Here is a 982,542-nt window from a genome sequence, read left to right on the forward strand (position 1 = left end):
GATCGCCCAGCTGTCTGTTGTTGCTCTTGCACACTCTCACGACTCTGCCGGCCATTGTTAACCTTCCCTCTAGGTTTTCCTCTTTTACTTCTACCACTCTCCAGACTCTGTAACCTTCCTTTTAGGTTATCCTTTTTATTTTTTCGTATTTTCTTCATCATTTTGAAATATTAATAAAATATTATTAATTATTTTCGTTTAATTTTTACTTTTTCATATTAATTAACACATTAAATGGAAAAAATAATAAAATAATTTTTTTTAAATAAAAAAATAAGATTTTTATTAATTTTTTTTTAAACATGCAATTTTCAATTTTGATAAAATCATGCATATTACGTATAATAACTACATACCTTTTTCTTATAGATTCTTAACCAATTTGAATATTCAGATTGGATTGATGACTTACGTCTTTTTCACTTGGGCTTGCATTGATGAACAGATTTGCAGGCAGCACTCTGGGTATCACCAGTATTGATTCTGAAAATAATTATTTATTGTAATTTAAATTAAATTAAAATGTTAAGTAAGTTTTACCTCGCATTAAGTAAAAGATCTATAACAATTTATGTATATTATAAAGATTAAAGAAAGATGACTGTAATTAACTCAAGAATTGATTTTTTTTTTTAAATCCTACACCTTTTCATTCAATGATAATGAAAAATATTTCTAAAATACACATCTATTTCATAGGAAAAAAATTAATTTGATTGAAAAAAAATATAACACAAAATCCACTAGCATTATTATTATGAAATTATTTTTAGGAAAATGAGTTAAAAAATTATAAGCTCGAATAAAAATAGTTTTATATAATTGGAAATTTATGCAGAATTCACATGCGTGTTTGATGTTGATTTTTTTAAATTAAATTACTGCTACCTACAATCAACAAAAATTGAAACTTCTTTCAGATACAAAAAGAAAAGAATAATTTGTATGAAAAAAAGTTTTAGTTGTTGTTGTATCACCCTGAACATAATAAATAATAAGATAAGACTTACCTGGATGCGAATAACTTCATATTAATAATGGTCGTGCTGCTAAGAAGGACCCTTAAAAATTCATCTCAGGTAAAAGCTGAGCTTAACGGAGCTACAAGTTGATGAAAAGCCCATTGATGTTGGCACTGCATGGACTAAAAAAAATATTACATTAAACATAAGTAGGAGTAATACGAATTTGATAAATTACTTAATATAAATAGGTAGAAATTTGACACTAGGGGTACGCTACACCAAATAAGTTGCCCCATTAACTAAAGATATCTCACATATGTAAAAATTTTTTAGTAAACTTTAAGTGGAAATTAAACTAAAAAGAATGAATAAACTCGGTGTTACCTACAAGATCGAATAAAAGCCTACACAATCTAAAAACTTAAACTACAAAAATAACTTTCATAACTTAGTTTAGTCGAGGCAGTATTGAGCTACACTAACGCATTCTGTTGAGAGCATTCACGAATTCTCGCCACAACATACGTATTGGAATTTTCTTTAAATATAAAACATAATAATGAAGTAATTCTTCAATATTATACAAGTTAATATTTCAAGAGAAGTTTAAGAGGTTCCTCAAAACAATAAAATAAAATCGGGAAAAAAGGATTTCGCTAGATACAGGATAAAAGATTTTGAGGTCATTTTGAATGGTAAGATCAATGCGAACAGAACATTTAATATTTTCCAAAAAGATTTTTGATTGGGGAGACTGAATTCGTTGACAATTGGAAAAGTAGTAAGTGCCCCATGATTTCTGTCAAAGTACAGATTGCTCCATACCAGCTGCTACAGCAGTCTTTTATTTATTACAGAGAGTTTTTGGTTTTCATCAATTTTTTGAGGAAAATGTTTCAATACATGCTCTAGATCATAATGACATAATGAAAGTACGTTGTTTATAGGAAATCGTTAATGCTGATCAAGAGAAAATACGAAAAATCAGATTCAGTTAATTTGTAGTAAGATTAACAGTTTTTCTCCAAAAAGAGCCATTAAACTAGATATCAAACATTTGAATTTTCCATGATATATAATTTTAATAGCATAATCTGATAATTTAGCAAATATCTATGGCGAAAAAATTGTTTTAAACATCTTAATTTTTCTGTGAAATAATAAATATTAAACTGAAAGACTGCAGAGGAAGGGGAGCAAAGTGAAGAGTAAAAAGTAGGAGCTAAAAGGGGTTCATTTATAATTTATATTGCAAAGAAATATTGAGTACAGAAAACCAGTGAACTTGGAGGTGTTCCAGCCATGCACATGCAATTTTATGTAAGATTAACAACTTACTTGTTTTTCAACCAATTTTGCACATACAAGTTTCCGTATTTTTGTAGAATATCAGCTTCATTATTCTCTCTCAGATACTGTCTTTGGAAGTTATAACTGCCTACTATTTAACCCGACGTTGGTTACTACTTATTCTACTGTGTCTCCAGTTTACCTCTCTAACCTAGAGGATAGTTGTTCTCCGACCATCGAAGCGAGTCTGTCATCTCCCTTACTATTACTTAACATCATGATTCTTTAGGTGAGAGGTGATGAATGTTAGACTAGACCAAAGAAGATATTATCTACACTGCTGCATTACTCAAGTCGTACTGACGAGAATTTGTGCTGCCACGTATATATAGAGGAAAATTGCAGCACTGTTACCACCTGGTGGCAATTTCTGGAACTTTTTATACACCTGTATAAGTGGCACACTCTGACGGATTTTTTTGGAACTTTTTTTTTTACCTTAATTTCTTTACTTTTTTAAGTTTTTCTGTTAGTTTTAAACTTTTTTTAGCTTTTTTTTTTTTATTTATTAAATTATATATGTATATTTTGTTAACATAGAAAGCAAAATACTAAGTTTATGTAACATAAATAGATATGAAATAAATACATATATATTTTAAATTTAATTTTTTTCTTTGTTCTCCTACTAAATAATGCATATAATTAATAAGATTGTGACTTAAAAATGCATATTACACCTAAATGCAATAATACATTTTTTTAGTTATTAATTCATTTCGAAATATTAATGAAATTATTTAAATTATAAATCTCTTAAGATATATAGTTAATTAATTATAATGCCTAGGATTGTAAAAAGTAAATTATTTGAACCTTATTAACAATCCTGATGTAATGTTATAGCATTTTATCGTTGAACTAAATCTTTTTTAAAGCTAATTCAACTTTTAGTCCAGAATCAATTTTTTGTTTTGTTTCAACCAACATATATTCAATTCTCTTCACAAAAAAGTTTAATTTAGTTAAACATTATTGAATAAAGACTAAAGAAGTTGCTCGCTACGGTATTATTTTTGATATAGAATATTTCATTGAAACAAATATTTTTGATAATACCTATTTATTAATTATTTTAAGTTCTCTGTTAGGTTTCAAAGTTTTTTAGCAATTCTTTTTGTATTTTATTGATTTATATGTATATTTTTTGTATAGCAGAATGTAAAATATGAAGTCTATGTAAAAACAAAAAAGGTATGCTAATAAATCATTTTTTTTAAATTAAAGATTTTTATTTATTCTCCTACTAAATAATACTTTTCATTTTCACTTTAAGTCAAAAAAACATTTAATAAATAGGATTGCGATACAAACATGCAAATTACATAACAAAAATTGTTTGTACTTACTCATTTGATCGATGTTTTCTCAACGTCTTTTTCATTTCCACTTCAATTGATGGCAGTTTTGCAGTTATTGGCTGTTTTCAATCTGAAAATCATTATTCAATGAAAAAAATAGTTAATAGAGTAGATCATTCATTAAAAAACATTCTATTCAATGATACTACAAATTAAAACGCAACCATTTGTTTAAGATAAATTTGTATCCTTCAGAAATTTAAGAAATAAATAAAATATGAATGCTGAAATTTTAGTTTAAATATTTTAACTAGATCAATGTTTTAGAACGTATTCGTAGCATTGTAAAACATTAAATTATTTTAACATGAATTATTCCTACGTTGCAATTTAACGTTGTACTAAACTTGTTTTAGTCTAGCTACAATCTGCCATAAATTTAAATCATTAGTTTATTAAGTTAGTCAACCAAAATAAACGATTTTTCAAGATTCTATCACGATTTCTGTCAAAGTACAGATTGCTCTAAAAGCAGCAGCTATGGCAGTCTCTAATTCAGCGTTTCCCAACCTGTGGTACGCGAGTTGCTGGTTGATGGTACGCGAAAAATAATCAGTAATAGCGGTCATAAAAAATAAACAAAAATAAAAGCATAAAAATATCATAGAAACATTTTTTTCTTATAATACCTAAAAATTATTTTAATTAATAATAATATACAGTAATGTTGTTTATATGTTCAGCAATAAGGTTAGTCTGTCTTAAGATATACGAGAAAATATAATAGCACATTTAACAGGATTAAAACTGTCTTTCATGGAGTATTTTTCAAAACCCGAAAACACAAATGACAATTGGATTTCAAACCCCTTCTATAAAGAAAACTGAGGAAAAGTTACATCATTATTGATAAAAGATAAAGAGAATTTAATAGAATTATCATGTGACAGAACTTAAATGATAACTGTGTACAGATCTGCTTAAAGAGACAGGATTGTAATGAGTAAGCTCTATCCAAGTAACATTAAATTTAATTGGTACTTACAGGTAATTGAATGCTTAAAAGAAATTAATTTAGAAGATTTGGGCACAAATATAATAATCCTAATGAAGAACTTTGTAAATTAATAAATAATCTTAAAGAGAAAGATATGAACAAGTTTTAAAACTATGATCTTACACTTTACGAAGTTTACCAAGTGAACATGAACTTGGAACTCCTTTGTAACAGATACATTGTATCTCTCTATACAAATAAAGATAATAATAAAATAACACACTGGGATTACCAAATTTCACGAAATACAATAATTTTTATGAAGTGGTACAATTTAGAATGATGTTCTACAAAGTGGTACGCGAGCCAAAAAAGGTTGGGAAACGCTGCTCTAATTTATTACAGAGAGTTTTTAGTTTTTATCAATTTTTCGTGAGAAATGTTTCAATACATGCTCTAGATCATAAAAAATATAATGAAAGTATGTTGTTTACAGGAAACCGTAAATGCAGTTCAAGAGAAAATACGAAAAATCAGATTTAGTACATTTGTAGTAAGAATGACAGATTTTCGCCATAAAGAGCCATTAAACTAAATATCAAAATTTGAACTTTCCATTATTGATTTTCATCACACACGAAACTTGACGATTGGTATAAAAATTTATCGAAAACAAATATATCCGTTGAAAACTGAATAACATTCTACTTGATCGTACGTAACACCTTGTAATTATTATAGGCAAGAATTGGTAATTCTTTTATTATAGCAATTATAGGTAATTGAATTGTAACGAGTGCTTGGTGGATATTAAAGTAAAAGTGAAAAATTAAAGGGCTAAGTGACAAAGATAAACAAAATACCTTATGAAGCCGATACAAAAGGAAAGATCTTGTTCACACACTTGCTCCAGCAATTACTTCTCATTCTACTCCTGCTTGTAGGCTCAACTACCCTCTGCATTCTTGTTACGAAATAGTCAAAAACCATTGCCAGCGAAATACTGAGCTAGTAACTTCTTATCAATCCTATCTATGAAGCCATTTAATTTTTCTTCTGAACTGCCGAAATCACCATCATGTAAAAATACGAATGTTTGGATATACTTCAAACCTTTTTCAAGCCCTAAAATTTATTATATATACACATTGTCATCTTGTTATTTTTTCTTACACTGGCTATATTATACGAAGTGCAACAATAACAAAAGCATGAAAAGATTCTCCCAAAATATATAAACAACTGCAATACGAACATAGGTTACTTAATATCATTAAATAATGTTTCTTTATATTAAATCTAAATCTGCTGATTTAAATTTTAAATCTATACCTCCTCAGTTATACTGTTAATGTAACATAAGTAGTGAATTTCTTGAACAGGTCTAACTCGTTTTACATCCGAATTAAGCTTACCGCACACATCTTTCTCGTCTTGTGGTTTTCGTTACTTCACTTCGATGTAAAACTAACACTTCTCGAACCTTACTTTTTATAGGTCTTCGTAAAGGCTTATTAATTTATTAGTCTTATGAAATGAGGTTACGTCCGTAGTGCGTGATGTTTATAATTTTGTCCGTAGTGGGACGTATTTTTATTATACTACCTTATCGGTTTCGGTCTTTCAACTATGTCAAAGGTACAATAACCAAATTGGGGTAAGGATTTCGACTACACAGCTCTCCCCGAGCCGCACTACAACTACTAACTGAACAGACTGAGTAAAGGAGGTTACGTGGTGTTATCCAAAATATTTTCGAATTGTCAAACATTTGTAAAAGTTATGAATTAAAATAATTGAAATCTAGTACATGTTAAAAAAAGAAATTTCCTTTTTTAAAAATTCTGTGCGAGTAATATTTTAGAACTGTAGTTAGAAATGTATTTTATAAGAGGAAGGCGCGAGAATTTAAGTTTAAAACACCGACATTGTTGCATTTTCACTGCGAAATAATTATTGTTAAGTAAAATTTAAATGAATATGCGATTCTAATCATTTAAAAAATTCGTAAATTAGTAAAATCTTTAAAGGAAAACTTTTAATAAGCATAGAACTTGCAATATGCTGTTATATTAAGGCTTTGTGAAAGGCTTTCTGTTTGCAGATTTCAGATACATTTTGTGTCCGTAGCAGAAACACTTCATTTTTTATAAAACAGAAACTTTATGAAATTGGTTCATAAAGTATATAATTTAATTAATTGACAAAATTAAGGTGAGAATCCTTTTTTTGTTTTTAATTAATTTGGCAATTGTTACTCAAAATTCGTACACACTGTATACATTTTACCTCTGGCTTATTTTATAATTTACTGAAATTTAAAATCTTTATCTTTTCGGATAACTAGTTGAAAATTTCTCATTTTACTTTTGTTTGGCAATGGTAACTTTAGATTCAGATACCCTCCTTGTACAATCCACTTCACGCTCGAATTTAAAATCACTATTACAAAGAAATTGAAAAATAAGTAATGTCTAGTTTTAAAGAAAAATATTTTATTCCAGCTTCAGGGCATTAATGACTAAGATAAAAATACAAACAGGGAAAATCGCCTCAATTTTTTTTATAATTTTTTTATAACGTTTTTCTTTTTAATCTGTGAATTATAGTTTGACTATTATAGATTAATAGATACGTAATGCAATCAATGAAAGTTAAATGGTTTGCTGCTTGACAATTATTATTTAACATAGATGAAACTGGCCAGCATAAGGGTCTGTCACATCTCATAAATTCTCAAAAATATTAATGAAAATTTAACGCAGTGAAATTACTTAAATGATTTCAATTATTACAATACGCTTTTTCGAATGTTTCTAAATGGCTGAAATAATGGGCGGAAGTATAAATGAAATGTTGGGTACCTACTTGCTTGGATGTACCTTTTGGCGTTTAATCAACCCTTATACTAAAGTTTAGTAACTAAACTATTTAAAATAATATGAATAAATTCAAAATAATGAACAAAATACGAAAACATAAAAAGAATAGTTAAAAAAGGCCTCCAAAGTCTAGAAAGAGAATCTATTCGTTAAAATAGTGATTGTTCTGGTGCCTAGGAGTGACAGCATGAATTAAAGCTAATTATTTTATTAACTCCAATGTTTTTATTAATTATTATGTAGCTCGAGATTTTTTTAATTAGGTAATATTACAGTTAGATGGTATTAGGTATGTGTTAATTAATGAAACCGGAAGTAAGTTAAAATAAATTGTTTTATGCTAGGAAAATGCATAAAATGTTACTTACTTGTCGAGTGTGCAATAGTACTACCAGAGTATATAGGTAATGATTTTTGCTGGGTGGGAGGGCGGAGTAATTACTTTGAATTCATTATTAATTCTTCGACTTCTGAATTTTTGACATGACATACATACGTCATTCCTACTTCACCTTTTTCATTTTTGTTGTTTGGAATAATTTTTTTTTATAATTCTTAAAGAAGAACGAATATTTTTTATTACAATTACTTATTTTAGACTAGACAGACATATGTCAACATACCTCTTTCATATTTGATGATGTGTGACTAGAGTAGACATGTTTGAGCGTGACGAGCGACAGAGCGACCTTCTCCCCTACAACACTCAAGTCGTACTGAAGAGAAATCTTGACACTTATATAGCTTTAGTGCTACCTGGTGGCAAATATGTGAACTAAAAAGTGTTTACATATATGACAAGTCCAGTAAGTGCTGTTACCTGTTGGTAAATATGTGAACTAAAATTTCTTTGTGTTCAGGTCCAGTAAGTGCTGTTACCTGATGGCCATTTTTGGAACTAATTATTTTAAGCCCTTTTTTTTTTGTCTTCCTTAAACACTTGTCTCCGGCACTATTTAGAACAAACTTTTTTTTTTTTCTTTATTTTTAAATAATTATTGGAAAGGGTAATAAGGGGAAAACAAATATTTGTTACTATATTCAATCTTTTCGAGAGTAAAATGCATTCTTACAATAACATTTTCAGACATTGTCATTACGTATTTTAACATTAACGTCACAATAAAATTGTTTTAAAATAAAATTAGGGAGCCTTGAAGAAGTTAGATACAGTGCCATCTGTTTGATGTCTAAACTCGTAATTTTCTTATGAAGTGATTATACTTCCTGTACAGCTTCTCTTTGTTATAGTAAAAGTGTATGATTGTAGAATAACACTTTTTATTTTTAGGAACAAAACTTAATGGTTTGGGTAGCTTGTTTGTTTAAGGTCAAACACATGTAACATTAAAGCTGACTTACTTTTACCTGAAATTGATAAAAATAATTCGTTGTAACTCGCTTATATAATAAATATCTTAGTAAAATAAACATCTTGATTGTATTACTATTTATTTTCTCAAATAGATGGCCGTTTTTAGCCAAATTAAAACATTCTCTTATGAATTTTACCTAAACGTTTGTGATGGCAAAATACTAGATATTATAACTTAGATACAACCACTCTTAGTACTTGAACAACTGTTTATTTAAAGCGAACGAAAAAATTGTTTAATTTGGATTAAAAAAGATTTGGTATGTTTAAAAACTAATTTAACTTACTGTGTGATATTCCGGTTCATCTTAAATAAGGCCAAGTTGGGAATAGTTGCGCATATCTGGCAGACTGGTGGTACCTATCCTACTATAAGTCTTAAATACAGCTCAGAGCCAATAAAAACAGTATAACTATTACAACAAAAAAACATTCATTATTCATTGGATAGATAAAAAAATTAAATAAAACTAATTTTCTTCTTGATTCTTTTACCATTTTCTTCATAATAATTACACTTCTTTACAAAAATCTTCTTTTGACTAAAATTAGGGATTTTAAAGAAACACAAGGTTTAATAAATAATAAATAAATCATTCACAAATTACTTTGTTAAAAAAAATAACACAGTTTATTCTTTTAAAGATTATTACACTGACAATCAGGAAACAAATTATTGATAACAGTATTGCAAATTTATTTTATGGTAGGATTTAAAAAAATAAAAAACGAACTAGTAGTCACGATAATTCCTGTTTTGTAAACATTACTTTAGGTTTTCTTTTTCTGGAGGCCTTTAAAGTAATAATTTCACTTTATATTTCAATTATAATAAAACTAAAACTGGAGAAATTCCGTTCATTTTTCCATAAATTAAAGCAAACAATTTATTTTCTTTTTTTACGTTATAAACAGTCTTAAACAAATTTAATTTTTACTTAAAAACAAATCAATACTTTCTATCTTACAATTTTGTTTTTGTATTTTAAATTTGCTTGTAATGGTACCTAACTAAAGCTTCAATTATATATTTATAACTTAAATTTACGTTCATTTAAAAAAAAAAATGCTAAATTATATTTTTATACAATTAACAAATAATCTGTTTGAAATGACTTTGTGTTCAGGGTTGTCTCAATTAGAAATTAGGTTGGAAAAAACTAAAAACCATTCTTAAACCTTTACTAAAACAAAAGATATGAAGGATATGAAACTGGTTTAAATTAAAAAATACGTTTAAAACGTTATTGCGTTTTATAAGTTTATAATTTTTTGTTTTTTCAAAAGTGTAAAAACATTGGCACCTATAATTTAAGTTATTTTTTGTAATTTTTTTTGCAAAGTTTGTTTTCATACTACGTCATTTATATTTATTATTATAATATTCTTTATAAATATCTAATAAATATCAACACTAAATAGAAAAAAGTGAGTTGGATTAAAAAAAAAAAAGTTCAATAATTTTCCTTTTTGATACCTCACTAATATTTTTCAATAACCACAATGATGCAAAGATTTGGTTTTTCAGTAATATAGTTTTTTTAAATTTTATGTATACACTTTATAAACAATTTATATAATATGTATATATATATATATATAAATTTTTTGTATAGTAATTTTTAATTAGAAAAAAAAGAGATCGCTTGTTTGTTAAACTAAAAATGAAAACTAGGATTAATTTCAACTTACATTGAAAAGAATATAATTTGTTATGTAGTTAAATAAAGAAACTATTGCACGGGTTTTATAATTAATAGTTTTCCTTTATGTTAGGCTCATTTTTTAAAGTAATTTATATTAATGAATTTATATGTGCAACCTCCTTAAGATTAGAAAAGTTTAGGTTGAAAGCAAGTTCTTAATTTAACGAAACCTTATCACTGTATAACTTTTTCTTTTTTTTTTTATAACTTACATTTCTCCATAACTGGGCCAGATAATTAAACGTCTGTAAATGAAATGAATTCTCAAGGCTGTAAGATTTACATCTATAGTTTGTGGAAGAAAATCGGACTGAGGAAATGATATCATCCTGTGGTGGTACTGTGCAATTGTAGTGGGCCTAAGTGGGAGATTAGTTTGAACTGAATGTTGGAAAATACTTCGCGGGAAGATGAGGTTCTTTTCCGAAGTGTTGCGGAAACTTGCTTGTGTGGAGTAATAGGGCTGGGGCATTTCATTATTCTCTGGGTTTAAGTGTTGATCCTACTCTAAGCTGAGGGAAATTGCCTACAGTTTATTTAGTATCACTATAATTACCCAGATGAACTTACTTTATTTTTCCTAAGCACATCCTTCTTCCTAATAGAGCCGCGTCTCTAGGCGGCTAAGCCAAACCTATCGGCCCTATGAAATCCCCTGGTCCAACTGATCAAACTTGCGTCTTAAATGCGCAATGTACGTTTTTAAATCTAAAATATTGAAATTCATAATAACCATTACACACCAAGCATATACCACCTTAGGAAAAACATGACTTTATTCAACAACAATAATTTGGTGGAAATGTGTTGGTTGGTGGGGTAGGTTATGAAAATTTTTTGAGAAATACAGACATAAAGAGAAAGAGTTAATTTTTTTGGCCATTGCCAATACAAACCAAACTTCATTGATCTCGTGAGTCTTAAGAAATTAAAACCTTCCATTTCTTTTCTTCTTTCACTCAGGGAGGAGCAACCTAATAATTCCATTAATATTTCAATTTTTCTTTCAGATTAATTGCCACCATTTTTTTCTCTCTTTTTAAATAACGCACTTTTTTTTAAATATATATAATCATTTTAAATAATTCAACAATTAAGTTCTGTATTAATTAATTTAATTTTCATTATTTCGGAAAAAATTTTATATACTTCCATGAAGGTAAATATATACTTTTTTTTTAATGAGCTCATAATTTCATTATTTATATTAACTAGCTTCTAGTATTACATATAACTGCCTACATAAAATATTTACAAAACAAAAAAATAACTTAAAAAAGAAAAGAGAGTTGTATATAATTATTACACATATATTATTTACAAAAGTAGTTTTAATTTTTTTTAATTAAGCCTTTAAATTTCATGAAAGCACCAAGTCTAAATATTAAGTCAATATTAAACGTGGCAAAAAGTATTTTGGTTAAAAAAAAAATCTACATTTATTTGAATTATTTCATTTTCTTATCTTTTTTATTAGGACCTATTATTTTCTCTTCTAATTTAATAAACATAGCTAGCAGGAAAAATTCAAAGTTTCCACTGTACAAAAAACAAAAATGTACACAAATTTTTTAATAAAAAAAAAGAAGATGAAAAAGCAAATAAATTTATAAAACTAATTTAACTAAACCTTTTTTTCCAAACTTGTAGGCCAAGTTTCTATTTTTTTTAAATAATTAAAAGTAGAAAGGAATTGAATCCTTTTATAGTTTTTAAAGTACCTTCAATAAAATAGTGGAAGAAACTATTAAAGTTTGCCATTTAAGTACCATGCGTTGAACTTCAAACAAAAAGAACAAGAAAAACAATATGTTTTAATTATTTTAATATATAATATTAACTGATAAGAAATATTGACTGACTCAAAAGTTGGAGAGTTTCAAGAAAAGTCGTGTGAGTCATCACATCCAAATTTGTTTTATTTTATACATCTAGAACTTTCACGTAAATGTATTTAAAAAAAGATAAAACCACTTACCTATATACAACAATAAAATCCTTAGGAAAGACTTGATTTGAGATTTTTTTTTTCTTTTGATTGAAAAACCGTTGTTCTTTTCATTTATTAAATATCTGAATCAGTTTCAGATCTTGGTTGTCCAAAATTTCTTGTAATACTCTCAGACATGGTACGTATGTTGGCCAAATTTGCAATATCAGGTGTTATATCCCTATTATAATACCTGAAACATATTTATTTATCGTTTTAAAAAAGAAAATTTTATATATTCCTCCTATTCTTACTCTTTCACTAAGTTTCATAAAATAAATAGTTGGAAAAAAAATAAACAGTTTAAATTAAAACTTTTATATAAAATATATGAGATGCTTAGTAAATATTCTATTCTAAATTTAGGCAAGAAGACTTAATTTACTACGACTAGCGTGCTTAATGGATTTGATTCTTACTTTGACTCAAATGAATTGAATTTTTCAAAAAAAAATCTAGGTGTTTACAATTACATCAAGCAATGATGATTATAGATCGTAAAACATAGGGCAAACTGAGCGATGATAAGCAGTCGGTTTTTGGAGGAATACTTCCATGAAACAATCTGTCTAGCTATAAAACCGAAGAACAGATCCCGAAGAGCCCGGGATGTGATGGGTAACTGTCAATTCAAAGTCGTATGAAAAACAAGTTTCACTATACGTTAAAATTTTCTGATTCTACAGGAAAATGGAATGGCGAACACTAAAAAATGGTAACTCTAGTTTGCAATGAATGATATTTAAAGAAATTTCACCAGCTGGATTATTATACACAGATTGTGTGAAATAAGGAAATTTCCTCTTTACAACCTCTCAAGAGATTTAAGATTCTTGAAAGTTATTGACTTAAAAGAGAAGACTGTAGGTTCAAAATTATACCGGCACTTGTAGGGAAGCGGATGTTTTTATGACAATTAGACAAAGTATCATTAAATGCTCCGAATAACATGAATAAAGTATAAACAAAAATAATACCAGAAGTTAGGGAAAAAGGTAGATTTCTTTTAGATACTAAGGGGCTTGTGCCGACCGAATGGAAAGTACGATTTGCCAAGAACAAAACTGAAAGTAAAACCTTTTTGAATAGAAGGTTGAAATCACACATTGTTAACCAAAATACCAAATACTGAAAGATCCAAAATGGGACCCTCTGACTCAATTTTGCTCTTGGTCTACAATATGTGTCATCTGTACAATGTGTGTTGTGGAGAGTTGAGGTTTAACCGTTTCTAGGAGGCAGCAAAATATTGTCACAATGCTGTACTCTCGATCAACACAAAAAAAAAATAATAACCTCCTAGGGCAATTAAAAATAATACACTGAAATATAAACGGTAAAAAAGAAATGCACGCAATGTTAACCCATGCTTTTACGCTCCTCTTTTGCTTGATAAAGATATCCCTTATAATTCTGAATACATGAAATTCTTATCAAATTAAGTAACTATTTCTAAAACAATAAAATCCAATATTAATAAACAATGAATGATAATGGTGCTCTGTAGTTCTTCGCAGGCAGGCGGCAGATTTGCAAAAGTGTATTTGATTATGATTACAAAATGTACAGTATTAAAAAAATACAAGGTTACTGAAGCTAAGTTAATTATTCCGTGTAAATAAAACGTGTACACTGTAGACATAAATAGAACTACTGAAAATATAGTTCGCTTTAATACTTCTTTTTATTTTCTCAGTCTGTGTTAAGAAAACCGTTTGAATTCTCAGTATGTAAAAATGGAGTGAAAAAGAATACCTCCCCAAACTAAAAATAGCATAAAGCACAAACCTTATAGAATTTACACCATTTTTATAAAACAGATTTAACATGTTTGAGAAAAGAAGTGACTTCAACCTTTCCAGAAAAGTACCGTAATATTTAAAGCTAATTCAGATCAAAATGAACTGTATTAAACTTTTAAAATATCATATCCTCATCGAACTTCACTCATTTTTAAATTACAAAACTCGAAACACTGACATATATCTAAACCCAGTCAGAATGAGAGTAAATAACGATTTAAACTCATCAATAACAACTTCTAATTATAATTTGCATTGAAGTGTTGACAGATTGGGTAAAAATTTTAAAATACGATAACGAAACAAAACAATCGAAAAATAAATATGGTTAGAAACTGAATTTATCAAAGGCAGTGTTAAAAGTTGCAATTTATTGAATTCCAAAAAATAATAATTTATTACGACTTTGAGAAGTTGAGTTTTTACTCAAATGTGCATTATTAGATTTCATCTGCAATCATTTCAATAATTTGAAAGTAAATTTTAAACTTACGACTAGAAAAGGCTAGCCACTGAAGGTTAGGTGTATTATTGAACTTAGAACTGAATTCAGTTGACCTTGATAAGTGTAAAACTTTCAAAAAAAACTAAAATTGGAATACTAATTCAATATAATTTGCTTACTTTGATTTTTAATGCACTCAAAATTGTTTCCTTCACAGGCAGTAGTACGTAAGTTTGTAGTTGATTAGTAGCCACTAATAAAACTGGCAAGTTTTAAGTAAGTTAACTATTAGTTTACTACAAGTGATTTAACTTATGGAGATTTTGAAACAATATTCCCTATCTCTTGAACTAACACCTCGCCTAAACGTTGCCATTAAACTGGTAAGGAAGGTATCTCGTAGGTTACCTCTTAGTGTTGCCCAAAATTTCATATGTTGTACCTAACTTATAATTTTAAATTTCATCTGAATTTATTAAAGTAAATTTACCAATTAATTTTTTATTAGGATAATAAAGAGCCTTATTTAGCCTTAGCAGTATACTATATTTGAAAAAAAAAATATAAAAAAATAAGTATATCTAAAATTATTTCGTTCGGGAACGTTTTATTATTTTCAATCAGTTTTAAAAGTTGCTACACACTGATCTCATTCTATATCTGAAAATTACATATTTAAAGTTAATTGCTACTTTCAATGTCATCTAAATCACTTTTTATAGGAGAAAAATCTACAGTATACACGTAATATAAAAATGAAAAATGTGCGGCGCAATCAGCCTGGTTAGTAGAAATTAGTAAAGGAATAAAAACAAAAAAAGCCAACCACAAATATTATTTGAACAAATAAATAAAAAGAACTATATTACGAAGGCTCAGAACCATCTGTATATTTGCATTGAGTTACTACGAATTATTGTTAATAATTTTTTTTATCAACTCCTATATGTTCAAACTGCCATTGTAGAAAAGACTGAGGTTGCCCAACCTTAAATTAGATACTGTAGTCATCATGAACGAACCAATTTGATCAACCGCAACTGTCAAAGATAAGTTTTGACATAGTTAAGTAAAAGAAGTTAAAAGAAATACCTAATTTAAAAAAAATAATACAATATTTATGAAAAGATCTTAAGTTATCTGACGATTTACCTCACTTCAACTGGACTAAGCAATCAGAATGAAAAAAGAAGAAAATTAAAAATACAAGTAGTTTTTCAGTTTGTTTTAAAAATAATATAATAGATCTGTTGTTATATTCTATACTTTGAAAAAATTACATAATTTTATAGAAAAGGCTTTAGTAATTGCTATAAAATTATAACAGATACACATCTGAAGCTAAATTTCTACGCTATCATTCCCTAAAGGTTATAATTTCTACCATTTACTACATAACTGGATTACAATATCCCCACATATTCTGACTAAATTTAAATATTAAAATTATATTTAAAAACATTTTCCAAATAAATACCTGTAATCGTCTGGGTAACATGTATCATACTCTGAATCGTAGAGTGCACTGAGTGAATCTAAACTCAGGACGGCATCACTGTCTAGTAAGCGACTGGAAGCTCGACTTGACAAGGAAGTGTTATCACCTTCATCTTGACATCCACCATCAAATACTGAGGCAACATCACTTAGTGCACCTGGTGAAGTTAACAATTTAGAGATCTACTAATCCTCTTTCTTTTTCTTTTATTTTTTATTTAATTTTTTATTACTAGTTTATTCAAAATGTAATAAAATGATTTTCAATACAATATTGACTTATAATAAAAGAATTCATTTCACACAACACACATAATATCTAAAGATTCTGATGCTAAGTCCAAACAATACTCAAATTCTGGGATATTTGGAACAAATTAAAATGCGAGTAAATCTGCTTCATGATAAAAAGAAACTCTTGCCATTTTCAATGGAGCATGAGACTGCATCACTTCTATTCACCAACCAGACATTCTTGCAAGCGAAAAAAGATTTACCTTCAGCATCTGTGAGTCCGGTCTCATGAATCATGGATATATTTTCCAGCGCTGGATCGTCCGTTGTATAACCAGTACTTTCTCGATCGCCCAACAATGGTTCTGAGGCCGCTTCTTCATCACTCCATTCGCTCTGATCACCAGTACCAATACATCCAGTCACCTCAGCCCTACATTCTCCTTCCTGAGGACAAATTTCAAAAATTAATTGCAATTTTTTTTTTTTTTTGTTTAAGCTATGAACTGTAAGATGTTTACTGTCTATTTAAAAGAATAGATTTTTTGAAATCATTTTATTATTGAAGCATTCCATTAATTTTAAGATTACTTGTAAATGTAGCTCTTCAGCTATCCTTTTTTCCTCTTGTTCGAACGCTTCGCTTTCTTTTCTATCATCATCTCCAGGATTTGGTGGTTCAATGCCTGAAGGACCTTCCAGACACAGTTCTTCATCACTGTTAACAAAATAATCTAATTAAAATATGTACCGTGCAATTATTGGAATAAATTTACAATAAGTAAAGTAAAAGTCAAGTATCGTCTGTCTTTTCGAATGGGGCTTAACGTGCAACTACTAATTAGATATCGTGGACAGCGCTTATACTTAACTATTAACATTTTTTTAACGAATAAAAAGTAGCTACACGCTTGATCCGAACTGGGGATATTCCATTGACAAATTTATGCTTCACAATCGCTGTACCAATACGCGACCCAATTAGTTCTATGAATTATTCAACATAAAATTGAAAAAAATAAAAATAAATAAATAAAATAAACAAAAAGAAAAATAAATAAAAGAAAAAGAAAAACTCACATATCGTGTATGGCATGTGAGATACCAAGCAAATGTTGCTGTTGAGCTGCAAGATCGACTATATGAGCGTACCTATTAAGAAAATACGGACTTGAACATCACCCTTTTACAAATTATGTGATTTTGAAATTAAAATTAAAAAAAATATAACTAATAAAACAAAAATAGGAAAAAAAGAATAAACAAAAACAAAACCACTCGTTGCCATTCGTAATGTTCTTCGCATTTTCATTACAATAGCTGGAAAACAATTTACCTTGGTGTAACATGTGGTTGAGGACGATTTGATTTCAATTCTTGCTGTTCCTCCAACAATCTACGTATTTGTTTTTCAAAATCTTGTTCACTTTCCGGTGTAGACATTTTTAAATCAGTCTGCGATGAATTATCTTTCTTAGAAGAAGAATCCGCAGATCTTGTAGAAGTTTTCTCTAAAGAATTATTCTTTTTACCACGTTTACTTCGTGAAAATTCAAAACTGGCACATGTCTCACTTTGAGCTGTAGTCTAAAATTGTTAAATAAATAAATAATAAATTTATTTAATAATATTTTACTAAATATAATAAATAACTAAGTTTGATACCAACCGTATGAGGTGTAGTTTGTACTTTATCTGAATTGGTTTTGCGCGAACTTGACGACGACCCACTTTTAAAATTTCTTGACCTATTGCTACCGCCTCCAACACCGCATCGATTGTTATTGCCATTATTTTTGGCTGGTGAAAAACTGCGCGATGAATCGCCATTTGTTGGATTGTTGTTGGTTAGAAAACATGGCGGTATATAGTCGTGGGAAGCTCGTGGTGATCCTTCTGGCGATGAACAGGGATTCACCTGAGGATAACAAAGTAACAGGATTAGTACGTAAATATTCATTAGCCAAGGAATTCAATTTTGTTCACATTATAACTTTTTCACGTAATAATTAAGCACACAATCTTTGTCTTGTCAACATAAACAGTTACATCTTAAATTAATACCCAAAGGTTTCATAGCGCAACCGCTCGATTACAACGCAATCGAACAGCAGGTGAGAGGCCGTTTCCTCCTCTTCCTGACACAATCTGAACAACGGTTCCGAGCTAATAAGCCCCTCCTTTCAGATGTTTCCTGAACCTACCATGTTCCGTGAATAGGCTTGTTATCAGAGTATTCTGATTTCTGTCCAAGCACAGAGTCTTTGTTCCCACAGCCAAGGGCATCATAGTTTCGGGCCAATGAAAGGAGTGTTAGCTCCGACCTTTTTGACCAATTAAGTCGATAAGTAATTTATTTCGTTCATTTAAAACAATAATTCTGTACAAATATTTATTTGATCAAGGGACCTTGTATTTCAATTGGGATAACACCACATGGTGGTCTAATTGTTCTTTTAGAAATAAATTCTACGAGAAATTTAAATATAATCTGCTAATATTGGTTAAGACACTTTGATTTTGGCAGCTGCACTGTCCTAACACAAAAAACTGGTTTCGTTATCACCTGATTTCGTATGCAATTTTATATTATATAATGATATTTTTTACTACGTTTAATAGTGTCATATTCTGAACTGAAATCTTTACTATCACTAATAATTAAAAAATAAATACCTGAATATCTGAAGGGAAGAGGTAGTGTTTAGTATCAGCAACGGCTGTCAACAATGGTGGTGAAGGACTAGGGGATGCGTCTGTAGTTTTTGAATAGCTTTCATCGCTGCTGCTAATGCTGGCCGAATGGTTTACAGAAGAAATCTCATCAGCACTAGAGTCTATCCTCGGCTGTACAACTTGAGTGGTCGTCGAAAGAAATGGTGGCGCCAATCGTTGTTCGTCTCCACTCTCGTCAGAATATCGTCGAACAGCCCATGCTTTCACTTTTGGCGGTGGTTTCGGTAAAGGTTTCATGTATGGTTTCAGCAAAGGTTGTACCACGGCTGGAGCTGGAGGCGGTGATGATGAAGGTGGTGGAAGTGAAGTGCCGCCATTATTGGTGACAGGCCCTCGTGGCCATGGTGGAGTATACCTGGGTGATTAATATTAATAGTCTTATTGCAAATTGGAAACATAAAAATACATGATTAAACAAAGTATAACATGGAAGGGGTAAGAACCTCAGACGGAGAGCGAGACGGGAACTAATCAGAAATAATTGATAAAAATTCACAACACTACAGAATGTCGAAGATTTAAGTTGAAAAAAAAAACCTAACTTCAGAATCAGGAGAAATACTTAGCTGTCTAGCTACTTAAACGAATTTCATTCTATACTTGTTGGAAATTCTAACTTTCGTAAATGTAAAGTTATTAGAGATAATTATATGAGTATATGAGGCGATATGAGTTCTTCGGCACTTTGAGATCAAAGAAGGTTATGTGCAAAAACGACTGGTAGGGTGTTCCCTGGGATGAATGTCATTTTAGTTCATAAAAACAAATTTTACTAGTAATATGTTTCTAATAAAAGTACTGTACCACATATTGCTTTCTTTACCTGGAGTTATTTCTGGCAGGAACTGGAGGAGGTTGGTTATGATTAACATGATGAGGCTCAACTGCTTCAACTTGTGGTTGAGACTGAAGAGATCTTTGGCCAACTCTCAACAACTTACTACGATCAGGCATCTGTTGGAGGAATGCCAATGGGGTAGCCACTCCTCCGTACATGTTGCCTGGAAATGATTACAAAAACAAAAATGTAGTTATTTACAAAATTTTACTAATTAAATACAAGATGAAATTGAATACTAACTTATTCCAGCCGCTCTAATACTGGACAACTCTTCAACCCTGATTGTACCAGGCTGTTTTCTATCTGTCAAAAAGTATGTAGTCATTTCACCTTTGCCCTTTACTTTAACTTTACCACGACATTGAAATTCATAAGGATGTCCTCTTAAAACATGGTAAACTTCTTCAGTTACCTAAAGTTTTATTGTAAAAAAAATAATTGCTATGTCCTTTGTTATAAAAATTTCAATTTTATTTAAATAATTAATTAATAACAATTTCATACCTGAGTATGATTTGGTAAACCCGTAGAATCCATTCTGCTAGCTACGTTTACTGTATTACCCCAGATATCGTATTGGGGTTTCCTAGCACCAATCACACCGGCAACAACTGGCCCTATGTTGATACCTGTTTGCAAATTATAAACTGATTAAAAAGACCTGATAAAAGTAATATTCAAGCGATAGAAACACACATAAAACTGAGTTACAACAATATATTCTGAATATTATAGTCTTTCTTGACAAAAGAACTAAAGGAAAATTGGATTATCACAAAAACCTAATAAACTTATTTATCTTTAAGACATATTTGGACTATAAATCGGGTCATTCAAACAGTCTATTACTTCATAATAAAGTATTGCAACCATGACTCAATTTTCGATTATAAGTTATCAACGAAAATTTTGGTTTTGTGGTCCTCTAAGTCTGATACAAGTTTTTTAAAAATGGTCAGAGAATTTGTGCTAATAAAGCATAGAAATCGTAGGAAGCTGCAACTTTATAATTAGATTAGGTTTTCATCTAAAGGATAATTGAATGTAATAAATGAATGTGTAATTGAATATATGTAAATATTATAAAGAAGGGTTAATTACGTTTCAAACTTTGATAAAGGGATTGAATTCTTCTATCAAAAGTACCAATTTCAGTGAAAGTGAGATTCTGAATGTAAAAGTTAAAACAAAAATGCCTTGCTAAAATTCCGAGTCAGTCAATTACGATTTTTACTGAATGTATTTTTCACTTCTTAGAATTTTTCTGAATAAATGAGTTTTAAGACATTTTAGAATTTAAAAGATTAAATTGTTCTTATAAGTAGTCAGTTAGCAATTCTCGAGAATCGTTTTAAAAGAAATTCCTGAAGATTGGTTGTTGTTTTTTTAAAGTTACTACTGTTAAGTCACTGAATAAAATAAAACATAAAACTTACCAACTCTCAGCATAAAATTATTGTAAGAATTATCATTAATTGAGACCAATTTATCACGCATGGAGAATACAAATTCTACCAGCTGGCTCATGTACATTGCTGCTGAATGATCACTATCACTGTCTAATATTCTATGTTCTGGCATCAATCCTACTGCTGCCATATATGTAGAACCAACAGTCTTAATCTTGTCTATACATCTAAATCTTTCATCGCCTAATAACTATAGCAATAAAAAAAAATCAAATTTTATTTCTGAATAATCATTTCACTATTACAAAAAAGAAGTTAAAAGAGTTACAGTGAGTTAAAATGTCATTGCGTTTTTCTTTTTTTTGTTTTCTATAATTTGTTGAAGTTTGGAAGATTTATTTTCTCCTCTTGCTGTAGAAAACAGCATTTTTTTAAAAAAAATTCAGAATTATAAGCTAATTTAAGACTTTTGACTCACTTAACTAAGAATTCTAAGTTATTAAACATAAATTACCTCATCAAAATCAGCAATAATTTCATTTAACAATCTTAAACATTCTACACCTTGATTATTTCCATCTAATTCCATGTAAAATTCATGATAATTAGTAATGGAAGCAAATACTACACCTACTCGACTGTAACTCTGATGGTACAGCTCCTGTGAAACACAGCTCTTTAGCAAAGCAACAGAGCGTCACACAAAAATTCATTAATTAGTAACGAAATTTATTCAACTATTATTTTTAAAAAAATAAATAAATAAATGAGAATAAATGTATATGAAATACTAAAAACTTAAAGTGCCTTAAATAATATAAGAATGTATGCATGAAGTGAATTTTAAAATAAAAACTATAAAAATTCAAATAAATCAGCTGAGTAATTTGATTTGAAAAACAACATCTGATGAATGATTCATGATTAAAATTAACAAAAATCATGATTATGATTCTTTTTATGATTTAAAAAAAAAACCTCTTCAGTAAAATTGAAAAAACGAAAAATGCATACTTTCCCTTATAATTTTGATAAACAAAAAACAGATATTTTTTCCCTTCTACTCACCATATTGCTTCTGAACTGATTGTCTAAAAAGTGTGTGGCAACATGAGCGGGCAGCAAATTGAATAATATTCGTTTATTTGAATGTTGTAATGCATCCATATCACGTTTTTCTTCATTCGCCTGTTCATCAATGATTTTTTTTAAATTAATATTTTCGAAGTGTTACTTTGAAGAATTTCTATTAACCAATTGATTAATGCAAATGAAATGTCATATACGACGGATTCTAAGCACGCGTTTTCAAAATACTATGTTCAAACGATGGGAAAAAAATCTATAAAAATATTTGGGATTGTTATATTCCTTTGACAAATGTAGTTCATTCATTATTTGTAAAATATATTCTTCTGGTTTAAAATTTCTATGTCTCCCCTACTATTGACAGAATTTGATAGAAACTTAAGATAAACGTGCTTCAACTTCGGATAATAATTTCGATACTAAGAGAATACTTATAAGAAAGATGGGTACTTTTCCGTTAGCCGGGCGCAAATGTCGCCAATTGTGAACCAAACGCGAGCCAAGTCAACGGAATAAAAGTCGAAAACGTTCAACTATAAACAAATATTAATTAATAATAAGCAAAACAAGTTCAACTATAAACAAATATTAATGAATTGTAAAGAAAACAGTTTTACCCAATACTGTTTTTCGCTTGCGCCCGGCTAACGGAAAAGTACCGAAAGATGTTTTATAGAATGCAATTTACATCACAGATTTGTTTCTTTTTTTTTTAACTTCTCAGTCAGAAACTACTTATCCACCACGAAAAAACAAAATAAACTATGAGGAAAAATACAATAGTGAATAAACGGACATTTCATTTTGCACTGACCTAACATTTAATATCCAATATTTTTGATATAAGGAATCGAAACTTACCTGGATTTGCCAGAGGAAATCCAGTCTGGCCGTCCATTCGACATGTCTACCATGAATTGCAACAGCCAACAGGAACATTAAAATATAAACAATACTTATCACATGTGTTGGGACCGAAGATCTAGAAATAAATGAATAATAGGTTAATCTACTGTTATAATTAGATCGCTTTAAATTTTATCACAATAGGTTAATCTACTGTTATAATTAAATTTTATCACAAAAATAAAAGAAATTAATAAAATTATAAAGATTACTTACTGGACCCTAGTATCATAACAATTAAATATAGGTTTGTGCGAGACTTCAATGAGCAATACGTAGACAAGCGCCATCAATGCTAATAGTGTACACTTGACCAGTGTAGGTAATCGTAGAAAGATTGCCACAGACAGGTAACCAAGGCAACAGGAAGCAGCTATATACTGTGGCAGAGGGCATAGTCGGTGATCTGACCAAGTTACTGTTGAATTTAAACGTGGACATCCGGTTTCAACTCGACATGTAAACTGGAAAGGTTTTAAAGATTAAAAATTATTTCCAATATAAAATACAAGAAAGTGCAAAAAATCTTAGCCTTTTACATTAACGAGTATTACAAAATGATACAAATTTTTATTTCAAACTACTTAACCATCTAATAAATCATATAAATCTAATCTTTGGGCCAATAATTTAATTCCTGCTTGGTACTTAGAAGGCAAAGAATCCATAAAAACCTAATTTATTCTCTTGCCCTGAAGTAGAATTTTTCCTTGAAAAAAATTAGCTATGGAATGGATGGAGGTCAAAGGACCTAAGTCTGAACTGAGGAGCAAGGAATAATTTCTAATTCCCGATAATTATTTCCTAAGATCCTGCTCTAAAGTTTAGTATCTCAAGCCATATTGAAACTCGCAACAATAATACTAATAATGTTAAGCGTTCGAAATCCAGTTATCTGCCCTTATATTCTCTTCATAGAAGCCACTTTCACCTCACCAATGGTGATGGACCATGTTGTTTTTATAGACCACTGTCCAAAGGCAGCTAATGCATTGAAAAAGCTACAGGAGCCAATTACCGTAAATTTATACGCGCTTTAAAGAATAATAATAAGATTAATAATAATTTTTTTTTATGGAGGGGAAAAATGCATTATGCATCATCGTGGGAGAAATGCCCACGTTAGTGGGACCCTCATCCACTAAAAAACCAACCTCCCCAACAGACAGAGAAACCCTACCTGGAACCACTTGCGCCTTACATCAAGGTGGTGCCTCATAACCCATACGAGCTCCTACCGGCTTTCAATCGCTCTCCATTACGCCGGGAGCAGATGGAAGTCCAACTCCTGTTTCTTTCTTTTTAATATTATCTTGACAAAGGTAACCACCCGGTCCCAGCAGTCTCTGTGAGAGAGCATACTCCCTACTATGTTCTCGGGCGTGATTCTCCCGATCTCTTGTTCCAAGCTCTCCCTCTCCGGCACCCATCTATTACACAAAAAGAATGTGTGGTGGGCATCATCGAGGTCAGAGTCTCCGAAGATATATGACGGGTCTCCAACTTTCCCCATCTTATACAGGTACAGGGAGGTGAAATACCCGTGCCCTGTAAGAAACTGAGTGAGGTAGTAGAATAATAATAATAAAAGTAATAATAATAATAATAAGAATAATAATAATAATAGTTATCTTCTTACACAGCGCTAAGAATCACCTTCCTTTACTAAGGGTTTCTATAATATTCGCACAAAAATTATACTGCTTAGAATGAAAATAAGATCCATATATAAATATATTTTTTTAAACAAGTAAAAATTAAATACATACCACATTAACTTGAGCCACAGTATATATTAGAATTATGGTGAACACTGTAATTGCGAGACGTAGTATGAAACTTTGGGAAATATCCCACATTATCCATCTTAATCGTACAGCTAGTAACAACATTAGCACCACCTATGGAGAAAAACAAGAAATTTCCAAAGTAATATTTTTTTACATAAAAATGGAGGAACTTAAAGGAAGGAAAGAAGTTACAATTACTTTGATTAAATAATTATTTAAACAAAAAAAAAATTAAGGAATTATTACTAACTGATATCCAGACAAAGGCAGTTAGGAAGAGCAACAACAGTATTATAGTTCGGGGCAATATGGCCGCTTGCAGGCCTCCAATTAATAGAAGTAGTACCAGACTACAGGCTAAGGAGGTGCTGTAACCAACATCGTTGTCAGCTTGATACTAAAGTGAAAGAAAGCAAAACATTAGCTATTTTATAAGAAACAAAAAAAAATTTGTTAAATAAATAAATAAGAAAATCGTAGCAAGCATTTTCAAAAAGCAATAAGTGTGGCACTCCTTCTATAAATTTTAGCTAGAGATATCGAATTCCGCTTTGCAGTGCAAACCATGCAGAACCGATAAAACAGAATATGATAAAAATAATGATAATTGAGCACACAAAGATTAAAGAGTAAATTCAGGTTACAGAGGTAGTTCCGGATGAAGAATTTTTTCATCTAACTCGGAACACTTTCGTAGAACATTTATCCCCTCTTCTTATAAATACGTAGGACACAATGGTTCTATAGAAGGAAGTAAAATCCTAGGAAGTCCTAGAAGTACTACCTCTGGTCGAATTTTCGTGGAAAATTGTTTCATTACAGATTTATTTCCATCATGTGTACAATGTGGGTACGAAGTTTGAAGAAAATCAAGTCATTTTCCAGAGTTTTCAACAAAAAACGTGGAACATCCGCTCAGTATAGTGATACTACCAGTTGAGGGTTTTGATCGCTCTGTTAGAGACGAGTACACTCAGTAAGATCAATCGAAATGTAAAGTTTTACCTTCCTGTTTGTCGTTTTTCCAGACATTTTGTTTCCATTGTAAACTCTTAAAAATTGCAGCCATACTCTCCTTACCCCAGTAAGAGAAAGGACAAATAAAAAAAAAATTTAAACCCCCACTTACTTGGCTTTCTTTTGATGAATCTTTAAATGCTAACGATATCAACGATACATGTTCTGATTTTTCTCGATCCACACTTCTAGCTTCAATCGCTTGACTTAAATATTTGTTTACACGATTCTGTGGCTGATGGTAAACGCTAGAGTGTCGTTTTTTAAATGGCCTCTTGAATTTATCTGTCACTTTGTTCTGCAAAGAAAATCGATTAAATAGATCAGCAAATATTAGGCAGTGTGGTAAAGAACATTAAAAGCAAAAAACCTTGATGAAAAATTAAAATTTAAGAACAGTGCAGACAATGATTGAAAATAATATAACTAATTTTCTAAAGTTCAAGACAAAAAGTATCTGACATCCAGCTGAAACTATTCTGAAACTATTCATTTCCTAAACAAAGTAAACTAACTGCTAGAAAAAAAAAATATATATAATAAACTCGAATTCATCTGTTATTTTATAAAACTTAAGAAAAATGTTATTATTTTAAAAAATCCAATTTAAATCTACTACTTCTAAAAAGAAATATCATTTAATGCTTGCATTAAAATAATACACATGCAAAAATAATAAATTTAAATAAAATAAGAAGATAATTTACAGTCGCATACCCACACAAACACGAAATTCATTCGCCAATTTATATGATGCAAAAGATATGAGACTAAGTTATCAAAGTTGTACCGAACAGGAACTAAAATATCAAAATTGATATATTTGAAGGTAGTTGACAACAATATTTCCACCTTACCAAATGAACATCAACATAAAATTTGACAAGAAAACGTGCTCCGCATCAGAATGGTTAAACTTGATCAAATCAAGTACAAATTACGCTCCACTTCAAGACGTACAAACAGCGAGTAACCAGTACTTTGGAAATGTAGGTTTCCCAGCAGCAAAAATGGGTAGAGAGAATATAACCACAACACTTATCTTTTGAAATGGCCCGAATAAAACATTCCTGGAGCAAAACCAGGATAAAAGAACGTGAAACAGATCAGTCAATCAAATATGGGTTTGTTTGCTTTGAAGAAGTTTATATTACCGACAAGGAAGGATCAACACAATAGGCCGTTGTCATTCTTTTGAGAAAAAAAAAAAACCTTAATCTTAAATCCTACTGCGTAATGAAACCAGCAACCAGATGCAGACCACAATTGTCGGATGTGAGGTCTATTTCTGAAAATTACGACTAGGATAATAGTATTGAATTTACAATCGTGATCCTCAAACTTAGTTCTAGAAAACTGCTTTCCCCTTTTTCTGACATTAATGGACGTGCTATTGAAGAGCGTTGGCGTTGGACCAAGGTATGTTAAGGTAGTGAAAGGACAAATTTTCCATTTTTTTCCAGACGACAGCAGTACCTTCAGAACAGGAAGACAAAAAATTAGTAGACAACTTGAAAGTGCTTAAAGTAAAGATCAGAAAAAATACAATTAAAACTTTATTGTTCATCTTAACATCAACAAATGCGTGCAGTTATAAGCTTCAAGAAGAAAATTAAGAAAGAAGTAGTAATATTACAAGTAAAGCTTAACAGAATGCAAACTATTACAGATCTGGGGGATGAACAATTTCCTATTTTTCATAAATATTCAAGCAAACTCGGACTTCAAATAATAAGTAAGTTGAATTTTTATAGTATTTTATTAAATACCCACATTAGTGAAAGTAATAAGCTGTAATTAAATAAATTAGTATTAACATTAGTTAAAAGTTATTTCAAATAAACATGTATGAAGAAGTTGCAGTATCTTCTTTTATATGAGGATGCTACATCAATATTACGTACATTCTCATAGAACGGTACCAACAAAAATTCTTAATTCAACTTACCATTTGTTGCTGATAGATATTACAGATAGGAAACCTTTTCCGAACCCCGTTACACTTATATTTACACGAAAATTTACTGCTAGGATAAAAGAAGAAAATGAATTGGCAAATGTTTGGCCACAAAATGTACAGTAAGACAGATTTTTTTTCTATTTTTTTTAATTTTTGGGGCCCATATAGACTATGGTGCAAGCAAATTTCATTTTATAATCAGTGGAACCTTATTTATATAAGGCTCTAGCTGAGGTGAAAAGGTCTTGAAACTTACTGCAAGATAGATTCTAAAGCACATTTTAGGGCAAGATAAGAAATGCTCACAACCCACTTATACAAGGTTAGGTAAGATAATTCCTATAAAGAATCTGAAAGGGCCTTGCATATCAAGCAAGTGTAATTCCTGATAAGAGGTTGAATATAGTCCTCCTTCACACTAACATTATCAGTAATTGCATTGGTTACTATAACCTTAACGACGATGAATCCTATTCTATTCCAAATCCAGTGACTTGGAATCCGCGTATAAGTAATTCGAATCCCGCGATATGGAAACGTCACTGATAGAAAGGCTTGCTTAGCTTGTACACTGTTGCTTTAACGTGCTGTTCTGAGTTGTTAGGGGACAAACAGCCTGTAAGAAAAAATTTGTTCGGCTGTTTTGAGAGTCTACTGCTTCAAGTTCAGATATGGAATTTTGCCTTGAATTCGGTTTGTATTTTGAGATCACACGAATCGGCTTAAAATTCATCTCTCCTACAGAGGCGAAAGCTAATAATGAAGTTGTGACAATCAGAAGATGATTGAAGTCACTCCTATGATGGAGATGGTTAGCAAAAGCCCATTTTTCTTGAAGCTTCATTACCTCACTACTTCTTCGGCTTTTACGCTCCAACAGCGTAGCAGTAAGACTACCAATGAAGAGCTCTTTAACTATTCTTATACTGAAGGAATTTATAGTTGAAGACTCTCTTCTTCAAAAAAGCGAACCTTCTAAACTAATTTATTTATCTATCACAGAAATAAATGTTGAAAATGATCAGGACTAACATCTTTTAACTTTACAAAAAAAAAGAAGAATAATTCATGTCTTACAGACATTCATTCAATATTGGCTTCATTATGGCAGATTATAAATTAAATAAAAACTACGTAAATAATAATAATAATGAACTTCGGAAATGATACGTAAACATTTTCTCAAAAAAAAGGTCGGCCATCCTTTTACTTTATATATATATAAAAAAAAAACACTGTCGCCAAAGTGGGAGAATGTGCACTAAAAGAGTAAAAGATCAGAAGAAACCTGCATGTTCTGAGAGTTTAACAGAATATTAATAGGATAAATAGGTAAGTAGAAGAAGGTTTACAAAATCTATTGATACAAATTACAGGAAAAAAAAAAAATAAGGACATCGTGCACATCTCCAATAACATTTTATTTACCTTATGTGTAACATTTCTAATGTTGAGATCTGCCGGATTGAAGGGTCTAGATCCTGGTTCAGCATGGAGGGCTCTCTGAAGGTCTAACACCTAACAAAGGGTGGAGAGTAAAAGTTTTACATCATACACACACTCCAATCGTACTCAAAAAACAAAAAAAGAACAAAAATAAGACAAAAATAAACGAAATTAAATAGAAGAGCTTTCGAAATAAAGACAAAATGAAAAAAAATTACAACATAAAACAAAATGAACTTCACAAAAAATAAAACTGCTCTGGAATTTTGCCTAAACTCTAAACCAATAATATTTCTTACCATATCCAAAAAATTGGTTCTATTTATTTAAATAATAAAGAAAGCAAAAGCAACATGCGTTCATAAATTATGTGGAAATACTTTAGGTAAACATCTTATTTTTCTTCTATGTATTTTTTAATTCAATGTTTATAGCTAATGAACTTTGCTTAAAAAAAAAGTATAAAAAAAATTGAACAGGTCTCCAGGGAATGACTGGAAAATTTAGTGTCTTCCTAAAATAGTCAAGACTTAAGCAATGAATCCTCTAGAACAGCGTTTCCCAACCTGTAGTACGCGAGTTGATGGTTGGTGGTTCGCGAAAAATTATCAATAATGGGCGGACATAAAAATAAACCAAAAATTAAATCATATAAACACCATAGAAACGTTTTTTCCTATAATACATAAACATTATTTTAATTAATAATATTATACAGTAAAGTTGTTAGAATGTACTTCGTAATAAGGTTAGTCTGTCTCAAGATATACGAGAAAATATAAATAGCACATTTAAAAGGATTAAAAATTGTCTTTCATGGAGTATTTTTCCAAAAATCCCCGAAAACACAAATGATAATTGGATTTCAAACCCCCTTCTCTATTAAGAAAATTTAGGAAAAGCTACATCATTATCAATAAAAGATAAAGAAAATTTAATAGAATTATCATGTGACAGAACTTAAATGATAACTACGTAAAAATCTGCTGCTTGAAGAGACTGGATTGTAATGAGTAAGCTCTATCTAAGCAATATTTAATCTAATTGGTACTTAGAGGTAGTTGAATGCTTAAAAGAAATTAATTCATAAGATTTGGGCTCAAATATAATAATTCTAAAGTAGAACTTTGTAAATTAATTAATAATTTTGAAGAGAAAAATATGTACGCAATTTTTAATTACTTAAAAAACGTTTTAAAACTAAGATCTTACATTTTACAAAGTTTATAAAGTGAACATGAACTTGAACTCCTTTGTAACAGATACATTGTATCTCTATACAAATAAAGATAATAATAATAATAAAATAACACACTCGGATTATTAAATTTCCCGAAATACCAACATTTTTACGAAGTGGTACAAATTAGCATGATGTACGTACTACCAAGTGGTACGCGAGCCAAAAAAGGTTGGGAAACGCTGGTATAGAACAAAAAAGTAACTGAAATATTCGACATTCCTTTGGTCCTCTCTAAAAGTAGTCTAAATTTTAGCTTTGATTACCAATAAATGAATGATTTTAAATTTTAAGATGATTTATCACACTTAATGGGATTATCTATGACATTGGGTGATAAATATTGGTTGTAACACTGTATTAAAAATAAAGGGAGTCTCAAGCCTAAGTTGTTGTTACTGCTCAGCCAAATCCTACAAAAACCCTGGTGGCCCTTCTAAAAAAAAAAGGCAAGGTTTCTCCTTCTCAAACTACTGAAACTATAAGGAGACGCCACTTTAAAAATTGTACAGCACTTCTTCTGGTTACCCGACTTAATTAAAGCTGAGAATCTAAGAAGAAAAATACACTGTTAAAGGTGTCGTATGTATATTTGTTTTATTCCTTTACTTTGTTCATACTCAAGACGAAAAAGTGATCGATTAGACCTCGAAAAAAAAAACAAATTCAATTAGAAAAATAGTTGCATACGATTTCACTTGCTACAAGCAGCTAAAAAAAAAAATACGCAAATTTCAAATAATGAATTAAAGATTATCTAAGTTTAAATAAAAAACCAGAGCAGATAAGTTATATATTATTTTATCTACATACATTATGCATATGTCCTAATAATTGTATGCATGTATAACTATATGAAAATGTAATGATTAACCATTATACAGTGAAAATTAAAAGCGGACATATACACTAAATAAAGATATGATGAGGCATTTGTATACTTTCAAAATTAATAAAATATACTAGTATGTTTATTTATTAATTTATTTTGACGTGAATATGTCTTTTATATTTGCTATCATATGGAGGCAATCCAAAAAAACCTAATGATAACAAAATCGGGGGATACAGTTTGGCATTATTAGTTTCGAATCTATCGTCTACATCCAAAATTAATTTTTTTATTGAACTAATAGGTCTAAATTAACTTTTTGGCTTGAAAGAAAAATTGATAAAGGATGCCATAAAAAAATTAAAGAAAATAAAAATTATTCTTTTTTCCCTCTTCTAAAAATTAAGTATTGGTAATATTAAAAAAAAAAAGATATTTTATTTTTTTTTATTTCAACTACCAGATGATAAAATAATTGAGAGAAAAACAAAAAGCTTTTTTTTGAAAAACATACTTTACTGTACTGAGGGTCATTGTATTTGCCTCTTTGGTAGTACCACTCATCACTTACCGCATCCTAAAAAAAAAAAATTAACACCAAAAAAAAAAGAAAAACAAAGAAAAACAAAGAAAAAGGAAAAACAAAAACTTAAAAAAAACTACAACTACCGAAAAAAGAAAATTAATAAGAATAAGAATGATAAAAAAACATTCATTCAATCTACATACAAACGTAACTTTAATTTTAAAAAATTGAGTAAATCAAAAATTTTACTTACAAAAATTTGAAACTTCCAAAGCAATGATTATTGGTTGGTGTTTAGGTTATCATCAATAACTTACAATAATAATTCAGAAAGATAATTTTTTATAAATAACGAATCGCGCAATAAACCAAATTAAACTAAAACTGAATTGAACTTAAAATTATGAGAATTTTCTTTTTCTAAGTTTTTTGCATTCATTGACTCAATAAATATTAATTTTTGATCAACTTAGCAAGTTAATTTTTTTGATCTCGTAGCAGTAATCAAATTACTGGTAAAAAATCAATTTGAAAAACATGAAATTTCATTAGAATAGCACAGAAATACGAGGGTCGTTTGAAAAGTCCGTGCAAAAATAAAAACTACTTAATTTTTTGGGGTAAACCTTTTTTATTTTTCAACATAGTCTCCTTTTAGGCTTATACACTTCGTCCAACGCTGCTCTAGTTTGTTGATCCCTTCCGAATAATAGGATTTGTCCAAGTCTGAAAAATAGCCATTCGTTTCTGCAATCACCTCCTCGTTTGAATAAAATCTTTTTCCCGCCAGCCATTTCTCCATATTGGGGAACAAATAGTAGTCCGAGGGAGCCAAGTCTGGAGAATAGGGGGGGATGTGAAACGAGTTGGAACCCTATTTCCATTAATTTTGCGACCACAACTGCTGAGGTGTGAGCTGGTGCGTTGTCGTGATGGAAAAGGACTTTTTTGTGGGCCAATCGTGGGCGTTTTTCTTGCAGCTCGGTTTTCAAACGGTCCAATAACGGATGAATAATATGCACCTGTAATAGTTTTACCCTTTTCCAGATAGTCGATGAGGATTATTCCTTGCGAATCCCAAAAGACAGTCGCCATAATCTTTCCGACCGAAGGAACGGTCTTCGCCTTTTTTGGCGCAGATTCCCCCTTGGTAACCCATTGTTTAGATTGTTCTTTGGTCTCAGGAGTGTAGTGATGTATCTATGTTTAATCCACAGTGACGAAACGACGCTTAAAGTCCTGCGGATTCTTCTGGAACAGCTGCAAACTGTCCTTGCAACACTTCACACGATTTCGTCTTTGGTCAAGCGTGAGCAATCGCGGCGCCCATCTTGCGGATAGCTTTGTCATGTCCAAATGTTGATGCAAAATATTATGTACCCGTTCATTCGAGATGCCCACAGCACTAGCAATCTCACGCATCTTCACTCTTCTCTCATCCATCACCATATCATGGATTTTATCAATGATTTCTGGAGTAGTAACTTCAACAGGGCGTCCAGAACGTTCAGCGTCACTTGTGCCCATATGGCCACTCCGAAAATTTTGAAACCACTTATAAACTGTTCTAATCGAAGGTGCAGAGTCACCATAATGTTTATCAAGTTTCTCTTTAGTCTCCTCAGGCGTTTTGCCTTTCATAAAGTAGTGTTTAATCAACACACGAAATTCTTTTTCGTTCATTTTTTGAAAATCACTCGACTTCCTCGATTCAAACGAATGCCAAACACAAAGAAATAGACCGATCTGGCTGAAACTTGGTGTGTGTTCTTTCAAGAGATGCTACTAACTAAACATAACTTCGATACGCGCCAGTGGTGCTATCTCTCTGACTTTGCACGGACTTTTCAAACGACCCTCGTATATTATGGAAATCAACCGTTATGCTTATCATTTTAAATTTCTTTCATTGCTGGAAGTTATCAAATATTGCTGGATTAAACGGGGGGGGGGGTATAAATAAACATGGAAAAAACAGAAAATTTAAAAGGCTGTTAGTAAAAAACAAAATTGGAAATGAAATAGTTACTTCTATAAAAACAAAAATACTTTCAACGATAAAATATCAAATAATATTGTGTAATATGTAGAGCTTGACAAAATTAAGCAATAGTACTGAAAAATTTCTATAAAAATATAATAATAAAACTAAAATAAAACAAGGTCTAAGGTTGTATAGTTTTTTTTTTTAATTGTAATTTGTAACTAATAAAAATTATAACTACTAATAAACTACTAGTTATTTCAAATAATTCTAACTAAAACTCAAATTATTTCTCACTAGATGGCAAAAACTAATCTACTTTTTCTTTTCTGATGAATAATACTAAAGCATCAACTGTTCTAGTAATGTTAAGAAGATATATTAGAGTAATTCTGAGTGAAGGAGGCGAAAATTTTAAATTTTCTGATATATGACAATGGCGTATATAAATTAGGTTTGGGGAAAATAATGATTGATAGAATTTAAAACTATCCGGTAGGTAGGACACGAGAAAAACGGTAAGTAATCTTGAAAAACTTCCTAATTTGATAATTCTTTTTATATCTATAAAATACAAAATTCTCAAATTTTCTTTAAAATAAAGTGCCCAATTTTTAGTGTATTTTTTTTTTTTGCAACAACGCTGTTCTCAATAGATTTCGTGATAAAATATTGGAAACGAAATTTATGCAAAAACACGAGTTTTCAAGTTATTGTTTTTTGTTTAAGTTATTACTGTAATCAGTGAAATTCTAAAACATTATTTAATACGAAGGACAAAAGCAAAATAGAACTTGAATTTTTCACGAACGCAAGTGGAGTCTCGGTTATCCGTCACCCTTTTATCCGTCTATTCCAATTAACCGTCACTGACCTCAGTATTTAAAAATAAAAATAAAAAACCTGTTCAACGCTGAGTGTTAATATTTTCTTTTGAGATTTTTCCCTCTGTCTTTCAGGTACATACTCGTGTCCATCATTCGACAGTTTGTGGGTTTTTTTTCCTAGAAAGATCAACCACAAACAAAACCTCCCACAAAACCGATTAGATGTCGCAGACATTGTATTCATTAATTTTAATACACAATAGAATGAATTGAATAATGAAAGATAGCTGACCCTTAAGGCTTAAGCGTATAAACGTATAAATAAAGTATACAAAGTTAATACAAAGTTTTATACACGTTAAACAAAAGAATCTGGAAATTTTCCTGTTTTTTTCCATTATCCGTCTATTCGACTATCCGTCACGTGTCCGGTGGTCCCGGTCATGACGGATAACCGAGACTCCACTGTAATTAATTGAAATAAAATTTAGGAGGCTCCTGCTATTTAATGATGTGTACACATGACTGTTTGTTGTTCAAAATCAAAGTTAATTGCTACAGGCCTATATCGTCTTGTCTACTACATCATGCAACCAAGTAATGGGTATACCCACTTGCAACAAGTTTAACATTTCCCCCTTAAGATCCAAAGCAAAGACTAGGGAGCGTATCTTTTCAGGGTAGAAAAATATGAGAGAAACCCGGGGCTAAAAGTAAGTTCATAATATGGTGCTCGGTGGATGGTTCATCTAAAAATCTTGACACTACTATTTTAATATTACCATGGTTTATATAGTGTGGTAACTCCATTACGGGCAAAAACTTTACTAAAATAATAATACTAACCCAAACTCTTAGGAGTTTCTACTTTTAATTTTATTTACTATTTCAATAAAAAAAAAATCAAATTAAATAAAAAAATAAAATAAAAATGGAAGAATAAAAGAAGTTTTTGTAGTTTAAAAATCTAAGCTTTTTACCTTCCTGGCTGTAGAAGCTTTATGTTCCGCCGCTGTGGCCATATTAGAGAATGGAACTTCCACAGAATATTTTATCGAATGCAACAGCTGTACAACAACGTTGGACACATTCTTGAAGCTCAGCTTCCTACGTTGGGCGCCCAGCGCTGAACGTACCTGCAGTGTGTTGAACAACAGCGGCTGTGTATGGACATTACAGAAATAATAATACAAAAAAAAAAAAAAAAAATACTACAAATTAATTCTTTTTTTCTTTTTTTTTGAAATAATATTCAAAACTACGAGATATTTTTGCCCAACAATGTTGGGGAATTCTTTTATTTTTGTTTTAGCCCCATTTTTCTCACAAACTTTGTACAAATGTTCTCTCTTCTTCAGATTTCTCTTCTTTAGTACATTGTTTGTTTCCTGACTTAAAATGTCAGAATGTCTAGTTATTTGAAGACATCTAGGGGATAAAGTAGCGAGATTTTTTGTTTTTTTCTTTGTTAATCACACTATCAGGAAGTGACACTTAACTAACCACTAAACATAAATATCACTGTTTTTCATGTTTTCACTTGTCAAACTTTAATCCATAATTTTTACTTAAAACAGAAAATTATGGTTCCAGTTTTTTTAGTATACACTGAAAAATCATTTTGTATTTACACAATAGATAAAATACTGTGCAGGTAAATTACGAACAATATTTATATTTTCATATTCTTTCTATTCACTAAATTTAACTAAACATTTACAAATATTTATTTAATTTTTAATTTTTTTTTACTTACATACAAACTTCTTTTTCTTTAGATAACTTACTTTTCTTCTTCTAACTGGCGGTACAATGAAGTAAGTGGTTATACCATGATCTCTGAGATATTGATTTCTAGTACCACCATGCCCGGCTTCTACTTCGTATTCACCTCCAAGATAATCCAGGGTTGCTTGTGTTATATGTACTCTCCTGAGACGAAAAAAAAAAAAATGATATCAATTTAGATTAGAGTTGGTAGAGCAAAAATGGTTGAAATTAGAATCCTACATTTCTTCTGAATTAGATGCTACCTTGGACGTTCCTTAGAGCTCACTTTTAACTCTTTGGGGCTAGGTAGGTTAAAAACTGTCCCACCTTTTGCTGCATGGTGGGATATATTTTAACCCACCTCGAAAAGTTGAAGTTATTCATACATACAGCTTAATATGTTATTTAAAGTTTTTCATTCAGTTGGCAGTGCTATGCACCAATGGTAAATGCGTAAATAAGTGAAAACATTTTTATATTTAGTAAAAAATGGTGGCACCGCACACTGTTCTATTATTTGGCTGCAGATGTTGTTAATTCATACATTGTTTATAAAAAATTGGGTCAAAACATGGAACTTAAACATTTCAAGGAAGAGTGCGCTGAAGGACAGTACTGTACTATCTGCAAAGTTCCGCTTTGTTTTGGTAAAAAGTTGTGTTTGAATGAACATCATATAAAGCATTAGTTGCATAGTGGTATTATACAATACCAGTGTCCCACACTAAAAAAGGACTATTGAAATGGTATTAATTTTTTCTTTTCTTTTTTTCGTATTTCGAGAGTGATGATTATTTGAGAGAGATGATTACTTATGTCAGATAATGGAAATGAATGTTTATTTCCATTTTTTTTATAATAAAAGAAATTCTGTGATAGTAGGGCTTTTATTTTCTTTAAAATCGTGTGCCTCAAAGAGTTAAGTTCAATATTGCTTATAAAAAAATGAAAGATTATGTTGTAAGTATTAAATTTCAAATTAGCTTTATAATTATACGTAACACTACCCTTAAAACACTAGAAAATAACTAAAAATAAAACCAGAAAATTAACAAATTATACAGAAAATACGAACCCTGGTTCTCCGCCGGCTTCCATGTTATTCGCCAACGTTACATCGTTTGACCACACATCGTACTGCCATTTTCTCAATCCTAAAACACCACACAGTACCCTACCTGAATGTATACCTACCCGCATGTTCAAATGAACATCGGTGGCTTCTACAACAGAACTGAAAATGGAAAGACTTGCATTAACCATTCAGTACAGCTCAAAAAAATGCCTTTAATGCATTAAATATTACGGACTCACAAGAATACTTACGCAATTGCATCAATCATATCTAATCCCATTTCAACAGTACATTTAGCATGATCTGACCTGGGTTCCGGAAGACCAGACACACAATAATAACAGTCGCCCAAAATTTTTATCCTCAAACAATGGTTGTCCTGGAAAAAAATCAACTAAATTAATATTTATAATTGATTAATGATTTACAATTATTTTAAAATTGATATTAGTAAATTTCTCTCTTTAAAAATAATAATAATTAACATACGTTAGCTAGCTGATCAAATCTTCCAAAAAGTTCGTTAAGCAGTCGAACGAGTTCTTGTGCTGAACATTGTGAAGCAAGTACCGTAAAACCAACAATATCCGCAAATAAAATGCTGCAATAATAAGATATTTTAAGAAGAAAAACATAGCAATAATATATTTTTACAAAATTTGATCATTAAATATGCTTTCCTTTTTGTCTTAGGTTATTTTTTTTGTTAATTATTACAATTGTGGGATTTAGGTCCAGGGTTTTTCTCTTTTTTTTTTGTTTGTAAACATAATTTTGTTAAGTTCACTTTTTATTATGATCATAGAAGCCAATTTAAGACTAAGAAAGACATATAATTAGGCGACAATACTCCCAATTAGGCATAAGAGATATAGATGGATGTATAATGAATACACAACGGGCTAAAGGTTTTCAAGAATTTTACTTATTCCTACACAAAAATCTATTAATAAATGTTGCACAATGTACTTCACAACTTAAAGGATTAGTTGTACTTAAAGATTTTCAATGTTACATACAAATATCTCCTTTATATAAATATACAAAGGCTAAGGACTTAGAAGAATAGACTTGTGTAAATAATGCCTTGTCATTGCGACTGGCCAGTTAGTAAAGCAAACTATCTTCAGCGCTGAACTAGCACCGTATTGAGGGAAGGGAGAAGTTGGCTTTAGAGAGATTATCCCTAAACATGCTGGCTCTTTTGACTTTCGGGGAGCATTGGTCCAGTTATTTCTATTCTAGGAGAGTCTTTCTTCCAGAATATCTTTGAAGATATTGAAGAGGGAACATGTGTTGATACACATGTGATAAGCATCACGATCCCTCATTATTGGCTTCCCCGCCTAAATAACCTAGGTGAATGGAACAACTGTTGATGGTAGGGAATTCCGAAGCACAGGTACTACCCTTCTACTTGACAGCGAAACATAACTACTTAATAGCATTAATTCGTAAGAAATAAGTCCCTAAATTTTTTGAAAATGCATGTACTAATAAATAGAGTTTTAGTGGGTCAGTCAGAATGAAATACAGAATTTAGAATGTCTCGGATTGGGTAAAAGTTGTGAAGCATGCTTTGAGGGATACCCACATTTCTTCTCTTATGTATTTACATAGGAAAATGTATCCAATAAAATTGAATATATTATGATGAGTTCAAATGTATAATTAATAATGGAAGTTAAAAAACAAAAATCGTTAGAGCCATTTTCGAAAAAGTCGCATTTTTTTGCACACCATTTGTGGTGAAAATTTAATTTCAAAAATTGGACACGATTACAACTCTTCCTTTTACTTGAAGTAAGAGAAAGTAACAATATTCAACATTTGGAGAAAAAACGAACTAATAAGACCACATTCTAATTAATATCTGTCGCCGAATTCCCTCTATAATTGTTTCAATTTGGCGCAAACATTCACAGTGGGAAGAAATAAAACATTGCTGTTTTATTTAATTGATTTATGAATGATACGAGAATTGAAAAGCAAGGACTCAGTTCTATTTAAAATATGTGAGTCAGCCAATTAAAAACTGCAGCTTGCCAAAGAAGTTCATCAAATGATTCAGAACAACTTATCATTGAAAACAAAATATTTTCTATGTGTGGGTATAAAAGTATAAAAATATTTTTTTCAATTAATATTTTCGAGTATTTACTTTTAAATAATATGTAATTATAATCAATAAACATAAAGGAAATAAAATTATGTTAAAAAAAATATTGTATATTACAAACCCACTCACCTAACGTTTTCGTGCCTTTGAATATAAATTTTGTGAAACTGTCCTTCAACAGGAGACATGATATCTGCTTTCATCTCCATGGCAACATGTTGCGGAAGAACCGATAACAACAGCCTTTCCTGTGGTAAAAACACACAAAATTCACGTTCGTTTAGAGTTTTTTTGTACTACTATTTTCCACCATTGTTTACGTTCTAGAACATTTTTTGTAGATTTGTAAAAATCGAAAACATTTCTGACAACTGTCGGTTTCATTCATCTTGATACTTCATTAGTATCATGCATAGAATTTTGATTTCAACTTACAGTCTAAGCGTTGTTAAGAAAAAATTTTAAATGTACGCCAAACTGTAAAATTCTTAATAAATAAATAATAATGCTAATTTTTCCACAGCTAACACTGTACTTACAAGTTTTTCATTTTCATCTTCCATTTCCAATCTAGCGGCTATACAATTTCTTGTATCTAGAAACGCCCGACGTTGTGCACGTTCCATCAACGAATGTAATAACATGCCAACAACATTTGCACAGATGAATATGATCACGTTTGCTGCCACCTACAACAACAAAATACATAAATAAATGGTTAAATAAATTAAGTATGAACACTAACTCGCCCTTCCTTTTTCAATTCTCAAGGTAAACTTAATACTTTTTCTTAAGGCTTGACGTTTCTACTTAGTGCTATATGGTTTCATAACTGAATTTTAAAATTTGTAAAATTCATAACAAAGAGCCACTTTACACAAGAGTTTAATAGTCTTTAGCACTCTAAATTTAGTAGAATAATTTTTCTAGACAATCTTATTTTTATTGAATTCTTATGAAGTGTGTAAAATACTAATCTAAAGTGCCACTTTTAGAAATAGTTTAGAGTAACGTTTGATTAAGAAGTCTAACCAAAATTCCGGATTTGTAAAATTTCAACTTGGTGAGAAACTTTTTTTGCGGCGAACACAGTGAAGTTCTGAGGGATCTGTGACAGTCTTTAGAATTATTTCTAACAATCAAGAAAATTTAATTTAGTAAATTGTGGAAAGGGGAAGGAAGTCGTGAGAGTTTCCTAACAAATTATATTTTGTTTGTTTTTCATACTGCTTCATAGGTGAAGTCAGTTCTATAACTCGTTTATATGTTACATTTACATGTAAATGGTTGGTGAGTGTTGTAATTAACGGTAGCTATGGAATTGTTTGCAGTATCAGTCGGGTTTAATGTAGCTGACTATTGTCCTCTACTTCATAATTGAATCTATTGTTCGTAATTTTTATAATCACTATTTTTCGAATAATGTTTTATAGCTTATCAACATAAATTTTAATAACGGGCAAATTGTAGGAAAATTAGGAAACCCTGACCTTCACAAGTTTAAGCACTAAGTTGCTTTAGCTGGACATACAACGTTTTAACGAACAAAAGCAGTTCTCAGGGATTCATTACTAATCCTCACCTCCATTTCCAAATCCCACCTATTTTTCTTTACTTTAATGACATTAAACAATCTCACGTATTATTTAAATTTATGAAAAGGTAGTCCTTGACATTCATGTATGATATAGTAATCACGATTCACCTTTGCACCATTGTAAGTGCATTTACGTGAATATTCATAAATCTCACGTAACACTTAATAGTCAAAAAAATTTAATGTTAACTACAACTCATAATGCCAATTGTATATAAAAATGAAAATATCGAATGATGTACTTAATTATTGCAAATGGGTGTTCAATGTTAAAATTTTTTTTTTTTTTGCAATCGTTTTAATAATTGAATAAATAAACTCTAAACTTCACGAAAAGGCTTCCCGGCTGAAACTTAGGTAGGTTATTGAATTTAGAATATTGGATTAAACTGAGCTTTAGAAGTATAAAAGATTGACATTAATTTTACTTACAATTATTGTTCCCATTACTGACAGTAGTAAGTAATCTTGCTGTTTACCAGTTGCTACTATTCTATTAAGTAAGTTACCTATTAGTTTTCTGCACTTAATTCAATTTTAGAAGTTGTTTTTTCGGATAAATAATCATTACTATCAAGAGGTTACGACACCACCATGATGTTTTACCAGTACATGAGAAGGTTGCTCTTAGGTTACAAAACAGGTTTGTCTAAAATTTCAAATAATACTTATAGGCGGCAATACTAACTTATAATTTCAAAGTTTAAATTATATTTATTAATACTGAATTGAAAATTCTAATTTATATTAAATACTTACTAATTAATAATAGTAATAGTGCAAAAAACAATGACCTAATTGAAGTTCAAATTTTCTTCACTAGATTTAGTAAATAATTGGCCAATTATTAAACGATTGCAGTAAAAAAAAAATTAATAGATAGATGTGAGAAGAGCTAGCGAATTACAGTATGAGACCATTCTGGGATTATTATTCAATGAACTTTCAAATAAAGTAGAGAAAAATAGTATGCCAAAAATAAAACACGATTGCGAAGTCTATTCTTACTATACAGGGTGTTCAGCATAAGACTACGGTAACTTCGGGAGGCGATTCTGGGCATCATTTGCAACAAAAAATTCCATATAAACTATGGCTCGATTCGGCTCCGTTTTATAGATATTTTTAATTTTATGTTTTTTCAAGGAACTACTACTTTTTAGCAAACAGTTGTCTATATTTCTCAAACTATTGTAGCTGCAGCAATTTAAATTAGCTCATTAGAAAGATGGTTAAATTTCCTTTTAAATAAGCTAATTTGTATTCCAAAATAATAAAATTAAGTATTTCAAATTGTGGCCCAAACATAAGAAATAGCAAGTTTCTAATTTTTTCCAAAAACTTTGACTTCATTTTTCTCAAAAACATTTTATATGAAAAAACCGTGCACTATTCAGGAAAAACATCTACATACGATCACCTTTCGAACGGTATACAATGCATAGGGATTATTTTAAAAATTGATGCAAAAATCTGTGATTAATTGCAAAAAAGTAGGCCTCAAAACAGCGTCGGCATTATGAAAGGAATTCACTTACCATAAGAAAATAACTGATCAGAATCATCAAATCCAGTGCGATTTTTTGCAAACATGTAATTTAATAATTAATTTATTTAAGAACTATATTCAAAAATATAAAACTTACATTAAAAATAATAAAATAAAATAAAAAGATGAAAAATGAATATGGTGTTAAATGAGTGTTAGGTACCAATCTCGAAAGAAAGGATTTTCGTTTAACGACTTTAGATCTGTGTGTTATTCTGTAGTTAATTAAAGAAATATGCCAAATAATGTGAATAAATCATCATTTTGAACTACTCAATAAACTTTAGGAATTAACAGGTTATGAAGTGCTAATGAATAAGCCGAACACAGGAGATTGTGGAGAGCCGACGCTGTTTTAAGGCCTACTTTTTTGCAATTAATCACAGATTTCTGCATCAATTTTTAAAATAATCCCTATGCATTGTATACCGTTCGAAAGGTGATCGTATGTAGATGTTTTTCCTGAATAGTGCACGGTTTTTTCATATAAAATGTTTTTGAGAAAAATGAAGTCAAAGTTTTTGGAAAAAATTAGAAACTTGCTATTTCTTATGTTTGGGCCACAATTTGAAATACTTAATTTTATTATTTTGGAATACAAATTAGCTTATTTAAAAGGAAATTTAACCTTCTTTCTAATGAGCTAATTTAAATTGCTGCAGCTACAATAGTTTGAGATATATAGACAACTGTTTGCTAAAAAGTAGTAGTTCCTTGAAAAAACATAAAATTAAAAATATCTATAAAACGGAGCCGAATCGAGCCATAGTTTATATGGAATTTTTTGTTGCAAATGATGCCCAGAATCGCCTCCCGAAGTTACCGTAGTCTTATGCTGAACACCCTGTATATAGAAGGAAGCATTCTTCATATCACTTCCAGTTTATAATTATGAAGACAAATCTTCGCCTGCCACAATCCTGAGAAGCTACTCCAGGAGCTTAGCTCTATTAACGAGCGCCTACTTAAGTTAATGAAAAAGTACACCTTGACGACAATGATGCTCTGAGAGCGTTAAGTTTTTTTTTGTTTAGCTGCACGCATGGTATACTTGAGGTGAGTCCCTCACCCCGAAAGGTAAGGGGAAAAGGTAATGGGAAATTTGTTGAGATAAGGATTAGGTAAGTGATGATTGCTGGAGGGACTAGTGCGGGGGGGGAATTTGGTTCCAGAATTAGGCATTCTGAGTCTTTGGGCAAATTTGCCATCTCCAGGTGGAAATCCAAATAATAGGACACAATAAATAACCAAGGAACATGATATAGTTCAGTAATGATTCTGTCAAATGTTTTTAGAAGTTTGAACAAAATAGTTTCTATTAAATTAACGCTCTTTTAAATTGTCAAAACATATGTCCACTAAATTAAACTTTTTTGAACTAGTGTTATATTTAGTCCAAAAAAAATTATAAAAAATTCTCTCTAATGAAATTGTGCAGGAGAAAGAAGGTATATTTATAATTAAAACATTCATTTCAGCGATATATCAACTCTTGAGGCGTTACTTAAAAGCTTATAAAATTTATAAATACTAACAGATGTTTGGCAGACTACTGCAAAAATGCAGCGGCAAAAAATGTTATGTTACTAAATATTTGCTTAGTTTTTTTTTAACCTAAAAGAAAAAATGTAAAATTCATTAATTCGTGTAAATTAGGTGGGTGCGAACAAGTATTAAGAAAGAAAATATTGGAAATAACATCCCATTTTTTTTATATTTCTGGCAATAAGTTATAAAAAGCTTAAACTTTATATATCTTATTGGTAACACCTTGGAACTTGACAAGTTATTGAAAGAGATTATTTCACATCTTAAAAGTTGTTTTCGAAAATAATTCATACGATTTTCTTTTAACTACTCAGTACGTTGTAAACTTTTCCAGAGACATTTCAGCCATATTTGGAGGATGTGAATGATTACGGTTCTTTCTAAAAAGTCAATTCGGCGTCATGTCCAGCAATACCAATCATTTTATACCATTTTTAAAATTACAGCAATTACTTGAGAAAAAAATTTGAGACCATGTTAAAAAGGAACACAAAAAAGGTTCTGACTGAATTTTATACGGCCAGACTATAAAAATACTACCTAAGGAATGCATACTGCAGAGTACCAGAAAACACGTGTAGGAGACAGAACGCCCTAAAGTTAAAAAAAAAAAGAGAGAATGTTGAAAGGAACCAGGAGAGGGGAGGAGGAGCTGGTCTCCTAAAGTAATTCCCTAAATAGAATCTGGTTTTAAGTGATTGGCCTTCAAACCTTGAACAGAGCAGTTCTCCCTTCAGTACTCCACATACCCTTTAGGGGTTTAGGGAGTCAGTGTGTGTCTCTCGTTGCTCTCTCTCTCTCACGCTCTCTTTTAAAACACACACACACACATTCCCCCTTTTACCCTTTACAGTACTTCATCTTATCAACACTATAGATTGACTATATACTAGACTTACATCACTTTCTGAACGTAAAATTTAACATTGCATTTCTCGATGTAAGAATATACATTAAAGATTAACAAATGAGAATTATGAGAAAACACACGATTTTTCATATTCAAGGACAAGTATTTTCGATGATAAGTCTCATGCGTTTTGCGCAAGAATGTGTTTCCTCTTTAGAAAAGCAAATTTACTCACTTGTTGCCATAAAAGATTTTGAAACATGTCCACAAAAGCGGCACTGACGGCCAAATGTACCAGCGGCAATGCTAGGCCGAATAGTGCGGCTACCCAAGTCTTCAGCGGTAACATGGCATAAGATACGAATAGCACGAACAATACACGCCATACACCTTCTGGAAATACTCGTCTAGTTTCCAGTCTTAGACCGGATAACGGCGGTCCCAGCGGCAGTCCAACGGCCACAAATGTGGAGCAGAAGAACAGTATCACATAGCATACCCAAAGTAGATATGTGTCTTGCATATATCTGGAATATAGAAGAAGGAAATCATTATTTAGTTTAATCAATTAACTTATTAAGGCAATGAAATCAACCTAAAAGTATTACTTAAAGTTAAATTTCATTATAACGAAGTCATCTAAATTATCCAAATTTTAAAGAGTGGTAACATTCAGGTCACTTACTTGGCTCAGTAACAATGAATTTTCAGCTAATCTGTAAATTTGCGCTCAAAAAATTTAGGGTTACTTTTAAGCGTAATTTATGGTTCCTTGTATAATGTTAATAAGCATTAAATATTACTCAAATGTTTGGAGTTCTCAAAAAATTAGCGAGTTAGAACTTGAAAGTAATAGTGTGTAGTTTTTTTCTATAAAACTTAATTTACATCTTTTAGGGCAAGAAAACACACTAACGATATAATTACAACACACTTGTAATTATGCTCTCAGTTACAAAGAAAATTGGATTCTCATTATTAAATGTACAGAGGTGGTATGACAATACAGTCACTAAGGGTTGATGCCTAATAACAATTCCTCAGACGTGCATTTAATCAAATATTTCAATACAGAATCTAGATATATAGAAATAGATGTTCACCTAGTTGAGAGGAAGACCAGCAGAAATAGGAAGAGTAGACAGTGCAGCAGATGGTAGATGTTCTGCGGAGTCAGACTTCTAGTGTAGACGAAAGAAAGATTGGCCAGTAGGGCGCTCAACAGCAGAAAGAGGCAGACCACAGAGCTGACCGAACTGTGTTGCAATTTGAAGATATACCTTTGGTAGAGAGCTTCCAGTTCATCATTTTCAAAACGCTGCCGATCGACCAGCCTGGAGAATACCAACTTTCTGTGCGAATCCATCGCCTTCACCGAGTGGTCCATCTTGTGAGGGAACCTACCCCCCACCACTCACCTGGAACGCTCTTTCAACCTGCCTCCTTCATCTGTAACAGAAAGAAACGTTATCATAGTAGTTTTTATTTTCTAGGTTTCAGTTTTTGTTCATTAAAAAAAGAGCAAAGTATTCATCCAAATTTTTAACAGTTACACTTTAGATAATTGAAAAACAACAAAGAGTTGCTGGCCGCACAGCTTTCTGATTAATCTCAAGACGTATTCAGATCTAAATGTACATTTAGAGGTAAAAACATACTTTTAAGGAGTACACGGTGAATGGAGTATGGAGGTTAAGCATCATAACTTTCCATATATTGGCTTAACCAGTATCCCATTGCTAAGATAGACTCCGAATCGTTCGAGAAATCCCCAAGATAATTTGGGTGCCCCTAGAACCGAAACCACACAGACCTTCTTACCACAAAGTTCTTCCCCAAACTTCACTTCATCAAAAGTCATACACTTGTCACATATTTCTTTTCTTTTCTAGGTACATATCCACTGGTTGTTCTGTATATATCGATCCCTTTCGTATCCAACTTACCGCATCTTTTCGATACATTCATAATCTTACTTCTTTAGAGCTAAGATTAAAATATTTTTATGCGATCTAGAGCATTTTGTACGGACATGAACCGAGCACATGGTCTGGTATTTCAGAAGGGTCTAACATATCCCGAAAACTGGCCATCACTTCTGGGAACTTATTATTATTTTATAATTTTCTTATCATAGATTATCATAGATAAAAAAAAGTAGAGAGCAAAAAAAACACTCCTTTCATGTGCACAACACTAGTTCGTTTTCGTTAATCATTTAAATGATTCAAAAGATAATCTATAAATTGGTTTTTGAAGGTTAGGTACGTTACTGAACTTAGAATGTTATATAAACTAGAACATTAGTCGAAACTATTTTCAAATTGCTAGGTTTTATTTTAATTTAACTTTTAAAAAAATTATTTACTAATATTTGCGTTCATTTTACTTACAACTATTGATTGCACTCATAACTGCCAGCAGTAGGTAATCTTGAAGTTGTTTAGCAACTACTATTGTATTAGTAAGTTTATAAAGTAAGTTATCCATTAGTTTGCTGCAATTTGTTAACACATTAGATAGAGTTTTTTCAGAAAAATATTCTTCAGAAAATAGCGCGTAAAATTAGTCGTAGCATCGTAGTATTCAAGGAGGTTACTCTCAGGTTTCAGAACAGGGATGCCTAATTTTTATATTATATTTAAAAGATAATGCTAACTTCAATTAAATTTTAAATTTTATTATTAAAGTGAATTTAAAAATCTATTATTTTTATAATACTAAATTATTTTGTTAGAGTGATTAACCAAAACAACTGAAACTTACAAATTAGATACTAATATCTTCCAATTGGGATTTTTACTTTCTGAAATATGTATAGATCTGCAAACTTTAAAGAAAATTAAATTCCATAAATGGATACCATATCTTTTCATTCCATTATGACTAAATACATGAAGAAGCAAAAATATGGGAAAGAAAAATAAGCTGGTGTAAAAAATATGAATACCAACTTGTGGTATATATTCTTTAAATTGGACAGTTATTAGAGATGTCAGAAAATAAAGTAGTTCTGGCAACCGACCAAACAGTCTTTAAAGAGAGAGTAGTGAACAATATTCCCCCGGGGGCGTTTATTAACTTTAAATACAAGCATTTCCAGCTAACTGTGTTCGTGAAGATTATTCCCAGTACTTACACAGAGAGAAGTACTTGTAAACGAAAAAAACACTAAGCACGTAGAGGTGGCTAAAACATCATAAAGATATAAACCTTATAGCAACCTTCCTAAAGCGTAGATATTTTAAAGAACTCTTTTAACCACAACTTCTATAGATATACTCGACATGATAAATCCTCGTTTATTACGAGACTAGAAAATGCAAAAATAAAATACTTGTTTTAATCATAAATAATCTTTCCGTTCATTTACTTTTATTTTACTATTTCTTTCTACCAGTAAGAAGTTCTGACGTCGGATAAAATTTTAGAGATAGCGTTTTTCACCGGAGATTCCATCACACTTCCGGAATTAGTTATATAATTACTATTACTATTATTATTATTATTATTATTGTTACTATTTTTTTTTTTTTTTTTGCGCATCAACAGCTGAGGTCATTAGCGCCCGGAGCTTTTTCCAGTGCACTGCCGGCCTCCGGACAGTGTTCTCTCGTTACAGACAACACTGTCCATCACAGTCATTGGCTGGAAACTCAGGCGTTTCAGGTTTGGCTCCCAACATTTCGGAGGTATGAGGTAAGGCAGTCTGTCAGGTTCAAAGAAGAAGAAGTGAAGAGTTTGTAAAAGAAAATTTCTATTTAAATATGTTGTCGTATAATATTTGCGGGTTAGGTAGTAAACGTGAAGAAGTTGGGTTTTTTAATTTTATTAAAGAATATGATTTATTTTATTTAATAGAAACTTTTGTTGTAGAGAAGGATATAGTTATGTATGAAAAGGATTTCTCTGGATATAATTTACATTGGATAGCAGCAGAGAAAGTAAACAGGTATGGCAGAGGCAGGGGTGGATGTGTTATTGGTATAAAAAGTAATTCCCCTTATTCTAAATTTTTAAAAATTGTTAATGTAGATGGGCTCTCTGTAATAAGTTATGAAGATAGGAACATAAAATTTTATATTGTACCATTGTATTTAAATATTAGAAGCTGGGATGAAGAATTTGTAAAATTTTCTAATTTTGTTAATAAACAGTCTAGTAGTAATTTTATTGTAATGGGAGATGTGAATGCCAGATTCGCAGATTCGCAGACTATACCAGAAAGTGTTTTGAATAATCTTTATCAATTTAATATAAAACGACAATCAAAAGATAAATGTATAAATAGTAAAGGTAAACGTTTTATGGAAGTTTGCGATGATTTTAATTTAATACTGCTTAATGGGAGAACGGCTGGTGATTACGAGGGTGAATTTACTTTTGTAGGTGGGCCCGGTAATTCGGTTATCGCTGTATGTTGTGTATCGTTTGATATATTACATATTATAAAAAGTTTTAGTGTAAATGTTAAAAATTATTCTGACCATATGCCAATAAGTATATCTGTTTATTCAAAAAAGGAGGAAAGGGATGCAAATATAATGCCTCTGCTGCCTAAATTAATCTGGTCTAAAAATGATAATTTATTTTTTAAGAAAAAATTGGAATTCAAATGTAAAGGAAATATAGTTGTGCCAAATAATACACAGTTAGCAATAGATTATTTATGTTCTATGATTAGAGAATCTGCGGCCTATGGTCAACAAACAAAAACCTTTCAACCTAAACAAGCAAAACCCGTGTGGTATGACAATGCTTGTAATCAACTTAGAATATGTTCATTCAAATTGTTAAATATTTTTCGAAAGAATAATTCAGGGTATGTTAAACAATTATATCTGCAAGCTAATAAGGAATATAAAAGTATTTGTAGAAAAAAACGAAAAAGTTATTACGAATCATTAAACAAAAAATTTGAAAGTATTAAAGATTCTAAACAAATGTGGTCATTAATAAAAGTTTTTGTAAAAAAGTTTTTTGTATGTGGTGCTAATATAAAGAGCGATATATGGTATGAGCACTTTAATAAATTGCTCAACCCGGCCTCTGAATATAGACCGATTCTATATGCAGCCCCTTATTACGGTGACGATATTTTAGACTCTAAATTTACAATTAATGAATTGGAGGCTGTGATTATGAAAGCGGGCAGTAATAAGGCCCCGGGCTTTGATAGAATACCGTCTGAATTTTACAAAAATTGCCCACAAACTTTTTTGCTACATCTTTTATCTGTTTTTAATTATATATGGGAGTCCGGTAATGTGCCACATTCGTTTGCTAAATCGATAATATTCCCACTGCATAAGAAAGGCGATGTAAACAGTGTGGAAAATTATAGGGGAATTTCATTTGCCGATGCCGTTTCTAAATTATTTACGGGTATGCTACTTTTGAGATTGGAAAATTGGTGTTCTATTAATAAAGTTTTAAATGAGTATCAGGCAGGCTTTAGAAAAAGCTATTCTACAAATGACAATATTTTTAATCTTTTTAATATAATTAAAATAATTTTGTCCGTTAAACGCCAGAAAGTTTATTGTTTTTTTATAGATTACAAAAGCGCATTTGACACAATAGTTAGAAAATCACTTTTTTATAAATTAAATTGTTTAGGTATTTCCTCTAAATTTATCAATATATTAAAAATGCTATACACAGACACTCAATCAGCTGTTTGGGTCAAAGAGGGTGTAACCAAATGTTTTAAAACAGAACTAGGGTTGAAACAGGGGTGTCTACTCTCTCCGACCCTCTTCTCCTTGTATGTGAACGATCTCCCTGAATATATCGGCGGTGGACTCAATATAGATGAAATGAATATAAATTGTCTGTTGTACGCGGACGATATAGTCCTAATGAGTTCAGACCCGGTTGTACTTCAAAATATGATTAATAAAGCAAGTGAGTATTCGAAGTTATGGAACTTAACTGTGAATCTCAACAAATCGAAAATCATGGTATTTCGGAATGGGGGTAGACCGGCTAGGAGTGAATACTGGACCTGGGAGGGGACACCTGTTGAAATTGTAAACTATTATAAATATTTAGGAGTTGGTGTTACACCTCAGTTATCGTTGAGAAAACACTTTGAGGAAAAGCTCTCAACAGCTAAATTCGGTCTCAATACGACCTGGTCTAATTACATTTTGAGAAAAGAAGTCCCATTATCAGCAAAATACTCCGTATTCGAATCGGTTTCACGGGCAGTGATGTGCTATAGCGCTCAGGTATGGGGTTTCAAGCCTTTTGATGAAGTGGAAAAAATTCAGAGATTTTTTATTAAGAAACTTTTTGGTCTTCCTCCCTCCACTCCCAATTACATGCTGTATTTAGAAACAGGACGAAAAATAATGTACCTATATACTTTACAGCTGCATTTTAAATACATTTTAAAAATCTTAAAGCTGCCGGAAAGTCGATTGCCTCATTTTATCGCTAAGAAAATAATTCAAAAGAAGCTGTACTGGTACAGGGAATGGCTGGATATGTCTGAGAAATATGATTGCAATATCGAGGAAATTGGTGAAGATTGCGATAGGTTGGGAGAAAGTCTCGATATGGTTGTTTGCCGGGTCGATACTTTTTATTCGCAACACTGGTTGTTATTGGCCTCTCGATCGCAGCATCACTCTTTATATGGTGAATTGTTATTAGGAGAAAGTACTCGAAGTTACATTACGAATGTAAATAAACTGCACTATATGGGAGTGTTGTTTCGGTCGAGATGCCAACTGTTAAACCTAAATTTTAAACCCTTTTCCTCGGACTCGAGCGGACTTTGTACCATGTGCAATCGATCTGAAAAAGAAGACTGTTTTCACTTTTTAGCGGTATGTCCTGTGCAGAATGAGTACCGTAGCAGGTGGTTGGGGAAAGCCCAGTTGTCAAGAGAGGAAGTGATTCAATATTTAAATGGTAAAAACTGGAACCATCTATACCAGTACGTGACCAGGGCATCCACATATAGAAAATTTTTAATAGACCACTATAATGAATGAATAAAGGATTCTTCATTATTCATTCACGTAAAGACCTATAAGAAGATCGTAAGGAAGGAAAAAAGACCTGAAAATTTTAAGGTTCAAATGTACATTTTATTTTTAATTCAAACTAATTATGTTATTTTATTTTGTAATAATTAAAAATCATTTTATTTTCAATTAGAAGGTAACTTGGCAGACGGACAAATTGTCCATTGTCTTAAGTGTTTTTTGTTTATAAAAAGTGTAAGTTTTCCTTTTATTTTTTTAAATAAAACACTATCTATCTATCTATCTATCTATCTGTCCATCACCGGACAGTGAGCTGTAAGAAGCTCCTAGGAAGAGAAAATCTAAGGGTCAGCTGCTGGATTCGAACCCGGGACCTCCGCGAGGGAGTTCAGTATGCTAACCTCACAGCTAATCCCTTCCCTTGTTACTATTATTATTATTATTATACACATACAGGGTGAACCAGTAAGTAATGTCCATTGGCCTACTGTGTGAGTACATCTAAATTGGAGTTCAATGACGTATTGCCCAACTTCATATTTTCCACTGTTCATGAGTGACGTCATTTTAATTTTTTTTTTTAAATCATAACTTTTTTCCAATAAAAATGTTATTACTCAGAAAGTTTTAGTCCGAATTCGATTCTGATGACACGGTTAGAAAGACAGATAAATTTTCTAAAAAGTGATACCATTTCGAAGTTAGTTATTCTCCCAAACAGTCTTAATCTTCCTCCGGAATCTGGGAAAATAAAATTAAATCTACATTTTTGAAGAAAACTCATAAGGCCCTCTTGTGTGATCATTATCAGACCTAGGTGGCTAGCTTTTCTAGTAAAAGTTTCCTGGCCTAATGGGTTTTCTAACGCGGTATGTCATTTTCCAGGATTCCTTTTATCTTCGTATGAGAAATTACGTTTGTTTTGCAAGAAAAAACGTGTTCACGAGCACTCAACAGTGTTAGTTTATCAAGTTATTTAATTCATTGAAAACTCTTTTAGATAGACCAGTAGTCAATGTTTAAATTAGATTGTCTTAAAATAAGGAAGTCAAAGGTTACAAATAACACTTTAAACATTTACTTTTGTTCTCACTGAAATATCTGAGAAAATGTTAGAAAATATTTTAAACCCTGAAATACCCTGTATAGGGTATAAGGAATGCATACTGCACCAGCCTGTATATCCACCAGCATAACTCCTTCAAGATTCGCCCACAGCCAGTGTACAAGAGCAAAGCAAGATTTCCATTATGAATGAATAGAGACAGAAAGCAGTAGCAGTCCAAGAGAGAGAGAGAGAGAAATGTAACTCAAGGTTACCTCACCAAAAATAAATACATACCAATCAAACTCATGGAAGTGGAACTACGTCATCGACCCATAGTTAGGACGACTGTCACGTCGTGACTGCGAACGTAGGAATGGACATCAAGACATCTCCACCGACCCATACAGAAAACACAAGAGTACAGCACCAGGTATACTCCTCTCCCCTTTTTTCCTACGGTAATACTGTCTCTCTCTCTGTGTACGAACTTGGGAGAACTGTATAAGGAAGCGGTGCTGAATTATTTATAAGCGGCAGCACTAAAAAAAATGACGTAGGTTATTTAAATATAAAATGTGGTCCCTTTAGTCCCGCCGTCAATGTCTTTTCCCTTTAATGCAACGTCAACAGATTGACAAATTGTAAGGGGGGAGGAGAGGGTGGAGAAGGGAACACACTATTTCTTGAAGATTTAATTCGCATAGCAGAATAACAAAAATCTGAATAGATCATTTCCGCTATAAACAAAGTCCACCCTTACACAAGAAAGTGTACACACAATAGTGGTGGTACAAGTCATTTTAGAGTTTTTCATTACCTGAATGGAATCGGTTCTTAAAGTCGCTTAAAAGAAACAGAAAATTATCGTAAAGAAAAACCACATTTTCCACTATTTTAAGGGACTGTAAACTGGTGCATTATCATTTAATGTATAAACTACTGTAATAAGTTCATTATATCAATGAATGAGTTCCACTATTTGCCTGTAGACTGCGCTGGCTGTTAATGACTATAATGTATATTATACATAGTCATATGTAAAAGCCACTATATTCCCCCTAATATTGCCAGTTTATATACTTCATTGTTATTGGTGCCTTTATTAGCCTCATCACGGTTTACTTCCTGTTTGCGAAGATAGCCGAACAAGCCTTAAAACTAAAACTCATTTGGGTATAATTGAAAGAAGGAAAATTTTACGATTGTTGGGAATTTTTTAAAATAATAATTATAGGTTAAGCTTGTTTTGGGATGGCCAGAAAATAGGTTCTCAAATTTGAAGCTCAAAATTTATGTCTACATTTCGAAACTGAAACCAAAGTTACAAAAAATCAATCAAACTTCCCATGAAATTTAATTCTAATAAACGTTTTATATCTACACAATATGCACTTAGCAAGTCAAGCTTAAAAAAGATCTTAGAGATCTCAATAAAATGAAAAATCGATTCTTCGGGTAGAAAGATTTTGACTGTTACATCACGTGGCACGGATGTTGAGATGTAATGGTCACGAACGAGTGGACAAATATTTTTTTGGCTTAAACATTTTTCCAGAAGAAAATAATAATAATTTCCATCACTCATTTAATCAAGTAAAGTAAAAAGTAAAGTAATCGCATATTTTTTCAGGCAGGGCTTAACGTCAAGGTGTCGGCTTAACGACGGAGGCGACTAACAAACATACTTTACTGTTTGCTCATGTTAACCATTAAATAAAATCCAAGGCTTAGACCAGGGGAATTGAACCCACTAAACCAACAATACATCTTAGCTTTGCGGGTCTAGCCTATAACCGCCTAACATACTTTACTAAAAAATTTCTCATATTAACCATTAAATAAAATCCAAGACCTAGACCAGGGGAATCGAACCCACTAAACCAACAATACATCTTAGCTTTGCGGGTCTAGCCTATAACCGTCTAACATACCTTTACTATAAATTTCTCATATTAACCATTAAATAAAATCCAAGGCCTAAGACCGAGGACACGAACCCAGTAGCAGCTTCGCAGGTCTCTCCTCTAACCGCTCGGCTACCGTGGCGCCTAATATTTTTCTTTTCTGAATATGAGCTAATTTTCGTAAACATTAGACTGTGAACAAAGTACGAGTTACGGAAAGATTAGACCCTTGCATAAGGCATTATACGGACTGATCAAGCCATTTCACAAACCATAATATCACGTAAGTATTGATTTTAAACTACGTTCAACTTGCAATATAGTTACAGCAATGGCTATCTAAGTAAGCGCCTTCAGAGATCTGCTATTTGGTGAAAGATGAGAGAGAGCGTAGAAGTGGCAAAAGTTTTAATATCACACACACACACACACACACACACACACACACACACACACACACACACACACACAGAGTAAAACCTGACTCTTAATATAAAGCTTGGCGGCCTTCAAAAGCTCACCAAATAAGCACAAGCAAATATGGCTGCTGCACAATATAAATATTTGTACAAGGTATGATAAGAGTTCATCTCCAAACTCAAACCAACAGACATTCAATACACCCAAACTACGGACCCAACATCTTGACAACTTCTTCCATATAAACGAGAATAAGCTCGCCAACAAAACTTAATATAGCAATTTCTCTGCCTTACCTGTTTCTGATATCCCCCCCCCAACCGCACCATAACATTATCTTGATCTCCTAATCCCAGGGTTTTTTTATCTCTTATTTCATTTCTCTTTACTTACAAAACTCAATAAAAGAGGCGAGCTCTTTGACGGAGAGTAAAAATATTTCCTAGAAGGATTTAAAAGAATTTTCCATTCATACAAAAAACATCGCTTCAGATGGACTCCCATCATTTTCGCTCCTTACAATTGTTAAGTTATTCAATAGTGCTTCTTTGTGCTTACAATTGTGACCAAATTATTAGATGATCACATATAAGATTAGATTAACCTAAATGTAAATTACCCTAATTAGCAGATTGGTCTAAATTAACACGTTCTCTTCCTTCTTGTACAGACCAATTAAACTCAATGACCATCTCAAAAAGTTTCCCAGAAAACCTTAAATAAATCAAATAAGATAAATGAGAAAAGAGATATAAACGTTTGAAATTTGAATGAATACGAATCGAATTTAAAAACATGCAAAAATTCAATCTTGAATATCACACAAACTAATAATACTAGAACATTGCCATTTATACCTCATTCACAGCTAAGTTTTCTCTCCATTTCGGTAAAGAAATCATTGAAATCTGATGAGTGGGAAAAAAGATATAAAGGTTTGAAATTTGAACGTATTTGAAAACCTCTAAAATTTAACCTTCAATATATCGTTATGATAAGGCTTTGTTAGTGCTTTGTTGCGTTCATTGTTAAACATGTGAGAAAATTAGATCAAGGACAAAATATTCTATGACCTAATTCCGGTGGTGAGATTGCTGCCAGAATAAATGGAAGTTGTGATCATTGTATTTTTATGTGTGCACGTGTAGATATGTATACATTGATGTTATTCTAGGGACATTTAAGAGAATCAATTTGGAACGAGAGCAATCAGTAATTTGGCACTGCTCCCGATTTTACTACTATAAGCGTAAACACAACAGATTAAACAAATAAAGGCGGGAGAAAGAGTATATCAGCTGATTTTTGTTTTGCAAATGACGCTGAGTCATGCTGGAGACAGGAAGTAAGTTTTATAAATATGTGAACACGGAAATCTCTTCGCCAAACTGCATAATGTACCTCTGAAGGTGGATGGAAGTCCTAAACGAATATGGCGCTTGTCAAATATGACGCAATTGAGTTTATATTCAACAATATGTAATGCGATCAGCTGATTATGGAATGAAAAACGTTCTTAAGGCTTATCTTCTATATATTACAAACTCATATAAAAGTATGGGGCTGTATGGGATAAACCCCAGTATGTATAGATGTCTCAATAAACTACAAGAAGTGAGGATTCCATCCAACCGGAAGGGGCTATACACAAGAAGCCTTTTCTAATCGGCCGTGTATGACTCATCAACAAGGATACTGTGAATCCACCTATTCCTGGAAGCTAGACCATTCCTGTCTCCATAGAAACGCCCACACAACAGGTTTGTTTCTAATATTCTGTAAGTGATAGATCCATATATTATACTAATAATAACAGTCCTTGCCCCCGGAAATAGCCTAAAATGCTAACTGGGCTCAAACAAAGGTCCTCTATTGAGAAAACTGCAAAAAGAAAATAAAAATTAAACATGGACTATGTGACACTTTCCGGCTGCTTAACTTTTATCAAAACTTTTTGACTAAATTATTAGTACGAAAACGTATCATATTTTTGACTATCTGTGCGATTTCCGCTTTTGAATTGATGACAGCCACAGACAGACTATATAGACGAACAACCAAAACAAAGAGTAATCGATTTTTAAACAATATCACTTTTATATGTTTCGAGATTAAGCAAAACGTCAAAAACGATTAAAAAAAAAAAAAAACTCTACAAAAATTGTAATTTCGTATAAGGTGTGTCTAATAGCGATGTGAATGAGTGTGCAATGATGAGCTAAAGTTTGCCTACGGGGTAATCCTGAAGCCACACCGAGGGGGGAGAGGGAGCAACAAAAAGGAATGGTAAGACGAAGAAATAATACGAAGCAGAAGGAATTCCATACAACAAAGATGACAATCAAAACGACGAACACAAGAACACCAGTTTGTTCATATCTCCTTCACCAGGTACACCCTAAAATATTTTTTTAAAAGAACCAGTTTCACCAAACAATCTACGAACTAACTTCAATGTTGAAGGGCCCATATAGTCATGCAAGAAGTATTCAAAAGGGAGCGCCGTAGTAACCACCAAAAGGAGAAAAAGGTACAAAGAGATGATAAAAGGTGAATAACCCTCCTCCTCTTCTCAGCACCCTACCCTAAACCCTTTAAAAAAGTTGCTATGGAAACATAAAGGAAAGGGAAGAGAATAAAAGACATTTAAAAAAAAAAATAGATTTGAAAGTACAGCATCTTCTTATATCAGATAGAAGAGATGAACATTGTTAGAATAACTATTCATTTTGTTTTCTATGTTAAAGTATTATTTAATCACATCGAATTTTCGATAGCGGTTCTCTACCGGAAATCCGTTTTTAAGTCCAAAAAGTGGTTTTGCGCAAAAAAAGAAAACGTACTGTTAGTATGTGAACAAGTTTTCTCAAAAAATGATAAATCGCGGAAAAGTGAATCTTTACACTTAGTTTTGGTCACTCCAGAGTATCCACGGCTGACTGTATCATAGCGCGATCAAATTTTCTAAACCGGAAATACCATTATAAAGTCCTGAAAAATAAATACGATCCTTTTACATGAACATTGTAAAGATTTTGGTCTGTTAGGGCTATACGCGAGGTAACCTTAGCAAAAATGACTCCTCCCCACCAACCCAACCTTTAAGCGGAAGGTACTATTCATCAAAACAGAATTGATAGGAGCTTTTCTGTAGAACTGTGAGAGTCACTATCAAAGATTACTGGAGCGACCATGGCTGAAAAGAGAGCCAAAAAAAACAAGCTCTTCCAGAAAGCGAAGAATCTCTTCTCAGGATAAGATCCACCCCACACACTCCGAGGCGACCAATATCACATGACAATGAATATTCCTTTAGAAGAAGCAGGAAAACATATTATCCAAAAAAGAGTATTCAAAACTAATAAGCATAATTTAATAACATCATACGTTTCCACGGATACGAGGAAATGGCGGATGGTGGATAGCTAAAGATCCACTGCTTAAGAGGATGATCACTTACTAGTAGCCTACTAAAAATTGATCCTATAATAGGCCCTTCCATAACCCAAGACCACATAAAGTAAACCCAGTATTGGCTATAACATAAAGGGATATAGAAATCCACCCCCTCCCCGGCCGTTACGTTACAGCATCCTAAGGTAATAAAAATCTCTTAGAAGAAGCAGTTTTCCTTTATCCCCTATTTGAAAAAGGAAAACGCTTGTTGGAAATAGATGTACTTCTAGGCTGAAGAAAAGCAAAGAACTGCACTAAAAGGCTAGTTTATGTTATACACCAATCTGATGTTTGAACATAAATGAGTATATGTGTATATATACTTACATAATTTTGTTTATATTAATAAATCGATTAAAAAAAAAAAATTATTCAATAAAAATTGCATTTTTTAAGCAATCGATTTTCATCAAATTCTTTAAAGGCAATTATGACGTAAATTAATCTTGGAATTTATCCCCTCAAATGGATTTTTGCTCGGATTCTGCAAGGATTAATATTTCAATTTTGTCTTCAACAAGTGAAGATGAGGTTGAATAATGTTAAACGAGATATTATTTAGGAATGGATAAGTTTATAACAATGTAATAATTAAAATAGAACACTGTATACATATAATATGTAAATAAATCAAATTCTTTTCTGTACATTGTACCTCTCTAACATTACTAACATTTAACACTTCGTAGTACTGCACTTTTCACTAAAATGCATTTTAGAGTAAAGCTACCCTCACCAGAACTGCTCTAAAATGAACTACCTTTGAAAAATTATTCGAAAAAAAAATTTGTGAAAAGCATTGCGTAGTTAAATGAAAACAGTGAAAAGCAGCCAGCTATTTGAAAATAACGGTGAGAAAATTATGAATAACAATATTAAAGTAAAGTAATGCTATTTTTTCAGGCGAGTTTTACGTCCAAATTAATAGGTGTCGTTGACGGAGACGACTAGTAAACATACTTTACTATAAATTTTTCATATTAACCATTAAATAAAATCCAAGGCTTAGACCAGGGGATCGAACCCACTAAACCAACAATACATCTTAGCATTGCGGGTCTAGCCTATAACCGCCTAACTACCTTACTATAAATTTCTCATATTAACCATTAAATAAAATCGAACGCCTAGACCCCAGGAATCGAACCCTCTAAACCAACAATACATCTTAGCTTTGCGGGTCTAGCCTATAACCGCCTAACATACTTTACTATAAATTTCTCATATTAACCATTAAATAAAATACAAGGCCTAGACTAGGGGAATCGAACCTACTAAACCAACAATACATCTTAGCTATGCGGGTCTAGCCTATAACCGCATAACATACTTTACTATAAATTTCTCATATTAACCATTAAATAAAATACAAGGCCTAGACTAGGGGAATCGAACCTACTAAACCAACAATATATCTTAGCATTGCAGGTCTAGTCTCCTAACCGCTCGGCTACCGTAGCGCCGAATAACTATAAAAACTAGTATAAAAATGGCAACCTTCAAAATAATGTATATTTATAATGTTACGGTGTAAATAAATAATAAGTGGTACAATAAAAAGTGGATAATATAGTCGCTAAGAAATGGTAATGGCTACCTAAGTGACCAGTGTTGTAAATTTGGGCAAAAATAATAAGCTGATTATAAACATAAATAAATTTAGGGGCGTGTGTGTAGGGCAGGGGGTGGTTTCTATTTCGTGATTTCGCCCACATGTTTGCAAACCACCTGGCGCCCCAATGGACATTAATTAACATTGGTGCCGACTGGAAAACCAACTCTATTCTGGCTGCCGGTATTTATTTAGTTTTTTAAAAATATTATTAAGTGGGCGTTACTAGTTGGCGAGAGTTAATTACAAATACATAATATTATATATCTTAGTATATTTCCACGTGGAAGAATTTTTTTTTTTTCAATTTTGAACAAATGTTACTCCTCCCTCCCAAAAAAAATTCCATTCAGCAAAGGGGCACTTCCGGTTGACCCCCCCCCCAATAAGGGCTCCAATTCAAAGTATCAAATTTGAATTTTTCGCTATTTTTTTTTTCTTTTTTAAAATTAAATGCTTAAACATATCAGTAGAAAAAATCATTTTTCCGTACTCAATGGATCACCACAAAATAGGTATTTCCGGTGAAAATCCAAAACAGGAAATCTGGCCAATTGCAACACAGCTTATTGGTAGAGGAAAGAAAGAAGGAGTAAGATTTTTTTCGACATTTCGGCTTGTATTTTTTGGCCCATCTCTTTCTTGCAAAAATGTAATTAACTAAGATTAAGATAAGATTCTAATAAGGCGGCCCTTAAGGCCTACGCCCCCCTTTGGATCTATTGTGGCTCTCCTCACTCTAAAGTTCGGCCCCCAGACCCGTCCGTTTAATCAGACTCTTAATTCTGGAGAGCGACTCCTGGGTAAAGCTCTCAAGGCCTTGGTTTTTCCTCCCTGAGAAGTAACATCCTTAGCCAGACAAGCCCCTCGCACTGACACAACACGTGCAGTGCCGTTTCCTCCTCTTCCTAACAGATCCTACAAAGGCTGTCATCTGCTAGGCCCATGCGATGTACGTGTTTTCTGCAGCCTGCAGTGGCCCAGTCAATAGGCCCTACAATTATCCTTATAGCTCCACACGGCCTTGACGGATTAATTCTGCAGTCAGCTTTGGCGGATAGCCCTTAATGAACTTCTTCGCCAGTCTCTGCCCTGTGATGGCAAGCCACCACTCCTGAGACCTATTATGTAATGCACTAGTCACTTTTATTTTTAATCATAGAGGGAAGCTTGCCTCTCTTAGCCTCCCCCCTCAAAAAATGCCCTTAAATTTATTTTCCAGAACTATTTCAAATAATAGTTAAAAAAAAAATCTACACGTATGTAATGATTCTAATTTCAATACATCAAAGGAGCCTATTTCGAGTAAATAAATCGATTAGATAAACTAGGATTTCCGGTTAATTATTTCCGTCCAACAGGTTACGTGTGGCACAATCATTACTTTTTTGTAATTTTTCCATTTACATAACAACCCTTTTTAATCGTATTCTATAAATAGTAAAACTTTAATAAAAATTATAAAAACTATAGAGCGAAAAATCTAGAGAATTTAAATTTATAGTTTTGGTTTTCAACCGTTTGTTAATTGATGATTTGGGGGGGGGGAACTTTGAGGTGCGCGGTCAATCAATAAAAATTATAAAAACTATAGAGCGAAAAATCTAGAGATTTTAAATTTATAGTTTTGGTTTTCAACCGTTTGTTAATTGATGATTTTTTTTGGGGGGGAACATTGAAGTGCGCGGTCAATCAATAAAAATTATAAAAACTATAGAGCGAAAAATCTAGAGATTTTAAATTTATAGTTTTGGTTTTCAACCGTTTGTTAATTGATGATTTTTTTGGGGGGGAACATTGAGGTGCGCGGTCAATCAATAAAAATTATAAAAACTATAGAGCGAAAAATCTAGAGATTTTAAATTTATAGTTTTGGTTTTCAACCGTTTCTTAATTGATGATTTGGGGGGGGGGAAATTGAGGTGCGCGGTCAATCAATAAAAATTATAAAAACTATAGAGCGAAAAATCTAGAGATTTTAAATTTATAGTTTTGGTTTTCAACCGTTTCTTAATTGATGATTTTTGGGGGGGGGGGGGAAATTGAGGTGCGCGGTCAATCAATAAAAATTATAAAAACTATAGAGCGAAAAATCTAGAGATTTTAAATTTATAGTTTTGGTTTTCAACCGTTTCTTAATTGATGATTTTTTTGGGGGGGGAACATTGAGGTGCGCGGTCAATCAATAAAAATTATAAAAACTATAGAGCGAAAAATCTAGAGATTTTAAATTTATAGTTTTGGTTTTCAACCGTTTCTTAATTGATGATTTTTTGGGGGGGGGAACATTGAGGTGCGCGGTCAATCAATAAAAATTATAAAAACTATAGAGCGAAAAATCTAGAGATTTTAAATTTATAGTTTTGGTTTTCAACCGTTTGTTAATTGATGATTTTTTTTGGGGGGGGAACATTGAGGTGCGCGGTCAATCAATAAAAATTATAAAAACTATAGAGCGAAAAATCTAGAGATTTTAAATTTATAGTTTTGGTTTTCAACCGTTTGTTAATTGATGATTTTGGGGGGGGGGAATTGAGGTGCGCGGTCAATCAATAAAAATTATAAAAACTATAGAGCGAAAAATCTAGAGATTTTAAATTTATAGTTTTGATTTTCAACCGTTTGTTAATTGATGATTTTTTTTGGGGGGGGGAACATTGAGGTGCGCGGTCAATCAATAAAAATTATAAAAACTATAGAGCGAAAAATCTAGAGATTTTAAATTTATAGTTTTGATTTTCAACCGTTTGTTAATTGATGATTTTTTTTGGGGGGGGGAACATTGAGGTGCGCGGTCAATCAATAAAAATTATAAAAACTATAGAGCGAAAAATCTAGAGATTTTAAATTTATAGTTTTGGTTTTCAACCGTTTCTTAATTGATGATTTTTTTTTGGGGGGGGGGGAAATTGAGGTGCGCGGTCAATCAATAAAAATTATAAAAACTATAGAGCGAAAAATCTAGAGATTTTAAATTTATAGTTTTGGTTTTCAACCGTTTGTTAATTGATGATTTTTTTTGGGGGGGAACATTGAGCTGCGCGGTCAATCAATAAAAATTATAAAAACTATAGAGCGAAAAATCTAGAGATTTTAAATTTATAGTTTTGGTTTTCAACCGTTTGTTAATTGATGATTTTTTTGGGGGGGGGAACATTGAGGTGCGCGGTCAATCAATAAAAATTATAAAAACTATAGAGCGAAAAATCTAGAGATTTTAAATTTATAGTTTTGGTTTTCAACCGTTTCTTAATTGATGATTTTTTTTGGGGGGGAACATTGAGGTGCGCTGTCAATCCATAAAAATTATAAAAACTATAGAGCGAAAAATCTAGAGATTTTAAATTTATAGTTTTGGTTTTCAACCGTTTGTTAATTGATGATTTTTTTGGGGGGGGGGAAATTGAGGTGCGCGGTCAATCAATAAAAATTTAAACCCAAATTTTGTTTTTTCTCAAAAAAAATTTTATTTTATTTCTAGACAATTTAAAAATAAAATAAAAAAATCGTAAAATTGTTGGTATAATTTTTATGTTACTCAATTTGGTATTAATGCAATATTCCATTTGTACAGACCCTGAAGAAGGTAATAAGATTTACTGAAACGTTGGTGAGATAAAGAAACAAAATTTGTATTTGTGATTATTATAATTTCACTTACAAACGCGAGTCTATGTATTAATAAATAAAATAATGTAAGCTTCAGAATATTATATTAAAACAACGGATACGCCCAACTCGCGAGGAAACAAAAAAACCCAAGACAAATTGTATAAATTACAGCTGGGAATTTTTCGTTAATATTATAAGAAAAAAGGCGTGTAAATAATTGTTGGGGGCCTAGGCAAACACATACCATCATGCGTGTAATGCGGGTTTAAGCTAAACACAATTCTAGACCCTACTTTTTTTGTAAAGGGCAAGAGTGCTTGGGTCTCCTTTTGTAGGTATACCCGTTTTTAATTTACAATATCTAAAGTTTAATATATTGTAGCATGAATAAATTTATTATAATTTTACTATAGTTAATGCTATTATTTTTCATTTTCTTTAATTCAATATAAACTCAATTTACGAGGGTCGTTTGAAAAGTCCGTGCAAAAATAAAAACTACTTAATTTTTTGGGGTAAACCTTTTTTATTTTTCAACATGGTCTCCTTTTAGGCTTATACACTTCGTCCAACGCTGTTCTAGTTTGTTGATCCCTTCCGAATAATAGGATTTGTCCAAGTCTGAAAAATAGCCATTCGTTTCTGCAATCACCTCCTCGTTTGAATAAAATCTTTTTCCCGCCAGCCATTTCTTCATATTGGGGAACAAATTGTAGTCCGAGGGAGCCAAGTCTGGAGAATAGGGGGGATGTGAAACGAGTTGGAACCCTATTTCCATTAATTTTGCGACCACAACTGCTGAGGTGTGAGCTGGTGCGTGGTCGTGATGGAAAAGGACTTTTTTGTGGGCCAATCGTGGGCGTTTTTCTTGCAGCTCGGTTTTCAAACGGTCCAATAACGATGAATAATATGCACCTGTAATAGTTTTACCCTTTTCCAGATAGTCGATGACGATTATTCCTTGCGAATCCCAAAAGACAGTTGCCATAATCTTTCCGGCCGAAGGAACGGTCTTCGCCTTTTTTTGGCGCAGATACCCCCTTGGTAACCCACTGTTTAGATCAGTGATGGGCAAAGTACGGCCCGCGGGCCAACTCCGGCCCGCGAAAGTATTTAATCCGGCCCGCCGAGGGTCCATCGACATGGATAGTATATGGCCCGCTATAATTACGTTTTGACGGTCGAGAAGTATAAAGTAGATTCTACTTAGTAGAATAATAGATGCATAACCTATAGGTGAAGCTAAACTAGCCGCGTAGTTACACAAGTGTGTAATGCTGTAATGTTTTTATAATATTATAATTAAAAGCTTTAACACAAAATGCATTTTTTCTATAATTCTGGCCCTCCTCCAGAATTTCTTAAACTTTGTGGCCCCCCCATTAAAAAAGTTTGCCCACCACTGGTTTAGATTGTTCTTTGGTCTCAGGAGTGTAGTGATGTATCCATGTTTCATCCACAGTGACGAAACGACGCTTAAAGTCCTGCGGATTCTTCTGGAACAGCTGCAAACCGTCCTTGCAACACTTCACACGATTTCGTTTTTGGTCCAAGCGTGAGCAATCGCGGCACCCATCTTGCGGATAGCTTTGTCATGTCCAAATGTTGATGCAAAATATTATGTACCCGTTCATTTGAGATGCCCACAGCACTAGCAATCTCACGCACCTTCACTCTTCTGTCATCCATCACCATATCATGGATTTTATCAATGATTTCTGGAGTAGTAACCTGAACAGGGCGTCCAGAACGTTCAGCGTCACTTGTGCCCATATGGCCACTCCGAAAATTTTGAAACCACTTATAAACTGTTCTAATCGAAGGTGCAGAGTCACCATAATGTTTATCAAGCTTCTCTTTAGTCTCCTCAGGCGTTTTGCCTTTCATAAAGTAGTGTTTAATCAACACACGAAATTCTTTTTCGTCCATTTTTTTGAAAATCACTCGACTTCCTCGATTCAAACGAATGCCAAACACAAAGAAATAGACCGATCTGGCTGAAACTTGGTGTGTGTTCTTGCAAGAGATGCTACTAACTAAACATAACCTCGATACGCGCCAGTAGTGCTATCTCTCTGACTTTGCACGGACTTTTCAAACGACCCTCGTATAGTAATATCGCTTAGCAAACTTATATAGGCAATGTTGGATATAACTTCCATTTTATCCCTCGTAATGCGCATGTCTATAGTACACCTGACCGCTTTCGGATTTTCAGTCATCATCAGAGGTTAATTAAGGATCAGATCGGTGGGGAGATTTCGAATTCAACCATGTTTTCGTCTCGACTTATCAGCAAGTGTAGGGACTGAGATGACGTATAATATTAATTTAATTTTTACGTAATTATTCTTTAAAAATTGAAGAAAGGAAACAAAAATTCTCAAATTACAAATTTTCTTAAAGAAATCATAAAATTAAATCAAATCTCCACTTTTATAGCTACTTCAGAATCAGTTTCTTTTCTCTTTTAAACATCTTTGAAAGTGATGATAAATTCAATCGGAGAGGAAATAATACAAGTGGGGCTGGCTGGCTCTTCCTCATACTTGAACACGAGCGAGTTATCAATTATTCATTGGTAATACATATACTGGTAGATTCTACTTCAACTAAACGTTGAAGTTGGCAACACTTATAGCAACAAGTGACCACCGGAAATGATTTAACGATGTAGTGGAAGACAAAAAAAAAAAATTCTTTACGCGTGGAGGCGAATACATTAGAATGTATTATCATTTCCTGTATTAATATTTTAAACAAATCCCTAATGTACAATAATATTTGAAGTAAATACAGGGCGCTAAACCACAGCTCATTAAATCTATTAATTTCCCGTTTCAGAGATCCTTTTGTAGTTCAAGGAAGGGATATTTTGTACTGTGACCAGGTGAGACTCAGCAGCCCCCTCCCCTTGTGGTGATGTAGCCAATACTTCCAGATACTCTAGGGAAATTTGAGTTGCGGGAAATGGTAGCCAGAAGTGAGAGGATAATCACCGTTTAATCCCTAAATATCCTACAAAAAGTTTCCTACAAAAGGATCTAGATTGGGATTATGGGCACTCGTAACTATCCTGTCTTAATTTGGGAGACCATACACCGTCATGCCGTCAAAGCTAGGCCGAAGGGACAATGGGTAGTATACTCGGGTATAACTTTTCTTGCACCCTTGCCACTCTTTCCCGCAAACCCATCCCCCCAGATTGTACCAAATTATTCCTAAATTGAAAAAAAAAAAATTAGAGAGAATATGTATACATCCCTCAAAAACCCTGGCTCCCCAGGAAAAGGGTAGCTGATCTCGATTAAGATCACCACTATCTTGCCGCCAGAGGCTTAACTAAATACCCCCTGGGAACCTGAACCAACCTTTAGGAGACTTTAGATCTCCAAGGAGATCCAAGGCCTCTTTAGCCGGGTAGACTGGGATAACCACATCCCCTCAAGAAAGCTATACATCCTGTTCTCCAACCAACATTTATCAAATAATTGCGATAATTGGAAAGAGTAACTTATTTTAAGAGGGATCTAATAAGCTCCATTTTCGACATAGTAACCCCTACCTATCCTTCAGCACAAAGCATGAATTCGGCCAGGGAAATGCTGGAATGGGAGAAGAGCAGCAAATATGGGATATCCTCGATCACCAAATTTCAAGATTAGCTAATTTAGAAACGTAATAATTGTGGCAGAAGAAAATCATTACGTTTTCCATTGCTTCCGGTAAAGTTTCGAAACTCTGGCTCAGATATAGCCTTAAAAGAGTACGAAGACTATCCAAAGAGAAAATTCTTATAATATAATTTTGTTTAAACAGTTTAACGGGACATAAAATCGATTATAATTAATAAATTAGATAACTACCCCCTCTTCTTTCCGACCTTTTCGAATCCGGCCATCCCCCCAAAAACAAAAAGGGCTCCCCTCCCCCCAGAACTATGAATAAATAATCTACATAACATAAGCAAGATGGGTTAACTAAAATCAATATAGATAGCACTAGTGTTGTAGTGAGTGTGACCTAGTTAAAGTGTTATTTCGTAGAATGTAGCCAGAGCCGAGGCGCTAACCTTCCTCTTCCTCGTTACATCTCTATCTCCGGAATAGCAGTTCAATGGCGGATCCCTTTCCTTCAATTATCTAATAAAGTTTCCGCGCCCGGCAAATTCTGTACGTCTGTTACTTTTCTGTACGCTTTTTTTCCGACTGTTATTCTACTCGAAAGATTTTTTCTTTAACCAAAACTTAATATAGAATATGTTTGTCTATTGAACTTACCAGAGGAGAAGATCCGATCTGAAAGAAAGAGAAAGAGAACAACGTCAGGGAGAGAAACCCTAGATCAGGACTTGGCGAGTTTTTTTTTACTTTAAGTACTATGAAAGATTTGAACTTACACTGTAAGTGCAAATGCTAGGGCTGCGGCATCTAGATCTCTGGGCAAGCCGAGACAAGAGATCAAGTCGCCCAAATGATTAATAGGTAGAAACCTGAACCTAAGTAGGCTATACCAGGACTTCAGAGATTGGTAGTCGTTCTGAACAGGTGCGTGTCCGGCACATGGATATCCTAATTTTGGTAGATCATTTTCATGCTCATGAAAATATTACACTGTGTTAGTTCGGGATAATGTAACAAAAGACACTTTAGAGGAGCACTTAACTTCCGATCCTGCCTCTCCCCTGCAAAAAAACCCACGAAGTTTCTCGGGAAGAATCGATCCGACTAAAAACCATTTTTATTTTTTACGAAGAAAATCAAGAAAACATGAATCATACTTTCAATATGGTCGTCGCACTTCCGGCGGATAGATTTCGCCATAATGCTTAATATCGGAAGTAGTGATAGTATTACTAAGTTTCAGTAACCTATTAATTGTCTAAGTTCAGTTTACTGTTCTCGTTAACAGTTTAGTTCTTGAATAATGTTTGTCACAAATACAAAAAAAATTTTTTTAAATTCCCCAAAGACTTTAATAAAGAAAACTGACTGCGATAGTGGATACCCTTCATACGAATGGCGGAACAGGAAGTGAAATGCATGTATGAAGTACGCTACATTGTACTAAATAGTGTTCATACACAAGTTTGGTGAAACTTTTTATCACTAGTTCTAAAAATAAACATTTTTAGCCCAACTATTAATTTAAATTTACAAACTGATAAGTATTTTGTAGTGGAATAAATATATTATATTTCTATAAAATTTTAGTCATTTATTTATTTTTTAAAAATAAGAAAAATTTGGAAATACATACGACTTTTATTTATAACAAATCTCAAGGTACATAATACTAAAATGACACGTTAGATGGATGCTTACCTTCTGCCCCTCCCCCCTAAAACTGTCATAAAAATAATTTTTCTTGAAAAATGATGGAAGTAGTAGGTTATATTCATCTAGTTTGGAGATTGATTATTTATTAATTCAAAGAGAAAATGGATTATCTCTAATGTCAATAATAATTTTTTGTATTTATTTTAATACCAAGCTTTTGAACCCAAGGGACTAGGTGTTTTATCCCTGAAGAAGAACCTAGTCCCTTAGGTTCAAAAAGTAATCACCTTTTTTCTTTCAGGTAAGGCTTAAAAACCCAACTACCGATTAGGTGTCGTGCACATTCTTTATTATTACAATTTTTTTTCTAACCAAATAAAAAAAAAGTAGCTATGCGCGGGATTCGAACTAGGGATCATCTCTCACTTACATATCTACGCTTCATAACCACTACACCTAAACTTGTTCCTGACAACAGTAAATGGTAATAAGATATAATCATTCTAGGAGAAGTACCTTTTTTTTTTATGGAGGAATCTACTTGTTAATCAATGACGTGTAGCAGGGGACTGTATGATACAAAGAGAACTCTGGCTGTAATCTTCGATGTCTGGCTCGAAACAAGATGTAAACATTGTTGGAGTGGTGAGGGGTGGAAAGAAGAACCTGACGCAACCTTAAAGAGAGAGAGAGAGAAATGTGTACATTGTGTCGTCATATATTATAAGTTCATCGCAGTGTCAACAGCTGGCGCCAGAGTTAGAAGACCATATTCACCATAAACAACCCACCATAAATGTTGACGCGCTCCTGACCTCCAAAAAAAAACTCTGGGGGTGTGTGTATTGAACAGGGAGGGGCCACCATCTCCGCCCTAGTGAGAGGGTTCGGGGCACTAACTCTCATCTCCTCGAGGAGACCTAATAAATAAAAGCGGGGGGTCGCCCCTTTTCTGTGCTTCACCTCGCTACCGGAGCTTTCCTGTACATTATGCAGGTTCTGTTCCAGTTCCCCCCCCCCAAAATAAATACCTCTCCAACCCTGACTTCTTTTTTTTTCTCATAGTCAACTAAAAACAGGAACGGCGAAAAGCTTTTTCCCTTCTCTCGAACGTGTAACCAGATGAGACGAAAAATATTCGATCGTGTCAAACAAAGTTTCGATATCAAGATACACCGGAAATGCCTGTTTTGGGGGCCCCCCCATGAACCCGAAAAAGTTGTTGTTTTTTTTTTAAATCTTTTTATTGAAATTTGCAACTGTAACGGTTGTTGCAACAAGCAAATGTGATATAATATAATGTCGTGAATGAAAATAAGAGAAGGCACCCAGTGTTTGACACTCCATTAACGTGAATAGGTGCACTATACTGCTCTTTTGAGGAGAGTAGATCGCGGGGGCCATCTTCTCTTCCAATCTCCTTAGAGGATTACCTGGTAATGTGGAAGAAGATAGAGGTGTTCTAATGAGAGGGTTAGGATGAGCTGTTGTAAAGGAATGAAATTTTAAGAAACGAGTTTTAGTACTAAGGTGAAAGGGATGTTGAGATCATTATGAATGGTGAGGCTAGAAATATAGAACGGAGCGTTAAGTAGTTTTCGTAGTATTTTTGGACAGTAAAGTCTGAATGCGCGTAAAGAATTTGGAACGTTTAGTCGATCCCCGATACTCCAATGCCGTTTGACCCCCGAATAGGTCGCAGTAACTACAGGTGTAAGAGTCTTTTGTTTTGTAGGTGGAGTTTCGAACGTTTGTCAAGTAGTCAGGCGAGAAGTTTTGTAGCGTTTGGTTAGTTTCTTGTTTTTTCGAGTCTAGTCTGTGGGGATTCCATGTGAACCGTTTGCTTCTAGGTACAGTCCAAGGTAGCGTACTTTGCCCACAATTGGTATAGGAGTTTGGTTCAAGATGATGGGAGGTATAACAGGATTTACTTATCAAATGGCGAATCAAAACTAACGTTACGAAATCAAAATATATAGTATTTACCCTAAGACGAAAAATCCTACCTCCCGAAAAAGTAAATTTTTTTCCTCGAAATACTCTGAGTTTGTATGTGCATTCCTTATGAAAATGTTTATATAATGAATTACAAAAAGTTAGGAGAAAATTCCTTAACCTACAAAGGAAGTACCTTACTGAACGGAAATTATACCTTTTTTTAAAAAAATGACGTCTTAAATTTTTTCCACACACGTAATACGTTACGTAGCCTCAATAACAATTAATTAAAAACATTTTTAAGGCAGTGTTAACAGATATTAAAATAGGACTTCCTTCTAGAAAGTGATTTCAGCGTGAAGTACAGTTTAGAGAGAAAATAAAATACGTTACACTCTAAGACTGAGTTTAAGAAATTGCAATAAGCTAAAAACAAACCAACCACAAATCGAAATTTTATATTTTACAAAAAATATGAATAAAAACAATGAATATGAGAACAAATCGCCAGACATTAGCGATAATAGGCATGGGTTCCATTAAAATAGTTTAGATAGGAAATTCCGACAAGGTTATTATGATTAGTTATTTGCTGTTAATCTGCACGAAACATAACAGCAAAACAGCATGCATGTATCCAGAGACCGCCTTCGCTCTCTCCAACATAAATCACACTATATGTAAATGATATTGATTTTGAATATATAGGTACATCAGCAACTGAATATATATTGCCAACAATATGTCTATTTCAATCTATTTCTACTAATGGAATCTATTTCAAAAAAATACATGGAATAAATTATAAAAAGGGTACACTATTTGCGATATTGACCTTGAAGAAGACAATCAGGAACTGTTGATGATAAGAGTAAGATGATAGCCCTGGGAATCTATTGCCAATACCATGACAATCGGAGGGACATTACCAGATTATTTACAAGAAACGATATGTTTGTTATTTGTCAAGGTTATTTGTACGTAAATAAATAGAATTATTTACGTACGTTATTCTTTTGTGTGAGTGTGTCTATCTGTAGAGAGATCAGTCTGGAACTATTCAAAAACCCTGAGGTAGATTGGTTATAAAGGCAGTGGCGTCAAAACCATATCTAGCTAGCCAAAACTAGTCCTCTCGGAACATCTTTAGTGTGAAACAGGGATTCCCTCGGGCTTTTGTAAGTCCCTTGTGTTCCTTGTTGTCCACAATCAAGTACCAAACGCTTGCTAAATATTTTTCAATAGTTGGAGTGGGGGGGGGAGCTGTGCTTAACTTAAAGAGCAAGGAGGTGAAAAGTTACGTTTAATTTTTTTTCCAAATCAGATCACCAGAGGAAGAAATCTGGTGTGACTTTCTTTTACTACAAAATATCGACGTCCCAAAATTTTGTCACAATCTTTAGAGGAAGTTCACACTTGTTGTTTCCCCCACCATACATTCAGCTTCTCTATTTCTTCAAGGAGTCAAACAGGCTGCTAAAAAAGATTATGTGTTTTTACGCGACTGGTCTTCTGCAGAAGCAAAGCCACTTCTTCAGGATTACTTGGCGCCCCTGCGGGTAGCCCAGCCTAAAAACATGAACATGAGCAACATATACTGTTACACCCCAATACATTTACACAGTACACATAGGGCACAGTCATCTGTACAAGGTGGAGAGGGCATATTAGCTCGGAACCGTTGTGTGCAGATTGGGTCAGGAAGAGGAGGAGGAAACGGCCTCTCACTGGCTGGAGTGATTGCGCTATGAAACCTTTTGGAACTTTGAGACCAAAGGAGATAGTAGCAAAAAGAACTAGTAGGGAAAGTCCTCAACCTTTTCAGTAGAGGAGGTTTCGTCTAGTAGATCCAAAAAAGGGAGAAGGCACAATAAGCCTCTTTTAGCTGCGGTGCCGTGGGGCATAGGTCCCACCCCGATAATCTTATCTAATCAGCCCAAATCAATGAAGGTACGATCAATGCTATCCAATGATAACTTAGCAAGCTTGGGTTAGCATAGAATCATAGACCCTTAAAAAAAGTAAAATATCCAGGACAATTAGGAAAATATTCCTTAGAAGTCTTTCCTTTAGTAGTCCAATATTCCTTGAACCGGAAATAAGTGTGTACGTGCAGAGTTCAGCATTAAAAACAAAACAAAGCAAAAAAAGTCGCACAGATTTAGGTGGTTTAGGTGCCACCATCAGACTCGACAATAAGCTTTTTTTGTGGGGGGGGGGTTTGTGGAATCTGCCAACCGGAAGTGCCACTTTAAACAATAGATTTCCGGTTTTGGGAAATTTTCTTGGAAACTGTTGCTACGATTTTCTTTCATTTTAAACTTAGTATACTTTCTAAGTAGTTACTAAAGTATTATTTCATTCATTTTCCTGTGGGATATTAAGTTAAGGGTATTACGGACCTTGTAAAGTGATTGTTTTTCCTCCAGCGCACTATTTCCATGTAATTTCTATTTCTGTAAAATACGGTCTCGTTGTGGAGGGGAGGAATCAAGCTACACGCCAGTGTAGCCAACATGTAGGAAAAAAAATCCCTCCGGCCGTGAGGGCCTCAGTACACTTACTTTCTGGACATGCCTCGTATTATTAAGGATTAAATATTCGCTGGAACGCAATTTGGCTTACACTCACCAATCACCAATATTTATAAGCGCACACGTAACTTAATTACATCTGCACGTCTTACAAGTAGTGTGAGAAAGTTTGGTTTTTTGCAATAATGCGATTTTTAAGTTTCATAATAGTGGAATAGCCGCAGGAGATACTAGAGATCCTTGAGATGATCAGGCCCCCTCCCTTAAGTGGCTAGTGATGATGGATAAGATTTCTCCACATCCCGGTAGAAATATTCACACGTATTTATGTAAATTAGTAATAACTTTTCCCTTTTTGATCGTAGGACAACCTCTCTTTCAGGGACGACTAAAGTATGATATGGAAAAAGTACGTGATGGTAAACCAAATAAAATACGAAACTTTCACAATATTGTTCAGAAGATAATGTCGCAATTGAGAGTCATTCGAATGAATAATAAGTCACGTAGATTTCTGTTTTTCAAGTGAATGAATAATAATTAACCTAAAAAGAATGAAAGAGAATTAGTAAATATTGTTTTTGAAGTGTTATGAAGCAATTCAATGTGCAGAGAGGGGGTTTAATATTTGAACAGGTCCCAACAGGCAAACGGAATTACTTGTTCTAAAATTTCAAATTCTCTTCTTAACCTCCCTTACTTAATAAATTTTTAGAGCTGCGCGAACAAGTTGTTTTAAGATGGCGGTTCTTGCCCCCTCACCAACAAAATTTAGGAAATACGTCATCGGAAGTTGATTTAACAGTCTGGTGCAGAGAGAATTCGACTTTGTTTCCGTTCTCATGCTACGAGGGTCGTTTGAAAAGTCCGTGCAAAAATAAAAACTACTTAATTTTTTGGGGTAAACCTTTTTTATTTTTCAACATAGTCTCCTTTTAGGCTTATACACTTCGTCCAAGGCTGCTCTAGTTTGTTGATCCCTTCCGAATAATAGGATTTGTCCAAGTCTGAAAAATAGCCATTAGTTTCTGCAATCACCTCCTCGTTTGAATAAAATCTTTTTCCCGCCAGTCATTTCTTCATATTGGGGAACAAATAGTAGTCCGAGGGAGCCAAGTCTGGAGAATAGGGGGGATGTGAAACGAGTTGGAACCCTATTTCCATTAATTTTGCGACCACAACTGCTGAGGTGTGAGCTGGTGCGTTGTCGTGATGGAAAAGGACTTTTTTGTGGGCCAATCGTGGGCGTTTTTCTTGCAGCTCGGTTTTCAAACGGTCCAATAGCGATGAATAATATGCACCAGCAATAGTTTTACCCTTTTCCAGATAGTCGATGAGGATTATTCCTTGCGAATCCCAAAAGACAGTCGCCTTTCCGGCCGAATGAACGGTCTTCGCCTTTTTTGGCGCAGATTCCCCCTTGGTAACCTATTGTTTAGATTGTTCTTTGGTCTCAGGAGTGTAGTGATGTATCCATGTTTCATCCACAGTGACGTAACGACGGATTCTTCTGGAACAGCTGCAAACCGTCCTTGCGACACTTCACACGATTTCTTTTTTGGTCAAGCGTGAGCAATCGCGGCACCCATCTTGCGGATAGCTTTGTCATGTCCAAATGTTGATGCAAAATATTATGTACCCGTTCATTCGAGATGCCCACAGCACTAGCAATCTCACGCACCTTCACTATTCTGTCATCCATCACCATATCATGGATTTTATCAATGATTTCTGGAGTAGTAACCTCAACAGGGCGTCCAGAACGTTCAGCGTCACTTGTGCCCATATGGCCACTCCGAAATTTTTGAAACCACTTATAAACTGTTCTAATCGAAGGTGCAGAGTCACCATAATGTTTATCAAGCTTCTCTTTAGTCTCCTGAGGCGTTTTGCCTTTCATATAGTAGTGTTTAATCAACACACGAAATTCTTTTTCATCCATTTTTTGAAAATCACTCGACTTCCTCAATTCAAACGAATGCCAAACACAAAGAAATAGACCGATCTGGCTGAAACTTGGTGTGTGTTCTTCCAAGAGATGCTACTAACTAAACATAACCTCGATACGCGTCAGTGGTGCTATCTCTCTGACTTTGCACGGACTTTTCAAACGACCCTCGTACACATGCTGACTCAGCTGAATCAACGATATGTGAATCCAGCACTGTGGAGCTTGGACAACATTTTCAGTTAGGATACGTACCAGAGATCTCGTACTGTTCGTCTGATATTTCGACTAGTAAAATTATTGGTGGCGATTATTTCTCCCGAGCGGAGGAACGGGACTAGCTACTTCTTTAGGGAACTTGTCAACCCAGACGGGTTATAACCCTAAAAAAAACTATTATACAAACAAACCTGGGACCCCGGACGAGAGGTCGATATGTGCAGCTATATTTGGGAACCCACAGGGCAAATGGTAGCTCATTAACTCACATATACGATGAACACATTAAGATACCTATCATACTAACGAACAATAAAACCTTCCGGAAGCACAGTTGTATGATCGTCAAAAACTGCACCAGAAAAAGCGTAACGTCAGAAAAACACCCAACTTTGACAATTTTTATTCTCCTTTTTCTATAAAAGATAAAATTCCCAAATTTTCTTTATAATATAGGGCAAATCCTCCTTTATAACAACTGCTGAAAATGAGCCAAAAACAGCATTTTCAAAAATTGTTGTAGACAATTTTGTAAACCTTTATTTGTAAACAACGTAGCACCTAAACGCGCGGACCGTTTTTCATGAATTTAGGTGTTAAGCAATGTTCATCAATTGCCTTGGTAAACCATTACGTAACAGGAAGTCATGAGAGGGTTATCACCAGTTTTATATTCAATTCAATCGGAGGAAATTCAATTTACTTAAAAAAAAAAAATATTCAACAATTTCGCTCAGCCTATTAAAGAAAATAAGAGCCAAAATGAATTGAAATTTGGCTATACAGAGTTTTCAATTAATATAAGTGAATGTATGATTAATGACGTTAACAGCGTGACGTCATCTATAACAAAGAGATTATTAATATTGTGAAAATGTATAGGTTAAATCAATCTTTGTTCTCTATCCGTCAGAAAATTGGGTCACTAGAAGAGAGTATATCTGAATAGAGAGAGAATATATATAAACGTGAGGTCTGCTGAAAAGCATTATCAACATTGGAATACCTCTCTGACAGAATGGGCGGCAAGGAAGTGGGCTCAGAAAGGAAGTCGGCTCTATGTGGCTACCATATATATACGTATATGTTTAATATTTAATATAAACAAGTTCACAATCTTGGAAATTGACTTAACACACAATAACTTCTCCACAAAGTTTACTAAAATGAATTCTGACATCTTCCGTTTTACGTACTTTCACAAGTACTGGCGGCCATCTTGATTTCTAACTTCAAAGTTTTTTTCCAAAATCTCCAGGGGCTTCAAATTCAAATGAGTTTGAAAAAGTTTTTTTTTATTACAAGTGGTGAGGGGAAAATAAAAATAAAAACTAAAACTTCCAAGGAGCTGAAATTTTAGATTTTAATTGAGTCCCATTAGGAGAGTGGCAGGCTGTAATTTAGCGGTCTAAATCTTTTGCCCAGAAGTACCCTAATAGTAAACAGGTTTGTCAGTAAACAGGGTTTTTTTTTAAAGAAAATTATGACCGCTTTGAGAAGTTTTGTGGATTACATCCGTATCCCAGAGCTGGGTTCCCCATCAATAAAAACCACCAGCTGATTAGTGTGCAGCCACTTATTATTTAAAAAACTAGATAGACCGAATCCTTTCAAAAATAACCTACCAGGTACAAATCTTGGTACAAAGGATTCTGGAACCGTCGCCCTATCATCAGTGCGACAAGGATAAGCGAAAACCTCACTGTTTTTCGAGCCAAAGTAACCAATACTACGTAGTTTGAACGCTTGGTATAATGAAGTCTTTCGGATACTTGAATGAAGAAGGGAATTGCAGATGTCCTTGGAGGTTTGGAGGTAATTAAAACTCTCCGTTAGGACAGTTTGCAAAAGGGTTGATCGCCAAAAAACTGCTTGAAAAAGTGCAATGTTGAAAAATATTACATTATTTAGGTATGCCAATTTAAAAAAACCGATTATAATTAATTATGAATAAGACTGATTTTTGTTATAAATCCAAGTGAAAAGTGATTTAGGTATTTTGAATACACACCTAATGTCTTTTCATAAATATTCAGGTAGTCCTCGGGTTAAGACGGTCTCGAGTTACGACGTTTCGTGGTTACGACTCCCATTTACAGTACAGTACTTTACTGTATGTATTATGAAAATCCCGCGAACTTCTGTACGTGTTTTCGTGTGCAGCGGCCACGGGACCGAAAAAGACGGCGTCACCAGCATCCCAGTACGCCATTAACATTGTTGTCACGATCACTTTTTGCCCTTCATTACGGCTCCCAAACGTGTAAGGCAGACTCCTTCTGATGGCAGTGCATCGAAGAAAAGGAAGGCCATCACCATGGAAGTGAAATTAGATATCGTAAAGTACACTACTGTTTCATTTCATTTTTAAACGTACTGTACAGTATTTTATATGTTTTTTGATAATTATGTAGGGTACTGTGTTAGGATAGGCTAAGTGCTTACAGTACTGTGCTGTTATTGTGGTAATACAGTACTGTACTGTATATGGTACAGTTTACGTATGTTCCAACTACGTTGAAAAAACGGTTTACGACGCCGCATAGGAACGGATCAACGTCGTAATTCGAGGACTACCTGTACTTCTTTGCCAAACAGAGGATACCCCCAAAAATCTGATGTCAATCTGACGTACTTACCCCAAAAAAAAATCATTTTTGGTTGACATTAAGATCGAATTTACTGCTTTTTAGATATTAATAATATATAATACATCGTAATAGAGCAGTAAAATTGTACAATCTACACCTGGAGTGAAAATAACGGGAAATACTCTAAATGAAACTCGATTTTTTTCTTAAGCTCTCAATTACTGGTCCCTTCACCAAAAATAGGATGAAATAATAGAAATCACAACAAATTTAGGCAAACAAGCCTTGAAGACCAAGCACCATAACTCCAAAGCAGCAGAGCAAAGTTCAATATATTCTCAATGGGACTTGATTTGACTGAAAATGGTGAAGTCACTGATAGCAGGTTAAAAAAAATTAGGTTATCTACTAAATTTTCCAAGACATTTTCCCACCCCCCCTTTAAACCGCATCAGTTGGTTTTTCCAACAATTGCATTATTAACAGTCGGGAAAAAAGATGTTAAAGCAGCCATAAATAATTAGAAGGAGAAAATCTATTTTCCAGACTAGGAATCTGGGGAAAATCTTTTAAATAAGAATGGCATTATGTGGTGGTGATAGTTATTAGGCGGACAGCTTTTTTCGAGTACCAAAACTCGAAGTGTCCATTAGGAGCGTGGAAAAAGGAAAACTAGGGACAGGGGGGTGGAAAAATAGTTGTGCATAATATTTTCCGACACTAACACATACACAAGTAAACAAAAAAAAAATCTAGTGTAAACACTGACACGAGTTTTTCTTCTTAATTAAATTTTCTTGAAACTAAAAATAAGACGAAAACTTCCAGTAAAAATTGAAAAAAATCTAAAAATTTGAACGATCCCCTACTTCCTCTTTTTAAGTATTGAGAGAAATGGTGATAAAGTACTTAAGCTCATGTTCCCCTGAGTGACCCACTAATAGGAGCACTTAAAAATGATTTTCTTCTTTCGCCAAGACGACAAGAAAAGCTACCATTTCCGGTTAACGCTTGCTTTCTTTCATAAGACCTAGAATAGAAAGTTAAATAACTCTAAAAGCTTTTTCTACTTAAGTAAGTACTTAATAATCAGAAAAGGTAATTAGGGAGAAGTTAGGTCCATTAAGATATCAAATTACAAGAACTTACTTGCACTTTCTCTATTTCTACTTCCTGTTTTAATTTACACTAGTGAGCGGAAGTATGATCGCATCAAATTTTCTATTAAAAAGTTTTAAACCGGAAATTAATCGTCCCCCACCCAAAAAAAAAAAATTGTTTACTAAATGTGAACTGTTTGTATCAACAAAATACCTCGAAAACCAAAATTCACCGGAAGTTGTAACGTTGAATTTAGATTGGGCCTCATCAGGGGAGTTGTCAGTATCATGGCGATTCAAATCTCTCGACCGGAAGTGCTTTTCGATTTTTTTTTTTTTTGGACGACATTTTCTCAAAAACAAAAAACTTCACAATTTTTGAGTGGCACCGAATCGAAATATAAAGTATAAACTTATGGCGATTCTTCTTTTTCTTTTTAATGAAATGAAAAATTTTTAAGAAGTTAAATTTTCATTCAACAAAGGTGTTAAAAAAGAAAATAAAAAGGAAAGCACTTTTCCGCTTAATAACAATAAGTTATTCCGAACAGAGGAGAGGCACAGATCGTGTTTGAAAGGGTTAGAAAGAGGACTCTGTGGAATTGGTTAACAGTTAAGTTGGAAAGGAGTAGGAGATACAGCCAAGGGAGTCTCGACGAAGTTGTTGTTTTTTTTTTGGGTGGGGACCCATGAAGGGTTTTTACTGCCCCAAGTAATTCCTGTTTCTTATATTCCTTTCAAATATTAATATGTCTGACTAAAGAAGGGATCAAACTGGCAATGGTGTTTCTGTTTAAACAGGAATTCAGAATTCAGGGTTGGTTTCCTTTTTTATCGTTTGCTTTTTTCCCCTTTTTTTTGATTATGTATGTATGTATGTATATAACTCCGCTCCCTACAGGAAGTATTTTCATGGAGGAAATTTTAGAAATAAAACTTTTTATAAACTTAAAAAAAAGCGTAAAAATGTATACGTCAAGTTTCCCTCAATAAAGTAAAAAAAAAATTTTTTATTATTATGACATGGAAACGTGAAGTTACAGCTTCTTGCGATTTTTTTTTGAGGGGCTCAAAACTAGATTTATAGAAAAAATACATACACGTGGTACCAGGCAAAAGGAAGTAAAAAGTTAACAGGAAATCTCATAAAAGTACTAATTTCACTTTTTATCACTCCCCCCCGCAAGTTATTACAAAAGTCGTCATAAACATGAAGTAGCCCCACAGTATTGATGTGACGTAATCAAATAGCACACAGTAATGTCAATAATTTTTTGATTTTCTTGGGAAATAAGAAGTCCTAGACGAAGAGGATATGGACGAAGAAATAAAGAGAGGCATATGGAATCAGAGGGAGTTCAGGGGACCATATTTTCCTGAAATTGTTTCTGAAATCTGTGCCCTGGACCTACAAGGGCCAAAAAAGAGATCATTATGGGTAATTGCAGCTGTAGAGGAGGAGGAAACAGCTGGAAGGAGTTGCAGATGGAGCATACCCGGACTCCCGAGATATTCCTCATTCCAGGGTTATGCCTAATAATAATCAAATTAATAATGCAAATTTTACTCACTAGTCCAATTTTATGGGTATAATTCTTCTTTTGGACGTATTCCACCACATCTTACTGTTCAGCAATCTGGAAAAAAAGAAGACAAATATATTAGTATAATTTATTTATTTACTTACAATCTGTATATATATCTAGTAAATGTGTTCTTAATTGAGTTAGGCACAGAAAGTAGGTGGATTCAGCGCCACAATCGGAAAGGCATACTGAGAGGGGCCAGCCAATGCTCTGGAACTCTCTAGAGCAGTGGTTCTCAACCGAGACCTGCTAAGACCAACTATAGCCATTTTTAAAGAGGCCAAGAATTTCTTTAGCCGGACGGCAGTCAGCTCGGGATCTCCACCCGTTTTCGATGTTAATGATTATAATAAAGCTCTTAACAAAACACAACGGCAAGGATGAAGGACAATGGAATCACAGTTTCGAAACTTTAGACACTACCGTATTATTTGCTCCTTACTTGTTTTTTGTTTTTTTTATTGTTTACAAGGGCGCCACGGTAGCCGAGCGGGTTAAGAGGCGAGACCTGCGAAGCTAATATGTATTGTGGTACTGGGTTCAATTCTCGGTCTTAGGCCTTGGATTTTATTTAATGTTTAAATGAGAAATAGTAAAGTACGTTTGCTATTCGCCTCCGTCCACGACACCTAGCAAATGGTAGTTGGACGTTAAGCCCCGCCTGAAAAAATAGGCGATTACTTTACTTTACTTTACTATCGTATTATTTGCTCCTTACTGAGAAGATAGAAATAAGTACCTATTTTTTTTTTTGTTTACAATATCTCTTGATATAATGTAATGTTTGACAATATCAGGAACAGGAAATGTAGCGGCGGAGCCTTACTGGTTTTCAACACACCGGAAGTAATGAGAAAATTTTACTAATAGCAACCACAAAACACGTATTTCCGGCGTGAAATCGATCGAGAGAAAATTTGAAATAACACCTTTGGTTAGAAATAGTAAAATTACATAAATTTGACGTATAAATACGAAAAAAAGTGCAAAACGAATAAAGTGCCAGATTAAAGAACTAATAATTGAATAAAAGGTATCAAAATACAAGCTTTAACTAAAACCAAAAGAGGAACACCAGAATAAAAAGAATAAAAAGAGAGAGAGAAACAATTTGGCGGAGAATGGGAGGGAGAGAGATAGTCGCCTACAATGGCGCCAACTTCCACCCAATCATGGCGCCCAATTATTTAATATTACTCAATGCAATTATTAAATGAAATGTATTTATTTGCAAAAACACACAAATTCTATGAAATGTTTGAACAAATTTACTGCTTACTTCTATCGAATGAAATATATAAACGATATATCGATTCAATTTAATCAACATCCGCAACATATAATTTACGACTTCTGAGCCAACCATATGCACGTAATGTTTTACTGACCTCATCGTGCTCATAAAAACCAATAAATTAAAACTTTTATTTTTTTTTTATGACTAAGAAATAAAAACAATGATTATGAAAACAAGTAATTAATTGACATAAAAATCATTCATATGATTTTCTTTTACTGTAAACTTTATATTTGAACGTAAATAAATGGAAATATTCATTAAACTGAGCGCTTCCTGTTTTTAAAAAAAAAATCAACGACGCAAAGTGAAATGAATCCATGGCTCCTAAATGGAATCTAAACTGTGAGTATCTGCCACAAACCTTCCCAAAGCGTTTCTCTAAATTTAAGACCATTCTGGAATAAATTACATCTCCTAACTGTATATGGAAGTAAAGTAAGGTAATTGCCTATTTTTTCAGGCGGGCTTTACGTTCCAACTACCAATTAGGTGTAGATGGAGACGACTAGCAAACCTACTTTACTGCGAATTTCTTTTATTTACCTATAAATAAAATCCAAGACCTAGACCAGGGGAATCGAACCCACTAAACCAACAATACATCTTAGCTTTGCAGGTCTCGCCTCTTAACCGCTCGGCTACCGTGTGGCGCCTTGTTTATGGAATTATCACTTTTTATTAAAACTAGATGGCCGGATGTTGAGTATATACCTGTTTTTGCCTGAAATGATGAGTCAAATTTACTTGCTCCGGCAATCTTAGTGTTAAACACATCTCATTTCTTATAGTTCTAATAAGATGTATTAATACGTTTTATTTGTAGTCCTCAATATTCTGAAATTGTTTGTATTTATTTGTATTATCCAGGCCCCTGGGGAAGGCAATAAATTTGGCCAGAAACGTTGACAAAAAGACGGACTTGTTTTTTGTTCTGGACCGCTTCCTCGCTAATTTGAATACTTAATATAAGTTAAACACTTATTTCATAAAGTATCTGAATGACTAATAAATGATGTTAATTTTCCAATTAAGAACTTAAAAACATAGAAAAACAGAAGTAAAAATTTTCCAGGGTTTACAATATTGGACGGGGGGGAGACCAGGGAAAAATGAAAACTTCCAGTAAGGTTAGAACACTAAGGAAAACGCAACCAGACAAAGTCCTCCCTTAATTAGTACAAGTTCCAAAGGGAATCAAGTACAAGTTCAGGGTTCTGAATGCTGAAGGAATAACCAAAGTACTGCTGGGAAAATGTATTTAATTAATGAACTTTTCCGGGGAATTTTCAATTGAAAATAACAACTGATTTTGTAGCTTTTCTCTAATTATATTAAATTTTGTAACGCAAAGCTAAGATGTATTGCTGGTTTAGTGAGTTCGATTCCCCTGGTCTAGGTCTTGGATTTTGTTTAATGGTTAATATGAGAAATTTATAGTAAAGTATGTTTGCTAGTCGTCTCCATCTACGACACCTAATTGGTAGTTGGACGTAAAGCCCCGCCTGAAAAAAATAGGCTATTACTTTACTTTACTTTTACTTTTTTACTGGAATACTGTTTTTTTTAGCGAATAAAGAGGAAGTACTACGACAGAGTCTACTTTTCCGGAACTGAGCCTTTACCGGAAATAAATGCTTTGAAACTATGAGAAAAACTTACACGACTTTCTGTAATTACAATAATGAATAATAAATTCCTTTTTTTTATTGGCCAGAAGGACAATATCGAACGCAAGAAAACAAGAGATTAATTGACCTTTATATACTAACAGATAGATTGATAATTTGATTGGCAACAAACAGCTCATATCCGCATAAAACAAAATTTGTATGATAAGGACAACACTTCGATCTAATGTGGCAGTTGACATTTCCGTGACATAATTTACTAACTGTTAAAGCTGTACTTGAATTATAAATGAATTTTCCGGAAATATAACGTTAAAGTAGCAACTAGAATTATTGTGTCTCCCTAAAGAATCTTACCCAATATATCTTGGAACTCACCACCACATTCTTTGCTAAACAAGAACCAATAAAAAATTAATAGTCTTCATAAAAGACTGTGCTAAATATTTAGCAATAAAGTTATCTTAAAATAATAAATTAATAATAAAGTTTATCATTAAATTAGATATAATAATATTGCTCTCAATAAACCATATCCGATAATCTCCTTAACAAAAACTTACAGTTTAAAAAGTTAAGTATAAGGGTTGATTAAGCGCCAAAAGGTACACAAATCAGCTAGTACCCAACATTTCATTCAAGCTTAGTTGATATAATTTAAGTAATTTTGCTGCATTAACTTTTCCTTCACATTTTTTAGAATTTATTAGATGTCACAGACCCTTATGCTGGCCAGTTCGTTCATAATATTATTTGGTTATAATTATGATAAAATGTATATTATATCTTCGTTTTTAAATAGGTACTTTATTTTAACTCTATTCCAAATTATTCTTCTGATTTATCTTTAATATGCCCTTTATTCTGAAGTTGTCACATCTTATACATGCATGTTAAAGTAGAAAAAGACAAAGTTAGAGTCGGCTACTGTTTAAATTTGAATCACGGAGGATTTAAAACAATATTTCAGACTTGAATTCGTCTTACCGAAATATTCGTGAGCACAAATAACACACAGTTAATAACAAGTAGATTATTCAACAACAATTATTCATTTCTCAATTGTAATTTAATTTTACTTATAGTAAAATACTGGAATAATTAGCTGTCCTAAAAGTATGCATATCTTATTTATTTTATATTACATAACATATATATAACATTGTGAGAAGAACAGATACATTGAGAGTGTGATTGAAGAAAACTATATTATTTGCTATAAAGCCAGATAATTTATTACCTATTATTATAAACGTTTCACTCCTACATAAAATAACAATTACTTTAATCGAAGAATGAACTTAAACAGACGATTTTTATTAAAAATAAAATAAACAAAATCATTGATGTATGTTGATGTAAGCATTTTTTTAAAAAAGTTTTTAAATTTTGTAGCCTCGTAATTTTTTTTATTTTTTATACCGTTTTCTTTTTAACCTGTAATTAATAGTTTGATTATTATAGATTAATAGATATTAAAGTCAATCTACAGTGCTACTTGAACAAATATTTTGTAGATGAAAATGGCCAGCATAAGGGTCTGTGACATCTAATAAATTCTAAAAAATGTGAAGGAAAAGTTAATGCAGCAAAATTACTTAAATTATATCAACTAAGCTTGAATGAAATGTTGGGTACTAGCTGATTTGTGTACCTTTTGGCGCTTAATCAACCCTTATACTTAACTTTTTAAACTGTAAGTTTTTGTTAAGGAGATTTTTGTACCTTTTGGATAGATTTTCATTTTTGTCTATTTTGCTAAGTTACATATCTGCTTTACTGCTTTTTTTAAATTAGGAATAAGCAATTCTATCATTATAACCTGATAAGGTGTTAAGTAGGAACCGTAACTACCACTGGAGAGATCTTTTTAAAGAATGATTATAGTTGCGGTCCCCAAACCATCCTCAATAACAATTTTTTTGAGAAAGCCTTTTTATATAAAATAGGAAGGTATTTGTACGTAAAAAGCAAATTTAAACTGCGATTTCAGACCTTCCTTTTAAGAGGAGTAAGAAAAATAAACGGGCGATTACAGTACTTCTCCCTAAAAGGCAAAGAGGCAAAGATTTTGAATCGAACGACAATTCATTAATGTAAATAGGTTCACCCATTGATAATTTTAACGATTTCAGTACTTCCTCTTAGTAGGTGTAAGAGCATGATGGCACTTCACAGCCATGTAGAGGAGCTTTAATCACTTCTTCGTGCTAAATTTTATCAAAATCGGACAAAGCGTTATAGAAATATTGGTAATAATAGTTTTAGAAACGGCCATACTTGGGTGGGGCAAACTCCCCTCCATATGAGGCGTAGCGACGAGACTTTTAAAGTGCAAATCTGTACAAAATTTCGATTCGAATGACACTTCATTCATGAAAATCAGTTCACTTGTCGATAATTTGAAACGATTGCTATACTTCCCCTTAACTAGTGTAAGAGCAGATCGCCGCTTTAATGTTACGTAGGGGAGCCCTAACTCTATCATCCTACCAAATTTTATCAAAATCGGGCTAAGATTTACAGAGTAATTAGTAATAATAATTTTGAAGGGGGCCTTACATAAAGGGGGCTAACTCCTCTCTAATTCGGTGTACAGCGTCGAGACCCCCAAAAGGCACATCTACATAAAATTCCGAATCGAATGTCACCTCATTCATGAAAATCGGTTCGCGCGTTTAGGCGCTACGTAGTTTACAAAAAAGGTAACAACAACAACAACAACAAGAAGAAGAAGAAGAAGAAGAACAAGAACAACAATTTCTGAAAATGCCGTTTTTGCTCATTTTCGGCAACTTTTTTCTCAAAATCTATTAGGTCTGGGGGGTTGCAAAAAAATTACAGTTATAAAGGAGGGTTTGCCCTATATTTTAAAGAAAATTTGGGAATTTTATCTTTTATAGAAAAAGAGAAAAAAATTGTCAAAGTTGGGTGTTTTTTAACGTTACGCTTTTTCGTGCACTTTTTGACGATCAATCCTTATACAACTGTCCTACCGGACAGTTTTAATTTGTATGATAATTTGTGTACGCATATACATACATACAAGCATCACTTCCTTCCTGCTATTATTTGCTAATTTATTTTAGCGACAATGAGTTATGGTGTTGCATACTAGAAAATGACATCACTCTTCTTTCCTTATAATAGCCAGTGAGCTGTTCTTGTCTTGACAATATTTATTGCTATTGGATTTATTTTTTTTAATTTGTTGACGATTTTTGGACGTTTTCAAGTTTGTTAGAAAAATGTTTAAATTAAGCGCTCATAATGTAATTGTTATTTTCACAATTATTCAAGGGGAGCGCGGAACTTAAGACTGGAACTCATGGATTACGTGGACATATCATGGTGATACAAACATCCAATTTCGAACTTTGGTCGTCCTAAATCCAAGAACTTGGAAGCATCATCACTACTCCTGCTGTGTCATCCATCCTTGGGGTTGGGAAGAAAAATCCACTGAAAGCATGATTAGAATTTGGAAAAGTGAAGAAAATTTGGTGAAAATGCAAAAGGAGACCCCCCCGGCGCAGACAGAAATAATACTCTCTAGGGTTCATCGTCCTATTAAGATAATCCTGGTTACTACCTGAAGGTAAATTATGACAGGGTTATACTGAAAACTTCAACTGAATTTGGAATATTAATGGGTGGGGCGCCACGGTAGCCAGCCGAGCGGTTAGAGGCGAGACCTGCGAAGCTAATATGTATTGTGGTACTGGGTTCGATTCCCGGTCTTAGGCCTTGGATTTTATTTAGTGGTTAATAAAAGAAATTTATAGCAAAGTATGTTGGCTAGTCGCCTCCGGCCACGACACCTAATTGGTAGTTGGACGTTAAGCCCCGCCTGAAAAAATAGGAGATTACTTTACTTATTAAGGAATGGGTAATTATGGCAAGTACTTACTTCGGGAGTGAGTAGCGACCCACAGGTACCACAACTCATTACACCGTGCTCACTCATCAGAACTGAACTCATTACACTACAAGACATACATAGACACTTTTTCAGACAAGGCATATACACTGCACACTAATTAGGGCTACCGTTCCTAGGGTGAATGCTTTGGCTAGGGCTAGAGGAGTAAACCCTGAAGAAAAATCTTAGGTCCTCCAAAATGGCAGGCAGGGGTTGGGCGCGGTGCTGACAATCCCATCCTAGAAAACGCTGACCGTTTTCGAAACCTCTCAAGGAAAGGAAAATCGGTTTGGTCTTAAGGCACGAGTAATCTGGGAGTAAGGACATGGGAGAAGGATTGCTTTGGTGAGAGAGGAGTGGCGCAAGATGATAGAGGAGGCCAAGATCCTTCGAGGACCGAAGAGCCAGAGGAGTGAGAGAGAGAAGGAAGGAAAAGTCATACGTGTTTTATTTTCATTTAAGATTTTTCTCTTTGATCTATGGAAAACATATCTGGCCCAGTAACATAAGTTTTCCGGAAATGGGAAGCGAAAAATTCAAAGCAAAAAAAGTAGGAATGCAGTAAATATTCGGGGACCAAAGAAACATATCTATTAGAGAAGAGTAGACTTGTCTGTCAGTGTGAAACAAGTGGGGGGAAGAAAACCCTGCTGTGGGAACGCCACTGCAGTTCAGACGCGCCGGAAGGAGAAGAAGCAGAAAAAAACAACCCAAGTTCCGGATAGTTAGACACTGCTGAGTGCGATGTGCAGCCACTGGAGCGAGGCTAAGTGGCTAAATGTTTCTTTTTTCTTGGTACATCCAGAGCGAGGTGGGCCTTACTCAATGCCGCCGACTCCGCCGCGGCGCTCCATTACAAGAAGATCCTCCTGTATACATGCTTACATTCACGGCTGGCTTAATATCGTTTTCACAATGGGCAGGTAGTACAGGACCCCAGCTCCCTTCCGCCACAAAGCGGACATAGCATTACTACAAGCCGTTTCCTTTCTCACGATTTGGATTTTTTTCCCCCACTTTCCCAATCTCCAACTCTATCGTTCTTTGGTGATTGTAGTTCTGCGTTAAAATCACTCCATACCTATTCTGCCGTATTCTTTTTCTATTTAAAGGACCGCTCATCCAAATAGGTAGAATAATTATACTTCTTTTAAAAAAATCATCTTTGTTAATGCTTAAAATAACTGCAATTTTAAACTGAGGCACCCACAATACAATATGCAGACGTCACCTTATTTCTTCGACCAATTAAACCAATTGATCGAAATTAGAAATAAGCTTTTAACTTTTTTTTAAAAAAAAGTTTAGGTTAAAGTGTACTTTTAATTTTTAAAGTTTTTTATTTTATATAGACTCTAGACTTGGGCAGAAATCCAGATTACTCCTGATTACAGGCCTATTCACAGGGATAATGGGCAGGTTCAGAAAGGCATCTGTACAAGATGGGGGTTTATCAGCTCGGAACCGTTGTGCAGATTGTGTCAGGAAGAAGGAGGAAACAGCCTTTCACTTGTTCGATTTCATTGCAATCGAGCGGCTGCGCTATCGATATCTTTGGAACTTTCGAGACCAAAGGCGATTGTAGCGCAGAAGGAATTGGTAGGGAAAGTCTTCAACCTCTTTGGTAGGGGACATTTCGTCCACTAGATCCAAGAAGGGGCTGGCACAATAAGCCTCTAGTGGCTGCGGTGCCGTGGGGTGTAGGTCCCTGTCCCTTTTTTTAATCTTAATCTTACGTAATACTTCGGCTTAGTCCACTTAAACGGAAGTACAAATTAACTTAAATACGACTTTTTCGTACATTCACAGGGACATGGGCAGGTTCAGAAATGGAATCTGTACAAGGTAGGGCTCATCAGCTGGAAACCGTTGTACAGACTGTGTCAGGAAGAAGACGGGAACAGGCCTCTTACCTGTTATTCGATTGAAAGAAAGAATGAAAATAAATTTATTATCCTGGGACTATTGGTCCCCTAAGAATAAATACATGTACAGTTTGGGGGGTCTATTTTTTTGGATTGTCCTGTAGTTTAGATATTTATATGCGGACGGGTCTGGAGGGTGAGCTCTAAAGTCGGGGAGCCACAATAGATCCATAGGGATCGCGGTGGCGTAGGCCTTGAGGCCGCCCTAATTTAATCTAATCTAGATATTTATATACAAAAAAAAAAAGCAAGTATTTACAGAAAATAAGAATTAAAATTAAGGAAATAAATGGAAATTTAACTATTATTACGGAGGAAGCTGGGTAGAAAGGAGATAATTGAACGGAAGGGATTTAAAGATGGAAAGGGTAGGAGTATGACGGACAGTTGATGGTAAGGAGTTCCAGAGAGAGAGAGGTAGCGTTTATTAGGAAGGATTTGTCAAAGGATGGAGTTCGGTGTGAGGGAATATAGAGATCGGACGATCAGAGATCTAGTATTACGGGAATGGATCGAGGATTTAAACTTGAAGAGTTAGGAAAAATATAAGATGGCCTTTGAGATTGGATGACTTGGAAAAAGAATGAAGCCAAAACAAAAAAATACTGGCGGCGATAGGCGTTGCCGCTCGAGCGGTTGCTCTTCAGATATCTTTGAAACTTTGAGGCCAAAGGAGTTTAGTAGCGCAAAAGGAACTGATAGGGAAAGTTCTCAACTTTTTGTAGAAGGGAAGATGTCTCTACTAGATCCAGAAAAGAGGAGCCTCTTGTGGCTGTGGTGCCGTGTGGCAAAGGTCCCCGTCCTGCTTGCGTAATCTCATCTTTTTATTTAACTTGATTTTCTTTTACTTTTTCTTACAGCTCTTTCTCACAATAAGAGAAAGTATTGTTCTCGCAAAAAGATTTTCTAATTTTGGGGTCGGTAAAAGTTCTCACCCTTTGTGTGAGAGTGTTTCTGCCGTAACTTTACAAAGAAGAAAATTACAATGACTTTTCACATAGACGTCACCAAAGGATTGCTATAAAAATGTCTATCGATTTTTATTAACTTTTTTTATACTAATTTTATAGCTGTAACCAATGAGTAAATAATATGGTCAACTCTTTTTTTGAAGATGAAAATTTTAAGTTGTTCTCAGAAAATTTAGTTACGTAAACAGGAAGTCGTGCAAGTGTTCTTGCAAGATTCTTTTTATACGAAGTATTTCAAAACCATGAACTTCCGGTGCAAATAAAAATTCCGAAACCTTGAAAAGATCGCGCCACTTCCTTTTTTATCAGCATTTACAGGAAGTTTAAAAAAAAAAAAAAATCAGAATAATATTTTCAGGCGACATTAAGTCCAAAAAAATATTGGCACATTAAGTAAGAAAAACATAAACTAAAATATTGTAGATACTTAACTGGTGAAAAAATTGAACCCCATTCAAATAACCTAACACAATTGGGGGGGGCTCCACAATTGTTGGAACGGTCAAGGTTTTTCTCTAAACGTTATATAATAATGCCCATTGAATGGTTATCTAATTCCGCTTGTGTATGGCGCCTGCGTACTAGGCCAAACAGAACAATACCGACGTGGTCTATTGAGGGTCATTCAAGTGAAAATGTTTTATTTGAAAAAATAAAGAAAAATGAATAATCGATTCGGTAAATTAGCCTTTCTGATTGGTTGATACTGTCTAAAAAAGTTTACTGATAGTGGCATCTAAACCAGAAATCAAATTCAAAACTTCCGGCAATTTTTTTGTGAGGGGGGACTTAAGGTAACCTCAAAAATTACGGCTATTTCCGGTAAAAATATTCGAAACAGAAGATTAACCTATTTTTTTCTCGCAAAAAAAAACGACCTCGAAAAGATGTATTTTCCGAGCGTAAACACAAAACCTAAAAATCCTCAGCTTTACAATACTTCTATAAATTTAAACACATGAATAAATATGAACAGCTGGTTGCAGTAGATGAGGAGGGAGATATACGAATGAAGTGCGTGGAGGGGAGAAATGACTTCCACAATATATTATTCATCAGTCGGCATTCAATAATGTTTAACCAAATGATACGAGTATTTTGTCAAGAGGAAATGCCACCACACCTGTTTGTAATAAGAATCAATCAGAATTTTTTTAGTCATTACATTACTATCACAATCTAACTCGGTCTGGTTGGTACCATTTCTTCTCTTTAGTCAGATTCAAGTTACTTCTATGTCATTTACTTTAACCAGTTAACTGTTTATGACGAAGATATACGTCATGAAAAAAGGGTAAAATTTTGTGTTATGACGAAATATATTCGTCATGCGTTTTCGGCAGTTAATTTTGTAATTTTAGTTTAATCTAAAATATATTCATAAATATTTTTGGTTCCTATTTATGTTAATATAAATAAATGAAATACATGAAATAAATAACGGAAAAAAAATACATAAAAGTCATTTCATTGCAGCAACCCAATTTCATATCAAACATACTCTGGGGTTTGCCAACGGCCATACCATGTTGAATACACCGGAGCCAGTCCTGGGGATCACCAGGGGTTCGGTTCGTGCGGCTCTCAGAGATTGGATCTGGAGGGAGCACGAAAAGAACTGGGTGATGTGTCCTGGGGTTAAACACAAGGCCAAGGCTATGATGCTTTGGCTGTGTATGCAAAGAACCAAAGAGCTGCCCTGTGCTTGGGTAGAAAACTGATTACTCTGATTGCAGGCCTATTCACGGGGCACGGTAGGTACAAGAAGCATCTGCGCAAGGTGGGACTTATTAGCTCGAAACCATTGTGCAGATTATGTCAGGAAGAGGAGGAAACGGCCTCTCACCTGTTGTGCGTTGCAATCGAACGTTTGCGCTATGAAACCTTTGGAACGCTGAGACCTAAGGAGATAGTAGCGCAAAAAGAACTAGTAGGGAAAGTCATCAACCTCTTTAGGAGGGGAGGGTTCGCTTACTAGAACTAAGAAGGGGCTGGGCACAATAAGTCTTTTGTGGCTGCGGTGCCGTGGGGCATCTATTATCTTATCTTATCTTGCTCTGGGTTTGATGAATATATTCGTCATCGCTTATTTTTTGTACGACGCACGTAGGGGGGGGGGCCAGATTTACCAACGAGGTCGAAAACCAGTTAATAGGTTAAAAGAAAAATCTAGATTAAAAACAGGACTTTCCTAAAAAGTTTTAACCTTTAAGTATTAATTAAGTTCGGAATTTTAAAGACTTAGAAGGGTGATTAAAGAAACAGTTACAGATCGTACCTACATGAAATTTAAAACGGAAGTTCAAAGAAAATCTTTAAAACAGTGGTAAATTCCTTCAGCAAAGGGTCACTTCCTGTAGGCTGTGGTTTTGCCCCCCTCTCTTTTAGTTCACAAATGCCCGGAAATTAGTTTCTTTTTTAAAAAAAGATCTCCCTCACCACCCTCTCATCCCTATCTGCTCTTTGATCAACCAAAGTTATTAGACAACTATAGAGGGAAGGCTATTTACCGCAAAACTTTGGTCTCTTTTTTGATGGAATATTGGGTCTTTATAATGGATTCTGTTCAGATGTGAATATCTAAGATCTTTTTAGATGCTAGCGTTACAGGAAGAGTAGCATCGTGCATAAATTTTCTTTAAATTCAGTTTGGATGTAGAAACAGCTTAAACCAGTTGGGGGAGATAACAGCACAAGTAAATGATTTTTAGGTCCGACAATCGATAAACTTACATACTTTACTTGAGCTTTACATATTAATACTTTAAATAACCCCCCCTCCACACACTAGACTTAAAAGAACAGAAGTAAACAGACGCTACATCAACTACATCAGCGTTTCCCAACCTGTGGTTGGTGGTACGAGAAAAATAATCAATAATGGCGGCTATAAATTCTTTTACCAAAAATTTCAGCATAAAAATATCAAAGAAACGTTTTTTCCCATAATTAATAAAAATTTATTTTAATTAATAATATTATAACAGTAAAGTTGTTAATATGACAGTAATAAGGTTAGTCTGTCTCAAGATATATGAGCAAATATAACAGCACATTTAACAGGATTAAAATTGTCTTTCATGGAGTACATTCCCAAAACCCGAAAAACACAAATGATAATTGGATTTCAAACCCTTTTTATAAAGAGAAAATCTACATCATTATCAATAAAAGATAAAGAAAATTTAATAGAATTTCCATGTGACAGAACATAAGTGACAACTATGTAAAAATCTGCTTAAAGAGGCTGGATTGTAATGAGTAAGCTCTATCCCAGCAATATTAAATTTAATTGGTACTTACAGGTAGTTGGAATGCTTAAAAGAAATTAATTTAGCAAGATTTTGGGCACAAATATAATAATCCTAAAGGAGAACTTTGTTAATTAATTAATAATTTTGAAGAGAAAAATATGTACGCAATTTTTAATTATTTAAAAAAAGTTTTAAAACTAAGATCTTGCACTTTACAAAGTTTATAAAGTGAACATGAACTCCTTTGTAACAGATACACTGTATCTCTACACAAATAAAGATGATAATAATAAAATAACACACTCGGAATAACAAATTTCCATTTTTACGAAGTGGTAAAATTTAGCATGATGTAGTAACCAAGTGGTACGCGATCCAAAAAAGATTGGGGAACAATGGACTACATTAAAAGACTCTTAGACGACAGATCTAAACTGTCTCTGGACAACAAAAGACTGATTTTTATACTTCTAGTTTGAAACCCATCTGCGCGTATGGAATAGAGCTGTGGGGTTCAACCAAACGCTCCAATCTCTAAAGGATTCAGTCCCTACAATCTAAAAGACTTCTAACTATTGTAAAAGCTCGCATTTTATGTCTCCCAACCTGGGACTATACACACTGACCTTAACATTCTTGACTTTTATCGCACAAGTCGCTGAAAACACGATACAGGCAACTCCACTTCAGCCTGCAATATCATATAGATCCTCTAGCTAAAAATCTCTCTTCAAGAACTCTTCTTGATAGCCCGGGGACAAGATGTCTTAAAAAACAGTGTGGCCTCGTGGAGCTCCTCTCAAGTGAAGAGAGTGGTACTAATAGTCTAATGTTTTGGAGTGTTGCCACCGCGGTAACTTCTACCACTCGTTACCTTATCATTAGTTTCTCTGTTGTCACTGTTACTTATAGCGCAAACGCACACTGATTGTAGCACAAATAAATGCACAAAAAAAACAAAAAATAAAACCCAAGACCCAATGAATGGTGATTTAGAAACCCACTACCGCAGAAACACACCTTAGCATTGCGGCCATTGTTCGTTTTTTTTTTTTTTTTTTTTTTTTTTTTTTTTTTTTTTTTTTTTTTTGCCGGCGCATCGACGTCTATGGCCATTAGCGCCCACCACACATTTTCTCTTTTCTCATAAAAAGGCCACTAGAGCTGGGATGGTACCTATTGGCCTATCGGGCTGCCACATACATATCTTGCATAACAAGGCAAGGTGGAGCCTAGGCTATTGGATATCGGACCGCGCTCCCCTCTTACATCATCGAACTGGTCGACGAGGGGGAATGCGGTTTCGCCGATGGCACCATCCCTTAATTCATTACTCACATTTTGCAAAACTCACATTTTGTCAAGGATCAATCAATTAAAGTATTATATTTGGGTTTAGCTTCATTTAAACATATGTACAATCATGATGACTTATCCGCTTCAAGTATATAGTCTATTGTAAGGAGGCTATTTCCGTAGAATCTAACTCGAGAGTGCAGTACTTTTAACAAATGTTCCTGCACACTCTAAAAGTGGGACCTAATCCTAAATGAATTTAAACCTAAGGGGGTGTTGAAATACTTTTATAAATTTCTTTCAACCCCGGATCGTTTCCTGTTGTAAATTTTATTCTTTGCGTATTCTTATACAATTCAACTCTTAACTACTAAATCATCTCATTACGAAAATGGAAGGAATCTCAAACGGAAGTGAGGGATATTACGCGTATATATATATATATATATAGTGACCGATGGTAGGTAATCCATTATTCACAGTTCATGGAACCCTTATTCCATATTCGCTAATCCATATAATTCTCCCAAGAGATTATTAGGGTTTTGGCTTAATAGAAAGCCGCATGTAAATACACACGAACACACATACCCAAGCACACACAGAGAGCAATAATAATCGCCCTACTGCACACAGCCGCCGATTAACAGAGATAATAATTATCAACTTAAAGTTAATTCTCCACAATTATCTAATCATAATAAATATTATTAAAATAGCAAATAATGTTTTCTAAAACAATTTGCAAATATTACAAAATTTAAATTCTCCAGTCACGTGGAAAAACCATTACTACCAAAACCTAATTTTGATCATGGAATTTAATTTCGCCGTTTTAGTAAATGGATAATTATTTTATATTCTCTGTAGTATTACAATTGTTTTTGTATCTCTTAGTCTAGTAAAAGGAAGTAGTGAAATCGTGTAGATTCGATTTTCACTTTGTAGCGGAAATAAAAGTTAAGAGATCTCAAGATATATGCTCGAGATTGGTACAGTATGTTTTTTTTTAAACAAAAAATCATTGAAACAGTGTTTTTTTAAAAAAACCAATAAAATACATATATCAAAAACCGCTACATTAAAGCGTACTTCATTGATAATTTTGATTTAAAAACAAACCTAATTACGCAACCCTAAAAGTGGTACCTAAGCGAAATACGCTTTAAACGCTCAACGATTATTTTATTATTAGATTCACGATGAATGAAAACATGCACAAATATATACGCACAGGAAAGAGTAGGAGAATTAGGGGGAAAAAACCACTTTTTCCCACATTGAGGAGCTCAAAGCTTATATTTCCGGCGTGATTACAAATATCTTCCCTTATTCAGTAAGAGAAAAACCCAAAATTCGTCCCAAAAATCTAAACATCATACAGTGACTTTTAAAAAAATCAATAAAAAATATGAAAAACAGCTTCAATAAAGTATACTTCTCATTGATAATTTGGATTTAAAAAAAACCTAATTACGCAACCCAAGCAGTGGTACCTAAGCGAAATACGCATTAAACGCTCAACAATTATTTTGTTATTAGATTCACGATGAATGAAAACATGCACAAATATATACGCACAGGAAATAGTAGGAGAATTAGGGAGGAAGTCACAGTGTGTTTAAAAAAAAAAGCCCACTTTTTCGCACATTGAGGTCCTTTAATACTTCCGGCATGATTACAAATATCTTCTCTTATTCAAAAAAGAGAAAAGCCCAAAAATTGCGCCCAAAATTCGTCCCAAAACCTAAAAACATCATACAGTGACTTTTTTTTGAGTCCAAACAGAATGCTAAAAGTCTGATCCATCCAGCATCTTTGAGTTAAGATACATTGTTGGACGGTGAACATATTCTTGAAAGATTGCGCTATAAAAAAAAAAACATGTATTTCCGGTTTGAATTTTACCACGTTCGTATTGGTTCCTCTTACAAGGTGTTAATGAATTATGGTTTTTTTTGGGGGGGGCCATTGTGTGAAGGATCCTGATGGATAAAAAGGATCAGTGTATCCCAACCTATTTTCCCGCCCAATGGATTATCTCTATCTCCCAGAGGAAATGAACAGATCATCGCCCCCGTACAAGAAAAAAAAAACCACCTCGCCTTCAGGGAGGTGGGGGGTGGAATGACCTATAGTCACTCTTTTCCCAGTCCCGATTTCTCATAACCCTCACCCACCCACACTATCCTCTATATCACTAACAGAAAAATGATATGGTACGCCTGATAGAGGATGGACCAATCAGCTAGCCTAGCTTCTCTTCTCTATTTAGACAGTGCTCTCTTCATGTCAGGACAGTGATACCAACCTTATTGTTTCTTCTAAGACAAAGGGGGCACAAGAACTTTCCCAAGCAGACAAAACACTGTGGCTATAGATCGATAGTTACAACAAGAAGTGGATGCGTGCTACTTCTAGTATAACATTGACTTGAAGCTGTACGATACCTGAACGTGTCCATTCTATATCATCACTGTCGCAGCATCACATCCCCTTTAAATCTATCGATAAATAATTTAAAAAATTTCAAAGACCGATTTTAATAATTTATTATAATATAGATTAATAATAGATTACGAATATTGGCCGTTTTTGCCACAAAATTTTTACGATTAAACGTTTTGTCATTATTTTACTCAACAGCACGATATTTTTTTTGCATTCTGCAATTAACATGATAGAATAATGCATCATTTATGCATCATGATCTTATTTTATAATGTAAAATTATAGAAAATTGCCAAAATGCAGCTCTATTAGGACTAGAATATGTTTTTCCGCGGCTTATTATCACTAATATTATAAAGTCGAATTGAAATGCTAGAACATGCACTAAAATGACAGCTTAAAGGTAGGCGTAACCGATCCAATAGCCTCAAAAAAGGCTCTTAAGATAAATATCTGTTAATTATATGTACGAGGTCTGTAAATTAAGTAATAAGACTGATTTTTTTAAATAAATTTTTTTATTCAAAAAGAATTACAATTCTATATTGTCACCTTCAAAATAACTTCCTTCTGAAGCCACACAGCGCTGGAGACGTTTCTTCCACTACTCATAGCAGTGCTCGAACTCCGATACTGGAATAGCCTTCAGCTGGTCGGTTACAGCCGTTTGAATGTTTTCAACTGTCCCAGAATGAGGTCCCTTGAGGTGATTTTTCCAACTTCGGGAAGAGAAAAAAGTCATAAGGACTCAAGCCAGGCGAATAAGGAGGCTGGAGGAGCCACAGGAATGTTTTTACTGGCCAAAAACTCTGGTTTATTGAAATTGCTGTGTGACAAGGAGCATTATAGTGATGCAAAACACCCACTTGTTCTTGATGTTTGGTCTCACACGAATGACCCTTTTTCGAAGTTTTTCAAGAAGCGGTCAATCAACACTTCAAAAGGGTCATTCGTGTGAGACCAAGAACATCAAGAACAAGTGGGTGTTTTGCATCACTATAATGCTCCTTGTCACACAGCAATTTCAATAAACCAGAGTTTTTGGCCAGCAAAAAACATTCCTGTGGCTCCTCCAGCCTCCTTATTCGCACTGACTTGAGTCCTTGTGACTTTTTACTCTTGCCGAAGTTGGAAAAATCACCTCAAGGGAACTCATTTTGGGACAGTCGGTAAACATTCAAACGGCCAGCTGGAAGGCTATTCCAGTATCGGAGTCCGAGCACTGTTATGAGGAGTGGAAGAAACGTCTCCAGCGCTGTGTGGCTTCAGAAGGAAGTTATTTTGAAGGTGACAATATAGAATTGTAATTCTTTTTGAATAAAAAATGTTTAAAAAATCAGTCTCATTACTTAATTTACAGACCTCGTATTCGATTAGTGTAACTATTTAAAAATCGGTTCAGAAATCGGTACTTCCGGAACTACAGGTATTTCCGGTGGTTCTCTTTTGACTAAAATTGACTCTAGCCCCCCCCAAAAAATATCAAATTGGGACTAAATTCCAAGTAATTCTTCAAGAGAACAATACGTCTCTAAAAAATAAAAATAATATAAAAATTTAAAGAATTACGAAGAGAATTTACGCGATAATGCTGCGAAAATATCAATTAAATTCCCCTATAAATTTAATTTACAAAGAAAAAGAAAAGGAAATTGTGAATCATCATTTCTTGTTTGTTTTCCGCTGCGCATTTTTAAAGATAAAAACAAAAGTGAGACGATATGTGTTAATAACTAAAAATTCAAGGCTAATACAGAGTCAAGACATAATTTTGAGTTAAAAATAAAAGAATGGAAATATAAACAAAAATTAAAGAATATCCAACGAACAATACCACAGTTAAAAACTATTAATGGAGCTAGTTTATTTAACATCAAAATGTAGTTAAAATAAATAAATATTTGTGGACACTCATACTACTTCATATCTTTGAGCAACTCTAAATATAAAGTCCAAAAAAAAATCAAAAAATTGCTGAATCCCTTTTCGAAACAAAACAAGAACAAAAACAGTGATTTCCTTTTTTTAAAAAAATCTAGGCCCTTCCGGTAAGGCTGATTATCTGCCAATTTGGAATTTTCCATGCATAATTAATCCTAATAAAGACATACATTACACTTACGTAGTACTTTACAGGAAAGCCCAACTTACAAAAGGATGTGCCAAAAAAATTTCTTTACGTAAATTCTGGTAATAACGTTGTCAAAATTACGTAAATTTAATAAGTTCAAAAAATACATGCAACGATATAAGTACAAACGTAATAAAGTAACTTCCGAAAGGAAGCCACCAATAGTGGGGAAATGGCTAATTATAAATTACCTCACACCTACGAGGGTCGTTTGAAAAGTGCGTGCAAAAATAAAAACTACTTAATTTTTTGGGGTAAACCTTTTTTATTTTTCAACATAGTCTCCTTTTAGGCTTATACACTTTGTCCAACGCTGCTCTAGTTTGTTGATCCCTTCCGAATAATAGGATTTGTCCAAGTCTGAAAAATAGCCATTCGTTTCTGCAATCACCTCCTCGTTTGAATAAAATCTTTTTCCCGCCAGCCATTTCTTCATATTGGGGAACAAATAGTAGTCCGAGGGAGCCAAGTCTGGAGAATAGGGGGGGATGTGGAACGAGTTGGAACCCTATTTCCACTAATTTTGCGACCACAACTGCTGAGGTGTGAGCTGGTGCGTTGTCGTGATGGAAAAGGTCTTTTTTGTGGGCCAATCGTGGGCGTTTTTCTTGCAGCTCGGTTTTCAAACGGTCCAATAACGATGAATAATATGCACCTGTAATAGTTTTACCTTTTTCCAGATAGTCGATGAGGATTATTCCTTGCGAATCCCAAAAGACAGTCGCCATAATCTTTCCGGCCGAAGGAACGGTCTTCGCCTTTTTTGGCGCAGATTCCCCCTTGGTAACCCATTGTTTAGATTGTTCTTTGGTCTCAGGAGTGTAGTGATGTATCCATGTTTCATCCACAGTGACGAAACGACGCTTAAAGTCATGCGGATTCTTCTGGAACAGCTGCAAACCGTCCTTACACGATTTCGTTTTTGGTCAAGCGTGAGCAATCGCGGCACCCATCTTGCGGATAGCTTAGTCATGTCCAAATGTTGATGCAAAATATTATGTACCCGTTCATTCGAGATGCCCACAGCACTAGCAATCTCACGCACCTTCACTCTTCTGTCATCCATCACCATATCATGGATTTTATCAATGATTTCTGGAGTAGTAACCTCAACAGGGCATCCAGAACGTTCAGCGTCACTTGTGCCCATATGGCCACTCCGAAAATTTTGAAACCACTTATAAACTGTTCTAATCGAAGGTGCAGAGTCACCATAATGTTTATCAAGCTTCTCTTTAGTCTCCTGAGGCGTTTTGCCTTTCATAAAGTAGTGTTTAATCAACACACGAAATTCTTTTTCGTCCATTTTTTGAAAATCCCTCGACTTCCTCGATTCAAACGAATGCCAAACACAAAGAAATAGACCGATCTGGCTGAAACTTGGTGTCAGCTAAACAAGAAGAAAATCAACAAAAAAATAAAGGAAACGAAAAAAAAATAAATCAAGCATAACGCCGATACTTCATAAAATCAATAAAATTAAAACTATAAATAAAAACAATTAAACAAATTATAATTAAAGCTATTCTTACTTCTTCCAAGAGATGCTACTAACCAAACATAACCTCGATACGCGCCAGTGGTGCTATCTCTCTGACTTTGCACGGACTTTTCAAACGACCCTCGTATATCAAGTGCATAATTGCAAAAACAGCACTACAAAAATGGCAGACTGATTACCAGTAATGGTAATGAAGGGAGTTTCTATAAAACTATGGCAGATCAGTTACCTAGACAACCATGGTTTAAGGGAACTGTCACTAATAAAAATGGGTTGTTACGACAATAAGCAGGCTGAGATCGGTGTGTGTGGATTGTATCTTCACAGGATCAACAAAAAGGTCCTATCTCCTCTTTGCGTAGATTGCAGTGAGGAGGAGAGGATTTCAAACATATAATAATGGATATGTCCACGTTATGAAGTAGAAAGGAAACGAATGTTTGCAGACATAAACAGGTATTTAGATGCACCATTTCGCTACGAAGACATAATATTCTCCACCCAACATCTATGTGCTTAAATCTGTAGCAGAGCTAGCAATGAAATATGAATGTATTTAAAAGTTATAGCCGATTAGAATGAATGGAAGAAAATGATTAGAGAAGTATTACGTGATTTTAATTTCGGTTAAGCTATAAGGATGGCAGGAGCACAGAGTACTGATCCATCCATTAGCAGTAGTTTATGTAAATAGTTGTATATAGTAGAGGGATGAATGTGCGAAGCGAATGTATTTATAAGTAAGAATGGAGAGTGAGTGATATTCTAGTGATAAGCACCTAGTCGATGCTGGCTGTATACACAGATGATGCTGGCTGTAAGGCGAAAGCCAATGCCAAAAAAAAGCAAAATAAAACTTCCTATGACAAGGTCCTGAAGAGAAATTTCTCTCATTGATAGATTAAAATGAAAAATAATTGCTCGCAAACAATAGTTCATAGAGAAATGAATTAAGTGAAAGTGGAAGATGCTTGGGGCAAAACTATTAAAAATACTTTTCAAGAGAGAAAAATGCTATAATACATCCTGCCCCTCTCTATAAATGAGAGCTAGTAATTCTGTTTTGTCTGTCTGTCGGCGCCCCAATATGGAGCCTTGGGACATATCTTTAAAGAGGTTATCTCACTAATACTGTAGAAGCATCACCATCTTTTTTGTTTTACTATTATAGTTTCTATTTATCAAGCTCTTAAATTAGAATTAATTATCGTTTATTATTAATACGTTAAGACCGGTTTTAATCTCCTCTTTTTACTTCCTCATAGGGTCATATTTAATTCCGGCTTCAAATTTATTTTTTTTAAAATAATGAACGTTAAACAAGAGAAAAGCATGACACAGATAAAGGACAGTTAGGCGCTACGGTAGCCGAGCGGTTAGAGGCTAGACCCGCAAAGCTAAGATGTATTGTTGGTTTAGTGGGTTCGATTCCCCTGGTCTAGGGTCTTGGATTTTATTTAATGGTTAATACGAGAAATTTATAGTAAAGTATGTTAGGCGGTTATAGGCTAGACCCGCAAAGCTAAGATGTATTGTTGGTTTAGTGGGTTCGATTCCCCTGGTCTAGGGTCTTGGATTTTATTTAATGGTTAATACGAGAAATTTATAGTAAAGTATGTTAGGCGGTTATAGGCTAAACCCGCAAAGCTAAGATGTATTGTTGGTTTAGTGGGTTCGATTCCCCTGGTCTAGGGTCTTGGATTTTATTTAATGGTTAACATGAGAAATTTACAGTAATGAATGTTTGCTAGTCGCCTTCGTCCGCGACACCCTAATTTGGTAAAAGCCCGCCTGAAAAAATAGGCAAATACTTTACTTTTTATTTCACTTTAAAGGACAGGTATTTCCTTTGGGCTCAGCGAAGAATTAATTATGTAGGCGTATTGAGAGAAATCCATGGAAGAAGGTGCCGAGTTTGAGAAAACTGATAATATTGATGAAGATGAAGCACCAGCTAGACAGAATGAAGGTGGCTCGATCCTGGTTCAACCAATGGCAAAGTTATGGTTATAAAAATTTTATCACTTAAATTTCGATAAAATTTAAAATTTTAATCGTCAGAACTTCACTTATTTATCATTTATTATCAAAACTCGGAATTGAATAATTTGACAAGTTCGCAAATAATTTGTCATTTACGAATAATAATTAAAATAGTCTAAGATGGATTATAAGTTCCGTTATACCATGACATTGTACTAAAAAAATAAATAAATAAATGATAGGGACTTGAATGAAGTCATACCAACCAGAGCTCCCACTTCTGCATATACTTCTCGAAGACTACCCACACTCCATTCACGCATTACGTCATGCAACAAAATAACACACGATTAAGTCATCCGGTAAACATTATAACAACCGCACATAAACATACCTGCAGTATCGGATAGCCACTACTACAACAAAACTACTGATTCACTAATTAAGATTTAGTAAGCGGCAAGACATTCCTGCGGTTACGTCTTCCATTTCCTACTTCTTCTACAAAAAAAAATGAAATTATTTTTTCTCAGGTTATGGAAAAATATCAGTTTTAACCAAAAGAAAAGTTAAGGGAAAATGAAAAAAACACTTTACGCACACATACTATTAGTATGTATTACATATTGCCTTTAAAATTAAAATACTGTTTTATATAAAACAAATCTATTTTGTTTGATTCGGGCTATTTCTTTCTATTTACTACGCGCTAGGTAAGAGGAAGTTCTGCGATTGAGTAAACATCCTGTTTCGAATTTATTTCGAATTAATTATTAATTTCGGACTGGGTTCGATTCCCCGGTCTTAGGCCTTGCATTTTATTTAATGGTTAATAAAAGAAATTTATAGTAAAATATGTTAGTCGGTTATAGGCTAGACCCGCAAAGCTAAGGTGTATTGTTGGTTTAGTGGGTTCGATGCCCCCAGTCTAGGCCTTGGATTTTATTTAATGGTTAATACAAGAAATTTATAGTAAAGTATGTTTGCTAGTCGCCTCCGTCCACGACACCTAATTTGGTAGTTGGACGTTAAGCCCCGCCGGAAAAAAATAGGCGATGATACTGACGATATTCTACATGATATTGATTTAACATTCTATTGTAATTTAAGTTAACAAGTGGATATACTATCTGATCTGAAGTCTGGTAAAAATAGAGTGGCTACGCCCCTCTGGCATTCATAGGGGGTCACGAGGTCACCAGCGTATTTATTTTTGTACGCACGTTCAGAGAGCGTGTGTGCTGCTGCTGCAGGAAGTTCAGTAGTCTTTATTTTTCTTGATCAATACATTCTGACATATTGAAATAGACCGTGTTTATTGCATAAACAAACATATTGTTCGCTTGCTTGTTTGTTTGTTACTTTGTACTGCTCTTTGTAACAAAAAGAAATAAGATCGGCGCTTAATTTCTACACTGAGGGAAATAGTTATATTCAGATACGCTGAGACTAAAACTATTTATAAGTAATAAAACCAAACAAAAAAATTAAAAGCTATTAAAATAAATGAAAAATTCGTCGGATCCAACTGTTATTTAGTATCTTCTTCCAAATAAATTATTCAATTTGTTTAAAGATTTTCTTTGAAACTCCCAGACACTTTCACAATTAGGCTATCTTTAAAGATGAGCCTTCACAAATTAAGGCATCTCTACAACATTGTTCTTGCAATATGCACATTTATTTGATAAACAATATCGATAAGTCTTTTGAAAAAATTCTAAAGAAAACTAGGAAACTGATTAAGTAAAGTGGTATTTCCAGGAGATCGATTATGAACTAGGCCAGGGGGAGGCAAAACCAAAATGATCTTGAGGCCACACTTAGGATTAGAGATTCATTATAAGCCTAAGGGGCCGCTTACTACTGCTAGAAAGCTGCAATTATACACATTTCTAGAGGAAATTGAGTAATATAATTGTACACACTTCCGCTGAGATAACGCTAATAGAACAGGAGATACAGCAGTTCAAAATTTGAAGGAAATGCAAAACTCCCAAAATTTAACACTTGAAATCTCCTCCCAAAATACTGATAGAAACCTACAACTGTGCACAATTGTAGTGGTAAACGAGTACTAAAAATTAAAATAAAGAATTGCCTATTTTTTCAGGCGAGCTTTACGTCCAACTACCAATTAGGTGGACGGAGGCGACTAGCAAACACACTTTACTGTAAATTTCTCATATTAACCATTAAATAAAATCCAAGGCCTAGACCAGGGGAATCGAACCCACTAAACCAACAATGCATCTTAGCATTGCGGGTCTAGCCTATAACCGCCCAACATACTTTACTATTTTCTCATATTAAACATTAAATAAAATCCAAGACCTAGACCAGGGGAATCGAACCCACTAAACCAACAATACATCTTAGCATTGCGGGTCTAGCCTATAACCTAACCTAACATACTTTACTATAAATTTCTCATATTAAACATTAAATAAAATCCAAGGCCTAAGACCGGGAATCGAACCCAGTACCACAATACAAATTAGCTTTACAGGAAACGATTACTATATTTTTACATAGTTCCGCAGAGATAACACTAATGTTGAACAGGAGATACAGCAGTTCGAAATTTGAAGGAAATGTAATACTTCGTTTTTTAGACGCGTTAGATATAATACATTATAGCGACAGATAGACAATCAAACATTTAAACCGGATACTTCCGGTGGTTACTTCTACTATTACAATACCTTCGTCTCTTACTTCAGTAGAGGTGAAGAAAAGTAATACATATATCTCAATTTAATACCACCCAACCAGTGCCTTCAGTATAATTAAAGGGACTCCCTGAACTGATTGCTCCTATTATTAACGGTCGTAACCCTTAATAAGTGGCCAGATTGAAAACATTCCCAGTGGAAGTGGGAGAGTTTAGCGCGGTCTATCGATCCAATAATAGGGACTTACAATTACCAATACAGAAAACTGAACCCGTTTCTAATCTTAAATTTCCCTATTGTATCGTACTCGTACAATATGTAATTCTAAAACCTATTTCCGGGTACACGAATTCGTATCTGTTGGGAAATGCCCAGATAATAATATTACCCAGAGTACCAAAAAAAAAGCAAAAGTCACAACAGAAAGATGATAAAAGTGTAAAAAGTAATAAGTAATGGTTTTCAGGAAAGATGAAAACGGATGGAGGCAGCAAAATGATAGCGTGTATACGAGAATTATAATGGAGGCAGTGACCTTGTGACTAACAGTGGCGAACTTCATGGACTAGATCATTATTCTTCTCCACCCCCTCCCATCCAGAAACCCTGGAGGTGATTAAGTGCTATTGGGTTAAAAATCAATCGCGTGCAATGTTATTTGGTTGGAACACGAAGATTTTTTTTTTTTTCTCACCACGACGTACGTACTTACAAACAAACTTACCCTTTGTAAAAACTCTCTACACGATAGAAATTAGAAAACTAGTATAAGCAAGTTTATACTTGCATAATTTTGCAACTTTATGAGGAATTTTGCGTAATTTTGCAACTTTATGAGAAATTATTTTTAAGTTTGTTTTTTTAAGTACTTTTCGTCTCCGAGTACTTCAGCTTCCTTTTTGGGCTTACTTCACACTCAATTACCAAAAAAAAAAAAAAAAAAAAAAAGAGCACATTGTTGGTGGCCATCGATTCTAACTCTACTAGTAAGAGGAAGTCCTGTAATCGTGCAGTTATTACCGGAAATACTCCTATTGAGGTTCGAAAATATGTTTTTTTTTTTTTTACAAGTTGGTCTTCCCCTCTTTTCTCCCTCCTTCATCTATCCTAACTCAAAGAATCCTAAACCGGAAGTACCATATAACTATATGTTTTGCTTTAAATTTCTTGAGAATTTCCTTGAAAATGATTTTTCTTTAAACTACGAAAAACGAACGTTTAGTCAAACCCTTAACTAATCAAACGAGAACTAGCTAAATTTCCCCCCGATATTCTTGCAGGGTATCCCAGCCCAAACAAGGAAACAAAAACATCAAAAATTTTCTCAACTAATAACAATTTTTTAAGAGGACTTAAAATGTGAGGAGAGGAGATAGTTGACGATTGGTGAAATCTAGCACCTTTAAAAAACGTTCAATTCTTTGTAAGGCCTTACTTTAGGAGAAGTAATTGTTCAAGTGTGCTCTTCAAGCGAAATTTTTACAAAAAAAAATCTTATAAACTTGTAATAAGAGATAAAAGTTATCTTAAAATAACAGTGTATACCTAATGTTGGTACAGAATGATTCATATGTTTATGAAGATTATATAGGCAGAAATATCATGATGAATGTAGATATCAACAATCTCCACTCAATTCGTTGATTGAAACAGATAAACACAAATAATCGTATAAACTTGAGAAAAACTTGTGTAACTACTCGCACGACTTCCTTTATTACATTTCTCCGTGTTCTAAATTGCAATTTTATTTTATTTTATTTTTTTTTTAATCATTTATTTAGTTACAATCAACGCATTTTGCGTTATAAGCAACAAGGGTAAAAATAAGCAACATATCACACATATCAGAGTGGAGAAGTTACCCAGCGGTAACACTCCAAAAACATTCTACTGACTCTCTTCATCAGAGAGGAGATCGCGAGGCCACACTGTTTTTTAAGACGTCTAGGGAGTGTTGTCTGGAAATTTTCTGGAAGATAGAAGTGTTGTACAAGTGGTTTGTGATGTGTTTGAATGTTAAGATGCAGTTTTTTATATCGTGTTTACAGCCACTTGTTGTGACGAAAGGAATGTTCCAAGTCTGTGTGAATATGGTTTGATTGGTGACGTAGAAAGGGGCGTTTACTATAGAGCGAAGAATTTTAGATTGCAAGGACTGGAGATCCTTTGGAGAGATTTGAGCGTTTGGTTGAACCTCCACACAGTTCGATGCCATAAGCCCAGACTGGCTTTAATATAGTACTCGTACCTAACCTACATAAATAAGTCTTTTGTTGTCTACAGTGTGTTTTGATCTGACAACAGTCTAGTTAGTCTTTTCAGTTGTCGGAAGCTTCTGTTGAGTTCTGTTGCTCCTTAGCTCTTTGAGGCACAGGATTTTAAAGAAAATAAAAGCCCTAGTTGCACAGAATTTCTTTTATTATAAAAAAATGGAAATAAAGATTCATTTCCATTATCTGACATAAGTAATCATCCCTCTCAAATAATCATCACTCTCGAAATACGGAAAAAAGAAAAGAAAAAATTAATACCATTTCAATAGTCCTTTTTTAGTGTGGGACACTGGTATTGTATAATACCACTATGCAACAATATAATGCTTTATATGGTGTTCATTCAAACACAACTTTTTACCAAAACAAAGCGGAACTTTGCAGACAGTACAGCACTGTCCTTCAGCGCACTCTTCCTTGAAATGTTTAAGTTCCATGTCTTGACCCAATTTTTTATAAACAATATATGAATTAACAACAGCTGCATCCAAACAATAGAACAGTATGCGGTGCCACCATTTTTACTAAATATAAAAATTATTTCACTTATTTTCGCACTCACCATTGGTGCATAGCACTGCCAACTGAATGAAAAACTTTAAATAACATATTGAGCTGTATGTATGAATAACTTCAACTTTTCGAGGTGGGTTAAAATATATCCCACCATAAGCTAAGCAAAAGGTGGGACAGTTTTTAACCCACCTAGTCCCATAGAGTTAAATCGTATATTGAGGATTCCATGTAAGTCTTTTGTCAAGGTAAAGCCCAAGGTAGCGGACTACTGGTAAAGGAATTAAATTATAAAAGACAGGAGGAAGAGTGATGCGTCGAAGAGTGAAAGTAATGTTTTTCATTTTCAAACTACTAATTTTGGGAAAAACTAATTTCTTACAAAGATTTTCCAGAATTCAGAAAACTGAATTTAGAAGGAGTTTCCCGCCTAAATTTACTGTAGTAATAAACTCATTATTTAGTAATTGTAACAATAATACATGAATACAAAAAAGTTTAGAACAAAATATTGAGACAAATATACTTTTGATAAAGTCATAGAGAGCCTGCAAAAGTTATATTTCTTTTAACATAAGATAAACATAAATACATCCGTATCTATCTCCTCGATATGTATCCTCTTTACAGAATATAACATATCTTGAAGTCCGATCGACATAAATTATTGTCAGTATCAATCTATCTATCTCTCTCTACAATTTCACCCACATAAGTCCTGGACAAGTCTGAGTAGGGGCCTGATATTAATCAAGATATGAAGCAAAACATATATATATTTCTATCTGCAACAGTATGATCAGTTTAGTCTGTAAAAATAAAAGTAAATATTGCAGAAGTCTCTAATATTGAAGGGTTTAATTTCAAATATAGGAATTTTTAATTAATCAATTAAATTGGCAGACTTTAAAGAAAACTTTGACAACTCAGAATTCAATTTTAAAGGAATTTTTATTAGTTGGAAGTCTTCGAATGTTGTAAGGAAATCGTTTAAGTAATATTTTACACTTCCGGGGAAAAATTGGCTAAAAACAAACATTTTAACCTCTTTTATGTTGCTAAGAAAATTGAAAGAAAAATTCAGGAAATTAGCAACTACCTGCTAAGAAAACTCCCAATTTTTTAACAGCTCCTCTTAAAAACTCCCGTCAATATTACGTAAGAAATACGACCATTCATAAAACTAAAGAATTGTGTTTATAAAACACTGTAGAGAAAACTAACCAATTTTCCACTTGCAGAAAAACCCTTAATTGAATTTTCCTTTTTATTTTATAATAATTAGTTTTTCAGGAATTTATTTTATAAAAATAAAAGAAAATGATGAAATTGAGACAACAGGTGCTGATTTTACAATCAACATCCGGTAAAAATTTTTACGAAAATCTGGAAAAAATCGATGAAAAACTCTAATGAGCATTATTAGAAAAGTTTTTCAGAAAGGTAATTAAATAAAAGTGATTAACTATGTGAAAATGCGATGGAAAACTAAAATTATTTTAAAAAAACAAAAAACAATCCTTCGATGTGGATAATTATAAATGTCAGAACTTTAACCATTTTAATTGGTTCTAGAGTTTTGGGGATAAAACTCTCTGGAAGTGAACAATTAATTAATGAAGAAGCACAAGTCTCGAAACAGGAGAGCTTGTTTTATGATGGTTAAAAACCCTGTGACATGAATTTAGGGAAGCAAAGAGATGGAAGGATCCTGTAAAAACACAGGCTCGGCTATAATCTTTACGTACGTGTGCTTTCTGTTGCTCACACAGTGGAGAAGAGATTAGCCCGGGAAAGTGGGTAGGGGGAGAAATGGCCCATGGTGACCAACTGCCGGAAGTAAATCTACTGGAAAATTTACCACCGCCAAGCTGTTAAGTAAACTTCCCCATTTCCACAACCTGTACGGACAGGTTAATTTTACAACTCTCACTCACTCTGGTCCCCTGTTAGTCCATCTTCCTCAGTCAGTCTCACCATAGTCACGAGTTCCGCCACACCCTCCACACAATAGCTAAAAGGAACCCCCTTACCCTTACGTCTATATCTATTCATAAATGTTACTCTATCAATTATCTTTGACTTAATTGTCTTCAGTGTTATCCATTATAATCACTTCTAAAAAAACAATTAACTCTTTCAATCCAGTCCTCTAATGAATTTTGTGAAGGTCATTTATTTCAAAGAGCAAAATTTATTGATTCATGCCAGCTACAAAAGCAAGATAGGGGGAATCAGAGATGCCCTGATTTAGAATTAGGTCACAATAGGCACTAATCCATCAATAAAAGCAGCACTGTGATTGGACAAACTTTAAATTTTGACTTCTTTTTTTTATACAGGAAATACACCCTTTTTTCCCCCGGCCTACCTAACGAATAAGTTTGTACGCACGTGTGTCCAGCATTATTCAAAACAAAAAGTTGCAAGACCAAAAATTTATAATTAGTTTAGTTGCGCATTTGAGACTGTCCCACCCCCCTTAAAATCTCAGAAACAGGTGTTTACCTTTTTTTTTCAGAAGAGTCACGGCCAGCGATGAAGGCGTATACAGGAAAAAGAAAAATTACCCAGAGTACAAATCTGCGTCACCATGGCAACTATTGACACCCCAAATTTTCTAAATTCATACATACAGCCCCGCCCATCTTATGACGTATTATTTAGGGTGTGTGCAAGATCTTTGATCGAAATAAGGTGACGCGAGGAGAAGCTAAGGCTGATTCCTCTCTTAACACGTTGACTGCCAGACGCATTTTCGATGGTTTACCCAAGGCGCCGACGTGAACTTTTCATTATGCGATGCATATTATGCTGAAATATTATTTGCAGCAGATAAAATGACTGCTTGAAGCAGTTTTTGTGGTGAGAGTCACCGGTGGCCCCCACGGCTCGGTAGGCAATTCTTACGATTGTCCTGGTCACCGGTGGCACCCATGGCAGTCAACGTGTTAAGGTTATCGCTAGATTTGGTCGGACAGCTGTGATAGCTTAGTTGGCTCAGTCCCGGAACTGGCTTTTGGATCCCAAGACTCGATCTGTTGCTGGGAAGGGGCTAACATATGAGCTCAAAAATGGTTTTGGTTATAATAGGATTTCCGGTTCACAACTTTTTGTTTTCACAAAATCGTAAACACTCCCCAAAATGGGAAGAACATCATTCAGTGCATTTTTGTTTCCCCTTAAAGTCCATTTTAAGGCAGCCCTGAAGGAATGTTAAGGACTTCAGCTTCCCATTTCCTAGCAATGATACAAATTTTTGAAATCCTGTTTGGTACCAGTTATAATTAGATGAAACAAAGCTGAGTGAATCAAAGAACCCAAGCTCGAAATTATCATTTTTCAGAATTATACAAACAAACTGACACACGTACACACGCGCGGTAATTGTACGAATTTGTAGGCGACAAAAAAGGGGGTATCTTTTGGTAATGTGTCAAACATGGGGGGGGGGATCAGTTCATCACAGGGTACCCAGGGAACCAGCCAGTCATACTCCAGATTTTTAGCATCTCATTCAATCCACATTAATTTCTATAAATAACAGGATCATAGATTACGCTACACAACACTATACTGTGAAGCCCTTAACCAGTCCCTTCTTTCCCAATGTGCCCTAAAAACACTTTAAAGTTAATTCCGTTTACTGCTGACTGCAGAATTAATCCGTCAAGGCCGCGTGGAGCTGTAAGGATAATTGTAGGACTATTAACTGGGCCTAACTGCAGGTTCAGAAAGCATCTGTGCATAGCATGGGCCTGGCAGATGGCTAGCCTTTGCAGGTTCTGTCAGGAAGAGGACGTGTTGTGTCAGTGTGAGGGGGTTAGTCTGGGCTAAGGATGTTACTTCTCGGGGAGAGGAAAAAACCAAGGCCTGTGAGCTTTACCCAAGAGTCGCTCTCCAGAATTAAGAGCCTGAACAAAAAGGACGGGTCTGGAAAGGGAGCTCTTTAGAGTGAGGGGAGCCACAATAGATCCAAAGGAGTCGCAGTGGCGTAGGCCTTGAGGCCGCCCTATCATAATCTAATCTAATCTACTTCCGATTGGACAGAATTTGACCAAAAGCTAGTAACATTCCCCAAGCCCTGATTTCCGGTTAAATTTTTTCATAATTTTTAAAATTTGTAACGACCCCTCAAACCGTAAAAAACAAAAAGTACCTCATTAATTTTTTGTTTAATTAGTAAAGAAAGAGATATATCACAATTCAGTATCACTTTCTAACCAATTTCCGGTCCAGTTTCTGCCATTTTTTTCTTTTTAAGCTGCAAAGATTAATCTGAAACGGAAATGACGTGTTTCTACTTACTCTTTTAACTAACTAGTAAGAGAATGAGAAAATTGTATTCATACCGATTTCCGATTTTCTGTTAAAAACCGAAAATATCCATTTTCACGCCCCCTTTACAATAAATTTTAAAAAAATATAGTCTGTACGTGGAGATGAGGTCTACAGCCACCGTAATTATTAAATATAATAAAACTTTTAAATTACTTCTAAAAAATTCGAATACTTCTTTGTAAGTAATTTTCCGCTTAAATCAACAAAATACATTACTAACAGGAAACTAAGAGAAAACTTACAAAGCATCATAAGCTTATTTAAGGCCAGTGCTGATATTGCATTTACCTAAATTTAGTATAATTACCATGATATATATGTGCATACTTAATACAGCGGTGCCCTATCAACTTAGGAGCCTTTATAATAAAAATAACAGTAATAAAGGCCCAGCATATTATAACTTTTCAATATTTATACAGGAAATGACGCGAAATAATTTTAAGATGATTTTTATTGTTATAGCTTCTCATATATTAGATAAAGAACTCGGTAAAGAGTGTGATGTCATTAATGTTCATGAAAATCAACGATATTTAAGGTACTGTTTCGGATTTGATAAGAGAATTCCTTGGAATCGATTATTATAATGATGATCTAAAATATTTATTTCTATTGATTAATACATTTGTATTTATTTTCTGCTATTACTGTTTTAAAGATCCATAAATATAAATAAATACTTTGATTTATTTAATTTAGCCAGCATTTTGTATGGTATCCGATAGAATTATTGGTTCTTTAAGTGTAGTACGAGACCGGATGTATAAGTGAAGGCGAAATCTCTATACCAAAGTCTGAATCTCTGATGATGGATGAAGGTTTTGAGAAAACGGTCAAAGATTCAATAAAACTGCGTATTTGACGGATAAAATCAAAGAAAAAAAACAAGAGATCTTTTGAGATTAAATATATATATATATATAAAATCACTAGAAAGCAAAAAAAAAATGAACTATTTATGCAGAAGTGAATATAACAGCATTAATGCTGCCGGCCAATCTTTACAGAGCATTATCCAAAGTTCGGACAAAAAGAGAGAGAAAAGAGAAAGAGAAAAAGCAGAAAGTGGTAATCAATTCAATTTTAGTTCCATGATCGATTTGATTGTTATTGGGGGGGTGGTACCCATTCCATCTCCAGCTTTGATTACTATCTCTTTCTTTCACCATTCAATCTGTTTTCCATTACTAGAAAGAATCGTGTAGAAAATCGATTACTGAATAGAAATTAGCTAGTAGAATCGTTTAGATTGTGGGAACACGCTGTAAAGAGCATTGAAGGCAGGCGCTCTACGATGGAAATTATTACGAGGGGGGCCCTGTTGCGAGGAGCGGGGTAGATAGGGGCGGAGGGAAATATTAATTCCTTTCCAATCATCTTTATTCAAAATACCGGCGAGAGAGAGAGCAAGAGTGAGAGAGAGCGAGAATTGTTTTTCTTGAAAGGCACAAACTATGAAAATTGCAACAGCTTTCCCCTTCTCTTGCTACGAAGAAAAAGTTTTAAATATTTTGGCATTATCTAGCCAATCAATAATCCCCAATCACAGTTCAGAATAAATTAGGCATTAAGATGATGGAAGCAAATCATTGGGCCAAATTACGGCTATGATGCCCACCCACACTGCGTCCATAAAGAAGAGAAAGTTTATTAATTGCCAATTTCAGTTGGCATTTTTTCCATTATTTTTGGGCCAAGTTTCCGATTTAGGAGGGGCGGGTGTCAGTCGCCTACTCGCGGTGTCCCCCGTTTTTCGCTGAACGGCTGACAAAAGGTTGGGTGAGACTCGTGAGCTCACCTAGAGTTGTGAAAACCCAGAAATAAAATGGGTAGATAGTGCTCATTACCCCATAATGAAGGCAGTCTATCTAGGAGTAGGACACTCCAAAAATCAAGGTCACTAGTCCTCCAGGTTGGTGGTTGGACGTAGGGCTAGCTAACCCTATTCCATAAAAAAAAAAAAAAAAAAAAACATTGTTACGAATCCTTGCACAAAGAGTAGCGGAGGTACGCCTATGACAAAGCCGAATGGCGAAAAATAGTGGAGGAGGCCCAGGTCCTTGTAGGGCCGTAGCGCCATGGGGTAGGTAGGTTCCGAATTAGGAACTACGTCATCTTCAGGGATTTTACTTGTTAATAATTAGAGTATAGTGTTCATTTATTTTTGGTGACTGATTCATAGTTTCAATAGGATGAAAAAATATAATAACTGCCAGTTTCAGTCATTGATATATTTTTATCTATGCCAAGCTTTCGACCTAGGGACTAGATCAGTGATGGCGAATCTGTGACAAGCGAGCTCATTTTTGGTGACACGCATCTTCAAATATTGTAAATTATTGGTTTCATCATTTTGGTTTTTGTACTTTAAATGGCATTAAACAAATAATTAACTTTGAAAAAAATATATATATTTCCATTATTTTTTTTAGTCTTTACTTTTGTGATGTGTGATGACACGCCACGAAGATTATGTTTCGATTTTACAAAATTTAGACGCACCGAGCTCAAAAAAGGTTCGCCATCACTGGACTAGGTAATCTTCAGGGCTGTGGAGCATATTTTACTATGTGGTAACAATAATTATATTACAATGAATATGTATAATGTATCGAAATTTACAAAAATTATTTACCTAATTTATTATAGCATTTTCCTTAAATAGTACAGAAAATCATCACACTTTCGATTTCACCAAAACACACAAAGATACTTAAAATCAGAAACCAACACACACAAAGAAGGGAAAAGTGCTAGAAATGATATACAGGGTGAACCAGTAAGTATTGTCAATAGGCCTACTGCGTGTAGTACATCTAAAGTGAAGTTCAATGACGTATTGGCCAACTTCATATTTTCCACTGTTCTTGAGTGACGTCACTTTAAATTTTTTTTTCTAAAATCGTTACTTTTTTTTCCAATAAAAATGTTATTACTCAGAAAGTTTTAGTCCGAATTCAATTCTGATGACATGGTTAGAAAGACAGATAAATTTTCTAAAAATTGATACCATTTCGAAGCATAAGTTATTCTCCAAACTGCCTTAATCTTCCACCGGAACCTAGAAAAATAAAAGTAATCGAAATTTTTAAGAAAACTCATTAGGCTCTTATGTGATCATTTTCAGACCTAGGTGCTGGCACTTTTTACAAAAGTTTCCTTGTCTAATGGGCTTTCAAATGGTATATCATTTTCCAGGACTCCTTTTATCTTCGTATGAGAAATTACCATTGTTTTGCAAGAAAACGTGTTCACGAGCATTCAGCAGTGATATTGTATTGTGTTGTTTAATTCATTAAACTCTTGTGGATGGAGCTGTAGTCAATTTTTAAAGTAGATTGTCTTAAAATAAGGAAGTCTAAGGTTACTTATTGCACATAAAAAAAAAAAAAGAACAAATCTAAACTGAAATATTTGACAAAATGTTAGAAAATATTTTAAACAAGTGCTATTTTTATAATCGAAGGCTAATTTGCTTAGTTTCAAAATCTAACATTTTGTCAAACATTTCAGTTTAGATTTTTTTTTTTTTTTTTATGTGCAATAAGTAACCTTAGACTACCTTATTTTAAGACAATCTACTTTAAAATTGACTACAGGTCCATCTAAAAGAGTTTTTAATTAATTAAACAACTTGATAACTAACACTCTTGAGTGCTCGTCAACACGTTTTCTTGCAAAACAAACGAAATTTCTCATACGAAGATAAAAGGAATCCTGGAAAATGATATACCGTTTCAAAGCCCATTAAACAAGGAAACTGTTATAAAAAGTGCCAGCACCTAGGTCTGATAATGATCACGTAAGGGCTTAATGAGTTTTCTTAAAAATTTCGATTAATTTTATTTTCCCAGATTCCGGAGGAAGATTGAGGCTGTTTGGAGAATAATTTATACTTCCAAATGGTGTCAATTTTAAGAAAATTTATCTGCCTTTCTAAACGTGTTTTCAGAATTGAATTCGGACTAAAACTTTCTGAGTAATAACATTTTTATTGGAAAAAAGTGATGATTTTAGAAAAAAAACTTAAAAGTAACGTCACTCAAGAACAGAGGAAAATATGAAGTTGGCCAATACGTCATTGAACTCCACTTTAGATGTACTACACGCAGTAGGCCTATTGACAATACTTACTGGTTCACCCTGTATACATATCAAAGACAGAAAACAGTCTAAATTTCAAAAAACTGACACGAAACAATTTAAACAACATATACGGCCAACTTACTACATAATACTTGACAATTGGCAACACTGACTTCCTCACAACCAAACACATATCACACAGAGACCGATCACACTCAGTCCCATGAGCAGACAAGACAGAAGACATATCAACCCTTTAATGATGTAAAATATTACATTGTTAATTAGGTAAATAATTTTTGGAAACTTACGTCACATTATTCATATTCATTTTAATATCATTATTGTTACCACGCCTGTAAATATGTTCCTCAGTCCTGAAGATGACCTAAGTCCCTACGTCGAAAGCTCAGCATAATAATAAGAAAATACAAAATATGACTGAAATTGACAGTATTTTTTCATCCAATAGAATTATAATTTGTTTTACATTGTAAACATCTAAAGATTGTTTGCCCTTCTGTCCTGACTGCTTAGGTACTGTACCTAAACCTGAACAGCCCAGATCCTATACTGCCAAGGAAAGAAGGACATACCAATCTTTAGATGTTTACAATGTAGAACAAATTATAATTCTATTGGATGAAAAAAATACTGCCAATATTTTGAATTAGTTCGAAGCTTCCGACCTAATTTGATTGATAATATCAAAGGTTGATCTGTCTTCTGTCCAGACAGTATAGGATCTGGACTGTTTAGGTTTAGGTACAGTACCTAAACAGTCAGGACAAAAGGGCATACCAGTCTTTAGATGTTAACAATGTAAAACAAATTATAAGCCCTGAAGATGACCTAGTCCCTAAATCAGAAACTTGGCCAAAAATAATGAAAAAATGTTGACTGAAATTGGCAATAACCTTGACTTCCCCTTGGGATCTATTTGCAGTACTGCACAATGCAGTCCATAAACATATTTTAAGGGAAATCGGTCATAAAAATCCCCCTTTTTTTTTTTACAAATAGATTGTTACTGAGGGTTACCCTTTTTATATCCCAGGAAAACTCGCGTCATCCGTTGAAAGTTATCGGCTACCTATACCGCTCAAATCAATCAGAACCTTTACTGTCGCCCCCACCCTACGCACCAAAATATCAACGAATCAATGAAGAGCTAGAAAGAAATGAGATAAAATAAATAAATGGTTAAATAAAAAAAAAAAAATCATATCAAGTTAAGAATAGATTTAAACAAGTAGAACAATTTCCCGTGAGAGAGAGAGCGAGGAGAAAAACCCAGGCTACACGGTTTAAGAAGAATTGGTGGTAGGTTTATCCTGTACCTGGATCTGAATAGTAGATTTCCCAGGGGATTTTCCAGGCATCTCTGGAAGAACAAACAAAAAACACAATGACCACCACCTTCACAACCACTCTATACAAAAACATTATTTACGTTTCTTCACTGCCATTTCTGGATAATAAAAATCAGAAATGGACTGGCCGTGTTTACATCCAATTGATAGGATTCTTTATTTATTTTATCCAGCAAATAAATGAGAAGTCCAAATTTCTAAATTTTGGACTCAAGGATCCAAGAGAAAAGATTTTTTTCTTTAGAGAAGAGCAAAAATATCTAAACCCATATTTAAAAGAATACAAATTCCATCTAAAATTTAAACATAATACTTTGTAAATAAAAATACATAAAATTCAAGGATTTAACTCAACCATTTTTGTCGAAACTCGTAAAAAACTAAGAATTATTACAAAAATAAATATTCTCAAAAATGTTATTTAGTTTAGAAAAACCAAAAAAAAATTGTTCGGTCTGTTAGGAAATATAGACGCCACGGTAGCCGAGAGGACATAGGCTAGACCCGCAAAACTAAGATGTATTGTTGGTTAGTGGGTTCGATTCCCCTGGTCTAGGTCTAGGATTTTATTTAATGGTTAATATGAGAAATTTATAGTAAAGCATGTTAGGCGGTTATAGGCTAGACCCGCAAAACTAAGATGTATTGTTGGTTAGTGGGTTCGATTCCCCTGGTCTAGGTCTTGGATTTTATTTAATGGTTAATATGAGAAATTTATAGTAAAGTATGTTTAGGCGGTTATAGGCTAGACCCGCAAAACTAAGATGTATTGTTGGTTAGTGGGTTCGATTCCCCTGGTCTAGGCTTTAGATTTTATTTAATAGTTAATATGAGAAATTTATTAGTAAAGTGTGTTTGCTAGCCGCCTCCGTCCACGACACCTAATTAGGTAGTTGGACATGAAGCCCCGCCGGAGAAAAATAGGCGATTACTTTACTTTTTTTTTTACTTTTTAGTGAAGGAAGTACGCAATGTATAAAGTTTCAAGTTAAGCATTTCCGTTTGAACTAGTGTGTACAAACAGAAATCGACGTATAGATGAAAGTACAGTTTCTAAAAAACTTCTTTTTCCTTCACAGGAAATTGCGAAACTGATATTACAGTTTCCGATATTTGTGAAGAAAAAATCTTAGGTTATAAACGCGAGAAAGAAGACGTAGAATGTGTGGTAGAAAGTAGAAATCCTTGGGGAAGTTTTTTCTTCCCGTAATTAAGAATGCTGGATACTGCAATGTTTTACGTACGTGCGTAAAAAAAAAAATAAAATAAAATAGAAAAAATCTACACACGCAAATGCACTGTACGTAAGTCTGTTTGTGTGTGTATATATATATTAGAGTAAATTGCTTGCACATCAAGATGATGCGTCTAGAAAGCGCACAAAAACCCTAAAAGTAAAACATGTGGGCGTAGCATCTGCGTGTGGGTGGATCGCTTGCTGTCTGGGGGCCCTCAGAGAAGGGCCAGCGTATAAATCGATATCCACAGGGCGCTCTCAAACCTACCGCCACTTTATATAACCTATACAATCAAATAATATGTATATATTGTACATCTACATCTAATAAATATAAAATACGATAAATAGAGGTAAGGCAACAATAAAATCTATCTTTATTTTCGGTTCAATTTTCTTTAGCGGAAGTAGTGCTTTACTTACAGAGTAGTTTTTACCGGAAACACACGTATCGTGATGACACTGAATATAGTAAAGTACCTTTACATTATTAGCGTAACTTGGTTAGGATGTAGCCAAAGTGAATATTCCATTTTATGATTACATCTTCGAATAGCAGACTGATCTGTACCACGATCACAAAATTCGTAACCCCATGACCTCCTCCTGGGTGGGAGGGTGAAGTACGCTAACCACTGAGTTAATCCCTTCCCTGATTACAAGTAGTACATCAATTTCCCCGCTCCTCCCATCAAAAAAAGTTATCCAAATACAAAAATTTTGTTCTAAATTTGGTGTCTTCTGTTCTGACTGTTTTAGTACAGTAAAAAAAAAAAAAAATTATAATTCTTGATAAGTATAAGCACTGAAGATGAGCTTAGTCCTGATTCAAATTAAAACTCGCGACTGAAATATTTTTCTTCCTTTTGACTTACAAGAATCAGTCATCAAAAAATAGATTAACTCTTCTTGTACTTCCGTTATTTTGATTTTTAGCGTAAAATTTAGAACCTTCGATGCTGTAATTTGCGACTGCTGCAACGATTGTTGCAACAAGCAAATGCGATGTAATGTAGTGTCTTGATTGAAGATTAGAGAAGGCACCCAGTGGCAACACTCCATTAACGTGATCAGATCATTATACTGTCATGAGGAGAGTAGATCGCGGGGGCCATCTTCTTAATCCTCTTCAATCTCCTTAGAGGATTACCTGGTAATGTGGAGGAAGATAGGTGTTCTATGAGGGGGTTAGAATGTGCTGCTGTAGAGGAATGAAATTTTAAGAAACGAGTTTTTAGTAAGGTCCGTTAATGAATGGGATTTTGAGATCATTATGAATGGTGAGGTAAGAAATATAGAAGGGAGCGTTAAGTAGTTTTCGTAGTATTTTTGGACAGTAAATTCTGGATGAGTAAAGAATTTGGAACGTTTAGTCAATCCCCATACTTCGATGCCGTTTGACCCCCGAATAGGTCGCAGTAACAACAGGTATAAGAGTCTTTTGTTTTGTAGGTTTTGTATTAGTCTGGCGAGAAGTTTTGTAGCGTTGGTTAGTTTCTTGTCTTTTCAGTCTAGTATGGGGATTCCATGTCTAGGTACAGTCCTAGAACTTTGACCACAATTGGTATAGGAGTTTGGTTCAAGATGATGGGAGGTAGGATTTTTCGTCTGGGAGTAAATACTCGTTTATTTTGACTTTGTAACGTTAGTTTTGATTCGCCATTTGATAAGCCAGTTCTGTAAGTGGTCTGTATGTGCGTTTGTAGAGTTCGTGTAGCGATAAGAGGAACGTAGTGAGGAGATAAGATAGCAGCATCGTCAGCAAAGGTGGAGAGGTTGGTATTTGGATGTTGAGGTATGTCTGCTGTACATAAGGAGTAAAGAAGAGGACCTAGGACACTGCCCTGAGGAACACCAGCTCGAGCTAGATAGTTAACAAACTTAAAAAAAAATAACTTCGCTATATAACAATATTTCGTAAAAATGTTAACTGTTAACAACAGGTTTTAAAATGGTAAAAGAATTATTTAAACAAAACGCTTTGTGTTATATAAAGAAAGAAGTTAATTAATTCAAAAAGATTGTTTTATTCTTTCATTTTTCTAATCCAAAGAGCGGCCAGCTGTTCCAAGTCAGCTGGCCTTGAAAATATATTTGCTGGTTTGTTACCCCCCTCCCTGGCCCTAAAACTAACCCATACGGCCTCTCTCCTGGTGGTTTCTCTCACAAAGAGACGGGTGAGGAAGAAACCCCTCAGGAGCAATAAGCCTGTGCCTCTTCTCTCTTTAGAAGCGCCAACTTCCACTATAACCTCTTCTCATAATAATATTAAAAGTAAGCAGTCCAGTTTTCCAAACACGGTGGTAAAGGGTGGGGTAGAGGAAACGGAAATAGAAGAGTTTAGATTACTTTTGTTGGTTAAACAGGCAAAAAAAAAAAAAAAGAAGAAAAATAAACAAAGCAATAAGCTGCTTAAGTTAAAGCGGATTTACTTCTAAACTTAATGCACTTAACGTACTTTTAGCGGAGGTGGAAATCTATGTCTACCTGATTAATTGATTAGATCTTATCGCAGGTGTGGCTCGATAGGCCATCGATGTTATTTTTAGATGAATGCTTAAAAAACGACTTTTATCAATTTATCTGGCCATCATTTGTTGGGAAAAACCATAAATTATTCTTCATTGTTCAAACAATAACTTAAAAAACAAAATATTTGGTGATACGTACAGGTGATCTTGGCCTGTTCTCGCGAGAATTCAGAGATCGATTACAGTAACCTCCCTCCCCTTCTCTTAGAGTTGTTAGGATGAAAAATTAATGCCAATTTCAGTCATGATATTCATTTATTATGCCGACCTTTCGACCCCTAAGGACTAGCTCATCTTCAGGGCTGTGAAACATATTTACAGGTGTGTTAACAATTATATTACCAATTAATTATATTACAATGAATATGTATAATGTAACGAAAATTTACAAAAATATTTACCTAATTTACAACACGAGGGTCGTTTGAAAAGTCCGTGCAAAGTCAGAGAGATAGCACCACTGGCGCGTATCGAGGTTATGTTTAGTTAGTAGCATCTCTTGGAAGAACACACACCAAGTTTCAGCCAGATCGGTCTATTTCTTTGTGTTTGGCATCTCGAATGAACGGGTACATAATATTTTGCATCAACATTTGGACATGACAAAGCTATCCGCAAGATGGGTGCCGCGATTGCTCACGCTTGACCAAAAACGAAATCGTGTGAAGTGTTGCAAGGACGGTTTGCAGCTGTTCCAGAAGAATCCGCATGACTTTAAGCGTCGTTTCGTCACTATGGATGAAACATGGATACATCACTACACTCCTGAGACCAAAGAACAATCTAAACAATGGGTTACCAAGGGGGAATCTGCGCCAAAAAAAGGCGAAGACCGTTCCTTCGGCCGGAAAGATTATGGCGACTGTCTTTTGGGATTCGCAAGGAATAATCCTCATCGACTATCTGGAAAAGGGTAAAACTATTACAGGTGCATATTATTCATCGTTATTGGACCGTTTGAAAACCGAGCTGCAAGAAAAACGTCCACGATTGGCCCACAAAAAAGTCCTTTTCCATCACGACAACGCACCAGCTCACACCTCAGCAGTTGTGGTCGCAAAATTAATGGAAATAGGGTTCCAACTCGTTTCACATCCCCCCCCTATTCTCCAGACTTGGCTCCCTCGGACTACTATTTGTTCCCCAATATGAAGAAATGGCTGGCGGGAAAAAGATTTTATTCAAACGAGGAGCTGATTGCAGAAACGAATGGCTATTTTTCAGACTTGGACAAATCCTATTATTCGGAAGGGATCAACAAACTAGAGCAGCGTTGGACGAAGTGTATAAGCCTAAAAGGAGACTATGTTGAAAAATAAAAAAGGTTTACCCCAAAAAATTAAGTAGTTTTTATTTTTGCACGGACTTTTCAAACGACCCTCGTATACTGTTTTTACATCATTAGAGAGTTGGTATGTCTTCGTCTGTTTATGGGACTGAATGTGATCGGTCTGTGTGTGTGATATGTGTTTGGTTGTAAGCGAAGTCAGTGTGGCCAATTGTCAAAGTATTTTTGCAGTAAGTTGGTCGTATATGTTGTTTTAATTGCTGGTGTCAGTGAGTGAGGCGTCAACATAAATGTATGTACAACAGCCTCTGAAGATGAGACCTAGTCCCTAGGTCGAAAAGCTCGGCATAATAGAAATATATCACGACTGAAACTGGCAATTATTTATATAGAGTTACTGTTGTCTTATACAAGATTTCATCTTAAATCTTTAAGCCAATTAGGTCTCAATTAATGATGAAGTTACACATTATATTTATAATCATAGTTATGTAATAGTATTTTTTATATATATATAAATTAATGACGTTTTTTTTATTGTTTTTATCGATTATTCTCCAACTAGACGACCTTGGATATTTTTGTTATTAATTTTATAACAGATCGTAAATAAATGTTTTTATTACCATAAAAGCCAAAAATAAACTCAAGTTGGCAACCATGATGGTATACATATGAACTGACAAACATATCTCTCCTTTACTAAAAATGGTGAAGTGCAAAATACTGAGTTTGAATAAAAAAATACCAAAACCGGAAGTGATTTTTTTTTTACTCTTAATGAATTGTTCACGTTTTAAAATATTTTCAGGGAAAATGGCCGCTACAGTTTTCTGTAATTTCGTATATATATTCGTTCCAACAGGTTTATAAATTAAATTTAGGGGGACGGGAAATACATTTAAAAATTGTTTAAAAGCCATTCTCTAGGTTCAAAAATTAATAAAAAATAAAGGGCAAATAATTACTTTTTAAAATACGTAGATAAACAAGGCTAAGAATGTGATGAACAAGAAGGAAATAAAAAAAAAGCGGAGGACGGCAAACACAGTTGGAGCCGCCTCACCAACCTTGCCCTTCCGGCAAAAAGATCGATACTTCCTTTAGTATAGGAGAGCTTGCAATCATACCCTCTCTCTTACAAACAAACACACCCACAAAAATGTGAATTGTGACTTGTTGTTCATCACAGTATTAACGGTATCAATATAATGATTCATTCTTCTAGTCACCCTAGTCTACTACAGGAACATGAACTTAGATTAGAGGCGCGGACTAATGTCGCTCCAGGAACAAAAACACCAGCCCTATACACAAAGATCTTGCTTTGCTCAGTCTCCCTGCCTCGTCCTATCATCTCTTCAATTCAAGGCTCCCACCCACCTACCCTTCAAATCTGAATATATAAAATCACGTACGCATATTTATATTAGAACAGGACAAAGGATACTCCCACTGTATTCACTCTTTGTTAAATGTAGACAAGATTTCTGATAACGATATTTAAACTAGGAGTTTATACAAACTGTTATTGTACCATTACGAATACAATGAGTACAGTTGTAATAAAGGAAGTCACACAGTCTAGTCTGATTTCCACTATTTTGGCTCGTCATAGAATCAACCCTTTTGTTCTTTCCGGACAGTTTTAATAGGTTATTAAATTAAAACCTCAAAGGCGCCACGGTAGCCAAGCGGTTAGAGGCGAGACCTGCGAAGCTAATATGTATTGTGGTACTGGGATCGATTCCCGGTCTTAGGCCTTGGATTTTATTTAATGGTTAATAAAAGAAATTTACAGTAAAGTATGTTAGGCGGTTATAGACTAGACCCGCAAAGCTAAGATGTATTGTTGGTTTAGTGGGTTCGATTCCCCCGGTCTAGGCTTTAGATTTTATTTAATGGTTAATATGAGAAATATATAGTAAAGTATGTTAGGCGGTTATAGGCTAGACCCGCAATGCTAAGATGTATTGTTGGTTTAGTGGGTTCGATTCCCCCGGTCTAGGCTTTAGATTTTATTTAATGGTTAATATGAGAAATATATAGTAAAGTATGTTAGGCGGTTATAGGCTAGACCCGCAATGCTAAGATGTATTGTTGGTTAGTGGGTTCAATTCCCCTGGTCTAGGCTTTAGATTTTATTTAATGGTTAATATGAGAAATTTACAGTAAAGTATGTTAGGCGGTTATAGACTAGACCCGCAAAGCTAAGATGTATTGTTGGTTTAGTGGGTTCGATTCCCCCGGTCTAGGCTTTAGATTTTATTTAATGGTTAATATGAGAAATATATAGTAAAGTATGTTAGGCGGTTATAGGCTAGACCCGCAATGCTAAGATGTATTGTTGGTTTAGTGGGTTCGATTCCCCCGGTCTAGGCCTTGTATTTTATTTAATCATTAATAAAAGAAATTTTCAGTAAAGTATGTTTGCTAGTCGCCTCCGTCCACGACACCTAATTGGTAGTTGGACGTTAAGCCCCGCCTGAAAAAAATTATAACCTCAATCCTCAACACAAGCAACTGGCTGATTGTTTTTCATAAGTCGGGGATTCAGAGAGATTGTATCTGGACCATCAATTCTCCTCTCTTATTAAGAACTACCCTGAAGAATGTTGGTTCTCCTTTTAATGTGGGGAACTACTTTTAGAATACGAAGGAGAGAGGTTTACACCCTACCTAGGAACACTTCTTGGAACACTCGAGTCCCTATAGAGTCAGTAGGTGTGGTGGTGAGAGGGAAATAAATATAAGTGATGTCGAAATCAGTACAATCTATCGCTGACGATGGATGTAATTGCGAATCCGGTCAGGAATACAAATAAACATACGTGCAAAGTATAAAGCAAACTTCTATGATGGTAAAAAAGAAAAAAAAGTCTTTATTGATGACAGATATTGCCCAAAAATCATACGTGCTAAGGCTGATGAAAACAACGTGTTTACTAAATGGGATTTTCAATTTTTCCATTAGATTTCCACAGAAATTGGTTCCAATAATTTTTCCAATACTTATAGTAACCAACATTTTTTATTGGAATGAATTTCATTCATGGACTATTCGATTAGGGTCACTTCTTCAGGGGGGAGCGATAGCTGAGGGCTTGTCTATAACGTTCTATTTCAGTATGATGTACGGGACTATGTCTTACAGATAAAAGGTGATTAGCTATCTCGATTTAGAGGAAATTTCCAGAACCGGAAATACCGCTTCGCTGAATGGATTATTAACTTTTCTGTTTTTTTTTTTGTTTTAAATGCCTCGTAGATTTTAATTTAAAAAAATTGTTTGAAATTTGAGAATTGAATTAAGTGAACATGATGAAAATGTTCGCACCATTTCCGTTTTTATTTTTAGTAGTCTGCGTAATGTCAAAGCAATATGCTTAGGATACTCGAACTTAATCAACTATGGTACTTGAGTTAGTAAAATGATTAGACAGACGGAGTATTTAGGAGGTTGTTATCATGAATGATAATCAAGTAAAAGATAACATGTGCGCCAGTGGATCTACTGATGGGCGGGGGAAGTACAAGGGGAGAGATGGAGAGAGTGAGAGAGAGAGAGCTTTGTTTGTATGTGTGTGTGCATGTGTTGGTGGAAACAGAGCACAAGGCGCGTCTCTCTTCGCCTCAGCTTCCATCCCCTTTGTTAGCTTCAACGTGTGTATTCTCAAATAATAAACACACAGACACCGGTCCGGAGAGCAGGGATACAGAGATAACACTACATATAACCTCCCATGGTGGGTTACTAAGGAGCCGGGGGTAGGTACACCCAACAGAACATGGAGGTCATTGATCCCCCCTCCACCACTTCTTCAACACTGCCAAAGAGAGTAGCGCTGCTGCAGTAATCTCTTACAAGGTGCGTTTTACGTACATCCCAGCGAGCTAGAGAGACACATGTTCTCCAATTCCCCACCATAAAATTCGAGGGCCTACAAAATTTTTTTTAACTTCCCCTCCCAAATTGAACATTCAATGAAAATGTATTGACATGTTCGTTCGGGTGCACTGCAAACGGATGTTTTGTGCAGGAAAAAAAGAAAACACGTGCTTAGAACGTTAATCGAGTCTAGAAGAAATTGCAACAGCAATGTCTAGCCAGTTGTTTTAATTCAATAATCTACAATTCTAGACAAGGAACAGTACTGCAATTGGGGCAAATTTGTGGTTTCATCTAAACCGGAAATATCCATTTTCTAGCGGAATCAGCGCACAGCATAACTGCAAAAACTACTGCATCAAGTTCAAATTTTTGATATTTGGTTAAGGTGCCATTATAGGACCTGACAATACACTTCCGGAGAAAATCAACCAACCGGAAGTTCCACTTTATTAAATCGATTTTCCAAACTTTCATCGATCATTGCTCTATAGATATACTTTAAACTTGACTTGAAATTTTGATCGTACTTCATCCTAAAACTTTAATTTGTAACAAAAATTCTCTAAATTTGAAATTAAAAAGTGCCCTTTATGAATAGATTTTTGTGTTATTCCGAAAAAAAAAGTAGCGGAGAGGGGAGCACATTTGAACAGTTTTAATTTATCGCCAAATATTTAAAACATTTATGATTGGTAATTTTCCCCAAATTTTGTGGTAGACCTGTTGTATAATTGACACGAGTTTCCCTTCGATTTCATTGTTTTTGTAAAGTCAGAATTGAGGAATGTTTTATTTTGTAAGGTGGAAGTAAAATTTTTGTTACATCTTTGGAAGTGTATAGGTGAAGATTTGTAGTGGACAAGTTGCAAGTATTGCTACTCCATATTAACATTTGGAATTCGTATTTTTAAATCTAGTATTTACAAAAAGTCTATTTGCTTGCACAAAAAGTGTTGGATATTATATTTTCTTTTATGGAAAAAGAGGGGGCCCATTTCTACATCACCAGTTAAAATGTGCCGCCCTACCGACCCCTACAAGTTTGTGACTTTTTTTTTTTTTTGTTTAATCGCAGAGAAGGGGAAAGTGGGTCCGAACCTACTACATTAAGAAGCGCAACAAACCGAATATTAGGGTTCAAACTTCCTAACATCACGAACTGAGGAGTCATTCTTGATTTTTTTGAACTAGATTTCAGAGTGGTTTCAAAAGAGAAAGTAATGTAGTAGTGAGAGAGAAATAACTGAAAGAAGGTAGTTTCTCAGTAAAGTAATATCATTTCTTTCTATTTTATATTGTGTTCAAAGGTAACCCCACCAGTGGGGCAGATATTAACATTTGGCACAACATTTTTAAATTAAAAAAATATAGAGATGTATGTAAAGTACTAACTGTTTATTGATATAGATCTGTTAAGAAGACTTGAAAGTTGTAGAAAACAAAATAAAAAGGTTCAATAATACAGATTCTGTGCGCACTCTGTAAACAGAAAATGTAAATTCCGTTCAAATGTGCCCCCCTCACCACTACCTCTAAATTGAACATGCGTAATATTAGTCAACTACTTTTTTTTTAAGTAATAATTGTAAGTTACAAGAAAATTTAATTATGTCAACAGTGACGTCAGTTCACACCAGATTTTCTTCAACTTCCGCACCAGTATAGGCGCTGTTTCCATGGAAATACGGAAATACGTAATAATATAATATGCAAAGTATAAATTAACAGATGAATTGCATCAAGATATTTTCAATAAACCTCCACATTGCAAAGGCGGCTAAACTAAGTTAGAGCGGAAGTTGTAGGGGGGAGGTAAAGGAAATATTACTATCAATAATGGAAGATACTCTAAAGTGGTTGGTAGGCTTGGTTAACAATTAAATACGAACAGGAAATACTGTTCTTGCCCTAGTTTTAGAGAGCTATAATAGATCGTTTGGCGTAAAGGTAGCTTTACTTTATGGAGCCCACCTCTTTCCCACTCCACACGCGTAGGCGCGGGTGGAGACCCAGGGAAGATTATTAAAATTGTCACAACCTCGCGGCATGGACCTTCCCACAATCGGAAAGCGTCACTCCAATTACTACAGATTTACAGTTGCTCTTCATTGGGATGATGTAATAACTTTTTTATAATCATAAAACCAATTCTCCGCGCCCCTCTCTACCAACTTCTATATTCATCTGTAAGCACAAAACTATCCACACTATCTCGGTGCCATTAATAACGTCGGTCTAGTTAGAGAAGCACCATGCATTTATAATGAATGGGAAGTTAATGCACGTGTTCTAAAAACCCAAACCACCTCCTCCACCACTTACAGACCCACGTGCTGAACTTCTCTCCAAACCGGACCATTAAACACGTGTAGTTCAGCTTCTTCTGCCCACGCTGAATCCACAGATGTTGTTGGGGTCTTGTAAATAATTGTGGAGGGGGGGAAAAAAGGCATTTTAAGGCAAGGAGTCATCAACCAACAAATTAAGTTAGTGACTTAATTTGGAGGGGACTTGATGCACGAAAATCTTATATTAAAACTTGCACTTTACTATAACTTACGCAATCTTTTTCCAAAAACTTGGTGCTTACACATTGTTATAAAAATTTTAAACTCCCTGAGAACAGCCCCTAAAAAGGAATTCGCCCCCTCAAGAAAAATTATTAATAAACAAAATAAGATAAAAAGCCAGCAGAGTACAGGAAAGCCATTTCCAGGAAAGCGAACTACCTTCCATTGTGAAAAAGAGATTACTTTCTGGGTGAAGAATTTTCTTTTAAACCCCTCCACCGCCGGTTTTTCGCAATACTTTTCCACCCTCCTAAATAGTGCTCAAAAGAGATAGGACCAAATATATTTGAGGAAAATGCTACCTTTAAGAAAATCTTTACAACCCCCCTCTCACAGCATGACCGTTACTCGAATTTCCGGCAAAAACGAACGAAATAAAGTTTACAGAACTACATACATACAATTAATTTTGCATAAATTATGTAAAATGTGACGTTTTTTGTGAAAATTAAAAATAAAATAAAACGAAAATTATTTTCAGTAAAACAACATACCAGATATTACCGGTGTAAAACCGGAAATCTGTCCAATACCTAATACTTTCTTCCTTACAGTTGCAGTATGAGCGCAACAATTGGCGTCACTAATGTGTGATCCCCCACCACTTAGATTATAGTTAAGAGTAACTTGAAGGTACATCCAAAATGGTTTTATTTAAACATTTAGACTCCTCCTCCTCATATGGTTGGCAAATGAACGTGTCTTAAAGGAGGCAAAAAAAAAAAATCCGTTACTAGTGTGGAGTATCGCAGGGAGTTATCTCCTGCAGAGATTCTACAATCAACAGCTGAACAAAACTACCAACATTAAAAATAAAAAAATAAAAATAAATAGCATAACATGTGACTTTTTTTTTCTTTTTTTTTTTTCACAGCCAATCAAAATCTTTTATTTCAGTAGTTAGCAAAATGTTCACCACATAAAACTCTAGAAGGCATTTGCAAAATTGTAAATATTGTCCCCCCCCCAAAAAAAATATAATTCGTTTAATTTATTTTTTTTTTTTTAAGAATTGAATTATGTTTAAAGTTTTAATAAAAGTGAACAATATGTACACAATAATGTTCATATTGCATGTTTCATTTTTTTTTGTGAGGGGGCACTTACATCGGCGGATGTTGTAACACGCAAACGTCAAATAAAACTTTTCATTTTTTGTATTTTCCTGACAAATAAGTCGTAAACTTGTAATAAAGTAAAATGTACTTAAAATACTTTAAAAATATGCTTAAACTTTGGTGAATAAACCAGAAGTATTCCAAAATAGATTTGACTTAAATAATCAGCTTGAAATATACGACCTTGACAGGCGACTCACGTGGAATCCACATACTAGACTCAAAATGACTTGAACTAAACCAGAGATAATATCGAATGCTCAAGATATTATCATTTTTACTTTACAACTTGACAAACGGACAAAACTGACTCGTAACAAACAAGAAACGACCTATACTCAGCCCTACTTGCTGCTCCTATCTTGACCTACGGACTTGAACTGTACGGAACAGCTACGCGTTCGAACCTAAACAGAATCCAAACCCTCCAGTCCAAAAATCCTTCCAACCATCACTGGTGCACCCTTCTACGTGAGGCAAAACTATAACCATCCACACAGATCTGCAAATTCCATCTTGTTTCTGACAAGTGCCCAGTTCCCGCTATAATCAAATTCCACTCCAAACTTTACCTACACCATAATCCCTAAATCAACAACTTGTACTGCGCTAACCTCCCAGTCAAATGCTCCTCGCAGACTGAGGCGTTGATGGCCTCGTGATCACACCTGCTTGCTGAGATAAAACAAGGCCACCATCCATTCAATCCATTCGGTGTTTTGCATTAACCGACTTATGATGGTCATCGTTGGATGGCCTTCTTTGAAGCCCTTCCTAAGATTTTATTTTATTTCACAAACTGACTATTTACAAGACACTGTAAAAGACGGAGCAGAAGTATGGGGCCCAACCAAACCCTCTAACTCCAAAACACCTGCAGACACTACACAGTCTAAAATCCTACGGAAAATCCTTAATGCTCCGTATAACATTTCTAACCTTACCATTCACACTGACCTTCACATCCCCTTTGTCTCTGATCTAATAAAGTCTCGCTACCGCAACTTTCACAGCCTCCTTGCTCTCTATCCTAATCCTCTTGTACAACAACTCTCCTCTCCTCACCTTCCAGGCAATCCTCCTCGACGACTGAAGCGGAAATGGCATAGGGACCTACTGATATGAGTGCAATCCACTGAGAAAGAGTTTCACCAATGCGTGATTGCTCTTACATCACTTTCATGTGAACTTAACCACTATGATCAAATTTACTTGATGCAACATTTGTTGTAGTTGTAAATATGGCTAATAAAGTGAAATATATATATATATATATATATATATATATATATATATACATATTTTATTTACATATTTATTTAGTATTTTGTTTTTTTTTTAGTTAACATATTATTTTATTTTTTTTCTATTTCACATTTATGATGTACTATACGCTATCATATTTGTATGTTGCGTCTACGATGTATGTATTACGCAGTTATAAAGGAAAAACAAATATAATAATAATCAGTTCAATATAATATAATATTAAATCGGTTCAAACTTCATACCTAATTATAAAGAAATTGTGTCATATCTAGAGGTAGGCCTAAGATGGTGAAATAAACCGAATCTTAAAAAAGCGACTTATATTACCGGAACAAACAATAAATTTTTAACAAAATGAAAGTAAAAAACTCACTTACCTCATAATAGAATTTCCATCATCATATCCGGTACAAAACCAAACGAAACAAAAACAAACAAACACACGTTCACAAAAACTAAGCAAAAACTTCCGGTCTGTTCTATAGCCACACCACGAATGGAAAATTAAATTAAAAAAAAAAGAAAAAAAGAAGCCCTTTGATTGGGCCACACTCCTACGGAAGTAGTGCCAACAACTTGCAAATGTCACACTCTACGTCAGCTTCACTCCCATTTACGCCTCCTGCAAACAGAGAGAGAAAAATCATTTTGTTTACAAAAAATACCATCTACAAAATCTATTTTACAAAATAGAATGCACACATACACTTATGTATATACAACTAACATGATTAACGTAGTAAAGATTTGTTAAAACAATTTTGTGCCAAAAAAAATCATTTGAAAACTACAAAATTTAATCAATAGATAGCGACACTTCCGCTCAGAATTCTCTCCAAACTTAGCAGCTGACTTAAATACTAATTCCTATTAACATTAATGACGCAAACAAATCTCTTGAGAACACTCAAAAGATACGCTCACTATATAATTCTCAAGGTTCTAAGAAAATCTTTGAAAAGAAAAAGAAAACTAAAAAAGAAAATGGTATTTTTTTCAAATTATGGATACTCATAATTATTTCATCATATGAAGTGTTAAATCCGGTAAATGTGGAATAACTGTTGCACCGTAATGTAACAATGAATAATACGAATAAGGCAAAGCAACATTCCATTTACACCAAATTATTAATCATCTCTTAAAAGCTAACTTAAAAATTTCAAATTTCATGAAAATTTATGATGCAGAATGATGAACAATAAGACAAAGTCATGTTTTTCACGCCTACATTATTTTATTTTCTTTTTTTAAAGGAAAAGTAAAATACCATTCCAAGGTTGCATGAATGATATCACTATTTCCGTTCTTCATAAAATCATTTAAAAAAATAGAAATAAAAAAAAATTATTAGGGAAGGGAATAGCCTTGCGGTTAGCGTACTGGACTCAAACGCGGAGGTGCCGGTGATGGGCAGTGTTGTCTGTAACGAGAGAACACTATCCGGAGGGCCGTCAGTGCACTGAAAAAAGCTCCGGGCACCATTAACCTTAGTTGTTGACGCGCCTCCAATAAATAAATTAATAAAAAATTATTTAATTTAAAATAAAAATATAAAATGCACGAATAAAATATTTACGAATAAAAGTTCACATGTCTCAACAATAACTGTCACACATAGGGGACGTTCAGGATAGGAAAAGGAGAGAAAGAAATCTGAAGACATAAGAAAACGGAAAGACAAAAAAAAGCAAGGTTGTATAAAATTACAAACAAACATCAATGGAGTAAATAAAGTATTCAATTCGCTAATTGTGCGCCTTAATGTAGTTGCACATGCAGTTTCATTAATGAACATTAATGCACAAGGAAACTAAACATGCCACATTATTATACCAGAAATTTTAATTTAAAAAAAAATTTAAATTAATGCCACCAAGATGGTATTTAAAGAATGATACTTTAAATAAACATATTCTGTGCAAAGAACGCAAGATATTTTAAGTATTTTTTTAATTAATATTTGTGAGTTTTTTTTTAATTTAATCATTATTAACAAAATTAATTTTAAAAAGGTATTTATATTATAATATATAAAATTAAAACAAACTCTGGTGTAAAATGCATGCATGACTTTTTACTACAATTTAGAAATCTTTGTAGTAACTAGAAATATTTAGGTAAAATACTTATTATTCTCACAAACATTATATAGTTTATATAATGTTAATTTTATTATATAGTCAATACATTACACTGAAATATAACTTCACAGAAAGTCTAATCTTGAGAACTACCCTAATAGATTTTGTTCAGAAAAATTATTTACTGTTCCATTATTTTTGGTAGCTGATTCACAGTTTCAGTAGGATGAAAAAATAATAAATGCCAGTTTCAGTCAATATAAACTTTATTGTGCCGAGCTTTCTATCTCTAGGGAGTAGGTCATCTTCAGGGCTAATTCTGTCAATGTAATATTTTACAGCACTAAAGGAGGATTGGTGTATCTTCTGTCTTGTCTGTTCGTTCAAAATAAAGGTGGACAGAACTCCAAAAAAAAATTCTAGTTTGTGGGGAGGGATATTTTTCACTCATTTTGCAGAGTCCATGAATAGACAAGACACACCAACCCTTTAATGATGTAAAAATATTACATTTTGTCACAATTAGCCGTGAAGATGAGACTTAGTTCCTAGGTCAAAAAGCTCGGCATAATAAAAATATATCATGACTGAAATTGGCAGTTATTTTTTTCATCTTATTGAAAAATTATTTAGTAACAGATCTTTGTGTATGAAGAAGGTAACCATAAACCATAAATTCTAGAAGCCATTTCAAAAAGACCCCCCCCCCTCTCTCTCTCTCTAAAAAAAAAAAGAATTATCCATTGAGTAAAATATACTTTTGATCAGCTAATTTTCTTAGTAAATTTAGTTCCATACATCAAGTTCAAAGAAAATCGCAGGAGTCGTTTTTAAGAAAAGCTTGGAAATCAAATAAGATACAGTAGATACAGAAGTAAATTCTATAAACATTCAATATACTAAAAAAGCTTCGAAAGAAGAATGTAAATGGCTGATTTGCTAGCTCAAGAGGCCAATAACAAAGAGAAAAAAAACAAAAAAGAAAAACAATAGATAGCATCCTCGCCCAAAAAGCTATTAAATTTACAAGGGAAAATATTCCAAACAGATTTCCAAAAAAATTTTAGCTAGTGGGGGATATTTTTCACTTCATTTTGCCAGCAAAATAAAATTGGTGAAAAGTGCTAGTTCAAAAATTTTACATCCCAATATCTCACTACTTACTTGTATACTTGTAAGAAATGGAGAAAAAAATATTAATTAACGATTATCAAGCTAAAATTCTATTTAAAAAAAATAAACTATTTTTTAGGTGTACTTGTATTTGAGAAACCAATTCAAAATAGATTAGACGATTACAAGATTGTTTAGCCGGTAATTGTTATTCTCTTTCACTACACATGTTTTTTATTAGGGGCCCCTAAAATATCCAATTTGAGGTTCACTACTTCCAAAAAAAAAATAGTTTTTACCAATTTGGTAACCGTGTATGGTTAGCACAACTCAACAAACGGAAGAAATCAAAACAGTAACCAGTATCATCTGCAGTAGGTGCCACTATTGGACCCGGCTATAAGTTTTCAAAGTCAAAAATCAACACACAACTTATTACATTTTTCCTGGGGGGGGAAATTTCAAATAAGGGCCACTTTTCACAGCGATAGGTGAGCTGCGCATTCTTGGAAGTGCCAATTCAGTAAAATGATGGAATTATTACTTTAATTGCATTAATAAGGATTTAATATGTATCCAAAGTTGCAAGTATACAGATATTTGGCTGACCGAAAAGAGATTTTTGAAGTTATTAGCAAATTTATTGAAAATTGGGAACTTCTTTTTAATGCCAATTGTAAGTTTCAAGACAATTTATTTAAGTCAACTGAAAGATAAAGTCGTTTGATGGTTCACACCAGATTGTTCAGGATACAATAAAGAAGCAACAAGAGAAATTCTACAATTTAAAAGACACAAGGGGCGATCTACGTCCTTCGAAGAGGTGTTTGACATTCAGTTACTACGATAGGAAGACGATTTCCACTCACCCAAAAAAGATAGTTTCTTTAATTTATTACACATATAAATACTTTTTAACTTTGGTTAATTAAATAAATTAGTAATATAGCTTTCCCTGATGGAAAACAGTACAAAATAACCACTTTCATTTCTCGCGGGAAACCAATTGTTCTACAAGTACATCAATTCCCATACAATCTTCAACTGATGACGCCAAAAAAAAAGGGTGAGAATTTGGTAGTTTCAATCAAGTAAAATGAAAAATAGATGGCTCATAATGAACATAAACGAAAAAAAGTAACATCTTAACAACAAAACTTTTAGCTTACCTCTCACAGAAACCGCTTAGGAATCATCTTGAATGAAATACAAAATTTTCAACAACACAATCACTGAAAATACACGCACCAAGTCAAGAAAAAGACAAAAAACCGAAACACTATTGACATTTTTTTCATGATATAAATTTAATAAAAAGTTTTCTACACAACCTAAAAAAAATTTGAAGTGTTGAAACTCACAAACGACTAGTGAAAACTAAACAATAACAAAAAGAAAATGGTGGAAACAATAACTTATTCTTTCTTTTTTTAAAAAAAAAAGCAAAATTTCCAACAAAGTTAATGCATTATTAAAAACAAGTAAATTTTTCTTGTTTCCTATTTTGTGAAAATTGTTTGCACATATACACATGTTTATGCCGACATTGTTTTGCTTTACGATCGTTGATTACTGGACTGCAGTAAAGTTAAGATACCGAATTCAACAAACCTCCCCCCACTCTAAATAGAATCACACGCCTTCATGATCTTCATATTGACATTACCACATTTAGACTGCCCACGAGATCTAGCGAAGGAAAATGTAACTAACATGGAGTTAATTTCAAGAGAATATAATTTTCTAAAGCTTTTTTTTGTTCTGACTTAATAATGTTATTCAAAAAATGTTATTTGATACTCCCTTCAAAAAAATTTATGTTCTTTTCTTGAGATTTACCACAGATAGATTTTTTTTTTTGAGATTGAATTTGGTTCTCCTAAAATTACCTCTGGACATTACATTTTTCCATCAGGCCTAGTACAATAATACAACATAGAAGTACTGAAAAAGAATTTTCTGTGATATTACTTAAAAATACACGAGAAATAAAAGAAAATACTAATAGTAGAAAGTAATAATAATAATACAAAAAAACAGCGAATGAAGATTTAATACATGTACAGAGCACAGAAAGAATTGAAGAGCTTGCTGCAAAAAGGAGTTATCTACATTTTTTTCAGAAAATGTGTTTAGTGGCGCCCCCTATTGTATGTTCAATTCTACATCTTTTGGTGCATAAACGAATCTTTATGCAGACTCGTTTATTATTACTTATATTACTTATTCTCTAACCTAGGTTAGATTTGGAGCAAAAATGAGTTTTCTACAGCAGATAACTTTTTTTTACATTCCTTGGAGGAAAAAAAAAAAATTATTAGGTTTATTTAAAGTTTATATTAGGTAGATATTATTATATTTTTATTTTTGACAGGCACAAAAATATATCTAACATTCGCTTCGACAAGACACAAAATGCCACTTAAAAGCTCAAAAACAAGAAATCTGTTGACTAAGATATGTACTCAAGTTTTACTGAAAATTATGATTTTGGTGCAAAACAGAGTTTTAGCTGCAAAATAACTTTTGCTTGTAACAATCTTAAAAAATGCCCTAGAAAGTTCAAATTTAGCCCCAAATAACCCCATCACAATATATTAACTAATCCTTACAGCAGACACAACATAAGGAATACGAGGGTCGTTTGAAAAGTCCGTGCAAAAATAAAACCTACTTAATTTTTTGGGGTAAACCTTTTTTATTTTTCAACATGGTCTCCTTTTAGGCTTATACACTTCGTCCAACGCTGCTCTAGTTTGTTGATCCCTTCCGAATAATAGGATTTGTCCAAGTCTGAAAAATAGCCATTTGTTTCTGCAATCACCTCCTCGTTTCAATAAAATCTTTTTCCCGCCAGCCATTTCTTCATATTGGGGAACAAATAGTAGTCCGAGGGAGACAAGTCTGGAGAATAGGGGGGGATGTGAAACGAGTTGGAACCCTATTTCCATTAATTTTGCGACCACAACTGCTGAGGTGTGAGCTGGTGCGTTGTCGTGATGGAAAAGGACTTTTTTGTGGGCCAATCGTGGGCGTTTTTCTTGCAGCTCGGTTTTCAAACGGTCCAATAACGATGAATAATATGCACCTGTAATAGTTTTACCCTTTTCCAGATAGTCGATGAAGATTATTCCTTGCTAATCCCAAAAGACAGTCGCCATAATCTTTCCGGCCGAAGGAACGGTCTTCGCCTTTTTCTTTTGGCGCAGATTCCCCCTTGGTAACCCATTGTTTAGATTGTTCTTTGGTCTCAGGAGTGTAGTGATGTATCCATGTTTCATCCACAGTGACGAAACGACGCTTAAAGTCCTGCGGATTCTTCTGGAACAGCTGCAAACCGTCCTTGCAACACTTCACACGATTTCGTTTTTGGTCAAGCGTGAGCAATCGCGGCGCCCATCTTGCGGATAGCTTTGTCATGTCCAAATGTTGATGCAAAATATTATGTACCCGTTCATTCGAGATGCCCACAGCACTAGCAATCTCACGCACCTTCACTCTTCTGTCATCCATCACCATATCATGGATTTTATCAATGATTTCTGGAGTAGTAACCTCAACAGGGCGTCCAGAACGTTCAGCGTCACTTGTGCCCATATGGCCACTCTGAAAATTTTGAAACCACTTATAAACTGTTCTAATCGAAGGTGCAGAGTCACCATAATGTTTATCAAGCTTCTATTTTGTCTCCTGAGGCGTTTTGCCTTTCATAAAGTAGTGTTTAATCAACACACGAAATTCTTTTTCGTCCATTTTTTGAAAATCACTCGACTTCCTCGATTCAAACGAATGCCAAACATTAAGAAATAGACCGATCTGGCTGAAACTTGGGGTGTGTTCTTCCAAGAGATGCTACTAACTAAACATAACCTCGATACGCGCCAGTGGTGCTATCTCTCTGACTTTGCACGGACTTTTCAAACGACCCTCGTACATCTTAAAGCATATTTAGTTTTTTGTCCCTACTGAAAATTTAAAAAAAAACTGTAGGTAACTCCTTTTTGCACAAGCTCTTCAATTACAAATTATATGAATAGATACTTTTTATGAAATACTTTGAGCTTTTTAATTTTTATACAATAAAATAACTACAAAAATATTCAAAATACAATTTGATCTCATCTCAACATATAAGTAGAATTAAGATCTTTCTGCTTCATTACTGCTGCAAAGTGATTATTCAGTTTCAGACACAGGTTTCCACTTTAAGTCATTCCACGAATTTGAAAAAGTAGTGCAAGTTTAGAAAGTGAGTATTTTAGTTAGAGAAAATAGTGTGAAAAATCTAATAAGATTTTTTATTATTAATATTATCTTTTAATTAGACAATTTGTAGATTCTTACTGTTTTAACATTCACACGAATGGATTTTAACAAACAAACAATACAGTCATTAACTTCAATGAAAAAAAAAAATATTTCAATTAAAAAAATGTCTTTGAATCATATGTATGTAAACTAATCATATGAGGTTTGCTCTAATTCTTTATTTTAAACAACAAAAAAATAAAACATTTACTTCGAAGCCTAGGTTTTAACTCTATTTTTTAAAAATGATAGTGTTAATAACTTAGGAATCCACAAAAAAAAAAATTAATAACTGACAATTAACAAAAAAAAAAAAAATGAAGATCTGTTGTGCAAGGGGAAGTTAAAAAATAAAAATAAATTTAAAAAATTACAAAAAATGTTATTTATAATTTTGTCTTTTTGCTTTTATTGTGTTTCTGCAACTACTAAATATGAAACTAAATCCTGTGAGTAATAAAATTTTTATTAAATTTTCAATTTAATACTGAATAAAATAATTTACACTTACAAGGAGTTAAATTTTGTAATCTATTTTTATTTTCAGCAAATAGCGTAACATTTTCACAATGGATATCGTTGATTGTATCCCGTGGGATATATTTAGTCCTTTTAACACTCATCATGATCTGCGTTTTGATATCAGCCTACAGAAACAGGGTAATTGTTCCATTGATTTTGGTAAATGATCCATTAATGCGGAAGGAAGGAAGAATATTGTTAATTTCAGTCATTACTTGTTGTTTAGCCGACCTTTCTACCTAAGGGGACTAGGTCATCTTCAGGGCTTATTGATAATATAGTATTTTTACATTGTTATTCTAAAGTTGGTGTGTATTCTATAAGCTAACTACTACTCGACAAATGATCTCAAATTTATACATGTCTAGACTAAAATCTTCCTGAGTAAGTTTCAATGAAACGCTTCAATCTTCAACGAATACAAATTCTTTGGCCTAAAATTCTTCTTACCATCGTTAACGCCTTCGTTTCAAATTTAACTTAGAAATACCGTTTTAGTGTCAGGTAGCTCGAACTCTTTTTAAAAACTTTAATGAAAAACTAACAGTTTCATTCTAGTCTTCTTGCCCGTCGTTTATCATCTCAGCACATACCAGATCATCCTCTAGGTCCTGACCCCTGGGTCGGCAACCAGGGGCAGCTCTAGCTCGTGTAGCGCCCGTATGCAATGAAACCCTGGCGACCCCTAGGCCTGACCCCCCCCCCCCCCCCACCGGCTATAACTATTAACTTTGAGTTGAAACAAAATGTTCGAAAAAGAAGCCGCCCATTGGGCGCTCGCGTTTGATAACTGCCGCCACTGCGCTGGCTGGCCGCTTCTGTCATATCATTGTTGTACCTTGATGGTCCAAAACGATGCTCTTAGCTGTCTCAGGGAGCGGCGCTCGTGTGCATTGCACACCCTGCACTACAGGTTAAGCCGCCCCTGTCGGCAACCTATTTTAAGTAGAGAGCCATTTCTCCTTAAATAATTTTAATAATTCTTACCAAGAGCCGCAAGGATGATAGTGTAAACAAACTCTGTAGATCATTTGTATTCGCAAATTATTATTTTATGATATTCAATAACATTTAAATGTTTTATATATTTATTTTCACATATTGCAAAGTAAATAAACAAATAAATAATAACGAATGAAAAGGCGGCAGTCTTACAATATAAATCAAGTACTTTATTTTAATATTGTATAATTTCATTCAATTTCGAACCTATCGCATTTAAAATTATTTTTGAAAAAATATCTTTAATTAATGAAATTTTCATTTGTTTCAATTGAATTAAAATATACAATATATTTTGGACAGGCTGAAGAGCCACACAATTTGGATAGAAGAGCAGCATGCGGCTCGCGAGCCGCGCATTGCCGACCCGTGCTCTAGGTGATTAAAACATTATTGGCCTCGCGATTTCCTCTCTTCTGATGAAGAGAGTAGTTAATCCTTGTGATTACTAATGGAGCATTAGACGCTGAGAAACTTCTCCCCTTAGTTAGTTTGTGTGTTATAGTGACAGTAGCTTTGTCATTGTTACTAATAGTGCAGGTAGATTACTATCTATAAACCATTAGGTTTAACGTTCAAAATAAATTAAAAAAAGAAAAAGAAAAAAGTTTTTTCCCCTAATTTCCTTCGATTTTCGCCAAAATCACCAACTGATTTCTTCAAATTAGAGTGTTTAACCACTCTTATAGAAACCTGTAACATTTGCCGAGAAACGTCTTTCCTCAGGGTGGCTAGGAGGTTGGAGTCATTCTGAAGAGGTCTGTTTTAAAGGAACATGTAAAAATTACTAATCTTTACTTAAATTTATACAACCAATCAAGAGGGGGGGGAAAATTACAATTTTATGAAATTGTAGACCACAGATTCTGTTATTTGTTAATCAGAAAACTAGAAGTCGAATCAGGAATGAAATAGAAAGAACAAGAAAATCTCTATTCTCGGATGATTTAGAAAATAACAGCTGGATTACAAATTTATGGAAAGGGCCACAAATGTTTTCACTGCAAGGGAATGATGTATTCAGTACAAAAAAGTAACGTTTTGTATATATTTTTTATATTATAGTTTGCATTATTAACAATTATAGTATACCATGTATTATCGTAGGTTATATTTTATTAGTTAATTCATGTATTAATATTTATATAATTCATGTAACTTTAATTAACTCTGATCTGCTTAAATACAGTCTTATCTAATTTATCTTGTAGCCAAACCCTACCAAAAAAATACGTCTCTATAAGCGAAAACGTACTCATAAGTTTTTTTCTTCACAGGAGAAGTTCTTTCTTAGAGTTATCTGATTATGATAGTGACGCAGACGGGTTAAAAGAAAAACTGAAAGAAGCTGAAATAGCGATAAATGCAATGAAAGAAGAATTGGACATTGCGAGAAAGTTAGTTTTCAAATACTTCAGATTTTTTTAATTTCTAGACATTTCTAGAAAAAAATAATCTTCAGAGATCTATTCAAAGTAAGAGCGTTGAAAAAAAAATTGAAATTATAACCAATTATATTGAAAATATAACGCTAATAGAAAATTGAAACAGAAAATATGTGAAAATGGTTGCTTTTTGTCCACTCTAGTGAATTATTTCTTTGGTAAAAGGTTTGCTGTGATCCTAAAAATTCATTAAAAAGGTAAAAGTTATAGATATGGCAGACTTCTGCACGAAATGCAACCGTTGACGGAGGAGGTTATTCCCTCTAGGGCAGGATATGTTGACATTAGGATTAGGGAGAGGTTACCTTTATCAGTAACTGCCGGCTATCAGCCCACACTGGGGCACATTTGGTGATTAAACTTCTAAACTGGATGAATTGGAATATCTTGGAAGGAATTGGCGCAAGAGACCTATAGATGGTTTGTTTCATGTGCATAAAGATTAAAAGATCTGCTTTGGTGAAGTTCAGTTCAGCTCGTTACTAAAAAAACGCAATTGATGGAGGTAATTCCGAAGCACCGGTACAACACTTCTTCTTTAGTTAAACAGAATAGAATTCTAAGACGAAAATAATTGCATAAATACGCGCCAAAGTATTCCCATTAATCGTAGAAATGCTTGTTCAGTCTTAAACTGAAAACTTTTTCTTTTTTGTGAATCTGCACGGAAATAAATAGAGAATTTTGTGTTCCGTGGGCGAGAAAAGATTGCGGTACATTGCTGTAAAAATAAATGATCAGAAAGCCTAGGTCTCGATTCCTTAAATCATCTCAAAGGGGACGGAGGCCTTGACTATAATGAATCATCTCTTATCTCCGAAAAGGATAGTTTTCATCTAGCAAGCTGCTCTATTTGCTGTACTTTCTAAAATATTATGTTTTCATTAAATATTTAATGTGATTACTATAACAGTAGTGCTTACTTTAGAGCTCGTCTTGACCTGGAATCCACGATGGAAGTTATAGAACGTGATAAATCCTGCACTGATGAAGAATTGAGGAAGACAAAACTGAATACATCACTTGAACTGGAAGAAATGAAAAAAGAAATTAATGTTTTACAACGACAGTTAGGACAAGCGCAAATTGTATGTATTAAGAAAATGATTCTTTTTTCTATTATGTTATTGGTCGATTTTGAATTTGGACCTCTCAGTTGCAAGTCCACATTAATAGATTTTGCTATGAACTAGGATTTACCAAAAGTCGGCGTTTTCCACATTATAGTTTAAAAAAAATGGTTTGTTTAGTAATCAATAGCATGCTACTGCTTATGTTAGTACCATAACTATTAGTAGTTATGCAGGATGTACTAAATATGAGCCATAATTGTTACGTGAACCCGTATGGGAAACGTACAATTGCACGATAATTTTGTAAACTGTGAAAAATAAAAAAATCCGCGCTAAATCCTCCGTATTTGAGTACCAGAAAAAGGGTATCAGTTAAGTGCTATAGTTTAGGTTTAGGCAAAGGTGAAGCGAGGAAATTCCGAAGAGAGCATCCGTTTCCTCAAGCACCAAACCTTTCCCATTAATTTGGAGAGTAAGTGATTTTAAGTCACCTGATTTAATATTCAACTCGACTAATTTAGCAGGTGAAAGTATAAGCTAAAGTAAAATTTTTGGATATGTAATAAGAAACTTGGTAAACATTGTTATACGACGTATGTCTGAGAAAATTAAGTTTAGCAGACGCACAGATAAGTCACCCACCAGTGCTTTATTTGGAGAAAAGCAACTGTATTCACATTTTTTTTTACCTAGCTATCTTTTTAAATGTACCTTTAGCATTTTTAATTGGTTGTTAAAACTGCCGATTACAGGATAAATCACAATTAACCAAAGATCTGGAGGCTGTGACACGAGAAAATCGTATAGCCGATTCAGCCTTGCGTGACCAACAGAATTTGTCATCACGTTTGGATGAGGCTAAATCGGAAATAAAATTTCTTAAAGAGATGATGGGAAATATGAAAGCTGAAAGAGACAGTGCTGTTAAAGTTGCTTCTGAATTGGTAACAAAGACTAAATGTGCTACTAAAGAATCTTTAGAAGGACGTAAATTGATTCGCAGCTTCTTAGAGACGGCTAGGTGAGGAGCATTTCTATCAGTTTATTATGTTATTTAATAATAACTTATTACATTCTACAGTGAGAGGAATTGCTGCTTTTAATTTTTTATGTTGGAGTTTTAGGGAAGTATTTTATTTGTTCCCAGTTAAAATCTGGGATATGCAAGCAGACCCCAGTAAAATTTAAATCTAAGAAGATCCAGTTTCCTTATAATGTTCTTCCCTGTTCATTTTTCTAGCAAAACAACAAACTTTCCTTCAGGGCTATTGACAGACGATCATGCCTGGGAGTCACAAAGAAGTGAATGGCTACAGAATATTGAGGAAAATAGAGAATCTAGTTACGATCAGAGGTAAATAATAAACTTTTGATTAATGTTCATTATTTCTGGTGACTGATTCTTAGTTTCAGTAGGAAGAAAAAATATAATAACTGCCAGTTTCAGTCATGATGTATTTTTATTATGCCGAGCTTTCGACCTAGGGACTAGGTCATCTTCAGGGCTGTGGAACATATTTACAGTGTGTAAATGTAACACATTTACTCAATGTAACACACTGTAAATATGTTCCACAGCCCTGAAGATGACTTAGTCCCTAGATCGAAAGCTCGGCATAATAAAAATATATCATGAGTGAAATTGGGGCAGTTATTATTTTTTCATCCTAATAAAATTTTGGTTTTTAAAACTTTCATTAAATACACCATCTAGAGAGATATAAGCTCCATGTTGAAAAACAAAGTTTGCGTACGAACGAATAAAATTACGAATTTTTTTAAAAATTGTAATTATTTTGTTGAGTGTATGCCTTTAAACTCTCTGTATGCCAATGCTTCGGCTTGGGTCCAGCCCTCATCATTGGTTTATAAAGCCCTCATCTGGGCTTTATTAGCCAATAAAGACAAGTTTCCTAGAAGAACTTCACTCACCAACTAGTTTTAAAAAATAAATGGGAACTGTATTTAATATATGAGAAAAGCAAATAAAGTAAGCAAGATTATTTTTTTACATAATTATTATATAAGGACTTTGAAGGCTATTTGCTCTAGGGATGCTGCAGAACTTGACGATAGTGAAAAAGAAGAATTTGGCCATTTAAGACGAAAGGTTAAAAACAGTAAGACTTTAGATGAAATTTCTCCAGAAGATCCATCGTCTTCAAAAATTTTCACTAATTCACCAGAATTTCGTGCTTTTTTGCAAGCCACTTTCAGATTAAGTTCATGTGGTGAAAAAAAGGAATAATTAATTTATTGTGAATTTAAAAATGGGGGCAAAACCATAAATTTTTTTATGGAAACTCTCTAAATAATACCATATTGAAGCAAAAAAAAAAAAAAAAAAAAATTGATAATAAGAGTGGGTTATTTGAAAAATATCTGTTCTATTTTTTTAAATTATAAATATTTTTTTGTAGAAGTCTTATTTATTATGATTATTATGGCTTCTTTTTATATAAAAAAAAAAAGTTTCGAACTCTGAAGAGAAAGGAAATCTTATTTATTCCACTTAACTCTTGCCTGATATATGAAAATTAACCTTAAGTCTATAATGTGGGTTTGGAAGAGGCACCATTTTTGTTAATTGGGTATTTTTAATTTAACTGTAATCAAAAAGGTTGTTAGTTAAATTGGTTCGGTTAATCAAATTTTTAATTAAATTCAAAAATATTAAGGGAAAATTATAGCATCAAAAAATACTAAACGTAAAAAAATCTGTGAACATACTCGAAAAGTTTTCACATTTTTTGCCCCCTCCGAAGTAACAGATTTTTGTTATATGTAGTGACCAGCAAGTAGTGTTACATTAGAACCATTTTAATTAAAATAAGGTAAAAACTGAAAGCTCTACATATCTTTTAAAGGGGCATTTCTAGACTCACGTCTAGAAATTAGTTACGTTTTAAATTAGTAACGTTATAAAAACGTTTTTTCAATTTCAAGGAGACTTAAAAATTCCAATAAAAACACAAAATAGAATATTTTAAGTATTGCAGTGCTTCTTATGAAGATTACGAGAACAAATTCAGAACGATTCGAATCCCAATTTATGAATTTTTCCAGTTTATCTCAAATGAAACATAAATCTCGAAGAAAAATGTATTACAATCTCTTTACCTTCTATTATTAGAAAAATACTCAAATAGTATTGAAACATTGTACCGTTTTAACAGTTTTTTTTGCAAACTTAAAACCTAAAAATCCCAATAATTAACATGAACTATAACCAACAATAAATACATTTGAGCAAGTTACTTACCATAAATAGTTCATATTATCCATAAAAAACATAATAATTGTAAAATTAATTCATTTTATTCGTTAAAAAATAGTATTCATTTAATCTTTTTGGTTTGAACACGTAACTCTTTTTAAGTCGCCAACCAATGAAAACGAAGGAACTTAAAACAGTGCAGCCAACAACTTTTTGCATTGAGAATTTCTGAGGTATGTATCAAATATTGAAAATATAATATTGAATATAATACAAAATAAATATACATTACAATTTTTTGTCAAATAATACAATAAAATTAATTTTATTTAACTTAAAACATACTGCTATAATTTTTTGTAGAATTAACGATGTAACCTGATATGCCTGAGCGTACAAGATAAGTAACCTAATATACTTCGTTGTTATCTACATTATCTTGGATTTATTTGTGCAGTATAAGTATATATACCTACATAGTTTACAGACGAACATAATTATGAAATATTAGAAAAAACGTCACCTTACCAAGAAATTGTCTCAGTAAAATGGTAAACTGTAAAAGTTTAAAAAAATGAACAGTATTAATTAGGTATCCTACAAAATAATGAAAAGATTGCAAGGGGTATAGGGGAAAAAAAAGTTCTGCGAATAATCTTTGGCCCGAAGTACGTAAATTGCGATTGGAAGATATGGAAAAACGAAGAACTGATTTATATTTGGACGTTCGGCTTAGGCTTAAATAAAGAAAGGGTGATTGAGATGATTGGATGGAAAGGATGCCTTGAGAACATCTATCATCTATCTTCCCTCGTTAAGGAGAAGCAGGAATTCCAAGATGCCCTCTTCTTTGATTCTGAATGACGAGGAAGACCTTCTTCCATCGGGTTGAATTGAAAAGGAGGCTCCTAACGGCTAAAAACCTTGGGAAAAATGAAATGAGGAGATACAAGTCCTTTAGAGGAGTAACACCGTGCAATGTGTAAGTACTTATGCATGATATGAAGGTTCCCATCTAATGGAACTTGTTTCAATCAGCTTCTAATTTAAAGCATTGGTTGTTTCTGAGAAATCTTTTGTCTCATTTTTGTCCAGTGTTTGAGTTTTTTGTTTTTTATAAAATTTACGGAAGCAATAAAGTGGAATTATCGTTAGTATTTTGTTCTCCAAACTGCTCACCTTTCTAAAGTGTTGCTAAGATAGTACTGTAGATTTTTCTAAGTGAAATGATGTTAATTTAGGATTCTTTCAGATTATTGTACATTTGTATACTTTTCGCGTGTTGATGATTTGAAATGTAAGATTTTATCCGTCATAGGATGCTCTTTGACAGGTTTTTGTGGTCTTTAAATGCAATCGTCCCGAAATAATTCCTTCTTTCGGAACGGTAGCGTGAAGAAAAGTTCCTTTCTTGTCAGGAAAAGATTTATTTTAGTACTTTTGACCAGTTTTCCGATTTTCATCCAAGTTCGGTAAATGCTGAATCAGTTTTGTTTAGGCTTTTTTTTTTTTTAATAAAATTTCCGTTTCATTTAACTACAGAGTGTGGAGCATCATAGATTTGAGCGTCCTGAGTTCGGATAGGGTAGACTTTAGAGGTAAATCTTCTTTGACTTAAAAATTTTATTGTGATCCTTCAAATGTAAGTGATTGTTCATAGACGTGTCAAGTGTACTTGCGAGATTGAGTAAGATGATAAGCTAAAGTTTTGATTAAATATAACATTCGCTAAACATAATTAGTTTTCTCTGCTAGTCCTAATATGATGACTTCTTTTGAATGATAGATGGTGTCTAATGAGTTAAATGAGCGTGTCAGTATAAGTAATTATTTGTTTTGTTAGGCTGTGAGGCCAAGACTCCTTAAGAAGAGCCTGTTCCAGTTCCACCCGTGTGACCTATTAGCACCTATGAAGTTGAGTAAAAAAAGGAAACTTCTGCCATCTCCGGAACACCTTAGATTCCCGGGTTACGAGAAAAATACTGAAATTATTTTAAGAAAGATTTTCATTGAGAAATACATCATCAAAATTTCATAGAAGAATGGTAATTATTTATTTATATTTTATTCACATTAACGGAAAGATAGACCGTTACAGTATTATGTAATACCGTACTTTGCTATAAAAGATAGAGGTAAGAAACAAAATAAGATGTCTGACAAAAGCATATTCAGGTGAGATCTGTAGGTCTGTTCAATAAAACACAATGAACAGGAAATATATTCAGGTTAAGGCAGGTACATCGCAAAAAGTTTGTTTACTGACATATTTTTGGTCATAGAAAAATAATATCAATAAAACTCACACGACTTTTTCTTGCCTCTGGTTGTTATAACATTTTTTTGAAACTTAGATTTTGTAATAAAGAGAAAGTTGCCTTCTGTTTTATACTTATAATATAATAATTCTATTGGAGGGGCTGACTTCACATTTTTACCGCAAACTCATTAGAAGTTTCAAACCAAAGTGCATATGAAGCATTAGGTAGCTGTCCATTTAATTACAGAAAATCGAAGAAGCATCTTTCCCTACGGAATTTCGGTTAAGGATTAGATTCTCAAAAATCTATGTTATACAATGGTAGACGAGGTAAACTGAACTTTTTAGAAGAACTTCTCTGTACCTTTACAAAAATCCGTTTAAACAAGGTTTGCTTGAAAAAATGTTGCAGATCAAATCGACCTTTATATTGCAATGTACGTGCAAAGTTTAAAGGAACTTAATACAAAAGAAAATTTCAAAAATTGAAAATTCCCTTAACAGTATGTTATTGATAGTGAATAGACACTTTTCAGGAAAGTCTGCCTACATCAAGACGGGCATTTCCATTAAAAAAAAAAAGTTTTCACATAAATGTAGAACTTCTTCTATGCATGTGAAAAGACTTGCTAGGTTTAAAGAAAATCACTGGACCCAATTTTGAGAGGAAAACTTAAAAAAGGGTGAAAAATAGATTCAGCAAAATGGTACCTACGTTTAAACTGATTTGATCAAATTCTTTGCGTCAAAAATGGTATCCCAAAATTAGCGAAATATCAAATTTAAACTTTCTTTGGTTGTTCCATATTTGAGTTTGGATGGTGACAAACACATACTTTATTTTTCATTCATTCAGAACAAAAATTTAAAATATCACATTAACATTATAATTTTAGATAAACATTTGCTAATTCTTATCTAAATTAAAAGATAAAAAAAATGACAAATACGGGAACAATTTTTCTAAGATTCATTGATATTTTGCAAGGTCACTACTTCAATTATTACTTAATGTTAACTAATATAATATTACATTTTACATGCAGAATAATAACGTCTGAAGGGTGAAGAAAAAAAAAAGAAGAAAAAGAAAACTGAACTTGACATGAAAGAAAAGGAAGCTATGATTGCCTAAGACCTGTGTTCGAATAAGAACGCAGGTCGACCTGACACGCCTTCTTAGTCTGTTATACCGTGTGAACTATGAGAGAAGATGCAAAATACGTTAGTATCTGTACACTGTTAGTTGTCTATGGAAAAACGGCTTTATCAACTTTAGATTAAAATTATTTATTTAACTTATTTCAAGAAAAATTATTATAACCTGTTATTGTCGGTAACTTGATTCCGTGAAATATATATCTATTACTATAAACTATCAATAATTATAAATCCTTCCGTTTTTGAAGACATTAGCGCCCGGAGTCTTCTCAGTGCGCTCGATAAAACATACACTGCCCTTTATTGCCAGGGTGTGATGTTAAGAGATTTAAGAAGAGGAAAGCTAAGGGCAGCTTTCTGGATTTAAATCGTTACCTCTGCGACCTGACTGCTGGCTCTAACCATTTAGCTAAACCCTTAAAAATAGAAGACAAACTTACGTTGTTAACTTTTAAATCAAAAGCTTTGTTCAAATACCTATTCAGTAATTTATTTTGGCACCTGACCGAAATATCCTTGGTTTTCCAGCGCTCAAGATTAGGCCCTAAATATGTCTATACTAGGCGCCACTGTAGCCGAGCGGTTGGAGCTAATATGTATTATGGTACAGGGTTCGATTCCCGGTCTAGGCCTTGGATTTTATTTAATGGTAAATAAAAGGAATTTTACAGTAAAGTATGTTTGCTAGTCGCCTCCGTCCAAGATACCAAAATTGGTAGTTGGACGTATAGCCCGCCTGAAAAAATAGGCAATTACTTTACTTTTTACTTTTACTAATTCCTCTGCACTACTCAAAGATCCTCACTCTCAAAGAAAATCTTTCTTTGGTAAGACAAACCTAAATCTTTATTTACCCAATATTTGTGGCCTTTGGAGTTTCTGCTTTACAATTACGCCTTAACGTCCAACTTATTAAAATTTACAACGTATCTTAGAAGTCCTACTGAGGTCCTATAAGCAAAAATTTGGTTTTAATTTAATATTATAAAAAAAAAAATAAACAAAAATTTAAAGAATTTTTTTAGTCCAAATAAATAACAATAAAGCTTATTATTCCACCTTACAATTACTTATCCGCTCTACCTTTATAATGAGGGGTTCATTACAATGTAATAAGGGAGGGAGGTTTAAATGTGATCCCTTTCAGTTCTACGCGCCCTATATATATAAGGGTAGTAGTCTGAGATGATCTGTTCATATTCTAATCTATTACTGTCATGCGTTCAACTCTAAGAGTTTTTCGTCAGCCCACTGAGGCAAGAAAGGTAAGCTATATTTTAACGTAAATTGTAAAGACTTAACACAGCTGAGATTTATGTACAATGATATGATTTATTTTTAATTATCTAGTTACTAATTTCAGCTATTTTCAAAGCCAGCTTACAATGATTTAAAAAGACAGTTTTGGCTTTAAAATACGTGGTACATTTCTTTATATATTTTTTTTTTATGTCCAGGTTAGGAAACCATTAATGGAGAAAAAGAGAAGGGCAAGAATTAATGACTGTTTAGATGAATTGAAAAAAATTATTTTGGAAAACACTAAGGAGGTAAAGAATCAGTATATTTCGTTTTTTTTTTTTACTTTCTTAGAAGAAAGTATTGAAATAATTTCAAATAAAAATGGCTCTTAACGGATATCCTTTAAACTTCGTACAGCATGAACGGCAGTTACACTTTTTTTTTAACTTTATTCTTGCTGCCTTGTTGAGTTTCTCGCTTAAGTTTCCTTAAAACAGTTTACAGAGCCACTAGCTAATATAATTCGAGTTACATTTAAAACATTGCCATAATTTCAAGTTTGAAGGAAATAGACGAACAGGAAGTGCGATTTATATAAAAAGAAAATCTTTAAACTTGAAGTGAATGTATTTCCTGAAACATAGTTTTCATTTTCTATGATTTTTACGAAAATGACCCATGTTTGCTCTTTGAAACTTCTAATTATTAACTAATTACATAAAAACCTATGGCTTTTGTGGTAATTTTCTCCATTTAAAGTGATCTTCTTAGATAATACGAAGACAGAAAGGCCATTTTGTCTAATAAAAATTCACTGATGATTAAAGCTTGAAATGCCAACTCTTAGGGTTTCTTAAAACGCATCAATAGTGTGAATTGTTTTTCACGATTCGATGATGATTCCTCACCTATACATGAGGAGACAGTTAATGTTATCGTATTTGTGAATGTTAATTGTATTTGTATGAATGAACCCTCAGCTAGAGCACGGAACATCCAACGTATCACGCGCCTTGAGGGGGTTTTTATTTAACTTTTCCTAGAAAATTGTTAACTTTTATAAGGTTTTAGGAAAAAAATGTTCCCTTTATTAGGAGCTGAGTGGTGTATTGGACACTAAGGCATAGTTAATCCTTGAGTACCGGAACCCCTCTCGTCTCAGAATTTCCTGGAGAGCATGGAACCCTTAATTTAGAAGCGACATTTAGGGAGCGTTGTAGAATGGCCCTGTAGAGCTGCTGTCTCTGTTCTCTACCTGAGGCTACCTTGAAGAGCCTGGATAGTATACTAAGTGTTCTTAGTATATCTTACCCAGGGCCATCTGATTATTTAATTTGGGGGCAGCTTTTTCAAAATATCTGGGAAAGGCATTACTCTCACGTCCACCTTTTTCCATCTAACAGCTATTTAATTAATCGGTTTTTATAATTTAATTGAAACAACTTCAAAATCGCTGTTTTTTTTTTCTCCAGGTTATTAGAAATGATATAAGACCTTCCAAACTAGAGAAAGCTGACATTTTAGAAAGAACTGTTGAAATGATGAAATCATTAATAGAACTTCGATATGAAAATTATTTGAAAAATTTTAAAGAAAGATTTGAAAAAATACTTTCTGGGTATGAAAATATGACAATATTAGAAAAACAAAGATTAACTGAATATTTATGTACACATCCGGAAATTAATGAGTAAGAACCTTTGCTTCCATTTGTTTAATTCATTTAGTGATTTATTTCTTTATTCTTGATAAGTTTTTATTTTTTTAGATTTAAATATAAATCCAAAAGTGATTTGAAAAATGATATAGATTACAAAGAAGAAATATGGCGCCCTTGGTAAAAAAAATTGTTTTTGGAACATTAAAAAAAAAAACGTTTCTCGTAATGCCTGTGATATTGTTGTACTTTGATATGTATTTATTTGAATTAAACGTTAGCTTTATTTAATTATGTAAAAAAAATGACTTGTTTTGCAGTTCTATTATAGTTACAATTTTTTTACCTTCTTTATATCCCTTATTAAAAATTCCTCTGTGAATCCCAAATCTAAAGACGCGAGAAAAAAAAATTAAGGACTTCCTCAACTCATAAATACTTAATTCGTTAATAATTTGCAGAAATAGTTAATGCAACAATAATTCAAGGATAATTACGGAAGTATTAAATACAATTAAGCATAATTCATATTGATTTTTCGAAGAAAGTAAGTTATTTATTCCTGATCTTTGGCTGTATGCATAGTATCATTCTGGAGATAAATTTTTTTCTTAATCTCGACTTCTTTTTATTTTTATTAAAGGTCCTCAGAGCTGACCTGTATGCCTACACTATTACGACTCAAGAGTAATGGAGACCATTGGTTAGAGTAACTGGGCGAAGATGTGGTAAGGTGTATCGAATTCCAGATCGATATTTTTAATTTTGATTTTGTTTCAAAGATTCCAGCTACATTGTTACTTTTACATTTCTTCCCTTTCCATCAAATTGCCACTTTTTCACTGAACACTTGAAAAGAAAGTGTCTCGCTCGTCTTACTCTTAATGCTCTACAGCAGTGGTTCGTCAAGAGAGGTGTATGAACATCCGAATGGCTGCCTGGCTTAGCTGAAATAATTCCTTTATAAGCCAAAAACTGTGACAGTGGTACCCAAATTCTATGTCGGCTGCGTTACTAGGCACTTTAAAATACACCAAAAAAGATTTGGATATAGAACCTCCCCTAGCCTAGCGATTGCCAGGCGAAAAATGTTCGAGGTTTTGCCCTCAATTCTTTCAAAGACTTCCACGCTAGCTAGCCAGCACCAGCAGACTTCAAAGAATCGAAAACATGATTAAAGAATTTCAATCATCTGAAAAGCTCTTTGGCTATCAGTTAGAAAAGACGTAAAAAGTTTGATTACGTCGTTTAGCTAAGAACAAATTCTTTTACGCAGTGTCTAAAAATTTGTGAACAATTAAAAATCGACAAAAGGAAACTATAAGATGAAGGTAAAACTGCAACTTCTCTTTCACTAAAGAATAATAATAATAAAGCCTATTTTTATTCAAAGAATATACGAATATATTTATATATTCGAGGGTCGTTTGAAAAGTCCGTGCAAAGTCAGAGAGATAGCACCACTGGTGCGTATCGAGGTTATGTTTAGTTAGTAGCATCTCTTGGAAGAAAACACACGAAGTTTCTGCCAGATCGGTCTATTTCTTTGTGTTTGGCATTCGTTTGAATCGAGGAAGTCGAGTGATTTTCAAAAAATGGACGAAAAAGAATTTCGTGTGTTGATTAAACACTACTTTATGAAAGGCAAAACGCCTCAGGAAACTAAAGAGAAGCTTGATAAACATTATGGTGACTCTGCTTCTTCGATTAGAACAGTTTATAAGTGGTTTCAAAATTTTCGGAGTGGCCATATGGGCACAAGTGACGCTGAACGTTCTGGACGCCCTGTTGAGGTTACTACTCCAGAAATCATTGACATGACAAAGCTATCCGCAAGATGGGTGCCGCGATTGCTCACGCTTGACCAAAAACGAAATCGTGTGAAGTGTTGCAAGGACGGTTTGCCACTGTTCCAGAAGAATCCGCAGGACTTTAAGCGTCGTTTCGTCACTGTGGATGAAACATGGATACATCACTACACTCCTGAGACCAAAGAACAATCTAAACAATGGGTTACCAAGGGGGAATCTGCGCCAAAAAAGGCGAAGACCGTTCCTTCGGCCGGAAAGATTATGGCGACTGTCTTTTGGGATTCGCAAGGAATAATCCTCATCGACTATCTGGAAAAGGGTAAAACTATTACAGGTGCATATTATCCATCGGTATTGGACCGTTTAAAAACCGAGCTGCAAGAAAAACGCCCACGATTGGCCCACAAAAAAGTCCTTTTCCATCACGACAACGCACCAGCTCACACCTCAGCTGTTGTGGTCGCAAAATTAATGGAAATAGGGTTCCAACTCGTTTCACATCGCCCCTATTCTCCAGACTTGTCTCCCTCGGACTACTATTTGTTCCCCAATATGAAGAAATGGCTGGCGGGAAAAATATTTTATTCAAACGAGGAGGTGATTGCAGAAACGAATGGCTATTTTTCAGACTTGGACAAATCCTATTATTCGGAAGGGATCAACAAACTAGAGCAGCGTTGGACGAAGTGTATAAGCCTAAAAGGAGACTATGTTGAAAAATAAAAAAGGTTTACCCCAAAAAATTAAGTAGTTTTTATTTTTGCACGGACTTTTCAAACGACCCTCGTATATGTACAATTATAAATAAAATAAATATTTATCCTACAGATCAATAATATATAAGAAATATGAAACTTAAAACATTTTACTTTTCACTTAAGTTTTATTTATTTTTATTTTTGTTGATTTATTTATTTTATTATTTTTTTTATTCCTTTTTAATTTTGTATTTATTTATTTATTATAATAATTATTTTTTTATTTCTTTTCCTTTGTATAGGCCTTCCCTTACGGGAGTAATGGTCAGACTTCCCACGGAGACCAATCCTACTGGAAAGCAGAGTCCGCTGCGAGCTCTTTCCCTTTTCTTCTCCAAGCATCTCTATCCCTTTACGAAAGGAATAAATGAAGTAAAAAAAAATCAATGAACAAAATGTTTTTTTAAGTTTTTTTTTATTTACAAATGATTTTACAATCTCTGAATGACTAGCAAATACATGTAGGAAGAAAAATAGAGAATTGCCAAATTTCAAAAATTAAAAATAAACTTTTTGGAATTTGGGCAAAAAGTATATACATATATTAATTTTACAATATAAAAATTACTTTTTAAAAATTTAAATTTAATAGTATTTATTATCTGGATCTAAAATTACCTTTTGAGGTAACCATCTGAATATAAATAAAAGAGAAAGAGAGAATAAAAAATGTTTGTTCGAAATAAACTCGGAATCATTTTGGTGCAATAAATTTCGAAACATTAACCCATAAGAATTACTCATTCCTAGTGCTCAAATATAAAGCAATTGTGAGTCTTTGGCACAATTTTATATATAAAAATAAAATTAAAATAATTTCAAATTAAAAGAAAAAGAATTTTGAACTCAGCTACTATAAAGCACCAATAACATAATTATTTTAAACTAAAAACCTATAAATATGTATATGGCAAAGAGTTAGAAATAACAATTTAAATTTCACTAAATAATATGGTAATATTTCTTCAAGTCATTGTCTAGTATGTACACTATACACCTTCGAAAAATTATGTATAAAAACTTCAAGATACACAGGACTAATTTAAAAAAAACTACAATTAAAAGTAAACAAGAGAAAACATGAATTATTGTAAGAAAAATTGTTTCCACTCACATTTAAAATTGTGCTTTTTATGTATTTTTGTTTCAATAGATATTTAATACTGAACTAATTTAAAAATCAAGATAAAGCAAAGTTTTAAATGAAATAAGACAACACTATGCTTCTTTAACTTTACTGGGAATTTTAAGACAATATAGTCTCTTACAAACTGTGATACGAAAAACTCTGCTAATCCTTTCTGATCCTCAAGTTAAAATTAAAGAGGAGAATCTATCAAAAATTGGATCAGAAAAGACAAAGCAAACAAACAAAAAATCGTGACCTATCATTGACAAAGACTGAATATGCAATAAGAGATGTATGTGCAACTTTTCGGGTTATGTATGCCCTTAAAGGAGATTCTAGCCTATCACATTTAGCTGTGGACTTAAAATGGTATGAAGAGATGGTTAAAAAATAATACGCCAAATAAAGTAACTTCCTTTCTCTGTGACGAAATCCAATTTGGACTATTATTGGTCTTGGGAAAATAACACAATATATTTTTCTAATATTATGCGGATTATTATTATTATTTTTTTTTTTTGCAATTCTTGGAATCATGGCCATTTCTGACAATCTCTCCGAAACAACATCTCACAGAAAAACAATTCACTGAAAGAAAGTGAACTACAAATTTATGAACTATCAAAATATAAATACAATAATTTCCCAAAAATATTTTGGAGACTAGAAAATCTGAAATAATAATAATAAGGCGTCTTTGTGTGATCTTTCAAAGTCGTAAAAGAAATATAATTTGTAGTTTTATCACGAATGATAGTGGTATGAAACGAATTAGATGGTGAAAATGTGCTATTTAATTAAACAAATTTAGTTAAGAATTAACTAGATATCGATGGCACAAGACGTGGACTTAACAATAAGTTGAATGATGAATCTCTTATACACAGACTTTTAAAAGGACTTACTAATTTATTACCTTATGGCCACTACCAAGAAAAGTACAAGAATTACTTGTTATGAGGTCATACCACACATCGGAAAAGAATTTTTCCAATGCGCTGGATTTAACCAGAAAATTGCACCATTATTTTCAATTAAGGTTTAACAGAAATCGATAGACTTTGGTGTAAAAAACTAAAAATCCTGTTCTTATCCCAAAGCCTATTTTATAAAATACACAAACTTGTAATTGAATCTTTTTGCGAATTTTTGACAATACAAAGTATTTACTGTTATTAGTTTATTTTTACTATTTACTAGAACTATTGCTAACTTTTAAATTCAGTAATCTATAATTTACTTTGAAAAAAAAAACAGTTCCAACGAAGCAAAGTCCTAACGAGAGGAAACTGCTAAAGATTTTATTTTTTTCCCAAAACTAATAACGATATGTATTAATTGGAATGAATATTAATTATTTTTATAATAAACCAAGATTTTTTTATAATTATAATAGTTAATTTTATAATAAATGATTCAGTCTTTCTTTTTTTATTCAACAACTTTTCACAAAATATTATCTTTATTTTTAAAACATTCCTCGAAGAGAATAATTATTCCATAAAAATACAAATTTGTTCTTTACTTAAACATTATGTGGAGGCTCTAAATTTACTTATAAAACTTACAAACAAATCTAATTTGATTTAATTAGACAAGAGTAAAATATTCTAATGAAATCTTATAATAAATTATATTTATGAAAAAAGATAATATGCTATCACATTTTATTTTATTTTATTTACAACTCTTAAAAAATAGTTTTTTCACTTTGATCAGATGAAAACTTGTCTAAATTCTAGCGATTTGTTGCGATCAAATATACAGCAACATCCTCGACTCCAAAGATTGAAGGAGAATATCGAAAACGATTGAATTCAAAATAACTAATTTAGTCAATTATTGTTTTTTAATTTTTTTTAAAGTTATATTTTTCTCTCTAGAAATGTGCTCTAATTCATGTTTTTCCATTTTCAGTTAGCTTATACAGTAAGACAAAGCACATCGGTGCAATTAAACCTTTAGTTCCCATCTACTCCCTTTAAGAGTACTTCCTTATCACGCTTAAATTAGAAAGGAAGCTTTTAAGGTTTTTTTTTTTTTAGGAGAAGTTGTCGCGTTTCGAGGACTCAGCGGGTGACAAACTCGACCATACGAGGTCATCGTTAAGGTCGGCACAAGCATAGTGCACACCGTTGAGACCACCAAACAGCTGCAGTGGTACGGCCATCTCAGAAGAATGGTGCAAGAGAGATGGCCGAAGAAGCTTTTTGATTATGTCCCGGTGGAGAGACGGAGAAGAGGTCGGTCCAAGAAAGAGTTGGTTGCAGGGAGTGGAGGAGACAATGGCAACAAGAGGCGCCTATCAGAGGCTCTGATTGGGAGGATAGAGAGTACTGGAGATTCATTTTCTTAGGGTTCGGCATATGACCCAAGATTGTTAAAAGCCGAAAAAAAAGAAGCTTTTAAGGCTGCAAATCAAGAAAAGGTAAAAGATTTTCGAGAACAGGGAATTAGTATGAAATATAGTTAATTATATGAAGAAAAAAATAAAAATAGGGCCAACTTTCTTAAATATATAGCTCTCGTAAGGTTTTACTAAATATCTTGTACTTGGACTTAGAAGACTGGACATTTTATTTTTAAATACCCTACGTGTTCCAAAAGCCAATACTACGTGGGAACTAATAAAAGTCCATGCGTATTTTTTTGCAAAAACGCGACCATTTATTAAAAACTCCAGTATTTATTGAGAAATAAGTTTATTATTATTATTTTGGTTTGAAAAAGGTAAACAAAGCTTTCGTTATTTAAGCTACTAGGCATTATTTAATTTGTTTAAAATACTTCACAACAACGAATGATGTTCGAAAGCTAAGGAAGACCCGAAAAATGCTGATTCACATTTTAGTATAATAGTTATAAAACAGGAAATGTGAAGAGCCTTGAAAACAGGTATAGCAACTTATGGGTTATTCCGGTGAAAGCTTGTTATTGCTAAAAGAAACCACTGAAACTTTAGCTCAACTGGGCGTATCCGATTATAACATAATAAAACCATTATTTAGTACAGTATTTTACGCACTAAATACATTCATGTCCACCTACAGCTTATCAAGTTTACTTATCGCCTTTGAAGTCTTAACAATTAACTTGACTCAACACGGAGATTATCCAGCCTGAAAACTTCTGAAAAGGTCTCAAAATTCATTATCACAAAAAGAAAAACGAAGATACTGGTCAGTAACAAGGTGAAAATTAGCAGAAAATCGTAGTTTACTCTTTTCTGCTTAAAAGCATAAATCTTGACACGAAATAGAAACGAAAATCATTTTGTTTATTTACTTATTAACTCATTTGTAAAAGTTTTCACCTTCAGAGAAATAATTTTTAACTCTACAATCGATCACCAAGGAATTATTCTAAATACCCAAACTTCCTTCCGAATTAATTTCCACTTTGTTTCAAAGATTTATTTAATGACCTTCTAACTATTAATTTCCAAAGAATGATAACGTTCCTATGAAATTCTACTAAATTACTTAAGTGTGAGGCGTAGAAGACACCGTGGTAGGTGAATGTGAGTTATTTATGAGTAACTTTTTATTGTATCTATCTAAGTTTATTTTCCTTAATTATTGATAATTTCGTTTGCAAAAATCCTCATGGTAACTAGACAAACATAATTAAATAGTAAGAGAAATATAATTAAATAGGAACAATATCGTACAGGATCTAGTATACATCGCAGTACGAAAAAGAGATACCATTATACGAGTTAGTTGGTGGTCGAAAGGTTCAAAAAAATATAAAAAAAATTACAAGTTATAAGATAAAAAAACAAAACAAAGAATACAAAGATAATTAACTAATATCAATGAGTTATTTTATGTTTAAGGCATTTCCAGAGACTTGACTAGAAATTAAGAAAAAGAAAAGAAATACAAATAAAATTAAATCATCAAACGAAAACAATTCCTCTACTTGAAAATTATGTATTCTTCATCTCTCCTTCTTCTTTTTTAAAAAAACTTTTACAAGAAAAGAGCTAATTATTAAATAAATCCATGCAATAAACTTCTTTACAAAATTAAACTTTAACTTTATAGGACTTTAACCATTTCTATAGCTGGTTTGTTTCCTTTAATTCTAATCAGTTTTAATTTTACACTGTTCTTGAAAATATATTCATCTTTTTCTTTTTTAAATATAAAAGACCGAAAACGGAAACATACCCTGTAAACTATATTATCGTTAATTTTATCGTGTTTTTTTTTTCAGTTTCTGAAATGGTTTTGGATTTTCATGCATCATGAAAGAATGTATTCATCAGCTTAGTGTAGAGAATTTAACGTCCAATCTACCACAAAATGATTAATTGCTTGATGGACCCAAACTCATTTTCAACAAACTTAATAAAGTTGATAGATAATAATATAGATACATATGTATGTATAAATTTCAACGGCGAAGCGATAATTTTGCTGGAGTTTGTACAAACGAAGGAAGCAAAGGAATGCCAATATTTCTTTCATAGTTTCATGCCTTTCACTGGTAGAGGTCGGATGCGATTATCAAGCTTTCTATTAGCAGTAGACATATTTAAACTAGAGCTAGAGCAAATAACCAACTCATTTTCACGCTTCCGGCTGTATATGTAACTTGACTCTTAATCATTGAACTTCCTTAGAGCTATGTCCTTAGTTTAGGCGATGTTTGTAATCTTCTTCTTGTTTAGAAATATTTTTTTGCCAGTAGTAATAAAAGGAACACTTTTTTTTTTTAAGACTCCAAATATTTACGTTTATTTACCAGGATACTGAGTCGTTGTAGTGGTTGGATTCGTCCTCTCCTTATAACCAGAATGCTGATGGTGGACCATGTGATTTATTCCATACGGCCGTAAATGGTAGATAAGATAGTCCATTACATACATCATATTCGGTGGCACGTAATGAAATGAAATCGCAGAATCTGAGCAGCATTCCATGCCCTGTTTTTAAAGAAAAAGATTTTTTTCCATTAATCATAAGAAAGTAATTAACAAACACTACTTTCTATGGTGGTTTCATTTATAACTTCAATAACGTAAGATTGTGATTAGCAAACTGTGGGGAGTAACCCACTTGAGGCAGCGAGGGGCAACACTCAACAAATACAAATAATAATTGAATAAAAACATTATTTATCTATGTTTCTCATCAGGCATAAATAAGCAAGGGACGTTGAGAGATTAGGGAAATAAAAGATTCGCATGCCTTAATTACTATAACATTAAAATAAATTAAGGCTTTCTCTTTTACAATCACAAATTAAAAGAAACAGGAAAGGTTGCTAGAAAAAGTGTATATACCCAACTAAAACCTAGTAACTAACCAAGAAAGACAAGAAAGGAATCGGTGTTGGGGAATGACCAAAGCAAATATACACCTACCTCTTTATGTTCTGAGGCTGGCTCCACTAGATAAAAAGGAACCAGTCTTATCAAGGACATTTTAGAACAGTGCTCTAAGAAATCTTTTCTCTCCAACGGCTTTTAATATATTCTGAAGAAGACTCCCCCAAATTAAAAGAAACTGGATGAATGCTAATTCAAATCCAAACAAACAGAAACCAAACTTACAGACACAACCCTTCCCCCCTTAGGGCTCCCACAGAGGGGACATCCTTTACCATCAACGGTTCATATTCGTAGGTAGATAACTCAAAAAAAGTCAAGAAATGCTAAAGAGACATGTCAAAACTCTGCTTCTTCTGTTCCTTGGGTATGAAATATTTGTTTCTATTTACAAAATTAACTATTTTAAAAATTTATGGTACTTCTTTAAAAAAAAATGGTCACTAGAGTGCAGTGGCACAAAGGTACGAGGAATCATCCAAGCGTACCACAATTCCCATAAAAATATCTTACAATTTTCCAATATTATGAAAGCCAACTCACATTAAAAATTTAACAAGAAACTTACCTCAGGTGATGGATAATAAATCCATCTCCAGTACCAAAAATTAGGATCCGAATGACCAGGAATGAGATGGTGTTCAGGCACAAAAGGAAAGAACCTTCCTCTTCCTAAAGAATCTCTTGAATCCATAGCTAATACTCCTATTTTTTCTAAACATTTACCTTAAAAAACGGTACATTAAGAACAAATAATAATAATAATAATAAACACACGCAGCAATAGGCATTCAGAATAATAAGAAAAATACCAACCTATTTCTACATCTTCTGATCCTCCATTATCTTGACGACATTTTGTGTGATCTGGAATACCTTCTACTACAAATCTTCTTAACGCTTCCTTGCTCAGTACATATCCTGCGAAAAATAAATCATTTCTAAATTTATTCGAAAGAAAGTTTCAAGCATTTAAAATATTTAAAACTGGAATTAACAGGAGGTAACCCAAAAATGGAGAATCCTATTAATTAAAAAAATATATTTTCACTGCAATAACCACAATAATATTAAAAGTTGTTAACTACCTGCGCCTCCACTCATATAACCCTGTTTTACGTAGGCTTTAAAACGACATCCAAAATAAATTGGATCTGAGGTATTATAATCGGCCAACATATATCTCAAATTTTCAACGATAACATATCTGAAATTATCAATAACAGTTCTTAGTTTATCAATTAACATTTAAGGAAGGTATAATTATAATCCTCCATGAATTAATTAAATAAAGAAAGAGAAAAATATATTTACGTATCATCGTCCGCTTTCATAAACCAATCAGCCTGATCCAAATAATTTAAATAAACATGTTTAAAAGCTTCTTTAGTTTTCGCCCAAAGATTATCTCTACCTTCTTTCACTGGTAAAGCTACTGATGGCAATTTGGCATCTGTAAGAACAAGGAGTGTGGCATGAAAAGTAATTGAAAACTGTAATCCTAAGAAAAGACGAAATTGGCCTCGAATTTTCAACTATGAACTTCAAACTACATTTCCATATCTATGTTGGGGGGTCATGAAGTGGTAGATTTGTATTTTGAGCTGGGTTATTCTGGGGTTACATATTACTAAAGTTTGGACGTTAGACACGATCTTGGGAAAACTTCAAATAAATGGTTATAAATCTATTGCTAAGCACATTGTTGCATTAAAACCGAATAGCAGTTTTGAACTCTGCTTTTCTCCATTTTCCGTTCTTTGAGTAATGATGGCCTCAGAATGATAGAAAATCCTCTAGCGCTTGGAGCTTTTAAGCTAAACAGTTACCTTGGGTCAGCGCACGTTAAGATTTACCCTCTACATCAAAGAATAATAATAGCACCTTTCCTCAAATTATCTTACATTGGCCAATTCTATCTGACATTTTGTCAGTACTAGGCCCTCTGATAAGGTTAGAAAAAGAAAGAGAACTTAGCCCAACAAATTGTAACAAAATTAGGAGGAGAAAACGGTCTCTTACATCCTGACTGTTGATCCTGAACCGTACGGAAATAGAAGATACTTCCTGCCTACATAGGGTGGTCGCGACAAGTCTCTTTTGACTTCTACAAAGTCATTTCGCATCGAATCTAATCAATTAGTGTGGACATAACTCGAAAATCTTAAAATAATAATACAACTGGGACTTATTAGTATAATATCCTTAGAATAAAAAAAAAAAAAAAAAGCAATAGAAGATGTTACAATAAAGATATATTCTATTGTAAATATAAAAATATAGTTCACGGAAAGAGAGAGAACTGATTTATTCACGACAAACCATACAAAGCAAATCACAAGAAACTTTCATACAGAGAAAAGAAACCTCTACACCAAACCTCTTCTTGTCTATTTGAATATGTTTTGTAAGACATACCACTTTCAGTACTCATAAACAGAAGGATGTTACATCTTGATCCCCATGTAGCTTTCACATGTCTTGCTTTCTTATCATGATTTGTTGGCGAAGTCATGACCCAACAAAGTACCCGAACCCTAGATGATAGCTCTTTAGCCACAATATCTTCATCTTGAAAAGAAATATTTAAAAAAAAAATAAATAAATATTGATAAGGAAATTATTAAAGCCATTATTCGACATAATTTAACATCATACCTTTATGAAACTCTTCATCATTTGAATGTGCACCAACACTTCCATCAACATTTCCTCCGTCTACATCCTGATCTAAGTGTGAATGTCTATCTGAAATATGACTATTACCAAAACCTGCTGGAAACAATACAAACCGCCGAATATCTCCAGAGGAATTTAATACTATGTAGGCAAATGTAAAACCAAATACTATTCCTATGCAAAGGGTGAAGATGAATGTACGTCCAGCTACCAGCCGATAGCCAACTGTCAACAGAGAAAATTATACTAAAAACTTGGAAATTATAAGTTGTAATCAAACAAATAAATAAATAAACCCATGCGATTAAAAATGACTTTACGTTAATAATGTTAATACATAAAAGAAATGAAAGAAAGATATTCTTTATAATAAAAAAGAATAAAGTCCAATTATAATTTAGGAGGATCCAAATCCTCCTAAATTAAGAGAGGAAAAATACAATAAGTATAAGTGCATTAGTTTTTAGTTCAAAAATTCAAAGCATTTTTATTTTAATCTCCTTCTAATACAATAATGGTTAATTTTTCCACATTTCTAAAGCGCCCTAAAAACTGAAAAGTCTTTTTGAAGGTGGATAGAATTACCATTCACTTTTATTGTTTAATTAATTGACTAAATGAAGATATTAGAACTTTGATCTATCACCTTATTAAATGCGCTTTTCTACTCTAGATCAGAAATTTGTAATAGTGTATAAAATTTAGGTAAAAATTTATTAAAAATATCTACAAATGAGAAATAATTTTAAAATAAAGTCATAATGCCAAGAATAGAAATGTGATGCAATAAACCAAATAAAAGAGGTTTAACTCATTATTTTACTGAACGGAAGATTAAAAAATTAAACAATTTTTCTTGAAACTAAAGGGAAGGAGAGGTGAGAGAGTGTGAGAGAGAGAGAGTAAAAAATAACTCTTTCATAAGAAGAAAAATGAAGTTTAGTAGTTCGCTTTAGGAGATTATTATCGAAGGCAACCAAGTTGTTGATCTATAAATCGATTTTTAAAGACCCATGTGAGAGCAAAACGTGGGCTATTCCAAAAGATGAAGTTGAATTTATAGGGGGCACAAAATTATTGGAAGAACTGATGTTTTCGTTTTACTCTTTATTCTGTACTTGATTTATCTTTACTTTGCTTTCTTTCTCTTCATATAGTGTTTAAAGTTAAAAATTATGGGCACAATTATTATATGTTAACTCCCCATACAACATTCGTATTATGTTAAACATCTCGTAAAATAACATACACGTAATACCCACACTGATGGAACGTGTAGTAAACAATTGTCCATCCACTGGGGATAATGCGACTTAAAAAAAAAGAAGAAAAGAACAAAGCAAAGAGAAAGTAAAATAACTTGAACAGCATCCATCATTCCTTCATAAAATTTCAATTTAAAATCAGTAACACTATTTATTAAAAAGAAAAAAAAAAATACTTAAAATACTAACCGGGACGAATAGATTCCAAATCAATTTCTCCTGTATTTATATTTTTTAATGAACGAAGCAGTTGCGTTTTCATGATTAAACTTTATTATTTAAATTCACAAATTTTATAAATTTTTTTAAGATAAACAGTAAACAAACTGTATTATAATCACAGAAATGGTTTTATCAAATATAAGAAAAACCACTACTGCATAATAAAATGTAGAACGGGGCGATGGGAACTCTTCTTTTTTTTTGTTTTTTAATCATTTTTTATCTTATCAAAAGATTTATTATAATGATTTTTTCATAAATTATTTATTGCAGTATAAGACGTAAGTGAAAGCGCATGTAAATAAATTCATGTAAATGATTGGCAAAAATGGATACTTTAAAGGTAAAATTTCGCTCAAATATATAATTTTCAACTGCTTTTTGTGTTAATATTTGACTTTAGATTTTCAATGAAAATAGTTATTTAGATGTTAAAAAAGTATTTTTTCTGTCTTCCTGCCTGTAGCCCCAGCATTACTTAAAAAACAGGAAATTGCAGACTATTTAGTTTTAATGCAATGGAAAAATGAGCTTAGCCAATAGATGTATACCTTTTTATTTGAAGTTTTATAGTTTGGAGGAAGCTATATTCTTTTGTTAGGCAAAATCATTGGTAGAAATAAGGTGTTATTCCATCCCCATTTATTTTAAATACGTAAGAATACAAAATTTAAGACACAAGTTAGACGTGGAGAAAAAAAAAAAAAAAAATCGGCCGAACTAGAAGTGACACTATATTCTGAATAGATATTTATTTGTTAGCAATTCTTAGAAAAAGGATGCAAAATTTTCTTTAAACTACATACTTTTATTTCGAAAATTTAAGTCCTTAATATCCGTTCCAATTATGGTTCTAATGCTAGGTCACTGGTGTGTCAATATGAAATATGGTTAGCCTAATTTAATAGAACAAAATTACAAAATACTTTAAATTCTATACTTGGTCACTACGTAGCCGGTGGTGATAGACTTTTGGAAAAACCTACCAAACAGAAGTATGTATTACTTAATTTTCTTTTAAAATATAAATCAAATTGCGTGTAAAGATATAAACTTTTGCGTGAAGAGCACAAGGAGATGAACTACCCAGCAGTACACTCTCTATAGGATATCAATGATTATCAATCCTTATGGAAATCTAGGAGCCTACTTTAGCAGTACACTCTCTATAGGATATCAATGATTATCAATCCTTATGGAAATCTAGGAGCCTACTTTAGCAGTACACTCTCTATAGGATATCAATGATTATCAATCCTTATGGAAATCTAGGAGCCTACTTTAGCAGTACACTCTCTATAGGATATCAATGATTATAAATCCTTATGGAAATCTAGGAGCTACTGAAAAATTAAAGAGAGCAGAATGGAACTTGTGATATTTTTTCTTGGCTAGTTGATGAACGAATATTAAGATAGTTGTGTAGAGTAAGATTTACCAGGTAGAAGGAAACGTGGATCAATCTGTAGAAGTAGTTTTAATAGGAATATCTAACAAACTGAGTTTATGCACAGTGAAATTGCATAATATTAAAAAAGTTTGTTTTATTTATAAATTCTATGTTTTAGTCTAAAAGAAAGTTGTATCAGTTCAAAACACTTTTTTCTTTTTTTTTATCTCTAAACTAGATAAAAGGCGTATGTATAGAACTGCTTATCAGAAGCGTTTTATTATCGAAGGTATGACTGCAAATAACATTACTCATGAGCTTCAAAGATATGACCAATTGATAGTGCGGTCTGTTGAAAATGTTGAATGTCTCTCAAAAGATTTATTTTAGTGAAAAATAAAAATTGAAAAATCTAAAAAATGATTCTATAACTTTTATTTGAAACATTTTTATTTTTGTAAGTAAACGCATGAAAGGATCATTTTGAGAGGCAGATATGATTAGAAATTTAGATCAGTTAAAGCATATGTTTTGTTTTTACAAATTGTATAAAATTAGTGAGAATTTATTTTCCCATTTGTATAGCAGGGTACCCACGAGTACTTGACACTCCACAGTATTTGGCCAATTTAATGTCTGGTTAACATGAATAAATTATAAGTATACATTTTAATATAACTACCGTTTTTTTCTTACTATTGTGAAAAGTTGAATGATAGGTGGTTATTGGTAATATCGTTAAATCTAATATTACAGCTTACCATACATATTGTGTTTGCCAGCAGTGGAAATATTATTCACAAAACATAGCAACTTCCCTCGCAACAGAAAAAAAGTAATCATAAGTTTGATAAAAGTGTATAGGCGTTTTAGATAAAGGGTAAAAGAAACAATAAATCAGCTGGAGCAAATTAGCTTACGATAAAAAAAAGGAAGTTAATCACTAAGCGATAATACAAAAAAAAAAAAAGAGAATTTAAAAAATTTATGGAAGTAGCATATAATTAAAAATCAAGTACGATCACTGATACTAATTTCTGATGTCGTTGTTTATCATGAATCTTGTCAAAGCTTTCCTAAATCCGTATTCTCTGAGAAACGTTTCCAAGCAATTACTATGGATAACATATACAATTACCTATTAAGGTAAATCTATATTTACATGAAAACTTTTCAAGCTTTCAATGTTTATTAAATATTAAAATATTATTTGCTTCAATTAAGGATTCAAATTAATATGAACTTCGATGGAAAAAAAATGACTTCACAAAACCTCAAGTTCAAATAAATTTTCATGAAAAAAAAATTAGAATCAAAAGCATTGCAATTATATGGGAAGTCGATGTACAAATGCTAAAATGAAATAGTTCTGAAGATTTGCTTCTAACCCAGAATTAGAGCAATAAATTTAATTCTCACTAGAAAATACAATTTTAACATAACGTGTACACATAAACGAGGTATGGCTATTAAATAACGAGACTGATGCTGCTACAGAAGAACTAAATATCCTAAAGACCGACAGCTGTGCAGCGTAAAGCATTCTCTTTCGATTGCAGCGTCTCACGTGTTTGTAGAGAAATCTGTCTGATCGGAACCGTCGTTTGTGAAAGAGGTGTTAGTTTCGTTTTGCCCGAAAACATTATACATACTACACATGTAGTAGAGCAACGAATTGTCGTGAAATTTCACATGAAACTTGGTAAAACCGCTACTGAAACTTATCTTTTATTAAAAGAAGTTTATGGCGATTCAAGCGTTTCCAAGATGGCCGAGAAGACGTCAGAGATAATTACCGCCCGGGTCGCCCTTCCACGTCCAAAACGGAGAAAAATATCGATTATAATTAATCAACATTACTACCGTGAGGTGGTTGCTCAACTCCGTGAAAGAGTAAGGAAAAAACGACCCGATTTGTGAAAGAACAGGTCTTGGGGTCTCCATCAAGATAACACGCCGGCTCACACTGCTTTGTCTGTCAAGACGACGTTTCTAGCCAAAAGTACAACATCCCAGTTTTAGGCCATCCGCCTTATTCGCCTGACCTGGCCTCATGTAACTTTTTATCTGTTCCCCAAAGTCAAATCTGCATTAAAAGGAACACGATTTCAGTCCGTTGAAGCTGTGAAAGAAAAAGCGGCACGCGTCCATGCAGGAGCTCACAGAAAAAAGACTTCCAGCACTGTTTTGAACAATGGTAAATTCGCATGGAGCGTTGTAGGGATAGGGCAGGGGTGTATATTGAAGATGATAATAACTAAATATGTATAAATTTAAAATAAAATGTTAGAGCTAACAATGTAAATGTCTAACACTGAATTCATCTGAGAATCTAATAAAGTTAGCGCGTAAGATAAAGGACTCAGCTTGAAAATGACTTTTTGTTCCCATACTAGCTATCCATCAGGAGGCTTCTCACTTCCCTACAAAGTGCCTGCAAACTCAACCTATGCCACATCGAATTCTCTAATCCACCTAATACTTTCTATCCACTGCGCCACTTCTATTCACGCAACGCACATGCTGCTACTAAGGTAACAATGACCCTTAATAAAGCAGTAATCCGTCCTTCAACATCCATGGCGCTGAATGACCACTTTATCATGGGAGAACATTGGATAATTAAACTTTATAGTATGCATTTGTGTACAAAATAAATATTGCTAAACTAAAGATAACACATCTGACCGTAGAAAGACCACCTAAGTAGGCTTTATATACAGCGGCAACTTAAATTTCTAAAAATGGTTAATTACCCTACTAGTTTAACAATGATTAAAAAAATATAATAAAGCAATAGGAATTAAATGACTATTGCATCTTTTTTGCTAAAGAATGAAGAGAAAGCAAACAATAGCATTATAACAAAAAAGTACAAATACATTGACCACAAAGTAATTCAAAGAAAGTTTCAAAGCACAAAGCACATAAATGAAGATTTGAAAGAAAGAGCATTTTTATTACTAGAAGATGCATTAATTTTGTGTTTTTTTTTTAAATCTTACCAGGCATTTTCTTAGTCTATCCCAAAACCACCACCGAATCAGACTCCTCCATCACCAACTGTAAACGTCTCATAATGTATATTTTTTGTTAAGAAAAAAACAAACGAACAAAAATGAGAAGCTTGCTTTCGTTAAAAAAATCCACCAACAGTTAATAAAAACTTAATCATATAAATTGTATTTTTTCCCCCCCAGCGCTGGCCGGGTGTTTAGACAGCGTGTTAGGGAGAACACAAATTAAATAACTTACAGATAACTAGAAGTACACAGATAAAAGTTTATTGTGTAAACACAATGAATTTAAAAACGGTCGTTAAGATAGCCAGTAGTGTAATGTTAAAAAAGCACATATCTGTAGAAAGAAATTAGGAACCAAAAATAAAACTTACGCCATTGTGTTTCATGTAAAGTTCAGGCAACGAACATTTAAATGCTGCCTTTTACTTAAACATTTATTCAATATACAAATAAATATCCTTAACCAGTTTTTCAGCACGTTTCACTTAATAGTCCAAAAATGAACACTTCGAGATATATAAAAATAAACAATTTAAAATAAAGTTTTTTGTACTTGCCCAACAGATAAAAATAAAAGGCACACACAGAAACTGTTAAATGATGATTAGATAAAACTTCCTGATTACCATTACGCAGATAGAGGTTATAAACGGAATTAGAAAAATACATTCAATCGGCAATCTCCTTTCTTTACCATTTCGATCATTTTTAGAACCATGAATAAATTTTTTTTATTTATTGAAACCGAAAATTGAGAACTATAAGGATCACTAATGCAGTAAACATGAAATAACACTTAGCTCATTAAATTTAAATTATCAAAACATTTAAATACAATTTAAATCTGCCGCTCTTTTCTTCTCAGTAAACCCAATTATGAAGCAAAAAGTTTCACATCAGGTTAAAACTAAAAATAATTTATTCTAAGAAAAAATTAAACAAAAATTATAAAATTTTATATTTAATAAATTCTGTTTCAGCAATTTTAAATACACAGCAAAATTGTAGGGATTTTACAAAATATGTTCCAGAAAGTTAACTCTCAGAAAGGTTTCAGCCATAAAAGGTTAGTGTCATAGGTTTAGTCAGAAAATGTAAGTGACGTCGTAAGTAGTTAATGATTCATTTTTAGCTAATAATGCTTAGTTTCACGCTTAAAATTTAACTGTTATTGTTCCTGTTAAAAATACTCAATTTACAGAATGTGGTTATTCGGGAGTGGCAAAAAGAAATCAGCCCCAGAAGTCTTTATTAGTGGAACAACTACAGAAGGATTTACTCAAGTTAGTGCAGGTCCTCCTGAGCCTGTATCATCAATTACATCTTACGAATCACCAATTCCACCATATCCAACATTACCATACAGTCTTCTACCTCAGGCACCGTATGTTCCGCCTAGAATTCAACCAACCGTAAGACCACCTGCAAATCCACTTGACTCCATTCCTTTTCGTTTGGCCAAGGAATTTCAACAGGATAATACAAATGCCTTTGATATAAATTTGGTAAAAGAGACTCTAGATAAAATTACACAAAATTTAGATACAAATGCTTATGATTATGACTTTAAACTGGAGAAGTCAGTAATACAAGAGGTAGATTTCACAATGAAGAGTAATTAATGTGGGTAAGTCTTTTATGAGAAATCATATTCTGCCTCAGTGGGAAGAGATATTTTTACACAAATAAATTTCTTTTTTGTTGTATTTACTTTTTATTGAAATGTTTTTTTATTTATTCAATTATACTTCACTGTAACTCTGATAGAATGCTCGTTTCATTAGGATTAAGGATTACGAAATATTCTTATTGATCGTGAAGGAAAGTTATAATTGCTGTGATACCGAAAGTATTTAATGTACCAACTATTTTTTCATTATATTGCAAGACGTGTCAGACCAATTAAATGTTCTTAAATGGGCTTTTTTAAATTATTTCATTCTAATTGTAACACTAAAAAGTATAATGATTTGTTTAAGAAACGAATGAACATTATCTATCTTTCTAAAGGATAAAATAAAAAATGAATACTAGATTTGTGTATTTATTTGTTTTTAATGCTGAAAATTAATGTTATTTTTAACATGAATAATTTTGTGAGGCATTTGCTTATATTTTGGCGTTTTTTTTTTAAATTGAAGTACTTTTTCATTTGTATCCTTTTGATATCAATTTTTCTCTGTTGATCCTGGTTTATATATACAATATTTATTTTTAAGTTTTGCTTTAAGTTGTGCCATAAATGAAACTATGCTAATAAAGAAATAAATATAGTAAACATTGCATAGTAAAAGTAGTTAAAACACACGAGTTTAACGGCACTTTTTTAAACCGGTAATTCATAAAAAAATTATATACTAATCTGTTTTGTAGTGGATTCCATTAGCATTTTCAAAAGAAAACAGTAATAATACATTTAAAAACATATATTTGGAAAATATTAAAAATAACGCACTATATAACATACCAACTACTTTTTATTTTATAGGTGGAAATTATAATAATTTTAAACAGTTTAAGTTGATAATTTCTTTTATAACAATATTTGTTACAATATTAAAAAATAAATTCTGAAATATTAAACATTCTTTAATACAACCCAGAATAAAATAGGTACACACTCACAACAGAACTTTTTTTTTTTTTATTGGACAATATTCAAAATATTTACTTTAAGAAGTACAGTGTTAACATAAAAGAAATGTATGGGACACAATAAAAATCACAATTCAATATGTAAGATTCTATGAGAACGCCTTGCATGTTTTTTAAAAAGCGCATGACTCTCCTAAAGTTAATGTGATAAGCGCGGATTGAATTGGTATTCGGGCCTTTTTACTTTGCCAAAATGACTTAAACCTGCCAGTTTTTATATTGGGAAAATCTGTGTGGAGAAGTACAGACTCGTTATGCCGGTAGTGTACCCTGAAATAGGTAAAAGAAAAAGTGAAACTAAAGCAGCAATTTCTAAATTGAGGTACGCGTAACTTTTTAAAGGGTACTTGAAGGGCAATAAATTATTTTAAAAATAAATCAGGAGCCCAATAATTTATTTGGTAAACTAGCTTAACTGGTTGACTGATTTTGTACTGTAGATTTACAAACGGGTCACCTGTCGACAAAGATTCGAAAAATCTAATTTGGCAAATTTGTAATTCTTCGATTTTTGTTTTGTTTTTTTAGTCATTCGAGTTTGCAGATCATATGCAGATAGACATTCGCAGACAAATTTGTAAAAAATCAATTTTTTCGGATTCTGGGGACCACAAAAACAGATTATTCCAGTGAAAATTCAAAATCCAAGATGTGCATTATCGCAACCTTCTTTTACTAGATAGTAACGAGAATTTGTTAAATTAAATAAGACATTCAAAATAATTTTGTTTAAATAAAAAATGTATTTTATCTTCTATTTTCTTTTTAATTTGAGAAACTGCAAGAGTCGAGCAACAATACAAGTACATATTAGTTGTTCAATTTGCAAGAACGAACAAGGCTACATCGACCAGCGCACATATGACTTTCTGTTGCTAGTTTCTTAAATACCACTATCAAAAGTAAGGTTCAGTTGTTTGCGAATATTCTATTTATAAGTAAAAGTTTCTTTTTTTTCCTTTAAATTTTTTCAAAAACATATATATAAAACTATAAATTACTAATAAAATCCACTGAGAGCATAAACAAGGATTTGTTGGAAAGATCTATTGTGAAAGTTAAGAACACATTCTTTTTTTTGCATCAAGAATGTGCGAATAATATTTTTGAGTTTTAGTAAGATAATAAAATTGCAAAGTATTCAATAACTACTTTCTTTATTATTATTACTATATTATGCACTTAAAAAATATTTATGAAAATATAAAAATACAAGTTGGTTAAATAACAAGTTTTTCTTTTAATAAATATATGAACATAGAAGAGAAATCTTGTGTACAGGCCTAAACCAAGATATACGTATTGATTAAACAACTTAAAGACAATCATATCAACGATATAATTTTCTTCACTTATAACTTTAAAAAATATATATCTGTAACTTTATCATTATAAATTATCTAAATTCGCTAGTCAAAATGGGTCTTTTAGTTGATTTTAAATAAAAAATATTGCTGAAATTATATTTTAATTAAAGCTTCATATCAAAAATAGGACGGATAAGATGCAGATTACCAATATACAAAACGGTAATAGTGTCTTCACAAATCCAGCAATGCTGCAAAAGAAAAATTAGCAACAAAACATTATATTACACATTAATGAAAATCATGAATCATTCAGCTAAGATATACGAAGCATCATATTTAGATCCACGGTCATTTTTCAGATTCTCAATACTTGATAAATAACTAGGATCTCTCAAGCTGTGATTTCTGACTGCGAATGTGATGGAGAATAGATATCCTTGCAAGTCTAAATAGTGATGCTCTTCGTTTATTATTGGAAAAAAGTCCTCGCATTTAAAATATACATTCTGGTATTCTTAATTGTCAGTTTTATTACAGATTGATTAAGTGTGAGTAAGAAAATATTTGTTCAACTACCTCTGGAGGCCTTCTGTGAATTGAATATAAGGGTTATAATGTAATCGCTAGAATCCCCGCAAGGACTCAATAATACCAGAAGAAATGATGGTAAATGCACACTCTAAGACGCCTTCACTCTACGAACAAACTTATATTAGCTAAGACAGTCCGTCAGGACTTAAGACTGCGAGGGATAACTCGGTCCCCATAGACGCCTAAAGAGGTACATATTTGCTCTTAGAGATTGATAAAATCAAGTGTCTCTGCTGGTATTCCTAATATTGGCGGGTAGCCTATCGAAATAATTTAATCTCACAAATGGCAGTAAACAGACCTAGCAAATATAGTCAACGTGTGGCACAATTAGCATTAGCATAGACCATTATACGCACCACTTAATTTAAATACTGTCCCCTTTACAGAAGACTAGGTACTATGAAAAAGAGTCCTTTTGATTTGCAAAGGTAAAGGTAATAGCTACTAAAGTAAATAAAGCTAATCTATTTTGTTACTTTTGAGTTATGTTTCTAAATGCACATTACAGGCTGCAATAAAAGGTAGAACTACAGAAGTCTCATTTGATATTTCATAGAAGTGTATTCAAACATATGGACGTAATGGATCATTCTTTTTCCAAATAATTTTATTTTTCTCAAGAATAAAAATCATTTAATTCACTACTTGACCTAAAATATAATTAAGAACAAAAGAACCTTTTTAACATTTGAGATGTATTGTATAGTTACATACTATCCCGAATCTGGTAGGGATTCAGAGAGCAATATAAAGCTGAATAAGTTTAAAACTAGCTCATTTAGGTATGAGCTCCGCTCCTAAAGTGATTCAGGAAAATAGACCGACCATTTGGCCCTGAACCCTCTTGCTTTCAGAAAGTGGCTACAACGAAAACTATTTTGATCTAGAGAAGAGTTAGTGGTTGAAATTTTTAAGATATTTCTGGAGGCCAGGTATCCATTTCACGCATCTCCTCAGCAATTAAAAATTAACAAAGTGAATTGTCACGGTTCATGACATTAGTTGCTTCCTAAATAATAATTAATCATTATGGATAGGGTCGAAGCTTTCCTATGTTAACATTAGAACGAGATAATAATAATAAAAAAGACTTACTCTACAAAATGACCACAAAAAAGCATTCCAAAACAAAGATATACCATATTCCAATTTCTTCCACCGTATTTCATTTTGTTCAAAGCCAGTGCAACCATGGAATGACAATTGTCGCAACAGAGATTATGCTGTAAAAAAAAAGTAATCAACATGCATGCTCTCTATTTTACTGCAATACTATTGTAACTGAAAGAATAACGTTTTATTTATACAATATCATTTGAATTAGTTAATCTACTATTTTTACACTTAATATTGTAGTCATATAATAATGTTATAAGTTTGTATAATCTAGGCCTTGAGAAAGACAATAAATCTGCAGAAAATTTGGCGAAAAATTAGAGTTGTTTTTATTCAACGAATCCTCACAATCAGCCCAATGTTTTTAAGAAAGTGATTAATATTAAAAATGTATACATTTAGGAAAATTCTTCATTTAACTGCACAAACTATTCAGCCATTTTTTATTTAGGCATTTTCCTTTTCTTTTTCAGGCACCTACTCAGGAGTTTTACTAAAACAAGTTCTATTAAACCTTTACCTATCTTCATCGTTCCATGACTACATGGTAAAACATTTGCAATTAAGAGTAGGCAAAATGGAGTCTTTTTTTTCTCTTTCTAAAGATAGCCGTCACTAAAGGATGAAGTACTGAAAACTAGTCTTGCCACTTCTTCAGAGATCAACGAATATAACAGCTTAACTACAACACTCAATGCGCGTAGTGCCTGCAGACTCACTTGATAAGTGTAAGTTACACATACTTACGATTTAGCGAACTCGGAGGCCGACTCTAGTTTGTAATCACATTTTCTCTTCCACATTTACACACTTTAAACTTGAAAGACGCCGATTTCTGAACTTACACACTATCATAAGGGAGACAAATTCAATCTTTTCGAATTGGAACTGGATAAGAGTTCCTCCCTATTCAGAAACGAATTGTTTGTTCACAGATGAGGTGAAATTGAAGAAAATGACTGCCTTTATTTCGAGAGGTAGTAAAGAAACCATTTTTGAACTGTATGGGGAGAAAAAAAATTTAAGTTAAGCCATAGTAAAATTAAATCTTAAATTGTCTCAACTAAAATTTTAATCTATGTGTAAAAACTTTTGTAAAACGATGCAATGGGTAATAAAGGCATTTAAAATGTAAGGCACCTCCCTGAAAAACAACTTTGTCTCTTTTTAACGGACTGCAAGAATTAATTTATGCTATAATTATAAAATATTCAATATCCATAAACAATTAGTTACTTACAATACGGGTCTTGTAAACATCTGCAGCTTCAGATATGGACATGTCCCAATTACCAGTAGCTTTGTTGGGATCAAGTTGCCAAACTTTAGTCGGCCGGCCAAAAGCCATGTGATCCTCAGATACATAATAAGAATAAGCAAAGTCACGAATAACGCCGTTGGATGTACAAATTCCCATGTGGCCAATGAAAGGAAAGATCCATCTATAATACGTGACATTTAAAAAGCAATTTAAGCATTACAAAATAAAAATATATGAGGGCTGTAAAGGTCTTTTAGTAAGTACAAAAAATTAAGTTATGAAATTAACATTATTTAGAACGCATACGATAAATTCTTACGTTATACATGGTATTGGTGTCCAAACTATACAATAAGGATATCTATACGATCTTCTTTGCGTAGATGATAAAGTTGTGTCGCTACTTTCCTGCATAATTGCTGATTCGTCAGGCTTCAATTGACCGGATTGCAAAGCGTCAACGTATCCCGGGACGTTGTACGCCATTTATTAAGCAAATTCCTTCTTACAATACAAAGTTATTGATTTACTTTTTGACACTGTAAGCAACTGTTGTAAAAATGGATCGAATTTAAAAAAGTTTTTTTTTTATCCTTTAAGCTCACTTAATTATGGTACTTCATTTTCATTCATTAAATCAACCTCTTCAGTGGTTATCTCTTCAGTCATTCCCATCTGTTGACCACCTGTAAGCACTTATGGCTTACTTGTGTACAGATACAGACCTAAAACAAACTGATTACCTCATTTTCTCAGTGCAGTTTGAAAATGAAAGTTGTATATTATAAATAAGAGCAGTTTTTATTGTTATTTTTAACTTGTGGTACGATATGTTCAATTAATATCAGTTGAAGTGAAGTTACAATATTCAAATTGGTCTCTTCTCTCTTACCTGCAGTAAAAATCCGATGTAAGATAAAATTTTCGTTTTTTACTTAAAATTTTGTTAATAATAAAAATAAAGTATAATTTCAACGTTTATTTTAAAATAAAATGGTGTTGCTTTTAATGATTATTATTATTAATGTTCTACTTGTTTTTTCAAATCTTAGATAAACATTCTCTTATTCTTTCTAGATATTCTCGCCATTATATTATCAAAATCTATCATTAGAAGAGAATAAGTATGATTGTTACAAATGTGAAGTGTCATGAAAATTTATCTGTCCGAGGCCACATGCCGATAAGATTTTCGATAAACCTTGCATAAATTTATTATTTTCCAAGCTTTAATATATGATAAAATCAATTTGAGCGCAATTTCTAATGATACCAATCAGCAAAGAAATATACAATTTTTTGTTGAAGGAGATCATAAGCTTTTAACTAGAGATATTAATTTACTGAATTGATTCAATTTAATTTTTTACTTTATAGAAAGTAGCAACAATGATTTTCTTTAAAATCTCGAAAGATTTCTAGACCTGAACCTGGTTTTCTTTAAACTTTGTGTGCTCTTTCCATTCAAGTGGCTCTGTAAAATTTAATTGAATCTGTCAAAAATGTGATTACAAAAAAATATGGGTGCTACGACGCACAAAATCAACGAATGTCTGCCGTGCTTGATCTTTTTTGTCCGTCATAGCAATTATGTTTCCTGTATCTGACTGGCTCTTCATTCACCACTATAGGTCAATTTATCACCTTGGTGAGAATCCGATTTCACTCATGCTTTTGTCTTACAGCGCATTTGATGACAGTTTAAGAGAGAGAGAGAAACATTAAAAGAAATATTTATATAGCGCTTCTGGTAGTGAAGTGGAGGTATCAATTTTCTGTAAAGTACCATTTCGTATTAAGTTCAAAAATGATTACTATATTATAACTAATGGGGATTAAATTGTAATACTAAAAGTTCGAGTTAATATTTCTTGGAATACCACGTTTTCAGTTGATTTCTCACTTTTGAGATTTTCTAGAAATGAAGCGCTTTTATTTTTATTTTATTTATACTTCGTGCATTACGTACGTACTTGAATGAATAGAATTTTTTGACACATTTTAGGAAAGTTAGTATAGACATTGGTAGGAATTATAACTGTATTGTACTAATGAGAGTTAAATGTATAACAGAAATTCTTAACGTTTTTGAAATTCCATAAATGAAGAAAGTTTCTATCCGGACGTGTGAATTTGTTGAGAGATTTCTTTTTTGTTCTCATTTACCATTTGCTCAATTAACACAATTTCTTTAGTTCGAAATTCTTTTCATGATAATTGACTTTGAAAGATTCTCTAAAAAGTGTTCTCTCAAAAGAACACTAAGATTGAGTAATCATTGAAGTTTGAAGAAAATACGTAAGTAAAAAAGGGGAGCATAAAGTAAGATGTAGTGAGTGTTCATTTTTTTTTAAATATATCTCACCAAGAAAGTTAGTATAATCCTATCAATATGAAATATTATAACGATAACTTAAGGTTTAAATGCAATTTTATAATATATGTATTAACCTTTTACTGGACAATTATTCAAACGAAAATAAATTGATGGTTAGATGATCTTTGAAACTCTTGTTCGCAGTTTAAATCTATTTTTTTTTTATTCCATTTATCATCAATTTTGTCTTTCACTTTATTTCATCTATTCAAATTTCTGAAGAAAAAAATTAGTATCGAAATTTTGAACCTTCACAATATCACAGTAACAAACCTTCTTTGCTAAAGTAGTGCATTAATGATATAAAAGTAAATTCCGTTTTTAACGCAATTGAAATAAAAAAATGTCTAAATAAAAGTTATTAGTTACCAATAATTTTAATTAATAACATTTAAAGTGAATTATTCTAGATGTAAATGTTATTAACTTTCCTTGTAAATATTTATTTAAGAGAAATTTATTGTATTTGGACGATGTTTAATGTTGGCTACACTGGATTTATCACAACAGTACGCCCCTAGCGTAGAGTATTAGAGTATTTTACTTGTGTGTGTCTGCCATTCGGTAAGGATGTTAAGAGATTTTAGTAACTTTAGTATAGCTTATTAACCGTATTTTTTTTAAGGATTTACATTAAGAATATTATAGAATCCTACGTTCATTAACTATTTATAACGGTTTTTAGGGAGACAAGCAAAACTGGCTGCTTAGGAGGTAAATTCAGGACGGATCTTACGGCCTACAGTACAGTAAGTCTAAGAACTACGTATACGTCTAGTCTGCATGACCTATGTTTCTGTAATAGTTTATTAATATATAGATTATGATTCATGAACTGTAGTTTGATAATATTTTTTGAGTTAATGGAAAAAAATAATAGTTTTTTTGCTTAGTATTTAATTTTTATATTTTTAATAAGTGAAACCTACTTTGACGACGTGTCACATATGCCCTTACCGTATGCCACATTTCAATCCATTCCAGTCTTTAAGAAAACTCACTAGCTTAGCCATCTCTTACTTCCCAATAAATTGCTTTCACGTCTGTAAGTGGATAGTTAATTTTTATTTTCTTCTAAAGACGCCATTGGCATTAAATACGTGTTAAAATTGACGATAAACACGATTCAAGGTCAATTGACAAAAATTTATTTTCTATTTTAACCAATTATTGTTGACCGATCGCATTTTTGTTGCATTTTTTTTTTTTAAATTTTGCGTAACATCAAAACTGTTGCTAATTTATGATTATGCTAATACATTAATGCGTTTACATTTTGTTTAAACTTCTTAATTTTCTATTATTAATGAAAGATTTTCCCTTGTTTGATTATTTAGTAATTTTGCTAAAGATATATTGTTTAAAGTATTTACTTTCAATATATTTGTGAATAAAAATAAGAATAAATCTTCGATTATACACAAGTTTTTAATACATTGCAGAATTAATAGAAAATGTCACAAAAGGATTTTTTTTTCTTTTTAATTGAACTGTTGACTTTTTCTTTTATAAGGCTTCTTTTATAGAAAGTTGTATACTTTAAATTGGAAGTAGTTCTAAATTATTTCATTAAAATTGATTTCCCCTTAAATTAAAAAAATAAGGGCTTAAAATTAAATAATTATAATTTTGAAAAAGTTTTATAGTTTTCAATTTGTGATTAACTTTCTAACTTGAGTATTATTCGACCAGTTCATATCAAATGGGGCAGTAGATCTAATTTTAAATTTAAAAGGAAGAAAAAAAAAAGAAAGTTTTTTACTGAATTGAATTAATACTTCTTTCTTAAATATTAAAAGTGAAAAAAATTTATTTGTTGATGAACTTTGAATTTAATTTTTAAGTTACAAAAGTTTATATTTAATTTGATAAAGTATCGACAGCATAAATTAGCATAGTATATATCTGCAGTACGTTAGGATTTGCAGCGCAAGAAATTTCAAATATTGAGCGATTGCTGTAATTCTGGGTGTATACAAACTAGGCAATCAACCCAATTCCTCACCGAACTATACTCGTCGTCTTAGAGATACTGGACAGAGCATATCATTTAGAAATGAATCTCTAGATAGGCTTAATATGGATCCGAAGGCACGAAATCTTGGCAAAGAGCGGCATATCTTGAATATCTGACTAGTGAACTATGATAGTTTAGTCAAGTATTGAATCAAAAAAGCTGAAATTGCAAACTCTGAGGGACCGTCCCTCAGCAAGCATAAGGTATGGTAAAAACTAAGCAGTTGAGATCGAATTATGCTGTTTACAATGCTTATTAATTAAGCTGTGTCTTTGTCTATAAACGAGAGATACTAAGTACGCGAGAGTCCAGCAATAAGGTACTAAAGGGGCAGCAACAACAACAATTTATCTTTAAAGCTCCTTTTCAAAATAGATGTACTCAATTTGAGTATCAGAATTTTTATTCAGTATCAATCAAATAAATTGAAAATCTGTGTTTTTATCTTTCTTAACAAAACATGTAAATTATAGACACATTTGTGAAATAGGTGAACTCATAGTTGCTTGGTATAGTATTTTCGTCTTACTATGGCAGCCAACACGTCTTAAGACTTCATACGGTAGTTTCAAGCCCATTCAAACCCATCTTTCCCTTTTGAGCGCCTCGTCCTAATGAATCTCTCGGATTTTCCAACTCTCAGTGTTATGCATCTCTCTTTAATGTAGCTCCTTCTTTCTCAGAAACATACAGTATTGAGCCTGGGGCTTCACTTCTATAGGCTGTCATCCAGTTTCTTTTTTGATATAATGGCTTTTGTATTGAGAATACACTCATATTTCAGTAGACCTTTTCATCCACGTTTTTCTTCTGCTATAATTTGATTTTGAGCGTTTCTCTTTTCTAACTGCTGCCTCGTCATCTGGTCATCGCTGGTCTATATGAGGTGCTTCGGTTTAAAAATCTAGAGGAAAGAACTTCAAAATCCTACCCTTAGGTTCTCCAAGTTGGCGTTGAGCATGGAGCTTCAAGCTTTCCGCACAAAATAAAACCAGTGCCATGAGGCTTAGTAAAATTAAATAATTATCAAACGGTAAAACAGCCTTTTAAGCTGAATCTGGATCTCCTTTACTAGTTTTTCCTATTCATTTAGATCTTCGGCTTCAGAGTGGCTTCTTTTTCTTTTGTTACGAAGGTTTTCCTCTACATTGTCTAGTCTGTTAAAAAAAACTCTAGGGCTCTCTTATAAAACTCTCCTAGCTTTTCTTAGAACAACCTTCATAGTACCAGACCTCTTCACCACATTATCCAACAATCACTATCTCAGCTTTTTTTTTTTCTTTATGTAAGCAACTTTTTCCGATCCAATAATTTCGGATAAATAATTTTCGAAGTACGTTTCTCTCTTAAACCCTAAGGATCTTTCCAGTGTCTGCTCCTCATAGCTGCTTGGGATGTGTGACTGTGGTTTCATAAGCTGCTAACTCAGCCTTTTGAGATATATTTTCTTCCGAGAATCCGTTACCAAGTTCGACTTGAGCTTAGGATTAATAAACCTACGTACTCTTTGACGGTCTTCACGGGCGATTGCCTACTATTCTCTAGCCCTCCTTTAACATTCTTATCCGTTCACATTCTTCTCAGTACTACCATGGCATCCTTTCATCCTTTTTTTACAACTTCTTCTCGGTTTCCTTAAGACAAGATTCTTTTTAGAATCCTGTATGGGCAAGCATCCCAGCCATTTGAACTAGTTTTCCCTTAAAAAAGTTTCTATTTAAGGGCACCATCGTAAATTTTGTTAAGTTCAGCATTTTTGTTTATTCTCCAGCAACCATACCCCTTTTTTTATAACTAATTTGTGTACGTCTGCAATTAAGAACAAGTTGATAAAGCTTCTAGAAGAGAAGAACGTGATGTGCTTTTTAACGAAGTGTATAGAGTCGATTTCCTTGATGGTTTTGTACGGTATATCTATAAACTTTGACTTGGCAGACGGACAAATGTCCATTGTCTAATAGTGTATATACGTACATAAATTTATATTGAATTTTGTAATTCTCTAAATAAAAACACTGTCAATCACTAGCTGTACGATTGCGTTGCGAGATTGAAACCTTTGGAACTTTGGGTAGGGAAAGTCCTCAACCTTTTTGAGGTTGGGTAGGGGAGGTTTCGTCTACTAGATCCAAAAAAGGGGAAGGCACTGTCTTGTGGCTGCGGTGCCGTAGGGCACAGGACTCGTCCCTTTTCTAATCTTAATCTTAAATCTATCTACCAACTTCGAAGAGAAACCTCATTCCTTGTTACAACCATAAGAAATGGGACGAACCAGGTTTAAAGGTGTTCTCGGAAAAAAGAAGCAATGGGGTAGTAGTTAATACATCAATTTTTCTTTAAAATTGAAAATTTTAAAGTCAATTTTTTAAAATCAATTGAAAATTTAGAGAATAATTCGTTAATAGAGAATTTAAGAGTTATGGCTTACGTTTTGGATCGAAAAGAACAATCCTCAAGAGTTCTTTGGCTCTGTTGGCAAAGACTTTCCTCGCGGGGTCTAGTAATAATCGATTTTCTGGAGTTATTACTTAAGTGTTAAGTATATCTGATTTGATCGTTTGGCAATTGACTGAACTACCTTTTTGTGATCTCGTCTTCACTTTTAGTGTTTGATTTTATTCTTCGAATTTATGTAAATAGTTTAATTGTTTGAATATTCTTTTGACTGATTAGCAGTCTGTTTTAAAGAATCGGGCAGTTCTATTTATAGAACTTGTAAGTTTTTTTTTGTACAAATCAAAATCATTGTTCTTTTAATATTGCTATATTCACTTTATCAAAGAGAAAGTCTTCCCTACCAATTAGTTCTTAATTTGATTAATATTTCCAGTGTTACTGTAAGACTCGGCGCGTGACTGGCTAAATCTCTCAGCAAGCAGATATGGAGGAGTGTCAAGTGTACCAAACATCAGAGATGATGATGGCTGGACCTTCTTTGGTAGGTGAAGAGGAACAAGAAAATTCATCATTGTTTGTATATGATGAATTATTTCCGGCATTACCTGAATCGGCCAACTCGGCTCCTGCTACCGATTTAGGCAAATGGAACAATAAAATGAGAATTGGAAGCTCCGTAATTACTCAGGTTTGTATAGTTTTTTCGGGAGAATTTACATTTAAAAGGAATTTGTCCTTTACTGAATTTCCTTTCGACCACGGCACTTTCAACGTGAATTTTTGGATTACTAGGTATTCCGTGTACCAGCAGATGAACGTAGATTTGACAGTAACAACAGTTTTGGTGAAAAGGAATCGATGAGGACTTGTTCAGCAATCATGAAGGAAACTGGTGCGTTGATTGAAATCAGTTCTAGTAAGGATCAGTCCCTTACTTTCCTAGTGACTGGCAAACAGGATAGTGTAATGGATGCAAGAAGAAGGATTTTAAGCACATTTCAGACACAGGTACCGTTCCGTTTGATTCATCCTTGGGTTATTTCCAATTTTTCTTCTTCTTCCTGACAAAACCTGCATAAGCTATATCTTTTCTATTAGTTTAGCGAACGTATTTTACCTCAGTTTGCATAAACCAACTGAGAAAACCAGCTGCGGATTCTAAGTAGACCTTTTATGACCTTTGAAACAATGAATTTGAGTCATTTAAAGTTGATAATTTTTAAAAGGGAGAGATTACCATAGTTGCTACCTGGCATTGCAGTAGTGTAAACGGGTCCCTTAAGAAGAGCAGCTAGGAACGCTTCCTGAAATTGCGACAATCCTTAGTCCCTTTTTTCCTGATTTCTGTTATTTTCCCTGACCTCAAAAAGTGCAGGCTATTTCCTTATTAGAGGTTGACTGAATGGTTGTCAAATTTTTATCCTAAACCTTGGTGATATTTTGGTAGTTATGAAATATCCAAAAGGCTTTGGATGAAAGACTTTCTAGCATTCTACGAATAGTGAAATTAGTCGTAAACGACTCACTAAGCAAAATATTATTTAGGAAAATCATGATCTAAAATAAGAAAGAAATCATGATTAAAAGAAAAAAAGTCTCTTTTATTTACTTTCACGCTTTGAAAAAGTTATATAATTCCTTTTTGGATATTAAAATAAAGGTCAAAAATAGACAATAATGGTGCTTAATTTAATTTTATAGGCTAGCTCAAAAGTATCCATTCCTAAAGAGCATCATCGCTGGATTTTGGGAAAATCTGGAACTAGATTGAAGGAATTGGAAAAGAATACAGCTACAAAGATTACTGTTCCACCAATAGCCGATTCCTCGGAAGAGATTATAGTTACTGGGACCAAGGAAGGAATCGAAAAAGCTGTGCATCAGATTCAAGTTATATCAGATGAACAGGTAAATAATTGATTTCTATGTTAAATAGATTTAAAACAATAATAATTTATGGTTGGGAGGTGGTAATGCGAGATTCGAATCCACTGCTGGCCTTTTTATTTTCTCAACCTAGGAGCTCCTTAAAGCCCACGTTGATGTACAGCGTCTTCTTTAAAGAGAGGACTGCCTGGAGGCTGGGAATGCCGTAAAAAAAGCTCTGCGCGTTATGACCTCTTACTTTTACCACATTAATAATAAAAGTCCTAATTGTATTTGTGTTTATTAATTATTTCATTTTTTAGTCAAAGAAAGCATTTGAACGTATCACCATACCAAAAGTTTACCATCCATTCATCTGCGGTGCTTATAACGAAAATATAAATAACTTAATGGCTGAAACTGGAACAAGGATTAATGTACCACCATCGTCATCGCAAGTAGATGTCATCACTATTGCTGGTGAAAAAGAAGGAGTGGCTTCTGCTAAGGAAAGAATTATGAAAACGTATCAATCAATGGTAAGCATTGGATTTTTTTTTATGAAAAATGAAATTACTAGCCTTATTTTCTTTCTCATTTGATAGAAGTCTTCAGATTTTAAGTTTTCATTGGTGGTAGAAGTTTTGTGGTCTACTGAATACGAAAATGAGGTAACTACCTTTTTAGGATAAGTAAGTAAAGGACTATAGACGTGTCCCTCCTCATAAGCCTACCTCAAAACTTGAAATTCTTAGATAGTTCTTAATTGATGTTTATTTCTTTTTAGTACCGCCAAGCGATCAAACAAAAGGTTATTTTGAAAATGGTTCCGAAAGTGCTGCTATACTGAAAAGATTTTTTAAATATACTATATATTATTTTTAATACATTGATTTTTAACTTGGTATACTGATTGCATACTAGAAGATCTATGACTTATTTGAAATAATTTTAGTATAATTCTGGTTAAGGGAAAGTTTTGCCTTCTTTTCGCTTTTCTTTAAAAAACCATTTCAGAAGAACCATTTGCTAAATATCGATCTGACTCTTAAGTAAAATAATCAAGGATTAAATGTGTAAGATGACGTGTTAACTTAGAAGAAAATGACGTGAAAGGAAAGAATATTTCCTGAAAGATATGGTTTCCGCCGAATTACTCGAAAATCATAACAGCTTGTTTTTTTTTTGTTTTAAAAAAGAAGCTTTTATAACTTTAGTTTGAAAGATTTTTGCAGTAAGATTTATTTTAAGGCATTGAGGAGATGTGGGGGTGATTTCTCTTCAAAGAACCATTACACTGAATTGTTCGGTATTGCCATCTAGGTTTGTATTAATGAAAACTTACAAGTTACAAAAGTCCTTTATGACTTACATACTTCGATTTGCGTAAACCTTTTTGGTAGAGAGATGTGATAGTTCCTTCTTTACATGCATGACCCTCCCAGCTCTGTTCCTTACTAACTCGTTCCTCCACATATACAATATAATTCTTTTCAGTATGAGAAACCTATAGTAAAGCCTAGTAACTTTCTATTATAGTGACACTAACATTTACTTTAAAAATCGCAAGTTTTAAGAAAACCTTTAGTAAGAGAAGGTTTTTTGGGAATGTTCTATTTTTGATAATTTACCATGATTTAACATTTTTTAACGAATATTTTCACAAAATATTTATGTAGAACTAGCTTACATTTACCAAAGTTACTTATTATTATTTAATAAGGGTTAAAAAAAAATTTATTGAACTTATTGAATAATTTATAGTGATGTATGCAATTTTTGTTTTCTATTTAAGGAGCAAAAGTATGCTACGGTAGGTGTTGAAGTCAGTAAAATGCAGCATAAATACGTCCACGGACCAAAAGGTACAGGTATTGCGGAAATATTACAACTTACCGGCGTGAGCGTAGAAATGCCACCATTGGATTCGCAAAAGGAGACCATCACTCTAAGAGGACCTCAAGACAAACTTGGAAGTGGTAAGCATTTTTGGGGACTTGGACAGTTAACAAAACTTTGCGATCAAAATTCTCGAATATCCTTTTTTTTAAAAAAAATAAAAATACGTGAAGTACCATTTTAATGGATTGATTTATACATTTTTTTTGTTGAAATTTTCTCGGTAATGATTCCAACGATTTACTTCAGATTTTATGTACACATTGTACTCATGTTTTTGAACAACGTTTATTGGCTAAATTATTCAGAAAATTTTGATTAAAGGACATTTTCGGTAGAGGGTGTAGCTTAAGGCTTCACTATACCAATTATACTACAATAATATAAATTTCTTAATATATTCACTGGAAATTTCGAGTTTTAAAAGTTTATAATATCGGTCAATACTTTCAAAAGCAGCAGACAAGTCAACAAAGAAAGCAAAAACTAATATTAACAATACTCATCAAACTGCTAATATTGTGGCAACTGTCGAATAAGACCTTATGAATCCTGCTTGAAATTCGCCCAGCACATTCGTATTATTGTGAACAGGGAATACGAGTATATTGCATCTTTAAAACTTATGCATATTAGTAATGTATATAACTAATGTATTTTTAAATGCATAAATTCTATCAGTGCCCGGTGCTTTATTATTATCATTTTTTTTTGCTGTATTCAAACCCGCTGGTAACTCTGACTGTAAAAAGAGAGCATCTATTAAATCTTTAATTATACATGGTTCAGCATCAACAATACGTGAAGCGTTAACAAACGGATTCAATAGTTATTAAAATAATCCGTTTATACTGGGCGTACTGCTTAAAATACCTAGTTTCTTGGAAACTGTGGTGATACTTTACTGAAGTAAGTTTTCCAGTATTTTGAGAGATTTTCTCATAAGTTCCGCCGATTTTTCTTTTAAATCATTCGTCCACAGAACGAAAGTTTCATTTGGAAAAAAAAATTCTGGGAGAAATTGCCATAGAATTTTCTGATCGACATAAGTAAAATGTGTAATGTAGCATCCTGATGGAATATTCTCACCACATTTTACAGTGAAGTTGGAATTTTCTTTAAAACGGTTTCACATTATACGTATAGCAAACGTAGATCTACAACTATCATATTTCGAGAAAAATGCTACTTAAGACAGTTCTTTGGGTTGATTAGCTTTCTTCTGAAGTGAAATTAAATTGCAATGCACAGCCTCAGAATGAGTATAATACTAATAAAAATTCATTAAATAATCAAAATTCTAAATTTCAAGCAAATTGGTTGAGAGGAAGTTTATTTTAATGAATACATTTTCGATTGTAAGCTCTTTTATTGCTGCAAACTTCTTTCAAGAAAGACGTCTTTACTAACGTTTGGTATGAGAATGTTTTAGTGATCGCACCAAGATTCTTGATTGTGAAATACTTCAATGATCAATTACTTAAACATCAGGTACCGTTTAAATTTAATGTTTGGATATTTCTGTATTTCTAGCATTGAACATGGTTTACGGCAAAGCTAACAGTGTACAAGCAGCAACTGTGGACGCTCCTTCTTGGATACACAAGTATATTATTGGAAGGAAAGGCGCCAACATCAAACAAATAACACAGGATCTCAGTAAAGTAAGGATTAAAAAAAAAAAAATAATTAAGAATAGTGATGACTTTTTGTAAAGATTATGTTAATTTATTATTATTTTTTTTTAAATTTAGGTACATGTTCAATTCACTGAAAAGGAAGACAAAATAACAATAGAAGGAAGCCCTGAAGAAGTAGAACAAGCAAAAGCAAAATTAAAGGAACTAACAGCGGAAATGGTTAACAAACTTACATACACAACGTTGACAGTAGATCCAAAATATTATAAACATATAATTGGTAAAAATGGTGCAAATGTGAATCGACTCAAAGAACAAACAGGCGTTATTGTTAATATTTCTGAATCTGATCAAAATGTTATTAGAATTGAAGGAAGTCGACAAGGTGTGGATACAGTTAAACAGGTATGTTGATTTATACAACTTAGGGAAGAATTACTTTTGCATTACAAAGAAGGCCCTCCTCTCATAATTTAATAATTTTACCAAAGGAACTAGAAGAGATGATAGCAAAGATGGAACTTGAAAAAGAGAAAGATGTTATAATTGATTGTAAATATCATAGAGCTCTCATTGGACAAAAAGGAGAAACTATTAGAGAAACTAAAGAAAAATTTAGTAATGTACTCATCATGTTTCCGCCACAAGGTATTACAATTGTTACATAATATTTTAAATTCGAAATCCTAAATCTTCTCTATCGTTCTGGGGTACTTCGATTTGCGTAAACCTTTTTGGTAGAGAGATGTGATAGTTCCTTCTTTGCATGCATGACCCTCCCAGCTCTGTTCCTTACTTACTCGTTCCTCCTTCTACAATCTACAGTTACCTGTCTCCTGAATATATCCTGCACCATCTATTTCTCGGTACATTGTACTTTGTTATTGATACAAATTGTATGATTATTGAAGAGTGTTTAGAACAAAGGCGTAATTAGAAGGCTGTTATCCTGGCGCGGAAACCACTCAAAGCCATTAGAAGTCAGCAAAGTATTAGAAAATAACATGAGCGGTGAAATTGGTGGGTGGAATCCTCAGTGAAACTCCTTAATCGGGTCTTTTACTAAGGCATTCCAGTAAAAGTGGAATGCATTTCGGAAGATTTTTTTTGTGAAGGGGTTAAACAAGATAATATTTCATCAATTGTTTCACCTTCAGTTTTAAGAAAGTATTAAAATTCGTTAAAATAGAAAGCCAGCCTGACTTAAATCCCAAGCATTTTAATTATACGCTAAAAAAAAGTTAATCCTAAGCAAAATATTGCTAAATACTTATTGAGTACTTTTAAAATTACGTCAAGGATGATGTCCTTATAGCTGTTGTACTGAAAAATCGTGTGCGTTAAAATGGAAATCCCAACCGCCACGCCCTGTGAACCACTGTTCGTGTAAAATAATAATAAACATCTCAAACATAAGTAATTTAAAAAAAAGAAAAAGAAAAGGACTGCATAAGAAAGTTTAGTTCAAGCTTCCGCCACTAGACACCGTGAGATGCATTTTTCTAGGTTGTAATTGTAACCTTCTGACTAAACAGTATATTTAAATAAACTTAATTTTAAATGTGAATGTTATGGATAATTTTTTTAAATAAAGATTAGAATTTGTTTTTATTTAAAGGCTGAGTTAACACGTGCATCGGATGAGCCTTTAAACGGAAAGCATTTTTTTTAGATTTGACAAGAAGAAACGGCACTAGACATGTAGAGTAGTAGTTTCTGTTTCGAGAAGAGTGCGGCATTAAAAGTTCGTGCCTTTAAGTTTTATCCAGGAGTTTTACACTAATTGAATCTTACAAACAGACCAGACTGACGGGATGCCATTTAATCTTGTCTTTAAACTTGTTAAAGCTGAAATTTTTTGAAAAATGTCTGTCAACGTTATTTTTACCTTTTTTTTTTTTTACAACATATTGGAAAACTTTGATTCTTCGTAAATAAATAAATATATAAATAAATAAGGGAAATCCGACCCCTACCTAACTCGCAGTCCTGGGGTCATCAATGCACGTATATCAATTTGTATGAACAGGTAACCCCATTTATTGATTGTATTTATTGGTACAAATCAGCCGTATTTAAGCATACGCATTTTCTACCATTTGTACAGATCAAAAGAGCGACATAGTTAAATTAAGGGGACCAAAAGATGAAGTGGATAAATGTCATCGATATTTGACGAAAAAAGTTAAGGAGTTAATAGAAAGTAGTCATTCCATTGAAGTGCCAGCTTATCAATGTCATAAGTTTATCATTGGCAAAGGCGGTGCAACAATAAAGAAGGTAAAGAACGTAAAAATGTGTGCACATCTTAAAAAAGAATTATTTTGAAAAGTGAAAAATAAAAGCTCATTTATTTGTGTTTTGATATTTTATTTTAAAGTTAAGAGAGGAAACTAATACAACTATTGAAATGCCATCTGAAGGAAGTAAGAGCGACATGATCACTATTACAGGAAGGAAGGAGAACGTAGATCGAGCCTGCGATATGATCATGAAAATACAAAATGATCAGGTAGTTTTTTAAAAATGATTTTGCTTACTCCATTATACGTAATATCTATTCCCATTAGAAGTAATGCGATTGAGTTGAAAATTATTATGTATTTGAATTATTCTTAATAAATTATCTTATCTCTTAAACAACTACTTTATAGAGTTCATCCAGATAAAGTCGTATTACTTTTGATTGAAATAATTTTAATGAAGTTCGATAAAATGTGTGACAAGGTTCTGGTGCTACTTGAATTTTTCAACTTTATTTATAATAAACACTGAAACCAATTAACAATTAGTAACAATTCGTACTTAGAAGAAATTTTTGAAAGACAATTTGTTAGGGTACTCAAAAGTTATTTCATTTAATTTAATTTCCTTAATTCTAGATGAATATAGTATCTGAGGAAGTATCAATCCCACCTAAAATGTACAACTCACTTATTGGTGCGGGTGGTAAATTGATTCGTTCAATAACTGAAGAATGTGGCGGTGTAAGTATCAAGTTCCCGTCAGCTGATAGTAACAGTGACAAGGTAAGTTTGTTTAAATATTCAATGTTTACAATAAAAATAGGACATTTGTAGTATTGAAAGTTTTATGCTTTTGGACAGGTTGTATTGCGTGGTCCAAAAGATGATATTAAGAAGGCTAAACAACTGCTATTAGAACAAGCATCCGAACGGGAACTGCACAGCTATACGGCCGAAGTAAGAGCTAATCCACAACATCATAAATATCTTATTGGGAAGTCTGGATCCAATATTAATAGGGTAAGAGAATATATTTTCTTTTTAATTGAAGTGAAAAAAAAGCAAGATTTTTCAACTGTGATTAGTCTTTTTTAGTAATTTCTTCAGAGAGATCTTGACGACTTGGTAATTTAGTCTGATCAAATCTTTTTTTGCTCTTGCAACCCATAGTTTCTGCTGAAGAATGTTGATGTGAATAACTATTTAGGAAATTCCAGCTCGCTAGTGCATGTACACATCTACACTTGAATCATTTCTCACTTTACAGATGATCTCGGATTGCTGGAACAAACACCCCCTCGAGTAATATTTTTGACACGTCTTTTAACTTTACAGTAGATGTGGCTTTGTAACCACTCCCCAGATGTAAACTTAGCATTATACAAAAGTGATGGTATTGTTTCCTCACCCAGAATAATTTTGTAAAATTAAATTGAAATGTTATTAGCAATTTTAAAATGTTCGCACTCATAAAAGCTAATCCAAGTCAATCCAAATTTAGCAAACCCAATGAGTTACCTGACATTCAGCGGGTACACTTTTCGTGTAAGTTTAGACGTTATTACCTTCTAAATTATTGAAATGATTGTAGAAAAAAATTAATTTTAAAAACTTTAGGGAAGTGTTTTCATATCATTAATTATGAAATAAATAAACTTATTTTCCTGTTTATATTTTATAAAAAATATTGTCTGGCATAGATTCGAGAAAGTACTGGTACAAGAATTATTTTCCCATCGGATAGAGATGAAGACAAAGAATTGATTACCATCATTGGCAAACAGGATGGTGTAGAGCAGGCGAAAGCTGAACTATTGGCTGCCATACAGAAAATGGTATTGTTGAGTTTTGTTTTTAAAATAATTAATTTTTCTATTCAGTTTTGCTTAATGCGAATAATTAATAAAAAAGGTAATCTTTAAATAATTTTTATAATTGGTTTATATGTATTTACATATATATATATTTTGCTTATACTGTACGAATTGCTCGCAGAGAAACTGCCGAAGAGATCCTAGTTATTAATTTCGACCTTCTTGAATATTTCTTTGAATACTTCTTTCGACCTTCTAAAAAAAAAATGAAGTTACACAAATTCTTTTCTATGAAGTGTCGATCTTGTCCTGGTGGTCATAAAGTAAATATAGCCTTAGATTGGAAGGACATCATTTGTTGGGTAGTGACCAGAATCCTAGTAGGTTACTTTAAGATTAAGAAAAAGCTGTCTTTTTAGAAATAACTGTCATTATTCTAATGATATTTCGAAACTTGCTTAAAAAGTTCCTAAATTTTATCAACATTTTAAAGAAAATTTAAATAGTTTTGGTCTGAGTTTTTCATCGTTCTTTCTTCCCAGATCTATCGTTTTTATCAATATTTCCTGGATTTTTTTTTTATAGAGTTATTGGGAATTTGGGATTGAATAGTAAATCATTTATTTTCTAAGTTAATTTGCCTAGTTAAAAGACAATTCGTCAGTGAAAGCCAAGTGTTGAAATGAGTAAAAGAAATTGTGTTTTTAAGGTAATTCGCAAAAGCCATTAATTTTGCTAGAATTGTTAACAACTTGGAAATAGTTTCTCTCATTCTGGAGATGAGATGTGACTTTTTTCATGAAAAAAAAACAAAAAAAAAAACAAGTTTTAAATTAAGTAAATCCTCTTACAACAATTAATGATGTTCAACAATAAAGTTACATGCTCTTTTCGATTTATAGTAAAGAAGTGAAGCTCAAGATTACTGTTACTGACATTTTTTTTGGGCATTTTGACAATTAAATTAGTAGAATTATGAAAGGGCATTAATAGATCTGCTTATCTTGGGCTATGAGATTACTTTCCAGTATAGATCCATTAAAAAAAATGAAAAGGTCAAAAGTTTATTGTCTAGGTCTTCATGAGGTCATGTGGGACTAGTCTTCTAACCCTTGTCAATGCTAACAACAATAATGTAATTATATAATAATAAAATAACAATATAAATGATAAATAATTAAATATTTAAATGGCCTGATAATTCATAATTTTAGGTGTAGGTCGTTCGCAAGTTCAATACAGTTTTATTTCTACAAACATCTTATTTGTTTTAGAACTTGCGGAAGGTTTCCATATTTTTGGTTTTATGAAAATTACTAAGTGTGTTTATCATCGAAAGTGTTCAGTGTTTAGTTATATATCAAGGTTTTGTGATGTTAAGTGTAATCTATCTGTTAATCTTAAAATAGAAGGAGAATATGGAAACATCGATGTTTCTGAGTTTGTTCGAAATTAAATTCATCATTTAGTGGTCAATTGAAATTTCAGAAAACCACGATCTTACTGAAGTATAAGACTTAGAAAAGAATTGGACAAAAATATCTGTTCAAGAGTTAATAAATTTTACTGCTGGAGAAACTTGGACAAAGACATTAGCTGGGTTTGAGGAACTGAAAATGGAAAAATCTTTCATAACAACTGTCTGCCCTGTTTAGACGAAACTCTTGACTTTTTGCAGTATGATCAGGAAACTAAAAGGAAAATTATGATGGAGGAGGACAGAAACGGAGGCGAGCATTCGAACTGCGCTCGAGATAGTTTCTATATTTCTGCTTAGACTGCAAGCCATATGATTTTACATGACTGCTTTTTTCGTATGTCGGTCAATTAGGTTTCTTGAAATTTGAACTAAAACACCTTGAAATATATTGTAATTGTATCAAATGTTGCTATTTGCCAAATAATACAGATTGTGTTTCTTATTGGGAGAGTTGCATATCTTACTTGCTGCAAACAAACTTCATCAGCAACTCAATCAAAAACATATATTACACAATTCAGAATCTTGAACAGATCTTATTTATTGTTGGAATTATAAATTTTTGATAAATTTACTGGATCTTTGTTGTCCGAATAGAAGTGCCATCGAGTTAGCCTCGAATCCGCACACAAATTTGAAGTACGCTTGTACTTTTTCTCTACTAAAAGAACCTCACGAAATTGTCCCTTCCTTTTTCAGCAAAAGGAATCTGGAATTGCAAATTTATTCATATTTTTACAGGAAGAAAACTACGACTCGTCACAAGAAATGGAAGATTATCCAGAAAGTGTTCTTCTTCAACAATCGTTTCTCGACTTAGCAGATCCAGAATACTGCTTAAAATCCAAGAAAAGTAGAATGGAAGTTGAAATCGACCGACAAAGCCAACTGCTAGCAATAGCTTGTGAAGCATTATCAAAGAGCGATGTTGAACGAGATTTAGCAAAAGTTTGGGCTTATAAGCTAAAATCTTTAACTAGTGATCAAAAATTGCTAGCCGAGAAGTTCATAAATGATATACTATTTGAAGCTCAAATGGGGAAATTGACTCGTCATTCTGTGAAAATACGTGGATCTGAAGATATTTATCCATCTTCCGTTTCCTATCCATCCACATCTACCTCATCCGAATTTATTCCTATACTTCCTGCGCCCAGAATTACCAACATTCCTTCGAATAGTAGCCATTCCATTTCAGATAATTCATCTAATCAAATTTGTGATACAGTGGCGAGATTCTTTTCAAATTATAATTAATTTCATTGTTTTTAAATTGACATAAGTGTGAATAAAATTTGGACTTTTTTTTTTAATATCATATTTGTATTGCTTACCTTGAAGTAACCCTTTTTTGAACAAATGGTAAACACTCATATTTCTTGATGCCGCGGAAGGCATCAGAAGCGCAAGTTTCTCCAAAGTTCTACTTTTGTGAAATTATCTTCGCTTTTCAGAAAAAATATTCTGATGGGGCGTGTAAGATTTTTTGAAGTTCCAGGTAATTGACATTAATCTCTTGCAGCGTACCATCGAAAGTATCTTCAAAATCACTATGCCAGATCTTCTTTTTCAAGTGATGAAGTTCTCCACGGAGTAGGTTCTGACTTTGGTATACTGTTCTGCTCAGAGATATAGTATCCCAATCTTCCATTCACCTCACACCGCAACAACCCCTTAGGGCTTTCTAGGAAACGGGAGAATCTGATTGGTAACCCTTCGAGTTTCTTGTAGAGAATATTAATTGTCAATGACCATGCCTCGACGCCGTACAAGAGCATTCAAAACTTTGGAGAAATCGAATGCAAACAGTTCTAATTCGACTTTAATTTCGTAAATATCGATCTATATATACAATTAATAGTCTATGAAATTCGTTTCGGCTCGTTTGCTAGAAAATTTCAGCAACCAGTTTTTCTGTATTATAGCCCAGAATATATTTTTCAGTCGTTCTTTTCTACTCTTATCTTCAGTAAATGTGAAAAAAACTTTTGCAAAGTTATCGTTGTATTCTTGTTCTTCAGGTTGTCTTCTTCCATAGATTCATCGGTAATCTTTCATTTTTGTTTATACCCCAGTTTATATTCCATAGATCCATTTTATAATCAAAACTTCTTTTTGTGGACTCTTAAACTATTCTGCGATGCCTACCTTTATTTCTGCTTTTAACTCAAATAATTCCTTTAATTAACAATGAACCTTAATTGATAAATCAACTAAATTAAGTATGAAGTTCGTGACTATCTTTTCTGGTGTAACAAGTGAAACCTGTGCCAGCAGGCTGGTATGGGAATGATGATGTAAAGATGTATGTATTTAAGGAACTTCTCCACAATCGCCGATCATATTTCAATTAAATAAGTCAAATAATTTTTATTGATCAACTTATTTTAATTATTCCCTGAACACATAGATTGTTAGTGATTTTCTTAATTTTCAAACAAAAAAAAAACTTCATAAATTTAAGGAAAATGTTCGTGAATGCGAGATGATTGTGGAACAACGACATCATAAACATTTTGTAGCGCATCGATGTGAAGTATTGCACAAACTAGAAGAAGAATTCGCTGGTGTGACCATATCATTTCCCAGAAGTGGAGTTATATCTGATAAAGTAACTATAAAAGGACCACCTTCGTTAATTGATCCAGTTAAGAATAGAATACAGGTAATTTAAGTGATGGTTATAAATTAATTTTTTGCCCTATCAGTATCTCCAATTTCTTTAAATCGGTGTTTTGTTTTTTTTTAATGAAAAAAGGAAATTGTGAAAGATCTTAAGGAACGTGTTACAATCACATGCGAGATCCCACAGAAAAATCATCGTGCTGTTATGGGACCAAAAGGATCAAATGTTCAACAGATAGAAGCAAAGTTTGATGTTAAAATCAAATTTCCTGATAGGAATACTGGAAGAGGTTTGTTAATGTTTAAATAAAAATTAAACATTAACTATATTAATTGTTTGTTAAAAAATAAATATTATAGGCATGGACGATGGACAAGGATATTACGATGAAAATCTGGAAAATAACTTCAATGAAAATCAACCAATGGTAAATGGTGATAGTGAAGGTCCAAATCCAGCAAATATTATCAAAATTACTGGGAAAGCGGAAAATTGTGAACTGGCAAGTCAAGCATTGATTGATAGTCAACCAATTGTGTTTGAGGTTTGTGTTGTAACTTCTGATTTTTTTTTATTTCGCTGAAATTTATTTATTGTTAGATCAAATAATAAAAGTGATTCAATGTTACAGATGGACGTCCCGTTGGAATATCATCGTGGTATCATTGGACCTAAAGGACAAAATGTTAAAGATATGATGAACCAATATGAAGTATATATCGATGTACCAGGTGCAAATCTACAGCAAGAATTTATCAGAGTAGGTTGAGAGTAAAAATTATTACTGTATTATGTTTATAAATGCTGAGATAGATAGACGGTCAGAGGGTAAATGGACAAATCAATAGCATTGTAGTCTCTGTAGCTGCTAGCAAAAAACAAAAATCATCTGAGATGTAGAGCGAGAACCGCTTCGACGTATTGATCCTCATTTCTAGTTTTGCTGTAATGAGAGCAGGAATTTAAATATACAACTTCTTCTTGGAGTCGTAAGTCTTATTTAAATAGTTTTTAAACAAGACAAATTTAAGCTCATCTCCGTTAAGATTATGTTGAGTAGGTAATTCTTATATTCCTAAAATAATAATATTTCGTTGGAAATTGCAGCGTGTAAACTCCAAACGTTTGATCCAATGTACACTATTCCCCTTTTCTCAGAATTGTCCTCAATCGAATTTTTCTTGTTTATTTTTTCTTCCATTGGAAAGGAATATAATTCTAAATACCACATTTCTTGCTAACATCTCGGGAAGTGGTAATCTCGCAAAACTAAATTAAAGCTTGTCCCATTCTCTAATGAATAATCTTTTTCATTATTTAATTTAGATAAGAGGTTCACCGGCTGCTGTTGAAGAAGCAAAGAGAGGAATTGAAGAAGAAATGCGGAAGTTTGATGAAGAAAAGGAAGACAGACGTCTGAAATCATTCAAATTAACTGTAAGTTGTAGTAGTACCATTGATTAGAAGTATTTGTATTGCGCCTAATTTGCGAAAGTATGGTTTCACAGGAAATAGTCTTGGTTATTAAGACTTTTGCGTCCGATTTTGGTTTGGTTTTCTTTTTGAAAAAGGACAGTAGCCCAAAAAACGAAAAATCATAAGAAATAATCCCTCAAAACATATTGCAGAAAGAGATCACGAAATTGAAAAAAATCGCAAGAAGTACAAGTTTTCTTTCAATATTACTTTCGATTTACTAAAGTTTTGCCAAAAACCTTGAAACTGGGAGTTGAGTTTTCTGAATAGATTATTTTTATTTTACTTAAGAATAGATTTTATGGGGTTACTTTATCCATCTATCGTTCGTGTAGGATGAGGTGGGAATTTTAAGATTCAATGCAAGTCCTGATCATGGTCGATTCTTAGCCTGGTTCTTGTTAATTTTTAAGCCCTACTAGTATATTGGCTAACTGTCCGGAGCAGGGCAGTTCTCTGGAGAAAGTCGCTGGCCACCAATGACCTCAGGTGTTAGCATGCCCCGTATTAAATAAATCAAATCAGAAAGAGAAAGTTGTGAGGTAGTTGCTCACATCAGCTTTTCTTTCTGTTATTGGCATTTTCTATTAAATTTTATCACTTTTATTTCATTATTCACAGTTGGAAGTAGATCCAGATTATCATCCAAAGATTATTGGAAAAAGAGGAAGCGTGATCAGCAAGATTAGAGATAAACACGGTGTCCAGATAAACTTCCCACGAAGAGATGACCCTGATGAATCTATTATAACCATACAGGGTTATGAAGACAAAGCGAATGCAGCAAAAGAAGACATTTTGGCCATTGTACATGAACTGGTAAGTGAATATAATGAATATCAATATATTGAGCTTTCTTTTTTTTTTAATAAAAACATTAATTTTTTCTTTTTTCTTTAGGATGGTTTGACAAAAGAAGAATTTGAAATTGATTCACGGGTACATTCTCGTTTAATTGGTGCTCGTGGCTGGTCCATTAAAAAGATTATGGAGAAATTTCAAGTAGAGATCAGATTTCCTAGAACAAACTCCGCCAATCCGAATTTAGTTACGGTGGTTGGACAAGAAGATAACGTTTTCAATGCTAAAGACCATTTGCTAAACCTGGAAGAAGAATACGTAAGTTAAAACAAAAACCTTTCGTTTTTTTACTTAGATCAATGGTTTTGGGGAATTTTATTGAACTATTCCAGGCAAACTTGTTAAAATTAATTGACTATAAAATAAATATAATAAATCTAAAGTATACTGACTAAAATAAACGTTCTATGTTCCAAACAATTATTGCTGAAAAATTGACCACAATTGACGTGAGACCAGGAATAGATATCCGACGTTCTCCCATCAAGTTGCATTTACTTCCAGCTTTTAAAAAAATTTATTCTCTTCAAATCTACAGTGTAAGGCAATAGAGAGCATATTTCATGGATTGTAGTAATACAAATAGCAAGCAAGCAGTACGACATGACTGACTTGGATGTTTAAACAAAATCGTTCAACCAGAACTGCATTTTTCGATTTTTTTTTTTTAGTTTGTAACAGTTTTCGTCCTTTTAAGTGGCATTTAAGCGTGTTATAAAGTCATAACTTGGTAGTATTTTGACAACCGGAAATCCACTTTGTAGATAAGTGTTTTACTTTTTTGAGATTTGTCGAAAATTGTTTCTATGATTTTCTCTAATCTTACTATTTACATTTCAAAGAGGATTTGATCTATAACATTTATTTTAATAGGTTTTCCGAAAGTATTCGCTTTGTGGCAGTTCTGTGAAGGAACTGAGGGTAGTCTCTTCGCATCTAGTCTCACATTGATGGAATGTACGGTTTTTACGAAGCACATAATGCGAGAAAGAATTGAATATGTTTTCAAATTAAGAATGTAAAGAAAACTTTATAGACTGGAATCTGAAAATCGTAGTTAATAACTTTACGAAATATCGTTTATGTCGATTTAATTTCGCTTTGTTTATTATATTATACGATGTCAGGCATTCCTCCAGGATGTCCTCTCATTTTACATGGGATTTTTGTTTCATTACTTGCGCAGCATGTAAAAGAGGAAACGGTCTCTTTTATGTCCAGTATAAACAGCGTTGTAGTCGTTATTATAATATTAAAAAAAAATAAAGGGCTAAATCAGTTGTTAAAAGGTGAGGTTTCTCCTAATAAACATGCAGGTTTGGTTTCAGTGCTTGAAGAATTTGATATTGTAACATGGTCTCTCTACTTATCTAAACTAATGGTATTTCTTCTTTTTTTTTAAAAAACAAAAGCATGTTTCTTCAGTAAGTGTGAATCAAGTCATAACCACCTGTGCAGACTAATAGGGGACTGTAGTTTGGACACGGTGCACAGGCACACAGGAGAGTTAAGGACTCCCTGAAGTAAAACTTTCCTTGGAGTTTTTCATTGTTTTTCCCCTCATGACCTACTTTTATACTATATTCTGTAAAAATTTATGTAATTAGCTGGAGGTCATAGTATTTATACTGGCACTCCTAAGTACATATGTGTACACCTTCAATTGTTAAATAAATTTTTTCTATCTAGAAAAAAAAAAGAATGCATTTTGTACAAAATTGTAAAATCAGTTTTAATTCCTCAGCTGCAAGATGTTGAAGAACTAGAAGCCCGTGAAGCTGTACGTGCAATATCCTGGGGAAGTGGTGTGATAACCCAGTCAACACAGAACTCTGAAAGAGGCGGCGGTGGAGGTGGTGGTGGTGGTAGCGGCGGCGGCGGCGGTAGTGCAGGAGGTCAACATCACCACTATGGAGGCGGTGGCCATAACGCCGCCAGCGGTGGAACTGGTGCTGGTTTTATTCTAAAAGGAGCACCATGGGAACAGTCGTCCAATCATCATCACCAACAACAACCACAAGCACCGGACACTGCTTCCACACAGGAATTTCCTTCGTTTGGTGCACCAGTCTCTGCAGGTAGTACAACACCGGCACCATCTTGGGGCCCTAGACGGTAGTCTTTCTCCCTTGCTATTTCCGTCTTATATTAAATTTAAACAAAAAACAAAAAAAAAAAATGATAAAAATCAAGAACAGAGAATAGGGAGATTCGTAAATTTTTGTTTTTCTATCAGCTATTTTATTTAGCCTAAATTTGTATCCTTAAAGTACATTGCAGCTGATTCATTTTTAATTTTTTTTAAAATTTTTAATACATTTATTAAAATAAACATAATGGCTAAAAAGAAAAAGTGATGTATTATGTACACTTGTGGATGCATTTTTATATTTTATTTGTATTGCAAAATAAAATACAATAACTTCCCATTTTCCAATTTAGATAATTAATGGAAATTAAGACAATTACACCATGCGTTAGGCCATTTGATTGCTAGTCTTCCAAGCCAATCCCATATAAATTTTTTTTTTAAAAACTGTAATTTGATTTTTTTTTTTTGTAGGGCTTAGCTAAGCCAAAAATCAAATGCAATTTTTCTGTGAATTATAAATATTTTTGTTTGAAAGGGAAAGTTTTCAAAAACAATTTTTCTACGATATTTTATTGCTCATCTTGAATTAATTTTAACCTAAAATAAATTTCAATTCATATCATTATTTATTATTAAAATATTTTGCGCGTGGTGTTCCCAATTTTTTTTTTGAATAATAAAGAAAATAGTAAATACCAATATTAAAATGCATCTCTCTCTGTACAATATTTGTACTGTTTTTTTTTCTATATTTCAGCTATGAGATTTTTATTTAAATTTTTTTAAATTAACTGTTAAAATATTACAACTTCAAAACATTGAAAACATATTCCCTCTCCAAAGCAAAAAAAAACTTTTAAGTTAAAGTTTTATTACGTACAATCAAAAATAATTAAATATAAATAAATAAAGGTCACTTTGAACTTTTCCCTCTGCTTGCTGATGAAAAAATCGGGTTTTGACTATTGGCTATTCAATAAGGACGTAACTTGTACACTTCAATTAAATAAAAAATAATAAAACCCTTCAAAAAAAAAAAGAGTAAAATACATTATAAAAAATAAATTCAAAAAAAGAAAAAATTGCAAAACAACAAAAAAAAGAACAACTTCATTTAATTTACTTAATTTATTTACTTGAAAAAAAAAAAAATGCACCTACATTCTTTGTAATAAAGACCGTGCAATAATTTAAAAGAGGACTCCTTTAGTAGTAATTCAAGATCAAGCAAACAATGGCCCTATTTTTATAAAAAGCAACGTAGTAATTTATAACGTGGTTGTGACTTCTACAAGTTCATATAATATATTTGTTGTCGGAACGTGATGGTTATTCCTTTTTTTTGAATCGTGTTCTGTATGACTGCATCCTCCAATGAAGATTGAAGCCACAGATGACTCCTCCATTTCATTATAAGTCCCGTTACTGGAAGTTTTACTGTTTACTGTAGGGGAGGAAAAAAAATTCCTGATTATGTTTCAGCAAATGAGAGGAGAGATACTTCTAACTAACTAAAAATGATAAAGAGACTTACTAATGTTGCGATGCTTGTAAACCTAAGGTTATTTTTACGTTTGTTGCGAAACCATACAGAGACAAAAATGTGGCCAAGTTACAACAGGTGGGCTTTAAATGCTTAAAAAGGGTGTTAGTTGTTGTGATGAAGGGAAATCCATTAGTTTGTTAGTCAAACTTTTTGAAAAGGTTTATAAAATTTGTGTATTTGTAACTTTTTTTAAAACAGAGAAAGAATTTTTCTGAGTTATTGTACAATCTCGTCATCAGCTTGTCGTAGATTTCATAACTATGACATTTTTTTTTTTTTCTTTTTTTTCCCCCCAAGAACTTCATGCCATAAGCTGGAAGACATTTGAAACAATCTCTCGGGTTATTTCACTTTTGTGCCTTCTTGTCTTCAAATTATGGTCAACATTAGAGCCTCTGTCTAGGCTCTACATAAATTATCTTCCTCTATGCATTTTTTGTTTTTCTTTATTTAACTTATAAGAGGATCTTTGTGGGAGGGATGGAAACTGATTAAGGAATTCACCGGCTGCCTCCGTAAAAGTTTGTAACATCAGTTTAATAAAATAGGTAATCAAATGTAATTAAGAGTTGACAGCTGTCAATAAATTCATTGACAGTTTTGTTAGTCATTTTTTAAGGGGCTGCCATTGATTGAGCTGAAAAGAAGATTTTAGCCGCTTCAGGGTTTCAAAGCGTTTTAAGCATACAAAAAAAATCCCTCATAAAAACCCAAATGCCCATCTCTACTACATCGAATTTTTGTTTAAAAAAAGAAAAAAGAAGGGCCTCTTGTTAAAAAAAAAAAAAAAAAAAATTTTATTTTTGTACACTTTTCTTTTTAAATTATAATTATTAAATTACGGAGGGGGGAACAACATACACACTTTTCGGGATTTTCCGTTTTGTTTTCGTTCTTTGTGTTTTAATGTTATTATTATTGTCTTAATTCTTTTTTTTTTTAATTCCTTTTTTTTGATTTGTAAAGAGGATGAATGAATTTTCATGTTATAAATATTATATAATTTGTTATTTATAAAATAACAGACTGACCTGTGAGTGAGAAGGGGAGAAATATATTTGAATTATATATATATATAAATAAAAAAAAAATATAATATATAAATATAAAAAGTTTAAAAAAGTAAAATTACAAGTATATAAGCGATTTTTACATGGTGTTGAGGGCTGCATGTTAAAAGAAATTTTTTTTTTTTTTTTATACATACGTAATGAAATATTATATATAACACATAATAAAGTAAATACAAACAATATATTGCAGTGCGTAACTTTTAAAGAAGAAAAATTAACAAGTGTGGTAAATAAGGAAACCTCACCCATGGAGATTTATTTAAAAACGTTGTTAAAAAAAAAAAAATGGCCGATATTATATCGTTTTTTAATTATTATTTTTTATTTTTGAAGAAAAAAAAAAGTTGTTAAATAAGACAATATTTTTTACCAAGAATGTTGGCCTCAAAAATGGGTGAATGTGCTAAAAAACAAAAAAAAAGTAAAAAGAAAAAAATTTAAAAGAAATAAAATTGACCAAAAAATTGTTTTTGTTTTTTTATTGATCTTCCTTTTTTTAAAAAAGTTGTTCATTTTATTTCTCTTTACAGGTTCAGCTTTGAAAGATTATATGTTCTTTTAGTCAAGAACTTATCATCTGGTACTGAGGTGTCGTTTCAATTATTCTTGAAAGTTGCGCTTAACTTATCTGAATACATTTTATACAATGTTTTGCTTTTCTTTAAGGTTTAACATTTTAAACATCTGTCAGAGTTTTTTCTCAGATGGGAAGGTGTCAGCTGTTATCATTTGTGATCACGCATCTGATTTGCAAATGGAGCTGGCTGCCATTGAAATGGTTATTACTTTAATATACTGCTCTCTGTTTCATGAGAGCGATGAACACTGGTTTCATTTTCATAGTACTTAGGGACACGCCTAGATTCTAAAAAAAAAATGAGCATGCTGATTGATGAGCCAGAGCGGAAAGATAGCCTTTGTTGGTTACAATGACTTCCCAATTTGTTATCCCCTGCAACTTGCCGATTTGGATCAAATTCTAAAAGAAACAAACAACAACAAGAACTTTTTAGCTTTCCTTTAAGGACGGTTAGACTGGGACGATTCTGCTTAATTTTCAGGAGATATCGGTTGCACCAGTTTAGTCAAGAGATGTTGAGCTACAATTTATTGGGTGACCTTCCCAGTTCATCCTCTGGCGAGTCTATTGAAACTGTTCGGTCGCGATCGGGGACGTTCTGCCAGTTCGGCTGGCTACGACTTCGCGCTGGTCGGCCCATCGCCCGCGCGCGTACCGCCGTTCGCCTCCGGTGGTTGGACTCTCAGCTTTTCGTATATTTAAGACCTTATTCTTATTCTCTGAAGCTTTGTATATACTTTAACTTATTTTCTATGTTATTCTATGCCTTTCTCACGCAGGCCAACTGCCCCCTCTACCTTCTCTTAGACCATAGGGTCACCTCCTTATCTATTGAGGGAGTCCGCTACTGACCAGCGTCCTATCGGTGCTTGGTCTGCTGTATGTGCTTTTGAGCCTGCTGGTTTTACTGTGCTTCTTATCGCTTCTCTACGCTGCTACGCTTCGCTTCCGCCTTGGTGGTATACACGTACCATCACTCGCTTGACATCAAGGGACATCCCCACAATTATTTTACGCTTCGCGGGCCACTCCGTGGACCCGCTTCCGGTGCAAGGTTCGTTCTCTCCTTACGCCTTTCCTGAGATTTCCCTTTGTCTCCACGCTACGCTTAACCCACAGACACGAATACAGTTACCATTTCCGCTTTCCTCCGACACTCATATACAGTTACTATTTCCCCTTTCCTTCGAGACGCTTATACCTCTACCATATCCGCTTTCCTGGCATTCGCCCATTTACCTCTAACACTGCGCTTCAGGAGCTTCACTTCCGTCCGCAAGGGTAAGTGTTACTCATTCCTACCTCTACTCTACTCTCTATATATATTTGCATGTATTTAATTGTGAACTATTTACGATTACTGTAACCCGCTTCGCCACTTCCGGTTTATCCGCTGGCGCATTACGCCCCGCCTAACGCTACGCTTTGGGGAGTCAACGTTCACGCGCTGACAGAAACTATGTGCCTCTTTATAAAGTACAGTTGCGCTTACGCTTGGAAAGGTAAAGATTTATCTTCTTTTTTTTCGTTTTTCGACTCACGTTGGGATGGCAGAAATTCTTTATCGCTTAACCAAGAAGTTTCATGGAGCCTCAGGCTTACATAAATTAATTTCACACTTTTCTATATCATCGACTCCAGTCTACAACGGGTAATGTGAAAGAAAGCTTGGTAAGTTATCATTTTATATTTCAAACATTAAGAGGAATTCAAACCCCTTTAGATTGAATTTTATTGGTTTATACTCCCTTTATTATCTTCTAATACTTTCAAAATTATAATATTCACATTAACGTATTTACATAGAATCTAATCGTTCAATTAAACTTAATTATATTTATTAAAAATAATTTGCACTTAACGAAAAGTACCTTCTCCCAAAAATGATTCCTTGAAAACCTAACTTTTCTTTCCCAAGATTTTTCCGATGAAAAGATACTGCTTACGATTGTCCATCTGCACTTTTTATTAAGTAAGATTGCTATGCATGAAAGACCAAACTTCAGATTGTATTTTTCTTTTACTTCCAATGAGTATCAGTCAATTACTACACCGGAATTTTTTGACTGATGAACCGCTAATTCAACGAAAAGTTTCGTCACAAAATATTTTCATTTTTTCTAAAAAATTGCGACAAAGAGAGCACTTTAGTAATATTGAACCACTTTATTTTGACTGATATCTGAATTCAAGCATAAAATATACCAAATGAATGTTACTTCAGTTCTGCTAACCACTTGCAAGATCATGGCTGTATGTTACATAATGAGTCGCTCTATTTTCTTAACACCAATTTAGAAAAAAAACATGGAAAAAGAATTAATTCAAGCCTAGATTGTACGAAATGAATGATTTTTGAATTCAGATATACACTTACAAGATAAGCAGGGCTATATGATACTGGCTCGCACTTTTTTCTAAGTACTGGTTCAAAAAACCAGTGAAGAAAGTATTACTTCAGGCATAAAATTATAGGAAAGGAATTATTATTAATCTCAGGTGTGTATTTACTACAGCAGGGTTGTATCTTACAGACCAGGTCGTACTGTTTTAAAAAAACAGTGGAAAAAGTCTTAATTCATGCCTGGATTGCAGGAAATGAATGATTTTTTAACTATGATGTCCACTAACAAGAGCAGGGCTGTATGTAACAGACTGGGTCGTCCTTTTCTCTGAGTACCAGATAAAAAAAACAGTGGAAAAAGTCTTAATTCACACCTAGATCATACGAAATGAATGATTTTTTAACTATGATGCCCACTAACAAGAGCAAGACTGAATGTTTCATACTGGGTCGCCCTGTTTTCTAAGTACTAGTTCAAAAAGCATTGGAATAAGTCTTAATTCATGTCTAGATCCTACGAAATAAATTATTTTTGAATTCTGCTAACCAACTAGTGCCGAGCTGATCTTACATACTAGATAACATTTTTTTTCTTAAAACTATTTCAAAAAAGGAGATAAAGTTTTTATTCATGCTTACATCTTACTAAACGAATGATTTTTAATACTGATAACTGCTACCAGCTACAAGGCTATTTGTTGCTGGAGATAAAAACTTTAATTCATGCCTGGATATTACGAAATGTATAATTTTTCACTTCTTATGACCACATTTTAGAAAAGAGCTGTGTGATACAGATTTGGTTGCCAAACTGTTATAGATAGTAGTACAACTAACCTTATGTCACTATTAATGAAAATAAATGCTTAACAGTTTCCCAAAATCATTTATTTCGTTCATTCTAGGCGTGAATTGAGACTTTTCCACTTATCTTTAAACTGGTATTTAGAAAAAAGGGCGACCCAGTAAGTAACATACAGCCCTGCTCTTGTTAGTGGATATCATAGTTAAAAAATCATTCATTTCATGCAATCCAGACATGAATTAAGACTTTTTCCACTGTTTTTTTTATCTGGTACTCAGAGAAAAGGACGACCCAGTCTGTTACATACAGCCCTGCTCTTGTTAGTGGACATCATAGTTAAAAAATCATTCATTTCGTGCAATCCAGGCATGAATTAAGACCTTTTCCACCGTTTTTTTAACTAGTATTTAGAAAAAAGGGCGACCCAGTAAGTAACATACAGCCCTGCTTTTGTTAGTGGACATCATAGTTAAAAAATCATTCATTTCGTATGATCTAGGTGTGAATTAAGACTTTTTCCACTGTTTTTTTTATCTGGTACTCAGAGAAAAGGACGACCCAGTCTGTTACATACAGCCCTGCTCTTGTTAGTGGATATCATAGTTAAAAAATCATTCATTTTCTGCAATCCAGACATGAATTAAGACTTTTTCCACTGTTTTTTTAACTGGTACTCTGAAAAAAGGACGACCCAGTCTGTTACATACAGCCCTGCTTTTGTTTGTGGACATCATAGTTAAAAAATCATTCATTTCGTGCAATCCAGGCATGAATTAAGACTTTTTCCACTGTTTTTTGCACTGGTATTTATAAAAAAGGGCGACCTAGTAAGTAACATACAGCCCTGCTCTTGTTAGTGGATATCATAGTTAAAAAATCATTCATTTTCTGCAATCCAGACATGAATTAAGACTTTTTCCACTGTTTTTTTAACTGGTACTCTGAAAAAAGGACGACCCAGTCTGTTACATACAGCCCTGCTTTTGTTTGTGGACATCATAGTTAAAAAATCATTCATTTCGTGCAATCCAGGCATGAATTAAGACTTTTTCCACTGTTTTTTGCATTGGTATTTATAAAAAAGGGCGACCTAGTAAGTAACATACAGCCCTGCACTTGTATGTGGATATCAGAATCCAAAATTCATTTATTTCGTACATTCTATGAGTGAATTGAGACTTTTTTCTCTGCTTTTTGAACTAGTATCTAGAAAAAGTCTCGTAAGTGTATATCAGAATTCAAAAATCATTCATATCCTAAAATCTAGGCAGGAGTTAACTATTTTTTCACTGTTTCTGAAAATGTATTTAGAAAGAAGTACGACCTAGTCTTTAACATACTTGCTGTTGTAAATGCTTATGTGTGTTTATACGTATATAATTCTATCCTAACGATCTACGCCTGATTTCTGTATTTTTCTACGGTTTTTGAACTTCGTTTGAGAGTGTGATTCGACCCAGTATATAATATTTATTCCTTTTCTTATGAATGGTTTTGAATTCAAAAATCATTCATTTCGTACTATCTAAGCATGAATTGTGATTTATTTTATTGTTTTTTGAACTAGTATTTAGAGAAAACGGACGATCTAGTCTGTAAAATACAGACCTTTTTTCAAAAAAGTGTGGAATGTCTTAAATTAATTGTAGATTGTACAAAATGAATGGTTTTTGAATTCTAATAACCATTTATTAGAACAGAGCCATATGTTATAGACTGGGGTCGTCCTTTTTTCTAAATATTAGTTCAAAAAATATTGGAAAAATTCATGTCTCCGGCTTTTGATAACAGATAAATAGTGATTTTTAATTTAAAAGATACCGTTTAGTAAAAATGGCAAACTTAGTCATTTTTACTTGATATTACTAGTCCCTTGGTCGAAAGCTTGGCAAAATAATAAAAAAATAAGTTGGGATTATTCTTCCTTCTTTCTCCCTTCTAATCTTAAAGGTTTTAATTTTATGGCTTTTTGTAATTTACATATATTTTTTTGTTTTTGCACTCAGTAAACGAGTGCCAAAATAGATATTCACTCATACTCCCTATGGATTCAACGTGTCATCTAATTTCATCTTTAAATAGATTCAATCTGCTGCAATTGTATAGCCAAGTGTTAAGCGTGTCAATCTTTCCACCAGAATAATTTGCTTCAATAGTATAAAGCTCTTTTGAGCTTCTTTTTACACAAAATTACAATAAATTTAATGTCAATGAAATTCATACAACCTGTTTTATAATTTGAGTGAAAAAAAAAAAACTAAATACTTTTTAAAACACCATTTAATTTTATTGGAATATTCGAAATTCATCCATAAATATATATATATATGAACATCAAGGAATTAAAAATAAATAAAAATGGTACTCTCTTGTTCGAAGGAAAATATAATATTTAATTAAACTTAACATATTTTGTTTTCCCTGTTTAACAAAGTACAATAAAACATTTAAATAGTTCAAGAAATTTGAATACAATTATAGTATAATAATTATGTACTAATGTATGACTAATGGAAAACGCAATGACATTTTCCTTAAAGCAATAAAGAAGATTGTGATTATTTATTTTTTTAACTAAAAGAAATATTTACAAAATCAAATGGTAGGGAAAAGAGAAAAAAGAGAGTTTTATTTATTTGTTTGATCCAAAAAGAAAGGAAAAAAAAAACCACTAGAGGCAGTTTTTATGTCATCGCCATTTGCTACACAGTTATATTTAATAATAATTTATACAATCATTATATAGGTGTCTCTCGAATATCACTAATTATGTGATTTGCCTTTTGCAACGCTTTAAGCATATCGCATGCTTCGGCTCGACGTTGTGCAACATGCTCTGATTCGTTCAACAATTCATCTGCTTGATCTGATTTATAAAGATGTGTGACTAGTTCGGATTGTAGATTATCTTTAACATGATTAACTAAGAAATGCATAACCGCCTTTGGTACACTGTCTTGTATTGATTTTCTTACAATGTAAAAATATGATTTAATCAATTGCTCAATCACAGCACACTCTCTTTGTTCTTTTTCTGACAACGCCCTACTTGGATTCCTGTGCTCATTAGGATTGTGGCCGATTTCAATATTGTTTTCCAAATGGTTTAAACTAAGAGGACTATCATTTTCTGGATTAGGGCTTTCACTTTGTAGATTTTCTTCTTGATAATCATCGCTTGCGCCTTGTCTAGTTGATGAAGAACTTCTGTACGGTTCGTCTGGGTTAGACGGTGAATTTGGTGTCCGTCTGTTGTAATTTCGCCTACTTTGTTTTGCATAAGGATCAAAATTCTGATTGTTTAATAAGGATGGTACCAATGATGCCTCTTTATGGAAATCCGGATGTTTAGTATTTATATACGCTAACTCAATTGCAACCAAATTTTCAACCATTTTATTAGTTGCTGGTAATCTTCTTCGCAATAACTGTGTAACAACATCAATAATTCGTTCGTGTAATTTTGGAAATCTTTGCATCTCTTGCTGCGTTTCTGTTCCACAATGTTGTATGATACTCTGCATCTCCTCGTGTACTAACTCTACACACCTTAGAGATGGTTCTTCCAAGCGGCGAATCTGACGTTTTACCAACAACTCAAATGACACTTCTGGTACAAAGAGAGCTGGCCTAGGACCTGTGGCGTTTCTAATTGCAGTAAGTATATCGCGTTTTCTTAAGCCAGACAGCGGATGGATGGAGTCCAAAGTTTTCCCGAAAGTTTCATGAAATATATAACAAATTCTGGCCCCTCCACTTAATTCAGTTGTTTCTATGTTTCGCGAAGTACCTTCTATTGTTTGACAATAAGCTGATGCAAACTTTGTAATGATTTGTAGAAGCATTTGACTTTTATCACCAATTTCCTCACCATAAGAATTCAATAATGACTGAAACTGAGACATCATGACATTAACTCTTGTTTTGAGATCTGGCAAACAATCTCGTATGTGATGCATTAATAACCTGTTTAATGTTTTGGCTAAAAATGGTGTTCCGTTTCTATTAGCCAGCGTTGGATATTTTTTCTGGAGAAACCTTCCCTCATCTTTCAAAGCATCAGTAATTGATTTATTATCTAATATATCTTGCTGCGATCTATTAACCACCCCAATTATCCCCAATTTTACTGGGATAACTCTTCCACAAAGAATATCTAAAGCATCTGTGCCAGCATCCATAAGATCCAATTTGGTTACCACAGCAAGAGTTCGTCTACCTTCTGGGTCAACATCTTTAGCTATTTTTAGACTTTCACTGGTAGCCATATCAGTGTTAGCAGTCACAACCGCTAAGATTATAGAATTGGGGTTACTTATGTAATGGTGAACTAATCGGCGAATTTGGTTTTCTATATCTTCAGGTTGATCACCTACAGGTACTTTGGTTAGCCCTGGTAGATCAACTAGAGTGAGGTTGAGAACAGAAACTGAATAGATTTTAAGTACAATAGGTTCTGAGCATATTCCTTTGTTGTGTCCAGCCGTTCTACCAGTTTCCGCTTCTATTTCACTTCTCACTTCATCAAAATTTGTGAAAACTTTATTTCTTGTATGCAAAAACTGAGCCCATTCTTCTAAATTTAGGGTGCCATCTTCAGCACATCTCTTTTCCCTATCATCTTTAGGGCAATAGTTAAGCTGCAGTACAAGTGGAGTTCTTGTCACTATACCTGTGCCTCTAGGGAGAAAGGACCGTCCGACAAGGCTCTCAAGGACGCTGCTTTTCCCAGAACTTTGGGTGCCAACAACGATAATCTGGGGTAGTTGAATGGCATCAGCACCGACTGTATTAAATACATCTTGTAATTTATTAATCACCGGAATAAGTGCTTCCATCACAAAATTAACTATTCTGAAGACAAAACTTACATAAATAAATAGCACGTATTACTAAAAATCTAAATAAATAATAACCAAAAATACACTATTCACTGCACAATGTTTATTAGGTAAAAAATCATAAAGGTTCTATATCTAAAGGAGGTTTCGAAGCTTCTATTATTTCTAGCGTAGCCAACCATGCAGCAATAATAATTTTTTAATACATAATTTTTTTAATAAAAATTTTAAACAAAAGTAAAAAAGCAGGTAAAATTTTATAACGTTTAAAATTATAAACAAATCAATCATTTGTTTACAAGCTGATTACCGACTCAAAGAATGCCCCTCTTGCTTAAAAAAATCTTCTGCAAATAGACAGTACAATTAGGCAATATTCTGTGCTGATTGATGTTGACTTTTTTAAGAGACTATTATTAGTATTATTGGTGCACTTTGAAGTAATTCTTTCAGTCTAGAGGTTTTTTAAAGCCTCATGGAAGTACTCCTTTCGGACAATGTGGGTGAGAGTGTTGTAATCTAGTTTTCCCATGGTTTCATTATTCTAATTATTAAATCCAAGCTATAATTTCAATTCTATAACACCAGTTACCACAGGGGCACCAAACTCTACGAAAAAAAGTTATTGCACTTCCTTTCTGAGCCAATGAAGCTAAATAGAAAACACCGCAGATCCAATCTTATTAAATAAGTGTATTTTTTTTGACATTTATTTCATTTTTGTTTAATGAATAATTAGGCTAAGATATTTGAAGCTCTTTATAAGAGTTTTGTAAGTTACGTTAAATTTCGTATGATGCTTGCTTTCGGCTGCCTGAGGATTTATAACTCACGAGGACCAACTCTTAAAGTGCAAAAAAAAAAAGTCTCAACTTAAGCTAGGTGTACATGGGTTCTCGGCTGAGATTCTACGCTCCGTACGGTTACTCTTCGTTCCTTGAATCCTTGGCCTGTTGCAGAAGTATGACTTTTTTCTCAGCCGTCCAATTCTACAGCTAAAGGTAAGCCTTCCATTCTATATTGGCGATCTATTGTTTTAAATGTGTTAAAAATAGAAATTTTTATTGAATGCATTTATTGTTATACAAGTTATTCTTGTATTATATAGCTAAACTTACTTCAAAATAAAATGTGTTATTTTTTAAAATAAAAGAAAATTTACTCTCTCAAAATAATTTAATGATTTATTTGATGTACCATTTTCAGTTTAAATATATTTGGTTACACTAAGTACAAAGCTCAACATTAAGATGCTTGTGGAACAAGGAAGATTATAAAACATATGTTTATCACAATAAACTTACTTATGCTGCAGTGAGAGTGATGTAGGTTAGGTTAGAGTCGATAGAAAATATTATTAGCTGCAAAGTAGCTTTAACTATTATTTAGTCTGTGTAGTTACATTTAGAAGTAGAGTTAGTAAACCTTAATACTCAAGTTAAAAATATGATTTTTCAGGTAGGTACCTTTTTATTTAAATATTCGTGGTATTAAATCTCAGGGAGCAGCAAGCTCATAATGATAATAAATAATGAGCAGCAATTGTGATAACTCATAATTAAAACATGGATTTTCGAGGTAATAAATTATGTAATACTATCTTGACCAAAAGTATTAAATTACACAGGTATCTAATATAAATTAATTTCAAATAAGGCTGTAAATTAACAAGCAGTAAGTTGTAATATGTATATTTTTAATTCTTATACATCTATATTAATATTTTGCTTTTTTAATGGCTTTCAGAACAAACATTTTGGCCTAATTACTGTTCATTATTTTTGGTGACTGATTCATCCTATTCATTTTTATCTATTTTTGGTAGTGGTTTTTTCGTTGCTTAACATCTTTTCAAATATGCAGCTACTAGCCTTCATCTAACTGTTCGAGCCGAAATTTCAGCTCCAACACAATAAAAGAGCTAGTTAATTCAGAAGATGTTTTTGTTCTGCCTTAGAGGCTTCTGTTACCAACATTCTGTGTACTTAGCAGATTTTCTTGGTCGACCTGGTTTGAGCAAACTTTTGAAGGTAGAATTTTGATACCTTTTAATGATCGTTTCGCAATATTTTCAATTTTTTTTGGCATTATAAGTTGTGTAGAAATTCCTCCTACAATAATGCAATTATTTGATCCCTTTCATCCTCATTCATTTTTCTTATCTTACCCATATCACTTCTTGATAATGTTTTAAATACCAAAATTTAACTTAAACATCTTTCAAGCCTGGTATATTTATGTTAAATGCATTCATTAACAAATCAAAATTGTACAATGATGGTAATATGATCTGTTTATAAACCTAAGGGTATTATTTGGTTTTATAAACATCATTTACTTATTCTAGATAAAATAAAATAGAAAAATTATTCTAATGGTATTCATCACATAATAAACACTTATATAATGAGTGTCTCGTACTGTTGGCCAAGTTTGTAGATGTTTTAATTAAATAACTTTTTTTTTTCTTTTTTTGCTTTTTGGTTCTAGAATAATTTCTTTAGAGTCATTTATTGTATTAGAGGGAATAGATAGTATTATTTTATTGATTCGCGAGGGAGAAATAAAACGAAGTTATAGTTTTGGTTAATAAAATATTTGGGGACTTTGAATAAAAGAGAAAAATAATTGTCAAACTTGGATCAACGATTCGCTTTTTCGTGCAGTTTTTGTCGCTCAACCCTTATACAACTGTCTTGACGGGCAGTTTTGATGTGGCTGACAAAAGTGAATAAGAAAGAATAAAAAATATATATGTGGAAAAATGTGAACAAACTTGGCTTCTAAACTTTCAAAAGCTAGTCAGTATACAGGGTGAACCAGTAAGTATTGTCAATAGGCATACTGCGTGTAGTACATCCAAAGTGGAGTTCAATGACGTATTGGCCAACTTCATATTTTCCACTGTTCTTGAGTGACGTCACTTTAAAGTTTTTTTCTAAAATAATTACTTTTTTCCAATAAAAATGTTATTACTTAGAAAGTTTTAGTCCGAATTCGATTCTGATGACATGGTTAGAAAGACAGATAAATTTTCTAAAAATTGATACCATTTCGAAGCATAAGTTATTCTTCAAACAGCCTCAATCTTCCTCCGAATGCTGGAAAAATAAAAGTAATCGAAATTTTTAAGAAAACTCATTAGGCCCTTACGTGATCATTATCATACCTAGGTACTGGCACTTTTTATAAAAGTTTCCTTGTCTAATGGGCTTTGAAACGGTATATCATTTTCCAGGACTCCTTTTATCTTCGTATGAGAAATTACCATTGTTTTGCAAGAAAACGTGTTCACGAGCATTCAGCAGTGATATTGTATTGTGTTGTTTAATTCATTAAACTCTTGTGGATGGAACTGTAGTCAATTTTTAAAGTAGATTGTCTTAAAATAAGGTAGTCTAAGGTTACTTATTGCACATTAAAAAAAAAAAAAATCTAAACTGAAATATTTGACAAAATGTTAGAAAATATTTTAAACAAGTGCTATTTTTATAATCGAAGGCTAATTTGCTTAGTTTCAAAATCTGACATTGTGTCAAATATTTCAGTTTAAATTTTTTTTTAATATGCTCGTGAACACGTTTTCTTGCAAAACAATGGTAATTTCTCATACGAAGATAAAAGGAGTCCTGGAAAATGATATACCGTTTCAAAGCCCATTAGACAAGGAAACTTTTATAAAAAGTGCCAGCACCTAGGTATGATAATGATCACGTAAGGGCCTAATGAGTTTTCTTAAAAATTTCGATTACTTTTATTTTTCCAGCATTCGGAGGAAGATTGAGGCTGTTTGGAGAATAACTTATGCTTCGAAATGGTGTCAATTTTTAGAAAATTTATCTGTCTTTCTAACCATGTCATCAGAATCGAATTCGGACTAAAACTTTCTGAGTAATAACATTTTTATTGGAAAAAAGTAATTATTTTAGAAAAAAAACTTTAAAGTGACGTCACTCAAGAACAGAGGAAAATATGAAGTTGGCCAATACGTCATTGAACTCCACTTTAGAGGTACTACACGCAGTAGGCCTATTGACAATACTTACTGGTTCACCCTGTATATGCTGCAGTTCTTAGATGGGTATTTTTCTTTAAACCAAACCCAGATACAAGGAACTCTTGTCATATTAGTTTCAAAAGCTAGTCAGTATATACGCTGCAGTTCTTAGATGGGTATTTTTCTTTAAACCAAACCCAGATACAATATTTCATCAGTAGTTATAGATAATAAATGTGTTTAATTTTTTTTATATATGTCTCTTTAGGTCGGAGAGCAACTATTCTCTAAGTTAGAGAGGTAAACTGGAGTTACAAGTAAAATAAGTAGTAACCAACGTCTACTGAATGAATGCGCAGTTATTCTTAACATCCAAACCCACTACCTGAAAGAGAATAATGAAGCTAATATTGTACAAAAATAAGGAAACTTTAAGTGCAAAATTGGTTGAAAAACAAGTAAGTTCTTAATCTTACATAAAATTGCATGTGCATGGCTGGAACACCTCCAAGTTCACTGGTTTTCTGTACTCAATATTTCTTTGCAATATAAATTATAAATGAACCCCTTTTAGCTCCTACTTTTTACTCTTCATTTTGCTCCCCTTCCTCTGCCGTCTTTAAGTTTAATTATTATTTCACAGAAAAATTAAGATCTTTAAAACAATTTTCTCCCCATAGGTGTTTGATAAATTATCAGATATGCCATTAAAATTATATAAAAGAGAATATATGTTCGGTTTGTCTTATATATGCTCAAGGGAAGTGTGCTAAATTACTTTTGTCCTGGCTTTACATTATGTAATACCAACCTGTAACGTAATATTAATTATGAGTTTGATTACGAAGCTTACTCAGATTAAATCTTCTTTACAACATTTCAACTTCTATGTCATAAATACAACTTCAAAATTAGTTATTCTGTCGCAATGTAATTGTTTATTTTGAAGTCTTGGGCCCCATATAGTGGACTGTTTTAGAGGCGATGACTCAACTTCATCTTATGTTTCAATATCAAAATTGCATTAAAAAGGTTTCAATATAAAATTTATGTGTTTTAAAATGTAGTATGTATTTTTCTCCATCCAGTGCCTTTGCTCAAGGACCCTTTCTGCCCTCCGCTGGCTATTCTTGATCATGGTCCTTCCTTACGTCCAGCAGCACTCCTATATTTGAGGTGATTAACATAAACATAATTTATGTTAAAATAATTTAATGTTTTACAATGCAATGAATTCGTTCTAAAAGATTGATCCATTAAAAAAATTTAAACTAAAATTTCAGCATTCATATGTTTCAGTATTCATACTTTGTTTATTTCTTTAATTTTTGAAAGATACAAAATTATCTTAGACAAATGGTTGCATTTTAATTTGTAATATCATTGAATAGAATGCTTTTTAATTTAAGATTAACTCTATAAACAGTTTATTTCATTGAATAATGATTTTCAGATTGAAAACAGCCAATTGTGTGAGCCAATAACTGCAAAACCTTCCATCAACTGAAGTGGAAATGAAAAAGACGTTGAGAAAACATCGATCAAATGAGTAAGTACAAACAACTTTTGTTATGAATCAATTAAATAATCTATTATTTAGGTATATGTAAATTGCATGTTTGTATCAATCTTATTAAATGATTTTTTGACTTAGAGTGAAAATAAAAAGTATTATTTGGTAGGAGAATAAATAAAAACTTATAATTTGAAAATTTACATTATGTAATACCTACTTGTAACGTAATATTAATTATGAGTTTGATTATGAAGCTTACTCAGATTAAATCTTCTTTACAACATTTCAACTTCTATGTGATAAATATCTCTTCATTCTTTTGGTTATTCTGTTGCAATGTTAATTGTTTATATTGAAGTCTTGGGTCCCATATAGTGGACTGTTTTAGAGGCTATGCCTCAACTTCAACTAATGTTTCAGTATCAAAATTGCAGTAAAAAATAAAAGTTATGTGTTTTAAAATGTATGTATTTCTCTCCATCCAGTGCCTTTGCTCAAGGACCCTTTCTTCCCTTCGCGGGCTATTCTTGATCATGGCCCTTCTTTACATCCAGCAGCACTCCTACATAAGTTGAGGTAATTCACATCTAATTTCTACATTTCGTTCATGAAACAAATCAGGAAATCTTCGAAGGTACCCTGTTAATTTGTAGAATTCTACTTCAGGTAGTCTTAACTATTATTTATTGCAAATAATTTGAGATAATTCGCAACTATTTCTACATTCAAATAAATCAATGATGAAATCTCCATACTTACCATGTTACCTTATGGAGCTGATCTTCATGTTATCTTATCCATTATCGATAAGCATCTAAAGCATTTTAACATCCATTAAACCTTTATTCCGATAAATTAAATATTTTCCTTTGAATCTGAATAAAAAGTTGTTATTTTGTGCAATAGATGGTTTAAATTAGATTTTCCGAATTAGTTGCAGAATGGTTTAATTAGTTATAAACAGAATTAACTAAGATTTTGTATGTAAAATGCTACCGCATTACAATAAGTGTGAATGAAATTCAAATCATTTACTAAGGTTTTCAGCCCTTGGCCGACTCGCGGCCCAGTGAAGCTGAGACATAATCTAAAATGATTACTTTTGAGGGAATTTCTTTTAATGCTGCAGCACTTCCGTAAATAAGAGGTGATTCCCATCCATCTCTATTCCTGCAATATCCAAATAAGGAAATCTACCTATCTGTGGTGTTATCTTCCAGGTAATCTTATCTATTATTTATTAAAACTTGAGCATTTTTACGTGATTAAACCTTTTTGTTCATATATTCCTGTAGAATCGGAATGAGTATAGTAAAGATTCTGTGTTGAAGAAAGTTTTAATTTGATTGGAAAATTGAAAGGTACAAGAACAAAAAATGACGAGTGTTTATTCAAAAAATGTTTATTTCACTTAAAAGAGTGCAGTGAACTGCTATTTTCAAAATGAATTAAGTTAATGTAATTACTAACACTCAGTTTTACTTTCTTGCGTTTTCTTTCTAAAAGATTGATCTATTTTTATTTAAACATATAAAAAATTAACATTGATTTTCAAGGAAGTTGAGTTTGATTTGTAGACGAACAGTATATCTCATAATGTTATTTTTCAGTGTTGAAACAGGCGAAACTGGAGTGCTTGCTGCAAAGAATGTTTATCGAATTAAGCCAAAATATAAAAGACGTTGGAAAACACCTATCCAACTGCAATTCTTCCAATTCTTTATTTAGTCGATTATTTGTAAAAAAAAATATATATTTGAAGTTTGAAAATGTAATGTAAATTTTAATTTTATTATGTAGGTAATTTTAAGAATCATTACCTAAAAGATGTAATTGAATTTAAAATGTTTTTGTAATACGAAAGAAAAAAATGTATAATTGGTAGCAAAATAAAGAATTATTTATAAATTATTAAAAAAGTCATTATGTATTTTCTCTTTTCCCATAGTCTTGTTATTTTTATTATATTTGCAAAGTTACAACTAAAAACAAAGTTAAAAAAGACTAAAAATGATAAGAGGCAAATAAAGAAATGTAAAACTAAAAATTCCGTTTAAATTAAACAAAAAAAATAAAATAAAGTAATAGTAGTACGAAAAAATGGCGTCAGAGAGCGTTAAAAAGCAGAAAAAGTAAAAAAAGGTGAAAAAATTGCATCAGAAAGACGTAAAACAAAAAAAAAGGAAAATTAGTTCACATATTTGCCATCAGGTTGCAGCACTTACTGGACTTGTTTACTATATAAACGAAATTTAGTTCACATGTTTGCCACCAGGTAGCACTGAAACTGTTTATATACTACGGTCAAACAAGATGTCTCCTCAGTACGACTGCAGAGTCGTACTCGTGAGGAGGGGGCTATGTCGCTCGTCGCTCCAAAAATATCTAATCTAGTCAAGACACCTCTCTTCCACACATACAATCTTGATAATATGTCTATGGGTAATGGTTAGGGAGATGCGTTCACCTCGACGGTCGGAGGGCAACTATTCGCCCCACCCGGCCCGGCCCGCGCCGCGAACTTTCTTATATACCCTCCAGATGGCGTCATTTCACCATGACAACGGGCTCCCCCCCACTAATATTAGTTCCACCAGCTGTCACTAGATCGCTCGTGCTGTCTGTTTTACCTCTCGTAGCCTTCCTTGCACACTCTCTAGACTTCGGCGGCCATTGTTGTAACTTTGCTATCTTCTTACACACTCTCTAGACTTCGGCGGCCATTGTTGTAACCTTGCTTAATGCTTCTTACACACTCTCACGACTCTGGCAGCCATTTTTAACCCTTTTTTATATTTTCTTTTAATTTCTACGCAATTTTTTCATTTTTTTTTTAATTTTTCATATTATTGAGAGATTAAAAGGGAAAATAAATACAATATTGTTATAATTAAATCGTTTATTATTTATTAATTATTGATACATTTTTTACAATAAATTTTTATAAAATCTTAACAACCTCATATTTAACTACGTTGGTGACTCTTTAGACTTATATAGGACTTCCTTTCACCCATATTTAACCATGCTGGCGACTCACAAGACATATGTAGGACCACTTTACACCCACTTTAAACCACATTGGCGACTCACAAGACTTATATAAGACCACCTTACTCATACTTATTACCATGTTGGTGACTCTCAAGACTTATACTGGACCTCCTTAAACTCACATTTAACCATGTTGATGACTCTTAAGACTTATACTGGACCTCCTTAAACTCACGTTTAACCATGTTGGTGACTCACAAGACTTATACAGGGCTATCTTACACAAACATTTAACCATGTTTGTGACTCTCAAGACTTATACAGGACCTCCTTTCACTCACATTTAACCATGTAGGTGACTCACAAGACTTACAAAGAACTTCCTTAAACACACTTCTAATCAAGTTGGTTACTCACAAACTTATATAGGACCACTTTACACCCACTTTTAACCAAGTTGGTGACTAACAAGACTTATAGAGGACCACATTACAATCATATTTATCTTATTTTTTACCATGTAACTTGTATCCTATTTGTTAATTTTGTCAATATATATTTTAAAAAATTAGAAATATTAAATCATTCAAAGCGAAAACCTCGAAAAATAAATATGTTAACTTAGCAAAGGTTTCACTTTTCGTTTTTTTTTTTTTTGTATATATAGATTGACAAAAGTAAACAAATTAATAAATAGGTTACATGTGAAGCGGTAAAAAAATAAGCTAAGTGTAAGATAGTCCTGTATAAGTCTAGAAAGACGCAAACAGGGTTAAATATGAGTGTAAGTTGAACCTACATAAGTCTAGTGAGTTTCTAACGTGGTTAAATGTGAATGTAAGATAAATCTATATATGTTTAGTCAGTCGTCAACATTCTTAAATGTAAGTGTAACTTGTTCTATATAAGCCTAGTGAGTCGTCAACTTGGTTAAATATGAATGTAAAATTGTTCTATATAGGCCTAGTGAGTCGTCAATATAGTTAAATGTAAGTGTAAATTGTTCTATATAAGCCTAGTGAGTCGTCAACATGGTTAAATGTAAGTGTAAATTGTTCTATATAAGCCTAGTGAGTCGTCAACATGGTTAAATGTAAGTGTAAATTGTTCTATATAAGCCTAGTGAGCCGTCAACTTGGTTAAATATGAATGTAAAATTGTTCAATATAAGCCTAGTGAGTCGTCAACATGGTTAAATGTAAGTGTAAATTGTTCTATATAAGTTTAGTTAGTCAGAATTTGCCACCAGGTAGCAGTGCTGTAACTTTCCTCTATATATACGGCAACAGCACAAATTCTCGTCAGTACGACTTGAGTAATGTAAGGAGGTATGTAGGTCGCTCTGTCTCTCCAAACATATGTTATCTAGTCTAGTCTAACATTCATCACCTCTCTCCCAAAGAATCATGAGTGAAGGAGATGTTGTCGCTTCGACGGTTCATATCATTTTTTATAGATTCCTAACCAAATTAGTGGGAATATTCACGCTGGATTGATGTTTTACGTCTTTTTCGCTTGGGCTTCCATTGATGAACAGTTTTGCAGGCAGTACTCTGGAATCCCCAGTATTTAATCCTGAAAATTAACATTATTGTAATTAAAATGTAATGAATTTCACCTAGCATAAGAAGCTATAGAAACACATCTGTAACAATTTATGCATAAAAAAAAGATTAAATAAAGACAAATGTAATTAAACTAAAGAATTTATTTATTTTTTTAAACCTAAATCTTTCATTCAATGTTAATGAAATATACTTCTAAAAAAACTCACATTCCTCGGGAAGATTGAAAAAATAGAATAACACAATCTACTAGCATTATTATTATGATTTTTTTTTTTTGAAAATTAATTAAAAAATTATAAGCTTGACTAAAAATAGTTCTATGTGATTGAAAAATTATGCAGAATTCACATGCATGTTTGATGTTAAATTTTTCAATTAAATTACTGCTACCTACAATCAACAAAAAATAAAACTTCTTTCTGATACAAAAAGAGAAGAATAATTTGTATGAAAAAAAGTTTTAGTTCTTGTATCACCCTGAACGTAATAAATAATAAGATAAGACTTATCTGGATGCGAATAACTTCATATTAATAATGGTCGTGCTGCTGGAAGTACTGAAGGACCCTTAAAAATTCATCTCAGGTAAGAGCTGAGCTTAACGGTGCTGCAATTACAACAAGCCCATTGATGTTAGCACTGCATGAACTGAAAAAATTATACATTAAACATAAAAAGGAGTAATACGAATTTGAATACGAAATTTATATTGTAATTCAAATAATTTAAATGTGTACTGAGTTTTATCTAGTATTAAGAAGCCCATGGAAAACATCTATAAGAATTTATGTATATTATAAAAATTAAATAAACACTATGATTAATCTAAAGAATTGTTTTTTTCAAATAAAAACCTAAATCTTTTATCTGTTTGTCACTAATTTAGTCGTGAATCGTGATTACGTTTTACCAAACTCTAAACTTGACTACAATACTGACAATTTTCTTATTATAGAAATAAAATTTGCAAATAACAGCTTAAAATATTAAAAAACATTGCTGTCTGAAAACAGATAGGGAGAAATAAAGCGGTGAAGATAGGTAGAAATTTGACACTAAGGGTACGCTACATCGAATAAGTTGCCCCATTAACTAAAGTATCTCACATATGTATGTAAAAAATGTTTAATGAACTTTAAGTGGAAATAAAACTAAAAAGAATTTACTCGGTGTAACCTAGAAGATCGATTAAAAGCCTTCACAATCTAAAAACTTGAGAGCATTCACGAATTCTCGTCACAACACACGTATTAAAATTTTCTTTAAACACAAAACTCTTCCTTAAACATAATAATGAAGTAATTTTTCAATATTATACATGTTAAGTATTATAAGTATTTTAAGAGAAGTGTAAGTGCTTCCTCAAAACAATAAACTAAATTCGGGAAAAAAGGATAAAAGATTTTGTGGTCATTATGAATGGTAAGATCAATGTGAACCGAAGAGCATTTACTATTATCCTAAAGATATTTGATTAGGAGACTGGATTCAATGACGATTGGAAATATTTCAATACATGCTCTAGATCTAGATCATAATAACAATGAAAGTATGTTGTTTACAGGAAATCGTAAATGCTGTTCCAGAGGAAATACGAAAAATCAGATTCAGTAAATTTGTAGTAAGATTGACGGGTTTCGCCAAAAGGAGCCATTAAACTAAATATCAAAGTTTGAAGTTTCCATTATTGATTTTCATCAAACACGAAACTTGACGATTCGTAAAAACATTTATCGAAAACAAATATATCCGTTGAGAACAGAGTAACATTCTACTTGATCGTAATTATTATAGGCAAGAAAAAGTAATTGAATGGTAACGAGTGCTTGGGGGATATTAAAGTAAAACTGAAAAATTAAAGGGCCAAGTGACATAAATAAGCAAAATACCTTATGAAGCCGATACAAAAGGAAAGGTCTTGTTCATACAACACTTGCTCCAGCAAAGTACTTCTCATTCTAGTCCTGCTTGTAGGCACTACTACCTCTTTACTCTTGTTACGAAATAATCAAAAATCATTACCTACTTAGGTTACTTAATATCATAAGGTTCCTTTTTACTAAATCTATATCTGTTGACATAATGACTCCTCAGTTTAACTGTTAATGTAATTTAAGTAGTCCATTTCATGCACAGGTCTAACTCTTTCTACTAGTGAATTAAGCTTATCGTACTCATCTTCCTCGACTTAGAATCTTAACTTGTGGTTTTCGTCACTTCACTTAGATATTGAACTAACATTTCTCGAACCTTACTTTTTGTGGGTCTTCGTAAAAGCATAAGAATTTATTAGTCTTATGAAAATGAGGTTATGTCCGCAGTGCGGTAATATTTGTAATTTTGCCAGTAGTAGGACGTATTTTTATTATACCCCTTATCGGTTTCGGTCTTTCAACTATCTCAGTGGTAGAATAACCAGATTAGGTAAGGATTTCGGCTACACTGCTCTCCCCCGACCGCTCTACTCTTACTAACTGAGCTAACTAAGTAAGGGAGGTTACGTGGTGTTATCCAAAATATTAACGAATTGTCAAACAATGTAAAAATTATGAATTAAAATAATTGAAATCTAGTACATGTTAAAAGGAAATGTTTTGTTTTGTTGAGTAATATTTTAGAACTTAAAAGTTGGAAATGTATTTTATAGGAGGGAGGCGCGAGAATTTAAGTTTAAAACTGGACATTGGTGCATTTTCTCTGTAATTATTGTGAAGTAAAATATGAATGAATATGCGATTTTAATCATTTAAAAAATGCGTAAATTAGTAAAATCTTTAAAGGAAAACTTTTAATCAGCGTAGAACGTGTAATATGCTGGTGTATTCAAGCTTTGCGAATGGCTTTCTGTTTACATATTTCTAATACTTACAATTCTATCCGTAGCAGAAAAACTTCAGTTTTTATAAAACAGAAACTTTATGAAATTGGTTCATAGAGTATATAATTGAATTAATTGAGAATGAACGAGTCTACATTTAAATAATCAATGCATTATAGGACATACAACTGGCCCAGATTGGATGGAAGGCCCTATTTAAGTCTTGAGAGTTACTAACATGGTTAAATGTGAGTGAAGGGAGGTCCTAGTACATAGGTCTCGTGAGTCACCAGCCGATTGAAGTTTTCCCAAACTCTGTAAAGATTTTACTAAACTTATTGTAAAAAAATTTATAAATTATTTTTAAATAATAAAAAACTAGTTAATTAATATTGTATTTATTTTTCTTTTTACTCTCTTAAATAATAAGAAGTAATTTAAAATATGAACTAAATACAAAAAAATAAAAAAGGAAAACATAAAAAAAATTAGTTAAAAAAGGCCTTCAAATTCTAGAAAGAGAAATCTATCGTCAAAATAGTGATTTTTCTGCCAGCTAGGAGTGACAGTACGAACTACAGTTCATTTGTTATTAACTCCATTGTTCTTATTATTATGTAGCTCGAGCTTTTTTTTAATTAGGTAACATTACAGTTAGATGGCATTAGGTATGTTTTAATTAATGATACCAGAAGTAAGATAAAATAAATTGTTTTACGCTGGAAAAAATGCGTAAATGAATCTTGCTTGTCGAGTGTGCAATAGTACTGCCAGAGTATATAGGTAGGTGATTTTGCAGGTGCGGGAGGGTGGGGCAATTATATGACTACTTTTTTGTGTAAATGTCATGTTTATATTTTAGAATAATTCTTATTTTTGACTAGACAGACATACGTCATGATACTTCACATTTGATGAATTCCAATATTTTTTTTTATAATTATTATGGAAGAACTTTCATGTGTGTTTATGACAGTGATTTTTAAACTAGATAGACACATTAGTGATGGGCTATTTGAGCGGACTCGTTCCATTGGAACGAGTCCGATGGTGGAACGAGTTGATTCAAATCCCTATTTTTAAAAAAAGTGATTCCGCCCCGCCCCAAAAAATTTAGGCAAATAAAAATGAAAATGAGGCAGCAGAAGGTTTGGAACGATTAAACATAAGAACAAATGTCACGCAATTTATTATATTATTATATCATTAAATGTTAGCTTTCCCAGTTAATAACAAAACTATATTTCTTTAACACACATTGAGTACTATCCCTAATTTCCAATTGCTCTGATAAATATAAAATTAACAACGTAATACAAATATTAACACAAAAATAGGCTAGTCAAATATAAATTAAAGCAATGCAGTTTTGTCATTATCTAGCTTGACCACTAGAAGACTGGAGTTAACTTACTTCAAGAGTATTCAAGGTAGAGAAACGGAAATGGGTAGGAAATTATTCCATAAAAATTCTAACCCTTCAAAATTATAATTACTCATAATATTTATTAACTAAGAATTGAATATCAAGCTTTTAAAATATTATCTTATTGTTTTACAAAAAGAAAAAGCTGTGTGCTTAATCTTAAACTTAGCGCTGGACACTCTTACTCTCATCTTCATTGGCGTAAGCTTGAACGTGTACATGTCAGCTAGACGGTCAAAGTAAAACTGGGCCAAAATTTAGTATTACCTAACTGGTTTACTTAGTGTAGTATCCCTCCCACTCTATCACCTATTTCACAAACATTCATCGATTGAAAATATTTTTTAGTTAAATATTCGTTTCATTGGAATACAAAAAACATTATAACGCTTTCTTAAGATGATTTGAATTTTTAAAATTTGTTTTTGTCCATTACTCTTATAAAATACGAAGAATTTCAAATAAAATATAATATACAAACACAGAATGATCTAGTGTGCAGGTGGAGTCAGTCGTAGTTACCATGACAACGGAACCGTTAAACGACTCCGGCCCAGCTCTAGCATTTTCATTGGTTAAATCCACTGGAGTTGGTGGAGTCGAATCCGGAGTGATTTAAATCCTTTTGAAACCGGACTCGTTCCATTTTTTCGTTCACTGAATCTAGCCAATAGAAATTGCTGGAGCTGGAACCGGAGTTGTTTAACGGTTCCATTGCTATGGTAACGAGGACTGACTCCACCTGCATACTAGATCATTGTGTTTGTATATTATATTTTATTTGAAATTCTTCGTATTATATAAGAGTAATGGACAAAAACAAATTTTAAAAATTAAAATCATCTTAAGAAAGCGTTATAATGTTTTTTGTATTCAAATAAAACGAATATTTAACTAAAAATTATTTCCAATCGATGAATGTTTGTGAAATTGGTGATAGAGTGGGAGGGATACTGCAGTAAGTAAACCAATTAGGTAATACTAAATTTTGGCTCAGTGTTACTTTGACTGTCTCACGGTCATGTACACGGTTAAACTTACCCAATGAAGATAAGAATAAGAGTGTCCAGCGCTATGTTAAAGATTAAGCACACAGCTTTTTCTTTTCGTAAGATAATAAGATAATATTTTTAAAGCTTGATATACAAGTCCTAGTAAATAAATATTTCTTTATTTATGAGTAATTATCATTTTGCTTGAAGGGTTAGAATTTTTTTTATGGGAATAATTTCCTACCCATTTCCGTTTCTCTACCTTGGATCCTCTTGAAGCACGTTAACTCCAGTCTTCCAGTGGTCAAGCTAGATAATGACTAAACAGCATTGCTTTAATTTTTATAATTGACTAGTCTATTTTTATGTTAATTTTTGTGTTACGTTGTTAATTTTATATTTATCAGTGCAATTGGAAATTAGGGATAGTACTCAATGTGTGTTAAAGAAATATAGTTTTGTTATTAACTGGGAAAGCTAACATTTAATGATATTTTTTAATAAATTGCGTGACATTTTTACTAATGCACAGGGTAAGTACAGAGACCGGAATCGGTGAACGAGTTGTTGGAATCGATTCCAACCCTGGAACTGATTCAAATCCAACGAGTCCAAAGACGGACTCGTTCTGCCCATCACTAAGACACATGTCATCTTACCTTTTTCATCTTTTATTTGTGTATTTTTTTTTTTGGAATATTTTTTATTATTATTCTTATTTTAGACTAGACAGACATAAAATGTCAACATACCTTTTTCATTATTGATGATGTGTGACTAGAGTAGATATGTTTGAGCGTGACGAGCGACAGAGCGTCCTTCTCCACTTCAACACTCATGTCGTACTGAAGAGAAATCTTGACAGCTGTATATTGTTTTAGTGCTACCTGGTGGCAAATATGTAAACTAAAATGTGTTTATATAATTGACAGGTTTAGTAAGTGCTGCTACCTTGTGACCATTTTTGAAACTAATTTTTCTATTTTTTATTGCTTTCTGACGGCTTTTTTAGAAATATTTTTTTGTTTTTAGCCATTTTCGTTGTTTTTTTTTTAAACAATTTGATTATTTTTCTACTTTTAACGTTTTTTACGTACTTTTTTTTTGTTAATTTAATTTTATTATAATTACTTTCTTCCCTTCCTCTGCAAGTGTTGAACTTCTGAGTTTTAGATTACATATAAGGTACTTTTTTGAATTTTATTTTTTGTTTACAAATATAAAATTACCAACTGTAATTGAAAACAGGAAATATATAGACGTTTATTGAGTTATTTGTTTTTATTCACCTACTAATTATATTTAAACTTACAACTTCTGAGTAAAAATTCTTATAATATATAAAATAAAAATGCATAATACAGTCTTATCTTATTTATAAACTTAAAAAATCACTAATTCATAGTAGAACTTGTTGGCAGGTAGTACTCCAGTATTGTAAATTAAAACTAAACTATTTAATAATATATTTTCGTTTTTATAATAATGAGCAAAATAAAACAACTCTTATGCTCTTATGGATGAATACATACCATTAATAAAACAAGCTAACAGTCATTGATTGTTATTCTATGGCTTTTTTTTTGTAAACAAAACATTTTTTTCAGAGAGACAAGACCTGCAAAGTTAATATGTACTAGGTTCGATTCCCGGTGTTAGGCCTTGATTTTATTTAAAGGTTAATAAAAGAAATTTACGGCAAAGTATGTTTGCTAGTCGCCCTCGTCTACGACACCTATTTGGTTGGTAGTTCCGCGTAATGCCCGCCTGTAAAAATAAGCAATTACTATACTAACAGAGCCAAGTTGAACAGCTCCTCCACAGCTAACATATGTAGGCGTGGACTTCTTAGTTCTACAAACTGCTAAAAAAGTAAATATCCTGCAACTTACCGAGGAGTCTATTGTTCCTCTTGTCTGATAATCCACGTCACATAATAAACCACAGCAAAGGTGATTCTTGATCTTGATTAACAAACAGCCAGCCAGAATAGACTTGAGCTCATAATATTACTATTCTAAGGCCAAAAATACATGGATGTTTTTGGGAGGGACGAACTGAGAAATATATTTCAACGCTTCTTGGAGTAGTTAAACCAGCTGCTCATGCAGACTCACCAAGTTCGTTGTGTATTAAAAAAAAAAAAAAGTATGTATATGGGAAGTAAATAAAAGAAAACAAACATGTAATATATTATTTCGATACATGAGAAAAATACATTTCCTTTGGTAAAGTTACTTACTTTTAGGGGAGGAATTGAAAAAAAAAAAAAAAATAGAGTATAGTGACTGAAGAGGGATTTCCATAAATCAGTCTGCGAGCACAGTTCAGAATGCGAAAAAGACCTATCAAGAATCTTTTCTCCCCTATCAACACAAAATAAAATAGCAGATATCCCAAAATTAGAAAACTAATATTAAAAACGAATCGAGTTACCTCTGCGACACATCTTCTAGGGAAAAAGATGGGTTATGGGAGGAACCAGGCTTTCACAATTACTGTGAACATTTGATATTGCTAATTAGAATGTACTCTATTGACATTATTAACACAAATACATATTAAGATTAATAATATTTAAATTTATTCGTAACGTTCTAAATTTTTTATACAATTTGCTAACATAGCAATTATAATTAAGTCTATAATAATCATTAAAAAAAATAAAAATAAAAAAACAAACTGCATCAAATTATTAATATTGTTTTTTTAGAATTCTTATTTTGTTTCGTTTTAAGATACAATCCAAATAACGATTATATTTTAAATATGAAAAAACAAAATTTCATTGGCACATTCCGAAAAATATTGTAGTTATTTTTCTGTACTTTACAAACTGTCCAATTAACTCAGTTAAATCATAAAACAAAAAATTCTTTTGTTTGATTTCTTTATTCTTTTTTTTCTTGGTTTGATTTTTATTTTAGGAACCATTTAATAACAGTCTGTTTTGTGACATATATTTTTTTTTACAAAGAATTAAAACTCATCTTTTATTTTTCAAGAAAAAAGTTTTGTGCAAAAGTAGAAGACAACTTTCTCCTACCCGGTTATTGAGTTATTAATTGTAAAGGCTAAATCTTACCTCCAGAAAATAATTTTAATAAATTTCTCCCTTAATTTTATAACATATTTAATGCTTTCTAAATATTAAGTATGTGGTAAACTAGTAGAATTCACAAAAACGAAATTAATCAAGGAAACTGAAAAAGAAATCCGGCAAGTAATTTGCATTTTCAGTCAAGCTATTAGCAAATTCGGAATTTTAACAATACATTCACATAATTAAATAAATTAAAGAACCATAGGCACTTCAGAGAAGATTTAAATAAAAGATAGGTATCTACATGGTTACAATAGTTGAAAAATTGGTTCGATATACATATCGAAATATATATCGATATAAAAAAAACCTCTTGTGAAGGGTAAGAGAAAGTGAAAATATTAGAAAAACAGAGAAAAGAGAGGGTGTCTTTCTTATTTTAAATAATTTCTTTTTTACTTAAAGAATTTTCTTTAACATGAATTTTTTTTTTTAATAATTTAATTAAACTTTTTAAGTTATGTCTCCCCTTATTTGAAGAAGGGAGAGAACAGATTGTAATGATTTTTTCAACGTTTTTTGTACTTCCTATTTTGGTTTATTCTTTTTTTTTATAATCATTTTTTATAGTGGTGATGCTTTCATAAAACTTTATATGTACAAAATTACTAGAAATATTTTTTCCCTTCAGCAAGAAAAAAAAAAATTAAAAATTAAATAAAAATAAATATTTTCTTTATATATATATATATGTATATAAATACAAAAAACATTCAACATTCATGTCCAACGACTTTTCTTAACTTTACGTTCCGGCAATGGACCTTTACTAACTCTCGGAGCACCGTCTGGATTGTCGCGCGTTTGTTCCCATGTGTGGTCTTCTGAAGCTGTGAACTGTAAAAGAACGAATCACTTACATAACTTTCTCTTACAATTATTAAAACTGTCGCATCAGGACCGTTTATAGGAGTTGATCATCAAAAAACTGCACGACTATGCTTAATGTTGAAGAATAACTACCTGAATGTTTTGTCTTTTTTTCTACAAAAGTTAAAATTCCTGAATTTTCTTTTAAACGGAGGGCATATCCTCACTCACAAGTGTTTTTTTTTTTTTTGCAGCAACACAAATAGATAACAATTTAATTGAAAACTCTCTTTTCAATAATTGAATTTTTTATTAGGACAAGTGATCCGTTAGATGACAGCGTCACCCTTTATATGGAAAGTAAATATGGTTTCAATTTCAGTTAGAAACAATTTTCATTCCACAATTAGCAGCTCTGCCAAAGTAAAGTAAAAACAACACTTCAGGTCAAATAATTTTAGTCAAATTTGAAATTACAAGTTCTTAAAATTACTTGATAATACACATCTCGCGAAAAACTCACATAAGGGGACAATTTAACAAGAGTTCAACTAGGATATTTCACTGGCCTTTAGAGACCTCTGAATTAAAAAAAAAAAAAAATTCTCTTACCTGACTCTGGTATTGTGCCCTAAACGCAGCTTTCATGGCGGCCAACCTGTCCATCGCAGGACCTCTCTGCTGTTTGTTTATTAAATCGGCTACACTAAGTGATGGTCGAATTGTCTAGAAAATGAAGAAGATTCTAAATTTGGGACATTGAATTTGACTTCAATTTACTTTTAAGATATAAGATCGAAAAAACTAATAAATGCACAATTATTAGACTCAAATAACTTCGAAACAATTGGGAGCCCGTTACGAGCACCAATTGAAGAGCTTGGTGCAAAAAGGAGTTATCTACATTTTTTTCAGAAAATGTGTTTAGTGGCGCCCCCTATTGTATGTTCAATTCTACATATTTTGGTGCATAAACGAATCTTTATGCAAACTCGTTTATTATTACTTATTCTCTAACCTAGGTTTGATTTGGAGCAAAAATGAGTTTTCTACTGCAGATAACTTTCTTTTACATTCCTTACATTACTTGGGGGAAAAAAATATTAGGTTTATTAAATGTTTATATTAGGTAGATATTATTATTTTTCTTTTTGACAGGCATAATAATATATCTAACATTCGCTTCGACAAGACACAAAATACCACTTAAAAGCTCAAAAACAAGAAATCTGTTGACTAAAGTACTTAATATGTACTCAAGTTTAACTGAAAATTATGATTTTGGTGCAAAAAAAAGTTAGCTGCAAAATAACTTTTGCTTATAGCAAGCTTAAAAAATGCCCTAGAAAGTTCAAATTGAGCCCCAAATGACTCCATCACAATATACTCGTATTAACTAATCCTTACAGCAGTCACAACATAAGGAATACATCTTAAAGCATATATAGTTTTTTGTCCCTACTAAAAATGTTAAATAATTGTAGATAACTCCTTTTTGCACCAAGCTCTTCAATTATGATTTTTAAAATTTAATATAAAACCTAAAAAAATAAAAAATAGTGATAGAAGTGAAAAAATTTACTATATAAAACTTTAATAAGAATAATATAGAAGAAAATAATTACTGGTGGTAGAGGTGCGACAGAAGACTCTGACGAAGCTCCAAGTCCAGGTCTTTCTCGGAATCCGAGTCCAGCACCACCGACATTTAATGATTTACCTTTACCAGATTTAAATCTTGATTTCCTAAACCAAGCACTCTGTAAACAACATTAAAAACAATAAAATATAATCAAAGCAGTTAGAGAAGTGAGGGTAGTGAACACCACGTAAAAGTAAAAGGAGTAAACCGTAATGCAACCTTCCCTGAAATACTCATGTGTTCAAATAAACAAATATTGAAAAATTATCTTTTGAAATTATGTTCTCAATAATTGTTACATATTTTTTCCCCTTGTTTGTATAAATATATATATTATATAATAAAATATATTTAAAATCTGGCGAACACTCATACGACTTTTACTTATTTATTCCTTTTTTCACTCTCAAGATTCGAATTACGAATGTTTTTCACATTTGAATCATATTTAATTATTACTAACATTATAGTTTGTAAAATCGTACATTACCCAAATACAAAATGTAAGAAGCAGCGTCTCCTCACACTGTCCTAATACGAATTTTCTAAAAAGTAATAAAAGTAACATAAAGAATCTTTACGAAGTTTTGTTACCCTAGACACTCTTCAAGAAAATCTCAAAAAAGTGAAAAGATTTCATGGAGTAAAGCCTATTCCAGTTAAGCTTAACTCTTTAGTTTGAAGAATTTCCTTGAACTCCGGAATTTTAACAATAACTTTAGGGTGGCCACAGATAGGGGTGATTTAGATATAGTATATACGAGTATATATGTTTATAGTATGTATGTTTAATTAACGGCTATTACTATTATTATATAATATCCGTCCACGACACCTAATTGGTAGTTGGACGTAAAGCCCGCCTGAGAAAATAGTCAATTACTGTACTTTACTTTTTGTTATTATATAATAACTTTACGTTTATAAGTTTGTAACCACTGTAAAATGTTCCAATAAACTGTTAATGACATATTGATAATATCAAAATCTATTTTGTGAAGTGGCACTTCTGGTATCCGATATTTTTTTTTTGGAATTTTTGAGTTACGCCGATCACACACTTCACAGACACAGGCAGACATACAGATCACTTAGTAAAAACTATTAGACTCTTAAAACCGCTATTTACGGTGAAAACTTGATACCGAAAATACTACACGGTAGTAGTAATTCCTCTTAGCACTAAGATAGAAAGATACAAAATAAAAAGTTTGAAAAATACGAACGAAGAAAACTGTTTGGACAGTTTCAATAATAGAATATTAAATAATATGACCTGCATTGCTAGATCCATTAGAGGATTGGGTACTTCTTGGTTTGCACCTTCAAGATTTCTAACTAAATGCCCAGCAAATTCTTTGTCACTTGATGTAACTAGTGAGTAAGCTGTACCTTTTTGTCCAGCACGTCCTACATACAAATATATATATAAAAAAAATGATTTGTTGCGAAATTATAACGTAAAGTTAAGATTGTAACAGTTTATAACCCTACCTGTACGACCGATTCTATGTGTGTGAGTATCGATATCTCGAGCCATATCATAGTTAATAACAGTTCGAATATGTGGTATGTCCAAACCTCGTGCTGAATACATTAAAATGTACTATGATTAAATTAAGGGTGCAATTTTTTTTTTTATTAGATTTTTTAAATGCCATTCTAAAATAAAGGCATATCTACAAAAATAAATACACAATTGACAATTCACTTATAATCTGTCTTACTAAATGAATCGATTATTAGATCTATGGACAAATTCATTAAAAAATAACGTTATGGGAGAAATTATTACCTGCAACATCTGTAGCTACTAGGATATCAACTTCCTTCTTCTTAAATGCCGTTATCACCCTGTTTCTTTCAATCTGATCCATATCACCATGTAACAATAATGAATCTATTTCCTTTAATTTTAATTGTTCAGCTAACGTTTCAGCGTTTATCTTTAATTGATAAAAGAAAAATATATTTTGAATGGCAACAGAATAAAATGTTTGCTCTAGAATAGTTAAATTAGTAACTTAACGCCAAAATTGAAAAACTAACATAATAATGGAAATGACTTGAGGTTAAATAAATAATGTATAAATATACAGTGAAGAGAGAAGGACAGTGCAGTGAGTTAGTGAGTAAGGAGCGTAAGAGAGATAGGTAGTTCAAATGATAGGTCCCATAAAGGAAGGAACCAGATAAAGAGTGCCCATCGTTTCCCGTCAACCACATGCCTCCAAAGAAGGAAACGGAGCGTCAAGAATTGTTTAGCCAGAAAGTGCTTGAAGACGTGATTTATTGGAGATTGTAGTAGATGATTAGGTGACTAACGGTCCAATCTATCAGTGTTTTGTATATAAATCTATAGAGTACGTTCAACTTATCGGATGCAAGAATCTCGTTAAGGAAGACCCTTAACTTCCTGAAGACAAGAAATATGGTTCTAAAATAGCTCCATACACAACGATCCTAAAAAAAAAGTGGTGCCTATTTTTTATTGGACTCAACACAAGCAGCACAGATTGGTGACTGGGTATAAGATTGCACTTGAGTAAGTGGTAAGCTCAAAAAGTGATCCCCAAATAGTGTAATCCCTCTGGTCTAACTGGAAGATTCGGAACATGCTAGTCAGCCAAAGAGCTTTCTTGGCTTGATGTCCGTCAATTTCTACATTCTCCAGATTCTTATTGAATCCACTGCTTACAATACCTCCAATCTACAACGACGATTGGGTGTACAGGGATAATAGGTTGAGGAGTCCAACGAAGCTCTTTCCACGTTAAGAGCGGTACCCGAGCGATAAGTGAGAAAGCGATGTTAGAGGACTGCAGTTATAAATAAAGACTTGAGAGAACTCAAGTGTGTGATGTATGGCCGCTAAAGCTCAAATGGCATAAATCTATGCTGTCAATTAGTTTCTGGAAGCCCATATTAATTTTTAGTGTGTATTTACTGTAATAGAATGTCTCTCAGTAACTTATATTGATTTAGTCTTGGGTTTCGAATATCTGAGTCTTGTAGACGGTAGGGAAATCAGGTAATTAAGTTTACATATATGTTTATCTTTTTTGGAAGATTGTAGAATTTTTATTGTTAATAGAGAAGTATTATTTGGATTCTTTAGCAATATTTTGCTAAATATTTATTTAATAAATTATTTGCTAACGGTAACCCTTCTTTGATTAACCACACCTAGTCACCTTAATTGCAGCCTCCCTCAGCTTTAAATTATACTTCAATTACCTACAACTTTGAAAGAAAGATAAAAAAATAACGAATGAAAATATTTATTGAGAGACCCACGTTTTAGTTTTTGCCCGGGCCAAGCTAATGCTAGTGGTGGCTTGCAACTAAGTTTGTCCATCTCTCCACGTATTTCCCACTTCCGCGTGTTTTTCATTATGGGATGCACAAATAACAGAATAATGATTTACAAGCGAATAACACAAACAATTTTCTTACCTTCTTCGTAACAAATATCAGTACAGATCCAGTCGATTGAAAATCTACTAGATGTGCAATCAACCAAGGTAGTTTATTTGATTCCAATAAGACTAGTACAACTTGTGAAACATCCTCATTTGCCTCACCGCCAACTTCACCATGGACGATCCTCACAGGATCTGTTAGGACGTCGCGTGCTAGTTTTTCTACTTTTTTCTTGAAAGTAGCCGAAAATAAAAGCGTTTGTCGATCTGGTCTTACATGGTCGCATATAGAACGAACTTGAGGTTCTGGTAATGGAAAGCAGAAAAAATAGTTAGTTATCGTTTTAAATTAATTTTTGATGCTCAAGTTTGCCTAAACTTAAAAAAAAAGAAAAAACAGTTAAAACTTGCCAAATCCCATATCAAACATTCTATCTGCTTCGTCCAGTACTAGAAATGTGACTCGTTGTAAATTTGTGGCTTTCATCTTAATTAGATCAATCATTCGACCAGGTGTGGCGACCACTATTTCAGCTCCTTCTTCTAAAGCTTTAGATTGCTCCCATTTTGACCCGCCACCATAAGCGCATACCACATTTATGTTGTAAACTTTCCCAAATTTTTTCGCTTCACTATAAATCTGGAATATGAGAAAAAGAGCATACGGATACAAAATATTACACAGAATAATCATCTGTGAGAGAGAGTAGAGAGTAAAAACTCTTATTTGATCACACACACGACTTTTTCAACTTATCCATTTTTAACAAATACCTTTAAGCATTGTCTTAGAGCAATTCACATTTATATAATTCTACAATTTTTATTTCAAATATTTCTTCTTACTAGCAGTAAGAAAAAATAAAATAGCTCTCTTTAAAGGTATACATAATTCAACTAATTTTTGATAAAAAAAAATTACAAACCTGTTGAGAAAGTTCTCTAGTTGGTGCTAATATTAATCCAATTGGACCATCACCAACAGCCAACTCCTTTTGATCCATTATATGTACTAATAAAGGCCATATGAAGGCGACAGTTTTACCACTTCCTGTCTTTGCGATACCTGCAAGCAAATAAAACATGTTAATGATTGAACTGACTAATTCTTTTTAATTTTATTTTTGAAATTAACATATATTCATAACTTGGAAAGACAATTAAAATAGGAGTTCTATGCATTCTGTATCCAATGGCACCTATCTGAAGAAAGAAATTCTTACATCCTAATATAATCATTTAATGTATCACTACTTAAGAAATATCTTTGATTCTTCCAAAGACTCCAAACTACGGGACAAGACTAAACCTAAAGTAAGTTAATGGAAGGATAAAACAGGCAACTGCAGCAAGTACTAACATGTTATATATCCCCAATATATCCCGAAATCAATGAACATTTGGGCTATATTTCTTATTATACTTCAACATTTCGATAAATTGTATTTGCTTCTAAGTATTATTAATTCTATAACAGTACCTCGGAGGTATACAACATTAAGTCCATTTTTTTAATGTTTCTAATACAATATTTCTTTTTTTATTACACAACCATCAGTTATGGTGCATCTATGTTACTTATTATCCACCAAATATTAAAGTAAAATAACTCCCGTGGGCTTATAAGTAAGAAAAAACCGCGAAAAAACTCTTTCATTTGCTCTCCTGTAAAAAATTTAAAATGTGACTTAGTGTTGTATACCTCCAATGAGAGATTATTACTATTATAAATTATGACTGAAATTGACAATAATTGTTCTTCTTTTTGGAATAATGTATCGGTCACCAAAATATTCCTCCAGCTGGGACTAAATCGAAATATTAAATTTCATTTTCCATGATTTTTCAGATATTTTGTAAACAAATACACACACTTTTCAAACAACTACTTTTTCGGTCTCAAGGGACCTTAAAATGGATATTTCTGGTAAAGTTCAAGGTTGAAAATATGACATGATCTCAATTCTTGCTTTACCCATTTAAGAGAAAGTAAAATTATTGTTTAATATGCGACAGAATGATCAACTTCATATAGGTGCAGTGTATCAGAGTTCCTTCACATTTTACTTAAATATAAGTTCAAAATTCATTACTTACCAATTATATCCCTGCCTGAAAGGGCAGCAGGCACCGCTTGAGCTTGTATCGGCGTCGGTTGGGTATACTCGGACTTTCTTATTGCTTTCATCAGTTGATCATCGAACCTTTAGGATTTTAAAAACTCATTTAATCTATGAAGCCAAGATATCAAGAGATTTTTTTTTTTTAATTTAATTTTTGTTCATAGATAAATAAAGTATTAAAAACAAATATAATAATAGAAACATTAGCAAGTTCTACAAAATTAACACTGAACGAAGTTTGTACATCGTTAATAAATATAATGAATAGTATTTCAAATAAAATTTTGATTAAATTCCCAGTTGATATCATGGCTTTAAAGCTTGGTGGTTCCTTAAATTCACAGGGAGAGGCGCCATAACAGATTTAACAGGACCATTTTTATGATGAGATTCTTCCGTGAAAATCGTGAACATTCCTTTACTTTATACCTTCCCTTTTCTTTTTAATTATTGAAGCTTTATTTCTATAAAAACATTCAAGAAATACAAAAATTATACCCAAAATGTCCAAAACTGGTAACTGGTTTGGGAGGATTCGCTCCAGACACTCTAATTCCAAGTGTTGATCTCAAATCAACTACTTTATTTTCATCTAAACTTGCAATATCTTCATGTTCCACATAGAAATTCTTTATAAACTCACTATATTCGATTGTTGAATGATCGATGGATGGTAGTGGATCTATATACTGAGAAAATCATTCGTTTATAATATAAATGTACAATGATCAAATATTTATATTGTTAAATTAAATGAAAGTAAGTACTTTTGATTTTTTTGGTGCAATAGGATTGCCGTCTTCGTCGTATTCAATTTCAACATCTGATTCTTCTTCCTGAAGTCCGGCTCTTGGATTTTCTTCCATATATCTAAGTGAAGGCAAGAGAAATTTTACGAATTAGTTTACTTGTGTTTACACTCTGAGACGGGGAGAAATATGGAAATTACAATGATGTGCCCAATATGCGAAACTGAAATTTACCAGAAACGAAGACATTCTGAATTCACAAAAAAACTTAAGTTTTTTTTAGCGATAGGTGCTTATTATTATTTCAATTGGCACAAAATATCACAAAATAGAGTAAAATCCAAAACGATGGTTAAGGTTAACAAAAACTACGATTTCCTCTAATAGAATTGAAACGATTTCTTCAAAATTCTCGGAGACACTCGTTTATTTTAATTTACATATCACTTTAGTAAAAGTATCATTTTAATATCATAATACTTGGTGAAAGAATCACAAGTGGAAGTCACATTCATTACAATAAACCGATGAATAAACAAACCCCTGGTAATCCACAACAAGTCGAAAATATTAAAACAAAAAATGCGTGCCTCGATGAATAAAAAGGAACGATATTATCCCGCAAGACTGCGGTCCCTGACGTCGCTGACTCATTCATCAAATGAGTGATGAGCTGAAAATCATTTCATTCATTTTCATCTCAATTCATTTTTTATTTAAGAGAAACCAAATGAAAGTAAAAACGCTAAGTTTTAAGACGATTTGAGATTTAAAACCAAATTATGTAAAAAGAAAGATGTATGACGTGATTGATATCAGGTTGCATAATAGATTTCATGGTGTGGTCATTTAGATAATTTAAATTTAGAACATTTTGAAATGGCATTTTGGGAGAAAGTCTGATTTCAAAGCGCTAAATCTTATGAAATCAATTCTACAAATACAGATTTAAGAGTAAATTCACACCACTATCACTTTTACATTTCTCTAGATATAAACTTGAACATTAATTTCACAATTCCGATTGAATTTTGAAGGAAGGGCAGGAGACACATCAAACTTTGATGTTAAAACTGTAAAAGAAATATAACCGTTAACAAGCATCAGCCCTGAAGATGGTCAAAGAATAAATACAAAATCATGACTGAAATTGGCAATAATATTTCTGCCTTTTGGATGAATAAGTAAATTTTAAAAACGTTATCTTATGATTAAATTTTAGACTGAAAATGGACACATAGATTTCCGAAACGTTTCACATTTTTAAAGAAAGATTTAATGATGAGTTGAAATAATTAAACTGCTTTGAGACTGAAGACGATAAAATGTTTGTAATAAATCTATCTAATCAGGATTCCTCACACCGGGAACAGTTTTGGAAAAAGCTTAAAGTCATATTTAAACCGGTCAATTACATTTTCAAGGTTAAAACGATTCTAACAAAACTATAAATCAAATTTATTGCGGATTAAATTTAATTTTAAAAAATCATGCAAGATTCTAAATAATTTAATCATTACTTTCATACCTGTAGTATGATTCTTCGACATCTTCTTCTTCAATATCATCTCTAATTCCTTTACTCTTGTCTTGCTCACCACTTTCTTGTCCAGCCTTTACTGCCTGAGATTTCATCTACGTACAAATTCATGTTTAAATACTCAACAAAATTATTAGGCATAAAACGAAACTTACTAAATATTAAATGGAACTATACCTGAGATTCAATTCCAGCCATGAAAGCATCTAGAGGATCTTCTTCGTCAGAATCTGATTCTTGCTTTGGCGCCGCACTAGGGCTACCAGGAGCTGGTATGTAATCAAGTCTTGGTGTTTCATCTTCTTCATCAAAATATCTGTTTGATATATAATTTTTTTTTTAAACCAACTTAATCTGAATAATACATAATTCATATTAGTTCCCTTCAGGGCTCGTATGCGCCTAGATACATGGGTTGGAACAAAAATGAAACAATATTAAAATCATATTTAAGACTTACTCTTCTTCAGTTTTAGATCTCTTTTTTGGTATTCCCCAAGATGCTGAGAGTGCATTCTCAGTAATAGAAGTCATTGTTGAATAACCCTGTTTACTGAGAGCCGCCGAAGGTGGTGGAGGTAAAGCTGCAGCTCTTTCCGATTTACTCATCAACTGAAATCCACCAAAACCAAATCCTCTTGGTTTTCCATCTCCTCCTCGATGATAACTCATATCTTTTAAAGTCTGTTAACAGCAAATTAATTTACATGAGTAAATGTGATGTTTCTTTAGGCTAAATATCAAAACAATTGAATACTTAAGGAATTATCATTTACGTTTTTAAAACTTGTAAAATAAAAAGTATTCACAATAATTATTTCAACCTAGAATAATAAAATTCTATTTGAGTTAGTTTATGTAACTGCAGTAATTAATACGGCACATTTCACTTAAACATTTACTAAGATCGGAAAAGAAGTTAAGGTTCTCAACTGATTGTAACGCAAATACTAGCACGAAAACAGAGAAGGTTTGAGGTTCGCTGTTAATTATTATGTGCCACTGCTGCCAAAGCTCAACTATTTAAACCAGATAAAATTCTATTCGTTCGTAACGTTGCAGCATTATATTTATTTGTAAAATTGTAATTTAATTTTTTATTATAATACAAATGAAATTATATGCTATTGATTAAAATGTCAAAATTTCAACGGGGTGGCACCCCGGTTGCGCTTTCGGTTCCATTAATTTTTCTTTATGCACACCCCATTTCTTTCAGATTTGGAATCTTTATAACCTTTTTTTTTTTTTGTATGAATTACTTTTAATGTAATTTTACTGAACCAATACGCTTAATAGATCGGAACTAATTTGTTCTGAATTTAGCTAACATAAACATCGTTCTCATATACTGAAATACCCTTACAAGTTGGTGCCAAGACAAAATGTTACTCTTGAAGGACCTTTTCTAGTCACTTGGAATAATTTAGCACCAACTTCGAGGTGAAGACACAAGAATTTATTGCCTTCAACGCAGACAGACTATCCGAGCAGATATGAAACCGTTTTAAAACAGAGACAATAATTCGTTTATAAAAGTTTTACCTATGAATCAGTTGCATAATCCTCATCAGTTCACCAAGATACACCCTTCAGATGAAGGTTTCTCTTCTCTGAGGGATATTTCAGAATCCTGGATTCTCAATTGTTACGGCTAATTTTTGGTAGAAAGAGCAATGATCTTTAGTTTAGTCTTTTATTATTACTTATTTTAATTTTTTTAATAAATAAAACTCCTCGTAAGAATATTTGGAATCGTGCAGATTTCAGAATTTTTAAAGGAAATACGCCTGAGGAAGTCGTTAAACTATGTTACGAAAATGTAGCTTTAAAAAATTGGTGGGTATAAATACATACTATAGCCATCACAACAGAAAAAAGAAATACTATATAGAAATGACAAATATATTTCGTTTAGGTGAATTAGGGCACCTCGTAATAAGGTTTAGTAAGACTCGGATCAGTAGCTAGTACCTTGTACTGAATAGCCTTTTCATTCGTTTGAAAAGCTTGAAACTTTAGGCACTTTCGACTGAAAGTACTCACTACAGTAGATTTTTTTTTTCAGTAGAAATATTTAATTTTCAAATCAAGGTCTGTAAAAATTCAAATAGTTTTGAAAATATTTTTTTATTAACATTACGTTAAGAAAAAAGGCAAAAATACTATTAGTTATTTAGCTTCAATTAATTAACATCAAAATTCATGCATTTTTATCAACATCAGAAAATAATAATAAAAATTGAATTAAATAAAAAAAAGGCACTTGTTAGGAATGTTTTTTTCATTTTATGGAACTAAACACTGAAAGAATTTAGTAAATAAAATATAAAAATTTAAATTCAATATTATAAATGTTAACTCATAGATTTTTACAATTATTTATATAAGATAGAATTCAGATGTGGCCTTAAGATTTGTGCTTCATGACCGAGACCCAATTTTTATTATTCTAATCCCCCTTTTTAAAGTATATCTAAAACTAATTTTTTCCCTCAACTATCTTGAATGAATGCGTGGAACTCAGTAGACTGTTAACTGTTTTCTTATTTTTTGAAAGGATGAAACAGGTCCAAAAGTTTTGACATGATAGGTCGAGCTTGATTCCTTACTTTGGTTTTAAATTTTACAAGTAAAATTACACTTGACTAGAATCAAAGTGTGTACTTTTACGGCAATTAGATGTTAGGATTGGGACAACCAAAATTTACTTACAGGATCAAGAAAAACAAAATTCTTATCCTAGATTTCCTTGTGCGAGAAAGCTTGGGAAATCAGTTGATCTGTAAATTGGGATTTTTAAAAGCAAAAAAATTATACCTTGTTATACCTGTTTAAAAAAATACTTTTTTTTTTTGCTTGAACAGGAATGGGGCTTTAAGGGTTGAGTGGGGACTTTACAAAGTTCAACTAGATTTAAAATATCCATATTTACTTTTATATTGGGCTCTAGAAGAATTTCTAACCTGGTTGGTAATAATGTACATGACTTGTTAACACAGAAAAGTGGAAAATAGATATTTACCAGGATTAACGAAATCAAGTTTGAAGAAAAAACTTGCAGAGGGCACTTCAACAAGAAGCATTACCAATTGAATGTTGGCGATGATCTAAGGATCCATTCATTCACCAAGTTTAATCCTATAAGCCTTTGGATGTCTTACTGACCGACCAGCCTGAGTTTCCAAGCCTATTTAATCTGTCCCTACGCCTTTTTAAAAGGCAAGAGGCTTAGAAAACATCGCTACACTGTGGTTACGTCCAATCCCTGTAAAAAGACGAGTCTAAATGTTGTAGTCGCTAGACTTTGATGTGATACACCCGGTACAGTTGGGAAAAACTCTTTGGAGTTTGTAAAACATAAAATTTTGTTCTTATTAGTACTACAATGGGCCTGCAATAATAAGCCTCTTTTGGCTGCAAATATCTGAAGAGCAGCCCCTGCTCTCCGAAAGCACTTATCTAAGTCTAGTCTAGTGAAGGCGTGGTACGTAGTCACAATAAATGTTCTATGCTAAGCAGAATAAACAAGAGCTCGCATAAAATAGATGATGGTTTCTTTCAAATGCCAAAATTTCTATAAACAATTAATTGAACAACTTTAATTACAATTGGCCGCATCTAAATTTTTCTGTAATACTTTTAATTTTGTAAAAACAATAATAAAAAGAACACGATATCTATAACATTGTGTATCATACTTTACTGTTACCAAACCTATAAAAATAATTAAGGCACATCAAGATAAATAGCAGTTAAATGCATATCTACTTTATATTAATAATAAAAAAAAGCGTAATAGTTCACTATTGTTTTAGATATTATTATACATAAATTTTAACAAAACTTCTAGAAATCATTAGCAAACAGTAAAGAATAATTTACAATTTAGTAGTAATGCTTTACAAACTATATACAATAGTACAATATAAATTTACAATAAATAATTAAAACTTTTCGTTATTTTTAACAGTAATGTGATTTTCTAAAGTTTCTTTTATGGAATTATAAGTTAAAATAATTGAAAAAAAAGTGAATAAACTTTTAAAAAATCTACAAAGATGAAACAAAAAAAGAAAAAGAAAGAATTTTCCTTAACAAATAAAGATTATATCACAAACAAATCGTCAAATACTTTTCAATTTTGGAAGAACATAAAAATTCTTTGGTTTCACTAATTTGTTTTTGTTTTAAATAAATTTTTTAACATTTTTAATTCCCAAATAGATTGCCATCAAAGTGATTATTTTTTAAAAAATCTAAATTGCTTATTTATGCAATATAATATTGGAAATAATAAAAATTATTATAAGCTACTTATTCATTCAGTTCCCGCGTGAACAGCAAATGATGTGTTCTATTTTTTACGGGATGTCTAAGATGGGGTCTTGATGAGTTCTTGATCTTACTAAAGCTAATTTCGTTACTCTCGGGGAGTATATGGTTCCCTTGGACCATTTTAGGCTGTATTAAAGACCGTATCGGATGCCATACGCCGATGTGTAGGGGATTTAGAATTTTTATAATTGCAACGTTCTAATTTCCAATCATATTCAAACATTTCCCTTTAAGTTTACAAATAAGTTCGCTTCTTCTTATTACCTGGCTAATTGAGGTCAACAAAGGACCTTGGGCCTTCTCTTTCACCATTCCATTATATTCTTCCCTTATCCTCACCACAACCTTCTCCTAAAACCTAGCTCCTTCAAAGTAAACAATAAATCATAAATGGGGAATCGGATCCACCTTCCCAATGCTCACAAGGTCCGCCGATCATTTCAATCCATTGCCACTTACGTGCCCATCGTAAATAGGATTACAATCCCAAACGTTTCCCGAAGGAGCCTAGGCTTTCCATATATATTCCTTACTGGACCGAAGCTCCAGATATTTTTTCTACCCGCAATTATTACAATTTTATTGCACATACTCATCAGCAAAACATCTACGGCATAAATCTCGTAGCTTAAAAAAGATAGTCTAAAAACAAAATATCATCCCATAATAAAGATTTTAGCTTTAAATAAAAAAATAATACCATTAAGGCCGCTCTATCATAAAGTTAATTTATCTATTATCTAACAAAACTAAGCGGCAACTGTAAATTTATAAGTAAAATTTATAAATGTATAAATATATAAAATTAAAACAAAATCTTTTAAGTACAATAATTTTTGTTTTCGTACTTACCTATTTAAGTTTATGGAAAACAAATGAAGACATCTAAAGCACCATATTGTTTGAAAAAAATGTTTACATTTTACCTACAATAAATTTTTATCTAACTTTTTGCATATTAAACAATTATTTTAGTCTTTAAAGAAATATTTCGTGAAAAGCCTTATTTTTAGAGATCAAACATACGAATTAAGCAAAAAAAAAAAAAAAACAAAAAAACAGGCACTTTTTTTTAAGGCACACTTTTATGTTCTAAGTACATTTAAAATTTTTTCGATGTAATTTTCTAAGAACAATGCTGAAATAAAAATAGTATTTAGGGCGTTTGATGGAAGTTAAAATAATACTTCTTTTTTTTCAAGAATACAAATAATGAACAAGCGTAAACCTGAGTTAAGATTACATTAACTGAAAACCTTAACTAAGTTGGGAATATTGTAACAAAATATCACGGCAGCTAATCATACTCTATTAATTTTAGAGTAATTAATACGTTCATAAGGAAGTTATCGAGTGTTGGATTTAAATTGGGCACTATTTAACAGGTACTTCTTGACGAAATTAAGAAAATAAATTATTCTATTGATTTTATTGCTGCTTCAGTTAAGAAGTAAAAGTTGAAAGAAATCATTTGAAATAAAGTGTTTTAAGATTTATACGATATAGAGGAAAAACCGAAAGAAGAGCCAAAAGCAACCAAGGAAAAAATCAGCCAGTAACACAGCTGCTTTGAAGAAACTCAACTGCTTATAAAAACTTCAAAAGTTTCAGTGTTTTCTTAGTTTCAATCAAAATCACTACATTGAAAATATGTATTCTACATTCAAGAAACTAATAAGCATCTTTTTTCACCCTTGCACCATTCTCCGTAATCACAAAGAGACGACAACCCCAGTTTTCAGTTTTGTTGCTGTTACTAGATTTATCTTCCACTAACAACCTTAAGAAACCAAATTAATTACTTGACGTAAACAGGAACGCGGATGTTAAACAACTCTGTTCCAAAAACATATGTGACCACACTCGTACATTAATGCTCGCTAACGACCCCCTGACATTTGAGACATTTGGGTGACTGCAATCTGGAGCCGAAGTTTACTCTTCTACCCTTGTTTTGTGGAGTGTGCCGTCCCTACAATGGAGGCATTTATGGCTATGAGCTAATCTCACCATGATACCCTTTCATTTCTAAAATCCATTAGATGAAACGTACCTGCTTACTTCTTATTTTCAGTAAAAATGAAAAACAAATTAAAATTTGTGCCAAAAGTGAATCACGATACATTCCTTCTTTTGCATGTACTTGAATTGAAAACTTAAATATTTTCAAAATACTATTTGGTTTAAAAAAGGCATACTGAAAAAGAAAGCACTAATACTTAAATTGCTGTGTAATACTGAAGTGAAGCGTAAACTCTATTTTTTATCTCTTCAAATTAAGCGATTTATGCACTAAGTACGAAGATTAATTAATTATTAGTTTTGCTTTAGATATTTGTTACTAAACGTTTAGCCCAGTATTTTTATTTACTTTTATTGGTTCTTTTGGTGGTCATTATCAATAATGTAATTGAATAAAGAGGTAAATAACTGCATAAATGTTAATAAATCACAGAAGTTTTAACATTGTTATTATTAAATAATTACTATATTTAAATCTGTGATTAAAAAATAATTGGTGAATTTCACACAAAATGAACATCTAATTAAATGTTCCCCTATGTACTAGACAGAACTTGTATCTTTTTCTGCGATGGCACTTTAAAATAGGAAGAACAATTAATTTTTTGTATTAAGGCAGCATTATTTCTTCAGAAGCTCACAATATATCTTATTAATGTAGTCCTAATAATCTATTCCCTAAACCTACAATGGACCCTATATTTCTTTCAGGTAAAGCAGGAAATATTTTATATAATTAATTATAGTTAAAACTATATAGTGTAACCTTACTGTGCTCTTAGAGCAAAATTCGGTGGCAACATATAAATTATGCCATTGTTTGTGGAATCTTTTTTAAAACCAGCCAGATTTGTTTCTTGATTTACTTCTACCCTTAATGGACGGCTCTTGTTGCCCAGCATGCAATGAAATCGGCTAGCAACGTTGACTCGTAGTTCACTTCCTCGTAATCTGTAAACATAAGAATTTATTTAAATTTAAACAAATAAATATTCGTATATTATGTCTGGTACGGGTTTTTTTTATTCTCTTAAAGCAACCTGTTTCAGTTATCCCAAAAAGTTCGAGAAGTTTTACTGATATAAAATTATAATTAGTCATACCGGCTACTACAGCCTACCCAGATAAAATAACCTACTTTGTAAGAGTAAATACGCGTGTGTATAAGAGATGTGTTTGTTTGTGGCTTCATTGTTTTTGAAAGAGTGTATATTTTTCTTACACTTCCACACTTCTCGAGGTTCAATGTAAAAATTTACTAAAAACTCATAAAGCCAGCACATATGATTGATTGCTAGTTTTAAAGAATAGTACATTACTAAAAAATGAAACTTTAGATTGAAGCCTACTCATGATAACTCTCAGTAATAACCTAGCAACGAATTTTCATAGAGTAATTATTCAAATTCTTTCTCCTGATAGAATTTTCCTGAAAATTAATTCTATCAAATGATGTATTTCTACTTGGTTAAAGAAAGTATTTACAACCACTTCAACGAAATTCACAAAAATGGAACTTTTTTTTAGTCATTAGGTTCTTTTCGGCTGAGAGACCTATCAGGCACAAAAGGTTAAGTTTCAAGTATCGTAATACCATCTCTTACTAATAACAAAAACTAATTACATTGAATTGAAAACAACTTACTGAAAATAACGTGAACATAAGGCTCCAACAAGCTCACCAACTCGATCTTCTGAAGTTCGCAAAGTCACCACAAGATCATTACCTTTGTTTGTGTGAATTACAATTAGCTGATCTCTACCAGGACTTATACTTATTCCAGTTATCTGTTGTAATAAAAAATAATTTTATTACTAATAATAGTAATAAGTAACGTAAGAAAAAAAAACAAACATTTTTTACTTTACCTCTTGTATAGGAATTCCACTTCTCATTGGTTTAAATTTAGTTAAATCTAATTTATATATGGCATATTCGGTAACTAATAGACCTCTATCAGCACATTTGTTATAACGATTTGTTTTTACTATGTAACTTGAAAAAAGAATCTATAAAAATTGGAGAGATTTAGTTTAAACTAACATTGTAGAAATAAGTTTAAAAAAAAAAAATTGGTAAATAATAAATGCACACTTACATTATTGAAGTGATCAGAATTCTTCAAATTTCGTATACTAGTATTATATATGGCAACATCAGGATTCTCTGCTGACTGTCCAAGATAATTGCCTTCCCACTTACGCTCTTGCCCCCAACTAGCACGTTTACCTTTGAGTGCACATGCAGCTGATATCTGGGGAAGGTTTTAAAAAGGTTTTAATATGTTTAGGTTATGTATTGTTGCTAGAATTTGAACATAAAATATAAATAAGTAAATAAAAAACTGAGTTTTCTGGAAAGTTGAGAAGATGCAAATAATCAATAATTTTATTAATAAAATTTTTAAGCTCATTTGTGCTAAATTGAAGGGTTGCTTATGAGGCTGCGTGTTCGACTCTTCGATCATGAAAAGATTTTAATCTTTACACAGAAGCCTCTATTCTAACGTCTAAATTATCGAACTGGAAGTATCTCAATAGATTCTTAAGGGTAAGCTACGGTAGGCGGCGTAAGCTTGCTAGCGTACAAGACAGATAGATGGGAACATAGTTTTCACTCGTTAGATTGATCTTGGAGCTGTTGGAATATGATTTAATTATTTTTCAGCGTATTCTGAAATAATCTCACTCATTTTAGAATTTTATTGTATCCTAAATAAAATGAATAGTTTTTACATGAATAAATTAAAATGCACTTACTCTATAAACAAAAAATTCTAAACTCCCCTACAAATCAATGTTAAATGAATCTATAAACTTGAATTAGGTTACCTTCATTCTAAGTTGTTGCCACTCGCTCCTTGGATATGGTTTAAGAATCATTCCTGCTCTCCATCTGTCATACATGACCCTTAACAGTGGTACCACAGCCTTGGAAGCAATACTTGGCGGTGGCCATCGCAAAGATTTCCCATAATCTTTTAAGTTTTTAGCGCCCCTAAAAAATAATAGCAATTGATAAAATGTTTTAATAAGAAACTACGGAATATGAAGAATATTTTTGTTAAATTAAGATGTTTCTACTTTTGTGCCAAATGACGCCCAGAGATTTACGAGTGTAATATTCTTTAAAAGAGTTTAAGATTAATATAGGTTGTAGATAAAATGTATATGGAAAATATGCCTTTTCCCTGATAGGTTGAGGAAAGAAATACAAAGTGAAAGACACATAAACTTCCTCTTCCTGTGAGTCTCACAATTCTAATGAATGTATTATCTTAAAAGTTTGTATTTTTACCTAAGTTGATCATAGTTTAATAATGAATGGCAGTTTAGAATGAGAATCCAGGATAGATCAACCAACAATGTCGCGAAAGAGCGTAACGATTGAACAGAAAAAGCCCATTCTATCCTTTAAAAGTTAAAAAATAATTAATTTGCGGACAGATCAGTCCGTGAAACAATAAATAATATAAAAGCTGAATGGGAAGAATCCTTTTTGTTTTTCCATCCATCGAAAAAATAAGATTGTAACCAAACCTTAAAGTAAACGCCAATTGTGTTACATAAGAACGTAATTTGTAACGTCTGTAAATCGACATAATCGTTAGGGCAGCTTTCATCTTTCGATATCTCATCCTGCACAAAGCACCACGCCATTGTTTTTGCAAAAGTATAACTATGCCAGGAATTAGATCGGCTCTCATCTGTTAAACATGTATAGGTCATTTAAGAAAGAAATCACTTAAACTGGAAAAATTATAGAGTGTAATTAATTTTATTAACCTTTTCAAGTTTAAAAAGAGTTGCAGGTGATTTAATAAAGATTTTAGTTTTGCCATATTTAACATCATTTGAAAATCCTTTTTCATCGATTAAAACTCGTGTACCATCTCGATCGGAACCAGAACGAAAATTTGGCCAAGTGAATTGTGAAATCATTTTGTACCTAAAAAAACAAGACATTTAACATTAAAACTACAAATAAACAACAAAAATTTGTAAAATTTAATAGAATTTTAACTTTACCTTTTAAGAAAAAGATCATATCTATGACGGTATGCAAATCCAGCTCTTCTCACCCGTACATTCTCCAAAAGTCCAAGATAACGGACTTGATGTTCAACACGTTCATCGTCAATACCCGTAGGTGATTTGTTTTCGTTTGGTTTTATACAGCGTACATAAAATGGTTCTTTACTAGCCAGCGTTTTCACTAATTCAATCATGGAGTTTTTAAATAATGTGCCGGCAGTTAGTGGACGTTTTGTGGTCTGCAAAAGAGAACAAAATTAAAAAATAAAAACATTAGGGAGTTTTCAAAAAAAATCGTGGAAAGTATTTAATCGTTGAAAGTATTATATTTGGCGTGAACAGTCTCTCGACTTTCTCTTACTTTAATAATTCGCAAGGTTCTTACACTTGAAAAAAAAAATATATGAAGAGTTTTTGAGACATATTAACTTCATTTTAAAATTATTTGGAGTGTACATCCGTTTCTTTACGGAGAACTTCTCAAATTAACGAATATCATTTCTCAAAGATAATGCTCACACATTATCAAATAAGCATCATTTAACGAGTGGAAAATTTATTATACAATATTTATAAATTACCTTAGTGATATCCATCGCACCTTCCGGCCACATAGAGGCAATAGTGGAATTTGACGAACTGTACAATAATCTCTTCATATCCTGAAATAGAGTGTCCTTGTTTTTATCCATAAAACCTGAAATATTGTATACAACATCTCCAGCATAGTGTCTACAAAATATACAATGAAAATAGTAATTATAAACAAATTCTTAAAAAATAAAGTTTATTTGATCAAAAAAGTTTTACCTTATTCTAAACTGTGTTTTATGAGCCATCTGCTTGTCCATTGGTTTCAATTGTCTGCTAGCGTAATGTTCATGTTTGTCAAGTTTCTTGTCCATAGCTTCGAGTAATAACTGGAAACAAAGAAAAATCTCATGATAAGGGATAAGGGATAATGGAAATTCGTAAAATGTAGATCTGAATAAAATTTGAAAAAAAAAAAAATACATTTCAATAAATACGTTGCTCAGTCCAAGATTCCTGAGGATAGTTGGTTCTGGGATGTCTGCGTTGAAAACATAGCTTCCAAAAACCAGGATTGGCGTAAGCAGTTTCCTGACTAACGCACGCATGAGAGGTCATAAACCAGAATATTTCCAAACGGTGAAGGAGTTTATAACCTCTCATGGGTGAGGGAGGAGTGTCTGGGATAGATTAGTTATCCCGATCTGATGGCAGCTTCCCGACCACTGGAATTACCCAGCAGAGACTGGGTGAAACTAGGTTTGGAGAGGTTTAGTATTTTAGAACCCTGCAATAATGTCTTAAATTCGGGAGAACCATCTCAGGGCTTCCCTTTGTCTTAATAGTAATCAGTTATTGGAGGGATTATACCGTGTTGTTTTTAATTTGAGGGAGCCTTCTTCCGGAAATTTAGCGACAGCTTTGGAAGGGGGGGTTAAAATAACACCAGTTAATTGCCGACTCTCACTTTTCTTACTACACAACTTATTGTTTCATTCCCAATAAATGAATTTTAGACGAAAAATTTCATATTGTCTTTAAATACAAAAAAGGCTTCCTTTTTTGGATGCTTTTTCATATAAGAGAAACAATACGAAATTACCACAATTGTTCCACAATCTTTGGGAAACTTTAAATTTATATAAGATTTAGTTAAAAAACAAAAAGTGCTTACCTCGTCCGTAATTTTGCCAACATTTAGACATGCTTCATCCATTATAGCAAATATACCTTTATGAGGCCTTTCAACTAGTTCGCAAATAATTTGATTATTAAAATATTCCACGTTTTGCCATTCTATGCCTTCTCTAAGATATTCTTCTTGTTCTTGTTTCAATACCAGCTCTGAAATGAGAATATTGCAATTAATATACATGCACTACTATACTAGTATTATCGTATAATCTATGAGACTACATGAGATGAGAAAGAGCCATGGTTCTAGGTGAGATCTATTAAGACCTATTAGGAACTACTAAAACCGAAACATTAATCCTTAACTTTCACCTGATAAGCAATTGAAATCAAGAGACTGGTGACTATCGAGAATTCGTCCAAGATTAAAAATTGCTCAGTAAAGTGTGCATCGCAAGCTAAAGACCTTGTATTCTTTCTTCCAGACATGAGTACTTTTAGAAGAAATTTTCTAAGGTCCCACTAAGCCCTAAGTTGGACGTAAGGTTAGAGGAGAACACTGTATGGAAGCTGACAGCGCTCTTAATAGACGCTGAACAATGATCTAAGATGTTAAAGCATCTTAAATAAAAATAAATGAATTAATTAAATAATAATTAAGATAACAAACCAATAAAAAGTTGTTGCAATTTCTCGTTACAATAGTTGATACACAACTGTTCAAAACTATTTGCATCAAACACCTCAAAACCATAAATATCTAATACACCAATGAGCGTAGCCCGTTGATAAAATCCACTGGCTTCAATCGCAGAATTCACTTTTTTGACAATCCAAGTAAATAATCTATCGTATATTGCCTGAAAAATAATTTTTTCATCAAGTTAGCATTTGGTTTTCATAAAAAAGAAATATTTACGCGAACAGATCATAAAAACTAACTTACTTTTGCTAGAGCATCTCTACCGTATTCAGCTTCAGTTGCGGTATGGGTTTTCTGCATAACTTCACCACGAGCTGCGATAACCCGTTCAGTAAGCGCTGTACATAACTCAGCCTCGGTCACTTGTAATAGTCGGCTAACTTTACCAGCACTACCTCCACTTACTTTTACTTCGTCACCACTTGGATCAACCACAAATTTAATGTTACCCTAAAAATTAAAAATTTAATTATAAATCTGGTTTGAAATACGCAGAAACAATTATTAAGCTAAATAAGTCGGTGCTTAGGGCGTCTATTAAAGGTTTAAAACAGAAATTTTGCACAGCCGAAGTCCATGGGCTGTATAGAACAGTACGGCAAATGGAAAATATAGCCTACATTATTAAAACTGATGTTTGGTCAGCTTTTATAAGGTCTGAACGAAGAGATATGAATAGAAGAAATTCCAGTTTTGAAATTACTCAATATTGACAAATTTTAGAAACTAAATTCGAATTTGGTAAAATTTTAAAACTAACTAGAGTTAAATAAGATACCAAAAATTAACCTCATAATCTCAGAAAACTGACATCTCTATGACTCAGCTTGAAACTTCAGGTTCAGCCATGCTGAACTTAATAAAATCATTGTATTGAGCTTGCCTTTCCAATTGTAGACCTATTTTTATCATGATCACAAAGTGTATAGCCAAATGATCATTTTCTCGAATGAAGATAGTCATCTCAGAAAACAACTATACCACAAGAATGTCTTATCTCCTTTAAATTTAGTAGCAGATATGATACGTAACATTACTATTGAGGATCTCATCAAAAATTTTGCAAATTAATCAAATAAGAAAGAAGATAACTTACAAATAAATAAATTGGAACTGTTCAAAACTAAAAATTTTCCTCGCACCTATAAAATATACTTTAAGGTTTATTATTTTTAATTAGGTAGATTTATAAGTGGAGTACAACATATTTAAATGCTTAGGTCTTTTACCATTCTTAATCCACCCTTGAAAATTCAGCGAATGTGAAGTAGAACACCAAAAGGCAATATAAGATCGCGTTTGCCAATTAAAACCGCTTAAATGAAAAACAACTTTTCTTACCTAATATGAGAAAAGTAAAAATGGACAGCTTTTTGAGAAAATGTTTGAAAATTGTGACAAATCCGTCGATGAAAATTCAGATACACTTACAGGTGTTAAGCAACATCAACTGTTTATGCGATTAAGGAAAGCTAATTTTAAATAATCAAAATAATTCATTCCTTATGGTAGAAAGGTGAAATATTTTTTTGAAAGTAATAAAACAAAAAAGAATTCAAGAGAACAAATTTTTTTACCCAATATAGATTGAAAATGTCATTAATAAAAAGTAAATAGTTACGGTTTACGATGCTGTTACGAAACATATACGATGGTATGTCCTAATAATTTCATACGATTAACAAGCCACGGGCCGGAACAAAATGTATTCATTACTGCACTACTTTAAAAATAAAAAACTGTTGCACATAGAAATTATAAGTGTAAACAGTATATTTCATAAGGTTACATAACCTCGCTTGGTAATTAATGGACAAATACCTTTTTAACAACTTTTCTATTTTTATTTTGTTTCAACAAAAAAGAATGACCTCATTAAATACTTTCTTTTTCCCTTTAGTAAATAAAGTAGTTATTTAAAAGCTATAATTATTGATTATTACTTTATAACATTGTTGATTTTTGTTTCGTATTTTTCTTACACAATTATTTGTGTGCTGGTTTTTGGAATTTATGGCAAAAATACATGGTTTTGAGGTTCTCTAAGAAAAGCACAGTACAGCCCTTCAAGACAAATCGCCTTCAACTCCTACGTTACTCTCTGGTCCTAATTCTCACTCAAAACTCCTGGCATTCCTATAAATACCACCTCTTGCTGCCTAGACATATCTTTTCCTAGGATTACTCGCAGAAGGAAAACGTACAATATCCTAGTTCTACCTAATATCCGCGGTGAACCACAAATAATCCAAAAACCAGAATTCTCATTCTGACCAACAATTGGCCATAACCAACCTGATTGCTGCAGTAATTACAACAATCATTCCTTTACAAATCGAGTATATTATCCCCGATCTCTATTCCTCGGGCCTTTCCTTCGCGAATTCTTTGAACTATGTTTACCAAATACTACTAAGAAGCGTTTTTCCTTGAAAATTAGTACTAGAAGGTTTCTTAGGGATGATTGTGCTTCACTGTTAAATATTCATACATTTTTATTGTTGGTAAAATGAATTATGTTGGTTTTTTTTTTTTTTATGATTTAAGGCGCGTCAACATCTATGGTTATTGGCGCCCGGAGCTTTTTCCAGTGCACTGCCGGCCTCCGGACAGTGTTCTCTCTTTACAGACAACACTGTCCATCACCGGACAGTGAGCTGTAAGAAGCTCCTAGGAAGAAAAAATCTAAGGGTCAGCAGCTGGATTCGAACCCGGGACCTCCGCGTGGGAGTCCAGTATGCTAACCACATAGCTAATCCCTTCCCTGAATTATGTTGTTAAATCTTCTTTTAGATCTCTAAATAGAATGAATAAAATGAATGTTTCACTTCATTTTCTTTTCTTTTTTAAGGAAAAATAACTTTTTTAAATACGTTTAATAAAGATAATAAATGAATTTTTTTTTTTTTTTTCAACATTATTCTCTTATACTTGATAATACGTTAAATATTTGCAAACTTGTTGAATTTTTATTGACAGTATTTAATTTCCTGATAATCAAATTTACTCGTAGCTGTAATATTATCGTTATTTGTCGAGACCTGCAAAGCTAATATGTATTATGTGGTACTAGGTTCGATTCCCGGTCTTAGGCCTTGGATTTTATTTAATAGTTAATAAAAGAAATTTACAGTTAAGTATATTTGCTAGTCGCCTTCGTCCACGACACCTAATTGGTAGTTAGAAAGCCCGCCTGAAAAAATAGGCAATTACTTTAATTTTTTTACTACTTTTATCGTTATTTAACGACACAATTTTATTTTTCATTCCCTATTATCAAAAAAAAAATGAACTATCATTGAAATCAAATTCACAATATTCTGTGAACAATGAAATGAACATTTCAAATTCCGAATAAAATATTTTTATTTTTAAATTATCACAATATTTTTGGTCAAAATTGTAGATGCAAAAATCTAATTAATTATTTGCACAAAACGACAAAATTTTATGTGATAGGAAGCGAATTAAAAGGCAATGGTTCCTTTTATACTTAAAATCATATCAATGTTATGCTATAAGACAATAAGTCTTATCTCAATTGATATGACTGCAAAAAGAGTGTTAAACAAAAAACTACCTTTTTTGAAATTAAATTTACAAAAGAATACATAAATTTATCAGGTTTTCACAATAATAAAATGTATTTATAAACTTCCGGTTGATTTTTTTTTCAAATTGTACTTTTTGTTTGTAGAGTTTCCTGTCCATTTGTAATATTACAAAGTCACACTCACTTTCTCACTCTCTCTCTCTCTCTCTCTTATAGCGTAAGAGAAAGTGAGATCAACTTAAATAACAACAAAATTACGTATTCTTAAAAGAATTAACTGGAAAATTAATTCAAAAGAAAAAAAATTAGACCAGAAAAATTAGTCTGTCATTCATTAAAAAGACTTCCTTATCAGTAAATTCATTCAATTTGTTTGTGTAGGATAATAATATCTGAAGTTACCTTATCTCTAATTAATAGATTAAAGAAATATTGTATTTTATTCTTTTGTAAAACCTTTTATTACAAAAGAAATTAGTAAATTCTTCAAAAAGTATATTTTTATGATCTATGATTTTTTTTATTGAGATTATTTAAGCTGTAATTGCTTTTCTTAAAAATAAATAAATACAGAAATCATTATCTTATCAAAAAAGCACTTAATAGCTTCTTATAAACCAACACTTTGAAACTAAAAATGGCCAAATAAAAAATAATTAAACTTTTGGACCAATTAAGGCCACATTTATACAAATTTGTGAACTTTTAGAATTACGTTAATACATATATATGTAAATAAATGTACTTACTAAATGCAAAATAGCTGCTACAATTCTCCAGAGTGTATCTATTTCGGATGCTGTAAATCCTAAAGTTTTACAAGCGGCAACCGTAGCTCTATGGTTGGCACGATCCGTATCCGTCGGTGGTAAAGCGGTACCTTGGCAAGTATAAAAATAGGATTTAGGATCTCCATTCAATTCTAACATCTTCATGTCTGAATTTTTGCATGCTGAAAGGACCTGTGGAAAAAGTAAAGAAAAAAAAAGTTAAGATAAGAAAGATTTTTATTCTTAAAGGTCTATATTATTGTCTTAGGTTTTCGCTAGTTTTTTTTTTTTTATTTATTACTTCCTGTTACGTCACTAGGTATGATGAAACAGCGATTGTGACAATGTTTCGATTTTGAGTTTACAACAAAAACAACATACAAAAAAAAAAATTAATAACATAATAAAACGTACTGGGATCCCCGAAGAGCAAAAAAGTTGTATCAGTCTCGACAATAAGTCAACAGGGATTTTCTTTTATTTTCTTAACAATGGAAGTTTGAAGGAGTATAAATTAGATACTTGAGAATTAAAGGCAAGAAAATCGTGCGAGCGGTTACATGCAATTTTTATGTACAATATACGTTTGTACTACAAACTACAAATAAGAGGGTACGAAAAGATATGTCCAAAACACTCTAACAAGAAACGTAAAAGCCATTTTTGACGACAAAATCACATCAGAAAAAAAAAAATAATAAGGAAGAAGAAATTAACGTTAAACTATTCAGTAAGGCAACACTTCCGCTTCATCAATTTTTACCGAAATCTTATTCAGGAAATTATCACGTTCATTTTCTTCAATTTTCCGCATTAGAGTTATGATGACTACGCTTAGTCAGACCTTCACAGGCCGATTGATAAAAACCTGTTTTTCATGTTTATTTCAAAAAAGCTTACTACACGTCATCGTATAAGACGTTGCAACAGTCGTAACACATCTTAAAACAAATCATCTTAAAGTAAATAATAAACAAATAAAAAGTTATTCTTTAAAAGTTTAAGACTGAAAAAACTTTTTACGCTCCTTAAACAAATTGAAAACCAAAGACAAAGCAAAATAAATGGATCCCAAAATGATTGCCCGCAAAAACGAAGGGGAACACTAGTACAAGGAAAAGATATATGAAATTAAAAAGTTTTAATTTTGCAAATTCATAATATTGATTAGTGTTCATTGATCAATTGGTGCAAAAAAAATTAAGTCAATAACAGAAACAAAATTAGCAAGGTCAAAAAAAAAAAAAAATAAAAGCCCTAAATTGATAAAGATAAAGATATAAAAATTTGATAATGAATCCTTATTTTTTATCAGTTTTTGGATATAAAAAAAAGATATAACTTTTTTCCTGCTGAAATAAAATAAAAAATTAAAATATTTACAGAATTTACGAACAATTTAATTTGGTATTTGTTTTAACAATGCCACCAGAATTCCAGTTAAAAACTGTAAAAATTTATTCAATGATGTAACGATCATTGGTTTATTCACTTACTACTATATTAAATGCTGACGAATTTTTCTCAATCTCATACGAGAATTACATCTCTTAAATTTTTAGAAACATATTTTCATTTTAACATCAATTTGATGCAATAAAGAGTTTTGATATTGATTGTGTTCTAATATTTCAAATTATGTACCTGAATTTTGCTTACGTGAGATACTTTTTTCAAGTATTTCACTTTTTTATTCAAAATTATTTATTGCCTATATGTTTAGTTTTCTCTTAACACATTACTCAAGTTGAACTTGTATTACAATCCTAATACATTTCAATTTTAAGTTTTCGCCTTAAAATCTACACTTTAAGTTCCCTTAAAATTGAAAAAGTATTTTTACGAATTGGTCTCTTGAACTTCACTAATTCTCTGTATCTGTTAAGTGTAAGGAGAATCTATTCGTGGTATTAATAGTGTTTATGGAAAACCAAAACAAATTTTTAGAGCAAAGTAAACTACATATTTAAAAGTAAAGAAAAATAAGTACTTGATAGAAACTGTGGAAATTCCTTTCTCCAGGTTGTTGAAGTATAACCCTAGATTTCTCCAATAGATAATTATTAATATGTCCACCAATTGGATCACCTTTGAAATCGAAATTTATATCCATGTATTTACCAAATCTTGAAGAATTATCATTTCTATTCGTCTTAGCATTGCCAAACGCTTCTAATATAGCGTTTGATTGCAATAGGACATTTTTGACTTTTTCAATTTCTTGACGCTGTCCAATATTCGTAACGGCTGCAATATATTTCATAATAATTTTCGACGCTTCAGTTTTACCACTTCCAGATTCACCACTGATCACTATACAAGTATCTCTTCCTTGTAATTTCATTTCACGATGAGATTTATCGGCTATGGCGAATATATGTGGAAGGTTTTCAAATATTTCACGACCTGAAAATCCATTAATAAAACATTCAATTATTAATATGTTTTTTTTTTGTTTTTTTTAAATAGTTCGATAGCTCACAGACTAACTGCAATTCTTAAGTTTGGATTGATTTTCTTTAAGTTGTAATATTTTCAAAATTGCTAATTACTCTAAAATTCATACTAATGAATAAACCTCTTGTTTAAGAAAAAAACAAGTACAACTTCATAAGAAATTGTTTCTAAAGGCTGGGTACCAGAAGAGTGAAGAGCATTAGATTTTTTGTATTTAAGCATACGCGAATGTACATTTCTCGACGTATGGATCGGGGGCCTATCTCAGAGGACACTGGAATTGGTGTTTTGTCCAAGGTTAATGCCCTCTAAGCATACAACAAATTTCAAACAATAGGAAGATGCATCCAGTTTAATCTCAATAAGAAATATCGGAATCAAGAGTCATAAATCCATTCTGGCAGCCCAGCTGACAGTAAAGTCATTCAAATACCTCCTCGCACTGAGTCAGGCGAAGCTCTGCCGCCTGGCCAATTATCGGAAGAAATCTGAGGTTTGAACAGGGCATGGGTAAAAATTGTCTGCGTTTGATGACGAGATTCCTCTATGGAAATGGTCATTTCGGTGGTGGACCTGAAGAAACTGGGTTTGGAACATGACAGCACTTCAGATTCCGTGCAGAAACTGACAAGACATCGTTCAAATGAGATTGGATGCAAGGTCAGCTATTGGGTTTCAGAATATTGGTAGAGAGGATAGATTTAGTAAAAGCCCTGAAAAAACTGACAAGTGACAAACTAGAAGTTAAATATTAATGAACGGAAGTGATGATGCACTTGAATTTGCCAGAGGCTGTTGACCCAAGTAGTAGTTGCAACATCGACTCCCTGCAGTTTTAAGTTGAGTTTGTTCCTGTTAAGATAGGATCCCTGTCCCGATGTCCAGAACCTCGAAGAAGTGACTATTCCACGTTCTTGTAGAGGATATTCAGGGTAGGTAAACGTCTATTTTTCAAAGTGACGTTCTTCAGTGAGTGACGAAAGTGTTAAACCCTGTGCTTTCGTCCATCATCAAGAATTCATGACAAGGACATGGTACCAAGATGTTTAAAAACTCCATGAAAAGACACTTTCTTGACCATCTGATGATGGCCAAAATGTGAAGCAAATTAGCAGCAAATTAAATAAAACTAACAAGATTGAAAAAAGAGCCATATGTCATTTGGGAATCGTAGTAAAGAAAAAAGTTAAATGAATCCAGCAAAAAAAAATGTCACCTTTATAGTTTGCTATTTGTTGTTGATCATAAATGTTTAATGTTCTATATGGATTTACAGACACGCATACTTCTCCAATGTATGTGTAAATGTGGCCAGCATTAAATCTGAAAATATGTTTAAAAAAAAATAATTTAACTTTAAAAAAGATACAATTAGTATACATATATACATCGTGTGAAATGTCTATTTAACTTCCACAGGAAGTACATTTTTTGTTCTTTGTTTTAAAACAATAAGATTCCACGTTAATGAGGAGCTGCCGGAATTTTATTGTAAATTAAATTTTTCTTCTTACAGATGGAGGTATTGTTTTTGAATTCTAATTATAAGGACAACAGTCAAAAAAATAAAATGGGCAGATTTTGAATTTATAAGGTATCACGTAAAATACCATTCTAAACGATACGTTAATAAAAGTAAAAGTTAGTTACACTCAATACATGCAAGGCACACTTAACTATCTCATAATTATTCATAAATAATTATTATCATTATTTATTTCTTATAATTACCATTAAATATACAGTTTGGTAATCAATAAATACTTTTTAAAAGAAATTTTGCAACAATTATCAAATTAAAACCTATGCTAACTTTTCTACTAAATTAATTTTATATTTTACTTTTTTTTCTAAAGTCAGGCTTAGAAATATTTATCTGGTTTCACACTATTTCATAACAAAAAAATGTGACACAGTTTTCGTTAATGGTTTTATTTAAAAGGATTTAGTCTAGATACTTTTCTATTTGCTAACAGTTTTTTTTTTTTTGCTAAATCTCTCATAACCGATAATTTTTTTTAAAGAAAGCTTTAATTACAAAACAGGAGAACAAAAAATGGCATGTTAGTTTTGAACATTGCAATTTGATTATCGCAGGAAGATTTGAAATGATGTCATAATGATGTAATTAAATGATTAGTCATTTAGATGTTAACACTGGCAAAGTTCCAAAATGTATCATAGATTAAGAAAGAGGGTAATAATGCAGAAGAATTCTCATAAAATTCCTTGTCGGTGAAGTGGTCATCTGATAATTCCCTCGTAAAAATAAAACACCCGACACACCCTCATTATTTTGTATATAAGTTTCATGTAATTACAAACTTTTTAAGAATAAAAAATAAGAAAACAAAACTAATAAAAATAGGTTAAGAAATTAGTTTTACCTTTTCTTCAGATTAGCCATAAATTTAGGCATTGTTATTTCATCCAAAAGGACGAAATCTCTGATACCTATTTCTTCTTGTACGGCCATAATTTTAAAATTTCTTACTACTTCATTCAACTAACTAACACTAAACTGCACTACCTTAATGACTACACATGAACTCTATTAACTGCTATCTCCACACTCTTAACGTTCCTAACTGATCCCCCACCCCATGGATAGACTTCAAGCAACAAGTCAAGTAATACAGTTTTTGTAATTGGGGAATTTTTTTTGTTTACGCTACCCTATGTTGGCTTAACTGTTTAACATGTCGTCAGATTTACTGAATGGTGGAAATGGCATCTACAACAGTTGTTGGCACTAGTGAGGGAGGTAATTTTATTTTTGTTTTGTTTCCAATTTCGATTTATTGAGAATAATTTAGTTTAAGAATAGTTTTGTTTTGTTTCTTTGTTTTATCAAATTTGCAAAAAGAAATACTTCTTTTTCCCTGTGGTTCATAATAGTAGTATGCAGCGACTCCTTCCAAGTTTTTAAGATATTCTAAGGATATTTCTGTGCTATAATCTAAGTCAGAATAAGAAAAACGTTAAAAAAAGTTATTGAAAGATAAGGTAAAAAACTTGTTGTGCTAAGTTAGATATTTAAGAACTGTTTTGACATTTCAAATAAACTAATGTATTTTGTGTATCACTACAGGTTTTTACTTTTCTATGAATGCAGTAGAATACTTATGATAGCCTTTTTTTAAAAAGATAATTTTTGAACAAAAAATCAGTTAATAGATTTTTCTCAGTTTCCCAAGTGCAATCGAAAGAAGAAGTATTATTAAATAATTAAGGTGGTCTAGAATAACATATTTAGCAACATTTAAGAATAAGAAGAACTTAAAATGGACCACCTTTTTAGTGGAAGTGAAATTCTCTATTAATGTCGAGCATCATCTTAAAGTTAAGATGCTTAGTTCTTAGGAATAACTACTCAAAGTTGAACTTCTGAAAAGAGGTTGGTAGGGCCTTAAAAGTAAAGTCTACCCACCTTGCACCAACTAATTTTTTAAAAATCAGAATATAGTAAACAACATCCCTAAATGTACTATCTTCTTTCTTGGAGCATATGATCTATTTAATTATAAGTACCCTCTCAGAAATGACACCTCAGAAATTAGTGGGTTGTGACTTGTTTTGATATAACTAACTGCAAGTATTTGGTGAAATAAAAAAGTAAAATTTTATATTATAAACGGCAAGTAAATAGATATAAAAAAAATCATTCCAAGTGATGTTAGGTGTAACAATTAAGACTCCTTGAAGACAAGTTTTGTTTCATTAGTATGTTTTGCCACAGGAACGTTTATTCCACCATCTCAGAGGCCAGACGGTACTTGGCGCAAACCTAGGCGAGTGAAAGAAGGATACGTTCCTCAAGATGAAGTTCCTTTGTACGAAAGCAGAGGAAAACAATGGGCCAAAAGTCGATCTGCGTATCCTGTAGGATTAGATCCAGAGCTTATTAAAGCTAGCGAATCTAATCAGGCAGTTAAAACAAACGCTGGTAAATAATAATTTTTAATTCGAATATGCTAGAATCTGTCTAGAAGTATTTACTTATTATTTAAATTAAATATAAATTATTTCAAAAAGATGAAGGTAACCTATTTTCGTAACCCTTTAATAGGCACTAGGTTGCAAACTACTGTAGTTTGTGCATTTCCTTCCTCTGTAAATCGTCAAACTTATTGTGTATTGTTTACGAACTATTTGTGCCAAATATTTCTCATTATTATTTCCATAATATGGAGGAAAACCCTTTGCTAACATCCAAAGTTCTGCTGGGTACATTTAGCTACTCGAATAAAAACAACAACCGATCTAGGATGTAAGTCTGGTCCTAGGGCTGAACTAGCTGAGAATCACTGCTGCCCGAACAAATGGAGAAACCTCACTTAATAGAAACATCCTGTGGCCTTTTTCTATAAAACATACTAATCCTTATCAAACATTCCAATCTATCACACACAGTTAGTCAGGTGTTTCCTTCTTAATTTCACGAACTCTACTAAACAGATTGGGCATAAGCCCTATTTCATCCTTAAGCCACAATACCCATTGAGGGAACCAACTTGATGTCTGCTAGGGTCCCAAACCGACGTACTTGCATTGTAATGTGACGAATGCACAAATTTATGGCACACCTAAATTCGAATCTGCTAATAAAGTTTTTTTCTTTAATGAAATACATTTTTTTATGAAGTGTATATTTAATTTCGAAATCTAAGAGACCATTTCTGGAAATAGTTGATAAATAATTAAAAAATCTCAAAATTCTCTTGCGGTCACGTTCTTTCGTGTTAACAATACTGTATGAGCGGTTTTTTCGATGTTGAATTTCCCACAAAAATTCTTCCCTATCAAAAACGAAACAAAAATTCTTTGATTTTACCTCATCGTAGCACGCTTATTTATTGTACTCCTGACGGGTTTCAGTCTTTCATTTCATCACTAGAGGTTAAGATTAATCTACACTTTGGTGTAGATATTTCGACTTCACTTATGTTTCCATCTCGCACTACGCTTGTTGACTGAGTAAGGGAGGTTACATGATGTGTACATGTGTTACTCAAAATTTTAATGAATCGCATTTTGTCAAGATAATGAAATAAAATTAATGAAACCTAGTATTTGTTTAAGGGTTCTGTTCGTTTAGTGCATTGTATATTGTGCAATTGTAAAGTTGGAGTTAAATTTTAATATGGGTGGAGGCGTACAAATTTAAGCAGACACGGCATTATATATAATTGGTACTGGGAATTAATTATTGCCAAATAAATTATTGATGAATGTGTGATGGTAATAATTAAACAAATTCTTTTTCTTTTTTGCCACGGCCTCCCTAACCCTTCCTTTCCAACTTTCCTAGACCTTCCCCTTTTCCTTCTTCTTCAAATAGGTAAAATCTTAAAATTATTGTGCAAAATGATAGTATATTCAACTTTTTTTTTATACATAATTGTTACAGCGTTTTTGTGTTGTTGATACTGTCCACTTGGTGGTTGGGTTTGATAAGATTGTTTGCTTAGCAGTCTGTTATATTGTATTTGTAGGAGAGTATGTATTGTTTGTATCTATTTTTCATTTTTCTCCCGCTATGGCCACTGTAGGTACTATCACAGTTGGAATAACTTGTAGTCTATAAATACCGCTGTTGACATAAAGGTTGTTAGTATCGGTACGTGCATAATATATCCCGTTAACCTGAATTTGTGGAAAGTTTAAATTTTAGTTAATAAATAAAAATTGTGTAAGATAACTCTCCCACAACATGAAAAACTGTGAGTCCAAATCAAGCCCCCAGTGCTAGAAGTACCCTTAATAGAATTTACTTTGGAGTGCCTTCTGAGAAGGTCACTTTTATTTGGAAGGTAAAGATGGTAAGGACTCTGGACGCCAATGACATATTAAAAAGTGAAAAAACAAAGATTGGATTTTTTTTTTAAATTCGAATCAACGAAAAGTGTCTCTTAAATAGATTTGCTCCCAAAAAAAAATTCTGAATAATTCTATCGTTTCTGGAAAGTTTTCGTCGTTTCAGGATGCCCAATGTTCTTCAAATTTCTTGTTAAATTAACGAATTTTCACTAAATAATTTTGGCAGAAAATTGCTCGTTCAAGTAATAATGTGACGGTGCCATGCCCGCCGCCTGCAGAGTCACCGTCAAATCCCGGAAGTATTATTGTTAGCATCCGCGTTGTCCTTATATTTTTTAGTTTAATCATTGATTTCTTTTTTTTTACGAATATTTTTTTTAAATTTAATTTGAACGGCATGCCTTTTGTATTTTCATTTTTTAATTAAAGTTTTTTTTTTTTTTTCATAAGAGTATCAACACGAAACTCTGGAGATACTCTGAATACTTTGGAGATTGTTTTTTTTTTATAAAGAAAAATAAAACTTCCTAGGTAATGTGCATTCAGTACCGGCTAGTCAACGTCCTGATGGAACGTGGCGTAAAGAACGCAGGATTCGCACGGGATATACCCCACAGGAAGAGATCCTGCTGTATGAATGCCCAGGAAAGATCCTAGCTAAGACTGCTACATCTACAAATTATACGACAAGCATTCTCGATGAAGAGAGGCATCCGGTATTCTTTATACCACCACTTTATGAAGTGACCAGCGTTAGTCCAGCTCTTGTACAAGCATTACAGTCATTGGCTATTTCTGAGGGTATAAAAAACGATCATTTAAGTAACGGCTTAAAATTTGTTTTAGATACTGTTTTCTTTCTTCATTAGTTCCATTTTATTATTATTCTTTTGAAGTAAAATTAAAGAAAACTACAAAACTGCAATAAAATTTAGAAGTTGACCGCTCAACCAGAAATAACCAAGTTTTTTTTAGCTTCTGTATGAATATTAAAAATGTGTGAACGAACGGATTTTTTGGGATAGCTTTGTAAATTAACAATTATCCAAAGAATATTTTGGTGTGTTAAATTGTGTATCTTAATTTAGTAATCATATAGGCTAATATGTATCGTTCCTAATGAATAATTTCATGATATGAACTTTCACTTGTTTGAGTCCCCATACAGAAGAATAAATTCAAATTTTTATTTGAGTCATTTTACTAGGATTTTTTTGGGGGAGGGGGAGGCAGCTTAGGGAGAAGGAAAACAGTAAGTTTTCTCTCTAAAGTGTCTTATCAGGACTGCCGCTATACATGAGTCAGTTTGTACGATTATTTGGTTTGCTTTTACAGATATATCCAACTAAAAAGTGGCGTTATTGTTCAAGTATTAGGAAGTGTTGATTTATGAATGAGAGATCCCAAGTTCGAATCCCGCGTGTAGCTATTTTTTTATTTGTTAGAAGAAATGTTAATTGTAAAGTCCTTCCACGATGCCTAATTGGTAGTTGGATGTTAAGCCCCGCCTGAAAAAGTTGGCAATTTCTTTACTTTATATCCCAAGTGAAAAACAAAGTGCTACTAATAGTGTTACTTCGTTAAGGACCAAGAAGGCTATTTTTGCAAGATTATTCAGGTAGTGAACATGTTTAAGCCTGTTCTTATTGTCTGTTGTAAACTACAAATAATAAAAACCCAGCTATTGTTGAAAAAGTTCTTGAATTGGCTCTAAAAAGACTACATTAGTCAGGTGTAGATTGGTTTTAATGTTTATAGAACGTCCTTTATAGTAAAACAGCTTTATTCCTTTGGTGACTGATTCATGGTTTCAATAGGATGAAAAAATAATTGCCATTTCAGTTGTGATACATTTATTCTGCCGAGCTTTCGACCTTGGGAAAAGGTCATCTTCAGGGCTAGTTTACAAAGTAATATTTTTACATTTCAGGGTTGGTGTGTCTGGTCCATGAACAGACAAGACAGAAGACACGCCAACCCTGTAATGTAAAAATATTACTTTGTAAACTAGTCCTGAAGATGACCTAGTCCCACGGTCGAAAGCTCGGCAGAATAAATGTATCACAACTGAAATGGCAATTATTTTTTCATCCTAATAAAACAGCTTTATTTATATTAACCTCCCATTAATTTTTTACAAATATTAGCCTATATGTTCTTAAATTTTGTATGTCATGCAAAATATTTTAACTAGGACAACTAGAAACAAAATTATTCAATTAAGAGAGAAAAAAAAAATCTGTTTCAGTTGGAGCTACTTCAAAGAAGAAAAAGAAAGGTTCTTCATCATCCCAGCCAGTACCCAACCCGGGAGCTTTTGACGATTACGATACACCGAAACAGACGACCATTAAATCAACACCTTCACCTACTCAACCACAACAGTCCAACGATGGTTTCATCAAAACAAGTAGTGGAAAGAAACAACAACAACAACAACAGTCATCTTCAAAGAAGGATTCGATTAATAAAAAATCTACTGAATCAACGGTAAACAACAATGACCAGTCACAGATTATTATTAATACTTCCACAATTGAACCGGCGAAAAGATTGAGAAATTTGAGAAAAAAATTAAGAGATATTGAAAATCTTGAACAGAAAATTAAAACGAAAGAATTGAAAAATCCGGATAAAGATCAATTGGAGAAAGTTTCTAGAAAAGGCAATGTGCAAACAGAAATTTTGGCATTAGAATTAGAAATGAAAATGACTGTATAATCTCAAAATTCTTTGAATAGTTTTAAAAATTCTTCCACCCACTCTCTAAAAATTCTTCTTTTTTCTTAAATTAAAGGAATATAGTTATTTATTACTGACTATTTGTATTTATACTTTTTCTTAGCTCTGTTAAGAAAAAGTGTTATTGTTTTGATTCCATTTTTTTAATATGTAACCTTATTTTTTTAAATAATATGTTAATAACTAATAGATTTATATTTTTAAAAAAAAAGCATGCACAAAAAAAATGCTTAAAAAATATTTTATTAGATCACCTGACACAGAACAAAAAAATAAATTTTTACCTTATTTATAAAAGGTGAGGGACACAAGAGCGCAAAAAAAACAAAAATCAGGGTGGCTTTTAGAGGGTCTTGTTTATCACTTTCTCTTTACTAGGTAAGACAAGTTCTGCGATCTTGTCTGATTTCAGAATCCACGTTTTTCTCCCGAAATATCCCTTTTTGAAGTCCTCTGAATTCGAAAATGGTCTGTATGAAAATAAAATATCTGAAAAACTGAAAAAAAATCACAGGGAAGCTAAAACTTTGTATTTTGAATGGACCCTACCAATGGACATAACTGCAATACATCGATCGAAATCTTTTAATCGATATCTATACAGGGTGATTCATTTAAAACGCACCAATCGCTAATAACTTTTTAAGAAAACGGAATTTCGAAAAAACCCACGAAGTAAACCATATGTTGTTTTTTTTTATCTAGTTTTCAAATTTTCCACCCCCGATGGTGTGTCTTCATTTTTGGCGGAGTTACGGTCAAAAACCCAATTGGGGTTACATAAGGACCACTAGTTTTGACAATGATTATGAAAACTACATAAAAAAACTGTGAAAAATGACGTTGACTCCGTTTTGATATCCCTAATATTAGTTGAGATATTTAAGATCAAAGTTACTATTTTATCAACTCGTGAACGGTTTTCAATATTAATTTTCCACCAGAAATACACGTTAATTTAGGCGAAGAAAGAGAAGAACGCAACTGGAACGTCGCTCTTAAAAGACATCTATCTTCAAGGACATGTGCTAGCAAGTAAACGTATCATTAAATTTGAAAACACATTGTTGTTTCCAGCATCCAACATCCCCTGAAAGGGTCACACATTAAATTTAGATAGAGAATCTTATAACTTTTAGATTTAGAGAAGTTCTTGGGGGGGAGAGAGGCGGCAGAAGTAAAATTCTTTCGGCCATGCATGATGGTTTTATTGCGTTCCTTAAATTACGAGTATGAAGAAAACGTTTAAGACAAAAACCTTAGTATTCTAAATTTTAGTGTTTCAGAAAGTGATTTAAAGTAGTTGAAATTAAAAAAAAAAAAAAAATGGAATCCTGGTTTTCACTCTAAACATTGGCCGAAAGATTTTCTTTTTTTTTTTAAGAATAAATTTTAAAAAACCAGTACACAGAATTATCTAAGTGAAATTAAAAGATTGATTGAAACAGTACAAATTGTAGATATGTCTTGAGAAGAAAGAATAATAGTTGTAATAATAATAATAAAAAAATATTTTATAAGGAAAACTATGTAATACAAATAAATTCTAAAAGTAAAAGAGAAAATTTACTTTCCAGATTTTCCCAAACGGGAAACTGAAAGGTGTGAATGTGATGTGGTCACTTTGGCATAAATTTGCTCAAAATGAAACATATTTTATGATATTTGTTGATTAATATATGTTCAATTCATTTTTTTTGTAATTTATATAACATACCAATCTGTGAGTATAAAGAAAAAAAGAGGAATAATTGTCTTATAATTCTAAAAATGAAATTAAAAGAAATTGGATTTTAGAAAGTGCTTTTATTGGTAAAGAGTTCTTTTACTTTCTGTTCAGCTTTCTTTCCTATTGTTGGTTTCTTTTATTTAAAAAAAAAGTCTTGTGTTTATGTTGTATTTATTTGTAAAAGCTATATTAAAATATTTCGTCGTATAATCTGTTTATTTTTCTTAATTTATTAATATTACATATATTCTCAATTCCGAAACAGCCTTGGTTTAAATGCAAGATGGATATTGAATGAGGGCCGACCATAATGTCTACGGCAGTTGAATAACTTAAGAACGGGCCTCCATCCTAGGAGAATTTATGGCCCCATTCTAGGAGGAGATAAAAGAAAGGGGGGGTACAAGGACCAAGACAGAGAAATATAGATCTGAATGCAGATAAGAAAATACTAGTTGGTCTTATTAGAAAGGGAAGAATTATAGTGGAGATGGGCTATTTTAAGTGCTTAAAAACTGTTCCTCAAACATCATCCAGGCAGGTGATAGAAAATGAAAGAGTCCTAGAGTAAGGTGGGTTGACAGCGATGAGGCTATTTTAAAGAAGTTCAAGACTTAAGAAGAGCCGCCCAAGGATTGGCAGAATATTATTGTGGAGACCAAATTCCTTCGTGAATTAGTAGCGCTGTACAAGAAGAAGCTTACCTCTGGCTTTTAAACACTAATAATAGTTTTATACACAATAATGAATTATATATAATGAATAATGAAATATACATATATATAATATAGAATTTATGATAATTTTTTATTTTCGAGCAGTATTTTCAGCAAAATTTAGCAAAAATGGCAACAGCTTACTGATGGGGGTGACACGTTTCCAGGAAGTGACGTTCACAAATTTATGGGCGAAATAATATAATAAAACAAGAATTTATTGTCATACGTTTTTTATGATAGTTACTATAGTGTAACATATATAGAATATCTGTTCGTGGAGGCGGAGCGAGTCTACTAAGATAGGAGTTTCCGAAAACATCCTACGCTCTTTCCACCACACAGGAAATGCAAGACAAAAATATTGTTATTATTTTTTGAGCCGTTCTACTAATACGTGAAGATCGTGTAGGGTATGATTTGGAATATATGGAGGTAATATACGTCGTTCAAATCATTTCTCTAACGGTATGATTAAAGATTTTAGTAAAATAACACGGCACAAAATTCTGGATACATTTATTTCTCTACTTTTTTCAGAAGCTTTGTAAACTGTGAAATGTGTGAATTAGCGTTCAAAGTTAGAAGAATATCACAGTCTATCAAAAAGTTTGAATGTTCTGATCGGCTTTTTACGAATTTTCTTTTAAGTTTCTAGAAACCAAAGAATTTCATTGGTATTAGCGAGCGTTGTTAGTTTTCTTTACAAAATGTTTCTCAGAAAATATTGATTTTTTTTTGGTTTCCAAGGGCTGAGAAAGGTAAGAATTCACTCATTCTTTAAACAGTTATAAATTTATTAGGTCAACATACTGAAATCAAGTATTTTTTAGGAATATATTCTAAGGTCCAAGAAAATTTAATTTCTGAATTAACGACGTTTAAATGTTAGTACAAGTATTTTTTTTTTTTATTCAATTGTGTCTTAGGATTTAATGGAGACCTTTGTTACATGCGCCTGAATCCCACGTAATGTGCGTTTTCCTCAAATTTTATAACTTTAATACAACTATATTTTGTCAAACAAAAGGTGAGATAAGCAATTCATACAAAATGTGGTTTAATAAGTTCCTAATTTTTGATTAGGAACAATTAAGCTAATTTATTAATATTTTTAAACCAATAAACTTAGAAGGCAATTTTATTGGGTACATACTTCTCAATGAATGAAAATAACAACACTATGACTGACCTACAAAGTGTGACACAAAACCAGCTGGCTTTGCATGGAGGCGGTTTATCGATTCAATTCTAATAAAAAGCGCATGCTGCCTCCAAACCCTGGGCACTTACCACTACCGCTTCCATTGGCAACATATTATCGGTCTAGAACGAGGAGGATACACACTTCGGTTTTGTTAACTACCCTGACTTTAGGAAAAAGGTAAACAAAAAAACTAAATTCAATATCTTTTTTTAAAAAAATGATTCTTAAATAATCAACAATATTTACTACGGATATGATTCCGATCTTCTTCAAGATAGCTTTCCATATGTAATTCAAATAAGTTCGATTTTCATGAAGTTAATCATAGTGTTGCACTCTTTTTGGTGATTAATCTCAAAAATGTAATAGATAAATCATTTTTAGATAATAAAGAACTTATGATCAATTTTCTGACTGATAACCAACTGTATAGCATTCACAAAAGAATAATGTTATTCGTATGGGAATATAATCAATATTTCATCAACTTTAAATGTGATATCTTTGAAATAATATTTTTTTTTTTTTTTGGAAGTAGAAAAACGTTCAACATTGTTGCCATATTGCTAATTACAGCATTCATTTTTTTAAAGAAATTAAATTTGATAATTTCATTATTTACTATAAAAATAAATAAATAAATAAAGCTGATGAAATGATTCTAAATAAAAAACATTCTTAGGAAACAAAAGCGAACTTATTAACTCACAAGACTTCAACGAATTAGTAAAATCTATCATGAAAATTAATTCTAATTGTTTTTTTTTTTCAATTTTATTCTTTCTTTAGCATTAAAAATGCCCGCATCAAGGCATAAAATACTTGGACACGTATTTTCTGGATTTTGTTCGAAAATGAACAGAACAAAACAGATGAATAGCGGTGATGATGCATTGGATACTCCATTAAAAAGATGTCTTAATACTTTTGATATCACACTGTTAGGTAAGATTGAAATTTGTTTAAATTAAAAAAAAAAAATCATTTAATTCTATGGAAAATAATAAATATTTTTGTTTCTTTTTCTTTTTTACAATGTTTTTATCAAATTATTTACAAGAATGTCAGCACATGTTTGAATTGAACAGAAATACAGGGCTAGGAAAAAAAGATAATTTTAGCGAAACCTAAATTAATTTTTACGTTTCTTTACTATTCGCTAAAAATTTATAATTGTGTAGATTTTCAATTTTTAGTTTTCATCCGAGAATATACGATTTGAGATCCCCAGGGTCAGGAAAAAACTAGATATTTTCCCTATGCGAAAATCATCGGACTGAATCAACTATCAGATTTGGAACAAAATCAATTAACCGAAAGCCCCAATTCATTGGAATGGGATTTTTCATTTTTTATTTTTCTTCAATACGGATTTTCTTATAAACTTTCCGTACTTATAACTCTAAGTAATTTTTATCTGAAACAATGAAAATCTTTCTAAGGCAATTATAATAAGGAAAGACGAGTTAAACTTTCTTTTAAAGTTTCATTAAGTGTACTTAAATAATGATCTCAGATTCCTGTTTAATTCTAACAAGAATGCAATAAGTGAAATTCCAAATTTGAAAAACTGGTTAAGCCGAAGGGCCAATTTACTGATAAATTTTGTGTTCTATAGTAATTGTAAAGTTAAAGAAAATTTCTTTGCATAAATTGCGTTAAGTTTGAGATATTCGTGTTGTAAGCAAAGTTCGTTCCAAATTTGATTCTTAAAAAAAGAAAACACTTACTTTATTTTTATACTAATTTTCTAGGCGTCGGGCATATGGTTGGAGCTGGCATATATGTCTTGACGGGTACAGTGGCAAGGGACCTAGCGGGACCAGGTATTGTCATCTCATTTATTCTGGCCGGCATGACGTCCATGTTAGCCGCGGTATGCTATGCAGAATTTGGTACAAGAGTACCAAAAGCAGGATCAGCTTATGTATATACTTATGTAAGTATTGGCGAATTTTGGGCATTTGTGATTGGCTGGAACATCATATTGGAGCATATGATAGGTAGGAAAATAATAATTAAATAGATATTAAATTATTGGGAATGAATTACTCAATAAAGTTATACTAATTGAGACTTAAATGAAAAAACAATATGTAGGTGCTGCATCTGTTGCTCGAGCCTGGAGTGGTTACGTGGATTCCTTGCTTGGAGGGGCGGTCAGCAATACGACAATGACAGTTGTAGGTGAAATGCATGAACAACTGTTAGGACGATATCCAGATTTCTTAGCGTTTGCTGTCTGTCTATCATACGCCTGCGTTCTAGGTAAATTTATCAATCAATTATCCAGTATTTGTACTATTCACTTCACCTATTTAGGCACGCCCTTGTTTTAAAAAAAAAAAAAAAGTCTTTTAAAACACAAAATTATACTTTGTGAGAATGTTCTTGTAATGCATTTAATGCCAAATTGCATCCTAGATCTCCTTGGGCAAAGTATTCAAAGTTTCTCACAGTAAAAAGGCCATATTTTACTTTTTTTTAATACTGTCTATTTCAGGCACGGGAGTCAAAGGATCAGCCGTTGTTAATAGCATCCTGACGGTTGTCAATCTAGCTGTAATGGCTCTAGTCATAGTAGTTGGATTTTATTATGCCGATCTCAAGAATTGGACGCAAGAAGGCCACGGATTCTTACCTTATGGAGCTGGTGGTGTGATTGCCGGAGCTGCAACATGTTTCTACGCCTTTGTCGGTTTTGACAGTATAGCCACTTCGGGCGAAGAAGCTAGAGATCCAACTTATTCGATCCCTATTGCTACGATTCTTTCAATGAGTGTTGTGTGCATCGGTAGGTTCAGCCTAAAAAAATCCAATTTTCCATATATGTACTGACAAAAATGCATATTACTGAGAAAAAAAACTATTTTGTCACAGGATATATGCTAGTAAGCGGTGCTTTAACATTGATGGTTCCCTACTGGGAGATCAGTCCGACTGCAGCTCTGCCAGAAGCATTTTCTACCGTTGGTCTTTCATGGGCTAAATATGTTGTTTCTATTGGTGCCCTTTGTGGCATGACAACTACTCTACTTGGTTCTCTGTTCTCATTACCAAGGTGTATGTATGCAATGGCTGCAGATGGTTTAATATTTTCATTTTTAGGGCGAGTCAATAAAACTACTCAGGTATTATCTATTTACCTTTAGATAGTAATTTCCTAAAAAAGAAATACCATTTAATACGATTTTTGTGCATAGGTTCCTATAATTAATCTGGCTGTGTCAGGTTTGAGCAGTGCAATCATAGCATTACTATTTGATTTGGAAAAATTAGTAGAATTTATGTCAATAGGTACATTACTTGCTTATACGATTGTCAGTGCGTCAGTAATTATACTCAGGTACAGACCTGACATTACACCGCTAATCAGAGAAGATTCCTCGTTGTCAGAACCAACTACTCCTATGTCAACTACTGGGGTACGTCGTGATTTACGATAAATCTAAAATAAAACTAATTTTTAATAGGTAGTGTTTCTACTTCTTGTTGCTAATTCAGTTTGAAATAAAAAAAACAGCTAAAAATGTTCCACAGATATTACTCACTTGCAGTTTTATGAAAAATGTAGCTAAAAAAATATATATAATACCTTAGATGATGGAGTGGCGACTGGGTCCTGGAGGAAGGCTCCGTCCTGGCTGGAGTTGGTTAGAGCCTGTCGTCGGCAAGTGTATGCCTGGTGCAGCGGTTTCCGCTTCTGTATTCATCTTCACATGCTTTGCTGCGGCTCTCTGTTTTCATCTACATTGGGCCGCCGAAGATGTAGGTCATGGTACATGGTGGACTATACTTCTTACGGCTTTTCTCATAGCTACCATGCTTGGATGTAAGTTCCTGAGATAAAACATCGTTTTATCGAATTCGGAATAACTAAATTGTAATCTTTCGTATATATCAATGTAAGTCATACAGATATTACGTTAATATGATGGCATATAGATATGCACAGTGCCAATTTTATTGTTGAACATGGCATTCGAATTAGAGAAAGAAAGCATAGCAAATAAACTTCGGATTCTCCTGATTAAATAAGAAATTTAAAAAAAAAATGTCTTTTCGAATGAAATTGTACATAATAATGTTTTTTTACCACTCCAAAATTTTCTCTAAGATGTATTTGAACATCTAGCATTTTTCTCTACAAATTCATGTGATAAGAGAAACTCATATAAGTGTTTGCATCAGATTTTTCCAATATTTGGTATACAATGACATACTTTTTAGTAAGCTCCAGTAAGATTACATTTATGTGCAAAACTTCATTATATTCCGTTTCTAAATTTCATAGTGTTTTGGAGAATTACTTAATATCTGCTTTTCACACAAAAGCTCGTTTAAAAACTGATAATCAGACGTACTGCTTTACCTCTTCAATAACAAGTTTTTTAGCAATTTCCTCAAACATTTAACCTAGCATGATTTTCTTAGTAACTATAATCTTACTTATTTCTAAAGAGATAGGGAAAAGCGCAGCCGTCAAACATGGAGCAGGAAAACCCGAGTTTTTAACTGAATAATGATTAAGAAAATAGGCATGCATTTCAAAACAAACAAAAAAAGTAAAAATATTTGTTTTTATTGTAGGCCTGTTGATAATAGAAGCACACGAACAAAATACTACCAACTTACGATTCAAAGTGCCGTTAGTACCGTTTGTACCTGCTTTGAGCATACTTTGTAACATCGAATTAATGGCTCATCTGAATTCATTAACCTGGCTCCGATTCATGATTTGGATGGCACTGGGTAAGTAAAATGCAGTAGAATAAAATGAATTTTTTTTTATATATATTCCCAGAATTTTGTACAAATGTTACTTTTAATTTTGCTTTTTACAGGTTTACTAGTCTACTTTTTGTATGGTATTCATCATAGTAAAGAAAATGATACTTCCAATTCATATTCAGTATTATTAACATCCTCAGAAGCTGGGAAAATTCATTGGGGTACCATTCAGTCAGCCGCAAGGCGTAAACACAGTGCCGATACTCTTCCAATTGTCGAACAAGAAGAAGTTCCAGAGTAATCTAATAAACTCTTTTTTAAGAAAAGACGTTTAAACTAAATGTTAAAGTACATAATTAAAAAGAAAAAAATCACTTCCAAAGTTATTTTCGTTAAGTTTTAAGAATAAAATAAAGGAGCTTTTCCACACAAAATGACAAATCACAGTAAGATTTAATTGTATTAGAATCGTCAATCAATGTTTTTAAAAATTTGTTTCAAGATATAACATGGAAGCAGTGTTCAATGAGGTTTTAAGTTGTTATTGAAAAACAGGGTTTCAAAATTGTTTTAATTTTTGTTTAACAAGAGATAGCAAATTTTTTAGACTCAGGTACTTGTATTTCTGGTGTAAACGAACTCTAAAAGTTGACAATTTTGAAATAAAAAGTTACAGTATTTCAGTGCCACATTGGGCTTAGACAGTACCCAAGCAAAGTTATGCATTTTATACGAAATGTATTAAATTAAAGATTATATACCTAAAGGTAATTATTCAATTTTTTCGATAGAATTTATTATATACCCTCCTAATTCAGAACTATAACTCATTTATTAGGTTTTTTTTCTATTTACAATTTCGGAAAAAATGAAAGTAAATTTTTTGCTTTAATGTTTTTTATATGGATTAAAATATTGCTAATATTGTAATAATATTGCAATATTGCTAATACTGACTGTAACATTGCTGTTGAATCAAAATGCCGATTTTGCTGTGGCTTTATTGATCAAATTTTAGTTACTTACAATTCACTCGAATGTATTGAACATTTTTCAAGCACAAAACTCATGTTAATGCATTTTAAATAGTGTAAACGAATTGCTTTAGTAATAGAAATAATTCACTTCAACTATAAAAGCTATTACACAATTAATGATACCGTATACTTGCAATTTCAAGAAATTGAAAAAGTTCACTTTATGATTTAACAAGAAAAGCTAAAGCTTTTGATGTTGGCTAGAAGACTGTATTTTTTCTTTTTTACCAAATAGCTCGAGTGTAACAACCTTGTGTGATAATTTTTTTTGTAAGAATGTGTGTTTTAGAATCTCCTTGATTAATAATAGAAATTATATCAAATATAAATGTATTTTCAAAAAGTTACCATGTACTTAAGTGTTAATATAGTTATTTAAGACTGCAAATTATAAAATAGAGCCATAGTGAGGCACTACTAAATTATAATTTTCAAAATCTTATCGATAATTTGAATTTAATAACGACAATATAAATTCATTAATGGATACCTATTTAAAAAATAAAATAGAATAGAGATAGTTTCTTTTAATTTTATTTTTCATTTGAATAGTAGAAATATATTTTTTTATAGGGTACTAGATTGGGAGCAGAACCTGTTATAATACACCATTATTTTTTCAAAATCTTTTGTAAAAACGAATATAAAAAAAAAATTATGATTTTGAAGGAAAATATTAAATATTTTATAAAAATGTATGCTTCAGAATTGTTTTATGTCATTTCTAGGGCACTTATTTTGGTTATTTTGTATTGAAAATTATACGTTACTACCTAAAAATAATTCCTGCGTGGATTTATTTCACTTTATTCCTCTTACAGTACTAAAAAACCAACGAAGAGAATCTAGGAAAGTGGCACAAAATAATTTTAAATATCTTTACAAGATAAGTAAAAATAAGAATGTACATTTACTAATGCTGGATACTGAATGTTATAGTAAATTAAGTCCTAGAACGTTAATTATATATTATTTTAAGTACAATATATATTTATCTTGACTGCAATGAATAACGATTATCTTCACACAATATTTGAGTGCTCGTGAACATTGCACAAACGTAATTTCTCATTCGAAGATGAAAGGAATCCTGGAAAATGATGTACCGTTTGGAAGCCCATTAAACAAGGAAACTTTTACTAAAAAGTGCCAGCATCTAGGTCTGATAATGATCACACAAGGGCCTAATGAGTTTTCTTAAAAATTTCGATTACTTTTATTTTTCCAGCATTCGGAGGAAGATTGAGGCTGTTTGGAGAATAACTTATGCTTCGAAATGGTATCAATTTTTAGAAAATTTATCTGTCTTTCTAACCGTGTCATCAGAATCGAATTCGGAATAAAACTTTCTGAGTAATAACATTTTTATTGCAAAAAAGTAATGATTTTAGAAAAAAAAATAAAATGTCACTCAAGGACAGTGGAAAATATGAAGTTGGCCAATACGTCATTGAACTCCACTTTAGATGTACTACACACAGTAGGCTTATGGACATTACTTACTGGTTCACCCTATACATAAATTTTAGGAAATGTAATTTTATCTGAAGTAAGATCTTGAGATACATTTGAAGATTTTTGTAGAAAAGCACCGCGAGTAGTGTCACATCAGGATGTTGAGATGATTGTATTGCAAGTACTTAAACTATTAATTCTCTATGCCCATCTTTGTAATCGTTTTAAACCCAATCAGATGAAAAATTGAACAAAAAGATCAATAAATTAAATTGAAACTTAGAATAAGGTTTTCTTTAAACTCTACAATTAACAGAATAAACCAAACAATTTTGTTCATTGATTGTTGAATTGTTCTCTTTAAATCTTTCGTTTTTCATTAACTAAATAAGAATCGTTGAGGGACGACATAGTTCAGAAATTAACATTAAAGCAATGTTAACATTAAAGAAAAACAAAGAAAATATTAAATGTTAAGAAATATAACTTTTATTTAAAAATCAAATTTATCATATAAAACAATGGAATCAAATTAATAATAATCTTACCATTTAAGTTTTCATTTTTCCACTGAACAAAATAATCAATTTATCCTATCAGCTGGACTAAAACAAAATATAGTTTACTGAACTTAAAACTTTTATGAAGTGTGAATATAAAGTTTTATTTGATAATTAACCAAATAAAATTAAGTAATCCCTCCTCAGAGTAGAAAAGAACCTTTCAGAGATTGGATAAAAGTTTTTTTTTTTGCAACGACATCTTTATTATTTATGAATTAAGATGGATATAATCGGTATAATCATAATTTGGAAGATATAAATTTCTTTTAACATTTAATTGCCAGACAATTTTCATCGTAGATACCCCTCGTGAAAAGCAGCTGATGATTAAGAATAATTATCACTGTACAAACGAAGTAGAAGGAATTTTAGTCAAGAGATATTAGGATAATTTATGCCTGTTACAAGAACTTTCTGCATGCTACATTATTTAGGCGGTGGTATGGCCTATTTATACTATGTGGCCAAAGAGATTCTAAATGAAAATCAAATTAAAGAGATGGTTAATTACTCCAGCAGTCAATATTAGATAAACTTTGTTCAAATCATGGCTTAAGTAAGGAAGCCTCACATTATTCCAAATGAGAAACAAAAAAACTATGTTGATGATGAAAAAGTTGTTGACTTCGAAATGATGGAAAATAACAATGTCTTTAATTTGTCCAAGAATGCTAAGAAAAAAATACAACCCTTCAGAAGCTGGAAAGTTGGTTTGCAGCAGTAACATTATACATGGAAGAACTGGGATTATTAAGAAAACGGAGTTTATGTAAATAGTTGAGGGATGGATGTGTGAAGCGAATGTATTTATAAGTAAGAATGGAGAGTGAGTGATATTCTAGTGATAAGCACCTAGACGATGCTGGCTATATGGCGAAAGCCAATGCCAAAAAAAAAGGCAAAAAAAAAGAAAACGGAAAACTTAACTAAAAAAGCACTAATAAATCGAAAAGCCGTCAAAATTTCCTAGGAAGGCTTGTCTAGGTCTGTAGCAAAATGTGTTTTATTATTAGCAACAGATCTATTGGAAGGGATTTCATTCGGTACAAAGTTTTACCATCAGCCATTTCACACCTAGAACCTTTGGTGACATCGTAATTGGTTGCCACTTAAAGGAGATTGAAAAGCTGTGAAATTTCAAGCAACTAATATCACTAATAAAATCGATCATCGTTAGTATGCATTATAGTTTTTAAGAAAAATAATCATATTTATGGAAAATTACCTTGGTAAATATGTTATTTCTTAAACTATACAATTATTAATCTTACGAGCCTTTTTTTTGTACTAACACCAGCTGACAACAAAAATCATTAAAATTATTTAATTATTTAACGAGCAAAATCAACAATCTATTAGTTTCTAAAAGCAGTAATATAGTATAATAATGTTCTAAAATAAAATATATTAACCATTTTTAACGTAAAATAAAAATCAAAAGACCCAATAACATGGTTATTTGCAGAATGCAAAATATTTTTTTATATTAACAATTATAAAATAAACACTATATTATTTTTAATAATCGACTTAATTTTTAAATTGATATGTTGAAATTGGAATAAATTCTTTTTTAAAAGGTATAAACTATAAGATAGTAACTAAATAATAAAATAAAATGAGAAATATCTTGTTTGAGCATTGAAATAAATTTCTTTTTTTTTTTAAAAAAAAATACTCCACTTTTTAAAAAATTGAATCAAGTAGATAACAAACTTTTAAAATAGTTAATCTCACAGCCTTAATTGGTCCCAAATTTGCTGCAATTATAACTAATTATTGTTTACAAGGTATGCCTGTTTTTCATTTTTAGTAGGAGTGTTTGGCTCTTTTACACCCTAGAAAATCTCAATTACCATAATATTAAATCATGACTTACATCGAAAAGCGAACGACTTACTTTTCTGCAATTAATAAATGTATACAGCAAGTTTTCTTGGAAAATTACATGTTACTAAATTTATGACAGTAATTTTAACATTATACTAAAAATTTACATTTCATGAACATTGTGTACTTATTTTTTCTAATAAGACATGAAATTTACAATAATATTTTTAGAAAGTTTTTGATCTTCAAACTTTTTATAATTCTATATATTTTATAATTTGTAATTTATTACAAAATTCTCCTAAATTAATGTGAACAGCACGTAAATTACAGGTGATAGGGATGAAAGGTAAAAGTGTTCCTCGCTAAGTTTTACGATTGAGTCCCATTTTTGGTCTTTACATATACCTAGCACTTGAACTTTGAAATACAATCTAACTTAAACCGAATCTCAATTTGCCCACAACCATTCACAATTTTATTTTTCAAAGAAACAGTGGGTAAAAAAAATTAAAGTAAAATGATGCCTAATTTTTTCAGCCGGGCTTTACGTCCAACTACCTAATTAGGTGCCGTGGACGGAGGCAACTGGCGAAATCACTTAATAAATAAATTCTCATACATGTATTAACCATTAAATAGAATCCAAGGGATTCGAATCCAGTACCACAAAACATTCGTTTTCTGGGCCTCGCCTCTAACCGCTCGAATGGCGGCTAAGAGCAGGTTTTTATATTGTCAGTGAAAATTAAGGCAACAGTTAGGAATATATTCTGTGTAAATCGTACTTCTATCAGATTTTCGTACTAAATTCGGAAATTCTAACAATACTTTGAATACCAATTAAAATTAAACATTGCTCGGAAATGGTGCTTCAAAAGGAAGTCTTAAAAATTATAAATTCCCCGAAAACTTCTTCCTAAATGAATTTACAAACAAAAATGCTAAAGCTATGTTTGTTGTTAGTACATACAATTAAAAGAAAATCCATTGGAATCAATTTCATGAAATAACTTGAAAATTTGATATAAAGGAAAATTTGAAGATCGTAAAACTTTCTTACATAAGAAAGAAGAAGAGAAATAGATCGGATAATGAATTTCATCTTAAGCTACATCTGCTTAAAGATAAAATTTTCTATTGAAGATTTCATTAGGGTTAATGATATTGACTTTATTACTTAATTAATTTTATAAAATTCTAAACTGAAATTGATCTTATAATAATTTTCAGCATTGATATTTATTACCTTTTCAAAAAAAAAAAAAAATTACGTTAATCTCATTGCTCAGGAAAAGTAGTATTGTTTCAAAAATTTCGTGAAATAATTCTAAATGGATTGCACTATATCTCAATAGAAAAAATAAAATATAAAAATGATCTTTTCTAAATAAAATATTTATGGAAGCGCTCACTTATCGCAAGAAATAACAGTCTTCAACTATAAAAAAAAGTATTCATTAAAGATTTACTTTAAATCAGCACTATTTTTCCTATCTAACTTGTTATCGCCACTTTCTTTTTATTTTTCTTTTTAAACCATGTTTTCGTACGCGATTTTTCCTTTAATGATTTAGGTAGAACCTTTTTAAACAAAGATTGCGAAGGACTTTTAGGTCGTTCAGCGTTTTCTTCAGTTTTAACATTCAATTTACAATCATCATTCTCACTGATTGGCAATGATTCTGGATCTTCCATTTGCTTGCAGTGTTCCTTACTTTTCACTGGACAAACCCATTCTTCTGGTTTTTTGCATTCTATAGCCAATTTAGTGTCTTCCTTAGGCAATTCTCTGATGCGCACTGGTTCTAAATTGTTTCTGAATAAAAAAAATTATACAGTAAGTGGTATTTATTAAGATAAAGATAAATAGATTTCGTAATTAGTAAATGTTGGAAGCTGAATATAATTATATTTTAATAAATACATTTGTATTTGTTTTAGCTAACAGAAAACAGCTATTTTAAAACTTAAAAATATTTTTGAACCTTCCAAAAAGAAAGACGAAATTCTCAGATATTATATACTCACTCAGGCAAATTGAGGGTAGCAGATGAAATTACGGATTTATGTAATATTGCCCAAAAATCCCACAACTGGCTTTTCCTTGTGTAATCCAATACGTAGTAGTATCGCAATTGGTCGGGTAATTGTAACCGTTTGTATAAACATGGGATGATTTTTCTCTGTCCTTGTTCTAGATACCATACATAAAAAAAAAAGATTTAAATATCTTTTATAAATTCTATTTGAATTATTGAACTATTGATTAAACTAATTAAGAATAGTAAACTAACTACTAACTTATTCCAATAGCTTGAGCGAATGTTACGAAGAATTTATTTGCTGGACTATCTAAAAAACTTGGTGAAACCACTATAATTAGCCTATTACATCGTTCGGATATTAATCTCATTATGGCTTCATGCTCGAAACTTATACCACCAACCAAGTCACGATCTTTTAGGCATAACTGAAAAACAACGTATAATTAAAATAAGTAATTATGTATATCAATGAAATAAGCTGTTTTTATCATATTTGTTTTATTAATGAACTGAGCCCGAAGCTAATTTTCAATGAGTCCAGACAGAAACGCGTTCCTTAATAGGCATTTAATTTTTTGAATATACATAACATTTTTAAAAATACTGATTAACTAAAGGTTAAAAATGCCACTAGATTTTACATCTCTGTTATATTTATTTATTTGTATTATGCAGAACAACGCCGTCGATATCACATCCATCCACTCAAATAAGCACTAAGTAATTGTAATAAAACATAACTCACCTTTAGATTATACTGATTTTCAAGTTTATCCACCATTGTCATGGCAAATTCTACATCTTCATCGGAATACAGAAGAAATGCATCGTAGAATTGTGGTTCTCTTCCATTACGTGTAAGTCGAACGTCATCTATAAAATTAATTATGATAAATGAATAAAATTATTAAAAATTCATGGTAACAATATATAATTACATACATACCAACAGTTAAAATTAGCTTTTCTTCATCATCATTGTTGGGCACTATTTTGTTTTCATTACATTTGAGTTGTAAGTACCCATTAGCATCACTTTCTGAAAAGATATACATGAAATGTGATAGATTATACAGCTATTTAACACAAATCAGTATTCTTGTAAAAATATAAGACGATATATATATTAACTCACCAAGTAAAGGTAAAGTATCATACAATACATCCCATCGATCTAATTCTTTAAATGCTTCTAACAATTGTGCAAAATTAGATAGAGGACATCTGCTCCATTTTCCCAGAATCAGATTAATTGGATCACAGGAATTTGCAGGTGGCAAATCAACGCCAGAAAGATGCGCTAGTCCTCTCCAATCTCTGAGATATTATTTATATCCATAATTAAAACATACGAACAAAAATTGTGCAAAAACATTTGATAATCCAGCAAAAAAAAGTACCTTGGAAGTCCACTAGGCGATGGTATTATTTTTATAGCATTTAACATTTGTGAGAGTAAACATCTTGTTTTAGTTTTAAGTGCCGATAGAGGTACTTGAGAAAAATCTGCCATTTTACTATTAAATGAAAAATATCTTGGCAACTAATTTTAACAACTTGATTACGAAAAATAGGAATGTACCTTTTAAAATTTCTCGTATTTACAGGACCTATCACAGATTAAATATTAAATAAGAAGAACATTACAACACATTTCTAATTAAAAAAACTCTCAAAACTCATTCTCTCTATCCAAATGACTTTATCTAGAAACAACAAATACTTTTGAGGGGAACCTTTAATTCATGGAAGTTATGAGATGGTTATACAAATTGAGGTTATAAGCCTACCAACTTAAATTCATTTAACAATTATTAACTATTTTTTTTAGTAACTACCCTCACCAAAAAATTGTACAATTACAAGTACAATTAAAAATTTTAGCTAAAAAAACACTTAAATTACAAAGCATAATATTACTGCAATTTTGTTTCCATAATTTTCATCAAAATTTTTCTAAACTTAGTAGGTCATACAAATTAAGATTTAACCTCGGAATGGAAGAAAATAAGCTTTAAACTTGTATAAATCTTTATTTTGGCTTTTCATAGGTTGGTTCAAAAGTCCCATAGAATCTCGTGTTCGCGTAATCGGTGATCAAAGATCCAAAATCGGTTTTCGGAAAATATCTTGTTTCCATTGCTCTAAATGACATTTAACGTCATTACAAAAGTTGTAGAGCATAAAATTCTCTACAAATTTAAATCTATGCAATTTAGCATACAATCGACTGTTCTTGAGATAGGCCGCGATGAAAAGGAGGCGCTTAGCCCTATATAAAAACGTTAGGTAAACTAACTCAGTAATTTAGTACATATTTCAGTTTCCCCTTTCTGAACTGCTAAATCCAAAAATAGCCGACCTAATGTGTATAATATACACTTAGTATTACTATTTATTTACCCAATTTTCACTATTCAATTAACCATCTAAAAAAAAGTGGATAACTTGCAGTTATTTCAGTTAGTAGTGCTACCTGGTAGCTGTTTCATGAACTAATAGCAACATTGCTAATAGCTTTATGGTTTATATTAATTTAATTGTAATGTTAAGCGTTTTTACTAATTAAAAAACTATAATTAGATGGTATTACGTTATTATTAATTAATTGTGACAGAAATATGCTGTAATAAAATGTTTTTGCTGAATAAATAGCAATAAATAAATGTTCCTTCGAGTGCGGCCATGTTGACTTGCCGGCTATATAAATCAAGTAAATTAGCAGGGTGGGAGGGTGGGGCGTTTAATTTACCATTACTCCCTTCTTTTTACCTGCAATTAACATTTTCATTCAAATTTAACAATAGGTTTCAAATAAAAAATTTATAATTTCAGTTCGAAGAAAAAAATATTGTTTTCCTTAGGGTCTGTCTAATCGTTGGCTTAAAGACGGAGTTGTTTTTGTGTTTTGACTGTCATATTTGGGAAAGAAAGGTGTCAAGACAAGATTATATTTACAGTGACGAGCGACAGAGCGATCTATCCTCCTATATCACTCAGATCGTACTGAAGAGAAATTATGATTACAGCTGTATATATAAAAGTTTACTGCTGCCTGGTGGCAAATATGTGAACTAAATTTGACGTAATTCTACATTTTCATGCGATCTAGTAGAGAACATGAAAACTATTATTTAAATGTTTAAAATTTTTACTTTTCTTTCGTTGTCAGTTTTAATTTATTTACTTAATTAATTAATGTTACTGATGCATTCTAGCCATTAAAGACGGAATTGTTTTTTATTTTGACCGAATCCTCGCTAGTTCAATCCTAAATATTTAAGAAAAGTTTACGGTAATAAAACTAAAATAAAGTTTCATATTCTCGTCTATTTGCATATCGACCACACATCAACTCTTTATGTTACTTACCACAGTAACATGACACATTATCTTCATTCTTTGGGAAAGAAAGATGTCAAGACTAGATTATATTTGGAGTGACGAGCGACAGAGCAATCTTCCCCCCTTATTCAATCAAGTCGTACTGAAGAGAAATGATTACAGATGTATACATTGAGGTTTACTGCTGCCTGGTGGCAAATATGTAAACTAAATTTAAAGTGAATTCTACATTTTTATGCGATCTAGTGGGCAACTTGAGAACTATTAATTAAATGTTTAATTTTTTTACTTTTCTTACGATTTTAGTTGTAATTTATTTATTTTTGTAATGTTACTGATGCATTCTAGCCATAATCTTTACAAAATAAATAAATTTATCAAAATTAATAACAATACCAATTGTAACAATAATAATGAATTACAGAAAAAAGCTAAAGATTGAAATTTTTCATTGCTGTAAAGAATTAACAAAAATTGTGGAAATTAACTGAAGAATAAACTATAGCATGAAGAAAAGATTTAAAGAATCTAAGAAATAAAAATAAATAAAAAAACTATAGGCGATAATATATAAGTATTATAAAGGGTTTGATTTACTATAAGCCAAGGATAGATAAAAATGTTTTATTAAAAAGGCTAACACTTACTGTCTTGTCAAAAATAACACACAAAAAGCACATTCAACTTGGAATTTGGCGTCAGTCTAGAGTAGCTTAAAAGCTACAATAGTTCTCAATACAATTCGTGTTTGCTAATTGTATTATGTATTTAAAGGAAATACAATTAAATATTGCAACTCTGATAACAAAAATGCTGTTGTAACATGATAGTAGAAGCAGCGTTTCCAGCCTACATCAATCAACAGAAAGATCGCCTCTCCTTGGAACCATTCCCTCTATCCAAACCACCTAATCCTGTACTCTGTTAGGACTGGACAGTCGACCACCTCCCTTCTGTAGCAGAGGGCATACTGTTACTGTAGCTCCGATCGCATCACACTGTTAAGCGACACTAATTGCCACTCGCAGTTTGAAAATTACCCTAATAAAGTACAAATTATTTGTATAAGCTAGATAGCGTATGGTCCTCTGGATCAAGAATTAACTCCTTGTAAAAAAACATTGGAAACTAGATCGTCCTGCAATCTGAAATAATTTCTCATTTCTTTGCTAACCTACCACTCTTCCAGAATACCATTACTTTTGACTTGTGTTCACCCTTAGATTCCAAATTTTGCAGTATTCAAAACAAGCTTAGTAATTATTAACTGCAGAGCTTTTGAATCAGAAGAAACTAACATCAAATCATCAGAGTATATCAAGCTGCGGACTTTCACCACCACCTCCCTTAGGAAGACGAATAAATCGTTTATTAATAATAAAAATAAACCTTATGAGAGCAAGAGCCATACAGACGTTACAAACTTTTCCGACATATCTTTATGAGTCCAGATTCTTTGGATTTGTGAAGAGTCTAAAAGGCATTAATACATTTCTTTGATAAACCTAAGATAAATAGTTTTTATAAAAGAAAGTGAATGTTAACGTGTTATAAAAATAGTAAGAAGTTTGGGTATTTTTGAGATATTCAGATGCATAAGATATTTAAAGTATTCTGAAGATTTGTGAAACTAAACCTTTAATGATAAAGTCGTGAGTTTGTCTATGAATAGTTTTTTTTTTTATTTATTAGTTTCATCCGTTATTTATTTATTTCTTTTTTGCTTACTTTGTAATTAACCATTGCTCATTGTTGAATGCGACTCTGTATTGTAACGTTTATTCTTATACAATACACATAAATAAATAAATAAATAAATATTAGTTTCATCCTACAATAGTTCTACAATTTTCTATAAGTTTCGTATTTACATTTTATGCTCGTAGATCTACAACTTTTCGTTGAATGATTTTTCTAGAAGAATCTATTTTAGGGAAGTTGTAAGAAAGCTAGTGTTATCTACAGTAAATAAACTGGGTAGTATCTATCTAAATTCAAAAATTTAAAAGGTAGATCATAATAGAAAGTCCCTTTTATTAAAAACATTTATTTCCTATAAAAACTGATTTATGTTGAATTTTCACTTTTCCAATACTTCTTATTTGGAGTTAAAAGAAAATTGAAATTATTTTCAATTCACCCTCAATGATTGGAATCCTAAATTTTAGTCATTAAGGTTCCTTTTTATTAGATTAAAATAATTACCAATCGTAAATGCAGTACTAGTTAATTATTTTATAACCATATGGTGAGTAGATAATTTTAAGGAAAGATAAAGCGAGAATGGCCTTATCATAGAAAAGTTTAAAGGGAAATTTTATGTGTTACTGAAATAGGCACTTCTACCGCACCACCGTGTAGCCCATGTTTTTTTAGAACCCTAAGTCTCAGTGTTTTATTATTGTGTTCTCTATATATATATATATACTTTAGTACTGTGTAAGCGATAAAAAGGTGCGTTACCTACCTGCCCAAGCTTCTGCCAGTAGTGCTGGGCACGCATTAAAGGGCTACAAATATATTTTATTCCTTCTGAAGTTAAACGAACCCCATAAAGTTAGAACTAAGAGAAAGAACAACCAGTTTTACTTACTTTTCTTCTGGTCTTCCCGTTTCTTAAGGAATAAGAAATTTTTTTAAACCCACAGACGCTGACTCTCAAGTTTGTATTCATGAATTTATGATAGCAGCATCACCAATAGCACAATTCTGGAGAAATGCTTAAACGGGAAGCTGGACTAGGAGCATCACGTCTACGCAATACGCTTCTACCTCATCTTTCCAGCGATCCTTTTTTCTATGGCATCAAATTACATAATGATGATGCGTTCATTGTGATAATTTTGAAATTCTCAAGTAAGGACACCAGCGGGGCATTGAGAGATCCCTCTACAGTCACGAAGGTGGGCTGAACCTATAAAATGCTATCTGCCTTGAGGTGCTAACTGAGTGAAGACATCGTGCATCGAAAGTCGTTATGGTCAAAAGCGATTTTAAAAAAATTCACGTCGCCTTTGCCACCAGCCAAAAGCCTCATCTTTGTCAGTAAATGTGATGGTTTACGGTCACATAAAAATAAGACGGTTAATAATTTTCAGATTCCTAGCCGTACCGTACCTTCTAAAGCCAGAATCAATGTTTGTTTTTGTCTTATTCCTACATGTATCCATTGCAGAAGGGTTAACAACATTGTAGTTTAATGCCAAGACTATATTGTACACATTAGATCGACTATTTTTAGATCCGGCAGTTCAGAAAATAAGGAAAAATACAAAATCTTCAATAGTTTGACTGGAATTTCCTTAATTTCTGTTTCTAACATTGTAGTTTAATTCCAAGCATACATTGTACACATTTGGTCGACTATTTTTAGATCCAGCAGTTCAGAAAATAGGGAAAACTACAAAATCTTCGATAGTTTGGCTGGAATTTCCTTAATTTCTGTTTCTAACATTGTAGTTTAATTCCAAGCATACATTGTACACATTTGGTCGACTATTTTTAGATCCAGCAGTTCAGAAAATAGGGAAAACTACAAAATCTTCAATAGTTTGGCTGGAATTTCCTTAATTTCTGTTTCTAACATTGTAGTTTAATTCCAAGCATACATTGTACACATTTGGTCGACTATTTTTAGATCCAGCAGTTCAGAAAATAGGGAAAACTACAAAATCTTCAATAGTTTGGCTGGAATTTCCTTAATTTCTGTTTCTAACATTGTAGTTTAATTCCAAGCATATATTGTACACATTTGGTCGACTATTTTTAGATCCAGCAGTTCAGAAAATAGGGAAAACTACAAAATCTTCAATAGTTTGGCTGGAATTTCCTTAATTTCTGTTTCTAACATTGTAGTTTAATTCCAAGCATACATTGTACACATTTGGTCGACTATTTTTAGATCCAGCAGTTCAGAAAATAGGGAAAACTACAAAATCTTCAATAGTTTGGCTGGAATTTCCTTAATTTCTGTTTCTAACATTGTAGTTTAATTCCAAGCATACATTGTACACATTTGGTCGACTATTTTTAGATCCAGCAGTTCAGAAAATAGGGAAAACTACAAAATCTTCAATAGTTTGGCTGGAATTTCCTTAATTTCTGTTTCTAACATTGTAGTTTAATTCCAAGCATATATTGTACACATTTGGTCGACTATTTTTAGATCCAGCAGTTCAGAAAATAGGGAAAACTACAAAATCTTCAATAGTTTGGCTGGAATTTCCTTAATTTCTGTTTCTAACATTGTAGTTTAATTCCAAGCATACATTGTACACATTTGGTCGACTATTTTTAGATCCAGCAGTTCAGAAAATAGGGAAAACTACAAAATCTTCAATAGTTTGGCTGGAATTTCCTTAATTTCTGTTTCTAACATTGTAGTTTAATTTTTTATTAATTCTTTACAGCAATGAAAAATTTCAATCTTTAGCTTATTTCTGTAATTCATTTAATTAATAGTTCTCATATTCTCTACTAGATCGCATGAGAATGTAGAATTTACGTCAAATTTAGTTCACATATTTGCCACCAGACAGCAGTAAACTTTTATATATACAGCTGTAATCATAATTTCTCTTCAGTACGATCTGAGTGATGTAGGAGGACAGATCGCTCTGTCGCTCGTCACTGTAAATATAATCTTGTCTTGACACCTTTCTTTCCCAAAGAATCATGATAATGTGTCATGTTACTGTGGTAAGTACCTATGTAATTATAAGGAGGGGATTTGTGATCGAGATGAAAATAAACAAGACTATGAATTTTATTTTAGTTTTAGTTACCGTAAACTTATCCCAAATATTTATAATTAAACTAGGGAGGAGTCAGTCAAAACACAAAAACAACTCCGTCTTTAAGCCAACGATTAGACAGACCCTGAGGAAAACAATATTTTTTTCTTTGAACTGAAATTATAAATTTTTTATTTGAAACCTATTGTTAAATTTGAATGATAAATGTTAATTGCAGGTAAAAAGAAGGGAGTAATGGTAAATTAAACGCCACGCCCCCCCACCCTGCTAATTTACTTGATTTATATAGCCGGCAAGTCAACATGGCCGCACTCGAAGGAACGTTTATTTATTGCTATTTATTCAGCAAAAACATTTTATTACAGCATATTTCTGTCACAATTAATTAATAATAACGTAATACCATCTAATTACAATTTTTTAATTAGTAAAAACGCTTAACATTACCATTAAATTAATATGAACCATGAAGCTATTAGCAATGTAGCTATTAGTTTAAGTAATAGCTACCAGGCAGCACTACTACCTACTAAAATATCTGCAAGTTATCTACTTTTTACCTTTTCTTTTAAACTTTCGATCTTTTAGTGATATTTTCTTTGGCCTATAATCTTTGTATTTTTGGATGGTTAATTAAAGAATAAGTGAAAAATGGGTAAATAAATAGAGATATCGTTGAATTAATTTGTATTAAATCTTTTTAAACAGGTCAATTAGAATGAATTGTTATACAATGCTGGTGTAAATATTTGGTGTTCATTTATTCCTTTGTTAAAATTGTAGAAATCATTCTTGAATTTAATAAAAATTAAATCTTTAATTCAAAAATTATATCTTTTTTCAACCAGAACGATCTATTTTGTTATTTGTTGATAATTTCACTGTTTTGTACTTAGGATTAAAGAAACAACTATAATTCTTGAATAATTTTTAATTAAGATAACAAAAGTGAAAATGTTCTTTAGGTTGAGGCTGTAATTTTGCTCATTCGTAACTTACCTTACCGCTATGAAACCCTATTTTTCATTAACTCCTTATGAGTTCATATTAACACTAATGAGCTCTGAAAATTCCAGCAATGCTCTTTTAGAACGTCCTGCAAGCACATTGACTTGCTTGTGATATTGTTTTTAAGTTTATATTCGTGTACATTATTAAATTGTTTCCTGTAAGCTCTGTAAATGACTGAAAGTTCCTAGGGCGAAAGATTAATGAATTGGGACATTAAAAAAAAAATATATATATATACTCAATTATTAATCTTCACCGTAGAGTAAATCACAAAGCCAGGAGCCGTTTCAGGTGATTGCTTGACTTGTCAAAAGAGTAAAAGATGAAATATGAACCCTTGTCATTGTTTTACCTGTGATCCCCCACCTTCATTAGGTTCGTTCATGTAACAGAAGAATTAGGAACAATGGAATTGATGGGACATCTTTTCATTTGATTGAATGAAATGACCTTCTACCTTTACATTGATGCCTTTTCATTGATTAATATTGTATATCTTCTTGGAAAATCAATTAAGAAGTGACGTACGAGTATCTCCTACGACTTACTTTTACCCATTCAATTTTAGGTACGATTCTTATTTCCTGAAGAGATCTGATCCACACTGTATCCTATTTTCTCCAGAGTTCTTAGATTAGACTAGGGCGGCCTCAAGGCCTACGCCATTGCGACCCCTTTGGATCTATTGTAGCTCCCCTCACTTTAAAGCTCACCCTCCAGACCTGTCCTTTTAATCAGACTCTTAATTCCTGGAGAGCGACTCTTGGGTAAAGCTCACAGGCTTTGGTTTTTCCTCCCCGAGAAGTAACATCCTTAGCCACACGAGAGCCCCTCACACCGTGCACTGCCGTTTCCTCCTCTTCCTGAAAGAACCTACAGAGGCTATCATCTGCAAGGCCCATGCGATGCATGTGTTTTCTGAGTCTACAATCATCCTTACAGCCCCACGGCCTTGACGGATTAATTCTGCAGACAGCCTCGGCGAATAGCCTTTAATAAACTCCTAGGCCTGTCTCTGCCCCAGTGATGGCAAGCCACCACTCCTGAGACCTACATCCAGAGTTCTTATTTTGAGCTTACCGAATGGAGAAAAATAACTAACTAGGGATTAAATGTTGATTTTTTTTTTATAATAATCACAGGCGGACCTCACTCAATGAATTGTCAAAATTTGTGTAGCAAGTAAGCAATTATTATCAATAATTAATTTATTAATGAATTAATGAATGGATATTAATTATTTACTTTTAACGAGACAAGAAAAAAACTATAATATTTTAGTAGCACATGAGACACATATTTTCATTTAATACTTACGTCTGTTAATAAATTATATTCTATGTATAACAAATGTGTTTGCATTAACGAACACGAGCTGCTAGCTTACCTAAAAAACGCTCCATGTGCAAATGTTTAATCATTATAAATAATAGCAAGGGTGGGAGAAATAAAACTGAAAATTTTCACCAAAAACCCTATTACGCCAATCACAGCCGTTAATTTCCGTTTTTGAATCACCTCTGAGACACACACGAACAATACGTAAATAAAAGCAAAACTAAAAAAAAAAAAACGCAAAATTTTGAATCAATTCAGCCAATACAAGTTAAACATAAACAAAAAGAAGAAAAAAGTAATTATTATTATTGAAAGTTATGTACAAATATAAATAAAAGTTATATACAGGGTGACCAGAGTTATATGCTCCACCCACTTTTTTTTTAATCGGCGGGAAATATCGAAAAAATAAAAAACACGTATTTAATCATTTTTAGTCTAGTTTATTTTCAGTGATTGACCCATTTTTTTAAACCCTTATATCTCGAGATACACCATCCAACTTTTGTTTTTCAAATGGAACGTTATATTTTTTGTTGCATATTTTTATAGTATTTGAGCTCTTAAAAAAAACAAAAAAAAATTTTTTGAAATCGGTTAGATTTTTCAAAAGTTATGGGTATTTCAAAATATGGAAAACAAATTTCAGTTTACTGTCAAAATTAAGTTATTTTTTTTAAAGAATCTGTTCAAACTGGGCACAACCAACGGATAGGAAAGCCAAAACTCTGGACTCCCACGCTTTGCTTGTAGCAGCACTTACGGTAGCGAAGTCAAGATCTAGACAGGCTAGAGTTATTCGAGGTTCAGGTTGTTTTTTTCTACAAACGTTTGGTGTGGAGTTATAGGAAATCAACTAATCGGCCTTTACTTCTACAGAGAGAACTTAACTGGTGCAAGATATCTAACTTTTTTTGAAGAGACATTTTGCCAGTTCTGCTTGAAGATGTTCATCTACAACGTCGGCTAGATATGTATTTTCAACAAAATGGTTGCCCGGCACATAATGCGAGAGTGGTTCGAGGTTACCTGGACAGAAATTTCCATGAAAAGTGCTTAAGGACTCATTGTCCCATCCAATGGTCACCTCGATCTCCGGACTTAACCCAAATGGACTATTTTTTTGTGGGGATACCTAAAAAATAAAGTATACAGTATCCTTAATTCCGTGGCTTCAGTCGATGATCTGAAACGTCGAATAACTCTAGCCTGCCTAGATCCTGACTTCGCCACCATAAATCCTGCTACAAGCAAAGCGTGGGAGTCCAGAGTTTTGGCTTGCCTATCCGTTGATAGTGCCTAGTTTGAAAAGATTCTTTAAAAAAAAAATAACGTAATTTTGACAGTAAACTGAACTTTGTTTTCCATATTTTAAATTACCCATAACTTTTGAAAAACCTAACCGATTTCAAAAAAAAAAATTTTTTGTTGCTTTTAGGAGCTCAAATACTACAAAAATATGCAACAAAAAATGTAACGTTCCATTTGAAAAACAAAAGTTGGATGCTGTATCTCGAGATACAGGGGTTTCAAAAAATGGGTCAATCACTGAAAATAAACTAGACCAAAAATTATTAAATACGTGTTTTTTATTTTTTCGAAATTTCCCGCCGTTAAAAAAAAAAGTGGGTGGAACATATAACTTTGGTCACCCTGTATAATATACGCGGGGGTACCCAAAAATAACCGGAATTGCGTTGCCGCGCATGGAGCTTATGTAGTACGCATTTCTGCCGCTAGACGTGTATAGCGCAATTCCTTGCCAGTTCAGTCCTGCCTGTGTTGTCTGCCTGGCTTGTTCTGTTCATCTGCAGTGATTGTTTTTACCAGCGCTGTTTTGTTCTTTTTTCGTTTTTTATGATGGCAAGTTTAAGTGAACAACGTGCAGCTCTGAAATTTTGTTTTCTACTCGGCAAAAATGCTGCTGAAAGTGTTTTAATGTTGAAAACAGCTTACAAAGATGACGCTATGGGAAAAACTCAAGTATACGAGTGGTTTACTCGGTTTAAAAATGTCGTCAAGTCAAGACAAACATCAAAACAATGCTGATTTGCTTTTTTGATGCCAAAGGCGTAGTCCATTCAGAGTTTGTCCCCCCAGGTCAGGCCGTCAATCAAACCTTGTATTTGGAAGTTTTGAAAAGATTGCGCAATAGTGTTCGCCCAAAAAAGACCCGATTTGTGGCAAACAGGAGACTGGTTCTTCCACCACGACAATGCACCTGCACACACAGCCATCTCTGTTACACAGTTTTTGGCTAAAAATGGCATGGTTCCGCTGCCCCACGCACCTTACTCGCCTGACCTGGCTCCGTGCGACTTTTTCTTATTTCCACGCATGAAAAAAGGGCATGAAAGGTCACCAATTTGACAACATTGAAGAGGTCAAGAAAAAAACGAAGAAGGAGCTGTCAACCATTTCTAAAGATGACTACAAAAAATGTTTCGAACAGTGAAAGCACCGGTGGAACAAATGTTATTAGTTGTAATGGAGAGTATTTTGAAGGGGATAAGGTTGTTCTGTAAAAAATTTGTAAATAAATAGCTTTTAAAAAATAATTCCGGTTTTTTTTGGGTACCCCCTCGTATATGTGTGTGTGGTATTTGTGTAAGAAATATACTGGATACTAGAACAACGAATTGGTATCCAACTGGGGTGAACTGTTTTAACAAATTCTTGTTCATCTTCCCATCAACTAAGAATAATTTATTTCTGTTATTTTTTTTAATAACAAAATTTAGTTATAATATGATAATAAATATTATATGCTGTATAACAATACTAAATAAAAATAAATATATAATTTCAATAATTAGTTAAAATTTTATTAGAAAACCAAAAAAGAAGTTATGTTTTTCTTTTTCAGTAAAACATAAATCTGTAAAGTTCAAATTCAGTACTTTGCCTTTTTTTAATATTATCAAACATTATTTCTTTCAAACATATAACAAACAGTATACATACTTCTGTTTGAGGTTTTTCTAAACAAACTTCTCCATTTTTCTTTAAATAAAAAATGTGCATTTAATTTTCTTAAGTATTAACGTGTACAAAAATATATTCTTTTTGTTTTTCCTAAACTCTTATGTATAACAAAATATACATAAAAGTTTTTCCTTTTTTTTTTTTAACACAAAAAGGCGATATGAATAAATTTTTTTTAAAAATATAATATCTATTTATTCAAAGGCTAAATTTTATTTGTTTATTCATATTTTTGGGGGTAGAAAAATTTTTAACGACAGTGCATTATATATTTTCAGTCTAGAGCTAAAATTTAACGTGTTTCCTTTAATATATGGGGGGCAATTATTGTCTTTAAAGATTTAGATCTTTAAAAAAAAATAATAATTGATAAATCAAAAAATTTAGCTTACCATCAATAATTTTTGTTTTATATAATAGATGGGAGTAACCTTCACATTGTTACCGTGACTTGTCCACCACTATCTTTTGCAGCCAGCAGAGTATTTGGCTACACCAAAAATTCTGTATTTCCATCTGTCTAGCTCCCCACTACCATAGTTTATTGCAGAACAAGCTTTATCAAATATTTATGGAGATATTTTTTTTTAAAGTAAAAATACATAATATTATTTGGTTCAAGTGTAGTGGAGTTCTAATCTGTTTTATTAAAGCAGAGATATAGTAAATCCGCCATGCTATGGAATTCTCTTCATTAACTTCTATACTATATACTATGTGAATCTGGTCCAGAACTCAAAAGATGATTCTCTCTCTTCTTGGTATTTCACAAAGTTCTAAATCCCAGATTTTTATCTAATTCTAATCGCTTCAGTGAGAAATCTACCCACCTCATCTCTCTCCCTCTCAGAACTACCTTAACAGAATTATTTCAAATAAAAGTTATAGATTACATACATAAATGCTCTTAGAGTGCAAGTCTAAAGATTATCGCTGAAGCCGTTTGCGAGAAAAAACAAAAATAAATAAATAAAAACTGAAAGCATTGATTCAATGAAGTAATACTTCCAAGGGTGCGCTCCACTAAGCGCTCACAATGATCAAAACAAACCTTCAGGCGTTCCTCTTGGCGACCGCGGTCGTTGTGGCCGTGGCGAAAACGTCACTAATGACGTCACTATTTTCGCTCACGCAAAGCCCACAACGCCCTACTTTAAAGCACCCAAAGTAGACCTATTTTAACCAAAAACCCTATTACGTCAATCACAGCTGTTAATTTCCGTTTTTGAATCACCTCTGAGACACACACGAACAATACGTAAAAAAAAGAAAGAAAAAGAATTACTAGTTTTATGAAGATATGGCCCATACTAGGTTACAATGCTTTTCCAAGAGGTTTTTGAAGAAGACTCGAACCCAAATTAAAAGAAACAAGATGGATACTATAAATTCACTATTCAGTTTTCTCATCCAGAAATGGAATAGAAGCCCAAAGTGGCACTTTCTGGTATCACGGGTCACGGCATTCCTTCATCTCAATACCCCAAAGAGGATATATCTTCCTCCGTCAAACAGGTTCTCTCAAGAATTTCTTTTTTTTAACATTAAGAAAACTTTTTGTAGACAATTTATTTTACATAAATTACAATATGAATCCCGCAGCACGAAAATTCAAATGTACAAGACGTTGATCCGGCCAGTGCCGGTTATATACGGCTCCGAAGCATGGACCATGTCAAAAGTAGATGAGCGGTCCTTGGCGGTATTAGAGCGGGAAGATTCTCCGTAGAATTTATGGCCCTGTACACGTGATGGACAGAACTGGGAGAATCAGGAAAATCCGGGAGGTATATGCTTTGTTCCAAGGAACCGGATATCGTCAAAATTTAGAAAATTCAGAAGACTGTGCAACGGGCAGGGCACGCGGCAAGGATGGGGGGGGGATGAAGAAATACCCCCAAAAAGATGTATGGAGGGCAGCGAACAAGATACCAGGAGGGTCTAGGCAGACCAAGCACGCGATGGCAGGACTGTGTGGCAAGAGATGCTTCGGCTATGTTTGGGATTCAGTAACTTGAGAGGCGGCTGCCCAGGAAAGAGACGCCTGGGCGGGCACGTCTTAAGGAAGCCCAAGACTCTTCATGAGTTGTAGCGCCATTTAAGAAGAAGAAAAGATGCTTAATCTTAACAGTTTTTGGAGTTGAATATGACGAACGCAAACATTAAAATATAAGATTAATCACTTGTACCTCGTACACTAAATCAGCTGCCTGAGATTTGTCTGCAAAAGTCTGGTACCTTTTTAACAATAATCCAGGGGCAAATTCTTTATTTATTATTATTAAAAAGCTTGGAGTGAACCTAAAATGTTTTTTTGAAGAAAAAACTTTTTCTTAATAAGTTTATAAAATATAAATAAAATACAAGTTTTTCAAAAACTTGAAACTTCCTCAGCCCCTGTTATTAAGTGCTACACTTTCAGTTCGTTTGAAATAAAGCACCGCTTATAAAAAAAAAGCCCTTCCATTTTTTGTTGTTGGTTTATAATTTAATTAATACTTCTAAAGCATGGAAATATGAGAGGCACTTAGCAAGTTTGAAAACAAAGTTTTCAATTACAAACATTGTTCTTTTTGTTTTGTAAGCAGTTTAATAACTAAATGGGCTAAGAAGTTTTTTTTTTTAAATTCTAAAAAAAATTAATAAAATAAAAATTTGAACATATGTTTTTTAGAGAGTGTAATCATGGTCTTTGATTATGAAATTCAATTCAAAGTGAAAAATGTTCACTCATACTGCAAACATCACACTTTAACTGCTACTGTACAGATTTATATTGAATTTTACAGAAGCACGTTTAGTTAACACTGTCGAGCCACACTGTGCGAGAACTCGGAAAACAGAAATAACTCTTCCAAGTTAATCTTAAAACCTCCTTTAAGTATTTTTTATTCCAGAATTGTTTTTTTTAAACAAATAAAAGTGATTGTTTTAAATAGAAGTAGTCAGTTAAATGGGATTAGTTTTTAATAGAAGTCAATGCTGAGACCATTAAAACACAAAATTAAATTTAAAAAAAAACGGACCATAAATACCTACAGTGACTCCCATTAATATTGGGACAGTACATACAGAAGTTAAAAATTGACGAAAATTAAAAGTGGCACCCATTTATTCAAATTTTTATAAATTCATTTCATTTTATAATTACTATTAATTAAATAAAAACTATTTAAATAATTACATAAAAATGTTTTGGTGGATTAAAAAATATATATATTATAATAAGTGCAAATTCTACCTCTCATAAATATTGGGACACTATTATAGTTTGTCCAAGGTTTTGCCCGAATATTTATACAATTTGTAAATATTTACCTTAAGCATATATTCAATATGAAATTAATAATTAAATTAGTTTATATAAATCAAGCCAGGTGTAACATGTCGCGCAAAAATACAAATACAACGATTGAACAAAGAAAAATTGTAATTTCTATGCACAAAGAAAAAAAAAAAAAGTGTTAGAGGGACAGAAAAACTGATCGGACCTAAAACATCTACTGCGTGGAACATCATTCAGCGTTACCAAAAAGAAAAAAGAATTGTTTCAACCCCACAAAAAGGCCGTCCTCGACTGCTCTCTGAGAGAGAGCAGCGTTATATATTAAAAGAATTAAAAAAGATCACCGACTTAGTGCTCCAAAACTTCAATGTGAAATTTTTTACATGTTCAGAGAGCAAAAATGGAGCAGAAACTGTTCGGAGAGTGCTAAGAAAACTCGACTATCATGGTAGAGTAGCCTGGAAGAATCCTTTTGTCAGTAAGATAAATCGTGTTAAGAGAGTGAAATTTGCCGAAAAATGTTTTAATGGAAATAGTGACTTTTGGAATGATATACTCTAGCGATGAATCAAAATTTAATGTTTTTCAGTCTGATGGATGGGTTATGGGCTGGAGGAAAGCGAATGCTGAGCTCGAAAAGAAGAATTTACAGCCAACATTAAAGGGTTTTAAAGCTCCACCTCCGGGTGGAGGTGGGTCAGTTATGGTTTGGGGCTGGATGTCCGCATCAGGATTTGGAGAATTAGTGTTTATTGATGGAATGTTGGACTAAATAGTTTATAGTAATATATTAAAAAATAATTTGGAAAAAGTGCCAAAAAATTGGGTATTTTAGGGTCTTTTAAATTCTACCAAGATAACGACCCCAAACCTACGGCTTGGGTGATACGTCAGTGACTGTTATATAATTGCCGAAAAGTTTTCCAAACCTCTCCGCAGTCACCAGATCCTAATCCCATTGAACAATTATGGCAATATTTAGCTAGTGCTTTAAGCAAACGAGTAATATCTAACAAAAATGAATTAAAACGATGTTTCCTGGAAGAATGGGAAAAAAACACCACCTGAATTAACCAAAAACTTGTTTCACCTATGCCTGATCGTTTGAGGGCTGTTTTAAGTCAAAAAGCAATTATTAAATTATTACCAACCAAATATTAAATAGTATGAGATTTTAATATTGAATTTTAATATATTTTTGAGAGCTTTATTTTACACTTTTTCAAAAAGTACTACCTAACAGTTTGGAATTTCATCGATTTATACTTATATATAATTTCTACAGATGTTGCTAATGTAATTTTAAAAAAAAAAAATTCCAAACTTTTGTATGTTGTTTTCATTTTCCTTTTAAATCATTTTGTAAAAGGTGTCCCAATATTAATGGGAGTCACTGTATATCGATTAACGGATTCCCTCAAATTAGTTCTTTAATTAGAAAATTATGTCTGAAATTGGCAATAAATCTTCTTTTTCAATAATTATAGTCAAACAAAAACGTTTAAATACCATAAACACCATGAACGATTCAAGGATTCAACTAAAATGTTGGAAATACAAAAATTAAGTCGCAAATAAGTGGGACAGTACAAATTTAATACAAAATAATTATCTTCTCTTACCTAGTTTATTATTTATCTAATCCTTAAATGTACCAAAATCTTTAATGTATTAAGATTTCAAACTGAATTGTCACCAAGTCCATTGAACATGAAATAGTCACATTTCGTAAACATAAATATTTTTTAAATTCAAAAAAAGATCGGTGTGTTTTTGCCTAGAAGTGAGGCTATTGCCTATATTAATCCTCTACAATCGATACATCTGCTATAAAACTGGAAAATTTAACCAAAACATAAAAAAAAATTTACACAACACACGCGTTGATTGATTTACCTTACATACTACCTTGTAACCTTCAATATTGGTTATTCTAGAGTTCACAATTTGAACCTTTAAAAGCAATCGATTATAAATATCGATCAAAATGACGGTTATGTACTATAGAATCATTCCTTTAACTAATCTCAATTTTATGTTTTCCAATAATATTAAAATCACGATTTACTGCGCCAAAATTTAAAAAAAATCATAAAATAAATCGCTTAAATTAGAATAACACATTTGATTCTCAGTTATTACATAGTTAAATTCTCGATTATTTACATTAAATTTCTTTCTAAATTCTATACAAAAATATACAAATATAGTTTATGTCTTATGTATACCATAGTAGTTTATTCATCAACGGAAAAGCTATTCGCTGAATGTAGACGTTTCTTTCAAACTTTTATCTTACAAATGTAAAACCAAACACAACGTTTTCATGGCATATTTAAATGAAGTTGCAAACTTAGATCCTAAAAACAATCAAGATAAGCAAATGATTTATTCATATCGCCATACTATTTACAAACATTTTCATGTTTAAATGATTTTTATCCTTATCTTTATGGTTTCCTAGGATGAACTTTCATCACAAATATGTATTGATGGTATATTTATCAAAGGTGTTGGTGAATTCAAAGTCATTAAATGACCAGGACCTGATGAACTGTTCTCAGTTTGATCTATAAGAGGTAGGAAGACATCGGAACCACAAGGAGAATTTTGATCGATTAAACAAGAACTTTCTGTATTATGATTTGGAGAGGATTTTGTTGACGGTGTAGTAGCTGAAGCCGCTAATCTTGTTTGTACACTAATCGGCGATATGGCTATTTTACAAGATGATCGTCGTCTATCTTGAGATGCTGATGGTATCAATAGCTTAGAAGTTCCGGTGTTGGCAGTGGGTTGCCTGGAAACAAGAGTTAATAACATTATTAGATTATTTAACGTGTAATCTAATCTAGACTCAAAAGCCTTTCTATAAATGATTTGCATTTAAAGAGACCACATTGTGTTTTTTAGGGGATTCTATGGTCTCGAGAGTTTAGATGAACACTCTAAGTAATGAAGTGAATAAGTGAACTCTTAAGTATAATTAATGATCGATGAGAACTTCAGACCTTGCCTAGATCGATCATCTTCCTCCATTAAGACAATGACTTCAAGTTCAGCCGCAGGCTTTGTGGTTGTTCGTCAAGCACTCCAATTTCTAACCCTTACGGGTATTCATTAGCACCCTTTAAAGCTACATGACCTACCTACGGAGAGAGAGAGTAGGAGACAATTCTTCTCCCTCTAGTGCCCTCTTTTTGACTATTGCATAGCCTAAGTTTATACAAAAAAAAAAAGAGCGAATTTCATTTATCTTTTTGCTTCTCAAGCGGAAAGAAATTTCAGTGAGGCGGCAGAGCGGAAGTGCTGACGCTTGACGAAACTAAAGGAAGACCAATTTCTTTTGTAAAAATGCTGTCTAGGTGATGATGACTCGCCATAAAATAATGTAAAAAAAAAAAAAAAAAAAAAGGTATAGTTTTGTGAGAGAATGGGTTTCTGTGTAAAGAAAAGGGTTACGGGAAGAAAAAAGGGTCCCTTTTATCGTGATTCCAGGTTTTTTGTGCAAGGTCAAATAAAGAAAGAAAAGGGCCCTTTCTTGGATTATGATGTTCATTTCTTATAAAATGGCTATTTGTTTTTTCACTTTAAAATAATTTACTTCGTCTACTGATTATAAAATTATTTATTTAAAGTACTATGTCAAAGTAATTATGCTTTAAAAAGTTTTGAAGCTTTTAGTGCTTTGAATCTATAAAATATTTAATAAAAGTCTTCATAAATTTTTTATGTAACCTACTTATTTGAATGACGGTACTTTTGGTAAAGAAGGTGGATATAGATACTCTGCCTTAAAGTGCAATTCTTCTGAAATGTACGGTGCTATCTTGTGCCGCCTAGAATCGGGAAGGAAAATTCTTTTCACTTAATTGGATTGTTTTCATTTGCTGGAAAATTGCTCCTACAGTTTTATGCAATCCTTGTACATTATCCATTAACTACGCTCAGATTTATAACTTTTAATTTAACAAAAAAAAATTTTTCCCCCAAAAAAATCATTTTAAGACCAGTTTAGATGGAGTTTGCTGCTCTTAAAGGTTACATTTCAGTGCTATGTACGTTTTAAGAGATAGAGAAAATTTCATGAGTCAGAACCACGAGAATGGTAGCAGAAAAATCATGTTGTCGTTCACACCAGAATTTTTTTTTTTGCTGACCTCAGTTTAGATGGAGTTCGCTGCTCTTAAAGGTTACATTTCAGTGCTATGTACGTTTTAAGATTTAGGAGAAGATTTCATGAGTCAGAACCACGAGAATAGTAGCAGAAAATCGTGTTGTCGTTCCCACCAGCTTTTTTTTTTTTGTTGTTGTTGACTTCAGTAAAACAGATACTTCGGGTAATAATACACTAATTGGGAAATGTGCACGAAAAAGCTATTTCCACTTACTTAGCTGATTAGATAAAGTAAGAAACAAAGTCAAACATATTGAAAACTCCTACTAACAAGTTCGTCGAAGCGTTCATAGCTTCAGCAAGTTCTCGTTCCCATTCGTTTTCCTTCAGTTCCATTTCCCTTCTAGCTAACTCTTTTTCACGATTATATGGACAGAAGTCGGCCAGTTGTGCTTCAATTTCTGTTTCCTAGAACAGGAATAAAAGAAAGGAAAAATTAAGGTTAACAATATTTTACAGAAGATTTTTTTGTTTTGTTTTTTAAGCAAAAGATCACCTTTCTGGATTAAATAATTTGTATTAATTGTTATTTTCCTTGAAATTAACACATGCGGAGCCATGAGACTGGCAGACAGTACATCAGCGGTTCATAGAGCCGTAACAGGAATCATCAACCCTCCAACGAACGGTGATATTTGAATTCTGATCTACATCCGAAAGAAAGAAATGCGCAGGCAGCGCTGTCTCAGACATCGGACAGGATTGTTGCCAAGAGTATGAGATGAGAGCTGGGATGAATTAATGGATTATTAAGACCAGAGAGATGAGAATAAAACTAATTGTAGCGAGATGAGATAAAGAAGTCCTTGATGGTACGTTAAGATCCTAATGGAATAAAGACAAACTATAATGGTGAGGAATTTTGGATATTCATAATTTGAAAAGGTAGGCAAGGGAATGTTTGGCTGACCTCGTATGTCCAGTACCGTTTTCAGTATATCTCTTTGTAGGTCAGTGTTCGTTTTGAACTTTTGCCAAGAAATCAAGCTGGAAAATAGTAGTGTATCTTTAGTACTCGCCATTAATGTCGTCAGTGTAGAGTCCTAGGTACTTGATAGATCGGCAGTCTGATTTAGATAAACAGAAAGTAACTGTACGTCTTCGAGTGAAGTTATATCCTAGCATTTTGGTTTATTAATTTTAATTCACCATTTCGTTTTTAACCATTCTTCCCAAAAAAAATTAGGCATTGCTGCAAGGTGCGAGTTGATTGGGCTGCGCCAGTACAGGGAAAGAGAGAATATCTATATCTGTCTGCTTAGTGGTAAAGGTTGATGGTATCAGGATGTCATAGGATCAGTTTTCACAGGATAAAAAGGAGGTGTAGCTCCTAGCCTCTCATTAACGCTATCATCATAAGAAAAATTTTGTTTGAGCTCCTTCAGTAAACTACTAGTTAGGTTTTTTTGTCATCTTTTTTGATTAACCAAATTATTTTTGAAATAATGAGTCCAGTGAGCGCGTATGTGTGTTTCTTAATTTAATGGAGCTCTGCGGGCGGCCAGAACAGCTGATTTGATGACATCCATGCTACCTAGCGTTTAATTTGATTAAACTTTGTCCCCAAGTTGTCTGAAGCTTATCAAACTTAGGGAGGTAGGTGTGGGTGCTTTAAGATGGTTGCCGACTAATGAAATATTTAGAATTTAATATGATTGGTCCTTCCATGATTGAGTTTACTCCTAACTCATTAGCGTGATTAATTCTTCTTCTCCTGATCTCTTAATGTAGCTCAATGGGGGCTTATCCTGAATTTTGGGTCAAAACAGGCAATCATAACTTTATACAATTTTTGCCACTAATATATATAAAAATCTTTTTCCGTCGAACTTAGGACGAGTTCCAAACAGTATCTATTGATATTTCTTTAAAACCTAAAATTAATAATACTGGCTGGACAAATTCTAAGTTTTACTCACCGGCGAATCTGCACCAACTGAGCCTTTCAATGATCTTTGTTTAGCTAAACGTTTCTTCTTTTTATGCAAAGGTTTTGCTTCGACTATCATCTCCTCAAGTTCAAATGTTGGGTCACAGTTAAGATGATCTCTCTGCAAAAATCAGATAATATTATTAATAATATCAATGTAACAAATACAAAGCATAATCTCCACATGCTTCATGTTCTTATCATGAAGCTTCCCTCCTAATCGGGAAAGATGGGTTTATTAAGACTCTCAAACCTCCCAAACTCGAAATTCAAAACTAATTTCTTTTACCATTATTCCATTGAATTCTTTGATTCTTGACGTTGAATAATGAGCGGAAATAATGATATCCAATTCAAAGAATACGTTAAGCTGGTTTTTTTTTTTACAGCAAAAATGGAAAATTTTTGAATAAAATTACAATTTAAAATGAAAATGGGAAAATAGGAAGGGGGAGGGCCGATCTGTGTAAAGTATGTTTGTGGTGCTTTCAATAGAAAACTTTCAAAAGTACTTTAATGGCTATTAAGCACCTTAAAAAAGGGGGAACGGAATGGGGTAATCTTTCAATTCCTTGTATCGGCTACGTCACAAGTTCCTGGCCGTTTATTTATAACGTCACTTTATAGGCTTGTAATTATTTCCTCTTTAGAACCTTCACTTCTAGAAAGTATGTACATCATTTTTATTACTTCCCAAAATATAGGAAACATCGTCGTCAATTTTTAATTTTTTTCTTACTGGCTATTCGTTTAAAAGTTTTTAATATTACGTTTTTGCCGGATATACATTGTTTGGTGTTTGTGGGAGCCAAATATCACAAAACTGGAAAATCGCCGGAAGCTCGTGTTCCGTTGGAACATTTCCGTTTTGGTACCTATATTCTCTGAGGTTTTGTTTGGTGTGTGTGTTCGTATCTATATATATTATTAAGTTCAAGATATCTCAATTTTTGGTTTAATTTTAAAAGATTTTTTTTTTTATTGCATATTCTGAAAAATTCATTAAATACCTATGGGTGAAAAATGGTTTAATTTTTTTTTTTTTAATGTATTTTAATAAGAAATAGTTGGTAATAAAATATTGACCAACCAGAATGGAGTATTGAGATGTGAAAAGTAGGCGGTTTGTGCAGCCAATAGGCAGTCATGCTACTTTTAGCAGGCCACGCCCACAACCAGTAAGCCACGCCCGATATCAGTAAGCCACGCCTGAACTATTGGAATTTAATTCGCTGGATAATCTATATAAATATGGTAGTCTATATTTCATTTTTTTTTTTCATTCAGAATTTATCATTTTTATTTCAGTAACGGCCAGGAAGTTATGTACATATGTGTTCAATCGTATTTTTATCTTGTAGTCCTTTAATTTCATTTTATTTTGGGTATGTAAAAGATTAAAAAGTCTACAAATTAAATTCTACAATTGATAAAAAAGATCGATTGAGATTAATAGAAATTTTCTAGGATCATTCCTCAAAATAAATAAAAAATACGATTTTAGGCTACTCACGGAGCCTGTATTAAATCTGAGTTTTTTTCTTTTTTTGTACCGCCCGGAAATGACTCGATTTTCAATTCAAATAAATGTAAATAGAAATTTACTCACGATATGAGAAAAATCACGGGAATAGTTGACAATTGATACCATTTTAGGCGCCAAGACAGCCAAGATGTCCTGAGTGGTAGTGAGTTCGATTGCAGGTCTAGGACTTGGATTATTTTAATTAAAGATCTTAACAGTGAAGTACGTTTAAAATCAGTTTACTTAGTTTACTTTTTTTTTACTGAAATATCATATTCCATTAGGAAAGAAAATACTTAAAGAAAATTGAGTTTATGATAACAGAATTTCAAATATAGAACGGAAGGAATGGGTGCTGTGATGTGAGATCAAAAGGTAGCTGATTGGTGTCAGAATAGATTAGTTAAGCACGTATGTAAAGTTGTAAACAACTAACTTCTGATTGCACAGTAACGTAAGACAGACAAACTGACAGAAAGTTACAGAAATGGTAGCTAGATTAGATAACGCGGTGGAGGATAATGTTCATGATGTCAATTGTACATACAGCCACCGTCTCCTTGACCTGATTACCGTAGGTTTAATTGCGCACACGTATGTACTTACGTACATCGTATACAAGGCTTGACTCTATGGTTCGTCAGCAATTACGTCATCAGCAAATAGAAAATACAGTAAATACTATTTTATTATTGCATTAAGAAATGGGAAAATAGAAAATACAGTCGAGCCTCCCATAAAGGGGCACTCTCACTAGCGACCACCTCCATTTACGGACAGTTTTGTTGGATTTCCCCGTTTTACCCCTATACAAAAGAACCTCCGTCTTACGGTCACTCTACATAGCGACCACGGACATTGACTTTGGAGAACGTATTAAATGTTTCACCTCCCACCAACGACCACCTTATTATTAAAAGTTCCTTTGACGCGACGATAAAAATAATTATCCCCTCTCAAGTTTTTGTGTTTTTTTTTTCTAGTTTTTCCTAAAGTTTCCCTCTATAAGCTCCATACATCTTGTACCATTTTAACCAATTTTCAATATAATTTTGGACGAACAATATTATTTTTTTTCCGGATATGTCTCCCAAACGAAAGTGGTTAACTCTAGAAGAGAAAATAAATGTATTGGAATGATTTTGCAAAAACCAAATCGAGCCATCGTCAACTTGCCGAAAGATATAAATTATTATTTTTATGAATAAATGTGATGATTAGTCTAAAAATTATTAATTAAGTCAATAATATGTAGTTTTTTGATATTATTTTGGGGATAATTAAGAAAAACTTGATGCATATCATATAGCTAAATAATTATGCAATTATGTACGTTTTTAAATCTATTAATAATAAACAATTTTTAAATAGATGTTTGGAAAAAACCCATATTTTTTCATTATGAAACTTGCCTACCTCCTTCTAACGGCCACTTTCCCCCGCCAGTGTCCGTTATTGAGAGGTTCGACTGTATATAGGTTACTTCAAAAAAATATATCGTGTAAAAATATCCAACAATTTTTAGTGAGAAAAACAAATTTTTTGTTCACGTTGAATTTAGAAAATAACTACTATAGAGTTATTTTAATATTTGTGGGCGTTTGTGTGTGTGTGTGTGTGTGTGTGTGTGAGAGAGAGAGAGAGAGAAAGAAAGAAAGAAAGAAATACGTTTATTAATGTCCTGGGACATTAGTCCCTTAAGGACAACAAAAAGTATATACATAAATTTAATAAACTAAAATTTCTCTTCTGAGTTGCTGCCAAATTAATATTTACAATATATACAGAGTAAAACAAAAAGATAAAAAATAAAACTAAAATTCCATTTCCGTTTTAAATATATACACAAATAAATACATAAATAAAAATGTTAACATAAAAGAAAAGAATAGGTCTACTGCTTACAATATAATAATTATATAATGATAATAATAACATTAATAACAATAATATCAATAATAATAGTAATAGTGATAGTGATAATAAGTAGAGGAAAACATGACGAAATAAAGATAATAATTGGAACAAAGAAGTAATAATAGTAATGATAATAATAACTTTAATAATAAATCACTGATTTAGATAACTTTTGATAAAATGTTCGTATAAATGAGGTTTAAACGTATTGACAGACTTTGCACGCAAACCAATCGGAAGTGAGTTCCATAACCTACAAGCTTTTAAATAAAAAGAATTTTGATAGGTTGCAGTCCTAGGTGTGGGCGTGTACAACTTTGTATCCACTTGTCGAGTGGTCCTCAAGTGTAACTGTTCTTTGCTACTAAATAGTGAATACAGATAATCTGGTGCTCTATTTTTGAACAGAAAATAAATAAAGGCACCTAAAAAATATTGCCTTCTGTATTCAACATTTAGCCAGTTCAGACGATGGTAATAAGGAGTAATATGTTCATCTCTCCTGACATCAAAAATGAAACGAACACCCGAGTTTAGAGCTCTTTGTATCCTTGTATTCAGTTCTGAAGTCAGGTCCAAATAAACAAGACAGCAATAATCTACATGCGGGAGGATGAGTGTTTGAACCAACTGCTTTCTTAGTGACACAGGCAAGATTTCTTTATGGTACTTCAGTTGATACAGAGCTTTGTTCATTCTATTGACAACATCACCCACATGATTATGCCAAGTTAAGGTGCTATTGAAGGTAACTCCCAAAAACTTAGCAGAATCCACATAAGGTAGATCAATGTTACCAATTTTTATCCTAGAAATATTGTTAAAATCGATGCCATTAACAAATCTAGAGCTACCAACCACCATCGCCTTCATTTTACCGGCATTAAAAGATAAATTTTTATCTTTTGCCCAATTAAAAATAGAAGCGACGTCATCATTTACACATCTGATTCCATTCTCCAATTGATCAAAAGGAATATGAAAATAGAGAATTAAATCATCAGCGTAAATGAGATGCAAACAGTTTGAGATAACTCTAGAAATATCACTAACATAGATAGAGAACAATAACGGACCCAAAACAGAGCCCTGCGGCACACCAGAAGCAACATTTTCCCATCTTGAGCGAGCACCATTCATTCCAACGACACATTGTCGCCGAGACGAAAGGTAAGACTCAACCCATTTGAGAGCACTGCAAGAAAAATTCAAGCTTTTAAGAACAAAGAGGAGTTCAGAGTGACAGACAGAATCAAAGGCCTTAGAAAAGTCAAAGAAAACCAAAACAGTAACCATTCGTTTGTCAATTGCAAGGCGTATGTCATCAGTTAGTTTTATTAAAGCAGTCTGAGTACTGTAGTTGTTCCGATATCCTGATTGATAAGGATCTAATAAATTGTAAGTTTTAAGATAGTTAGAAATCTGATTGGAAACTATTCTTTCTAAAGGCTTGGATGTAACGCACAGGATGGAAATTGGACGATAATCATCTAGAGAGGAAGGTAATTTAATTTTGGGAATAGGGCGGATAAGAGATAGTTTCCATAAAGAAGGAAAAACTGAATTGGTTAGGGAATAGTTATATATATCAAGAAGAGAAGGGATTATAACAGGAACGGACTTCTTTAGGAAATTAATTGGGATATCATCAACCCCCACAGCCCCAGATCTACTTTTAAATAAATTATCTAATAGTACGTCCAAAGTAATATGTTGAAAATAAAATTTGTCGTCGCCAGTTACCTCAGTCAGTGTTCTAGAGGGAGAGGGAATAGGAGAGACAGTCTGTTTATTGAAGAAAGAGGAGAAGTGAGCATTGATGTCGTCAAGAGTGAACGAAATAGAGCTGGAGAGATTTCTAGACTTTACCAGGCCTAATTTCTTTAATTCACTCCACATCACTCTAGAGTCCCTAATGCCCGAAAACTTAGTGCAATAAAACTCCCGTTTAGCCGTTCTAACCCTTGCCTGTACCTGATTTCTAAGTATTCGGTATTTAGAGTATACGGACTCACAACGAGAACGAATAAATGCTCTTCTCAAAGAGTCACGTTCCCTCATCAACACACGAATTTCATTGGTCAACCAAGGTGCCGATGGCCTTCTAAGTTTCACAGAACGAAGCGGGGCATGTTTATCCATTGTAGAAATTATATTTTTGTTAAATAAATTAACTTTATCATCAATGAAAGTTGATTCCACAATTGATAACCAGTCACACATCTCTAGATCAGACTGATACCTCTCCATATTAAACTGCTTAAAATCTCTGTAAACAAAATTTGGTGGGGAATAATGGGAGACTTTAAAGGAGTATTTGATTTCAATAAGGTCATGAGAGGAAAGGAAAGGTACCGGATGTTGGGAATGTTGGATGACCTTATCCATGTCATCGACAAAGACAAGATCTATCCAAGTATGGGAGGTAGCTGTGTGATGAGTAGGGAGGAAAGGAACTAGGGTTAAATTACTTTCATATAGGAAATTCTTTAAATAGTTACTGTCGAACGAGTTGGAGTTCATACTTGTATTCCAGTCCCCTAAAATGACTACATGCTTATATAAGGGTATATATTGCGTTATATCTGACTCAAAGTCAGATAAATAGCCAATTTTAGGGGGACGGTAGACGACACTCAACAGTAACTTAGAGATCTCTAATCCAGAAATCTCTACTATTAAAAACTCTGGTCGAGAACAATAAACAGATGGAGAGGTAGCCAGAACTTTCGCTTTGAGTGTTCTGTGGACATACAGACCCACCCCACCGCCAGTCTTCCCAAGACGATCCCAACGAATCAAACAATAATCACTAAGATTAACTACCATATCATTAACATGCGGTTTTAACCACGTTTCTGATAAGGCAATGATATGATAGAAATTCCCAGAGAAAAAATCTCTAAATTCATCAAAATGGGCAAGTAAAGACTGACAGTTAACATGGCAAATAGACAGATTACTAGTCATGATCATCCGTGAGAAACATATTCATCAGCATTACCACCATCACAACCAAAAGCAAAAAATAAAAAGAGCAGAGAACAAAAGAGACACATAAGTTAGATGTAAGATGAAATTAGTGAGAAATGTCGTAATTGTACAAAAGAACAGGAACATAATAATACAGAAAGAATGAAAAAATAATATAGGAGAGAATAAATTAAATATAGTAATTAGAGTAAATCCAATGAATAATAAAATCCTACCCATAGTGATAATAATAATAATAATCATAATAGTAATAAAAATGTTTTACGAAAAAGTGATGAAATTCATCAATATGTGCAACCAATGATTGACAATTAACATGACATACTAATAAATTATCTACCATAATCATTGTAAAAAGCAACTCCAAAATCATTCCTACAAAGAAGTAAATGTAAACAATATATAAGTGTTGTACCTGTGTGTCTAATTTTAAATAAAAATACAAATCAAAATTAAAGAGACCATAACGTGAAATATTAGTAAAATAAAATGAATACAATTTGATACAATAAAAATAAAACCTTCTGTTGCTAGAGAAATAACACTTTTGACAGCTGTAGTTTTCCTTATTTAATTTCAAATAGTAAATGAAAGAGTAACATAATGAGAGAGCTGAATTAATACGCATTGCAATACAAAATTTAACAGACATCCGATCTCATTGAGATGGTATATCATCTAGTTTATGAACTACTATCACAGGAGCACCATCAGCTTTCCTAATGAGCACCCTACCGTTTTTCACCCACACATATTTTACAATATTTGATTTTTTCGCGGCACGAGCCGCACCATAGAGTTTCTTGAAGTACGGAGTGAGGGATTCATTGATGTAGATAATATGATTCTCTTGTGTAGCCCAACCGATGTGCCTGGTAGAGAAGTCCCTTTTTACTTTTCTTCTAGTGATAAGGTCATCTCTAGTGCACTGCCTCAGGAAAGTAGCTATGATGGGAGGTGGTCGAGGGGGGTCAACAATACTTGGACCTGGTTTAGCTCTATAAACAAAATCGACCTCTCCAACATTGACATCTAGAGCTGTTCCTATTTTGTTTAACAAATCATTCGCATTCTCTCCCTGAACCAGTGGCACATTATGAATTTCTACGGTTTTACATCTTGAGGCCTGTTTTAACACCTCAACCGTCACCAGTAATTCTGACACTTTACCTTCAAGTGCTTTTTTCTCCGAAGTGAGTACATCTACCTGAGCAATGAGAGAATCAACCTTTGCCTGTAAAACATTTACAGTGGTCGTATTCTCTTGTATAGAGGTATGACAGTCATCTAACGACTTTAAAATGTCCGCATTTTGTACCTTTTGACTCTCAATAAAATTATTGAGTGCAGAGGTGTTATTCTGAATCGCCTTGAGTACTTCATTTAACGTAGACATTTCACCGCCAGAAGTTACTACCTTAGTGGGGGCCGGAGATGCTGGTGTGGAATCAGTACGAGCAACTCGCATTTCTTTATTACAAGCATTACAGAACCATGCTTTATTTAAATCTTTTAACGTGGACCAATCCGCAGGTGTAAGGCCAACACACTCCAAATGAAACAATAGATTGCATTTGCCGCACCGTGCGTGAGTAACATTTGGTGCACGAGTTAGTATAACGTTGCATTTACCACACTTTGCCATAATAATATACTTAAAAATATTTGTACTTGTTGTAATAAAGGTAGGTAAATAAAATTATTTACCAAGGTATCCAAACGAGCAAAGTTCAAACTAATAAGAAGCAATGACTCACCTCAATTGTTCTCTTGTTAAACTTAATTAAATTACTTTTTTTACAAAAACCACTCGATAGATTATTTTGAAAATTTATGTACTAATACAAAAGTCACTTCAACACAACTCTGCCAAATTTCACATCAAAGAGATCGCTAGAAACAAAACTAAATCAAATTAAATACAGAGACGATGTTCACTGATGTTCACTGAGTGACTGCACCCCAGAGAGAGAGAGAGAGAGAGAGAGAGGGAGAGGATGAGAGAGAGAGAACGAGAGAGAAAACAGCTGGAGCCAAAGGGACAATGACCCTTTTTTTTAATTAATTTAACAGCTGCCTTTGAAAACCACTAATTAATTAGAGAGAAACTTACAGGTGGCTGAAATGTTGGTTTGATCTGCTTTTCCATGATGCTGGCAAAGTTCAGCTTCTTTAGACATCGCACTTGTTTCAGCTCTTCCAGGGTGCTCATCCTGGCGCCGGGTGCTACACAAAGTAACTGCAAAACAAATCAAATAATACTTCAATCAAATTGAACAATTAAAAAAAAAAAAAATGCAATGAAATAATAATAAATTTAGGATGGAAGATTTGCGAGGAATCGGTCAAATAAAACAACTCGTCTCTTTGCCAACGTTTCCACAAATATATTGTCCTCTTCAGGGCCTGGATATTACAAATACAAAACAATTTACAGAGTCAGTAACACAGTAAAAATCAGTAATACAAAAATAAACAGTAAATTACACTAAATTCTTTATAATTATTGAAACTTACGTGGCTCTGCGGGTTGGTTGAGTTACAGAAACTAAGAGCCAGAAATGGAGAAGCAGGTATATACGAGGGGGTACCCAAAAATAACCGGAATTGCGTTGCCGCGCATGGAGCTTATGTAGTACGCATTTCTGCCGCTAGACGTGTATAGCGCAATTCCTTGCCAGTTCAGTCCTGCCTGTGTTGTCTGCCTGGCTTGCTCTGTTCATCTGCAGTGATTGTTTTTACCAGCGCTGTTTTGTTCTTTTTTCGTTTTTTATGATGGCAAGTTTAAGTGAACAACGTGCAGCTCTGAAATTTTGTTTTCTACTCGGCAAAAATGCTGCTGAAAGTGTTTTAATGTTGAAAACAGCTTACAAAGATGACGCTATGGGAAAAACTCAAGTATACGAGTGGTTTACTCGGTTTAAAATTGGCGACATGTCGATTGATGACAAACCTCGTTCTGGACGTCCATCAACTGCCCGAATCGACGAAAATGTTGAAAAAATTCGAGAGCTGGTGTTCACAGACCGTCGACAGACAATTGATCAACTGTCAGAGAGTAGTGGGTTATCTTAGAGCTCGGTTCAGCGAATTTTAACGGAAGATTTGGGGATGAAAAGGGTTGCTGCCAAGTTTGTTCCTCGAGTTCTGACTGACAATCAAAAAGAACATCGAGTTGAAACATGTCGTGCTTTGAAACAACAGCTTGAAACTGATCCAGACTTTCTGTCAAAGGTGATGAGTCATGGTGCTATGGTTATGACCCAGAAACAAAGCAACAGTCGAGCCAATGGAAGACGTCATCTTCACCCCGACCAAAAAAATGACGTCAAGTCAAGTCAAACATCAAAACAATGCTGATTTGCTTTTTTGATGCCAAAGGCGTAGTCCATTCAGAGTTTGTCCCCCCAGGTCAGACCGTCAATCAAACCTTGTATTTGGAAGTTTTGAAAAGATTGCGCAATAGTGTTCGCCAAAAAAGACCCGATTTGTGGCAAACAGGAGACTGGTTCTTCCACCACGACAACGCACCTGCACACACAGCCAACTCTGTTACACAGTTTTTGGCTAAAAATGGCATGGTTCCGCTGCCCCACGCACCTTACCCGCCTGACCTGGCTCCGTGCGACTTTTTCTTATTTCCACGCATGAAAGGTCACCGATTTGACAACATTGAAGAGGTCAAGAAAAAAACGAAGAAGGAGCTGTCAGCCATTTCTAAAGATGACTACAAAAAATGTTTCGAACAGTGGAAGCACCGGTGGGACAAATGTAATAGTTGTAATGGAGAGTATTTTGAAGGGGATAAGGTTGTTCTGTAAAAAATTTGTAAATAAATAGCTTTTAAAAAATAATTCCGGTTTTTTTTGGGTACCCCCTCGTATATACAGATTTAGCGGGACTTTCACGGGAATTTTGGTAATTACAATTGGACAGATACAATAGACTTAGGAATTTATTGTATTTTACTATTTATTTTTGCATTACTGATTTTTACTGATTTTTCTATGTTACTGACTCTGTAAATTGTTTTGTATTTGTAATATCCAGGCCCTGAAGAGAACAATATTTTTGTCGAAACGTTGGCAAAAAGAAGAGTTGTTTTATTTAACCGATTCCTCGCAAATCTTCCATCCTAAGTTTATTATTATTTCATTGCATATTCATTACAGAATAATAAAATCTGTTTCGAAAACCGTCTTACATATATAATATAATTGGCAGGAAACAAACTATGCAGCTATGCTATCCATTTCCTGGATTGGGATAGTGGTCACGAAGAGCTTGTAAAAGGAGTAGTTTTTCGATTTAGGTTTCTGGTTTTCTTCTTCTTTCTTGGCATTACAGCCCAGGGATGGCGAACCTTTTTTAAGACGTGGGTCAAATTTTGTTCATTTTTTTTTCTAGTACTAGCTTTTGGGTCACTAATGCCCATTTGCACAAGAGTTAAGTTTACAAATTTTAAATTGAATATTTTCAAAAATCTAAACATCTTTAAAAAATTCAGTTGGCCTAACGGGGTAAAACGGGACGAAACAAGTGGCTATGGAAGTCACTTTTTACAAACATAACTGAACAAAAGTGTGTTTTATCTGAAGAAAAATCTAAATATGGTTATTTGTGCTTTGGGTTGTCGATTTTTTTGTAACAAACAAAATATGAGTAAAATTATACATTTTATTTGATATTTTGTAAACAATTTTTGCTTTATTTCAAATACTACAAAAGCATTTGTCGTCAATTGCGTTTTAGAACTGTATTGATCAAACTAAAGTTTATAGATAGGCATTTAAATTGCTTTTGTGTCAATGCGTGATTGAAAAAAAAATACAGATAGAATATAAATTATCCACAACAATTAGAAAATCTAAATCAACCCGCGTAAACAAACAAATGGTTGCCTAGCAATTGTGGGTCAGTGAAAAAGCTTGCGCGGGTCAGTGTCTGACCCGTGGGTCATAGGTTCGCCATCCACTGGTTTTAGACTGATCACGTATGTGGGATAAATTTTAAGATAGTCCATAATTTGGGACAGTAACAACTGTAAATGCAGGAAAGACTGAATTTCAATAAGTGATATTTTAGTGAACATTTTCATCAGTTAAGGCAGTAACTTTCTGTTGGAATAACTAACTTACAAGGTACACCGTGGCTCTAAAAATAAATGACCTTAATTTTATTAACTTGGAGAAAGTTCACAAGTTAGCTTAGGTTGTTAAAATTATGAATTTTTAATTAACAACCCATCAGTTTTACCTAAATCATTGTTTTGTTTTTGTTTTTTTCCCGCGTGAAAATTAACAACAGAATTAACCAGCTGACAGAATACCACTAGTCAGTTGACGTCATAACGGAATGAAAAGTTGACATAACCCTGGTGGAGGTTGCACGCTAAAATTTACGCTTAAATCTGTGAAAATCTAATTTACTATGCTGGTAAATTTTCAACATGAACTTTTCTCAATTAAATTCTTGAACTATGTAAATGGAAAAGGTGTTTTTCATTTTGAGAGATAAAAAAGAAGAGAAAATTGCATAAATGCATTCATGGTTTTCATCTATAAAAAAGGAAAAACTATGAGATAATATTTGTTAATTGAGTTTTCACAAAGAGAAATGCAATGTTAACTAAGATAAAAAGAAAATCCATCTCAGGTTTAATTTCCTGTTCTAAATGCATGAAACTTTGTGGGGAAAACTTTTATTTAAATAAAAAATAAGATAAACCATTTTACAGGAAGTGATTTTGTAACTAAACAAATGCAATAAGTATATCGATGTGTTAAGTTTTTCCTATCTATCTAAGCGTAGAATAATTTACAGTAAAAAAAAAAAAAAATCGATTAGTTAAGCTTAATAATCGGAAAAACTTTTGGGAAATTATGTTGAAGTTTGTGAAATCTCATTAAAAAAAATACGTCATTAGCTATGAAAAGAATTTTATTTGAACCAAATTGCATTTTTTTTTGCATCAGTTAGAGCAGCGTTTCCCAACCTGTGGTACGCGAAAAATAATCAGTAATGGCGGACATAAAACAAAATTTTAAAAAAAATGTCATAACCATATCACAGAAAACGTTTTCTCCTATAATTCATAAAAATTATTTTAATTATTAATATTATACAGTAAAGTAGTTAGTATGTAAGGTTAGTCTGTCTCAAGATATACGAGAAAATATAATAGCACATTTATCAAGGATTAAAATTGTCTTTCATGGAGTATTTTCCCAAAAATCCCTGAAAACAGAAATGATAATTGGATTTCAAACTCCTTTCTATAAAGAAAATTTAGGAAAAGCTACATCATTATCGATAAAAGATGAAGAAAATTTAATAGAATTATCATGTGACAGAACTTAAATGATAACTATGCGAAAATCTGCTTAAAGAGACAGGTTGAGAATGAGTAAGCTGCTATCCAAGCAACATTAAATTTAATTGGTAATTACAGGTAGTTGGAATGCTTAAAAGAAATTAATTTAGAAGATTTGGACACAAATATAATAATCCTTAAGAAGAACTTTGTAAATTAATTAATAATTTTGAAGAGAAAAATATGTGCGCAATTTTTAATTATTTAAAAAAAGTTTTAAAACTAAGATCTTACACTTTACAAAGTTTATAAAGTGAACATGAACTTGGAACTCCTTTGTGAACAGATACATTGTATCTCTATACAAATAGAGATAATAATAATAAAATAACGCACTCGGGAATAACAAATTTACACGAAATACAATTATTTTTATGAAGTGGTAGAATTTAGCATGATGTACTACCAAGTGGTACGGTGAGCCAAAAAAGGTTGGGAAACGCTGACGTGAGTTAGAGGCTTGACACATGACCTTTCAATGAAACCACGTACGTATATAACTCATTATTAATACATACATCTAAAATAACCCACGATTAAAATTTTTATTATTATAAATTTGTTTTTTAATTCAAGGCGCGTCAATATCCTGAGATTATTGGCACCCTGAGCTTTTTTGTTTTCAGCGCACTTCCGGCCTCCGGACAGTGTTCTTACGTTTAAGACCATCAACGGACAGTGAGCTTATAAGAAGCTCCAATTAAGAGAAGAAAAATCTAAAGGTCAGCAGGTGGATTCGAACCTGTGATCTCGGAGTTGGAATCCAGTATGCTAATCAGACAGCTGATTCCCTTCCTGTCAATCGTTTATTTTAGTTTAAAGTATCCACAGTGAAGATAAAAACCAATCCAAAGTAACCGCCAGATATACGCGGATAAGGGTTCCAAATTGTTGAAGCGGGAATACAACATAACTTCTACTCAACCATCCCACATTTAGTCGTAAGCTATTCCAGGAACCCTTTTGGAGAGCGAGCGCGTTGGCGGAGGAGTGTTCCAAGGGAATCCATGTTGAATAATGATATTTATTAGATTTCCTGGGAATAGATTCTCCAACCGGAAATATTAGCATACACATAAACCCAAACTAAGCGACACTGTTACCAAAAAAGAAAATCTGGTCTAATCATCACTCACATGTCTTCCTCTCTTACTAAATAAGAAACCACAAAAAAAAAGGTGATAAACCCACGAGTGTAATATAATACTTCCGGGTATTGTTTTGGAAGTTTATTCATACGCGGAATTCAATAAAAATAAATTTTACTTAAATTTACTCAATCAATGAAACCATTTAATTTTTAAGCGCCCTTTACAATGTAAAACAAGTCGTACATTATACTGAAATGGTACTTTAGAGGGAAGAATACCTACCGCTTCTCCACAAAGTGCTTATTATCCAATTGTTCTGGAAACCATGAGGAATTGGAAAGTTTAAGTGGGAAAAAACCCCACAAAGTAGTAAATAAACCATTCATTAAATGGGACTTCCGGTAGTAGAATCAAATTTGGCATATTAGCGTCAAAAATTTACCCACCTGTAAAAGAAGTATTGTCAAAAGTACATAATTTACTTTTTTCTATTACTACTGCGATGAAATAGAAAATTGGGAAAAAACATGAACATGAACGGAAAAACAATAATCCGAGCGTTTTACAGGTTCGACAGATAGAAGGGTTTGGTTATTTTTTGTAAAAAGCAAATCCTAATGAAGGAACTGGGGAGCTTTTGGAGAAGGGGAAAAGCTAAGCTTTCCATCAAACTGAACAAATAGTAATCCTTAAATAATCTCTTAAAATGTATTTAAAAAAAAATAAAGCTTTTTCAATTTACTTTTTGTTTTTGACGTAAATAAAAGAAAATTAATTGATTTTTTAAATAAAAAAGAAAACCCAAGCAACGAGAAAACTTATAAAAAATGTCCATCAAAGTGCGCTAGTCTCAAGGTACGACTCTTAAACTTTTAACGAGCTACCGGATACTCTGTACTAGAATCCCCTTGTGGTTCTTTCAATTTGGAAAAGCCACCTTCAGAATAACATTAGAAAATAACAACATTACAAATGAGGTAGCAGCCGGAAGATGGCGACTAAAAGCGGAAGTTAATGATAACTTCCTTTAGAGTTGGCCTTTAGAGCTGGCTGAAAAAAGAACTTTAAAGTTTAAAAGTATTGGCTGAAAAAAAATGAATACTTACTTTGGTCAACAGGTCTACAACAGAAGTGCTCCATTTGGCTGGATAATGCACGTGATTGTTGAACAACGATTTAATCTGCGACATACTAGTGGCCGAATGAATATCGTATGGTCTAGTTTTGGCCAATAGTTCGTACAGTGTTACGCCAAGTGACCACCAATCAACGGCGAATGTATAACCAGCGCATTCGTCCATCGCGCATCCGAATACTTCTGGTGCTGTAACAATAATAATAATAAATCCAGCTGCGGATCCCTTAGGCTGGAAACATAGTGGAGCGGCGAGCAAAGCGGCGATGATAGCGAGGAGCAAAGTGGCGATGATAGCGAAGAGCGAAGCGGCGAAATCAAACACAAGTTAACATATGGGACCGCGCATAGTGGCGAGCAAAGCGAAGATAGAGCAACTCTATCTACTTCTAGTTTTTGTTTTTGCCGCTTTGCTCTTCGCTATCATCGCCGCTTTGCCCGCCGCTCCACTATGTTTCCAGCCTTAGGGTACGTTCACAACGGAGCTGTGAGCATAGATGATAGCGGAGATGATAGCAGTGATGCATCAGCGCTTATAGAATAACCTGGTACATTCTTATGTGAGCGTGCACAACGAAGCTTCGACTAGTGACTCATACTCGCTGCTATAAACGAGCATAGATAGAATTGAATTTTTCATTTTTCTGCTAGCTGAACTCCAGTATCGGAGCTTCAAAATGGACGTAGAAAAATTATTTAGTGCTGTCTGTACTCATTATTTTTTGTTATTATTTTATTATTTACTTTTAAACAATATTTTGTTTTTTAAATCGTGCTTACATTTATTTTCATGTGTATTTATTTGTTTTTTCTCAATAAAACCATTACTTACCAGAGTAATCACTAGTTTTTCTTCTATGGTTATAGGATTTCCATGACAATTTTTCCAAAGTTTTCTTAATTTTGACCTTATTTTTTCTAAAATATAGTCGAATGTGGGTGGACCCATTCTCACATATTCAAAAAAACGATCCGGATAATTTCTAAGTTCCTTATATAAATAGTGAAATTCGCCCAAAGTACTTCGTTTTTTATTTATGGTATGTACATGATATTTTCTAAAGCGTTTTTTCTTTAAAATATTCCATTTCGTTGCTGCTGAACATAAAAACTCTTCTTCACTACTCGACATGTTACATGTATCACAGCTCCGTTGTGCACACTAATCAGCGATTATATTTTACTCTATCAGTTATCATCTCTGCTATCATCTATACTCACAGCTCCGTTGTAAACGTACCCTTAGATTTTCTCTTCCTAGGAGCTTCTTACAGCTCACTAGTCCGGTGATGGACAGTGTTGTCTGTAACGATAGAACACTGTCCGGAGGCCGGCAGTGCACTGAAAAAAAGCTCCGGGCACCAATAACCTTAGATGTTGACGCGCCTTAAATCATTTAAAAAAAATAATAATAGTAATAATAATAACAATTATAAAGGAACCATATTCGTTATAATTTAGATCAGGGGGTCGCCAAATTTTTTTGATCATGGACCCCCCTATATAATTTTTCGAAATCTCCATCGATCCCCCCCCATAAAAGTAATTTTCTGTTAATTAAAAATAAAACTGTGGTTTTACAATTTATTTTATGATTTTAAACATTTATTAAAGTAATTTTGCATTGTGTAACAAATAGTTTTATGAAAAATATCTTGAATGTTGAAATTTAAATACCTTAATATTTATTAAATAATAAGTAACTATAAATAAGTAAAGTAACTACAGAGTATTGCTTCTTAATTAATGAGATGGGCGTGCCTGGTGTTTCTTTGCAAGGTTCCGCTATATTGGGTTTGAAATTGTTTTTCCTTCGAAAACCAGCTGACTCAGATCGATCCCCCCTACTTTTGTTAAATAGATCCCTGGGGGTCCATATTGACCACTTTGGCGGCCTCTGATTTAGATAGATGTATGGTGTTAGGGCTGCAAGAAAATCGGATAACTGATTCTTGAAAGATAATAAAATTGGGAGAAAAAAAAGACTAAATTTCAAAGCACTTCTTAGAATAATAAAGACTATATCCTAGAGCAGTGGTTCTTAACCGGTGTTCCGCGGTACACTGGTGTTCCGCGAATATGGTCCAAGTGTTCCGCGAAATTTCAATTTTAAATGTATTGAAATTTAGAAACTTAGGAAAGATACGAAAACAAAAAATTGTTCCTTTTTTTTTAATTTTCATTTAATTTTAAGTTCTTGCTAAATACCGAATTTCAAATTATTTAATGTTAGTGTTCCGCGAGAAAAATATATACATATAATTGTGTTCCGCGAGAAAAATATATACATATAATTGTGTTCCGCGTCTATGAAAAGGTTAAGAACCACTGTCCTAGAGGGATACACAGAGGTATACATCCTGGCGAAAAACCAATTCAATGCTTTCCCGCGTCCAAAGAGATAAAAGAAGAAAGGAAGTAGGGCTATTATTTCCACAGCCGGACTGTAGAGCATTTATCTTGGACAGGTTTTACTTCCGTTTATAGGCTCCCGAATTAGAAGTCAGTTCTCCATGTATCCCCGGTTTACTTCTAGTTCAACAACTTTAATTCCAGCAATACTAACAGGCGCATCCTGTCTCCCTTCTTTAGCTTAGTTTTCCTTTTATCCATCCTTTTTTCCCCATTCCAGGATCGAATAATTCTTAGGGATTTACCCCTTATCCTAATAACAGTCTAGCTTTACTGTAATTTTATTTTCTCTTCTCTAATAAAGGAAGTAATTAAGATCGTGTTAAGAGATTTCCACATTCAGTTAAACGAACACGATCAAAATATGGTTGAATTCCTGCATTTGTCTGCCTCCTCAATCCTATTATTTGGGAAATTTCACGTCAGAAAAACTATTTTTCAACTTCAAAGAGAACTATGAAATAAGGTAAAGTTAGAATTCAAGTATTAGGCACTGAAATGCAGGATGAGCCAGTGAATATGAAGCGGAAATCATGTACAACAAATGTGGAGTGTCGCTGCCTATGTAATGAGCAATGATAGTATGTTATGTCCGTGTCAGTGGTATTGAGCTCTCAGACTTTTAAGGAGAAGTACTGTAATCGAAAGTTAATATTTGTCACGTCCCTTAAAAGGAAGTACTGCATTAGCAGTTTAATTTTCCTAATAACTTACAAATAACTTCCTATTTTATTCAAAACGCTTTCCAAAGAAAACTGTTTATAAGGATATTTTGGGGACCGCAACTAAAGCCATTCACTAAAAAGATCCCTCCAGTTAAAGGTATAAAAGTCAATAACACAATTATACTTAAACTTTTAAACTGAAGGTTTTTGTTAAAAAGACAGTTAATAAGATTAAGACGTTAAAATTTAGAGGTTTTCAAATTTCAAACGTTTATATCTCTTTTCATATTTATCAGATTTCAATGATTTCTTCACCAAAAATGTAGAGAAAAGTTAGCTATATAGTGGTATAAATGGCAATGTTTTAGTACAAATACTTTGTTAGATATTCAAGTTTAAATTTTGGACGTTTTGAGTTTCGTTTCGAATTACGTACAAATTTTAAACATTTATATCTCTTTTCGCATTTATCAGATTTCAATGAAATCTTTACTGAATTGTAGAGAAAAGAAAGTTGTATAACTTGTGCTAATTACTATGTTCTAATAATATCAGTTAACGAGATATTGAAGGTTAAATTTTGGAGGTTTTCAAATTCGTTCAAATTTCAATCCTTTATATCTCTTTTCCTGTACATACGATTGCAATAATTTCTATAGCCAAATGTAGAGAAAAGTAGGCTGTATATGTGGTATCAATGACAATGCTTTAGTACTAATACTTAGTTGGATATTCAAGTTTATATTTTGGAGGTTTTGAGTTTATTTAAGAATTCGTATAAAATTTCAAACGTTTGTATCTCTTTTCGTATATACCAGATTTTAATGAATTCTTTACTAAATTGTAGAGAAAAGTTGGGTGTATAACTGGTGCTAATCGCAATGTTCTAGACTTAATAAATAGATTTAATAAAAAGTGTTGCTTACGTAATTCTAAAAAATAAATAAATTACAAACTTAGGGTTTTGCTTTGAAAATTTTAAAACCTAAAGCAATAAAGAAAACTACTCGCAAGCAAGCTGTAAATGAATGGAAGTACATTTTCTTAACTACTAGCTATAAATAAGCCCCATAGCTGAATATAACATCTGACGAAACTATTAACTGCAGAGAGTATAAATTTATGGGCGCCCTGCTGCAAAGCACTGAAGAATATTCTAGTAAGATGGCACATTTTGTGCAGATGTTCCCCCAGCTTCTATACACTGCATTATCCTGCAGAATTGTTAATAGTGTGTGTATCTTCCACAAATTCACTCAGTTCTCCCACATCTAACCTGACGGTGTTACATTTGTTTCAAGATCGTTAAAGCAGTTTTGGGAAACATATTGCTAATCCTAGATCCGACTGCTAGCAACGTCCAACTCTTTTACGGCCCTCGGAATTCCAGAATGTTCTGGGATGCTGTAAAGTAAAAAAAAAACATCCTATTTTAAGCCAAGATGATCAAGGTGTTCTGTACATTCCCCTACACGATTGCGATACTTCCCTTATCTAAAGAACTTCATCAAAAGATGAAGTTAAAATATTTCTCACATAAAGTTAGAAGAAAAGCTTTTGTAATTTTACTCCAAGTGAGAAAAAACAATAAGGAAAATCAATCTTATTCTCTGCCAATCAAATTCTTAGCGTTCTTGTGTGTGTGTGTGTGTGTGTGTGTGTGTGTGTGTGGAGTGAGAGAGAATGAGACAGAAATAGAGACTATTTATTTTTTAAGTTCTAAAATTGAAATTAAAACAGTTAACAAGTAGGAAAATTGAGTAATTACAAAGTTTTAGTTATTAAAAACATTTTCTCTTCAATAAATACGCGGAAAACATAATATGGAAATATTAATTTTCCAGTTTAGCAATAGGAACAAGCAATAATATGGAGATCGTAATTTGCTTTCATGAAAAATATTCATACAGTTGGAAAATGTTGAAAATGAGGTAGGAGAAAAAACAAAAACGTACGCGCACAGTTACTGCGGAAACACTAGCAACATAACAAAGCGTTTTTTTGAAAATTCAAAAATATTAATAAAAATCTCAAATATGCCTACTAAGGCAGTCAAGAAGGTGGTGAACGTGGCTGGAAAGTGTAAAGGGACGGAGAGTGGATCGGTCCCTACCACTAGAAGCATGTTGCGCCAACCGGATGTGAAGGTAGCTATGGAACTGACTGAGGTAAGCACCAACCAAGAAGCAAACAAGGTAAGTGATGAACACATTTACACCAAGGCGAACAAAAGTACAAATGCATACACAAATATGGCATATCAAAGTACGGATTTAGGACCCTTTTATAGTGGAAAGCACTAGCAAGGACAAAAAGGGGCTTTCGAGGGTGCACCCAATGTCAGTTGGGAAACTATTATACGAAAAACACATAGACATTGCCAAAAGTATCGACGGAATTAAAAAGCTCGGCGTAAATAGAATGAGAGTTGAGATGAACAATGGGGTAGCGGCCAACAGATTAGTGAGTTCCGCAATTCTAAAGGAAAAGGGGTTCCGAGTATACATACCCAGATATTTATTGCAGGGAAGGGGAGGAATTAGGGATGTAGACACGGATCTGACAGAAGAGGAGATAAAGGAGGTTATGAGGGGCCCATTAGGGGCTGATTACCAGATAATAGAAATCAGAAGATTAAAGCGAAAAGTGATAGACAGGGATACGAAAGAAACAAAATTCGTTCCCACTCAGTCGGTTTTGTTCTCGGTTAGGGGACAGCAGTTACCACAATATGTTTATATACATTACGTAAGATGCGAAGTGCACAATTACGTTCAAAATGTTATACAATGTAAACAGTGTTTACGATTTGGTCACTTTAAAGACCAATGTAAAGGGAATGTAAGATGTGGGAAATGTGGGGAGAATCATGAAGCATCTCAATGTAAAGATAACACACCTAAATGTGTGAATTGCGGCAGTGCTAGCCATTTGGCAACTAACGTGAATATGTGTCCCCAATATAAGAAAGAGAAAACTCTAAAGCAATTAATGGGCGAGAAGAATATCTCATACCTGGACGCAAGAAGATTGCTATCCAGTAACAGTAACTCGTTTGCCGCCTTAGCGGAAAAACAAGCCGCCACTTTAGATAGTCTAAAAGAATTCCCCTTACTAAATAAACTCGTAGGTAACGATAATAGGCCATTCGCGTCTACCATCTCTTATAAGAGGAAAACCAAAAGAAATAGGTTTGAGGTGTCCCCTAATTTCGATAAAAAATTGATTAACGACCTATTAATTCAACCGGGTACGAGTAAAAGTACACCAGGAGGAATAATTCCTCAAAACCCATACCGCCCCTCAGAGGTAACGAAAACTGCGAAATCCCTTCAACAGGATCCCCATTTAGATATATTATATGAAGCGGTATACTCCATGCAGATATGTTGGGAAAGCGGATGCAGGAAAAAAAAAAGACTAGCAGAAAGAAAATTAGAAGTAAAAGTAAGAGAAAGAAATGTCTAGAACATACTCTCACCTATATAAGGTTTGGTGCCGGACATGGAAGTGGCCAGCTGTCCGTCAGGTAACAGGGCAGCAATGTTGAAGTCCGTTATATGGGCGTGACCTGGAAAAGAAAAGAAAAAGAAATAAGAACAAAATCTTGGAACAATCGGTGCAATTTTAATTATTTATTTATATTAAATTCTGGAGTAAAGACTCAAGACGACTTTCTCCTACTATTTATTCACAAAATGATACATTATGTTTGAAATCTATTCTGAACTTTGGAGGTTAATCTTTTTGAGAGAGGGCAAATAATAATAATAATAAGCCATAAACAATACGCCTTAAATAAATCACATTCTTATATCGATATATTTGGTTTGCCATAGCAATACCTAAAAGATCGATACTTCATATCGATATATTTGGTTTGCCATAGCAATACCTAAAAGATCGATACTTCATATCGATATATTTGGTTTGCCATGGCAATACCTAAAGATCGATACTTCATATCGATATATTTGGTTTGCCATGGCAATACCTAAAGATCGATACTTCATATCGATATATTTGGTTTGCCATGGCAATACCTAAAAGATCGATACTTCATATCGATATATTTAGTTTGCCTTGCAATACCTAAAAGATCGATACTTCATATCGATATATTTGGTTTGCCATGGCAATACCTAAAGATCGATACTTCCACAGTGTTGGGAATATTTCGTACCTAAGAACAGACTAAAAAAAAACTGAAAACATAAAATATCATCTTAAATTAAATTGGTTTTTGTTGCAGAGATAGTTGACAGTAACAATCTTTTCATCCGATTATAATGTGGAATTGTGTAACAAATATAATCGATTTATACTATATAATTAAGAAATTAATTGAGATTATACATAATTTGTTCATAAATTACTCAGTTACGCTTTTTAGTTTTAATAGGTTTTTTTTATTCAATTTCGTTTAAGCGGGTCGCAATTTGCGTAATCCGCCGGATTTAGAGGAAAGGCTAACCAACCCTACTCGTCCGGAAATGCACTTATCGAACTTTTCCAGTACAACGTTTTAATTAAAACTTGTAAAACTAGTTATGCATAACAATATACATAAATTTTAATGAAATTCGTAATAAAATCTTTTTTTTAAAAAAAAATAAATAAACTGAAAAATTGATTTAATAAAGTCACACTTCCGGACAGGAAGTTCACTTAATTAAATTTTCCTACAATACACTGAAATGAACATCTAAACGGCTTTAGAATTTATTTCTAAAAAGACGGTTGACCTTAATATTGTTAATATTCCTCTGCTGTAAAATATTATTGAATGAAATGGTGACGTCACAGTTCCCCCCTCTCCTCCACAAAACTCAGAGAAAATTCTACATAACCAATCTGATACATAGGAAGCACAAGTTCACGGCCGGAGTTCAATGGATTTCGTGCCATTCGGTGTACTTCCTTTTTGGGAATTATGGTTCACAAAACTTTCATAATTAATTTATTATTTTTTTTTTTTTACAGATTTTAGAACCGTACAATGTTCTAAAATGGCATATTAGAAGTATTGCCTCTAGACTTTATAACACACCTGAGAGAATCGTGTAAAAAAATATAATAGTCAAAACATATGTGTGTAGGATGAAAAAAATAACTGCCAGTTTTCAGTCGCGATACATTCATTATGCCGAGCTTTTGGACCTAGGGAACTAGGGCATCTTCAGGGATAGTTTACATTACAGGATTGGTGTGTCTTCTGTCTTGTCTGTTCAGTCGAGTGAACAGACAGGAGTCCATGAACTAGCCCTGAAGATGACCTAGTCCCATAGGTCGAAAAGCTCGGCAGAATAAAGTTTATAATGACTGAAACTGGCATTAATTTTTCATCCAAACTGAAACTATGAATCAGTCACCAAAAATAATGAACAGCCATACGTGTGTGTGCGTCTGTCTGTGTGCAGCGTGAATTTATGTAATTGGAAGATCTATTCGTTGGAAAAATTCTTTTAATAAAGCTGCACTTTCGATTGGACATCTGCTCGCTTAATGCATAACGATGCTCAACGATTTTCCCCCAAAAAAGCGTTTTCAAATTTAAGTTGCAAGCTATTCAAGCTCGAAGATGATGGCGAGTCACGCCATCAATGCGAAATCTTCAGCTTAATGGCGAAGATAAAGTTTAAAAAAAAAAAAAAAATTATAGAATATAAAAATATAAAAAAATCTTTGAATATATTTAAATAAATGAATAGGGCAATAAAAGAGTGAAATTATTCATCATAGTCATTATAGAGGTGGGACTGCCCGATGGAGAGGAGGAGGAGGAGGAGGAGGAGGGAGAATCTCAAGAAAAGACAAACAATGGCTGTTCTTCAATAGACTATTTTGGAAGATGGAAACCAAGAGAGTGCCTTAGAGAGAGCACTTGGGCGGAACAATAGCGCTTTTTTGTTCTCTTGTACACTTCGCTGCCGAGAACAATAAATTCTAGAGAAATGGCGGTGGAGGGGGAGGGGAAATGGTAAAATAATTAAGAGCATTATTATGAGAAGTAGAGTCTCTTTCCGTTTAGATGGGGGCGCTGAGTTGTTTGTCACAAACCATGTCAAAATGTTAGCTTTGTGTAACTTTAGAGTGACATTGTTAAAATAATTAATATAAAGATTTAAGTTGATAAATTCATTGTTGGTTATTTTCCACTTCTTCGGATATAATAGAACAAAAGGAAGTATTGCGTCATGAGAAATGTTTACAGGAAAGGAATTTCAACGTCGCATCTAATGTTTCTTTTGAAACTAAGTATGTGAAGGGAATATACTTAAGATTCTAATAGGGTGGCCCTTAAGGACTACGCCACTGCGACCCCTTTGGATCTGTTGTGGCTTCCACCACTCTAGAGCTCGTCCATTTAATCAGACTCTTCATTCCTGGAGAACGACTCCCCGGGTAAAGCTCTCATAGGCCTTGGTTTTTTTCTCCCCGAGAAGTAACATCCTTAGCCCAGACCAGCCCTCTCTCACTGGACACAACACGTGCAGTGCCCGTTTCCTCCTCCTCCTCTTCCTGACAGAACCTACAAAAGGCTAGCCATCTGCCAGGCCCATGCTACGCATATGTTTTCTGAACCTGCAGTAGCTGGGTTAATAGGCCTACAATTATCCTTATAGCCTCACGCGGCCTTGACAGATTAATTCTGTAGTCAGCCTTGGCGAATAGCCCCGTTATGAATTCCGCAAGCCACCACTCCTGAAACCTAGTCCGCCACCCATAGTTTAATGGCCGCAGACAGGGAATATACTAACTTGAAGAATGTTCGAAATGGAGCCTAGCAATAGAAAATGTAGATAAATGTGAATACCTTGTCATAGGACAACCACATACACCTATAGTTTGGTGTTAGACGGCGCCGAGAACATTAAGGGTAGCTCTAGTGTCCAAGTACCTTGGATCCTTTCTGGCAGGGGTTCCGAGGACGTGAAGGATAAAGGGTGATAGAGGGAAGAGCAGCTACGCGGATACTTCATTCCGTAATCCGGAACCACGCTTTGGGCATTCCCCACAAATTATAAAATCTACCTCGTAGAAAGCCTGCGAGGCGTGCACATTTTTCATCAAAAGAGCGAAATACCCATTAATTCGATAGAAATGAGATTCTGGAGGAGATGTTTAAGGAAAAACAGTTCTTGATAGAGTCCTAAATACGGTTATAAGGGAAGCCGTCGATATAGATAGAACTATCCTAGGAAAGTATAGACGAAAGAAGACTATAGTGGTTTGGGGATGTTCTTCGTATGAGCGATGCGCGTCTACCCCCCACCCATAAAAAAGCTCTCTGCTGATGCTGGTAGAAGCGGAAGACCTTATGAATAGTTAGCTCGTGCAGCTAACAGAAGTCATGATTGCGCGCGGTCTATGCGAAAGTGACGCTCAGGATTGGGAAGGGTGGATTACTTGGGGCCCTGGTTAGACGAAATACCTTGGAAGAAGAAGAAGAACTTCAATAATATTGAAGCACAAATCTTAAGATGCTAACTTTGAGGCTGAAAAAAATCTGTTAAAAGCTAAATAGTTTTGTTGATTTCATTGATAAAACAACACATGGAATTGCTCAATTCATGGTTGGTTCTAAAAAGAAGGAAAACTAGCAAATATTGCGTCACAGTTTGCGTGAAAAATTTACTTGATGGGGGGGGGGGGAACCACACGAGTAATGTACTAAGGTGGGAAGAATATCTGATGCAGGCGGTTGAATGTAAATGATTAGTTACTTAGGGCCAGAGTGTGAACTGAACTCTGAACTTCTTCTCATTTTAACGTTAAAAGGGGAAAGCGATTCTGGATGGGTATAAGTGGGTAGAGAGCAGCATGAACTACCGAGTACACGGGGAGTGGCTGTAGAGGCTTTAGGTCTTGGTAAATATTTGAAGAGAGCCTCCTTAAGGTGGAGGCTATATATATATATATATATATCTATGGAAGACTGTAGCCGACTTGACTGCAGAAGAATATCCTCTCCCTAGGGAGTGAGAGAGAGGGCTGCTAGGTGCCTATATTCCCATTCCTGCCACCCCAACACGAACAGCCCCGTCTTATACACAAAAGAGGTTTATGCATATTATCAACCTTCTTCTACCTCCACCACAACTGCAACAAGAAGGAGACTGTCCTCCACAAGAATACCCGTCGTCTTCATCCCCAATCTACCATCGATACTCCCAATCCTGTACTCTTGTCTAAAAAGGAATATCTAATGTTGAAATTTCCAACAGACATTGATAGTTATCGATTGAATTTCCATTAGATAATGTCTAGCATAAAATGTACCGAGGCTTGTTACGCTATTTCAGATATAATCTTTATCTCAAATCTATCATAAGTCCTTTTTTGATTTCCTGAATTTAAAATGAAAAATAAAAATAAGTAATAAAAGAAAATTTAAAAAAATTAAACCAGACATCTATCATACCGTTCTTTAAAGTAAGTTTATAAGAAACAAAGACTGGACAAATAAAATCTGATATAATCGACTTTCAGTCCCTGCAATTCTCCGAGAACTCTATACTCTTATCTTTTCTTTTAAATAAAACTACCGAGTTTTAGAAACTTTTTTACTACATCCCCGGATGCTGCGATGAAACTAGGGCTTTATCGGGTTCTAAAAACCGGTTTTTCAGCAAAAAAAAGAAAGATCGGTTTTAAATAAATATATAATACTTATATATTTATTTACTAAAAATATTAAAATGTAAGCAGAGTATACACAGCTGACTGTTAAATACTTTTTGGACTTCTGTATTTTTTATTTATTTTTTTAATTTGTTTATTAATTTTGCAACTGTGATGGAAGCCGTTAGTTCGCCACGTTGGCAAGCTTACACAGCAACCATCCTAGGAGGTCGGGCGTTATGTGTTGAGATGGTCGTGTGGCCACCGCCGCTTTAGTCTGCGATATGGAAGGAAGTGTTGTAGTAGTTGTGGGATCAGAGGGTTGTAATGACTGTGTAAATTTGAGTGGAGTTTTGTGTACCGAGATTGGGGCTATTTCCAGAGACGAGAGGAATATTTAGATCAGAGTGTATAGTGCGATTGGAGATGTAGAAGGGAGCGTTAACTATTTGTTCTTAGAATTTTAGATTGCAAGGTTTGAAGTCGGTTGATGTTCGATTTTTTGGCACTTCCGTAGAGCTGTATTCCGTACGTCCATATTGGGGCAAGTAGAGCGGTATATAGTGTTCGTTTGTTCTTCAGGGTCAGTTTTGATCGTTTGTCGAGTAGTCTTTTCAACATTTTAATACCTCAGACTGAGGTCAATTCTTTTGAGTCTCGTGTGAGGGTTCCATGTTAGTCGTTTGTCAAGATGTAGTCCGAGATATCGTACTTGGTTAGTAATTGGTCTATTTAAATAATTTTATGCATGTAAATATCTATTCGCTTATCTATTATGTTTTTTTGTATTTTTAAATTAAAATTAAAAAAAATATATAGAATATCTATTTTAAGTTGTACTTCTTGTTTTTTATCAAGAAAAAATTCCGGAAACAGATTTAAACCGATTTTAATGGAAAAGTTAAAATTCGAAAACCGGTTTTCGAAAAAAAGTCAGTTTTTTTGGGTATAAACCCTAGATAAAAGTAATTTTGCGAGAGTATAATCGTGATTAGGTTTCCCTCTATAAACAAAAAAAAAAAAAAAACCTATTCAGTGCCTTTACATGGTAAAATCACTTACGTAATAAATTTTTGTAAATTAATTTTCGCCAAAACGGAAGTGACCATTTCTAGAGGTTCTACTCCCCCGAGTTTTCTGTGTTTCCGTGGGGGGGGGGGGGAGGTAAACCTCAAATCATATGAAATCACAAATTTCAATACAAAGTTCACTAAGTCCAGAATGTTCCGTTAATACTGGACGAGAGAGAAAGTACCCAGAGGGTTATGGCCATGACAGTCTTCTCTTAAAGTCTTGCAATTTACATGGGGGGGGGGGAGATCTCTATTTTGAGTTGGACCCCCCTCTCCCACAACTGACTTGTAGTCAGCGAGCAGGTTACAGCCCACAGCTGGTAACCAACCCTTGGAGAACAAACCATGGTATGACACAAACCCTTATTTCACAACCCTTCTCAACTAGCTTCATTAACTTATGAAATAACTAGACTAATTTCTATTCACCAATTAAAGTTTTACCAGGTTACTCATTAAAACAAGACTTCATGAAACTTGTTTTTTTTTTGTATCTTTAATATGACTTTTTAATGCATTGATGGATACAAAATTTTTTTGCGTGAAGCCCTGCATAACTGCATTTAAGTCCATGTGCATCAGAAAAATCATCATCCACCAAAAATCAATAGACTACGATAAAACAACCCATTTAGGAGTACCACCTGAAACAATCCCTATCGTTATAACACAAGCATTTGTGAAAAGATCTCATTTTAAAGCAAAGTTACATGTAATTTGTCTAACTGAACGTGACATTCTGCTGATTACATTTTCAGCATCCCGGGATTAAAAAACAGAATAAAAAAACCATCTCCTTTTTCACACTCTAGGGATTAAAAGTACAATTTCATTAGTTTTATTTTCATTTTTTAATCCCACATTATTTCACTGTTACAGAACAAAAGAACAAAAACAAAAAATTCAATTAAGCAGAAAAACGGGAATAATGAAAATTTTTAGTAACAAAAAAAAAAATATGACGCGAAGGAAAAGAACGACGATCTTTTACCGGAATTGAGGCGTAGCTCTTCTGTTCATACGATTTCTTTGGGGGAATTAGGAATTTTTAATTGGCAAGCATGAATTCCTGACCCTTATTTTAAAACCTTAGGTTTTTATTTAGATTAGATAGATTAGATGCGAGACCCACGGCACCGCAGCCACAAGGGGCTTATTGTGCCTTCCCCTTTTTTGGATCTAGTAAACGAAACATCCCGTTCTAAAAAGGTTAAGGACTTTCCCCACTAGTTCTTTTTGCGCTACTATCTCTTTAGGTCTCGAAAGTTTCAAAGATATCTGTAGCGCAGCCGCTCAGATTGCAAGGCAGTCGAACTACAAATGAGAGGCCGTTTCCTTCTTCTTCCTGACACAATCTTCACAACGGTTCTGAGCTAATAAGGCCCTACCTTGTACAGATGCCTTCCTGAACACTTACACCATGACCCATGTGAATAGTCCTGTAATCAGGAGTAATCTGGATTTCTGCTCAAAGCCCAGAGTCTCCTCTGGTCCTTCGTTTTTCACAGCAAGGGAATAATACTCTTGTCTTGTTTAACCCCAGGAAGCATCACCCAGTTCTTTTCATGCTCTTTCTTCAGATCCAATCTCTGAGAGCCTCACGAACTGCACACCCTTGGTGATCCCAAGGACAGGCTCCGGGCCATTCCTGGCCAGTTGAACAGCTAATTCATTCCCCCTTAATCCCCACATGGCCCGTCACCCATTCTGAGTCGAACATTATTGTTTCTTTTATCATTATTATTCTAGAAAGAGAGGACTCGTTGATCAATTCCAAATCGGAAGTACGTCATGATCGCTGTACTTTCCTTTTTCTAAGAGGAAGTTAAAAAAAAAAAAAACTGCTCCAAACTGTTCAAAATGAGATTTGAAAGAGGGATGCTTGGTTTTGCCAATCTCTGACGTCAAATGGAACTATATGATGACTTTCGATAACTACATTAACAAAAGTTTTTCTGCTCGTCACAGAATCAATACTCTGACGAGCCGAACTGTGAGGAACTCTGCGTGGGCGGGGGGGGGCCGCCACTTTTTGCAGTTTTATGTTCCCAGGGGGGGACTTTACCCAACAAGTTAGACAAACAACATTAAAAGGGGAACTGATACGGGGGTATCCGGGAGGCTCGATTTATATATTATTACTTACAACTTTATCTATACTAAATGAAATATGTATTTACTTTCTTTTACGCTACTGAGTAAAAGAAGATATTGGTAATCGAGCAGATTATCGATTGTTTTGCGAGCTTTCACCTGAAGTAAGCATTTTGAGATCCTAATTTTGAAAATTACCAATTTGACTAATATGATTTTTGGTGTGTAATGTACCCAAAACTTCAAAACAAATCAAATCATATCTGATATTTAGCTTACGTACTAACAGAAGATGCTTAGAATAAGATTTAAGTTGAAATTGGCTTGAATAAAATGGCGAAAAACTTGGAAAATAAACATAAAATCATTTTCAATTGAGAAAATTTTTCCAAATTGCTCACAATTTTTTTTTTTTTAAAAGAAAACTATGCATAATAATTTTCAGGAAACAGGATTATCATTTTTTAATTGTTGAATAATTTAAAACAGGATAATAATGTTACTTTTCGGTATAGAGGAAAAACAGGATCAAGAAAAATCGGAAAACTAAGAAAAATGTAAAAAATAAAAAATAATAATGCAAAGTTACTCTCAATATACGGTGATCCAATTAAAACGCACTAATCGCTAATAACTTTTTAGGAAAGCGGAAATCTGGGAAAAACTAACGAAGTAAACTATGTGTTTTTTTCGTCCAGTTTTCAAATTTTCCACCTCCCGATGCTGCATCTTAATTTTTGGCGGAATTGGAACTGATCGGGGTTTCATTAGAAGCCACAATGATTATGAAAACTGCATAAAAAATTGTGAAAAATTACTTTGATCCCGTTTCGATATCCCTAATATTTGTCGAGATATTTAAGATCAAAGTTACAATTTTATCTTATTCGTGGGTCGGTTTTCAATATTAATTTTCCGCCAGAAATACACGTTTGTGGAGAGGGTTCTCTGACTGCAAAGAAATTGTTATTTGTGACGCAAAGCAGAAAACTAATAATAATTGAAGATTTTTAAAAAATGTAGGGTAATGTAATGGTTGTGGGTGAATCTGGATAAATTTGTTTTATCATCATGTAAGATATTTAAATTTCCACCCCCGTCTTTCTGCGCATGCTCGAAGCTTCGATTGAAGAGTGGGTAGGAAAAAAAGGACAGGTTAGGATTGAAAAGAGTGAAGTGAATTATCGGCTTTGAGTGTCGTTTCTCTTTTCTTTTTCAGGTATTGAAGAATAGTTAAATAATTATGTATTGAAAATTAATGTTTTAAGAATGTTGTTAATGCCAAATAAAACTCTTTTCTTTTTCAGAGAAACTCAGTCTAGTTGTAATTCAACACACATTATAAAACGACACTTCTACGAACCAAGAATGGATAAATTAAAATTTGAGTTTGTGGTCAAATCTGTAGAGGACCCAAAAACAAACATTATCTGTATCACCACTATTTCTACAATTGGTGAACAGATTTTTATAATTCCTGAACACTTGCAACCATCAAAATTGCATCAAGCAATTATAAAAACTAATACTTACCAAAAAATAAAAAATACCTTACAAAAAAGACACGATAAAAGACAGGTATGGATTTCGGTGTCAGAAGAAATAAAAGAAACATACATAGATGAAGATGGGAATATTCAGTTTCAAGGTTATTTTTTAGAGGAAATTACTCCAAAAACTCAACAAGAGGCACTACCAAGTATCATACAAAATGTTAGTGAAATAAAGAAGACACCTGATCATAAAAATATAAGACAATTGTCAGAAAAATTAGTCACAGGAAAAAATTAGATGAATTAAGAATTGGGCCATATAAGATCTTAGAAAAAATTTCAAACTCCATATACAGGATAGATACGGGACATAAGAAACCAGAGTCAAACCTTTTCCACATTACAAAACTCGTTCCACTTCCAGAACTTCTTCACAAACCATGATTCTTTCCAGAGAGAGAGGAAAAAAGATAAACTTGGAAATTATGATTCTTCGTTAAGGGGGGGGAGATGTAAGATATTTAAATTTCCACCCCCGTCTTTCTGCGCATGCTCGTAGCTTCGAGTGACGAGTGGGTAGGAAAAAAAGGACAGGTTAGGATTGAAAAGAGTGAAGTGAATTATCGGCTTTGAGTGTCGTTTCTCTTTTCTTTTTCAGGTATTGAAGAATAGTTAAATAATTATGTATTGAAAATTAATGTTTTAAGAATGTTGTTAATGCCAAATAAAACTCTTTTCTTTTTCAGAGAAACTCAGTCTAGTTGTAATTCAACACACATTATAATCATATAAAAAGCAATCATTACATTATTTTAATGTACCCCTTATGCACGACTTCTTAACTTAACATTACGATAAGAATCTTTTGCCAGAGGGTTGGTTTAGTGGTCAAGAGCGTGGCTTTGTAAGTTTTTTTTATGTAGTTTTCATAATCATTGTCAAAAACCATTGGTCCTGTAAGGGTAGTGAAACCCCACCACTCATCCACTCTAGCGTAGGGGTAGTGAAACCCCACCACTCATCCACTCTAGCGTAGGGGTAGTGAAACCCCACCACTCATCCACTCTAGCCAGAGAGAAAGAGACAGCCCCCTCGGACGCAGAGAAGGGAGGCTCGGCGAATGTATATAAGAACGAGAGGAAAGTCAAAAAGAAGATTCTGTGAATCGAAGATTCGGGAATTCTGTTCAAAGTCTTACACTTGAGTTGTACCATCGTTTTAGCCACGTGAGTCAGTCTGTTCTGTTCTTGTAGTGTAAAGTATACAGTCCTTGGCAGTCAGTCAGTCATATAAATATACAAAGTCTTATACCGATACTAAAAGTGTTATTTATCCATCAACGTCTACAACCAACATCTCTCATCTGAACCCATTACAGTCCTTATGAAAGCCCCGATCAGGTTTTGTTACCCGTAACTCCGCCAAAAATGGAAGATACAGCATCAGGGGTGAAAAATTTTGTAAACTAGACCAAAAAAAACACATAGTTTACTTCGTGGATTTTTTTTTCCGGAATTCCGCTTTCCTAAAAGGATATTAGCGATTGGTGTCATTTTAAATTGTTCACCCTGTATATCTACTGAGTGAGTTACATCGCTGTGGATTGAGATCGTAACATCCGGTACGTGTGTAGACAAGTTTGCTGGAAATTCCCTCCCTCTCTCTCTCCCGTAAATTTATTTTTCCCACAGAACGTGTAGATTGGTTTTCTTCTTCTGGCCTACATCATTAGAGTAACAGCGTACAGAAATGAGGGAAGAAAATCTGGAATAAAGACCTGGATGAAGAGAAGGAGTAATATTGTAAAAACCAACGGAAGTAAAAAAAAAGGGGGAATAAACCACTGCACGTTGGAGAAAATACGTTGACGTGCTACAAAAAAAGAAAAAGAAAAAACGTCCTTTATATCCTACTAAAGCCACAGGAGAGGTTTTTTGTTATTCCTTTTTTTTGGCGGAGAGGGGGGGGAAGCAAAAAATGTTAACACCCGTTCATTTGTTGTTTTTTGTAACCTGGTGTGAACCACTCATTTGTTACAACAAATTACTAAAACTTTTTAATTGTTACAACTATTACTGTAACTATAATTGTAATTATTTTTTTTATCTCAATATTACGGATTTTGGTACAAAAAAAAGGTGTGATCACTCGCACGACTTTTTTTTTTGTAGCTCATAACGTAAATTACGCAATTCAATTTTATTGTGTCAAAAAAGATCGTTGATTTAAATATTTTATATGTTCATTTAACCAGTAGTTAACTGGTTACGACCTCGTTGGAAAACCTGTCCCCTATGTGCGTCGTACAAAAAATAAGCGATGACGAATATACAGGGTGACCAAAGTTATATGCTCCACCCACTTTTTTTTTTAAACGGCGGGAAATTTCGAAAAAATAAAAAAACACGTATTTAATCATTTTTAGTCTAGTTTATTTTCAGTGATTGACCCATTTTTTTAAAGCCCTGTATCTCGAGATACAGCTTCCAACTTTTGTTTTTCAAATGGAACGTTATATATATTTTTTTTTTTGCATATTTTTATAGTTTTTGAAATCGGTTAGGTTTTTCAAAAGTTAAGATAATTTAAAATATGAAAAACAAATTTCAGTTTATTGTCAAAATTACGTTATTTTTTTTTAAAGAATCTGTTCAAACTGGGCACAATCAACGGATAGGCAAGCCAAAACTCTGGACTCCCACACTTTGCTTGTAGCAGCACTTATTAAAAATTTAATAGGATTGAAAAATATTTCCTTAAGTAAAAATATCTCTTCATAATCTCGTCAAAATTACTTATGAATGAGTAGGGAACGAGGGAAAGTGAAAGAGGTAGAGAGGGGGTACTTCGGGCGAACCCAGAAGTGAACGTATTTCTAGAATGGACATCTAGAAACTAAAGAGGATGGGTTAGAAATGTGCTTTACACAATGGAAGCCTGCAGGACTGGATGATATACTTTAGAGATAAGAGGAAAGCATCAGGAGGCTAGCAGAGAATCCTGGCTGTTCGTAGCGATGTAAATCCCACTAAGAGTGGGTGCGGGACAGATTTGAACAGCTTTCCCAACATTGGGACTCGGGTAGTAAAGTTCCAGCCTCCTGGAGAGTATATATACCAACAAAAGGGTTCAACAGGCCCATTGTGTCCATCCTGGGCTGGGATTATGGCGCTGAATGGGGGATGAATGGGTGGGTGGAGGTATTTTCAACTTTTCACTAACTATCATCTGTATACATAAACCCAGATTGTTAGCCTGGGATGGACTCACTCCTATTTCCGGCGCCGTCATCATCGTTAACTTACACGAACGCACCCCCTCCATCACAGTAGAGAACGGCAGCCATAAGTATTTGGTAGACCAGAACGGTGTCAACTATTGAAAATTCTCAAAACATGACTTTGCAAGAGCTAGCTGGCCAGGAATGATGGAGCTAGTACTCCTTTCATTGGCCCGGGGAACTAGTCCTGGGGATCACTAAGGGTGTACAGTTCATGAGGCTCTCAGAGATTGGATCTGGAGTGAGAACATGAAAAGAACTGGGTGATGTGTCCTGGTGTTAAACACGGCAAGAGAGTCATGCTCTTGCTGTGTAAAAGCGAAGAACCAAAAGAGACTGGGCTTTGAGCAGAAATCCAGATTACTTCTGATTACAGGGCTATTCACAGGGGTCATGGGCAGGTTCAGGAAGGCATCTGTACAAGGTGGGGCTTATTAGCTCCAAACCGTTGTGCAGATTGTGTCAGGAAGAAGGAGGAAACGGCCTCTCATTTGTTGTTCGATTGAGTTGCAATCGAGCGGCTGCGCTACAGATACCTTTGGAACTTTGAGGCCAAAAGAGATGGTAACGCAAAAAGAACTGGTAGGGATAGTCCTCAACCTCCTTAGTAGGGGAGGTTTCGTTTACTAGATCCTAAGGGGAAGGCACAATAAGCCTCTAGTGGCTGCTGTGCCGTGGGGCGTAGGTCCCCGTCCCGTTTTCTAATCTTAATCTAACGTAATATTTCGGCTTAATCCACTTAAACGGAAGTACAAATGAACTCAAATACGATTTTTTCGTCCATTCACAGGGGGGCATGGGCACGAACAGGAAGCATCTGTACATGGTGGGGCTTATCAGCTCGGAATCTTGTGCAGATTGTGTCAGGAAGAGGAGGAGGAAACGGCCTCTAATTTGTTGTTCGATTGCCTTGCAATCTGAGCGGCTGCGCTACAGATACCTTTGGAACCTTCGAGACCTAAAGAGATAGTAGCGCAAAAAGAACTAGTAGGGAAAGTTCTCAAACCTTTTTAGGTAGGAGAGATTTCGACTTCTAGATCCAAAAAAGGGGAAGGCACAATAAGCCTCTTGTAGCTGCGGTGCCGTAGGGCGTGAAGGGTCCCGTACCGCTTCTAATCTTATCTCGCAAGAGCTATATACCTAGAAGATAAATTGGAAAAGCCATTTTCTAAAAATAGGAAAGTGGAAATTTTGGTGAACGCTAAGTTTACACAAAAACAAAAATTTCTTTAAAAAGAATATTTTTTTTACGACTCCAGGGGATCTAAAAATGTGTATTTCCGGTAAAAAAGAACTCGATACTAAAAAATTAGAACGTACGTAGTACTTCCTTTTAAAGGAGAGCCAAAAGTTTATTGGTAAGGTGTTCTTAACGAGCTTTTAACGAGAATATAAATATATATATATAAACTTATCTTTTTACGTAGTTTCTGAATGAGCATATCCTCCAAAGAAGTTATAACCCTTCACCTATACACCGGAACTATACCTCATACAATGCTCTTTCAATCTCCTTTGCAAAACTCCTCATACTCCAACTAAGAATATCAATTTACCAAACCCAATCTGATTATGCAAATTTCTTCTTCCGCAAAGTTAGTACGGCAATGACGTCTTCTTCATAAACTTCGCCCTAAACTTTTTACCTATTAAGGTGGATTTTAGGTATATTATTTTCTTACTGTCTTCAAACTGAAGTTAGTTTTTTTGGGGGGGGCTTTTTCCAATTTTTTTTAGGTATTCATTTGATTTTTTTTATTTTCTGAACGGAAATAACTACAAACTTTTACTGGAAACGTATTTCCTGCGATAAAATTTAATTAAAGGTACTCATGAAAATGGGTGTAGATAGAAATCCCTTTCAAAAATATGAACCCAAATATGTTGCAGAGTATGAAGAAAATTTGTAAGTCTGAACATTTGACAAAAGTACCGACAGGAAGTCTTGCGAGTGTGTAGGGCAGAATTTGTTTTCCCGTCTAAAAAAAAAACCAAAACAATAGCGGAAAAATTCTATGTAACTTTTCATAGACCATTAAACTGGAAAATAGTATTACGTCGTAATAAAAATAGATCTGAACTCTCCGTGAATAAAATCCGGCTACAAATAACATTTTGGATCCATAAGTTTTATACCATGTTCATAACCAAAACATGGATTTTCACAGTACGTTTACCAATTGTAATATCTACTACAAATCGCTAATAGTTTTACATAATAATGCTCGAATAGCCATAACTTCTCTAGGTAATAAAATTTTCCCGAGCTTTTCCAGCTTCATGTTTATTTTTCCAATAATGAGTAAAAATATATTTACCTATAAATATGGTTTTTCTAAAATTAGATAGAAAAATTATACTTAGTTTTTCCAACCATTATTGAGATTTAAATTCTAATTGAAATTGAAAATTTAGTGGGAATGGGTATTTCCGTTTTTTTTTTTATCCAATCAAGTCGGGAGAAATGATTTCAAAATACTACGTGATCCAAAACTAATTTCTTTTTAAAAAAGTTTACTTCGAAATTTACACTCATTTCCCATTCAGTATATATTCAATTTTTAGTAACCTGTAATATTTGTTTCAATTTATAGTTTCAGATTCAGTTCCAGTGAATGCAATCCGATCCATCCGGTCTCATCTTCGTATCGTTGAACCCTGGGTTTCGTAAACGGAGAATAAAGGTCAACGAGTCTAAATCTCATCACATAACCTTTACCCTCAATCACAAGGTACTCCCACCAATCTACCTGAAAACCATATTCCTATTCCTCCGGCAGATAAGGTGCGTTATCTTGGACTTTACCTCGAAAAACGCCCGTACGTGGAATCCCCGTTCCCGATTCTAGCGACAGGTACACTTTACTGACGTTACCGAAAGACCAAAAGACTCCTCGACGCTCCAAATTGAGGATTACGAACAAAAAGGAAACTCTACACAGCTCTACTAGCCCCCAGTCTAGACTTACGGACTTGAACTGCTCGGGTAGTACAAAGCGTTCCAATCTCAACCGCATCCAATCCCTTCAATCAAAAATCCTACACACCATTCGACGTAAGCAATCAACACTATCCCCACACTGACCCCCCCCCCCCAAAAAAAAACCATTTGTCCTTGACCTAGCCAAATCTCTCCCGTTACACCCAAATTTCAACTTCAAAAAATCCGCTCATAGCACTTGCCTGACCCAGTCTACTCTTTCCTCGAATCCTCGCCGAAGACAGAAGCGTCGATGGCCACACATATATGATAGAAAAAGAGCATCCTTTGAATTCACTTCAACGGACAGGACTCATGATGGTTATCATTGGTTGGGGCCTTCATTCAAATCTTTCCAGCCATTTTTTATTTATGTATTGTAAGCAATCTGATTTACTTGTTTTTAAAGAGTATTATAGTTTTTCTAGTTCGTTTGGAAAAACTCCTGGGTAAGCAAACAATCTAGTAAATTAAAAAAAAGAGGAAAAACCAAAGCCAAATGGTCTAAAAGAAGAATAATGAATATTGGACTTGGGTAGAATTCATCACAGTTCAATAATAGGGCAGAAGAAATGTAAAACAGAAAACTAGAGCACCTAAAGTGGACATAAAGGAAGTCTGATGACCCTTTTGTACTACGTAGTACTATGAACTGACAGACCTAGCCAGATCGAACCTTTTCCCTATTCATTACTGTGAAGTGCCCGAAGGTACACAGATCAAACGCACCTCTTTCAACCTTTTAGCTTTCAGCTTGATTTAGCTTCAACTTGGGGGAAAAAAAAAATCCCTTTTCAATTCCTCTTTTGAACCACATTCCCGGAGGGGGTTCTTGGGATACTTGGGTTTTCATTGGCCAAGCATATTAACCTCCCTAACTTGTTCCCTTCTTTCTTCATCTTCCCACTCTATTCACAAAATATATTTAGATTCAACACACAACAAATGAGTTTAACATTATTCTTTGAAGATTATTCTTGGTCCTCTTTATTGCCAGCCTCTAGAGGGATAGGTGATATGACAGATTACGTAATTGGCAAACAAAGAATGAATAGAAGATCGATGCAAAGTAAATTATGGGAATCACAAATACAGTATGCTTGACTTACATTTAGACAGAACAGTAGAACAGAGTAAATGGGTGAAATATAAATCAATTATGGTTATATATAGGATGACGTTAGCATTATAGAGCAATAGATGTGAATAGAACCTGGGTTTGAGATGTTGAATTCGAGCGAACGATCTCCTTGGAATGTGCTCTTGTTGTTAGCTTTCAATACCATACAGCTCGCCAATGACGGGCGTCTATGGTGGGGTTGGGAGTAATCCGCCCCTACTCTAATCCAGGGCAGTTCTGGAAGCTCCTACCACTCACACTACTATAAGTTAGTTCTCTTGTGAGTTGCAATGTTAAAATTATAACTTATTCTAACTGATAAAACGCAGAACCTTAAAAAAAACTGCAATCTATACTTTTAAGCTTAAGTTCAATGACCTAAAAATGACTTTTTCCTAGAAAAAAATATTCTAAACAATTTTATCTATTTTAACGAATATGCTAAATCGGAAGTTTAGCGAAAATCGTAGGAAATCTACGTCAATAAATAGTACTTCCGGGTTTAGATTTTTTTTTAATGAAACGCTGTATATTAGTAACTGTAATGTGTGCTCGTCAGACTTAATAATTTATTAATGTAATTATTTTATTTTAGAAATTATACAAAAAATATTTTAAATTAAAAAATAAAAATAATATCATAACAAAAATTGTACTCAAACGCTTAATGTACTCGTACAACAGGACTAGAGCTGTGGGTTCAGCCAGCAGGACATTCCAATCTGAACTACTGCCGACAGATAGTTGGACGGTGCTTTCTATGGTGGCTAACCCCTTCGTACAGCAACTCGCCAAGACTAAATATCAAAAGTACCATACTGCTCTCTCTACTTGTTCTGATCCTCTAGTACAGTCTCTCGCCGACTGAATCGCCAGTGGACCCACGACTTCCTCGCAGACTGAAGATCATAAACACGTTTAACATCCTGTAGAGAGTGCTACCGGAGGTAGTTTCTCTCCTCCTGCCTTTCACGCATCCATTTATCTTATATATTCCTATTTACTTATTATACGTATATATTTATGTATTGATGATTGACCGTCGAACTAAAAACAGATATATTCGGTGCGATCTCAAAAATCAATAGTACAAATGCTCCTTTTACTAAACTTAAGTAAAACTAGAAATCAAAAGGAAATCAATAAATTTAAATTTTTTTGATGACCCTCTTCTACTTTTGACCCCACCAAACGCCAGCACATTGCGATCCGTGTTAAATGACCCTCTCCTCTCTAAATATGTATTTCCGGTGAGAATTTTAACTTTTCATCTTTCGACGAGTAAGAGAAAGTAATGAACCATAAATATGGCAAAGACATTAAAAAAGTTAGAACTTTAATCTGGATTCATTGAGCTTTATCTTAAATATGGCCATTTATGTGTCCAGCTTTATGGTTGGCTAGTTTAAGGCTGAGAGGGGGTGTGTGAGCTTTATCGGAGCGCTTTTATTCTAGTGTGGCCAGATTATAATGGTTTTTAGGTCCCCGTGAACATGAAGCTGTTAAACTGCCGGTAATGATCAGAAGAGTTTGAGTTCGTAATGGGGTGGGGGGGCAGGCAGAGGGCGCCCTACAACATGTTCCAGAATTAATGGTCTCGATTTATAGACACCTGTTACAAATGAAAAACTGTTTTCTACAAAAAAAAAAGAGGGGTAAGGAAACAGGAAACAGGAGTAAATTCTACTCCTGTGGCGCCACGTTAGCCGAGCGGTTAAAGGCAAGACCCTCAATGCTAATATGTATTGTTGGTTTAGCGGGTTCGATTCCCCTGGTCTAGGCCTTGGATTTTATTTAATGGTTAATATGAGAAATTTATAGTAAAGTATGTTAGGCGGATATAGGCTAGACCCGCAAAGCTAAAATGCATTGTTGGTTTAGTGGGTTCGATTCCCCCGGTCTAGGCCTTGGATTTTATTTAATGGTTAATATGAGAAATTTATAGTAAAGTATGTTAGGCGGTTATAGGTTAGGCCCGCAAAGCTAAGATGTGTTTTTGGTTTAGTGGGTTCAATTCCTGGGGTCTAGGCCTTGGATTTTATTTAATGTTTAATATGAGAAATTTACAGTAAAGTATGTTTGCTAGTCGCCTCCGTCCACGACACCTAATTGGTAGTTGGACGTAAAGCCTGCCTGAAAAAATAGGCAATTACTTTACTTTCTAGTTTCCCAGGTAGCATGCATGTTAATCGTATCCCTTAATGGGTTTCGGATTTTCATCCATCATGAGAGGTAAATTAATAAGTTTAATGCTTCACATTACGCTAGCTGATACTGAAAAGTTTTAAAAAAAATCCATTAAAAGAAAGTCGTATCGGTGTCGAAAGACACTGGATTTTCCTAATTACAATCAACCAACACAGTTTGTGTTGTGAAAATTCATTCAATAAATGGAACAATTCTGGATGAAAATTTAAGAAGGTTTTGTAGTTCTGGAAGAAATATCTTCGAGTAGCTTTCGTAGTAAAGGACTTACTTTTTTTAAAGTAATCGCCTAATTTTTTTTTTTTAGGCGTGATTTAAAGTTGCAACTACCATAATCAGATGGTATTGGCAAGAAATAACGGAAGCTCATAATTTACAAATCAACAATTAATCAATTAAATCCAAAGAAACCACACGCTGGTCACGAACTTTGGATCTCCCAACTTACTCGCCAGAACTTACTACCCCCTACACCAAAACCCAGATTTTACATTGTATATTGTTCTAACAAAGTAACTCAACTTATTGCCTTAGTTAACAAAGGCCTAGCTGAGGAGATTAACCCTATATTCTCACTGCTACATCTCTCAAGATAATCCTCCTACGCAAGTCTTTTGACCTTTAAGGCTCTCAACCATACTCACTTGTAGAGATTTGCTTGGGAGTCTCTAGTGAAACTACTGTTTCCAAAAATAGTTTCAATAATATTCCTAAACTAAACAGGGAGCAGAGGACGAAACTTCCGGGAGGTGATTCAGCAGCTCAAATGCAACAAAAAAAATATATTCTATTCTGGCCCGATTCTCTTTTAGTGTCCAAGATATTAGTATTTTTAACTTTTCCATCGATATTCACGTTAAAAAACAGTCGTAACTAAGCCGGAAAAGTTGATTCCATTAATCATTGAAGAAAAGCTAGTTGAAAATCTTAACAAAAATCTTGGAGAACGAATTTTCTTAGACATTAAAGTAAAAATAATTTCATTGTTTATAAGAAACGTTTTGAGACTCTGGATTAAGCAGATTTATAGGGAAATTTAATGCTCTTTCGTTTGGAATAAGAAAGAATTGTAGTAGGATAAAGGATAGAAAAGTTACGTCCATTTTTTTATGATGAAAATCACGAATATCGACGGAAAAGTTAAAAATGCAAATATCTTGGATACTATTGAGAATTGGGCCATAGTGAAGAGAATATTTTTTGTTGCATTTGAGCTGCTGAATCACCTCCCGGAAGTTTCGTCCTTTGCTCCGTATACATCCTGAAGACAGGCGTTTCCGGGAGAAGGGATTTAGGTTAGCTTTAACCTTCTTTTTTTTTGTACTTTTGTACTTTTTAACTTTTCTGACAGTAAAGAAAAGGACCAAACACCTTATTTTCAGAATAATCAATTCTTGAACACAAAAATAAATAAATAAAATAAATACAAACATAAGAATTGATTAGATCGTGAAAATTTCAAATTTAAAGGAAATCTCTCAAGCGGAAGTCCCAGTTTATTAAGTGATTTTTCTCTGTTTTCTACGATTTACTATTTCTACAAAATTTTTTCTGTTAACTTCCTGCGCATACTTACGACACATTTACGATTTTTTCTAAAACTAATACTTGTTGAATTGAAAAATGATAAAAAATTTAGGACAGTGATAAGATTTTTAGGATTCCTTTAGTTAAACAAAAAAAAAGTATATATATAGACAAAGAAAACAAAGATTTAGTAAGAATAGATGTTGCTAAACGATGGAGGCTGAGTTAAGTTTAAAGATATTGGCCTTGAGATAAGGAAGCATGATTGAGGATGTGCTAACGATAACACTACTTCATATGTGCATATATAAAAGATGTTCATCTCATTACAACTTAAGCACACAGTTCGCCTTAACTTAATCCAAAAAAAACGTCCGCTCATTATTTTTTTGTAAAATTGTTCTTGTACGCGCACTTAGCGAAAGAAAACAAAAAAAAATGATATCTACAAACTGTCTTATCATTCTCGTATTTGCGCTAAATGTATTCCAATCAAAAAGCGCCACGTTTTGGGAAGCCAATTCACAGCAGTATTCATTTTTTGATGACTTCTTGAACTCTGCCTTCTTGAACTGGGAACTTCACGCCGCATTACCACAAAATATACAAGTTGGTATATTCAAGTTTTTTTGTTTTTGTGTTAAAACCGGAAGTACATAACTTTAAAGAAAGATATTTTCATACAGATTTCCGTTTTTGAGTGCATATTTAACCAACCAAGGTTACCAAGGGATTGACCAAAAATAGGTCCACCTTAAGTACCTTTCTATTGAATAGATTTTCCAGTTTATAAAGATTTACTCGCAAAACAGCTTTCACGATTTTGCACAGTGATTGAGTAAATTTAAATCCAATAACTATTATTAGAAACATTTCCCCCCGAAATTTAATTAAGGGTATATTTGAGAGGAGGGGGGTGGATCAGATGTCTCAAACGTTAGTAGTTAGAAAAAAATATGTGATTTAGAACTATGTATATAGGTAGTAAGGAAAATACTATGAGTGATTCTGGATCTTTTTACTTTTATAGGATCATTTCCCCTTTGAAACCCCCTTTATGGGTTGAAACCAACAAATAAAATGAGAAAAAATAATTTCAAATACTTTGTTGTTAGCTTTGTAATTCAATTTCTTACCGCGCGCAAAGAAGTTGCCACAGTAACCGAGCGATTTTCACAGACCCGCAAAGCTAAGATGCATTGTTGGTTTAGTGGGTGCAATTCCACTGGTCATGGCTTTAGATTTTATTTAATGGTTAATATGAGAACTTTGTAGTAATGTTAGGCGGTTATAGGCTAGACCTGCATAGCTAAGATGTATTGTTGGTTTAGTAGGTTTTATGCCCCCAGTCTAGGCCTTGGATTTTATTTAATGGTTAATATGAGAAATTTATAGTAAAGTAAGTTAGGCGGTTATAGGCTAGACCCGCAAAGCTAAGATGTATTGTTGGTTTAGTGGGTTCGATACTCCTGGTCTAGGTCTTGGATTTTATTTAATGGTTAATATGAGAAATTGATAGTAAAGTATGTTAGGCAGTTAGATAGGCTAGACCCGCAAAGCTAAGATGTATTGTTGGTTTATTGGGTTCGATTCTCCTGGTCTAGGTCTTGGATTTTATTTAATGGTTAATATGAGAACTTTGTAGTAATGTTAGGCGGTTATAGGCTAGACCTGCATAGCTAAGATGTATTGTTGGTTTAGTAGGTTTTATGCCCCCAGTCTAGGCCTTGGATTTTATTTAATGGTTAATATGAGAAATTTATAGTAAAGTATGTTAGGCAGTTAGATAGGCTAGACCCGCAAAGCTAAGATGTATTGTTGGTTTAGTGGGTTCGATACTCCTGGTCTAGGTCTTGGATTTTATTTAATGGTTAATACGAGAAATTGATAGTAAAGTATGTTAGGCAGTTAGATAGGCTAGACCCGTAAAGCTAAGATGTATTGTTGGTTTAGTGGGTTCGATTCTCCTGGTCTAGGTCTTGGATTTTATTTAATGGTTAATATGAGAACTTTGTAGTAATGTTAGGCAGTTAGATAGGCTAGACCTGCATAGCTAAGATGTATTGTTGGTTTAGTGGGTTCAATACAGGTCTAGGCCTTAGATTTTATTTAATGGTTAATATGAGAACTTTGTAGTAATGTTAGGCAGTTAAAGGCTAGACCTGCATAGCTAAGATGAATTGTTGGTTTAGTGGGTTCGATTCTCCTGGTCTATGACTTGGATTTTATTTAATGGCTAATATGAGAACTTTGTAGTAATGTTAGGCAGTTAGATAGGCTAGACCTGCATAGCTAAGATGTATTGTTGGTTTAGTGGGTTCAATTCCCCTGGTCTAGGCCTTAGATTTTATTTAATGGTTAATATGAGAACTTTGTAGTAAAGTATAATAGGCGGTTATAGGCTAGACCCGCAAAGCTAAGATGTATTGTTGGTTTAGTGGGTTCGATTCTCCTGGTCTATGACTTGGATTTTATTTAATGGCTAATATGAGAACTTTGTAGTAATGTTAGGCAGTTAGATAGGCTAGACCTGCATAGCTAAGATGTATTGTTGGTTTAGTGGGTTCAATTCCCCTGGTCTAGGCCTTAGATTTTATTTAATGGTTAATATGAGAACTTTGTAGTAAAGTATAATAGGCGGTTATAGGCTAGACCCGCAAAGCTAAGATGTATTGTTGGTTTAGTGGGTTCAATTCCCCTGGTCTAGGCCTTGGATTTTATTTAATGGTTAATATGAGAAATTTATAGTAAAGTATGTTAGGCGGTTATAGGCTAGTCCCGCAAAGCTTAGATGTATTGTTGGTTTAGTGGGTTCGATTCCCCCGGTCTAGGTCTTATGTTACTATGTCAAACAAACTAAAGTATGTTTGCTAGTCGCCTCCGTCCACGACACCCAATTTGGTACTTGGACGTAAAGTCTGCCTAAAAAAATAGGCAATTACTTTGTTGTTTTTTTTTATCAGTACAAAATAAAAGTTGTTAATTAAATATTTTTTTTTGTAATATGTTTTTATAGAAGCATTCTTGCAAGATTCACTGTGTGGAAGATGACGACTTTGACCTGTTCTCTCTCTTTACACCGACTGAAATCACATGCACAGGATTGTGTACGGAAATAGGCGATAAGCAAAGCACAACAAGCAAACCAATGACAACAAGCACAACAAGCCAACCAACGACAACAAGCACAACAAGCCAAACAACGGCAACAAGCGCAACAACAACCAAAGCAAGCCAAGCACCAAACGCAACGGGATAAAACAGAATAATTTTATTCGTTTTCAGGGAACTACCCTATAGAAATGAAGTTTGATTAAAAAAAATAAAATCAAATATTGTCTTATTAAACATAAATAAAACTTAAATTTAAAACTAAAAATTTACATTCTAATCGAATAAAAACCAAAAAGGAACAAAATTTAGAAACAAAAAATTAGAAATAAAACAAAATTATAAAAGTAATCTTTTATAAACTCAAAACAAAATTCCTCAGTTTCAAAGCACTTCTTACAAAATAAAATGGATTATTTAATTTATCAATATCGGCTACATCTAATAGAGCTTGGACTTGAATATCTACATCTGAAATATCAGATATTTATTTATTCAAGTATTTATCTCTTGCAGTCTTAAATCTGGAGTTAGACGTATAGACGTATATAATTGCAGCCTTATACATTTTAGTAAAAAGTGTTGTAAATCCTCTTTTTCGCGAATGCTGCATATTGGGCAATTGGAGATATCTGCTTGAAAACTGTTTCTGAAACCAGTGGAAATTCTTTGAAAAGAACGAGGCTGACCAGAACCTCATTTGACTGATGAATTTATAGTTTAATAATTGGCACCCTCAGAGTCAAATATTGCTCCACCCAGCTTTAGGCTACTTATCTTTTTGAAGTCTGGGTTATAATTTGAATGCAGAACAGCGTTAATGTCTAAAGAAAATTTATTATTCCGAAATTTCAGGATGCTACTGCTGAATTCATCCCTAAATTGTGACATTCCGCTAGTATTTAGCAAGCTAACTGCATCAATAGAATCCAATTTCTCTTTTAATTGTTTCTAACAATTGAATTTAATCAAAGATATTCTATCATTACTGAGGGATTTTAAAGTATCCAAACATATCTTAAGGAGGCGGTTACCATTCATCAGTTGAATTTTATATCACCATCTAACAATCTTTTTTAGAACCTCAATTTCAATAGCCTCTAAAACCCAACTTCTAAAAGTACATAATGATTAGGTACATTTCGTGGCCAATGGAAGATGAACTCATTCTAACTTATTGCAATATAATGGAGCCCAAATTTCTGCGCTTTTTTCTTATCACTAGCGAATCTGATTTTGACTTTATTAAAATTTCTCTAACTTAACGGGATGGTAATTGTGATTTCCTACAAACAAAAGGGTTAGCTGTAAGTGAAAAAAGGCCTGAAGACAAAAAAAGTACTCCGAGATCATTATTATAGGCTAGACCCGCAAAGCTAAGATGTATTGTTGGTTTAGTGGGTTCGATTCCCCTGGTCTAGGCTTTAGATTTTATTTATTGGTTAATATGAGAAATTTATAGTAAAGTATGTTTGCTAGTCGACTCCGTTCATGAATACGTAACAGAACAAGAAGTGTTATTCAATTGTAATAAACTCTTTAACAAAAACTTACAGTTTAAAATGTTAAGTATAAGGGTTGATTAAACGCCAAAAGGTACACAAATCAGCAAGCACTCAAAATTTCATTAATTCTTCATTAATATTTAAGTAATTTTACTGCATTAATATTCATTAATATTTTTTAGAATTTATTAGATGTCACAGACCCTTATGCTGGCCATTTTCGTCTACAAAATATTTGTTCAAGTAGCACTGTAGATTGACTGTAATATCTAGTTATTTATAATAATCAAACTATTAAATACAGGTTAAAAAGAAAAACGTTATAAAAAATAAAAAAAAATTATGAGGCTAAAAAATTCAAAACTTTTTTTTATAAAAAAAAATGTAATATGTAAAATAAAGTAAATAAGATATGTATATTTTTAGGACAGCTAATTATTCCAGTATTTTACTATAAGTAAAATTAAATTAAAATAGAGAAATCAATAATTGTTGTTGAATAATCTACTTGTTATAACTGTGTGTTATTTGTGCTCTCGAATATTTCGGTAAGACGAATTCAAGACAGTAGCCTACTCTAACTTTGTCTTTTTCTACTTTAACATGCATGTACATATGTGTGATTTATCATAATTATAACAAAAAAATATTATAAATGAAGTGGCCAGCATAAGGGTCTGTGACATCTAATAAATTCTAAAAAATATTAATGAATATTAATGCAGTAAAATTACTTAAATATTAATGAAGAATTAATGAAATTTTGAGTGCTTGCTGATTTGTGTACCTTTTGGCGTTTAATCAACCCTTATACTTAACATTTTAAACTGTAAGTTTTTGTTAAAGAGATTTTTGTACCTTTTGGATAGATTTTCCTTTTTGTCTATTTTACAAAGTTACATATCTGCTTTACAGATTTTTTAAATTTGGAATAAGCAATTCTATCATTATAACCTGATAAGATGGTAAGTCGGAACCGTAACTACCACTAGAGAGATCTTTTTAAAGAATGATTATCGTTAAGGTCCCCCAAACCATCCTCAGTAACAACTTTTCTTGAAAAAGCGTTTTGAATAACATAGGAAGGTATTTGTGCGTGAATAGCAAAATTAAACTGCGATTTCATTACTTCCTTTTAAGAGGAGTAAGAAAAATAAACTGCGATTGCAGAACTTCTAGGCAAAGAGGCAAAGATTTTTTAATCGAACGACAATTCATTGATTTAAATCGGTTCACTCATTGATAATTTAAACGATTGCAGTACTTCCTCTTAGTAGGTACAAGAGCATCAGCAATGTAGAGGAGCTTTAACCACTTATTCGAGCTGAATTTTATCAAAATCGGACTAAGCGTTATGGAAATATTGGTAATAATAGTTTTAGAAAGGGCCTTATTTGGGTGGGGCAAACTCCCCTCCTTATGAGGCACGGCGTCGAGACTTTTAAAGTGCAAATCTGTACAAAATTTCGATTCGAATGACATTTCATTCATGAAAATCGGTTCACGTGTCGATAATTTGAAACAATTCCTATACTTCCCCTTAACAAGTGTAAGAGCTGATCGCCGCTTTAATGTTACGTAGGGGAGCCCTAACCCTATCATCCTACCAAATTTTATCAAAATCGGGCCAAGATTTACAGAGTAATTAGTAATAATAATTTTGGAGGGGGCCTTACATAAAGGGGGCTAACTCCTCTCCCATACGATGTACAGGGTCGAGACCCCCAAAAGGCACATCTACATAAAATTCCGAATCGAATGACACCTCATTCATGAAAATCGGTTCACGCGTTTAGGCGCTACGTTGTTTACAAAAAAGGTAACAACAAGAACAAGAACAAGAACATTTTTTGAAAAAGCGGTTTTTGCTCATTTTCGGCAACTTTTTTCTCGAAACCTATTAGATCTGGGTGGTTGCAAAAAAATTACAGTTATGAAGGAGGGTTTGGAGTAAGATTTAAAGAAAATTTGGGAATTTTATCTTTTATAGAAAAAGAGAAAAAAATTGTCAAAGTTGGGTGTTTTTCAACGTTACGCTTTTTCGTGCAGTTTTTGATGGTCAACCCTTATACAACTGTCCTACCGGACAGTTTTAATATTGGTAATAATAGTTTTAGAAACGGCCTTACTTGGGTGGGGCAAACTCCCCTCCATATGAGGCGTAGCGACGAGACTTTTAAAGTGCAAATCTGTACAAAATTTCGATTCGAATGACACTTCATTCATGAAAATCAGTTCACTTGTCGATAATTTGAAACGATTGCTATACTTCCCCTTAACTAGTGTAAGAGCAGATCGCCGCTTTAATGTTACGTAGGGGAGCCCTAACTCTATCATCCTACCAAATTTTATCAAAATCGGGCTAAGATTTACAGAGTAATTAGTAATAATAATTTTGAAGGGGGCCTTACATAAAGGGGGCTAACTCCTCTCTAATTCGGTGTACAGCGTCGAGACCCCCAAAAGGCACATCTACATAAAATTCCGAATCGAATGTCACCTCATTCATGAAAATCGGTTCTCGCGTTTAGGCGCTACGTAGTTTACAAAAAAGGTAACAACAACAACAACAACAACAAGAAGAAGAAGAAGAAGAAGAAGAACAATTTCTGAAAATGCCGTTTTTGCTCATTTTCGGCAACTTTTTTCTCAAAATCTATTAGGTCTGGGGGGTTGCAAAAAAATTACAGTTATAAAGGAGGGTTTGCCCTATATTTTAAAGAAAATTTGGGAATTTTATCTTTTATAGAAAAAGAGAAAAAAATTGTCAAAGTTGGGTGTTTTTTAACGTTACGCTTTTTCGTGCACTTTTTGACGATCAATCCTTATACAACTGTCCTACCGGACAGTTTTAATACGCAGAGTAGAGGAAATGGACAAACTATTTATAATTTAAAAGAAAATCTTATATTTATCCAGTAAAAGGAGGTATCATTAAAATAGATCAACGAATCAGAGATACCCAAAATATTGGACCTTTCGAATTGATCCAATAAATTTTTCCTGGACCAGATAAGCCCCTCATACTTTAATATTAACATTTTTTTTCCCCCGAATAACAATTACAATTTAGGTACATATATGCAGAATTCGAACTGAACCTTCACACTTCACATTAAATTTTCCAACTGTAAGATCCAATAAAATTTAAACATCTTATTTTGGGGCGCAAGCTACCTCTTCCATGAATACTTACAATTACATTCTATCCAATATGCACACCATATTGCACACAGGATATCTATCCAATAAATTTAATAACAGTTTTCACATATTTTCCAAACATTTTAGGCACTTTTTCCTTTTTTATTCAGCCACAGGTTTTCCTGTCCCATCCCCTGTCAAAATCAGACCCCTTATCCCCCCCCCCACGAAAGCTTTAAATCGCCCGCTAGTGGGGTATTATGGACCAGGAAAACTACCTCTGATTTACATCATCGTTAAAGCCAAAAAGTTTGATCGTATTTATTAAAGTTGTGGGACACCCAATCTATCCTTCAACCCTGACCGCCCGCCGCCAACCAATAACATAGTTCAAACCTTTAAAGCCTTGTAACCTCAGCTGTTTAACCAATAATATTGGTTATTTAAAACCAATAATTTAATTTTGGTTTTATTAAATAATTTTCAACACGAAATTCTCAAGGTTTGAGTAAACATTCATTTGATTATTTACGGTAAAATCTATGTTGAAATTTAATTTTAAGGCAACCTATAAAACTGCAGGTAATACCAAAGAATTTACAAAATATTTTAATTAAAATTAACGAATGAGAAGGCTACTCTTCTAAATAACAACTATGTTTCTAATTAATTCTCGCTGAAGTTTTCTGAGGAGGATATAACACCCTAATGATATGCAAAGGCCAATAAGAGTGGCATACTCATTGTATGCGTAATGGTGAGCTAGAGTTGGCACTTAGATTTGTGAAATTCATTGAAATTCATGGAAATAGTTGATCATTATGTTCTAGGAAAACAATAACAATCTAAATTTAGTCTAATTTTTAAGAATAAAAACACTTTTTCAAACTCAGGGGACTTGAAGAACATGGTTTTCCGGTGGAAAAGTTCAGCACAATTGCGGTACTTTGTCTTATGTGAATAAGAAAAAAAAAAAGAAAATCCAATTTTTTTCAGATTTAAAAAAAGTTATTTCTTTTGTAAGCATCTTTATCTTGAAAGCTCCTCAACAAGATGGCTGTATTTCTATCAACATCCGCCCGGCGAACTTCATCAACTCTTACACTTTTATCAGTCTGACAGTGTCAAGGAGCTTTTCCCTATTGTTAAAAAACTTTTACACGCATTACTGGCTCTCTAAGACAGTTTCCCACTTTTTCCTTGTTTTCTCCCTCTTCCATCCAAAGTCTCGTTTCTTTATTGAAGGAGAAGAAGTAGAAGTAGAAGAGACCTACTTCAGGAGTTCTTTTCCCGGCGGGAGTATCTCTATTCCTCTTAACACTCTTCCAAACACCGTCGTACTCCTCTATCTCCTTTATATACATGTCTTAGCATAAGTTCCAAACTCTCTTCTAAGATTATGTCTTCAATTTCACCATCTCTCTCTCTTGCTCTTCAATTTCCCTTTACAATATATCTAATTCATTCAGTTTCTTTTTTCTTCGTAATGTACTTGTATACAATACGCGTGAAAATGAAAGGAAAATTGATTTTCCTCTTTATATTTATTCGTTTGTCGCAAAAATATTTATCAGTTTATATTTTCTCTCTCTTAAATCTATCCAATATTTAATGAGACCTGAATAATTACATCTAGAAAGGGTCTCAACCAATTTATTTCAGATTGTGCTATGGAGACCCTTTAAAACCTCGAGACCAGAAGAAATAATAATAATAATAATAATGGTTATGGTTTTTTCGACCGTTGTTGATAGATGATTTTTGGTGAATATCGAGGTGCGATCTTGTTCAGTTCAGATGTAATTTATAAAATCAATTGCAAAAATTGTGATGCCACATATGTCGGACAAACATCACCAATATCTGAACAAGAGACTATACCAACACCAACACGACTGCAAAACTAAAAAAACCTAATGATACCTTATCTGCTCTAACTAAACACCATCTAGACTTTCAACACGAATTTGACTTTGACAACACTTCCATAATTGCAACTAACACCAACCGGAAACAAACGAAACATATTAGAAATGATACAAATTAAAAAACAACAAAAATCTATCAACTTTAGGACTGACACGAACAATCTTTCGAATTTCTACAATAACAGTTCTTCAAACAGTAACTTAACAAATTACTCACCACATACCTTGGGTTTTTCCAGCCCTATTGTTTTTCACCCCTCCCTTACCTCTGTATAAACCCGCTTTTCCGTCAATCCTTAACAGTTATGATGATATACTCGTAGCTCTACATTGAACTTCACAATCTTTTTTTTTTATGATGTAAGTCTTTCCAAATTATATTCATCTATCTTTTTAATTTTATGTTTTAGCAATAATTTTTATTTATTTTTTTAGTTTTCAAGTTATATCTATATTAGTGTAATATTCCTTTTGTACAGACCCTGAAGAAGGTAGTAATAATTACCGAAACGTTGGTATAAAGCAAAAAAGTTGTTTTTATTCAAGACCGCACCTCGGACTATTCACCAAAAATCAATAATAATAATAATAATTGTAAAGGGGTGGCCATCGCGCGCGCTGAGGAAACAAGAAGTGATCACTCCAATCACAACTCAATATAATCACAGTTTTCGGCAATAATATTTATTTAATTCAAAAGTACAATACAGATAACCAAATTAAATAAATTGCCAACCATTCTTCCCGTACTTATTACCGAAACAGACTCACTTGAATATTATCATACACAATTATATATCTAAGTTGACTCTAAGGGGACGTTCATAAATGACGTAACGCTAAAAATCTCCTTTTTTCACCCCCTGCCCCCCTTTTCCACAATTTTTTTCCTTCCCCCTAAAAATGATGTCACATCTTGGTTCCCCCCCTTGTACATTTCCATTAAAAAATTTTCCTTGTATTGAAGGATATGCTACTCTTACAGCTTTGTAAAAACGTTGATAAAGATTTTCTGACATTTTATAATATAAATTTCCGATCTTATTGTCAACAAACGGTAGAATCAATCGCGATTAATTTTAGTTCAACGAATTCACTACGGGGCAACCATAAAAACCAAGGCAAAACAACAGTCTTTGAGTAGCGCTCTTGTATACTGGGTGATCCATTTAAAACGCACCAATAGCTAATAACTTTTTAGGAAAACGGAATTTCGAAAAAACCCACGAAGTAAACTGTTTTTTTTGGTCTAATTTTCAAATTTTTTACCCCCGATGCTGTATCTTCATTTTTGGCAGAGTTATGGCCAAAAACCCGATAGAGGTTTCATAAAGACCACTGCTTTTGACAATGATTGTGAAAACTACATAAAAAAATGTGAAAAATGACGTTGACCCCGTTTCGATATCCCTAATATTTGTTGAGATATTTAAGATTAAAATTACCATTTTATCAACTCGTGAACGGTTTTCAGTATTAATTTTCCACTAGAAATACACGTTTTGGGAGGTCCTCTGGCTGCAAAAAATGTTATTGGTGACGCAAAGAAAAAAAATAATAATAATTGAAGATTTTAAAACATGGAGTATAGTGTAATGGTTATAGGTGAGTCAGAATAAATTTGTTTTATCATCAAATAAAAGCAACCAGCACATCATTTTAATGCACCCAGTATGCAAGACTTCTTGACCTATGATTACGGTAAGAATAGTGTTGGTCTAATGATCAAGAGCGTGGCTTTGTAAGTGAGAGATCACCAGATCGAATCCCACGTATGCAGTTATTCATAATACTTAATACATCATAATACTTTTTTTAATGAAATGTAGTCATACGAGGGATTCAAACTGGTGATCTCCTACTTACAAAGCCACGCTCTTGACCACTAGACGAACACCCGCCCATCCCTGGCAAGATATTCTTACCGTAATCATAGGTCAAGAAGTCTTGCATAAGGGGTACATTAAAATGATGTGATGGTTACCTTTATTTATCACAAAGTGTCACAATTTTTCTATCCCCTATAGTGGCGTTACGTCATTTATGGTTGTTCCTTAACATATTACAAATAAGCGTCTTAGCTCATCAATAAGTTACATTTACAATCATACAGATACAAGCCACCCACTTCCGTCCTTGCAACCATTCTGGGGCTACAACAAAACGCCGCAATTAAAGTTACTACTGGGGCTACAACAACTCACCAGCCATCAGGACCAGCCAGCCGACGAACCCCTTCAGCAGCCTAGGGCTTCTGTCCTCCGAAAAACTACTGAGAGTCGTGACCAGTCAGTAGCCCAATTTTTATACACGGTGTCGACTAAGCGGTTCTCACACCGTAGGTTGCAACACCTTTAGTCCACTGACCATTACACTAATAATAATAATAATAATAATAATAATAATAATAATAATAGCTTGCAAACCCTTTTCGGAAGTTCCAGGCGATAAAAAAAGAACAAAAAAAAGGGTCGCATTAAAATATATGACCCTACAACTTCTTCCGCCCCACTAAGGGACCTGTCTTACCTGTGGTGAAAGCTGTACTAGCCACCCCCGCCACTTACCGCTCGCTGTGTCATGGAAGCAAAAGGCTTTTTATACGTAGCTTTTCAAGGGAAAGAGAGAAACCTTTACGCACACAACGGTAAAGGGCAAAAACTATTTCAAAGAGAGAATTCAACAGATTCCTTACCAACACAAGAAGCATTTAATTAATTCTAAGAGAATGTTGAGAAAGAAAGAGAAATATATTACAAACACCTGCGCTTGGCAAACTCCCACATTAATGTACAAACAAACATACAGCATATTTGTATAATTTGTAAAATTTAAATTGCTAATTAATTATGTAAAAAAAAATATTTAGAAAAAAAAACCAATCTTGTAAGTTCTTTATACATTCTAGTAATGTTACGTGATATTTACATATCACGTAACAGAAAAGCTTTAATGTGGAACTGTCATTTAAACTTTTGGTTGGGCAAATTTTGGCATAAAGCCAAACCAGTAGAATATGTGGCAGTGCCTACTGAATAAAGCACACACAAATATTTGAGTATATATACATACATACATACGTATAATATATGTATATATTCAGTATATTTAGTAGAGCATTATTAATCTTAATTAATTAACATATACATATAATATGTGTGTCTGTGTGAACTTAAAAGTAGTAGCACATTAAACAGATTGTTTTTTGTTCAATGTTTTATACCACTTTTGCTAATTAATTGTTATTTTTGCTGCAGTGATAATATTATGAAATGCCGGTAGCTGTTCATGTGGGAGCTCTCATAACAACCTCACGGTGGAAATGTGTATGCGTAAGATTTGTTGGATACAGTTTACAGTGGTTATATGTTAGGCTAGACTTGCAATGCTAAGATGTATTGTTGGTTTAGTGGGTTCGATGCCCCTGGTCTAGGTCTTGGATTTTATTTAATGGTTAATATGAGAAATTTACAGTAAAGTATGTTAGGCGGTTATAGACTAGACCCGCAAAGCTAAGATGTATTGTTGGTTTAGTGGGTTTGATTCCCCTGGTCTAGGCCTTGGATTTTATTTAATGTGATAGATAATACAAGAACTTTATAGTAAAGTAGAAAGAAGGCCTTTCTACGTCACTATTTTTTTTTTATTCCTACTTTCTCTTTCTTGGTGTAGTGAGATAGAGCGAAAATAAAATAAAAATCTTTATTACATCATCAATAAATAAAGGTATAACCTTTAATAAAGCGAACAATGTGTGCTGGGATGTTCCACTATCTGTAAGAAACACTAAGAGTAGGTATCTAATTTCAACAAAGAAGGTTCCCCGGTTTTGGATTAAAGAGAACCCATGAATTTACTAGGATGAAATCTTAGTGTGACGTCTACAACGTAAGACTGGTTAATTTATGAACATCCATTCTAGGGTTAGGCCTCTTCTTCTACACACTTTGATTAATAGCTTCTACAATAAACCATACAGGTGTACAGTGAGTGGGTAGATACTCTGGGGGAACCTATGAACTACTAGATCGGTTCGTGGCAGTTTCCAAGGTGATAGCCCCAATTCTGTTAATTGAACTTTTAATTATCAAACAAAATCGAGTTTATCGAAACCAAAATGAAACATGATTTTTCTAGACTATTTTTTTTTTTTTTAATTTGTTAAGTAACTTTAGAAACCAACGTAACACTTTAATTCCAACAGCATCAATAAATTAATCACCTCTTTTCCATCCGCGATTCCTATCGCTGAAGAAATTAAATCGTGTTTTCCTGGAGAAATGTATCATATAGAAGTTACAGATCGACGTACGCACAACACCAGAGAAAATTTTAAAGAAAATCGTTGAGCCATTTGCAAGAAAATTCTCTACTTCCGGTTAAACTATTTCGACCAAAACCCCTCACTTCTGCCATCCTCTGTTAGTTCGTAAACTCAATAGTAAATTTGAATTTTACCACAATTTCTCGTTTGTGAATTATACGGCATTAGACACACACATAACCACGTCAGGAGTTCTTAGAACGCATATTTCTGGTGATAAATCAAAGTGGAAAAATCAGCAAGATTATCATCAATACTCATCTCTTACTATAGGAGAAAATAAAAATATCTGCATGCTAGAACAGGTTTAAATCTACGAAATTAAAAGGAAAACTACGTGGCATAAAAGATCTGTCTCCGATAACAATGAATCAGGACCAGAAATTATACTCCATCTCTCTCTTGCTATATATCTCTCTCTCTCTTCCACCACTACGACCGCACTGCTCTTCCCTATATTCAAAGCTGAGTTTGCTGTATATCTTGTAAAACGTCCTAACAGACAGCAACAACTAACTTAAATAGTTTCCTTACTTTCTACATAGTCAACGGAAGTGGCGTAGAAGCTGATAAATGTTTTAGACCCCCCCCCTGCAAAAGTTTGACATAAATCCTGTCGAAACTTCACAATGTCAGCGGTTAAGTCATAACCCCCCACCCTTTGGGGAAGTTCAAGACAGCTTAAAAATTTACTAGAATTTCCTGTTTAATTCCCCCTCCTTTCCCGCCATTACAAACTACTAAGTAGCGGAAGTGTACTTTATTTTGATTGAAATGACGTTCCTTCCTGTTATTTATTTACTGTCCATAAATTTCTTTAGTAATTGCGTGCCTAAAACAATTATCACTTCCATAATTGGAGTTAACTTGATAATATTACACTACCCACCACTCAATAGCGCCACCGTCTAATGCGGATATACGTCATTGTGATGAATTAATAAAAAAAAAATGAAGAATATGACGATTGCTATCGAAATATAATCACGAAAGATCGTCAGTTTCTCGAGAAAATAAAGAAACAAGAGAGGGTGGAAAGAAAAATCAATTGCAATTAATGAAAAACTTTATCTAAGCCAAGAAATTGGCGGAGGAAAGAATTGGAAAGTAGATATAGAGAAAAGCTCTGTCATTTCCCCAACAGTTAATCTGCTACTCACTGAAGGTGAAAACTGCTTCCAGGATTATTGGTCCCCAAAAGTCCAGCCCGGGTCTAGACCCAGAATCTAAACCGTGTCTCTAACTCTGGAATTAGCAAAAAAAAATAAGAGGTTGGAAGATGGATAATCCTCAGTGCTCATCCCCTTCCGCCTTCCTTCATCGTGATCCTTCTCTCTCTCTCTCTCTCTCCCACCTTCATCCATTCTTCCCTTACTCTATTTTGGATGTTAGCCATCTTTTCCTCGACTAGACAGTCAAACCTGTCCTAGCCTTGAACGTTCTGGAAATCCCATTCCAATTACTTTGAACAAAAATAGCAAAATAAGGAGGATTCTCGCTCTCTCTCTCTCTCTCTCTCTCACACACACACACACACAACGGAAATACCATTATCCTGAGAACAAGAAAAGGAAGAAATGAAGACTGATTGTTATTATACACTAAGGAAGCTATTTTCTCATCTTGTGGCACTAAGTCGTCTCACCACGAGAAAATGTCCGGCTAACTTAGAAGCAGAACGAAATGAATGAGATGATACTTTTGCTCCAGATGATCACGTGAAAAGAGAACATTTATTGCTTTTTTTATTTTTATTTTTATCACTTCACGTATTGTGCCAAGTTGTTATCACGTCAAATTTGAAACCGGAAGCTCATGTTTTAATTTCCCTTGAACACCCCCCCCCCCAAAAAAGTTAGTAGCGCATTTCCTAGTGATTTAAAAAAAAAAAAAAAACGCCAAAAAGTAAATTAATTAGAAAAATGCTTATAAACTTGTTATATTCCGGGTTGTCGTTGCAGGCGCAATGAATTCGGAATTCGGAAATGCGAAATAACTTTAGAGAAACAAGTGATTTTCCAATTACCATGCGATATTAATGAAAATTAAAATATAAATTCCTTTAGCTTCCTAGACTGGGAATCGAACCTCCTAAACCAACAATACATCTTAGCATTGCGGGTCTAGCCTATAACCGCCTAACATACTTTACTATAAATTTCTCATATTAACCATTAAATAAAATCCAAGGCCTAGACCGGGGGAATCGAACCCACTAAACCAACAATACATCTTAGCTTTGCGGGTCTAGTCTATAACCGCCTAACATACTTTACTATAAATTTCTCATATTAACCATTAAATAAAATCCAAGGCCTAGACCGGGGGAATCGAACCCATTAAACCAACAATACATCTTAGCTTTGCGGGTCTAGTCTATAACCGCCTAACATACTTTACTATAAACTTCTCATATTAACCATTAAATAAAATCCAAGGCCTAGACCGGGGGAATCGAACCCACTAAACCAACAATACATCTTAGTGTTGCGGGTCTAGCCTATAACCGCCTAACATACTTTACTATAAATTTCTCATATTAACCATTAAATAAAATCCAAGACCTAGACCAGGAGAATCGAACCCACTAAACCAACAATACATCTTAGCATTGCGGGTCTAGCCTATAACCGCTTCGCCTAAGATTTACTAACCAGTAATTTCTCAGTCAGAAAGAGATAATCATGATTGTTCATCACTGATTTTTTTTTAAAAAAAATACATTAAAATTAAGTTGTAGTTTTTTTATAAAGCCCCAGATAAAATGTCAGGGCATCTGTATAAGTGCAGAGAAAACTTTATATCCTTCAAATTCTGTACGATGCCCTTACTTCCTTTTTTTTTTTTTTACAGGAATAATTAAAAAAAAAGAAGAAGAAAGTTTAAGAGCAAATAAAAGTAAGTAACTGGGAAAAAAAATAGTTGACCGAAAAAACTTCCTTGACCAATAATCACTGTGCCGTGCATCATTTTCGAAACAATACTTCCTGCTTAAAATCTTAAGAATGTCCTAACAATTAAGAGACTTAAGACATCTGTTCAACGTAACAATAAACTTATCTTCTCCTCCCTAGGCTGGGAATTATCCCCACTAAACTGCCGAGACAATGGCGTTCTTCCCGCACGCCTAGTTAGGCGGCTATTTGAACAGGTCCCACTTGTGGTCCTGGAGGTAAAGACAAGAGAAATTAAATCTACAAACTTTTCCGATTAGCCTCGGCCGTAGTTCACAATGACTCTTCTTTTCTGCAAAGAATTTTCTTCCCTTTTTTTCTAGAAAAGAAATCTTTTCTCTTAGATTCCTTTCTATGTTAATTTTTAATCCATTCTTAGCGGAAAATCGTCGTCCTTAATAGAAAAGTTAGGAATCCTACTTCATTAAAAAGTCAATTACAAAATCTGTTCACTTGATGGTAGTGGGGATGCTGAGGACGGAGTAGACAACGTAAAACCGCTAAAAAGAATTAGAACAAGGTTGCAAAATATTTAATTGAGAAAAGCAGATTGTTTAAAGTTTTATTGAGAAATAATTGCTGTTGAAAATGGCAAAGAAAACTTTAGCAGCCATTATTCCCTGAGTAGCGATTTTATTATTCTTCGTTTTGGAGTGTAAAAATTCTACCTCTTATCTAGTAATAAAAGTAAGGTAACGCCTATATTTTCATTCAAGCTTTACGTCCAACAACCAATTAGTGTCGTGGAAGGAGGCTACTAGCAAACATACTTTGCTGTAAATCTCTTTTATTAACCTTTAAATAAACTGCACAAGGCCTAGACCTACTAAACCAACAATACATCTTAGCATTGCGGGTCTAGCCTATATCCGCCTAACATACTTTACTATAAATTTCTCATATTAACCATTAAATAAAATCCAAGTCCTAGACCAGGGGAATCGAACCTACTAAACCAACAATACATCTTAGCTTTGCAGGCCTAGTCTATAACCGTCTAACATACTTTACTATAAATTTCTCATATTAACCATTAAATAAAATCCAAGTCCTAGACCGGGGGAATCGAACCCACTAAACCAACAATACATCTTAGCTTTGCGGGTCTAGCCTATAACCGCTTAACATACTTTACTATAAATTTCTCATATTAACCATTAAATAAAATCCAAGTCCTAGACCGGGGGAATCGAACCCACTAAACCAACAATACATCTTAGCTTTGCGGGTCTAGCCTATAACCGCCTAACATACTTTACTATAAATTTCTCATATTAACCATTAAATAAAATCCAAGTCCTAGACCAGGGGAATCGAACCTACTAAACCAACAATACATCTTAGCTTTGCGGGTCTAGCCTATATCTGCCTAACATACTTTACTATAAAGTTCCCATATTAACCATTAAATAAAATCCAAGTCCTAGACCAGGGGAATTGAACCCACTAAACCAACAATACATCTTACATGGCGGGTCTAGCCTATAACCGCTCAGCTACAGTGGCGCCTTCCCTCTTATCTAGTATTGCAGTCAATTAAATGTATTGTTAAAATTTCCGAAAAATTGGAAGAAAAGAAAGTATTTTCTCTTACAACTGTAAGAATTGCAGAAAGAGAAAGACGTGTGAGTATCTTACAATTCTTTCTTATTTTTCTTTTTAAGGTGTTTCACTCTCCGGCAAGTGTTTACTGAAATAGTATATGATGAACAAAGTTTCATCACCGAAATGTGAACATTTACAACCTAATTATCATCCAACAAAAGCACAAAACAGAGAGTGATTTGAATACGTTATGAGAATAGCACAGTTGTGATTCCCTGTACTCAGGTTGGTTTTACTGTAAAACGTAAAAGCGTTGATTTGAATATGAGAAAACGCTATTGGGTGGGTGGAGTACATGAGAATGGAGGGGGGAGAGTTTTAAGCGTAAACCGCAATGTATGGCTTTAATTAAGGTAGCAAGCAGTCTGAATGTACATAATATAATATAATTTGCAAGAAATTTTAAACGTCACCGAGGCGTAATTTTAACTAGAAATTTGTGGTATTTGAAACATGCTCTGATGGTTTCTATAAATATGATTTCCGCGGTGAAAGGACTGTCTCCACATCCATATCCTCCTAGCTGAATGCGGAGGAATTCTAGCCGTGCGTGGCGGCAGACGGTGTACTTTCCCAAAAAGGGGAGAAATGAACACATCCTAGGGGAAGTGCGTGATTAGAGGCTGGTCGCCGAAGACGAAATCTGATTGTTCTATCTGTGACATTGAATTATGCATTTACTGGTCAGTGATACAAATAAAACATGGCCTGCTACGAATCAAAAGATATTCATGGTGAACCTAAACTCATTTTTAAATATTTATAATATGTATATCTACACAGGGTGAACCAGTAAGTATTGTCCATAGGCCTACTGTACATCTAAAGTGGAGTTCAATGACGTATTGGCCAACTTCATAATTTTCACTGTTCTTGAGTGACGTCACTTTAATTTTTTTTCTAAAATCATTACTTTTTTTCCCAATAAAAATGTTATTACTCAGAAAGTTTTAGTCCGAATTCGGATTCTGGATGACAAGGTTAGAAAGACAGTTAAATTTTCTAAAAATAGACACCATTTCGAAGCATAAGTTATTCTCCAAACAGCCTCAATCTTCCTCCTGGATACTGGAAAAATAAAAGTAATCGAAATTTTTAAGAAAACTCATTCGGCCATTATGTGATCATTATCCGACCTAGGTGCTGGCCACTTTTCTAGTAAAAGTTTTCTTGTCTAATGTGGGCTTTCTAAAGCGGTATATCATTTTCCAGGATTCCTTTTATCTTCGTATGAGAAATTACGTTTGTTTTTTTGCAAGAAAACTTGTTCACGAGCAAGACACAACAGTGTTAGTTTATCAAGTTGTTTAATTCATTGAAAACTCTTTTAGATGGACCCAGTAGTCAATTTTAAAGTAGGCTGTCTTAAAATACGTAAGACTGTCAAAGGTTCACCCTGGGTATGTATTGAGTTAAGCTTAACTTAAATTACAAGACGATGAAGTCACCTGATGAAAAAAGGTTTACTTAATAAACATTAGGTCGCGACTCTTTAAAGTGAGGGTTTAAGTGAAAGCTCACGGCTACAAGGAGCAGCAGAAAAAAATGACAAACAAGAGAAAGGCGAAGAAGCGGAAGAAGCTCTTTAAGCATTTTGTCTTTACTCACGAGCTTTTTACCAATTAAAGAACACTCAGTGGGTGGAGGGAATCTTTTATAAGCCTGAAGATAATCTCAGCTGAAATGAAATTCCACGCTCTAAGTGCTTACCGTGAAGAGGAGGGGGATTAAGTTAATACGAGGACTTCAAACTTAATTAGTTGGCTAGGCGAGTGGGGGTCTTATATTGATGATTAACTTGTTCAGAACACTGTCTACTCTGTAAAATTAAGTAATAAAAACAAAAGATAAAAAAAAAAAAATTAAATACTCGCATGACTCTGTTCTACTAAAATTCTAAAAGTTTTCTACAAATTATGAATGTTTACTAAATGTTTGTTAGTTTTTTACAAAGAACTTTTAAAGGAAATATGATGTTTCAAAACTACTCCTTAAAATCAATCTTTATTACAATTTATTTAAGTAAATTTTACTGATACTTTCAAATTTTTATAGGAAGATAGTTGAATTTATGTTCACTAATTTTTAAATTCCGAATCGAATGACACCTCATTCATGGAAAATCGATTCTCGCGTTTAGTCGGCTACATTGTTTACAAAAAAAAGTAACAACAAGAACAAGAACAATTTTTGAAAATGTTGTTTTTGCAAACCTTGGCATCGTTTTTCTTGAAAACTGATTAATCTATGTTATCAGAAAAAAATTATAGCTATAAAGGAGGATTTGCCATATATTTTAAAGAAAATTTGGGAATTTTATCTTTTATAGAAAAAGAGGAAAAAAAATTTGTCAAATTTGAGTGTTTTTCCAACGTAACGCTTTTTCGTGCAGTTTCTGACGATCCTAGCGGTCAGTTTTTAATAAGATGATGCTGTTTGAAGAATATGTGACATTACAGCTCCCGAAGAATTCCACCAAAATCAATTAATTTTGACTAGCACGTTTAAAGCCGAAGAATATAGGTACTAACTAACACAAACACACGTTTAACTAAAAGAGTTTCAAATAATACAGCCAACCAATTGGCTCTTGTTTATAAAATGTAAGCGGAAAAGGCCACAAATCGTAACTTCCCATCACTTTTGCCACTTCCGACAGCTAATTTATGAGGAAATCCAATTTTTTTAGTAAAAGGTGCAACTTTTGTCAGAAATATATTTTTTTTCATTGCCAAAAAAAGAAAATGCCAAATTCTAAATATTACGCAGCAGCCTAATTAGGCCATAAAATGAGTAAAAGTAAAGTAATCGCCTATTTTTTTCAGTTGGGGCTTAACGTCCAACTACCATTTACTAGGTGTCGTGGACGGTGGCGACTAGCAAACGTACTTTACTATTTCTCATTTAACCATTAAATAAAATCCAAGGCCTAGACTGGGGGAATCGAACCCACTGAACCAACAATACATCTTAGCATTGCGGGTCTCGCCTCTTAACCGCTCGGCTACCGTGGCGCCTCATAAAATGAGTAAGGGACTCTGGTAGGTATGTAAGGGAAGGTATAACCTAAAGAATTCGATAGCCTGAATCAATTTTACATTATAAAGATCAATTTTACAATATAAAGAGAAGAGAGAATGGCCTATTTTTTTTTTTCAGCCTGGGCTGAAACTACCAACTGAAAATATAAAAATGGAAAATAACGTTCAATGAGACAACATCTGTAATCGAGCTGAGGCCCATGAAGTTGAGATAAAATGTGACTGAAGTGAATGTGGGCACGGCGATAAGGGAAATGAAACCTCTTCCAGGTTTCCCCAAAGTTCATCCAGGAAAAGTCAACCGTGAATCCAACATAAAGGCGTTAATGGCGGCGGAAACACTAGAAGCGTTCAAAGGAAACAACTCCATTTCATTAAATATACACAGTGCGGCCACAATTATTTATTATTCACTTTTTGATGGAACCCTAAACATTTGCTACTAAAACCCAGGGAAAACCCTCTATAGTGCGAAAATATTAACTTTACATACATCAAACAAAGTTAGTGTAATGAACAAGAGGGCGCAAGAATTTCCAATAATCCATTATTTAAATATTGGTTCTTTTATAGAACAAATTTAAAATTAGAGAAGAATAAATAATAGCCTAATGGAAAATAAATTAGCCAGAATAATTCATAAATAAATGACCTACATTATCTCTTATTAAAGTTTTCATTGACTGTTAATAATGGGGGAATAAAAATGATAATCGTTTAATTGAAATTAATTTAATCTGAGGATCAACCATTATCCAATTGGACCGTTTTATTTAATTCAAATTAATTAAATAAAGGATGGTAACAATTGAAAAAATAAATAGGCGACGCTAATAGAAGCAAATTAAACAGAACAGTTAGTTTGTCTTTCACTCGCCTTTTAAATGAGAAGTATTTCAATCGTTTAGAGTTTACCAGGAAAATTAGGTCTGTTGGGTACTAAACAGAGGTTTTTCTGGTTAAAAAAATGGATAATTCCAGAATGTTTCAATTTGTCATTTGGTTAATTACACATCATAGGATATGACATTAAGTCAAAATCTATTAAACGGTAACATTTTCATTAACGCATTAAGTACAATCTAAAGCGTAGACCGGGGGAATCGAAACTACTAAACCAGCAATACACCTTAGCATTGCGGGTCTAGCCTATCTAACCGCCTAACATACTTTACTGTAAATTTCTCACATTAACCATTAAATAAAATCGAACGTCTTGACGGGGGAATCGAATCCACTAAACCAACAATACATCTTAGCTTTGCGGGTCTAGTCTATCTAACCGCCTAACATACTTTACTATAAATTTCTAACATTAACCATTAAATAAAATCCAACGCCTTGACGGGGGAATCGAATCCACTAAACCAGCAATACAGCTTATCATTGCGGGTCTAGAAATTGAAACAAATTGTACTATTGCGCCCATATTTTGGACCAATTTTTTCGTTTTTGTTTACAAATTTTAAATTCTTTTAAAACGTAATAAAGCACATCAATTATTACATAAGATAATTATCAAGCGAAGTACGAAGATTTAGCTATAGTGAATCACCTGAATATAAAAATTGCCTAGTGAGGAATAAAATAATAGTAATAAAAAATATATCCTGGCAAGACCAGTAAACGATATTCACTAATCTGAAATATTGGGGGGGGGTTAAAGTTGGCAGAAAAGGGTTGGGTTCCTCAACGCCCGCAAGTGTAGGTGAAGGAGAAGTTGGGGCTTAATGCCTGAGCTTATCTCCTCTTGGACTGGTTTTCCAGGCTGTTAGCCTGAGACAGTACCCTGATATTATGCAGAATTGGCTTCTCGTTAACTAATTATCACGTTATATTACTTTATAATATAATGCCTTTTTTTTCCACCATCGAACCCATTATTTTACTAATTTTGTAAAAATCACAGGTATTGGAACAGGATCACAATCAGTCCATGACCAGACAAGACAGAAGACACACCAACCCTCTAATGATGTAAAATAGTATATTGTAAATTACCCTGAAGATGACCCAAGTCTTCAGGTTGAAAAGCTCGGCATAATAAAAATATATCATGACTGAAACGGGTAGTTATTTTTTCATCCTATTTAATACATAAATCTCCCTAATGAAAGAGAATAATTCAAGAAGGGATTAGCTAAAGCAGTGATCACTCCTGAAGGGGAGAGGGAGAATTGAATTTAGAACCAACAGTTAAGTGGTTTCAAACCCTAAACATTTGTGGAAGAGATTTTGTGTACATACTCTTCTGATGAACTCAAAGAGACAGCATCCCCCCACTCTCTAGCTCTCTCCAGTTGTGTTAGAATCTCGTTTTAAAGGATTCTGTGCTTCATCCTTTAAATGTGTAACACGGTCAGTAAGCACCCCGCTATATAGCAACCTCTAAAATAAACATTACATTCATTGACAGTGTGGAGGGGGAGCTTTAGAATTGTGCACAATAAGCTGGGCCCTTTACTAAATCCTCTTCTCAATCTGTGCCCTTTTTTTTATTCAGAGAGAAAACTGTGTGACGAAAGAAATCCTACACGTGCATAATCCTACACACGTGTATTAAAGTGGCTAGCTTTATTTACTTTAACAAGTGAGATCATATTTACTCTGGACAAACATACAAAAAAAAAAAAAAAAAAAAAAAAAAGAGTTAGATAACGTGTTTAGTCACGTTGAAAAGGCTATTTTACTCGTTGACGCCGCAAAAATTCAGATACAAAGTGCGTAATATACAGGGTGTCCAGAGTTATATGCTCCTCCCACTTTTTTTTTTAACGGCGGGAAATTTCGAAAAAATAAAAAACACGTATTCAATCATTTTTAGTCTAGTTTATTTCCAGTGATTGACACATTTTTTTAAAACCTTGTATCTCGAGATACAGCATCCATTTTTCAAATGGAACGTTATAATTTTTTTTACATATTTTTATAGTATTTGAGCTCCTAAAAAAAACTAAAAAAAAATTGTTCGAAATCGGTTAGGTTTTTCAAAAGTTATGGTAATTTAAAATATGAAAAACAAACAGTTTATTGTCAAAATTACGTTTTTTTTTTTTTTTTTTTAAGAATCTGCTCAAACTGGGCACAATCAACGGATGGGCAAGCCAAAACTCTGGACTCACTCGCTTTGCTTGTAGCAGCACTTACAGTGGCGAAGTCAAGATCTAGGCAGGCTAGAGTTATTCGACGTTACAGATCATCGACTGAAGCCACGGGATTAAGGTTACTGTACACTTTATTTTTTAGATATCCCCACAACACTTAGTCCATCGGGGTTAAGTCCAGAGATCGAGGTGGCCATTGGATCGGACTATGAGTCCCTAAGCACTTTTCATGGAAATTTCTGTCCAGGTAACCTCGAACAACTCTCGCATAATGTGCGAAGCAAAAACGTAATTTTGACAATAAACTGAAATTTGTTTTTTATATTTTAAATTCATATTTTAACGTTCCATTGGAAAAAACAAAGTTGGATGCTGTATCTCGAGTTACAGGGGTTTAAAAAAATGGGTCAATCACTGAAAATAAACTAGACTAAAAATGATTAAATACGTGTTTTTTAAGTTTTCGAAATTTCCCGCCGTTTAAAAAAAATGTGGGTGGAGCATATAACTTTGGTCACCCTGTACACGAATTTTTTTTTTTTGTTTATAAGAGGGGTGGTCTAATACGTGAATATTTTTCACTGCCTTCATGATGCAAGAGGAAGAATGATACAGGATTCTCCCCCCCCCCCCCCCTAACATGCCTTTAACAACAACAAAATATTGTTAAGCTACTACATTAACCAACACTGTGAACGTAATCACATTTTCAACAATTAATTAGGACTCAAATTTTCGGAGTTTAGAGAAAGTTTGTGAGTTAGAACCGTAAGAATACTAGTAAGAAAACGTCGTGTGAGTCTACACTCCCAGATTATTTTCTCCTTCAGGATAGAAATTGCTTTAAAAGAAAAAAACCTACAAGTACAAGGCATTCCATAAACCAATATTGGCTTTAATAAATAAAAACATAATACGGGATAAAAAAAATATGTAAATATATGGGGGAGGTTATTGGATAGTAACATACGATGTTGGCTTTATGTATTGAAGTATGTAGCCTCGAGTGGCATGTAGTTAGTGGTTTAGCCACTCTATTCAATGCAGGGCCTTACAACCTCTTTACTCCCGTTTAGTGGTGGGGGTAAGTCGATCTTAGGGTTCAATATCAAATAGTTATCCCTACCAGCTCTGTTATTATATCCATCTATATACATTCCCTATAATAATACGTACATCCTATACAGAGGTTTCTGTAGGGTCATTAACTTTCAATTCTGTACATTAATTAATGGCTATAATTATGTTAAGAGAATTACGACAGGAGGATAGCTTTGGTGGTCCAGGAACCAGCATCCCTGTGGGTAGCAAATTGGGTAAAAAAAAAAAGCGACTGAACTTTGCTATAATAAATAATCGCAGCAATAAAGGCGGGTCTTCATTGCAAGTGTATGGACATAAGATTATGTTCTGCACTTCAGCTCAGATTATCAAAGGATACATAGATAAAAGAGCTTTGTGGACTGCAACTCGAGGGGAAAAAATTCCAATCCTATTTGTTGTTAGGGAGACCTTTCACGATAGCAGACGAACAATCTAAAACTTGTAGAAAAGCTTTAAGAGATTACCTTCTTCCTTTCTAACAAGAATGCAAACCAGAATTACAGCGCCTGAAGACAGTCACACTCACACAAAACTATCTTTAGCTCAGGCAGAAGTACAGCGTGTTAAATATGAGGACCTAGATATCCATGAGCTATACTTCTGCAGAAGTATTGTGCTCTCTGAAAAGTGCCGATTGGTACTTAGGAAATTGCCATTTCCTGCAGCATCAGCTACCGGAAGCCAGAAAAGTTGCGAAAGTTAATTAACTCTGAATCAGGGTAATCGCCAATTTTCTATTTTTCGTAAAAGAGAGTCCAAGTAATGAATGTAGTTTTATACTCGTATATAAAAGTAAAAAGAAAGTAAGTAAAGTAATCGCCTATTTTAATAGGCGGGGCTTTACGTCCAACTACCAAATTAGGTGTCGTGGACGGAGGCGACTAGCAAACATACTTTACTGTAAATTTCTCATATTAAGCATTAAATAAAATACACAAGGTCTAGACCAGGGGGAATCGAACCCACTAAACCAACAATACATCTTAGCTTTGCGGATCTAGTCTCTCGGCTACAGTGGCGCCTGAGTTTTATATATACTTATATATAAGTAAATACTTTAAAGCAATTTGTAATAAAAAGAAATATTTTTTGAATTCAACATCGATATTTCCGATGAAAGCTCAAAATCGATAATTTACCCCATCGCAATACTGTCCCTTTATAAAAATTAAGTAGAAACATAAATAAAATAAAAAAAAACCTTAAAGGTATATTAAAACGAAGAAAGACTCTATTTTGAGTTGTCATAGAAGAATGCGGTAATAAAAGGGCGTTTTCACTAAAAAGAGCAAACGGTAACTTTAAAGGAAACGGACAAGATGGAAAGGGCTGGCTGGCTAAACAACAAAACTTTTATGAGAATAGAAACTAAATTGTACTACCAGGAATAAGAGTGAAGAAGGTTGCAGCAAACAAGAGTAGGGTCTTGTAAATGAAAAACTTGGGAAATTGTGAGCGTATGGTGGAAATAAGGAAAAAAAAGAAAGGAGAACGACGAGTAGGGGAGTGAGCCAGGGAAATTTACTAGAATCAAAGAGAGAGATAAAATTGAAAACACTCCAGCTGCGACAAAAAGAAAAGTCAGTACTGGATGTTTAAACGGAAAATTCTCTCAACATCCAAGAGTTTTTCACCAAGTAGAGGTGTCACATTCTAATGAAATAATTTCTTGTTAGGAAAATTTATTGGCTCTTTATTTTCTTTTAGTTTTATAGTGGTGTTGTTTTCCGCTTTTCCAAAAAAAGGGCTTGGAAATGCCATATAATTTACGTGTAACTGCTTTAAGAATGCCCACATATTACTTCACATTCTCCCTTGAAAAATGGACTTTGTTTAAATGATTTCCATTGTAATAAAACCTAACGCACCACTTTAAGAGGGAAGAATACTCATCCCCTCTTCCAAGGATCCCCTTAATCCAATTTCAGGAAGCATTTCAAAAATTTAACAGTTTTAGAGGAACACTAGTGCAAAGAGGATCAAAACTATTAAGCTAACTGTAGGAATATCTCTAAAAAGGGAACAATCCAGACTGATTTTGGATCATAGGAGTGCATGGGGATAATGGATGCAGTCTCGTGGAGTGAGTCAATTTTAGTGCGTGAAGGAGAGAGTCTATCGTAAATCTGACGAAATTTGTCCTGCATTGTCCTGGAGTTTCTTGATGTTACTTACTACAAAGTTCAGAGTCTCCAGGCGGAGCAGTCGTAGAGCAATATTAATTACTTTGTAAGGTGGAGGAGTTTGTTGGTCCACAGACATTTTGGAGTCACGTGAGAGAGTAGAGGAAATAATAGTCTTGTAGTCTGGTTTACCTGCGTTTACTTGGTCCTGAACGTAAAGTTTCAGATAAATATTTTAGACAACCATTGTTAAGTATTTAATTTAAAGAAAATCGTAACAAAACTTAAAATTGTGAACAATTCTTTCAGTAAGTACTTGCGGTTCCCTGATTTTAATCAATAGATAGCAGTCAGGTCCCCCTTTTGGGATCCAATTTTGATATTTCTGGTGAAATCACACAATGGAACATCTAATAAGTGAATAAAAAATTAGAAAATCCCCTCCAGATTAAGCGCTATTGATTTTGGTCACTCATTTCCTGTATGAACCCTCATTTCCTGTATGAACCTGTATATCGTTAATAAAAATAAATTTTAAATGTTTCAACAACTTTTCCTTATTGAGCTGGAATGATCATTTACTGACAGATTTACGACGTTTTATTTTTTTTTTGCAGTTTTTAAAGATTTTAACAAAATTTTTTTTTTAAATTTTCATGGAAATTCATAAATTGCGGAGTGCGAGTTTTCCAGATTTTATGTAAAATAATAAAAGAATAATTTCATATTAAAAAAATAAAATCTATCCAATAAAATTGGTGGAGGGGAGAAAGAAGGAAATCGCTGATATAATACCAGTAAATAGGAACATCCTCTCTCAAGTACCCTCAACTTCGTCTGTCTGTCGTACTGAGCTCCAATTCTACCACTGTTTTCCACATCTGAGAGAGAAAGAGAGAATACGAAGCGAAAGAGCAGGGAAACTTCAAGTATGAGAAGTAATAAAGGAACACGAAGAAAAGACGTAAAAACGGAAGAAAGTAAGATGTGCAGTTCCTGTAGAAAATGTAATCCTCAACACGGGAGGAAAGGGAAAGCTCGTTCAATTTCAACTCCCTCAGGCAACCTAAGAATTTTCCGCTTAGTCTCTCAACTTATGCTTAAATCAAAATGAGAGCTTAAGGCGAAAGTTTGATTTTTTTTTTTATCATTTATACAAAATTTAATAAACAAATAAGTTTTCCGCTTTTCCGATACAAATTCTTGAAAATTTATATAATCAATAATCATAAACGACCTCATAAAAACTTCTGAAAATTATTGATGAAGTTATTTTAAATAAATCTTAAATGAACATGAGTCTTTTTCGATCAATTACAGAACTCGGTAAGTTTTGGCGTTTATTTTCTTCAAGTATAAAAGATTTCTTGAAAAGACCATCTCAAGAGAGTATTCAGCCAGTCCAGAGGCTGCCAGGATATGGAACATCTTCTATATAGAAGGGTAATCTCACCGGAACAAGACCCCCTTGAAGATAATTCAAGACTAAAAAAAGCAATCGTCAAAATAATCACGCAATAGTTGTACACGCATAGAGATTGAGAGACTAAGTCCACCAGAAGAGCTGCACTGCGAAGACCCGGAAATAATTGGGCAAAACTTTTTTTTTCTCACGATAAGTTTTAAAACGGATATAGGATAGACGCAATTACAATTACAGACAAAATAGTTTTCTGAACAAAAAATCTAGATTATTAATCAGAGATCTTTCATTAACAATCACAAACTGTACAGACAGACAGACTGTTGATGCTCTCCAAACAGTCGTTGTGAAACCTTCCGCTGTCTCAAACATACATACATACGTACCACCATCATACATGCATCGTCACATGCACATGTGTGTGCATAGTGTAAAATAATAGTATTAATAGATAATCGTATTATCTAGCTTGCCATAAACAGACATTTCACACGTAAACCATTATCTATTTGTTATGTCACTCAATCGCTTTACATAAATATATTCATATACTATATGGAAATACATGCATAAATAAGCATACATGCATAAATAAGCATTAAATTCTGCTTATTAAATATAAATTACAATTAAAACATATCAATATAAATTCACTAAAATCCGTAATAACAGTTTTGTTTTATAAATTATTATTATTTTACAGATATTACATAGATAGATAAAAATTTATTTATTAAATGAAAATACATACATCTACACATGGGGGGGGGCCAGTAATAAACTCCTTAACAAAAACTTACGTTAAGTATAAAGGGTTGATTAAACGCCAAAAGGTACACAAATCAGCAAGTACCCCATCATTTCATTATTACGATATGTACTTAATGGATAACATTTAAGTCATTTTACTGTATTAACTTTTCATTAAAATATTTTAGACTTTATTAGATGTCACAGACCCTTATGCTGGCCACTTCATTTATAATATTTTTTTTTGTGATAATGATAATAATAAAGTACTGGACTTCCCGGGTTCGAATCCAGCTGCTGACCCTTACATTTTCTCTTCCTAGGAGCTTCTTACAGCTCACTGTCCGGTGATGGACAGCGTTGTCTGCAACGAGAGAACACTGTCCGGAGGCCGGCAGTGCACTGAAAAAAGCTCCGGGAGCCAATAACCTTAGATGTTGACGCGCCTTAAATCATTTTTTAAAAAAAGTGTATACTTCTTCAAAATTAAATAGAAGCTTTATTTTAACTCTATTCCAAATTATTCTTCTAATTGATCTCTATTATGCCCTTTATTCTGTGTAATCACTTACACATGAACATGAAAATAGAAAAAAGACAAAGGTAGAGTAAGTCTATAATACGGTCTTAACTGGGGGGAAGTTGTCACAAGTCTGAGGAATTTATTTTGTATGATCTGCAGCGAGGCGACATTGGATCGACATGTCAAACTCCATGAGGGACAAGCATAAAGTAGCATAGGCCTAACCACTACCTTGTACTAGAGGAGTTTATTCTCTTAGGGACAGTTTAGAGTCCCAGCAGAACAGTGGGAATGACTGCCTTACCCTTTATTGACCCTGGTCCTTTATGTGTGGGGGGGGGGGGGGTAAAGGTCAGCCCACGATCCAGTAATACTCCAAGTATTATTATTTTAAGAAGCATCCGGGTCCTTTAGCACACGGAGCTTTTTTTCAGTGTACTGCCGGCTTCCGGATAGTTCTCTCTTTATTCATCACCGGAAACTGGGCTATAAGAAGCTCCTAAGCAGGAGAAAAGCTAAGAGGTTAAATTATGGTTAAGCTTAAAAAAGGAAACTTTTTTTTTTGTAAGCGCATAAGTTCTTAAATTCTCAAATGCTTTAATTCAGCACTTCTGAATCTAATCCACGGAAATAAATGGGTGCCAACTTAAATGAAACTAACTGAAATTTATAAAGTTCGTAAAATGAATTAAATTTAAATGGTGTGAAAAAAAAAATATATATCACCATCTCCTGACTTTGATAATAAATTTTAGGATAAAATGGCTACAACTTTTCGTGATTTAAAACCCTCCTTTATAATTGATTCATGAGGGGTCTAATTAGTGAAAACTGCCAAAAATACCAACTAGAGGTGTTAGAATTATTGTACAAGAAGAAGATTGTGACCTAATTGAGGGTGGGACTGATTAAGCAGGGCACAGAAATTACCGTGGACAACTTGAGGAATAACAAGGGAGGTTTATTATTTTTTTTGTAGGGATGGTTTTGGATTAAGTTTTTTGAAGAGCATGGCGACTTTCTTGACAGCCGGTGACACCGGAAATTAGAAGATCGCCATATTGAATGACAACGATGTCAGGGGGCCAATGGCCAGCTGTAGCGCAAATTTACATTAATTAGATTTTTTCTCAGACCAGGCCATAAAACTGATCAATTAATATGGCTAAAAACAGTTTGGTTCAATCTGCTCTTATTTAAAAATCTGCCCTTTTTTATGTCCACGTTATGAAGTAGAAAGGAAACGAATGTTTGACGACATTATACAGGTATTTAGATGCACCATTTCGCTACGAAGACTCAATATTCTCCACCAACATCTATGTGCTTAAATCTGTAGCAGAGCTAGCTAAGAAATATGAATGTATTTAAAAGTTATAGCCGATTAGAATGAATGCAAGAAAATGATTAGAGAAGGATTACGGTGATTTTAATTTCGGTTAAGCGATAAGGATGGCAGGAATATATGGACTGATCCATCCATTAGTTGTAAGTTTGTATGTAAATAGTTGGATATAGTAGAGGGATGAATGTGTGAAGCGAATGTATTTATAAGTAAGAATGGAAAGTGAGTGATATTCTAGTGATAAGCACCTAGACGATGCTGGATGTATGACGGAAGCCGATGCCAAAAAAAAGGCCAAAAAAACACCTTTTTTATATTACGTCATTAAGTTGGAACAATTCGGTCTCGAAACTAGCAATAAAGATTTGTAAAGGAAACTAAAGCAACAAAAAGGGACGCTTCATGTTTAATGTACTACCACAATTTATGCATGAAAATGTTTCAATGATATTCATTTAATATGTGCATAAAGGAGTGCAATAATTAATAAATTATGAAAGGTATTACCTAAAATGCATATTGTCATTAAATGCCACTATTTCACGTTATGGCGAACATACTAGCATGAATAAACCTAGTTAATTGATGCATGCGGTGTGCAATAATTATTTGTAGCTCAGTTTTGGAATATTGCATTGAATGCAGCAAGGTTTACCAACAGAATAATACGATGCATACATTGGGAATTAATAATCCACATATATATACCGCGGATACACTAAAAACACAATTTGCTATGCATATTTTGAGGAAACAATTACTGTTTTAATAACTCACGATAAATCATGATGAATGGTACCATTGTAAGTAATCGCCTATTTTTTCAGGCAGGCTTTATGTCCAAGTACCAAATTAGGTGTCGTGGACGGAGGCGACTAGCAAACATACTTTACTGTAAATTTCTTTTATTAACCATTAAATAAAATCCAAGACCTAGACCAGGAGAATGGAACCCACTAAACCAACAATACATCTTAGCTTTGCGGGTCTAGCCTATTACCGCCTAATATACTTTACTATAAATTCCTCATATTAACCATTAAATAAAATCCAAGGCCTAGACCGGGGGAATCGAAACCACTAACCAACAATGCATTTTAGCTTTGCGGGTCTAGCCTATATCCGCCTAACATACTTTACTATAAATTTCTCATATTAACCATTAAATAAAATCCAAGGCCTAGACCAGGGGAATCGAACCCACTAACCAACAATACATCTTAGCTTTGCGGGTCTAGCCTATTACCGCCTAACACACTTTACTATAAATTTCTCATATTAACTATTAAATAAAATCCAAGACCTAGACCAGAGGAATCGAACCCACTAAACCAACAATACATCTTAGCTTTGCGGGTCTAGCCTATTACCGCCTAACATACGAGGTGTGTTCAAAAAGTAACGGGAATTTTTAAATTTCGCGGGTTTGGAGAGTCTGATTGTAAATTTTTTTTTTTTATTATGTTGGTACACATGCCCCTGAAGTACGATAAAATTTTCAGTAATATTCATTGTTTACTTCTTAAGTGGCAGCCGTTAAGGTTAGACGTGTTTTTCGAGCTTGGCGATTTTTGTTTGTTAAAAAAAATGGATCAAAGAATTTGTATTAAATTTTGCGTAAAAAATGAAATAAAGTGTGTGAAATGTTAATAAAGGCATATGGTGAGTCTGCTATGAGTAAAACAAGGATTTACGAGTGGTATAAGCGTTTCCAAGATGGCCGCGAAAACGTTGAAGATGACGAACGACCTGGACGTCCAAGCACATCAACAACCGATGAAAACGTGAAAAAAGTGAAAGAAATGGTTATGAACGATCGCCGAATCACAATCAGAGAAGTCGCTGATGATGTTGCCATATCAATTGGCTCATGCCATGAAATTTTTTCGGATGTTTTGGGTATGAAACGTGTGGCAGCAAAATTTGTTCCAAAATTGTTGAATTTCGAACAAAAACAGCGGAGAATGGAAGTTGCTCAAGAGTCACTCAATGAAGTCGACAACGATGCGGATCTACTGAAACGTGTTATAACAGGTGACGAAACATGGGTTTACGGATATGATGTCGAAACTAAGGCTCAATCGTCCCAGTGGAGGCATTCTGGATCGCCAAGACCGAAAAAGGCTCGACAAGTGCGGTCGAATGTGAAGGTTATGCTCACTGTGTTCTTCGATTTTAATGGCATAGTGCATCATGAATTCTTGCCACAAGGTCAAACAATCAATAAGGAGTACTACCTACAAGTTCAACGCCGTTTGCGTGAAGCAATCCGAAAAAAACGCCCGGATTTGTGGCAAAACAATTCATGGATTTTGCACCACGATAATGCACCTGCTCACACTTCATTGCTTGTTCGTGAATGTTGGCCAAAAACAAAACTTTAACGATGCCCCAGCCTCCATATTCGCCAGACATGGCTCCATGTGACTTTTTTCTATTTCCAAACATAAAGAGAACATTAAAAGGCCGTCGTTTTACAAGCATAGATGACATTAAAAGCGAATCGCTGAAAGAGCTGAAAGCTATCACAAAGATCGAGTTTCAGAAGTGTTTCGAGGATTGGAAAAAGCGCTGGCACAAGTGTATTGTATGCGAAGGGGACTACTTTGAAGGCGAGAATATTAATGTAGATGAATAAATAAATATTTTTTTCAAAAAACGAAAATTCCCGTTACTTTTTGAACACACCTCGTACTTCACTATAAATTTCTCATATTAACCATTAAATAAAATCCAAGGCCTAGACCGGGGGAATCGAACCCACTAAACCAACAATACATCTTAGCTTTGCGGGTCTAGCCTATAACCGCCTAACATACTTTACTACAAATTTCTCATATTAACCATTAAATGAAATCCAAGGCCTAAGACCGGGAATCGAACCCAGTACCACAATACATATTAGCTTTACAGGTCTCGCCTCTAATAATGGTACCATTGTTCAAGTAACACAAACGCGCACACACCACACCAATTTGTTAAAAAAAATAAAAAATCGTATCTTAATAACGTCATTTCCGGCGGAATTCAAAAATCTAAAATCTGCAAGGGGCAATATTCTTCTACCATTAATAATAGCGGAAAAGAAGAGGAAAAATTTAGAGTAAAGATTTTTTTTTTCTCACTCCCACTCAAGAAACCATGACAACGATTTTAATGGTTGAGCAAGTGAACGGAAGTAGATCGAAACAAAATGCAAGAGAAGCGATGTTCTATGAAATGATGCGGAAAAATTAATGATGTGACAGAGTACCAATAATAGCTGAGAGAGAGAGAGAGAGAGAGAGAGAGAGAGAGAGAGAGAGAGGGAGAGAATTGCAATATCTAAGAGATCGGTTGAGTTATTTAAAGGAGAATGAGAGGGAATGGAAAAGAGACAGAGTGTTTGAAGTGAAGAAGCGGTGAGTTCTAAGAGAGGAGTGGTAACAGTGAACTAACTTTTAGCCGGAAACTAAACCATGTTTACAATGACAGTAATATTTGCGCTCAGATGTTTCTCCAGCTAATAATCTCAGGCAGTCGTCCAACTTCCGGCTGAAAGACAATACATTTTTTATCTTACAGGATGTAAGACGAGAGATGAATACACTTATTTACACAACAATAAAGTCATCTGTTTGTTTAGATAAGTTATTTAGTCAAGCACAATAAAGTAAAGAATAGTCTTTACAAATAACTTATCTAAACATCACCAAAAGTTATTTTTTGTGTGCCCCCCCCCTTAAAGTACAGCTTAAACTTAAGGAAAGATCTTTACCCTTGAAGTATGTTGTTCTGTGAGTTCATAGACCCCCCAAAATCATAATTTCTTGTCTATTTTTTTTTTTTTTTAAACAAACAATGAAACTCACAATAGTTAACAATTACACTGTGTTTTATTAAGGGGGGCGCCCCTGTGGTTTCTGGTTACTGCACGACTTGCTCAAGTTTCTGTCACATCTGTTCCCTGAATTTGTGATGGTGGTCATGTAGAAGGTTAGGATTACTGGTTAGAGAAAGTGTGGAACACTAGCTGGAAGGTATCGTGCAGATACTAACATTTGACCGGATATGTCCCTTTTGGAAAATAAATCCATTACTCTGGGCAATATGAGATCATTCTTAAACAGGTATAAACATGATTAATTTTGTCTAAATTGGTGTCTCTATCTCAGCACTTATGTTTGAATGTTGCATCTCCTAAGGTAGCTGCGAACTTCGTACAGCCGATATAGAAAAAGGTCATCACTAATGTTTGAACTTTTCTTTTGGTAACATGAATTTTAGACTTTCACTAGTCTAAAGCAAGCCTTGGCAATCTTACACTTTCAATCTGATTCAGAATACATAATTTAGAAATGAAGTATAAACTACCACAGAATTAATCATACCCTTAAATTAGATTGGTTTACAAATAATCTTCAAATAATCCATTAACATGGTAATTTCACTGTTTTGGTTCAGCATAAAATAGTTAACTAGAAAGGTAGATTTAACAACTGAACATTCTCTCTCTAAATTACGCCATCTGGTTGACCAGGTAGTTAATAAAGGAAATAAGGGTCAGACCGGAAGATGGGAATGGAATGGTTAAGATCTTCCTGGCCAGCACTGTTCACCCCCTAAAACTACAAACATCTGCACTTAGATTAAAGCATTCATTAAGTAGAGAGACCTAAGTTCCTCAAGTAATATGCACTGGAGTTGTGAAGCGAATTAGGCTCCATTACTAGGGTGGGGGGGGACTTCGTCTTTAGAACATGCCCTTAAATGGTAGCGAACTTAATTTTCTTATTTACTTTCATTAAAAACTAAGCAGTGGCGAGAAAGCATTGCAAAGTTCTTTTATTAATCCATTAAATAAAACGACTAAGGCCTAAGACAGGAGAATTAAACTCACTAACCAACAATATATCTCAGTTTTGCGGGTCTAGCCTACATTCGCCTAACATACTTTACTATAAATTTCTCATATTAACCATTAAATAAAATCCAAGGCCTAGACCAGGGGAATCGAACCCACTAAACCAACAATACATCTCAGCTTTGCGGGTCTAGCCTATAACCGCCTAACAGACTTTACTATAAATTTCTCATATTAAACGTTAAATAAAATCCAAAGCCATCTTAGCTATGCAGGTCTAGCCTATAACCTAACCTAACATACTTTACTATAAATTTCTCATATTAACCATTAAATAAAATCCAAGAACTAGACCAGGGGAATCGAACCCACTAAACCAACAATACATCTTAGCTTTGCGGGTCTTGCTTCTAACCATTTGGCTACCGTTTGCGCCTAAAGAAAGAGAGTAGAGCGTGAGTTAGAGAGAGAGAGAGAGAGATATATAGACCACTTTTTCCGGCTCAAGGTTTCACAAATCAAGACATTATCGGCGAAAACTCTCACTAAGTAGTGAAAGAGAAATTGAAAATCTGCACAATTACAATAACTTCTCATTACTACAATAAGAGGAAGTCAAAATAAAAAACGTGATTTCTACACGTTTAATCGTAGGAAAACCTTTTTTTTACGGCCGGCGGGAGGCTAAAAAAGACCTAATTTCCGTATTACATGCTAATTTAAACCATTTTTGTAAATCTATAAAGAGAGAATGACCACCTTTTTAGTAAGTCTTGAGAGAAATTCACGCCGGAAAAGCAAGAAAAAGCAATAGGGGGGTGGAAAAATAGTCATTAATAAAATAAGCCTTACTCCGATAATGTAATGAAAAATTACATTTATCGATAGTTAACCAAGAACGTTTAGATTAACGACAGTTTCGGTAAACGTTAGTCACACACACACACACTCTCACTCATTCACACACACCAATCGGCAGACCCAATCTGATTAACTAGATTTACTTTACAAGACTCCCATATTCACTTAACCCATACCTCGATTCTAGATATCGGCCATTAACGATCCATCGTCCATTAATCGTTGATCGCTTGAAAAAGCACCATTTTGGAAGATAATTACTTTTATTACTATCATAGGAGGGAAAAACTTGTGCGGCTTCCTTCCTTTTGATATTATCTTCTTTTTTTCCCACCACAAGCGCGGGCAAACACTGTTGGTTTTTCCGCCAATATTACTAGTAAGTTTTGTGAGTGTGTATAATAGTGTAACGGATAAACTTTGTTTTGAAATGGTTGTGGAAACTTTTACCAAAAAAAAAGAAAAGAGAACTAACTTTAACTATATATTTCCGTCTTAAAGGGGGGGTCAAGCAAAGACCGGAAACAAGCGACGATTACTTCCGAAGTTTCTCAGAGAACTTTTGATTCTCTTCTCTTTTTTTTTGTTTCTAAAGTTTGTGAGAAAATCACATCCCCTTTCCCTTGTGTGGGGGAACTACTTTACAATTTTGGTAAAACTGAAGGAAACGTTCGCATTTCCTGTTTGCACCAAAATTGACAAAGTTACGTCGTCCGAGGAGAAGGAAATGGTTCTTATTTTTTCTAACCTCCTTGTGAGAAAATTGTGATTTTTTGTTTTCTCTCCAAAATTCATCTTTTCAAGTTGGTGAGAATGATGAAGTTGGTTTTCATCAATTGGTATCTCTCTCTCTCAAATTGTGCTTGAGAGAAGAAGGGGGTGAATATAACAGGGAAACACCAAATTTTTATTTGCTACAAGTAGCCTAAATACTCCAGGAGATCTCATCATGGTACTAGTACAATTTGATTTGATCCTATTACAAATCAAAACCCCCAATACAAAACATTATTTTGTAGAATTTCAAGTGGACTCGCCCATAGTTCCAAGATCTAATTTCAAATTACTGATCTACTAAACTCCAGTGAACTGACCACTAACCTCCCATTAGCAGGCAGTTTAATCATCATGTTCCAGGAATAGCTGACCTAAAGTAGCTCTTAAATTACTAAAACACGAAAGTGCAACCACCACAACAACTGTGTGAAATTTAATCGAGCGTACAGTTGGTATTGAATATAAAATTGAAATTTATTTGAAGAATTAAATACATAAAACCATTTAAATATACAACAGAAGGGCGCTAGTATTGGTCTTTGTAAGTGGGAGATCCCCAGTTCGAAACCTGCGTATGGCTACTTTTTATTTGTTACAAAAAAAATTGCTTACAGTAAAGTATGAGCTTCCGCCTCCGTTCACGAAACCTAATTTAGTAGTTAATGTTCATTATTTTAGGTGACTGAATCAAAAGTTTCAATAGGATGAAAAGTTACTGCCAGTTTCAGTCATTATAAACTTTATTATGCCGAGCTTTTCGACCTAGGGACCTAGGTCAACTTCAGGGCTGTGGAACATATTTACAGTGTGTGTTAACAATTATATTACCAATTAATTATATTACAATGAATATGTATAATGTAACGAAAATTAACAAAAATATTTACCTAATTTACAATATATACTGTTTTACATCATTAGAGGGTTGGTGTGTCTTCTGTCTTGTCTGTTCATGGACTAAATGTGATCGGTCTGTGTATGACTGTGTTTGGTTGTAAAGGAAGTCAGTGTTGCCAATTGTCAAAGTATTTTTGCAGAAAGTTGGCCGTATATGTTGTTTAAATTGTTGGTGTCAGTTTTTTGAAATTTAAACTGTTTTCTGTCTTAAATATGTGTATATATATATATATATCATTTCTAGCTACTACAACTAATTTAGTAGTTGGACGTTAAGCCCCATCTGCAAAAAATAGGCGATTACTTAAATTTTACAAAATCAATTAATTCTATTACATACAAGGTGTCCCAATAGGTATATCCTACTTATATGGAGGACGCACATATGTGGGGACATTCTGCCCACATTGGTGCTTCACTTTACAATTAATTAAGTAAATAGATTTATTCTGAAGTCTTTCCGGAACTCCAAAATTGGTTTCAGATAACAACACCCCTCACGATGCAACATTTTATCCTGTGTTTTGAGATATCCAGAAAAAAAAGGTGAGACCTATGATCGGCTTAGACAGGATGTTTTCAAGGAAGTTAAGGAGGGAATACAGCATACAAAATGGAGATTCTCTGTCTTTTCAAACTGGCCTAGGTGACTATTATTTCCTCTACTATCTCACGTGACTCCAAAATGACCAACAAACTCCTCCACCTTACAAAGCGATCATTAGGCCGATGTTGCTCTACGCCTGTTCCGCCTGGAGTCTGGACTAGTACCAAGTAACATCAAGAAACTCCAGGGACAACACAGAACAAATTTCGACAGACTCGCAACATACTCTCTACGACACCCTAAAATTAACTCACTTCACGAGACTGCATCCATTATCCCCGTACACTACTTTATCCAAAATCGGTCTGCTGAAACTCTTTTACATCCTAGTCTGTCATCCTAATCCACTCTGCCGCGACCTAGTCTCCTACAGATCCTTCTATTCCCCTACAGGCACAAGAGACTAAAACACATCCTTCTCTAAATATCTACACACTCTCCACGACGCCCTAAAATTAACACACTTCTCTAGACTGCATCCATTAACCCCTTGCACTCCTAAGATCCAAAATCAGTCTGCTGAAATTCCTTTACATCCTAGTTTGTCATCCTAATACACTCTGCCGCGACATAGCCTCCTACAGATCCTTCTATTTCCGTACAGGACACAAAAGACTAAAACACATCCTTCTCTAACTTTCTCCTCTAGCTGCAGGTTTTTCCTTCCTTTTTCCCTGCATTCTGTATCCTTCAAATCTTAAGCTTTTCCCATACCGTTGTTATGAAGGTTATAATGTATTGTATATTGACACTTCATGTTTGTATTTTGTTGTACATATTTACGTACGATACATATTCGTACATACTCATATTTACATATTCGTATAATAAAGATTTATTATCTAAAGAAAAGTAAAGTAATCGCCTACTTTGTTTCAGGTGGGGCTTAACGTCCAACTACCAATTCAGGTGTCGTGGACGGGGGCGGAAGCTCATACTTTACTATTCACAATTTTTTCTAACAAATAAAAAGTAGTGATACGCGGGATTCGAACTGGTGATCTCCCACTTACAAAGCCAACGCTCTTGACCACAAGACCAACAGTCGCCCCTTTATTATCTATCTATCTGACTTTTTCTACCACGAACCAGACTGACGCATGTTTTTGTGTTCAAGAGGAAATCAAAACAAAGCAATCGTCTATTTTTTTTTTTCAGTCTAGGGATAAAGTTCAACAATCGGAAAACGGAAATAGATATTTCATTAGATTAGACTCCCCTCGATTAGATTTCTTTCTTCTTTTTTTTTATGTTTTCTGTTAATTGAATTTGGTCTTTACTTGGAAGTTGAACTTGCAACCCAATGACCAGGGGTGAAGCCAATCTGAAATCAAGTAGAAAGACTTAAGTTCAACCACTAATAGTGAACTAACTTCTCTCTTTAAAGAGATTTAATTTATTTGACGACCTAAATAGCCAAGCAATCTAGGCTAGATTAGTGGCTATAATAATGGCCATGGTATTTATACTAATGACCATACTAAAGCTGCACATCTCCGATTAATTAGAAATCGATTATTTTCAAGTAGATTTATATCACTTCTTGAACTTATCGATGTTAAATGACGACACAAAGGACTGGAAATATAAATCTTATTTCTCACAATTCTATACTAATTCTTGAGTTTCTTATTCCTTAAATTTACGTCAACTCGGAATTATAAAACTTTAAAAACCTTAAATTACGTGTAAAAAAAAGTAGGCATACCCAATCCCCACACAAGATCTACCCTTCAACAAATATTGAAAGAACTATTATTTAAATAAAATTTAAGAGAACTACGTGTAAGTAACAAAAAATATGGAATTTAGAAAACCGTTTTCCATTTTCCAAGAACAAATCAATGTAAAATAAAAAGCTAGGGAAGGGATTAGCTCAGTGGCTAGCGTACTGGATTCCCACGCGGAGATCCCGCGATCGAAACCAGCTGTTGGTCCTTTGATTTTATCTTCCTCAGATTTTCTTACTGTCTCACCGGATGGTTATGGCTACTGTTAGTCGGTAACAAGAGAATACTGTGTCTAGAGATCGGCAGTATACTGAAAGACAACTCACGATGTTGTGACGCGCCTTAAATTAAAAAAAAAAGAAAAAAGTCACTTCCGTTTAAAGAACTCAAAAATTCTGGTGAAACTGTAAACTTTCCATTATCATATACATATGTAAATACGTAATCTATCGCACCATGAATTCTACTTAAAATGGCTTACATAGGGGAAGCATAACCCATCCCTACACCGGAAGTGCTCGAATTTTCCTGGGGAGGGGAAAAAATCCTGTAAATCAAAGATTTTTAGCGGGTATTTTGTGTGTGTGCGTGAGTTTGTCTGTTAACAGAATACCACACAAACAAGAAAATTTACCGGAAGTCCATATCTATCGACAGAGAAAATTTAGAAATACCATTTTGCTTTTTTCTTTAATTTTATTGGAAAAACTTTCCCCACAATTTCGATTACTCTCAGGAAAGAGTTTCGTCATCTACTCGTACATAATTATCAAATAGTAATAAACGCTTTGCAAGGATTAGAACTTAGAGAAAAAGGAACTCCCTCTTTATAGAGTGGGCTGCAATATTAAGTTGATGGAATCCCGATACATTAATTGGTAATGAAGTTTCTAAATTGAGGAAATCAATCAATTACCTAATAAAATTCAATAAAAGTAACAAAATTTTATTAGCATCAATATTACTAATTAAGTACTTCCTCCCGGAAATGGGGCATTTATTTCCGCAATTATTTTTTAATGGCCATTTCTATAACTCTTGTTGGTTATTGACGCTCATAATTTTTTTATTTTATTTTATTACGTGTAATTGGAAAGGCGTTGTTACAGCTGTCAAAAATCATTAAAGTGGTTAGTGGTTAGGAGGGTGGTGTTGGTAATATTAGTCCTCCTCAGTCTTGTATTGCGCTTTAGATATCATTGCTCCCCAACACTTACTTTTTTTCCACAATAAATTGTGTTCTCGGCATTTATGGACAAGTTTAATTGCTAAGTTTAAATGCTATAAAAGAAAGGATGTTTTCAGGGAAGTTAAGGAGGAAATACAGCATACACTTTTCTAATCCAGGCAAACTGGACTACGTGACTATTATTTCCTTTACTCTCTCGTGACACGAAAAATGACTGTGCCCAACAAAACTTCTCCTCTAGAAAGTGGTCATCAGGCCGATTTTACTCTTCGCCTGGAGCCTAGACCAGTAAACATCAAGAAAAACTCCAGGAAAACACAGAACAAATTTTCTCAGACTTGCGACAAACTCTTCTCGGGTGCACTAAAATTGATTCACTCCACTCTCACTGCATCCATTATCCCCCGATACACTTCCAAAATATCCATAAACAGTCTCCTGAAATTACTTTCCATCCTAGACTGTCCATCCTAACCCACTCTGCCGCGGTATAGCCTCCTACAGGATTCTTCTAATCCCTACAGACACACAAAAGTATAGAACATATCCTTCTCTAACTTTCTGCGCTAGCTGCAGGTTTTTCCGTCAGTTTTTCCTGCATTCTGTATCCTTCACATCTTAAGCTTTCCCCATACCGTTGTTATGAAGGTTATAATGTAAAGTAAAGTAAGTAAAAGTAAAGTAATCGCCTATTTTTTCAGGCGGGGCTTAACGTCCAACTACCATTTACTAGGTGTCGTGGACGGAGGCGAATAGCAAACGTACTTCACTATTTCTCATTTAACCATTAAATAAATTCCAAGGCCTAAAGTCCGGGAATCGAACCCAGTACCACAATGCATATTAGCTTTGCAGGTCTCGCAGGTTATAATGTATTGTTCATTGGCACTTCATGTATATATATATATATATACATAAAGGACCAGAGTCAATAAAGGGTAAGGCAGCCATTCGAGTACTATTCCCGCTGTTCTGCAGGGACTCTAAACTGTCCCCTGAGAGAATTAACTCTTCCTTTTAATTAAGAAGAATGTAGGTATAATGAGTGTAAATATTGTACATATTGCTAGGCTATATATTTTAAGGTGTGTAGGAATATTTATAAGAGTACTACACCCCAAAGTTCAAAACTGATAGCTAAGATAGTTTGGGAAAGAATAATAGATGCAAATAGCCTTTAGGTGGTAAATAAAACTGAGATGAGACGAATGAGTTGGGAAAGAAAAGGATGGCACCACTGGGTACCCGCACTCCCTCTTGTCGGCTGGACCGATAACTTATGAAGGAGAGTGTGAACCTAGGTCGGATTACCCGGGGCTCCGCCATGCCTCACTGGTTGAGATATTGGTTGGACGCTAATCAGGTGGAGAGACATGTGCCATCCTAGTCCGAGAAAAGAACATAGCTCTAGGGGCGCTAATGACCGTAGTCGTCGATGCGCCCAAAAAATATAAAATAAAATAAATAAAAAATAAACTCCTTCTGTAACAAGGTAGTGGTTAGGCCTGTGTTACTTTATGCTTGTCCTTCCTGGAGTCCTGGACATGTCGATCCAATATCGCGCCTCGCTGCAGATCATACAAAATAAATTCCTCAGGCTTGTGACAACTTCCCCCGCTACAGACCGTTACACTTGTAACACCAACATGGACTATGTAGAACACTACATCAAGTACCTCGCTACTGGTCTCTTCAGTAAGTGTGAATCAAGTCACAACCCACCTATGCAGACAAATAGGGGACTATAATGTGGACACGGTGCACAGGCACACAGGAGAGTTAAGGACTCCTAAGTTGGAACTTTCCTGTCAGCTGAGGTTTTTTTCATGAGTTTTTTGCCTTATTATTCAAATTTTATGTTTTATATTTATGTACAATTTTTTGTAATTACTATGCTGGAGGTTATAGTATTCGTACTGCCAATACACTGTACATATGTATTTATTTTCATGTAATAAATAAAATCTTTCATTCATTCATTCATTCATTATCTATCTAAATTTCATCATAAACAAATAATTTATTTTAATTACAAAATTTGGTCCAAATTCTGTAAAGAAATTGTGATTCTCTTGCCTCTTGAAGTATGGCGACAAAAAAATTAAAAAACGACGGAATAAAATACACTCTAAATATATCAATTTCAAAATAGAAAGGAGTTACTACATATTTATTCATATAAAGTTGAATTAATCTAGTATGAATTGAATTACGGAGGACAACACCACCACAAAAGAATGAATATTCAATCTCACTCGTAAATGGGAACGAACGTCTCCCGCCCTTTGCGCCATATTAATATTCATTTATGAAAATAAAGTAAAAAGGAGATTTCCAACCTTAAAGAAGATGGAGTTGTAATAACATGGTCTTCTCTCTGTCTCTAGTGTCTGAAGGATGATGGAGAAGTAAGCTTTAAAGCTAGTAGTACTTGAACAGGAACAGCTTTAGATTGAAAGGCGGAATGATCTTGTACAACATTAAAATGCAAAAAAAGAAAGAGATAGAGAGATAGAGACTGCTGGCCTAGATAGTGAAAGACAAGGAGAGCTTAAAATGGAGGAGAAAATGTGAGAGGATGAAAGGCTAAAGCTTGCAGAGCTTGATACACCATCTTTGCTGATATTAAAACTACCTCTCATCTTTCTACACGTTCTTTTCGTAGTTTTCTTTTATTTATCTTTAACCGGAACTCCACTTTAGGGTCGTCCTTTATCTTACTTTTCTTTTCTTTTTTTTGAGAGAGAAAATTTTAAAGGTCTAACTTGAGAGGGGGGGGCACGGGGTTCTGGAAAAAGGAAAAGTAATACCAAGTTCAAAGATTTAACAGTTCAATTTTAACTGAGAGGGTTCCACCCTCCCTTGAGGGATCAATCTTTGCAATTATAACTAAATACTAAAAAAATTAATCAACAAAAATGCCAAATCAATAAAAATTGAAATCAAAGAAAATTTTATTTTATTGGAATCAAAACTTTCTAAAATTAGTCAAATATAAGCATTTAAAAGTAAAGTAAAGTAATCACCTTTTTTTTCAGGCGGAGGCGACTAGCAAACATACTTTACTATAAATTTCTCATATTAACCATTAAATAAAATCCAAGGCCCTAGACCGGGGGAATCGAACCCACAAAACCAACAATACATCTTAGCATTGCGGGTCTAGCCTATAACCGCCTAACATAAATTTCTCATATTAACCATTAAATAAAATCCAAGGCCCTAGACCGGGGGAATCGAACCCACAAAACCAACAATACATCTTAGCATTGCGGGTCTAGCCTATAACCGCCTAACATAAATTTCTTATATTAACCATTAAATAAAATCTAAGGCCTAGACCAGGGGGAATCGAACCCACTAAACCAACAATACATCTTAGCATTGCGGGTCTAGTCTATAACCACCTAACATACTTTACTATAAATTTCTCATATTAACCATTAAATAAAATCTAAGGCCTAGACCAGGGGGAATCGAACCCACTAAACCAACAATACATCTTAGCATTGCGGGTCTAGTCTATAACCACCTAACATACTTTACTATAAATTTCTCATATTAACCATTAAATAAAATCTAAGGCCTAGACCAGGGGGAATCGAACCCACTAAACCAACAATACATCTTAGCTTTGCGGGTCTAGCATATAACCGCATGGCTACCGTGGCGCCCTATAAGCATTTAATCTGAATCCAAATTTTGGGGGAGAAAATTTAGCAGACAGTTTGGGAAAAACACTGAAAATGGAAAATCTGTTCGTTACTTTTCTATCAAATTCAGAATTTCTTCAATCCCCCCTAGTGTAACGCAAAAAACACGGCAGAGCCATACTTTAATGGCTGAAATGGGACGCGCCAGTAGGAAGAAATAGCCACCCAGTTTTGCTCATGTCTAAGCACAAAAGGGTAAATGGTAACTTAAAGTTATTACTGAGCGGAACTTGTATAATCTAATATTTCTCCTGCCTGCTGGATCGAGTATTAACTTCCTGGGCAAAAAAACTAGCGGAAACATGCACCTGTTAATTACTGCGCCTTTTTAAGTCCATTTGCAAGGGCGATATAATAACTCTGCCCAAGATTACTTCTATCATAGTATAAAATACACGATAATGTACTAGTTATTTAACGCAGTTCTGGGCAACCCGTCTTGGCCGTCTGCCAACGCCCTTGCGTGGTGGCCACCCGCCCTACACACTCCTAGAAGTTATGGTACAATACGGTGAATGTCACAGCCTGCTAGCTAACTGTAGCTCGCCATGTAGAATCTAGTTAGCATTGCATGGGTTCTCTGTATCATGGCCATGTTTTAGACTTGCATCCATCATCGAGATTGATTTCCTGTGACTAATTTCCGGTCTCATTTGCTAACTGAGAGTAAGGGAGGTCCCATGGCGCTATTCTGTGCTATTTTTAAAATGCTAATGATCAGTTAATGAAATCTAGTACGTGTTTTAGGGTCCAGTAAGCTTTTTTGTCCAGGTAATGTTTTAGAATTTTAAACTTAAATTATTTTTTTTTATATCGGTAGGGGGCGCGCAAATTTAAGCAGTTTTCGGATCCGACAATATTGTTGATACTAAAAGATGGAGAGGCTAAGAAATATATGTACTTTAAATGGCCAAACTCAGGTGTTGCAAGTGTTATAACATGTTAAAGGATCGCCAGGTAACAACACATGGTAATACTAAGTCATTTCAACTATTATTCCCTACCAACCCTATTTGGAGGGGAGCGGAAATAGCCCTTTAAAGGGAACAGAGCATTTTAAAGAAACGCCAGGTAACAACACCTTGCAATACCACTGTTATCTCCTACCAACCCTATTTGGAGGAGAGGAGAAATACCCTTTAAAGAGTACAGATCATTTTAAAGGAACACTACGTAGCAACACCTTGCAATACTACGTCACTTTAACTGTTTTGCCCTACCAACCCTATTTGGAGGAGAGGGGAAATACCCTTTAAAGGGTACAGAACATTTTAAAGAAACATCAGGTAACAACACCTTGCAATACTACGTCACTTCAACTGTTATTTCCTACCAACCCTATTTGTTGGAGAGGGGAAACAGCCCTATAAAGGGAACAGATCATTATCGTTCAATGCTTTTGGTGACTGATTCATTAATCCGGAAAGAAGATTGCCAATTTCAGTCACTATTTTTTGTGCCGACCTATCGACCTAGTGACTTAGGATCATCTTCAGGACTTATTATCTGTAAAATATTTTTTCATGGTTATTGTTAAGTTGGTTTATCCTCCTGTCTTTTCTGGTTATGAACTGAGAAAGAGGATAAAAAAAAATTAGAATAATTTGATGCCGCTTTGAATCGTTTCGACTTTCGATTTAATGAAATACGATTTACCAGTGAAGATCTGCAATAATAATAAATATGGAAAACGTTGCAATTTACAAATACAGATCATAACATCATATATATGATGTGCATTTATGTATATACACTTATGGTGTGCCGTGAAATTGTTGTAAAGAACTTTATTCATGACGTAACATTGGATAACTGCTAAGCATTTCTTTTAATGCTCTAAATTGCTTTTTATGGGCATTACAGCATATTTAATTAAAAATTACACGTTAGGATATCCATGTATAGCGTTACAGTTATTAGCAATCACCATACAAGTGCATTAAATAAAAAAAAAAAGACGATATACGATACGTGATGGTAGCATTTAATTTGTATGAATATTACTCGTATATTAACACGTTATTTTAGAAATATTGATCGTCAAGTTGTGAATAATTACATAATTAGTAAGTTTAATAAAGTAACAATAATAAATATTACTCACAAATTTTCGAAAGATAACTTGAAGATATCTGGAAACAACTTACCTGAAACAAAAAAAAGAAAATCCGTTAGAAAACTTGAGAATTTTCCTAGTTAGATGCGGTAATGGCCAACCTTTTGTGCGCAGCGTGTCAAAAATTTTGGAAAACCCTAACTTAACTGTTGGTGTTCGAGTCAGATATAGAGATATTCATAATTTTTTTTTTTCCGGTATATTTGCTGCCATAGTAGTAGAGAAAAAAGATCTATTAGATGACCCACTTTTTGATCATAGATCTGAGGAAAGTTTGCCAGATCCTTTACTCTCAATAAATACCGTAATCTCTTCAAAGTACTCCACAAATCGCTTGAATTATTTAAAATTATACGAGGGTCGTTTGAAAAGTCCGTGCAAAGTCAGAGAGATAGCACTACTGGCGCGTATCGAGGTTATGTTTAGTTAGTAGCATCTCTTGGAAGAACACACACCAAGTTTCAGCCAGATCGGTCTATTTCTTTGTGTTTGACATTCGTTTGAATCAAGGAAGTCGAGTGATTTTCAAAAAATGGACGAAAAAGAATTTCGTGTGTTGATTAAACACTACTTTATGAAAGGCAAAACGCCTCAGGAGACTAAAGAGAAGCTTGATAAACATTATGGTGACTCTGCACCTTCGATTAGAACAGTTTATAAGTGGTTTCAAAATTTTCGGAGTGGCCATATGGGCACAAGTGACGCTGAACGTTCTGGACGCCCTGTTGTGGTTACTACTCCAGAAATCATTGATAAAATCCATGATATGGTGATGGATGACAGAAGAGTGAAGGTGCGTGAGATTGCTAGTGCTGTGGGCATCTCGAATGAACGGCTACATAATATTTTGCATCAACATTTGGACATGACAAAGCTATCCGCAAGATGGGTGCCGCGATTGCTCACGCTTGACCAAAAACGAAATCGTGTAAGGACGGTTTGCAGCTGTTCCAGAAGAATCCGCAGGACTTTAAGCGTCGTTTCGTCACTGTGGATGAAACATGGATACATCACTACACTCCTGAGACCAAAGAACAATCTAAACAATGGGTTACCAAGGGGGAATCTGCGCCAAAAAAAGGCGAAGACCGTTCCTTCGGCCGGAAAGATTATGGCGACTGTCTTTTGGGATTCGCAAGGAATAATCCTCATCGACTATCTGGAAAAGGGTAAAACTATTACAGGTGCATATTATTCATCGTTATTGGACCGTTTGAAAACCGAGCTGCAAGAAAAACGCCCACGATTGGCCCACACAAAAATCCTTTTCCATCACGACAACGCACCAGCTCACACCTCAGCAGTTGTGGTCGCAAAATTAATGGAAATAGGGTTCCAACTCGTTTCACATCCCCCCTATTCTCCAGACTTGGCTCCCTCGGACTACTATTTGTTCCCCAATATGAAGAAATGGCTGGCGGGAAAAAGATTTTATTCAAACGAGGAGGTGATTGCAGAAACGAATGGCTATTTTTCAGACTTGGACAAATCCTATTATTCGGAAGGGATCAACAAACTAGAGCAGCGTTGGACGAAGTGTATAAGCCTAAAAGGAGACTATGTTGAAAAATAAAAAAGGTTTACCCCAAAAAATTAAGTAGTTTTTATTTTTGCACGGACTTTTCAAACGACCCTCGTATGTCACCCAAAATGAGTTCGCGTGTCATCTCTGACGCGCTTATCACGGAGTTCGCCGTCACGGAGTTAGATAAATAAAAATATAAAGTATCCTTAAAATTGACGTTCAAACTGACTTTTCTTTTTCCTTTACATTTTTTTTTTCTTTTCAGAAAGCAGCAAGAGAAAACAAAGAGAAAATAAAGAAAAAGTTTTTGTATAAAAGTAAATAAAAACCAATACAGCATCCAAAATGATCATAAGTTTAGATTTATATTCTAGCGATTTAAGAGATAAAGTGGATTTTAAAGAAAAAGTTCCGACTTGTATGTTTGTAAGTTTATGCCACACATCAGTAACAATTTCCACAACAACGTCACACTTCAGTAACTTTTCTTTGTGGAGGAAAAGAAGCTTTTCCTTTTTATTGCGGTGACATGAAATAATAAAGAAGGAAAACTGAATATCAATCCATGAGATAGCACATACATACACACAAAACTCTTCTTTATAAGTTTTCTTTCATATGAATCCTCCTTATTTTAAAGTTTCAACAATCACAAAAGAAAAAAAGAAAACTCTATGAAAAACTGGCCTACAACTAATTTTTCTTAAAGAAAAAATGATAAATCAATGTGCCGCGCACAGTTTCCTTGAATTGTTTTATGAAAAACTGTAAGATCTGAATAAAACTGTATTATTAAAAACAATTTGCAAAATGACAACATTAAGTGAAGAAGGTACTTCTAGCTTTGGATACATAATATATAATATATTTGATATATCCTCTTGAATCCTCTTAATAGTATAAAATTAATAGGATCATTTATTAAATATGGCACTTAAACGAGAACCTAAAAAGCTCTCTCATAAATACGCTCTTAATCGAATTTTTCGGTACAAAATATTACAAAGTATATTTCATATTTATATATTTTATAATCAAAATAAATAAATTAAAAACATACATCCGGTTTCTGAGGAAATCTCAAATCACAGATTTTAACTATTTCAGTTTGGCCACTTCCGGTTTAGTTTGATCCCACATTTTATTCTTATTAATATACACAGGGTGTTCATTTTAAGACGGCTCAAATGCATTTCATGCTTAAACGGTTAAATCTGAGCAAAAAATGGTAGAGGAAAATTATGTTGCTCATCACCTCTAGTTGTTTGGCAAGCAAAACTCAAATGGCTTTCTGTATCTGATTTGGTTTGTACAGAGAGCTGTGGGTAAACTAGCTAACCTGGCTTACGAGCCAGCGGAGGCACCTTTGAAGGCACTGTACATGCTTCACAAGTTGAGTAAAGTGCATTATTTGATAAATTAAGGAATAAGTTTGATCCTTTACATGAAAGATATTGATCACTTAAATATGTGGCAGGAGGTTTCCAATTTTTTTTGGGTAATTAAACGCAACTCTCCCAAAATTACCAAATAATTATAAAACCTTCTTGTTTGTAACAGATGTAAAATTAATTTTTAGCCATTTTGTGTATGCTTGGAGAACATCTAAAGCTCTTAACATTTTGATTTTTTTAAGAAAACGACTTATCTCTCGATATTAAGAAAGATACTAGCTTCACTGCCTTGGCAATATTTTTAGTAGAAAGGGGATGAAAAAAATACATAAAAATGACCTATCGCGTGCTCTTCTTTCTCTTTGATAACTTTCTTTTTTTTACTCTCTTTAAAACTGTGTATATGAAAATGGGGGGACAACTGCGAACCCTCACTTTTGGGACGCGCGTCAGCCGCGTATGCGGGCAGAAATCTAAAATCAAGTCACATATTCTGAAACTAGAGGTGACGGGCAACAAAATTTTTCCTCTACCATTTTTTGCTCAGATTAACCGTTTAAGCATGAAATGCATTTGAGCCGTCTTAAAATGAACACCTAAACATTGTGCTAAAAAGGCACTAATCTCGGTTTCCTGTTTACTCAGATTAAGAGAAATAAATGAGGGAAAAATGAATTTATTAAACATTAATTAGAAAAATTATAAGATCATATTAAAAATGTATATTTTCCTTTGTCCTAAACTAAAAATTAAGCGAGTGAAATTCCTGTTATAAAAAAGTTTTTCCTTCAGGAGAAAAGGGAGAAAAACAAAATGAAAAACAAAAAACAAAAAAAAAACTTAATGTTTCGTACGTAAAACAAAGAAGATGGTAAAGTCATAAGGTAACCTAACCAATCCCTTCTTCCCCATTCTGCTAGGTTATATCAACAGTGTAAAGTTTAATTAACTGTCAAATAAATTTTATAAGATAAAAACATAACAGCTGTTTTCTAGAACAAAACAGCTGGTACTCTTGTTTGCCCCCGTTACAGCTGCCATTTCAAAATTACAAGTATAATTAAAATAAGATTTAATTAGAAAGCATAACAATTAAATTCTGTGTGTAAGAGAGAGAGAGAGAGAGAGAGAGAAATTCGATAATTAACTTTTTATTAATTGAAATTTTTTAAAATTAAATTTCTCTACTAAAATAATAAAAATCTAGTATAAAGGACTTTCCAAGGACTTTTCTATTAAAAGGCAGCGCTTCTTAAACTATGGGTCGCGTATCCTCAAGATAATAAACAACAAATTTTCTTGAAAATCCAAATATTACAGCCACATTTACTTCTTACCCATATTATACCGCTTGTAAGACCGTACATTACACTGAAATGTAACCTAACAGGGAAGCATATCCCAACCCGTCCCTTAGGACTGCCCTAAAACTAATTTCCCGAGAAATATGATAAATAAAAATATGTTATAAACCTATCTGTATGTAATGTAGAAAAACAAAGTCTAAAGCAATAAAGCCGAAGAGCAATTTAAGAGAATATAAACAATCAATTGATTTCTTGATTACAGCATCCAATACACAAGAATTAGGATATGGCATTACAGGAAATGGAACCTTAGAAAGTATCTAACCCAACCCTTTTCCCTTAAAAAGTATCCTTAAACGAATTTTTCGCGAATATTTTCCCACAAACCTTGGTGTGGTCCTGGATTGTTTGATAACCTAGCCCAACTATTACAATCTAAACCCTCAAAAAAAGAAACGAGGATTTACGGAGGATGTAAAGAAAGGAGAAGAATAACTCCGCCAAAAAGATAAAGATACAGCATCGGGAGGTGGAAAATTTGAAAAACTAGACGACCCAAAAAAACATATAGTTTACTTCGTGGGTTTTTTTCAAAATTCCGCTTTCCTAAAAAGTTATTAGCGATTGGTGCGTTTTAAATTGATCAACCTGTAGATTAATCAGAATAAAATGTTGGGACCAAACTAAGCAGGAAGTGGCCAAACTTTGTGGGTAACTTAAAAAAGGAAGGAAGCCAAAAAAATAAATGGCGCTATTTTCGATTTTAAAAAACTGCAACTTTTTAAATTCATTTAAACTGTTAATCAATTTAATACTTTTGAAAACAATTTTATGCTCTGCCAAAAATATCATATTTTTGAAAATGAAAATTAACTCTTTAGATAAAATAAATTAATACAAAGATTATCTTCAGAATCTGGGCAAAAGTTTTTAATTAAAAACTGTAAGACAATGTGTCATTCAATTCATTCAAGAATTGAAAAAGTCTCAATTATAGATGTTTTTTTTAAATTTTAGATTCCATTTTTCAATTGTTTTTCCTTTTTTTTTATTTTTAGCGTTTATTGTGCCACAATCAGCGCGTTAGCGCTATAAGTAACAATGACACAATAGAGTAGTAAATGATTAGGTAACGAGTGGAGAAGTTACCCAGTGGTAACACTCCCAAAACATTAGATGGTTAGTTCTTCACTTGAGAGGAGATCACGAGGCCACTGTCTCTTAAGACGTCTTGTCCAGGTTGTCAGGAAGAGATCTTGAAGAAAGATTTTGAGCTAGAGGATTTATATGAGATTGCAGGTTGAAGTGGGAGTTTTCTGTATCGTGTTTCAACGACTTCGGTGACAAAAGGAATGTTAAGGTCACAGTGTGCATAGTCTCAGGTTGGAGACATAAAATGGAGCGTGTACAAATAGTTCGAAGTATTTTAGATTGTAGCGATTGAATCCTTCCGGAGATTGGAGCGTTTGGTTGAACCCCACAGCTCTATTCCATACGCCCAGATGGGTTTCAAAATAGAAGTATAAATTAGTCTTCTGTTGTCCAGAGAGAGAGTTTTAATCTGTCGTCTAAGAGTCTTTTAAGCGTCTGTTTAGTTCTGTTCTTTTAAGTCTAGTGTGGGGGTTCCAAGAAAGTCTTTGGTCCTAAGTAAAGCCCAAGGTAGCGGGCAACGTTCACTACTGGTAGAGGAGTTAGGTTATACATGACTGGAGGAAGAGTAATGCGCCGAAGAGTGAAGGTGATATTTTGAGACTGGGTTTCATTAAGCTCTAATAGCCGATCTCTAGAACCACTGTTCTAATGAGGAGAGATGAGATTGTAGATTTCTGAGAGCTATTACAGGATCATGATTAGTAGACAGTAAGGCGGTGTCGTCTGCGTTATGTGAGAAGTGTGGTGTTAGGATCAGTTGGTATGTCTGAAGGGTAAATGGAGTAAAGAATAGGACCCAGAATGCTGCCCTGCGAAACCCCAGCGTTGATATGTTTAAGTGGGGAGAAAGAAGATCCTATTTACACTCGGAAGTATCTGTCGGACAAGTAAGATTGATTGTTTTCCCAAAAATATTTTTTAAATTTCCTCCAAAACTTGGTATTTTTAAATTAATAATACGTCATCTGTGTTTTGTTTTTCTTTAATATAAAAACCCAAAAGTGAAAACCCTACCGTCTATTGCGCTGCAAGCCCTATCTATGGAGAGTGAATAGTAACTATTTATTAACTTTTCAGAAACTCATGACCCGAATTATTATTTGTGTTACAACTTCTAGATTTATATCTTTGTTTACAAGCACAATGTTACGAACAGGGCATGACCTTGGTAAAGTTTTTTTTTGGGGGGGTGCGCCATTAATTTTCTTTGCTTAGTAAATAAACTTTTTTTGCTCTTTGTCCTAATATTCCAATTTTTTTGACCAACAACTTTTCTATTTTTTAACCAAAAGCAGAACCTATGAATCAATGTACAAATTTCTCAAAAAAAAAAACAATGGGCACCTCATAGCTTATGTGGGGGGGAGAGGAAATTACACAAAACAAAACAAGGCTTTGAACAGGTTATAAATGTTTTGGGGCCTTGCAGATCGTTCTGTTCGTTCCTTCTAGGAAAGCTGTCATAAAGAAGACTGTTACTAATCTCAGGAGAAAAAGAAATTGGATGCTTTCAAAAGAAGAAGATGTCTGCTCTGACATCTGGGCTAGAAAAATGTTGAGAATTTGGGGAAAAATGTATGTGGTCCAGTAAATGGAAGCGATGGACTTAGGTCCCTCCAAGAATTATAACAACCACAAGACATGGTATAAAACAAAGATAGGCTGAAACGGTTGGAACACCTAGATATGGTTGGAGGTGAAGGAAAGTACCAAAGAAGGCTGCTGTTTACTGGCCACCTAGCAGAGAAGTAAGGAATATACCGGTTACGATGACAGGTTGAACAAAATCTCGAGGTGTTGAGTGAGAAATTGGTGGAAAAAGATGGCTGAAGAGAGAACGAAGATGAGGCAAGAAGTAGAATAAGTCTAAGCCCCTTAAAGAGCTGTGATGTCAACGAAGATCAAGAAGAAGTAACATACTTCATACTTCTTATAAAAATACAGGGATAAAAAAAGGAATAAACCACACTAAAACAAATTATAAAGTAGGATGCATTCACGTCAAAATGGAATTACTTGTCAAATATAATGATAAGAAAATTAATTTTAAAGAATTATTTTCTTTCTTTTTTCATTTTCTCAAATCCTGAAATGTTTAAATTACATCTAAGTCAAGTTTAGTTAGCTGCAAGTATCTTTCGAAAAAAACAGAGAATGGAACGAGATGTGGCTATTAAATATCGAGACTGATGCTGCTACAAATCCTTACAGCTGTGCAGCGTAAAGCCTTCTCTTTCGATTGTAGCGTCTCACGTGTTTGTAGAGAAATCTGTCTGACCGAAACCGTCGTTTGTGTAAGAGGTGTTAGTTTCGTTTTGCCAAAAAACATGTGATACTGCACATGTGTAGTAGAGCAACGAATTGTCGTGAAATTTCACATCAAAACTTGAGATAAAACCGCTACTGAAACTTAAACTTTTATTAAAAGAAGTTTTTTGGCGATGAATTTTAATCACGTGCACAAGTTTTTGAGTGGTTCAAGCGTTTCCAAGATGGCCGAGAAGACGTCAGAGAAACGGATGAAAATATTCGATTATAATTAATCAACATTACTACCGGTGAGGTGCTTGCTCAACTCTGGTGAAAGAGTAAGGAAAAAAAACGACCCGATTTGTGGAAGAACAAGTCATGGGGTTCTCCAACGCAAGACAACGCGCCAGCTCACACTGCATTGTCTGTCAAGACGACGTTTCTAGCCAAGTACAACATCCCAGTTTTAGGCCTCATCCGCCTTATTCGCCTGACCTGGCCGCCCCATTTGACTTTTATCTGTTCCCCCAAAGTCAAATCTGTATTAAAATGAACACGATTTCAGTCCGTTGAAGCTGAGTGAAAGAAAAAGCTGCACGCGTCATGCAGAAGCTCCCAGATTTCCACACTGTTTCGAACAATGGTAAATGCGCATGGAGCGTTGTCGGTATAGGGGAGGGGTGTATATTGAAGGTGATAATAACTAAATATGTATAAATTTAAAATAAAATGTTTTACAGCTATAGTCTCGTTATTTAATAGCCACACCTCGTATGCAGTAAAGCGCATTGAAAGAAGGTTGTACCAATGAAAAGAGATTACAGAAACCAGGTAAGGACTGTCTCTATTCTGAGAATGGGAAAAAAATTGTGAAAGAAAGAGAGCTTATTATTCCTGGCGCACAGAGAAAAGAATATTGAAAGATAGCTGTAGAAACGGGAACGATGTTTTCTTTAGGTAACTGTAAACAGGAAGCGAACCAAGAACTTTCTCAATTGGAACAGCCTTCAAGTGTCCAGGAATTGATTCCAAATTATAATCTATAATCAAGATGAGTTCTTAAAAGAGATCTGAACATTCCTCGTACTTTTTTTTGGAAGATAAGTCAAAGCACTTGCTATGAAAAGTGCATTTATTGGTTAGAATCAAGTTTTAAACTGTACATTATTTAAAAGTACGTATTTCACAATAAAGAATTAACAAATTAAATGTATGAATACTTCTTTTTTATACCATTATTAGAAAGTTTTAAGAGCTTACAAACAAAAAACTGTATAACTCACCTTTTTACTTGAAAAAAAATCAATAAGATATGATCACGTTCTAAAAGAGTATATTAGCCTATTAAGGCTATTTAAATTCATAGTTTCTTAAAAAGAACTGACTAAATTAATTTCACGAAATAAATGAAAATGAAATGGTTGTTCACTCACAAAATGTTAACATTTTCACCATAAGTAATAACACGATGTCTTTAGAATGAATAATTAACTCGTTTGATCAATAATAATGTTCAAAAAACATACAAAGTTTTATTTACATAACTGAAGAATAAATACACTTTAACACAAGTTAATATTGTAAATTCACTGTTGAACGTTTGAATATACACTGGGCCAAAAAAGTCTGTGAACACTAACCTAAATTTTATTACTTTTATTATTATCTTATTAGAAACTTCTTTTATTTTCAAATGAAATATACTATTCGATAGAGAGAAACCAGAGTTTTTCATTTTATATTCAATCTTTTATTTTTGTTCAGCAGGAATATCACAATTAAATGTTTAACAAAACAACACCCCAAACGAATGCAAAAAAAGTCTGTGAACAGCTGTATAAATATGTAAAAACATTAAGATAACAAACAGAAAAACGATTGAATAAAGTTTCAAAGTTCTCTATTGTATTGTAGAAACCACTACAGTCAGTTTTGTGAATAAATACTCTAATTAGTACATATTTAACCACTAATATGGAAGTTCCCAGACCAATTCGAGAACTTATTGTGACGTTGCGAAATGAAAGAAAAAGTATTCGAGAAATAGGAAAGATAGTTCAAAAAAACCCTTCAACGGTGCATAATATAATTAAAAAGTACGGAAATGTGATTAGTAGGCCACGCAGTGGACGGCCACCAAAACTTAATTCCTTTCATAAACTGCAAATTCTGAAGTCTGTTCGAGAAGAACCCAGGACAAGCGCTCAAAAAATCAGTCAAGAATTATCAAGTGGTTATGTGTAAGCGTAACACCACAGACAATTAGAAATAAATTACATGAATACGATTATTGCGGTCGAGTCCCGAGGAAAAAACCTTTAATCAATAAAATAAATAGTAACCGCCGATTGGATTTCGCGAAAGAATATGTTTCTAAGCTTTCTAGTTTCTGGGAAACCGTAATCTTTTCAGATGAGTCGAAATTCAATGTATGTGGGTCTGATTGACGACAAAAAGTGTGGCGAAAAAGAAATGAAGCTATGAAAATGAAAAATATAAAGCCAACTTTTAAGCATGGGGGAGGCAACATTCTGGTGTGGGGGTGCATGAGTGCTAAAGGAGAGGGCAAGTTAGATCTAATTAATGGTATGATGGACCAATATGTGTATGTGGATATATTAAGACGCAATTTAAAAGAAAATTCAAAAAAATTAGGGTTGGAGGGAACGTTTGTCTTCCAACAAGACAATGACCCGAAACATACCGCACTAAAAACTCGGGAATGGCTTTTAAATAATACACTCTGGCGCCTAAACACCCCTCCACAATTGCCAGACCTTAACCCAATAGAACATTTGTGGGATGAAATCAGCCGCGAAATAAATAAACGAGGAATAAGAAACCGTGAACAACTAAAAAACGCTATTTTAGAAGAGTGGGATAAAATTCCAACATTGACGACCACAAAATTATTAGGATCGATGAAAGCTCGTTTGTTGGAAGTGATTAGGAACATAGGAGGTCCTACAAGTTTTTAAAATTTATAATTCACGTACAATGTGTAACAATGATTTATTTCTGCAAAGTGTTCACAGACTTTTTTTGCATTCGTTTGGGGTGTTGTTTTGTTAAACATTTAATTGTGATATTCCTGCTGAACAAAAATAAAAGATTGAATATAAAATGAAAAACTCTGGTTTCTCTCTATCGAATAGTATATTTCATTTGAAAATAAAAGAAGTTTCTAATAAGATAATAATAAAAGTAATAAAATTTAGGTTAGTGTTCACAGACTTTTTTGGCCCAGTGTACAACCCAAGAGAAGAAATACTACACACAAGCTGTTTAACCTAACACAGAACAAAAACCTTACTGGAGGAAGGTTACATGTAGGTAGAATTTCATTATTTTTGTGTTGTTGTTGTTGTTTCTCTACAAAAAGCTTTGTTTTATGCCAATATTTACTGAGTACTCACGCTAACTTCAGGGCTTTATTACAGAACAATGCAGTAAAGCTGGAGATAGAATTTAGGTAAGTTATTTCCATTAAATAAATTTTCTTTGTAAAGAGAAATATTTACATGAAAAAGTAATTGATTGTACTGAAAAAAAACACTTTTATTGAAAGAAGTATGTGATACTACAACATATTCTCGTAGTTATTTTTAATTTCAACCATTTTCTGAGACTGTAGCTACACTGTGTTTTAGGTCAATCAATGCTCAGGAAAATTCGAATGAATCTACGCAGCAAGTAGACATGATGGTTGAATCACAAGAAAAGAATTAGCCTGATAATGGATGCTGGAAAAGGGCGTCATACGAAACGCTGAAGTATTCCTTAGAAAAATATAAGTGAGAGAAGCCCGAACAGGAAGATGCTGCAGGAAACAACTGGAAGATGACCAGATAAGAAAAAGAATACGCGATGATTATTGATGCAAATCTGGCATCAATTAGCCATTTAGACTAGCAGTGGATCGCCAAACTTTTTTGATATAATTTTTCTAAATCTCCATCGATCCCCCCCATAAAAGTAATTTTCAGTTAATTAAAAATCAAAACTATCTATTAGGTACTCTGTGTTTTTACATTTATTTTATGAATTTAAACATTTATTAAAGTAATTTTACATTGTGTAACAAATAGTTTTATAAAAAATATCTTGAATGTTGAAATTTAAATACCTTAGTATTTGTCAAATAATAATTACTGAGATGGGTGTGCCTGGTGTTTCTTTGCAAGGTTTGCTGTATTAGGTTCGAAATTGTTTTTCCTTCGACCCCCTTGCTCAGATTGACCCCTATTTTTGTTAAATAGATCCCTGGGGGTCTATATAGGCCACTTTGGCGACCTCTGGACTAGACTAATCACTTCATTATGGTTTTAAGCAAATACCTGCAGGTATTCCAGCTCAAGTACCACTACAAAAAGGCACTACAAATTCAGCATATTATTTAGTTGAAACTAATTATCTTTTTTAATTCTGATTTACATTATATAGTTTTGTAAAACCATAAATTATACTCTTGTAAAAACCCTTCTGGTATGCCTAATCAGAATCCCACCTTAAGTACGCCCTAATTGAAATTTCTCAGCAAAATGATAAGTTTCAGATCTAAGAGATTCTGCACAAATTATAGAGAACAATTTTAGAAGCTATTTTTTGTGCATTTCTATGAGTAAATGCAATGCAAGCCTTCATTTGCATTCTACCTATTCCAGGTAAATGAGACTACACCTAACCTCCTCCTTGCACCCAAAACAAGACAAGAGTATAAGATGAGCCGTTCAAGAAGAGACAGAGAAAGAAAGAAATAACAAAACGTTGATGTAAAACTTCTTTTCCCCACAGACTTAGAGTGTGGCTGTAGCATGTTTTCGCGTGATCATAGTACATAAGTACTTTCAACGGAATAATCTGCCCAGAATAAGGGGGGGCGCAATCAAAGTGAAATTGTAAAGCAGCATCTGACATGCCCCCGCTTTTACGGATCTCATCACGAACTTCTCCATACATCATTAACTTGGTCTATGGAAAAACGTTTTTTGTGTACTGGAGTGATATTTCTAACAGCTAGCACCTTAGTGTACGAAAAATATTAAGCATTAAGGAACAGAGGAGACAAAAATGAAGGCTTAAACTTCAAATATCTCAGGCTTGTTGAGTTCATGAGCAGAAGATAACCTAATCAGGTGTCAGAACGAGTCCCTCAGACGAGGTGCAAAAGGGATAGGCCGAGGATGGTAAAAACCCTAGGTAAGATAATTAACCAGTTAAGCGTGTTCGACGTGTACACACGTCAATCCAAATCTCTATTACGGTGCGTTCGACGTGTATACTCGTAGTGAAAAATATAAAATTGCCATTAACTACAAAAAACTCGAAATTTTAATAAAATACAATAAGAATATTATTTGGTAGGATGTTTCCTTTATCTTACCAATAGAACTGCCAAGTATTTTATACGGTGAGAGGTGGTGGGAGCCAGCCAAATGATAAGTGGTTGGTACATGTTTGGTCTACGCATTAGAGATTCGAGAATTACGCACACAAATAGAAGCTCTCAACCCTTGTGCAATGCCGTTTTTTTGCCTTTTAGATAGAGATTCAGACCTCAGTATGAGCATGATTTCATTTTGCATAGAATTCAAAAAGCTCTTTTCTTCCTTGTAAAAAAGCTCTTGCGTCCCTAGTTAACTAGAGGCAATGCATAACGTGAAGAAGCGGTGCAAGATTTTGGAATGAGCTCAGAAGAGCTCTGGTAATCTCAAGCCCCCCAGAGAGAGATTGCAGAAAAAGTCGCTTGCAGTGACTATATTTTGACGTTGTAAACTTTTTAGTTGTTTTGCCCTGCGTTCGACATGCTCGTACACACTGTCATTGTCTGATTTTAATTCCGCACACTGTGGAGGGTTTTTTTAAAAATTAAATTACACGCTTAACTGGTTAAAGGGAGTGTCACTCGATGTACGTACTAACAGAAAATACTGAATATGAAAGCACCAAAAAGTTATTCAATTGAATATTGACTACAATGTAATAAAGTATTTTTTTAATTCTTATTAATTAGGTGGTTTATTAATAATTAATCAATACGTAAACTAGGGCTGAATTAATTTTCAGATTAACAAGAATTGAAAATAAATATACTGAAAAACTCCTAGCCCTTAGGGCTGGACTTGTGTTTACCTAAATCAGGACGAAGTTCTGTAAAAAAAACTTTACCAAAAATGTTTACCTATAATGGAAATTCTTTGTAATCAAACTGTTATTACGTCATAATAATAAAAAATTTAAAAAAAAGTTAATTAAACTTTATGAGTCAAATAATGAGAAAATAAAGATAGAATGAATTTTAATGAAAGATAATTTTACAGAATTAATAATAAAAGAACAGCAAAGAATTAATGAACGAATTAATAAACTTCCCTTTGATTAATATTAAATGATTAAGCAGAAAACTATGAAACTTGGCTAAAATGAGAAACAAAAACCATCTTGAAAAGAAAGAAGAATATAATGAATGAGTTTTGAAGAATAGAAATAGAAATAGAAAAGAAATTTATTATTCTGGGACAATTGCCCCCTAAGAATAAATACAGGAACAAATAGAGGACTTAACAGTTTGGCCTGTGATTATACAGAAATTAAATTAATAAATAAGTATTTACAAAAGTGAAAATATAATAAGTGAAAATGAAAGTAAAAATAAAATAATAAAACAGCAGAAATTAAGGAAATAAATTAAAACAATTAGAATTTCGGAGGAAGCTGGATAGAAAGGAGATAACTGAATAGACGGGATTTAAAGATGGATAGGGTAGGAGCATGGCGGACAGATGATGGCAAGGAGTTCCAGAGAGAGGTAGCACGTATTAGGAAGGACTTGTCAAAGGATGAGGTACGGTGAGAGGGAATATAGAGATCAGATGAGCGAGATCTAGTGTTACGGTAATGGATGGAGGATTTAAACTTAAGGAGTTGAAAAATATAGGAAGAATAAATAGTTTCTAAAGAGAATACAGTTTCGAGACTCCATTTCAGGTGTGTATTAAACCGAGAACTGAATGGAGGGTGAACTGGATGGACCAGTACCGGAAGGGAGGCATTTGGTTTACCGATGGCTCCAAGATGGACTGTGGGACTGGGACTGGAGTATATGGGGCTAAACCTGAGATACTCACTGAGAGTGCTCTTGGGAGATACGCCACAGTATCTCCAGGCCGAGGTTTTTTCTTTTTAAAATATGTGCCGAGGAAAACCTGCCGATGGAACCTAGAAATAGGGAGATTTGCATCTTTTCGAGACAGCCAAGCTGCACTAAAGGCTTTTGTAACCTTCAGAATTACCTCTTCCCTGGTCTGGGAATGCAGGAAGACCCTACAGCAACAAAGTTCGGCTCGGAATGGTTGCCAGGTCATATGGGGGGGGGGGGATTGAAGGGAATGAGAAAGCTGATCATCTGGCCAGGAATGGATCTAACACTCCTTTCATCGGCCCGTAGGCCTGTCCTGGGAATTACCAGGGGTTCGGTTCGTTCAGAGATTGGATCTGGAGGGAGCACGAAAAGAACTGGGTGTTGTGTCCTGGGGATCAAACACAGGAAGACTATGATGCCTTGGCTGTGAAAACCAAGAACCAAAGAGACCCTGTGCTTGGGTAGAATTCTGATTACTCCGATTACAGGCCTATTCACGGGGCAAGGAAGGTTGAGGAAGCATCTACGCAAGGTGGGGCCTTATTAGCTCGGAACCGTTGTGCAGATTGTGTCAGGAAGAGGACGAGAAAACGGCCTCTCACCTGTTGTTCGATTGGATTGGCCCAAAGATCGAAAAAATAAAAAAAGGATCTGAGGTGTAAATTGTTCTACAGCAAGAAATACTGTAAGAACTGTTCATACTTACAAGAACAGAATAGAATATAGTTTTATTGTTATAAAGGAACATACACCTGTTAGCATGGAGTTGACATTCTCTATTACAATTTAAAATAATAACTTTTGCAAAATAAAAATAATTTACCAATATACTTACAAAATAATAAGGTACGTGATAGAAAAATAAATTAAAATTTAGCTCTCAAAATTTCGCATGTTGCATAAAAAAGGAAAGTAAACAAAACAAAGCTCCTAAGTAATGGAAACTAAGTTCCTCAACTTTATAAAACAATAATTATTTATATTGAAAATGCTGTTGGTTTTTATTTTAATTCTGCTGACAATCCGCAGATCTCTAATATCTAAAAATAGACATTATTTATTTTATCAACAGTATCAAAAGTTAAGATATTAACCAGATTTGATGTGCTCTCATGAGATACAATATACTGTTTCAGAAACTTAGATCGAATGCTGGAATAAATAGGGCATTCCAATAAGAGATGTTCAACAGAATTCAATATCAAATGCTGGCACAATTTGCAAACCTCTTCCTTATATAAGTAATATATACTTCACCATTTATCAATAGCCTAACTACCTTATTATTTGCTATTCTTAATTGGCTAATAACCCTTAATTTATTAATATTAACAGTTAACGTGAAGTAGTATTGGGGTTCCAAGTCAGCAAAGTCACAAATACTTCTGTAAATTGAGGAATAACCAGAATTCAGGGCTCTATCAATATCTAGACTCAGGAGATTATTTTTCATCTTCTGTAACAGTCCACTCTTATTCTCAATAACCATATTAGCATTCTCTGAATTCATCACCAAGGGATCCCCTAGTTGAATGGCAATATTCCTGACTTGTGATCCCCAATTATAATCAATATTATTGCAGGTGCCTTGATCCAGTTGGCACAATCGTACAAAGCATTGTCTTGGGAGACTCTCAAGTGGGAGTTGGAGCAATTTAATCCAAAAATTTATTACCCTACCGAAAACTAGGACTGACAAAGGTTTTCTACCGGACTCTAGTCGTACTATATAATTACTATATAATTAGGGGTAAATTTTGGCCATAAGAATAAATTTTTTAAAAATTTCGTCTGGACCACTTCCAAGGATTCAAAGTACCTCAAACTCCAGACTTCAGAACCGTAAAGAAGTGTAGAAACAACCATGGAGTCGAACAAGGTCATTCTCGAATCCCAAGAATCACTTTTCCCTTTAATAAGAATTTCCCTTACCTTAGCACTTGCGATCACTGAACGCCGTATGAAGTGTTCCGAAGCCCGTTTAAATTTCCCAGATGCCGCAAATGGCACACCTTTAATTTCAAATTTCCCCAGTATAAAGGCTTTAGGTTTTTAATTCTCCCAGATTTGTGAAAAGGCACAACCTTTGATTTCTCCGGATTTAGTTTTAAATAATTATTATGACAATATTCATTCAGAATTTTCAAATTCTTCTGAGCTGAAGACCAGGAGCGGCTCAACAATACCAGGTCATCTGCAAATAAAAGCATTATAGCTTCCGTTGAACTATTGACCCGTAATCCTGAAGCTCCGTTACTTCTAAAGTAATTTACAATATCTGAAATAAAAAGGATAAATAGAGCTGGGCTAAGAGATTCACCCTGAAGTAGTCCAGAGGTCACACCTATTTCTTCAGAAAAGCAATCTCCCAGTTTTATCTGTATGTTTGCCATCTCGTATAAACCTTTCAATATCCTCACGAGTTTTCCATTAAGGCCAAGAAGGAACAATTTTTCCCATAATAAGTTATGATTTATGGAATCGAAGGCCTTGCTTAAAGTCCACGAAGGCGGCAAATACATAACTTCCTTTTTCTCTTAAGTTAATATGCATCAAAGATGTAAGCGTAAATATATGGTCTACACAGCTTCTCCCACTCCGAAAGCCAGATTGTTCTTCCGGGATTATATTCTCATTATCAGCCCAAGCTAGAATCCTTTTCGCCAAGATACCAGTAAAGAGTTTAGCGATACAATTAATGAGGGAAATTCCACGATAATTGTCCGGATCTTTTTTATTCCCTCTTTTATAGATTAAATGAAGTTTGGCGTTAGACCACGATTTTGGGGGGCATTCATTATCCAAGATACTATTGAATAAGTGGAGAAGATAATGTTCCCATTCCGGTGTTAAGTTCTTGAAGACCTCGTATATAATGCCATCGAACCCTGGTGCCTTATTGTTGTTACTAGCTTGAATACAGGTTTGTAACTCTACTAAAGAGAAAGGCGTATCTAAGAACGGATGAGTTACAGAAAAGAATTGTGTCTCGTTTATAATCTTTATACCGAACAAATTTTTGTAGTAATCAACCCATTCAGTGATCCCTATTTCATTAATGTTCGCATTAAACCCTTTGATGGATCTAATGGTTTTCCAAAACTGACAGTTGTTTTTTACATTGCGCATATTCTGTTTAATATTCTCCCAAAATAAATTCTTTTTCTTTTTAATTAAGCTTCTATACAAATTCCTTGTGTCAACATAGTCCTGCAATAGTTTACTGGAAGAAGTATTTTTTTGGAGTGCCCTTTATTTCCTACAAACAAGTGATTTCTGAAATCTGAACGTGAAATCTGAGGTGTAAATTGATCTACAGCAAGAAATACTGTAAGAACTGTTCATACTTACAATCAATCATTAAAAGATAAAAATGGATACATTGAAGCAAATCTTATCAGAAAGCAGGATGGAAGATTATTTTCTAAAAGATATAATAATGAAATAAAAAGAAGGAATTTTAATTAAAAAGGCAACCTACAAAGACTGAAATCGATTCGACTTATTAGAAGACAAAAATGATAAAAATTACGAGATACTGTAAATGATCTGAGAATAACATCCATTGTAAATCAAATAGAAGAAGAAATGATACAAAAAATGAAATAAAAGTAATGGGATGGCACAGTACAAAAGCTAAAGTGGCAAGATTTCTCGAAAGATGAAAATCTAATAGAATATAAGAAGTTGTTTCTTCCTTCTGCTGACAAGAACATGAGGAGCAATATTTCAGAAAAAAAAAGGGGATTAATTAAGTCTTGGCTTTTTCATTGTGAACAGAGAGTCTGTCTGTTAACTTGAACAGGCATGATTGGATAAGACGTCCATTGATTACAGTCCAAGGCTTTGAAATGAACTTCATAACTAAGATTATTCCCTTCTTTTTTTACTAGTGCTAGGGCATCAGTCACGAATAGTATGTTAAGGTCAAAGGAATGAATACAGTTTTAATAATTTCTACTTTTTCTTACTATGTCCAACAGTCGGCTAAAAGCAATTGGTGATATTCGTGTAGCTTTGAACAATCTCATCACTAATCCCCCCAGCATTACCCATCTTGTTAAGAAAATGCAAGCACAAAAAGCACATTAAATATAACTGAAAACTTAATCACAATGTTAATTGAAGTTTATTTTTAAAGTCTAAAAGTAGTTTACTGTAATATTGAACCTTATGGTCCCTGCTGCTAACAACAAAAATATTAAAATGGTCCCTGGTCAAAAAAAAGGTTGGGAACCACGGCTCTAGTACAAGAACGAATGTTCTAGTTACTCGAAGAACCACAAGATAGCAGACAGGATGGATAAGGAGAACATTTTATGTTTTACAGCTGTCTATACGATTGACATTGAAGGCTCCAAAAGAACTGACAAGAAAAAAATGAAAAATGCCTCTTCTTTCCAAAAAAAAAAGAAGATGAACAGCAAGGATATTTCCATTAGGGAAATCCAGAAACACAGTGTCTGGAAGGATGAAATAGGCGCTTTGTGCTTTTTTTTTTTTTTTTTTTTTTTTTACATGGCACTACAGCCCTTGAAGGGCCTTGACCTCCTTAGTAATTTTCCTCCAGCTCTCTCTATCTGTGGCCTTTCTTCTCCAATTCCTCACACCAAGCCTTCTGAGGTCTCCTTCCACATCCTCCAACCATCTCTTTCTAGGTCTTCCCACTTTCCTCCTTCCTTCTGGCCAATTCCGGAAAATCTTTTTCAGTGCTCGATCCTCGTCCATTCTTTCCAAATGTCCCAGCCATGCCAATCTTTTGCTCCTTACCTCGGCAACCAAATCCTTTGTGCTTACGAGCTGGTTTTTCTTGACGAGGTCGATATTGACTTCCCTAAGTTAATCGGGCATACAAAAGCTCAACTTTAGTCCGTGAGTATGCTTTGATGCTTCTTGACTTTATTCCAGTAAGAATATTCTGCATTTTAGCTCAATTTATAGGATACTCTTGCTATGAATAGATTATAAGAGATAAGCTTTTTGATCCATTAAGCAAATTAAACAAGTTAAGCAGCTTCACTAATTAATATTATGTACAATGTTTCTCTCTCCGTTTTGAGACTTATCTAAATTGCAAATTATGTTCAAATAAGGTTAAGTAAGATGATTTTTAAAGATAAATAATTATTTATATCTTTCAGAATAGTAAAATTAATTAGATTCCCCCATTTTTGATGCTGTTTAATCAGATAATTTCTTGATAGTATCAGATAAACTTTGTCTACAATGAACTTTGGCTAAATGTGCCTTTAAAAAGTATTTTAAAGTTCTGTAAACCCATTTTTCTTTTTTCTATTAGTGGTACAATCAGCGCGTTGGCGCTATAAGTAACAATGATAGAAGTGAATGGCAGATACAAACGAGTGGAGAAGTTACCGCAATGGTAACACTCCAAAATATTAGACTATTAGTCTCCTCACTCCTCTTCACTTGAGAGGAGATCACGAGGCCACACTGTCTCTTAAGGCGTCTTGTTCCCGGGTTATCAGGAAGAGTTCTTGAAGGAAGATTTTGTGAGCTAGAGGATCTACATGAGATTGCAGGTTAAAATGAAGTTTTCTGTATCTTGTTTTAGCGCCTTGAGTAACAGAAGGAATGGTTAAGGTCAGTGTATCTAGTCCCAGGTTGGGAGACATAAAATGGAGCGTTTACAATAGTTCGAAGTATTTTAGATTGAACCCATATTAAAAAAGCAATAATAATTATTAATGGAAAGCTATATGTTACTAGCATACCAATAGGAGTTACTAAATCGCAGAAAAACAGGAATTGAAATTATCTTTTCTCTCTATCCTTACTGTGCTAACCATAGAAAAGTCTTGTCACCTTGGTTCCAGTAAAGTAAAAACTCCCCATGATAATTTCTAGTTCACTATTCCCGAATCAAACAAAAGAAGTACCAAAAAAAAATTCAAATAATAACAAATACTAAGGAAAGCAAAACCTTTTACTTCTAAATTCCATTGCTTCAATAGACTTTGAATTCGATTTTGGATTCATTTGAGTTTCATACTAAAGTAATTATTTATTTTTATTTATAATTTGATTTGTTCAAAGTAAAATGTAAAAAATTTAAAACAATTACTGTAATTTGATGACGATGAGGTGGCTGTTACTTCTCGGGGAGGAAAAACCAAGACTGGTGAGCTTTACCCAGGAAGCCGCTCTCCAGCATTAAGAGTCTGATCAAAAGGACGGGTGAGCTCTAGAGCGAGGGGAGCTACAATAGATCTCCAAAGGGGTCGCAGTGGCGTAGGCCTTGAGGCCACCCTAGTCTATCTGTGACGATAAAAGTCAAAAATTAAATATTTGTACTGTAGGCTGTCTTTATGTATTGCTATTATTTTATTAATGTAACATTTTCTTTTTGTAGATACAAAAAAAAAGAAGACGTTTTTTAAAGACTTCAAAAACATAAAATAAATTTAGTATATTTCACTTTAAAAAATAAAACTTATCTAATTTAGCTTTTTCAGATTACTATTTCTACTAATTGAAATTTTATCTATGATTTACAAAACGAATCTAAAGTTACAGGACCTTACTCCTTTACATTATTCCCATTAAATAGATTTAATTATCTGATACAGATGAAGTTGACATCATCAGAAAACAATGAAAAAGTTTCTATTGGAAAGAGCAAAATGATCCCATATAAGCTGCACTTAATTAAATCCTAGGGTTTTAGTCTAGTAATTGTTGCTAACTACGATATTGCTAGATGTGAATTGAAATCGATAAGCTCTATATAATTCCCTATTTATTATCCGCTGTAATACGTCACATCCTATCCATGGTACATTTAGATTATAGCTATATAAAAATTAACTCTTTAATATTTCTATTTTTAAGAGATTTTAGCCAACTTAAGAAGTATCAATTCAAACTTAACAATAAAGAAATCCAACTTCCACATACCTTGTGACTTTTTTTTTTTTTTTTTTTACTTTTCATTCAAAACTTGCTTCACAATATAAATTAACTTTTGTTAAAAATAAAAGATCACAATTTTTAAACACCTTTAATTATGAGAAACAGTTTCTGTTCCTATGTTTTATACAATAAGATTTCAAAAACTAATTTACACGTCACGAAATAAAGTTGGGGCATCTGGAAGACCTTTTACGAAAAACAAGATGGATTCTCGCCAGGATACGGTCCTTACACCTAGAATATATATTATTATTTATAATTAAAATAAATATTTTATTAAAGATAATAATAAAATAAAAAATAAGATTAATTAATTATAATAATATTCAACTGTAAATATCTAAGCATTAATAACATTTTGAACTGAACTTAGATGACTTCATAATTATTATTATTTTTTTTAAATAAGGTAATTATTAATCAATTTTACTACAACAGAAATTAAAGCAATAAAAAAATTAAATAAACGTCTAGGCTCAAATTTTCGAAAAAAAAGATAAAAAAATTTATAAATACTTTATATACCAAATAAATGTAGTTCCGGCTAAGGTGATTTGGCAGGTCTTGGATGCTCCACTTTAAAATCTTAGCTGATGGCGTTTTGGCAAGAAGTTTCGTTTTTTTTTTGTATGTAAGTAAAATTAAATTATTATAAAAGAGAAAGTTTATTAAATACATTGACTGCATTAAAAGGCAAACATAAAATTAGGTATCGTTACAGCAGAAATTAACTGAGAATACTTATTTTATAATTAAATAACTTAGTGAACAAAATTTGAATCGAATTTTCTAGCCAAAATTAAGTATGGCGGATTAAAAGTTCTTTAATTTCTACAATTTAAATCTTCAAATCGACGTTTAAATGTAAGTAATTATATCAGATTTCATTAAAATTAAATAAAATTTGGATTGATTCAAAATTAATAGCAGAATCTTTTATTTTTCAAAAAATAATTAAGAACAAGTAAAATTTGGTGCTCAGTTTTTGAGCCAGTTAATTCCTGATTCCAATTTGCATTTAAAATGTTTTATAAACATCAGAAATGAGTTAGAATTTATATGAAAAATGATTTAAAAATAGAAATTGAAGTGATTTTTGGAAATTTTGGCTCCTAGAATTTAGAATTTTTAGAGAATAGAATAAACTCATAAATAATTGATGATGTAGTTGCTCAGCATCCTATTACAATTTGCAGTTAAAAGTAATTGTGAACATTGGGTTAAATTTCTGTAAAGAATAATTTTGAAAAAGAAACAAAATTGATGACTGAAAATTGGGCTTCTAGCTTTGAGTCAAAGTTGAGATTTTAATTTTCGATAACTTACTAATTCAAGAGTGATTGTTCTATTAGAACATTTTACTGACAAATAGCAAAGTATTATTAAAGTTTTAATTGATAAATATTTAACATTATTTTTGTTTTGGAATCTTCTAGTTTAAGAAATTTTGTATCATTATTTCTTTAGACTAATATAGCTGAGTTTCATTTCAAATTTATCTAATTTTCCGTTTGCAACTTATTTATTTGTTCACTATGAAGTAATTGTGTTTTTGAAAACGTACCTTTTAAATTATTTTGTCCCTTAACTTCAGAAAAAGTTCTGATCTTCTTTAAGATCTATTTCTGGAATATTCATTCAAATGGAACTAGATTTAAATTATTGCATTTTGTTTTTTTGAAGTCATTTTCACTTGAATTAGAAACTTGTAAGATTTTGAATGATTATCATAACTCTGCCTGAAATGCAACATAAATGTACATTTTTACTAAATTGTAACTGGTTATATGTAGTTATATCTACGAACAACACCTTGACATAATTTTGAAACTCACCTTGACATAATTTTGAAACTCACCTTGACATAATTTTGAAACTCACCTTGACATAATTTTGAAACACACCTTCGACATAATTTTGAAACTCACCTTGACATAATTTTGAAACACACCTTCGACATAATTTTGAAACATGCCTTATCTTTTCTGACAGCAATAAAATTCCAAAAAGCTCAACTCCATCAAAATGCTTGAACCCAGATCCTTTTTTATTCTTTATTACATCATTAAAACTTAGGAATTTATCAAACTAATTTACCTATATAACCTTATCTCTTAAGATATCCATCCGCGTGGTCCATGAACATAGAAAACATTCTAACCTTGCTGTTAATTGTTATAAGATTTAAGATTCATCTTAGCAGAGCACAGTTCACAGTAATGATCTTGTGACAATAGTAAAAGGGTTATACAATTCACTAATTTCAACAACAATGGAAACTTAATGGCGTGCAATTACACTAAACATTCAGTGATACAGCAAAGACGAAGTAGCACACTATTTTTGTCTTTTGAATCGATATTTATTACAAAGTACCCATCGATGCATTTATTTGATATTTAAATTGATAATAGTAGTAGTAATTCCCAATAGCAGTTCCCAATTACGCTGGAAACATAGTGGAGCGGCGATGATAGCGAAGAGCAAAGCGGCAAAAACAAAAACTAGAAATAGATAGAGTTGCTCTATCTTCGCTTTGCTCGCCACTATGCGCGGTCCCATATGTTTACTTGTGTTTGATTTCGCCGCTTCGCTCTTCGCTATCATCGCCGCCTTGCTCGCCGCTCCACTGTTTCCAGCCTTAGAAGTACTTGGCGCCTCCCTCGTCTAAATAAATTTTTATCGCGCAGCACATCCCATAAAAAAGATTTTTAAGGTTATAGCATCAAAATCTAAAAGAAAAAAAATCAATGTTCTATATTATAATGATTAAATTTTAATTTCTCTATTATAATGCGAATTGAATTAAATCGATAAATAAATTTTGTAGAAGATTCTTAAGATATGTTTTAATTATTAGTAATTGATGATGGTTTTTTCCACTCAACAACAATTTTGAGAGGTCATTCAGTGCCAATAAAATACAAATTGAGATTTCTTAAGGCTTTACGTGGAATCTCTAATGTTCTGGAAATGTTCCTATGGTTGTAGTAAATTTGGCAAGATGTGACAAAACCACTTAAAGATTTCAATACTCCTGATGACTTCTAAATTGTGGTAGAAAAGCAATTTACGTATTTGAAGTAAAAACAAAAAACAAAAACTTCAGAATACTATTTGTATCCAATCATTGTTTGAATTTTATGCTGATGTTTTCTTGATGAATTTTTCTCCACTGAAGAAAGTAATTTCATTCATAGTTATACCATTTCCAAACATTTTGGGCAATCGGATTCATCTGCAGTAGTTATCTTAAGAACAAGATATGTAATTTTGAATAAAGATATTTTTAAATAAAATTTCTAGTTTTAGATTATACACTGAAAATGATTCTAAAAAAATTAATTATTTTTAACATTTCATTAAGTTTTTTTCAGGATTTGTTTTATGGTTTTCTGTTTTTTTGTGATTTTTAGAAATAGTTTTTAATACTATTTTGAATTTTGCAGGTGCGGTTTCAATTTTGCAGTGCGTTGTAAAGTGTCTAGTGTGTTTTCTACATGGTGTATTTTGTGACCTGTCAGGTGTTTTCTAAGGTAGGAAAATTTGTATTTAAATCTTTATTTACTTTAGTAAATAATGCAAAAAGTTGAAATTCTAACTGATTTTTCGCCCAACATTAAATGAATATTAAAAAGCTTATATCTTGGTGTATAACTTGACTCCAAGTCACTCATTACGCAAAAAAAAAATTAGGAAAAACGTACTTAACTCATAGAAAGCTCCATTCTACCGTTAACAAGATTTCATCTAATAAAATGTAGATATTCCAAAACAGTGCACTGGATATCTCTTTGCATCTTGATTCATATCGCACGAACAAATGCATAGCAGCTTATCTGATTTTATTATCATACATTATTGATTTAAGTACACATTAAATATTGCTATTTAAAAAAAAAAAAAAAAAAATTGGGGCAGAAACAAGATTTCGATTGAATTAAGATATTTTTCTAGTTTTCAATTCTTAAAAAGCTTATGTGAATGGTCCAGATTTACTCTTACCTCTTGGGAAGCTGTTCATTGAACAACATTAAGCGGCTAGATCTCTTCAACTCATCTATACAAATTATATGTCTGATTTTTTCAAATTTCTGATACTTAAAAGATTAGTACTTTGTTACTTAACTTTGGAGATTTCTTCTACTTTGTCCAACTTTCAAGTCTCAATTTTCTCTTTAAAACTTCAGACTCTTTTAGTTTCCCTGTCTTAGGTTTCTAAGGAACCGGCAGTTTTTTTTCTCATTTTTCTGTGCCGAAAGGGGACCATACCGTTCTCTGAACATCTCAAGCCATCCACCTAAGATGTTCCATACCATCTCAACTTCTCTCTATCGTTACCATTTTTATTAAGCTCATAACAATTGAATCTTCAAACTGCAAGCTCAGTTTAATTTCCTGTTTTTTTGGTTTTTGATTTTTAAAATTTCAGTCCATTTTTGTGTCCTTACTTTGTTGGTACTGATTCTGTGTATTCTTTGTGCTGTTTACATGTTTACATTCTTTCTCTTTATAATCTTTAAAGCGATTAAGTTATAAGATAAAATTATGAATCTTGAAACATCTTGGCATTACTTAGATACTTGTCAGTATCAAGTATCTTTGTTCAATAATCCGGTACTTCTCCTTTTCACACGTCTAGTGCTTACACAATCTCAAGAGAAATTTTGAAAAATTATTTTTGTTTTTTCTGCTAATACTTCTCCCCCTTCCTTCCTTCTCTTTTAAGGGGGGGGGGAAAGAAAGCCAATCCCCTTATTTCTTTATCCCCTTAAATGGATACTGAACTTTCATTTAAAGGGATCGAAGAATTGAATTGAATTTCATTCTGTGTTAGCCCATAAAATTATGTAATAGAAACAATGTTTTTGGTACAGAGATTACCAGCATGTTCTGAACGTTGTTAAGATCTCTCATGAAGGGAATAAAATATTGCCTTAGATAAATAATGCTCAAAATTTAGGGATATTTATTGGGAATTAAATTTAAATCTATAAAAAAGAAAGCTATTTAGAAAATCATAAAATTTTATGTTAAACAAACTAAAGTTTAACTTAAATTATAAACCATGGTAACTTGATGAATTTCAATTAAAAATAAATGTTCATTTACTAAGTACTAAGTTCATGACTTAAAGCATTTGAATTTTAAAGGAGAGCTTTTTATTATTATTGTACTTCGCATTAAAATAGACTTGGTTACTTCAACCGAATTAATTTATGCAAAACATTGTAATGTTTGGTGGGAGATTACTTGGAATAGGATATGTTAGTATTAAATTATTAACATTTAGTTTAATAATCTAGGGCACAGGATAAAGGAAGGGATAACCTTTCCCTCTAGGGTCTCGTAGGGTCTGTGATGATCTGGAAGTAAAGTGGATAGTATCTTGAATGTGTTGAATGATGATGAAGGAGGATGAGCTCTTTCTAGAAACTTAATGAATCATGTTGAACTCGAAGACAACACTTATAACTCCACAGTCTAGGTAGGGCCTAAACAGTAAACCTTTTCACAAATACTTATATCTTTTTTTTTAATATCAGCCTCTCTTTAGAAAGTCTTGCCCTTATTTTCCCTTCAAACATTGGGAATTCTAACCTAACCACTCTAGCCTAAAAACATTTTGACCACTACTTAACTGTTCCATTATTCTGTGCTACCTTTAACAGATTCTTAATACTTTGTACTTGGAATCTTTACTTGTACTACAACTAAAAACAGAAAATTACTTTAAATAACTTACAATCACTAACGAGTACTCATGTAGCACATTACAACAGATTGAATTTCGTTCATTGATTTTGGTAAATGATTCATCATTAATGCGGAAGGGAAGAAAGAATATTGTTAATTTCAGTCATTATTTTTTGTTTAGCCGACCTTTCGACCTAGGGTCATAGGGGTCATCTTCAGGGCTTATGGACAATATAATATTTGAAAGACGGTTTACGAAACAGATTTTATTATTCTGTAAAGAATAATTAAATTACTAGTGGTAATATTTCACCGTTGTTAAACACTTTGAAAACACTCCATGTAACGTAAACACTCTAAAGTGACGCTAAACCTTCCCAGACTGTAACCTAACATTCAGGTTGTGTCGCGTTGTCGTCAGCACCTTTACATATTTTTACATTGTTATTGTTAAGCAGAGATGTGCACTGATTAAAAATACAATTTAATCATAAATTTGATCGATTAATTTTAATTAGAATTTAATCCTACTTTTAATCATATTACAATTAATTAGTGAACTAAATTTCAAATTTAATCGATAATCAGATTGTTTTAATAACTCACTATAATGACTTCCCAACTCTCAAACCACGTTTTGGCGAGGCCAACTTTCTCAGTATCTCCAACAAAAAACCTTATCGGTTTAATATTTTCAGACTTGGACTTCACAAGCATTACGATTAACTAAAACCAAGATAGGTTCAACCTTACACTCACATTTAACCGTGTTGGTGACTCACTAGACCTACATAAGGACTGACTATCTTATTTTACGAGTCGTTAAATAAGGTTTTCTAAACTTCTATTTTAGACATTTTAAGGTTTTATCTACCTCTAACTGTTTGTTCATTAAATTTCTAACCAAACTTCCAAGAAAAAAGAACACTAATGTACCGGATGTGCAGTTTTAAAAGAAAGGCTTTTTCTGTAATTTACTATCGATTTGCCAAACGGATTCATTTGAAGCTGATCTAATGGCATAGTTAAGCTTAAATGTCAGTTTGGCTGGTAATTTTTTATCAATTAATAGTTTGGCTCAGAGGGAATGTGTCGCATTCTATCAACATTATTATTAAATTGATCCATTTTTTCAAGCAATACTAAGTTACAATAAAATTCAATTATATTCGTAAATTATGGTAAGAAAAAGTCATGTGAGTGTCCATATGAGATTCTTTTCGTGAGAAAGTGAAGTGAAACTGTCGAATAGTGGCAAAAACTATTCGAAAACCATCTTAACTTAAGAAAATTGTGATTGAAATTAAATGATTAAAATGATTAAAAAAAAAAAAAAATTGTCAGCATATTTTCTCAATATTTACGTAACATTATTATTTCTAAAATAACAAGAACAAAAAAATGATAAAATATGAGAAAATAATAAAAGATTTAGAAATATAAGTGAAAGGTATTGAAGCGCCATTGTTAGAACGCTCTGGATCCACCCATAACTGGTTTTCATTGGGCGGGGCGTGACTACACTAGAGGTGGGCATGACACGCCCACCATACTACGCTGTGATTGGCCACTACTTTAAACGTAATAAAATCAATGAAATAATTAATTTAAAAATTTTTTCCCAACATTTCCCCCATAGGTATTTGATAAACTTTCGGTTTAAGCAAGAAAAACAATTTCTGTTTAAAAATACAATAAAAAATATTTCTTTTGGGATAATACCTAATGTTTTACATAACTATCGTTAATAGAATAAAAAAAGTTTAGAATTTGTATTGTTTAATCGAGAAATAGATAAATGAGAAATGAGCATGTAAGCCGCCATTAAATGGGAGGTAAGCTTACTATAACGCTCCATCCGGTGGAGAACTCTAGCGGCAATTTCTGTAAACATAAATGTAGTTACTACAGCTTGGCTATTTCTTGATATTCTCCTCAGTATTTTTTAAGGTTTATAAATTGGACTTTTTCAGAAGGTTTTATATTTCTATGCAACTCCATGAAATAGTTCCTTAACCATGTTGGTGACTCTCAAGACTTATATAGGACCATCTTACACTTACTCACGTTTATCCATAAAGGTGACTCACCAGATTTGTGTAAGACCACCTTATACTCACATTTAATCATGTTAGGGAGTCAGTAGACTTATATGGAAAGAACTATGTTACACTCACATTTAACCAAGTTGATGACTCACTAGACTTATGTAGGACAATCTGATATTCACTTTTAACCATGTAGGCGACTGATTAGAGTTATGTAGGACTATCTTGCACTCAAATTTAACCACGTTGGCGACTGATTAGAGTTATATAGGACTATCTTGCACTCACATTTAACCAAGTTAATGACTCACTAGACTTATGTAGGACAATCTGACATTCACTTTTAACCATGTTGGCGACTGATTAGAGTTATATAGGACTATCTTGCACTCACATTTAACCATGTTGGCGACTCACTAGACTTATGTAGGACAATCTGACATTCACTTTTAACCATGTAGGCGACTGATTAGAGTTATGTAGGACTATTTTGCACTCAAATTTAACTATGTTGGCGACTGATTAGAGTTATATAGGACTATCTTGCACTCACATTTAACCAAGTTAATGACTCACTAGACATGTAGGACCTTCCTGCACTCACATTTACCAAGTTGTTGACTCACTAGACTTATGTAGGACCTTCCTGCACTCACATTTAACCATATTGGCGACTGATTAGAGTTATATAGCAATTAAATTAAAGATAGTGAATGGAGACGATTAGTAAACATACTTTACTATAAATTTCTCATTCGAAATCATTAAATAGGGTTTATTAATTTTAATAATTTGCAATAATTGCAATTCTTCTTCTTTAACCATTATGATAATATTAAGTAAAAATACAATATTTAAATAAAATAGATATAACTTTCCGTTGCTTTAGTACTTAAATTTGTAAGTTTGGTTAGCAAAGTAGTTATTTAAAGTTATTTCACAGCTTTAAGGTTAACGAAAAGTAGTTCGAGTTAATATTATGTTAACTCTATAAAGAGGAGTTAGTTCTATTTAGAATGGCACTGTGTAGAATTCTAAGTAGGTACCCACTTCATGCCGTGGATTTAGTTGTTCATCAGAATGAACTCTTACATTCCAGATCGCATTTGTTGTTCCTATTGCTCAAAAAGTTTTTGTATATAACTGTTAGAAGATTATATATTCCTGTATATATATATCATTTAGAATTTATAATAAGTATAACTTAAGCAGATAGAATCTCTATTCTAAAAGGAGATAATGGGCAAAATTTATTCAGTTCCCACTCTTTACTTTTGTTAGCGTGACGGTAGTTGGGCTGACTTTAGGGAAATGACATTTAAGACCGGAAGTGTGACGTTTCAAGTCTTCCAGAAACCTAAAAATCTTTCTAATTTAATAGATTGTTTTTTTTAAAAATTAATATTTCAAGATCACAAAAATATTAAAAAGTAAAAGTAAAGTAATCGCCTATTTTTTAAGGCGGGCTTTACGTCCAACTAACAAATTAGGTGTCGTGGACGGAGGCGATTTGCAAATATACTTTACTGTAAATTTCTCACATTAACCATTAAATAAAATCTAAAGCCTAGACCGGGGAAATCGAACTCACTAAACCAACAATACATCTTAGCTTTGCGGATCTAGCCTATAACCGCCCAACATACTTTACTATTTTCTCATATTAACCATTAAAAAATCCAAGACCTTGACCCGGGGAGTCGAACCCACTAAATCAACAATACATCTTAGCAATGCGGGTCTAGCCTATAACCGCCTAACATACTTTACTACAAATTTCTCATATTAACCATTAAATAAAATCCAAGATCTAGACCGGGGGCATCGATTCTACTAAACCAACAATACATCTTAGCTATGCCGGTCTAGCCTATAACCGCCCAACATACTTTACTATTTTCTCATATTAACCATTAAATAAAATCCAAGACCTTGACCCGGGGAGTCGAACCCACTAAACCAACAATACATCTTAGCTTTGCGGGTCTAGCCTATCTATAACCGCCTTTATTATTAAACATACTTTACTATTAAATTTTTAGCAAAGAATACTCCATAATATTAGCAAAGAATGATTTATAAATTCGAAGTTTAAATGTTTAAAGCTTGAGATTTTTTTTTTTTTAAAGTAAAATTAATTGTGTGCAGAATTTTCTTTCATTATATTCAACAATCGATTGATTGATCGAAGTTTTTCCCCCCAAGGAAACGACAGCAAATATTACTTCCAATTAGTTTCCCAATTTCCTGGCAACAGCTGTTCATGTATTTAATCATTATTAAGAAAAATTATAGTTCCAATTACATTTTCTGCTTGTTTTTCTTCTTTTTTTTTTAATTTAAATAATTAATAAAATAATGTCATAAAATCAATTTAGATTTTGCTATTTATAAATTTCTAGTAGAAATGGCGATTACAGCAGAAATCATTAATCATTGCCCAACAAATGCGTGAAAAACAAAGCCGGATAAGCTTCTTTTTTTCTTTTTTGTTAATTATTTTCGTTTCTATTGAAAAATTTGTAGCTTAATTGAATTTGACAGCCTAAATATTATAGGTTCACTGAATCCGGGTGTGTGGGGGGCGGAAGTAATCAAACAAATTAGTTATTGTCCCGTTTTTTTTTTTTTTTGGTTAGTTTTTGTTTTTACACAAATGATACAAAATCTAACGTTTCCTTCAACTTCCTGTTTTAGCGATTATCACGATAAATTATTTAATTGTCAGCGCATATTATTCCAACTGATTTTTATTATTAATAAACCAACAGTCATTGTTGGTTTATTAAAAAGAATAATTGAAAACTAGGTTTTCTTTTCTCTTTTGAAAGAATAATTTGGGTGTTACGTGTAAATGGAAGTTACGTCATCTTGGAAAATAAGTTCCTGGCAAGAACACCAACTGTAAAGATTAGGGTGACTAATTCTCATTTGGATCTTGGAAGCGAAATACCTTCAGGGGCTTGTAGTAATATAGGGATGATATTATATTTTCTAAGGTAGTAGACGGCAGTTGTTATGTACCAAAATATCTCGAGATAGTATTGCCAACATTGCCAACAGCTGTTTTAGCATAAATTAATATTCATGATACTATGGGTATTACATGAGCATTTCAATAACATACTAGGAAACCCCTGAAGCTACTCGTATAATACCACTGCAGTTAGATAGCCTTTCCACAGTTATTGCTCAGTACTGTGTGAACCCACCCATTCATAACTTTTGAAATTATGGTTTCATTTGTAATTTACGAAGAATGGCGGGCCACAATCCCAAGGAAGTGGTTATTCAGAAAATTATCTGGTTATAACTGGATGAACGGTTAGATCCCAAAGGAAGAAGTAAATCTGGTGCGATCACGTGATTTCTTCTGGCCGTAGTTTATGTTTTATTAAACTTAAAAAGGGGAAAGCTTATTTATTGAGTTAATTGTGTGTGATATTTAAGCTTATCGAATGTGTTAACAAAATTCGTTTTTTCTTTTATACATGTACTATATGTTCATTTTAAGACGGCTCAAATGCTTTTCATGCTTAAACGGTTGATCTGAGCGAAAAATGGTAGAGGAAAAATTTGTCGATCGTCACCTCTAGTTTCAGAATATGTGACTTGATTTTAGATTCCTGCCCGCATGCGCGGCTGACGCGCGACCAAAAGTGAGGGTTCGCAGTTGACCCCCCCAATTTTCATATACACAGTTTTAAAGAGTACAAAAAAGTTATGAAATAAACAGGAAACCGCAATTCGATATCTTTAAAATTAAAGGTGCTAGGCCATTTCAAAATCTGGTATTTATTAATCATATTTCAATTTTTTAACTTGTTATCTAAGAGAAAGAAGAGCGCGCGTTTAGGTCATTTTTATTGTATTTTTTCATCCCCTTTCTACTGAAAATATTGCCAAGGTAGTAAAGCTAGTATTTTTCTTAATATCGGGAAATAAGTAGTTTTCCGAGTGATTTTCTAAACAAAAATCAAATGTTAAGAGCTTTAGATGTTCACAAGCATACACAAAATGGCTAAAAAATAATTTTACATCTGTTACAAACAAGAAGGTTTTTGGTAATCACCTGCCACATATTTAAGTAATAAATATCTTTCATTTAAAGGAACAAACTTATTCCTTAATTTATCAAATAATGCACATTACGCAGATTGTGCAGCATGTACTGTGCCTTCAAAGGTTGTCTCCTCTGGCTCGCAAGCCAGATCAGCCAGGAGGTTATCAACTGCTCTCTGTGCCTGTGGAGACACCTTTTGAAGGCAAGGATATGCAAGTTTATTTCATAGTTTTTTTAATCTTTTAAGAGATTTTACAACTGCAACAGCTGTTGTAAAAATTATATGTGGTACATGATAACCTAATACCAAGAATATTAAGCGGAGAAGGCACCCAGTGGTGTCACTCCATTATGTAGTCTGCTCTTATGATGAGAGTATGTAGATCGCGAAGCCATATTTCTCTTCAATCTTCTTGGAGGTTTCCTGGTATTACGGTGTTCGTTTAAAGAATTAAGATGAGCTGCTACAGAGAAATGAAATTTGAGAAAATGAGTTTTCCGCAAGATCTTTGACGTAATGGATTTTTGAGGTCGTAATGGCTTACAACAAAAATGAAATGGTGCCTTCATTTCACGGGGTAAAAAAACCAAATCCATAAATTACCTAAATTGTTACATATATTCATGATAATAATTCTTATGTTGGGCAATTTACTTTTTTTGTACAGCTGTGAAAATAAAGTAGAGAGTAGGCTTATCTGTAACAAAACAAAATGCCGGGGGAGAAACGGTAAGTTAAAGAAAGGATAAAGGGGGGTTTACCGAGGGAAAGTAAAGTGCTGGAAGATTTGTAGGCTGTGCTGCCAAGAAAGGGAGTGAGAGAAAAAAACCATCCTGACGTGAACATACACCTGCAGCATCCCGCGGTAATATCTCTGAGGGAACGTAATTGTATCCCTTCAGGGTACAGCGGTCCCTTAATGATCCCGTATTTTATCAGCAAGAAGTAGACAAACGGGAAAAAAAAGTAAACCTAAATTTTCTCACCTTAGTGTGCTTATGGGATGCCCTTTTATTGGATCAAACATTATTTTTTCCCTAAATTGTTTACATAGAAGTTCGTATCACAAGTTATCGCCTATTTATTCAGGCGGGGCTTAACGTCCAACTACCAATTAGGTGTCGTGGCCGGAGGAGACTAGCAAACATACTTTACTATAAATTTCTTATATTAACCATTAAATAAAATACAAGACCTAGACCGAGGGAATCGAACCCACTAAACCAACAATACATCTTAGCTTTGCGGGTCTAGCCTATAATCGCCAAACATACTTTACTATAAATTTCTCATATTTAACATTAAATAAAATCCAAAGCCTAAATCGGGGGAATCGAACCCACTAAACCAACTTAGCTTTGCAGGTCTAGCCTATAATCGCCAAACATACTTTACTATAAATTTCTCATATTTAACATTAAATAAAATCCAAAGCTTAAATCGGGGGAATCGAACCCACTAAACCAACAATACATCTTAGCTTTGCAGGTCTAGCCTATAATCGCCAAACATACTTTACTATAAATTTCTCATATTTAACATTAAATAAAATCCAAAGCCTAAATCGGGGGAATCGAACCCACTAAACCAATCTTAGCTTTGCGGGTCTAGCCTATAATCGCCAAACATACTTTACTATAAATTTCTCATATTTAACATTAAATAAAATACAAGACCTAGACCAGGGGAATCGAACCCACTAAACCAACAATACATCTTAGCTTTGCGGGTCTAGTCTATAATCGCCAAACATACTTTACTATAAATTTCTCATATTTAACATTAAATAAAATCCAAAGCCTAAATCGGGGGAATCGAACCCACTAAACCAACAATACATCTTAGCTTTGCAGGTCTAGCCTATAATCGCCAAACATACTTTACTATGAATTTCTCATATTTAACATTAAATAAAATCCAAAGCCTATATCGGGGGAATCGAACCCACTAAACCAACAATACATCTTAGCTTTGCAGGTCTCGTCTCTTATCCGCTCGGCTACCGTGGCGCCGAGGCAATATCGTAAAGTAATTGCCAATCGCCTAGTTATTCAGTTGGGGCTTAACGTCCAACTACCAATTAGGTGTTGTTGGACGGGTGGGGGGGCGGAAGCTCATACTTTACTATAAACAAATTTCTTTTCTAGCAAATAAAAAGTAGTCATACGCGGGATTCGAACTGGGGATCTCCCACATACAAAGCCACCTATTACCTAAGTTATAGGTCATCTATTACGTAAGCGAAGTATCAAAAATTTATTTATTTTTTTACAATTATCAGTTTTTTAGTTGTGATGAATATTTACGCAGCATCACAAAGATAGACAGACTCACATACATAAATAGATCGAAATGGCAAATAAAAATACGTAAAATGGATGAAAAAAAGGGCTAGAAAATAAGTCTAATATTATGAAGTACAAATTAGAAAAAGAAGTATATTGAATACTAACACTTTGCTGCCCTTCCCAGTAAATTTCCTAGACTTTCAGCTTTTCTGGGGTTTTCGAGAATATTCACATCAAACTGAAAAATCTTTCCGGATTAGTATTTTCGGCCATTTCCGTCCCCCAACCCCAAAAAATGGGATTTAAAATTAATCCTTGATTATACTGTGGAAGGTGTTAGTTCCATCCATTACCCTAAAATATGGCTCTCCTAAAAGCAAACCTGGGGGCCATACCCGCCCTCCACCAACAGTAGGAAAACTTTAAAAGCTATGCTGGTGAAAATTGATTTTGCCCCTTTATTGCATCGGGATATTAGGGTTATACGTGTTTTACGCTAAATCCACTATCCTCTCCTGGTAACACCAGCACAATGGAGTATATCCTACAGGAAGGGGTCTATATTCTCTTTTGTGAGAGACAATATTGGGCGCAATCAATTTTACAATTTTACCATCGTAAATATCTGTCTACGTTGTTAATTGCCTCACTATATTGGACTATTTTGGTGGGGGGGGAGCTTTATTATGGCAATAAATGCGCTATCCAGGAATTCCTTAACTAGTTTTATTTTTATTATTGTTATTTTCAATTTAAATTGCGTCAACATTTGAGTCTTTATTTCGGAAGTTTTCTCAAAGTTACAAATTACTGATCATTACCGGAAGCTGTAAGTAGCTCTCAGGAAGAGATAATTTAAGGGCCAGCAGCTGTATTTGAACCCGGGATCTCTTAGTGGGAATCCAGCTCCTATTCAGCTGATCCTCTCCCTCTTTTTCTTGTTTTTCTTTTGACGTGAATACGTCTTTAAATTTGCTATCATTTGGAGGCAATCCAAAAAACCTAATGATAACAAAATCGGGGGATACAGTTTGGCATTATAGTTTCGAATCTATCGTCTACATCCAAAATTAATTTAGACCACTGGATAGCTAAAGGATCAAAGAATTCATTACAATAAGCGAGGACTGTGACGCATCGCGCGCGGTGAAGGGGGAAGCGCCGCCATTTTGAGATCATTTTGCTGCGTATCGAGATTCGCAATTAGTATAACTTTTGACTCGGAGAAGCTACGATGTTCGTTTAAGTTTTAATTGTCAGCTGTCGTCACAATCTATCGATTGTATATAAAACATTAGTGTAAAATAGTGACAGTGAATATAATAAGGTGTTAGAATAAAAAAATATTATCAAAAATATATAATGTCGGCCAATATACGCGTCGAAAAGCCAAAACCAAATACAGAGATCGTATACGGTTGGAAAGGGCTTCTCAAGAACAATTGAATGGTAATAATAAAACACCATATGACCGAGTCAAGCTGTGCCTAGGAACGTAAAAGAATGAATGCGGTTGAACGGATCAACGACGGTGTCAGTACATCTGCAGCTGGGGAGGTTGAAATTATACAAGTGGATGATGAAATCGCTTCTACATCGAAAGTGGACTGTATAGGCATAGATTGTGTTCGATCGTCGATTATGAAGACACATTGGGCAGCAGCTAGTGCACGTTTCACTACGACGTTTGTCAACAATCCATTCGGACATAAGGGTGATGTGTGTGATCGTCTATGATGGTTTCTGCGCTCATTCAAGCTAACAAAAGAAAAACACTTACCGCTGCTTAATAATAATATATTATTATTGTTATTATATTATAAAAAATATAACCCGTTACGTAAACGTATTCACGTACAACACACGGCCGTGTCCATGACACAGTCACAGTTTTTTTTTATCCCCATCAAGATTTCATTCAAGAAAATTTACTTGATGGATTTAATTGGATTTAATCAAATGGAAAGCAGATAATGATGTGCTCTCATAAGAAATATTTCTTTTACAAACTTAACGAGGCACTATAAGCTTATATTCCTCTCTTCTTTGAAGATATATTTTTTTTTGCTTCTAGTTGGAGAGGGGATGAGTTTATAGAAGGCTCATTTATTTACCATAAACACCGTGATTAATTTATTATGGATTTCAGCCTTGATCTTATTAAAAAGTAAAGATGAGAATCTCTTGACCAAATTTTGGATTAACTGCTTCTTAGATGTGTATCTAGCAAAACTAAACATCTTAAGTGAACACACACACACACACACACACACACACACGACTTTTGCCCCCTCTCTTTCAAGGTTTTAACTCAAAACTTTTATTAAGAAAAAACAAATATTTATATTTTTAATACTTAATAAAGTTATAAAATTTGATGCTTGAAACATTACAAGAAACGTACACCGAACAGCCCTGAAAATGTACGTCTCAGGGTTGTGCCTGTGCCCTCAGCCGCGTGGTTTGTTTAATTGTGTACACTGAATAGAAGGGTCTGAGCGGGAGCCCACCAACAAACCGTTGCAGATCTTGTGGAAATAGCAGCAATTTGAAAAGGGACAGTTTACCAATCGTAGGCGGGATAGTTAACATCCTAAACGCCACCGCGATAGCCGAGCGGTTATAGGCTAGACACCGCAATGCTAAGATGTATTGTTGGTTTAGTAGAATCGATGCCCCCGGTCTAGGTCTTGGATTTTATTTAATGGTTAATATGAGAAATTTGTAGTAAAGTATGTTAGGTGGTTATAGGCTAGACCCGCAAAGCTAAGATGTATTGTTGGTTTAGCGGGTTCGATTCCCCAGGTCTAGGTCTTGGATTTTATTTAATGTTTAATATGAGAAATTTATAGTAAAGTATGTTAGACGGTCATAGACTAGACCCGCAAAGCTAAGATGTATTGTTGGTTTAGTGGGTTCGATTCCCCCGGTCTAGGCCTTGGATTTTATTTAATGGTTAATATGAGAAATTTATAGTAAAGTATGTTAGGGTAGACCCGCAAAGCTAAGATGTATTGTTGGTTTAGTAGGTTCGATTCCCCCGGTCTAGGTCTTGGATTTTATTTAATGTTTAATATGAGAAATTTATAGTAATGTATGTTAGGCTATTTTTCTGGATTAAAAGTGAAAAATTCCATTTTGGACTTAAAAATGAAGTAAAAAAATTAAGCAATGCGAGTAAGAATTTTCTCGCTAGTGGTAGAAAAAAGAAAATTAAAACGGATTAATGCAATTAAGGCTGCATTGCTATGCACCCAGAGAGCTTTAACTAAACCCCTCCGTTCCTCCAGTAAGTGCACCGGGAAAACTTAATGCGCTTCCCCCCCACAGCTCTTTACTCACTATATTCAATTAAGTCCCTGAAATTGCACTTCCAACAACACTTGCTTACTTGTATTTACTAACTGCAACTTACTTGTTTTAAATAATAATGAAATTCTAGTTTTCCTTTTATGGATTAGACCAACTACTTCATTATTTTCTTTAGTTAGGACTTCCTTTGTTGAAGTTAGAGTGAAAATAAAAGTTATAATTTCATTTCCTGCAGCTTCCCCCTTCACACCTTTATCCCGATGAATCCTCTTTCCTCAAATCCTCTCTATTCTTCGTCTCTCTCTCTCTCTCTCTTCCTTTTCCAATTACTATGCTAATAACTTTACATTTTCATTATAATCGTTTTAGGCTTTTCTTTCAAGAAAATTTTATTTAGTAACTTTAAAGGAAAAACAGGAAATTCTAGTTTGCAATGTTTACGGTTACTTTCCCTTGATTTCTGCCAGGTAAAGAGAAGGTGGAAAAGTTCGTGCATATTTTCGATGTTGAATTTTTTTTTTATTAACTTCCAACTTCCGTTTTTAAAGTTTTCCGAGACCAAAACAAAAAATGGTTTTAACAAATTACTTAGTATGTATCTGAGTATGGTATATATAAAAAAATGGAAACTCCCGGAAAGTTCAATTTCCATGTATCGAATCGAGGAAATCAAACCCACTAGTTAATGAGCTTTTGGACGAAACCAGCTAAACGGAAGTAACCACTTCATTGTATCGATTTTAAATCGATAATTAAAAAATAAAATTGTCGGTCCAAATGATTTGTTTAATCTTTCTCAATTTAGACATGGAGAGCATGTCCGCTTTCTAGATTGATATTTTTAATTAAACTACTACAAAACTAAAAATAAAATAAATAAATAAATATAATAAAGAAAAAACTTAAATAACAAGTTACCTTCTTCGTCGAGAAGTATGTTGTCAGGCTTGATATCCCTGGAAAAATAAATAAATAAATAAATAATATTTTTTTAGTTTCAAAAAACTTAAAACTATGAAATTGAAAAATTATAATGAAAATTAAACAGAAATTGTTTAAAACCACTTAAGCGTGTTTGACGTGTATACACTCAATTGGAAAACTCAAGATTGAAAATTTAGCATAATCGCAATACTTTTCTTTTCCATATTAAAAGGAAGTAAAAAAAATCAAAGACTGAAACTTCGGAAAAACGGAATTACGGAAATAGGGAACTTATTTCAGCGCAATATTATTAGATACTTCAGGGAAAGCTGATCTGTTCCTTACTTCAGCATCCTTTTCTTTAAAAAGGAACTTCTTCCTTTTTATTACTTTAAGAAGGAATATATTGCCAGTTATAAATAACTAAAAAGAAACATATACGTTCGTTTGTATACCTTTTTAGGAAAAAACCAATATACCTACAAATATATATGTATGTATTTGTATTCTGTAAAAGCTCTTACGTTTCTTTGAATTTATGTGCAATCGATAAGGATATATGAGTAGAATTTATAGAAATAAGAGGGGATATTATGTAATATTGTGGGGATGTTGTATTACATATATAAATATATATTTGTGTCACACATAGAATGGCAATTTGTGATGTTTATGTTTCTCTCTCTCTCTCTCTCTCTCTCTCTCTCTCTCTCTCTCTCTCTCTGTTTCATTCGCCAAAATATCTTATATTTCATGATTTATGTTCAGAATCGGGCCCAAAGGATCTTTGTAAAAAGGTATATTTCCGTTGAACTCTGGGGGGGGGGGAAACAAATACGTGATCTGGTTGTTTGGAATTAGTTTATTATTATAGTTTGCTATTTGAGCCAAAAAATATTTGGCTTATACGTGTTACAATAGTTTTAGAAAATAGAGTTTATTTTAAAACAGAAATACAGATATACTGAAATACCGAAATCACGTAATATTATTAGTGTCTAAGTGGCCACGATAGGCGAACGATTTAGATGCTAGACCCGCAAAGCTAAGATGTATTGTTGGTTTAGTGAGTTAGATTCCCCCTGGTCTAGGTCTTGGATTTTATTTAATGGTTAATATGAGAAATTTATAGTAAAGTATGTTAGGCGGTTACAGGCTAGACCCGCTAAGCTGAGATGTATTGTTGGTTTAGTGGGTTCGATTCCCCTGGTGTAGGCTTTAGATTTTATTTAATGGTTAATATGAGATATTTATAGTAAAGTATGTTAGGCGGTTAAAGGCTAGACCCGCAATGGTAAGATGTATTGCAGGATTAGGCTATACTAGTGGTTAATGCAGGCTTTATATTAAAAGTATGTTCGCTAGTCGTCTCTGTCCATGACACCTAATTTAGAAGTTTTAGACATTAAGCGCGCCGTAAAGTTAAGTAATTACTTTACTTACTTTATAAGGAACATTTGCCAATAATTTTTTTTTTATCACAAGGAAAGAATACATCGCAGTTTGCTTTGAACTATTTATGTGAATGAACAAGATGATTTTATTAATTGTTATTGGATGAGAGAGAATGATGTAATACCTTTGGCTCCCATTGTGTCCGTAGTAAGGGAACACATTCCATGCAATTTCAAGTATCCAGAAAAGGTCACCAAGGGACAGCAGGGCAACAACCACTATCCAAACTTTAGAATTAGTAAACTTCATCAAGTTTATTATGTAATTAATATATAACTTCCTTTTTTCTTCTTTACTTCCTGTCGGGAAAAAAGGTATTATAGTCGTACAGATTTTCGAATTTTGAGTTATCCGTTTTTATCTGTATAGATTTTCCTATTATTTTTGGATTTTTCTCAAATAAAGGCTCCTACCATTTGCTTTTAAATTCAGTACAATTGTGTACAAATAGATCGTATAACATTATGTTTGAAATAATTTCCCACGAAAATTGTTTTTAAAGCCCCATTTTGGGGTGATTTGGGGTTCCTATTGGGGTTCACATTGGGGTTTTCCTGTAAAAACTACTGAAAACCTGTTTACTGTTTACAGGCTTGCCACGTGTATAATATTAATAAAACAAAATCAAATTAGAGACTGCATTTATTGAAATTCAGCTGATTGAAATAAGATTTAGTAACGAATTGATACGAATAATGTCTTCTTTTGGCCAGAAAAGTGGACAAACAAGAATGTAATTTAATCTAAAAAAGAAACAATTTGAACTGACCTACTTGGTCCTTATTCAAGATATCAAAATATAGCTGATCATTTCATTTCAGAGCACAGTTTACCTAATAAATGATGGAACTAATAAACTAACGCTAACATCTATAAATAAGATGACTTTTATATAGGTATATATACTTATATAAAAAACAATTACGTTGAAACACTAGATAATTGGATATCGAAGAAAAATGGCTGCACAAAAAATGTTTGAATCAATTACATTAAGATGTACAGGCTAGCCTGGCTTGTTTTTATTTTTGGGAGTTGCACGACATCTTTGATAGAATAGGGGATAAGGAATTTAATTAATGAAAAGTGCTGACGTCATAATGTGCACGTAAAAAGTCATGATAAAAAAAGAAGAAAAAAACGAAACGTGATGTGATAAAATGAGAGGAACATTTTCCTGTTAGTTATATAAATACTAAAGGAAATGTAATAAAAAAAGGAAAAATAAAAAAAAGTATTAGGTTTTTCTTTTGTCACTTGGGAAACTTTTTTTCCTCTTAAGATCTGATTAAAATTTTATTATTTTAAGGATAAAAGAGTCCTGATTCTTGAGAATTACGGGTAGAGAGAATAAGGAGTTGGATATACGAGGGTCGTTTGAAAAGTCCGTGCAAAAATAAAAACTACTTAATTTTTGGGGGTAAACCTTTTTTATTTTTCAACATAGTCTCCTTTTAGGCTTATACACTTCGTCCAACGCTGCTCTAGTTTGTTGATCCCTTCCGAATAATAGGATTTGTCCAAGTCTGAAAAATAGCCATTCGTTTCTGCAATCACCTCCTCGTTTGAATAAAATCTTTTTCCCGCCAGCCATTTCTCCATATTGGGGAACAAATAGTAGTCCGAGGGAGCCAAGTCTGGAGAATAGGGGGGGATGTGAAACGAGTTGGAACCCTATTTCCATTAATTTTGCGACCACAACTGCTGAGGTGTGAGCTGGTGCGTTGTCGTGATGGAAAAGGACTTTTTTGTGGGCTGCAAAATTTCTTGCAGCTCGGTTTTCAAACGGTCCAATAACGATGAATAATATGCACCTGTAATAGTTTTACCCTTTTCCAGATAGTCGATGAGGATTATTCCTTGCGAATCCCAAAAGACAGTCGCCATAATCTTTCCGGCCGAAGGAACGGTCTTCGCCTTTTTTGGGCGCAGATTCCCCCTTGGTAACCCATTGTTTAGATTGTTCTTTGGTCTCAGGAGTGTAGTGATGTATCCATGTTTCATCCTCAGTGACGAAACGACGCTTTAAGTCCTGCGGATTCTTCTGGAACAGCTGCAAACCGTCCTTGCAACACTTCACACGATTTCGTTTTTGGTCAAGCGTGAACAATCGCGGCACCCATCTTGCGTATAGCTTTGTCATGTCCAAATGTTGATGCAAAATATTATGTACCCGTTCATTCGAGATGCCCACAGCACTAGCTATCTCACGCACCTTCACTCTTCTGTCATCCATCACCATATCATGGATTTTATCAATGATTTCTGGAGTAGTAACCTCAACAGGGCGTCCAGAACGTTCAGCGTCACTTGTGCCCATATGGCCACTCCGAAAATTTTGAAACCACTAATAAACTGTTCTAATCGAAGGTGCAGAGTCACCATAATGTTTATCAAGCTTCTCTTTAGTCTCCTGAGGCGTTTTGCCTTTCATAAAGTAGTGTTTAATCAACACACGAAATTCTTTTTCGTCCATTTTTTGAAAATCACTCGACTTCCTCGATTCAAACGAATGCCAAACACAAAGAAATAGACCGATCTGGCTGAAACTTGGTGTGTGTTCTTCCAAGAGATGCTACTAACTAAACATAACCTCGATACGCGCCAGTGGTGCTATCTCTCTGACATTGCACGGACTTTTCAAACGACCCTCGTAAAGCTAGGGAAGTCGTCTGAGCGTTCTCCCAGCAGATTCTGGGTTTTCACTTTTTACTTCACGGGAATGACGACAGGGATGAGGAAAGGTTTCTTGTTCTAGCACAGCCTGTGAAAGGATTGACACGCTCTACGGCAACGGATATCCTGTTGTAGGTTTTTCTTTTTTTTTTTAGGAAAACAAGTATAAAATCATTGTGTGAGTGTTTGAAAGCTTATGTAAGGAGTTGGTTTCTTTGGAGAGGAAAATTCTGATAGCTTTAAGCTAGACCCCCAGCTAATGGACAGACAAGGTCTTTGAATGGGTTTCCTCGCGCCCCCCCCATTTTTGGCGACCACAATCAGCTCATTGGCTACCGAAGGCTGGCTGTCAAAACCTCCTCAAAAAAACCCACCACTCTATCTAAAAGTGGTCTAAAAAAAAGAAAAGATTTTTTTTAAGATTAATGGTGATGATATAAAGATATAAGTATGAAAAAAATAAATTGTATGTAAAAGAAAATTTAGAAGGGGAAAAGTTTTTGGGTTGGCCAATAAATCTAGTTGGTTGACAGATTCAGCTTTTCCTTTCTAGGGGAAAAGAAAAGCTTTTCTTATGGATCATTTGTCAAATTGTTGTGAAATACGAGGGAAAAAACCAGCTTGTCACCTTCATTTCATCACCTTCTAAATGTTCAGCTCTGTTGTGTTCTAAAAATGAGACGGCCTAAATTTTAATTTGATTTTTCTTACTTCTGGCTTCGCTCACACATTATTTGTAGCAAATATTAAGTTTTAATTCTATTCCTTCCTCGTCACTCCAGTCTTCTTATTATTTTTTTAACTACGTTTATTTTCACAATCACAGTAAATTTTTGCAACAAGAGAACCTGATACATTCAAGTTGTGAGTAAGTAAAGTAATTGCCTATTTTTTCAGGCGGGCTTTGCGTCCAACTACCAATTAGGTGTCGTGGACGGAGGCGACTAGCAAACATACTTTACTATAAATTTCTCATATTAACCATTAAATAAAATCCAAGACCTAGACCAGGGGAATCGAACTCACTAAACCAACAATACATCTTAGCTTTGCGGGTCTAGCCTATAACCGCCTAACTTACTTTACCATAAATTTCTCATATTAACCATTAAATAAAATCCAAAACCTAGACCGGGGGAATCAAACCCACTAAACCAACAATACATCTTAGCATTGCGGGTCTAGCCTAAAACCACCTAACAATACTTTACTATAAATTTCTCATATTAACCATTAAATAAAGTCCAAGACCTAGACCGGGGGAATCGAACCCACTAAACCAACAATATATCTTAGCATTGCGGGTCTAGCCTAAAACCACCTAACAATACTTTACCATAAATTTCTCATATTAACCATTAAATAAAATCCAAGACCTAGACCGGGGGAATCAAACCCACTAAACCAACAATACATCTTAGCATTGCGGGTCTAGCCTATCTAACTGCCTAACATACTTTACTACAAATTTCTCTTATTAACCATTAAATAAAATCCAAGGCCTAGTCCGGGGACATCGATTCTACTAAACCATCAATACATCTTAGCTTTGCGGGTCTAGCCTGTAACCGCTCGGCTACCGTGGCGCCTAAATTAGACACTATTACGATATAATTTTCATATGTCACTAATATTAATTAACCAGTAATAATAATAATAATAATAATCACTGGTAGGGAAGGGATTAGCTATGAGGTTAGCATACTGGACTCCCACGCGGAGGTCCCGGGTTCGAATCCAGCAGCTGACCCTTAGATTTTCTCTTCCTAGGAGCTTCTTACAGCTCACTGTCCGGTGATGGACAGTGTTGTCTGTAACGAGAGAACACTGTCCGGAGGCCGGCAGTGCACTGGAAAAAGCTCCGGGCGCTAATGACCTCAGCTGTTGATGCGCAAAAAAAAAAAAAAAAAAAAAAAAAAAAAAAAAATAATCACTGGTAATAATTTGCTTAAACAATATAATGCAATTAAGGGCAATTAAATCTGGCTAATTATGAAAGGTTCATAATTAATTGCAATTAAAAAATTTATTGCATTAATTCCTATATTGAAAACAAGTAATCAATACTGTTATTAAATTTTATAGTCGCAGCGAATGTTGAACGGAAATTCAGTAATTAGTGTTTATACTGTAACCACAGATTCAGTAAAGAATTTCCGCTTTACCAATTTTTTGACTAAAACGTCCTCTGATGATGACAGCAAAGCAAAACATTAAATTTAAACATTTTGCGATTTTACGCTGGTTACGCACACATAGACACTTTAGTAATAATAAAAAAAAAAAGAAACAATTTTGCAATAACTAATTTTCCTTACTCAGGTAAGGGAAACGGATATTTCCGGTGAAATTTTTGAAAACCGGAAATAAATTTTCTCAACTTTGTGCAATTATATACTAGCAAACACTCTTTACAAACAGACAAACAAGAATTAGAAAAATTAATTAACACTTTTAAAAGAGAAAAGTTTTGAAAAAAACTTCTACATCATAATAAGTTATACAAATGCTGAAAATTTTGCTGTTTCTAAATTAGAAAACAACCTTTTCTTTTTTTTTTGGCCACCTCATTTCCGCCGCATTTTCCTTCCCCCCAGTTTGATACGTGGAAAACTAATTTACGAATTGTCAAGAACATATGAGAGCTGAAAATTGAGTCTATGCAACACAGCATACATTGACATAGAGGGAGTAAAATTATGAGTATATACAAACATAAACTTTAAATATTACCAAATCTGTGTAAAATTCCAAAACTGGATGCTGTGGTTACGGGGTAAGGTCAGAGAGGAAGATGATATATTTTAGTAACACGTAAAGAGACTATGTTAGAACGATAGAGTAACGTATATAATGGAACCTGTTGTTGTTTATAAAGCGGTCCAGAGGCAAGCTAATTACAGTTCCAGGAAAGAGAGGAATGAGGGAAGCGAAGAGGTGTATTATGCCTTAAAGGAGAATGTTAGATGGATACCATTACTGACTTTGTCCAGGACCTGGAAACTGGGAGAGACAGAGAGACCTCTTGATGAGAAATAGTACGGGTAACTCTTAGTAGAGCGGGCCGGTGTTCCAGGATTCTATTTAGCCCCGGCGGGTACAGCTGGGCGGCGTGCGGAGGTGAGACATGTTTACATCACTGAAAACCCGAGGTCATCATCATTTAAATCTTAGAACTTACATCCCATCTCTGTGCCACCTTTATCGTACAAAGCGGAAGAGAGTTGTTTTGAAGTTGGATATGTTGAACTTTTTGAAATTTTTGTAACGAACATGAAAATTCCTGCAATTCCTTTCCCCTTACTAATACATACATATGTTTTATACCATAATCGTCTACAGCATTTTCTGTATTATTAGATTAGAAACAGGAAATACTAAGTTTTATGGTCCATATTTTTGTAACGAACATGAAAATTCCTGCAATTTCTTTCCCCTTACTAATACATACATATGTTTTATACCATAATCATCTACAGCATTTTCTGTATTATTAGATTAGAAACAGGAAATACTAAGTTTTATGGTCCATATTTTTGTAACGAACATGAAAATTCCTGCAATTTCTTTCCCCTTACTAATACATACATATGTTTTATACCATAATCATCTACAGCATTTTCTGTATTATTAGATTAGAAACAGGAAATACTAAGTTTTATGGTCCATATTTTTGTAATCAAGCTTCCACAGGAAGTATTTATTTTGAGTTTGAGTTTATGCGCTGGAGAAATGAGGAATGTAGAACTTCATAAGACGTTTCTTAGTCTGACCAGAGCAGGAGGACATGGAATCTCAAGTTAGTTAAGATTTTGGGCACAAACAAATTTCGTCGCTTAGTATCTTGAGAACACAAAAACGCGTTATCGTGTACCCCTGTCGTTTTTTTTTTTCTCAAGAGAGTCTAAATTCCCATCGTCATTGAAGCGGACCAAATTTTTTCACAACCTATCCAACCGTTTTATCGTGTAAAGTGATTATTTTTAATTTGTTAATTGCCACAGCTATTTAATTAAGTAGAACTAGGAGAGGAGAAAGAAATAGGAGTCTGTATTCGGGTCCAGAATTCAGTTAGTTGTGAAGCATAATTTCCAGTCTTTTGTCTGTAGTTTTGTACGTCTGTTTGTACAATGGTAGTTTAATTAATCCATTAAAAGTTTGGTATGAATGAGTAGACTTCCCTTGAAATTACCATCTCTTTATAACATATATTATATAGGGAAGTTAAATGTTGTCCACGTTATGTAAAGGAAATGAATGTTTGACGACATTATACAGGTATTTTAGATGCAGCATTTCGCTACGAAATAATATTCTCCACCCAACATCTATGTGCTTAAATCTATAGCAGAGCTAGCAATGAAATATGAATGTATTATTTAAAAGTTATAGCCGATTAGAATGAATGGAAGAAAATGATTAGAGAAGGATTACGGTGATTTTAATTTCGGTTAAGCGATAAGGATGGCAGGAATATATGGACTGATCCATCCATTAGTTGTAAGTTTGTATGTAAATAGTTGGATATAGTAGAGGGATGAATGTGTGAAGCGAATGTATTTATAAGTAAGAATGGAGAGTGAGTGATATTCTAGTGATAAGCACCTAGATCAGTGATGGCGAACCTATGACCCGCGCAAGCTTTTTCACTGGCACACAATTGCTAGGCAACCATTTACGCGGGTTGACTTAGATTTTCTAATTGTTGAGGATAATTTATATCCTATCTGTATTTTTTTTCAATCACGCATTGACACAAAAGCAATTTAAATGCCTATCTATAACCTTTAGTTTGATCATTACAGTTCTAAAACGCAAATGACGACAAATGCTTGTATAGTATTTGAAATAAAGCAAAATTGTTTACAAAATATCAAATAAAATGTATAATTTTACACATATTTGGTTTGTTAAAAAAATCGACAGCCCAAAGCAAATAACCATATTTAGATTTTTCTTCAAATAAAACACACTTTTGTTCAGGTTTTGTTCAGTTATGTTTGTAAAAAGAGAGACTTCCATAGCCGTCTATCCACCAACATCCACCAACGAAACTGAAGTTTCGTCCCGTTTTACCCAGTTAAGCCAACTGAATTTTAAAGATGTTTAGTTTTGAAAATATTCAGTTTAAAATCTTTAAACTTAACTCTTGTGCAAATGGGCATTAGTGACCCAAGAGCTAGTACTAAAGAAAAAATGAACAAAATTTGACCCACGTATCAAAAAGGTTCGCCATCCCTGACCTAGACGATGCTGGCTGTATGGCGACAGCCAATGCCAAAAAAAGGATAAAGTAAAATGTTTTTCACGTAGAGTTTTACAGAGTACTAAATTTCTAAAAATTTGGACTCAATACTTTTTATAAAGTAAAGTAAAGTAATCGCCTATTTTTTTTCAGACGGGGCTTAACGTCCAACTACCAATCAGTAGGTGTCGTGGTCTGGAGCGAGGAAGCTCATACTTCACTATAAACAAATTTTCTCTGGCAAATAAAAAGTACAAATAAAAATACACGAAATTCGAACTGAGGAATCTCCCACTTACAAAGCCACGCTCTTGACCACTAGACCAAAACCCGCCCCTAATACTTCTTGTTAATGGAGGGGGATTAAGAGTCAGTTAAAAGCGAAAAGGTGTGGGGGGGCTAGCTTACAGTCAAGCCAAGATATTATTCTGTTTTTATTATACTTAATACATTTTATGTGGAAATATTTATTTTGAGGGGCACAAAAGAAGCCCCCCTCCAACTGGCTGAGTAAAGCCGATCCATTAAAACTCAGCTATGAAATCTTCCTTTATGATGTCATCCAGGGGAATGGCCAACGGCGGAAAACTGGTGGACATCAAACCATCCCTATTTCTTCCCCCCCCATTATGGTAAGAGGGACCCGAGAGATAAAAACCTTCTCTTTTATCTGGAAACCGTAGGGTGCTAAAGCGGCTTAAATCCCCGCCCCCGTTCCGGCTCTAAGCTTCCATTCAGTGAGAGTGGTCCATAACCGACCCCTCCACCGCCAAATGTCTGACCTTTATAGCGATGTTTTTGACGAATTCTTTTTTTTCTTCTTCATCTTTATGTTCATCCACCTCTTCAGCTGGCTATCATTTTTCTCTTTTACTTTCCAGGCTTATTCCTCTTTTTCGAGGGAAGAAAATGATCTTAAGATTTTTTGGAATAGAGCTTTGTTCGGGTTAGTATGTGTTTGCAAAAATTCTTAAATTAGGGAATTAAATTAGGGAGGTGTTGATGATCTTGAGTTAAAAAAAATTTGAAACTGTCCGGCAGGACAATTGTACGTAAAAGGGTTGAACGTCAAAAACTGCACGAAAAAGCCATCTTTCTTTTACTGCAAGAAGAAGCTGCAACGTCACTCTCACTTCAGAAACTTTATTCCTGAACATTGTGCAACTCTCCTGAGTACGGAAGTGCTAAGAGAATTCATCTAGAACTTTCTCTGCCCCTCTTATTTCATTCAATTTCAATTATACGAATTATAGACCAAAGAGAAAGTTGTAGCTCTCCGATGATTGTAAATAAATTCAGGTTGAAATTCTCTGATCACTTGTTGATTCACCCCCACCCACCCCACCTCCACAGGAAAGTAAGAGCAAACTACTTTTCTACACGATATTGGTTTGTGTCACAGGATAAACTCACTTCCGTTCCGCGTATACTCCACCAATCACTAATCTCTGAATGTTTCTAAAACTTTCACAGAGATTCCCAAACTCTTGTCTAAGATAAAAAGTTTTTTAAGTTTGAACTTCGTTATTCACTTCCTTTCTCTCTCTCTTTCACTCTAATCGAAATTGCAATTCCGCTATACAGCTGTTTAGAGTATTCAGTGCTTTCTAATTGTAATACTAGGTTTCATATCTTGAAGTTAGGTCATACATAATATTTTGGGTTTAAAGTTTCATTGAAGACGATTATTGTGACTGAGACATCACAGTTCCTTCTAAAGAATACTTTATCGTGTATATAATATTAAAGCCAGTTTTTAAAGTAAAAATACCAAGTTCCAATAATTTATTTATTTTAATTTTTTAAATTTTGTAACTTTTATTCAATATGCATATACAGGGTGATCCATTTAAAACGCATCAATCGCAAATAACTTTTTAGAAAAGCGGAAATTCGGATAAACCCATTAAGTAAACTATAAGTTTTTTTTGGTCTAGTTTTCAAATTTTCCACCCCCGATGTTGTATCTTTATTTTTGGCGGAGTTACGGCTAAAAAAATGGTCAAGGTTTCATAAGGACCACTGGTTTTGACAATGATTATGACAACTACATAAAAAATTGTGAAAAATGTTGTTGACCCCCAGTTCGATATCCCTAATATTAGTCGAGATATTTATGATCAAAGTTACAATTTTATCTATTCGTGATCGGTTTTCAATATTAATTTTCCACTAGAAATACACGTTTTGGGGAGGTTCTCTGACTGCAAAAAAATGTTATTTGTGACGCTAAGTAAAAATAATAATATAATAATAATTGGAGATTTTAAAACATGTAGTGTAATGTAATGGTTGTGATTCAGGATAAATTGGATTTTATCATCAACTAGAAGCAACCATCTAATGTAATCTAATTCTAATGTACGGAGTTTAATGTATTCCGTATGCAAGACTTCTTGACCCAGAAAACTAGACCCAGAAAAACATATAGCTTATTTGATGGGTTTATCCGGATTTCCACTTTACAAAAAAGTTACTAGCGATTGGTGCCATTTTAAATGGATCATCCTGTAGATTTTTTAATAAATCTTCAACTTCCGAAACAATCTTTACACTTAAAAAATATGAGGCGCCACGATATCCGAGCGGTTAGAGGCCAGACCCGCAAAGCTAAGATGTATTGTTGGTTTAGTGGGTTCGATTCCCCTGGTCTAGGACTTGGATTTTATTTAATGGTTAATATGAGAAATTTATACCTAAAGTATATTAGGCGGTTATAGGCTAGACCTGCAATGCTAAGATGTATTGATGGTTTAGTGGGTTCGATTCCCTATCTCTAGGCCTTGGATTTTATTTAATGGTTAATATGAGAAATTTATAGTAAAGTATATTAGGCGGTTATAGGCTAGACCTGCAATGCTAAGATGTATTGATGGTTTAGTGGGTTCGATTCCCGGTGTCTAGGCCTTGGATTTTTTTTAATGGTTAATATAAGAAATTTACAGTAAAATATGTTTGCTAGTCCTCTCCGTCCACGACACCTAATTTGATAGTTAGACGTAAAGCCCCGCCTAAAAAGTAGGCGATTACTTTACTTTTACTTACTTTACTTTCCAAAAATATGGAATAAATTTTAAGAAATAAATAAAGGAACACACTAACCTGTGAACTATGTAATGAGATTGTAAATAATCTAAGGCAAGTCCCAGTTCGCATGCGTACAGGAACACAGTATCCTCGGTGAAGTTCACTTCCTGCGAGAGATGATATCTTAGATCACCGCCCAGCAATAGATCGGATACCATGAATATATCCTCCTCATCTGCGGGACACAAAAAAAAAACATGTTAAAAATATATTTATTTTATTATTATTATTTTTTAACTACAAAAACATAAGGTAATTGTTAATCCTAACAAAAGAAAACAAAAAAGTGATTATAAACTTAAAAATTACATTTGAGAAAATAATTATACTTATTTGTTAATCTATTTTGAAAATGGACAATCTCCAAAATAATTAACAGTTAATCTCATTAGTTGTTTAATGAAAGTCAAACAGAAGTTTTGTTGTTGATGTTCAGTTTGCCAAAGTTTTAAATTAAGTTTAATTAAGCTTTTGTTTTCTTCAATCCTTAGGTGGATTAAGTATAAGCTTAAGCTAAAGCTGTTGGGTACATCTGTTCAGATTTTATTTTACTTTTAGGCTATACAAACTTGAAAATAAAACTTAAGGGAAGACCGATTATTCCTGTTTTCGGTCTTAATTGTTTTTATGTCCTTTTTTTTTCTTTCAAGCTCTCTCCCTAGGGATTAGGACATCGCCAGGGCTGTGGAGCGTATTTTACAAAAATAGATTACAATTTGAGTATCATCAGATCAATGTACTGTTTATGTAAACTGTTTCTGTTCAAATTATGTTTCACGTCCCTGGAGTTGACCGTAGTCTCTTATATCGAAAGTTAGGCTATAATACGAGTCTATAAAACTAGGCTATAATATCGTAAAAATAAAAAAAAACTAAATTCTTTACCTTGGATGGATAAATTAGTGACCAAAAATAGTGCAATAAATGAAATAGTTTTCCATCTATCCGTTATTCACATTTTACCGGAAATACATGATGTAAGCCTGTGTGAACATAGAAAAAGAAAAACTAGGCTCTGACGTATTTACTTCCCAACTCTGTATACTTTCTATCCACGTTCTCACCTTGGAAAAATCATTTATTTCTGGGGAAAATTTATTGTTTAGAAGGATTATTTGGTAAGAAGATGGAATGACTGGGTTTTCTTCTAAAGCAGGGGTTCCCAACCCTGGGGGCTTAAGAAATGTCCAGGTAAATAGTAGGAGGATATTGTTATTATTCAAATATTTTTCACTGTACACCGCCCTACTGGCCCCAATATGGACGTACAGAATACAGCTCTACGGAAGTGCCAAAAAATCGGAACATGAACCGACTTCAAAACCTTACAGTCTAAAATTCTAAGAACAAAAAGTTATCGCTCCCTTCTACGTCTCCAATCACACAATACACTCTGATCCTATATATTCCTCTCGTCTCTGGAAATAGCCTCAATCTCGCTGCACAAAACTTCACTCAAATCTATAGACAGTCATTACACAGTCCTCTGATCCACAACATGTCTGCTACAAGCCCTTCCTACAATTCCACAGCGGAGACTAAAGCGACGGTGGCCACGCGATCATCTCAACACAACGCCCGATCTCCTAGAATGGATGCTGCGTAAGCTTGCCAATCTGAACGGAACTAACGGTTTCCATCACTGGATGGTCGTCGTTCACTCTACTCACGCCTCTTGGTGCACTTGCATTTGCGCGTGTATGTATGTACACATATATATACATGCATGTGTATTTGCGCCATCCTCAACTCTAATCTCTTTTGCAAAGTTGTATTGGATACAGTTGCAAAAAAAAAAATTTAAAAAAAAGCATATCCTATATAATATATAAGGTATTATATTTTTCATTATTATATTATCTTGCATATATTTCAAGGAAAGTATTATTTTTTGTAAAGTATACTTTCTTTGTTATATAATCCATGGGTTTGTTATGCGTAATTTATCCTTGTACAAAATATAAAATTTCAGGGGTTGTGAGATTCGAGTGAAATTTCTGTAGGGGAACGGGGACGACCAAAAATGTGGTTGGGAACCACTGGTCTAATGAATCATTTCGTATATAATTATTTTAAGCGTGTGGAAGTGATAAGTAATTTGAATTCTTTGCTCAAATTCAGAGAATATTTTCTTATTCATATTTTTCATATTTTTCTTGGGATTTCCCAGTTTTCTCCTCCCTCTCCCTCGCAAACCCCCCTTTAAAAAAGGTGTTCTATTGAAAATATTATACTTAAACAATATACGCAAAATTTCATTCACCAGTCGAAAAAAGAAAATGTAAAACCTTTAATTCCGTTTAAATTCAATTTCCGGTAGTTTTGTAGAGAGAGAGAGAGAGAAAGAGAGAGAGAGAGAGAGAGTGGACATCAAAGACATCAATGGGTTGTGTACATCATGGTATGTTTATCTAACACTTTGCTGTAGACCTAAACAAACACACGAATCAATAGAGAAATAGTGATGATCCCCATGCGTGTACACGTTAGTTCATCATGAACGTAAAAGGGCCTTTGTTGATTAGTTTTGTCTATAGGAAAGGCCCCCCCTCCGATGAGACGGTGAGCAGGAAGCCGCGCGGGTCTGGGAATTGTTGGAAAACTAGGGATGATGGGTTGGCAATAGAGGCTGCAACAACCGATGCCCACATAATAATAATGTTAAAATGAGGGAACCTTGTAACACGTGTAATGTGTGGGTTACGTTGGGTTAAAAACTGTTTTTATTCTCCAAATAATTTGACTCATCCGCAAACCCATATCCGGGGACCAGTTCACAATTTCTGTAATTTCTTTTCCGGTTTCTTTAGCTCAAAGAGCTTTCCCATTTTATCCACAGGAAGTGAAAGCTTTTATTTTCCATTTCATCGTAAATACGATTTTCTGTTTTCCAGCCTTTAGCAGATTGAAAAATATTCTATCCATAACTTCACTTCCTGTTCATCCAGGATGAGTTGGAAAGATGAAGGAAATCATTCTCTCTCTTTCTCTCTCTCTCGCTCGAGAAACACCCCCCACTTCCTGTCACCTCATACATATTAGATGAGATGATATTGCCAGCATCCAGCAGTGTTCGAGAGATAACTCCGTCTTTTGATCTGTGCGTCTTTGTATTTGCGTTGTACGTATAAGCTCGTACTTTGAGCTTAGAGTGAGAAATGGTGGGTAGGAGGAGAAGGAGAAGGAGGAGGAAATAACCCTTTTCACTTCTGACAATGATGATCGTGCTTATATTACTTTGGAAAGACTGATACTGAGATTCCGGAAGTGAATAACACAAACACGGGTCTTCATACGTATTAATTTAATTCAAGAACTTTGTTTTTGTCGGAATAAACTTCTTTGAATACTCAGCAGTTTTACGTAGTCATCAAGTTATACAGGAAATGAATTATATTGTAATTTTGAGTAAAATAAAGTAAGTGAAAAAGTCGTGCGAGTATATAATTGTAATCGTGCTGATTTTTCACCGGGAAATGTCTGGTTTTCAGCTCCCGTAAGTCTGAACAATTTTTTTTTCTCTCTCTCTTTTTCAAAATGGTCTTTGTCTGTCTGTACGTATTTACCTTAGACTAGAAATAAAACCAATCAACCGGCACTTTACGTACTTTACTAAATATATTTACAATTTTTTAATATTTTCTTGATAACAATTTTCTTTAAATTTAGTGTATTAAGTGGAAATTTCCAGAGCTAAAACTTTTTTGGAAAACTTTTTTCCAGGAAAATCGATTAACAGCATTTCTGGGAGAGGGGGGCAGCTAGGTTTTCCTTTAAAGTGCTATTTCTGTTTATTGTACTGCCGTTACCAGCTGCATGATATTTAATGGAAAACTGAATTTCCAAAATTTTCAGACAAAAAGGGCTGACGTAAGAGCTTTTTTTTTTTAGTAAAAAGAATTATTTAGTATTTTAAGTTTTTCGTCATTAAAAAGCTGCTAAAAATTATATCTAAAACATGCCCACTCAAGAGAATAATAATAATAATTATTATTATTATTTATTTACAAATTTAGAGAAAAATAATAAAAGAGATATAAAAATAAGTATTTTACGGCATAGATTGAAAGTCTTCTGCCGAAAAAGTTAAATATAATTATTATCTAAAATCGAGTTTGGGGAAAATTCCCTCCACCGGAAGTTCCTCATATTCAATGGATAGTCCATTTTATCGAAGATGGCTTCTTAGGCTGAAAACATAGTGGAGCGGCGAGCAAAGCGGCGATGATAGCGAAGAGCAAAGCGGCGAAAACAAACACAAGTAAACATATGGGACCGCGCATAGTGGCGAGCAAAGCGAAGATAGAGCAACGCTATCTACGAGGTCGTTTGAAAAGTCCGTGCAAAGTCAGAGAGATAGCACCACTGGCGCGTATCGAGGTTATGTTTAGTTAGTAGCATCTCTTGGAAGAACACACACCAAGTTTCAGCCAGATCGGTCTATTTCTTTGTGTTTGGCATTCGTTTGAATCGAGGAAGTCGAGTGATTTTCAAAAAATGGACGAAAAAGAATTTCGTGTGTTGATTAAACATTACTTTATGAAAGGCAAAACGCCTGAGGAGACTAAAGAGAAGCTTGATAAACATTATGGTGACTCTACACCTTCGATTAGAACAGTTTATAAGTGGTTTCAAAATTTTCGGAGTGGCCATATGGGCACAAGTGACGCTGAACGTTCTGGACACCCTGTTGAGGTTACTACTCCAGAAATCATTGATAAAATCCATGATATGGTGATGGATGACAGAAGAGTGATGGTGCGTGAGATTGCTAGTGCTGTGGGCATCTCGAATGAACGGGTACATAATATTTTGCATCAACATTTGGACATGACAAAGCTATCCGCAAGATGGGTGCCGCGATTGTTCACGCTTGACCAAAAACGAAATCGTGTGAAGTGTTGCAAGGACGGTTTGCAGCTGTTCCAGAAGAATCCGCAGGACTTAAAGCGTCGTTTCGTCACTGAGGATGAAACATGGATACATCACTACACTCCTGAGACCAAAGAACAATCTAAAAAATGGGTTACCAAGGGGGAATCTGCGCCCAAAAAAGGCGAAGACCGTTCCTTCGGCCGGAAAGATTATGGCGACTGTCTTTTGGGATTCGCAAGGAATAATCCTCATCGACTATCTGGAAAAGGGTAAAACTATTACAGGTGCATATTATTCATCGTTATTGGACCGTTTGAAAACCGAGCTGCAAGAAAAACGCCCACGATTGGCCCACAAAAAAGTCCTTTTCCATCACGACAACGCACCTGCTCACACCTCAGCAGTTGTGGTCGCAAAATTAATAGAATTAGGGTTCCAACTCGTTTCACATCCCCCCCTATTCTCCAGACTTGGCTCCCTCGGACTACTATTTGTTCCCCAATATGGAGAAATGGCTGGCGGGAAAAATATTTTATTCAAACGAGGAGGTGATTGCAGAAACGAATGGCTATTTTTCAGACATGGACAAATCCTATTATTCGGAAGGGATCAACAAACTAGAGCAGCGTTGGACGAAGTGTATAAGCCTAAAAGGAGACTATGTTGAAAAATAAAAAAGGTTTACCCCAAAAAATTAAGTAGTTTTTATTTTTGCACGGACTTTTCAAACGACCCTCGTATAGAGAGTGGAGCAAAGCGTTATGACATGTTTTATTTCTTCTCTCTCATCGCGCTCAATTTTTAAAGGTTATTGCTCATAGGTTATGGATATTGATACATTTATTGGTTTAGTTTGTTTAAAAAACCTCTGTGGGACCGTAATATTTGCGAAGCTACAACAGTTTTTAACAATTAATAATTAATAGTTAATATTAATTAACAATTAGTAGTTAATGGAGAATTCAGGTAATTTTTGCTACATTTAATTTGGTTCTCATTCCCTTAATGCTAACTTTCATCTAAATACTAGGCAAAATTGAATTACATTTTCACGTCCTACTACTTCTGATCAGGACGAATTCTCCAATCCTTCTTCTGTAGCGTCGTACAACTCCAGTTTTTCAGATGAACAACATTAATTTACGACAAATCATGGTGTAGTGATTTAATAAAATTATTGTTTTTTTTAATTGACTAATTTCTTTTTATCTGCATATATTTCTATTTTGTTTTTATTTATTTATTCTTTTCTAACCTTAAAGTAACTGCTAGGATTAATGGGGTTACACAGATTTGTATTTAGTTAATTTTTCTATATTGTGCCTAACTCCTGCTCATGAGCTGTATTATTCAAAAGCAATAAAATTTGATTTTGATTAATGGGGTTACACTGGGCTAGTATGTAATAAAATGTTGATATAGACATTCGAAAATACGCATGAAACTTGCCAGGATGCTCCAGAAGTTGTTGGTACAAGTGATGAAATTCACCAAGTTCGTTTCTAAACTTATTTATGTCACGTACACTGCAGCTCCTGCTTCTAAGCTGCTGTAAATACCAAATTTTCAAGGAAGAATTTTCATATATAAATAGTTCCTCCATCTTGTTTTGTAAAAAGGAGAACGCGACTAAACTCGTCACTATGTGCATGCGACTCTTTGCTCGCTGCTCGTCGCTCTCTTTGATTTGAAGCAGCTATCATCGCCGCATTGCTCGCCGCTCCACTATGTTTCCAGTCTTAGGCGTTTCCTGTATTTTTCTGTACTTGGTTTGGATAGGGCTTCTTTTAGTTAGTTTTCAGTGTAATGTACGTTTCGTATAAACTATTTTCCAAGATTGTAGAATATGATTAATGGGTTCGAAATTCTTGAGTAATAGCAGTAAGAGGAAATTTGATTTTCCGCTTTTGCTTTAAGGGAAAAACATTACGTCATGTTAGTTTTCACAATAGACCATTTTCCCAGATTGAAAAGGAAATTTCTAGCCAGTAACCATTAATAGAAAAACAAAAGTTTTTACTTTAATTTAATAATGAAACAATTTTAATTGTGGATTTACCACAACTTAAACTTACATCAAGTAATAACTTCGAACATTTTGTATGTATAAATCCTTCCTATACACGTATGTTATGTTCGTAGATATATGTACAGACGTGTGTACCTCCCGTTCCGGCCGAGTTCGAACTCGTAAAACAAAAATTATGCGAAAATCACGCTTTGACTTCTTAGCTGGAAGACTGAATTATTTCCAACTTGCCAAAATTTTTACAGAGGTAAACAAAACATTTTTGTTTGAAAGAGGATTAAAGTTAAGTAAAGTAAAGTAAAGTAATATAATTGCCTATTTCTTCAGGCGGGCTTTACGTCCAACTACCAATTAGGTATCGTGGACGGAGGCGGCTAGCAAACATACTTTACTACAAATTTCTCATATTAACCATTAAATAAAATTAAATCCAAGGGTAGAACGGGGGCTTCGAACCTACTAAACCAACAATACATCTTAGCTTTGCGGGTCTAGTCTATAACCGCCTAACATACTTTACTATAAATTTCTTTTATTAACCATTAAATAAAATCCAAGACCTAGATCAGGGGAATCGAACCCACTAAACCAACAATACATCTTAGCTTTGCGGGTCTAGTCTATATTCGCCTAACATACTTTACTATAAATTTCTTTTATTAACCATTAAATAAAATCCAATGCCTAGACCAGGGGAATCGAACCCACTAAACCAACAATACATCTTAGCTTTGCAGGTAAAAGAGGATTAATAAAGTGTTTACATTTATAAAAGTCAAAAAGTCCAACAAACATAAACAGTTTACTATATGGAGGGGTATTAATAAAGAAATCATAAAATCCTGCAATATTTTCCGGAAAATCCAATATAATACTTTTTCAAAAATTAATTAAACATAAATTTTTGTAATAAATCTCAGAGTAGTTTTCACTCCTAGAAAATAGTAGAATGCAATTTCCGGTGGAAGAAAATCAATTTAAATCGATTTTACTCGCCACGTGAAACATACAGGAAATTCTACGAACTTGGTACTTTGAAGGTTGGTTGTCTGGTTCGATTTCCTGTCAAACTAGCTGGCCACCACACCTGTTTGATAACCACTATCACTAAAACTGTTTTCTGGTAGAATAAGGTTACTTCCCTAAGGGCTTGCTTTAACAAATACAGTGGACAGTGGAAAGGACTAAATTTACTGCGTCTCCGAGGAATTCAAACCCTTTTTTTTTTTACTCTTCCTCAGAAGTTCACAGTAAATAACTTTTGTGCTGGTTTGGATACGTAACGCTTTTTGTTTGTTTGAAGAGAGAGGGGGCCGCTAAAAAACTTTTTTAATTTAGATCTATAGTGATTTATTTGAGGACGAAAGAATAAGTTTGTAGTAGATAATCTCTACTCTTCCAAAATATAAAGTGAACTCCTCTATAAATTACAAATATTGGAAAAAATTCGATTAAATACATTTCCGCACGAGTGGAATAAGAGAAAAATCAAAAAGTAATGAAAATATGAAAGGAAAATTGGTGAAATCAAATCAAATCAATTTCGGCCAGGAAATAGATGAAAGTTAATTTTTCGATTGGATGAAAAACTAATAACTGCCAGTTTCAGTCACAATATATTTTTATTATGGCCGAGCTTTCGACCTAAGGACTAGGTGTCATCTTCATGGCTAAGTCCATGAAGAGACAAGACAGAAGACACAACAACCCTTAATATTACATTGTCACAATTAGCCCTGAAGATGACCTAGTCCCTAGGAGGTCGAAAAGCTCGGCATAATAAATGAATATCATGACTGAAATTGGCAGTTATTATTTTCTGCATCCTATTGAAACTATGAATCAGTCACCAAAAATTATGAACAGTAGGTAATTTTTTGATTAGGTACCACCTGATGAAGTCACAATTACCTTTAGGCTAAAATTAGGTTTACCAAAAAGAAATCACTCTGTAGAATTAATTATTATTATTATAATAATTATTATTTTCAGACGGGGCTTTACGTCCAACTACCACAAATTAGGTGTCGCGGACGGAGGCGACTAGCAAACATACTTTACTGTAAATTTCTCATATTAACCATTAAATAAAATCGATGACCTAAACCGGGGGAATCGAACCCACTAAACCAACAATACATCTTAGCATTGCAGGTCTAGCCTATAACCGCTCGGCTATCGTGGCGCCTATTTCTTGTAGAATGAATTAAATGCCCTATGATCCCCCCTTAAGCTAACCTTAAAATTTGGAGCATCCCCTTTACAAACAAGGGGAAATAGGCGGGAATCTGTATCTCTCTCCAAATTATGTTCTATATGACATTATTGACGTAATTCATGTACAATAAATATGCGTTAATTCAAATATTTACGAATAGCTATGAATATTCCATAAAATTGACAAAAATCTGCTAAGTTTCTGTCTCACACTAAACTTCCTGAAAACTCCATCCCCTCCCACGTTAAAATCAATAAAATCATCTATTGACCAATTCAAGCCAGGTTTTGCCATTGTGCATTATTTATTTAATGAGCAGTGAAATTGTAACCAGAGGCGTTACCAACATTATACTCCCTCTCTACTTCCTAATTTGTACGTGTACTCTCTCACACCGCTTCCGGGTAAACTACTGCTGTGTACAAAGTTATGCGGGTTTAGTCGTTTAATTACAGATAAGGGAGTCACAAAAGCTAACCCACCCAGTTAGGACCAGTTACAGCTAGGGCTAGGGAATAGTTTTGACTTTAATGACCCTTTAGTTTGGTTTTAGGGATGGGCCGTAATGTTAGCAAGGATTTTATATATATACAATTATATATATTATAGTTTACGATCTTAATATGCTGCCTTGCCCTTATGTTAATACAAGGACGTATTTCTTTTTGTCGGTTTCCATAGCAACTTGCCGTAATTCACGTTTAATATTTATCTGTTTGCTAACTCTAAATTAGGGAACTACGAGTAAACAGTACGTGGAGTGGAGTGGTTATGACTAACTCATAAATGTTTCTTAATATTCGAAAAATTTGAGTAATATTTATAGATTTAAGTTAAAAAAAAAAAAAATCTCAAAATACGCTGAAATCTAGTGGCACTTCCGGTCAGCCATTTTTTTTTTTAAATTGGGAAATTCAGTGCCACATTCTTTTTTTTTGTTAATACAAGGCAGGTGGCAAAAGCCTGTAGAAGAAACAGAAATGGCACATTACTGGAAAGTCTAAACATCCTTCTATTCTAAATACGCTCTTACTCGAGTAAGGGAAAGGAAAAGTTTCAACATTAAAAGAGAGTTATTAGAGTAAAGAGAGGCGCCACGGTAGCCGAACGGATATAGACTAGACCCGCAAAGCTAAGATGTATTGTTGGTTTAGTGGGTTCGATGCCCCTGGTCTAAACGTTGGATTTTATTTAATGGTTAATATGAGAAAGTTATAGAAAAGTATGTTGGGGGGTTATAGGCTAGACCCGCAAAGCTAAGATGTATTGTGGGTTTAGTGGGTTCAATTCCCCTGGTCTAGGCCTTAGATTTTATTTAATGGTTAATATGAGAAATTTATAGTAAAGTCTGTTAGGCGGTTATAGGCTAGACCCGCAAAGCTAAGATGTATTGTTGGTTTAGTGGGTTCGGTTCCCCTGGTCTAGGCCTTAGATTTTATTTAATGGTTAATATGAGAAATTTATAGTAAAGTCTGTTAGGCGGTTATAGGCTAGACCCGCAAAGCTAAGATGTATTGTTGGTTTAGTGGGTTCGATTCCCCAGGTCTAGGCCTTGGATTTTATTTAATGGTTAATATGAGGAATATATAGTATAGTATGTTAGGCGGTTATAGGCTAGACCCGCAAAGCTAAGATGTATTGTTGGTTTAGTGGGTTCGGTTCCCCTGGTCTAGGCCTTAGATTTTATTTAATGGTTAATATGAGAAATTTATAGTAAAGTCTGTTAGGCGGTTATAGGCTAGACCCGCAAAGCTATGATGTATTGTTGGTTTAGTGGGTTCGGTTCCCCTGGTCTAGGCCTTAGATTTTATTTAATGGTTAATATGAGAAATTTATAGTAAAGTCTGTTAGGCGGTTATAGGCTAGACCCGCAAAGCTAAGATGTATTGTTGGTTTAGTGGGTTCGATTCCCCTGGTCTAGGCCTTGTGCATTTTATTTAATGGTTAATATGAGAAATTTATAGTAAAGTATGTTAGGCGGTTATAGGCTAGACCCGCAAAGCTGAGATGTATTGTTGGTTTAGTAGGTTCGATTCCCCTGGTCTAGGCTTTAGATTTTATTTAATGGTTAATATGAGAAATTTACAGTAAAGTCTGTTAGGCGGTTATAGGCTAGACCCTCAAAGCTAAGATGTATTGTTGGTTTAGTAGGTTCGATTCCCCTGGTCTAGGTCTTGGATTTTATTTAATGGTTAATATGAGAAATTTACAGCAAAGTGTATTAGGCGGTTATAGGCTAGACCCGCAAAGCTAAGATGTATTGTTGGTTTAGAGGGTTCGATTCCCGGTCTTTAGGCCTGGGATTTTATTTAATGGTTAATATGAGAAATTCACAGTAAAGTATGTTTGCTAGTCGCCTCCGTCCACGACACCTAATTGTGGTAGATGGACGTAATGCCCGCCTGAAAATAATAGGCAATTACTTTACTCAATGACTGTTGTGTGTTGGTGTTGTCAGGACCCGGATATCTGGAAAGACCCTGATGTAATGTGGCTAGTCCACTTCCTCAAGCGATCCCCGAAAAGCTTCCAAGTTGAATCGTACTTAAACAAAGTCGTACAAGATCGACAGCAGTTTATGTAAAAGTAATGATGTTTAATCCGTCGTAGGTCGCCTGTTTTAATGGTTATTCCTGAACAATATCCGGTTTCAGAGGTAGAATAATCGGTTTGTGGTTAAGATTTCGTCTACACTTCCGTCATTTACTTCACGTACTGACTTAGTAAGTACATAGAGAACACATCGGTATTATTTTAGTTTCCTCAGAAAGTATTTACTTAAAATCTTATAAAGAAAAAAGTCCCTCTTTACGTGAATATAACATCTTCTCTAATACTTTTATCTTGTAGTGGTAATTGTTTGCAGGTACGAGGTACTAAACAATGAAACATCTGGCGGTATTGGATTAAATAGGGAAAGTAAGTTAAAAAAAAGAAAAGGGATACACAAAAAACCTGAAGGTTGCTAAGGATCTTATTGTGTAAAAAAATAAAATAAAAAGGTTACGTCCAGAAAAAGTTGATGCGTTGTAAAGAAAATCCTGTAAATTCTTGGAAAAGATTACGGGTAAAGGGGAGTAGAGAGAAAGGGTTTTCTTTCTTAGTTCTTTTATTTTGTGTTCCGGTGAGGGGTAGTTAAGGGCAGGGGTTAGTGTAGTGGAGTTGGGAATTTAAGGGAAAATAAATTAGCGGTGAAATAATGAGATTAAATTAAGGGTCCAACCTGTTATAAATCTTTCTCTCTCTCTCTCAGTGGAGGCGGCTGCCCTGGAGCCGCTTTTAAAGCTGGAAAAAAATCCCACGCTAAAGGAAGTTGAAGATGAATGGGTGGGGACCTCATTAAACTCAGAAAATAGAACTGTAAAGCGAAAATATTTTCCACATTTTTTTAAAAATATCGAATTACAGTTGGTGTAATTAAGATGGTGAAATTTGCAAATAATTTGCCAAAGATGGGTTTTTGATATTTTTTTCTTTTCTATCGAAGGCAGCCAGATATTGACGTCAAACTCAAAATGTCTCCTTTCATTTCCCGAGACTGAGGTTGCAGGAACAAGTATTTTGAATTAGTTTCCTATTCTGGGATGTCTGATACTTACCTACATTTATCAGGGTATTCTGCCCTTATGCCATTACAAAAAATATATATATTGTACTCCTGGGAAATCAAAGGAGAAAAACTAGGAAGTGACTTCCTGGAAACCCTCGTAAATTTATCTGAAGTAAGCTCCCTGTATGAGGATTATAGGGCATGTTGTAAACGGGTGTATTCCTCTTTAGCAGCTAGTGAAACAACCATCGCTTTCGGGGAGGCGTAAAAATAAAAGCTCCTCAAATCCTTTTCTAGAGAATGGCTCCCCCCCCCCCGCAGAACCAGAAGGGGACCCAAGCTATCCTAAGAGTGGCCGTCAGGCTAAAGAAATTCTTGGCCTCCTGTCAAAAATGGCTAGAGTTGGTTTTAGCAGGTCTCGGATCCGATATTGAGTGGACATGCAAATTTAGCGTACCATCTTTTCAAATGCGGCCTTACCCAGTCGCTGTTAATCTGCGCCGGCTGTGGTGAGTCCAATGAGAGACTGTGCGGCACTTTGTAGGAGGTGTGTCCCCGTTTATTCTAAAACTAGGATTTCTCGTCTTCGGGAGGTTGAATGTTTCCCCACCCGGAGATTTGTGGCATCTGGTGATCTTTACCAGAACTCTCTTAGGTTTATTCCAGTGCTCTGAGGCGATTGAGTCGCCATGCTCCCTAGTGTCCTGTTACTACTTTATCAGTTTATTGCATTGGCATCTGTGCAACCATTAGCCGGATTTGTTGTTGTTTTAAAGCCCCGGTATCTCTCATTAGATGAGTGGTGGGCGGGGAACAATGGGCATTTTGAATTGTCTGCGTTCCTTCTGCTATTTGGTGGAACCGCCCATTTAATACAATCTACAATCTACAAGTGACTCCTTGGGAAGCCAGCACCCACCACGTAAATTTTCTGAAGTAAGCTCCCTCCATGAGGATTATAGGGCAAGCTGTTCCTCTTTACCATCTGATGTACCACCAACGCAACTCCGGGAGGCGTGAAATACTCCTCAGATACTGTTCTAGAGAATGCCCCCCCCCAAGATCAGAAGAGGAACCAAGCTATCCCAAGAGTGACAGCTGTAGACAAGTACCTCCAGAGGGGGCTCCCGGTTTATCCTTTCCCGCCAGATATTCCGAAATTTGCCCCCCCCCTTAAAGTGTACAGGTTAGAAGTGTCCTAAGGTGGGATCCTAACTCTGGAAACCAAATAAGCCTCTTCGAGAGTTTGGCAGAAAGAACCATATAACTCGTAATTTTGATTGTTAAGTTACTATCGTTATCCTCTGGTGAGACCCAATCAAAATGCTTCAGTTACCGACGAACTAGAGATATTTTGTTCAAATATACATATTATATAGTTTAAATATTTTTTCTGCTAATTTTCAATTTCTTTTGCAAATAAACTAGAAGTAAGTGAAGTTCATAAGGAAAAATCGATTTTGATATTATTTATTTTTGAGATAATACATAAAATGAAGTGGAAAAAGGCAAGAGATTGGAATTAAATTGTTTATCGAATGATGGTGGTTTTTTTTTATTGGTATTGGCTTTTTGCCAGGATATAGAGTTTTTTATTTTTATTACCTGTGACCTAGAATGCAATAAATCTGGCCATCGATATAGTATTTATGGAGTTATCGATAGAGAGATAAAGCGATGGCGTTGCTAATAAATGTAGGAAATGACATCAAAAGTTTAATCTGATCATCATTATGACCAAGAATCGCTTAGTTTAGCATTTCCTTTCATCCCCTCTTTAGAGGAACCCTCAGTAATGTCACATGATATACACAGCCAATGAAATCGCAGAAGCCATTTATCCAGAAATTCGTGCACGACTGAAATGTCTAATCTGTAATAATCATGTCCAACCCACCATGCAATGGCCCACCAGATGTTTCAAAGATGGTACACTAAATGAAGATGCTAGATAGATTCTAGCGACGGAACAATTCGCAAAAAAGACAACATTAAGTGAAGAAGGTGCTTCTGGTTTTCGATACATAATATATAATATATTTGATATATCCTCTTGAATCCTCTTAAAAGTATAAAATTAATAGGATCATATATCAAAATATGGCACTTAAACGAGAACCTAAAAAGCTCTCTCATAAATACGCTCTTAATCGAATTTTTCGGTACAAAATATTACAAAGTATATTTCATATTTATATTTTTTATAATCAAAATAAATAAATTAAAAACATACATCCGGTTTCTGAGGAAATCTCAAATCACAGATTTTAACTATTTAATTTGGCCACTTCCGGTTTAGTTTGATCCCACATTTTATTCTTATTAATATACACAGGGTGTTCACTTTAAGACAGCTCAAAAGCATTTCATGCTTAAACGGTTGATCTGAGCGAAAAAAAATGATAGAGGAAAAATTTGTTTGCCCGTCACCTCTAGTTGTTTGGCAAGAGCATCTACATTCTCAAATGGCTCTTTGTATCTGATTTGGTATGTACAGAGAGAGCAGTAGATAAACTGGCTAACCTGGCTTGCCAGCCAGCGGAGGCACCTTTGAAGACACGTAGGTACATGCTGCACAAGCTGTGTAAAGTGCATTATTTGATAAATTAAGTATTAAGTTTGATCCTTTACATGAAAGATATTGATCACTTAAATATGTGGCAGAAGGTTTCCAATTTTTTTCGGTAATTAAACGCAACTCTCCCAAAATTACCAAATAATTATTAAACCTTCTTGTTTGTAACAGATGTAAAATTAATTTTTAGCCATTCTGTGTATGCTTGGAGAACATCTAAAGCTCTTAACATTTGATTTTTCTTAGAAAAATCACTCGGAAAACTGGCTTATTTCCCGATATTAAGAAAAATACTAGCTTTACTGCCTTGGCAATATTTTTAGTAGAAAGGGGATGAAAAAATACATAAAAATGACCGATTGCGTGCTCTTCTTTCTCTTTGATAACAAGTTAAAAAATTGAAATATGATTAATAAATGATTTTGAAATGGCCTAGCACCTTTAATTTTGAAGATAACTGTGGTTTACGGTTTCTTTCATAACTTTTTATACTCTTTAAAACCGAGTACGTGAAAATGGATGATCACCTGCAAATCCTTACTTGCGCGTATGCCGCGTACGCGATCATGAATCTAAAATCAAGACACATATTCTGAAACTACATATATATACCGCCTCTAAACCTAGTTAGGTACCTGCTCTCTACAGGATAGTTCCAGGAAGAGAGGGAGGAGAGCACAGGAGATTCTGCAACAATCTCTGGGTTTCTATAAAAAAAATAGATCACGCTTATTTAAGAAAGTGATCACAAGTGATAATTACGCAGCTTCCAGGAAGAAATCTCTAACTAATCATTCGTAGGAGAAACCTGAAATTCGTCGGAAATCACCACACTAAACACTGTGTCTAGACTTCTGTGCAAACCATCGGTTGCATGATATCCTGTAGATTGGGCCAGAGCTAGCTATTTGTGTGTGAGATAAACCAAATCTTTGCATGTCCTGGGGATATTATGTTAGTGTTACTAGTGTCAATGCTGAGTATTGTTAGTTTAGTTGAGCTGGGATTACGAAGGGACGTACAATCTCTGTAGTGGTTACTAATCCACATCCTTCTACGGATTAGGGGGGACTTCAATTCATGTATTTCCGGTTGAAAAATTATTTTACAAAAAATCTATTTTAACCACAATATTTCCGCTTGCTCCTAGTTTTATATTTGTATAGAACCCAAGAGATTCAGCAGCGTAATTAATAGAGTATTTCTATTCTAGCTGGCATATATAAAATGAAGTAGAATTGCAACACTCGTATATTTTGATGGCATTGTTTTATGTCAACCACAATAGCAACACAGAATGTAACTTATGTAAGCTCATATATGTTGCCATGTTGTATTACAGCCGTTTCTAACTTGGTGTACGATCAGCTTACAGTGTTCAGAAGTTAGGGGGGCGAGGTTGGGGGGGAACGAACGCTGGTACTAAGAGTACACTTGGATACCAGTACACGTGCTGTTATTTAATCCACCTACGAGTATCGATTTAAAGTTAATTGAATAGTTGATAAATCCATTTATCTTCAGAAAAAGCTGCTTAAAAAATATATCGTTTAAAATATTTAAAAAAATTTTTTTATTGGAATTTACGACTGCAACGGTTGTTGCAACAAGCAAAATGTGGTACCTGATAAAAAAATACGTGAAAATCACGAGTGGAGAAAGCACCTAGTGGTGTCACTTCAGTAACAAGCTCTTGATACTGCTCTCACGATAAGAGTAGATCACGACGAGGCCATCTTCTCTTCAATCTCCTTAGTGGCATTACCTGGTAATGCCGGAAGAAGATAGGTGTTCTATGAGAGGGTTAGGATGAGCTGCTGTAGAGGAATGAAATTTTAAGAAACGAGTTTTAGTAAGGTCGTTAATGAAAGGGATTTTGAGGTCATTATGGACGCTGAAGTTACGATACATAGAACGGAGCGTTAAGAAGTTATCGAATCATTTTTGGACTGTAAAGTCTCTGGAGGCGTAGTGAGTTGGAACGCTTAGTCGATCCCCGATACTTCGATGCCGTATGACCAAATAGGTCGCAGTAACAGTAGATATAAGAGACTTTTGTTGTATAGGTTAAGTTTCGAACGTTTGTCAAGTAGTCTGGCGAGAAGTTTGTACCATTGGTTAGTTTCTTGTCTTTTCAGTCTAGTATCGGGGGATTCCATGTCAACCGTTTGTCTAGGTACAGTCCAAGGTAGCATACTTTGTCCACAGTTGGTATAGGAGTTTGGTTCAAGATGATGGGAGGTAGAATTTTCCGTCTAAGAGTGAATACTATAAATTTTGATTCATTTGATAAGCCAGTACTGTAAGTGGTTGATGTGTGTTTGAAGAGTTCGTGTAGCAATAAGAGGATCGTAATGAGGAGATAAGATAGGCAGTATCGTCAGCAAAGGTGGAGAGTATGGTATTTGGATGTTGAGGTATATCTGCCTAGAACACTGCCCTGAGGAACACCAGCTCGAGCTAGGTGGATATCAGAGTCTGCTGCTCCACAGTTGGCTCTGAAATATCGATCTTTTAGGTAGGATTTGAGGATGAGGTAGTATGTATGGGGAAGACTCGTACCACACCCTGTCGAACGCCTGATGAGCAACGTCAAGGAAAACACTCGGAAAATTACGCAAAATGCAAGAGTTAGATGAGTACGATAAGTCTGATTGTGTTTTCCTGAATAGAAAATCTCTGCTTACTTAATTTACTGCTCTACTTAATTTGTTTATTGGAAATTTTGTTCCGACATTCCGGAAGTTCCGTTAATCTGTGTACGTTTAGGGGGGGGGGTCAAGAGGTTATGCTTAATTAATTGCTGTAAAAAAAAAAAATTAAAATGAATCATGCTAACATTGCATTCAAACTTAATTAACAGTAATCAAACTCTAGTAGAAACGAGAGAAGTTTGAAATAACACAATTATAATTAACTTGGACTAAATTGCAAAAGTTTTATTAACAGAACTAAATTAACAATGTATAGAAGACCTTGTTCAAAATAAATAAACTCCATAAAATCAATAATTTTATTGCATTCAGTCTTTAAATAGCATTTAAAGTGTTTGTGAGTTTCGTTCAGTAAACACAATTTTAATATAGGCAAAACCCTCAAAGTAAAGATGTGTTGCGGAAGATTCATTCAGTGAACAATATTAATATAGGCAAAACCCTCAAAGCAAAGATGTGTTGCGGAAGATTCATTCAGTGAACAATTTTAATATAGGCAAAACCCTCAAAGCAAAGATGTGTTGCGGGTGATTCATTCAGTGAACAATATTAATATAGGCAAAACCCTCAAAGCAAAGATGTGTTGCGGGAAAAAAGGATTTGATTTTCTAGTCTTTCTTCTTTGTACTAATCGAATCAAATTATCGATTTCGAGTTTCTAATCGGAAATGATCGTTTTCAAGTATTTCTACTTTTTTTTTCTTTTTTTTTTGAAATGATTCCAATGAATTTCTTTAAACTGGTTACATTATACACTGCTGCAAAAACACGTAGATCTAGACGATTCAACGTTTGAATCGTTTATGCAAGAAAAATTTATTTACGCGTAAAATCATTATTATTTCGTTAACGATTAAATGAATCGATCATAATTAAACGAAAATCAAATGATCGATTTGATATTTCGATAATACAAGACTTTTCTGTGAATTTCGATTTTTATGTGACCTGTCGATTTATTAGAAGAATTACAAAAATTGTTATTTATTATACAAGTGTGTAAAGATGAGTTTTTTTATTACTGACGAGTCCAGATTTTGTGCTCACCTGCATGCTTTAATATTACGGTATTCAAAAATTTAAAAAAAAAAAATAATAATAATTCTGAAAAATCAGTAAGAAAAAGTCATTAGAGTGTGAACGCCACACGTTTTTTTTTTTTAAAAGAATAAACGAGGCACCCATTGTCTTCCATGTTGTTTACAAAAGAAAAATGATCCCAGTTGATCGTTTACAGGAAGATGGATTGGTATTTCAAACTGAACTTTAACAAGAGGTAAATTATGGAACTTGGGAAATAGAGAGAGAGAGAGCGGGAGAAAAGAACTTTTAAAGAAGAGCGATGGCAGAGAAAGATTTGTTGAGTTCCGGCGGAAGTAAAGAAACAAAAAAAAAGAGAAGACTTCTAGTTGATTTCACGTTGAAGAGTGAAGAAGGAGATATTAAAAGAAAACTCTTCCTGGAAAAAAAACTGGACTTTTTCCTTGTTTTTTTCCTTTCTTCTGCTTCACTCTAAATAATGCCAGTAAAACCAGGTGCGACTAGAAAAGAAAATAGGGAAATAGTTTTTAAAAATGTTTTCTTTATTTTTCATGAGATATAAGTGGTGGAAAAAATTTTTTTCTCTGAGTATTTCCAGAGAAAATTGGAATGCCCCTCCAAAATAATAATAATAATAATTAAAGAAAATAATAAAGAAAATTGGAAAACTAAATATATTGCTCCAGAGTGAGTAGAGCAATATTATTGATGAGAATAAAACTCGAACAACTCAGTCTCGCGTCTACTTTGTGATATACACTTTAAAGAGTCAAAAACTCTTACGTTTCATTTACTATTCAAAACTACTCTCTACAAAGCTATAATACGGATAACTGGAATCCAGGCCTTAAAACCACTAAAACCCGAACTAGTTCTCCAAAATAGGAAAGTAAACAAAACTATGTTTAAACGTGAAGCTGAAAATAGGCCCAAAGTTTGTTACTTTTAAATCTGAGTTACCAAACTCGTAAATAGTTTAAACGTCTATATATACAGGGTGATCCATTTAAAACGCACCAATCGCAAATAACTTTTTAGGAAAGCGGAATTTCGAAAAAAACCCACGACTTTAAAATTTTAAAATATGAAGATCTTAAAATATGAAGTGTAATGTAATGGTTGTGAGCGAATCAGGATAAACTTGCTTTATCATCAAATAAAAACAACCATCACATCATTTTAATGTACCCCCTTAGGCAAGACTTCTTTAAATGTGATTACGGTAAGAATATCTTGCTAGGGTGTTGGTCTAATGATCAAGAGCGTGGCTTTGAAAGTGAGAGATCACCAGTTCGAATCCCGCGTATGCAGTTATTCATAATACTTAATACATTATAATACTTTTTTAAATAAAATGTAAGCATTCGCAGAATTTGAACTAGGGATCTTCCACTTACAAAACCATGCTCATGATCACTAGACCAACACCCGCCCCTTCCCTGGCAAGATATTCTTACCGCAATCATTGGTCAAGAAGTCTTGCATATCGGAAACATTAAAATGATGTGGTGGTTGCTTTTATAAGGGTGATAAAACAAATTTATCCTGATTCACTCACAACCATTACATTACACTAAATTTTTAAAATCTTTAATTATTATTATTTTTGTTCTTTGCATCACAAATAACATTTTTTGCAGTCAGAGGACCTCCCCAAAACTGGTGTATTTCTGGTGGAAAATTAATATTGAAAAACCGTTTACGAGTTGATAAAATGGTAATTTTAATCTTAAATATCTCAACAAATATTAGGGATATCGAAACGGGGTCAACGTCATTTTTCAAAATTTTTTTATGTATTTTTCACAGTCATTGTCAAAATCAGTGGTCCTTATGAATCCCCAATCGGGTTCTTGGCCGTAACTCTGCCAAAAATAAAGTTAGAGCATCGGGGGTGGAAAATTTGAAAACTAGACCAAAAAAAACATAGTTTATTTCGTGGGTTTTTTCGAAATTCCGCTTTCCTAAAAAGTTATTAGCGATTGGTGCGTTTTAAATGGATCACCCTGTATAAGAGCTGAAACTTCGAGAAAATGATCTAAAATAATAATACAGAAAGTGTTTTAAGATAATATTCTAAAATTTATTTTCATTCTTCGCTTGGAAATTTAAGCAAAAATTCTTTTATAACAAAGGAATATTAAAAACATGTAAACATTTTTATAATATGATGTTCCCTTTATTAAATGAGCTTTAATTAAAACCTTCAGGATGAAACATTTTACTGCAGCTTTTTCTTTTAAGGATTACTCAAGTTTCGGTTGAAATATTTTCATTCTTTCTGATAATAATTATAAAGAAAAGTCATATAAAGAAAAATGTTGGGTAGTAAAAACCAAAAATGAGGAAATCCAATCAAAAATTCAATGTATCTGGAAAATAAGTTTCAAATAAAAAAAAAATTGCGTGAAAATTTGGAAAAATGACTAAAGATGAATCACATTTCGGTTAATGGAATTCCGGCCTCCCTCCCCCCAAACCCATGTACCGGAAGCGATAATGTGATCTCACAAAATACACACGCCCAGTGTTAACAACAATCATTTCTTTTGTTTGTTTTTTTCACACTTAGACGAACCAACACTGTATGTGGGTCATACAGCTCAGTAACTAACTTATATATGGCGGGGCAAAGGGGTCTTATAATAGTTATAGAGCGGTTATAGACTATCTAACTATCCGCTAAGGGTACAATAGAAGCAAAGTGCGGAAAATGGGGCAACTATGCCCTTAGGAACCTTAGATACCTTGTATTGCACAGCGTAGTTCAGGTTTTTTATAGGTTGGTAACACTGTGTAAGGGAAAAATAAAATAAATCTAGAGAGTGGTCACTCGTAAGACTTTTCCTCGTGATAGAAAACTATAAAAAAACATATTTTCTTTTTTGCTAATATTATAAAATTTGTAAAAACCGTACACTGCTCCCAAATGATACGTTAGAGCAGGGGTCGTGTTTTGATCATGGACCCCCCCTATATGAATTTTCGGAAATCTCCATCGACCCCCCCACATAAAAGTAATTTTTAGTTAACTAGAAACTTGTGTTTGTACATTTATTTTATGATTTTAAACATTTATTACTAGAGCTGTGGGGTTTAGCCAAACCTACAAAACGTACGGACTGTACAGGACATTTCAGTCAAAACTACTGCCGAGAGATAGTTGGACGCTCCTTTCTACGGTGACTAACCTCACTCTTTACTAGGACCTCAACATTCCCTTCATAGACCAACACGCCAAGACTAAATATCAAAAATTCCATACTGCTCTCTCTACGTGTTCTGATCCTCTAGTACAGTCTCTCGCCTCCTCTGACACCCCTAAAAATCCTGAATCGCCAGTGACCCCGCGACTTCCTCGCAGTCTGAAGACCTAAAATTCATTATATCCTGTAGAGAGTGCTACCGCTGGGCAGTTTCTTTCCTACTGCCTTCCGCATACATTTATCCTTCATTCTCCCTATTTATACAGATTGTAAATAACGAAATAAGTATATAAAAAAAAACTTCTAAGAATAGTTTTATGAAAATATCTTAATGTCGAAATTTAAATACCTTAATATTTATTAAATAATAAGTAATTATAAATAAGTAAAGTAACTACAAGTATTGCTTCTTAATTAATGAGATGGGTGTGCCTGGGTGTTTCTTTGCAAGGTTCGCTATATATTGGGTTCGAAATTGTTTTTCCTTCAACCCCCTGGCACAGATTGACCCCCTACTTTTGTTAAATAGACCCCTGGGGGTCTATTTAGAAAGAAAACTTTCCAACTATCTCCCCAAAAATTACTTAAAAAATATTTTTTTAAAAAATAGATGAGAGAAAAATTGCACAAAAAAAAGAAAATGGAGCCAATTTCCGTGAAAAATCCCCAAAAAGTGAATTATCTTTTAAGAGAAGTACTACTTCCGGTCATGGATTTTTTTTTTAAATTGCGAATTTTAACTACACACTATCCCTCCTTTATACGAATATGTAAAACACAAAACAGTAAAATGGTATTTAATAGGAAAGCTTATCTACCCCTCTTCAAATTATGGAATCATCATGGAGTACAACGTGTTCACAAAGTTTAAAATAAATCTTTTTTCAAAAAAAGTGTTCAGTTCTTTGTGTAAATTGGGACTTCCGGTTGATAGATTTTGATCGCTAAGTTACAGTCGGAACCTCAAAATGAATATTTCCGGTTATATCTCAAAAATCGGAACTCTGTACGATCACTAGTAGAATGGAAATTCGGAAAACCTCTCCTTTCACTTACCGATCGCAATTGTAAATAATAAATTTTCCTCACACTAGACGTAAAAAGTATACGAGGTAAGGGGTTGTAGTTTCCGGTTTTTTTGTGAATAAGATTCATGACTGGGCAAAGTGCCAAGAAAGCGCTTTGGCTTCCTTCCCCTCCTCCCATCCTGTCTTTTTTGAAACTTTTAAAAAAAATTCTACCAAAGAAAAAGTGTTTCTAAAAAAAAAAAATTATTATTTTGGGGGGGAATATTGAGGTGCGGTCCAATAAATGTTACAAACAAAATTTCTCTCTTTAAACCAACGTTTCGGTAAATATATATTTCCTTCTTCAGGCGCCACGGTAGCCGAGCGGGTTAAGAGGAGAGACCTGCAAAGCTAATATGCATTGTGGTACTGGGTTCGATTCCCGGTCTTAGGCCTTGGATTTTATTTAATGGTTAATATGAGAAATATATAGTAAAGTATGTTAGGTTAGGCGGTTATAGGCTAGACCCGCAAAGCTAAGATGTATTGTTGGTTTAGTGGGTTCGATTCCCGGTCTTAGGCCTTGGATTTTATTTAATGGTTAATATGAGAACTTTTGTAGTAAAGTATATTAGGCGGTTATAGGCTAGACCCGCAATGCTAAGATGTATTGTTGGTTTAGTGGGTTCGATTCCCCCGGTCTAGGTCTTGGATTTTATTTTATGGTTAATATGTGAAATTTATAGTAAAGTATGTTAGGCGGTTATAGGCTAGACCCGCAAAGCTAGGATGTATTGTTGGTTTAGTGGGTTCGATTCCCCCTGTCTAGGTCTTGGATTTTATTTAATGGTTAATATGAGAAATTTATAGTAAAGTATGTTAGGTGGTTTTAGGCTAGACCCGCAATGCTAAGATGTATTGTTGGTTTAGTGGGTTCGATTCCCCCGGTCTAGGCCTTGGATTTTATTTAATGGTTAATATGAGAAATTTGTAGTAAAGTATGTTAGGTTAGGTTATAGGCTAGACCCGCAAAGCTAAGATGTATTGTTGGTTTAGTGGGTTCGATTCCCCCGGTCTAGGTCTTGGATTTTATTTAATGGTTAATATGAGAAATTTATAGTAAAGTATGTTAGGCGGTTATAGGCTAGACCCGCAATGCTAAGATGTATTGTTGGTTTAGTGGGTTCGATTCCCCCGGTCTAGGCCTTGGATTTTATTTAATGGTTAATATGAGAAATTTATAGTAAAGTATTCTTAGGTGGTTTTAGGCTAGACCCGCAATGCTAAGATGTATTGTTGGTTTAGTGGGTTCGATTCCCCCGGTCTAGGCCTTGGATTTTATTTAATGGTTAATATGAGAAATTTGTAGTAAAGTATGTTAGGTTAGGTTATAGGCTAGACCCGCAAAGCTAAGGTGTATTGTTGGTTTAGTGGGTTCGATTCCCCCGGTCTAGGCCTTGGATTTTATTTAATGGTTAATATGAGAAATTTGTAGTAAAGTATGTTAGGTTAGGTTATAGGCTAGACCCGCAATGCTAAGATGTATTGTTGGTTTAGTGGGTTCGATTCCCCCGGTCTAGGCCTTGGATTTTATTTAATGGTTAATATGAGAAATTTGTAGTAAAGTATGTTAGGTTAGGTTATAGGCTAGACCCGCAATGCTAAGATGTATTGTTGGTTTAGTGGGTTCGATTCCCCCGGTCTAGGCCTTGGATTTTATTTAATGGTTAATATGAGAAATTTATAGTAAAGTATTGTTAGGTGGTTTTAGGCTAGACCCGCAATGCTAAGATGTATTGTTGGTTTAGTGGGTTCGATTCCCCCGGTCTAGGCCTTGGATTTTATTTAATGGTTAATATGAGAAATTTGTAGTAAAGTATGTTAGGTTAGGTTATAGGCTAGACCCGCAAAGCTAAGATTGTTGTTGGTTTAGTGGGTTCGATTCCCCCGGTCTAGGTCTTGGATTTTATTTAATGGTTAATATGAGAAATTTATAGTAAAGTATTGTTAGGTGGTTTTAGGCTAGACCCGCAATGCTAAGATGTATTGTTGGTTTAGTGGGTTCGATTCCCCCGGTCTAGGCCTTGGATTTTATTTAATGGTTAATATGAGAAATTTGTAGTAAAGTATGTTAGGTTAGGTTATAGGCTAGACCCGCAAAGCTAAGGTGTATTGTTGGTTTAGTGGGTTCGATTCCCCTGGACTAGTCCTTTGGTCTTATTTAATGTTTAATATGAGAAATTTATAGTAAAGTATGTTTGGTTAGGTTATAGGCTAGACCCGCAAAGCTAAGATGTATTGTTGGTTTAGTGGGTTCGATTCCCGGTCTTAGGCCTTGGATTTTATTTAATGGTTAATATGAGAAATATATAGTAAAGTATGTTAGGCGGTTATAGGCTAGACCCGCAAAGCTAAGATGTATTGTTGGTTTAGTGGGTTCGATTCCCCTGGTCTAGGTCTTGGATTTTATTTAATGGTTAATATGAGAAATTTAACAGTAAAGTATGTTTGCTAGTCGCCTCCGTCCACGACACCTAATTGGTATTTGGACGTAAAGCCCCGCCTGAAGAAATAGGCGATTACTTTACTTTATTTCCTTCTTCATGGTATTGTAAAATTTTGTGGAGTTTAATGTTAAGCTACATCATCATAACTGTTAAACAGTTGCAAGATTTTACAACAGCTTACCCATTCAACTCCACAAAATTTTTTACAATGCCCTGAAGAAGGTAATATATTTACCAAAACGTTGGTATGAAAAAACAAAATTTGTTTAGTGAATTTATTGACCGGACCTCAATATTCCCTAAAAATCAAGAAAAAAAAAAGATTAGAGATAATTTTCAACAGCTGATCCGAGTATTTACAAACATGTTTTATCCTGTCTTTAAATTTTAAAGTCTCAAGTTCAGAAAGGCAAAAAAAAACTCAAAGAAAAATGTTAGCTGCTACTTGATTAAAAGAAAATTAAAATCTATGCGAGGAAAATACTCCCAGATTAAGTAAATATATATCTTGGAATTTGTATCGCGTATTTTGGTTAGAAACAAAGAACCAGGGTGTGGTCGCGGTACATGTGGCTGAAGTTACTCTAGTAGACTGAACGTACAACAGCCAACTCTAGGTCAGACATGCTGTGAGGATCGATAAGAATTACGAGTCTGAATCAGGTCTATATATATATATGTGTGTGTGACCTTCATTAACCTTTCCGTTATGACCTAAAAATTTTAAACTTTGATGGATGGACCTAATGCAACAATAGCTACTAGGAATTCAGGCGACGAGGAAAGATGCCTCGGCATTAGGGAAGAGTGTAAACTGTAGGACTAGAGGACTGGTATGAAGAAGAAAGGATTCAGGGAATTTTTCATGAAGCCAGGGATAAGATTTCTTGTAACAAAAGGACTTTTGATCCTTTTGTAGGAGCAGGTTGGATATATAGTTAGGAGCGAGGGAAACTTTCTAGATTGTTATTACTGAGATTTATTTTATTTAATTTTCCAACTGTTTAACAATCGCACAAAAAATCTGAGTACGTAGGTATGTCTTCCATAATTCTATGTCATAATTTCCTTTAATTTCCCGGAAAATTTGATTAGAGGTACATCCAGGAGTAGGGAATGAAAGGATTTCCTCTTGAGGATCATTTTTGTGTAATGTACGATCCTGTCTCCTTGTTTGATGATGATAAGGGGTTATATTATATTTACTATTAAAATACCGTGTTGAAAGAAAATTCCTCAAACTGAGGCACATTTTAACTCAATAAATTTTCACACATTGAGATTTCCTCCAAAATGGCTTCTAGGATTTTCTGCTAACTCCTTATATATATATACAGTACTCGTACATTGAGGCGCCACGATAATCGAGCGGTTATAGGCTAGACCCGCAAAGCTAGGGTGTATTGCTGGTTAGTGGTTTCGATTCCCCCTGTTTAGGCCTTGGATTTTATTTAATGGTTAATATGAGAAATTTATAGTAAAGTATGTTAGGCGGTTATAAGCCAGACCCGCAAATGTAAGGTGTATTGTTGGTTTAGTGGGTTCGATTACCCTGATCTAGGCCTTGGATTTTATTTAATGATTAATATGAGGAATTTATAGTAAAGTATGTTTGCTAGTTGCCTCTGTCCACGACACCTAATATGGTACTTGGACGTAAAGCCCGCCTGAATAAATAGGCATTACTTTACTTTTTTTTATACATTACATAAATACATAAAATGTATAAAACAAAATCATCTACCCCCACCCTAAAAATAAAACTAAATATAATAATCATCCCTTTCTAGGTTGTAACATAAGATTCCACTAATGATGATGTCCCCTAATGTAGTTAAAGTAGATGACATCTTGGGGGGGGGTCTACATAAAACTACACGCTCCTTAGTTGCACTTTATGTACTGTCATATCTTATAAGCTAATATAATGTATTACTGTCGTAGTAAAATTTATTGTTCAACAAAACTGTCACCTCGCACGACCAATATATTTTACAAGCGTCTTCTCGGTAATGTAAGAAAATAATATATAGGTGTCGTTTTTAATTTTTCAAAATTTAAATTATTTTCCTGGAAATAGTTTTCCAATCTATAGGAAAACCAATTTTCTTTCCAAAATATTGGTCAAGCTTCATGATGCAAATAAAAGTATAAAGAAAATCGATTAACAGTAATAATTGAAATGTATATTTCTGGTTCCGAAAAGGCGAAATCAATAAAATGATCACATGATCTTAATACTTCCTCTTACCTCTTAAGAGAAAGTTACAAAAGGTTTTGAGTTCAAAACTTTTACGAGTTAATTTCGAAACTGAAAGTATTTTTTGGGTGACCCAAACTAATATTTTTTCATACTGTTCATTTTATAGAGCCAATCATTTCTCTTTGTCAAAACGAATATTTATCATCGTTTATCAGCTTGTTCCCGCTTCTCTCTTGCTTTTTTTTTTTTCTTTTATTTTGTTTCCTTTTTAGTGATTGGACACATCTTACAAATGATAACTGTTACAGCATTAAATGGAGAAGAACGTTTTCCTAATGGTGGTGCTCGTTTACCAGATCTAATTAATGGAGTTCCCATTGATCGCTGGCCATTTATCTCTTCCTATTATCTAGGAGGTTGATTGAGTGTAACCTCTCCACTCCTCTCCCCCACATTTCTATTTTAGGAGAAGTTCTAGGTTTTTATTTTTAAAACGAGATAAAGTGCGATTTGGATCGCTAAATTCATTGATGTGAACATGAACAATGGATGGAGTAAATATGTTCCGTTTTAAATATTTAGTGAGATAATTTAAAGTTTTGTATTTCAGATATTTTCTGATCTAATGTTACTTTGTTGGCATAAAAATATTTTTTTAGTTTCTCTTAAAATCCAAGAGAAAATTTACTGTCAGCTTAAACCTAATAGTTTATAGTACTCGCTAACCGCTCCCTAAATTAGTGTGGGGGTGTATTCTTTAGATGAGGGCAAAGTTATGCATGCCTCTAAAGTGTCTAGCCAGTATAATAATAATAATACAGCGAGAGAGCACTGTCCGTAGGCCGGCAGTGCACTGAAAAAAGCTTCAGGCGCCAATAACTTCAGAATTTTGACGCGCCTTAAATCATTAATAATAATTTTTTTTTATGAGGAAAACCTTCATAAAGGTACCGACACGAGCGGTTATGAGGGATTCCTACCCACTAAAAAACCTCACTTCCTCGTCTTCCTTGATGGACCCAGCCCGGGACCGTTTATCACATTACTTCAGGCTGGACCAGGAACACTATGCACTCCGTCATTTTTCCCTCATTTCAGCTGAAGTGTTCCTCTTCAGCTTTCTTCTTTTTTAAAATATCGCATGTAATAATAGTAGTAATAATAATAATAGTAATAATAATAGGAATAATAATAATAAAGGGAAGGAATTAGCTACGCGGTTAGCGTATTGGGATTCCCACGCTGAGATCCCGGGTTCGAATTCAGTTGCTGGCCTAAGGGAAATCTAAGGATTTTCCCTTCCTAAAGAGCTTCTTATAGCTCACTGACCGGTGATGGACAGTATTGTCTGTAACGAGAGAAAACTATACGGAGGCCAGCTGTGTACTGAAAAAAAGCTCCGGGCGCCAATAAACTCAGATGTTGACGCGCCTTAAATCATTAAAAAACAATAATAATAACTTTATTTCTTATAAGAATAATGCCTTTTACAAAGGGTTCATCATTATAAAAATTATATAAATAAAATGTAACAGAAAATTTGCAATTAACAATACTAGCGCCACGGTAGCCGAGCGGTAGGAGGCGAGACCTGCAAGGCTAATATGCATTGTGGTACTGGGTTCGATTCCCGGACTTTTTGGCCTTGGATTTTATTTAATGGTTAATAAAAGAAATTTGCAGTAAAGTACATTTGCTATTCGCCTCCGTCCGCGACACCTAATTGGTAGTTGGAGGTTAAGCCCCGCCTGAAAAAATAGGCGATTACTTTACTTTTTACTTTACTTTACTATTAACATTTCTTACTTAACTCCTTAACAAAAACTTACAGTTTAAAAAGTTAAGTATAAGGGTTGATTAAACGCCAAAAGGTACACAAATCAGCAAGTACCCAACATTTCATTCATGCTTAGCTGATATAATTTAAGTAATTTTACTGCATTAACTTTTCCTTCACATTTTTTTTTAGAAATTATTAGATGTCACAGACCCTTATGCTGGCCATTTTCATCTACAAAATATTTGTTCAAGTAGCACTGTAGATTGACTGTAATATCTATTAATCTATAATAATCAAACTATTAATTACATGTTAGAAAGAAAACGTTATAAAAAATAAAAAATAAAATATGAGGCTAAAAAATTCAAAACCTTTTTTTAAAAAATGCTTATATCAACATACATCAATGATTCTGTTTATTTTATTTATTTATTTTATTTTATTTATTTTTTTAAATCGTCGGTTTAAGTTCATTCTTCGATTAAAGTAATTGTTATTTTATGTAGTAGTCAAACGTTTATAATAATAGGTAATAATTATCTGGCTTTATCGCAAATAATATAGTTTTCTTCAATTACATTCTCAATCTAGGTGTTCTTCCCACAATGTTGTATATATGTAATATAAAGTAAATAAGGTATGCATATATTTAGGACAGCTAATTACTCCAGTATTTTACTATAAGTAAAATTAGGGAGGCTAAATTAAATTACAATTTATTGAGAAATGAATAATTGTAGAATAATCTACTTGTTATTAACTGTGAGTTATTTGTGCTCACGAATATTTCGGTAAGACGAATTCAAGACTGAAATATTGTTTTAAATCCTTCGTGATTCAAATTTAAACAGTGGCTGACTCTAACTTTGTTTTTCTCTACTTTAACATGAATGTATATGTGACTACTAAGAATAAAGGGCATATTAAAGAGAAATCCAAAGAATAATTTGAAATGGAGTTAAAATAAAGTACCTATTTAAAAACGAAGATATAATATACATTTTATCATAATTATAACAAAATAATATTATGAATGATCTGGCCAGCATAAGGGTCTGTGACATCTAATAATTTCTAAAAAAATGTGAAGAAAAAGTTAATGCAGTAAAATTACTTAAATTATATCAGCTAAGCATGAATGAAATGTTTGGTACTAGCTGATTTGTGTACCTTTTGGCGTTTAATCAACCCTTATACTTAACATTTTAAACTGTAAGTTTTTGTTAAAGAGATTTTTGTACCTTTTGGATAGATTTTCATTTTTGTCTATTTTACAAAGTTACTTATCTGCTTAACAGATTTTTTTAAAATTTAGAATAAGCAATTCTATCATTATAACCTGATAAGGTGTTAAGTCGGAACCATAACTACCATTGGAGAGATCTTTTTAAAGAATGATTATAGTTGACATCCTGAATAACAATTTTTTTGAGAAAGCGTTTTGAATAAAATAGGAAGGTATTTGTACGTAAAAAGCAAAATTAAATTGCGATTTCAGTACTTCCTCTTAAGAGGAGTAAGAATAATAAACTGCGATTACAGTACTTCTCCCTAAGGCAAAGATTTTGAATCGAACGACAATTCATTAATGTAAATAGGTTCACCCATTGATAATTTTAACGATTGCAGGACTTCCTCTTAGTAGATGCAAGAGCTTGATGATCCTTCACAGCCAAGTAGAGGAGCTTTAACAACTTATTCGAGCTGAATTTTATCAAAATCGGACTAAGCGTTATAGAAATATTGGTAATAATAGTTTTAGAAAGGGCCTTACTTGGGTGGGGCAAACTCCCCTCCTTATGAGGCACAGCGTTCAGACTTTTAAAGTGCAAATCTGTACAAAATTTCGATTCGAATGACCCTTCATTCATGACAATCGGTTCTCGTGTCTATAATTTGAAACGATTGCTATACTTTCCCTTAACAAGTGCAAGAGCTGATCGCCGCTTTAATGTTACGTAGAGGAGCCCTAACTCTATCATCCTACCGCATTATTTCAAAATCGGGCTAAGATTTACAGAGTAATTAGTAATAATAATTTTAGAGGGGGCCTTACATAAAGGGGGCTAACTCCTCTCCTATTCGATGTACAGGATCGAGACCCCCAAAAGGCACATCTACATAAAATTCCGAATCGAATGACACCTCATTCATGAAAATCGGTTCACGCGTTTAGGCGCTACGTTGTTTACAAAAAAGGTAACAACAACAAGAACTTTTGAAAATGTAGTTTTTGTGCATTTTTCGCATCGTTTTTCTCGAAAACTAATTAATCTATGTTATTATGAAAAAATTACAGTTATAAAGGAGGATTTGCCCTATATTATAAAGAAAATTTGGGAATTTTATCTTTTATAGAAAAAGAGAAAAAAATTGTCAAAGTTGGGTGTTTTTCAACATTACGCTTTTTCGTGCAGTTTTTGACGATCAACGCTTATACAACTGTCCTACCGGACAGTTTTAATATTGACATTTCTTACTTAATATTGACATTTCTGTAAACTAATAGAACAGAGTTTTAATCATGTACACATCGGACAGAAAAATCAAAATTTGCAGTCTTTTGGTTGTTGACTTGATTACTTGATGGTACACAATTCTGTGAACTTTACCCTAAGTGCCATAAATAAGTTCCATCCTAAAAAAAAAAAAGAAAAGTCAAAGTGTGGACTTCCCTGCTGATTTTCTCTGCCTTAGAGAGGAATAATGCGACCAAAATTAGGCTAGATCAATACTTATTTATTCTAGAGATTATGCCAAGAAAAATGAGAGGGCGAATAATGGATATTTTGCGTTAGAACAGAAGGCCGATAAGGAGAAGAAGAAGAAGACTGTAAATTGGACTTATCAGTGAGAACTGTACGGGATATCTGGAGGAGTGTGTTCCCAGACCTTTTCTAGCACATTACAAGGAATTATCGGGAGCTACGAAAAAAGAAAAAAGAAAGCAAAAAAAACTCTGCCCGATAAGATGTAGAAATGCTAAAATAGAACCCTTACATAGTGTGTAAATAAATAACTACTATCGGATTGCTGTAGTGGACTGGGATTATCACAGGTGCACATCTGTCGTACAGACTCTTCAAAACTCCATCATCAATCAACAACTTTAAAATCTCTGAATATCCAGCACATCCAGCATCTTACGTCTAAAAAAAGTTTAAGATTAATATATGAACAGCGTGCGAATGACTTGGTCATAAAATACGTACTTCTCATAAAAGCAACACCATTAACCAGCCTTGGATATTAATTGGGTTAATTAAGTTGTTAATTTAATAAAACTAAAAGCTGAACTTTATAAGAAAGTTCAAGGCAGCTTCAGAGGACTGATTATATCTGACGTCATTCTTATCAATTGTAAAAGTTTCATTACAATAGGTTGGCAATAAAATGTGTTTTAATTAGATAGAACCATTCTCTGTAATTAACACTTCTCTCCTTAATTAGAACATTTAGTGAAATTGTTCTTGTATTTTAATGGATATTTAAAAGAGCCGCCTCTCACCTGGGGAAGTCTGTGTTTATTCACAATCGAAACAATTACACTGGGATATAACATTAAGGTTGTAATTAAAGTTTATGGGCTAAGAAATTTATAAGCTCACCTTTGGGAAGAGAAAACTTTATTTTGGAATTCTTCTGAGGAACGGAATGTTCTGCGAAAGGTAAACATAGATTATCTATTCTGGGATCCAGGAGCCATTTGCAGTTACCACTGGGTACGTTACCATCCTGGAGCTAGAAACAGATCTGCTTAAGCAAGTAACTGGACGAGATTTACGAGATAATGTGCCAGCAATCTGGAGTCCTAGAGTATCCTGATCACTTTTTCTAAAGCTGAACTAAAGATGAGGCAGGTCTGAGTATAAAACATGCCACAAACCCCTTTTTTTTTTTGTGGGTTCGAAGAACTTGGAGGACACATCCAAAGACTCCCTTTCTTAATTTTTCATTTCAACCAGCCTAATAAGCTCAGAAGGGAACGTTTCCAGAATCTTCTTTCTCAGAACAAGGTACATCTCTGGATGTTCGACCATGCCCTTCTGTACTCCTTGGCCGGCACTCTTATTCACCAAGAACTAGATGGTCGGTCTACAGACAAGTTTCTGGAACTTTCCTACCATCAACCTTCTCTGAAAGATCATCTCCAGCCGTGCAGAGTACCAAATATCTCCGCCCCTCATCTCGCGGATACCCTAAGCCTAAAATTTGCATATAAAAACAGAAATAAAATCATCAATAATCTTTAAGACTTTTCCCCCACCAAGATATTTTTTTATGGAGACAAAATATGTTAAAAAAAAAAAAGAAGTAAAAGTAACGTCCAACTACCAATTAGGTGTCGTGGACGGAGGCGACTAGCAAACATAATTTATTGTAAATTCCTCATATTAACCATTAAATAAAATCCAAGACCTAGACCGGGGGATTCGAACCCACTAAACCAACAATACATCTTAGCTTTGCGGGTCTAGCCTGTAACCGCCTAACATACTTTACTGTAAATTTCTCATATTAACCATTAAATAAAATTCAAGTCCCTAGACCAGGGGAATTGAACCCACTAAACCAACAATACATCTTAGCTGTGCGGGTCTAGCCTATAACCGCCTAACATACTTTACTATAAATTTCTCATATTAACCATTAAATAAAATCCAAGGTCTCTAGGCAGGGAATCGAACCCAGTACCACAATGCATATTAGCTTCGCAGGTCTCGCCTCTAACCGCTCGGCTACCGTGGCGCCAAGAAAAATGTTAATTGCGTTCACAAATCAGTAAGTAACCCCCGAAGATTTCATTCATGCATCAGTTTGATGGATTTATTATCTTATTGAACATATATAACTCGGGCAGTTTCATTTTAATCTCGATTTGGGCCACATAGCTTCCACACTATAGTAACTAACTTCGACCATATTCCCACCATAAAAAACTAGCCCTTAAATATCCTGTTTAACAATAAAAATCTATTGAGTTTCTGAAAATAGAAAGCTGCCAGGAAATACTGACCCTCAAATCTAAACTGTTCCATACATTTTGTATAAAACCTTCAAAAATTTCAATCATTTTACAAATACTGATTTAAAAATTAATAATTTTTAAAAAACACTGAATTCTTCTAAAATTAAAATAATTTGAACACCAATTGCATAATGTTTGTTAGAAAATTCAGATATCGTTCCCAAATCCAACCTAAGTTTAGATTATAATTTGAATTTAAAATACGCTTAATATATGTATCCTGGGACCTAACTCACGAGGTAGTTAGGTGAGAACGTGCCAGATGTTAACAAGTAGATGTTAAATTATTGGAACATTAACCTTTAAATTTGCTTAAATATGAATTACCATATTATAGTTGACAATCTTTCCTTAAAAATATATTTAAACGGTTTATAATAGAATTAGTTATCAAATAAAAAAAAAAAACTCAATATCTCGTCTTGAAAATAACCCTCATCAATTCTTACACTCCTTTAATATTAGTTAACATAAAAATAGGGTTTGCCGGTTACAAAAATGGTATTGAAATTCTACAGCCATTGAAGTATATTCTGAATTTATTTAATATTCATTCATTCCAACTTGCGTTGAATACATTGAATTGACTCATCTTACTCAAAAGATATCTTTGAAGTGAATAAAATTCTTTGAGATGTTCAAAGAAGTTTTTCTGACTGATTAATTATTACTTATTAATCAAGTTTATTAATATTTTCATTGATACATTGAATCTAGCATAATTTAACAAAGAAATCACTAGATTTTAACATTGAATTTATAAATAAAATAGTCGTAAACTCTCTCGTACAATAATTATAATGACATTCGCTCGTAGTTACAACAATTATAGATACAATTTTTACTCATAATTCGTTTAAAAAAAAGTCTTTTAATCTGAAACAAAAAATAAAATAATTAAGTATTAACAATTAAAATAAATCAAAATTAAATAACTCACAAAATATGACGTCATTAGTAAGTTACCCACTACTTGCTCAGTTCATCATGTGACCACCAGTGCAAAGCAACTCTGATGTAAGTAAAATTTGAATTCAAATTTTGTAATGGAAATTTTCAACAGTTACTCGTAACTTTATTATAAATTTATTCTGTATAAAATTAGCTTTAAAATGATGTATAATTTATTATATTTAATTATGGATTACATTAGTAAAAAGAGTTTTTTTTTTAATATGGGGGCCATTAAGAATTCAATATGGCCGGAATTTTTCCCAAGTTCAAATGTTTTCTTTTTTTACTTTTAAATTGCTTTAAATCTTATTTAAAAGTTGATAATAATATTAAATTATTTATTAATCTGAAGTAAAATATTCATAAAGGTTTTCTGGAAAACATTGATTTTTTTAAAAGATACTTTGAATTTAGTGGGGCATCAGACTTCAAAGGTTATTATTAATGAGTTTTTACCAATTTTGTTAACTTATAATAGTTTTTTTAATTCGAAAATCTAAATTTCTTTAATAATCAACGTTTCTAATGTAAAAATGAAATGAAAAATAAAAATGGGAGGAGATAACTCAAAAACTAAAACACATAAAACATAATAATAATTTACTTAATACTCATAAGGGTTGAATAAACACAAATTAACCTAAATATAGTTTATTCTCTCAATTCATAAGGCATAACACACATAAAGCATAACTTCCATAAAGAGTGACAAAACTAAACTCAACTGAGGAATGTCTCCAACTACCTGCAACCCTCTAGCTTCCCCTAACGGTCAGCCCTTTTCTTACACCTTCTACAGGGTTGCCAAATATCTAACATTCCAAATTTACTACACTAAGTTAATTTATAAGATTCATTTTCATATTCAGCATCAGTTTTAAGATTAAAAGATGCCACAATTCGAAAATTGCTAAATTCAATGAAAATCTTGAATAAATTATTAGAATCTGACTAATTTATATTCGAACAATTTCATTACTACTAAGTTTTTCGATAAAATTGTAATTTCCAAACCAATTCAAAACAGCTGATTCTGAATAAATCTAATTCTATAACTTCTTCCTAAAAGCAAATTAAAAGAAAAAATATATATATATATTCAATTGCATACCAAAAACTGATAGAATGTGCTAAAATTTAGATTCTAATGCACACACTTAGTAATCTAAATTTCACAAAAAAGATGTTTACAAATTGTTTAAAGTGAAACAGTGGTTAGCTTATTAGGAAGAATTGCAATTTTTTAATTGATATTGTGTTTCTAAGTTGGTTAGTAATTTCACTTAAGAAGAATAATTCAAGTATAAGTTAAATTCTACCAGCTTTAATGCAATTTAAGGTATTTTATTCCCTATTAAAGATGCATTCGTTTGATATTTACTTAACGAAGGGATTAACGAAGACATTTAACCTTCCAGCGGGCGCGCGTACCTCACAGATACAAACTTAGACTAATATACGAGGGTCGTTTGAAAAGTACGTGCAAAGTCAGAGAGATAGCACCACTGGCGCGTATCGAGGTTATGTTTAGTTAGTAGCATCTCTTGGAAGAACACACACCAAGTTTCAGCCAGATCGGTCTATTTCTTTGTGTTTGGCATTCGTTTGAATCGAGGAAGTCGAGTGATTTTCAAAAAATGGACGAAAAAGAATTTCGTGTGTTGATTAAACACTACTTTATGAAAGGCAAAACGCCTCAGGAGACTAAAGAGAAGCCTGATAAACATTATGGTGACTCTGCACCTTCGATTAGAACAGTTTATAAGTGGTTTCAAAATTTTCGGAGTGGCCATATGGGCACAAGTGACGCTGAACGTTCTGGACGCCCTGTTGAGGTTACTACTCCATAAATCATTGATAAAATCCATGATATGGTGATGGATGACAGAAGAGTGAAGGTGCGTGAGATTGCTAGTGCTGTGGGCATCTCGAATGAACGGGTACATAATATTTTGCATCAACATTTGGACATGACAAAGCTATCCGCAAGATGGGTGCCGCGATTGCTCACGCTTGACCAAAAACGAAATCGTGTGAAGTGTTGCAAGGACGGTTTGCAGCTGTCACTGTGGATGAAACATGGATACATCACTACACTCCTGAGACCAAAGAACAATCTAAACAATGGGTTACCAAGGGGGAATCTGCGCCAAAAAATGCGAAGACCGTTCCTTCGGCCGGAAAGATTATGGCGACTGTCTTTTGGGATTCGCAAGGAATAATCCTCATCGACTATCTGGAAAAGGGTAAAACTATTACAGGTGCATATTATTCATCGTTATTGGACCGTTTGAAAACCGAGCTGCAAGAAAAACGCCCACGATTGGCCCACAAAAAAGTCCTTTTCCATCACGACAACGCACCAGCTCACACCTCAGCAGTTGTGGTCGCAAAATTAATGGAAATAGGGTTCCAACTCGTTTCACACCCCCCCTATTCTCCAGACTTGGCTCCCTCGGACTACTATTTGTTCCCCAATATGAAGAAATGGCTGGCGGGAAAAAGATTTTATTCAAACCAGGAGGTGATTGCAGAAACGAATGGCTATTTTTCAGACTTGGACAAATCCTATTATTCGGAAGGGATCAAACAAACTAGAGCAGCGTTGGACGAAGTGTATTAGCCTAAAAGGAGACTATGTTGAAAAATAAAAAAGGTTTACCCCAAAAAATTAAGTAGTTTTTATTTTTGCACGGACTTTTCAAACGACCCTCGTAATCGCAGTTTAGAGACGGAGCGGCGGAGGATGCTGTCCTTTAAGCAATGCTACACTCTCATGACTAGTTTCCTTCAGTAAAAATCTTATCTTGTTTGGGGTTGTACATTTCTTTGCAATTGCCGATCCGTGCCTGACATATACTCGCGACCATTCGAGTAAGTTTCCTGACTTATCAATTATTTATATTTTTTCTTTTATACGTGTCCATCAAATTGAACTATTTTCAACATTGTTTTTAAGAATTTTGTTTTCTACTGACAGAAAAAGACAATGTATATCTCAGATACGAGGAGGAAATAACTGCGAACACTTTCAGACAGTCTAGTGGCTGAACATGGTGATTGTAAAATTACACTTATTGGCTTGTAAAAAATAAAAAGTCTTTTTTTATTGGTTATTTCATTATTAATAATTATAGATGTTATTTAATTAATTTCATTTCTTCTATTGATAGAAAAAATTAAAAATACCAAAGTTTATCTGTGAGATAGGCGCGCCCGCTGGAAGGTTAAGGAAGTATATACGCGATTAGTTCTTAAAAAGAAGTAATATGGACTTAATAACCTCTTACAGTTACTTCTAAACTGTTTAGACTGAAATATCATTTACAGTAGTTTGAAATACATACTTTTATATCCGTTGATGTTATTACTGTTAATTCCTATCAGGTTAAGTATCATTTTGAGCAAAAAAATATACCTGGAACATACATAAAATTACTAAACTTGTATTTTTCAAAAACAACAAAATTTTGTATTTCATACACACCTTTTGCTTTGATTTTCCTTGTGACTCTTTTGATTTGAATAACACCTGATAAAAATCTTCTGTTTTAATTCGTTTCTTTTCTCTGTCTTTGAAGTAAAACTTATAAAAGCATTTTCTATTTTTCAGGTGTCGCGTGTTTGTGCTGTGAATTTGTGTCCGTTCAGTTGGTTAATCAATAACTTTACTCTGGACAAATCTTGTGATTGTGGCAGATAGACTGGATGCTCTTTAAGAAGAAAATAAGGTAAGAAATTTGATTATAATATTATATGAATACTTATATATTGGATGATGTAAATTTAAGATGAGTAAATACTTATAATATAGTATGAATACTTCTCGGAGCAAGTGCTATTCTTGTTTGGTGACAATAAAAACTATTTTAGCGACAAGCACTTGAGTTAAGCCCAATTTACTCCAATACTTATCACAAATAACTACATTTTGCTTTCTCTTTCTCCCAGTAAAAGGATGAATGGAAATCGTGTATTGAGATTTTCGGTAGTGCAATCGATAAACTAAACCAAATTGTATACGTTTCATTCAAAGGAAATTTGTTGTAAGGGCTCCTTGTTACTAACTGTTCCTTTTTACTATTCAAATTTAGATGTGTTCATGAAAATAATTTAAGGTACAGTGGTCAAAAAAAGTATTCATACACTAAGTTTTCTTACTTTATCTACTGAACTTTCGTTTCTAGGATGACTACTTGTTCAGCACTGAAATCGATGATAGTAACAATGAATTTAATGCTCTCATTTTCTTTTATAAACATAAAGAATTGATTAAAAAGCAGAAAAATAATTTATTGTATGCAAAATAAGTATTCATACACTCAGTCTGAATGTAATAATTAAGGCAAAACTAAAGACCTAATATTTTGTAAGCAATCCCTTTGCATTTGTTATTGCCTGAAGCCTCCTTGGCATAGATTCCACCAGGTTTAGTGTCTCTTGAGATGTGATTTCTGTCCATGATTTCTTTAAATTGGTTATGAGCTCTTTTCTGGAAGAATATTTCTAATTTTCGAATTTTTCTTCTCCAAATAGGACCATAAATTTTCAATAGGGTTTACATACGGAGACTGTGGAGGGGTGAGAAGTTGTTTCCGGGCATTATAAAGCAGCCATTCCTTAGTTTTTTTGGCTGTATGTTTGGGATCGTTATCCTGTTGGAAAGAAGTATGCGCTTCTGATGAGCACGCCAACTCTCAGAAAGTCTCGCGTTAACTTCAGGGACCCTTGTTACGCCACAGACCATCAGGAATCTTTGCCTAGGAGGCTTCAGGCAATAACAAATACAAAGGGATTGCTTACAAAATATTAGGTCTTTAGTTTTGCGTTAATTATAACATTCAGACTGAGTGTATGAATACTTACTTATTTTGCATACAATAAATTATTTTTCTGCTTTTTTCTCAATACTTTATGTTTATAAAAGAAAATGAGAGCATTAAATTCATTGTTACTATCTTCTATTTCAGTGCTGAAGAAATAGTCATCCTAGAAACAAAAGTTCAGTAGATAAAGTAAAAAAACTTAGTGTTTGAATACTTATATTGACCACTGTATGTTAGAATCTTGAAAATACTAGATTCAAGAGGGCTGAGTGAGACTTAACAGCTGAGGTTTTTTTAGGGGGATTAAGGTTGGGTATGAGGGATACCAGACCCCCCATTTAGGTCCAGACCTTTTGTGCATCCCCAATAAAACTAACGTTAACCAGTTGATCGATGAGTAGCTACTCAAACTTAATAACAAACACCATCCATTACAAGTTATTGTAGTTAAAATAACTAAAGAAATGCTTAGAGGTCAAACGATAAATCTTACCTTGCAATTTTTTGTTGAATTTTCAGCACTACTGCAATCTTGAATTACCTCTCACATGATGTTAAATATTAATTTCACTGGTGGTCTTAATTCTAGTTCTTTTTTTCATTATTATAAAGAAAAGAAATACACGAGGCTGACTGACATAGGTTAGCACAGTAACATAAACTTGCAGAGTCACCAAACTTTTAATAACCTACTCTTCTGTATTTTGTCTGAGCCAAGAACTGCAAGAGGGCACTGTATCACTTAAGTCAAGTAAATTATTCACTACATTTGAGCTCTCTAGGGACTAACTTTATAAGCTGGTGTTTCTAGAACCTTTCGTGTGAATAATAAGGTTACTTTTCTTGTGATAAGTATCTTCTTTTTTTGTTCTTTTTTCTGTCTAACCTGTTTTTAAAGATACAGTATTCCTTTCTTACACGATTTGTAGTTTCGAGGATTGAGTACGAACACGTGATTTTTTTTTTACAAATTGAAAGAAGAAGTATAGCTATAGCACCTTTGTTTGGCCGGCAGCCTAATTCAAGAATTTATTTAGATCAAAATGTTCTTTGTAGTTTTAGTGCTAAAAGTGTAGTAACTTCTGTGATAGTTTTGAATTCAGTCATTTTCGGTCAGTTCTCTGTTCAAGAAGTGGTACTGTCTAGCAAATTTCGTTCGTACTCTAGGAATATCTTTGCAATCTGAAGTTCTGTAATTATGGATACTTTCAGCCCCTTATGTGTTTGTGAGGTTCTAAGAAAAACAACAGTGCTTCCAAGGCGAAAAACAACGCTTTATTTCGAATTGCGAGCTACTTATTTATTGTAGCATAAGTCAGCATGGAGGAATAGAACAGTCTGGAGTGTTGCTGTTTTTTTTTTTTTTAGAGGTTCCAACAGTTAATTAGAGTACAGTGCTGTTAAAAACAGTTGGGTAAGCCTGTTTAGATTTCCGAGTTATTACAAATTATTTGGTGTATATGTTTTGTTTTCTGCCCAAGTTGGTATTGTCCAGCTTCCGAAGTTCGTAGGTTTTCTAAAGAATGACTGAACTGTCCTGTATATGTAGTTCTTCAATTGTGGGTACATTCAGCCTCTTGAGAGCCACAGTGCTCTAAAGGTGATACGATATTTTGAAATACCTGCTAATTATTCATTACACCATAAGTCGAAGAAGTCTGGAGTATGGCGGGTTATAGTGGTTGCCCATAGGTAGAGGATAGAACTATTATAAGAGTCACCTTCACTTACACAAAAAAACTCGGCAGGTGTACCTTATGCCCTTCAAGAAAACCCTTTCAGCATATAAAGCCAATTTTTTACCCAGACTGGACCTTCTCAAGTTCAATGTACTTTTCTCCCTCTAATAATAGACTCAGATTTCATTCTTTATTTTCCCCGAAAGACTGTGCACTAGAGTCTTTAGAATTGCCACAATTCAAACTCCTTCTAATTTCAAACCTCTTTATCACTCATCCAATGAATCCTTTACCAAATTGTAGAGAAAAGTTTTTAGCTCTATGATATAAATAGGAATGTTTTAGTGATAATAGTTACGGAGATATCTCTCTTCCTGTTGTTCCGATTTTAATGAATCCTTCAACAAAATGTAGACAAATATTAGCTCTATAACTAATATAAATAGGAATGTTTTAGTGACAATAGTTATGGAGATATTGAAGGTAAAGTATGGAGGTTTCCTAAAAAATTTAAACCTCTATATCCCTCTTCCTGTTGTTCCGTTTTTAATGAATCTTTTACCAAATTGTAGAGAAATATTAACTCTATAACTGATATAAATAGGAATGTTTTAGTGATAATAGTTATGGAGATATTGAAGGTTAATGTTTGGAGGTTTCCTAAATACTTTAAACCTCTATGTCTCTCTTCCTGTTGTTCCGATTTTAATGAATCCTTTACCAAATTGTAGAGAAACATTAGCTCTATAATTGATATAAATAGGATCGTTTTAGTGATAATAGTTATGGAGATATTGAAGGTTAAAGTTTGAAGGTTTCCTAAATACTTTAAACCTCTATATCTCTCTTCCTGTTGTTCCGTTTTTAATGAATCTTTTACCAAATTGTAGAGAAATATTAGCTCTATAACTGATATAAATTGGAATGTTTTAGTGATAATAGTTATGGAGATATTGAAGGTTAAAATTTAGATGTTTCCTAAATACTTTAAACCTCTATATCTCTCTTCCTGTTGTTCCGATTTTAATGAATCTTTTACCAAATTGTAGAGAAATATTAGCTCTATAACTAATATATATAGGAATGTTTTAGTGATAATAGTTATGGAGATATTGAAGGTTAAAATTTGGAGGTTTCCTAAAAATTTTATACCTCTATATCTCTCTTCCTTTTGTTCCGATTTTAATGAATCTTTCAACAAATTGTAGAGAAATATTAGCTCTATAACTGATATAAATAGGAATGTTTTAGTGATAATAGTTATGGAGATATTGAAGGTTGAAGTTTGGAGGTTTCCTAAATACTTTAAACCTCTATATCTCTCTTCCTGTTGTTCCGATTTTAATGAATCTTTTACCAAATTGTAGAGAAATATTACCTCCATAACTGATATATATAGGAATGTTTTAGTGATAATAGTTATGGAGATATTGAAGGTTAAAATTTGAAGGTTTCCTAAAAACTTTATACCTCTATATCTCTCTTCCTGTTTTTCCGATTTTAATGAATCCTTCAACAAATTGTTGAGAAATATTAGCTCTATAACTGATATAAATAGGAATGTTTTAGTGATAATAGTTATGGAGCTATTGAAGGTTAAATTTTGGAGGTTTCCTAAATACTTTAAACCTTTATATCTCTCTTCCTGTTGTTCCGTTTTTAATGAAACTTTTACCAAATTGTAGAGAAATATTAACTCTATAACTGATATAAATAAGAATGTTTTAGTGATAATAGTTATGGAGATATTGAAGGTTAATGTTTGGGAGTTTCCTAAATATTTTAAACCTCTATGTCTCTCTTCATGTTGTTCCGATTTTAATGAATCCTTTACCAAATTGTAGAGAAACATTAGCTCTATAATTGTTATAAATAGGATCGTTTTAGTGATAATAGTTATGGAGATATTGAAGCTTAAAGTTTGAAGGTTTCCTAAATACTTTAAACCTCTATATCTCTCTTCCTGTTGTTCCGTTTTTAATGAATCTTTTACCAAATTGTAGAGAAATATTAGCTCTATAACTGATATAAATTGGAATGTTTTAGTGATAATAGTTATGGAGATATTGAAGGTTAAAATTTAGATGTTTCCTAAATACTTTAAACCTCTATATCTCTCTTCCTGTTGTTCCGATTTTAATGAATCCTTTACCAAATTGTAGAGAAACATTAGCTCTATAATTGATATAAATAGGATCGTTTTAGTGATAATAGTTATGGAGATATTGAAGGTTAAAGTTTGAAGGTTTCCTAAATAATTTAAACCTCTATATCTCTCTTCCTGTTGTTCCGTTTTTAATGAATCTTTTACCAAATTGTAGAGAAATATTAGCTCTATAACTGATATAAATTGGAATGTTTTAGTGATAATAGTTATGGAGATATTGAAGGTTAAAATTTAGATGTTTCCTAAATACTTTAAACCTCTATATCTCTCTTCCTGTTGTTCCGATTTTAATGAATCTTTTACCAAATTGTAGAGAAATATTAGCTCTATAACTAATTTATATAAGAATGTTTTAGTGATAATAGTTATGGAGATATTGAAGGTTAAAATTTAGATGTTTCCTAAATACTTTAAACCTCTATATCTCTCTTCCTGTTGTTCCGATTTTAATGAATCTTTTACCAAATTGTAGAGAAATATTAGCTCTATAACTAATTTATATAGGAATGTTTTAGTGATTATAGTTATGGAGATATTGAAGGTTAAAATTTGGAGGTTTCCTAAATATTTTAAACCTCTATGTCTCTCTTCATGTTGTTCCGATTTTAATGAATCCTTTACCAAATTGTAGAGAAACATTAGCTCTATAATTGATATAAATAGGATCGTTTTAGTGATAATAGTTATGGAGATATTGAAGGTTAAAGTTTGAAGGTTTCCTAAATAATTTAAACCTTTATATCTCTCTTCCTGTTGTTCCGTTTTTAATGAATCTTTTACCAAATTGTAGAGAAATATTAGCTCTATAACTGATATAAATTGGAATGTTTTAGTGATAATAGTTATGGAGATATTGAAGGTTAAAATTTAGATGTTTCCTAAATACTTTAAACCTCTATATCGCTCTTCCTGTTGTTCCGATTTTAATGAATCTTTTACCAAATTGTAGAGAAATATTAGCTCTATAACTAATATATATAGGAATGTTTTAGTGATAATAGTTATGGAGATATTGAAGGTTAAAATTTGGAGGTTTCCTAAAAATTTTATACCTCTATATCTCTCTTCCTTTTGTTCCGATTTTAATGACTCTTTCAACAAATTGTAGAGAAATATTAGCTCTATAACTGATATAAATAGGAATGTTTTAGTGATAATAGTTATGGAGATATTGAAGGTTGAAGTTTGGAGGTTTCCTAAATACTTTAAACCTCTATATCTCTCTTCCTGTGGTTCCGTTTTTAATGAATCTTTTACCAAATTGTAGAGAAATATTAGCTCTATAACTGATATAAATTGGAATGTTTTAGTGATAATAGTTATGGAGATATTGAAGGTTAAAATTTAGATGTTTCCTAAATACTTTAAACCTCTATATCTCTCTTCCTGTTGTTCCGATTTTAATGAATCTTTTACCAAATTGTAGAGAAATATTAGCTCTATAACTAATATATATAGGAATGTTTTAGTGATAATAGTTATGGAGATATTGAAGGTTAAAATTTGGAGGTTTCCTAAAAATTTTATACCTCTATATCTCTCTTCCTTTTGTTCCGATTTTAATGACTCTTTCAACAAATTGTAGAGAAATATTAGCTCTATAACTGATATAAATAGGAATGTTTTAGTGATAATAGTTATGGAGATATTGAAGGTTGAAGTTTGGAGGTTTCCTAAATACTTTAAACCTCTATATCTCTCTTCCTGTTGTTCCGATTTTAATGAATCTTTTACCAAATTGTAGAGAAATATTACCTCTATAACTGATATATATAGGAATGTTTTAGTGATAATAGTTATGGAGATATTGAAGGTTAAAATTTGAAGGTTTCCTAAAAACTTTATACCTCTATATCTCTCTTCCTATTTTTCCGATTTTAATGAATCCTTCAACAAATTGTTGAGAAATATTAGCTCTATAACTGATATAAATAGGAATGTTTTAGTGATAATAGTTATGGAGCTATTGAAGGTTAAATTTTGGAGGTTTCCTAAATACTTTAAACCTTTATATCTCTCTTCCTGTTGTTCCGTTATTAATGAATCTTTTACCAAATTGTAGAGAAATATTAACTCTATAACTGATATAAATAGGAATGTTTTAGTGATAATAGTTATGGAGATATTGAAGGTTAAAGTTTGGATGTTTCCTAAATATATTAAACTTCTATATCTTTCTTCCTGTTGTTCAGATTTTAATGAATCCTTTACCAAATTGTAGAGAAACATTAGCTCTATAACTGATATAAATAGGAATTTTTTAGTGATAATAGTTATGGAGATATTGAAGGTTAAATTTTGGAGGTTTCCTTAATACTTTAAATTTCTATATCTCTCTTCCTGTTGTTCCGTTTTTAATGAATCTTTTACCAAATTGTAGAGAAACATTAGCTCTATAATTGATATAAATAGGATCGTTTTAGTGATAATAGTTATGGAGATATTGAAGGTTAAAGTTTGAACGTTCCCTAAATACTTTAAACCTCTATATCTCTCTTCCTGTTGTTCCGTTTTTAATGAATCTTTTACCAAATTGTAGAGAAATATTAGCTCTATAACCGATATAAATTGGAATGTTTTAGTGATAATAGTTATGGAGATATTGAAGGTTAAAATTTAGAGGTTTCCTAAATACTTTAAACCTCTATATCTCTCTTGCAGTTGTTCCGATTTTAATGAATCTTTTACCAAATTGTAGAGAAATATTAGCTCTATAACTAATATATATAGGAATGTTTTAGTGATAATAGTTATGGAGATATTGAAGGTTAAAATTTAGATGTTTCCTAAATACTTTAAACCTCTATATCTCTCTTCCTGTTGTTCCGATTTTAATGAATCTTTTACCAAATTGTAGAGAAATATTAGCTCTATAACAAATTTATATAGGAATGTTTTAGTGATTATAGTTATGGAGATATTGAAGGTTAAAATTTGGAGGTTTCCTAAATATTTTAAACCTCTATGTCTCTCTTCATGTTGTTCCGATTTTAATGAATCCTTTACCAAATTGTAGAGAAACATTAGCTCTATAATTGATATAAATAGGATCGTTTTAGTGATAATAGTTATGGAGATATTGAAGGTTAAAGTTTGAAGGTTTCCTAAATAATTTAAACCTTTATATCTCTCTTCCTGTTGTTCCGTTTTTAATGAATCTTTTACCAAATTGTAGAGAATTATTAGCTCTATAACTGATATAAATTGGAATGTTTTAGTGATAATAGTTATGGAGATATTGAAGGTTAAAATTTAGATGTTTCCTAAATACTTTAAACCTCTATATCGCTCTTCCTGTGGTTCCGATTTTAATGAATCTTTTACCAAATTGTAGAGAAATATTAGCTCTATAACTAATATATATAGGAATGTTTTAGTGATAATACTTATGGAGATATTGAAGGTTAAAATTTGGAGGTTTCCTAAAAATTTTATACCTCTATATCTCTCTTCCTTTTGTTCCGATTTTAATGACTCTTTCAACAAATTGTAGAGAAATATTAGCTCTATAACTGATATAAATAGGAATGTTTTAGTGATAATAGTTATGGAGATATTGAAGGTTGAAGTTTGGAGGTTTCCTAAATACTTTAAACCTCTATATCTCTCTTCCTGTGGTTCCGTTTTTAATGAATCTTTTACCAAATTGTAGAGAAATATTAGCTCTATAACTGATATAAATTGGAATGTTTTAGTGATAATAGTTATGGAGATATTGAAGGTTAAAATTTAGATGTTTCCTAAATACTTTAAACCTGTATATCTCTCTTCCTGTTGTTCCGATTTTAATGAATCTTTTACCAAATTGTAGAGAAATATTAGCTCTATAACTAATATATATAGGAATGTTTTAGTGATAATAGTTATGGAGATATTAAAGGTTAAAATTTGGAGGTTTCCTAAAAATTTTATACCTCTATATCTCTTTTCCTTTTGTTCCGATTTTAATGACTCTTTCAACAAATTGTAGAGAAATATTAGCTCTATAACTGATATAAATAGGAATGTTTTAGTGATAATAGTTATGGAGATATTGAAGGTTGAAGTTTGGAGGTTTCCTAAATACTTTAAACCTCTATATCTCTCTTCCTGTTGTTCCGATTTTAATGAATCTTTTACCAAATTGTAGAGAAATATTACCTCTATAACTGATATATATAGGAATGTTTTAGTGATAATAGTTATGGAGATATTAAAGGTTAAAATTTGAAGGTTTCCTAAAAACTTTATACCTCTATATCTCTCTTCCTGTTTTTCCGATTTTAATGAATCCTTCAACAAATTGTTGAGAAATATTAGCTCTATAACTGATATAAATAGGAATGTTTTAGTGATAATAGTTATGGAGCTATTGAAGGTTAAATTTTGGAGGTTTCCTAAATACTTTAAACCCTTATATCTCTCTTCCTGTTGTTCCGTTTTTAATGAATCTTTTACCAAATTGTAGAGAAATATTAACTCTATAACTGATATAAATAGGAATGTTTTAGTGATAATAGTTATGGAGATATTGAAGGTTAAAGTTTGGATGTTTCCTAAATATATTAAACTTCTATATCTTTCTTCCTGTTGTTCAGATTTTAATGAATCCTTTACCAAATTGTAGAGAAACATTAGCTCTATAACTGATATAAATAGGAATTTTTTAGTGATAATAGTTATGGAGATATTGAAGGTTAAATTTTGGAGGTTTCCTTAATACTTTAAATTTCTATATCTCTCTTCCTGTTGTTCCGTTTTTAATGAATCTTTTACCAAATTGTAGAGAAATTTTAACACTATAACTGATATAAATAGGAATGTTTTAGTGATAATAGTTATGGAGATATGGAAGGTTAAATTTTGGAGGTTTCCTTAATACTTTAAATTTCTATCTCTCTTCCTGTTGTTCCGTTTTTAATGAATCTTTTACCAAATTGTAGAGAAATATTAACTCTATAACTGATATAAATAGGAATGTTTTAGTGATAATAGTTATGGAGATATTGAAGGTTAATGTTTGGAGGTTTCCTAAATACTTTAAACCTCTATGTCTCTCTTCCTATTGTTCCGATTTTAATGAATCCTTTACTAAATTGTAAAGAAACATTAGCTCTATAATTGATATAAATAGGATCGTTTTAGTGATAATAGTTATGGAGATATTGAAGGTTAAAGTTTGAACGTTCCCTAAATACTTTAAACCTCTATATCTCTCTTCCTGTTGTTCCGTTTTTAATGAATCTTTTACCAAATTGTAGAGAAATATTAGCTCTATAACCGATATAAATTGGAATGTTTTAGTGATAATAGTTATGGAGATATTGAAGGTTAAAATTTAGAGGTTTCCTAAATACTTTAAACCTCTATATCTCTCTTGCTGTTGTTCCGATTTTAATGAATCTTTTACCAAATTGTAGAGAAATATTAGCTCTATAACTAATATATATAGGAATGTTTTAGTGATAATAGTTATGGAGATATTGAAGGTTAAAATTTGGAGGTTTCCTAAAAACTTTATACCTCTATATCTCTCTTCCTTTTGTTCCGATTTTAATGAATCTTTCAAGAAATTGTAGAGAAATATTAGCTCTATAACTGATATAAATAGGAATGTTTTAGTGATAATAGTTATGGAGATATTGAGGGTTAAATTTGGAGGTTTTCTAAATAATTTAAACCTCTATATCTCTCATCCTGTTGTACCGTTCTTAATGAATTTTTTATCAAATTGTAGAGAAGTACTAGCTCTATAACTGATATAAATAGGAATGTTTTAGTGATAATAGTTATGGAGATATTGAAGGTTAATGTTTGAAGGTTTCCTAAATACTTTAAACCTCTATATCTCTCTTCCTGTGGTTCCGTTTTTAATGAATCTTTTACCAAATTGTAGAGAAATATTAGCTCTATTACTGATATAAATAGGAATGTTTTAGTGATAATAGTTATGGAGATATTGAAGGTTAAAGTTTGGAGGTTTCCTAAAATTTTTTTACCTCTATATCTCCCTTTCTGTTGTTCCGTTCTTAAAGAATCTTTTACCAAATTGTAGAGAAATATTAGCTCTATAACTAATATATATAGGAATGTTTTAGTGATAATAGTTATGGAGATATTGAAGGTTAACGTTTGGAGGTATCCTAAATATATTAAACTTCTATATCTCTCTTCCTGTGGTTCCGTTTTTAATGAATCTTTTACCAAATTGTAGAGAAATATTAGCTCTATAACTGATATAAATTGGAATGTTTTAGTGATAATAGTTATGGAGATATTGAAGGTTAAAATTTAGATGTTTCCTAAATACTTTAAACCTCTATATCTCTCTTCCTGTTGTTCCGATTTTAATGAATCTTTTACCAAATTGTAGAGAAATATTAGCTCTATAACTAATATATATAGGAATGTTTTAGTGATAATAGTTATGGAGATATTGAAGGTTAAAATTTGGAGGTTTCCTAAAAATTTTATACCTCTATATCTCTCTTCCTTTTGTTCCGATTTTAATGACTCTTTCAACAAATTGTAGAGAAATATTAGCTCTATAACTGATATAAATAGGAATGTTTTAGTGATAATAGTTATGGAGATATTGAAGGTTGAAGTTTGGAGGTTTCCTAAATACTTTAAACCTCTATATCTCTCTTCCTGTTGTTCCGATTTTAATGAATCTTTTACCAAATTGTAGAGAAATATTACCTCTATAACTGATATATATACGAATGTTTTAGTGATAATAGTTATGGAGATATTGAAGGTTAAAATTTGAAGGTTTCCTAAAAACTTTATACCTCTATATCTCTCTTCCTGTTTTTCCGATTTTAATGAATCCTTCAACAAATTGTTGAGAAATATTAGCTCTATAACTGATATAAATAGGAATGTTTTAGTGATAATAGTTATGGAGCTATTGAAGGTTAAATTTTGGAGGTTTCCTAAATAGTTTAAACCATTATATCTCTCTTCCTGTTGTTCCGTTTTTAATGAATCTTTTACCAAATTGTAGAGAAATATTAACTCTATAACTGATATAAATAGGAATGTTTTAGTGATAATAGTTATGGAGATATTGAAGGTTAAAGTTTGGATGTTTCCTAAATATATTAAACTTCTATATCTTTCTTCCTGTTGTTCAGATTTTAATGAATCCTTTACCAAATTGTAGAGAAACATTAGCTCTATAACTGATATAAATAGGAATTTTTTAGTGATAATAGTTATGGAGATATTGAAGGTTAAATTTTGGAGGTTTCCTTAATACTTTAAATTTCTATATCTCTCTTCCTGTTGTTCCGTTTTTAATGAATCTTTTACCAAATTGTAGAGAAATTTTAACACTATAACTGATATAAATAGGAATGTTTTAGTGATAATAGTTATGGAGATATGGAAGGTTAAATTTTGGAGGTTTCCTTAATACTTTAAATTTCTATCTCTCTTCCTGTTGTTCCGTTTTTAATGAATCTTTTACCAAATTGTAGAGAAATATTAACTCTATAACTGATATAAATAGGAATGTTTTAGTGATAATAGTTATGGAGATATTGAAGGTTAATGTTTGGAGGTTTCCTAAATACTTTAAACCTCTATGTCTCTCTTCCTATTGTTCCGATTTTAATGAATCCTTTACTAAATTGTAGAGAAACATTAGCTCTATAATTGATATAAATAGGATCGTTTTAGTGATAATAGTTATGGAGATATTGAAGGTTAAAGTTTGAACGTTCCCTAAATACTTTAAACCTCTATATCTCTCTTCCTGTTGTTCCGTTTTTAATGAATCTTTTACCAAATTGTAGAGAAATATTAGCTCTATAACCGATATAAATTGGAATGTTTTAGTGATAATAGTTATGGAGATATTGAAGGTTAAAATTTAGAGGTTTCCTAAATACTTTAAACCTCTATATCTCTCTTGCTGTTGTTCCGATTTTAATGAATCTTTTACCAAATTGTAGAGAAATATTAGCTCTATAACTAATATATATAGGAATGTTTTAGTGATAATAGTTATGGAGATATTGAAGGTTAAAATTTGGAGGTTTCCTAAAAACTTTATACCTCTATATCTCTCTTCCTTTTGTTCCGATTTTAATGAATCTTTCAAGAAATTGTAGAGAAATATTAGCTCTATAACTGATACAAATAGGAATGTTTTAGTGATAATAGTTATGGAGATATTGAGGGTTAAATTTGGAGGTTTTCTAAATAATTTAAACCTCTATATCTCTCATCCTGTTGTTCCGTTCTTAATGAATTTTTTATCAAATTGTAGAGAAGTACTAGCTCTATAACTGATATAAATAGGAATGTTTTAGTGATAATAGTTATGGAGATATTGAAGGTTAATGTTTGAAGGTTTCCTAAATACTTTAAACCTCTATATCTCTCTTCCTGTGGTTCCGTTTTTAATGAATCTTTTACCAAATTGTAGAGAAATATTAGCTCTATTACTGATATAAATAGGAATGTTTTAGTGATAATAGTTATGGAGATATTGAAGGTTAAAGTTTGGAGGTTTCCTAAAATTTTTTTACCTCTATATCTCCCTTTCTGTTGTTCCGTTCTTAAAGAATCTTTTACCAAATTGTAGAGAAATATTAGCTCTATAACTAATATATATAGGAATGTTTTAGTGATAATAGTTATGGAGATATTGAAGGTTAACGTTTGGAGGTATCCTAAATATATTAAACTTCTATATCTTTCTACCTGTTGTTCACATTTTAATGAATCCTTTACCAAATTGTAGAGAAACATTAGCTCTATAACTGATATAAATAGGAATGTTTTAGTGATAATAGTTATGGAGATATTGAAGGTTAAAGTTTGGAGGTTTCCTAAAATTTTTTTACCTCTATATCTCCCTTTCTGTTGTTCCGTTCTTAAAGAATCTTTTACCAAATTGTAGAGAAATATTAGCTCTATAAGTAATATATATAGGAATGTTTTAGTGATAATTGTTATGGAGATATTAAAGGTTAAACTATGGAGGTTTCCTAAAAACTTTAACGCTCTATATCTCTCTTCCTGTTGTTCCGTTTTTAATGAATCTTTTACCAAATTGTAGAGAAATATTAGCTCTAGAACTGATATAAATAGGAATGTTTTAGTGATAATAGTTATGGAGATATTGAAGGTTAAAGTTTGGAGGTTTCCTAAATACTTTAAATTTCTATATCTCTCTTCCTGTTGTTCCGTTTTTAATGAATCTTTTACCAAATTGTAGAGAAATATTAGCGCTATTACTGATATAAATAGGAATGTTTTAGTGATAATAGTTATGGAGATATTGAAGGTAAAAGTTTGGAGGTATCCTAAATATATTAAACTTCTATATCTCTCTTCCTGTTGTTCCGTTTTTAATGAATCTTTTACCAAATTGTAGAGAAATATTAACTCTATAACTGATATAAATAGGAATGTTTTAGTGATAATAGTTATGGAGATATGGAAGGTTAAAGTTTGGAGGTTTCCTAAAATTTTTTTTCCCTCTATATCTCCCTTTCTGCTGTTCCGTTCTTAAAGAATCTTTTACCAAATTGTAGAGAAATATTAGCTCTATAACTAATATATATAGGAATGTTTTAGTAATAATAGTGATGGAGATATTGAAGGTTAAAGTTTGGAGGTTTCCTAAATACTTTAAATTTCTATATCTCTCTTCCTGTGGTTCCGTTTTTAATGAATCTTTTACCAAATTGTAGAGAAATATTAACTCTATAACTGATATAAATAAGAATGTTTTAGTGATAATAGTTATGGAGATATTGAAGGTTAAAATTTGAAGGTTTCCTAAATACTTCAAACCTCTATATCTCTCTTCCTGTTGTTCCGTTTTTAATGAATCTTTTACCAAATTGTAGAGAAATATTAGCTCTATAACTAATATATATAGGAATGTTTTAGTGATAATAGTTATGGAGATATTGAAGGTTAAAATTTGGAGGTTTCCTAAAAACTTTATACCTCTATATCTCTCTTCCTTTTGTTCCGATTTTAATGAATCTTTCAACAAATTGTAGAGAAATATTAGCTCTATAACTGATATAAATAGGAATGTTTTAGTTATAATAGTTGTGGAGATATTGAAGGTTGAAGTTTGGAGGTTTCCTAAATACTTTAAACCTCTATATCTCTCTTCCTGTTTTTCCGATTTTAATGAATCCTTCAACAAATTGTTGAGAAATATTAGCTCTATAACTGATATAAATAGGAATGTTTTAGTGATAATAGTTATGGAGATATTGAAGGTTAAAATTTGAAGGTTTCCTAAATACTTCAAACCTCTATATCTCTCTTCCTGTTGTTCCGTTTTTAATGAATCTTTTACCAAATTGTAGAGAAATATTAGCTCTATAACTGATATAAATTGGAATGTTTTAGTGATAATAGTTATGGAGATATTGAAGGTTAAAATTTGGAGGTTTCCTAAATACCTTTAACCTCTATATCTCTCTTGCTGTTTTTCCGATTTTAATGAATCTTTTACCAAATTGTAGAGAAATATTAGCTCTATAACTAATATATATAGGAATGTTTTAGTGATTATAGTTTTGGAGATATTGAAGGTTAAAATTTGGAGGTTTCCTAAAAACTTTATACCTCTATATCTCTCTTCCTTTTGTTCCGATTTTAATGAATCTTTCAACGAATTGTAGAGAAATATTAGCTCTATAACTGATATAAATAGGAATGTTTTAGTGATAATAGTTGTGGAGATATTGAAGGTTGAAGTTTGGAGGTTTCCTAAATACTTTAAACTTCTATATCTCTCTTCCTGTTGTTCCGATTTTAATGAATCTTTTACCAAATTGTAGAGAAATATTACCTCTATAACTGATATATATAGGAATGTTTTAGTGGTTTCTAGTTATGGAGATAATGAAGGTTAAAATTTGAAGGTTTCCTAAAAACTTTATACCTCTATATCTCTCTTCCTGTTTTTCCGATTTTAATGAATCCTTCAACAAATTGTTGAGAAATATTAGCTCTATAACTGATATAAATAGGAATGTTTTAGTGATAATAGTTATGGAGCTATTGAAGGTTAAATTTTGGAGGTTTCCTAAATACTTTAAACCTTTATATCTCTCTTCCTGTTGTTCCGTTTTTAATGAAACTTTTACCAAATTGTAGAGAAATATTAACTCTATAACTGATATAAATAGGAATGTTTTAGTGATAATAGTTATGGAGATATTGAAGGTTAAAGTTTGGAAGTTTCCTAAATACTTTAAACCTCTATCTCTCTCTTCCTGTAGTTCCGATTTTAATGAATCCATTACCAAATTGTAGAGAAACATTAGCTCTATAATTGATATAAATAGGATTGTTTTAGTGATAATAGTTATGGAGATATTGAAGGTTAAAGTTTGAAGGTTTCCTAAATACTTTAAACCTCTATATCTCTCTTCCTGTTTTCCGTTTTTAATGAATCTTTTACCAAATTGTAGAGAAATATTACCTCTATAACTGATATATATAGGAATGTTTTAGTGATAATAGTTATGGAGATATTGAAGGTTAAAATTTGGAGGTTTCCTAAAAACTTTAAATTTCTATATCTCTCTTCCTGTTGTTCCGTTTTTAATGAATCTTTTACTAAATTGTAGAGAAATTTTAACTCTATAACTGATATAAATAGGAATGTTTTAGTGATAATAGTTATGGAGATATTGAAGGTTAAAGTTTGGAGGTTTCTTAAATACTTTAAACCTCTATGTCTCTCTTCCTGTTGTTCCGATTTTAATGAATCCTTTACCAAATTGTAGAGAAACATTAGCTCTATAATTGATATAAATAGGATCGTTTTAGTGATAATAGTTATGGAGATATTGAAGGTTAAAGTTTGAAGGTTTCCTAAATACTTTAAACCTCTATATCTCTCTTCCTGTTGTTCCGTTTTTAATGAATCTTTTACCAAATTGTAGAGAAATATTAGCTCTATAACTGATATAAATAGGAATGTTTTAGTGATAATAGTTATGGAGATATGGACGGTTAAATTTTGGAGGTTTCCTTAATACTTTAAATTTCCATATCTCTCTTCCTGTTGTTCCGTTTTTAATGAATCTTTTACCAAATTGTAGAGAAATATTAACTCTATAACTGATATAAATAGGAATGTTTTAGTGATAATAGTTATGGAGATATTGAAGGTTAATGTTTGGAGGTTTCCTAAATAATTTAAACCTCTATGTCTCTCTTCCTGTTGTTCCGATTTTAATGAATCCTTTACCAAATTGTAGAGAAACATTAGCTCTATAATTGATATAAATAGGATCGTTTTAGTGATAATAGTTATGGAGATATTGAAGGTTAAAGTTTGAACGTTTCCTAAATACTTTAAATCTCTATATCTCTCTTCCTGTTGTTCCGTTTTAAATGAATCTTTTACAAAATTGTAGAGAAATATTAGCTCTATAACTGGTATAAATAGGAATGTTTTAGTGATAATAGTTATGGAGATATTGAAGGTTAAAATTTAGAGGTTTCCTAAAAACTTTATACCTCTATATCTCTCTTCAGGACACAGCACACAGAGTGTTTTGCTCAGAATAACAGATGACATTCGTTCTGCAATTGACAAAAGAATGGTTACTGTTCTGCTACTTTTTGACTTTTCTAAGGCTTTCGAATCAGTTAACCATTTGTTACTTCTTCATAAATTAAAATTATTAAATTTTTCGGATTCTGTTCTCTCATGGTTTAGTTCATATCTTTGTGGCCGAAAGCAGTTAGTGACTGATAGTAATGAAGAAAGATCTCCTTGGGAGTCAGTTAATTCTGGTGTCCCGCAGGGTTCTGTTTTGGGACCTCTTTTATTTTGCTTGTATTTGAATGATCTGCCAAGAGTAATAAAGCATTGCAAACATGTGCTCTATGCTGATGATCTGCAAATATATTTACACTGTTTACCGTCAGAATTAGAAGCTGGCATTGAGAAAGTTAAGCTTGATGTGAATTCCATCCTTAGCTGGACACAGTCAAATTTTATTGCATTTAACATAACAAAATCAAAAGCAATGATAATTGGCAGTAGAAAATATATAAATACAATCAATTTGGACCTAATTTCTAAAATTACTGTTAATAACATAAATATACCTTATGTTACGACTGCAAAATGTTTAGGTGTGACGATTTCTAACACGTTATCTTGGAATAGTCATGTTAGTAATATTTGTAATAGTATTCATAAATCTCTATACCAGCTAAAACTCCATAAAAATATGTTGCCTATACCTCTCCGTCAACAGTTAGTTAGTACTCTCATGTTTCCTCATTTTGATTACTGTTGCCTGGTATATGCTGATCTTACCTCGGAACTTAATACCAAACTCCAGAGATCACTTAACTCTTGTATTCGTTTTATACTAAATATTAGGAAAGACGAACATATTACACCACATTACTTTACTTTAAATTGGCTTACTGTTGACTACCGTAGAAAATACTTTATGGGTAATTTCATATACCAATTGTTTAGAACACAGACTCCAAAATACTTATATGACATGTTTACACAAAAAGCTGCACTAGACTTAAGAACTACAAGGACTGTCGATTCCAGACTTTACATACAACCCCATAGGACTGTAACGTATCAAAACTCTTTTACTGTTGCTGCCAGTAGACTTTGGAACGACTTACCTACTGACTTGACCAACAAGAAATTACTGCCTAGTTTTAAGTTTTTCTATTACAATCATTTGTTTGAATTGTACAAAAGAGATTTTTAAGTTTGTATATAGAAGATATTTTTCTTTTTTTTGTTTGTTTTTGTTTTACATTATTATATTAATAATTATTATTACTATTATTATTATTATTTTATTAATTCATTATAATTAGTAATTTTTATATATGTACATATTTTATATAAAATTATGGATGTAAATAGTTGTCAAGGATTTATTTCAGTTTAATCTCTCAGATCAGAGAAAATATTTTTAACATTGTAAATTTTATTGGTTGCTCTTAAGGGACATAAGTCCCAGAGCATAAAAAATTTATCTTTCTTTCTTTCTTTCTTTCCTTTTGTTCCGATTTTAATGAATCTTTCAACAAATTGTAGAGTAATATTAGCTCTATAACTGATATAAATAGGAATGTTTTAGTGATAATAGTTATGGAGATATTGAAGGTTAAATTTGGAGGTTTTCTAAATAATTTAAACCTCTATATCTCTCATCCTGTTGTTCCGTTTTTAATGAATTTTTTATCAAATTGTAGAGAAGTATTAGCTCTATAACTGATATAAATAGGAATGTTTTAGTGATAATAGATATGTAGATATTGAAGGTTAAAGTTTGGAGGTTTCCTAAATACTTTAAACTTCTATATCTCCCTTCCTGTTGTTCCGTTTTTAATGAATCTTTTACCAAATTGTAGAGAAATATTAACTCTATAACTGATATAAATAGGAATGTTTTAGTGATAATAGTTATGGAGATATTGAAGGTTAATGTTTGGAGGTTTCCTAAATAATTTAAACCTCTATATCTCTCATCCTGTTGTTCCGTTCTTAATGAATTTTTTATCAAATTGTAGAGAAGTACTAGCTCTATAACTGATATAAATAGGAATGTTTTAGTGATAATAGTTATGGAGATATTGAAGGTTAATGTTTGAAGGTTTCCTAAATACTTTAAACCTCTATATCTCTCTTCCTGTGGTTCCGTTTTTAATGAATCTTTTACCAAATTGTAGAGAAATATTAGCTCTATTACTGATATAAATAGGAATGTTTTAGTGATAATAGTTATGGAGATATTGAAGGTTAAAGTTTGGAGGTTTCCTAAAATTTTTTTACCTCTATATCTCCCTTTCTGTTGTTCCGTTCTTAAAGAATCTTTTACCAAATTGTAGAGAAATATTAGCTCTATAACTAATACATATAGGAATGTTTTAGTGATAATAGTTATGGAGATATTGAAGGTTAACGTTTGGAGGTATCCTAAATATATTAAACTTCTATATCTTTCTACCTGTTGTTCAGATTTTAATGAATCCTTTACCAAATTGTAGAGAAACATTAGCTCTATAACTGATATAAATAGGAATGTTTTAGTGATAATAGTTATGGAGATATTGAAGGTTAAAGTTTGGAGGTTTCCTAAAATTTTTTTACCTCTATATCTCCCTTTCTGTTGTTCCGTTCTTAAAGAATCTTTTACCAAATTGTAGAGAAATATTAGCTTTATAAGTAATATATATAGGAATGTTTTAGTGATAATTGTAATGGAGATATTAAAGGTTAAACTATGGAGGTTTCCTAAAAACTTTAACGCTCTATATCTCTCTTCCTGTTGTTCCGTTTTTAATGAATCTTTTACCAAATTGTAGAGAAATATTAGCTCTAGAACTGATATAAATAGGAATGTTTTAGTGATAATAGTTATGGAGATATTGAAGGTTAAAGTTTGGAGGTTTCCTAAATACTTTAAATTTCTATATCTCTCTTCCTGTTGTTCCGTTTTTAATGAATCTTTTACCAAATTGTAGAGAAATATTAGCGCTATTACTGATATAAATAGGAATGTTTTAGTGATAATAGTTATGGAGATATTGAAGGTAAAAGTTTGGAGGTATCCTAAATATATTAAACTTCTATATCTCTCTTCCTGTTGTTCCGTTTTTAATGAATCTTTTACCAAATTGTAGAGAAATATTAACTCTATAACTGATATAAATAGGAATGTTTTAGTGATAATAGTTATGGAGATATGGAAGGTTAAAGTTTGGAGGTTTCCTAAAATTTTTTTTCCCTCTATATCTCCCTTTCTGCTGTTCCGTTCTTAAAGAATCTTTTACCAAATTGTAGAGAAATATTAGCTCTATAACTAATATATATAGGAATGTTTTAGTAATAATAGTGATGGAGATATTGAAGGTTAAAGTTTGGAGGTTTCCTAAATACTTTAAATTTCTATATCTCTCTTCCTGTGGTTCCGTTTTTAATGAATCTTTTACCAAATTGTAGAGAAATATTAACTCTATAACTGATATAAATAAGAATGTTTTAGTGATAATAGTTATGGAGATATTGAAGGTTAAAATTTGAAGGTTTCCTAAATACTTCAAACCTCTATATCTCTCTTCCTGTTGTTCCGTTTTTAATGAATCTTTTACCAAATTGTAGAGAAATATTAGCTCTATAACTAATATATATAGGAATGTTTTAGTGATAATAGTTATGGAGATATTGAAGGTTAAAATTTGGAGGTTTCCTAAAAACTTTATACCTCTATATCTCTCTTCCTTTTGTTCCGATTTTAATGAATCTTTCAACAAATTGTAGAGAAATATTAGCTCTATAACTGATATAAATAGGAATGTTTTAGTTATAATAGTTGTGGAGATATTGAAGGTTGAAGTTTGGAGGTTTCCTAAATACTTTAAACCTCTATATCTCTCTTCCTGTTTTTCCGATTTTAATGAATCCTTCAACAAATTGTTGAGAAATATTAGCTCTATAACTGATATAAATAGGAATGTTTTAGTGATAATAGTTATGGAGATATTGAAGGTTAAAATTTGAAGGTTTCCTAAATACTTCAAACCTCTATATCTCTCTTCCTGTTGTTCCGTTTTTAATGAATCTTTTACCAAATTGTAGAGAAATATTAGCTCTATAACTGATATAAATTGGAATGTTTTAGTGATAATAGTTATGGAGATATTGAAGGTTAAAATTTGGAGGTTTCCTAAATACCTTTAACCTCTATATCTCTCTTGCTGTTTTTCCGATTTTAATGAATCTTTTACCAAATTGTAGAGAAATATTAGCTCTATAACTAATATATATAGGAATGTTTTAGTGATAATAGTTTTGGAGATATTGAAGGTTAAAATTTGGAGGTTTCCTAAAAACTTTATACCTCTATATCTCTCTTCCTTTTGTTCCGATTTTAATGAATCTTTCAACAAATTGTTGAGAAATATTAGCTCTATAACTGATATAAATAGGAATGTTTTAGTGATAATAGTTATGGAGCTATTGAAGGTTAAATTTTGGAGGTTTCCTAAATACTTTAAACCTTTATATCTCTCTTCCTGTTGTTCCGTTTTTAATGAATCTTTTACCAAATTGTAGAGAAATATTAACTCTATAACTGATATAAATAGGAATGTTTTAGTGATAATAGTTATGGAGATATTGAAGGTTAATGTTTGGAGGTTTCCTAAATAATTTAAACCTCTATGTCTCTCTTCCTGTTGTTCCGATTTTAATGAATCCTTTACCAAATTGTAGAGAAACATTAGCTCTATAATTGATATAAATAGGATCGTTTTAGTGATAATAGTTATGGAGATATTGAAGGTTAAAGTTTGAACGTTTCCTAAATACTTTAAATCTCTATATCTCTCTTCCTGTTGTTCCGTTTTAAATGAATCTTTTACAAAATTGTAGAGAAATATTAGCTCTATAACTGGTATAAATAGGAATGTTTTAGTGATAATAGTTATGGAGATATTGAAGGTTAAAATTTAGAGGTTTCCTAAATACTTTAAACCTTTATATCTCTCTTTCTGTTGTTCCGATTTTAATGAATCTTTTACCAAATTGTAGAGAAATATTAGCTCTATAACTAATATATATAGGAATGTTTTAGTGATAATAGTTATGGAGATATTGAAGGTTAAAATTTGGAGGTTTCCTAAAAACTTTATACCTCTATATCTCTCTTCCTTTTGTTCCGATTTTAATGAATATTTCAACAAATTGTAGAGTAATATTAGCTCTATAACTGATATAAATAGGAATGTTTTAGTGATAATAGTTATGGAGATATTGAAGGTTAAATTTGGAGGTTTTCTAAATAATTTAAACCTCTATATCTCTCATCCTGTTGTTCCGTTTTTAATGAATTTTTTATCAAATTGTAGAGAAGTATTAGCTCTATAACTGATATAAATAGGAATGTTTTAGTGATAATAGATATGTAGATATTGAAGGTTAAAGTTTGGAGGTTTCCTAAATACTTTAAACTTCTATATCTCCCTTCCTGTTGTTCCGATTTTAATGAATCCTTTACCAAATTGTAGAGAAACATTAGCTCTATAACTGGTATAAATAGGAATGTTTTAGTGATAATAGTTATGGAGATATTGAAGGTTAAAGTTTGGAGGATTCCTAAATACTTTAAACCTCTATATCTCTCTTCCTGTTGTTCCGTTTTTAATGAATGTTTTACCAAATTGTAGAGAAGTATTAGCTCTATTACTGATATAAATAGGAATGTTTTAGTGATAATAGTTATGGAGATATTGAAGGTTAAAGTTTGGAGGTATCCTAAATATATTAAACTTCTATATCTTTCTACCTGTTGTTCAGATTTTAATGAATCCTTTACCAAATTGTAGAGAAATATTAGCTCTATAACTGATATAAATAGGAATGTTTTAGTGATAATAGTTGTGGAGATATTAAAAGTTAAAGTTGGGAGGTTTCCTAAATAATTTAAACTTCTATATCTCTCTTCCTGTTGTTCCGTTTTTAATGAATCCTTTACCAAATTGTAGAGATGTATTAGCTCTATAACTGGTATAAATAGGAATGTTTTAGTGATAATAGTTATGGAGATATTGAAGGTTAAAGTTTGGAGGTTTCCTAAATACTTTAAACCTCTATATCTCTCTTTCTGTTGTTCCGATTTTAATGAATCATTTACCAAATTGTAGAGAAATACCAGCTCTATAAGTGATATATATAGGATTGTTTTAGTGATAATAGTTATGGAGATATTGAAGGTTAAAATATGGAGTTTTCCTAAAAACATTATACCTCTATATCTCTCATCGTGTTGTTCCGTTTTTAATGAATCTTTTATCAAATTGTAGAGAAGTATTAGCTCTATAACTGATATAAATAGGAATGTTTTAGTGATAATAGTTATAGAGATATTGATGGTTAAAGTTTAGAGGTTTCCTAAAAAATTTAAACCTCTTTATCTTTCTTCCTGTTTTTCCGTTTTTAATGAATCTTTTACCGAATTGTAGAGAAATATTAGTTCTATAACTGATATAAATAGGAATGTTTTAGTGATAATAGTTATGGAGATATTGAAGGTTAAAATTTGGAGGTTTCCTAAATACTTTAAACCTTTATATCTCTCTTCCTGTTGTTCCGATTTTAATGAATCTTTTACCAAATTGTAGAGAAATATCAGTTCTATAAGTGATATATATAGGATTGTTTTAGTGATAATAGTTATGGAGATATTGAAGGTTAAAATTTGGAGGTTTTCTAAATACTTTAAACCTTTATATCTCTCTTCCTGTTGTTCCGATTTTAATGAATCTTTTACCAAATTGTAGAGAAATATCAGCTCTATAAGTGATATATATAGGATTGTTTTAGTGATAATAGTTATGGAGATATTGAAGTTTAAAATTTGGAGATTTCCTAAAAACTTTATACCTCTATATCTCTTTTCCTTTTGTTCCGATTTTAATGAATTCTTTACCAAATTGTAGAAAAATATTAGCTCTATATCTGATATAAATAGGAATGTTTTAGTGATAATAGTTATGGAGATATTGAATGTTAAAATTTGGAGGTTCCTAAATACTTTAAACCTCTATATCTCTCTTCCTGTTGTTCCGATTTTAATGAATCTTTTACCAAATTGTAGAGAAATATCAGCTCTATAAGTGATATATATAAGATTGTTTTAGTGATAATAGTTATGGAGATATTGAAGGTTAAAATTTGGAGGTTTTCTAAATACTTTAAACCTTTATATCTCACTTCCTGTTGTTCCGATTTTAATGAATCTTTTACCAAATTGTAGAGAAATATCAGCTCTATAAGTGATATATATAAGATTGTTTTAGTGATAATAGTTATGGAGATATTGAAGGTTAAAATTTGGAGGTTTTCTAAATACTTTAAACCTTTATATCTCACTTCCTGTTGTTCCGATTTTAATGAATCTTTTACCAAATTGTAGAGAAATATCAGCTCTATAAGTGATATATATAGGATTGTTTTAGTGATAATAGTTATGGAGATATTGAATTTTAAAATTTGGAGGTTTCCTAAAAACTTTATACCTCTATATCTCTTTTCCTTTTGTTCCGATTTTAATGAATCCTTCAACAAATTGTGGAGAAGTATTAGCTCTATAACTGATATAAATAGGAATTTATTAGTGATAATAGATATGGAGATATTGAAGGTTAAAGTTTGGTGGTTTCCTAAATACTTTAAACTTCTATATCTCCCTTCCTGTTGTTCCGATTTTAATGAATCCTTTACCAAATTGTAGAGAAACATCAGCTCTATAACTGATATAAATAGGATTGTTTTAGTGATAATAGTTATGGAGATATTGAAGGTTAAAGTTTGGAGGTTTCCTAAATACTTTAAACCTCTATATCTCTCTTTCTGTTGTTCCGATTTTAATGAATCCTTTACCTAATTGTAGAAAAATATTAGCTCTATAACTGATATAAATAGGAATGTTTTAGTGATAATAGTTATGGAGATATTGAAGGTTAAAATTTGGAGGTTTCCTAAATACTTTAAACCTTTATATCTCTCTTCCTGTTGTTCCGATTTTAATGACTCTTTTACCAAATTGTAGAGAAATATCAGCTCTATAAGTGATATATATAGGATTGTTTTAGTGATAATAGTTATGGAGATATTGAAGGTTAAATTTGGAGGTTTTCTAAATACTTTAAACCTTTATATCTCTCTTCCTGTTGTTCCGATTTTAATGAATCTTTTACCAAATTGTAGAGAAATATCAGCTCTATAAGTGATATATATAGGATTGTTTTAGTGATAATAGTTATGGAGATATTGAAGTTTAAAATTTGGAGGTTTCCTAAAAACTTTATACCTCTATATCTCTTTTCCTTTTGTTCCGATTTTAATGAATCTTTCAACAAATTGTAGAGAAATATTAGCTCTATAACTGATATAAATAAGAAGGTTTTAGTGATAATAGTTATGGAGATATTGAAGGTTAAATTTTGGAGGTTTCCTAAATAATTTAAACCTCTATATCTCTCTTTCTGTTGTTCCGATTTTAATGAATCCTTTACCAAATTGTAGAAAAATATTAGGTCTATAACTGATATAAATAGGAATGTTTTAGTGATAATAGTTATGGAGATATTGAAGATTAAATTTGGAGGTTTCCTAAATACTTTAAACCTCTATATCTTTCTTCCTGTGGTTCCGATTTTAATGAATCTTTTACCAAATTGTAGAGAAATATTAGCTCTATAACTGATATATATAGGAATGTTTTAGTGATAATAGTTATGGAGATATTGAAGGTTAAAATTTGGAGGTTTCCTAAAAACTTTATACCTCTATATCGCTCTTCCTTTTGTTCCGATTTTAATGAATTCTTTACCAAATTGTAGAAAAATATTAGCTCTATATCTGATATAAATAGGAATGTTTTAGTGATAATAGTTATGGAGATATTGAATGTTAAAATTTGGAGGTTCCTAAATACTTTAAACCTCTATATCTCTCTTCCTGTTGTTCCGATTTTAATGAATCTTTTACCAAATTGTAGAGAAATATCAGCTCTATAAGTGATATATATAAGATTGTTTTAGTGATAATAGTTATGGAGATATTGAAGGTTAAAATTTGGAGGTTTTCTAAATACTTTAAACCTTTATATCTCACTTCCTGTTGTTCCGATTTTAATGAATCTTTTACCAAATTGTAGAGAAATATCAGCTCTATAAGTGATATAAATAGGAATGTTTTAGTAATAATAGTGATGGAGATATTGAAGGTTAAAGTTTGGAGGTATCCTAAATATATTAAACTTCTATATCTTTCTACCTGTTGTTCAGATTTTAATGAATCCTTTACCAAATTGTAGAGAAATATTAGCTCTATAACTGATATAAATAGGAATGTTTTAGTGATAATAGTTGTGGAGATATTAAAAGTTAAAGTTGGGAGGTTTCCTAAATAATTTAAACTTCTATATCTCTCTTCCTGTTGTTCCGTTTTTAATGAATCCTTTACCAAATTGTAGAGATGTATTAGCTCTATAACTGGTATAAATAGGAATGTTTTAGTGATAATAGTTATGGAGATATTGAAGGTTAAAGTTTGGAGGTTTCCTAAATACTTTAAACCTCTATATCTCTCTTTCTGTTGTTCCGATTTTAATGAATCATTTACCAAATTGTAGAGAAATACCAGCTCTATAAGTGATATATATAGGATTGTTTTAGTGATAATAGTTATGGAGATATTGAAGGTTAAAATATGGAGTTTTCCTAAAAACATTATACCTCTATATCTCTCATCGTGTTGTTCCGTTTTTAATGAATCTTTTATCAAATTGTAGAGAAGTATTAGCTCTATAACTGATATAAATAGGAATGTTTTAGTGATAATAGTTATAGAGATATTGATGGTTAAAGTTTAGAGGTTTCCTAAAAAATTTAAACCTCTTTATCTTTCTTCCTGTTTTTCCGTTTTTAATGAATCTTTTACCGAATTGTAGAGAAATATTAGTTCTATAACTGATATAAATAGGAATGTTTTAGTGATAATAGTTATGGAGATATTGAAGGTTAAAATTTGGAGGTTTCCTAAATACTTTAAACCTTTATATCTCTCTTCCTGTTGTTCCGATTTTAATGAATCTTTTACCAAATTGTAGAGAAATATCAGTTCTATAAGTGATATATATAGGATTGTTTTAGTGATAATAGTTATGGAGATATTGAAGGTTAAAATTTGGAGGTTTTCTAAATACTTTAAACCTTTATATCTCTCTTCCTGTTGTTCCGATTTTAATGAATCTTTTACCAAATTGTAGAGAAATATCAGCTCTATAAGTGATATATATAGGATTGTTTTAGTGATAATAGTTATGGAGATATTGAAGTTTAAAATTTGGAGATTTCCTAAAAACTTTATACCTCTATATCTCTTTTCCTTTTGTTCCGATTTTAATGAATTCTTTACCAAATTGTAGAAAAATATTAGCTCTATATCTGATATAAATAGGAATGTTTTAGTGATAATAGTTATGGAGATATTGAATGTTAAAATTTGGAGGTTCCTAAATACTTTAAACCTCTATATCTCTCTTCCTGTTGTTCCGATTTTAATGAATCTTTTACCAAATTGTAGAGAAATATCAGCTCTATAAGTGATATATATAAGATTGTTTTAGTGATAATAGTTATGGAGATATTGAAGGTTAAAATTTGGAGGTTTTCTAAATACTTTAAACCTTTATATCTCTCTTCCTGTTGTTCCGATTTTAATGAATCTTTTACCAAATTGTAGAGAAATATCAGTTCTATAAGTGATATATATAGGATTGTTTTAGTGATAATAGTTATGGAGATATTGAAGGTTAAAATTTGGAGGTTTTCTAAATACTTTAAACCTTTATATCTCTCTTCCTGTTGTTCCGATTTTAATGAATCTTTTACCAAATTGTAGAGAAATATCAGCTCTATAAGTGATATATATAGGATTGTTTTAGTGATAATAGTTATGGAGATATTGAAGTTTAAAATTTGGAGATTTCCTAAAAACTTTATACCTCTATATCTCTTTTCCTTTTGTTCCGATTTTAATGAATTCTTTACCAAATTGTAGAAAAATATTAGCTCTATATCTGATATAAATAGGAATGTTTTAGTGATAATAGTTATGGAGATATTGAATGTTAAAATTTGGAGGTTCCTAAATACTTTAAACCTCTATATCTCTCTTCCTGTTGTTCCGATTTTAATGAATCTTTTACCAAATTGTAGAGAAATATCAGCTCTATAAGTGATATATATAAGATTGTTTTAGTGATAATAGTTATGGAGATATTGAAGGTTAAAATTTGGAGGTTTTCTAAATACTTTAAACCTTTATATCTCACTTCCTGTTGTTCCGATTTTAATGAATCTTTTACCAAATTGTAGAGAAATATCAGCTCTATAAGTGATATATATAAGATTGTTTTAGTGATAATAGTTATGGAGATATTGAAGGTTAAAATTTGGAGGTTTTCTAAATACTTTAAACCTTTATATCTCACTTCCTGTTGTTCCGATTTTAATGAATCTTTTACCAAATTGTAGAGAAATATCAGCTCTATAAGTGATATATATAGGATTGTTTTAGTGATAATAGTTATGGAGATATTGAATTTTAAAATTTGGAGGTTTCCTAAAAACTTTATACCTCTATATCTCTTTTCCTTTTGTTCCGATTTTAATGAATCCTTCAACAAATTGTGGAGAAGTATTAGCTCTATAACTGATATAAATAGGAATTTTTTAGTGATAATAGATATGGAGATATTGAAGGTTAAAGTTTGGTGGTTTCCTAAATACTTTAAACTTCTATATCTCCCTTCCTGTTGTTCCGATTTTAATGAATCCTTTACCAAATTGTAGAGAAACATCAGCTCTATAACTGATATAAATAGGATTGTTTTAGTGATAATAGTTATGGAGATATTGAAGGTTAAAGTTTGGAGGTTTCCTAAATACTTTAAACCTCTATATCTCTCTTTCTGTTGTTCCGATTTTAATGAATCCTTTACCTAATTGTAGAAAAATATTAGCTCTATAACTGATATAAATAGGAATGTTTTAGTGATAATAGTTATGGAGATATTGAAGGTTAAAATTTGGAGGTTTCCTAAATACTTTAAACCTTTATATCTCTCTTCCTGTTGTTCCGATTTTAATGACTCTTTTACCAAATTGTAGAGAAATATCAGCTCTATAAGTGATATATATAGGATTGTTTTAGTGATAATAGTTATGGAGATATTGAAGGTTAAATTTGGAGGTTTTCTAAATACTTTAAACCTTTATATCTCTCTTCCTGTTGTTCCGATTTTAATGAATCTTTTACCAAATTGTAGAGAAATATCAGCTCTATAAGTGATATATATAGGATTGTTTTAGTGATAATAGTTATGGAGATATTGAAGTTTAAAATTTGGAGGTTTCCTAAAAACTTTATACCTCTATATCTCTTTTCCTTTTGTTCCGATTTTAATGAATCTTTCAACAAATTGTAGAGAAATATTAGCTCTATAACTGATATAAATAAGAAGGTTTTAGTGATAATAGTTATGGAGATATTGAAGGTTAAATTTTGGAGGTTTCCTAAATAATTTAAACCTCTATATCTCTCTTTCTGTTGTTCCGATTTTAATGAATCCTTTACCAAATTGTAGAAAAATATTAGGTCTATAACTGATATAAATAGGAATGTTTTAGTGATAATAGTTATGGAGATATTGAAGATTAAATTTGGAGGTTTCCTAAATACTTTAAACCTCTATATCTTTCTTCCTGTGGTTCCGATTTTAATGAATCTTTTACCAAATTGTAGAGAAATATTAGCTCTATAACTGATATATATAGGAATGTTTTAGTGATAATAGTTATGGAGATATTGAAGGTTAAAATTTGGAGGTTTCCTAAAAACTTTATACCTCTATATCGCTCTTCCTTTTGTTCCGATTTTAATGAATTCTTTACCAAATTGTAGAAAAATATTAGCTCTATATCTGATATAAATAGGAATGTTTTAGTGATAATAGTTATGGAGATATTGAATGTTAAAATTTGGAGGTTCCTAAATACTTTAAACCTCTATATCTCTCTTCCTGTTGTTCCGATTTTAATGAATCTTTTACCAAATTGTAGAGAAATATCAGCTCTATAAGTGATATATATAAGATTGTTTTAGTGATAATAGTTATGGAGATATTGAAGGTTAAAATTTGGAGGTTTTCTAAATACTTTAAACCTTTATATCTCACTTCCTGTTGTTCCGATTTTAATGAATCTTTTACCAAATTGTAGAGAAATATCAGCTCTATAAGTGATATATATAGGATTGTTTTAGTGATAATAGTTATGGAGATATTGAATTTTAAAATTTGGAGGTTTCCTAAAAACTTTATACCTCTATATCTCTTTTCCTTTTGTTCCGATTTTAATGAATCCTTCAACAAATTGTAGAGAAGTATTAGCTCTATAACTGATATAAATAGGAATTTTTTAGTGATAATAGATATGGAGATATTGAAGGTTAAAGTTTGGTGGTTTCCTAAATACTTTAAACTTCTATATCTCCCTTCCTGTTGTTCCGATTTTAATGAATCCTTTACCAAATTGTAGAGAAACATTAGCTCTATAACTGATATAAATAGGATTGTTTTAGTGATAATAGTTATGGAGATATTAAAGGTTAAAGTTTGGAGGTTTCCTAAATACTTTAAACCTCTATATCTCTCTTTCTGTTGTTCCGATTTTAATGAATCCTTTACCTAATTGTAGAAAAATATTAGCTCTATAACTGATATAAATAGGAATGTTTTAGTGATAATAGTTATGGAGATATTGAAGGTTAAAATTTGGAGGTTTCCTAAATACTTTAAACCTTTATATCTCACTTCCTGTTGTTCCGATTTTAATGAATCTTTTACCAAATTGTAGAGAAATATCAGCTCTATAAGTGATATATATAGGATTGTTTTAGTGATAATAGTTATGGAGATATTGAATTTTAAAATTTGGAGGTTTCCTAAAAACTTTATACCTCTATATCTCTTTTCCTTTTGTTCCGATTTTAATGAATCCTTCAACAAATTGTAGAGAAGTATTAGCTCTATAACTGATATAAATAGGAATTTTTTAGTGATAATAGATATGGAGATATTGAAGGTTAAAGTTTGGTGGTTTCCTAAATACTTTAAACTTCTATATCTCCCTTCCTGTTGTTCCGATTTTAATGAATCCTTTACCAAATTGTAGAGAAACATTAGCTCTATAACTGATATAAATAGGATTGTTTTAGTGATAATAGTTATGGAGATATTGAAGGTTAAAGTTCGGAGGTTTCCTAAATACTTTAAACCTCTATATCTCTCTTTCTGTTGTTCCGATTTTAATGAATCCTTTACCTAATTGTAGAAAAATATTAGCTCTATAACTGATATAAATAGGAATGTTTTAGTGATAATAGTTATGGAGATATTGAAGGTTAAAATTTGGAGGTTTCCTAAATACTTTAAACCTTTATATCTCTCTTCCTGTTGTTCCGATTTTAATGAATCCTTTACCTAATTGTAGAAAAATATTAGCTCTATAACTGATATAAATAGGAATGTTTTAGTGATAATAGTTATGGAGATATTGAAGGTTAAAATTTGGAGGTTTCCTAAATACTTTAAACCTTTATATCTCTCTTCCTGTTGTTCCGATTTTAATGAATCTTTTACCAAATTGTAGAGAAATATCAGCTCTATAAGTGATATATATAGGATTGTTTTAGTGATAATAGTTATGGAGATATTGAAGGTTAAATTTGGAGGTTTTCTAAATACTTTAAACCTTTATATCTCTCTTCCTGTTGTTCCGATTTTAATGAATCTTTTACCAAATTGTAGAGAAATATCAGCTCTATAAGTGATATATATAGGATTGTTTTAGTGATAATAGTTATGGAGATATTGAAGTTTAAAATTTGGAGGTTTCCTAAAAACTTTATACCTCTATATCTCTTTTCCTTTTGTTCCGATTTTAATGAATCCTTCAACAAATTGTAGAGAAATATTAGCTCTATAACTGATATAAATAAGAAGGTTTTAGTGATAATAGTTATGGAGATATTGAAGGTTAAATTTTGGAGGTTTCCTAAATAATTTAAACCTCTATATCTCTCTTTCTGTTGTTCCGATTTTAATGAATCCTTTACCAAATTGTAGAAAAATATTAGGTCTATAACTGATATAAATAGGAATGTTTTAGTGATAATAGTTATGGAGATATTGAAGATTAAATTTGGAGGTTTCCTAAATACTTTAAACCTCTATATCTTTCTTCCTGTGGTTCCGATTTTAATGAATCTTTTACCAAATTGTAGAGAAATATCAGCTCTATAAGTGATATATATAGGATTGTTTTAGTGATAATAGTTATGGAGATATTGAAGGTTAAATTTGGAGGTTTTCTAAATACTTTAAACCTTTATATCTCTCTTCCTGTTGTTCCGATTTTAATGAATCTTTTACCAAATTGTAGAGAAATATCAGCTCTATAAGTGATATATATAGGATTGTTTTAGTGATAATAGTTATGGAGATATTGAAGTTTAAAATTTGGAGGTTTCCTAAAAACTTTATACCTCTATATCTCTTTTCCTTTTGTTCCGATTTTAATGAATCCTTCAACAAATTGTAGAGAAATATTAGCTCTATAACTGATATAAATAAGAAGGTTTTAGTGATAATAGTTATGGAGATATTGAAGGTTAAATTTTGGAGGTTTCCTAAATAATTTAAACCTCTATATCTCTCTTTCTGTTGTTCCGATTTTAATGAATCCTTTACCAAATTGTAGAAAAATATTAGGTCTATAACTGATATAAATAGGAATGTTTTAGTGATAATAGTTATGGAGATATTGAAGATTAAATTTGGAGGTTTCCTAAATACTTTAAACCTCTATATCTTTCTTCCTGTGGTTCCGATTTTAATGAATCTTTTACCAAATTGTAGAGAAATATTAGCTCTATAACTGATATATATAGGAATGTTTTAGTGATAATAGTTATGGAGATATTGAAGGTTAAAATTTGGAGGTTTCCTAAAAACTTTATACCTCTATATCGCTCTTCCTTTTGTTCCGATTTTAATGAATCCTTCAACAAATTGTAGAGAAATATTAGCTCTGTAACTGATATAAATAGGAATGTTTTAGTGATAATAGTTATGGAGATATTGAAGGTTAAAATTTGGAGGTTTCCTAAATATTTTAAACCTCTATATCTCTCTTCCTGTTGTTCCGTTTTTAATGAATCTTTTACCAAATTGTAGAGAAACATTAGCTCTATAACTGGTATAAATAGGATTGTTTTAGTGATAATAGTTATAGAGATATTGATGGTTAAAATTTGGAGGTTTCCTAAATACTTTAAACCTCTATATCTCTCTTCCTGTTGTTCCGATTTTAATGAATCTTTTACCAAATTGTAGAGAAATATCAGCTCTATAAGTGATATATATAGGATTGTTTTAGTGATAATAGTTATGGAGATATTGAAGTTTAAAATTTGGAGGTTTCCTAAAAACTTTATACCTCTATATCTCTTTTCCTTTTGTTCCGATTTTAATGAATCCTTCAACAAATTGTAGAGAAGTATTAGCTCTATAACTGATATAAATAGGAATTTTTTAGTGATAATAGATATGGAGATATTGAAGGTTAAAGTTTGGTGGTTTCCTAAATACTTTAAACTTCTATATCTCCCTTCCTGTTGTTCCGATTTTAATGAATCCTTTACCAAATTGTAGAGAAACATTAGCTCTATAACTGATATAAATAGGATTGTTTTAGTGATAATAGTTATGGAGATATTGAAGGTTAAAGTTCGGAGGTTTCCTAAATACTTTAAACCTCTATATCTCTCTTTCTGTTGTTCCGATTTTAATGAATCCTTTACCTAATTGTAGAAAAATATTAGCTCTATAACTGATATAAATAGGAATGTTTTAGTGATAATAGTTATGGAGATATTGAAGGTTAAAATTTGGAGGTTTCCTAAATACTTTAAACCTTTATATCTCTCTTCCTGTTGTTCCGATTTTAATGAATCTTTTACCAAATTGTAGAGAAATATCAGCTCTATAAGTGATATATATAGGATTGTTTTAGTGATAATAGTTATGGAGATATTGAAGGTTAAATTTGGAGGTTTTCTAAATACTTTAAACCTTTATATCTCTCTTCCTGTTGTTCCGATTTTAATGAATCTTTTACCAAATTGTAGAGAAATATCAGCTCTATAAGTGATATATATAGGATTGTTTTAGTGATAATAGTTATGGAGATATTGAAGTTTAAAATTTGGAGGTTTCCTAAAAACTTTATACCTCTATATCTCTTTTCCTTTTGTTCCGATTTTAATGAATCCTTCAACAAATTGTAGAGAAATATTAGCTCTATAACTGATATAAATAAGAAGGTTTTAGTGATAATAGTTATGGAGATATTGAAGGTTAAATTTTGGAGGTTTCCTAAATAATTTAAACCTCTATATCTCTCTTTCTGTTGTTCCGATTTTAATGAATCCTTTACCAAATTGTAGAAAAATATTAGGTCTATAACTGATATAAATAGGAATGTTTTAGTGATAATAGTTATGGAGATATTGAAGATTAAATTTGGAGGTTTCCTAAATACTTTAAACCTCTATATCTTTCTTCCTGTGGTTCCGATTTTAATGAATCTTTTACCAAATTGTAGAGAAATATTAGCTCTATAACTGATATATATAGGAATGTTTTAGTGATAATAGTTATGGAGATATTGAAGGTTAAAATTTGGAGGTTTCCTAAAAACTTTATACCTCTATATCGCTCTTCCTTTTGTTCCGATTTTAATGAATCCTTCAACAAATTGTAGAGAAATATTAGCTCTGTAACTGATATAAATAGGAATGTTTTAGTGATAATAGTTATGGAGATATTGAAGGTTAAAATTTGGAGGTTTCCTAAATATTTTAAACCTCTATATCTCTCTTCCTGTTGTTCCGTTTTTAATGAATCTTTTACCAAATTGTAGAGAAACATTAGCTCTATAACTGGTATAAATAGGATTGTTTTAGTGATAATAGTTATAGAGATATTGATGGTTAAAATTTGGAGGTTTCCTAAATACTTTAAACCTCTATATCTCTCTTCCTGTTGTTCCGATTTTAATGAATCTTTTACCAAATTGTAGAGAAATATCAGCTCTATAAGTGATATATATAGGATTGTTTTAGTGATAATAGTTATGGAGATATTGAAGTTTAAAATTTGGAGGTTTCCTAAAAACTTTATACCTCTATATCTCTTTTCCTTTTGTTCCGATTTTAATGAATCCTTCAACAAATTGTAGAGAAGTATTAGCTCTATAACTGATATAAATAGGAATTTTTTAGTGATAATAGATATGGAGATATTGAAGGTTAAAGTTTGGTGGTTTCCTAAATACTTTAAACTTCTATATCTCCCTTCCTGTTGTTCCGATTTTAATGAATCCTTTACCAAATTGTAGAGAAACATTAGCTCTATAACTGATATAAATAGGATTGTTTTAGTGATAATAGTTATGGAGATATTGAAGGTTAAAGTTCGGAGGTTTCCTAAATACTTTAAACCTCTATATCTCTCTTTCTGTTGTTCCGATTTTAATGAATCCTTTACCTAATTGTAGAAAAATATTAGCTCTATAACTGATATAAATAGGAATGTTTTAGTGATAATAGTTATGGAGATATTGAAGGTTAAAATTTGGAGGTTTCCTAAATACTTTAAACCTTTATATCTCTCTTCCTGTTGTTCCGATTTTAATGAATCTTTTACCAAATTGTAGAGAAATATCAGCTCTATAAGTGATATATATAGGATTGTTTTAGTGATAATAGTTATGGAGATATTGAAGGTTAAATTTGGAGGTTTTCTAAATACTTTAAACCTTTATATCTCTCTTCCTGTTGTTCCGATTTTAATGAATCTTTTACCAAATTGTAGAGAAATATCAGCTCTATAAGTGATATATATAGGATTGTTTTAGTGATAATAGTTATGGAGATATTGAAGTTTAAAATTTGGAGGTTTCCTAAAAACTTTATACCTCTATATCTCTTTTCCTTTTGTTCCGATTTTAATGAATCCTTCAACAAATTGTAGAGAAATATTAGCTCTATAACTGATATAAATAAGAAGGTTTTAGTGATAATAGTTATGGAGATATTGAAGGTTAAATTTTGGAGGTTTCCTAAATAATTTAAACCTCTATATCTCTCTTTCTGTTGTTCCGATTTTAATGAATCCTTTACCAAATTGTAGAAAAATATTAGGTCTATAACTGATATAAATAGGAATGTTTTAGTGATAATAGTTATGGAGATATTGAAGATTAAATTTGGAGGTTTCCTAAATACTTTAAACCTCTATATCTTTCTTCCTGTGGTTCCGATTTTAATGAATCTTTTACCAAATTGTAGAGAAATATTAGCTCTATAACTGATATATATAGGAATGTTTTAGTGATAATAGTTATGGAGATATTGAAGGTTAAAATTTGGAGGTTTCCTAAAAACTTTATACCTCTATATCGCTCTTCCTTTTGTTCCGATTTTAATGAATCCTTCAACAAATTGTAGAGAAGTATTAGCTCTATAACTGATATAAATAGGAATTTTTTAGTGATAATAGATATGGAGATATTGAAGGTTAAAGTTTGGTGGTTTCCTAAATACTTTAAACTTCTATATCTCCCTTCCTGTTGTTCCGATTTTAATTAATCCTTTACTAAATTGTAGAGAAACATTAGCTCTATAACTGATATAAATAGGATTGTTTTAGTGATAATAGTTATGGAGATATTGAAGGTTAAAGTTTGGAGGTTTCCTAAATACTTTAAACCTCTATATCTCTCTTTCTGTTGTTCCGATTTTAATGAATCCTTTACCTAATTGTAGAAAAATATTAGCTCTATAACTGATATAAATAGGAATGTTTTAGTGATAATAGTTATGGAGATATTGAAGGTTAAAATTTGGAGGTTTCCTAAATACTTTAAACCTTTATATCTCTCTTCCTGTTGTTCCGATTTTAATGAATCTTTTACCAAATTGTAGAGAAATATCAGCTCTATAAGTGATATATATAGGATTGTTTTAGTGTTAATAGTTTTGGAGATATTGAAGGTTAAATTTGGAGGTTTTCTAAATACTTTAAACCTTTATATCTCTCTTCCTGTTGTTCCGATTTTAATGAATCTTTTACCAAATTGTAGAGAAATATCAGCTCTATAAGTGATATATATAGGATTGTTTTAGTGATAATAGTTATGGAGATATTGAAGTTTAAAATTTGGAGGTTTCCTAAAAACTTTATACCTCTATATCTCTTTACCTTTTGTTCCGATTTTAATGAATCCTTCAACAAATTGTAGAGAAATATTAGCTCTATAACTGATATAAATAAGAATGTTTTAGTGATAATAGTTATGGAGATATTGAAGGTTAAATTTTGGAGGTTTCCTAAATAATTTAAACCTCTATATCTCTCTTTCTGTTGTTCCGATTTTAATGAATCCTTTACCAAATTGTAGAAAAATATTAGGTCTATAACTGATATAAATAGGAATGTTTTAGTGATAATAGTTATGGAGATATTGAAGATTAAATTTGGAGGTTTCCTAAATACTTTAAACCTCTATATCTTTCTTCCTGTGGTTCCGATTTTAATGAATCTTTTACCAAATTGTAGAGAAATATTAGCTCTATAACTGATATAAATAGGAATGTTTTAGTGATAATAGTTATGGAGATATTGAAGGTTAAAATTTGGAGGTTTCCTAAATGCTTTAAACCTTTATATCTCACTTCCCGTTGTTCCGATTTTAATGAATCTTTTACCAAATTGTAGAGAAATATCAGCTCTATAAGTGATATATATAGGATTGTTTTAGTGATAATAGTTATGGAGATATTGAATTTTAAAATTTGGAGGTTTCCTAAAAACTTTATACCTCTATATCTCTTTTCCTTTTGTTCCGATTTTAATGAATCCTTCAACAAATTGTAGAGAAATATTAGCTCTATAACTGATATAAATAAGAAGGTTTTAGTGATAATAGTTATGGAGATATTGAAGGTTAAATTTTGGAGGTTTCCTAAATAATTTAAACCTCTATATCTCTCTTTCTGTTGTTCCGATTTTAATGAATCCTTTACCAAATTGTAGAAAAATATTAGGTCTATAACTGATATAAATAGGAATGTTTTAGTGATAATAGTTATGGAGATATTGAAGATTAAATTTGGAGGTTTCCTAAATACTTTAAACCTCTATATCTTTCTTCCTGTGGTTCCGATTTTAATGAATCTTTTACCAAATTGTAGAGAAATATCAGCTCTATAAGTGATATATATAGGATTGTTTTAGTGATAATAGTTATGGAGATATTGAAGGTTAAATTTGGAGGTTTTCTAAATACTTTAAACCTTTATATCTCTCTTCCTGTTGTTCCGATTTTAATGAATCTTTTACCAAATTGTAGAGAAATATCAGCTCTATAAGTGATATATATAGGATTGTTTTAGTGATAATAGTTATGGAGATATTGAAGTTTAAAATTTGGAGGTTTCCTAAAAACTTTATACCTCTATATCTCTTTTCCTTTTGTTCCGATTTTAATGAATCCTTCAACAAATTGTAGAGAAATATTAGCTCTATAACTGATATAAATAAGAAGGTTTTAGTGATAATAGTTATGGAGATATTGAAGGTTAAATTTTGGAGGTTTCCTAAATAATTTAAACCTCTATATCTCTCTTTCTGTTGTTCCGATTTTAATGAATCCTTTACCAAATTGTAGAAAAATATTAGGTCTATAACTGATATAAATAGGAATGTTTTAGTGATAATAGTTATGGAGATATTGAAGATTAAATTTGGAGGTTTCCTAAATACTTTAAACCTCTATATCTTTCTTCCTGTGGTTCCGATTTTAATGAATCTTTTACCAAATTGTAGAGAAATATTAGCTCTATAACTGATATATATAGGAATGTTTTAGTGATAATAGTTATGGAGATATTGAAGGTTAAAATTTGGAGGTTTCCTAAAAACTTTATACCTCTATATCGCTCTTCCTTTTGTTCCGATTTTAATGAATCCTTCAACAAATTGTAGAGAAATATTAGCTCTGTAACTGATATAAATAGGAATGTTTTAGTGATAATAGTTATGGAGATATTGAAGGTTAAAATTTGGAGGTTTCCTAAATATTTTAAACCTCTATATCTCTCTTCCTGTTGTTCCGTTTTTAATGAATCTTTTACCAAATTGTAGAGAAACATTAGCTCTATAACTGGTATAAATAGGATTGTTTTAGTGATAATAGTTATAGAGATATTGATGGTTAAAATTTGGAGGTTTCCTAAATACTTTAAACCTCTATATCTCTCTTCCTGTTGTTCCGATTTTAATGAATCTTTTACCAAATTGTAGAGAAATATCAGCTCTATAAGTGATATATATAGGATTGTTTTAGTGATAATAGTTATGGAGATATTGAAGTTTAAAATTTGGAGGTTTCCTAAAAACTTTATACCTCTATATCTCTTTTCCTTTTGTTCCGATTTTAATGAATCCTTCAACAAATTGTAGAGAAGTATTAGCTCTATAACTGATATAAATAGGAATTTTTTAGTGATAATAGATATGGAGATATTGAAGGTTAAAGTTTGGTGGTTTCCTAAATACTTTAAACTTCTATATCTCCCTTCCTGTTGTTCCGATTTTAATGAATCCTTTACCAAATTGTAGAGAAACATTAGCTCTATAACTGATATAAATAGGATTGTTTTAGTGATAATAGTTATGGAGATATTGAAGGTTAAAGTTCGGAGGTTTCCTAAATACTTTAAACCTCTATATCTCTCTTTCTGTTGTTCCGATTTTAATGAATCCTTTACCTAATTGTAGAAAAATATTAGCTCTATAACTGATATAAATAGGAATGTTTTAGTGATAATAGTTATGGAGATATTGAAGGTTAAAATTTGGAGGTTTCCTAAATACTTTAAACCTTTATATCTCTCTTCCTGTTGTTCCGATTTTAATGAATCTTTTACCAAATTGTAGAGAAATATCAGCTCTATAAGTGATATATATAGGATTGTTTTAGTGATAATAGTTATGGAGATATTGAAGGTTAAATTTGGAGGTTTTCTAAATACTTTAAACCTTTATATCTCTCTTCCTGTTGTTCCGATTTTAATGAATCTTTTACCAAATTGTAGAGAAATATCAGCTCTATAAGTGATATATATAGGATTGTTTTAGTGATAATAGTTATGGAGATATTGAAGTTTAAAATTTGGAGGTTTCCTAAAAACTTTATACCTCTATATCTCTTTTCCTTTTGTTCCGATTTTAATGAATCCTTCAACAAATTGTAGAGAAATATTAGCTCTATAACTGATATAAATAAGAAGGTTTTAGTGATAATAGTTATGGAGATATTGAAGGTTAAATTTTGGAGGTTTCCTAAATAATTTAAACCTCTATATCTCTCTTTCTGTTGTTCCGATTTTAATGAATCCTTTACCAAATTGTAGAAAAATATTAGGTCTATAACTGATATAAATAGGAATGTTTTAGTGATAATAGTTATGGAGATATTGAAGATTAAATTTGGAGGTTTCCTAAATACTTTAAACCTCTATATCTTTCTTCCTGTGGTTCCGATTTTAATGAATCTTTTACCAAATTGTAGAGAAATATTAGCTCTATAACTGATATATATAGGAATGTTTTAGTGATAATAGTTATGGAGATATTGAAGGTTAAAATTTGGAGGTTTCCTAAAAACTTTATACCTCTATATCGCTCTTCCTTTTGTTCCGATTTTAATGAATCCTTCAACAAATTGTAGAGAAATATTAGCTCTGTAACTGATATAAATAGGAATGTTTTAGTGATAATAGTTATGGAGATATTGAAGGTTAAAATTTGGAGGTTTCCTAAATATTTTAAACCTCTATATCTCTCTTCCTGTTGTTCCGTTTTTAATGAATCTTTTACCAAATTGTAGAGAAACATTAGCTCTATAACTGGTATAAATAGGATTGTTTTAGTGATAATAGTTATAGAGATATTGATGGTTAAAATTTGGAGGTTTCCTAAATACTTTAAACCTCTATATCTCTCTTCCTGTTGTTCCGATTTTAATGAATCTTTTACCAAATTGTAGAGAAATATCAGCTCTATAAGTGATATATATAGGATTGTTTTAGTGATAATAGTTATGGAGATATTGAAGTTTAAAATTTGGAGGTTTCCTAAAAACTTTATACCTCTATATCTCTTTTCCTTTTGTTCCGATTTTAATGAATCCTTCAACAAATTGTAGAGAAATATTAGCTCTATAACTGATATAAATAAGAAGGTTTTAGTGATAATAGTTATGGAGATATTGAAGGTTAAATTTTGGAGGTTTCCTAATTAATTTAAACCTCTATATCTCTCTTTCTGTTGTTCCGATTTTAATGAATCCTTTACCAAATTGTAGAAAAATATTAGGTCTATAACTGATATAAATAGGAATGTTTTAGTAATAATAGTTATGGAGATATTGAAGATTAAATTTGGAGGTTTCCTAAATACTTTAAACCTCTATATCTTTCTTCCTGTGGTTCCGATTTTAATGAATCTTTTACCAAATTGTAGAGAAATATTAGCTCTATAACTGATATATATAGGAATGTTTTAGTGATAATAGTTATGGAGATATTGAAGGTTAAAATTTGGAGGTTTCCTAAAAACTTTATACCTCTATATCGCTCTTCCTTTTGTTCCGATTTTAATGAATCCTTCAACAAATTGTAGAGAAATATTAGCTCTGTAACTGATATAAATAGGAATGTTTTAGTGATAATAGTTATGGAGATATTGAAGGTTAAAATTTGGAGGTTTCCTAAATACTTTAAACCTCTATATCTCTCTTCCTGTTGTTCCGTTTTAATGAATCTTTTACCAAATTGTAGAGAAACATTAGCTCTATAACTGGTATAAATAGGATTGTTTTAGTGATAATAGTTATAGAGATATTGATGGTTAAAATTTGGAGGTTTCCTAAATACTTTAAACCTCTATATCTCTCTTCCTGTTGTTCCGTTTTTAATGAATCTTTTACCAAATTGTAGAGAAGTATCAGCTCTATAACGGATATAAATAGGAATGTTTTAGTGACAATAGTTATGGAGATATTGAAGGTTAAAGGTTGGAGGTTTCCTAAAAACTTTATACCTCTATATCTCTTTTCCTTTTGTTCCGATTTTAATGAATCCTTCAACAAATTGTAGAGAAGTATTAGCTCTATAACTGATATAAATAGGAATTTTTTAGTGATAATAGATATGGAGATATTGAAGGTTAAAGTTTGGTGGTTTCCTAAATACTTTAAACTTCTATATCTCCCTTCCTGTTGTTCCGATTTTAATTAATCCTTTACTAAATTGTAGAGAAACATTAGCTCTATAACTGATATAAATAGGATTGTTTTAGTGATAATAGTTATGGAGATATTGAAGGTTAAAGTTTGGAGGTTTCCTAAATACTTTAAACCTCTATATCTCTCTTTCTGTTGTTCCGATTTTAATGAATCCTTTACCTAATTGTAGAAAAATATTAGCTCTATAACTGATATAAATAGGAATGTTTTAGTGATAATAGTTATGGAGATATTGAAGGTTAAAATTTGGAGGTTTCCTAAATACTTTAAACCTTTATATCTCTCTTCCTGTTGTTCCGATTTTAATGAATCTTTTACCAAATTGTAGAGAAATATCAGCTCTATAAGTGATATATATAGGATTGTTTTAGTGTTAATAGTTTTGGAGATATTGAAGGTTAAATTTGGAGGTTTTCTAAATACTTTAAACCTTTATATCTCTCTTCCTGTTGTTCCGATTTTAATGAATCTTTTACCAAATTGTAGAGAAATATCAGCTCTATAAGTGATATATATAGGATTGTTTTAGTGATAATAGTTATGGAGATATTGAAGTTTAAAATTTGGAGGTTTCCTAAAAACTTTATACCTCTATATCTCTTTACCTTTTGTTCCGATTTTAATGAATCCTTCAACAAATTGTAGAGAAATATTAGCTCTATAACTGATATAAATAAGAATGTTTTAGTGATAATAGTTATGGAGATATTGAAGGTTAAATTTTGGAGGTTTCCTAAATAATTTAAACCTCTATATCTCTCTTTCTGTTGTTCCGATTTTAATGAATCCTTTACCAAATTGTAGAAAAATATTAGGTCTATAACTGATATAAATAGGAATGTTTTAGTGATAATAGTTATGGAGATATTGAAGATTAAATTTGGAGGTTTCCTAAATACTTTAAACCTCTATATCTTTCTTCCTGTGGTTCCGATTTTAATGAATCTTTTACCAAATTGTAGAGAAATATTAGCTCTATAACTGATATAAATAGGAATGTTTTAGTGATAATAGTTATGGAGATATTGAAGGTTAAAATTTGGAGGTTTCCTAAATGCTTTAAACCTTTATATCTCACTTCCCGTTGTTCCGATTTTAATGAATCTTTTACCAAATTGTAGAGAAATATCAGCTCTATAAGTGATATATATAGGATTGTTTTAGTGATAATAGTTATGGAGATATTGAATTTTAAAATTTGGAGGTTTCCTAAAAACTTTATACCTCTATATCTCTTTTCCTTTTGTTCCGATTTTAATGAATCCTTCAACAAATTGTAGAGAAGTATTAGCTCTATAACTGATATAAATAGGAATTTTTTAGTGATAATAGATATGGAGATATTGAAGGTTAAAGTTTGGTGGTTTCCTAAATACTTTAAACTTCTATATCTCCCTTCCTGTTGTTCCGATTTTAATGAATCCTTTACCAAATTGTAGAGAAACATTAGCTCTATAACTGATATAAATAGGATTGTTTTAGTGATAATAGTTATGGAGATATTGAAGGTTAAAGTTTGGAGGTTTCCTAAATACTTTAAACCTCTATATCTCTCTTTCTGTTGTTCCGATTTTAATGAATCCTTTACCTAATTGTAGAAAAATATTAGCTCTATAACTGATATAAATAGGAATGTTTTAGTGATAATAGTTATGGAGATATTGAAGGTTAAAATTTGGAGGTTTCCTAAATACTTTAAACCTTTATATCTCTCTTCCTGTTGTTCCGATTTTAATGAATCTTTTACCAAATTGTAGAGAAATATCAGCTCTATAAGTGATATATATAGGATTGTTTTAGTGATAATAGTTATGGAGATATTGAAGGTTAAATTTGGAGGTTTTCTAAATACTTTAAACCTTTATATCTCTCTTCCTGTTGTTCCGATTTTAATGAATCTTTTACCAAATTGTAGAGAAATATCAGCTCTATAAGTGATATATATAGGATTGTTTTAGTGATAATAGTTATGGAGATATTGAAGTTTAAAATTTGGAGGTTTCCTAAAAACTTTATACCTCTATATCTCTTTTCCTTTTGTTCCGATTTTAATGAATCCTTCAACAAATTGTAGAGAAATATTAGCTCTATAACTGATATAAATAAGAAGGTTTTAGTGATAATAGTTATGGAGATATTGAAGGTTAAATTTTGGAGGTTTCCTAAATAATTTAAACCTCTATATCTCTCTTTCTGTTGTTCCGATTTTAATGAATCCTTTACCAAATTGTAGAAAAATATTAGGTCTATAACTGATATAAATAGGAATGTTTTAGTGATAATAGTTATGGAGATATTGAAGATTAAATTTGGAGGTTTCCTAAATACATTAAACCTCTATATCTTTCTTCCTGTGGTTCCGATTTTAATGAATCTTTTACCAAATTGTAGAGAAATATTAGCTCTATAACTGATATATATAGGAATGTTTTAGTGATAATAGTTATGGAGATATTGAAGGTTAAAATTTGGAGGTTTCCTAAAAACTTTATACCTCTATATCGCTCTTCCTTTTGTTCCGATTTTAATGAATCCTTCAACAAATTGTAGAGAAATATTAGCTCTGTAACTGATATAAATAGGAATGTTTTAGTGATAATAGTTATGGAGATATTGAAGGTTAAAATTTGGAGGTTTCCTAAATACTTTAAACCTCTATATCTCTCTTCCTGTTGTTCTGTTTTTAATGAATCTTTTACCAAATTGTAGAGAAACATTAGCTCTATAACTGGTATAAATAGGATTGTTTTAGTGATAATAGTTATAGAGATATTGATGGTTAAAATTTGGAGGTTTCCTAAATACTTTAAACCTCTATATCTCTCTTCCTGTTGTTCCGATTTTAATGAATCTTTTACCAAATTGTAGAGAAATATCAGCTCTATAAGTGATATATATAGGATTGTTTTAGTGATAATAGTTATGGAGATATTGAAGGTTAAATTTGGAGGTTTTCTAAATACTTTAAACCTTTATATCTCTCTTCCTGTTGTTCCGATTTTAATGAATCTTTTACCAAATTGTAGAGAAATATCAGCTCTATAAGTGATATATATAGGATTGTTTTAGTGATAATAGTTATGGAGATATTGAAGTTTAAAATTTGGAGGTTTCCTAAAAACTTTATACCTCTATATCTCTTTTCCTTTTGTTCCGATTTTAATGAATCCTTCAACAAATTGTAGAGAAATATTAGCTCTATAACTGATATAAATAAGAAGGTTTTAGTGATAATAGTTATGGAGATATTGAAGGTTAAATTTTGGAGGTTTCCTAAATAATTTAAACCTCTATATCTCTCTTTCTGTTGTTCCGATTTTAATGAATCCTTTACCAAATTGTAGAAAAATATTAGGTCTATAACTGATATAAATAGGAATGTTTTAGTGATAATAGTTATGGAGATATTGAAGATTAAATTTGGAGGTTTCCTAAATACTTTAAACCTCTATATCTTTCTTCCTGTGGTTCCGATTTTAATGAATCTTTTACCAAATTGTAGAGAAATATTAGCTCTATAACTGATATATATAGGAATGTTTTAGTGATAATAGTTATGGAGATATTGAAGGTTAAAATTTGGAGGTTTCCTAAAAACTTTATACCTCTATATCGCTCTTCCTTTTGTTCCGATTTTAATGAATCCTTCAACAAATTGTAGAGAAATATTAGCTCTGTAACTGATATAAATAGGAATGTTTTAGTGATAATAGTTATGGAGATATTGAAGGTTAAAATTTGGAGGTTTCCTAAATACTTTAAACCTCTATATCTCTCTTCCTGTTGTTCCGTTTTAATGAATCTTTTACCAAATTGTAGAGAAACATTAGCTCTATAACTGGTATAAATAGGATTGTTTTAGTGATAATAGTTATAGAGATATTGATGGTTAAAATTTGGAGGTTTCCTAAATACTTTAAACCTCTATATCTCTCTTCCTGTTGTTCCGTTTTTAATGAATCTTTTACCAAATTGTAGAGAAGTATCAGCTCTATAACGGATATAAATAGGAATGTTTTAGTGATAATAGTTATGGAGATATTGAAGGTTAAAGGTTGGAGGTTTCCTAAAAACTTTATACCTCTATATCTCTTTTCCTTTTGTTCCGATTTTAATGAATCCTTCAACAAATTGTAGAGAAGTATTAGCTCTATAACTGATATAAATAGGAATTTTTTAGTGATAATAGATATGGAGATATTGAAGGTTAAAGTTTGGTGGTTTCCTAAATACTTTAAACTTCTATATCTCCCTTCCTGTTGTTCCGATTTTAATTAATCCTTTACCAAATTGTAGAGAAACATTAGCTCTATAACTGATATAAATAGGATTGTTTTAGTGATAATAGTTATGGAGATATTGAAGGTTAAAGTTTGGAGGTTTCCTAAATACTTTAAACCTCTATATCTCTCTTTCTGTTGTTCCGATTTTAATGAATCCTTTACCTAATTGTAGAAAAATATTAGCTCTATAACTGATATAAATAGGAATGTTTTAGTGATAATAGTTATGGAGATATTGAAGGTTAAAATTTGGAGGTTTCCTAAATACTTTAAACCTTTATATCTCTCTTCCTGTTGTTCCGATTTTAATGAATCTTTTACCAAATTGTAGAGAAATATCAGCTCTATAAGTGATATATATAGGATTGTTTTAGTGATAATAGTTATGGAGATATTGAAGGTTAAATTTGGAGGTTTTCTAAATACTTTAAACCTTTATATCTCTCTTCCTGTTGTTCCGATTTTAATGAATCTTTTACCAAATTGTAGAGAAATATCAGCTCTATAAGTGATATATATAGGATTGTTTTAGTGATAATAGTTATGGAGATATTGAAGTTTAAAATTTGGAGGTTTCCTAAAAACTTTATACCTCTATATCTCTTTTCCTTTTGTTCCGATTTTAATGAATCCTTCAACAAATTGTAGAGAAATATTAGCTCTATAACTGATATAAATAAGAATGTTTTAGTGATAATAGTTATGGAGATATTGAAGGTTAAATTTTGGAGGTTTCCTAAATAATTTAAACCTCTATATCTCTCTTTCTGTTGTTCCGATTTTAATGAATCCTTTACCAAATTGTAGAAAAATATTAGGTCTATAACTGATATAAATAGGAATGTTTTAGTGATAATAGTTATGGAGATATTGAAGATTAAATTTGGAGGTTTCCTAAATACTTTAAACCTCTATATCTTTCTTCCTGTGGTTCCGATTTTAATGAATCTTTTACCAAATTGTAGAGAAATATTAGCTCTATAACTGATATATATAGGAATGTTTTAGTGATAATAGTGATGGAGATATTGAAGGTTAAAATTTGGAGGTTTCCTTAAAACTTTATACCTCTATATCGCTCTTCTTTTTGTTCCGATTTTAATGAATCCTTCAACAAATTGTAGAGAAATATTAGCTCTGTAACTGATATAAATAGGAATGTTTTAGTGATAATAGTTATGGAGATATTGAAGGTTAAAATTTGGAGGTTTCCTAAATACTTTAAACCTCTATATCTCTCTTCCTGTTGTTCCGTTTTTAATGAATCTTTTACCAAATTGTAGAGAAACATTAGCTCTATAACTGGTATAAATAGGATTGTTTTAGTGATAATAGTTATGGAGATATTGATGGTTAAAATTTGGAGGTTTCCTAAATACTTTAAACCTCTATATCTCTCTTCCTGTTGTTCCGTTTTTAATGAATCTTTTACCAAATTGTAGAGAAGTATCAGCTCTATAACGGATATAAATAGGAATGTTTTAGTGATAATAGTTATGGAGATATTGAAGGTTAAAGGTTGGAGGTTTCCTAAAAACTTTATACCTCTATATCTCTTTTCCTTTTGTTCCGATTTTAATGAATCCTTCAACAAATTGTAGAGAAGTATTAGCTCTATAACTGATATAAATAGGAATTTTTTAGTGATAATAGATATGGAGATATTGAAGGTTAAAGTTTGGTGGTTTCCTAAATACTTTAAACTTCTATATCTCCCTTCCTGTTGTTCCGATTTTAATGAATCCTTTACCAAATTGTAGAGAAACATTAGCTCTATAACTGATATAAATAGGATTGTTTTAGTGATAATAGTTATGGAGATATTGAAGGTTAAAGTTTGGAGGTTTCCTAAATACTTTAAACCTCTATATCTCTCTTTCTGTTGTTACGATTTTAATGAATCCTTTACCTAATTGTAGAAAAATATTAGCTCTATAACTGATATAAATAGGAATGTTTTAGTGATAATAGTTATGGAGATATTGAAGGTTAAAATTTGGAGGTTTCCTAAATACTTTAAACCTTTATATCTCTCTTCCGGTTGTTCCGATTTTAATGAATCTTTTACCAAATTGTAGAGAAATATCAGCTCTATAAGTGATATATATAGGATTGTTTTAGTGATAATAGTTATGGAGATATTGAAGGTTAAATTTGAAGGTTTTCTAAATACTTTAAACCTTTATATCTCTCTTCTTGTTGTTCCGATTTTAATGAATCTTTTACCAAATTGTAGAGAAATATCAGCTCTATAAGTGATATATATAGGATTGTTTTAGTGATAATAGTTATGGAGATATTGAAGTTTAAAATTTGGAGGTTTCCTAAAAACTTTATACCTCTATATCTCTTTTCCTTTTGTTCCGATTTTAATGAATCCTTCAACAAATTGTAGAGAAATATTAGCTCTATAACTGATATAAATAAGAATGTTTTAGTGATAATAGTTATGGAGATATTGAAGGTTAAATTTTGGAGGTTTCCTAAATAATTTAAACCTCTATATCTCTCTTTCTGTTGTTCCGATTTTAATGAATCCTTTACCAAATTGTAGAAAAATATTAGGTCTATAACTGATATAAATAGGAATGTTTTAGTGATAATAGTTATGGAGATATTGAAGATTAAGTTTGGAGGTTTTCTAAATACTTTAATCCTCTATATCTTTCTTCCTGTGGTTCCGATTTTAATGAATCTTTTACCAAATTGTAGAGAAATATTAGCTCTATAACTGATATATATAGGAATGTTTTAGTGATAATAGTTATGGAGATATTGAAGGTTAAAATTTGGAGGTTTCCTAAAAACTTTATACCTCTATATCGCTCTTCCTTTTGTTCCGATTTTAATGAATCCTTCAACAAATTGTAGAGAAATATTAGCTCTGTAACTGATATAAATAGAAATGTTTTAGTGATAATAGTTATGGAGATATTGAAGGTTAAAATTTGGAGGTTTCCTAAATACTTTAAACCTCTATATCTCTCTTCCTGTTGTTCCGTTTTTAATGAATCTTTTACCAAATTGTAGAGAAACATTAGCTCTATAACTGGTATAAATAGGATTGTTTTAGTGATAATAGTTATGGAGATATTGATGGTTAAAATTTGGAGGTTTCCTAAATACTTTAAACCTCTATATCTCTCTTCCTGTTGTTCCGTTTTTAATGAATCTTTTACCAAATTGTAGAGAAGTATCAGCTCTATAACGGATATAAATAGGAATGTTTTAGTGATAATAGTTATGGAGATATTGAAGGTTAAAGGTTGGAGGTTTCCTATAAACTTTATACCTCTATATCTCTCTTCCTTTTGTTCCGATTTTAATGAATCCTTCAACAAATTGTAGAGAAATATTAGCTCTATAACTGATATAAATAGGAATGTTTTAGTGATAATAGTTATGGAGATATTGAAGGTTAAAATTTGGAGGTGTCCTAAAAACTTTATACCTCTATATCGCTCTTCCTTTTGTTCCGATTTTAATGAATCCTTCAACAAATTGTAGAGAAATATTAGCTCTGTAACTGATATAAATAGGAATGTTTTAGTGATAATAGTTATGGAGATATGGAAGGTTAAAATTTGGAGGTTTCCTAAATACTTTAAACCTCTATATCTCTCTTCCTGTTGTTCCGTTTTTAATGAATCTTTTACCAAATTGTAGAGAAACATTAGCTCTATAACTGGTATAAATAGGATTGTTTTAGTGATAATAGTTATGGAGATATTGATGGTTAAAATTTGGAGGTTTCCTAAATACTTTAAACCTCTATATCTCTCTTCCTGTTGTTCCGTTTTTAATGAATCTTTTACCAAATTGTAGAGAAGTATCAGCTCTATAACGGATATAAATAGGAATGTTTTAGTGATAATAGTTATGGAGATATTGAAGGTTAAAGGTTGGAGGTTTCCTAAAAACTTTATACCTCTATATCTCTCTTCCTTTTGTTCCGATTTTAATGAATCCTTCAACAAATTGTAGAGAAATATTAGCTCTATAACTGATATAAATAGGAATGTTTTAGTGATAATAGTTATGGAGATATTGAAGGTTAAAGTTTGGAGGTTTCCTATATACTTTAAACCTCTATATCTCTCTTCGTGTTGTTCCGTTTTTAATGAATCTTTTACCAAATTGTAGAGAAATATTAGCTCTATAACTGATATAAATAGGAATGTTTTAGTGATAATAGTTATGGAGATATTGAAGGTTAAAGTTTGGAGGTTTCCTATATACTTTAAACCTCTATATCTCTCTTCTTGTTGTTCCGTTTTTAATGAATCTTTTACCAAATTGTAGAGAAATATTAGCTCTATAACTGATATAAATAGGAATGATTTAGTTATAATAGTTATGGCGATATTGAAGGTTAAATTTTGGAGGTTTCCTAAAAACTTTATACCTCTATATCTCTCTTCCTGTTGTTCCGATTTTAATGAATCTTTTACCAAATTGTAGAGAAATATTAGCTTTATAACTGATATAAATAGGAATGTTTTAGTGATAATAGTTGTGGAGATATTAAAGGTTAAATTTAGATGTTTCCTAAATAATTTAAACTTCTATATCTCTCTTCCTGTTGTTCCGTTTTTAATGAATCCTTTACCAAATTGTAGAGAAATATTAGCTCTATAAACTGATAACTCAGTGTGTTTGCATTCATAGGAATAAATGTGATCATATTGTGAGTGTTGATGATTAGGGAATAGTGTGCCCTTTATCACTCAGTAGAGGGTGGCTTCTAAAAACTAAAAATAAAGGGGTCAAAGGTAAATTTTGGGGAATGAATGGTAAAAAACTTCCTGCTAAATATTATATTCATTTTTTGTTTCTTGTGCGAAACACTGAGAAGCATAAAAAGTTATTCAAGCGTAGCTACACACAGCCACGGTGTTAATATCATTTAATGATATATGTAACTTTAACGAGCATCGGTGTTCATTTTGCTGTGAAAAAAGAACTGCAAAAGATAAAATGTAAATAAAATATATAAAAAAAAGAAAAACCTGACGACACTAGCGATATCTAAGGCATGGTAAATGAAGTATGATTTTTATGTCGGGTGTACTCGTACTTGATCGTTGAAATAGGAATTTATAACCACACTAAGGAATGTTCTGGTTTTATCTTGAAGGGGAAGGTTATAAAAAGCAGTTTAGCCATCAATAGCGTGCTGGTTGTTTCATTTGATTCCCATTTTTTTAAATTTAAATTTCCCTATTAGATTTTACATCAATGACGTCATTTCACGTCATCATTTCTTCTATGAACATCTTGCGACACCACATATGAAACAAAAGTTTTTTTTTTAAAGGCAATTGATTTTTTAGGAATTTTCTCCTTAAGATACCCCAGGTTTTCTTTTATTTTCTTTTTTTTCCACCCTGTCCTGCGAAGGACACCATTCGCGGATTTGTCGTGCTACTTTTCCTTCTGCAGATTTCAATCGTTCCCACAAAATTCGATCATCTAGAAGCGGGAATGAAGAGATTCCCCCTCTGAAATATCTTCTTTTTTGTGTGTGTGTGTGTGTGTGTGTGTGTCATCTATGGTCCTATCCTTTTTTGAGAAAAGGGCCACAAATCGTTACTGTGAAGAAAATTCCTTCAATGTGTTAAGTACGTCTTTATTTAATTGGTTTTTCATTTTTCCCTAAAAAGATTTTCGTGAATATGGATTCTAGGATTTCTAGTAAAGTTTTTCTGTTCAATCATTTTCACAAACTTTATAACTTTGGAAAATAAGTAAATATTAATATTGTGTATTCACCAGAGTGTACTTAACAGATTTCTAATTTTTTTATTATTGCAATAATAATAATTAAACTTCTTCCATAAATAGTCTTAATTAAAGCTAAAGATTAATAATTTAAATTTTAATTAAATTCATTCTAGACTAAAAAGGAATTTAATAAGTCCCAATAAGATTTAATTGGAATAAATCAAGATTTGAATTTAAACTTCTACTACTTTATTAATTAAAATAGATGATTCTCAGTTTAATGGCGGTTCAATAAGGTTGAAAAAGCATTTATTGTTTTTCGATCTTACACAATCCATCGGTAAACGCCAATGTTACTAGTATTGGAGGAAACCAAACTTTAACCTTCAATATCTCCATAACTATTATCACTAAAACATTCCTATTTATATCAGTTATAGAGCTAATATTTCTCTACAATTTGGTAAAGGATTCATTAAAATCGGAACAACAGGAAGAGAGATATAGAGGAGAATTTATTATTTTTACTGCAAAACTTCTCAGTGTTGGTTGCAAGAGTTGGGTCAGATAGTATTTACTGTCTGTCGTACAGGCAGTTCACAGACCACCGGAAGTTACCCCCAAGTGAACAGCTAGAGCTTTACTATCCGTACTTTCTTTAGCATTTAATATTACCGAAATTGACGACAAATTATTCTCATCATCTTTTATTCCATTTGGAATATATCGTATATATTTGTGCTACAATCAGCGAGTTGGCGCTATAAGTAACAATGATAGAAGTGAGCAGTAGATACAAGTTACCGCAGTGGTAACACACCGAAACATTAGACTGTTAGTCCACTCTCTTCACTTGAGAGGAGAGCCACGAGGCCACACCGTCTCTTAAGGCGTCTTGCCCCCGGGTTATCAGGAAAGATTTTTGAGCTAGAGGATTTTATATGAGATTACAGGCTGAAGTGGAGTTTCCTGTAACGTGTTTTCAGCGACTTGTGCGATAAATGGAATGTTAAGGTCAGTCTGTATAGTCCAGGTTGGGAGACATAAAATGGAGCGTTTACAATAGTTCGAAGTATTTTAGATTGAACCCTTTGGAGATTTTGGAACGTTTGGTTGAACCCCTCAACTCTTTGTCCAAACATCCAGATGGGTTTCAAAATAGAAGTATAAAAATCAGTATTTTGTTGTCCAGAGAGAGTTTTTGATCTATCGTCTAAGAGTCTTTTAAGTAGTCGATAGCATCTGTTTAGTTCTGTTCTTTTAAGTCTAGTGTCGGAGGTTAGATTATATTTTAAACATTCTCTTCTACTTAAATGGCGCTACAACTCATGAAGAGTCTTGGGCCTCCTCAAGACGTGCCCGCCAGGCGTCTCTATCCTGCGCAGCCGCCCTCCAGTTACGGAATCCCAAGCATTGCCAAAGCATCTCTTGCCACACAATCCTGCCATCGCGTTTTCTTGGTCTGCCTACCCTCCTGGGACCTTGTACGCTACCATCCATAATTTTTTGGGGGGTATTTCTTCATCCTCCCCCATCCTTGCCACATGGCCAGCCCATCGCACAGTCTTCCGAGTTTTCTGAATTTTGACGATATCCCGTTCCTTGAACAAAGCATATACCTCCCGGTTTTTCCTGATTCTCCCAGTTCTGTCCATCACGTGTACAGGGCCATAAATTCTACGGAGAACCTTCCCGTTCGAATACCGCCAAGGACTGCTCATCTTCTTTTGACATGGTCCATGCTTCGGAGCCGTATATAACCGGCACTGGCCGGATCAACGTCTTGTACATTTGAATTTTCGTGCTGCGAGAGATAAGCTTGCCTTTTTTGTACTTTATTAGGCCAAGATAGCACCTAATTTTAAACATTATTTCACTAAATTTCCTCATAATTACGGTGCAAACAGTTTGATCTCTCTCTCTCTCTCTCTCTCTCTCTCTGACAGATCTGGGATGCTGCAGAAATTGAAAGATGGTCCAGAAATTTTACGTCTAGCGAACTTAGGAGAAAAGTAATCAAGAGATTTGGCCCTTTCCGGTTAAAGAAAAAATCAAAAGTTTTTTTCTCCCTCCCCCTTCTTCTATTCCAACGTTTGAAGAAGTAAAGGAGGACACAATGTCAGGAAAAGTTGATTTCCTTTCATCCTTATCCTGGACAACAGGATTATCTGTCTACAAAGTTACTTAGTGGTGTTCCTGTTTGTATGAAATCTTTATCCTGGGTTCCAACACAGCTGTCTGTCACATAATCTCTTTTTTGTTGTCTCTTTTCTTCTTCTACATCTTCTTCTACTTCTTCTTTAGCCCAAACTAGAGGAAATTAAATCTCATTTCTTAGTGGAAAATATTTAATGAAAATATCGATCTAACTAAAAATTATTTTGTCATTTTCTTTATATTTTGTTTTTTTTCTTGGATTTGCCGAAATTAAATTTTGAAAATTCAATTAATAAAAAATGCTTAAATATAAGATATTTTCAAATCTTAATAATTGTGAGTGATTTTGGACCAAAAAATGTAACAGCTGAACATTCCGTACTCATTTCCACCGCAGAGATGTGATCCTGTACCAGAGGCTGGGCCTGGACCAGTGATAATTTTCCAAAAAAAAAATCTTGTTCGTCGTTCTTGGTTTTTCTTTTTTCCTGTGATCTATTCTTAGTCGTGGTAGATCTTCTTCTACGTCATACTCACTAACTTGTGTCTGGGTCTCCCTTGGTGGGTGGGGGGCCTCTTATAGAACAAAATATTTCCGAGGTAGCCCATTACAATATTTAAAGTAATTAATTACAATAGGATAAAAAAAAAAAATTAATGCCAGTTTCAGTCATTATAAACTTTATTCTGCCGAGCTTTCTACCTAGAGGGACTAGGTCATCTTCAAGGCTAATTTACAATATACTGTTTTACGAGGGTCGTTTGAAAAGTCCGTGCAAAAATAAAAACTACTTAATTTTTTGGGGTAAACCTTTTTTATTTTTCAACATAGTCTCCTTTTAGGCTTATACACTTCGTCCAACGCTGCTCTAGTTTGTTGATCCCTTCCGAATAATAGGATTTGTCCAAGTCTGAAAAATAGCCATTCGTTTCTGCAATCACCTCCTGGTTTGAATAAAATCTTTTTCCCGCCAGCCATTTCTTCATATTGGGGAACAAATAGTAGTCCGAGGGAGCCAAGTCTGGAGAATAGGGGGGATGTGAAACGAGTTGGAACCCTATTTCCATTAATTTTGCGACCACAACTGCTGAGGTGTGAGCTGGTGCGTTGTCGTGATGGAAAAGGACTTTTTTGTGGGCCAATCGTGGGCGTTTTTCTTGCAGCTCGGTTTTCAAACGGTCCAATAACGATGAATAATATGCACCTGTAATAGTTTTACCCTTTTCCAGATAGTCGATGAGGATTATTCCTTGCGAATCCCAAAAGACAGTCGCCATAATCTTTCCGGCCGAAGGAACGGTCTTCGCCTTTTTTGGCGCAGATTCCCCCTTGGTAACCCATTGTTTAGATTGTTCTTTGGTCTCAGGAGTGTTGTGATGTATCCATGTTTCATCCACAGTGACGAAACGACGCTTAAAGTCCTGCGGATTCTTCTGGAACAGCTGCAAACCGTCCTTGCAACACTTCACACGATTTCGTTTTTGGTCAAGCGCGGCACCCATCTTGCGGATAGCTTTGTCATGTCCAAATGTTGACGCAAAATATTATGTACCCGTTCATTCGAGATGCCTACAGCACTAGCAATCTCACGCACCTTCACTCTTCTGTCATCCATCACCATATCATGGATTTTATCAATGATTTCTGGAGTAGTAACCTCAACAGGGCGTCCAGAACGTTCAGCGTCACTTGGGCCCCTCCGAAAATTTTGAAACCACTTATAAAATGTTCTAATCGAAGGTGCAGAGTCACCATAATGCTTATCAAGCTTCTCTTTAGTCTCCTGAAGCGTTTTGCCTTTCATAAAGTAGTGTTTAATTAACACACGAAATTCTTTTTCGTCCATTTTTTGAAAATCACTCGACTTCCTCGATTCAAACGAATGCCAAACACAAAGAAATAGACCGATCTGGCTGAAACTTGGTGTGTGTTCTTCCAAGAGATGCTACTAACTAAACATAACCTCGATACGCGCCAGTAGTGCTATCTCTCTGATTTTGCACGGACTTTTCAAACGACCCTCGTACATCATTAGAGGGTTGGTGTGACTTCTGTCTTCTCTGTTCATGGACTATGAACTTGGACAACCATGGAACCTCAAGAACAGTCCATGAACAGACAAGACAGAAGACACACCAACCCTCCTTTAATGAAATGAAACAGTGTATTGTAAATTAGCCCTGAAGATGGACCTAGTCCCTAGGTCGAAAGCTCGGCATAATAAAGTTTATCATGACTGAAACTGGCAATAATTTTTTCATCCTATTGAAACTATGATGGAAATTTGGACAGTACCAAAAATAATGGAACAGAAATTAATTACTGGAATAACTGCGGAATGCTGTTAAAGCCGTTTCGTAAGGTCTGCGTAATTATAAAATAAGGATTTATTTAAATTATTATTATTTTTTCTCTTTATTATAGTAAATTTACAACTGCAACAAATGTTGTATCAAGTAAATTTGATGAAACTGGTTAAGTTCACATGAAAGTCGTGTTAAGAGCAACCACCCATTGGTGGAACTCTTTCTCAGTGGATATTACACTCATATCAGTAGGTCCCTAGGCCACTTCCGTTTCAAACGTCGAGGAGGATTGTCTGTGGAAGGTGAGGAGCAGGAGAGTTGTTGGATAAGAGAATTAGGATGGAGAGCTAGGAGGCTGTGAAATTTGCGGTAGCGAGACTTTATTAGGTCAGTGACGAAAGGGATGTGAAGGTCAGTGTGTATTGTAAGGTTAGAAATGTAGTATGGAGCATTCAGGATTTTCCGTAGGATTTTAGACTGTGTAGTGTCTGCAGGCGTTTTGGAGTTAGAGGGTTTGGTTGAGCCCCACACTTCTGCTCCGTATGTCCATATTGTTGGTCTTAACAGTGTCTTGTAGATTGTCAGTTTGTGATTCAAGTTGAGTTTGGATCTGCGGTCAAGTAGTCTAGTAAGTAGCTTGTAGCGTCTGTTCACGTCTTGTCTTGTCGTTTCAGTCGAGTATGTTGGGTTGCACGTGAGTCTGTCTCTTGTAGAATCAATTTCAATCAATCGTAGATTTTTTTTTTTTGGCAGTTCTTAGGGCGAGATAAAAGTTGAGCTTCCCAATTAATTCGTAAAGTACCATTTAAGCGCATTGTACGGCTCTACCAACCTGTGAAGTATTAATAAAAATTATTATATGAGATAAATTCAAAATTTAAAGTAAAAGCGTTTTAAATATTACTTTCACTCTCCACCGCATCACTCTTCCTCCGATCTTCTATGACTAAATTCCTGTTGTCCTCCTGCCAACGTTGTGTCCGTTATCTTGGGCTTTATTTAGACAAAAGACTGGACTTGGAACCCGCACAAACGACTTAAACGAACTGAAGTTAACAGGCGATATCGATTACTTTAAACAGACTATTAGACCAACGTTCAAATCTTTCACTTAATAACAAACGACTGATTTACAATTCTATACTAAAACCCCGCCTGTACGTACTGGTATTGAACTGTGGGGTTCAACGAAACGCTCCAATCTTCACAGAATTCAATCTTTTTAGTCTAAAATTCTCCGCACTATCGTTAACGGCTTCATTTTACGTTTCAAATCTAACTATCCACCGCATACCTGGAAATTCCAGGTTTGTAAGTCCAGGTAGCTTGAACTCGCTACAAAAGTTTTCATCAGAACTTCATCACTCTTATTCCAATCCTCTAGTCCGCCATCATTTGTCATCTCATCACCATCCACAAATCAGCCAGTGGACTCGCGATTTTCTCTCTTCTGAAGAGAGTAGCTAATGCTGGGAGGCGACTTAGGAAGTATTATCACAGAGGGTAACTTCTCCCCTTAATTAGTGGAGTTTGTAGTGGTGTCAGTTATTGTCCATTGTTACTTATAGCGAATCCAGCGCTGGTCTAACTTAACTAATAAATTAAAAATTAGAAAAAATAAGCGTTTCAACGATTTGTGAATTTCAGCGATGTTTTTTTCGCTCAAAAGAATAATTTTATTACAGTTGAATTTAACAGTTAAATAAATTCTAGCTGTTTTATTATTTTTATTACTTATTCTGAATTTCACGAAAATTTAATTACGTTTACTTATTTTAATAACAAAGGAAGGAAGTTAAAAAAGAAAAAAACTTCGTAAAATAAAATTTTACAAAGACATTTCCTGTCATGACAGACAGACACTTACAAACACGCATTTATTTTATTTGATATTTATATTTACAGCACCAGAACATGTTAAACCGTCTCTATTACATCGATAAATACAAAATATGGTTCAAAAAAAAAGTTGTCCACTTGTGTTTTCCGTCTGACCGGGAAATATTGCCATTCCCGTAGCCCCCACCACCTAACCAAGCGTAAGAATTCCCCTTCTCCAGCAATGAAAATCCCTCCATTCCACAAAGTGAAAAACAAAAACAAAATAAATAAAGTTAGAACTTTTCTTTCATTTTTCCAGTTGCAAATGTTTTGTACTTCTCTACACATACAACTTCTACCATTTTCAACTGTCTGTATGTTTGTTTGTAAGTCTGTGTAAGGTCAGTTGATTTGTTTGTTAGTACTTTCTAGTGTTGTTTATTGAAGCGCAAATGAACTTAAAGTTGCCAACTACAAACAATGCTTTTAACAGCTGTTTGACTTTAAATAATTGAAAACAAAAAAATTACGATTTAACTAACGCTGTTTTTTTTTAAATTTGTGCAAAAGTTTTGTTTGTTTTTCTTTTTTACTTCCGCTTAACTCTAAAAAAGTCGTGGGGAGGGGCGCATATATTGCGTTCTTGCAGACTTCCGTTTTTGTTTGTTCGTATTTTTTTTTTTTTTTTAACCGGAAATATTTGTGTTATAGTCATCAGAGAAGCTGATTTTGTTTGTACGTACGTTTGTAACTCATTAAAGGAACATCGACGAGCGTTCATGTTTAAAAAGGGACGCGAGAATAAATTCCGGTTGAACATAAATTAACCGGATGTGCCATAAAGTAAAGTAATCGCCTATTTTTTTAGGTGGGGCTTTATGTCCAACTACCAATTAGGTGTCGTGGACGGAGGCGACTAGCAAACATACTTTACTGTAAATTTCTCATATTAACCATTTAATAAAATCCAAGGCCTAGACAGGGGGAATCGAACCCACTAAACCAACAATACATCTTAGCTTTGCGGGTCTAGCCTATCACCTCCCAACATACTTTACTATAAATTTCTCATATTAACCATTAAATAAAATACAAGACCTAGAACAGGGGAATGGAACCCACTAAACCAACAATACATCTTAGCATTGCGGGTCTAGTCTACAACCGCCTAACATACTTTACTATAAATTTCTCATATTAACCATTAAATAAAATCCAAGGCCTAGACATCGGGAATCGAACCCACTAAACCAACAATACATCTTAGCATTGCGGGTCTAGTCTATAACCGCCTAACATACTTTACTATAAATTTCTCATATTAACCATTAAATAAAATCCAAGGCCTAGACATCGGGAATCGAACCCACTAAACCAACAATACATCTTAGCATTGCGGGTCTAGTCTATAATCGCCTAACATACTTTACTATAAATTTCTCATATTAACCATTAAATAAAATCCAAGGCCTAGACATCGGGAATCGAACCCACTAAACCAACAATACATCTTAGCATTGCGGGTCTAGTCTATAACCGCCTAACATACTTTACTATAAATTTCTCATATTAACCATTAAATAAAATCCAAGACCTAGACATCGGGAATCGAACCCACTAAACCAACAATACATCTTAGCATTGCGGGTCTAGTCTATAACCGCCTAACATACTTTACTATAAATTTCTCATATTAACCATTAAATAAAATCCAAGACCTAGACATCGGGAATCGAACCCACTAAACCAACAATACATCTTAGCATTGCGGGTCTAGTCTATAATCGCCTAACATACTTTACTATAAATTTCTCATATTAACCATTAAATAAAATCCAAGGCCTAGACATCGGGAATCGAACCCACTAAACCAACAATACATCTTAGCATTGCGGGTCTAGTCTATAACCGCCTAACATACTTTACTATAAATTTCTCATATTAACCATTAAATAAAATCCAAGACCTAGACCAGGGGAATCGAACCCACTAACCAACAATACATCTTAGTTATGCGGGTCTAGCCTATAACCGCCTAACATACTTTACTATAAATTTCTCATATTAACCATTAAATAAAATCCAAAGCCTAAGACCGGGGGAATCGAACCCAGTACCACAATATATATTAACTTCACAGGTCTGTAACGGATGTGCCTTACATTTAAGGATTCCCCCCCCCCGGAAGTGGTTCCTATATGGTTATATAGCATTCTTGTAGATTCTTCTAAACTTTTTTTTTTTTTTTTATCTTCCATGAAAATCCATCTTGTTGATTGATAGTTGATGTACTATCAATCAATCAATCAATTTCAAATAATAACAATAAATGCAAAATATTCTTTAATTTAGAAGTTTAAGTTATCAAAATTAGTACGAAACACATTAAAAATGAAATGATTTTAACGTTAATTAATCGAAATGTTTCAAAAATTTATATTTCTCTTAATTTTTTTTTATTTTTTAAATACAGCTTCTTTAATTATTCATAACTTTGAAAGTAAAATGGCCATTAAAATGATTCCAATTGCATTGTCTTTATAGCAAATTATATTTAAATAAACTTTGTACAATTAAATGTTTTGCTAATAATTTTAGAAGATACAAAACATTTAAGATTTTTTATAAAAAAAAAAAGCAAAACAAAAATTTTTTGATCAATGGTAGCGACCTCTCCAATATTAATCGATTTTGCTCTACTACGGACCCAAACTTTTTGTTCTTAAATGAACGTTTGATTTTCCGCCCGGCGCTCTTTAAAATTTAAAAGTCAACATTTCTTTTGAAACACCCTTGGTAACTGAGCCTACCTAGCTTAAATCCTTTACAGTCAAATCCCAAAATTTGTATTTCTTTCGATTTCTAATTTTATCGATCTCATGGTGTTCAAATACGTATATACATATTTTAGTGCATTGATTGCAGGGTCATTAGCGACCCCCCCCCTTATACTTGGGACGTCTTTCACAATTGATGGCTACTCTGTGTGAGAGTAATCAGTAATCGACTTAAGTTTAAAGCAACCTATTTTTGGTAACCGGAATAACGTTCAGTAAACTGGCACTTCCGGAATGATCGATTTTGACATGAATGTAGACGAAATATTAATTTTTGAGGAAATCGAGGATTTTCCGCATGTGGGGGTGATCATAAAAGTAGTAAATTTTTCCAGAGTTCATCCTGAACACAATTTTCATTAAAATTCATCCTTTCTATAGCGATCAAATTTAATCTAAAAATATTTCCATGTTTTACTAATTTCATCCGGTTGATTAATTTAAAGGCCCCGCCTCCTCCCCTGTGGGCCTTTAATCAACCAATTTATAATCAATCAATTATAATTTTTAATTATGCATGAATGCATGTTTATTTTCCCGTTTCATGTTGTTCTTTAATTTTCATGTTTTGTATTGAAAAATGTTGAAATTTATTTTTCATCCAAGCGGCTGAAAATTTAATCTCATTAATTATTGGAAATTTAAATTTTATTAGGAGAGGAAACAACAATTTAAATAAATTAATAATTTGACGCAAATGGATACCAATAGATTGTTTATGTTCTTCAAAAAAAAAGGGGTTACCAGGCTTTTCTGATAATTTGTGATTTGGATTTGGTTACCACTGGGGTAACTTCTCCCCACTCGTTACCTTATCATTTGTTACTCTGTTATCATTGTTACTTATAGCGCTAACGCGCTGATTGTAGCATAAATAAATGCAAACAAAAAAAAATAAGAAGAAAATTCATTTGTGAAAATAATAAAAAGTAATAAAGAAATATCGTGTTGAATGCTGTTCGATTCTCTTCCGTTTCCCTCTTCGTATACCCCCCCCCACGCACACACAAAACAGTCATTTCCGATTAATATTTTGGAAATATCAAAAATTTCGCTATGATGACGAATTTCCGCTAGAACGCTGATTGCTAAATATAATAAAAAAGTCTTCCTAATTTTTTTTTGATTACCATAAAAAAAAAAGTTGGTGGGCCGCACAAAAAACTAGCAAAGAGCCCGGGGGGCCCCGCGTGGCTGACCCCTGGTATAGAGTATAATCTAGAGTAGAGTACATAGTAATGTTATAGAATAGAGGAGAATAGATCGTTCTCATCTGATTTATTTATTCTACTTTCAAGAAACTACGAAGTATCTACACCTACCCTTTGCTTTTATCGCCCTATTTTCTGTCGGTCTTTTGTTGAGGAGCTCAGGGCTCTTGTTAAAGTCAACAAAGGGCTCAAGTTACCCTCTCTTTCATTCTTTACTTTTGGAATCCTACACACCGACTTGCTGCACTGGATGGAGAGAGAAAAACCCAATTTTCTTTTTCTTTTTCATTTTTCTTTTTTGCGGTGTACTTTACACCAACCAGTGAAGGAAAGGAGTTTTTCTTTTGCAGAGGGGAGGAAATAGAGACCATAAAGTGAGAAAGACTGCAGCAAGACAGTTTGAGAGTTGAGGCCAATCAACCTTTGACCTTTTCTACAAATCACTCACTCAGTTCTTCCTTGTCCTCAAGGCGCACTCAAAGCGAACAATTTTGACAGTTGACAGTGTCAAATGTTTTCTGAACTATTCGCGCGTCTATTCGGTATCAGACACAAAGAAAAACCCTTTTTACTGTGTCTGTGGTGACTCTGGAATAAATCACTTCCCGGAAAGCGAACAAGAAATATCATGTTGAAATACTTTACATTTCTGTCGATTCTCTTCCGTTTTCCCCCCTCTCCGATTAGCACTTTGTAAATGCCAACAATTTCGCCTATGATGGGTGGATTTCCCCTAGAAAAGCGCTAATTGCTTTGAGCTTCTCACCAAAGGGGCTCTTTGATATCCAGCTGATAAGTGCTGCTTTTGTATTTGCTTTAATACCAACTAATAGAGCTCTTTGAATAGAAAATGGAGTTCTGCAGTGAAACGTTTACCTGGGTACTGTTAATGAAAACAGCTATTTGTGTGGATTTATATGCGCGTGATGGTGGGGTCGAGAGGATGAATTGGAAGAGATTAATTCTCTCCAGCTGCTGTACCAAATTTACTATTAATAAATTTATTATTACGTGTAGTTCGCAAAGAAAACCTAAACTCTGCATTTACGCCCATATTAAGGACACAATTTAGGGAGGAATTAGTCCAGAACAAAAAAAAAAAAAAAAACTCCCGTCTTTTTGCCAACATTTCAGGCAAATTTATAGCCTTCTTCTGGGAGCGTGGCTATGCGAGTTGGTTGAGTTGAAATCTGCTTTAGATTAGAACAGATTCCTCGATAAATTGTATCCTTAACCAGTTAAGCGGTGGAATTTAGTTTTAACCCCCCCCCCCCCCCAGTGTGCGGAATTAAAATCAGACAATGACGTGTGTACACGTCGAACGCAGGGCAAAACAACCAGAAGTTTACATTAGTCATAATAGTCACTGCAAGCAACTTTTTCTGCAATCTCTCTCGGGGGCTTGAGATTACCCCAGAGCTCATTCTGTGCTCATTCCAAAATCTTGCACCTCTTCTTCATGTATGCATTGCCTCTAGTTATAACTAGAGACGCAAGAGCTTGTTTTATAAGGAAGAAAAGAGCTTTTTGAAGTCTGTGCAAAATGAAATCATGCTCAAATTGAGGTCTGAATCTCTAACTAAGAGATAAAAAACGGGCATTGCACAAAGGGTTGAGAGCTTCTATTTGTGTGTCCGTAATTCCTGAATCTCTAATGTGGAGACCGAACATGTACCAACCACTTATCATTTGGCTGACTCCCACCACCTCCCTCCGTATAAAATACTTGGCAGTTCTATTGGGTAAGATAAAGGAAACATCCCACCAAATAATATTCTTATTGTATTCTATTAAAATTTCGAGTTTTTTTTTTGTAGTTAATGGCAATTTTATATTTTTCACAACGAGTATACCACGTCGAACGCACCGAAATAGAGATTTGGTTTGACGTATATATACACGTCAAACCTTCTTAACTGATTATTATAAATATCACCAAAAGCTAATATAAATTAATATTTGATTTACTCCCAATATTAAATTTTTATCCAGAAAGTTCAAATAGTTGGAAAAGTGGAAACTCGTGTGAGTCTATAGTGTCAAATTTTCCATTTCACAGAATAAATAAATAAATGAATAAATAACGTATTACAATAAAGCCATTACAGAAAACGGCCATCTTGTAAATATAAATTTCCCATTTCCCCCACTTCACCATCACCACTTGGTGAAACCCTAAATTTTGTTAAATTGATTATTATTAAGAAGTTTTCTTTGTTGTAAAGTCAATTTAGGCAAAGCAAAGGATTTTCTTTTTCAATTAAAATTAGTGAAAAAATTTTTCTTTTTTAAACTCTTACATACTTTCCACCTTTTTCTTTATCACTTTTCTTCATTCTAAGACCAGTTTCCTGTCGATTTTCCTCTCTCTCCCTATTTTCTTTTACTTTCCTCTTGAATAATTTTCCTGCTAAAGGGTAAATGTCAAAATGTCAAAAACAGGGACAAGATAAAGTTTCTGGGCAACAAAGTTCTAGCTCTTTTTGTGCTGCTGGCATGACAAGTTTGGGAGCTTATCTTTTATTTTCCAGAGATGAATATTATTAGAATTTAGGGTTTTCCAGTGGTTAGATAGTATTGTTTATAAATTTACTGGAGATTGGATTTGACAGCAAAAGAAGTTTGAAGTTCCTTAAAGTTTGATTGAATATATTCTTTAAAAAAAAAAAAAAATAACGCCTAGAGGATGAAAACTTGGACGACATTCAATTCACCCCATCACTTCCTTAAATTAAAAATCTTGAGTGAATTGGCCACACGCGACTTCCCCTGAACGCTGTTTACTTGATTAAATTATTTTTACAGCTAAAAGTTGGAATTCTGATGACGTAACTAATCATAGATATTAGGTGATAACTCTACAGATAACACTGAAATAGTGTCTTAGAGAAAAGCTCAGCGTTCACCACACCCGGTCAGAATTTTGCCTTAGATCGATTTTACAGGCTTTACGTCCAACTATGACTAACAAACATACTTTACTACAAAGTTCTCGTATTAACTAACCATTAAATAAAATCCAAGGCCTAGACCGGGGGCATCGATTCTACTAAACCAAAAATACATCTTAGCTTTGCGGGTCTAGCCTATAACCGCCTAACATACTTTACTATAAATTTCTAGACCAGGGGAATCGAACCCACTAAACCAACAATACATTCTCATTGGTGCCCAGAGATTTTTTTGGGGGGTTTTCAATACACTGACGACCTCTGGATAGTATTCTCTCGTTACTGTCCATCATGTAAGAAGCTCCCAGGAAGAGTAAAAAAATCCGGGATATCCAAAAAGGTAACCTCTTAGCTGATCCCATCCTTTTTTTTCGACTATATAATAAATAAATAAATCACTTTTCAAACTACGTGACTCCAAAACATATCCAGTGGAAACTCGACGTAGAAGAAAACCTTCCTACATTGCAACGTTTGCCCATTTTCCTTTCCAAGCGGGTGAAACTAATATTTGACAGGATGGGAACATAATTCTATCTCTCTCTCTCTCTCTCTCTATATATATATATATATATTTAGGAAAAGTAGGCCGGAAAATGACAGTTTGGAATTTCATTCAAAAGAGCATATCTGGCATGTCTGGCTCATTTCTCATCTAATGAAATATTTCATACGTCATTTCCTGCTATCATTGCGGACATTATTTATTTCCTTCCCCACCCCCACTAACATGACCCATTTTCTTCCTGGACGTTTTTAAACAATCTACAAGAAAATGTCATTTGAACTCCCATCGAATCGTATCTACGTATACGCCTTCTTTATACAATTTGTCACCGTAAAGGGAGGAGATATTTTTGCCTTAGGAGAATAATTTGATTAAAAATTCTTTCTGTTCTTTAAAAGTGGACGTACAGCTATCGTGCAAATGTTGCAGATTTTGTGATTTTCCTGGAAATACACGTCCTTAAGCCTTCAAAGAATGAAAAACTGGGTTTTTCCATTTCATTGAAGTGAAAGGAAATGTTACCTTTAAAAAAATATCTTTTTATTCCACAGAAAAATCTGATTGGCCATAGGGATTAGCTGAGTGGGTTAGCACATTAGCCGTATTCCAACGGTGGATATCCCGGGTTTCGAATCCAGCTGCTGGTTCTTAGAGTTTCTCTTCCGTGAAGCTTCTAACAGTTTCACTGTCCGGTGATAAGACATTTGATGTTAATCCCAGTTCAGATTCTCATGTTTTTAGAAAAGTCTTCCAAACCTAAGGATAATGTAAAATCCTGTATTCTATAGGATGAAAAAATAACTTCCAGTTTCAGGTTTCAGACATGATATGGACCATATTTCCACAGCCCTGAAGATGTGACCTAGTCCCTAGTTCGAAAGCTCGGCATAATAAAGTTTATCATGACTGAAACTGGCAATTATTATATTTTTTCATCCTACAGAAACTATATGAATCAGTCACCAGAAATAATGAACACTATATTCTAATTATTTCCAGTCTTATATATGTTTAAAACATATTGTTGTAAAAACTGAATCATCCGGCTTATTTGGGCTTATTTTGTCTTGTACGAGGGGAGTTAACGGAAGTTATTTAAATTAGAATTGATGAACCATTAATTTAACAATGATTTAAATTCCAATGCTACTGTAATTAATGTTTCAGAAAATTGTGTAAGGCAATAAAATTAAATCTGCTTCGTACTATTCAACATTGCATAATACATTAATACTATTATAATTGTTTTATAGATAATCGTTTTATAGCTTAAAGTAAACTAAGGTTTATCCATAAAAATGGTTTGTTCTTCTTATACATTTTTTATTTTATTCTATTTATTTATTTTTTGTCGGTATATTCTACGCCTTTTAGGCGCCACGGTAGCCGAGCGGTTGTAGGCTAGACCTGCAATGCTAAGATGTATTGTTGGTTTAGTGGGTTCGATTCCCCTGGTCTAGGTCTTGGATTTTATTTAATGGTTAATATGAGAAATTTGTAGTAAAGTAGTTAGGCGGTTATAGGCTAGACCCGCAATGCTAAGGTGTATTGTTGGTTTAGAGGGATCGATTCCCCCAGTCTAGGCCTTGGATTTTATTTAATGGTTAATATGAGAAATTTGTAGTAAAGTAGTTAGGCGGTTATAGGCTAGACCCGCAATGCTAAGGTGTATTGTTGGTTTAGAGGGATCGATTCCCCCAGTCTAGGCCTTGGATTTTATTTAGTTATTAATATGAGAAATTTATAGTAAAGTATGTTAGGCGAATATAGACTAGACCTGCAATGCTAAGATGTATTGTTGGTTTAGTGGGATCGATTCCCCCGGTCTATGCCTTGGAGTTTATTTAATGGTTAATATGAGAAATTTATAGTAAAGTATGTTTGCTAGTCGCCTCCGTCCACAACATCTAATTGGTAGTTGGACGTAAAGCCCACCTGCAAAAATAGGCAATTACTTTACTTACTTACTTATATTCTGCGCCTTTTGTCAGATCTATTGTGCCATATACTAGTACCAGGTAAGACTCTGCAGCTCCTCTAGGAGATGAAACAATTCATTCAGATTCCCTAGGGTAGTTTAAGGAGCAGAAGTAGGCGCCGCTAGTTAAGTATAATCACTCCCAAGTGTCAATTACTTCTCCTCCCCGCTAATGCCTTCTCTATATATTCTGAAGAAAGCTCCTGTAAAGGGAATTTCAGATAGGGGTATATTCCCCTCTTTTGTAACACATCTGGTATCCATCCAGGCTTTATATGGGGGGGGGTTCTCCAACAACGTCATCTTCCCCTATTAATACTATTACAGGGAATAATGGTACATTAGGCGGTAGCCTCACCAACCTCTGTAGCCCGGAAGTGCCCGCTGAGGGGGGAAAAGCATTGCTTTACTTTTAAATCAGATTCCCCCCCACACACCCACCGAAGTAGCCATTAATTATGATTACCCAAATCAAAAGAGGAAATGGATTTTTTATTCCATATATATATAATTTTTCGTAAAGTTTTAGTCCTATAACATCGATTGAAAATTTCAATCTTATGTTTTGAGAACTGGTGAGATCAAAAAGTGGTTTTTAGGAAAAGTTATATATTTCTCTCTCTCTCTCTCTCTCCCACCCTCGCTCTCTCAACTCTCCCCCAGTGCGCATGTGCGAACGTAAATTAAAGACTGCAGGAAGCTCACATATTTTCATTCTTTAGGATACGACAAAAACTTATCGTACAAAATACCCTCAATTCCGGAAGTAGAACACTTCTCTAAATCATTCTGATTGATTATTATGTACAATTTAAGTGTTAAAAACCTCAAGAATTGTTAAAAGAGGAAGTAGTGTCAGTGATACCAACTGTTCTTTACTTTAACTCAAAAAAAGAAGTATCCAAATTTTTGAATTAATAAGGCTCTACCTTTTTGTGGGAATTCAAATATCGTACATTTTTTTTTTTTTAAATACTCTAATCCCTAATTTTTAAATAAATTTAAATTGTGGTTGGACAGTAAGAATATAATAAATAATACATTATAAAAAAAAAGTAATGTATTCACATTTATTTGAATGCTGTCTGCAAAACAAAAAAAAAATATAAAAAATAAAAGATAATGGTGAGGAATAAATAATGATACGGTCCTGGAAAATTATGGATAAAAACTGCCAACCCTATTTTCCGGGGGAGGGGTTTGGAAAAAGAAGAAAATCTTCAAGTTTAAGTTAAAAAAATAAATAAAATAACCACTACTTGATATAATAGTAGGATCAAGTTTTCTTTTCTATTTTCCTCCTTAAGGGGGGTCCCATTTGAAATGGTTTTGGAAAATGTAATAAAATTTATAGTCCGGATAAAGTTTATATTATGAAATATTTGTAACATTATTTTCTTGTTCTTCGTACATATTTCCTGGACTTCTATTTTCTTACAGGAATTACTCTGTGGATACAGTGGATTGGTATTATTAAACTGGTTCTGTATATAAGTATACAGGGTGATCCATTTAAAAACGCACCAATCGCTAATAACTTTTTAGGAAAGCGGAAATCCGCCGTATCTTCATTTTTCACGGAGTTACGGCCAATAACCTGATCAAGGTTTCATAAGGACCACTAGTTTTGACAATGATTATGAAAACTACATAAAAAACTGTGAAAAATGACGTTGACCCCGTTTTGATATCCCTAATATTTGTCTAGATATTTAAAATCAAAGTTACAATTTTTAACTTATTCGTGAACGGTTTTCAATATTAATTTTCCACCAGAAATACACATTTTTTTTTGTGGGGGGGGGGTCCTCTGACTGGAAAAAATTGTTATTTGTGACGCAAAGAAAAAATAATAATAATAATTGTAGATTTTAGTGTAATGTAATGGTTGTGGGTGAATCAGGATAAATTTATTTATCAAATAAAAGCAACCATCACATCATTTTAATGTACCCTGTTTGCAAGACTTCTTGCCCTATGATTAGGCTAAGAATATCTGACCAGGGAGGGGCGGGTGTTGTAGTTTTCATAATCAAGTAACTAAGTAGTCAAAAAAGTAAAGTAATCGCCTATTTCTTCAGGCGGGGCTTAACGTCCAACTACCAATTATGTGTCTTGGACGGAGGCGACTAGCAAACATACTTTACTAAAAATTTCTCATATTAACCATTAAATAAAATCTAAAGCCTAGACCAGGGGAATCGAACCCACTAACCAACAATACATCTTTGCTTTGCGGGTCTAGTCTATAACCGCCTAACATACTTTACTATAAATTTCTCATATTAACCATTAAATAAAATCTAAAGCCTAGACCAGGGGAATCGAACCCACTAAACCAACAATACATCTTAGCATTGCGGGTTTAGTCTATAACCGCCTGACATACTTTACTATAAATTCCTCATAATAACCATTAAAAAGAATCCAAGGTCTAGACCAGGGGAATCGAACCCACTAAACCAACAATACATCTTAGCATTGCGGGTTTAGTCTATAACCGCCTGACATACTTTACTATAAATTCCTCATAATAACCATTAAAAAGAATCCAAGGTCTAGACCAGGGGAATCGAACCCACTAAACCAACAATACATCTTAGCTTTGCGGGTCTATCCTATAACCGCTCTGCTACAGTGGCGCCTAAAGTGAGATATTGTTGAAACAGTAAATAAAAATTTGTTTTTATTTCAGTAATAAAACTTGGTTTTATAAAATTTTATTTCACAACAAAAATATTTCCGGTGCGTTGAAAGAAGTAGACCATTTAGATATTTATTCCGCATACACATACACAGTATGTGGAGTTAGCGTGAGAGAATACGGGAAGGTTTTATGTATTAGGGTCACAAAATCCCTAGGGATTGGGCGTGCACGTCATGTACAATTTCGCACAACTAGAAGCGAGAGGGTGCCCCTCCCTCACTTTGTTTGATTATAAAGGTTGAATCCCATTTTCTTCTATGAAATTAATATCCTTTTCCGGCCGTCAATATTAATACTGAATCCCAGTTCATCCTCTGTGTAAATAAATCTAATCTATGGAAAGTTAATTAAAAAATATATATATATATATCAGTTTTCCTCCTGCCTTCTGTGATTCGCTTTTCTTTTGTGAAAATTGTGGTTTAAATAAAATCACTGGCTACAGTTAATAACTTCATGGGAATAAAACGTCCTGAGGCTAGAAGTACACTCCGGGCGCCAATAATCTCAGATGTTAACGCGCCTTAAATTAAAAATAAATTAATAAATTAAAAAAAGAAATCTAACAAGCAAGTTTCATCTTGGGCGTTAGAGCAAACAGGATAAGGCAGGGCCGTCTTTTGGGAGCTGCTAGGGCTCTTGATCGGCCACTGCGAACTGAGAAAACGCCTGCAACCCTTGTCCTTGGATAGCCTATGTAGGTTTTTCTGTTAGGAAGAAGAGAGGAACTACAGTGCAGATATATCGTAAGTCAGCGCGAAGGGACTCAAGAGATTGGCACTTCGGAGAAGGACAAAATTGACAACTTGATAGCCCTTTCAATCAGTCTTTATTAGTCCAAACCCTTTTCTGCCATTATGGCTGCCTCCATTCCCGGTTCTAGCAAAGTGGTCTCTGGCATGGTTCCAGTATAAATCTCTCTCTACCGGGTATACTCACGGTACCATTGTCTTGCCAATTACTAAGTCATTTCCCCATCCTCTCGATCAGGTATCCAAAATCTTGGCTGAATAAACTCCCTTCCCCCCCACCTTTTGGGGCTATAATTCTGATTCACTGAATCGTCGAAGGACCTTAATTTTGGTCTTATTTCTTTGTGAAGAATTTATTCCCTATCCCTTCTTTGTTGTTCATCATTTTGCTTCTAAAATTCTTCACCTCTTAGTTGGATGTGGGCGTAGGTGTAGTGATTATAACGTGCGGATGAGGGGAGTGGGTGTTGGTCTAGTGGTCATGAGCGTGGCTTTGTAAGTGGGAGATCCCTAGTTCGAATCCCGCGTAAAAAATTGTATAGGTATAGTAAAATATGAGGTTCCGCCCACCCCGTCCACGGCACCTAATTGGTAGTTAGACGTTAAGCTCCGCCTGAAAAAATAAGCGATTACTTTACTTTAAAGCGTGGATGGGAGATCCCCAGTTCGAATCCGAAGTATGGCTACTTTTTATTTGTTAGAGAAATTATTTATACTCGTACAAGTGGTACCTCGGTTTTCGAACAAATCGGTATTCGACCGAGAAATTCGAGAAAATATTGTCCTTGAAATCGGAACAAACATTTGGAACTCGGAACACCCGAGATGAGCCGAGTTCTTTTTGTATTTACACTTTTAGATCTTATTTCTTGTTTAGATACATGTTTTTACATAAAATATAAGAAAATAGGCCAGTAAAACGGCCTAATATTTCTGGGGCTTAGGAACGAAATAAACTACATAGTTTACATTATTTCTTATGGGATAAGTTGTTTCGGTTCTCGACCGCACTTCCGGAACGAATTGTGGTCGAGAACCGAGGTACCACTGTAGTCAAATAGCTGCTTCCGGCATGAAAATAGTCATTTCTTTGCTTTTCTTTTTACTTCATCTTCATGGACTAATGACTGACTCATCCGTTTTCCGCACTACAGCTCGTTGCTTTTTACGTCATGGTAGGGGGGGGGGGGCTTAGATTTCTTGAACATTTTCATGCTCAGCGTGCATAACTCGTATTGCTTGTTGAAGAATTAGTTATTATTCACCATGGACTAACAGTTAGTGGTAAATGACTATGTTAATAATGGTGAAAGAGTGGCTCGTAGTGGCTTAATGGTGGATGTTACTCGCTAAGTACTTAGTCTTTTGTCTTGTACTTTCTCCCACCTTTAGACTGTGGACAGCTGATGACACCAATGCAATAGATTCTTGGTCTAATTAAAAGGCACAGGTCTTTAAACGGGTTCTTTAATTAGTAGATGGTCACAATAGAAACCTCTTGCTTGCAATTACATAGTCTTTCTCACCAACTCCCCATACGGAATATAACTTAAGTTACGTAACCGTTCCTACCAGAATGCAACCGGAAATCCAATTTTAATGTCATGAAATTCTTTCATTACACAATAAAAATAAGAGTAAAAAGATTTTTCCATAAAAGAAAAACTATATAAATGAAAAGATGAACGAATAAAATTATATTAAAACAATAGAATTATAGTGAATGTATAGTGTGTATTGAATTTCTCAATAATCTCCATCATACATACGCTCAACTGTATTATACAGAACGTAAGTAGGGACGTATTGTAATTTATATTCATGAATGCTAACGTACATACTCGTATCTACCCGTTTAACATAATATTTGTTTAATTTAATTGAATAATAACATATGATGTTTAATTGAATTAAGTAAATCGAGTCACCAAAATACAGTTAGCATTGGTATTGTAAATAAAGTTTTGTTCCAACTGGAAAAACTACATCAAAACTTAGCGGTTTCTTTTTGTATATATAGTTTCTCTTAGTCTTTCTAAGACAAGGGTATTGTTATGGAGCTGATTTCCGACCGGAAACATCTGTTTTAGGGTTAAGTGATTGCGAGAAAAAAGTGGTTTTTACGTAATTGGTCTGTTTATGTGTATCGATGGTTAACTCAAAAAAAAAAGAAAATTTTTCACAAAGTTAAAATTTGGTATTTTCCTTTACGTGATCACTAGTGCTGCACGAGACCGAGACGAGGCGAGACTTTATGCAGTCTCGATCTCGGTCTCGGTCGCACAAATCTCGGTCTTGGTCTCGGTCTCGTCGAGATATCTCGGTCTCGGCTCGGTTTTTTTGAATTTTTGTTTAAGTATTAAAAGCGGTTTGCTATTAATAATCTTTTCAAAAAATGTTATTATTTTCTAATAATTATTTTAATTTATCTATTGGTAATGAAAATGTGTGTAAAAGAGGACAACTACTTACACTTCAATGCATCATATATTACTATTACTGTTATATATCTTTATATAATTTCAAAAAGATGTTAAAAACGCGCCAAATGAAAGAACCAAATAACATATCTGCCTGCTATAACAAGTCGATTCGTGAAATAAAAAATACACCTCCCAACAAACTTCCCGCTCCATTAGTTATGGCTGTTGGTGAAGATAAAGAATCTGATGATTCACTTTTTGACGACGACGACGACTGCATCAATATTTTTGCACCATTTGCTCAAAAATCAGCAAATATCACCGAAGCATGGAAGACAGAAATAATTAATTACACCAAATTAGACCAAGCACCAGTAGACGTTGACATTTTAGAATGGTGGAAAACACTTGAGAATTCCTTCAAAAATTTGTCTAGAATGGCGAAAGATATTTTTAGTATCTGTGCAACTTCAGTGCCATCGGAAAGATTATTTTCGCAAGCTGCGATGATAATGACTGCGAAGATCTTCTCTAACTTCTGACTCAGTAAAAGCTCTTTTATGTATCAATGCTTGGGCAAAGTGTATCTTAAAAACGAAAATTTGAGGCAATATTTTTTAGGTGCATAGATAGTCTTTTTTTTCAAATTCACTAATTCCAAAATTCTAAAATATAATTCAAATAATATCTAAGTTCAAAGTATTAGATTATTAATAGTGAAATTTATGAAATTGAATGAATGAATGATATGAATAGTGAAATTTAGTGAATTTATGTAAAAATTATGTAATTCGAAGGAGGCCGCTACGGAAGCCGAGCGGTGCGAGACCTGCGAAGCTAATGTGTATTGTGGTACTGGGTTCGATTCCCGGTCTTAGGCCTTGGATTTTATTTAATGGTTAAAATGAGAAATTTACAGTAAAGTATGTTTGCTAGTCGCCTCCGTCCGCGGCACCTAATTGGTAGTTGGACGTAGAGCCCCGCCTGAAAAAATAGGCGATTACTTTACTTTGCTTACTTTACTTATGTAATTCGAAGTCAAATAGATGTAGTAATATTGAACATATATAATACAATCGTATCTTTTAATAATTAATTCAATACCCGTAATGATTATTTATTAATAAAGAACACAATTTTATAATTTTGTAGCTAAAAATTAATATTTGAAAAACCGAGACGAGACCGAGATTTCTCGACGAGATATATATCAGGTCTCGGTCTCGGTCTCGGTCGCTCAAGTCTCGTCTCGGTCTCGGTACCGGTACCGAGACCGAGACCGAGACCGAGATTTGTCTCGTTTCTCGTGCAGCACTAGTGATCACTGAGGACGTCATAACCAAGATCAATATCTATATCTACCCTACCGGATGTACTACACACTGAATTTCTTTTTTTTTTACACAGGGTGACCATGGTTACAGGCTCCACCCACTTTTTTTTTTAACGGCGGGAAATTTCGAAAAAATAAAAAACACTTATTTAAGCATTTTTAGTCTAGTTTATTTCCAGTGATTGACCCATTTTTTTAAACCCTTGTATCTCGAGGTACAGCATCCAACTTTTGTTTTTCTAATGGAACATTATATTTTTTGTTGCATATTTTTGTAGTATTTGATTTCCTAAAAACAACAAAAAAAATGTTTTTGAAATCGGTTAGGTTTTTCAAAAGTTATGGGTATTTAAAATATGAAAAACAAATTTCAGTGTACTGTCAAAATTACGCTATTTTTTTTAAAGAATCTGTTCAAACTGGGCACAATCAACGGATAGGCAAGCCAGAGCTCTGGACTCCCACGCTCTCTGTTTGTAGCAGCACTTATGGTGGCGAAGTCAAGATCTAGGCAGGCTAGAAGTATTCGACGTTCAGGTTGTTTTTTCTACAAACGTTTAGGTGGAGTTATAGGAAATCAACTAATCGGCCTTTACTTGTACAGAGAGAACTTAACTGGTGAAAGGTATCCAACTTTTTTTTAAGAGACATTTTGCCAGTTCCGCTTGAAGATGTTCATCTACAACGTCGGCTAGATATGTATTTTCAACAAGATGGTTGCCTGGCGAGAGTGGTTCGAGGTTACCTGGACAGAAATTTCCATTAAAAGTGCGTAAGGACTCATTGTCCCATCCAATGGCCACCTCGACCTCCGGACTTAACCCAAATGGACTATATTTTGTGGGGATACCTAAAAAATAAAGTGTACAGTATCCTTAATCCCGTGGCTTCAATCGATGATCTGGAACGCCGAATAACTCTAGCCTGCCTAGATCCTGACTTCGCCACCATAAGTGCTGCTGCAAGCAAAGCGTGGGAGTCCAGAGTTTTGGTTTGCCTATCCGTTGATTGTGTCCAGTTTGAACAGATTCTTTAAAAAAAAAATAACGTAATTTTGACAATAAACTGAAATTTGTTTTCCATATTTTAAATTTCCATAACTTTTGAAAAACCTAACCGATTTCAAAAATTTTTTTTGTTTTTTTTTAGGAGTTCAAATACTATAAAAATATGCAACAAAAAATATAACGTTCCATTTGAAAAAACAAAAGTTGGATGCTGTATCTCGAGATACAGGGGTTTAAAAAAATGGGTCAATCACTGAAAATAAACTAGACTAAAAATGATTAAATACGTGTTTTTTATTTTTTCGAAATTTCCCGCCGTTTAAAAAAAAAAGTGGGTGGAGCATATAACTTTGGTCACCCTGTATATATTTTCTTAACAGTGCCTTGTAAATAGTCAGTTTGTGATTTAAGTCGAGTATGTGGGGTTCCACGTGAGTATTTTGTCAATAATATACGGTCCTAAGTATCGTACTACGTCAGCTGGAGGAATCGTTACACCGTTCAGTTGAACTGGTGAACTCGTAGATTTTCGTAAAGTAAACGTAACGTGCACTAACCGGTGACAACGTGAAATCGAAAATCTGTACTATAACATTACTTTTCTTTTTATGAAGGTTGAGAGGAAGGAAGTAAATTTCAATAAGAAATATTGAATAATTCTTAAACACATTTCGTTAACGTCTCTAGACGTTTTTTATTTAAAGATACGAGGCGTGTTTTTCTTTAAAGTAAATACCATTTTTGAAATTCGGCCGCTGCAGTGCTGCAGTCGGCATTTGGCGCATGCGTGCTGTGTGTACCTATATCTGTCAGAAAGAAAAACCAAGAGAAAAGTGTGTATCTACGTAGATAAAAAAAAAAAAAAACCATCCACAAATAATTACTTAAACTAAACTGACAGCCTGATGCAATAAATATTTTGTTAGCTACAAAAAAAAAAAAGAAATGGTAAAAAAAAAGACAAAACTTTGTAGACAAAAAAAGGGTTGTCAGGAAATTTTGTAAGACAAGAGCAACTACCTGTCTGAACTAATCTCCTCAAAAAGCACGTAGCCACTGGTACACAAGAGTCGCGTAACTTTGGTATTAGATTGAAACTCACCCACACCTATCCATCGCTTAGCATCTGCTACTTTTGATACCGACAACATTTGGCAGCCTACAGGGAAAAGGAAAACTGGGAAAGCTGTTTTTCTTTTCGTTCTCTCTCACTCTCTCTTGACATAAAGAAAAATCATAGTAACGACTGCATATTTTGCAGCTACAATTCTCTCAGTAAGTTACGATAATATTGCGATCGTTTTAAATTAATAAGTTTTGGCCGGAAGTTACGTGAAGAAAACTCACGCCATTTCCTCTTACGTCACTTCTCGAAGCACAAATACGTACTTTATAATACTTTCTTCCTCTGAGATACTCATTGAGAGGGCATCTTCAGGCCTCTGGCTTGGATATCTGATGCGCGGGATCAACGATTCGGTAAGAGCTCTCTTTTCTACTCTACTAAATATTACCATAATGTGCACTGTTATTTCTTTTATAATGTACTGATATCAAAGAAATACCTACAGTGCTTATCAAACTTAAACGTAATAAAATTCTATTTCTGTTACAGGGAGTGCGGGAGTGTTAAAATCCCCGGGAGTGCTTACATCGGGAGTGCTTGATTACCCTTTATTAACTTGGAGTGATTGATTACTTTTAACCTGTGCGCATTAAAAATAGAAAAAAAAATGGCTCCGGTTATTTTCAAAATTCCGTCACAAGACAGTATAAATACTTCACAGTCTCATTTCCGTTAAGATCTCTTTTAAACTGTGTCCAGTGTCCAGTGTTGAGCAGAGCTGCAGAAGACATCGATGGATATGTTACTGCAAAGTGATTGGTACATATCCCAGCCGACAGCTAAAATCAGAGGTAGGGCGAGGAATTAATTATGTGGTCCATATTTATGACCTCTCTCAGCATCTTTTAAGTGTCATTCTTCTTCGGAATTGTACACTACTCCTGCCATAGATCTATCCTCTAAATAATAACTCTGTCTTCTATAATAATTATAGTTCCAATTATTTTGCTTGCATGAACAAAAAATGACACTAGTCATTTTAGAAAAATAAAAGGGAATTATAATTATTTAAAACATTTATATGGCCACTGTTAATATCCTTCTTCGGAACTTCTAGTCCAAGTTGAGCAGTAGAAAGGTAAGTACAATTATTGATTTGTAGCTTATTTTATTTATGTGTACATACATTGTATGTTTTTCTTTTTAATTTGATTTTTAGCTCCATTTCCGGTATTTATGCTCACGAGACGATATGCAGTTTTCCGTTTTCTCTTAAAAAAATGATATTACAGTTTCCCCCTACGTTTGTAAATGACGGTACATGTATTTCAAAATTGTGCAGATATCTGATTGTAGTTCTTTCCGGAAGAACCTTTAAGTTTTGTATAGGAAATGATTAAGAGTTTTTTTTAAAAAAAAATTCAGTATGTGGGTCAACATAGCTCAAAAAAAACGGAAAAGCACGGAAAGTGCCACGATGGAACTTAACAATTAGTTTCTGAGTAAATGTTATAGATTCATTTTATCTAAACCATTGTCGGCAATCCGCAATCAATGCCACCATTTAAGTCGGGATAATCCTGAGTTGTTTTTTTTTGGTTAAATTATTATAAAAATAGTATTTATAAAAATTAAATTGCAAAAACAAACAAAGGGGGCGCGCGATATTTTATTACGGAACAAAAAGATTGGCCGAGTTTGGGAAGGCAGTGGATTTATAGATAATCGTATGATCAAAGTTAAGGTAGGGGTTGAGCGCACTATCAAATGACATCAAAGTTAATGATGTGTCCCGGCCCGGCCCATCGTTAGACTTGGGGGGGGGGAATGTTGCCTTAGTTCCTGTAGGTAGAGGCTCGGACAGGATCCTGAGGGAACATCTCCAGTATATTTTCTATTTTCTATTTACTTTTCCACCCTGACTCACTCCCCTATTTTCTTATTTACATTTCTTCATCATTTTCCTTTGCTTTTCCTTAAATTATGATTATTATTCAGGAATACTCAGGAATATTTACTTTTCCTTAATATTTATTTAGGGATATTTTTGGTTTTTCCTTCTTATTCAACTTGTATATAATACCTTATACATTTTCCTTTCATTTTCTTTGTTTATTTTTAATTTTTCTTCAAGAAAATGTCATTCATATTAAATCGTTTTTCCTTTAAAAGGTCTTTTTATAGCCAGTGTTTTCTTTTAATGAACCTTACTTACAACTTTTCTTTAACAAACTAAACATCAAGTGAAATTCTGGTGTGAACACACTCACACGATTTTCCCTTACTATCGTAACAGGAAATTACAGAAAAAGTGGTAACTCTTTAATTTACTCATGAGCTTTAGTAATTTTTCTTTAAAACATTTCTCTCGGAGTTAACAGATTTTACTCACCTCCTACAAATAGAATTGATTAGATTCCTAGGCCAGAAAGCTAGACAACCACGGTCCTGAGAGTTTATTGCGCATCTCCTACTTTTTTATGTCCTGTTTTCATTAAAGCCAGGATACTGGTGGAGGCTTTCCTACTATGAAGGGATAGAAGAAGAAAAAAGGGGATCCCACTTTCCTTGTCTCCTAAGTCACCATTAAATAGACAGCGTTGTGGTGGGGATATGCTATAAACCCAACGGTTGTCGAAATAGAATTTCAGTTTAGAATCACAGTTGGGCTGTTGTCTGGTGACTCCTTTCTATGCAGTCAACGATCGTAAAAAACCAGACACAATATATCTTTTAAGTTGCATTGAAATTGAATTTTAAATTTATAGCCCACTCAATAAAGTGCAACCTGGTTTATCTCTCTAAAAGCTCTAAAAGTTTACCGTGAAATTTAATTCAAAAACGAACTACAGATACATAGATATTTTGGAAAAACAAGCGTACTTGGACTTGATTGCTTAAATTCTAAGAGAATTAATTTTCTTTGTTTCCTCCCCAAGCAATTTATAGAAAAGCCACATTAATCACGTGGATTGGACACACGTGACAGCAAATTTATTCCCCCCTTCGATAAAAGGGAAAAAGAAAAAACTGCACATGCGCGCTAACACCCACATGTCTAGACATGTCTAGACATTGAATAGTTTACTACTACTACAATACTAGCAGTTAAGTTGAACTGAAACTCGCTAGTGACACATGGAAAAACGGGTAGAATTAAATTAGTTTTTCCTCTACTCAATTTTCTTTTAACTAGATAAATAGAAAATAAATGTTTTATTTACCCTACTTCTCTCTCCCTTAGTTACTATTTTAAAATCATATCAATGAAAATTCAGTTTATTTATTTACTAACCAATTTGAGTTTTATGTACAATTCTATGTATAGACTTATTTCTAATATTCTCCGTCTATAAAGTTCTTCAAATGGTGGACGACTCAAATTTTAAAAATATACTACGATCGTAAAGTATTACCCAATAGGATTAACGGGGAAAACTAATTGGAAATTTAATTATTTTTATGAGAATTTTCTTAAACGATTTTCAATCAACAGGTTCATTTATTTATTTATTTTCGATAATCAAATTAGAAGGCTAATCTAATTTGATTGGGCAATTCTTTTACACAAACAAACACTCACACACACACACACACATATATATATATATATGTATATATATATATATATATACTTTTATATATATATATACAAAGAAAAAGATGGGGAAAAAGAGCTTGTTAGGGAAAAGAATGCAAATAGATTTGCATACAGCATACAATTGTCAGGGAGTAAATACCCATCCTGAGGCGAAGATGTCACGATAAGGATGGATTCACCTGAGATTCCGTAGGATTCCTATATAGCACTAACAAGTGTTCATGTCAGTCAGTGACAGAATTCTTTTGACTTGAGGTTGGGGCCGGAAAAAAATAAAAGAAAAGTAAAATCTTCCATCTAATTAAAAACTACTACGTAGTGGAAAAAGGTAAATAGATTTTTGAAACCAGAATAGGGGTAAAACGGGATGGACCTGTTACGTCCTTTGTCTATTTTATTTTTAAGCAGAATTAAGAAACAAGCTGTCCAGATAAAGTAACAGGAAATTCTTATCACTGTAAGAAACAGTTACCACTGATTAGAGTGGGAAAAGTGTAGACACAATTTTCACATAAGATCATCATCCCCCGTTTTGACCCAAAATATATTTAGAAGCAGAAAGAGCTCCAGTAGTGACCCATTCAACATGACATCAGAACAAAATTACCGATTCAACGTTGTCCAAAATAGGAAGCTTTTCATGTCAGTATTCAATAAGCTACTTCGCAAGTCCGGCATCCGCTAGAACGTACTACGCTTTGTATTTGCATTACAATCAGTAATTCATCTTTATTCATTATTTGGGCATAAATTAATGCCGAGGGTGGCCGAGCGGTTGTAGGCTAGACCCGCAAAGCTAAGCTGTATTGTTGGTTTAGTGGGTTCGCTTTCCTGGTCTAGGCCTTGGATTTTTATTTAATGTTTAATATGAGAAATTTATAGTAAAGTATGTTAGGTGGTTATAGGCTAGACCCGCAATGCTAAGATGTATTGTTGGTTTAGGGTTCGATTCTCCTGGTCTAGGGTCCTAGATTTTATTTTATGGTTAATATGAGAATTTAACTGTAAAGCATGTTAGGTATGTATGATAGACTAGACCCGCAAAGCTAAGATGTATTGTTGGTTTAGTGGGTTCGATTCTCCTGGACTAGGCGTTGGATTTTATTTAATGGTTAATATGAGAAATTTATAGTAAAGTATATTTGCTAGTCTCCTCTGTCTGCGACACCTAATTTAATAGTCAGAAAAATAGGTGTACTTTACTTTTTACTTTTTCATTCTAGAAACTCATATTATCCATTTTTATTAATATTTTTTATTTTAATTTCACTGGCTAGAATTGCTATCAGTAGAAACTTTTTCATACAGTATCTGTAAATCTACAGCTAATGTTTATCTAGTTTTTAGTACAAATTTAGAGCTTTACTTTCTCATTGCTGAAAGATAAATGTGTCTAGAGAGGCGAACAAACAACGTAATAAACTTCCAGAACACAATTGTTTTCACTGAAATTTTGGAATTATTCCAGTAAAATTATATGATGTAATTGAATCCAATGTTTACCTGATTCAACTATTTATGATTTCACTTTCGCAAAATTATTGGCTGGCTAAATTAAGTATGAAAAATGTCGGAAGGAAAATGTGAGTTGAAATAAGCACGTATAAAGAAGAATTCTTGATTGGGGTACAGCTTATTATTGAATTTTGTAATTTGAATTCAGGAGACAATGAAACTGTGTATATTTTCCGGTGAAAATCAAAAGAAAAACTGGTAAAATCTGACAGAAATAAAAAGCTAAAATGGGCTAAACGTCAGTTGTTAACTTCGGGAAATTCAATTCGACAATTTGGAGTACATTCTTAATTCTAACAATGAAACTTTCTTGGACTTACAGCTGCTTAATTGTAGTTTAGGGAGGGGGAAAGCAGCTTGGGAATTCCCTCAGCAAGTTTTCACTCGTCCCCCTCCCAAAAAAAAGAAAGCAACAGATGTTTCTGACTTAATTTCTATTCCTATTAAATGGCGGCCTTAAAATTGTATTTGATAAATTTTGGAGGTGTTGCAAGTGGTTAAAATTTCAAACCTCTATATCTCTCTTCTCATTGTTCTAATTTTAATGATTTTTTTGCTGAATTGTAGAGAAAGGTTTGCTCCATAAATGGATTAAATAGCAATGTTTTGGTGATAATAGTTAATGAGATATAGATGGTTGAATTTCGGAGGTCGTTTGCAAGTCGTTAAAATTTCAAACCTCTATATCTCTCTTCTCATTGTTTTAATTTTAATGATTCTTTTGCTGAATTGTAGAGAAAGGTTTGCTCCATAAATGGATTAAATAGCAATGTTTTGGTGATAATAGTTAATGAGATATAGATGGTTGAATTTCGGAGGTCGTTTGCAAGTCGTTAAAATTTCAAACCTCTATATCTCTCTTCTCATTGTTCTAATTTTAATTATCTTTTTACTGAATTGTGGAGAAAGGTTTGCTCCATAAATGGATTAAATAGCAATGTTTTGGTGATAATAGTTAATGAGATATAGATGGTTGAATTTCGGAGGTCGTTTGCAAGTCGTTAAAATTTCAAACCTCTATATCTCTCTTCTCATTGTTCTAATTTTAATGATTTTTTTGCTGAATTGTAGAGAAAGGTTTGCTCCATAAATGGATTAAATAGCAATGTTTTGGTGATAATAGTTAATGAGATATAGATGGTTGAATTTCGGAGGTCGTTTGCAAGTCGTTAAAATTTCAAACCTCTATATCTCTCTTCTCATTGTTCTAATTTTAATGATTTTTTTGCTGAATTGTAGAGAAAGGTTTGCTCCATAAATGGATTAAATAGCAATGTTTTGGTGATAATAGTTAATGAAATATAGATGGTTGAATTTCGGAGGTCGTTTGCAAGTCGTTAAAATTTCAAACCTCTATATCTCTCTTCTCATTGTTCTAATTTTAATGATTCTTTTGCTGAATTGTGGAGAAAGGTTTGCTCCATAAATGGATTAAATAGCAATGTTTTGGTGATAATAGTTAATGAGATATAGATGGTTGAATTTCGGAGGTCGTTTGCAAGTCGTTAAAATTTCAAACCTCTATATCTCTCTTCTCATTGTTCTAATTTTAATGATTTTTTTACTGAATTGTGGAGAAAGGTTTGCTCCATAAATGGATTAAATAACAATGTTTTGGTGATAATAGTTAATGAGATATAGAAGATTGAATTTCGGAGGTCGTTTGCAAGTCGATAAAAATTTCAAACCTCTATATCTCTCTTCTCATTGTTCTAATTTTAATTATCTTTTTACTGAATTGTGGAGAAAGGTTTGCTCCATAAATGGATTAAATAGCAATGTTTTGGTGATAATAGTTAATGAGATATAGATGGTTGAATTTCGGAGGTCGTTTGCAAGTCGTTAAAATTTCAAACCTCTATATCTCTCTTCTCATTGTTCTAATTTTAATTATCTTTTTACTGAATTGTGGAGAAAGGTTTGCTCCATAAATGGATTAAATAGCAATGTTTTGGTGATAATAGTTAATGAGATATAGATGGTTGAATTTCGGAGGTCTTTTGCAAGTCGTTAAAATTTCAAACCTCTATATCTCTCTTCTCATCGTTCTAATTTTAATGATTTTTTTACTGAATTGTAGAGAAAGGTTTACTCCATAAATGGATTAAATAGCAATGTTTTGGTGATAATAGTTAATGAGATATATAGTTTATGTTATTTTGCCATTATTGGGACAAGGAACGGATTCCTGTTTCCCAAAGACATCGTTGCCAAAAGGCTCATTGTACTATTCCCTAAGTGACCCAGGAGTGATCTAACTAACATGAACTAAAAATATTCATAGAGCAAAAATACTGCAATACGTTTATCTTATGCAAATGACTGCAGCAAGCACAATATTCCTAACACTAGGTAAGATATAGTCTGCAAATTGTATGAACGAACAAAGAAAAAAAGAAGTGGGGGAGACTCCTTTTTATTAAATAAAGGAACTTCCGGCCGCAAGGAAAAAAGTCATATTAAAAGAGGAGAATAATGAAAGCGGACAGGAAATGAGGATTTTGAAACTAAATAAAGACAAGAAAGGAATTATTGTGAGTCCTTCATCATCATCATCATCATGCCACCATATTAAGGGCTATGCCTAGCAGTGCGCGGCCGGCTAGTTTACTGCGTAGGAACAATACACCTGCCGCCTCACCTGCCCTTTGTGGCGCTATTTCCGCTATGCCGCAGACACTTTTTCATTGTAATGTATTCTACTTTCTTCATGCATACATACTTATATATATGTATACTTCTTTATATTCGCAATATTCTACTTCATTTTTTTAGTAAAAATATAAGTCTACGTTTTATATTACGTAATACTATATATTTTCATCTAGAATTTTTAATTTTTCTTCTCTACTATTGGCTGAGGGTATTGTCTTTATACGAATCCAGTGTAGCGTGCTTGTTTATTGTACACGATTTCGGACATTCATCCATTATCAAAGGTAGACTAATCCATTTGGTGTAGAGATTGCGACTTCTCTAGCTCACTCAAGCGTTTGGTTCCTAAGATTTTCTATTTTTAAACTTAGCATTCAAGATTGGCGAGGAATCGGTCAAATAAAAAACAAACTCGTTTTTTTTGCCAACGTTTCGACAAATATATTTGTCTTCTTCAGGGCGTGGCTATGCGGGTTGGTTGAGTTACAGAAACTAATGTGAGTTTAAATAGTAGGTACTACTTGTTTAAAATATTTCCTAAAATTTTCTCAAATATTTCAGAGAGATCAGAATATTTTTTTTATTTTTTTAAGTGCAATTTGTAACCTTTGACTTCCTTATTTTAAGACAATCTACTTTAAAAATTGACTACTGGTCCATCTAAAAGAGTTTTCAATGAATTAAACAACTTTATAAACTAACACTGTTGAGTGCTCGTGAACACGTTTTCTTGCAAAAACAAACTTAATTTCTCATACGAAGATAAAAGGAATCCTGGAAAATGATATGCCGCGTTAGAAAGCCCATTACTAAAAAGTGCCAGCACCTAGGTCTGATAATGATCACACTTAAGGGCCTAATGAGTTTTCTTAAAAAATTTTCGATTACTTTTATTTTTCCAGTACCCAGCAGGAAGATTGAGGCTGTTTGGGAGAATAACTTAAGCTTCAAAATGGTATCAATTTTTAGAAAATTTATCTGTCTTTCTAACCGTGTCATCCAAAATCCGAATTCGGACTAAAACTTTCTGAGTAATAACATTTTTATTGCAAAAAAGTAATGATTTTAGAAAAAAAAATTTAAAGTGACGTCACTCAAGAACAGTGGAAAATATGAAGTTGGCCAATACGCCATTGAACTCCGCTTTAGATGTACTACACACTGTAGGCCTTACTGGTTCACCCTGTATATTCATTTTCTATTTTCTTTTACAGAAAATTTACTAAAAACTTTTTGTTTAAACATTTTCCATTGTAATACTCCCGCTAACCGTGATATCGTGGGAAAATTTGTAAGAAAAACAAGGTTTTACTTCCACGCTAAAGTGAAAGAGAAAAATTAGGTATTTGAAAATAGAGGATGTGTAGAAATATATAAGAAAAATATTTTCCCTTTTTTTTTTTTTACGTGACAAGTTGGATTAGATAGAGTTAAAGTAGGATGTAGGAGATGATGTTAGAGATGCTGCTAGAATAGGCGGTAAAATTGAAGATGTCGCCAAATAAAGAGAGAAGTAAAACAAATTGGTATTGTGCGAAGAAAGCTGGACCCTAACTGGAGCTGGAGTAGTTCTAGTGGTCACCCTACCAACAAATTGTCTCCAATTTTCCGTGCGCGGGCCCCCTCCTTGAAGAAGTTTCAATTGGCTTGGCACCATGAAGGTTCTATCTATAGTGGATGGTGTAGCAAAGGTAAAGCTAGCGAACTCCTACACACTGAGGAAAATTCGCTAAATCCCCCCCATTCAGGCTTTTCCTTTGGTTTTTCCGCCCTCCCCCCACCGCTTTTCCACTTACACTGGACTCCTCCTTGTGATCTCTTCTCTATCTACCAAAGTGAACTGCCCCCATTTTCTTTTCCGGCCCATTCCACAAGCTTTTCTTCCACCTTTTTCCGGCTACAACAATTTTTCCCATTTCATGTGTACTCCTAGTCACATGAAACATGCTATTGTACAAACTATACTGCGGTGGGGGGCGAAGGGATTCGTGATAATTTCCCATAATTTTTCTTTTCTGGAAAAGCCCATTGAAAGGACCTTTTTCCTAGTTAATCAAGGTGAACATGATCCTTTGTTTTTACGAACAAAAAAAGAAAAAAGAAAAAGAACGGAATTCTTTTCAAGGGAAAGCAAAAGAAAATTATAACCTTATACTCTATCCTCTTTTAGTAGATATGAAAAAGAGATTTTCTCTTTTAAAAGAAAATTAATAATTCTCATTGAAACAATAAAAAACCCAACCCCCAATCAATTCGCTCCATTTTAATTATTTAAACCAATTAAAGGGCCTATTACAGCATCCTCCTGTATTTGAATTGGCATTGTTATGTTATATACAAACATCTTACTTCTTAAAGCCTTCATAAATAAATATTATGAGTTTAATATATTTATAAATAAATAAATAATGACGTGTGAATTTAATAAATAAATTAACAAATTAATTTAAAATACACATTGAGAAAAACAAAAAATTAGAATTACAAAATTTAAAATAACAATTACAGAACAACCTCGGTTAACCGGGATTCGGTTAACTGGGATTCGGATTAACCGGGATTCGGTTAACCGGGATTCGGATTAACCGGGATTCGGATTAACCGGGATTCGGTTAACCGGGATTCGGATTAACCGGGATAATGTTGAGTTATCATAAGAACCCCTAAGATCGGCGCCCAAAACAAAAGTTAATTTTCGGTGACGACAGGAAAATTTTTTTGGTCTTCCGATGTAACATAATTGGTAGGGCGTGGCAGCAAATCTTTTATACCTGATTTTCTTGAAGGGTCATTATGTGCGTATGTATGTAAGTAAAAACCCAAAATATGGTGCAATTAGTACTGAATTTCTTGGGATTTACCACGGACTTACAAAAGACCATGGGATTTACGTGTCGTAAAATGGTTGATTTTCAACTTCACAGTTATATGTAATATTTTTATGGATAATTACCGGCATTATTTTATTCTTCCCAGAGAATACTGTGTATACAGGTTTAACCAGGATTTCAGTTTTCCAGGGTGGCAGCAGCATTTATGGTATTATCATTCAGAATTTTGAGCTTGATTGTATACAGGGTATACACGGAGAAGAGATCAAAACTTCCGGGAGGTGATTCCAGCAGCTCAAGTGCATTAAAAAAAAAAAAAAAATATTCTATTCACTTTGGGCCCCCAATTTTCAATAGTGTCCCAAGATAATTTGCATTTTTAACTTTTCCATCGATATTCGCGTTTTTCACCATAAAAACGGCCGTAACTTTTCTCTCCTTTATCTTACAAAAAATCTTGCTTATTCCAAACGAAAGTGCATTAAATTTTCCTATAAATATCTGCTTAATCCAGAGCCTCAAAACGTTTCTTATAAACCAAGAATTTCTTTTTACTTTAATCTCTAAGAAAATTCTTTATCGATGATTTTTTCCAATGATTAATGGAATCAACTTTTCCGGTTTAGTTACGGCCATTTTTAACGCAAATATCGACGGAAAAGTTAAAAATGCAAATATCTTGGACACTATTGAGAATCGGGCCATAGTGAATAGAATATTTTTTGTTGCATTTGAGCTACTCAATCACCTCCAGAAGTTTCAACCTCTCCTCCGTTGTCAACCTGTATAGTATAGGTAATAAAATGAGAATGAACAATCAATCGATAGTGACTTTAATCGATAGCTACAGGGAATAAAGACTTTTATAAATGACATTAAAAAAACTATAGATTAAATAAAAACTTCAACTTTGTGGTATTTGAGAATAAAAATATGAATTCCAAAGTATCTCCTACCTACCTTCCGGGAAGTTAAATTGATATTCCCACTTTATCCTGTCACAATAATCCGCCTTCCTCTTTGCACCTATCCGAAACGTGCCTGCTATGTAAATCCTTTGTGATAATGGAATCGAAATGGATTTATTTATTTTTTATTTTTTGCTTCCATGGAATAACATGTGTTTAGTCAGCTGTTATTGTCAATTCTATTTTCACTTTAAATTTTTTATTTAAACTTTTTAAAAGAATGACGCACAAAATTTCGATTATTGTTTCGATTTAACTTCGTTAATCAATAATATATGTTTAATATAATTTTCATTTTTTTTTTTTCAATGTAATTCTTCAATCAGAGGCAAACAGCTGCTTTGGACTTTCACATTGTTATGGACTCTCTATTATCGTAACTTACGTAACCTAACATTCATTTTTAAATCAAATCCATGCACACTGTAATCAGTTTCCGTAAAAATATGTTCCACAGCCCTAAAGTTGACCTAATTCCCCCTCCCTAGGGGTGAAAGCTTTACCTTAATACAAATTTAAAAAAATAAAATTATGACTGAAATTGGCAATACTGGTTCTTTATATTTAATACCAGCTGATTTATGCAATTCCTTGTGATCCGCGGATCTTGATTTACTGATTCGTTCAGTTCATTTTTATAGAAATCTTCTAGGGCAGCGTTTCCCAAACTTTTTTGACCGCTATATTTTAGAAACTCACTTTTTCTTGTTTTATAGCTCGATCTTTATTTCTAATTGGACCACTTTGGTGTCCAGTACGCAACTAATGGCTTGCAGCATCACTTGATTGACTCTTAAATCTTCTCTTTTACTTGTTATGATGAATTATTTTGGCAAATAAAGTTCATAGTGCTTAATCACACTATTAAAAAGTTTTTTTTAAATTTTATAGTTTTGGAGAAAGCTCCAGCAGGAAACGGGAAAGCTCGTTTAGAGTAACTTCCTGTTTTTTCCTGATAAAACGTTTTATTCACAAACAAAAAATGTGTTCAAATATTGACCTTATCACATGTAAAGGTGCTTGCAAAGTACCAAAAGTACTGATAAGAAGTATCAAGTTTAATAACAATAAATCGTTTCCAGGCAAAACGAGAACTAGATCGGTGTGCGTGTAGTTTGCTGCAGTCTATACAATTCAGGGTTGTCTTGCTTTCCAAAGTACCAATGTGATATCTCTCTTATCTCTTATCTTGTAATGGGGTTTCTTATTACAGACATATTTGATATTGTTTCTTATCACTTGGTCTTAGTACTTATCTATTGTTCCTTATAATCCGGGGTGGGGGTGTCTCGTAAAAGTTATCAGACTTCTCCTAAGAAGCCGTTAGCGTAGATTTAGATAGTGTCAGATAGTGTTTAGATAGTGTCAGCTTCAACGGACTGAAATCGTGTTCCTTTTAATGCAGATTTGACTTTCGGGAACAGATAAAAGTCACATGGGGCCAGGTCAGGCGAATAAGGCGGATGGCCTAAAAATGGGATGTTGTACTTGGCTAGAAACGTCGTCTTGACAGACAATGCAGTGTGAGCCGGCGCCGGTTGTCTTGATGGAGAACCCCGTGACTTGTTCTTCCACAAATCGGGTCGTTTTTTTCCTTACTATTTCACGGTAGTTGAGCAAGCACCTCACGGTAGTAATGTTGATTAAATATATAATCGATATTTTCATCCGTTTTGGACGTGGAAAGGCGATCCTGGCGGTCATCATCTTTGATGGTCTTCTCGGCCATCTTGGAAACGCTTGAACCACTTAAAAACTCGCGCACGTGATACAACATTCATCGCAAAAAACTTCTTTTAATAAAAGATCAAGTTTCAGTAGCGACAATCGAAAGAGAAGAGGCTTTACGCTGCACAGCTGTCGGTCGTTAGGATTTGGCGCATGCATAGCTCTTCTATAGAAGAGCTATTTTAGCTCAATTAAGATAGTTTTCTCAGAGAGCATATATTTATTTCAAATTCTATTTGTAACAGAAATAAGTACTATTTAGATTTAAATTGTGGTACAAATAAAAGCTATATCAAGATAATTATTAAAAATATCGATTCGCAATATCTTCGATTTTGTCCATCCTAGCACTCATGTTGATTGTGTCCCTGATCGATTTCGGACTTCCTTGATATCGTCAGAGGTAGATTCAAACCAGTATGGTGTGATTCAGCAAATGTAGTGCAAGATGGAAATATAACTGTACTCGAAATCTTTTCCATTAAACTGATTAATCTACCTCTGACAGTGCATGAAAGTTCTAAACCAATCAGGGATAAAATTAAAATAATTGTTTTAAAAGGGAAGGGGATTAGCTCAGTGGTTAGCTTATCCTGGATTCCCAAGCGGAGATCCTTTGGGTTCGAATCCAGCCGCTGGGGTCCCTTAGATTTCCTCTTACTAGGAGCTTCTTACAGCTTATTGAAGCTCTGGGCGCCAATGACGTCAGACGATAACGCTCTTTTAATTTAAAAAAAAAAGTACGTTAAATAATTTCTGGGGCATATTGTGGGTAAGCAAAATAAATCCCTACTTATTTCTAGTGGGGCTTAACCTCTAATTACCAAATTAGGTGCTGGGGACATTTTTTTTTTTTTTTTGCTAACAAAAACTAGTTGGTAAGTGTGGGATTCGAACTTAATCTCCTCCCACATACAAAGCCACGCCTTCTTTACCACTAAACCAACAAAACCGTATGTGTTACGTTATTTAAAAGGAATTCAAATTGGGTTATCATGTTTAATTAATGCCCCAGAATTAACCTGGGGAGATTTAACGACTAACACGGGGCGGTTATTCTTACAGCATTAAATATAATTCCTGGGAAATTCCAGATTTAGATAATATTTAAATGAAGGAGGCATAATTAGTTTACTATAATTAGCATTACCTCGTATTAAAGGGTATTCATGAAATTTAATATCCATTCCGGTTTAAATAATGAAATATTTATTAACAAAATTTAGTAATACGATATATATAAAGGAGGGTTTGCCCTTTATTTTAAAGAAAATTTGGGAATTTTATCTTTTGTAGAAAAAGAGAAAAAAATTGTCAAAAGTTGGGTGCTTTTCAACGTTACGCTTTTTCGTGCAGTTTTTGACGATCAACCCTTATACAACTGTCGTTGACGTGTCTTAAAATAAATAATTGAAACAATTACATCACAACTGGTTAAAAATGAACCTTACTATGTATCTCTTTACCGAAATGTGCTAGCTCGGTAATAAAGTTTAGCGCATATATAATATTCACAGCACTATCTAGATTACACTGGTACATTACTTCCTTTTTGCGTCATAATTTATGACGTAGGCTAATGGCCGGTTGCTATAACGATTACAGTACTATTATTACAGTGCTCTCTAATATGGCTTTAATATTCCAATAATGTGGTTCCAGGGCGTTAGTGATAAAAGACATTCTACATAGAAATATTCGTTTATTTTAATTAGAATTCTTAGCAACTATCAAAACTATAATTTTCATGATAGTACGTAAGAAACTAGTATAACTTTTGACTAGTACAGTGAGACTTGAATTTAAAAAAACGGGTTTTTATCTTTGGATTTTCATCGAAGAAAACTCTACAAAAAATTTCAGATATCAGAGTTCATAAGCTGGAAAATATGTTTTTCAGAATTAGGGTTTTTTTTTTAGGAAAAGCCGTGATTTTTTTTGATAATTAGGGGGTTTTTGTGATATTTTTTGTTTGCACAGTTTGAACTATAACGAATAACGTACGTAAATACCTTTTTTGCATTTAGAAACACTATGTTTAGTTAGCGTACATTTGATTTCTTCGTAGAGATTCTGGGTTCGAATCCTTAGATATTAAAAGTGCCTCTTAAATTTGGAGAGAGAAAAAAAAACACACACAACTTTTTACGTTCGAATAGATTTTCTCTTAGAAATCCGATTCTGACTCTTCTAAATTGATTTTTATATTCGGCTCTCTCACTCTCTAAAACGCTGATTCTCTTTAAACTTGACTCGCTCATTATACCCCCCCCCCATTATCTGAAACATTCTTCTCCCGAATAAATGCTTCTTAACCAGTTAAGCGTGTTTTGACGTGTATATACACGTCAAACCAAATCTCTGTTACGGTGCGTTCGACGAGTATACACGTTGTGAAAAATATAAAATTGCCATTATAAAAACTCGAAATTTTATTAAAATACAATAAGAATATTATTTGGTGGGATGTTTCCTTTATCTTACCGATAGAACTGCCAAATAAATTATACGGAGTGATTGGTAGGAGTCAGCCAAAAGATAAGTGGTTGGTACATGTTTGGTCTCCGCATTAGAAATTGGGGAATTACGCACACAAATAGAAGCTCTCAACCCTTGTGCAATGCCCAGATATAGATTCAGGACCTCAGTATGAGCATGATTTCATTTTGCACAGTATCCAAAGCTCTTTTCTTCCTTGTAAAAAAAGCTCTTGCGTCCCTAGTTAACTAGAGGCAATGCATACGTGAAACGGTGCAAGATTTTGGAATGAGCACAGAATGAGCTCTGGTAATCTCAAGCCTCAGAGATTGTAGAAAAAGTCGCTTGCTATTTACGACTACTGTAAACTTTTTACTTGTTTTGCCCTGCGTTCGACGAGTAAACTACGTCCATTGTCTGATTTTAATTCCGCACACTGTGTGTGTTTTTTTAAAATTAAATTCCACCGCTTAACTGGATAAAAGGGCCCCTAAAGGAATGATGAGCAGGGTTAAGCTTCCCCCTCCAAAGCAGGCTTGTGTAAATTTTTTTCTGCTCAAAAAGTTGCATCTTTTGCGTCTTTATCCAGTCCTATGTTTGTCGGTAATTACATCCAATTATCTATATAATATTTTAAAAGCCTCTCCCATGCGCTTTCTTTGTGTAATAGTTGTAAAAGGAAGAAAATATTTTCGCTTCGTTAGTTTTTCCTCTATTAAAGGAAAATTCTTTGATGTAGCAATTAAAAAAAAAAGAAAAAAATGGGAGAAACTTGCAAGTGCTTGGCTTATTAGAGAGCAAAAAATATGAAGGGACAGGAAATATAATTAATTTCTTTAAAAAAACCGGGAATGCTGCACTTTATAAAGTGCATTAAATATTATACAGGATGTTCATTTTAAGACGGCTCAAATGCATTTCATGCTTAAACGGTTGATCTGAGCAAAAAATGGTAGTGGAAAAATTTGTTGCCCGTCACCTCTAGTTTCAGAATATGTGACTTGATTTTAGATTTCTGCCCGCAGACGCGGCTGACGTGCGACCAACAGTGAGGGTTCGCAGTTGACCCCCATTTTCATACACTATTTAAGTGATCAATATCTTTCATTTAAAGGATCAAACTTATTCCTTAATTTATCAAATAATGCACTTTACTCAACTTGTGAAGCATGTACTGTGCCTTCAAAGGTGCCTCCTCAGATACAGAGAGCAGTTGATAACCTCCTGGCTAACCTGGCTTGCCTGAGCCAGAGGAGGCACCTTTGAAGGCACAGTACATGCTTCACAAGTTGAGTAAAGTGCAATTATTTGATAAATTAAGTAATAAATTTGATCCTTTACATGAAAGATATTGATCACTTAAATATGTGGCAGGAGGTTTCCAATTTTTTTTGGGTAATTAAACGCAACTCTCCCAAAATTACCAAATAATTATTAAACCTTCTTGTTTGTAACAGATGTAAAATTAATTTTTAGCCATTTTGTGTATGCTTGAGAGCACCTAAAGCTTAGTGGATCCGATGTATCCATGTGCCCCCTCCTTACTGACTTATTTAAAACAAGGATATGATTGAAATTATATATTGAAGCACTTGATTATTGCTTAGAAAAATCACTCGGAAAACAACTTATTTCCCGATATTAAGAAAAATACTAGCTTTACTGCCTTGGCAATATTTTTATACAAAAGGAGATGAAAAAATACATAAAAATGCCCTATCGCGTGCTCTTCTTTCTCTTTGATAACAAGTTAAAAAATTGAAATATGATTAATAAATATCCAGATTTTGAAATGGCCTAGCACCTTTAATTTTGAAGATATCGAATTGCGGTTTCCGGTTTCTTTCATAACTTTTTTTACTCTCTTTAAAACTGTGCATAATATGAAAATGGGGGGTCAACTGCAAACCCTGAATTTTGGGTCGCGCGTCAGCCGCGTATGCGGGCAGGAATCTAAAATCAAGTCACATATTCTGAAACTAGAGGTGACGGGCAACAAATTTTACCTCTACCATTTTTTTTGCTCAGATTAACCGTTTAAGCATGAAATGCATTTTTGAGCCGTCTTAAAATGAGAACACCCTGTATATTGTGATATAAGCTATAGTACTTGCATGAATTTTAGAAAAGAATTGGCGCCTGGAGCTTTTTTTCTCCAGTGCTCTGGCTCCCTTAACAGACTGTTGTTCATCACTGGACAAATAGACGAAGGGAGTAGAGCGCGGCCCTTCCATCAACCGCTACAAATTCTGGCCCTTCCACTACACAATTTTTTTTTTTGTGGCGACCCGGTTCAACACTTTATTTTTTAGGTTTAAAATCTTAAGAATTATTATGATCTATTCATCTCCTATTAAAAAAGGGCTATTACTTGATTAATAATGAAAACTATGCCCTAGTTAGCGGCTCTCGTTCCCCTAATGCCAGGAAAATTTATTAAACTTGATGTCCCTGTAATTAATCTCGCGCCATATTCTATGTCACCTCCCATTGGCTAGTAAACATAATGAAAAACTTTGTCCCTTAATATAATGCACTTAATGAAAATAAGGAATAGAATTTTAATAAACCCCCCTTTGGAGCAGGATGAAAACTTTTTTTCCCGTTTTTGATTTTTCTTTTTTCTCTTTTAAAACTAATCCTTTTCCATTTTCTCCTTGCTGTTTTTCTCATATGTTCACTTTCTCTTAATTACGATAATGCAAAAATTTTCGTAACAGAGTTCTTCGTTTAGAGGAAATGGTGTTTTTCCCCCCCATGAATTCGTCTGTAAGATTGAAGAAAATTTTTCTAAAGAATGAAAAATTTGCCGGAACTTTAAATATGATATTTAGCTTCCGGTGCTAACAAAAGGCGCCCACGATAAGGTTTTTAACCAATATAAAATATTTTTTTTTTGTGTGTGGGTCCGTGGGCATATTGTCCCGGACATCCTGCAGTTGAGAGCATGCTAGAAGGTGCGGACCGTTTATAACATCTCCTCCACAAAGCACACAGATACTACTGTCCTTAATGCCAATTCGGTGGAGATGCTTCTGAAGGTAATCATGCCCCGTCAATAATCTAAAGCATGCCACAGCTGTTGATCTAGGCAGATCGGTGGGGAGTCTTCCTTTGTTATTTCCAAGCACCTCCCACTGCTCCCCTTGTGCTTTACCCCTTTGTTCTTCTGCCATCTTCGATCGAAATCGGAGCCGGATCTCTCTCTTAGCAGTTCTAAGCGTCGGCGGGGCCTCGAACTGAACTTGATTCGTCCCCTCTTTTGCCTATCTGTCAGCTTCTTCGTTGCCCTGGAGTCCAACATGACTCGGGATCCTCTGCAGTACAACTTGCTTCCCTTGCGAAAGTAACCTATCTATGAGAGCCCTGCATTTCTTTATAATGATGTCGTCTTTATCATCATAGCCGGTTACTGCTGAAATAGCTGCTTGGGAATCCACAAGTAAAGCAGTCTTGCAAAAGTCCCTTTTAGCTACCTCTTCCAACGCTATGGCGATGGCGTGCAGTTCTGCATCAAAATTTGATGCTAACTTTCCAACAGGAACACTCAATTGGAACTGCACTGAGTAGACTCCTGCGCCAGCATTGCGGTTTGCACCTTCGGCAGAACCATCGGTATAAACATGCACCCAAGGCGGGGAAGGGAAAACATTATTTATCGTTTCCAGGGCAAACAATTTTAATTCATGCGGGGGACTGCCAATCTAAATTGGCCTATCGGATTCATCGTTGTACTGAGACAATTTTTCCCAGAATTTTCTTGAAAAATTCCTAAATTCATTCAAATAGGGCTTCACCAAAAATGCTAGGACCAAGGAATCAATAGTATTTGCTGATGTAGTAGTTACACTATTGTCAATACTGGAAATTAATTGGTTATATTGATACGGTAATGGCCACTAGTCGCTGTTAGCTCCCTTTTCATCCCTTAAAATGAAAAGCCCTTGGCTATCAATTATGCCCTAATTAACACAAAAAGAAAACTTGTAAATAATTCAATAACATTTATCAACTAATTCCTCCATTTATTGAGATACAATTCATTATATAATTTACAAGAGTCTTAATTAGTGGAGAGGGTCTTAATTTACAGAAAATGTAAATTCTGTTACAAATGTGCCCCCCTCTCCCCTATATAGTTTTTTTGGTATTTAAATACTTCTTTTTTAAATACATATATTAATATTTAAAATTTGATTTATTGAGAAGACGTTAATCAAGAAAATCGCGAAGAAGAGGAGAGTTGAATTTTAATGGAGAGTAAGCTATAAGAAGCTGCTAGGAAAAGAAAATCTAAGAGCCAGTAACTGGAATCAAAACAGGGATCTCCGTTACCGGAACCCAGTATACGCTAACCACTCAGCTGATCTCTACTTCCTCATCCTGAACCTAAATTTGAAAATTAATGATTTAATCAATGAATTACTCAAAAATAATTTGAAAAACAAAAAACTTATATTAGTGTTAACGCTGCGGTTCTAAAGTCCCCAGAATCAGCTTGCAAAAAATTAAGTGTACTGTGAAGATGCTGATTTAGATTAACCGAAGGTCCAATACAAAGTGCATTATACTTGAACTTCGTGCATTTATTGAACTACTGGGATGCTGGGTGAACTACAAAGTACTAGCGAATAAAATAAATGAGATCTTTTTATCTTAAGCAACCAACTGCTGATAGTTTTAAAATAAAAGTTACAAACTTTAAACGATTCTCTTCTTTTTTTTCTTTTCGCCTCTTTCGCTTTTCACGGAAAAACAGCTAATTTCCATTTTTATATGAACGTACTTACACACAAAAGATAACAAGGGAGAAAATTTTCTTTTTCACGTGGAAAAGAGGGAAATAACTTCAATAATGCTATTTTTTTCCTCCACGCAAGTGAAAATACAAAAGAAAGCTCGAAGCTTGGAAAAAGCTTAGCCTCGTTAGGAGAAGAAAAATAAGTAAAGAACTACGATCAATATATGCTTGTGTGAGTGTGTGTAAGAGAGGAAGATACTCGAGTGGATGCTACTGGAGAAGAGATATTTCCAGACCGAGGAGAATCTAAATATAACTAGAGAATATGTACAATGTTGGGTTTTCGGTTGTGTAGCAGCCAATAAAAAATAGTTTTCCCATAACTGAATTGGAGTTTTCCAGGATGCTGGAAAAACTGCCGGTTTTTTTTTGACCCGGAAGATGTCTAGGATTTACTTAACCTCATATTTTTTTTCTACGGCTTCCTCTATTTTAACAATTGATTTTATTTACCGGAAAAATGAAGAAGAAAATTACTAAAGAAAATGTGTAGTAGAATAGAATAAAATAAATATTTATTACAATAAATATATGTACATAAAATAAATATAGAAGTGTAAATGTATAAAAACATTTCAACCTTCTAACTAAGTGAAGTAAGAGAAAAGTTAGGTGAGGAGGATTGGAATGCAGGGAAAGAAGGAGAGGAAAAACCTGCAGCTAGTGTAGAGAGTTAGAGTAGGATATGTTTTAGGTCTTCTGTGGCTGTATGTTGTAGGAGGATCTGCATGGGAGGCTATGTCGCGGCATAGTGGATTGGGATGGACAGTCTAGGATGGAAAGGAGTTTGAGCAGACGATTTTGGATATAGGAGTGTACCGGGGGATAATGGATGCAGTCTCCGTGGAGTGAGTCAATTCTAGTGCGTCGTGGAGAGAGTCTGTTGCGAGTCTGAGAAATTTGTTTTGTGTTATCTGGAGTTTCTTGATGTTGCTACTACAAGTCCAGGCCCCAGGCGGAGCAGGCGTAGAGCAACATCGGCACCTAATGACTACTTTGTAGAGGAGGAGTTTGTTAGTCACAGTCATTTTGGAGTCACTTGGAGAGAAGAGGATATTTCCTCTTATTACAGTCTGACTAGTCCAGTTTGCCTGCGTTTACTTTGTCCTGAACGTGTCTAGTGAAATTCAGTTTGTTGTCTAAAGTTGTCACGTGGGTAGATGACGGAATGAGTGTTATTACATCTGATTTGTCGGTTAAAGGAGGGTCTACGTTTGGTGAAGAGTATAGCGTTAGTCTCATCGTGGTTAATTTTAATTTTCTATTTGGTGCAGAATTTTGTTAGTATGTCTATTGCTGCAAGAGTAAGTCTGTTGGTGATGGTGCCCATTCTCCTCCAAGATGACGTGTATAAGGCCACGTCATCAGCGTACAAGGCAAGGTTGACAAGAGGAGGTTTGGGGAGGAGGATTTATGTAGGTGATAATCAGGATAGGACCTAGGATGGAACCTTGGGGAACGCCAAAAAAAAAAATGTGTAGTAATAATTAGAGGATTGAAGGGAAGGGATAACTCAGTGGTTACTGGGATCCCTCGTGGAGTTCCCGGGTTCAGTAGCCCTTAGATTTCCTCTTTTCTAGGAGCTTCTTACAGCTATTTTCCTTACTTCCTGTTCCTGCTATCCTCAAAGTTGTAACTCATAACTTTTCTTCCAACCCCCAAACTTTTGATTGGTAATCTTTAATTGCACTTTTTACTACCACAAAAATGTTTGATTTCACGATTGGATTGGAGTAGACAGATTTTAGATAATTTAATACCACGATATGATTATGAAATGAACTTTCATCAGACTTGATATAACTGTCAGAGAATTGTGGTTTACATAGCCTCTTAGGATTTTGTGGTAGACACCTGCTATCTTCTCGCATTGTATCTGGCATGAGATTAAATACATCGTTAATTAGTAATGCGCGCAGCATCTCTATTATTTATGGACCTAAATTAATGCTTTTAACATCCACACACTAGCTGAGATTTTCATTTTGGTGATTAATCGTTTTTGGCTGTAAATAGCATTTCATTGTACATCTAGGAGTTATATGCATGAGTAGTATATACTACCTTTATTTACAGAACCACGGTAGAGCATTAACTCAGGTAGTAACTCTTGCATTGTTCAGTGCATTTAATAATTAGGATAATAAACTGTGTATCAAATGTTTACTGCAATCCAGTGAATATACGTAATCAAGTTTAGGTTAGGACAAGGTTTATTGTTCTGATTGTGCGCAAAAGGACGGCTCCTGTTTTGGAAGCAGCCAAAATTCTGCCCATTGTCATGGTTTCTACAGTGTTCTTTTGTTAGCCTTTCATATTAACAATTGGGTGCAACCATATTCTGGCATCAAAACCCTTCATTCGTCTTTCTCTGACATCAATTATTACAGTACAATCTCAATTAACCGGCCTTCGGTTAACCGGGATTCGGATTAACCGGGATTATGTTGAGTCATCGGCGCCGAAACAAAAATTAATTTTCGGTGGCGACAGGAAAATTTTTTGGTCTTTCAATGTAACATAATTGGTAGACGTGGCAGCAACTCTTTTATACCTGATTTTCTTGAAGGGTCCATTATGTGAATCGAGAATATATTTTGGAATGGTTCGATTGTGATAAAGATGCTGCACAGTTTGCATGCCCTAGTCCTAAAGAAATCGTCCAGAACGTCCGAGAAGACGAACCGGAAGAAGGAAATGAAATCGACTGTAGAAGAGAATGATCACCCAGGAATATCCCTGGATGCTGCCATCGAATTCAGTTGCTGAATTGATTGAATTTTTTTCACGATAAGGACATTCCAACCAGTGGACAAAGTTGTGCTTTTTAAATTGTTGTTACACTCATCAGAGAATGGTCGATTGATAAAATAAAAAAGCAAACAACACTCGAAAAGTATTTTTCAAAAAGTTGAACGGCAAAAAAATGAAAATTTTTTAAAAAAAAAAGAAAGAAAAGATAAAAAAAAAAATCAAAAATTATCCGATTGCAAGTTTTCAACATATTTAACATCATGTTTCAACTTCCTGTGTATCAATAAATCTTACAGCACGCATTTCCGTTTAACAATTTAGAAATCAAATACGATCTCAGTACTTCCTCTTCCCAAAAAGGTCAGCAAATGACTTCCACTTAAGTAGAACTTGCACACTTTCGCTTCGTAATCATTACGCTTCTGAAAAGATAATAGCAACGATAAAGCCAGTGATTTAAACCATTTTAAAATGAACCAACTAGAAATCACCTACAATAGATGAGAGGTGAATAAGAGCTGTTCTCAGCCTCCACTTCCAGGACCCTTTAGGTCGTATAGATAAGATTTTACCTCTTCTCAAACCAATATTTACCGCCCAACCGGTAGTAATAGTTTAACTTCCTGTCTTATTTTATAGCCTACTAAAATATGACGCATCACAGGCCGATATTAAAATCTCAGAGCACAGATGTTAAATCTGTAACTATGCGGTATTGTATATAAAAAAAAAAAAGTCCTAATTTTTGACGCGAAAGAAAAGATATTTCCGGTAACCTTGGTTACCAAGCTGTAAAACAAAATTTTTTCAAACGAAATTTGCTTTCGTAAAGATTTATCGATTTCATCTTTGCTATTTAGATAGATTTATGACGCCATTTTCTGTGCATTTTGTTTTCAATTGACATCGAAAATTAAACGTGAATAGAATTGAAAAATTATTTAAAGCACATTAACATCTAAAGCACAAATCTAAATTTAAGCTTGGAAATCTGAAAAGCTAGATGGAAAAACGGTCCATGAAAATGAAATAACTTATTTATAATTCCAGTTTTTCTTTTGTTTTTACTCTTTTAGGTAACCGCACCTTTTTTGTTTTTTCATCAAATTTCATCCACCTGTTGAACGTGATTTCTCTCCATCATATTCTTCCCTCTCTCTTTTTCTGCCTCACGTCTCTCTTTCGCCCACAAACTTCTAGAGCTCTTTATTCTGCCCTAGATGGCCATAACAAGATTGTACTTAAAAAAATAAAAACTTCTTCGAGGTTTAATTTGTACTTTGAGAGATAATATTTTTTTTAGTCTATGATTTTTAAGTAATTATTAAGTATTACAATTACAATTAACTAAAGTTACTACTTTGTTTTTTAAAAATTATGCTGTACTTTAAATGGTCCTGTAATTGTTAACTTACAGTCTACCTTAGGCTCTACATAAAACAAACGACTCACGTGGAACCCACACACTAGACTTAAAAGACAAACAATGACAAAAAACATGCGAAACTGCTTTACAGACTACTTGGACGACGCTCTAAATTGCCCATTGATCTCATACAGTACTATCCTCAAACCTGTGTGGACTTATAGGACTAGAGCTGTCTGGGGTTCAGCCAAACCTACAAAACATACGGACAGTACAGGACATTCCAGTCAAAACTCCTGCCGACAGATAGTTGACGCTCCTTTCTATGGTGACTAACCTCACTCTTCATTTGTTTTTTCATCAAATTTCATCCACCTGTTGGAAGTGATTTCTCTCCATCATATTCTTCCCTCTCTCTTTTTCTGCCTTAAGTCTCCTTCTCTCTTTCGCCCTCAGACTTCTAAACTCTTTTGTGATATATTTATGTTATGCCGAGTTTTTCGACCTAAGGACTTGGGTCATCTTCAGGGCTAATTTACAATATACTGTTTTACATCATTAAAGGGTTGTTGCGTCATCTGTCTTGTCTGTTCATGGATTGTCAGGGCTAATTTACAATATACTGTTTTTACATCATTAGAGGGGTGGTGTGGTTTTCTGCCTTGTCTGTTCATGGACTATGAACTTGGACAGCCATGGAACTTCATGAACAGTCCATGAACAGACAAGACAGAAGACACACCAGCCCTCTAATGATGTAAAACAGTACATTGTAAATTACCTAGTCCCTCTAGGTCGAAAAGTTGGCATAATAAAGTTTATAATGACTGAAACTGGCATTAATAGTTTCTCCATTGTGGTTGCTATAACTATATTGAGTTGTCCATCATAGCACCAGAGCGGGCACAATAAATGTTATATATATACTATATATATATAGGCTACTTTAATTTTAGTTTAAGTTCCTGTCAATCAATTTGTAACTGTTAATATTGCCTTTAAACTGAGCATCAACTTTGATCTGATTTACTTAATATGCCCTAATGCGGGGTTATTTTTTTTTTTAAAAAAAAAAAAAAAGCTTAAGCTTTTAAAGCTTAAATTAAGCTGACATTGATTGTTTATTTTAGAAGAAAATAACCCTTAAAGTAATTATTTTATCGTATTATTGTCAATATTCCTGCCTCGAGAGTTTTTATCGAAAGCAGTAATCAATTATGTTTGTAAAGTCCCCTTAAATTAAAAAAAAAAAAAAAAAAAATCAGCAAAAAAAATTAATTAGATCTTAGGAGGGAGGAGGAGCGGAAGAAAATTTTAAACTTTATTGATTTTGATCGTTAAAAAGCCCTTAAAAGAGCACAGCCTTCTAGATTGTTTTTTTTTCCACTTCCGCCTCCACCCAGTGTTTAGTGGGCGGATATTTAATTTAGTTCCTTTATTGGTTAGGCCTTGGAAAGATTTTTTTTTATTTTTTATTTGTTTCAAGAAAATTAAAGTATAACTAAGATATAAAACGGAATGAGATAATATCTTCTGTCTTGGCCTGTCTTAAAACGAATTTTATTTAAATGCCGGATTTCCTGTAGTCTATTTATATATTCTCTTAAATTCATTTTACTCTTCTTTTACTGGTTAAGAAGGATGTAGAGAGCTAGCTGATCATTCCTTAGGGAGCTGGTAATTCTTTCTAAATACTGTAAAAGAACAATTACCTCAGTCCCGCAGTAAACGACGTATTTTCTTGTTGCGAATTTGCGAGTATACTACTAAATCTTGCCGTTTGAATATTCTAGACTTAGCGATCGTGACAGCATCATTATTCTATCCAGTCTTAGGAAATTCCAATTTCTTTTTTTAATGATATAAATTAGCGTAATCTAAAAAAAAAAAATATTTTGTTACATTACTTTTATTTTATTTACATTACAGCTGCTGGTCCATTGGATAATCTCTTCACAGGAGCTTGTTCCAGCTCACTGACCCATGACGGACAGTGAGCTGGATCGAGAGAACACTGTCCGGAGGAAGACAGTTAAATACAATATATTTGGTAGGATACTGTTCATCGTTCTTGGTGACCGATCCATCAATCCAAAAAAAAAAGATTATTGGCAATTTTAGTTATAATTTTGGAGCTTTAGTTATAATTTTTGAACTTTAGTTTTAATTTGTTGAGCTTTAGTTATAATTTATGCTTTTGCTAAACTTTCGACAAACCATTAAATGTTTTTAATTTTTACCAATTTAGTTGATTACATTCTTTAATTTATACTTTACTTAGACTAAGTATTACTCAATTAACTTTAATTAATTTTATAAAGAAGTTGTTCTAATTGCGTTCTTCCTTTTAGTCCGGAAACGATTGTGTAAGCAACGATTTGTCTTTTAAGTTTTTATTTATTTTTTATTTTTATTTTTTTAATTTATTTTGTTATTTACAATCTGTATACATTGCATACAATAAGTAAATATAGAGAGTATGATGAACTGGTGCGGGAGGAGAGCAGGAGGAGAGAAACTATCCAGCGGTAGCACTCTCTATAGGAGAGAGAGATGAACTGGTGCGGGAGGAGAGATAGGAGAATAATGGCGTTTAGGCCTTCAGACTGGAAGTCGCGGGGCCACTGGCGATTCAGTCGGCGATTCAGAGTTCTGTGTTGTGTTTAAAGGTGTTCACATCGTGTCTTGCTTTTTTTAGTTTTTCTAGTGGTTGTAGGTCACTTCAGTGAGTATATTTTGGCAGAACAATAGTTTAATATCTTCTGCAAATTCTGTCAAATTTTAAAAAATATTTATCGAGTGGTTTACGAGTTATTAATGAAAACATTTTTATATTAACTTTAAAATTACTCAATAATAGTGTCTACATAGTCAGTGGTGGGGGAAGCCAAGATACTGTGCACTCTACTATCTCTATCTAACGGAATGTACATTGGAACATAAACATTTACAAACTCTTTTGTAAGTAACTTTTTGATTATTATTGAAACACGCTGGGATATGAACATTTAACAGCTGATAATAATAAATGATACAGGCGGCTCCTAATAAAATCAATTTAATATTTTTATCACAATAATATCAAATATGTCTTCCCCATTGACACTGAATGATATTGCCAATTTAATTAAAGGCCTTCAGGGTGAGATTCGTCAAAATAACGAGCAATTTAAATTTTATAAAGAACAGTTAGAAGAATCGAAGAAAAGAATCTCTGCTCTTGAATGCGCTAATGTAGATATAATTAAGGCAATTGACGAATTTGAGCAATCTAATAAAAAATTTAATGATTTTTATAGAAAGAATAATTTGATTATGTTTAATATATTTGAATCGCCAGATGAAACTATCTCAGACCTGATTAAAGCAGTTATAGAAGTGTTTTCATCAAAAATTAATATTTTACTAGAACCACGAGATATCAATTCAGCCTTTCGATTGGGAAAAATGAAAGGGAATAGACCTATTTTGATTAAATTTCAATGTTTTTGGCAGAAAATTGAAATTTTAAGAGCCTCCAGGAATCTTAAGGGGCCTAACATAAGAATCTCAGATGATTATTCAGCTGATGTTAGAGAAAGAAGGAAAAAATTAATTCCTTATTTGATAAAAGCTCGGCAAGAAAATCATATGGCAATTTTGAAAAAAGATAAACTAATAATTAATGGGCATAAAATTTCTCTGGACAAATGTGAAAATTTATTTAGAATTAATAAAGGAGCGGAAGAAACTGCAGAAGTGGAAAAATTAAGGAATGATATTCAGATGGAAGAAGGAAAGTTGCTACAGGAGGGAAGTGATCACCCAGATAACAAAATATGCAAAGAAACTAGGGAACCTGAGGAACTGGGCAATAATACTTCCTCTGGGAACAAGAATAAAAACGAACAAAATATTACAGTAGATTTAGTGCAAGCGGGTACTTCTTCAAGGAAAGATAATTCTAATGTCATCACTCCAAGAAGAAATAAGAGGAAGGGTCTACCTAGAAGCTCGCCCTTGAGAAAGGTCAACTCCATAGAGTCCTTTATTAGGCGATTTGAAACGAAATCTAAACTAGAGGAGAAGCAAGAGAAACTGGATGGCTCCAACACCTCATAGCAACGAAAGTGTTCAGATAGTGCTGTTTGTCTAGGTTGTGATGTGCGTGATAGTGATAACGGAAATTTTAAAATTTGTTTTTGGAATGTGGATGGTTTTCAGAATTTGTTTAATTTAGATATCAATGAGCAATATTTGTTTAGTCAATATCATGTAATATGTCTAGTTGAAACATGGGTCATGTCCACAGAGGTAAATCTGCCTAATTATCTAAACGAATTTAATTTATATATGAGCAGAGCTGTGAGGGAAAAATCCAGAGGTCGCGCAAGCGGCGGCTTGATGGTACTGGTGAGGAAATCTATTAGTGATGTTGAAATCATTGAAAATTCTAATCTGTATATTGTTATAAAATTTTCATTGGGGAAAGAAGTAGTAATTTTGGGTAATGTTTATTTGCCTCCCAGTGCCGATACAGATTATTGCATTGAGTCTGTGGATCATCTTCTCTTTGATATAGAAACTAAATACCCTAATTGCTGTTATAAGATAATTGGTGGGGACTTCAATTCTAGAATCGGCAATTTAAACTCCTTTGACGAGGAATTATTTGAAGGCCTTGCCTTATGTGGTGAAAGATGTGCCTCAGATGGGAAAGTTAACGCTCGAGGTAAATTGCTTGTTGAAATGATGGAATCATATGGAATGTTTGTAACGAACGGCAGGAGCCCATCTGATTCTCCTGGAAACTTTACATACATCAGCCGAAGTGGTTGTAGTATAATTGATCTTGTCTGGACAAATTTGCACACTCTAAGTTCTATTATTGATTTCTCTGTGGTAAACTCATCTCTACATTCAAATCATTTATTGTGTTTAGTGTCAATAAACCTTAATAATACTTTAAACCAGTTTAAACAATATAAAGTAAATAAATACAATGAAATTATCAAATGGGATAGTAGCAAATTATATTTGTTTCAGAATGGTTTATGCTGTAATAATCTTTATTTTAATAGTCAGAATGTTGAAGATTTAAATAATAATTTATTGGTAGCAATTTATAAAGCTGCACTGGACAGTGGTATGTTAATAAAGAGGCGCTTTAATGACAGGCAGATTCAGTACTCTAACAAGCCTTGGTTCGGTGGAGAACTTAATGATCTAAAGAAAATTGTAAAAAATAAATATAAATTGTTCAAACGTGATCCAAGCAACTCCGACTTATTGGAGGGTTACCTGTTATCTAGGAAATCATATAAAAATTTAATATTTAAAAAGAAGAAAAGTTATATTGAAAACATGATATCTAAATTTTCTAATGTTAAAAATAGCTCGGATTTTTGGAAAACTGTCAAATATTTTAGTGTGAAGTCATTAAAAACAAACTGTATCAGTATAGCCGCATGGAATGGTTTTTTAAAAGCTAGCTACCCCCATAGAATTAGTACATGTAATGAATTTTATTCTGTTAGTGACCCTTTCTTAGATCGGAATATTGATTTAGCTGAACTGCAAGTAGCATTAAAATTTTGTAAAAATAGTAAATCTCCAGGTATAGATAAAGTTCCAAATGAAATCTTTAAGCATTTACCTCCAGAGTGGGAACATTATTTATTAAATATGTTCAACACTATATTAGAGAGCGAACAAGTTCCCAAATTATGGTCAAAAATTAAAATGACTATGTTATATAAAAAAGGAGATATTCAGGAGCCAGAAAATTATAGAGGGATAGCTCTAATTAATACGGTTTGTAAATTATTTACTGGTATTGTGTCTAGAAGGATATATGACTGGGCAGAAGCAAACCATTTGCTACCTGAAGAACAAGCTGGATTTAGAAGAGGTAGGAGTTGTTTGGATCACTTATATACACTCTACTCAATGATAAACATACATACAAGACTTAAAAAAAGTTATTTTTTAGCAATATTTATCGATTTTAAAAAAGCGTTCGATAGTGCGAATCAGGAAAAATTATGGCTAAAGCTGTTTAATTTTGGGTTGAGTGGTAAATTAATAAGAATTATAAAAAATATGTACGATAGCGCTTGTCTTTTCTTGGAGGAGAACTGTGAGAGCACTGATTATATAGAAATTAGTCAGGGTGTTTTACAGGGCGATTGTTTAAGTCCACTCCTTTTTATACTCTATATCAGTGATGTTGTAGATTTCTTTGTAAAACATGGTCATATCGGATTAAATATCAACAATAAGAAAGAATTAATGATGCTGCTTTTTGCTGACGATCTACTGATATTTGGAGAATCTTGGGTTGATGCAATCAAAAAAATCAGTACATTAAAAAAATACTGTGCAGACAATTCTATCACACTTAATTCAGAAAAGACTAAAATAATACCTTTTTCTAAATCAAATAAATTAAAAAACTTGAAAAAAATTACGTGGAATGATAAGCCTCTCGATGCTGTTAAAAAATATACATATCTAGGTGTTCCATTTACTTTCAATTCTAAATTTAAACTCGCGGCAAACCACTTTGTTAGCAAGTCGACGCCACAGGTGGGCAAAGTATTAAGCATCTTAGCTAAGGGTAAATCTAATTCTTGGGAGTCCAAAGTAAAATTACTGGATGCCATAGTTTCATCTACCCTTCTTTATGGATCAGAAGTTTGGGCATTTAGATATTTATACGTAGTGGAAAGAACGCAAGTCAAATTTTTTAAGCAACTGATGGGTTGGGCCAAAAATACCCCAGATTATTTAGTGCGTTTGGAATCCGGTAGACCTCCCTTGAGTGTGCAAGTGTTTAAGAGAACTCTGAACTATTGGTTGAGGTTATTAAAAATGAGTGAAGATAGGCTGCCAAAAATTTGTTTCCTCAGGTTGAGAGAACTACATAATTCAGGGTATAATAAAGTTGAATGGAACTGGTTCACACAGTTTTCTGAGTGGCTAAGTAACATTGGGGAGTTGGATATTATTCACTCTGATAGTGTGGAGTATATTACAAAGAATATCCCCGATTTAATTGAGAAGTGGACTAACCATGCGATCTCATTGGATGTGGAGAGAGCTATTCATTCCGGTTATAGTTACATTTACAGAGAAATAAGTTTGTTAGGAATTCCAGAGGAATATATTCACTATACATGTGCTATAGACAAACTCAGGGTGCTTAGTCAATTAAGAGTTTCTAGTGACAGATTTTTAAGAATAAGAAATAGAAATGGATACCATTCCATCGAGACAAGCTCTACCTGTACCCTCTGTAATTTGAACTGTAAAGAGAGTCTGGAACACATCCTCTTGGTCTGTCCAATATATTCATCTCTTAGACAGCATCATTTATCTGAATATATGTTTAGCGTAGATAATTACACAAATTTAACTGCTATTCTCTCAATCTGCTCAATCCGACAGTTGAACAGTGTGTACCAATATACTATAGAAGTACTCAAGTTAAGATCTTTTATAATAAACGAATAATAGTACAATAATAATGTTAATAATTGAAAATTTTGATTGAGCCTCAATTACTATCGTTTAAATCTAATTCAAAAGATAAATTAATTTTGTTAATCCTCTCCAACGTATACAGTCCGAATATGAAGGTAATATTTTAAGTTTGGTCAGAATTAATTAATTCATTTTTATTTTATTTACTTTGTCATGTCAAGTCGTGCGTTTAGTTAAGTATTTTATTGTTATTTTTCTTAATTATTTAATTAATTATTATTTACATTTTTTTTTTCTGTCACTAGATATTTCTATTTATGTATAATTTATTTTTGTAACGGAGTAATTAATTTTATTTGTTTACTAAACACCACCTGATTGTTAATGGAATTTAACACACAAACAGAATCCCCTGTAATATGTAAATACATAAAATACAGTATTTTATCTATCTATCTATCTACTTTACTTAGACTAAGTATTACTCAATTAACTTTAATTAATTTTATAAAGAAGTTGTTCTAATTGCGTTCTTCCTTTTAGTCCGGAAACGATTGTGTAAGCAACGATTTGTCTTTTAAGTTTTTATTTATTTTTTATTTTTATTTTTTTAATTTATTTTGTTATTTACAATCTGTATACATTGCATACAATAAGTAAATATAGAGAGTATGATGAACTGGTGCGGGAGGAGAGCAGGAGGAGAGAAACTATCCAGCGGTAGCACTCTCTATAGGAGAGAGAGATGAACTGGTGCGGGAGGAGAGATAGGAGAATAATGGCGTTTAGGCCTTCAGACTGGAAGTCGCGGGGCCACTGGCGATTCAGTCGGCGAAGAGTATTAGGGATGTCAGAGGAGGCGAGAGACTGTACAAGAGGATTAGAGCTAGTCGAGAGAGTAGTGTGGAATTTTTGGTCTATGAAGGGAATGTTGAGGTCGGTGTGAAGAGTAAGGTTAGTCGCCGTAGAAAGGAGCGTCAGCTATCTGTCGGCAGTAGTTCAGATTGGAATGTCCTGTACTGTCCATGTGCTTTGCAGGTTTGGCTGAACCCCACAGCTCTAGTCCTGTAAGTCCACATAGGTTTTAAGGATAGTGTTGTATAGTAATCGTTTGAGTTCTATGGACAATTTGGGAGCGTCGTCCTAGAAGTCTTGTAAAGCAGTTTCGGACGTTTCGTCAATCAGATCAAAGTTGATACTCAGTTTAAAGGCAATATTAACAGTTACAAATTGATTGACAGGAACTTAAACTAAAATTAAAGTAGCCTATATATATAACATTTATTGTGCCCGCCCTGGTGCTATGATGGACAACTCAATATAGTTATAGCAACCACAATGGAGAAACTATTAATGCCAGTATCAGTCATTATAAACTTTATTATGACGGAGCTTTCGACCTAGAGGGGCTAGGTCCATCTTCAGGGCTAATTTACAATATACTGTTTCATATCATTAAAGGAGGGTTGGAGTGTCTTCTGTCTTTGTCTGTTCTTAGACTGTTCATGAAGTTCCATGGCTGTCCAAGTTCATAGTCCATGAACAGACAAGACAGAAAACCACACCAACCCTCTAATGATGTAAGACAGTATATTGTAAATTAGCCCTGATAATCCATGAACAGACAAGACAGAAGACACACCAACCCTCTAATGATGTAAAACAGTATATTGTAAATTAGCCCTGACAGTCCATGAACAGACAAGACAGATGACGCAACAACCCTTTAATGATGTAAAACAGTATATTGTAAATTAGCCCTGAAGATGACCCAAGTCCTCAGGTCGAAAAACTCGGCATAACACAAATATATCACAAAAGAGTTTAGAAGTCTGAGGGCGAAAGAGAGGAGGAGACGCAAGGCAGAAAAAGGGGAGGGAAGAAAACGATGGAGAGAAATCACGTCCAACAGATGGATGAAATTTGATGAAAAAAACAAATGAAGAGTGAGGTTAGTCACCATAGAAAGGAGCGTCAACTATCTGTCGGCAGGAGTTTTGACTGGAATGTCCTGTACTGTCCGTATGTTTTGTAGGTTTGGCTGAACCCCAGACAGCTCTAGTCCTATAAGTCCACACAGGTTTGAGGATAGTACTGTATGAGATCAATGGGCAATTTGGGAGCGTCTTCCAAGTAGTCTGTAGAACAGTTTCGCAAGTTTTTTGTCATTGCTTGTCTTTTAAGTCTAGTGTGTGAGTCGTTAAAAGTTTTATTTAATTTCATTTTTTTCCCCTAAAAATAGGGCGCGTCAACATCTGAGGTCATTAGCGCCCGAAGCTTTTTTTCAGTGCACTGCCGGCCTCTGGACACTTTTCTTTCGTTAGAGACTATACTCCGGACAGTGAGCTGTAAGAAGCTCCTGGGAAGAGAAAATCTAAGGGTCAACACCTGGATTCGAACCTGGGATTTAGAAATAAAGACATTTTTTTATGATTGCTTATCTGAAGACTTTTTTTTTGTGATTGATTTCTAAGTGATTGTAGGGGGTTTTCCCCTGTAATCCAGGAAAAATGGTGTGAGAAAGTAATCGTCCTAGAAGATAATCTTCGTGCTCTTCTATATTGTACTTTGTGTCCATGTAACGTTACTTTTAGTGTACGTACACCTGTATTGGGGGTAAACCACTGTTATCTAGAGAAGTTGATTTTGTGAAATCACGTCCAAGAAAATTGACAAAGAGATTTTTCTTTTATACTATACCGGGAATTGATTGTAAGGACTTCTGCAGTGTTAGAAAATAGAGATTTTCTTCTTTTTTTTTTCTTTTCCCCCTCCCGCTCCGTTCCATCCTCTGAAAATAGTGTACTACTACTTCATTTTGTGGCCATCGATCCTGGCCCTTGCCTAAAGAAGCTATCGGCCATCATTAGGACGTCTTGACAAATGCCTAGGGTTCCACACTTTTTCTTTCTTTCTTTTTTTGCCCTCCTTAGGGAAGTTAAGGGATGGGTGTTTATTGTGTGAACTCACCGGAAGGGATCTGGGTACACCTTCTTTTTTGTAAGTATTGATTTCCTTGAAAGGGTTCACGTCCCTTTTTCGCCCTACTAGTTGTACTGAAATATCTTAATCCTTCAATGTAACATTCTCTTGCAAATAGTAATATAAGAAGCACTGTAATTAGATTACACTTTAAATATACTTGGAAAAACCTTTTCTTGGCGTCCTCTGAGTTTGAGAACAGTACAATTGCATGACTAACCGACATGTTGTGGCTACGCTAAATCAGAAGCGCTCAGTTTTTTTCTATTTCTCCCTTTTTCCTACTTTGCTTTGCCTTTGACGATCAGGCAGCCTCAAAAGATATCGGAGATAAACAACGTCAGGGATCAAAGATTGCTAATTTGGAATCCTTGCTTAACTGCAATAGTGTCAAGCTAGTGTTAGGTTAACTAATATAAATTGGGGTACTGGATTCAATTCTCGGTCTAGGGCCTTGGATTTTATTTAATGGAGAAATTTATAGTAAAGTACGTTAGGCAGTTATAGGCTAGACCCGCATAGCTAAGATGTATTGTTGGTTTAGTGGGTTCGATTCCCCCGGTCTAGGGCCTTGGATTTTATTTAATGGAGAAATTTATAGTAAAGTACGTTAGGCAGTTATAGGCTAGACCCGCATAGCTAAGATGTATTGTTGGTTTAGTGGGTTCGATTCCCCCGGTCTAGGCCTTGCATTTTATTTAATGGTTAATACAAGAAATTTACACTAAAGTATGTTAGGCAGTTAGAGGCTAGACCCGCAATGCTAAGATGTATTGTTGGTTTAGTGGGTTCGATTCCCCCGGTCTAGGCCTTGCATTTTATTTAATGATTAATATGAGAAATTTATAGTAAAGCACGTTAGGCAGTTATAGACTAGACCCGCAAATCTAAGATGTATTGTTGGTTTAGTGGTTTCAATTCCCCTGGTCTAGGTCTTGGATTTTATTTAATGGTTAATATGAGAATTTTGTAGTAAAGTATGTTTGCTAGACGCCTCCGTCCACGTCACCCAATTTGGTAGTTGGACGCAAAAGCCCCCTAGCAAAAAAAGAAAAATTGGCATTACTTTTTTTTTGGTTTTTCAAAGCTTAGCCGGGGCGCCACAGGAAATAAATTCATAAATGGCAACAATGAGGCCTATAGGTTGGTAAAGATGGACTTCCGGATGGTTCTTACTCAGAATCATTACGTGCCATCCTCTTTTCAAACTGCAAGTAGGGCCCTTGAAGATTTACGCAAATGTTGGTACACCTGTGGATGATGGATGCAGGAAATGTGGATAAAAGAGGGTGAAAGTTAAATTACTACTTAAATTTTTAATTACTTGAATACTTGTAAAGGAAAAATCGGTGTGAACATTTAAACCAGATTTTCTCCAAATTTAAATTATTATTTTTTTTTCTTTCACTTTGGAAAATTACTTGTCAAATGTGTTTTCCTTTATAAGTTGGCAAGTTTACCATAAAAATAAAATAAAAAAAAAAGGGTCAGCATTGCAAGGACAAACCATTTTCCCCGAACCCTTTTGTACAAAAATTCTTATCCTAGTTTTTCTCGCTCCCTAGACAAATTTTCTCTCTTTTTCTATTTTTATTCCCTGCTGTGGGACTGCAGAAACTCTTCCTTCTCCTACTGTATGGAAATTTTGTTTAAGGTACAAAAGTTTTTCTTCTTTCAAATGTGACCCGTATGGGTAAGTTGAGGCTTATCCCAGTTGAGACTCATCCCAGTTCATGTATTTAACAATTTATACAAAGCGCCAAGTATACTAGTTTTTTATTTTTTAAAGGTTTTATCACGCCATCTTGGGTTTGGTTTGCTTGGTTTAAGACTCTTACAAATTTGAGGTTTTATTTTACTTTAAATTATGTATATATATACAGGGTGCTCCATTTAAAACGCACCAATCGCTAATAACTTTTTAGGAAAGCGGAATTTCGAAATAACTCACGAAGTAAACTATATATATGTTTTTATATATATACTATATGTTTTTTTGGGTCTAGTTTTCAAATTTTCCACCCCCGATGCTGTTACGGCTAAAAAGCCGATTAAAGTTTCATAAGGACCACTGATTTTGACTATGATTATGAAAACTACATAAAAAAACTGTTAAAAATGATGTTAACCCCGTTTTGGGAGGTCCTCTGACTGCATAAAATGTTATTTGTGACGCAAAGAACATTAAATAATAATAATTGAAGATTTTAAATAATGTAGTGTAATGTAATGGTTGTGAGTGAATCAGGATAAATTTGTTTTATCATCAAATAAAAGCAATCATCTCATCATTTTAATGTATCCCGAATGCAAGACTTCTTTGCCTATGATTACTGTAAGAATATCTTGCCAATGAGGGGCGGGTGTTAGTCTAGTGGTGAAGAGCGTGGCTTTGTAAGTGGTAGATCCCCAGTTCGAATCCCGCGCATGCAGTCATTCTTATTACTTAAAAAATCATAATACTTTTTTTAATAAAGTGTAGTTCGAATCGCGGGATTCGAACTGGGGATCTACCACTTACAAAGCCACGCTCTTGACCACTAGACTAACACCCGCCCCTCATTGGCAAGGTATTCTTACCGCAATCATAGGTCAAGAAGTCTTGCATATTGGGTGCATTAAAATGGTATTATGATTGCTTTTATTTGATGATAAAACCAATTTATCCTGACTCACCCACTACCATTACATTATACTACATGTTTTAAAATCTTCAATTATTATTATTTTTGTTCACTGCGTCACAAATAACATTTTTTGCAGCCAGAGGACCTCCCCAAAACGTGTATTTCTGGTGGAAAATTAATATTGAAAACCGTTCACGAATAGATAAAATTGTAACTTTGATCGTAAATATCTCAACTAATATTAGGGATATCGAAACTGGGTCAACGTCATTTTTTACAGTTTTTTTTATGTAGTTTTAATAATCATGGTCAAAACCAGTGGTCCTTATGAAACCCCAATCAGGTTTTTTAGCCGTAACTCCGCCAAAAATAAAGTTACAGCTTCGGGGATGGAAAATTTGAAAACTAGACCAAAAAAAACATCTAGTTTACTTCGTGGGTTTTTTCGAAATTCCGCTTTCCTAGAAAGTTATTAGCGATTGGTGCGTTTTAAATGAATCACCCTGTGATCGAAAATTAAATTTTACGCGTAAAAATCTGGAGCGAACCCCACTACAATTTAGTATCTCTTACTGGAGGAAATAATTACGATGTTGACTTTGTGCTTTCACCGGAAATTCATTGAATCCTTAAAAGTGGTAAAAATTGCACCAATTAATGTAGCCTATTTAATAGAAACCACTTTTCCACCAATTATAATGTCCACATCTATTTAGCCACTTGTCCATGGCTACATGAAGTACAAGCGTGAATATTGTTGTTTAACGTGATAACATAAACAATGAGTTGTTATTCTATAGACGTATTAAGGCAACACATCTGGGGGGTGTCTCTATATATATAGTGTGAACAACCAAACGTACTTAGCAAATGGTAGAATGCCAACAAGGAGTCGCTAATTGAGTGAATTAAGTGATGTCATTAACAGTCAGACTAATTAAGAGGTAGCTTGCTATGACAGCAAGGTATTGACAGCTATATAACCAGGTCCTAAATCCTTCTGTGGCCCTAAGTAATATCGTCTCAAATTAGAAGGTGTCTTGTCCCTACTTAGTAAGTAGCAAACTTCTCTACCTTCCACGTACATAATAACGGAACTTTGTAAATTAGTTTGACGTATACTAACTTAGTTATCATAACCATAATTATTTCTGTATTGTTAATTTAAATTTAAAGTCATTAAATTTAACTCAAAGAACATCTTAGGTGTGAGGGAGGTAACCGATTCTAGTTCAAGGGCACATATTGCCTCTTTAACAGGCATATAAAAATCTGGATAGGCACCTTATAGATCAGGGGACCCCAAACTTTTTACCCAGGCGGCCAGGTTCACTGTCCCTCAGACCGTTGGAGGGCCAGAATATATATATAAAAAAAAAACTATTTTAAAGTAAAAAAAACAAAACGGGAACAAATAGAACATTTCAAATAAAGAACAAGTAAATTTAAATCACCAAACTGCCCAGTATTTCTGTGGGTATTATGGACCTGCTTTTTGGCTAATGAGATGGTCAATGTCCGGTTTAGTTATAGTGCTTTGCCTTTCTTCCTACTTCTGCTGTTATTTTTCGGAGCCGTGACGCGTGCGTCCCGCGTCATCGGAAGTAGTACTGTACATGAGCGTCGCAGCGCTTTGCGGCACCGCCACATATAGTGCTCCCATCTCACTGACCACCAATGAAAGAGATGCCCCTTCTGGAAGTGCGGCGAGGGCCGGATAAGTGGCCTCAGGGGGCCACATGTGGCCCGCGGGCAGTAGTTTGGGGACCCTTGCTATAGATCGTATATACACTATAGATCGTATACACCCTATCGATTATACAGGGATTATACACGGAGGAGTGGTCGAGACTTCGGGTGGTGATTCAGCAGCTCAAATGCAACAAAAAATATTCTCTTCACTTTGGCCTGATTCTCAATAGTGTCCATTAACATTTTTAACTTTTCCGACCATACTCGCGTTTTCCACCATAAAAACGGCCGTAACTTTTCTCTCCTTTATCCTACAACAAATCTGCTTATTCCAAACGAAAGAGCATTAAATTTCCTACAAACCTGCTTAAACCAGAGCCTCAAAACGTTTCTTATAACAATGAAATTTTTACTTTAATGTCTAATAAAATTCGTTCTCGATGATTTTTGTTAAAATTTTCAACTGCATTTTTTCAATGGTTAATGATTCAATCAATAATTGCTTCAGAGGATTCTATAAGAGGATAATATCCAATAAGTCTTATTGAACTAACTCTGAAAACTTATGTGCCCAGAATTACCGTATCTCCTCGGAATATAAGTAACCTTAAATGCTTTATTGATAAATAAAGACTTGAAGTTCTACATGTAACCACTGGTAACCGGAAATAATTGACAAATGGAATTAGGCCACTTTCAAAAAAAAAAAAAAAAAAAAAAAAAACGGCTCATTTATTAACTCCTCTCAACACTTGGGTAATCATCCAGTTTCTCCAGAAGGGAAACCCAGGGAAGAGAGAGAGAGAGAGAGAAGACTGGCAGATACCTGCTCCTTTGCTACAACTCACCTTACCACCGCCTAACTAACTTCCATAACCTGGCTGGCTTCTTAAAAGTAAAGAAATCCCATCCCCGTTTCTTAGAGAAGTTTCAATAAAGAGAAGAGAGCCTGCAGCCAAGGATTACCTAGGCCGGATGTCAACCCCAAAAACCGGCAAGCCCGCCCAGTACTACAAATAGAAGAATCCCAAATTAATGAGTTTAATAGTTCTGAGGGAAGGTCCAATAATCCAAGTAAATTCAGGGAATAGGATTGGTTAAGACAAATATTCTCTAGGCTAGATTATCTCTGCACACCTGGTACAGGTGACTTTGATCAATAATGACCACTGAGAAATTATATAAATAGACGTAGATCTAGATAAATAGAACTAGAAAAGCCGACGAGAGAAAATCAACTTAATTTATATTCATTGAAGGAATTTTGAAATAGGTCAGGTAGGTACCTTGCGCCTATAATACTATATTTTATAGCCCCTTTTCCCAACCTTGAGTTCGTAAACCAGGCTTTACATAATAATGAAAGTTTACATTACACCAGGTTGATCCTGGGGCTCAAAAAAGATCTCTTAGTTTTCCCAGAGTGGGATTGTCAAGCTTAAGTCTTAGTTTTATCAGCATTATTAGCATACTTTTGGGTTTAGCAAAATTGGGTTCCAAGTAGGAAAAGCGATTACAATTCTAAACGAAAAGTGATTAGAGGAAAAATTAGTTAACCAAATTACTAGGATTTTGACCTTTTCCTTCTTTTTCAATGGGAATTAAAATTAATTCAATTCTAGCTGATGAAAGAAGAGCCTGAAGTATTCAAAGTAGATTAGCCCTGAAGTATTCCTTTTTATTTTCTGTTAAGTATTATCCCGTATTCCTTCACCAGCTTCAATTTCAGGACTTTTTTTTAGCGTGCTTCAAGAAAATGGGTACTTCAGAGCTTTTTTTCACAATAACTACATCGAGTCTATCGTGTTCAATGAAGGTTCAATTGTGACGTAGGCAATAATTCGGTGATTACCAATTACAGGGGTTAATTTTGTATCATACGTCATATCCGCATTACAGACCCAGTAAATGTTGCAAATGTTTAAGTGTTACTTATAAAAAGTAACAAAAAATTGAATTTTATCTAATTTAACAAACAATTTCATTTCAAACTATAATACACATTTTTTTCTATTTTATCCGTCTTATTTAATATTTGTATAACCACATTATCAATACATAATATATGTACTTTAAATACGACAATAATACTATGTATTCCGCTTTACACGACCGAAAAAAACGTGGATGGAAGTGTTTCAGATAGAGTTTGTGGTGCCTGGAAAAAAAGTTAGCGGTGACTGAAATGGATTTCAGTGAATGTTCAGCAGAAAATAAGGGTAGGCGAGGGTCTTGGAATTAAGAAGAATCGTGGAGAAGCACAGAGAATGGTATTAGAAGAAATAGAAGAATATGAGAAATGGTCCAGCTAAGTGAAAAGATTAGCAGAATGTGGAAGGTCTAAGAATGTCTCATTTAAATAGAGACTGGGAAATGAGTAAATTAGGAGATTATTGGTAAAATGGCCAGGAGGAGATCAGGGCTGATTAACAGCTGTGCGAATAGGATGCACTGGATATTGGTTCAGTGATTAGGGTGACTTCCCAAATGTAGTCTTGGAAATGGGAGCGGTTATTGGTAAGAAGAAATAAACAATTTAGTGAAAAATTTCAAAATATATTTTTACAAAATCATGATCTATATAATGTTGTACGGATACGAAAAAGGATTCATCCCTAAACTCCCGTCATTTGCCACAGATCATCCTTACAGACTTTCAAAATATGGCAAAGTTCCTGGGGCTGCACTTATCTCTCAGAAAAGTTGAAAATGGTTCCCTTATTTTTCTTTAAACTGTACCCAAATAGGTCTTATGTTACCCTTTAGCGGGGTACTTAAATAGAGTATGATGTTAAGCAACTCCTTCATCAGTATCTTTTCAGTATATTGCACGCTTCCAACACCTCAGAGTGGAAATAGCAAAAGAAGTATAACCCAAAATTTTTTGAATTTAAAGAATATTATTCCACCAGAAGTGCTTCCATACAGGAAAGCTTTCTGACAGTATGTTAAGCCTAAGATGTTTAAAAGAGGGGGTAATAATTTCTATTGGATCTTCTGGGGGCAGCTGTGAGATCATGCTCCATTCAACAGCATCATATATTATGATTATCACGTAATATATTTAAGTCAACCTTAAATTTGTACAATATATTTACTGAGACCAGCACAATATACATTCAGGAAACTTGAATTACGCAGTAAAACTAAAAAAAGAGAAAAACTGCGAAGTATTAGTAATTTTTTGAAGTTAAAGAAGTCAAGAAATTGATAGTTCCCTTAAATCTACTTAAATCACAGTTAATAAGGGCAGACTTTAATAAGGGTTAACTGAATGGGAAGAAAACTTTAGGACCAGATAGGGCAATAACGTTTCCCTTTTACCACTTACAGTTAATTTTGCGAGTAATTTGTTATGAGGTTTGGTGTGTACGAGTTCCACAAGAAGAGAAGTCGACCACATCCGGTCTCTCTCTCTCTCTAGTTTCCTGTCTGCTTAGCTAACAATGCTGTTTCTACGCTACCATCGCTTAATGTCTTATTTACTGTTGGTTTAACTACGCGATTAATATCGCTATCAATTTGATAATATACAATCAGACTTTTGATTACTCACCCAGTTTTTAGGAGTTAATTTTCTCTGAACTTTGATTTTGCTCCAAAATTATCGTCGGTTTTTAGAAAAAATGTGCTCAAAATTTAGAATACTTTTACAAAGAGTTAGAGAGATTGAAATGGGGGTTAGATCCGCAGTGATACGGGATAATATCGCTAATTTATCCGCCGTAGCACGTTTTTTTTTTTTCCTTTGTGTTCTCTTAAATGGCTTCGAACTTTCAAGCATCATCAGAGGTGACAAATGAATCAGTTTGGTGGGGAGAATTTGGCTTCAATTGTGGCTGGCTAGAGTGAGGGAGATTACGTAGTTTGTGTGTGTCTGTGTGTGTGACACAAAATCTGACCACTTTGACCGTTACTTTCAAGTTAACCAGTTAAGCGGTGGAATTTAGTTTTAAACCCCCACCCTCCCCACAGTGTGCAGAATTAAAATCAGACAATGGACGTGTGTACACACGTCGAACGCAGGGCAAAAACGACCAAAAGTTTACAATAGTCGTAATAGTCACTGCAAGCAACTTTTTCTGCAATCTCTCTGAGTGGCTTGAGATTACGAGAGCTCATTCTGTGCTCATTCCAAAATCTTCCACCGCTTCACTACGCATTGCTCTAGGACGCAAGAGCTTTTACAAGGAAGAAAAGAGCTTTTTGAATTCTGTGCAAAATGAAATCATGCTCGTACTGAAGACTGAACCACTATCTAAGGTAGAAACGGCATTGCACAAGGGTTGAGCTTCTATTTTTGTGCCTAATTCCCCAATCTCTAATGTGGAGACCAAACATGTACCAACCACTTATCATTTGGCTGACTCCCACCATCTCCCTCCGTATAAGATACTTAGCAGTTCTATTGGTAATAAGATAAAGGAAACATCCCACCAAATAATATTCTTATTGTATTTTATTAAAATTTCGAGTTTTTGTAGTTAATGGCAATTTTATATTTTTTCACAACGAGTATACCACGTCGAACGCACCGTAATAGAGATTTAGTTTGACCTGTATACCTTACGTCAAACGCGCTTAACTGGTTAATTTTATGTAGCGTGCTTTTTCATCTTCCTTTTTGTAGAACCGGAAATAGATATCCCGCAAGGACAGAATTCTTTAGGCTCTCTACTCCATTACAGTTGATAATTAGCACGTGATTTGCTACAGTGAATGTAATCCGGTAGAAGCTATTATTAAATGTTGAAAATATGGTTAGGTTGGCAGTGCTGTGGCTTTATCCGGCCGTAGTACGCATGTTTACCTGACGGGTTTTTCACTTTCATCCATCACCAGAGGTAGTTTTAATAAGTTTGATGTAGAGATTTTTTCTTACACTATCAGCAACTGTAGACGAAGTCTGTACCAAATCCACTTCTGTTATTGGATATAAGTCCAAATCCGGACAGTAATCATGCGTATTACGGTGCTTAAAATCAACGATATTAAATTTCTTATGCTGAGTGCTACCATTGGATAATTTCTCCCCTCATTAATTTTAAAGATCGTTCAGAACTGCTGATTTACTTGTGGCAAAATCAAATAAAAAATATATATGTATTAAATTTGATTAATCAATATTAATTTCAATAAAAAAAAATTAATTCCTGTTAATATTAAAATATATTAATTTTATATCTATTTAAATTTATAGAAAAAGAGACCTTTCCAATTATCCAGCTAACATACGAAGCACTAGAAGTAGAGTAGTCTCTTACCTTGAAAGGAGAACCAAAGGTTGACCAGAAAAGGGTGCTCTAAGTTCTTAAGGATACTTATCTCCCTAAGTACGTTCTTTAGAGAGTCTCGTTCCCAGCACTGGGACTTGTTCATATACTTCATGGCGTACATCTGGCGATTGTCTTTCTTCTCCACAATGCATACCTGTAATTAGAGGTTTCTTATTAAAATTATTATTAATTTTTTCTTGGCCTTAAAGTCTAACTTCCGGATTAGGTGTCTTGGATCAGGAGCGGAAGCACAGAATTTAATATTAACATTTTTTTTTTTTCTAAAAACAAAATAAAAATAAAAAGTAGCTTCACTCAGGATTCGAACTAGGAATCCCCCACTTACAAATCTACGCTTCATAACCACGACACCAACATCCGTGTCTCCCCACCCCCGGCAATTAGAACTGTATCTTCTATTAGTTAAAGTTATTCTTGTTTAAAAATTAAAAAAATAACGAGAAAAATACTTGTATGTAAACAAAACTGTTATTCCAAGTAACTGGGAAAAATTTATTGACAGCCTAACCTACACCCATCTTCGTGTTTGAACTCTTTGAACGTGGTGGTGTGTGGAGTGTGTGCGTTGGACTGGGGGTGTGGGAGAGAAAATTGTGTTTTCCATACTGATAGCATGTTACCTCCAGTATTGATGTTACTCCTTTAATAAACAACTCCCGCTTTTCCCCCTCATCTCAAACCAATTTCCTCTCCATCCTCTCTGGCCAGAACATCCGCTATAGACTTCAGCACTTCTCTTCATGCTATATATAGTTGCCGCTTTTCTTTTTTCTTTTTTTTTTTGGAGGAAAACTTGAGAAAGAAAAATTTAAATGACTTATCACTTGGGAATTAAACGTAGGAAATTTACCCACACTATAAAATGGTACACATTTTCCGCTATAAATGAAAAACTTACACTAGAAAATATCGCATGAATGCACCACGCACATTTCCCTTTCATAATTCTTACAAATATTATTTTCTTCACTGTAATATATAATGGGCAAAAATTTAATCAATTACATTGCAATAAAATTAAAATTAAGGCGCCACGGTAGCCGAGCGGTTAGAGGCTAGACCCGCAAAGCTAAGATGTATTGTTGGTTTAGTGGGTTCGATTTCTCTGGTCTAGGTCTTGTATTTTATTTAATGATTAATTGTGAGAAATTTATAGTAAAGTATGTTAGGCGGTTATAGGCTAGACCCGCAAAGCTTAGATGTATTGTAGGTTTAGTGGGTTCGATTCTCCCAGTCTAGGCTTTGGATTTTATTTAATGGTTAATATGAGAAATTTATAGTAAAATATGTTAGGCGTTTATAGGCTAGACCCGCAAAGCTAAGATGTATTGTTGGTTTAGTGGGTTCGATTCCCCCAGTCAAGGCTTTGGATTTTATTTAATGGTTAATATGAGAAATTTATAGTAAAATATGTTAGGCGTTTATAGGCTAGACCCGCAATGCTAAGATGTATTGTTGGTTTAGTGGGTTCGATTCCCCTGGTCTAGGCTTTGGATTTTATTTAATGGTTAATATGAGAAATTTATAGTAAAATATGTTAGGCGTTTATAGGCTAGACCCGCAATGCTAAGATGTATTGTTGGTTTAGTGGGTTCAATTCCCCCGGTCTATATGCCTTGGAATTCTATTTAATGTTTAATAAGAGAAATTTATAGTAAAGTATGTTTGCTAGTCGCCTCCGTCCACTACATCCAATTTGGTAGTTGGATGGTAAAGCCCGCCTGCAAAACTAGGCGATTACTTTTTTAAAACAAAATTGATGTTTAATCGTGATCAAAATTAAAAAAATTAATGGCCTAAAATTAGTTGATGGAATCATTTTTAATTTAATTGGAATGAGAGAAAGATATTAATGAATAAAATTTGGTAAAGGTAATTTTAGAAGAACTCAAAACAAAAAATAACCCACAATGAAATTGCTCATAAATTTAGGCAATAAATATAGGCTTTAGTTTCTGTGCTGATATCTTAAAACTATTTCACTTCAAACCGTTAATTCCTAGAAAATTACTTTTCTTTTTTTTTTTCTGAAAGAGGTCTTAAGATGGCGGACTAAACCAACTCAATGGAGAGCACGTTCGCAATTGTAACTACCATTGTCTAGAACAGTCTTTATAACCTTAATAGATGTTCGCTACAAAAGTAAGAATAGTTCTATTATAATAAGTACGGTAATGGGGCTTTAGAGTTTTACTGACTTCGATTTTTTTTACCTGTTCTTAGATACTTCTAGTGTCTCAGAATCTCACAGAGTCTTGCAGATAGGTATCTGCAAAATCTTGACTATTATCGTGGTTATGTTTAAAAGGAGGCCATGGGCTTGTATCACAGATCGAAAGCGATAAACGAATGTCGAATGTAAAAAAGTTTTATTTTATTATTTTATTTCCTCTTGATTTTTTGTGAACCGGAAATACTTATTTATTTTTTACGAATTGATCGATCATTTTGTGTGTGAGTTTGCGGAAAGTTCCAAAATTTGATATTTCGAATCGATGTTATCTGTTTTGATAAGCCTTGAAACGGAAGTTCTAGTTCACTGAATCGATTTTTTTTTTTCAGTTTTTTGAGGATGTTCTCGAAAATTGCCTCCAAGATTTTCCTTTAAAGATCATATTATCTATCGTAATTGTTACAAATGTTATTTTCTTTACTGTAAAATATAATGGGCTAAAATTTAATCAATTACATTTCTACTGAATTAAAACAAAATTGAGGCGCCACCGTAGACGAGCGGTTATAGGCTAGACCCGCAACGCTAAGATGTATTGTTGGTTTAAAGGGTTCAATTCCCCTGGTCTAGGTCTTGTATTTTATTTAATGTTTAATATGAGAAATTTATAGTAAAGTATGTTAGGCGGTTATAGGCTAGACCCGCAAAGCTGAGATGTATTGTTGGTATAGTGGGTTCCGATCCCCTGGTCTAGGCTTTAGATTTTATTTAATGGTTAATATGAGAAATTTATAGTAAAGTACGTTAGGTGGTTATAGGCTAAGATGTATTGTTGGTTTAGTGGGTTCGATTCCCCCGGTCTAGGTCTTGCATTTTATTTAATGGTTAATATGAGAAATTTTAGTAAAGTATGTTAGGTGGTTATAGGCTAGACCCGCAAAGCTAAGATGTATTGCTGGTTTAGTTGGTTCAATTCCCCTGGTCTAGGCCTTGCATTTTATTTAATGGTTAATATGAGAAATTTATAGTAAAGTATGTTAGGTGGTTATAGGCTAAGATGTATTGTTGGTTTAGTGGGTTCGATTCCCCCGGTCTAGGCCTTGCATTTTATTTAATGGTTAATATGAGAAATTTATAGTAAAGTATGTTAGGCAGTTACAGGCTAGACCCGCAAATCTAAGATGTATTGTTGGTTTAGTGGGTTCCGATCCCCTTGGTCTAGGCCTTGGATTTTATTTAATGGTTAATAAAAGAAATTTACAGTACAGTATGTTTGCTAGTCGCCTCCGTCCACGACACCTAATTGGTAGTTGGACGTTAAGCCCCGCCTGAAAAAATAGGCTTTACTTTTTTAAAACAAAATTTATTTTAAATCATGAAATTCTTTAAAGAATTACTAAAGCGATAACTCATCAAAATCCTATGATAATGGTCCATGATTTGTGCAAAATCTGTCTATATCCGTTCATTTAGATGCTCTAAATCTGCTCTATAAATAATTAAATATTTCATAGATAATAATTCAACTCTACTGGGACCGAGAGAGGAAAACCATGGTTCTTGGCTAGCCTGAAATGGTATAAACCACACAAAACTATTCACCACTGATTTTAGTTTTAAAAACCACAAAAACCGACAAATTATGTTAAAATTTATGTTTTTGTTAACGTATTGTTGTAAATTGTGTCTGGCTGCCATCGATCGATTTTCATACGTCATTAAATTAATATTTTGTGCATATGTGGAATGGAAATCAAACTAGAGAAGCAACTATGGTACACAAAATGCACAATTAGAGCATGGTAATAGAACTGGCCAAAATTAATCAATCAACTATTATAGTTTGCGTATACAGCTAGTAATCATTTCCCATTGTTCGTGAACCGGAAATGGGTCATGTAAAAGAGATTCATTGGGTGGGCAAAATGGTCGTTCGACAATTCAATTGTTAAAACACGAAAACAATATTTTGCTGTATTTATTGTTATCGTAATTGTTCTTACTAGTTTTAATATTGTCCTATTTATGAGATCACGATTGCTGAATAAACTTTTCAACAAAGCTGTTTTCAGGCACAAACTGATTCAAAATCATCTTACGGTTTTTAAATCGTTGTTTTTTCTAAATTAAGTGATCAGGAATCTAATTCATGAATCATTCTTCAAAACTATATAGATACGACCGTAAAGATTCACTGCAAGAAAATTTTTCACATTTTCTGGGAAAACTCATCAATTGTAGCCCCCGAAAAAGTAAATAAATAGTTTTCATTATTTTAATTGCATGTTTTAGATGTGCAGCGAGCCTGCAATCTCAATTCCCTTGCTAGTTTATGCAATATCTTGATTAAAATGAGATTTAATCTTGATGAATGATATTTGCATATCACTGGTTGTGCCAGGTTGATATTCTTGAATGTAAATATTTCCTTTTCTGTGTAATTAAAGAAAATCTAGGTGGAAATTTCTTAGTACGGTCGACTAATTATTTAAATAATATCTTTTATTTTTGTTAATAACTTTCTCTGGAATTTTCATTTCATTTCAATTTCTCTTATTATTAATCAAAAAGGCTTTTCATTTTGTTGTTCTTAAATTTCCATAATTGGGTTTCAAAACAAGAATACTCTAAAATTTCAATTGTTTTTTTTTTGGCTCAAGACATTGAGGGCATCAAATTGAGAAGTCATCAATGTTATGGGAATTTCTTAATACATTAAGGCTTTTTACTGAACACTACCAGCCTTCGGACAATGTTCTTCCTTTATTCGCTGTCCTGTGAGCTCTAAGAAGCTCCTGGGAAGAGAAAAAAAACTAAGGGGCTGCAGCTGGGATTTCCACATTAAAATACGCTAACCACTGAGGTAATTCCATCCGTGATATGGTTGTGGTTATTTCCTTCCTTCTCATGTGTAAAAAAACTCAATATGGAACCCTCAGCATTTCTTGGGGATGCTTTTCGTGCTAAATGTTGCTTAACAATGTTTTCATCAAAGTCGATCTTTCTTCAAAGTAACGAAGAGCTACTTTTCTGGAAAAAAAAAAGTAAAGTAAAGTAATTGCCTATTTTTATCAGTATTGTCTAATTTTAAATTAGATGTCGTGGACGGAGGCGACTAGCAAACATACTTTACTGTTTTCTCATATTTACCATTAAATAAAATCCAAGACCTAAACCAGGGGAATCGAACCCACTAAACCAACAATACATCTTAGCTATGCGGGTCTAGCCTATATCTGCCTAACATACTTTACTGTAAATTTATCATATTAAACATTAAATAAAATCCAAGGCCTAGACCAGGGGAATTGAACCCACTAAACCAACAATACATCTTAGCTATGCGGGTCTAGTCTATATCTGCCTAACATACTTTACTATAAATTTCTCATATTAACCATTAAATAAAATCCAAGACCTAGACCGAGGGAATCGAACCCACTAAACCAACAATACATCTTAGCTTTGCGGGTCTAGTCGGCTACCGCGGCACCTCACTTTTCTGAATCTATTTTCGAGTTTTCTCATCGAGTAAATTACAACATTCTGTTTTGTCCTGCTCCAATATTCGGAAAACCATCTGAACTTTTTTGGGTAAAATTCTTCTACGCTCTGTTCAACCCGCCATAACTTTGGTGTATGCTCGGAGATTCTATTCTCGACCCAGTCTCTTCTGGCCATTCATTCATTCTTCAAACTTTTGATGAGGCCTGCTAAAAAAAGGCGTTCGTTTACTAACTGAAGACATCAAAACATGTAGGTATAGAAACCTTCACAGAATTAATACGCACTAGGGAATATTTTCAATAAGTCCGGGCAATTCTTCTGGATGATCTGTCGGATAGCCTATAAAGGTTTTGGTCAGGAAATGGTTCTGTCTTCTTTTTTTTTGGAGGATTAAAACTCAGTCCTTCCTTAGTAGCTTTAGGCAGGAATCTCCCATTCCTTTTTTTAATCAAACAAACAGGATTTGTGTTGCTACCCTAATGAGCACACTGTATGCCAAAGTAGGCTCGACAGGAATTTAACCTAAACCTCTCGGGAAGCCTATCAACGTATCCTCCAGCTGTAGTAGTGAACAAAATCGCCCATTATTCCAATGGGATGATTGCAAGATCTAATCACAGCGTAAATTGCGTTTCCAGGAAAGCTCTTTTTTACGTAAACAGGATTAACATTGTAAACAGCAATTAATTTACCTCCTCTAACTCGTTAGATGTTTAAAGTAAACAAAAAATTGGTGCCCATCTATTTCCTCAGTTCGACTTGGAGATAAACAGATCAATGGTACAATTTAATCTGTTGCTTAAAATTTTTGGTCCTTTTTTTATAACGACTGTAACTTGGTCTGTATTTTTTTATATCCCCCATCCTCCAATTTAATTTGATTTTTATTAAATTTCCTCGACATAATATGGCTGGAATCCAAGTAGGCTAAACTCAGAACAATTGTGTTTTATCATGGGATAATCTCGGAAAAGAAGCAATTTTCCAAGATGGCAAGTGGGTGCATGTTACATTTGGTTATTTAGTTTGTTTTCTTTTCTTTTATTTATGCTTTTGTTTATCTTTAAACAGAACAGTTTAGTTTTTTTTTTGCCTTTTAAAGAGGATAATTTTCATACTGACCTGATTTTGGAAATTCTATCAAGGAAATTCTTATTTTATGAATTTTCTATTTGAAGAAAATTTATTTTCTCAGTTAATGTTGTTGTTGTTTAGACGGAAAATGTCGAAGTCCCAATATTTTATCTGTTGTTAACTTTCACGTTATTTTCTACAATCGTTTAAAAAGTAAAGTAATTGCCTATTTTTTCAGGCGGGCTTTACGTCCAACTACCAAATTAGGTGCCGTGGACGGAGGCGACTAGCAAATCTACTTTACTGTAAATTTCTCATATTAACCATTAAATAAAATCCAAGGCCAAGACCAGGGGTATTGAACCCACTAAACCAACAATACATCTTAGCTTTGCGGGTCTAGCCTATAACCGCCTAACATACTTTACTGTAAATTTCTCATATTAACCATTAAATGAAATCCAAGACCTAGACCGGGGGAATCGAACCCACTAAACCAACAATACACCTTAGCATTGCGGGTCTAGCCTATCTAACTGTCTAACATACTTTACTATCAATTTCTCGTATTAACCATTAAATAAAATCAAAGAACTAGACTAGTACCGCAATACATCTCAGTTTTGCGGGTCTAGCCTATATACGCTCAGTTAAAATGGGGTCTAAAGTAAAAGTATTGGTTATTGGTGCAGATTTTTTTAATTTTTTAGTGTCTGTATGTTCATCAATCCATTCACGCATAGTACTGTTTTCTTTAATTGAACTTACGTAGCCACAAACGGAAGTATGGATTCCTCTTGCCTTTTCTCTAGTATTCGTCGCCTTAAATTTCCAGCAAACTGAACAAATAAATTCATTTTCTAGATTTGAACCCTTAAAATGAACACTTATAATTCAAAGTGCTCAGAATCGTCATTTTAGAAAAAAACAAAGGAAATTCCGGTATCTTTTTTCTGGTATAAAGGTAGCGAACACAATAACCGTTTTAGATTTTGATTAATTTAATGGTATTAACCGCTTTTAGAAGCATTAAATATTAATGGAGTTCAAAGCTATGAATAATTAAGCAGATTGAGTTTTCTAATTTTAACTTTTCATTTATTTATTAGCACTTAGGAAACGCTAATTACATAAATGTCTTATTGTTTTTTCCCCCTTGGATTTAATTAGTAATTACAATATTTATAAGTATTGCGATACATATTTTCGAATTTTCGGTATCGATTATTCACCGTGTGGAAAACCCAAGCACAATTTAACTTACCACAGAGGAAATTCAAGCAGAAAAAAAAGAACGCTTCCATGGCTCCAGAAATATGCTGGAAATTTCCAAAAAAGAAAAAAATAATAATAACAGTCTCAGATTTGCCTGGAAGTCTAATTGTCTAAAGTCTAATTTTAAGCCAAGGATAAAATTAATTAGTAACTCGTAGTTTTATTGGTCCGTCCCAGGAATCATTCATCGCTGACAAATTAAACCGAATCTATTTTTACCTCCCAACATTTTGATATAGCTAATCAAATAGTTAATTAAATCTGTCTAAATGTTCTAGGAGAAATGGGACAGCTGAGCGGGGGGGGCCCGTTTTCCCTTAAAAGCAAGAGATAAAGGTACATCCGGTGCAAATTTTTTCTTCATTTTCTCTTAATCCACTAAATTAATGACGTAAAACTTCTTAAATGCTTTCTCCGACTCTAATACTTTCTCGAAGTCCTAACTTACAATTTTTTTGGGGGGTTTTTTAACTCAATTTAGAGAACATGTTTCTGTGTTAACAGTAACTAGACTGTGAAACAGCACTTTACACAAGAAATGACGCTTTTAGAAGAATCGATTATCAATTATTTAGTTGAAAGAAACCAATCGCTGGTCTAATTCTTTAGACTAATTTCGAGGATGGGTTTCAAGGTAGCCGCCAGAGATGTTTTATTTTTAAAAAGACATAAGGATTTTTGTTTAAAATCCTTGGGATTAACGAGTGAACTAACCAAGTTTTTGTTTTTACTTAAGTGAATGCTCTTACTCAAAAACTCAAAAAAAAAATCACCAGGACCTTAAAACTTAAATATTTACGTTTGAGTACCACCATAAGACCAGGACAGTAACTTAAGTTATCGTAATTTTTGTCTTCCGGAAGTAGACTATGCTTGGATTTATGTAATTTTTACAAAACTTTTATATTAACCATTCGATTAAGGTCATGTCTTTAGAGATGAGAATTGGTCATCCTTTGCCTCTAACGTGCCTTTATTGTGTAATTGAACGGATTTACGCTCAAAGTGACGTTAATGAGCATACAATAGATTGCTATTATACTGAGATTTTCAAGTAAATCACTGTTCCAGAATTTGAAATTTCCTAATTCCCCCCAGCGATATTCACAAAATCCAATTGAATCCAAGTAACTGAGTGCTCATCTTTAAGTTTCAACGAATTCCAACCATAAATATTTAAAAAGGGACAAATTATTTTCTCAATTACAAAAACTTTATGCCATGAGCCATAAATCTTAGTGTGCTCAATTTTGTCGCATCACCACTGTGACCTAAATATTGACTTATACCCAAGGCGACCCCTTTGAGACTCTACTAGGGGCCAATAAGTATTTATAGGGCCGAATATAAGGGCGTGTTTAAAACTACATTTTCTCTCGCTAGATTCGTGAAATTTATGCTCTCGTTTCTGTCTCGTTAAATTTTATTGAATACTACTGTTATATTCCATCTAAACAGGAATATTTGTTGCTGACATTTAAATTTAACTTGTATACTTGGCCCCGTTCTCTACACAGTATACACCATCAGACATACCTGTACAACCCTCTACACTATTCTGTACATATGCAGACGACACAGCCATACTAGCTACAAGTACACATCCTTCATCAGCTTCATACAAGTTACCAGACACACTTACATAAAATAGAATCCTGGGCAAAGAAGTGGTGGATTAAAATGAACTCACAGAAATGCCACCAGCATGCCACGTTTACTCTCCGGCGGGGCTCCTGTCCAGCTGGTCCTCTTCAACAGCAATCCTCTTCCTTGTACACAGATCTGGTGCGCTACCTTGGGCACCAACATAGACAAAAGACTCACGGTGGAACCCACACACTAGACTTAAAAGGACAAGCAATGACAAAAAAACGTGCGAAACTGCTTTATAAGACTTCTTGGACGACGCTCCCAAATTACCCAATTGAACTCAAACGCTTAATATACAAAACTATTCTCAAACTAGAGCTGTGGGGTTCAGCCAAACCTACAAAACATACGGACAGTGCAGTACATTTCAATCAAAACTCCTCCGACAGATAGCTGACGCTCCTTTCTACTTTGACTAACCTCACTCTTCACAACGACCTCAACATTCCCTTCATAGAACAACTCGCTAAGACGAAATATCAAAAATTCCATACTACTCTCTCGACTAGCTCTTGTACTGTCTCTCGCTTCCTCTGACATCCCTAATACTCCTCGCCGACTGAATCGCCAGTGGCACCACGACTTCCTTGTAAGCTGAGGACCTAAATCATTATTCTCCTCTCTCCTCCTCACATTCTCCTCTCTCCTATAGAGAGTGCTACCGCTGGGTAGTTTCTCTCCTCCTGCTCTCCTCCCGCACCAGTTCATCACTCTCTCCATATTTACTGATTGTATACAATGTATACAGATTGTAGATTACAAAATAAATTTTTTTTAAAAAATTTAACTTTATCTCGTGCACATTTAATCTGTTCGATAATTTTATTATCGTAGCCTTCAGCTTCTTGCTTGTCGGGCATCTTAGAAGGCTAGTCTTAGACAAGTTTCCATCCACAGCCTATGACTGATCTACCTGTATAGACTAATTATCGTTACCCAAGGTAGCCTAATACAACACCCCCTTCTCCTAAAGTACATTTATTAATGCTCCTGGATATTATACGGTCTTAAGTTGCAAAGCCATTGTGATCATTAAGGAGTATTCAGGTCTTTGTGCTATTGTTATGAGTATTAGTGTAAGAACATTACGCGCTGAAAGTGGTCTCCCTGGACGTTTATTAATGATCTAGTGGAGGCGGTTGTGTGAATTAAAGGAGCGCGTTGGAGGCGGGTAGAATGGAGTGACATCTGTAGCCTAATTGCTGCAGCCGCCAGCTGTTCGTAGACTCTCGCCTACAATGGGAATACCATCTGAATACTAAATAACTTTATTATTTTATTTAAAAAAAATATATATTAAATAAATATCCCAGCCTCTTGTTACATGCCCAAATCACGATGTACGACCTTGAATCCAAAAAATCTTGCCTGAAATACTAAAAACACGTTCACACTGAAAAGCACCTTATTGTGAGCCAATAACTTCTTAAGACGGTTAACCATCTTTTGTGAGCTCTCTATTTTCAGATAAAATAAGAACTATCAATAGGATGAAAAAAATAATTGCTAGTTTCAGTCATGATATAGTTTAATTGTGCCGAGCTTTCGACCTAGGGACTAGGGTCATCTTCAGGTCTAATTTACAATATACTGTTTTACATCATTAGAGGGTTGGTGTGTCTTCTGTCTTGTCTGTTCATGGACTGTCAGGGCTAATTTACAATATACAGTTTTACATCATTAGAGGGTTGGTGTGTCTTCTGTCTTGTCTGTTAATGGACTAAGAACTTGGACAACCATGGAACTTCATGAACAGTCCATGAACAGACAAGACAGAAGACACACCAACCCTCCTTTAATGATTTAAAATATTACATTGTCACAATTAGCCCTGAAGATGACCTAGTCCCCTAGGTCGAAAAGCTCGACATAATAAAAATATATCATGACTGAAACTGGCAGTTATTTTTTCCATCCTATTGAAACTATGAATCAGTCACCAAAAATAATGAACAGTAATCATAAGAACTATCGCTAGCTATTTTTTGGTTTGTTTGTTGTTTTGAGTAAATTTTTTGAGTAAAAATCCCCCCCCCGCAACTTAAAAAAAATTTCCAGGGGAATTTCCCCTTTGCAAAAATTTAGTTTAGAAAATTAGACGAGATATCGAAAACTGTCTCTTCTCTTTATAGAAATACAATAACAATTTCTTCTTCTTTTTTTTTTAATCGACAACGCATATCGATTATATTGGTGTTCTCAGAATCCTACTCGTATATTCAGCAATCATTACGAACGCTTAAAATGTCATAGAAAAGAGAGGTAGCCCGGCTTATCACACTCTCACTGTCTCTCACTCTGTAAATAATATCTATAGTTGGAGCGGATGTTGAATATTCCAAATATCTCCCTCTCTCTCTAGAAAGCAGCAGCGAGAATATGACGTCATATAAATGATGTCAGTTTTTGATAAACAACGAATTTATGGGCGAAAGTTTTGATACATTTTGATGCGAGTTCCAAATAATGTTACTTTATTATCTAGCCGGAAGTTTCTGTTCACCTATAGTAACATCTTCCGGTTTTAGTGGATTTAACTATAAACTTTATTAAACTGTTATTAAAATTTAAAGCCAATTTTACACAATGAAATAAGCTATGGACTTAGTTTACATAGCTTTAGCGTATAAAAACTTAAGATTGAATAGTGCTTCTTTTTTTTTTGATCGTAAGAACTTTAAATTCGTCCAGGTCGAATTGATTAGAATAGAAATGAACTTGAAAACTTGAAACAGCGGAAGTTCATCATAGTTTTAAAGTAGAAAGTGAAATAACAAGATTACTTTAAACGAAGTACAGCCCTGATTTGCAAACGTTTTCATTAAAGTTGGTTTTACTTAGGGAAAATGGCAACTTTTTTTTTCTTTTCCAGTTTGACGCTTTTTCATTTGAAAGTTTTCTAAACAATTTTCATAGCTTTTTTTTTTTTTTGAAAAGCACCAATCAAATACTTATAATAAAATAAATATAAAAGCCAAGATTTATTTTACGATACATTCAGTTTGTAATAGAATCAAAATTAAATTATACATAAGTGGGGAGGGAACAGCATTTTTTAATTTTTTTTGTCGATTTCCTGTAACTTAGAAGGAAGTGTGGCAATTTTAAATTTTTTTATTTTAACCGGAAGTACGTACATGTTTTGAGGAAAAATGGTATTTCTATTATAAGCATTTTATTTGAAGTTTGGAATTTTTACTAACTTCCTGAATTCATACAGATTATTCGTACTGAATAAGGCCCTTCATTGTACGTAAATGACGCTTTTGAGGGAAACTTAATTCTAACTTAAATGCCCCTCTTTATCCCTCCTAAAAAAAAGCTAAATGCCTTTATTAAGTCTATATCGTACTTTGACGTGTTAAAAAGAAAATCGTTATATTTCATAAATCGAAAAAGAAAAACGGAAAATCTTTTTTGTATTAACCAATCAGGCGGTGGAATTTAGTTTTTTAAAGAAACCCCCCCCCCTCTCACAGTGTGCGGGAATTAAAATCAGACAATGACGTGTACACCACGTCGAATGCAGGGCAAAACAACCAAAAAGTTTACAACAGTCGTAATAGTCACTGCAAGCGACTTTTTTCTGCAATCTCTCTCTCGGGGGCTTGAGATTACCAGAGCTCATTCTGTGCTTATTACAAAATCTTGCACCGCTTCTTCACGTTATGCATTGCCTCTAGTTATAACTAGGGACGCAAGAGCTTTTTTTACAAGGAAGAAAAGAGCTTTTTTGAATTCTGTGCAAAATGAAATCATGCTCTTACTGTGAGGTCTGAACCTCTATCTGGGCATTGCACAAGGGTTTGAGAGCTTCTATTTGTGTGAGGTAATTCCCTAATCTCTAATGTGGAGACCAAACATGTACCAACCACTTATCGGCTGACTCCCACCAACCCCCATCGTATAAAATACTTGGCAGTTCTATTGGGTAAGATAAAGGAAACATCCGCACCAAATAATATTGCTTATTGTATTTTATTAAAATTTATAGAGTTTTTATAGTTAATGGCAATTTTATATTTTTCACAACGAGTATACCCGTCGTACGCACTGTACAATATAGAGATTTGGTTTGACGTGTATACACGTCAAACGCGCTTAACTGGTTAAATGCTGTTTTCCGGTTACACCCTTTGAAACTTACCGCAACGTATCCCAAAAATTTTAGTTCAGAGGCGCACTTTGAATCATTTTATTCGCACTCAACATGGATCTCGAAATATTGTAGCCCCCCTCCAAAAAAAAAAAAAAGTCCCAAAACTTACAAATGCTTACAAAAAGAGATGGAATTAATGAATTAAGTTTTTTTTCTTTTTTTTTTGCTTAAACTAAACTGAAACAAGATCCTGGAGAACTTGATAACTAAGACCCTCCTCCTGCAGAGTAAGCTACTAGCTAGTCGTACTCGTATTGTTGCTGTAACTTACAAAGTTGTTCTCTCAGAAATGTAAACGCTTAATTAAAGACAATTATTACAAGATACTCTGGAGTTAGTTTTTGCTTATCTCGCATCTTTTAAACTTTATTTTATATATTATATAATTAATTTGTGATTTTTTTTTGTTTTTCATGAAGTAGCAAAAAATAAAAGAAGTTTTAATTGAATACAGTTTTAAAACAGCTTAAAAAGGAAATTGAATTCTCTTTTGAGAGACTTTTATTAAGTTTAAACGCTGAAAAAAAAAAGTTTGAACATGCAGTTTCCGCTAATGGCTAACTTCCTTTTAATAAGCTCAACAAAGATTTTGTTACGTCACTTTTCTCTTATCAAAATCAGTTACTACATTTAGAACTCCTAAAGTGCTCGTTCGTAGAACGGAAGTTCGGCGCGTACTTGCCGAATTTTCCAATTTCAGCCACTTCAGGGACTAGCCATTTCTACAGGGATCTTTGACGTCCCGGTGGGTTATCCCAGCCTAACAACATGAACAACACTTAACAAACTATCATACACTCACTCACTTAAAAGGCCTGCAGAGATAATTGCAATGTGAAACCGCAAACTTTAGCTCACCCATTTTACTCATATGCTCTTGGCACTAACTCACGAAAAGAGTATCATCTATTCCCTTACATAACCCTAGGCCAGGGATGACGAACCTTTTTTGAGACGTGGATCAAATTATGTTCTTCTTTTTTTTCTTTTTTTTTTTTAGTACTAGCTCTTGGGTCACTAATGCCCATTTGCACAAGAGTTAAGTTTAAACATTTTAAACTGAATATTTTCAAAACTAAACATCTTTAAAATTCAGTTGGCTTAACTGGTAAAACGGGACAAAACAAGTGGCTTTGGCAGTCTCTTTTTTTACAAACAACCTGAGCAAAAAGTGTGTTTTATCTGAAGAAAAATCTAAATATGGTTATTTGCTTTGGGTTGTCGATTCTTGTTAACAAACAAAATATGAGTAAAATTATACATTTTATTTGATATTTTGTAAACACTTCTGCTTTTATTTCAAATACTACAAAAGCATTTGTCGTCATTTGCGTTTTAGAATTGTAATGATCAAACTAAAGGTTATAGATAGGCATTTAAATTGCTTTTGGGTCGATATGCGTGATTGAAAAAAATACAGATAGAATATAAATTATCCACCACAATTAGAAAATCTAAATCAACCCGCATAAACAAACCAATTTTTGCCTAGCAATTGTGGGTCAGTGAAAAAGCTTTCGCGGGTCAGACAGTGACCCGCGTGTCATAGGTTCGCCATCACTGCCTTAGGCACACAAAATGGCCCAATCGGTGGTACTTTGCGTAGCTTTCCTTTGCATTCAATTTTGATCAAATATACTAGCAGGAAAAAAGAAATAAACTCAGATTTCCACCAACATAACTACGTTCTCAGACGTTTTAAGAAGGTGTAAAGGGTTTTAAAGGGTAAAATGGTTACCCTGGATACTGGACAGCACAGTCGCAACGTAGAAGATCACAATTTCTATTCTGGAAATCCAATTCTTGTGGCAGTGCGAGATAATCTTAATTCCAAAAATTCTTAAGAATTAGTTATCTGTTTAAGGGTTACGAAGCTTCGATTTATAAATGGAATATCCCCAGGGATATCAAAACTGGGATATCCCCAGTTTGAACCCATGTGTAGCTACTTTTTATTTGTTAGAAAAAAAAAAAAAAAAAAAATTATAGTTAAGCACGTGCCTCAGTCCATCAACACCTAATTGGAAGTTGGAAGTTAAGTCCCGTCTGGATCAGTGGTCTATTACTTCACCTCAGTAAAGTTTTTTCTCCTATTTGAACAGCATCTCAAGTAAAGTACCACGCTTTTTTTTCCTAGATCCCTTTTTTTCTTTCTAGATCTGTATCAATGTGTGCTACAAATCAGTACTATTTACTGGTTGATCGCGATGCATTATTCAGCGTACAGAATCCTCTGATTGCTTTCTAAAGAGGAAGGGATGTTGGGAGATGAGTTTGTTGATTAGAAAAAAGAAAAAAAGTCTTCCGTGTAAACTAAACAAACAGACAAAGCAATCTTTTACAGCATCATCAAGTAACACATTACCTTTTAATATACTAAACTTAAATAAGTTCCCTACATCAAAACAAATTTTTTTATACTTCAAAGGAATTCACAAAATATTTTAGAATACATCATGTGGAAATTCTATATCCGGTTCTACCTGTTCAACTTATTTATTATCATTTTCTAATAAACTTTATACTTTGAAATTTCCCAACGTTGCTTTTATCTTTTCTTGTACCCGCTTCCCTGTAATTAAATTCATGTGAAATTTTCTAAATTAGTTTTCACTGTTTTGTTATCTGTTTCATTAATATAGTAAGGTTGGAAAATTGTGAAAATCAGTGATAATTCATTTTCATTGTTCAAAAAAAAAAAGAAGAAAGAAAAGACGGTTTTTTGATTAAAAACTGATTTGATAATTTTGGTGGCAAAAGATATGGATTCAGAAGTTCCGGTATTAACCCACTTGGATTAAACCGGCTTACTATCGGTGACGTGTCAATGCTCTGCGTGGCTTTCGGGGTTCAATGTATCCTTATTTGTACTTCTCTTATCAATGTAAAAATGGAAGTATTGCCATCATTTCACCGGAAATATCATTTCTCTGAGTTTCTCAACGTCCTCTGAGTTCGAAAAGTGGTTTTTAAGGGAGAAAAACTGTCTATGTGCGTTTGCGAATTTTAGTAGCAAAAGTAAAGGGTAGCCGAGCGAGTAAAGTATGTTAGGCAGTTATAGGCTAGACCCGCAAAGCTAAGTTGTATTGTTGGTTTAGTTGGTTCGATTCCCCTGCTCTAGGCCTAGGATTTTATTTAATGGTTAATATGAGTAATTTACAGTAAAGTATGTTAGGCGGTTATAGGCTAGACCCGCAAAGCTAAGTTGTATTGTTGGTTTAGTTGGTTCGATTCCCCTGCTCTAGGCCTAGGATTTTATTTAATGGTTAATATGAGTAATTTATAGTAAAGTATGTTAGGCGGTTATAAACTAGACCCGCAATGTTTACATTTTAAAAGCTAAAAGTTTATACTTAGGTTAAGCCCTTATCAGTGAATTAGATCGGGTCGTGGCCTTCAAAAATCCTCAAACCGGAAGTTGTAGTTTAAAGTTAAGAGAGTTTTCCATTTTCCAATACTTTCTCAAAAAAAAAAAGGCTACAAAAGTTTTTCTTTAAACCACTTTTCCCACTTTGTAAATTTACTCATGGCGGTTCTATTTGTGAATTTGTTTCCTGGAAGATTTCCATTAACTGGAGAAAAAGGAATATACATTAGGTAGGATTACTTTTTAAAGAACCATTTCAGTATGATGTTTGGTATAAAGATAAAGGGATCCTTCAGACAAGGATAAAATATTCAGGGAAAAGAAGGATCATCTTAAATCTAGCCTTTTCCTTAAAAAAAAAAAAAAAAAAAAAAGGATACAATAAAACAACCTTTTCCTTTTCCCGAGAATAAATCGATAAATTTTATTATTATAATAATAAAAAGTATCGAATATAAAATTTGATTATTATCGATTTTACAATATCGAATCATGCAGACCAAACTTGATGCAAAACTTACGCAATTTTTTTTCATTTTGCCGTCAGTAATAAATTTGAAAATATTAATATTAATAATTTAATAGTTTTTATTATTAATTAACCTGTACATGAATGAAGTCCACCCTTTCCCGTCAAGTTTTAATTCATTTAAAATAATAATAAACTTTGGCATTTTTAATGAAACTCATTAAATTCTTTTCAGTTTTTTTTATTACTCACTAATTAAAAACTCTCTAACTTCTGCAAAATATGCAGGAATGGTAATTAAAATAAAAAAGAAATACTTGTTTTTAACCCTTGGAATCAGCATATTGTACATACATTAATAATTAGTCGGTTAGGTTGGCTGCCATGTTTGTGTTCCTCTCTTTTTTAAAATAAAATAAAAAAATCGTCATTTTGTTTATTCATCTGTTTAACTTTTTTTTGATTTCCTTCATTTGACTTGATGATGTTTTCAAAAAATTGTGAAAACGTCAGAAATAATTATAGGTTTTTTTGGGTTTTTTTTTTTTGGTGTGTATTTCCTGTTTCAGAGAAATAGATGAAGATCATCCCTAGCAAAGGCAGCATCCTTTCTCTAAAGAGAACGTTTCTACTTATCAATAGATTAGACAAAGGAATTGATTATACCAATATTGCCAAGGAAATCTAATTTACATCGGCCGCCCAAAAGCACACACTATCATCAATGTTGAACCCACATTTCCCCCCTATCTACCCAGAAAGGCTAAACCAGAGTGTCTAAGTCAATTAGTTACAACTGGGTTTTAGGCACATTAAGGATGTTCTACTGATAGCGATAACATGCATCCTGCGCACAAATTCCAGCTGTATACTAGATCTAATAAATACTCTGGTGTCAATTCAGATTTATTATTTGTACCTTTAAGAGAGAAATCATTTAAAGGAAAATATTTTCAATTTTAAGATCGTCTGCAGAAAAGTCACTCACTTCCTGTGGATAGATTCCGGTCAAAGCAGTTATAGTAACACCCCTTCCTAAAAAAAAAAAAACACTTTTCAAACTCAGAGGACGTTGAGAAAAAGAGGATATTTCCGGTGAAATGATTGCAATACTTCTTACCTTACATTAGTAAGAGATCAGAATAAACGGTAACATGTTTACAATGTAACATATATCCAAATATCCAAAACAGTTACCATGGAAACGAAAAACAAACCCTCTCATGTGTATAAACATTTATTTAAATAACAGACAGCTTGTTATTGTAATCGATGGTACAGGTCAATTTGAAGCTTCTGTTTATATAAGATTAGTGTTCGAAAGGCAGTGAAGCCTTTAAAGTAAACACCCACAGCCTTTGCCTTTAATTTTACATGGTATTTTTTAGTCGTGTACACATTTTTACAAGATTTAGTTATAGACCTATGTGGTGAACAAAAAACCAGAGCAACTTGGTCCTTGGTGAGAGTAATTGAATGTATCCATTATATAATTGGCTGCCATTCAAGAGATTTCTATAGAAATGCTGAGTTTGTGTCTTTTGATAGCTTCTTAACCAAAAGAAACTGCTTCATAGGCAGTAGCCATTGTAAATTACAATTATCACCAGCATATAGTTCTAAAGATGGACGCAGGGTAATCCGAGACGACTTTTTAAAAGAAAGAATAGAAAATAATTCATACTGACTTTTTCATAAACCATATATTTCTTATTTCAACCTATCTTAAGATAAGGAAAAAAAAATACATTATAATAATTGGAATTTCCCCGCAAGAGGTGTCTGTTGCCTGCAAGCTCTTGGGAGGAGTAGCGACCCCACAGGATACCACAGCACAATATACCATGCACATTCACCAAAAGGGTGCACAATATACACAACTCTAAGGGCACAAATACTGCACAATCCTAGGGGCTACCTTCCCTAGGAAGGCGATCCTTTTAAGAGATATTTAAAGGCAGAAGTAGAGGCCTACAGTTGGCAGCCTGCTGCTACGCTAAGGGATAGTCAGAGGCCAATCCCTCAAATTCCCCAAAAATTGAAAGATTAAAAGTAGAATAAAGGAAAATCAAAAAGCTTTTCTCAAGCTGGGCGACCTGCCAAGGATATGGAACACCAAAATATGCTGTCATGAAAGGGCCTGGAATTTGTGGAAGCCTATACACCTTAGGGTAGTTGAGACAATCGACTAAGAAGATTAGATAATTAGATTTGGCAAGGGACTTGAGAAAATCCAGCAGCTGGACCTTAGAATTTTTCTTCCTAGGAGCAACCTAGGAGGGTTGTCTGTAACGAGAAAAGACTGTCCGGAGGCGTAGCAGTGCACTGAAAGAAGTTCCGGGCGCCTTAAGTTAAAAAAAAAAAAAAAAGAAGATATATTTAGACTTAATATTAGACTGGAAGTAATTATTACTTATTTTTAAAAAGAATTAAATCTTTTTTTGTGATTATTGTACAGAAATAAATTAGCCGAATTGGACTAAATAGATCAGGGTAAAATATTAATAAGTTACGTACACTAAAAAGATAATACAAATTTATAAAGAGTACCCGAGAGGTTATAGGCTAGACCCGCAAAGCTAAGTTGTATTGTTGGTTTAGTGGGTTCGATGCCCCCGGTCTAGGCTTTAGATTTTATTTAATGGTTAATATGAGAATTATAGTAAAGTATGTTAGGCGGTTATAGACTAGACCCGCAAAGCTAAGGTGTATTGTTGGTTTATTGGGTTCGATTCCCCTGGTCTACGCTTTAGATTTTATTTAATGGTTAATATGAGAAATTTATAGTAAAGTATGTTAGACGATTATAGGTTAGACCTGCAATGCTAAGATGTATTGTTGGTTAGTGGGTTCAATTCCCCCGGTCTAGGATTTAGATTTTATTTAATGGTTAATATGAGAAATATAGTAAAGTATGTTAGGCGGTTATAGGCTATACCCGCAATGCTAAGGTGTATTGTTGGTTTAGTGGGTTCAATTCCCCCGGTCTAGGGTCTAGGCTTTAGATTTTATTTAATGGTTAATATGAGAAATATAGTAAAGTACGTTAGGCGGTTATAGGCTATACCCGCAAAGCTAAGGTGTATTGTTGGTTTAGTGGGTTCGATTCCCCTGGTCTACGCTTTAGATTTTATTTAATGGTTAATATGAGAAATTTATAGTAAAGTATGTTAGACGATTATAGGTTATACCTGCAATGCTAAGATGTATTGTTGGTTAGTGGGTTCAATTCCCCCGGTCTAGGCTTTAGATTTTATTTAATGGTTAATATGAGAAATTTATAGTAAAGTATGTTTGCTAGTCGCCTAATGACACCTAATTGGTAGTTGGACGTAAAGCCCGTCTGAAAAAATAGGAAATTACTTTTACAAATTCATAATATGGAAACCTTTATTTGTCACTTCCTGTACGCATTTTGATCTCAGTGCGGCAAATAAATACGCAACGCAAGAATTTCAAAACATTTATTAAAACTATTTTCGTGCAAATTTGATACGATTGCATAGTTACTTTTTAGTTAGTAAGAAAAAGTGGTAAAAAAAAAAAAAAAAAGATAGAAGGGTAAATATTGAGCTTTTCTTGCTGACGAAGTGAAGATGGTAAGAGGAAGGAAGAAAGGACCTTTTATTGACATGCCCTCATTCCATTTTCTTATGGTAAATCTAGCCAGCTAGAAGATGCTGAGCCTTCGGAGACCCTAGACTGAATGTGGAGGTGGCAGGGGCGTTGTGGGCGGAGGAGGAGACTTATTGTGCCACTCTGGGGAAGTTTATGTGTAGGTAGACAGTCGATCTTACTGGAACACATGTAGGAGAGCTTGCCACCTCCAGAGCGTAACAATGGGGCGGCTGACAATTCAAGAAAGAAACTCTTAGAACTATTGACACCCCATCCGTTTTTGCCATAACTCCACCCATATTCTTGCTCTTATCTTGTGAAGTGAAAGCATTGCATTCGAATGGAGTTTTGAATTTGAATTTTCATTGAAAGTAATCTTTTATTTTTAATTTTTGTGATGCCCCTTGAGATCGAAAAAGTAGTTTTTATGAATTGATTCTTGAATCGCAGGAACTTCATATTTATCACCTGGCTTAAGATGACATCATCAGATGTGTCGTCAAAAGCTTCTTTTTTTATATCACATCAAAGTTATTGATGTACATTCAAGGTTTTGGGGGAGAAAAACTACGTAGTTCTTTTGTAGCTGTTTTACAATCCAGACATCTACACTACAATCTTTTTCCTGCGTAGGTTGTAGCCAATTGTTTCATCCTTTTGAAAGGAAATCAATAAAAGGGATCCCATCCCTTTGAATCTCTGGAAACTCTGGCTTTGATCTTTGAGGCAGATGAAATTGACTTTGGACCCTTTTTTCTTCTATTTATTTAAGAGTAGGGCTAAATCCAACGATTTCCAGTCATTGCTTGCATTAGTGTTTTCCATGTTTTTGCTGGAGAAGTACTTAACCCAGATCTCAGGTCTCATTCAGTAAAAAAAAAAGGCGAAAGGCATTATCAGTTCGATTACTTTTTTAAAATGGTTTCGAAACATTGTTGCGAGATTTGTTTTCGCGTTTGTTTTTGGTCATCATTTAACACGAACGCAGCATCTGTTTTACACGAAAGTTTTTTTTATATTTAATTCTTGATAAGAAAAAAAATGGAGCAAACTTATTAAACCATATATCCTATAACATAATTATCGATTATCCAACATCGTTTTGGGCACTTTCTCGACATTTTTATTATTTTGGAACACAGTTTCCAGCTCTTCTACGTGTAAGTCGATCTTCGAGTAAAACACGTCCACGTGTTTTCAATTCAGTTGCCACTTTCCCCCACTTTTTGAAAATGAAGGCTCTAACTATATATACTCTAACTTCCTATTATTTAAGGATTTAAGGCGCGTCAACATCTAAGGTTATTGGCGCCCGGAGCTTTTTCTAGTGCACTGCCGGCCTCCGGACAGTGTTCTCTCGTTACAGACAACACTGTCCATCACCGGACAGTGAGCTGTAAGAAGCTCCTAGGAAGAGAAAATCTAAGGGTCAGCAGCTGGATTCGAACCCGGGACCTCCGCGTGGGACTCCAGTATGCTAACCTCATAGCTAATCCCTTCCCTTATTATTATTATTTTTTTTTGGGGGGGGGCGCATTAATAGCTGAGGTTATTAGCGCCCGGAGCTTTTTCTAGTGCACTGCCGGCCTCCGGACAGTGTTCTCTCGTTACAGACAACACTGTCCATCACCGGACAGTGAGCTGTAAGAAGCTCCTAGGAAGAGAAAATCTAATGGTCAGCTGCTGGATTCGAACCCGGGACCTCCGCGTGGGAGTCCAGTATGCTAACCTCATAGCTAATCCCTTCCCTGATTATTATTATTATTATTATTATTATTATTATTATTATTATTATTATTATTATTATTATTATTATTTGGGAAATATACCGCCCCAAATTAAAGAAGTTTATGCCCAATTTTTTGCATGATAATCTAGTTCGTCATTAATACAACTAAACATCAAATTTAAAAAAAAGAAGGTAATAAACAATAAACCTCAAATAAATTTTACATAACTATAGAAATGATCCTATATAGAAGTTGGTGAGGGGATCAGCAGGGTGCTTAGTGTACTGGATACTCCGGAGTACCCGAGTCCGAATCCAGCTACTGGCTCTTAGATTTTCTCTTTCTAAAAAAAGCTTCTTACAGCTCACTGTCCGTAACAGTGTTGTCTGTAACGAGAGAATACTGCCTGGAAGCCGGCAGTGCTAAGTCCCGAGCGCCAATGACTTCAAAATTTTGACCCACCTTAAATTAGAAGTAAATAAAAGATTTTCTAGATCAAGTTCGTCTATTGATATACATTATTATGTTATGTATAGCGTAAATAAATAAAAATAAAAATAAATGTAACAAAAAAATAAACATTTCAATTACAGCATCACCATCAAAAAGGCTGTGATGATGTAGATTAAAGAGATAGTAGAGTAAGAACAGAAGATCAAAAAGAAAAGTTAGGAAAAAAGCCTACTTAAAAGATGGAACATTCTTTTGAAAGACGGCCGAACATTGTACCATACAAAGTTCGCTACAACTTTAAGCTTTTATGGTGTATGCATAGAAAAAGAAAACATTTTTAAAGTTCTCGCTTTAGGGAAAAAACTGAGCTTTCTATTCACTAACAGTAGTTTATTTACATCGACTTTTCATAGTTTTCCTTTTCTTGTTTCCCTCCATACAGTTCACTTCCTTCTTTTTCTTTTTTTTTTTGTCTGCTTTCCGCTTTTATAGCAATGGTGGAAAATTTATTTCTTAGATATTTTCCCAAGAAAAAACCACGCGCCACAAATGAGATTACATCTCCCAGTCAGCTGTACCAATGGAAGCTGCCCCATCTACTTAGTAGGGGGCTGTAGCAAAGTCTTGTCTATTTGGTGGGCGGGTTTTCCTTGACAAGAGGAGAGGACATTTAACACAGTATTCAACAGAATCTCTCTCCTTTCTCGCAAACCTTCTTCTTCTACTTCTTCCTGCAAGGGATAATTAAATCCAACCCTTCACTCAATAAATGGTTTATTTTTGGTCTTCTCAGACCCGCAGTTTCTCCAGTCAAACAGATTGAATAATAACTAGGTTTTTCTCTCGCCATCTGAAAGCTGAGTTCTGGTTCCAATCTCTATGTCTATCTGAATAAGGAAACCAAACTGATTGAGTTTTGGAGAGAGCTTTCTCTCTCTCTTATCTCGCTTTCCTTCTTTAGAAAGAGAGTTCCTGACAATTTTCTCTTTCTTTAGAAAGAAAGAAAAAAAATTCAAATTATAAAAACTGAATGCTAGTTAAAATTAATAATGAAAAAAATGAAATTATGTTTAAGTAATAATTTTAGCTTATTAAATATTTTTTTGTAAAAAGGGGTTCTTTTTTTCACTTCTACTTCCTGTGAGAAAAGGAAGAGATATCTCGAGTTGGTGTATCTGTGTGTGCGCAACTCAGGAGTTTGTGCACATCTCAAAAACTAGAGTATTCATATTTGAAGAGGATTCAAACTCGTGGGAGATTCAAACTTGAAGAGGATTCAAACTCGTAGAGGAGTCAAACTAGGAGAGGATTCAAACTCGTGTAAGATTTAAACTCGAACAGATTTCAAACTCGTAGAAGATTTAAACTAGGAGAGGATTCACACTCGAAGAGGATTTAAACTTGAAGAGGATTCAAACTTGTAGAAGATTTAATCTCGAACAGGATTCAAACTCGTAGAAGATTCAAACTTGAAGAGGATTCAAACTCGTAGAGGAGTCAAACTAGGAGAGGATTCAAACTCGTAGAAGATTTAAACTCGAACAGGATTCAAACTCGTAGAAGATTTAAACTCGAACAGGATTCAAACTCGTAGAAGATTTAAACTCGAACAGAATTTAAACTCGTAGAAGATTCAAACTCGAAGAGGATTCAAACTCATAGAGGAGTCAAACGGAGAGGATTCAAACTTGTAGAAGATTTAAACTCGAACAGGATTTAAACTCGTAGAAGATTCAAACTAGGAGAGGATTCACACTCGAAGAGGATTTAAAAAGTATCGCAACTTCTAATTTTATTTTTAGCCCATTCTAAAATATAATTGTGACCATCAGTTTAAACAAGACAATTTCAGTATCTCTAGTGGTCGAAAATTTCTCACAGTTTAATAGTGAACTAGCGGAAATTAATTTTGAATTTCCTACATTTTGTTTTATAATTTTAGGCATTACCATTTTTTAATAATTAATAAAAATCATTGTTCCCTTTTCACACCTAATAATAGGCCCTTATATTAATTCATCTAAACGAGGTATATCACGTAGTTTTCAGCAGTTCAATTGAAAATTTATTTTCTGTAAAAAAAAAAAGGTTTACAAGCTATCAAACTTTTCCTTATTCATTTTCCAGTTAAATGAAGCGTAACAGTAGGAAGACAAGCGTAAACGGTTAATTAAGGATGAGTATTTATTCTCTGGAAAGCTGTTGAAAATAACTCTATTATTGGGGGAAATTTTTTTTTTTAAATGTTTCTCTGGTGCTCTGGAAAATTGTTAAATTCGTGGTAAAGGAAAAAAAGAAGATCATCGCTAATGTATAAAACTGGAATGAAAACTGTATTTTAATTTTCAAAGAGATATGAATATATTTTCATAATATCAGGTAATTAAATATATTTGCGGTAGATAATTCAGATTTTAATTAGAAGCTTTGGGAACCAGGTTAATAAGTCTTTAATATGCATTGATAGACAGTCATTCAGTGCCTTTATAATGTATCTCTTTAACAAAAACTTACAGTTTAAATTGTTAAGTATAAGGGTTGATTAAACGCCAAAAGGTACACAAATCAGCTAGTACCCAACATTTCATTCATGCTTAGCTGATATAATTTAAGTAATTTTGCTGCATTAACTTTTTCTTCACATTTTTTTAGAAATTATTAGATGTCACAGACCCTTATGCTGGCCCTTTTCATCTACAAAATATTTGTTCAAGTAGCACTGTAGATTGACTGTTATATCTAGTTATTTATAATAATCAAACTATTAATTACAGGTGAAAAAGAAAAACGTTATAAAAAATAAAAAAAAATTATGAGGCTAAAAAATTCAAAACCTTTTTTTAAAAAATGCTTATATCAACATACATCAATGATTTTGTTTATTTTATTTATTTTTTTAAATCGTCGGTTTAAGTTCATTCTTCGATTAAAGTAATTGTTATTTTATGTAGTAGTCAAACGTTTATAATAATAGGTAATAATTATCTGGCATTATCGCAAATAATATAGTTTTCTTCACTTACACTCTCAATGTAGATGTTCTTCTCACAATGTTGAATATATGTAATATATAATAAATAAGATATGCATATTTTTAGGACAGCTAATTATTCCAGTATTTTACTATAAGTAAAATTAGGGGGCCTAAATTAAATTACAATTGAGAAATGAATAATTATTGTTGAATAATCTACTTGTTATTAACTGTGTGTTATTTGTGCTCACGAATATTTCGGTAAGACGAATTCAAGACTGAAATATTCTGTTAAATCCGTGATTCAAATTTAAACAGTAGCTGACTCTAACTTTGTTTTTCTCTACTTTAACATGAATGTATATGTGACTACTAAGAATAAAGGGCATATTAAAGAGAAATTTGAAGAATAATTTGAAATGGAGTTAAAATAAAGTACCTATTTAAAAACGAAGATATAATATACATTTTATCATAATTATAACAAAATAATATTATGATCTGGCCAGCATAAGGGTCTGTGACATCTAATAATTTCTAAAAAAATGTGAAGAAAAAGTTAATGCAGCAAAATTACTTAAATTATATCAGCTAAGCATGAATGAAATGTTGGGTACTAGCTGATTTGTGTACCTTTTGGCGTTTAATCAACCCTTATACTTAACAATTTAAACTGTAAGTTTTTGTTAAAGAGATTTTTGTACCTTTTGGATAGATTTTCATTTTTGTCTATTTTACAAAGTTACTTATCTGCTTCACAGATTTTTTTAAAATTTAGAATAAGCAATTCTATCATTATAACCTGATAAGGTGTTAAGTCGGAACCGTAACTACCATTGGAGAGATCTTTTTAAAGAATGATTATAGTTGCCATCCTCAATAACAATTTTTTTGAGAAAGCGTTTTGAATAAAATAGGAAGGTATTTGTACGTAAAAAGCAAAATTAAACTGCGATTTCAGTACTTCCTCTTAAGAGGAGTAAGAAAAATAAACTGCGATTACAGTACTTCTCCCTAAAAGGCAAAGATTTTGAATCGAACGACTATTCATTAATGTAAATAGGTTCACCCATTGATAATTTTAACGATTGCAGTACTTCCTCTTAGTAGGTGCAAGAGCATCAGCAACGTAGAGGAGCTTTTACCACTTATTCGTGCTAAATTTTATCAAAATCGGACAAAGCGTTACAGAAATATTGGTAATAATAGTTTTAGAAAGGGCCTTACTTGGGTGGGGCAAACTCCCCTCTTTATGAGGCACAGCGTTCAGACTTTTAAAGTGCAAATCTGTAAAAAATTTCAATTCGAATGACACTTCATTCATGACAATCGGTTCTCGTGTCGATAATTTGAAACGATTGCTATACTTTCCCTTAACAAGTGTAAGAGCTGATCGCCGCTTTAATGTTACGTAGGGGAGCCCTAACTCTATCATCCTACCAAATTATTTCAAAATCGGGCTAAGATTTACAGAATAATTAGTAATAATAATTTTGGAGGGGGCCTTACATAAAGGGGGCTAACTCCTCTCCTATGCGATGTACAGCGTCGAGACCCCCAAAAGGCACATCTACATAAAATTCCGAATCGAATGACACCTCATTCATGAAAATCGGTTCCCGCGTTTAGGCGCTACGTAGTTTACAAAAAAGGTAACAACAACAAGAAGAAGAAGAAGAAGAACAAGAACAACAACAATTTTTGAAAAAGCCGTTTTTGCTCATTTTCGGCAACATTTTTCTCGAAACCTATTAGATCTGGGTTGTTGCAAAAAAATTGCAGCTATAAAGGAGGGTTTGCCCTATAATTTAAAGAAAATTTGGGAATTTTATCTTTTATAGAAAAAGAGAAAAAAATTGTCAAAGTTGGGTGTTTTTCAACATTACGCTTTTTCGTGCAGTTTTTGACGATCAACCCTTATACAACTGTCCTACCGGACAGTTTTAATACAACTGTCCTACCGGACAGTTTTAATTCGGCCATTCAGTAATTTTGAAACAGTATTATTAATTGATTGGATACAAATTGATGAGATTGTATTTGGGATTAATTATTTGGCTTAATAATTAAGTCATCTGTTCATCTGCTGAATTGGGGGAGGATAATATCTTCTCTCTCCCTCTCACTCTCTCTCTCTCACACACACTCACACACATATACACCATGTGGTGTATTCGGGACACCTCCTCTTAGGAGCAGGCTAGAACCACAGTTAGACGTATTTTCCCACAGCTAGGATTAAGGTAATCCGCAATCTGCCACCACTTCACCTTTTAGTGGAGAAGAATAAGCCATTCCCAAACATCAGGGAATGGGTAGGCTGGGGGAAGAAACCTTTGGTACTAGAGAATCCTTATCCCTCTCCCAATTGTTGTATAATTCCTGCAGATTTTTATAGAGAGAAAACCCAGCGTAGTTACGAAGGGTTTAAAGGTTGCATAGTAGCCTCTTTGGAACCCATGGAAATTCGAAATTTTTGGAAGTCATAGTTGAAAAATAATGAAAAGTCATGGTGTTGGGATTGGCGTGTGTGTTGACCATGAAAATTGGTTATCCAAAACTGTCCACTCTCCCCGCATCATCCTTAGATAGAAAAGCCTGGATAGTTGGGAAGGAGTAGTAAAATAAGTAAAGTAATTGCCTATTTTTTTAAGGCGGTGTTTTTACGTCCAACTTCTTAATTAGGTGACGAGGACGGAGGCAACTAGCAAACATACTTTACTGTAAATTTCTCATATTAACCATTAAATAAAATGCACAAGGCCTAGACCGGGGGAATAGAACCCACTAAACCAACAATACATCTTAGCTTTGCGGGTCTAGCCTATAACCGCCAAACATACTTTACTGTAAATTTCTCATATTAAACATTAAATAAAATCCAAGGCCCTAGAGCAGGGGAATCGAATCCACTAAACCAACAATACATCTTAGCATTGCGGGTCTAGCCTATAACCGCTCCACTACTTTGGCGCCTAACTGGAAAGGAGTATACCTCTAGTAAGTGTTCGACGGGGCCAATATTGTACTTAGAATACTCCCTTTTGCTAATAGCAAAAACTATTTCGTATTTATCTTAAATTCAATAGATTTCATGTATCTAATTTCGCGGATTGCCTCTTTCAAATATGGCCTAATCGATGTTGACTGTGAGTCAGCATCGATGTATATAATATGAACCAAAAACCTTAAAAAAATTATTTCTACCAACGATTTACCTTAGTAAGGAATTGAAGGAACATTAAATAAAAAAGTATTTACAATCTATTTAATATAAGACGTTTTCTTTTTCCTTCAAACCAAGAGTTTATAGTAAACATTTATTAAATGTTGATACAAAATATTTTATTCATCATACTATTGACGTTGCTTACATATATATTTTCTTCTATAAAAGTTTTTCCAACCTCGTATCTATCTTATTCTTTTTTTCTTTTTAAGAAAAACTTGTGACGTACATTCATTTTCGTTTAGTTTTCTGGCCAAGGGCGCATTTAAAGAGAGAGAAGGAGATACAGTCGACCTAAATATTTATTGTTTGCGTAGGGAATTTTGTGGGTAGGGAATCTATTGTCCAGAAGAAGAGGAATTCCAGTTCTGTTCCCTTATTTTTTTTTTTTTTTTTTGTTATTCCACAGAGATGTAATTTGTTTTTGCAGGAGGCCATATTGTTGTAAATAAGCTATAAAATACCTTTTTTTTTTGGTTTCAAGCTCTGCTTTCATTGAATCTTATGGTTACTTTAAAGTCTGTTTTTTACAACTTTTGTTTTTTTCTTCTTGTCCATATTAATTTTCTTACAGTTTTCCTGTTTATGTCATTAAAAGCGATAGAAACCTATTTATTACGTTCTTGGGGAGAGATAAGTTCGCCACAGGAAGTGGTTATCCTGAATGCAGAAGACTGATGTGCATCCTTTGTGTTCCGTCAAAATTTAGAAAAACTGTTATTTCTCGTGAAGACACTGTACAGGAAATTTGACCTCTGCTACTGATTATCGACTTCCGCTGTCCAATTAAGACGATAAAAATAAATTCCAACATATCGATAAAAGTAATTTTTTTTTTTCTTTTTTATTCCAATTAAATTCCCCATCCTCTGGGAATCCCTGGACCCTCTCCTGATTCTAGTCCCCCGTTTTTCTTGTGCTCATCTTATTCGAAGAAAATATAATGGAGGGGGGGAAACTTCTACCACCAAAATATTGTGCCCAAGTCAGCAACAATCAACCCGCTGGCGTTCACCAGCACAGTATGACCTTTTCAGCGTATTTCGGTTCTTAACAAGATGCTGGTGGTCGACTGGGGCTAACAAAAAAAAAAAAGGAAGAAAAGTTGGTGTTTTCTTTACGTATGGGAAAAGCAAAGAAAAGCTTTTTCCCTTCGGGTGAATGTGGTTCTGAGAATTTTTCTCTTTTTTCCTAGCTTCATTTTTTTTTTTTTAAGTTTCTTGAACCCCTCATATGAGGAGGTATTGTAATCGTAAAGATATTCGCTTTTGATATTATACCGGAAATAAATCGTTTTTTTGAGGTCTCCAGAACACGTAAAAAAATACACAAAAATCAAGGTGTCTGTGTTCCTGCCCTAATTAGGCTCGGAAAACACATGCATCGCATGGGACTGGGCAGATGGCTAGCCTTTGTAGGTTCTGTCAGGAAGAGGTGGAGGAAACGGTACGGCACGTGTTGTGGTCAGTGAGAGGGGCTTGTCTGGGGCTAAGGATGTTACTTCTCGGGGAGGAAAAAACCAAGGACTGTGAGAGCTTTACCCAAGAGTCGTTCTCCAGGAATTAAGAGTCTGATTAAACAGACAGGATCCACAATAGATCCACAAAGGGGTCGCAGAGGCGTAGGCCTTAAGGGCCGCCCTATCCAATCTAATCTAATCCTGTCCTAATTAATTCTATCCACGGTCATCTTAACGATACGTAATTGTAGAATAGTTCGAATTTGAGGTTTTCTTTCGGGTACTTCCAGAGGGATCCCTTTAATAAGGCTTTTGTTCAAAATCAAAAACAACCGGAAGTGACTCTTTCTTGGACCGATCTTTAGCTTCCTACTTATTGTTTTACTTCAAAATCCCAGAAAACTTCATCTTAGGGCATCCTGTGGGCAAGTTGAGCTTCCCTTTAAGGTCCCAATTTATTACCATCTATGGTACTGTCTGTTTTAAAATTAGAATTAATTAAACTTATTTAAAAAAAAAATATTCTTAGTTTGAAACAATTAACTCACTTTTCTGGAAATGAGAATCTGTTAAAAGGATTCCCTTTTTTCTTCTCTTTAGCATCATACTAGGAAATGCCCAGTTTTAGGAAAAACCGTTTTTCCTTTAGCTAATTTTTTAAACATCGTGGAAGGAGAGCCAAACCCGATATCGATAAAAGCACAATAAAAGAGTTGCTATTTTTATCGAAACTCTTCTCTGAAACGATGATAAAGTGTTTAATTAGGTATTTCAAATTATGATTTCCTGGTAAAATTTTCCTTTTTTTATATATAAAAAAAAAAAAAGCTGAAAGAGAAGATAGAAGCTTTCAAGCACAAAAAGTTGCCGAATAAAAGCCAATATTTGTTTATGTTAAATCCATATCTCAAAGAAAGCTTTGTTTGAGGTTAATTCAATTCAAATAAATCCTAGCTTTCCTTTTTCATATTGTAATTCTAATTGGGCGTGTAACACACTCATGTACAGGTAAAAACTTTAGCTGTCTGTTATCTACTACCTTACTAAGTCCATTTTCAATTTTCCTTATTGAATTTTCCTTAAAAATGTGTGTTTTGATGTACTGTTAATACAAAGGGCAAAATTTCCAGCTGTGTATTTGTTTTTCTGCGCGCGTGTGTGTGTGTTTGTGTATAGGGTTTTTCCTTCCAGAATCATCAATGGTTTTTATTCAAACATTCCTCAGGGTCGACAGACATTACTGTAATTTTGGACTATCAACTTTTATTATACGTAATAAAAAATAAATTCATTCATAGACAAAGCTAGCTAGTTTTTTCGAGGATGGCCGACATCCAATCACCAGAAGAGATAGATGTGCAAAGCGAATTCTCATAGTAACAATTGCTGTTAAGGAGGGGGATTAACTAGACGGTTAGCGTATTGGATTTGGATCCAACTGCTGGCCCTTTAGATTTTTCTCTTTCTAGGAGCTTTTTACAGCTTACTGTCCTGGTGATGAACAGTGTTGTCTGTGATTAGAGATTGTAATCAAGAACAAGAGCTCCCGGGCGCCTTAAATCATTAAAAAAAAAATTCTTTTTAAATTTATTTTGTAATTTACAATCTGTGTACATTGTATATAATCAGTAAATATGAAGAGTATGATGAACTGGTGCGGGAGGAGAGCAGGAGGAGAGAAGCTACCCAGCAGTAGCTCTCTCTATATGAAAGAGGAGAGTGTGAGGAGGAGAATATCAGGAGGAGAATGTGAGGACGAGAATATGAGGAGGAGAATACGAGGAGGAGAGTGTGAGAAGGAGAATACGAGGAAGAGAGGAGAGATAGGAGAATACGAGAAGGAGAGGAGAGATAGGAGAATGTGAGGAGGAGAGAGGAGATTGTGAGGAGGAGAATATGAGGAGGAGAGGAGAGATAGGAGAATGTGAGGAGGAGAGAGGAGATTGTGAGGAGGAGAATACGAGGAGGAGAGGAGAGATAGGAGAATGTGAGGAGGAGAGAGGAGAGATAGGAGAATACGAGGAGGAGAGTGTGAGGAGGAGAATGTGAGGAGGAGAGAGGAGATTATTCTCCTAAATCATATTGATTTATATGATTTATTTATAATATATTTATAATAAATCATTATTGATTTAGGTCTTCAGCCTACAAAGGATCATTTAAAAAATATTTTTAAAAAAAATTGCTGTTTTAAGAATAAGAAAAGATAAAAGGAAGGGAGAAACCTTTAAAGCCCTTCTTAGCTCAACTGGACACCACCTTGATCCATATGTAGGAGCGCACCCGATTTCATTTATGCTTCTAGATTGCTTCCTTCGGGATTATAATAAAAGACCATGTGGACTTGTCCCCCGGTGAATGGCATCTGAATCCGTGTTCCACATATCATCAAAGGATATCCCGGAAGTCCCACTATCTCTTACCAAATACAATCCATATCCTATTCACCATTTATTGGTCTACGCCAGTTCAAGTCTAGATCTCAGGTAAGAGTAATCTAGGAACTATCCCATTGTCTAACTATGGGGAACTATAATTTTGCCAGCTGACGCATCCGTGGTCCTTCCTTCCAGAGACGAGAGATTTTTCGCCTCCCTACTCTAATAATGTACGGCCAATATTCTGGAACCAGAAGCAGAACACCTCTTCAAACTACCATTATCTCCTTTATTAACGGTACCATAAACCCTCTCTTTACCATCATTCTACCATTCCTCCTCTTCTTTGAATCAATATTGTAAATTCTTTTTCACGCTCTTTATATTTTACTAGATTTCTTTTTATTAAAAATCTTTTTTCAAATTGTGAAAATAATGTTTGACAAAAAGAAAAAGTTAAGAGAGAATTTTCATTTTCATTTCTACTTTATTATTAAAAATTTTTGGCACATTTTTATTTTTCATCGTAAGGGAAAAATCAAATTCAATTATAAAAGAGTATTTCCGCCTCAGAAAGTTTTTCTTTTTGGACAGCCAGCGATACGCTTTATATTAATCTTTTTTCAGAGAAATATCTTTTTAAAAAATATTAAACTAAAGACTTTTTTAGTTTATTCGACTGATCTTCGAAAGAAAGTGTCCAAAGCAGGTGCTTTACTGGAAATATACGTATTTGAGGTCACTTCCACGAAAAACACAAATCGCGTGTGACTTTCTCTTAATAAAATTTCAATTTTCCTTTCAAAATCTCAATGGAGGCTAGACCCGCAAAGCTCGCAGATGTATGGTTGGTTTAGTGGGTTCGATTCCCCTGGTCTAGGTCTTGGATTTTATTTAATGGTTAATAAAAGAAATTTATAGTAAAGTATGTTAGGCGATTATAGGCTAGACCCGCAATGCTAAGATTTACTGTTGGTTTAGTGGGTTCGATTCCCCTGGTCTAGGTCTTGGATTTTATTTAATGGTTAATAAAAGAAATTTATAGTAAAGTATGTTAGGCGATTATAGGCTAGACCCGCAATGCTAAGATTTATTGCGGTACTAGTCTATATTCCCAATGGTTAATATGAGAAATTTATAGTAAAGTACGTATGTTAGGCGATTATAGACTAAACCCGCAATGCTAAGATGTATTGCTGGTTTAGTGGGTTCGATTCTCCTGGTCTAGGTCTTGGATTTTATTTAATGGTTAATATGAGAAATTTATAGTAAAGTATGTTAGACGATTATAGGCTAGACCCGCAATGCTAAGATGTATTGCTGGTTTAGTGGGTTCGATTCTCCTGGTCTAGGTCTTGGATTTTATTTAATGGTTAATATGAGAAATTTATAGTAAAGTATGTTAGACGATTATAGGCTAGACCCGCAAAGCTAAGTTGTATTGTTGGTGTAGTGGGTTCGATTCCCCTGGTCTAGGCTTTGGATTTTATTTAATAGTTAATATGAGAAATTTACAGTAAAGTATGTTAGGAGGTTATAGGCTAGACCCGCAATGCTAAGATGTATTGCTGGTTTAGTGGGTTCGATTCTCCTGGTCTAGGTCTTGGATTTTATTTAATGGTTAATATGAGAAATTTATTGTAAAGTTAGGCGGTGAATTGTTTGAGTGATTTAGTATTTAGAGCTATTTTGTGCCGTTTAATTAAGCCTGCAACGATGTCAAGGCTCTGCAGAAGTGGGTAGTCCACTCCCATCCACGAGAAGAGCCCCTTCTGCTTTGAGTCATCAAACGTGACCATGTTTTACGCCAGAAGAACACCAGTAATTATCTAAATGGTCCATGACACAAAGTAAAAAAAAAAAAACGAGTATAGAGCAGCGATAATTAATTCTGCACTCTCATAATGAACATCATCATCAGAACCTAGCCGGCAGCATGTTTAAATCCTTAAAGGTTAAACTCAAACTGACCGACAAATAGACAAGCCATCAGTTGTGTGGATATTGATTAGACAATTCCTAGGTGAAAATTGGCGTGTATTACAGTTGTACCAACTTTAAACACGCCATCACTGGCTCAATTACATATCCATATGTGATGTCATTCGAAATCAGGATATTATGTGCATTTTTTGACCAAACATTCCGTATTTTCAACAATTAATAAAATATGAAGAAAGAGCCAGAACCAAGAGGCTGATCTTTACATCGATTCTCCGAAGTATCTCCTATTGTATGCTACAGAAACATGGGTATTCAACAGAAGACAGCGCCGCAAGAGACTGCTGGCAGTAGAAATGGATTTTTTGGAAGAGATCTGCAGAATGTTTCGAGGTGGGACAAAGTTAGGAATGATGACATCTGGTACAGTAAGGGAGTGGGAGAGAAGGAACGTCTTGGAAATTAGTGAGAGGCTGCTAAGGCACTCACGAGGTATGGACATGTAAAGGAGGATGGGTCCAGAAAGATTGTCCTCCTAAGGTGGTGATGGACAGCTAGGTGGATGGCCGAAAGAGGAGAGGAAGACCCCAGAAGTGGTTGGAGGGACCAGGTGAAGGAGTAGATGATAATTCCAGTAAAACGGAGGAACAGGCAGAGGATCGTTCTACCTGGAAAAGAAAGCATTTACTTTCTATGGTTGAAGGGAACCCACGAGTTGAGAAAAACCCTTTTAAAAACCTAGGTCAAGGTGCTTATCACTAGAATATCACTCACTCTCCATTCTTACTTATAAATACATGCGCTTCACTCATTCATCCCTCTACTATATACAAACTATTTACATAAACTACAACTAATGGATGGATCAGTACTCTACATTCCTGCCATCCTTACAGCTTAACCGAAATTAAAATCACGTAATCCTTCTCTAATCATTTTCTTGCATTCATTCTAATCGGCTATAACTTTTAAATACATTCATATTTCTTTGCTAGCACTGCTACAGATTTAAGCACATAGATGTTGGGTGGAGAATATTATGTCTTCGTAGCGAAATGGTGCATCTAAAATACCTGTATAAGTTGTCAAACATTCGTTTCCTTTCTACCACATAACGTGGACATATCATTATTATATATTATGTTTCTCAAACTTCTCATTTTTACTAAATGTGGATGGTATTATTTTTACTAAAAATGTCTTCAGGATAAAATGAAATGAAATAATGAAAACAAAATTGTAAGCAGCAACCTGCTTCATCTTTTTTTTTTTTTTGAATTTTCCTAGAGAGAACAAGCGAAAAGTCCAAAATGCAAAGTTGATATGAAGATTTGAAGAATTTCCTTGGTAGTGCAATTAATTGGAAAACCAGAGGGTTAGGGTGTGACTGGAGGCATGAAGGCAGGATGTTGCCAGTTTCAGAAACGAAGAGGGAATTGGAGTAGAAGTTAGAAATAAAGTAAGGAGCATTAGGGATTCGACTCAATTCTTGTAGTTACTGGAAGCCGGAACTCCAAACTTTCCTTCCGCTTGTCCAGGACTAGTTTGAGTATCATTGAGTAGATAAGTCGTTTGTTGTTCAGTGAAAGTTTCCTTCATCAACCCAAAATTGCAAATTCGATCCATTGTTGGAACAATAAGGAAAGTTTCAAGATAAAATTTTATGTGAAATCATAAATGCAGATAAAAAAAATAAATAGGAAAGTTGAATTCGATCATCATCATCATCATCATCAGAGGGCATACATTGGCGCGCGCTTTAGAACATGATGAAAGAACTGGCAGCTGGAGTGATACGAGTTTTTTCAAGAGAGAGAGGAATATACTATACGCTATGTGAGGTTGGCATATTTACAAGCAGATCGTTTTAAATGTCGTGCCAAGGATCTATCTAACGAGGCCCGTACGGACGGGCACCACGTCACTGCTGACCCTGATGTGCTCAGAATCACCATATAAACTACCCAGAGTACAACAAAACCGCCGTCAGAGTGTGTGTGCTCTAGCAGTATTAAGGGCTGTCTGGGTAGCCCTCTTTTTGCTTTTTTTAATATGCACGACGTTTCCCTATTTCGCTCGTCACGAATATAGGGTAGTTTTATTTTTTAAATTTAAACACATCCCTTCTAAGGATAATCTGCCCTTTTCTATTTGTTTATATTTTGAAGGATAAATTCCTTTCTTATACAAAATATTATAAAACAAAAATTATACTATTTAAAAATTTTTAAGTCATGCCATATTTGCCGCAATTTAACGTAATGCCAAAAAAAAAAAAAAATGCACATGTTATTCCCGTATTTAGCCCTATTAAGGTACGGTGACCATTATTTTTGTTCAAAGTTCAAACGTTCATATCTCTTTTCGTGTTCATCAGATTTCAATCATTACTTCACCAAAATGTGGAGGAAAGACAGCTGTTTACGTGGTATAAATGGCATTGTTTTGTTTATAATAGTTCGAAAGATATTCAAGATTAAATTTTTAACGTTTTTGAACTTCATTTGGAATACATTCAATTTTCAAATGTTTATATCTCTTTTCATATTTGTCGGATTTCAATGATTCTTTTACCTTAACTCATGTATTTATGCTAGAGACATTTTTCATGCTTTTTTAAAAGCTTTATATTAATATGTTCAAGTTATTGTTGGTATTTCTTTGCTAGCAAAAAAATAAAGCTAACTCTGCGATCTCATTATCAGGGTTTTCGTTAAGGAATATGGGATAATGAAAAAAGGGAATGGGAATTTCGTACGCTTAAACTTTTAGTAGGAATGTATTAAGAAATATCTTGGCATTATCTTGGAAAAGTAAAACATTTAATTATGAGCTTAAGATAATTGTGTGAAAGTTCACTATATAAGTTTGCTTTTAAGAGAAAGTTTAGTTCAGTGTATGATCCACTTGTAGCGCTAATGTTTCTTATACACTTTTAATAGCATTAATAACACACGGAAACTACTATACACTAACACATTTTACGCACGTACACACTAAACTTAAGCGTTATAGAGTTAATTATAAGTTTTGACACAGCATCTTTTATTAAAATATTTTATAAAAACTGACTCTTGAATAAAATAGTTCTTTAAATTCTCGTGTATATAAAAAGTTTGCTATTTTCTAATCACAATTTTCGTGGTTAAGTTTTGTTAAAACTTACAAGTTGAACTAAAAATAGTGCTTTATATCAGTATTATTATCTCGTACATATTTAATTTAATAAAACTATTTTCTGAAAAAAAAAAAATGTACCTATTATTCTATTAGATAAAACTATTCCATTAGTTCAGGGCGTGGCTTGCTTGTTGTGGGCGTGGCCAGTTAAAATTAGCATGGCCAATAGGAAGGCTGCACAAACCGCCTACTTTTCACATCACAATTCTACATTGTGATTGGTCAATATTTTGTTACAAATTATTTTTATATTTAAATACATTTTAAAATTTTTTAAACAAATTTTTCTCTTCGTAGGTATTTGATAAATTTTCATAATATGCAATAAAAATAAATCTTTTATAATTAGATAAAAGAAATGAGATGTTTTTAAATGTAATACTTGCTATTTTTTCTATTTTCCTATAGAGAGTGCTACCGCTGGGTAGTTTCTCTCCTCCTGCTCTCGTTTTTAACGTCATCAAATTTTCTCTGTATTTAAGGCTAATGTCAGGCTTACTTTATCATTGTCTTTTATGCTGGTATTATGTTCGCTAATGCCACAATTAAGGTTAGGCTTTTAAATGCCTGGGTTAGATGACAATGGAAAAGCACAAATAGAGAAGTCTGTAAATACCTGCTACCGCCATCTTAAAATAAAAGGTTTATTGTTTCCATTCTATAGATAATGCACGAAATAAAAGAAGTTTTCTTCTACCTGCCAGTTTCCTAGGGTGTTAGTGACTGTATAAGGGTTAGCCCTTTGTGCTAGGGAATGGTTTTAAATCTGGTAATGGCAGTACTCCTGGGTTAAATTGTATTTAGAAATGTATTTCCTGAAGTTGATGGAAAATTAGTTGGTTTAAAATACGGAGGTGTGGCTATTAAATAACGAGACTGATGCTGTAAAACATTTTTATTTTAAATTTATACATATTTAGTTATTATCTCCTTCAATATACACCCCTCCCCTTTCCCCTACAACGCTCCATGCGAATTTACCATTGTTCCAAACAGTGCTGGAAGTCTTTTTCTGTGAGCTCCTGCATAGAGCGTGCCGCTTTTTCTTTCACAGCTTCAACAGACTGAAATCGTGTTCCTTTTAATGCAGATTTGACTTTGGGGGAACAGATAAAAGTCACATGGGGCCCAGGTCACTGGCGAATAAGGCGGATGTGGCCTAAAACTAGGATGTTGTACTTGGCTAGAAACGTCTTGGCAGACAATGCAGTGTTAACCGGCGTCGGTTGTCTTGATGGAGAACCTTGATGACTTGTTCTTCCACAAATTGGGTCTTTTTTTCCTTACTCTTTCACGGAGTCAAGCAAGCACCTCACCGGTAGTAATGTTGATTAATTATAATCGGATATTTTCATCCGTTTTAGACGAGGAAGGGCGACTCGGGCGGTCAGCATCTTCGACGTCTTCTTGGCCATCTTGGAAACGCTTGAACCACTCAAAAACTTGCGCACGTGATTAACATTCATCACCATAAACTTCTTTTAATAAAAGATAAAGATACTGAAACAGTAGCGGTTTTATCAAGTTTTCATGTGAATTTTGGACTCAGTAAAAGATATTGGTTAAACTTTCTCTGAAGATGCTGGTGTCTTGCAGGGATAAAAAAAATTGTTTTTTCTTTGAATTTCCCGCACCTAAAAGGTAACCGGAAATAGTTTTCAAAACCACCCTAAGATATGAGTGAGCAGAAGTTGGAGATTTCTCTTCTAGTGTACACTTTTACATCGCAGTATTTGGTTTTCACTTCAGACGGACTATCTCGTAACTAGTTTATAACGTCATCATAATTTAGATGCCTGCTTCATATTGCCTGCACCCTTATCAACAGCAAATCAGTAGAGCCAATCAGAATATAGGAAATATTTTGCTTTCTCCCCCCTACTTGAATAATATTACTTACCCAAGGAACAATCTATAAACGGAAGTTAGTAATATTGTAAAATTAGTTCTGCTAAGTTTCAATCTTCATTGCTTCCGTTTATTTAATAACTGCGTATATTGAATTTCCCCGTTAAAGTAGTACTACAGCGTAGTTATGTTCTGCTTCTAAAGATAGCGCTAGCCTTTACATCTTTGAACCGCCCTCTAAGACTAACTCTGATATTGCGAATTTGAAAGTTCCCATTCTATTTCCGTACACCCCCCACTTCACTTCAAAGTTTAGTGTCTTGGCTGGTTTCCCTTGGGGGATGAGTACTGGAGTTTTGGAGAGAATAGGAGGAAGTCGAAATCCATTCTAAACCCATCTCTCATAGAAGGAAACTGCGTTGCCATGCCAACAGAGTTAACTGTGTTAGAAACTGAGCTATTTTTGTTTAGAAGCTGACCCATTCAAGAATTCAACCATTTTTTTTTTTTTTCTAGCTTTCACATGAAAAATTGTAAAGTTCAACTTTTAAATCGATTTGTTACAGTTTTATCGAGAGTATTTTGTCTGTTGGTTTTTTTTTTTGACAGAAATTGATCTGTGGGTATGTGAGTGTCTAGACTTAAGATTTAACGTGTTCTTGACGTGAAATATAATGTCTACATACATATAGGTAACAAAGAAAGTTTCAGATAACAGGAAGTGAAAACTAATATTAAACAGGAAATGATAGAAATTAGCAGAAGTTCAACCAATACGCTTGCCAGAAGATGACTGAGGTGATTTATGTTGAAATCTTAGCCAGCTGTGGTTAATGTGACAATAAATCATCATATAAAAGTTTCCAGGAGTTAAGGACGCGAGTAAAGAAGAAGTGGAATGGGAAGGAATGTGGGATACTGGGAGGAATGGGATAAGTGAAGTTATGGGATACAGCACAAGAGTTACATTAACTTTGTTCCCCAAAGCTCTTTAAGCACAGCCAAAAACTATGCTTACTTTCAGCACACTAAATCATTTAAAATTGTCAACTACACTTTTAGCGAATTCCAGTCGTACTGTGTTAAGTTGGGCGCCTCAAGAATAACATTCCGGAAATGGGGCATTCATAGCAAAAATTCTCGGCCATTTATTTTCCTAGGAAATATAGTTAAAGAAAAACTTTTTGTGAGAAAATATTGAAATGCATGCATCATAAATAACTCACTTTATTAGACTCTAGAGTTTTTCTCTGTTCACACTTTTTTGTGGGATGAAATTCTGGATCGCTCAGACACGTCTACTTCCGACAGGATTAGGGTCTTTATGTGGAGATTAACTACAGCTCGGCAGGCCTCCTTGATTTGAAATCAGACTCTAGAGTTTTTCTCTGTTCACACTTTTTTGTGGGATGAAATTCTGGATCGCTCAGACACGTCTACTTCCGACAGGATTAGGGTCTTTATGTGGGGATTAACTACAGCTCTGCAGGACTCCCTGATTTGAAATCAGACTCTAGAGTTTTTCTCTGTTCACACTTTTTTGTGGGATGAAATTCTGGTTCGCTCAGACACGTCTACTTCCGGCAGGATTAGGGTCTTTATGTGGAGATTATCTACAGCTCTGCAGGCCTGTTATTCTTGATTTGAAATCAAGAAAATGGGAAAACATTATCAATTTTAATAGATCCTAATTATTTTTCTTAAATGTGGGAGGAAAAAAATCATGTTTTTCGGCACATTTACTGAACTTCAACTTTAAGGTAAACTAAGTTTGCAACTTAGACTTATTTCAGCCAATTGCTTAAAATGCTGTTGCTTAATTGCTCAATCTCTTGTTGTTATATTAATGCCTCGTTGGGGGAGGAGGACTAGCCAATTCTTCAAGGATTTCGGCGTCCCTGAGTGTTATCCCAGCCTAACAATACGAACAACAACAGTCACAGAATAGAGATAGGTGATGTGAGCAAACTATTTGGGTTAAGCGAACCCACAGCCAGACTCGAGCTCACCATCACCCCCGCACTCTCGTAACAACCCCCCAAAACAGTTTCTCCCCCGTTACACCAGGTAAAAGCTATAAGTGCCTTTTTCTAAAATTTTTTTTTAAAAAAAAAGAAGATAGTGTTGTGCTTCAGCCCTTCGCTGGCAAATCTTTAATTTATTTACTTATGAGAGAGCCACTGTACTGGACTCAAGCTCAACATCTCATAGAGGTGATCAGAATACAAAATGGTGGAGAGAAAAATCGAACATCATGGGATAGGTCAAAAGTTCACATTTGGCTAATTATATGGAAGCAATGCTTTTTCGTTGAATTGTGAAACAGAATAATATTTTAAATGGTGTCTGAATTAACCAAACTCTTGCATAAAATAATGTGGAGATTAAATTGTAAAGTATTAATAAAACTGTATGATTGGCTTAAATAAAACAATTATTATTAACTAGAATAAATGTTAATTTTACGTTCTGTTAAAATTTAAATTAGTTGAAGATTAATTTCTGCCCTACAGACAAAAAAGTTTTACTAAAGTGAGTGCTTTCCGCTATTTTTTGTTTTTGGTATTTGAGTTCCGGTGGAACGGACCAACAGGCTGACCATTTTATACAAACAAGAACACTTTGTGACGTGAATACGACTTTAAATTTGCTATCATATGGAGGCAATCCAAAAAACATAATGATTACAAAATCGGGGGATACAGTTTGGCATTATAGTTTCGAATCTATCGTCTACATCCAAAATTAAATTAGACCAATGGATAGCTAAAGGATCAAAGAATTCATTACGATAATCGAGGATTGTGACGCATCGCGCGCGGTGGAAGGGGAAGCGCCGCCATTTTGAGATCATTTAATCGTCACCTGTCGTCACAATCTATCGATTGTATATAAAACATTAGTGTAAAATAGTGACAGTGAATAAAATAAAGGTATTAGAATAAAAAAATATTATCAAAAATATATAATGTTGGCCAATAAAATATATGGTAATAATAAAACACCATATGACCGAGTCAAGCTGTGTCGGGAACGTAAAAGAATGAATGCGGCCGAGCGGATCAACGATGGTATCAGTACATCTGCAAGTGGATGATGAAATTGCTTCTACATCGACAACGGACTTTATATGCATAGATTGTGTTCGATCGTCCGATTTATTTCCTTGATTTCATCCTAAATACATAAATAAAAATATTTTATATAAAAAATATAACCCGTTACGTGAACGTATTCACGTACAACATCCGGCCGTGTCCATGACACAGCCTCAGTTTTTTTTTTTTTTTCTAACTCATATAACCACAAAGCGGATATCATCTTCAGTGAAAATGCAAATATCGGAACTCTGCACGATTGCAATACCTCCTCTTACTTGCAGTAGAGAGAAGGTAACACAAAAGAGAGAGAGAGGGTGTGAACGTTGGAAAGAGATGGAAATTAGATTTACTAAACACAACGTCATCATATTATATCTATGGGAGGAATCCCGTACCGCGTGCTCTAAAAATAAAGAATTCACAAGACTGGAGAGTACCTCCCATAATACTCGCCAATCCCAGGAAATAAAATATGTAAATAAAGAATCCCCAGGTGAGGAAGTGAACACTTGTTGACATCCTGTTAATGTGAAGGTTTTTTTTTCTTTTTATCCCACCCAAACCCATCACATCTAATTCAAGTACCTATGAACCCGCTCTGTAACTTGAGATATTTATCGAAAAGATTCCCTAACGAGATAACGTGCTGTTACTATGGTTACTTTGTTTGTTTGGACTTAGTATGCTTGAGGTTCTTTTTTTTTCGACTTCTTTTTTGGTGCTTTGCTATCTTTAAATTATCTTCAGTATTAATTGGGTTTATCTTTAAAGTAGTGCTAAGTACATTTCTCATACTTTGGCAAAGAACTTAACAGATCCTTGTTCTAATTTTTTTTATTTATTTCGGTGTTTATTTATTTGCTTTAATTTCTTATTTTAATATTCAGGGAAAAATAAAACAGTATAAATTCCACGTTTTTATTTATTGTTGTGCTTTATTAATGCATAAAAAACTCTCTAAAAATATATAAATAATACTTTCATTTACAAATAAATGTTGTGCATATTGAATATGTAATTTTTGATGGTTTTGTCTGTCTGTAATTATACGGAGTTCAGGTTGAATGGTTTCCTGTAAGTGATTCCCAAATTACTTTACGTAATGCAGATCGTGGGGAATTTTGAGTATTGTTTGAAAATTAAATTTAAGTACAAAGTATTTTGAGTCTTTGCATACGTCATATATTTCTTGTATTGCTGAAAAAAAAAAATGTAGACGTCAGTTTAAGTTTGAAGTCCCCTCCTTAGGTGATGCAGTATTTTTGGTGGCAGCATTGATTTAATGCAGTATTTCTGTTTTGGAAATTCCGAAGTTTTGATTGTTGACCTGACAGTTTTTGGAGTGGTAATGCTGTATTTACTTCCGGAAAGTTAATAAGAATATCCTGTTTTAGTTAAAAAAAAAAACACCTTCGAAATACATAGTGTTCACGTTAAATCGAGAAACTCTCCCTTCTCTTTTCCTAAATAACTTCTCCCCTATCCCAGTTAAGAATCAAATGAAAGATCTGCGACTTTATCTGGGACAAGGAAAAGGAGGAAACGGCCACTCGTTTGTTGTCCGATTGTGTAGCAATCGAGCGGCTGCGCTGCAGATATCTTTGCAACTTTCAAGATCAGAGGAGATTATAGCGCAGAAGGAACTGGTAGGGAAAGTCCTCAACATCTTTGGTAGGGGAGGTTTCGTCTACTAGATCCAAAAAAGGGGAAGGCACAATAAGCCTCTGGTGGCTGCGGTGCCGTGGGTCTCGTCCCGCTTTCTAATCTAAATCTGATCTGGACCAAACCCCCCCCCCACGCTCGACTAAATCAGGGAGAAAGGTAGATATACTAAAAATATTAGAAAGACTACGCAGATAGACGCTCTAATCTAAAAGAAACGAATAAAAAAAAGGCAGTAGAAATGCCATTCTAGAACCCCATAACACATTATAGCTAAATTTGGGCAAAATTTTATTCACTTTATTGATAATTTTTCCAGCCTGGGTATCGAGTATAATCAGGCTTTAGTGATGAAAACCGTATTTTCATCAAAGGGGGGAAAGAAAAGTCTGAATAATTCCAAAATGGAAGGTTTTCTTTACGTAAAGTGAAATTCATTTATTGTACTTTTTCCTCAAGATAATTTTTTTATTTTAAAATGATTTAAGGCGCGTCAACATCTAAGGTTATTGACGCCCGGAGCTTTTTTTTTCAGTGCACTGCCGGCCTCCAGACTGTGTTCTCTCGTTACAGACAACACTGTCCATCATCGGACAGTGTTGTCTGTAAGAAGTTCACTAGGAAGAGAAAATCTAAGGGTCAGCAAGCTGGATTCGAACCCAGGACCTCCGCGTGGGAATCAATCCAATACGCTAACCGCATAGCTAATCCCTTCCCTCTCAAGAAAATCAACTTCCGCTTTAGTAGACACTGTGTCGGTGGAAATGCAGAAAAAGCATCATTTTTTTTTTTGTGCAATTCTAAGTATACCTAAAATATTTAAGCTATAAACCTCTTGCTCCAAAAATTACGAGTACTTTGTAATGGTGTGGTGCTAATATTAAGTTAGCACGAGTACTTTTGGAAGTGGTAAGACAAATTTTTTACTACCAATAAAGTCCTGACAATCTAAAACGACGTTGGCCTTGTGATCGATCTCTCATCTCTAGGACAATACTAATCATTAAAATTCCCCAAGAGTGTTGGAGCACTGGCTCTCTTGATTCCTTCCTTTGTGGCTAAGGTTAGGTTCTGCCTAAACCGGATAGTTTTTGCATCATGTTTATCGTCTATCTACAGTTTGCCTGATGTATAAACGTATTTATTGTACACGCAGCAAGGTTATAGACTAGACCCGCAATGCTAAGGTGTATTGTTGGTTTAGTGGGTTCGACTCCTGGTCTAGGCCTTGGATTTTATTTAATGGTTAATATGAGAAATTTACAGTAAAGTATGTTTGGTTAGGTTATAGGCTAGACCCGCAAGGCTAAGATGTATTGTTGGTTTAGTGGGTTCGACTCCTGGTCTAGGCCTTGGATTTTATTTAATGGTTAACATGAGAAATTTATAGTAAAGTATGTTAGGCGGTTATAGACTAGACCCGCAATGCTAAGATGTATTGTTGGTTTAGTGGGTTCGATTCCCCCGGTCTAGGCCTTGGATTTTATTTAATGGTTAATATGAGAAATTTATAGTAAAGTATGTTAGGCGGTTATAGGCTAGACCCCCAATGCTAAGATGTATTGTTGGTTTAGTGGGTTCATTCCCCTGGTCTAGGCCTAGGATTTTATTTAATGGTTAATATGAGAAATTTATAGTAAAGTATGTTTGCTAGTCGCCTCCGTCCACGACGCCTAATTGGTAGTTGGACGTTAAGCCCCTTTTGAAAAAATAGGCGATTACTTTACTTTATTTATTCGTAATTCAAACTTCTTTTTTTTAGTTAACGTTTCTCTTACTTTCAAATAAACTCCGGCGTTTCTATCAATACAACCGTAATGAACGAGGTAATGAACAAACATTGAAATCAGCTGTTCTTCTTCTTCTTTTTTTTTTAATCGTTCTAATTGAGAAAAAGTTTTTCTTTTAATGGAAAAACGTGTACAAATAAAAAAAGAAGACTTTCCTCGAATTTTTCCCCTACAGGTAAAATTAGAACTCATTGGATTACTGGTTCAATACTGCTGACTTACTTCTTGTTTTATTTATTCTATTTTTTACTTTTTATTTATTTTTTTCTTTTTTATGTAAAAAGGAAGCTGTATAAATTGTGATAAAAAAACACGTTCACAGATTTTTTGTAATGGAGGAACCGAGTATTTTATTTTATGTTTTAGAGAGGCTGTAACCAATTTAGAATTTATTCTTGACAAAGATCCAACCAAAGCAATTATGGTGATAAAACATGGGTTTTTATGTAAAAAAGGAAATTGTACCTTACAAGTTTATACACGATTTCCGCTTTCCCCGCCTCTTTCTCAATTTATTTGCAACTTAAAAGCGAAAGAGAAAAAAAACGTGAATCGCTTTCTCACATTTTATTTTGGTATTGCTTTTATAAGAAAAAGTATTTTACATTAACGTCTCTCTAAACCCCTCCAAACAATCTCTGCTTAGATAAAAATATTCTATAATAAAAAATAAAAAAATTAAACGTATTTTTGCTCTAGAATTAGATTTTTCAACTAAAGTCAACAACTTGATAACTTAGAACAGAAAATGAGAGCCAGCTAGCTTATATTTACGTTCCACCAAAATGTTCAAGAAAATATCGATTATACAAGTTTCACATAGGCGCCACGGTAGCCGATAGCGGATATAGGCTATACCCGCAAAGCTAACATAAGATGTATTGTTGGTTTAGTGGGTTCAATTACACTGGTCTAGGCCTTGGATTTTATTTAATGGTTAATATGAGAGAATTTACAGTAAAGTATGTTAGGTGGTTATAGGCTAGACCCGCAAAGCTGAAATGTATTGTTGGTTTAGTGGGTTCGATTCCCCTGTCTTAGGCCTTGGATTTTATTTAATGGTTAATAAAAGAAATTTATAGTAATGTATGTTAGGCGGTTATAGGCTAGACCCGCAAAGCTAAGATGTATTGTTGGTTTAGTGGGTTCGATTCTCCGGGTCTAGGTCTTGGATTTTATTTAATGGTTGATATGAGAGAATTTATAGTAAAGTATGTTAGGTGGTTATAGGCTAGACCCGCAAAGCTGAAATGTATTGTTGGTTTAGTGGGTTCGATTCCCCTGTCTTAGGCCTTGGATTTTATTTAATGGTTAATAAAAGAAATTTACAGTAATGTATGTTAGTTGGTTATAGGCTAGACCCGCAAAGCTGAAATGTATTGTTGGTTTAGTGGGTTCGATTCCCCCTGGTCTAGGTCTTGGATTTTATTTAATGGTTAATATGAGAAATTTATAGTAAAGTATGTTAGGTGGTTATAGGCTAGACCCGCAAAGCTAAGATGTATTGTTGGTTTAGTGGGTTCGATTCCCCTGTCTTAGGCGTTGGATTTTATTTAATGGTTAATTTGAGAAATTTACAGTAAAGTATGTTAGGTGGTTATAGGCTAGACCCGCAAAGCTAAGATGTATTGTTGGTTTAGTGGGTTCGATTCCCCTGTCTTAGGCGTTGGATTTTATTTAATGGTTAATAAAAGAAATTTACAGTAAAGTATGTTAGGTGGTTATAGGCTAGACCCGCATAGCTAAGATGTATTGTTGGTTTAGTAGGTTCAATTCCCCTGGTCTAGGTCTTGGATTTTATTTAATGGTTAATAAAAGAAATTTATTGTAAAGTAGGTTTGCTAGTCGTCTCCATCTACACCTAATTGGTAGTTGGACGTAAAGCCTGCCTGAAAAAATAGGCGATTACTTTACTTTACTTACAAGTTTCACATTGAATTTATTATTTCCTTAATTCTTTTAAAATTGACTCTTTAATCCAAAGGAAGACAGATTATTGCATTAATCTTTAGCATTTTATTTGTATAAGTTCATTTTATTTCGAGAAAATAAACTTAGTTTTTTAAAAACTTCGCCACATCTCTTGTAAGACTTCCGCTCCTGGCACGTGTAGAAGATTGAAACAATGGACAACTTGACAACTTCATTATATTACGACTCTCTAGCCTACCGGCGCCGGTATATTTTTGTGGGAAAAATTGTGTATGACATATATCTTTTTTTCTTCTGCTTGACAAGAAAAAAGTGTCACCCATGTCTTTGCTGAGAGAAATGTTGCTCTGTACAGCTAACAAGCTGAGAGACCAGGAGATCTTGATTGGGGGGGGACGGGGTCGTTAGATGGGGAAAGAAAATGATTTTCTGGAGACATAAAATAAACAAAACCTGGAGGTGTTAACACACAGTCTTAGAATTTTCCCAAAGTTCTAAATGATCAATTTTCTTTTCGTAACAGAAATTCAAAGAAAATTAAATATAATTTTCAATTGTCTTAAGAATATTTAGGAAAACTATAGATTACACTAAAATAACATACTGACGTAGTAATGAGTGGAAAATTAAATTAAAAAAACACTCTCAAATCCAATTTTCTAATTCGAATTTTCTTGGAAAATTATAGTTATCTGTTTGATGAACCCTTACCTTTCTAATCACAAGTTTTCACTAAGATTTAGATGAAAGATAGCAGGACGGGACCTGTGCCCCTCGGCACCGTAGCTACAAGAGACTTATTGTGCCTTTAAAAACTTTATTATGCCGAGCTTTCGATCTAGGGACTAGACATAGCACAGACACAAAGATACTTAAAAGCAGAAGTCAACACACAAAAAAAGGGAAAAGTGCTAGAAATGATATATACGAGGGTCGTTTGAAAAGTCCGTGCAAAGTCAGAGAGATAGCACCACTGGCGCGTATCGAGGTTATGTTTAGTTAGTAGCATCTCTTGGAAGAACACACACCAAGTTTCAGCCAGATCGGTCTATTTCTTTGTGTTTGGCATTCGTTTGAATCGAGGAAGTCGAGTGATTTTCAAAAAATGGACGAAAAAGAATTTCGAGTGTTGATTAAACACTACTTTATGAAAGGCAAAACGCCTGAGGAGACTAAAGAGAAGCTTGATAAACATTATGGTGTCTCTGCACCTTCGATTAGAACAGTTTATAAGTGGTTTCAAAATTTTCGGAGTGGCCATATGGGCACAAGTGACGCTGAACGTTCTGGACGCCCTGTTGAGGTTACTACTCCAGAAATCATTGATAAAATCCATGATATGGTGATGGATGACAGAAGAGTGAAGGTGCGTGAGATTGCTAGTGCTGTGGGCATCTCGAATGAACGGGTACATAATTGGACATGACAAAGCTATCCGCAAGATGGGTGCCGCGATTGCTCACGCTTAACCAAAAACGAAATCGTGTGAAGTGTTGCAAGGACGGTTTGCAGCTGTTCCAGAAGAATCCGCAGGACTTGAAGCGTCGTTTCGTCACTGTGGATGAAACATGGATACATCACTACACTCCTGAGACCAAAGAACAATCTAAACAATGGGTTACTCAAGGGGGAATCTGCGCCAAAAAAAGGCGAAGACCGTTCCTTCGGCCGGAAAGATTATGGCGACTGTCTTTTGGGATTCGCAAGGAATAATCCTCATCGACTATCTGGAATAGGGTAAAACTATTACAGGTGCATATTATTCATCGTTATTGGACCGTTTGCAAAACCGAGCTGCAAGAAAAACGCCCACGATTGGCCCACAAAAAAGTCCTTTTCCATCACGACAACGCACCAGCTCACACCTCAGCAGTTGTGGTCGCAAAATTAATGGAAATAGGGTTCCAACTCGTTTCACATCCCCCCTATTCTCCAGACTTGGCTCCCTCGGACTACTATTTGTTCCCCAATATGAAGAAATGGCTGGCGGGAAAAAGATTTCATTCAAACGAGGAGTTGATTGCAGAAACGAATGGCTATTTTTCAGACTTGGACAAATCCTATTATTCGGAAGGGATCAACAAACTAGAGTAGCGTTGGACGAAGTGTATAAGCCTAAAAGGAGACTATGTTGAAAAATAAAAAAGGTTTACCCCAAAAAATTAAGTAGTTTTTATTTTTGCACGGACTTTTCAAACGACCCTCGTACATATCAAAGACAGAAAACAGTCTAAATTCCAAAAAATTGACACGAATCAATTTAAACAACATGTACGGCCAACTTACTCTACAAAATTCCTGACAATTGGCAACACTGACTTCCTTACAACTAAACACATATCACACACAGACCGATCACAGTCCATGATCAGACAAGACAGAAGACACACCAACCCTCTAATGATGTAAAACAGTATATTGTAAATTAGGTAAATATTTTTGTAAATTTTCATTACATTATACATATTCATTGTAATATAATTAATTGGTAATATAATTGTTAACACACTGTAAATATGTTTCACAGCCCTGAAGATGACCTAGTCCCTAGGTCGAAAGGTCGGCATAATAAAGTTTATCATGACTGAAACTGGCATTAATTTTTCATCGTATTAAAAGAATTTTTGGTAGTTGAGTTATGGTTGACACTTCTGGAAAGAGCTCAATTTCGTAAAAAAACATTCATTTTCATGCTCAAAAAGACCATAAAACGTGCATATTTTCCCAAAATTTGAAAAACCTGCTTTTCTCTAAACGATGGAAACGGAAATACAAAAACAAATCATTTTGACACAAACCCTATTCTACGTTCAAAAAAGCTTTAATCAACAAAATGGAGGCTGGACAAAAATGAGCAGCCATCATCATCATGGCTTATCGCTCGCCGGTTTTCAAACCTCTCACTTACAACAGTATGCTCCTCTGGTCGTCATGATGATGCAAACAGTGTGTGCGTGTTTTTGTCTGTGAGTGCAGCATCATTACCACTGTCAGCGCTGCCATTATTATCATACTTCCCCTTCTCGCTCCTCATATTCTACCCTCCGTTGAATCATAGTTCTAGGATATGTACAACAAGTAGGGAGGTGGGGATGGTTACATATCATTGATTGTTGCTAGGGCAACCTTTTCTATTCATATCTAAGGGGGAGCTTTTTCTTCTTTACTACCTTCATAATCAGCTTTAGATGTGCCCCGAATAAAGAGAGGGGCAAAAATGTTCCTTGAAAATGATGTTCAGATAGGTAAATGATCCTAAAGCGTTTTTCCTCCCAGTCCTTCCCACCAAGGATTCTCCATTATGTCTACTCCCCTGGGACGTATGTTGGAAATTGGATAGAAAAAGTTTAGCTTTTCCACCAGCTTGGTCATTCGCTTTTGAACAAGACCTTTACCTTATCATTCTAAAGCCTTGGACGACAGTCTGTAACTATGTCGCCACTTGTTGAATCGGTAGAATGGTATCACCCGTTGCAAATCATTCTCTGATACAGAACAGCATGTAGTAGTAGAGGGAAAATGGCGGTTCTGGCGCACCTAAATTGTGCCAGATCCAAACACTTCCAAATCTGACCAGGTAATCATCGAGTTCAACGTAGCTATAAGCCATACCCATCAGCACCATTCTACCCCCACCTATCATCGAATTTGACGAGGCTGAAATCCGCACCATCATAAAAAAAAGAGGAATCGTTTTAAAAGATCTAAAGATTTAAAAGATTTAAATCGCTATAGATATACTCAGATCTCAGAACTGTGTGAATAATAATTTTGTTCAGAATAATGTTTGAAATAAATAGGTTTATAACAACAGACTAAAGGGTTTTTTTAAGCGTATGCTTATTTTTTGCGAAAAATGAGTTTAAAAAAGCACTCACACAAAACAAATAGGGTGAAGGGACCGGTAATTTAGAGCTCAAGAAAAAATTCGAATTTCGTATAGAATATCTTCCGTTATTTTGACTCCAGATGTTGGTTGGTACAATTGTGCCGCTCCTTTAGATTGTATTATATATTCAGTAAATTCGATTTTTATGTCAACCAAAAATTATTACTTTTTTTGAAGTATTTCAATGACCCGATGATTGACATACCGAATTTTCGGTGGTACCAGTGTTTGACATGGGGTGGGACAGTTTTAATTTCGTTCAAACCATCTAGGGCATCTGCGTCATTCAACTATCGAGCAACTTCATTATACAAAACGTTCAAACTAGTATTGGTTACTTTGGCTCAAGAAACAGTTCGCTTATCCTTCTTGCAATGATAGGATGACGGTTTCGGAATGCTTTCTACCAAGATCTACCTGGTAGGTTATTTACAGGGTACAGATCCATTAGTTGAGAAGATATTGAGAGTTGAAATTTTTTTGGGTCATGGTTTAGCTGTGAAATTGGGCCTTTATAATTCCCACAGTAAACAACAGATTATTCGTATGAAATTTTGTGCTCTTACAAACTCTGTTTTACTGAGTAGTATGCTATAGTTACCTTGGGTACAGATCCATTAGTTGAGAAGATATTGAGAGTTGAAATTTTTTGATCCAAAACTATGGCCCAAAAAAATTTCAACTCTCAATATCTTCTCAACTAATGGATCTGTACCCTGTAAATAACCTACCAGGTAGATCTTGGTAGAAAGCATTCCGAAACCGTCATCCTATCATTGCAAGAAGGATAAGCGAACTGTTTCTTGAGCCAAAGTAACCAATACTAGTTTGAACGTTTTGTATAATGAAGTTTCTCGATAGTTGAATGACGCAGATGCCCTAGATGGTTTGAACGAAATTAAAATTGTCCCACCTCATGTCAAACACTGGTACCACCGAAAATTCGGTATGTCAATCATCGGGTCATTGAAATACTTCAAAAAAAGTAATAATTTTTGGTTGACATAAAAATCGAATTTACTGAATATATAATACAATCTAATGGAGCGACACAATTGTACCAACCAACACCTGGAGCCAAAATAACGGAAGATATTCTAAACAAAACTCGAATTTTTTCTTGAGCTCTAAATTACCGGTCCCTTCACCCTATTTGTTTTGTGTGTGTTTTTTTAAACTCATTTTTCGAAAAAAATAAGCGTACGCTTAAAAAAAAACCTTTAGTCTGTTGTTATAAACCTATTTATTTCAAACATTATTCTGAACAAAATTATTATTCACACAGTTCTGAGATCTGAGTATATCTATAGCGATTTAAATCTTTTAAATCTTTAGATCTTTTAAAACGATTCCTCTTTTTTTTATGATGGTGCGGATTTCAGCCTCGTCAAATTCGATGATAGGTGGGGGTAGAATGGTGCTGATGGGTATGGCTTACAGCTTCGTTGAACTCGATGATTACCTGGTCAGATTTGGAAGTGTTTGGATCTGGCACAATTTAGGTGCGCCAGAACCGCCATTTTCCCTCTACTACTTTGTAATAAGTAAGTTGCTTAGTAAAATGGCTAAAATTTTGTAAGTTGTAGATTCGATCTTTAGGTATCATGAAGTTGTTGTTAATTAGAATTAGGACTTGAGCGGTTCAATATACTTAATACTAGATTTATAATAAAAGGACTTAAAATTAAGTTGATCTTAAATGCAGAGCACCATTTTTTATAAATTATTTTAAAGACTAGAGCTTTTTTATACCTGTCTTCTTCATTCAACAAAAATCGGTTCACGCATCGATAATCGGAAATTAAAAACAAAAAACAACAAAAGAAAACAAAACGCCAGAAATTACAATAACAATTGAACTAATTTCAGCTATCAATAATCAATAAAAGCAATCATGCAAAGTTTAGCTATCGTTAATAATTGTGGATAGCAGTAATTTTGCAAATATAGCACAGAAAATTACACCGTCATAAAATAACACCTGCAAATGAGAACTCCTTATTGGTTTATCAAATTACCTTTGAACTTGCAGCCACCCACCACTAGAGAGCGCTCTGAGCTTTGATTGATGAATTTGCTATTCCCTCAAATGGGCAACAAGGGGGCCACAATTAACCATAACATATGTTAATTAACCTTTTACAAATAATCTTGCTGATTGATTGCCAATCATAATCAATCATAGATTCAATCCAATGATATTACATTGTTTATGTTATTATTAGATTGGAATGTTCGCCAATATTCATCAACATAATTGATTATAGAAGTTCTATTGTTTATATTAAGGATTCAAATTTGGCGAGGTATCGTTCCAAATAAAAGAGAAGAAGAAGTACCTTGTTTGACTTGGAAGAAACGGTCGGATAGATAAGACTTAAATTTAATAAAAATAATAAGTACATTATAGGGTAAAGTCCGGGTGAGATGGCCAATCGGGAGAGATGGCCAACAGCCGAAATTTAACCGAAATGTCGTCCGACGGCGCTGCGTGACCTCACCAGTGATGAACCTTCATGTCTGACTGCAGCGAGTATATTTTGGCCTGCGTCAAAGCGTTATTAATTAACTCAGAGAATAAAAAACGTTATTGTCTCAACAAAAAATTTTATGATAGTTGCATATTGCGTGCTGCAGCGAATGTATGTGCCGAAATGTTAGTGTCGTTTTTAACATATTAGGCAAGTACAGTATACATTAATGAATCCTAACTACTAAAACTGTCAAAAAGTACGCGTTGAGTTAAGTTTATCATGTTGGCCATCTCTCTCTAGCATTCGGGGCAGATGGCCATCAAACAGTAGGGATAGATGGCCAATTATTTTTACTTTTTTTCTGTTATAGTTTGGCTCAGTTTCCAATTCACTTCAGAAAAATGCCAACTCAGCATAAAAGGCAAGAACACTAACCGTGGAAATTATACTGAAGAAAATTTGAGATCGTATTAACCCCACACCCAAAACTGTCGTCTCTGCAAGAAAACGAGCCAAGTCTGTTGTCACTTTATTAACTTCACCCGAGCACATTGCTGTTATTATTCCTGGATGTACGGCAAGAAGTACATCATACATTCATTGAGAATACGCTAGTGGTCAATGATAGACTAGAAGTCTATCAGAAAAACCTTGCTGTTAAATAGGATGAAATAATAAATGTCAGTTTCAGTCATTATAAACTTTATTATGCCGAGCTTTCGATCTAGGGACTAGGTGAGTCCATGAACACACACCAACCCTCTAATGATGTAAAATAGTATATTGTAAATTAGCCCTGAAGATGGACCTAGTCTCTAGGTCGAAAGCTCGCGGCATAATAAAGTTTATAATGACTGAAACTGGCATTAATTTTTCATCCTATTGAAACTATGATTTAGTCACCAAAAATAATGAACAGTACTTGCTGTTAAGTTATAGGCAAAAACCTTAAACAGGATTAGGAGAGAGTCTCTAAAAGTTACAGGGCGTCTACACTGCTTGGGTGCAGATTAGATAGAGGTTTCACTTAACTGGGAAAGAGATACCGCTAATGTTGGGGAGGCTGTGGCAAGAGCTTGGTCCATCACACTGTGGGGGGGGCGGTGAAAGATCCTTACTTTAAGGAACATCAGGAACGTACTTAATAATTTATTTAAAAAAAAAAAAAAAAGCCCCCGACGTTACCACTATCCTGAGGCGCCTTTCAGACGTCTTAGATCTAAGCACTCTGTGCTTAATACTTGCTGAAAAAGTATTGACATGATACAGCCTTCTTAAGGGCAACTTTAGTACCTAAACTATATCTCTAGCCAGTAAAGTTACTAACAAAGTTATAAACTATTCACAAACCGAGCAAATATAATTAAAACGAACAATAAAACCTCCCTTTGGCTGTTATCTATCTTATCACTCCTCCATTTATGACGCAATGTCTCTATCATGTTCTACAGCTATAAATATATCCATAAAAATAACTTTATAATAAAGTAATTTGAAATGTACTTACACTTTATGATCATAAATGTTCATTTTTATTTTTGTGATACTGTTTTCTTACCCCTTGGAAAAAGGAAGTACAGCGATTGGACAGTTTTTACCGGAAATTACGGTTTAAGATGCCATGAAAACGAAACTGACATTGAATGGTATTAAGTGAAAAAATTTAAAACCGCTACAAATATATATTATCACATTTAGTGAGTGAATAGGTCGGCCTATTTCTTATCTTGCAGTTGTTCTGTCGCATATAGGCGAGTATCGATTCCCTTACAAACACCCTAACATCTAATATCGAATCTCTGTACTGAAAGTGATTTATCACCTTCACATCGCTAGACAGGAAATTATCTATCTCTCAGATATCTGTCACTTTCATGCTAAATTTTTCCTGAAGTAAGAAAAACCTATGTGAAATTCGAGAGCACGATATTTTTCGACTACAATTTCCAAGATTCTAACTTTTACACATTTTTCTCATAGCCTACAGCAAAATCTTCCCTGAGACCTGTTCTGAAACGGCCATTACTTCGAAAATTATTCAAAATTTATGAATCTGTATATGAATTTATCGTAACCTATATTTGAAGCTAAGTTTTGAAAATAGTCACGAGATTTTCAGAAAAAAAATCTAAAAATGAATAAGTGAAAACTCCATTCCGAAGTGCTAATTCGTTCAAGAAATTTTTTAGAAGCCCTACGCTATCTAGAAACCTCCCAAAAAGAGGCCCTTTAAAGCTTTCTCCTTGTGTAACGGTTTGTAAGGGGGGGGGAGGAACGTTTTGGGTGTTGATGCGAGTGTGTAGAGGTGATGGTGAGCTGGAGTTTGCCTGTGGGTTTTCGCTAAACCCAAATAATTTGCACAGATCAACTATCTTTGCAGAACCATATGTACCCATATTGTGTGACTGTTTAGAAGGTTTTCGTGTATTTGTGTGTTGTTCGTGTTGTTAGGCTGGGATACCTGCAGGGACGCCAAGATCCCTGAAGAAGTGGCTAGTCCACTTCCCCCTAAGGGTCAAAGGTTGATTGTAGGATTCTTGTTTTTTTTTTACTTGTTCACCGTTTATAGTCCATTAGTGGACCAATCAGTGAGCTGGCAATTTAGTACTCACTCCGTTCGAGGAGACTGTAAAAGCTTTTCTTCAGGAGGCTGTGGTCCATTATATTGCACATTTTGAAGTGCAATAATGTCAACAGAGTGGAATGACAAATAAAATCGAGATAGAGTTAATGCTGAGCTAGCTAGAAATAGCTGATCCATTCATTGGCAATTTTTCTCTCTTTTTCTATAAAAGATAAAATTCCCAAATTTTCTTTATAATATAGGGAAAATCCTTCTTTATAACTGTAATTTTTTGCAGCAACCCAGATCTAATAGATTCCGAGAAAAACTTTGCCAAAAATTCTTTTTATTTTATTTTATTTTTTTTAAACAACGTAGCGTCTAAACGCGTGAACCGAACTTTATGATTGAGATATCATTTGATTTGAAATTTCTTTTATATGAGCCTTTTAAGGGGTCTCGAGGCTGAACATTTTATGGGGGAAGAGTTGGGGGTCTTATATTAAAATATGTGGGTGCCCTTTCTAAAACTATTATTTACAATAACTCAGTAAATGTGAGCCGAATTTGGTAGAAAGAAGTGATTTGAGCTTCCCAACGTACCACTAAAGCTCTTACACTAAGAGGAGAAATCTGATGAAATATCTACGATATAGGCAAGCCTTGGGCATCATTCTATAAATTCAGAAATTAAGATTTCTGGTGCCTAACTTTAAATGACTTTCTTTTCGATTTCTCACGGTTCATACCCAGCCAAATAGACCACTATTACTTACTAGGTTCCCTCTATACCAGATAACTCGCTCAGACGACTGAAAAGACCCACCTAGCCTCGTGACTCACTTAAAGCAGTCTGAAGTTCCGCTGGACATAAGTCCTTCACATAAGTGGCTCTTGTGATTTTTCATATTTACCTGTTGTAAATAATAAGCGGAAGTTCCGCTTCAACTTCCGTTCGCGAAACGTAATTATTCACAAATTTAAGTCGCTAAAACATGAAAAAAAAGGAAATATATATAAATACTGTTTATGATTATTTTAAATCGCATTACAAATAATATACCAAATTTATGTGGGTAGTGTGTGAGTCAGAATCGATATAATTACAACATATCGACCAGGTTGAATTTGATTGCGCAGCCATGCTTTCACACCTGGGGACAGTTGTGGCCAATTAGCGTAAACAGCTTAGCGCAATGTACGCTCTCACCTGTTCTGCACACATACACAGACACAGACACAATAAAACCACTTTTGTTAACAATTGGATACTGCTGACCAGCCTAGCACCATTTTAATTGGTCCATTTACAAAGCACTCTAAAAACGAATTCTGTGTGTATCCTTGCTTTCTATTTATACATTAATGAAGTGAAATTGATTAAATCTAAACAAAAACAAAAAAATAATTCTTTGTAAAAGAAAATTCAGGGTGAAAAACTATAAAGTGGTCATCACAGTTCTAGAAATTTAAATTTTTCAAAAATTTGTAAGTTTGTGCCAAATATTGGGTTAACGTTACAGTTTTCTGGATATCGATTTAATAATTGGTTACACGTTGGCAAGTACCGAGCACATCCCTAAATTTGCTGTGGTTAAAGGATTTCGATCGATAAATTACCGGAAGAGAAAGTAAATCATCTAGTCCCTCACTTCCTCTTTCTGACGTCACAATTTATGTAATTAAATTGGCGTGAAACGTAATTAAAATTTTGTAAGTAATTATATTATTTGCAGTTATAGGTAGAGAATCCTTACATTATTTAATTGGGAATTCAATGGGATCATTCCCTTAAATATTTCACCTAAAAGTGGCCTTTAAATGGATTATCCAGAGAAAAATGCTTTAAATAAATTTAATAGTTTTAAACGTAAGTAATTAGTAAGTCATGATTCGAGGAAATCGTGGAAACTGTTGTTTGGGGGTGGGAACTGGAAAATCGAATCAGTAAAATGGCAATTCTGTGAATTTTCTTTTTTGGGAGTTTTGTTCATACACTCATGGACCACTTTTTTGGGACTCTGGGGACCTCAAATCGGTTATGCGCCCGGGGATAACTTAATTTCCCAAAATTGGGCTCGCTCACAATACCTTTTATTTTTTTTTTTAGAAATTAGAGGAAGCCAAAATAAGAAAAATTGCAAATTTATTGGCTAAATGGAATTCCAGTACTAATGCTTATACTTCAGTCAAACCTCTGACAATGAATGAAAATCCAAAAATTTGTCACTAATTAGAATAATACAAGCGGTGCTAGCCATCGTTTAAATCAACTATTATTATCCCAGCATTGTAGAAGCTAACCACATTTTCAATAATAGAATTCCAGCACGAAATTCCATGGTACTCTTCGGACAGTCGTTATAGTGCAATAATGAGCGATGTTCCCAAAGCGGGCCAATCACATGGGCGCTTCCTCCCGAATATTTCCAGTGGCACGTGCTTGCATGCAATATTGGACAGTGGAGGGAGTCATCTCAATAAAGCTGTTCTCTCTCTCTCTCTCTCTCTCCCCTACCCCAAAGAATATCTTTAAAATCAATTTCTGAGTTGACCAATTTCGTGAACAACTACAGAACTAAGCATTTCTTTAAGAAATAAAATTGCAAAAAACGAATTCAATAAAATAAATTCTAAAAAAAATCAGTCAACTAAATTAATAGACACCTTAAAAAGCCACCATTCTAAAAGTTGTCACAAGATCAAGATGGCTGGGCTGATACAGTCACCAGCTGTTATAACCTGTACGAGTAACCTCCTCCAATAGTGCAACCTCTAGTACGAGAAGTGAACGATTATAGGCTAGACCCGTAAAGCTAAGATGTATTGTTGGTTAGTGGGTTCAATTCCCCCCATCAAGGCGTTGGACATTATTTAATGATTAATATGAGAAATTTACAATAAAGTATGTTATGTGTGTATGATAGACTAGACCCGCAAAGCTAAGATGTATTGTTGGTTAGTGGGTTCAATTCCCCCCATCAAGGCGTTGGACATTATTTAATGATTAATATGAGAAATTTACAATAAAGTATGTTATGTGTGTATGATAGACTAGACCCGTAAAGCTAAGATGTATTGTTGGTTAGTGGGTTCAATTCCCCCCATCAAGGCGTTGGACATTATTTAATGATTAATATGAGAAATTTACAATAAAGTATGTTATGTGTGTATGATAGCTAGACCCGCAAAGCTAAGATGTATTGTTGGTTTAGTGGGTTCGATTCCCCCGGTCTTAGGCCTTGGATTTTATTTAATGATTAATATGAGAAATTTACAATAAAGTATGTTATGTGTGTATGATAGCTAGACCCGCAAAGCTAAGATGTATTGTTGGTTAGTGGGTTCAATTCCCCCCATCAAGGCGTTGGACATTATTTAATGATTAATATGAGAAATTTACAATAAAGTATGTTATGTGTGTATGATAGACTAGACCCGCAAAGCTAAGATGTATTGTTGGTTTAGTGGGTTCGATTCCCCCGGTCTTAGGCCTTGGATTTTATTTAATGGTTAATATGAGAAATTTATAGTAAAGTATGTTAGGCGGTTATAGGCTAGACCCGCAAAGCTAAGATGTATTGTTGGTTTAGTGGGTTCGATTCCCCCGGTCTTAGGCCTTGGATTTTATTTAATGGTTAATATGAGAAATTTATAGTAAAGTATGTATGAGGCTACACCCTCAAAGCTAAGATGTATTGCGGAACTAGTCTATATTACCAATGGCTAATATGAGAAATTTACAGTAAAGTATGTTTGCTATCCGCCTCCGTCCATGACACCTAATTTGGTAGTTGGACGTAAAAAGTAGGCATTACTTTACTTTACTTTCATTGAACACCTGCTTCTCTTAAAGACTTCCGCCCTTAAAGAAAAAAAAATCAAACAATAGGAAAAAGAGCAAGACCGTGTAAAACCTTCCAGTATGGGTTCTTCGAAAGTCGATAGAAATATCGACTTAATGTCTTCGATTTTCAGTTTCTATTTTGTAGGTATGCTGTTCCAATAATTACTTTTTTAAACTAAATTAACCACCAAGGGATAGTAGCCCTTTGGTGACGAAAGTCACTGTTTAGCCGTCCCTTTTTACATAAACTGAAGATCCGTGCTCTGGGTCGAAATTATCGCTAATTAATTGTTAAAATTATCAATTTTATAATTTAAAAAAATAATTTATTTTCTATTTCAACTTAATTTCTTCAATTAATTTCGGAAGTTGTGTTCAACAGTTTTTTTCACCGGAAATTTTTGTTTTAAGACTTCCGGACACCACAAAAAAAAAGGTTCAGTTTTTCTCCCTGTTATTGGCCGCATATGAGAGTGACTGTTGTCAGTGCTCAGCATCCGCTCGGTACTTCCAGCACATCTGTGTGTGTGTGTGACAGTCAACTGTGACGCTACCCATCTACCGTCATCACAATGCACCCTACACATCTTGCAGTTACGGTTAAAATCATTTTTAAAAATGAAACACGAAGAAAAGAAAAACATAAAAATTTATATTTTCTTGCAAATTTCATTTCTTCCAGAATTTTCCTAGTTTTATTTTTCAAGGTATTTTTACCGCTGAAAATAAGGTTCATATTAAGGTCCATGTATAGTCAAAATTTCTATAAAATATTTACTGAAATGGTACCCATTACCCATAATGGTGCCCATACATCGCAAACTTTCATTTATGTTCCTTTTAGTGCTGCACGAGAAACGAGACACGGTCTTGGTACCGAGACCGAGACCGAGACCGAGACGAGACTTGAGCAACCGAGACCGAGACCGAGATCGAGACATGATATATATCTCGTCGAGAAATCTCGGTCTCGTCTCAGTTTTTCAAATATTAATTTTTAGCTACAAAATTATAAAATTGTGTTCTTTATTACATAAGTGAAGTAAGCAAAGTAAAGTAATCGCCTATTTTTTCAGGCGGGGCTTTACGTCCAACTACCAATTAGGTGTCGCGGACGGAGGCGACTAGTAAACATACTTTACTGTAAATTTCTTCTACTAACCATTAAATAAAACCCAAGGCCTAAGACCGGGAATCGAACCCAGTACCACAATACTCATTAGCTTCGCAGGTCTCGCACTATTTTCGTTTTTAAGATACTCTTTGCCCAAGCATTGATACATAAAAGAGCTTTTACTGAGTAAAGAAGATCTTCTATTGGTCATTATCATCGCAGCTTGCGAAAATAATCTTTCCGATGGCACTGAAGTTGCACAGATACTAAAAATATCTTTCGCCATTCTAGACAAATTTTTGAAGGAATTCTCAAGTGTTTTCCACCATTCTAAAATGTCAACGTCTACTGGTGCTTGGTCTAATTTGGTATAATTAATTATTTCTGTCTTTCATGCTTCGGTGATATTTGCTGATTTTTGAGCAAATGGTGCAAAAATATTGATGCAGTCGTCGTCGTCGTCAAAAGGTGAATCATCAGATTCTTTATCTTCACCAACAGCCATAACTAATAGAGCGGGAAGTTTGTTGGGAGGTGTATTTTTTATTTCACGAATCAACTTGTTATAGGAGGCAGATATGTTATTTGGGTCTTTCATTTGGCGCGTTTTTAACATCTTTTTGAAATTATATAAAGATATATAACAGTAATAGTAACATATGATGCATTGAAGTGTAAGTAGTTGTCTTCTTTTACACACATTTTCATTACCAGTATATAAATTAAAATAATTATTAGAAAATAATAACATTTTTTGAAAAGATTATTAATAGCAAACCGCTTTTAATACTTAAACAAAAATTCAAAAAACCGAGACCGAGACCGAGATATCTCGACGAGACCGAGACCGAGATTTGAGCGGCCGAGACCGAGACCGAGACCGAGATTTGAGCGGCCGAGACCGAGACCGAGACCGAGATTTGAGCGGCCGAGACCGAGACCGAGACCGAGATTTGAGCGGCCGAGACCGAGACCGAGACCGAGATTTGAGCGGCCGAGACCGAGACCGAGATCGAGACTGCATAAAGTCTCGCCTCGTCTCGGTCTCGTGCAGCACTAGTTAAACTATACAACTAGTTTAGACGTGCAGAACTAGTTTAAACTTTATATACAACGTCTTTTATCAGTTCTAACCAACTTAATACTTATTATTAAAATAATTTATAACTATGTTGAGGTAAATTTTAATTACAATGTAATATAAGAATGGACTTAGGACTTACTTTGCCAAAGCTGCCTTTGCCGATGGCTCTCAATATCTGGAAATGGTCGAAATTCACTGAAACATAACGAAGCATTTTTATTAGTAAACAGAACGGAAATCTCTGTATGACTTAGTTCCACTTCCGGTGTATAGTAATAATCGGCCATTGCTTAATGAAAGGTTTGGCGCTAATTTTTATTTTATTTATTTTTTTTAGGTAAATAGGTAACAGAATAAATATTTTAATTTCTAAGTTAACGGAAATGGCAGACTTCGCCACATCTCTTGACTCTTTTTCCGAGTTGATTTCCTGATCTACTTTTTGTTAACCGTAGATGCGGCAGGCTATATCCTCTCATTAGTAGGTAAAAGGTACCAAAAGGGGCTTTGTAAATCCTTGGCTAAATGGCTATCCTTAGGCGGATAATAATAATATAAGTCTTAAATACGGAAATAAAGGGTTACCTTCATCAGAAAAATCCACTTCACTCCGTGAAGACTGGCTAGATCCCATCTTATCACAGAGCCATTACTGTATCTGCAAAAAGAAAGTAGGATTATTTTATCGCTTTGCAGGATTGAACTTGCAATTTCCTGTAAAACAAATAGGTATAGTACTAAAGTGGTAACCACTCAGGGTTTTCCCATACGAAAAAGCTCAAGGTCGGGGAAGCCGGAAGCTTTGGACCAGGTCTCCTCTAGCCTAGTATATACTCCGCCATAAACACTTAGTAACAATCAAGACTCTGTATGGGCAAGTCTCAAGAGTTGTAAAGACATCAGATGGTGATGCTGATAATTTTTGGGGGAGATCAAATGCCCTACTACAACCCTCTTGGCAATAAAAAAGCTTCTTACAGCGATGGTGTCTAAGTCACTCGTATGAGTTGAAATAACGTACGATCATTGTAAAAGGAAAGGATTTCGTTCTTGGAAAAAAAAAAGAAACAAACCTCAATGAAAAGGAAAAGATTTCCTGTTTTATATCTGGGCATTTCCTGCAAAAATAGGCGCTGGAGAGTAAGCACCGGATGCTATTCTGGGAACTAGATCTGGTGGTGTTGTTTTTTTTTGCCTGATAAACCGGAACCAGTAAGGGCATATCGATAGAATGCCAGGTTCTAGAACAGTGATGGCGATCCTGTGACCTGCGGGTCAGACACTGACCAATTTTGGTGGATAATTTATATTCTATCTGTACTTTTTTTCAATCACGCATTGACACAAAAGCAATTTAAATTGCTATCTATAACCTTTAGTTTGATCATTACAGTTCTAAAACGTAAATGACGACAAATGCTTTTGTAGTATTTGAAATAAAGCAAAAGTGTTTACAAAATATCAAATAAAATGTATAATTTTACTCATATTTTGTTTGTTAAAAAACTCGATAACCCAAAGCACAAATAACCATATTTAGCTTTTTCTTCAGATAAAACACACTTTTGTTCAGGTTTTGTTCAGTTATGTTTGTAAAAAGAGCCCTTCCATAGCCACTTGTTTCGTCCCGTTTTATTCCGTTAAGCCAACTGAATTTTAAAGATGTTTAGATTTTTGAAAATATTCAGTTTAAAATTTTTAAACTTAACTCTTGTGCAAATGGGCATTAGTGACCCAAGAGCTAGTACTAACAAAAAAAAAGAAAATGAACAAAATTTGACCCACGTCTTAAAAAAGGTTCGCCATCCCTGTTCTAGAAAGTAAGTCGGGTGTGAGAAATCTCGTAAAATGATGTTGGAATTTTTTGGATGGTTTTTTTTTGGGGGGGGGGGTGTAGAAAAAAATGCTAGAGATAGATTCTGTCTCAATTTTTTTTGGAGTTTTTTTAATAATGATGCTATTGCAAAGAATTTCTCCAGATAAAACTCCATCTGGTGGTGGAGATAAGAAGTTTGAGGAAGATAAGTAAAGATGTGAAGCTCCTCTCTCCCCCCCCCAACCGGAAGAAGAAGCCAAAATAGACCGGAAATTCTTTCATTGATTTCCACAATATAGGTATTTGGTTCATTTAAATTCTGACGTGCGTGATATATATTTCTCTTCGTCCATATTTTTTTTCCCCCACTTTGCCATCTACAAAATTTCTAATTTCTATGTAAATCATATTGTCCAAAGCCCTTTCGTGACGTAGCTTAGTGGGAATATTTATTCAGAATTCCTGGGCGGAAGTGACGAGGGAAATGGGAAAAAAAGAACAGAGTTCACAAATCAATTTCTGTGATAAAATCAAGAGTAGAGACTTTTGCCAAGTTAGGTTGGTGGCAACTATAAAATAACCAGCCAATGGTGGAGACCCGGATGTGTTAGGACTTGGGACATATCGCGCTTCGCGTAGATTTGATGAATGGATGGTACCTGAGTGAAATTTAGAACAGAGAATCTCACTGATTGGTCGCTGTGGAGGAAGTTCAACTGACACCCATTGAATCAATTAAGGATCCAGATTTGGAGCTGATATTTTATTTTCCATATCCTGCTAGAAAAATTACGTTAAAAGAATCTATCCCTCGGGTTTTTTTGCAGTAATAAGTTAGGGAACTTGTCCGAGTGGCTAATATTGATCTGTTTGCCATAATAAGGCATTTTGCAGTAAATCGGAGAGGGTCTTCAACCTTTCTACACTTTGAGGAAACTTTTTTTCTACTCTAATTCCCCAAAATTATTGTCTCTTTATTTAATCTTAAAATAAAACATCTTTAATAAGACAATCGTATAGATGATCTCCAGTTTACGTTCGTTTTGGGTGAACAAATAGTGATCACTTGTGGAATCCTTGTCAACGTACTAGGAAACCCTAGGGTAACCCTGCCGTAAATGATTCCAGGTCTTTGAAGGTACTAACAGGGATTCTTTCCAGGCAATCATCTCATTAAAGTGAAGTAAAGTAATTGCCTATTTTTACAGGCGAGCTTTACTACCAAATTAGGTGTCGTGGGCGGAGGTGACTAGCAAACATACTTTACTGCAAATTTCTCGTATTAACCATTAAATAAAATCCAAGGCCTAGACCAGGGGAATCGAACCCACTAAACCAACAATACATCTTAGCATTGCAGGTCTAGCCTCCAACCGCCTAACATACTTTACTATAAATTTCTCATATTAACCATTAAATAAAAGGCCTAGACCAGGAGAATCGAGCCCACTAAACCAACAATACATCTTAGCTTTGCGGGTCTAGCCTATAACCTCCTGACATACTTTACTATAAACACATATTAACCATTAAATAAAATCCAAGGCCTAGACCAGGAGAATCGAGCCCAAAACCCACAATACATCTTGGCATTGCAGGTCTAGTCTATAACCTCCTAACATACTTTACTATAAACACATATTAACCATTAAATAAAATCCAAGGCCTAGACCAGGAGAATCGAGCCCAAAACCTACAATACATCTTAGCATTGCAGGTCTAGTCTATAACCGCCTAACATACTTTACTATAAATTTCTCATATTAACACATTAAATAAAATCCAAGGCCTAGACCAGGGGAATCGAACCCACTAAACCAACAATACATCTTAGCATTGTGGGTCTAGCCTATAACCCGCTCGACTACCGTGGCGCTTACGCATCATCTCATTAAGCATTCGTTCTGAATGCCCGTACATCCGGACAGTATGTACCCAATTCTGGGATATCCACAGCCGGGCAATCTCACAAACAACATTGCCTTTAATTAAATTCGTAGAACTTGGAAACCAATTGATTCGCCTGGATTTAATCATCTTAATGAGAAATCGATTATTTTGAATATCTTTCAATCTCATTTACATCTTAATCTTGAGCATCCTCAAAAAAAAACAAAATATCTGCAACTAAATTTGACCAATTTTCTATAAATTTGAATATTTACTTTCTTGCATTAGACTAGTAATCAATCCATTGCTTTCAAGCTGAGTTCTGATTTTGAATTTCCACTAATTGAGTCAACAAATGTGATTATTTAAGCGCCCATGAATCGATTGTTTGAAGTGCCAATCACCGCAGAACGTTTGCGCTTTGAATTTCCACATCTGTTTTTCAAAATGTTTTATTACTTCTACGTGTCAGTTGCCATAATTCCTACGTCATAAATTCATGAATGTGATTCCATCCCGTATATTTTTTTTTTACCCAACATCGTCGATTAATATTGCTCGGCTGTCCATTGTGGTTTGTGAGTGAATTGAGGTCGGTCGTACTTCCCTTTTTACTAACCATTAGAAATGAATAATTAGAGTCATAAATCAAGAGTTCACAGCCTTCTCTATATTTCTGCTAAATCTTTCCGGTTTCTTTGTCTTTCATCAACGTATATAGTTAGGACATTTTTTTAAACATCGTTTAGCGAGGGAGCGATTAATATGAACGCAAAATAGTTTACTCACTGAATTGGCTTAGAACATTATATATACTATATAAACTACGTGTAGAAACCCTCTTTTTGATACAAAATTTTATTTTTGATAGATATAACATCCCCCCCCCCCAAAAAAACGGGAAATGTTGGCCCCAAATATTTAGCAATGTTTAATGTTTATATAAATGTTAAAATTTGGGATTTTTTTGACGTGAATGCGTATTTAAATTTGCTATCATATGGAGGCAAACCAAAAAAACCTAATGATAACAAAATCAGGGGATACAGTTTGGCATTATAGGCTCGAATCTATCGTCTACATCCAAAATTAAATTAGACCACTGGATAGCTAAAGGATCAAAGAATTCATTACGATAAGCGAGGACTGTGACGCACCGCGCGCGTGGTGGAGGGGGAAGCGCCACCATTTTGAGATCATTTTGCTGCGTATCGAGATTTGCAATTAGTATAACTTTTGACTCGGAGAAGCTACGATGTTCGTTTAAGTTTTAATCGTCAGCTGTCGTCACAATCTATCGATTGTATATAAAACATTAGTGTAAAATAGTGATAGTGAATATAATAAGGTGTTAGAATAAAAAAATATTATCAAAAATATATAAAGTCAGCCTATACGCGTCGAAAAGCCAAAACCAAATATAGAGATCTTATACGATTGGAAAGGGCTTCTCAAGAACAGTCGAATGGTAATAATAAAACATCATATGACCGAGTCAAGTGCTGTGCCGGGACGTAAAAGAATGAATACGGCCGAGCGAATCAACGACGGTGTCAGTACATCTGCAAGTGGATGATGAAAGTGGACTGTATAGGCATAGATTGTGTTCAATCGTCGATTATGAAGACACATTGGGCAGCAGCTATTTGTTTCCTTGATTTCATCCTAACTAAATATATAAATAAATATATTTTATATAAAAAATATAACTTGTTACGTAAACGTATTCACGTACAAACACACGGCCGTGACCATGACACAGCCAGTTTTTTTTTAAATTGAATAGTTGCATTTGTAAGCTTAACTCATATTCTTCCGGTCTTCCGCAAGCCCCCCCCCACTTTTAAAAGTGTACGAAAAAGAAAAGCGGAAATGCCAAAAATATTTTGCATTTTCGCTATTTCAAATCACGTTCACCGCATACGTAATATACTGAGGACCAATTTAAAAAAAATAAAAAAGTCAATTCATCTAATTACAGTTGACTTTCAGTGAGAGAGAGAGAGAGTGAGAGTGAGAGAGAGAAGTATTTCCGTTTAAGGACTCAATTTACAAAACATTTGAACTATAAAAAAACGCAATGATAAAAATAAACAAGGCATATTTATTTTTTTAATTTTTTTTTAAACTTGTGATTAAAAATGACTGCTCAATAAATTCTCATGCTTTACAACCACTTGTTGATATCGGAAATGACGTCATGATTAAAAAGAGAAATATAGAGAACTTTATTTATTTTATATACACTCATATATTTTGTTACAGGTAAAAAAAAACCGTAATTAACCGTATTAATATTTTATTTATTTATTTTTTAATTATCTAAATTATATGAAAATTTTAAACATTAATTGGGGGGGGGGGGGAAATATTAAAGAATTTCTTTTTATTTTATGAATTTTCTTTATTTTTCCGTAAAAAAGTACTTTTCGTAGATTTTATAACAAAAAATAAATAAATAAAGACTTTTTTACAATTTAAAAACAATTTTTGTAACAAATCTTCTAAATAAACCACTAAAAACTTTAAATAATTAAAAATAAAAACATCAGTCGAATATGACTAAATTTGAGCAAACATTTTACTGTAACAATTCAAAATAGTGAATATCTATTTAAAATGCTTTATTTTTATTATTATTTTTTGAATAATAATATATTATTTTTGGGTGTTAAAAATGAAATAACAAAAAAAAAAAACACGATCTATTTTTTGAACAATTTGAGGTCATTTTTTTTTTTTTCGGAACGTTTCCGTTAATGATGTCATAGGTGAATTTTTTTTTTCAAAGTGTGTTTCAATTTTTTGAGGGGGGTCTTCGTTTTTAGGAGCTAAATTTAATAGAAATTTATGTGCTTATTTATTTATTGTTCTTGGCAGGGTTATATTTTAAATGGTATCCTTGATTTTACATAGATTTTTGTGAGAAGATAGACATGCAGAGCTGAATAAAAATAAGCTTTGGCAGTAAAAAGTTTGTATTTAAACTAAAGAAAACAAGGTACTGAAATTGTTACCAGATTTCCAGAAAGCTGGCGATAAGTGCTGAAAATGAGTTGGTAATTGCGATTATTTACGTAGTAAAAACGATAAGATGGAGAACACCATGAAACGGAAGGCAAAAAACTACGAAGCATCCAGCGTAAATGCTCGCGTCCGACTGACGTTGCCCAAGTAGTGTCTAGTATTGAGAATGTAAAGCAAGAGAGAGAGAGAGAGAGACAGAGTGTTTGGGTAGCATGGTGTAAACCCACCACTGGGTGGCTGTGCATGGCGCGCCGCCGTCGTCGTCGTCGTGGCAGCAGTCTGGGTATCTCGCTCTCTCTTTCACTCGCTCACTGCCGGCTACCCCCCCCCCATATACCCACTAGGAACATCCTCCTAGCCTACCCGCCCTATTTGTCCACCGCCTCCACCGCCGCCTCCAGAAGGAGAAGTGTGGTAGATCGTACGACTCAACAACACTTTCTCACTGGCTCACAACAACCACTCCTGCTTTGTCGCCAGCCGGTTTGCTCTGCCATTCTGCCATACCCCACACTTATAGCCACTTCATGTGGTGGCTCTCTACCAACACCTCCACCTCTTTTTTATTAACCACCACCAGGACGACTAAAAAACAAAACCAGCAAAAATAACCAACTAACATTACCAACAATTCTCTTAAACTCCCCCCCCCCCCCACAAAAACAATAAAATAAAGAGACCAAGTTTTTCAGTAAAAATATCGCAGACAATTCGATCAGCAAATTCTACAGTAAAAATTCTTAAATCGGAAACGGTCATCTTTACCAGAATTCTTACAATGGCCTTTAGACTCGTCCGTTTGATCAGACTCTTAATTCTGGGAGAGCGACTCTTGGATAAAGCTCCACAGGCATTGTATTTTCCTCCCCGAGAAGTAACATCCTCAGCCCAGACCAGCCCCTCTCACTGGACACAACACGTGCAGTGCCGTTTACTCCTCCTCTTCCTGGCAGAATCTACAAAGGCTAGCCATCAGCCAGGTGCCCATGCGATGCATGTGTTTTCTAAGCCTGCAGCTAGGCCCAGTCAATAGGCCTACAATCATCCTTACAGCCACAGGACCTTGACGCATTAATTCTGCAGTCAGCCGTGGCGAATAGCCCCGTTAAAAACTCCTTCGCCTGTCTCTGCCCTGTGGTGGCAAGCCTAGTCTGCACCCATAGTTTAATGGCCGCAGTCTTAAAACACTTGGACACCCCAAGATAGAGCTGCGGGCCAACGAAGTGTCCCACAGAGCCTTCCCTGGCCAATAAGTTTGCCGCTTCGTTTCCTTTATGTCCCTGAACGACCAGGTACCCAGACTAGAAAGACCTTATTTTGGTCACCAATTTCCAATTTGAAGGATAAGATGTTTCCTATTTGTTTCGTATAGTTAATCACTCTTGATTTTCCATTAAAGACTTCCTTTTGTACTTGCTTGCAGTTTGTATGTCGGCCAATTGTGTCCACTATCCATTTAAATTGTTTGAACCAAAAACAAATACTGTAAAAGTTCTAAAACTTCGGTACCAAACCAAGTAAACATCCCCAATGGTCTATGGTCTAGGTCTAGTATATGATTGCATACTTTGAGTCAAAATTCAGAATAAGCCACTTTTAAATTTCCTTGTAAAAATTCAATTTTTGGTTCAAATTTAGTAAAAGTACAAGTAAAATTTTAGTAAGAGGTTTAGAAGTAATTTTAGTAAGATTTGAGGTTTAGAAACTAAATTCCTCCTTTCATAATACTTGTGTGCAGCTTCAAGTCTTTGGCCAAGATTTCCTCTACAAGAACTCCTCAGTCTTAGAATACCCTTGGATGGCTGCGTATACTTACTAATCAATTTCCGCTTTATGTTATTAAATTAAACTCGTGTGGCTAAAATATGTTAGCGCTGCAAGTATGTGGAATACAATGATAATAATAATCAACGGTGACATTCAGTCGATTAATGTTCCGCCGGATGGAGAGGGAGGTTTTGCTGACGAAGCTGCTACACCGCAGCCGATAATGAATTTAGGCGCAATCATTTCCTCTCTAGCTAGAGCTCCTAAGCCTTAATAAGCTGAGAAATAGAAGCAGAGGCGTTTATCTTCTATCTGCCATCTCCCTCCTCTGTCTTACCCATATGTAATAATAATTCAATTTCAGTGTTTGCGGAGTAACCGTCGCAGCAAAGTGGGTCAATAAACCCACACTCTCTCCGATAGAAGGTTCAACCTAAATCCGCTGCTATAACTTGGTGGAATCCTTTGGTTATTAAATTCTCTCCAATTATGCCAGACGTATATTAATGGTAACGAAGTGCATAACTATGACAATGTTTTGCTACTGTAATTTTAGATCCAGTACAGTTTTATTTTATTATTATTTTTTTGTTTAATACACTCAATATTATTAACATAATATTATATAGTTTGTAGAAAAGCGTACGTGATGCGAGTTAACCAGTTAAGCGTGTTTGACGTGTATTCGACGTGTATACTCGTTGTGAAGAATATAAAATTGCCATTAACTACAAAAAAAACTCGAAATTTTAATAAAATACAATAAGAATATTATTTGGTGGGATGTTTCCTTTATCTTACCAATAGAACTGCCAAGTATTTTATACGGAGGGAGGTGGTGGGAGTCAGCCAAATGATAAGTGGTTGGTACATGTTTGGTCTCCGCATTAGAGATTCGAGAATTACCTCACACAAATAGAAGCTCTCAACCCTTGTGCAATGCCCGTTTTTACCTTTTTTGATAGAGATTCAGCCCTCTCAGTACGAGCTTGATTTCATTTTACATAGAATACAAAAAGCTCTTTTCTTCCTTGTAAAAAAGCTCTTGCGTCCCTAGTTAACTAGAGCAATGCATAACGTGAAGCGGTGCAAGATTTTGGAATGAGCACAGAATGAGCTCTGGTAATCTCAAGCCCCCGGAAGATATTGCAGAAAAAGTCGCTTGCAGTGGCTATTACGACGTTGTTTTTAATTTTGGTTGTTTTGCCCTGCGTGTATACACTCGTCATTGTCTGATTTTAATTCGAGCACACCGTGGCGAGTTTTTTTTTAAACTAAATTCCACCGCTTAACTAGATAAAAGGGAAGTCTATCCCAATTATTCCCAGAATTGCCCTAAAACAAATTCTTCTTCTTATAAATATTAAATTAAATAAATCTATGTGCATTAAATTTAAATAGGGAACTATAAACAAAATTGTAGAAGTAAACAAATAATGGAGATAGATTAAAAATGTTTTGCATTCAGAATCTATCAAGATGGTACTTTAAAAGTAAGCATATCCTGGTCCTTGCCTTAGAAATGCCCGGAATCTAACATTCAAGGGGAAATATTTTCTAGACATGTACGAGTATGTGTACAATAAATAACCCTTAGTAAATAATAATGGGTACGGGATGCTAGGCCAGAAAATTGAAAATAGTTTAATTTTGAACTTAGGTTCAATAAAGTTAGGCCATTGTCAACTGAGTTTTCTCCACTATTAGAAGTACCAAAGTTTTTTGAGTACAAGTTTGGGGGGGATGTGGTGCTCACAATCTCCCCCCCCCCCTATAGATGGCAGTTAAGTTGCCGTGTGCGCGTATGTAGAGATTGGAAATGTGTAAAACTTTTCGACGCAAACATCTACGATATATCTAGTGCATTGCTTATGATGACTTGATCTAGTAAACTTCTTTTATATATCTTATATAGTATTTACAGCATCCGTATGGGGGGGGGTTAGGAAGGAGCGAAGGAAAATAAAGTTTGTTTGTTTTTTTTCAAATAAAAACTTTTTCGTATGTGGAAAATCTTACTCAACTTAACAGAATTCATGGTTTTGGTGGGGGTAAAAAAAGTTGTTTTTTTCTAGAAACTAGAGTGGAGTAGTAGTCTTGAGATAAAGATTATCATTTGCTGCCCCCAGGCGCAGTGTTCGCCGCCTCTTCGTGTCTAAACAGGAAGATGATTTTCTCCACTTTACTATACAAAAAGAAGAAGAAACACTTCAGTTTCCTTTGCTATCTGCTGTGTGACGTCAAAGAGCTTCTAGTGGACAGAGTGACGTGGTGGGGGCTTCTCTGAAGATCATTTGGCCAAGATTTAGGACTTACCATAATCAGGCAGCTGTATCCTCTAATGAAACTACAGAAAATTCTGAAATTTCGTTTAATGAGTGCGGTCTAGCAAGACTGCAATGAATAAGCTGCAATTATTCAAAATAAAGTTGCAGCGTAACATCTAAGAACATAGTTGTACATACTAAAAATGCTAGGGAAGCTGAAAGTTGCCATAGTAACTGATGGCGGACAGGAGAACACCAAAGGTTCTTAGCAGAGGCCACCTTTTTTCCCTAATATTCTGTTTTTCTTATCTTCCACATCTCTCATACACAAGAGATGGTATCGATAGAAACAGAGGACATATCCTGGAGCTACATCTCTCGGTTAATCTGCTCCTAGCAGTAATTAACCTGGCGTCCACCACAGAGATGTAGATATCAGCTTTGGACCACTCAAAGCACTGTTTTACAACGCTGATCTCCTGCTACCTGCAATCACGTAGCCCAAGTACTCGCTTAAAGAGTAGTTACTTACTTAATCACACCATTTCACTCTGTGAGGAATAGCGCCTTGGACTGGCATCCTCTTCTTCCAAAAGGTTTTCTACTAATGATGACAGTCTGCGTGTTATACCCAAAACATTTGCAAACATTGAACCAAACCTTATGCGTACTAGATAGACATTTAGGGCTATTTTGGAAGTCCTGTTTGTATTATTTAATCAGTAACATCCCTGGGGGACGCCAAAATTCTTAAAAACGTAAATAATCCATTCACTTTTGGGAATTTCAGCTTTAGATTGGGGCTACACCCTGATCTGTGACCTCTATTAATGTCATAATTCTCGCAAAATTCCGCCATCAGTTCAATCAGTTATCTTTCGCTAACTCTAGCTCAAACAAAAAAATTCGAACCGAAATGTACCTATCACGATCGGTAAAATCTTACACCTTTATTTCGTGTTTTATTATTGGCCAATTGGTGTCTCTGCACATTGAAAAGGAAGTCGTTTTACTAAGGGCTGGGAAATTGATTCCCTTCACCGTTCCCTTGGCGACCTTCATCTTGTTAATGAAATATTTTACTTAGATTGAGGGTCAATCTCCCCAGATGATTGATTTTGTTCTTCCATTAAATGTTTCATTGATGAAGTTATTCACCGAGCTGCTCACAAAACACAAGTTCAAGGTTGAAACATCTTCTGGGAAATTTATTATTTCTCTCCTGTTATCCTTGTAGAGGAAAACATTGAAAAACGTGTCTCTTTAAAAAAAACTATTTCTATAAACTATAAACTATAATAACCCACCTTCAAATATTCCCTACGAAACTATTTTATAAAAAGTAATTCATTGTAAAAGCAACTAATCGTCTAATTTCTCCTACGTTTTTAAGGGCCTCTCCTCTACACTTAGTAAAATAACTAACTACTTATCAAAAATGCTTTAACTTTTGTTCCAAACATTTTTTATTCTAGAATATTCATTTTAGGGCAATTATAAGGTAGTTGTGGAGGCCCTATCTTAAGTATTTACCACTTACGTAATGTTACAGAGAGTTTATTATGATGGTAAAATTCTAAGTTTACTTCTTTTTTTTATCGTTCATAAACCAACTGCTAAAAACCTGATCTCTTTTATTTTTTTGATATTCTATTTTTCGGGAATTTATTTTATGTAAATAGTCAGGGACAACACTTCTTTCAAAAGTTTTATTTTATTTTAGAAAACCTATAATTGAAGCCGGACTAACTTTTAGGGATAAAATCCAATGATGGAAGAAAATTTTGATACTTGGGGTAAATTGAAAGTCATAAACGTGTCCACGCTAAATTTTTCATTTTATAATTTTTTTTTTTTTTTATTTATATAATATTTTTTAAGAATTTTGTGAGACCTAATTTCACATTTTATCATAATATTATATGATTACCAAGTTATTATAGTTTAAAAAACAAAAAGATACTAATGGCAGTGTCTAAGATGGTGTAGTAGTCGAGCCACATGGCGTATTTATTGGTTATGTACAGTTTATATTTTAAGTTCCGAACTAGTGGAAGAAGTGTGTTAATTGTGCAGTTGTTACGGTAATTTCTTTCAGCCTACTGCAAGTTCTTTGTTGGAAAAGATTAGATGCCTTTTCAAACAATAGGATATTTCTTAAGGTTAATGCTGTATGTTTCTTTTGTATTTACTTAAAACTTTCTTTAGAACTGTAACTATAAGAATTATAGTGAACATTTAGGCTGATGTAAAAACACTAGTGGTTCAAAATTGTTGGTAAAGTTTAAAATTGGTTTCCACTTTTCTAGCGGATGCTGTATTTGGTTTTAATCATTCCCTTTAATGAATCGGGACGTGCGAACTCGTGCTCCTCGGATACCATTTGTGTTTAGATGAAAGTTTGTTTTTTTCTCTAACCAGTGGCGTATTTCTTCTTCATGAAGAAGTCTTCATGCAATGCATTCAATGCTTGCTTTCGTATCCTTGTTACATTTTATTAGTTTTTTGACGAAATTATTATTGTTGTCAAGTCTTTTTTTCATTTTGAAATATCCTCATAAGAGTTCAAAGCCATACTGATACATGTGAATATAGTTTAACATTCCGGGACTTTTTTTTATCAAGTTTGTATAGATTTTTTGGATTCCTTATAAAGAGTTATTTATTAGAAATGTGTATTCTGGTTAAAACACTTCTTTTAGCTAAAAGATGGTATAGAATCGCCACTCTCCTACACACATTTTCATATCGCAGTATTTATTTTTTGCCTGAACATATGAAAATACAAAAGCACGTCAAAATATTTCAAGTCTTTGTAATACAATAAAATATACAAATCAAGTGACTGTGATATAATTTAATTAATAAATAAATGAAATATAATTAACAGACTGAACCGACACTTTGATCTGACAATAATATAATTCACCTCAGTTCAAAATCTCCAGGTCGCCTAGTTTACCTCAGTACATTCTTTTTTCACCATAAAAACAGTTGGTTATTACAAATTATCTCAAAATTTTTGAATTTCCAACTGTTTTACATTCACTGGGATTTTATTAAACATTCTTAAGGAAGCATAATTCGGGAGTAAATCCGATTTCTTTAACCTTGTCACAGATAAGTAAACATTTCCTTTGCTTCTTATGTCATATTCGTACTGATTTTCTCTGGTTACTACCCCGTTATTTCCTTTTTGCCTCAGAGCCAGCTTATATATCACGTATAGAGAGAAGGCAAAGTCATAAGTGTAGTAATTAAAGATCAAGTGCTTTTAATTCTAGAAGTTTGTGTAAAATACTGCTTTAGTTAAATGTATCAATCCTGTTAAAACCAGTAGTTAATGTTGTGCAAGGCATTTAGTTATTGTATGTGTTAAGGCCTGTTAAGAAAAACAATTAGGAAGTTATTGTAAAATACGTAGTTCAGCTTTTTATTTCAGTTTAAAGAAAAACTTCAATCATATAGTTAATATAACTCGAACGTATTTTACTGCCTAGGCATTGGATTATAAATAATCAAAGAAGCTGAATTAAGTACTCTGTACTTATTTGCGTCGAAAAATAATTATATTAACTATTGATTGAAATCTCTGCGTCAGCTTTGGTAGAGAATGTCTGCCAAAGACATTCAGTTGCTGAGAAACATTATTGGGTCTTACATTGTATCATTACCATAATAGTAAGTAAAGTAAAGTTATCTTTAAACATAAGATTGCTAACAATGCGGTGTCGATTTCCAGACGTAAAAGATGACTAAGCGAACTCCAGCAGAAAGCATCGTTTCCATTCTTTTGGGAGTTGAAGAAATATCATCACCTCCAAAACATCTCTGGACTTTGTGAGCTTATCGAGGTAATTTCTGTAACGTTTCACATTTCTTTAATTAATTTATTAAAAATTCAAGATAAATGTATGATTTGATGTTTCATTCTGCTCTAGTGAACAGAAGTGCTTTAAAAAGTGAACACTATTACTATCTAGCGTTACTCTTGGAAAGCTAGTTCAGTAAAACCTACCACAGGACACCAAATATGAAGGGAGACGCTTCTTCCCTGATGAAAACATTAACTTGCTGACATCTCAAGCTGGACTTACCCTAATCAGTACTAGTTTTCAAAAGGTTAGTAACCCATTTGTTTAAAGTAAGATCTAAACATTTTCTGCTGCATGACGAACATGTAATACCTAAATTTATCAAATGCTCATTCTGAATCGAAGAAAGAGCCGTATTGTACCCCAAAAGCCTTATCATCTTCATATACTGCTCCTATTGTGCAAGCAATATTACGCAGTGCTATCTCCATACTGTTCAACCTTTAATCTTAAAAGTGTTCAAATAAATTACCATTTTATATAAACCTTGTAATTTTCCTCAAGATTAGATGATTATTGAAGTTTGCCTTAAAACTTTACCGTTAAAGTTCATTTTAACTATTTCTACTTTAATGGTTATGTATCCTTTTTTATTATTATTCAGTGCCTTTGTCTCTGGACCCAATTGGGCGCCGCCATCATGGATATACACCACTTAGGACCATTCCATTATATGCAGCAGCGTTATTGCACGTGCTAAGTTGTTTCTCATCCATTTCGACATTCCAAGAAAACCTACCTAATCGTTCTTATGGGCACTTCTTTCAGGTACTTATCGTTTACTTAATATGTAATGCATTAGTCTTAGAATTTTAAATTTTTATGAATTAAATTATATAAATGGAAAAAGTATTAATGTCGTAAAAAAATAGTTTAAGTTTGATTGATTCTAGAGTATAAAATACTAAAGTAAAACTCAATTAACTTTATGTTGGTTTTCAGGATGAAAACAGCCGATACTAGAGAACTACCTGCCAACAAGTTTTATTATGAATCAGTGATTTTAAAAGTAAATTATTAAGTTAATGATTGTATGATGCATTTTTATTTAATAATTAAGAATTTTATATTTAGAAGTTGTACGTTTAAATGTAATTAATAGGAGAATAAAAAAACATAATTCCAAAAAGCCTTTATTTATTTCCTTTTCGCTCAATTAGAGTTAGACATTTTAATAATATTTGTAAACAAAAAAATAACATAAATAAATACAAAAATAGTACCAAATATGTAATAGAAAACTCCAGAGTTCATCATTTGAATGAGAAGAAAATAATAATAATACAAATCAAATTAACAAAATAAGTACCTAAAAAAATAGATAAATAACCAAATAGTTAAAAAATATAGTTAAGAACATTAAAAATAAAAAGTAGTTCCAGAAAATGCCGTCAGAGAGCAGTAAAAACCAGAAAAAATAAGTTTAGTTTTAGAAATAGCCACCAGGTAGCAGCACTTACTGGACATCTACACATATGTTCACGATTTTTAATTCACCAATTTGCCACTAGGCAGCACTAAACGTATATTATATACAGCTGTCAAACAAGATTTCTCTTCAGTACGACTTGTGAGCTGAAGGGGAGTAGATCGCTCTGTCGCTCGTCACCTTAAAAATATCTATTCTAGTCACATACTTCTCTATCATCAAATATGATGAAAAAGGTATCATTGGAATATGTCTGTCCTAGTCTAAAAATCACTAACATAAACATGAAAGTGTCATTTATTAGAAAATAAAATTATCGAATGATCAAATATAGGAATCATGACATACGTCTCTCTGTCTAGTCAAAAATAAGTATTATAATAAAAAATATTCCAATAAAATAACTCGAATCAAATATGAAAAAGGTATGATGTTATGACAAATGTCCACTCAAAAATCTTTACCATAAACGAACATGAAAGTTCTTCTTTAATAATCTCAAACAAAACTTATCAATTGCATATAAAATTTTATCTTGAATTAAGAAGCTAGAGAAAAAACATCAATAATAATTTATGGATTTACCCTTATACAACTGTCCTAACGGCCAGTTTTGAATTCTTAAATATTAGAATTCATTTATTATTCCAACTGTCCTGACGGCCAGTTTTGAATTCTTAAATATTAGAATTCATTTATTATTCGTCCCACCCTCCCTCCCTGCGAAAATCACTTACCTATATAGACTGGCAGTACTATTGCACACTCGACAAGCAAGATGCATTTTATGCATTTTTTCCAGCGTAAAACAATTTATTTTCGCTTACTTCCGGTATCATTAATTAACGCATACCTAATACCATCTAAATATAATATTGCCTAATTAAAAAAAGCTCGAGCTACTTAATAATTAATAAAAACAATGGAGTTAATAAAATAATTAACTTTAATTCAAAGCTGTCACTCCTAGGCACCAGAGCAATCACTATTTTAACGATTAGATTTCTCTTTCTACACTTTGGAGGCCTTTTTTAACTGTTTTTTTTTTAGGTTTTCTTTTTTATTTCTTCGTATTTTGTTCATTATTTTTAATTTCTTCACATTATTTAAGAGATTAAAAGGAAAAATAAATACAAAATTAACTAGATTTTTTTATTATTTAAAAATAATTTATAAACTATTTTACAATAAGTTGAATTAAATCTTTACAGAGTTTTGGAAAAACTTCAATAGACTGGTGACTCACGAGACTTATATAGGACCTCCCTTCACTCACATTTAACCATGTTGGTGACTCTCAAGACTTAAGTAGGGGGGTCTTCTTTCACTCACATTTAACCATGTTGGCGACGCACAAGACAAAGGCAAGGAGATTCTATATAAGTCTTGTGAATCGCCAACATGGTTAAATGTGAGTAAAAGGTAGTCCTACATAAATCTTGTGACTCGCTCGCCAACATGATTAAATGTTAGTGAAAGGAGATCGTATATATGTCTTGTGAGCCGTGACTAGTAATTTTGCCTAACTCCTGATAGTAAACATGCACATTAATACAATAACTACATACTTGTTTTATTAATTGAATCCTAATCACAAATTTGTTGGTATATTTTCATTAGAAGTTTTTACGTCTTTTCCACTTGGGCTATTGATGAAACTGCAGGCAATACTCTAGTATCAGCTGTATTTAATCTGAAAATCAAAAATGTTTAATTAAATTCAAGTGCCTACTTTATTTCATCTTGAATTAAGAAGCTGGAGAAAAACATTCATTAAAGAAAAACTAGGAATTTGCTCAAAAAATGGCCGTTAGATGACGACTCATGGACCGAAGAAAAGATGGAAAACTAACGGCGTGCTAAAGGAGTATATAAATCCCTAACCAAAAGGGTCATGAAGGTTGGCCAATAGACCTCTCAAATTGGAGGAGAAATATAGTGTAATAAAATTTAGTTGTATTTTAAGTAACTATTGTTAAAAGTATTCTGTATTAATTATAAAAATATATTTATATTTGAGAAATTTAAAAGGTTGTTATTTCTTTCACCTTACAAACCTTACGTTTTAGGAAATACCCTGAGCAAAAAATAGCTCTAGAATTCTCAAAACGAAAATGTAGCTCATTAATCCCACAATTTTCACTCAGCAAAATACCATCTTACTAAGCAATTCCAAAAGTGTCAGAAGTGAGATTTCAAGAAGATGTTTTAAGCCCCTCCCTTTCTACATAAGGTATACTAACAAACTTTGAAGGAAATATTGCTCTCGATATCAACTCAAATTCTAACAAAGAGTAATTTATGGTACCCTACTCAGATGATAAGTCTTACTTCTATATATCTGGTAACAAGCGCAAAGCAATTGAATCATTTTAAAGCGCTTTATATTTATATATATTCACTAAATGAGAATGACTAACAAGACTTGTCATACACCATACAAGTGGAAGTTTGCCCTCTTATAAGAATCTTAAGATTAGAGCATAACAATTAAAGCTGTTTAAAGATTTAAATACCTGGGATTATGATGTCATTCTTCTGTCGCTTTCCATTCAGCCGGAAAGTACTTTCTAACTAGATCTAGCTCATCCAAAAGTGCGAAGTTTTCCAGCTACTTTACTGGCGTTAAATACAAACATCATTCTTCAGAAGTCTATTCTGCAATTACCCGTACAAACACTATTATTATTTTCATTTATGGCTAGCATAGGAGGGTTTGAGAAATTCTAAACAGTATTAATGAAAATGTAATCCCTAATAATCACTTAAATGATATCACCAGTTATAAAATTTTATTTAATAAATATTAAAAAAAAGAAGAAATTATTTTGTATTAAATACAACAAGAAAAACATTTTAAAATCATGAACTCAATCAGTTCGCACGTAAAAACACATTTTCCACACAATGATAAATAATGCACAGAACGCACATACATAAGCAGGTTAGCTTACCTTCCAATTCGAACGCCAAATAGAGCAGCAAGCTGTCTCTATTGGAAGATGTGTGAACTACATATGGCTATTTAGTTACCAATACCACCACTAGATCGTGCTGCCTACATGATTTTACGGATTTAGTTCCAAATTTTTTTTTTTTAAATTGATTAATCTCTTTTATTTTATTTCTATATTTGTTACAATTTAATAACTACTATTTGTCCATTCTTCTTATTACTTTTCTCAAAATAATAAAATGATTTATAATTAATTACTAGGAGAAAAGAGAAGAAACGAAAAAATAATTTTTCTAATTTTAATATTTTAAATGGCAGGTCAGAGGTGCAATTTTCCACTTCATTTTGACTATGGGGATACTTTTTATTAGAATAAAGGGCAAAAGAAAGAGAACAAAAAATACAAGGATTAGAGCGAATCTGTAAAATATAATCCGAGAAAAATCCGCGAAGATGTAGGTTTTGAACTTGTTCTGCCGACTTAAAACCAAGAGTGGTCTAAGAGATCCGGGCAGAAGTCCAATGCTGTAGTAGTGAAAATTGTAAATTTAGTTTCGGCTAGGAAGGAGTTATAGAATGGAGAGCCAATCCTGGTGGAATTCAAAATGGAAATATTATCCAAAATTTATGTGTTTATGATATTGCCAGAGAGAAAAAAATGGATTGTCATATTTGAAATTGTCGCTCGGCGCAATATTCCAAAAGTAGAGTTAAGATTGACTACCATTAGGAATGAATTTTCAATGGTGGTTGGGCTGGCTGTAGCGCGTAATGTGGATAGGAAGTTTCGAGGACTGAATTACCATTGGCTGAAGAACTAGTTAAAAAGTTATCATGGTTGATGGTGCAAAGAGATGAGCGTTATCTAGATAAAAAAGAGACAGAAGTCTGCCAAAAATAAAATGAAAGGATTGGAATTGGGAGTGAAAATTTAAGTTATTACAACGGATTAAACAAAAAATTGGAATCCTTGAATAACGGATTAGCCATCGGAGATCTCATATTTGACTATATTTATAAAGTCAACCATCAATTCACCAAAGAAAAGGGGTGATTTAAATTTTTGAACTATTTTTTGTAGATTCCACGAGATTCCAATTGTTTGAGAAAATTATTCTTACAAAATGAATGAATTACTCACGAAACTCTTTCTCTTACTGCAGTTAGGACCAATTCATCACCGGATGCCCATTAATTTGTTGGATTCTTCATAAACGCTTTCCTCTATAAGACGCTGTTCACTTCCCTCGGTTCGTAGTTCATATTTTATAAATATCGTTTGATATTTATAGTTTTTTTAAGTGTAATTTAAATAATTCTACTATAAATTTAGAATAGTGCATTTATGTTATATTGTTCATTCTACTTTCATTATAGTCTAAAACTTTTCCACTTGTCTATGCCAATTTGTTTTCCAATTCGCACTAATTAAGCTCTGTACTCAAATAATACTCAAAACTTAAAAAAAACAAGAAATTGTATTGAAAAATTAAAGACAATATATTATAAAAAATTAACCTTGTAAAGTGGTTTTAACATCATTAAAAGACGATTATAAATATTGTATTTATTTACTTGGGATTTTTCTAATTAAAAATGCTGAAAAAAACAACTAAATGGTTAGAAACCGTTTTGGATAAGCCAGTTTCGAACTCACTCACCAATTTTGGGATTCTTAGAATTAAAATTACCTAATAGAAATTGTTCGCAGATGTAAATTGTATTCCAATACATGTTGAAGATTACTTACGTTTTCATATGACAAATAGGTTAATAAGAAACTGAAATCGGAAGCATTCAATCTAACCGATTAAAAAATCGATAATTAATTAATCGATAATTACGAATAAATTAGAAATCTGGCCGTTGTTTTTGTGAGTCCAAATTTATTGCCTATTTATTTGATTGCTAAGCTTGTGTGTTTCTTCTTACATATAGTGGACGTCAGTAGGTAAGTTTATAATATCTATCGTTGGTAACTTAACAATGAATGGAAACAAGCTCTTTTATTTCCATTTGTGGAAGAAATAATAAAAGGTATAGGGATTTTAGTAAACCTCATCATGGAGAGGGGGGGAAAAAAGGTTCTTTTTTTTCTCTTTCCTTCTGCACCTTACAGAAGAAAGGGCATACACGTACTTACCAAGGAGTCGCGTGGCAACCCTACCTTGCCACAGTTCCCACACTATAGAAACACCTGTACGCCTGTATTTCCTTTACATATAACTGTTGCTCTATTGAAACTTACTTTATTTTTATTTTGCTCCAATTGGATTAGCAGGATATCAATGAAAACTTTTTCTCCAAATAAATGTACAAAGATTTCATTTTTATACAAATCAATTAAAGTCAATAGTTTTCATTGTATTTCACTATGGGGAAACAAGTATCAACTATATTATTGTAAATAAAATAATGTATAAAAGATATAATTAATACTAGTACGAATTACACGTGAACTGACCAATGGGAATGAATATCTTCGATTGCATATCATCCCAGTCAATAGTTTTCATTGTATTTCACTTGTATGGGGAAACAAGTATCAACTATATTATTGTAAATAAAATAATGTATAAAAGATATAATTAATACTAGTACGAATTATACGTGAACTGACCAATGGGAATATCTTCGATTGCATATCATCCCTTGACTTCTGCAGGCACCTGTATAATTACAACGTAAAAGTTCTAAAGATTCTACTAACAAATCAAGAATTCCCTATTACTTAATCAGTTATTACAACGTAAAAGTTCTAAAGATTCTACTAACAAATCAAGAATTCCCTATTACTTAATCAGTTATTACAACGTAAAAGTTCTAAAGATTCTACTAACAAATCAAGAATTCCCTATTACTTAATCAGTTAACTGTTTATGACGAAGATATGCGTCATTAAAAGAAAGTGTAAAATTTTGTGTTATGACGAGTATAATCGTCATGCGTATCGGTAGTGACCATCGGTAGTTAATTTTACAATTTTAGTTTAACATAAAATAAATTCTTAAAATTTATTTTTGATGTATTTGGTTCCTAAATAACGAAAGAAAATATGTCATTTAATTGCAGCAACCCAATTTCATATCAAACATACTCTGGGTTTGACCGATTATATTCGTCATCGCTTATTTTTTGTACGACACACGTAGGGGACAAATTTTCCAATAAGGTCGAAACTGGTTAAATAAAAAATACTTTCTGAAAAACCTACTTCATTTTAAAACATAACTTTATAATAAATTAATATTTTTTTTAGTCCTTTTGAATGCACCAAATTGAATATATCTAGAGGCGAAAATCTTGCTGAATAACTGGTGAATTATCTTCTTTTTTTCTTTTCTTTTTGTTAAATTTTTATTTCAAATATAAATTTTTGGAATTTAAATTTTATAAATAAAACTCAAATTTTCACTTACAGAAATTCCGATACTTTCTTGAAGACTGGAAATCCATGCGAAATATTTGTTTACCTTTCAAGTGGATACTGCATGAGGATTGTTATGTATAATTTCATTTTTTTGCACATATATATTCCAAGTATTATCTATTTATAAACCCCTTTTCTAAAAACTTCCTAATGAAGTTATCTATACTGATATATTTACTTCAAAAAAGGGATCTATTGAAACTTACTTTCGATTTAAATGTTTTTTAGAAACTGTTTTGATCTAGGCGGAAACAGATTAATATAGAAAATGAATTCATCAATAATAAATTCTTATGAATAGAATTAATAAAGAAATAATAATCTATCAATAATTTCTGATGTTCTACATTAATCTATTTTTAAGAAATATGATTGATTTATTGTCTTATCTGCAAAAATTGTTGTCCTTAAATGGAATGAAACAAGCGAAGTATTTGCATTAAAATTTTAGACAACAATCACTACTAATAGCGGTGATTCTAAAATCATGATGACAAACGTCTGTTGAAGAACATTTTGCAAATGATGTCTTAAAATTTGTCTTCCAAAACATTCTTAAGGCCTCCCCTTCCATTATTGTTGAGCGCAAGTCAGTCACACGCCTATCTAACCCCCGGACCTTCTTGAAAGAGGGTCTTTAATTTTCACTCAGCAAGTGGGGCCCCATATTTATACAAAAAAATCACTCCTTACCGAGCGTTTAACCCTAAGTAGGAGGACTAGCGGTTCTTATCCATGAAAATTGTAAACACATAAAAGGATCTTTTATAATAACGAGTTCCTGTAAGATAATAATAATTGTTTCAAGAAAATTATTGAGAATAGATTGCTTTCTTTCTTTGGCGGACAGTTCTATTGTACAGTATAGCTCGGAATAACTAATTATTACAAAAAATTTAAACAGAAATACTAAATCTAATTAGCAACATTTCAATAAAGAGAAATTGTTACCAGAATCTGTATTGGTTATAGAATATAAATTAATAAAAACAGAAGTAAACATTTTGTATTTGTTTCTTCTCTGACGAAGAATCAAAACGCAAGAGTCTATCTTTTCATAAATCGAAGATCAGTAACTATCTAACCTATAAGATATTTAGATATATGCAAACGTTACCTTATCAAAATATTTCTCTCGATGAGGTATTGCATGTACTGAATGGATGCTCTGATACGTGAAGTATTAGAGAATTTTTTTTTCAATAGAATGACACAAATGACAAACCTGCCTGGTTCACTCTGTCTTTACTTCACGCTAGTGGTAACTTCGAAACTTATTGATTGATTACTGTTTAAACTGATTAGTGGCTATTTAAACATAGAAACTATGGGATGATAGAAAAGTAACAAAAAGAAAAAAAGCAATTTAAGTAATTTGAATTTTTCCACGAAATCACTTACCTTTTCCAGATAAGAATGCAAATGCAAGTACAACCTCGTTAAAGAATTATTGATTTATGTTAGCAAAATTCTGATATTTTTTTAAATTTTTATAGAAAAACTTACTTCTAGTTTTCAATTTCCTTTTATACAATCTGCCGCACAAAATTCCGCAGGCTGCTCTTAGATTTTTCTCTCCTTAGCAACTAAGTGTTCAGTGATGGGCAGTGTTTACTGTGTGATGAACGACCTCTGTCTAGTGAGCAGGAGATGCGCTGAGAAGACTTCGTACTCCAATGATCTCAGGTGCCTTAAAAATATATAATATGACCAAAGTTAATAGAATAGTAATTTAAATAGAAAATTGTTAAATAATACATCTAATTTATTGAATTAAATATAAAAGCCTACTCAGAAAAAGAAAGGTTTCATTCAATCACTTAAAGCTGGAATAAATGAATCATTATAATAACTCCCAACAAGTTTAAAATTAAATATTTTCAATACCATTACAAGGTCATCATCGTGTTATGGTGTCAATCCAAACGTTTTAAATGTTAACCAAGAAATAAATATGTAACGTTTAATCCGTCAGAAGTTATTGTGGATGGCCATTTAGTCTGATAGAGAAAATTGGAAAAATTAATTTCAATGCAGTTATCGGTAGCATTCAAGCTCAAAAAAAAAAGCAGGCATTTTACTAACTAATGACAATAATGGTCTGTATTTCAGACTATATCCTCATAAGCGACATTAGAATTATTCTCAAGAGGTAACTTGTAGCATCAAAACAATAGATACTTGTACGACTGGCAAGAAAACATGTAACTTAAAGAAGAAAGAAAGAAAAAATTTGTGAGAATTTCTAAATAAATATAGAAACGTTAATTTGCAAAGAAATGTTTGAAATGATAAATAAAATTTACCTTTTTAATACATATCTTGACAGACATACTTCTTAGCTTTCCATGCAAGTCCTTTCATCAAATAAGGGTAGAACTTCTCTTTAAGACATGCTCCTTGGACACGCTTCAGTCACACGACTGCTCTTATTTAGGGTAGGTTATAATAAGGGCAGCATTTGTTTGCCTACACAGATCAAGTTTTACGTTTTATATTTACCCTAATAAATCAATAATTTCATTAAATACTAATTAATGGAGTGAAACAATTAAACAAAATTGTTCGGTTCGTTTTTTAATACTAAAAACAATCTATTTTTCATTTCGTGTTTTATTTTTGGTAGGGGGGTCAATAATTATTTTAGTATAGACAGGATTAAAATGGTTATTTACGGCTGTCAAAACATGGCAATCAAACATCTGTGAGCTGGACTGAAACCGCTATGAGCGTACCCACGGCAACCACATACCGTGAAGATAGCATTTATCTGGTTCAGTTGCATCATTTGCTAAAAATAAGGAAAAAAAATATATATATATTAAATGGATAGACGGTTTAAAAAAAGTACCATAATCCGTAAGTATTATATTATGACACTTGAAGGCTAAGCCCAAAGCTTAAACCACAAACTTCAAAAACAAAATTTTGTTTGGCATTCGTGATTCAATTTTATGTTGATTGTTGAATTTAAGTATTAACATCAAGTCCAAAATTTTTTAATTTCCTTTAGAGTTTTTCTTTTAATTGTTAAACGTAGTTTTCAACGAATAGATTTCGTCTTATTTTTACCTGCATACGTATTTGTTTGGGAGCGAAATAATAACAGCTTATCCATATGCCAGCATGGCAGCCCTAATCCCACGATTTATGGTTGTGATAGACGGAGAACTTGAGTTTGCCTGTAGGTACTTACCTTATATCTGGTACTCGCAGAGTATAAGTACGTTAAATGATTAATTTTGCCTGTCCAGGTTAAGATATTCGCTGAGATACCAAGATTCCATGATGAATTGGTTTGTTTATGTTCCCAATAGAGTAATTGTCTATTGTAATGTCAGTGTTACCAAGTTTCAAACAGTTATTTTCTTAAAATAGTTTTTGAACAATTGGCAAAACATTTAAGAAAGAATAATTGGTGTTTCGTCTGAGTAAAGTACAGTTAGTGTACAATTACATAGTTTTTCAAGAAATCCTGACTTTGAGCGAACACTAGAAACTGTTCGATATCTTGAAATGAAGCTCTTTGAAAGATTCTTCAATCATTCACAGAAAAACAGGTTGTTCGTAAAAGTTCCATATGATTTCTTAAATCTAATACCTAATAAATTTATCAGTAAAGTTACTTTTAAAAAAAACACACTCACAAATGAACCTCGAGATTATGCCACTTAAAAACTAAATATTCCTAAAAATCATAAATTAAAACACAATTGTTGAAAAATCAAATGAATGATAAGTCACAAACAATATGCAAGGACACAAATATTCATCAGAATGTGAAAATTACGTCTTTACAATTTATTTTTCTTCTTCTACAATTTCAGCACCAAAATGTACTGCAACTAAGCTCTAACTTGAAGACTATAGGCCAATTTACTGAAACTAAACGATAATGCTTCAGATTAGCACTCTAACTTGACTTTTCTCTTTTTTCTTACTCAGAGTTGTCTCATAGAATTTTTTGTTGTTTTTTTTTAAGAAAAAAGTATTTACCCAATTTTGGTTACTATCAATTATTATTAACGTTAATATTATAGCTAAAAGAGATTCTGTTGCCAACATTTTTTATAAACAATCTCATTACGAGAGAGTATTACGTTTTATCCTGAAAAATTCTGGGATCACTCGAATGGGAAACTAAAACTAATATTTGTGAAATGATAAAATAGAAATAAGGAAGTAATACAATTACCTTCATACTCCTGTGCTAATCTATTCGAAGTAAAAGGAGTAAACCTTATAACTGTAAGAAGTAAATATAATAAATGTTTTCATGGTTCAGGTAAAAACAAATGAAAAAAAATTAAAGGCAAAAATGATGCTGCTTAACACACAGGTGTTATAAAAAAAATATATATAATAACGAAGATTGAAAAGGAAATGTGAAGTGGTTTAAATGATGTCATAAATCCCAGCACCTAATAGTTTGTGAATGGAAACAGTACTTTTTGTGCGGTGTATTCTTGATGGGAGCGATCCGACCATTTCATTGAGAAGGAAGTACACAGTTAAGACGGGTGTACCCATAACTGTTTGCTACCTGTAACAAGAATACAAAAAAAAAGATAAGATACGGTTCAAAAGGAAGAAACGCCCAAACAAACAAGAAGAAGAAGAAGGTTAAATATTGAAAGAAAACATTGTACCCTATTAGTTCAGTTGTCATGGAAACGTCTTCATTTTGTTTTTAATTTTTGTAAACCTGCAAAGGGAAGGGATTAGCTATGAGGTTAGCATACTGGACTCCCACGCGGAGGTCCCGGGTTCGAATCCAGCAGCTGACCCTTAGATTTTCTCTTCCTAGGAGCTTCTTACAGCTCACTGTCCGGTGATGGACAGTGTTGTCTGTAACGAGAGAACACTGTCCGGAGGCCGGCAGTGCACTGGAAAAAGCTCCGGGCGCTAATAACCTCAGATGTTGATGCGCCAAAAAAAAAATAAATAAATAAATAAGTAAACCTGCAAAGATTACCTTATTTTGTTACTGATTGAAAATTAATTTACAAATAATCAGGTGTGGGGCCACCCACATGATTTTCACTTAATTACTATTCTCAAGAAGTTCTAACTTTCAAAATTTCAATAAACTCCGAACAGTTGCTTTTTTAATTAATCTCTACCGACTTTACAAAGTTTGTAACCGTACATTACACTGAAATTTAACCTTACAGGGAAGAGCTTATCCCCAATTCCTTCCCCTGAGAGCTGCCCTAAAACGAATTCATCGAGGAACATTATAGAAGTAAAAGTTGTAAATCTATTTAATATGTAATGGATAACGATTATAGAAAAGACACAAGAAAGAAAAAAAGAACAATTTATAGAAATGCCGTTTTTTGGCCCATTTTTGGGAAGTTCTCAAAAATCAATTTGAACTGTGGTGTTGCAAAAAATTACATTAACCAGTTAAGCGTTAAGTGTATACACGACAAGAACTAAATCTCTATTTCGGTGCGTTTGACATGTATACTCGTTGTGAAAAATATAAAATTATCATTAAACTCGAAATTTTAATAAAATACAATAAGAATTTGGTGGGATGTTTAATTTATCTTACCAATAGAACTGCCGAGTATTTTATACGGAGGGGTATGGTGGGAGCCAGCCAAATGATAATTGGTTGGTACATGTTTGGTCTCCGCATTAGAGATTGGGAATTACCTCACACAAATAGAAGCTCTCAACCCCTTGTGCAATGCCAGTTTTTACCTTTTAGATAGAGGTTCAGAGCATGATTTCATTTTGCACAGAATTACTACTAGCCTAGCTACGTGAAGCGGTGCAAGATTTTGGAATGAGCACAGAATGAGCTCTGGTAATCTCAAGCCCCCGAGAGAGATTGCAGAAAAAGTCGCTTGCAGTGACTATTATGATGTGGTATGTAAACTTTTTAGTTGTTTTGCCCTGCGTTCGACGTATATACCACGTCCATTGTCTGATTTTAATTCCGCACACTGTGGGGGGGGGGGTTAAAGTAAGGATTATTTGGATGCTAAAGATGTCCAGAACGTCCAGTGTGTATAGAAAGAAAATGTAAAGGATTAACGTCTATTCATTCCGGAACCAATTCGTACCAATTTTTATTTATGTATAACTTCATCTTTTCATTCAGAGTTACTCCTTTCAAAAGACTTTTGAGAAGGGTAAATTTAATTTCAGGATAATTTACATTTTATATGCAAATTAACATGGATAATGTAAGAAAGAATTGAATAAATACTATTATTTGGGGTTTGAAGAAAACGGAAGTTAAGAACCTTCTACTTCGAGAAGGTCGTGTGTTGTTCATATCATTTTTTTTAAATAATAAAATCGGCTGAAATATAGTTTTCATTATTAAATAAAATAGATAATCGCCACCATAATTAGATTAGTTGAAACTGTTTCGAAATAGTTAGAGCCTTTCTTTAATTTCACCAAACTAAATATTGCTTTCATTTAAATAATGAAAGTGACTTCTTTATGTAGCGTGGGAAGGAAGTCACAATTAAATGTCGTTAAACAGCAACTGCCTGTGTCCTATACAGTATCAGAATAGAAAGATTTCCTATTTTCCAATCATGTCAAGGAAATCGGAAAAGAAATTTATCTTAGATTCCCTAGAATTAAAATTTGGTCTCTTACCAGCGTAAGAGAAAATCAATCAATCAATCAATCAATCAATGTATTTATTGCTTTTTAAATACAAAACTTATAAGCAAGGAGTGGGATTTCAAACAAAATACAGGTTTACAAAAGCTACAAGATTGGGTAATTAAATATAAAGAAAAAACACGTTAGTTCAAAATTAAATTACAACCAAAAAATTAAAAAGAAAAACTTGGAAATAAAAGATCATCCTACTAAAAATAAATAAATAAGCAAATAAATAAATAAACAAAATAAAATAAATAAATACAAAATAATAATAAAAACCAAAATATCAAATAAAGAATACATTAATCAATTAAATAAAGCAGAATACTTTCCAGTAATATTAATATTTATCTACATTAATCCCTTCTTTCTCTTTTTTCCTTTTCTCCTTTTAAGCAGAGAAAATAAAAAGATGTATTGTTTGCTATAAATGAAAGAGTCAGCTATGTTTCAACTTCCCTAGGGCGAGTTTCAAGTTCTGTGAAAGGGTTCATTTGGCGTCAGGAGTACAAGCGTATGAGAAAGAGAGAAGAACTTATCACAAGGAGCACCATTGTTGTCCATCTAATCTGAATGTAGGAGGGGCTCCCTCCAGGTTCTCAAGGTACACCCTGTTGCATGTTAACCCTCGCTCTAGTGTGTTTGTGTATGTGTATGGGAACTTTTTTTCTCTCCAAACCTTTAAGGAAGCCACTAAGAGTAGGGATACGGTGCTACGCATGGTGGGAGGTGGTACCACGATAAGCACCAGTTGGTGCTCCAGTGCTAAGTTTGCCACCAGGTGTCACCATTCCCACGGTTTCCCCCACCCAATGAGTAAAAACAGGACATTGAGCGCGATTTTTTGGTCAGTTGTTAGTTGGGACAGTGAAAAGCTACAAGTCAATAGTCTATTTTTTGTTTAAGCATTTTAAAATAAAGATCGTGCTACCTAAATAATTTTGCAGTAGTGCTTGAGTGAGTTTGCTTTAAAACCTCTTCGTGCCCAATTCTCAGATATGCCACTAGCAATGACATCCGCTTATCCCAGTAGTTATGGCATGTCCAAAGCTGATCTCAGAAAGGTACTTCTGCAAAAAATATATCATTTATTAATAATTGAAATATTTTTTAATTATTGATTAAAATTCAAATAATAATAAGTTAAGAAAATTTGTAAAATAAAACGTATTTAAAGAATAAAGAAAATTCAACATCTTTAAGTATCAACAAAATTTTGAAAGAAATTTCAAATTCTGCGCTTCATTCCCCTTGATAACGTTTATCTCGAGTAATGCAACAGGTTTAAGCACGCCCACTTGTTGATTCTTTCCAGTTAACTGCAACCTTAACATCTACTTTCAGTCAGTCAGTGGGTAGACCCTATTAATTTTTATTTATTTATTTATTTTTAATTTTTAATAGGAAGTGGAATTTAACAGTTAAAATTTGATTTTGCCTTTCTAACGCGAATTTTACGATAATTTTTGGGAAGCCACACAGCCCTAAACTATCTAAAAGGGTTTTCACAGCTTCCCTAGTGTTCTTTAGTGTTTGTCGCAGATCCCAGAACCGAATTTTCCTGGGATAGTGTTGCCGATAAATCGCTAATTCAGAATCGGGAATATTTTTAGTTAATGACTTATTTATTTCAGCTGTATTCAGTAACCGAATTGCGTACATGTCTTTTTTTTTATTTTGTAATGGTATCAGTTTCTTATTTTTATGAAAATTCAACTAAATTGTGTTCTTTGGCTGTCTTAAAAAAATCACTGAATTGGAGTTACGTTCCTTTGGTTCAACCATAGCAATTTGAGCAATGAATGTTTAAATTTAAGTATTACAAGTTTAAATTATTGGCGCCTAATTGGGAAACTCAAAAAAAGTGCAAACAAAAATCAGTTAAGTGGTACTTCCGTTGGATTTCTGATTGGCGACTTTCTAACAGATCTTATGTTAGTACCATATCAGATTTTGAACTAGAATCTTAACTAAACCCATTTTAAGGGACTTCAGATTGAATATTTCTCGAGAAAACTCAATTTGGAAAATTTTAGAGATGTTCGCAATACTTCCTCTTCAACGAAACTAAAGGAAACTGTCATTGAGAGATTTTTCTTCCTCGGAAGTTAGGTCTTCCGTTGAGGTATCAAAAATCACTGTCAAGTTTCTACCTGCGGTAAGACCGCTAAAACTTACGATTAAGTAAATCCGTTTTAACCCTCAAGTAGGTACACGAAACTTGTTATCTATCTCTAAAGGCAACCTCACAATGGTCACTCGCTGCTTATCATGCGATTCGCTTAATAAATTATTTCTAGGTTTTCTAATGCATCTAATTTACAAATAGGGTATGAAGAATCTTTGTAATTAATTACCTGTAAACTGCATACTGTGGATTAGAACTGGATTTTTAAAGTTTAACACGCAATCCATTTGTTTATGTTGACAGTTCATTTTTGCCTAAACAAAAACAAAATTACTTAGTTAAATACAATTTACATTGTTCATAAAAATGTTTAATTTTTTTTTTTGTATATAAACAGAGTAACAAACCAATAATGGAAAAACGTAGGAGAGCTCGAATTAACAACTGTTTGGACGAATTGAAAACTCTCATATTGGATGCAATGAAAAAAGACGTGAGTATCACTGACGTTTTGATTTTCCTTTACATTGGTGATCAATTCAAGTTAGGGTCAGCGTCATTGTTTACTTGATGTAATGATTATCTCTGGGTAACCATTCGGCCTTAAGAAGTAGCCGAATATAACTACAGATAATTCTATAAATAATTTTATAACTCTGAAATGTATCCGCCGAAAAAGAAAAAGTTATTTGTTGCAAATTATAATTCTAATGTTTTTGTTTACAGCCGGCGCGACATTCAAAACTTGAAAAAGCAGATATTTTGGAAATGACAGTGAAACATTTACAAGAAATCCAACGAGAACAGATGCGAAGCGCCGTAGCATCAGATCCGAGTGTACTGTCCAAATTCCACAATGGATTCACTGAATGCGCCACAGAGGTTTCTCGCTATATCTCTTGTCTAGATGGTGTAGACGACGGTGTTCGTCGCAGGCTGGTTGGACATCTTACTGGATGTGTAACCGGTCTGAGTCAAGTGTTACCATTGGCCACGTCTGCAACCACTGATACCACCATGGGCAGTTGTATTACCTCTTCACCTGAAGATGTTAACAATAATCGAGGTGGTGATAGTGGTTCAAACAATAGCACTGCTCCTGGTAGTGCAGGAGGTTTAAGAATGGTGCCCAGCCGGTTACCGTCGGGTGAACTGGCCATTCTACTGCCAGGCATGGATGAACACCGGTCAGCTTTTAAAGCTGTTATCAGCGGGCGACTTACTCCAACACCATCACCTGTCAGTCCAACCATGCCACCTAGTCCTGCACACTCTCTTCATTCATCTTCAAGCGAGCACATATCCACAAGTCCAGAACCACATCATGCAGAATCTGTAGATACACCCAAAGAAATTACTACCGCTTCTACATCAGATTCGCAAACCAATTCAGAAATGTGGAGGCCGTGGTGAAAACTAGCAACCAAAATGTTACTTTCTGAAATCTTAAGCGTGCTTCCTTAGTTCTTATCATCTAGCATTGTCAAGAAAAGAATATGAGCGGGTTAATAGAGTATCGCCCGACTGTTCTGAAAATTTCATTAATGTAATGCCCTTACCACTTCCAGTCTTACAATAATTTGGGTAAACAATGATATAGTTTGTATGCTAAAAATGTTATTAAAATAAACTTTAGTTAATACCTTTTAAAGGTATGATACTCAGCGCTGTCTCCGATGTAGCTTTAAAGATTTTTGTTTTTTTTATAGGGGGTGTACTTAGAGCGAGAAACCCAAATATTACGTCGCAATTACCATTACATTTGAGAGAATTTTGAAAATGTTATTCATGTAACTATGAATATGCCAATATTCATGTAACTATGATTTCATGCCAATGGGAGTCAAAATCTGTGGCTAATTTACAATCTAAGCTTTTGTAACAAATCTTTACAATTCAATGTTTCTGGTTTGTAAATACATATACTACTTCATTCGAAGAAGCATTGATTTTTAATAAAAGGAGGCACATATGCAGAAAACATTCTAACTCCTCTGGTTCGTGAACATCTTTGAGTTCAAGTAGTAATGTTGTGGCGCAAGCAACCAAAAACATTGCTCGCTAGGCCACATGTATTTATTGAAAATTTAATATGACCTTGTAAGGATTGTTCTACTTATCAAAATAAAATTTTAAAAATTTAGTTAGTAACTACAATAAAAACTGAAAATAGATAGGATTTATATCAGTAGGCTTCTTACGTGATGTATTCTATATTTTTACTAAATATCACAAGGCCAATTCTACTAGTTTTTACTTTAAATACTAAACATTCCTTTCTTGTAGCGTTATCAACTTTTTGAAATTAGACAAAAACTATTACCTGTATATTATTTACGAAGATCTCTTATGATGTTCCTTTATTATCTTGTTACTGGGATTAAAGTTGTTCACCATATTAAAACAAACTTCATTTCAGTTGTTTATTCCGTTTATGTACTTGTTTATTTTGTTTAAAAGTAACCATCCAGTTTCGTTATAACCATTTTGCCATTACTTGTTACCTTTTTAATCATACAATGTTAAAGACTTCATTAATAATATAATTAAGTTTTTTTTTGTGAGTGTTAGATTAAAGTCTTATTGACTCTTGTTTAGCTTTTATATTTGGAGAGCAAAACTGACTCTACTTATAGTGAGATAAAATTATTTTGTTATGTAAATAAATATGTATATAGAAAATGATTTTTCTTTTTTTAATTTGAGCAAATTCAAAGGAAATCCCATTTATTAAGCTCAAATTTCCATGAACATTATTTAAAATTTATATTAACTGAATGCCTGGTACAGACACAAAAGCGATGAATAAAAATCCGTTACTACAATGACTATCCGTTACTACGTGACTTCAATAATACACTTTTGAAGTTTATCTACAGTAAAATTATCATCAGTTAAGTCCTACAAAAAAACGCAAGGCTTATTATAAAAAATAAATTTTCAACTTTTCCCGTTTGCAATGACAGGACCCATTTTGAAATATTTTTTTTAACTACATGGTAAAACAAAAGTGGGATTGTTAATAGTTAAAGATCGTTGTATTAAAATACAATCTTTTCTTACAATATCAGACCTTAATTAAAAATATGAATAAAAGTTCATTAAAAAAATTATCAAGTACATACTAAATTTTACGTTTACTTTGATTCTGAAAGTATGTAGTTCTAATCAGGTCCAGTACGTATCCCCTCGGAGACTCCTTCAAAGAATAAAATTCTGTTTTTTCCTTAATTTTCAGAAAACAATGGACAGTTTTGAACAAATTTTGGACTGCACTTCATGTCTAGTTACCTACTACAATACAGGCCGACAGTAGATAGCAGGATGGAACTGTTATCACGTCTTGCCACAGCTTACTGTAATGTGTAGGTTATAATCTAAAGGTTAGTCTTGTCAACAGAAAATTATACGAAACATGATACATTTTAATCGCTGCTTTGCGTAAAATTTTATTATTTATAAATAAATAAATTTTAAAATAGCAGTTTGAAAAAACATTATTTTTTTGCCGTTACGTGATAGCTCTTTCTTCATGTGTTTTGGGCTAACACCGTAAAAAAAACAAGTTAAATTAACATTTAAAATCCTTTTAATACAAATATCCAAGTAATTTTACAACTCACTGCTGTGTATTCTTGACGATATTGCTCTACTTACGAGTCTCCACAATATGATGTCCATGCAAGTAGATCCAAACTGCTGTATATACTCTAGAACCCTGCTTTAATTGAACTATGAAATGACCAATTTGAAGCAATGACCTTTACAGTAAGAAGACCACACATACCTCAGTAAACCCAAATAGCCACAATATACATACCAAAAAAAGTAGTCAGAAAATTACGTAAAATATCTAGGGCTATATTTAGACCTGAAACCATCACGTCAAAAAACAGCAAAAACATAGGACGTGCCTGTCCGTACCCTCTTTCAAAATCCAAGAGTTATGATGATGTAGCTAAACATTAAACTCCACATATTTTACAATACCCTGAAGAAGGGAATAAATTTACCAAAACGTTGGTATGAGGAAAGAAATTCGTTTGTGAATTTATTGACTGCACCTCAATAAACCCAAAAATCGTTAAAACGCAGTTTTACTTACCAACTTCCATAAAACGTAACATTTCATGTAATCAAGCCAATGTATTGTGCAATTAATTTAATTCGTAAAACCTTGAAGATAAACTAGTCATTAGGTCGCAAGCTTGGCAGAGATAATTAAAAAATCTAGCAAAGGATATATTCTTTAAACACAAATAATTTAAAAAATATCAAATTACCAAAATATAAGCTGCAAATCGAAACAGGTTTGATCAAAACTTTTATCTTTAACCTTGGTTCCACATTTTGTCTGAGAATGCTTTTTCTTCCAACCTCTTGTTGAAGCAAAAACTCTTGCAGATGAGACTATAAATATATATTTTGGTTTGCAGATTGAAATTGATCATTCAAATATGTATCATTCAATGATTAACTCAGATATGAAATTTGAAAATCCCGAAGAAAATAGAATTTCAAGAAAAAATATGAAATTTATTATAAAATGAAAATTCTTTGGTAAAATAATAATTTCTTCATACAACTAATGTCTGTACATTTTTTATACACTTATAAAGGTATTAAATGAATACGTATCACATTTATGTGCAACACAAATACAGAACATCTAGCAGTACTAGTAAATTTTTGGGGAAAGGAATCGTCTTGAAACACTGTTCTTAATTTCTCTTTTGGCAAAGAAAATAGTAATTATTATTATTTTTTAAAATTAAGGCGAGTCTTTGGCACTTCGGTAGTCTCAGTTCACTGTCGACTTCTGGAAACTGTGAATTGTAGAGGTACCTTTTTAAGAGGAAACCTAGAAGTCGCAAGCTAGACTCAAATTCCTTGGTGTTCGAAGTCTAGTGTACAAGCACACAGCTAAACCCTTACCTATGTAATGGTAATTTAAGTGACCACCTAGTATATTTACATATAAGTACAAGTCATTGTGGATTTCCGCTCTTACTAAGTTACAGAACTAACTGATGGAATATTACTGGGTGCATCTAGCGAGAAGCATTTACAGGTGCAAGCAGTGACTGGGCATTCTTGATGTTCTCTGTAATCATTCATAAAAGTAATTGTTATTAAAATATCACGTACACAGAATGAATTTATTAATAAACATGAAGGTAAACTCAGGATGTGCAAATCCCTGATGTAATATACATCAATTACATATTATTTAAAATCCTATAATTAGTTTTCATAATAATGATGAACTCATTCAAAGATTCAATATAAGAAAGCATTTTCTAGGATTATTATAATTATTTATGTAGAGCAACGCAGTATTCGTTCGTACAATTCAATCTGACAAGACAAGATGGATGGTATAAAGCAGTAGGCGAGCTCCAAGATTCAATACTGAGCTTTTTTTTTGTTCGATTCAGTAACAGACTTAATTATGAAAGACTTTGAATAGGAAAATAGCAACGTGGAGAATATAATCTTTTTATGGCAGAGGATATGATCATCCTCTGCGAACACAAAGAGGAAACTGTAGGTATATTTGGAAATGTGCTGGAAAAGCAGGGTATGAGAATACATAAAAATATCTCGTAGGAAATATTCTCAATAACTGTGACAATATTCTGAAAATTCTCACTTATGGACGCCATTTTCTATAACTTCCTCTTTAGGCCGACGAACCGGAACTGTATGGCCCTACTGCCAAAAATAATAATTTATAAACCACATCCAATTTAATATCCTTCGTCATATTACTAACTCCACATTCCATATATCCAACCTTATCCTAGACACAAATCTCAATGTTCTTATCCCTGGTCCAAACTATTCACTGTACAGATTGCATTTTAAGCTCCTATCTCACTCAAATCCTTTACCCTAAGCCCTCGCCTCTGAAACTCCCTCTCCGGAAACCCTTTAAACTCCTAATGGCAATCATCCACCAATTACCCAATCACCGTTAAAGAAATCACGAGAGCACCAATAACTGGAGTTGAAAAGTAATAAAACAGTTCATAGCTGGGTGAATTTAATTCCTATTAAAGATCAGTGAATTTTGTTCACTTTAAATGACAAAATAATAAATATTTACTTGAACCACTGAGTGATATGCATCGCGTGGCCTCCATGTCGACAAGTTTGACACCATGTGTACCATAAATCAAAAGGATTGATTCTGACTGTTGGCTGATTTACATTTTCCGGTTGATAACAGGAAGCAGTGCCCATGTGGATTAAACAAATGGCACACCTGGGTTGTGGTTTACGACAATTTGGGCAACATGACATCTGTAATTGGTACACAGTAGATAACATACGACTGCTACATAGTAGATTAATAATAAATAACGGAAAACCTTTAAATTAAAATATAATCACAAAACTAACTACCTTATTCTGATTAGAAGATCCAGTAAATCTTGGATATGATGCTTTAGTACGAGACATAATCTGGCTATGAGCGGATGTACTTTTACCACAGAAATTACAATTTACATAAACTTGTTGTTCTGGTTTTGTGGAAGAACGGCTGTTGTACCAGATATCAAATTGAGAACGTTGTGACCACATTCTCCAAATGTCTAACAATTCTCTGTAACTGAATTTCAATAAAAAAAATTAAGATTTGAAATTTTATCAAATTTGAAAAAGTGGAAAGATTATTAAATTAACTTCTGTAACTGTCAACAGACTCAAATTTCTTTTAATACAATTCCCAAGGTTTCTAACTCATTAGTTTCGAAACAAATTATAACTAATATTGCTTCTAACTAATATTATAAAGTTTGTAAAAACAAATATTACACTTAAATGACAATTTAGATTCATAGATTTAGAGTAAAGCGAACCCCCTTCAAAACATCTCTAAAAATAATTTTCTTCGGAAAGAAAATTGAAATAAAAGTTACATGTAAACTGTATACTAAATTTAATTAAGATACAATAATACTGTTTTCCACTACTTTGGGCCTTACAGTTTACCAGTTAAAGTCAAATTTTAAATCAAGACTTACGAATTAATCCAATATTGAGTTCTATCGTGTTCAAGCAATGTAGGAGAGAACCCTCTCATTGCTAAAGCGCTGACACTTTGAACATCGCCAGTATTATCAAGATAATGTTGCAGTAATGAAATAGTCTGCGTGCTCATGCCTGAAAAAAAAAATATAATATTTCAATCTAACTAATACAATTTTCAAATTCAAATATCATGGTTGCGGATATTCAATGTACGAATGACGACAAGTATTTGTAACGCATACTGATACTGATTTTCCGCATAAATGTGACTCTTATGAACTGCAAATTTAATACAAGAGAGAAGATTGTCTTCAGTTCGGTATCAGTAATTTGGACAAATCCAAAATAGAATGAAACTATTTTGAGAAATGCCTAAAAGTTGAAATCAAGCAAAAATTTTAAAATAGTTACTCTAAATTGCCTGAGTTATAATAGAAAATATTTCGTAAATCTGCAGTTATTTTCTATGAACGCCAAATGTTTCAACAACCCCCTATGAGTTTAATCATCAGAAGATAGTTTCTCTAGTTACAAATGAATTAAATTTTAAATATATTTTTCATAGAATTTCAAAAAAAAATCTACATGGACTTCGTCAATTTATTTATCAAACAAAGAAATCACAAACCTGTTAACAGTACTGCAGATAAATTTCCTTCCTGAACTAGACTATCCGTAAGCTGTGTTATAAATTCTGCCAATTTTGTATCTGATAGATACGTTAAAGCAAAACCAACTCTATCGGCAACAGCCATTTCTTGCTCATGCTAAACAAGAATTTTTTTGGGGAAAAAAAAATAAAATGAATTTCTATATTGATCAAACATAGTTATTGATAATTGAGTGATTAACATGTAACTTACCACAACTAAATCATAATTTTCAGAATCTGAAGTTAAAAAAGCAAATACTGCACGTAAATAAGGATCTGTCAATTTCATTCGAGAAACCATACAAGATTCTCTCCAAATACTATTTTTATCATCGTTAAAACCTATAAATTATGCAAAATTGTTTTACATTACACAGTAAAAAATTAACCTGAAAAAAAGTAATATTTTTTATTGTGAGAATTTTATAGAAAAATCAAATAAGTCAAATTACCTGATAGCGCCATTGCTAATGTGTTGTACTCAGTTTTTGCTAATAGTTTTATAGCCAACTTTAATTGTAAACTAAACACGGCAAGTGCAGCAGCTTTTGTTGTGAATCCTGTAATTATATCGATAATCCTGTAATTATCGATTTACCTTCATGACATAGCTACAACTGCTACTTTAAGTATTTTAACAACATTTGAATTTAAATGATTTACAACGTTGATTGTCCCGCAATAGAATATTTATTTTTTCTATTCTGAATTTCTTGTTTGGGATGAAATTGAAAAAAAAAATTTAACAGTAAATTTCTCATAGCCTCTTATCATCTATCTCTTTGATGGTTTTCAGTCTTAACTCGAAAGTTAGTAGAGGACATTCAATTACGGGTACTACTGGTGAGAGGGTAGGGACACTTCCCTTTAAAATGTCTTTTTGGTGTTGTTTTGAAGTAATTCCGAGTTTAAACGACAATAAGTCAATCAGAAGTACTACTTCATAGAATTAATTTTTCAACTTTTTTTGTATACTATACTTTGCTTGAAGAAGAACTTGTAAATTTCAAAATATTATACCTCATATTCAGTCCGCAGTGACTTAATCCGTTTTAGCACGTATGTAGTAGTAAACAAGCGTAGTACCAGACGGAAACATAAATAAAATCAAAATAACTACACCAATCTTATTAATTTAACTCTGATGATGGATGAAAATCAAAAAGCTATACAATAAACATACGTGCTCGACGTATAAAATATTATGTATGACAATTACGTCAGGAGAAGTGATTAACACTTCGAAAACTAACAACAAAAATGAATAGTTCAAAAACTAGATGGATCTTTTTATAAAGAAACATAACGAAAAGTCTGTTCATGAATAAAAATAAATAGGAACATTTTCTCGAATAGCTTCTTTAAATTTACCTTGAGATTCAAGCTGCTCCATTGTCAACTGAAGGGTAATTGGATCATGTACAAATTTCCAGTTACAAAGATACAGAGCCTTATCTCTTACCTCGCTTCTAAAAACATAATTTCATACATATAGTCTTTTAACCAATAGTCTTATATATAGTAGAATACTGTTCATCTTTTTTGGACTGTTTCATTACTGCAAAGGAGTAAAAGATTATTTCCTATTTTAGACTTAATTTTTTATATATTTGCCACCAAGCTTTCGCCTTAGGGTTTAGGTCTTCATCAGGGCTGTGGAACATACTTTTTTACAGAAGCAAATCACAATGTACATTAATAATTTGATAAAAAAAAAAATAGTTTAAAAACAATTATTCAACTTATAACATTATGCGTAAGTAATCATTATTAACAATGTACAACAAATTATAATTGTTAAGTGTAAAGTAAATAATTTTTGCCAACTATTTCTAGAATCAAATCGATGTACATTGCAATCTGTAATCAGTAAATGTTTAGTTGATTATGAAGACCTATGATGAAGAATGATTCAAGCCCTGAAGATGTTATGATCTAAGACCCTAAGTCGAAAGCTTGGCCAAAAAAATATGAGTCAAATTGGCAATAATGTTACCCTTCTATCTTTAATGTACATCATATATGGTACATTTTCAATCTAATTAAAGGTTACAACAATCGTATTACCTGAAAATTTTAACCGAAGCTGAATTATTCAATCCTGGCCAGGTTAAATAAAATAATTCCGACTTTACTGCTATAGCATTGGGAGCATTTACTTTATCCATCCCTAAGACAGACCTAAGAACAATGCAAACCAAGCAAATGTTGAAAATTATGATAACACAAACCGGAGAACATAAGATTAAAATAACCAAAATACTGACTTAATGCCAGGATGCAATTTATTTGGAGATGAAGTCAGTGTTCCATCGTTAACCAAATCCTTACTCTGATCCAACCAATACCAAATATCTTTTAGATCTTCATCGTCAACTAAAACAGCATTATCTTTCAATTCTGTCTGAAACAATAAGATGGCTAAAATTATTTTTCTTTGACTGCTCCTAAATTGAAGTATTGAGATAGCTAAAAAATATTTTTAATTGGAAATACATGTTTAGAGAATTTGTGATTAGTATAAAGCTCAAGTTTGATATTTTATCTTCTTCGATCATAACTGATGCTATTCGAGATGGGTACTGTAAGGCACAGAACTAAGGCCACGAATGGGCCCCAATCTTATCCTATAGAAAACTTAATTATCGTCAAATTCTCACATCCAATATTAAGTCTTTCAAATCCATCTCAGACAAGTTTATAAAGTTTAGATCTTATTTATATTCCTCCAAAGATCCCCTATCAGCATTGTACAAAGCGTGGACATTTATAGAGGATGACACTCATGTCTAAAAAATTGTCTTGATGTTGAACAAATGGCAAGCCATTGGTGCAAGTCTGGTAATCAGTGCCACTGTTTGTGTCTTTCCTACTCCACTTGATAATCTCTAGGTAATACTTAGGCTTATCATTCTGAATAAATCTTTTCAAAAGAGTTAAGTTGGATTCATTTCAGTAGGAGTTTCTTTTCCATTTCTTATAGTCACATGTCTTAATTGTATGATTATGATACCTCCATGGGCAATATAGGCCCTTGGTTTAAGAAATACTTAGAAAAACCTACCTTCGCTAACTCATCTGCCATTTCGTTAATCTGGATTCATTGATGCACTTTCTTTTTTTAAATAAAAAGGCCCCAATTATTACTTTAACATGAAGTACAACTATTGGACAAATTAATCTTACGACTTGCCTTCAATCCATAACCCTGTAGAGCCCTTCTTCTCATAATTCTAGAAATATCACCAAGTTCTTCGTATATAGGATTTGATTCATTAATTATTTTCAAATCTCTCTGTCCGTATGTCCACACAACCTCACATGTTTGTGACCAGTTTAAAGTCATTCTTTCGCATACGTAATAATCACAAAGAACACCTGTAATAGCAGGAAGTTTAAAAATAAAAATAAAAAAGTTTTTATAGAAGATTAATTTTGCGTTCAAATAGTTCGTCAAAATAATAATAGCATACACATGCACATATTAAAAAGTTTACTACCTGCAAGCGAAATGGCAAGAAGTCGACTTTCACGTTTTGGATGCCAGGAAAATGAAGTAATTTGATTGGATAAAGTAGTTTTTACGCTTCTTTCTAAGATTGAATGGTCCATATCATCCATTAATTGAATGTCATGTAAATGTAATGATCTACTATCTTTATGTAACGAACCCAGTAGATTTTTCCTAACAATTTTTGTACATATTAATTCATAATATAAAAGCTCAAACTCAAAAAATTTTCACTACAACAAATATTACAATTTTGTTGCGGGTTTTCCGCGACTTCGTTTTTGTTTTTTTTAAATGAGTTTTTCACATATACATATATTTAAAATTATACCTTGTTGGGCACCAAGAGATCTTTATTACAGGTTTCGCCTGGGGTAATGTCAAAACCGGTTTATCTAAACTTCTGATGTCCCAAATTGCAATTTGATTTTCAACGTAGCTGGCAAAGAGATAGCTAGATCGAGGCGGCCCGGTGACTCCAAATACTGCTTTTGTTTGTGATGAATTAATGGCTCTGGTTGGATCTAAACCATACAGTTTTATTTCAAAAATTGTTTTTTCACTAAATTCTACCTTAAATCATTATAAATGATCTATACCTCTAAGATCGTACATTTTTAGCTGTTTACTATTTACACCAACAACTAGGCACCTATTATGTAACCAACAAATAGAATTAGCAGTATCTGAAAGTCCTAATTCAGCAACAGGTGAAGCAATAGGCTGTCGAGATCCTACATCCCAGACATGTACACAATGATCGTTTCTATATCGATCCAGGCCACAAGCTAATAACTGTTCTGGGCTTGGACTCCAAGCCACCGCATTGCATGGACGGGCATGCTTTGGATCTGGACAAATAAAATAACATCGATGATGTAGTATAAACACAAACAATTATGTCTCTAAAATAAACCATACACAGGTAACAATATAATTAGCCACATTATACTTACTAAATTCTAAACCCGTAAGACCAAGTGAATCGTATTTAGTGGGACCAAAAGTTACCAAAGTAACTTTACCATTTGCCTGGCCAACTGCTAACAAAGTATCCATTTCATCATTAGGATAAATATCTACACATTTTGCGTAATGATAACCTGAATTTGAAGCTAGCAGATAAGCGACAGTGGTGTCGGATATATCTACATCTGAAAGTGAGTTTTTGACAGTTACACTTTTAAATGAAATAAATTTTTCAGTTATAATTTTCTTAATTCTTTCTCAAATAAATATATGAATACAAACAAAACCTACATTGGGTACCTTCCTTGATGTCCTGTTTAGGTAATGTTTCATATAAATATATATCAGATCCCCAAGTAATGAATTTATCTGGATTGCATGGAGACCATTGAACTTCTAAACGTCCACTATTCATTTTTCATAGCAGTAAAAATGAGGATTCTATTAGAGTTAACTATAAGTAAACAATTTCCACTGGCTAGCACTACTTCTGATTTGAGATTGAGACAACTACGGCCGTAATAGAATGGTTATGTTAAGTGATGGTTACAAGTTGCATCTAACTTCTGAAGTATCGATTTTTTTTTTAGAACGATTAAATACTACCTTTTTAGGAATCGATTAAGTTTTGAATTTTAACTCCTTACATATCCAATTTTCTTCTAAGGTGATTTAAATTTAAAATATTGGAAAATGGCAATTTCAGGAAAGAGGATATAGAAAGAAAAAGGATGCAATAACCACAAGACAACAATCGATTGTTTTAAATTTTTTGTTTATCTTTTATGATAACACAAACAAAATATACATAAATACATACTTGAATAATGCTAAATAGCAATATATAATTTATTTTCTCCACACGTATACATTCCTTGAGAAATAATAAAATAATAAAAGGAATGTCGATTTATTGAATTTTTAAAAAGCTATCATTATCCAAAATGACTCATTCTGTTATGTTTACTTTTTGTCTAATAAATATTTAACTACAGTGTCATTAATTTGTAATAGAATCAAAATACGGCATAAAACCTAATAAATAACAGCCACACTTTCGATTTCTTTAAAATCAAAAACAACATTTGAGTTAACAAAGATGTGTCGGATTATGGTTTTGTTGTTCAAGTGGCGGATTTCAATTAAATAAATTAATAATTTATTAAATAAACTTAAAATAATTTTCTTTGTTAAGGTAACTTTAAAAAAAATATACAATAAAGTGCTTATAATAAATGACATTGATCTTTTCTTTAAATTTAATTCGATTTTATTACAATAAAGTTCAAATTTGCCATTTTTTTTGATAGGCAAAGATAAACTGGACTTCATTTATTATAATTATTCCAATTTTTAAAAAATGTTTTTCTTTGCAATTTAATCAATGGTTGATTAAACATTTAGATGTTTAAAATGAATGAATTAAGCATTTTATTATTACTTGTTAATATAGTAAATATTAACTGTACATTAAACAAATAAAATTGTTTCTTGAAAAATCAAGTAGACCCCACATGCACACCATTTTTACAAATACTAGAATAAAAGCAAATATATCTCCTAAAATATATACAAAGCAAATATAAATTACAATAAACATTTTCATGACTTTTATTAAAAATGTTTTACTTTAAAAAAAAACCTAGATTTTTGACTAGAACATTTCTTATTTATAAATCAAAATATACAGAAACATAAGGAAATATTACAGTATTTACATAATGGTAAACAATATGAACTAAAAACTAAGAGGAAGTAATAGAAAAACTAAAAAAATAACAGAACAAACCGGAACTGTTCTTCCCAGACTTTTACAAAGCTTCAATCATAGAGAGAATAACTAGCCAAAATCGTACACGTCTTCCAAGACTTCCAAGAAATGAGAAGATTGTGTAATTTTTCTGTAGTAAATACAAGGAGGTTTCTGTCATTGAGGAGAAACAAATTTCAGCTGGCATTACTAGAAAAAGGAGTGGCAAGCTGAGAGAGAATGTTGTATGTGTGAGGAGACTTAGCAATTGCTATAAGAAAAATGCCTTTTTTGATTTCAACAGTGGAGCGAATAGTCTTAAAATAAATCGATCGGTTAGAGACTTCGATTGAGACTGAAACTAGTAAGATTCGATAAAATGTTTCTTATGAGTTTCCTTAGGAGAAGAAGAAGTGATGAGATGAACTTTATCCGTGATTAACAAAAAAACCAGACTTTTCTTTAGTTCAACGGTAGAAACTAGGCTGTCCGTCAGGAGACCGAAAGATTAGAAAAAGTGGAATGAGGCATTTTTCCCATGAAAAATCTAAGGACCGAGTAGAAACTGTCCTTACAAGTAGCTGTACACACTCGGATAGGCAGTAGACAAGAAATATTTCCTGTACAAAAGGAGGACGTGTTTTATGATATCAGTAAACTTCCACTGGGAAAAAAAGGGCTAGAACCTACCTTTTTCCAAGAATAGGCACACTCTATCCCGGGACCAGGACCAGGAAAACTTCTTTAATTCCTGTAGTAATGATGTCCCTAGACAATCGCATCTACACCAAAACACGCGTATACATTCGATAATGTCCGTCAAAGATCGATTGAAGAATACAACTAGCTAGAGATTATGGTAGTATAACTCAAAAACTCGAACAAATTCCTCACATTACACTTAATTTTTTAAGCCACTTTAGCCCAATTTCTAGTAAAGCTCGACAAATATAGGACTTACTTTAATTTTGTAACATATTTCCGCGCCTAAGAATACAATCGATTGCTAAGAAACAAAAAATTGCCGTAAATAAAAAAAAACACTGACCTAAAATTTAACTAAACTATTAAAATGGAAAATACTCAATGCCTCACAAAGTTCTAATAAAAGCTTTCCCACAACAATTTCCACCATAAATAATAAACAAAATTTTTTGTTTGTTTAATTTTTACAAATATTTAATTTACTCTATTTGAAAAATTGTTCATTTTTTTTTTAAGTGGACGTATATCTTCTTTTTTTTTTTTAAGTTTAAACCACCACATAATTTTTATTTTTTCTATGGTTATTATATATTTCCTAAATATATATATTTTTTTATCAAATATATTGTATAAAATCGCTAATATTAACAAATAAATTTATATTATTTTTGGTAGCAAAATGAAGAACTTATACTTTATACAACATGTAATAATAATTAATGGATACAACTGAGCGCCTAACGATTCATTGTTTTAAATTTTTAATTTTTTTATATTGACGATTATTATTATTTTTATCACTTTAATATAATATATTAATTATTCAATTTAATTTAATACATCTTTTTTTTTTAATTGTTTAATATAATAATAAAACATATAACGATAATGTATTGTTTAATAATATACATAAATTTAGACTATGTTGTTAAAATTTAGGTATAAAATTTCAATTTTTTGTTTTAATTTTTTTAAATTTTTATATATAAATTTATTTATTTATTTTTGTAATAAAACATTTATTGTACACATGCACTGTAACGATATCAATATTATATAATAATATATAAAAACAAAACAAACTTTTGTAATGATTTTTTTTTTAAAAATTACATTCTGCAAATATTTACTATATAATTCCTGAGAATGAAATTAACAATAGTAACTATTTATTTATTTTTTTTTATTAAAATAAATAAATCCCAATTTTACCCACTACAAAAGAAAAATGCAATATGGAAGTTTCCTAAAAATGAAAATTAAAATAAAAAAATTTAATGGCTGCAAAAAGCTTGTTTTTTTATTTTTTAAAACATTTTTATTCTTTCTCTTACTGCTGCATTCTCTTTAATAAATAAGAAAATTACTTAACTTGTGGTAAATTTTCATATTTTCACTGGAAATGATTTCCAGTTTTCCGAGAACTTCTAAATCTAAAAATAAGTATATGTAGTAGTTTGCGTGTGACGTGAACAAAAATGATCTCAAAAAAATTGCAGAAAAGTGAAACTTTAAATTTTTTTTATCATTTATTGCTTCCGGCAGGACCCCCCCCCCCCGCGCGGGCAGTAACTTACCGATTAATATCCATCAACCGGAAATACTATTAACAAAAAAAAAAAGAGAAATTAACGCAAGATTTTTCTGGAAAAAGTGGTTTCAAGTTATCTTGAAAGCTTTTTTTTTGTTATTGACCACAAACGTTGGTACTGTCATGGTGGTGGTGGTGGTGGTGTACGATGACAGAAACTCCATTAAGGGATCTTCTACGAGATAAGGGTGGCTGGCTTAAAGCTTAATCCTCTAAAGAACCATTTAACCGGAAGTATTACGTTAATATAAATGTAAATAACTTTGATTTATGTCATTTTTTTGTAGGAAAAATTCTTTGTACAGGTAGTCCTCGACTTACGACGTTGATCCGTTCTTACGCGGCATCGTAAACCGTATTTTTTCGATGTAAGTCGGAACATACGAAAACTGTACCATATACAGTACAGTACAGTACTGTATTACCATAATAATAGTATGGTACTGTAAGCACTTAGCCTATCCTAACACAGTACTCTACATAATTATCAAAAAACACATATAAAATACTGTGTACAGTTTGTTTAATAATGAAATGAAACAGTAATAAAAAAAATAGTAGTGTACTATATATTAAAAATTTCATACTACCGTACCAGTACTGCTCACCAAAACACGTACAGTAGTTCGCGGGTTTTTCATAGTACTGTACCAGTACTGCTCACCAAAACACGTACAGTAGTTCGCGGGTTTTTCATAGTACTGTACCAGTACTGCACACCAAAACACGTACAGTAGTTCGCGAGTTTTTCATAGTACTGTACCAGTACTGCACACCAAAACACGTACAGTAGTTCGCGAGTTTTTCATAGTACTGTACCAGTACTGCTCACCAAAACACGTACAGTAGTTCGCGGGTTTTTCACAGTACTGTACCAGTACTGCACACCAAAACACGTACAGTAGTTCGCGGGTTTTTCATAGTACTGTACCAGTACTGCTCACCAAAACACGTACAGTAGTTCGCGAGTTTTTCATAGTACTGTACCAGTACTGCTCACCAAAACACGTACAGTAGTTCGCGGGTTTTTCATAGTACTGTACCAGTACTGCTCACCAAAACACGTACAGTAGTTCGCGGGTTTTTCATAGTACTGTACCAGTACTGCACACCAAAACACGTACAGTAGTTCGCGGGTTTTTCATAGTACTGTACCAGTACTGCACACCAAAACACGTACAGTAGTTCGCGGGTTTTTCATAGTACTGTACCAGTACTGCACACCAAAACACGTACAGTAGTTCGCGAGTTTTTCATAGTACTGTACCAGTACTGCTCATCAAAACACGTACAGTAGTTCGCGGGTTTTTCATAGTACTGTACCAGTACTGCTCACCAAAACACGTACAGTAGTTCGCGGGTTTTTCATAGTACTGTACCAGTACTGCACACCAAAACACGTACAGTAGTTCGCGGGTTTTTCATAGTACTGTACCAGTACTGCTCACCAAAACACGTACAGTAGTTCGCGGGTTTTTCATAGTACTGTACCAGTACTGCACACCAAAACACGTACAGTAGTTCGCGAGTTTTTCATAGTACTGTACCAGTACTGCACACCAAAACACGTACAGTAGTTCGCGGGTTTTTCATAGTACTGTACCAGTACTGCACACCAAAACACGTACAGTAGTTCGCGGGTTTTTCATAGTACTGTACCAGTACTGCACACCAAAACACGTACAGTAGTTCGCGGGTTTTTCATAGTACTGTACCAGTACTGCACACCAAAACACGTACAGTAGTTCGCGGGTTTTTCATAGTACTGTACCAGTACTGCTCACCAAAACACGTACAGTAGTTCGCGGGTTTTTCATAGTACTGTACCAGTACTGCTCACCAAAACACGTACAGTAGTTCGCGGGTTTTTCATAGTACTGTACCAGTACTGCACACCAAAACACGTACAGTAGTTCGCGGGTTTTTCATAGTACTGTACCAGTACTGCACACCAAAACACGTACAGTAGTTCGCGAGTTTTTCATAGTACTGTACCAGTACTGCACACCAAAACACGTACAGTAGTTCGCGGGTTTTTCATAGTACTGTACCAGTACTGCACACCAAAACACGTACAGTAGTTCGCGGGTTTTTCATAGTACTGTACCAGTACTGCACACCAAAACACGTACAGTAGTTCGCGGGTTTTTCATAGTACTGTACCAGTACTGCACATCCAAACAAGTACAGTAGTTCGCTGGCTTTTTCATAGTACTGTACCAGTACTGCACACCAAAACACGTACAGTAGTTCGCGGGTTTTTCATAGTACTGTACCAGTACTGCACACCAAAACAAGTACAGTAGTTCTGGCGGGCTTTTCATAGTACTGTACTGTACAATTCTGGTTCTGTACATGGAAGTCATAACCACGAAACGTCGTAACTCGAGACCATCATAACCCGAGGACTACCTGTATAGCATTTTTGGCGGATTCATCGAAGTTTTTTTTTCCCTCTACAGATGTTATTTCCGGCATAATGTACCGGATGTTATAAAAAAAAAAAAAAATGTAAAGGTAAGAAGCTTGAAAAAAATTATAAGAGGGAAGTTGTGTAGAAGTTCACGAAATATGTATATTTTTTGCTTGAAATCAAGCATGAGTTTAAGAAGCTTGGCAAAGTTTTGCTAAAAACAATAATGCTAATAACCAATTACTGTAACTGAAGTCCCTTAATATAATAATTGAGACAGTCGCAAGTTTTGAAAAACTTTGGGTTTGAGATAGGCAGTAAGAGAGAAATCATATGTGTGTAATATTATTTTAAAGTTACCACTAGATTCAAAATTGATAATTCTTTGCAAGCACAAATTATTACTTTCTTATTTATTTATTTCTTAAAAAAATCAACTACCCTCTAAAATATAGCTCCATAATATATCACAAAAATTTGTTTCAATTTTTTTTATTCCGTTTTTTTCTTTGATGGACATTAGAAAGTGAAACTATTTCAAATAAAATTGAGAACAATATTTTTCTCTTTATTTTTATTTATTTTTGGGGGGAAAAAGTTTCCCCAAAAATCTTTTCAAGTTATTTTATTCTCTTTGACTCTTTATTTTTTTTGGGCTATTTTATTTTGAAGTCCTTAAAAATAAAAATAAAGAAAAAAACAAGAATGTAATAGAAGGACTAGACAATTTTCTTCTCGGATTTTTTTGTCAAAGAAGCGACAATAAATTGTTTAAAAACTAGTAACAACCGTGAGTATTTTTAGTTGTTAAATCGTCAAAAAAAAAAAAAAAATAAAGAAATATTTTAAAACTTGAAAAATTAAAATTTCGCCACATTATAACTCAAAAGAAAATTACAATATAAATTTTTTGTTCTCTTACCAGAAATTTAGAACACAACCAAAAAATGAAGACCACGATGAAGCGATAATGTACAAATGCACAAGAAAAATGTGTTGAAAACGTTTTTTTGGTTTTTTTTAAGGCAATACTGGTGTAACTTATTTTTGTTCTTTTTAAATAGACTCTTTGTCTATTCAATGCCAAATGTATTCGTTTCTTCAACAGCAAGCAATAATTTCTCGTATAAAATCTCCGGCGTAGGATATGGCGGTAGATCCAGACGATTGAAACATGTATGAGCTCTGGTAACAAAATTAAAAAATTAAAAATAAATACATAATAAAAACCCCAAAAAATAGTTATTTATTTAACAAGTGTGGAAAGTAGTACTTTTCCTCACACGAGGCAGGGTTTGCAAGAGCGTGCAAGTGCAAATTGCCGAGTGTGAGGAAAATACTTTACACTCGAGTTAAATATTATATTTTTTCTGCAACCATTAGGGTCATTAACTAAAAAAAAAACTAAACAGGAATCACAAGAATCCATTTTAAATTTCTATAAGGTAACACTATAACCCTTTTAACTGTTATAATTAAAAATATCTAATTATTTATTAAAGTATTATTTTTATTTCTATATTCCTTTCAATTTTTATTTTATTTTTTAATATTCGTTTTTTAATTATTTGAATAAAATAAATTTAAATAAGCTTATTAGAGTTTTACAGAAAATATTTATGTTAATAACAAAACTTCTTATATCAAGGAAGCACAATAAAGTTTTTCCACTCACTAGTGATGATAGTGACACTAATGGGAATTTTTCCCCACTAGTGAGGGAAATTGGGCATTACACAGCTGATTTTAATTGAGTAATGAGAACATTCCTACAGGGTTGCAGAAAAAAATATATTAAATAGACTTTTATATTTGAAATAATTTTTAAAATGAAATGTATGCCAAACAAGTATTTTTTTTTTACATTATATACAGTATAATATCAGGGATGGCGAACCTTTTTGAGACGTGGGTCAAATTTTGTTCATTTTTTTTTTTTAGTACTAGCTCTTGGGTCACTGATGCCCATTTGCACAAGAGATAAGTTTAAACTGAATATTTTGCAAACTAAACATCTTTAAAAAATTCAGTTAGCTTAACGGGTAAAACGGGACGAAAACAAGTGGCTATGGAAGTCTCTTTTTTTACAAACATAACCTGAACAAAAGTGTGTTTTAACTATCTGAAGAAAAATCTAAATGTGGTTATTTGCTTTGGGTTGTCGATTTTTTTTGTAACAAACAAAATATGAGTAAAATTTTATACATTTTATTTGATATTTTGTAAACACTTTTGCTTTATTTCAAATATACTACAAAAACATTTGTCGTCATTTTACAGGTTTAGAACTGTAATGATCAAACTAAAGGTTATAGATAGGCATTTAAATTGTTTTTGTGTCGATATGCGTGATTGAAAAAAAATACAGATAGAATATAAATTATCCACCACAATTAGAAAATCTAAATCAACCCGCGTGCAAACAAACAAATGGTTGCCTAGCAATTTGTGGGACAGAGTCTGACCCGCGGGTCACATAGGTTCACCATCACTGGTAAATATTTTTACAAATATAGTATTAAAATAAATATACCTAGGTAAACTGTTTGGTTTTCCCCATTTTTCCACGCAGAATTTCCTAGGTCCAGTAGAGCCTCTTAACGCTGAAAATCCTTCATAAGGAACACTAGACGTGCCAGTTACAAATTGTAAAAGACGTAAACGTTGTTCATTGGAAAATCTTTCCATAGCCGCCCAAAACCAGGTAATCACATGATGACTGTCGTGATAACCTGCATAAAAAAAATGGAAGGTTAATAATTTTTAAAAATAAATATTTCATTAGGAAAATTGGTTTTAAAAAAATATTGACGTAATGGATGGGTGGGAAATTAGAGACAGAATTTTCTTTAGAACGCAAAAAACTTGATACAAAAAAAATTACAAGATAAGGGAAGGTACAACTTGAATTGGGAAACAATAGATTTTCTTTTGTAACAAAGAATCTTTTCTTTCATTTTTTCCTTTTAAATATATTAACAATTGCAAAATGAAAAAAACTATTACACTTAGTTTATTAAAAAATTGTCACCTGATCTATATTCAGTATTCAGCCTCCAATCGGTCAGATCAATTTCGGCCGTTCCAGCAATCACTAATTCCAATTCTCTGGCATCGAATACTGAAACTAACCTGGGTTCTACAACTTCATAAAATCCACGCACCAGACTTTCTGTCTGTTCGCTTACACCTCGTTCTAGACGCCATCGTACAACTCGTTCTATGTATTCCTGTAAAAAGAAAGAAAAAAAAGCTGGAATAAGGATTTTTTTTTTTTTTGAAACTTGACTGAAAGGGATGATTTTCGGGATAAATTATTAATTTCTTTGCTCTCTTGATACCACGATTACTTGTCGCTTATTCATAATGATGTTACTACATATTCATTTTTACAAATTAATTATTTTTTTTTTTTTAAAAAAAAAAAGAACAATTCAATTAATATGGTAATTTATTACAGGTTTAAAAATTCAATTTCGATCCGTGGGCCACACCCAGAAAAAAGTGGTACGCGGATCGCATGCGGCCCTCCCGCAGATTATACAATATGTAAAAGTGTCGTCAGCACCCTCTGATTTTACATCTAAGTGCCATCAGAGGTGGCTGACGACAACGCCACACAACCTGAATGTTAGGTTATAGTCTGGGAAGGTTTAGCGTCACACTAGAGTGTTTATGTTTCATAGAGTGTTTTCGTAGTGTTTACAGAATAATAAAATCAGTTTCGAAAACCGTCTTACAAATATTTGAAAATTTAGTTTTTACTCTTCAAACTGATTTTCTTTCTTAAATGAAAATACCTTTTTATTTTTCTCCGTGACGGCAACATTACGTCCGCCTGGTTTCAGCTCTCTTTCAACAGCCTGACCAAAGACCTCCTCAGTGACAGCAAAAGTTAGATCTAATACTTCTGAAGAAATATCATGCTCTTTGATCCAAAGTAATGACTGGTGGAACTCCTGATCCAGCGATTCTAGATCGCTCAGAGATACCGGCCTAGAATTAAAAATAAAATACTTTATTTAAGAATAAATTTTTCTTTTACACCAAAAAACCTGGAGTTAACTCACTGACGTCATTTCCCTAACACTGACAACTATCTACTAACTCACAAATTTCTTTTTAAACATTTACGTCATACTTTTAAAATTTTACCACCCCTTTTTGAAAAAAAAACCATACAATATCCTAACTTAAGAAGTTTCCATAAGAAAAGGAAACGCGTCTTCTTCTTGTATGGAAATTTTAATTACAATCTATTTAATCTATGTTGTTGCAAAAATATTAAAGTCATAAAGGAGGATTTTCCCTTTATTTTAAAGAAAATTTGGGAATTTTATCTTTTATAGAAAAAGAGAAAAAAATTGTCAAAGTTGGGTGTTTTTTTAACGTTACGCTTTTTCGTGCAGTTTTTGACGATCAACTCTTATACAACTGTCCTACCGGACAGATTTAATTAAATTGATTTGTTTTCAATTTTGAAATTGTTAATCAGTGAACGGACCTTTACATAAAGTTAATGTAAAATATCTGCGTTTAGACTTTTGTACAATCACTATTATACTTGTCGATAGTTGTTTCCCAGCTAGCTAACTGTATTTCACAACATTGTTAACAATTTAGAGAGTTTCCATTAGATCACAAATACTCCAGAGATTAGATAGCGATAATGCTCACTCACAGTGGCAATAAAGCAGGCATTCCAATTTTAAAGAATTGTGAACTTCCTTAATAAAATTCTAAAGTATATACTATTATCTAACTTAACCAAACCACAGACGACGAAGATTTCTGAAAGGATGATCGGCTGGCAAAAAGAAAATTGGTTACGTAAGACAGTCAGGTAATTTGGGAGGGGGAAAAATGTTAGTATTTTTCTTTTAACTACAATGAACCATTAAATATTTTGTACAAAAAATATTTATATCAGTTATTAGCTGGCTACATATGAATTGTACACAATGACATCACTATATATGACGTCATTAACTGCAAGTGAAAAAATATTCTAAGGATACCCATACGACTTTCTCTTACCACTCTTTTTTACGTCATCAAATTTTGTGATTTGTATGGATAAATCACCAGAGAGCGGTTACCTAGGGAAATACTATATCCCGCTCCAGCTAATTTTCCTACAACTTTGGAATTTTACTTCCGTTTAAATGTGTGCGCAATGGGAGTACGAATGTTACAAGAAGAAAGAAAAAAAAAATCTATGGAGCCCGTTTTCGAGAAATTCGGAAAAGTTCTTACCGCGAAGTGGGATATCCGGTTGGCAGGTTTGGTTAAAGATTCCCTTCCGTTTCATTGCAGGTTATAAGGCGCCACGGTAACCGAGCGGTTATAGGCTAGACCCGCAAAGCTAAGATGTATTGTTGGTTTAGCGGGTTCGATTCCCTTGGTCTCTGGGCCTTGGATTTTATTTAATAGTTAATAAAAGTTTACAGTAAAGTATGTTAGTCGGTTATAGGCTAGACCCGCAAAGCTAAGATGTATTGTTGGTTTAGTGGGTTCGATTCTCCTGGTCTAGGCCTTGGATTTTGTTTAATGGTTAATAAAAGAAATTTATAGTAAAGTATGTTAGTCGGTTATAGGCTAGACCCGCAAAGCTAAGATGTATTGTTGGTTTAGTGGGTTCGATTCTCCTGGTCTAGGCCTTGGATTTTGTTTAATGGTTAATAAAAGAAATTTATAGTAAAGTAAGTTAGGCGGTTATAGGCTAGACCCGCAAAGCTGAAATGTATTGTTGGTTTAGTGGGTTCGATTCTCCTGGTTTCTGGGCCTTGGATTTTATTCAGTGGTTAATATGAGAAATTTACTGTAAAGTATGTTAGGAGGTAATAGGCTAGACCCGCAAAGCTAAGATGTATTGTTGGTTTAGTGGGTTCGATTCCCCCTGTTCTAGGCCTTGGATTTTATTTAATGGTTAATAAAAGAAATTTACAGTAAAGTATGTTAGTCGGTTATAGGCTATACTTGCAAAGCTAAGATGTATTGTTGGTTTAGTGGGTTCGATTCCCCAGGTCTTAGACCTTGGATTTTATTTAATGGTTAATATGAATAATTTATAGTAAAGTAAGTTAGGCGGTTATAGGCTAGACCCGCAAAGCTAAGATGTATTGTTGGTTTAGTGGGTTCGATTCCCCAGGTCTTAGACCTTGGATTTTATTTAATAGTTAATAAAAGTTTACAGTAAAGTATGTTAGTCGGTTATAGGCTAGACCCGCAAAGCTAAGATGTATTGTTGGTTTAGTGGGTTCGATTCCCCTGGTCTAGGCTTTGGATTTTATTTAATAGTTAATAAAAGTTTACAGTAAAGTATGTTTGCTAGTCGCCTCCTTCCACGACACCTAATTTGGTAGTTGGACGTAGAGCATGCCTGAGAAATTAGTAAATTACTTTACTACTTTTTCATTGCAGGTTATAAGGAATTAACAGATATGACGTTGTGATATATTGGGATGCAGCAAACGTTCGTGCGAAGTTAAAATTAGATAACAAAAATAAAATTAGAGAAAATGGTCGACTTCTTTATTTCTGTGACTTCTTTGACAGTTTCATTTTTCTTATGGCTTTTTGAGAAATAGTCAGAATATGATTATTTTTAACAGTATTACATTTGAAAAAAGTTCCAATGTTCTATAAGGGCTATAAATTTTCCTATCAATTTCCTGATTTACATCCTTCAAAATAGTACTTAATCAAATAGGAAACAGTACTTACAGCCTAAGTAGAGCTTTGTAGAAAGGCCTGGTGAAGAATGCATCCAAAAGATACTGATGGACCAAGGCTAGGCCGAGAACTCTACCACTGAATCTGAACCTGTGAAATGATGGTCCAATTAAAACTCAAACATTGATCAAAACTTAATCGTGAAGCTAAAAAAAAATCATTAATAATAGATTATAAACAATAAAAACAACAAAAATCAACACACATACCATTCATGTTGATTATCGACAAACGCTGACATCGGCGATACTTGTACAGTATACGTATCATTGGCTGAATATTCAAATAATCCATAATATGGATTAAACAGTTCTCTGGATAATAAGAAAAAGAATTCTCTGGATGGACCACCATAATCCAATCCTTCTTCATGATCAAATTGAACATATAGTTTACATTTTTGTAGATCTTTTTTAGATGCACTCATTATTTTATTGAAAGCATCTTCTAGTAAATGTTCACGCCTTATATGCAATCTGTAAGAGTAAGAAAATATATTGTTAAATGTATAAAAAATTCTGTACACACACACACACTCGCATATCATGTAAATATGGTAAATATATTACATTTGGGAGCTGATTACTCTAGGAAGGGCTCAGCATCACAATCAGTGAGGCCAGAGCTTACAAAACTTTGAGAGCTGATTACTCTAGGAAGGACTCAGCATCACAATCAGTGAGGCTAGTCAACTCCCTGGAGGGGATTCACCTAATTAAATTACAATCTAAAATAAAGTATCTACTCACTTTAGTTTTCCCGGACCTTGACCATAACCTTTTGATTCTAATTTTCTATAGAAATTTCTCAACTTGGCCTCAAAATCTCTACGATACGGCGCAGGCGCTCTAGCTGCCCGGCTAAGCCCCGGCGATGCTTGCGGTGACAGTTGCGGCGAAGCTCTCGGAGATATACCACCACCGGCAGCTGCAGCGGCAGCAGTTGCCGCCGCTGGCACGTATGACATAATCTCATTTTCAAATAAACTGTAACCAAAGAGAATCATGGAAGCATTTTAGAAATTAAAATTATAATTTTGATCCCTTTCAGGGATACTTTGATAGGAAGGAAGTAACATATGAGCCGTTCTTTTACGCTAAGAAAGAGAGAGAAGATACATGAGCGTTCACACATTTTTAAAATTTCCTTTTGAACTAAATCTATACTTTCACTAAACATCTATATTTTAAAAGTTCAATATGATGCATGAAAGTCATCATAATAATAGAACCTTATCTAAGAAAACTTATTAACAATATTAAGATAAGAAAATATTAAGTACAACTAATAAGAGATAACATATTGATAAGTGGTAAATGAAAGGAGACCCAAATTTCTTTGGGTGGTGCTTCTACGTTTATTTTTGGGTTTCTCAAAAGATTTTATTTTCCTGCCTCTTACTGGGTACATTTTTTGGGGCGGGGGCAGGGGGTATACAGCTCTGCCTCCTAAATAGATCTATTACCTCACCTCTATAGGTAGCAGCTGGTGGATTTTGTTTTGTCTCCTATAAAAAGTAATTGCTTATTTTTTTTCAGACGGGCTTTACGTCCAACTACCACAAATTAGGTGTTGTGGCCGGAAGCGATTAGCAAAAATACTTTACTATAAATTTCCCATATTAACCATTAAATAAAATACAAGACCTAGACCAGGGGAATTGAACCCACTAAACCAACAATACATCTTAGCTTTGCGGGTCTAGCCTATACCCGCCTAACATACTTTACTACAAAAGTTCTCATATTAACCATTAAATAAAATCCAAGGCCTAGACCAGGGGAATCGAACCAGTGAATGTTGTGGGAAACCAACAATACATCTTAACTTTGCGGGTCTAGCCTCTAAACAGCCTCGGCTACCGTGGCGCCATTTTTGTCTCCTATAGCCTTTCCTTAAAAGTGAGGGCAATCAAGTCATTTCAGAGTCTTGGTGGGTTTTTGAAGAAGGTAATTTCCTCCTACAACTTTAGCTTTGCGGTTGTTTTTGTTAGAAGATCTATTGCTGTCTTCTCTATTACTTTCTGGAAAGTGGTCTTCGGCACAGTTAAATGAAGAAGGTACATCTAATCTAACTTCGTTCAATTTAAGTTTTTTTTTTTGGGGGGGGGGGTTTAAATTAGTATAGATCTGGTCAAAAACAAGATCTTTGCAACAATCTCCAGAATTATCTGTGAGACAAAAGTAAGATCGTGATTCAGAACAGTTTCTGCCCCCCTCCCCCAGTCCGTACAGTCTAGGGGTAGACCTTGGTGCGCAGCTTAAACACTATATAAAAGAGACATCTACTCTGTGCTCACTATGTATCTGGACATGGGTAATATGATATATTGTAAATAATATTTTATTATTGTGTTTACACACATACATACACACACACACACACACAGAAATTCTTCACTCAATTGTGTTCCTTTTCACTGATTATCTGGGGGAACACTCACACTGAAACACACGCACCTATATATATATTCAATGCTATTTGTGTTTATTTACTCATTTATTTAATTAATTTTTTCTCATACGCGTCTTATTATCTTGATTAAATAATAAGAAAAACGATTTATTAAAAAAAAAAAAAAAAAATTCTCTTATTGCATTTTTTGTTGCTGATATACCCCAAGTATGGATCAATGCTTTCATTTAATGTTCAGATTATTTCACCGGAAGTCATTTAGCGATTGTTTGATAGTCATTTTTTTAAAAAACTATTTCTGCCGGAATGTCGCCTTCTTTTAATCACCATTTATATCACTTAAACTACGTATATATCACTATTTATTCACTGATTTCTTTCTTCTCTTTTTTTTTGGCCTAGAGCAAATTAATTTTAGCCCGCTCATAAAATAAAATGAAGATACAGATGTTGTAATGTTAAAAAATTCAACGCCAAAATTACTTTAATCTCACATCTTAATCGGATTATTTAACGCCACGTTTACTGCTACTATAATGATAATATCTTTTATTGTGTGCCATTTCAAATGAAATCCGAATTGATCTTGGGGAAGCTGTGTATTTGAACTTGCTGTATGTTGCAAAAGTTGTGGAGAAGAATTCAACTGAGCGAAGGAAATGTGCCGCACTAATTTGAATAGTTACGGATTTGTTGTGATAAAGAATAAGTGATTAGGTATCAGTATTGAATGGAGACTGGGGACGAAAGATAATTTGGGAGAAAATGGTGTGCTTAGACAGCTCGGACGGAGCCAAGAACAAGTAATTATAATTCGAGCTTCAAAAAGAAAGAGGATGAAAACAGAGGTAGAAGAATGGAATACAATCGTAGCGGGTGTGGGTCAAACGGAGCTTAATCACTACGTTAACCGTTGGCTTAGAGCTTAAACACCAGTCTTAAGCTAACAAAGCAGGCCCTAAAAAAAGTGCTTGAGCTTCCACTTTGAGGAATCATTTCCCCCTGGGCTAAACCTCGCAAAATAGCGCTTTCTAATTGGAGGAATCATCACTACTCCTGGGCTAAACCTCGCAAAATAGCGCTTTCTAATTGGAGGAATCATCCTCCTGCCCTTAGGCCAAACCTCGCAAAATAGCGCTTTCTAATTGGAGGAATCATCATCCTACCCCCTAGGCTAAACCTCGCAAAATAGCGCTTTCTAATTGGAAAAATCATCATCCTACCCCTGGGCTAAACCTCGCAAAATAGCGCTTTCTAATTGGAGAAATCATCCTACCCCCTGGGCTAAACCTCGCAAAATAGCGCTTTCTAATCAATCATTTTCCACTTAAATTTTTGCGATAACAATTCCAATCATCCGATCTATTTTAGTACATCATTTTTTGTTCCACTTCACTGTAAATTTTTGAAAATTTGTTTTAAAGAAAATTTGAGTTGACACAAGTCCAAGTATAATTTCACCTTGAGAGAATTAAGTATTATTAAAAGCATTGGCAATTTTTGTTTTTTTTCCACTTAAAAAAGTGTCCAACCAAATTCCTTTGAAATGGGGTTACCATTCACTACCTGTATTGCTAAGAAAAAATGCAGAATCTTTAAATTTTAACTTTAAGAAAAAATAAATAAATTGTAACTTGAGATAGAACCGAGATAAGACTCTAAAAAGTATTATTATATAATAAAACCAAAAAAATAAGAAATCCCGAACTATAAATTTTAAAAACTAATCAACAAAAACTCCCAAATATATATTTTTTTTAAAAAACAATATTTGCTTCATTTAATTCATTTTACTTGACAGGTTAAGGTTATTTTATTAAATGTTTTGTGTAAAGAAAAAAATGTATTAATAAAACTTAATGTGAAAAAAAAAATATATGTATACAAAAAGATACATATATGTATACAAAAAAGTGGTTATACAAAAATTACTACAAAAAAAGAAATGGTACTCGAATTTCATTATCATTTTGTGCCATCACAATGTTGGTTAATTAAAATATAATAATTATGTGTGTGCAAAAAGGGGAACAACATCATCATGCGCTGTAATAAATGAAAATGTATAAAATGTGATAAAATAAGAATAAGTAATAAAAGCTCTCAAATAAACACTTTCACTTAGATCTAAAAAAAAAAAAAATGAGAGTTAATAAGTACTTTTAGTTTGGTTCTTAATCAGTGTTTCCCATCCTGGTGGTACGCGAAAAATAATGGCGGACATAAAAAATTAAATCATAAAAATATCATAGAAACGTTTTTTCCCCAATAATACATAAAAATTATTTTAATCAATAATATTATACAGTAAAGTTGTTAATATGTACTTCGTAATAAGGTTGGTTAGTCTGTCTCAAGATATAGGGAGTAAATATAGTTAACCCGTTGCCGCACACTTTTAATTTGATGATCGTGCTCAAAAAACACACTTTTTTTTTGCTCAATTGTTTATGACTGCCAGATGGAATCAAGTGTAAGTTGTATGTTTGGAAGTAAAAATTATCACATTTGGCCACGGTTTTTCCAAAAAACCTCTCGACGGCTATAACCGTCATTTGCTCATCATGTCATTTTTTTTCTCTTTCCAGAGCAAATGACGGCTATGACCGTCGTGACGACTATATACAGCATTTGCTTTACTAATTCAATAATTAACAAGTGTATGCGTTAGTACACTTCGTACTAACGCTGTACTTTTTTTTATTAATTAAAATGTGCACGACGGCTATAGACGTCGTTTGCCTACATATCAACAAAGATCGGACGGCTATAGCCGTCATTTGCGGCAACGGGTTAATAGCACATTTATCAAGGATTAAAAATTGTCTTTCATGCAGTATTTTCTCCAAAAAATCCCCGAAAACACAAATGATAATTGGATTTCAATAATCCCCTTTTATAAAGAAAATTTAGGAAAAGCTACATCATTATCAATAAAAGATAAAGAAAATTTAATAGAATTATCATGTGTGACAGAACTTAAATGATAACTATGTAAAGATCTGCTTAAAGAGACTGGATTGTAATGAGTAAGCTCTATCCAAGCAACATTGAATTTAATTGGTACTTACAGGTAGTTGGAATGCTTAAAAGTTATAATTTAGAAGATTTTTGGCACAAATATAATAATCCTAAAGGAAGAACTTTGTAAATTAATTAATAATCTTGAAGAGAAAAATATGTGCGCAATTTTTAATTATTTAAAAAAAAGTTTTAAAACTAAGATCTTGCACTTTACAAAGTTTATAAAGTGAAGATGAACTTGGAACTCCTTTGTGAACAGATTCATTGGTATCTCTTTACAAATAAAGATGATAATAATAAAATAACACACTGGGAATAACAAATTTTGACGAAATACAATCATTTTGGCGTGACGTACTACCAAGTGGTGGTTACGAGAGCCAAAAAAAGGTTGGGGAAACGCTGTTCTAAATAAAACTACTGAAGATCTCGAGGAAATCGAAACATATCGTAAGATTTGCAGCTTCTAAACAGATGTGGTTATTTTTCAAAAGATATTTGGTTCTCTCTCACAGACACAGACACAAAAAAAACGTCCAACTATTTTCTTAAAATCACACATTTGTGAACTTAAGGAACATTAAAAACAACAAAATTTTTGGTATTTCCGGTGTAAACAGGAAGTCTAAAATTTTAATAAGATCGCAAATTTCCGTTAGTGAGAGAAAAGAGGGGGGTAAAAAAATGTATATAACTCAAAATTTTTGGTACGTGGTAATATCGTACTATTCACTGCAATGAAACATTAGAGAACAGCCAACTCCTTGCAAAAACACAAAACTGTCCCCTGAAATTGATTTTACTGGGACAAATTTTTTTTTTTGCAACAAAAATTATGGAAATTTTTTTTTAAAGAAATATATTGGAATATTGGGTTATGAAGCGGTGGATTTATAATAAATAGGAGATCGAATCCCGTTGCTAGTTTTTTTTTTTTTATTTGTTAGAAAAAATATTAATAGTAAAAAGTACGAGCTCCCGCCTTTGGTCGTTGAAACGTTAAGAATCGCCTAAAAAAATAGGCGATTACTGTAGCGTTCAAAAGATCACTCAAAAATAAATATATAAATAAATAAATAAATAAAATAAAATTCAATTTTGGTTTAATTTAAATTATTTCCTAAAAATGTTTGCCTCGTTGCACAATTGTTAATAAATAATCAAATTTCTTTACTTACAAAGAATAAAGTATGTTGAGAGATTTGACAACACCCATCGTTTAATAAAAAAAAAGCTCGTAACTTTGGTTTTAAAAAATTATTTATCAATGTAAAGAATAGTAACAGCTCCCAAGGGATACTTCAAAGCCATTCCCGGAGCTTTTGGTTTTTCTCAAAAACTTTAAAACAACTACTAAACACGACACTGATCACATTTCAATTGATTTTAGTTTTGAAAAAAAAATAAAATTAAATATGAACTAGTTTTTCATTGACAGAGTAATTCCCGCACTGTTAACATAAAAATGAATGAAAACAATTTCAGCGAAACGAGTCTAGATAAATACTAGTATAACCACTGAAGGTAACCTCCTCTCACACACATTAAACACACTCTCCACCAGCCGGCCTACTATAAAACATATGATTCACACACTCCAGAACACAACAAATTGATGGGGTAAAAAAAAAAATCAACACAAAACTTTGGTGTCTTCTCCTCCCTTTCCCCTACCATCCCCCTCCACAAACTTTTGCCGGTTCAACATAAATTTTTCTCCCCACCCTTGGGGACTAATCATCCCCCACCACTCTCTTTGTATGCGCTAAATTGGTGGTGGGGGATGATATAGCTGGTGCTTGTGTGGTAGTATAACTAGCACCCTCTTTGTTTCCACAATTACTCTTACGATTGGTGCTTTTTACTCTCGCTTACAGGCCTTAACTTCTTCTACCCTCACCCCGCTGAAAAGTGGAACCACTTTTGCATATGACTAATTTTCCTAAGAATGTGTCTACGTACGTACGTGACGTCGTTTTGAAAAACCCGTAGGACATGTTCTGACAAAGTAATGTCCCTTTTGCTCACAATAAGTCATATACAATTTTATGACACCTAAAGGTACTTTAGAGAACAAGCTTGTTATATATGTCCCTTTTGCCCAAATATTGGAGAGGAAAAATAGGTTTATTTTTAGAAAACTCAAACCTTTTCATAGTAAAAAAGGGTTGGTCCCATTTTTGTCTACCAGAGTAAAAGGTAACCTGTTTTAGAACCAACCAAATTATATTAAATGCGATATAAAGCAAATAAATATCTAAGGTCGTTTTAAGCAGATCATAGGGTCTAGCCTATCATACTTTACTATAAATTTCTCATATTAACCATTAAATAAAATCCAAGGCCTACACCAGGGGAATCGAACCCACTAACCAACAATACATCTTAGCTTTGCGGGTCTAGCCTAACATACTTTACTATAAATTTCTCATATTAAACATTAAATAAGACCAAAGGACTAGTCCAGGGGAATCGAACCCACTAAACCAACAATACATCTTAGCATTGCGGGTCTAGCCTATAACCTAACCTAACATACTTTACTACAAATTTCTCATATTAAACATTAAATAAAATCCAACAGAAACAGAACTATTAACCAACAGAAATAGTAAATATTAATATCTTGCCCAAAATAGTCGAATATTCCAAAAATATGAATGTATTCTTGTTGCATTGAGGACCACTAGATAGATAACCTACTGACTGGCCAGTACTCTATGAGTGCCAATTTAAAAACCAATAAAAAAAAAAAGGCTAATAAAATTTTTGAAGCTTTTAAAAATAAATATAAAATAATAATAATTTTTGTTTATAATGAGCTCAAGGGACATTTCTGGTGATAACGTTTATCAATGGTCGCTAATTATATTATGGTTTCTTCTGATAATTCTTATTTTCTTGATAATTTCGTCTAACTAGTATAATTTTTTTTTTGTAATTATCAACATGTGGATGTACCAAGTATGTGTGAGGTTAAAATTAGGTAATGAGGAGATATCCTGGCAAGGCTGGGACGAGCACATCCCTTCTTCCTTTAAAAGCTCAGAACTATTAGGCAGGATAAACGATAGACTTCTCAGAGGGAGTGAATATTGGGACAAGCGAAGATAAATCTAGTAGCAAAACTCGAAAAACTAGCTGCACTCGAAGGTTTCCCCAAACATTGTCGACTAGGAGGGGTGGGGCAATTTTTAAACCAAAAGAAAAAGCGAGGATAGCACCACTTGGAGGTGGTCTGTGAGGTCTCACCGCCAAGAACTACAGTACCATCATCATTATCATCTAAGAAAGACTTGAATGCCTGGCCATTACTTTCTGCCAGGTTTGCAGAAGCATATAGTACTTCTTCTGGGATCAACTCTGGATTTGGGGGATTTAGAGTGTCTTTTTTTTTGACGTCACACACAAAGGAAAAAATAAAATTGTTAGTCTCAGTGCATTCAATCCCTTCTGTACATTAGTTTGTAGGGCTTACAGTCTCCGCTATTTCGGCGCAGAAAGATCAGAAAATTTTTCCAACTTTAAAGCAATTTAATTCTATTAATTGCAATACGCGGATTTTTACTTCTCACCAGGTTTCTTATTTCTTTTAGTGCATCATAAAAGTGCAAGTATTGAAGACATTAATATGCTGTAAGTTAAATAAATTATGTTCCAACTTCCGTGGGACTTATACATATCTATTACATTTTTAGATGCTTGCTTTGATAAATAATGAATTGTCTTGAGGTTTCACATGGGCTTTATGTGATACATAATGATATATAAACACCTTTTCTTTGCACATAACATGTATTATATAGTGAAGGTAGGAGCTGTCTAAGATGTCCCCCTTTAGTGCGAGGATGATTCAACAATTAAAACTTCTTAGCCATTCAGCGAAGAATTGATCTCAAAGCCCGGAAAAGCATGTTCATCGCTTAAGCTTTTACAATCACTTTTAAACTTTTACCACTCGCTTGATTTTCGGGAACTACTGCTGCATTTTTGTTTTTTTGTTCTTCCGAGAGTACATTACTGATACTTGGACACTTCCAGAAAGTGTAAATACGCTAACCACTCGGCTAATCCCTTCCCTTCCGCTATCAGTAAGTATTCCTTCTGTAATAATGTCTACCAGACGTTTTTATCTAATAATAATAGAAAAAAAAAATATATGAAAATGGAATCTAATTATAGCTTCTGATATTTTCAGTTTGAATCCTTATCAACAAAGCACACGTATAAACTACAATCTCTTAACAATTAACTTAATCAAAGAAATAATTTAATCGCACAAATCGATTACAATGAATTGATTAATTACGCAAAAGAAGTGAGAAAAGAAAAGAAAAAATTGAAATTAAAATCAATGATAATTTAACTTTGTTTACAATTCAATGAACTTATTTACCATATTACTCTCGATTAATCGATTAGAATATGGAAACAAAGAAACAAAAAAGAACAAATTAACGAAACACATAAAGAATAAATTGAGAGAGACAGAGAGAGAACATAAAACTTGACCTAAAAATCAATGAGGTAACCATAGAAATAAAATAAATTTAGAGATAAAATAAATAAAGTAATTAAAATAAAATGTGAATGAACATAATTATTAATGGACAGACAATCGATTCATCAACATGAGAGAGAAATCAACTGAATGAAAAAGCGAGGTTAATGGGATTCATCATATCCATCTCAAGAAGAAATCAAGGTTTTTCCTTTTCTGACACGAAAATGGGTAAATTTTCTCACAATGCAGGAGTTGAAGGATGTTAAATGCAGGTTATGCACACTCACACACATCTCTTTATTTAATTAAATTTAAGTAATTTTAAATTTAGGGAACTTTTTAAAATTAAAGTTTCTTTCCAGTTCAATTAAGTTACAAACTATTATAGAAATTATATTATAGTATTATAAAACTATTATAGTTTCTATATTGTAGCAAAAAAACCAGCGAGACCTGCGGTGCTAATATGTATTGCGGTACTAGTCTAGGCCTTGGATTTTATTTAATGGTTAATAAGAGAAATTTGTAGTAAAGTATGTTAGGCAGTTATAGGCTAGACCCGCAAAGCTAAGATGTATTGTTGGTTTAGTGGGTTCGATTCCCCTGGTCTAGGCCTTGGATTTTATTTAATGGTTAATAAGAGAAATTTATAGTAAAGTATGTTAGGCAGTTATAGGCTAGACCCGCAAAGCTAAGATGTATTGTTGGTTTAGTGGGTTCGATTCCCCTGGTCTAGGTCTTGGATTTTATTTAATTGTTAATATGAGAAATTTATAGTAAAGTATGTTAGGCAGTTGTAGGCTAGACCCGCAACGCTAAGATGTATTGTTGGTTTAGTGGGTTCGATTCCCCTGGTCTAGGCCTTGGATTTTATTTAATGTTTAATATGAGAAATGTATAATAAAGTATGTTTGCTATTCGCCTCCGTCCACGACACCTACTAATTTGTAGTTGGACGTAAAGCCCCGCCTGAAAAAATAGGCGATTATTTTACTTTACTTTGTAGCAAAAAACCAGAACCCAATGAACTTATTGCTTCTAATCTAACCAAAGCTAGAAATCCAGGACTTCTTCGAGAAGGGGGTTGTGGAATATTCCAGCATTTGGCGGGGGGAAGTAGATTTAAAGTAGAATGGGATTTCTTCCGATCTGGGCGCACAGGATGTATGATTGTATTTGAGGAATTCCGACTTTTAGGCTTAGTATCTTCGACTGATTATTCTGTAAGAACTCTGGATCAAGTTCCGGTGATAAAGTATTTATTTAAACGTAGGCATGTTAGTAATATTTCCGGGTCATGCTGGCTGATTCACTTCAGGGTAAAATTCCATGCAATAGGAAAAGATTTGGCTTCTTTATGAATGAATAAAACAAGTAGGGAACTTAATGAACTTGGTGGACCCAGATGGAATTTCTGAAGACGCGAAATTACGCTGAATATATCAATGAATCAGTGGTCTCTCTTTATGGAAGATTTTTATTTAAAATTCCAATGCCATAAGAAAAGATTGTGCTTCTAATGAATGATTAAAAGAAGTAGGGAACTTAATGAACTTGGTGGACCAAGATGGAATTTCTGAAGACGTAGAATTACGTTGGATATATCAAATGAATCAGTGGTGTCTATGGAAGATATTTTATTGACATGAATTTAATTGGCAAAGAAAGAAACTGCATCAGAATTGTCATAATGATTTCTTTCTAGAAATTAGTGTAATAAGATCATCAGATCCGCATCATATTTTTATGATTCACATTGAAAAAAAAAAAAAATCTTTTCACAGTGTCCTCAAGACGTGACTGGCCACAAAACATTCTCCTCACTGGGGTACGAAGCGCATATTATTGGCTAAGGAGTGGGGGAAGTTTAATGATCGACCACCCCAATATCAATCAAGGTGATCCACTTGTTGGATGATAATGATTTTATTTCGTAACATTAGCAGTAAAATAGTGCGGAATCCCCCTTAATGTATTTGTCAGCGTAACTTCCCTTCTAGCTGCGGATCGGAAACTTCCGTTCTACAAGGGAACTACTTCCTGAACAATTCTCGATAATTCTCTGTAATATATTCTTTTTTTTTAGATGGAATTTTTAGAATCGGCTTCCTTAACTCTCTAAACCGACGGTGATTTAGTCATTGTAAAGTAAAAGTAAAAGTAATGCCTATTTTTTCAGGCAGTCTTTAATAGCAAATTAAACCAAATTAGGTGTCGTGGACGGAGGCGACTAACAAACATACTTTACTATAAATTTCTCATATTAACCATTAAATAAAATCCAAGGCCTAGACCGGGGGAATCGAACCCACTAACCCAACAACACATCTTAGCATTGCGGGTCTAGCCTATATCCGCCAAACATACTTTACTATAAATTCCTTATATTAACCATTAAATAAAATCCAAGTACTAGACCAGGGGAATCGAACCCAATAAACCAACAATACATGTTAGCATTGCGGATCTAGCGACTAGCTTTTAATTCGAAAAATTAGTTTTAAGAAAATAAACTTCTGCGTGATTAAATTAAACAAAACCAACGCATCTTCTAATTGGTTCAAAAATATAGCAACCTAACAAAGGCTAATCTCAGCGGCTCCTGCATTACACTATTTACCAACATGTTTAATGTAAATAAATAAGTAAATAAATGTAGGATATACATATATCTATATATTACAAAAATTATGTAATGATTTAATCGCTACCTTGAGAAGATTAATCATAACCACACACTCACACTAACGCAGTGTGGGAAGCCATATTAAGCTGTTTAGAATCTGTTTACAATTTTTTTTTGTTTTACTCCCATATCTTTTGTTTACATTTGGTCGCATTAAAATTTAATATTAAATTTTACTGTTATCCTATAAAAAATCGAAGAATTCCGGCTAACCTTCCGGCCTCAAAAGTTAGTAGTAACTGAGTAACTCCCGGAGTATTTACTGTGTGGATTGTTGTAAGAAGGTTCTGGGATCGATTTGTTTACCTTTTACACAAATTTGAACGTGCTTTTACCTAATTCTTATACAACATTTCTAGGAGAATAGATAATTAGCACAAGATCATTTTCTGAGGGTGTTTCTTTGATTTAATTTTAAATATTATCTCAGTGCGTTAACGACGTATCACAAAACATCTTGTGCGTCTTTGGCCAAAGAAATGCTTTGACGTTCTGATAAGCCAAATGTTTTTAAAGGGTTAAGAAAATTTTAATTAAATAGGGGGGGGGGAAATAGTGGGACTTCCGGTAGCCTTATTTTTTGTCAAAAAGCTTTATCAAAGCCGCACCTATTTTTCTGATTTTGAGTTAAGATTAGCAATATATTCACAGACGTAAACGGAAATTTGCGTTTTGTATTAAGGGAATCTAAAATTGGATATTTCCCATGGAAAATAGAAAAATTGGCAATTTCCTTCTGTTTTCTTTTTAGACGAATAAAGGGAAGCAAACATTCTACCATGAATTCCAATGAATGATCCAGTTTCAACGGTTTATTTCACTAATCTCTTTGAATATGAATTAAAGTAAGCCTAAAGTGTGGGATTGACTTTAAGTTTATAGCAGTAACGAGAGGTTACTACGCACTATAGTACATTCAATTAAAGAGCATAACAAATAAATAAAAAAAAAACCTACATTACACAACAGATGTATCTAAAGCACCACCCATCTGCTGTTCCGCCTATCACAAACCAGCAGCTCCTTTCCTCCGTCAACAAAACATAGGAGCATAAATCTACCGGAAATATATCGAACTGTTCTCGTTCTTAAATAATATTTACGTCAAGTTAATACGAAAATAAAAATTCTCGAGTAATGATGCTGCAGTTTCCGCTTTCTGTCACTAGGATTTTCAAAGGCTGAGATGGGGGATTTTAAAATTAAATTTTGCCGAAATAATTTTTTGTTTTTTTTTGGGGGGGGCGATTAAAATTGGGTAGAATTATGATTGGCTGATTAATGGAGGTTTAATTGGCGATTTAAAGGTGGTTTATGTTGGTACGCCTGGTCTGAGCTACCCCCCCAGAGATAGGCCGAGAACCTTCAACCAATAACTTTTACGTAGTACAAACAACGGATCTACCTTACTTTATCACAATGTTATCAATATTGTTACGGCTACGGTCTAATAACTTTTCTATCAATATGTTATCTTTTAGCGTTTTGAAAAAAAAGCGAACTAACAACTAAAATGCATAAGGAAATAAAGTTGAAAAATGTAGTTTTATAATAAAAATAAAAAATAATAAAAAAACGATAAACTCTGACCTTTTATTCCCTTATATTTATCGTTTTATCGTTATTTTGAATTTAAGGTGGGGGGCAACAAGCCAATAACAATACGTCACGCAAATAAAGAGCACAAGGTCCAATTACGAGGAAAAAACTGCCCATAGATAAATGCTGCGGAGGTGGTGGGTAGAAGAAACAGGAGTGACATTGCCGGAGGAGAAAGGGGATACTTAAGAAGGAAATGCTTCTGATAGATGGCGGCAAGATGATGAGAGTAAGCATGTTGAAAGAGGATTGCTTTGGAAACTGAAGAAGGAAGAAGGAGATTGGGAGAGAAGAATCCTTTCAAGTACACCGAAGAGACAGAGGTCGCCAAAGTGGTCTATATTAGACCCCCTAGGGGTTCTATTTAACAAAAAAGTAGGGGGTCAATCTGAGCCATGGAGGGGGATCGAAGGAAAAACGAATTTCGAACCCCAATATAGCGGAACCTAGCAAAAAAGAAACACCAGAGGCACATACCCATCTCATTAAATTAAGAAGCAATACTCTGTTGTAGTTACTTTACTTATTTGGCCACTGCAGGCTGCAGAAGAAAACACATGCATTGCATGGGCACCTGGCTGCCTTTCTGTAGGTTCTGTCAGCAGGAGGGGGAGGAGGAGGAGGAAACAGGCACTCTGCACGTGTTGTGTCCAGTGTGAGGGGCTTGTCCTAGCTAAGGATGTTACTTCTCCGGGGAAGTGAAAAAAACCAAGGCCTGTGTGAGAGCTTTACCGCAAGAGTCGCTCTCCAGGAATTAAGAGTCTGAACAAAAAGGACGGGTCTGGAGAGGGAGCTCTTTAGAGTGAGGGGAGCCACAATAGATCCAAAGTGGCCGCAATGGCGTAGGCCTTGAGGCCGCCCTAGTCTAATCTACTTTACTTATTATTTAATAAATATTAAGGTATTTAAATTTCAACATTAAGATATTTTTCATAAAACTATTTGTTACACAATGTAAAATTACTGTAATAAATGTTTAAATTCATAAAATAAATGTGACAAACACAAGTACACCTAATAGATAGTTTCATTTTTAATTAACTGAAAATTATTTTTACGGGGGAGATTTCGAAAAATTATATAAAGGGGGTCCATGATCAAAAAAAAAGTTTGGCGACCCCCTGGCGTAGAGTCCCCCAAAGATGTAGACGCAACATCTGATAGACTGGAGGATAAACACTATTTCTTGAGTATTCAAAATAATCAGCTGTTACTGTCAAAAGAAACAAACAAAATTTTTATATACGTACATTTGAAAACAGTTTGCATTTAAGGAAAAACAAATCAATGATAACAAAATATGGCCAGAAAAGTTTTTTCTTATCAGTTTAACGGACAATTACCGTATTCATTGTTTAATAATGGACAAAAGAAATTTTACATAAATAGAAGACAATGCTTTATAGATAAGATTGGGTTGTCAAGTTGTGATATGAGCGGGGAGAAGCAAATGGAATTAATAGCTAACTGGCAAAAAACTTAATTCATTGTACTTATTTATAAAATGGCGTTTATTTTCCTGTAAGTGATGAGGTTAGGTTTACTCGGACAGACACATACGTATACGGACGGGCCAATTTATTTTCTTTAAGAAAAAAAAAAAATTGGTCTTATAGTACTTTAAAACAATACTTCCGGTGAAAACCGGAAATAGAAATCAAAACAAAAATTTTTTTTTTAATACGATCGCAATATTTCGCTTAGTACTTCCGGTTTTTGAAGCGCTTAGCCTGAATATCAGGTTTATCTCGGCATTTCTGAATTATAATTCTATTTCAGAAAACATGCAACGAACAAGGGGGGGTGGAGAGCCAGAAAAGAAAGTTGAGGAATCGTTACTAGAACAACTTTTTCACCATTGCAGCAGTCATAGTCAATATTAAATGGACGTACCGTCCAAGCAATATTTTTAAATCACTTTTAGCCCCTTTTTTAAATGGGAAAATACGAGTCGTATGTATACAAGAGCGTGGCAAGCAATCCAAAGACCACAATAAGAGCTCAAATCTGCCCCCCCAAAAAAACCAAGGGAAATAAAGCACTTGAAAAACCACAGACAGGAAACGACAAGTAAAAAATTAAACAAAAGTGAAGCCATTAAAATATCTTGGAATATAAATTAAAACGCAATAATTTTTTTATTAATACTAAAAATAGAAGATGTATAATTAAAAAAATAAAATAAAATAAATAAATCAAAAATATAAAAAAATAAAATCGAGTTGTATAGGAAAAAAAACTGTATTTTTGGTAGAAAAATACGCAGGACGATATACAAATTAGGTCCTTGGCATGTGAATCTCCTCTCCCCCCGCCGCCAAATATGCTGGGAAAGTCACGCAATCAATGGAACGGGCGAATCTCACAAATCTGATGAGATGTAAACACCAGCATCACTTTCTCACTCAAAAAAAAAATTCTAACTCTCTAAAATGATCTCCCAAATTTACGATCAATATTTGAGCAATATTTAATTCTTATCAAAATTATACATTAATGGGAGGGGGCTGGGACTTGTGGTCTGGAGCATGGCTTTGTAAACAGGGGGGAAGTTCCCAGATTCGAATCCCGCATATTTCGTAATTTGTATTTAAGGAAAATTATTTAATCACAGTAAAGTTTGAGCTTCCGCTTCCCCCGGTCCACGACACCTAATTGGTAGTTGGACGTTAAGCCCAACCTGAAAAAAAGTAGGCTGTTACTTTACTTTATACAGTAATAAATACACTGCACTCTGTCCTGGGAAATGTTAAAATTCTGGAAAATCTATAGCACTTCCGGTAAGCTATTTTTCTTTTTTTGCTTTAATTCTTTTAAGTTTGGAAAATTTAATATCAAATTAGATACTTTTATTAATACAGAATGCAAGATAAGAACAATTCATGGTAAATCGCTTTTTAGAAGGAGTCCTAAGGAACTGTAATACAATTTACCTGGAAAGAATGTTCGAAATAAATGCTATTGATCTAACTAAAATTTAAATGTATTATTAGTATTAGTTGAAGAAAATCTATAGACGAAATGAAAAAATTTGCAATTTCCGCTATATTTCGTATACTACTCGAGGGTACTGAAAAAGGACACTTCCGGTGAAATTTCCCAAATCCAACTTCCTGTACCAATCAAAATATTTTCTCTTACTAGTAGAAGTGTTTAGAGAAAGCCTTCAATTTGACTAGTTACGTCAGTTTAAAAGAATTTTAGTCAATAGTTAGTTGAGAGAGGCTTTCAACTTGACTAGTTTTACGTCAGTTTAAAAGACTTTCAAGTCGATAGTTAGTTGAGAGAGGCTTTCAATTTGACTAGTTTCGTCATTTTAAAAGAATTTTGGTCGATAGTTAGTTGAGAGAGGCTTTCAATTTGACTAGTTACGTCAGTTTAAAAGAATTTTAGTCAATAGTTAGTTGAGAGAGGCTTTCAACTTGACTAGTTTTACCTCAGTTTAAAAGACTTTCAAGTCGATAGATAGTTGAGAGAGGCTTTCAACTTGACTAGTTACGTCAGTTTAAAAGACTTTTAGTCGATAGTTGAGAGAGGCTTTCAATTTGACTAGTTTTACGTCAGTTTAAAAGACTTTTAGTAGACGATAGTTAGTTCAGAGAGGCTTTCAATTTGACTAGTTTTACGTCAGTTTGAGCCTTTTGTCGATAGTTAGTTGAGAGAGGATTTCAGTTTGATTGGTTACGTCATTTTAAAAGACTAAGTCGATAGTTAGTTGAGAGAGGCTTTCAACTTGACTAGTTTTACGTCAGTTTAAAAGACTTTCAAGTCGATAGATGGTTGAGAGAGGCTTTCAATTTGACTAGTTACGTCAGTTTAAAAGACTTTCAAGTCGATAGTTAGTTGAGAGAGGCTTTCAATTTGACTGGTTTCGTCATTTTAAAAGACTTTTAGTCGACGATAGTTAGTTGAGAGAGGCTTTCAATTTGACTAGTTACGTCAGTTTAAAAGAATTTTAGTCAATAGTTAGTTGAGAGAGGCTTTCAACTTGACTAGTTTTACGTCAGTTTAAAAGACTTTCAAGTCGATAGTTAGTTGAGAGAGGCTTTCAATTTGACTAGTTTCGTCATTTTAAAAGACTTTTGGTCGATAGTTAGTTGAGAGAGGCTTTCAATTTGACTGGTTTCGTCATTTTAAAAGACTTTTAGTCGACGATAGTTAGTTGAGAGAGGCTTTCAATTTGACTAGTTACGTCAGTTTAAAAGAATTTTAGTCAATAGTTAGTTGAGAGAGGCTTTCAACTTGACTAGTTTTACGTCAGTTTAAAAGACTTTCAAGTCGATAGTTAGTTGAGAGAGGCTTTCAATTTGACTAGTTTCGTCATTTTAAAAGACTTTTGGTCGATAGTTAGTTGAGAGAGGCTTTCAATTTGACTGGTTTCGTCATTTTAAAAGACTTTTAGTCGACGATAGTTAGTTGAGAGAGGCTTTCAATTTGACTAGTTACGTCAGTTTAAAAGAATTTTAGTCAATAGTTAGTTGAGAGAGGCTTTCAACTTGACTAGTTTTACGTCAGTTTAAAAGACTTTCAAGTCGATAGTTAGTTGAGAGAGGCTTTCAATTTGACTAGTTTCGTCATTTTAAAAGACTTTTGGTCGATAGTTAGTTGAGAGAGGCTTTCAATTTGACTGGTTTCGTCATTTTAAAAGACTTTTAGTCGACGATAGTTAGTTGAGAGAGGCTTTCAATTTGACTAGTTACGTCAGTTTAAAAGAATTTTAGTCAATAGTTAGTTGAGAGAGGCTTTCAACTTGACTAGTTTTACGTCAGTTTAAAAGACTTTCAAGTCGATAGTTAGTTGAGAGAGGCTTTCAATTTGACTAGTTACCGTCAGTTTAAAAAAATTTTAGTCGATAGTTAGTTGAGAGAGGCTTTTTTGAACGGAAACTCCCACCCCCTTCCACACAATAACAAAACCACTGTTACCAACTGTATTAAGCCAATGACGAGTGTAAATAATACGCTGAATAGGTTCTTTTTTTTTTCAAGTTTGGTTTTTCACAAAGAAAATTAGGCAAAGAAGTCCCCTTAAAAGTGTAAATGTTACTGATAAACTAATATTCCATTAAAAACAAAACGAATAAACAAAGAAAAAATAAAGAGAAGTATTTAAAGTTCAAAATAGAATGTGGAAGACATATTTTCTAGAAATGGGTCACACCAAAGTGGTTGTCAAAAAGAAGCCGCAGATGAAGGACAAGTTTAATTTTATTTTTCTCTTGTACCAATCTTTCTTTTATATTTTCTTTTGTACTCGTTTATTTAAACATTTGTTTTTGCCAAATGTTTCTTTCTTTGGGAGGACATGAGAGAGAGAGAGAGAGAAGGAGAGAGAGAGAGAGAGAGAGAGAGAGAGAGAGAGACACAGAGAGAGTGAGAGAGTGTAGAGAGAGACAACACATCTAATCGTACCCAATTTACTATAAAAAAGAAACCATTAAATTTTCTTTATCAGTTTGCCTTTATTGCAAACAACATTATACTACATAGTACATGAAAAACTTGAAGGAAAACTAGAAAAACAATAAATGATAACAAGAATTTAAAGGAGGAGAAGAAAATTTATTTTTGGCAAATGACGTCATTAAATTTAATGGAAAATTTAAAGTGTTTTTTTAAGTTAATAAATAAATAAATAAGTACATAATAAAAAATTGATAAGGGACAGAAATTTGAGAATAGTGTATTTTTACTAGGTATTGTAAGTTTTTATATTTAAAAAAAAAATCAGAAAACATATTCACGATTTCCTGTCTGAATAATTATGTGGGAAACGAATTCCACACCCCCCCCCCCAGAATAAAAACTTTGGTAAAAAGTGAAAAACACCATTCACAGTAATACTTATTTTCCATAACTTCCTGTTATGGGATTTATAATTGGGCAGCCGCAAGCTCCAATATAGAATTTTGTAGTTTTATAGCTTCCTGTGAATTCCTAGGTCCTCCCCCACCTAGATATTTGGGTTTACACACAAAATTTTTTTTATCACCAAAACTGTGTTGGGGGGAAGGGCCTAAAAAGTGGGGATACATTTTTTTAACAAACATCCGCTATTTACCACTCATACGTAATTTTTATTAAATAAAAAGTAAATAGATAGGCAACCATTTTTATCAGGATATAAAAAAAAAAGCTAGGTGAGTCAAAATAAATAATATATATATATTTTATATATTTGCAGAGATAATCTACTTGTTATAAAGTATTAAAAGGAAGTAAAAATAAAATGAAAAATATCCTAATTTTAATCAACTAAAAATGGCCTAAAAAAAACTAAAAATTTACAAAAAAGTGTTATTATTTTCGAAATATTTTTAATGGAAATTAATTTTCTTTGAGGTATATGGCGAAAATGGCTTTAAATATTAGTTCTCCTTAAAAGGGGTACTTCCGTTTAATGTATAGTTTTTTATAATTTTGATAATATTATTAGTAATTAAATTATTATTTTTTTTTTTTTAATTCTCCAGAATTTAGAAAAAGTCTGGTGAGTATTCATGGTACTTATTTTTAGAATAAGATATACTAACATCCTGTAACTATTTTGTATATGACTATGTAAATACGTACGTACGATTATGATATACCGAAGTCCAAAAATAAAATAAAGGTAATTCAATTTCTAACCTGCGAAGCTAAGATGTATTGTTGGTTTAGTGGGTTCAATTCCCCTGGTCTAGGACTAGGATTTTATTTAATGGTTAATATGAGAAATTTATAGTAAAGTATGTTAGGCGGTTATAGGCTAGACCCGCAAAGCTAAGATGTATTGTTGGTTTAGTGGGTTCGATTCCCCTGGTCTAGGACTAGGATTTTATTTAACGATTAATATGAGAAATTTACTGTAAAGTATGTTAGGAGGTAATAGGCTAGACCCGCAAAGCTAAGATGTATTGTTGGTTTAGTGGGTACAATTCCCCTGGTCTAGGTCTTGGATTTTATTTAATGGTTAATATGAGAAGTTTATAGTAAAGTATGTTAGGCGGTTATAGGCTAGACCCGCAAAGCTAAGATGTATTGTTGGTTTAGTGGGTTCGATTCCCCTGGTCTAGGCCTTGGATTTTATTTAATGGTTAATATAAGGAATTTATAGTAAAGTATGTTAGGGGTTAGAGGCTAGACCCGCAAAGCTAAGATGTATTGTTGGTTTAGTGGGTTCGATTCCCCTGGTCTAGGCCTTGGATTTTTATTTAATGGTTGATAAAAGAAATTTATAGTAAAGTATGTTAGGGGTTATAGACTAGACCCGCAAAGCTAAGATGCATTGTTGGTTTAGTGGGTTCGATTCCCCTGGTCTAGGTCTTGGATTTTATTTAATGGTTGATAAAAGAAATTTATAGTAAAGTATGTTAGGCGGTTATAGACTAGACCCGCAAAGCTAAGATGCATTGTTGGTTTAGTGGGTTCGATTCCCCTGTTCTAGGCCTTGTGCATTTTATTTAATGGTTAACATGAGAAATTTACAGTAAAGTATGTTTGCTAGTCGCCTCCGTCCACGTCACCTAATTGGTAGTTGGACGTTAAGCCCCGCCTGTAATTTAATTTCTATAAATATCTTTGAAAAAACAAAAAAAATTGTAATAAATAATCTAGATAAAAAGTGAGTAACGAAGATGGCGGAATGCAAAATAATTAATAAATAAAAGAAGAAGAAAAAAAAACAAGAACAGAACGAGAACAGACTGGCTACTACGCGATCGGTAGTGGCCAAGACGTCGAACATCCGGTTAAACACATTTTTTTTTATTTGTATGCATACGTTACAAACGCACGTACCAACAAATATGCTAATTTAGGTATATCAATAAAAATTGGCGACAATAGCTAAGCGAGCAGGTGTATGTTTGCAGTCCGTTAAAAACAAAAAATAAAATAAAGGAAGTACTAGAACTATAGTACAACATGCGCGAACCGTTTTGTGCCAACTGTATGATGAAGGTCATTAGGGCTGAAGTAGCTGTAGCTAACTCTCAACTTTACGAAGACCTTTGGTGCTTTTAGGCAAACAGTATTCATTGTTAATTATTATTTAATATCAAAATTAATTTCGTACTCTTAACTAAAAGTTGTAACTCATTAATATTCATCATGCTTAGAATATTGGAGCCATATTATAGTTTGTATGAACCGAGGCGCCACGGTAGCCGAGCGGTTAAAGGCTAGACCCGCAATGCTAAGATGTATTGTTGGTTTAGTGGATTCGATTCCCCTGGTCTAGGCCTTGGATTTTATTTAATGGTTAATAAAAGAAATTTATAGTAAAGTATGTTAGGCGGTTATAGGCTAGACCCGCAAAGCTAAGATGTATTGTTGGTTTAGTGGGTTCGATTCCCCTGGTCTAGGTCTTGGATTTTATTTAATGTTTAATATGAGAAATTTATAGTAAAGTATGTTTGGCGATTATAGGCTAGACCCGCAAAGCTAAGATGTATTGTTGGTTTAGTGGGTTCGATTCCCCTGGTCTAGGCCTTGGATTTTATTTAATGGTTAATATGAGAAATTTATAGTAAAGTATGTTTGGCGATTATAGGCTAGACCCGCAAAGCTAAGATGTATTGTTGGTTTAGTGGGTTCGATTCCCCTGGTCTAGGCCTTGGATTTTATTTAATGGTTAATAAAAGAAATTTATAGTAAAGTATGTTAGGCGGTTATAGGCTAGACCCGCAAAGCTAAGATGTATTGTTGGTTTAGTGGATTCGATTCCCCTGGTCTAGGCCTTGGATTTTATTTAATGGTTAATAAAAGAAATTTATAGTAAAGTATGTTTGGCGATTATAGGCTAGACCCGCAAAGCTAAGATGTATTGTTGGTTTAGTGGGTTCGATTCCCCTGGTCTAGGCTTTAGTTTTTATTTAATGTTTAATATTAGAAATTTATAGTAAAGTATGTTTGGCGGTTATAGGCTAGACACGCATAGCTAAGATGTATTGTTGGTTATTGGGTTCAATTCCCCTGGTCTAGGTCTTGGATTTTATTTAATGGTTAATTTGAGAAATTTACAGTAAAGTATGTTTGCTAGACGCCACCCTCCACGACACCTAATTGGTAGTTGGACGTTAAGCCCCGCCTGAAGAAATAGGCGATTACTTTACTTTTTAGTTTGTATGAACCGAACAACATTACACTGAAATCTATCCCCCAACAGATACATAGTTTACAGAATATACTGGGGGAGCCATTTTCCCAAAAAGTAAGCTAACATATTGAATAAAAGGTTCAGCCTTGGTAATTTTTCACTAATATCAGCCTCGACTTATTTTATATTTGATTCAAATATACTCGTACTTACCATTAATGACGTTTATTTTAATTTTTTGTTTATTCCTTGTTTACCTTATTTGTTTGACCAATAGGGGAATGAAAAACCAAGAAGAGGGAGGGAGAGAGAGAATACATTAATCAGTTTACAATTAACTGATAAATCTGTAATGAAAGGAAGTAACTGATAAAATGGTAACCTTGCAAACAAATACGCTACAGGAAGTTAAGAAATTTCCCGAAATGTTTGCGTGAAATTTCATTTCTGTTAAATCTAAAATAAAATTCAGGAAATTCAAATTCTATCTGCCAAGACTTGTTAAAAGATGTTCAAAACTAGCAGACTGAATAATTAAGAACTTATACGTAAAGCCAATTTTGTTTATTTATTTTTTACTAATTGCGATATATTTTGATCTATTACTTCTCTAAAGCGCCATTTTAGTATATTACTACCTAGGGCTTGGACAGAAATCAGATTACTCCTGATTACAGGCCTATTCACAAGGCACGGAAAATACAGAAAGCACCTGCCCAAGATATGGCTTATCAGCTCGGAACCGTTGTGCAGATTATGGTCAGGAAGAAGGAGGAAACGGCCTCTCTGTTATTCGATTGCGTTGCAATCGAGAGACTGCGCTACAGATATCTTTGGTACCTTGAGCACAGAAGGAACTGGTAGGGAAAGTCCTCAACCTTCTTAGAAGGAGAGGTTTCATCTACTAGACTTAAAGGGGAAGGCACAGTAAGCCTCTTGTTGCTGCGGTGCCTTGGGATGTGGGTCCCCGTTCCACCTTTCAAAATCTAAAATCTTGTATTGCCACCTGTATAATTTTATTAAGAACAACATTTGGGATTAATTTACCAAATTTAAAGGAAATCAGCTAGCCGGAAATTGGTACTACGAATTTTCTGGCGAAAATTGGTGTACTAATTTTTATATACGTACATCCGATAACTTTCAATTGTAACAAATTTTTCCGGAACCTTCTTTTTAAGTAATTTTTTCAGGATATAAAAAAGGTAATGCCAAAGTAACACCTAACAGGAAGTTCAAATTTTGCCGGAAACGCCTGCTCAATTTCTGAATAAGAAGAGATCCACCCCACGAAAATTATATTTAAATCAAAGTTTCAAAAACTGCAGCCGCCATAACTCCTTCAGATACACTGAGAGTATTTTTAATTCATTGATATATATACTCTTAAGACACGTTGAGAGTAACTGCCAAAGCGAGACGATAAGCGATTATTAAATCAAACTTTTATTTATTTATTTTTTCAAATTAACATATAAACGAAACTCTTGCATTAATGAAATTCATTTGTGTATTATGTACATAATTAGTTAACTATAAGCAAGGTTGCAATAAAATACGCAATTTAAATAACTAATAATTATACAAAACGAAAAATGCACTTTCTAACGATCTATTAATAAAAAATATGGTGAGAGAAAGAGAGAGACAGAGAATCGACGTTCACACGGCGGAACACACCAACCCGCGGTAAGTATTCTATTACTGAAAATGTTAATTTGGTAACGTGATTGTTAAGTCAGCAGAGCTGGATATTATCTTTCCATTTTATCCATCGTTGCACGCATATTTCTTGTATTTTAGACCAATTTCGGACTTACTAGCATCATCAGAGGTTAGATTAATTAGTTTAGTGTAGAGAATTCAACTTCATTAATGTATGCGCCTCACGCTAGTTGGCAGCAAGTGTAATATGGAATTGGAAACATACGTGAAATCGAATTCTCCACTCTGGGGATTGGCTAATCTACCTCTGATGATGGTCGTAAATCCGAAATTGGTCTGAAATGCATGTGGTAAATACGACGGATAAAATCAACTATCTAAAAATTGTTGGAGTTAACCTCTTGCGCTATTTTGGTGTGCAATGTACGTACGTATTTGATAATTTTCTCCTATACTGGATGTGCATCGCACGTCTACTAAATTTTCTGAGATGCTGTGCACTACTTGCTACATTCTATCATTTTTCGTGTTAGTAATACTGTACTTGAACTCTTAACTAAACAAATGTTATTCAAATTGTGAAATTAAGTGCAATTACACGAGAATTGCCTTTTTTTATTTAGTCGTACATATTAAGATTTATAACGCGGTAAAATAAATTAAAACCTGGTCAGTATAAACTATAGTTTCATTGTTATTCTTAGTAAGTACTATCCTTATTCAGATCCCTAAAATGGATAATGGATAGTGAAGTTAGTGGATATTATTCGACCACTGTCGAAAAGATAGCGAGGATGGAGGAGACTGGGTAGTGAATCTAGCGATATTATTTGCTCATTTCGGGAAAAATAATCTAAAATTTCCTACGAAGAAGATGTAAGGAACTGTTTGGGTGTGGAAAAATGAACCAAATAATAATAAAGTATGGCATTTCTCGAGGATTTCTCCGGTATAGAGAAATCAACGCTTAGTGAAGTTATGGGACAATCAATATCGCTAGTCAATGCTATATTGAAGGCATATTTTGCTTTTTTTCCCCAGTGGAATAGGCACAAATTTTTGATGATTAATTAATAGCGCAAGGGGTTAATTTTAAATTTAACAAAAACCAAAAAAATTCTTTCATTTCAATTTCACTTCAAATTTGTACATCATAAAGTTCATAGAACCGTAAAATGTACTGAAATAGGACTTTAGAGGAAATTCCAAAAAGTACAAAAACACTCTTCGAAATAAATTTAAATTCTCAGCAAAGGTTATATTATATAAATTATTCATGGTACACGTATGCTGAATATAATGCATCAAAGTAAAAATACCACTACGAGGAAAATACATTCCATTTACGGAAATAATATAAACGGATATGAAAACTATTCCACAGGAAGGCTGCATGACCTGCAGCTTCAAATATTTAAAGGAATCTTCCATTTTTGTGTGTGTCCGTGTGTGCTTGTTAGATGACGCATATAACCACTTTAGTATTTTTACTATAATTAGAAAATTTTTCTAGTATTCATTCATTCATTCATTCATCAATTCTTAAAGTGCAATTATTGGTAGGGCGTCATCATTTTGATGAATACTTCGTAATCCAGTTATTTCCAGATTTAATTACGATAATTACCTAAACATTGTAATTAGTTGAGTAATTTTAATGACGTACTACTTTATTAATTGTTATTAGTTGAATAATTTTAATGACGTACTACTTTATTAATAAAAATCGTGAAAAAATGAATTAAATCTCGTTTTAACGTTGACTTCCTCCTAAAATAGTTGTACTATTTATACAAATTATCAGCCCAATATTTGCGTGTTTATATAATATAGTAAAGTAAAGTAATCGCCTATTTTTTCAGGCGGAGCTTAACGTCCAACTACCAATTAGATCTCGTGGACGGAGGCGACTAGCAAACATACTGTAAAGTTTTTCCCCCCAAAAAAAAACTTTACTTTCACAACTAGTGCCTGCCACTAGTTATTTTATTATGTGGGTTTGATTAATAATAAAACTCGCTAAAGTTGTAAGTAATAACCTGATTTATTAACACGTTAACATTACTCACATTAACATTTACAAGCAACTAACGCTATTCATTACAGTCACCATTTACAACAGTCACAACAGTTTACTGTTACTTACTCACTTCGTAACGCCACAAAACTGTTCCCCGACTGACCACTGGTCCGCACTGCACCGAATTGCACTAGTCTCAGCTACACTAACACAGCTCTACTCATCAACTGACTAATTGCCCAACTAGCTACCACTGAAGCACTCCGCAACACTGACTCTCCAAGACTAACTCATAAACTTGACTATAAACTCTAATAACTCCTTAAAACTTGCTTGAAACTCGATTAACACTGACTCAATTGAAACTGCTAAAACTGACTTCTCCAGCTGTGTCGGCCTCCTTTTAACTGCGTGCCTCCCTCCAACTGGAACTGCCCTCCTCCAACTCTCTGAGCATAAGTTTCCACGCCCTCCTGACGTTCATTGGCTGGAGAAAACATACTGCCACCACCTCAGCTGTGAGACGCCTCCTCCCATTCTCCGTCTCTCTCCAACTCCGTCTGTCTCACTCTCACCTGTCAATCACTGGCTGGGAAACACATATGCCACCACCCCAACTGAGGCCTTTCTCTTAGCTGGCTTTTACACAGGTCACTAACTCCTTGAACAATCTAGCCCTTTCCTTTCTAGTTCAATAAAGACCGGCCCTTTTGTCTATACAGTGGTGGCCTGTTACCGGCTTTAGTCGCTTAACCCCTAGAACAATCTAGGCCTTTCTTTTCTGCCAAAAGTAGATACCGCCCCTTTTGTTTATGCAGTGGCGGCCTGTTACTGACTTTGGTCGTTCAACCTCTAGAACAATCTAGGCCTTTCTTCTCCGCCCAGGTCAACTTCGTTACACTGCTCCCCTCTTAGAACTGTTCGTCCCGAACAGAAGTCTCCTTCGTGATGTAGGGCAGCAATCGGTCCAAGTGTACCACCTTCATCTTGGATCTGGGCGTGCGTTGAATCCGTTACACCAGGTCGTTGAGCCGTGAGACAGTGGTGTAAGATCCTACCCAGCAACTTAGGAGGTTTTCCCTTTTTGCGGACACGCTTGTACGACCAAACTTTCCCACCTCTCTGGAACGTTCTTCCGATGGCCTGCCTGCCATACAAAGTCCTCGTCCGGCCACCCTCCTGTTTCATTCTATCGTGTACCTGTCTACGTGCGGCTCTCCACTTATGGCAAAGGTCCGCAGCACAGCTATCCACGTCCACTTCGTCCGTTCCTAGGCTGCCAATTAAAACGTCACTGGGTCGTCGAAACTCCCAGCCAAACACAATGCTTGCAAGCATTCGCTCTGTGGTCTCTGGAACTGCTGATCGGTTCGCCATCTTTAGGGGAGGCGTATGTTCATCCCAGTCCCCCGGATGTTCATTCCCCAAAGACCTCTGATGGCCTTCTAGGGTCCTGATGCTTCGCTCTACCATGCCGTCAGAGTGAGGGTGTAGCGGCGTCGTCCTTGTCCTCCTGACGCCGAGGATCTGGTAGACCGTCGATGCTGCAGCTGCCGTTGACGCGTCCTGATCTGCTACGCCGTGGGCCTCTGCCCACTTACTGAAGTGGTCCCTCGTAAACAGGTTACAGCGCATTCTTCGTCTGTAATCAGGAGAAGGTCCTGCCATATCAATGGCTATCCTCTTGCACGGAACTCCAACCTTGTATTGCCTCAGGGCAACATGGGTTTCGCGGCTGGGTCCCTTCCTTGCTACCCACTCGGTGCACCGACTAGCCCAGTCTGCACCATCTTCCTGGTAGCCTACCCAAGAGAACCGCTGCTTCCGCTTGGCCCATGCCCTCTTCACTCCAAAGTGACTCCCGGCGATACCTCCGTGAATTTCCGCTGATAGCTCCTCTTCCTTTCTCGATGCTAGCAGGATTACCCGTTTCCCCTCTTCTTTGCTGTCCACCCTTTTCCGGGCTGGTTCTTCCTGACATTTGAGCACAGACACAATGTTCTCACCCTGGAGTTGTTCCTCCCTGGTCGCTTCAGTGCTACATTCCACTCCTGGTTTAACAATAGTTCCCTTACCTTGGTCTTGCTCTTCCTGTCCGTTGCAGTTTTCAATTCTTTCTTCTTCCCACGCAGCTTTCTGAACTTCTACATGGCTACGTCCTCGTTTAAACTGGTCACCTTCTAAGTCTGACCTGCTATCTGCATCATCCTTACTTCCTTCATGTTCCTCTTGTACGTTCTTTGCTTCTTGGCCCTTGTTTGGTCCGGCCTTTATTCCTTCAGGTATGTCGTTTACTTCTCTTTTTATTTCACCTTTTATTCCGTCATGGCCTGTTTTCATCTCGTTCCGCCAGTTTCTCATATCTTCTCTCATTTCGTCTTTCCACTTCCTATGATCTTCTTTTATCTCCTTCATCATTGCTATTAACTCTTCCATGCTGGGCTTCTTAGTACTCACGGGCATACAACACTCGTCGGTTTTCTAGAACTTCCAGCAATTTACCCGATCTAATAAAATCAACACTTACTCGTCTAGCAGTTTTACTATATCCCACTTCTGACACCAATGTAAAGTTTTTCCCCCAAAAAAAAAAAATTTACTTTCACAACTAGTGCCTGCCACTAGTTATTTTATTATGTGGGTTTGATTAATAATAAAACTCGCTAAAGTTGTAAGTAATAACCTGATTTATTAACACGTTAACATTACTCACATTAACATTTACAAGCAACTAACGCTATACATTACAGTCACCATTTACAACAGTCACAACAGTTTACTGTTACTTACTCACTTCGTAACGCCACAAAACTGTTCCCCGACTGACCACTGGTCCGCACTGCACCGAATTGCACTAGTCTCAGCTACACTAACACAGCTCTACTCATCAACTGACTAATTGCCCAACTAGCTACCACTGAAGCACTCCGCAACACTGACTCTCCAAGACTAACTCATAAACTTGACTATAAACTCTAATAACTCCTTAAAACTTGCTTGAAACTCGATTAACACTGACTCAATTGAAACTGCTAAAACTGACTTCTCCAGCTGTGTCGGCCTCCTTTTAACTGCGTGCCTCCCTCCAACTGGAACTGCCCTCCTCCAACTCTCTGAGCATAAGTTTCCACGCCCTCCTGACGTTCATTGGCTGGAGAAAACATACTGCCACCACCTCAGCTGTGAGACGCCTCCTCCCATTCTCCGTCTCTCTCCAACTCCGTCTGTCTCACTCTCACCTGTCAATCACTGGCTGGGAAACACATATGCCACCACCCCAACTGAGGCCTTTCTCTTAGCTGGCTTTTACACAGGTCACTAACTCCTTGAACAATCTAGCCCTTTCCTTTCTAGTTCAATAAAGACCGGCCCTTTTGTCTATACAGTGGTGGCCTGTTACCGGCTTTAGTCGCTTAACCCCTAGAACAATCTAGGCCTTTCTTTTCTGCCAAAAGTAGATACCGCCCCTTTTGTTTATGCAGTGGCGGCCTGTTACTGACTTTGGTCGTTCAACCTCTAGAACAATCTAGGCCTTTCTTCTCCGCCCAGGTCAACTTCGTTACAATACTTTACTGTATATTTCTTTTATTAAACATTAACTAGACCTAGACCGGGGGAATAGAACCCAGTACCACAATACGTTTATATAATATATATATAAATGATCTCAACCCCCTCTTAAAATGATTTCAAACGCTGCTATTGATCTCATAACTGTAGGGGAACTGTGTACCCTTTACTCCCTAAAACGCAATCTCTGGCAGAAAGATGAAGGCCTTTCTTCTCCTACACGGTGCCTGGCTCGTACTTAACCGGAAATGAATAGTATCGATTCAATAAACATATGGCTAAGCATTGCTCTTTTCTTTTTTTTTAATTCTGTGACTTTCCACCCACCTCAGTGACTTTTTTTTTACCGTGACTCAAAAAAAGATAAAAACCTGGATTCGAGAGAAACAATCGAGATATCGATTTGATATTTTAAAGGCAACATTTTGCGTGATATTGCGATTTATAACTCAATATAAAGGATTAAAAGTGAAGGAGAATTTCCCGGATACAACTCACAACTCAGCAGGAAAATTTATATAGCAAGCAAAGAAAGACGCAAAACTGTTAATAATAATATTTTCCGGTCACACTTTTTCCTCCAAAGCATTGGAAGGAAAATAATCAACAAGTCATCATATCCTGCTAAAATATTGTAATTTTGTAACTGGGCGAACTGCAATAACCACGGGATAGAAAAAAAAAAAAAAAGTCACCTTGTTGACCCTTAACATAAATTTAAATAAATACCAAATACCAATACAAAGCTTTATAAATATTCAAAATTATTAATTGGCAGGGAGAGGGAGGTGGTGGTCTGTGACCTAGAAAAATTAACACCTAATGTGAACATCTTTAGCCAGTTAAGCGGTGGAATTTAGTTTTTTTTTAAAAAAAAAACCAGTGTGCGTAATCAAAATCAAACAATGACGTGTATATGACGTCGAACGCAGGGCAAAACAACCAAAAGTTTACAATAGTCGTAATAGTCACTGCAAGCGACTTTTTCAGCAATCTCTCTCTCTGGGGCTTGAGATTACCAGAGCTCATTCTGTCCTCATTCCAAAATCTTGCACCGCTTCACTACGCATTGCCTCTAGTTAACTAGGGACGCAGGAGCTTTTTTTACAAGGAAGAAAAGAGCTTTTTGAATTCTGTGCAAAATGAAATCATGCTCGTACTGAGAGGTCTGAATCTCTATCTAAAAGGTAAAAAACGGGCATTGCACAAGGGGTTGAGAGCTTCTATTTTGTGTGTCCGTAATTCCCGAATCTCTAATGCGGAGACCAAACATATACCAACCACTTATCATTTGGCTGACTCCCTCCACCCTCCTCCGTATAAAATACTTGGCAGTTCTATTGGTAAGATAAAGGAAACATCCCTCCAAATAATATTCTTATTGTATTTTATTAAAATTTCGAGTTTTTATAGTTAATGGCAATTTTATATTTTCCACAACGAGTATAAACGTCGAACGCACCGTAATAGAGATTTGTATACACGTCAAACACGCTTAACTGGTTTAAACTGTTATAGTAAAAACTCTTAAAATGAAAAAAAGATAAACACTTGACAATCTTAATAATATAAAAGATAGAAATAAAAAGAATTCAACTACAACTTAAGTATGTTTATCAACTAACTATTACATTATTTGGCATTACGCCAAACGGTCACCATGGCAACTTGTAAATATAACATTTAGTTTTTGATTAGACGATACTTTTCGTATCGAATTTTATTATCGATTACTTCGTGATGTAACTATTTACCCTATCGTACATTTAATCGATTTGTTTTTAAAAAAATAAAATAACAGTAAGTAATAAAACGAAAACTAAAAAAAACATGGCGTTCTCCGTTAAATAAAAAGTTATTTACCAATATGTGCAAAGAAATTGCATTACTTTTGAGTGCAATTGCAGTATTCAAAATAGAGAGAGAATGCTATCATTCCCTCTCAACCTTTCTATAAAACTTCCAACCAGGAAGCTAATTCAATCCACTTCCGATCACGGAAAAAATAAATTCGTTGCAGTACGAAGACGTACGTAAAGTAACGAGTATAAAACACAAAATAATATTCTCTAGCCTAGGATTTTTCTAGCCAAATTTTCTTAGTAAATTGCTTTTATTTGAACAAAACAAACCAAAAAAGGTGGAGGGGGAAGAACATAACAACTTTATTGGCTATTTCAACTACGTCAAACACCAGAACATTGCCTGTCAAAACAGGTTGTAAATTTTCTACAGATAACTCTGTTATAGCAGGTAAGTGGTATTGTAGTTACTACAGAAAGTTCTATAGAAAACTAGGGGACAGTCTCTCTCTGTGTCAGAGAGTGGGGGAAAGGGCTTGACTTCCCCTACAGACTTAACTAACCCTCTTCACACTATTAATTTATTTTTTTTTGCTTTAATCAGAACAATCGTATATTATCGTACATAAAGTCGCCCCAATCCATAACAAGCAGGAACTTCGGCCCTGTGCTTTCAAACAATACGACTACGAAGGGGGACTTCAGAGATTCCATGCACCTGCGCTTCACTCCCCCTCCACCAATAAATCTATATCATTATTATTATTTTGGAATTGCATGCGCAAGTGACTTTGAATTTCCCGGGGGCTATAACCCGGGATTAGAGGAAACCTAAAGTTTTATAATGAGTAAATAACTCAGAAAAAATGAAAATTACGCTACTTCACAAAGATGCCATCACAGTCAAAATAACTAAATCGGAAATAGCACGTAACTTATTCGATTTTCCTTCTTTTCTTTTCGAGCTATTTTCACGAATAGAATACAGCTGCTACGATTTTCTTTTCACCGGGGAAAATTTTTCTATTCAAGACACATTAATAGCAAAGCGGGGGGGGGTACATCTAGGTGTCGTCATAACAATGAGGTGTAAGTAAATACGTATTTATCCAATTATTACATACTTAATCCTACGAGTATGAACGTAATGCTTCATATTTTGTTTTGAAAAAATCACTGACTCGGAAGTTCCTAGCTAAAACTCATAAAACCGGAAGTCTCATTTTTCTACGTATTTTATGCTGATATAAATCGATTCCACTTTTAATCTAAAACATTTTTTTTTTATAAGCAAGTTATAGTAAAAACTCTCAAGTTGCAAAAAAAGAAAAACACTTCACAATCTTAATAATACAAAGGGAAAAAATAAAAGAATTCAACTAACCACTCAACTAACATATGTTTATCAACTAACTATTACATTATTTGGCATTACGCCAAACGGTCACCATGGCAACTTGTAAATATATATCATTTAGTTTTTGATTAGACGATACTTTTCCATATATCGAATTTTAATATCGATTACTTCGTGATTTAACTATTTACCCTATGACATCGATTTGTTTTTAAAAATTTAACAGTAAGTAATAAAACGAAAACTAAAAAAAAAAAAATGGGCAGTCAAAACAAAGACGATAAACATTGGTGTTAATAACCCTCTAAGCACAAATAACCTAAGTGCAAAAATCGAACACATTACGTATTAAGATAAGCATTTAGTCAAGGAATTAAATTTTCTAATTTATAAACAAACCTCTAGTTTCTGCAGCAAACATTACGTGACCAAACTACAAAACAAAATTTGAATTCAAGCTCTATATACTCGTAACTTCACTGAACTTTTATCACAACTTACTAAAATCTATAATTAGGTTGCAAAAAAATTATTTTTGAAAAGTTGCAATTTCAGTGTATTGGATAATTCTTACTTGGAATTAGGTATTAAAATCTTACAACATCTAAACTCAGCCTTTTATATTAAAGAGCCTCTTTTACGCCAACCAAGAATATCGCACTGGACTTAAATCTGGAAAAATGACTTAAAAATAAATGGTTAGTCCAGCGTGCCCCCTTAGATACAGAGAGCAGTTGATAACCTCCTGGCTAACCTGGCTTGCCTGAGCCAGAGGAGGCACCTTTAGAGGCACAGTACATGCTTCACAAGCTGCATAAAGTGCATTATTTGATAAATTAATGAATAAGTTTTATCCTTTACATGAAAGATATTGATCACTTAAATCTGGGGCAGGAGGTTTCCAATTTTTTTTTTGGTAATTAAACGCAACTCTCCCAAAATTACCAAATAATTATTAAACCTTCTTGTTTGTAACAGATGTAAAATTAATTTTTAGCCATGTTGTGTATGCTTGGAGAACATCTAAAGCTCTTAACATTTTGATTTTTCTTAGAAAAATCACTCGGAAAACGACTTATTTCCCGATATTAAAAAAAATACTAGCTTTACTGCCTTGGCAATATTTTCAGTAGAAAGGGGATGAAAAAATACATAAAAATGACCTACCGCGTGCTCTTCTTTCTCTTTGATAACTAGTTAAAAAAATTGAAATATGATTAATAAATATCCAGATTTTGAAATAGCCTAGCACCTTTAAATTTTTGAAGATATCGAATTGCCGGTTTCCGGTTTCTTTCATAACTTTTTATACTCTTTAAAACTGTGTATATGAAAAGGGGGTGACAACTGCGGAACCCTCACTTTTGGGACGCGCGTCTGCCGCGTATGCGGGCAGGAATCTAAAATCAAGTCACACATATTCTGAAACTAGAGGTGACGGGCAACAAATTTTTCCTCTACCATTTTTTTTGCTCAGATTAACCGTTTAAGCATGAAATGCATTTGAGCCATCTTAAACTGAGAACACCCTGTATAAAAGTTGGTTGTCGTCAACTCCAAGATATTGTAGGATAAATATCTCTTGGAAGTCAACCGTAAAACTCCCCCCCTCTCCAAAAAAGAGAGTGAGAGAGAGAGAAAGACATCTGCTTTTATTTATAGTTTAGAGGGAAAAGACAAAAGTAAATTCCTTCAAACTTCAAAATAGTATCCCAAAAACACCTGGTGTCTTGGAGCCTATAGCTAACTGTTTTCACACTCTTCCTCTCTATCAGAAGACCATGTAAATGAAAAAAGGAGACGAAGAAGAGGAGGAGGAAGAAGAAAAGGGTTAAAGTTTCAGCTTAGCAAAAGGCGTGGGAAGATACAGCTGATTTAAAAAAAAAAAAACTTACTGCAGTATGTAAGTGTGCATGTATGTACACATGTGCAGCAGATGCAGAAAAAGAAGATCTTCCAGGTAACAAAAGAAATAAAAAAGAATGCATGCAAAGAAAGTGAAGAAGCAAGTAAAACTTGACACCTGCTTAGGCTAGCGGAATTCTGCTAAGTTATTTCTAAGGCTAGCAATTGGCAAGATGGCCGCGTCGTGTTTAAGCCCACAGTATCACAAACTGTACGCCATGCTACTAAAAAAAATTTATTATTACGATAATTTACGTGACTTTCATAGGAAAAATTTCAAATCAGAAATATGTGACGCTGAATACCAAAAAAGAAAAAAAAAAAAAGTGATGCGTTTCCGGTAAATGGGTGGGCGTGAACAAAATCAGAACCTAAATATCGCCGGAAGCTTTGGATTGGACCAAACTTTTCCAACCGCTGAATACCACTTCACCCACAATAGGCTCATCTAATAAATTTATGTATTAAAAAAAAACAAATTATTTCCGGAAAACTAAATGAATGAACATCAGAAAAATTGGATTGCTCGTTAATAATAATTATTATATAGATTTTCACCATAAGACAGTTGGTTAATCTGGAATAATTTGGTCACTTGAAGATATCAGAATTCATATCTGACGTAAATAATTGAATATAACGGCTAATATTTACAGTTATATTGAATAAGATAATAATATGATAAATTTATTGAATAAAAGTATTAATAGAATAAAACAAATCTACTGAAGAATACTCTTTGAAACATTCTAGGATAGAAAAGTGACGTCACGGCTGCGCAAAAACCCAACCTTAACTGCTGATTGTTCTTTTTTCCAGAAAAAGGGGTTTCAAATCTCAAAGTGACAGGAGAAGGGTATATTAAGAGCTTTAGAGAGGAAGAGAGTGGTCATTCCAATGTGCTGGCTTCCCATGCTTCTTAGGGGGTTCCCCCAAAGAGCCTGAGTAGTATTAGGGGTGAAATATGGCCTTCCTGGGTGGTGGGGGGTAACTGGAGAAGAGGACTGGCGCCAGGGTATCCCTATCAGTCGCGGCTCTACCCTAATCTCTTGGATTTTTCCCCTTTGAGAGTCTAAATTAGTAACCAGTTTATGAAGAAAGGAAAATGAACCTAACTAGTATCATTTTGTACTGTACCAGGAACAAGATTTGGTAGGATGGATTAAGAGGGGGATGATTGAGATGGCTAGGGCATCTATTGAGGATGGAAGTAGCCAGATTTCCTAGAAAAATAATGAATGGGCACCCAGGAAGACCGAGGATTTAGGTGGGCTGAATAATGGCAGAAGAAGATATTAGTAGTCTGGGAGTAAAGACACGGAGGAGGATTGCTTTAGTGATAGAGGAGTAGGTAAAGGGTGATAGAGGAGGCCCAAGGTCCTTCGAGGAACGTAGAGCCAGAGAAGGGAGAGAGAGTACCATTTGTAGGAGCTTCCTCCAGGAATATTTAGGAGTCGCAACGAGGGAAGACAGTTGAACTAGCTCCAAAGGAGTAGTGTATCCTTTGCTGTCAGCTCCCACTTCTCCTCAACCTAGGAACTTTCCAAGAATATCTGGGGTGAGAGATATATTTCATTTTGTAGGGTGGGGTGGGGTTGCTGCAAAGTCTAACCTAGTATCTAGGGGGGGGTCGCAGGCGCAGAATATCCGCAGAAAAAAAAATGATTCTCCTAGTCCAGGGGTCGGCAACCTATTCTAAGTAGAGAGAGCCATTTCTCCTTAAATAAGTTTAATAAATCTTACCAAGAGCCGCAAGGATGGTAGTGTAAACAAACTCTGCAGATCATTTATATGAACAAATTATTATTTTATGATATTCAATAACATTTAAACGTTTTATATATTTATTTTCACATATTGCAAAGTGAATAAACAAATAAATAATAACTTAACGAATGAAAAGGCGGCAGTCTTACAATATAAATCAAGTACTTTATTTTGATATTGTATAATCCTATTCAATTTCATTTAAAATTATTTTTGAAAAAATATCTTTAATAAATGGAATTTTCATTCGTTTCAATAAAATTAAAATATACAACATATTTTGGGCAGGCTGAAGAGCCACACAATTTGGATAAAAAAGCCGCATGCGGCCAACCCCTGGCCTAGATCATACAGTAGAAGTCCCCTTCCACATTTAAAAGAAAAAAGTCAGGCATTGCTTAAAACTCGCGACAAGTTTTAACTTAAAGAAATTAGAACAACACTTAAAAAAAAAGAGGTTAACCACAACGTCATTATCTTTGTAACAATAACCTGATGATGGTGGTAAATTTTCCATATAATACAAGGGCACAAAAAACTTGCATTTCCGGTTTTTGGAAAAACTGTACGAAAACAGAATCAATTCCTGTTATAAAACGTAAAAGATTAAAAACAAAAAGAGAACTACGTAACAACTATTACAAGTGTTGCCAACTGCCAACAAATGTGTGGCCTGATTCGTCAAGTAAAAAATATTTGAAATTATTAATGAGAACAGTCTCTTTGTTTTGTTGTTGTTTTGATATCAAACATATTCACTATGTTTATTCTAGGTGGCAGTGGTTTCGAGTGACAAAATATGAGTCACGTTATGTTGACGTTTTTTCTGTCATTGTTGATTTTTATTTCTATGAATGATGTTATGTTGACAATTGAGAAATTTGCTAAGAGGGAAAAAATCTTTTTCGATCACTTGTGAAGATGTTTTGGGAAATATATATTTTTTATTAATTAGTATAAACGCCAGAGTGATTTTTTTTTTTTTTCGAAAAGTAGTACACAATTTAAGGGGGAGGAATCTAGATCGAAAAATCACACGATTTTCTTTTTGTTTATCGGCAAGACAATTGGTCTTTTAGATCTCATAAAATTTCGATTAACTTCAAATATTTGTGCCATATTTAATTCTAACATCACTGGGAAATCGATCGATTTCAAGAAACTATCGATTAGAAAGAGATGCCTTGTTGCCCGCCCCTCCAATAAAACGAATTTTCCTACCAAAAAAATAAAAATAATTGATCTAATGCACCCAAACATCAATCAAATTTGCAGCAAACCCCTCTCCCCCCTCTACTTTCAAGCGCAAAGTAAGTCAAAGCACACACTTCCGGTAAAAAAAACACTGTACGATTCCATTTCCTTTTTCCCCCCTTCCACAGCAAACCAAATAAAATAGAAATTGCCATGTCTAGTCATAATCCCTAAAGTCATTACAAAGGAATGTTTACGCCCTTTTCTTTAAAAACCCTTAATCCATTAGGACACTCGGAGGGGAGGGAGGAAGGGTCTGCCTAGTTTTCTTAGTCTCTAAGAATGTGTATTTTAAACATAAATTTTTCTAGAAATTAAAGAATGGACATTTTAAACAATTATCTGGTATAAGAAGAGAGTAATAGTGTATTTAGTCACTTCTCTCCACTAGCCCCCTCTCTAAAAACCCCTAAGATGAATTTTCTTTCGAAGCCATTGGGCAGTTTACATACTAATATACTTTTACTAATAATAATAACAGTAAAGTAAAGTAATTGCCTATTTTTTCAGGCGGGTTTTACGTCCAACTACCAATTAGGTGTCATCGACGGAGGCGACTTGCAAACATACTTTACTACAAATTTCTCATATTAACCATTAAATAAAATCCAAGGCTCTAGACCAGGGGACTCGAACCCACTAAACCAACAATACATCTTAGCTTTGCGGGTCTAGCCTATCTAACCGCCTAACATACTTTACTATTTTCTCATATTAACCATTAAATAAAATCCAAGACCTAGACCAGGGGAATCGAACCCACTAAACCAACAATACATGTTAGCATTGCGGGTCTAGTCTATCTAACCGCCTAACATACTTTACTATTTTCTCATATTAACCATTAAATAAAACCCAAAGCCTAGAGCAGGGGAATCGAACCCACTAAACCAACAATATATCTTAGCTTTGCGGGTCTAGCCTTTAGCAGGCTAACATACTTTACAATAAACATATTAACCATTAAATAAAATCCAAGGCCTAGACCAGGGGAATCGAGCCCACTGAACCAACAATACATGTTAGCATTGCGGGTCTAGTCTATCTAACCGCCTAACATACTTTACTATTTTCTCATATTAACCATTAAATAAAATCCAAGGCCTAGAGCAGGGGAATCGAACCCACTAAACCAACAATACATCTTAGCTTTGCGGGTCTAGCATGTAACAGCCTAACATACTTTACTATAAATTTCTCATATTAACCATTAAATAAAATCCAAGACCTAGACCAGGGGAATCGAACCCACTAAACCAACAATACATGTTAGCATTGCGGGTCTAGTCTATCTAACCGCCTAACATACTTTACTATAAATTACTCAAATTGACCATTAAATAAAATCCAAGGCCTAGACCAGGGGAATCGAACCCACTAAACCAACAATACATCTTAGCATTGCGGGTCTAGCCTACAGCCCCGCTCGGCTACCGTGGCAGTAAATATCCCTAAAATAATGAACAAATAATGGACGATTATTGTTACTAATTAATTTAAATGCAAAAACAAAAACCTGGCTTATAATGCAGATGCTATAAATAGAATGAGAAATGATACATAAAATTCTCACATAAAATAATAAATTATTTAAATTTCATGGTTTGATTAATTTAATTATTAAATTGATTCCCTTCATTTATTCAAATTATATTCAGTTATTTTTGTGTAATTGAAGGTCGGTTGATTAAACAACGAAGTGAACACAGTATATACAAGAATGGCGGAGGAATGCATGGGAAAATTTTTGTTAAAAATATAATATGTATTTCAACGAAAGAAATTTGAAAATAATTATGATATTTACTTATTTTTGTTTGTTTTGTTTTCTTTTATTTTCCAACCTTAAGTTGGCTACCAAAACGAATTGTAACAAAGGGAATTCAAATTAAAATGTAAAAATAACAGACAATAAATAGTTAACCATAGAAACTGATATAGAAACTACCTTGAATGCAGAAACTTTTAATACTTACTTTATTGAGCTGCCTGAAGTGAGTAAAGGTAGTACAACACAGTATCCGACTCTGCGATTAGAGCAGTTTCAAAACAAAAATAGTTTTAAATTTGAGGAGGTTGCAGAGGACAGTGTATTAGACATCGTGAAGAGGATGAAAGGAAAGAAGACTGAAGATCATTATGGTCTTTCAAACTATTTTATTAAAAAGACTATACACTCTTATATTAAACCTCTTACAAAATTAATAAATAATTGTCTGAAAAATGGTACATTTCCGGAGGTCTTAAAAAATATAAAAATCATACCTGTTTACAAAAAAGGAGATGTAAATAATGTGACCAGTTACCGACCTATTGCAATTGTACCAGTTATTTCAAAATTACTGGAATCACTAGTTGCCAACCAGTTGTCTTCATACTTTGAAACCTTAGGCCTATTTCATAGGAATCAATATGGCTATAGGGCGAACAGTTCGACTCAGCACGCCATATGCGCCTTAGTTGAAGAAATATTTCAAGCCTTTGAAAATAAAGAAATATGTGAGGTTACGTTTTGTGATTTGAGTAAAGCTTTTGATATGGTATCACATGAAATATTGTTAAATAAACTGCAGATCTACGGTATAGAAGGAGGACAGTTGGAATTTTTTAAGCAATATCTGGTGGGTAGAATGCAATATGTGTCACATTTAGGAGAAACATCGGAATTAAAGACCGTACAGTGTGGAGTTCCTCAAGGCTCTGTTTTGGGGCCGCTCCTGTTTTTGATTTATTACAATGATGTTGGTGAGTGCTCCTCAGGAAACTTTTTGTTTTATGCGGATGACACCACACTCATTACAAAAGATAAAATCTATGATAATGTTCAAAAAAGTACTTCTAATGGTCTGATGTTTCTGGAAAACTGGTTAATACTAAATAAGTTATCTTTGAATAAAGGGAAAACCACAACAAAGGTTTTTAATCTAATTCAAGAACAAAATGACCCACCTGTCAAGTTTTTGGGCATTACTATGGATTCAAATCTTTCCTGGAAAGGTCACATTCAGATGCTGAGTGGTAAGCTGGCACGACTGATTTACTTATTTAAAAAGCTAAGAGATGTGGTGTCTCTGGATGTTCTGAAAACAGCATATTTCGGCTTGTTCCAGTCCAAGCTGAGTTATGCACTGCTACTATGGGGAGCAGCCTCAGATGCAAAAATCATTTTTAAAATGCAGAAAAAGGCCTTACGGATGATGTTTTATAGTAGAAAAATGGACAGCTGCAAACCACTATTTAAGGAGAATAGAATATTAACATTACCGTCGTTATTTATTTATGCCAATATAATGCATATAAAGAACAACGAGAAAAATGTTTTAAGAAGTGATGAACATTCCTACAATTTAAGAAGCAAAAATGACTTACATTTGCCTAGACGGAGATTGTGTAGGTCTGACAAGGCGCCGGGCATGATGGCAGCCAGGATGTTCAACAAAATTCCACAATCAATAAGAAATACAGAGAAAAAGGAATTTCAGAAAATTATTAAAGACTTCTTATTGAATAATATGTTTTATAAAATAGAGGACTTCTTGTCAAGTAGATGGACTGTTACTCACTTCAAAGTTGAGTGAACTGAAGTAAATTGTACAAAGACATTGTTTGACGGATCATTTCAAAGTTCATTATAACTAGTTTATTGTGATTATTATGACGAGTCTATTGTATGTAAAACATATGTACAGGCAAAATAAAATATATTCTATTCTATATTCTATTCTATGGTTGGGGGATAAATGCACTCGTTAAACTGACCGAAATATTACGAAGATTCCCGAACATTAAAACACTAGTGAAAACCGTTAAAACCAAAAAATTAAAAGTGAATCTGTTATGCTTCAAAGATTTGATAACGTACTTTTACCCATCATAAATGTGATTAAAATGTGTAATTATGGAGCAATTTAATTTATCAAATTAATCAAGATAATTTATAAATAACATTTTTTTAAGTGTTTTTACTAATTTTTTAAAAATTTAAAATTTAACTGAAATAGTTAACTTTGGAAGGAAGTAGATATATATATACTTCCATCCGTTTCCCAAAACTGCCTTTTTCTACCTGTTGATAGATTTCCTTCGCTAATATAAAATTTCATTTTCGACTTTTTTTTTTTGAGTTAAAAGTTTTCGAAAAAATTAAAATACATCTCCGGCGGGGCTCCTGTCTACCAGTCCTCTTCCAACAGGAATCCTCTCCCTTGTACACAGATCTGGTGCGCTATCTTGGGCTCTACATAGACAAAAGACTCACGTGGAACCCACACACTACGTACACTTAAAAGACAAAGCAATGACGAAAAAACGTGCGAAACAGCTTTACAAGACTTCTTGGACGACGCTCCCAAATTACCCAACTGAACTCAAACGCTTAATATACAGTACTATCCTCAAAACCTATGTGGACTTACAGGACTAGAGCTGTGGGGTTCAGCCAAACCTACAGAACATACGTACAGTACAGGTCATTCCAATCTGAACTACTGCCGACAGATAGTTGGACGCTCCTTTCTACGGTGACTAACCTCACTCTTCACACCGACCTCAACATTCCCTTCATAGACCAACTCGCCAAGATTAAATACCAAAAATTCCATACTACTCTCTCTACTAGCTCTAATCCTCTTGTACTGTCTCTCGCCTCCTCTGACATCCGTAATACTCCTCGCCGACTTAATCGCCAGTGGCCCCGCGACTTCCTTGAGGTCTGAAGAACTAAATCTCTCCTACCCACATTCTCCTCTCTCCTATAGAGAGTGCTACCGCTGGGTAGCTTCTCTCCTCCTGCTCTCCTCCCGCACCAGTTCATCTTATTTACTTCCTATTTGATTATTGTATATATTTATACAGATTGTAAATTACAAAATAAATTAAAAAAAAAAAAATAATTCAAAAAACAAAAAATCGTACTTCCGGTGTAGTAACTCAATGTAGTAAAAAAAAAAAAAATAGCGTCCCTTTTTCACACACTCAAAGAAAAGGTGGGAAAAATAACTCCCGAGTTACTTCATTTGGTCAACGGCTAGTAGGATATCCACCACAAAGAGCAACCATATGTTTTAATATCGAACGGTATTTTCTAAGAAATAATTGATGCCTAAATATTTCTTCTTTTTATTCGAACAAAACAGCTGACAATAATGAAGACTATTATGTGTAATGGGGGGGGGGGGTTATTACGACAATCCTGTGGGCACCATATGACGAACTGTTTGGCTTCATCATTTACGTTACTAACTGAAATCTGTAGAAAAAAACGTAATTTTTTTTTAACAAAAATCTAGGCCAGATGTTTTTTTATAGGCACTTGAATAAACGATAAGGAATTAAAATCGATAACAATGCTACGAATTAACAATATAAAAGAATAAACTGACCAGAAAGGGGGCCGCAAAAATTAGGTTTTCTGAGCGTCAGGTACGTTAGTAATTAAAATAGTTTTAGTTAGGACGAATACAGGTTAATTAGTTTGAGATATCAAGAATTTCAAAGTTACTTTTTTGCGTAGTTTAGGGAATCAAGATTCTAAGATGGTTGGGAGAAGCAGGAGGAGAAGCTCTGGCTCTCTCGTCTGGCGCTTTTTCTACTGATTTGGTATTAATTCGATTCTATATTAAGATGAAGAATAATATCATTCTCTCCTAGCCAGATAGTCCCCTGAAGCTTGAACTCATCAGCAAAGAAAGACAAGTGAAATAAAGAAAAGAAGAAATACAAAAGAAGGTTATGCAAAAATAAGCTTTAGAAAAACTTGATAGATTTCATTCCTAGTGAGAGGAGAAGGGAAGACAGGCCTAGGAAATCTTGGATGGAGGGAATTACCGAGGGAATGGCCTCTAGAGGCCTTCGGGAAGGGCAGTGGGAAGACAGGAAAACTTGGACTTTGGGCATTGGGGATATGATTACTTAGGAACTGTCTTTAACCCCTAAAAAAAAAATTGTGGAGAGTAGGGGGTTATACATAGGAGGAGACTTCCTCTTGTAAGAGGAAGTAAGAATCTAGGGCGCGTACACTAACGCGACTATCTCTTACTGTATTATGTAATTAAATTACGAGTAAGTTCAAATGAAACCCTATGGCAACAGTTAAAAAAATGTGTTATTTCCGTAGAAATATCAAAATCCTCACGATCACACTACTTCCTCTAAAGAGAAAGAGGAAATAACATTTCATTTCTCTCGAGAGTGTGCAGAAAGAGAAAGTGGAAAAAAAAATAAAATGGCCTAATTCAATTTAAATTTAAAGAAGGCTTGAGATGATTATCGATTCTTAATATAACAGCTGGACATTGCTAACGAACCTTATTATTTATAATAATGGGACATCAAAACTGCGAAGAAATAAAAAAGAAAAAGGAAACAAAACAATAAACTTCCTCAATTTACTGTCCCACAGACTTGGAACAGAGCGGGGGGGGGGAATTGGCGGGATATCAGCAAATGTTATTTTTGGTAACGGCGTGTTAGGGTTGGGCTGTTGAACGTTCAAAAGTGGATCGCGTCTAACATCTGTCACCTGGGGGACATTACCTCTCCAAAATGTATTAAAAAGGGGGGAAGGAAGTAAGAGATAGAAAATACGTAGTACAAACCGGAAGGCAGTAGTTCTCGCCGCCAACGAGTGACTAACTGACTGACTGGCCCGGACGGGTCAAGTTTTAATTGCTGCATTAAACTAAAAAACTATTGGCCATCTGCTACGTAGACAGATACATATATCTGTAACTATTCCACATGGAATCAGCCACAAACTATAAATAGGGGACCATTACAAAAAAAAAAAAAAATCAATTCCCCTTTCTGTAACAAAAAAAAAGGATACTTTGTTAAATGTACAAATGTTTGGTTCCCCTTAATCGAGTGACCAAGTGGCCAAAATTGATTTATTAAAAGCAATGAGACTAAATTCTTATTTGTAAGGCAAAAAAACAGACCATTTTCTAAATAAACACTTTTTCGAAATCAGATAAACGCTAAAAACAGAAATCCGATGAATATTCGAAAAAATCGAATCGAAATTCGTAATCGAAAATCAGCACGATTAAATACTCTAATTTTAGTAAAAAATACAAGTTAAAACTTTGGTTAATTGATAGCAAGTAGCACTTGCTGTCTTAATTTTAATTCAATTTAAATAAACACGAATCGTCATGAATAAATTATCTATTTCAAAAAAATAAATAAATAAATATTATTTCCATTTCAATTACAATAATATAACATATGAATTCAAAATAAAAATACGGAACACTACCAGCTGATTAAAATTAACTGTAGTTTTGTTTATAAATATTGTCACCAGGTTGCAGCACTTACCAACTAAGTTTGAAGTGTTTTATAACCAGCATGTTTTATATTATTACAACAATTATTTTATAACTGCGGGTTATTTATATTCAATAAATGCATTTTTTTTTTTTTTTATCCTGTTCTGCAGTAGTAAATGCATAATTATACGGAAGAGGATGATCCAAACAGCTGCACAAAATATTTATAAAAAAATAACGTTGAAATTAATACGAAATAAATAGAAATAGAAATTCGCAACACAATTTGAAAACTATGGTTTCTCATTAAAACAATAAACTGATTATTATTAGGTAACTTTTGAAATAATGTTAGAATAATCACAACTATAATAATTTACCAAGTGAACACCTAGTACGTATAAAAAAGTTAATTTACAATAAAACAATTAAAAATCGCGTTTGTACAAAAAAATTTCTGAAAATTCAGAAAAAAACTTATCTATTAACAACCTACAAAGACTTGGAAAAATAAAATTAATACTCAAGACTGAAGACTGATAAATTGCGAAGAATCTGAATAAGAAGAAGACTCTTGAGGTGCTTCTGCATTCCATTTTGAGTAAGATTTTGAGCTCAAGAAAGCCACAACAAAAAAAGAATTCAATAATATTATTTTCCAGCCATCCCAGAAGAATAGATTGACAAAAATACCAAACTACAAGTTCAGGATTCTGGATAGCTGAATTTAAATTTATTTCATCTGCCTACAATTCCCAATTTACAGTTTGAAACGTTAGAATCTAGCTATAAATCAGAGGACGAACCTAATACCGATTTGCAATTCTTATTAATAAAATAAAACTGAATTAATTTATAATTATAATTTATAATAAACGTCTGTATTAGTCTTTATACCAGTAATTATTACACTAGCACTGTTCATTGTTATTTGTATCAATTGTTATTCACAAAATATATAATATTCTAGCTAAATAATATTGTTTAATAAAGTTAATAAAGATCTAATACGTTCTATGGATGAGTTTAAAGTTTGTTTTTTTTTAACCTTAAGATTCAAAGTTTTAATGTTGATGCTTAAAAGTTGTAACAGGATGAAAAAATAATTGCCATTTCAGTCGTGATACATTTATTCTGCCTAGTCCCTAGGGGACTAGGGTCATCTTCAGGGCTAGTTTACAAAGTAATATTTTACATTACAGGGTTGGTGTGTCTTCTGTTTTGTCTGTTCATGTTCAGTCCATTCAGACAGAAGACACACCAACCCTGCAATGTAAAATATTACTTTGTAAACTAGCCCTGAAGATGACCCTAGTCTCTAGGTCGAAAGCTCGGCAGAATAAATGTATCACGACTGAAATGGCAATTATTTTTTCATCCTATTGAATCTATGAATCAGTCACCAAAAATAATGAACAGCAATTAAAAGTTGTAGTTATTAAAGTTGTAGCTGTAGTTATTAACATTAAAAGTTTTATCTTTTCCAATTGAAAATGGATTAAAATAAATAAAAACAAATTTTCTTACCTTAACAATATTGTAAGCTCGATATCATGACTTAAAGCTTGCAAAGCTTGTGTTCCTTCCACACGTACAGCGTTCACCTTATCACGAAGAGCATGACTTGATGCTACTGGCGGATGTCTTTCTCTCAGTATGTCCATTATGTTTGGCTGTCTTAAGAAGGCGACCACTTTATCATTATAGGCTGTTGGTACTTCCAAAACTCTGGACGAAAGTCCAGATGGTCCTGGTCTTGGTGGAGGAATTGGTGCCTAATGGGAGATTAAGGAAAAAAAAACAAAGATCATGAATAAGTCTAGGGGATGTTTAAACAAATTACACAACTAATGTAAAGACACAAATGTTTCATTAACAAAATAATTATAAGATCTGTCAAAGTGCAATTTAAAATTTAAGAACCGTTTTCAAACTTAAGTTAACATTCAAAATTACTTGAAATGCTAAAGCTAATTTATCACAAACTAAGTAACTGATAATTATTCGTTTTATTTTATAAATCTCTAAGATATTCAAAATAGTTATTTAGTATAAAGATGTTATCAAATAATTCTGTAATTGATTCAATAATTTTTAGGCCAGTGAAAATACTACTTTTTGAAGTTTAGGTTAGGTTATGAAATTTAGAAAATATTTGATTAACTTAACATGCTTTTAACATGCAAAAACTAAAAATGGCTATAATACTCGTACATTTCAATTTATTTCTCTAATTTTAAAGTTCATTGTACTTACAAGCAAGAAATTATACCCAAAACTGGCATTGTAGCTAATCTTCCTGTTGATTAATTGCTACCATTTAACATTAGCAAGATACAATTTAGTTTGCATTATTCATCTAAATTGACAATTTTTTTTTTCTTGATTAAGAATTTCACTTAGCTTTATGAACAGTATAATATTATTCCATAACTGACACGTCAAATCTGTCACAGCATCGCTAACTTAAAAACCAATAGGTGAGAAGGTACCACTAAGGTTACAGAACAGGGATGTCTAAAATTATACATGTATATTAAAAAGTATTTCCAACTTTTAATTTTAAATTTAAAATATTACGTTATTTAAATTGTATAATTAATGAAAAAAATGAAAACTTACATTAGTAACAATATTTTTGATAGTTTTGTAGAAAAAACTATTGATCTTTATTATTATTATATATTGTATTTGATTATTTAAAACGTGAAGTTAGGTGACTTATTGATTTTTGTTCATGATAACGATTTTACCTAAATTTCAAATTTTAAATTGCACTAAGTAATGTGTACTATAAAAGAAGAAAAGGAAAACAAAAGTTAAAACCAGAAAAAAAATTGATTCATATTTTCCTTCACTGTTTTTCCAACGTTCTCAAGTGGAAATCCTCTCAATCTAAGTAGTAAAGATCGTGAAGGGAAGCAAAAATCAAATTAATCCCATTTTCTCTGCATTCCCCTCAACTTAATTAACCTGTCTTTCCCAATTTACCCTGTATTCCTAAACTTCACCAGTGCTTCCAAATTTCCAATTTAGGTCAGTACGACCGTTTTCCCAAATTTTCTATTACTCTAGGTTTAATTTGTTGGATAGAAGCATTCTTTCAAGGGAATGCTAGGGAGATCTAGAGCCCCAGGGATAGTTTATGAAATTTTAGGCAAAACGCAAGGTTTGACTAAGGAGGGAAATGATTTACTAAGAGCTTAGGGCCATTAAAGTAGTTCTACAATTGCAGAAGGAAAATTTGAAATTCCAGTTCTAATATCAAAACTTGACGTACTTATTTTAAAAAAACATAAAACAAATTTATATATATAAAAAAAAGTAAGATTTTTTTGTTTGCGTTTATTTATGCCACAATCAGCGCATTAGCGCTATAAGTAACAATGACACAATAGAGTAGTAAATGATTAGGTAACGTGTGGAGTAGCTACCCAGTGGTAACACTCCCAAAACATAATATGGTTAGTCACTCTCTTCACTTGAGAGGAGATCCACGAGGCCAATGCCTTTTAAGACGTCTTGTCCCCCGGGTTATCAGGAAGAGTTCTAGTAGAAAGATTTTCTGTGCTAGAGGATTGCAGGCTGAAGTGGAGTTTTCTGTATCGTGTTTTGGACGACTTGTGTGATAAAAGGAATGTTAAGGTCAGTGTGTGTAGCCCCAGGTTGGGAGACATAAAATGGAGCGTTTACTATAGTTAGAAGTATTTTAGATTGATGAGATTGACTCCTTTGGTTGAACCCCACAGCTCTATTCCATACGGCCCAGATGGGTTTCAAAATAGAAGTTTTGTTGTCCGGAGAGAGTTTTGATCTGTCGTCTAAGAGTCTTTTAAGTAGTCGATAGCGTCTGTTTAGTTCTGTTCTTTTAAGCCTAGTGTGGGGAGAAAAGTAAGATTAAATTGAAATTGCTTAGAAAAGTAATTACAAATACAGACAAATGCAAAAATATTGAAAATAAAACATTTTAAACAATAAAGTGGAATCGAAAAAATGAAAATAAAACAGGTTACAACAGGTACAACAAAACAAATAAACTGAAAAACCTAAAAAAAACACCTAAATAAGATGGATTCTACAAAAAAAAAAATGGAAAAAAAATACATCAAAATTTAAAAAAAGAATAGAAAAATGAAAATCATAATCTACTACAAAAAATTAAGCTACCATAAATTCCTTCACATAAAACAGTCCACATTAACTAATATTTTATATTCCAAGAGGATGATACATATATCCAGACAATAAATAAATAAAAATTGAAAACTGAACAAAATTGCAGGTAGAACGCAATTAAAAGATATCATCTAAGAAACAAAACCAAAAAAAAGAAATAATAAACAATAAAATTTGCCTTGTATCCAAAGTAAAAAGTGCAAATACTTCAATAAAACACAGAAAAGATGATAGAAACAATAACAATCAAATTACATTTGCAAAAGCTAAATCCTGTTCACCAGCTGATCTGGACCGCCGACGTAATTGCCATGGATTGATCTTGTGTGGATTTAAGAATGGCATCTCTGTGGGCACTCTAGGATCTATGAATGTTGTACGTTTGCTCGTATGATCAATGAAGAATTGCTAGATAACCAAATGATTAACACAAAAAACGATATAATGCTTAATTTCAAAATTTTGAATAGGGGGGAAAAAAGGTAATAAGAAAGAAATGTTAACACAAACATTTAGTACTCTTTAAAATCAGAAAAAAGGGCAAAGTTAAAAGGTCACTCATCTAAATTCTGAATTTAAAAAAAAAAATAATGTAAACAATAATTTACATTGTTTACATCGTTTAACGTGGATATTATTTATCGTGACACGTTTCCTTTAATTTCTCACCTATGTTCAAGAGTTTGGTTAGCGAAAGAATCAGTTAGTGCAAAGAAACTGCATTCCATTCATCAAAAAATGCAATACCCTGTTAAGAAAGACGAAATTAAGTACTATCCAAACCAAATGAATTGGAAATAGAAAAACAAATTATTATTTTGACGACTCCTGGACAACACAATTAACCAAAAAAACTCATTTCATGAAATCTCTATTGAGACCAGACCAAAATTCTAAAATTTTCTATCAATATATTTTGCCAACCTTTACTTGAAACACTTTAGACAGCTCCCCTTAATAAGATTCGACCCTATCCAGCCTGAAGGTAGTAAAATGTAGAAGGGGTATCAAAATTATTCCTAAGATTACTAGTTTATATGTCGAGATCCATTTTCTTTCAATGCCCCGAAGATCTCGAAGTTTGGGATAGTGTATTGGAACCTCCACTCCGGCACAGGTCCATCTCTTGAATGATTACCCAATGAGGAAGATCCTTATTAACAAAACCTCCACTCTGGCACAGGTCCATCTCTTCAACGATTACCCAATGAGTAAGATCCTTATTACCAAACTGTTTAAAGAAAAAATGCCATACTTCCAGCCCTGCTAAGATAGACAAAGCTGAACAAACCAAAATGAAACGGCAGTAAACCAAAGACAATGTTTTTGACTCCTGGACAAAATTTGCAACATGATAAAGAAGTAAATAATTATTTCCTGGAATCTCTGGTGAGGCCAGACCAGAATCTATTCGATCAATACATTTTTCCAACCTCTACTTATCCACTAGAGGACAGCTCAGAATTACAAAGATTCGACCCAGAGAGGTGAAGTGAGTCTCTGACTGCTTAAAGACTGAAATGTGAACCCAAAGAATACCAAAAGAATGTGAAGAAAACTGTAGCAGATAGTTTTAAAATGTTTACAGAACTTCAAAAATGGATTCCAACAAATAAAAAAAAAATCTTTTAACCAAAAACTCACGAAAAAATCACACATATCCTTCAGTCTACATTAGAATGAAATTTTGTAGAGTGATCTATGTTTTATCTTTTTATGAAATTAGATAGGCGTGCATTAAAACTGCATCGAAAAGAAATATTCATAAAGTTGAATCTAAGGCATTGCCACAGTTCTAGAAGGAATAAACTCTTAAGTACTGCTGACACGAGTAGCTCCTGCCTAAGTAGCCACTTACACTTTTAGGCTTAAACTTCTATGTTGCTTTTATTCTAAAATAAGAAAATTAAGAAAAACTGTATTTACCTTTCCATTTCTATCGAATTTGGTTTCCCAACCTCTAGGCAATTCTCTCATCGGATCAGCAAAATGATTTATAAACGCTACAAGATCCCTATTGTGTTGATACCTTTCAAACATGTTCATATCTCTTCTTATCTTGGAGATCATATGTTTCAAAGATCCATTACGATTGTATAATGCCAGGCCATCCTATAAAAAAAATAAAATAATAATAATAATTCAAGTATGTGAATAATACTTCAGATAATTTTATAACATTTAACTATAGCTATCATAAATTTTATAATTTAAAATTATTAATTCATTAATATTTATGGAAACTTATACCTACTGCTTCCAAATAAGTTTTTTTTCAAGGAAATGTACGTAAGACTGAAGATTTTACAAATAACTGGTTTAGTAGAACATGCACAAAAAAGAAGTTGGTTTTGGTAATCGAAAAATGAGACATTACACACGAACATAATATGTATAAATGGAAAGATAACAAACCTCTTAAAATATGTCCCATGCTTTGTAAAATGCAATTATGAATAACATTTGAAGATTGAACACTGAATACATGGAATCCATACTTATACTATATTATGAAATGTTTTCTTAAGAGTATTGTTAAAAATATAATACAAAAAAAAAAAAAAAAGAGATAAATCATTTAGACCCTAGTTACTAAAACGAAAAAAACTTAGGCACCACACAAACACCACAAAGTTGTTTTAGAATACTTGTAACCTTCACTGCAGGTAACAGGGATTTTTTGTGAAGGTTAACTTTTATCGATATGTTGACAGAAAAAACATGCAACATTTAACAATAAATACAGTATTAATTAATGATAGTTTTCGTTTAGTAAAATCAGTACTAAACTAGATTTTTGTATTTTTATTTTTTTAAATAACTACCCTATACCAACTATCCATACACTAAAAAAAATTGAACTAATCTTAAAATTATTTATTTTATTTTATATTGAATTTAAATTCTTACAAAAAAAAATCTATAAAACATAAATCAAAACTTTAAACATTCTCAAGAAATTGGGTAGATTTATGTAGTAAAAACAAAAAAGAAATCTACATGCTTTTTTTTCCTCAGACAGGGTCTAAAAGCAATACATTTTAAATTGTAATCTTTATTATATAATAAATCAGAAAGAAAAATCCAAAAAAATTAATTAATTAAAAATTAATTTGAAATTCTAGAAGTTAACACTAGAAATGTTACAAAATATTTAATTATTCTACGTTTCTTGGAATAAGGGAACGAATTATCATCATTCAAGAAAGTTATTATTCAAATTAAGTTTCAGATTTTCGTGTATCTTTGATGAATTTATATTCAAACATTGATGTACTATGCTTCAAGATGAATAAAACCGAATCAAGTTGGAAACAGTACAATAGTAGCTTGCTATGGCAACATACAAGGCGAATAAGGAGGCTGTGAGGAGCCACAGGAATGTTTTTACCGGCCAAAAACTCTGGTGTATTGAAATTGCTGTGTGACAAGGAGCATTATCGTGATGCAACTGCCCACTTGTTCTTGATGTTTGGTTTTTTCAAGAACCTCTCGGTCATCAAATTTTGACCAATGAATTGGGAATGAGAAACAAAAATCTGCGCAAAAATGGTTTCCAAAAAAAAAAAAAACCTTTCGCAAGTCCAGAAGAACATCAAGGAAGGAGAAAGGTGCCTTGACTTTTTGGATTCAATTGAAAATTATCCCCATTTTTCTGGAACGTGTCTTGGATGGCTCCTCATTCGCCTGACTTGAGTACTTGTAACTATTTTCTCTTCCCGAAGTTGGAAAAATCATCTCAAGGGAACTCATTTTAGGACAGTCGAAAACATTCAAACGGCCAGCTGAAGGCTATTCCAGTATCGGAGTTCGAACACTGCTATGAGGAGTGGAAGAATCGTCTCCAGCGCTGTGTGGCTTCAGAAGGAAGTTATTTTGAAGGTGACAATATAGAATTGTAATTCTTTTTTAATAAAACAATTTAAAAAAATCAGTCTCATTACTTAATTTACAGACTAAAAAAATCAGCAATATTATCTAGTTCTGGGAAACTAACCACATTTTCAATATTTACGATCTTATTAATGCGTAATACTAAAGTTTTTGAGATTAAATCGTGATAGGATCTTATGAAAAGATCTAAGAAAACTGTAAATTCCATTCAGTAATAAAAATATTGATTACTTTTCGATTGTGAACTGGCGCGGCACAACAAAGTTCTGTTGGAATAGGTGCCGGTTCATGTGGGTATTGAAGGGAATGAAAAAGCTGATCATCTGTGGCCAGGAATGGAGCTAACAATCCTTTCATCGGTCCGGAGCCTGTCCTGGGGATCACCAGGGGTTCATATCGCAGAGATTGGATCTGGAGGGAGCATGAAAAGAACTGGGTGATGTGTCTTGGGGGTTAAACACAGCCAAGGCTATGATGCCTTGGCTGTGTTAGTAAAGAACCAAAGAGACCCTGTGCTTGGGTAGAAATTCAGATTACTCTGATTACAGGCCTATTCACACAGGGGCACGGTAGGTTCAAGAAGCATCTGCGCAAGGTGGGGCTTATCAGCTCAGAGCCGTTGTGCAGATTGTGTGAGGAAGAGGAGGAAACGGATCGAGCGTTTGCGCTATGAAACCTTTGGAACGCTGAGGCTGAAGGAGATAGTAGCGCAAAAAGAACTAGTAGGGAAAGTCCTCAACCTCTTTAGGAGAGGACGGGTTCGCTGACTAAAACTAAGAAGGGACTGGCACAATAAGTCTTCTGTGGCTGCGGTGCCGTGGGGCGTAGGTCCCCCGTCCCATCTACTATCTATCTATCGATTGTGAAATATTCTTAAAAATTGGTAATTTTAGTAACAACATTTTTATCTTTCCTTTATAAAATTTCTATCAGCATCACCCCGTGTAAATCATATTGAGAAATGGGTATTTTAGAAGAAAATCCAAGCTCCCTTACCCAAAGATCAGTTTACTACTTATCTTTACCCGGAAGTAGCTATTTCCAAATTCTTGGATATCTTTAGGAATCCTAGTGTCTTCTGCTTTAGTACCATATGTTCGGGAATAATCCCTTTATATCTTCTAGGAAGCTTTCAGTATCCGCCACCAACCTAGTCGACGCACTACACAACAATCTAAAAGGGGTACTGCTGGTGGTTTTTCATAAATAAAGAAATTAAAAAGAAACCACATGAAAAAATTATATTCTTTGGATTTTTCTTCTGCAAAAAGACATCATAGAGAAATTGATGAACACACACACAAATTTATATGTAATAAATTGAAGTCATGAAAAGGAAAACTGTTGGAAAATTAAGACTTGAATCCAAGAATTATCATCAGTGTATATTTTAATTTGTACTAAGAGATACTTAAAAACCTATAAAATACTTCATTTACTTAAATTACTTAATAAACTTTCAATTGCTCAAATTGAGTGTACTCAATATAAATACTAATACAATTTTAGTGTTCAGGCAAATGTTTTTTTGATAATTTTATAGCAGAATAAAATAAGGAAAAATGAAAATCCAATATTTTATTGTTAGCACTTACTTTGTACGCCTTCATTTTTAACATGGAAAAACAATACACAGGTTAACGTGAGAGCTAAGAAAAATTATGACCGAAATTTTCAATGATATTAGAGGGAGGAAAAATAAAAGATAAGAAATTTTTTTATTTATAACAATAAACACACAGTAACACATTTTGAAGATGGGGGTATATAACATCAGGAACCGCATGCTAATTAAAATAGCTTTAGATATTTTAATCATATTTTTGTACGATTTTTAATATTTTTAAGGAGAATATAAGTTTAATTTTGTACCTGGTTTGTATGTAGAAGACTGAAAAAATCTGGACGGCATAAGAATTTAACAGCAGGCGATTGGTACACGTCAATAGTATTGGAGGCACTTGGAATTGACGTACTGCCTGCAGCATCAGGACTGTCTTCTACGTCCGTCTGTCGGGACGTTATAGTCCTTCTAATTGATTGATACCTAATTCAAATAATATTAAGTTATAGTAAATAATATAAATAATACACATGATTGGTCCTAAATCTAAACTATTGTAAGTACCCATAACAAACTATCCCTCTACAATGTCCTTATTAGTACGGCCATCAGAGAATGAGTATAGAACAAGACGTTGTAGTGCCCAGAAGCAGGAGAAAAAGTTTATAAGCAGCTAACTTACTGCGGTAATAATACCAAAAGGTCATTTAGGATGATCTACTAACAATTTGTAGATTGAATAAAGACCTGGGCCAGGTAGAAGCCTGTGCAGGTTCTGTCAGGAAAAAGAAAAAAAAGATGAAACAGCACTGCGCGTATGTCATTGTGAAGGGCTAAATTTTACTCAGGAGTTTTAAGCTCTTTGGCGATGAAGAAGAAAAAAAGATCCACGCCCTTCATACCGCGAGTCTCTGAACAGGATTCTTAAGTCTACTTAAACATACTGGAGGAGTGTTTCTAATTTTAGTGGTGCCCTAGAGCCTCTGGAGTGCGCAGTGTATTGTGAAGGGGCTTTCTGTTTCAAGTCTCGTAGAATCTAATATAACCCCTTTAAAAGGATGTGCAAATCTAAGCCTTGGGGCTAAACTAACCCCACTGCTTTCAATCTTTTCAATCAAAAACCCACCCTTGTCACCCCAAAACTATACCAAATCAAGTTTCCTCAATTTGCACTGAAGCCTATACTGGTCATCCTAATTGCTCAAACTCTTTCCACAACAATCAAAACTGATTATCGCCTAAACTGAGAATCGCCTAAATCGACAATGACTTTATGATCTCTTGTCCTTGGATGACACAACTACTAGGCGCACCTATGTAGTTTTCTCTCTCAGATTTCACCTCTTCCTGTGTCCCATACCATATGTTACGCAAACAGTGATTGTTTTACCTCCTGTCTAATTGCTGCCTCTGGAGTTCATTATTTGAAGTCCTGGCACGAGTCAAAGTACTATGAGTCGGTCTTTGCCATGTAGTCATCCTGTTGACATGATCAATATAGAATATCCTTCCGTGGCTATCAATTCTGGCTTCCCAATCTATAAAAAAGCAAAGTAACAGTAATAATTAACTCTAGTAATAATTGATATGGGAAATGATTTTTAATTTTATTTTTTCTTAAATTAAAACACTATGAATATTTCAAAATTTACTGTTCTTTTTCAAGATCTTACATCAGTTTTCCATGTAGTAGATTTCTAAGGAGAATTTGAGGATTACTAAGAAAATGAAATGAAAAGAGGGGATAACAGAAGCTTCTACGATCCAAGGAAGAATTGAGCGTTCCACCACTAGGGTTGGTCCTCAAAAAAAAGGACATTATTTTTAGGGTTTTTGGACTTATTAGGAAACCCAGTCCTTAGTAAAATCATAAACCTTTCTTATAAATTATCTAAAAGGGGGCGGCAGAAATTATTGATTTGGTTACTGACTGGGATTATGATTTGCAAAGTTGGGTTTAGCAAGTGCATGGGTGCAATTCCAACTCCAAGAAGCGGCAGTTAACCCGCGTCAAGCTATTCACCGAGATCTGGACTAATGAATTCAGGAGAAATTCAAAACAAGCCTCTGAGAGTTTTGAAGTATCGGCTAAATCTTTCAAAATAGAATTGATTCAATACCTTTAATTTACATCCACTTGAACGATTCAACACAAACTGCATTGAATGTAGAAACTTAGGTCTGCAGCAGCCAAAACGCTTCAACAGTTCAACTTGGGTACCAAAAAATAATATTTATTTTAATTCAGTCAATTTAAAGCTGAATATAAATTTAAATAAATCGAGAAGAGACACTGGGTGTCACTGGACCATGTTAATTCTAAATGTTTTTGGGTTAGAGCTTTGGGTAACAGAACCCGCACTGGGTACATATCTACGATAAGATATTACCTGAAAACTACCCTTCATTTGGGGCAAAATAAGAAACTGTTTCAGTAACTAGCAGAATGATCGTAATTCATAGCTTACAAGGTGGAAGTGGTTCTTCATCTGTGGTTTCCACACGCTGATGTTTGACCGATCTCTCTGGTATCGACGGTAGTCTTGTGGAGGTGATATGTCTAACATGGTTGGAACTTTCACCAGCTTCACCATCCTGTACAGTATGTTGCAGAGCTGGGACATTCGTTGTGGTTGCTGCAGCAGTGGCAGAAATTTCCGCTGTAAATACGTCATCATCTTCTTGATGCAGCTGTTGCTGCTGTTGTTGTTGTTGTTGTTGTATTTGCGGGTGTGGAGGAGGAGGAGGATGTCTGGGCAGAAGTGGACTGTTAACAGCCGACTGTCTGTTTGGTCGTGCATGATGTGTAGGCGTCGGAGGACATTGTGGTATCGCCCTGGCTAGTAGCCTATTGTGCGGCCTGACATCAGCGCTCAACGGTGGATGACTTATCTGTCTAGAAAGTGGTTTATGGGCTCTCACTTGGATTGGTTCATCAGAAGCGGACACAAGAGAATCAGAACTGGAACTGTGTGTGACAACGGTCGCTCCTTCTGATGATGTATTCATAACAACTCCAGAATCTGTTGACGGTGAGATTGGTGAAGGGCTAGCCCCTCCTTGTTCAGGCACTGTAAGGCATCTAGAAGGTTCAATAACTTGGCTAGTATTATTACTATTAACGGTACCACTTGCAACAACTGATGGACTTCGCTCGTGCACAGAATTGTCCACCAAACTGTTATCATGTTCTGGTGTGGCAAGCGGTGCTGGACAATCCTCTCCACGTAGCGACAGCTCTTCAGGCCTGTCCACACCATCTTCTTGGGTACGATCCATACTCTGCAGGCTTGAAGCGTTCGACAGTTCATCCGTGTCGACTATTTCAAAACCAAAACTATCCTCCGGGTGGGTGATTTTCTTTGGCCTTGGCGGAAGCGTTGGTCCTTCGCAGGGTTTATTCTTTCTATGCACTTCTGGCGGCCTACGCAAACCGCATACAGCTTTGGTTCTCTCCAAAGGTCTGTGCCTTGGTGGGAAAGATCTAGGCGGTAAGGGCGGTGGTTCTTCTCGGTTGGTTGGATACACCGTCTCGTAAACCGACGAAGGTGCTGCTGCTGCTGCCGGTTTTACCGGTGACTTTTGACTCCATATTGGAAAATACTCAGACTGTGCTTCAGGAACGTCCAGCGTTCTCTGGGTTTCATGGGAATTCCACGTAGGTAGATCCTTTGAGGAAGTCCTAGATGAGGAGTCTGTATCGGAATCTTCCTTTTCTGGTTGATGTAGAAAACCATTCGGCAATGAGGATTTCTTTTTGAGCAATCTCCATCCCTTTTTCCTATATTTGGAAGAGGTTTCCGGTTCGGATTCACTTTCTGAACTACAATTTGAACCATGTTTAGATCGTAATCTCATTAGATCACTCGGCCTGGGTAGATCCCGTTTTTTTATACATTCCTTCATTTTCGTTTTATCTCTGGAATCTTTGTATACTGATTCAATGTCCATGGGCTCTGATTGCGCCAAACAAGAGAAAGAAAGGCCGCTATAGTATCTGAAGCACATCATCTTGTTAGTATCTGCAAAAAAACAAGGAAAATTATTACTTTAAAAGCAGAGAAATAAACATAACTTTATTAAAAGAAAGAGAAATAGAAGAACTAGTAATAATTCAATCAACATAACGGAGCACACAATGTAGTTTTGACAGAAGATATAAACGAACGGAATTTACGACCGTTGTTAGGCAATTAAAGATCCTAAACGGAGCTGGCGGCCCCCCCTTCGGCAAAAAGAAAAAACAGCCTCTTCCTCTCCAATATATAGCCACCATTTAAGGCGTCCTTTCTTCGTATCGATTGACTTCAGTTAAATAAGCATCCTTTTTTTTCTTTTTTTTGTATTCCTTCAATTTTTTTTTTTTTTATCCCAAAGGAACCTCTTAATTTTCATTAAAAAAGATGTGATGATCACGCGAACAACTTCCTCTCAACGCGATGTTTTATTCCTTTACTTCTGAGATCATTTCGTGGTCCTGTGAGGCAAAAAAGAATTGTCTTTATTAAGTGAAACAATTAAAAACGATGTAATTGATGTTCATTCTTTTTGGTGACTGATTCATAGTTTCAATAGGATGAAAAAATAACTGCCATTTCAGTCGTGATACAGCTTTCGATCTAGGGACTAGCTCATCTTCAGGGCTAGTTTACAAAGTAATATTTTACTTCATTACAGGGTTGGTGTGTCTTCTGTCTTGTCTTCTATCTTGTCCATGAACAGACAAGACAGAGGACACACCAACCCTGTAATGAAGTAAAATATTACTTTGTAAACTAGCCCTGAAGATGAGCTAGTCCCTAGATCGAAAGCTGTATCACGACTGAAATGGCAATTAATTTTTCATCCTATTAAAAACATAACACTAAGTTAAAACTTTATTTTCAGATTAAGCAATTCATGGTATTCAAATTTTAACTTTGCACTCAAAATTCCTCATCCAGAGAACCTGCAACTTTTTCAGAACGGACTTCTTACTAAAGGAGGATTCCAAAAAACCGCAACTAGTTCCAATTTTTATTGTTTCAGTTTAGTCCCAGTTTTGGACCCAAAAATAAAAACTTGTGGGTAAAAAATTGAGTCACTTTGATGAATTAGTTTAAATTTGGTTTACAGCTACGCTTGAGCACTACTTTTAAACTTTTATTTGAAACATTATCTCAAGAAAACTGAATGCAGAGCAATAGGTCCCATTTCAGTCTTGATTTATCATCTAATGAATATTACTAGGAATTAAATATGTAGCTAAAATACCAAAAATTGAATTATCAGAAGGGCTACTACTTCATAGCATTTCTCAACAATTACGGACACATATTTAGATAGATTTAAATCGTGAAACAATCAAAATTCGCAAAGAACTATGTCCTTCCATGGTGTCTCATTTATTCCACTTCATAATGTGGTTTCCTCAAAAAATTGGTACCTTGAAGTACTGGACTGGGCGGTTAGCGTAATATAATTATTAAAGAAATTAAGTAAAAAATAAATAACACTTAAACTTCAGTTACCTTGTTGGTTGATCGAGCCCTGTGGAATGTCTAACAACCACATAGTAGTTCCAGTACCGCAACCCAAATCCTTGTTGTACCGGACAACTGATTGCATTGGATCTCGTTCATCTATAAAAAATAAATAAATAAAACATTACTGGAGAAGGATTGGAAAAACAAAAATTAACCTGTTAAAACCTGATCAACAATGAGTTAGATTATTTGTACTAGCTGATTGGGCAATTTCTTGCAGTTATAAATTAATTATATTTATCCAAGATAAGATTAATTGAAGTAAAAAAAAAAAAAAACAAACTCTTATTAGAAATAATGAATCAGTAAAAATGCATATTAGAATCAATTAAAAAACACACACAATTGTTAGTAAATATTGCAATTAACTTTTAAGTAATCCAACCTTAACAAATATAACCTTATCTGTTACTGGTTTTTTATTTAATCAGATGCCAAGAGCTAGCAAGTTCCAAATTCAGCCGCTAGATGGCATGGACATGTTGATTTGTTGATTTTTTTTTTTTAAAGTATTTTTGTATTAAATCAAAATATGCCATTTTGCAAGTTCCAAATTCAGCCGCTAGATGGTATAAACGTGTAGATTCATTAATTTTTAGATCTTTTAAGGTGCCTTATGAAACTCGTAAATTTTGTGGTAGATAAAAGCACTAACTTCTTGAGTTAATAATCCGTTTCTTAGACAAAAATATTTTTATAAATGTTGAATTAATTCAAGGTTTAGAATATTAATAGCTATACTTGAAATATTTTTAAATAAATAACAAATAATAAGAAACAAGGCGAATCATCAATTAAAAATTGACCATAAGACAGACAATCAAAACTGAAACAAAATCAACAAGGAGTGATTTAAGAAAATCCTGAACCCAATCTAGAGACTTAATTCTTCTTCGAACTAACTCAACAAAAAAGTAGAACCATTCATCGAAAAGTTAAGGATAGAAACAGCAGGGAATTCCATTCCTCGTTAGCTACTAGAGAAGACTTTGTATGCATGCACGTGGCTTAAGAGGCCTGCGAGCATGTTGTATCAACACGATGACTCAGTTTCGGCGTTAGTTTTGAAAGCGATATGTTCGTGACCACTCTTAAATGGAATTCCAGAATGAATTCGGTTTTTAAAAGACAGGAAAAGAAATAGGAATTCCACAAAATATGTTCTTACGTTTCTCCAGTCTTTGAATTGAAGATATTTGGAAAACTTGTACGTGGAGGAAATCGCTGGACAAGTTTTTGGGTAAAAAAAAGAAAAGAATAATTTTCGTTTTATAAATACAATTATATAGTGTTTTAATTACGAGGGGGTACCCAAAAATAACCGGAATTGCGTTGCCGCGCATGGAGCTTATGTAGTACGCATTTCTGCCGCTAGACGTGTATAGCGCAATTCCTTGCCAGTTCAGTCCTGCCTGTGTTGTCTGCCTGGCTTGTTCTGTTCATCTGCAGTGATTGTTTTTACCAGCGCTGTTTTGTTCTTTTTTCGTTTTTTATGATGGCAAGTTTAAGTGAACAACGTGCAGCTCTGAAATTTTGTTTTCTACTCGGCAAAAATGCTGCTGAAAGTGTTTTAATGTTGAAAAAGCTTACAAAGATGACGCTATGGGAAAAACTCAAGTATACGAGTGGTTTACTCGGTTTAAAAATGGCGACATGTCGATTGATGACAAACCTCGTTCTGGACGTCCATCAACTGCCCGAATCAACGAAAATGTTGAAAAAATTTGAGAGCTGGTGTTCACAGACCGTCGACTGTCAGAGAGTAGTGGGTTATCTTGGAGCTCGGTTCAGCGAATTTTAACGGAAGATTTGGGGATGAAAAGGGTTGCTGCCAAGTTGGTTCCTCGAGTTCTGACTGACAATCAAAAAGAACATCGAGTTGAAACATGTCGTGCTTTGAAACAACAGCTTGAAACTGATCCAGACTTTCTGTCAAAGGTCATCATTACTGGTGATGAGTCATGGTGCTATGGTTATGACCCAGAAACAAAGCAACAGTCGAGCCAATGGAAGACGTCATCTTCACCCCGACCAAAAAAATGTCGTCAAGTCAAGTCAAACATCAAAACAATGCTGATTTTCTTTTTTGATGCCAAAGGCGTAGTCCATTCAGAGTTTGTCCCCCCAGGTCAGACCGTCAATCAAACCTTGTATTTGGAAGTTTTGAAAAGATTGCGCAATAGTGTTCGCCAAAAAAGACCCGATTTGTGGCAAACAGGAGACTGGTTCTTCCACCACGACAATGCACCTGCACACACAGCCATCTCTGTTACACAGTTTTTGGCTAAAAATGGCATGGTTCCGCTGCCCCACGCACCTTACTCGCCTGACCTGGCTCCATGCGACTTTTTCTTATTTCCACGCATGAAAAAGGGCATGAAAGGTCACCGATTTGACAACATTGAAGAGGTCAAGAAAAAAACGAAGAAGGAGCTGTCAGCCATTTCTAAAGATGACTACAAAAAATGTTTCGAACAGTGGAAGCACCGGTGGGACAAATGTATTAGTTGCAATGGAGAGTATTTTGAAGGGGATAAGGTTGTTCTGTAAAAAATTTGTAAATAAATAGCTTTTAAAATATAATTCCGGTTTTTTTTGGGTACCCCCTCGTATTCTATTCAAATCCCTAAATCCTCCACTTCAGAATACAAATTTAACAAAATTTGTAAATGTGATGTTGCCCGCATGAATCTTACCTGTAGCACCAATTTGGTCCGTGTTTTTAATTGAGTTTGTTTGAAACTCCTGATATGTTTAAGAGTCGGTAGGAGCTCCTAAAAAGCTACCTGAAGAAGAGCTGCAATGCGATTAGAAATGGAACTACACAAACACAATTCCAGTCCAGTGCCCTGCTCCCGCCCAATCCCGCCAAAATGATCACTTCACTTTAATAAATGCTACGTGATATGAATGGCAGTGGCCCCCCTACTAATAATCAAGACACCTTTTTTTTTTCATTATTAAATTTGTGAATTAAATTTGTGCGGCCTCCATCATGCTTTATTAAAGAGCCAATTATAGTTTAATAATAGTATTTGCTGTACGATTTGGCGGGCGGGCAGATAGCGGACGACGCGACCTCTTTGGCTGTGATTGCCAGGTCTTTAGATTGGTTCTTTCTTGACGTCTAATTAAATTTAGAGAAAAATTAAAAGACGTACTGGATGTTTGGTAGGGATGCGCCCCTCTATTTATGCGGCGGCCCTAACATTGAAGTTTCTTCTCATGTGAAATCACTTCCCTGACTGATACGTGTCCTCATTTCTCTCAATACATACTGACAAACAGGTTTTTATTGTTTAAAAATATCTTCGTTAAATTAGATTATTATTTTTTTTAATGTGTTTGATTGATTGAATTAAATGTTTCGATTGATTGAAGATCGATTCTTTTTTTTTTTTTGTTTAACATCTCTGGGCAATTTTTACAACTTTTCAACGAGAGTCGCTACCGGAAATACACCTCTTTAACTCAATGGAGAAATTAATGGCACGAGCAATACAAAAACAAATACAGAAAACTCACATGACTTCCTCGTACTATAATTTTCAAGGTTATCTCTAAAGTTGTTTGCGCCCAAACCCGAGTAGCTATGCATGGTTCGACGGTTAACTGCTTGTTCCTGGAGATTTTTAAGATACCATATGGTTCCCACAATCTAGGGAGCCACTGATGGGGTTAGAGAGGATTTTTAAAAAAAGATTAAAATGTAGAATTAAATATTTAAATTATAAGACTCACTACGCCTCTAGAGACATTACAGTCCAAAAATACTTCGATAACTTCTTAACGCTCCGTTCTATGTATTGTAACTTCACTATCCATAAAATGTCCTCAAAATCTCCCTTTCATTACAGATCTTGCTAATCTCAAATTCATCATTCCATTCTACAGCAGCTCATCCTAACCCTCTCATAGAACACCTATCTTCCTCCACATTACACCAGGTAATCCTCTAAGGAGATTGAAGAGAAGATGCCTCGTCGTGATCTACTCTTATCGTGAGAGCAGTATAGCAAGAGCACGTTTCTGGAGTGACACCACTGAGTGCCTTCTCCACTCGTGATTTTCTTTTATTTTTTGTTATCAGCTACCATAATTGCTTGTTGCAACAATCGTTGCAGTAGTAATTTCCAATAAAAGATTTAAAAAAAATAAAAAATTATAAGAAAACCTCCTGATAAGGAGGTCCCACTTAATGAATAGAAAACTAATAATGCAAGTTCGTCATGTGACATACTGTGAGATTGAGGCAACCTTAGGCATTAGTTCCACCAGCATATATAAAATATTGCATGATCATTTAGCGAGTGAAAAAGGTTTGTTCTCGTTGGATCCCACATTATCTGACAAAATCTCAAAAAGATGCTCGTGTCGATTGGTGCAAACAAATGCTTAAGAAATACAATGGCGGTGCTTCAAAAGACGTGTATAAGATTGTAACAGGTGAAGAATCATGGATATATGCGTATGAGCCGGGAAACTAAACAGCAGTCGACTTTATGGGTGTTTCAAGATAAACCAAATCCAAGAAAGTTTTGTTTGCGCTCGAAGCACTTCGAAACAAATGGTAGCCTGTTTTTTTTTCCCGGAAAAACTGGTCATGTGGCAACACTGCCACACTAGAGGAACGTAGAACGGTCAATTCTGAATGGTACAAAACCATTTGTTTGCCGGAAGTCTTCGATGAAATAAGGATAACAAACAAGCGCCGTCGGATCATTCTTCATCAAGACAATGCCAGCTGTCACACATCTCGTCTAACAACCGACTATTTGAGCACTCAAAAAATCAAATTAATGGGTCATCCGCCATACAGTCCTGTTTTGGCACCAAAAGACTTTTCTTTTTGTTCCCGAACGTCAGGAATAAATAATGTGGACAATGATTTTCGTCGGCAGATGCATTCAAAAACCATGTTTTGGAGGTGTCTCAAGCGGAATGGAAAAAAAATGCTTCGGACAAGTGGGTTCGAACGCATGCAGAAATGTATAGATCATAAAGGAGAATATTTTGAAAAAACAATAAAGTCCATTTTCAATGTCAAATTACTGTTTTTTTTTTTATTATCAGGCTCAATATACGAAATAGTGCCCCCTCGTATTCCTGACTGTATTTATAGAAAACTGGGACGATAGGATCCTACCTTTTCTGCGATGTCCAGGTAGCAGTAAGGGAAAAGTTCTACCAAGACTATTAATCCAGAATGCAAAACGTAACGTTTATCCAATAAACTGTCCCTTACAAAGAGTCGGGGACTTGGGAACTCCTTTTATTGAGCTACCGCAGGTAAATTGGACACCTAGTTCGATTGCCATTTCCTTTTTCAGTGGATATAACTGAAGAATAGCGTCATCACAAAGAGAACCATATAAATACATAAATAGCGTGCAAAATCGGAAACCACACCAACATTAAGGTGTGTGATTGGCTGCTCCCCCCGCCGCCATTAGAAGCCCTCCCCAAGCAGATTAGATAACAATTTCACGCCGAATGGAACCGACAAACAATTTTTTTTTTTTTTGCCGACAACAAAACACAACAGAGTCAATCCTTGACTAAAAAGATGATTCTCCCACTCCGAAACTTTTGTTTCATTCTTAATTTTAAAAAGCTGAATGAACGACAAAGACCGGGGAAAGGAAAGAGAAAAACGGACGTCGTAGTCACACCTCCTCCTGTGGGGAAATACTATACAGAGTAAAGGAGCGCTTGAAATGGGGTGGTGGGTGGGAGGATAATTTAAAGGAGAGAGAGTGAGGTGACGACGGAAACCATCAATCCCGCCGACCTAACTACAACTTCCGACAGAGAGGAAATCACGTGTGACATGAGAATGACATAGTTGGCCCGGCCAACTTTACTTAGCATTACTCTGCAACAACGCCAACAAAATAGCAAACAACAAGGAGCTGTTCTTATTATAGCTGCACGGGAGGAGAGAGAGGTGCGCACAGGAAGAAGCCATTGCAGAGAGAGAGAGACCCAACCTCACACATGCCCGGGTATGACGTCATTTGTTTATATGTGCTTACCTCATCTATTCAAAGATAGTTTTTTTCCTTTAATTTTTTTTTCCCCCAGTAACAGGAAGTATAGCGATCGTATCAAAATTTTCGATATCCGGTTTTCACTAGATATATCCTTTTTTTGAGGCCCGCTGGGTTAAAAAAAAACAAAAAAAAAACAAAAACAAAATTTGAGATCCAATTTAGGTGCAAGGTCCCGGCAAAAGGCTTTTTTTTTTTTTTACAAAAATTAGCCAACCGGAAATAGCACTTTACTTCGAATCGATTTTTGTACGAAAAAAGGTTCCTACGACTTTATTTATAAACTTAAAGTAGTTCTACAACATCGATTTCTCTCAGGGGGGAAATTCGATTAAGAGCACCTAAAAATGAAGTGAAGATGGGTGGGCTTCCTTACTTCTAAAGCAGGGGATGTCAAACTCGATTAAACCACGGGCCACTTGGTGCTGCAACTGGCAAGATTCACGAAGGGGCCACAATATATTTACAAAATTTTTCCTTGTTTTTCCAAAATATCTGAATTCAGAGACTGAGAACAGACAATCTTCATTAAAGCTAACTAGATGTTTATCTAGTCAATAATAATTGACAAGATAATTTCAAATTACCTTTTCAAACAAGGAAATTGCTTGGTGGCCCCACGATGTACGAGTACTTGGAATAAAATGAAAATAGAAAAGAAGTTTTCTATGAAGGAAATGGCTCTTAGTGAGAGGATCGAGGCAAAATATCGGTACACACCATTCACCAGTTTCCGTTTAACTACTGAAGACGAGTATACACGTGGCCCAAGGCGTTTCCTGTGGGCTTGAACGAACGCGCTGACTTAGTTCCCAGCGACGTTTGGAAGCGATATGTCCGGCCACTCTCAGTGGAATTCCAGAATGATGTTTTAAAAGACCAAGTAGGAATTCCCCAACATATATTCTTATTCTCTCTCTTCTGAAGAGAGTAGCTAATCCTGGGAGACGACTTAGGGAGTGTTATCATTGGGTAACTTCTCTCCCCTCAATTAGTGGAGTTTGTAGTGGTGTCAGTTATTGTCATTGTTACTAATAGTGTATCTGGCGTTGGTGTAACTTAACAAATAAATTAAAAAAATAAAAAAATATTCTTATTCAGGTGAGAAATATCCAAAAATGTTTGCTGTACAAAATTTTTGGAGTACGTCCTTGTGTGAGCAACGATTTCCGTCCAGGAAATTAAATAAAAACGACATACAGATCAAGATTGACTGGATAAACATCTATCTGCCTTAATTAAGATTGTCTGTTCCCAGTCTCTGAATCCAGATATTTTGGAAAACTAGGGAACAATTTTGTAAAAATATGTTGTGGCCCCTTCGTGAATCTTGCCAGTTTGCAGCACCAAGTGGCCCTTGGTTTAAATTGAGTTTGACACTCCTGCTCTTAAGTACCACATTCCATCGCTAAGCGGCCAGCTGTCATGGGTGTACGCAAAACGTGATATAATAAACTTGCAGCTTTCTAATGAGCTTCAGTTTCAGGCATGTTTACACAGGCGCGATTTTATTTAAAAAAAACAAAACCTTTTTGAACTTAGGGGGTCCTATAAACGATCACAATACTCTCTCTTGCCAATACCAAGAGAGAAAGAGAGCGAGCGATTGTAGCATCGTAATATAGCACCTACCGGAAGCAGCCAGAAGACGCCACAAGGTGTAAATATATATACACACACACACACACACACACACACACAGCCACTTACAACACCCCTCCTCAAATTCTCGTCTAGTTTACCTCTCTCCTCTCCACTATGGGGAACTTTAGCATTTCCAAATGCCCTTCAATAGACATAAACATTTACTAGAACTGGCGCTAGGGATCCTAAATAAGAAAGTGTTACCTCCTCCCCGCTGCTCATTGCGGTAGCAGCTCTATAGACGCACGTTCCAAAAGAGCCATTGTGTAAACAAAGGATGTACTCCAGTATAAACAGATTGGCGTCTTGCCGAACCTAATTTTTCTTTCTGCTTCTTCTTCTTCTACTTCTCTAATTTACTGTTTCCCAAATCTCTCTACAAATACATTTTTATCGAGTTCCTAGGCTGAATTTTCTCCTTGTATTATTTTTAAAACATCCATATATTTCGATATAATACGGACCAAAAAAAGTTTTTTGGATTTATATCTTATTTTTTTAGTCCAAGATTATTGCATTTTAAAATCTTTTAGATTAAGGTTTTCATTTCCAGCTGAATGAATGGGAGAATAATGTCTGTAAACCGAGCTTACTTTGCTAACATGAGATTGTTTAAGACCTCCAGATCTGTCCAGAACTTCGAAGACAAGGCTTAATAGAACCTTAATCAGGCCGGTGCTGAAACATGGACGTTTACATCTGCCATGATAAATTATCTAAATGTTTTTGATCTTAAGGAGGATTTATGGCCCAGTTTTCGACACTAGTTCTCGCACATGGAGACTCAGAAAGAACCGTGAGCTATATATACTCTGTATGGGGATGAGAATGTGGTCAGTTTCATCAAGGCACGGACGATTGGAATGGTTCTTGCCACATTGCTCTTGCTTATGCCAGAAGACAGGATGCCGAGCAGACTGCTACGTGGTACCGACGTAGGCATGAAGAAAAGAGTTGGCCGACCGCGAAGACAGTGGCTTTCTCGATGTCGAGGAGGACTTGAGAATCCTTGGAGTATCGGGATGGAAAGCAAAAACAGCCAATAGAGATGTCTGGAATCGAATCGTTAAGGAAACCAAGGCTCACCCCAGATTACATTAGGTCTAGTAAGTGGGAGAAAAAAAGTTACAATAGAACCATATCAACGTCTGAGAATAGAGCACGCACTAAGATACTTCCAAGGATTGTGCAAACTTGAAGTCCTAGAATTAGAAATAAAGTTAGCAAATTTCGTTGTAAGTTAATTAATTAATAATATAATAAACAATACATTAAGGCGATGATGATGCTGATGCTGATAACAATCATGGTATAAAAATAGAAATAAAATTAGGCCAATCAATCAATTCTTAATAATCAAATTCACGCATAAAGAACACTCAAAGTTTGGTCATAACCTGATGAGTTTATTTGATAACTAGTTAATGGTAACTCTAGACAAAGGATTCTGGGTCTACTTGTGAACACTTTCGAAATATATTTATGATTTTTTCGAATAATAATGGTTACCTAATAATTAAGCTTGTAAGTATTTCAACATGGGATTTTTTATTTATGTGTGAATAACGTGAAGAGTCAAGGCCGAATTATAATCATAACTACGACGCAGCCTGTTTTATTAACTAGCTCAGGAGCTGACGCTGAGTTTAGGGCATGAAATAGCAGAGAAGTTTATGGGTGGTAAATCACTCCGCATCAACTTAAAGGGGCTGGGGCGAAAATTCACAAAACCTGCTTGACAGTTTTAGCTCTGGATAAAGCAATCCTCATCAATAGAATAGAGGTTAGAAGACTGGAGGATAACACCAGCGCGGAGTTCGAATCTAACGGGCTGCTCTTCCTGGGAGCTTTCTTATAAGCTCAAGGCTTCCGGTGATGGAACAGTAGTTGTTTGTGACGAGAGAATACTGCCCAGAAATTGTCAGATACCACAGGCGCGGAGTTCGTATCCAAGGGCTGCTGTTCCTGGGAGCTTTCTTACAAGCTCAAGGCTTCCGGCGATGGAACAGTAGTTGTTAGTAATGAGAGGGTTACTGCACGGATGTTGTCAGATACCACACTCCGTTTTTAGGGCCGGGTAAGAATAGTCCCAAGGTATCCTCCCTGCCTGTCGTAAGAGGCGACTAATAGAGGACGCCGAACGGTATACCATCTTCACCTGGAATAATGTAGTAAGTCCAAGCTGACTCCAGGAGGGTGTGCGGAGAAACCGTAAGTCATGGTATTCGTGACTAAGGCCAGTGACCATTCTAGGCCTTAAGTAGGAGATATTAGTCTCTATACGAAACGGTACCACGGGATCTCGTGAGCCACAGCCCGCTGGAGTTCTGTGTCTCCAGGCTCACCAGAGTTAAAGAAAGGTTTCGGTGGTGGTCGAGGTATTGCAATGATGATGGTAGAGTCCCCATGATCTATTGTGTGGGAGACAGGATGGTTGTTTAGCCTTCGGGGTTAGTTAAGCCACCTTCTCATTCACCACGAGAACATGACTGATACCATACACGCATTGTTCGAGCCCAACGGCTGCTCTTCCTGGGAGCTTTCTTACAAGCTCAAGGCTTCCGGTGATGGAACAGTAGTTGTTAGTAACGCGAGAGGGTTACTGCCCGGAAGTTGTCAGTGCACTGGAGAAAAAAAAAATCTACGAACGCCAATGACCTCGAGATGTTGTTGAATCTATTTCAATGATTTCCACGGAAATATGCACGGATAATCTTTAATCATTACGCTCTCATAAATATGCGAAAATCTCTGCTTACAAAAAAAATAATAATAATCTGAAACTTGTATTATAAAATAATAAAAGAGGAAATCAACCAAACCCTGCCATCAGATACGGAAAAAATATATTTATAAAAAGAAAAAAGGAAGCCAAATAAGTAATACTACAGATTCCTCACTCAGCACAGGAAGTGACCCCCCCTTAATTAAAGATAAATCCCATCCACTGAAATACTACGCTGCACATAAAAGGGCAACTTTTTTCTGAATGCAAGATACTCATAAATGAGGTGCTTATCATACAGGCTTCATTTCCTTATTTGCTCATCTTATCAAAGTTAGCCTTTTTAAGAGTTATCTTCTAGAAAATATCTTATACTAAAGTGGAATTATTGTCCTTGAAGGAAAAAAAGAAGTATTTTCATCTAAACAGTACGTGCTCTGATTTTATCTTCTGTAAACAAAATGATCAAACATTTTGAGATGAGAATTGTGCAATGATCTATAAATAGATCTGTTAAATAAATGTCCAGTTCTTGAATTATTGGAGAAAAAAAAAATATATGATTTAGATATATTAAGAGAGGTGGGAATGACACTGAAATTGTGTTAAATGTACCAGTAATTGGTCTGACATTTCATCCTTGAACTAGGACATTCGTCAATTCCGTTATAGTACAACACGTTGTTAACTACAAAAAATAGAAGAAAAACCCTGATAGTGAAAAAACTATAATTATATAGATTCAATTTTTCATTTCACTCTGAATTTTTCACTCTAAATTTTCCATCCTAGAGTTTTCTTGTTATAAGAATTTACTAAAATTAAAATGTGGAAAAATCATCTCAGCTTTCATTGTGGTACTGGGTTCGATTCCTCAGGTCTAGGTCTTGGATTTTATTTAATGGTTAATGAAAGAAATTTATAGTAAAGTATGTTAGGTGGTTATAGGCTAGACCCGCAATGCTAAGATGTATTGTGGGTTTAGTGGGTTCGATTCCCCTGGTCTAGGCCTTGGATTTTATTTAATGTTTAATATGAGAAATTTATAGTAAAGTATGTTAGGCGGTTATAGGCTAGACCCGCAAAGCTAAGATGTATTGTTGGTTTAGTGGGTTCGATTCCCCCGGTCTAGGTCTTGGGATTTTATTTAATGGTTAATATGAGAAATTTATAGTAAAGTACGTTAGACGGTTATAGACTAAACCCGCAATGCTAAGATGTATTGTTGGTTTAGTGGGTTCGATTCCTCAGGTCTAGGTCTTGGATTTTATTTAATGGTTAATGAAAGAAATTTATAGTAAAGTATGTTAGGCGGTTATAGGCTAGACCCGCAAAGCTAAGATGTATTGTTGGTTTAGTGGGTTCGATTCCTCAGGTCTAGGTCTTGGATTTTATTTAATGGTTAATGAAAGAAATTTATAGTAAAGTATGTTAGGCGGTTATAGGCTAGACCCGCAAAGCTAAGATGTATTGTTGGTTTAGTGGGTTCGATTCCTCAGGTCTAGGTCTTGGATTTTATTTAATGGTTAATGAAAGAAATTTATAGTAAAGTATGTTAGGCGGTTATAGGCTAGACCCGCAAAGCTAAGATGTATTGTTGGTTTAGTGGGTTCGATTCCTCAGGTCTAGGTCTTGGATTTTATTTAATGGTTAATGAAAGAAATTTATAGTAAAGTATGTTAGGTGGTTATAGGCTAGACCCGCAATGCTAAGATGTATTGTGGGTTTAGTGGGTTCGATTCCCCTGGTCTAGGCCTTGGATTTTATTTAATGTTTAATATGAGAAATTTATAGTAAAGTATGTTAGGCGGTTATAGGCTAGACCCGCAAAGCTAAGATGTATTGTTGGTTTAGTGGGTTCGATTCCCCCGGTCTAGGTCTTGGGATTTTATTTAATGGTTAATATGAGAAATTTATAGTAAAGTACGTTAGACGGTTATAGACTAAACCCGCAATGCTAAGATGTATTGTTGGTTTAGTGGGTTCGATTCCCCCGGTCTAGGCCTTGGATTTTATTTAATGGTTAATATAAGAAATTTATTTATTTATTTATTTATTTAAGGCGCGTCAACATCTAAGGTTATTGGCGCCCGGAGCTTTTTCCAGTGCACTGCCGGCCTCCGGACAGTGTTTTCTCGTTACAGACAACACTGTCCATCACCGGACAGTGAGCTGTAAGAAGCTCCTAGGAAGAGAAAATCTAAGGGTCAGCAGCTGGATTCGAACCCGGGACCTCCGCGTGGGAGTCCAGTATGCTAACCTCATAGCTAATCCCTTCCCTAAGGGAAATTTATAGTAAAGTATGTTAGACGGTTATAGACTAAACCCGCAATGCTAAGATGTATTGTTGGTTTAGTGGGTTCGATACCCGGTCTTGGCCTTGGATTTTATTTTATGGTTAAATGAGAAATAGTAAAGTACGTTTCCTAGTCGCCTCCGTCCACGGCACCTAATTTGGTAGTTTGGTACCCCGTCTGAAAAAATAGGCGATTACTTTATTTTATCCCTTAGCTTTCCGCGAAGAGGGAAATGAACTGTCCACTTCTTCAGCGGGGGTATCCTGACGTCCCACCTAGAATTCCCAGGTAGATCCTTCGAACTGATATCTTCTACACCACATCCAGATCCCATATATAGGTACGGCTTACTGGGCTTTTGAAGGATATTGATCTCATTCTCAAACTCCAGATACAACTGTTTATATAGATCTTTAGCTACACTCGGATTACCAGAACCATATCTGGGGGATTGGAAAGTCAATATTAAGAAAAGTGAGGTCCAAGGCTAGGTTCTATATTAATGACACCTATTATGAATTTGATGAAAACAATCTTTGCCTCATTTGTAACTCTTTTTCTCCTAATCCAGTTGTTAATTTCCTTTTTGAATGTACCTCGCTTTTACCTATTAGAACTCATTTTCTTAACTCGTACCATTCTTTAAACGATTCTATAAATGATAGATAACCTTCTCAAGTTGTTAGATATAAATAATGTGAACCAAATTAATGATATTTACAGTTTTATGTACCAAGCTCTGAAGCTCAAAAGTTCTTTGCTCTTAGAGTGATAACTGTTGAGTAATTTATGTCTAACTAATTAAGTTATTTTCCACTTATGTAAGTCAGTGAGTTATGTTTTAGTTTTCCACTTGTTTACCTCATAAAGAATAGTTTCATTTCCTCTATTTTACTACAGTATTAATGTAATGTTATTCTACTTTTTTTGTGCAATGTTGTTACAACTCCCAGCTAAAGGTATTTACATATAAGCTTGTAAATAAATAATTATAATAATAGTGGGCTTCTGAGTTGACTATTTGGGGTAAAACTGGGGCCCATAGAGCTGAACACTCTTACACTTAATCTTTTAACTTAACCTTTCCTAACCTTAACTTAACCTTTCTCTACATTTTGGTAAAGGTTTCATTAAAACCGAACGTATAGGAAAAGAGATATAAAAGGTTTTTGAAATTTCGATGGAAATGAAATCCTTCAAATTTTAACCTCATATGTCAAGAACTATATAATCAAGAGGGGGAGGAAAATCTTCTTTTGGGTTAAATTTGAAGTTTTGGTTTTTATTTTTCCATGTGCTCAAAAAAATGATCCAGAAATATTTTTTCTTTTGTAGCACAAAACTATAAAAAAAATAAATAGAGAGAGGGTAACTGCATGAAATATCACAGGTTCAATGACTTTTTTGTAGAAAAATAACACTTTAACAAAGTACCTCATCAATTTTATCTCTCTCTCTCCTCTCTCTTCCTTCCTTTACATTAGGAGTATTAGGGTCAGTACTCCCTCGTGGGATGGAGTAAATAATGTTCTCCCCCATATTTGGGTGGTTTACTTCAATGAATCACTTTAATAAACACACACCTTCATTCATACGCCTACCTAAAGCATCAATGATTTTTTCCTTTTCATTGATCAGCGAATAATTTTATCAGTTCATTCATTTTTTTTTTTTTTTAGTTCAAATTCCTGAATGGAGCAGAAATACGGTTGAGAAAACAAAAAAAAAACAGCAGAAGAGTTCATTGATAAGACTTTATGAATGGATCCACAGATTGCAGTTTTTCTCAATGAGAATCCTTTATTGGAGGCCAGAGATCGTCATTGATTAGAAATACACACATATGACAATTAATTAGTTAAATAAATTTCAAATTAAATTTGTAATCAAACTAAACAAAAATATGAATGAATCTGAGAATTTAATAGAACTTTAATTTTAATCACCGAATTAATTTAATTTCGTTCTTTAATCAAATTGATTTAATAACTCACTATAATGACTTACCAACTAATGGTTCAAACCACGTTTTGGCGAAGCCACTTTTCTGATTAACTCCTACATAAACTTTCGACTCACTAAACCAAACTTAAATGTTAGTTTGGTTTGTAATTTTTTATCAATAAATAGTTTGGTTTGGAAGGAATGTGTCGCATTCTACCAACAGTATTATTAAATTGATATTTTTTCTTTTTTTTTGCAATTTTAAGTTTCAAGAAAATTCAATTATATTAGTAAATTATGGTAAGAAAAAGTCGTGTGAGTGTTCATACGAGAGTCTTTTCATGAGAAAGTGAAGTGAAAACGATCGAAAACGATCTTAACTTAGGAAAAATTTATTGAAAATTGAGTATGAATTTAAAAAATAATAATAATTTGTTAGCATTATTTCTTAATATTTACGTAAGATTAATATTATTTATAAAATAACAATACAAAAGTTAATAAAATATGAGAAAATAATAAAAGATTTAGAGAAATAAGTGAAAGGTATTGAAACGCCATTGTTAGTACACTCTGGATCCACCCATAATTGGTTACCATTGGACAGGGCGTGGCTACACTAGAGGTGGGCATGACCCGCCCACAGTCTGCATACTTACTACGCTGTGATTGGCCACTACTTTAAGCTTAATAAAATCAATGAAATAATCAATTTAAAATTTTTTTTCCAACATTTCTCCCATAGGTATTTGATAAACTTTCGATTTAAGCAAGAAAAAAAAATCTCTATAAAAATACGATAAATAATATTTCTTTTAGAATAATGCTTCATGTTTTACACAATTATCGTTAACTGTACCAAAAAAGTTGAGAATTTACTTTGTTTAATCGAGAAATAGATAAAAAAGAAATAGGCATGTAAGCCGCCATTAAATGGGAGGTAAGCTTACTATAACGCTCCATCCGGTGGAGAATTCTAGCGGCAATTTCTGTAAACATAATTGCAGTTACTACAGCTAGGCTATTTCTTGATATTCTCTTCAGTATTATTTAGAGTTTATGAACTGAATTTGCTCAGGTTTTATTTATTTATTTTTTCAGTTAATGAAATAGTTCCTTAACCATGATGGTGACTCTCTAAACCTACAAAAGACCACCTCATTTAACAATGTTGGTGACTCTCAAGATTTATATAGGTCAACCTTACACTCACATTTAACCATGTAGATGACTCTCAAGATTTATATAGAACAATCTTACACTCATATTTAGCCAAGTAGATGACTCTCAAGATTTATATAGAACAACCTTACACTCATATTTAACAATGTTTGTGACTCTCAAGATTTATATAGGTCAACCTTACACTCACATTTAACCAAGTAGATGACTCTCGAGATTTATATAGAACCACCTTACACTCTCATTTAACTAAGTAGGTAACTCTCAAGACTTATATAGAACAACCTTACACTCACATTTAACCATGTTGATGACTCACTCAAAGGACCATCTATGGATGGATAGATAATATGGATCCACTAATAGTCTTCTTAGTTGTTTTGTGTAGATGTTTAATTATTACCTTTATCAATTTCCAAAAGTGACAAAACGTTATGAATTTTTAGTCATAGAATTAAATTGCAGGACAATATTTTTCCAATGTCTGCCTTCCAAGTCACATCTTACACAAAAAACACCGCTTAAACCCCCCTCCAACTAAGTTCTTTTTTAAGAATAAGGTCTTTTATTATTATAACCTCGGTTGCATGATTCTTGCAACTCCTAGATATCACAATGTCATTTCTGACAATGACATTCAATGTCATAGCTTGTCATATTTTTTTTTTTATAAACTTTGCAATGCAACGTGAGAAATCTTTAACAATCAGTAAGTCGGAAGTGCCACTTCGCCGGAAGAAGAATTTTTTTTTTTTTTTGAGTTTATTTAACTTTTAATTCCAATATTTTCCGGAGAAAATTCAATTTAAGGCAATTCTAAGGGGAAAAGTGGGAATTAGCTGCCTTTAAAGGATCGCTTAAGTGTAATATGTGAACATATTTCCTGTACAACATAAACAGGATTGTGGTAAGAGGGCAAGACATTTGTGACGTGCGAGTGGAAGACAGAAAAGATTACACGTGTCACCCCTGCTCGTGTTGGCCATAAACTATGGAAAAGGGGGACGCAAAATGATTACGTCAGCTAATGACCCCATCAGGGTCGAAGCGCTGGTAAAAGTAAAACCAAATTTACGTAGATTAAATACATAAATAAAAAGTATAAATTCGTAGTAAATCAATTTAATAAAAATGCCACTTTAAAAAAAATAATAATAATAAATTGTATGGTTTATTGCAATTTTATTACAAAATCTTAAATATTGGAAGAGAATTTAATTACGTAAATTACAATCTTGGCTCCTGATTTTTCAGTTATATTTAGTAACGTCATCATATTAAAGCCAATATGAAACTAAGTGTTTTTGGTTGTGACAGGGTAACTTTTTATCGTTGACTTGATTCACAGTCGCTTTTTAAGTGACTTTAAAAAGCCGAGAAGCTTTCTTAAATACGTGATAGATTTTAATTTTTAAAGAGTAAATCATAACTAGGACCATTTTTTTGGTGATTGATTCATTAATCCAATTTCAGTGACAATTTGTTATTTTTTAAAATTTTATAGCCAATCTTTCGATCTATGGTACTAAGCCGAGTCGAAAAAAAAATCGAAAGCTTGGCAATTAAAAAAAAAAAAGTATGGACTTAAAATTGGCAATAATCATTCATCCCTTTGGATACCCACAAATTATTTTTGTTTTCACTCGAAGAATTTCTTTCGTCAAAACCGGAATTCGATTAAAAAAAAATCAATTAACAATATCGATATTTTATTATAGAAATCATCTTCCAATTAGTTGTAATAAACATAGATAAGACTAATGTGTCCTATTAGCTAGACTTAACTATAATAATAACAACACGTCTTTATAGGATGAGATGGCAATAAACAGGAAGCCATACAGATTACGATAGAAATCCCAACTTATCTTTATGGATAAAGATACTCTCTTCATTTCCGGCGAGATTAGCTGACCTGTAGTCCAAGAGGCAAGCATCTGCTCGCTAACATCGTTTTAATAGAAACACATTATAATCAGTTATCAGATTAATCTGTATGGACATTTTTTAAATAATATTTCCCATTTATAAATCGGAAATTATGGTGTCCTTTTATTAGAGCTTATTGAACACGTAAACATATTTTTTTTATATTCTCTTATTGCTCTTTAAAGGAAGTATAGCAATCGTGGCAAATTTTATGCATTGAGTTTTTCACATAAAAATTTTATCTTTTACGCTCTCATGTAAATCTAAAGCGGAAGCTATGAAGAGCTGTTAGGCAATGACGTAGCTTCCGTTTAGGATACAATAAAAAGCCTACTCCCAAATATATTTCCCAAAAATTAAAAAAAGAAGAAAATATTGCTTATATTACTGCCTATATTCGAGTACTCAAATACAAATTCGTAAAAACTAAACTTAAGGATGAAAATTCAAGAATTATATTAGAGGCTGTTGCTTTTCGCAGCCACAGGCGCTTGCGCAGTTTTCTGCAGAAAAATAATTGAAATAAAAACAGCTTAATATAAGTATTAAAAATTGTCTATGAACTTGTATTTAATCAAGATATATATATTTGTTTTAAATTAATTTGTTAAGTTACACCAGCGCTAGATACGCTATAAGTAACAATGACAATAACTGACACCACTACAAACTCCACTAATTGAGGGGAGAAGTTACCCCCAGTGATAACACTACCTAAGTCGTCTCCCAGGATTAGCTACTCTCCTCAGTCAAGAGGCCACTGGCGTTTTAATCGTCTGGAAGGATGATCTGGATGGTGATGAGATGATAAATGGCGGACAAGAGGATTGGAATGAGAATGCAAGTTCTGATGAAAACTTTTATAGCGAGTTCGTGGAACCTGGACCTACAAACGGAATTTCCAGGTCTGTATGGATGGTTAGATTTGAAACGTAAAATGGAGCCGTATAACGATAGTGCGGAGAATTTTAGACTGAGGAAATTGAATTCTGTGAAGATTAGAGCGTTTCGTTGAACCCCACAGTTCAATACCAGTACGTCCAGACGGGTTTTAGTATAGAATTGTAAATCAGTCGTTTGTTATTAAGTGAAAGATTTCAACGTCGGTCTAGTAGTCTTTTAAGTAGTCGATAACGCCTGTTAACTTCAGTTCGTTTAAATCATGTGTGCCATTCAAGACATTTAATCGCCATTTAATAAAAAATAAAACAGGTAGAGTCGTGCATTATACTGAAGTGGTTCTTTAGAGGGATGTATGGTTTCACCCTTTAGTCCCTTTAATCGATATGTTCTGCAAAAATTTATGGCTATAAAAATTGTAGAACATCACTAGTGCGACTAGAATGGAAAATGTAAAAAGGAAATAGTTAAAGCTGTCCTTTAGGAAAATCTCAAATAAGTGAATAATCCATTCAGCGAAGTAGTATTTCCGGTTGTTCGTTAGAAGGACTTTAAAACGGATATAAAATTGAAGATTCACCTGGCTGTGGCAGCCTGATAGTAAGGGTCTTATTTTAAAAAAACAGTCCCTGGTTTCTGGGAAGATTTTGACCAAAAAAGGAACAAGAATAAATTTAAAAAAAAAAAATCGGGAAAGCAGCAAAGAACTGGGGGAATGATAAGTACTAATTAAATACAGGATCGGCAAGGGAGAGGAGAGAGACTGATGAGGAGGGGGGTCTAATTGTAGAACGGAAGGAATCAAGGCCAAATAGATAGACGATTCCATTTTCGACCTCGTGTCCACCATCACCAACACCACTTTCTTAGGAACTTTACGTGTCTCGACTTGCACACACGAAACTGCAACGTGCAATATAACACGTGGTTTTTATTTGTGTACCCGGCTCGCTAATATTTCTTGGGTTTTTTTTCTTACATCTGTAAGAGAAACTAGGGACACTTTCTCTTAAATGGTGAACATGCACTTCTTGGAATATTGTACCCTGCTCGCTACGGACCACGAAATGTTGAAAGAAAAAGTGACGCCATTCACCAAGATCCCAAATAAAAATCAATCAACATCCCATTGGACAGGGATGGCGAACCTTTTTGAGATGTGGGTCAAATTTTGTTGGACATTTTTTAGTACATAGCTCTTGGGTCACTAATGCCCATTTGCACAAGAGTTAAGTTTAAAAAATTTTAAACTGAATATTTTCAAAAATCTAAACATCTTTAAAAAATTCAGTTGGCTTAACGGGGTAAAACGGGGACGAAAACAAGTGGCTATGGAAGTCTCTTTTTTTACAAACATAACCTGAACAAAAGTGTGTTTTATCTGAAGAAAAATCTAAATATGGTTATTTGCTTTGGGTTGTCGATTTTTTTTGTAACAAACAAAATATGAGTAAAATTATACATTTTATTTGATATTTTGTAAACAATTTTTGCTTTATTTCAAGTACTACAAAAGCATTTGTCGTCATTTGCGTTTTAGAACTGTAATGATCAAACTAAAGGTTATAGACAGGCATTTAAATTGCTTTTGTGTCAATGCGTGATTGAAAAAAAAATACAGATAGAATATAAATTATCCACACAATTAGAAAATCTAAATCAACCCGCGTGCAAACAAATGGTTGCCTAGCAATTGTGGGTCAGTAAAAAAGCTTGGGTCACAGGTTCGCCATCACTGTCCTAGGATAAAGCTTTAACAGTAAAAGTCCAAGTATTTTATCCCAATAAAATTTCAGTTCATTTTCAGCCTTTGAAAGATCTTGCGACTTCGAAAATTTTCTTCAAGTATTTTGCAAAAATTATTAATAGTAATAATAGGATTTAACAAAACACACTTCCTGTTTGTTTGAAGGGGAAAAAAACTACCTAGCAGGAAGTTCTTTTTATATATACAGATGGCAGTGTACTTTTACATGAATTGTAGGCAGCATTGTAGGCCATAATATTTTGATCATTCCGACAATAATATTGACTAGAAGTTAAGGAATTGAAGTAAATGTGAAGGATGTGAGAAGTGCCAATTAAAGAAACCTCCTCACCCCCACCCCCAGGAGGTAGCTGGAGTAAAATATAATTACGAATTACAGAGAATTGAAGGACAACTAGAAAAGGAAGGCGGCTGTCAATGAAAGAAGCGATATTACAGGGAGAGAGTATGGTTGGTGAACGATGCCGACTGTCTCCAGTTACAATCACCAGAGCGCAGTAAACAGATGGCAGACCACCACCACAACATGACTGCTGCACACACACACACACACACACACACACACAACGCTAAACACCGACAATTGGAGCTCGCAAGTTTCCGGTATAGTAACAAACCTTTGTGCACAAAAAAAGGGTATTTTCCGTTTTAGTGCAGTTTTTGCTCTCCAAGAAAATGCGCGATAACTATTGAGATCTACTGAGACGCCCTCCAGTGCCTTGCTGGCCTTCGCAGAATGTACTCTCGTTTCAAGAAGAGTTTATGAACTGGACTTAATCTATAGACCTCCAGGCGGAAGAGCAAAATACTAACAACTAAGCTAATCCCTTCCCAGTTATAGTTTCATCGTTAAGCTTACGCTAAAGAGGAAATAAGCTTAGCATACTTAAGATGATAAAATCTTCTTTTGTAATTTACAATCTGTATAAGTATATACAATAAGTAAATAAGAGGTGAATGAGATAAACTGGAGCGGGAAAAGCAGGAGGAGAGAAGCTACCCAGCGGTAGCACTCTCTAGATGAGATAGGGGAATGTGAGGAGGAGAATATGAGTAGGAGAGAGGAAAGATTTAGTTCTTCAGACAGTAAGGAAGTCGCGGGGCCACTGGCGATTTAGTCGGCGAGGAGTATTACGGATGTCAGAGGAGGCGAGAGACTGTACAAGAGGATTAGAGCTAGTCGAGAGAGCAGTATGGAGCTTTTGGTATTTAGTCTTGGCGTGTTTAGATGATAAAATCTAAAAACATAACAACAACTAAATTAAGTAAATACGCAATTCCATTTCCTTCAAAGTTTAGAAATTAAGTAACTCTTAAATAGAACCCTACTACGAACCCTAGGAACATGCCAACCTTACGAACCCTAAAAAAGTGATACTTCCGGTAAAGGGATTATCTTATTAAGGCCTCTCACGGTAATGCACAAACGACACACAAATAATTGCATTTCCTGCAACAGATCGATTTGAGCTATTTTTATTTTAAATGATTTAAGGCGCATCAACATCTCAGGTTATTGGCGCCCGGAGCTTTTTCCAGTGCACTGCCGGCCTCCGGACAGTGTTCTCTCGTTACAGACAACACTGTCCATCACCGGACAGTGAGCTGTAAGAAGCTCCTAGGAAGAGAAAATCTAAGGGATTCGAACCCGGGATCTCCGCGTGGGAATCCAATACGCTAACCGCATAGCTAATCCCTAGAGCTATTATTTTTTACTCATGCACGCCATTTTCTTGATAACTACATAAAATAAATAGAATAAATAGAAATCAGCAAATTGATGACGTCAACAAAAGGTGGTAAATAATTACTTCTAATCATACGGTCAGTGAACCGTTAAAAGTATAAAATAACTATAAAAGAAATTGATGAAATCATTACAAAAACTATTAATAATAATAATAAACTTTGGAATTTGAGCCACAAAACACAGAAGTTTAATGAACCGGAAAGGAATTTACGATAGAAATCTCGATAATGAACTTTCTCTTATAAGACTCGTTAACTTCCTGCAGTCTAGGTAATTAAATTTTCTTAACGGAAACATTAAAAAAAACAAATGAAAATTTATTCATGAAAATGATAATTCCAGGGAGGGGCATTCGACTTTTGTTGAGATATTATCCTTAATCGATGTATTGGGCACTGAAATAGCACACTTTCCTCGCTTCAACAAGTGTTCTTAATGGAATATTTCAATGTTTTCGATAAAATCACTACCAATTGAAATAATCGATTCAGTAAAAAAAAAGGGGGGCTTCCGGTTTGCCCCCTATTTTGAAAAATAGAAATCGTAGACGATCAAAATTTGAACCTATGGCTATGTTTTGGTGGTAAAAACTTGTTTTTCAGTTGATTTGTTCATTTCTTTTAGATATTTACAGTCTAAACAAGTGAAAACTTGGAATCTAGCAGTAGCAGGAGAACAGAAACTACCAATAGGTAAGGCTCGACCCATTTTGCTGGTCAGTTCCTCAGATCAGGAGAACAGCAGGGCCACTGGAGGAGTATCAGTCGGCTTGGAGGATTGTCAAGAATGGTTGGTGACGCTTCAAGACACTGTACGTAAGGATTAAGGCAATGAAAGAGTAAGGTATTCCCGGCATTTTTCGTGGAAATCGATGTGTTAGTTCCAGGTTTTGTAACATAGAGAACAGGGCATCAACTATTTGTCATTTACGTATTTTTTTTTTTTAAATTATCATCCTGTGTGGAATAAAACAAAAAAATAGGGCCTATTGTAAAAAGAGGAAGTTGAGTCAGCAGCGGAAGTACAACTATAAAAACACTCTAAGAAATAAAGGGGGATGGAAAATAGAAACTTTGAGCCGGAAGTTAATATCAGGAACTCATGGCAAAATAATAGGTGGAGCAACTGACCCTTTACTAGCGAAGGGAGGGATGGAGGGTTGGCCCTTCCAGTATGGGCTGAATGGAAGTCCCCATCCTGCTGCTATACAATAACAAGGAAACTAGGACCCTTTAATCAATAAGATTATGTAATATCCGAAAATGTAAGTAATTTTTAAACTCTTTATATTAATCAAAAAATGTATTCTATGTTGTTTAAAAATCAAAAGTTTAACGTAATCACAATAAGACTGTACAGAAGCCTTGATGACTTCTAAATCCAAATTGTGATGGTCTGAATTTATTTCGAAACTAATTATCAATTTCTAAATTTCCTGTTTACTGGCGGTAAGACTTGAAAAATAAAACCGTACAGAAAAGCCACTTCTAGAAACCAAACTAGTTTAGTTCTTGTCTATCTTTAAAATAGTTTCTCATTGATAGAATCTAATTTATTTCTATTAGACCTACGAGGAGAAACAATCTTACACTATATCACATTAATGGCGCTAACTAGTCTAGCCTACTATGTCTAGTAAAGTAAAGTAATTGCCTATTTTTTCAGGCGGGCTTTACGCCCAACTAGCAATTAGGTGACGTGGACGGAGGCGACTAGCAAACATATTTTACTGTAAATTTCTCATATTAACCATTAAATAAAATCCAAGGCCTAGACCCCAGGAATCGTACCTACTAAACCAACAATACATCTTAGCTTTGCGGGTCTAGCCTATAACCGCCTAACATACTTTACTCTAAATTTCTCATATTAACCATTAAATAAAATCCAAGGCCTAGACCCCAGGAATCGTACCTACTAAACCAACAATACATCTTAGCTTTGCGGGTCTAGCCTATAACCGCCTAACATACTTTACTCTAAATTTCTCATATTAACCATTAAATAAAATCCAAGGCCTAGACCCCAGGAATCGAACCCACTAAACCAACAATACATCTTAGCATTGCGGGTCTAGCCTATAACCGCCTAACATACTTTACTGTAAATTTCTCATATTAACCATTAAATAAAATCCAAGACCTAGACCAGGGGAATTGAACCCACTAAACCAACAATACATCTTAGCTTTGCGGATCTAGCCTATAACCGCCTAACATACTTTACTGTAAATTTCTCATATTAACCATTAAATAAAATCCAAGACCTAGACCAGGGGAATTGAACCCACTAAACCAACAATACATCTTAGCTTTGCGGGTCTAGCCTATAACCGCCTAACATACTTTACTGTAAATTTCTCATATTAACCATTAAATAAAATCCAAGACCTAGACCAGGGGAATTGAACCCACTAAACCAACAATACATCTTAGCTTTGCGGATCTAGCCTATAACCGCCTAACATACTTTACTATAAATATCTCATATTAACCATTAAATAAAATCCAAGGCCCTAGACCAGGGGAATTGAACCCACTGAACCAACAATACATCGTAGCTTTGCGGGTCTAGTCTATAACCACCTAACATACTTTACTATAAATATCTCATATTAACCATTAAATAAAATCCAAGGCCCTAGACCAGGGGAATTGAACCCACTAAACCAACAATACATCTTAGCTTTGCGGGTCTAGTCTATAACCGCCTAACATACTTTACTATAAATATCTCATATTAACCATTAAATAAAATCCAAGGCCCTAGACCAGGGGAACAGAACCCACTAAACCAACAATACATCTTAGCATTGCGGGTCTAGCCTATAACCGCCTAACTACCTTACTATTTTCTCATATTAACCATTAAATAAAATCCAAGGCTAGACCAGGAGAATTGAACCCACTAAACCAATAATTCATCTTAGCATTGCGGGACTAGCCTATAACCGCCTAACATACTTTACTATAAAGTTCTCATATTAAACATTAAATAAAATCCAAGGCCCTAGACCAGGGGAACAGAACCCACTAAACCAACAATACATCTTAGCATTGCGGGTCTAGCCTATAACCGCCTAACTACCTTACTATTTTCTCATATTAACCATTAAATAAAATCCAAGGCTAGACCAGGAGAATTGAACCCACTAAACCAATAATTCATCTTAGCATTGCGGGACTAGCCTATAACCGCCTAACATACTTTACTATAAAGTTCTCATATTAAACATTAAATAAAATCCAAGGCCTAGACCTGGGGAATCGAACCCACTAAACCAACAATATATCTTAGCTTCGCAGGTCTCTACTATGTCTAGTAACTTCGCTGTAAACATCTACTTAATTCAATAGAACTATCAATAATTTTTTTTTTCAATATTAATTGGAGAAAACAAATTTTCAAACAAGGAATTTTTACAAAATAGTTCAGCTGATTTTATTAGCCATTACGATAATATACGTCACTAACTTAAACAAAAGACTGACTACCAGTGTTGTCACTTTTTTAAACAATGAAAATATGTCCGACTTCTATCAGTATCTGTCTTAAAACATCCAAGAAAATTATTCAAAAAATATCTGGAAGTGCCTTCTCTTTAAGCGGGATACATGTTGGACATGAATTTTATAAGAAAATATTCAATTTTCAAAATTTATATGTCGGGAAGAATGTCTGGTAAACAAAGTCTACGGGAAAACACTCGCATGACTTTTGCGTATTTGACCAATGAAAAGCTAAACTGTTGAACATCTCAACCCTCGATAATTCAGAAGGAAAATTGTAATTTTTCATGAATTTTCTTTTTTTCCTTACAATTGACTATTTCTGATAAATAATACAATAATCACGATAGAAAGAACTAAATATATATTAAACAGTTCCGGTGAAAGAAAAAAACTCATTAAGACAATTGTACACGTATACAGACAGACAGCACTTCCGTTATAGTACTAACAGAAAGTGAGACATATAGATAAACTTACTGCTTTACAAGACAACACGATAATAACAATGTCGTGTCAAATAAAAGCCTATGCATTATTTCTGAATTCAAAACAATAAATACTATTTTAAATTTTTTTTAAATATTAATTAAATTATAATTTAGCTGATTTTTATCCATTGTAGTACGTTTCTTCTTCTATGCCCTGGACTGGTTTCGAAACCTTTCACTCATTATCAGTGGTCAATTTAATCAATTTTTTAATTTTTACGTTCAAACAGAGTTAGACGAAAACACAGATAAAGTCAAATTCTCTATGGGGGGAAGGGAAACTGATAATCAACCTCTGATGATGATAATATCCAAATGTTCAATAATTATGTTCTGTTTAATTATAACCAAAAAGAAATTTATTCCCGAAACTTTAGAAAAAAAAAAGAATGTTTATACCATTGTACAGGGAAAATGGATCCCTAACAAAAGTTCTGGAATACCATGTGAATTCCAGGCTATTCCAATGTATTCTACTTCATTAATCACATTTCTGATAGAGAGTAATTGCAACGGCTTCCTTAATTCTCAAGGGAAAAGTTAATTTCCTGTTGAAGCCAATGTAAAGGAAGTCTTCTTTTTTTAAAATCATTTCGAAAGAAAAAAAAAAACTTCATCGATTAATTACATTTATAATAAGACGTCATTGTTAACACTTTATCTCCTATAAAGGAAGTAATGGAAGCACGATCTTTACAGTTTCAGTTCAATTTCAAGCATTTTCCGGTCAATTTTTTATTTTCAGCAAAATCAGTCTTATCAGTATTCTTTTCAACGCCCACTTTTGAAAAAATTCAAATCGAAAAGAATATTGTTCAATCGATAGTCATGCTCGATGCTGTGTAATCGATATCTCGTGAAAGATTACCCAACTTTCTTGTAACTTAAACATTCTAACTTATTCGTGGGCCCTCTCTCCTCTTTGCGTAGATTGCAATGAGGGAGGAGGAGGATTTCAAACATATAATAATAGATATGTCCACGTTATGTGGTAGAAAGGAAACGAATGTTTCGACGACTTATACAGGTATTTTAGATGCACCATTTCGCTACGAAGACATAATATTCTCTCCACCAACATCTATGTGCTTAAATCTGTAGCAGAGCTAGCAAAGAATGTATTTAAAAGTTATAGCCGATTAGAATGAATGGAAGAAAATGATTAAAGAAGGATTACGGTGATTTTAATTTCGGTTAAGCTATAAGGATGGCAGGAATATAGAGTACGGATCCATCCATTAGTTGTAAGGTTTATGTAAATAGTTGTATATAATAGAGGGATGAATGTGTGAAGCGAATGTATTTATAAGTAAGAATGGAGAGTGAGTGATATTCTAGTGATAAGCACCTAGACGATGCTGGCTGTATGGCGGAAGCCAATGCCAAAACCTATTCGTACTTTAGAACTCCAAATTTTAAAAAATATTTATTTTCTCCTGCGGTGGCACGCAATCGAATTTTAAAAGCTTAAGGCTAATTGAGCGATTTTTTGATCGAATTTGATGAAAAAAAAAGTCTAGCACCGGCTTTTAATATAACGGAAGCATATATCCCCTCTTTATTTCTTACAGATCTGGTTTTCCAGATCGTATTTCCGGGTGTTCTTAGAATCTAGGCTGAGATGATTTCACGAAGTATTCAAGAAAATGACTTAGGATATCTGTCAGACAGATTCTGTCTTTGCAATGGGAAAAACACGAGAAATACAATTTTCTTTAGGAAATAAGAAGAAACGCCCAAAATGTAAAAAAAAGAACCTCCATAATACTTTTAGTTTCCGTCGATAAAAACACCGGAATTTAACTTCCCTTTCAATAAATAAAAAAAACAGGAATAATGGGAGGAGACAGTTGTACGTAAACAGGAGCAAAGAACTTGAGAATGAAACAAAAAATAAATAATAAATAATAATAAAAAAACTACAATATAAAATAATAGAAGGTGGCCTAAAGATAGGAAGTCGATACCGACCGGTAGCGAAATGACAATGGGGTCTCCATTTCCTGTCTAATCACTTGGTTAAGGTGTATACTATGAACGGAAGTTATTTCCGGAAGTTGGGATCCACCGGATGCCTTGTGTTTTTTTGCTCCGTTATCCACTCTCTCTTTTTATTTCTCTTTCTTTTAACAATTTTACTTCAAGCAGCAGATGAGTTGGCATTTTTTGTTTTAAAATAAATTGTTATTGTTTAAATATAAATTCTTGCGATATTAAGCCATAGAAGAAATGTTAGCTAATTGTTCTAATAATTAATTCATTTTATAAATTATAATAAAATAGTTTTAAGACTGTGCTTAAGCTGACGTAGTAACGGATACTTAGGACTGTACATTAACAAGAGACTCACGTGGAACCCATATACGCGACTGAAACGACAAGACGTGAACAGACGCTACAAGCCACTACTTACTAGACTACTTGACCGCAGTTCCAAACTCGACTTGAATCACAAGACACTGTATTAAGATTAAGACCCATATTGAGCAGAATTGTAGGGCTCAACCAAACCCTCGTAAACTCCAAAACGCCTGCACAGACACTACACAGTCTAGAATCCTATAGGAAAATCCTGAATGCTCCACTAACCTCACCATACACACTGGACCTTCACATCCCTTTTGTCACCGATCTAATAAAGTCTCGTTACCCGCAACTTTCACAGCCTTCTAGCTTTCTCCATCCTAATCCTCTTGTACAACAACTCACCTTCCAGACAATCATCCTCGTCGTTTGAAGTGGAAGTGGCCTACAGATCTATTGTGATTAAATCATTGTGAAAGAGTTTCAACAGTGGGTGATTGCTCTATGACATTACAAGTAAACTGAATCAATAAGATCAAATTTACTTGATGCAACAATTGTTGCAGTTTTAAATATACAAATAAAGTGAAAAAAACAAAAAACAAAAAAGACTGCGTTTTATAATTGCAACAAAATGAGGAGTCGTTGTTAAGGAGGTGGTTGAAAAATTCCCTGAGATTTTCCCGTTAGAGAGAAAAACAAAAAGTAGTTAGTTTTCTAAAGAGACGAAAGTTTTTTACGCTGTCAGATTTAGGTGAAAGTTAATTACGGGTTACAGGAAATGAAGCTGCCGAAAATGAGATCAAATCTTAAGTAAAGATGGTGAAAGAGAAATGGTTTCTAAGTTATAAATTGCTGTAAAAGCGCTTTGCCACCCAAAATATGTGCAAAAAAAGAAACGTTCCAGGGAAGGGTTCGAATCCAGCTGCTGACCCTTAGATTTTCTCTTCCTAGGAGCTTCTTACAGCTCACTGTCCGGTGATGCGACAGTGTTGTCTGTAACGAGGAGAACACTGTCCGGAGGCCGGAAGTGCACTGAAAAAAACTTCGGGGTGCCAATAACCTCAGATGTTGACGCACCTTAAATCATTAAAGGAAAAAAAAAAACCGTTCGAACTGAAGAAGAAACTTCCCCATAACCTTCAAATACAAAAATTGATTGCATTTTTATCAGAAATAATTCCTCGCATAAAAGGTAATATAAAATTTATTCAAATTCAAAAGATGATGCATTTCTAATTTCAAATTAAATGTACATTTATTTGTAACACGTGTTTTTTGAAAAATTATTTCCGCTCTCTCCAATGACGTATAACTCAGATCGAAAATATCAATTTCCGGAAATATCCATTTTGAGTTTCTCTCAGTCCGAAAAATGTAGATTTTATAATATAATGTAAAATCCTCCGCCGTATAGTAAATGCTCCCTATTATGTCACTAACCTCATCCTTCACAAAGACCTAAATATCCGCTTTTGTCACTGAAACCATCCATTCACGATTCCTCAATTTCCACATAGAAGCCTATCCTGCCATCCCAATTCAAAACAGCTCGGAAACTCTTTCCTCATCATCCCCCATCCTGATAATCCCCCACGACGTCTAAAACGACGTTGGCCTCGTGATCTCCTATCCTAGACCTTTCCAGTCACTAAACTTTTCCGAGAGTGTCCAGCACTGGCTGATTTCTCTCTTCCTGCGTCCGTACAGGTTACGGTGTGCGTCGGCTTTGCCGGGCAGTTTTCGCATCCTATACTGTACTTGTACTATTAACAATTTATGTTTATACAGGTAGCAAATAAATGAATTTAAATAAAAATAATAATAATAATATAATGTATAGGGAAGAGATTAGCTATGGAGGTTAGCATACTGGACTCCCACGCGGAGGTCCCGGGTTCGAATCCAGCTGCTGACCCTTAGATTTTCTCTTCCTAGGAGCTTCTTACAGACAACTCTGTCCGGTGATGGACAGTGTTGTCTGTAACGAGAGAACACTGTCCGGAGGCAGGCAGTGCACTGGAAAAAGCTCCGGGCGCTAATAACCTCAGCTGTTGATGCGCCATAAATCATTAAAAAAAAAAAATAATAATAATATAATGTATATGTATTATACGAGTATACGTAAGTGTATGGTTATGAACAAAATAGTATATCAAAAATAAAATTAAAAATAAAAATTGCATCAAGAGGACCCCCTATTTACACAGACAAACCTCCAGACTGCAATCTAGCGAGCGAAGATCTTTCTACCCGGAAGTAACCATTTACTGTGCGAATTTTTAAAGATTTTTCACAAAATTGACCTCGAAAGGTATTCTCTATACTATGTGCACACATTTATGACATTATGATGATTAAAAAAACTTTTAATACGTCCAATTTCTTGATTAAATTATGAATTCGTCGAAAAATACCGGAAGTACCACATAATTTTTTTAGAATTTTTCTCGTAAACTACGTAACTTAGTCCCAAAGTTTTGTATTTGAATAATTTTTTCTAGTAAAAAATTAATTTTAGCATCTTGAGATATGTTATTATTATGAAATGTTCCAAATAAGTGAACAATAAAAAAAAAAAACTGGTGACGTAAGTGGAAGTCATAAGAGTATACACACGAGAGTTTACTTTGTGTTTAAATTTTTAATATGGCGGACGTCGAAAAAAAAGAGAGATAGAATTATTTGCAATAACCGTTACCCGAGTTTTATAGCTCAGTTTAATAATGACGTAGGGTGTTTTTTTAGAACACGACATGATGGACAAGATGCAAGGAATCATTGCTCGACTTGTGAAAACTGTATATAAAAAAAAAGGAGTTACGCTAAAAAAATATATATTATTTATTAAAATAAATGAGTCCAAAATGGTAGGTGTTAAAATATATATTATTTTTTATAAAACCAAAAAAAAGGTCCTACGCATTCTCTTAAATAACCATTCTAATCCGTAGGAACATTCTACTAAGCTGCTTTTATAGGACACGCGGCTGGGCGTAGGTCGCACTTTACCTGGCAATGTGGGAGCTGCTAATGCAGCCACACGGAGGAGGAGGACAACAGGTGCTCCCAAATGCAATTTTACAAGGACTTAAAAAAAAACAAACTCTTTCTTATGTTAGTATTTATAGCAAATATAATCCATTTCACAATATATTTCCTTTCTCTTTACTATGGGTGTGTGTGGGGGGGAAACCAGGTTTCGAATTTTCGTAAAGTTTTTACCGAAAGTTTCCCGGGAAATTCTAAGGCGCCCTGAGTTCGTAAAAGTGTAACTTGCGTTAAGTTCAAATAGCTGTTCATTATTTTTGGTGACTGATTCATATTTTGAATAGGATGAAATTCAATTAATAGCCATTTTCAGTCATTATAAACTTTATTATGCCAAGTTTTCGACCTAGAGGGATTAGGTCTCATCTTCAGGGCTAATTTACAATATACTGTACTAGCTGTACCCGTTCACACGTTGCTGTGTTTGAACAAAAAAGGCAGTTTTGATACCTAAAACATAATTTATTAATGATCAAATGTATGCAATACATCGAAATGAAAATTAACAATAAAATTATCCCTACTTCAGAGTACAGTAGTGTCCTTGCAAAGGTAGCATTTCTACATAATGTGAAAAATTCAGTTAATGTTGTTGGCGGTGGTGACATTGCTCTTGCACGTACATTTTCTGATGTAAAATACACACGCTGTCCATTTTCAAGATGTACTGCTAAATGAACAACCGTTGAATATCGCTCATGAATGGAAAATGATAAAATACGCCATACGGCCTCATTGCTACTTATGTAGCGTCCCAGTTGATATTGGGTGACTTCATCGTTAGATGCAGTTGTATTTTCCACTCCAATCACTGCCATATCGCTTCCTTTGTTCACATATTTGCAAATATATTTTATAGCTTTCACTGGATTGCAGTACTCAGCATTTATGTGTGCGTTATACGTTTTTAGTAGTAATGGAGAATATGGTACTACCCAACGATTATCAACATCAATAGTATTGTTGAGTACTTTTAGTTTAATGGATTTTCCACCATCTTCGGTATAATTTATTCTCGTATTAATAATTGCAAAAAACTGTTTTTCATGGTTTTCATGGTTACACTTTCAACAAATATTACTAATTAAATGTTATTTTGATATTTTTGGGATATTTGTTCGGGAGCACCTAGAGCCCCAACTCTGATTTTAAAAAAAAATTGCAAAAACCTTCCCGGGGATATACCTAATAATTTCCCAAATTTTCACGGCGATTGGATGTATGGTTTTTGAATCTATCGAGTACAAACAGACAGACACACATTCATTTATATATATATATAGATTTACATCATTAGAGGGTTGGTGTGTCTTCTGTCTTGTCTGTTCATGGGACTGAGTGTGATCGGTCTGTGTGTGATATGTGTTAGGTTGTAAAGGAAGTCAGTGTTGCCAATAATTGTCAAGTATTTTTGTAGTAAGTTTGCGTATATGTTTTTTAAATTGTTCGTGCCTGTTTTGAAATTTAAACAACATATACGCAAACTTACTACAAAAATACTTGGCAATTGGCAACACTGACTTCCACACAACCAAACACATATCAGACACAGACCGATCACACTCAGTCCCATGAACAGACAAGACAGAAGACACACAAACACTCTAATGATGTAAAAACAGTATATTGTAAATTAGCCCTGAAGATGAGACCTAGTCCCTAGGGGTCGAAAGCTCGGCCCAATAAATGTATCATGACTGAAAACTGGCATTTAATTTTTCATCCTGTTAAGTTTAAAACTTTAAACGTATTCAATACTGTTTCCCTTACAAGAGAAAGAGAATAAAAAAAATTATCGAGGAGTATTTCAGCTCTCTTTCAGACAATCTCTCAAAGTCTGCCTATCATTTCCCCTCTTCATCATAACTCCCACTTTCTCTCATTCTAAGCGTGTTTCTTCCTTTACACTACGGCAATAAGTGTGGGCTTTATTTTATGGTCGCCAGCTTCCTGTATTAACTTGTTCAACTTTAAACCATTTATCTTTAGCATTAGGACCAGTTAAACAGTATGATGCTGCGGAGAAATCGTGGATATCATTCCATCATCATAAAAAAAAACCTCATCTATTCGCCTCCTACACAAAAATAAAAAAAACATCAATTGTTAAAAAGATCAAAATCATCCGTTAAGGAAATAACTTGATCCACGTAAACCACAAGGTGTAGGTGGTGCTACACAGATCACGAAACCATATAATTTAATTATTTGAAATAGTTTAATTTTTTTTTTTTTTAACAAATTATTGCGGAAAAATGGGAAAAGCGCCGTAAGCAAAAAAAAAAAAGAAGAAATCTTGATAGAAAACCCACAAATTTTCTCTTACTACTAAGGTCTAACTCAAAAAAAATTTCCTCCAATTCCGACCATTTCCGGTAAACGTTGTAGATCTGTGTGTTTGTAATCACTACACAAAGTGATTGAAATGAAAGCTGAAGCTGTTGGCGAGGAAATTCCTAAAAAAAAAAAAAAATATGGGAAAAATTTATTCACTAAAGTGGGCCAATCATATTTGAGGCTAATTTTTTTTGTCTCCAAGGGAAACCATCGTACACAAATATACCCTTATGACGTTCTTCCGCCTGTAACACTGATTCTCTTTGTAACTTCCTTTCAATTTCAAAATCTACGTGAATAAAATGGTTCGGATAAGTTTTCCGCGGCCCAATTTTCGTAAAGACTTAGTGCCTAAAAGGAGCGGCTAGCTATAACTTTAATACCGGTTAAAAACAATACTTTTGTCTTAAAAAATTCAACCGGACATTCACCGTAATAATAACAAACAACAGCATTTACAGTTACGTTGAAACTGTAACTAAAATAAATCTTAATACAGTCATTATGGAGACAACTTTCTAGAAAATTTACTGACAAAGTTTTCCCACAGTACATTAAAGTCGTAATGATCAAAAAAAGATGAAGAAAAACAAGTTTGTCTGTTTGTTTGTTTTAAAGAAGGAAAATGAGGAAATCGTGAATGCGGCAAAGATTAGTTCTTGCAGCTTTTCATTAGGCCAATGTTCCCCCCCCTCTTCTCCTATGGATAGTTGAATAATACATTTCCGGTTTTAATCAAATAGAAAGCTACTTCCGTTAATTGAAAAAAAGAAAAAGGCAATATAAAAGGAATAAAAAATATTATACAATAATTTGATTGGACAGTTTTTTTAAAATAAGTGCCCAAAATTAAGTAAACCAATAATAATAATTCTCTCTTTGGGGGGGGGAAGGTATTTGCTATGCGATTGGCGTATTGGATAACCGGCTTCGAATCCCAGCTGCTGACCCTTAGATTTTTCCTCTTCCTAGGGGGGGGAGCTTCTTACAGCTCATTGTACGATGATGGGCAGATAACGAGAGAACACTGTCCAGAGGCAGGCAGTGCACTGAGAAAAGCTCCAGGCGCCAATAAATAACCTCAGATGTTGAACGCGCCTTAAATTATTAAAAAAAAAAAAGCACTGTCCTGCAACACACAGGTGTATTGCGTGATTGTAGACCCAATTTCATTGCTTTGCCTTTACTATTTATTTAACTTACATTTTATATTTTTATAATATTACTTACCAATATACCTAAATGTTACATTTTAACTTTTTTGATTTTTCTTTCACAGGAAATAAAGTTTTCCGTTTTCAGTTTTTCGTAATAAACGGCCGAGGCCTTGTGATTTTTCTTTCTTAGTTTTCTGCAGTTTTGTAGCCAGCCAAATGATAACTGTTTCATTTGAACGTAAAAAAAAAATTGAATGGGATTCGCCATGTTTTTTTCTTGTACCATTATAATAAAGTATCATTATATTAAAAATGTAGTTAGAAGGTCCGCTCGCGAGATCACTAAAGGCCAAAAAAAATTATATATATACATTATATTGTACTAACACTAGTGCTGTTGGCTAAGTATAAATATATAATACACTTTCACTATTGTACGAGTATCTTTTTTTATTTACTTCTTTCTCCCTAGTGACCTAATGTTATATTACAAACCGGATCTCCACATGCATGCTTTTATTTAAAATATAAGATAATAATGTTTTATTCACAAAATAAATGCCACAGACTATATTAGATTTATCTATACGGTATATAGGTTCAAATTAGGCCTGTATGAGAGAAATCTGCCAAGGACAGATATACAGATAGGCTTTCTTTTAAGGCGACTCTCTGATAGTAAATATTTTGTTCTAACCCAGTGGTTCTTAGCCTTTTCATAGACGCGGAACACAATTATAAGTATTTCATACGAATACGTGGTTCTGTGCACCAAATAACTATAGTTTATAATTGAGAAAAACAAAGTGTACAAGAGAACAAAATTTCATACCAATACGTGGTTCACAGTGGGAGTTATAGAACGGCCATAATTTTACAGAATTTCATGACCCAAAAAATTTTCAACCCTTTATATCTTCTACATTTATAGATCTGTGCACAAAATAACTATAGTTTATAATTGAGAAAAACAAAGTGTACAAGAGAACAAAATTTCATACGAATACGTGGTTCACAGTGGGAGTTATAGAACGGCCATACTTTTACAGAATTTCATGACCCAAAAAATTTTCAACCCTTTATATCTTCTACATTTATAGATCTGTGCACAAAATAACTATAGTTTATAATTGAGAAAAACGAAGTGTACAAGAGAACAACATTCCATACCAATACGTGGTTCACAGTGGGAGTTATAGAACGGCCATAATTTTACAGAATTTCATGACCCAAAAAATATTCAACTCTTTATATCTTCTACATTTATAGATCTGTGCACAAAAAAGCCATAGTTTATAATTGAGAAAAACAAAGTGTACAAGTGAACAAAATTTCATACGAATACGTGGTTCACAGTGGGAGTTATAGAACGGCCATAATTTTACAGAATTTCATGACCCAAAAAATTTTCAACCCTTTATATCTTCTACATTTATAGATCTGTGCACCAAATAACTATAGTTTATAATTGAGAAAAACAAAGTGTACAAGAGAACAAAATTTCATACGAATACGTGGTTCACAGTGGGAGTTATAGAACGGCCATAATTTTACAGAATTTCATGACCCAAAAAATTTTCAACCCTTTATATCTTCTACATTTATAGATCTGTGCACAAAATAACTATAGTTTATAATTGAGAAAAACGAAGTGTACAAGAGAACAACATTCCATACCAATACGTGGTTCACAGTGGGAGTTATAGAACGGCCATAATTTTACAGAATTTCATGACCCAAAAAATTTTCAACCCTTTATATCTTCTACATTTATAGATCTGTGCACAAAATAACTATAGTTTATAATTGAGAAAAAGAAAGTGTACAAGAGAACAAAATTTCATACGAATACGTGGTTCACAGTGGGAGATATACAACGGCCATAATTTTACAGAATTTCATGACCCAAAAAAATTTCAACCCTTTATATCTTCTACATTTATAGATCTGTGCACAAAATAACTATAGTTTATAATTGAGAAAAACAAAGTGTACAAGAGAACAAAATTTCATACCAATACGTGGTTCACAGTGGGAGTTATAGAACGGCCATAATTTTACAGAATTTCATGACCCAAAAAATTTTCAACCCTTTATATCTTCTACATTTATAGATCTGTGCACAAAATAACTATAGTTTATAATTGAGAAAAACAAAGTGTACAAGAGAACAAAATTTCATAGGAATACGTGGTTCACAGTGGGAGTTATAGAACGGCCATAATTTTACAGAATTTCATGACCCAAAAAATTTTCAACCCTTTATATCTTCTACATTTATAGATCTGTGCACAAAATAACTATAGTTTATAATTGAGAAAAACGAAGTGTACAAGAGAACAACATTCCATACCAATACGTGGTTCACAGTGGGAGTTATAGAACGGCCATAATTTTACAGAATTTCATGACCCAAAAAATTTTCAACTCTTTATATCTTCTACATTTATAGATCTGTGCACAAAAAAGCCATAGTTTATAATTGAGAAAAACAAAGTGTACAAGTGAACAAAATTTCATACGAATACGTGGTTCACAGTGGGAGTTATAGAACGGCCATAATTTTACAGAATTTCATGACCCAAAAAATTTTCAACCCTTTATATCTTCTACATTTATAGATCTGTGCACCAAATAACTATAGTTTATAATTGAGAAAAACAAAGTGTACAAGAGAACAACATTCCATACCAATACGTGGTTCACAGTGGGAGTTATAGAACGGCCATAATTTTACAGAATTTCATGACCCAAAAAATTTTCAACCCTTTATATCTTCTACATTTATAGATCTGTGCACAAAATAACTATAGTTTATAATTGAGAAAAACGAAGTGTACAAGAGAACAAAATTTCATACGAATACGTGGTTCACAGTGGGAGATATACAACGGCCATAATTTTACTGAATTTCATGACCCAAAAAATTGTCAACTCTTTATATCAGTGGTTCTTAACCTTTTCATAGATTTTTCTCGCGGAACACTAATATTAAATAATTTGATATTCGGTTTTTAGCAAGAACTTAAAATTAAATTAAATGCAAATTAAAAAAAAGGAACAATTTTTGGTTTTCGTATCTTTCCTAAGTTTCTAAATTTCAATACAATTAAAATTGAAATTTCGCGGAACACTTGGACCATATTCGCGGATCACCATGAACTGTAATCGGAAGTACCAAATATTTTCGAGGCGCGCAAACAGCTGTGAGGTGTTTTTTAAAGGCGTGGCGTGCGTAATTAAGGTGCATTACAGCTTAATTCCCAGCTTGCCCTGAATCCTGTTTCTACTCCTTTGTATTTTTATTTTCAATTATTATTTAAATACGTAAATGATAATGATACTCTTAGATGATGCTGGCACTGGACCATTATTTAGGCTATGAGTGTGAACAGCTCAAAATTCAAATTCTTTGAGCGCATCTTTTGTCTTGATGAAGGATATGCATTTGATTAATCGTTTGGTAAGGATTCAGTGGTTAGCGTACACTGAATTCCAATGCGGCGATTTTGGGTTCGAATCCAGCAGTTGGAAATTAGATTTTCTTTTTTTTTCTAGCAGCTTCTTATAACTCATTTGTACCCGGTGGCGGACAACAGTATTGTCTGTAAAGACAAGATCAACACTGTTTGTAAAGGCCGGCACTGCAAATAAAGAGCTCCTAGCGCTTATGTCCTCAAATGTTGAAGCGCCTTCAATAAAAAAAAAAAAATAATAAAAGCAAAACAAACCAAGTTAACCGTTCGGCCGAAACCAGTCAGAAACTGTAACCGGAAATGAGTCCCATCTCAAGCACAGCATCACAATTTTCTTAACTCTTCCTTTCCGTTTGTGGACAGTTTCCACCAAAGTAAACTTTCTGCTGTTTCCACACAATATCGGTGGCAAAACAGGAAATGCTGAAAACACGGGCTCTCGGGCTCTCTAATTCATTCTTTCTTTCTCTCTCTCTCTCTCTCTCTCCATTAGAAATACGATGATTTCCGCTAATACTTCGTTAATTCCCAAAGCGGCGTAGAAATCGCCTAATTTCTAGAATCATCATAGCACTTTTTCTTTTTTTTAATAGCCAAGATATTTTACGACTTTTGGAAACTTAATATTTCCTGTGTCAAAAATAAATTTCGCTTAACTTCCTCTATAGATTAGATGGAGAAAGTGTGGGCACCCCCCCAACCTTTTCTTTTCCTTCAAGATCCTGGTTAGCCAAACGGAAATAAAAATAAAAAAGAAGTTTTTACTGGTACATTATGAAAATGATTATAGCCGGGAGGGCCACCTCTAGTCGGGTAGGTCGTGCGTTCAAGGTAAGGCCGACGGGACGTACTTTAATAAAAAGTACACATAAGGAGGGGCTAGGGTCGGGCAAGGTCGTAGTATCAAGGTCGATTCACACTCTGGAAACATCCGCCAGGTTTGTTGCATTTCTTCAGGATTTTTTTTTTGAGTAGTCGAAGTCTTAAGGCATTCCATTCGACACATTTGCCTATTTTTTTGGCTATATGAGATTTAAACAACCTAAGTTTGAGATAACAGCTGATAACCAGAAGGCCAACAGTTCTTTCTGTCATACTTCCAACACAATTAACCATTATAGCCAAATCTTCTAGAATTAAATGTGAAACTAGGATCTCTGTGTTTGTGCATAGAATGCAGTAATGTGTACTTATTTTATTTTTTTTTTTTGTGTGTGTGACGCCTGAGGGAATAAAATTTCTTGTTTTGGCCCTAAACTTCTTTTTTTTCTAGGAGTCATGTTGTTCAATTTATTCTAGGAGTTATGTTGTTCAATTTATTCTAGGAGTTATGTTGTTCAATTTATTCTAGTTGTCATGTTGTTCAATTTATTCTAGGAGTCATGTTGTTCAAGCTAAAGAAATCAATTCATTTAAGGGAATCCCAATCATTTAATTATAACATTCAATAGTATGTATGCATAATAAATAAATATAAAACAATAAAATACAAAAAATTATTAGTAATAAAATTGCTCTTCTACAAAAGTAATAAAGCTAATAAAAGTGTTCAGAAAGGAAAAATCAAACAAAGAAATAGAATATCTGCATCCTGTAATTGAATGCAATTCAATGTATCGGGTGTACGCCATTCAGTTATTGTTGCATTATTGTCCAGTAACAGAATGCTCAAAAAAGAAAATATATTTACAAAACCGGATGTGGAATAAGTTAACGATATACAATTACTGAAATTATAATTTTTTACGGCTAAGTTTCTTTCACCTTTCAAACTTCCATTGATTTAATTGGTTTTATAAGAAGTATTGTTGATAGCAGACAGAGTTCTGATGTACTATAGTTAGATTCTATAAAGTTAGGCGGTTATAGGCTAGACCCGCAAAGCTAAGATGTATTGTTGGTTAGTGGGTTCAATTCTCCTGGTCTAGCCTTGGATTTTATTTAATGGTTAATATGAGAAATTTATAGTAAAGTATGTTAGGCGGTTATAGGCTAGACCCCCAATGCTACGATGTATTGTTGGTTTAGTGGGTTCGATTCCCCTGGTCTAGTTCTTGGATTTTATTTAATGGTTAATATAAGAAATTTATAGTAAAGTATGTTAGGCGGTTATAGGCTAGACCCGCAAAGCTAAGATGTATTGTTGGTTTAGTGGGTTCAATTCTCCTGGTCTAGCCTTGGATTTTATTTAATGGTTAATATGAGAAATTTATAGTTAAGTAAGTTAGGCGGTTATAGGCTAGACCCGCAAAGCTAAGATGTATTGTTGGTTTAGTGGATTCGATTCCCCTGGTCTAGTTCTTGGATTTTATTTAATGGTTAATATAAGAAATTTATAGTAAAGTATGTTAGGCGGTTATAGGCTAGACCCCCAATGCTACGATGTATTGTTGGTTTAGTGGGTTCGATTCCCCTGGTATAGGTCTTGGATTTTATTTAATGGTTAATATGAGAAATTTATAGTAAAGTATGTTAGGCGGTTATAGGCTAGACCCCCAATGCTACGATGTATTGTTGGTTTAGTGGGTTCGATTCCCCTGGTATAGGTCTTGGATGTTATTTAATGGTCAATTCAAGGAATTTTTATGTGTTTGTAATCTTTTAATCTGTAATTTAACTTATTTATATTAAATTCTCACTAGTATAATGCTTGTAATTTCGCCGTATTAAACTTAACTTAAAATTACGAGGTAGTATTAGAGCCTTATTCCCTTCATCACCGGAACTAGCATTTTGCAGTTTGCACAGGGAAGTAGGCAGTCTCGCAGCATTTATTCCCATGGAAGAGTACCGCGGGCTGTCCACGGTCCCAAAATTTTGATATGGAGCCCGTCTGGGGGTCATAAAAACGATACTGACCTAGCTCACTCAGGCACCTACCTGGTTACTACACTCCCTCACAGAGCAACATGGCTAAAGGAGCACATTATTACTCATCAAATGTCACACTCTTTTCTGAACAAAAAAAGCTTGCTCTTACAGAACAAAAACAAAAAAAAGATGCATGACCAAAAAGAACACCCAGAGTTAAGTAAAACAGGCACAAAGTAAAGGGGGAAGCATTTGGCGGGGAAAAGGCAGGAACCTTCACAATGCTTTGACGACTGAAGAGTACAGGAAGTGGACGATGACGTACTCACGAGGACCCTTCAAAGAATGTGATTTCCGGTGGCATACTCCACTTATATGGAAGGAAATAGCTTATTTTTATTCAGTGAATCATATCCGAGAATTTTGTAATATTATTTATTAAAATATGCAGGGCCTTTTTGCTTAGTCAATTTCCACAGTGATTCGTATTAAATGAATCTAAAATTGTAAATAAAAAGTATTTCTAAATATTTATTACTAACATTTGAAAAATTCAATAAGAAATACTAACAATGAACATTGTTTATAAAAAATTCCTTACGTATTTCTCAGATGACTCTTCAAGTAATTAAAGAAAACCCTGAATTAAGAAAAAAAGGAACTATTATTAAATAACCCCGGCACGGATACCCCATCCTCTTAAAAAACATCCATCTAAATAATGAAGGAAAGGTGTGAGCCCGCGGTGCGCGGGTATAGAAGTGCGGGAAATACAAGAGGAAATGATGACTGTACACACAGAGCTTCGTAGGTGTGCGCGCGTGTTTACATACGACACCGGAAACTTCTAAGAAAGCCGTACGACGCATTTAGCATGTATATAGCTTCTTGTTTTTTTTTGTTTTTTTTAAGTAAATAAAACTAAGAACGCGGGGGCGAATAGATCGTATTTTGTTTACTTACTCGCCGAGTAAAAAAAGGAAGTAGAGCGATCGAGACAAATATTTGTAATTGAGTTTCCACAGGAAGTGCTAACAACATTTTTGCGAAATATAACAAAATTTATGCACAATATTAAGAAAGTCACTTTCTGCTTTCGCATTGACCATCAAATTAGAAACTTTACTTACTGCATATTGGATTCAAAATTAAATTTATCAATTAATGAAGACGCACATTACACTTAAAGACACTCAAAATGAAGGCCAACATTTTAGTGAATAGCGGAGTGCTATACCCGAATGGCAGCGGATATAAGAATTGTCAAAAGGCGAGAAAAGGCCCAATTTTACACATCCATCCAATCTAGTGTCTCCCCAAAAGACCTTGGTTTTTACAGATATACGTAAAAACAACAATAGGAAGTTTGTTAGCCACAGTCGTTAGAATGAGGTTTAATCACAAATTATTCGCCGCACCATCTAGCCCCAGGATTGGTGTGGAAACATCTCACCAGTGTTCCTGGACTTCTGGAATAATGGTAGACGCCGCCAATCATCTAATCCTGGAGTGTGCTAACAAAATACTAAAGGAAGAGACCGAACGATTGTGGAGAGCTGTCCGTTACCTGCCACTAATTTAAATACTATTCTGGCAGCATTTACACAGAGCTCTTTCGAGTTCATAATAAAATAACAAGATAACTCTGTAAACATTCAATATACTAAAGAAGCTTCGAAAGAAGAATTTAAATAGAATAGAATAGAATAAACTTTATTTAACATTTAGGTATATAGGTATGTAGATAAGAAGTTCCAGTATAAATACTATAACCTCCAGCTAATTACATAAATTATTACAGAATATAGAACAAAAGTAAGTAATGAGGGGAAAAAACTATGAAAAACCCTCAGCCTCTAAGAAAAGTTTTACTTCAGGGAGTCCTTAACTCTCCTGTGTGCCTGTGCACCGTGTCCAAACTATAGTCCACTATTTGCCTGCATAGGTGGTTATGACTTGATTCACACTTACTGAAGAAACCAGTAGCGAGGTACTTGATGGTAGCGTTTTACATAGTCCAAGTTGTGACCAGTCTGAGGAATTTATTTTTTTGTATGATCTGCTGCAGCGAGGCGCGATATTGGATCGACGATGTCCAGACTCCAGGAGGGTGACAAGCATGAATGTAAATGGCTGATTTGCTAAGCTCAAGAGGCCAATAACAGAGTGAGGGAGAAATACATTTTAGTGTCCACTCAAAAACGAGTACCAAATTTAAGTTTACTGTACTCAAATACTCTCTTGAGAAATTCGTTAAACATACGCACATATACACGTTTTCACTTTCTGATAACTCAGAGAACCATATCGATCAAGTCAAATTTTACAGTAAAGGAAGTGGCCCTAGATTTTTTTTTGTTTTTTTTTCTTTGTTTCGAGTCTCAGAAGAATTTCAAAACCTGTACTTCCGGTTAAAAAAAAAAACAGTTTCGAAACATCTGACGCAATCTCAAATCATTTTTTTTTTTAATTAAGATAGTGGTTTGGGTACTTACTGCTGTTGAAGATGATATACCATGGGAAAATGTTAAAGAGTCTCCAGTAAAGTTAATCCAATCACACAACTATGACGTAGGTAATATGACGTAGTATGAAAAGGAAACTAAATTTTTTTGGTTTTTAAATAAACAAAGGAGAAAAACTGCACGGAAATAACACTGATAAAACTTTTTTTTTGTGGAACACAAACTAAGGCACGAGATGTTACTCTCTGAAGGTACAGAAAGGAAATGAGCCTGCCGGAGGTAAAGAATGAACAACAAGTAGTGGAGATGTGAGTGTGTGTGTGAGAGAGACAAAGAGAGAGAACACATTTTTTAGTTAAAGAAAAGAAAGAGCCTGAGAGAGCAGAGGGTGGGGAGAGAGTCACGAAAGACCTTGGGGCAGATGTTCCAACCGGAACTTCACATTTCTATAGGGGAGGGGGGGCCCTGGACTCCCGGTCAACTTGGCTTCACAAGAGGAGCTGTGCGTATGTCTGTCTGTCCGCACGTTATGTATTAGCATTAAGGTAGCACGCGTCACCAGTCTTTTTGATGCTCTGATGGTAAAGGGGGGGTTGGTGGAGGGGTTATACTCTTAAAAAAAAGAGACTACCTCTATATTTACAGACAGGAAACCATGTACATTATGTTCCCTTTTACAGAACTCTAATTAATATATACGTAGTAATAAAGTGTTTCGTATAATTTATGCAATCAATAGTTATATAATAAATAAATGAATTAATTCAAGGACATTATTAAAAATTTAATATAAAAATGCATTAAAATGTAGATTTAAACAGGGGGGGCCTCTCAAAATGGGGGCTATTTCCGGTCGAAATAGGAAATCCGCACTAGTGTGTGGCATCTAGTAAACACTTTTGGACGCTAATTTTTCTAAAAATTTAAAGACCTTAAATTATATTCAACTGAAGCCCGGAAGTCTGTACCATTCCTCTCCCAAAAATGGCCAGTAATTTCCGTATTCCATGGATAATTTTTCAATTCTGAGTACAAGTAAATTGACAGAATAGTTTTCGTAATTCCCTCACAATTTAAATAAGAAAAATTGATTAGATTAATAGGAGACTTCCGGTTTGATGATTTTTGACGAAAAACTTATGGAGGGAGAATGCCCAAACCCTGGTTGATAAAGCTGAAACTTTTCAGTTTACGTTTTTCCCAGTTTTTGGATTGGATTGGATTAACATTCCCGAGACATCCAGAAAGACGCGCTTAGCTATTTGTAACAAAAAAAACACGTTGATTTTTGGAGTAGGAAATGGGAAATCAGAAATTAGAACCACTGAAAAACCTCCTTACTCAAAACTTCCACTTATGCGAGGTAAGAACGTAGTCTCTCTCCCTCGCACTCTCTCTCTCTCTCTCTCTATATATATATATATATATATATATATATATATATATATATATATATATATCAAAGGTGCTTCCTCTGACTCGCAGACTCAGATACAGAGAGCAGTTGATAACCTCCTGGCTAACCTGGCTTGCCTGAGCCAGAGGAGGCACCTTTGAAGGCACAGTACATGCTTCACAAGTTGAGTAAAGTGCATTATTTGATAAATTAAGGAATAAGTTTGAACCTTTACATGAAAGATATTGATCACTTAAATATGGTGGCAGGAGGTTTCCAATTTTTTTTGGGTAATTAAACGCAACTCTCCCAAAATTACCAAATAATTATTAAAAACCTTCTTGTTTGTAACAGATGTAAAATTAATTTTTAGCCATTTTGTGTATGCTTGAGAACATCTAAAGCTCTTAACATTTGATTTTTCTAAGAAAAATCACTCGGAAAACTACTTATTTCCCAATATTAAGAAAAATACTAGCTTTACTGCCTTGGCAATATTTTCAGTAGAAAGGGGATGAAAGAATACATAAAAATGACCTATCGCGTGCTCTTCTTTCTCTTTGATAACAAGTTAAAAAGTTGAAATATGATTAATAAATACCAGATTTTGAAATGCACCTAGCACCTTTAATTTTGAAGATATCGAATTGCGGTTTTCGGTTTCTTTCATAACTTTTTTGTACTCTTTAAAAATGTGTATATGAAAATGGGGGTCAACTGCGGAACCCTCACTTTTGGGACGCGCGTCAGCCGCGTATGCGGGCAGGAATCTAAAATCAAGTCACACATATTCTGAAACTAGAGGTGACGGGCAACAAATTTGTTCTCTACTATTTTTTTTGCTCAGATTAACCGTTTTTAAGCATGAAATGCATTTGAGCCGTCTTAAAATGGATCACCCTGTATATAAAGACGTTAACTATTAACTACTTTAAGAATACTTAAGAATTTTAATTATTAATTGCAACCAACATTTGGAATAATTTTATCTTTATCTCTTCAAAACACTCAACGTTTATCAGAAATCCATTTTGTTCAAGGTATTCCCCCGTTTAATAGAAAATACTTATAATAACAAAATTTTAGAATTTAGGAAAAGATTAGGGGAAAAAACAAGAAAGGTAATTATCTTGTCCATTAACGTCTTAAATTAAAATAAAACGAATAAATTAAAGGACAAAAGAATAGCAAGGAAAAATCTCCCACCATTCCTCCTCGCCCTTGCACGAATTTTCCAGGGAAAATGTTTCAAATAACTATTGGAAAATCTTCTCTAGAAAAACTGTCATATCCGGTAGACTGATTTTTAGTGAAAACTGCGTGATAGTTGAAATTTAGTTATAATGGCACACACAAAATACCCCCTCTCAACAAAACAGAATATTTTATTATATAAATACTGACTATATTAAGTTATAATTAATATTTTATTAATACGTAAACGTGTTTTCCTATCCAAGTTATAGTAAAGGAGAAATTACGAAAAGAAGACGAAGACTAGATATGGGCATTCTTCCTCTGATTTAAAAATCAAAATGGCTAAGCATACGCTCAAAAATCCTTGACTTTGAGCTTAATACAATCCGAATTTTATTTTTTTTGGGGGGGGGGGCTATTTATAAAGCACGTCAAAGCTTTTGCTGAAAATTAGATTTCATTTATAAATTATAACTACATTTTTCTAGTTAATAATTTTTTTCCCGCATAAATGTTAGAAGATCCGCGCACGTTCTAGTGGCACAATATATATGTCAAGGTCTTAGACAGGAAGGAAGGAAATTCATTACTTCTTCGAGACTGACTATATTAAGTTATAAAATTGAACCATTCACTACAGACAGACAGACATACTTCTATTTATGGGCAAAGACATAAATTTATTTATTGGTTACACTCAAATGTTAACCAATTACAGACGTCCGAAGGTCTTTTCTTCTCCTTATTAACTTGGAAAACAATAAAAGGTCTCTCTCTCTATACCAAATATAATATTAGATAAATATAGTTATTAATATTCTGTGAATGCAGTGCTGCCAACTTTTTTTTTTAAATAAGAAAAAAGTGTGTCGCAAGTGAGTTTTAAAGAAGTATTTCCTCACTAGTGAGAAACACGCCGAGAGAGAAAGAGATGAGAGAGAGTAGAGAAAACCCCCTTAGAGAAGAGGATGTGACGCGTACTACGAAAACTGAACGCGTAGAATATTAAAACGTTTGTTCATTCCTTAATGGAGAATTCATTAATAAACTTGGCTGATTTAAAGGTGTGTGTGTGCGTGGGAGGGGTGGGGGTTATTGAAACAGGTGTGTGAGTGTGAGAAACAGTCTCATGACTTTTCTCTTTCATTCATGAAAAACTACAAAATTTTGGGCAAAAAAAAAAATCAATGAAATAGTAAACAATTAAAAAATAAAAAGAGTCACTTCCGCTCAAAAGAGATTCATTCAAAATACGATATATTGTAGAATATTTTCTTTAAATCAGGTTTTGAGGCTTCACACAGCTGTTACCCAGTTAAGCTGTTTTGACGTATATACACGTCAAACCAAATCTCAGTTACGGTGCCGTTCGACGTGGTGTACACTCGTTTTGGAAAAATATCAAATTGCCGTTCATTATTTTTGGTGACTGATTCATAGTTTCAATAAGGTGAAAAAAATAACTGCCATTTCAGTCGTGATACATTTATTCTGCCGAGTTTTCGACCTAGCGACTAGGTCATCTTCAGGGCTAGTTTACAAAATAATATTTTACATTACAGGGTTGGTGTGTCTTTCTGTCTTGTCTGTTCATGGACTCCTGTCTGTTCAGTCGACTGAACAGACAAGACAGAAGACACACCAACCGGGTGTCGACTCGCCAGAATAAATGTATCACGACTGAAAAAGCAATTATATTTTCATCCTATAAAATTGCCATTAACTACAAAAAAACTCGAAATTTTAATAAAATACAATAAGAATATTATTTGATGGGATGTTTCCTTTATCTTACCAATAGAACTGCCACGTATTTTATACGGAGGGGGGTGGAGGGAGCCAGCCAAACGATAAGTGGTTGGTACATGTTTGGTCTTCGCATTAGAGATTCGGGAATTAGGCACACAAATAGAAGCTCTCAAACCCTTGTGCAATGCCCAGATAGAGGTTCAGACCTCAGTACGAGCATGATGTTCATTTTGCACAGAATTCAAAAAAGCTCTTTTCTTCCTTGTAAAAAGCTCTTGCGTCCCTAGTTATAACTAGGCAAGATTTTGGAATGAGCACAGAATGAGCTCTGGTAATCTCAAGCCCCCGAGAGAGATTGCAGAAAAAGTCGCTTGTAGTGACTATTATGACGTTTGTAAACTTTTTAATTGTTTTGCCCTGCGTTCGACACGTGTATACCACGTCATTGTCGTGATTTTAATTCGAGCACACTGTGGTGAGGGGGGGGTTGAACCTAAATTCCGTAATGTATACGCTTAAGCGCAATTTGACAGTATTTTTAGTTGCTCCACAGTGCAGGATATTATCATTTGGTTCTTCTTCCATCATCAGGGGGCAGATTGTAACTTCATTTACGTCATCATGTCACACTACACTTGGACGGATAAAATAAAAAAGATGTTAGCCCCAGCATTTAAACTACGCGATAAGGGGAACTCCATATTTAGATCCATTCTTGTGCTCATGGTTTATTTTTTTGTTCTTAAAATGGAACAAAAACATGTTATCAAGGAAAACTAAAATAGTAAACATGGCAGCATCATTAATGACGTACCTTACTCATGACGCTCACAATTAAATTCATTGTCTGATTTTAATTCGTGCACACTGTGTGGGGGGGTCTTTTTTTAAAAAACTAAATTCCACTGGTTAACTGGTTAACTGAACCATCCCAAGTCTATACCGGAACTGCCGCCTCACGGAACAATGTTTCCTCTCTCACGATCAGCTATTTGAGTGAATAGGAATTTTAACCTTTAAATTACTCACTACCAATCACCTTGATTATTGATAACAATTAAAATTAATTCAATAAAATAAAATTTTAAAAACAACACTTTCAACTATTTCTTAAGTCTTTTTGAGATAAGACGTAATGATGGCCGCTTAGTCAGACCGATTTCTAGGTAAAAGAAGCGCATTCCAATCACACTTACTATAACTTATCTAATTTGTTGACTACGAAGCGTCGTAGTTCAAGGCTACGTCGTAGGATAACAAAATGATTCTAGGAAACGATAAACGTATTTTTATTGGGTCTAGACGCAAATAATTACAATGCTGATGCAAAAACTTTGTGAATTACTTTTTTTTCTTGTCACATTATTTGAGAAATGCTTACAACTTGGAAAACCCCACTGGAAAGCCTGGATGGTCGATAAGAGGAAGGTGAACTTTTCTTTGAAACTAAGAATTTATACTTTAAAAAGAAGATACTTTGCTTTATTATAAAGGTACTGACAAAGAAAGTGTTTCAGTTCGCTCTGGAATAGATAAAATAAAGGGATACACCTACCCTATCCGTCTCTTTCTTAAGGTACCCTTCACATTTCTTGCACCTCTCCAAGAACCCCTTCTCCAGGAAATCCTAGGCCAGTCAAAAACGGATATGGTTGGTTTTACCAGGTCCCGTATCCGGTGTTGAGTGGACATGCAAATTTAGCGTACCATCTTTTTCAAATGCGGCCTTACCCAGTCGCTGCCAATCTTCACCGGCTGTGGTGAGTCCAATGAGACTGTGCGGCACTTTGTAGGAGGTGTGTCCCCGTTTATTCTAAAACTAGGATTCCTCAGTCTTCGGGAGGTTAAATGTCTCCCTTCCAGAGATTTGTGGCATCTGGTAATCTAGAAACCAGAACTTTCTAGGTTTATTCCAGTGCACTGAGGCGATTGAGTCGCCATGCTCCCTAGTGTCCTGTTACTACTTTATTAGTTTATTGTATTGGCATCTGGCAACCTTTAGCCGGATTTGTTGGTTTCAAAGCCCCCGGTTTCTCTCATGAGATGAGGGGTGGGCGGGGAACAATGGGAACTATTTTGGATTGTCTGCGTTCCTTCCCCTTTTTGGTGGAACTGCCCTTCTAATACAATCTACAATCTAACCCCTTTTCCAGCTCCGCAGAACTAAATGTTAAATGTTCCAAGATCAGACAGGAAATGCTGAAAGGAACCTTGACTTTTAACATATTTATTAATCTTTCCCCCCTTTCGTAGTTTCCGCAGTTATAGCTTTTTATGAATGAATTCCAATCAGGTACTTAAATAATAATATAGATAATCATTACGTAATTCATAAAATATTTGCAAAATTATTCAGATGCAAGTAACACGTACAAATTTATTATTATCTCTAAATACGAGTATTTAATTGGTTCCCTGAGTCTAAAGAGGTGTTTAAAAAAAACAAAAAAAAACTATGCGTTAGAACAGAGTATCTGAAGAAACGAAAAAAAAAACGCCCCGGAAGTCCAGGCGATTCAAATGAAACTTTGAGATTAAAATTCCTTCACCGGATGTTGTAGCCAGCATCGCGTATTTTTGTTTAGCCTCTAAAATGTTTGTTTCCGATTTTTGTTCGTCTAAAACTTTTATTAGAAATATTTTTCTATTAGATGTACTTTTAATAGGAAATGGGTAGACGTAAATAGTTGTTAGCACACGTAAGCAACTTGTCGTGTGCGTCTGACCGAAAAGAAAGTGAAGACGAATTCTTTATACCGGAACATATTAATAATACATCTGATGATGATGCGACCTACGAAAATTAGGTGAATCACCCACCTGATCACTCTCTCCTCTTTCTCTCTCTTCATCATGCATCAACAATTTTTTTACCTCAATTGCAATTTTTCCACCCCAAAAAAATCAAAACCTCATCACGATCTTTAAAAACTTGACTTCATCATCAATGGCCGGCCGGACCAACCGTTTACCACTTCTTTTCTGGGGTTTTCAACAAGAGCAATCAACCGTATTAATAGTGACCGTGAAAATTAAAGATGGCCGACTTCGAATAAAAACCGGAAGTGGCTAGTTTTATGAAGAATAAAAAAAAAAAAGAAATTATTTCTGCTAAACATTTTTCTAGGTTAAAGTAATCTTTTTTCCTTCGTATTATTAGCTTTTACAGTAAAACATTTATAATGAGGGCTTATATTAGAAAATGTTTTTCACGATTAGAATGTTCACGGCAAACGAAATCTTTACATATATTTATAAATTTTCACGGCGTAGACTCGGGAAATCAAGAGATGCCGAAAGCTTCAATCTCTAAACAAGAATATCCGTTTTGTGGTCACGAACACCGGATATAGTGGGGAATGTTAAATTTTGAAGTTTTCGCGATTTCTCGTGTTTCTTGTAGGGATGCTAAAACCAACCACACATACACATTTTGTCCTGAAACAATATTCCTTAAGGAAAACGAAACAATTTTTTTTTTTTAAATTGATTTAAGGCGTGTCAATATCTGAGGTTATCGGCGCCCGGAACTTTTTTCAGTGCACTGTACGGCCTCCGGACAGTGTTCTCTCGTTACAGACAACACCGGACAGGTGAGCTGTAAGAAGCTCACTAGGTAGAGAAAAATCTAAGGGCTAGCAAGCAGCTGGATTCAAACCCGGGACCTCCGCGTGGGAGTCCAGTACGCTAACCGCATAGCTAATCCCTTCCCTACCACACTTATTGTTATCTCACAAAAGATCTCTATACTGAGAAACTGTCTCGAGATTAACAAATACTTCCTGGTTTTTTTTTTACCCAATAAGAGACCAGTATACACATTGCAAATATTTAAATATAGAATTTAATTCAATAATTTTACAGGTTGAGGTATAGGTACGTGACCATGAATGTTTTACAGAAAGGAAAAGACAATAATAATAAAAGATGAAATAGAAGGGATATCCGGAGAATTCAAATGAAAAAAACAACAAACTACACAGAACTATTCTCAGCTGTATAACAAAAGTTGCGCCATTATTTCCTCTTATATTGTCCCAAAAGCGCCGCCGTCTTTAGTTATTTTATTGCCAAAGCAAAAAAACTATATAATTTTCAACTATTGTCGTAATACTTTTCACAAACAGGAAGTGTATTCTTTATTTTGGTTTTGTTTAACTTTTGCATATTTTACAACAAAATAATAGAGAACTACGAAAGAGAATATCGGGAGAGCAGTCAGACAAGTAACTATAGATAATTCTTTATGTTAAAGGACATGACTAAATAGTTACCCTAACAAAAACTTACAGTTTAAAATGTTAAGTATAAGGGTTGATTAAACGCCAAAAGGTACACAAATCAGCAAGTATCTAACATTTCATTAATTCTTCATTAATATTTAAGTAATTTTACTGCATTAATTTTCATTAATATTTTTTAGAATTTATTAGATGTCACAGACCCTTATGCTGGCCATTTTCGTCTACAAAATATATGTTCAAGTAGCTCTGTAGATTGACTGTAATATCTAGTTATTTATAATAATCAAACTGTTAATTACAGGTTAAAAAGAAAAACGTTATAAAAAATATAAAAAAATTATGAGGCTAAAAAATTCAAATCCTTTTTTAAAAAATGCTTACACCAACATACATCAATGATTTTGTTTATTTTATTTATTTATTTTTATTTTTAAATAAAAATCGTCGGTTTAAGTTCATTCTTCGATTAAAGTAATTGTTATTTTATGAAGTAGTCAAACGTTTATAACAACAGGTAATAATTATCGCAAATAATACAGTTTTCTTCAATTACATTCTCAATCTAGGTGTTCTTCCCACTATGTTTATGTATGTAATATAAAATAAATAAGATATGCATATTTTTAGGACAGCTAATTATTCCAGTATTTTACTATAAGTAAAATTAGGGGGATTAAATTAAATTACAATTGAGAAATCAATAATTGTTGAAAGAATAATCTACTTGTTATTAACTGTGTGTTATTTGTGCTCACGAATATTTCGGTAAGACGAATTCAAGACAGTAGCCGACTCTAACTTTGTCTTTTTCTACTTTAACATGCATGTACGTATATGTGATTTATCATAATTATATCAAAAAAATATTATAAATGAACTGGCCAGCAAAAGGGTCTGTGACATCTAATAAATTCTAAAAAATATTAATGAAAATTAATGCAGTAAAATTACTTAAATATTAATGAAGAATTAATGAAATGTTAGATACTTGCTGATTTGTGTACCTTTTGGCGTTTAATCAACCCTTATACTTAACATTTTAAACTGTAAGTTTTTGTTAGGGAGATTTTTGTACCTTTTGGATAGACTGTCCTTTTTGTCTATTTTGCAAAGTTACATATCTGCTTTACAGATTTTTTTAAATTTGGAATAAGCAATTCTATCATTATAAACTGATAAGGTGTTAAGTCGGAACCGTAACTACCACTGGAGAGATCTTTTTAAAGAATGATTATAATTGCGGTCCTCAAAACCATCCTCAATAACAATTTTTCTGAAAAAGCGTTTTGAATAACATAGGAAGGTATTTGTACGTAAATAGCAAAATTAAACTGCGATTTCAGTACTTCCTTTTAGGAGGAGTAAGAAAAATAAACTACGATTGCAGTACTTCTCCCTAAAAGGCAAAGAGGCAAAGATTTTTTAATCGAATGACAATTCATTGATTTAAATCGGTTCACTCATTGATAATTTAAACGATTGCAGTACTTCCTCTTAGTAGGAGCATGAGAATCGGCAAGGTAGAGGAGCTTTAACCACTTATTCGAGCTGAATTTTATCAAAATCGGACTAAGCGTTATGGAAATATTGGTAATAATAGTTTTAGATAGGGCCTTACTTGGGTCGGGCAAACTCCCCTCCTTATAAGTGCAAAACTGTACAAAATTTCGATTCGAATGACACTTCATTCATGAAAATCGGTTCACGTGTCGATAATGTGAAACGATTGCTATACTTCCCCTTAACAAGAGTAAGAGCTGATCGCTACTTTAATGTTACGTAGGGGTGCCCTAACCCTATCATCCTACCAAATTTTATCAAAATCGGGCCAAGGTTTACAGAGTAATTAGTAATAATAATTTTAGAGGGGCCCTTACATAAAGGGGGCTAACTCCTCTCCTATTCAATGTACAGCGCCGGGACCCCCAAAAGGCACATCTACATAAAATTCCGAATCGAATGAAACCTCATTCATGAAAATCAGTTCGCGCGTTTAGGCGCTACGTTGTTTACAAAAAGGTAACAACAATAACAACAACAAGAAGAACAAGAACAAGAACAAGAACATTTTTTGAAAAAGCCGTTTTTGCTCATTTTCGGCAACTTTTTTCTCGAAACCTATTAGATCTGGGTGGTTGCAAAAAAATTACAGTCATAAAGGAGGGTTTGCCCTTTATTTTAAAGAAAATTTGGGAATTTTATCTTTTATAGAAAAAGAGAAAAAAATTGTCAAAGTTGGGTGTTTTTGAACGTTACGCTTTTTCGTGCAATTTTTGATGATCAACCCTTATACAACTGTCCTACCGGACAGTTTTAATAAATAAGTAAATAAGCTGTACTTTAGAAACCTGTTATTCATTTGTGGAAGTGAATCGGGATTTTTGACTTTCCCATTTTCTGGATTGAATTTATTTATTTTTACAACAGGGACTTCCGCCACAGTGGAATAATCTCATCAATATGAACACGAAATCAGCTGATTTCTCTCTCTTTCACTGTCAAATAGGCGGTGGAGAACGAAAACCTATCTGCAGCTTCCCAAGTTCTACCATTAAATAACCCGGAAGCTCTCAGAAGCAGGGCTATGAAGCTCATCACACAGCTGAAATAGTTATATCTTACACCTCCATCACTATTCAGAGCAATCAATGCAGAATCTCCACAGAAAACATCTGGGGAAGGAAGATATTATATCCTCCTTAGCCGCGGGGGGGCACGTTCCTCTGCTCTGTTCAATAAACTAGATGTTGTTGTTGTTGGCAGGGACTCTCCAGCCAACAACCCCCCCTACACGGGATTCTTAAATTTTTGGGGGGAGCCCCGGCGTAACAACTCAACATTTTTTTTTTCTATACCAAGGATTCAAAGATTGGCTAGGGAATCGGTCAAATAAAACAAAACAACTCGTCTTTTTTGCTAGTAACAGTTGAATTACAGTTTCTGTAACTCAACCAACCCGCATATCCACGCCCTGAAGAAGACAAGTATATTTGTCGAAACGTTGGCCTAAAAGACGAGTTGTTGTTTTTTATTTGACCGATTCCTCGCCAATTTTGAATCCTTAGTTCAATAATTTACGGTCACGAAGACTATATATTCATTTTTTCTATTTTTTTTTTAATTTATTTTGTAATTTACAATCTGTATACATTGTATACAATAAGTAAATATGGAGAGAGTGATGAACTGGTGCGGGTGGAGAGCAGGAGGAGAGAAGCTACCCAGCGGTAGCACTCTCTATAGGCGAGAGGAGAGATAGGAGAATAATGGTGTTTAGGTCTTCAGACAGTAAGGAAGTCGCGGGGCCACTGGCGATTCAGTCGGCGAGGAGTATTAGGGATGTCAGAGGAAGCGAAAGACAATACAAGAGGATTAGAGCTAGTCGAGAGAGTAGTATGGAATTTTTGGTATTTAGTCTTGGGCGAGTTGGTCTATGAAGGAAATGTTGAGGTCGTTGTGAAGAGCTGAGGTTAGTCACCGTAGAAAGGAGCGTCAGCTATCTGTCGGCAGTAGTTCAGATTGGAATGTCCTGTACTGTCCGTATGTTTTGTAGGTTTGGCTGAACCTCAGACAGCTCTAGTCCGGTAAGTCCACATAGGTTTGAGGATAGTGTTGTATATTAAGCGTTGGAGCTCAATTAGGTAATTTGGGAGCGTCGTCCAAGAAGTCTGTAAAGCAGTTTCGCACGTTTCGTCATTGGTTGTCTTTTTAGTCTAGTGAGTGGGTCCCACGTGAGTCGTTTACTTAACTGTAAACGTATTTCTATTAAAAAATAAAAAAAAAAAATTAAACAAATGATACCGTCAAAATTTTGTTACGTCATCGACTCCAAAACCACTCCATCCTGTTTAGGACAGGAAGTAGAAAAAAAAATGGAATATTCGTGAAAACAACAACAATTATCTAATGATTTTCTCCCCACTCCTTCAAATTTTCGTGATTTATTATCATTTCTTTTTTCACTTCTCTTCTATTCCTTTACATCATCATGCTAATCGATTACTAAAAAATAATTGACAGGAACTCACGATCTTCACTGGTTTCTGCTAATATCTAAGAACTATCTGTTCTTTCTTAAGGGTTTATTATACGGAGACATGACCCTGAGATATTAGAAGACAGGAAGGAGTATGGATGAAAGTTTAGGCAATTTTAGGCTTGTGTTTTGTTGCTAATTGAATCAGGAAATACGTAAAATCTTGATTTTGATTTTTAAAAAGAGGTAACAGTGAATTGTATTTATCTAAACTACAAATTCATACACTATACTAAAAAGTAGGTATTGTAATCGAGCTTTTATTTTATTTTTTTGCAGTTTTGGACAATATATCAATGAACCGGAAGTTGTAACTTGTAAGTTTTTTTCGACTTACCCCTGACTTTTTTCGAAAATCGACCCAATACGATTTATCTTTAAACTTCCGAGTCCACTTTAAACTTCGTCCAATTGCACCTAAGCAGTTCTAAAAATTTTACTTCAAAACATTTTTCACTATAAAAAAAATCGATATAAAGGGAACTTCTAATAGATTGCTTCTAATCGATTTTTTTTTTTTTTTTTTTTTTTTTTTAACAAGAAGCTACGGGTGTTATACGTCTTTGTGTACATTATTGTGGAGGGAACCAATTTCGTTGTTTATCTCTGTTGTCAGACTATGATTACGGGTTTTTTTTTTGTTTTTTTTAGACTACACGATTAGAAATAAATAAATTTGTATATTTACCTTACAAGAGAAAGATGATAGAAAATTAATTGAAGTACGTACAGTAGTTGAAAGAGTACTCACCTGTAACAGAAAAAGGAAAAAACATCTCAAAAACTTGTACTTCCGGTGAGAATTTGGACTTGAAGAAGTTACCAAGGCCAAAAAAAAGAAAAACCTGATTTCTAAAATTGATTTTTCCAAAAGAGAATCAAATCAATTTGATTATTATTGCACAACACGTGGTTGTCTTGATCAGGGATCAGGGAATAGATGTTGTTAGAAGACCACCCACCCACAGGGGCTTTGATGGCCGGAAGATACGAAGAAGCTATGACGTACATTGGAAAATAACTAAACCGATAGACTCCAGATATAGATCCCACTATGAGCAACTGCTCTTCACCAAAACTGCCTTTGTATTTTATTTTCACTTTTTCCTGCTAAATAAATTTTCTTTTAAAGTCATGAAAAAAAAACCATGTGCTAATTTCATTGGATAAAGATCCTCTTTCCTTAACCTAAACGATACCCTCTCCAACCCAAAGTCAACTACCGGTTATTCTCGGAACTAATAAACTCCCCCCTAATCCTGTAGGTCAATGCTTCTCTTCCAATTTCCATGTGTTGAAACCCCCCCCCCCCACCATAATGCCACTTTTAAATGACAATGAGATTTCCTCGTGTGATCTCAAAGCAGCAATCCCTGGAGAATTCCAGCAATGATGGCAATAAAAAAAAAAAAACATTTACTTCCAGATAAGTTTATTATATAGAGCAGCGTTTCCCAACCTTTTTTGGCTCGCGTACCACTTGGTAGTACGAGATCATGCTAAATTGCAACCACTTCGTAAAACTGATTGTATTTCGTGAAATTTCGAGCATGTTATTTTATTTTATCATCTTTATTTGTATAGAGATACAATGTATCTGCTACAAAGGAGTTCCAAGTTCATCTTCACTTTATAAACTTTGTAAAATGTAAGATCTCTTAGTTTTAAAACTTTTTTTTAAATAATTAAAAATTGCGTACATATTTTTCTCTTCAAGAGAGAGAGAGAAACATTTTAATGCAAATATTTGCAAAACAAAGGGTGCTGCCCAAATAGATCGGGTTGCTAGACACACAGCGTACCAATCAGTCAATCAAGATATATAGACAAAGTGGAAAAAAAAGAAAGAAGTCAACACCAATACTACACCATTGAGAGATCCTCAATTCGTCAGGCAAAAAAAGATTATTAATTAATTTACAAAGTTCTTCTTAAGGATTATTATATTTGTGCCCAAAATCTTCTAAATTAATTTCTTTTAAGCATTCCAACTACCTGTTAAGTACCAATTAAATTTAATGTTGCTTGGATAGAGCTTACTCATTACAATCCAGTCTCTTTAAGCAGATCTTTACATAGTTATCATTTAAGTTCTGCCACACATGATAATTCTATTAAATTTTCTTTATCTTTTATCGATAATGATGTAGCTTTTCCTAAATTTTCTTTATAGAAGGGGTTTGAAATCCAATTATCATTTGTGTTTTCGGGTTTTGGGAAAATACTCCATGAAAGACAAGTTTAATCCTGTTAAATGTGCTATTATATTTTCTCGTACATCTTGAGACAGACTAACCTTATTACTAAGTACATATTAACAACTTTACTGCATAATAATATTATTAATTAAAATAATTTCTATGTATTATATAGGAAAAAACGTTTCTATGATATTTTTACGCTGAAATTTTTTTTAAAATTTTTAATGTCCGCCATTACTGATTATTTTTCGCGTACCGCCAACCAGCAACTCGCGTACGACAGGTTGGGAAATGCTGATATAGAGAATAAAGATACAAGATGACATTCTCTACAAATACAAGAATTATCCAAATTATCTACTCTACATGGGTGATAACTTCCCATGTATTGGGGGGGGGGGCATTCAATCAGTGACGCAATCATTTTTTATTGTTTGGTGCAATAATTCGGCGCAAAATTGAAGAAATAGTTGAATAAAGTTTAGCTGCAATGATTCACACATTTATGAAGCATTCATAAATCAAATATGTCAATTAAAAATTATCTAATTCATAATTTTTATTTAAATAAAAAAAAAAAAAAACATCAAGATGACATTCATTTATCCTTGAATGATTCATTCAAATTCAGAAGATAACCAAACGATAATTTTCTCGCGTCATTAATATTTATTGAAAGCACTTATCAATGAAGATATTATAAAATTATCTTAATGAATTTAAGAAGTGTTTATTTTGTGCGCCAATAAGATTTATCCAAATTTTTAATTCTCTCGTTAATCTGCACTTATAATCTGATGAAGTTAGAATATCTTACCACAATTTTTAAAAAATTAATTTAAAGTTAATTCGTGTTCTTTTTCACACCACGTGTGGGACACGTGGAAGTTTTACTAGATAAACAGCTGGTTTCAAAACCTTTTTATCGTTACTCTTACAGGAAATGGTGGACTATCACAAAAAACAAACCCCCTGGAATTCTTTATTTCCTGTATAAAATTTTTGAAAAACCTAATACGTAAGTTTTGTCTCCGAATTCATCCCGCAGGATTTAAGTGCTATTAAGTATTTATTAAGGACTCTAAAGATCAATTTTTTTTTTTTAAATTGGATCAATCATAACTAAAAAATAAAAAAAAATAAAAATATTCCAAGTTGTTTTGAAAGATTTTAATGAATCAATAATGTTGGACTTCCGTCTTTGATTAACTGATTCATTTAATCAATTAAATAAAATCGGAAACTGGTTTAAAAATAAAAATAAAAGCCTCTCGTAATTTGTAAATTCCTGAATGGTAATTTATTTCCATTCACTACTATAAATGGAAGTACTTATTTTGACTATTACAGTAGTAATTTAATAGGAAGTATATTAATATAAAGGAAGCCCTAATTTATTGCCCACTAACTAATAAAGTAATCGTAATAAAGAAAAATTCAATGATTTCCTTCTTCCTGTGTGAAAAATCAATAAATAATAAAAATAACGACAATTCCGCAATTTATAGTTATGGGTACATGTATTCATACTTACGAATCTGTAACTATGTGCGACTGTAGCAGCCAATAGTAAATATCCGGTACATCGTATTTATATAGGGCAAATTAGGGAGTAAAAAATGAGTCCTTGTACTCCAGGAGAAGGATAAAGAAATAGTTATTTATTTAACAAGTGTGGAAAGTAGTACTTTTCCTGACACGAGGCAGGGTTTGCACGCACGAGCGAGCGAAGCGAGGCGAATGCAAGTGCAAATTGCCGAGTGTGAGGAAAATACTTTACACTAGAGTTAAATATTATATTTTTTCTGCAACCGTTAGGGTTATTAACTAAAAAAAAACTAAACAGGAATCACTAGAATCCATTTTAAATTTCTATAAGGCAACACTATAACCTTTTTAACTGTTATAATTAAAAATATCTAATTATTTATTAAAGTATTATTTTTATTTCTATATTCCTTTCAATTTTTATTTTATCGTTTAATATTCGTTTTTTAATTATTTAGTTACGTTAAATAAGCTTGTTAAAGTTTTACAGAAAATATTTAATAACAAAACTTCTTATATCAAGGAAGCACAATAGTTTTTTCACTCACTACTGAGGAAAGTGACACTAATGGGAATTTTTCCCCACTAGTGAGGTAAAGTTGGGCATTACACAGCTGATTTTAATTGAGTAATGAGAACATTCCTACATGGTTGCAGAAAAACCTAATTACGTAACAGGAAATGGATAAGAGCTTCCTGCTACATCCTGTTGGTGGAAAATCTTGGAAAAGTGAGAAGGAGAGTCTAATTCTTAGCCGATATAGGCCTTATTAGGCTAGTGGTCGGCAAAAATGCGTCTTGCGAAGTCAAAGGCGGTTCTTTAGCCTTTTGAGTGTGGCTCTTACAGAAAAAATACTACATATAGCAAAAACAAATTCGTGGCCCATACGCAGAAGTCTTACCATTCTTTCTCTTCGAACTAAGATCACGTCTACTACCGCTTTTGCCACTTGTGAGAATGTCTTCGAAAGTGGAGAGGTTGATAATGCTTCGTAGTAAGGCGAGTGGGAAAATTTTTTTTACGTGCCATACAAAATGAAGCAGCGCAAGTAATAAGAGAACTTATCCAACTTCCGGGGAAAAATATAATTTCCGTTTTTTTTTAAAAAATAAAAAAGACAATTTTTTTTATTAATCTAAGCGGTCACTTAATTTTTTAAAATTTGGTTTTACGATACGTATTAGGTAATATTTAAATATTATAATTCATACATTAATGAATATTTAACCATTTAGGTATTTCATAATTTATCTATCAAAAAATTGGAGATTGCAAAAATTTTAGCGCAATATTTTCTCCCCCCATTCTATTTTTAGAACTGATTCAATGGATGAGTGGGGGTGTGGGAAACAGGACAACATCAATGAAAACTTTGTACTTCATTCATAAATACATGGGAGGATTTTATGAATGGAAGTTAAAATTTTTCTCAATTACACTTTTCATGCAAGCGTGCGAGCGTAATGTCCTTGCGTAAATGATACGTCATACTCATTTTTTTTTTTTTCTTCAATGGATATGAATGGGTAAAATTTGTTCCCCTTTTTTTGATCGTAGGCCAAAATTGGAATTGGTTCTTGATATTAATTACTATTCACCGACGGATGTTTGAGAAGTGAATATACGAGGGTCGTTTGAAAAGTCCGTGCAAAAATAAAAACTACTTAATTTTTTGGGGTAAACCTTTTTTATTTTTCAACATAGTCTCCTTTTAGGCTTATACACTTCGTCCAACGCTGCTCTAGTTTGTTGATCCCTTCCGAATAATAGGATTTGTCCAAGTCTGAAAAATAGCCATTCGTTTCTGCAATCACCTCCTCGTTTGAATAAAATCTTTTTCCCGCCAGCCATTTCTTCATATTGGGCAACAAATAGTAGTCCGAGGGAGCCAAGTCTGGAGAATAGAGGGGATGTGAAACGAGTTGGAACCCTATTTCCATTAATTTTGCGACCACAACTGCTGAAGTGTGAGCTGGTGCGTTGTCGTGATGGAAAAGGACTTTTTTGTGGGCCAATCGTGGGCGTTTTTCTTGCAGCTCGGTTTTCAAACGGTCCAATAACGATAAATAATATGCACCTGTAATAGTTTTACCCTTTTCCAGATAGTCGATGAGGATTATTCCTTGCGAATCCCAAAAGACAGTCGCCATTATCTTTCCGGCCGAAGGAACGGTCTTCGCCTTTTTTTGGCGCAGATTCCCCCTTGGTAACCCATTGTTTAGATTGTTCTTTGGTCTCAGGAGTGTAGTGGTGTATCCATGTTTCATCCACAGTGACGAAACGACGCTTAAAGTCCTGCGGATTCTTCTGGAACAGCTGCAAACCGTCCTTACACGATTTCGTTTTTGGTCAAGCGTTAGCAATCGCGGCACCCATCTTGCGGATAGCTTTGTCATGTCCAAATGTTGATGCAAAATATTATGTACCCGTTCATTCGAGATGCCCACAGCACTAGCAATCTCACGCACCTTCACTCTTCTGTCATCCATCACCATATCATGGATTTTATCAATGATTTCTGGAGTAGTAACCTCAACAGGGCGTCCAGAACGTTCAGCGTCACTTGTGTCCATATGGCCACTCCGAAAATTTTGAAACCACTTATAAACTGTTCTAATCGAAGGTGCAGAGTCACCATAATGTTTATCAAGCTTCTCTTTAGTCTCCTCAGGCGTTTTGCCTTTCATAAAGTAGTGTTTAATCAACACACGAAATTCTTTTTCGTCCATTTTTTGAAAATCACTCGACTTCCTCGATTCAAACGAATGCCAAACACAAAGAAATAGACCGATCTGGCTGAAACTTGGTGTGTGTTCTTCCAAGAGATGCTACTAACTAAACATAACCTCGATACGCGCCAGTGGTGCTATCTCTCTGACTTTGCACGGACTTTTCAAACGACCCTCGTACGTACGTATTTGTTTTGTTTTTTTTTAACCAATATCCTGTCTGAATTGAAAATATGGATCTAACACTTTGGATTTAATCACAACCATTCTAAGTAATGTACAATGAAAATTAGGCTCGTCACAAAAAAAAAAATCTTCGAAGAAATCGCTTTTACGGAAGCTAAGGATTCAAGATTGGCTAGGGAATCGATCAAATAAAAAACAAACTCATCTTTTTGCCAAAGGTTTCGACAAAAATATTAGGGGGACCGAAAAGTAATCAAAATCTATTTTTTCTAGCGAAAAACATTTATTTATTAAAGAAATCTTAAGTGCTAATCAACAAAATAATTTCTATCATTTTCTAACACTTTTTGCCAGCGAAAAGGCAATCGTTCGAATTTTTGCGACGAATTGTAACTGGAGATGAGAAGTGGGTGCTACTACACAACAACCCTACACGAAAAAGACAATGGCTTTCTCCCGAAAAAGCACCTGTTCCGACACCTCGACCGTCACTAACGATAAAGAAGGTCCTTGTGTGTGTGTGTGTGGTGGGATTTTTCTGGAATCATACACTATGAATTGCTTGAACCTGGCCAGATCGTTACAGCGACAGTGTATTTATTGTGAACGACTCGAGCGAATGAAACAAGAGCTCATAAGAAAACGCTCTGTTTTGGTCAATAACAAAAAAAGGATCCATCAACACGATAACGCGAGGCCTCACGCAGCAAAAAGAACACAGGAAAAAATAAGGGAGCTTGGGTTAGAACTTTTACCCCATCCACCCTATTCACTAGATCTCGCGGCGTCGGATTATCACCTTTTCAGATCGTTAGAGCATACATTAAGAGGTAAAACATTTACCAATGTTGGAAAAGTGAAAACGCACTTGGAAAAGTTCTTAAATGAAAAATCGAACGACTTTTTTAAAAAGGGATTCGAACGATTGCCTTTTCGCTGGCAAAAAGTGTTAGAAAATGATAGAAATTATTTTGTCGATTAGCACTTAAGATTTCTTTAATAAATAAATGTTTTTCGCCAGAAAAAATAAATTTTGATACTTTTCGGTCCCCCTAATATTTTTTTTTTTATTAGGGGGGGTCCCCGAGCGCTAGCTCATACCCGCCCCAAGTTGGATACCTTTCACCAGTTAAGTTCTCTCTGTAGAAGTATGGGCCGATTAGTTGATTTCCTATAACTCCACCTAAACGTTTGTAGAAAAAGCAACCTGAACGTCGAACTTCTAGCCTGCCTAGATCTTGACTTCGCCACGATAACTGCTGCTACAAGCAAAGCGTGGGAGTCCAGAGTTTTGGCTTGCCTATCCGTTGGTTGTGTCCAGTTTGGTCCCCCTAATATATTGTCTTCTTCAGGGCCTGGATATTACAAATACAGAACTGGAGAACTGGGCTCTTAGTTTCTGTAACTCAACCAACCCACATAGCCACGTAAGTTTCAATAATTATAAAGAATTTATTGTATTTTACTGTTTATTTTTGTATTACTGATTTTTACTGTTTTTCTATGTTACTGACTCTGTAAATTGTTTTGTATTTGTAATATCCCAGGCCCTGAAGAAGACAATATATTTGTCGAAACGTTGGCAAAGAGGCGAGTTGTTGTTTTTTATTTGACCGATTTCCCTAGCCAATCTTGAATCCTAAGTTTAACAATTTACTGTCACGAAACCTATACAGGGTAACCATGGTTACAGGCTCCACCCACTTTTTTTTTTTAAACGACGGGAAATTTCGAAAAAATAAAAAACACGTATTTAATCATTTTTAGTCTAGTTTATTTTCAGTGATTGATCCATTTTTTTAAACCTCTGTATCTCGAGATACAGCATCCAACTTTTGTTTTTCAAATGGAACATTATATTTTTTGTTGCATATTTTTGTAGTATTTGATCTCCTAAAAACAACAACAAAATTTTTTTTTGAAATCGGTTTGGTTTTTCAAAAGTTATGGTAATTTAAAATATGAAAAACAAATTTCAGTTTACTGTCAAAATTACGTTATTTTTTTTTAAAGAATCTATTCAAACTGGGCACAACCAACGGATAGGCAAGCCAAAACTCTGGACTCCCACGCTTTGGTTGTAGCAGCACTTATGGTAGCGAAGTCAAGATCTAGGCAGGCTAGAGTAATTCGACGTTTCAGATCATCGATTGAAGCCACGGGATTAAGGATACTTTACACTTTATTTTTTTAGGTATCCCCACAAAATATAGTCCATTTGGGTCAAGTCCGGAGGTCGAGGTGGCCATTGGATGGGACAATGAGTCCTTACGCACTTTTAATGGAAATTTCTGCCCAGCTAACCTCGAACCACTCTCGCCGGGCAACCATCTTGTTGAAAATACATATCTAGCCGACGTTGTAGATGAACATCTTCAAGCGGAACTGGCAAAATGTCTCTGAAAAAAAAGTTGGATACCTTTCACCAGTTAAGTTCTCTCTGTAGAAGTATGGGCCGATTAGTTGATTTCCTATAACTCCACCTAAACGTTTGTAGAAAAAGCAACCTCAACGTCGAACTTCTAGCCTGCCTAGATAACTGCTGCTACAAGCAAAGCGTGGGAATCCCAGAGTTTTGGCTTGCCTCTCCGTTGGTTGTGTCCAGTTTGAACAGATTCTTTAAAAAAAAAAATAACGTAATTTTGACAGTAAACTGAAATTTGTTTTTCATGTTTTAAATTACCATAACTTTTGAAAAACCTAACCGATTTCAAAAAATTTTTTTTTGTTGTTTTTAGGAGCTCAAATACTACAAAAATATGCAACAAAAAATATAACGTTCCATTTGTAAAACAAAAGTTGGATGCTGTATCTCGAGATACAGGGGTTTAAAAAAATGGGTCAATCACTGAAAATAAACTAGACTAAAAATGATTAAATACGTGTTTTTTATTTTTTCGAAATTTCCCGCCGTTTAAAAAAAAAAGTGGGTGGAGCATATAACTTTGGTCACCCTGTATATTCATATTTTACAGAAGTTTAGGAACTTGAATTTAGTAATTATTTTCATAAGTTATACGTAATTTTCTCGTAAACTTAACCAGCCAAGGTTAAACTTGGAACTTGTTGCCTAAAATGAAATTTTAAAGAGATATTTCGAAAGATTAAAGTAATAATAACGAACTTAACGAGATGATATTTGTTCGGCAACTCGTTTTTTCTCACAGAATCGATGAGCTAAAAACGTGTATTTTATTTTTTCTTATATTTATTTTTGTCCTTCTTAAAAGTAATCAGAGTTTAGGGGGTCAAAAACTTATTCCGGAAGTTTTCGGCAAAGCCATAAAAAGTAATTAATGTGCGAACGTGGGCCAAAAATATTTTTTCATTAATAAAATTCAAATCATTTATAAATTTTAAAATTATTCTTTTTTACTATCTTATAACAGAATAGTACATACGATGACGTATTTTAGAACACGTGGAATATTTCCAAAATGAATAAAACTACTCGCAAACAATGCGTACACAATTGATTGATGAATTTAAATCGATATGGTCATATCGTACGTACACTATAATACGAACCACATACAAACGCACAAAATGTCGCCTTAAAATGCTCCTCCATCCGGTCTCTCTTCTCTAAAGGCAAGAAACGTTTTCCTGTATTAAAATTTATGAAATTCTAAAAAGGTGATTACACACACAGACACACCAACACAAAACTGAATTAAATTCTACTATTGTGAACGTGTTCTGATACTTTTAGAAAAAGACGTCGTAGCTTTCCATTGTGACGTATTATTAAAACGTAATAATCAGATGCGGGTTAAAAAAAAAAAGGTCACAGTTGAAATATTGGAAAACATATGGCAATAAATAGTGGGAAAAAGGGAAATTTATAATTAATACTAAAGTTTCAGTCACAAGATTCGAAACCAGCCAACCGGAAATGGAATTCTTATAAAATTTACTCTCCGATTATCACAATTTTATTTTAAAACCTTTCTTTCCGTTTTCTTTGAACCATGGTACTTTTCTTTTTTTATGTTTAATTCTTGTTTTCCCATTTTCCATTTTCTCAAGAGATTTTTGCTAAGGATGAAAAAAGTGTGTACTTACGATGAGACAAAAAAAAAAAAAATCCTCAAAAAATTGGGCATTTCAAAATGTTTATATATCACGCTGTTAAAAAAAAAAATCTACCGAACGGAAGTGAAAATTTTTCTGCATGAATTTTTCTTTTCTTCTTTTTTTTGGGGCGTATGAGAGGGGGCGGCGAATTTTCTCTCACTTCGCATGCTCTTCTCACTGACGCCTTCCCACATGTATGAGTTCTCTAAAACCTCTTTATATTGAATCATTTTCCCCCCTCCCCCCAGGAAGTGGGGTCAATCAAGCTTCGCCCTAAAGTTTAATTTAGTTAGCTTTATAATACTTAAATGGGATTTAATCAAGAAAGAAAAATGCCCAAATTTTTGGGGAAAATTAACACGAGTGAAAGGGCCAATTTTTTTTCTGAAAATAATTTGAAGTTTTTCCTGAGATTTTCCCCAAAAAAAAAAAAATATTGTTAAATTTTCTTTTACGGAAAACTGTGGCAAAAGGTGTACTGGTGAAAATGAGTTTGAATCTTTATTTTTTTTGTATATACAGTGGTACCTCGTTTCTCGACTACAATTCGTTCCGGAAGTGCGGCCGAGAATCGAAACAATTTATCCCATAAGAAATAATGTAAACTATGTAGGATGAAAAAATAATTGCCATTTCAGTCGTGATACATTTATTCTCTGCCGAGCTTTCAACCTAGGGGACTAGGTCCATCTTCAGGGCTAGTTTACTAAGTACTATTTTACAATATTACAGGGTTGGTGTGTCTTCTGTCTTGTCTGTTCATGGACTGAGTGTGGACTGAAATATTACTTTGTAAACTAGCCCTGAAGATGACCTAGTCCCTAGGGGTCGAAAGCTCGGCAGAATAAATGTATCACGACTGCAAACTGGCATTTATTTTTTCATCCAAACTGAAACTATGAATCAATCACCAAAAAGAATGGAACAGTAAACTATGTACGAGTTTATTTCGTTTCTAAGCCCCCAGAAATACGCCAGTTTTACTGGCCTATTTTATGTAAAAACATTTATCTAAACAATAGATTAAATAAGATCTGTCTATGTGTAAATACAAAAAAAAAACAACTCGGCTCATCTCGGGGTGTTCCGAGTTCCAAAAATGTTTGTTCGGATTTCAAGGACAGTATTTTCTCGAATTTCTTGGTCGAATACCACCGATTTGTTCGAAAGTCAAGTCGTTCGAAAATCGAGGTACCACTGTAATTATAATTTTAATTACATAAATAAAAAAGTTTTGGACGATGTTTTTTTTTTTTTTTTATATCTTTTATTTGAAATTTACACCTGCACTCGTGCAGTACAATAAGTAAATATGCTGTGCGTACAATAAAAATGGCGTGGCAATCATGAATGATGATCATCCAGTGATGACCATCATTAGTCTACCAGTTGGTCACGGGGCCAACGGCGCCTCAGCCGTCTTCGTGGGTTGGAGGGACGATGTTAAAACTTTTTTTTTTTTTCAAGAAAAATCTATTCGTTTTATTTTAGTAGCTTCATGCTCATCAGAGGAGGAAGCTCCCGCTGGAGATGAAAGCCTTGGCGGAAGTCGCGTAGCCATCAGCAGCGGCTAAAGTCGACAAAGTCCCAGATTGTCCAGAATTATTGTAGTAATGATTTAGAACAGAAAAGGGGGGACCAAAAAAGAATTGAGGGAATTTTTTTGAAGGGTTTTTTTTTATAATTTTAGTTTTAGTTATGAGAAAGGAAATGATTTACGATCTTTGTGCGTAAAATTGCCGGAAAGGCTTTTTCTTTTGGGTGAGTTAAAGCGATTGGTTGAACTCGCTGTTTTTTTTGGTCTGTAAATTCACATGGTTTTGAAAATAGTGTTTTAGAAATTAGTCTTTTCTATTAAGAGTAGTAGTTTCGAGCGACTTCCTTGCAGTTGGTTTTTAGTTTATTACGTTTGTTTAGTTCTTATTTAATAATAATTAAAGCATTATTGTAGATTCTAAAGCCACAATAGTATATTAAGCTCAATTAAGAGAGCTGAATTATACGCAAATATGATTCAGCGATAGTTGGCTGTAAAAGTCAGAAATAGAGAATTTAAAAAAAAACATACTTTTACTCGACTATTATATCGATTTTAAATTTTAAAAAATCGATAAATTAATATTTAAAAAAATAAATTGAATACCTGAACTCAATTAAATGATACTGGCGCAAAGAATCTGAACCAAAAGTTAGGAATGGAGAGGTAATACGATCGATCCAATATACACGAGATGGGCTACCTAGTTCACTGTGAGGCACACGTCTAGGAGGGAAACTGTTTTTAAAGGACAGCTGTACTGGGACACGCAATAGCACAGTTAAAGCAGAAGACTGACGTAGTTGGTTCCCACTTCCTCTGATATTGGTTCACATTGGCGGCGGTGGAGGGGGCGTAGAGAGAGGGGAGGACAAAACGGGGTGAGAGGGGGTAGCTGCTGCTGCTGCTACCTGTACGCGCGCGCACACACATATATCCCATTCACAAAAACTCCCTTCCATTCATAAAATAGTCTCCATCCCTACCACCATGCTAAAGAGTAATTCACGACGACAACGACAAAGAGGTGAGCCGAAAGCACATGGACTGGCTAACACACTACAACAAGCAGCGACGACTCCCCCTCCACGTTCAAAGAGAGAGAGAGAGACAGCGTGATAGAGGTCAATTCACTAAACTCGTGCTATTACCATACCTGTCTCACTCTAACCAAACACCTTTCTCTTTCTGCACAGCGATGGGAGGAGGGAGGAGCTTTATTTTATTTTTTTTTTTAAAGAAATCAATAACTTAATTTAAAATGACTAATAATTTTTACTAAGTTCAAAATCTGGTACAAAAAATACTCGCTATGAATTTCCCTGATCATCCTTGGAAAGTCCACACAAACTACCAGAAAAGTCTGGACCGTTACCTAGTCTGGGAAGATGTTCCTAAAGTACGTAGAAAACTCCTAAATATTTTTTGGGGAGGCGGGAGAGTCTATTTTTAGGTGCGTCTGCGGTTTTAGGGCTTTACGGAGAATGAATGCTTAGGTCCACAACAGGTACATTGGTATCCAGGATTACCTGGCGAAACTCTCTATCTCTCCCTCTACCAAGAACTTTTCTGGAGAATTTGGTAACTTTTAATTATTGATTTTTATTTTTTAGGGAGCAATCTGGATCTGGAGAGCATTTTAAGCTTAGAGGGTAGATAGTTCTAGAAAAGAGAGATACGTATCTCTAACTGCCGACAACTGAGGTTATCCTGGAAAGCCAGGTTGGTTACAATGAATTGCCTGGCTCGTTGGTCTAGCGCAGGGGTCGGCAACCTATTTTAAGTAGATAGCCATTTCTCCTTAAATAAGTTTAATAAATCTTACCAAGAGCCGCAAGGATGGTAGTGTAAATAACTCTGTAGATCATTTGTATTCGCAAATTATTATTTTATGATATTCAATAACATTTAAATGTTTTATATATTTATTTTCACATATTGCAAAGTGAATAAACAAATAAATAATAACTTAACGAATGAAAAGGCGGCAGTCTTACAATATATATCAAGTACTTTATTTTAATATTGTATAATCCTATTCAATTTCGAACCTGTCACATTTAAGATTATGTTTGAAAAAAAAACCTTTAATAAATGAAATTTTCATTTGTTTCAATAAAATTAAAATATACAACGTATTTTGGGCAGGCTGAAGAGCCACCCTTTTTTGGATAAAAGAGCCGCATGCGGCCAACCCCTGGCCTAGCGGTATGATTCTCACGATATCTTTGGTACTTTGAGGCCAAAGGAGGAGATTGTAGCGCAGAAGGAACTGGTAGGGAAAATCCTCAACCTTTTTTTAGTAGGGAAGGTTTCATCTATTAGACTTAAAGGGGAAGGCACAATAAGCCTCTTGGGGCTGAGGTGCCGTGGGGCCTTGGGTCCCGGTCCCGCTTTTAAAATCTAATCTACCATAAATTGGAAGGGATTAGATTGGAAGTGCTGGCTAGTAGCTTTCTGGAGGAGTATTCCTAAGAATATTTAGAAAGGAAAAGGTGAAAGCAAGGTATCAGCTGACTCCAGGGAGTGGTTATCCCTAATATCCAACCCCCAATTCCCCTCAAACTTCCCTAAAGCACCAGGATGAGAAAGTGGGACGGCTGCAGGGTCTAACCCTATCCTAGTGGAAGCACAATGAATCTAATTTATTTTCCGCGAAGAATACGATATTTTCACTCAAAAGCTCTGAAATTATTTCCGGTGATAGATAGATAGATAGATAGATTAAACTAAGGCGGCCTCAAGGCCTACGCCACTGCGACCCCTTTGGATCTATTGTGGCTCCCCTCACTCTAAAGAGCTCCCTCTCCAGACCTGTCCTTTTTGTTCAGACTCTTAATGCTGGAGAGCGGCTCTTGGGTAAACCTCTAACAGGCCTTGGTTTTTCCTCCCACCGAGAAGTAACATCCTTAGCCATGCGAGCTCCTCGCACTGACACGGTGATAACATAATTTCCTAAAATGAATATAATATATTGGTTTTAGTGACCTTAAAAAATATTTAGTTGATTTAAGGGGATGACACAATCACATATTTCACACTCCCCCCCTCGTCGACAAAGTCGATGAAATAAAGAGGGGATGTGTGGAGACGACACTCTAGCCAGACCCAGGCTCCACCCTACCTAGTTTAGCCTAGGTGTAGTGATTGGAAGCTGTGGGTCTGCTGCACGTGTCATCTCAGCTTGTGTAGTATATGGAGGAAAGAGGAAGGAACCTTGATAGTGGGCGCTAATGATCGTAGAAGTTGACGCGCCGGAAACAAAAAAAAAATTATATTAAGGATTCAAATTGGCGTAGAAGAATCGGTCCAGAAATAAGAACAACAACTCCGTCCTTTTTTTTTGCCAACGTTTCCCACAAATATATTGGCCTTCTTCCAAGGCCTGGATATTACAAAATATTGTTTGTATTGAGTAGTATATAAAAGAGCATTCTGGCGCATGACGTCATCAACGTCGGATGAACTTTTTTTTTATTTTTAAAATATTAGAAACGATCGTACCCCTTCCTGTTACTAAATCTACGAGAAACTAAACAGGTAGCAATTTTAAAATACTGTAAATTATTAACCTCAATTAGATTGATGGTCTAATTCGCATAATTTATCGAATCATTCATTAAAAAACTATCAAAATGAATAAATAAAAAATATATTCAAAAAAAAGAAAAAAGATAAGGAAATGAACAACTGAGTTAGAAAGGCCAAAGACCTGTAACCAAGATTTTGTTCCACATCCTCGCGTATTTCTTCACGACCACAAGAACGTTGGTCCAGGAACTTGCCCACTGACACGGACAGCGGTTAATTGGTTCACCAAAATGAATGAACAAAACACAAAAAACTACGTTCAAGTTTCCAGTCTAATGAAAATTGTATTTCCCCCCTCCGCCCTTTCAAGTTTAATGGGAACTGGAGCTGAATGAGGTTGTGGTTGGCCCAGTTTGTGGGGGTGGGGAGTGGCTTAAATTAATCATCCTGCAAATTTCATCAATGAACTCTTATCATTTTTGAGGGCATCAATTTTTTTCTACTCCCCAAAAGTATTGCGAACGTAAAAATTTCCAATTTCTTAATTTACACTCGAAATAATATCCGTTTTTGGAATCCCCCCCCCAAATTCAAAAGTGAGAAAAAGTGATTTTTTTTTTTTTAGAAAATGGTGAGTGACGAAGATATCTGAAAAACTAAAGATCTTAGGAAGCAGAAAGTTTATATTTAGATTGGGGCCCCCACCACCAGGGCTCTGCAAATATCGGTGATTGCCTTGTTTCCGGTTTTTATTTTTTACTTCCTATTACTCAACCAATAAAAGAAAAAGTATTTAGTGATTTTTTTTTTATATATATTTTCAGTTTTCCCAGAAAGTATCCATCAGGAGGTCCCTTGAGCGGTTGGTTAGATAGAAGCTAGAACCGCAATGCTAATATGTATTGTTCTACTGGGTTCGATTCCCGGGCTAGACGCCTTGGATTTTATTTCATGGTTAATATGAGAAATTTATAGTAGTTAGGCGATTATAGATAGGCTAGACCCGCAAAGCTAAGAAGTATTGTTGGTTTAGTGGGTTCGATTACCCCGGTCTGCTTCTTGGATTTTATTTAATGGTTAATATGAGGAATTTATAGTAAAGTATGTTAGGTTAGGTTATAGGCTAGACCCGCTAAGCTAAGATGTATTGTTGGTTTAGTGGGTTCGATTCCCCTGGTCTAGGCCTTGGATTTTATTTAATAGTTAATATGAGGAATTTATAGTAAAGTATGTTAGGCGGTTATAGGCTAGACCCGCAAAGCTAAGATGTATTGTTGGTTTAGTGGGTTCGAATCCCCTGCTCTAGGGCCTTGCATTTTATTTAATGATTAATATGAGAAATTTACAGTAAAGTATGTTAGGCGGTTATAGACTAGAGCCGCAAAGCTAAGATGTATTGTTGGTTTAGTGGGTTCGAATCCCCTGCTCTAGGGCCTTGCATTTTATTTAATGGATTAATAAAAGAAATTTATAGTAAAGTATGTTAGGCGGTTATAGACTAGACCCGCAATGCTAAGATATATTGTTGGTTTAGTGGGTTCGAATCCCCTGCTCTAGGGCCTTGCATTTTATTTAATGATTAATATGAGAAATTTACAGTAAAGTATGTTAGGCGGTTATAGACTAGAGCCGCAAAGCTAAGATGTATTGTTGGTTTAGTGGGTTCGAATCCCCTGCTCTAGGGCCTTGCATTTTATTTAATGATTAATATGAGAAATTTACAGTAAAGTATGTTAGGCGGTTATAGACTAGAGCCGCAAAGCTAAGATGTATTGTTGGTTTAGTGGGTTCGAATCCCCTGCTCTAGGGCCTTGCATTTTATTTAATAGATTAATAAAAGAAATTTATAGTAAAGTATGTTAGGCGGTTATAGACTAGACCCGCAATGCTAAGATATATTGTTGGTTTAGTGGGTTCGAATCCCCTGCTCTAGGGCCTTGCATTTTATTTAATGATTAATTTGAGAAATTTACAGTAAAGTATGTTAGGCGGTTATAGACTAGGGCCGCAAAGCTAAGATGTATTGTTGGTTTAGTGGGTTCGATTCCCCTGGTCTAGGCCTTGGATTTTATTTAATAGTTAATATGAGGAATTTACAGTAAAGTATGTTAGGCGGTTATAGACTAGAGCCGCAAAGCTAAGATGTATTGTTGGTTTAGTGGGTTCGATTACCCAGGTCTAGAACTTGTGCATTTTATTTAATGGTTAATATGAGAAATTTATAGTAAAGTATGTTAGGAGGTTATAGACTAGAGCCGCAAAGCTAAGATGTATTGTTGGTTTAGTGGGTTCGAATCCCCTGCTCTAGGGCCTTGCATTTTATTTAATGATTAATATGAGAAATTTACAGTAAAGTATGTTAGGCGGTTATAGACTAGAGCCGCAAAGCTAAGATGTATTGTTGGTTTAGTGGGTTCGAATCCCCTGCTCTAGGGCGTTGCATTTTATTTAATGGATTAATAAAAGAAATTTATAGTAAAGTATGTTAGGCGGTTATAGACTAGACCCGCAATGCTAAGATATATTGTTGGTTTAGTGGGTTCGAATCCCCTGCTCTAGGGCCTTGCATTTTATTTAATGATTAATATGAGAAATTTACAGTAAAGTATGTTAGGCGGTTATAGACTAGAGCCGCAAAGCTAAGATGTATTGTTGGTTTAGTGGGTTCGAATCCCCTGCTCTAGGGCCTTGCATTTTATTTAATGATTAATATGAGAAATTTACAGTAAAGTATGTTAGGCGGTTATAGACTAGACCCGCAAAGCTAAGATGTATTGTTGGTTTAGTGGGTTCGAATCCCCTGCTCTAGGGCCTTGCATTTTATTTAATGATTAATATGAGAAATTTACAGTAAAGTATGTTAGGCGGTTATAGACTAGAGCCGCAAAGCTAAGATGTATTGTTGGTTTAGTGGGTTCGAATCCCCTGCTCTAGGGCCTTGCATTTTATTTAATGGATTAATAAAAGAAATTTATAGTAAAGTATGTTAGGCGGTTATAGACTAGACCCGCAATGCTAAGATATATTGTTGGTTTAGTGGGTTCGAATCCCCTGCTCTAGGGCCTTGCATTTTATTTAATGATTAATATGAGAAATTTACAGTAAAGTATGTTAGGCGGTTATAGACTAGAGCCGCAAAGCTAAGATGTATTGTTGGTTTAGTGGGTTCGAATCCCCTGCTCTTGGGCCTTGCATTTTATTTAATGATTAATATGAGAAATTTACAGTAAAGTATGTTAGGCGGTTATAGACTAGAGCCGCAAAGCTAAGATGTATTGTTGGTTTAGTGGGTTCGAATCCCCTGCTCTAGGGCCTTGCATTTTATTTAATGGATTAATAAAAGAAATTTATAGTAAAGTATGTTAGGCGGTTATAGACTAGACCCGCAATGCTAAGATATATTGTTGGTTTAGTGGGTTCGAATCCCCTGCTCTAGGGCCTTGCATTTTATTTAATGATTAATATGAGAAATTTACAGTAAAGTATGTTAGGCGGTTATAGACTAGAGCCGCAAAGCTAAGATGTATTGTTGGTTTAGTGGGTTCGATTCCCCTGGTCTAGGCCTTGGATTTTATTTAATAGTTAATATGAGGAATTTACAGTAAAGTATGTTAGGCGGTTATAGACTAGAGCCGCAAAGCTAAGATGTATTGTTGGTTTAGTGGGTTCGATTACCCAGGTCTAGAACTTGTGCATTTTATTTAATGGTTAATATGAGAAATTTACAGTAAAGTATGTTTGGCGGTTATAGACTAGACCCGCAAAGCTATGATGTATTGTTGGTTTAGTGGGTTCGATTACCCAGGTCTAGAACTTGTGCATTTTATTTAATGGTTAATATGAGAAATTTATAGTAAAGTATGTTAGGAGGTTATAGACTAGAGCCGCAAAGCTAAGATGTATTGTTGGTTTAGTGGGTTCGAATCCCCTGCTCTAGGGCCTTGCATTTTATTTAATGATTAATATGAGAAATTTACAGTAAAGTATGTTAGGCGGTTATAGACTAGAGCCGCAAAGCTAAGATGTATTGTTGGTTTAGTGGGTTCGAATCCCCTGCTCTAGGGCCTTATATTTTATTTAATGGATTAATAAAAGAAATTTATAGTAAAGTATGTTAGGCGGTTATAGACTAGACCCGCAATGCTAAGATATATTGTTGGTTTAGTGGGTTCGAATCCCCTGCTCTAGGGCCTTGCATTTTATTTAATGATTAATATGAGAAATTTACAGTAAAGTATGTTAGGCGGTTATAGACTTGAGCCGCAAAGCTAAGATGTATTGTTGGATTAGTGGGTTCGAAACCCCAGGTCTAGGCCTTGGATTTTATTTAATGGTTAATATGAGAAATTTATAGTAAAGTATGTTTGGCGGTTATAGACTAGACCCGCAATGCTAAGATGTATTGTTGGTTTAGTGGGTTCGAATCCCCTGCTCTAGAGCCTTGCATTTTATTTAATGATTAATATGAGAAATTTACAGTAAAGTATGCTAGGCGGTTATAGACTGGAGCCGCAAAGCTAAGATGTATTGTTGGTTTAGTGGGTTCGAATCCCCTGCTCTAGGGCCTTGCATTTTATTTAATGGATTAATAAAAGAAATTTATAGTAAAGTATGTTAGGCGGTTATAGACTAGACCCGCAATGCTAAGATATATTGTTGGTTTAGTGGGTTCGAATCCCCTGCTCTAGGGCCTTGCATTTTATTTAATGATTAATATGAGAAATTTACAGTAAAGTATGTTAGGCGGTTATAGACTAGAGCCGCAAAGCTAAGATGTATTGTTGGTTTAGTGGGTTCGATTCCCCTGGTCTAGGCCTTGGATTTTATTTAATAGTTAATATGAGGAATTTACAGTAAAGTATGTTAGGCGGTTATAGACTAGACCCGCAAAGCTAAGATGTATTGTTGGTTTAGTGGGTTCGATTACCCAGGACTAGAACTTGTGCATTTTATTTAATGGTTAATATGAGGAATTTATAGTAAAGGATGTTTGCTAGTCGCCTCCGTGCACAGCTAATTTGGTAGTTAGACGTAAAGCCCGCCTGAAGAAATAGGCAGTTACTTTACTTTAAGTGGTTTTTACAAAATGTTTACAAGATTTGCGAGGTAAGATGGATAAAATCAGCGTTTTTTACGAAAAAAAAAACTCGATCACTAACATGCTACGCATGCGCAATACCTCGTCCCCCCCCCCGTTACACAAAGGCCAGAGAAAAATAAGAACTTACGTAACTAGAGAAAGATTGATTTGAAACGGAGATATTGTAAGTGATTTAAAGCGGTTCCCCCACCCGCCTTTCTAAGAAAAATACTAAGAAAAATAGTTCTGTTTAAGATCGACCCAAATTGTTTAGTTATACTATATCTGTCTAAAAATAGTCTTAAAAAAAAAAAAAAAAAAAAATATGTATATCCGTGAGAGTGAAGGAGATTAGATACAAAGTCTAGTATTATTGACTACCTCACAATGACACGTGTTCACTTTAAAATAGCCTCGAGGGAGGTTTCAAGACAATAAATAAAGATGCCCTATTTGTAAAGGAAGGGCTACTATTAAGCACTTTATTCATCTTTTACAATCTTGTAATACAAACCTCCTTTCACAAAACTATGCGCAACCGGTAAATCGTCATTAATCAAAACGGAAGAAACTACACACCACCACATGGTGCTAGAAAAACAAAGTTTATATTTCTGTAGCTCTTTTTTCCTTTTTATACAGCTCGTACATCCTACCTTTTAGTGTAAACCGGATATGAATGAATTAATTTTCAGTATAATTAAATTAATGAATTGGTTGAAGAGTTTCACATGTTCTACTTTTACAGATAAGGTTTTATTTATTTATTTTTATTTTTTTTTTTTAAATTAATATGGGAACTGATTGGCGACCTTGTCCCATTTCGGGATAAAATTTATGGCTGGTTTTATATGGATGATTATTAAACATGTATATTTTTGTTTCATCGTGATGATTTCTTAATTTCATCACATTCCCCTAGCAACGGTGCGCTTCACCAAAAACTGGGTTTTTGTGGCAATGTATAGTGTGTCGCACAAATAATGCATACTTTATGCAAAATGTAAAAAAATATTTAAATGCAATTATATAAATCATACTATTTCCGGCAAGCTTTACGTCGACAACTAGGTGTCATGGATGAAGGCGGGGTTAGCAAACATACTTTACTAGAATTTTCGAATCTTTTTATTATTTATTTATTTAACGTTTATCAAACATCCTGAGATCATTACAGTGTTCTCTTGTTACAGAAAAAGAAGCTCCTATCTAGAAAGAGAAAAGGCAATGTCCTGGAATTTCTTTAGTGCTGCACGAGAAACGAGACAAATCTCGGTACCGAGACCGAGACCGAGACGAGACTTGAGCAACCGAGACCGAGACCGAGATCGAGACATTATATATATCTCGTCGAGAAATCTCGGTCTCGTCTTGGCTTTTCAAATATTAATTTTTAGAGACCTGCGACTCACTGACTGGGAAAACACACACTGCCCCCACTCCAACTGGGGCCGCTCCCTTGGCTTTTATACAGCGGAACGTTATAGGCTTCGGTCACTAAACTCCCAGAACAATCTAGCCCTTTAACTGATTTTCTACATTACTCATTCTCTTAATTGTTTGCATTTTTGTATTTGTAATATCCAGGCCCTGAAGAAGGCAATATATTTGTCGAAATGTTGGCGAAAAAGACGAGTTCTTGTTTTTATTTGACCGATTCCTCGCCAAAACTAAATCCTTAATTTAGTAATTTACGGTCACGAAACCAATATATTCAAAAAAATAAATAAAATAAAAATAATCGGCCATCTATCCCTACTGTTGGTATGGCCATCTATCCCTACTGTTGGTATGGCCATGTGTCCCGAATGCTAGAGCGAGATAGCCAACATGATAAACATAACTCAACGCGTACTTTTTGACAGTTTTAGAAGTTAGGATTCATTAATGTATACTGTACTTGCCTAATATGTAAAAAACGACACTAACATTTCGACATACATTCGCTGCAGCACGCAATATGCAACTATCATAAAATGTTTTGTTGAGACGATAATGTTTTTATTCTCTGAGTTAATTAATAACGCTTTGACGCAGTCCAAATTAAACTCACTTTAGTCAAACATGAAGGTTCATCACTGGAGAGGTCACACAGCGCCGTCGGACGACATTTCGGTTAAATTTCGGCTGTTGGCCGTCTCTCCCGATTGGCCATCTCACCCGACTTTACCCTATAGAAAAAGAGAAAAAAAAAATTGTCAAAGTTGGGTGTTTTTCAACGTTACGCTTTTTCGGTGCAGTTTTTGACGATCAACCCTTACACAACTGTCCTGCCGGAAACAGTTTTAATAATAACAATTTTTGAAAATATTATTAATAACAAACGATTTTTTTATTCATTTTGATTGGCTCAGATATTGGGTTCATTTTTTGTTCATTTTTAATATAAACAAAATTTCAAAAAAAACGAGATATCTCGACGAGACCGAGACGAAACCGTGACCGAGACCGAGACTAGACCGACCGAGACCGAGACCGAGACCGAGACGAGCACTTGTCATACGAGACCGAGGCGAGATCTACATAAAGTCTCGCCTCGTCTCGGTCTCGTGCAGCACTACATTTCTTGTACAGGAAATTCCAGTGCGCTAAAAACTCCTTAATCTCTTTCCTAAATTTCTCATATTAACCATTAAATAAAATCCAAGGCCTAGACCGGGGAAATCGAACCCACTAAACCAACAATACATCTTAGCTTTGCGGGTCTAGCCTATAACCGCCCAACATACTTTACTACAAATTTCTCATATTAAACATTAAATAAAATGCAACGCCTAGACCGGGGGAATTGAACCCACTAAACCAACAATACATCTTAGCTTTGCGGGTCTAGTCTATAACCACCTAACATACTTTACTATAAATTTCTTTTATTAACCTTTAAATAAAATACAAGACCTAGACCGGGGGAATTGAACCCACTAAACCAACAATACATCTTAGCATTGCGGGTCTAGCCTATAACCGCCTAACATCCTTTACTGCAAATTTCTCATATTAACCATTAAATAAAATCCAAGGCCTAGACCGGGGAAATCGAACCCACTAAACCAACAATACATCTTAGCTTTGCGGGTCTAGCCTATAACCGCCCAACATACTTTACTACAAATTTCTCATATTAAACATTAAATAAAATGCAACGCCTAGACCGGGGGAATTGAACCCACTAAACCAACAATACATCTTAGCTTTGCGGGTCTAGTCTATAACCACCTAACATACTTTACTATAAATTTCTTTTATTAACCTTTAAATAAAATACAAGACCTAGACCGGGGGAATCGAACCCACTAAACCAACAATACATCTTAGCATTGCGGGTCTAGCATATAACCGCCTAACATACTTTACTATAAATTTCTTTTATTAACCTTTAAATAAAATACAAGACCTAGACCGGGGAATTGAACCCACTAAACCAACAATACATCTTAGCATTGCGGGTCTAGCCTATAACCGCCTAACATCCTTTACTGCAAATTTCTCATATTAAACATTAAACAAAATGCAACGCTTAGGCGAGGCAATCGAAACCACTAACTAACAATACATCTTAGCATTGTGGGTCTCGCCTTTATCCGCTAGGCTACCGTGGCGCCTTATATAGAAATAAATATACTATATAGGTTAACATTATTTTCCTAGCATATCTGTTAATTTGTAACTTGTTAATTCGTAATCCATTTGAAGAGACCAATTTTATGCTTAACTGTTACTGAAGCCGAAAAATTTAACTGATATACGTAACTATTTCACGTTAAGATTAAAGCTTCACAAATGCTTCTCCCTTACTTAAACCAGGGAATCCCCCAGAGAACTCTCTTCCAAACCTGGATGTCGGAGAAATCAAAGGAGTAAAAAAAAAAAAAACATCCAGGCAGGGGTAGTGCTCATCCAGCATCTGGTAATTCATCCAGGGATCTGTCTGAATGTTCCTAGATTAATGGCGACGCAGTCTGCTGAGAGGTGCATTGCAGTTTTACTCCATTTCCCCTACCACAAAAAATAACTTCCTCTCAGTACCTTTGTGAGGAATTCCTGTCAAATTTCTACGGATGGCTCTCCAAAAAAAAAGGAACCAAACTCCCCAGGGAAGTTCTAGGAGGAGAAGGGAGCAGGAAGTTCCGGTAGAATATCCCTGGAGGCCCCCGTGTGACCCTTCTCCGCAAAGAAATAAAAGGTTTCGAATTTAATTACATAGATAGATGAACATAATGGAGTCGTTTTCGTAATTCTGTAAAGTCTTACATCCGGTTAACCGAGTTCCTTCCTATTTTAAATCCTAGCTTACTTACTTATATAAAATTAGGCAAAAACTTGGGCAAAAACAAAATCTAAAGGCCGGCTGATTTTTCTCCAAAACTTATGACGATGATGGCAATGTGACGTAATAAAAAATATGAACATTAAATGCTTTTTCCGTTTTTGAGTTCAAAAAAAATACGGAAAAAAAATTCTATACAATTAATTACAGCATTTCCACTATGAAGACGTAACAGGAAATAAATATCATGAAGATAAATCGCTTAGAAGACAGATTCATCTCTGTGGCGGCAACCTTTCTCTGTAGCGAATCTAAACATAACGGATACGATGAGTAAAGACAGTGTAACAGAATTAGCTCTAAATGAAATTACCGTTTGTAAGTAGTTTAAAGCGGAAGAAGAAAAAACTAAACCTGAAGCCGAGACATAGATCTTGTGAAAAGTACCTCTCTCATAACGGAAGTAATTTTCTTTTCGGTTTACCCACTGGTACGTGCAGGACCGCTTTGAAGGTCATTGTTCCATATTTTTGGAAAGAGAAGGGAGAGAGAATGAGATCGTGCAGATTTTCAATTTTCAGGTCCCCTGAGAGGGAAAAAGAGATTTTTTTACTAAACTATACGTAAATATCGTTATTAAAAATCGATAAATTTGCAGGAAGTTAATATTCTTTAAATTTTTCTTTAAAAATTTTCCAGCGAAATTCGAATGGCACTTCTGGGAAAGAGTAGGATAGGCTTCCCTCTAAAAAAAATAACAAATCTCACAGAAACAGAGAGAGAAAACGGCAGAATGAGCGAGGAAGAGAGCAATAGAGAAACTTGCAAAAACAGATTTGTAAAAAACACTACTTTTTCGTACTTAAAACATCAAAATCGCCATTTCCGATTGCAATTACTTCCTGTTCTAATAGAATGAGGGAAATTAAAAATTAAACATTCAAATTACACTACTTTTTCGTCTTTAAAGCATCAAAATGGCCATTTCCGATTGCAATTACTTCCTGTTTTAATAGAATGAGGGAAATTAAAAATTAAACATTCAAATTACACTACTTTTTTCGTACTTAAAACATAAAAATGGCCATTTCCGATTGCAATTACTTCCTGTTTATAATAGAATGAGGGAAATTAAAAATTAAACATTCAAATTACACTACTTTTTTCGTACTTAAAACATCAAAATCGCCATTTCCGATTGCAATTACTTCCTGTTTATAATAGAATGAGGGAAATTAAAAATTAAACATTCAAATTACACTACTTTTTCGTCTTTAAAGCATCAAAATGGCCATTTCCGATTGCAATTACTTCCTGTTTATAACAGAATGAGGAAAATTAAAAATTAAACATTCAAATTACACTACTTTTTCGTCTTTAAAGCATCAAAATGGCCATTTCCGATTGCAATTACTTCCTGTTTTAATAGAATGAGGGAAATTAAAAATTAAACATTCAAATTACACTACTTTTTTCGTACTTAAAACATCAAAATCGCCATTTCCGATTGCAATTACTTCCTGTTTATAATAGAATGAGGGAAATTAAAAATTAAACATTCAAATTACACTACTTTTTCGTCTTTAAAGCATCAAAATGGCCATTTCCGATTGCAATTACTTCCTGTTTTAATAGAATGAGGGAAATTAAAAATTAAACATTCAAATTACACTACTTTTTTCGTACTTAAAACATCAAAATGACCATTTCCGATTGCAATTACTTCCTGTTTTAATAGAATGAGGGAAATTAAAAATTAAACATTCAAATTGATAAAAGAGAAAATTACAATAGAACGGAAATAGAGCATGAAAAAGTCATGTAATGGTACACAGCTGATTAAAAAAAAAAAAGAAGAGGTTTTTGCTATATTACAGTAACAGCTGATAAAAATAAGGTTAAATAAAATAAATATTCCATGAATAGAAGGCAGTGCACTGAGCAAGCGTAGTGAAGGTTGGTAACAATAAGCGGAAATGTCAGTGAACTGCAAAGAGATGCATTCATTCCAAGAAGAAAACGCTTTTAAGCGTTACGAAACGAACAAATAGATATCTACGCTGGGAATAATGTGGTAATGAACGTCAGCATCAAAATGAGATACTAGTTATATTCATTCGACAATATGGCAAAAAACTTATAAAATTAGCTCACTTTGATTGAATATCTAAAATTAACTTCCACCAGCACATGATTTTAAAACCACTTTTAGAACCGGAAGTGAGTAATGATTAAATTAGCAACACAAGTTTCCGCTCACCGGATGTACAGATGTCTAGAGGAGTAGCTCTAGGGGATCTAGACAAGCCAGGGGAGGGTGCAGTTTACTAACTTCCTCTCCAAATAGTGAGAGTTTTTAGCCACTTCCCGCTATATTCCTTCCGGACAAAATGCTATTTTTGATTCAAACCAATAAAAGAGAGGGTTTCAAGACGCAGTAATTTCTAGTATCTTTCTAAAAGTAGGAAAATTAGTGAAGCTAAGTTAAAGAAGAAAATTGTCGCGATCGCTAAGCCCATAATAACGATAAACAGTAATTAAAGACACCTAAAAAGATACACCAAAATATTCAAGAGTCAATCATAAAACACAATTATAAACGTATATATGATCTCTTACTTACTTTTCTCTACATTTTGGTAAAGAAATCATTACAATCTGACAACTACAAAAAGAGAAATAAACGTTTGAAATTTGAGCGAATTCGTATCAGATATGAAAACATGTAAAAATTCAGTCTTAAATATCTCACCAACTATTACCAGTAAAACATTGCCATTTCAGCCACCTATAAAGCTTACTTTTCTCTACATTTTGGTAAAGAAATCGTTGAAATCTGATAAATAGGAAACGAAATATAATGATTCGAAATTTGATTCTATTTGAAAACATAAAAAATTAACCTTCTCATAACTCGTTAACTAGTGTATCAAGAACATTGCTATTTGTTAAACATCTTCTTTTCTGTACAATTCGGTAAAGAAATCATTACAATCTGACAACTACAAATAGAGAAATAAACGATTGATCACAGATAGATTCGTTTAAACAAGTTTTGGAGGCTTAACGATTCCAAGGGATTCAAAATGATCAATATAAGAGTTAACGATCTTTGTGTATAAAGTTGTAAATGTGCAGCAAACAATTAATTAGTTAGCACTCTAAGTGATAAAGTAGTTTACAAAGATCTATTCCCTTCCAGCCTATAAATCTCTGGATGATCTGTTTTTTTTTTTTTTTATTCCTACGAAGCTACTTCGTGTCCATAAATCTGACTACATTGCAACATCCTTATAACCAAAATACTAGCTACCTTTAATACATTTTAGTCTACACTTGTTTTTGTGCAAATGTAAACCCATAAGTAATAATTCTTAATAATTGATAGTTGTAAAGGTTTAATTCAGCTTCCGACAAAGTGGTAAGTAAAACTATGTTATGGATAACTCCGGGCAATGATTTACACAGCTCGATTTACATAGTTCGATTAAAGGAATCGATGCCAATTTTCTGGTATTTTGTTTTTTCTTTTTGTTTGTTAATTTCTATTTTTAAATAAAACTTGAACAGAATTATAGGAATATAAAACAATTGAAGATAAATAGTGTAGCATCCAAATATAATCAAGGACACGATCGCCATTTGTTGTTTTGCAAGAAAAGGAAATGGGAAAATGCATGCGCGGAGTTTAGGAGCTTCCTAAAACCTAAAAACAATTTTCTTCTTTTTAATCTGAGATCGAGGAAAAACAATTGCCATCGTTACACTTTTTTTTTAAACTGAGTTTCCATGAAAAATACAAATTTTCAGGACCAAAGAGGGGGGAGAAAAAACATAGCTTTTCACATTTATGGGAACAGAAAATCTCACAATAGGGAAAATTATATCATATAAGGCGAATCTTGAAAAAAAAAAAAGGAATATGTGCCTGGAGTCTGGATGCCAAGAACTGAGCCTTGGTGGCAGGAAGCATCTGTCTGAGTAAATACGCTTTTTCGAACTTGGTTTTAAAGCTTAATTTTTTTGACTTCCTGCAGAATGTCGACGTGGTGGAGGAAGATATATCATCTGGAGACGGGTGGTTAAGTTACCAAGAACTTGTTGCCTGGATAACTTAAGTTTCTTTTTGGTAAAACCATTTTCCGAACATCTGGGTAAGCTTTGAAAAAAAGGAGAAATTAGGATCTTTCTGCCCTCTCTGGGGGGGGGGGTGATTTCCTGAAGAACGTGGATTTGATGCTTAGATGTTACAAAAAGGGATAAACTTTTCTAAAAAAAAAAAAATCTTGCTGCTTTTAATTTGTGAGGAGTAATTACTTCACAGAATCAGTTTCTCTTCCTAGAATTTACCTAAGAGTTGTAAGTTTCGTCTTCTAGGAGTGGATATGATTCAATTACGACTAGAGATCTATTTTAGTGGCAGTGCTCAAAAATCTTTTTCAATAAAAGATCTTTATGTGCGTAATTATGTATAAAATAGTAGCAATGTTTTAAGGAAGTTAACAATTAACAATGTAGCATTTCCGGTAGAGAATCACGGATTAAGGGTAAATAACGAATCTATCACTTCCTCTCTTAAACTATTTAGAAAATTAGTAGCACATACGAGGATACGCCCAAAATAATATATACGATATACTGTATCCGCTCTGTGGAATGTATGAAATTCCACAACTACATGTCACTTCACACTAACACGTTATAATTACAAACACACACATACACAGAACAGCACAGTATAAAAGCCTTCAACTAGGTTTCACACTTGTACAAAATTTATCTTTTTATTTTCCAGTTTTGACAAGTCCAAAGTAAATCTTCTTACCTGGGGACAATTTCCGGTTTACCGAGGTTTATTTCGCAGCTTATTCAAAAAGGAATGTTTCTTAAACAGGATTGGGTGGGGGGGGGTTTATGATTTCCAAACTCACTAGGGAAATTTCCTCAGACTTTTCATTTTTTTTCCTTGTAAAAAGCCAGAAAATCCAATATGAAGACTTTTCTTTTAACCAGTGTTAACTGGTTTTCGACCTAGTTGGAAAATCTGTCCCCAGGTGCGTCGTACAAAAAAAAATAAGCGATGACGTATATATTAGGTCAAACCCAGAGTCTGTTTGATATGAAATTGGGTTGCTGCAATGAAATGACTTTTATATATTTCTTTTTTTTTTCGTTATTTATTTCATGTACATTAAAAAAAACGAAACAACAACGAATAATCCAAACTCAGTCAAGTATTACTTCCGGTGGAAGCATTTTGATCGCTACGTCACAGTCAGATCTTTAATATTCTCATAAATAGGAACCAAAAACAACAAAAAATAAATTTTACGAATATATCGTTAGTATTTCACTAAAATTGCAAAATTAACTGCCGATGGTCACTACCGAAAACGCATGACGAATATCTTCGTCATAAACAGTTAACTGGTTAACTATCCTTTTATAATGGATTAAAGTAAAGTAATTGCCTATTTTTTCAGGCGGGGCTTAACGTCGAACTACCAATTAGGTGTCGTGAATGGAGGCGACTAGCAAACATACTTTACTGTAAATTTCTCATATTAACCATTAAATAAAATGCACAAGGCCTAGACCAGGGAATCGAACCCACTAAACCAACAATACATCTTAGCATTGCGGGTCTAGCCTATATCCGTCTAACATACTTTACTATAAATTCTCTCATATTAATCATTAAATAAAATCCAAGGCCTAGACCAGGGGAAGCGAGCCCACTAACCCAACAATACATCTTAGCATTGCGGGTCTAGCCTATAACCTCCTAACATACTTTGCTATAAATTCTCTCATATTAATCATTAAATAAAATCCAAGGCCTAGACCAGGGGAATCGAGCCCACTAAACCAACAATACATCTTAGCATTGCGGGTCTAACCTATAACCTCCTAACATACTTTACTATAAATTTCTCGTATTAACCATTAAATAAAATCCAAGGCCTAGACCGGGGGAATCGAGCCCACTAAACCAACAATACATCTTAGCATTGCGGGTCTAGCCTATAACCGCCTAATATACTTTACTATAAATTCTCTCATATTAATCATTAAATAAAATCCAAGGCCTAGACCAGGGGAATCGAGCCCACTAAACCAACAATACATCTTAGCATTGCGGGTCTAACCTATAACCTCCTAACATACTTTACTATAAATTTCTCGTATTAACCATTAAATAAAATCCAAGGCCTAGACCAGGGGCATCGAACCCACTAAACCAACAATACATCTTAGCATTGCGGGTCTAGCCTATAACCTCCTAACATACTTTACTATAAATTCTCTCATATTAATCTTTAAATAAAATCCAAGGCCTAGACCAGGGAATCGAACCCACTAAACCAACAATACATCTTAGCATTGCGGGTCTAGCCTATAACCTCCTAACATACTTTACTATAAATTCTCTCATATTAATCATTTAATAAAATCCAAGGCCTAGACCAGGGGAATCGAGCCCACTAACCCAACAATACATCTTAGCATTGCGGGTCTAGCCTATAACCTCCTAACATACTTTACTATAAATTCTCTCATATTAATCTTTAAATAAAATCCAAGGTCTAGACCAGGGAATCGAACCCACTAAACCAACAATACATCTTAGCATTGCGGGTCTAGCCTATAACCTCCTAACATACTTTACTATAAATTCTCTCATATTAATCATTAAATAAAATCCAAGGCCTAAACCAGGGGAATCGAGCCCACTAACCCAACAATACATCTTAGCATTGCGGGTCTAGCCTATAACCTCCTAACATACTTTGCTATAAATTCTCTCATATTAATCATTAAATAAAATCCAAGGCCTAGACCAGGGGAATCGAGCCCACTAAACCAACAATACATCTTAGCATTGCGGGTCTAACCTATAACCTCCTAACATACTTTACTATAAATTTCTCGTATTAACCATTAAATAAAATCCAAGGCCTAGACCGGGGGAATCGAGCCCACTAAACCAACAATACATCTTAGCATTGCGGGTTTAGCCTATAACCGCCTAATATACTTTACTATAAATTCTCTCATATTAATCATTAAATAAAATCCAAGGCCTAGACCAGGGGCATCGAACCCACTAAATCAACAATACATCTTAGCTATGCGGGTCTAGCCTATAACCGCCTAGCATACTTTACTATTTTCTCATATTAACCATTAAATAAAATCCAAGGCCTAGACCAGGGAAACCCACTAAACCAACTTAGCTTTGCGGGTCTAGCCTTTAACCGCCTAACATACTTTACTACAAATTTCTCGTATTAACCATTAAATAAAATCCAAGGCCTAAGACCGGGGGAATCGAACCCACTAAACCAACAATACATCTTAGCTTTGCTTATTATGGGATTAACTACTTACTGAAGGATACATAAAGATTGTAGAATAGCCACCGGGAGAAATTACTTACAAATATTGAATAGACAAAGCGAGATAATAACATTAACATCTGACAATCGATTGTAATATCGAGAGTAATCGATTTATTTGGAACTATCGACATATGGGCAACAGTTTTTTTTTTTTGTATTTTTGATGAATTACATTTTAAAAAGAGTGTAGGCCGAAATAATAGGGTGGTCCTAGTACAACATTGCCACACAAAACCCTTCTAGAAACTACGTGTAGGTGCCCAAATCAACAGGTCCGTTGACTCTACAGGTACGAACACACTTCACTGACCTGATCTCTCACTAACAACAACAACAACAACAACAACAATAAATTCATTCACCTTTTTCTTTGTATTTTAAAAATTAAAATAATAAAATAAAAATAAACACCTGGAGCCAAGTGAATGGAAATTCTCTTTTACTAGGCTGACACTTTAGAGGAAGTAATATCCTCCTCTCTCTATCCCTCACTCGCTCTCTCCCATCCTATCACACCCTCTCTCACTCTATCTCACTCACTCACCCACCCTCTTTCTCATACTCACTCTCACCCCTTCTCTCTCACTCACCCTCCCTCCCAATCTCCCTCGCTCCCTCTCTCTCACCCCCTCTCTCTCTCTCTCAAGAATCCCCTTAATCAAAGCTAACACTATCACAAAAAGTAAATAAAACTATATAGCCATCCCTGAGAAAATTAAAAAAATAAATAAAACGAATAATCCACTCATTGAAGTAATACTTCCGGTTGAAGCATTTTTTGATCGCTACGTCACAGTCAGCTCTTTAAAGGGTTATTTCTGGTGTGAACTCGTAATAGAAAATTTAACACGATCCATTCTTTAAACGTATAAGAGAAAAGTAATCAGATTGAAAAAAGAAAAACTCGTATAGGTTGAGGGGACAGAATTGAAGCAAAAATACGAAGCATATAGAAAGAAAAATCCATTATCATTATTTATAAAATAGGCAAAAAATATTTTCCAACAAATTTTCCCAACAAAAGGAAAAATACAATAAATTAAATGAATAATTTTTCTAAGAACAAAATAATACTTGAAATATTTATTAATTTATATTTTGTTTGTTTCACCAAAGAGTATAATTTGTTTTTAATTCCAAACAATGCGTGCTTTATCAAACAGGAAATAATAAATAAATAAATAAAAATACAAGATACGTATGTATATTGTTCCTACGAATCAACAAGTGTTTTTTGCTTTCTTTTTTTTAAAGCAAAATGTTTACAAGTTTTTTGTATCCTACTAAAAGAGACTAGAGAGGTCAAGGTAAAATAAATAAGATACCCTCCATATTTTTTATTTATTTTTTTTTCTTTTATTGACTTCTATGTCGCTTCTTTTTCTTTTCTTCATTAAAAATTTATAACTTCTTTGGAAGAGAACTTGTGCTCAACTGTAAACAACATTTAGTCACCCCATTTAAACTGACTTTTCGCGGGCGGTATGGGGGGGGGAGCTGTAATCAATTGATTGCGTCGTAAAGAGAAAGAAATATATATTGCGAATGTGACAATCAAAATCAGAGGAAAGCCAAAGTGATCTACATATATAGACCCCCAAGGGGTCTATTTAACAAAAAAAAGTAGGGGGGTCGATCTGAGCCATTGTGGGGAGGGTCGAAGGAAAAACAATTTCGAACCCCAATGTAGTGGAACCTTGTGGGCGCCACGGTAGCCGAGCGGTTATAGGCTAGACCCGCAAAGCTAAGATGTATTGTTAGTTTAGTGGGTTCGATTCCCTTGGTCTAGGTCTTGGATTTTTATTTAACACTAAACCTACCGACATTTATGCATAACTATTCCTACCATGACCGGTCAAATGACCGCACTTTAAAATTACTTAAATTTCTTATTTTAGAATGAAGATAATAATTATTTAACTACGAAAAAGCATAGTTTCTTTTGTTTAAAAATAAATCTCGTAGATTTTACTCTTTTTTGCATCATTTTTTATAATTACAGGCTTCTCAATTGCAAATTTCCCGCATACTTACTTTTTACATTTTAGACAGCATTTTTTAGTCTTATTGCCTTTGCAGTATCTTATTTGGCTATTTTCCGACAATTTGTTTGTGTACTAATATTTGTCATGCTTTTGAAATGGTAACACAAATTTTGCCTTGAAATTTCACTTCCGGTAGTTTTTGATACAAAATCCATGCATTTATCCCGGGGATATTGAAAACTATTTGCTGAGGCCATCTCCCAAATTTTCCACGGTTATATTTCTTCCACGAGCTGTATTCATTTCTGCTAATTTCAGAGCGACAAACTCCCCAAGCGGAACTGAAGGTTTCTCTGCTTTCACGTTTTTCCAAAAATGGAAAGCCTTTTATTGCATCGAACGCTAGCCAAGATTTGATACCAAATTTATCCAGTTTATTTGGCATGTAGTGAGTAAATCTGCATCTTGACTTTGTTGGGAACAAACGTCCTTGGAAGAGATATTTGCTCTTGGTTAGAACAGTTTTGACTGTTCTCTACGAATTTGTTCCAAAATTTAGAAATCAAAGCCAATTTATCGGTTTGTAAACGATGATTTCTTTGATCCACTCGAATAAACCTCGAAAATTTCCGTCTATAAATTTCTGCTCACAATGTTTGAGAAGAATGCTCGTCCCTATTTTTGTTCCAGTGAAAAGGGCAATATCGTACATTTTTCGCCTCATATGCACCACATGCAAACAATAATCCGATAAATGCATTATCAAATTGAGTTTTTGAGAGAATTCTGTTACAAAAATAAATAAATAAATAAAATAAAATATTAAATAATAAGTAAATAAAATGAAAATATTCAGCCGGTCAAATGACCGGTCGCGGTAGTTAAGAGGGACTACAAATTTTTCTCAAAAATCAAATATTAGGAAAAGAAGTGAATATTATAAAAACAATTGTATACACATTTTAGGAAAAGTCGTGAAGTTTAATGGCGGTATGATGACGCTGTAATTAGAAAATTTAAATCAAATTTAAAAAACAGTCAATTGACCGGTCGTAGGAGGGTTTAGTGTAAATAGTTAATATGAGAAATTTATAGTAAAGTATGTTAGGCGGTTATAGGCTAGACCCGCAAAGCTAAGATGTATTGTGGGTTTAGTGGGTTCGATTCCCCTGGTCTTAGGCTTTGGATTTTATTTAATGGTTAATATGAGAAATTTATAGTAAAGTGTATTAGGCGGATATAGGCTAGACCCGCAATGCTAGGAAGTATTGTTGGTTTAGTGGGTTCGATTTCCCTGGTCTAGGCCTTGTGCATTTTATTTAATGGTTAATACAAGACATTTTTTAGTAAAGTATGTTTGCTAGTCGCCTCCGTCCACGACACCTAATTTGGTAGTTGGACGTTAAGCCCCGCCTGAAAAAATAGGCAATTACTTTACTACTTACTACTACTTTTATAGCGGAACCTTGCAAAGAAACACCAGGCATACCCATCTCATTAATTAAGAAGCAATACTGTAATTACTTTACTTATTTATAATTACTTATTATTTAATAAATATTAAGGTATTTAAATTTCAATATTCGAGATATTTTCTTAAAACTATTTGTTACACAATGTAAAATTACTTTTTTAAAATCATAAAATAAATGTACAAACACAAGTACCTAATAGATAGTTTTGATTTTTAATAAACTGAAAATTACTTTTATGGGGGTCGATGGAGATTTCGAAAAATTATATAGGGGGTCCATGATCAAAAAAAGTTTGGCGACTCCCTGAATTAAATCCATTCAGTAATTTCCGGTTATGGAATTCTTCTTCTAAATCCATGGAATTTCCGGCAAAATATGAAAGTATTATAAAAAAAGAAAACCATAATAACAACAGATGAACTGTTCAGTTCAGTTTAAAAATAATTTTTTTAGCAAACTATAATACAAAAAAAATTCGTGTCATGTATTGTGGTGGCACTACTGTATTTATGGCAGTCATTCATTCAAAAAAAAGCGGTTGACCGTTATCAAAAGGCGCGTAATGAAAGAGATGTGTGAGGGTGGTGGAGGAGGGGATACTGGTATACTTTCTCTATGAATGGAAAGTGAACGTAATGGCGTGTGAAATTTACATGTGGCCTGGCTACACTATGGGGAAAATCAATTATTATTAATAATAGTAAAAAACAGTACCCATATTTGGCAACAACTAAACCATGTAAGTGAGAAGGATTGGAGACGTCGTTCCCCCAATTTCTTGTTTAAGTGCCACATAATAAAGGAGGAGGAGAAGGAGGAGAAACTAGGATGATTATAAAGACGTCCTAGATAGAGCCTCTAGGCACACTTGTGTTCTAGAAAGTGTAACGCGTGCACTACACTCCACAAGTGATGACAAAGTAATGGAGAGGCTGCAAAAAAAAGAGATTTAACCAACAAAAAAAAATCTTTGTTGATCCGTCCTGAATTGCACAGTTAAAAAAAAAAATTCTGGACAATATATAGCGGATCTAAACTAATAAGGACACGTATCCAAAAACTAGAGCACGTATTAGGCAAAATCATTTCGTCTATAGCAAGACGAAACGTGAAGAAAGTGGCCTCAACATTTATTTACTCGTAACTTCATTACTTTGAGGTAACTTCATTACTTGGGGTAACTTCATTACTTGGGGTAACTTCATTACTTGTGGTAACTTCATTACTTGGGGTAACTTCATTACTTGGGGTAACTTCATTACTTGAGGTAACGATATTTCTGTCTGTGCTCCTCTATGGTTTTGACGGTGCTGGATAGGCATGCTGCTGAAATGCGATTGCTGAGGAACATCCTGCGTGAAACTATGGAGAGACTGCATCAGGAAAGCGCGGAGATTAGGGAAGATTTGAATGTACAGCCAGAGTGGCAAATTTTGGTGGCCCGACAGTTGTGGGATGGTTTGGACATGTTTTGAGAATGGAGGATGGACAAAAGGGCCTAGCAAATGCTGGATGCCAGATCTATATTGGCAAGAGAGAGAGCAAGAGGCAGACTCGGCCGAGCTAGAGGGCTTGCAGGGATGAGAAGGATGGCATAGAGAGATAGGGATAGATGGAAGGGTTATGGATTGGGGCTGCTCCTCCATGCCTCACGGCCCAAATGGGATCGGGAAAGAAGTAGAAGAAGGTACGGGGGGTTCGCAGTGCTGGATATTCATTTTATTATCCACTGTAAGTATTGTAATCGTACAGATTTGATATTTGGATTTCCGTTTCGAGGTACTTCCGTGACCCCCAAAAAAAGAAAGGGGGTTCCAAAAATCAGTCTCCCTCTCACTCACTCTCTCTCTCTCTCACACACACAATGTAGGGTCTAGGTCCATCGTCATACCATAAAATTTAAAAATAACGCAAAAAAAAATAAATAAAATTCAATATTTAACCTCTGGACGGTGCCCCACACTGAGTATGCCCAAAATTTGTTTCTACTTAAAATCGATCAACTGGAAATATCTCTTTATTTAATCGATTTATTAGTTTTACAGCTCCTACCCAAAAAACCAAAATGTCACCCCACCCCCCACCCACCTCGCAACATTTGGCCACGTCTGCACTAAAAAATTAGCCAATTATTAAAACAGCTGTGATATATATGTGACACATTTGCCTTATCTAAAACACCCGTATGGCTAAATTTATCAGCAACACCTGACCGGATGTCATATAGATATTGTTTTATTATCATTTTTAATGGCTTTATACATATATATTGTATAGTATATATATATATATATTTTTTTTTTTTTTCAATGATCTGTATATCAGAATTACTGTATATGCATTCAGTGATAAGGATAAGCTTTTTATAAGAAAAAATTTTTATTGCTACGGAGGAAAACTGGATTGTTAAAACTACTTCCGGCATTATTTCCGCAACTGTATCCGAGACTATTCTCGGAGAGTGTTGACAACTCGAGAGGAGTAAGAAAATATAATAAAAATATAGAAATATATTAACAGTACATTTACTTCCTTTTTAATATGGAAACTAAATCGTAAATAACTTATCATAAAAGAAACTTTTAATTATGTAAATAACCACAGAAAATTTTTGGGGGTTTCAACCGAACGTGTTCTAATAAACCTCCAGACAATCCCTTCAATCCAAAATCCTTACGCTCCCTTCCACGTTTCCAATTTAACCATCCTCAGAAACCTCAAAAATTCCTTTTATCAATCTAATAGCTCGATCCTATTAGAAAAAAAAAAAGCTACAAATCCCTGTACCTTGGTTAAAAACGAAGCCATTGGCGAATGGCTTCACGATTTCTTCGTCGATGCGCGACTAGCGCAATTAGCTCAGCAATTGGGCTTGGGATTGGTTCTTCTTCCTTCCCTCGCGTAGTAAGCATGTGCGGGAATGTTTAAATACAAATATTTAAAAAAAAAAAAATCGATACAGTAAAATTGTACTTCCAGCTGATCGATTGTAATTTCGATTACATTTCGATTGTAACACTTGGGCGTGTCACGTAACCAAAAATAAAAATCTAACTTCCGCCAATTTTTACGTCTTTCGTGGTTATGGTGGACACATCGACCGACAAACATACAGATGAAGCGGAGACCCCTCTTATACCCAAATCTTCACTTCCGCTGTTAAGAGCTCCTAAAAGAGACGCAAGTTTTATTGCAATAAACTTCCTTTAGAAATACATTTTACAGCTGGCTGGCAAGGTAATAAAACGCACGAGTCGAGAGAGTGAGGAAAGAAACAAAAACAGCTCTTAGATATACTGGAAATAGGAATCGTAAAAGTAGAAGAAGATATAAAACGGAAATCACAGTTCATAAATTTAACGAGGTTGTAAAGAATTAGATATTGATTACGTACGTAGCGGAACCTACGTTTATTTTTTTGCCTTATAAAATATACTTGTAATAATTAAATGTAAAATGATATGTTCACGCAAAATGAAATAAAAGAAAACAAAAATCCCTGAATTTTCTTTGACTACACTAACAAGGAAATTTACCTAATATCTTTAAATTTACCCCCAAAAATGCCGTCAATAGAATTTTCAGCAAAAGAAATTTCAAGTAAAAGTTGTTCCTCAGGGCAGTGTCCTAGGTCCTCTTCTTTACTCCTTATATACAGCAGACATACCTCAACATCCAAATACTATCCTCTCCACCTTGATGAAAAATTAATGCCATTTTCAGTCATGATAAACTTCATTATAGACTAGAGACTAGGTCATCTTAAACTAGCCCTGAAGATGACCTAGTCCCTAGGTCGAAAGCTCGGCAGAATAAATGTATCACGGCTGAAATGGCAATTATTTTTTCATCCTATTGAAACTATGAATCAGTCACCAAAAAGAATGAACAACTATAACCCCCATGGATGGAGCACTTTTCCGCAGATGCGCCCTTAATCGAATTTTACTTTGGGAAAATGAAATCCATTCAGTAAAAAAAAAAAAAAAAAAATGGTACTTTCTGGATTGCTAGTTTTCCGGATGGAACCAAATCATTGCAACTTCCTGTGTAATTATTCGTGTTTTATTTTGTTTTTGTGATAATTTTGTTCATATAAACACAATCCAGACAATTTTCTTTAAAACCTCCCGAAAATTCTGTGACGATATCAATAATTTCCTTTAATTTAGGAAAGGAAAATTGAAAAAAATGAAAAATTGTAACTGAAAGCAACAATAAATAAAATAAGGAAGTTATAATTTTAGCTTAGTAGTTAATTTAATTGGACTGTAAAACGGAAGTTCCGGTCTGGTGTTTAGCTTCTCTTAAATTTCACTTCCTAGAAGCAGCTGTATTCTCTGCTCACTGTACTTTAAACACAGCGAGAGAACACTGTCTGGAGGCCCGGAAGTGCGCTGAGAAAAAATCAGGCGTCAAAGAATTCATATGTTGTCAAGACTTCAATTAAATAATATCGTACTTGTTATTGAATGAAATAAAAAGAGAAAGAGTAAGAGAGAGGGAGAGAGAGATCATTAAACTGTTGTAAAGTAATGAGACAGCCATTTATACTACAACTATTTCACTATTGCTGAGTGTGTATGAATGGAAAGAGAAAAGTGAATGAACTTTGGGGGGTATTTAATGGCTACGTTAGAGGAAGGATTCATTAATAAATACAAAAAAATTACGTCTCGTTATTCAGAGTAAACTAATGAGCTTTTTTTTTTCTAAGATAGTGTACAAGTTGAGCTAGCAAACTTACAGATACAGATAATTCTTAAATGAATACCAATAACACGCGTATATACACACTTGCACGTGCCCCACTTGTAGGGAGATTCATCGTCGACATTATAGGATACCACAGTACGTAAGAATGGAAAGCAGTATAGCCACTATCTCCGCCGGAAATAATAATTTTAAAACAACTGACGTAGACTTCTACAATTATCTCTCCGCAATCTGTTAATGAAAATTTAGAATGAACACTAACACGACTGTTTCTTACGACCACTATGAATATTCTAACAAATTTCCACCAAACACTTCCGCGAGTCATACTTAAATGCTTATTAACCAACAACTTAAAATGAAGTTAGCGAGAATAAGTCCAGAGTGGTGGTTATGAACACTGATGTTATTTTCATTCCCACTTTTGTTGTTGTTGTACTCCTGATCGGTTCTGGATTTTTCGTTCATTTGTTGATTGAAATTAGTTTTAAAGTAGAAAAATTTGACTTCAATTAAGTTTCCGGTCTCACACTACCTTCAAGCAGTAATATCGACTGAGAAAGGACTTGAAACTTTTGCAGACTTTATAGTAGATAATATGGGAAACCCCCCTAAAAATATACCTACTGGACTGACATCGATTATCCACTATCGATAGTATATTTAAATAACTGAGAAGTAAATTTCTAGAGCCGTCTCAAGATTCTAAGCTTACTTGGGATACCATAGACTGGACCGAATGTTGTATGGCACCTTCGGGTACCAGTAAAAGGTAAAAATTCATAATAGATCTTCGAAGATCGTGTAAGGCTTCGGGATACTTTTCGTCATAAACATTGACTGCAGAGGGAGAGAGAGAGAGAGAGTGTAATAAGTATCGATGTATCGATTTTAAGTATCGATGCGAAAAATTAAAAAAAGGCGCACATCCCGTTATCCCTATTTTGTTGTGGAAACTATACAGTATCAAAATCGATTATTACGTCAAATTTAGCCTCATAAGATTTATAGTTTTTAGAAATATTATTTGCGCTTAATAGCTTAAACTGATCAATTTTTTTTTTACGCCATTGTAGCGCTTAAAACTTCTCAGGATAATATTTTAAGCGCTAAGTACGTTATATTTGATTACTACTTTAACATTCGGAAACCTGACCAATCGATTAACCCATTCAGTATGTACACCACACATATCGTTCTATAAATAAACATGTCAATTCCATGATTACCTTGTCAGATAGGGGTACAATCGTACATTACATTAAATAAAAGCCCACTCACATAATACTAAAAATAAATTCCAACAATTCAATACGTTATAAATGCAGAATTGGCCTACAACTTAACCGAGTGGGCGTATGGTCCGTTTATATTTAGGCCTAGGAAAATTTCTCTCTTGGATTTTTATGTGGAATTTACGGCCTACAAATGCTAATGTGAACGTCTGACCTTTTTTTCTCGATTGCCATTCAAAAAAATATTTATATATTCAGGAAGTCAAATATTTTAGGTCTATGTAATTGGCCGCGACAACAAGCATTCCGGTTTGAATGGTTACAGCTACAATATTACAATGAATTCTAATTCTACAATATTCTACGGTCTACAATTATTTGTAAAAAAAGCCATAAAAACTCTGATGGTTCGCTGAGTACATCATTATTAATATTAATATTTTATTTTTATTTTTTATTATTAATTTATTTATTGGAGGCGCGTCAACATCTAAGGTTATTGGCGCCCGGAGCTTTTTTCAGTGTACTGCCGGCAGTAACTAGACTGTGTTCTCTCGTTACAGACAACAATGCCCATCACCGGACAGTGAGCTGTAAGAAGCTCCTAGGAAGAGAAAATCTAAGGGTCAGTAGCTGGATTGAACCCGGGACTTCCGCGTGGGAGTCCAGCATATTATTATTATTATTATTATTATACCAATTAAAATGTGCCGCCCTACCGACCCCTGCAAGTTTGTGACCCTTTTTTTGGTTTAATCGCAGAGAAGGGGAAAGTGGTCCGAACCTACTACATTAAGATTTTGTAAACCGAATATCAGGGTTCAAACTTCCTAAACCCATCATCACTTCGGGTACAACATCCCGAACTGAGTGAGTCATTCTTGATTTTTTGAACTAGATTTCAGAGTGGTTTCAAAAGAGAAAGTAATGTAGTAGCGAGAGAGAAATAACTGATAGAAGGTAAATTCAGAGTAAAGTAAATATCATTTCTTTCTATTTTATATTGTGTTCAAAGGTACCCCCACACCAGGGGCAGATATTAACATTTGACACAAAATTTTATATTAAAAAAATATAGATATGTACGTAAAGTACTAACTGTTTATTGATACAGATCTGTTACAGAAGACTTGAAAGTTGAAGAAAACAAAATAAAAAGGATCAATAATACAGATTCTGTGCGCACTCTGTGAACAGAAAATGTAAATTCTGTTCAAATAGGCGCCACGGAAGCCGAGCGGTTATAGGCTAGACCCGCAATGCTAAGATGTATTGTTGGTTTAGTGGATTCGATTCCCCCGGTCTAGGCCTTCGATTTTATTTAATGGTTAATATGAGAAATTTATAGTAAAGTATGTTAGGCGGTTATAGGCTAGACCCGCAATGCTGAGATGTATTGTTGGTTTAGTGGGTTCGATTCCCCCGGTCTAGGCCTTGTGCATTTTATTTAATGGTTAATATGAGAAATTTATAGTAAAGTATGTTAGGCGGTTATAGGCTAGACCCGCAATGCTGAGATGTATTGTTGGTTTAGTGGGTTCGATTCCCCTGTTCTAGGCTTTAGATTTTATTTAATGGTTAATATGAGAAATTTATAGTAAAGTATGTTAGGCGGTTATAGGCTAGACCCGCAATGCTAAGATGTATTGTTGGTTTAGTGGGTTCGATTCCCTTGGTCTAGGCCTTGGATTTTATTTAATGATTAATATGAGAAATTTATAGTAAAGTATGTTAGGCGGTTACAGGCTAGACCCGCAAAGCTAAGATGTATTGTTGGTTTAGTGGGTTCGATTGGTGGCCTGGCCTAGGCCTTGTGCATTTTATTTAATGGTTAATATGAGGTATTTATAATGAAGTATGTTTGCTAGTCGCCTCCGTCCACGACACCTAATTTGGTAGTTGGACGTTAAGCCCCGCCTGAAAAAATAGGCGATTACTTTACTTTACTAAATTCTGTTCAAATGTGCCCCCCTCTCCCGTATATACTCCTTAACCTCCCCTCCAATAAAAAAAAAAACAAGTTTCATAGAACGTCACACTTGTTTGATTAAGGAAATATATATCTATAGAGAAGACGGAAAGCAGATGTGGTAAAAAGAAAAAAACTAATCAAACCAACGAAAGAAAAAGTTCCAAAACACACTGACCCAGCTCAATGTTTGACCAAGATGTTGGAACAGAATAAGAGGAAAGAGAGAGACAGTGGTGAACAAAGAAGAACAAAGGAGAGGAGTAAAGGGGAGGCGGCTAAAAGAAGAAGAAGTAGAAAAAAAAATAAGAACAAGAATTGAAACAAGGACACGCTCGACTGGCATCCCTGCTGCCCCCGCCGTCTATCCACACTATGACGTAATATTACAGGAGTTGGACGACCCGATCACGTAGTTTGATGCAAGAGAGAGGAGGTAAAGAGTTGAGGGGGCTACACCTGCTGCTGTTACCTTTTAACTGCAACACAAGACAAGGTCGCAACTCCTAAACACGTACTAAGTAGAAGAGACAAACCCTTTTTAAGGCCCACCTAAAAGCGGTAGCAGAGAAGCTGGGACGTTCTGTAAAACTACTGACATACCTACTTATTGACTTATTATATACTACGTACATCTTATTATTACCACTACTTCCTGCAACCTGGTAAAAACAACTTCTTCATTTTAATGGTTCATCTATTAAGAAAATTACCCCGTTTTTTTTTGTCTGAATCACTCTGTAACAGCCTCAATTTCCTTGCTACCAGAATTTTCGATCATCATCAGAAACTAATAATGGCTGCGGTTAGGTTATAGTTCAATAGAAATAGAATATTGAGCTTATACGAAATAAACATACAGGAAATGATACAATACAATAGTCATTCAACAATTTTCTACAAACCATTCATACGAACACCACCACCAACCTCTGATTGATAAGATGTAAGCCCGAAACAGGGTGTAAGGAATTCAGTAAACATGCGTGCTTAGACAGGAAAAAAAATAAAATCCAGTACTACCAACCTAACAATTTTTTCAACCCTTCGGATTGCCTACGATGTATTATTAATTGAATACTTATGTAGGGAACAAAAAAAACTTCTCTGACCATTAATTTAGAACAAGAGATCATTATCACCTACCAAAAGTAAAAAACATAAATAAACGAATAGAAGACGAGCACAGGAAGTAGATAATTAATCTTCTCCAAGTGAAAAACCCTGGGTACTGGAAATTGAAATGAAAAAAACCAGTTCAACTAATTCTCACTGAGTATAATCTAGAGATAAATGCCGGAACACTTCCATAACACATGAATTATTATTCATACTTTTAACAGCAACACCCAGCCACCCACATAACCGAAGGGTCTCCTCCCCTAGACCCACCCTACTAAACTGTTAAGTTAATTAAAGCTGAACTTTGGAAACTTTAAAAAAAAAAGAAAAAGGTACGAATCATTAATTTTAAATGCTTTGCTTCATAAATTCCCGTCAGACATTTTGAAAACTTCTAATTTCTTTAGAAAAAAAAATAATAATAATAATACAATCAGATGGCTACTAATTACGGCAGTTTTCAGGTTTTAAAAACTTGGAGTTTTTACTAAATACTGTCTTTAGTAAATTAAACACAAATAGAAGAACTTTAGCAAAGAGAGTGAGAGGGGGTAAATGAATTTCCATCAAAAAGGTTTTAAACAATCGTTCATGATTCTAACTCTGGTCTAATTCACGTATTATACAGCAGTAGTGTAGTATCATACAATGCAGTGAATCAGGGAAGCCTAACCTAACTTCACACCAAAACTATCCTGAAAAAACAAATCTTCATGAGAAATTTATAGTAAAGTATGTTAGGTGGTTATAGACTAGACCCGCAAAGCTAAGATGTATTGTTGGTTTAGTGGGTTCGATTCCCCCGGTCTTAGGCCTTGGATTTTATTTAATGTTTAATATGAGAAATTTATAGTAAAGTATGTTTGGCGGTTATAGGCTAGACCCGCAAAGCTAAGATGTATTGTTGGTTTAGTGGGTTCGATTCCCCCTGTCTTAGGCCTTGGATTTTATTTAATGGTTAATATGAGAAATTTATAGTAAAGTATGTCAGGCGGTTATAGGCTAGACCCGCAAAGATAAGATGTATTGTTGGTTTAGTGGGTTCTATTCCCCTGGTCTAGGCCTTGGATTTTATTTAATAGTTAATAAAAGAAATTTACAGTAAAGTATGTTTGCTAGTCGCCTCCATCCACGACACCTAATTGGTAGTTGGACGTTAAGCCCCGCCTGAAAAAATAGGCGATTACTTTACTTGGAACAAACTAACTATACTTAAGCGTCAATCTATGACAAAACGTGCGAAACTACTTTACATAAGTACGACCCTCCAAAATGCCCATAAGAACACTATCCTCAAAACCTATGTGGACTTACAGGACTAGAACTATGGGGTTCAGCTAAACCTACAAAACTTACGGACAGTAACAAGACATTCCAAACTGAACTACTGCCGGCAAATAGTTTGAACACTCCTTTCGACGTTCTTCACAGCGACCTCATACATCCCATTCGCAACAACAAACTTTTCGAATTTGCGAGTTTAAATTTTTTTTTAAAAAAAACCTGTTAAGTCAGCATTGATCGATTGCAGTAAAGTAGTGACAGTGTTCAGTCTGATTTCCATTTTAATCGGGATTGCCTGCTAGAGCATTGATGTTACTGGAATTTTTGTAATAATGCAATGAATATTGGAATTACAGGAAGTTCAAGTGTTTATTACAAAAGAAAAGAAACCGGAAGACAATTAAATATTTTCTTTTGTAACACCGATTTGTTGGAAATCACTCATTTTCTCGCACTTAGGCCCTACCAAAGCAAGAACTGAAATGATTTACACACGTGACGACGTGACGATCCAACCCAACCAATAAAACTTTAAACATATTCACTATCCTTTTTCTTTCCTTTCTGCCATACCTGGTTTTACGACCATAGGAAATATTTTACACCTCTGGCTGAATGACCGGAAATGTTGTCCCTGTGTTTGTGTGGACGCACAATGAATGACACCAGTCAAACTCCAATATCTGGGAATGTTTTATTTTTATGATGTCATAAAAAATACAAAAAAAAACTAAATAAAAGATTTAAGTTTACAAGTTCCGGTATTACTGTCGTTCAATTTCCTAGGACCGGAAATGACAAACTATTAACTTCTTCCCTAGGTCGGTTATTTGTTACTTAATATTATTAACTAGTGATATATGGACCGTTTATTTTGAAAGTGGTGTTAAGTCCATTTAAAAAAAAAAAAAAATGAGATATCACGTAATTCATGCTTAATTTTATGTTAATTTTTTATGTATAACTAGTCTGTGTTTAATTTCTTTAAAAAATCCCATGTTTTGTAGAATATAAAATTGGTCGGTAAATGAAATTGCAGAATCAATGATTATGAAAGTGGTGTAAGTCCATTTGCAGCCCGTAAGTATACATCAGTTTAGTAAAATACGCCTAAAACAAATTTATATAACCAAATTACATTTTGTTAAAACAGTAGAAACATTGCCAGACTTCATATAATTTGTCTAAATTTTATAATTAACAGATATGTTAACCTTTAATTTTCTCGAATTGAGAGAAAATGGACATACACAACTTTCAAAATAAACGGTCTCTCCTGAATATGAAGAAAAGTGGTTCAATTAGATGGACTTGTTAAAGTAGGTTAACTTCGGTAATTTAAAAACAAACTTGAACCTAACTTAAAAAATTCTGCGATGCGTGCCGATCTTAGAAGCTAGATTTCAACAGAAGACGGAAATGTAAACACAAAGTGGAACACAAAACTTTACGCTCATCTGCCCTTAAATAATAAATCGCCCCTCCCCGATCCAAGTGGGGGGGGAGGTCTTAGCACTTCCTCTCGTTAGTCTTCTTCCCACACTCTTCACAGAGAGAGAGAGAGAGAGGAATATAAGGAAGCCGGACATCCTCTAAGTTAGCCGGTCCGTGGAGACAGTCAAGATCTTCTTCCTTCCTGAACGGGGACCTCTCCACCCACAGCTAGCTGGGAGCATCAAATCTTTTTACAGTTTCCTTTTTTTCTTTTCATTGTTGCGCTTTCACGCTTGGAATGGCTTTCCCACGAGGACTTGTTTTCTGCTTATTTTGTATAATAATAGGTATTTGTTATCGTGAAAATTGTCAATTGTTCTCTTGTTTAAAGTTTACCTAATTATGGGAATTGTTTTAGTATGTTCTACTGTCCAGTTTTAAACAATATTTTTATTAAGTATTATAAAAAATCTGGTTTTAATTAACACAACAGTTTTGTAGTACTTCGTTAAAAAAAAAAAAAAAAATACCGGAAATAGCTTCGAACTGCATCATCAAAAAAAACTGACACGACTTCCCTCTTACAACATCGACGAACTTTAAAAAAATACACCCACTTTTTTTAACATTGCACAGTTGGTAATACTGTACATTCAACCAAAATGTCACTTTAAAAGATGATTCCCACTTTAAATAATTTCCGGCAGCTATTTTTCAGAAAAAATCAATAAAATCTTTTAAAAAAATCCAAATTGGTACATCCGGTTTCTAGAATTTCCTTAAAATTCTGAATTTAAGCCAACTCATTAAAAGAGACTCGAACACACGTAACTTAAAACAGAAAATATTACTTTAGAAAGTTACTCTTCTAATCGACCTTCCCTTCTAAAAGAAGAATCGATCCTAAATCGAAAATAATTACGACAAATTTTTCGATTAAACGTTGTGCATAATTTTTTATTGTAATTTGACTAAAAATAAACGAAAAAAATCAAGCTTGAAATACGTTTTTTCCGGTGGAGAAACTTGTGACAGCTAAGTTAAAGTACGAGTAAGCTTGTCTGGAGAGACTTTAACTGAAGTACTAAGTTTTAACTTTGGTTTCCGTTTTGGGTAATACGGAAGTGCACACGCAGGATATTTCGTAAAAATAAAATAAATAAATATTTTCCTAATAAGAAGGCATCAAAACTGCCTTAGTAAGGAAGAACCAACAGTACTCGTATCATAGCAATGCAACTTCGCCAGTGCAACCCATCATTTCTGACTAAAGTCGGTTTAAAGTGCCATTATGACGTAATAGTCATTTTTTTTATAATCTACATTAAACGTTATGCCCAGAAATTCTTAGTTTGAAAAAAAAATGTCTGTCAGTCAACTTTTGTAAGTCGTCGTTATTTTAATATTTCCGGCAAAAACAACAAAAAACTCATCCCTCTGTTAGAGGAACCAGAAATGACGTCATATTAAACAATACGTGACCTATAAAACGACAGAAATATATTTTTAAACTAACCCCCATATAGATGTGCGTGACTCATCTATATTAATTATAAAATACACCTAACGACTAATCACTTAATTATATTAATTCAATTACTCAAAAATAAATACAACTATATCATATATTAAATAAATATTGGATAATCTAATTAATTAATAATATTAATACAAAAAAAAATTTTAGCAATAATATTTACAGATTTTCTTAATGCAATTTAAATTTTTATAGAAATTTGGAGAATTTATGCGAGAGGGGGGGAAAAAATCGTTAAAAACTAGAAAATTTATTGAATTAATATAAAACGATCAACTTCCGCTCGACTAAATCAAAATCAAAATTAAGAATTTTATAATTATTATTATTTTTTTTAAAATTCTTATTAGTATTGTACGAGGGTCGTTTGAAAAGTCCGTGCAAAAATAAAAACTACTTAATTTTTTGGGGTAAACCTTTTTTATTTTTCAACATAGTCTCCTTTTAGGCTTATACACTTCGTCCACCGCTGCTCTAGTTTGTTGATCCCTTCCGAATAATAGGATTTGTCCAAGCTCTGAAAAATAGCCATTCGTTTCTGCAATCACCTCCTCGTTTGAATAAAATCTTTTTCCCGCCAGCCATTTCTTCATATTGGGCAACAAATAGTAGTCCGAGGGAGCCAAGTCTGGAGAATAGGGGGGATGTGAAACGAGTTGGAACCCTATTTCCATTAATTTTGCGACCACAACTGCTGAGGTGTGAGCTGGTGCGTTGTCGTGATGGAAAAGCGACATTTTTGTGGGCCAATCGTGGGCGTTTTTCTTGCAGCTCGGTTTTCAAACGGTCCAATAACGATGAATAATATGCATCCTGTAATAGTTTTACCATTTTCCAGATAGTCGATGAGGATTATTCCTTGCGAATCCCAAAAGACAGTCGCCATAATCTTTCCGGCCGAAGGAACGGTCTTCGCCTTTTTTTTGGCGCAGATTCCCCCTTGGTAACCCATTGTTTAGATTGTTCTTTGGTCTCAGGAGTGTAGTGATGTATCCATGTTTCAGCCACAGTGACGAAACGACCGATAGCTTTGTCATGTCCAAATGTTGATGCAAAATATTATGTACCCGTTCATTTGAGATGCCCACAGCACTAGCAATCTCGCGCACCTTCACTCTTCTGTCATCCATCACCATATCATGGATTTTATCAATGATTTCTGGAGTAGTAACCTCAACAGGGCGTCCAGAACGTTCAGCGTCACTTGTGCCCATATGGCCACTCCGAAAATTTTGAAACCACTTATAAACTGTTCTAATCGAAGGTACTGAGTCACCATAATGTTTATCAAGCTTCTCTTTAGTCTCCTCAGGCGTTTTGCCTTTCATAAAGTAGTGTTTAATCAACACACGAAATTCTATTTCGTCCATTTTTTGAAAATCACTCGACTTCCTCGATTCAAACGAATGCCAAACACAAAGAAATAGACCTATCTGGCTGAAACCTGGTGTGTGTTCTTCCAAGAGATGCTACTAACTAAACATAACCTCGATACGCGTCAGTGGTGCTATCTCTCTGACTTTGCACGGACTTTTCAAACGACCCTCGTAGGTAATCGTCTATTCTAAAATAAGATAAAATTAACATGGAATTTTGAACAATAATAATAACAACTATATTAACTCAATCAATCCATTTATTATAATTACAATATTTTGTAGCTGTTCTAGGATCTAGAGAAGTATAATAATTACGTAGCACGCACTTCCTGTTTTTTGTCCTACACGTTTTTTAAAAAAAATAAAAAACGCTTTTTAAAAGAAAACAAATAAACCAAAAACTAAGAAATCAAAATGGTTATGTTTTTTTGGGATGTCTAATTTTCTAGCCTAGATAACATGGAGGCAAGTAAAAAATAATGATAATAAACAACTCTGAATTCGTAATTATGTTAATAGGAGGGACTCACGTGTTTAAGGTGGGAGGAGGTAACATCAAGATATGCATGTTCATGCATGTACAACTGAGTTGGGGGTTTACTAAGAAATATTACTTTAATTACAAAACCTGGTTTATTTCTCATTATATGTACAAGAGAAGTCCCCCACCATAATGAAATCTGATCTCTAGCTTCACTGGATAATTGCGACGACCAATAGGGACGAACGATCTCATGGCTGGAATTGGAGGAGGTATATTCAACAATCTGACACATTCCATTGTAACTGATATATATAAGGGAGTCATTCTCCGCCGTACTTCTTAAAGCGTGATTGGATAGGAGGATGAAGAGTAAACAGTTCTGGATATCCCTGAACTGCGCTGTTGACCGCCCGCTCTCTCCTAGCACAATCCATGGCCAAAGAATGGATGACACAGGGGTGACAACAGTTTTGGAATACGGAGAGCCTAGGAGGTTTCTGGTGCGCACTCTAAGATAACATTCTAATAGGGCGACACTTAAGGCCTACGCCACTGCGACCTCTTTGTATCTATTGTGGCTCTCCTTCTCTAGAGCTCACCCTCCAGACCCCATCCTATTAATCAGACTCTTAATTCTTGGGTAAAGCTCACAGGCCTTGGACTTTCACTCCCCCCGGAGAAGTAACATCCTTAGCCCCTGACAAGCCCCTCACACTGGCACAACATGTGCAGAGTGCCTGTTCCCTCCTCCTCCTCCTCCTGACAGAACCTACAGAAAGCTATCATCCGCCAGGTGCCCATGCGATGCACAGATGCTTTCTGAGCCTGCAGTTTGGCCCAGTTAATAGGCCCTACAATTATCCTTGATAGCCCCATGCGGCCTTGATGGATTAATTCTGCAGTCAGCCCTTGGCGAATAGCCCCGTTATGAACTCCTTCGCCTGTCTGGTACGCCCTCTAAGTAAAGTAGCCAGCGGCCCTAGATAAAGCAGGCTAGGGAATACATTTGGCTTTACTATAGAAGTACTCTAAAACCAAAATTACTCTTTTCTTAATTCAGGGCCTCCATAAATTTATTTTAATTAAGACATCCCCTGCACGTCCCTTGCTTTCTAGCTGTTAATCGACCAGGATTGAATACTAAATAAAGTTGAAGAACATAGCGCCACCTACCTAAATGGACGAGTGCAAAATTTTAATTATGTCCGCCATCTTGAAGACTACTTTTATTTAGAATAAAATTCAGCACAAGTAGAGTAGAACTGCAGATAAATACATAATACATAATATAAGAGAACTGAAAGGAGAATTGTTACTCACTAGAGGAAGCGGAAGGGCCGGAAATTGAAAACAGGAAATTAGTAAATGTACTCACCTGCGAACAGACAAAAATAATAAGTTTAAAAATAACATTAAAATTATGGTGTTCAGTAAAATAATTACAAAAAATATTGGCAATATAAGAAATAATGTCATTCAATAAAAAACAAACAAATTCGGATTTTCATCCATCTTCAGAGATATATATATTAATGAGTTTGGTGCAGAGATTTCGTCTACACTTATAAGTACTTCCTGACTACACATTTTTTTTCTCTCTCTCTTTTCCGTTACTTTGGTCTTTAGAACCCAAAGAGGTAGTTGGAATGTGTATAGCTGAAAGTATTCACCAACACGCATTCGTTATGTACATATTTGAAACGGAAGTTGTGTTTAAAATGTCAGGTGGGTTTGCCTTTTCTTTTTTGCACGCTTGTAACTTTAGTTAGGGCTTAAACCCTATTCTATGGTAACCCCTTACGTGTATTTTGAATTTAATTGTGAGCGTCATGAGTAAGGTACGTCATTAATGATGCTGCCATGTTTATTATTTTAGTTTCCCTTGCAAACTTGTTTTTGTTCCATTTTAAGAACAAAGAAATAAACCATGAGCACAAGAATAATGGATAAAGTTTATCTAAAAATATCTAAATACGGAGTTTCTCTTATCGCGTTGTTTAAACATCTTTTTTATTTTATCCGTCCAAGTTTAGTGTGAGACGATGACGTGAATGAAGTTACAATCTGCCCCCTGATGATGGAAGAAGGACCAAATGATAATATCCTGCACTGTAGACCAACAAGAAATACTGTCAAATTGCGCTTAAGCGTATACATTACGGAATTTAGTTTTAAAAACCCACCCACAGTGTGCTCGAATTAAAATCACGACAATGACGTGGTATACACATGTCGAACGCAGGGCAAAACAATTAAAAAGTTTACAAACGTCTTTAATAGTCACTGCAAGCAACTTTTTCTGCAATCTCTCTCTCGGGGGCTTGAGATTACCAGAGCTCATTCTGTGCTCATTCCAAAATCTTGCACCGCTTCTTCACGTATGCATTGCCTCTAGTTAACTAGAGACGCAAGAGTTTTTTACAAGGAAGAAAAGAGCTTTTTTGAATTCTGTGCAAAATGAAATCATGCTCGTACTGTAAGGTCTGAACAAGGGTTGAGAGCTTCTATTTGTGCGAGGTAATTCCCAATCCCTAATGCGGAGACCAAACATGTACCAACCACTTATCAATTTGGCTGACTCCCACCGCAGTTCTATTGGTAAGATAAAGGAAACATCCCACCAAATAATATTCTTATTGTATTTTATTAAAATTTCCAGTTTTTTTTGTAGTTAATGGCAATTTTATATTTTTCACAACGAGTATACACCACGTCGAACGCACCGTAACAGAGATTTGGTTTGACGTGTATTATACACGTCAAACACGCTTAACTGGTTATTGATATGGGAGAGGTAACTGATTTGTGTAAACTCATGATCTTAACTTTTAATTACTGTTAACAAGTTTTAATGAGCAAGTGAATAAGATGATGGCCGGAAGTGAATAAAATGGCGATACCGGACATTAGACCACCCCTCCATTCATGTTTCACGCTCCACCCCGCAATAAATTTCCCAGAAAGCACCAGGGAGTTACTTTTATTACGTACTACACTAATGAGTTCTATTTCATTTCCTAAATATTAAATTAATAAAGCTTTCAAACAAAAAAAAAACGTCAACAAAAGTTGTTCAAAGAGGTAACTGTGACTCTATAAAAATAAAATATTAGTTGAACTAAAAGTGAGGTATACGATTCTATTGGTGATGACGTATGCCACATGCTTCCAGCAACATATTACCAAACAAACACAAAGGCAATATCTATATTATAGGGGGGGGGGGAGAGGAGAAAATTATACGAACAGATGTTGGTTGGTATAACTGGGGTGAATTCTTTTCACTTCCCTCTTTTACTAAATAACTTGAATTAGAAGCGCGTGGCTAAAATTATCTCAAGAATAACATATTTACAGGATGCCCCTTTTCAGACAGAACATTACGTATTTGGTGCAGTGTACAATGCAGGGGTAATTTTAAGAACTTCGGGGGAATTTAAAATTTTGACAAGAGGGTGGGAGAGAAATTGTAATAAATACAGTAAGATGACATTAGTGTGTGCGTCAATTCTGGACGTGTTTTGGAACAAAAGGAGAAAAAGTTAGATGTTACAGGAAGGTAAATACACATTTCCCAGCAACCGGAAATACATTATTTATTTCGCAGTTTATTAAATATCCTATTCATGCCAGGTTTGTTCAACTAAAAAGAAAAATCATGAATAGAGTAAATTGTATTCTTAATTCATTCAAATAAGAAACAGAATTATAAAAAAAAACAATTAGGCACACACATTCAAAAAAGTACAGATTCAATGTCATGGCAACAATACAATTACAGTGGAGCCTCCCGTAAAGGGGCACCTCCTCACTAGCGGCCACCTCCATTTACGTACCAGTTTTGTAGGATTTCCCCGTTTTACCCCTATACTCATTCTATATAAAAGAACCTCCACCGTCTAACGGTCACTCTACGTAGCTACCGCGCGGACATTGATTTTGGGGAACGGATTATATGTTTCACCTCCCACCAACGACCACCTTATTATTAAAAAAGTTCCTTCGACGCGGCGATAAAAAAATAATTATCCCCTCTCAAGTTTTTCTTTTTTTTCTGGTTTTTCCTAAAGTTTCCTATATAAGCTCCATACATCTTGTCTTACCATTTTAATCATTTTTCAACATTACTTTGGACGAAGAAAAGACGAAAGATTTATGCGTTTTGAAGAGAGGCCAGAGTCAGGAAGAGGAGGAAACGGCCTCTCACCTGCTGTTCGATTGTGTTGCAATCGAACGTTTGCGCTAAGAAACCTTTGGAACGCTGGAGGCCGAAGGAGATAAGTAGCGCAAAAAGAACTAGTAGGGAAAGTCCTCAACCTCTTTAGGAGAGGAGGGTTCGCTTACTAGAACTAAGAAGGGGTTGGCACAATAATCTCTTGAACTGCGTTGCCATGGGGCGTAGGTCCCCTCCCAAAAACTATTCTAATCTAATCTGGACGAACAATATTATTTTTTCCGATATATCTTTGAAACGAAAGTGGTTAACTCTAGAAAGAGAAAAATAAATGTGTTGGAAAGATTTTGCAAAAACTAAATCGAGCCAAAAGTCAACTTGCCGAAAGGTATGTTCTATTTTTCTAATAATAGATGATAGTATGATGATAATTTTACTATAAATTATTATTGTTATGAATAAATGTGATGATTATTATAAAAATTGTTATAAAAATTATTATTTAAGTGAATAATATGTAGTTTTTTGATAAATTTTATTGGATAATTAAGAAAAATTTGATGCATATCATATAGCTGCTGCAATAATTATGTAATTATGTACGTTTTTAAATCTATTAATAATAAACCATTTTTAAAAAAACCCATATTTTTTCATTATGAAACTTGCCTACACTCCTTCTAACGACCACCTCCAAACAGCAGCCACTTTGCTTTTCCCCCGTTATTGAGAGGTTCGACTGTAATTAAGTTTTGGTGAACTATTGGTGGTTTTCTTTCTACCTTCAGGGCAGGATGGTCCAACAACAAGAAGTAGAAGAAGAAAGCAAAGGAGAAAGAAGAAGGGAAATAGGCAGAAAGCACCAGTGGTCCCCATGACACCTGGAACGGTTTTTCTGGGATGGTGAAGCGTACAATTAACATATAGTTCTGTATGTGTTCAGAATGGGTGGAGTAAGAAACGGCCAACTGAATAGGGGGGAAGGTGGTGGTAGTAAGTATACTTCCGGCCGGATGTGACCCACTGCTAGGGCTATAATAGTACACGAATATATTTTTTTTGGCGCACTAACAACAGGAAACTTTGTGACGTTTCACGGCTGGACACGTTAAGAAAGGAGTACGGCACGGCAGTTTTTATAGTAGAGGGGGATGGCCGGGCCAAAATATTGTCATTGTGTGCGCGTCAATATGTGACTAGATGACGTACCCAAGGGATTACCGAGGGAGGATGTAGCGGGGGGGGCCACAGTACGCCGGAAACAATATCTACCCGCTTCCAACAATGGGTACAAGAAAGCAATTGAGACCTACGTCAATGCTCATACCCATAGCGGACACGTTAACAGACCGACAGACCGTAGCATTGAAAGAAAAGTAACACCCACAGTTGAAAAGCACGATATGTGCTCTTAAATACGAGCCAACAATAAAGAGAAATGGCCTAGCGGCCACCCCCCTGCTGGTGGGGGTGTGTGACTGACAAAATGTTTTTATTTAATTATCAAAAGATCACACCCCAGCCAGTTTTTACGGAACGATCATAAAGGCACCACTGAGTTAGGTGAACTTCCTTCCCTTTTCATCACTTCCTTTCACCCCCCCCCCACCAATCCCATGCACACACAAATATATAAATTAAATTCTAATAAAGTCATTAATCAATACAGAGCAGGTGGGTTTACCAATCATCAATCACCACAACTACTACGTAGAGCATAACAAAGTTTAGTGTAAACCCATAAAAAAAAACTTTCCACGTAAAAACGCCATTTACGAACCTAAAAACCGGAAATACCTTAGCCCAGCATTTCCCAAAGTGTGGGTCGCAGAAAAATTCAGCTGGGTCATGGCAAAAATTGTAAAAACACAAAATATCTATAACATTTTGCTCTAAATTTAATATTTTTCGAAACATTTACAAGTACTGCAGATGGCAACCCTTTAACACCGTTTCCTACCGGACCTTTTAAATTCGGATGCTCTGATTGGCTGATTTCGATTCGTCATTCAGTCGATTTCTGTCGATATTGAAAAGGTAGAAATGCTTAATCTTAGTGAACAAGAAGTTGATAATTTAATTGAAATTTCATGCGACACCGATCTTAATAAAGTGTTTGAAACTGTACCACTAATTGATTTTTGGTTGCGCTGTCAAAAAGGAATATCCAAGCGTAAGCGAAAAAGCGATACAATTTTTAATGCCTTTTGTCTCCACTTATACGTGTGAAACTGCGTTCTCAGCCTTGGTGTACTTAAAAAATAAGTATCGAAACAGATTGGATGTCGAACCTAATTTGAGAATAAAATTAACATCATTAAGTCCTAATTTGAAATTACTATGCGATGAAAAACAACAAAAATAGACTAGATTTAAAAATACGAATTCCAAATGTTAATATGGGGACTAACAATACTTACATCTTGTCCACTACAAATCTTTGTAATACATTTACAAAGCTGCAACAAAAATTTTTACTTCCACCTTACAAAATATAGCATTCCTCAATTCTGGACTTTACCAAACAATGGAAAACGAAGGAAAACTCTGGGTCAATTATACAACAGGTCTACCACAACATATTGGAGAAAATTACCAATCATAAATGTTTTAAATATTTGGCGAAAAATTGAAACTGTTCAAAGGTGGCCCCCCCCCCTATTCAAATGTGCCCCCATCTCAACCATAACATTTTTCACGTACACTTCTTAACAACACTTCCGAATGCCTTCTGTAGTATCCAGAAATACAGATCTCTCTCTCCACCATATGTTTAACATTATTTCTCCATAATAATACATTTTTCAGTTCCTCTCCCTCCTCAGAACTACGCTGCACTGAAACTGAGGATATCCACAACAGAATCACGGTGAGGTTTTAGGGTAAAAATTACTTTTCTGGTGACGTATGAAGATAACCATCATGACTTAACTTCCTTCCCCTCCTTTTCTCTTTAATTCTCTCCCCCCCATATTCTGCTCTTTGGGAAGATAAATCTTAAGAGGCATCCTGATTTATTATAGTTAATCCCCCTTTTTTAAAAAAAAAAAATGTTTGTCTTTTATCTTCATCCCACTGCGAGCGAAGGGTGGGGGACAAGTTAAACACGTAATATAAGACCAGTATGGTTGTGACAGAAATGTTTCACCCTTTCTAAGGGCAGAAGGAAAGGCAATAAATCCAAGTAGAGATAATTGGGTGGAAAATTGCTTAAAGATTAAATATCTAGCGGAAGGAAAGGGATTAGCGCAGTGGTTAGCGTACTGGAGATTCCAATGTAATAAGTGTAATGAAAGATTTTCTAAAATTTAAAATGAGGGAGAGAATTTAATAAATCCTCCCAAAATTACAATAATTGCGCAACACTTTGTAGGAATCTCATTGGCTTATCGTTCAGCTTTAAAATGAACCCCCTTCCCCACCCTGTGTCCCCCAAAATAAGATATTCCTATTTCTAGAAACATTCTTTCACCGCGCCCCACTCCCAACAATTACTAACAAGGGAGAGTTATCTCCAACCAAGAGATGGATGTTGTTTTAGGGTTGTGATTAAGAAAAGAAAAACTGTTTCAACAAGATTAAAACTGGTTTCCGGAAGGCCCCCCCAGGCCAAAGATATGAGGAGACTTTACCTCCCCAGAGGCTGTACAAACTGATGAGAGACATACCACACACCTTATGTATGTTGCACACTCAGTAAACTGGCAGTGGTTACATTTTGGGACATCACAAACATAGCAGGAGATATTTATATCGTGACGTTTGATGGGAAACATTCACGTAGATCCGTCACTTCTAAAACTGCATTTCTTAACTTTTAAATCGATTTTTTCTTTTTTTGGAACACAAATGAAAAATTTTAGGTATGAACACGTTAAATTCTTTTAAGACACCATAATAACTCCAAAATGATATTTCGAAAAGCGGTACTTCCGGCCAAGATTCGAAAAGTGACCAAAACCTTTTTAGTAAAATGGTACTTCCGGTCAAAGAATATTTTTTAAAATCGAAATATTTACCCCGTTCTTTATTGTATGTATACAGGGTGAACCAGTAAGTATTGTCCATAGGCCTACTGTGTGTAGTACATCTAAAGTGGAGTTCAATGACGTATTGGCCAACTTCTTATTTTCCACTGTTCTTGAGTGACGTCACTTTAAATTTTTTTTTTCTAAAATCATTACTTTTTCCCAATAAAAATGTTATTACTCAAGAATTCGGATTCTGATGACACGGTTAGAAAGACAGATAAATTTTCTAAAAACTGATACCATTTCGAAGCATAAGTTATTCTCCAAACAGCCTCAATCTTCCTCCGAATGCTGGAAAAATAAAAGTAATCGAAATTTTTAAGAAAACTCATTAGGCCCTTAAGTAAAAATTGACTACCGGTCCATCTAAAAGAGTTTTCAATGAATTAAACAACTTGATAAACTAACACTGTTGTGTGCTCGTGAATATGTTTTCTTGCAAAACAAACGTAATTTCTCATACGAAGATAAAAGGAATCCTGGAAAATTATATACCGTTTTGAAAGCCCATTGAACAAGGAAACTTTTACTAGAAAAGTGGCCAGCACCTAGTTCTGATAATGATCACACGTAAGGGCCTAATGTGAGTTTTCTTCAAAAATTTCGATTACTTTTATTTTTCCAGCATTCGGAGGAAGATTGAGGCTGTTTGGAGAATAACTTATGCTTCGAAATAATATCAATTTTTAGAATATTTATCTGTCTATCTAACCGTGTCATCGGAATCGAATTCGGAATAAAACTTTCTGAGTAATAACATTTTTTCTGCAACCATGTAGGGAAGTTCTCATTACTCAATTAAAATCAGCTGTGTAATGCCCAACTTCCCACACTAGTGGGGGGAAATTCCCATTAGTGTCACTTTCCGCACTAGTGTGTGGAAAAACTTTATTGTGCTTCCTTGATATAAGAAGTTTTGTTATTAACATAAATATTTTCTGTAAAACTTTAATAAGCTTATTTAACGTAACTAAATAATTAAAAAACGAATATTAAACGATAAAATAAAAATTGAAAGGAATATAGAAATAAAAATAATACTTTAATAAATAATTAGATATTTTTAATTATAACAGTTAAAAAGGTTATAGTGTTACCTTATAGAAATTTAAAATGGATTCTAGTGATGCCTGTTTAGAAAACACTCCTCCATCAATAAAAGAAACAGCAGAAAATGTAATAAGTAATGTAAATAATTGTAATATAACAATAAATGTTTATAATAAATAAATTACTTTTTGTAGACTGTAAAAATGAAATTTTTAATTTTTTTAGTTAATAAATCTAATGGTTGCAGAAAAAATATAATATTTAACTCGAGTGTTAAGTATTTTCCACACACTCGGCAATTTGCACTTGCACTCGCCTCGCTTTGCTCGCTCGTGCGTGCAAACCCTGCCTCGCGTGAGGAAAAGTACTACTTTCCACACTTGTTAAATAAATAACTATTTATTGCAAAAAAAAAAAAGTGATGATTTTAGAAAAAAAATTGAAAGTGACGTCACTCAAGAACAGTGAAAATTATGAAGTTGGCCAATACGTCATTGAACTCCACTTTAGATGTACTATTCGTATGACACTGTAGGCCTATGGGACAATACTTACTGGTTCACCCTGTATACGTAAGTGGTTATAACCGTACATTAATACTGAAATGGCACGTTAGAGGGAACCCTAAATAAAAAAAATTTACCTCCGAATTTACTGGGACAATATTCTTCAAATAAAAGTAAAATAAACCAACATGGATACCATCTCTTTGATTTTATCCATCTTAAAACACATTTTTACTGTATCCTGGCCCCGGATTCAGACATTCATTCACCACCATCAGAGGTGCAATTAATCGATTTGGTGTAAGAGAGATCGACTTCACTTAGAACGTTCGTATCTCGCACTACATTGAGTCACTCTTTATTTGGTGTGCATTTTTTAGGTGATTAACGCGAGTTTGCCTATGGGTTCACAAATAATAATAATAATAATAATAATAATAGTTAAATCATAACTTATCCTTAAGGAAGCTTTATAATAATACTAATTAAACAATTTATTCAAAGAAATACACGATTCTTCTACCTTCCGCATTCTTTTAAAACAAAAACAATGCAAACAATACAAATAAATGACAAACCATTCCAAATAATGAACGCATCACGTGTGAATACATAATACATAAATGATTAAATAAAGAAAAAACCTGATTGAAAATCATATTTATTCATTTGAGTCATACCATAAAAAGGGTGAATACAAAATGAATACGAAAAATTTATTATAAAAAAATATAAATATGTATTTAAACTACTTGAGTCACTTTATTAAAAACCAAAAAACAAAAACCTGTCTGAAATGAATCATCAATCAAGCACTCCCATTCATCCAATATGCCTCAAGAATATCAATGATATTTTCTCCCCATTGATAATTAGGTCAATTTTAAATTATTGAATTAAAAAAAAATAATTATTTCATTAAGGAGTGACTCCTTTTACTGTTATGAATGGGCTTAGTCAACATAAAATAAAAACTTTATTAATGAAGCTAGTTTATTGTTAATGAATAATTCACAATTTTTGTTTTGTTTACTTTCTCTTACAATGACCGGAAATTATTACGATCATGTGGAATTCTTGATTTCTAGTTTTCACTAGGAGATCTTCCGTTTTTGAGGTCAACTGAGTCCGGAAGTGTGTTTGAGTAAGCAAAAAAAAAAAAAAAAACTTCAAAGCTATAAAATCACAGGAAAGCTATAGATCAGGGATGGCGAACCTTTTTTGAGACGTGGGTCACTAATGCCCATTTGCACAAGAGTTAAGTTTAAAAATTTTTTAATTGAATATTTTCAAAAATCTAAACATCTTTAAAATTCAGTTGGCTTAACGGGGTAAAACGGGGACGAAACAAGTGGCTATGGAAGTGCTCTTTTTACAAACATAACCTGAACAAAAGTGTGTTTTATCTGAAGAAAACTCTAAATATGGTTACTTGTGCTTTGGGTTGTCGATTTTTTTTGTAACAAACAAAATATGAGTAAAATTATACATTTTATTTGATATTTTATAAACACTTTTGCTTTATTTCAAATACTACAAAAACATTTGTCGTCATTTGCGTTTTAGAACTGTAATGATCAAACTAAAGGTTATAGATAGGCATTTAAATTGCTTTTGTGTCAATGCGTGATTGAAAAAAAAATACAGATAGAATATAAATTATCCACCACAATTAGAAAATCTAAATCAACCCGCGTAAATGGTTGCCTAGCAATTGTGTAGGTCAGTAAAAAAGCTTGCGCGAGTCATAGGTCGGCCATCACTGCTATAGATTGTGCACTACCAAACGAGCTGTATGTAACCTAGCGATCCAAATTTCGAAACCGGAAGTATAAAAATTTGTTGAGTTCATGTAAAATTGCCATCAGAGGAGGGCTGACGACAACGCGACCCAAACCTGAATGTTAGGTTATAGTCTGGAAAGGTTTAGCGTCACTTTAGAGTGTTTACGTTACATAGAGTGTTTTCATAGTGTTTAGTGACGGTGAAATATTATCACTAGTAATTTAATTTGTAAGACGGTTTTCAAAAACAGATTCTTTATTTACAGAATAACAATAATCTGTTTCGAAAACCGTCTTACATACATTTTTAGTAGAGATAAATGGTTAGGTTTATCTCTAAAGTACAATTTGATTACAATGTACGGTTTTGTGACACTATAAATGAGAGTTATACGTTGAGAAAACAAAAAATACGTCTTAAAATGAAGTGGAAAATTTTACAAAAAGTAGGTAATAGTAATTTTGAAAAATACGAGTAAAAAAGGCAAGGATTTCCACTAAGATAACTTTGAATATATCCACTTTTACGTTCCTTATATTTCCCGCTCCTTTCACCCGTTAAACTGCCTAAGTGCTTCTTTTTAAGGCTCATCTTTGAAAAAGCTTCTTTTCCTCCCAAAGATCCGGAAGAGATCTTCATTGTACTAGAAGAGAAACAACTCACTGGAAGAAATGGTGTCCAGGTGCACGCAATGGAAAGAGGATTATTACGTGTCATTTCCCCCCAAAAAAGGGGATAAGTGGAAACTGTTTTGATCAGTTTGAAAGAGCCACAGATAGCAGCACTGTCCGTCTCATTGTCAAACTTCCTTCTCATTGACGTCACCTTTAAAGACATGAATTTGTTTTATTTTTTATTTTTGCTGAATACTTGGAAGTATTAAAAATTGGTGTCGAAGTTTCTATTTTTTTTAGGGGGGGAAGCTGTTCACCGGAAGTGACCATTTTGAGATAGTGTGAAAAAGAAAAAGTGGCTTTTTAGAAATTTGTCTGTCTGTGTTTTAAGTTTAGTTTGATTACCGCAGTTCTTTTTGAGACTGAATCGACTTTTCTGCCAATTTTTCGTATTAAAAGACAGAAAACTTATTAAAAATTCTTACAACGAGGGGGTACCCAAAAAAAACCGGAATTATTTTTTAAAAGCTATTTATTTACAAATTTTTTACAGAACAACCTTAGCCCCTTCAAAATACTCTCCATTACAACTAATACATTTGTCCCACCGGTGCTTCCACTGTTCGAAACATTTTTTGTAGTCATCTTTAAAAATGGCTGACAGCTCCTTCTTCGTTTTTTTCTTGACCTCTTCAATGTTGTCAAATCGGTGACCTTTCATGCCCTTTTTCATGCGTGGAAATAAGAAAAAGTCGCACGGAGCCAGGTCAGGCGAGTAAGGTGCGTGGGGCAGCGGAAACATGCCATTTTTAGCCAAAAACTGTGTAACAGAGATGGCTGTGTGTGCAGGTGCATTGTCGTGGTGGAAGAACCAGTCTCCTGTTTGCCACAAATCGGGTCTTTTTTGGCGAACACTATTGCGCAATCTTTTCAAAACTTCCAAATACAAGGTTTGATTGACGGTCTGACCTGGGGGGACAAACTCTGAATGGACTACGCCTTTGGCATCAAAAAAGCAAATCAGCATTGTTTTGATGTTTGACTTGACTTGACGACATTTTTTTGGTCGGGGTGAAGATGACATCTTCCATTGGCTCGACTGTTGCTTTGTTTCTGGGTCATAACCATAGCACCATGACTCATCACCAGTAATGACCTTTGACAGAAAGTCTGGATCAGTTTCAAGCTGTTGTTTCAAAGCACGACATGTTTCAACTCGATGTTCTTTTTGATTGTCAGTCAGAACTCGAGGAACAAACTTGGCAGCAACCCTTTTCATCCCCAAATCTTCCGTTAAAATTCGCTGAACCGAGCTCCAAGATAACCCACTACTCTCTGACAGTTGATCAATTGTCTGTCGACGGTCTGTGAACACCAGCTCTCGAATTTTTTCAACATTTTCGTCGATTCGGGCTGTTGATGGACGTCCAGAACGAGGTTTGTCATCAATCGACATGTCGCCATTTTTAAACCGAGTAAACCACTCGTATACTTCGAGTTTTTCCCATAGCGTCATCTTTGTAAGCTGTTTTCAACATTAAAACACTTTCAGCAGCATTTTTGCCGAGTAGAAAACAAAATTTCAGAGCTGCACGTTGTTCACTTAAACTTGCCATCATAAAAAACGAAAAAAGAACAAAACAGCGCTGGTAAAAACAATTACTGCAGATGAACAGAACAAGCCAGGCAGACAACACAGGCAGGACTGAACTGGCAAGGAATTGCGCTATACACGTCTAGCGGCAGAAATGCGTACTACATAAGCTCCATGCGCGGCAACGCAATTCCGGTTATTTTTGGGTACCCCCTCGTATATGTAGCAAAGGTGCAAGATGTTGATCGCAAAAATGATCAAGAGGATCTAAAAATGGATGCTAAGAATTATAGTAAGGGGAAAAATCTAATTTCCTGTCTACAGTGAGAAAATATCCCATTCAGGGCGTAACAGGACGGAAATAAATAAAAATAGAGAAACTCCCCAAACAGCTGCCTCCAGAGGATCCTAACGATGGTTAAGCCTGTACGGACGTTATTTTATCGTAACAATCACAATGCCGTAGCTAAGGGAAAATCTCTTATAATACTTCCTTCTTCCCAGTTTAAGGCCGTGTACAAAGAAGATTATTATTTCTGAATAAGGAAATACACACTACTGGAGTTGATTGCGATTTAAAACCTAAAACAGGATTTAGTCGGCATTGATTTTTTTTTTCTTGTTGGTCGCCCCCTCTCCGTAAAAGCTTTGAGGTAAGGTTACAGAAGTACTTATCCTTTATTTTTTTTGCTCTAATCTGATTAAAGAGGAAACAAGTATTACACAGCTTTTCGAACAATACGAGGTCTGTAAATTAAGTAATGAGACTGATTTTTTTAAAAAAAAATTATTCAAAAAGAATTACAATTCTATATTGTCACCTTCAAAATAACTTCCTTCTGAAGCCAAACAGCGCTGGAGACGTTTCTTTCCACTACTCATAGCAGTGCTGGAACTCCGTTACTGGAATAGCCTTCATCTGGTCGGTTACAGCCGTTTGAATGTTTTCGACTGTCCCAAAATGAGTTCCCTTGTGGTGATTTTTCCAACTTCGGGAAGAGAAAAAAAGTCACAAGGACTCAAGTCAGGCGAATAAGGAGGCTGAGGAGCCACAGGAATGTTTTTACTGGGGCCAAAAACTCTGGTTTATTGAAATTGCTGTGTGACAAGGAGCATTATCGTGATGCAACACCAACTTGTTGCATCACGGTGTTTGGTCTCACACGAATGACCCTTTTTCGAAGTTTTTCAAGAACCTCTCGGAAAAAAGTGTTGATTGACCGTTTTGACCTTGAGGTAGAAACTCTTTGTGGACGATTCCGTGGATATCGAAAAAACAAATCAGCATGCATTCTTCGCCATCCTTGCTTTTTTGGGCCTTCGAGAGGTTGAAGGTGTGCCACTCCATGCTCTGGCGCTTGGTTTCTGGTTCGTACACCCAAGACTCGTCACCAGTAATGGACACGTTCCAGTAAAATTCATTTTCGATTGAATCACCTCATTTTGGGACAGTCGAAAACATTCAAACGGCTGTAACCGACCACAGCTGAATTCAACCAACCTACCAGCTGAAGGCTATTCCAGTATCGGAGTTCGAGCACTGCTTTGAGGAGTGGAAGAAACGTCTCCAGCGCTGTGTGGCTTCAGAAGGAAGTTATTTTGAAGGTGACAATATGGAATTGTAATTCTTTTTGAATAAAAAAAATCAGTCTCATTACTTAATTTACAGGCCTCGTATATAACCGTTTTGTAGTGGAGCCAGCGGACATGCTACTCAAGACGGGTATCAATGAGGTGATAAAAGTTTTCTTATCAAGAAGAGTTGAGAAAAGATGGCTGTTGATATAAGAAAACAAAGAAGTTGCTGGAAAAGTACGCAGAATGAGACTGGGTCAGCTGACATCTTAAATCATCCAAAGTTAAGCAAACTTGAATGGTAAATCTACTACTTCCTATCTGAATTTTTTTAAGCAACCTTAAAACTTTTGACTTGCGGTAAACAATGAATGGAAAAACCTTCAAGAGAAGGAAAGCTCTCAAAACAAAAAGAAAAGGGGAGGGATAATGCATTTAAAAGTAAAGTTTAATAGGGAAAACTGCTGCACTCAATAAATTGCACAATCCTTTATCATATACGGCAATGACCTACATACGAGTACAAGCAGACAAAGAAAAATCAAAAATTAAGATCTACGCATACATAATTTTTTTCTGCAAACAAATGCTTCTTACATAATTACATTCATTCTTATTATTGTCTTATTATCTTATGAAACATTGTCTAACAATTTTTTTTGCAAAATAACATATGTTAATTCCTGGATGGTAATTAGATCAGCTGACGAGAAAAGTAAATTTTAATTTGTCAACAAAAAAAGAAAAATTCATGGTACTTCCAAAGCCTTAACATCAGTTTTTTATTTATTTTTCTTTTAAAAAAGTAAGTGTTGTAACAGATTATTATTATTTTGCAAAGTTAATATTTAGTAAAATGTATGTACACGTTTTTTGACGTACGCCTCTCAGACATGGACTAGTCCCAGAGTCGATGAGGGCAGGCTCCTGATCTTGGAAAGCAAAAATCCTTCGAAGGATTTTCGGTCCTGTGAAGGAGGGAGATGTGTGGAGGAGGAGACGAAACAGGTAGCTACGAGGGTCGTTTGAAACGTACGTGCAAAGTCAGAGAGATAGCACCACTGGCGCGTATCGAGGTTATGTTTAGTTAGTAGCATCTCTTGGAAGAACACACACCAAGTTTCAGCCAGATCGGTCTATTTCTTTGTGTTTGGCATTCGTTTGAATCGAGGAAGTCGAGTGATTTTCAAAAAATGGACGAAAAAGAATTTCGTGTGTTGATTAAACACTACTTTATGAAAGGCAAAACGCCTCAGGAGACTAAAGAGAAGCTTGATAAACATTATGGTGACTCTGCACCTTCGATTAGAACAGTTTATAAGTGGTTTCAAAATTTTCGGAGTGGCCATATGGGCACAAGTGACGCTGAACGTTCTGGACGCCCTGTTGAGGTTACTACTCCAGAAATCATTGATAAAATCCATGATATGGTGATGGATGACAGAAGAGTGAAGGTGCGTGAGATTGCTAGTGCTGTGGGCATCTCGAATGAACGGGTACATAATATTTTGCATCAACATTTGGACATGGCAAAGCTATCCGCAAGATGGGTGCCGCGATTGCTCACGCTTGACCAAAAACGAAATCGTGTGAAGTGTTGCAAGGACGGTTTGCAGCTGTTTCAGAAGAATCCGCAGGACTTTAAGCGTCGTTTCGTCACTGTGGATGAAACATGGATACATCACTACACTCCTGAGACCAAAGAACAATCTAAACAATGGGTTACCAAGGGGGAATCTGCGCCAAAAAAGGCGAAGACCGTTCCTTCGGCCGGAAAGATTATGGCGACTGTCTTTTGGGATTCGCAAGGAATAATCCTCATCGACTATCTGGAAAAGGGTAAAACTATTACAGATGCATATTTTTCATCGTTATTGGACCGTTTGAAAACCGAGCTGCAAGAAAAACGCCCACGATTGGCCCCAAAAAAAGTCCTTTTCCATCACGACAACGCACCAGCTCACACCTCAGCAGTTGTGATCGCAAAATTATTGGAAATAGGGTTCCAACTCGTTTCACATCCCCCCCTATTCTCCAGACTTGGCTCCCTCGGACTACTATTTGTTCCCCAATATGAAGAAATGGCAGGCGGGAAAAAGATTTTATTCAAACGAGGAGGTGATTGCAGAAACGAATGGCTATTTTTCAGACTTGGAAAAATCCTATTATTCGGAAGGGATCAACAAACTAGAGCAGCGTTGGACGAAGTGTATTAAGCCTAAAAGGAGACTATGTTGAAAAATAAAAAAGGTTTACCCCAAAAAATTAAGTAGTTTTTATTTTTGCACGGACTTTTCAAACGACCCTCGTCCTTTAGAGAAACGTTCTGCGAGTTATACCAGATAATATTTATAAAATATATTTAAAAAAGAGCTAAGAATAAATTAAAGTCGTGCGAGTGCCACATTATACCCACGTTTTTGGGTCCTCTGACTGCAAAAAAAAAAATTATTGGCAGCACAAAGAACAAATATAATAATAATAGAAGATTTTAAAAAATGTATTGCAATGTAATGGTTGTGGGTGAATCAGGATAAATTTGTTTTATCATCAAATAAAAGCAACCATCACATCATTTTAATGCACCCAGTATGCAAGACTTCTTGCCGTCATTGGCAAGATATTCTTACCGTAATCATAGGTCAAGAAGTCTTGCATATTGGGTGCATTAAAATGATGTGATGGTTACCTTTATTTGATGATAAAACAAATTTATCCTGATTCACTCACAACCATTACACTACACTACATTTTTAAAATCTTCAATTATTATTATTTTTGTTCTTTGCGTCAAAAATAACATTTTTTGCAGTCAGAGGACCTCCCAAAACTGGTGTATTTCTGGTGGAAAATTAATATCGAAAACCGTTCACTAATAGATCAAATTGTAACTTTGATCTTAAATATCTCAACTAATATTAGGGATATCGAAACGGAGTTAAAGTCATTTTCCACAGTTTTTTTATGTAGTTTTCATAATCAAGTGACAAAACCAGTGGTCTTTTTGAAACCCTAATCGGGTTTTTGGCCGTAACTCCGCCAAAAATGAAGATACAGCATCGGGGGTGGTGGAAAATTTGGAAACTAGACCAAAAAAAAAAACATATAGTTTACTTCATGTGTTTTTCGAAATTCCGCTTTCCTAAAAAGTTATTAGCGATTGGTGCGTTTTAAATGGATCACCCTGTATAAGACGATCAACCCCTTTAGACAACTGTCCTACCGGACAGTTTTAATATTAAGAATAATTTAATATGAAGTTCAAAATTTGCTTAAGGAAATGTCGTGTGAGTGTGACATTAGATGAAAAAAAAATATATCCTAACCCCCCCGAAACTGAAAACCCCTTCTCGTTAATGTCCCTCTTGATTGTCCCGTAAAAAACAAAAAATAAATAATTCGGAAGTTGCTTGAGAGGAATTGGTGATGATGAGCTTTTTTTGGTTACCATAGAAACCACTCATAACAAACAATTTTCTGTCCGTTTTACTAAACTATTCGCTGTAAAGATGGGGGCGACCACTACAACTTATTGCATAAATATTCTCTTTTTTGGGGCAAACTAGATTTACGTAGAGTATTTTGGAAAGGAGTCTGATTCACGAATCAAGGTAATGTTCTGTTGATATGAAAGACGATGATGTCATAGGAAGTTCGTGTGAGTGGTTTTCAAGCTGAGATTTTTCAATTACATTTAAAAAAAAAAAAAAAAAAAAAAATTACAAAACTCACCATACCATCCCTTTTTGCGGTAACAAGACTGAAATATCAAAATTAAGGGTGAGATAAGTAATCTTCTTTTTTTTAAAGCAAAACGTTAAAAAAAATAAGATAAAACAGATTTAATATATCAAATTAAAATAAGATACGACCAAGTTAAAAAAATAACCCACAACGTACATATGGTGCTCACTGGAACAAAGCAAGGGATTCAAAGATTCACTGGAAATGCTGGAATCATCGATCCAGGAAAAAAAAATAATCCAACCCAAGATGATAAGAAATACAAGAGAACCTTTCATAATTATACGTTCAAGCCATTAACAAGTATGGCCGCCTGACATAATTAGACACAACTAATTTATTCTTTAAGTTTAATGTTTTGAAAATGTTTTATTAAATCTTTAATTTTAAATGACTCTTTTTTTTTTATACTGTAAAACACTGAATAAGTCTAGAAATGGTGTTTAAAAAACAAATAAAAAATAATTTAAACATTAAAATAATCGTAGAGGGAAGCAAAGTTAAGAATAAGAAGCCATCTTGAATTATTTAAAATATTAACAATCACTTTACATTTACATTGTTCTTTAAAAGCAAAGTATTGAATTTACTACTTATTGCAACTAATAAATAACTTACATTGAATTTATTTTCCAAAGAAAGTTTTCTACGCTTTTACATGGAATATAAAAATAAAAATTACGCTAATCTTCCAGAGTGAAATTTAAAGAAGTGTTTGAAATAGAACTTAAAAATGGCATTCAGTTGCTAGAATTCATTAAATTAAACTTACCATTCTATTAAAGCAGTTACTTATTCTATGTCAAGTTGATTGTAATTTAATAATTATTAAACACCTATTTAGTTCTTTGTTGCACTAAAAAAACACTTATTACACAATTAAAACTACCCAAAACATAGTAAAATTGAATTGTAAAAACGAAGGCGGATAGGAAAAAAGAGACATAGTTCGCTAAACTGCCACCAGGGAACAGAGACTGCCAATAATCATGTTATCTGGCCAATTTAAATAGAATATATATTTTACTTTATATATCTTTGATTTTTATATTGTGAACATAAAACAAATATTAATATAAGAAATTTTATTTTTAATTTATTACAATTTTCATAAATTTCTTGTTGGAATTTCATAAAATCGTTGTAGCTGTTCATGTTTATAACCTTCTGATATTTTAACCCATTATTACTATTTGGAGGATAATTTAAATATGAACTTAAAAAAAATGAAGCATGTAATAAAATACTCTAATAAATAAAGCTAATTTGTCTAATTTCAAATTTTATCTCAATGTGAAATTCTCATTTCAACAATGCTAGGTTTTTATTTAGAAATGGATGTTGAAATATTTTTCATTAACTATGTTCTACGCTCTGAAATGTTCCGTTATATTTTCAAAGTATGTAGTTTATTACACAAATTAACTCAAATCCGAAATTTCTTCTATTTAGGGCATGTTTATTTCGAACAATACATATTTACATATTATGTTCATGAACGGTGAAACGAAGGTCGGCCATGACCATGATTACTGCCATAAATGATGTTTATTTAAGAAATTTGTACCATCTATTGCATTGATAAGATTTTCCTGGGCTCTTGGAGTTTTCAACAATAGTTTCCTTTATCTTTCTTACTTCATTGTGGGACGCAAGTTCCTCTAAAAAGTTGAGTAGAGTTTAAAATAATTTCTAATTTACAAGTTACACTTGCCGCTGATTCGAAATGGAGTAGACCATTCTATTCGTCAATCCCCTCCCCATGTAAGCTAATACATAAATTGTTGAGTCAATATTTAGCGTTTCTATGGTAGTTCACACTGTGCACTACGCAGAGGGGCCGACCAAACTAGACTTGTAGTTATATTTAAATTTGAGTTGGTTTTTACAAAATTTAAGTAACCGTATGCTCTTCTAAAGCTGGTTGCTGTTTTTCAAGAGGGCAACATTAGAGATAATGAACGCCCCTCCGAGATTAACCAGGGTTAAAGAGAAGACGAAGTTACTGGGTCCATGGTGTACTACAGTGCAGCAATTCTTGAGAACAAAGATAGTATACTCAACAGTGATCAAAGGCTGTCTCAGAAATCAAACCAATTGTAGCCCTGCACTTCTTAGAAATTGCAGTAATGGAAACTCCATCCCAGAGGAAGGCAAAAATTGGGATCTAATCTAAGGAAATGAATTATAAATTTATTAACAACACCAAAAAAACATCACTGGCTTCATTTAAAAGGCCTCACACACTTTTTAAACAAACTAAAGCAGATCATTATAAAAATTTTAGTAAGCAGTCATAGTCAACTTCCAACGGATTGTTTGCAATTGCCTCATTTAATGTATAAATAGTAACTACCCCTATTAAGGTCTATTACAACTGAGGAGTTGCAGTTCGTGTTGTTAAATTAGGATAACGGTAAGAGGCCCTAATGTTTCCGTAGGATTCCTTCCAAGAGATTAATGCAGTTACTCGAGCCCTTAATTGCATATAATTCATTCACTAAAACCAAAATCGTGTCCTAAAGGGCATCAAGCCTTCAATTATTACAAGAAACCAAATCACTAAATATATTTTACTATAACTTACAGCGATAACTTAATCAAACTTACGTAAAAAATAGAGGCCTATCCAATCCTGTTGCGATGGCGCTTCCACACTCCAAGAAAGTTGAGCCCAAACTGAAGGTGGATCTCGTTGCACTGAATGCACTTCCGCATGCAACCATGACCATCCTTGTGCGCGTCTTAAACGATCAGTTGTACAACTTTTATGTGGACTACTATTTAAACAGGCTTGGTTCACGTAAAGTCTATCTTCGATAAGAGGTGATACGCCCGAAGCTCCAAGTTCACTGAGATCAACCTCTTTCTCCTGCGCCGTCGCCTCATCGTTGCAATTAGATACAGTATTTGTTTCTACAATTTGATCATTTGTTTCAACGACACACGGACAATTCGACCCACCTTCATCTTCAATATCTTCGTCCACGATGTCTTAATTTAATGTCTGGAAAATAAGAAAACTTCTTGTAATAAAATCAGTTAATTAAAAGTAGAAACTACAATATAAGAAATATCATTATGGATCGTGAATTAAAACTGGTTTGGAATAGAACATAAACGGGAACTATTTCCCATTCTCAGCAACCAAAAGAGGTTTAATCTAATACTGGTATAACCCACTGAACCTCTAAAAGAGAAGTGGAATAGTACTTCTTCAAGTATTCCCACCAAACGTGAAACCACTTTCTTACTAATACTCTTTCATAACCATAGTGCCGTCATAAGTAAATGAGAATGCAACTATTAGGGTCTCACTGAACCTACAGGCACACTCTAAGTTCCAATTCCAAATATATAAAAGTTCGCTCATGCTTACTAAAAAACAAACACTGAAACTAAGGGTGCCAATGTAGATCTTTTAGTTCGTTGAGCATCTGTCTATACAGCTACTTCTAATACAAATCTCACAGCTGATATCCCATTAAAATCATCGCTAATGCAAAGGAACAAAATTGAAAAAAACACAATTTCAAGCTGAAAAAAGAGTAATTTCATAATCATTTCTATGAACAGATAATAAAATCTTACAGTTTACTCCTAAAATTCTTTAATTTAAATGATTAAAACTTAACTGCTAAAAAAAATAAAACAAACTGTAAATTTACAGTAGGAATCACTTAAGTAGGTTAACCTTAATAATTACAAGTTAACAAAGAACTGACTAAATACAACTTCCGAATTACCAAAATGTCAGTATGACCAATAAAACTAATTACAGTTCTATGTAAATAAACTAGAAAAACGAATAGAAAAAAATATTATTCATTCCGCAACTTTGTATTACTGCTTTACTGTCAAATAAACAATCACTATAACTACGTTTCACTAAAAAGAAGCTTACTAGACTCACTAATAACAATCAAAATCTTTGGATATTTTAAAGTTATAAACATTATCAAGCTCTTTTTACCTGATTAAAAAAGTAATTACAATCCAATTATGCACGTATTTATGATCTACTATTTTTAAGTTGTACTACATTCGATTAGATGAAAAGTGTAGTATGGAGAAAAAGATTCACAAAGAGGCTGTCACAATCAATAAAGAAAACAATGTTTTAAAGATAAATATTTGAACAATAGTAGAAACTTCAAAAAGATGGAAACAACACTACCCACTACAACTACTACTACAAAACACCAACCATCAACTGGCCGACATCACAGTGTTACCTTCTATTTCATAAATTAAAAATAAAAAGATTTAGGAACAAAAAATAACATTAAATTTTGTCATAATCTAAAAGCTATTGAAAAAAAGCAGTTAAAATGTATACTTTTATTTAAATACTTGATAATAAATATGATTATTTACAAAAAAAAAACAATATTAAGGGGAGGCCCACTATAAGACATTTCAGATAGGAAATAGACATTCTTTATATGCTTTTTTTTTTCCTTTTTTTACATTTGTTAAGTAGCAAAATTAAAAAAAAAACATAATTTCGGATTCAAAAAATTCTTAAATAAATAGTTGTTTGCGATTGAAATAAATCTTATTCGGATGATCTAGTCTAGAATTTCCAGAGTTTCATGAGCACATGAAGTAAGGACTAAGTCTGTAATATCCATACCTTTTTATGGGATCAAATGCCAGAGTTGTGGCATTTCCAATGTTTTTAGAACTGTTTTTTGACCCAGTATGTAACATACAGCTCTGTTCTTGCAAGTGGACATTAGAATTCAAAAATCATTCCTTTCGTGCAATCCAGCATGAATTAGGTCTTTTTCCACTGTTTTTTTAACTGGTACTCAGAAAAAAGGACGACCCAGTCTGTTACATACAGCCCTGCTCTTGTTAGTGGACATCATAGTTAAATTTCATTCATTTCGTGCAATCTAGGCATGAATTAAGACTTTTTCCACTGTTTTTTTAACTGGTACACAGAAAAAAGGACGACCCAGTCTGTTACATACAGCCCTGCCCATGTTAGTGGACATCATAGTTAAAAAATCATTCATTTCGTGCAATCTAGGCATGAATTAAGACTTTTTCCACTGTTTTTTTAACTGGTACACAGAAAAAAGGACGACCCAGTCTGTTACATACAGCCCTGCCCATGTTATTGGACATCATAGTTAAAAAATCATTCCTTTCGTGTAATTCAGGCATGAATTAAGACTTTTTCCACTGTTTTTTTAACTGGTACATAGAAAAAGGACGACCCAGTGGGTTACATACAGCCCTGCTCGTGTATGTGGATATTAGAATCCAAAATTCATTTATTTTGTACATTCTATGCGTGAATTAATACTTTTTCCACTAATTTTTTAAGTAATATTAAAAAAAAAGGACGACCCAGAATGATACATACAGTTCTGCTCTTGTTAGTGGACATCAAAATTCCAAATTCATTCATTCAGTACGATCTAGCCACTTATTTTTTAAGTACCAGTTAAAAAAACGGTGGAAAAGGTCTTAATTCATGCCTGGATTGCAGGAAATGAATGATTTTTTAACTATGATGTCCACTAATAAGAGCAGGGTTGTATGTAACAGACTGGGTCGTCCTTTTTTCTGTGTACCAGTTAAAAAAACAGTGGAAAAAGTCTTAATTCATGCCTGGATTGCACGGAATGAATGATTTTTTAACTATGATGTCCACTAACAAGAGCAGGGCTGTATGTAATAGACTGGGTCGTCCTTTTTTTTGAGTACCAGTTAAAAAACAGTGGAAAAAGTCTTAATCTTAATTCATGCCTGGATTGCACGGAATGAATTTTTTTTTCAGTTCTGATACCCATTTACATTTTTCATTTTTATTGTTATGCATATATTTTGAAGGTAGGGTAACTTAGTATTAAAAATATAGCCCTGCTTTAGTAAAATGTTATTTGAAATTAATAATACCTTTTTCAAATAACATTCGGATTATTTCTAGTGTTTTAAGCATTTATATAAATGAGGACGTGTCTGTTTGTAACATCCTTTTTCATTTTTGGAGAGATTAAAATCACTCTAAAAAAATATTTGCTTTTTGTTTAATTACAGTATGCGTGACGTACAATAAATGTTCTAAAGTGTATTGCAGCGCTATCTATTGAATTATTTTACTAGTTACTAGGAATGATCATAGAATGCGCTTGCTGTTTTACATTGAGTGCCAGACATCTTGTTTTATTTCCTATTTTGTAACCCTACTCTTGGTTCAGTTGGCTGAGCTAATCACATGAAGTTTTTGTCTGTTAGCGGGTTGATTCATCTTCTGTGTTATGTTTGCATCTTGGAAGAATATGCTTTAAGTGTTCAGTGTGACTCATACAAATAATTTTTTAACATGTTTTAGAAACATTTTAGGGTATCGTAATTGTTTTTTTAATTATATATTTTACACTTTAGTAACTATGGTAGCTGCAGATTTGTTACCCGAATGTCTTAAGGATTCTCCTAAGTTCAGGTAATTTTTTTATTTCTGCAATATTTCAGACTTTTCCCAATTCCTTATCCGGTTATTTAATAGAAACGTTTTTAATAGGAAAAACGGAATAAATATTTCTTATTATAATCTATAGTTCTTTCCGAGATGACTCCATTTATCTTTAAAAAACGCAACATTGACAGGATATTACGTTCATTATCAGAAAACAGGCATTTCACAATTTATAATCAAATATGTTATTTAAAAATTATATTTAGGTTAACCATTCATGTTTGCTTTTATTTTAAAATAAAATTAATATTCAGTAGTATTTCTTTTCTCGACCAAGTATTAGTATTTTGTAAGAGAATTTATTCGTTATTATACTTTTTAGTAGAATTTTAATATTTCTTTTACTGGTTTCAGTTTCGGCTAAAAATTTTCGTTACCCCTTAAATGCCTTTTAAAGAAATCCATCAAGTACATTATTACTTTTTGATCAAAATTAAGATTTTCGTAAAATACATCTACAAGTGATCCATTTTTGTCATATAGATCCCTTTTGGCCGAAGAAGAAGCTGAGATCGTATTTTTGGAGACCAAATTAGAAAAGGTAATTTATGAAGAGATAACAAAATGAAATCTTGTTTCGAATCTGTTACTGTTCATTAAGTCTTGTCAGAAATTCTGATTTAGCTTATTTAAGATAGAATCTAATTTAATTGAAACTTCTTTAGTAATGACCATAATATCCTAATGAACCAGTGGTGTCGAAGCACTTTAGTTCTCTGAGCTACATTGTAAAGGTAATCATGTGTTTTGGTGACGCACTTGGTTGGAGGAACAAAGAACTGTCGTGATTTTATTCGAATCGGAAGAGGTTGTGTTAGTTTTGAAATAATACGTTTACGTTTGGTCTTAACTTATCCGGGAAATATTCATGCCAAAATAAAAACCATTATTTTGTCAAAATTACAACTTAAACTAGTAAAGGATAATAAAAAGAATGTAGAAGACATTGTAATGTTGTCCTGTAATTGGTTGCTTTGGCTATGGTGTCTTTTTTCAAATTATGGCTCAGAATCACTGAAATCCAACAAACAAAATGTGATTCAAGGACAATCGCAATTTGAATGGTTTTTAAAGAACATCTTTTGAAGGATAGTGCTAATTACGTGATTAAAGCTTAATCAGTTGATCCAAAATTTCTCTATAAAACCGATCAGAATGAAATAAAACAAGTGACCGATGAAATAATTAATTTTGTGCACCGTAGTCAATTTAGACAATTTTGTGTTCAATTCATGAGATGCTTAAAAACTTTATAGTTATTATCTTTACGTGCTAATTAATAATCTATGGTTCAAAAAGAAAAATTAGATGTCTTTACATCAAATCAAGATTCCTCTTCGCCATAAATTGCTTTCAGAGGAGAAAACTCGTTATTATAATTGAGGTATGTATTCTTTTCGAGAAATTGCATGTCATATGAATCGATTCTTTTGTGCTTATCGAGCGTGGTGACAGGTTTAAGTTATCCAACTCAGTTCTTCTGTAAAAATATCTCGATTTTATAATTTTAAGAATAATTGTTACTTGTTTCTGTAAATATATTCCACAGCCCTGAATATGGTCTAGGTCGAAAGCTTTACATACTTTGTTGTTCTTAATAGAATTACTGCAAAAGTATTTCTGACAGGTCTAGGTAAATAATATTAAAAGGAAATTGAAATCGTTTATATATGTTACAAATAGTTAACTCTTTTGCCAGGTATTACGAGCATGTGGTTCGATGGTGGATTGTGGCAAGACGTATATATGCCAGCAAACTCAATTTACTAATAGCCTGTGGGAATTAAGTTCATGTTTTACTAATGATCCAGAAGTTACCTCACAGTTAAGCCGTATCACGCACGGCTTACAGGAAATGAATAAATATCAATCCATATTATTGGATCAAGCTTCAAGGACTATTTTAAAAAATGTGTCAAATTTTATTAAAGAGTAAGTGATAGACATGGATTTTTTTTTGTTGATAGTTATTTTAACTGGAATGTATTTTTTGTGGAGGTTTACTTTCTTTATTTCTAGGGACATTAAAGGATTATGGGAATCTAGGCAACATTTTGACAAGATATCTAGTGATTTGGACATTGCTCTTACAAGACATTCTCAAGTTCCTAAATCAAAACCAATGGAAATAGAACAAGCACATAGTATCTTACAAGCTACCAGTACTTGCTTCAGGTAATTTCATTTTTATTCTAGGTGCTTCTTTAGTACTTAATTTTTTACTTCATAGGTTTAATGTCGATCATCTTTAGAATTGGGTTTTAATATACGCATTAGAATTGGATTCATGTGTACACATCTTTAAAGGAAACAGAAGTGGGACTAGACATTTTATGGCATTGTAAATTAAAAAAAAAAAAAAAAACCTCAGACATCGCCCAAAAAAAAAGTAAATATCTATCTCATTCTAGATAACCTTGAATCTAAAATTTTCCTTGTCATTATATCAGTTTCCTTGGAATCGAACGATAAATTTAGCATGTTATTAGATAGTTCTGTCAAAAATTATTAAACTTTTTTAAAAGTTATGACTAATCAATTATCATATGTTTATAATTATTTTAACATAGTGTTCCGTTCCGGAAATGGGTGCGTTAAGAATTTCACCAATTATATGACTATAATAATAGACAATTCGTTAGTTATCTTAATATAGTTAATAAGAACTGGTGTAATTAATAAATAATATCAAATTCACTATTCAGAACTGTTTTAAAAAAAATTATAATTTTAGAAATATAAATCGATCAAAATAGTATGAGCCACTTATGTGACGGTTGCATTCAAGATTTACTGCGATAGCGAAGTAAATTGCAAAAGATATATTCATATTTTTATTTTTAAATTAACAAATTACTGTAGTTATTTTTTTAATTTGAACGCTCGTCCCATTTTTACCAAAGAGAAAGTTTAAATGTTTCGTTGATAATCTATTCTGGTTATATTAGGTATTTATAAAACAGGATCCCCTTTTTAAATTCAGCAAAAAAAGATGGTACTAATTTACTGTTTAAATCTTAAGAAAATAAATACTATTTTTAGAAAATGAATTACTGCCAACATATATATTAGATTTAAGGTAGTTTTTCTTTTAGAACTGCTCTAAATCGAACTTTTTTGGAAAAATGATTCAAATGATATTTATAGAGTCAAGTTTATTTAGAAGTTCAGAGAGAATAGTGTGTTATTTTTGAAAAGATCAAAAAATAAATTAATTAAAAATCCATTTAACAAAGTTAAACCACTTTAACTTTTATAATTACTTATAAAGTTTTGGTACTAAAGAAGAAAGCCAAACAATTCCTTTCTTCCTGTAATTTCTTTAGCAGAATTATTTTTCTTGAATAAAAAATGCAGGATCTTCCTAGGGGATTTTCTTCTAATCTGGATGCGAGGAGATATTGGACAGTTATTTTAAGAAATGAGCAGATGAATTTGTTAACATAATTAGACGCCCTGTACTTTTTTATTGGTCCAATCCATGCTTTTGGTGTATTTTTTTGATCACATTTCTGACTGGCTTCCAAAAATTTACAATTGCCCAGCATTCTTCTCTACTTATGAACTTCATGAGTTGTTGGACTTAACCTCCACATAAATTCGATGTTATCCCCAAAAAATAGATTTTCCAGAATCCAGCCGTACAAATTAAAAAATGTCAAAAAAAATTAGTGGTTTATTTTTTTCTTCCAAGGATGTTAAATGACTATAAATGAACTATTGCAAATATATAGTATTGTTTGTTCCTTCGGCAACTTTAAGAAACATCTCCGTCCACGACACCTAAATTGGTACTTAGGACGTAAAGTCCACCTGAAAAAGTAGCCATTACATTAAATTACTTATTTTATTTTTAATTTATGTTCACTTGTGTCATCCAAATTTTTATTTATTTGATTTATTTTTTAAAGATTTAATTTAAACCATAAGTATCACTAGATATTTTAATTTCTTCCTTGCATTCAGTAATTTCTATTGTATAAATTGTGTATCATACAATGAATTAGCTTTTATCTATTCAATTATTGAATATGAAAGGAAAATAAGCATTTAGATTCTAAAATATTTTGTAACATTTAAATATTTAGCGTTTTACTTAAAAACAATTCAAAACTTTGTGAAACCCAAAACCCCAGTTTGATAGATCGCTGGTTAAAGACGTATTTTTACATGGCGGGGATCATCCTAGTATATCACTTTCAAGATGGCAATTTAAGTAGTAAAGGTAAAGTAATCGCCTATTTTTTCAGGCGGGGCTTAACGTCCAACTACACCAATTAGGTGTCGTGGACGGAGGCGACTGGCAAACATACTTTTACTGTAAATTTCTTATATTAACCATTAAATAAAATCCAAGACCTAAACCAGGGGAATCGAACCCACTAAACCAATAATACTTCTTAGCTTTGCGGGTCTAGCCTATAACCGCCTAACATACTTTACTATAAATTTCTCATATTAACCATTAAATAAAATCCAAGGCCTAGACTGGGGGAATCGAACCCACTAAACCAACAATACATCTTAGCATTGCGGGTCTAGCCTATAACCGCCTAACATACTTTACTGTAAATTTCTCATATTAACCATTAAATAAAATCCAAGACCTAGACACCGGGAATTGAACCCACTAAACCAATAATACTTCTTAGCTTTGCGGGTCTAGCCTATAACCGCCTAACATACTTTACTATAAATTTCTCATATTAACCATTAAATAAAATCCAAGGCCTAGACTGGGGGAATCGAACCCACTAAACCAACAATACATCTTAGCATTGCGGGTCTAGCCTATAACCGCCTAACATACTTTACTGTAAATTTCTCATATTAACCATTAAATAAAATCCAAGACCTAGACACCGGGAATTGAACCCACTAAACCAATAATACTTCTTAGCTTTGCGGGTCTAGCCTATAACCGCCTAACATACTTTACTATAAATTTCTCATATTAACCATTAAATAAAATCCAAGGCCTAGACTGGGGGAATCGAACCCACTAAACCAACAATACATCTTAGCATTGCGGGTCTAGCCTATAACCGCCTAACATACTTTACTGTAAATTTCTCATATTAACCATTAAATAAAATCCAAGACCTAGACACCGGGAATTGAACCCACTAAACCAATAATACTTCTTAGCTTTGCGGGTCTAGCCTATAACCGCCTAACATACTTTACTATAAATTTCTCATATTAACCATTAAATAAAATCCAAGACCTAGACAAGGGGAATGGAACCCACTAAACCAACAATATATCTTAGCATTGCGGGTCTCCGGAATTTAAGTATTACTGATTTTAAGATCAGACACCCGTGAATTTTTGTTATTTTATAATTTTTTTTTTTATCTTTAAGGCACTTTAACGTCTAAGGACATTGGCCCTCGGAGTTTTTTTTTCAGTGCATTGCCGGCCTACGTACAATTTCAGAGAATACTGAACCATCACTGAACAGTGGATCTGTAAGTAGCTCCTAGGAAGAAACCAACTGCTGCATTCGGACCCCGGGATCTCTTGTGTTGAAATCATCCAGTATGCCAACTATTGAGCTAATACTTTCCTTAGAAATTGGTTATTGTTTGCTTTTTTGGGGGGGTGTGGGATAGATATATGGAAGGGGAGCAGCGGTAGAGCTTGTCATGTAGAGAGTTTTTGGTTCTGCAAAAGATAGAAGAAATCACAATAATTAATTACATAAGCGACTAAAATAGATAGAGTTCCCTTTTTTTTTTTTAAAGTAGAATTTGTCACGCTATGCATGACTGTCTACAATTCAAATAAATAACAATACAAGAAAGATGAAGATGAAGAAAAGAGAGAAGAATATGCACGATATAGATTTCAATAATAATAAAACAAGAAAGAAAAAAGAGTAGGAGAGACAAAACCGAACGCCCTTGTGAGAATGTTACGCCTGCAGATTTAAATTGCTTTATATGCTAAGAGAGTTCTGAATTTAGTACAATAACTTCTACAGTTCGATAAAGATTACCAGCGAGTGCTTGTCTTCTCCTTAGTTTTGTTTTAACTGTTATGTTCCGGTTTATTTGAAAGTTGGATCAATAAATCGATTCGTACATCACGTAACTTCTATTTCTGTCAATTGCCATCTTGATTATTTCCTTCTTTTTTTTTTTAAACTCATAATTAACCAGCTGTTCAGCTCTTTACAAGTAATTCATTTAATGTGCTTTTAAAGATAAATTCAATATAATTTTCATCAATGAAGCAATTAAATTGAAGCTCGCCTATTTTTCAGAAATGATTAATACCTTATTTTAATTACCATTTAGAAGTATAAAATTTTATTTTAATTTTAAGTTCTCATTTTGAGGAGTGTTGAGTATGGAAAGAGGCGATTTTTTTACCATTGATAAGTGCGTGGGTAAATTCTAGTTGCGTCACTGATCACCGCAGATAAATTTAGACTAAAAATATTATTGGCAAGCCGACTCAAACGAAACCTTATTAAATACGTATGAACTATCCTCATATTTCCCTTATTTGAGTATTGCTGGCACAATCAAAGACACCATAACTAATCAATTAGTGAAAAACCACTTTTTATGGATTTTCTAGGTGTCTTCAGAAAACATAGATTTCTGCTAAAGACTCGGAATTCTTAAATTCTACCCCTATCAGGTGTTATAAGAAGATATTAAAAACATGAATGGTAGAAAAATGTATATATATTTATTTACTTTTTTTAATTTAAGATGCGCGTCATCATCTTGAAAGTCATTGGCGTACAAAGCCTTCTCAATGCTCTCTATCTGCCTTTAGCGATCATTGTTTATCACCTAATAGAAAACTGTAAAGGCTCCAAGAAAGGGGTAAAAAAAAAATTAAAGTGTGGCTGTGTCATGGACACGGCCGTATGTTGTACGTGAATACGTTTACTTAAAGGGTTATATTTTTTATATAAAATATTTTTATTTATGTATTTAGGATGAAACAATGTGTCTTCATAATCGACGATCGAACACAATCTATGCCTATACAGTCCGTTGTCGATGTAGAAGCGATTTCATCATCCACTTGCATAATTTCAACCGCTCCAGCTGCACAGATGTACTGACACCGTCGTCGTTGATCGGCTCGGCCGCATTCATTCTTTTACGTTCCTAGGCACAGCTTGACTCGGTCATATGGTGTTTTATTATTACCATTCGATTGTTCTTGAGAAGCCCTTTCCAACAGGTATACGATCTCTGTATTTGGTTTTGGCTTTTCGACGCGTATAGGCCGACATTATATATTTTTGATAATATTTTTTTATTCTAACACCTTATTATATTCACTTTCACTATTTTACGCTAATGTTTTGAATACAATCGATAAATTGTGACGACAGCTGATGATTAAAACTTAAACGAACAAGCTTCTCCGAGTCAAAAGTTATACTAATTGTAAATCTCGATTCGCAGCAAAATGATCTCAAAATGGCGGCGCTTCCCCCTCCACCGCGCGCGCGATGCGTCACAGTCCTCGCTTATCGTAATGATTTTTTTGATCCTTTAGCTATCCAGCGGTCTAATTTAATTTTGGATGTCGACGATAGATTCGAAACTATAATGCCAAACTGTATCCCCCGATTTTGTTATCATTAGGTTTTTTGGATTGCCACCATATGATTCAAATTTAAAGACGTATTCACGTCAAAAAACATTAAGGGCTATGCTTTTGGATTTTAACTTGGCATCTCCGACTTAGCAACCAATTGATCTTTTCTCTGTAGCGATAAACGTTTGTAATGTTTTGCACGATATTTGTCAACTATAACTAAATCTATTAGTAATCAGTTTTTTCACTAGATATATATATTTAACAATGGAAATAATCAAAAAGTCTGGGGTTCTTTTATTTTTTTTCATATTTTCTTATTTTATTTTTAATGTTTCAATTCTTCAAAACAGGCATACAGTGTTAGACCATGTATACTGCTTAAGTATGCTGCAGGCTAGGAAAAAGCATGAAATCTTAGGCACAGTAAGTAGAGAAATACATTTTTTTTTAAATAATTTTCAAGATTTTAGTGTGTTCATTAAGAGTTTTTGTCAAAAACCAATCTTTTGGAGATGTTATTGAAGGTGGTAATAAGGCGCCAGTCTCTTGAGAGATTTGCATTCAGAATTCCATGCTCGCCTTGTTTTTCTGCTTCATTGCAAATTTTATGCACCACTGCTTAAAAACAATACTATGTATATGTCTGTATATATATATATATATTTATTTTTCTACATAGTAAATATTTTATTTGACATTTCCAGTTACTATCATATATGCAAGCTTGTTGTACATACTTTCATCAAGGATCAGATCTATGTGAAGGATTACAATTATTTTTAAGAACTTTAGACGAAGAGGTAAGTGGTTATTATTGTTGTTCATTACGTCACTAATATTGTAAACTGATAGTTATTATTACGTGTGTATTGTTGGGTTAATAGCAAAAAAAGTATTATTGAAGATCTTCAGGAGATTTTTTTGTCTTTCTTAGTCATCAATTCATAAAATAAAATAAAAATTAATTAAAAGAATAAAAAAGTAAAGATTATAGTGTAGATTTTACACTTAATTCATAAATGTCAACGTATATCTATGCACATAAATTATTCCTAGTGATGAATGAACACCATTGTTTTTTTTGAAGCAGATCCCCTTTACAATATCATCTTTAAGTTCGTCTTCTTTTTCTTTTCCACTAGAAATCTATAAATAGATCTCTAATGTACAAAATTTATGTCTTTATTTTTAACAGATATTTCAATTTTTTATTTTTACGAAGTAATACACAAATTGATACGCAAACTGACTGATTTCTGCAAAAAATATTTTTAACATTATGAAGTTTGTGAAATCGTAGAATATATTGTAATTATTGAATTCCCTTCTTTAAAGGGTATTTCTTGAGGTCTATGTTACACTTCATTGGAGAAATGTGAAACAATTAAAAAGAGCATATTTAAGAATAAATAAACGTAATAGAATTAATGAAGAATTCAAATATTAATCATTTTTTGTCAAATAATGTTGTACGGATTTATTTTCTTTATAAAGGTACTTAGTACATTGTTTTGTCACTGAAGGTTGGGCTCTGCAGACCAAATTGTACACTATTTCTACATTTACAATGCACTAAATTACAATCTAGGACTCAAGCTGCATATTCTCTACCGCATTTGATCTTGATCACGTCTTCCTTAGAAAGGCGCTTAAATAACCGAGATAGTATAATTTTTTCTTTCTGTATAGTGGGTGATCAGGGAATTCTGATCAACTCTTGACTGTTCCATTATTTTTTTTTCTTACTTACGTAGCATAAATTTAAAATTCATCATTTAAATTCTGTTCTCAAGTTTTAATTTGATTAAGCCCAAAGACATTCACTACAACACAGAAGAAGAAAAACAAAAAGTCATTGGTTGTTCCATTTATAAGCCATTTATAATGTCCCTAAAATCATATTTGTAGAAAACATTTTTATGAAAACTTACACCAAAAATTTTATAACCTGAACACCAAAAAATCGCATATCTGGTCAAGACAGTTTCTTTAAAACCGTAATTTCAGTATCTCATTAATATTAAGTAAATGATAGATCCGTACAACTGCATTTTAGATGAAAGCGGGTCCACTTTACCTAGACATGTCCAAAACAGAAGTTTTATAGAAAAAAGTGTTACAATTAGAAGTTATTTGTTTGCAGGCTTGCTAAAAGGTATACCAAGACAAAGAAAAAAAATCGTAACGAGAAAAAATAATAATAATAAACAAAAGGGGCACTCCCCGCTGATCGGTTTTGATCAAATTCTGTCAAAATAGTGAAGTTCAAGGGTACATAAACAAAAATATCAAATTTCAGCTAGCTGCGATATTCCGTAATTAAGTTATACTGGTAGCCATTCAGAGACCAGTTTGTAAAAAACAAACTTTTTTTACTTCTTCCTTACAAGTAAGATAAGATTTTGAAGTCAAACAAAGTTTTGATTTGAAAAATCTGATTTAAGGCCTCTTGAAAGCTTAGAATTGGTACTTACAGATTGATTCATGTAGTGTGAAGAGTTAAGCTACCGTTTAAAATGTCATTCAAGCCTAATTACCTCCTCTAATTGAGGAAAATTATTAAGATTAATAAAATAGAAACATGTAGGTGAAAAAATTCTTAACCTAGAACAAAATCGATTTAACCTAACGAAATCGATTTAACCTAACAAAATCGATTTAGCCTAAATACCAATTCACTGAATAAATCGTATAGGTTTTATGCAAAGTATTTGTGTAAAATAGTTTCAGCAAAACTTATTGTTATTTATAATTTGAGGTAAAAAAACAAAAAAAAATCTGATTCTTTTATCTCATCAGACTTTCAAAATTTTTCCGTTTTAAAAGATTTTTATTCCTGCCAAAGCTCCTAAATCTAAAAGCTGAACGTTAATACTTTTCATTTAGAAGGAATAAGAGGAAGTAGGGATGATAAACAAAAAATCAAAACATGCAATTAGTTTGGTTTTCTTTTGGAGATTTTCGTAGTAAATTAAAAATTTAATGTATTTGGTGCGACTTTTTATTTTTAAAAAACAAATCAAAGTTCGATTGTCGGTCAGTGCCGTTTAATGTTAAATAACTTTATTATAATAATTATTTATTTTATTTTTTATTTTTCCATTTGGTCGTCTTTAGCATGAAGGTCATTAAAGTACAGTTATACGTTACTAATTGAACTGATTGTTTTTATATTTATTCAATCATTTAAGTTGTTTAATGTTCCAAAGATTAAACAACAGGGCAATAGTGACATACAATAATAATATGAATCTTTAAAAGTCATTAAAGCTTTAAAATAATACTCACATAGCTTCGAGTTAAAAATTATAAATTTTCATCTGCACGAATTATTTCCTACTTATTCTTTTTTTTTTTTAAAAAAAAGTGTTAACAGTTTAGTCATCAAAACAAAAATAAACGTTTTACGATAATTGTAAAACATGGTTTGTCTAAAGTTTTGTCCTTGCTAATACTTAAATGACATTTGCTCAGGTGTTCTAGTGGAGGGGATAGGTGTACTTATTTTTTTTCACTTTTTTTTTTATCAGTAGTTGAAAATTGACATACATAGTTAGATAAAGTTTTTTTTTTATTTAGTCAGTTTATACTCTTACTTGGTTTTTGTTATGTTATTTTGTTAAATAATATTTTGATGTTTTACAATATAAATTAAGAATGGCTAGAATTTTAAGATTATTACGATCACTTATGCGTAGAGTAAGTTTAAGCTTCATCATTTTAAGAAATATTGTAACTTCCACTTTTTTTATTAACTTCCTATTATTTCTTACAGATAGTACAGATGCGCACAGAATCGGCCAAATTAGAGAAAACCTTGGGCAATAGGCATACATTAGCATCAAATTTTGAAGAAGATGATCCATCACTACCAATGCAAGGATATCTATTCAAAAGGACAACAAATGCATTTAAGACTTGGCATCGACGATGGTTTTGTCTGAAGAACAATCAGTTAGTTTATAGAAAAAGAACTGGTAAGAAAATTGTAAATAATGTGTTAATTTATTATTTTTAATTTTGACAAGAACCTGTGTTAGGTCGTCTATTCGTGGGAGTGCGAGATTTTATGTTTTCTGAAAAATAATAATAAAATAAACAGAATCTAAGTGCTCAGTTGATTATGACTTCAGTTTTTGTTTTTTTTTAAATTAAATCAAGTGAAGTTAAACTCCCTCAATTTATAGGGCTACAATTTAGGGTATGTATTTTGATTGTATTACTGTTCGAAATGGATACTTAAAAAAATATCGAATTATCGGCCACATTTAAAATTCTTGTAAGTAACGTTTTCCTTTGTATTTACTCGTAAGATAATTTCATCAAATCTATTCTAAAATTGGAGTACTAGATATAATCTAGGAAAGAAGAGCCAAACTGCCTTCCGACTTGAATTACTCTTCAGAAACGTCAAGAACTGAGACAAAGAAGTTCTTGCAATATTTTGATGCATTCTGTTCATAAACACCAATCGGAGTTATCCTCTCTCCTTTGTCAACATATTTTTTATAAATTTGCTTTGTTCAATCCTTTGTTTTTGCTTACATTTTTACAATCGTAATAGTCAGATTTAGGTTGTTTTGATTAAATTGATTTTATTTTGTATCAAAGCAATTGCTATTTCTTTCCTTTCATAAATGTGACTTCATTTATTTCTATTTTTTTAATACATTTTCCTTCCTAACTCTGAAGTTCATGCTGTAATGATATTTTTCTTATTTAGGTGAAGATCAATATACAATAATGGAAGATGACTTAAAACTTTGTTCCGTGAAGCCAGCAGTAGATTCTGAAAGAAGGTTTTGCTTTGAAGTTCTTTCACCTACTAGGTATGTATGGAAAAGTTATTATTGTTGAATCTTTATAAATGTTAGCAAATATTTTCTTAATGTTTGAATTTAAATTCGCATAAACAAAAAAAAAAATGCATCAATTCAGGAGCCATATGTTACAAGCTGATTCAGAAGAAATGTTTACTAAATGGATTACTGCTTTACAACGAGGTATCGGCGCTGCACTACAACTTGTCTTACATCAACAAGATCAAGAACTTGGCCTAAAATCTGATGACACTTGTAATAATAATCGTCGGACGAAGTAATTTGATTATTTTTGAAGATCACTTAGTTTTTAGATAGTGAAATTCTAGTGGTGAATTTATATATATATTTTGTTTTGCATTCTCCTTCAGGATTTGGGACCAATTGGCTAGAATACCTGGTAATGACATTTGTTGTGATTGTAGAAGTCCAGAACCAAGATGGGCTAGTATAAACCTTGGTATCACTCTTTGCATAGGTAAACAATAATATAATGTTTATCACATTTTTGTAAAATTAATAAATTTTGTGAAGTTAGCTATCTCTGGACGTCCCCCAGAGATACCGTCTTTTTAAGTTAGTTCATTTCTTAAAATAGTCAATTTACATGTAAGATTTGTAAATTTACAAATTTAGTAAAGAAGAAATTTAAAAATTATTTATTAGGTGAACTATAGAAACCTAACGTTATTATGCTAAATTTGTTCCCTTCTTTGGTTCTGCAGAATTTTCAAAATGGTTGAATAATATTTTTCTTTACAGATTGCTCAGGGGTACATCGCAGTTTAGGCGTTCACTACAGTAAAGTTAGATCGTTAACACTTGATGCTTGGGAACCAGAAATTTTAAAAGTTATGGCCGAACTTGGAAACAATATTATTAATAGTGTTTATGAAGCGAATCTAGATTCTAATACTGAAAGAGCTACACCTACTTGTAATGGGTAAATTATTCTTATTATTTTTTTTTAGATTTTGCTATTTTCAATAGTTTTTCAAAACTTCAATAATATTTTTATTTGTTTTCTTCTTTAGATTGATTAGGGAAAGTTATATAAAAAAGAAATGGGTAGAACGTGCGTTTGTAGGTGATATTAATCTATCGCCTCTAAGATGTAAACGGAAATGGTCAGTAAGAAAGTTACGAAGGCGAGCTGTTAGCCGAGATAAAGTTCCAACGCTTTTGTCTAATGAAGTTAAGGATGATGGTGTGGAGAATGAAGTGGCAATTGTTGGTGAAGAACTGGATACGAAAGAACCTCTGCCGGGAGTTATAGATCTGGAATCAGATGATTCAACCGAAGGAGAAGATAATGTTAGTACAGGTAAGAAGAGGGGCTGTTTTCAGCTGTTGAAAATTATGTTTGTCCATTATTCGTCATTCATTTGATCACAATTGAATATCTTTTATTTATTTCTAATTGAGCTTCTGGCTAGCAGGAATTTAACTTAGATTATGACAAATGAATTAAACAATTTAACCCATAACAGTTCAACTTCATTGAATCTGCCATGTTCAGAGATAAAGGACTTCTCACCTTAGATTCTAAAACTTCACAATCCCCATAAAATAAACAAATTTATTAATGAAGTTGTCAAGAAAAGGTTATCTCGATAAAAGTTTTTCGAATACTTTTTTTATTAATAAAAGTTCTGCGTTCACACAAACATTTTAAGTACTTAATAATCTTTTACGTTAAAGTTTATTTAATTTTTCCAGTTAGTGAAGAAGATATTAGTAAATTATCCCCTACATTACTTCTTTATAAAGCTTCAGCGGCCCACAATATCCCTGTCATGTGTCAAGCACTTGCATTAGGCGCTGATAAATTGTGGGTAAATCCAGAAAACCACAATACTGGACATCTGCATCAAGCAATTATGAGCGTAAGTAAAAACTGATAATTGATTACATTGGTTGTATAAATGATGTGTATAAAACAAAAAATTTTTGAAAAATAGGGTTCAATCATGGCCTGTGAATATTTACTACTCAATGGAGTACCTATTAATGCGCAAGACTCTAATGGGAAGACTCCACTTCATCATGCTACAGAATTAGGTAGGAACTTACTTTTTATTATGTAAAGAAAGGGTTGCGATCACTGCAAATTTTATAAATTGAATTTATCACTAGCTTTTTTTTTGACGTCCTTAAGTTCGAAAAAGAGGTTTTAAGAAAATGGGACTGAGTGTCTGTACAAAAACCATCTTAATAACAAAAAAAGTGCGAACGATGAAACTTTATACTTTGATTAACTCTCACTAGTGAATCTGACTGGAACTAAGCGAATAAAACCTCTCAAACTGGATAACAACTTTAAAGAATCGATTATTCACCTTTTTCGAGGTTTTTTACAAAATAAAGCTCTTTATCGATTTTCTTTAAGCTTGTATTTGTATTCTTATTGATCTAAAAACTTTATTTGGAACATTTCGATTAAGGGCACTTCTTTGATTAAGGAAATTTGGTAGGCTTCCCTCTAAAGTACTATTGCAGTATAATTTAGGTATTCTTACATTATAAAGTTGGGATAATAGTGTTGATAAAATTCTACAATCGATTGAAACTTCTACATCTAAAGCTACTGATATAGTTTGTTTATTTATTGTACTTTCGATCTTATTTGCACATTAACCCTATATTATTGTTCTATATTGTGTTTTTTTTCGAAATTGAATTTCTCTATTTTCTCCAAACTTCATTTAATATTACACACGTGTAGTTTAGTGACATTTATTTGAATAATTTTCTTTTTAGCGATTTAAAAGTGTAGTATTGTAACAAATAATGTTATTTATACTTAAATAAGTTTAAAATTATGTATAAGTTCGAACCTCAAGACTTTTAGTAAAAGAAAGTCATACTATGTTCACAACATATTTTGGGGCGCAGTTTCTGACAGAATTGATTTATAATCGATTAATATATTTAACTTTTATTTCTCTACTTTTTTTTTAGGTCATACTGCTCAAGTGTGTCTGCTATTAAAACATCGAGCTGATCAACATTTAAAAGATAAAGAAGGTGTAGAACCATTAGATATTGCTGTGAGAATTGCCAACGCTGATATTGTTACCTTGTAAGTTATAAAACAGTTTACCCATTATGTAAATATTTGGTTTGAATTTTATTTCTGGGGTTTGCATCATAAACGTCATTCACTCTTTCTCTCTCTCTCTCACAAACACACTTCTTTGAAAGTTTTTATAACTTAATTGATACATTTTTCGAATGTGATACGAAACATTAACTTTGTCTCTGAAATTATGTGTACCTTTAGAAGCGTAAAGGTTGGACAACTATTTACGAAGACAATGCTGATTAAAGTAAAAACAGGAACTTTGAAAATCAGTATCATCTCCAATAAATTTTTTGTTTTCTCTGTTTTTTTTTTCTCAAATTGCTGGAGTTGAATATATTCATAAATGAATGTTCCATTGATTTGGCGTGAAGTAATCTTTTTGGGTCATTTGTTTGTTGATCAGAACAGATCTTCGTTGCTCCCAAATTAGGTGAGGCATCTGATTCTTCAGTTATGCCAAGGTGGTAAAACAATTTACCTAGGTTTTTGTAAGAACGGTTAAGCAATTAGGAGTAAATATTCACCGTGATAACACACTCTTCCAAAAGCAATGCTCTTCCAAAATACTGTGGAAACTCACAAAAAATCCAAACAAACAAACAAATGGGTGGGAAGATTTTAGGCAGTTAGATAGTCTTCCAACTTCTGTTTAAAACTAGTCTTTCCAAGGAATAGTTGCAATCAAGCATTGTTACTAAATTACTGAGTACTGTTTGGATTCCAGTTGTGTTTTGAAAAATGCTGCGAACGCTAATGACCTCCGATGCATGCGAGCTTTAAAGTAAAATAATAACTATTATTCTTTATTTTATGGTGTTAATTTTTTCTTTCTTCTTTTTCTTAAAGGTTAAGATTGGGCCGACTGAATGAAGAAATGAAAGAATCCGAAGCTGGTACCGGAGATGATACTTTCAACGACGTAGTCAGAGACTTCTCACAATTGGTATACGATCCAAATGGTAAGGTTATTAGGCCAATACCTAATTCCTCATCATCAGATAGTACAATATCCAAGGACAGTAGTTAGCAGACAGCAATGTCCCTGCAATCTCGTAATCATAATCTGCCAGCCGGATGTTTGCTTTCATAAGATGTTTTAATAGAGATATTTTTTTGGGTACTTACGGTGATTTGATCTGAACGCCAGAACATGAAAAAAAAAAAACATTTAAAATTATGTTCTCTTAATTTTATTTTAGGATGTGATTAAATCGCATTTAAGTAAACTTTGTAAGTGCCAAAGTTTTACAGAAGTAACGTAAATATTGAAATGATTTTAGTTGTAAGATTTCTAATTTTTTTTATTATTACCAAAGCACTTCCATTTTTTTTAAAATAATTTTTGTCAATTTTAAAATTATGTATACATATTTTTTTAAATGAAAAATATGGTAAAACGAATCTCATTTAATTTTTAATTACTTCTTGCCAGATCTTTTTATTTTATTATTTTTTTAACAAACATAAAAGTACTCATAACTGTTAGTTATTTATTTGATAGTGTGACTAAAAGAAGTTTATCTTGTTCCAGTGTACAAATATTTTACTCACTGGTTAATTCTTTTTTTCTGCAACCGTATACAATTTAAGTTTTTAAATTATATGAATTTTAAGAAATAGAAAATGGATATTTACTTCTATTCCACGGTTGGTTTAGTTTAAATGAAGATGTGGTTTCTCATAAGATCCTAAAATCAATTTCTCTGACGGTGAATCTTCGAGCTAAAATGTGCCACATTTGGAGAGTTTCTGCTAAAAGACCAGGAAAAAGTCTTTCCAATCTTTTTAAACCTCTGATTTCTACCTTTCAAATTTTTTATTTAACTTTTTTTTTTTTTTTGTTTTGTTCTTACATTTAAGACTGAAATTTCACTTCAAAGGTAGCAAAAAATTCCCTCCTTCAAAGAGGTTATTTGTATTATTATTTCTAGGGTCATAAAGGCGTCAGCAAGATTCCATGCAATATCTATGATAATCAATGACCCATTGTACTTGTTCGAAATCTCCCCTTAAAATCTGGTCAGTACCTAATATCCAATACCTGGCCTTCGGGGAGCGATGACACTGTGCCAAATAATGACGCAGTTTCTCTTGGACCCTACATTCTCACATTATGTATAAATATCATTGTTTTCTTTTCCAATGGTTGAATGCTCAGCCATTGAAGGCATGCCCCCCTCATCAACATTTTAAAACTCTTAAAAATGCTTCTTTCCCAGATTCAACGAAAATACCTTTGTTGCATCCAGCTGAATTCCCTCTATAAAAACCTTGTCCTGTTGTCAGCCTCTTTTCTTCGTCCAGCAACTTTCCAAATTTCATAGCATCCACTACCTGCCAACCCTAACACTATATGATTTCCGAATTCGCCAGAGAAACTTCAAGTCCATGGAATGCTTTCCCTTGCTAGTTCATCAGCTTTTTCATGGCCCACAATGTTCCAGGAATTCAAGAGAATTGCTAGCCTACCTTTGCCAGAGTTCGATTCTTTATTTTCATACTTCCAAGAGAGCAAACTAAATCGGTTAGGCCTTCCTTTATTTGTTTGGCCTTAGTTTCGTCAAATCTTCATTAAATTGTAAGCTGCTTCAAGATTTTTTTTTAGAAACAATGAAGGGTAGTGGAGAGCATTGTCATTCAATTTCTTTTTTTGTTTCTACCAGAAACTCAGATGTCGATAAATATTTATAACTCTTTATTTTTACTATATATTTATATATTTACTTATATATATAAACGCATTATTTTTTTATTTCATGACTCGGTTGCAGAAAAAAAGTTTATACAAATATTTAAATAATCAAAGATTCCTTTTATTTTATTTGTATAATGGGGTGTACAAAAAAAAAAAAGGCTGTTTTTCAATGAAAATTCCATTTTTATTATATTTATGAATGTTCCGTTTTATCCAAAACATAATCCATTTGGATATTATCAGTTACCATTAAGTGAAAGACAGTATTCCACGGGAAGAATCAGAATAGGAATGGGATGAAACTAGGTCCTGCGTAATTAGAATGGATTTAAAAGTTCTTCTACATTTATCTCTTTAGTCGAGCGTTTTCTTGCTGGAATCAAGATCATTGACCAAAATAGGAAACAGTTTTATGTAGATAAAGGAACAGTAAAGGTCACAATTTCTTTGAAAATCTTGTCATCAGGAAAGAAGTAGGGAAGGAATTGCCGTTTGAGTGTGATTCAACTTTATGCGATCTTTTTCGCCAGTTCAATGTACCCATTTCGCTGGAGGTTGAGGCACTAATTCATTTTTACCATCGTTTACTCTAATGAGTAAGAAACCTTATAGTAATCGTGCAGATTTTCAATTCAGAAAAATTCATTGGAAAACCTGGTTAATGTTTCTGTGAGTATTTATCAATCACAACTCAGAAACGAAAATCGCATTAAGTTCAAATTTGATATTTTGTTTTATATTTCCCGGAGGATGCTACATAAAAATCGATCAGCCACTTTACTAAATCAATTTTTGTTTTTATCGATTTTCTATAAAAACTATTCCAATTATTACTGTTCATTATTTTTGGTGACTGATTCATAGTTTCAATGATATCATGACTGAAAACTGGCAGTTACTTTTTTTTTCATCCTATATTCCAATTATTTTGATTAAGCTTGTGATAATTGTCACAAGAATTAAGGCCACTTCTGAGATACGTAGAAGATTGGTTAGGCCGTTCTCTAAAGTGGTGCCGTATTTGTATATTTCTGTCTTACCATCTATTACTTTTGTTTTTCATTTTCGGCGAATACTTGAAGAATAATTTCTTTTTCATCTTCAGGAAACGTCCAAATCGGATATTTCCGATTATCTACATCGATTACAATACCTCCTCTCACATAGGTTGTGTTTCTATGGGGATACTTTTATGTAGACAACACACGATGAATTAAACAGCCTTTTTTTTATCCCTTTTATCGCCACCATTATTTCATATTTTATCTTGCCCTATTATAAGTTTTCCTTTTTAAATATATATTTTGTTATTTTTAATATTTTTATAAATTTGTGATATAAATATTTTTCTTGCCTCTCTTTGTAGAATATATGTGGCCTTAAATATCCTCTTTGGCATGGATAATTTGTTTTTTTTTATTTATTTTCAATTTATTGATTTATCTTTAAAACTATGTAAATAGTTTTATTACAACAGTAAAGGAAACTAACATATACAGAAAAAATCAATGAGATCACGTAATTTTTGAAAAAAAATATTACGATGCAAATCTACTAGCTACTTGGTAAATAAATTCCAAAGAATTTAAACGATTTCACTGACTGAAAAAATAAAGGTTTTCTTTTATATAAATGTTATTATTATTTTATTTTTTTAAAATATTTTTATATAATAATGAACCAATATAAAGGAACAAAAACTGAGAATAATGATTTTTAATTAAAAAATGGTGTAAAAAAAGTCTTTAATGATTTTTTATATCAAATGTTTTTAGTTTTATAAATTTATTATAGCAATAACAGTGTTTTCTTATAAAACTCTTTTTGATACGAGAAAGAGAAAGAAAACAAAAGTTTAAAATTTACAATCCTGAAAATTTTCCAAATTTCGCTAGCATGTGTGACCAGTTTGTAAAATGAGTTTTGCCTACCTGGACAATACCCTGAAGCTGTAAACGTTTTTGTTACTGCGAACAGTCAGTGTTTGGTCCATTCTGGGCTATCACATTACTGCTCCCAAGCATTTGAAGCGTTGGCGGCGTGAAAGGAACTCGCAGACTCCCTCAGCCTCATGCTAGTGCATACAGCTTCATGTCTTCATAAAACTTTTTTGGTTATTCTTATTAATCCGAAAACCTAACAGTTTTACCACTGCTCCAGGTGACACTAAACTCCCCATAGATGATAAGCCCAGTTTAATCTATATTTTTTCGAAAATATATTTCTTATTTAAGTTTCCAGATCGACGTAGTTGTAAACGATGGTTCAGGCAAACAGTAGGAGTTTGATTTCAAGAACTTGAAAATACATTCAGTAGACAAGGAACAATCTTTATCTTGATTAGGCCAGATCATATGGTGATCCTCAAAAAATAGATCTTCCTTTTGTTGTTCTGAAGCTACGTTGTAACTATAAATAGCTTAGTAACTTTTAAATTTGCATTTTGCATTCGAATATAATATTAATTAGATGATGTATTTGTAATAAACCGTAAAATCAGTAGTTGTATAGAAAGCTTTATGTAATAATATGTAATAAATAGTCGCCGTTTTTGGATTACCTGAGCCTTCGAATGAGATATTAAAAAAGATGAACAAATGTATAATTTAAAATATAAAGCTTTTATTTTTTGTCTTTAAGATTTTATCTTAAGATAGTAGACGCTAATAAGAGCTAGCATTTAACTTTGTAGTCGCATTTTTATTTTTATAAAGTTCCCTCAGTGAACCTTATAACATTCAGGTCTTTTCTTTTTAGACTTAAGTGACTTGTGATAAAAATAATAATCTTGCCCACATATGTTTACTCATTTAACTCACCTGTCAATTTGATCAGGTATGATTTTATAATTGCTATTGTTATTTACTCGAAATAGAATTTAATCAAAATATTTTATAAAAAATTACTTGTAACTTTTCAAAACTATTATAGAGGTAGTAATATTAAAGAAAGAAAACAAATGCACAGAGATACCAGCAAATATATTGCTTTTATAATTATTTTACAACTTGCAAAATTAGTATAGTTATAAGTTTATCGTAGACAACTCAAGAACAATTAACGAAACCACTAGCCTTAAAAAATCATAATTTTTAGAATTGTAAAATTATAATAGGTTATGTTAGTGTTACCCACTTACTAGTAAACTGTTAAGATATTAAATTTTATTGGAGAAAATCATTAAGCAAAATGTTATACATATATTGTTTATTGAACTATTCAAAATCATTCAGCGCAATTTAAAACAGGTATATATTTATTTATGACAGGATTTTAAAATAATTTGTGATCTCTAATTTTGAAAATTAAAAATTAATTTTTTCCAAAAATTTTGTTACTGTTAAATTTAATATTTTATGTTTAAAATTAAGAAAAAAATAAACTTTTTTAAAATAATTATATTGGTTTCTATTAAGGAATTTTTCATTTAAATTGTACAAGTATAAAGAGAGCTGAGACGGACAACTGAGCTAAACATTTTGATTTCTGAACATTATGATCAGGTGAGATGTGAATAATGGTTCTTAAAGTAAACTTGGTGGTATCGCAGAAGTTTTTTAAATTTAATTATTATTTCATCTTGGCCGAGTACTTTATTCTCTTATTGTTTTTATTGAATTCCCTTATTGATTTTAATAAATTCAATTTTATTATAAATAAATCATCCGGAAACCATTATTAAGCAAAAAGTAGTCATTAAACGAAATAGGTATTATTTAGGGCAGCTATAACTCAAAAACGAAAAGTAATTGCAATTGATTGCAACTGGACAGTTAATAATAATACTTTTGAAAAGTAAAAAATGTTTTTTAGTTCTCCGTTAAAGGTGGCGTGGAGTATATTGTAAAAGAGACTTGTCAGAAAAAAAACTTTAATTAAACGTGAGCCTGTTACTAGATTACAAAAAATTTAAATGAAGCCAGTAGAAGAAAATTACAAATGTTAGGGCAAGTGTTTTAAAAGAAAATCTTGCGAATGTTTTGTGCTTTATGTTGGATTATACTTCACTGGATGTATAACTTCAGTAAAGAAGAAAAATGTGAAAAGGTAAGTGCATGAAAGTATTGTTTATACAGATCAAATACTTGTCAAATTAGACAAGTATTGCATAGCATGATTAATTACAATTATTTGGTTGATCTACAACGGACAAATCTAATTTGTTTAAAATTTTTTTTAATATATTAGCGCAAAAATGAAACCGTATTAGTATGTTTCTTCATTCCGTTTACATGTTTTAATATTTTGAAAGTAAATCACATGTGTTTTGATGCATTAACTATTTAAATCACAACCACAACACCTCGGGCCATTATCACAAGTATTGTGATTATGCTTTAAATAGTACCATAGACCATTAAAATCATCTGCTGTAATTTTATTCTTTTTGAGATGTTAACCATTTTTATCATAATACGCCGTCCATATGAACCGAATTTCTGAAATGGGACTGTAATCACATAATGTCTTAGGTGATTGTAGTACAATACATATATCATTTTGTCAATATCTTCTGTAGTTCTCCAAATAGCTGTTCTTGAGTATGTTTCATTTCGGCTGTTGCTCAACCAACAGGTACTGCTTAAAGTATCATAAAATATCTGAATAATATTACAGTGGCTTTGATATACAGTGGAGTCTCGGTTATCCGTCACCCTTTTATCCGTCTATTCCAATTAACCGTCACTGTCCTCAGTATTTAAAAATTAAAAAAGAAAACCGTTCAACGCTGAGTGTTAATATTTTCTTTTGAGATTTTTTCCTCTGTCTTTTAGGTACATACTCGTGTCCATCATTCAACAGTTTGTCGGGTTTTTTCCTAGAAAGATCAACCACAAACAAGACCATTAGATGTCGCAGACATTGTATTCATTAATTTTAATATGTACACAATAGAATGAATTGAATAACGAAAGATACCTGACCTTTAAGGCTTAAGCGTATAAACGTATAAAATATGTATACAAAGTTTTATATACGTTAAACAAAAGAATTTGGAAATTTTCCTGTTTTGTTCCATTATCCGTCTATTCGACTATCCGTCACGTGTCCGGTCAAGACGGATAACCGAGACCCCACTGTATTCGCATTTGCTTCACCTGAAATTCTATGTTACTTTTACTTTCCAAACTTCCAAAGAGCATCTACAAAATAAGTAACTCTGTGCGAAATAACATATTGCTTAGTCAACATCATCCTGTAGTCATGCATCTTCCCAGTAGGAAAAGTACTCTTATACTATTCACCTCATGTATCTATCTACTAGATATATAGACAGTAGAATTGAATACATGTAGCGGTCAGTAAGAAGAACACATATCAGCTATCAAAATATCTTCACCTATGATGAAATTGTGTAACTTCATTACACTCAGATTCTCCGCGATTTACTAATATTTATACTCATAAGTAGTATCGCAGATAATCTGGGTGAACATGTTACACAAACTTGGAGAATTCCCTTTAAAGAGTGAAGCAAAATTGTTGTAAAAATTTTGCTTCAATCTAAGAGCTAATGTGACTGGAATAATACAAAGTAATCATGAAAATTAAATAAAATTGCTCATTATTAAGTACAATAACATAAGAATAATTCCGTACTTCTTAACATACATCACATCATATGTATCAAACGCCAATATGAGATCAGTTAAAATAGATAACATTAATTCTTTAATCGTAAAATTACAGATAGGAAAGAAATATTTATATAATACACAATTTTAGGACATAAAATACACTACTAAGTAACTATAAATAAAAAATAGATTTACTCACAGATTGGTGATTCCTCCATTTCTTACATTACTTGAAGACTGAGTCTTAAGACGCTGTAAGTTACCCTTTTATACCCACTTACCTGGGTTATTAACGGTACTTCGGGTTTCCACTTTGGGGAGAAACATATAGATTGAGTTAAATTGTATTTTTTGGTTTATTGATAAAATTCTAATCTTTTCTAAGATTTATTAATAAAATGATCTTATTTAAAGGTAATATTTGCTAGATGTTAAGATTTTTCACAAGAAACGCGTGTAAGTTCTGAAAGCATGAAACGGTTCGTATTGTAAAACGTGTGGAGTAATAGAATTTCCTTTTTCTTTTAATATAATGTAGTATTTATTTTTCCTTTATCTTTCTAGGCAAGAAAAGTCTTGTGATCTTGTCAAATTTTCACCGTCAAGGGTCCGAAAAAGTGATTTGGATTTTTCACTTCTTTCCAATTTATTTTTGAGATTTTCTGAAAAAGGGCTCTAACGTTTATCTTTAAGTTATGTACCCCCTTTGGTACTCATGGTCCACAACTTTTATAGAAAGATTTTCCGAGGAAAATTCAGTATAAGGGACCCTTCTTGGCGGTTAGGTAGGTAGATAGGCATTCCTCTGAGAAACCAGACGAAGATTATGTACTATTTGTATCCTACATATTGTGAAGGGCTGTTCAATATGTTGCTAAAATTCTGAATTTCGATGAAAATTCCATAATTGGATAATTATTCAAAGAAAAATCGATTAAAGGGACTCTGGAAAGATAGTTCTTTCCTTGAAAATGCTATTTTAGAATAAAAATGTCTTGATAAAATTCCCAAATTTTGTAGAAAATACCAAAAGTACCATTGAATGGATTTTTTGTTTTTTTTTCCAAGTTTTTGAGATTTTCCACAAACTAAACTTTTATCGAATAATTTTGTCAGGAAAATTAATTTTAGGGCATTTCTGAGCTTTCCACCGAAGTGACATTTCAATGTAATGCACTGTTTTATAAACTGTGTTATAGGATGAAAAATTATTGCCAGTTTCAGTCATTATAAACTTTATTCTGCCGAGCTTTTCGACCTAGGGACTAGGGTCATCTTCAGGGCTAATTTACAATGTACTATTTTACATCACTAGAGGGTTGGTGTGTCTTCTGTCTAATGATGTAAAACCGTATATTGAAAATTAGCCCTGAAGATGACCCTAGTCCCTAGGTCGAAAGCTCGGTATAGTAAAGTTTATAATGACTGAAACTGGCATTAATTTTTCATCCTATTGAAACTATGATTCAGTCACCAAAAATAATGAACAGTAAACTGTATTATGTTTCAAAATTAGAAGTTTAAAACAAAAATGTTTAAGTTATAATTTCGACAATAATGGTAAGAGGTGTTATTGTTAGTGTCTCTAACAGATTTTAGTTTCGTAATTATTTTTTCTTCATCAGACTTTATTTTTATATTATATTTTAGATCAGAATACTTACCAATTGTATAATAATATATCAGAAGGTAATCAATAATTCTATTCTAATGAAAGTCTTGATGAATAAAAACAATGGTGACCGAAAAGTGTAGCGATAAATAATTTTTCCAAAAGATATTTTGGCCATCCCTGTTAGACATTCAATCAAAATAAATTTCTTCATTTTTTTACCTTCCTTTTTTTGAAAAATGTGATGTTATGGTAAATAGTACAATGATTGGGAAATACTTTACATATTCATCTCATTAAAACCACGTCTACATAATATTTAGTTAATTTCTTTTGGGTATTAGAAGAAATTAAAATGTTTTATCTATATCTTCCAACGTTTGCAAATTTAAAATTTCGTGTTCATACACTTATATTTGTTTTATTTATTTACAATACGGGCAATCACCCAGTTACAATGAAATATAATTTGAAGTAACAATTAATAATAACGTAACAATAATTTATAGAATGTACATATATTCATGGACAACTTAGTAAATTTTATTATAGTCGATAAAGAATTTAAAGTTTCTCTACTTCATCTGATCTGCTTATGCTTTAGCTACAAAAAATGACAACTAAATATCATGCATAGTTGGCTGAAAAAACAATTTTTAATTTCTAAATCACTGCTAAATCCTCCTGCAATGTAAATCATGTATCAAATTTTAAACATTACTATTTTACAGCTGATCTACCCGGTCAATTTTAATAAGACCTCCTGCAAGTCGTTGTGAACAGATGAGCATTCTACGACTTAAGGTGAAGAAAGATTTTTTTTGGCCAAGCTTTCGACCTAGGGACTAGCTTATCTTCAGAGCTTGTTGAACATATTTTAATAGAAACAGATTGCAATGTACAATTGTAATTGTATAATTTGTAAAATGTAACTTATATTTTTATAACAATATTACTACGTTTCTTTAAAATTAATTTTCTACAACCCTGAAGATGACTTATTACGTCGAAAGCTTGGCAATAAAGCATATAAACAAAATTATATCTGAAATCGGTGATAATCTTTCTTCCCCTTGATTCATTGATGGTATTAAAGGGCGATTCCACCAAAAAGGGGAAGGAACGCAGGCAATCCAAAATGCCCGTTGGTTTAATGAATCAACCAAATAAGATGAACAATTCTCCACTTCAAACTCATCTTTCTTTTACTTGATGCTCATCAGAAATTCTTTCCAATTCTTAAATTTTGGCCTCAAAAAAGGAATTTAATTAGCTTTGACTACTTTTATTGTTAAATCGCAAGACAAGGAGATCAACTATTTGGAAGATTGATAATTTCAACTTTAAATCAGCTGCTTTAATTCTATCAGTTCTTTTTCTTTCTATTCGTAAATTCAATGTCTTTTCTTCCATCTTTGTAACAAGTAAGACCTAGGACCTTACAAGATACTGGTATTGGTACTTTAGAAACTCATCGTTTCTGGAAAAATCATTAAATTATAAGGTAAAAAATTTAAAGTAGCATGAAAACAAATGAGAAATGAAGTTCGTGGAATTTTATTTTGTATCTATTTTCAATAAAATTGCAATCGATTAATTGAAGTGGTACTTTCGGATTATGGCATTTCGATAACTTACACAGCTTACAAAGTTTAATTTATTTTGTATACCAGGTGGCAGGATATTAGTTAAATATTGATTTTAAATTCCTTTAAACAATCCTTGAGAAATAGGGTCAATGTTAGCTGTATACCTGGCTTTATAAATACGGTTCTTCAAATAGGGGTTCCAATAATTGTTCCCTTGTTTCTTGTATTTAAGCAATATTACATTTTATTGTAATATTGCAGCTATAAAAGCCACAAGTACTGTTATCTGAATAATATAACCATTCTTTAATGGATTTTCAAAAAACTATTTCTTCTATTCTAATAGCTTATTTCTTTTACGTGCAAAAGTAGAAGTTATTAAGTTACACAAAGCATTATTATTTTATTTTATGATTTAAGGCGCGTCAACAGCTGAGGTTATTGACGCTCGGAGCTTTTTTTCTCAGTGCACTGCCGGCCTCTGGACAGTGTTCTCTCGTTAAGGACAACACTGTCCATCTCCGGACAGTGAGCTGTAAGAAGCTCTTTGAAAGAGAAAATGTAAGGGCCAGCAGCTGAATTCGAACCCGGGTCCTCCGCGTGGGAATCCAAAACGCTAACCGCATTATTTAAGTAAATATTTAAAAAATTCTCGCATGAACCCTCTCACGACTTTCTTCTCTATTGTAATTCTTAGAGGTGCTATTTAATACTTTTTTCAAAGCTCTAATTTTAGTTTAAAATATTTATGTATTCATTTTTTACAAACATGGTTCAGATTGGGAAATTGAACCTTACACTTTAAATGGCCATTTTAATCTTCAAGATTAAACTAAATGTGCCAAAAAAAATTAGTGAAATCGAAGTTATTGATATAAATTGAGCAGCATTGTTCATCTTTTTTTTCATGGCTTGATTCATTAATCGAGAGAGAGAGAGAGAGCGATTGTTGCCAATGTTAGTCTAATTTTTAATTTGTATTTATGGCAACCTTTCGATCTAGTGACTAGATCATCTTCAGGGATGTGGAACATATTTTACTCTAACAGATTACAATGTACATCAGGGGTGTCAAACTGGCGACCCCCGAAGTAATTCCTTATGGCCCACGATATACTGAAATAAAATGAAAATAGAAAAAGGTTTTTATGAAGGAAATGGCGCTTAGGGGGAAGATCGAGGCTAAATGTCGGTACACACAATTCACCAGTTTCCGTTTAACTACTGAAGACCAGTATACACGTGGCCCAAGGCGTTTCCTATGGGCTTGAACGAACGCGCTGACTTAGTTCCCAGCGACGTTTGGAAGCGAAATGTTCTGCCACTCTCAGTTGAATTCTAGAATTATTAGGTTTTAAAAGGACGAAGTAGGAATTCCCAAAAGATATTCCTATTTAGGTGAGAAATATCCAAAAATGTTTGCTGAACAAATTTTTGTGTTATTTTTTTAGAGTACGTCCTCGTGTGAGCAACGATTTCCGTCCATGAAATTAAATAAAAACGACATACAGATCAAGATTGACTGGATAAACATCTATCTGCCTTAATTAAGATTGTCTGTTCTCAGTCTCTGAATCCAGATATTTTGGAAAACTAGGGAAAATTTTTGTAAAAATATGTTGTGGCCCCTTCGTGAATCTTGCCTGATGCACCACCAAGTGGCCCGTTGTGTAATTTGAGTTTTTCACCCCTGCTGTACATTGATTTGATAAGTGCTCTTCGATTATGTTTCATAGCCCCAAAGATGTCCTAGTCATTAGCGCGAAAGCTTGGCCAAAAAAATTAATAATAATCTGAAATGGCCAATAATTATTCGACCCTTTTTGATCTACGTTTATTTGAGATTAGGAGAGAATCTGATATGGATTATTTTGAAATAATTAAAGCGCAGCATCACTTTTTCAAATTCTCTGTATCTCATTTCTTGTGGAAACTCAAAATGTAATACTCAAAAATATAAATACTCAAATATTATCCCGGCCATAATACTTTTCTCTTTCTTCTGTATCTTACAGAAAAGTAAAAAATAAGTAAACAAATATTTTAAAAGTTACTAATTTAGTAAAAAGGCTTGAATAAAAACAAGAGTAACGGTATCTTGTTTAGTCAGAAATTGTATGATTTTTACCACAATAACTATGAAATAATAGAAAATTCCCCGACTGGGAGTTAGTTCAGGTAGTTAGGGACCTTTGTCTTTGTACTTTTGTTCTAAATTTTCAAATATATTCCTTTCATTTATAATTTTATAAAAGTAACACTAAATTGGCAACAAAATTAAAAAAAAATATAGTTTAAACAATCTACAGAAATAATTTACAAAAGATCAATAATATTATTGCACAATTGTTACTTTTGAGATGGGGCAAACAAATATCTCACTTATCCTAAAACTCATGTTAACTTTATCTGAAAAAATTTGCTGACAAAAAAATAATATTAATAAGAACCGTACATCATGATGAAATGATACTTCAAGAAGAAAACACTTATCAAAGTATCCCCAAAAAATAAAATTTTCTTTTTGTAAAAATGATGGAGATGATGAAATAATGTTCACTGAAAATAAGATCAAAGAAGACTGCTAGAATATAGATAATCTACTTAGTAAAAAGGGTGGTACTTTCTGCTGAAGTACTTTGATAGCTATTTCACAGTCAGGTCTCTTGGTGGGACCCAAACTATATACATAAATTTTGGCTCATTGCATTCTTGAGTTTTAGTTTTTGAGAAGTAATTTTTTCACACACACACACTCAGATTATTTTCTAAAAACTATTTATTTTTTTGATCTCAGGGGACCACAAAAAGGAATTTTACAGTGAAATCTCCAAATTGTTTACTTAACATTATCACTATACATTTTCTTATTAAGAAAACGTTGATTTTTCCGTAGTTGGGCGTCGGAAAAGCGAAATTAATTAATTAGTATGTGTATATATAGGATGTTCACGGAGGAGGAGTGGTCGAAACTTCGGGAGGTGATTCTGGGCATCATTTGCAACAAAAAATTCCATATAAACTATGGCTCAATTCGGCTCCGATTTATAGATATTTTTATTTTTATGTTTTTTCAAGGTATTTACTACTTTTTAGCAAACAGTTGTCTATATTTCTCAAACTATTATAGCTACAGCAATTTCAATCAGCTCATTAGAAAGACGGTTAAATTATCTTTTAAATAAGCTAATTTATATTCCAAAATAATAATATTAAGTATTTCACTTTGTGGCCCAAACATAAGAAATAGCAAGTTTCTAATTTTTTCCAAAAACTTTGACTTCATTTTTCTCAAAAATATTATATAAGTTTAAAACGTACACTCCTCATGAAAAACATCTACGTACGATCACCTTTAGGAAAGGTAGATCATGAGTAGTGGTTATTTTAAAAATTTGTGCAGAAATCTGTGATTAATTGCAAAAAAGTGGGCCTCAAAACAGCATCCGCATTAGGCAAGGAATTCACCTGCCATAAGAATATAACTGATCAGAATCATCAAATCCAGTACGATTTTTTGTAAACGTGTAATTTAATAATTAATTAATTTAAGAACTATATTCAAAAATATAAAATTTACATTATAAATAATAAAATAAAATAAAAAGAAGAAAAATGAATATGATGTTAAATGAGTGTTAGGTACCAATTTCGAAAGAAAGGATTTTCGTTTAACGAGTTTAGATCTGTGTGCTATTCTTTAGTTAATTTACAAAAATATGCTAAATATGTGAATAAAACATAGATTTTCTTGAACTACTCAATAAACTTTTGGAATTAACAGGTTGTGAAGAACATATTTTCTTTACCGAAGGGGATTGCAATGTACATTGATCAATAGTTTGAACAAAAATCATTTACCTTATTAAAAATTATAATTTGTTTTTCATTAATAAAGGTTGAGATATTTTCTGTCCAAAGAAGTTTGCCTATAAATTATTCTACTTATCTAACTTAAACGTAATAATATTCTGTTTCTATCGTTACAGGAATTGCGGGATTGTAAAAATCCCCGGGAATGCGGAAGTGTTAAAATCCCCGGGAGTGTTAAAATCTCCGAAAGTGCGAGAGTGTTAAAATCCCCGGGAGTGCTTACTTCGGGAGTGATTGATTACCCTATATTAACTTGGAGTGATTACTTTTATCCTGTGCGTATTAAAAATAAAAATAAAATGCTCTGGTTATTTTCAAAATTACGTCACAGATAGTAAATACGTCACAGTCTCATTTTTTAATATCAATAATTTTAAACATTTGAATAATTTTTTGGGGGGTTAATTCATTTTTTTTGGCATTCCTTGGAGGTTGGGGGATCGTCTTTCCTGTACTTAAGTGCCATTTGGAGATAAAATTTGGTTTTACAATTAGAATCATCTTAGTAATTCATTAAATTCTTAATTAAAAAGTAAAATTTTCCACTTTGAACTTTAGACGTTTCAGACTTGAAAAAGTTATCTGAATTCATAATTTTTCAATGTGCGCTTATTTGCCGAAAATTAAATAAAATCTTTCTTCTTTCGTTGAGATATTTTTTTTAAAGTAATCTTCTTTAACCGACCATTTTTGTCTAGAAGATTGTGAAATTTGGGTGAAAATTTAATATTTAAATTTACAAATTTTTATTATTCATTTGCCCATTTAATTAAAAAAAAAAAAAAATCTTTTGAACTAATATTTAGAAGAGAGAACACCAAATAATGGAAATAAGTTGTCTCTTATAACCCCCTAGTTACCTTGCAACCCCAACTACGGTCAGGTTAACCTGGTCTGCGAGTATAAAAGAGCGTCTTGCTGGTCAAGTTAATCAGTCTTCAAGTTACTTCAATTGTGAACACTTCGGTGTAGTTAAACAGTGGTGTGGTTCTGTGGTACCAGGTAGTTTCTCTGTTAGTACCAGTTTTCAGATAATCAATCGCTGTTCTTGTATTACTAAAATTCTAGAAGAGTCTGCTTGTCTCAGAGGTTTGTGATATTATTGCTTAACTCATAATTACGTTATTATGAATCGCTTTCGCTTAAAATTTATCTATGAAACCCCAAACCTAATACATTCTGTTATGATACTGGTTAAAAGTACGTACAGAATGTGTTTAGTTCTGGTGTTATCATGATGTTCGACTGGCTACATTACGTTTTTAATGTATATATAATATATTTTTGTGATTTTTGAGTTTTGCATGGCTGTTATTTAATACCAAATCAAACATTGATATATATCTTGGTTTAATAATTAATTTTATTGTTTCCCAAAATTTTAAAAGCAATCACGTCGATTTATAAAAGAAGTATTCACAAGTATTAGACAGTAAGTATTTTTATCATCATACTAATCAAACTCATTTTAGAATTCGTGATATCTGTTCTTCTCATAGTTCCTGTAGCACTGTGAACAGTTAGTGTACCGGAAGTATGGAAAGCAACAGTATTACTGGGAAGTCTCAGTGAGAACTTAAAATTATTCAGTGCCAACTGTATTTTAATTGTTTTTTTTTAATTTGTACTGAGTGCTTGTGGTTAATAATAATCTTGGATAATATCGTGTAGACGTACAAACAAGAATTGGTTGAACTTTTATGAAATGCTGTTGCCCTCCTAAATTTGGCCTTAACTGTGCCCTTATATTTCAGTAAGGCTCAATCTAGGGGCGCATTAACATTGCATTAATCGTATACTAGGATTGCATTTCCTGTCGTACAGAAATCGGGAATCAATCTTCCTTACACATACATTGCTAATTGTATTGAAAATCAATAGAAGTGTGTGTGTCTGGGCGATTGGTTCTCCCACCAAAAAAGAAATGAAAAAGAAGATATTTCAGTTCGTCCGAAGATGCTCTCTGCTTTCGATGGGTATGAGTTTAGTCCATGTCATTAAATTAACTCATGACTAGATCCATACTCGTCCAAAGCGGTTGTCGTGTTGAGTTGCAACATGTCGCTAAAGTGATTTCCCAGTTCGCAGGACTGGCTTCTGGGAAACAGCCATATGTAACAATATGGCCATCATGTTCTTCAGGTCGTACACTTGTTTTGGATTCATTAGAAGCGAATGTGTTGTCACAATATATATTTTTTTTTTTTATTACAGGAGTCTCCTTCATCGATCAGTTCTTGTGTGGCCTGGGAGCGCTAAGTAATCTAATATGTCCGCCAGTGCAACCGTGTTGGACCTCTGGTTCAACATCCATTTTGAATAATATTCTCATTACTAATGGCCTGCTGAATTTTGTCTTGCTGTTTACTAAAAATTAGTAGCAAAATCCAGAAGGCTGAGAGTAATAGAATGCATTCGCTGAAATGTTCAGACTCAGGAAGATGGGAACTACAGTATTTATGAGGAGAGCAGCATATCGATCCAAGTGGAAGAACATTAGAGTTCTCGAGATGTCCGACGTCATATTTGATATTTACCAATTAAATTATCAAAATGAAATTTTTTTATAGTGTACTTATGATATAAAAAAGCTATTTGTATTTGTTATGTTCAGATCTGCTCATGGATACATAATTTCAAATATTCACAGAATATATAACCAATACATGGCTTAATCAGTCGCCCTAGACAAATACATTTTGTTGTTGATAGGAGCAATATATGCATTTGTCCAGGGCGATTGTATAGTCAGCATCAACAGTGGCTCGTCTATTTTGGAAGTTCTATCTAGATCAAGTAAGAATTTATTAGCCCATTACCTCAGCTGCTGCAGTTAATATATTTAAGCAGTGGCTGTTGTTATTGGCAATAACATCTTGCTAAAATACATCGACGACAAGAAGTACATGAGAATATAGAATAATGTTCGTGACGCAAGAGAATCGTGAAATTGCAGGAGTTACATCATTTCAATATAATAAATAAACACCATTTATACAGATTCTCGATAAAATGAAGTCAATGTTCGTATCATTGTTTGGTTACCTTTTTTCGATTACGTTCTAACATAAATTCTCTTTTATCATAGAACATACTTTTGTCTACTTAATTGCAATCAACCAGATCACAATACCTGCTCAAATACTTCAATTGTGATTGCAGAGGAGACAGTATTGCTCAGAGGCGAACTTAGACGTAAGCCAGGCTTTCGATCGTGTTTGGCATCCTGGATTACTGTTCAAACTAAAAAAGCATCTACCCTCAACATACCAGCTCATTCTGCGCTCCTATCTTTCAGATAGGTTCTTTCAAGTCAGTACTGGCTCAGCAATCTCTACACTACTCTGTGCATATGCAGACGACACAGCCATACTAGCCACAAGTACACATCCTTCATCAGCTTCATACAAGTTACAGGTATAAAAATAGAATCCTGGGCTAAGAAGTGGCGGATTAAAATGAACTCACAGAAATGCCAGCATGCCACATTTACTCTCCGGCGGGGCTCCTGTCCACCTGTCCTCAGCAATTTTCTTCCTTGTACAGATCTGGTGCGCTACCTTGGACTTTATAGATAAACGAACTACGTGGAACCCACATATTAGGCTCAAAATGAAAGTGCGAATCTGCTTTACAGACTACTTGGACTACACACTAGAACTCAAACAATCCTCAAACCTGTGTAGACTTACGGACTAATGGCTGTGGGGTTCAGTCAAACCTACAAACATACAGGCATTTCACTCAAGACTCCTACGACAGATAGTTGACGCTCCTTTCTACGGTGACTAACCTCAATCTTCACACCGACCTTAACATCCCCTTCGTACCCCCAACCAGTGTTCCCTCTAATTTTTTGTGACCTGTGTGCGCACTTTTTTAAGTGTGTGCAGTTTTTTCCAAAATAAACAAATTTTGTGCGGCAATTTAAGAAAGTGCATATAATAAAAAAAAAGACAATACAAGAATAGTATTAATTTTGTACCTATTTATACGCATTGACTCGATCTTGCCAGCATACCACACATTACAACGGAACACAATGAAAAATCTACCCTAAAATCAAATCAAATCATTAGTTCGTGAAGACAGAATTTAGCTGATTACTGTGGCTTCCCTTTTCCATTCAAATGGAAAATAAGAAAATTTAAATACTTACAATGTAATAACGTTGTCTGCTTCTAATTTTTTAAATTAACACATTCGTCAAAACAAACAAACAAGAACCACAATTCACAATTACTTATTATTGAACAATTTTAGAATTAAGGATTACAATTTTTTTGAATGGCATTTATTTTATAACTTCTTTCTCCAATCTTTTGGTTTTAACAATTTTGCATAAACTTTACTTAAATTTACATTGTTTCCGTCATTCATATATGATTTTACTCTCATCAGCATATCCATATGTTCCTGCAATCGATTTCTTTGTTTCGTTTTAATCAAAAAATGTTTGTGCGCGCAAATATTTTTCATGTGCGCTATGTTTAAATTTATGTGCACGCGCACAGCTTAGAGGGAACACTGCCCCCAACTCGCCAAGACTAAATACCAAAACTTTCATAAATACCATACTGCTTTCCCTACTTCTGCCTCCTCTGACATCCCTAACAATACTCCTCGCCGACTAATCACCAAGGGACCCGCGACTTCATTGCAGTCTAAAGAGCTAGACACATTAATATCCTGTAGAGAGTGCTACCGCTGGGTAGTTTCTCTCCTCCTACCTTTCACGCACTCATTTATCCTACATTATCTTATTTACTTATTGTATATATTTAAAATATATACAGATTGTGAATAACGAAATAAATTTTAAAAAAATTGTGATTACAATCATTTTTAAAATCTAATTTCATTTACATTTTAAAATAGAATTTATTTGTTATAATAAAAAATATATTATAAATTTTATACAAAATAAACATTTCGCACCATTTGATAAAATGGTTTCAATCGTTCTTAGTCCCCCATTAAAGTTAAGATTAGGCTTCGTCTGGCTCGGATATTATTGGTTGAGTTGAAGCAGCTGGGGCGAACATAAAGTCAGTTGCAATGGACGCAGTTACTCATGGTGTTCTTTTGATTGGTCGGCAAGGCTCAGTCTCCTTTTATATAACTCCATGTTTAGTTGCCATAACCATAGTTACAGCCCTCATTTACAATCCTATCGAGTCCAGAAGTATTTTTTTTTGTTTCCTTTAAGTTACACATACTCTACATTATCTATCCAGTAACCAGGATATCTTAAAACCAAATACTACGAGAGCTGATTGGAATAAGAGATGAGAGATGAACAGGCAAGTACCGCAATACAGCTTACCAATGCGGGCTGCGCTGGAGCGTGTTATTCCTACCTTTTTTTTTTTACAAATTTTTGTCCAGGAAGAAAAGGGGCGGGTGTTGGTCTATTGAGCTTCCGCTCCCGTCCACGACGCCTAATTGGTAGTTAGACGTTAAACCCCGCCTTCAGAAAAAATAGGCGATTACTATTTCCAGTAAGAAATAGTAGACAAAGTGCGTCGTTACTAAGTGAAGTAGTAGTAAACTACCAAGGCCAGCGTAAATCCGCTTTATTTCGAGAAAGGGCGCCGACGCTTTATACTGCCGGATTTGGAGTAAAGAGGGCTTGGGCAAGTGGATAAGGATAGTTTGGAATAAATTTTCAAGTGGGATTTGCCTTTTTTTTTGGATAATTTCGTTTATATTTGGTCGTATAATGCTGCTCTCATATTGTCTTCTACATTTAATATATAATTTTTATTTATGCATTTCTAAAATTTGGAGGCACACTTCAAAACTTTCGCGGCTCGCAAAAGTGCCGCGGCGCAAGTGGTTGTGAATCACTACCCTAGATAACGAATTGAGCTTATATAATACAACTTCCTGTCTTAGCAAGAATCTATTTCCCCCCACACTCAGTACAAATGAATATGCTTCACAAAACATTTGTCATTGAATGTGAAAGGTGATAGTTCTGCTTGGAATCTCGACGTCTTCAGATACTGTGGAAATCGTCGAATTTCTGTTTAGAATGCGCTTAAAGAAAAAGAAAATATTACAAAATATTACATTAAATTACATTTAAAAATAAAAAAAATTGTAAAACTACATTACTCGAAACGTAACATGGAATGAACACTGAACTACCTGAACCGATAGATTAATTTTGTAAAAACTACTTTTTTCTGACTGAAAATATTTCAAAACTATTATTATTTACGAAAAATTTAGAATATCTGTATAATTACAATACCTACTTTCTTTACTTTTTAGCTCTACAGCCCTTGTAGGGCCCTGGCTTCCTTAGTAATTTTCCTCCAGTCTTCTCTCTCTTTTGCCTTATACCTCCATCGTGCTATGCCCAGCTTGGCAATATCTTCTTCCACTTCCTCAATCCACTTTCTCCTCGGTCTGCCGACCTTTCTTCTTCCTTCAGGTTTATTTCTGTACAACTTACTTGTAATACTATCCCTATCCATGCGCTCTACATGCCCCAGCCAGTCAAGTCTTTTCCCTTTAATTTCAGCTACTATGTCTGGCGACGCGTAAAGCTCACTGAGCTCCCTGTTTTTCCTAATGCTCCAAACTCCGTCCTTCAGGTTAGGGCCAAATATTTTCCTTAAAATCTTCCTCTCCCAAACCCTTAGCATGTTACTATCGCTCCGGTTCAGCAGCCATGTCTCTGATCCATAAATTACAACCGGCCGGATAATAACTTTATAGATATGGAGTTTGTTCTTACGTGAAATGGACTTTGACTTCATTATCCGGCTCAATGCAAAGAAGCATCTGCTACCTGCAGCCAACCTCTCTTGAATTTCACTTTTCACATCCCGCTGCTTTGTGAATATGGCTCCCAAATATTTAAATGTTTTAACATTTTCAAACTTATTTCCGTTGATGTTCACATAACTTAACCGACATATTCTGCTGTCAAACCTAGAAGCTAACATGTACTTGGTTTTGTCACAGTTTACTCGTAAGCCAACGGACTTTGCCTCTTTCTGATTTTCCGGGCAACTAGATTTTCTATCAAGCAAAAAAATTCAAAAGAAATTACATGCAATACATATTTGTAAGTGAAAACCAGTTGAACTTGTAGAACAACATGTCTTATTACAAAATTGACAATAATTACAAGATTATATGAAGTATCCCGCACAAATTGATCTGGATAAAAAAAAATATTTTTTCAAAACAATGTCTGATCTTTTAACAAAGCAATTGGAGTTGTAAGAAAAATTAAATATAAAATGTATACTTCCTGTAAAATTATGAATATGTAACAAATAATATCCGATTTACAAAGCTGTAAATTATGATAACACCAAACCCCAATACATTACGGCATACTGGTAATAATCATGCACTGTATGCTAGCATAATGCATTAAGGGTCTGGAATTCCATAAAGTATACGTTGATGAGATGAGTTTGTTCGGTTCGTCAGAATATGTAACGATGTAACGTCCAACCATGCCGGAATAGCTGAATACTGAGCTATCCTAGAATGCACAAGGTAATCATCATTGACATGAAGCGCATGAACATGAAATCTCCGACAAAGTAACCTGCAGCAATTTACAAATAGACAAATTAACTACATATATTCGTCCTATGGAAATAATAAGGTAATACAATTACGCTCACTTATTACGCTTATCACTATAATCAAACAGATTAAGCTTGCAGCATGTACACAGGTGAAACAAAAAACTTATCGCTTTCTTGTACTGTTCGTGGAATATTTACGAGAAACTACCATCCCCACATCCAGGGCAACTGGACGAAGAAATACAGCTGGCACTGAATGTGAAAGGCAATAGTATCTTAGAGTAAACAGTAAGGACATCCCAGTTTGGATTCCGATTACAGTTCATGTGGAAGTCGAATTGTTTATACGTACTATTGTTGCTACCCTTACACTAATTACCGCAGCTAAACAGATAAAATATTAAAGGACAATACAAACCAAAAATAAGGGTATTAAATGAATTGAATTACTATTATAATAACTATCTAAGTAAACTGGTCAATCCTGAGAAATCGGGCGAATTTGATCTGATTAATAACCAGGAACTTTGATCCATGAAGATGGACATGTTGTAAGATATCTAGGCACCACTCGCCTCATATACACTACCTACAAGATAATACAACTTGTACAGATAGAATATACAAGGGAGAAGTATTAGATCGTAACTTAATGGATGGCCACAGGTAATTTTGAAAGCTACTTCCTAGCTGGTCATCCTCTTGAACATAAACTATGACATTGAACGAGACATTGTTACCCATTTCTTACTGCTTGGCTAGATAAAAGCGGAAACAGAGAGAATGAGGTAAAGACGTCTCGTCCTATTAGCTACAAATAATCCTGCAAGGCACTTTGCTGTTGATCGGGAACAATGATGTAGATTGGTACTCTTATACTCACAGCCATCAGGATTTTGCTGCTGGTGCAAGAAACAGCAGTTCAAAATTCAGAAGGCTACTAGTAAATAGAATACTTCGGCAGTAAACTGTGAAGCTAGATACAAAAAACACTACAAGAAAGCAATGTGACAACATATTAATAGCGTTAAACCAGAAATTCGAACCTAACTTACAGTTACCAAGTCTGTGCGCTTTTAGCAAGAATCTATTTCCCACATATTCATAGCTAATGAATAGGATAACGATAATACACTTGCAACAGAATGCGTAAGGTGATAGGTCCTTGTTGGAGTCACATTGTTTTAGACTTCGACGATTGAACTTATTAAATGAAATACATTGGCAATCTACACTTCTGGTACATTTACAGTTAACAGTGCCACAATAGTTTCGTTCAGGAAACCAAGTTGGTTAATCACAGTATCCAATTATAAACTAGTCGTGAGCAATAATTAACGCTAAATCCCAAAACCTTGTGGCGTAATCATGCACTGGAGCCGTTGATGAGGATAAACAAATTGTGGATAAGAAGTAACGATGTATCGCCCACCCACGCTGGAATAGCAGATTTCTTAGATATCCCAGAATGGTTGAGGTAACATCATTACTTGAACTTTAAATAAACTGACTGACTGACTGACTAACAATACATCCGCCCGGACATCCACTCCTATTGGTTCTGAATACAAGAGGAAATGTATGTCCAGTTCGAATGATATCGCTATATCGTTGCGACGATTGACCCACTGGTGACTGGCTTTCACCTCCCAGTCCACGAAGATTCCAGAGAATTTGGAGTTTAGATTGTTCCTAAACTTTTGCCTCACTTATCTGCCATTACTTCTAATCATGCAAGAGCAGATCTGTGCATCAAGCAGCTTTAGAGACCTCTTTGTGGTAACATACTATACTACAAACGAAATCAGTGTCAGAACAAAATGTACAGATGTATTGGTGTCTCATAAAATTGAAAATTTTACTTATATTATACTTATATAAGTAAGTAGAATAAGAAAAATAAAACTTATTTTAATATTTTACTTGATTATTAAGAGAAGTAACTGCCTCATTTTACTGACATCTTCTGAAGGTTGACGCATCTTGTCGAAAAGCTGCCAGCACTCATTTTTCCATATTCTTACAAATTCATTGGAATTTGGTATGCCCTAACTTAACATACAGCAACACGATAATTTCGGGACTCCTTAAGACTCCTGGGAGTGCATATCCCAAATCTTATACGTAACATAATACTGAAAAAAAAGAACTTAAGTCATAAATGGGAACATTAATGGTATTTGGAACCGTATTAAGCTACAGAACCCTACTGACGGGTTTTTCATAGACAATTTCCATTTCTTTAAACTAGTTAAAAATTTAAAAAAAAACTATGTGAGTTACCCTGGTCATCAAATTGTTCATGCGATGTCTTTCTGGTTACCTGAAGAGATGAGTTTGTTGTTCCTTCATCATGACACCACTCGCCTCATATACGCTATCTACAGGATCATACAACTGTACAGATAGAATATATAAGGAAGATGTATCAGATGGCCGCTGGTAATTTCGGAAGCTTCCTTGCTGGTTATTCTGTTGTGTATGAACGATGAATTTGGACGAGACGCTGTTACCCCATTCGAGCTGCTTGGCTAGATAGAAGCGGAAACAGACAGAATGAGGTAAAGTCGTCTTCCACTTTGACTCCAGAAATAATACACTTAGCGGTTGACCGGGTGGATCGGTACTCTCATACTGACAGCCATCAGGATTTTGCTACTAGTACAAGAAACAGTAGTTCAAATTGCAGATGGCTGCTAGTAAATAGAATAGTGCATCCATTGAGACGAACTGTCACACCGCTGAACTCAGCTGTCCCTGAATAAATGAGGTTACATCATATAAAGCTTCTAATATGAACAGCAGGAAGAGAGATTCATTAGCAAATAATATCACTACATTGTTTTAGCTAGCTGTTTTCCTAGATCTTAGAATCATTATTTTAAAATATTTTATTTAGTTAAACATCGAATTGATATTTACAAGATGGGTAAGATTAACTCTTTGATTTGTCAACAACTAACGATATTGGATAGTAGCAAAATAAGGCATGGCCCTAACACATACAGCCACCGAAAGATATGTGAAGCTGGATTAACAGATTTACATATAAATAGCTAGAAATTTGGAGTTGACTTCCTGTTTGTACGTCTGAGCAATTTTAGCAAGAATCTATCTCCTCCCACACTCAGTACAAATGAATAGGTAAGAATAATACACTTGCAACAGAATGTGAAAGGGGATAGGTTCATCTTGGAATCATTGTTTTAGTCTTCGATGGATCCTGTATAAACTATGGGTTATGGATAACCCCAAACTTCAATACATTGTGGGGTACTGGTAAAATGTATAGTATCACGCGCAATGTATTGAAGGATTGGTGTCCCATAAAGTTGCAGATATTGTTGCTGCCCGGATTCGCTGATGAGGAGAATGTATTCTTCTGCTCTGGGTCATCTTGATGTTGAGATGCTCTCTAGGTAACAGATGCTAAGCAATGGTTGATTGCGCATTCACTCTGTAATAGCAAAGTTATGAGGTATTACGATATGCATAAGTTTACAACATTACTTGTAACCTATTGGTTCTAAATACAAGAAGTTTTATGGGAAAAACCTATTGTTTATGGGAAATAATATGATGATACAATTACGCTCACTTATTACGCTTTACTGTATTCGCTCAGTTTAAGCAGCCTAACTTGCAGCATGCACACAGCCGAAACAAAAAGCTTGTCCCTATCTTGTGCTGATCTTGCAAGACACTACCTGGCCCCTACCTCCAGTGCAACTGGGCGAAGAAATACAGTTGGCACTGAATGTAAAAGGTAATAGGTTCTCACAACAGTAACGACATTCGAGTCCAATTACAGTTAATATGGAAGTCAAAGAAGTTACAGACAGAAGGCGGACATCAAATATCTTGCAGGTAAATGAATTATAAATCGAAACGAAGAAATACCTTAAACCGGCACAGTACATGAACATAAAATGGCGGCTATAAATAATTTGAGCCCATATTTAATACATATGAAGGAAATTAGTACCTTGATTTTCCTTTTTTTGGTTCTGCGATGTTTCAGCTGAAGAATCTCGGAAACTGATGACCGGAACTTCTAATTTCCTGAAGCTGAGATTGTATCTTCATCTGGACACTACTCGCCTCGTATACACTATCTACAGGATCATGCAACTCTACAGATAGAATATACAAGGGAGAAGTATCAGATAGTATCTTAATGCTCCTTCCTTGCTGCTCTTGTACATAAACGATGACATTGAACGAGACATTGTTACCCATTTCTACTGCTTGGCTAGATAAAAGCGGAAACAGAGAGAATGAGGTAAAGACGTCTCGTCTTATTAGCTACAAATAATCCTGCAAGGCACTTTGCTGTTGATCGGGAACAATGATGTAGATTGGTACTCTTATACTCACAGCCATCAGGATTTTGCTGCTGGTGCAAGAAACAGCAGTTCAAAATTCAGAAGGCTACTAGTAAATAGAATACTTCGGCAGTAAACTGTGAAGCTAGATACAAAAACACTACAAGAAAGCAATGTGACAACATATTAATAGCGTTAAACTATTTCAGGTACATTAACTGTTAACAGTGCCACAATAGTTTCGTACAGGAAACCAAGTTGGTTAATCACAGTATCCAGTTACAAACTAGTCGTGAGCAATAATTAACGCTAAATCCCAAAACCTTGTGGCGCACCATGCACTGGATCCGTTGATGAGAATAAACACAATTGTTGATGTGAAGTAACGATGTATCGCCCATCCACGCTGGAATAGCACAGTACTTAGATATCCCAGAATGAATGAGGTGACATCATTTACTTGAACATGCAATCGAGGACGAAGTAACTTTAAATAAACTGTCTGGCTAACAATACATCCGCCCGGGCATCCACTCCTATTGGTTCTGAATACAAGAGGAAATGTATGTCCAGAACGAATGGTATCGCTGTATCGTTGCGTCGATTGACTCGCTGGTGAGTGTTCCAGAGAATCTAGGGTTGAGATTGTTCTTAAACTTTTGCCTCACTTATCTGCCATTACTTCTAGTTAATCATGCAAGAGCAGATCTGTGCAGCAAGCAGTTTTAGGAACTTATCACACTTCTTTGTGGTTACATATAAATATACTACAAACGAAATCTGTGTCAGAACAAAATGTACAGATGAATTGGTATCTCTTAAAATTTAAAAATTTGTTTAAAATTTAAATAATTAATAAGATCATCATGACTGACATCTTCTGAAGGTTGACGCATCTTGACGAAACGCTGCCGGCACTCTTGGGAGTACAAATCCATCAATATGAGTGTATTCCCTCAAAATAATACTGAAAAAGAAATAATTGAGTCATGAAATGGGAACATTACAGGCGATCTTGGCGACTTGGTCGTTCTGCTTAGCCATCCATAATACAGAAGTACTTACCGAAGCACTATGATAGAATATCGCTCATTACTGTATGCGCAGGTCAAGTTGCAGCTCAGTTGACAGATTCATTCTTCTCTTGTGCTATTTGTGGAAAATCTACAAGACACTACCTGCCCCTACATCCAGTGCAACTGGTCAAGAAATACAGCTGGCACTGAATGTAAAAGGTAATAGGGTTCTTGCAATAATCTTTCCTGTTAGGGTGGATTGCACTTGTCTTTCCTACAGGAAAATGTGATGAACAGGACATTGTACATGCAAATAAACTAAACCCAACAGACGGGTTTTTCATTTCTTTAAACAAATTAAACATAAAAAAAAAACTATGAGAGTTACCTGGTCATCAAATTGGTCCCGTGATGTCTTTCTGGTTACCTGAAGTTGATTTTGTTGTTCCTTCTCTTGACACCACTCGCCTCATATACGCTATCTACAGGATCATACAACTGTACAGATAGAATATATAAGGAAGATGTATCAGATGGCCGCTGGTAATTTTGTTAGCTACTTCCTTGCTGGTTGAATGTTAAACGATGAATTTGGACAAGACGAAGTTACCCCATTCGAGCTGCTTGGCTAGATAGAAGCGGAAACAGACAGAATGAGGTAAAGACGTCTTCCACTTAGATTCCAGAAATATACACTTAGCGGATGACCGGGTGGATCGGTACTCTCATACTGACAGCCATCAGGATTTTGCTACTAGTACAAGAAACAGTAGTTCAAATTGCCGATGGCTGCTAGTTAATAGAATACTACATCGTGAAGACGAGTGCCTTCGTAACTGCTAATATATGCCGGAATGCTTGAGTTTACTAGTATTATTATTAAGCCCTAATCGCAAATCGAGTAACCCATAATGAAGCAAAACGGACTAATTGGCAATATAATCGCCCTGGCATACACTTCTAGTGGATTGAATGTACAACTAGACGTGCATGTTCTAGGAGAATGATATTGCCATGCCGTACTAAAGTTGAACGCTGAAAAATTATTCAGAAATAGAAGTAAAATTGAGTTGATCATGAAAGCATCATGCAGTTGTACACTATTATAGAAAATCTACAATCGAATTTAGACATTATGACAATAGATTATGCTGATCAGTGTACGTACTCTAATAATTAAAATAAAAAAATTAAATTTAAATAAACTGAGAGCGAAAAATGAGTTGAAGGACATCTTTCAATGCATCGTAGAAGGTAATTACGTTGCCTCTTCATCTGGACACCACTCGCCTCATATATGCTATCTATAGAAATAGACAGTACAGACAGAATATATAAGGGAGAAGTGTCAGATCGTACCTTAACTTCTAAAAAAAATCGATGAATTTGGACTAGACGTTGTTACCTCATCCGTACTGCCTGGATACAAAGATGTCAGTTACAGAATGAATGCGGTAATAACTTCTTCATCCAAAACTTCACCTGCAAGAAAATATTCCAAGTCTGAATACGAAGTGGAGTAACGCTGAAGACATCCATCCATGCCGGAATAGCAGCAGATTATTGAGCAATTCCAGAATGAATGAAGTTACAGCATTACATGCATGAAAAAATCTTGAACACGAAGAGTTGACTGGCTTAAATAGTTGATGTTAACCTGCCTGATATGGCTAATCTAGTTAGATTTCAAATTTACGCTACAAGATAATCTTGTCAGAATAAATTCTTGTAATTCTGTTGCACCCATACAGCCGCGCATTACTGAAATTACACAGTACTTGCGGGATGTATAGGATGTACAGCATTACCAATCAAAAATTTTGATAAAATAAATTAAAATTTGAGAGTACACTACATAATAATAGACATTTCTGCTTTACCAAATAGACATTTTGTTGAAACACTGACTACTTGTCGGTGGACATTTCAGTCACTCCAGACGCTACTATTGAATCCTGGAAGAACTGTACCCTAAGTAATTCTGTTACACCCATACAATCGCGATTACTGAAATTTGACAGTTATTGAGGAATGTATAGGTTAACAGCATTACAAAATCATCTATAAGTTGATGGAATAAATAAAATTAAATTACCTAAAATTTTGAAAAGTGATAGAAATTGTTCGCAATTTTATCAGAAATTCTAAACGTAAGAACACAGACTGTTACCAAAATTCATGAAACAGAATAACATGGCCACTAACTAGATACGCATTCACGTCACCTGACCGTACCTTACTGTAGTTACCACAAGACTGACGTCTAGGGCGCGAAAGCCTTCCTTTTATACTCGCGGACAGTGTTGGACCTACCCCTACCATCATTCAACGGGCAAGTTATTGTTGTATACCCAATATATCTAAACATTTAATATAGTCCCAATAATTGAGCACTTGGACAGTAGTTTTATGATCAAATAATTGCTAAAGTACTTTAATAATAATTGCTCATCCAAAAAAAAATATGCATATCTTTATCTATTTTGTTTTTTACGTACATATAACTCCAGGGCCTGAACTGACAGAACTGTGAAGAGACACCAATCTTTACAGTTAAAAAATGGAAAAATGAATAAATAATAAATACAAATAAATAAAGTAAAGGTAAAAAATACTACAATTATCTGCAAGCTTAAACCCTGAAGATGACCAAGTCCACTGGTCGAAAGCATGGCAAAAAAATTATGACTGAAATTGGCTAAAATCTTTCTTTTCTTTGCATAAATATAAGATTTTGCGGGAGATCTAGGGATAAATTAATGTAAAAATATATAGATTTTTCCTCTACATTAATCTCTATCTTTTATAATATGTAAGACATTTCCTAAAATTGTACTTTTTGAGACACTTACGTCTTTTTTTTAGTTGCCCTTTATCGATTTTTTCTGGAAATTGTTGAGGTTCTTCCTGTGTACAATGAGCCTACTAAGTTTAATCAAAAATCTGAAATTTTCGAGAAAAACTTTAAAAAATCTATTCAGTAATTTTCTGCTTCTGATAGTTGGATTTTAATCGCTAAGTTACAGCTCTTTTGGTGAGACCCAATAGAAATATACAGTTTCTGCAGCTTCCGGCGTTTTTACACGTAAAACATTTTATTTTTAAAAAAAACCTCTCAGATTTTAGAACAGACATTTCTAGTGAAAACATAAAAAATAACAGCATGATTGCCATGTTTTCCCTAACAAATGAGAAAACCCAATAATAAAAAGAAAACTTTCTCGGTCACTTCCCTCCGCTTGGAAGATGCACGTTTGGGAAATTTTGTAAAAAAAAAAAAAATTCATTTTCAGTACACCAATGTTTGGTTTTTTGAAAAGTTTGAGAAGTGCATTTAGTTAATCTTTATTAAGCGATAATCTGCTGCAAATGCAATTTTCCAAAGGCCTAAATAACTTCAGCCAATAGTAGATACAAATTTTATAAGAAAAAAGAGCAATAATACCAAACCCTTATTGCAAATGGTAAGAAATCACTGAGTGCCAAGTGGCTCTTGAAGATCTTAATTTATTCCAGAAATTTGATTCTTGGTTTCTCAAATTTAAAACCATTTATTTTTCGATCATTTAGTGATTTTTAAATAAGATTAAGTCAGCATTTTAATTTATTTACAGGCAAAAAAACACATGTTTACAATTACCAAAAAATATAAGTAGGTGCACAAACAATAAATGAATTAAATGATCTGAAGATGGAACAAAATTAAAAATAAAATAAAATATAATTAAAACTGTCCGGTAGGACAGTTGTATAAGGGTTGATCGTCACCCAATTTTGGCCATTTTTTTCTCTTTTTCTATAAAAGATAATATTCCTAAATTTTCTTTAAAATATAGGGCAAATCCTCCTTTATAACTGTAATTTTTTTCCAACAACCAAGATCTGATAGATTTTTGAGAAAAAAGTTGTTGAAAATAAACAAAAACGACATTTTCAGAAAATTGTCTTCTTCTTGTTGTTGTTGTTGTTACCTTTTTTTTTTTTGTAAACAACGTATCTTTTATATAGAATTATAATTTTTATATTTTTTGAGAATGATTAGCATAAAATCGAAAATACATTAAAAATTATTTTAAAAACATGAAATAAAAGACAGTTTAAAGATTTTTCATTAAACAAATGAATATGTATTAAAGAAAATTTGTGATTTCCTGTCCGGAAAAGTTGACTAGGGGAAAAAAGATTATTGCCAATTTCATTAATAATTTTCTTGTATATTTTCTAGTCAAACTTTCCACGTTAAGGGGCTAGGCCTATTTCAGGGCTTTGGAATAAATTTTTTTTTGTAGAAACAGATTTTAATGTACATTAAAGTAGAAATACGAATTTTTCTCCTTAGGATTAATGAGTCAGCCACCAAAGAAAAGATGAACTGTACAACAAATAAGAATAATCATTTATTAGTAGGAAAATTCTTAAGGAAGAGAAAATCTACTGATTATCATAGTAGATCTTATATCCTTCTCATGTTTAATTTAAAATTATAATTTTCTAGAAAATTCTGTAATTTTCCCATTTTTTGATAAATTTTGTATTTTTTCTTCTACTGTGGGTAATAAGCTATTAAAAGTATTTGGGGTTTTATACCTGCATAGTGGCCTTCATCTATTATTTGATTATTGTTTTCAAAATTACAATTAAAAGAATGAAGTCTATTGGTAAGCTGAGAACTAAGAACAGTTATTGCTTTGTCTCTAGAAATTCCATTTTTGTGACTAGAGTAACCTTTAAAAATGTTTCAATTTTTTTTTAAATAAAAAAGTATTTAATTTATGAGTTTTAAAAACATCGTTTAGTTAAATGGGTGAAACAAAAAATCTAATTAATTTCGAAAATTCACACTCCCAAATTTTCTTGTAAGTCTGAACTATAAAACATTTTAAAGACTTAAAACATTGCCTTAGATATAATGCACATTACCCATGTCTTCAGATCAGGATTTCCATACTCGAAGTACGACAGAACGTTATTTCTGATCAAATGATGTATGTTTTCTCGGAAATAGATATTCTCTGCATGCGAGCTGACAATTTTTACCGTTTAGGTAATTCTTCACATTAACGGAAGTTAATTTACTGTAAATTTTACTTTGACTGAGTGGACTCTTAACTTTAGTGTGATTTTTTTTCCCCCCAGAAAATAATGAAAACTATTTTCTCTCTTCTTATTTATTGCCCAGTTTCTAAAACTCTTATTTGAAAGATTTTCCTAAGAAAATTCTAATTAGAACTCTATTGAGGGAAATGGTGACGGTTATGCATTTCTTTTCGCTGACATTTCAGTAGAATGTCATGTTTTACTTCATATACAGGGTGATCCATTTAAAACGCACCAATCGCTAATAACTTTTTAAGTAAGCGGAATTTCGAAAAACCCACGAAGTAAACTATATGTTTTTTTTTTTTTGTCTAGTTTTCAAATTTTCCACCCCCGATGCTGTATCTTCATTTTTCGCGGAGTTACGGCCAAAAACCCGATCGGAGTTACATAAAGACCACTGGTTTTGACAATGATTATGAAAATTATATAGAAAACTGTGAAAAATGACGTTAACACCGTTTCGATATCCCTAATATTAGTAGAGATATTTAAGATCAAAGTTACATTTTTATCTATTCATGATCGGTTTTCAATATTAATTTTCCACCAGAAATACACGTTTTGGGAGGTCCTCTGATTGGAAAAAATGTTATTGGTGACGCAAACAACAATAATAATAATAATTGAAGATTTTAAAAAATGTATTGCAATGTAATGGTTGTGAGTGAATCAGGATAAATTTGTTTTATCATCAAATAAAAGCAATCATCACATCATTTTAATGTACTCAGTATGCAAGACATCTTGAACTGTGATTACGGTAAGAATATCTTGCCAGGATGCTGGTCTAATGATCAAGAGCATGGCTTTTTAAGTGAGAGATCACCAGTTCGAATCTCTCGTATGCAGTTATTCATAATACTCGCACTTAATACATCATAATACGTTTTTTTAATAAAGTGTAGTCACACGAGGGATTCGAACTGGGGATATTATAAAACCACGCTCTTGACCATTAGACCAACACCCTGGCAAGATATTCTTACCATAATCATAGGTCATGAAGTCTTGCATACAGGGTACATTAAACTGATGTGATGGTTACTTTTATTTGATGATAAAACAAATTTATTCTAACTCACCCATAACATTACATTGCACTACATTTTTAAAACCTTTAATTATTTTTTGTTTTTGTTTTTTGTGTCACCAATAACATTTTTGTAGTCATTGGACCTCCCAAAACGTGTATTTCTGGTGGAAAATTAATATTGAAAACCGATCACGAATAAGATAAAATAGTAACTTTGATCTTAAATATCTCGACAAATATTAGGGGTATCGAAACGAGGTCAACGTCATTTTTCACAATTTTTTAGTAGTTTTCACAATCATTGTCAAAACCAGTGGTCCTTATGAGACCCTAATTGGGTTTTTAGCCGTAACTCCGCCAAAAATAAAGATACAGCATCGGGGGTGGAAAATTCGACCAAACTAGACCAAAAAAAACATATAGTTTACTTTGTGGGTTTTTTCGAAATTCCGCTTTCCTAAAAAGTTATTAGCGTTTGGTGCGTTTTAAATGGATCACCCTGTATATTTCTATTCAGCAAGATTAAGTAAGTTGCTAAAACTTTAGGTTAAAAGAAAAACTTAAAACATCTCTTTATTCAGGAGATTTTTATCCTTTAAAAAGAAAGACACATTTTCTCTATAATTTAGATTATATTTCATACTAGTAGGATCTATAAATTTTATTCGAATATGAATTTCCTGTGGATCAATATTCTAAATTGCTGAAGAAAGCAATAAATTTGCCGAAACGTCGGCAAAAAGATGGGGTTGTTTTCTCGTATTTTGTTCTGGACCGATTCCTAGCTAATTGAATCCTTAAATTTATTCTAATAATTCTTTTAGTAGTCTAGTTTCCTTCTAAATTGTTATTTCCATGTAATGTACAGCTTGAACAGTATAGTGTGAGAAAATATATATAAAAATGCAGTGTTTGAAGAAGATGTGTAGGATAGAATTCAAAGTTGAAATAAGAGGAAGTTGTAGAAATGTTAGCACCAATTTTTCGTTTCTCTACATCAATTTTTTTTTCTTTTAAATCTCTGAAATAAATATTTCTTGAAAATTTTTCATTTTCAAGACATAATTTATTTTCCCTAGATGTTGGTAATATTGGAAATCCCTAGGGATCGAATAGTAAGTAAAATAAAGTTGTTTTATACCTGTGCATAACAGTACTTTCCCATTTAAGTTATTGTTTTCCATAATGAATGAATGAATGAACTAAAAATGAATTAAAACGGGTCAAGCAATAGAAAACTATTACGTGTTGTTAGTACTTTTGTGACTATTATTCTTAGATTTTAACAAGACCTTTTTAATATTTGTTTGAAAAAACAAATATTTAAACATATTTTAAAACATTTCTAGTATTATTAATTAAGTAATGTTCATATTTTTGGGTTGACTAAATTTCGATTTTGTTGAAATTTTTGAAATGGTAGAAAAAAAAATATATATAAATTGAGTAATTTCAAACTAGAACTTTCTTATTTATTCGTCTCCAATCAATCTTTTTTTTTTTGTAGGATTGATTGCCATCAGATAGTTTTAATATATTTCAGTATCCTTGGCAAAACTCATCTCTTTCCGATTTCTTTAACGAGGTGGATACCCACATTGAGTATCCTCTTTCAGCTGCACAATTGGCAGTATAGCCCACAGACTACTTTAAATTCAGCTGTAAAATATTGCTAACTTTGGTCCTGGCGCAAAGACAATATCATATGGTTCGATTATTGCTAACTGAAACCCAAACTTCTTGCCAACATATTCTATTCAAAACTCAATATTTCAATAAATATTAAATTTGACCTCAAAAAAAAAAAACCCGCTGATTACAATGAAGTGTTACCAGAGAAGAGTCTAGGCCCCATTATTCCTCTTACTAGTCCTACAAAACGAATTCTCTTAGAAATATTATTAAAAAATAAAGTTTTAGATCTCTACGTCTTTGAAAAATGTATTTGTAAACTAAATCACAGATTAATCTCCAAGAAAAT

At 33.6% G+C, this 982,542-nt stretch overlaps 18 protein-coding genes and 7 long non-coding RNA genes across 79 annotated transcripts; 10 read left to right on the forward strand and 15 right to left on the reverse strand.

Annotated features, from left to right (window-relative positions):
* Positions 1 to 356: 356 nt before the first annotated feature.
* rut (adenylate cyclase rutabaga) lies at positions 357 to 47,042 on the reverse strand. 17 transcript variants are annotated; one of them, XR_012454420.1, is made up of 37 exons: positions 46,759 to 47,042; positions 45,891 to 46,182; positions 40,651 to 40,800; positions 40,241 to 40,359; positions 38,482 to 38,593; positions 38,244 to 38,371; positions 37,993 to 38,151; positions 36,935 to 37,079; positions 36,128 to 36,307; positions 32,325 to 32,387; positions 29,721 to 29,810; positions 26,445 to 26,630; positions 25,566 to 25,712; positions 25,295 to 25,426; positions 23,742 to 23,989; positions 23,481 to 23,601; positions 22,599 to 22,718; positions 22,045 to 22,206; positions 21,558 to 21,780; positions 20,626 to 20,750; positions 20,362 to 20,533; positions 20,104 to 20,281; positions 19,221 to 19,635; positions 18,214 to 18,462; positions 17,881 to 18,131; positions 17,625 to 17,696; positions 17,136 to 17,262; positions 16,808 to 16,991; positions 16,291 to 16,468; positions 15,802 to 15,853; positions 12,555 to 12,759; positions 12,207 to 12,356; positions 8,119 to 12,115; positions 5,477 to 5,738; positions 3,665 to 3,746; positions 1,011 to 1,144; positions 357 to 483 (listed from the first exon to the last, which is right to left on the reverse strand). XR_012454420.1 is itself a non-coding variant. In XM_074115207.1 (32 exons), the coding sequence occupies exons 1-31, from the start codon at positions 47,040 to 47,042 to the stop codon at positions 15,844 to 15,846; spliced, it is 5,037 nt and encodes a 1,678-aa protein (XP_073971308.1). In that variant the 3' UTR covers positions 12,667 to 12,759; positions 15,802 to 15,843. The 17 variants fall into 17 exon arrangements, 1 of the variants encoding a protein (XP_073971308.1); XR_012454411.1 differs by lacking the exon at positions 15,802 to 15,853; XR_012454408.1 differs by lacking the exon at positions 15,802 to 15,853 and having other exon boundaries at positions 8,119 to 8,863; positions 9,158 to 12,356.
* A 94,070-nt stretch (positions 47,043 to 141,112) lies between these two features.
* Positions 141,113 to 147,341, forward strand: LOC141447552 (uncharacterized). Of its 2 annotated transcripts, none has more exons than XM_074115212.1 (8): positions 141,113 to 141,388; positions 141,487 to 141,599; positions 143,348 to 143,496; positions 143,741 to 143,860; positions 144,837 to 144,996; positions 145,734 to 146,002; positions 146,222 to 146,335; positions 147,034 to 147,341. In XM_074115212.1, exons 1-8 carry the CDS (start codon positions 141,319 to 141,321, stop codon positions 147,227 to 147,229), a joined length of 1,191 nt encoding a protein of 396 aa, XP_073971313.1. In that variant the 5' UTR covers positions 141,113 to 141,318; the 3' UTR covers positions 147,230 to 147,341. The 2 variants fall into 2 exon arrangements, with proteins under 2 accessions (XP_073971313.1, XP_073971314.1); XM_074115213.1 differs by having other exon boundaries at positions 147,045 to 147,188.
* A 920-nt stretch (positions 147,342 to 148,261) lies between these two features.
* Positions 148,262 to 154,841, forward strand: LOC141447556 (transcription factor HES-2-like). Of its 2 annotated transcripts, XM_074115223.1 has the most exons (7): positions 148,262 to 148,431; positions 148,562 to 149,180; positions 150,042 to 150,243; positions 151,505 to 151,682; positions 153,077 to 153,169; positions 154,334 to 154,551; positions 154,630 to 154,841. In XM_074115223.1, the coding sequence occupies exons 4-7, from the start codon at positions 151,662 to 151,664 to the stop codon at positions 154,700 to 154,702; spliced, it is 405 nt and encodes a 134-aa protein (XP_073971324.1). In that variant the 5' UTR covers positions 148,262 to 148,431; positions 148,562 to 149,180; positions 150,042 to 150,243; positions 151,505 to 151,661; the 3' UTR covers positions 154,703 to 154,841. The 2 variants fall into 2 exon arrangements, with proteins under 2 accessions (XP_073971324.1, XP_073971325.1); XM_074115224.1 differs by lacking the exons at positions 148,262 to 148,431; positions 148,562 to 149,180 and adding an exon at positions 149,230 to 149,796.
* Positions 154,842 to 157,794: 2,953 nt separating this feature from the next.
* LOC141447553 (glycoprotein-N-acetylgalactosamine 3-beta-galactosyltransferase 1-like) lies at positions 157,795 to 172,751 on the reverse strand. 3 transcript variants are annotated; one of them, XM_074115217.1, is made up of 9 exons: positions 172,505 to 172,751; positions 172,116 to 172,173; positions 166,213 to 166,458; positions 165,973 to 166,125; positions 164,869 to 165,007; positions 164,643 to 164,761; positions 164,371 to 164,475; positions 164,123 to 164,280; positions 157,795 to 163,149 (listed from the first exon to the last, which is right to left on the reverse strand). In XM_074115217.1, exons 2-9 carry the CDS (start codon positions 172,120 to 172,122, stop codon positions 162,961 to 162,963), a joined length of 1,116 nt encoding a protein of 371 aa, XP_073971318.1. In that variant the 5' UTR covers positions 172,123 to 172,173; positions 172,505 to 172,751; the 3' UTR covers positions 157,795 to 162,960. The 3 variants fall into 3 exon arrangements, with proteins under 3 accessions (XP_073971318.1, XP_073971316.1, XP_073971317.1); XM_074115215.1 differs by lacking the exons at positions 172,116 to 172,173; positions 172,505 to 172,751 and adding an exon at positions 169,872 to 170,220; XM_074115216.1 differs by lacking the exons at positions 172,116 to 172,173; positions 172,505 to 172,751 and adding an exon at positions 167,688 to 167,838.
* On the forward strand, positions 167,999 to 174,716 carry LOC141447555 (uncharacterized). Of its 4 annotated transcripts, none has more exons than XM_074115219.1 (3): positions 167,999 to 168,063; positions 173,114 to 173,199; positions 173,335 to 173,787. In XM_074115219.1, exons 2-3 carry the CDS (start codon positions 173,156 to 173,158, stop codon positions 173,753 to 173,755), a joined length of 465 nt encoding a protein of 154 aa, XP_073971320.1. In that variant the 5' UTR covers positions 167,999 to 168,063; positions 173,114 to 173,155; the 3' UTR covers positions 173,756 to 173,787. The 4 variants fall into 4 exon arrangements, with proteins under 4 accessions (XP_073971320.1, XP_073971321.1, XP_073971322.1 ...); XM_074115220.1 differs by lacking the exon at positions 167,999 to 168,063 and adding an exon at positions 172,890 to 173,033; XM_074115221.1 differs by lacking the exon at positions 167,999 to 168,063 and having other exon boundaries at positions 173,114 to 173,227.
* Positions 174,593 to 179,727, reverse strand: LOC141447554 (transmembrane protein 222). Its single transcript, XM_074115218.1, has 4 exons — positions 179,389 to 179,727; positions 179,049 to 179,250; positions 177,788 to 177,915; positions 174,593 to 176,346 (listed from the first exon to the last, which is right to left on the reverse strand). Exons 1-4 carry the CDS (start codon positions 179,553 to 179,555, stop codon positions 176,268 to 176,270), a joined length of 576 nt encoding a protein of 191 aa, XP_073971319.1. The 5' UTR covers positions 179,556 to 179,727; the 3' UTR covers positions 174,593 to 176,267.
* A 42-nt stretch (positions 179,728 to 179,769) lies between these two features.
* Dp1 (satellite-binding protein 1 Dp1) lies at positions 179,770 to 206,946 on the forward strand. 2 transcript variants are annotated; one of them, XM_074115211.1, is made up of 23 exons: positions 179,770 to 179,979; positions 182,132 to 182,195; positions 186,294 to 186,548; positions 186,653 to 186,868; positions 187,562 to 187,768; positions 188,050 to 188,265; positions 189,522 to 189,705; positions 191,159 to 191,289; positions 191,380 to 191,670; positions 191,757 to 191,913; positions 193,373 to 193,545; positions 193,646 to 193,777; positions 194,148 to 194,294; positions 194,373 to 194,531; positions 195,212 to 195,346; positions 199,270 to 199,470; positions 199,564 to 199,720; positions 199,791 to 199,975; positions 200,063 to 200,191; positions 200,758 to 200,868; positions 201,529 to 201,726; positions 201,808 to 202,026; positions 203,513 to 206,946. In XM_074115211.1, the coding sequence occupies exons 3-23, from the start codon at positions 186,345 to 186,347 to the stop codon at positions 203,885 to 203,887; spliced, it is 3,927 nt and encodes a 1,308-aa protein (XP_073971312.1). In that variant the 5' UTR covers positions 179,770 to 179,979; positions 182,132 to 182,195; positions 186,294 to 186,344; the 3' UTR covers positions 203,888 to 206,946. The 2 variants fall into 2 exon arrangements, with proteins under 2 accessions (XP_073971312.1, XP_073971311.1); XM_074115210.1 differs by lacking the exon at positions 179,770 to 179,979 and adding an exon at positions 181,940 to 182,010.
* Positions 206,947 to 212,766: 5,820 nt separating this feature from the next.
* On the reverse strand, positions 212,767 to 215,203 carry Drp1 (dynamin related protein 1). The gene has a single exon (XM_074115228.1). The coding sequence runs from the start codon at positions 215,044 to 215,046 to the stop codon at positions 212,947 to 212,949; it is 2,100 nt and encodes a 699-aa protein (XP_073971329.1). The 5' UTR covers positions 215,047 to 215,203; the 3' UTR covers positions 212,767 to 212,946.
* Positions 215,204 to 216,265: 1,062 nt separating this feature from the next.
* On the forward strand, positions 216,266 to 222,233 carry LOC141447563 (uncharacterized). 4 transcript variants are annotated; one of them, XR_012454448.1, is made up of 7 exons: positions 216,272 to 216,507; positions 219,315 to 219,504; positions 220,135 to 220,222; positions 220,500 to 220,595; positions 221,048 to 221,138; positions 221,602 to 221,782; positions 222,173 to 222,233. It is a non-coding gene; the product is annotated as an uncharacterized lncRNA (long non-coding RNA). The 4 variants fall into 4 exon arrangements; XR_012454446.1 differs by having other exon boundaries at positions 216,273 to 216,507; positions 221,610 to 221,782; XR_012454447.1 differs by having other exon boundaries at positions 216,266 to 216,627; positions 221,048 to 221,782.
* Positions 222,234 to 223,737: 1,504 nt separating this feature from the next.
* Positions 223,738 to 228,276, reverse strand: LOC141447564 (uncharacterized). The gene is made up of 2 exons (XR_012454449.1): positions 227,014 to 228,276; positions 223,738 to 225,772 (listed from the first exon to the last, which is right to left on the reverse strand). It is a non-coding gene; the product is annotated as an uncharacterized lncRNA (long non-coding RNA).
* Positions 228,277 to 232,515: 4,239 nt separating this feature from the next.
* Positions 232,516 to 244,732, reverse strand: LOC141447558 (ATP-dependent RNA helicase DDX42). Its single transcript, XM_074115226.1, has 16 exons — positions 244,526 to 244,732; positions 244,210 to 244,433; positions 243,927 to 244,065; positions 243,738 to 243,844; positions 242,228 to 242,330; positions 241,959 to 242,149; positions 241,435 to 241,541; positions 240,264 to 240,403; positions 239,749 to 239,977; positions 239,372 to 239,643; positions 237,711 to 237,861; positions 237,410 to 237,502; positions 237,192 to 237,325; positions 235,899 to 236,033; positions 234,886 to 234,999; positions 232,516 to 234,300 (listed from the first exon to the last, which is right to left on the reverse strand). Exons 2-16 carry the CDS (start codon positions 244,419 to 244,421, stop codon positions 234,184 to 234,186), a joined length of 2,244 nt encoding a protein of 747 aa, XP_073971327.1. The 5' UTR covers positions 244,422 to 244,433; positions 244,526 to 244,732; the 3' UTR covers positions 232,516 to 234,183.
* Positions 244,733 to 246,211: 1,479 nt separating this feature from the next.
* Myo31DF (Unconventional myosin ID) lies at positions 246,212 to 265,895 on the reverse strand. The gene is made up of 17 exons (XM_074115225.1): positions 265,680 to 265,895; positions 264,509 to 264,615; positions 262,826 to 263,241; positions 260,815 to 261,027; positions 256,756 to 256,962; positions 256,480 to 256,669; positions 255,850 to 256,019; positions 254,955 to 255,064; positions 254,726 to 254,876; positions 254,139 to 254,383; positions 253,896 to 254,058; positions 253,650 to 253,816; positions 252,942 to 253,107; positions 252,209 to 252,364; positions 251,979 to 252,119; positions 251,755 to 251,897; positions 246,212 to 251,060 (listed from the first exon to the last, which is right to left on the reverse strand). The coding sequence occupies exons 1-17, from the start codon at positions 265,766 to 265,768 to the stop codon at positions 250,877 to 250,879; spliced, it is 3,018 nt and encodes a 1,005-aa protein (XP_073971326.1). The 5' UTR covers positions 265,769 to 265,895; the 3' UTR covers positions 246,212 to 250,876.
* Positions 265,896 to 265,901: 6 nt separating this feature from the next.
* Pym (partner of Y14 and mago) lies at positions 265,902 to 273,793 on the forward strand. The gene is made up of 4 exons (XM_074115234.1): positions 265,902 to 266,056; positions 267,032 to 267,238; positions 269,644 to 269,913; positions 271,361 to 273,793. The coding sequence occupies exons 1-4, from the start codon at positions 266,011 to 266,013 to the stop codon at positions 271,831 to 271,833; spliced, it is 996 nt and encodes a 331-aa protein (XP_073971335.1). The 5' UTR covers positions 265,902 to 266,010; the 3' UTR covers positions 271,834 to 273,793.
* An 814-nt stretch (positions 273,794 to 274,607) lies between these two features.
* LOC141447560 (cationic amino acid transporter 4) lies at positions 274,608 to 282,057 on the forward strand. Of its 4 annotated transcripts, none has more exons than XM_074115229.1 (13): positions 274,608 to 274,734; positions 274,840 to 275,060; positions 275,133 to 275,329; positions 275,432 to 275,683; positions 276,296 to 276,451; positions 277,261 to 277,509; positions 277,607 to 277,774; positions 278,010 to 278,300; positions 278,387 to 278,637; positions 278,710 to 278,931; positions 279,107 to 279,338; positions 280,097 to 280,258; positions 280,351 to 282,057. In XM_074115229.1, the coding sequence occupies exons 5-13, from the start codon at positions 276,304 to 276,306 to the stop codon at positions 280,536 to 280,538; spliced, it is 1,911 nt and encodes a 636-aa protein (XP_073971330.1). In that variant the 5' UTR covers positions 274,608 to 274,734; positions 274,840 to 275,060; positions 275,133 to 275,329; positions 275,432 to 275,683; positions 276,296 to 276,303; the 3' UTR covers positions 280,539 to 282,057. The 4 variants fall into 4 exon arrangements, with proteins under 4 accessions (XP_073971330.1, XP_073971333.1, XP_073971332.1 ...); XM_074115232.1 differs by having other exon boundaries at positions 275,229 to 275,329; XM_074115231.1 differs by having other exon boundaries at positions 275,229 to 275,683.
* Positions 282,058 to 283,195: 1,138 nt separating this feature from the next.
* On the reverse strand, positions 283,196 to 288,928 carry Myd88 (myeloid differentiation primary response protein MyD88). Its single transcript, XM_074115233.1, has 7 exons — positions 288,571 to 288,928; positions 288,306 to 288,487; positions 288,117 to 288,209; positions 287,916 to 288,043; positions 287,427 to 287,595; positions 287,154 to 287,319; positions 283,196 to 286,941 (listed from the first exon to the last, which is right to left on the reverse strand). The coding sequence occupies exons 1-7, from the start codon at positions 288,681 to 288,683 to the stop codon at positions 286,620 to 286,622; spliced, it is 1,173 nt and encodes a 390-aa protein (XP_073971334.1). The 5' UTR covers positions 288,684 to 288,928; the 3' UTR covers positions 283,196 to 286,619.
* Positions 288,929 to 299,044: 10,116 nt separating this feature from the next.
* LOC141447567 (serine/threonine-protein kinase 32A) lies at positions 299,045 to 686,779 on the reverse strand. 3 transcript variants are annotated; one of them, XR_012454455.1, is made up of 13 exons: positions 686,602 to 686,779; positions 680,464 to 680,536; positions 680,018 to 680,073; positions 615,906 to 616,071; positions 453,736 to 453,895; positions 441,252 to 441,289; positions 331,590 to 331,679; positions 325,003 to 325,220; positions 318,546 to 318,671; positions 309,986 to 310,117; positions 308,338 to 308,474; positions 305,512 to 306,689; positions 300,286 to 301,459 (listed from the first exon to the last, which is right to left on the reverse strand). XR_012454455.1 is itself a non-coding variant. In XM_074115236.1 (12 exons), the coding sequence occupies exons 2-12, from the start codon at positions 680,510 to 680,512 to the stop codon at positions 306,350 to 306,352; spliced, it is 1,512 nt and encodes a 503-aa protein (XP_073971337.1). In that variant the 5' UTR covers positions 680,513 to 680,536; positions 686,602 to 686,779; the 3' UTR covers positions 299,045 to 306,349. The 3 variants fall into 3 exon arrangements, 2 of the variants coding, with proteins under 2 accessions (XP_073971337.1, XP_073971338.1); XM_074115236.1 differs by having other exon boundaries at positions 299,045 to 306,689; XM_074115237.1 differs by lacking the exons at positions 615,906 to 616,071; positions 680,018 to 680,073; positions 680,464 to 680,536; positions 686,602 to 686,779 and adding an exon at positions 582,742 to 583,675 and having other exon boundaries at positions 299,045 to 306,689.
* Positions 422,911 to 425,549, reverse strand: LOC141447565 (uncharacterized). Of its 5 annotated transcripts, XR_012454454.1 has the most exons (6): positions 425,022 to 425,549; positions 424,876 to 424,952; positions 424,783 to 424,805; positions 424,489 to 424,663; positions 423,450 to 423,514; positions 422,911 to 423,158 (listed from the first exon to the last, which is right to left on the reverse strand). It is a non-coding gene; the product is annotated as an uncharacterized lncRNA (long non-coding RNA). The 5 variants fall into 5 exon arrangements; XR_012454450.1 differs by lacking the exon at positions 424,783 to 424,805; XR_012454452.1 differs by lacking the exon at positions 424,783 to 424,805 and having other exon boundaries at positions 424,853 to 424,952.
* On the reverse strand, positions 488,570 to 494,984 carry LOC141447568 (uncharacterized). Its single transcript, XR_012454456.1, has 4 exons — positions 494,728 to 494,984; positions 492,896 to 493,121; positions 492,756 to 492,826; positions 488,570 to 489,330 (listed from the first exon to the last, which is right to left on the reverse strand). It is a non-coding gene; the product is annotated as an uncharacterized lncRNA (long non-coding RNA).
* Positions 686,780 to 692,597: 5,818 nt separating the features above from the next.
* Positions 692,598 to 695,643, forward strand: LOC141447569 (uncharacterized). 2 transcript variants are annotated; one of them, XR_012454457.1, is made up of 5 exons: positions 692,598 to 692,816; positions 694,388 to 694,499; positions 694,587 to 694,767; positions 695,125 to 695,288; positions 695,463 to 695,643. It is a non-coding gene; the product is annotated as an uncharacterized lncRNA (long non-coding RNA). The 2 variants fall into 2 exon arrangements; XR_012454458.1 differs by having other exon boundaries at positions 692,598 to 692,807.
* Positions 695,644 to 697,087: 1,444 nt separating this feature from the next.
* On the reverse strand, positions 697,088 to 730,793 carry mio (GATOR complex protein mio). 5 transcript variants are annotated; one of them, XM_074115251.1, is made up of 25 exons: positions 723,564 to 723,813; positions 723,260 to 723,457; positions 722,903 to 723,154; positions 722,635 to 722,827; positions 722,293 to 722,477; positions 721,986 to 722,170; positions 721,060 to 721,196; positions 720,860 to 720,973; positions 720,164 to 720,261; positions 719,245 to 719,352; positions 719,004 to 719,134; positions 718,769 to 718,907; positions 718,134 to 718,272; positions 717,511 to 717,718; positions 717,212 to 717,408; positions 715,386 to 716,206; positions 713,426 to 713,606; positions 711,332 to 711,416; positions 709,906 to 710,044; positions 706,531 to 706,878; positions 705,011 to 705,126; positions 704,642 to 704,804; positions 703,842 to 704,025; positions 698,466 to 698,607; positions 697,088 to 697,642 (listed from the first exon to the last, which is right to left on the reverse strand). In XM_074115251.1, the coding sequence occupies exons 1-16, from the start codon at positions 723,685 to 723,687 to the stop codon at positions 716,113 to 716,115; spliced, it is 2,502 nt and encodes an 833-aa protein (XP_073971352.1). In that variant the 5' UTR covers positions 723,688 to 723,813; the 3' UTR covers positions 697,088 to 697,642; positions 698,466 to 698,607; positions 703,842 to 704,025; positions 704,642 to 704,804; positions 705,011 to 705,126; positions 706,531 to 706,878; positions 709,906 to 710,044; positions 711,332 to 711,416; positions 713,426 to 713,606; positions 715,386 to 716,112. The 5 variants fall into 5 exon arrangements, with proteins under 5 accessions (XP_073971352.1, XP_073971354.1, XP_073971355.1 ...); XM_074115253.1 differs by adding an exon at positions 701,526 to 701,574 and having other exon boundaries at positions 705,011 to 706,878; XM_074115254.1 differs by lacking the exon at positions 723,564 to 723,813 and adding an exon at positions 730,654 to 730,793 and having other exon boundaries at positions 705,011 to 706,878.
* Positions 705,057 to 713,428, forward strand: LOC141447573 (protein deadpan-like). Of its 4 annotated transcripts, none has more exons than XM_074115260.1 (4): positions 705,057 to 705,194; positions 709,438 to 709,578; positions 711,500 to 711,595; positions 711,829 to 713,428. In XM_074115260.1, the coding sequence occupies exons 3-4, from the start codon at positions 711,515 to 711,517 to the stop codon at positions 712,513 to 712,515; spliced, it is 768 nt and encodes a 255-aa protein (XP_073971361.1). In that variant the 5' UTR covers positions 705,057 to 705,194; positions 709,438 to 709,578; positions 711,500 to 711,514; the 3' UTR covers positions 712,516 to 713,428. The 4 variants fall into 4 exon arrangements, 3 of the variants coding, with proteins under 3 accessions (XP_073971361.1, XP_073971360.1, XP_073971359.1); XR_012454459.1 differs by lacking the exons at positions 705,057 to 705,194; positions 709,438 to 709,578 and adding an exon at positions 709,898 to 710,038 and having other exon boundaries at positions 711,829 to 712,686; positions 712,812 to 713,428; XM_074115259.1 differs by lacking the exon at positions 709,438 to 709,578 and having other exon boundaries at positions 705,064 to 705,194.
* On the reverse strand, positions 724,031 to 928,436 carry Hecw (Hecw ubiquitin protein ligase). Of its 10 annotated transcripts, XM_074115239.1 has the most exons (16): positions 928,181 to 928,436; positions 926,818 to 927,214; positions 797,528 to 797,638; positions 794,486 to 796,039; positions 793,408 to 793,555; positions 792,326 to 792,500; positions 788,486 to 788,671; positions 786,815 to 786,967; positions 783,911 to 784,158; positions 737,216 to 737,452; positions 736,676 to 736,942; positions 736,458 to 736,556; positions 733,532 to 733,727; positions 732,763 to 732,961; positions 732,265 to 732,463; positions 724,031 to 730,916 (listed from the first exon to the last, which is right to left on the reverse strand). In XM_074115239.1, exons 3-16 carry the CDS (start codon positions 797,622 to 797,624, stop codon positions 730,805 to 730,807), a joined length of 3,870 nt encoding a protein of 1,289 aa, XP_073971340.1. In that variant the 5' UTR covers positions 797,625 to 797,638; positions 926,818 to 927,214; positions 928,181 to 928,436; the 3' UTR covers positions 724,031 to 730,804. The 10 variants fall into 10 exon arrangements, with proteins under 10 accessions (XP_073971340.1, XP_073971344.1, XP_073971343.1 ...); XM_074115243.1 differs by lacking the exon at positions 786,815 to 786,967; XM_074115242.1 differs by lacking the exons at positions 926,818 to 927,214; positions 928,181 to 928,436 and adding an exon at positions 924,980 to 925,131.
* Positions 928,437 to 930,533: 2,097 nt separating this feature from the next.
* CenB1A (Centaurin beta 1A) lies at positions 930,534 to 952,100 on the forward strand. 2 transcript variants are annotated; one of them, XM_074115256.1, is made up of 17 exons: positions 930,534 to 930,667; positions 931,184 to 931,241; positions 932,400 to 932,632; positions 932,720 to 932,875; positions 938,626 to 938,698; positions 938,980 to 939,075; positions 942,051 to 942,252; positions 942,999 to 943,104; positions 943,214 to 943,372; positions 943,467 to 943,573; positions 943,858 to 944,038; positions 944,130 to 944,419; positions 944,815 to 944,981; positions 945,057 to 945,156; positions 946,057 to 946,177; positions 947,027 to 947,139; positions 950,242 to 952,100. In XM_074115256.1, exons 1-17 carry the CDS (start codon positions 930,615 to 930,617, stop codon positions 950,256 to 950,258), a joined length of 2,232 nt encoding a protein of 743 aa, XP_073971357.1. In that variant the 5' UTR covers positions 930,534 to 930,614; the 3' UTR covers positions 950,259 to 952,100. The 2 variants fall into 2 exon arrangements, with proteins under 2 accessions (XP_073971357.1, XP_073971356.1); XM_074115255.1 differs by having other exon boundaries at positions 947,027 to 952,100.
* On the reverse strand, positions 939,726 to 940,885 carry LOC141447574 (uncharacterized). Its single transcript, XR_012454460.1, has 3 exons — positions 940,750 to 940,885; positions 940,207 to 940,352; positions 939,726 to 940,098 (listed from the first exon to the last, which is right to left on the reverse strand). It is a non-coding gene; the product is annotated as an uncharacterized lncRNA (long non-coding RNA).
* Positions 944,715 to 945,382, reverse strand: LOC141447575 (uncharacterized). The gene is made up of 2 exons (XR_012454461.1): positions 945,169 to 945,382; positions 944,715 to 944,960 (listed from the first exon to the last, which is right to left on the reverse strand). It is a non-coding gene; the product is annotated as an uncharacterized lncRNA (long non-coding RNA).
* Positions 952,101 to 982,542: the final 30,442 nt, after the last annotated feature.

Source organism: Rhodnius prolixus, unplaced genomic scaffold (assembly GCF_049639745.1).
Source record: "Rhodnius prolixus isolate KJV_2025 unplaced genomic scaffold, Rpr scaffold_7, whole genome shotgun sequence".
NCBI lineage: Eukaryota > Metazoa > Arthropoda > Insecta > Hemiptera > Reduviidae > Rhodnius > Rhodnius prolixus.

Bases quoted from the DNA above. Each gene is read 5' to 3' on its own strand.
- rut (XM_074115207.1), bottom strand. From the start codon at position 47,042: ATGGACCACTCGGTGAAGGCGATGGATTCGCACAGAAAGTTGGTATTC. The intron at 38,594-40,240 runs GTGAGTGGGTTT...TTATTATTGCAG, and splicing joins CAAAGGCACGAAAACGTTAG to CATTTTATTTGCGGATATTG. The intron at 20,282-20,361 runs GTTAGTATTCAA...AATCATTTCCAG, and splicing joins TATTAGAGCGGCTGGAATAA to GCAACATGTACGGAGGAGTG.
- LOC141447552 (XM_074115212.1), top strand. From the start codon at position 141,319: ATGTTATTTATAATTTTGTCTTTTTGCTTTTATTGTGTTTCTGCAACT. The intron at 143,861-144,836 runs GTTAGTTTTCAA...TGCTTACTTTAG, and splicing joins GAATTGGACATTGCGAGAAA to AGCTCGTCTTGACCTGGAAT. The intron at 146,336-147,033 runs GTAAATAATAAA...TATTTGCTCTAG, and splicing joins GAATCTAGTTACGATCAGAG to GGATGCTGCAGAACTTGACG.
- LOC141447556 (XM_074115223.1), top strand. From the start codon at position 151,662: ATGAGAGAAGATGCAAAATAC. The intron at 151,683-153,076 runs GTTAGTATCTGT...TTTTATGTCCAG, and splicing joins TGAGAGAAGATGCAAAATAC to GTTAGGAAACCATTAATGGA. The intron at 154,552-154,629 runs GTAAGAACCTTT...TTATTTTTTTAG, and splicing joins ACACATCCGGAAATTAATGA to ATTTAAATATAAATCCAAAA.
- LOC141447553 (XM_074115215.1), bottom strand. From the start codon at position 169,953: ATGATTACTTTTTTTCTGTTGCGAGGGAAGTTGCTATGTTTTGTGAAT. The intron at 164,476-164,642 runs GTAGTTAACAAC...TATTTTTCGCAG, and splicing joins TTATATGAGTGGAGGCGCAG to GATATGTACTGAGCAAGGAA. The intron at 163,150-164,122 runs GTAAGTTTCTTG...CTTTAAAAACAG, and splicing joins TTTATTATCCATCACCTGAG to GGCATGGAATGCTGCTCAGA.
- LOC141447555 (XM_074115219.1), top strand. From the start codon at position 173,156: ATGTTCCAGAAAGTTAACTCTCAGAAAGGTTTCAGCCATAAAAG. The intron at 173,200-173,334 runs GTTAGTGTCATA...CTCAATTTACAG, and splicing joins AAAGGTTTCAGCCATAAAAG to AATGTGGTTATTCGGGAGTG.
- LOC141447554 (XM_074115218.1), bottom strand. From the start codon at position 179,555: ATGGCGTACAACGTCCCGGGATACGTTGACGCTTTGCAATCCGGTCAA. The intron at 177,916-179,048 runs GTAAGTAACTAA...TTTTTTTTACAG, and splicing joins ATGTTTACAAGACCCGTATT to CATAATCTCTGTTGCGACAA. The intron at 176,347-177,787 runs GTAAGTCTTTTT...TTTCTTTTGCAG, and splicing joins TTTTGTGGTCATTTTGTAGA to CATTGCTGGATTTGTGAAGA.
- Dp1 (XM_074115211.1), top strand. From the start codon at position 186,345: ATGGAGGAGTGTCAAGTGTACCAAACATCAGAGATGATGATGGCTGGA. The intron at 188,266-189,521 runs GTAAGCATTGGA...TTTCTATTTAAG, and splicing joins TGAAAACGTATCAATCAATG to GAGCAAAAGTATGCTACGGT. The intron at 200,192-200,757 runs GTAGGTTGAGAG...TATTTAATTTAG, and splicing joins TACAGCAAGAATTTATCAGA to ATAAGAGGTTCACCGGCTGC.
- Drp1 (XM_074115228.1), bottom strand. From the start codon at position 215,046: ATGGAAGCACTTATTCCGGTGATTAATAAATTACAAGATGTATTTAAT.
- LOC141447558 (XM_074115226.1), bottom strand. From the start codon at position 244,421: ATGAGTTATCATCGAGGAGGAGATGGAAAACCAAGAGGATTTGGTTTT. The intron at 240,404-241,434 runs GTAAGTAATGAA...ATTTGCTTGCAG, and splicing joins TTCAGGCAGGGATATAATTG to GTATCGCAAAGACAGGAAGT. The intron at 239,978-240,263 runs GTTTGTAATTTT...CTCATATTCCAG, and splicing joins CTAGAGAACTTTCTCAACAG to ATTTATAGTGAAGCGAAAAA.
- Myo31DF (XM_074115225.1), bottom strand. From the start codon at position 265,768: ATGGCCGTACAAGAAGAAATAGGTATCAGAGATTTCGTCCTTTTGGAT. The intron at 254,384-254,725 runs GTAATTTATAAA...TCTCTTTTGCAG, and splicing joins GTGCGATGGATATCACTAAG to ACCACAAAACGTCCACTAAC. The intron at 251,061-251,754 runs GTAAGTTGTTTT...TTATGTTTACAG, and splicing joins TTATGTTCACGTTATTTTCA to ATTACGAGGAAGTGAACTAC.
- Pym (XM_074115234.1), top strand. From the start codon at position 266,011: ATGGTGGAAATGGCATCTACAACAGTTGTTGGCACTAGTGAGGGAG. The intron at 266,057-267,031 runs GTAATTTTATTT...GTTTTGCCACAG, and splicing joins TGTTGGCACTAGTGAGGGAG to GAACGTTTATTCCACCATCT. The intron at 269,914-271,360 runs GTATAAAAAACG...AATCTGTTTCAG, and splicing joins GTCATTGGCTATTTCTGAGG to TTGGAGCTACTTCAAAGAAG.
- LOC141447560 (XM_074115229.1), top strand. From the start codon at position 276,304: ATGCCCGCATCAAGGCATAAAATACTTGGACACGTATTTTCTGGATTT. The intron at 276,452-277,260 runs GTAAGATTGAAA...CTAATTTTCTAG, and splicing joins TTTTGATATCACACTGTTAG to GCGTCGGGCATATGGTTGGA. The intron at 277,510-277,606 runs GTAGGAAAATAA...AACAATATGTAG, and splicing joins CATATTGGAGCATATGATAG to GTGCTGCATCTGTTGCTCGA.
- Myd88 (XM_074115233.1), bottom strand. From the start codon at position 288,683: ATGGCAGATTTTTCTCAAGTACCTCTATCGGCACTTAAAACTAAAACA. The intron at 288,210-288,305 runs GTGAGTTAATAT...ATATCTTTTCAG, and splicing joins TGATACTTTACCTTTACTTG to AAAGTGATGCTAATGGGTAC. The intron at 287,596-287,915 runs GTGAGTTATGTT...GTTGTTTTTCAG, and splicing joins AAAATCAGTATAATCTAAAG to TTATGCCTAAAAGATCGTGA.
- LOC141447567 (XM_074115236.1), bottom strand. From the start codon at position 680,512: ATGGGATCTAGCCAGTCTTCACGGAGTGAAGTGGATTTTTCTGATGAA. The intron at 453,896-615,905 runs GTAAGAGACTAC...TGTGTCCCGCAG, and splicing joins CCTTTGGTTCTCCTTTCAAG to ATGAGGAGGATATATTCATG. The intron at 441,290-453,735 runs GTTAGTGTGTTC...TTATTTTTCCAG, and splicing joins TCTCATTACATAGTTCACAG to GGATATCAAGCCTGACAACA.
- LOC141447573 (XM_074115258.1), top strand. From the start codon at position 709,973: ATGCCACTAGCAATGACATCCGCTTATCCCAGTAGTTATGGCATGTCC. The intron at 710,039-711,499 runs GTACTTCTGCAA...GTATATAAACAG, and splicing joins CCAAAGCTGATCTCAGAAAG to AGTAACAAACCAATAATGGA. The intron at 711,596-711,828 runs GTGAGTATCACT...TTTTGTTTACAG, and splicing joins TGGATGCAATGAAAAAAGAC to CCGGCGCGACATTCAAAACT.
- mio (XM_074115252.1), bottom strand. From the start codon at position 723,687: ATGAATAGTGGACGTTTAGAAGTTCAATGGTCTCCATGCAATCCAGAT. The intron at 722,828-722,902 runs GTATAGATCATT...TGTATGGTTTAG, and splicing joins AAAAATGTACGATCTTAGAG to ATCCAACCAGAGCCATTAAT. The intron at 718,908-719,003 runs GTAAGTTACATG...ATTCTTGTTTAG, and splicing joins AAAATTATGATTTAGTTGTG to CATGAGCAAGAAATGGCTGT.
- Hecw (XM_074115239.1), bottom strand. From the start codon at position 797,624: ATGCAATCAGTTGTCCGGTACAACAAGGATTTGGGTTGCGGTACTGGA. The intron at 792,501-793,407 runs GTAAAACAATCA...TATTTGAATTAG, and splicing joins AGGCAGCAATTAGACAGGAG to GTATCAATCAATTAGAAGGA. The intron at 732,464-732,762 runs GTGACAATTTTT...TTTTTTATGCAG, and splicing joins GAATACTGAATATAGATCAG to GTTATCACGACAGTCATCAT.
- CenB1A (XM_074115255.1), top strand. From the start codon at position 930,615: ATGGTAGCTGCAGATTTGTTACCCGAATGTCTTAAGGATTCTCCTAAG. The intron at 931,242-932,399 runs GTAATTTATGAA...CTCTTTTGCCAG, and splicing joins TGGAGACCAAATTAGAAAAG to GTATTACGAGCATGTGGTTC. The intron at 932,633-932,719 runs GTAAGTGATAGA...CTTTATTTCTAG, and splicing joins GTGTCAAATTTTATTAAAGA to GGACATTAAAGGATTATGGG.